Source organism: Mustela erminea, chromosome 13, assembly GCF_009829155.1.
Source record: "Mustela erminea isolate mMusErm1 chromosome 13, mMusErm1.Pri, whole genome shotgun sequence".
Lineage (NCBI taxonomy): Eukaryota > Metazoa > Chordata > Mammalia > Carnivora > Mustelidae > Mustela > Mustela erminea.
The window spans coordinates 35,173,382-36,326,814 of record NC_045626.1 but is presented as its reverse complement, the minus strand read 5'-3'; the positions used below and the strand labels follow the sequence as shown (position 1 = coordinate 36,326,814).

Below are 1,153,433 nucleotides of genomic sequence, written 5' to 3'. Positions count from 1 at the left end.
GGTTAACCACTTCTTTGAGGATGAGCCCTCCAGCTGGTCTCGTTCCCCAGCCCTGATCTGCCCTTCCTTTCTTCTCCTCAGCACCCACTGGCTGTGCTCGCACAGCACGTACGTCTCCACCGCTGGCGCCATTTGGGGGGAGATTCATATTTATTGGCACCGGTGTCTGGCAATGTTTCCCAGAGCAAGACTCAGCCCTGGTTCCCTCGGTTGGCTTATACCATCACCAAAAACACAGTGGATTCAACAACAGCCTTTTTGATGTCTTCATTCCTGCTTTTTTAGGTAGAAGTGAAGACAGGTGAGGAGAGGCGTTAAGCATTTGACAGTAATTACCAAAAAGATGGCAACAACACCTGGAACACACAGACTCTTTCCTGTTATAAAGAGCATCTCAGGCTGCCTTGGCCTGGTTTTCCTCACTGAGGACAAAGCCACAGAGGTTTGTGCTTCACTCCCAGCCCAGGCACCCTGGTCTCACCCAGCAGAGGACAGGCTCTCAGGACATCTGAGTCAAGGGCCAGAAATGGCACAGGTTATCTCCCGGGGCAGGTTCCATCCTCATCCAGCCAATATACCCATTCCTCTGCCCTGGGTCATTTTAATCACAAACCCATTGCTGCCTATGCTGTGGCCCATGGCGAAACCACGGCTCTGCAAAGGAACGTGAAAGCCATGGCGCTTTCAAGGCAACTGACAGTGGCCACTGTGCTACGATTAGTCTAAAAGTGAAAAATATGCCTGAGGAAAAGGACGCAGTCGCTGTACAGCTGGGTGGAAGCATGCATGTGTGTGAGTGTGTGTGTGCGTGCATGTGCAAGCGTGCTCTCTGGGAATCATCTTTTTTTTTTTTTTTTTTAAAGAGATTTTATTTATTTATTTATTTGACAAAGGGATAGAGAGACGCAGAGAGCCCAAGTCTGGGAAATGGCAGAGGAAGAAGGAGGGGCAGCCCCATGTAGGGCTTGATCCCAGGAGCTGGGATCAAGACCTCAGCCATAGGCAGATGCCCAACCAACTGAGCCATCCAAGCACCCCTTCCAGCATCTTCTTTTCCATAAATTCTGAGAACCCTCTACTAAATGCTTCCTGCAGACACAAGTTATAATGAGATATAAGAAAATACAGGAACTGGGAAAGAAAAGGTTATTTTCTTTAAAGAATGGGAATATTCCTTGGTTTAAGTAAGAGAACAAAGAGTCTAGAACGCTTTTTTGAGCACTATTTCCAGAAATGTATTCATTCCTTGACACTCCTGGTGTCAAGCATTTAGTGGATACACTGAGCCAAGCACAAATCTGCTCCCTGAGAGCCAGCCTCTCCTTCTCTGATGCACTAACCTTGGGTCTCAGAGCTGCTGCCCATTGGTTGATGGGCTTCTATAAAACTGCAACTGTCTGGTGGAGAAATGTGATGTATAAGGCATCTAATCCAGGAAACTTCCCACCTGCTCCATTCAAGAGACATCACAAGGCAAATTCTTTCTGCAGGCCAACAAAACAGTGAGTATTCCGATGAACCTACAAGGCATAATCCATCAAGGCATAATCTGGCATCGTCCATGGCAAATAAATGCAAATGTATGGCTTCCTAGCAGCTCTCCTCGTGGTGGGTCAAAGTCCTTTCCATGGTCTCTTTTCATTCACCCTGTTAGATGGAGATGCCAATAAATCTCCCTGTCTTCAACTCACCCCCCCACCCAACCGTGTGGCACCTGGGGACTTGGTGGGGTCAAGTTACAGGCAGCGTCTGATGAGTCTGGCCCAGTCAAAGCATTGCTGTTCCCCAGGCTGTGGTATCTGGTTCAGGGATGAGCCCCCCCACAGTGTGGCCTGAGCAGAGCAAACCAAAGCCCAAGGCCTTCATCAGAGGAAGCTGCCATCCCCAACCCCTACCAAGGGAAGCCAGTCTCAAGAAAGGGCCAATACAGAGGAGAGCCAAGCTAGGAGACACTACAAGAAATAGACCCAGAAACACAACCCTGATCAAACCAGTCCTGGAGCTCACCAAGGACTCGGGTGACAAATCCTAGCGAATCTCCTCTGACGTTCACGCCTTTGCATTAAATGGGATTTTCAGTAATGTAGAACCAAAAACATCCTAACTAAAATACTACATCTTTTGAATCACTGAACAGTTAATAAAATGTAATCTACCAACATCTTGTGTAACAAGCTTTAGAAATCCTGGCTTTGATGGGACACCTGTGTGGCTCAGTCGGGTTAAGTGTCCAACTCTTGATTTCAGCTCAAGTCATGATCTCAAGGTCATGATATCAGGGTTGTGAAATCAAGCCCTGCATCTTGATTCTCTCTCTCCCTCTCCCTCTCCCTCTGCCCCTCCCTGCTCACATGTGCACAAGAGCTCTCTCTCTCTCTCAAAAAAAAAAAAAAAAAAGAAAAAAAAAATCAGTCAATCCTGGCTATACTCAAAAAGACCAAACAACCAACAATAACTGTCTGTATTCATGGGGCAATGGCACATCCAATAATTCATGCACTGTTTTCTATTTATACACCACCCTAAGAGGATTTGAGTGAGCTTACAACTTAAAAAAACCCTATATATTAGAATAATTAAAAGACAAATTAAATATCCAGAGGGAAAAATGAATATATCGGAAAACAGTAACAAAGTACAACCATTATACAGAAACATAAAATTTCGCTCAGAGCATCCTGGCAGTCAAGGTAAAAAAAAAAAAAAAAGAAAAAAAAAGCCTAATTTTTACATAATTCATATCATCTGAAAAAAAATCCCCCTTTCCAGAAGATAATGACATGTTTCCCAGCAGTAAGTAAGTTCTACAGTGGTTACAGTCAATTTGGAAACTTTAGGCCCCTGAACACTGACATTAGCCAAACCACTTCAGCTTATCTGTATTAGAGGGTCAAAGTGTCAACATTAATCTAAGTATTGGAAAAGTTACAATGTTTATATCAGCCCTTATAAGAAAATACAGCGAGCTGCAATTTTTTTTTTAAGAAAACACAATGTGACACATTTTTTTTTTAAGAAAACACAATGTGACACAAGGCCCCGCGCTCCAGCCAGAAATGGGAGGGCACAGTGAGGGCTTGTGCTCTGGGCCCAAGAGGACAGACAGGTCAGGAAGGCGGAGAAGCAGAGTGGTAACAAAGGAAAAGGAAGTCTGTGTGGGAGTCCTCGGAGAGGCAGCTAAGCTTCTCTGGCAAGAAAGAGAAGGTGTGCTTCTCTCTCCTCATTTCCCTGGAGAAATATGGAAGCACAGAGAAATTATGCTTGCTTTAAAAGAGAAAAGGGAGCTTTGGACACAATTTGGACTAGAAGACTATGGTCGGATAACCACAGCTAATTTTTACTGAGCACAATACTCCATGTGGTAAAGTATTATTATCCCATTAGGATGATAATATCTGATGAGGAAAGTGAGGTATGGTTTTCTGACCAAGATTTCATGGCTCATCAGTGAAGAAACTAAGGGTATGATCTGAGGTGGTCACCATGTCCATTCCACCCATCTGCTCTAATGGGAGCCAAGCTGCAGCGGATAGTTCCTTGTGAACTGGGACATTCCCTCCAGCTTGCCCTGCCCTTTTCCACATTCCTTCATTATCCCACTCTCCCCAAGGCAGTGAAGAGCCCTGTGGAGCCTGCAGTCAATGAGCCAAGGGAGCCAAAGGAAAGAATGTTCCAATAGCAACGCAGCAGGGGTCCCAACAATGGCTGCCAGAGGCTTCCGTATGTTTCCTGCAGGTCCTGACCAAGACAGCCTCCACTCATACTTGCCTTTCCTCCTCCCTGCCTTGTGCTCCCCTCCCCTGGAATCACCTCCCAAGAAACTGCCTACAGCACAGTCCTTGACACAGGCTCTGTTCAAACACAAATTTAACCAAGACAAGGCATGGGCGTAGAGGACATCAGAGCTCAGAAGGGACAGCTCATCAAATTCTTAGCCAGTTTGGACTTTCATCGTTAAAGCTGTTGACCGCTGCCTGGCTCTGAAGAAAGAGGTTGCGGAGGAGGAAGAGGTGTTTAGGGAAAGAACAGCTCTGTGGCCAGCCAAAGGCAAGAGCTTTCCATGACCAAATACGTCTGACTGAGTGATACATTTTGTGAATGTCAACTTGCCCATTTCAAAGTGAATCATGACAGGAATGATCAGACCCGAGAGTTGTTGGACAACATGTGGAATTCTCAGATAAATGCACTACAAGGCACTCTTCCTCTTGGGCAGTTATACAAGGCTGAAGAAACAGTTCCTGTAACGGTGCTTGCCAGTTTCCTCGTAAGTGGAGCCCAGGCCCCTGATCTGAAGCATAAAAGAAAGGACATGTTGACTCCTTTTGCATATCCTAATGCTACAGGCATCCATAAAGAGAAAGAAAGAAAGAGGAAAGAAGAAAGAAGAAAGAAGAAATCTAATCTTCAACCTCTTGATTTTTACCAACTGTTTGCAGCGTGAGCCAAGACACTGAGAAAGAGACCTTTCATGATGGCCTTGTATCTTGCATCAGAACCTGGGGTTTGCCTGAGGACAGCCCATGAATCTACTGCTAGACAAGGTGGTAAGCAAGGAAACAGTCCAACGTTAGTTTTTTTCCTACCACCACTCTTACCTCAACAATTCAAGACCTTATTCAGAAAATAAAACTCTATGAAAGAATTTCACTTCATGAGACATTTCATATGAAGTTCTCCAGCCAAGGAAGGCTAGCTAGTTTCTTCAGACACAAGATGGCAAGCTGCTCCCACAGATGCTGGTGTTTCTGGGCTGTTCAGAGAAAGGTGACTTCCAGACCTGGGACCCAGAGCCCTGAGGAGGGGGCCCTGGCTGGTGAGTGCTGAGGTGTCTGAGTTTGGACAGGAGCCTGCTGTGGCGGGAACTCAGATCTCTAGGAGGAGGCCCTGGGTAGCTGGGGCTGCGGTCTCTCAGAAGGGTATGGTGAATCTGGCTTCACAAGCACACCACAGTGGTGAACCATTATTGGAACCATTATTGGAGCGAGAGTCCCAGGAACCTACAAACTGGGAGAAGGGGGCGGGAGAAAATCCCCTCCTCCTGCAGCCTCCATTTCCATCGAGCGCCCCCAAGGGGCAGAGCCTAAATGGTTGTGGGCAGGGGGAAACAGGAGGTTTCCAAAGCCCCAGCCTGGCTCCACAGAGCAGAGAATGGTGGGTTTGCCACCAAGAGACAAGGGCATAGACTGATGCTGCCAGCTCTCCCCAAGACTGTCAGCCTCAGAATACGAAAGCTGTGATTTTCAAATATTTCCTCTGCTTGGAATGCAGTGAAAAGGTAAAATATCAAGGAAGGCAGAGAGGAACTGTAGTCTCCTGTTATGTCGGAAAAAGCGCACTCAGCTCAGAAGGTGGGCTTCCGATCAAACCTGAAGACAGTTGAGGGAGGCCTCTCCTGCATATTTTAGCAACCTCAGCATCAGTGAGGAAGACGGGCTGACTGAAGAACCGTGTTGTGCTAGAGATGCATAAACAGTAGACAACACTTGGGATGCCACTGGAAAATCAAAGGACAAGGATGAAGGCAGAGAAAAAGGGAAAAGGTAGAGTTTTTCTGGCATTTAAGAAAGAGTTGTGCATTGTGGTAAAAGACTGCTTCTCCTTGGAACTCATTAATTTTGAAGAAAGCAGCCTCATTCTTCTGCTTCTGGGTCTGAAGCCCTACATTCTCCTTTGTACTTCTGGAATGTACCTGGAAAGCAGGCAAAAACTGGAACTCGTGTGAGCCCACATGCGATCCCTCCCGGGGCATTAACCGCTGGTGGGCTCTCTCCCCATCCCTCCAAAACAAAATAGACCGTTCAGTGGAGTAAGGTCAAACCATGTGTTGTGTTTTTGGAATGATTTCTGTGGAAGATACAGGACAGGTGGATGTATTAATGTGTATTAACTCAGAATAATGCATGTTCGAAGTCCTGGGATAGTCAGTGGGGTGCAGGCAACTGAGAAAAGGAAATCAGCAAATCCTAAGGAATTGACCTCCGTGACATTTGCGCTCGCAGCCAATGCCTGAGAGGATGAAGACCTTTTGAAGACCTCAGGATGGAAATCTCAGCCCCTCCCTCCACTTCCCGGCCTTCTTTCCAGGCCTCACGGCTACACGGCTCACCCACAGTCACACAAGGGCATCGTGGCCCCTGGACTGGGGTACCCTGCAAGGCCTTTTCCTATTAAATGATGACAGAGACGACACTGAGGTTTAGAACAGGAAAATATGACAAAATTATGCAATAAATGTATAAAAATGCCATGAGGGTAAATGCATGATATACCTTCTAAAAACTCCCCACAGCTCTAAATGCCTATGATGATAGCTCTGAACCCTGTTGTTTGTTTTTGTCACGTTTAACTTCAGCTACTTGCTTTTGTGCAGAGTGGATGTTTTTCAAGTTCAAAGTGAAAACTATGCCTTTTATCTTTCTTATAAGGTTTTTCTAATCTTCACCTGGCATTCATGTGCTTTTGGCAACAGACGTTTCTATCCCGTCTCCTTACTGTTCCACTGTGACTCAATCCAACTAAGAAAATTTTAATGCTTTGTGGGTGCTTTAATTAGCTTTTTTGGGGGGGAAGTAATTATAATGTGGTAATAGTCCTTTAAGAAGTCAGCTACCTCTAGGATATCTGTCTTCCTCTGAGGCTATAGACAAGGAACCAAGGAACTTAGAGGTCTCAGGCGATCAGTGAGTTCCCCCCAAATTGTACACAAGACTTTTGTGCATACAGCCTGTGCTTTTGTGAGAGAAGATGTCAACAGTTTTCTCTAGTTACTCAGAGAATTTGTTGACCTCAAGAAGTTTGTGAATCCTGAACCTGTCTAAAATCTGTGATATGAATGAATGGAAGAAAATTGATAAATAAAATGGCTTTTGTTATCCATTCAATTTCCTTTCCCCACCTCCACACCATTCACCTTGATCTCAACTCTCCCCTCGCCCGGACCCATACACAGTCCTACCCCCTACACTTAGTTCCTTTAATCAGTAATAGTTGATCATGACTTTTCTGAGCTCTGTCTTTGGGGTTCAGCCAATTCCTTCTGAATCACACACAAGGCAATGGTTAGTGTGTAGAATCCACCTTCTCTGGGAGAAATATTCTGGGGAATAAGTGGCTTCATCTAACACAATCTTCTTGCCCTGGTGTGGGAAGGACCCTCAAGCTGTGGGTGGGAGGGAGTTCTCAGGAAAGGACAGTGACCCCTACTTCAAGTTGAAAAGAGAGGGAACAGCAGAGAGAAGCCAAGTGCAGCAGGAAGAGGAAAATAGAGGAAAGTAGAAAGCAAGGGGGTCCCACCTGCCAAGCACCCCTCCTCTATGCCCGGGCTGAGCTTCCTGACAGCAGCCCCTTCCCAAAGGCTGGCCTGAATGCCTGACATTTACACACACACACACACACACACATACACACGCACACACACACACACACCAACACCACCATCACTACCACCACCTGAGGCCTGCTAGCTCTTGCAGACGCTTTTATTCATTCAATCAGCAACACTTTGGAGGCCTAATTATGCAACAAATACGATACTCGACATTGAGGATCAAAGTGCAGTAAGTTTAGAGCCTAAAAAGACAGCAAACAGACCCACGTGGAGGTTACAGCACAACTCCACATGGGGACACACAGACAGGAGGGAAGGGGCATCACCGGTGGGCATCCCCAGCCTGTTGTGAGGACAGTAGCTGCCCGGAAGGTGGAACCCTATGCTCTGCCCACCAGAAATCTGGAGCCCGCACTGGCTGCTCTGTTCCGCTGAGTCCTACTCTATAGCTACTATATAGCTATAGTCCTACTCTATACCACATTTAAACCTAATAGATAACGTGGCCAAAGATATAAACCATCAACACACAAGGCTACAAAAAGATGCGCAGTGCCACTGGCTGTAAAAACAATACAAATTAAAACAATACTAACAGAAGGGGCCTGGGTGGTTCAGTCAGTTAAGTGTTTGCCTTCAGCTCAGGCCATGATCTTGGGGTCCTGGGTTCGAGCCCTGCATCAGGCTCCCTGGGAGGGAGCCTGCTTCTGCCTCTTCTTCTACCCCTCCACCCTGCCCAACCCCCTGCTCGTGCTCTCTCTCTCTCAAATAAATAAATAAAATCTTTAAAATAATACTAATAAATGGATAAACATTTTAAAGACCGCTAACAGCCAGCACTGATGTGAATGCAGGAAAATGCACATGCTGATGGGAGTATGAATTGTCATGATCTTTTGGAAAATAATTTGGCGATAGCCATAAATTAGAAATGCATAACACTGTGGACCCAGAAGTCCCACTTTGGGATTTCTCCTACAGGAATAAAAGCACCATTATTGTTTAAAATAGAAAAGGAAAATAAAGTTGGAAACAAACTAAATGTCCACAATTAAGGAGAGACTGACTAGATTATGATCTCTGTACCAAGAAATATTGCCAACCATGACAAAGAACAAGTTACATTTACGCATATTTGCCTAGGAATATACTAGTGATGTATCGCATAGAGGGAATGTATAAAAGAAAATTATGGGGGCACCTGGATGGCTCTGTCAATAGAACGTGTGAGTCTTGTTCTCAGGGCGTGAGCTTAAGTCCCACGTTGGGTGTAGAGATTACCTAGAAAAAAAGAAAGTTATGGATAAATATATAAAACAGATTATTTTTAGATAAAATATGAAGAAAAAAATGAGCATTTTAGCTGAGAAAGATACAGAAGGTTACAAATCAAACTATTCAGATTAGTACAATCAAAGGGAAAGAGAAGATTATTGCATTTTTCTTAATATAGTTTTGCTTTGTGAGACTTGCCACAATGGGTATGATTTTTTTTCAGTAATTAGAAAAAATCAAGTCAAGAGAATGAGAAGACAAGTCACAAACTGAGAGTAAATATTTGCCAGAGATATATCTGATGCAGGGGGGTTAAAAATAACTCCTAGGGGCACCTGGGTGGCTCAGTTGGTTAAACATCTGCCTTTGGCTCAGGTCATGATCCCAGGGTCCTGGAATTGAGCCCTGAGTTGGGCTCCCTGCTCAGCAATGGGAAGTCTGCTTCTCCCTCTCCTTCTGCCCCCTGCCACCATGCTTTCTCTGTCTGTCAAATAAATAAAGTCTTTAAAAAAAAAAAGAAGAAGAAGAAGAAGAAGAAGAAGCTTTTAAAACTCAACAATAAGAAAATAAAAACCTGTTTTAAAAAAGAGGCAAAAGATCTGAACAGACACCTCACCAAAAAAGATAGAAAAATGGCACATAAGCATAAGAAAAGATACTCAACATCATGTGTCATTAAGGAAATGCAAATTAATGCAAATTAAAACAATAAGGTACTGCTACGTCCTTATTAGAATGACCAAAATCCAAAATACTGACAACACCAAATGTTGGCGAGGATATGGAACAACAGGAACTCTCATTCACTGCTGGTGGGAAGGCAAAATGGTACGGCAACTCTGGAAGACAGTCTGGCAGGTTCTTACAAAACTAAATACACTCTTACCATATGATCTAGCAATCACCCTCCTTGGAATTTTCCCAAATGGGTTGAAAACTTATGCTCACAAAATCTGCACAGGGTGGTTTATAGCAGCTTTATTCAAAATTGCTTAAACAGCATCCAAGCTGTCCTTCCATAGGTGAATGAAGGTATAAACTTCAGTATATCTCTGCAATGGAATATTATTCAGCACAAAAGAGAAATGAGCTATCAAGCCAGGAAGTGGCCTGGAGGAAACTTATATGCACATTACTAAGTGAAAGAAGTCAAACCAAAAAGTCTGTATACTGAATGATTCCAGCTATAGAACATTCCAGAAAAGGCAAAACTATGACTAGAGTAAAATGATCAGAGATGGCCAAGGGTGGGGTGCAGCAGGAATGAACAGGTAGAGCACGGAGGATTTTTAGGGCAGTGAAACTACTCTGATACTACAAAGGTGCATATATATCATTGCATTTGTCAGAACCCACCAAGCATATGACACCAAGGACGAACTCTCAACTCTAAACTAATGATGTGTCCATGTAGCTTCATGGATTTTAACTGAGGTCCCGCTCTCTGATGGGGACGGTGATAGTGGGGAGGCGGGGCATGTGTGGAGGCAAGGGGTGGATGGGACATCTCTGTACTTTCTGCTTGGTTTTGCTATAAATCTAAAACTGCTCTCGAAAATAAAGTCTATTAAAAATTGGTTTAGTAATTTTGAAAAATTCTAGTAAAGTGTTCAGTTTTAGATATAGCCTGTTTGGAAATGATCATCACGTGGGTTTGGTTTGATCATGGTCCTGCCATTTAAGGGGATGCTTTGGAGTGGTTGAAAAGAATAAAATGGAATATGGATGCTGCAATGGAAACATTCCAGCCCTACAGATATGTAAAGAAAAGATGGCTTAGCAACATATACAGTGTGACACCATTTGTGCTGAAATAGAAACAACGCACGTGAGTACATGTTTGTTAATGTACAGAAAATTGCGATCAGGAGGATAAGAGACTCTAAGCAGTGGCTGCCTGCCTACTTCCTGTCCTGTCTGAACTTGATTAGATTAGTTTATACATAAGTAAAAACTCATTGTTTTAGGAAAATCATCCCTTCCCCCCGCCCCGTGCCTCCTATCAACAGATGCACTGAGATGGCAGTGAACACTCTAACCAGTGGTTATAGAGCCCATGTCATGCTCAAGCTCACAGAATCAATCATCATTTTCTACATATGGAACATCCCACCACCACCAGCCCTCCAGGGTCACAAAAAGAAACATCACCACCAAGTTAGGGTGTGTCCAACTTAAAGAATTACAGGGATGTCTACATTTACATAGTGCTTTACAATCTAAGAAAGGCAAAAAGACCCCTTTGAGGGATTTGTCTTTACGAAAGTAATATATGATATGAGCAATAATTTTAAAGGTACATCACAAACAGAATGGCAAACCTGTCCTCACTATCAACACCTACCAAAAAAATATCAAATAAAAGTATCAACAAAGTGTACCATCCCGGGCCCTAGCTATTAAATGAGCAATTATGAGAGAATCCACTTCACACAAAATTTAAAACCCTCCCTGCATGGAAGGTCATGTGTACATTGTGTTAAGGAACAGCCTAGAACGCATCGAAAGTTTGTCTTCAAAAGTACCCGGAAGTGCCTGGTTTTTCTCTTCAATTGCTTCTGTCCCAGGAGAGTAGTGTAAGTCTCGCCCAACAGCTGCAGGGGGGAACTGCGTGACAGGAATGCTGAGGGACATCTCACGCTTTCCCCTCCCCACTCACCCTAGACAGAGCAAAAACAGGCATATTCGATACATATAGACTTCTGGTTATCTTTAAATATATTATCTGATAATGTTCCTCTCAATTTAAGATTTTGAAAAAATTTTTCCAGTAATTTAAGAGAAGCTTTTAAATGTCATAACATGGTTGAAAATAAACTTTTCAGTGGGGAAAAAAAAAAATCTCGTTTTAGGACAGACATCCATGGGGAAGTATCACTTGACTGATAGGTGAATTTTCAAGATCATGGACTCCACAAAGGGAGCACATGGTTGCTGTGTCAGTTACAGTAAAATATGAATAGTCATGGCCACCAGTTACTGACCACACACCATGTGTTTACAGGCACTCTAGCCTTAATCTTCACAATAACCCTATGAAGGGGCTACCCTTAGTCCCACTTCACAGATGAAAAAACTGAGGCAAAAAGCAATCAAGCCTGCTCGAGGTCATATAGCCAGGGAGGCATGTCAGAACTTGATCCAGTGCCTTCAGAGCTCAAGGACCACATCCCTTGAAAGGGATAAGAAGTAAGGGATGGGCAGCAAATCTAGAGCACAGCAATGGCCTGGCCATGAGCCGCATGCTAAGTGATCTGATCCAATCAGGCTTCCACTCTGAGAACAAGAGCTAGGCGACCTGACAGCAGCAGGTATCTGTGAGCTCACCGTATGTCCAGAGAGAGTTTGGGGGCCGCCTGGTGTGGTGCAGCATAGAAGCTTCAGAGCAGAGAAGAAGGGCTGAAGCTGAACCCGGGAACACAGCCTGGGTGGGTGACCCAATCCCATCAACGCCAAGCACGTGGATAACCATCCCAGAGGGCTTGCTAGGATGGTGTACGAACTTCTACCATGTCCCATGCAGCCAAGACGTCACTTCTTGCACATCCTGGCATTTGGAGGCAGGGGGCCAACTGATTGTGTTTCAGCCCAATTCAGCAAAAATGTATATCCTTGACAATTCTATAAGTTGGCAGGGCTTACCTGGGGGGTTCGTGTGTTCCAGCAGTGCTTAATGGTACTCAGCTGGGGCTGGCACATCCAAGATGGCGTCACGCACATGACTGCCCCTCAGGTGGAGAGGACCGGCTAGACCACTCCTGACATGGTTGTTCATTATTCAGTAGTCTTGGGCAAGCCTTTTTACATGTCAGCTTGATCCCAAGAGGGCAATAACAGAATTAGCAAGACCAAGTAAGGCTTTCCAATGCATTCTATCAGTAAAAGCAAGTCACAAGGCCAGACCCAACTCAGGAAGAAATAAATTCCACTCCTTGATGGGAAAAGTGACACAAGCAAGAACTACTGGCAGCCATCTTTGCAGACAATCTACCACAAAACATAAGTGGAAGCTGTTAAATCTTAGCTACCAGGTGCCCTTCTGCCCTTCTCCCTTTCCTTCATGTTCCTGTCTAGAATGTAGGTGTGATGACCAGAACTTCAGCAGTCATCTTGCAACCACGAGGTCACCTGGAAGATGGAAGCTATGCACTGAAGATAGTAGAAAGAAAGAGAGGAGATTAGGTTCTAGGCAAGACAGAGGAGCTACTATACAGGACAAGGACTACCTCTACTTCCAGAGTGTCTACACATTAAAATAAATAAATAAATAAATAAAAACAGATCTTACTTAGACAATAGTTATTTGTTTTTTCCCATAGACACAGGCTCAAATGTGAATAACTAACAGAAGGAATCAAATACCCACACTCACTTCCTATTTCAAAAAAAATAAGTGAGGCACCTGGGTGGCTCAGTGGGTAAAAGCCTCTGCCTTTGGCTCAGGTCATGATCCCAGGGTCCTGGGATCGAGCCCTGAATCAGGCTCTCTGCTCAGCAGGTAGCCTGCTTTCCCCTCTCTCTCTGCCTGCCTCTCTGCCTACTTGTGATCTCTCTCTGTCAAATAAATAAATAAAATCTTAAAAAAATAAAAAATAACTAATAGTACATATTTTGTCAGTTGTTAAGTTGATTGTTAAGTTGCATTACAGCCATATAAGATATACCAAAGTAAGATTGAAAGTAACAATTTAGTGACAAGTACCTTGCCTCTAAGATACTAGAAGGCAGTCCCTGGGAGCTTATAAGAAAGTGCTAAGAAGCCCCTCATATAAACACTGCCTAAGAAAAATATCTTTAATGTCTTTCAGCCAAAACTAAGCCTGAGTGCCTGTTCTGAATTCCTTACCATTTAGGAAGAAATAGTATGCAAATTTCAAATAGTATCACCATATCCTCCCTCCCCTTATTTCTCATTTCCCATTCAATCAACAAACCCTCTCCAATAATTGAGGCTTTGCCTGATTCATAGATATGTAACCTGCCTGTTCTCTCCCCTTTCAAATTTTTTTAAAACATCAAACAAATAGGCAAGTTTTATGACACAAGAATAGGATTAAAAAAAAAAAAAAAAGATGTACCTAGGAAGACTCTATGACTGACAAACTGAAAAGTTGGAAGGCCATTTAGGTATTACAGGCCTGATGGTCACAGAGATGTAAGCTGGCAATGACCAACATACCCTCAGCCGTCAAATACAAGTGCAGAGGAAATGTCAGCCTCCAAACATAATACCTGTCTTGAAAAGTAGCTGAACTTGGCTATGCTATTATTTCACTCATTTTCATGTAGAGTTTGGCAAATGCTTTATCTGACTTTTGTATATATTTCAAAGTATTGGAGTATTTTATTTTCTCATCTATTTTAAAATAGGAGTTAGCTATCTAAAACAAATGGACACGTTCCTGAAATACATATAAATACAGAGTTCTGGGGCGCTTGGGTGGCTCAGTGGGTTAAAGCCTCTGCCTTTGGCTCAGGTCATGATCTCAAGGTCCTGGGATCAAGCCCCGCATCGGGCTCTATGTTCGGCAGGGAGCCTGCTTCCCCCCTCTCTCTGCCTGCCTCTGCCTACTTGTGATCTGTCTCTGTCAAAGAAATAAATAAAATCTTTCTAATACATGAATAAATAAATACAGAGTTCTACTGACATAGGCAATTGAGACCGAGAATAATAATTTGTTGTGCTGTTTTGTAACACTTTGATCCTAAAATCTAACTATTTACACTAAATGTTTTTCTAGAGATTCCTCTTTGAATGTTCATCAAGGTACAGAAAAACACAGCACCTTGCGATTCATCTACGAATCCAGTTATAGGTTTATAACTTATTTGATAATCAGTCAAAGGAAAACCTGTTGCCTTCATGTTGCATCCATTTCTATTAACTATTCTATACATTTCTAGTAACTTTAGAATCCCAGCGATAACCAACGCATTCTTCACCAGAGACCTCCTCTGACTCCAGTGACCTGTTCTGAGTCATGTCCCCCACACGCGGCAACCCACACAGCTCTCCTGCTGCCCACCTGCGCGCCCCACCGAGCTATGGGACCCGCTAGGCTGTTTCCAGTTTGTGTTTGTTTTGCTTTGCTTTTACTTCCCATATCTTTGCTTCTGTTCTTCGCTTTCCTCTTTTCCATCTTCCTCACTGCTTCAGCATCCACTGACTTTCGATCTTAAAACACCCCTAAAGGGTGGCTGTTTCTTTCCATCTGCAGCTCGTGATTTACCCACGCAGATGCTCGAAACTCAGGGGCACAGACCCAGGCTGTACCACCCGGTTACAAAAGAAGCACTTTGGCCAAGGTCCTCGAGGGGATGCGTGCCCAGCACTCATAAAAATACCCACTCGGTCGCCTCTCCCATACACATCACCTCATTTGCATGATTTGTTTTTAAAGCTAAAATACTATGAGCCCACTTAGCGGAAGGTCCTTTCAGATCTCCGGACCGTCAGACCCGGGAGCCGCCACCGTGTCCAGGTGCGGATCCCGAAATCACTAGCCCGCCAACTGCTCGAGTCCGAGCACCAGACGCCAGACTCCGGCGCGAGACGCCGGAGCGGTGGACGCGGGCTCACCTGGATCCGCCGCGCAGACTCACCTGCTCAGTCGCGGACTCACCTGGGTCACTCTCAGACCCGGGAGTGGGCTCACCTGGTCACGGAGGGCTCACCTGGTCCGCGCACCTGGGTTCGCTACCCGCCCGCGCTGCTGCGGCCGTTCGGGAGGCGGCTCCGCGCCGCTGCAGCCCTGCCCGCCGGGTCTGCAGGGAGGTCCAGCCAACTTCTCCGTGTGCCTCGAAAGGGACGGCTGCTTGGAATAAGTACACCCTATTTCGTGGGGTCTTGGCGTTCTCAGGCACCCCGCGAAGCCAGTTCCCTCCCAACACTGAGCGAGACCTCCCCGGCGCTCTTCTGTTTTCCTTTGGTTAGGGAATTAGCGGCGGGGCGCGGGGATCCATCGGAAACAGAAAACTAATTTTTCCCCCTGCTGGTGATTGTGGGGAACTGCACGTGGTGAAACAAACCGGCCCCCGAGCTTCCTGCCCTCCTGGCTGCTACGGCTGGGGGTCCTTCCCACCTCCCACCCCCATCAAAAGTCAGAAAACTTTCCATTTATTCATTTTTTAAAGTGCCATACTAAGACAAGGCAACTCCGTGTTAGAAGCCTTCAGATTAATGAGAATGAGAAAAATTCAGACCTGTCACAAACTAATTTTTAACAACTTATTTCCCAGGAAAATTGCAAAGGTGAAAGAGAATAATGAGGCAGAAGAGTATCATGAGATTCCAGCTTTTGGTAACGGTAGACCAGTCTTCCTGCAGAAGACGATTATAAAAGCTGAGCAAAACATTTAAAAGCAATATCTGGAGGGCTTGGCGAATAACCAAAAGAAGACAGAAACTGCAAAGGAGAGCAACCTTGAAAGATGAACAGAAATTGTTGAGATTTGTGATTTGGTGGCTTTTCTCCCCCGAGGGCAGCCCCCGAAAACCAGGAGCTGCTCCTGCCGCAGAGAGCCACAGCCTGACTGGCTGGGAGAGGACAGAAAACAGTTGGAGGCCAGCAGGAGAATGGGAAAGTTAGAGAGGTAACCCAGGGAGGCATCCGTGCAGAGGATGAGCCCCCCAATATATGCTGTATTGGTTTTCCATTGCTGCCATAACAAACTACTACAAGCTTAGTGGCTTAGAACAGCACAGATCTATTATCTTATTCTGGAGGTCAGAGGTCTTGAACAGGTCTCACCAGGCCGAAGTTGATGTGTTGACAGCTGTGTTCCTTTGCCGAGGCTGGAGGGGAGAATACATTTTCTGCTCACTCGGGTTGTTGACAGACTGTAGTTACTTGAGGTCTGTGACTGAGGGTCCTGCCTTCTTGTTGGCTGTCAGCTGAGCATCATTCCCAGCTTCCCCTGGGCACTGGGGCATTCCATGACCTGAGACTTACCCTCCTCCAACTTGAAAGGCCTTACAACTTTGGGTTGAGTCCTTTTCATGCTTCAAATCTATCCTCTTTTTTCTTCTATCTCTCTGACCCACCTGGGAAGGATTCCCTGCTTTTAAGAATCATGTGATTCGATTGGTGCCACCCAGATTATCCACAATAACCTCCACATTTTAAGGTCAGTAACCTTCATCACATGTGCAAAATCCCACTTGCCATGTACAATAACATATTCACAGGTGATTAGGACATGGACAACTTCAGGGGGCCATCATGCTGCCTACCAGAATCTGACCCCTGCCTCAAAGATGTCACATCCTGATAGTACATTAAATACACTAGGTATGCCAATTCAATGACAGAGATTGTCAGACTGGATTAAAAACAAAATGAAACTTAAAAAAGACCCAACTGCACGCTATATACACCCCCCCCCCAAAAAATGCACTTTGAGTACAAAGACACAAGTAGGGTGAAAGAAAAGGGATAGGGACACCTGGGTGGCCCAGTCAGTTAAGTGTCTGTCTTCAGCTCAGGTCATGATCCTGGGGTCCTGGGATCAAGCCCCATGTGGGGGGGGTGTCCCCTGCTCAGTGGGGAGTCTGCTTCTCCCTCTGCCTCTGCCCCCTACTTGAGCTCTTGCATGCTGTCTCGCTCTCAAATAAATAAATAATTTTTAAAAATAGTAATAATAAATAAAAAGAAGGAAGAAAGTAAAGGATAGAAAGAGTTACACCAGGCGGAGAGGAAGAGTAAGAAACCTGAAGTAAGCAGCAAACATATGAAAAGATGCTCAACGTCACTAATCCTAAGAGAAACACAAAACAAAACCACAGTGAGATATCGTCTCGTATCCAGGAAGACAGTCACTAGGGAAAAAACAAGCAAGCCGGGCAATAACAAGTGTCAGTGAGGGTGGAGAGAGATGGAAATGCTGGTGACTGGGACTATGAAGTGCTACCACAACTATGGAAAACAGTGTGGAGGTGCCTCAAAAATTCAAAAATAGAATTACCATATAATCCAACAATCCCACTCCTGGGTAGCTATCTGAAAGAATTGAAAGCAGGATCTCAAAAAAACAAAAAACAAAAAACAAAAAAAAAACTTTGCATACCCATGTCCATCACAGAAGTATTCAAAGTAGCCAAGAAGTGGAAGCAACCTAAGTGTCTGTTGAAGGGGGAATGGATGAAGAAAAAAATCTGGTAAATACACACAAGGAAATACTATGCTGCCTTGCAAGGAATCTGGGGTGCCCTGGGATCAAACTGTACATGGGGGCTTCCTGTTTGGCGAGGGGAAGACCTCTGCCTCTTCCTCTCCTCTGCTCATGCTCTCTCTCTCTCTCTCTCTCTCAAATAAATAAATAAATAAAATGTTTTTTTTTAAAAAAGGAATCAGAAGTGACTATATTAATATTTGACAAAATAGACTTTCAGGCAGAACATTGAGATAAAGTGGGAAATTTCAAAATGAGAAAGAGGTCAATGCATCAGGAAAACATAACAATGAAAGTATTTATGCACCTAATATCAGAGCTTCAACATGAATTAAGAAAAACTAACAGGACTAAGGGGAGAAATAAGCAAGCACAAAATCATAGTGAAAGATTTTAAGAGCCTGCTCTTGATAATATATAGATTATCAAGACAAGTAACCAGCAAACATATGAAAAGATGCTCAGCATCACTAATTCTAAGAGAAACACAAATCAAAACCACAGTGAGTGAGATACCATCTCATACCCAGGGAGACAGTCACTACGGAACAAACAAGCAAGCCAGGCAACGAATGTCAGTGAGGTCTTGATAATCTAGTAAACATAGAAAAATCAATAAAATATCTAAAAAACACTATAGTTCAGGGATTGGTGAACTATGATCTATGGGCCAAATCCCATGCATAAAGTTTTACTGGGAAATGGCCACACTCGCTTGCTTGCTTACATAGTGTGCATGGCTCTCTCTATGCAGCTGCTTTTACAGAACTGAGTAGATGCAACAGAGACCACATGCCTTGCAAAGCCTCAAATACTTACTACCAAGCCCTTCGTGGGAAAAGTTTGCTAACTATACTCATTTCAAGAGTGTGACTGACTGTTTGGTAGAGCTATTGTATAATAGCTGCTTTGAAGTCTTTGTCAGATAATTCCAACATCTGTGTCAATTTTGCTCTTGGTGTCTTTTGATTGTTTTCTTTTTTTCCCATGTGAGTTGAGATTTTCGTGGTTTTTCATATGCCAAGTAACTTTGGATTGTCTCCTGGAAATTTTGAAATATTATATAATGAGACCCCAAGTCTTTTTTAAATCCTATGGAGAATGTACTTATTTTTGTTGTAGGCAATAGATCTGCTTAGGTTCACAGTATAAGTTCAACCCACCTTCTGAGAGTTGTGGTTAAAATTTAGGTTCAGTTTCTAAAGCCTTTGAAGTATTACTTGGGTAGATCCTACTACTCATTGGTCATCTGGAACCTGATTGATGGTCTGTTAATTCTCTTCTAAAGGTCTCTGTTAAACTGATCAGATCCATATGCGCACAGCTCAGTGAACTTGGAAATTCTCATATAACTTAATGGGATTTTCCCATAGAGCTAAAAAAGAGCTCTTCTTTCTCCATAATCTCACCAGGACTTTTGGTACTTTCCTACAATGCCCCTTTCTGGTTCTGTGGCCAGAAAGCTAGAGCTAGAAAGTTACTCCTTCATTGTGTTCCTCTGTAACTGCTCCCATCTTTGGCCAAGTAGCAGGAGGCAGGAAGAGAAGGGGAGGAAAAGCAAGAGAGATTGGTTGACTGGAGATGAATGTTTCCCTTCCTGAGAGTCTGGCTACTGCTGGCTCCTGTTGTGGCCTCTGCTGCTGCCAACAAAGGATGGCTTGGGGGTTAAGGCTCAAGAAATAGAGAGAAGGAAAAAAAAAGAAAGAAAGAAACATGGAGAATTCCACACCCTCTCCAGCTACTCAGTCATAACTCAAGGGCTTCTCCTGGAGCTCTCCCTACACACATCCCACTTCCCACTTCTGGGCTTCAGGTTAAACTGCATTCAGGCCAGGAGATAGCAAAGGAACAATAGTGGTAAACTCACCTCCAGTTCATTGGCACTTTAAGTCCTCTTTTCATTCAACCTGCTACTATATACTTTTCAGTCTTCCTATGGGTGCTCTATGTAGTCTGCTCAGGTTTTATGATTACAGTCAAGGGGAGAGACAGGATGGAGTGTGCTTACTCCAGAACAAGAATCCCAATAAGAGATTAAAGAGAAGATATCACTACAGATCTTGCAGACATGAGAAAGATAAGAAGACAATATTACAAATAATTTTATGCCAATAAATTTGACAGTTTAGATGACATTAGACAAATTGCTTAAGAATACAGTTTACCAGGGCACCTGGGTGGTTCAGTGGGTTAAGCCTCTGCCTTCTGCTCAGGTCATGATCTCAGGGTTCTGGGATCGAGCCTTGCATCGGGCTCTCTGCTCAGTGGGGAGCCTGCTTCTCCCTCTCTTTCTGCCTGCCTCTCTGCCTACTTGTGATTTCTCTCTCTCTCTCTCTGTCAAATAAAATAAATAAAATTAAAAAAAAATACAGTTTGCCAAAACTAACACACACAAAAATCAAATAGCTTTAGATTTATTAAAGAAATCAAATTAGTTATCAAAAACCTTCCCAGAACACCCCAGCCCAAAAGAGTTTCATTAGTGAATTCTATTGAACATTTAGGGAAGAAAAATAGCCATCTTACAAAAAAACTCTTCAAGGAGGCATTTGGGTGGCTCAATCCGTTAACTGTCTTGATTCTTGATTTTTGGCTCAGGTCACGATCTCAGGGTCGACAGCTCAGTGGGGTGTCTACTTGGATTCTCTCTCTCCATCTCCATCTGCCTCTCCCCTGAGCACACTCTCTCTCTCGAGTAAATAAATAAAACTAAAAAACAAAAACAAAAACAAAACAAAAACAAAAACAAAAAACACCTCTTTTGGAATGTGAAGGAGAAAGGCATCTTTTTCAGCTTATTTTGTGAGACCAGCAGATCTCTGACACTACACATTACATGATACAAATACAGAAAAATTCATAAAATATAAGTGAATTGGGGTGCTTGGCTGACTCAGAGAAGCACAAGACTCTTGATCTTGGGGTTATGGGTTCAGGCCCCACATTGGGTTTGGAGATGACGTAAATAAATAAAACTTAAAAAAAAATAAAATAGAAGTGAATCAAATCCAACAATACACAAATGTATCATGAGAAAATGGGTTTTATCCCAGGAATACAGAGTTGGTATGACAAGGTCAATCAGTGTAATCCACTATATTTAGGTAATAAAGGAAAAAATTGTATCTCAACTGATCCAAAAAAAGGGGAAAAAAGCATTTGGCAAAATTCAAATTCCAAATTCACTGCTAATGATTGTTAACTCATGGCCAATCTAGTTTTATTTTCAACCCCTTCAACTTCCTTTCCTTCCAGTATGATTTTGTCACAAATCCTTATTGAGCCCCTGCTCTGTGCCAGGCTCTGGGCTGGGGGTCCATGTACAGAGCAGCCAACGAGTCCTGCTGCCAGGTGTTCACATTTAGGAGGGGAACAGATAAATGGTGAATTAATAATTTCACATAATGAGGTTACAATGACAGCAATAAAAACCAGTTATGGCAGAGAGTAACTTGATGGGCAAGGGTGTATGTGTTGGGGGGGAGTTCTTCATTCTAGAAGTTAAGAAAGTCCTCTTGAGGGGGTGATATTTGAGCTGATCTTGGAATGATGAGGAAAAGCAGTCATGGGAAGGATCCTCACTCAAAGCAGAGAATAGCAAAGGCCCCGCGGTAGGTCTGAGCAGGACATGTTGAGTGACAGAGAAGGCCAGCGTAGCAGGGCTTGGGGTGAGGGTGGGTGGGGGAGACAAGGTGAGGTCTGAAGTGGGGCAGCGACCAGCCATGCAGGGACCTGCAGAGCACAGCCAGGCGACTGTCCTCCAGGTGCAATGAGGGGCCTGGACACTCTGAGCAAGGATACTCCCTGTCCCCAAAACTAACTTACATTTTAAGAAAGCCACTTAGCCATGTGAAGAATGGACTGGGAGAGAGGAAGCAGGCAAGAAGGGATGCAGGAAAAGAATTTGGGGGGGCTATGGGGGGGTGCAGGCAAAAGGAGAGATTGGCCAGGGTATGCAGAGAATTGACGAGATCTGCTCCTGATGGGGAGCTGGCACCCCAGGCAAGGCTGGGGAGAGGAAGCAGCAATGGCACTTGGTGGGGCTGAGACAGAGGAAGACGGGGTGGCAGGGCAGGTTGAGGGGGGAAATCAAGAGTGCCATCTGGGCCGCACTGCATCTGAGAAGACAAGTTACAATGCAGGCAGAGATGCTGAAGAAGCATCTGGATATAGGAGTGTGGTGCTCAGAGGTGAGAGAAGAACTGGAGGAAAGCTTCCTGGGGGGCAGGGGAAGTGGGCGTGCAGTGCACACAGTGCACCCATCCTTTTTTTTTTTTTTTTTTTTTTTTTGCTGTACTGATTACTGAAGCAGGTAAAGAATCCAGAAACAGATGCAGCAATGTTGAAAGGCTTATATGTGATAAACTGGCATTTCTCCTATGCTGTGTACTCGTGAGGACTGTATGAGTTACAAGTCAGATGCTTAGAAAAGTACCTGCCACACATTCAATGTTCCTTACACTTTTTTAGACTTCAATTCCAACAGCAAAAGAGTAATTTACCTACTAAGAGATATCCACATAACTTGCTAACCATCTAGAAAAATGGGTCAGGTCTCAACCCTATACTTAAATAAAAATATATTTCATATTGCTTAAAGATGTGTATGGAAGAAATTAAACTAGAAAAGTATGAGAAAAACATTTGGTTGGATAGCTAGTTGTCTAGTCTTGGCATGAACGAAGATTTTTATTTTATTGTTTAATTTTTTTCAGGCTTCACAAATTTGCATGCCATTCTGGCACAGGGGCCATGCTAATCTGCTCTGTATCCTTCCAATTTTAGTATATGTGCTGCCGAAGCAAGCGCTACGTGAGGCTTTTTTAATGCTACACAGGAGGGGCCCCTGGGTGGCTCAGTCGGTTAAGTGTCTCCCTCAACTCAAGTCATGATCCCAGGGTCCTGGGATGGAGTCCGACACTGGACTTCCTGCTCAGTGGGGAGTCTGCTTCTCCCTCTCCCTCTGCCCCACTACTGCTTATGCTCTTTTATCTCTCGCTGTCAAATAAATAAATACAATCTTTAAAGCTACACAGGAAACCCAGACCCAGTAATGAAAAACGTTCAACAACGTACAAAATCCTATATGGCAAAAATCCTATAAACCATGCCAAAGATAAGAGGTAAGAAAGTATTGCATTATATATGACAAGCAGAGAATGAATTTCCCCCAAGACACAAAGATCTCCTAGAAACTGATAAACACAACGGAAGATTTCTCTTCACAGGAGAAAATGCAAAGCATCAAAGAACATGTGAAAAGAGACTTTATCTTGCTAGTATTGAGGTTAACCAATAGTCATCACATCTTTTTTTTTTTTTTTTTAAGATTTTACTTATTTATTTGACAGAGATCACAAGTAGGCAGAGAGGGAAGCAGGAGGTGGGGGTAAGCAGGCTCCCCGCTGAGAGGAGAGCCCAATGTGGAGCTTGATCCCAGGACCCTGAGACCATGACCTGAGCCTAAGGCAGAGGCTTTAACCCACTGAGCCACCCATGTGCCCCAGCCATCAGATTTTCTTACCCAACTTCCTCAGATATTAATGCTGGGAGTGCACATTGCTACAACCTATTTTGGATGATCTGGCAAATAAAAATGTGCACATCATTCCAGTCTATAATTTCTCTTTTAGAAATTCAGACAAATGAAATAAAAAGCATCAGTATATACAGATTTTTGCTGTTATAAAAATATATGTACTGATCTGGAAAGATGTGTATGGTCTATGGTTAAGGAAAAAGGCAAGTTATATAGTAAGGGACTAACTTTCTATTTTTGGTTTAGCTTTTTTGTGTACATTTCGGCTTTTGTGTGTGTGTGTGTGTGTGTGTGTGTGTGTGGTGGTGAGAAGGAATTTTTACACATTCAGCCATTTACTTACAGGTGGACATAGGAGAAGATACCCAACTGCTAAATGTCTGTCAGAGGAGGAGGATGGAAAGGTAGGAAGAGTAGATGAAGTAACTTTTCTTTTGAAACATTAAAATATGTCTATACAGATGTAAATATATTTTTCTCTTTATAACCTTCTGTATCATTTTGACATATACAGGCCAGATCTGAGGACCCAGAGGCTGAGGATATCTCTTGGCTAAGATGATCCTTGGCTTTGTACAGAAGAGCCATCAGGAAGTGGGAAGTGAAAGCAGAGTTTATTGAACAGTGTAAGTGAGAGTACAGCGGACAGGGAGTCTGGGACACTCCAAAAGGAAAGGAGAATGACTCTCTTCATCACTTGGCGTTAGTGGTTCAAACTGGAAAGGGTCCAGGCAACATGTTACTTCAGAAATCCAGGGTAGGATTGAATTCAAAGGTGAGTGACAGGTGAATAATAGGTGTTATTTCATAAATCATCGAAGGTGGAGGTACTGATGCCAGACTCTGGGTAAGGTTTATTCAAACCTGATGTCCTGGAACATGTTTGAGATTTTGTTCTTTTTAGATGTTATCAGATATCTGGACACCTAGGACAAAACTCAAAGAATGATTAACTTTCTTGCCTCCCCCTTGGAGTGAGAACATAGCTTCTTTGGTTTGGGGCCTTGCAGAAAAACAGCAGAGATGAGGCCTTTCTAAAAATGGAATCCTTCAGTTTCCCGATCTAGCTTTGAGTCCTTTTGGATATTCAAAATGAAGGATAAATAATGGTCTAGTCTGTAGAATTTATTTATTTATTTAGTTAGTTATTTATTCATTTATTTTAAAGATTTTATTTATTTATTTATTTGACAGACAGAGATCACAAGGAGTCAGAGAGGCAGGCAGAGAGAGAGGAGAGAGCAGGCTCTCTGCTGAGCAGAGAGCCCGATGCGGGGCTCGATCCCAGGACCCTGGGATCATGATCTGAGCTGAAGGCAGAGGCTTTAACCCACTGAGCCACCCAGGCGCCCCTAGAATTTATTTTTTGAAACTCTAACAACAACAAAAGGCAAACAACTTAATTTTAAAATGAGCAAAGGACTTCAGTAGACATTTTTCCAAAGAAAATATACAAGTTGTCAACAAACACATGAAAGAATGCTCAACGTCATTATTCACTAGGAAATGCGAATCAGAACCACAGTGAGAAGCCACTTCACACTCACTAGGATGGCTAGAATAAAACATAAACAAACAAACAAACAAATAAATAAATAAAGGTGGAAAACGAGGGTTGGGAAAGATGCGGAGAAATTGGAATCCTTTTTTTTTTTTTTGTAAGATTTTATTTATTTATTTGACAGACAGAGATCACAAGTAGGCAGAGAGGCAGGCAGAGAGAGAGGAGGAGGCAGGCTCCCCGCTGAGCAGAAAGCCCGACCTAGGGCTAGTTCCCAGGATCCCTGAGATCAGGACCCCAGCCCAAAGGCAGGGGCCCAACCCACTGAACCACCCTGGCGCCCTGGAATCCTTGTTAAACATGGAATTACCATATGACACAGCATTTTCACTCCTAGGTGTTTATTCAAACAAAAAACAAACAAACAAAAAAACAAAACAACAACAAAAAACCACCCCCAAAACAAAAAAAAAAACCATGTTCCTAGCAGCAGCAATATTGACAACAGCCAAAAGGCAGAAAGAACCCAAATGTCCATCACGGATGAATGGATAAACAATACTCGGCATGCATACAATGTAATAATATTCAGTCATGTCACCTACGACGTGGAAGAACCTCAAAAACATTTTACTAAGTGGAGGAGGCCAGACACAACAGATCACACCTATGATTCCATTTACAAGAAATGTCCAGAATGAGCCCGAAGAACCAGAAAGCCGACGAGTGGTCGCCAGCGGCTGGGAGTGGGGAGGGGAGAATGGATAGCAGCTCCTAAGTGGGGATGGGGTTTCCTGCTGGACGACAGAAATGTCTCCAAACTCGGTAACATTGGTGTTCCCGCAATACGGAAAACGTCCCGAACTGTTAACTTTCTGCTGTGCTCCACTGAGAACCCGGGAGAAGGGAAGCTGGCCGGCTCTTCCCTCCCAGGCCCGCGGCCGCGCGGACAACGGTGGCCTCCTTGCGGGCCGCACACCGCCTGCCCGGCCCAAATCGACACCCCGGATGGAGAATCTAGAGGGCGACGTGGGTTGAGGAAATGACAACAAGGGTACCACAGAAGACGCTATCACGAGCGAGAAAGACAGGCGCGCCGAAAGCTCCGCGCAGACGGCCCCAACCCGACAAGGTCACACGGCTCCGCGCAGGCGCACGTTTGCGCCGGATCCGCAGGGGACCACCGGGGCCACACGGAGCCTGGGGCGGAGCCTAGAGGCAGGGCCAAAGGCGGGGTGGAACGCGAGGGAAACGGAACTCCTCAGCAGTGGGCGCGGGTTTCTGGCCGGAGCTTGGATTCCGAGGTCAAAGTCCGGCAGGCTGCGAAGCCGACTTCCGGAGACTGTCCCGCCTGAGCGGCGTGAGGGGAGGCGGTAGCGATGAGGCAGAAGCACTACCTTGAGGCTGCGGCGCGGCAGCTATACGGTAGCTGCCCGGGCCAGGCCCGCTATCTCCTGTAAGAGAAGGGCGGGAAGGGAGGCGGGCGGCGGCGGCGGGGTCCCCCCTCCTCCCTCACGAGTCTCCTTCTCCTTTCCAGCTGGACCTACAGTTCGTCACACGGTAGGGAGAACGTCCGACGCTTGTGGGTCAGGCTCTCGGCGCCTCGCCCCGCTCCGTTCCGCGCCCTGCTCAGGACAACGCAAAACAGCAATCTCCTCGAGCCACTGCCCTCATAAATCCCTCCGGGGGCTGCTGTTCCGCGAAAGCTCCAAATTCCTAGGACGTCTTTTCTAGTTACACTCCTTTCCCTTGGCGACAGCTTTTCATCCAGGCTCATGGCTTCCAGATCTGTACCCCAACCAAGACCTCTCCCCATTCTAGGCTCGTATCCAGATGTCTTCTTGACACCTGCTTCGGAATCTGCGTCAGGGCGAAACTCGAGCTTTACCCCCACAGCACAGTCGTCCTCCAGTTCTTCCCCGTTCAGTAACGCTGATTCCATCCGGGGAGTGAATTCCGCCCCCGAGACCCTGGGGCCGTTCGCGGCTCCCTGAGAGCCTTCCTCCCCAAGCGCGTGTGCCAGCAAATACGCCTCTTGGCTTTGGAGTATATGCAGCACCTCGTCTCTTCTCACCAGGCCATGTCGCCGTCTTGGACCGGGGCAGCGGCTGGGCCGTTGCCAGCCGCGCTCCTGCGTTGCCACATCCATTCTCAACGGAGCGGCCAGAGTGAGCGCAGGAGCAACCTAAGCTTGAGCCTGTTGCTTCTCTGCCACAAACTCTCAGATGTCTTGACATCTCAGAGTAAAAGTGGAAAGAAAGTTTTTTTTTTTTTTTTTTTAAGATTTTATTTATTTGACACAGAGAGAGAGCCCAAGCAGGGGGAGAGGCCGAGGGAGAGGGAGCAGGCTCCCTGCAGAGTAGGGGATGCCCGATATGCGACTCAGTCCCAGGACTCTGGGATCATGACCTGAGCTGAAGGCAGAGGCTTAACCCACTGAGCCACCCAGGCACCCCAAAGTGAAATTTTTTTTAAAAGGACTACAGGGCCCTATATCAGAAGCCCACATTACCTCTCTGGCCTGCTTTCCCTTTTGCTTACTCCACTGTTAGGCCTCCTTGCTCTTTTATAGCCTTCCAAGTTGCCCCCATCCTTGACCTGGAACTCTGACCTCATATATCTGCGTGGTTTGCTTTCTTGTTTACTCGTGCTTTCTACAGGTCACTCCACAAAGCCTACCATGACTACCTTATTAAAGACCAGGGCAACTCCATCGCCACTCCCTGTTCATCTCCTTTTTTTCCCCCAGCACTACATATTTGGTGTTGCTATATTTACTTTCCCCTACATGAATTGTCCTTTATTCACTGTTCTGTCTCTTGTACACAGAACTGTGCATGACACTGGACAGTCACTCAGTAAATGTGAATGAATTTAACATGTGGCAGAACTGAATTACAAGCATGGTCCTTAGTTGTATGCTTAGCAGAGTGCTCACTAACAAATATTTGTTGAATAAATCTTTGATGTACCTACCTTCCTTTCCAGCTGTATCACCCCCACACCCTCATCTTTCCCTAATAGTCATGCTTTCTTTTTCACTGTACTTCCACCTGAAAGCCCTTTTCCCATAATGGATACCATCTCTAAGTACAGATATTTGGAGTATTTGACCTTTGTCAAGCCATTTCTTTGGAGTATTTCTGGCTGGTCCACACAGAGTTTAATAGTTTCCAGGACATTTTAATCATATTTTGTTAACAGTTGTTACCAGTCTTATTCATATTCACATTAGGGCTCCGCCAGAATGTGAGTTATTTAAAGATAGGAGCTCTTTTGCTCTTTATTTATGACTTCCCAGCCTAGCATGGTAAATGGCTTTCTTGATGTGCATAGACAATCTGGAGCAAGTCTGTTCTCCTATTACCTTGTATTGAGAGCTACCTGCAGAAAGCCTGGCCCACAAATCACAAAATTGTGTGCTAATTGTTTAAAAAAGAAAGTGACGGTATAACTTACTGATTTGTGATAAATATGTTTGTAAAATTGGTGAGACAGCCTTTTTTACATAGTAACAACTAATAAGTAAGGTAGTAAAAAATGGGGACCTAACTGGTCTGTTGCTAAAAGGAGTGAATGGGTAGAATTAAAGTGTTTTGCAAAATAAATTATTGCCAGTTTGCCTTTTTTGCAAGTACTCATATTTTGAGTTTGCTTAAAGAGAATATCTGTTCATATTAAATAGTATATTTGATCACAGAGTATTGGCTGTTTGAGGTAACAAAATATTCTAATTTGCTGAATCATGAGTTTCGTTTGTATAATTTCAGATGCTAACATCACTTTTGAAGGAACATGTCCATACTGTTTCCAGTTGCTGGTTTTGGATAACTTTCGGGTGCGCCTCAAACCCAAGTCCAAACTGACTCCCAAAATACAAAAACTTCGTAATCGAGAAGCAAGAAATTATACACTTAGTTTTAAAGAAGCAAAACTTGTGAAAAGATATAAAGACTCCAAAAGTGTATTGGTAAGATTTCAGTCCAGTATGTGTAAATAAACTAGAATTTCCTTTTACTTAAAATGAGGTTGATTAAGGATCAAGCTACATATAACTCAGAGGTTTGTGATAATATACCCAGGATGTCAAAATGTGCACATAACTTTTTTTCTAGTGATTGATCTTTCATCAAGAGTAAAACTTAGTTTTAAAAAAAAATTTTAAGATTCTATTTATTTATTTGACAGAGTGAGATCACAAGTAGGCAGAGGGAGTGGGGGAAGCAGCTCCCCGCTGAGCAGAGAACCTGATGTGGGGCTCGATCCCAGGACCCTGAGATCATGACCGGAGCTGAAGGCAGAGGCTTTAACCCACTGAGCCACCCAGATGCCCCTAAATTTTTTGATTGATGTATAGCTGATACATTATTTTCAAGTTGACACACAGTGATTAGACAATTACATACATTAGGAAATTCCGACCATGAAATTCTGCCTCTGGATTTAATGAAGTAAAGAGGTGTGAGAATTCATTCAATTGGTCTTATGAATTGATTTAGACCTATATTTGAAGAATATAGAATCAGTAAGGGTTTGCAGGGGTCACTTAGATTTTCAGTGATAATTTGCCATGTTTTATTGAAAACAACTTGAAGTTCTGTGGCAAATGTTAAGTGTTAACTGCTGTTATGAAGAACATTGTTCCAGAATTTAACCGGGTATCACAGTCCCTTTATTCCCCCAAACATGGTTTTACATTGAAAAAGTAGAGACTTTGTTATCTTTAAAAAGGTGTTTTAGGGGTACCTGGCTGGCTCAGTAGGTGGAGCATGTGACTCTTGATCTTGGGGTCATGAGTTCAAGTTCCACATTGGGTGTACAGATTACTTAAAATCTTTTAAATAAATAAAAATTAAAATGTTTTTCAAATTTACAAGTGTTTAGCCAATAACTTTTAATTGTAGATGTTCTCATTTGTATCTTGTCTGATTGCTGCTGCTGGATTACAGACTCCCTGAGGGCAGCCTCTCTTACCTGCTTGTACCTGGTGTAGTCCCTTAATTCAAGAATTTAATGAACATGTAATTTATTGGGTTAGATTATAAGAGAAATGAGGCCCAATATTTCTTCTTTTTATGTTAGTTGACTACTTGTAAAACATGCAACAGAACAGTTAAACATCATGGTAAAAGTAGAAGCTTTCTCTCAGCACTGAAGAGCAGTCCTACTACTCCTACGAGTAAGCTCAGCCTGAAGACACCAGAAAGAAAGACTCCCAGTTCTGCAAACCTAAAGCCTACGTGTGGTTCCAAAGGCAAGAGCCCAGCCTTGATATTCAGGTATCTTAATTCATTAAGCTATTTGCATTGCTGGTGTCAGCTCTTACTTCTTCGACTTTCCTCTGTTTAATATATACTCCCTAAATCTGCCATGCACTCCAGGCCTTGGCCCCATTTTTTTCCTCCATACCCTTTTCTTCTTTAATATCCTGTACATACATCTTTCATTCCCATCTCTGCTTATAAATTCCAGCCATATTCTTTTACTTCCAACCTCTCCCTTTACTTATTCCCAGCTGCTACTAAATATATCCACTTTATTCCCCCAGCATGTCCCCACCTGCTCATCCTACTAAGTTACTTCTGTCAGTGAACATACATGCCTTTGTAGACAGTCTAACCTGAAATGGTGAGTAGAGTAGATAACGCCTAGTCCCTTGGTTTTTGTCCAGTTAGTCACCAATTTCTATCTGCCCTTCCTCCGTGGGGTTTGCATCTGTTCTCCTTTTTTCCTCCTACTGTGTTCAGTCTGTGTTCCTCTTTTGCTGGGATTACTACAGTAGTTTCCTACTTCTAGTTTCAAACGCTTGTAGTCTGATAATTTCCCTACAGCACAGCTCTGATGAGAAGCCTTTACCATCTCACGCCGTAGCATCTAGATCAAACGTTCCCGCATGGCTTCCCAGTCCTTCCTACCTGGCACCAGTGCATGTGCCTTCTTATTTTGCCTTAAATCATCCTGTGTGTTAGCAAAACTGAACTGAAGTACTCACAGTTTATGTTCCTGCTCTGAACCTTTGTTCTTGATACTGCCTCTGTCAGAAATTCCTGGGGAAATCTCACTGAATAGCGATTTGTCAGCTGCTACTAAGTTAACTATATGACTGAGCACCAAACTATTTTTGTAGTTCACAGTACTTTATTCACTGTGATAGTAAATTTAGTTCCTTAGAAACTGGGAAAGGAATTTTCTGAACATTTTGTACCAAAAGAGAAACTGAGAAGGTAGTTTCTTGAACATAAACAGCAAAATTCTGTAAAGAGTGAAATTTATCTGTTTACTGCATTGAGTTTTTTATATTGGGTTGACATTTATAAAATTGGATAAGAATTGAAATTTTAAGTCTACTTTTCTCTATATTTTGATTTAATTATTTTGATATTTGGCATGATAAGAATTCATAGAAGTTTCTACCTTATTGGATAATTGTAGATAAAAGTTGGCTTATTTAAAATATATTAAAATGAAATATTTAAAATAATTCACTTGCATATAGAACAGACTGCTTCTTAGTTATATGCACGAATGAGAAAGATACTTCACATTTGTTGTACACATGGGGAGTAGAAGAGGGATCAGACTGATAAACCCCAATAAAGTTTCATGGGTATGGAACACAGTTGGAGGGCATGAAACAGAAGAAAACAGAAATATACGGCAGCTGGGAATCACTTATCCAGGAAATATTTTTAGAAGACCTCTTCTGTGCCTGGCACTATTAAGAAGCAGTGGAATATATAATTAGTAGTGCAAATTCTGCCCTATGGAGTTTATGTTCTAGGTGGGGAGATATAATGCAGTGGTACCTGCATGGGTAGGTTGAAATTCTTCATTTTTGAGAAAGGAAGTGGTCTTGAGCTGTGAAGAAACAGGTTTTTAAAGTCCTTAGAATTGTCATGAATCTTGATATCAAACTTAAAGGGGATTCAGGCCTGATGACACTTTACTTATAGCCTTCTTCAAGTGTGATAGAAACTTCCAGAACCACCAAGTATACCTCCTGAATGTTGCCTAAAGCCTATGTAGTGAGGAGATTTTTAACAAGATGGGAATGAATGCTGGGTTCAGACACTGCTTGTTTACCGCCATAATACACCGGAGTAGAAAAGGATTCTAGTTGCAATTATTCAGGCTAAGCAGGAAAAGCACTTTTAAACTTATGTATCAGTATACCTAAGTGTGGTTTTGTTTGTTTTCAGGACACCTACATCTGGACAGTCAACACCCACTTGCTCCTCAAAGAATGTGAGCAAAACAAAGAAACACTTCTCTCGACTAAAAATGTTGCTTAGTCAGAGTGAATCCCAAAAGAATTCAAAAGTGGACTTCAGAAATTTCTTACTGTCTTTGTAAAGGATGGGCTCTGAAAATAAATGTTTAATGCAATTTCTGAAACTAAGGTTAGCCAGAAAAATATCTTTCTTAAAACTTTTATTTTTTCTGGGTTGCCAGGATGGCCCAGGTTGGTTAAGCATCTGCCTTTGGCTTGAGTCATGATCCCAAAGTCCTGGGATCAAGCCCCACATTGGGCTCCTGGCTCAGCGGGTAGTCTCCTTCTCCCTACCCCGGCTTGTGTGCTCGCTTGCTTTCTCTATCTCTCACGTGCTTACTTTCAAAAAAATAAAATCTTAAAAAAAAAAAAAAAATGAAACCCTTTTATTTATTCTTTAAATACATGGAATCTAGGGTCCAAGAAGAACAAACTTTTCTGGGCATTTTTCAGTGGTAATGAAGAAAATAGCTCATGAAAATGAATAAATGAAACCCGCCTACCTCACAGGTGGTTGTGAGGATCAAAAATATATGAAAACCCTTGTAAGTAGCAAATCTATTATGGACATTGAGTGGTTATTTTATCTTCTCTCTTTTTTTTAAAAGATTTTATTTATTTGACACACAAATAATTTTGCATGCAAAAGTAAATATATGGAGCATTCTTAATTGTAAATCATTCAAATACACCAGATTTCATTTTTTTTTTAAAGATTTTATTTGACACACACAAATAATTTTGCACGCAAAAGTAAATATATAGGGCATTCTTAGTTGTAAATCATTCAAATACACCAGATTTCATTTTTTTTTTTTAAGATTTTATTTATTTGACAGATCACAAGCAGGCAGAGAGAGAGGAAGGGAAGCAGGCTCCCTGCTGAGCAGAGAGCCCCATGTGGGGCTCGATCCCAGGACCCTGGGATCATGACCTGAGTCGAAGGCAGAGGCTTTAACCCACTGAGCCACCCAGGCGCCCCACCAGATTTCATTTTTACAACTTTCTATTGTTCCTAGCAATGTTTTATCACAAGTGGCATTTCATTTGCTCTGGTGAAGACTTAATTTCTGGGTCTAAAATTTAGAGCAGAATACAACATAGTTACAGTTTAGCTATGTTAAATCTTCTCTGAAACATAGATACACTAAAATGTTAGGCTAGGATTGTATTCAACCTGTCTTCTAAAAATTCCTTAAATAAATAATTTAGATACTTTAAATTACTTCCAAGCTCTCTCTGCTGTTTAAAAATTTAAAACTAAACATCTCCCATTAGGGCTTGGCAAACTCAAAGGCCAGGGTTATTACTGAGTTGGTCTTGTAGTTACATGAAGTGAAATTATACTACTAGTGCCCGCATTAGAGAGGGATGGCAAGAGTCATCACTGTGAACTTTAGCCTGTGAGCCACAGGCTGAGAGAGCTGGGCCTTCCCTCTCTATCCAGGGCATCTGGCACAATTCTTTGGTCATGTTACCTTACCTTTCTGGCTAACTTCTCACTGGAGTATCTGTTTTTCTTCTTGCTCTTCTCTCTTCTGCTCTCTCTGATCACCCATAGTGAGCTCTTTATAGTTCTTAGGACATACCATTTTCTTGCCAGTTTGGGCCTTTGCATGGTTTTGCAGAATGCCCTCCACTTCAACCCTACTGTATTATGAGGGGCCACTCTTTTATCAAAGTGCAGGTGACCCTGTAGTTTCCCATTTCTGATTGTGTCCCCATCTGCCTGGTGAGCTCTTTGCAGGCCTGCATGATGTCATTTGCTGTGGCCCAGAGCACAAGGTCTGCAAATATCCCTAAACCACTACATTGACATTTGAATTCTGTAGCCCACTTGTTACATACCAGATTTAGAACCAAGGTCCTTTTAGCCACCTGACTGGGAAATGGATGAGAAGTGGTAAAAGCAGGAACTTGTAGGTGGGAAGTTAGTCACATTACCTCAGGAGCAAATGAAAAAATACCATGGATTCTTGACTTTCTTTTCTGTTTAAGAGAAGGATTTGGGGCATCTTTAAAGAGAATACTAAAATAATACTGTGGACATAACTATACTCAGAAGGAAACCTAGAACTACATCTTCATAACCTCAGATTAAGCAGTGGTTTCTTAGCTATGACACCAAAATCACAAGCAACAAAAGAAAAAATAGATAAACTGGACTTCAAAATTAAAAACTTGTGTGTTTCAAATAAGGACAGCATCAAAAAATGAAGAGATAACCCACTGAATGGGAGAAATGTTTGCAAATCATGTATCTCTTAAGAGGCCTATATCTAGAATTATAAAAAACTTAAAATGTAATAATAAACAGACGAAGATTCTGAGCAGACAATTCTCCAAGGAAACAAATGGCCAACAAGCACACGAAAAGATGTTCAACATCTTCCATCTAACATTAGTCATTAGGGAAATCCAAATCAAAACAAGGAGCTACCACTTCATACCCACTAGAATAGCTAAAATCACGAGGACAGTAATAAATGTTGATGAGAATGTGGTGAAATTAGAACTCTGACACACTGCTGCTGGGACTGTAAAATTTGTGCAGCCGTGTAAGAATTTGTCAGTTCCTCCAGAAGTTAAACATAGTATTTACATATGACCCACAACACCACTCCTAGTTATATACCCAACAGTACTGAAAACAAAAATCTTGTATATGAATATTCATAGCAACATTATTTGTAATAGCCAAGAAGTGGAAACAAGTGAAATGTCAACCTAACTACTGAATAGATACATTAAAAGTGACATATCCATATAGTGGAATATTCAGTCACAATAGTGAGTTCCTGATACATCCTAGAACATGGATAAACCTTGAAAATATGTTAACTGAAAGAAAGTAGACACAAAAGGTCACATAATGTATGGTTCAATTTATAAAGAATGCTCAGAATAGGAAAAATAGGGGCTGCCTGAGGCTGGGGGGTGAACAGGGAATAACTGCTGAAGAGTACGGAGTTTCTTAGGGTGACAAAAATGTTCTGGAATTAGCAATGGCCACACAAGTCTGAATACTAAAACCCACTAAAGTCTACAATTTAAAAGGGTGACTTTTTTGGTATGTGAATTTTATCTCAGTAAAATTCTTTAAAAAAATGAAATGAAACATTTCCTAAACAGATTAGAGTGTAGATACTTGGGATTAAATGAAAATGATAGTCTCATAAGGAGAAGCAGCAGACATGCATTGTACAGCTCAGGCTCTGTACAGCTCCAACTCCTGGATGTCTGTCCCATCGCCATAGGACTTGTTCATACGCTGATGTATCTACTGCAGTGCTTCCTGAATGGCTCTACTTAGCTCTGGGCTGTTTGTCCAGCCATGGGATATGGGGCCTGGAACACGTGACCAGAGCACCAGGGATCCTGGAGGCTACAGCAACCCTATGCTAAAGACAGCCATGATGACAATGAAAAAGAGGCCCTCACCATCCAGAGAGGGATGGGATGGGCAGAACACTGAGGAAGAAAACCTAATCAGGAATGGGTGGGAAAGGGGCAGGAGAGCATAGATCTAATGATTGCCTCATTAGTGTCACAAAGAACTTTGGTGTCACATAGTTGATGAAAATCTGTAGACCACTGTTCTCTCCATTAGCACAGCCCCTTGGACCTCAGCTGCAGAAAGCACAATGGCGACTTAATACGACCACTACTCAGATTTTAGAAATCAAGTAATATTCCGAGGTGGTTCACCCCTGAGAGGGACAGTGCCAGTGAATTAACTGGGCTCAAAATGCAATCGCACATCTGAGACATCACTCTACTTCAAAGCCGAGTTCTCTCACCTTTCTCACTGGTGCCTGTCTTGCTTCTCTCATGAGAAAAGCCAGCCTTCCTCCTACCCAATGGGCCAGTCTGCCCATCTAGCCTGGATGCCATCCCTGTTCTAACTCAGGTCAATCGAACAGTCCTGCCTTTTCCTTCACCTTCTCCTGGATCCTTCCCCTCCCCACTTTTTCTTCTTTCAGTAAACCATTTATTGATGTGTAACACCCACAGAGAAATAAATGCTCAAAGCTCTGACCACAAGCCTGGGGCGGATGCCTCTACTCGACTTGTAAGGAAGGCTCCCTTTCTGCCTGTGCACAGCTCTTCTCACACAGAGGCCTGGTGAGACTTGTGCCTGTCTGAAATCCGGGTGGGGTGGGGGGAGGGAAGGGCTGCAACCCTAGGGTCTAATTCATGTAGAAAGTGTTCAATATGCTTCTATCTCTCCTGGAACTAAACTTACAATTAAATATGAACAGGAATTTTTATGAATAAAAATAAATTTCTGTAATAATACAATTATTTGGAAAGAAAATACCAAAATATTTTTTAAAAGACATTATGGAGACAATTTTTCCAGAGACTACTTGCTTTAATTAAGTACAATTTTTCTTTTCTTCCTTTCTCTTTTTTAAGATTTATTTGAGAGAGAGAGAGAAAATGCAAGCAGAGACACGGGCACAGGCAGAGGGGGAGCAAGAACCATCAAGCAGACTCCCCACTGAGTGTGGAGCCTGGCATGGCACTCAATCCCAGGACCCTGAGGTCATGACCTGAGCTGAAATCAAGAGTTGGCTGCTTAACCAACTAAGCCACCCAGGTGCCCCACATAATTTTTATTTTCTATCTGGATGATTAAATTATTATATCTTGGCCAGTGAGAGGCCCTTTTAAGCTGGCTTTATTCTTACAACCCCGTAAGAACTTTGAAAGCATCCTTCTTGCTTTCTTGCAAAGAAAGTTCCAGGACCGTCTTCATTCTCTCAGGCCTAAGACATGGAAGCATCCGCTCTCCCAGAAACCCTGCTAGTTTCAAACAGAAAGTAGTGATGTCAGAAACAGAATGTTGGGGATACTTTTACTGCAGGATAGTAATGGTGTTGCTACCAGACTCCTCCAGAGTTAAGAGCTGGAAAAGATGAATTCTTAAAAATCCTGAGTTCTCATATTTAAAATTTACCTCTCACATTACCAAATGCCTACTTGAATGTTTTAACCCTTTAGCCAACTGAGAGTATTATTTATAATGTGATAAACCATACAATTATTCCTTTAATTGTAATTCTTTTTTTTTTTTAAGATTTTATTTATTTATTTGACAAACAGAGATCACAAGTAGGCAGAGGCAGGCAGAGGCAGGGGGGTGGGTAGCAGCCTCCCTGCTGAGCAGAGAGCCCGATGTGGGGCTCAATCCCAGGACCCTGAGATCATGACCTGAGCTGAAGGCAGAGGTTTAACCCACTGAGCCATCCAGGCACCCCACTTTACTTGTAATTCTTAATTCTGACCAAAAATGACTTGTTTGGGAGGCAGTACAGGCTACTGGTTAAAAACCATATACTATGGTTAACTTAACTTAAGGTTAAAACTGTAGCCTTTGTGGGAGACTATCACATTTAATTACCTCTGTAATCTTTGGCCTTCTTAATTTCTAAGAGTCTGTTTCTTTCTATGTAAAGTGACAGTAATAATAGTACTTACCTGATAAGGATGCTGTGAGGACTCAGTGAGGTAGTGCATGAAAAACACCCAGAAGAGTAGATCGCATGTTGAAAGTACTCAAGCAGTTGTCCTAATATCATAAATGATCAAAAAAAATCTACATAATATTAATATCAACACTAATAAAAAAAAACTACTAGAAGAATAACATCTGGCATTACCCTAGGGTGGCTGTCTTTTGAATGCATTTGTAAAAAAATTGTTGCAATGATATTGACAAAGACTCTATTCTTGACCAACTTTACAGAGGCTCTTCTGAACCCCATTTTTTTTTTTTACTGGGTATCATCCTTGGGCTCTGCCTTCTACCTGCCTAGCTCAGATTTAGCAAGAATCCTGCCAGGTCAGTTTAGGGAGAATTCCCCCACCCTTGACATCTGATCACTGTGGCCTGCCTTCACCAAGAATCCCCTCGCCTTTGATGTCTCCTCTTAGTAATTTTCCACCCCATTAACCCCAATTCTGTTCCTTGGTTATAAAACCCAAGCTGTCTTTGACATCTTCCAAGTTGAGCCCCATCTCTCTCCCTGTTGGGATAGTCTTGATACATATCACAAAAGTCCTGAATAAAAAAAAAAAAAAAAAAAAAAAAGCCTTTCTTACCCTTTTGACAAGTGTTAGAATAACTTTTTTGTTTGTTTAACATTATCAACACTTGTCTTAATATACCTTCAGTCTAATTATTTAAGTTCATATTCAATTCAAGGCAGTTTGGTGTTCTTTTTTTCTTTTTCTTTTTTAATATTTTATTTATTTATTTGACAGACAGAGATCACAAGTAGGCAGAGAGGCAGGCAAAGAGAGAGGGAGGAAGCAGGCTCCCTGCCGAGCAGAGAGCCCGATGTGGGGCTCGATCCCAGGACCCTGGGATCATGACCCGAGCCAAAGGCAAAGACTTAACCAACTGAGCCACCCAGGCGCCCCCAGTTTGGTGTTCTAACAAGTGACAGACTTTGGCATTGATTCCTTAGGGTGACATGTGAGTACTGGAGATTAAGGGAATCCTGCTGTATGGATTCATTTTGTGAAATGCAGAAAACCCAAATGGTTCAGTCTCCAAAATTATGCACAAGGGGTCCTTCCAGCCTCAGTTGTGTCTTCCTGAAGTGGATTAATCCATAGTGGTAAGTGCAAGATTTTTATACCCAAGTTGCTTTGGAATAATTCCAAACCACATTTTACTTTTCTCAAAGACAGAAACTGTAGCAACACTTTTGGAATTAACATATTCTTTTATAAATTGGGCATCTCAAAATGTTAGTTTTAAATCTTTTTTTTTTTTAAAGATTTTATTTATTTATTTGACAGAGAGAGATCACAAGTAGATGGAGAGAGAGGCAGGCAGAGAGAGAGAGAGGGAAGCAGGCTCCCTGCTGAGCAGAGAGCCCGATATGGGACTTGATCCCAGGACCCTGAGATCGTGACCCGAGCCGAAGGCAGCAGCTTAACCCACTGAGCCACCCAGGCGCCCGTTAGTTTTAAATCTTGGGTACAATTATCAATTGTCCATAAAGTTAATAGACAAAAGAGAATGCAGTGGTACAAGTGTGTAAAGTATATGGTTTTTAATATATTCAATTCAATCTCATTAAGCCCTTTTTTTGCTATGAAATATTTTAAATTTATCTTTTCAGACCAATTAGCTTTTTAGAGAACATTTTCTTACAATCACACACACACACACACACACACACACACACACCCCCAACAAATGTATATTTAATTTACAATATGTAAAGAATGTCTTTAAATCCTTAACTTTTAGATATATATAATCTTTAGACTCATCATTAAATCATACTAGTTTCAGATAAGTTATTTTATTGTTTCATGCTGAACTTAGGAAGAGATCACACAAAACTCATGTAAGGATTAGATAATGGTATTACTTATCTATGTTTGGGTTTTTGTTTCAGTATCTTGGAATTAATATTTACAGGGTATAGAACTAAATTCTCACTGTTAGTATTAGCGAACTAAAATGCAAGCTACTTTTTTCATATACCCTCAGGAAAACACTAACTAGGAAACCTGGTATTTAAATATAATTGTGACTAATAAGAAGAGATAAATAGAAGTTTTTTAGGTTAGATCTAAAACTATCTTTTATTGTGGCCAAAAGCAGACCAATTTTTATTTACCAGTTACAGTTTTTATCTTTTTAAAATCAGTTTTATGTTGCATTTCCAAGTTAGTACAAGCCATGTTTCTGAATTTTAAATATGTCCTCAAACTTCTGCCTTTGGGTTGATCAAATACCTGACTTTTGTACAACTGGAATATAAAGGAGTGGTTGGGTAGCAGTATGGCTACCTTCAATCTTCTGTTTAAAACTCTAACATGGACTTCTGGATTTTGTAGGGAGCATACTCCTCCACTAAGATTCTGGTAAGTACTGTGTTGTTTCCTCATATCACTTCAGTAAAAACTTCGCTATGTCCATGAGCTTCAAGGATACCTCTAAGATGCACCATCTTGTCTAGGATAAAAGTCCTCATTAGAGAAAATAGTTTATCTAAAATATTGCTGGCATACCAATTCTATTCTAAAGAACTTATAAACTTTCTAATCAGTCTTAATATATGTTCACCAAATATGCTAATATTCTAAGCATTTCTCTCAAAACTACAGTACTTAAATATATGAGAGAAAAACACTCAGGCCAGTTTTACCTGGGGGATTTCAATAACCTCAATTAAAATGTGAGCTTTCACATCCATATGATGCACTGACTAACATAACAAAAATAGAAACCAAATTAAAGTTGAAAGTAAACATGAAACAGGAATATTTTAAGCAAATGATGCTTATTACTGGCACTAACTTTTTACAATAAAAGTAACTACTTAGAATTTGTACAATGAGGGGCTCCTGGGTGGCTCAGTGGGTTAAAGCCTCTGCCTTTGGCTTGGGTTGTGATCCCGGGGTCCTGGGATGGAGTCCCGCGTCAGGCTCTCTGCTCAGCGGGGAGCCTGCTTCCTCCTCTCTCCCTGTCTGCCTCTCTCTGTCCACTTGTGATCTCTGTCAAATAAATAAACAAAATCTTTAAAAAAAAAAAAAAAAGAATTTGTACAATGAGAACAAACAAGCACTTAGTACATCTCCTCATTGTATCTGACTTCATTAGTGTACTCAAATATATTAAGCTGTCAAAAATATATCTATTGAGGGGCACCTGGGTGGCTCAGTGGGTTAAAGCCTCTGCCTTCGGCTCAGGTCATGATCCCAGGGTCCTGGGATCGAGCCCCACATCAGGCTCTCTGCTCAGCGGGGAGCCTGCTTCCTCCTCTCTCTCTGCCTGCTTCTCTGTCTACTTGTGATTTCCGTCTGTCAAATAAATAAAATCTTTAAAAAATATATATATCTAGTAAATATTTTTTCATCTATTACTATGATTGAGTAGCATTTGAAAATAAAATTGCGTACTTATTGCCCTGGATTAAATATTTTATTTGAGAGAGAGAGAGAGCATGCATCTGAGCAGGGGAAGGAGCAGAGGAGAGGAAGAGAGAATCTGAGCAGACTCCGTGCTGAAGGTGGAGACTGAAGCAGGGCTCCATCCCACAACCCTGAAACCATGACCTCAGCCGAAATCAAGAGTCAGATACTTAACTGACTGAGCCCTGTCCTGGGTTATTTTGTTTTATATTTTTTAAAGATTTATTTTCTATTTGACAGAGAGCACAAGCAGGGGGAGCAGTAGACAAAGGGAGAGGAAGTAGACAAAGGGAGCTTAAGCAAGATGCTTAACTGACTGGCAACCCAGGCGCCCTACTCTGGGTTATTTAAATTAACAGTTCTTTCACTGTAGAACTATGAGGGGTTTTGGACTCATTTAAATAATAGAGCTTTTGGGATGCCTGGGTGGCTCAGTGGGTTAAAGCCTCCGCCTTTGGCTCAGGTCATGATCCCAGGGTCCTGGGATCGAGCCCCACATTGGGCTCTCTGCTCAGCAGGGAGCCTGCTTCCCTTCCTCTCTCTGCCTGCCTCTCTGCCTACTTGTGATCTCTGTCTGTCAAATAAATAAATAAAATCTTTAAATAATATAGAGCTTTTAAAAAATTCATACAACGCTTTATATTAAGAAAAAAAATAGATTTGGAGCACCTGGGTGGCTCAGTCAGTTGGGTGTCTGCCTTTGGCTCAGGTCATGATCCCAGGGTCTTGAGATCAAGCCCAGAGTCGGGCTCCCTACTCAGTGGGGAGATCGCTTCTCCCTCTCCCTCTGCCTCCTCCCCCTGCTCATGCTGTTTCTCGCTTTCTAATAAATAAATAAAATCTTTTTTAAAAGATAGGTTTTCTGTTTAAATATTTTCAAGTCACATGCTTTGAGATTTTAAGATTAGTATCTTAAAAAAAAATCAAAAAAGTCTATGCCATAAGAAAAAATTATACTTTAATCAGTCAATAAGTTCCATCATTAGCAGTTAGCTTTTTACTGGTTCCTGGTGGGGAAAATTACACCCAACTGGAAAAAAGAAAGGGCTTTATGCTATTGATATAAAATTTCACCACAACTGTAAACGTTCTGTCCATCAGTGGGTACAAAAACAAGAAACCCAGGATAAAGGAACTAGATCTTTCTTCATCATGCTAGCCGAGACATGGAGATTAGCACACTTCAAATGGAGAGAATGTTAAGCCCTAATAATGACATTTGCTCAGGCTGGAGTAATTAGCGCTACCAACTAGATAGGAAAAGGACCTGGGCATGAAGCTCATCGAGATCCTGCATAGCTCAAACACCAGTTCAAGATAAGAACGAAAAGAGTTTAATTTCCCTCCATTAAGCACACTCCAGCTGCAGTATATAACCAAAGCACCACTTCCCACCTTAGGGCAGTTGTAACTGGGTTACACAAAGAGTCCCCCCGCAACCCCCTGCTTTTATTTATTTATTTATTTATTTAAGATTTTATTTATTTGACAGAGAGACACAGTGAGAGAGAGAACACAAGTAGGGGGAGTGAGAGAGGGAGAAGCAGGCTTCCCACCAAAGCAGGGAGCCCAAAGCGGGGCTTGATCTTAGAACCCTGGGATCATGAACCCGAGCCAAAGGCAGATGCTTAACGACTGAGCCACCCAGGTGCCCCACATTTATTTATTTTTATTATTAATACACAAAGAGATTTTAAGAAGTCAAACACCATCAGTAGCACTCTGCTATTAACGTGATCCCACAAAAGTACAAGATTTTGTAATTTAAATATCAAGGGCTGGAAAAAGGAGACAATAAATACTACTGTATTAATGCTTGATTTAAAACCTCTTAAGATCTCTCATTTGACTTGTATTTCCGTAAGTAAAAGGAAACCTTTTCCTGAACAAAGAAGTAGGGTTTTTTGTTTCTTTTTTTAAAAAAGATTTTATTTATTCATTTGACAGAGAGAGACACAGTGAGAGAGGGAACACAAGCAGGGGAAGTGGGAGAGCGAGAAGCAGGCTTCCTGCCAAGCAGGTAGCCTGGTGTGAGGCTTGATCCCAGGACCCTGGAATCATGACCTGAGCCGAAGACAGATGCTTAACGACTGAGTCACCCAGGTGCCCCAGAAATGGGGTTTTTAAAAGATGATAAACTCAGCCAAACAATACCAGCACAACTGAATTTTTCTAGAATATCTGAATTAGCTAATGGCTCTGCATAACAATTTCACTTAAATTCAAAATTTCAGTTTTGTATCACCTTTTCCACGGTGCATGGAATTCAAATGTGAAATGTATTTCTAAAACTCATTTTACATTCCACTTTAAGTCAATTATTAAGATAATAATCATTATCTTTACCACAAAAGTACTAAAAATAGTTTCCATTTTTGATGTCATTGAACAGTTAGAAATAAAATCACAGGGATTTCAGCAACAAAAATAGCTAAACCTGTGGTGGTTTCACAACACCAAGGGCTAGTGAGTCTTTGAGATCCCGTAGTTGATGACCTGACCCCAGACTGCATTCAATTTCTCCGTCACTTTACACACCTCTGACAAACTGCAAGACGTGCGCTAGACCAAGAAAGGAAATAAGGAAGAATTCGCCAGACTGTAGAGTGGGGTTCTTTAAAACTTAAAAGAAGATAGATGAAAAGCATTTCTTGGCTTGTCAAGAAAGCACGCTTTTTTTTTTTTTTTTTTTTTTAATTTAACAGTTGCTTTTGTTGGAGCAAAACACTCCCTCTAATGGTTTCTCATACAGACGAAGAAATCTCTTTGAGGTAAAGTGTTGGATGCCTGAACAGTGATGCACAAAGCAAACCTGGAACCTGATTGTGGGTCGGAATTACCAAGAGGGCTTGTTAAAAAGATATATTGCTGGTCCCTACGTTCTGATTTTTCTGAGTCGGTAAATCTGGAGCCCAAGAATTTGCACTGCTAACAAGTTCTCAGCTAAGGCTAATATTGTTGGCCTATGGAACCACTAATTTAGAAGAAATATGCTAGTTTAAAAATGAAAGTAAGCTTTGGGCAATTCTAAAAGTTGTCATTTTTAAACCTGTCAACTCTGAGAGAAGACATGCAGTTGAATAATCTCTGTATATCTCAAGAGATTTGCTATTAACTATATAGATATTAATAGTTCATTCTAACTCTATTTTGTTGATGTGAATAAGTACTGCTTTGAAAAAAAAAACAAATGGAAATCAAAGCAGAAACTTGCAGAGATATTTGTACTCCCACATTCATAGCAATATTAACAAAATGTAGAAGCAATCCAAGTGTCCATCGACAGACAAATGGATTAACAAAATGTGGCATTATCCATACAATGGAATACTATTCAGTCTTAAAAAGGACACACGCCGGTGCCTGGGTGGCTCAGTGGGTTAAACCTCTGCCTTTGGCTTGGGTCATGATCCCAGGGTCCTGGGATCGAGCCCCACATCGGGCTCTCTGCTCAGCAGGGAGCCTGCTTCCTCTCCTCTCTCTGCCTGCCACTTTGCCTACTTGTGATCTCTGTCAAATAAATAGATAAAATTAAAAAAAAAGAAAAAAAAAGGACACACGTTACAACATGGATGAACCTAGAAGGCGCTATGCTAAGTGAAATAAGCCAGTCACAAAAGGACAAATATTTTCAATCCCACTTTTATGAGGTACCTAGAGACTGAAAGTAGAATGGTAGTTGCAAGGGGCTGGGGAATAGGCAGTTATAGTTTAATGGGTAGAGTCTCCACCGGAGAAGATGAAAAAAAAAAATCTAAAGATTCATGGTGGTGATGCTTGCATAACAATATTAATCATCAGTGTACTTAACACCAGAGTTACACTTAAAAATGGTAAATTTTTTCTTATGTGTTCTTTTTTTTGTTACGTGTATTTTACCTCAATAAAAACAAAAACAAAAACAAACCTGGGTGTAACATCCTTTGACAAGCCCCCTCCAGTAGTGCTGGTTTTTAACTTTCATACTTGCGTAATGTTAAAATTTCACTATTAACTTGACACATGATGAAAAACGTGGATTTGGTAATCATGGAGCTGCTACATAACGTATCCACGTGATACGCATCATCGTGTAGTGGTTAAGAAACACAGGCTCAGGGGTGCCTGGGTGGCTCAGTGGGTTAAGCCTCTGCCTTCAGCTCAGGTCATGGTCTCAGGGTCCTGGGATCAAGGGGAGCCTGCTTCCCCTTCACTCTCTGCCTGCCTCTCTGCCTACTTGTGATCTCTCTCTGTCAAAACAAATAAATAAAATTAAAAAAAAAGAAAAAGAAAAGAAAGAAGCACAGGCTCAGGACCGAACTTGGAGCTGGATCTGAATCCCAGCTTCACCATTTGACCTGTTCAGGGTCACAAAGAATTTACACTGTGTCTTAGTTTCCTCTGTGTGGAAGTGGATCATCAGAGTATCTATTGCAAAGAATATATGAAGTGCTTCGAACAGTTCCTGATGGGCACTTAAGTACCACATATGTGTGAACTACATTATTGTTTAGTATAGACTATAACTGATTTGTAGGGCACTATTTCTCAAAGCACATCAAAATAATTTGGGTACCTTGCTTAAAATGCAGACTTCTAGATCCCAAATCTTTTTTTTTTTTTTTTAAAGATTTTATTTATTCATTTGACAGACAGAGATCACAAGTATGCAGAGAGGCAGGCAGAGAGAGAGGAGGAAGCAGGCTCCCTGCCCAGCAGAGAGCCCGATACAGGGCTCGATCCCAGGACCTTGGGATCATGACCTGAGCCGAAAGCAGAGGCCTTCTGAGCCACCCAGGTGCCCCAGATCCCAAATCTTCTGAAACAGCATCTTTGGATATAGGTTCCACTGTATAAAACCTGCTACTTCAAAGGGGGAAAACTGGAGTGGGAATGGGAAGCACCTGGATTCAGATAAAGTGACCAGAAGACTTATAGGAATAGAGAACCAGGAGCAGTGGTCAGAGGACATTTCCTCAATTTTTAGACAATAAGAATCACAGAAAATTCTGATTCAGTAGTTAAGTGCACTTTCTGAAAATGTCCCAAGTGAGTCTTCTCAAAGAAGTTTGGCAAATAATGCCCTAGAGGCTCCCACAGATTTTAGTATTCCCCAATTGTTTTAAATTCAAGATGCGGTGAAGACCTGTGCTCCTGAAGTGCGAAGTACCAAATGAATCTATTCATGCAAAAGCACTGCGGCATTACTGTGTGGTAGGCCACAAAAGAAGAAGTGATCTCATTTTCTCCCCATAAGGAATTTGTTGAAGAATGAGCTACAAAACCCGTATCTTATTCTCTCCTTACCTGGAATTACACATTGTGAAGTACATCATGGACTTCAAAGGCCGTCTAGAGTCGTGGTTGTCAACAATATGGTCCCTCAACTCAGTGGCATTAGCATCAAACTGTCAAAAATCTAAACTATCAGACCTTACCCCAGAAGCTCTGGGAGCAGGGCCCAGTGATCAGTAGTTTAATCGCCTTCCAAATAATCCTGATGTTCGCTCAAGTTTGGGAACCACTGGCCAAGCCAAAGGAATCTCCTTCAACAGTTTCTCCACCAAAAAGTCACTGAAGACTTCTAGTACTCTGCTTCCTTCCCAGCCCATTGATTTGTCCCCTCCTACCCCACATTCAATTAACCAGATTCAGAGAAATCATCTACACATTTCAAAAACAACATAAAACTTTATTAAGAACATCTTATATTGTCATCAGATACAGGCAAAGAAAAAGGGGTAAATAAACAGGGAAACTTCATCTTCCCATGTGCTATTGCCACCTCAGAACAGACTCGTGTGCAGATGGCTGGAATTACAGATGGCAACAAATGCTCTGTATAAATAAATTCAGTAACACAATGCTCCCTTTCTATACAGAGAAGAACTGGGTTTACACTTTAAAAAGCTTTGATATAGTGCAACAACTATGAAACAAGACTACATCTTTTAGGAGCTATTTCTTAATAGAATACAAAGCAGTTTTGTAGCTTTATTTTATTTCATATAATACAAATTTTTAGAATGGAAAATTCAGAAAGGGCATTCTAACTTTCCAATTAATTTGTACTTTTGAGTTTTTTCTCAGAGCCAGTTCAATAACTCTACTTTAATTGACGATCTGCTCATCTGCAGTGACAACTGACAACCTAGTTTTGTTCTTTTAATTTTGCAAATCAAGATAACCAGGTCATCCCAGCTTTTGCTGATTCTGAAGGAATTCTTATAGAAAAACCCTGATTCAGAGTGCTTGTGAGAAGAGGGACCAAAATAGCTGCATCTGGACTGGTTTTCCTAGAGGGGGAGGCTGGCTACTGAGCACAGCTGATTTTCTCAGACTCCCGGGTTCCCCCAGGTGGTTATTTTACTTACTGTAGTGATGGAAGGAGCAGAGGGAACGCCAGGGAAGCTGTTCAAATTGCCACTCCAGACAGCTCTCTGCACTGTTTGTGGAGAAAAGAGTGATGGTATCCATTCAAACCACAGTACCCCTACTGCAAGTGTGGTGACATGCTTTTCTCTCGAGGGGCCAGGCCAAACTGCACTCAAAGATGCATGATTTGCCTCATGTACATACACAGTGGAGAAAATGCTCATGATTTACAATTTGGTATTACAGTACCCTATCTTACCCCATTTCTTGAGAAAATCTAAGTCTACCTTTTAGAAAGGAAGACGATTTGCTGCTAAGGCTTACCAAGTTAACTATCGTAAGGCTGAAAAGATAACTTCTAAACCAGACCATAGTATTTGTGTTTACAGTTAGTGAATTAACCAACAGCTAAAGGTTTGTGGAGGATTGGTCAAAGGGTGGGACTGGGGGTAGGATTCAGGTTGAGTACTATCACTTATCACAAATCGCATCAAGCTCTTTAAAAAAATAATGCATTTTTATCATAAATATTTAGAACAGATACTGGCATTAAAATCAGTACCTAAGTCAGAAGTCTGTCTTAAATGGTGAAAATATTTCAACAAACTTCTAATAATTCAAATCTTCCCAGGAGTACATAGTTTATAAATTAGTCTTAAATGGAAAAAAATATATTTTGAATGGGTAAGTCACCATTTTAGCAGATCATAAATAAGATCAAGACGTTGAAAATAAATTAATATACAAGTTTTTGCTTTCACTTTAACAAGATAAACTAACTTACATGGTATTCTTTTCTAACAGGTATTAACTAGGTTTTTATAATTGTGCACTGGTTACCCCACTACCCCCATGCTAAATCTTCTTACATATCCTACACCTAGGGACAGAGGTACACAAGACAGACAGACATACACCTCAATGTGTGAGTCTGGCTGCTGCACACCATTTCCTTAGTTAGAGTGATGTTACAAATGCTGGTCAGGATCTATTAGTAATTTGTCAACCACATTACAAGTTAAGTACACTCGTGGTTAAGTGGATTAGGTTCCCAGGTGAGCTTTCTGTGATAGTGTTTACAGGGAACCTAACTACTATTGTTTCTGTGAGAAAATGTGCCCAGAGTCCCAAAAGTTGACTAGAAGACTGGAATATAAGCCATATATGTATGGGGACTACTAATATGTGTCTATGTTTTGAAGAGAGGTCAAACGGTTAAAAGCACTGTTTTCAGAACTACTGGGTACTGAAAATAAATATTTGCCTTCTCCTTCACATATAAATTCATTTTAACTATAATTTCTAATATTGAGAACAAAAGAGTGAAGCCATTCAGACTAGTGAGACATAATTGGCTTGTGGGATTTAACAGATGTTTTATTAACTATCTAGCTTGAATCTGCTTACAAGGAAAAGAAAAATGTCTAATATGTAATGAATGAAAATAATGTTTATCCTAAGTCATTATTGAGTACAAATCCACAGCTTAACAATGTGATTTAAAAAGAAAGCAGGAGAGCATGCAACTGCTCTAACACACAGGGTTAGAAATAAAAGGTAAAAGTACATTTGTTTTGGTAATTCTAAATATACAAATATAGCATTTGCCAGATCTACCCTGTAGTGTAGCACTGCTTAATTTCCAAATATACAGTCATTCAAAAACTTTAAGGAAACATTAAAAATGTTCCAGGTTACTTTACTGAACTTCAAGGAATATTGTGTTGAGAGTTTAGAGCTAAAAATACTATTGTTTTAAAAGTTAAATGGCTAAGCAAATAATAAAAGTATCATTATTTTATTTCTTTTAAACCCCTAGATGGCTTTATGTTAAAGGGATTCATTATGTTAAAAGGAGACTGATTTGAAAATAGCAATCAGTTCCAGAATCAAAGTTGTCCTCTTGGTAGAAGGTCAAATTTTACAACACTTCCAAAGCATTTCCATATTAATCTATTCAAATAATTATAAACAGTTTGATCGAGGGGGTCCCTATTTAACATTCCTTTTATTCTACACTGGCAGCTGGAATGGAACCCCTACAGTGTGGAAAAGTCCTCTAAGCTTTAATCTGACCCTTACTTTAGTGTTAAATTACTGACCTCTAGGGAATAAGGAATCAAAGGCATTAAGAGGCACAGAACTGATATTTTGGTCAGGGAGAAGGGTAAAGATTAAGTTGGAACATTTAGTCACTTCTACAATCAAGTCCTAACTATACCATAATAAAATCTCTACCAACTCTTGATTACTTCTCACCCTTTAGGAATTACATACTTTACAGTGATTACATACTGAAGAAAATAAAGAAAAATATTTGAAAATACACGAAGAAATAGAAACATGGAATTTCTCACAAGGCCCTGGATCAAAAAAATTTACAAAAAGATCTTTTGAAAATAATCACTATTTGTGAGCTTATTAATACACAGAGATCACCACTTTGTTTAAACTAAGTCATATTAACTTACCAATAAAATAGTAAACAAACCAACATTTTAAACAATTTTATAAATTACTTGTCACTTCTCTTGTTAGTCATTCTCTCAACCATATACAAAAATAATGCTACAGGACTGTCCACCTAACCTGTCTCCATTTCTTGCAAAGTCCTGGGCCTTGGAAAGAGACTGGTCATCAATCTTCACTGTAGATATCCCCGGCAAAGGGCAGGTGCATGTGGCTTCCAGTAACATTGGGCAATCGGGATAAGTCTGGCAGGCTCTGGATCCGGGACCTGAGTTCTTTGCGCACCAGGGAAACTCTGGCTAACTTGCGCTTGTATTCCTGTAACATCAAACCACTTTCATTAGCATTCCTGGAGTTGAGAGAAGAACCATCTAGTTAATACTCTGCATAAAATCTGGTATTACACTCAGTTAATGCTGAATAAGAAAGGATGATTACAATGTTAGCATTAGGATCAAAGGAGGGACTTTGGAAATATACTGCTAGGTAAACTATTTTTATGAAAAACCACAATCTTTTTCTTTTCTTTTTTTTGAGAGTATGAGAGCACAAGCAGGAAGGGGAAAGGGCAGAGGGAGAAAGAACCTTAGGTTCTATGCCCAGCATGGAGCCCAACTCGGGGCTTGATCTCACAACCCTGAGATCATTATCTGAGCTGAAATCAAAAGTCAGATGCTAAATTGACTGAGCCACCCACAATCTTAAACAGTTGTCACACATCTGTGAAAAGAAAACTACCATATTAATAAACTTACCCTCAACATATAAGATTTTAGGGCACCTTTGAGCTTGGATAAGAAAAATTACATATCTGTTTTCACAAACCTAAACTGAACATTATTTTCTATTGTGAATGTTGGCAACAAACCACAGGAGTATTATCAGTACCTTTGAGTTTGTCTCCAACAGAAATGAGTGGCTACAATGTTATATTACATGTTCTTAAAGCTATCTTGAATACTGTTTATTTATTTATTTATTTGCCAGACAGCGAGAAAGAGAGAGAGAGAACATGCCGGGGTGGTGGCAGGCAGAGGGAGAAGAAGACTCCTGCTGAGCAAGCAACCCAATGAGGGAATTGATCCCAGGATCCTGGGATCATGACCTGAGCCAAATGCAAACGCCTAACTGAACCACCCAGACGTCCTAATATTTACATTTATCATGACTTTGAAATTATGGTAGTTATTAGACCAACTAAATGTTATTTAATGTCTCAGTAAAGAAGCATATTTTATTATACAAATTTCATTATATCAACAACTGTATTTTATATATAATTGGTTTCCTTTGTAATGCTATGTCTTTTACTTTCCACATTAAAATACTGAACTTGAGGGGCGCCTGGGTGGCTCATTGGTTAAAGCCTCTGCCTTCGGCTCAGGTCATGATCCCAGTCCTGGGATGGAGCGTCACATCGGGCTCTCTGCTCAGCAGGGAGCCTGCCTCCTCCTCCCCTCTCTTTCTGCCTGCCTCTCTGTCTACTTGTGGTCTGTCAAATAAATAAAAATCTTAAAAAAAAAAAAAATAATAAATTAAAAAAAAAACAAATTGAGAAGGGGTCCAAAGCTTCACCAGACCACCAAAGGATTCCAATGGCCCAAAAAAAGGTTAGGAAAGCCTGCCAACAGTGGCCCAAAGACTCAGAGACTGGAAACCAATCAAAATCATATTTGGCTCAGAGGGAAACAGCCCATTCTCTACACTGGGAATCTCCTTTTAACTGCAGTTGCCAGACTTCCACATGGAAAGGGAGAATCCTCCTATGCTTCATCACCTAGTGGAGGTGAGATGTGAAAGAGGGAATCTAGAAAATGGGTATTCTTCCTTCTAGAAAAGATGAGAACTTTCTCCCTCCTTCTAACCAATAACCAAGGCTGACCTCATAAACAAGATAGAAAAACTTACTGATAAGCTTTCATTTTGGGCAGAAGGCTTATCCACAAAAAGCCATTAACTTTAGTGTTTCTCAACTCTGTACATAAGAATCAGCTAAGAGGGGCACCTGGGTGGCTCAGTGAGTTAAAGCCTCTGCCTTCGGCTCAGATCCTGGTCTCAGGGTCCTGGAATCGAGTCCTTCATTGGGCTCTCTACTTGGCAGGGAGCCTGCTTCCCCTACCACCCCACTCTGCCTGTCTCTCTGCCTACTTGTGATCTTTGTCAAATAAATAAATAAAATCTTTAAAAAAAATCAGCTAAGAAATTTTTGAATAAACAGATTTTTCAAGAGTACTTCAGTCAATTAAATGAGAATAATCTATGGAAGTGGGTCCAGAGTTAATGAATTTTGTAGAAGTTCCCAAAAGAACGTTAATACAGAGTTCTGAGCCACTTCTTTAGTTCTACCTACATGAAATCAACTTGTGAGGTTTCTTTGCATGACTGAGCCTCCTCCTTTAAAGAATAACCACATGTGAGGAAAGGGATTTTTAAGAATTACTAAAACTCAGCTGCTCTAAGGGAATGGGGGAGAGGAGAATTCTGAAGCACAGGGAACTGGGCACAGTAGCTGGCAAAGCAGGCAAGGCTGGAAAAGTTCAAGGATAGCTTTGGGTACAGAAGAGAGATTTCAATTCTTGCCATGTCTACATGTCCCTGCATCTCTAATTTATCATGAATATCAAGATGGAGTAAAAGAGAAATCTAGAATCTCAAGGCATGATTTTCCCCTACCCCTATCCCCTTCACCAGTGATACACATTGGAACACCAAGTAAGTTTCAGCATAGTACCTCAGAGTGGCATACAAAAGATTACCACCAGAATATTTCACATTCTAGATGCATACTTCTCAGTAGGATCTCATTACACATGTCCACATTTAGCACATTTCTTTCTCAAAACACACTGGTATGGGGCAAACACTACTCTCCATCTGTCCCACTGTTCTTCGCTGAATCATTCTTTTTTTTTTTAATTTAAAACATTTTTTTTAAAGATTTTATTTATTTATTTGTAAGAGAGAGAGAGAGAGAGCTAGCACAGGCAGACAGAGTGGAAGGCAGAGTCAGAGGGAGAAGCAGGCTCCCTGCGGAGCAAGGAGCCCGATGTGGGACTCGATCCCAGGACGCTGGGATCATGACCTGAGCCGAAGGCAGCTGCTTAACCAACTGAGCCACCCAGGCGTCCCTTCGCTGAATCATTCTTGAATAAATAATACATAAAGCACTCTGGGGTCAGCATGATATATTGAGATGCTGTTCAAACATATTCATAAGCAATTATTCTCTGCTAAAGAATATGTTTTGAGAAATGTCTTATGTACCTTTAGTGGTTATTATTGCTCACCCTAATTTCTAGTTTCTAGCATCTTCATAGGTTGTTCTTCAATAAAAATTTGATTCAAATGATACTGGCAACTAAAAGCCTTCAGCTAATTGGTATCTACTGCAAACAAAAAATTGGCAAATATAAAAGTATAAAAATATATAAAGCTGCCATTTATTGAATGTCCATTACATGCTACGCATTAAAATAGAACTCATTTAATTCTCTCAATAATCTCATGAGAAGAGTTATTATCTTTCATACACATGTGAAGTCACACTTTTCCCAAATAGAAAGAAAAGTATGTAGTAGTCAAAAGCTTTCTCTACTGTCATAGGCAGGATCTCCTACCCAGAAGATTTAACGACCTGTGGCAAGCTGTGTGATGTGAGCCCAAAGAAGAAGGTGGATGAAACCTGGTATCTATCTGATAACATGACCTAGGCCATAGCCCTGAAAGTCTTAAATTACCCAACTAGGTGGTCTAGAAAGAGGCTACAAGATTCCACAGGTTGGTTTCGTACAGCCACAATGCTTACAAGAGGATGTATTACTTTGATTTTGATGTACAATAATAGTACTTCTCTCAGATCAAAATCATCGCAGCACCATGAATGTAATCTCACAGCACTTTTACAGAAATGCTACCACAGCAGTCCCTGATATATGGCAAGTATAAATTTATTAATGGAGATACACCATTTAAAAAATGAACAAAGAAATGAGGTCTCCTGCCTCCACAAAGCTAACATTTCAGGAGGAAGGAGACAAAAAACATATAAATATTATTTCAGATATGAATACAGTAAAGAAAATAAAGTTGAGCCAAAGGAGAGTAAGAAGGATCCATGTAGGGGGAGAGTTAAGAGGGGATTAAAGATTCAAACTGTTGTTTCAGAACCACTGACCTAGAGGAGACTGACTTCCATGACAGCCTGAGGAGTTCAACTGACCCACCTCCTGGTGAAAACAGTTTCTAAAAACCATACTAGCCATTTAAAGCTTCTGGAAATGATCCTAAAGGCAAAGAACCTATGAAGAAATATCTGTTCCAGAAAAATACATTTGGAAAGGCGAGCATCTGTGGTATGTGAACCAAGATGTTCCCTCCCTGCCTACTCCCAGTTAAGCAAGGCAGACTCCCCTCAGACCACTGCAAGAACACAAGAATCACTCCCTGGCAGCTCCCAGAGGGCTTTCTTCCTGAGAGGGGCAAGGCATCAGCATTTGTGATGCTGCCCCCAGTTACCTGTTGCTAAGGCTGCCTCAGGATAGTGTAGTTAAGGGCCCAGGGGCTCTTCACTCTTTGCCTCCGTTGGTGAAACAGAGGCTCTGTTTGGATGTGGCAAGCCAAGAATACTGGGACACTGACAACCCCTGCACCCCATTTGGGAGGTGATGCTCTAATCAGAAAGGGAAAGCTGAGATGAAAACAGGCTGCTACACCCCTCTTCACTCTTACTAAGAGCTGAACGCCTACAGCAGAGGTAACACTCAAACGAAGGTTTACCGTTGTCCCCATCCCTAGGTACAGACCCCTGACACAAAAGATTTTTGCGGGACAGAAGCAGGCAGTAAAACAGATAGAACATAAACTTGTCAATTTTAGTTACAACCACAAGGCAAGGAGAAGTTCAGGCCTAAGGGTACTGTCAAGAACAGTGGAAGCTATGGTGAAAGGCAATTAGGAGATTGTTAATAGGAGCTAAATTGTAGGCCACCTAATTTGCAGGAGAGAAATAGGGAAGAAGACAGCTAGAAGGTGACTTTCTGATGTCAGAACAAATATCTAACACTGACCCCAGAAAGAAAATCAGTATTCTCAAAGAGTGCACTCCATGCTCACTGCAACATTATTCACAGCAGCCAAGATATGGAAACAACTAAGTTTCTGTCAACAGATGAAGGGATAAAGATGATAGGGTGCATACACATATAAAGGAATATTATTTAACCGTAAGAAAAAAGATAATTCTAGCATTTGCAAGTGGATAAACCTAGAGGATATTATGCTAAGTGAAACCAGAGAAAGATGAATACTATATAATCTCATTTACATGTGGAATCTTAAAAAAAAAAAAAAAAAAAAAGGAAAGAAAAGGTGAACTCAATAGAAACAGCAGAATGGTGGTTACCAAAACCTGAGATGTCAGGGGGAGATGGGGAGATGCTGGTCAAAGGGTACCAGCCTTCAGTTTTAAGATGAATAAGCTCTAGAGATCTAAGCTACAGCATTTTGACTATATTTAATACTGTGTTGTGTACTTGATATTTGCTGAAAGGAGACCTAAGTGTTCTCATCACACACACAAAACTATGTGACGTGATGGATGTGTTAATTACACTGAGTGTGGTGAAAACTTCAACAAAGTAGATATATATCAAATCATCACACTGTACAGTTTAAATATATACAATTTTATCTGTCCATTTTACTTCAAAGCTGGTAAAAACAAATCTCTTCTTATTCTATTAGTAAACCAACATTGCCCCTCAAACCCCCCAAAACTCCACGAAAACTCCTAGGCATGAAAGAGAAAACAAAAATTATGGGTCCAGTGGCACACATGTACTATATCAGGGTAAGTAAACCTGAGAAGTCAGTCAATAGGTAAAGCCATGGGCACCTGCGTGGCTCAGTGGGTTAAAGCCTCTGCCTTTGGCTCAGGTCATGATCCCAAGGTCCTGGGATTGAGCCCCGCACATGGGGCTCTCTGCTCAGCAGAGAGCCTGCCCACCCCCACCCCCGCCCCGGCTTCTCTGCCTACTTGTGATATCTGTCTGTCAAATAAATAAATAAAATCTTAAAAAAAAAAATAGGTAAAGCCAATACTTTTTTTTAAAATCCCTTTCATAATCTTCTCATTCTTTTCTAACTAAACCTGCATTTTGCAAAAACAGCTTTCAAAAAATTTATTCTGTGTTTAAATTTTTTTCCTAAATGAATTTCTTAATTCTGTTTCAGCTTCAAAGAAAGGGAAGAACTTGAATTTTAAAATTTAAGATAAAAAATTCCTCCAGAACAAAACCATTAAGAAATCAAGCCCCTTCCCTTAGCAATAAATATGAAGCTGACATATACTGCTTTTACTGCAAACGTATAGTTCTGTTTATCCTGCCAGTATGAAAAACTTTTGATGCAAATCAAAACCACAAAGATCACACTTCACACCTACAATTATGGCTATAATAAAAAAGACAGACAAGGGGCGCCTGGGTGACTCAGCTGGTTAAACATCTGACTTGATTTTGGCTCAGGTCATGATCTCAGGGTCGTGAGATCAAGCCCCCATATCAGGCTCTTTCCCTCTCTCACACCCAACCCCCACTTCCATGTGCACGCTCATTCTTTCTCTCAAATAAGTAAGTGAAAAGAAAAAAAAAAAGACAGACTGAAACAAGTGCTGCAAACATGGAGAAACGGGAACCCTTACACACACTGCTGATGAAAATGTAAAGTGGTCTGTAATTCCTGAAAAGACCATACAGAGTTACCACATAACCCATCCATTCAACTCCTAGGAATATACAAAAGAGAAATGAAAATGTATGGCCACACAAAAATTTTAACATGAATGTTCACAGTAATTCTTATAGCCAAAAAGGAGGAAAAACAAATCCAAATGTCTCTCAACTGATGAACAGAGAAACAAAATATGATATACTTCTACCATGTAATATTACTTGGCCAGAAAAAGAAATAAAGTACTGATATATGCTACAACATGAAAGACCCTTGAAAACATGCTAAGTTAAAGAAGCTAGCTAAATAGACTATATACTGTATGGTTCCATTTATATGAAATCTCCAGAAGAGCCAAATTTATAGAGCAAAGCTTAGGGCTTGGGGTGGGTTGAAGTGGAAATGGTTATGAGGTTTCCTTTAGAGTGGATAAAAATGATCTAAAATTAAAGATCGTAGTGATGGCTGCAAAATCCTGTAAATATATTTAAAAACTGTACACTGTAGGAGTGCCTGGTTGACTCAGCCGGTAGAGCATGTGACTCCTCTGATTTGCAGGTTATAAGTGGGAACTCTCTGTTGGGTGTAGAGATTACTTAAAAATAAATTCTTAAAAAAAAACCAACAAAACCCTGTACATTGTCACATGGTATGTGAATTAAATCTCAATAAAGATATTAAAGGAAAGGGAAAAAAAGGCTTTGTGAGTTAGTCTAAGAATCTTAGTGCCACAAATAATATATATATATATATATATATATATTTTTAAAGATTTTACTTATTTGAAAGAGAAAGAGATCATGCTCAAGAGGAGGAACAGAGGGAGACAGACAAACAGAGTCTGTGCTGAAAGCGGAGCTCAATGTCGGGCTTGCTCTCATGACCAGAGCTGAAATCAAGAGTCAGATGTTTAACCAACTGAGCCACCAAGGCACCCCCAAATAGTATTGTTTTTAATGGGAAATGAATTCCAAGTTCTGCTACTTTACTAAGAAATTCACTTTAAAAAAAAAAAATTTCAAGGATAAGAGTGAACCTGTGTTATTCTAGGTGCAATAAATACCAAGCTCATACAATATAAATACTGTCCACCAAATTCCAACCTGACTTCTTGGAAAGCCTAATCTGTTACTGCAAATATTATATAAAAACCAGTGATGAACATGAGTGATAGTCAAAAGGGTCAAACAAAAGCAATGCCATAGAAAATAAACATTGTTTATAATAACTACTCTCACGAGGCCCTATAGCTCAGGGATTAGAGCATTGGTCTTGTATAATAACTACTCTCTATACATCACCTGTACCTTATAACACCTACTAATTTACATACCAACATTACAGATGACAGTATTCTGACTTGAGATTCTAGCTCACTGCATATTTCATTTTTTCAAAAAATTCATCATTCTGTTATTTGATATTGAATTCAAAGGTCTCAACTGATCTACTCCATACTTCAGTTCAACGTTTCTTGAGTATCTACTATAGAAGGTACCAGTCACTACGTTAGGAACACCAAGATGAATCATAATCCTCACCTAGAAGAATATACAATTTAATGGGCATGCAAAAAATGAATATTACAATAAATTATGATGTATTCCATTAGATGCAAAAACCACTTTCTGTGACACACCAGAAATGGAGGATGGAGCACTCTGCCACACTACATAGATCAGGGAAGGTTTTCAGAATTGAGGAGATGTGAGTAGAACATAATAGGACATGGGAACAGCAAGACAGCAGGGCAGTGAGAATGAAGGGCACGCTATGTGCCAATTCACTACCACCACAGAGCATGGTGCAACATGAAGAAATTAATTTCATTAGCAAATACAGCCACATTTAAGAGGACAAACCTGAGGAAGAATCCTAATTAGGAGTTTACTGCAAATGTCTAGGAAAGACAGACTAGGGCCTGAACCAAGCCAGAAGTAGAAGAGCACATTACAAACTACACTGTACGTCAAGCAGCAATGCACTTTTTTTTTTTTTTTAAGATTTTATTTATTTATTTGTTAGAGTGTGAGAGAGAGCACAGGCAGGCAGAGTGGCAGGCAGAGGCAGAGGCAGAAGCAGGCTCCCCGTGGAGCGAGGAGCCCGACATGAGACTTGATCCCAAGACACTGGGGTCATGACCTGAGCCAAAGGCAGCCGCTTAACTGACTGAGCCACCCAGGCATCCCAGCAATGCACTTTATAAACTACACTGTGTGCATGCAATACCTTAATTCAAAAAACAAAAACAATTTGTAGTAAGAAAAATTAGCAAGACTGGTTATAGTTCTCATGTGAAGAATGATGAGATTTCAAGCTTGATGAGTAGTTGGATGGAGATGCTATGATCTGAGATAGCAAAGACAGGTAGAAACTCCTTTAGAGAAGATAAATAGTTCAATATTCAGTATGTGAAGTGTGTTACCCTTGGGGCTTCTAGTAGAAGGCACTTGGAAATGTGGTTCTAGCATTCTGGAAGTAAGATTTGGGCTTCAGAGGCAGCAAATAAAAACCTATCTATAAACCATGAGATGTGCAGGAGCCCAATAGGCCTTTATGAGTAAATATATAGAAATGTTTCTGAGCCACCTTACACCATTTTGCTTCTCCCTTCCCCCACTCTATCTTCTGTATATCTGTCATCACACAAGATACTGTCAATCTTTGCTTTTTGTGGTTTCAGAAAAAAATTAAATGTATATTGACCTGATTTACTGAATCCACATGATTCTATGATTCTAATATACACCAAAACATGGCATGTCCCCTCCCATTCCTGGTAAGAATCACACAAGAAAGAGAAGTAGGCTAATGACGGAAGGCAGAAATGATCCTAGTATTAAAAAGGACTAAAAAAAAAAAAAAGCAGTGAAAGTTAATCAGGAAGGCCTACATGTGGAAAGGTTTGAACTTTTTTCCTTAGGACATTACTAATTTTCCCAACTATTTTGGGACTATTTTCTAGTACTAATTTTGGTACTATAACTATTCAACCCTCAGAAGAACAATATACCATTCATATCCACTATGTGAAGAACCCAGTAATCATCCTTAACCAATGCAGTAACTGCTCTCCAAGTTCTTATGAGAGAATTCAATATAAAGAGGTATAATTTGAGGTTTCAAAAAGGTCCATTTAAAGCATTTCATAATTGCAAAGTTTAATGGATTCTCACTCTTAAAGTATGGCTGTACCTGGTGACTTATTTCCAAAGAGAAGAGTATGAAATGGGGAATAAATCAACTAACTTTACAGTGGAGAAGCCAGACAAACAATGCCTCAACAAAGTGATCTACGGCACATCAACACTGATAGGTGATTTGATAGTTAAGTACCTTGACAAAATGTGATGAAAATGGCACTTGACCTCTGCGTCTTCCTCCTTCCTTCATTCCAGTCTAATTTTGAGAAAAACATCAGACAAATCCCAACTGAGGGACATGTCATGAAATTCCCGAGCAATATTCCCCAAAACTATCAAGATCATCAAACACAAGGAGAGTCAAAAAAAAGTGTCACAGCCAAGAGTCCAAGGAGACATGACAAATAAATGTAATATAACCCAGATGGGATCCCTGAACAGAAAAAGGGTATTAGGTAAAATTTTTAAAAATCTGAATAAAGTGTGGAATTTAGTTAATAAAAAGTGGTTCACTAATTATGACAAACATACTAACATAACATACTAACATAAAATAACTAACATAAAATATTAACAGGGGAAACTGGATATGAGGAATAACGAGAACTCTCTGTACAGTCTTCATAGCTTTTCTGTGAACTTAAAATCATCTAAGATAAAAAGTTTATTTAAAAAAATCTAATGGACAAAATAAACATTTTCCCAGGTTACTGAAGCCCCTTTGCCTACATTCTTACCTTAATCTTCACAAAAGATTAAGACAGGGATCACTATCCCTGTTTTACAGATGAGAAAACAGATGTAGGAAACTCAGCATAAACTGCTCAAGTCAGAAATGCCTGACACGAGCCACACAACACATTTTATTTAATAACATTCATCAAAATTAATGAATAATAAATAGATCTTCATTATTCTCAACAAATGCTACAACAACCACCACTCAGAAAGATACAATAAAAAACTATTCAAGATCTTTTGTAGAATACCATTTATATTAAATTATCTAAATTCTGATGCAGATTTGTTATGAATATTGCAGGACGATCTGCAACTTCGGCCTCCAAATAACACAGTAAAGCAACACACAACATTTACTAACAAATAACAAGGGATTCTGTAGTATTAAACCTGCTCTGAACACAAAATTTTTGTGTAGCCAAAAATGATACAAATTTCTCTTCAGAAGCTTTTGTCCAAATTATTTTTACCTGCCCCGGATCTGCATCCAATTTCTATCTATCCTATAAGGGCCAGCTTAAATCTCAAGCCCTCCAACCGAACTTTCTCAGATTACTTCCTCCACACTGAACTTTCACTACTACCTGATCACTCAACAACATCCTGCTCTGACATGCTACTGACTATTCACATACTACACATATAGGGTATACTAGAAAGTTGATGAACAGTGAAAACACCAATAATAACAGAAAACAATTCTAGTCATTTGAATAGCTAAAACCCTTACACATAGAGTTACATTTCTTAAGAAATGCAACATTCATAAGAAAATACAGATATTTTCATTAATGGTTCAGCTACAACCTTTTATATTTTTAAGATTTATTTATTTTGGGGGGGAAGGGCAGAGGGAGAGAAAATCCTTAAGCAGATTCCCCACTGAATGGCAGAGCCTGACAAGGGCTGGCCTGATGCAGGCTGATCTCACAACATTGTGATCATGACCGGAGCCAAAATCAACAGTCAGCCACTCAATTAACTGAGCCACCCAGGCACCCCAAAAATTATTTTTGAAAAGAGGATCTAAATCAAGTGAAAAATTTACCTGAGTGCTTTTCTACTAGGAACAAATGATATTTAAATTAACTAGAGAACCAACTTTGCATCTTTTCCTTCTACAAATTCTTTTCTGTCTTAACCACCTATTTAGCCAAAAGCTATTTACAGTATTTTAAATGAGACACATCATAAATCCATAAATGCTTTTTAAAAGTAATCTCTACACTCAATGTGGAGCTCGAATGCACGACCCCAAGATCAGGAGTCACCCACTCCACTGACTGAGCCACCCAGGGGCCCTGTAAGTCTGTAACTATTACGTACACACTACAGTTCCTAGTAATGTGTGTGTTATATATCCAAAACTCTACAAGAGATAGGTTTCCCAGTACCCCAGGCTTCCTCAAACCACCTCTCCCAACTTTTAATCACAATTTTCCAAATTTCAATTAGCTAATTGCCACCTTTTATTTCTTCACAGGTTACCTATTCTGTTTATATAGTATTATTTAAATGAACTCACTTTTTAAGAGCTTCATTCTAAGTAACAACATTCATATAATCACAGCTTTGTTGTGCTACTTGGAATTTCACTCACACTAAAATAACTACTAGAATAAATGTTCTCAGGCAGCACGTGGCAGGAGTAGCACTGAGCCAATTTATATCTCCTTAACTATTTCCCTCTTTTAACAAGGCCTACATTTCTGTCCTTTACTTGCTAAAACCATATGTGTTATTTCACTTACAGATACACACATGTGTCTCCATCCCAAAGGCCAAAAGCTTTTTATTACCATGTACTTCAGCCTTAATGCATTAGGTGTGATGTCATGTGTGGACTGAAAGTGGGTTAGAGCTAGCTTGAATTCTGAACTACCTTTTGAAAACCCTTTCTTTACAACTGAGTATGTACTGTCTAATCTTCTCCATGTTAGAAAACCTACTTTAAGACCAGACACTACCACAGAAACTTTTTCTACTTTAGCCTCACACTAACTTCCTGAGCCACTACTTAGTTACTTCTGAACTTAAATACTATTATACTCTTATCTAGTCTTCACATCCATAATTAGGGTGAAACACATTTTGTTTCAGGTCTTCAGACCTTTGAACAGGTCTCTAGTCAATACTTCTGGGCATGAAGTCAGAAGATTTGGGTGTGAGTACTGCCTCCTCAGTGTAATACCCATGTGACTCTAGGCAATGATTCCATGAGATTATCTAAGCCTCAGGTGTTTTCTTTATAAAACAGGGAGACCTATTTTATAGGGAGGTGGGGATTAAATAAATTAATGTACAAGTTTTCAAATAATTAAGTACTATATAACTTGTGATTACTATTCTGGGATGGTACCAAAACCATCTTGCACTAAGAAGAGCTAAGAAAATCAATGCCCCCAAATTGGAGTTCTTCCTGATTTTAGGGCTGACCCAGATACTGTTTTTCTAAAATTCCAGTTGCTTTAAATGTTTTAATTATTTCTGAATTTAAATATTTATATTTAAATATAAGTAGCATCTGTTTTCCTGCAGATGCTACTAATAATTCGACTCTTAGGCCATACTTGACAGTGACTTCTTAAAAAAGCCTTAAGAGAAGAATTTCAAGTGCATCCACATGTGGTCATTAAAAACTGGGTAACAACTGCAAGCATCAGGCCTGACATGTTACAGCCCCTTTCTCCCTATCCGCTGAGAGCTGCTGTAGCAGGAGGAATGCATCAAGCAGGAAGCCCAATACGGATTCTACTTAGCAAGCTGTGCAGCGTTTGCAGGATGCAAATCTGAGCATAGCCCAGGCTTCAGAATGCTCTGAAAACAAAGCTTTGAGAAGTCACTCTCACTTTTCATTTGTGAAATCAATCCTCATGGTCCTTTCCAAGAACAATGTGATGGGACTGGGTAACACCCAATAAAAATATATATTAGTTTTTTTTTTTCCAGCAAGGGAAAGAGGGAACATCTGAGCATGATGGTTAAAGACTTTACCCAACAGTATTTCTTAACGATAGATGTAGTGGTGTAGTATTTCCATGACACCTTGTTTCCAAAGTATTTCCAAAGGCGCATCTTTGCAAATATCTAAGCAATTTAATTTCTCCCTGTGTATCTTAATATATGCATCCTTAGTCTGAAATCTGCTTGATTAAGTTCTATTTAAAATTCACATTTTATCATTCTCACCAGTCTTTATTGTAACTAAATATTTGGTAATTAAAATAAGTAAATTCTTGGGTCAGAAAAGAACAAATTAGTGTTGAGGGTAGAGTTAGTTATCCTCATGCAAAACAGTACTGAGACATAATTTTTATATTCTAGAACCAATCTTTACAATCTTGGCTCTTTTTATTTGTGCTCTTGCAGATACCTAAATAGTTTTGTTCTTTGACGTGTATTTCACTTGCCTTCCTTAAAATGTTAACATAACACATCTTTCTTAAGCCTCTGCCTTCAATATAACTATAAGCTTTGATTATCTCTCAGGATTCACTATACTTGACTTCATTTTGGTTACCCTGTTGTTGAGGCTCTTTGCTAGGATAGACAGGAAATGTTGATTAAGTATTGATCAAGACTTTAAAAAAAAAAATTGTACAGGGTTTTGTTAGTTTTTACCAAGACTAAAAAATTCCATGTTAGAGACTTTCTGAGACTGGGAGTAGCTAAGTGTATTGCCATCTCCAGGAAAAAGATGGGATGGCAGATAAAGGTATTTAGTGGTTTGCTCTGTCCTCTGTAAGTACCCAAATTTCACTTGGGATCTAATCCTGCTTTTGATAACCTTTAAAAAAATATAAATGCAGTTATCAAATCCTTTATTTCCTTTCAGATCACACTCCTGACAAAGCCATTTTTCCTTGATTATGTACCCAAGTTTTACCATTTAATGGAAAATACTTCAGTGTAAATAATCTCTAACAAACCTCTGAAGGCTTACCCTCATTCTCTACGTAAGTTTTCTAAAAGCAGATTTTATTTTAAAAACATCCCCGAAATAAGTAATTCCTACCTGTTAATAAGTTATAAATCTATACTGCAAAGGTTCATTAGCCTTCTAAATTGTTAACAAGTGAAAAAAAGACGGTTTCCTCAGGGACTATTTTTTTCTGCAAGGAATCCAATCACCTGGTTATAAACTGGGTTTTGGAAAATCAATGCTAACTTGTAATAAGGGTAGATACTGTTTACCAGATACTGTTAAAAATAAGCTTTCTACATTTCTAGATGTAATCCAGCATATTGTGATCTTAACTAAAATTTTGATGTGCTTACTAAATGCCAGCCATTGTTCTAAGTGATCCATTTAATCTTCACAGGTAGAAACTATTATTATCCATGCATTACATATAATGAAACTAAAGCACAATTAACCACTGATTAAGGAACTTCTCCCAAAATCAAGAGATTAAGGAGCAAAAAGGAATTCAAACCTAGACAGTCTGGGTTCAGAGTCCTCACGCTTAATCATTATGCTTTCACATCTTGAAATTATTAATAGGATGGGTATTCTGAAGAAGTACGTTATCCAAATAAAAGTTACTTTACATCAAATACAGGATCACCACAGTGTCAGGACCAAGTGCTGGCTGTAAAACATAATCCTACAAATTGTGACTTTTATTAGGTAGTCTAATTCTGCCATTTAAACATCTCTGGACTTCCCAGTACTGGAGTTTTCCTTTTCTCATGAATAATAGCATATGGGCCTTAACGCTAATTTTTTTTAAACACAAAAAGGACCAATAATAGTAAAAGCAATAACAGAGAAGACATAAGGGAAATGACATAAGGAAGGGAGCTAGTAAACTTAGGAGTGATGACCAATATTCCAGAAAAGCAGAACCTACTAATAATTATCAGTTTTGATTTTGGTGGGGAAGAGGTTGTCCAGGAGCTAAAAGCATGTAAACTAATTCTGTTTATTTAACAACTTAAAAATCAAGTTGGGTGGAGTAATATAAGTCAGTGAGCTCTAACTATCAAGTCAATTTTTCCTTCTATTTCTACAGATATTTAAATGATGAAGTAGACTTAATTACACTATTTCAGCCTCACTCCCCCAGTATGTATTATCTAGTCACTAAAGAATCTCACTATCTCAGGGTCATAAAGGTGAGCTATCTGTTTAACAAACTGGGTGTCTTATGAAACACTGTTACACTCTGACTTTCTAACAGGCAAACTAAAAGTCAGAGATTCTGAGCTGTTTGGGAGCAAAAATAGTTTCTTGGCTACATCCCCCCTCCAACCCTTAATATGTTCATGTTCGGAGCAAAGCTCCAAGAGCAAAATATGATTTATAACGCTCCTCAAAACCACTGAATACATCCTACCCATCTCCCAGGGCTAATAGTTTATAAATAAAATACGAACAGTAGAACCAACAATCCGCTTATCCTGGTCATTCAACCTCTTCTTCATCACTTCAAACAGCAAACTCATTACTTTATCCTTCACTTTTGAAGAACAGTTTCACTGGATATAAAATTCTAGGTTGGTGAAGTTTTTCTTTCAACACTTTTCATCCCTCTTCCCTTCCTGCTCAAGTGATTCTGCTGAGAAACCTGCTGTAATTCTTGTCCTGTAAGAGTTCTTCCTTGCCCCTGCTGTTTCTTCCAAGGTTTTGTCTTTGGCTTTCTGCAGTTTGAAAACGACATGCCTAAGTGTAGACTGTAGGGTTTTTTGGTATCCTGCCTAGTATCTGTCCTTGGAATTTCCTAGATCAGTGGTTTGATGTCAGTCATTAACTTTGAAAATTCTTGGTCATTACTTCAAATATTTCTTCTGCTTAAATTGTTTTCCTTGTGTTCCAAGTACGTGTGAAATCTTTCCAAATTATCCCACAATTTTTCAATGTTCTATGTTGGATTTCTTCCCCCCCCTTTTTTTTTTGGATTTCCGTTTGGAATTTTCTATTGACCTATTATCAAATTCACTGATACTTTCCTCAGCAGTGTCCAGTCTATTGAGATGACCATAAAAGGCACTCATCACTTGTGTTTTATTTCTAGCATGGTATCGACTTTTCCATTAGAATTATTAACACATTAACCAGTCAAATTCTTTGTCTGATAGTTCCAAAAGTTGTGTCCTACATGAATCTGTTTTGTCTCTTCAGGCTGTTTCTTGACTTCTGGCATGCTCTGTAATTTTTTCAAAAGCTGAACATGATTATCATTTAACAGGAACTGAAGTAAACAGGTCTTTATTATGAGGTTTTACCTTCTTTTGACCAGAAGATGGGCTGTGTTTGCTGTAGATACAGATGGCAGAGGCTGAAACTCAGTACTTTATATTAAAGTCCTTTACATTAGTGAATTCTAACTAGCAGAATGGTTTTGTCACCTGTAATATATTCAGTAGTCCTAGCTGTACCCTCTTATCTAAACCCAACTCCCCTTATAGTTTTCTAACTATCTTCTGATAGTTTCATGTGGAGATAGCACATAAATTATGCCTGTCCCCAAGTCTGATCTTCGATATCCCCATTTCCTTCAGATGTCCTTCAAAGTACTGTTTCTAATTCCTATGTCATCTTGGCCCCTGCCTCTGAATACACTGCAGTTAATTCCTTTTGCTAATGTGGAATCCAGAGTTGAGTAAGAAACCCATCAGTGACTGAACAAGCATCCAATGAAACCAAATGTACCTGCCACAATCTGAATGCGTAAGTGTATCTTAACACTGTTTAAGCCAACTATGTCATCACCATGTTAACTGTTCCATGACTGGTGCTTCCTCTCATGAAGTGAGGCCAAGCTGGGTCCTGACCATACTGACACTGTGAGCTCAGGAAGAACTGACTGGAAGTTTTTAAGCAGAGAAAGCAATGCAAGATTTCCAGAGACCCCATTCAATTTGCACTGGTTATGGAACAATGGTCATCAAACTGTGAACTATTATTAGTCTCAGAGGTAACCCTAAACTGCAGTTGTAAGCAAATCTGTGTACATGTTGGATTTTTCAAAGCTTCTGGTAACTCAAAAAAAGGTTAAGAATGTCCATATTCTTCTAGTACTCTATAATCTGATTTTCATGAACACTTTTTTAAAAATTAAAACACTCTAAACACACTTACAGTCCTGCAAGTCAACTGATAACTACCATCTCATTAGGAATTAAAATACAAAACTGTAGCAATATTACTGTATGTTACTGTGTTATTATGTAGCATAATATTAAGTCTAGCATCTAATAGGTCACCAAACTCATCAAGTTGACAGATAATGAACTGCCTCACTATCTGTGCCTTTTGGTATGTAAATTGTTTAAAAAAGTATAGTTAAAAAATAAAACATAATGTTTACTAATGCTAAAAACCTCCCAAGAATATTATTTCATATTGGAATCAGATGACTAGGATCTTAGAAAGATTCCAAGAACAGGCTTTGCTCTGAAGCAATTAACTTTCTCCATAAACTGATCTAAACACGACCAGATTTAAGAGATGCTTTACAAAGAATTCTTGCTTTAGGAAGCTAAGTCTGACAGCATTCTATGAGATGGTTAGTATAAATGATTCACAGTACTCCATATATTTTTAATTGACTTAACTATGTAAGAGGTTTACATTTTACTTAAATCCGATATATGCAATATTAAAATTATCAAGACTTAAGTTCTATTTTTAACACAAATCTTACTTCCAAAGCAAGGAGTGGATAAATTAGATGGCATAGTAACCAGTAATATCGCTCCCCTAATAAATTACAATGGGATACTGAAGGAATTGGACTTAGGCAATAACTTTTTATTAAACCAATAACTTAAATATTCTTGATAGTACTTATCTCTCCACAATTTTGTCAGACACCTAGTTCTTTAAATAAGTCCGAGAAGTATAACTTATTTAACCCAATGTGGATAAATGGTCTTTGTTTTTTCCATTAAATTTCCACTCCTATCTGAAATGAAGGAAACAAACAAATAAATAAATGCTGACCAGCAGCTGTAAGTGTTAAGTTTAGAAAAGAAGTTGCACATACATTTTCTTAAAAAAATCAAAGTGAATATACACAACTATTTAAAAACAAGAGTGGAACAAAATACATCAAAATGTTAATAATTGTTTTCAATGGTTGATGTAAACTTTCTGTATTTCTTTCTCTATATTTTCCAGATTTTTTTTCTTTTAAGTGGGCTCCATACCCAACGTGGGGCTTTAACTCACAACCCTGAATGCTACCAACTGAGCCAGCCAGGTGCCCCTATTTTCCAGATTTTCTATAATAAACGTGTATTGTTTTTATGATGGCAGAGTGTTTTTGGGAAAAAAGGCAAGGGTAAAGTTTTAAATTCTACATATTGCTTTTATAAGTTGAATTAAGCTCAAGTACTTAGAAGTTCCCAAGCATGAGATAAGGAATAGGGGGAAAAGAACACTGAATTTTAGAACTTGAATAGATCTTATTAATCATTCGATTTGACATCTACATTTTAAAGATGAGAAAAGAACAAGCTTGGTATTATACAATTTTAAGTTCAGAGAGTAAGTTCCAGAACCCATAACTCTTAAGTTCTTAGTTCATTATTCTAAGACCATACTCTACACCCACTGAAGACTAAGATATCCTAGTAGAATGTAAATTTGTACATACAGTATGGCTATTAACTATTTTTTAAAAAATTTATAACTCCTTACAATGATGTTTTCAATTTATGATTTTTATAAGATAAAAGGAAATATATCAAAATGTCATCAGGAGCTAAGTGGCTTTAAAGTATTCAGTTTAATGGGTTTTTCAAATTTCTTTGTAATACATTGGGCTTCAGTGTTCCCAGTCATAAAACATGTTTAACAAAAGTTATCTACTTTACAGAATTCCAGATAAAATAGAATCAATACTTACAACAGTACCTTGGCACAGAATAAAAGCTATTAGTTATTTTATGATAAAATTTTCTATTTTAAATCATCTCTCTCCTATAGTGAAGTTTAAGTGCAACCGTAGGGTTTCAGGTTAGATAAAAAGACACTGGTAATTTTTCACTCACAGAATTCATGGAAACATCCTTTATCCACTATTGGCATATTCATTCAAGAGGCTGAATAATTCTGACTAAATAAAATAAGCTAATAGGACATCAAAAGCAGAGCTTTTTGATGAATAAATGTGGGTGGGTTTGTTTGTTTGTTTTTTGCTGTACAAAGTTCAAGTCAAAGGTACTGATGCTCCCTGATTAGTCAGAAAGGGATTGCAGAGTGTAATCTAGCATGCAGAGCCCTAACAAGGTACAACTCAAACTCACTAGCCCCGGTCATCCAGATGGTCCACTCCTCCATGTAGATAACTATATTTTTTTTCTTCCCAAGATTTTGAGAGAGAGAGAAAGAACGAGCACATGCATGCGCACTTGAACAGGGGAGGCAGAGAAAGAGGGGAAAAGGGGCTCTCCACTGAGCAGGGAGTCCTCATCCACCTCAGTACCCTGAGATCATGACCTGAACCGAAGTCAGAGGCTTAAAAGACTGGGCCACCCACGTTCCCCCAGATGATAACTTCTAAGTAGCGAGTTAAAGGAAAAAGGGTCACCTGGTATGCACTGTACAAGGTGTTGGATGGGAACACAACACTAAATTCTGGTAGGCATAAAGCAAGCTGTACTGTTTGTTCCTATCTTACTTCTTCGTCCCAGTTTTCCTTCTGTCCATTTTTTTTCTCTTTTGCTTTTGTTCCCTTGCCTCATCCTGCTAAAGGAAACTCTTTAACAGTGTTATCATTTACAGATGTACTGTGAAATTTTCAGTTCTGCATTACTTACAGGGCATCTCCCAACTTTCACACAAAATACACTTTGCTTGAAATGCACGTATACTAGTATGCCTAATGTACAGTATGTATATATACAATATACAGATAATTCTAAACAGCTTTGACACCAAACTCAAGTTTCACACTATAGTTAGCAAACAAGTCAAAGCTATCCCATAAGGATGCCACAGTCATTTTGTACAGCAGTCTGGAAACTTATGTGGGTACTAAGTGTGCTAAGTCTTCTATTATTTGCCAGGAGAAATTTCATCCCTCTGTGCCTACTGTCTTATGTATTGTTTTTCTGAAAATGCTTGGTGGTTCCAGTGATACTATTATCCTTATGTATACAGACTGTATGTGACCTGCTTCGGTTGTCAGTAAAGTGGACAATATCCAACGTGGACTATAGTAATGATTGGTGTTTTGAATATATATCATCCGCATCACTCCAGGGCCTCACCAGCCAGAAGGGCTCTTCTCCTCTGCTCCAAGTTCCCATACAGACACAGATTCCTCATCGCTGCAATCTGGTCCAAGAAGGGAGATGCATCAGTAAAATTAACCCTCCTGATTGTTTCCACTCTGGAGTACCCTTAGTTCCAACCTCCTGCTTCTAGGTGTTCTATGTGGGGTATAGAGTATTTGTGTAAACACTTCCACTTTTAGTAAATGCCAAGATGCAGTTCCTCTCTTCAATTCAATTCCTGTCAGTATCTATCTTCTAAGAATACTGACCCTAGGAGACACCCATCATTTCCTTTTTATCAGAGCTGATTTATGTCATATATTATATATAGGAAATATAATTTCTTCATTTTCTTTGTATCAATATGTATCTTTTAAGCAACCTTGACCATCCTGACCAATCATTATGAACACAACTCTCTGTGACAATGAAAATTCTGTGTATCTACACCATCCAACAAAGTGGCCAAAAGTCACATGCTGAGGATCTGAAATATGGCTAGTGCTGAGGATTTAAATTTTATGTTTTACTTAATTTTAATTAACTTAAATAACAAAGGTGGCTAAAGGCCACTTATTGGACAACTCATGCAGCTCTGTAGCTCTATACATTTCATCTCAACCCCTCTATTTCATCTGGCTTTCCATCTATTTCTCTCCTCTCACCCTCTTTTCATTTCATCTATCTTTTTATTTTATATTTACATGATATGTAGCAATATGTAAGGTATCTATCTATATATCTTAATTACTTATATGATAAAGACAGACCATACTAAGTTTTACATATTTATTCTAACATCTTAAAATAGAAGTCAAGGGTAGAATGTCTAAGCAACTATTCTTTTGTTTTCTAAGCAACTATTCTTTTGTTTTTTTCCCTAAGAATAGAAAAAAAAAATCTAAATCATCAAGGAAACAATGTAATACTTTATTTGAATCCAAATCTCTCAACATAATCAATTACATTCCAGAACACTGGGGTGAAATGTAGAAAACACTTTAGACCAACTTGATTTCTGAGACAGTTACTTTCAAGAAATCACGAAGAACTAAAAGGGTGAACGTGAGCAAATACTGTACTGAATTTTAAGGAGATAGATTCCGTAACATTAGACAAGTAAGGCTGATACAGGTAAGTCAGAATCTCAAAATGTGACTAAACATATTATTTTAAAAAACACAGGAATGCAGGCACAAACCTTAGGATGCTAAGATTATAATTAGCAATAAAAAAACCTTCCTTTTTTGAGAGGACTATAGATCTAAGACAGACAAGCTAGCTAGAAAACCTCTAAGTTTTCTTGGGTGGGGCTGGAACTTCTTAGGTAGTTACTACATGCTGGGGAGGTAAAATTAATATCCCTATTGTACAGACCAGGAAACTGATGTACCAAAGAGGTCAAATGTATTGCCTAGTTATCACTGAGCTAGTAAGTGGCGAAGCCAGAATTTAAACTCAGATGATCCAGTTCCAGAGTTCCCACTCTTCATCACAAAGCTAAACTGCTTCTCAAAGTTTTATTCACTGATCTAGGACCAAAGTCAACTAAGAAAAATTTCTAACCACAGACCTATGTTTTGGACTTGTCTCTCTAACACATAAAAACATCTTATCTATAACTCAGAATATATCCTTAATAAACCTGCAAAAGCAAGCAAGCCAAGAGAGCCAAACTAAGAAATGACAAAAGTCAAGTTTTCAAGAAAATCTACAGGCTGGAACATTGACTCAGTAAGATAATAAAGATACACATATTTTAGAAATTAAGTATGTAAGAATGATGAGCAACTCCCAGAATGGCTGATGTTAAAAAATTAAAGAGGTATGAAGTAGTCCCAAAATTAACATGATAAAAAAAATGCCAACCCTCCACTGTCAAAAATATGTATGCTCCATTAAAAAAAAATACACATGCACACTTCAGAACCTAGAGGATTATACACAACAGAAATAAATGTCATAAATTACTTATGATATGATAAAAATTTTATTTACTGGACCTTACTTAAATATTCTTTATTAAAAAAATAAAGACACATTACAGATCTTAACTATAGTTACATACTTTGTTTACTGAAATGATACTCAAATCCTTTTCTCAGAGCCCATTACTTTCATCAGACATACACTTTTAAATACTTACTTGCAAAATTCCCAACCCATGGATTAGGAAAAGTTATCTAAAAGCAGGGAGAGTAAATGCTTTAAGCACTCATTGCTGCAATAAATAAAATGATAACCAACAACAAAAATCTCCCCCACATTATTACTACCTAATTAAACAGTATTTTACATTTACATTAAATAGGCACAAACACTCTTGGTATCAAGGTCTTGATATGGCATGACTATTCTAGTACTTATGGACATTTATACTGCTGATTCTCCCATGGGTGACTTTAATAAGGCAACCTGTGCCCATTGGGACTCCCAATAACATGAAGATTCTGGAATCACAATAACCAAACCAGTACTGGATGATGTGTCTGGTGTGCTGGCAAAATAGATGCAAGGTTCTGATCAAGTCTGGCCTGACTTGGGAAACTCACAAAACTCTGGCAGTATCATCTCCTGTGACTCTGATTTCCTTTTGACTTGCCCCAGAATTGTATCATCTGTGAATTGTCCCATAAAAGCTATAATAAATCCCTTTTTTCCAAAAGAAACCCAAAAAAATGTGAGAAAACTATCTCAACTCCCAACATAAGATAAGCACACTATAAGGATGAATACAACAAAAACAATACCAACAACAAAATACTCAAGGAAAATATTAAATGAAAATAACAAAAAAAGAGGAAAAATAATGAGAAATGATAAACACCATGAAGTAAAGACTTGGAAGATTCAACATAACAGGGACTTAAGGAGAAACTGAAACAAAAATAAAAGGCAACTTAGATCTTCACAATAAAAGGAAACATCAAATACCAAGCAAAACTAACAAAAGGCCAATATCCTACATATGTGTTAGGCAAAGTGTTAAATGCGTAAGAGAAAGGAAAAATACAGTAACTAAAACAAAAGAGAGAAAAAAGACATGACCCACGAGCAGAAAGGAAAAACCATTCTCAGTCTTGCCTTACACTATTTTTGTCACTCTTCATGAATGCTATACCTGTACTTTATTTTGACATAGTATACTAAAATACATATTCAGGTAAAAATTTTAATAACAAGTAATATATGAAAAATGGTAATGACACAATAAAAAATAAGAAAAATGATTCTTTCACACCAATAAAGGATCTAAGATCTTATAAACAAAATTGGTCTATAAGGAGCAAAGAGGGGAAAAATAAGGAGCTCTTATTTCAAATTATGCATTTTCAATATCAGTAGCAGATTCTGGTTTTTAGCTTCCATTCTGGATTTTTTATATTTTCCATTTTCTCCAATGTATTAATCTGTATGTGTGGATACACATACAAACACATAAGTATATATATTTGAGCAAATACTTTTGTGAAAAATTTAAAAAAAGAAGTACATGTTTCTAGCAATTTTCCAGAACATGGAAAAAAGACTGCTCTCAGTGTGTTCCCTTTACATCAGAAACATTCAAGTAGAGGCTATCTTTTGGGAAATGTTCTAGAATAACATCTAGCACAATCCAGCACTGGTGGATTACATGATCTCCAAAACTCTTTCTAGTAACAAGTTATCATGAACCTTAGACTATATATATCATCGCTTTGTAACAACAACAAAGAGCCTAATTAAAAAATGGACAAAGGACATGGACAGGCATTTCTTCAAGATGATAAATAAATGGCCAATCAATTAGGCTGGCTACTATCAATAAAAACGGAAATAATATGTGTTTTTGAGGAAGTGAAGACAGAACTCACTGCATTGTTGGTAAGAACATAAAATGGTACAGCTGTTATGGATGATATGCTATGGTACAGCAGTTTCTGAAAACAGTGAAAATAGGATTGCCATATGATCCAGCAATCCAACCCAAAAGACCTGAAACTAAGGACTCAAAAGAGGTATCTGCTAAGCGGACGCTTGTAGCAGCATTATTTACAACAGCAAAAAGTGGAGGCAACCCAAGTATCCATCAACAGATGCACTGGAAAACAATGTGGATACATTCACATCATGGAATATTATTCAGCCTTAAAATGGGAACTCTGGCACATGATACAACACTAATAAAACCAAAGTACATTACACTGAGCTAAGTAAGCCAATAACAAAAGGACAAATAGTGTATGATTCCACTTATACTAGGTACCTAGTCAAATTCAGAGACAGAAAGAATGATGGATGTCAGGGTTGGGAACAGTGGGGAATGAGGAGTTGTTTAATGGGTACAGACTTTCGAATTCAAAAGTGTAATGAGTTCTGGAGATAGGCTGCACAGCAAAAAGAATGTATTTAACACTACTGAAGTGTCCACTTAAAAATGCTTAAGATGGTCAATTTTATGTAATGTATATTTTATAATATTTTAAAATACAAAAGCAAGAGCCATGCCATCACTTTAATGGCTCCCAGAATTTCCCCTACTAACTAGCTACTTTTAGAGCACTATGCAATTTAAATGACCTGGTAAAAGGAAAAAAACAAAACAACCCAGAAAAAATTATGTAAAATAAGGAATTCTAGTATTTATTACCAACTCTCTTCACAGAGATTGCGTCACATGAATTTACATCAATAAAATGCAACTGAGGACATCTCCACTTCCACCACCTCTTGTCACCAGAAGAATATCATTTTGTTTTCTTAAGTAGGAGCAGACTGAGCATGAAAATAATTTCGCTTCACTGTTTTATTTTTACCCCTACCTACATCTAGGAATTCATGAAAAAAATTATCACAGATAAGCAAAGATTCAGCAAAAAGGTGATTCAAAGCAATGTTTTTCAATAGCAAGAAACTGGGAAAAAATAACTACTTCATTTTAGATAATGAGAAAATGTTTATAAATGAGTAAAAAAGACAATATGTAAATAGTACACACTGTATGATTCCATCTTCCAAATCTTATCAGTGGTATTTGAGGGGCAGTGAGACTACAGGTGCTATCTGTGTGTTCTTATGAATGGTTTCTGAACTATGATGATCACTTACTACTTTTACAATCAGAAAAATTTTAGTGTCAACTATTCAATTTTTTAAGAAAGCAAAAACAAAAAGGAATTTTAAAATAGTGTGCTCATTATGTCAGTTATCTCAATAAAGCTGGGAGAAAACAAAAATAATTGAACTTCGCTGCACAAAAAATAAAAACAACAAAGTTTAAATTTGATCTACCTAAAATCAAAATCATCCTCCCCACCAAAACTAGTTCCCTATTTTAATATTCTTTTAGTCAATGTCAAAATCATTTGACTCATGGTTTTCAACATTTCATTTATCACGGATTCCTTCTACCTCTCTATCCTCAAACCTAATTGATATACTTTTACCATTCGTTTCCGGTATCTGCTCATTCCTTTATTTTCTCACTGCTATTATTAACTATATTATCCATAATGTAAAATTTTCTAATTAAATCCTATCTGGTCTCCTTTTTTTTTTTTTTTTAAGATTTTATTTGTTTGACAGAGATCACAAGTAGGCAGAGAAGCAGGCAGAGAGAGAGGAGGAGGAAGCAGGCTCCCTGCTGGGCAGAGAGCCCGATGTGGGGCTCGATCCCAGAACTCTGGGATCATGACCTGATCCGAAGGCAGAGGCTTTAACCCACTGAACCACCCAGGCACCCCATCTGGTTATTGCAAATTCTCCCCATTGTAAACCGTTCAGTAACTTTAACCAGGCTTGCAAACACTGCCAACGTCACCATTCCTTTCCAGCCTTTAGACTGCTACAACCATCAGCTCAACCAGACCTTCAGTGCTCTCCACAATCTGGCTCCAACCTACTTTTCAATATCACTTAATAAGACTTACTTCTAGTAAGTCTCAGCGGCCACAGTAACAACAGTAGAAGTTATCCATTACTGAGCACTTATTTGCTCAGGGAGAGTGCTAATTGCTTTGTAAACATAAATTTTTAATCACAATGTTCCTCTTGAAGGGTATTACTATTATTAGTTTATTCTTTGAATGAGTGAGCAACCAGAAGGCAATTACACTTGTGGCTCCAGTTCTTCTACCAGGTAGCACTGTGACTCATACATTCAGGGCTTCTTCGCGGCTGAGTACTGTTCATTTTGTTACTCATGTTTTCTAACATATTGTTAACATGCTATTTTATTGAAGGAAAAACAGGGCAAACTGGTAAAATAATTTTACAATTTTTAAATGGCCACTTACTCCTTTGTTTCAAATGCTCAACTGCAGTTCTATAAGCTGCATTCCTGAAAACAAGGCCCACCTTTTGAAAGTATTCGGCTAGACTAATATGACTTAAAAACTAGTTCACCTACTGTGCTTGATATAATTTTCCTCAAAAGCCTCAAATCTCTTTAATCATTTTTATTAAAGCAGCATTCTTTTTCTGGTTTAGTTACAAAATAAGTCACCAATTTAAAACAAATACTTACATACTTCTTGCAAATTACATTCGTACTGATATTCACTCATTCATCATTTCAATCATTTACTCATTCAACAAAAACACCAGGAGAAAAGTACTACTCCAACCATTTACAATATGGCAATAAACATGAAAAACAAAGTTTTAAATCTTCCAAGAGTGATATGTACCATAAAGGAAAAACAAATAAAAAGCCAAAAAGAAAATGACACTGTAATATACTGGGTGTGAAGAGGGCAGGAGAAGGGGTAGGTGGAACCAAATGAAAAGGCAGTGAAAGAGGCTGAAGAGGTGACAGGGGCACATACATCTACATGAAAAAAGACATCAGTTAAGTCATGAACTGGTTGAGAGCATTCCACCCATTCTGTTAACGATTAGCAAGGCAGAAACCCTGCGGGGAGAAAATGCTTCACCTGCTTTAAGAGTTAAATGGATGCTGTTGAGATGGTTCAAGATGAGGTTATATGAAGACTCACAACTAGTGATATCATGGAGTTTTAAATAAGATTTAAAAGTGTAATGGGAAGCACTGGAGAGTTTTAAACAGGGGTATGATGAGCCCAGACTTCTTCAAAGATAAACCAGGCTGCAGTTGCGTAGGAAGAACAGGAGTTAGGATAAAGAAAAGGAAGATGAGTTGTTAACAATCTAGGTAATATGACAACCACTTAGACAAGGGTAGCTTGGCAGAAGTTACAAAACACATATACTATAGTTCTATTTTAAAAGACACAATGGTCTTCCATTTTTATAATAAACTGAACTCATATTTATCTCTACTCCCTCCCAAAAAGAAACTAAAACAGTAAAATAATTTTTAAAGGTGGAAACCCAAAGGAATGAAGAAAAGGGAATCACAGCACACAGCTGTCAAGAAACTTTTGGAAGACAGAAAAAACTGGAACAAAGGAATAATGACCAAAAGTGATTTAATTCATTCTGAGGAACTTTGGAGAGGCTCAGGACTTTGAGGTACCAAGCTCCTTGAAACCTAATAGTGAGTCTTAACGCTGACAATAAGGATCAACTGAAAATCTCTATATCAGTCTGTTAAAACTCTTACCCCATAAAGCCAAAAGACAGGAGTGAGAAACCAAGCCAAAGATCTGCATTTGAAGATCCAAATCATGGACAAAAGTGAAAACACATGCCCCATGTTATCTACCCAGCAATACAATGCATTTTTTAAAAGAGAGAAATGAATGGCCCAGAAGACCTATACATAATATTTGGGAATCATCAAAGACGATGTAGTACAATCTTACTGAAAGTTAGATTGATAACATGTATCAAGTCCTTACTATGAATTAGCAATTTCATCTTTAGGAATTTATCACAAAAGAAGACATATTTGAGTCAAGAGTATACTAGAAGAGCTGTTCACTGCAAGTGTTTATAATAATATCAAAGCAACCAAAACACTTAGTCAAAGGACACAGAGCTGTTAAATTATGATATAGCCATTCATTAAAAAGGAAAACAGTAGTTTAAGTTGTACATATATTACATGAAAAGTACACAAGATACATGAAGCCAAAACACAGGGCTAAACCTTTTGCTCAAGGAGCTTCTTTCCTATGATGAAAACAGATTACTGCATAATCAATAAAAAATATTAAGATTATGATCCTTGAAAGGTAAATTAACCACAAAAAATTCACACTTAATATTCAGATCTCAAAAAATAAGAACCATTCAGAAATTAGTAATGTCTACTTTAAAAAAATCCATATAGCTCCATCTTATCAAATTACTTCTAAAGTTCAATCAATGACTTCAGTGAAAAAAAAGTAAAATGTAAGAAATAACTGAACTACAGATGAAAGATTCCATAAGCAGTTCTCCATATCTTTACCACTATACTCTTAATAAAATTTGAAATTTGATAAATAACCATCAAAAAGCTATATGCAGGTGTTGTAACACCTTCAGCAAAATTTTTAAATCTGCACTTTCAGGGCTGTCTATTTAAAACATTCTTATTTCCTATAGTGAGAGAACAGACATTAGGAATCTCTAATCACTAAAAGTCTCAGGCAAAACAAAATTTATCTTAAGCATTTAAAAAATGATAATTGAACTTTCTGGGAAACAAAGCTTTATGAAAGTAAACACTCTTGAAAATCCTGGAAAACACTGTCTAGCAGATAGCGGGGATGGAAACAATGTATTCAGAAACAGGGAGAAGGCCAAGTAAAGTAAGAAATATCTACTTGGGAAAACGCCATTTGAAATTTTTTTTTTAAGATTTTATTTATTTATTTGACAGAGAGAGAGATCACAAGTAGGCCGAGAGGCAGACAGAGAGAGGGGGAAACAGGCTCCCCGCTGAGCAGAGAGCCCGATGTGGGGCTCGATCCCAGGACCATGAGATCATGACCTGAGCTGAAGGCAGAGGCTTTAACCCACTGAGCCACCCAGATGCCCCACGCCATTTGAAATATTAAGTATGAAAGCAAATACATATAAAGTAAGTGGAAAGAAAGTAAAAACTCATATATACAACAATCATTATTAATTAAAATTGTAGACATGAATACCAAAAATAATACAAACAAAAATCTACTGCTTAATTAAAGATGGGTAAGACAAATGGGCCACTAGAATAAAAAAGGGACTACACTGCCACGTATATATATATATAGGAATTAAATATAACAGAAACGGCCTCATTAACCATTAACTAGCACATGACAAGGGGCATTTACTATCACTTCAATTAAAGCTGTATGTCACACCATAAATTAAAAAATCCTAATGGATAAAATTACTAGGGAAAAAATCTAGAAAGATAGCATAGTATTTTTAAAGTTACGAAATGAGAAGACCATCTTAACTATATCCAGAAAGCCCAGAATCTATAAAAGAAAAGACAAACATTAACATGCAAACTTAGAATCAAACAGAAAAACAGTCAAAGGAAATAGGGATAATACAACAAAAATAGCTGGTAAATATTTTAAAAAGATGACCAATCTGGGTGAACAAAAAAATAATTTTTAAACTATCAGATATGCAAAATTTTTTTAAAAATCACTGATATTCAGCATGGGTTAGGTTGTACAGGAAAAGACGCATTCATACTGCATGGAGTTTAAAAAGGCAGAATATTTACACCTGAGACCAATACAACATAGTGTACTATACTCAAATAAATAAACAAATGCAGCAAAATGAATGAATGAATGAATGAATGAATGGGCAGAAACTTTTGGTGGACTTAAGTATCCTGTCGAAACATAAACACACATTCCCTTGGATCCAGATATGCTATTCTGTTTCGGAGAATCAATCTTGCAAATACACTTGGACAACTAAATTAAGCCTGAATCACCAGGATGTTCTCTGCAGCACTACCTATATAACACACAAAACTAATAAAAGCAACTCAATGGCTGCAATCTGACACCACGAGAAGAGGGACAGGCTTAAATAAACTAAACAAGTAACACTCATACAATGAATACTAAACCCTCAATTTTAAAAATGAGCTAAATCTGAATATACTGATGTAAGATAAACAAAAACGATACAGTCCTCTCTGACAGTTTTCCCATCCAGACTTCTAGAACTTGGAACTATAATTTGACTTAAAAGCCATCAAATTATGACTTCCAATATTCCATGGAATTCTAGCAATTTAAAACACACCTGGGTACAATGACATAAACAGGGATTTTATAAAAGCATATTTCCTTACACCACCTATATTGAGCATCAAAGACCTTATCATTTTAAATGTGAAAGAACTGCTGATATCTGTACTTTACCCTCCCCAATAGTATCAAAATCAAAATGTCACTTTAAGTCTTCCCTATCCATGAATATCTTCCAAAATAATAAACGAGGTGAACAAGGGTTTATTCAGTATTTTCTACTTCTGAATGGTAAGATATGATTTCTACAGCCATCTGTGACATGCATTTTGTAAGCATAAATTAGATTAATAGTCTAAACAGTCATCTGCTTAGAAACCAGCTAAAGTTAGTCACAAATTCCAAAAATGATTTGTAATTGCCAAAATTTTAAAGAACACTTCATGTTTCCATTCATTACAAATGCTTTAATACCAACCTCCTTAAAAAATACGAAAGAGACAATTCCTGAATACTTTATGTTCGATGTAAAGAAAAAAACAAAAAACAAAAAACGACTCAATACCTGATCAATGACAGCTGATATTCAAAGATGCAGATAACTCAAAACTATTTGATGATACCACGGCTTATATGTACGGTAAGTATAAATCTTGACCTCTCAGTCTCAACTTCAAAGTGATGCCACCTACTTGATACAAAAAATGTCTAAATATCTCAAATCATTTCTGTAATCTTTGGACAAAGAAATCACTCAGTTAATAAATGGTAACTTACAAAGAGCTCTGTGGAATGACTTCTTAATTTATTGTAAATCTACATTTTTATTACTTCTAAAAACATGCTCAGCATAATTTAGGTGATCTCTTTTTTAATATAATATCCAGTCATGCTGAAAAACAAGTTTAGAACACTTTAACACAGTGATTACCTCTGAGGAGGGAGGAAGCACAAAGAGTTGGAGAGAGAGTTTCTATCTTTTGCTACGAACTTAAATTTCTTTAAAACCTGGAAAAAAATGTGCCCTTTGGAGGCAGAATTCCTGGGTTCTGGACAACTCACTACCTCTTTGTGACCTTGGGCAAGTTATTTAATTTCCCTGTGCCTCCGTTTTCTTTACCTGTAAAATGGGGATCATTCTTCCCGCTATATAGGATTAATGTGAAGTGCTTACAACAGTACCTAACGCATGATAAATGTGATTGCTATTATTATGATCAGCCTCATCACCTATAACCATCAACTATGCAATCTAGCTGAAAGGAACTGGGAAAAGAGGGAACTGGAGGGTGACATCTGATCTATTTCCATACTTCCTTACATTTCAAACAAATTCTATTTTTATAACCAGTGATAACAAAAAAGTGAAAAAGTAGCATACAGTAGAATAACAGTTTCAGTCTTCAATTTTCAAAAACATGAGACAATACAGGCTTTGGAGTTTGATGTTTATTTTTAGCAGGAAGAATATGCTAATGATGATGACATCGTTAGAAGATACGCCCATGTCCAATACCTGCAACAGAAGCTCAATAGAAGTTAAAGAAACCATACCAACAGACGAAGGACAAAAATTGCATAACATTACTTACCCTTAATTCTGCTAACAATAAAACAAGTAACAATGTTTAACACAGAAGTTGCATCACAATATCAAAAACTAGCTAAGTTCAGTATCACCCGTTCCTTCATAAAATTTTTTACCTTTTCCTTTCCATGTACAATTGCAAAACCTTTCTAAAGGTAGAGCATGGTGCCAATAACTATGCCCCAAATTGAAAAGGGTTAATGCTAAATTAAAAGTTGAGAATTTGGGATGGGAGAGCTCGTGATCAAATAGCTGGTCTCACAGGCAGAAATGATGATCCTCTTCGGCAGAGACCACTAAAACAAGAACTAAACACTAATAAAAGCCACTTAGTAGAGGCAGTATCATAACAAACCTACAAATTTACAGAGAACTGTTTAAATAAAGGGATCCAGACAACTCAGAAATTCTCCTACATACATAGATAGAATAAGAAATTGCTAGAGGAATAAACAATTTAAACAAGAACTAGTCAAAAAAGATTCTGGTCCATTCACCCCTGACAACAGCTACTCTGCCCAAATAGGAAAATGTTTCTCTTTTTCAGCTCTGCATCCCCAGACTCATCAACAGTATCAATCACCACTTAACTTAAAGGAGTGATGACTTTCTTTTACCAAAGGTTGTGTATGAGCCAGGAGTGAAGTTGGAATATGTTAAACATCAGAATCAGGGATGCAACAAAAGAGTAACTTGAAGACTAACTTCTTGAACAGAACTGATGAACTTTACAGGGACAGCGAGAGGGGGACTAACATACCCAGAATTAATTCTATGCCAAAAAAACTCTTTATTTTTTTATTGTATACCTAAAAGTACATACATGTACTCAGAACAGGAATTCAATAAATCCAACCATAAATTACTATAGTTCACACCAGACTTTATATTGCTGTTTTCCAATTAGTTCTGTTCTTGAAAATGACAGTTTAAATTCTTTGGATGAATTACTCTTACCGGAATTCCACATGAATAATTTTATAAAGCAACCAATTTTCATAATACCAAATTTCTAAGTTTCCTTAGGCTGCTGACTTGGTTCAAGCAGAAAGAAACCTGTTCCTGCAAGGAATAGCTTACCTGGGCCATTGTCTCAAAAGGTCTATGTCAAAAAAATGCAAAATGTACAGGAACAGAATATTTTGAAATGGCTACCAAGAAATAAATTAAACAAATAAACACTGAAGAAGGAAAAGGTTACGCACTTCCAATTTATGCTCTTTCTCTGCAAGGGCTTCCTTTTGACAACGAAGAAAATCTGCTAACATTCGAGTGAGTTGCTTCCTATCATCTATTTCAGCCGCCAATCTGCCATTGTAATCTGCCAGCAACATACAAGCATCCTCTACCATTTTAGAAAGCCTTTCTCCAGATTCTTTATCTAAGAAAAGCACAGAATAACAACATTATTATACAACAAAAACAACGCCATATGCCATTCCCTCACCCAGACTTCCAAAAAAGTTCCAGATCACATTTTTTTTTCTTACCTGTTATCTTATCTAGTAGGGATACTTCTTGAACTTCAACAGGCAAAGATGCTATCCTCTGATGAACTGCTGCATCACCTGAAGCTGCATTCTCTAGATCTTGCAATGCTCTAACAAGATCTAGAGTCTAAAAAGTTATACAACTTTAGAACCACAATAAATGAAGCTTGAACAAATACGAAAGGCTTAAAATTTATTTCATATTCCCTACTCCTTATGGGCTATAAAGTTTTAAATATAAACTACTTTTGAAGGCAGTCCATTTCTTCTAAGAAATATTAAGAAAAACAAACTACACTATGTCAAATATTAAAAATATATATTGAAAACTAAAATAAGATATGGCCCTCAGCCGTCAGGAAGTCATACTCCAGTGGTAAAGACAGACAGTGTAAAAATAACTGTCAGACTCTGAAAGTAACAGGCTTCATTTATATGCCAAATACATACAGTGGCAAAAGGGAAAGCAGGCTATAACTTCAACCTACACAATACAAATTTTACATACAACATATTCATTATATTATCACTGTACCTGAGCAGAATATTTTAATACTAAATTGGATATTTGGGGTGGGGGATACAAATCATGTTCTACTACAACAAAGAAGAGACCTCAAGTTTCTATTTCTACATGATGTAATTAAAGCAGAAGAGCAATGAAGTTTGGGAATATGTTTAAATATGGTTATCTTCAACTACTCTATAGTTTGTTAACAAGATCATTAAAATATCACAAAATTCCATATATCTGATGATTAATACTTCCATAAACACTTAGCCAATATAAAAATTATTTTATCACTAGAATATTTTACTTGCACTGTTTTCATATCAGATATAATTAGGAGGGAACGGCAAGCCTTTGCTGGTAACTTCAATTCATAATATCTATAAATTTATTCCAGAGAAAAATTAATACATTTTTTTTTTACTGGTCTCCATTTATATCCCACCTGCTTTTTTTCTTTTTTTAATCTCTAAGACTAGTTCCTGAAACAGTAGGAAATTACACACACACTTGAAAAATATAGGATATATACAATTCTGTGCATCATTAAAGATAACACTGACAGATCGTTATTGATTTTTCTTTAAGCTATTCCCTTATAAAAAAGTTGTCACTGGAGTCTAGCAGAAAGTAAATGATCAAATGTGATAAGAATGAATGGAGTCTAGGGGCACCTGGGTGGCTCAGTAGGTTAAAGCCTCTGCCTTTGGCCCAGGTCATGATCCCAGGGTCGTGGGATGGAGACCCACATGGGGCTCCCTGCTCGGCGGGGAGCCTGCTTCCCCTCTCTCTATCTGCCTCTCTGCCTACTTGTGATCTCTGTCTGTCAAATAAATAAATAAAATCTTAAAAAAGAATGGAGTCTAATAAGAAATATACTACCCCACATATGCTTTTAATTCATTACTATGTGTTTAATATTCTAATATTTTACAAAATAATTTTGATTTAAGATATATACCACTACAAATGAAAGTGAGCTTAAGAGCAATGATTATGAGAAAGCTTGTTTCTCAGGGTTCCCCAATTAACTTTTATATTGTCATTTTTTAATCAGTCTTAGAAAGTTCTCAAATTTTCTGAAGCTCTGATAAGTAATCTGGCTTTATGGTCTTGATATGCATGCTTTCACTACAACCTGCTCTCATCTCACCTTCACATTCCCACGTGAGTTAATTCTAAGTTTCCAGTGCTGGGTCAAGGATCAGATAAAAAAAAGCAAAGTTGTCTGAAAACATTAGCCTATAACTTTCTCGTAGAAGAGAAAGAAATGAGCTCAACTGGATCCTACAAAGAGAAATTTTAGCCATTCTTATAAAGAATGACATGAATAAAATGACAGCTACAAAGCTGAACCACTGAGAATTAAGCAGTGTAACTAATCTGAAAGTAGTCATTATAAAATGAAAAACAACAGCATTTTATTTAAGTACTAGATTAGAGTCAGACAGATAATCCTAAGAAGTACAACCGAGGCTACTCTTTTCATCACAGAGAACACAAGAGGATCAGACCCCATCTCCAGAACTTGGGTAAAATACTGTTCATGGAATCATAAGGTGGCTCTCAGCACAAAGTGCTTTGTCTTAATTATTGCCAAATAGGAAGAAATATAAACCTAAGTGTTTGGTTGTTTGAAATGTTGTTGTTATTTTTTCCTCAAGCTTTTCTCCCTGGTCATCATATGGGCTTCAGTACCTCCTGTCAACGAGTGAACAGGTAGCTTGGTTCCAGTCCTAGCTGACCACCTAGCTGAGATTCTTTCTGCCTCCCCAGTATTAACACTGACATAACACACCCACAATTTTATTCCTTTCAAGCTCCTTTCATTGGGGAAAGCGTTTCACCCAGCCTCTGGTTTCGTGCAGTGAATTCAGGTCCAGTCCTCCAACTCCCATGGAGCACTTTGAGTTCTTATTACCCTAGTATTTCTGGAAAGCCATGTTTGCTTCCAGACCAAAGCTTAGCAAAAACCAGGCTCTGGCACACACATGGAGTTGTGCGCTTCTGTACCACTTCTAGCCCACGAAGATATTTACCTTGTTTTATGAGTATGGCTATGTCTTCATTCTCTCCTTTTAAATTTTATCTGTCCCTCCTATATGTTTGAAACATAGAAGGAGGAAGCTTTAACACTCAATGCCCACATAATTGAAAGTTAAAAATGTTTTTCTGGAATCATCTGATGGCTAAAGAATGCTATACTGTACCAACCTGGGAGGACATGGGGTATTAAGATAATGACTCTAATCCATCTTATTTTACCATGAACTATATGGTTCTATAGTTACATAGAACTATATGAATACATGCTTGTTACTATAACACTCATTTTTACATGTTTAAAAGAAAAAATACTCTAAAGGGCAGTGTTGATCTCTAGGAATGGAATTTTCAGTGTACTTAAATCATATAATAATATAGTCTTATCATATAATGTTCTATTTATTTAAAAGGAAACTATTTAAATGGGGATATCTCACCAGACCTAATCATATTTAGCAATCAGATATCCTCTTTCTATGCAAAATATAGTTGCCTAATATACAACATACTACATTAAACAAGCAATCTGTCATCAGAAAATAAGAGATAGTCATATAGCTTCTTTCTTATAATCAGAATTATAATAAAAATCAATTTACAGAAGTAAAACATCAAAATTAATAAAGCTTGGTGGCCACATGAAGTAACAGTAATATAACTTCCTCAACAGAGAAAAACTTCTACCTGTGGTGGTTCACTTGGAGATCCCAAAGAGGAACAGTTTTCATTTTCATCCACCTTTATCTGTTCATAAGTTCGCTTCCTAGGCTTCTTATCACCATCTGAAAAGGGAGAACACTGAAGTTTTAATGAAAGCAAACATTTTAACGAAGAGATCATGATAAAAGATTACACACTTACACAGAGCTTGCTTAAGTTGTTCTAATACATCATTCTCATAAACAGACCTTTCTTCCCAAATAGATAATACCCTTCCAAGGTGCTTCTTACAACTTTCATCAGTTTCACTAAAGAAAAAATACAAATAATAATTAATAGAGCTACTGAAAAGGTAATGGTGATTTTCAATACAATCAGACATTCATTCCCTGAAAAAAGCTGTTCAAATGTTTACTGAGCACCACTATGTGACCAGAAGTCCAGTGGTGAAGTGATCAAGACAGACCCACTCTCTGCTTCCTTTAAAAGCTTTTAGACACATATTTTTTTAAGATTTTATTTTTAAGTAATCTCTACACCCAAAATGGGGTTCAAACTTACAACCCCGAAATCAAGATTCACACACTCTACCCACTGAGCCAGCCAGGTGCCCCCAGACACATTTTAAACAAAAATTTATAAGAAAATGTAAAAGTGCTCACACTGGCTACTAGGGGTTTACAACGAAGATGCCCCAACTAAATGGGGGCTGAATATGAGGCTAAGAAGCTTTCAAATAGGTGACTTTTAAATTTATTTAACAAATACGTATTGATCAAGGCTATCTGTGACACTATCAGAGGCACTATCTTTGAGATACAAATGGAGCTTTATTTATGGCAGATGGGCCACAAAAAAGAACAAGGTATTAAAGATAAGCATAATGCAGAGGCCTAGCCCACTTCAAAACAGATTTAAAAATATATCTGAGGAAGTGATATTTGAGATCTAATGACTGCACAACAGGAAAGTGGCAAACAGACGACTCCCAATCACCTCCTACTGCCTTCATCACTACCACTGTAGACTGAGCTACTATTACTTTTTGCCTGGATTTCTTAAGTCTTCTCATTGGTCTCTTAGGCTCTTACATCTTTACTCTATGCTCTACTAATGTCAGTCAAATCATACAGCTCTTCAATCGCCTAGCAGCTATCAATCATACCAAGCATAAAACCAAAATCCTTATTCTGGACCACAAGGTGGACATGTTCTACTTCCTGGTTACTTCTCAGTCCACATTTTCTAAATACCTTCTCCTGTACAAATCTCCTTGCTGATCCTCAAACATGCCCAGCACACATATGTCTCACTACGTCTGCTAAGTATTTCCTCTACACAGAATCCTCTCCTAGATGCTCAAGTGGCTCATTTCATCTTTTCCTTCAGTCTCTGTTCAAATGCCATCTCCCCAAAATAGTCATTCTTTATTTCATGATATAAAGTCCTCATATCCTCTAGTTCTTTCCTTAATTTCCTTACAATACTTACTACTAGCATAATATATATTCATCTATACATCTAGTTATTACGTTTGTCATCCACTGAAATGCAAGCTCCACTAGGACAGAACTTTATCCTGTTTACTACAGTATCCTTAGGGCCCAGCACATAGTAGGCAGTCAATAAATACTTTATTGAATTTCTCAGGAGAAGCAACATATTTAAAAGCTTAAGGTAGAAAGAACTAAAAGAGTGAGTTCGGTTAGCTTTAACTTGGACTATGAATTGTGTGTGTGGAAGAAATGTGAGACAGGAGTCTGAAAATGTGGATAAGGCCATGAAGCAACACCTTAAATCTTGCTCAGGACTTTAGACTTAATCTCTGAGACAAATGAGACCTCAAAGGCAAGGGAGTGTTATGATCAGCTCTGTAACTGGCTAGTTTCCTAAGTTGGTTAAACAATACTAGAGGCTCCTGCAATTATAAAGAAAATGACAATATGGGGGTTCTTGGGTGGCTCAGTCAGTTGAATGTCTGCCTCAGGTCATGGCCATGATCTTGGGGTCCAGGGATCAAGCTGCATCTTGGGCTCCCTGCTCAGTAGGAAGACTGCTTCTCCCTCTCTTTCTGTCCCCACCCTCCCCAATGTTCTCATGTGCACTCTCTCTCTAAAAAATAAATAAAATCAGGACACCTGGGTGCTCAGTTAAAAAATAAATAAAATCTTAAAAAAAAAAAAAAAAAGAAGACATTATGGAAACTGGAATGGAAAAAAATCTAAATAACTGTGGGAACTATATACACTACATGGGATAAAGGGAGTGAAGGAGAATGGAGAATTTGATATACTATAAATCACATTATCAGAGAAAGCTAAAGATGACGCCTAATTTCTCATATGGCCATCTGGATAGATAGAGTTGGATCCACTTAGAGAGTGAAACATAGAGGAGAAACAAGTCTGACAGGGAGCAAGGACATAATATGAGTTCAATATGAGACACAGTACATTTGAGATGTCTGGAGGCATGCAACCAGAAATTCATCAGGCAACAGGACACACAGGTCTAAAACAAAGAAAACACATCTGGACTGGAGAATAAGACTGTGAGATATTAGGGTGTGGATAATAACTAAATACATGCAATGCATAAAATCACCAGAGGTCAAGTGAAGAGTATGACCACAGAAAGAGGGCCTAGGACTGAACTCTTAAGAAATGCCAATATCTGAAAAGATGACAAAAGACATTATCTAAAAGGAAATATAAATAATACTCATGTAAGAATAACACAGAGCAGCATTTCATACACTGTAATTTTTGAAAAATGCATCCACTATGATTAAATTTGCAAGGCATGCCTGGAGTATATTTTTTATCCTTAAATCATTCAACAGAGATCTTCAGAGATTTACCCCTGGATTCTGTAATTTACACTGATTTAGTAGTTTACCCCCAATAATGCTTACTCGTAAACTACCAAATATTTGCCTATGTTTGGACATAAGCATTAAAAAGGACATTAAGCCAAAGCACTGACTTTTACCTTCAGAATTTTTCTGTAGCAAAATTTTTCAACAGGCTTATTATTCTAAATATTCTATACTTCCACAGCATTTTAAAATGTTATGATATATACCCAAACACTAAAAAAAGCTCAAAATTATAAGCAATATGAAAGGAAAAGGTATGATGTTTATCCAGAAATATTAGTCAGAAAAATGATAGCCTTATAAGCACACAAATTTTTAATTCTTCTTAATGAAGTTCATTCCAAAATGGCAGTTACTTTTGGTCTCTTAAAGGAAAGCTGTTAATTCAAGTACTCCAAATATCCACCACTGCAACAGTTCAAAAATTTCCCTTCATACAAAGTATTTAATATATTTACAAATGCCATTTATAGTTGTCTTTTCAAATGAAAATTTCAAAGAAATTCATTCCATTTTTTGTTGAATGGCTTACAGCAAATTTTAACAAAAGCACATATTATGCAAATTTTAAAACAGATTACCTAGTACCCAAACAATTACCATACCTTGAAACATGTTTAAAAGCCTCCACTATAACTGGTGCAAAATCTTTTGTAAACTCCGGCCCCTTCCTTTTGCTGTTCTGAATAACATCATTGGCTAGGTAGAGAAAAGTAAGCTTCCTGTTTGGTTTGGCTGAAAAATTAAAAAAAAAATTTTTTTTAATTAAAAATCTACTTAAAATATCCTCATTTAACTTGGACAAACTTTCTCAATATCTGAATCAACAAACCTACTAACCTTTATGTATCATGTTCAACTCTAACTTCTCATTCTACCACCAAACTTATCAAGTCACTATTCTTTAACTCACTAGAGGTTTCTATAGTTTCTGGAAATACAACATGAGGGGAGAAAAAAAAAAAAAAAAGACTCAGTAGGAGAAATTAGTCAACAATTAGTTTCATTGACTTACTAAGCTGCCCAAACTACTTACCTTTGATTCCTGTCTTATCACCATTCCCAAATTAGCAGTTTTATACAACAAAATCCTCAAGTCTATAAAAATGCATCTCTGTGAATCAATCTGTACTAAATTTTGTTAAAACTATTTAACACTACGTGAAATACAGATTATTTGAAATAAGATGGTGACTGGTCATGTTAAGATGGAACCCTAAAGACTGAATATATGACTGTTTCAATAACCACACTGATTCTAAAGTTATCATTAAATTACTGTAAAATAAGAGTACAAAATGTAAAATACGTTGAAAGAGACTTCACTTCAATTAATTATGTGTGTTTTGTTTATGAAATAAATATTTCCCAAGCTAATAGAGTAAATCTTAGGGAGACCAAATGGGCAGTTTAGATTTTCAACCACTTTTACACCCCTATTTTTTAAAGATTTTTTTGTTATTTATTTGACACAGACAGAGATCACAAGTAGGCAGAGAGTTAGGCAGAGAAAGAATGGGAAGCAGGCTCCCTGCTGAGCAGAGAGCACAATGGGGCTCCATCCCAGGACACTCCCTGAGATCATGACCCAAGCCAAAGGCAGAGGCTTAACCGTGTCACCCAGGCTCCTCTGGATTACACACCTTATATAACTGAATTCATCTAGACAAAAAGATGTCTCTTCTCACAACATTCCATGGATGTAGTCATCCTTCTAAAAAAATGGAAGAGATTTCTCCAATTGTGGGCCAGAATACATTCTTAGTAGTTACAATGTTAAGTTGTATAGTATTAAGTCCAACCCAAATAAGAGTTATACATATAAGTAAATTTAATTAGTGGAACATATATTTTTTTAAATTTTATTTATTTATTAGACACAGAGAGATCACAAGTAGACAGAGAGGGGGAAGTAGGCCCCCTGCTGAGCAGAGAGCCGGACACGGGACCGATCCCAGGACCCTGAGATCATGACCCAAGCCGAAGGCAGAGGCTTAACCCACTGAGCCACCCAGGAACCCCAGTGGAACATATCTTTTATATTGACTATTTTCATAATGTAATTCTACTAGGATTAAATATGAATTATTCAAAGTAGTACAGTTATATTCAGAAGCACTGTACTCTGCGGCATCCACATTCAATGGTGGAAACTTATGGTCAGGACTGATAATTGAAGGCTCAATTTATGTGGGCCAGCTTAGTGGATTTAAGACAAAATGAGCCCTCTCAATTTGAATATTCAAGTTTAATCATTCAACACATTAAAAGCCACTTCTAGTTCACATCTTTCTTGGGAGGAAACTAGTGACACACACAACCTTCTTATAGGAAACTAAAATACTGAGTCAGAAATGACCAGACTCCCTTTTACGAAGATGGTGCCGAAAGCTAAGAAGGAAGCCACTGCCCCTCCTAAAGCCGAAGCCAAAGCAAAGGCTTTGAAAGCCAAGAAAGCGGTGCTGAAAGGCGTCTACAGTCACAAAAAAAAGAAGATCCGCACATCACCTACGTTCCGACGACCCAAGACTCTGCGTCTCCAAAGGCAATCCAAATACCCTCGCAAGAGCACCCCCAGGAGAAACAAGCTTGACCACGATGCCATCATCAAGTTCCCCCTGACTACTGAGTCAGCCATGAAGAAAATAGAAGACAACAACACACTTGTGTTCATTGTGGACGTCAAGGCCAACAAGCACCAGATCAAACAGGCTGTGAAGAAGCTCTATGACATTGATGTAGCCAAGGTCAACACCTTAATCAGGCCTGATGGAGAGAAGAAAGCATATGTTCGGCTGGCCCCTGACTATGATGCTTTGGATGTTGCCAACATAATTGGGATCATCTAAACTGAGTCCAGCTGGCTATATCTAAATACAGTTTTTTCATGATAAAAAAAAAAAGAAAGAAAGAAATGACCAGACTTTACAAATCTATGCCATCCATTCCATAGTCTCATTTGCCTATCTAAAGATAGGGCCCACTACTCTGCTTTTGAAAGTTCTGGAACAGAATTAAGATATGGAAGAGAGGGCAATAACAAAGACCAAGTTCTGATTCTTTTGGCTCTTGTACAGATAAACCATTCAGTATAACTGATTAAGAGAGCAGGACCCTTTCTCATGAAGATGACCATAATGACAATTTTCCCAATATTCGATCCTGTCTCTTTTTTACCTATCCCTACCCAAAGAAAATCCCACACAAAGAAAAGGTTAATTAATACTACTTTTACTATGGGTTACACACTATTATTCTAAGCACTTTACATGTACTACCTCATTTACTCCAAATTATGTAAGGTACCATCACTACCAGCATTTGACAGTTCAACAAATAGGCATCAAAAGGATTATCTGCCCACAGCGAGATATCCAAGAAGGGATCAGCCAGGATTTGAATCCAAAGTCCAACTCCTAAGCATTCTGTCTTAACTGGACTATGCCTCTTATGACTATGTTATAAATGAAAGGTGGTTATCTTTTGCAAAGATCAAGTAGTGACTCAACCAAAATATTTTAGAATATTAGCAGCACTATTCACAGCAGCAAAAGGTAGAAGCAACGCAAGTATCCATTGACAGATAAGTGAATAAAAAAAAAATGTGGTAGTCCATACAAATGGAATCATGACACATGCTACAACATGAATGAACCTAGAGGATATTACGCTAAGTGAAGCAAGCCAGTAAACAAAACAAAACAAAACTACTATATGGTTCTGTTCCTATGAAGTACCTAGAATAAATTCAGAGAGACAGAAAGCAAAAGGTGACTGCAAAGGGCTGGGGGGAGAAGTCACAGAGAGTTATCGTTTAATGGGTATAAAGTTCCAGTTTTATAAGATGAAAAGAATTCTAGAAATAGATGGTGATGATGGTTGCACAGTAGTATGAATATATCCAATACCAATAAACTGAACACTCAGAAATGGTTAAAATGGTAAATTCTATTATGTATCACTCAAATTTAAAAATGTGTATTTTAAAATACCTTTAAGTCCATGGGCTATCATCTCTTAAAAATAATTTAGAATGGTTTCTACAATGTACATTAAAGCAAAAATTCACAAGATCTCAAAATATATTTCCCAGCATATTCCAAAAAAAACCAAAAACCAAAAAACAAAAGAAAACCCAAAACTACAGCATGGATTTGGTATGAGGTCCAAATTTCAAGACTTTATTTTCCTTTTTTTCCCCTTGTAGAACCCAAGCTAAAATATGAGAAATACCTAGGAACTGCTATAATGAATATTCTTCTCCAAATTTTCAGTAAAAACACTTATTTCCATCTAAAACTATGTATATCTTCATATAGGGTAAAAATAAACTAATGGAACTTATCACAACAAGCAGTTCCCGAAGAAAATCACACACACAAAAAATTTTTTTTAAAAGATTTTATTTATTTGACAGAGAGAGAGAGATCATAAGCAGGCAGAGAAAGAGGGGGAAGCAGGCTCCCCACCAAGCAAAGAGCCCAATGAGGAGCTCAATCCCAGGACCCTGGGATCATGACCTGGGCCGAAGCCAGAGGCTTAACCCACTGAGCCATCCAGGAGCCCCACAAAAATGATTTTCTAGTGAACTTTGATAATAACAGAGCCACAAACTGTTATTAAAGCATACAAAATTAACAGCAAGAGCAAACAAACCATTTCATAATTCCTTAAAGCAAAAACTCTGTTGGCAATAAAATGTAATGCTTAAAGCTGGGTCTGACCTAATCACTTCCTTTATTTTTATTGTCACAGGGTTCCTTATAAAAAGTTATTTTCTAAATTTTCTATTCAATTTAAATAGCATTTATTTAATGTTTGCTATATGCCAAGGACCATGCCAGGCACTGACCTTTCCTGTTCAATCAAGAGTTTTCAAGCTCTATACAGACTGGCACATGACAGGTCACATCATTTAAAACGTGAGTTCTCTTTATTCCTTCTCTCCACTAATGTATCATGCCAACATTGGAAGCAATCATAAATATAATATTATAACCCAGTGTATCTGTATGTGTGTATACAGTTATTTTTGTGCCAATAAAGTATAACCAAATAAGGACCAGGCAATATTTTCATTGGGAGGAACAATTTTCTATCTCACCTCTCTGAACTAAAAGTTCTAAGCTACAGCGGGTATTAAGTATAGCCCCTTTTCCTTGGACCTTGTATGTGAACAGGTAAATCAAAACAAATAAATAATAATAGAATCTGGCTGGCTAATATATGAGGACATAATATTACCTAAAATGTTGAGCATATCCCCTAAAAGAGCAATACAAATTCAGTTCATCACATAAGTCAGAAAGAGCTACATAATAATACACAATTAGACAATATGAAACAAACTTTGCCAGTCAAAGAACTACATAAATGCCACCTAGTTGCAGCAACTCATGATCAGTTCAGAACCTAGTTTTACTTATTCACAATCAGAAGGTGAGAGCTTTGGGGCACCTGGGTAGCTCAGCCGGTTGAGCAACTGACTCCGATTCTGAGTCAGGTCATGATCTCAGGGTCATGGTTCTGAGCCCCATGTTGGGCTCCCACACTCGGCACAGAGTCTGCTTGGGATTCTTTCCCCTTCTCCTACTCTCTCCCCCTCTGCTCCTTCCCTCAATTGCGTATGTTCTTGCTCACTCTCTCCAAAATAAATAAATACATAAATAAATAAAATCTTTCAAAAAGTGAGAGCATCATTACTTATTTTCTTACAACTGTACAAACCATATATGCCTATTCATTTTGATATAAAGCAGAATATCATAATTTAAGGTAATCACTCATGTTTTTGTGGTGACTGAACTTTAAAACCACACTAGATGACAATGCAAATAAATACAACAGCTAAAATTTTACTGTGTTATCTATTAACACAAGAACCTCTTTGTAGAGGAAGCCTACTACATGCGAAAAGCAGCAAAGAAACCTGAATAAACGAATATATACACAAAGACACACACACACACACACACACCAATGAACACTACTATAGCTCTTATAGGAGGAAATAAGAAGAAAAGCCATTATCTTGAAACAAAAATCTACTAAAGACTTACTAACAACTGCGGGACAGCCTCATGTAATTCCCTGGTAAACTGATTATTACTATAAACTACAAGACATGTTCATATAGATGAACAGTTGGTTATATGGCAGAAACTGCTTTAACTCTCTGCCACAGAAAGTGCAAAGTCCACAGGTGATTCATGAATAGATTCTATCTGTCCTAGACAGAAGCAAGAGTTCAGTCAGACACAGCTGGCTGCTTCATAACAGCTGAGGTGGGTGAAAAATGAGGGGATAAAGCCAGTGTATTCCCGTACCACTGAAACAATGCCTCAGACTTTTGGCAGCCCATCTCTTCCTTTAAAACTCTTCAAAGATTATTCTCCAGATAACACTGTAAATCCTTAACAGAAACTAAAGGCCCAAAAATGTCTGTCTCTGCCCTCTATACTATTCTCTCTTCATGCCCTATACAACACTCCTCTAACTTCCCCAACTCCTACCCATCCTTTAGACCTCACTCAGTTCAGCAGGTTCCTCTGGTTCTCCTGCACCACCCAGTCCACAGGTTAGGCAATGCCGATATGCTCTCACAGCACCCCATTCTTTCCTATAGAGCACTTATTCCAACTACAACTACTTCCATTTAATCTACCTAATGCTTCCCAACTAAACTAAGTTTCATCGAAAGCAACAACCGTCACTCTATCTACCCATCTATGGTGGAATTAAGACCAGCAGTTGATTCAAAATTTGTTTATTTACTAAATCAGTAATTTTTGGCCTAAACCTCTTCCTTTAATTATTTGTTCCACTAAGCTGGTTTTTGGTTTTAACCTCACCCAGCATAGCTGAAGGGGGGAAAATGTAAAATTACACTGCTCTCAGAAAACTCAACTTCATATTCAGATTATGAGACAAACTTTCTTTCAGATCAAGCTAATCTTGCTTATTTTCAAAGTACTGAGTTCAATTATTTTTATCTCCTCCTCCATTCTAGAGCTCTTACAAATCAATAATCTACAGAAAAATGGGCTAATGTGAATGGAAGGATGAAATGAACAAAAATACTAAGCTTTTAAAACCAATTATTTTCCACCTATTAGACTGATCAAGGTCAAAATCTGACACTAACTAAAGTTAGCAAAAGTATGACCAAGATTATCACCTTTAGATACCTTCAGACACTGGTGGTTAATATATACTAGTGCAACCTCTTAGAAAATTAATTTAGCAATACCTGTGAAAAGTGTAAATGCACAAATCCCTTGACCCTGCAAATTTCATGTCTAGGAATTTACCCTATGGACATATTATCATAACTGCACAAAGAAATCACTATGGATACACATCACAAGATATAACTAAATAAATCATACTATATCCATACAACCCAATACTCTACAGCTGTTCAAAAATGAGACAGAGGGGGGCGCCTGGGTGGCTCAGTGGATTAAGCCGCTGCCTTCGGCTCAGGTCATATCTCAGGGTCCTGGGATCAAGCCCCACATCAGGCTCTCTGCTCAGCAGGGAGCCTGCTTCCCTCTCTCTCTGCCTACCTGTGATCTCTCTCTGTCAAATAAATAAATAAAATCTTTAAAAAAAAGAGACAGAGGGGCACCTGGGTGGTTCAGTCAGTTAAGTGTCCAACTTAATTTTGGTTCAGGTCATGATCTCAGGGTCATGGGCTCAAGTGCAATGTCTGGCTCTGCCCTCAATGTGGAGTCTGCTTGAGATTCTCTCTCCCTCTGCCGCTCTCACCCCTCCAAAAAGAGAGAGAGAGAGAGAGAAATTTATATACTGATACAGAAAGGTATCTCAGACACAGTGGTAAGTTACACACATTCACACAAATACACAGTAGACAGACTTACTTCGGGGAAGATCAAGAAATAATTTGGGGAGGGGTATATGTCAAGAATAACCAACAAAGATTTAAGTAATAAAGGGAAAACACATGGGGCACCTGGGTAGTTCAGTGGGTTAAGTGATTGACTCTTGATTTTGGTTCGGGTCCCAATCTTGGGGTCATGAGATTGAGCCCCACATTAGGCTCCCTCTCTTTCTCCCCCCGCCATCATGCACTCTCTCTCTAAAATAAGTAATTTAGGGACGCCTGGGTGGCTCAGTTGGTTAAGCGGCTGCCTTCGGCTCAGGTCATGATCCCAGCGTTCTGGGATCGAGTCCCACATCGGGCTCCTTGCTCGGCAGGGAGCCTGCTTCTCCCTCTGCCTCTAGCCTGCCACTCTATCTGCCTGTGCTTGCGCTCTGTATCTCTCTCTCTAACAAATAAATAAAATCTTTTAAAAAAAAAAATAAAATAAAATAAAAAATAAAATAAAATAAGTAATTTAAAAATATATATATAATAAAGGGAAAATACATGGGTTATATATTCAATAATTAACTTGGGCCTAAATGCTGAAAAGGGCTTCTGGGTAGTGCTTACTTGATGCTCCAATCTGACTTTGTCTTATAGGTACATCTCTCTTATTTCAATATTTGGTAGAAAAACAAAATGAAACAAAAAACCCAGACCCAAGCAAATGGACATCTTCCCCAGTCTAACAGGTCGAATTTCCTGAAATAATTTCAAAAATTTTTATTTTAGTATATGCAACAAATGAATTTTTAAAATCTTGAAAAGAACAAACTTCATTCCAGACCATCAGACAACTGTAGAAGACACTGTCAACTGGAAGAGTTCTGGAAGAATACATGTCATACAGTTTATTCACATTACACTTCTACAGTGGGACTGAGACTAAATCTTTTCTGCTCTTCTAAGGATAGTATTTTAAAAATAATACAGTGGAATTTCCACAGTGACTGCGGAAAACAGTATGGAGCTCCCTCAAAAAATAAAATATAGAATTACCATATGATTTAAGAATTCCACTACCAAAGAAAACAAAAGCACTAATTCAAAAAGATAATGTACCCCTATGTTTACTGCAGCATTATTTACAACAGCCAAGATATGGGGGCACCTGGGTTGCTCAGTAGGTTGATCATCCAACTCTTTTTTTTTTTTTTTTAAGATTTTATTTATTTATTTGACAGACAGAGATCACAAGTAGGCAGAGAGGCAGGCAGAGAGAGAGGGGGAAGCAGGCTCCTTGCGGAGCAGAGAGCCCAATGCAGGGCTCGATCCCAGGACCCTGGGAATCATGACCTGAGCCGAAGGCAGAGGCTTTAATCCACTGAGCCCCCCAGGCACCCCGATCATCCAACTCTTGATTTCAGCTCAGATCCTACTCTCAGGATTGTGAAATCAAGCCCCATGTCCAGGCTCAGCGGGAAGTCTGCTTGAGATTTTCTTCCTCTCCTTCCACCCCCGGCCCTAACAAGCTCTCTTTAAATAAATAAATAAATCTTTTTTAAAAAAATTGCCAAGATATGGGAGAAACCCAAGTGTCCACTGATGGATAAAGAAGATGGATATACTGTAGAATATTCATCAGCCATAAAGAAGAATAAAATCTTGCCATTTGCAACAAAACAGATGAACCTAGACAGTATAATCCTAAATTAAATTATGATTTCACTCATACGGAATTTAAGAAACAAAACAAAGGGAAAAAAAGAGAGAAACATAAAATCAGACTTTTAAATACAGAGAACAAACTGGTGATTGCTGGGGAGAGGTGGGTGGTAGGGCAGGTGAAATAAAGGGGTTTAAAAGTAAACTTATCACAATGAGCACTGAGAATTATATAGAATTGCTGAATTACATTCTACACCCGGAACTAATAATACTGTATGTAAATTATACCTGAATTTAAAAAATATATGACTATTTTCTTATAACTAGCACTGCTCTTAAAGTTTATTGTGTATCTAATTTAATCTTCAAAACAACCCTACACGGTAAGTTATTACCTGCATTTATCAATGAAATAATTATTTAAGTAATAAAAGGCATTCAAAGAAATGCACTGAAATCGATTAGCAATCCAGAACTCATACTGTGGTCCCTACACATTTTGGCAATGAAAGTAGGAAATGCATAAGATGAGCCTGGCATGACTTGTCAATGATAAAAAGCAAGAAAGCTATTTAAAAATCACTGGGGTTGTATCCAAAGGATATGGGTGACCCTCAGAGGTTGCCAATGGCAAAAGAGCATCAAAAAGAATGACTTATAGGGGCACCTGGCTGGCTCGGTCGGTTAAGCATCTGCCTTCGGCTCAGGTCATGATCCCCCTGTTATTTCTTTCTTTTTTTTTTTTTTTAAGATTTTTATTTATTTGACAGAGATCACAAGTAAGCAGAGAAGCAGGCAGAGAGGAAGGGAAGCAGGCTCCCCGCTGAGCGGAGAGCCCAACATGGGGCTCGATCCCAGAACCCTGAGACCATGACCAGAGCCGAAGACAGAGGCTTTAACCCACTGAGCCACCTAGGCGCCCCCCCACCTCCGTTATTTCTTATAAGACCCCTGGGCCTTATTTGGAAAGTCTTTTCACTACATAAGACTAGACAGAACTATAAATGCATTTTTTCCTAACATAATTCCATAGCGGATTTTTTTGCAGTGTTGCATCTTTAACCGGATTAACTTTAAATATGGTATTGAGTAGAAATTTAAGAATCATTTTTTAATATTCTAGTTCTTCTCCCATAAATATAAAGTGTCATATTTACCAAATGCCTGCATAAAATGGGTTCCCTCCTAAGTATCTACTCTGTTCCTTTCATACATATTCCTCTTCCTGTACTGACATCATAGTTTTCTAACTTTGATGCCTTTAGAGGTTGTGCAGATACCTAAAAAAGCACAGTATTTCCATTACTGTTTTTCTCTTCAACATTATCAAAATTCATGGGGCACCTGGGTGACTCAGTCAGTGAGGTGTCTGCCTTCAGCTCAGGTCATGATCTCAGGGTCCTGGGATGGAGCCCCACATTGGGCTCCCAAGCAGGGAGCTGGCTTCTCCCTCTCCCTTTGCCTGCCACTCCCTCTGCTTGTTCTCTCTCTCTAATAAATAAATAAAGATCTTAAAAAAAAAAAAAGTCAAAATTCACAAGACAAAAATTAAAAATTGCCTTGGCTCTTCCTCCACATTTACTTTTCCCAATGACCTCTAGAGTTAGTTAAATTTCTTGTAAAAGAACAAATTTCTTATAGACTGCCCTGACTTTACAAATTGATTTGGGAATAACTGGCCTTTTTGCAGTGTATTTTTACTTAGCACTTTAACATACTATTCTGCTGTTTTAAATTTTATAAGTGTGTATTTTAAAGCAATAAAAACTAAACGTGTTTAGCAGAGTTATAATAAAATAAGCTTGTTAAAATACTAATACAACATGCAAACCAGAAAGTATCTTATAATATCTAAGACAAGAAAACATTAGTAAAAATACTAGTCTCAGAGTTTCAAGTGATGTGTCCCAGTTCCAATAAAGACCAGTTGGTAGGGAACTTGTGTTTCCAGGAAGATGGAGCAGATGTAGTTTTCCCTATTTCTCCTGCAAAGTACAACTACCAAACATAAGAAAAGAAACAAAGGCAGACAGGGTAGGAATCTTTGGGTCAGTTCTTGGAGTTTTCTTTTTGCCTTTAAGTCAACAACCCAGAAATCCTAACACGTGCCGACATTAAAAGTTCCAACACAAACTTTTCATTCTAGCCAAATGACCAGGAGAAGAGAAGCCTAGAAAGACATGAAACTTTTGGACAATAACCAATCTACTCTAGCCAAACACCACAGGGAAAAAAAATAAAGCAGTACAAAAAACTGTGCCCCGCCCACATCCACACTAACAAAGGCTAACTGGGAAGCCAGGCTGTGATGTAGAGCCCATCACCTCTCCGGAGTGATGTCAGAGAAGGCAAAGTTAGGGAGGCCTGGACTTCCATTCCCATCCAGCAGTAAGAAGGCACTGCCCCTTGGGATGGAGTCACAGGAAGCCTAGAGGAGAGCCAGGACTTCCACAATGGCCCAGCCGTCCTAAGACCCACATTCCTAACCCCCAGTCTGTAATGTCAGCCACACTCCCATTTGCACACAACAGTAACAAAGAGTAACTCCCTCCCCTGATGGGATAATGTCCTAGAAATTCAGATAAAACGGTATTAAATAAAGTCCAGATTCTCAAACAAAATATCTCTCAAACACAAAATATAGATCAAGCAAATATCATTCATTATACCAAGAACCAAAGGGATCTCAAATTGAATGAAAAAAGACTATCAATGGATGCTAACACTACGGTGATAAAGATACTAGAAGTATCTGACAAAAATTTTAAGCCAGTCATCAGAAGATTGCCTCAACTAGCATACACAAATATCCTGAAAATACAAACTTATCAAAATTTGTAGAATAAAGCTGAAGCAGGGCTGAGAAACTTTTAGCACTAAACGCATATAATGGAAAAGATGAACAAATCCCAAATCAATAATCTAAACTCCCACCTCAAAAACCTCGAATAAGAGCAAAATTAACCCAAGAAAACAGAAAGAGGAAATAATAAAAGCAGAAATTACTCAAACTAAAACAAAAGTAGAAGAAAAAGAATCCATGAAAGATAAGCTGTTTTCTCCCCAAGTTTTACTGAGATTTAACTGACATACATCACTGTACATCAAGTTTAAGGTGTGCAGCATAATGGTCTGACTTACATACACTTTGAAACACTTAATGCGGGCTCCTGGGTGGCTCAGTGGGTTAAAGCCTCTGCCTTCAGCTCAGGTCATGATCCCAGGGTCCTGGGATGGAGCCCCACATCGAGCTCTGTGCTCAGCCGGGAGCCTGCTTCCCCCTCTCCCTTGCTCCTCTGCCTACTTGTGATCTGTGTGTCAAATAAATAAATAAAATCTTAAAAAAAAAAAGAAAGAAACAATGCAATAAGCTTCATATCCGTTATCTCATATAGATCCAAAAAAGGTTTTTTTCCTTATGATGAGAACTCTTAGGATTTACTCTTAAAAACTTTCATTTATATAATACAGCAAGATAAACCAGTCACCATGTTGCACACTACAGCCCTAGCATTTACCTATCTTGTAACTGGAAGTTTGTACCTTTTGACCCTTTCTTCCAATCCCCCTCCCACCTCTGGTAACCACATGTTTCATGTTTCATTGAGTTTCTGTTTCTAGGGTTGGTTAGTTTGTTTGTTTGTTTTAAGATGTGACATATAAATAAGATCATACAGTACTTGTCTTTCTCTGTCTGACTTATTTCACTTAGCATAATGCCCTCCAGGTCCACCCAGGTCACAAATGGCAACAGTCCTCATTTTTATAGCTGAATGATATTCCACTGTGTATATATACAGTAATTTCTTTATCCATTCATCTGAGGATGAACACTTAGGTAGTTTCCATGTCCTAGAAACTGTAAATAATACGGATATTAACATGGGGGTGCAGATACCTTCTCAAGTTAGCATTTTCATTTCCTTTGGATATATCCCAGAAGTGGAACTGCTGCATCATATGGGAGCTCTATTTTTAATTTTTTGAGGATCCTCTATACTGTTTTCCATAGTAATTGTATCAGTTTATAATCCCACCAACAATGCACAAGGGTTCCCTTTCTTCCACATCCTCTCTAGCATTTGTTATCTCTTATCTTTTTGATGATGGCCATTCTAGCAGGTGTAAGGTGATACCTAATTGTGGTTTTTATTTGCATTTTCCTAATGATTAGTAAAGTTGAGCATCAAAGAGCTGTTTCTTTGAAAATATGGATAGAATTGACAAACTTCTACCAAGAATGACAAGGGAAAAAAGGGAAAACACAAATTTTCAGTATCAGAAATATCATTATAGTCAATATGGATACTAATGCCATACAACGAACAACCCCGGACATGTAAGTTTGACAACTTAGGTGAAATGGACTACACTTCCTCAAAAAAAAGTAGGAACTACAGCAACTCACCCAATGTATGATACAGAAAATCTAAATAGTCCTATGACACTTAAGAAAATTGAATGTGTAATTTTTAAGTTCCCAAAAAAGGAAACTCTAGATCCAGATGGTTTCTGCTAAATAATTATACCAAATATTTAAAGAATTTTAAAAATTCTACACAACCTCTTCCAGGAAGTAGGGGAAATTCATCTTATGAAGTCAGTGCTACTCTGATTTTAAAACAAGACACACAAACACACACAAAGTGGACTTAAAGTCCTTATGAATACAGATGTAAATATCCTTAACAAAACTTAGCAAATAGAATTCAGCAATATGTAGGGGCACCTGGGTGGCTCAGCCATTAAGCATGTCTTTGGCTCAGGTCATGATCCCTGCATCGGGCTCCCTGCTCTGTGAAAAGCCTGCTTCTCCCTCTTTCACTCTCCCTGCTTGTGTTCCCTCTTTTGCTGCATCCCTCTCTGTCAAATAAATAAATAAAATCTTAAAAAAAAAAAAAAAAAAGAAGAAGAAGAAGAATTCAGCAATATGTAAAAAGAATTCATAATCACAGACAAGGGGGATTTTTGGTAGGGATGTACACCTGGCTCAAGATTTGAAAACTGATCAATAATATAGCATATTAAGACTGAATTTAGAAAATCACATGATCAATTGATACAAAAAAGGCTTAATTCATCAACATTTAATTTTAAAATCTCTCAAAAACCAGGAATAGAGAGGAACTTCCTCAACTTGATAAAAAATCTAAAAATAAAACTACAGCTAATGTTCTAATGGTGGAAGACTGACTTCTTTCCCAGTAAGGAAAAAGACAAAGATATCCACTCTCCTTCTTACTCAACAGTGCTTAAAATGCCAGCAAGTTCAGTAAGATGAGAAAAAGAAAAACACAGAGGTCAAAGATGAAGAAATAAAAGTGTACCTATTTGCAAATAATGTAACTGTCTTCACAGAAAAATCCCAAGGAAATCTACCAAAAAACTCCCATAACTAAGTAAGTTCAACAAGGTCAGAGAAAACAAGATAAATGCTTAAAAATCACTTGTATTTTAACATATAAGCAATGAGCATGTGGACAATGAAATTAAAAATCCAGTACCATTTTAAACTGCTCAAAATAGCTGAAATACTTAAGTGCGAAAACAATAAAACACATACAGGACTACATAATGTTGATTGTGAACATCAATGAAGATCTAAGGAAATGGAAAGCTGTGCCATATTTATGGGCTGGAAGACTCAAAGTAATAAAGATGTCAACTTTCCCTAAACCAATATACAGCATTAAAGAACCCTTATCAAAATCTCATCAAATAGCTTTTATTAATACAGATGAGATTATTCTAAAGTCTATAGAGAAGAGCAAAGGAAGGAGCACAGCTAAACCAATTTTGAAAAATACAGGAGGAACCAGTTTACTCAATTTCAAGATATAGTTGCAGTAACCAAGACTACATATGTTGGGGTGCCTGGGTGGCTCAGTCAGTTAACTTCGGCTCAGGTCATGAACTCAGGGTCCTGTGATCAAGCCCTGATCAAGCCCTGATTGAGCCCTGATCAAGCCCTGATCAAGCCCCGCATCAGGCTCCCTGCTTAGCAGGGAGGGTGCTTCTCCCTTTCCCTCTGCTGCTCCCCCTGCTTGTGGTCTCAATTCTCTCTCTCTGCCAAATAAATAACCTTTTTAAAAAAAAAAAAAAAAAAAAAAAAGAAGGAAAGAAAGAAAGAAAAACACTATGTATGGTATTCATTGGTGGATCTATTGACTAGAGAACCCAGAAATAGAGTCACACAAGTAAGTCCAAGTTAGTTTAAACAAAGGTGCAAAAGCAATTTAATGAAAGAACGACAGCCTTTGAACAAACTCTTGGAGATTCTAAACATCTACATGCAAAAATCGAAGCTTGACCTAAATTTCACACCTTACACAAAAACTGACTCAAAACAGATCATGGACTTAGGCAAAATTATGTGAATATTTTAGAACAAAACATAGTGGGGGATAAAGAACAAAATCCAGGGCTAAGCAAGGTTCTTAAGTGACATCGAAAGCATAATTCAGGGGCACCTGGGAGTTCAGTCAATTAAGTGCCAGACCCTTGATTTGGGTTCAGGTAGTGATCTGGGGGTGTGGAACAGTGCCTAGCACTGGGCTCCCCACTTATCAGGGAGTCCATTTCTCTCCCTCTTCGTCTGACCTCCCACCCCCTGGCTCACTGGGGACGCACGTGCACACACACCTTCTCTCTCTCTCTCTCTCTCTCTCAAACAATATTTTTTTTTTAAAGCATAATTCAAAATGCAAAAATTGGATAAACTGAGGTTAAGTAGGGGATGTGCTGGGAGTGAAATGAATATAGGGCAACAAAATTCCTTGCAGTGTTGGAAATGTTCTTTATCTTGACTATAATAATGTCAGTATCACAACTCTGCTGTGCTTTTTATTCAAAATCTACTTTTTTGGAAATTACAAAAACGAGTTCTGCATGATGTTACCACTGGGGAAAGCTGGCAAAGGCCAAACAGGAAGTAGTATTTACAACTGAATGTGAATCTACAATTATCTAAAAATATACAGTATTTTTTTTAAAGTTCACCTTAATATCTCTAGTTTCAGGGCTAAAAAAATCACTACACAAGCAATGACCATAAAAGGTAATTGGAAGAAACCTCACATGGTATTTGCATACTATTTACAGACATTAATAGCAATGTCTTTGATTTCACCCCAAGAGGATCTGAAAGCTACAGCTTTAAAAATTAAAACTCCTACTCTATTAAGTTAGGCAAGATTAAGATTAAATAAAACAAAACTAACATAAAATATTCATGTTCTCTATTAATCTGAGAGCAGTTTTCAAACTTTCTGCTCTCAGGACCCCTTTATACTCTTACCAATTATTGAGAACACCAAGAGATTTTACTCACATTGCTCATATTTATCAATGCTTACTTATGTCATTAAAAATTAAAACAGAAGATGGGGCGCCTGGGTGGCTCAGTGGGTTAAAGCCTCTGCCTTCGGCTCAGGTCATGATCCCAGGGTCCTGGGATCGAGCCCCGCATCGGGCTCTCTGCTCAGCGGGGAGCCTGCTTCCTCCTATCTCTCTGCCTGCCTCTCTGCCTACTTGTGATCTCAGTCTGTCAAATAAATAAAATCTTTAAAAACAAAAAAATTAAAACAGAAGAATCTTAAAATATTAGTTCATTTCATAGTAGTAATAAAAAATTAGATGTTAACATAATGTTTAAAAAATGTATTTCCAGGGCGCCTGGGAGGCTCAGTGGGTTAAAGCCTCTGCCTCTGGCTCAGGTCATGATCCCAGGGTCCTGAGACTGAGCCCCACATCGGGCTCTCGGCTCCGCAGGGAGCCAGCTTCCTCCTCTCTCTCTCTCTCTCTCTCTGCCTGCCTCTTTGCCTACTTGTGATCTCTGTCAAATAAATAAATAAAATCTTTTTTTTTTTTAAATGTACTTCCAAAACTTAAAGGGTCCTGTTTTACATTTTTGCAAATCTTGAGCTCAAGAGAATACAGCTGGATTCTCATAACTGCTTTAAATTAAATAAACCATAGTAACATTGTTTCAGTGAAAGTAATGAGAAAAAGGCAGGCTTTACCCAGATACAGTGAGTACAAGTATTTTAATAGCTATTACAGATCATTGTGGGCATCCTTTTTTGAAACTACAACAAATTCTATTTTTTAGATACTAAATTGTAATATGGAATCCTAAAATATATCAATCAATTTTAAAAACTGTTATGTTAAAATCCTTGTCTACCATGCTCTTTGAATGAATCTTTTACTCATGCATTATTTTATAACATCATGTATTAGTCTTCAAAAAAATACTGGTTCACAGTTACATAGACATTCCAACTACTGAAACATTTCATTAGGCAGTATCAAAAGTCCCATGTATAAATATCATTATTGATTTCACTGGAAAAGTGTTTAAAAATATTGGGACGTTGTTAGGCTCAAGATGACACATGAACTTTTCAAAAAATCTATTCACAGATAACATGATTTTATTTATAGAAAACCCTAAAGATTCCACAAAATAGATTCCACAAAAAAGAGTCCACAAATAACAAACCTATTTAGCAAAGTTGCAGCATACAAACTCAGGACTCAAAATTCAGTTTCTATAAATTATAATAAACAACCCAAAAAGGAAACTAAAGAAAATTCCATTTGTAATCAGATAAAAACAATAAAGTAATTAGAAATAAATTTAACAAAGGAGGTGTAAGACTTGTACACAGAAAACTGTAAAACACTGCTGAAGGAAATGAAAGAAGACATAAATAAATTCAAATAGATCCCATATCCACGGGTAGGAAGACTCACTATTGATAAGATAATACCCTTCAAAGTGACCTACAGATTAAATGGAAACCCTATTAAACTCCCCATGGCATTTCTGCAGAAATAAAAAACCCAACCTAAACTCATATAGATTTTCAAGTGATATAAAATGCCCAAAAGAATCTTAGAAAAGAAATTATGTTGGAAGACTTGTACATCCTGACTGCAAAACCTACTAGAAAGCTACACACATTGGAATAGTATTGTACAGGCATAAATACAGGCAAACAGATAAAGGAACAAAATAGCCCAGAAATAAATGCTTACATACAGAATCGTTAGTCATTATGGAAATACTAATTAAAACCCCAAGCAGAAGTGCCTGGGTAGCTCAGTCATTAAGTGTCTGCCTTCAACTCAGGTCATGATCACAGGGTCCTGAAATCAAGCCACACATCAAGAACCCACTCAGCGGGGAGCATGCTTCTCCCTTTTCCTCTGCCTGCTACTTCCCCTACTTGTGTGTGTGCTCATTCTCTCTAACAAATAAATCAAATCTTAAAAAAAAAAAAAAAAATTAAAAACAAAACCCCAAGCAGATACCACTCCACATTCATTAGGATTATTTTCAAAAACAAAACCAAACAAAACAACACACAAAATAATAAACTTTGGCAAGGATGTGCAGAAATTGGAACCATGCAGGACTCCTGGGTGGCTTAGTTGTTAAGCATCTGCCTTCAGCTTAAGTCATGATACAAGGGTCCTGGGATCAAGTCCCGCATCGGGCTTACTCAGCAGAAGTCTGCCTTTCCCCCTGCCTGTGGCTCCTCCTGTTTGTGCTCTCTCTAACAAATAAATAACAAAAAATCTTAAAAAAAAAAAAAAAAAAAAAAAGGAGAGAGAGAGAGAGAGAGAAAGAAATTGGAACCACTGCAAGTGGGAATATAAAATGGTGCAGTTGCTATGGAAAACAGTATAGTGGTTCCTCAAACAATTAAACATAGAATTATTATATGACCCAGCAATTCCACTTCTGGATACATACTAAAAAGAAACAAAAAAGCCATTCCAACATATATTTGCATAACAGCATTATATCGAACAGCCAAAAGGCAAAAGCAACAGATGCGTCATTAACAGATGAATAAATAAAATGTGGTATACACATAAACCGGAATATTATTCAGCCTTAAAAAGATAGAAATTCTGGCATATGCTCCAACATGAATGAACCTTGCAGACATACGAAGTTAAATAAGCCAGTCATACACATAAAATAAATTATATGATTTCACTTATATTAAGTACCTACAGTAATCAAATTCATAGAGTTTAGAAGGGTGGTTGCCAAGGGCTAGGAAAGGAGAGAATGGGGACTTATTTTTTAAAGGGTATGGAGTTTCAAGTTTGGGAAAATGAGAAGAGGTCTGGAGATGGATGGAGATCCCAGTTGCAAAACAATGTGGAAGTATGTAATGCCACTGAACTGCTCATTTTAAAGATGATTAAAATGGTAAATTTGTATTACATATACTTTACCACAATAAAGAAAGGTGCACTGTGTACACAAACACACACAAATATATACTCACGGGTCAAGATATAACGAAATTAGTAATGTGAACGCTTTGATTAGCAGTCAGGAATGTGATATATTTTTAGTTGTGAATGTGGTATGAAACACATACTGAGTTTTAGTACAGAGTGGTCCCTCTGCCTTGATTAATATTTAGGTACTACCAGTTTTCACCCACATCAGCTTTTACAGTATCATAGCATGTTAACCATTAAAAGGGGAAAAATGTCTTACAAGTATTACAAAAATAATTATTACCTGGTAGACTCATACACCCCCTAAAAGAATCTTGGTGATCCACCAGCCAAACTTTAAGAACATTACTCTAAGAACTGATAAACACAGGAAGAACAGAACAATATTACAGACCAAAAAAGCTAGAAATTTTCCAAGTCTTTCTCAATAAAGGAAATGTTCATAACTGAAATTTATTATTTGCCTTAAGATGTCAGAAGTTCCTAAATCAGGCACTGTCTTTAAAGGAAACAACAAATGGTGCCTGAATGGCTCAGTTGTTAAGTGTCTGCTTTCGGCTCAGGTCATGATCCTAAGGTCCTGGGATCAAGTCCCACGCTGGACTCCCTACTCAGTGAGCCTGCGTCTCCCTCTGCCTGCTGCTCCCCTTGCTATGCTCTCTCTCTAAGTCAAATAAATAAATAAAATATTTTTAAATTAATTAATTAATTAAATAAAAGCAAACCATTCTGCAATATTCCTTCCAGCTCTAGAAGTCTCAGATACTACATACTTTCCAGCATTCATTCAATAACTCATTCAACACATATTTACTGAGTATCTACCTTGTGCTAGATTCTGAGGCAACAAAGGAACAGGCTCAGTCCTTCAGTAAAAAGAACCATTAAAATACTTAATGACAGGCACTATAACAATAGCAAAAGAAACTACTTGGGAGGTTATACCACAGACTATGTCAGAGTTGGAAGACTTGGCAAATTTAAAGGTAAGACCACTGAAAGGGAGTCTGGGGAGCAGAAAGATAAAGAATAAAGAAAAGTGAACAGAACCTAAGGGTTCTGTGGCACACCACCAATACAAGAGGAGGGCGCATAAAGAATATCTGAAGAACAATGGCCAAAAAATGCCCCCAAATCTAGGAAAAACATGAATCTACAAATCCAAGCATCTCAATGAACTCTAAGTAGCATAAATTCAAAGAGACCCACGCTGAGACACATTGTGAAAAAACTTTCAGAAGACAAAGAATTTTGAAAACAGCAAATGACTCACTGTCATGTACAAAGAAAGCTCAATAAGACTCACAGCCAACTTCTGAGCAGAAACTACAGAGGCCAAAAGTAAGTGAGATGCCATATTTTTATAAAAAACTGCTGAAAGAAATCTGGCAAAACTATCCTTCAATACTAAAGAAGAAATTAAGACATTTCAAACAAAACCCGAGGGAGTCTGTCACTAGTAGACCTGTCCTACAAGAAATCCTAAGGGACATTAGATAATAACTAAAAGCCATAGAAAGATCACCAATAGAGACAACTACATAAGTAAATATAAAAACCAGTATTAACATATGTCTTGGTCTGTAACTCTTTGTTTCCTATATGATTTAAAAGACAAATGCATAAAACAAGAATTATAAGTCTGTTGATGGGCATACAACTTATAAAGATGTAACCTGCAACAATAATAACATAAAGGGGGAGACAGCTGTATAGGAACAGTTTTTGTATGCTATTGAAGAAAAGCTGGTACCAATCCAAACTACACTGTTACAACTCCAGAATGTTAACTGGAATTTTTCTCCCCCTAAAAAAACCTCATCCCAAAAACTAGGACTAGGGACTATAAATGGACAATTAACTCTTCCTTCCTGGAGACTAAAGGAAGTTGCAGAAAGAAGTCATGAGATTGGGTGTGAAGCCTGCTTAAGATCCTCTCACTCTGGGGCACCTGGATGGCTCAGTGGGTTAAAGCCTCTGCCTTCGGCTCAGGTCATGATCCCAGCGTCCTGGGATCGAACCCCGCATCGGGCTCTCTGCTCCTCGGGGAGCTTGCTTCCTCCTCTCTCTCTGCCTGCCTCTCTGACTACTTGTGATTCTGTCTAATAAATAAATAAAATCTTAAAAAAAAAAAAATTATCTCACTCTCTCTCCCTCTGCCCCTCCCTCATGCTTGCAGTCTCTGTCTCCAAAAAAAAAAGTATATAAAAGCACACAAATGTGCAAGGTGCTTACATCACTTAAAAAAAAAAAAAAAAAAAAACATTTTATTTATTTATTTGAGAGAGAAACAGTGAGAGAGAACATGAACGAGGAGAAGGTCAGAGGGAAAAGCAGACTCCCCGTGGAGCTGGGAGCCCGATGTGGGACTCGATCCCGGCACTCCAGGTCATGACCTGAGCCGAAGGCAGTCGCTTAACCAACTGAGCCACCCAGGTGCCCTTTGCATCACTTTTTCTGAGGAGAAATTCACATAATATAAAATTAACCACATTAAAGTGTATAATTCAGCGGCAGTAAATGCATTCATAAGGCTGCACAACCATGACCTGCATTTAGTCCATTCTCCATTCCTACCCCTCCTCCCAGTTCCTGGCAACCACTTTCCATCTCTGTAGATTTACTTACTCTGGGTATTTCATACAAATGGAATCATAAAGTATGTTACCTTCTGTGTCTGGCTTCTTTCAACTTCACAGGTTTCTGAGGTGCATCCACACTGCAGCAGAATTAGCACTTCATTCCTTCTCATTATATGGCTGAGTAATATTCTGCTGCATGAATTCCACTGCACCACATATATTTATCATCCACTGATGAACATTCAGGATGTTTCCACCTTTTCGGTATTGTGAATAGCACTGCTATAAGCGTTCTTGTAAAGTGTATGTTTGAATGCCTAAATATTTCTATTCTTACGAACATATATCTAAAAGTAGAATTACTCGGTCATACGGTAATTCTATGTTACATTAATAAGTAGGACAACTAGTTGGCTGAAGAGGCTAGATACAAGGAAATTACATGGAGGATACTTAAGGGTGCTAGGAGAAGAGGAGGATGTGGGCAGTAGAGAGATTATTTAATATAGCAACAAAATAGCTGAAAGTGAGGCATGTATGCAGAGGGTCCAGGCCAAACTTAAAGTTCTGAGCTTAGGCAACTGGTGGACAGTAATCTTTAACTAGAATAAGAAAGCTAAGAACAACAGTAGGATAGAAGTGGGGAAAGATGACATAAAGGGTTACTTAGTACAAACTGAGTCTATAAACACTGAGACTGGGACTAAAAAAAGGATCACTGAGTCATCAACATATTGATGGAGAAAATAGATATAGTAACTAAGGCACCAAATTATAAATATATAAAACAAAATTATTTTTAATCATTTAAGAGTTTTTATGTATTAGTTATAGCACATCAACTGCATTTTTAAAATTCTCAAACAATAACTTGGATTAAATCCACAACAAATACAGCTGATTTACTAACTAAATTATAGTAAATCTAAATAAAGTTGCTATATTATCAGCATTCTCCAGGAAAAATAATCAATAAAATGTGTATGTATATACATATAGAGAGATAACATTAAGATAAGTAGCTCATGAGATTATGTAGGCAGACAAATCCCAAGATCTGCAGGCAGCAAGCTGGAGACTCATGAAAGCTGATGGTATAGTTCCAGTCTGAAAACTGGCTCAAGATCGAGAAGAGTCCATGTTTCAGTTTGAGTCCAAAGGCAGGAAAAGAGCCCAGTCAGGCAGGAAGAGTTTCTTCTTACTCACAGGAGGGTCAGCATTTTTGTTCTTTTCAGGCTTTCAGTTGACTGTGGCTGACCCACAATAAAGAAGGGCAATCTGTTTTACTCAGTCTACAGATTTAAATGTTAAATCTCCAAATATCTAGCCGCCTGATGGACCAGTCAGGCTGACATATAAAATTAACCATCACAAGTTTGGTTAAGATAATAATTCATGATACTCTAAGAAAACTTAATTTTTTCATCAGCAAAACATGGTCCCTGACCACCCAAAAAATTTTAATTTGTTTAAAAAAAAATAATCTATAGGGGAGCCTGGGTGGCTCAGTTGTTAAGCATCTGTCTTTGGCTCAGGTTGTGATCCCAGGGTCCCGGGACGGAGCCCTACACTGGGCTCCCTGCTTGGCAGGAGGCCTGCTTCTCCATCTCCCACTTCCCCTGCCTGTGTTCCCTCTCTCACTGTTTTTGTCTCTGTCAAATAAATAAAATCTTTAAAAAAAAATTCTATAAAAGAGAATACAATACACATAATTTGCACAAATACTAAAAACAAAACAAAACAAAAAACAAAAGCAGTTTGTTGACTAGGTAAGGATTTTAAAGCCATGCTCTTGAAGCAGAATGACTTTCCTTGAGATGGACCAAAGTGTGCCATCACAAAGACCAACCACTGCAAGCCATTTTCTCAATTAATAAAAATACGTATTTTTTTCAGTTTTTAAGGTTTTTTGCATAATGCTGCTTAATCCTTTGACACTTACGTCTATTAGCCTATACTAGAATTAATTAAAATACATTTAGTACAGTTGTTTTAAAATTAAGTGTGCATATCACCATGGTCTTTATAAGGTATCAAGAAGTTATAACCTTTATAAAGTATGAAGAAGTGATATCTGAACAAGTTTGAGAAAAGTCTATTTAAAGAATTACAATAAATACATGTAGAGTAAGACTGCACGGTTTGCCATTAAAAACACAATTTGCCATTTAAAAGATGTGAAGTTTGCCTTTAAGCTAATGTATAACCTGACGTGTAACTCCAAAAATACCAAAATGGTTTTTTACCCTATAAATAACAAGCTGACTCTAGACTTTATTTGGAAAAACAAAACAAGAACACACAAGACAACTGGGGGTCGGGGGGAAACCAACTTGCAGGGGGCTGGGCAGAAAGGACTAGGGTGGGGAGATGTCCTACCAGGTATGAAAACATACCAGAGTGTGATAGTGGTACATGAATAGAGACACAAATGAAACAGAAGGACAATAAAATTATACCAAATACAGATAAAAATTTTATAATAAAAGAAACATTTAAAATATGTGGGAATAAAAATGAACTTTAAAAATGGTGTAATAGGGGCGCCTGGGTGGCTCAGTCAGTTATGCGTTTGCCTTCGGCTCAGGTCATGATCCTGGGGTCCCAGGATGGAGCCCCGCATCAGGCTCCCTGCTTGGTGGGAAGCCTGCTTCTCACTCTCCCATTCCCCCTGCTTGTGTTCCCTCTCTTGCTGTGTCTCTCTCTGTCAAATGAATAAATAAAATCTTAAAAAAAAAAAAAAAAAAAGGTGTAATACTCTCTTCTGTGTCAAATAAATAAGTAAAATCTTTAAAAAAAAAAAAAAAAGGATTTTAGGGGCACCTGGGTGGCTCAGTGGGTTAAAGCCTCTGCCTTCGGCTCAGGTCATGATCCCAGGGTGCTGGGATCGAGCCCCGCATTGGGCTCTCTGCTCAATGGAGAGCCTGCTTCCTCCTCTCTCTCTCTGCCTGTTTCTCTGCCTACTTGTGATCTCTGTCAAATAAATGAATAAAGTCTTTAAAAAAAAAATGGTGTAATACACTAATGCCTATTACTTCTATAATGCCTATCACTTCAATCATGGTCTCTTAAGTCAGTGGAAATCACTACAGAAGAAACTAGAATATTCAGTAACATAAATTAATATTTACAAATTTTAATATTAAAAAACAGATCCATCGTAAATGTTCACCAATAAAGTAATGGTTATATAAATTTTGGTGCACCCGTAAAACCGAATACATGCAGTAATCTTTTTAAAAGATTTTATTTATTTATTTGAGAGATTGGGGGGGGGCCCTCAAACAGACCCCTACTGTGTGTGTGGAACTGATGCAGGGTTCAATGCCAGGACCCTGAGATTATGAGCTGAGATGAAACTAAGAGTTGGACACAACCAACAGAGCCACCCAGACAACCCTGTTGCTCTAATTTTTTTAAAGGAGGCAACACCATATACACAAATATGCAACAATCTGAAATATATATTAGAAGAATGCAAAGCAAGAGAAGTCTATATGTTAATCTATATAATACTCTACCATCTGTCCAAGCAAGATAATGAAATTATAACATATAAATTGCTATATATACATAGAAAATTCTGGAAGAATATACAAATTGTTAACAAACTGATTCTAGGTGGGGAAAATGCGTAGGTAAGGAAGGGAAGAATAATGGAAAGGAGTCTTACTCCTCTCTTTATAAACTTTCTTCCCTTTCGAGTTTTATTTTTTTGCGGCATGTTATTAGTAAGATACTGCTATATATTTTTTAATACACCTGGGAAGTCCAGGCAATTAACATAAGCATAGTGAAATTTTTACTTAATTTCTCAGTTATCAGAGTATGGACTATTAGAGAAGGGACTAAGGAAAAGCTATAAAAAGAAGAATAAGACTAATAGGTGCCTGGTAGCAGTCAAGAGTTATGCTACAGAACCAAAAATGTCCAAAAAACCTAGGTCACAGCAAGGTGACCATAATATTAATCATTATAATCCTCTTAATGCATTTTACAAACAAAAAGATTTAAAATATCTTAGGCGCACCTGGGTGGCTCAGTGGGTTAAGTCTCTGCCTTCAGCTCAGGTCATGATCTCAGGGTCCTGGGATCAGGCCCCACATTGTGATCTCTGCTCAGTGGGGAGCCTACGCCCCCTCTGCCTGTCTCTCTGCCTACTTGTGATGTCTCTCTCTCTCCATCAAATAAATAAATAAAATCTTTAAAAAAATAAAGTATCTTAAATCACTTCAAGTTCTTTGTAGACATAGAACATTAAAAATTTATCTAGAGGCGCCTGGGTGGCTCAGTGGGGCCTTCGGCTCAGGTCAAGGTCCCAGGGTCCTGGGATCGAGACGGGCATCGGGCTCTCCACTCAGCAGGGAGCCTGCTTCCTCCTATCTTTCTGCCTGCTTCTCTGCCTACTTGTGAACTCTGTCTGTCAAATAAATAAATAAAATCTTTTAAAAAAATGTTTTTATCTAAAATGTTTACTTCATTATCCTGCCTAGTTCCAAAAAGGAACCATGAACTGTTATATTTACAATGTCAAGTAACATTTGTTCTACATAAAACCACATTTAAACGACTAAAACAACAGTAAAAATTGTCCATATATTTTGTAAACTTCTGGTAAACTCTATTCATATTTTATATCTCAAATCAAAGAAGCTTTCCCCAATTGCCACCAGTCTAGTTTTCCAGTTATATTTCTTCTTTGTATCACTATTCAGGTACAATTAGTAGAGTCCATTTCCCTGACTGGTATGTAAGTTCCATGAAGACAGCTATGTGTGTCTTATCTGCTGAATCATCCTTGGTCTAGCAACAGAGCAGGAGCTCTCTCAATAAATATTTGAGGAATGGGGTGCCTGGGTGGCTCAGTGGGTTAAGCCTCTGCCTTCAGCTCGGGTCATGATCACAGGGTCCTGAGATCCGACTCTGCTCAGCAAGTGGCCTGCTTCCCCTTCTCTCTCTGCCTACTTATGATCTCTCTCTGTCAAATAAATAAAATCTTTTTAAAAAATTTTTATTTTTGGAGAAAGAGAGTAAGAGAGCAGGAATAAGAGGGAGAGAGAAGCTGAAACAGACTCAATGATGAGCACAGCACCTGATATGGGGTTCCCCTCTGTGACCACAAGATCATGACCTCAGCCAAAACCAAGAGTCAAACGCTCAACTGACTGAGGCCAATTCTATTGTGTTTGTGTGTAGAAAAGTGCCCAAATATCAGAGTTGCTTTGTAAACTCTGGTATGTTCATGGTCATTATTTCCATAGCAATGAGTAACATATAACTAGTGATATATGTTAATAGTTTTATAATTCAGCCCCAAACTTGAGTCAGAGATGAAAACAACTGCATTCAAAAGACAGTAAGTAAGAGAGTGAATGAATGAAAGAAAACGTTCACAAGTCTTGTAACTGATAAGGGACTAGTATCCAGAATACATAAAGAACACTTGTTGGGCACCTGGGTGGCTCAATGGGTTAAAGCCTCTGCCTTCAGCTCAGGTCATGATCCCAGGGTCCTGAGATCGAGCCCTACATCGGGCTCTCTGCTCAGCAGGGAGCCTCCTTCCTCTTCCTCTCTCTCTTCCTGCCTCTCTACCTACTTGTAATCTCTCTGTCAAATAAATAAATAAAATCTTAAAAAAAAAAAAAAAGAACACTTGTAACTCAATTAATAAAAAGACAAATAACCCAATTTGAAAATGGGTAAGGATCAGGGCGCTTGGGTGGCTCAGTCGGTTAAGTGCCCAACTCTTGATCTCAGCTCAGGTATTGATCTCAAGATGGTAAGTTCAAGTTCTGCACTAGGCTCCAGCCTGGGTATGGAGCCTACATTAAAAAAAGGGGTGAGGGGAAGAGCTCAACAAACATTTATCCAAAGACAACATACAAATGGCCAATAAGCACATGAAAACGTGCTCAAAATCCTTAGCCAACAGGGAAATGCAAATGAAAATCACAATCATTCACCAATTTACACTGAGCAAGGTGGCTATAATAAAAAAGACAGATAATACAATTGTTGGCAGAGATGTAGAAAAACTAGATGCTCATGCACTGCTGACAGGACTGTATGATAGTCACTGTGGAAAACAGTCTGGCAGTTCTTCAAAAGGTTGAACACAAGGTTCCTATATGACCTAGCAATTCTACCCATAGGTGTATTTCCAAAAAATATGAAAAAACACCCACACAAAAACGTGTATGCAAATGTTCATGGCACTATTATTCATAAGAGCAAAACATGGAAACAACCCAAATGTCTATCAACTGATGAATAAAAAAAATTCATATAATGAATTATTACTTGGCCATAAGAAGGAATGAAGTACTGGGGTGCCACCCAGTCGGTTATTTGTCAGACTCCGGGTCTTGGCTCAGGTTGTGATCTCAAGGTCATAAGATCAAGCCCCATATCAGGCTCCATGCTCAGCTTAGAGTCTGCTTAAGATTGTCTCTATCTCTCCCTCTGCCCCTCCCACCCACACTCTCTCTCTAAAATAAATAAATCTTAAAAAAAAAAAAAAAAATGAATGAAGTACTGATAGATGCTATAATACAACATGGATGAGCCTGGAAAACATGCTAACCAAAAGAAGTCAGTCACAAAAGACGTCATACTGTATGATTCCATTTAATAAAATGCTAAGAATAGGCAAATCTGTAGAGACAAAGTAAATTAATTGTTGCCCAGGGCTGGGGAAGGTGGAAGAGGTTAGGGATGATGCCTAAAAGCCAGTTTCTTTTTGGGTGATGAAAACATTCTAAAATTGTAGTAGAAGACTCATAACTATATGATACACTAAAAGCCACTGAACTGTATACTTTAAATGAATGAATTATGTAATATGTTAATTATATCTCAATAAAGTTATTATATGTCACCTAGTGGCTCAATCAGTTAAGCATCTGCCTCCAGCTAAGGTCACGTTCCCAGGGTCCTGGGATTGAGGCCCACATAGGGCTCCCTGCTAAGCGGGAATCTGCTCCTCCCTCTACCACACCCCCCCAGCTCCTGATCTCTCTCTCTCTCTAAAATAAAATCTCTAAAAAAAAATTTTTTTTTTAAAGCTCTTACAAAACAACAAGATCCTGAGGGAGACAAACCATGAGAGACTATGACTCTGAGAAACAAACAGGGTTTTGGAGGGGAGGAGGGTGGAAGGTTGGGTAAGCCTGGTGGCAGGTATTATGGAGGGTAGTATTGTATGGAGCACTGGGTGTGGTGCATAAACAATGAACTCTGGAACACTGAAAAGAAATTTTAAAAATAAATAAATAAAAATTAAAAAACAAAACAAAAACAACAAAATCCTCATGTTTCTGGTTACATTCTACTGCATTTCTCAGGGAAATTATAGCTATTTTAGTCTTCATAAAGGCCTTCGGGGATATCCCTCTAAAGAGAAATTCTTTTTCTTGTCCCCACTCCAGAAATTCTTTCTTTGAAGGATGAAAAAATAAGGAAGGTACAACAAGAAAGGAAATCTTCCAAACTGAATGATTACCATGTGTGACATTATCGTGTTACCTATTCCTTCTCATCTTTGAAACAGTAATTTTTCCTACTAGTGTCACATTTTTGTCTTCTTTAAACATTTCAAGAAACTAAAGAATGCCACACTTAACATAAAATGTTATTTGTTATTTTATTCATTTGCTTCTTTACTTCAAGTTTGATCAATTTGGTTTTTTAAAAAGATTTTATTTCTTTATTTATTTGTTTGACAGAGAGAGAGAGATCACAAACAGGCAGAGAGAGAGGGGAAGCAGGCTCCCTTGCCGAGGAGAGAGCCCGATGTGGGACTCGATCCCAGGACCCTGAGATCATGACCTGAGCTGAAAGCAGAGGCCCAAGCCACTGACCCTCAATTCATTTTATAAACACTTATTTTGTAGAGATAACATGAGGGTTCACGATATCACTGTAAGATGGCTAAAACAATGCCTGATGTTCAGTAAATTATTCATTCTCATTCTCATTACATTACAGGCAATGCAGGATCCTAAAGCTGAAGAAGAGAACTACAGAGGAGGTGGGGGGACACAAAGACTGCGCCCTACAAAAGTACAGTCATATCAAAGAAAGGAAACTTTTGGCAGATAATCCAAGACCAAACAAAACGGCAGTCAGTAGCAGCAGCAGCATGATCATCGCCACTACTACCACTATCACCGTCATCACCCAGCACCACTCTCCTTCTAATGCATCTTTTTATAGGCCTTAAGTTTTTCCTAACTATGAAGCTTCTATGTATGGAAATATCCCCAAGCCCAGTAAATATCACCTTATCACTCTCCCATATGTATCAAATTTTTGAAAAAATAAATGAAATATACGATAACACAGATCCACTTTCACTTCCTCTCTCCTTTATGGTAACCACTATCTTGCAACATGATGTTAATCACCACTATGCATGTTTTAACTGTAACTACAGGTACAAAACACAGAATTTGTTTTTGCATGTTTTCAAACTTTAGCAAATAGCATACTGGTCTGCACCTTGCCTTCTTAGCTCAACATTTTGCTTGTTTGTTATTTTTTAATTCAATCATATTGTTTCATGACAACTGCTGGTCAGTATTACAGTCTATGAATATTACAATGTATTTGTCCATAGTCCCAACTAATGAGATATTTAAACTGTTTCTAATTTTGCTACTAAGAAGCTGCAATAAATGTAATTTCTTGAGCACAGGTACTAGTTTCCTAGAAGAACTGCTAGGTCAAAGACTATGTACCTTCAACTTCATTAGAGGTCACTAGGTTGATCTTTTTACACTCCAACCAGCGGTGTAAGAGTGTTCCTGTTTCTCCTCATCCTCACTGATTCTTGGTATTGCCATACTTTTACAAACTGAAGATTATAAAGTGGTACCTCATCGGTTTATTTTTTCCTGATTATTAAGTATCATTCTTTGGCCTTTCAGGTTTCCCCTCATGTGAAATGCCTTTAACAGCATTACTATTTTTCTGCTGATTTGTAGTAGTTCTTAAGACAGTTTGGGTACCAATCCTTTATTGATTTTATGTGTTTCCAAAATCTGCAGCAAAGACAATTACTGCCTTTTCAAAGTTCACAGCTATTTTCCAGACGTTTATACCTAGGTTTCTCAAACCTTTCTGACCCCTCACAGATGAAGAACTCCTCCTTGAGTGCCAATACACATGCACTTACATATGAACTGAAAAACAAGGCTCTAAGTCAATTTCTCCTAAGAGATTAACCACAAGTAAATACGCAAGGACAGTTCTTCTCCACTTCCTATAGCCAATGCCACATTTTAGCGCTCATATTAACACATCATAGGGCTTTCATATGGGTCAGTAATCAAGCATCTATTTTGAATAATAAGTTGTTAAAGCCCATAATTAATAACCATCATATCAATACATCGGGGGGTCTGAAACAGTAACAAGGAGTGCCGTTCTCTCTCTCCAATAAATTAAGAATTAAGGTGCAAACCCAGACCCAAACCCAAATAAAAATTTTTAAATTTTTAGTCACACTAACATACATAGTTCTTACAGATACAGTTGCTCTGCAGAAGTGAAATAATTCTGAATATTTTAGTGAGAGCACATACTACTCTTAAAAGTTAACTTCATTTACAGGAGCACTAATGTTTTGCAAAACAAGTACACTGCCCTAGAAGTATATAGTCACAGAGCACGAAAGGACTTTAAATCACTCAATCTAACTCCTTCATTTTGACGTGAAGCAACTGCAATCCAGGCAGTTAATAAATTCGCTGAAACCTAGTCCTCTAAAATCTACCAAAAAATCTACAAAAAAATCCACTGCATCATGCATGGATGCAATTTCAGATTCCCCAATTCCAAAACTCTGATTCCGCTATTAATTTTACAAGACTGAGTTGACGTGTTATAGAAATGATGGAATTAACTCCCAACCCCACACCAATCTTTTTTCCTTTCCACTTCCACTTCCCTTTTTCAGCCCTATCTTCCATTTTATCTACAGAATGAAAGAAAATACCTGACTGCCCGAATTTCTGGCCCTAATCAGGGAAAGAGCCCTGAGCCCCTGACTGTTGCCTCCGTGTTAAATCAGAAGGGCTTTTGGTTCTGTTTTGCATCCTTCGTTCCCTATGCAGTAATACCTACAGTAAGGCGCAGATTCTGCGGGAAGCGCGGCGCACGCCGCTCCTCCCAGCCCGCGGACCACCGACGCCGGGGAGACGGGGGCGCCAAGTAGGGCGGTGCCGGGCAGCAGGGAGCTGGGGTCGCTGGCGGAATGGGGGTGGCAGGGTCAGGGGGCCCGCCGGCACCAGGGAACAGGCCGGCGGCGGGGCGACTCACCTTTACGCAGCTCCCGCTCCCACACGGTGACGATGGGCCGCGAGTGCTTGCGGTGGTGGATGAGCCACAGGGACAAGGTCTGCACGCTCTGCTGCGAGTTGCTCAACTCCGACAGCTTCTTCTCCAGCGCCGCCTCAGAGAAGGCTGACATCCCTCCGACACCGCGTTCACGCCGTCCCACGCGGTGGGGCTGAGGGGAGGAGAGTTTAGCCGCCCGCGCCGCGGCCTCGCCCCCTCACCCCACCCTTCCCCACGCCTTCACCACCGCGGCCGCCACATCCAAGACCGGCCGCAAACCAGCAAGATGGCGTCTGGCCGGCAGTGACGTCAGGGCCCATCCACGCCCCGCCCTCGGAAGAGGCGAGGCCAAGCGGCTGGTCCTCGGAGCGAAGGGGCGGGGCCAAAGCTGGCGCTTGGGTGGCACGTGGGGGCGTGCAGCCTGGGTTATGGCCAGGGAAGGGGTGGAGCTAGCCCAACCAGGACTTCTATGGTAAAATTATCTGCTGAAAACGAATTAAAAATCTCTGCAAAGGCGTGTAAATTGGTACAGCCAATTTGGAAGACTATTTGGCATGATATATTACATTTTCATAATTGAACCTTCCCTGTGACCCTGCAATTTGGCTAACTGCCTTCAGTGATAGGAAAACAGCAGCAGGTTTGCACAATGAGCTGTATGCTAGCTGTTCAGTCTGGCTCACTAACTCGAAAGAGGTGGGACGTTCACAGAAGGTAAATGGCTAGATTAATGGTGAAACTGCATAGTATAGAATACATATAGCAGTTTAAAAGATTAATAAATCCAATGGTGGGTTGGAGGGTTTTTGTTTTGTTTTAGTGTGTAAAATATAGTATAACATTGGTTTTATGAAAGTGTATATTGTGGGGCACCTGGGTGGCTCAATCGGTTGACCCTCAGTCTCTTAATTTCGGCTCAGATCGTGATCTCAGCTTTGTGGGATGGAGTACCCCCGCCTACACTGGGCTCCCTGGTCGCTGCGAGTTGCTCAACTCCGACAGCTTCTCTCTCTCCCTCTTCCTCTGCCTCTCCCCCTCCCCCTGCTCATGCTCTCTCTCTAAATAAATAAAGCTTTAAAAAAAAAAAGCATATATTGTATATGAATTCATAAGTATGTAAATGCATGGCAAAAAGTCTGGAAGAATTCACACTACATTAACAGTGGTGTCAAAGTCAGGATCAGAATTGGAGCCCTTGAGCTGTGGTTATATTGTTTTCATTTTTTACAAGAATGGGTTCATGTATTTCTTACATAATTAAAAATTACTTTCAGAAATCTCATAATTAATCGAGCATTTCGGGGTGCCTGGGTGGCTCATTTGGTTAAGCGTTTGCCTTTGGCTCACGCTTGATCCCAGAATCCTGGGATCAAGCCCTTCCTTGGGCTCCCTACTTGCTGGGGAGGCTACTTCTCCCTCTGCCCCTCCCCCTGCTCGTTCTTTCTTTCTCTCTCTCCCAAATAAATAAATAATATATTTTTTAAACCCAGCATTTTGATATGTGACAAATGGCTTATGATGTATGATAAATCCATACATTTTGACATAGTACTATGAGTTCACAAAGGGAACACAAAGATACTGTCACATTCCAAATATAAATATAAACTTCAAGAAAGATAAATAAAAACCCACAGGAACTTTTTTTTTTTAATATTTTATTTATTTATTGGACAGAGAGAGAGATCACAAGTAGGCAAAGAAACAGACAGAGGGCAGGGCTGGGGAGGGGGGAAGCAGGCTCCCTGCTGAGCAAAGAGACCCATCTGGGGCTCCAGTCCAGTACCTGAGATCATGACCTGAGCTGAAGGCAGAGGCTTAACCCACTGAGCCACCTAGGGCCCCAGGAATTATTATCTCTTGAGAAGGACTGTTTAAGAACTTTGCACCAACTAGGCATCAAATATGTTTTTTTGTTCAATTATAGTTATAGATCATCATTCCCATTTTTAATGTTACTACAAGGTTCAAAAAAAATATCTCACGAGGTGAGATAACTCTCCTCTTTCTTCCTCTTACTCCAGTATCTATTCATGTCTCTTCATGCTTCTTTCCCAGTTGTACAAACTTGGTTTTCCAATCTGTTTAGTCCAGTTTTTGCCTGAACTTAGGCAGAGTTTCACGTACCTGTCTTCTGAGACCTCAGTGTATCTTCAACACTATTCCCTCCCATGAACCCTGCAGCCACCAAAATTGTTACATATCATCTCTCAAATTATGTTTTCACGTAAGATTCTAATTCTTCACACTCCATTCTTTATCTCAATTCTACCTGAAATTTAAAGGCCACCGTAAATTCCACCTTCTTTTCTTTCTCAACGAGTCCAATGTATGTAAAAAGTTCCTTTCTGTATTATTTACTGATTTGAATACCTTATTTAGAACTTACACTACTAATCTGTATTATTTATAATTATATAGTTTATATATTCTCTGCCCCACTAGATTTTTTCTCAGTGACTCAGCCAAAGCACCAGCTCTTCTGTTTGTTTTAGTCCTCAGTCTGATTTGGCCGCCCCTGCTATGGACTTATACAGTATTCTGTATATGTCTGTGTAATACAGCTTTCCATACAGAGCTGTTAGATCTGTATTTATTGGCACTGTTACTTATTGCTGTGTTTTCAAAATATTGGTTGTAACTGCATTTGCCCTTAGATAATTTTTTTTAAGATTTTATTTATTTATTTGAGGGAGAGACAGTGAGAGAGAGCATGAGCGAGGAGAAGGTCAGAGAGAAAAGCAGACTCCCCATGGAGCTGGGACCCCGATGTAGGACTTGATCCCGGGACTCCAGGATCATGACCTGAGCCGAAGGCAGTCGTCCAACCAACTGAGCCACCCAGGCGTCCCCTTAGATAATTTTTTAAAGTATTTTATTTGTTTATTTGAGAGAGAGAGACAGAGCATGAATGGGCGGAGGGGTAGAGGAAGAGGGAGAAGCAGACTCCCTGCTGAGCAGGGAGCCCAACACAGGACTCAATTCTAGGACCCTGAGATCATGTCCTGAGCTGAAGGCAAATGCTTAATCTACTGAGCTACCCTGGCACCCTTGCCCTTAGATAATTATAACTTATTTTCATAATATCCTCTGGCTATACTTCTTGATTTTGTCTTTCCAAATATAGGCCTCAAATTCAGAATAATGTATTTTTTCTGTAAACTATCTTTGGCTTTACTGGAATAGCCACTAAGTAACAAAGAGATGTGCTCCTTCAACTTAAAAAAAGAAGTTTATTGCAAGAAGAGACTATAGGCCAATATTGCTTATGAATATAGATGCAAAAATCCTGAGCAAAATACTAGTAAACTCAATCCAGCATCCTATTAAGAGTACTATTCATCATGACCAAGTGGGATTTATCTTAAGAATGTAAGGGTGGTTCAACTACAAAATTCAATCAACATTATACACCATATTAGTAGAACGAAGGAAAAAACAAGTGATCATTTCAATTGATAAAAAAAATCCAGCATCCTTTCATGAAAAAAACAAACAAAACAATGAAACACCTCATCAAAGTAGGAATAAAAGGAAACTTTCTGAACATAATAAGTGTATGAAGGGGCATGCCTGGGTGGTTCAGTTGGTTGGACAACTGCCTTCAGCTCAGGTCATGATCCTGGAGTCCCGGGATTGAGTCCCGCATCAGGCTCCCAGCTCCACGGGGAGTCTGCTTCTCCCTCTGACCTTCTCCTCGCTTATCCTCTCTCTCACTGTCTCTCTCTCTCAAATAAAGAAATAAAGTCTTTAAAAAAAAAATAAGTGTATGAAGGGTGCCTGGTGGCTCAGTTGGTTAAGAGTCTGCTAAATTGGTTAAGAAAGCCTGCTTCTCCCTCTCTCTCTGCCTGCCACTCCCCCTGCTTGTGCTCTCTCTCTCTCTCTCTCACTGTAAAATAAATAAAATCTTAAAAAAAAAAAGAAAAAGTGTACAGGAAAACCCATAGCTAACATTATATTCAGTGATTTAAGACTGAAAGCTTTCTTCCTAAGATCAGAAACAAGACAAATACATGCATTTTTGTCATTTCTATTCAACATTATACTGGAAGTTCTAGACATAGCAATTAGGTAATGAAAAGAAATAAAAGGTATCCAAATTGGAAAGGAGGGGGTAAAATGATCTCTATTTGCAGGAGACATGATCTTATACATTAAAAAAGCCTAAAAAAAATCCTAAGGAATCCACAAAAGCACTAGAGCTAATAAATTAACTCAGCAAAAAAAGAGGATACCAGATGAATACGCAAAGACCAGTTGTAGTTCTACATACCAGCAATGAACAATTTGAAAATGAAATTAGTAAAATTAGTACAATAACATAAAAAATAATAAAATAATTTGGAATAAATGTAACCAAGGAGATTTTTCAGGTGTACACTGAAAACTACAAAATATTATTGAAAGAAATTGAAGAAGACCTAGATAAGTGAACAGACATAACTTGCTCATGGATTGAAAGACTTGCATTGTTAATATGGCAATTATTACCCAATGCAATCTTCAAATTCAATGCAATCCACTCTATGTGGGACTTGAAGTCATGAACCCCAGATCAAGAGTTGAGTACTCTACCAACTGAGCCAGCCAGGTGGCCCTGTTTTTAATTTTTTTAATTTTTTATTTTTTCTTCAAATATTGTTCTTTTTATCTTTTTTTTTTTTTTTTTTGAGGATGTGTGTGTGCATGTGTGAGTGTGAGAGCACACGCCTGCATGAACATGGGGAGGGTCAGAGGGAGAGAGAGAGAATCTTAAGCAAGCTCCATGGCCAGCACAGAGCCTGGTGTGTGGCTGGATCTCATGACCCTGAGATCATGACCTGAGCCAAAATCAAGAGTTGGACACTTAACTGACTGAGCCACCCAGGCACCCCGGCTCTTTTTAATCTCAGTTAGTCATTCGTATTGAGTCTAATATCTAGTGGGATTTTTTATGATTTAGTTGAAACATATAATAAAACCAGCTACTGTGTTTGTATCCACTTTCCTCTGAGGCCCACCCAGTTCCCACTAGTATCTTTCCTTGTAAAAATACAGTTCATTTCCTGGTTAATTAGCTTCAATTACTAACTTTATTTATTTATTTATTTATTTATTTATTTATTTACGTAATCTCTATTCCCCAGTGTGGGGCTTGAACTCACGACTCCAAGATCACGAAAAACATCCTTTACCAGCTGAGCCAGCCAAGTACCCCACAAAAAATTCTTTATACAGCTTACACCACAACAGGCAAAATATTCAAAAGCCAACGTCCCTATCATGTCATACTTGGAAGGGACAATCCTGTCTCAAAAAGTGTGTGTGTGGGGGGGGCATCTTACATGCTAAGTTCAGGAAATAGCAGCAAAGGTAATGATAAGCCACTCAAGTCTTAGAACCCCTCTCAAAAGTTCATAAACTTTGATCAGCAATGATCAAAATAGAGCAGCTCCAGATGTATGAGACTCTTGCGGTGGAATATGTACTATCTTAGAAAAAAATGTACAGCTGACCCTTTAGCAACATGGGTTTGAACTGCGTGGGTCCACTTATGTTTGGATTTTTTAAAGTACAGGACTGTAAATGTATTTTTTCTTCCTTATGATTTTCTTTTTTTTTAAAGATTTTATTTATTCATTTGACAGAGAGAGAGAAAGAGAGCACAAGCAGGGGGAGCTGTAGGCAGAGAGAGAGGGAGAAGAAAGCTCCCCACTGAACAGAGAGCCCAACATGGGGCATGATCCCAAGACCTTGGGATCACGACCAGAGTCCAAGGCAGATACTTAACCGACTGTGCCACCCAGGTGACCCTTCCTTATGATTATCTTAACAACATTTTCTTTTCCCTAGCTTACTTTGTTGTAAGAATACAGTATATAATACATACAACATATAAAATATGTGTAAATCAATTGTTTATGTTGTTGGTTAAGCTCAGTCAATTGTAAGTTCTCACTAGTTAAGTTTCGGGGGGAGTCAAAAGTTATACGTGGATGTTTGACTCTGCAGGGAGTTTGGTACCCTTAAACCCAGTCTTGTTCAGGCTTCCTTATACTTACATCCCTACAGACTGCTCTGAAATCTTTTTTTTTTTTTCCTTAAAGATTTTATTTATTTATTTGACAGAGAGAGACACAGTGAGAGAGAGGGAACACAAGCAAGGGAAGCAGGAAAGGGAGAAGCAGGCTTCCTGCTGAGCAGGGAGCCCGATATGAGACTCGATCCCAGGACCCTGGAATCATGACCTGAGCCGAAGGCAGACGCCCCACAACTGAGCCACCCAGGCGCCCTTAGTATTACTAAAATATTCCAGGAAACAAATAAATTAGGAGATCAGGTACATGCAATTTTCCCATACGTGTAAATTTTGCCATGCAGCCATTGTCTCATCAGATGATACTACAGCTCTGCTTCCAACAAAAGGAATGTCAAGTACTGACTTGAGTTCAGTAAGAGATGATGTTCTTCAAACAACCTTCCGATCAACGGAATCTTGACATTGGATCTGAACTTCAGAGAGTAATACATCCAGCAGGCTGACTTCATCTGCCCACTGCTAAAATGGGGAAGTGAGAAAGGAAAAAGATAACCCCGCAAGTGGATTGCTAGGCATTGGCGTTCCTAACCGAACATCAACTACCCTCACAGGATATACACAATAATCAGACAAGGCCATTCTGTGACTTTAGTGGAACAAAACAGAGCGGAAGCTACTTTGAAACCACAGAAATTCCTAAAAGCTACCTCTTATAACAAACATAAATGATTACAGATCCTTTATCAATAAAACCCCACCTTAATCCTTTGGCGTTGTAGATAAAATCACAGATCTACCCACTCACCAAATTGCCTCTGTTTCCTGACAGCATCCAACTCACAACAGACCCTTGCTTTCCCTAAAACCTCCGTAATATCAGCCAACACAAGCTCAAACCTTCTAATAAGCCCTTCCCAATTCTTTCCTAAGGGCACGCCCACAGTTTCTCTGATGAAGGTCCCTTCCTGCTGCAGCAAATTAAATAAACCTAACTTTAGGGGTTTCTGGCTGGCTTAGTCTGGATAGCATACCGCTCTTGATCTCGGGGTCATGAGTGTGAGCCCCATGTTGGGTGTAGAGATTACTTAAAAAAAAAGAAAAGAAAAGAAAAAGAAAAAGGAAGAAAGAAAGAAAGAAAAAGAAAAAGAAAAAGTTACCAAAAAATCCCTAACTTTAACTTTAGGTAGTTCTTGTGGTCTTTCAGTTGGTGAGTTTAATATATGATATACATCAAACTGTTAATCAGTCGTTAGCTCTATGGGTAAGAAAACAGTTTCTTCTTTACAATGTATATATTCCAGTATGGGTTGAGTTTTTGACCACAAGCTTGGATTGAGGAAAAGAGTAAATATATTTGAGTGGGGCCAGAGAAAAACTTCCAGTGGCTCTCCTTGCTTATAAGAATAAGATTGTATCCTTAGTATGGTGTACAAGGTTCAGATTAATTGAGTTCCACTATTCTCAGAAGACCCATTGCTCATAGCTTCCGTATGTTCTTGAGCCTCTAGGAGTGCCAAACTTATTTCTCAAATCCTATGCAATTCCATTTTCCACTGTCTTCCATCCATTTAAAATGCAAACAATATCCTTCCTGCAATTGCCTGCCCTTCTCCCCGATAAAGAAGTTCCTTTTAAAAATTAAACCAACAAGGGTGCCTGGGTGACTCAGTGGGTTAAGCCTCTGCCTTCGGCTCAGGTCATGATCTCAGGGTCCTGGGGTAGAGCCCCGCATTGGGCTCTCTGCTCAGCAGGGAGCCTGCCTCCCTCTCTCTCTCTGCCTGCCTCTCTGCCTACTTGTGATCTCTGCTGTCAAATAAATAAATAAAATCTTTTTAAAAAATTAAAAAATAAAATAAAACCATCAGGTGAATGTGCAAACAAAAGGCAGTATATACATACAATGGGATATTTTTCAATAATAAAAAGAAATTAAATCCTGATACATGTTACAACACAGGTGAACTTTGGAAACACCATGCTAAGTGAAATAAGCCAGACACAAAAGGACAAATACTGTTTGATTCCATTTATACTAGGTACCTAGAGTAGGCAAATCCATAGAGACAAAAAGTAGAATTGAAGTTGCCAGCAGCTGGGGTGCCTGGGTGGCTCAGTTGGTTGGGTGCCTGCCTTCCACTCAGGTCATGATCCAGGGTCCTCAGATCAAGCCCCACATCAGCCTTTCTGCTCAACAGGGAGCCTGCTTCTCTCTCTCCCTCTGCCTACCACTCCACCTGCTTGTGCTCGCTCTCTCTCTCTCTCTCTCACACACACACACAAATAAATAAAATCTTTAAAACAAACAAACAAAAAAAGAAGTTACCAAAGGCTGCAGAGGAAAGAATGGGGAGATATTGTCTAGTGTGTACAGAATTTCTGTTTGGGATGGTTAAAAATTCAGGAAACGGTGATAGTTGCATCATATTACACCACTGTAAATGTACATGACACCACTGAATTATACCCTAAAAATGGTTAACGTGATAGTACCTGAGTGGCTCAGTTAGTTAAGCATCCAACTCTTGATTTTAGCTAGGTCATGATCCCAGGGTCATGGGATTGAGCCTCCCTACCCCAGAGCTCTGTGCTCAGTGCAGATCCTGCTTGAGATTCTCTCTCTCCCTCTGCCCCTCCCCCTCCTTTAATGCACTCTCTCTCCAAGTACATAAATAAAATATTTTTAAATGGTATATTTTATATAATGTATATTTTGCCATAAGAAAAGAAAAAAACTTGATTTGAATTTTTATTATACAAAATTTCAGGAATATACAAAAATTAAAAGAAAAGGGGCACCTGGGTGGCTCAGTAGTTAAGCGTTGGCTCAGGTCATGATCCCAGAGTCCTGGGATGAAGCCCCACATCAGGCTCCCTGCTTAGCAGGGAGCCTGCTTCTCCTTCTCCTACTCTCCCTGCTTGTGTTCCCTCTCTCGCTGTCTCTTTCTGTCAAATAAATAAAAATCTTTAAAAAAAAGTTAAGAGAAAAATATAATGAACCTCCATGTACCCATTGAGAGTTTCATCAATTATCAACTCCTGGCCAAACTTCTACCCTTTCTTATACCCTTCCCCTACCACACACACACTGGATTATTTTGCAGCAAATTCCAGGCATTAGATCATTTCATCAACAAATATTTTAGGCTGTTCTTCTAAAATAACTTATTTCTTTACCAAGAAATTCCTAGTCTTTCCTCAAAACCCAGCTCAGATATCATCTCCTCTGTAAAGCCTTTCTCCATGTCTCCTGGAGCTAGCAAGACCCATTCCCCCTCTGTGTATCTATGACTCCCTGCCCCTCCCTCTACAACAGGGTTTCTCAACACTGGCACTATTGGTATTTTGAGACAGATAATCCTTCGATGAGGGGCTGTCTTGTACATTATAGGATGCTTTGCAGTTTCCAAGGCCTCTACTTCTAGATACAAGTAGCACCCCCATCCCCTTTGTGACAACCAAAAATGTTTCCACACTTTGCTGAAAGTCCTGTGGGGGCAACATTGTCCCCAGTGAGAACAACTTCTTCAGAACTGCCCTTAAGAACTATATTGCCTATGTTTGCTATATCTTCACTTCTAGACTGTGAAATCCTAAAGAACATAGAGAGATTCTCCTTCTCTTAGAGTAGCCAGTGTCTGATTCCTTTTTTTTTTTTTTTAAGATTTATTTATTTATTTGAGAGAGAGAGAGAGAGAGAGAGAAAGTGGAGGGGGAGGTATCAGGAGAGGGAGAGAGAGAATCCCAAGCAGACTGTATAATGAGCATGGAGCCCAACATCAGGCCTCGATCTCACCACCCTGAGATCATGACCCAAGACGAAACCAAGAGTCTTATGCTTAACCGACTGTGTCACCCAGGTGCCCTGCCCGTGTCGTATTCTTCCTGGGAACCTCATAGGAAGAAAGCTGAGAGGCCATGTGAGCCTTGACAGATCTTCACAGAACTTCACAAAAATCTGAGGCCATTAGGTCCAGCCTTCCATTCAGTGCTTTAGTTACATCTACAATATCTCAGTCCATTATTCTTCCAGCCTCTGTCAAGAAGTCAGGTTATTGGGATTCATCTTCCGGCCGGGTGCTCATTTTGTTAAAATTCTTATGGTGAGTGGAAGCTTGCTCACTCTGTTTCTTTAGGCATTGTGCTAACTCTGCCCTCTGAAATCATAAAATGAGCCTAATTTCAGTCAGTTTCATATGACAACCCTTCGGGTATGTGAAGACCACCATTATATTCATTTATTAAATCATTCAAAAATACACATACTTGAACAAGAGAAAAGCCTCACTTCCTTGAAATCTCTCCCCAAATCACCTGAATGCTTTAAAGTCCTTCTTAACATTCCCTAACTGAGCCGCTCCATGGCTCCCCCTAGTGTACATCCTCCCTCATTGCAATAGCCAAAAACCTAACTTGCCCAACTAATGGTGTGTTCCTCATGGTCTTTGACTGGAGGACATTGACAGATGGAACACCTAATATGAGCCAGGCACTGGATATACAGCAATGAATGAAAACAGACAAAAAGCCCTCTGCCCCTCACAGAGCTTACATGGAGGTAAAGAATGAGTCATGGATGTAAGTATAAATACATGGTGTGCTGGGGTAAGTGCCATGAGCAAAAGTAATTGGTGGTGGGGGTGGTAGTGTGTGTTAGAATTTTAATTAATTAATTAATCAATTAATTAAATATAAAGATATTACGATAAATAATTTAATAAAATAAATTTATTTAAATTATTTATTATATTTTATTTGTTTGTTTATGTTAGAATTTTTAAGTTGCTTAGCTGGGGACAGCCTTAGTAAGATGATATTTTGAGATCAGAAGGAAAGGAAGCATTTCAGAATGCTATTCTGAAGGCAGCTATTTCAGAATGTTCCCAGCAGGGGGAACAGCAAATGTAGAGGGCCTAGGAAACAGCAAGGAGAAGTCCTGTGGCTGGAGGCAGTGATCAGAGAGCAACAGTAAATAGGAGGCAGAGAGTAAGCCGAGGTTCAAGGAGGGAAGAAGGAGCAAATAGCACCTCGTAGACCACTATAAAGGACTTCTGCTTTCACTCTGAGATGGAAAATTTCTGGGAAATACAGAGTAGAAAAATGACACGATCTTACTTACATTTGAATGAAAAAAAGAAAAAAAAAAACCCACTCTAGCTGCTGTGTTGAGGAGTGACTGGGTGAGGGGTAGGGCAAGCGGAGAGACCAGACACTTGTTATAACCCAGTGAGAGAAGGTCAGGACTGAACTCAGGGCACTCCAGTGTTTAGAAGTTGGGGAATGGAGAAGAAATAAGCTAATCATATCCAGAGGAATCCTAGAAACCCCAAAGAATGCATTTGAAAGAGGGAATGATCAAATGTCAAATGTTCCTAAGAGACAAGATGAGGATGAGAATTGACTATTAGATTTTACAATATCTTCCTGGGACTTTTCTTTTCATGAGAATATCTCATTCCATTATTCCTCCGCTTTTTTTGGGTAAAATATCACTTTTTTTTTTTTTTTTTAAAGTAAGCTCTACACCCAACATGGGGCCTGAACTCATAACGACAAGATCAAGGGTCACATGCTCCACCGACTGAGCCAGCCAGGTGCCCCAAAATGTCACTTTCTAATGCACTATATAAGTTGCCTATTTATCTTATTGTCTGTGTATTCTTACTAGAATAAAAGTTTTATTAGGTGGGGATTTGTATCTTTTTTTTTTTTAACAAAGAGTAATCAAAAGATTTATTATCTGAGTGACTGGAAAACAGTGAATAGACCTATCCAGGGTAGAAAAAAGAAGCTGAGATAGTGTGTTTACAGAACTAGTCAAGAGGAAAAATAAAATTGCCGTTTTATAACTCTATGGGGCTCCTCTCTTTTAACATGTTATACTACATTTTTAGAGATCAAGTAAGTATTTTTTTTTTAAAGATTTTATTTATTTATTTGTCAGCGAGAGTGAGCACAGGCAGACAGAGTGGCAGGCAGAGGCAGAGGGAGAAGCAGGCTCCATGCTGAGCAAGGAGCCCAATGTGGGACTCTATCCCAGGACGCTGGGATCATGACCTGAGCTGAAGGCAGCTGCCTAGCCAATTGAGCCACCCAGGTGTCCCTCAAGTAAGTTTTTAAGTAAAGTAAATCTAAAGATTTTATAATTTCACATTTATACAGCTTGATATCCTTTATTTATCTATCATTCTTAAAGCAAATGACAAATCTAGTTTTCAAAGACGAAAGCTTGCTGTTCTTGAGATCTTCAATGTTTTCTGCAACTCCAAATCCAGGAATGTTTCACACAATTGCAGGACTTTCCTTTTTAAGGTGATTACCTTTTTTTTTTTTAATATATAAAGATTTTATTTATTTATTTGACAGCAGAGATCACAAGTAGGCAGAGAGGCAGGCAGAGACATAGAGAGGCAGAAGCAGGCTCCCCACTGAGCAGAGAGCCTGATGCGGGTCTCAATCCTAGGACCCTGAGATCATGACCTGAGCCGAAGGCAGAGGGTTTGACCCACTGAGCCACCCAGGCCCCCTAAGGTGATTACTCTTAATGTATACATATATACTCATTTGCATATGCTTGCCATACTGTGCACTTACAGTCACTAACCACCCAACTGATGAAGCAGGAGTCAAGCCATTCACATGACTTCTAGTTATATCTCTTCTAAGACGCTCCAAGAGCAAATTAACGAATCTATGACATTTACTGAAAAGAAAAAGAGAAAAGCAAAAAGAAAAAGAAACATCCTTCATGGTCTTTCATTCATTTCATCAATTAGGACACACAGGGCAGCATCTTTCTCTCTAACCTGGTCTCTCCTATGACCTGAATTTTCTCTTTGCTGTTCATTCTGTCCAATACAATTGTTGCTATCATCAGCATCCACTGGTTCAGTCTTTACTCTCATCCCTGCTTCTGAATGAGGCGGATCATCAGGCAAAGCCAGACAATTCTGAATCATCTCAATGACTCGCTCCAGGTGCTTCTGAAATGGCTCAGCTGTTTCAAGATGTTGACCTTTCGGTATCTCCAGCATGACTCTGAATGTCTCTCTTGCTTGGTATTCATTTATGAGATGATGCACATGTACAAAAAGCAGCTTAAGATCTTCTGGTTTCTCTTCTGGTTTTGTACTCCCAGGGCTCCTTATCAAGATATCTAAGAGGTCTAAGGAATTAATAATGCCTCAGTGGATTAAGCCTCTGCCTTCTGTTCTGGTCATGATCTCAGGGTCCTAGGATCCAGCCCCGCATCCGCTCTCTGCTCAGCGGAGAGCCTGCTTCCTCCCCCTCTCTCTCTGCCTGCCTCTCTGCCTACTTGTGATCTCTCTCTGTCAAATAAATAAATAAAATCTTTAAAAAAAATTAATAAGAATAGACATATTGAGTTTTCTCAGTTCCTTCTTGTGATCAAACTGCATAGGATGAAGCCATTCGATACCCTGACTTTCTGAAGGGCAGATGATAGGATCATCACATTGGAATTGATTGCCAAACATCATAGAAGTGTCTTTTATTGGAGGTGGAGGCTTGGGAGCTAGGCCTTCCTGAGTATTTTCATCTGTATATTGCTTGACGTACTGTATTGGGGGTGGTGGAAGAGCACTCACTTGTTGCGTCTCACCCATAGAGGAAGATCAAGAAACTCAGCTCAGGGTTTACACTGGAGCTGCCTTGGCCTGCGCGGAAATCCGACTTCCGGCCGCCTCCTACAGGAAGTGTATCTATTTTTGTAATTAAGAGATACTGCTTCAGGGGCACCTGGGTGGCTCAGTGGGTTAAAGCCTCTGCTTTCCCTCAGGTCATGGTCTCAGGGTCCTGGAATGGAGCCCTGCATCTGGCTCTCCGCTTAGCGGGAAGCCTGCTTACCCCCCAACCCCCCACATTCCTGCCTGCCTCTCTGCCTACTTGTGATCTCTTTCTCTCCGTCAAATAAGTAAGTAAAATCTTTAAGAAAGAAAGAAGTACTGCATCAAACAGCCTCTGGTCATAGCAGGAGCTCAATAAGTATTTGTTGGATGGATGGTCTTCAAATCCATCAACATGTTGGTCTGACATTTACGAACATGCTTGTTTGGCACTGTTCCTCTACAACTATTAGAATATGTTCCAGACAAGTCCTAAAATACTAGGCTGGTTCTCCTTTGTTCAAAGCCTCAAAGCCTGGCATTTTATGGGGCAGCCCAGCAAGTTCGGCCTGTTTGGCAGGCAATTACCTGGCTATTTTGTGCCTCCCTATCCAGCACCGTGTACTTCCCTGGACTGAAGAAAAAAAAAAATAAATCCATAATCAGTCAACTTTATGGAGCTCAGGATATGTGCCTCATCTCTAATAATGGAATCACACATTTCAAAGGAAATGGAGAAAAAAAGACATTGGCTATCAGGTTGGAAAACCTCTTTTAAGACATGGGTGTCCATCCTGAACTCCCAAATTTTCCAGCTTTAGAGACTAATAGGAGTTTAAGCCTCTTCTGTGGCATCAAGTAGCACTGAGACTTTCCTCAAACCAATGAATTTAACCGAACTTACTAAGTTTTAATTTAATTTAATTTAAGAATTGAACTGAACAGGGACCCCTGGGTGGCTCAGTGGGTTAAAGCTTCTTTCTGCCTTTGGCTTAGGTCATGATCCCAGGGTCCTGGGATCAAGATTCAAGCTTCTCATTGGGCTCTCTGCTCAGCAGGGAGCCTGCTTCCTCCTCTCTCTGCCTGCCTCTCTGCCTACTTGTGATCTCTGTCTGTCAAATAAATAAATAAAAATCTTAAAAAAAAAAAAAAGAATTAAACCGGACAATTTAAGAGTTGTCCTAAGAATTGAGAGAATTATGTATAAGCCTATAACAGACCTTAATAAATGCTATCATTTTTATAACTCTTGCCCATTTGCCAAGAGCTTATTTTTTTGTGGTAACACCTTAAACAAAAAGGGGTATCTGTCCTTTTGTGTCTGGCTTATTTCACTTTGATAATATTTTCATTATGGTTGATCATGTTGTAGACAATTGTATTTTTGAGTTGTATTTTTTCTCATGAGCGAGAAATTTTGCAATATATAATTTTTTTATATAATGAGCGATTTGAATCCTTTCCCGTGATCCTACAATTCATGTCATGTGTGCGTGCTTTCCTCCTCTATGTTTATTCACATATTTGTGTACATTAGCAGCATTTTAAGTTATTTTCACATAGATCTTGCTCAGATGTGTTCAATAAAACTGGTTCTTTAAATTGGGTTTGGGGGAAACCCCAACACTTGAACATAGGTAGCGTCATTTCTAAATTAAAGTCGTCCTCTCAATTTGTAAAATGTAAGTTGCATTAAAATTCCACAAGGAGGCAGACTGGTTCCATTAAACTGGGCTTACTGCACTGATATAAATACATTCTAGATATTCCCAGTATTGGCATCCCCAAGTATAAAACAATTTTTTAAGCCAACATAGGGAATCTATGAAGGTATTTTCTCCCAGAGACAACTCTACAAATGATGCTTAATTTTATAAATCAGTTCACAAATCTTCCCATTAAATTAGGTGTAACAGAATCATAGAATTTTACATTTAAACCAGATACAAGAAATAATTTATTTAATTACAGAATTCTGCCCAAGTGCAGCTATCTTTACTCTTGGTTTACAAAAAACCCATGGCAGTGGGAATTTAAAATGATGTAGTTGTTGCAGAAAAAGGTATGACAGCTCTTCAAAATATTGAACATCTAATGATTCAAAAATTCCACTTCTGGGTATATATGAAAAGAAGTGAAGCAGAGACCCAAACAGGTATCTGTACACCAGCGTTCATAGCAGCATTATTCACAGTGTCAAAATGTGGAAGTGACCCTTCTATATCATTGAATGAATGGATCAATAGAATGTGGTAGACACGTGCAAGAGAATATTCAGCCTTAAAAAGGAAGGGAATTCTGACACACTCTGCAACACAGATGAACCTTAAAGATATTATACTAAGCGAAATAAGCCAGACTCAAAGGACACATATTATATGATTTCCTTTTATATGGTATATCTAGAATAGTTAAGCACACAGAGACAGAAAGTAGGACAGTGGTTACCAGTGGTTGGGGAAGGTGGACTAGGGAATTATTGTTTAGTGAGTACAGACATTCAGTATGGGAGGATGAAAAAATTCTGGAGACGGATGGTGGTGAAGACTGCACAACAGAGGGAGCATCCTTAATGCCACTGAACCATCCACATAAAAATGGTTGAAGTGGGGCACCTGGGTGGCTCAGTCATTAAGCATCTGCCTTTGGCTCAGGTTGTGATCCGGGTGCTGGGATTGAGTCCTGCATCAGGCTCTCTGCTCAGTGGGGAGCCTGCTTCTTCCTCTCCCACTCCCCTTGTTTGTGTTCCCTCTCTTGCTGCCTCTCTGTCAAATAAATAAATAAAATCTTAAAGAAAAAGTGGTTGAAGTGGTACCATTTGTTAGGTAATTTTTTTTTAACCACAATTTAAAAAAAGACATGGTAAAGAAAATTAAATTCAAATAGAGAAATTTATAAATACTAAAATTCCCACTTTATTGTATGTACTTCCAAAATCTACAAACATCCATCTGCACCTTTGTGTAAATAAATAACTTGATATTTTAAATTGTATACGAAATCAAGAGAGAAAATCTACCTCCTTCTTGTCCTGGGGGAAAAAAAACTGGGGGGGGGGGGCAATGGCGGTGGGGGGGGCTCAGTCAGGGGAGCGTGCAACTCTTGATCTCAGAGTTGTAGGTTCGAACCCCACGTTGAGTGTAGAAATTACTTAAAAATAAAATCTTTACAAAAAAATGTTTAACATACAGGAAAATTTACTTTTAACATTTTGAGAATTCTATGAATTTTAATACATATATAGGTTTGTGTATCTATCATAAGAATCAGGCTGTAGACCGGTTCTGTCCCTTCAAAAAACTGTGCTAAAACCTCAGAGTCACATCCCCCCCAACACTAACCTGGGGAAACTACTGATCTCTTCTCCTTATATTACTATTTTTTCTAGAATGTCATGTAAATGGTAACATCCAATATGTAGCCTTCTGTATCTTTCTTTTTCTGCTTAGCATAATGCCTTTCAAGGTCATGGAAGCTGCTGCCTGTATCAATTGTCAATTCTTTTTAATACTGAGTAGTATTGCATTGAACAAAGACACCACAGTATTGTTTAGGAATTCAACTCTTGAGGGACATTAAGGTGGTTTTCTGTTTCTTGCAATTATGAATAGAACTGCTATATAGGCTTTTTGTGTAAATACAAGTTTCAGTTACTCTGGGGTAAATACACAGGAGAGGGATTGCTGGGTCATAACATAGGTGCATGTTTACTTTCAAAACCATTGCTAAAGGGGTTTCTATGGTGGCCTTACCATTTTGCATTACCCACCAGCAATGTATGAAAGTTCCAGTTGTTCTATATCTTTGCCAGTAATTGATATTGCTGGCATATATAAAATAAAAATAATTTTATGTACTTGAAAGCCAGCAGTTTTTAAAAATATATTTTTAAAAAATTGTAAGTGAACTCTATGCCACATGTGGGAGTCAAACTCACAGCCCTGTGATCAGGAGTCACATGCTCTACTGACTGAGCCAGCTGGGTGCTCCACTAATATTTTTATGTTGGCCATTCTAGTAGTAGGTGAGTAGTGTTATCTCATCGTGGGTTTTTTAAATTTTATTTTATTTACTTATTTGAGAGAGAGAGAGAGAGATCATGAGCAGGCAGAGGGGGAAGAGAAGGGCCAGAGGGAGAGAAACAGATTCCCCGCTGAGTGCAGAGCACAACTGGGATCATGACCTGAGCTGAAGTTCGATGTGCAACCGACTAAGCCACCCAGGCTCCCCTCTCATCATGGTTTGTTTTTAAATCATTTTAAAAAGTTGTGTGCCAGGGGCGCCTGGGTGGCTCAGTGGGTTAAAGCCTCTGCCTTCGGCTCAGGTCATGATCCCAGGGTCCTGGGATCGAGCCCCGCATCGGGCTCTCTGCTCAGCAGGGAGCCTGCTTCCTCCTCTCTCTCTGCTTGCCTCTCTGCCTACCTGTGATCTCTGTCTGTCAAATAAATAAATAAAATCTTTAAAAAAAAAAAAAAAAGTTGTGTGCCATGGATCTTCAAAAGGAATATTTGATAAGATATATTGCATTTCTGTTTCTTCGTCAATTTTCTTTCTTCAACTTAGTATACAGCATTTATGGTTTTATTTCTAGCTTTTTCTAGATATAAAAACTTCGTGTTTCTTAAGCTTTGCCATTAGAACTGTAACTCCTTTCAAAACTCAGTAAGACCTTCCTCCAAAAAACCAACAACATTTCAAATGTTGGTTCTATCCCTGACATGATTTACTAATTTGTGTATGATACTTCCATAATTGGGAGATATCACCCATGACAAAAGGATGTCCACGTGTGCGACACTCTCCCAAGTAGTACCAGAGAGATGAGTAAGAGAGACTATGGCTTCCCATACTTCCCAGTGCTGTATGTACTAAATTACTAAATGTAATTTCATAATGTAATAGGAGTGACTATGAATCCACCCCAATTTGTAGTTAAAACCTGAAAACAAATTTTTTAGGCTGAGATCATTTCATTGATGAATTCTTCCAACTATTTAAAGAAGAATAATACCAACAGTAAGTGATCTCTCTTAGAAAATAGGGGGGAGCATTTCCCAACTCATTTTATAAGGCCAACAAACTCTATTATCAATACCAGACAAGAATAGTACAAGAAAACTACAAGAAAAAAAATGATCATATCAATTGATGCTGAAGATATTTGACAAAGGTTAACAAAGTTATGATTAAGAAAAAGCAATAAAGCAAATTACAGCCGATATGATACTAATAAAGGAAAAATGTTTTTCCCCTAAAATTGGATATTAGGTAAAGGTATCTATTCTCACCACCCATTTTCAACATCTTACTGGAAATCCTAGTCAGTACAATAAGGGAAGACAAAGGGGCACCTGGGTGGTAAAGCCTCTGCCTTCAGCTCAGGTCATGATCCCAGGGTCCTGGGATCGAGCCCTGCATGGAGCCCCGCATCGGGCTCTCTGCTCAGCAGGGAGCCTGCTTCCTCCTCTCTCCTCTCTCTCTGCCTGTCTCTCTGCCTACTCGTGATCTCTGTCTGTCAAATAAATAAATAAAATCTTTAAAGAAAAATAAGGGAAGACAAAATAATTAAAATGCATATGGATTGGAAAAGAGATAAAATTGTTCCAAATTACAGATTATTCGACACTGACACCAGACAAGGACAGTGTAAGAAGACTACAGACCAATATCTATCATGAACAAACATAGAAACAAAAATACTCACTAAAATATTTGCATACTGAATCTAGCAATACACAAAAAAGATAATATATCATGTACAATGGGATTTATTTTAAAGATGCAAGGCTGGTTCACCATTTAAAATTAATTAATGTACCATTATAAACTACATGATCATAACAACTGATACAAAAAAAATTGACAAAATTCAATATTCATTATAAAAATTCTTAGCAATCTAGAAGTAGAAGGGATTTCCTCAATCTGATAAAGAGCATCTACAAAAATTTACAACTAACACTATATCTAATGGTAAAATCCTGAATGCCTCTCCCACTAAGATCAGAACAAAGCAAAGATGTCCATTTTCACCATTCTTATTCAATACCACACAGGAAGTCCTAGCCAGTGTAACAATAAAAGTAAAAGAAATATAAGGCATACAGATGAGAAAGGAATAAAATGAGCTCTTCTCATAGGTGGTATTATTATACAGAAAATCCCAAACTATCTACAAAGATCTCTTACAATAGGGGTGCCTGCCTGGCTTTGTTGGTAGAGCATACAAATATTGATCTCGGGGTTGTGAGGCTAAGCCCCACTGAAAAACTTAAAAATCATTAAAAAGCTCTTAGAATAAATGAGTTTAGCGAGATTGCAGGATATAAGGTTAACACACAGAAATTATTTTTATTTCTGTATATTGGGAAATAAATTGGAAATTAAAATAAAAAATCAGAATGATTTATAATGGCACCAAAAACGTGACTTAGGTATAAATCTAATAAAATGTGTGGAGGCAATTGCCAAACTATGGAAAGAGCCTAGATGTCCATCAACAGATGAATGGATAAAGAAGATGTGGTATATATATATATATATATATATATATATATATATACATACACACAATGGAATACTATGCGGCCATCAATCCCCCCAGAAATCTTGCCATTTGCAATGACGTGGATGGAACTAGAGGGTATTATGCTAAGCGAGTTAAGTCAATCAGAGAAAGACAATTATCTTATGATCTCTGTGATGTGAGGAATTTGAGAGCATGGAGGGGGATCATGGAGGGATCATTGTACCTTCACCTAATGCCATATGCAAAAATTAACTCCAAGACATAAGAGCTAAAATTATAAAACTCTAAGAAGCAAGCACAGAGGAAAAGCCTTGTGATACTGGATTTGGCAATGATTTCCTAGATATGACACCAAATGTACAGACAACAAAATAAAAAATAGATTGGACTTTATATTGAAAATTTTTGTGCACCATAGGACACTATTAAGATAAAAAATCCATGAATAAATAAAATCTTTAAAAAAAAGATAAAAAATCCATAGAATGGGGGAAAGTATTTGTAAATTACATATCTGATCAGAGGTTAATATCCGTAATATGTGGAAAATTCCTATAACTCAACAAGAACAAAACCCAAACAACCTGATTAAAACAGGGGCAAAGGGGCGCCTGGGTGGCTCAGTGGGTTGGGCCGCTGCCTTCGGCTCGGGTCATGATCTCAGGGTCCTGGGATCGAGGTCCACATCGGGCTCTCTGCTCAGCGGGGAGCCTGCTTCCCTCTCTCTCTCTCTGCCTGCCTCTCCGTCTACTTGTGATTTCTGTCAAATAAATAAATAAAATCTTTAAAAAAAACAAAAACAAAAACAAAACAAAACAAAAAAAACAGGGGCAAAGAACTTGAACAGACAGTTCTCCAAAGATTAACAAAGGCCCCAAAAGCCACAAAAAGATGTTCATGATTAGTCATTAGAGAAATGCAAGTCAAAACCACAATGAGACACCACTTCACACCCATTAGGATGGCTATTAGCACCAACTAACTAACAAAACAGGAGACAAATGTCGGTGAGGATGCGGGGAAGTTGGAACTCTTACACCCTGATGGCTGGAATAGTGAAACTGTGCAGTTGCTGTGGAACGTGGTACGGCAGTTCCTCACAAAATTAAACCTAGAATTCCCACATCATCCAGCAATTCCACTTCTGGGTATATACTCCCAAAGAACTAAAAGTAGGAAAACAAGGTATTTGTACCCCTGTTCCTAGCAACATACTTGCGACAGCCAAAAGGTGGAAACAATTCAAATGTCCGTTGATGGATAAACAGATTAATGAAACATGGTATATACGTGCAATGAAGTAATAGCCTTAAGGAGGAAGGAATTCTGGCACATGCTCCAACATGGATGAAGCCTAAAGACATACTAAGTGAAATAAGCTAGATTCAAAAGGACAAATTGTATGATTTCACCTATATGGTATATCTAGAGTAGTCAGATGAGTAGTGACAAAAAATTGGGACAGTGATTACCAGGGACTGGAGGGAGAATGAATTATTGTTTATAAAAAGTACAGACGTTCAGTATGGGATGATGAAAGAGGTGTGAAGATGGATGGTGGTGATGGCTGTACAACATGTGAAGGTATGTAATGCCACTGAACTGTACCTTTAAAAATGTTTAAAACAGTACTTTTTGTTATGTATATTTTACCACAATTTTTCTTAAAAGGAAAAAAAATGTTTCTAGTCATCAGTAACATAGTGCTTATGATGACGGATGTGAGACTGTAATTTGCTACCTCCTTTAATTTTCATTACACTTTATATGGGAAGTTCAAGATCTACATGGAATTGTGGTTTCTCTTTCTGGACTATTATTAGTTCCTTCCTCTCTACACCTCTCCCCTCACCTCCTCTCCTGCTCTTTCTTGAGCCCTTGACTTCATAGGGTGGGGATATGGCAAAGGAGGTAAGTTTTTAAGAAAAAAATTTCTTGTACTTTTTTCTTTTAAAAAATTTATTAAATTTTAAATTTTTTAAATAAACATATAATGTATTTTTATCCCCAGGGGTACAGGTGTGTGTCTTGTACTTTTAATATGCTGAACTGTTTTCCTTTAATCCCAAATTATACCATTTTTGATTCAGTCGTGGTTTTAAGTTTTTTTCTTGAAAAATTTAATCTAATCTGCTAACATAGTATATTACAGTAATAGGTTTTCAGATGAATCATGCTTGCATTCCTAGGATCGCCTTACCTGTTAATTTTATATACTAAGTTTGATTTGCTATTTAGGATTCTTATATCTGTATTCACTCTTGCTTTTCCTACACCATCCTGCGAGGTTTTGGGAGGGTCTGAAATTGTATCCAATTTAGAAGCTGCAAGTTAGCCTGTTGTGTTTCATGGATAATGGCTGAAGACACGAGACTCCTGGGACACGAAGGACTTGATTGCTCACACCATAGCAAGCAGCATGAGCAGCACTTGCATTAGTACCTCTGGACCCTAATCCCACAGTAGCAAAGTGAAAAGTCTCTGGTGGGTGCTGCATATGCTGTGAATTTTGGGCAGCGACTGAGCTTGGGGAATTTGCCTCTTACACAGCCCTGATCTTTCACAGACTTTACCCTTTAAGGTTGTTTACTGATAAATGGCCTGAGCCAAGAGTGGTTACGGCCCTCCATTGTTGACAAAGCTAGCGAGAATGTAGAGGAAGTCTTAGGGTCTGAGGTAAATGCCTTTCCCAGCATGGTTTTATTTCAAGATTACACTACCTTCAATTACCATGATGAATATTTTTTTTCTAATCCCAGAAACTATTGAAATATGCTAGATATTTATGTGCTGCTTGAAGTTTTGGTAAAACACAGCAAACAATGCCCGGGTTTGGAGGAGAAAGGGAAGAATTTTGATGTGATTATTTTAACAGTAATTGGCCTTTTTTTTTTTTTTTAAGATTCTATTCATTTATTTGACAGAGAAAGAGACAGCAGAGGGAGTGGGAGAGGGAGAAGCAGGCTTCCCACCAAGCAGGGAGCCCCTTGTGGGGCTTGAACCCAGGACCCATGACCTGGGACAAAGGCAGACACTTAATGATTGAGCCACCCAGGTGCCCCCAGCAGTAATTGACTTTCTATTTTTTCTTAGTAAATATCTTTTTCAGAAAATTAATCCATAAAGTTCTCAAGTATACATGATCTACTCTATTTTTAGGTCTTCTAAAGATTTTATTTGAGAGAGAGCACGAGCAAGGGAAGAGGGCAGGGCAGAGGGAGAGGGAGAAGCAGATTCCCCACCAAGCAGGGAGGCTGACCTGGCTCCAGCCCAGGACCCTGGGATCATGACCTGAGCCCAAGGCAGACGCCTAACTAACTGAGCCACCTATACACCTATCTCTGTCTTTTTCATTCAAGTTATCACTTGTGCATTTTTCTGTCAGTCTTTTAAGTTTTCTTTCCCCCTAGAGATCAGGTTTTGGTTCACATTCTACAGCTCCTGCATGTTCTTTTAATCTCTATTCTCCCCCATATGAAGCCATGGAAACTAACTCCTTAAACCTTCCATGTGTTCACTACAGAGTTTGACCTTGAGTGGGAACTATCTTTCCAGTTCACTCTGTTTTGTGGTTAGGCCCAGCACATCTTCCACCTTCAGAATCTGTGAAAAGTCAAGGCTGTGTTCCCCAATCTCAAGGAACATTTCCAGCTCTTCCAGAGCTTCCTCATCTTGCCCTGCTCTAGCAGCAGTAAGGAAGGTCTGTGGGCAGAATTCTGAAGCAGAGTAATCATTTGCTAGAGGAGATGCTTCATGTCATCCTCTGAGGCACCCTCAACCCTAGTCATTCTCTTGTTACCCATATCCATCCCTTTCACTAGGCTTGGGGAATAGAGATGATGGTTCAGTTGACTCTCAATAGGCTTTAAGTGGGGTCTAGGGTCTTGTCTATTTTATTATTATTTTTTAAAAATTCTCTTTAGAATGTAGGGCATCAGTGCTTTTTCTCAAGCTTAAGGCTCTGATTGTTATAAAAGAAAAATTAGGGGCGGCTTGGAACAAACTGTGGGTCAATATTTCTTAAACTATCTTTGTGGAAAAGAATTTAAAACTGAGTAATTGATGTAACTGATCAATAATATAAGTGAATTGATATACTATAGTCTGGATAGTACTTAAGAAAATCAGACATCTCAAATTCAGAGACAGAAAGTAGAATGGTGATTATAGGGGCTGTGGGAGAAAGAAGTGAGTTGTGGTTTAAAGCATATAGAGATCCAGTTCTGCAAGATGAAAAAGCTCTGGAGATCCATTGCATAACAATGTGAATATACTTAAAACTAATGAGCTGTATGCTTAAGTAGTTAGGATGGTGTTAAAAAAAAAAAAAAAAGTCGGATATCTGATATCAAGCTGACATGGGGAATTTATTTTGTAGAAAAGCAACATCTAGAGAATGCCACAGACAGCCCTAGTATGTCTAAAGTACTACATATAAAAATGATAATTGCTCATAATGACAACACTGAAGCACTGAAAGATACCAAAGTACTTTCTGAATTCAAGGAGTCAAATTACACTCAGTGTAGTTTTAATGCCCTTGCCCATCTCAAAGCTCTATTATGCTGTCATTTGGTAAACCAGATAACCAGAACATTCAATACCCAAGTTTTTGGCCATACATAGACTTACTCATATTCATCTGGTATAACTCCACACAAATATTTGAACATTCCAATTTCTTGGGTAAGGTATATATTGCTTGAATTCATTAAATATACTTAGACTTCTCTATTATACAAAGTTAAATGTACAACTAAATTAGTAAAAAGTGCTCACTGTGGTTTATTTTACTGACAAATATGTTATATGGTTTATTTTACTATGACAAATATGTTATGAAGGTACTCTACACTAGTATTGCCATTTTAATTTAAATTTTCTCTTCTATTTTGTAATGAGTTTTGTGACTTTTTTTGGGAAAGAAATCTGTGCCTTCTTAATTCTTACAGATTCTTTTTTTCTCTTTATTTCTTAGCTAAAACTCAGTACAAGCGTTATTGGTATCTCAGGCTTTCTGTGTATCCTTACTCCTAAATGCCAGCAGTTCTTCAGAGGCCTGACATCCAGCATGGGGCTTACTGTGTTAAATTAGGTTCTAGAAAAAGCATTAAAGACAATTTTCCTGAAATATACAGAATATGTCATGCCAAATCTCTTGTTTATACAATAAACTGGTAAAATTGGTAAATTGCACATATAGCTCATATTCCCAAAATAGAATAACTTAAATATTAAAACGTACCTTTGTGTTACCACCATAACTGACCTTATAAGCATAACAAATGGAAATACTCAATAAAAAAAAAATCACAAAATCCACTAACCGCAAAGGCTGCATATCACAGCTTACGAACTCTCATCTCCCTATGACCTATTTAAACTACAGACCGCAATATTTTTTCAAGCTACTCTAGCATTTACACCCTAATTAGAAATTTATACGAAACACAATTTTATGTTCAAATATGGAAATAAGCAACATAATTCCAAAGCCCAAAAGTATCCCAGCATTCTGTAAAAAGAAATATCCCCAGCGGCTACATCCATGGTCACTAGCATCATTGTGCAGCATCTCAGGTACCTTAAAGAAAAAACAAGAGCAACATTTAGGTTTTCAGAACCACGGATTCATTTTTAGAAGAATTTATGGGGCAGTAATACTAGCTTATATGTCGCTGGATATACTGAGCCAACTCCTTATTTTTATTTATTTATTTATTTATTTATTTAAAGATTTTATTTATTTGACAGAGATCACAAGTAGGCAGAGAGATGGGGGGGCGGGAAGCAGGCTCCCCGCTGAGCAGAGAGCCCGATGCGGGGCTCCATCCCAGGACCCTGAGACCATGACCCGAGCCATCGACAGAGGCTTAACCCACTGAGCCACCCAGGCGTCCCAACTGAGCCAACTCCTTAAAATGGGACCATATACATACTGACTCTAGCTAATGTATACAGCATTTCCCAGCAGCTTAATTCATAATGATTATTCACGGTATGCTCAACAAGTCAAAGTTTATATTGGTCCAGTTCACTCTACTATGAAACAAAGAACTATACTGATTATTCTCTTTTCATTACTGCCGGTAGCTGAACCAAACATAACATATGGCTTACCTAAGTTTAGAGATATGGAGACTTTATATAGAAAATAAAATTTTAGCAATCAGACTGGTTGGGATTGTTATGCCGACTTTGCTGACAAAACAAAGTGACTCCTTTGTCCATTAATAAGGAAATTATGAAAAAAAAAATAAGGAAATTATGAGCATTCTGAAGAAATTATGAGCATTCACAACATGTGGCTTGTGCTGGGTTTCTTTTCTGACAAATCTATACAAAGCTGAATGCCTGATTACTGAGATTCTACTCTCAAAAAGACATATCAGAAAGGGGTGGATATTTCTGTGTATCCTGACACACGTTAGGCAGGATAAGGTGTGCTTGCGAGCAGTAATCCAAAAAGATACACCCTAAAGAACCTGTATTTTCTATGCTCTCTTATAAAATACAGACTCACTTATTACTGTATTTATTCTAAAGCCTTTTAAATTAATTAATTAATTGATTAAAAAAGTAAGCTCTATGCCCACAGTGGAGCTAGAACTCACAATCCTGAGATCAAGAGTTGCATGCTCTACTGACTGAGTCAGTCAGGCACCTCCTAAACTAAAGCCTTTTTAAAAATGAGGTTTCATGGGGTGCCTGGTTAAGTTGGTTAAGCATCTGACTCTTGGGTTTGGCTAAGGTTGTGATCTCAGGGTCCTGGGATTGAGCCTGGATTGGCTCAGCACTCAAGTGTGGAGTCTGCTTGAGATTCTCTCTCTTTTTGCTCCTCCCCCCACCCTGGGATTCTTTCTCTCAAATCAATCAATCAATCAGTCAATCAATCTTACTATTTTTTTTAAAGAGGTTTCACTGAACATTCTATTTTGTTAGTCAACACTGTAATTAGACTTCTTAAAAACTTACCATATCAACCAGAGCAACATACATGAATAAGCCAGCAGTAAGTGCAAATATCCACATAGAAACATTTTCAGCATAATGACCAATAAAGATTCCTGTTGCCATTCCAAGATACGCCAGCATGGCTGACAAAGCATTATAAAGAACAGCTTGCTTAACAGTCATGCCAGCCTTTAGTAAAACAGCAAAATCACCTTTAACAGAAAACAAAAAAGGGAACAAAGAAAGGAAAGAAATCACTATTCAGACACATACCCAAGAAACTTTTTAATTTAAGAACTTCTCTAAATTTTTTTGAAGGAAAAAGAAAGCAGCTAAGGATTACCAGGGGTAACAAGTATTAGTGTAAATCACCCTAACACCTCTATAAATTAAGGTATTTTTTAATCCAAAGTTTTTCTTAAGGCTTTCACTCTGTCAATGAATGATAAATACCATGAATTTAAATTTGCGCTCTTGCACGGTCTTCAACAAGCTTATAATCGGGCACAAAGAAGAGGATTTCACTGATCATTTCACAGATGAAATGATCAGCAAATGATAAAGGCAATCTATAATTAAGAGCTTATGAGTCTAACGTTCTAGTTATAAAAGGATAAAAAGAGCAATGAAGATGGGAATAGCTAATAGAGGCTTCAGGGAATATGAAGGACCTAGAATGTGGAACATAAGCCAGATGTGGAGGATTATAAGCATCCGGCAGGCAGATGGGAGGCCTTCTGAATGGCAGAAAACATGCCAAGGAACAAAACTGAAAATGGCAGCACAGGTGTGTGCAAATATGTATCTACAAGAAGAAAAACAAGGGCATGAACTGGGATCCAGAACAACTCTGGAAAGGTTTTAAATCCTGGTGACAGAGGAGAAAAATATTCAAAAGACAATTCATCAACTTCCCTTTTCTTTAGCTCCAGTGAGAATCTCTTTGCCAATTTCTCTCTGTTAATGGAAGCTGACTTCTTTGAATCCTGTGGTCTTACTCATATTGCAGGTATGAAGATAATGATCACTGATGTCACCAGTATGCTGGTCCAGGAAGGCATGTGGTAGGGTAAGAGGATGAGAGAGGAGGCCCACAAATCTCTCTGGCAATGCCACAGAGGCAATTGTGTAATTATACTCATAGGGTCAGAGTACTGGCTGGAAACAAACTTATACTCAGTGAGAAAAGAAACCTAGCTAGGCTAGTAGAAGGCAGAGAAGTTACAAGGAAGCTTGCTGGAACTATCAATAGCAAATGCCAGTGACACTAGGACACTTCATCCCCTTGGAAAATACTGTTTATATGGCTCTCTTACCTAATTCATGAGGCAACTCGTGACAAAACACAGCAACAGAAGTACTCAAACCACTCGACAAACCTTCAGTAAAAGCAGCCCCTGGGTAAAAATCAATCAGAGAAAGTTTGGCTACATTGTTCTATGGGTGTTTTTTGTTTTTTGTTTTTTTTAAATCTTACCAGCATACAGCATGAGTGAAAGAAGTAAATGAGATTCGGGTCATGAAATAACAGAACTTTCCAGCTGCACTCTGCATATTCTCTACAAGTAACGTTAGGTTACATGCAATTAGGTTTAAATTTCCCAGTGGAGCATAAGCAGGTACAATTGAGAAGGGTAAGTTCCACTGTGCTTCAGAGTGATTAGAGGATCTTATCACAGACCTGAGATGTAATCGTTATCACGGAAAACATTTATGTAAAAAGTAAACTGATTTAAAATGTTTGGAAGAAAATGCAGCAGTCAAGAGTACAAACACATTTCACCGGCCTCAGAAAAATCCACTAGGTAATTAGATTTGTTCACATTCATTCTTTCACTGTCTAATGAGAAAAGTCTAAGACAAATAGCTCCCCCCATTTTAAAAACTAGCACTGTATACAACCGATCGCTTATAAAGTGTGACCGAGCATGTGCATCTCCTCCTTTGTTGCTTCTGCTGTGCACAGTACCCAGAGGAGGAAGCACACCAGGCTTCCAGGGAGCCAACTGTGCTCCTCTCTGCCTGGTTACAAAACAGCACTGCCTCCTTGGGCAAGGGGTTCACCCTGCCAGGCCTTAGCTGCCTAACCTGTAATTATTTCCACTGCTCCTTCCAGCACCAGGTCACTATAATTTTTAAGTATTCTATTATCTCTTGGTCATGATAGAACAAACAATTTAATAGCAAAATCTCTCTTAAATTTTTTTTTTAACTCAACTTATCAGATATGCTAGGATTCCTTCCGTATAAAAGATGATGGAAAAAAGTGTCTTGTACCTTAATATTGCTTATACTGCAGATAAGGGGGGGAACTCTAATGTAAAAACAAACAAACAAACAAACAAAACCCAACAAAAACATATACTCCATGCACGTTAAAGCTTGATTTTAAGATTCTACAAATTAAAACAATTTTTGAGAGTTACCACTTAGGTAACGGAGCAGGCAGTTTGCAGCACTTAATCTTATGTAACTTTTATTTAGTACTTCACTGTCAACATAGCTACAGAAGAAATAACATTCTGATGATCTTAGAAGTTATTAGCTTTATCAAAACGGCCCCAGACTTCATTAAAGGGGCCTGGTGGCGTCATGTGACTTTCAGAGTCAGCCAACAAGAAGCAAACATGCAGATGCGTACCAATTGCGAGGCCATCGCTGAAATTGTGCAGGCCGTCGCCCATGATGACCATCCAGGCCAATGTGGCGATGCCGGCGTCCTTGAGCTCCTCCCGAGAGTAGCGCTGACTGTGACTGTGGGGGTGGTGGTTTTGGTGGTGGTGGTGATGCAGAATATGATGGTAATCATGATGGTGGTGAATGAGATCGTCGGACTGGCCAAGCGTATCATGAAAATGTGAATGGCACTTATTCTTGCAGCCTCGGGGGACATATTCATTATAGACTTCCTGCGGATGGGCATGAGCTATCATGACCTCTTCTTCTTCCAGGATTGCTGGCTGTGGAGAATCAAAGTGGGAGGGCTCCTGTGAGTCCCCTCGTAAATAGCCTTCAGGTCCTAGGTGTAAACATAAGGGACATTGGGTCAAAGTCAGAAGGCTTTGTTAATGCGCGTATTCCAAACATTCCCCGACAAAGTCAAAAAAGATCTTAGAGCATGGCAAGCCTCTCACATACAGAATGAAGCAGAATACTGCTGATGCAAAACATCAACAGGTTTTAATGAATTTTAGAAATGAAATGGCCTCACAGATTAAGAACGGACTTTAAACTTCAATCTCCAATAACTAGCCCCAATATTCTCCCTTGATTTCTTATGCCTTACATTTTTTCTTTTTCAAGTTATTAATAAAATTCCATTTAATTAACATACAGTGTAATACCTGCCTCCTTACATTTTAAAAGATGTCTTTTTTCCCTGGTTAAAAAAGCAGCATATACTTACTTTAGAAAAACAGTTAAGAAAAATACTGAAAATTGGAAATAAAAAACATGCATAATCCTCTTGTCTAACTTCTTTTTTTAGGGTGAAGTTCAAGGAAAAACAAGCATTTGAAATACAGTGATCACCAAGGACAATTTATTTATTATCTACTTGTACAAAGAAAAGTAAATTTCAACAGTAAAGTTTTGTTTTTTCCCTTTGTCCTGTGCACGGATCACACTTTTCATGGGCACATTCCCAACACTGTGGTCCAGTTCCAGGGCAACAACTCCTTCTCACTGTTATACACCGCACTGGACTCCATGATGAAGAAGGAATAGACACAAGAAGAGCAAGAACATTTTATTTACTCTTTAGAGAAAAAACGAGGATAAAAAAACCAAGGTTGGGAAGGAAACCGTAGAGGTAGGCAGTAGCAACTAAGCAGATTTCTCCCTGGTTAGCTGGCAGCTATCTAGTGAGCACTTACTCTGGCCAGGTACTCTGCCGGGCACGGGGGACGGATGGGAGTGTGACAAAGTCTCTAACTTCAAGCACGTTCTGTTCTTTTTTTTTTTTTTTTTCTTAGGATTTTATTTATCCATTTGACAGAGAGAGAGAGAGAGATCACAAGCAGGCACACAGGCCCGCAGAGAGAGAGGGGGAAGCAGACTCCCCACCGAGCAGAGAGCCCGATGCGGGGCCCGATCCCAAGACCCTGAGACCATGACCTGAGCCGAAGGCAGAGGCTTTAACCCACTGAGCCACTCTGGCGCCTCTAGCACGTTCTGTTCTTGTGGGGCGACAGACACATTTAATAAGAAAACGTGTAAATAAGGTCCTATGAGGCACTGGGCAGCATGGAGAAAACCAGAAAAGGGTAATGGGAAGGACAGTAACTGGGAGACATTTGTCTTTGCGTGATCAGGTAAGGCCTCTGAGTCTAACTGATGGGGCAGGAATTTGTGTGAAGATCCGACAGGAGGCTTCCGAGCAGGAACAATAGTGAATGCAAGGCTTGGAGATAAACTTGGTGTGCTCATGGAATGAAAAGAAGGGCAGTGAGATTGGACACAACGAACAATGGGACAGACTGGAGAGCAGGGTCAGACCATGAGGGTCATGGCGAGGAGTCTGGTTTAAAATTTTCATCTTATCTCATTTCATCCAATAAGAAATGGCAAGCTAACAGTCCAGTTACAGGAAAAACAGTAACTTCAAAGCGGGGCATCACGGCAGGCAGCACACCGCATTACTGGAGAGGATATAATACCACATTGTGGTACTTCTGCCCCGAGTGATCAATCTAGTCCTAAAAAAGTTTAGAAACAGCCCAAATGAGGGGCAACTAGATGCAGTATTTGATCCTGGGCTATGCTCTGGACCAACGTTTTCTTCTGATGGAGGGAAAATATAAAGGAGTCATTAAGACAACTGGAAAAACATAAGTGAGGTCTAGAGACTAGTAATGACATGGTATCACATTAATTTCCTGATTTCAGTAACTGAACCATGGTTATATAAGACAATGTCCTTTTTCTAAGGAAACATATAGGGAGCATGTGGGGATACAGAGACATCTCGTCTGTAATTTACTTTCAAATGGCTTAGCAAAACAGTGTGTGTATGTGTACTCAGAGAGAAACAGAATGATAAGGGCGGGTAAAATATGGGGGCTGTATGAAAGATACAGAAATTCTCTGTATTACTTTTTTTTTTTTTTTAAAGATTTTATTTATTTACTTGACACAGAGAGAGAGAGAGAGAGAGAACAAGTTGGGGGAGCAGCAGGAGGAGGAAGTGGGAGAAGCAGGCTCCCCACTGAGCAAGGAGCCTGATGCAGGGCTTGATCCTAGGACCCTGGGATCATGACCTGAGCCGAAGGCAGACGCCTAACTGTATGAGCCCCCCAGGCGCCCCTCTTTGCAATACTTTGTATCATCTGTATGTCTGAATTCCTTCAAAATAAAAAATTAGAGGAAGAAATGTAAATATAATATAAACAGCTTACTCACTGGCAATTAAAAAGAAAAGGCATTAAATATTTCAAAAGTAAAAACAAAATAAAATAGACAAAGGGACAAGGTCCCCTCTGTCCCAGAGAGTCCAAGCTGCCTGCAAATCACAGTGCAGTAAACTCCCATCAGACCTCAGATTTGTTAAGACTTACGATCATCTGCGTCTACTTTCTCCTCATTTGTTGAAAGTTGAGATTCATACTTGGACAGCTGCTTCTTAATCTCCACATCATCATCAGTTTCAGGTTTTTTCTGATTCTAAAATGGTAAGAGAAAGCAGCACTTTAAAACCATTGAAGTGCTTCTGTGTACAATTATAAACAAACAGTTAAGCGGATGACCCAGGGAAGACAACAGAGTAAGGGACCTTTATTGGGATTGGGATAAAAGTCCTCCAAGGGCCGGCAGGGCCTATAGTTAATTTACACAGCACCTAGCCGTGTGTTTTAGGCACAACAGCTGCTCAGGATGGTGAAGCATCAAGGCTTCAGTAATAAGAAATGTTGCAAAATCACATATCCATCTTTCTCAATGTCCCCTAGGTCATCTACTTTAAGTGTGCTCTGGGGAGCCTGTTAGAAATGAACAATCTTGGGCCACACCCAGACCTAATGAATCAGCACAGGGATTTTAACTAGAGGCCTGAATGATTCATACATATATTAAACAGAACTATGCCTCAGGTTATCAATTTTAGAACCAACTGGAGACATATTTTCCAGCATTTAGTGATCTGCTAACCAACTGCTTGGTTCTCTCCAACCCTCTTTTGGACACCGAAACCCCATACTTCCCAGACTTTTTATAACCTAAAACTATACTGTGACACTGATTAGGTGTTTGCTATTAAAACTAAAATACTTTTCCTATAATAAAACACCATTACCAAGCTTCCTTTTTTTTTTTTTCTAAAACAAATCTCTTATTAGTTAGCCTCGAATTTATCACTAGGTTTTTTAACCACCTCAATACCATGCTTGACTATTATCCTTATCTTTGAGCCCAAGCAGAAAGGTCACCATTTGAACAATGGCGCAGTGTGTGATTTACTTACGTAAATCATTCATTACTTTACTTTGCTTACTTGCGTAAAAGCAATACTTTACTTATATACGTTTCCTATGTAGAAAAGAATACTCAAAATTACTGAAAATGGTCCCACAAATAATAGATTTCTTATCTGCAGTCCTTTTGAGTATGACTTAAACAATCACCACTGGGCCCGAGATTTCATTCTTGCTCTGATAACATGTAAACCATCCGTACATTCCTAGACTATAGAGTTTTTAAAGGCAAGCACACAAACCCATCTTTATACCGACCCCCAGCTTAGTACCTTTAAAGGAGAAAGTACTTCAATGTTTGTGACAATAAATGAATTCAGGATGTTTTATATCAGTTCAGTTAATGCTTTCTTTCCTGCTGGGCAATGACTCTCCAGAGAATTTACAGATTAACCAGTTCTTTCATTCTGTAAGTATCAGGACCTATAATGTTCCCTATGCTGTATGCTGGCAATACAACATAAAGCAAGATACACATGGTCTCTATTTTCATGGAGCTTATCATCCATAGGGAGGGAGGCTTTACAGATAAAATGATTAAACAATTCTTTGATTGCAATTTTTCATGTTTTACAAAGGGAAAACACATAATGCTATGAGTGTATAATAAGACCTAACTAAGTCCCAGGGCAGGTTTCCTTGAGAAGGTGATCCTTACACCAAGACCTAAGATAAGCAGAGGTTTGTGGGGGAACTGTAGGCTGGGAATAGAGGTGGATTCCACGTAGGGAGAACAGCATGTGGGAGGGTCTTAAAACAGAAAGAGGCCAATCCCATCCCAGAAATGAAAGCAGTGCAAGGTGGTCAGAGATAGGGGGCTAACGGCTGGGTGGCAGAAGGAGACCCAGACAATGCAAACCAAGTTAAAAGTGTGGACTATGTCCTACAAATATAGAGAAGTCACTGAAGGAAGGATTATAAATGGCGGTGTACAGCTTCATCAGATTTCCATTGAAACAAATCACTTTGTTCTGTTCTGGACTGGGAGAAGGAAACAATAAAATACTGTAGACAGGCCAGTTAAGAAGTGGATGCTGTCAGGTGGGAGAAAAGCATGGCTTAGACTAGAATGATAGCAAGGAAGAGGGAGAGAAATGGAAAAGTTCCGGATGTATTCACTAAAACTAGCCTAGATACGAGGATAAGGGAGATGTCATAGATGACCTGCAGGTCCGCAACGTGACCTTCACTGGTAGAAACAGCCTTCACTGGTAGAAAAAAGCTTTTGAGGTTGAACTTATTATAAAGGTCCAACTATATATAATCAAGTATGAGATGTAACCTCTTACATCTGAGGTGTATTTAAATTTGAATATTGATTTCAAATTGACAGATATCATATGATATATGCAATCTCCTAAGGATGCAAAATGGATATCTTCAGGAAAATCCTAGGTCCTGTTATAAGGCTGAAAAAATTCTAAACACTCACTGTATATGGAAGAACTTTTTTTTTTTAAGATTTTATTTATTTATTTGACAGAGAGAGAGATCACAAGTAGGCAGAGCAGCAGGCAGAGAGAGAGGGAAGCAGGCTCCCCGTTGAGCAGAGAGCCCAATGCAAGGCTCAATCCCAGAACCCTGAGATCATGACCTGAGCCGAAGGCAGAGGCTTAATCCACTGAGCCACCCAGGTGCCCCTGTTTTGTTTTGTTTTGAGAGAACAAATGTAATTTAAAACTGTTAAATGAGTAACTCTAAGATCTGGACACCTTTAACAAAAGATAAACTCAATGTATTCTGAAAGGGAAGAGAACAACTAACATTTGCAAAACTCCTGTGGGAAGTCTGTGTAGAAATTATGCTTGCTTGCCATTTAAAGTTTCTTGTACGTTCAACAAATGTTTGTTAACTATCTATCATGCCAGATGCTATTCTAGGCATTGGAGATGTGGCAAAGGTCCTACCTCTTCAGAGCTTTTATTCCAGTAGAAACTATTTTAGAAAAGAGATCATTAAACTTCTTTGACTATAAGCCATAGTAAAACACGTCATACACTGTATATTACCACTGCCTTTAAAAACATTGGTCATGACACAAGATTGATTTCACAACTGAGTTAAAAATTGTTCTGTGTTAAATCACAGGGAGCCTACTTCTTAACAGTCCCATGTTAAAGAGTACCAGATTAAAGAAAAGCTATCTATAGGTAAAATTTAAAAACTAAATTGAAATTAGAATGTTAGAAATGATGGCATGTGAACTAGAGACATAGTAAAACAAACAAACCTCCAAACCTCCCCCTGAAACTAATGTAAGGTCATTTGTTTTTTTAGGGAAAGAATTCCAGGGAATGTCAGCAAGTAGGATATATCCTCCAGTCAGTCCAAGTGAAGCACCTGGGACAATGGGAACATGGAAGAGGACTCCTGGATGAGGAGTGAATAAGCTATTCTCATTCCACTTCTTTCCTCTAGCTTTAGGTCCAGTAAAGAGAAGGTTCACAATTTGTAACTTGAGGTCTTAGTGAAGGACAAATCTCTAAGGGCAAATGTTCACAGAAGGGAGAAGGAGGCAACTTTCCTGTTCACACACGCACTTGCTTCCCACAGTGAGCTCTGCGCTCAGCAAGAAACAACTGCGTTTGTTTTCCAACCTCTTCATGCCAGTTAGGCTTGTTATAGTAATTGCACAATTTAATGACACATAACTCAAACTGTGAAATGATGGTGAGAATAGTTACTTCTATGAAAACTTAAGCTGAATGCTTTTATAAGATTCAAAAGCAAGTTGTTAAAAAAAAAAAAAAAGACTATCAAGTTATGTAAAGCAACCATTGCATAAAATTTACAAAACCTAGATTCTACTCTCGTATAGCTTTCCAAGTGTGTAACCTCTTCTTCACTTGAGAGAAACCAAAATTGGAGACTGTAGGTGAAGGAGCATGGCTACAGAAAAAATTATCAAACTTCTGACTCAAAGAAAACCTTGGTCAACAACAAATGACCAGAATATGAATGTACACGCAGTTTAAGTTAAATTAAAATGTCTAAGATGTGTATATGTCCTTTTTAAGAGTTTCCATCAGGACAGTCCTTTGACTGACTTGCCTGGTCACAACAGTTTAAGAGGTGACAGATAACCATAGTTAATTTTTCTTTTTTTTTTTTTAAACCAGAAATAAAGAGCCTATGGTTTTGCTTCATACTATTTTCTGGTGGCAATTTGTAAAGGACAAGAGTATGAAAGTCACAAACCCTCTGAAACATGGAGAATATTCAGCTACAGGGTGAATAATTAAAGTTAATGAGAACAGTTAATCCTAACTACCAAAAAATACTGACAGTGTGACCATAATGCTTCTTTAAAAAACAAAGCATGTAGGGGTGCCTGGGTGGCTCAGTGGGTTAAAGCCTCTGCCTTTGGCCCAGGTCATGATCCCAGGATTGGGCTCTCTGCTCAGTGCAGAGCCTGCTTCTCTCTCTCTCTCTCTGCCTGCCTCTCTGCCTACTTGTGTTCTCTGTCAAATAAATAAATAAAATCTTTAAAAAAACAAAAAAACCAAAGCATGTAGGGATGTCTAGATGGCTCTGTTGGTTAAATGTCCGACTCTCAATCTCAGCTCAGGTCTTGATCTCAGCATGGAGCCCATTTAAGAAAAAACAAAAAAACCAACAAAAAACCCACACAAACCAACAAACACAACACTTTACTGAGGTATGACTGACAATGAAGAAGGCGTCCATATTTAACAAACACACATCAATGAATTTGGGTGTATATACCCAAGAAACTGTTGCCACCATCAAGGCTGTAATCATGATGCTTCAGATCTTCAAGACTCTGCTTGTGCCTTGTTTGGTTTTACACAAATGTTGAACCTCTGCCATTTTTACCCTCTCAGGAGTCTGAAGGAAATACTGAAAACAGAGAACTCCAGGGTTATGCCTCTGGAAAGAAAAAGTATTTCAGGGTACTGAAACTCTCTTGAATGAAGATCATACCTGCTGGAAAAGCTCAGCTAACAGTCTAGTTAGAATCCTACTCAAAAATGTCTAGTAAGTAAACAGTACTTTTCCTTACCTTTTTCTTCTTATCTTTAAATTGCTTGATCAATGTGAGTACATGTTCAACAAGAAACATGAAATACAAGCCCCCCAGGGCTGTCAGACCCTTCCATGTGGAATCAAAATAGGTACTTTCTTCTATGTTTTGAGAAGACAGATGACTGAAAAGTGGCCCTCTCTTCATTTCCATTGCAGATTCTTCATGGCTGTGACTATGGTGGTGACTTGCATGAGACTACAGGAAAAACAGTATGTATTTTATGAATTCATTAGTTTCATACATGTCAGAAAACTTGGCTAAGACAGTAAGGCCAAATATGGAAACCATTTAGAATTAGGCAATTAAGGGGCTATGTCAGAGCTGAGGGGGAAGTTTAATACATCAAAATGACCCACAGGCTACTAGTGAGCTAGAGCTTAATGTATAATGTGCTAAGGCACTTAAGAGTGTGCATTGGTTTAGCGTGATGACAGATGCATTCCCTGACTCTCATATAGGTAGCAGGTATTTTCAATGTTGAACAAGTTACCATGGCCACAAATGACAGGGAATTCCCAGACTCAAGAGGCATACAGGGTGTTCTATTTGTACTCCACACTGAAAAAGCCCACGCCAGTCCCTTTGCTGTGTTTACAAGAAGCCTAGTGTGTGTCACCGGCCCCGGCAGATATCTGAGATCAGGTGATATGCTCCAGCAGTCTGCAGCAGGCATTGGCCCTCGGGCATGGTAGGGAACCGAGTGTGCAGCTCATCAACAGAGGGGAGTTGGGGGTGGTCACAGGGTACACCCTACACACAGGCTGCGTGGTGAACATCTGCCATCTGGGGACGGGGAGCTCAGCACAGCAAAAACAGTTTTTCACTACAGGATGGAACATGACGGGCTATGTAGAGAGCTCTCATAAGGATTTTTTCCCTACTGACCTGTAAACCTTTAAGGGAAGCTTAAAGGATGAGATCCAAATACTTAACTTTTTAATGGAGCTATTAAGTAAACTCTATTCAACTTACTTAAGAATTTACTTGTGTCAATGAGTGTGAATCTCTAATTATACACATAAATTCAACTCCAAAGGAAAACTTGTTTCTTGAGTACATACAGAATCAGTTTTTATTTCTGTAGCAATTACACTAATGTATCTGTCACAGTAATAATATCTGGGCAGAATCTATCTCCTTTTATTAACTGGGTCCAAAAAGTTAAATTAGTCTGTATTTAGTAAATTTCATTAAAGAGAAAAGCAAAAAACAAACCACGAACATATACTAAGATCTAGTATGTAAATGCAAATTTCAGTCACCTAATATATTTTAGAATCAACTCCTCTAAACCAAATTTCTAACCTCTTAAATATATCAAACAAAGAATTCTAGTACAAACCAAAAATATATTAATCTTTTCACTGTTGAATAATAAAATACACTGATAGGGCAAATGTCTGTACTTACATGTGGAAGGAGGTGTAAGAAAGCATCACCACTTAATGTCCCAACGGCCAGCGCCACAAGGAAACTTAGGAGAAATTTGAAGAACACCCGATTCATGAGAGGCACTAAGATAACGCCGAGCAAAGATAGAAAACTGATGATGGAAATAGCTATAAAGCCACCAACCCAGGCTGTCAAATGAACACAGCAAAGGAAAAATTATACAATTGATGAACTTTAACAGAGTAGCATAAAGCAACTTGCAAAGCAAGTTGCATTTCTTAAGCTAAAGAAATACAAACTTAGTGGAAGAGGGCTGTGGTAACAGAATAATAACTGAGAAATCTGTTTCTGGTGCAAATGAACAATCTGACTGAACCCTCCTGGGAAAGAGCAGAAGCCTGGTGGAAAGTTCTTCAGATGGGGGTCAAAGGGAGAAAATGGTTACCAATGACAAATTCTAGATCACTTGGACCTGAGCTTTTGGACTCCCATACACAGCTAAATTATGAAAGAGAGGAGTTAAAAAAAAAAAAACAAGAGGGGTGCCTGGGTGGCTCAGTGGGTTAAGCCTCTGCCTTCAGCTCAAGTCATGATCCCAGGGTCCTGGAATTGAGCACCACATGGGGCTCTCTCCTCAGCAGGGAGCCTGCTTCCCTCTCTTTCTCTCTGCCTGCCTTTCTGCCTACTTGTGATCTCTGTCTGTCAAATAAATAAAATCTTTTTTTTTTTTTTAAGATTTTATTTATTTATTTGACAGAGAGAGATCACAAGTAGGCAGAGAGAGAGAGAGAGGAGGAAGCAGGCTCCCTGCTGAGCAGAGAGCCTGATGCGGGGCTCGATCCAGGACCCTGAGATCATGACCTGAGCCGAAGGCAGCGGCTTAACCAACTGAGCCACCCAGGCGCCCCAAATAAATAAAATCTTAAAAAAAAGAAGAAGAAAAAAGGGACGCCTGGGTGGCTCAGCTGGTTAAGCGGCTGCCTTCGGCTCAGGTCATGATCCCAGCGTCCTGGGATCGAGTCCCGCATCAGGCTCCTTGCTCAGCCGGGAGCCTGCTTCTCCCTCTGCCTCTGCTTACCACTCTGTCTGCTTGTGCTCATTCTCGCTCCTCTCTCTCTGACAAATAAATAAATAAAATCTTTAAAAAAAAAAAAAAGAAGAAAAAAGAAATACAAAAAGAATCTGGGAATTCAATGATTTCTTCAGTAAACAAGGGAATTATTTATCTACCATAGTTTTGAGCAACGCAGGTTCTACACTACAGCAGAACTGATCCTGGTTTCATTTATTAATAAGAACCAGATTTAGGCTCTTAAACAGCAGATATTAACTGACCTTCTGAAACAGTGTGACAACATAAAAAGCCCAAATTTAAGATGCCCCTAATTTCCTGTAGGATGATCTCAGCTACATAGCTGCTTTATTTTTTTATTATTATTTTTTTTCTTAAGGCAAGGCTAACCAGCTTGCTTTCTTCACTTTCAAGGCAGAGAACAATTAAGATACTTAGGATTATGCTGGAAAATGAATAGGTTGATATAAATGTAAGAAAAAGTGTAACATAAATGTATCTACTTGAAATTATTTTTGCATAAAAAAGATGACTCTACCTATTTGTAAAGAATAGGTCTTTGGAGGGATTTCAGCTTTCTTTTCACTTCTTGTATGAATCAGACATGATCTAGCATCAATTTGATTGATGATGGCTGGGCAGAGATAGTTGAACTCCGTTGCATTCAGCAGAACCTGGATGCCCATGCCGTGAGATGTAAGCAACTTTGACGCATTGAAACACTGCAGGAAACAAAGCAGTGAAAATCACCAAAAAGCCTTCTCATTACACAATCCAAAAAAGTTTTCTGATGATACAACACCCTTTCCATACTGAAGCTACTTCTTTATTTTTTCAAGTTAATGCATTAAAACCAACTTGTGTCTTGAGTACTTTGGAACTTGCCTCAAGCTCCCTGGAGATGCTATGTCACAATGGGGATATCCTACCTCTTTTGCCTATTTTTTTTCTCAGGAGAAGGAGCTCAATCACTAGTAATCCAGAGAAAGCCCTCAGCGGAACAACCTTGAGGATAAATGGACATTCACAAGCCTGTTAACTCATTGTATAAACCTATTAAGGAAATGAGCTTTAATTTTGAGATGGAGTTCATTAGAGATTGAGAAATATGGTGCTTTAGTAGTAATGCTACCCTACGTGGCCTAAACAAGCCCAAGACACGTCACTCTTCCTGCAATGACTGTACTTGCAAAACTTAGCTCAGTTCTGTCTATTCACCTGGCAAAAGCTCTACAACGAGAGAATATTAAATTATGTAAATTACTCTTGCAGAGGGCAAGGCTGGTTAATAAAACAAACTTGTACCAGCAGGCAGCTGTTTCAACAACTTAATTAGATGACAAGCTTAGTTTGAAGAGAATCCCCTCTAGGTAATCTAAGCTCCCCTTCTCTCACAAAAAAATTGGCAGTAGCACCTGTTTCTCATCTTCTGTAAAGTTACTTTAAATTCCCATAGTTCTTGGCCAATACTATTCAGGACAAACTTTAGGACCAGTGTCGCTATGGGAATGAACATTAGGATTATTCTGGAATTGGTACAGTCATAGGATGACTTGAATGAAGTACTCTTTAAGGTTTGCATATTAATGCATACCAACTAATTCCTTGCCTTGGACATTTCTCAGCCAAGGAAAATTGTACAGTCTGGAAGTCAAGTTTAGGAAAAACACATGACTTTAGAACCTCAGTTCCCAGATTTTTCTATTGTCCAGCACATGGTTCTTGGGAGCTGCTCCAGTTTCAGCACTCCACAAGTCACTGAGATCCCTCTTCCAAGAAGGTAACACTATTGTTCTTCTTGCCTTCTATTGTGCCTTCAACCACACCTTTCCCTAAAACATGGATTCTAACGCCTGCTTTTCCCACCTCTCATTCTCTACTTTTCATTAACAATATTCACCTTTTAAAGACTTTATCCAAAAATAACCTTGATTACTGCTTTTCATACTCATTTTAAATTCCATATTAGAAAACAGTTGTAGCTGCCAGCACCATTTTATAAAAAAAATTACCCTCCAAGTTTTCTATCAGTAATGTTTATGACACAGTAGGGACAAAGGCCTTTGGGTTTTGATGGATGCCTGGATGAAAAGGTAGAAATTCGCTCTCCAAAAACCTCATCATTTTATTTTTACTTTATACTCCTTGCAAGTAGAGATAGAATGGCAATGACAGGACAAACAAGCAGGCATAATGAAAAGCATTCATCTTACCTCCTGAGTATGTTCATTTGTGTTTCTGGAATACATAAAGCCTTTTCTGGGCTCGCTCACAGATTCATTTGTTTTCCTACTGGCCAGCCGGCTCACCCGGTTTTTTTCTGTGATACTGGGTGGAGTGGAACTGCTCACATCTTTGGGGAAAGGTCTTCCGGGTTTTGGAGTGTCTATTGTCTCTAGAAAGTGAGTTCCGACTTCAGAGACAGCATTATACATAGTTGAGGTCACTTCACTAGCAGTAACACCATCCTTGATTAAAACAGTCCTTTTACCATTGGTATGTTCAGATCGGTGAGATCCTTTCCCCTGGCTGTTTCTGGGATCCTTACCCGAACTATCAGACTCACGGTCTGGGCAAAGACCTTTCCGATTGTTTTTATTGGAAGCAGCGTGATTACGGTGAGAGTGGTGATCATGGTCAGAGTGATGGTCGTGGTCATGGTGTATATGGATTTTTTTAACCTTATCTATGCCTATATTCTGAAGCAGTTTTCTGAACCCTTCAACTGACAAGGAATTATTTTCTCCATAGCGATGGAAAAGCTGCTGTAGATGATGTCGCCGTGTGGTAACTGCCAAGTCAACGTTAATGCCAGATTCCCAATTTGTAATAATTTTCTCAGTGGTCTGAGGGAAAGCAGTTGCTGGTTCTAGTTCATGAAGGGGATTTGTGACTGACAGGGTGAAGGTCAGAATCAAGATTACAGATAAATTCCTCGCCATTGCACCTTCCTAGAGAAGACAGAAAAAAAAAATTCTTGCCTTCGCTTTTAAAACAATTTGAATTAAGAAATCTCATGCTGAAAATTGGTATCAAGTAATCAAGGTTTATAGAACACCATTTAGTGTGCCTGACTGGTGTACTGCTACCTACTGTGAAAACATAAAAGAACTACATATATGTATATATGTATATATCTATATATACACATATATATGTATATATCTATATCTATATCTATAGATATATATAAAGGAAATAGAAAGAATCCTAGGCTCTACCCCTGAATTGGTAAAACACTTGAAACAACTGGAGAACAACTGAGTGCTGAGACCATAATTAGCACTGCAAAAGCAATAGTAACTCAGAAATTGGAGATTCATGTGGTCACAGCCATAGCTGGCAACTTCTTATTACTGCTTCTGTGGACCCTCAAAAGGGAGGGCCTGGTAAGAACAAATATTCGAAACAATACCCCATTATCCCCACTATCATCATTATTTCACAGAATAATATTTTAACGTTAAAAAAAAAAGTAGAAATGACAATCTCAAAATAATTCACATTTAAAACTTTTTCTTGGGGCGCCTGGGTGGCTCAGTGGTTTGGGCTGCTGCCTTCGGCTCGGGTCATGATCTCAGGGTCCTGGGATCGAGCCCCGCATCGGGCTCTCTGCTCCACAGGAAGCCTGCTTCCCTCTCTCTCTCTCTCTCTCTCTGCCTGCCTCTCTGCCTGCTTGTGATCTCTGTCTGTCAAATAAATAATAAATAAAATCTTTAAAAAAAAAAAAAACACTTTTTCTTAAATACATACAAATCAATTTAAAACTTCTTTCCCCCAATCCCACTCCTCAAAGGTACCTAGTGTTGCCAGTTTCTTGTATTATCCCTTAGGATGGTTTCTATCCATACTCAAATAGATGTGTCTTTTTTCCTTTATACAAACAGGATCTTTTTTCCCCACTCAACAAATGACACCTTTCTGTGTTGGTACATATAGATTGATCTCATTCTCTTGAGTGACTGCAAAATAATACCTCTTCAAATAAACTTCAGAAAAAGGGTATCATTCTTATATGGCTATAAAACAGTGAAAATTTTATCATAGACTATCATCATTCATCCACACAATAGTATTTGGACCCAAAGGCCCACACTCCAAACAGAATAATCATGTTGAGCTTTAGGGCACCTAGCTGGCTTAGTCAGTGGAGCTTATGGCTCTTGAACTTGTAGATTTGAGCCCCATGCTGGCTGTAGAGATTACTGTGAAATAAAATCTGAAAAATGTAAAAAATAAATAAAACAAAGAGCTCATTTTTAATTTATATATAGATATATAGATAAGTATCTAGATATATAGATAAGTATCTAGATATATAGATAAGTATCTAGATATAAATTAAAAATGAGCTCTTTGGGGCGCCTGGGTGGCTCAGTGGGTTAAGCCGCTGCCTTCGGCTCGGGTCATGATCTCGGGGTCCTGGGATCGAGTCCCGCATCGGGCTCTCTGCTCAGCAGGGAGCCTGCTTCCTCCTCTCTCTCTCTCTGCCTCTCTGCCTACTTGTGATCTCTCTCTGTCAAATAAATAAAATAAAATCTTTAAAAAAAAAAAAAATGAGCTCTTTGTTTTATTTATTTATTTTTTACGTTTTTTACATTTTTCAGATAGATATAGATATTTATAGATATCTATATATAAATTAAAAATGAGCTCTTTGTTTTATTTATTTTTTAAATATATAGATATAGGTATCTATATCTATATCTATATATCTATATATCTATCTCAAGTTGCGCCTTGAAAAGAAGAACTCAGCTAAACAAGGGAAGGTATAGTCCGGAGAAGCAGATGGACAGACATCTCAGGACCCAGCAGACGTCCATCATCAGTGATGGATGGTGATTGTTATCTGCCTTCAGCCAAAGCGGCTAGGGCTGGGTTCCGGAGATAAGAGACCGAGGACGGGGCAACCTAGCTCTACCACCTTCAGCTGTTTCCTGCACCAGGAAAAGCTGGTAAGATACATATTTGACGGATGACTGAAGAAACCACATGAACGAATGTCTGCGCGGGTGCCCCATAACTGCCATTTGTTTGTTGCACACTGCCGCTTATTCTACTGGGAGCCGTGGAAAATGGAAGTAACTACCATAGGGCTAGACTCCTAAAAGAAGAATCTTCAGAGCCTGAAGTTTTGGAAATTCAGTTAATATACAAAAGTGAAAGATAAATCATTCGCAGGATGGGGAGCGGGGTGGGTGGGGACACGCACAGACGGATGGCTCAGTGGGCAGCTGCATGCCTTTCTCCAGGGAGGATGCTTAGGGCAGTCGCGGACCGGCCGGCGGATTTTCCCTGCAAATCAACGTGTGTGGAAGAATAAAGAAAGCCGAAGGACAAGGGTCTGGAAAAAGGGGCGAGTGCAGAAAATGGGAAAGAGGACACAAAACTGCTTCTTATTTTTAAACACCACAGTACCTTCTTCGAATACGATATGAACAGGACGAACTGTTTCGTCCTAAAGTCCTTCGCTGCACCCCGAAGCCCAACTATGCACCCGAAACTGGGAAAGTCCGGCCTCCACGGCCCGCGAGGCTCCCCTCTCAGCTGTCCCCTCCCGGACCTGCGGGACTCACCTCTTCGCGGCCTCGCCGTCCCGCTGCCCGGCCCCTCGCGCCGCTTCAGTTCCCGCGGGCGGTCCGGAGGGTTCGGAACCGGTCCGTGCTTCTCTCTGAAAAACCTCTACAGGGCACGGAGAAGGGGCGGTCTCATCTGCCCGGCTGCCCCTCGGGCCGCGGTACAGCCGCCCAGCCACCGGGAAGCCGCGCCCCACGCGCCTCGCCTCCCGGGAGCAGGAGGACAATTACTAATTACCGCCGCGCGCAGCGCGCCGCCGCGAACCACCGCCTCCGCCGGCCATGACTTCAGGGCATGCGCAGTGCGACCCGGAACCCCGTCCCGGTCGGGCGGATCCGCGTGTCCGCCTGTTCGCCGGCGCCACGGGGCTCGCTGGAGCGGGAGGGGCAAAGGCGCGGGCAGAGTGGGCTGTGAGCCCCGACACCGGCAAGCTGGAAGCCCTTTCCTCGAGCCCTTCCGCAGCCCTGCGCCTCTCTGAGGCCCGAGACGCGCTCTCTAGGCCCCGCGGCCAGCCCCATCCGCTAGCTGGGGCCCTGGCCGTGAGGGGCAGCGGGACGTTCCTGACAAGCACACGAGCCTCGGGTCTTTGTGGAAGGTCCTGGGCCACTCCAGTAGGGCCTTCGTTCCTGGGACGGAGGCTGTGCTTCTGCGCTGGGCCACCATCCATAAGAGAGCTGATAGCTGCACTCAAGCACCGAGGGACCACTCGCGCCAGGAGAGGGGGCGGGCCCGGCGGGGCGGGGGCGTAGCCGCCTCCGGCCCGCCCTCGGCCGCCTCAGAAACGCGGTGCGGATAAGGCCAGCTGGAGAGGCGAGCGCGGGAGTAGTTCCGCTCCGAGGGCGGAAGTGCGCGCCCAGGTATCCCCCGTGGCTCAGCCAGCAACATGGTAGCGCCGCTGCTGGAAATAACTCACGTGTTTTGCTGCCCAAACCGGGTGCGGGGAGCCCTGAGCTGGAGCTCCGGGTCCGGAGGACTTTTGGCCTTCGGCACGTCCTGCTCCGTGGTGCTGTATGACCCTCAGGTAAGAGAAGTGGCCGGACGCCCGTTTCCATGTTCTTGGGGGCGGGGGCCGAATCCTCTGCGTGCGCTCGGGGCGGACTGTAGACGGCGCAGCGGCGGGGACGGTGGGTGGGTGAGGAGTCTCCCTTGGGCGCGGGACTCCTCGTCTTCTCGCGCTTCGCCACAGCCCGGGGTCTTCAGTTCCTGCCAGTGGCCTGTTAGTCCCACATAAGCCCACCTGAAAGACCACCTTTTCTGAAGCCTTGCGTGGGAACTGTCATACTGCTAACCAGTTTGGGGTTTAAAGGATTTGCAGTTTAGGTATGGATGAAAGCCATGATCACAGGTGCTCGTTTCTGTATTTTCCTTCAGATTTATTTAATAAGCTTGTATTGAGTTTCAAAGAAATACCACTTTTATTTTGGCTTCGGGAATAGACATTTTCAGGAAGGCGCTGTTGGGGTAAAGGGCAAAGGGGTTAGGGATCCTAAGTAGTAGTTATAAGGCAGGACTTACACATTCCCTGAAGTTCACCCAGTCAGTTGATTATTCGCTTGGTGCGTTACCTCACTTTTCAAGTGCCTAGTTTTTGCATTCTTCCCAGAGTTGTTAGGACTCCATTCTCATTGTCTAGTACAATTAGTGTTGCTTTTCAAAAAGAGTCTCGGAATAAAAAAAATAAAGTGCTAGAAATGAAAGTGCAGTGCAGGGAATAGCTGTCTGTATTTCTTGTACTGCCTTATTAGTTTGAGTAAAAATCCAATTTTCATAATCTTTTCACATTCAAATTTACATATGAAATATATATGAAATAATTGTACTCATTTTTCTTGTCTTGAGCTTGTTTTCCCTCTCTGTTTCTAGTTACTACCAAGCATTCTTAACTGGCAAGAGAAAGCAGGAAAACCATGGTAAACTTTACCAGGTTGGTTAGCCATGGGCTGACTCAACTGTAGAAGCCCATCTTTCTACAGCCATTTAATGTATTTGTGCCTGTGTCTTCCATTACATTTTTACTTTTAATAACTTGGTGGTCATGTGAGGGGATTTTAACTTACCAAGAAAGTATATTGAGCCTAAAAAGTACTTTGCTTTGTTAAATATTTGCTATTTGCGCACTTAATTAAATATAGGAATAAGAGCATGTCAGATGCTAAAATAAAGTTTTGGAGTAATATTCATTCAACAAATATTTGAGGACCCTCTATGGGCTAACCCTGGACTAGGTGGTGATGGTAATGGGTAATAATTCTTGACCATCAAGGAGTTCTTAATGTAGTGAGAGAGGGAAATACTGTAAATTGCGTCACAACTTCAAATAACTTATGTGTCAGATATACTAGTTTTTGCACATCTACTTTGCATACCTTTTTCTTGCCATGAGAATTTCAGTTGGCAGGTAAGTAAATTGGAAGTTAGTGCTATTGGCTGTAGAGAAAGGGGATCTAAAGAGGAAAGCTCTGTAATCACAGAGTAAATATTGTGAGCAGTGTGGGGAGTAAGGAAAGCCTAAGTGTGGAGGGATTTTGCTGAAAGCAGTCAAGAGGCTGCTGGGAACTTGGCTATAGGCCTTGAAGGGGAACTTGGTTATAGGCCTTGAAGGGATCTGCTATCTGAGGAAGTAGTTGTGGCCTGGTAACTTTGTATCACTAATGAAAGACCCAACACCAGATCAGCCATGGTATGCAAAGTTGAGTCATGAATTGGAATCCAGTAATCATGAATTCCTCTATTGAGGGTTTTCTTTTTTTTTCTTTTTTTTTTTTCTTTTTTCTCAGTAAAGCCCTCAGATCAGTTTAAGCATGGTAGAAGTAGGCCTTGAAAACTGTGGGCAGACAGGGAAGAGTTACCTTGTCTAGCCTGGGGATGTCAAGACAAGCTCTCCTGTAGAGAAGGATGGGGGCAGTTAGTAGGAGCTAGCACATGAAGACCAGAGAGCTCAGTGCACTGAGAGCACAGGACATAAGAAACATGGAGTGCTAGAAAAGGCAGGCACACATTAGGGTGAATGGATGGTTGAAGCTATGGTTTAAAGTTTATGAATAAAGAGACGGGACTCAGTTTGAAGTAACCTGAACTTTTTATTAGCCTCAAAACCACTGATATCTCACTTTTATTAATTCTTTTGTCGGATAAATTGGAATTTACTAACTAATGTTTTCTTCCGTAAAGAAAAGAGTTGTTATTACCAACCTGAATGGCCACACTGCCCGAGTCAATTGCGTACAGTGGATTTGTAAACAAGATGGTTGTAAGTATTAATCTGATTGTTAAAGCTGATCTCAATTTTTTTCTTTTTTAAGATTTTATTATTTATTTGACAGACAGAGATCACAAGTAGGCAGAGAGGCAGGCAGAGAGAGAGGGAAGAAGAAGCAGGCGCCCCGCCAAGCAGAGAGCCTGACATGGGGTTTGATCCCAGGACCCTGGGAACATGACCTGAGCAGAGGCTTTAACCCACTGAGCTACCCAGGCACCCCCTCAATTGTTTTCTGATAAAGTAAAAGTAGCCATTTTTCTTTTATCACTTGTCTTAATTTAACATTAGTTTATCTGATACTACGCAGTCGAAAGCAGAACAAAAATGGTATGACCAGTGAAATACCTGACCTTACTTTATAGAACTAAACTGTGGATAACACAGCGGTTCCTAGAATGAGAGTAGAGGCAGCCCCTGACTGTGGCTAGACGCTCTCCATTGCCCACAGTTTTTTTTTTTTTTTTTTTTTTTTAAAGATTTTATTTATTTATCGGGGGGGTGGGGAGAGCGAGCACAGGCAGACAGAGTGGCAGGCAGAGGCAGAGGGAGAAGCAGGCTCCCTGCCGAGCAAGGAGCCGGATGTAGGACTCGATCCCAGGACGCTGGGATCATGACCTGAGCCGAAGGCAGCTGCTTAACCAACTGAGCCACCCAGGCATCCCTGCCCACAGTTTTTGACTGAAAGCCTGTAAGCAGGGCCTGTTCTGGGGTTCAGGCTGGGATTCAGAGGATTTGGCTTGAGATCTATTTCTTCCACAGACAAGCTATGCTTTTTTAGGCAGGACATAGCGTCTCTGTGTTCACCCCAGTTTACACCTTAGTAATATCTGAAAAGTAAATGCTTGAACTTGATCTGGTGACCTTCGAGGTTCACAACACCTGTGAGGTCAAAATTATTTTCAGAATAATACAAGAGGTTATTGACAGTTTTCATTCTCATTCTGTCTTAAGTATATGGTGGCTACCACAGTAGATTCAATACAGAAGCAGATATGAAAATCCAGTTGTATTCTAATAAAGTTAGATGTTAAAGAGGTTGGTGGAAATGTGAAACAGTGCCTCTCTTCTCATTAACTTTTTGTTTTGGAAAATAATAGGGATTCCCTCCTCACCCCCTACAAATGTTATTTATGTTAACATGTGATGGGGTTCGTTATTATTTTTAAGTAAACTAATAAAGTATTTTTCAAATTGCTGATTTAATTTCTAATGTGGTTGATATTGGTACATATAGTTCATATAAACAAAAGCTTTTGGGGTTCTCAAAAAAGAGTGTAAAGGAATCCTGATACTAAAAAAATTACGATTCCTGGACTAGATTATCTCCAGGTCTCTTTTATCTCTAAGATTCTGTGACTCAAGAATTTTTAATTAATATATTGCTTTTAAATGATGCTTCTGATATCCTATAGAATTTCCTCAAATGTCTTACATATACTTACTGTGGTATTCTTATGGACTCTGAATTTTATTTTCATTTTCGTAAACATTTATTGAGAGCATTCTGAGCCATGCACAAATGCAAAATTTCCTGAATGAGTAAAACTTTGCCATGACTTTATCTGTGACATTAAAAAAAAGATTAATAAGCTACTTATTTCATTTGGTAATGCAGGATTAGTCATGTTAGGTCAGTAAAAATCTTTAAATATTAGAAAGAGTGGCTATTGGTATAGATATTAAAGCACAATTGTAATTTTATTAATTGCCATCAGGTAACTTCAAAGACAACTTGAATTTCTGTATAGGGATTTATTATAAAATATTAATTTGGGCTTATATATTTTATCTTCCCTTTGAAAGTGAGGTTCCATAAAATGAATTCCTTGTGTTTCACTGTAATCTATAACGACTATGTTTGCTTTCCTCTAAAATTAGGGCTCTATCACCAGATAATTAAGATGCTTTTCTAATCTAATTATAAAATTTTAATAATACCATTTTGTATTTTCAGGAATGCCTGGTTGGCTCAGTCAGTAGAGCATGTGACTCTTGATCCCAGGGTCATGAGTTCAAGCCCCATGTTGGGTGTGGAACCTACTTAACAAACAAACAACCACTATTTCTTATTTTTAAAATGTTTGAATTTTAACACATTACTTTTATGTACCTTATAGTAATTTCCAAAATCATGTAATTAAATGGCTTAATTTCTGTGATGTATGAAGATGTTAAAGCCCAATATTACAGCTGTCTGGCACTAGGGTTAGGACATGAATCTGGGACTTCTGACTTTAGGTCTAATGTACTTTAAACAATCTCCACCTCCTTCCCCTAAGTATCTAGCACATAGGCCAGAAGAAACAATGTGCGATGTGTGGTCCTTAGATTCAGAATTTTAAAAAGGTATATAAGGCATTACTGGGACAATTTGGGGCAATTTTAATATGGACTGTATTTTACATTAATGATACTGTGTCAACAATTAAAATTGTTGAATACAATAATTGTAACATAGGGGAATGTTCCAATTCTTAGGAGATGTATGATAAAAAGCGTTTAAGAGTGAGAGGTCCTAATGTCTGCAGCTTATTTTTAAATGGTTTGCCATAAACAAAGACGTCTATGCATATACATATATAAAGTGAGATATTAACTAAACATGGCAAAATGTTAACAGTTGGTGAGTCTAGATAAGGGGTATATGAGGTTTTTTAATATCTTTTTGAGTTCTCATATCTTTTCTGTAGCTTTGCAAGTTCTCAAAACCGCTGGGAAAAAAATAAAAATATTCATGGAAATGTAATTTTTTCCAGCTTCTTCTACCGAATTAGTTTCTGGAGGATCTGATAATCAAGTGATTCACTGGGAAATCGAGAATAATCAGGTGGGTAGACATGTTTATAGTTGTAAGAATTAACTTATATCTGCTTTCATTTTCAGCTCTTTTCCTCATATCTGTTATGTTCTTTTATGAAGTTGCTTCATTCTTATCAGTAGTCCAGATCTTACATCTATACTTCACATGCCCTGTACCCTCTCCTCTAACATTTGCTCCCGTATTCATATGCTGTCACTCATTTCTGTGAATTTCCCGTCACTTAGTAGTAGTTTTCAAACTGTACCTAAAGGGGCTGTTTGTTCTGTTCTCAGTGATAGCAAAAGTTAACACTGCCTGTGTTCATAGGACAGTTGTTACCATGTGGGCATAGATGTACATAATTCTAAGTAATGTTATAATATGCACCACTGAGTATGGATGGATCTCTATTGATGGACACTGGGTTGTTTCTAGTTGTAAGCAAAGATTAAAGCATTTTAGGCATTTAAACATCTGTCATGCAGAAGATAAAGAGGAGTCAGAATCCTGTTTATGATTCATGTATGTAGTTTTGATGGCAAAATGTACTTGAATAGCTAAAGTATAAAGGTAGCTCCATAGATATGTGCTCTAACTTGCTCTACCACGACCATGGTGCTGTGAGTTCAGTAGAGTGTAGAGTTTTAAGAGCTGGTTGAGTTGGGTCTTAAAGCGTGGGATGGTTTCCTTAGGAGGAATTTAAGGGGTGCAGATTCCTGGTAGGAAAAATGGCATGCATAAAAAAGCTCAGGTGGTATAGGAGGCCACCTGCTCATCAGTATCCAGTCTTAACCAAAGTCTAAGATGTCTTAAGGGCAGGGTTTTCTAGTTTGCTCAGAAAGTTATTCATCTTTCAAGAAGTCACATGAGAAAAGGAGTCTATGGGCAATCATGGTTGGGAACTAACATAGGTATATATACATAAGGTATATATCCTATACCTTCTTTAGAGAGTCCCAGTGCACCAGAAGTATAGTGAAATCCCTGCAAAGTTGTGACGTGGATGAACATATCTTCATTTAACAGGCATTTCCCAAAATCCTTTCAAGTTTGAAATTTTTTTTTTTTCTTTTTAAATCGCTTAACATTCCTTGTAACTCTGAACAACATAGTTTTAGAAGTGTTCCTAGGCGGTAATACTAAAGTACAGTAGGAGAAGATTGTGTGGCAATGTGAATATCGACTTTAAGAGTTTGTTCTTTATTCGCAGTCATTTGGAAGTCATTGATGATTTCTAAGCAGAGGAAAATGAGCGTCAGAAGATTAATCTGACAGCAGTGTGCCAAATTAGAGTAGGAAAAATTAGGAAGAAAGCAGTGTGGGGTTTGATTTTGAAGGGAAGATGATTTTGACATTGACTTTATCAAAGGAGTGGGAGCTGGTGTTACGGGAGTGAGTAATTAAAAACGGTGGGATTCTGTTTTCAGGCTCTGGGAGAAAGGTGCTTCTACAAAGAAAAATAGGGAAATAGGAAGGAAGATGGGGAATTTACTTCTTGACATGCCATTTGAATTGCTGGCCAGGCATCCAGACTTATCCTCAGAAGGAGAGGGCAGGTGCGGAGGTGGGGATTTTGGAATCACCTAGACTTGAGTAAGAGCAAAGAGGAATGTAGCAAACCTAACTCCTGTTTAGACTGATCTTGGCAGAGGAATCCAGAGAATGATTTGAGCACTTGTTCTTGAGATTTTGAGGTGATACTTGCAAAACTTTCCTCAGTGTTGCCTCCCGCTTCTGTCAATAGAGAGGAGTGTAGGCTGAGCAAGTATCTTAGGGAAGACAGCAAATTTAGAGAGAGGCCTAAAGAGAATGTGAGTCCAGACAGGGAAGAGGACAGCAGGAGACTAAAAGGCATAAAAGGGGGATGAAGGGAATAAGAGAATTTAGGGGAAGGGTCCACACATGGAAACCTTAGAGGCTTACCGTTTTCCTTTCCATATGCATTTCCATGTACACAGGAGTTCAGCACCCCTTGACTTCTGATAAAAAAATAATTCTAAGCTGGTATAATGAGAGGTTTGAGTCTCCGACAGTTGAGCAGTGTTTTTTAACAAGCTGGTGAACTTGAGAGGTTTCTTTTATTTAAGTTTTTTAAATTCTCTGATAATTGATACACAACCTTGCTTAAAAATATAAAGTAAGTACTTTCAATAGATTTGATTTTTTAGGGAGTAATGGTAGAGACTCATGAAAAAAGTTTAAGTACAGAATAGTGTAGAGAAGGAAAACTAAGTACAAAACAGAGTTAACATTCTAGTGAACTAGCTGTAGCTCTCTCTATTTTGTGTGTAATTATACATAAAAGAGATTATACTGTACTTGAGTTTTTAAAAATGATTTCTCGAGCCAAAGGTCAACGATTACAGAAAGTTAGTGTACAGATCCTAATACATAGCTGTTAATCATCTTGAGTGGCAGAGTTTTGCTTAAATTGTGAGAACAGCTGAGCATGCATTTAAGGGACCCCTCTGTTTCTATAGATGGCAAATTATAGAAGACACTTCTCAGAGGACGTGGTGGAATCTCACACATTGCGAACTCTGAAAAGTATATTTAAAATAGCAGAAATGATAGGGAATGATTTTACATGGCAGGCAGGTAGGCTTGATAAACGGGATTTCCTCGTTCTGCTTGCCATTTTTTTTTTTTTTCATTTTCCAGTGATTCTTGATTCAGGCAAGTATCATGAATGTATGCTAGAAGTACTTGGTAAAAGTTTGTTGGAGAATAGAATATTTACCCAGTTCCAAAATAAAATCTTACATAGTATCACAAAAAATTTAACTTCACAGTGAAAAAACCTGGCAGACGCTACTTCTACTAGGGTACCAAGGTTAACAACGCTGAAATTGGGAGAGAGTGATGATCAGGTGCTTCCTGACATGATGCACATGGATAGTAATGAGGTCAAAATGTATATCCAGAATCTAATCTTGAGGAAATATCACATGAATCCAAAAGAAGGAACATTCCATAAAGCTGGCTGTATTCTTCAAGAATGTCAGTGTTGTGGTTGTCTTTCCATGTTGCCTTTTTTATTGTCTACAGTAGGAATTTTTACTTTTAGGAATTTTAGGTTAATTGCAGTTTTTTACTGTTATAAGGAGCATGTGATGAATGCCTTTCTGCATTTGTCTTTTATTAGTTACACTAGTGTGGTTAGCATCTCACAGTAGATTTATTTGTTTATTTATTTGTTTATTTATTTGGCAGAGATCACAAGTAGGCAGAGAGGCAGCAGAGAGAGAGGAGGAAGCAGGATCCCTGCTGAGCAGAGAGCCCGATGTGGGACTAGATCCCAGGGTCCTGGGATCATGACCCGAGCCAAAGGCAGAGTCTTTAACCCACTGAGCCACCCCGGCGCCCCATCTCACAGTAGATTCTCAGATAGGAAATTGCTGTTTCAAAGGCTGTGCACGTTCATCTGTCCATACTGTGTTCAGACTACCTTCTCTGTAGTTTACATTGTCTTCAACTTGAAAGGATGTATTTCTGGGTCAGGCTTTTTAACTGTACCTTTAATTCTGTGATTTTAGTTAAGTAAAGATGGAACTATTAATTCCTTTTTTATCACCCATATTTTTGTTAATTTTTTCTGATGTAGCTTTTAAAAGCAGTCCATCTCCAAGGCCACGAAGGAGCTGTTTATGCAGTGCATGCTCTTCACCAGAGGAGGGCATCAGATGTTGAACTACATACACTGATCGTTTCTGCAGCTTCTGATTCTACTGTTCGAGTCTGGTCTAAAAAGGGTTCAGAGGGTAGGTTGAGAGTTAATATAATCCAGATGAAATAGTAATTGTCGAGTGATGGAAGAACATAAATACCATTTTTTCAGTGTTTTAAGTCATTTTGTTCTTTGTAATGTTGTTAATCATTTACATTCCCATGGTCACTGGGGGCTCATCTTCCTCCACCCAGGGCTGTGATGATGCTACCCAACCTTTCTCGGTGGATAAGCTCACAGTTAATTGTTCATGGTGTTTTTATTATTTCTTAGTAACGTGTGTTCAGACCTTGAACTTTGGAAATGGATTCACTCTGGCTCTCTGCTTATCTTACTTGCCTAATACTGATGGTGAGTATTCTGCTAAGTATACATTAAAACAGCAATAGATTTTTATATCTCCATACAACCAGAACCTGAAAGAAACATTAGGTCTTAATTTCATATCTGAACGTTTTCATGAAACAAGTTGAAATGTGGATAATATACTTTTTTAAAAATTGAAATATAGCTGCATTCCTAAACCCTCTTGGTGGCCTCCCTGCGCACGCTTCCAGCATATGAGCGAATGCTACAGAGACTGCAGGGAGTCCAAAGGGCTGCGCTCCTGCAGTGGCTCAGTCTTATTTCATACCTGCGACATCTTTCTAAGAGCTCTTCCCGCGAGCAAGATCGTGTCCCTCAGACCGTCGTGATTTTTGAGTTTCGGAGGCCGCCCTACTCGCAGCAATGGAAGAGCAAACAACCTGCTGCGATAAGTGTTTTTGTACCCATCTAGGTTGCTCAGTCAAAATGATTCCTAAAATTAAAATGCAGGGGCATCCGGGTGGCTCATTTGGTTGGGCGTCCAACTCTTGGTTTCAGCTCAGGTCATGAGATCAGGGTCGTGAGTTCGAGGCCGCAGGGACTCCCTGTCTGGCGGGAGTCTGCTTCCCTCCCCCCTTTCCCCCATCCCCCACTTGTGCACTTTGTTTAAAATAAATAAATCTTTAAAAAAGTAAAAAAAAAATTGAAATATAGGTGACAGAATGTTAACATTAGTTTTGGGTGTACAGCATAATGATTCTACTACTCTGTATGGTAGGCTGAGGTCACCAGAATTGTACTTCTGTTTTTAGTACTCTGATGATCTTTGTATAGAACATAAAATTAAGGGAAGCTGTGAAGGATTTTGATAGCTGTTGAAAACTTAAGTGATTAATACGGATGTGGGATTGATACTGCTATTTATCAAATATATTTTCAACATCTGTAGATCTGATTTGGGGAAATTAACCCTTTGAAGGTGAAGGTCTAGGATAAGTTGAAAAATACTGAAGATGGACCCTTTGAACATTTCTGTGAATATGAGAGCCTCTTCACATCCTCCATAATGACCATTTGCCCAAAACCACTTAAAATTTCCCAACAGAAAAATATCCCTTTTGTTTTGAAACCCATCTGTCTGTACCTCTGATTATCCTCCACAGAGTTGATGGCCAGTGTGAGTTGGTCCATCTTTGCCACCTCAGTCACCTGGAGGACATATCTGGTGGAGAAGGGCAGGCCTGGAAGCCACCAGCTTCTGATGCCCTCTGCAGCAGTAACTGCCACTCCACTATTTCATGTGATGGTCCTGTTTTGTGGGAGGGCTCCCCAGTAGGAGGACCTCATATATTCTGGCTTTATAACAGAGAATTCAGTTTTTTTCCCATCTACATTGAGGCCATGTGACTGGAGTTTTAATTTTTACTTGATTTAAAATGAGAAAATCTTTAAAAAACACACTTGTAGTTACATTTACTTAGAAAAAGAGTCCTTATTTTATCTGCTGTCCTTTGGTAATGTGAATTTTTTATAGCCTCATCTTTCATAGAATTTTAACTACATATTTACCTGCCTTTTTTTTTTTTGAAATTGAGGTATAAATGACATATTAGTTTTAACTGTATAGCATCATGATTTGATATTTGTATATATTAAGAAGTGATCACCATAGTAAGTCTGGTTAATGTCCAGAGCATACACAATTACAGAATTTTTTTCCTTGTAATGAGAACTTTTAAGATCTACTCTCTTAGGAACTTTCAGGTGTGCAGTACTTGCATGCCCTTTTACTTTGTTTTCTACTTCATGAATTTGGTTTTACTGTTGAATTCTCAAACAAAATGTAAGATACTTGAAGTGACAGACATGGCTTTAAATCGTTGTGCAGTAGCCATGATGCTGGACTCAGCTCCTACATTTTCTTTTTTGGGTTTACAACTTTCTGGATTAGTCTTGGTGAAATGCTTTTTGTGTTTCTCTTTTCACCACTATTTCTATCATAAATGACACAGGATGGAAGAAAGGATTCCCTGTCATTCTTTGCTAAGTAACCATTTAATAGAACATTTTAGAGTGTTCATTTTATTCCTATAGACGTTTATTGAGCACTTTAGTGTATTGTTCAGGGTGTGGAAAATAGAAGCCTGGATTCTTTACCCAGTGCTTATAATCCAGCATTGGTGATAATGGTAACATGTGATGGAATATTTACAGTAATGCCTCTTTTTATCCTTTCAGTACCAATATTAGCATGTGGCGATGATGACTGCAAAATTCACTTATTTGTTCAAAGAGATGACCAGGTAATTTAATGATTTAATTAAAACACTAGAATTATGTTCTACTTAATTACATATCTTAATATAGACTCTTTCCAGATTGTGGAATTTTAAGGAATGTTCTAATCTAAACCAAAGTAATCCAGTAAGAGAATCATTTTTTGACAGTCCTCTCTTAGACAGTTTTTCACTTCGCTTGAACACCAGCTAAGTGCTGTCTTGGCCACCTGGTCCAGAGTTGTTAGGTGGGAAACAGGTCTTCGGGTGGGGGAAAGACAGGAGGAATATATTTAGGTAGTGGATTGTTTTTTGTTTCTTGTTTATTTTTTTATAAATTTTAAATGAAGTGTATCTATGGTGAAATTCCCCTGGTAGTGTTTATTTGTCATTCTGAGCTTTGCCTACATCTTGAGTGATTAAATGACAGGAGGGAAGTTCCAGAAAAGATATAGTTTAACTTTAGGCTTTTTTATTAATAATGGAGATACTTATTTCTTTGCATCCTATAAGAAAGTTTAAAATGGTTGTGAATATCCAACCACCCAACTGTTTCTATAGAACAGCACATGTTATTTTATCCTGTAAACAATTTATTTAAGGTCTGTAGATACTGTATTACCTACTCAGATGAGTTAGATGATTATAAGATTTTTATTTCCAAATGAGAGCTCTGTCTTCTGTCTGATCAGTGTTCCCAATTTAAAGATTTTATTTTTTATTTTTTATTTTTTTTTATTTGACAGAGATCACAAGTAGGCAGAGAGGCAGGCAGAGAGAGAGAGGAGGAGGAAGCAGGCTCCCCGCTGAGCAGAGAGCACGATGCAGGGCTCCATCCCAGGACCCTGGGATCATGACCTGAGCCGAAGGCAGAGGTTTTAACCCACTGAGCCACCCAGGCGCCCCATGAGTGTTCCCAATTTAAAACAAACAGTGCGTTAGGACTGACTGTGACCTAATGAAATCACTGATATACATGAAAATATTAAATTCTTCCATTAAGCCCAGTGATTTTTGTTATCTTACTAGTTTCAGAAAGTGCTTTTTCTCTGTGGACATGAGGATTGGATAAGAGGCGTGGAGTGGGCAACCTTCGGTCAGTATGAAATCTTGCTGAAGTACATAATGGGGCAAGTGTGTGGAACTTCAGGAAGGCACCTTCTTTTGTGTTAACGTTTTCTTTGTCTATAACATTTTTCTGTTGTCCCTATTAGAAAAGAGGATACCTCTTTGTTAACTATTAATTGGGGAGATAGAGGATGAAACTAGTTGATGTTTTGAAGAGGATACTAGCTGACTATTACACATAAAGATGTTCTTGAGTTCTTTGTAGAATTTTGTGGACTGTGTATAAGAATGTTATACATTGTAGCCATTTATTAGCATTATATGTATGTTTGCCAGTGCTAGTAAAAAAGAATGTAGGTCAAATGAATGAAGGGTAGGGAAGCAAAGTCTCATTTATTTTTTTAGGAAATCTAGAAATCAGCATAGTGTAGAGCAGAAAGTCTTATACCTAAGTTTAAGAATATAATGTTCGGAAAATGATAACATTTGTTGTTTTATTAGGTAGAGATCTTTTCCTAGCAAGCTGTTCACAAGATTGCCTGATACGCATATGGAGACTGTATATAAAATCAACATCTTTAGAAATTCAAGATGATGATAATATAAAACTGAAGGAGAATACTTTTACAATAGAAAATGAAAGTGAGTAATAATGAAAATATTTGGTGTAACAGCTTCCTAGATCATTTATTTATCTGTTTTGCTGTATACCTGTGCGGAAGTTAGTTTTTCAGAAATATCCAATCTTGGGGTGTCTGGGTAGCTCAGTAGGTTAAAGCCTCTGCCTTCAGCTCAGGTCATGATCCCAGGGTCCTGGTATCCAGCCCCACATCGGGCTCTCTGCTCAGCGGGGAGCCTGCTTTCCTCCTCTCTCTCTGTCTGCTTCTCTGCCTATTTGTGATCTTTGTCTGTCAAATAAATAAATAAAATCTTAAAAAAAAAAAAAGTATTCGATCCATACCTGAAACTTATACTATGCATTTTTTAAATTTGAGGATAAGTTATTTTTCATCCATGAAACTTACTTTTTCTAACCATATCAGTAAGATTTTTAAAAATTGCTGAAAAATGTTTAATGTTTTCTCAGCAAATTAATTTATACAGTGGTGCCAAATTTGCAGTTTTAGCATAGGAAGAACTAAAGGAATAAAGAGATTTATCCATACCTTTACTGAATGAGACACAAGCCCAAGTACTACATTGGAGTGGTATATGTAATTCTGGTTTTCTTACTGTCTGGAATCAGAGCAGTACCCCTGCGTGGTAGATTCTACTGGAATGTTGTATTTGAAGGAAATACTTTTGAGTGTTCACCTAAATTATAAAGTTAGCCCTCAGTGAGCGGGGCTCGATCCCAGGACCCTGAGACCATGACGTGAGCTGAAGGCAGAGGCTTAACCCACTGAGCGACCCAGGTGCCCCTTGGTTTTGCTTTTTAATTGGACTGTAACAGTAGCTGTTCCATAAAACTTTAAAATTGAACACATTCATTAACATGTATTTATGACTAGAGAAAAATTTATATATCTTTAGAACTTTTTTCTCCGTAATTTTCAACAGTGGATTAAATTAATGGAAGTTGTTTTTTTGTTGAATGCACTCTTTCATAGAATCTAAATCATGTTCTGATTTTTGAAGGGGGATATGTAATTGTACACCTTGGTTATGGAAATTCTTTTTCAAAGGGCTTTGAGAAAAGAATGTGTCATTGTTTTTGTTATAGGCATTAAAATAGCATTTGCAGTTACTCTGGAGACTGTGCTGGCTGGTCATGAAAACTGGGTAAATGCAGTTCATTGGCAGCCTGCCTTCCACAAAGGTATGAAAAAAAGAAACCGTATTCCTCATTTCACCTAAATTTCATGTATAGAATTGTAAGCTGACCAAATGAAGTAGAGGGTTTGTTTCTTTTTTAGTTTGATTAAAAATCTCAAATAGGGGTATCTGGCTGGTTGAGCCAGTAGAGCATGGAACTCTTGATCTCAGGGTTATAAATTTGGGCCGCATGTTGAGTGTAGAGTTTACTTAAAATCTTAAAAAAGAAAAACAGTTAAAAATAAGTAAAAATCTCAAATATAAGACTTTTTAAGTTGGCAGAGTATGATATGCAGCTGCTGGACATGTTCTGCTGGGCACTCAACTCCATTGAAACGTATACTGCTGAGTGGGAAAAGTGTGTTTGATGCTGTGATACTGAAACCACCACAGCCTTTTTAACTCTCTTTAGAATTAGTTTTCATCTAGTTATTATGGGATTTAAGAGAAATTGACTTTTAAGTCAACTTCAACTTCACTGGAACCTTTGCCCCCATGGAAATAGAAGGTGCTGTAATACTGAGATAGAATATTTATGAAAAAAGAAGACTTTCTTCCACTTTCTTTTGCCCTCAAATCTCCGTTTATGGAGTGATGGTTGGATGCTGAAGCTGGTGCTGCAAAATGTGGAGCTGAACAAAGCACAAGCCTCACATTCTTCCCCTAGCCCCTTCCCTAGGGCAAGAATAGAAAATGTCAATAATGAATACTCAGGTAATCACCATCATCTGTTACTGATACGCCATATTTGTTGCAGTTAAAAAAAAAAAAAGATACCATTGGTATTGAGGGACCCCTGTGTATTCTTTCCTGAACCCTTTCCCCTCCATTCTTTCCTTAGGGCAACTGCAGGACTGAATTCACTCCACATCATTCCCATGAGCGTTTTTATACTTCTGCTACACGTTCTATGTAGCCACAAACAGTATTGCTTTACAGCTGTTAAAACTTGATATCAATATGTATTCTCTTATAACTTGCCCTTGTAGCTTAACATGTTTTGGATCTGTATCCGTAATGATTTGTGTAGCTCTAATTTATTTTTATTGAAGTATAATATTCCTTTGTCTAAATATACCACAACTCAGTCATCTGTTCTTCTGATGGTAGACTTCTGTCAGTATCTCTAAAAATTTTGCTAGTGTAATGCTGCACATGAATGTTCTTGTGGTAACCCATGTCGTGTTTTTCTGGTAATCTACAAACAAAATGCTTGTTGGTCATTTTAAAGGCATTAGCTTTTATTCTTCAGATGGTGTTCTTCAGCAGCCAATGAGATTGTTGTCTGCCTCAATGGATAAAACCATGATTCTCTGGGCTCCAGATGAAGAGTCAGGAGTTTGGCTAGAACAGGTAAAAATGTGACTCTTTGGGGTACCTGGGGTCTCAGTGGGTTAAAGCCTCTTCCTTCAGTTTAGGTCATGATCTCAGGGTCCTGGGATCGAGCCCTGAATCAGGCTCCCGAGCCTGCTTCCTCCCTCTCTCTGCCTGCCTCTCTGCCTTCTCTGCCTACTCATGATCTGTCTCTGTCAAATAAATAAATAAAATCTTTAAAAAAAAATGTGGGGCGCCTTGGTGGCTCAGTTGGTTAAGCGGCTGCCTTTGGCTCAGGTCATGATTCCAGGGTCCTAGGATCAAGCCCCGCATCAGGCTCCCTGCTTAGCAGAGAGCCTACTTCTCTTTCCCCTTCTGCCTGCCGCTCTGCTTACTTGTGCTCTCTCTCTGTCAAATAAATAAAATCTTAAAAAAGGTGACCATTTAAGGAACAGGTTGTTGGGTTTGGTAAACAATATTTAACCCCCAAGTCTATGTTCCTGGAGCTGCTGATGTTAACTCTATGCATGCTAACATGCATAGAGAGTTAACATCATTGTTAACATAGATTGTTACATGGAACGTAATAATCTCTGGACTGTGAGAAGTGTGGAATATTGATTACGCATTATTTTCTATTATTGCATAGGTTCGAGTAGGGGAAGTAGGTGGAAATACTCTGGGATTTTATGATTGCCAATTCAATGAAGATGGTTCCATGATCATTGCTCATGCTTTCCATGGAGCATTGCACCTTTGGAAACAGAATGCGGCAAATCCAGTAAGAAAAGCATTTTTAAATAAAGTATTTGTTATCAAATAGAGTGAAATGAAACCTATGTAAACTATGCTATAGACTTAGAATACTCTGCAGAAACATAGTAGAGGTGTTTAAATTCAAATGACATAACTTCTTCTTATAGACATTAAACTGTAGTTATACTAAGTAAGAAACTTAGCTTTTCTCAATTTAAAAGTCGTCATTTGTCCAGCATTGTTGAGGTTTTGAAATTTGCACATAGGTAAACTTCCTAGATAAGTGAACTTTAAACTATGTAAATTTTAAGCTCTGCCTTTAAATTCTATAATTTTTTTGATGGGAGTGTTTCCTAAAATGTTTCTAACTTCCCTGTCTTCTTCAGGGAGATAACATAATTTGGTCTTGACTTGGACAGTTAGTTGGGTAATCCCTAGATAATTACTGATGAATGACTGACAAAAGGGCCATAAAACTACCTGCTACTTTTGAAGGAATGTATTAATGATCTCAGGGCTGTTCATAAGTGTAATTTTAAATGGTCCTCTAAATACTGGGCTCTTCTACAATTTTTTTTATTATTGTTAGTCTCTTCTCAAAAAGAGGTAATCTTCCTCAAGCCATATAACTGCCTCTTAACATTATTTGGTCTCTTACTTTTTAATTTGCTTTTGATCTGCTGCCTAACCTCTGTCTCAGGTTCCTTCTCTGTGAGGTGTGGTTAAAAATAGCATCTACGGAGGAAGGGGGTTTGGGAGAAGGGTGGTGGGGTTATGGACATTGGGTAGGGTATGTGCTATGGTGAGTGCTGTGAAGTGTGTAAACCTGGCGGTTCACAGACCTGTCCCCCGGGGGATAAAAATATATTACATGTTTATAAAAAAAATTAAACATTAAAAAAAAATAGCATCTACTCATAAGGTTTCTCTGATGCTTAAATGAGTTCATATTTGTGCAGTATGAAAAACTGCGCCTGGTACGTATGGGATAGTATATTTTGTGTATTTTAAATTAAGTAAATAAATGAAGGAAATAAGAGCATTGAGTGAAATGTGAGTCCATAGATTTTGAATGTGCATCTCAAGGCTTCCCTTATAAAGTAAAAATTCAAAGATTTGCATAACCTTTAGTTGGTGGGCTTTGTCCTAGTTGTGTCATATGTGAAGATTCAACTTTTCATGCATGAAATGATTTACTTTTTCCCTTGTATTTTCCATTTGGTGTTGACCTTCAAGATCGTTTCTACTTGTATGGAATCAGACCTATATATACAGGGAACAAACTGATGGTTGCCAGAGGGGAAGGAGGGTGTAGGGGTTGGGCCAAGTAGGTAAAGGGGAGTGGGAGGTACAGACTTCCAGTTATGGAGTGAATAAGTCATGGGAATAAAAGATAACAGCATAAGGAACACAGTCCTGTGGTGCTATAATAGCATTGTGTGGTGACAGGTGGGGGCTACACTGTGGTGAGTGAGCTCAGCATTATGCATAGACTTTCCGAATCACTATGTATGTCTAAAACTAATGCGATATTGTGTGTCACCTAAAGAAAATACTCCCTTTCCTGTCCTTACTGTAAATATTTTCTCTCAAATCAGTGTATTTCAAAAGCAGTTCTTTAAAGTATCAAACAGCTAATACGGGAGCTAGTTGGATGTTCCGTGTTTAAATGTTCTAAGATAACAGTGTGCATGATCCATTTTGAAGTTCAGAGCAAGGTCAGTTTAAGAATGATGTGCTTTCAAGCTATTTTTATTTACATCCAAGTTAATTGAATTTTATCTATATGTATTATTCCCATTCACTCAGATTCCAATATACTTTTCTGATGTGAAGAAAAAGAATGAAACTAGTAGCCTTGATGATAACAGAACATAACCTTGACTATTGTCCAAATAAGTGTTGCCTCACTGGAAATATCATCCTTCAGGGGGTTATGGCAGAAAAACAGTTGAGAACTGCTGTTTTAACTAGAACTGGTAGAAAACCTACATGCTACATGGTGAGCCCTTATCATACTTTATGGAAATCCGTTATATAATTGCCTGGCTTCTCTACTAGATTGTAAGCTCTGTGAGAACAGATTTGGCTGTCTTCCTTATCCCTGTGTTCTGGTACATAATGTGGAATGCACGGATGAATGAATAGTAAGAATAAAGCAATCACATGTTATATTCACTATGTGCTGCCTTAACAGTTAAAGTACGAGTAGTAGAAATTCATATTTCTGTTTGCCTGTAAGTGATTTTGGTCATGAAGCTTTACCATGACTGTTTAAATGAATCAAATGGTGGGAGCATAGCATAATACATAGATATGTTGAATCACTATGTTATATACCTGAAACTAGTGTAACATTGTGTAGCAACTGTACGCACACACCAAAAAACAAAGGACTGTTTCTACTGTGGAATGAGCCAGGGGATCATAAGCTAAGGCACTTTTTTTTCTTGAAGATTTTGAAAAAAATTTTTTTTTTTAAGATTTTATTTTTATTTATTTATTTGTCAGAGAGAGAGTTAGAGCGAGCGCGAGCACAAGCAGACAGAGTGGTAGGCAGAGTCAGAGGGAGAAGCAGGCTCCCTGCAGAGCAAGGAGCCCAATGTGGGACTCGATCCCAGGACTCTGGGATCATGACCTGAGCCAAAGACAGCTGCTTAACCAACTGAGCCACCCAGGCGTCCCGAAGATTTTTAAAATTTAATTGAGATAGAGAGTGCTCACATGTGCATGGGTAGGGGAGGGTTAGAGGGAGAGGAAGAAAATCCCAAGCAGACTCCTTGCTGAGTATGAAGCCTGATGTCGGGCTCAGTCCCACAACCCCGAGATCATGACTTGAACCAAACTCAAGAACTGGAGTATGCTTAACTGACTGAGCCACCCAGATGTCCCTAAGGCACTTTTAAATTTGTTCTTAACTTAATAAATTATTAACTTGATAAATTTATCAAGATAAGTCTTGATAAATCTTGTTCTTAACTCAGAGTGCCTCTGAGCCATATTTCAGCTTTAGTTTTTGAGGGCCTTCATAGATAAAAGCATCAGATGAATAAGAAGAAACTCAAACCAGAAGACAGAATTCAAGGAACTTTGCTTGTGCTTATAATTTGACTTCAGATTTATAATACCTGCACCCCATGTATTTAAGGTGACTTTTAAAAAATAGACTTGATTTTTTAAAGAAGTTTTAGGTTTACAAACAATTGAGCAGGAAGTCCAGAGAGTTGCCGTATACCCTCTGCCCCCACACATGCACAGCCTCCCACACCAGAGTGGCACATCTGTTATATTTGGGGCTGATTTTAAAAACAAACACTGTACTTTAGGACTGTTACAGTGCAAAATTGTACTGATAATCCAAAAGTGCTGCGCTTTGTTCAGAACTTTTTGGAAACTCCCATTAGTGCTAACTTTAGAATCACCTTTTATGTCATAGAAGAAGAAATTAATAGCACTTCTTTGTCACAACCTTTTAATTTTTTTGATGAGAAAATAGCTTAGCTTAATCACTGATTGTATTCATCATACTTGACTTTGGGTCACCTTTTAGCTATTTTTACAAGTTTATTTACTCCAAAGATTGTTTACCACTACTTGAGGTTGTTCAAAACATGATTGTAGATGAGACATATGACATTTTCTATATTTCATTGTCTCTCTTTGTTTACATGGTTGCTGGTACAGGCTCCCTCAGGAGGTGGGCTAGCTAGATTTGATTCAGCCTCTCTTCTCTACACCTGCAGCTCCTTTTACTTGATAAAGAAAGCCAGCGGGCTCCTGGGTGGTGCAGTTGGTTAGGCATCCGATTCTTGGTATTGGCCCAGGTCATTATCTCAGGGTGTGAGATCACAGCCCTGGGCCGGGCTTTGTGCTGAGTGGAGTCTGCTTAAGATACTTTCTCCTTCTTCCTTTGCCCCTCCTGCTGGTGTACTCTCTTTTCCTTTCTGTCTCCCTAAAATAAATAAACCCTTAAAAAAAAAAAAAAAGGCACATACTCAGAATCTACTGACTTATTTTATTTAATACTCTTTATTATGTAGTGCTGCTTATTGCATTGTTCTGGGTGCTTTACAGATATAAATTCATCTAATTCGCCTAACAACCATACAAACTTGGTAACTCTTTTACAGAGGAGTTCTTTGAGGCAGAGAAAAGTTAAATAGTGTTTGGCTTCTAGGAGGCATTCAGTATGGGATGAATGGAGGGGCATTTCCCCTGGGTTACTGCTTTAAAGGACGAAACACATTTGAACTTTTAAGTTATAATATGCTTGATTGGAAAACCTGTCCTTTTATTTTAGGATCCTATTATTTTAAGATCCCATCTTATTTTTTTAGCTTTTTCCCTTGCTCAGGGGCTTCAGTCTTTTCCATCATTAGCCTTGAGGGCGGAGGGCATTATCATGATTAGACTTGATTCTGAGTAGTAGTGATCTCTGATTATTTTGATGAGTCATGAATACTTCCATTGCAGAGAGAGTGGACCCCAGAGATTGTTATTTCAGGACACTTTGATGGTGTCCAAGACCTAATGTGGGATCCAGAAGGAGAGTTTATCATCACTGTTGGTACTGACCAGACAACTCGACTTTTTGCTCCGTGGAAGAGAAAAGACGAATCACAGGTAAAATGTCTTCCTACTTGACTGACATTTTTTTTTTTTTTTTTAAAGATTTTATTTATTTATTTGACAGAGAGAGATCACAAGTAGGCAGAGACGCAGGCAGAGAGAGAGAGAGGAGGAAGCAGGCTCCCTGCTGAGCAGAGAGCCCGATGCGGGACTCGATCCCAGGACCCTGAGATCATGACCTGAGCCGAAGGCAGCAGCCTAACCCACTGAGCCACCCAGGCGCCCATTGACTGACATTTTTGTAAATGCATTTTTTATAAAAACATCCCCGGGCACGTGAAAAGTGGGGCAGTATTGTTAGCCACTACAGAAATGCAAGTGAAAACAATGACATGGGACATGGGGCCGCTGTGCACTGTGGGGTGGTCAAAGTGAGAAGCACTGGCAGTGAGGAGCGGATGTAAGGGTGCTGAGCAGCCAGAGTACCCACGTGTTGCCGGTGGGAGTGCAGAATGATACAGCAGGTAGGAAGTGGTATTTTCTTAAAAACTTAGACTTACATATACTCTTGACAGTTCAGACAGTTTAAGTGTTAGAGTTGTTTTTGAAGTGTATTTACTTGCTATCTGCATAAAAATTCACTTATCCCTTGTATTTTATGCTTAATATTAGGAAACAATGTAAAGTCTACAGTAAAAGCTAATTTCTAAAGTCATATATACTATTAGGTAATAGTGATTGAGGGTGACTTTTGTTCAATAGACTTTTTATTCTTTGCCCTGAGCTCAAGAAATTGCAACTACACTTACCAGTGGCAAGCCACTGAACTGTGCAGTATGGTAGAGAAAGCTTGTCTACTCAGCTTCAATCTCTGACAAAAGTTCTTAGAACTGACTGTGAGTCAGTCCTTGAAAACTAGTGAAATCTGTTTATTAATCATCCACTAAAAAGACAGATAAATTGGACTTCACCAAAATATGAAAATTCTACTCCTTGAAAGACACTGTCAGGAAAATGAAAAGTTACAAACTGGGAGAAAGTATTTACCAAGCAAATCTCTAATAAGCGATTGAGATCCAGGGTGTGTAACGAACATCTGAGAACTCAGTAATAGGAAAACGAAGAATTCTGTAAGAAAATGGACAAAAGATGTGAACAGATACTTCTTCACAGAAGGTATAAGGAAATAAGGACAGGAAAAGATTCTGAACCCTAGTCATTAGGGAAATGTAAAGTAAAGCTACAATGGGATACCATTATACACTTAACAAAATGATTTAAAGGCTGTACCAAGTGTTGATGAGGGAGCAGGCAGCTGGCATTCTTGTACACTGCTGGTGGGATTGTGAAATGTATAGCCTGTTTGGGAAACAGTTTGATAGTTTCTTAAAAATTTAAATATGTATCAGTGATAACATCCAGCTAGTTTACTCACAGGTGGCGTTTACCCAAGAAAAATAGAAGTCCATGTTCATACAAAGATTTGTACAGAAATGGTCACAACTTCTTTTTCAGTAAAAGACAAAAAGTGGAAAGAACCTACGTGTCTTATCATATGTGAATGGATCAACAAGATTGTGTGTGTGTGTGTGTTGTGTGTGTGTGTTTCTAACTTTACAAGGGAATACTATTCAGTAACAAAAAGGATTGAATTAGCGTTAAACAACACCGATGAATACGGTCTATGGTCATATTTCCATGGCATAATAAAAAATTGTGCATCTGATATTTTGCTTGTTGAAAAGAATTTGGCTTCTGAAATGTATGATCATTTTTTTTTAATCCTATTTTAATACCCAGGTGACGTGGCATGAAATTGCCAGGCCTCAGATACATGGATATGACCTGAAATGTTTGGCAATGATTAGTCGGTTTCAGTTTGTATCTGGAGCAGATGAAAAAGTTCTTCGAGTATTTTCTGCACCTCGGAATTTTGTGGAAAACTTTTGTGCCATTACGGGCCAGTCACTGAATCTTTTGCTTTGTAATGTGAGTATTTCTCTAATGTTTCAACTAAATCCACGTACTTCATTTAAAATTTTTTTTTCTCAGGTGCCTGGGTGGCTCCGTTGGTTAAGCAACTGCCTTCAGCTCAGGTCATGGTCCCAGAGTCCTGGGATCGAGTCCTACATCGGGCTCCCAGCTCCATGGGGAGTCTGCTTCTCCTTCTGACCGTTCCCCTTCTCAAAGGGTAACAAAAAAGTCAAATCAGCTTGATAAAACTTCTGTGCACACTGTGGCATGCAGTAATTTAAATGTTAAAACCAGAAAATTTTTTTAAAAAGTAGCCTAAAACACTGTAAAGAGTTACAATGTTAAATCAAGGCAGGAATACCCTGTATCATCACTGTGTTAAGTGCCTACAATAAAACAATATAGAATAGGTCATATTTTGTTTTCTTTTTTTTTTTTTTAAAGATTTTATTTATTTGACAGAGCTCACAAGTAGGCAGAGAGGCAGGCAGAGAGAGAGAGGTGGAAGCAGACTCCCTGCTGAGCAGAGAGCCCGATGTGGGGCTCAATCCTAGGACACTGGGATCATAACCTGAATCAAAGGCAGTTGCTTAGCCAACTGAGATACCCAGGTGCCCCGAGATAGGTCATATTTCCAGGGAGATTTCCATGTAGCTGTAGGTTAGAGGTAGGGAACAGTGGAACTGAAGTACTTGGAATTACTAGATGAGACCATTGATTTTTTTGGTGGTAAAAGTAAATTATTCATAGAAGAAAAAGGACTGAAATAAGGTAATGAGAAAATGTTTAATGGCACTTCATTTGGATTTTGAAAAGGTAAGTTTTTTTATGTTTATACTCTTTACAGAAGATTTGAGCTGCTTATAAAAATACATAAGTTATGAAAATTATGAAGTAGTTTTGAAGGGAAATTAGGAAGATAGTTGTGTTATACAGAAGCATGAGCATTACATGGTTCTTTACTGTACTTAGAGATGGGTCACAAATTTGGTCTGAGATTGCAAAGGGTAAGTACACTTGATAGTCAGAAGGAAGGAGAGAGAGTGAGGAAGCAGCAGGGTAGCCCAGGCTATTCAGATGAAGAGTAGTGTATCCAGGGAAATGGAGAGACAGAAAAAGTCAAGCGCTGGAGGACCTGGGGAGGCAGGCACAATTTAGATCAGTGGGTGCTATTGGAGGGTCCCTAAACAAAGTCCTGAAAAATACTTTGGGGTGGAAAATGTTATGGGAAAACAGGATGTCTTTGAGCCTGGAGGCTCTGAAGGCAGGGCAACTAATACAATCTGGGTAAGAAAGTTATTTGAAATAAACTCGCAACTTCGTTTCCCTGAGTGTTTGCTGAGCACCTCATGACACAGGCTTTTTTTTTTTTTTTTTTAAGATTTTATTTATTTGACAGACAGAGATCACAAGTAGGCACAGAGGCAGGCAGATAGAGAGTGAGAGAAGGAAGCAGGCTCCCTGCTGAGCAGAGAGCCCGATGTGGGACTCGATCCCAGGACCCTGAGATCATGACCTGAGCCGAAGGCAGCAGCTTAACCCACTGAGCCACCCAGGCACCCATGACACAGGCTTTTTTTATTGTGTGAAGATCTCAGGTCCTGTTTTGCTTGTTTCTAATCATAAGAGACAGTGGGAATGAGATCAAAAGGGAAGTCTTGATTGGGATTATTATATAGAGCTGCGGGGGTGGAAGGGCAGTTAGTTTCAGGATGTCTCAGTTCTAGGGATCAAAATGTGATTCTAGGATTCCACAAGAGCTTTGCTCCAGGTATACGCTCAATTCCGTGTCCTAAGATACAGAGATTCCTTAGGCTGGAAAGCCTCTTGCTGTATTTTGGAATTTGTTCCCATTGTGAATGTGGGGTTAGGTTTGTAGGAGTGCCTTTTGTGGCTCTTTTTGTTTTTCTTGGTTTCTGAGACAAAGCGTGCAGCCTCTCATGTCCTGGGTAGCTGTTCTTGATGATGGCTTAAATTCCCACTGCACCTGTTTGTGTTGGGTTCCAGCTCCTGTATGAGAGCCTAAATTGTGAGAAATGCTCTTAGCATATGAGCATGTGCCGGTGTTGATGGTTAGCATATAGTTTTTTGTGAGACAATTTGATATAAATTGCAGGGCAGAAGCAGTTTATTGGCATTTCAGTGGCACTCTGTAAAAAAATTTTTTAAATATTGAGTTATTTAAATATGTTTAAGAAAAATACTGTGTGCCTTTTTAGAAAACAGGTTTTTGCATGAGCATCATTAGGGATGTGCTTGGGAGACTTTTGGAAGTAGAGCCTTGGGTATGCCATTTTCAGTCCATTCTTTGCTAGAAACCAGAGTAGTGCACTCTTCATCAGACTCTGAAACTCCCGCAGCTCTTAGGGTTTGGCAAGCTTATGGTTGAGAGGATAAGCTGACTTTGTGGATTGGGTGTGGCGGGTTGGGGGTTAACTGCAGCATGTCTTTGGAGAGTGATTGCTTAGCGTTCCATCTGTTGGTTTCAAGGAAAATGGAAGTATGGGCAGAAAATCCACACAGCTTGGCCTTTAAATTGTTCCTCTGCATTTATGAGCATGACATTTTGTGTGCCCGAGGTCATGGTTACTTTTAGTGTTTAAAATATATCATATCTTTTATTCCAGCAAGACGGTGACCTTCCAGAAGGAGCTACTGTCCCTGCTTTGGGGTTATCAAATAAAGCTGTCTTTCAGGGTAAGGCTTGAAGTGTCCAAACTTTGTGAATCCATAGTGGTATTTAAAAACCTAGTTACACTTGCATAACATGTATCTCATGTTCATTACTGATTTTTTTAATAACTTTTTAAAGATTCATGTATTTATTTTAGAGAAGTGGGGAGGAGCAGAGGGAGAGAGAATCTCAAGCAGACCCCTTGCTGAGTGCAGAGCCTGAAGTGTGCCTCGATACCCACAACCCAAGCTAGTACCAGGAGTCGGCCGCTTGATTGACTGTGCCACCTAAATGTCCCTGATTTTTTTCTTTATTTGAATCACAATACATGCTCTGCTTTTTCCATCAGTCATTCCATGCTGAGTACTCTGCCCATACATAGGCCCTGAAATCGGTGCAGCTTTCACAGGGTGTGTTTCATGGAGCACTCCCACTGCACATGCTGCTGCGGCTAGCCTGAAGAATTTGTCTGATTATCAGTTTGGGAAATGTTAGGTCAAAGAAAAAGGAAGGAATCTTTATGGAATTGACTGGTGCTTCAAGGAGCACATTTGGAAAATACTGGAGTAGCAGAAATACCCTTGGCTTTGGAATCACACTGATGCATCTTTGAAGTACAATCAGTACTTTGAGGTGCCTCTGCTTTCTGATGGTCTTAATATTGGGATGTGCATAGGTCATAGACATATGGGGATTAATTCATGATGTTAATGTGTTTCTTTTAAACTAGGAGATATAGCTTCTCAGCCTTCTGATGAAGAGGAACTGTTAACTAGTACTAGTTTTGAGTATCAACAAATGGCCTCTCACCCCTCCGTACTTACTGGTAAGAAGTGGTAAAAAAGTGATTTAATAGAATAATTAGTACATATAGTGTGGTACCTGTTAACTGTTGACCTAAGTAAAGGCTATAGAATTCACTTATTAACATGAAAATTGAAAAAAATAATTGCAGTGCTTTACATTTATTATAGAACCTCCCACTGAGGATCATCTTCTGCAGAATACTTTATGGCCTGAAGTTCAAAAACTGTAAGTTAAACTGTGCTAAGATCTTTGATCTGATTCTGTCCTAACTTGTGATATTTTTTCTCCTCATAATTTGATTTTCTCCTTTGCTTTCCTTTTACCTACATTCTCCCCCCCATTCCCATCTAAAAATCTTCAGTGGCCTTCCTAAGGGGCAAGAATTGACCTTCACATAGATTTTTATATTACTTATGTATTCTATTTACTGGATTTGTTTATTGGTCTTCATTTTTAAAGTAGAGAAATATAACATTTATTTTCTTTTCTGAAAAGGACTTTTAAGATTTATTATTCTGTTTTTGTTTTTTTCCCTTTTGTGGTTCTCCATCAAAACTTTTCTGGATTTATTGTTTGTTGTACTGGCTGGTTAGGGGTTAAAATTCATATTTTAATCTTATTGTTTGAATAAGTTGTATCACTTTTAGGAAGCTGGCATTTTACTCAGGAAGATCACTTTTAGGAAGCTTGCCAGTCTCTCTGTTTTTTCCCTAAATGTTTGCCTAGACAGAAACATAATGTCCCTAAAAGAATTGTATGTTAGAGAGATTTATGTTCTTTTCACATTTTAAAACTGCAGCCTGAGATTAGGGACATATACTAATATAGGGTTATGCCTTTTTTTTTTCTTTTTAAATTTTAGATATGGACATGGTTATGAAATATTTTGTGTTGCTTGTAGCAATTCAAAGACTCTGCTTGCCTCAGCATGTAAGGTAGGGAATTTTACTTTCTTACTCCATTTGTTCACATGTTACTTGAGTCGTCAGGCTCTTAAAGTTGTGGTGATGGAGGCGGAATGCTCCATGAAAGGCCACTGGAACTTGCTTTTTTCTGAATCTTGCTTTCGCAGACTCATTTTCCTTCTGTCCCTTCAACAGCTTGCAACTGAGGGGCACCTGGCTGGCTTAGTTAGTAGAGCACGTGACTCTTGATCTCCGTATTGTGAGTTCAAGCCCCACAAGGGGTGTAGAGCTTACTTAAAAAATATATAAATTTGAAAAAAAAAAAAATCTGTAGGTTTTTTTTGTCTGTTGGATTTTAAGTCTGTTTCAGCCACATGCATTTGTTCTTAAATACTTGGTTTAAGTTGATTTATTTAATGAGGTATTTTTAAATGACCCCCAAAATGCAATAAATTGAAATAATTGGGAGTCCTGAAGACAGGGGAGAATGAGAAGGTCAAAGCCAGCGTGCTCCGCTCCATCTGACAGTTTGTCCAGAAGCAGACATGGTACTGCCTGGAGGGAGTGGAGTCCCTCAGCCCATGCCAGGGAGGGGATGAGGCAGGGTGAGGCTGGCTTCTTAGCACGTGGCACTGCGGAATAGTGCTTTTCAAGCTTCTGCCTGGGAGAGTGATCTCAAACTCACAGTTCACTGTTTACCCATATTCTGTGGAGTGTCTGAAAGGGCTGAGACCCACATATTTCCCTACATTTTCTAAAATTTACTCGTTTTAAGCTGATGACTTGCGCTGCCTATCTCTTGAGCCCCTCTCTCTGCTTTTATTGTGACTTCTTGCCACCACCTGTATTGAGTCATCATAAGATTGGGGCGCCTAGGGGCACCTGGATGGCTCAGTAGGTTAAAGCCTTTGCCTTCTGCTCAGGTCATGATCCCAGGGTCCTGGGGTCAAGCCCCACATCAGGCTCTCTTCTCTGCGGGAAGCCTGCTTCCTTCTCTCTCTCTCTGCCTGCCTCTGCCTCCTTTTGATCTCTGTCAAATAAATAAACAAACGTTTATTTAAAAAAAAAAAAAAGATTGGGGCACCTGGGTGGCTCATTGGTTGAAGCCTCTGCCTTCAGCTCAGGTCATGATCCCAGGGTCCTGGGATCAAGCTACGCATCAGGCTCTCTGCTCAGCAGGGAGCCTGCTTCCCCCTCTCTCTCTGCCTGCCTCTCTGCCTACTCTCTCCCTGTCAAATAAATAAAATCTTTAAAAAAAAGAAAGAAAGAAAGAAATACTGCTATACCCCTCCTGCCTCATGTTCTTTGCTGGTTGTCCCCTCTGTGAGGATGGTACTGAGACTACTTCCTTTTGTTATGGGGCCTGTGGAAGGAATAGAGCTTAGTAGCAGCAATAGCCATGCTTCTATTGAGCAGCTAATTTATTTTTAGCTTTGGGCACTGTCAGTCATTAATTGGTTATTTTTCATTTTCACATGGGCTTGCTTGTAGCAAATGTGTACCACTTTCTTATTGTTATTTGTATGCTTTTTCTGTGTATTTCATATTTTAGTAAACAGTAGAAAAGAGGTGTGGCTTGGAAAGTTTAAATCTGAAAGTTTACCTGAAGGTAGCTGGGTTTCTTGAATGGAGGATGTTACCCACACATTTGGTTTTTATTGGTGAGGCAAATGATAGGATGTATCTCCCTTTGAAATTAACTTTTTTTTTGTATTTGAGAGAAAGAGGGCAAGAGAGAGAGAACAAGCAAGGGGAGTGGCAGAGGAAGAGGGAGAAGCAGGCTCTTTGCCTAGCAGGAAGCCCTACATGGGGCTGGATCCCAGGACCCTGGGATGATGACCTGAGCTGAAGGTAGACGCTCAACTGACTGAGCCACTCAGGCACCTGAAACTAACATTTTTAACAGCTTCATTTAGTGTTATTTGCATACTATAAATTGCGTGTTGAAAGTGGACAGTTTGAAAAGTTTTGACATATTTGTTTATATTCGTGAAATCATAACCACAATTAAGATAATGAATGTAGCCATCAACCCCAGAAATTTTCCTCTGCCCCTTGGTAAGTCCTCTTTCTTGTCCCTTCTTACCCTTTCCTGCCCTATCCCTAGGAAGCCACTCATCTGCTTTCTGTCATGATAGAGTACTTTGCATCTTCTAAAATTTATATAAATGGCATCCTACTGTATGTTCTCTCCTTTCTTTTCTTTTTTGTGGTCCAGCTGCTTTCATTCTGTATAAGAATTTGGGGTTCATCCGTGTTGTTGCATGTGTGAGCAGTTTATTCTTTTTATTGCTGAGTAGTTTTCCCATGTACAGATACATTACAATTTGTTGATCTATTCACTTTTTTTTTTTAAGATTTTATTTATTTGAGAGAGAGAGCATGCACAAGTTGGGGGAGGGACAGAGGGAGAAGCAAACTTCCCACTGAGCAGGGAGGGACTCCAAAACGGGGCTCTATCCCAGGACCCTGAGATCTTACACCTCACCCTGTGCCCTGGCACTTTTTGTTTTGGTGAGGGAAGCATTCTGAGAATTAGTCAGGAAAATAATGGTAATTGTTCTTTGATATTTTCAAATAACCAGCTTTTTGATTTTCTTTCCTCTGCTTCTGTTTCTTCTGTTTTTGTTTCTATTTCTTTGATTTTTGCTGTTTGTTTTTTTTTTTTAAGATTTTATTTAAGTGAGAGAGCACACGAGTTGGAACAGGGGGAGGGCCAGAGGGAGAGGAAGAAGCAAGCTGTCCGCGGAGCAGGGAGCCCTATGTGGAACTCAATCCAGGGACCCTGGGATCATGACCTGAGCTAAAGGCAGACACTTAACTGACTGAGCCACACCTACGCACCCGTTTATTTTTTTCTTAGATTTCATTTCCTTTTCTGTTTCTAGTTTAATAAGGTTAAAGCTGAGACCACTGATTTCAGATCTTTCTAATATAGGTGTTGAGAGCTGTAAATTGCTAAGTATTATTTTTGGGGCATTCCATAAATTTTGATGCAGTCTATTCATTTTCACCTAACTGAAAATGTTTTTTAATTTACCTTTGATTTTTGTCTTTTACCTATAGGTTTTTTTGAGATTTATTATTTAGTTTCCATATACTGAATGTTTCCCAAGTAGCTCTTGATTTCTAATTTAATTTCATTGTGGTCAGAGAACATAGTATGATTTGAGTCCTGAAATTTAATCTTGGTAAATTTCCATGTTTACTTGAAAAGAATGTGGATTCTGTTTCTGTTGGGTGGAGTGTTCTGAAAATATGAATTACGTCAAATTGGTTGATAGTATTCATGTCGTCTTCATCCTCTCAGTTTTTATTGAGAGTAGCATTTTGAAATCTTTGACTATAATTGCAGGCTTATCTTTTAATCCTTGTATTTCAGTCAGTTTTACTTTATATATTTTAAAGCTCTGTTGTTAAAACATTTATGATTTGTTATGTTCTCTTGATTGACTTGTTTTAGAAATTAGAACAATCCTCTCTATTTTTGGCAGTGTGTTGTGTTCTGATCTCAAGTCTACATTGTCCAATGCTCATAGAGCCACTCCAGCTTTCTTTTGAGAAGTGCTTGAATTATGTATCTTTTTCCGTCCTTGTACTTTAAGCTGTTTTCAAGTGGGTTTCTTAAAGGCAGCGTACAGTTGGATCTTGCTTTTTTTATTCATCTTGATAATCTTCCATTTTAACAGGGGCACATTTAACATAATATGCTTGGATTTAAATCTTTCATCTTGCTATTTGTTTTCTATTTCATCCATCCTTTCTTTGTTTCATTTTACTTATTTTGGATTGATTGATTGCTTTATTGCTTTTTATGAGTCCATTTTATTTCTTTTATTTGGTTAGTAGATACAACCACTGTGTTATTTTATTGGTTGTCTTTCATCTCATACTACACCTCTGTCATTTGCCACAGTCTGCCTCCAAGTAATGTTGCACTATTTCATATAAGATTTAAGAACTTCATAGAAGTGTACTTTTGTTTCCCCCTACTCTTTGGTATTGTTGGACACTTCTTCAAAGAAATCTGACAAGATCTTGTCATTTTTCCTTTGAGCAGTCAGTTACCTTTTGAAGAGATTTAAATAAAAAATTTCCAGCAGATACCATTTTCTTTTGCCTAAAGGCTATTTTTTAACATTCCTAGTAATGCATTTCTGCTGATCATGAATTTTTTGAGCTTCTGCCTGTCTGACAGATGTGTCTCTCCCTAATTTTTGAATGATTTTTATAGTGGGTAAGAAATTGTTGGTTTTACTTTGAGTACATTAAAGATGTAGCCCCATTTTTTTTATTTGCTTTTTTTTTTTTTTTTAAGATTTTATTTATGTGACAGAGATCACAAGTAGGCAGAGGCAAGCAGAGAGAGAGGAGGAAGCAGGCTCCCTGCTGAGCAGAGAGCCCGCTGTGGGGCTTGATCCCAGGACTCTGGGACAATGACCTGAGCCGAAGGCAGAGGCCCTAACACCCTGAGCCACCCAGGTGCCCCTATTTGCATTTTTTCTGATGAGAGTCTGCTATAATTTTTTTGTTTCTTGATGATGGGGTTTTTTTCCTCCTCCCACTGCAATTTTATGTTTATTGCTGGTTTTAAACAATTTGATTATTGTTGATATAATTTCCTTCATGTTGGCTGTGCTTGGGTTTTACTGAACTTCTTGGATCTCTGTATGTTTATTGTTTTTATCAAATTTGGGAATTTTGGGGCCATTATCTTTTTTTTTTTTTTTTAAGATTTTATTTATTTATTTGAAAGAGATCACAAGTAGGCCGAGACACAGGCAGAGAGAGAGGAAGGGAAGCGGGCTCCCTGCTGAGCAGAGAGCCCGATGCAGGGCTTGATCCCAGGACTCTGGGATCATGACCTGAGCCGAAGGCAGAGGCTTTAACCCACTGGGCCACCCAGGCGCCCCAGACTCTTAATTACAAATTAACAGACACACGTATTCTTGCAAAACATTTAAACACTGTGATGATGGTGTCTGTCTCGGATGAGTCACCTAGTCTAATCCCAGTCTTCCTCTTCCTGGAGATTATTCTGCTTGTAGTATGTATTGCCTCAGAATTTTCCCCTATTTATACAGATACATACAATATACCTATAGTAACAGCATGTTATTTTAAAAAATATGAGTTCTTTTTCCAGTCTGTTTCTACTTAAATTGCTTGTTTGATCTCTGTTCTCCAGGCAGCTAAGAAAGAACATGCAGCCATCATTCTTTGGAACACTACATCTTGGAAACAGGTGCAGAATTTAGTTTTTCACAGTTTGACTGTCACGCAGATGGCCTTCTCACCCAACGACAAGTTCTTACTAGCTGTTTCCAGAGATCGAACCTGGTCACTGTGGAAAAGGCAAGACATAATCTCGCCTGACTTAGGTAAACCATCTTCCAGTTGGAAGATTATTAGTGAAACACTTATGTTCATTTTATCTACCTTGTGGAACTACTAGGTAAAGAGGACTAGAAGTAATAACAAGGTGAAGGCCAGAGTCTCACTGTTGTGAGGTCTTTCAGAGTTGTGTTCTGAGGAAGACTTGAACCTTCCTTGTAAGATTTAAATGCAGTGATCTTGTGATTATATAGTCAGGATGGCATGTATTCAGACATCTCCATTAACAGAAACATAAAAATCTAAAAAACATAGATTTTTGTGGATTGATAAAAGAGAATGGCAATGTAAGACTGAATGGGTGCCATATTCTGAGCTAGGATTTTATAGGACAGGAATAATGAAGATACAATTAAATTATGAAAATTATTAGAAGGACCATTATCTTTACCTTTTTCCTTCTTACCCCGTCACTTTGGTAGTTAGGAAGGGCATTTTAGGTATCCATCTGTGAATACCATGACCCCTGGGCAGGATATTAACACCCACCTTGCATTTTCCTCTGAGCCTGGCATAAATTAAAAACAAAAAGGGGATGGAAACTTTTGTGTTGTTGGTGCATGGCCTGTTTTGATTCCCCCGATTTCTTTGGGTAAAATCTATAGAGGGTTTAAAATATCTTTGTGTTGTTTAATTGTGTTTTAGTTTTCCATTGGTATAACTTGCAAGCAGTTTGATCTTGTGATATTCCTAGTCTCTTAGTTTCTTGTATTTTAGAGGTTAGAGTAAACTGATTTCTTTTGCAATGAGTGATTTCCTAACATGCAGCCTTTACTTTTTAAAAAGTTAATGTGACACTAATGATACATCCATTAATCTCTTGTATCTTTATGGATTACAGATTAATAAAGTAAAAATTACTTACAATTTTATTTTTTTATAATTTTATTTTTTTATAATTTTATTTTTTATTTTTAACTTTATTTTTTAGGTGTAGTCCATATGAAGACTAGAAGTTTACCTGACACTTAAATCTTACAAGGGCAAAGGTTTTTTTAAGGTTTTTGTTTATTTGAGGTTTTTTTCCCATTATGTAAGAGTACGGTAATCTTTTTTCCTTATGTGTAAATCTGGCTACTTGCTGAGGAAAGTTAAATTGCTCAGGCTTCTTATACAGTTGAAATTTTAGTTCAGTGCCTGGAAGATGTTTGTCACCAGTCACTGGAGAATGACTAGTAACATAAAAGCATTCCCTCCTGGAAGAGTACATGTATGCCCGGAGCCTTCTGCTGAGGGCCAGCAGCCAGGTCTGTTGTAAATGTCCCTATGTGTAAATTGATTGCTACAGGGGGTGATGTGTATGACACGTAAGCATAGATTTCTACTAGATGAAACCAGCTCTGTCTGCCTTGTGAGCAGTGTGTGTGGTGTTTCTTTCAGACCCAGTTTTCAGCCTCTTCGCCTTCACCAACAAGGTAACTGCTGTGCACAGTAGAATTATTTGGTCTTGTGATTGGAGTCCCGATAGCAAGTATTTCTTCACTGGGAGTCGGGACAAAAAGGTAATTTTTTTTAACTTAGAATTTTTCAAATGTAAAATAATAATACAGGTATATTTGGATAGAAAATACATTATCCTGACTTTCTGATAAAATTAAAAATAATCTATGTATTTCTTCTGTGTTTTTCAATTGCATGCATAAAAAGGCTTTCCTTGTTAAAAGCTATAAATACATTTCTCTGAAATACCACATATGAAAAGAAAACCTTTCAGACACATGGTGTTCATCAAAGGGCCCCAGTGAGGGAGAAGTAGTGAATGAAATGGTTGAAGACTAACAATGTAGAAGAGCAGGAGGGGGTGGAGGGGCATCAGGAGGAAAACAGTTGGCTTTTCTTTTTCATACTTCTATGAATTAAAATTTTCCTCTATAATAGAGGATTATCGCCTTTTCATTCAGTGGAGGAAGCAGTGTATATGGGTGTGTGTGTGTGTGTGTGTGTGTGTGTGTTTGTTTCCTAAGCTTTAAAAAAATCAAAACAATTCAGAGAGGAACGGGTTCTTGACTGCTTCCCTCACCCCGGCCTCTGGTCTCTGCTGTCCTCACACTCCTTAAAATACTCTTCTCCTTTTTCTGCAGACCAGAGGTGGGGAGGCAGTTGAATGTTTCCTTTCCTCTCCCTGCCCTTTCCAGTTGTCATGGTGCAAATTACCAAAGCAGAGGGCTGGTGTGGACATGTCACTCAGTGAAACACTGAAGTGTCAGCCTCTAACCCGTTTCTTTTTTTTTTTTTTTAAAGATTTTATTTATTTATTTGACAGAGAGAGATCACAAGTAGACAGAGAGGCAGGCAGAGAGAGAGAGAGGGAAGCAGGCTCCCTGCCGAGCAGAGAGCCCGATGTGGGGCTCGATCTCAGGACCCTGGGATCATGACCTGAGCCGAAGGCAGCGGCTTAACCCACTGAGCCACCCAGGCGCCCCTCTAACCCGTTTCTTTTAGACTGTCACTTGCGTCCATTTACCGGTCCGCTTCTCCCCGGGTGCCACCTTGCTGTGCTGTGCTGTGCTGACCACCGAGGGAGCAGAACTGCTTCTGCCCTCTACGCAGTCGCACGTGCTGCCACCAGGGCTCCCAGGGATGTGTCAGGCCTGAACCGGACGGAGTGTCACCCAGCACACATTCTCAGAAGTACACTTCTGATTACTTGGTCAGAGCCTCCTACTGGGCATCTTGCTTTGACCTGAATTTTGTAAGTGTTGTCCACTGCACTTCACTCTGTTTCTTTGTGACTAGTCACATCCCTTGGAGACATGAGCTTCTGTTTTAGGATTTTATGTCCCCTTAGTGCCTGCGGTTTTTGGTCAGTTGCTTCGAAGAAGGAAGAGGTAGACCAGACGACAAGTGATGGACCGCGAAGCAAAGTTTATTGAGCAAGAGTACAAAGCTCCCAGAGGGGGAGGGGGACCCTAGTGGGTTGCCCTTGGAGTTTCTAAGTTTAGGGGGTTTTATGAGGTCTTTTGCAGAACTTTTTTTTTTTTAAAGATTTTATTTATTTATTTGACAGAAATCACAAGTAGTCGGAGAGGCAGGCAGAGAGAGAGAGAGGGAAGCAGGCTCCCTGCTGAGCAGAGAGCCCGATGCGGGACTCGATCCCAGGACCCTGAGATCATGACCTGAGCCGAAGGCAGCGGCTTAACCCACTGAGCCACCCAGGCGCCCCATTTTGCAGAACTTTTTTAAACAGGGTGTGCTGAGTCGTGCTGATCAGGGCTTTGGTCATGTATCTGTCTACCTATTACGTTAATGTCCACATGCTGATGGTCCTTATTTTACTGACATCTGGGGGCTTAGGTCTTAACTGCCCCTTCCCCATGACATGGACAGATGCTTTTGTGGTTAATTGTCTTATTTTAGGATGTTTTACAGAAGTCATGTCTGCAAAGACTGCAGAGCAGAATGTCAGTGCTATTTTATCTTAGCTGTCCTGATTCCGTGTTATCAGGGATCCTGGCCCTGGCCGCCTGTCAGTTAACGCCTAAACCTTCTAGGGAAGTGTCATTTCTCACGCAGGGTATCGTCACAATTAGGCCCTCCTGCCTGGTGAGTCGTTTCCCTGAGCAGCTGTGGTATAGAGGAAAAGCCAGGGCTGGACTGGTCCCCATGCATGTGTAGTATTGTCTTGGACATGTGCACGAGCCTCTTAATGAGGATGTGACCGATAGACTCTCCCTAGGTCAGAACTGGTTTCCTGAGTATAAAAGAGTGTCCTGGACAATCCCTGGTCTCTGGGCAGGGGCAGTCCCTGTTTGGACCAGCACATTTAGGTAATTGCGGTCTCACAGACTTGGGTCTGCTACCCCGTGGCTTCTCTGTGATGCTTGCAGTACTCTGAAATCCTGGAACATCAGCTGCAAATGTAAATGAGGCATTCAGTAAATGCTAGAATGAATATTTTGCATTATCTGTACTGTCGATACTCTGATGCATTGCTGTAAACCTTGCAAAGAGAAAGTTTTACAGTTTGATCTGTCTGTTAGGTGGTTGTGTGGGGCGAGTGCGACTCCAGTGATGACTCCGTGGAGCACAGCATCGGTCCCTGCTCCTCTGTCCTGGACGTGGGCGGAGCAGTGACAGCCGTCAGTGTCTGCCCGCTGCTTAACCTTTCCCAACGGTCAGTCTCCGAGTGGGGCTTTGTTTCACAGTTTTGTTCACACTTGATTTCTTCATATGTAGTCCTCTTATATTTTCATAGCTTCTGAATTGCTGTTTTTTTCATAATGCTTACATTTCTTATAGGAATTGTTAAATTGATAGAACACGATGACATTCAGAGTGTGGGAAAATGGGGATTGGGAGTGTGGCTAACAGGTTCTTATTTCAACAAATTTAGAACCGTGGTGCTTTCGCCATAACAACTGTCTGCAGTAGAATGAGGGCCCCTGTAGCCAGCCAGGGAAACACTGGCTTGTGGGTGTGCCAGCAGAGAACAGAGGGAAAACTGTGCACCCCTGATGGAGAGGTGGCTCCCTGAGGGCGCAGTAGGAGCAGTGCACTCTCTCCTGGGCTGGCACTTCTTTTATAAGCTACTATAAGACAGATGGGAAAGAACTCTGGTAAAGAACTCTGATAGAGCAATGACGGAGATAACAGAAATTGATGCTAATTAATCACTGTCTTCCCCTCCGCCCTTAAAAACAGGTATGTTGTTGCAGTAGGATTAGAGTGTGGAAAGGTTTGTCTATACACCTGGAAAAAGACTGATCAAGTTCCAGAAATAAATGACTGGACCCACTGTGTAGAAACAAGTCAAAGGTATTTTCTTATTATTTTTACTTCCATCAGATTAGATTTTGTTAAAATTACACAAATTACAAATGTATTTGTTACAAAACATTGAGTTTTAATTAGTTTTTATAAAATAAGTTGATCTTTTATAAGTCTTTTTTTCAAAAGATTTATTTATTTGAGAAAGAGTGTGTGGGGCGGGGGGGCGGGCGTCGCAGAGGGAGAGGGAGGGGTCTGCCTGCTGAGCAGGGGAGTCAGATGTGGCTGGATTCTAGGACTCTGAGATTTTGACCTGAGCAAAAATCAAGAGTTGGCCACTGAACCAACTGAGCCACCCAGGCACCCAAAGCATCAAGGTTTATAGTGGCAGTTTTTTTCTAATTTTATTGAGAAGTAATCCATACAGGTGACGTGTAAGTTTATGGCAAATAGCAGAATTTACATACATTATGAAACATTACCACATTTAATTTACATCCATTTATTCATATAGATACAATAAAAAGGGAGAGAAAAAACGAATAAAGGAAAGAAATCTCTCCTTGTAATGAGAACTCTTAGGATCTCTTCCCTTAACAAGTCCGTATACATCAAAGCAGGGTCCATGGAGGTCATCATGTTGTACATTACGTGCCTAGTATTACTTGTCTCGTAATTGGGAATTTATACCTTTGACCACCTTCCTGGGATTCCCTCTCCTCTTACCCTCTGCATCTGGTAACCATAAATATGATCTCTTTTCCTATGAGTTTTTGGTTTTATTTTTTGAAGATTCTATATGTAAGATCATACAGTATTTGTCTTTAGTGGCAAATTTATGCCAGATTTACATGGAGAGGGACACAAATCTCTATTCGTGGTGCTTACCACTAAGTAGTACTATGGTAGTCTCTTGAAATTAATGTTTGTTACTATATTGCACTTGGTTATTAAAATTTGCTTGAACAGATTGCTTGTTTGCATAATATCTTTATAGACAACACATTTGAGATGAAAGTGATTTTCATGTCATCTAGAAAGTGACTATTGTAGATTTGTAATAAAATTGGATTAAAAATGTGGGTGTTTTTTTTTTAAACATTATAGATTGTGTTTTGGTAGCCTCATCTTGTGTTTGAACACTTCAGTTCAGATGGTGGAGCAAAATGCCCAGTGCCCCTCAAAGTCACATGCCTGCTTTCATGCATAGGAATTGCTCCCTGAGCCTTATGCCCCGGGCCTGGGCTCTTACTTCCTAAGCTGGCTTAGAACACCTGATGTTTACAAACCACACACCCCCCCCCCCTTAGATTGCAGGATCTTTTTTCAATCTAATTTTTAACCCAAACTATTCTTTAAAAATGGCTAAATTATCAAAAAATCACTAACCTCATTCTATCAGATTTCTTTTTTTTTTTTTTTGGATTCTTCAACCTTCATATATCTGCACTATTCAAAATAGAATGTCAAATATAATTCCAAATGACAGTATCATGATGAAAATGATGGGCTTGGTGGAGAGAGACCTGTGAGCACATGTCTTTTATAAGATACTTCAACCAGGGGAGTCTGTCTCCTTACTGGCAAAGCATGTTTGTGCTCATAATGTATTGGTTAAAACTCAGACTTTTCCTGCTGCCTTTTTGGCTTCTCTCCCACCTCTGATGGTGGGTTTAGCAATTGAAATAGTTCATACTGTTGCTTACTGAAGAGGGAGGTACTCCAATGAAAATTCCATATTCTAGGCATTTGAAATTTTCTCTCTTCCTGAGCTCCCCTCCCTTCATTTCATCTTCCTTTTATCGTGCCCTGCCCCCAGCAACCCTCAGTTTCTTTTGTGAGATTAAGAGTCTCTTATGGTTTGTCAAGTTTTTTTTTCTTTTTCTTCTTTATTTGACAGGGAGAGATCACAAGTATGCAGAGAGGCAGGCAGAAAGAGAAAGGGAAGCAGGGTCCCTATCGAGCAGAGAGCCTGATGTGGGACTCGATCCCAGGACCCTGAGATCATGACCTGAGCTGAAGGCAGAGGCTCAACCCACTGAGCCACCCAGGAGCCCAGAAATGAGAGATCTTTAATATTATCAATAATAAATGAAATTCTGGTCATGTCGGTGTCATTTAAAATATTTTTCAGACTTCTGTTGAGGAATCGTGTTTAGAGCCAGCTTACTGGTGGTGCAAGAAAACCAATTAAATACCTGTTACAATTTTACTCACTTCATTTTTTTAAAAGTTTGGTATTGGTTTCATTTATAAAGCTCCTCTCCTGATGACTCTGGACTGCCTTTAATAATCAGAGCCAGACTCATGAAAGATGCACTGTCATTGAGATAAGTGCTCAAGTCACAGCCAGTAAAGTGTGGGAGCATTGCCTTGGGAAGAATTTCAGGAAACACTGATTACAGTAGCATTGTCGAAGTGTGTGTAACCTCCAGAGGGACCACTCGCAAGGGCTCACAGTCATGTGGTTGCATAGGTTCTGGTATGCTGATTTTTAAAATGTGTTTCATCACCTCAAGGTTTTATTTCTTTCCTCCCTTTCATCCTGAGAGTGCATCTGGTGACATGTAGGCTCTCAGCATCTGGAAGTATAATTTGTGTGCTCTGGTATTGTTTTTAGGGCTTGCTGCCTTCAAACCTACTTAAATTTTTAACTTTATTTGTCTTTAGTTTGGAGGTCTGATTGCAGGTTAAATTTTTAGGTTTTATTATATTTTTTAGGGATTAATAATCTGTGTTTGGTAGCATTCTAGCCCTGTCATGGGGTTGAAGGAGCATTAATAAGAGCATCTTGCCCAAGGTCATGCAGTTAGAGGTCACATTGGAGACCAAGATTGTTTCATTGGGCAATTTATTAAATATTTTTTTATCTTTTCTTACCCAGCAGTAAAAATGTAAGAGTCCATATATGTCACAGGGATGTCAAAAGAATAAAATAATTTTGAATGTGTTGCAAGTCTGAATTCCTTAAAAAGAAACACATTTAGTAATGTTATCTGAAAGACTGGTTTTAATAGCCATTTCATGAATTCCTCTGATCATTAAAAAAATTGACAGGGATTCATTGTTTCTTGCTCTTTTTGGTGGTGTCTTTTGTCAGTAGGTAAGATTTAGTCTGATAGTTTTACTTAAATAGAGTAAGATGTTTTCAACTTTAGAATAAAATTGCTGAAGTATTAGTGATGGTGTTTTAAAAACCTGTACTTTTAAATTTTTACAATTTTTTTTTATTTGAATATGGTTGATATATAGTATTACATTGGTTTTAGGTGTACTTCTTAGTGATTTTACAATTTTACATGTTATGCTATGTTCATCCAGGTGTAGCTGCCATCTGTCCCTGTTAATGTCACTGTTACAGTGTCATTGACGTATTCCTCATGCTGTGCCTTTCATTCCTGTGACTTAATTGTTCCATAACTAGAAGCCTGAATCTCCCTCTCATCCACTCTGCCTAACCCTTCCTCGTGCTCTGCTCTGGCAGCCATAATTTTGTTCGCTGCATTTATAGGACTGCTTCTTTCTGTAAAACCTGAACCTTTTGATTTTCAGGTTTTGACTTCAATTCATATTAAAAACATTAATAGTGCTTTGGTGAGTGCTGTGAAGTGTGTAAACCTGGCGATTCACAGACCTGTACCCCTGGGGATAAAAATATATGTTTATAAAAAATAAAATAAAATAAAATAAAATATAGCTGAGCAAGGAAAAAAACATTAATAGCAAGGGCAAGGTAATTAAATTAATACATTGGTAAAATATTTCATAGTCCTAGCATACGTTCCTTTCATGATTTCTCTATCTTTGTTTTAGCCAAAGTCATACACTTGCTATCAAAAAATTATGCTGGAAGAATTATAATGGAAAAACTGAACAGAATGAAGCAGAAGGCGCCGAATGGTTACACTTCGCAAGTTGTGGTGAAGATCACACTGTGAAGATATACAAAGTTGACAGATGTGCATTGTGATGGGCTTAATAACTACAGGCATGTGGTCATTGGTGTCTGAAGATATTTATCCTGTAAATAGACGACTTTCTTTACCTTATAATTTCATTGAGTTTAATTTTTAAATCCTATAGCAGTAGTGCTTACTGGGTCACAGATCCTTTGAAATCTGACGAAAGCTGCACACTCTTTCCTCACAGACAGACATACGCTCACACCCTCAGAACCTGGCCCACACTTTCAGGGATTCAGACCTGCATCCCTGTGTCCCAGATTAAGAACCACTCTTGTTCTTTTTTTTTTTTTTTTTTTTTAAAGATTTTATTTGTCAGACAGAGCATAAGCAGGGGAGCAGCAGGCAGAGGGAGAGGGAGAAGCAGACTCCTCGCTGAGTAAGGAACCTGATGGGGTGCGCCATCCCAAGGTCATGACCTGAGCTGAAGACAGAGGCTTAAGCAACGGAGCCACCCTGGCTTCCCCAACCTCCGTTCGTTCTTTATGAGTGAATTTGCCTGATTCTGTGTTATTTTGGGCCTTTTCATCTTTTCATATGCCCTTCTTTGGGACATTTCATTATTTATTACCCTCTTCAAAGAGAGGACGCAGAAAATAAAAAGAGATAAAACCCAGAGTACTCAATTTTTATTTTAACAGCTTTTGTAAATAAACAGACTACACTTTGTGTGGTCTTGACCTTTCTTCCCGTGCACACCCACCATTTGCCAGGAATTTGGCAGGCAGTTGTGAATTTGAACTGTAGTCAGTTCTTTCTTGTATTCTTTAAAAGTACACAGATTCTTCTTTTACAGTTGGACTAAAAGCAGACTGTGCTGACATTTACCCTGATAGATGTAGGGGCTGAAAAGGAGAGTTGTGTCTGAATCGTCTTGAGTTGATGTGAGGTCACATACGTGAGTCACGAGAGAAAGGATGCCCCAAGGGTGAGTGTGTAGCGGGAGCAGAAGGAAGAAGAAGATGCCAGAAACAGAATGTTGGGTATGCCAGAAGTTTGGGACATGGGCCACAAGAGTTGGGAGCTTTGGGAGTTGGGTGGAGGGAGGTCAAGCTCAGGGGAAACTGGCATGAGAGTGGAAGCTTTCCCTGACCCAGAGTCATCTGGGAAATTGGCAGTGAAATGAATACTATGCATAATAAATATGCTGGAAGCGGAGAGGTGAGGACTTTCTTGGTTGGAGTTTGCCATGATCTAATGCGACATTTTGCTTCCAAAGGAGATGTGGTATTTTGTCTAAATCGAGATTTCTAGTCCAGCATTATCCAGTATTTCTAGAAATATAGAAATACAATTTGAGCTATATAAGTAATTTTTAAAAATTTCTCATAGCTAAATAATAAAAGTAAAAACAAATAGGTGAAATTTATTTTAGTGACATCTTTTCACCCAGTATATCCAAAATAGTATCATTTCACATATACAACATAAAAGATAGTTGAGGTATTTTATATTTTTTTATATAAAGTCCTTATACAATATGAAGTGTATTTTACACTTAGAGCCTGTCTCAGTTTGGACCAGCCCATTTCAAGTGCTCAGTAGCCACATGTCACTAGTGGCCATCCATATTTGGACTGTGCAGTTCTAGACTCTTGAGTCTGTATAAACTAGTCTAATACCCTCAGGCACATGTGTGTGTGCATACACCAAAGCAGGGAGAATCTGAATTCTCAACCTCAGACCCCAGGATGCCCTGAAGGATGGTTTCCTTGCTTATCAGCTGACGGAGCTGAGTCTTCCCCCACCCCCCTGGCATGCAGGGATCCCATGCATGTGGGATTCCAGAGCACATTCACTGAGCTAACTTGGTGTTTAGAACATTTTTTTTTTTAAATAATTTAATGTACTACAAAATTTAGAGCACAGAGTATATTTTTACTTTTAATCTCAACAAAATCTCAAAATTTAGCAGTATAGTATTCTTTTCCTAAACACCCACGGTAAACTCAAAGTTGGAGAAAAGTTTAGAACATTTTTATGCACAGAACTCAACCCCCTAAGCATCCCTGGAAATAGGCCTAGTCTCAGAGAGTCTGAATTTATGGTTCTTATTTTAATTTGTCAGTTGGGTTTGTATTAGGCAGTTTTCGTAAGTTGTCCTGAAGCGTCTTCCTTGGTAAGCCCCGAGTGTTCAGTTCAGTAAGCGCCGCGAGGACTTGCTGTACAGTGGGGCGCTCTGCACTGTAAGTCATACACATGCGCTGTGGTCTCACACGCCTCTTAATCTTCTAAAGGAGTACCCTTCGGACCATACCGTATTACGAACCACATTGTTCATCATATCTAAAGCAAAAAGGATCTCTTAGAACTTCGCTCCAGAGGAGTGGAGGAGGATTTCAGAGGCCCTGCCCTGCCCTGCCGCTTTCCCCGACCTCTCACTTCTCTGCCTGATTCACTGCATCAGAGCTCAGATTAATGCCCAGCGCCTGCCTAAGCAGTTGCTATCTTCGGACCTGCACAACTTTCCTAGACATGGGGAGAGGTAGTCGGATTGCTCAGAGTACATTTTTACCTTGTAAAGCACAGAGCCGGATCACTTCCCAATAACCACAGGGGAAGCAGAGTTGGTTATGGATTCCAAAGGGGGAATGTGGGAATTGGGGGGAGACTCCAAACTCAGGAATGAAGTGAAAGGAGAGACTCATTCTCTCTCTTAAATTAGCAGTTCTGACCACCACAAAAAATCCTGAGTGGTTTAAGGAAAGCCAGGCCTTCTGTGAACTACTTTTTGTACAAACCCCTGCGTGTTTCTCAAGGCCCTTAGGTGGGGATTGGAACCTGGACCTGAGGCATCAGAAGCATGTTTGATCCTGGCTCATGCTGGCAGTAAGTATGGGTAAGCAGTTCCCCTCATGTCCGCATGGAGGTAAAACTAGTAGATCATCCTGACTTCCATTCAGCTGTGTGTGAGGGAAAACGCCAAATGTTCTTTCTGGCTTGTTCAAGGTGGAAGTTTTCTCTCAAAAGGAATCAAGGTAGGGGTGCCTGGGTGGCCCAGTCAGTTAAGCATCCCAACTCTTGATTTCCACTCAATATCAGGGTCGTGGATTGAGCCCCATGTTGGGCTCCATGCTGGGTGTGGAGCCTGCTTAAGATTCTTTCCCTCCGTCTGCCCCTCCATGCTCTTGGGCGTATGCTCTCGCTCTCTCTGGGGGGGAAAAGAAGGAATCAAGGTGGGCAGATCAGGATGGGCAGCGAGACTTCTCAGCATGATCAGGAACCTAGGCTCTTTTTCTTTGCTGTCTGCAGTCCTCAGTGTGTGGCTTCTTCACCATCCAGGATGGCTGCTTGGCCTCTTGCCACGGTCTTTACATTCCAACCAACGGAAAGGAAAGGCTTGTCCCTAGCTTTAAGGAAACTTCTTGGAAGTCCACATAGTTCTGCTTACTCTCCTTGGCCAGAATTTAGTCTTGCAGTCATACTGCAAGAGAAACTAGGAAATTTTTTTTTGTGGAGAGGGGCATGTGTTCAGCTGGGAATTGAGGTACTTTATTCTGGAAGAAAGAACAAAGAGTCTCCTTTTGTAAAAAAGCAGCCACATTGTAGGGTTGTTTTGAGGACTAAATGAGCTAGCACATGAAGAATGCTAGCTCTGGATAGATATAAGACACCAACCATTAGGGATAAATAAAGCTCAGTTCACATCACCTCCATAGAGCCTTTATTAATCCCTTGTTTCAAGTATTCTTTCCTTTCTCTGAATTCCACAGTATTATTTTTAATGGCATTTCTCATTCCCTATTTCTTATTTATATCAATCTTATGTCAGTTAGATTCTTTCTGTGGTAAGAAAGTTTGCCTCAAAATGGTACAGGGAATTACTAGCTCACATAACTGAAAACAACCCAGTGGTAGGACAAAGTTCAAGTGTGGTTTCATCAGGGCACTGTGACCCTTTACTCTGAGCTGACCTCTCCAGGGTTCAGCTTTCTTCCAAGATTGCCCTCCCCCATGGACGAAAGTAGCTATTGAAGTTATAGATTTCCTTGCTCATATCAAAGGGAATAAATTAAACATTAAGTCTGAGCTTTACTCTGACCCAAACATCCTGAACTAATCACAATGGGCCATGAGTGGGGAGGGAACCACACACTGAGTGGCTTAGGCCTGCCCATTTGATGTGGCAAGAGCCATGGACGACTATGGAGCCGAAGGTCAGCTTGTCCCATTAGGACCACATGGCTGTTGCTGTTGCTGTTGGTTTTCCAAAGCAGTCAGGAGCAGTGGGTGCTGGGTAGGCTCCCGATGAACTCGCACTATAGAAGCCTATTAAAGCCTAAACATGGGGCATCAGATTTGTTTTCTTGCTCTCCACAGCATCTAGCACAGTGTGTCTAGCCGTGTGTTGTCAAATATTTGCTGCATTTAAGGATGAGGATATTTGACAACACAGATGGCTGGCTGGTGGAGGAAGGATTCATTGTAATCCACTAGTCAGTAAATAGGGTAGCTGATTTCAGGTCCTCTCCCTGTCTTGGTGGCGTAAAGGGATAGGGGGCAAAGAGCTGGAGGGAAGGTGTCAACACAGAAGGGACCCAGAAGGGGGGTCGGGCTTGCCCAGCAGACCTACCTCTGAGTGAACACAGGGAGAAGTTGAGACCTCAGGAAAACAGCCTCAGGAATGTCACCCCTCTGGGTCCACCCACCCTGAGCCTTGTGTGTTCTGCCTTGTACTGGCTGGTGGGGTTTTGTTGTTTTGAACATTATGGGTTTAGATATAATGGAGCCTTGTTCATGATTCCGAACTGCCCTTTTAGCTTCTGTTCCCAGAAAAGGTCTTCTGTCCCTATAGGGAAGGGAGCTTCCTGGGGTTTCTGATCTTTCGCTGCTTTCAAGTTGTTTTTCCCCAAACTTCTCCTCTGGCAGGCTCTAGAGAAAAACCTGCTCCATTGCTCACTCTCACTCCTGCTCCGCAGACTCTCTTCTCATTTGTCAGGTGTCAGAGTATCTCGGCTAGCAGGTTCTCATTGTTACAGAAGAATGCATTTCATTCTAGCGGGAAATAATAAATTCACCATCCAAACCAAATTTAGCCTCTGAAACAGCCACCCTTCATCCCAACTACTTGGCAGGAAATTTGATCTATCATAATTTCAGTCCCTAAATACCTCCAGGATCAAGAGGCCTCGGGGGTTAGCCAGTACGAAAACCTCTACCCTTCATCACTGTTGAAGGCGTGGTTTAAGACTTGACCATTATAGGGGCGCTTGGGTGGCTCAGTCATTTAAGGGTCTGCCTTCAGCTCAGGTCATGGTCCCAGGGTCCTGGGGTCTAGTCCCACATTGGGCTTCCTGCTCAGCAGGGAGCCTGCTTCTCCCTCTCCATCTGCCCATCCCCCTGCTCGTTCTCTTTCTGTGTGTCAAATAAATAAAATCTTTAAAAAAAAAAAAAAAAGCTGACCATTATAATGGAGATTCCATCCCCACCAAAATAACAAACTGTCTCACTAAGGTCAGCGCACCATGTAGCAGCACATTCACTAATCTGATTGGCCCTTGTCCTAACCACCTGTCAGCCTTAGTACCCCAAGGTGTTGTCCTCTGGCTGTCCTCCCGCCTTTCTGCCTGTACCTTGTCACCAGTCAATGGCATGGAGGCAGCCACCACTTACATGTTGCTCTCCCCAGGGCTCTGCCTCTCCCTGAACACTTGTAGAGCTTAGGGAGTGACCTTTCCACAGGCTTCTCCCGTGAGTTGTGTCTCCAACCCTGGCCCCGAGCCCCAATCTCCACTTAGGTGTTCTGAACCGTATTTTCTGCCTATGCCTGAGCCCCCTCCTCCCTGCATCCACGAAGGCGCTCACTCCGAATAGTGCCAGGCCACCTGAGCCGGTCCTCTCTCAGTCCCCAGGTGCAGTCATCGCTCTGTACCATGTGGGCCCTCGTTCCTCCTCGCTAGGACTTCTGGCCAGCCTCCCTGCATGCCTCTCAGTGCTGCTGGGGTGTCAGGCATACCCCTGACACAGCCACACTCCTGTAGGGGTTCTCTGGCGTCTTCCTGTCCCTCCTGGCTGCAGAGTTCGGCCCCCTCCCTTCCCTCACTCCCTGTCCCCACTCCTTACCCCTGCACAAGCACAGGCTTTGCTCCTCTAATTTTCTGAGCCTTTTCGTAGCTCCAGCATTTGCACACAGAATGCTGCCCTCCCTCTCCCACCTTCTCTTCAGGACTTCTGGAGTCCCGGGTTGGGGAGGCTTTCTCCCTTACAGCCTCAATCTTTTTGGGAAGCCCTGTTCTCCAGCCCGGCGCAGTGCAGAGGGGGTGATCTAGCTGCGGGCCCATCTCCTTCACTGGGGGCCTCTCAGGCACACAGGCTACCGCCCTGACTGCTGGCTGCCCAGGACTGAGCAGGTTCCTCACAGGGAGCAGCTCCCCAGTGAACACTGGCTGGTGCCCCTGCCAACGCCCCCTTTCCTCTTCAGTGACTCGGGCCTGGAGGTTGCAGGAGGCTATAGCTGGTCTCCCTACTCCCAGTTCTCAGCACCCCTTCCAGCCTGGTCATGGGCATTAGATCTATGTAAGTTGCCTCCTGGGAGCACTTTTGTGCTCAGAAATTTTCAGAATGAAATTCCAGTCCCTTAGCCTGACTTACAGCCTTCCGAAATCTACCCCCAAACCAACCTTGCCTTCTTCAGTCACTACAGACTTTAATTCTGAGAGGTACCCATCGAGCTTCTGCCGAGTGAGGGGATGAAGAATTCGGAGAGTTTTGCAAAGGGAGTCCATTGCCAGAGGAGCCTGGGGCTGGGGCCCTATGGAAGTCTATTAACGTGGGAGCCAGGGGTTTGGGGGCGATCTCATCCAAGCTCCGTGAGCGGGACCAGGGACAGAACCTCACCTGGGCGGGCAGGGGTGGGGGATTTTAAGTACAAAATCAGGGCTGTCTCATGTTTGCTCAATCTGGCCGTAGGCACATATTTTTCTTGGTTTCAGTGTCAGAGGGCTGTAAGTGGGAGCTGAAGAGCTGTTTTCCTCCGCAGCCATAAACACTGGGTGCAGAAGCTAGCTTCTTGGGACCTCAGCATGGACTGGCTCCGGCTCCTCCAAGGCCCCAGGGTCAGCAGCTGAGCCGGGTCAGACAAGGCAGGGGCAGGCCCACAGCACAGGCCCCAGGAGCCCACTGAGGGATGAATGCAAGTAAGACATTTCACCGATGGAGGCAGGAGGTTCCTCTTTAGGCAGGGTAAGAATGTGCCGTCTGATTTCTGACAGTTTTTCTGGCAGGAGAGGCCTGGGGAATCTTGGCGAAATAAACGTGAGGGTACCAATTAGAGGCTGAACCTCCTGGCATCCCCCATTGCTCTCCCTTCTTCACAGGCTCATTGGTATGGTCCAGGTCAAAGGCTTGCTCCTTTAGGGTGCCTTCCCTGAACTCCCTAGTTGGAAGTTAACCCCTTTCCTCTCCCCTGCAATTCTGCACCTGCGTCCTGAAGCAGTGGCAGGGCACTTGGGCTACATGGCATATATATATATATATATATATATATATATATGTATATATATATACATATATATATACACACACACGTGTGTGTGTGTGTGTGTGTCTATTTATAAAGATTTACTTATTTGACAGCACAAGCAAGGGGAGCAGCAGAGGGAGAGAAAGAGAAGCAGGCTCTCCGCTGATCAGGGACCCCAAAGCAGGGCTCGATCCTGGGACCCTGGGATCATGACCTGAATCAAAGGCAGACGCTTAACAGACTGAGCCACTCAGGCACCCTGAAGTTATTTCTTGACTGAATGGTAGGTAATTCAGTGATTTTTAATGATCCTCAAGAGTTCTGCACTGTACATAAAAGAATACAATTAAAGTGTAAAGGCCATATATAGAATGGGAGAAAATATTGCTAATTATTACCCGATAAGGGTTAATATTCAGAATATATGAAGAACTCCTACAACTCAGCAATTAAAAAACAAAAAACCAAAAAGCAACCCAATTGAAAAAACAGGCAAAGGACTTGAATAGACACTTGTCCAAAGAAGACATACAAATGTCCAAAAAGCACAGGAAAGGATGCTCAGTGTCACTAATCATGAGGGAAGTGCACATCAAAACCACCAGGAGATGTCACTTCACACCCAGTGGAATGACCACTATAAAAAAAAACAAGATGAAACACCAAAATTAGTGTTGGTGAGAATGAGGAGAAATTGGAACCCTTTTGTTCTGTTGGAACGTTAAATGGTGCAGCTGCTAATGGGAAGCAGTATGGCAATTCCTCGAAAATTAAAAGTAGAACCACGACATGATCCAGCAATCCCACTCCTGGTTATACATCCAAAAGAACTGAAAGTAGAGTCTCAAAAGAGGTATCTGTTGTGAACACCCATGTTCACAACGACACTAGTCACAATAGCCAAGAGGTGGAAGTAATCCAAGTGTCCATCAGTGGATGAGTTGGATACATATAATGTGTATACACACAATGGAATATTCCATCTTAAAAAGGGAGGAAATCCTGACATATGTACAACATGGAGGAATCTTGAGGACATTATGCTAAGCGAAATAACCCAGTCACAATAAAAACTAATGCTGTATGATTCTGTGAATACAGTCAAATTTATAGAGACAGAAAACAGAGTAGTGGTTGCCAGGTGGGGTGGGGAGTTGTTTTGTGGATAGAAACAGTTTCAGTTTTGCAAGACGGGAAGTTTCAGTTTTGCAAGAGGGGAAGAGTTCTGGAAATTGCACACAATGTGAATATACTTATCACTATTGAACTGTACACTTAAAAATGGCTAAGTCAGGGGCACCTGGGTGTCTCAGATGGTTAAGCCTCTGCCTTCTGTTCAGGTCATGATCTCCAGGTCCTGGAATCAAGCCCCATGTCCAGCTCCCAGCTGGGCAAGGAGTCTGCTTCTCCCTCTCCCTCTGCCTCTCCCCCTGCCTATGCTTTCTCTGTCTCTCTGTCTCTGTCTCTCTCTCAGATGGATAAATAAAATCTTCAAAAGAATGGCTAAGTTAGTAAATTTTATTTAAATTTTACCACAATTAGCAACAACAAAAAAAAGTTCTGCACTGAGTTGGTCCATTCAGATGATTCACTAGGCAAGCTTGTCCGAAAGCAGCACCCTTATGGAGCTGGGATTTGTTACTTGGCCCCAGAACACCTCTACCAGAGGTAGATACTCCTTACATTCCTAAGGAAGTAAGGAAGGCTCTCACTCCTCAGGGTGTAGTTCTTGGACCTGAGTAACACCATCACCCAGACTCATTAGAAACACCGAACCTCATTAGACACACAGGCCCCAACCCAAATGGAAAAGAATTAGAATCTGCATTTTAATAGTCTTCCAGGTGATTTATGCAAATTAATACCTGACAAGCCTGTCCTGGAGGAAATCCTCTCTGGGAAGAAAGACATTAAAGAAGGGGTGAGTGGCACACACACACCAGACAGTCCCTGGGAGGACCAACTCTCAGCACTTTCCCAACTTAGACATGGGGAAACTGAGGCCCTGAGGCTTGTATCAGAGAGGCTGCTGGACACATTTAACTGGCAGGGCCCTGGAAGTGGACTTCGCAGGTGCTGACTTGTCCATCTTTTAGCTGTGTGCTCTTGAGCAAGTTACTCTACCTCTCTGACTTAGCTTCTCCACCTGTAAGAGCCACCCCATAGATCTGCTTATTTAACTGTGGAATAATGAGTACAGGTAACGGTGAACATGTGCCCAGGGCATACCTGCTCTTGTTATTGTTGCCAGAAGTCACATTTCAGGAGAGAGCACAGTGGAGAGGGGTCAAGATGTCACCATTGCTCCGAGTGTAGGCAGAAGGTACGCAGAAGAGGATGGAGGTGGTCAGTGATGTCAGTGAGCAAATTCGGGCATTGATTCATGCATACACTCATTCCTTCCAGAACGAGTATGAATGCTTGTCCAGTAAGGACCCGGAGATCTGGCAGTGAGGAGGATGAGCCTGACCCGGCTGCAGGCAGAGACCACCTAAGCGTGGGGACGCCCCGGGAACTGGCTCTTAGAACTGCAGCCCCAAATGGGGAACCTCCGATCATCTTTCACTCCATCCTCGCAAGCGGGCCCGACCTTAGGATCACACCTAAGTTCTCCCTCCTTGTTCTTGGGCTCCACTCACTCCCGCACACGGTCCGCACTTCCGACCCCCAGGCTTGGTCAGCCGCTCGGTACTGAGGCATTTGTGGCCAGAGTCGCTCTTCCTCCCGCACCCACCTCTCAGGGCCAAGGCGCAGGAGTCGCACGCGAACTACTGTTTCGACGGTCCCCAGCCACGGAGACCCTTAAGCAACCTCAGGGATCCAAGGCCTTTTTCCTCTTCCACGCTTCGCTCAGACTCGCCGAGCACACACCCCAGTGGGGAGCAGCAACAAATCTCCCGGCAAGCGCCACGCCCGCGAGGGTCCTGCCGCCAGAGTGGGGTTCCCGGGTGTCGTGCGGGGCCGGGGACCAGGAGAGTCGGCCCGGGACCGGGAGAGTCGGCCCGGGAGGATCGCCGGGGGTCAGGACGCCTCGCAGGAAAAGGCCGTGCGTTACTTCTGCCACCAGGCTCTTCGTGGGACCCTAGATAAGCGAGAGCTTCGTGCTCCACGGGTCTTCGGCGGCATCTCGGTGGGCTCCGCTGGGAAGCTGGGAAGACCGGGACGTCCTCGCCCCGCCCCCAGGAAAAGGGCCGCAAAGAAGTGAAACTCTGTGAGTCAGCGCGCGGGCAAGCGGGGGGAGGGGGGGCGGGCAGGGCGCCGCCCTGGGCCGCGGACCAGGTGCCCTCGAAGGCCCAGAAGGTGCCAGCGGGGCGCGACTGGGGGCGGAGTCGCCGCGCGCCGGCTTCGGCATTTCCCCCGGCGCGGCGACCTGGACGGCGCGGCGGGCCGCCCTGGGTCATGGCCGGCGGGGCAGCGCCCCGGGGTGCCGAGCTGCTGGCTTTCGCGCGGTTCCGGGAGTCGAGCAAGCGGCCGCTCGCCTACGGTTATGGCCCGCGCGGCCTGCGGGAGCTGCGCGAGCGCGAATTCGGCCGCCTGGCAGGTGAGGCCGGCGGGGCACCTGTGTGGGGGTGGGAGCGCTGGTGTTCTGGGACTGACGGGGAAAGAGCTTTGGCTCTAGGTGGGAGCACCTCGCCTTGTCTGGGATACATTTTGGATCGAAAGACCTGGCGGGACGTGTGCACGCGTCCGCTTCGTGGACCCAGCTCCCTGAGGTCCCACCTGCAGCCCAAGATTTCTTGCCTCTCTAGCTCCTTAGACTTTCCCGTGGTGCAGGACCAGTCTGCGCCTTACTCACCTGCACTCGCCCTCCGCGGGCCAGGCTTAGTGATTCCTTTTCCCCGTGGGTGCCATGAGACCTCCGGCTCTAAAGGTCTGACTGGAGCTGGGCTTGCAAAATGCACGAATGTCCGACGCTCCTGACTGGTGTTCAGGTGTTCGCCTGCGGACAGGTGCAGTGAGTGCGTGGTCGGTGCGCCGCGTTGGGACCGCGACTGTAGGGGCGGCGTGCGGGTTTGGGATGGAGAGGCTACAGCTTCTGGAGACTGAGTTCACAGCATCTTTTATTTTCGAAGTCTCATTTTTCTCACTCGTGCAGTCAGAACAATATCTCTGAACTCTAGCTCGCTGGAGGACTCGCATTAGCAAACCGTGCAGTGTGCGCTTTAAGTAGAGAACAAGCCTGTGAATTGGACACCGGGACCGGGGTCACGTCGTCCCTTTGATTTCCGCAAGGCAGATCAGGCTGGTTAAATTTTAAATGGCGGGGCGCTTGGGTGGCTCAGTCGGCAAGCGTCGACCTTAGTGTCGGTCACGATCTCAGCGTCCTGGGATTGAGCCCCACATCCGGCTCCCTGCAGGGACCCTGCTTCTCCCTCAGTCTGCTGCTCCCCCTCTTGTTCTCTCTCTCTCTGTGTCAAATAAATAAATTTTTTAAAAATAAAGAAATAAATCTGAAACGGAGCTCCATCTGGCCCTGTGGCCTTGCCCAACAGAGCGAGAGGGCTCCCACACTGGTGGGGACTCACTCTGTTGCCAGGGACCTTGTGTGGCGGTCTTCCTGGAGCCTTAGAACCACCAGCCTGGGGGCGCCTGGGTGGCTCAGTGGGTTAAGCCGCTGCCTTCGGCTCAGGTCATGATCTCAGGGTCCTGGGATCGAGCCCTGCATTGGGCTCTCTGCTCAGCAGGGAGCCTGCTTCCTCCTCTCTCTCTCTCTGCCTGCCTCTCTGCCTACTTGTGATCTCTCTCTGTCAAATAAATAAATAAAATCTTAAAAAAAAAAAAAAAAAGAACCACCAGCCTGTTGAACAGGGGTGAATGGAAGTGGCACCAGGCACCGGGATTTGAGGTGTACGTTCTCTGCCCTGATGAACAACCAGTGACTGCTCCCCAGCTTGTGGGAGAAGAGCAACAGTGATGTCACAGTTCTTACAGTTACCTGCAGCTGATGTCCACTCTTATGTTTGGGATAGTGACTGCTTTGTCCCTTTGGGGGCTTTCAGGGCTGTGGCCTCCCCTCTGTGTGTCTCCTCTCTGTATTTCAGTATGGAGAGAGGGAACCTTCTGGCAGCCTCTCAACTACCACCCCATTCTTCCCAGTGCCACATTCACCCAGGGGAGACAGCATCTCACCTCTATGCTTCCGCCTGCTGTCCCTGACTTTTTTTTTTTTTTTTTAAGATTTTATTTATCTACCTGACAGACAGAAATTACAAGTAGGCAGAGAGGCAGAGGGGGAAGCAGGCTTCCTGCCAAGCAGAGAGCCTGATGCAGGGCTCAATCCCAGGACCCTGAGATCATGACTGGAGCAGAAGGCAGAGGCTTAACCCACTGAGCCACCCAGGCACCCCCCTGACAGTTTTTATTATGGAAATTTCCACCCAAGAAATAGACTGGTACAATGAACAGGTGTGGAGGGAGGGAAGGAGGCTCCCCATTCTTTTGAAGGAAATCTCCGAGGCTGTTACCGTGCAGTCCATAATTATTTCTGCACCACACCTGCTTAATCCCCTAATCCAGCTCTGGTCCCTCACACCCATTACTGGCTGACCTCTCTCCTCAACACTATGCTGGGAAAGTAGAGGGATGTTCTGGGCCCCTGCTTGTTTCACTTGTGTCCCTCAGAGAACAGCATCTTTTCCCTTAAATGTAAAATCTAAATGTGATAGCCAGGATCTGAGGCCGGACTTCAGAGTCCCTTTAACATCTACTGTACTGTATGCTGTCTGTCTGTCTATCTAGTGCAAGTTCCCAGCATTTCCTCACATTAATAGTTCAAGTAGATTTTTTTGTGGATTAAATCCATCCCTCCCACAGCTGGGAGTCTTGGAACATATCCACTTTTTTTTTTTTTTTAACTCTCATGGGGCAGGGAAAAACAAACAAAACAAAATAATATAACTTTCACCTCCTCTTCCTTTCCCCCTTTTCCTTCCCCTTATAGTTTTTGTGTAGGTTTGAGCATTTATCTGGTTTAGGAGTAGCTCTAGATTATTACATGCTTAATCTTCAAGTGCTGAAATGTCTTGCCCAACCAGTTGGATGGGAATTCCCTTGTCTTGGTGAAGGGAGACTATTGAATTTTCAGATGTGGTTCAGATGGTTCTTTTTTTTTTTTTTTTAAAGATTTTATTTATTTATTTGACAGATAGTGATCACAAGTAGGCAGAGAGGCAGGCAGAGAGAGAGAGGAGGAAGCAGGCTCCCTGCTGAGCAGAGAGCCTGATGTGGGACTAAATCTCAGGACCCTGAGATCACAGCTGGAGCAGAAGACAGAGGCTTTAATCCACTGAGCCACTCAGTAGCCCCCAGATAGTTCTTGAAGTCGCAGGGTGCTAGTGGATGGCCACTCACCCTGTGTTGGGCTGAGAACTGGAAGAGACCCTGGAATTTCCTTCTTGAAGACTCAATGCCAGTGGGTTTGGGGGTCATTTGCCTGCTTCTTCTGTTAATAGCCAGATCTCATGAAGAGTTACTGTGTGCCAAGCACTAAACTGGGCTCTGTATACCAACTCTTTTAACCCCCATCCCACCTGCAGATAAAGGAACAGGGATCCAGAATGGCTGGTGGTAGAGAAGGATTTAATCAAGTTGGCTGACTTGGATTCCTCCCTGTTAACCACGATGCTAGCTGACTTCTGCCAAGATCAGACCTCTAGCTAATCTAACACAGCTGCCCAGTTTTGCAAAACTACTCACTGGACCAAAGGCCAAAGCAGGCTTCTCCCAAAAGCTTCCTGGTCTTGCAGAAGACCATGGACAAGGCCTGCGGTGCTCCCTCGGGGCCCCTCAGGTTTCACACATGCTGTGTCTTCACATAAACATCTCCCTGATGCCCAGGGGTACAAAAGCCTTTCTTTTGGAGTAGGGCATTTGTATTTCTGAATCTTTAGTTAATGAGAACATTATTCTAAAGCTAACTTTTTGGACTAGGTAGTGCATTTACACAGCACTCAAAAGGTGCCAAGGGAGGGTAAAGAATGGCCAGGGAGGGGTGTCTGGGTGGCTCACTGTGTTGAGCCTCTGCCTTCTGCTCAGGTCATGATCTCAGGGTCCTGGGATCGAGCCCCGCATTGGGCTCTCTGCTCAGCAGGGAGCCTGCTTCCCCTCTCTCTCTGCCTACTTGTGACCTCTCTCTCTCTGTCAAAAAAATAAATAAAGTCTTAAAAAAAAAATGGCCAGGGAACCCCCTCTCTTTTCAGCCACAGCTCTGGTCAGCTCTGAATTAGCTCCTGCCTCTTATGTCTTGTGTGCCTTTTGAGTTGTTGTTTGTATTTATATAAGTGTATACAGTTTTTTTTTTTATTACACAATTGAGCTGTAACATCTGTTATCTGACATAATTTACATTTATTTGTTCATGGTCTTTCTCTGTCACTCTCATACTAGCTTCTCTTTGGTCTACTGTTATGTCTCCACTACTTAGAACAGTGCCAGGCACACCATTAGTACTCAATAAACATTTCTCGAATGTAAAAATACAACAAACTAGAAAATAAAAGGAAACTTAATTGACCTGATAAAGGCTATCTAAAAACAAAATCCACAGCTAACAGCATACTGGTGAAAGACTGATAGCTTTACTGCTACAATCAGGAATAAGACAAGAACATCTGGTCCACCACTTCTACTCAGCATTGTACTAGTGGTTCTAACCAGGCCAATTGAGTAAGAAAATGAAATAAAAGTTGCCCAAATTGGAAAGGAAGAAGTGAACCATCTCTATTGGTGGATAATAACTATCTTGGATATAGAAAATCCTAAAGAATCCACATAAAAAACCGTTAGAACTAGAAAACAAGTTCAGCAAGGTTACAGGATATAAGCGCAATATACAAACAGCAAGCTGATTTCCATACACTAGCAAGAAAATGAAATAAAGGAAAGCATAAGAAAGAATAAAATACATAGGAATAAATTTATCAAAGAAATACAAGACTTAAACACTGAAAACTACAAAATAACATTGAAAGACATAAAGGAAGACCTAAATCATTGGAAAGACACCCTGTATTCATGAATTTGAAGACTAAATATTGCTAAGATGGCAAAAGTCTTAAACTGACCTATAGATTGCATATCATTCCCAGGTACCTTTTTGCAGCAATTGACAAATTGATCCTTTTCATACAGAAATGGAAGGGACCCAGAATAGCCAAAGCAAACTTGGGAAAGAACAAAGTTAAAAGACCCACATTTCCCATAAAAGTAAAATTTATATTAAGTTACAGCAATCGAGACAGCATGGTGTCAGTATGAGCACAGGTGCATAGAACAGTGGAATACAACTGTGAGTCCAGAGATAAGCCCATGCGCCTATGATCAACTGCCTTTTTTTTTTTTTTTAATGTATTTGACAGAGAGAGAGAGATAGATTACAAGTAGGCAGAGAGGCAGGCAGGGCGGGAGGGGGAAGCAGGCTCCCTGCTGAGCAGAGAGCCCGATGCAGGGCTCCATCCCAGGACCCTGGGATCATGGCCTGAGCCAAATGCAGAGGCTTAACCCGCTGACCCACCCAGGTGCCCCTGTCAACTGTTTTTTAACAGAAGGCCAAGACTATTCAATAGAGGAAAGAACAGTCTCTTCAACTAATCGTGTTGGGGCAGCTGGTATCCACATGCAAAAGAATGAAACTGGACCCCTACCTCACACTGTATTCAAAAATTAACTGAAAATGAAAGAAAGTCCTAAATATAAGAGCTAAAAATATAAAACTTCTAGAAGAAACCATACACAAGGGACGCCTGGGTGGCTCAGTTGGTTGGACGACTGCCTTCGGCTCAGGTCATGATCCTGGAGTCCCGGGATCGAGTCCCGCATCGGACTCCCAGCTCCATGGGGAGTCTGCTTCTCTCTCTGACCTTCTCCTCGTTCATGCTCTCTCTCACTGTCTCTCTCTCAAGTAAATAAATAAAATCTTTAAAAAAAAAAAAAAAAAAAAAAAGAAACCATACACAATAATTATCAGGACCTTGGATTAGGCAGTGGTTTCTTATGACACTAAAATTATAAGCAGTAGTAACAACAGGAATAGACAAATTGGACTTCATCAAAATTAATAACTTTTAGGGGCACTTGGCTGGCTCAGTCATTAAGCATCTACCTTCAACTCAAGTCATCATCTCAAGGTCCTGGGATCGAGACCTCCATCAGGCTCCCTGCTCAGTGGGAAGCCTGCTTCTCCTTCTCCCACTCCCCCTACTTGTGTTCTCTCTCTTGCTGCGTTTCTCTCTGTCAAATAAATAAATAAAATCTTTCTTTAAAAACTAAAAACTTTTATGCTTCAATGGACACCACCAAGAAAGATAACTGGCTAAATGGGAGAAGACAGATATCTTCACAAAAACTTGCATGTAAATAGTCATGGCAGCATCACTAAGAATAGACAAAAAATGGGAACAACCCACATGTTTATCATTGGGTGAATGAATAAGTAAAATATGGTGCCTCCCACTATTCAGTCATAAAAAGGAATGACATGAAAATGTCACAGTATTACACTAAGTGAAAGAAGTCAGACACTAAAAGAACTCATAGTATATGATTCCATTTATATGAAATGCCCAGAATCAGCAAATCTGTACAGATAGAAAGTAGATTGATTAGTGATTGCCAAGGGCTGGGGTTGGATGGATTGGGAAGTGACTGGTAATGGGTATGGGTTCTCTTTTTGGGATGAATGGAAACGTTGTAAAATTAGACAGTGGTGATGGTCACACAATTTTGTGAATCTGCTAAAAGTACCACTAAAGGGGTGAATTTTATGATATGGGAATTATATCTCAATAAAGCTATTATAAAGAACCAAAAAAAAAATCCATTCTGCAGGGGCACCTGGGTGGCTCAGTGGGTTGGGCCTTTGCCTTCGGCTCGGGTCATGATCTCGGGGTCCTGGGATTGAGCCCGCATCAGGCTCTCTGCTTGGCGGGGAGCCTGCTTCCCCCCTCTCTCTGTCTGCTTCTCTGCCTGCTTGTGATCCTCTCTCTCTGTCAAATAAATAAATAAAATATTTTATTTATTTATTTTTTTTTTAAAGATTTTATTTATTCATTTGACACGGAGAGATCACCAGTAGGCAGAGAGGCAGGCAGAGAGAGAGAGAGGAGGAAGCAGGCTCCCCGCGGAGCAGAGAACCCGATGCGGGACTCGATCCCAGGACCCTGAGATCATGACCTGAGCCGAAGGCAGCGGCTTAACCCACTGAGCCACCCAGGCGCCCTAAATAAAATATTTTAAAAAATCCATTCTGCAAACAACAATAACGAAAAACATTTAAGTGAATGAAAGAAGGAATGAATCTATTTACATTGTATGTTCTGGAAAGTATATCTCAGAGTTTGCTCTATGTCAGTACTTACAAAGTACTTGATGGAGGTGCAAGAATTCTTTGTTTTAAACACATGTTCAAGGATATTTATGTCATTTCCAATCTCCTGCTATTGCAGACAATGCTGTTGCACTAAATGTCCTCATGTGCAGACCATTTCACAAACCATGGGTATTTATAGATGAATTCCCGGAAGAGGGATGAGGTCAAAGAGGGTTTGCATTTTATTTATTTAATTTATTAAAAAAATTTTTTTTTAAGATTTATTTATTTGACAGAGGGAGAGATCACAAGTAGGCAGAGAGGCAGGCAGAGAGAGAGAGGGAAGCAGGCTCCCTGCTAAGCAGAGAGCCCAATGCTGGGCTCCATCCCAGGACCCTGAGATCATGACCCGAGCTAAAGGCAGGGGCCTAACCCACTGAGCCATCCAGGTGTCCTGTATTTTATTTTATTTTTTAAAGATTTATTTATTTATTTGAGATAGATAGAGCGAGAGAGAACATGGGGAAGGAGCAGTGGGAGAAGGAGAGAGAATCTTAAGCAGACTCCCTGCTGAGTTTGGAGCCCCACATGGGTCTCCATCCCAGGACCCTGAGCTCATGACCTGAGCCGAAACCAAGAGTCAGACGCTTAACCAGCTGTCCCACCCAGTTGCCCCGTGGGTTTTAAACCATGACTGATGTGGCTAGATTGCTGTCCCTGAAGTTGTATCAGTGTAGCCTCCTACTGGCCATGAACCAGAGGGCCTGTTTTCCAGCACCTTGCCCACATGGTGAATTATCCAACTTTCTGGTTTCCACCGTCTGATGGGAGAACCTCGGTGTCTCATGCTCATCTAAATTTGCTTGTCTCTGTTATGAGAGAGGCTAGAAAGATCATTTATGATCCTAGTATTGTCCGAAGCTCTCAGAGCTATTCTAGGGTTGAAGGATGTAGAGTTCACTGTGGGAAAGCAGGATCAAGGCTTGGCTGCCAGGGAAGCGGCAAGGAAATTCCAGGGAGGAAGTGAGTCATAATGTGAAATTGCTTTACCGTCATGAATCACAAATGTCTGTTGGGCTCCTCCTCTGTGTGGGATGTTGTTCCAGGGTCACAAAAGAGCTGGCTAATCAGGAACGCTTGCTCCGGGCTCTAAAGGTCATTCGATAGGGAAAGTGCAACCTTCCATTGCTCATGCCTCCACTCGGATTAAGGAGCTCCTGTCAAGATGCTGGGAGAAGTCAGTAGCCTGGGGGGTCCCTCCTGCTCAAGCTCACATGATCCGGGATCTAGGTGAAATGATTGGAACACGTCTGAAAAATAACCACCGCTTTATTCTGTGTTTTCTTTCAGGAACTGTCTACCTTGACCATGCGGGAGCCACACTGTTCCCTCAGAGTCAGCTCACCAGCTTCACGAATGATCTCATGGAAAATGTTTATGGTAAAGAACAACACACCAAAACTGATTTTCACGCTGAAAGGGAGCCAACTGCATACAGCTGATACATCCCAGCTTACTAAATGTTGGATTAATCCAAAAGAACTGTGCGCAGCACGCAGAGTTGAATGGGTCCCTTGGGAGTCGGGGTCAGCGAGCCCTGGGTCTGTCCCTCTAACACATGCACTGCCAGGATAGGAAGAATTAGCTCAGGGACACACAGTTTACTTCCAGAAGGAGGGGTCAGTGTCAGAAGGGCACAAAGGTACGAAGGTGCTGTGTTTATGGCAGAATGACCCTGTGGGACAGGACAGTACAGAATGTAGAGTGGCGGGAAGGACATGCACTCTTTTTAAAAAAGGTTTATGTATGTATTTGAGAGAGAGAGAGAGCACATAAATAGGGGGGAGGGGCAGAGGGCGAGGGAGAGAGAGAGAGCCTCAAGCACACTGAGTGCAGAGCCCGATGTAGGGCTGGATCTCAGGACCCTGAGAGATAGGACCTAAGCCAAACCAAGAGTCGGGGCTTAACTGACTGCCCCACCCAGGTGCCCCTATTCTTTCACTCCATAAGTGTGTGTTGGGCCACTGTGCTGTGCGGGGCACGGTGCTATCTCAGACACCAAGGAAGCACAGTCCCTGCCTTTGTGGGCTGTGACCTAGTCAATGCAGGATCCTAATCAAGTGAGCTCCCAGTAAATGTGAATGGCCACCTGTGTGAAGGGCTGTGGACCAAGGGCCTGCGATCCCATGGGGGTGTGTGGCTGCAGCGTTGGCAGTGTGAAGGTCAGAAAAAGCTGCCTTCGAAGTCGGGGGAGTCCTGGAGGATGAGCAAGGAGTTACGCGGGAAGGAGGAGCAGCGGGGCGGGTTCCAGGCAGAGGTACTATTCTGCGCGAACCCTAGCGGTTCCAGGTATGAGCCCCGCCCCTGAGCACAGAGGAGGGGCGGGGAGTGGAGGAGGTCTGAGAGGAGAGCTAGGGAAGGGCTTCGAAGGAGCTCCGCGGAGTTTGATGTTCCTTCTAGAAAGTGTGGACAGTGCGGGCGAGGGAGCCTGGCAAGGGAGCCTGAACTAAAGGCCGCAGAAGCAGATGCAGCAGCGGGGAGCGCAGCGAGTGCCCTGGTGTCCCGAACGCGCACTCACTTCAGCCACCGCTACAGACCTTTGAGCTTCACCCTCCCCCTCCATCTCGGCACCTCCCCAATCCCCGCCTCCCCGCAAACGAGGGTACAGGTGCAGCTAGCAAACAAGCTAACCTACAGGTTTTGTCCTCACTCCTGTTTTAGAGGTGAGGAAAGTGGGTCCGGGATAGGGTAGGTGGCTAACCTGCGGCCACGCAGTCAAGACATGCCTGAGGCACGGGGCTCCAGAGCACAGGACCCCCTCATTTCAGGACCGTCCTCTCGTGCCTCACTAAGATCCTGGGCAACCAGCAGATCTTTAAATCTGGGGAATAGTTTCTAGGAGAGGTGCCAGTGAGGGACCCTATCGCAATCTTGATCCATGATTTGCGAAGAGATCCACAAGTCTTGAACCTTTCCAAGAGCCGTAACTGTGGGATTGGTGCGGAGAGGGGACAGCATCTAGACTGTAGGTTGTGCTGATAGTGTGGAGCTAAAAACCAGAGCTCTGAGAAGCAGTGAGGGTAAGTACTAACTCTGGTTACCAGTTACTAGTACACTGGTTACTAGTGCATGTGGAAGAGGATCATTGATAGCTTTGGTGGCCAGAGATCTAGTATACCAGATGGCATGGTATGAGAAAAGAAACAAACCCTAAAACAAAGAAGGTCAAGACTATGATATGGCGTGCCTCTGGTCCTGCTCCCAAGAAAGGCTTGTGCCCAATGCATGCACATCTCACCCCTCTGAGGTCTGTGTCCTTGTCTGGGGGCTGTGTTCTGAGGGAGGTGGTGATACTTCAGGACACACTCATGTGGAATCTGAGGAGAGGAGGAAAACTGGAAATTGATAAGTGAAGTTAGAAGAGGACTTAGCCTTGAGAATGGGCTAAGGGGAGATGTGATGGCCCCCTTCACATACTTGGGGCCACACAAGTAACACAATTAGATGTGTTTCTGCAGAACAGCAGGGGTGTGAACCCAGGACAGCAGATGGGGATTTCAATTAAGTGGATTTCATGGCTCTGTCTCATGCTTGGGGGAGAGGTCAGCCTTCGGAGTTTATTCTCCTTGATTCCTTGGAATGATCAGAACCACCTCTCAAAGAGCCTGTAGAAACGGTTTACATTGGCCTGGTTGCCTGTGAGCTGACTTCCAACTCCAGTGTTCTTCCTGGGTCCCATCTCGATCTCGGGGATTGGTTTATTTATTTAAACAGTTGTTTAGGGCACCTGGGTGGCTTAGTCATTAAGCATCTGCCTTTGGCTCGGGTCATGATCCCATGCTCTTGGGATCAAGCCCTGCATCGGGCTCCCTGCTCTGCGGGAAGCCTGCTTCTCCTTCTCCTAGTCCCCCTGCTCATGTTCCCTCTTTCGCTGTGTCTCTCTCTGTCAAGTAAATAAATAAAATCTTTAAAAAAATTTAAAATTGTTTGAGAATGGAGTTATATTTCATGCATCATAAAATTCATCTATTTCAAATGTACAATTTAATGATTTAGGCAACTTTACCAAAGGTGCCACTATCACAATAAATCATTTAGAACATTTTCATTCTCCCAATAAGATCTCTGATTCCTGTTTATAGTTCAGCCCTGTTGCCCCCTCAGTCTCAGGCAACCACTAATTCACAACTTTCTGAACCTCTTTCTATACCTTTGCTGGACATTGCCTATATAAATGAACTCATACACTATGTGACCCCTCAGGATGTTTTTGTGGCTGACTCACGGCATAGCCCGTAGATTGTGACTTTCTGTTATGAATACTTTCCCATTGTGTGGTTATACCCCATTTTGTCTCTCTGTCCATCAGCTGAAGGGTATTCATGTTGTTCCCAGAATTTGGCTTTACCAATAAGTCTGCCCGTGAACATTTCTGAGCATGAATCTTTGTGTGGACATGTGTTTTCATTTCCCTAAAGTATAGAGATGTGGTATTGCTGGGTCACAGAGTAGTTGTAGGGTCACCTTTTTGAGAAACCGAAGGAGAGGTTTGGGAGGAATAGGAGGGGAGAAACAGAGGTAGTGACTTGATGGCTTTGTCTCTGTAACCTGCCAGGTAATCCTCACAGCCAGAATATCAGCAGCAGGCTCACCCACGACACCGTGGAGCATGTGCGCTACAGGTGAGTGGCCGGCAGTTCCAGGATGGGGAGGACTTCTTTCCTACCCCCCACCACAACCCACAAAGGTTCCGCGTTGGTCTAAGGAAGATCACTTTCAGCTAAATGGTCACGTGCAGAGTGACGACCGTTAGGGGCAGAGGACAGGAAGGTCAGAGTGAGTAGGTAGGGAGCAGGGCAGCCCCGAAGCACAGGCGGGCGGCCTTGAGGTGTTCTCGGGTGTTGTATGTGGCTCCGGGCTGAGGCCAGAGTGCCTGGGGGCCAGAGGGACCACAAGGGATCCAGTTTCCTAAGCCTCATTTTCATTTTCATTTTTATTTTTTTAAAGATTTTTATTTATTTATTTGACAGACAGAGATCACAAGGCAGAGAGGCGGGCAGAGAGAGAGAGAGAGAGAGAGAGAGGAGGAAGCAGGCTCCCTGCTGAGCAGAGAGCCCCATGCAGGGCTCAATCCGGGGACCCTGGGATCATGACCCAAGCCGAAGGCAGAGGCTTTAACCCACTGAGCCACCCAGGCGCCCTCTAAGCCTCATTTTCAGAGAGAGGAAAAAAGGTTTCCTTTGGGCTTTCTTTTCATGTGTCATTAGGCATTATTCATCAACAACCCACCCCCGCAAACTTTTTACTAGTATGTGCAGCTTAAAATAGCTCTTTGTATTTTTCCACATGTAATAGTTTTTAGTAAGTAGTTTCCAAGTGGTGCCTAAAGTTACTTGAATTGCTATAATTTCAAGTGTTTCCAATTGGCAAGGGAGGCTGGGCTGCCAATATTAAAGGCACCGTGAAGCCAGTTGGTGAAAGAGCGGGAGAGTAGACTGAGGAAAGAGTGTTTTCTTTTTCTTTTGTGTTTTAAAGATTTTATTTATTTATTTGAGATCACAAGCAGGCAGAGAGGAAGGCAGAGAAAGAGAGAGAGGAGGAAGCAGGCTCCCTGCTGAGCAGAGAGCCTGATGCAGGACTTGATCCCAGGACCCTGAGACCATGACCTGAGCCAAAGGCAGAGGCTTAACCCACTGAGCCATCCAGGCGCCCTCAAAGAGTGTTTTCTAGGATTAAGTTTTGTGGATTTTTATCTTTTTTTTAAGACTTATTTATTTGAGAAAGAGAGAGCACCGTGGGGAGGGGAAGAGGGAGAGAGAGAATTCCAAGCAGATTCCCTGCTAAGCGCAGAGCCCAGATGCTGGGCCCACTCTGGGCTGGATCTCAGGATCCTGAGATCGTGACCTGAGCTGAAACCAAGAGTGCGATGGAGTGACTGCGCCACCCAGGCACCCTGCGGACTTTTATCTTCTCTGGGAGGGTGGGGACGTGGGAGGTGGAGCTGCTTTTGCCAGTTGGAACCTGTTTGTCATCTCCTCCTGCAGCTGGCTCTGCCCCCGCCCTCACTTTGCCGTCGTCGTGGCAAAGCCGACCTGGGTTTTTCCCTAAAAATGAAGGCAGGTTCTATGTGATAGGGATACAACTGCTCTGACCATGTGACACCGTGAGACCCTGGAGCTGGCATGACACTCTGCTTCTTCCAGGATTCTGGCGCACTTCCACACCTCCCCAGAGGACTACAGCGTCATTTTCACGGCAGGGAGCACAGCTGCTCTTAAACTGGTGGCAGAGGCCTTCCCGTGGGTATCCCCCGGCCCAGAGAGCAGCGGGAGCCGGTTCTGTTACCTCACGGACAGCCACACCTCCGTGGTGGGCATGAGGAAGGTCACCATGGCCATGAACGTCACCTCTGTCCCGGTCAGGCCAGAGGACATGTGGTCGGCAGAGACTCGGGGCATGGATGCCGGTGTCCCCGACAGCCAGCTTCCACATCTCTTTTGTTACCCCGCGCAGAGTAATTTTTCTGGAACCAGATACCCCCTGTCCTGGATAGGAGAGGTCAAGTCTGGGCGGAGGTGCCCAGTGAGCGTGCCCGGAAAGTGGTTCGTGCTGCTCGATGCGGCCTCCTACGTGAGCACCTCCCCTTTGGACCTGTCGGTTCACCAGGCCGACTTTGTCCCCCTCTCCTTCTATAAGATCTTTGGATTCCCCACCGGCCTGGGTGCTCTGCTGGTGAATAATCGTGTGGCTCCTCTGCTGAGGAAAACCTACTTTGGAGGGGGCACAGCCGCTGCATACCTCGCAGGGGAAGACTTCTACATCCCACGGCGCTCAGTGGCTGAAAGGTAACCTCACCTTGGGGGTGGCTGGTAGGAGCTCAGCAAGGCGAGGGGCAGGCCTCTGTCACCTATAGGATTGTTCGAGGGACCAGACTGGGTGACTGGGGTCAGAGATTCGGGTGTGGGGGGGGATTAGAGGGATGGAAGCTGGTGGCAGGGCTCAGATCTGGGGGGCGGAGGTTGGCTGGAGTGTGTCCCAGGCCCCCATTTGTGGGCTTCTCCACAGCTATGAGAGGACAAGGACTGCGAGGGGGGAGGTGATGGGCTCTCGGGAGAGGAAAGGTGGTGTGGGGAGCCATGGTCCGGGTGTTGATGGCTGGGACTCCTCAGGTTGAAGGCGTAAGAGGGTGAAAATGACAGCTGACCCAGGGTTCTACTGGGGCCAACAGTGGAGAATACTATGGGATAGGGACAGGGAGCTAGTCCCCCTGCAGGTGCCTCAGAAGGTGGGGGGCCTGGATGGGAGGGTGTGTCAGATCCCCCACAGACCCAGGGGCAGACTCAGGCCTCTGCAGGTAGGGCCGTGTCCCCTGCAGTAGAGTCACTGGTCAAGTGTGTAGGCCCCAGAACTGGCTTGCTGGCGGGGGAATCCTGGCTTTACCACACGGCAGCTGTGGGGACATGGGCATGTGACTTGATCCCTGCACCTCATGTTTTTCTTTCTTTTCAAGAAACAATCTTTTTTTTTTTTTAATGATTTTATTTATTTATTAGAGAGAGAGTTAGAGAGCACAAGTAGGGGGAATGGCAGAGGGAGAGGGAGAAGCAGACTTCTTGCTGAGCAGGGATCTGCACGTGGGGCTCCATCCCAGGACCCTGAGATCATGACCTGAGCCGAAGGCAGACGCTTAACTGGCTGAGCCACCCAGGTGCCTGTGGTGTCTCTTTTACTTAGGACTCCTCCATAGTTGAGGGATTCTGAAACAGGAACACTAATGTAAAACATTTTGTATCCAAGTGTGAGAATATAACAAGTAATATAACCAAGTGAGAAGAGAATGATAGGCACACATCATATAAATTAAAGGCAGATCACAATGACAACTCAAACTTTATCAAGCCACTAGGAGCATCTGAAGGCCAGGAGAAGTGGGGCAGCTCGGATTGGGCCCTGTGTGGGTGGGCTGGGCAGGATCAGACCTCTTTCCTTCGATTGGGTGGATTGCTTCTCAGCAGGTGCTGCCCCAAGATGCCCACAAAGCTGAAAATATTTACTTACCGCTAGAAGCCTCATTTTTTTCTTGTGAATTTAGGACTAGAACTCAAGAGATTTAATACTCAAAACCCAAATGCTTTTTGAATATGTACCCAGACCATGCTCTGAATCGTTTTATAACCCAAGGAGATACAACCTTTGATGGAAACAGCAAACTTCCTTTCCTCCAAGAGTCTATTAATTATTGATTAATAAATGATTATTTATTAATCAATCAGTAACCTAAGTCATTATAGGATAATAATGTTTAATTTACTGAAGATTATTTAGTGATTAATCAATTAGTAATTGATTCATTATCAATTAATTCATTCTTTTAAAGATTTTATGTATTTATTTGACAGAGAGAGATCACAAATAGAGAGGCAGGCAGAGAGAGAGGAAAGGAAGCAGTATCTGCGTTGAGCAGAGAGCCCGATGCGGGGCTCAATCTCAGGACCCTGGGATCATGACCTGAGCCAAAGGCAGAGGCTTTAACCCACTGAGCCACCCAGGCACCCCCCAACTAATTCATTATTAATTCACAATTGATTCATTATTAATTGTCAGTTCATATACTTGATTCATAATTATTAATTACTAATATATTGGTTTTAAAAAGAAATTAACATTTCAGTTGTGTCAGTAACAATATATTTTTTTAAAGATTTTATTTATTTATTTGACAGAAAGAGATCACAAGTAGGCAGAGGAGGAAGCAGTCTCCCTGCTAAGCAGAGAGCCCAATTCGGGGCTTGATTCCAGGACCCTAGGATCAAGACCTGAGCCAAAGGCAGAGGCTTTAACGCACTGAGCCACCCAGGCACCCCTGGTTACTCAGTAACAATATTTTGAGCAAATCTCATCTCTAGAATATTAAAATACGAAGCACAGTATTTCCACTGAAAACTTTGACTTGCTTTGATAACTCATAGCCAGGCTCATAGAGGCTATGGTTTCCTACCATCTTTATGCCCGTGCTCTCTGAAACCTCCTGTTTCCAAGCTTCCCCCTCTGTGGCAGCCTGAGGACTGACTCTGCTTGTCAGATCCTGGGTCCCATCCTGTCCCTGCTCTCTGCTCAGAGCCGTTCAGACACATGGTATCTCCCCAAGTTAGACATCTTCTGACTTTATCTCTCTCCTACCACTCTCCACCTTGCCAGCCAATTCCCAGCTCCTGCACACCTGCTCCCGACTACTCTGATGTTCTTACCATGCAGGAAGTGTGCCCCCTGCCTCTGCCTGCTTGGCGTCTTTACTGCAACCTCTCCCTGGGACGCCATTTCCCTCTGAAGCTGTGAGCTCAGCTGTTTCAAAAATGATACTTGGGTTCCATAGCATTTTGAATGATACTGTTTCCAGGATGTTATGTGGTTCCATAGAGTTTGGGATCATTGACATGTAGTACTTGGATCACGCTTAACTGATGCCCTGTCAGTGGTGTTCTCCTGGGTCAAGGGCAGCATTTCAAGAGTCCGAAGCACTTGAGGTTTTGTCCAAGTGTTCATGGGGGCAGGATAACATTTCTCAAGGTGGTGACTGTCTTTTTAGCTCCTTTTATTACCAAGGCCATTCTCTCCCAAGAAAGCTGCCAAGAGAGTTGGCCCCATGGGTCTCAGTGTACAAAGCCTTCTGTCCTGACGGGGAGAGTGAGCTGTGGTTTATAAGGCAACAAAGAGAAGGTATTCAGAGATTATGGCTAAGCCTAAAATCAGAACCTTGTTACACACTGCAAAATGCTCATGGAGATGTTGGTCACAGCTTGACCTTGTTTCCCTCAACACCGTTACAGGTTTGAAGATGGCACCATCTCGTTCCTTGACGTGATAGCACTAAAACATGGATTTGATGCCCTCGAGCGCCTCACAGGTCAGTGGAGCCTTTCATTTGTTCCTGAAATGGGAGAGAAAAGAGAGGGTCTGTGCGAGTGGCTGGCCCTTGGCAGCTGAATAGTTGAAGCTCATTCTCAAGAACTTTGGAATGACTTCTGAGGCTAGAGCAAGAGACCGAGCTGCCCCCCCACTTTTTTTTTCCTTTTTGCCAGTTAAAAGAACATTTTAACATATTATAAATCAGGAGACGTGTACTTTCACAGCCGCAGAGAGGCATCCTTGGTCCCTCAGCTGGGAATGGTTACAGGTCCTGAGACCTTAATCAGCTGATCCCTTGCTAGGCCATCCCTCTTGTCCCATGGGGGGAGCTATATAAAGAGCCCACTTTGCCCACGAGGAGCTCATACTCCGAGAGGTTAAATGCCTTCCCCAGGGTCAGGGAACTTGTGATTGAGAGAATAGAAATTTCAACCTAGGCATAACAATGTCTAACCCGGGGCATCTGAATGGCTCAGTTGGTTAAGCATCTGCCATCAGCTCAGGCCATGATCCCAGGGTCCTGGGATCCAGCCCCACACAGGGCTTTCTGCTCAGTGGGGAGCCTATTTCTCCCTTTGCCTGCTGCTCCGCCTGCTTGTGCGTGTGCTCTGTCTCTCTCTCTATCAAATAAATAAATAAATCTTAAAAAAAATTTGCCTAACCCTGAGCCCCAACCACTGTCTCTGCTGTGATGCATGTCTTCTTTCCTGGCAAGTGTTTGGGGAGTGTGGGCAGGTGGGGGACATTCACTGTATGCTGACAAGCACACGGAGACCATGTCCCATCGTGTGGAGCTTGACACAAGGGCATACAGGACTAGGAGAGCCTCTGACTCAAGTGCCAGGCATCCACCATCCTGTTGTGCTCCTGGACACTCCTTCAGAGGCTGAGCTTCTAGAACTGGTGGTACTGCTTGAACCCATCCATATAGAAGTGGAGTTGTGGTGAACCAGGGATGTGGCTCAATGATTAGGTAGTCACAATAATGAGAGCCTTCAGGTTCTCAACCTGAGCCCAATACTGGAGGCAGACGGAATTCACGGGAGGGAGGGGGGTAGCCTTGATGGTAAGGCAGGAAGGTGACTGGACATTATCCAGGACAGAGAGGAGATAATGATGACAAGCTTTGAGCAATGAGCCCTTTTCCAAGGAAAGATATTAACAGAGACCACAGGACCAGCTACAGGTCTGATGGGGGCAGGGGCAATAAAGCAAACTCTAATTATTCCTACTTGTTTGCTCCTTTGGAAAAAAATGTGATGAAATGCCTGTAACATAAAATGCATTGTTTTAGCCAATTTAAGCGTACATTTCAGTGGCATTAAATACATTTACATTGTTAAGCAGCCATCCAGCCCTGACACCGTCTCTAGAACTTCTGCAACATCACAAACTGAACTGTACCATTGGACAGTAACTCCCCTATTCCCCTTCCCCCAGTCCCGGGGAATCTCGATTTTTTTCTCTGTCTCTGAATTTCCTATTCTAGGCACTTATATAAGACGCAGTGTTTGTCCTTTTGTGTCCGGCTTATTTTACATGCTTTCAAGCTTCATCCATGTTGTAACACGTATCCTTAATTGATTTGGATGGTGTTAAAATGATTTAAATATTAAAAGAAACAGCAAAAAGAAACGATCCTTTTAAAGATAAAATTGTGACCTGACTGGCACAGTTGGTGGAGCGTGTGACTCTGGATCTCAAGCCCCACATTGGGTATAGAGATTACTTAAAAATAAAATTAAAAAAATTTAAAAAAATGAATAAAAATAAAATCGTACATTTTTGCCATCTGTAACCCAAGGGTCTAAATTAAAAAAAGAAAAAAGAAGGATGACAAGAATTCTTGTGGAAGTTTCCACAGAACAGCAACAGTCAGGTGTTGGGCAGGCCCCAGATCTACACATTAATCAATATGTCCAGTCCCACACACTGGGACGATTTACAATCGTTAATCTGAGCTCCAGCTTGGTAGTTAGAATGACCTTGTTTTTCTTAAAAATGAGTGAGTGAGGGGCGCCTGGGTGGCTCAGTCAGTTAAGCATCTGTCTTTGGCTCAGGTCATGATCCTGGGGTGACAGGATCGAGTCCTGCATGGGGCTCCACACTCAGCAGGGAGTCTGCTTCTCCCTCTCCCTCTGCTTGTGCACTCTCTCTCTTTCAAATAAAGAATTAATAAAAAAATTAATAAAATGAGTGAATTACACATGAAGTTCATGTTTCTAATGTTTCTCAATCATTTTTAGGTGGGATGGAGAATATAAAGCAGCACACCTTCACCCTGGCTCAGTACACTTACACGGCCCTGTCTGCTCTCCGGTACCCTAGTGGAGCCCCCGTGGTGCGGATTTACAGCGACTCTGAATTCAGCAGCCCGGAGGTGCAGGGTCCAGTCATCAATTTTAATGTGCTCGACCCCAGTGGGAACATCATCGGTTATTCCCAGGTGGGTCTCCTCGTCACCTCCCACCATTGTTCACAGCAGGAGCGCCGTCCTCTGGCGCTTTGCTGCCTTCGGGAGCCCTGCAGGTGCAGTGAGGGTCCCTGGGTGCTTGTGGCAGCTGTGTGAAGGGCAGCCCGGCTGTGGGTGGAGGGGTTACGGCACTTCCTTAGAGGCTTCGTATGCTTGTTTCCACGCCATTCTAACAGGCATGGCTGTTTACTTTACCAACCCTCCTTTTTTAGCCAGAAATTGTCAACTTCAAGTGCGAGGAGAGAGGGGCAGAGTCTTTGATTGCAGTGGAGGGGGACAGCCGACAGCTTGCCAGCGACGGAAGATGCCCTGAAAGAGTGTAGGCAGAAGAGCAGTGTAGACAGAATGGTACTTCTGAGGCCATTTCATGTCCACTCAGCACGGTGGCCCCAGTGACACTTCAGACCGGATCATGGCATCACACAAAACGGGGGCCTGTTTCCATCATGTATTTGCATGTGTCTCGGGATTCAGAAGTCCTTCTTCACAACAAGTAGAAACGACGTCCTCACAAAAGCCCTATTTGTGCCGCAGTTCCTGCATATTATGAGTTCAAAGGATTTAGTAGTTTGGTTATAAAGTAGTTTGTGCAAATGTACTCTCTCTATCTATTTCCCCATGAAAACAGGACAAATAGTGGAGGTTGGGAAGTGCTTGGGTCCTTGCCATAGCTGGGTAGGTTGGTCAGTGCTCAGTCCATTAAATGTCCAGAGTCACATCAAGCACTCACATATGGTGGTAGATGGTCCCCAGGTGGGGTGTCACAGCCTGGCAGGGCTGGGGAGCCTGAGGCCCTTTCCAGAGCAGCTCTGTGAGGAGCAGGTTCAGTGGTCAGCTAAGTTTGGAAGAAGGTGTTCATCTTGGGTAGGTTTACTGCACAGAACCCCACTCAGTAAGACCCCCACTGGCAGCCCCATGTGATTCGTAAATGCTTTTGGAGGATGGTGGGAAATGCATCTGGAGGAAATGTTTTGCTTTCTAAAATACATTATTCTGGGTGACTGGCAACCTAAGTCTCATTCTTGCATCTTGAGGAAGCTTGTGCTTGCTGCACGGTGTGAAGGAGGACAGACAGGTGACCATGAACGACGCCGGGCGGGCAGAGCAGGGAGGGGATGTTGCATTTGGCCAGAGAAGCCTCAAAGAGGAGAAAACCCTGGGTTGGGCGCAGGGGGAGACAGTTGTGTAGGTGTCCCACTGATTTCACCAGGACTCCTATTCCCTGAGGTGGACCCGGGACGAGTTTCTCCCTCTGGGGGTTTGTAGAGGCAGCGTGTCCCACGAGTGACCAGCGGATTCTACGGCGGAGGCTTGGCCAACTGTGCTGCTGGCTCGGGAAGGTCTAGCCTGGTTTCCGCAGGCTCCTTCTCCGTGTGGGAATCCCACAGGGATTTGGTGGCTTTCAGAAAGGTCAGATGGTTTCATGGCTGGGTTGGGCTCTCTTTTCAGGAGATTTCAAAAGAATCTGTGATTCTTTTCAGAGAATTCAGCTTTCCGTAAGAAGCTTTGGGGTTCTTGTTTTTGATACCCAGGCCTCCTAATTCCATTCTCCTTTGTGTGGAAGTCATTCTACTCAGTGGTTAAGAATGTGGGTTCCGATTCTGACTGCCTTTGGTTGGCTCTGTGAGGGTGGGCGAGTTAGTGTCAACTCTCCAGGTGTCCATGAAGCGGGGCTAACAAGGGGCCCTGCGGATAGTGTTGCTCTGAGGACTAAATGAGATCCGCTGTAGAATGCCTGAGCACGTGGCCCAGTAGGAAGCAAGGGCTCAGTAAGCACTGAGTGTGAGGGCACCTGCGGCAGGGCGGGGTGCGGCTCCCATGCTGCACTGTGGTGGGCGGCTCTCTTGCCCTCCCTGGATGCCGTGCTCATCCTGGCGCTGAAACCACACCTTTCACCTGGCCGGGATCCCGCAGGGCTCAAGGTGAGAGGTACCACCTCATGATGGGAGATGAGGAGGAACGGTTAAGTGTGGCCAAAACAGCTTCTTCTAGGTGGGGGGTCTCCTCTCTTCTTGAATCTTGGTGGGTTTGTGACTTGCTCATAACCAGGAGAAGGCCACAGAAAGGGATACTGTGTGGCAGAAAAGGCAGTGCCACATCAGCATTATTCCTTGGGACGTCCACTTTTGGGTCCCAGGTTACCATGCAAGAAGGTCTACCCTGAGGCTGCCATGCTCTGAGGAAGCTGGCCATGTGGAGAGGCCAAGCACAGGCCCTCTGGTGGCAGTCCTGTTGTGAGCCCTCCTGGCTGGGACGCTAGACACACACGCGACGCATTAAGTGAGTCTCCAGATGACTCCAACTCCCAGACAGCACGTCACTCCCAGCCTTGGCATCTTCCCAGCTGAGACTCGGGAAATCATGGAAAAGAGTCAGGCATCTCCTCCGCTCTTTCCAAATTTCCGACCTACTATAGCTGTGAGCACAAAAAAATGGTTCTGATTTTGTTCTACCAAGTTTGGTGGCCTGCTTAGCAGCAGTGGTAACGGAGACTGTAAATGTGGGGTATGGGGGTTGGGGGGTGAGCACAGGAGATTTCCAATTCCAGTTGGCAGGGGTTGGGGTGCAGTGGGGAGGGAGAGTCCCTAGCAGCTGCCCTTTGAATGGAGGCCACCGGACTCTGGAGATGGAGTTGGCCTGACCCCGTGGTGTGGCCTGGTCTCCGCACAGAGAGCCAGGGAACGCCTGAATTTCATTAGCAGGTCCCCACGCCACTCAGCTGTTTGCCCAAGGTAAAGGAGCAGAGTTGTTTTCCTGAGGCCCCTCAGTTCAACCCAGAGAATGGCTTCTTCTCACTCTGACAGTCCAGGGGAGAGGGCTCAGGTGAAGACAGCCATGGTCTCACCAGTGTGGGAGGTCCCATTGCTGTGCACAGTCCGGCAGGAGCGCGAGCCGGCGTGTGGTGAGCTGTGTCTGCAGAGGGGGCCTGTGGCTCCTGGCTGCCTCTAGCCACCCTGCATTGTGGATTCCCAGGGACAGAATCTTCAAAGTTTTGCCCAGCTGGGCAAGCTGTGTTTGTTTTCCTGAATGCAATTAAGCAACTGCTGAGTTTAGCCAGTCATCTGGGCTGAGGACGCTCAAGGGGCTCCCAGACACGTGGGAGAATGGAACCCTTGACCCACAGCCAGGTAAATATCCTCCATGTGAGCCCTCCCTTTGAGCCCGGAGTGAATACAGATCACTTCCCAGAGCCTTCAGGAGACAGGAAAGAGCCTTGAGACTTCTGGATTGAACAGCAGTTCTGTGATTCAACCCAAAGTAAGGGACATTATGGAAAGCAAATGGATAAGACACAGTGTCAACACAGTCACGTTTGTAGCCCAGGCTGTGAACCAGACAGGGCAGCTCTGAGTGGTAGCTCTGTGGGGACTGCTCTGTGATCAGCCTTGGGGCAGAAGATGCCAAGGAGCCGTCCCACAACTGGGCCACTTGGATTTTATTCCTGTGAATCTCCCTTGGAACATGGGGGCTCTTTGAAACAAACAGACTAACAAACAAACCAACTAGTTTATTATTTTTTTTAATTGAGATAATGTTGACATATAATATTGTATTAATTTCAGGTGTACAACATAATTATTTTATATATATATATATACATATATATATATATATAATCTGAAATGATTACTGCTGTTTAAGTCCAGTTAACATCCACCACTACACATGGCTCATTTTTTTCGTGTGATGACAAATTTTAAGACTTACTCTCTTAGCAACTTTCAAGTACATGTAACACAGCATCAGTAACTAGAGTTACCATGCTCTACATTACATCCCTGAGACTTATTTATCTTATAACTAGAAGTTTGTACCTTTTGACCACCTTTACCCATTTTGCCCTCCATCGCTGACAGCCACCAGTCTGTTCTCTGTATCTGGGAGTTTGATTTTTTTTTTTTTTTGGTTCCACATATAAATGATATGATACAGTGTTTATCTTTCTGTGTCTAGCTTACTTCTCTTAAAATCATGTCCTTGAGGTCCATCCATGTTGTCACAAATGAAAGGATTTTATTGTGTTTTTTTATGACTGAAATACACACACACACACACACACACACAGTTTCTTTATCCATTCATCCTTTGATAGATACTTACATTGTTTCCATGTCTTGGCTACTGTAAGTAACGCTGTGGTGAAGTGGGGGGAGCATATCATTTCAAGATAGTATTTTCACTTTCTTCAGATTAATACTCAGAAGTGGGATTGCTGGATCACATGGTAGTTCTATTTTTAATTTTTTGAGGACCCTTCATAATGTTCTCCATAGTGGCTGCAACCATGTACATTCCCACTGAGAGTGCACAAGGGCTCCCTTTCTCTACAGTGTTTGCAATACTTGTTATTTCTTGCTTTCTCAATAATAGCCATTATAATAAGTATAAGGTGATATCTCATTGATTTGATTTGCATTTCCCTGATGAGGAGTGGTGTTGAACATCTTTTCATGTACCTCTTGGCCATTTGTATGTCTGCTTTGGAAAAATGTCTATTCAAATCTTCTGTTGTTGAAATGTGAGCTCCTAACTTGGAATTTGGCCTGAATTTGACATTCTCAGTTTTCTCAGGCATACATTATAATCCATCTGGATAAACTTTATCAGTGACATTTTGTCAAATGTGTTTAGTAAATCCATGATAGATCAGGGCACTTGGGAGCGAAATTCCAAGCTCAGATTTTCACTTTATTGTTGGGAAAGGGAGGTTCACATCTTGATCTGAAACTCTGTCCCAGGCCATCCGAGTAAAACTGGACATCCTTAACACTGGTCTCATGTCGTATTGAACCCACAGGTGGATAAAATGGCCAGTCTTTACAACATCCACCTGCGAACTGGCTGCTTCTGCAACACTGGGGCCTGCCAGAGGCACCTGGGGATAAGCGACGAGATGGTCAAGAAGCATCTTCAGGTTGGTAATGCTGCTCATCTCCAATGGTGGCCTCTCCAACCACCCTGGAGGCTGGTCTCGTGTCTGGGGTCAGAGATCCCAACCAACCATGAACTGGATTTTACTTAAAAAGAGAGAGGAAGACCCAGTGACCCCAACTCTTCGGTGACTGACCTGGGTTCAGCACTGGGGCAGGTGGTTGGCCTGAGAAGCGATGGATCCTGGGCAGCCCCGCTTGGAGAGTTTCGGGGACTTCTTGCCTTCCTTTCCACGCCTCCCAGCAGGAGCACCCAGCCTGCTTTTGGCTTTTGTAGTGGCCTAGGCTGGCCATTTGTATATCTTTTTTTGAAAAATGTCTATTCAAATCGCCTGTCCGTTTTTAATAGTATTCTTTGTTGAAATGTGAGCATCTTCACGTTTCACAAAACAAGAACATCGCTGTCTTGCTTTCTTGTCAAAGAAGGGATGCAGCCCTCCCTTTGGTTCTGAGAGAGGCTCGAGGGAGTGACCAGCAGGTGTTTCTCCTGCGTCAGCTCTGGGGAGACCAAGAAGCTGACCCATCCTGCTTCCTAAACTTTGGTTTGTCTTGCTGGGTCGGTGGGTTGTCATGATGTGTGGCTCTGGGTAAATGCCTTCCATGCAGTATTTCTTTTAAACTTTTTAAACAATCCATTGAGATTGGTATTGACCTCAGTTTGCACCTGAGCAAAGCGAGATTCACAAGGGAGTCCTCGTGCTTAGCGGAGCAGGGCTCAGACACACAGCATGTGTTACTCTTACTGTTTCTTCTCCTGGGTTAAGTTTCTTCTCCAAAATGATTTCAGATTTATCCATGTGGAATGAGTCACCCTAGCTGACTTATTTTCCTTTTATCCTAGGCCGGTCATGTCTGTGGAGACGATGTGGACATCATAGACGGGCAGCCTACAGGGTCAGTGAGGATTTCCTTTGGGTACATGTCTACACTTGAGGATGCCCAGGCCTTTCTCAGGTTCATCATAGCAATGCAACTGCACCAGTCTGATGGCCAGCTTCTCCCTCAGACCACCCCTGGGGAGGCTGGAGCTGCGTCAGAGAGCGAGGCTCTGGATGCCAGGCTGATCCCTGTGGACACATGTAGTCCCTCACCTCAGGAAGATGTCCGCACAGCCTCCGGGGTTGGCGACGACTCACCTAGCACTGTGGATGCAGGGGGTTCGTACCCACATCCGCCAACAACCACCAGAACCCAGGAGACCCCTCCAGAGAAAGCAGCAGGAGCCCTGCATGGGGGCCTTGGGCCACATGTCATCACCAATCTTTACCTCTACCCAATCAAATCCTGTGCTGCATTTGAGGTAAGGGTTTTCATGGCAGCCCAGTGACCACTTTTTGTTGTTATTGTTGTTTACTTTATACCTTTTTTTTTTTTTTTGATTAAGTGAAGAAAAAGGTACAGGAAGTAAAGCAAGTCATGCAGAAATTCAAAATCATATTCAGAGTGCTGTGCCATGGGAGGGGTCATTCTCATTCCACCCTTCTTGGTTGGGGCTGACTTTTGAACTTTTAGAGGTACGCCGGAGACGATCCTGTTTCTGAATGGCGAACACCTGGTTACTCTTAATAATTATGGATATAATTTTCAGTGAATGGGTGTGCTGGTTCCTTGCTGAAGTATTTCACACACTTTGTCTTGTTCTGTCTTTAAAACAAGATGAGGTGCATGGTAATATCATCCCCATTTTATAGATATGGAGTCTGAGAGCTATTGAGGTTAAGCAGTTTGTCCAGTCATCAATGATAGAGGAAAGATTTGAATCCAGGTCTGCTGACTCCTTGGGTCAATGTTTTTATGTGACTTGTTCTGCTGAGCCCTCCCTGTCCGTATGAACTATGTCCATATGAACTATGTCCGTATGAACTATGGTACGGCGTGGTGGTTACATGAGCTGAGCGGTTGGGTTGCCCACCTTGGCTGGCCAGCCAGCCCTGACAGCCCTGTGGTGGCCAAAGTGTGGCTATCTTCCTATGGCCTATGTGTATCCCAAGTCCCAGGTAAAGGTCCCAGACTCCTGAGCCTCTGGAATTACAGGCTCTTTGGTTCCTGATCAGACATACCATGGTCAGGGCTTTTTGTGGCCTGCTTTTCATGGTTGTCCCGTGGGAACCTGTCCTCCAGGCTGAGACCATAAGAAGCAAGTTCTCTTTCACTTCCTAATGGAGGAGGGTGAGGAATCCATATTTCTCGTGTGTGTCAGACTTGTATTTTCACAGACTGCTCATGTTCCATAGGATAGTCACACAGCACAGATACCTGGGTAGGAAGTAGTGTCCCATTTTACAGACAAGGACACTGAGACTCAGTAAGGTTTGCTAAAGCTCTTCTGTCCATCTACTCATGCAAAAACTGCACACTAAGGACCCGCTAGCTGCCAGGCCTGGGGCCAGCACCTGGTATACATTGATGAGCAAAATGGAACAGGTTCCTTCCCTCAGAGAGTGCAGTATCTCAGAAGAGACAGACACAAGACCAAGCACCACCCGAGTGAATAGAATCATACTGGTGATAAGAGACCATGAAGGCATGAAGGGGGTGCACCAGATACAGCTCTGGCGGACAGATGTCTTAGTCCCTTCAGGCTGCTATAGCAAAGTGCTATCAACTGTGTGGCTTATAAACAACAGAAATTTATCTCTCATGGTTCTGGAGGCTGCAAGTCTAACATCAAGGTGCTGGCAGATTTGATGTCCAGCAAGGGCTCACTTCCTGGTTCACAGATGGCGTCTTCTTCTTTTTAAAAAATATTTTATTTATGTATTTGACACAGAGAGAGAGAGAGAGAGAGAGAGAGAGTTCACAAGTAGGCAGAGAGGCAGGCAGAGAGAGGGGGGCAAAGCAGGCTCCCTGCTGAGCAGAAAGCCCAATGTGGGACTCCAACCCAGGACCCCGAGATCATGACCTGAGTCAAAGGCAGAGGCTTAACCCTCTGAGCCACCCAGGTGCCCCCAGACAGCGTTTTCTCACTGTGTCCTCACATGGCAAAGGGCTGAGGGAGCTCTCCAGGGCTGCTTTTATAAGATCTTTCATCACCTTCAAGACAGTTCCACTCTCATGACCTAGTCACCTGCAAACGGACTCCTAACCCCCAATGTGAGGGTATTATCTGAGGTTTCTTTAGGCTTTCTGCCTTTGGGGCAGGAATTCCTTAAGAGTGATACTATGCTTTCTCAGTGCATCTCAGAAGGAGACACACTCTGTTCATTTGTGTCAGTGCTGGTCAAATTAACTTCATCATTTGCTTAAGATGGGGTCTGCCAGGTTTCTCTACTGTAAAATTCATTAATAAGTAATTAATCAGTATTTTGTGGGGAGATACTTGAGGATATGTAAATATCCTCTGATACCCTCTGATCCCTATCAGATTTTATTCACCAGATTTAGCATCTATTGATGACTTTTGCCTAAATCAGTGATTGGTATGATGATTACAAAATGGTAATGTAAGAAATTCTATCATTCTATTTTTATTTATTAGCTGGTATTCTACTGTAGGACAGAAATTTCCTTCTTCCATTTTTATTTACTCATTAATTATTCTTTCTTTTTGTATCTGCATGGACCCATGGATTCTGATTTTCCTCAAAAGGTTACAAACCATCATCATCAGTATTTATTTATTTATTTATTTATTTTTTTGAAGATTTTATTTATTTATCAGAGAGAGAGAGGGGGAGAGAGCGAGCACAGGCAGACAGAATGGCAGGCAGAGGCAGAGGGAGAAGCAGGCTCCCTGCTGAGCAAGGAGCCCGACGCGGGACTCGATCCCAGGACGCTGGGATCATGACCTGAGCCGAAGGCAGCTGCTTAACCAACTGAGCCACCCAGGCGTCCCATCAGTATTTATTTTGATGCCTAAATTGCCACAGACTTGGCCATGGGGAGCTTCGTCAGGTCAGCTCCTGTGTCCTTTCGATATACCCCTATTATTCCTTGAACATTTCCTTATTCTCTGGTGCAATAATGTGTTCTAGGCTCATTCTGTATGTCCCCTGCCTGAGAAATAGAATGGGTCATTTCATCAAAGGCACTTCACATCTTACATCAGAGAATGATATTGAGAAACTAATACTTGGTCGCCACGTCTGATCCTTGTTCTTTCTCCTGTGCCCTCTGTATGTACAGAGCTTAGAAATGTTTGCTGCTGTGACAGATTAGCATAAACTTTTAACAGGACTCATCTGATTAGATTGGGCCCATCTGGGTCATTCAGGAAGCTCTCTCCATTGTAAGGTTCTCAACTTTAATTGCACCTACAAGTCCCTTTGGCCTAATCCCAGAGATTAGGATGTGGACATGTTTAGGATGACCATTATTCTGTCCAACACTATATATGTATGTATTAAGACTTTTGGGATACACAACATACACGTGTGCATACACACATCTGTATTTCTTTCTTTTCTTTTTTTTTTTTTTTAAGAGTTTTATTTATTTAGGGCACTTAAGTGGCTCAGTTGGTTAAACCACTGCCTTTGGCTTGGTCATGATCCCGGACTCCTGGTATCGATTCCCGCATCGGGCTCCCAGCTCCATGAGGAGTCTGCTTCTCTCTCTGACCTTCTCCCTTCTCATGCTCTCTCTCTCTCTCTCTCAAATAAATAAATAAAATCTTTGAAAAAAAAAGATTTTTATTTATTTATTTGACAGAGAGAGAGAGTGAGCACAAGCAGAGGGAGCAGCAGGGAGAGGGAAAGGGAGAAGCAGACTCCCCACTGATCGGGGAGCCCAATGCGGGACTTGATCCCAGGACCCTAGGATCATGACCTGAACTGAAGATAGCCACTTAACTGACTGAGCCACCCAGGCATCTTGTCACACATCTGTCTGTATCTATCAATCAACCAATCTATCTATCATCTATTGATCTATCATCTCTCTCTGTCATGCTCCTGATTTCCCACGAACACCTCCACCTTCAATCCGATACCACATGTGGGGGTTTGGTTACAGAAGGAGGAGTGAGCACATGAGTACCCCCGCTGCCACAGCTGAAGGCTCGGCCCCACACGTCAGTTCCCGCCTCCCTCAGGAAGAAGAAAGGGGGAAAGGGGAAGCCAGCACATTAAATTTTTAGAGGACAAAGTAAAAGATAGAAAATTATAGACCTATTTCAACCAGTAGGTGAAGAACAGTGAAGAGTCTGAGGTTTGCCCTCCTTTTACACTAACCAGCTAGCCTGCCCTAGTGTTCTCGATGCTGACAAAAACCACGAGACTCCTGGGTCGGAGACAAAGGACTTTATTACTCACAGAACAACAGGCAGCATGAGCTTCATGTTTGTGTTACTTCCCTGTGCCCCGCGTGTCCCAAGAGGAGATACAGAGGGGCCCAGGTGGATGGTGTGCCCTTGGCTCAGCAGCCCCTGCCCCAGGGAACCATACTCATCATGGGCTGCGAGCAGACGTGCCTAGCTGTTGCTCGGGAGGAAGACGTCATACTACTGCACTGTGAGCACACCTGCTCTCCTGCCCGAGGCTTGTACTCACTGTATTTACTTGTATTTACACAAACATACTCAGAAAGGGAGTCTGGAACATAGGGCAGTTAGTGCTTCTGCTCCTTACAACAGACATGCAGAAACAAGAGACATGAAGATCGTCTCCCAGTAATACATTGTCTTCTAAAAAGTTACTTGTAGGGGCACAGGGGTGGCTCAGTGGGTTAAGCCGCTGCCTTCGGCTCCAGTCATGATCCCAGGGTCCTAGGATCGAGCCCCACATCGGGCTGTCTGCTCAGCAGGGAGCCTGCTTCCTCCTCTCTCTCTCTGCCTGCCTCTCAGCCTACTTGTGATCTCTATCTGTCAAATAAATAAATAAAATCTTAAAAAAAAAAAGTTACTTGTAATTCAAAACACGTTTTCCTATAGAAAGAAGGATGGTGGTTTTTGGGTTTTCCTATAGAAATAATAATGATTAACAATAAACAAACAAACAAACAAACAAATAAGAAATAATGATGGTGGTTTCCGGGCTTACCCGAAAAGGCTTATATAGACCATTACAGTGCAGAGATTGAGTGTTGGACCAACAGAAGCAGCTATAGTCTGTAGGAGACTATTTGATAACGTGAGAAAAATTAAAGAGAGAGGTAAAAGGATTAACACCTATGGATCATATGATATATTTTAGTTGTTTTACATTTTATATTTCATTTTAGCTTTGAGCCCATACTATGAGAAAATCCTACATGTGACAAAGCCAAGACTCAGGAAGGTTAGGAAGTTGTTCAAAGCTACTAACAGTTGAGGTGGGATTTAACCCAGGTCTGTCAGTCTGCAGAGTACCCCCACCTCTCAACACACATTTCCACTGCCTGAATACAGGGCTCACCCCGCTTAAGGTGAAACTTAGCCTGACATTCGTCCTCCTTGGGTTCTGGGCCCTCCCCCTGCTCCCTGCAGCTCCTCTCCTTCATGTCCCATGGAGCCCCAGTCTTCCTTGAAGTCTCTCACTGCAAGACCCACCCCAAAATGCTCCTTGATTAAAAATTGCATCCCTTTCTTCATTACCTTCTGTTGAAGTTTTCATATTCTTTTGGGTAGCTGAATTGAGTGCTCAGAGGAAAACAGCTGGATGAAATTGATTCGCAGGTCAAGAATGATGGTCTCGTCGTTGGGTGATGGACATTGGGGAGGGTATGTGCTATGGTGAGTGCTGTGAAGCGTGTAAGCCTGATGATTCACAGACCCCTGGGGCAAATAATACACAATAGGCTAATTAAAAAAATAATGATTATCTCTTAACTACTTCAAAAGCATGTTTTTCACCTTTGCCTGTTCTTTTCTTCACTGGAGACCTGGTTCCAGAAGAGCCCTCTCTGATGGGGCTACTGGCCATGCGCTGTGGCATGCAGCGCTGTTAGCAACTAAGCTGTGGACAAAACTCCTGTGAAGACCTGGCCGTACTTCACTGAAATGTCATTAGCTTTTCCCTAATGCCCTTTTTCTGTTGCAGGATCTCATCCCAGATGTCGTATTATATTTAGCGGTCATGTCTCCTTAAGCTTCTGTGGGCTGTACCGGTTTCTCAGACTTTCCTTGTTCTTGATGACCTTGACAGTTTTGAGGAGTACTGGTCAGGTATTTTTTAGCATGTCCCTCAATTTGGGTTTGTCTGATGTCTTTCTCATGATTAGACTGGGCCTACAGGTTTTTCTGGGGAGGAGAACCACAGAGGCAAAGTGCTAATCTCATCGTATCAAATATCACATATCATATCATATCATAGTACATACTATCAACATGACTTATCACTGTTGATGCTAATTAACCCTGATCATCTGGTTGAGAGAGTATTTACCAGGTTTGTTCACTCTAAAGTTTCTGTTCCATCTCCTTTCCATACTGAAGTCTTTGGAAGCAAGTCAGTCAGTGTTGCCTATGTGTAAGGGGTAGGGAGTTACCCTCCTCCTCTTTGAGGAGGGCAGCGTCTATATCAATTATTTGAGGTTCTTCCATATGGGAGATTTAACTTTTCTTACTTATATATTTGGGTATTTATTTATTACTTATTCAATCATGTATTTATTTCAGTATTGACTCCTGAATATGTATTTTGTATGTTGAGCTATAATATAGTACTATATCATTATTCTTGTTTTTACTCAAATTGTTCCAGTTCTGGCCAGCAGGCATGCTTTCAGCTGACTCCTGCATCCCTTTGACATACGCCCATCATTTTGTTTTTTTGAGTATTTCCTTACTTTTCTACCACCACCAGATGCTCCTGACCCAGCCCTAGAATCAAGCATTTCTCCAGTTTTTTTTTTTTTTTAATTGGAGAATGGGATGGAATGCAAGAGCTATCTGGGCAGTGGGTGTAATTTATATTTTAATTTTGTAGAAATATGAAGAGTTCAGGAAAACTTATGCACTTAAAGTGGATCAGCTCAGTGACCATGCCAGTATAGTTGTAGTTTGTGCGAGACATATGTCTATATAGTATGAGGGTACGCCTGTACAGCATTCACCACTGTGGGAGGATAGAAAGTGAGAGTGATGGAAGTCTGTGGGGAAGGGAGATTCGAGATGGGGTGGAGTGAAGACTTACTTTCCATGCACATTCTTGTTTTCTCTGAATGCTGCTCTGTGCATGCACAGTACCCATTTAAAAGACAGGCTGGAGAAGAGAAGGGTAGGAAGTGGATCTGGAGGTTAATGGAAGGTATCCAGCTCTCACAATGTCTCCTTTGCATTGTCTTCTTTGCTTTCCTTTCCTTTCTTCCTTCATTTCCTCCTTCAAGAGTATGAGCTGAATTCCTGAAGTCCATCTGTACTTGCGTAACAACTGTGCAATAATGTGAAGACCGTTTTTGAGGAGCCCTGCCCTAAAATACACTTACTTGTTCCTTTAGGTGACCAAGTGGCCTCTAGGAAATCAAGGGCTGCTGTATGACCGGAGTTGGATGGTTGTGAACCACAACGGTGTGTGCCTGAGTCAGAAGCAGGAGCCCCGGCTCTGCCTGATCCAGCCCTTCATTGACCTGCAGCAAAAGGTCATGGTCATCAAAGCCAAAGGTGTGAAAACTGGGTTCATTTCCCCAAATCAACTCTCAAGAGCTTTTTTACTCCTATGAAAGTAAAATAATAGGTTTTTCTCTATTGGATATTGAAATAATCCTGAAGGGGGTGAAATGTTGTCTAAGAAACAACACAAAGATCTTGGTCTGTGTTTTGAGAAATCTTTGGAGAGAGATAAAGATCTGACAGTTCACTTAGAAAATAAAGGAATATAGAATTTGAAATTATATGTCTTTTCACTCACATTCCCTTTATTTCAGTCAGTTGTCATAATACATACTCAAGCTTTAATTCTTCCTTGTTGAGTTTTTGTTATGAACTAACATATATAAAAGTATAGATCAGCTCTTTCCAATGGAACTTTATGTGATGATGAAATGTTCAGTATCTATATTGTCCCAGTTGGTAGCCACTGATTACATGTGGCTATGGAACACATGAAATGTGGCTGGTGGGACGTGTACAGGTCAATAGTTTTTTGGTATAGTCACAAGATTGTGCAACCATCACCACAGTCAACTTTAGAACAGTTTCATCACCATAAAAGAGAAACTTCATAGCCATTAGTAGTCACTCCCCATTGCCAGCCTCATCCCTGGCCCCTGGCAAACACTGATCGAATCTGTTTCTATGGATTTGCCTATTCTGGATGTTTTGTGTAAATGGAATCACACGGTATATGACTTGACTGGCTTCTTTTGCTTAGCACCATCTTTTCGAGGGTCGTCTATATTTTTGGAATAATATGCCATTGCATGGATATGCCATTTTGAAAAACCCATTTAGTAGTTGTTGGATATTTAGGTTGTTTCCACTTTTTGGCTATTAGAAGTCGTGCTGCTGTGAACATTTGTGTACAAGTTTTCATGTGGCCTTATGTTTTCCAGTCTCTTGGGGATGTACCTAGGAATAGAATTGCTGGCTCATGTAGGAACTGTATGTTTAGCATTTCTGAGGTGGCTGCATCACCATTTTACATTCCTACCAGCAATACATGCTGGGTCTAATCTCCCCATGTCCTCATTTTCAGTTATTTTTTTTTTTGGTTATTTTCTGTTGTTGATTTGCAGTAGTCATTGTAGTGGGTGTGTAGTGGTAACTCTGCTGCTTTGATTCACATTTCCTTAATGACAAATGGTGTTGACTATCTTTTCTTGTGTTTATGACTATCTTTTCTTGTGTTTGCTGGCCATCTGTATATCTTCTTCAGAAAAATATCTATTCACATTCTTTGCTTATTTATTCTTGAATTATTGAGTTGTGAGTGACTTTTCTGTATTCTGTATATAAGTCTCTTTTCAGATCTATGATTTTCAAATATTTTCTCCCATTGTGTAGATTGTCTTTTTATCCTCTTGGTGGCTTGATTTTACTTTTAATCTGTCTGCCTATATCACTATGAGTTTGCTCATGCTTTTTTATCCATTTTGACAATCTCTATATTTTTATTGGTGCGTCCTGTTGGGATTTTGATTGTAAAATCATGTATTTTGTAGTCATATATTTGTAATCATATTTTGATTGTATTACCATATATTAATTTCAAAAGAATTTATATCATATAATATTGAGTCTTTTATTTATAATAGTGTCTTTCTCCACTTAAGACTTCTTTAAGTACTCAAAATTTTAATATTTTCCAGAAACTTTTACACTTGTTTTTGCTATGTAATAATTTTTTTGAAAGAATGCATTAATTTATTTTTAAGTGCGTGAAAGAGAGAGGAGAGAGAAAGAATAGTGAGAGGTAGAGATGGAATGTTAAGGAGGCTGTGCACTGGGTGTTAATGTGGGGCTCAGTTTCACCACTCTGAGACAATGATCTGAGCCTAAATCAAGAGTCAGATACTTAATAGACTGAGCCACCCAATGATCTGAGCCTAAATCAAGAGTCAGATTCTTAATAGACTGAGCCACCCAGACATTCAGCTATGTAATAGTTTATTGGAATATTTTTAGTACTATCTTTTTTTCTTTTAAATATTTTAATTGGTTATTAATGCATATGGAAACACTATTGATTTTTGTATATTAATGTTTTACCTTGTACTTTTTCTGAAATCCTGTTAGTTTTATTAGTTGATCTGAATATTTCCTTACATATTCTGTATAAATAAGCATATTGTCTTCTAATAATGATAGTTTCATATCTTTCTTTCTAATTTTTATTACTCTTCTTTCTTTTTCTTATCTTATTGCATTGGCTTAGGCTGCTTGTATAATGGTAAAGCAGTGTGGGAAAGATATCCTTCTTCATTACTGATCTGAATAGAATACTTTAAAAAGTTTCAAAAATAAGAATGATGCTTATTAAGGTTTTTGATAGATTGGTTTTACCAGGCTGAAATAGTTCTTTTCTTATTTAGCCAAATGATGACTAATAGTCAATTCTTTTTAAATGCTTTTTCTGCATCTCTTAGTTATCCTTTTTTTCCCCTATAGCCTATTAGTGTGATGTCTTACTTTAGTAGATTGTCTAGTACTAAATTATCCTTGGACCCTTGTAGGGGAAACACTACTTGGCAATGACTTTTTGAAACATTGATGGATTTGGTTTATTAATATTTTGTTTAGTATTTTTGTACCTATTTATTGGTGAGATTGATACATCACCTTCTTTTACTGTACTTTTCTTATTTAAGTTCAGGTATCCAGGATATTAACATCCAAAAAGCATTGAGTGGATTGCTTCTCTTTCTTTCTATTGTCTGAAGCATAAAGATATATATAATGATTATATAGGGTTTATTCCAGAATAAAAAGAGTGGGAAAGAGAAAGAAAACAAATACCAATATCTTCCACTTCAGATTAGCAGCACTTTGTGAAGTGTTGTGATGTCCCCTCCCATCAGGGATCAGATATTCTGCTCACTTGCAGGGCATTCCCACACTGTGAGAGGACTAAGGGCATCCTTCGGCAATGCGTGGCAACACAAATTGAGTAACAAACACTAAAACAAGACATTATAATGGTTTCATGCATGTGACCTGTCATTCCCAAAGATTTTAGGCATATTGAGCCCAGAGATCAGGCTCTCCAATTTCTCTGTATCTCTGAGTTGAGCACAGAGCTTAGTATATACGTAATGAACTTATTTCCCATGAACTTTGTTGGGGCCCCTTGAATTCAATTCATGCATGGATCCCAGATTTTGTTGCCTTAACCAGAGGCCTATAATGACCTTTAGAAGGCAACTGAGTGCCAAAGACTCTGAGTGATTTATTTAGAGCCTTGTGTAAGGATAGAAAGAGGCTGAGTACAGGCCCCCCACTGGCTGCCCAGGGAGTATCCTTGTCCACATGCTGTCCTCCCTGCTCTGGTTATTTCCTTATAACCAGTGTTCCAAGCTCCCTTGACTGCTCTCCCCTGTGGTTGCATACCTGGCATTGTGATGTTCTTCCATGCACACACTTTTGACACGGCAGCGTCTGTAATTACTCAGCACAGCTTAGTCCTTCTCCAAACTTCAGGAACATTCTGGATTAGTCCTTCCTCTGGCTTTCCTCACACAGGGACAAGAGTATGTAACTGGCTGTGCAAGTGCAAATTGTGGAGGAGCAGGGGACATAGTTCATGGAATACTTAGTACTCAAATTATTGTGTCTCTGTCTTTGTCATGGTGAAAGCCCTGTTGTGATGGTCAGGGCCTGAGGATCAGACATGATCCAAAGCTCGGGATATGCCCATTTGTTGTGCTCTGTGTGATGGAGAAGGACTGGGATGGGCAGGGATGAAGGCACGCATGACATGCGCTTGCCTGAGGGATAGGTTGGGTCATGCTGGTGAGCAGTATGACTGGCAGTAGTGCGGAGAAGGCGGGAGGGCACAGGTGGGTCACACAGGAGGAGCTTCTGCTTCTAGTGTCCACAAAGTGGGGACCGCCACACATTCTACTCAGGTGTCTTGGCTTCATGCCTTTTCCTGGACTCTAAGGACTCACGGGGGACAAGGACTACAGAGTAACAGAGGACCTCAGCAGCTCCAGCCTTTACCAGAGGTCTTTCCCTCCTTCGTGGCACTGGATCAGTTTCCTCTTGTTTCATCCATGTATTTCAGTGTGATTTTATTTAAAGAATAAATGGCACTTTTGCTGGGTAATGGGTCATGAGTGTTAACTGTTATTATTCCTGAAACTGTTACATACATATGCTTTATACTCCTCCATACTTATGCAAGTAACTATAAAAAAGCTTCCTAACCCCACTGATATGATAACAGTTTTATTCCTCTCTGTCAATCTATCTATCTATCTATCTATCTATCTATCTATTCATCCATCTCTCTTTCCAGATAATGATGACTGATACAGGAGTCCAATTTGAGGCTGTCTCCCAGGGGCTATTGAGAATTAACACTCTATGCTGATATCTTTACAGAATGAGGCTTCATACCTGCCTATTTCTAAAGGACTTAAGGTAGCTTAGAAAACAATGATATTGAGATGTGGAGTCGTCCAGAGGTAGAAAAACCTTCTAAGGGATATATAGTGTTCCAGCTACTGTGGATGTGACTGACCAAGGGCAAAGTCTTTTATGAGAAGGCTATTTGCTGTACATAATGTTGGTGGTCATGATCATGCAAAAGAGAATCTCTGTGTTATAAAGAGATTTCCAAGATCTGGCCAATTATTTGATCCAACCAATTTCCAGAGTCATTACAATTCTTGTATATTTCATGATAATGGCCTTTCACTTATATAGTTGATTCTTTTTGCCTGCTAATAAATCTGTCTCTAACCTCTTTCACTAGGGATGGAGCCTATAGAGGTGCCTCTTGAGGAAAATGAACAGGCTCAGGTTTGCCAAAGCAAGGTCTGTGCGGACAGGTGAGACTCTACAGCAGGTGAAAATCTCAGGTCTGTTTGCAGGTGGCACAGAGGGGGAAAAGAGGAAAGCCCTGTAGATTGGGCTTTCCCAATCTACCCACTGCACCTGCCCATCCAATTGGCTGCCCCTTTCCCCTCATGAACTCCACTCTGACCACACTGCCCCACTCTGTTCTTCAAACCTACCAAACATGCACCTTCCTCAGGATGCCAGCAGAGAGAGGAATGTAGCCATTTAGGGATACCTGCTGTTTTTTATGATGCTCATTCCTGGTTGTACATTTCATTTAGCTGCATTTGAGAGAAATGCTATTTTCTGGATAATAAAGAGGTGGTTAGGCATCTTCTGCTCAGAACCTCTGATTGATGACAATGGACTTTGATGCAGTGTCTCAAAGCATTGGAGGGAAAGTGCAACTAGATGAGGTTTCCTTCTACACTTCCTTTTCCAGACACAGGTTGGCAGCTGTTTGATCCAGTAAAAATGAAGGATATGACAAGTTTTCCCTTCTATCTTGTAATCCCAATGTAGGTTATTAGCAACTTTGCATTATAAATTCTGGTGATGTGTAGATTTTTAGAATAATTTTTTAAATTTTAAATTCTTTAAATTTTATTTTAAAAGTCTCTAAGATTGCAGAGTTAAAAAAAAAAAAAGCTGGATCAATAGATGTACTTCTATTGGTAACTTGAAGGCATAGCATTCTTTCACAAACCAAACCCATTATTCCTTGCCGTTTGGCCACGAGAGAAAATACTAGTCAGACCCATAGTAAAAATCCAGAACTTATGTCTGGGTTCCAGTCCTTCTTAAAGCAAAGCACCACTGTAGAAGCTCTCAAATTCTAAGCTCTGTGGTATTCAGTGGCTATAATCAATATAAACAAGGTCTTTCAAGATGAACTTCTAAAATTTTTATCTGATCTGAAAGCTTTGCCCAAGCCCCAGCCCTCAGGTCTCCCCCGATGTTGGCTGTGTCCCCACAGCTTCTCGGGCACACCGTCACTTTAGGCTTCTCTCTGGGGGGATGCAATATCATATTACATTATATTTATTACACTGTATTATATTTTGCAATCTAATGTTTTTGCTATTTAGAATATTATTTAAAGGAATACTAAGTAATATTCACTCCCCTCCTTTTTCTTCTCCCCCAGGGTAAATACTTACAACTGTGGAGAAAAAGTTTCGAGCTGGTTGTCAAGGTTTTTTGGCCGACCATGTCAATTGATCAAACAAAGTTCAGACTTTCAAAGAAGTGCAAAGAGACGGGGCACAGGTATCACCCTTGGGGTTGGTTCTTAGGGGAGAGGCACTTGGGTTTGCCCTGGCGCACACCCAAATCAGTGCATGGAATGGATTTACATGATGACTCGCTCATGCGCAGAAAGCAGGGTATCTGCAGGTGGTCTTCAGGATGACCCTGAGGAGGGGAGGTGGGCTTCCAGCCCTCTGCCCAACAGGCACTCTGTCTCAGTCCTCCCTGTTTAGAAGCACAGTTTTATTGTGTTAGAGAAAGACATTGGTAACTTGCTATGTCCTCAGATGGTATGCAGGGACAAGAGGACCCGGTTTCTAGTCTCATGGCAGTGAGAGTTGGGCAAGCCTTGAGCCTCATGGTGTCTCAGCTGGTGTAGATCCCAACACCTTCCCCTTGTAAGTGTTGGCAAAAGAGCTGTTGTTAGCTGAAGTGAGGCAGCAGAGAAGAAAGTATCTGAAGGTTTACGTCCAATGTGGAAAGAAGAGATCATTTTTGGGTGTCTGCTCATGTGTCACTCAGGGAAGCCTTGCTTGATGGCTCTCCTTAGAACCAGAGTCCATACCTGAACCTCTTTAGTTCATTCCCTGTTTTATTTTTCTGTGTGGTACTTGTCCCATCCTAGAAGCCATGCCTTTTACTCAGTTGTTCTGTTTATGAGATTGTGCTGGATTGTAAGGTCTGAGACAGGAATTTTGTATGCTTTCCTCAGTCCTGGGGCCCAGAGCAGCATCTGGCACATAGTAGTTGCTCAATAAATACTAGATGCATGGAAGGATAGGTGAGTCATCGCCATACTATCGATCTGTGTAGGGATGACCCAGCTTAGTGATTAGCTCCCAGAGAGACTGGCTTGTAATCCGAGTAGCATTTTGAGAGTATGGGGACTGGGGACTGGATGGAGGACCTGCATAAGTGAAACTGTGGATCTCTGACAACATATGGTGGAGAGAGGATTCAAGGGATGTAATCTACTTGCACTTTTAGAAGTGCTGGCAATTTGTCATGTCAAAAGTTGTTCAAAAATTTGAGTTGCTGTGTGATGGAGAAGGGGAATAAATGTATGCTCCTCTTATTGAGGAAGGGAGCTGGTGGTGTCTGGGCATGGGGGAGCTTAGAGACACGATGAAAGGGGAGAGAGAAATGGGCAGTTCTGTGAGCAGGGACATGCAAGGAGTGGGCCTCAACAGGACCAGGGCCACCATAGAAATGAGCTGATGGAATAAACTCTGATCATTCCTAGTGCCTCCTGTCTACCTGGGGCTCAGCTTGATCCTCAGGAGGATGGCTAGAATCATGAAATGGGTTGTGGTCCTTTGAGATCTAAGTTTACAGGCAATGGCTTACTGGTAGACAGTGACACTAACATAAAGGTCATAATAAAGATCTCTTCCAAGGGCACGGGTGTGGAGGAGGCATCCTCTATACCTGGAGTGAGTTGCGGAGGGCTTCAGGGAGGAGGGAACTTGGGAGCTGCATCTTAACATGAGATAAGAGTTTTCTAGGCAGAGAGAGGCACGAAGGTTAGTCTGGAGCAGAATGGCAGGGCTTGGCATTTCATGGGCCCAGTGAAGGGTTTAGGAGGGTTGAAAGTGGGTAGGGGTACCCTGGGGCAGAGCTGGGGAGAAGAGATGACTGTTTGGCTGAAGAGTCAATGAGAACTATCTTGTGTTGGGGGCACTCAGTGAAGAACTCTGAGCTGAGGAGTTTCGTGATGCCACATGTGTTAGAAAGAGCCTTGGCACCATGTGACGGCTGCATCAGAGGGCGGGGTGAGGGGAGCACAGGGCAAGAGGGGAGGCAGGAGGTGGCAGTGAATGTCCTAGGGGGAGATGGGGACCTGGCTGAGGCGAAGGTAGGTGCAGAGGGAAGTCTGTCCCCTGCATAATACAGTGCCGGGGAGCGTCAGCTGGAGAATGTTAAACTTCACAGATGCCATTATGGTAGAGAAGTCTCTGACAGGCTAGGGCTTTGAACATTTTTAGGTTGGTACACCTGAGACGAACTTTTTTAGAGTTACCCTACCTCCTTGTACATTTTTCAATTGTCATCTAAATTGACCAGTAGAATCTCAATATTTTGTATTTTGATCCTCAAGTATTCATTTAAAAAGATATGTATGAGCATACTTCTTTAAATTGGTCAGAAATTTTATTTCTTTCCTTTTCCTTCTTCAACTTGTATTTCCCTTTGACTTCCTTGACATAATTTTATTTTATTGTTATATATTTCATACCTGAAAATCTTTCCTTGGGGCACCTGGGTGGCTCAGATGGTTAAGCGTCTGCCTTCGGCTCAGGTCATGATCTCAGGGTCTGGGATTGAGCCCTGCATCATCTGGGTCTCTGCTCAGCAGGGAGTTTGTTCCCCCCACTCCCCCACCTACTTGTGATCTCTGTCTGTCAAATAAATAAATAAAATCTTAAAAAAAAAAAAAAAACCAGAGTGTTCTAAGAGCTCATTTTCTTTCTGTTTCTGAGAGATTTGAGTGATGCTTAGAACATTTTTATTATTTCCAGGGCACCATTTTTTCCTTTGTAGAAATAGTGTCTTCTTTTTAAAAATGCAAGCTAACGGAAGCATGATTCATTTGCATTCCAAGAAAACAGGTCTTCTTTTTAAATTTATTTCTACTTTTTATTGAGGTGTAAGTGACATGTAACATTATATTAGTTTCAGATGTACAACATGATGACTTGATATTTGTATATATAGAGAAACGATCACCATGATAAGTCTGGTTAACATCTGTCACCATATTTAGTTACACATTTTTTTCTCGTGATGAGAATTTTTAAGATTTATTCTCTTAGCAACTTTCAAATATGTCGTACAGTGTTATTAACTACAGTCACCATGGCATACATTATATCCCCATGATGTATTTATTTTATAACTAGTAGCTTATATCTTTTGATTCCATTTACCCATCTTGCCCACCCCTATCCCCTGCCGCTGGTAACTACCTGTCTGTTCTCTGTATCTGAGTTTGTTTTCTTTTCTTTTCTGGTTTTTTTTTTTTGTTTGTTTGTTTGTTTCAGATTCCACATACAGTGAGCTCATACAGCATCTCTAACTTATTTCAGTTAGCATAATGCCTTCAAGGTCCATCCCTGTTGTCACAAATGGCAAGACTTCATTTTTTAAAAAAAGATTTTATTTATTTATTCATTTTAGAGAGAGAGAGAGAGCGAGTGAGGGGCGGAGCAGAGGGGGATGGAGAGAATTGCCAGCAGAGAGATGCCGGCCTCCATCGCACGACACTGAGACCATGACCTGAGCCAAAACTAAGAGTCGGGTGCTTAACCAACTGCATCACCCAAGTGCTCCAAGATTTCATTCCTTTTTATAGCTGAGTAATATTGGTGTGTGTGTGTGTGTGTGTGTGTGTGTCTGTGTGTCTGTGTGTGTGTGCATGTGCGGTTATCACATCTTCTTTATCCACTCATCCATCAAAGGATACTTACACTGTTTAAAATACTCCGTCACTTTTAGATCAGTCTGCTGGTGCAACAGCCACCCTTTCTCTGGTGAACGAAGCACAGTATTTGCTGATAAACAGATCTAGTGTGCTGGAGCTCTGGCAGCAGTTAAACGCCAGGTAAGGTCCTTTGCCTGGGGAACAGCAGACAGATGTAACCCCTTGACTCTGGGAGTGAGCCTGGCACCCCGCTGGGGAATCCTGGAGTCCTGCTGAGAGACGGGGTCCCGGGAAATCACAAAGCCCTTTGGTCCAGTTCCCACGTCTCTCCTGATGCCTTCATGGTGCTTAGTCAACCCCAATTCTTATTTTTCAATCATTCTATTTCTTCACATTTGTTGTAATTGAATTGGACTTGACCCAATTTCATTTCAGGCCCACCCTCCCACTACTCCCTGTCCCCTAGGAGCCTTGCCCTACTTCCACAGTCATTTTGAGTGGAAAGAAGGGTGATTATGGGAGCTTTTAGAGTTGTAGCTCTAGAAGCTGTTTGCCTGTGTTGTCAGACAGAACTGGCACCACTGCCTGTCTATACTCACCCAGTGATTTCCAAGGGCCCTGGCGTGTTAGAGGGTCACCTCTAGAAAGGGCTCATTCAACCCTCTTTAATGTTCTTTAAAGGACATTGAAGTCCCAAGGGAATCAGACCATTAGGGCAAAAAAGTCAGCCCATTACTATGTGAGAGCTGGGGCCAGCTGCTTGTCCTTAGTCCATCGGCCAGGAGAGCTGAGCCCACGCCTGTTATCACAAGCTGGGGATCCTGTGACTCACATGCCCTGTGGTCCTGGGCACGTGTGTGCATGCTCATAAGCATGTATTGATACAGCTTAATAAAAATGACACAGATGCACTGTTTTTAGTAATTTCTCTTTATAGCCTTTGGCAAAACCACACAACAGAGTTCCCTGGCCATGGCCCAGCTCGCCTTCCTTGGGTACAGAAGTTTGATGCAGTGGCAGGTCCCTGGCTGTTCACAAAGCTGTTCCGGCACCATGTGACACTCCTCCTCAGGTCCCTAGAGCCCTGGAGAGAGTAGGGCAGTGGTCGTCTGGGATTTGTGGTGTGCAAAACTAGGAGGTAGAGACAGGCTTGCTGCAGTCCTGGTTCCTACCAGGAGGGACCATACTTCCTGGTTGAATGTAGGGCTGGGGAGCAGGAAGTGGGTGGGACGGGGAGGAGAGAGGAGGACCAGCCTGTTTCTAGAACCTGGGAGGGTCGCTTGGGACTCTCTGGTTGGTGTCTCTGTTCTACTTTCAAATTTGATAGACTTTATAATCCATATGCTGACCACGATAGCTTTTGAACATCAAGTTTTTCCTTTCACAAAGCACAGAAGGAGGGTTTGTAACTTGGAAGGTAAATCCAGAATCAAAAGATTTTAGGACTGGACAGTATGAGCCCTTGCATTTCAGATGAGGAAACCATCCTACTTTTTGGTCATGGGAGTCACACGCAGTATCAAAACTAGATGGGGTTCTCCTGGTTCCTGGCTTTTCACACACCATTCCCTGCTCGGGGAGGGGATGGCGATGTAGCCTTATCCTCCACCAGAGCCTTTCAGGTTCTGTTTCCAGGGAAAATGCCACTCCTACTTAAGAATTCTGCCCCACCCCCCAACTTAAAAGATTTTGTTACTGAAGCACAACAAAGCACAAAAATCGTAAGCCCATAGCTCAGTGAATTTTTACAGATGTATATGCCCATTTAACCACCACCCAGATCAAGTAGAGAATATTCCTAGTAAACCACGAACCTTCCTCGTATCCTCTTCTAGTCAGCCCTGCCAAAGGTCACTGGTATTCTGATTTTGTTCACCACAGTTTCACCTGTTCTCGAACCTGATATAACGGGATCGTACAGTGTGTTTTTTTTGTTGAAGTTTTCAGAGGCTTTTTTTTTTTTCCAGTGCTTTTTCCCTTGGGGGAAGGGGTGCTTGGAGGCTCAGAAAGTCATTTCATGGGGCCTCATGGCAGTAAACAAAAATTGTAAACAAGAGTTACAAAAATTTAAATTAAATTTCATTAAAATAGCTAATAAAATTAGTTATTTTAACTAATATACTAGTTAAAACTGCAAACAGGCTGGAAGCTAGGAAGTGAATTTGTTTTCATTGACCTATAATCAACATACACTATTACATTAGCTTCAGATATATGATATAATGATTCAATATTTATATATATTGAGAAACAATCCCCACAATAAGTTTGCTTAACATCTGCCCCCATATGTAGTTGATAATTCTTTTTCTTGTGATGGGAGCTTTTAAGATTTTTCTCTTAGCAACTTCCAAATATGCAGCACAGTGTTAATAACTATAGTCATCATGCTGTAGGTTACATCCCTGTGACGTAGGTATTTTATGACTGGAAGCTTGTATCTTTCGACTCCCTTCACCCATTTTGCCTGCCCCCCCCCCCCCCCCCGCCTCTGGTAACCACCAGTCTGTCCTCTGTGGGGAATGTACTTGCTGTTGCTGTTGCTTTGTGATGTTCTAATATCCAAAAAGAGTATGAGCTCTTGGAACATTATAGGTCCTTGGTAATTAAGCCTATCGATGCTCCCTAAACGCCTCGTCCAGACTCACCCTGTAGAATGGATATTTATATAGAAGTTGGTTTACTTGATCCCCGTTCACTTGGTTTCCAGAGTCGTTCATCTCTTCAGCTAAGATCTACTCACCCTTGCCACCAGCTCTAGGAGGCCTGTCCGTGGAGGTGAGACTATCTCCCAGGGGACACCCTCAAGGTCTGTTTAACAGATGGGTGTTCTGTTGGCCTTCCACTTGTGGTAGAAGCTTGTTCTGATCATCTAGGCTTCAGGCCAGAGGACAGTTGGTGAAGTCAGGCATCGAGTGCTAGAAATGTTGGATAATTACAACAGTGCAATTATCCACTCCTCCCCACCCCCCCCATTTGATATGTCTTAAACAGTGATGAGAATGGAAAGGAGGAATTATTCTCAATGGAAGACCTCATCTCACGGTTCCGTGCCAATATTATTACCAACGGAACAAGGGCTTTTGAAGAAGAGAAGTGGGATGAGATTTCAATTGGTTCCTTGCATTTCCAGGTGAGCTGGGGGAAGTTCGGTTCCTTCCTCAAGGGTTGCGAATGGAAACTGACCTCTATTCGAGGCCAGGAGGGTGGTAGGCGGGAAGCCCTCCCTGGCTTTGACTCTGCCCCGCCAAACTTCAGCAGGTGAGTGTGTGACATTGCATTCTGGGGCTCCCTCTGGAAGGACCCAGGGCTTATTCCCCACGAAGGTGGCAGTGGTACCTTCCATGGGGCAGAGAAAATATGTAGTGTACTGGTGATCGCAGGCTCAGTGCCTCCTCACCATATCACTGTGTTTAGGCTTAAACTCTGTTTTCTTAGAATGCTTGTGTCTGTGAGAACTTTATCCTCTTGGAACCTGTTGGACTTTCCTGCCGTCAGGGGCTTGTGGCGGAAGATCCAGACACCTGATGTTCCCTTAGTGCCCACGGCCACTCCACCTTCTTCCCTCACTCTGCCTTCTGGCCTTGGCAGCCCTTGTGGAGGAGCTCATTGTCAGAGACAAAGCCATGGCCTGCCCTCTCTACCCAGCCTCCGAGCTCCCCAAATCATGTGGGATGGGAGGAAGTCTTAGGCTAAAACCTGCATTCTTCCTTGGAGCCAATGAGGGCCCCTGAAACCTGAGTCCTCTGACTTCTCCGGTGTCTGGGAGTTCACCAGCCCTCCCCCACCTGCCACAGGGCCCTTCTCTCCATTTCCTAAACGTGCCATACTTCCTGTCTCAGTGCCTTTGCTCCTGCTGTTCCTCCTGCCCGGCACGCTCTTCCTGCAGCCACTTAGGGCCTCCACTCAGATGTCCCCTCCTTGGGAAGGTTCAGCTCTGCGTGGCACCTCTGTATGCCTTCAGAGCACACAAGGTGGGGTGGCCCAAGTATGTTTTGTTTCCTGATGTCCCTCTAAAGCCCAGAATAGTCCTGGTCTCAGGACTCAACATGCTCAGGCGCTGTTGAGAGAAGGAGTAGCCAGGAAAGATAAGGAAGAGCTAGGGACGGAAGAATGGGTCATCTGCAGGGAATGTGCTCTGTTCTTAGTGGGGGGGTGAAACTATTGTGATAGGAATGTTGTTATTTGATGTTATAAGTGACTGTCACTTGTGTCCCGGCTCTGCATTTGGAAGGAACAAATTGGAAGGAAGGCTCTGCATTTGGAAGGAACAGCACTGTAATACCCAGAAAAGCAGGAAACAAGCACCAAAATCTTTACTGAAGAATGTCAGAGGTCTGAGGTTTTAGAGGGCAGTTGAATTGCGTGGCACAAAAAAGTCCTAAAGAATTTCTTTTCCCATTTAACTCCCCAAAGTTCCTCTTATCCTGGCAGCCACTCCCCCTTGAAGAAAGCAATCTCTTCTCTGTCTGACATTCACTCCCATAGACCTGTCTCTGGCACCAACCTTCCCCCCCCCCGCCCCCCTCATCCCTGCCTCCCAACCTCCTCTTCTCCTTCTGATTTCCCATTGCTGTGTCCCTGCTGTGTCTTTAAAACACTTGCTCTCGTATCCTGCCTGATACCAGACAGGCATTAATCTATGGTGTTTGAGAAATGGAGAGAAGGAGGGGGAAATAAAGGAAGAAAAGAAGAAAGCGAAAGAACTTGAACTAGCTTCCTTTCACGGTCACAGTGAGTCCTGAAAACAAGAACACCTGTGCCTCTTCAGGTACTGGGGGACAGAAATACAGGAAAGAGTCTTTTTTTTTTTTTTTTTTTTTTGTAGACCTCAAATCTTTATTTCTTCTCTCCCTCCTCCTCTCTCTCCTCACCTCTGTGCGCATGCCCCACATCTGTGAATCTTGTGTGTGAGCACCGTTTCATCGCTTTCCCCCCTGTTTGTTAACTGTGTCCATCATTCCAGAGTGTGCATACCGTTCCTGAATGAAGCAGCAGACTAGAAGGATTACAAAATTTACATAACGAGGACTGACAATTCTGAGCCTTTGATTAGAAAATCTGAGTGTTTCTTGCTTACTCTCTTAGCCAGGGACCAATCTGTTTGCCTTTTGGCATTTTAGTAGTAATTTTAGATATTCACGTCTTTCTCCTTATCCTGGGTGACCTTACAATAAATGGAATGTTAGTAATAAGTATGACAAGACCGTAGGTATGAGTAGGGTGACCCCACATCCCTCCTAATCCCCAAATCTCCCCAATAAAGGAGATAATACTCCAGACTAAGAATTTTATGTTTCTACCTCCTCCATTTCTCTTGGCTATTTGTGTTCTTACATTTTTTTAAAAATTAACATAGAATGTATTATTTGCATCACGGATACAGGTCTGTGAATCATCAGGCTTACACACTTCACAGCGCTCACCATAGCACATACCCTCTCCAAAGTCCGTCACCCAGCCACCCTATTCCCGCCCCCACCCCCCTGCAACCCTCAGTTTGTTTCATGAGGTCAAGAGTCTTTTACGGTTTGTCTCCCTCCCCAGTCCCATCTTGTTTCATTTTTTTCCCTCCCTACCCGCTATGGCCCCCAACCCTGCCTCTCAAGTTTATAGGAAAGAGTCTTTAAGAAACTTTCCTGAGATGCTTTTCTTTTTTTTTAGGTCACTGCTTTTAATAAACATTAATAAAAGTAAAAATATGCCAGCCCTTTGGCCTAATAACTTTCACTGGCAGAAGTCTATTCCATAAAATACTGTCATACAAGCATGCAGAGCAGTATTACAATCTTGCTTATTGTAGTGCTTTTATAAATATGGAAAATTGGAGGACATCCTGTGTATCTACAAAAGGGAGATTGGTTAAATAAGTTGTGCTATATTTATACAATGTAGTTTTGTGTAGGCACCAAAAAGTAGCAACTATAGTTAGTACTGTGTCTTCTAAAAACTAACTGCTTAAAAGACGTTTTTTAACTAACTTAAAAGACATTTGCCGATGCTAGTACTGAAGCGGAGGCTGTTGGCAATGCAAAAGATTTAGCACATCTCCTTTGGAAAGTAATTTTTCCCTGGGGATCATCAAGTCATTAAAACTTTGATACCTGTTGCCTTTATCTTTAGGGTAAATTGAGAATCTCATTTAAAGAGACCGACGCTAAAAAATGTTAAATGGCAAAGAAGTTTGTGTGAATTAAGACCTTTATCACAGTATCAGTGACAAGAGCAAAGAATTAGAAACTGTTTACATGGCTTCATAGCATAATGGGGAACATCAGTCCCCAGGAATGCCAGGCATTATGGCAAAGCCCAAGAATGGGGTCGTCTCTGAGTACAGACATGGGAGGGCGTCTAATACGTATTGTGAAGTCATGCCAACAGGGAGGGCATGGGGTGGCCTCTAAGAGCCCAGAGAGTGTCCTGCTGTAAGCCAGAGTCAAACTTACAGCCTTGCTAGCAGCTGCTTGCCTCTGGGGACAGAGAGGGAGGCCACTGCTGAGTGCTTTCTTTTCTAATTCTTTTTTTAAGATTTAATTTATTTATTTGAAAGAGAGTGAGAAAGCACACGCAGCAGGGAGCAGCAGGCAGAGGGAGAGGAAGAAGCGGGCTCCCCATCAGGCAGGGAGTCCCCTGCTGGGCTCAGTTCTGCTACCCCAGACCCCAGGATCATGACCTGAGCTGAAGGCAGATGTTTCACCAACTGAACCACCCAGGAGCTCCTCTTTTAATTCTTAAAACTTCTGTATCATTTGAGTTATTTTTCAAAGAATATGTATCCTTGTAAACAACTTTTAAAAAAAGATTTTATTTATTTATTTGACAGATAGAGATCACAAGTAGTCAGAGAGGCAGGCACAGAGAGAGGCTCGATCCCAGGACCCTGGGATCATGACCTGAACCGAAGGCAGAGGCTTTAACACACTGAGCCACCCAGGCACTCCATTGTAAACAATTTAAAAAAAAATCCCAATGGATAAAAGAGTACTAGAAAAAAAGCTTAAAAATGACAATGGTTTAAGAAAATTGATTTCTTTGTCTTGGTGTTATAAAGAAGTACCTGGAAAATATCTTTCCTTCTGCCAGTTTGAGAAATTGTTTTAAGAGAGAGTCCTTTTACCAAAGTGACAGGATTTTTACTTGAAGTGTTGTCTGTTGGATGGGGCCCCCAGGTCCAGGGCTGGTGGGACATCCCTTCTGTGGGACATCTCTTCTCCTCCTCCTCCTCCTCCTCCTCCTCCTTTCTTCTTCCTCTTGTTGTTAATGTTCTTCTTCTTCTTCATTATCATATAATGTATTATTAGCCCCAGGAGTACAGGTCTGTGAATCATCAGGCTTACACACTTCATAACACACCATAGCACATACCCTCCCCAGTATCCATACCCAGCCACCCTATCCCCCTACCCCCACCCCCTCACAACCCTCTGTTTTGTGAGATTAAGAGTCTCATGGTTTGTCTCCCTCCTGACCCCATCTTGTTTCATTTTTTTCCTTCCCCACCCCCATAACCCCCCCTTCTGCCTTTCAAATTCCCCATATCAGAAAGCTCATATGATAATTGTCTTTCTCTGAATAACTTATTTCACTCAGTGTAATACCCTCTAGTTCCATCCACGTCTTTGCAAATGGCAAGATTTCGTTTCTTTTGATGCCTGCATACTATTCCATTGTGTGTGTGAGTGTGTGTGTGTGTGTGTGTGTGTACACACATATATGTACACATATACCATATCTTCTTTATCCCTTCATCTGTTGATGAACATCTAGGTTCTTTCCATAGTTGTTTGGCTATCGTGCACATTGCTGCTATAAACATTGGGGTGCATGTGCCCCTTCAGATCACTACATTTGTATCTTTAGGGTAAATACCCAGTAGTGCAATTGCTGGGTTGTAGGGTAGCTCTATTTTCAACTTTTTGAATAACCTCCATGCTGTTTTCCAGAGTGGCTGTACCAGCCTGCATTCCTACCAACAGTGTAGCAGGATTCCTTCCCCCTTTTCCACATCACCAATGACTGTTGTTTCCTGACTGGTTAATTTTAGCCATTCTGACTGGTGTGAGGTGGTATCTCATTGTGGTTTGATTTGTATTTCCCAGATGCCAACTGATATTGAACACCTTTTCATGAGTCTGTTGGCCATCTGGATGTCTTCTTTGCAGAAATGTCTGTTCATGTCTTTTGTCCATTTCTTGATTGGATTCTTTGTTCTTTGGGTGTTGAGTTTGATAAGTTTTTCATATATTTTGGATACTAGCCCTTTATCTGATATGTCATTTGCAAATATCTTCTCCCATTCTGTCAGTTGTCTTTTGGTTTTGTTGACTGTTTCCTTTGCTATGCAAATACCTTTGATCTTGATGAAGTCCCAATAGCTCATTTTTGCCTTTGCTTCCCTTGCCCTTGGCGATGTTTCCAGGAAGAAGTTGCTGTGGCTGAGGTTGAAGAGGTTGCTGCCTGTGTTCTCCTCAAGGGTTTTGATGGATTCCTGTCTCACATTGAGGTCTTTCATCCATTTTGAGTCTATTTTTGTGTGTGGTGTAAGGAAATGGTCCAGTTTCATTTTTTTTGCATGTGGCTGTCCAATTTTCCCAACACCGTTTGTTGAAGAGACTGTCTTTTTTCCATTGGACATTCTTTCCTGCTTTGTCGAAGATTAGTTGGCCATAGAGTTGAGGGTCTATTTCTGGGCTTTCTATTCTGTTCCATTGATCTATGTGTCTGTTTTTGTGCCAGTATCATACTGTCTTGATGATTATAGCTTAGTGATAGAGCTTGAAGTTGAAGTCTGGAATTGTGATGCCACCAACTTTGGCTTTCTTTTTCAATATTCCTCTGGCTATTCAGGGTCTTTTCTGGTTCCATATAAATTTTAGGATTATTTGTTTTATTTCTTTGAAAAAAATGGATGGGATTTTGATAGGGATTGTATTAAATGTGTAGATTGCTTTAGGTAGCGTAGACATTTTCACAATATTTGTTCTTCCAATCCATGAGCGTGGAACATTTTTCCATTTCTTTGTGTCTTCCTCAATTTTTTCCTGAGTCCTTTACACTTTTTTGAGTACAGATTCTTGGCCTCTTTGGTTAGGTTTATTCCTAGGTATCTTATGGTTTTGGGTGCAATTGTAAATAGGATTGACTCCTTAATTTCTCTTTCTTCTGTCTTGTTGTTGGTATATATAAATGCAACTGATTTATGTGCATTGATTTTATATCCTGCCACTTCACTGAATTCCTGTATGAGTTCTAGCAGTTTTGGAATCGAGTCTTTTAGGTTTTTCACGTAAAGTATCGTATCATCTGCAAAGAGTGAGAGTTTGACTTCTTCTTTGCCAATTTGGATGCTTTTAATTTCTTTTTGTTGTCTGATTGTTGAGGCTAGGACTTCTAGTACTATGTTGAATAGCAGTGGTGATAGTGGACATCCCTGCCATATTCCTGATCTTAGTGGAAAAGCTCTCAGTTTTTTCCCATTGAGAATGATACTCACTGTGGGTTTTTCATAGATGGCTTTGATGATATTGAGGTATGTACCCTCTATCCCTACACTTAGTTTTGATCAAGAAAGGATGCTGTACTCTGTCAAATGCTTTTTCAGCATCTTTTGAGGGTATTATATGGTTCTTGTTCTTTCCTTTATTGATGCATTGTATCACATTGATTGACTTGTGGATATTGAACCAGGCTTGCAGCCCAGGAATAAATCCCACTTGGTAGTGATGAATAATCCTTTTAATGTGTGTTGGATCCTATTGGCTAGTATTTTGGTGAGAATTTTTCATCTGTGTTCATCAGGGATATTGATCTGTAATTCTCCTTTTTGATGCGGTCTTTGTCTGGTTTGGGGATCAAGGTAATGCTGGCCTCATAAAATGAGTTTGGCAGTTTTTCTTCCATTTCTATTTTTCGGAACAGTTTCAGATGAATAGCTATTAATCTTTAACTGTCTGGTGGAATTCCCCTAGGAAGCCAATGGCCCTGGACTCTTGTTTGTTGGGAGATTTCTGATGACTGCTTCAATCTCATTACTTACTGGGTCTGTTCAGGTTTTCTGTTTCTTCCTGGTTCAGTTATGGTGGTTTACATGTCTCTAGGAATGCATCTATTTCTTCTAGATTGTCAAATTTGCTGGTGTATAGTTGCTCATAATATGTTCTTATAATTGTTTGTATTTCTTTGGTGTTGGTTGTGATCTCTCCTCATGATTTTATTAATTTGGGTCATTTATCTTTTCTTTTTGATAAGTCTAGCCAGGAGTTTGTCAATCTTATTAATTCTTTCAGAGAACTACCTCCTAGTTTTGTTGATCTGTTATACCATTCTTTTGGTTTCTATTTCACTGATTTCTGCTCTGATCTTTATTATTTCTCTTCTGTTGCTGGTTTAGGCTTTCTTTGCTGTTCTTTCTCCAGCTCCTTTAGGTATAGGGTTAGGTTGTGTACTTGAGACCTTTCTTGTTTCTTGAAAAAGGCTTGTACTGGTATATACTTTCCTCTCAGGACCACATTTGCTGGGGACATCTCTTCTGATGGTCATGGCTCAGCAGCCTCAGAGGGGTCCTGGCCTGGGAATCATAATATCCTAGGCAGAGAAAATAGAATGTTCTGTTCTTGATCCTGGTGGGCTTAGTCTTCTGATCTTATGGAAGTCTTATTCCATCTGAGGGATTCTTATGTATAATCATAAGAGCTTCCACGTTTGAGCATGACTAAGTGCCAGGTCTGGGCTTTGCATCCTAGAATTAGTATCTGGAATTCTCACTGAGTCAAGCTAAGGGGTTGGATGATGAAATGAGGCTTTGAGAGGTGGTATGTCTGCCCGGGATCAGGGCCAGTGCTGGGCAGAGCCCTGTACAACCCCCCCTCGCTGCTTATGGAGGCCTGCACATCCTGAATTTGGTACCACAGTGAGGTTATGTTTCCCCTGGCTTGGTGCCCACCAGCCAGAAGGAAAGCAATCGGAACAGGCCAAGACACATCCACATTTAGTTGTTTCTGATTTCAGTGCATACTTTGTGTTTGCCCATGAGAGAGCAGAGATCTGAAGGAGAAAATCAAGTGCCTTTGCCCTTTTTATATGTGCAAAAAAAGAAGCATTTTGTTACTGCCGAGTGCATACTTTCTTTTTTTGTGTTAACATTTATGGGAGATTTTCTCGTTGTGGAGCAATTTGTGCTCATGACAGACTAATAGACATTCTACCATATGGTATGACCCCTGTTAAGACACATATGTATGCACATATATATGCATATATACATGAATACACTTGTGATTTTGTTTTCTACTTATCTTAGTTATAGACATAAATACTTCCCCTTTTATTTCAAGCCCTTTCTAGATTAATTTTAATACCTGCATGATACATACATGGAGTGTGGCCATTCTTCTCTACTGTTTGATGTTTAAGATACTCCCAGATTTCCCCTACTACACATAATGTGAGAACGATCCTTGTACATGGAGCTTTGTTTGTACTTGTGATTCATTTATTTTCTTTTCTAAAGATTTATTTATTTGAGAGAAAGTGCCTGTACAAGCAGGAGGGGCAGAGGGAGAAGGAGACAGTCTTGAGCAGACTCGGAGCTGAGCATAGAGGCCACAAATGGGGCTCGATCTCATAATCTTGAGATCGTGACCTGAGCCAAAACCAAGAGTCACCCAGGTGCCCCAGCTGTGGTTCTTTTCTTCTGTGAAATTCCTGGTAGTGAAATTTCTGGGTCAGAGGGTCATGGACACGGTAAGATTCTTACTGGTGACTCTGTGCTGGGGCTGTGGATATTTATTTTCTCCTAGTTTACTCTATGATCAGTTAGTTTTTTTCTTCCTGGGAGGATCCAGGAAGAAACCAGAGATAATCATCCAAGATCTGCAACCATTCTTTTCTTTCTCTACAAAGCCCTGAAGCGGCAGGTTTTCAGCTGATGAGCAAACACGGATGATTCCCCAGGACCCTGTGAGGAGGTGCCCTGTTCTGGCTCCTTGCAGTCAGAGTATGATAAGCCCCCTGTGTGAGTGGAGCTGGATTCTGCCTCTTACAACCTGTCCTCTTGCACTCAGCTTCCTCCCTGCCCAGTGGGAATGTCTGGTCACTTTCATGGAAATGTTGTCTTTTCCCTTCTCACCTGCCAGGTTTCAGGGCCTTGTCACAGATGCCAGATGATTTGCATCGACCAGCAAACAGGGCAGCGAAACCAAAATGTTTTCCAAAAACTTTCTGAGAGTCGTGAAAGAAAGGTAAGCATAATTGCAAGCTATGACCTCTGTTTTAAGATCCTGGCTTGTTATCCACACCAGAATTGTAGCTCTGAGTAATAGTGCTGAGTACGTTTTAGAAGTGGGAAGACCTGGGGTGCCTGGGTGGCTCAGTGGGTTAAAGCCTCTGTCTTCGGCTCGGGTCATGATCCCAGAGTCCTGGGATCCAGCCCCGCATCGGGCTCTCGGCTCGGCAGGGAGCATGCTTCCTCCTCCCTCTCTCTCTCTAACTGCCTTTCTACCTACTTGTGATCTCTATCTGTCAAATAAATAAATAAAATCTTAAAAAAAAAAAAAAGAAGTGGGAAGACCTTCTACGGCTGATGGGCTACCATTAAGATTCTGACCTCTTCCATGGCGCCATCTTGTTTTTCCTTTCCCTCCATTTCCTTACCTTTTTGAGTCTTATAATGTGTATTTTTGGTACTCTCAAATTTCAGTGAAGAGATATGGGGTATAAATAAGAAATGAATAAATAAACAAAGTAATTTTATTGTCTTGATCATTATTTTCTTCACCACAGATGTCTCATGAGCTTAGAATGCCCTCTAGTGAGTAGAGTAGCTGCACAGACAAATTCAGTAAATTTCACTCTCAGAAGCCCTGTAAGATGTCTTCTTGAGGTTTCCTATGACCCAATGTTGTTTTCGTGGATGCCAGATGATAGAAACTGAATTACTAATGGACTGATTCTTTAGGAAGAGCTATGTCTAGGCTAGTACTTTCTTTTTGTTGTTGTTGTTGTTGTTTTGCCAAGAATTCTAGGAAGCCAGGTAAGCAGTCAGGCTTCATGGAGCCTTTCTTGAACATGAACTGAAATAATGTAAATATTACTCTCTCTCCAGTAATAAATTAGAAGGTTAACTCACAGTAAAATGTTCTGCCCTGTTTCCTGTGTTTGTTTTATAGAATGTTTGTTTCATAGTATGTAACTTTGTTGGTTTCATAGTATATAACTGCCACAGTCTCCCTATGGATGCAGGATAGATATGGTCTGCACTCGAGTATTTTACCAAGTGTCTGTCTGCTCAGTGGAAGCAGACTATGTCACCTGGAGGCGTGGGGACCTTGAGGCTGCACCATGCAAAGTGCCTGGGGAGGGGGTGGGTGGGCCCAAATACTTTGGGGCATGGAAGGAAATAGTACTTCTTAGAATCACTGTAATTCTCATGTGTACACATTTTTTTTTTTAAGTAATTTTTGGAATAATTTTAGATTTATAGATAAAGTGCAAAGAGATTACAGAGAGTTCATGGGTACCCTTCATCTATCTGAAATGTGCACAAATCTTTAGGAATTAATTTGGCCTCAGCCCCTAGCCTGATGCCTAGAATGCGGGGACATCCAGCTGATGTTATCACAGCAATGGCTGGGTCTGGGAGCACATTGCATGCTCCAAAGGGTTCTTATGGCTCATTTGCATTGGTGGCAAATGTGGAGTAGATTCACACAACTCTGTATTTTGGACCTTTCATCTTTATTCTAGAGAGTTTGGAGAATGTAAACTACACCACATTAAAAAAAAATCACATCAAAGAAAATGCTGGATTTTGCTATTATTTTCATAAAATAGTTTTTACATCAGGGAACAGAGCAGAAATTGGCCTGGTAGAGGTCAGAAGCAGAGAGCGGGTTGCAGGCCCTCCTACTGGAAGCTCTGGGTATATAGGAAGGAGGAAAAAAAGGATGGGTCCAGCCATTAACAGGTGTGGGGTAACAGTCGGGAAAGGATAATATGTATATATGTATGTATTTGTTCAATTTTAAGAAAGAGAGAGCATGTGTACAGATGCATGCAAGCAGGAGTATGTGTGTGGTGAGAGGGGCAGAAGGAGAGGGAGAGAGAGAATCCCAGGCAGAGTCCACACTCACTGTGGAGCCCCACACAGGACTTGATCTCACCATCATGACCTGAGCTGAAATCAAGAGTTGGGCATTTAACTGAGCCACCCACGGACCCTGGGAAAGGAGATTTTATTTTATTATTATTTTTAAAGATTTTATTTATTTATTTGATGCAGGGAAAGAGCACACAAGTAGGGGGAGTGGGAAAGGGAGAAGCATGCTCCCCACTGAGCAGGGAGCCCCATGTGGGGCCTGATCCAAGGACCTGGGGATCATGACCTGAGCCAAAGGCAGACACTTAACTGACTGAGCCACCCAGGAGCCCTGGGAAAGGACATTTTAAATGAGAATCTTTGGTGTTCGAAATTGGGGTTCCTGTTTCTCATTCTATTTTAGGACATGTCTTTAAAGATTTGACTTGATTTTAATTGAGCATTATTAGTTAAAAAAATTTTCAACTGCTAAAATAATCTAGCTTATTGCTGCTGTCTTGTTCACAGGTGAACTTTGGAGTGTACCTGATGCATATGTCTCTAGACTTGTCTTCCCCACGTTTCCTGTCTGTAGGATCTCAGGTGCTCCCTGTGTTGAAAGAAAATGCAAAGCACCATGATTTACCTGCTTCTGACTAACATCAAGATGTTGCCTCCTAAAACGTTTTTTCAGCATAAATTAAAATTTCTCTTTTACAACTCTGACCACTTTTATTCAGATTGGCACATGGCTCAGTAGACCGCTATCTTTTGAACAAGGAGAATTCTCTTGGGGATAGAGGGAGCTCTTGTTGGCTTCCTCTAGCTCCTGCTCTCCCTGTGTGCCCTGCGAGGCTCAGGAGGCCCGTTCTGAGGCCTCTGTGCTCTGTGAAGCGAACACAGCCCCAGAGCTTCCCCTATGTGTTTGAAGTAGGATAAGTCTAATTTGATGAGTTGTTTTTTTTTTTAAGATTTTTATTTATTTCTTTATTTGAGAGAGAAAGAGAGAGAGAGAGAGACACATACACAGAGAGAATGAGCAGGGCAGGGGCAAAGGGAGAAGGAGAAGCAGACTCCCACTGAGTAGGGACCTGGCATAGGGGTCTATCCATGACCCTGGGATCATGACCTGAGTAGCAGACACTTAATTAAGTGAGCTATCCAGGCACCTCCCACCCCAAGTATTTTATTCTTTATGATGCTATTGGAAGTAGAATTGTTTTCCTTACTTCTTTTTCAGATGGTTTATTTTTAGTGTATCCTAATGCAGCTGATTTTTGTATGTTAACTTTGTATTCTGCAACTTTACTAAATGTACTTATTCTAACAGATTTTTAATGGAATCTTTAGGGTTTTCTGTATATAAGATTATGTCCTCTCTAAACAGGGATACTTTTACTTCTGCCTTTCCAATTTATATCTTGCCAGAGCCAATTGCTCTGGCAAGGCCCACTAAGCCTGTTGAATGGACATGGCAAGAGTGAGCGTTCTTTACTTTGTAAGAACTTTTCAGTTTTTCACCTGTGGTTTTAGCTGTGGGCCTTTACCATGTTGAGATATGCTCCTTCTATTCCTAGTTTGTTGAGAGTTTTTATCATGAAAGGGTGTTACATTTTGTTAAATGCTTTTAATGCATCTATTTAGATAATATGATTTTTAGCCTTTATTCTGTTAATATATTGCATTAATAGATTTTTATACATTGAAATAGTGCTTGCACTCAAGGGATAAATCCCACTTGGTCATGGGGCATGATCCTTTTAATGTGCTAATGGATTCATTTTGCCAGTATTTTGTTGAGGTGTTTTGCATCTTTATTCATTAGGGATATTGTCCTGTAGCTTTCTTGTGGTGTCTTTGTCTTGGGTCAAAGTAATGCTGGCATCTATAAGTTTGGAAGTGCCCCCTCTTCTTCATTTTTTGGGTGCAGTTTGCAAAGGATTGGCTTTAATTCTTCTTTGAAATGTTTGGTAGGATTTACCAGTGAAGCTGTCTGGTCCTGGGCTTTTCTCTGTTGCGAGACATGCTGCTTTGATGGTGGCCCAAGCGTTAGGGGCACATCTGGGTGTGTGGGGGCTGGCCTGGGGCAGGGTGGGTTGAGGCAGAAGAGATTGCTCTGCAAAGCTGGTCAGAACGGAGCCATGTCCTCTGTGTGACAGAAAGCGACCATGTCCACTCCCACTCACTTTTCTCTCTGGCGTTTGGGGCCTTTGGCAAGGGAAAGAGATGAAAAGACTATTTTATGACATGCCCCAAACTTCCAGCGGCAGGGAGAGAAGTTAAGCACTGCAAGGCTGGCTCTGGTGAGTGCCTTTTGCTCTCTAGAGTGACCCTGCCCTGACCAGAAGCAGCCATGGGGACCAAGGGTGCTCCATTTTTCTCAGCTTTTGATTATGCAGGAGGGAGGTGGGGAGCAGCCAGGGAGAGCACATGCGGCGGGGATCCAGACACACAGGGACCCACCGCTAGACCTGAATGCTAGTGGGCGCCTGAGTGCTCTGAGCAAGGTGCCTGCTGGGGCCCCTGGGAGGGGATAAAACCTTCACCAGGCAGGTGGAGGTCGGAGCACCCCTGATCCCACAACATCTTTGAGAAAGGCCAAGGATCTTCTAGCTGCAGGGAGAGTTCGAGGCACAAGGGAGGCAGGAAGAAAGCTGGCATACCCTTTCTAACCTGTGTTTTGTGCCAACAGAATTAACTTCTATGTATCTCACCGGGCAAACCCCCGAATTAGTCATAGCAAATCTTATTCTATATGAGCAAGCTATTGAACAGATCTAAGTCTCATCGGAAAAGTGAGGAAACGCACAAAACTTACTTCAGAGATTTAAGAATTAAAGGAAACGTTCATGTTTAGCACAATGCCGCAAAATAATTACGCCAAGTAAGCCACGTCTACCATCTAGTGGCTACATTCAGTAATGGCAGATTTTATTAAAGAAGGATGAAAGCTAGTTCCGGTCGGGTGGGCAAGTCCCAAAGGATGGCAAATGTTAGCGCGTTTTTCTCTGCCCGGCTTCCTTAGGGAAGCTCCAGAAAACTTTTCATTATTGATGTTGGAATCCTTTAAAAGTTAGTTCCTTAATCATTTCTTGGGCAGGTTAATTAAAAAAAAAAGATTTTACTTGGGGCACCTGGGTGACTCAGTTGGTTGTGTCTGCCTTTGGCTCAGGTCATGATCGCAGGGTCCTGGGATCGAGTCCCGCATTGGGCTCTGCGGAAAGTCTGCTTCTCCCTCTCCCTCTGCCTATCACTCCCCTTGCTTCTGCTCTCTCAATCTCTGTCAAATAAATAAATAAATAAAAATCTTTTAAAAAAATATTGTATGTATTACTTATTTATTCATTAGACAGAGATTACAAGTAGGCAAAGAGGCAGGCAGAGCGAGAGGAGGAAGCAGGCTCTCCTCTGAGCAGAGAGCAGGCTCCCCGCTGAGCGGATTGATGCAGGGCTCAATCCCAGGACTCTGGGATCATTACCTGAGCCGAAGGCAGAGGCTTTAACCCACTGAGCCACCCAGGCACCCCAAGATTTTATTTATTTGTATATTTTAGAGAGCACACATGGTGGGGGGTGTAGGGGCACAGAGTAGGAGAGAATCTCAAGCAGACCCTGCACTGAGCATAGAGCCCTATGGGGGTCAAATCCCACGACCCTGAGATCATGGCCTGAGCCAAAACCAAGAGTTGAAGGCTTAACAGCTGAGCCACCCAGGCATCTGGGTCAGGTGCATTTTCTGCTGGCATGGCATCAACCATTCTTTTGGAGTCTCCTATTTTCTTGGGACTTTTTAAAAAACGAAGCTGCTTTGAATTGGCTGTTTTGTCAAGTGGATCTCTTCTGTCTTTTTCTTTGTCTCTGTCTACCTACCTGCCTGTCTGGCTGTCTCCCTCTCTCAAGTTTTAATATATAGAAACTGTACTCAACAGCAGGTCTAGGTTTTGTGTGCGTGAGGCTTGCACACCTTAAAAATCATCCTTAAGAAAAGAATGCCAAATAAACATCAGGTACAAAAAGGGATGTAAACTCGCATGTGATAGGAAAGGGCTTTGAAGGGCGTCTGTGCAAGTGAGAGGCTTCAGCGCTGTGACTTTGCAAGTGATCCTCCTTTGCTCGGTTTGCCTGCTGCTCTCCTTTCCCTGTGCAACCGAGCGCCACTCAGACTCTCAAGGGCTACATTGTTCCTGCTTTTTGCAGTTTACAGAATAAACCACGTTTTATTCACTTTCTAAAATAAACAGCCACGTGAAGACCTGTCCTGGTTTTTTCTCCCCAACCTGTTGCTGGAAACTAATTGTGTCATTATCACTCTGAGACAGTGACTTGCCTGGGACCCTGCCTACTCCGGTTCAGGCCAGGACCTGAGATTTCCTTCCCACATGGGTGTCTGAGCTCACTGTTGCCAGGAGTTTATTGTTAGGGACTGAATGTTTTTGTGTCCCCCAAATACACGTGTTGAAGCTTAACCCCCAATGTGATGGCATTAGGACGGGAGGCCTTTTGGAGGCATGAGAAAAGAGCCCTCACGAATAGGACTAGTGCCCTTATAAAAGAGACCTCAAAGAGCTTCCTCCCCACTGCTGCCATGTGAGGACACAGCGAGAAGATGGCCATCTGTGAACCAGGGAGTGAAATCTCACCAGACACCAAACCTGCCAGCATCTTGATCTTTGACTTCTAGTCTCCACAAGTATAAGAGATAAATTTCTGTTGTTTATTTGTCACCTGGTCTGGGATATTTTGTTATAGCTGCCTGAATGGATTAAGACACATGCATAGTAATCAGGAAGTATTACTGTCATAGGGACAAGGAATATCATATCCTGTTTATCCACAGTCTGGTAAAATACATGTTTTTGTTTTTTTGTCGCTTTTTGAAGCTAAGTAGGTAACTAGTTAAGACATTTTAAGCAGGAAAGATGCAGTCAGCTTATGGAGAAGAATTGGGAATTGGACACTTAGGACTGATCTACCCCTCCATGATTGCTTTCCAGCAGGTGAAGTCAATGCACACCTTTTGTATTCTGTGTTTTAGTCTAAACATTTGGCATACTTCACAATGGACTTCATAATGTTAAGTGGGTGCATAGTTGCATTTATGTATTATAAGTGATTAAAATATACCCCTACTGAAAGATATGTTTCTGGTTTTTAATTTTATAAGTAAGATTGGAATATACTCTGCTTTTAAACATAGCTATTCATGTATTTACTTATTCTCTTATTTTTCCTTCTGCTAGATTATTCTTGAGGAACCTGAGTCGGATTCCAGGACAATAGCTATGAAGATATTGCTGGGTATAGTCATAACCGTTTCCAATAGAAATGTACCAGTTTATAACTGTAGAATTTCAATAACATGCTGGCCCAGCCCTTGCGGGTTCCCTAGTCTTGGGCTCCCAGGTGCATCAGTGAAAAATATACTCTCTTTCCTCCCTGGTGTAGCCCCTTGTGCTTATGACTACTTGTTAGTTCCAAGGAGGAGCAGGCATAATCTGAAGAAAATGAGCCAGAGTGGCTTCAGGATTTAGAGAAAGTAGCAGTGTGTCCAGCATGGGAAGTGGGGAGACTAAGGGAAACTTTGCAGAGTGAACAAGTGACCCCATCCCTTCCCCCACTCACCCCAGAAAGTGAGCTGAGGAGGCAGAAAGATGCAGGTCCAGTGTCAACATACGTAGGGCCTTGGGCAAAGTTCAAATGGGGTCCATATGCCTTGTGCCTACATATTTAAAATTCATAAGTCAATCAAAATGTTAAGTAAGATGTGTTCGGCCAACTTTGACAAATACATCTTTATAACAAGTGAGAAGGACAGATATGAATTTAGTATTCTGACCCCTTGGCACTCTGCACAAGAATAGGATGATGTAAGGAGAGCTGGCCCAGCCCCTGGTTTCGAGCCATGAACCCTTTTTCTTCTCAGCCCTGAGCCATGAACCCCAGAAGTGTGGACACCTGATCCCATAGAGCTAAATTCTGCCTTTGCTCCACTGCAAACAGCCACTCCTTAACCTCATCTCAGGCCTTGGGGTGCCTCTCAGGGAAAAGCACACATAGGCCTTGGAAATATGTTCAGTGTCATTTGGGCAGGGGATTCTGTGATTCCAGGTTCCTGGAGAAGAATCTAGAGAGAGAGGAGCCAGGTGGGCAGGGCTCTTGGTACTATGGGTTCCTTGCCTTTTAGGGAGTGGTGGGTAGAGTGAGGCCTCTTAGCATGGAGGCTAAGGCAGGGGCCCTTCTTGCTCAGGGTTAAGGGAAGTACTGGTAAGAACTTTTCTGGAGAAAGTTAACTACCCCAGAGAAGACCCAAAGGTACTCAAGGAAAAATCCATTTGCCTACCAGCTTGGTCTACAGTGAAGCCCACCAGGCAAGTAGCTCTTCTATACCTAGACAGATTTTAATATGAATGAACAACTGAGGATCACAAGAATTTGAGAATGACTTCTGTATAAAAGAAAAAGACTGAAAGTAAGAGAAAAAAAAAAAAAAACCTCAAAGAAATATGAACAGTGCAATGAAATCAAAACTTTAAAGAAAATGTAATGAATAATATCAGGGAAATCCTGGAGATAAGAATAAGATACGTCTAAAAAAGAAAATTAGAGAACAAGAAAGATTTCCCCAAAATTGAAAACCTGAATGCTGGATTAAAAATTCAGTAAAAGAGAAGGCACATATAGTTGAAGAAATCCTCAAAAATGTGGAACAAAATAGTCAAAGAGATTAACAGATTGGAAGAGTTGAGAAAATTAGAGGATCCATTTGGTGGTCCAACATCCCAACAATAGGAGTTCCAGAAAGAGCAAATGGGAAAAAGCTGTGGAGAGAAAGGGATCAAAAACATGAAACAAGGGGCGCCTGGGTGACTCAGTGGGTTAAGCCGCTGCCTTCGGCTCAGGTCATGATCTCAGGGTCCTGGGATCGAGATTCGAGCTTCTCATTGGGCTCTCTGCTCAGCAGGGAGCCTGCTTCCTCCTCTCTCTGCCTGCCTCTCTGCCTACTTGTGATCTCTGTCTGTCAAATAAATAAATAAAATCTTTAAAAAAAAAAAACATGAAACAAGAACATTACCACAAAACAACAGCATTTCTAGGTGGAAAATACTAAGGGAGTGTCAATATAATGGATGAAAAATAACTCATACTGGGGTGCTTCATTATGAAATTTCAGTATTTTAGGAATAGAGAGAAGGTTCCAAATTTTCCAGAGAGTGGGGAAAGAAAAGGTTACATATACAAAATTGATCATTTTTTTAATGGCAACAATGAAGCAATGCCTCAAAACTCTGAGTGAAAATAATTTTTAACCTGGAATTATATATCACGTGCGTCAGATTGTTGCAAAGTTGTCCACAACACTTACTTATATGTTGGTGTTCATGAGTGACACAGCATAAACTCTGAGTCTAAGGCTCAAGTGACCCTGTGGTTTTTGCTCTTGAACTCTTAGAATGCTTTGCTAACACAGCCTGTGGGAAGAGGCCAGGTCTACCTTACTGGAGGAGAAGCCACATGGAGGAGACATGAACCATTTCACCTGAAGTCCCCTAGACCAACCAGCTGACAGCCAATACATATTACCAGGTTCAGAAAGAGGCTATCTTAGTCCAACCAGCCCCAGTCAAGCTTCCAGATGAGTGTGACTGCATGAGTGACCCAGCTGAACCCAGCCCAAATTGCAATCGAGAACAAATGAAACAGTTATTGTTTTAAGCTACTACTTTTTGGGGTGGTTTGTTATGAAACAAAGACTCAATAAAAGAGAAATCAGTACCAAGGAATGAAGTGCTACCATCATGAAACTCCAAAATGTGTGGTACTGGTTTTGGAACTGGGCTGGGGCAGAGGCTGGAAAGGTGGTGAGGGAATTGCTATTCCAGTAGGCATGCAGATGAGGCAAGGCTAGCTTCTCAGATACCACACCTCTGATCCAGAGACCTGTGACCTAAACATACAAGTTTTCTGTCCCTTAAACACCTAATCTACAATGGTGAGACTGGGACGGAATAGACACTTTCATTCAAAAAGAAAGGGACTGTGAGACACACAGCAGTTACTGACTGATGGCAATTCTGAACTCTGGGCAGGACCATGCTGCCTATTGTTCCTGCTCTGGGGAGTAGGGTCCAGTTCTGTTCCCTGTCATGGTTCCCAAGTTGGCTGTTCTCCAGGATTCTTAGCTCCACCTTCTGATAGATCCTTACTTTCCCAAACAAAATGAAACAAAACAAAACCTCAACAAACAAACAAAAAAGGCTCCATGTTTAAGCTGCACAGCTTTATTAACCTGTTTCTTATCTACTGCAGGTTGGAGTTTCAGATATTTCTTCTTATTTTGAAGAATTTTAGTTCCCTTTTAGTCCAAATTTGCTGTGATTTCATCAACACAACTATCTTAAAAACTTTATGGATTTTCTATGAATCTTATTAGGATTTACTCCATGTTCCAAACACTGTATCCATAATTCTTTCTCATTCGGGTCTGTTAGGCTATGGAGTAACAGCCTTAGGATTCTTAGAAACCCCTTTGCTTAAATGAGAATATCTAATAGGCACTGCCTTAAATCTTCCTGAAATCTTATTAAAGGGTCTTACAGCCACATTTTAAAATTGATCTTTACCAAAGTCAATTGCAAGCTGGACAGGCTGGGGATGAAAGATTATTTTATTTTACAACCCAGCAAGACTTAGGCCTTCTATATTTCTGCTAAATTCTGCTTGCAAACAGAATATTATTATATGCAGTTAGAAGCACCTAACAGACACTCTCGATACTGTCTAGAGCTCCCCCAGCTAAGTGGCTAGTTCATTAGATACATTTTCATTTCCCAAACTACTGTAGGCAGTTGGGTAGTCATTTTGCCAACCGTTTCGCTGCTACCTAACATAGTTAACCATATTCTCAGTCTTCAGTTGTAGTTTTCTTACCACTTTTCTGAGGCTAGACCTGGTTTCTTTACATGGTAGTCTCAGGTCAACATTCTAAGAGGGTGAGAGCAGAAGCGGTAAAACTTCTTGATCTCTCATTTCAGAGGTAACACAAAGCCACTTTCAACATATCCTATGTGTCAGAGAAAGTCACAAAGCCATCTCCATTCAAGCGGTGGGGAAATAGTCCCACCTTTTATGGAAGAAGAAGAAAAGTCAGGTTGCAAAATAGTGGGACTAAAAGGAGTGGGAAGAATTACCGTGGCCATTCTTGCCAACAAAACAACCCCATTGGACAAGTGTGAGGATAGAGAATGCAAATACTTCCAGACATAAAAGTGATCAAAAACTTTTCTTTTCAGGAAGACACTAGGGTATGTATTGACAAAAATGAGAGTATAAGTCAAGAAAGAATAAGACAAGTGATGGAACCAGGGGCTCCCACACAAGAGAGAAGACAAGGAACTCTCCAGGGAGATAGGGTTGAGAGAGCCACATTCCAAATGGGAGCAGGAGCATCAAGGACACCCAGGGGAGTATCTCTGAAAAGGATATCTTTGTGTGAGAAAACACAACACTGAGAAATTATTTGACAGTATTGAAAGAGACATTTTCAGGGCTGTTGCAGGATATGGGAAGACCTAAACAGCTGTTCAGGGGGGAAAAAAAAAAAAGCAAGTAAAAAAATTGAAGCAAATACTAACTTCAGAAAAACAGAAAGTTGTACAAGGAATGTCATGGAAACAAGTGCACTACTTGGCACAAAAGGGAACAATATTGATATAATCATCATTTAAAGAAATCATTGAATAAGAATTTAATGAAAATTGTGAGAAAACTGTTTTGGGAAGATGAGAAAGGAGAATGGTCTGTAATGAAGCAAAAATCTCATTTAGTGTGAAAGAAAACCAATGTATTATCTAAAACTCATAGTTCAAAATGTCTCTGTGTACTTATATGGTTTAGAAATGGGTGCCTCTAAAAAAAAGTTGCCTCTAAGAAGTGGGGTGAAATGGGAATGGTGGGATGAGAATGGGGGGTTGTAAAATAGGGAGTTGATTTTTGTTGTCATAACTTCTTATTACTCTTGACCTTTTAAATGAAAAGAAAGCATTATATTACTATAAAAAATGATATCAAAAAATCAGTTGAGGAAAAAACATTGACTACTAATCAGGAGAAAAAAATCATTGCTAAAAGTAGTCTCAAGGGACTGTTTGGGGCAAAAATCCTTAAAAGAACTAAGGATAACTTACATAATTAAAAATTTTAAAGGTTTCACTTTAGTGCCAGTTGTTGTTGGAAGTTTTGAGACTGAAACTGAGTAAGGCAAATTCCAATCCCGGAAATTTAGAGTTTAGTAGAGCATAGGTAAAATATAGATAAGCATATATGAAAAGGGCTACCATAGGGACGTGTAGAAAGTAGTCTGAGACCACAAAGCAAAGAGAGACAAGCCTCGTTTGGGGTTGAACTGGAGATGGCTTTCTAAAAGAGTTGACCTTAGAAATGAGTGGTGAAGGATAAGTGGGTTTAGGTGGCCAACTAGATAGGGTAGAGCGTTCCAGATTAGAGAAGCTCACCATGAAGAATCCCAGCATGTTTGGGAAAGGGTAATAAATTCATCATGCTTTGAAACAGGGTAGGAAGCAGGGAATGACCAGGATGAGCCTAGCACTGGTAGACTGGGGAAGATCTTAGAGGTTCTTGTGAGTCATGCTAAGGCAGGTGGCATGTAAGAATTTTACCCTAAAGTGTGACGCATTAAATGTGCATCTTAGAATGATCACTGGTTCTGGAGAAGCCAGTAGAAGATCAAATATGGGATTTGCACCTGAGGAAGGGAGACCGACTAGAAGACTAGACAGGAGGAAAGAGGTGAGAAATATTTCAGAGAACGAATCAGTGATACATCCAAGAGAGAGGAGTCAAAGATGACATTCAGGTTCCCTCATCCATTAGACATCTATTGTGTACCTTTTCTGTGGTGGGCTCTCTGCCAGGCCCTGGCAGGGGGCATGGGGAGTCATATGGTTGAATATATTTTGGTCATTGCCTTAGAGGGCTTTTTTATTTAGTGGGAACACAGGAATAAATTAATAGTGACTGTAGCTGTGCTGCCTGTTCTCAAGAGGAGAACAGATTCCAGAGGGACTCAGGAAGACGCTGCCAAGGAGGGAGGAGGAGAGCCTGGAGTTGGTGGAACTGTGGGAGCTGGGAAAGAGAGTTTGGGGAAAGGGTGGTCCGTGGTGACAGATGCAGCCAAGAAAGTGGGCATGGGACCAAGGTGTCCCCTGGATGGGGCAGTTAGGATGGCACTGATGATCTCAGAATGGCAGGGGGGTGCCCATCAAGTGTTGCTGGACGTGGAACGAAATGCTGGTGAAGGTACAGAGAAAGGAATAGTTCTCTCTTTCAGAGGCTAGTCAGGAAGTGAAGGAGAGATGAGCCAGTGAGAGGGAGGCTTTGTAAAGGTGCAGTTTGAAGATGGAAACCACTTGGGTGTTTTTTTTTTTTTTTCTTTTTTTTCTTTTCTTGTTGGGACCAGCTACCTAACGTGTAGTGCCTAGCACATAAAGAAAATTTGGGGCCTCTTGCTAAATTATTAAGACTTGCACCAGCAGGGCACGAAGCCAATGTGGGGCTCTCCTAAGAGCAGGGCTCTGTGACTGCGTTGGTCGGATGCCATGAACCCATCCTTGAATCTCAGGGGAAAGAGCCCAGGGAGGAAGGAAGAGTAGGGCTGCTTCAGTGACAGAGCCTGGTCCCAGGGCAATTGGGAAAGGAGGGACTCAGAGTCCAGATGGAGGTAGAGCCTTGAGCGAGAGAAAAACAGGGCTTTGGTCATCTACTGAGATGTGGGAGACAGAGGCTATGGATGGAAGATGGAGAGGAGGGGGTGCTGGAGACATGAGTTTGCATATGGAATCGTCTACAGGTAGGAGGGCTAAATGGGTCGCCGAGAGTGGCCCTGAGCTCAGCAGGCATTGGCAGTTGGAGCAGGGACAGGAGCCAGCCTGGGACAGGAGAGGCCCAGGGAGTGGTGTGGCAAGAAGGCTCCTAAGAGGGGGGGTGGGGATTCATTTTGGGACAGTGATGAGAAATGGGGTGGCCCGAAAGACTGGTGGGCTCTCTCAGTGAGGAGGGAGTTGGGGATGAAAGTGGGAAGGTAGGAGGCGTCTGGCAAGGGAGTAGAACTTGGGGGTTTAGTATTCTGGCCATAAGCTGATGGAGAAGTTGGTGTAGGGCCTGCCCAGAGGACTCATTCAAAGAGTTAAGGAGCAGAAGTAAGGAGAGCTAGGAGTTCTTCTGGAATGAGCAGAAGTGTCATTGATCATTGTCATTTTAAGACCAGGCATAAGGGTTGCATGTGTGGCAGGGAGAATGCATGGAGGGGGAAAGCTTCAGGTGCTGGTGAAGGGAGCATCTGGCTGGCGAATTCCCCCGAGCCGAGCGCCGAGCGCCCAACGCTTGATCTCAGGTTGTAAATTCCAGCCCCATGTTGGGTATAGAGATTACTTAAAAATAAAATCCTGAAAAAAAAAAAAAGGTGCCAGTGAAGGGGCCAAGTATGGGACAAGGGTTTCTTTCCTCTTGAAACCAGAAGAAAGGGTGAGAGATGACTTAGAGCCACCTTGTAAATAGACGCGGATGTTATGAGCCGTTCGGTACCAGCCCAGGCAAGGTAAGAGGAACCAGCAACGTGGCCACCACCTGGGAAAGGAGAGAACCGTGAAATTCCTACTGGAAACGGAGGGGGTCGCCCGCGAGCAACGACGAGAGCAGGAGGCGGAGAGGTGTCGTCCCGGGGCGCCGGCCTGGCCGCTGCGGGCAGGCTGCAACATTTGCTTCCACGTTCCTCGGTAGCAAGCAGGTCTCTAAGCCTCCGCCGCCCCTCCGCAATTCGGTGACCTCGTCCGCAGCTCCAGTTAGGCTGCAGTGATACAGAGGGTCAACCAGCGCCCACCAGGTGGCCCCGGTGTCATGCACGGCGCTGGGGTCCTGGGGCAGAACCTGCAGTCCCCCAGTCGTCTCTCCTAGCACCCCCTGGAATTGTTTCTTAGGAGCTGCCTGTGTTCCCCGGCTCACCTTTCTTCCTTTAAGCTTCCTTCTCCCAAAGAAACCTCCCGGTCACCCTTGCCTGGGTGACTGCCACCACCCCGCTTGCTGCCGAGGGCCGGCTCCCTCGCCTGCTGGTGCCCAGCTGGGGGTTTTCAAATCTAGGGAGCAGAAACCCAGCGCCGCCTCCTTCATCTGGAAGGCGTTAAGCCCTCTCCCCGATGCGGAAGACAGGATGGCGATTCCCTCCAGTTCCCCGAGCTCGGAGGGGTACAGCTCCGCGGGTGCTCCCTACGCCGAGCGGCGCACGTGCAGCGGGCGGCCCAAGCGGTGCCTGTGCTGCCGGAGTCAGCCCGAGGGGGATCCCCGCCCCGCCGCTGCCCGCAGCGGACTTGGCGCAGGGCTGCGGAAGCCGCGCGAGCCGTTCTCCCTTTCCCTTTCCCGCGGCAGGTCCCACGGGTCGGGGCAGTGCGGCCGGGCGCTGGGGGCCGGAGGAGGGGAGGAGCCGGGGAAGGAGGGGACACAGGGGCCCGTGGGCCCCGCCCCCGCCCCGCCCCCCGCGGCCGGAGCCCGGGCTGCAGCCGGGCGCGCTGGAGCCTGCGAGCCCGCGAGCCAGCGAGCGGCGGCCGCGGCCTCCCCTGCTCGCTGTGTGACCCCGGCTTTCCGGCCCGCGGCCCCGCCGATCTCGGCGCCCGCGCCCCAAGGGGCAGGGATGCATCATGGCCACGCTGGCTTGCCGGGTGCAGTTCTTGGACGACACGGACCCTTTCAACAGCACCAACTTCCCCGAGCCCAGCCGGCCGCCGCTGTTCACGTTTCGCGAGGACCTAGCGCTCGGCACCCAGCTGGCCGGGGTCCACCGGCTGCTGAGGGCGCCGCACAAGGTACGGCCGACCGGTCCAGGCTGGGTTTTCTGGACGCAGCCCCTGCTGCGGAGCGCGCGGGGGTGGGGGCGCAGCGGGCAGGCTGCGGTAGGCGCGGTCCCCCCCCCGCGGGACAGGCGCCCAAAGGCAGACCTCCCCCCTCCCCGTTGGGCAGAGGGGCCCCCGGCATCCGCCGGCTGGCGCGGGATCTCCCGGGCGTGAGAGGAGGACAGCCCCGCGCTCCGGCCCAGAGCGGGCGGGGCCGAGCAGGTGCCGCGCCGGCCCGAGGCTGGATGGAGAAGGTTCCCGGGCTCGGGGCCGTTAGCTCTGCTGGGTGGGCGGGGTGGAGCTGGAAGCCGGAGGTCGGCCCTGCCACCTGGGCCGACGCTGAGCTGCGCGCGGAAAGAACCGGGGCCCCCGGGACTCAGGTCTAAACCTCTCAGGCCTCTGGGGCTGCTGCGGGCGGCCGCGCGACCCTCGCGACAAAGCACGCTTCCCAGGGGACACCTCCTCCTCCTCCTCCCCCCGCGGGGCATCGCCGGGGACGCCCACTGCGCACTGAGATAGCGCTCCGAGTAGTCCCCTTTTCTCCCGAGAAGCAGGTGGCCTTGGGAACCTTAGAGGAGCAGTCGCTGTGGGAGGAGGGGCGGGGGCGCGGAGGGGCGGCGCGCGCACAAAGCCTGAGCCTCGCAGCCCGAAATGAGTGTCCCCTGGGAAGAATGGCTTCTCAGTCCACCCGATAGAGGCTTTTTTCTTCTTTTCTTCTTCTTCTTTTTTAACCCTTTGCAGGAGGACAGGCCTCTTGCAAAGTGTGTGTTGTAAAGAGCCAGGCATTGAAAGCTAGCCATTTGGTTACCCAAGTAAACCCTTCCTCCTACTCAAACAGATTGCACCTTGAGAATTACCTCCCAGCACATTTTTTTTTTTTTTTTTTTTTTTTTTTTTTTGCTTAGGGTTCATATCAAAGCTTGGAGATGATTTATTCTTTGAAGATCAACATTGATAAATATTTGGAAGAGATAACCCTTGATACCAAAAAGAACAAAATTGATTTTTCAAAATTCTTTAGATTTCTGTATGATGTTCACCTGCCTTGGAAGAGAGGGAGATTGTATGTGGAAATGGTGAACTTTGGCAGTGCCTTTTTTCTCCCTCTATTCGTAGTGTTTCAGTGCTTTACTTCCCTACTTAATTAGTTACCTGTTTTCAGGGGTGAGAAATGGGGCAGTTCTATCTCATTCTCTTCATGTTGGTGCAGAATGGACGTCACCGTTTGAAGGAGTCTCTTTGGTCATAAAAGCAGGTTGGATTAGGAAATGGAGGGACAGAATGATGTATTGTGAATTCAGTTTATCAGAACCACTTTTGTGAATTATTTGGGTCTCAATCTAATCAGTAGATTGAGTTAAAAGTTTTCAAAGGGCTTTTTTTGGCATCACGATATTCCATTCATTATGATCTCTGATTACAGTGATCTTTTGTTGAAACCACAGAAGGCTCATAATTGTGGTCCTATGACCTTGAAGTGGTTTTCTTGGATTTCAAACCCTATATACATAGGTTGACCTTTCAAGCTGGAGGCTGAAGTACATTTTTATGTTTCCCTGGAATAGCCCCATAGTCTTGATCCAGTGTCCCTGGTCTGGTCTGGTAGGAGGAAATCCTGATGCTCCAGTGTCAGCTTTCTGCACCACCACCCCTCCCGCCCCCAGGAGCCACAGCACTGAAATTGCACTGGCTCACAGAACTTTCTGAGGTGTCCTCTGCAGAATAAGCAGAGTCAGAAGGTATCCCATAGAACCCCTTGACTCCTTGTCTTGGCAGCCAGCCAGACTTACTCCAGCATCTTTTGCTCAAAGACCCCTACAGTATATTCAGATGTTTGGCATTGTTTTCACATCTAGAGCTGAGTGATTGGCTGGTACTATTAGCCAGGGTTCTGTAAAACGGAACTCAGGGCATTTATGTGCCTAGGTATACATTCATGTTTGAAGATGCGTGTTAGTTTCTAACAGGGAATCTTAAAGTCGGATGATCCCCTGTGAGAGAGAGCTCAAGAATTTTGATCACGGCCGTATCAGTATACATCCTATGTCACATCGCTAGGGATGTGAGCGCACGGTCTCACTGAATGCCACATGCCTCTGTGAAGGGGATGCTTTTACGATTCCTATTTTGCAGATGAGGAAACTGAGGCTGAGAGCAATGAAGTAACCTAGTTTCTCTGCTGGGAGTCGAGAGCTGAGATTCAAGCCAGGCCTGAGTGTCTTGAGGCCCCCTCTTGGGGCTGCTCTGCTCCCTGGACCAGCCGTGTGGCTGTGGATAGAAGCAGCACCTCCTGGGGGCTCATCCCATTAACCTGGGGAGCTTGCCAAATCACTTTTGTGTGCCAGGTACTTTTTGGCCTGGGGCAGGTGAATGTTACAAGCATGAGTAAGAGCCCTGAGGCAGAATTCCTGGGCTGGTAGAGTTCACCTGAGTGGAGGAACAGATAGTTACCAACCCTGCTGTGAATTAGCTCTTGGTAAGGGAGGGGGCAGACTGTCACTCCAGGCCCTGCTGTGAGTAAGGCTGCCCACACCACAGGGAACACTTCTCCCAGGTTGGGCCTGGCCTTGGCAAGATGGGGAGTTCTTGGGTCAGGACCATCTGTGCGATGGACAGGAGGGAGAAGTGTGACCGTGGGACATGCAGACACCCTCGGTGTACCCAGCCGTCCAGCACAAGCAACTCTCCGGGGTTAGTAAACTTTTGTTGCTTGAAGTAGATCACGCAGACAGAAAAGTGTGCAGGGCACAGGTGAGCAGCTGGAGGCATGGTCACTGAGTGAACACACCTGCGTAAGCAGCATCTGGAAGGACCTGTGGCGGGTTCTCATTTTTATAGCCGCCCTCCTAGCATTCTCCTGTGCTGGGAATCTGTGAACTGGATAGATAACCTCATAGGTCTTTCCCAGCCCAAACTGGAGTCTATGCATTTTTTCTTTTCTTTTTAAAGATTTTATTTATTTGAGAGAGTGAATGAGAGAGAGAGAGAGAGAGAGAGAGCGCGCATTCCCGCACCGGTGGTGGGGAAGGGGTATGAGCAGAGGGAGAAGGAGAACAGACTCTCCGCTGAGCAGAGCGCTCTACTCAAGGCTGTATCCCAGGACCTGAGATCATGACCTGAGCCAAAGGTAGATGCTTAACTAACTGGGACCCAGGTGCCCCATGTGCATCTTTTCTCAACTTAATGATATATTAATTTAGATCATGTCTGCTAACTCCTTAAGAAGTTAGTTGTTTATTTAACTAGTATCATCTTGGACAAAATGACATATTATGCTTACTATGCTTTATCTTCATTTTCCCCCCCAAGCTGCTAGTAGTTCCAGGGAAGATAATTAAGTTAATGATGAGTTTGATAACGAAAAGGTCAAAACAGATGCTGTATTTTCACTGGGGAGATGTTTGTTTTGGTGGTTATATGTTCTGTCTGGCCTAGGTAAGGCCTTTTGTTCTCAAAGGTTGCTTAAGTAGGTGTTTATTTCTGGTTTAGTGTTTTAGAGAATTATAATTATAGGACTTCTAATTTAGAAAAATCTATACAGTAGAAATAGTAAGTCATAGGCCTTTCAAAATTTAAATGTGTTTGGATTGATTGATACAAAAGGCTAAGGATTCTTGTTTCCTTTTGATAGCAAAAAGTCGAAATGGAGAATATTTTTACAAAAAAAAGAGACAACTAGTCTACCTGTTAAAATGGCAATTAAGACCATAATTTAGTTCAGGAGATGTTTCGGTGCCTTTTGTGGACTAGACAGAATGGAGTGATAGTAGTGACCATGTTCTAGGGACTTGCCTGAGACAAGGAGCGTCCTAGACTTGCACCATCTCGCCATGTCCAGGGATCACCTAAGTACTGGTACTGTTGCATGTCATAGCAGAAGAAACCCAGAGCAGACGGAATTCCCCTGGTCACATGAATGGGAAGTTTCAGAGGTGGCATCTGACACCAGTCTGAGCTCTTAATGACTCCGTTTTATGTGTTGGATGTCTTCCTTCCAGGCAGCCTGTCCATTTGCCAAAGTTCTTTTCCAACATGCTTTGGTGATTCCTGTGCACACTACACTAGAAGTGGCATGGATTATTTGAGGTCATTTAGGTCAGCCTCTCACTCGGTGGGACTCTGATTTGTCTCCCCTGTTGCAGATAAATTCCTAGAGGGAGAAGACCTGGCTGTTCAGTTCTGCCATGTTTCTCTTGAAGCTAACTAGTGCTAAGATGGCGCGTGCTAAGTTGATTGATTGGTGTTAGTTATAGAACACAAATCCACTGGTATTATTGCTGTAATGAATTTCCACCTTAATCCTCTTAAGGGACATATCTGTTTGCTACATTACATTCAGATTTTTAAAAGATGAGATCACTGGTAAAGTTGGCAAGTGTGTTGTGTCACAGAGCATCTTAGGACAAAACTGTTTGAAGAATGTTGTATGAACTGCTAAGAGCATCTCTGTGCCAGCCGAGTTGAATCTGATTCTACCTTAATTAGCTCAGTTGGTTGGAGCTGGGCTATTGAGATCAGGATCATGGGATTGAACTCTTTACGGGTCAGCTGGCTTTGCTTCATGCATGGCCACAGACGGCATCAGTAACCCAGCCAGACGTCCCGCAGGTGCTGTCAAGACCCCCTGCAAGGATCTGGGTTGGAAGGGACTGGCAGAAATCTTTGGGGGGTAGGGGAAGGAGGCGTGTAATGGGAGTGTGCTGGGCACTACACAGTAGGCCCCCACGCATAACTTCATTCATCCCCATAACAGCTCTAGCAGGTGGACAATAGTATCCCCAGGTAACAGATGGGGAAACTGAGGCACGGGGAGGCTAAGGAGGTTATCTGAGGCCACACTGCTTTTAAGTGAAGGAGCTGAGATTTAAGGTCAAGTCGTCGTCGTCTTCTTCTTCTTTTTTTTTTTTTTTTAACTCCAAAGCCTGTAGCCAACTGTGTCCCATTATTAGAAAGCCAGCAGAGCACATGCTTTCTGTGCTGGGGGAAGCGCAGGTGGGGGAGGGGCCGACTACGTTGCCTTCCCACTCCACCGCTGCCTGTCACCGGGCTGTGACTTAAATGGTTGTGCTCGGGTAAGTTCGTCCAGTGAGGAAGCTTTGTGAGTCTGTGCCTTTTGTCCTCAGTGTCCAACCTGGGTCCCTCTGGAAAACAACAGGACTGCCTGCCTCCACCCTCCCCCTGCGGACTCTGAAATGTTAGTTCTTAATGGTAGCAGATTTAAAACTGATTAACATGCTGAGACTGCCGCTGAGCACCCCTCCCCCAGCCTTCTTTCTCCTCCAGGGTTTATTCCTCTGTGCAGAGGAAACTTTGAACATTCGGCAAACTTCTCTGCCCTCTTCCAGTCGCCGCTCCTGGCACCCTCCTGGTGATGCCCCTGGTGCCTGTGGCCCGCTCTGGAATGTCCCCAGTGTAACCTGGCTTTCGAAGCAGGGACATTTTCAGAGTCTTGGGCTTGTCAGTGTCGTCAGCTCCTTTACAGAGACAAGCAGACTGCTTTTTGTTTTTGTTTTTGCCTTTCTGGCAATTTTATTGGGAAGTGTTTTTGGATCTTGTTCTGAAGTAAGTAAGAAAGAATGGGGAAAATTAAGTTACAATGAATGTTAAACCTTACCACAGGGGTGCAATCAGCAAAATCCAGATTGTGGGCAATTATAGTCTCTCCAAAAATTAAACTGCAAAGAAAAAAAAAAGAAGGGAAACTTAGATTCAAAGAGATTTAAGAGATATATCAACAACCAATTACAATGTATGGCTCTCATTGGATACTAATTCAAACAAACACATGGTTAAATAAATATTTGAAGTCATCGAGAAAACTTGAATAATGACTATTTGATATTAAAGTTTATTAAATTTAAATTAATAAAAATAACAAATTAATTTGATATTAAATATTAAAGCATGATAACAATATTGTGGTTATATTTAAAGGCAAGTTTGTATTTTTCAGAGATACATACTGAAATATTTACAGATGAAATTATAGGATGTCTGGAATTTGCTTCAAAATAATCCTGGATGAGGGGAAAGTAGGTGGATGAGTTTACGGGGGAGTAAGACAGACCGTGAGTCCAAGTTGGATTATCGGTGTATGAGGAGGTCATTATACTGTTTTCTATACTTTTGTATATGTTGAACTTTTTAAATAAAAGAGCTAAAAAATTAGGTTATGAGTTCCAGTGTTCCTTTTGGGATCCGAGTCCTTTCATTAAGTGTCACGGGTATCCTGGGTGTGTTCACTATGGCTGAGGCCAGTCGTCAGCAAATTTGCTGTTGTGCTTCCACTGGTATTTTTCTTCCCATCCTGATGGTTGCATTCTCCTTAGGATCTTTGAAAAACAAGTGTAGGACATCAGTCTTGTTATGTTTAGGATTTCTTTCTAGGCTCTGTCCATTCTTATGATGAAGCCAGCTCAGCAAACATCCATCTCACAGACTCTCGGTTTGGTAAAGGAAGGGTTAAGGTGGAGAATTTATATGAGTAGTTTCAGTAGATGCCCTCCAGTTTTTATCACTAAGCTGAGATGTTGCTCAGGCTATAATTAATGATACTGGTATAACGGCCCTCAGTTTCCCAGTGGCTGGTAGAGCCTGTGACTTGCTCTCTTGACCACACTCGAGGTCTTGATTTCCTCTACCACCACCTTGAGTTTGCCTCAGGAGAATCACCCAGAATGCAGAAGACAGCAGTGATGCTGTCATGTATTTGAAAATGTGAGTTGGTGCATGTTGGCACTCTGACAGGCAGCTTTTGATTTCTATGGGCAGGTTAAACCATTTATGGATGAGTTATTGGTGAGGGGGGGAAGATAGATCATTTAAAAAAAAATAGATTACCATGCATGAGCAAAATTATATACCAGAAGTTGATCTATTTTTAGAGCCACATAGTAACAAATGGTATTACATTGTGTCTTTTTACAACTCAGAGACATGCTTCCTCTTCGCAGCTTAGATTTGTAACCAGAAATCAAAATTTTGAACTCTAAGGGGGAATGTTTAGAACTTAATATCAGGAAAAAAAGTCTCAAAATTGTGAACACATTGGGAAAAAGGGAAAATGTTAAATAGCTTGCCATTCAATATAGCACAACACTCTTAGATTTAGCTAAAGGGACACAGAAAAATGGATTTGTTGATTACCTCATCAAGTATTTTTAACATTCTCAGAAAGAAGAAAACGCAGAAGGAGACTTTCTTGTTATTGATTAGGCTCTTCTGGTTCTTCGGGCACTGGTATCGTGGCGCTGAATGGAATGCTAGGTCCCCACCAGAGTGCACAGGACACACCAAGTATTATTCTGAAGTTCTCAGAATGGAAGATGTAGCAGACGCAACTTCCGACTGTTCTTCTTCTTCTTCTTCTTCTTCTTTTTTTTTAAAGATTTTTATTTATTTATTTGACAGATCACAAGTAGGCAGAGAGGCAGGCAGAGAGAGAGAGGAGGAAGCAGGCTCCCCACTGAGCAGAGAGCCCGATGTGGGGCTCAATCCCAGGACCCTGGGATCATGACCTGAGCTGAAGGCAGAAGCTTTAACCCACTGAGCAACCCAGGTGTCCCCCCACCCCCCCCCCCGCCCGCCGTCTTCTGATTGGGTGCTTGGGGGAGAGAATGAGGAGGAGGGTCCTTCTGGCTAAGTTGGCGTCACACACGGTACTCCAGCCATTCACTTTGCCTGTTCATACTGGCCAGAGTTTTGACTAAAGGAGTTTATAGCACTTACATTTTATACCGCTTTAGTACTTGCTTTGTTTTCCCTATGATTTCACCTTCCCCAGTCCTCCCCGCATGATAATTATCAATCCAGAGTCAAAGGTGAGCCCCTCATGACTCGTGAACACACGCGTGTGATGGTGTTGGCTCTGAGACAGCTGACTGCGACAATGCTTCCTTCCCCTCCCCTACTGTAATTTAATTAAATGAAATTCAATATTGTTAAGTTTGCTGCACCCCACAAACCTAGCTTTCAAGCCTTGTGAACAGTTATGCGGGGACTTCTGTCTGGTTCTCTGATTTCACCAGGGAGGCTGTGGGCAGCCGAGGGGCAGGGGCGCGGGGCTCCCTGGGAGAGCAGCCGACTGAAGACAGAGGTTGATGATACCCCAGTCCCGGGAGAGTTGGGGGGCTTGGAGCCCAGTCTTCAGCAGTGCCATCCTGACCCACAGGCTCAGAGTAGGCGTTGCTGGGCTGTCTGCTCCATTGTCTAGCTGTGTGTTCTCGTGCTAACGCCCCACTGGCTGACTGACTGTGGTTCACAGTACATACATCTTGACATCTGGTGGTATGGATGTTCTCTTCTTGCCTTGCAACATAGACATTAATAGGAAAAAAGGTGAAAGAGGGTCCCTTTAATGGATTTTGAAGGAAACCCTACCAAACAGGCCTGTGTGACTCATTCAAGAGGGAAGAGAGTGGGGCACCCGGGTGGCTCAGTTGGTTAAGTGTCTGTCTTCAGCTCAGGTCATGATCTCAGCACCCTGGGAAGGTGCCCTGCCTTGGGCTCCATGCTCGGCAGGGAGTCTGCTTGTCCCTCCCCCTGCTTACACTCTCTTTCAAGTAAAATAAAACTTAAAAAAAAAAAAGAGGAAAGAGAGAGAGAGAATATTACTCTTCTGCTCCAAACCTCCCTCACCCCCTGTCCTTCAAGGTCAACTCCAAAGCCCTTGAGTAGCTGACCCATTGGTTCATGAAGGTTAGGTTGGTTGGCCGGTTTTATGGTCAGTTTGGTTTACTGATGTAGCCCTAGAGCCTAGAACAGTGCCTGGCACAAAGTACATATCCAGTAAGTGGTTGTTGAATGAGCACATTACCATAACATTCAGAGCTGGAGGGAAGGAAGAGTGGTCTCATTCCAACTCTTTCCATGCAGAAGGTCCTTCTGTAAAACCTCTGGCCTACGTGTTCTAGAATGAGAGGGACTAGTTTCTTCTCCCTTCATGGGCAGCCTTTTCCATTTTTGAGCTCTTTTTGTTAGAATTTATTCTTTATTTGTGCCTGATTTTCACTTTTAGAAGTGGGTTTTCATAGCTTCACAGATGGGGATGGAGATGGGTCTGGATAATTTATTGGCTGACTCTGCCTAAGAGGGTAGAAATAGGATGGATAAGCCCAAAGGGCCGTGACTGCAGGGGTTGGTAAATGGAGTGAGCTGTGACCTGCGGATAGTGCCTAGAAGGGGATGCTGGAAGGATCAAACTTGTCCCTTTCCCCTGTCATGGTGGAAGTAAAAAGCTTCTTTCCTGTCATGTTAATGTGGAGAAATATGGTCTGTGTTCCTTACCTGAGTCAATATTATCTGTATTGGTCTCTGTATGCTTGGTACCCTAAACTGTCTTCAGACTTGTTTCCACCTGGTTGTGAACTTAAACTGCATGTTTGGAATCCAGAGTGATGTTGCTGGGGAGAGGTTACCATTAGCAAAGCTGGATTCAAGGAGAAAAAAGACCAAGAGGCAAGGAGTCTACCCACGTGAAACTAACAGAGCATCTGTTCCCAGCACAGAAGGAGCACATGGGTAAATTTGGAAACTGCAGAAAAGCACAGTGAAAAAAATAAAAACCACTCTTCTCACCACCGGAAGGGACCCAATCACTCTTACCACTTTGTGTCTTATCAGGCTTTTAATAGCTAGGCATTTTAAACTGTAACATTACGAATACGTTCCCAAGCCATTAATCCTCTTTAATGACAGCATAGTGATCCATTCTGTGCCCATGCTGTGGTCCATGGAAGCATTGCTCCCCTGCTCTGTGAGGGAAAGGGCTCAGTCTCTTTTGTTATTTGTTATTTTATTATTTGTCCCGTGCTTGGTGCTTAATAAATACTCATTAAATGAATGCAGGAGTGAACGAGGCATTGGCTGTTTAGTAGTTGCCAATATAAAAACACAGATAAAGCTGTAATATACATGCTTGCAGCAAGAAAATCCTTGTGCTTATGTCTGATTATTTTCTTAAGATGAATTCCTAGGGGTTTAGTCGCTGAGAAGAAAGGGGAAGAATTTATCTTAGATGGCAGCTATTGCCTCCATTTTAAGAAGAAGGTTGGTAGACACGTTGGAGGACTGGGGAAGAGCTAGGCTTCACCAAGTGGTGAAGCCCAGCTCCTGGGTGACCTTGTCTGGATATGGCAGTTCGCATCACGACTGAGAGGAACTACCACCCGGTGGGACTCAGAGAAGACTGTTGAACCCTTTGTAAATTATGTAAATGTATGTATCCCATTGCCTTTCCCTATTTTGAGGGACAAAATCATGACTATACTTTAAAAGTCAAAGCTAAACTTAGAACTGTTACATTGTATGCATACAAGTAACAGTACTGTGTTCCTAAGACAAAGATACATCTCATTAGATGCTAATGCTTCCAGAAAACTGAGGAGCCTGGATGCTGCAGGTGGGGTAGTCAGTGACTCCACCTCTTTCTAGAGACTTGGCAACACATACAAATTATAAAAATAATTGGTTTTGACCCAGGACCCCCCTTACAAGAATTATTTGAAGAGACAGATAAAAATACAGAAATACTATATGTATAAAGATATTCAAGGATTATATTAATAATGAAGAGCTAAACAAAACCTCAATGTTCCATGACAAGGGAGATATTAAATATATTATGTTTTATTATGGACAGATTATCAGGTAGCTATTAAAATAACTCATATTCTCGTGCAGGCGGTTATAACAAAATGCCATATAGATTGGGGGGCTTAAGCAGCAGACATTTATTTTCTCAATAGTTTTGGAGGCTGGAAGTCCAAGATCAAGGTGCCGGCAGATTTGGTTCTTGGTGAGGTCCTCCCTTCTGGCTTGCAGATAGAGAACCACCTTCCTGCTGTGTTCTCACACAGCAGAGACAGAAAGCTCTGGTGTCTCCCCCTCCTCTCTCACTTCCTTTTCCCTCTTCTCCCCCTCCCCTTCCCCCCTTTTCCATTCCTTCCTTCACCCTTTTCCCTTCCTTTTCCCTTTCCTTTCTCCCTCCTTCCCTCCCCTCTCTCCTTCCTTCCTTCCTTCTTTCTTTTGTTTTTGTGGTTTCCTACCTTTAACTTCCTTTTCTTACAAGGGTAATCTTATAATCCCACCATGGGGCCCCACCCTCATCTAAACCTAATTACCTCCCAAAGGCTCTACCTCCTGATACGACACACTGGGAGTTAGGGCTTCAAAATACGCATTTGGGGGAGACATATTCAGTCCATAACAACCCACATGAATCATCAAATTGTACATACGGAAATGTAGCAAAGAAATGTCAAGAATGGAACGAGTAACTTCCTTCTCCCAGACCGGCTCCCATGGCTCTTCTTCATCTTACTCGTTACAAACGCGCCACGAGAACTGAGTCAGACTGGATTCCTCTGCTCGCACCCAGGCCCCTCCTCTCCATTCCTGAGTCTTCTTGGCTCTCCTTTGGACTCCGGCTCTGGAAAACAGCTCTCTGATCCGTCCCCCACCCTGTTCCCTGCCTCCTCCTCCTTTGCTCTGGTGGCTGCCACTATTTACGGGGGGGGGGGGGGAAGTCCCAGCCCTTCACAGGGACACTCAGGGTTCTCTGTGACCTGGCCTCTCGTTCTTGCCTCCACTTGGCCTGCCTTTTCAGTCCTCCAGCTGCCCCCAGACCCAGGCGGACTGTGCTCCATGCGCCCCCTCACCCATGGCACCGTGTGTCCATCTCCCCACCGGGTGTAACCCTTCCGGAGCGTGAAGTGTGTTTAACTTACCTTCCTAGTTCCCTAGTTCAGGGTTCCTAGCACAGTGCCTGACACATAATAAGCCCTAATACATAATTTTTGAATATTTGAATGAATGTTCAGTGGAAAAGTACCGTATGTATTTCCATCATGACGATTACAAGAATTGAGTAGACTTCACTTTTCAAGATCCCTCCTCAGATCCCTGGTCTGAGAACCTGGTTTGCGTGTTACAACGTCCCCACAAATGGCAGGTGAGTGAGGGACAACCAGTTCTTCCATGCATAGAAACCTTGTTTTCTGGCCTTTTCCACACTGGGTCTGTGCTAGGATCTCAGAGAGGAAGCCCGGGATTGGCAAAAGAAGGCCCACCATCCCGTCAGGGGCATCTCCTGTTGGGGCTCAAGGGTGGGGACGAGGCTAGGTCTCCGCTGCATGGGGTGGTGAGGACTCCTCCAAGGGGTCCAGTTTGAGGCCTGTCGTGCGAGATGGAGAAGCAGCACTGCCTCATGGGCCAGATGTCCCTGTTTGCCCGGTTCCTGGCCTTCCTCACGGCCTTGCTTACTGTTCCTGCCCAGGCTGAGCCATGGGGAGGGCGAGGAGAGTTGTGAGCATGTGTGAGGGCCAGGGTCGCTGAAGCTGGGGAGGCCGCTGCTGCTGTGGTTAGCGGGAAGCCCCCGGAAGAAGGTGGGTCTGGGAGATTGGAGTACTGTCGGGAGAGTCCAGCCACCCTTCTTTCCACACAGGAAGCTTCAGCCCTCTGCCAGCCGCGGAGGTTGTGGATAGGTTTTATTTCAGGTGATGACACTCGGCTCACAGGGATATATTACCCGTTGGCCATATCAGATCACCATTTCAGGCTGCAGGAGCGCTCCGGCTGGCTCCTGATCACAGCTTCCAGAAATCACCAACCCCCTGGCTTCTGCAGGACCTGGTGCTACCTGAGGGGCTAGTGTCTGGGTGGCCAGTGCCTGGTTGTGGGAGAGGTTATCCAGCCCTTCTGGGGGTCCTCCATTCAAGGTCCATAGCACCGGGTGTTTGGGCGCAGGAAAGAAGAGCTCTGGCCTTCCTGTCCAGAACAATAGTCAAGGATATGAGTAGTTTTTTGTTCCCAGAACTGGGTGCATTTTTGTGGACAGTGATTCATCGCTGAATTTGCCTGTAATAGAACCGCGGCGTGTCTGTGCAGTTTACAAGGCATGGGGACATAGGTTTGCTGGCTGATCCTCACACAACCCCAGAAGGGGGTGAGATGGGTCATTTAGGCTCCATCTCTGAGTTAAGAGAACTAAAATCAGGTTGGCTTCCTGACTGATGCCCAGGAACAGCCCCTCAGTGGATGGCAGCCCTAGAACTGTGGTCCCACGTCTTCTGTCCTCCAGGTCCCCAACTCTCTGTTCAGTGGGGACTCTCAGCATCATCCTCAGTCTGTCAGAGATAAGCATGGGGAGCATAGGTGGACACCCATGTGTAGAGTGCCTACGAACAGGAGGAGATTCGGCTGAGTTCATAGATGTTCTGTGTAACCGGTTGGTGATTATTTCTCTGAGAGCTGCCGAGCAGAGCTTGGTTAAGTGGGAAGCTTTCTTTCTGTCAAGCCCCTGATCTCAGGCCATGAAAGCCATCTCCTTTATGCTTAAGATTGGTTGGGGAAATCAGTCATAGACACAACAAAGAATGAAGTAACAATGGACAGGCAGCATATGACTCACGTCTACATGTGACGTAGGCGGCCAGGGCTATGGAGATGTCAGAAGTGGGAAAAATCGACGTGGGCTCGCATTCCAGAAAGCCTCCTGGTGAGAGTGGGAAGGCTTGAGTAGATGAACGGAAAGGTGAGACGTGGATGGGACCGGAAGGGGGTGGGGGTCAGGTCTGGATGGCTCTGGGCAAGTGAGAACAGTCCCCGATGTGGAAAGGGAGACCCACGAGGGTGGGCGGAGGGGCCGGGCTGGCACACTGGGCTGTGGTCAGTGAGCACAAAACCGTTTGAGAAGTTACTTCTGTTCCATGTAATGAAAACATAAGGGGAAAGGATGGGAAGAGGAGAGAAAAATGGAAATCTGAGAAGGGGAAATGATTACCAAGAAAAGGGGAGAGCAAGAAACGGGTAAGAGAAGAAAGGAGAGTGATGGACAGGCAGTCCCTGAAAAGCCACTAATAAGACTGTGGGAGGAGGAGGATGGCTGGGGACAAGCCACAGGATGGGCCTGGCCTGGGCCTGGAGGGCGGAGTCTCCCGCTGCCCACGGCCCTGGTCACTGCTATTCCCAGTGAGTGCAAGTGTCAGTCGAGGGCTGAGATGACCCTTTTCAGGGACTTTCCCTCCTTCCCCTCTTTCTCCAACGTTTATGCAGTGTCTTCTCAGCGTCAGACTCTGGGAGGGCCTGCACAGTAAAAAAATAAAAAACAAAGGAAACCAGGGTCAGCAAAATCACAGCGGGTGACCACTCCAGCCCAGTCTGTGCCTTCCATAGTCCCTCTCTGAAAACCTTGGACCAATAGCCTCCTCCCTTACAGGGCTGTGTGGACAAAAACAACAAAGGATCCTACCATTGCATTAGCAGCTCTAGCCCCAGCTGCCCTGGGGTGGGGACCTGTTTCCTGTCCCTCACCCCCCACTAAACCTGTGACCGCAGACCGCCGTGAAGCCGAGGCTTCCCTTGGGGATTGTCGCTTTAGCAAGGGGTGGTCTGAGGCTTTGGTCATCCAGAAAACCCTCCTCCCTGGCCACAGTCAGGCTTCACGGCCATGCATCTTAGACCTCGTGCGGGCTCTGCTGTTTTACCTCGTTCTCCCTCCTGTTCCATTCTTGTTACCCCACCCCCCACCACACCCCCCCCCCCCCCCCCCCCCCGGTGAAACTGCCCTTGCTAAGGTGCTCGTCCTTTAATGCAGGGGATGGTTTTCTGTCTTTATCTCATTTAACCTCTTGGTAGCGCTTGCTGGTTCTGGTCATCCCCTCGGAGGAGTGCGGCTGTTCTGAGTTCGATAGTGACAGTTTCCCCTTCCCCTTTCTTCCTTCTCAGCCCTCAGTGTCCTCCTGCCCTTTGAGTGTTGGCCTTTCTCAGGGCTTTGTCCCAAGACCATGCCTTCTCCTCACAGATGACCGTGTTTCCTGGGTGGCTCCCAGAGCTTGCTGATAACCCCCTCGTTCTTTTTTCTAGCCCAGCATTCTGTCTGGTCCTGAGGGCAACGATCCAATGGCCTGTGGATAGCTCCCGTGGGATGTCCCACGGATGCCGGACGTGCACAGGGTCGAGATCGGATCTTCTTATCTTCCCACAGACCCACAGTGCCTCTGTGAGGAACAGACCCTATGTGGCGAGCTGCCCAAACCAACAGCCTCTCCCTGGCTCTGGCCGCCATCTCTCAGCCCTCCCATGAGGGTGATTCTGTTGGCTCTTGGCACTTCTTGCCCCATTCCGTAGATAGTCCCCTGGCCTATGGAAAGTGCCCAGCAAATGGTGAAATGAAGGAAAAGCAAGCAAGATAATGTGTGAGAAAGTGTCTGTCACGTGGCAGTTGTTCAAAAAGTGTCCTTTATTAGTTACCCACAGCTGCGAACAAATCCCTCTGAAGCATAGTTGCTTCACATGTTTGCGTTCTCGCTCCCAGTTTCCTCGGACCAGGAATTTGGGAGATCGTGCCGGGTGGTTCTGGCTCGGGGTCTGTCATGAGGGTGCAGCCAGACCATGGCTGCTTCGGTTCCTGGGCTGGACAGATGCAGGGAGCTGGGCACTCCTGAGGCGGCTCTTGTTATCTTTCTGGTCTTGTTCTCTCTCTGGTCTCTCCACGGGTCTCTCGTGTCGTGGCTTTCAGGTAGTGGACTTCTTCCATAGCCGCTCAGGGTTCTAGACGGAGCCCAGGGGGGTGCTATCTCCCTTTTTCTGTCCCTCTCATTGGTCCTCTATGGGTCTGAGCAAGTCAGCAAGCCTGGCCAGTGTTCAAGACACCAGTGTCCCATGGTGCGAGGTGTCAAAGATTTATGAACTTCTTAAAAAGACATTTATACACATTTATACATTTATAAATCGCCTTGATTTTTGGTGTGCAATCCTAGGAGTTTGGACATAGGTAGAAGTTCTCATAACTACTAGAGGATACGGGAGCGCTCCAGCAACTTGAAGAATTCCCTAAGGCTGTCCATTCGTCATCAGACTTTCCCCTCAGCCCTGACTCCTGGTAACCACAGGTCTGTTCTCTCTCCCTATAGTTTTATGTTTTCTGGAAGATAATATAAAGAATCATTTAGCATGCAGCCATCAGAGACTGGCTTCTTTCACTCTTCATAATGCCCTTGAGATCCATCTAAGTTGTGTGTTTCGACACTTCATGCCTTGCTAATGCTGAGTGGCATTACATTGTGTGGATGTATCAGTTTGGTCATTCATTCAGTCCTTGAAGGGCATTTGTGTTATTTCCAGTGTTTGATGATTACAAATAAGGCTGCTATAAGCATTTGATTGGGAGGCTCATGGCATAGTCCGTATGTCCTACTGCCTTTTCTGCCGTAAACGTTCGTGTAGAGATATTGTGTGAACATACGTTTTCAGTTTTCTAGGATAAATACCTAGAAGTGGGATTGCTTTTCTGGCAGAGAATGACCTGGCACTCTCCTTGGCAGGCCTGTCAGGGGTTTTGTACTTATTAGGCAAATTACTCTTTGTCGGAAGAATTTGTTATTCGAGTCTTTAAACTTCAGAGTAGAAGAACCTTTCCAAACCCTGCCCAGAGAAAAGACCATTCATGTAAATATCATTGTCAGTAGGTATCTTACAATTCCTTATTCTTCCGTCATCAGAGGCCCTGCTAGGGATGAACGTGAGGCGAAGCCCTGAGGTCCCACTGTAGCCTCCTCACCCTGAGCTGTGACGTCACCCGCCACTCACTCTGTACCCTCCTTTCCACGACTTTACAAGGGGACAGTGCCTGTGACAGAACTGTGTGGGGACCATTTTTTCAAACCCCATGGGGCACAGATCATCAGAAATTCTCTCAGCTGGCAAAATACCATAAATCAGTGAAGCAGCAGGCAGCCTTGGAGGGTCTCAGAGTATGAAAAATGCACTTGGATCATCACAGAGATGAAGTGAGCCATGGTGGGTAGGTGGCCGGACGGCTGTGGCTTTCTTCCTCTAGCGAGTCAGAGAAGAGACCCATCTAAAGTGAAGGGGTGGTGGTGGGATCAGTGGGGAGAGGCTAAACCCTTAAGAAGTCCAGAGGTGAGAGTGTTAACGATTTGTTTGTTTGTTTGTTTTTTAAAGATTTTATTTATTTCTTTGACAGACAGAGATCACAAGTCATCAGAGAGGCAGGCAGAGAGAGAGGACGAAGCAGGCCCTCTGCTGAGCAGAGAGCCCGCCGCAGGGCTTGAACCTAGGACCCTGGGATGATAATCTGAGCCGAAGGCAGAGGCTTTAAACCACTGAGCCACCCAGGCGTCCCCTGTTTTCTTTTTTAAAGATTTATTTATTTGAGAGTGAGAGAATGTGTGTGTAGGCATGAGTGGGGGGAGGCACAGAGGGAGCTAATCCTCAAGCAGACTCTCCACTGAGTATGGAGCCCTATGCCGGACTTGATCTCACAACCCACGAGATCATGACCTGAGCTGAAACCGAGATTTGGATGCTTAGTGGACTGGGCCATCCAGATGCCCAAAGATCTGGTTTTAATGAGTTTCACCTTCTCTTTACTAAGGGAGCTCAGGGTCCGGAAGGTTGCGAAGACCTCAAGGTGGCCCTCAGTGGAGAACCCCCCTTCGTCAGGTTTCTTGAACATTCCATGTGTCCTTGACTAAATGAAGCTCCCAGCCTGGAGACCTGCCTGGAATGCACAAGCAGGGCCCTCCTTTTAGCTCTCTCTCTATTCTGTGGGGTTACTGGGGATACTTAGTTTCCTTAGGATATCTTAGTACATAAATCAGGTAAACGCCTAAATAGGGGGAGTTCAGTGTGATTCTCTAAGGATCTGTAACAACTGAGGACGCCGGTGCTCCTCTAGGAATAAACAAGGGAGTGAAAGGTGAAATCAGGCCTGATGCTCACAGAAGCCTTTCAGTCGCCCTACATCCATTTGAATTTTTGCTCTCTGTCGGGTTCCCTGCATTGCACTTGGAAATTGAAGAAGAAAAAAGCCTGGGCCTTGTTGCCAAGCGTTTATAGGCCGCAACTGTGACAGGCTGGCCTGAGAGCCTCACCATAGGTATCGCTTTATTTCTATGAAAAATGCATTCAGAGTTGCAGACACCAAGTCATGGTGAGCTTTTGAATGTCACCCATGGGTAGACAGGGGGCTGTGCTTACACAGGTAATTGTGATTGGCCTATATTCAGTTTCATCAATCTTTTTGGTTTCTGTCAAAATGTTTAGGACAATGTCCTTTGGTTGCCTCCCCAAGAAGTCAGTCTCGTCCTTTCTCTCTTTCTCTTTCTCTCTCGGTTTCCTGGTCTCTGCCCATGTCCCTGGGCACTCAAGAGCTCTCTTTTCCTGATTCTGCCTCCAATGACTGACGCCTTCTCCCTCTGATACATCCAACTGACACTGAGCCTCTTGGTTCTCTCATTCGTCCAGAATTCAGGCTCCCCTTTTAGAAGAAAGTCGGTGGGGGGGGGGGAGGGTCTTCTGAGGGGATGTGGGGTTAACCTCTTGTGTATCCTGAGATTTTGAGTTTTGTTTCTAACGTTTGTGTTTGGGAACGGCGCTTGGGTTAAGGCCTGGCCTGAGGTCAGCGGGCAGGGAGGATTAAATGAAAGCCCAGAACCTGTCTGTGCTGACATATGTGCCTCATTAGCTCCTGCTCCGTGCCCGGCCTGCCTGGAAGCCCCTCTGATCTGCGATGTCCCAGCGAACACCAGCAGTGCTCGGCCCTCCTCCCTACTCCTACCGTCACCCTGACTTTGGGAAACATGGCTTTGGCTTCCTGATTTGGTGTGTGTTTCCTGTCTTGTCCTTGGTGAGCTGTCCCCCAGTGCTGTGACCTGCCAGGCCCCAAAGTGGCAGCTCTCTCCATGCAGTGTCTGGTCAACCCCCAACCCCACCCCCCGGGCTGCGGGTGAGGCTGCCACAGGAAAGACAAGGGCTAATCCTAGGCTGAGAAGCGGGAAGGGAGAGGAGGGGCCCTCACTGGCCAAGGGTTCTTTGTGTCTCAGGGCTCCGGTGTCTGTAAGCCTCTTTTCTTCCCCCGCACTCTGGGAGAGCCATTGCTTTCATTTCCCAGAAGTTCCCTGGCCTGCCTGGTCCCTGAAACAGAACATACGAGTACCACTAAATCAGTGAATGCAGTTCTGCAAAGTCTAATCAGGTTAAAATTCATTATTCTGGGCTGTGCTTGTCTGGTGACGAGTGCTTGCCGAAGCAGGAGGAATCTATGACGGGGCAAGCACAGGTCTGGCCCGCTGCAGTCCCGGGCCCAGGCTCCGCTTCCCCCTTCTCGTGTGGGAGAGAGCAGGCCCCCTTCGCAAGGGCTCGGCCACACTTCAGCTCTTCACCCCAGCGTGGTGTTGCTCTCCTTCTCCTGCACGGGTCACCGGGGCTGAAAACCCGTCTGACGGGGAGAGGGTCAGCTCTCTCGGATTACAGAGCTGTCTGCATATCCTACAGTGCATTTTGTCCTAATGGTTGGTCATCGTTGATTGAATGGCCTTGGATGTCATTAGTGTTTCCAACTAGTTTATCTAAGGTCCGAGTAATCAATGGATTGGGGACGGACCTGATATGGCCAACCACACTAACCTCCCCTCCCCCACCTTGACACCCTATCATTCTGCAGCACGGCTCCCTGTAGGGAAACTTTAGGGGAGGATCCTGGGAATCCTTCTGGGCCAAGAACTGGCAGTGAGTTGGGAAGTGGTGTGATGTCCTCACGGCATGTCGCTCATGACCGTGGGTTATCCGCTATGGTAGCCCCGCTTTTACTGCATGCTGCTGTGGGCCAGGCTCCATTTCAAGCGCTGCAGAAACAACATCGCGCAGAACAGGCAAACATCCTGACCTTCTTGGAGCGTCTGTTCTAGTGCAGAGATGGCAGAGAGAGAGGTAAGAAAACAAAGTAGCAGGGGCATCCTGTGCTCGGTGATCTGCGCTGGGCTCTCTTGGCCTCCATCTTCATCTGCAGAATGAGAAAGCTGGACTGGACCACTGAGGTCCCTGCCTCCAGCTCCTCTCTAGATCTTCTGATCCGTTTTTTGCACATACAGACAGCCGGTGGTCTTTCTTACCTGCAGAGACGCGTCGGGAGACTTGTTTCCAGCTGTGGGGTTTGGCGTGGCCGCTCCCTTGGGTGCCAGTGGGCAGGTGTCTCCAGGTGTCCAGTGGGAGGTGGTGCGAGTCCACGCTCTACACATAGCATGTGGGAGCCTGTCCCTGCTCCTGGGGGTGTCCCGAAATGTAGTGCTCCCACGTGTGGCCTCTGGGAGGGCAGGCAGGTACCCTTAGCCATGGGGGCTCCCTGCTGTGGGTGTGCACAAGGGGAGAAGAGGGGACCTGGACCTGCTCAGGCCACTGTTTCTGGATAATGGGGCTGTGGGCTACTGTCCCTGTCTTTCCACTCCCGGCTGGGGCTCTCTGAGAATGGGGCTGCCGCTAGCCTTCGTTAATATTATCACACTTCCAGAATCTACAGAGCTGTTGCTTCCCCCGAAGCTTAAGTCAAACAGTGGCCACCAGTCCCTGGACCAAACAGCCCTCCCCTGGCAACGGCCCAGTGCCCGGAGCAGAGCTCGGGCTGTCCACCCGTCCTGCAACCTGCCTGACCATTGAGTGGCACGTGGTGCATGTGCTGGGAGGGCAGCTTGTCACCCAAAGGGCAGGGGAATGGGCTTTCTGTTTCCTGTGTCCGTGAGCCACGAGGAGTGGTGCAGGGCTACGGGTGACACCGTGGGCTCTCAGAGGCTCCCTCGGGTGGGAGAGCCAGAGCAACAGGGAAGCCTTGCCATTCACGTTGCCCACATGCAGCGGCAGAGCCTCCCGCCTCTGGGACTCTGTCTCTTGGCGGTGTTTGAATGTGAGGGGCACCTGGGTGGCTCAGTGGGTTAAGCGTTCAACACCGGATTTCAGCTCAGGTCATGATCTCAGTGCTGTGAGATCAAGCCCCGTGTGGTGCTCTGTGCTGGGCGTGGAGGCCGCTTGGAATTTTCTCCCTCTCCCTCTGCCCGCCACCAAATAACAATAACAAAAAAGCAAAAGAATGTGACTTTGCCAACTTTCTGGATGGGAGTTTTTGGTGGTTGGTAAAAGGGACCCAGCGTAAGCGTGGCTCCTCTCCCCTCTTTCTTGCTGAGGAGGTGCTAGGCCATTGAGGTGGGGGTTCTTCTAAGAGGGTGGCAGACGTGGGGGCGGGGATGGTTGTGAGTGGATGCCAGGGTCCTGAGGACAGGTGAGGGGGGGGGGTTGGTGGGGCTGCACGGCTCCATCCTTGAAGAGGAAAGAGCCGGGTGGCCAGAAGCCGGCCCACCTTCCACCACGGACCTGGGGACACACTGCTTCCTCCTGAGAGGGTGGCAGAGAGAGAGAGAGAAAAAGACATCCTTGGGGGCTCTCGGAGGACAGCAAATCGTGCTTGCTTTCTTCACTGCTGCATCCTGGGTTGGGCCCCGCTTACAGCTGTGTGGGGGGTGGAGGAAGGGGAAGGTGGAGCCGAGGCCCCAGTCGGGAGCTGGGGCTCTCCTGGAGCCTGTGCGCCTGAAAGGAAGAGCAGGTGTCATGGGGGAGTTGGTGGGTTTGGGGTCAGGCACAATGCATTAGAGCTGCAGGGCCCAACCCATCCTTCCCTTCAGTTACTGGTCATCACCATCGCCTGGGGGCCTGTGTACCTCCAGGGGCCTGGCAGGTCGCCTTTGTCCAGACTGCTCCCTCATTCTCTATCTCCCATTTTACGCTTCAGCAACACGGCTGCCCTAGTCCCTCACATTCCTGGCTGCTTCAAGCTTTCCTGCTTTTGCTTCTGCCTTCCCACCACCCTCCCACCCCGCTGTTCCTTTTCCTGGCAGGTCGTCCTCGTCTTCAGTGGTCGGGTCTGGTGTTCACTCACTCATCCATTCCACTGGCTCTTAGCGCTGCCTGGAAAATGCCAGATGCTGCCGCTGGGCGCTGCAACCTGCCCCCTGCCCCCTGCCCCCAGGCGACGTGGTTACCCTTGTGAATGCTCCTTTGGGCCTCCCTGCAGCACCGTGCTTTAAAGCAGGGCTTTGGGGCCCATAGACATGCTTGCAATCTCTCGGAGTTTCAGCTTCTACATATATAATTATAGTGCTCTTTTTTAGAGGGTGGTTCCAAATGAAATGACATTTGGAAAATATTTAGCATGGTGCTAGGCCCACTCAGGGAAAGGGAGGCCTCTGCCGCTGCTTCTCTTTCTTGTGTTATCACTGGCTTAGGATTCCCTGACTGGGACCCATGTGGCCGGGGTGGCCCCAAGACGGTGGAAAGATATAGTCCCGTATGGAAAGGAGATGTGAGTGTAGGTGGGTGGGAAAGCAGAGAGGAGGTTGGAGGCTTGGAGAGGGGCCGGGGATGAGCCAGGCCTGGTGGGGCAGAGCCTGGGATGCCAGGCCTAGGTTCTGGCCTTTGAACCAGGATTTGGTGTATCCGTAATCATGGTCATAATAATACGTCCTGGGGTGCCTGCGTGGCTCAGTGGGTTAAGCCGCTGCCTTCGGCTCAGGTCATGATCTCGGGGTCCTGGGATCGAGTCCCGCATCGGGCTCTCTGCTCAGCAGGGAACCTGCTTCCCTTTCTCTCTCTCTCTGCCTGCCTCTCTGTCTACTGTGATCTCTCTCTGTCAAATAAATAAATAAATAAAATCTTAAAAAAAAAAAAATACTGCCGATCAGCAGAGCTGTGGTCAAGCTGCAAGGCTTTCAAGCAAATCGAGAAATGCAATCAGTCTGTTTCGAGTCTTGGATGGAAACCAGGCACTGAGCCCAATGGCGAAGCTGCGTCCTCCGCTGCTGGTATCAAGAGTTTTGCTTCTCCTGACCACACCTCTGGGGGTGCTAGAAGGCATGGGGAAAGGTGTCGGATATGCCTGAGGCTGGATGCTGTGACCCCCCCCAAACCAGCAAGGGCTGCATTTTGCTCTCTGAAACCTCCTCATTATCTGCAATCTTGCCTTACAGACAATCCCATCCAGTGCAGGCTTTTATTTTATTTTCTTGTCTTTGCCATGGTGCTAAGGGAGGAATTTGACAGTGTGCCCCGTTGCTGGACTTCGTGTTCTAAATTTTGCTTCCCATCTGCTTGGCGTGCTGTTGCTGACATCCCACCTTTTGTGGCCTTGGCCATGGTGCTCGTGAGACAACTGTGCTGAGCGGAGTGGAGAGCAGAAAGTTGGTTTGCTTAGAAGAGCTGTGCTTTGGATCTGGAGGCCAAAGGCCAAAGTAAATATAAAGGCCCAAGTAATATAAAGAAGTATATTCTTTACTTGACAGTCATGGCCCTCCACAACCTGAACTGAGCCTGCCTTCCCTCCCACCGTCCCCGATCCATCGGTCCACCAGCCATTTCTTGTCCCTTCGCAGTATTCCTTCTTTCTAGATCCACATTACTGCGCAGACCCTGGTCCCTGCAGAGAACTAGAGAAGCTGGTGATGGGACACAGCCTCCTCCTGTGGTGCTCAAGCTCTATATCCTTGTGAAGGTAGGTTTGAGATGCAGGAGATAAATGGGTTTCATGCAGCTGCCTCCAACCATGTCTGAGCTCATCTTGGACTGAGCCATGCTCTGCACCCCAACACCGGTGCTCAGCTATTTCCGGTTCCCCAAGTCCTCCCCATTTCCAGGGACTGGCTCAGATAGATGTTGTCCCCTTACATGGAGGCTGCTCTGCCGACGGTGGCCAGAAGTCACCATCCTCCTGCTTGTCTTCCCAGTGATGGGTCTCTACCTGTCTCAGGTTTTCCTTTTTAGATTAGGAGAATGTGTTTGAATTCCTTCTCCCTGAGGGAAGAACACTCATTGGGTTGGATCCTGCTCTCAGTCATCTCTGTATCCCCAGCAGTCATTGCCATTGCCTTTTCTAACACCTGCTCAGACTTTTCTTTTTTACTTTTCTTTGCTTCACATGTATGGTATTATTATTTTATTTATTTATTTTGGATGAGTTCTCCATCCTGGTTCTAGGTTTTTGGTGTGTATGTTATTAGAAAGCAATCTAAAGACTAAATCTGAAAAAGTCAGTACCATCTCAAACTTAATTTTTCATACGTTAATGTCTAATCTCTGAGACCCCTCCCAAATAAAAATGGTTGATTCGTAAGCAGCCCAGCTGAGAGGGTGAATGGCTGAACAGAGCTGTAAACAGTCTAATGATGCTAAGGAGATAAAAATGAGAGTTCAGGGCTCACAAAGGTGGAGAGATCCTGGAAACACCCATGCTTATAAATACCTCCCACTTTAGTCAGCAATCCTGGAGGACTATATCCTAGGAGAAATGGCTTGCCAGAAATAGGCCAACTTTATAAAGACTGAACCCCAACCTCAAACTAGCTGACCAGAAATAGAGAAAATTTACGAAGACTGAAACTAAACCTCAGATCAGCTCAAGTGCTAGTTTGGATTAAAATGGTCTGTTCCTGATCTAGTTGCCTGTCCCAAACTAAGAAAATCAGAAAATCATGTAACACCACTTAGATCCTTTGTAACTTTAGTCTATATCCCCAACAGTCAGTTGAATAAATACCAGGTGTAATAAGAAGTGAGGTCAAGAGAAGAAAAAGATTCAAAACAGACACACAGATGATAAGATATTGCAGTTATCAGACAGAGGCTTTAATATCAGTGATTAACAGGTTCAAGACAGTAAATGACAAGATGGACAATGTGACCAGAGAATTAGAATCTATTTACATAAAAAAGCAAATAGAAAAAAAATCAAATAAAAATTCTAGAACTGAAATAGAATCACTGATATTAAGCATAAGCAGGTGGATTTAGCAGTGGCTCAGATATAGCTGAAGAGAGATTACTGGTCTAGAAGATATCCTCCTAAAACAGGAAGAGAAAAAAAAATGAAAAATAAAGAAAATGTCCATAAAAGAGGTACAATATACAATGAAAAGGTTTAGCACACATGTCATTGGAATCCCAGAAAGATAATGAAAGAAGCCATATTTCAAGAGATACAGAGAATTTTAAAAAATAATGGTATACCAAACCATAGACTAAAGAAGTGTTATCAGCAGGGGAAATGTAAAGAAAGAAACAAACACATGTCTCCATTATCTATAAGACCACGAAATACACCTTTAACCTGCTTAAGGAAAATAAATGCCAAAGTAGAACTTTATACCCAGATTTTCCTTGGAGATAAAGATGAAGTAAAATCATTTTTGGAAACAAAGACTGAATTTATTGCCAGCAGTTATACCTGAAAAGAATACTACAAGGGGTTCCTCAGAAAGAAGCATATCTGATTCCAGTTAAAGGCAGGGAGAAGCAGGAAGGAATGAAGAACAATAGAAAAGGCAAACATGTGAGGAAATCTAAATAAATAAATCTAAATAAATAAATACTGTAAAAAACAATAATAATGTCTCATGGGATTAAAGTGCATTTATAATAAAAATATACATTTTTTCATGTGTCTGATAGCCATTTGTATGTCTTCATTGGAGAAGTGTCTGTTCATGTCTTCTGCCCATTTTTTGACATGATTATCTGTTCTGTGTGTGTTGAGTTTGAGAAGTTCTTTATAGATCCTAGATATCAACCTTTTGTCTAGACTGTCATTTGCAAATATCTTCTCCCATTCCGTGGGTTGCCTCTTTGTTTTGTTGACTATTTCCTTTGCTGTGTAGAATCTTTTGATCTTGATGAAGTCCCAAAAGTTCATTTTCGCTTTTGTTTCCTTTGCCTTTGGAGACATATCTTGAAAGAAGTTGCTGTGGCTCCTATCGGAAAGGTTACTGCTCTGTTCTCCTCTATAATGGAGGGCACTGGGTGTGGTGAATAAACAATGAATTCTGTTACGCTGAAAAGAAATTAATAAAAAAAGTCATTCTAAAAAAAATCAAAATATACAATAAACAGCAATAATAAAAAAAGGAGTGAGGGGATAAAAAGAATTGAAGTGTTTTTTTTTTTATTTTTTTTATTTTATTATTTTTTTTTTAAGATTTTATTTATTTATTTGACAGAGAGAGATCACAAGTAGGCAGAGAGGCAGGCAGAGAGAGAGAGAGGAGGAAGCAGGCTCCCTGCTGAGCAGAGAGCCCGATGCGGGACTCGATCCCAGGACTCTGAGATCATGACCTGAGCCGAAGGCAGCAGCTTAACCCACTGAGCCACCCAGGCGCCCAAGAATTGAAGTGTTTTATTAAAGTCCTTTTATTTTCTGGAGAATGGGAAAAGTACTAACTACTACTACTAATTATTATTATTATAAGAGAAGGATGTTATTTACATGATAATAAAGTAATAATAAAATAATAAATAATTAACAAGGTAATAGAGAAGGGAATATTTAAAAAAAAAAAACTTGATTAACCCAAAAGATGGTCAGAATTGAGAGACCTGAGAGAAAAAGGAACACTGAACAATAAGAAAAATGGAAAATGTTTAGGATGTAGATTTAAATCCAAATATATCAGTAATTGCATTAAGTAAAAATGGGTTAGGGGTGCCTGGGTGACACGGTTGGTTGAGTGACTCTTGGTTTCGGCTCAGGTGGTGATCTCGGGGTTGTGAAATTGAGCCCCGGGCTGGGCTCTGTATTCAGCACAGAGTCTACTTAAGACTCCCTCTCTTCCTCTGCCTCTTCCCACCCCCACTACACCCTCTTGCTCACTAATAAATAAATAAATAAATAAATTAATCTTTTAAAAAATAGGTTAAATATTCCAATTAAAACTCTGAAATTGTGAAATTTGATTTTAAAAAGCCCAAGAAAATCCAACAAATGTTGCTTACAAAAATGCCTTAAATATATGGACACAAGAAGACTGATGATAGTGAATAGAAAAATGATATTCCGGGACGCCTGGGTGGCTCAGTTGGTTGGACGACTGCCTTCGGCTCAGGTCATGATCCCGGAGTCCCGGGATTGAGTCCCGCATCGGGCTCCCAGCTCCATGGGGAGTCTGCTTCGCTCTCTGACCTTCTCCGCTCTCTGGCCTTCTCCTCGCTCATGCTCTCTCTCACTGTCTCTCTCTCAAATAAATAAATAAAATCTTTAAAAATAAAAAAAAATAAAAAAAAAAGAAAAATGATATTCCATGCAAATCAGCTGATACAGCAAATGAGACAAAGTGGAATTTAAGGCAGAAAATGTGACTAGATACAAAGATCAATCAACCAAGGAGACACCAGAAATTCCAGTTAGTTTACGTCTAATTACAGAATGTATGAAATAAATTTTGACAGACAAAATAACATGTTATATCATATAAATAGACAAATTTACAATTAGAGTGGTTTTATAACATTTTTTTAGTAACTGAGAGCAGATGACAAAAAATCTGTTTGACTATAGAGGATTTTATTTGTATAATATCAACTGATATAACCTAACTGACATGTAGAGATTATTATACCCCATAATTATGGAATATACATACTTTATAAGTGCCGATGGAACATTTGTCAAAATTTACCATATTTGGGTTTTAAAGAAATTGAATCTGTAAGTAGGCCTTTTCTATAAAGAAATCCTTAGGCTCAGATATCATTAGTGAACTTTGCCAAATATTTAAAGAATAAGCACTGGGATACCTGGGTGGCTCAGTTGGTTAAGTGTCTGCCTTTGGCTCAAGTCATGATCCTAGGGTCCTGGGATCCAGTCCCATATAGGGCTCCTTGCTCAGCAGGGGGCCTGCCTCTTCCTCTGCCTGTTGTTCCCCCTGCTTGTGTTCTGTCTCTCTCTGTCTCTCTGACAAATAAATAAATAAATCTTAAAAAAAAAAAAAAAAAGAACAACAACTAGCACCCATCTTATACCAGCTCCTCTAGAGAATGGGAAAAGAGGTGAACAATTTCAAACTCATTTTATGGATATAACCTTGATCCCCAAACCCGGCAAGGACGTTAAAAGAGAGAAAAGTGCCTAGGTCAATCTCTTTCATAAGCATAGATACAAACTTAAAGAAAATGTTAGCAAAATAAGTTCAACAATGTAGTCAAAGGATAAAACATGGTAGCACCTAGTTGGATTAATTCTAGATATGAAAATTTGGTTTAATATTTAAAAATCAGTGTTATTCAGTATGCTAACAGGCTGAAGAGAAAAATCATGTTCATAATACAGAAAAAGCATTTGTTAAAGTTTATACTCATTTGTTTAAAAAGAAAACTCTTAGCAAACTCGGATCTCAGCAAACTGCAGATGTTGATGAATGGTATCTCTTTAAAGGTAGAGCAAATATCATATTTAATGGTAAAATACTGAAAACTCTGAAACTAGGACTGAGACAAGGAAGTCAGTTTTAATCACTTCTTCTCAACACGGTGCTGGAAATCTTAGCAGGTCCAACAAGGCCAGGAAAAGAAATAAAAAGTATCAAAATTTGAAAGGAAGAATAAAATTGTCATTTGTAGACATCATGATTATATACAAGATTATTCAAAACAATCTATATAGCTTATAACCTAGAATTAACAAACTTAGCAAAGTCACTGGATATGAGATTAGTATGCAAAAATCAACTCAATTTCTATATTATAGTGACAAAAACTAGAAAATAAAAATGATGAAAAAATATAATCATCAGATATCTAGGTATACATTTGATCAAAGATATTCTAGACCTCTACTCAGGAAATTTAGAGATATATATATTTTAAAGATTTTATTTATTTATTTGAGAGTGAGAGAGAGGAGAACACGAGTTGGCGGGGAGGAGGAGGGGGTTAGGTAGGGAGAAGCAGACTCCCCACCACAGGTAGCCTGGCATGGGGCTCAATCCTGGGGCTCTGGAATCATGCCCCGAGCCAAAGGCAGATACTTAACCAATTGAGCCGCCGAGGTGCTCCTAGAGATACTTTTAAAAACCTGAATTAAGGGGTGCCTGGGTGGCTTAGCGGGTTAAAGCCTCTGCCTTTGGCTCAGGTCATGATCCCAGGGTCCTGGGATCGAATCCTGCATCGGGCTCTCTGCTCAGTGCAGAGCCTGCTTCCTCCTCTCTCTCTGCCTGCTTCTCTACCTACTTATGATCTCTGTCTGTCAAATAAATAAATTAAATATTTTTAAAAAACTGAATTAAATGGACAAATACACAACGTTCATAAGTTGGAAGACTCGGTATTGCAGAGATGTAATTTGTCTTAAATTAGTGCATGTAATCCCAATTAAAATCCAAGTAGGTTTTCTTTTCTTTTTTAAAAAGATTTTATTTATTTATTTGACAGAGAGAGATCACAAGTAGACAGAGAGGCAGGCAGAGAGAGAGAGAGAGGGAGGGAAGCAGGCCCCCTGCCGAGCAGAGAGCCTGATGTGGGACTTGATCCCAGGACCCTGAGATCATGACCTGAGCTAAAGGCAACGGCTTAACCCACTGAGCCACCCAGGCACCCAGATCTTCTTTTTTGTAGAAACTAACAAACTCATTCTAATATTTATATGGAAATGCACAAGGCCAAGAAAGGCCAAGGTGGTCTTGAAAAAGACAAAACTAGAGGACTTACATTGCCAGGACAAAGACTTGTTTCTAAGCTATAGTACCTAAAACATTGTGATATTGGTGCAAGGGCATATCACTAGACCTTGGAACAGCATGGAGTCAGAGACATACCCACACATGTATTGGTGATGACAGAGGTAGTGGGAAAAGGTTTGTTCTTTCAGCAAATGGTCCTGGGTTAATTGGGTATCCACATGGGAATGAAAGCATCTTGCCCCTTATCTTGCACTATATGAAAAACTCAGTTTCAGATGGATTATAAATCAAATGGTGAAACATTACACAATAAAGCCCCTAGATGATAGTAAAGGAAAATATATTCCCAACTTTGGGTAGACAAAGGTTTTCAGGCAAGGCACAAAAAGCACTAGCCATAACGAAATAAATGTGATAATTTGGAGTACATTAAAATGAAAGTTTGTTCATCAGAAGACACCAATACAAGTTGAAAGGCAATGGGAGAAGATATTTTTGGTCTCTTTCTCTATCTGTGTGTATATATTATTCAACAAAGAACTCTTATTCAACATCCATAAAGAGCCCCTCCTCCTACTAAATTAATGAGAAAAGACCATCTCATAGAAGAAGAGGCAAAAGTCTTAATGAGGCACTTCAAGATGATATCCAAAAGGCCAACAGACTTTATTCATCAGGCACATGCAAATAAAAATTGTTTTAAATTGCGCACTCCCCAGAATGGCTAAAATATGAAAGCATGATAAAACCAAAGGTTGACAATGATGTGAAACCAAAGAGATGCTCACATACCCACTTGTAAGTACTCTTTTGCAAGCTACAAAACTGAACATTTGCATGGGCCATGACTCCCTGATTCCATTCCTAAATTGAGACCCAACAGATACATAAACATAGATGCCCCGAAGGACACATATAAAAATGTTCACAGGAGCAATCTGCGTGACACCAAATAACAGAGACCATGTAATGGTTGTCAGCCCTGGGATGGATGGTTGTGTTACAGTCCTACAACAGTGTGTTGTACGGCACTGAAAAGGAATGTGCTGTTGCATCCATGCAGGAACCTGGATGGATCTCACAGACGTTCAGTTGAGTGAAGGAAGCTCGACACTGGACAGCACTTCATATTAAGTTCAAGTACGGGAAAACTAGTTTATGACTTCAAAGGTTAAGGCAGCAGTTACCTTTGGATGAGAAGAGGGATTTAGTGGCTGGGTGGGGCCTCTGGATGCCAGGAATGTTCTGCGTTCTTATCTGAGTGCTGGTTACCTGGATGCATTCACTGTAAAAATTCATTGCTTTGCACCCTTTTCTAAATGTGTTATACTTAGATAATAAAATCAATTACTTAAAAAGACACAGAGGAATGAAGCCATTGGCATAGAATCTCTTGGCTTTTGCCATTTGGGAATTGGTTATGTGGAAAAGAAGGAGGTAACGATGAAGTCTGGGTTATTTTCCAGATACTGTGATTTGGAGACTATTCAGTAGCAGACTTATCTTCATCCCTAAGCACAGTGAGGGCTTCAGCAACATGGTCTCTGGGTGCCTCAGGACCAGCAATCATTGAAATAGCCATTTCTATGGCCGTTCTCTTCCTTGGAGACCCCAGAGCTCCATCGTCCCTGCCTTCCCCTCCATGGACGACGCTGGCGGTGGGCAGGGTGCTGTGGGCGGAAGGAAGGAAAGCAAAGGCTCTTTTTTGTCTCCTCTTGTTCCTCTCCTTCCTCCTCCTCTTTTCTTACTCTGCTGCAAAGAGTGGAATTCTTGATAGGGGAGCCCACACCCACAGATGAAAGAGACAGAAGGGCATTTATTTAACAAAAGGACAGATGTAAATTAGTATTTTATAGACTGAGACGCAAATGCTAAGATTTCATAATGTAGTAGAGCTTAGACCCAGTGGGTGGTAGAGAGGGCTTCTTTGAGAAGGCAAGAATTTCATTTTCAAAACCTGCTTGAAAAATTGTTCTAAAAACTTTATTCAGGGAACATTATGGGCTGAATGTTTGGGTCCCTCCAAAGTGATACGTTAAAGCTTTAGTCTCCAATGTGATCGCATTTGGAGGTGAAGCCTTTAGGTGGTAACTATACTTAAATGATGTCATAAACCATGACTCTGTTGGGAGCAGTGCCCTTGTATCCACCTAATAAGGACTTGGTGTCCTTAGAAGAAAAAGAGGCAGGAGAGATCCCTGTCTTCACATGGAGGTACCAAGGAAAGACCATGGGAGCTCACAGTCACAAGGCGGCCATGTACAAGCCAGGAAGTCCAGGGAGTGAGTCTGCTGGCATGCTGATCTTGGACCTCCTAGCCTCTGTAGGAAATGAAGATCTCTTGTTTAAGCCTCCTAGTCTGTGGTGCTTTGTTAGAGCAGCCCAACGTAAGACAGGGAACTAAAGCTTCACTTGGTCTAATGGAGGTGGTTCCTTGCAAGCGGGAGTACTTGCAGGTTATTACTCTGTGGACTACTGTTAGCTGCGACCCCTCAGCAGCCTAGCCAAGTCCATCTTGTGTGAGCCTGGCGGTCGAGCTGAAATAAAAAATGCCCTGGGTAAGCACTAGGGTTTTCCAGTCCGGCCCCGTCTTGGTAATGGGGAAGTCAAGGAACGAGATGCGAGGCATGAGTTTATGGGAATTGAAAGATTCAGCTCTGTGTGCCAGGGCCGTAATTAAGTTGACTTCCAAGTCAGGCTTTCCCTTTAAATTCTGCTTGTTAGTCTAACCAAATAAGTTAAAAACCTTATTTACTCCTAAAAAACAGCATCATAAAAGAATTTGCTATCAGTTCTTAGTGCTGCTTCTCATGCATCCACTCCAAGTTGAACATTCTTTTCTCTGATTTAACAAACCATGTATCGGGGTGCCTGAGCGGCTCAGTCGGTTAAGTGTCTGCTTTCAGCTCAGGTTATTATTCCAGGATCCTGGGATCGAGCCCCATGTTGGGCTCTCTGCTTGGCGGGGAGCCTGCTTCTCCCTCTCATTCTGCCTACCACACCTCCTGCTTATGCTGTCTGTCAAATAAATAGATAAGCTCTTTGAAAAAAACCAGTATGTTTCAATGGTGCAGAATTTTTCCGAAATATTCTTTCTTTTTGTATATTATATATATAAATTATACATATATATATTTTTAATATTCTTTCTTTCTTAAAAAGATTTTTATTTACCTGTTTGACAGAGAGAGAGAGAGAGAGAGGGAGCACAAGCAGGGGAAGCAGCAGAAGGAGAGGGAGAAGCAGTCTCCTGCTGAACAGGGAGCCCAACATGGGGCTTGATCTCAGGACCCTGGGATCATAACCTGAGCCGAAGGCAGATGCTTAACTGACTGAGCCACCCAAGTGCCCCTGAAATATTTGTTAAATCAGAGAAAAGAATGTTCAAAACCTACTGAGCCACCCAGGTCCCCCCATACCCACATATTTCATATTACTAAAGTAGTTCAAACTTTAGAAAAATACTTGAGAAAATAATACTGGGTATTTGGTTTGTGAAAAAGTCAAAAGAACCTCACTGGCTTAGTAAATGGAGCTCTAGTGGGAGCGGATGCCCAACAGGATTTGCCGTTGCCACACGGCTGTTTCTCTGCTCAGAGCCTGGCATTTTGAAGCCGGTGATTCAAGAGTTTTCCTCAGCAGTGACCAGTTATCTGCTAACCAGCCAAAAATAGCCACCACATCAGTTGCTTTCCATGGTATCTCTGCAAAGTATGTCACGAGGTTTCTTTGAATCTGGAGATTTTCTTGCTAATTTGGGAAGCAGCTGAGGAGACTGAGGTCCTGACTATCCCAGGGACCCCCGGCGGCTCTCTAGGGGCAGCTCAAGGCTTTCCCTGACTCCCCAGAGTCCGTCCATTCCCATCGAGGAAGCCATGGACTTCATATCCTTTATTTAAAAAAACTCAGTTTTTAGCACTGTGTTCATCAGAGATCCGGAAAACCTGCTAGAGTCCTGGCCCAGCCCTGTTAGAGACTCTGTGAGGGTCAGGTGAATCAAAACACATTGTAGCATCACAATTGTGTGGGGTTGAGTAAATTCTCAAACAGTGGTTAGTTGCAGAGATATATGGTGAGCTAGCTGTTGCTAGGGGCTTTACCTACCAAATCTTAACTCCATGCAATAGTTCTGCAAGGTGCTTTGTAGTGTTTCTGATTTTACTGAGAAGGAAGAAGAGCCTCAGAGAAGTTAAGTTACCTATGTAAAGTCACACAGCTGCTGGGGACTGAACCACCACTGCCATATTCTCTCTATGACTGTCTCTCAAACTGGCGTCTGAGCCTCCTGGAAGGTTGGCGGATGTTTTGTGTGGGAGGGTTGTCCGTAAGTTTCCAGCTTGAAAGGTTCTGTTTTTTTTTTTTTTTTTAAAGATTTTATTTATTTATTTGACAGAGAGAGATCACAAGTAGGCAGAGAGGCAGGCAGAGAGAGGAGGAAGCAGGCTCCCCGCTGAGCAGAGAGCCCGATGCGGGACTTGATCCCAGGACCCTGAGATCATGACCTGAGCCGAAGGCAGTGGCCTAACCCACTGAGCCACCCAGGTTCTGTTTTATGGGAGAGGTTGACCAGTGATTTCTGTGAAGGGCCAGGGAGTAAGTATTCATGCTCTCCGGGCCATGAAATCGCTGCTGTAACTGCTCAAATCTTGTGCTGCAGCAGGCCCTATAGGCAAAATGTAAACAAATGCCCATGTGCCAATAAAACTTTATTTGCAGGAACAGGTTGGGGGCTGGTCTGGGCCTGCGGGCCATAGTTTGCCAACCTCTGCTTTATCCCATGTTGCCTTCTTTTCTCTTTAAGCCCCTCCATCCTTGGTGCTCCCATTTCTCTGTTAACAGCATCCCTGTTTTCTTAGAAGCCTTCTATTTGACCTGCTCTGTGTTCAAAGTCCCACATTCTACTAACATTTGACTGGGTGCCATGTGCTGGGCACTGGGGATAGAGCAGTGGCCAGAACAAAATTCCTGACTCATAGAGCAGACCTTTTGCTGGGGAGACAGACAGGTATATGTCAGGTGGTGAAGGATAAGAAGAATAAGGCAAGGGATTAGGGGATGCCAGGGCTGCTATTTTATGTGGGGCAGAAAAGAAAGGGCTCCAGAAAGGTGACATTGTAGCAGAGACCTACAGAAAGGGAGGAGACAAGCTACTTGGCACAGTGGAGGAAGAATATTGCAGATTCCAGGCAGAGAGAAGAGCAAGTGCAAAGGACCTGGGGTAGGAGTGTGCTTGGCATGCTTGAGGAACAACCAAGAATTCAGAGTGGCTAGGGTGCAGCGAGTGAGGGGGGGCATAGTGGGAGAGGCACACAGATAATCGGCAGTTCTTGTGGGGCATGGCAAGTCTCTATAGGTAGAATGTCGCAGTGGGTAGCCGCTGAGGGCTTTGAGCAGCAGTGTCAGGCTCTGATTCACACTAGAGGATCCCTTTAGCTGCTGGGTCCAGAGAGTCTTTAGGGTGAGCAGAGGTGATACCAGGAGGCTCGTTAGGGGGGGAATAGTGACAGAAGTCAGATTTCCTGAATATACGGTGAAGGCAGAACCACAAACCTTCCGAAGAGATTGCATGTAGGAGGAAGAGAGGGTCAAAGCTGACGGGCGGTTTTGGCCAGAGCAGCTGGAAGGTCAGAGGGACCCCTTGCTGAGATGGGAAGACTGTGTGTGGGGGGCAGGTTTGTGGGCAAGGTGAGGGGCTTAATTTGGGTGTATCAAGCTGGGGCACCCGGTTGGATATCTGAGTGCAGATGCCAAGCAGGCAAGGGATTTCAAGTTTGGCTTTTCAGCTGGGGCTGTGTAATAGGGATGGGTGTCTTGGATGCCCTGAGCTGGGTGTGACCGTCCAGGAAGTGAGCTCAGAGGAAGGGCGGGCAAAACTGAGGCCATAGCTCCCTTCTGATTTCACACCTCAAGGGTCTTGTCTAAAACTTCTTTTTCCCCCTTAGATTCTACTTTATTTGGTAAAACTCAGAAACTAGCCACCACCTCACTTTTCCCCACCTCCTCCTCTCCCAAGAAGCCAGTTCCCTAGAGACAGAAGGGCTGTGGCTTGGGGATCATCCACCATCCCCGGGCTTCACACTCAGGCAGCCCATGGCCTGCGGTCGGGCCTCCAGACCCAAAGCTCTTAGCGGCAACAGAAGGGAGCCAACGCCAGCTCCCACTTCCTGCTGTCTGTGATCCACAGAGCTACCAGAGATTCCAGAAACTCGACAGCAGCCCCATCCCTCCCCTCTGAAACCTTTGCTGTGTGCGCAGAAGAGTGTGCAGGTACCTTCGTCCCGTGAGATCAGCCCCGAGCTGCCCTTCCACCCTCTCTCGTGTCCCACCGGCCACCCGCATGCTTCATGTGAGTGAAGCAGAGGGAGGTTCTGTCACTCTCCTTCCCCATCCCGGTCTCCACAGTTCTGCCAACCGGATGAACCACCCCTGTACCCAGTGTCATAGAATACAGGGGAAGCTGTTGTGCTAGAGGCACCAGAAGATTCTGAAGAGACGTAAGTCACTGCATGCACAGACTGCATCTTTGAGAAGTACTCCCTCACGATGGTGAAGGGGCTGGAGGTGGCATCAGAGATGTGCCGTGGCTTTGCAGTCTGGTGGCTTCAGGGATGCGGGGCAGGGTGGTTCAGTAACGCACGACTGTGTTAGGGAGATGCAGAAAGGGGGCGGTGGGTGGGCGAGTCAGGTTTTAGCTTGATGGTGAAACAAGAGAATGGGACAGGAGGAGGGAGGTGGCCAGCTGGTTTGTGGCCCTGCGACGTGAGCACATTCCTGGCGATGCGACAAATGTCTTGGGGTTGTTTACATGGATCCCTGAGCCACCTTGCAACAGGAGAGGGAATGCCAGGGAAGAACTTGAGCAGGGTGCCCAGGGCAGCTGTGGCTTAGGACAGGCAGGGAGCTTTCTGTGGCTTACGCCTAATTAGCCTGCCCGGGTGCAGCTTGGAGGTCGGGTCTCAGGTAGAAGGGCGAGGTGATGGCTTAGTCACGTCTGCTGAGAGTGTGTGCGGCTGGGTTTGCCTGTCTGGTCCTGGAGGCTGTTTCTGCACAGATCGAAGGTGTTTGACTGTCACAATGCCTGGCATTCCCCACATACCTGTGGGAGATCGTGCCGCACAAATCTGATACCCACCGGATTAGATTTTGCTTGAAATCAACTGACCTAAGTGCAAATTAACCAAATCTATTACTTTTTTTTTTCTTTTTACAAGTTGCAGGTTTTCTCCTTGTGCTCTGGAGGTGACCCTTAACATTGTTGTGGTCTGTGTTTTATATCATGGGGTAGATTACACAGAAGCTTCTCAAGAAGTGAAAACAGAGCATCTGAGAGAAAAAAAAAAAAATCCAGAGTAGTGGGAGATTTCCTTTCCCAAAAGGAAATGTTGGTAAAAGTGTTTCGAGTGCAGTAAAGTGCCACATGGATGTAAGGACTTATTAGTACGGATTGCTTGAGGCAAACCAGCTCAGCCATAATGGCAACAATTACAGAATGGACTTCCTTCTTGCTCTTCCGTCTGTGAATCTCTGCCGTTCGGATCCTGAAGGGGACCCCAGAGAATGAGGCTGGCCAGACCTGGGTGAAGGTTTGGCCTGTGAGCGCCGGCTGAAGGCAGGGGCGTGTGGCCTTGCAGGACCTGTTGTCCCTCCTTTGGGTGGCCACGTCACCCACCAGAGATCCAGCCCGGGAAAAGTTGGCTGTTGCCTATGGTGTGAGTTGGCTTCACCTGGGGAGGCCAGCCTAGCCGCTGGAAACGACTGTGACAGCTGGGTACCCTCCTGTGTATGGCCTGGGTCTCCTCCCAGCAGGGAGGCCCCCTTGGGGAATCACATCAAGGTCAGGAGCAGGTTAGTGAATGCGGCATCAGAGTTCATATTTCATTCCATCCCAGTGCCCTAGGTGCTCAGAACCTTCTGGCGAGTGAGCAAGCAGATGAGTGAGCGCACATGTGTTGGAGCCATGATGGTGGCTCACGGACAGTGGCAGGCCCGGGACTGACTGAGCATGCTCTGCGCTCAGTCCACCTGCCCTCAAGAGGAGACATTCCCTGTTCCCTCCCAAGCCCCGCCCCTGACCTCTGGGTAAGGTTCCCTCCAAAGAGGTGTATATCTAATTCTTTCCATTTCTTTTTTTTTAAGAAAGAGAGAGAGAAAGAGTGAGTGTGAGCATGCTTGTGCATGAGGAGGGGGAGGGGAGGGGCAGAGAGGGAGGGAGAGAGAATCTTAAGTAGGCTCCATTCTGAGTTTGAAGCCCCATGTGGGACTTGATCCCACCACCCTGAGATCACAACCTAAGCTTAAAAAAAAAATCGGAGGCTTAACCAATTGAACCACTCAGGCGCCCCTTTCCTATTTTCTTTTGTAGAGGTAAAAAGTCATTGAAAATAAGGTACACATAATTTTGCCTGCGTTTGATAGAAACAGGCTGTGAAATACTCATTGTTAGTAAGCATCCCAAAAACGTTTAGATTGACTGATAATTTAAGAATCTTCCAGAGGAGAGCTTGAGTCACCGTTCCTGGCTTCTGTGCATGCTCATCTGACAGAACAATAAGATTGATCATCACACACTACACTGCAAGCTAGTGTCCCTACTTTGTAGGGGCCCCCTTGTTCCTGTGAGGCCATCGGTGTCAGCAGATGAGCGACACAGGGTCTGCTGGCTTGTCTGTACCCTGCTAACTGTAGGGCTTCTCTAGGGTGCACCTTCGGGACAGTTCTTCTGGCATCAGGGTCTGGGTCCAGTTGGGAGTAGAAACCACACCGTGATTTAAACAGGAGAAGCTTATTATCAAGAATTATTAAACTATGATGAAGGACTATAGGATATACGAAAACTCTCCATGGTACCCCAGGGCTGAGGGAGAGTCCAGGAAAGGACAGACTCAGAAGGGGTGTGGACCTTGCTGGAGAAGGGGTAGTTGATTGCACCAGAATGCAGAGAAGTTTGCTGGTTTGGCTGGTCCTCGGTCACTGGGCAAACAGGAAGCAAGCTCCTGGAGTTGAGGTGGGCTGGGGAGCCGTGGTGGTGTGGGTGTCCAGTGGGAGGGGACTCCAGTGTGGGCAGGAGGCCAGGAGCCTAGGTGTCTCTGTCCAGGAGGCTGTACCATCAGGAGGACCAAAGGAGAGAGACCTGAGGAGGCAGTGAGTGAGCAGAAGGAACCGGGGTGCTGGTGGGAGCAGGAGGGCGGAGGCCAGAAGGACCTGATATCTGTCGTGAGAGGGGCTGCAGAAAGGCGATGGCCAGGCTGGCTATGCAGCGGCTGCAAGACTGCTGGGAGCTGGAACATTCAGGGTGTGGAGCTGGGGCCGAGCCCCTTTGGATGTCCTCAGCCCATATCCTCTCCCTGCGGTGCCTTCTTCCTGCAGTATCCCTCCAGGCCCTCTGCTGAGAAAGCTTAACTCTATGCTTCTGTGAAGGAGACGAGCAGGGAGGAATTCCTTCCACTAACGCAGAGCACGGAGGGAGGTGTGAGTCTGGAATGAGGGAGAAATCCACAGATGACTGGCTTCCTTGGGTCCCCCTTCCTGCTGCTCCTGAGGCTGCAGCATGGCTGTAAGGAGGGACGGTGCCCCCTTCCTCTGGGCTGCCCTGTTTGCTTTTCTAGTTTGGCTCTCAAAGGGACTGGCTCTCCTTAGAAGGCGGCAGCTGGGGTGGAAAGGACAGTCGTGGAGGATGACGGTGACCCCTGTCACAGGCCTGCGGCCCTGGGATTGTGCGTGTGTCAGGAAACGAGCTCCCTTGGGAGAGGCATGCTTTATGACTTTGACCTGATGTCCTGGGCTTGGGCCAGTGGCCTCTCTGATGGCTCACAGAGGATGCCCCAGTCCCTCTCTCTCTTAGGCCAACCGCAGGCGCAAAATGCTTGCCGGACTTGTGTCTCTGCAGGCCCAAACTACTCTCCAGGGACAGCTCAGCCAGCTCCTGGAAAGAATCTCTCATTATTGGTGCACTTTGGGCACAAGGGCAGGTTCAGCCCGATGCTGTGAGGGCTGGACCCGACTCTTGGCCTCAGCTGAGGTGGGTGGCCGTGTCTTTAAGGGTGAGGCGCCAGGTGCAGTTTTGGAAGGACCGAGGCCTTAGGCCCCTGTCTGCCTGGGCCGGAGCGCCTGGACAGCCTGACTTCCCTGATCCTAGGTGGGCTCTGGCCTCTACAGGCTTTACTGGCCCCTCAGACTCTGCCGTGTGGTTGGAAAGCACAGCCCAGGACGGAGCCAGTCTGTTCCCTGGGGTGATGCCTCTTGGCTCATGTGGGTGTTTTGAAGGCAGAGGTTTCTTAACCTCTTTGTGTCTCTGTTGCCCACGCTGTCCTTAGCCAAGGGCAACCTTTCTGGAACTTAGGCTCACCCACCAGGCCTCGGTGAGTTGCTGGTGCCCCAGGCCTACCTCATGGTCGGCCCCAGAAGATCTCGGACTCTGTCTGTGAGACCTGACTTTCTAGACTTTCTCAGGGCCCAATTATTACTTGCCAGAGGAGGGAAGGAGGAAGATTCGTCTTGGAGAGGATGGCTGTGGGGCAAAGATAACTTAGTCTCAGAACACTTGACCGGCTGGCGTGGAGGGGTGGCTGTTTGCCAACTCAGCTCTTCCCTGGGAGCTCATTTACAGACCGAAAGGCTTCCATGTGGTCCTCACTTAACTTGGTGGGATGGATTCAAACCCACTGGAAAGCCTGTCCCGAGGGATGGATGATTGTACCCTTTTGTGCCCATCTTTGCCTTGGCAGACTCTAACATGAGTGGTCATTGCCACTTCCGGATGGGAACTGTCCACTCTTTGAGACAATTCAATTTTCCTCCTTGGAATGTAGTGTGGGTGGGAGTGGGGCAGAATCCTTTGTCTTTGACAAACCCTATCCTAGCGGTTCTCAAAGCCTGGTCCCTGGAGCAGCAGCTTCAGCAACACCTGGGGAGTGGTTAGATGTGCAAATTGCCCCTCTGTCAGTGATCGGGAGATCCTTGGGGGTGGCTCCTGGCCTTCTGTATTGTGAGAAGCCCCCAGATGACTCTACATGCTCCTGTACTGGGATGCCTATACTGGGTACTGGGTACTGCCCTACCCAGTAGACAGACCAGATGGACAGTTGCCTTAGTGCAGCACGAGTGCAGTTTGTGGTTTCTTCTCTGTCTCTTTCTTTAACTTCCAATACTTCATCCCTACCCACCCCTCCATTCTTCCTATGTGCCTTTTGAAATCACATCCATATTCATGGCCATAGTCATATATTCCTTCCTTCATGATGCCTTGCCTGACCCCTCCCCTCCCCCCAACTCTGGACAGGTGCACTTTCTCTCTCCTGATGAAGCTTGCTCTATCTCTTCCCTCTCCGTCCCTCCTCCTCCTCCTTTCCCACCCTGCCTCCCCTCTCCCCTTTATCTCTCTGTCTCTTTCCATCTCTCCCTCTCAGACCTTCACTGTATATGGTCTTCCCATAGAAACACCAGCATCCACAGGCTCCTGTTAGAAATGCAGAATCCTGGCCATGCCCCCACCTAGTGAATTCCACTCTGCGTGTACTAAAAAAATAGTGTTTTTTTTACTGATTACATTTTAATAATACATTCATTAGGAAAAAAAAATCAAAAAATATACAGAAGCCCAAAAGATTGACACTGACATGAGCACATTCTCTGGGGGTCATTCAGCTTTGTTCTAGAAGTAGCGATACTCAGATGACCTGTTTTTGAGAAGGCAGTCATGCTTTAAACAATAGCAAACACCAGGTCTTGCATAAAGCAGGGGTTCAGGAAGGATTTCAGGACACAAAAGAAGGAATTAAGAATTCTCTATTACTGTAAGATATTGTCTCCTTTCTAGAAGTGGGAGTCCCCGTGTATTACAGAGGTAGATCAAGGCTGTTTTGGGTTGAGCTCTTTGTGGCTACTAAGTCTTGGTGTGTTGGCCATAATGTCTATCTGAAACCAGCACAGCCTGGCCTTCCCAAGGGCTGGGAAACTGGGGGAAACTGCCGCACGCAGCGCCCAGGCCTGGTTGAGATCCTCCGTACCAGGAAACCCACTTTCTGACCTATTCTGAGAACTGTAATCAATGACACGATTGTAGCTTTTTTTGTTTTTTTTTGTTTTTTTTTTTTTTAAAGATTTTACTTATTTGACAAAGAGAGAGAAATCATGAGTAGGCAGAGAGGCAGGCAGAGAGAGGGGAGGAATAGGCTCCCTGCGGAGCAGGCCTGATGTGGGGCTCGATCCCAGAACCCTGGGATCATGACCTGAGCTGAAGGCAGAGGCTTTAACCCACTGAGCCACCTAGGCGCCCCATGATTGTAGCTTTTACTAGAATTCACCAGTAGGAATGAGAGGGGGCTGGTGAGGGGGAGAGAGAGGGAACCTTCCTGCTTGCCACTCTGGCTCAGAGCCTAGCGACTAATTGAATTAATCCTATACGGAGCTCCAGCAGCTGGTGAGAGGCCGTCCGAAGCATTCCAGAATCCACCTTTAGCCCATTCGGCCTAGCACCCCTGGCTGGGTGCCCTGTTGTTCTGTAGCTGTGTCTGAGGCACGTTGCCACCCTGCTTGGCCTCAGGAGCAGCTGGACCTGCTGTGGGCTCAGGGATGCCCATGGGCATCGCCTAGTAGAAATAGTTGTGACCTTGGACTTACAGTCTCAAGGTTCTAGTGCCGTCCAGCATTTCATTTTAGTACACTCTGCCCTGTTTGTCCGGCTTTGCTAGCGCTGGCTCAGGGAGACGGCTGCCTTGCACACATCACCATTCCTGTCCTCCAGCCAGGTGGGAACTTGGACGCTTCTGTGCTCCGCTGTAGCTACGGAGCGCTGTAGCTACGGAGCCATGGCTCTGAAGGGGTCAGCACATGGGACCTAAGGCATGAATGGTTCCTGCCTGTCCAGCTATCACTCTTCATGAGGGTGCATGAAGGTGTGTGTGACCCCCTGGCATGTCTGTTCACATGTCGATCTGGGCATCTCACTGCAAGAGTTGCCTAAGGGTTAGAGGCAGCCTTATAGGACACGGGACATGTTCCTACACCAGACACATCTGGTGCTATAGTGTCTGCTTGGCCAGAGCTTTTCTCTTGAGCATCTGGGAATGATTACTGTCTGCCTGACAGCCAGACTGTGAGGTGGCCCTAAGACATTCTCGTTTAGGTGGATTAAAAAAATAAGCAGGCAAATGCACTCACATGTGCTCCTCCATGAAAACAGTAGTTACGAGGTTTTTCTCCCACAAACACCAGAGTCCCTTTACCTGAGTGTTCAATCAGAAAGGGACCCGAGTGGAGTCCTGTTGTAGACAAGCTTCTTCTATCTGAAGCTACTGCAGCTGTTTCTGGGACCTGAAGAAAATTTTGATTTTGATTTTTTTTTAAAGATTTTATTTATTTATTTGAGAGAGAGAATGAAAGATAGTGAGAGAGAGCATGAGAGAGGAGAGGCCAGATGAAGCAGCAAACTCCCCCTGAGCAGGGAACCCGATGTGGGACTCGATCCTGGGACTCCCAGATCATGACCTGAGCTGAAGGCAGTTGCTCAACCAACTGAGCCACTCAGGCACCCCTTGATTTTGATTTTTTTTTAAGCCAACACTGTCATATACTTTTCAGTGGCAGAGTATCTCCAGATCCCAAAGGATGATGACCTATGACTCCTCTGAATCTACAAATTCAAAAGCTCAAAGTGGATTTTTACTCACCGGAAAATATATGCTATGTTAAAAAATATTCATGGGTTCTAAAAGCTTGATCTTGAACAATCATAGATTGAAAATTATTTGTGTATGAATAGTCGGATTCTCCAGACCCTCCAGTGAGCTAACCTGGAACGAACACGACTGGAATCGTGTCCTGATGGTTTTTATTTTCGGTTCCAGAAGTGCACAGTCTCCATCAAGAGTGCAGTCCCCGAATGCTCTGGACCTGGTTACCGGTGCTGGTCCTGCCCAGGCTGCTGTATAATGTGAATAATCCCAGAAGAGGAGGTGACTTTCCTCTCTACGGCCATTTACCAAATACTCGTTAAAGATGACATGTTTGGGGTTTTTCAGGGAAACGTTACTTGAAGCAAGCAGCATCCTGCATGGAAGTACTTCCATATTTTGGGCTTTCCCTGCACATGGCTGTTGGGACGGTGGTCTTACAGAGGCCGGAAGCTCCAGGAGAGATCTGTCCGAGAGTCCCGTGTCTTCTGCTCAGAGTCAGGGTCTGGTTTTGTTTTGTTTTTGTTTTTTAAATTAACTATGGTAGCGATTTAGACATTCATAGATGCCTGTGGATTTTGAAATTGGATTTAAAAAGTTGTGGCCAGGAGTACAGGGCCCAGGCTTTAACCACAGCTCTCCCCAGCCCTATACTTTGTCATGTGAAGTGGCGGCAGTCGTCGTCACCAGGCAGGGCCCTCAGAAGTGGGGCATCAGGCAGCTCAGGAGAACAACTCGTGTTTGCTACGGTAGCAGGAAGGAAGAAACAGGGGAGCAGTGGATGCTGACTTGGGAACCTGGGACGCTGAGTATGCTAAAGGTGGCCCAAACCCCAGTGAGTTGCTAAGGAATAGAGTGTTTTGTTGAGGGGTTCCGGCCGCTCACTAACCGAGGGCTGTCTGGTCACATAGTTAATGAGTTACTAAGGGAACAGAGTAGAGTCAAATAGTCTGCTGATTTCACACTACTGATTTTGAAACCCTCTGGTTCTTGAGAATGTGTCAGGCAGAGAACGTTAGTGTTCTGCATGGTTGAAACTCAATGAAGAAACTGCACATTTCATCAGAGAGCATTTGAGGAAAAAGGACCTTGGCATCCCGTGAGCCAGGGTTCAGACGGAGGATGGAAAGAGAGAGTCAGGTGGGCAGGTAGCCCAGGGGACCAGAAGAGCCTGTACCCCAAATAAGGGATGGGTGCTGCTCAGCTCAGCCTCCCTGGGCCTGGAAGGGATGGTCCAGGGCATCTGGACTTTCGCATTCTGCAGGAGAAGCTGGAAACTTGGAAGGATATGTACAACCTCTTTGAACTATTTGGCAATTAACCAGAAATACTTTAAAATGCCATGCAGGCCAAGCTGGGTGTACGCCGCCGTCCGCCAGGCTCCCTCGTTTTACAGGAAGCGCTAACTGGCCGGCTCCAGGTTTTGCTGCTGGCTTGGCAGCAGCTGTAGATCTAGAGACCCGGTCTCTTGACTCTGTGGCTGATTTTCTTTTCCCCTCACAGGCTGCCTTTGGGGGTGCTGTGGAGTGACTGGGGTATTTAGGGTTTCCTGGCTGGCAGGCTGCTCCCCCTCTAGTATTCTTGAAAGCTCTTCCTAGAAGTCGCAGTCATGGCCAGCAGGACTTCCCCTGAGGTGTGGCTTCTGCTCCTGGGTGTTTATGGCACACACACCAGGAGGAGCTGGATCCTTGGCCCATGTGCCTGCTTTCCTAGGATAAGAGGATAGCTTCTCTGGGGCATGGGGTTAATACCCCCCCCCCACTTGGACCCCAAGACCCCCTGGCTCCACCTGAGCACCACACACACTGATGGGGTGGAGTAGGAAGGAGCTGCTGGGGACAGGTGAAGAGGGCAAGTTTCCAAAAAATGCAGAGGGCTTGGGGCCCCCTCCCTCCCCGCTGAGTCTCTGCTCTCGGCCCTCAGCCTATCCTGAAACTCCACCAGCCCAACCCGGGAGTTAGCATGGTGTCTTTGGGCCCTGTTCTAAGGCATGTTCTAGGCCCCTGCATCAGATCACCTGGGGCTGGTGGGAAGTGAGCAGTGTCAGCCCCGCCTGCCCAGACCCGCAGCGTTAGAATAATGGGGTATGACCCCGAGCTTCCTCTCAGACACATGTTCCTGGAGGTTATTATGCACCCAGAAGTTTAAGAAGGACTGTTCTAGGGTTAGCAGAGACCCTGGGCATAGAGTCTGTGCACCCAAACCATGTTCTGTAGGCTGTGCCGCTGGAGAATACGAGCAGATCAGTGGAGTTGGCGGGTCAACCAGACTGTTCTGGCTCATAGCCCACAGCCCATGAGGCAGAGTTAAGGGGTGGTCCCAGGAAGGCTTTCACTGGTGTGCCACCAGTGTTGTCATACAGGGCCCCGTACTTGGGCGTTAAGGCTCTGCTTTTAAAAAAGCACCTTTTAGAGGTGTCTGGGTGGCTCAGTGGGTTAAAGCCTCTGCTTTCGGCTCAGGTCATGATCTCAGGGTCCTGGGATTGAGCCCTGCGTCGGGCTCTCTGCTCAGCGGGGACCCTGCTTCCCTTCCTCTCTCTCTCTCTCTGCCTGCCTCTCTGCCTACTTGTGATCTCTGTCAAATAAATAAAATCTTAAAAAAAAAAAAAGCACCTTTTAATTCTAGGAAACACTGAGGGTTTTAGAAGGAAGGGGGTGGGGGGATGGTGAACCTGGTGGTGGATATTAAGGAGGGTACGGACTGCATGGAATCGTTGGGTATTATAGGCAAACGATGAATTATGGAACGCTGCATCAACAACGAATGATGTACTACTATATGGTGGCTATCATAACATAATAAAAAAAAATTGAGAAAAGCACCTTTAAAAACACTTTTTAGGGGCGCCTGGGTGGCTCAGTGGGTTAAGCCGCTGCCTCCGGCTCAGGTCATGATCTCAGGGTCCTGGGATCGAGTCCCGCATCAGGCTCTCTGCTCAGCAGGGAGCCTGCTTCCTCCTCTCTCTCTCTGACTGCCTCTCTGCTTACTTGTGATCTCTGTCAAATAAATAAATAAAATCTTAAAAAAAAACCACTTTTTAAAAAAATGGTGGGGGGGTCACTTGGGTGGCTCAGTGGGTTAAAGCCTCTGCCTTCGGCTCAGGTCTTGATCCTAGGGTCCTGGGATCGAGCCCTGCATCAGGATCTCTGCTCAGCAGGGAGCCTGCTTCCTCCTCTCTTTCTCTGTGCCTGCCTCCCTGCCTACTTGTGATCTCTGTTTGTCAAATAAATAAATAAAATCTTAAAAAATTTTTTAAAAAGATTTTAGGGAGAGAGAGAGAGAGAATGTGTATACATGCTTGTGCACATGGGGATAGGAACAGAGGGAGGGAGTCTTTTTTTTTTTTTTTTAAGATTTTATTTATTTATTTGACAGAGTGAGACACAGTGAGAGAGGAAACATAAGCTGGGAGAGTGGGAGAGGGAGAAGCAGCCTTCCTACCAAGCAGGGAGCCTGATGCGGGGCTCCATCCCAGGACCCAGGGATCCTGACCTGAGCTGAAGGCAGACGCTTAATGACCAGCCACCCAGGTGCCCCGAGAGAGTCTTAAGCAGACTCCATGCTGAGTGTGGAGCCCGATCTGGGGCTCTATCTCATGACCCTGAGATCAAAACCTGAACTGAAACCAAGAGGTAGACACTTAGCTGACTGTACCACCCAGATGCCCCTTAAAACACTTTTGAGATTCTTAATAATTTTATGTTTGCTTTTGTCTTTTAAATGAAGACTATTGAGACAATAGAGCCTGCTATGGGGGCTTAGAGCCCCTGCTTATATGTGGTTTTGCCTGCTTCAGTCTCCCAACCTCCCCAGGACTGGTTCTCTGCTGTGGGCTCCCCACACTCCTACCACCCTGCCTGCCCAGTGACTTCCACTGCCCACCATCCCAGCAGGTAACATAGACAGAGTCCTAAAAATATCTTCTTGAAGGCATCAGAGAAGCTCCCAAGGCAGGCAGAACTTGGGAAGCCAAGATCACAGAGAGAAGGGAGAGTCATTGAGGTCAAAGTCAATTATCCTGACATTCAAGTTGTTTTTCACCTTGATGCACTCATCAGTTCATCAGTGGCAGGTCCAGAGACTATGAAGGCAAGCAGAAAGTGACCGTGAGGAGGCTGAGAAGTCAGGGAAAGCTGTTAGCACTTTCATAGTGCTGGGAAGAAGAAAACAGAGCTCGGAGCTCACCAAGGTAGATAAATCTTAATAAATACTCCATCCATTCAGTTGAGACCCCTAAAAATTACACCTAGAAGTAAGGGTTAGCTGAAAACAAATTAGGTCTGCAAAGAGGGAAACCCAGTTCTAAGAGCCCAATCCTTGATTGGATGATGGTGATGTACTCCTACAGCTTGCCAGAAGCCAGGGAAAATCCTCTCTGGAGAAAGAAATTGTCCAGAGCTTTGAAGTTTCTTCATAAACCATTATTGTAATCAATAAATATACATGGTATATCCAGAGACTTGGATCAGAGAACTATCTTAGGTGGGGTAGATGCTAGACATGATCATTAAATCAATTATGATAAATACTTTAAAAAAATAGAAAAGGTGGAGAATTTTAACAAGACAAATCAGGGGTATACAATATAAAGAAGTAAATAGAAACTGTAAAAACCAAAAATACAAAAATGAAGAATGGAATAGATAGGTTCAACTGAAAATTAGACACATATGAAGAAAAATTAAATGATCTGGAATATAAGTCAGTAGACGATGTGAAAACCAATTTGTGGAGAGCCAAAATGGAAAATGAAGAAAAGAGCATAATAGACATAGGGTACATGTGTCTAAAATACAGGCATCAGAGCCCTAGAATGGGAGAAGGAAAATGGGGTGGAAGCAATATTGGATGAGATATGGTGAAGATTTTCCATGACCAAAAAAAAAAAAAAAAAAAAAAAAAAGATGGTAAGCCACAAGTTCAAGAAGTGCTATAAACCTCAGGCAAGATAAATTCTAGGTAAACCAAACATAAGCACTTCATAGGAAAACCAATGGAAATTATGGCAAAGACAACATTAAGAGAAATTAGATTCTCTTTAAAAGAACAACAGTAAGATTGACAGCTGATGTTTCACCTGAGCTGATGTGGGCCGGAGCACACAATTTGTGAGTACTCCAAGAAGATAATTGCCATTGTAGAATTCTGTATCCTCCCAAAAAATCTTTCAGAGAGAAGGTGATATGGCACCAAAAGTACAACAAAAGAAAAGTAAATTGTGTTTTATCAAAATTAAAAGCATTTGTGCTTCAAAGGACAACCTGGAGAAAGTGAAAAGACAGCCCACAGGGTGGGAGAATATTTTGCAAATCACATATCCAAAAAGGGACTTGTATATAGAATATATAACTCAACAACAAAAAGGGAAATAATCCAATAAGAATGGGTAAAGGATTCGAATAGCCATTTCTCCATAGAAGATCCCCAAATGACCAATAATAAATATGTGAAAAGATACAATCATTAGCCATCAGGGAAATGCAAATCAAAACCACGAGATACCACTTCACATTCATGATGATGGCTATAATCTAGAAGCAAACAAGTGTTTGGTGGAATTATGGGCCATTTGGAACCTTCATGCATCACTGGTGGGAATGTAAAATGGTGTAGCCTGTATGGAAAACAGTCTGGCAATTTCTTAAAAAGTGTACCCAAGTGAAAATATATGTCTATATAAAAAGTTATACAGAAATGTTCATGGTAGTTCATATTAGCCAAGAAGTGGAAACAATTCCAACGTCTATCAACTGAACAATGAGTAAATCAAGTTTGCTATATCCATGCAGTGGAATATTATTTAGCAATAAAGGGAATGAAATATTATAATATGGATGAACCTTGAAAACTTTACACTAAGTGAAAAAAGCCAGCCACAAATCACTACATTTGTGTGATTCTATTTATGTGAAATGTCTAGAATGGGCAAATCTTTTAAGACAAAGTAGATTAGTGGTTTCTGGGGGCTAGATGGGGGTGTGATTGTGGGAATGAGGAGTTACAGCTAATGGATATGTGGTTTCTTTTTTGGGTGATGGGAATATTTTAAAATTGATTGTTGTGATGGAGGCACAATTCTGTGGATATACTACAAGCTGGGGAAGGGTACACTCTAAATGAGTTAGAGGATATATGAATTGTATCTCAGTAAAGAAGTTACCGAAAGAATGGAGGTAAAGTAAGGATGTTTCCAGAAAATAGGAGCTGAAGAAATTTTTTGCCAGCATACGCTCCCTAAAGAAATAATAGAGAGAGCTCCTCAGGCAGAAGGACATTATCACAGATAGTGGCACAGAAATGCAGGAAGGAATGAAGATCAAGAGAAAAGGTAAATGTGTGGATAAATTTAAATGAATACTGACTGCTCAAAATAATACCATGTCACAGGGCTCGAAATACGTTTCCTAATATCTCAAAATGTATAGACCATATTAAAATGGTCTAGTGCCCTTAAATTGTCTGGGAAGTGATAATGTTCATTTTTAGTAGGTACTTCTGACTCAGGAAGCCATGTGATTATCTGTAGGGTAAATTACTGAAAGAATTAACACAGGTGGGTACCTAAGAGTAAATACAATAATAGAAAAATAAAAAGGATATATGGAGTAATAAAGAATAGGAGATTGATCCAAAAGTCGGCAAAAAAGGAGGAAAAGGGAAACTAGAATGTGTAGATTTGAACCTAAATAGCAACAATCACTTTAGGTTAACAGACTTTGATTAAATACTTGTATTAAAAAACTTAGATTGACAAAGTGGATTAAAAAAAACCCAAACTATGTTCTCCTTAAAAGAGACACTTCATATATATATATATATATATATATATATATATATATATATATGTCCCAAATGTTGTAAGTGAAAGATGGGAAGACGGTAAACCATGTGGTGCTAACCTAATGAAAGTGGTCTGGTTGTCCTAGCAACAGATGATGTCATGTTTAAGGTCAGTAACATTCCTGGAGATAAGGAGGGAATCTCATACTCCTAAGAGAGTCAGGCTACTAGGAAATAGCAATCAATCAGTTAGATATTGACCAAATTAAAAGGAAAAAGGAAGTTCACAGCTGTAGTGGGTGATTAATACGCCTCTCTATAGAACGGGCACGTTATTAAAAGCAGTGAGGATAGAAAGCTGAGAATCCCACTTAACACACTGTGGCTATTGAGGACATATCCATTCCATTTACTGGGCCATAGGTGAGTTTTGAGAAATTTCAAAGAATTAAAGTCATACAGAATATATTTTCTGACTACAGAAAAATTAAACTAGAAATCAACAATAGAAAAGATACTTAAAGATCTGTTTAGAAAGATTTTATTCATTTATTTGAGAGAGAGAACAAGAGAGCACAAGCAGTGGGAGAGGGAGAAGCAGGCTCCACACTGAGCAGGAAGTCCCATGCTGGGCTCCATCCCAGGACCCTGAGATCATGACCTGAGCTGTGGGCAGATACTTAACCGACTGAGCCATCCAGGCGCCCCTACTTGAAGATCTTCAGATATTTGGGAAGTATGGAATACATTTATGAATAACCCATGGATCAAAGAAGAAATCCCAGTGGAATTTAGGAAATTTTGTGGACTGAAGATAATAAAAATATGAAATATGGCATATCAGATATTGTGGGCTGTAGCTAAACCTGACGAAGAGAATTTTAGTCTAAAATGCACATAATTGAAAAGAGAAAAGACTGACCATCATAAGATCTTGGATGCTAGAAAAAAAGCAGCATATCAAACACAAAGAATGTAGAAGGAAGGAAATTAATGAGATTAAAAAAACTTAAAATGGTGTAAAAGCAATATAACGAAAAGATTTTTCCTTTGGAAAGAATAATAAATGAATGAGGGGCCTTCCCTAAACCGTGAGAAAAAGAGAAAGCACAAATTAGCAATATCAGGAATGAAAAGGAGATACAATTCTAGATCTTCAAGATACAAAAAGTTAGCTGTTATCCTTAGATATACCAGTACGGTTGTGAGACTTCAACTGCCATGTTTGCATTTACACCTGAACCCCCAAACTGGTAGTTTTCTAGATTTAGTAGATTTCTCTTAGTGTCTCCTCTTGTTTTAGGTGTAACGTGTTAACAACAAAACCCCCAATTCTATCCTGTCTTGCTGCCCACAAGAGCTTTCCTTCTTATGTTTCTCATGTTTGTAAAAGGTATCACCAATAGATATTAATTTGCTCAAAGAAGAAACTCAAGATTTTGCTTCTCTCTCTTGGGTACCCCTGCATCTGATCAATCCCCATGTCCCTCTTGCTTTGCCTTCTCCCTTCTCCTTTCTGTCCATGAATCAGCCCTCTCTCTCCTTTCTCTCCATTCCCACAGCTTTCACCATTGTCCAACCCCCCTTCAAATCCTTCCCTGGCCTCTTCATTTGTCTTCTCCCTTCCATCCCCACATTGCAAAGCTGGTCCTTCATGCGTCCCTTTACAACCATTGCATGGCTTCCCATTGCCCTAGAATCAAGCCTAAACTCTCCTGCGGCCAGGATATCTTTTTTTCCAGAGCCCTTGGCTTCCTTTTTTCAGAGTCTTTACTCCTCACACTCCTTCTCTGGAAGGGGTTTTGCATCCTTTAGCTCCCTGCTCCCCAAACCTGTCCTACAATGAAAACCGCAACAGACACAACAAAGGTCACAAACTCACTGTCCTTCTCATTTCCCTGAACTACGACCAGCTGTTTGGGGATCAGCCCCATGTACAGGCGTGAGTGCTGCCAGGGCTGTCCTGATCGTGGTCGGGTCCCTAGGACATGGCATGGTGTCTGTCACAGAGAATGAGCACAGGAAAGGATTATTAACCGGCATGAAGGAATGGATTATTGTAATGGATCATATATAATCCTGAAATTTAGTACTGATACTGTTTTTCAAATTGACTGAAGTGAAACAGAAAATGGAAAAAGGTAACTGTAAACACGAGCAGATATTCCAACCTCTTTCAGAGAGGTTAATGCGTTCTTGGTTATTTATTTAATGATAAAAAAGTCTTTTAAAATAATTCAAATATTTACCAGATTATCACATCCCCTCGGCTTGAGCTCTTAATGGGAAAAATCTTGCCGTTGTCTTTCGTGTAGACTTTGGCAGAAGCCCTGGCCTTTGGTTGGTGAGCTGTACGGTTTTGTTGACTTAAATAGAAACCTGGAAACTGCCTAAATCAATTTCAGGGCATTGCTTCTCTCACTGAATTTGGTGGCCACAAATAACATAACTTACTAAAGCTTTCCAAGGAAGTAAAATCTAGCCTCTTTCAAAGTAAATGCATTCATATTATTTCATAACTTATATATGCTGGATCTTCAAAAATATCCTTGTACTTTACCCTAAAACATTTATTAAAGTACCTGTGATGTATTCGTTGTTCCAAAGAAGTTAAATGGGCACCTAGGGATTTAAAAGTTTGAGTAACGTTTGTTGGGGCTAGCCAGTAGGATCCGTTTTCTTCTGATATTATGTAAATCCGTTTCATTTGTTTTTTCTCTAAGGAAATGGACTGGTAGATGAAACAAATCATTTTTCATTATGAAATGTATTACATATACCAAGGAATAAATGTGAAAGGTTTGTATGGTTTGAAGGACAGTGAAACACATGCCACGTCTTCACTACCCATCTTAGGAAATGGCAGAGGGCAGCCAAGATGTGCATGCCCTCCTCTGTCTCGTCCCAATGCAGTGGTCTGTGTGGGTTGTGGGAGAACCAGAGCCCATAGATGCTGGAATGGCTGAGCCTGGGTTTTGTCAGATTTTATTAAGAAATTGTGGATGGACCTTATGGCACTGCTTACTGGAAAGCTCTCTTTCCTACTTTATTTATTTATTTTTTTTTGCTTGTCACCTATGTCTAGTTCCTTGTCTCTGCTGCTTTTAGAAGGAACCACAAAGTTTAAAGAAGCCATAAGCTTCGTGGCTGCCAAAGAAGAGAAACACCATTTGAGGGGGAAACAGGCGTAGTGTTTAGACCTAATGAATGCAAATGTGCTGTCCACTTTTCACTGCTCTTTGAGCTGGGATGAGCCTAAAAGGGGGCCACCCAGGGAGCTCCCTGTCAGCCTACCCTGGAGAGAGATGGGACCCAGAGTCATGCTTTGTTTCTGAGCCCATAGTGGGGCTGGCTTTGTGTGTGGTCAGTGCAGTCAGAAGAGCCCTGTGCTTGAAGGTGCTATCTTGCGAATTTTCATGCTTTCATCTTTTAATGTGCATTTTGTACAGTGGGACGATGGAACGTGCTCTAAGGGCTCAGATCCACAACCCATGTGCTGTTTTACCTTCTGCTGCCTCCTTATCTCCCTGGGAGGGATTCTCAGCTGACTACTCTCCCACTCCTTGATGCTCCCAGCCTTTCCGCCCAGCATCTGCTGTTGTCCTCTGTCCCAGGTAGGGACTCGGGGAAGGACATGCCTGCTCTGTGGCCTCGGAGGACTGGGCGTTGTGGTGGCATTCATGTACTGAGCTGACAATGTCATGTGTGTTCGGCGGCACCTTGGGGATGAGAGCCTGTCACCCATGACCGATCCAGGCGCTGAGCACTCTTAAGTGTGAACTTGAATTCCCTGGGGGCTGCATGTCTGCGGTGGTGTGAGGTGGTTGACCCTGGGAAGGGGAAATGGACCTAAAGCAACAATCATATGACGTTGGTCCCAGGTCTGTGGGTCTACTGGGTGGTTCTTCTGGTTTGGGCCAGTTTGGCTGACATCTGCCGGGCTCTCTTGTGTCTGTCATCAGCTGGTGGATCATCTGGAGGCTGATGACCCATGTTGGCCTCCCTTAGTGTGCAGCAGTTGGCAGGGTGTCACAGGGGCAGTAATAGACCGACAGACGTCATGAAGGCTGGCTATCCCCAGCTACTTCCGGTGCTGGCAGAGTTCCAGGAGCATTAAGAGCGGACAGCCCTAGGGGAACAAGTACCTTTCAGGTCTCTGCGATGTCACATGTGTTGCTCAATTAGCCAAAGCAAGACACTGGCCAACCCGGATTCTAGGCGTAGAGAAAAAAATCCAGCTGTTGATGGAAGGAACCACAAAATCATACTATAGGCTGTGCAGATACAAGGATGGGAAGAACCAATCAAACGACGTGAGCAAATGATATTTTAGCTTTCATTTTTCTTCTCTTGAAAATCATCCTATGTGTTCCCACTTCTGAACTATTACCAAAATTAGCTTAAAGGATAGCCCTTGTGTATATTTATAGAACGGTTCCGTGCAAATTTATTTTATTGCCTAGCCTAAGGATCACTGTGGACCCACTGGCCAAACCAAGGTAATCATTAAACCACCCCAGGAACATGCATGCTACTTCACTGGATTAAGGAAAGAAAAGAACATAGAAATCAAGACGTGACATCAGCCTTGTTTTAGTTTTTTTTTTTTTTTAACCCTCCTAGGATGGTGAGTCTGCCTTTTCTTTTTGAATGCCCTGTCTTTGTGGGAATAGTCAAGAGAACCTGAGAGTGGCCTTGTGGAGCCCACCTGTGAGGGGTGGATGGCCTGCTTTAATGGTATGCAGAGGTGGGGTGACACAAAGTCCTGGAGCCCTCCTGTGGCTCCGTGGCCGACCCCCTCCTGAGCACCCTGCCCCCTCACCAGAATCCTGGCCACATGTTCACAGCCGGATCTGAAGTCTCCCTGCCACACCAGTGTCACCGCCGCTGGCCTTCCCTGTCCGCCGCACTCTGCAACAGCCCTGTAACGGTATCTTCCCATGGGGCTCCCCGCTTTGTCTCATGTCCTGCGGTGCCCGGCAGGGTCCTGGCCACCGCACGGAAAGCCAAGAAAAGAGTGCGGGGAGCATGCTGCCAGGGGATCAGGGCCGACGTGAAAATTGTCGGAGTCAGGAAATTCCAGGGCCCTCACGTCACTCAGGAAGACGGTTGACTTGAGCGGCCAAGGGAGGGGATCGGGTTGCCTCAGTGGAAGTAGGAACGGAGGTTCCCTGTCGGGCGCTGATCGGGCAGGGAGGTAGGTGTCTGCGTCCTCTGTGGAGGTGAAGCTGGGAGACTTCTGTGTGACCGTTTAGAACAGCCCGGGCGGCATGAACGTTGACTCACTGCCTGTTCGCATGGTGCGTTCTCTTGGAACAGGTATCCCCACAGGACTGGAGAACGCATCGAGGGGACTCACCAATTTGCTTTTAAAGTGATCCCTAAAGCTGACCCTCCTTTAGGGGCTTTCATGGTTTCCATGCATCCCTCCAGCAAAGAAGCCCTTTCTTCCGACTCCTTGGCCCATGGGATGGTTTAAATATTAACCTCCCATGTACTGATGGGAGCCTGGGTGGTGGCATAGAGCAGGTGTGTGCGCTGCCTCGTGAGGTGTCTTCACAGGCTGCGCGTGTGGTTGGGACCCCTGTGGTGCTTGCGCGTCTCGGCTCACTAAACGCTGCGACGTCTGACCTTGACCCCCTTCCCATAGCTCTCCTGTGAGGACGCCACACATTCTTCCTGACAGATTAAAAGGCACGTAGTCATCTCCCCTGGTTTAGTTAACTAACACGAGCACAGATTGCCCATCTGTTAATTAGGGAAGCAGGGTTGTGACGCTGGGTTTGGAAGAAATGGCGGCCTTTCTTCTGGAAGGAGGACTGGGGCATTTTTATGGAGGATGCTTGGGTCGCGGGAGCCTGTGGCTGCTAATTATAGGGAAGGAATATGACTGAGGAGGAACTTCCACACATGATAACAGTTGGTTTAAATGGCTTTTAATTCTCTTCTGTGTTCTATTTGTGTGTTATATTTACTCAATAAAATGATCTTTGAGGGGAGGAAGCGTTTATGTGTTCCTTGGTGCCCAGCCCGTGTCTGATATATAATTTTGTTAAAATTGAACTAGGGAAAGGGTAGTAATGATGCCCTGAATGTGAGGAGAGGAATGATGAGAACAGGCAGTTCTGCTAAGCTTTTGGGATTCTGTTGCTAGAAGCCAGGGAGACTGTGGGGTGTTCTGTTGTGGTTCCGGGCTGGCCGAGAGCGTGCTGAGGCTGATACTTGGTGAATGTTGAGGAAAACCGGATATTTGTACTCGTCTCAGGCTCCTGAGAATAAAGCAGAAGGTATGGGCTGCGCATGGTGGGTAAACTGGCCACAGTTGCTGGTAAGAACAGGGCTCAATCTCCTGGTGGCCAGGGAGCCCCACCTCTGCCCCAGCTAAGGCGACCACCAAAGGCTTAGGTGGGGTGGTGAGGACGGAAAGCCCATACAGGGTCCTCTGCCTCTTATGCAGGTCCTGCTGTTTCCATGTTGGGTGCCTCCAATGAATGACATGACAGGACCAGAGGGGTGTGTGCCAGAGTTGGCCTGGGTGGCTGGAGGTGCTGACATGTCCATTCTTGGGAAATTTTATGAGCTACTTGTTGAATGTAGCCATTATTAAAAAGTAAAGGATATAAACATACAATTAAATAAGTTATATTTAAAACAAAGCTAATAAATCCTCAAAACATGTCACTTCCTAACTGTTGTACTGCTACTCATGAGTCTGAAATCTCTTGTATCTGGTGAAAATACTATACACCGGTGGGCTTCTGTGTCTCTTTTTCCAACTCTATGCTCTGTGACTTTGGTGCTTGAAATAGGCCTTCGCGGCAGTATTTATACCACACGTACGTGCCCATTCTGCCTCTCTCCATGCCCACAGCAGCACTTCCTCTCTGTCTGGCACGAGTGTGGACCCCAGCCTCGGAATGACTCAGGCCCCCTGGAGGAGAAGCAGAAACTCTTTATCCAAAAGCCTCTTTCTCTGGCCTCATGCGATTCCAGGGGCTGAGGCCAAAGGAACTGTTACAGCCTGAAGGGCTTTCACTATCCCCATCTTCTGGTCTGTTGATTATCGGTGGCATGCAAAATAAGCAACAGTGTTAGTCCTATCAACAGGACAGATCGAGTCAGTTTTCTTAGTTACTCACCTCAGCGGGGGGTCGGAGCAAGCCTGAGCTGCAGTCATTTCAGCACGAGTCATGGTTTGGTGTACTTGTTAACTGGTTCGGTTTCTCATGGAATTTTCCATCTAGGAACAATCAAGCCTGATTTCAGTCCGCAGGAGACCCTTGGCCCAGGAGATGCCTTCTGCAGGAAATCCTTCCTGTCGGCTGCTTCCGCAGGCTGGGGGAGGCAGCTCCCCTGCGTGTTCCCCCCAAACTCGGGGTGCACCTTTTACACCGCAGGACAGTGAGTTTGGCCAATGGGACCATTGGGTTTAAATGCTTTCTCAGATGAGATGATCCATCTGCAAAGCGCCAGGCAAGAATGCTGAAACGTTCACCAGCGTGCCTTTCGTAGCTAAGCGGAGCGGTTTGTTATTAGAGAAATAAAACAAGTGAATCAAATGGGATTAACCCCTTCAAATGATTTAGCTAGGTATTTCTTACAAATAATTAGAAAAAAAACCCCCACAAATTCCTTTCATTCTGTTGAGGATAACTAGAAACAGGAACTGCGGGGTCTCTACAAGAATTAGCCCCCTGTTACAGATGCCAATTCTAACCAGTCAGCGATCTATGTTTCTCTTGTTGAGGATAATAAGCAAAACCTTTCCATCTAAAGAGACCAATTCCTTGTTTGAAATCCCACTTACAGTGGGAGGATTTTCAGGCACTTATCCAGATGTTTTAAGGGAGCTAAATATTTGCCTTTGTTTTCCCCCAATCTCCTGCCATTTTGGAGTAAGAGCCATCACTCATCGGGTAGGTGAACACTAAGCACCACACTTATGGCCCAAGAAATGAAGCATGAAGTTGGATTTCCTCATCATGTTAATCTTCAGTAAAATTATTTTCTTGTGTGTGTGGGTTTTTTTTTTTAATTTCCTGTATTTTCAAGTGTATCGATCATTCTAAATGTCATACAGTGCTGACGGCCGTAACAACCTCACAGTCTTAACAATTTGCCACAGCAAAGGCTCACGTCTTGTACTCTTGTAACTAGCCAAGGTGTGTAGTAGACTCTGGCAACAGGATACTCTCTTCCATGCAGGGATTCAGGAACCAGAGTTCCTCCTAGCCGGGACTCTGCTGGTTTCCAGACTCTGGAGTCCTCCTCCGGCTTCTCTGCCTCTAGGTGTGTGGGGATGTTAAGGCCAGGCCTGTTGGTGGCCTTTTTTTTTTTTTTTTAACTTTCTCTCATATTCCATTGGTCAGGCCTCAGTTACGTGGCCATTAGCCCTGCTGTAAGGCTGGGATGTGTGATCTCAGGGCCCTAAAGGAAAGGGAACGGGGTTGGCAAACTTGTGGCATGGTCTTGGCTATACTGGAACACTACACATGACACATACTACATTTTGCAAGCATGGTATTTTCAAGTCCTTCGTAGGTTTGTGGCCATGTAGAGGATACAGAGCAGCATAGGGATCAAGAGTTAGGGATCAACACAAACTACCAGCATCCAGATCCCAGCTCCACTATTCCCCAGGTGTGACACTGGGCAAGTAACTTAGTCTTTCTCTGTGTCTTAGCTTCGTTTTCGTAACATGGGGAGGACAATAGAAGTTAATAGGGATTGTGTGAGAATCAAATGGTGTAATCTATGTAAAATGCTTAGAATTAAGCATGGGACATAATTAAGAGCATGTCAGTGTTAAATAATTTTTAAAAAAGTTAGACTAGTAACAAAAAGACCTAATGTCTTCTTTGGTATGTTGTAATTTGAATATGGTGTCATTCAGATAGAGAACATTTCAGTTCAACTGTAAAAAGTGTTTATTGAGCCACTACTAATTGTCACGTACCAGGTAGGACCATAGAATCTGAAGGAGTAGGCTTTTCACTAAATCAAAGGAAATGGCACGTTCTGCCCACCAGGTTTGCCTTTTAGACTCTGTGACTCTTAATCTATGGTCACATCAGCATTGTGATTTTGGTTTCCACTCCCTAAATCCTCCATGGCTTATTTCTGGAGTCCTCAGAGTGGAAAGTGACACCGGTGTCAAAGGGCTCTTTCTCCTCCCCCGTCCCCCGGACCCTGTCAGTGCCAGTCCCTTCAGAGGCGTCATTGCTGTCTGATCACTGTGTTGTGTGCTCCCAGTGGATTTGGACGAACCTGCTACCTCTTCCAATTATGATCTGAATTTCAGAATCATGCTTGATTTTCAAAAACACCTGAGGGCCCCATGAAGTGATTTCTCTATCCAAAGTGCACATCCCAGGAGCAGGCTGGGCTTAAAGGCTCTTTCTCTTGCAGCTGGATGACTGTACACTGCAGCTTTCCCACAATGGCGCCTACCTGGACTTGGAGGCCACCCTGGCAGAGCAGCGGGACGAGTTGGAAGGCTTCCAGGATGATGCCGGGTAAGAGCGACAGTTGTCCCTGCTGACTAGTCCAAACTGTCCAAGATACAGAGATATGGGGGTACATGAAGACCTTAAAATACTTGGAAGAAACCACGGTAGCTTTGACCTTCTCTGCACTCACAGTCACACAAGAGAAGGGAGACGCAGGCGACTGACCGGCAGTCATTGCAATCCCTTTTGCATTTTGAGTCATTCTTCTTGACAAGACCACTCAGGGGCAGAAAGATTTCTGGTATAGTTTAATCAATCACATTCTATTGACCTTCTAAGTTTTTTTTTTTAAACCAAATATAATTAAATTAATGTTTTATAGATTTAGTAGTTTTGACTATTTTAAGCATTGTTTTTAAGGATAACTTCCTGGATATTTCATTTCCTTGGCAGATGTCCTAGCATATTTTTTTTATACTGTGTCACCTTTTGAACTCACAGTAGTGGAGAGAATGATTTGTGATGGTGTTAATTAACATCCAGTTACTTTTAGCCTACATTTAGAACTGCTTAATACTTCTGATTGCTGTGAATCTGAATAAAGTGATATACATAAAAAAAAATCAGGTGGTCAGAAAGTCAAATCACATATAAATCACATATAAACATACAGTCAGCTCTTCCTGCGTTTATTTGGTTGTTGAAATAGCCTTTTGATTGGGGGCCCCCTGCCTTTCTGTCCTCATCCATTCAAAACCAGGTGTATCTCTGATTTCATCACGTTCCTCCTTAGAAACCTTCAGAGATTCCCTGTTGCTTTCCAAATAAAGCTTAGCTGTCTTAATCTGGTGTTCGAGGACCTCCCCAAAGGTTGCTTTAAAACTATCTTGCCTGAATTGAAAATAGATTGCACCCAGGTGAATCTTATCTGGGAGTGCTGATTTTTCATGAGAGGCTCAAAACTGAGGGAAAATGGAAACCTCCTTAGTGTTAGTTTCCTACCTGATTCTAGTATTTACGATAGTTTGCTGGGTTTTCCCTACACCTGCCACCGTTCATGGTGCTTTCTCTCTTAATTGTCCTCTCCCTTAGTTATCTGCTGCTAAAGCTCTAGTAGGTCAGTACTGGGCTTGTCTGAGTATCTGTCATCTAGCATTTTCTCAACACATTAAATGTGCTTACTGAACATTGGTAGTCAAGTAAATGGCAGGATCTCAGAATGGATTCCTGAATAACAGGACCATGAGCACTAAGGCCAAGTTCCTTGGTAGGAACCAACAAAGTTTTCTGAGGACCCAATGGGAACAGATCCTGGAAACTACCATACGCTATGCACACACTCATTATTATGTCACACCAGATTCTACTCATCATTATTAAAAACAAAAACATTAGATTGATAGACTTGGGACAATTCCATTGCTAGTTTTTACTGACAATGATAATCCTTTATATAAGATGTCAGAATTCAGGCTGGATGACAGTCTAAGTGGATGATTTCATGGCTCATTGATTAAGCGTGCACCAGTTGTGTTATGAGTAGATTATTATCAACCTGAAAAATATCTCTACTGGTGTTACAGTTGGAGACCATGCCCTGTTCGATTTTTTTCTTTCTTATCAGAATTCCAATGATTTGGAGATGGGAGCTTAGTGGAGGAAAAAAAGCATCACTACATTAGATAGCAGTAGTAAGAGTTGAGGGTGAGGAAGAAAGGGGCACCTGCGTGGCTCAGTCGGTTAAGCATCTGGATCTTGATTTCTGCTCAAGTCATGATTTCAGGGTCCTGGGATTGAGCCCTGCTCTGTGCCGGGCTCTGTGCCGGGCATGGAGTCTGTTTGAGATTCTCTCTCTCCCTCAGCCTCCCCCCTGCCCCGCCCCTAGCACGTGCACACTCTCTCTCTAAAAGAGAAAATTCAAGCGTGGAAGAAAATAACCTTTCTGGAGCGCCTGTTGTGCCACTCACAATACCAGGCACCTTATTCACGGTCTGTTTATTTAATAGTTCACTCTCTTAACAGTCACGTGAGTGGATTTCATTGTTTCTTCTTCATCTGAAACAACTGAGGGTCAGGAGGTAAATTCCACGTCGAGGGAGAGAGAGCCAGGAGCTGGGAGAGCCAAGTATGAACACAGATGGACCCGATTCCAAGTCTGTACTCCCCTGACCCTCCCAGAGGTCCTGGGCAAAGGCGTTTTGGGTTTATTCAGGAAGTATGTTGGCGCCTTTGGTGATGTAAGTTTGGTTCATGCAAGGACACCATCGGTCCCAGGCTAAAATGCCGGATTTGGTTCAAAGAGCACTCAAGCATGCTGCACGGTGGCTCCGGAGAGGATGCATTTGCGGCCATCACCTGGCACTGTCGGCATCGGCATCCTGGTGCTCATAGTCCCTCCAGCCATTCCTCAAGGGCGAGGTACCCGGTGGCGAGCTCCTTAGAGGAGACCCTGGGGCTTGCTTCCTCACTCTGTTCCTTTGCGAATCATGACCTGGCCGTGGGTCCATCTGATAGGTGCAACCTTGACCCATTTCTGCACCTGCACCTAAGATGGATTACAGCAAGAGGAGAAGGCAGGACTCATTGTGGGCAAGTGTCCACCAGAGAAGGTAGCCAGACCCTGCTGGGTAGCCCTGGTTTTGACAAGTGGGCCCCAAACTCACCCCAGAGGGGGCTTTATGTCTTTGCCAGAGTCCTGGTTTGTGGTGACCTTCCCACCTTGTCCTTTGGAGTGTACTCAGGATGACACTCCTTTTTGTACGGAAGAGTATTAAGATGCTAGCTTCACTGACCACTGGTGGGGTGGCCCCTCTGTCCCTGGCCTGGGTTGCAGAAGACAGATCGGGATGATGCTGTCCTGACCTTGCTGGGTCCTCTGTTCCCCCCGGGCCACTTACTGCCATTGAGCCCCAGCAGCGTATGACAGCTTGCTGGGAGCTGGTTGGAAGTGGCCAGCAGGCTGAGCCTTCCTGCACAAGTGGGTGGCGTCTGGCCACATCTGCCATGTCATTTGCATCGAGTGTCCCTCCCAAGTCCTCCCCTAGCACGGTGGCATTTGGCAAAGTCGTATGCCTGAGAACTCTGGTCTCCCACGAATGGGAGTTAAAATATAATTTCTTTCCAGTTAAGAAATGCCCTTTTGAGGCATGAAAAGGACACATAAAACCATTCTTTCCTCTTGATTTATTTGTGTGAGCTAAAGCAACAATCTGCTAATGTCGTGACCAGAGAATGACAACGTGTGGCAGGCCGTGTGCAAATGGTGGTGTTTTTTTGCACAGGGTGTTCTGAGAGAATTTTCCTTGCTGGAGGAGTTCCTTTGTTCTTGTCCATTACCCGGCTCTCTTATGCCAAGACTAAAAATTAACTCACTCCTTGTTTAGAGTTATCACTTAAGCTATAGCTAACTGAGAAGAGGAGAAAGACCTTGAAAAGTAGAAGGACAAAGCAATTATTATGCTACCAAAATGGAGCCAGGTCTATTTACTGCCTTCCAAGGCCAGGGAAATTAGCCACCATACCATGGGGCACAGAACCAGAAGCTTCCAGCCCTCTGGGCGATTATTCCTGCCCCTTCCTTGTGTGTCCTTGTACAAGCCACTTTATCTCTGATAGGAGTTTATGAAATTTATTTGTAAAATAAGGACAAGTCTACCCAATTCCATTTACATCCCCGTGTCAGCAGGGATCCCAGCAAGGTCTCTGCAATGGAGGGGAGCACGGCGGGGGGCAGCATGGCGTAATGGTTAGGGACATGGGCTTTGCAATTAGCCTCATGGCTGTGTGACCGTGGGGATGCTACTTCCCCTCTCTGAACCTCAGTCTCCTAGTAACTGAGGATAATCCTAATACATCCTTGTTGGGCAGTTGTGAGGAAAAACATGCAATGATGTATAGTATATAAATCAGTAAGCCGGTTCCCAGCATATAATACAAACTCGAAAGTAGTAGCCCTTACTATAACTCAAGAAGCATTTGAGAAGTAGATACTCTGGAATGGGAATCACTGGATTCTAGACCTGGAGGGGTCCATACAGGCCAAGCGCTCTGAAAGCTCATTTTAGTTAAGGAAACCAAGGCTGCATCCTTGCCCAAAGGGCAGAGCTGGGCCAGAGAGCCCAGGCCCCTTTTTTGCTTATTTCTACCTCTTCTGCCTCCGAAAGAAAACCAGGGGCAGCTGAGGGGGACGGGGTCCTGCCACTGAGGAGGTGGGTCTTGAAGTTAGCCCTGGGGACAGTGGCCTTGCAAGATCGAGGGGGAGGGGGCTGTCTGAAGGAGCATGGTAGAGCTCCCAGGGGCTCTACCCTGGGACCAGTGTGGTTGTTGTATGTGGGGTGAGCGTCCCTTAGGCCTCCTGCCTTGGTCTTGGTCATTTAGGGTGTTCATCTTCCCCTGCACCCCAGGGGCAGCTCTGAAGAGAGCTGCTGCTTCTCCCCATCCTGCATCGCCTGGGGTGCAGCTTACTCCTCCTCACCCCCTGTCTGCTGGCCTTCACAGGGCTATGTGTGGTGGGGAACCGGTGCAACCCTGTGGGGTGGGGAGAGCTTGGCAGTGTGTGGCTTGAGGCTTGGGCCAGGCAGGGCTGGAAAGGGCCAAACATTGGAAGGTACTTAGAGCCAAATAGCCCAGACAAAGCTGCCTCGAAGTGCTGGCTTCTAGGTGCCTGCTTCAGGAGGCCTGGTGTGGGGCCTGGGATCCTGGCCTCTTCAAAAGCTCCTCAGGTGGTCTCCTATTGGGTCAGAAACCTACAGCCTAGGTTCTCAGTGTTGGAGTGGGGATCTGCCCACCTGGGGAACTTTAACAACTTCCCTTCCTGCTCAGCTTCAGACCAATGAAGTCAGAACTTGGGGGTGGGCCCAGACGGTGCTGTTTTTTAAAGCCCTCCAGGGCTGCCTGGGAAGGCCATTCCTGAAAATGCTCCTGGAAGTTGAGCAAGGGAGCGTGAACTCCTGCGCCAAGTGGATGGTGCGGTGGGACGGCCCTGAGTCCCCCCCAGTGCAGGTGAGGAAGTCAGTCTTCACGTGCTGAGGGGCAGGGAGGGGTTGGGGAGAGCTCTGGTTGGGCTCGAATGTGCCTAGCTTCTTGGCCTGCAGCTTGTGAACCCCAAGGAACCGTGTGGGGGGTCCATGGATCCCTGAGGTTTCTGCCTGGTTTGTGGGCACGCAGGGTTTTAGGTGGGAGAGCTCGGCAGGGAGGAGTGGAGCCCTGAAGTTGCCACGACGGCCCCTTCTGTTTGAAAAGGGCTGGTTTTCTCCCGCACCCGGACCAACGGCCACTCTTGGTGGCTGCAGTTTGAGCCTGGCACCCCCTAAGACCGCAGACTCTTCGTCTCCTTTGCCGGTTTGTCCCAAGAGCCCCAGCAACACGCTTGCGCTCTCAGCTGAAGGTCGTCACCTGGGAGAAGAATAAGGAAAAGCTGCTCGTTGCTCCCCGTCCACACCTGAACCAGAGTCTTTCAACTCATGCAGGGTTTTTGTTTGTGTATGGCTTGGATTTTCAGGTTCAGTAAGTTTTTAGATTTGGGTTCAAAATGTAGGTGATTTTTCAATGCTGCTAAGTCTAGAAGCAGAGGAAACACGGACCAAGAGGTGACTGGATGAGGTTTCCTATCAGACAGTAGGAAGGCAAAACTACTTTCCTTCAAACTTGACCTATTGGGATGCAAAGAAATCTTTGAGAATCTGATGGAAGGCTGTGGAACTCTGCCCCACCTAAAACTTTGCACACCAGCCTCAGGCCAGTGCTGGGTTGCCTCTGAAATACCTGGAGGAAAGCTGCCTTGAAATGCTGGCTTCTAGGAGCCTGCTTCAGGAGGTTGGTCTGGGACCTGGATTCTCACCACTTTAAAAGCTCCTCAGGTGGTCTGCTGTTTTGGTTGGGAACCTATAGCCTAGGTTCTTGGTGCTGGAACAGGCACCTGCACCCACCTGGGGAACTTTAACAACTTCTCTTCCTGCTCTGCTTCAGATCAATGAAATCAGAACTTGGGGTGAGCCTAGGCAAGGAGATGTAGCAAATCAGGAGATAGAGCATCCACTCCCATGCTGAGGGGACAGTAGGAGTGGAAAGGCTCTAAGTACTTTCAAATGTTAGTTGTATCACTGGACAAAGATGGCATCCCGAAGGAGTAGGTGAGCTCGGGTGGGCACTGGGCTTTAAGATGGGGGTAGGGAGTCAGAGAGACCTGTCCTACAAAGGAGGAGTCTACCTGGAAGCCCAGTAATGGGAAGGGTGGCGTGAGTGGACAGAAATTTGAGCTGGGAGGCAGCTGTCTGATGTGGCCCACTGTGATCTCAAGTACCTGAGCCTGGTGGCCCACTGTGATCTCAAGTACCTGCGCAGAAACAAGCACCATCCCGGAGGGGGCGTCTTCTCTGCACTAGTGCACTGAGAAAGCAGGCAGTGGCTTGGTCATGCTAAACCCCGAGGGAATTTACAAGACCACAGAATCCATTGTAGGATTTCATGTTAAGGGGCAGATGGGGAAGGAGGTCGAATGTTGAAGCAGAGGAATCGTAATCAAGTAAGCCTAACTTGATTAGCCAATATTGTCTTAATTTGTATCTTAATTTTCTAATGTCCTTTTTGTTAGGTTTTGGTATTGGTTACACCAGTTCCCTAAAAATGCCAGAGGAAGGCGGCGGTGGTGGTGGAGGTTGTGGTGGTGGGGGTGGTGGTGGTGGGGGTGGTGGTGGTGGGGGTGGTGGTGGTGGGGGTGGTGGTGGTGGGGGTGGTGGTGGTGGGGGTGGTGGTGGTGGGGGTGGTGGTGGTGGGGGTGGTGGTGGTGGGGGTGGTGGTGGTGGGGGGGGTGGTGGTGGGGGGGGTGGTGGTGGTGGGGGTGGTGGTGGTGGTTTGGGGCATGTGGTAGAAGGGGAGGGTGCTGTGGCACTAGCTGACAATGGCAAGACAAGAGTAACATGGGCACATGACCTCAGTTGGCTCATGTACAGACAGCAACTTTAGAAAAGCAGTGAGGTTCTGGAGGGGGAGCCATTAGGGGAGGGAGCGAGCGTTTATACAAATCAGGTTACCTTGAACCATACTCGAGGCATGAGGTGGCCAGGTGAGGAATGTTGGTCTGGGACCCAGGTGAAGAGTATCAAAGGCCAGAGAGGCTGCGGTGATTCCTGGAGAAAGGGAGCTGTAAACCTAAAACCTCTATTTAGAAAGATTTTGAGACAGAGAGTGGGCACGTCAGCACACCAGTTGCAGGAGAGGTAGAGGAATAGAATCTTCAAGTAGATTCCCCTGCTGAGTGCGGAGCCTGAGATCAGGGCTCAAACCCATGATCCTGAGATCATGACCAGAGCTGAAACCAAGGGATGCTCAACCCACTGAGCCACCCAGCCACCCCTAAAAGGGGTCCACCTCTGCATCCAGAGGAGTTGTTTTATTTGTTAAAGTTTTCAGAAATATTTTATTTTTTTAAAGACTTCATTTAGGGGTTCCTGGGTGGCTCAGTCATGAAGCATCTGCCTTCAGCTCAGGTCAGGATCCCAGGGTCCTGGGCTCGGGCCCCGCATCGGGCTCCCTGCTCAGCAGGAAGCTTGCTTCTTCCTCTCCCACTCCCCCTGCTTATGTTTGTTCCCTCTCTTGCTGTGTTTCTCTCTGTCAAATAGGTAAAATCTTAAAAAAAAAAAAAAAGCCTTCATTTATTTGAGAGTATGAGCAGGGGAGAGGGTTGGGGGGCTAGGGAGAAGCAGACTCCCTGCTGAGTGCAGAGTCCTCTATGGGCTTTGATCTCATGACCCTGAGATCATGACCTGAGCTGAAATCAAGTCAGACACTTAGCCAACTGAGCTATCCGGGTGCCCCTTGACGTATACTTAAATAAAACCTTGAACTCCTTGTAATTCTTTTTGAATTTTTAGAGTAAGCCTAACTTGATTAGCCAATATTGTCTTAATTTGTATCTTAATTTTCTAATGTCCTTTTTGTTAGGTTTTGGTATTGGTTACACCAGTTCCCTAAAAATGCCTAGACTCTTTATCCTGGGTAAGCCCTGGAGGAGGTTAGGCAGTCCTCCAGCAATGGGCAGGGGGTGCAGGTGACCATGGAGTCTGTCTTCTTTCAGCCTGGGTCTGTTTCTACCAGCTCTGTGACTTGAGGCAGTTTATGTCCTTTCTACTAGTGTTGTGTTCCTCATCTGCAAAATGGGCACAGCAGTGGTACCCATGTTGATGGTGGGAGGAAGCAGGGATGGGAGATGGAGGAAGCTTCTGTGGACATAGCTGTCACTTACCACCACCCCCTTCAGCTGAGGCCAGTCCTCTCCTCTTCTAGGAATGACTGGGATCTGGGGCCACCTTTCTCTCAGGTGGTTTCCACAGCCTGTGGCCCCCAATTCCACACAGGCTTTCTTCCATTGTAGGATTTCATGTTAAGGGGCAGATGGGGAAGGAGGTCGAATGTTGAAGCAGAGGAATCGTAAATGATGAAACTATTTCAAAACAGGCCTTTATTCTGTGGTCTTGTAAATTCCCTCGGGGTTTAGCATGACCAAGCCACTGCCTGCTTTCTCAGTGCACTAGTGCAGAGAAGACGCCCCCTCCGGGATGGTGCTTGTTTCTGCGCAGGTGCCTGCAATCCCAAACCACATCAAACCACGCTCCCCTGCTGTGGGATGAGAGAATTCCGCTGTGGGATGAGAGAATTCTGTGGGAAAACAGGCACGTCCTCAAAATTGGGTTTTGTAGTTGCTTGAAGCTAAAAGCTGGGCTATCAACTGGCACTCTTGAACTTTTCCAGAACTTGAGCTCTTCTGAAATTATCTCCTTGGTCATTCCATGCATTTCCCCCCGTACCTGGGCATCTAAAGCATGTACTTTTGTCTACATGCTTTATGTAGTGACTCCTAATTGCTGAAAATACGAGGTACAGAAAATCTTGAGGTCTGTGGACTCAGGGTTCACTGTTACTGGTCATTAGGTTCTTGGTTCTCTGGTTCCTGCTGGTCATTCTCTTTGGTTCTCTGGTTCCTGCTCCAGGCCAGACCCCTGCCCCGCACTGAGTGAAGAAGCACCCCAGCTGGTGGTTACTGGCCCCATCCCAGAACACCCCAGAGTCTGTTCAGTCATTCAGGTCCATGCACTTAGAGCTTTCTAGCATGATCACAAGAATTAAAGGAAGGTCAGCATCTGGATTGTCCATAGAAAGACTTGTGTGTGTGTGAAGAAAGTTTCATAGTCTGTGTTGATAGGAATCCCAGACTTGGGAAGATGGGTCAAGTGCTGTGTACTTGGGAAAAGCTCCTTGAGACTGGGGCTTACACGCAGCAATTGTAGAACAATCAGATGAACAAAAACATCATAAAGGAGAGGCTCGTGGGCATCTGAAGGGATTGTGAATGCAGATTTCCTGCTCCTAAGCAGCTGCGGGGCTGACGGCCACTGCATGCTTTTGTAGGCAATGCAAGTGGTTTTCCTTTCTCCATTTATTTTATTTTATTTTTTAAGAGGCTTTATTTATTTATTTATTTGACAGACAGAGATCACAAGTAGGCAGAGAGGCAGGCAGAGAGGAGAGAGGAGGAAACAGGTTCCCTACTGAGCAGAGAGCCCGATGTGGGGCTCCATCCCAGGACCCTGGGATCATGACCTCAACCGAAGGCAGAGGCTCAACCCACTGAGCAACCCAGGTGCCCCTGGAAGAGACCATTTAAAAAGCCATACTTAACCCTCTTACCGGGTCTCAAGAATAAACGTGCAGTGATTACGATGAATTCATAATCACGGTATTAGCTGTGTGCCCTGGTGAGATTTTGTTCCTTTCCCTCCAACATAACCCCAAAACCTGGAAGCAGAAGAGCACTGCCAGACTGTTCTGGAGTGGGGGCGGGGAGCCCTGACGGGGCGAGAGGAATGGCCAGAAAAGTGATGGGAGGGAACTCAGCCACCGACAGACCCCATGGGTTATCTGCTGCGGTGCTGCTGAGCTGGCTCCGTCTCCCCTTCATTCACAGGCTCTTCCCTTTATCCAACTCCCAAAGCCTTTGTTACCTTGAGGTCTCCAGGACTCCTGTTTTCTCCCAGTTATCCTCCCAACTGCTGTGTGCCTTAGTCCTTCTCTGCCCAGGGTGGGGTGAGCCATACGAGGAGCAGAATGGGGGAGAAAGGTCCATCTCCTTTTCTTTTAAAGGGTTTAAGAGTGTGTGAGCACCCGTGGGGGGGGGAGGGGCAGAGGAAGAAGGAGAAGCAGAGTGGGGAGCCCGATGTGGGGCTTGATCCTGAGACCCTGAAATCATGACCTGAGCTGAAGGCAGACACTTAACCGACTTGAGCCACCCAGGCACCCTCCCCCATCCTGTTTTCTTAAATAAGCGAGGAGCATACAAAGGTGTGTATACATTGGCGTGGTTGAGACTAAATAGCCTGTAAGCTCTTTGGTGAACCCCTACCCAGGGGTCAATGCTGTAATTGTCTTGACTTACCATGCAGCAAACCAGCCTTGTGTGATGACCCCGCTGTGTGCCTTCCTTCTATATTCAAAAAGCGTAAAAGTGGTCGAGCAGATGTGTGTTGTTACATTCCAGGGATCCCACTGGATGGGCACGGATTTTAAGGTTTTCCCAACATGGTCAAGCATGAGCGCATGCTAACTGTGCGGATGGAAGGAGTTGACCAGACTGCACTCACAAGAAAATGTGTGTGCGGTCTCCCAGCGTCCAACCTCCTCGTTTAGTTTTCTGTGACCTCACACTCTTTCAGGGTAGATTCTCGTTCTGTTTAGGTCCCTGCTTACCTTATGTCTCTTGGACGTGGGTGTGCCAGAGCCTTCAAGCTGACTGACAGCATGTGGGTGTCTTTGTGGCGACCGCTCTGATACCCGTGTCTGTTTTGTCTTCCATCTCCATTAGGCGGGGCAAGAAGCACAGCATCATCCTGAGGACGCAGCTGTCCGTGAGGGTCCATGCCTGCATCGGTGAGTGACATGTGCGGAAGCGGGTACTACCATACGCCCCCCAGTGATCAGATGTGTGCTGGGAAGTGTCCTTGAAACAATAAAATACTTAGGGTACTTAGGGTTCTGCTCTCTACTTGGATGAGCCCCCGTCCCAGATTGTTAGTTTAGTGAAGCCATTTCCGGCAATGGTTTCCGAAGCTGTGTTTCACGCTGACTTCCTTTGCTGTTCGGTGAGTGAATGGAGCTGGAGGCAAGACAGACTGATGATGAGGTTCTTTGTGGGGCAGTGTCTGTGGGACCCTCCAGCCAGCTGAAGTGATCTTCATGTGCCATCTGGTGGCTCTCCGCAGCTCCCTGTGGGGCCTTGGGGGGGGGTTGAGGCTCCAGGCCACGGTCAGGTGACAGGAGGGGATCTCAGGTTTGCGTAGGATGGGGCATACGTAGATACAAAGCAATATGGTGTCGAGGGGATGTATTTGTGGTTCAGAACGGTTTGCGAGCAGTCACATAGGAACCCCACTGGGGCCTTTCCTACAGCCTTTTCCTGTACCTGTTGGTTTCCCCACCTACACGTGTGGGGTTGAATGGCAATGAAAGCAGTTACTGATGTGAAGTAGACCAATTTGCGTGAGGCCTATCTAAAACCATGGCCTGGTTTCCTCCTGGCATTGGGCTATGTTGAGGCAAGTATCTAGTTCCATAAACAGAAGAAAATTAAAATTCACTTTATACATAGGAGTTTTTCAGATCCAAATCATTTTGCTTTTATACTAGCTTGTGGTCTTAATTCAGAACTCTCATGAAGAGAGCACAAATCATTGTGTTGAGGCCTAGTCTACACCTGGAGTGTGGGGACTGAGTGGAGTGGGAAGCACAGTTTCTGGTCATTTCCCTTCCTCCCTGCGTCCCTGTTGGAGACCCAGGCATGGGGTGAGGAGGTGGCTGAACGTGGAGGGGAATCCATGTAATTTTAGGTCCCCTGGTGTTATGTGTGTGAGGCCGTAAGTGTCTCCAGTGACAGTCTGACCATGTGGCTGGCGAGGAACCAGAGAGCAGGTTCTTCAGCCTCCGGGGAGGAGGGTTCCTAATCTTGACGGAAACCCAGTGAGATCTGTAGAAGTTCCGCAGTTGACTGTTCACTTCTCAACTACTGGTGGCACCGAGTGACCATGAGCCATGTACTCTAAAAATATACACTAGATATTTAATCCTTCACTTAAAAAAAAAAAAAAACCTGCTTTACCCTGTTTCCTGTTATTTCATATGTATATGAATCATGTCTACCTGAAGAAAAGGCCTGTGACCTAGGACTTCTGATAACCTCACCTTCCCCCACAACAAGATCTATAGCAAATTCCAGTATGTGCTGAATCCTGTTGGAGTTTATTGGCTGAAGTATAGTTGATAACCTGTAGAGATTTGGGACATGAGGATGAAGTGGTATTTCCCAAGATAGTAAGGTGGTGGAAAGCAAAGTAACACTAAAAATGGGTAGATCGGAATCCTAATGAACTAATTCCTTCTATGTAATTCACTTTTTGTACTTAAATATTTCAATTGCAGGAGTTTTTAAAACCAGCCTCTAGGTTACTGACTCGCTGCACTAACTTAGCTATCCTATAGTCTCATATAATCTCTGTACCATGTAAAACACACAACGTCTCCCCATAGCACGCTGAGCACCAGGAGCCCATCCCATGCTCTCCCAGGACACGCATGCCTTCCTGCTGGAGGGATTGACGTGAGTGCTGACAGGATCAGGGGCTTTGTTCCCAAACCTCCTTAAAGCCAACTGCCCTTGCTTTTGGATTGAAGTAATTGAATGAAGTCATAGGCACATATCCTATAAACTAATTCAATAGGAGTCTTAAAAAGTCACTGCTTTGAAAATTCATTGTTTTGGACAAGATTCAGAATTGGTGACTACTAAAGCATTTGTTGACATAGGTGGGTGACAACAACTACAGAAGTTGGAGGAGTGCAAAACTGGAAGGGCTGGGGCACCTGGGTGGCTCAGTGGGTTAAAGCCTCTGCCTTCGGCTCAGGTCACGATCCCAGGGTCCTGGGATCGAGCCCTGCATTGGGCTCTCTGCTCAGCGGGGAGCCTGCTTCCTCCTCTCTCTGCCTGCTTCTCTGCCTACTTGTGATCTCTGTCTGTCAGATAAATAAATAAAATCTTTAAAAAAAAAATCTGGAAGGGTTGTAGTCTTCACAAATGTCTGTTCTTGCTTGACTTCACAGAAAGTGAGATGGGAAATCCCGGACCTCCTTGGTGGAGGAGTTCATGAAAGAAGGTCCACAGAGAATTCTAGTTGGTAGACCCTTATCCAAGAAAGCTCATGGCTTGAAAGTAGGTGTGAATGTGTGTCTCTACTGTGCTCTGTGCCCAGTGTCTCAGCATAAGCAAAACCAGGATGATCATGTCCTATAGCTGCACATTAAAATAAAGTCTTAAGGTGTTTAATTCTTTAAAAGGATTTTGCGCTTTGATTCTCATCATTCGTTACCTCAGCCCTACTTATGTTGAATGGAAGGGTTTGACTGTATAAAATTATCATCAGTACCTAAGAAGGCAAAGTTTTTCCTATGTAATAAAAACCCTCTTTCTCATACCATTGCCTGTTATTGGCAAGATCTGGAATAGATTTATTATAATAGTGCTAAATATTATCCTTTGGTTATGTATAGAAAATGGAATGTATGCATCGTGTGTATGAAGTACCAACCCCCATTGTGACATATTCTTTCCCTTTCCAAGTGGCAATATTAGATGAGATTTCTTTGGGATGAAAAACCCAAACCTGGAACAATCTTCAGTTGAAATGACAAAAGAAAACATGACAAGAGGGGAGGGAACCTTTTTCACATCAGTTGGTTGAGTTCTTGTTTCTTTTCCCGATGACTTCTCCTCCTTGCCATTCAAGCAATGGTTGAACTATCACAGACATCGGACAATCCGTGTTCCCTTATCCCTGGCACCCATATACCATCTCCCCAGAGACCCCCTTCCTACCATGAGATTGGACTGAAAGGATCCAGGGGTTTAAAATGCTATCAACTAAATGTCTCCAAAATGGTTCTTTCACCCTACAACATTTTCTCATTCACTCCTGCTTTTATTAAGTTTTTTAAATTAATGTTTAGAATCCTGCATCTACCTTTGTAGCAGGAGACTTTAAGTATTTAACTACATGTGTGTTGATGAATTGGGAGTGACATGCTGTTGGAATTCTCCAGTGTTAACTTTGGAACTCTGAACCCAATGGGAACAAGAGTGGAGTGGAGCCTTTATGGTCCGCAGCTGAACAGACCTCACAAAATGTGAAGGCCGTCAGGCACTGCTTTGAAGGTCATGGCTGGCAGCCCACACAGGCCTTTTCTGATAATGCAGCAGGGCTGAAGCAGAAAGTTAGAATGAGGTCTCGGTATGGAGAGATGCTCTTCTCCACTGTGATTTTTATTTCTTTGCACAGTTTTGAGTATGACCACTTAATGTAACTTGTAGTAAACAGTGCATGACTTGCCTTCCAAATCTAGCTTCACTCCTCAGAAAAACCCGTGGTCCCATTGTAGGCATGAACTTCGATATGGACGGAAAAAAAAAAAAATCTATGACGGGCATGTAAAGTCTGCATTTTTATGAGGTTAGCTAGAGAAAATAAATTTTTGGTCTCTGCAAGTGATCCTATTTCCAGACACCAGGAAAATGTTCAGAGGGCCAACTGGCTCTGATGACTCAATCTCCTCTTGAAGAGAAAAGGAGTGGAAGAATTGGAGGGTGAGGGATGGAATTGAGGATTTAAAAACAAAGACTTGAAGTTATTAGGATCCTAAAGGTAGTATCCGAGTGTTTGCTACTGGCGTGCTTTGGAGACATTTTTTGGACTTAATAACCTCTGTGCTTCAGTTTTCTGGACCAGATCCTGTCTTCTCATGAAGAGAACAAAGTGTCTATTGATTGCAACCCATAAGGTAGACACTTCCAAGTATCCAGCATTGAGTTAAACAGAAGGGACAATGGGCTGAAGGTTGCAGAGTGTCATTTTTATGACAGTTGTGAAGGACAACCTGGGACAAAGGGTTTTTAGTCTTTAGAGGCCTCTCCTACAAACTTAGGAGATGATGAGATCACCCATGAGGATAGAGATGAGGTAGGGAGAAACTGGCAAGGTAGCTGAGCTGGCTAATCTCTCCATTAGGTTAGTCTCCTTGCTTGGTAAAGGTCAAATCACAGAGGACCCTTGTCGAGGTAAGAAAATCTCTTTGCGGCGGCCCCGGGGCTCGCCCGAGCCAGGGTGCTCCCAAGCCTTCCTGAGCCGACCCCTCAGATTGGACTGAACCCCAGATAGAAGCCAGAGACATTTCTGACCATCGGGAGTATTACAATCTCCCCTAGAAGCATTTGACTGCGAATCTTCTGGGCAAGAAAGGAGCTTGCTTCCTGAGGCAGAGCCTATTTTTCCACAGGGAAAGAGGAATGGCCTGCCCCTCAGTGGCAAGGACAGGTGGGGACCCTAACTCTGCATTTCTCTGGGGAGATAAGACATTGCAATCATGAAACAGATGAAAAAGAAACATTATTAAAATGAAACATTCACAGAGGAAAAAAAAGGAGCTCTTAAAAATTATGAGAGCAGAAATGAAAAACTCAGCAAAGGTCTTAAAAGAAAAAGTTGAAGGACCTCACACCAAATAGAGCAAAAAGAAATAATAGAGAAGATTTTTTAAAAAAAAGATTTTATTTATTTGACACAGAGAGATCACAAGTGGGCAGAGAGGCAGGCAGAGAGAGAGGGGGAAGCAGGCTCTCTGCTGAGCAGAGAGCCCAGGGGCTCGATCCCAGGACCCTAAGACCATGACCTGAGCCGAAAGCAGAGGCTTAACCCACTGAGCCACCCAGTTGCCCCAAGAAGATTTAAGAAAAGAAGAAAATGACTCAAAGATGTCCAATATGCAAACTCTAAGAGTCCTGGAAAAAGAGAATAGACAAAATGAGGAGACGAAATCAAGAAAAAAAAAAATCTTTTTCCAGAATTGAAAGACGGACAAATATGTATACACACATATACAAATTTTCCAGAACTGAAAGATATGAGTGTCCGTATTGAAAGGACGCAAGTGCCCAGCCCAATGAATAAAAATAGACCCATAACAATGCAAATCATTGTGAAATTTCAGAGCACATGGGACAAAGTTAAAATCCTACAGGCTTTCAGGGAGAAAACACACTTAAAAAGAAATAGTTATCAGAATGACATCATCTTTTCCAGAAGCCATGTTGGAAGTTAGAACTGTGAAGCCATGCCTTCATATTTCTGAAAGCAGAGGATTTGCAACCAAAAATTCTACAGGCAGACAAATCATCAATAAAGGTGAGGCTAGAAGGGGGACATTTTCAAACATCCAGGATTTTAAAAAATTAATTTCCTCCTCATACTCTCTCAGGGAGTTTTTGTAGAATATATTCTACCCCAATGGAGGACAGCCAAAGAAGAGGAAGGCATGGGGTACAGGAAAAAGGAGATCCAACTCAAGAAAAGAGTCATGATACTCCTGGGATGATGTGGAAGCATGACATAGGACAACTGCTTTGATTCAGCTTTGAAGGGTAGCCAGACCCCATAAACGGGTTAGAGGGCTCCAGGATATTTCTCCAAGCTAATACTGACCATGTGATGTGTTAGAACAGACTGGCAGGAGATTTGGACAACTGGTAGAGAGTTCAAGGTTGCATTAGCATATGTGCATAGAAAACCAAGGAAACAAAAGACAAAAAAAATATGTATATATATAATATATATATTTAATATTTATAAATATATATATTTATATATCTATCTACAAATACACACATATGATGATTATTAGCTCCATGGAAAATAAAAAGTTGTTCATGAAAGGAAACTAAAAATTTTATCAAATAGCTCAGCTGTGAATATTATTTACACAGTCATAAAAATGTAAACACTGAATATTGATCTCACCAAAACTATAGTAGAACTGCAGTGGGCGAATGCAGGAACTGGAAGGGTATGTGTTAGCGGGGAAGGGGATGAAAGAGAACTAAATTCTCCATCTTCTATGGCAGGAAGTCAACTAGTAAGCCTTAAAAAATGAAAAACCAAGAAGTAGCAATACAAGTGTGCTATTCAGAGTTGTATGGAGAGTCAGTCATTGCCTCCAGGGAAGGGAAAGTGAAGGTGGGGTACTGATAATTTTTGTGACCAATCTTGTAGAAAAGTTTGATTCAATAAAATACTTGATAAAAATACAAATTAAAAATGATGACATAGTTTAGATGATTCTCCCTGCCATTCCATTTGTAAGGTTGTTTGTGCCTTGGGATAAGAGTGAGATCAGAGACAGGGTTCTACCTATTGCCCTACTTCCCAAATGCCTGTCATATTACAATTTTCAAAGGTGGTGTTAACAGTACTTCATTTCACCCTCCATGCTGACTTTGGAACCTTATGCCTGCTTAGGATACATCTACTCTTTATGAGAAGAGTCTACTCTTAGGATACGTCTACTCTTTATGAGAAGGGCTTCCTGGCTTCAGTTAGAGGTTGATCTATATGACTTCTCCAGTTCTTTTCACTCCCAAACAGGGCATAAAATTATATAAAGCCATCTAAAGTTACACAGGGCCTAACAGTGGGTGAACAACTGAAGTGGCTGAAGAAGGCAAGGAGAGATAAGGAAAGGCTCTCTGGAGGAGGCATTCTGCTCCTTGAAGCGGTACACCAGCCCACCTTATTGGTGCATTAAATTAAAGCATGTCTGAATGGGAAAAAAAAAAAAAAATCTCTTTGCATCACCCACTAATGCAAAGTGTAGTCCATTTCCAGCAACACAACAGAACAAGGCATCAGCTATAATTTGCCAGGGCTTCTCTCCTGAGCTAAGTCATGGAACTCTGCTTCTTGCTCTACTGTTTCAGTGAGGAGGTGAATGACGAATGGGGGCGGGGAGGGGACCTCATCTCAAGAAGAACCTTCTAGTGCAGGAGTGACTGAGGAGATTCATCTCACATGCTAGCCGTTTTAGAGGTGGTGGCTCCCTGGGGCATGGTGTTGAGAAGGATTCTGAGGCTGTGTGATTCTTGATGGGGAAGGGTCTTGGATCCATGCCAGCTCTTGGTGGTGGTGATGGAGGTGGTGTGAGTCTGTGGGGTAGGACTGACAGCTGAGGGGCCCCCAGTGAGATAAGTGTTCTGTCTGTGTTTGAATCTTCTCTAGCTACAGTGTAGAGGGCCCTGGCTTCTGTATTCAGAAGGCAGGGAGTGGACCTGTAATCATGACCCCTGACTGTACCCTACCCCTTACCTCCTGCATGTGTTTTTGTTCTTCAATCCTTTCCTCAGGCTCTGCCTTCTTAGGCCTGTGCCTCAGCCTGGCTTGTACCCTCTTCCATCTTGCCAAGCTTTCTGACTAGGCCCAGTACCACTTCCTCTGCTTCTGAGCTTCTTTCTCCCTCAGTGTTACGTTTGAGCTGGGATTTTGTGTGGCTGAGTCCTTCTGGCCCTGCAGGGAGGCCTCCCTCCAACTTTTTTTGATGTTGCACTTGCCCCCTGGGTGGGCTGTTAATTGGATTTCAATGTGGGCCTCCCTGCCTCTTGACTCTGGAATTCCCATGAAAACTAGAGGTTTCCTTCTCCAAACTGCAAAATGGCTTTTTGACCCTCTTGGGCTTCATAGCAGCTGGGTGGTATTTCTAAATTAGCTAATCAAGAGGAGGAGCCCCTTTGTGGGGGGAGGGGTGTGCGAAGACCCTGGAAGCCTGTGTGGTAACTTAGGTGTCCTGCCCCTCTGGGTGCTGGGAAGGGGAGAGGGCCCACACAGGTGCTGCTGGCCCTTTGTTATCTGAGGGGCCAGTCCCCATGCATCCCTGGGGTGACCATGGAAACCGTAATTGCAGCTGTTGTGATCAGAACACCCCCACAATCCCTCTTTCCCCTCCTGGACCCCCCTGCCCTGCTGTGTCTGACTCCAAGTCTTGGGCCTGAGCTTCTCGCTGATTCTGTTCTGCATTCCCCCAACTGCTGCTCTTAGCCTGCTTCCGCAGACTTGAGACAGGGGCAGGGCTTCCCTCCTGCCCTGTTTGTGGATGTCATGATGGCTGAGCTCACAGTGTCCTGGCTATGTCCTTCCTTAGTGGGGTTAAGCACCGTGGGTCACATTTCCTGTTTTCTCCTTCGATGTAGGGATCCATGGATTCTCCAGAAACCCTGGAGCCCATCTCCTGTCCTGGCCTTTCTGTAGAGTGGCTGGCTGTGGCCTTGGCAGAAACTTGGCTCAGGTTTGAATTCCTGCATCGAGCTTTGTAGCAGGAGACTTTTAGTATTTAAGTACATCAGACCTCTCTTTTATACCCCACCCAGTCTGTGACCTGTTTTTTTTTTTTTTGCTTAAATTTTATTTAATTATTTGACAGAGGGAGAGAGAGAGATCACAACTAGGCAGAGAGGCAGACGGGTGGGGGTGGGGGGGTGGGAAGCAGGCTCCCTGCTGAGCAGAAAGCCCGATGCAGGGCTCGATCCCAGGACCCTGGGATCATGACCTGAGCTGAAAGCAGAGGCTTAACCCATTGAGCCATCCAGGTGCCCCCCTGTAATCCATTTTTACCCACAGTTCTATTCTCTAGGTAAGAACAGGCTCTCTGGGCTAATCAGATAAATAGCTCCCATCATCTGCTTCCTATTAATCTACCTCAGCTCCCAGGTGCGGACCCCACAGAATGTCTAAATGTCTAAAAGGCCACTGGGTCCGGGCTGGAAGAGGCTGGCCTGTCAACCTTTCCACTCTGTGTGGGTGGCGACCTCTAAGGTAACATATGGCCAAACAGTAATTGACAGATGGGGTCTCTCCAGCGCCCCCCAAGGGAGAAAGCATATCGGGAACATGCCTCTAGGTGATTCAACTGCCCAGAGTCTAGTGTTTAAATGCTGATGGCTATTGAGTTCTGTCACACCTGCCCACACATGCTGTAATCTTAGAGGACAGTATATAAATAAGTCAGGAATGATTTGTTGCCAGGAATTAGAAGAACAGTTACAGAATGAGTTTAAAAATGACTCTGGTGCCTACAGACATGCAGGTAAACACAAACACAGGGAGAGAAAAGGAGACACACCTATGCGATACTCAGCATGAGAACCTTCCAGATACAGCTGGAATCTCGGGTCCACTATGGGAATTAGGAAGGAAGGAAAAATGAGCAAATGTGGATTGACCCACAGGAAAGAGAAACAGTTATATGAGGTCTTATAAGGCAGTTTGACGTCCCGTTTGTGTGCTTACCTTCCCCCTTGACTGTATTTAGACTGTTCATTCGTTGCCTCTTTAGGCCTTTGTTACCTTTTTACCTCTGAAGATCTTCGATTGTTGGATGATACTAGAGCATTGCCTGAGAACCATTACTGATGTTTACTTTGCCCTGTCCTAGAAACTGCCTCTATCCTTAACAGGAACATGACATCTGGCAGAAATGGACTCCGGGGAATGTAGTCCTGGTTGGGGGGGGGCACCTGTAGCAGATGTTACGACTTTAAACCATGTGCTGGTGGCTAGACTCCAAAGTTGCTGTCCAGAAGGACCTTCAGTGTTATCCAGAAAACAAGCCCTGGCAGGGAAACCACCATGCTTTTGAATGAGTTCTAGACTGCTGCTATACGCTTTTTACTTACAGGTCTGAGCTGCAGGGAGATGTCATTAATGTAGGCTCTCGTGATGAGCTCTCTGCATTTGAACTTCCCCCTCCCCCCAGCGCCCTACACGAAGAGACGGCTTCATTTTTTGTCATGGAACAATAAGAGTATGTTAGGAAACACAGCGAGTTGCTTGGTAATTACAAATTTTGCTATCCAGAAGGCATGGGAGCTGAAAAGTAGGCTGGATGGCTTGCACATACCTTGCTACAGGGAGATTGTTCAAGGAGTAGATGGGCACCCCTGTTTCTCAGGTCTTGTTGAGGGATCTAGAAAAAAAAATGGATTCTTGGGTGGGGATTCTTGGTGCATTTTAGCGATTCCTGTTGGGTTAGAAATACCAAATGGGAAATATTTTAATTTGGGAATCAAAACACATGGAAAGCATTAGAGCAACACGTGCAGCCAGTTCAAAATTTGATAAAAAGGAAGTAAAAAAAGGTGTTTGGGCATTGGTTATAAGTGCTGTAGTCTCCAGCTGATATGCCGGAGTAGTAGCGACAGACTAGCGAGAAGAGAAAATGAAACAGGTTAGCATAATTGGAATCTTGTCAGTATAATTAGTAAGAAGAAAACAGGGACACCTGGATGGCTTAGTTAACTGGCTACCTTCAGCTCAGGTCATGATGTCGGGGTCCCAGGATCAAGCCCCACATCGGGCTCCCTGTCAGGGTCCCTGCTCAGCAGGGAGCCTGCTTCTCTCTCTTCCTCTGCCCCTCCCCTCTCACCCTCTCCCCCACCACCATGCTCATGTGCTCTTGCTCTCACAATCTTAAAAAAAAAAAAATAAAAAGAAGAAAACATTCTGTTAATTGTACTGAGAGGTGATGTGATTTCTTTCTATCCTAGGAACTGGGCTGTGTAGGGGTGCGCAGGAGGGGATCCATTTTCAGGGATTTAGGGAAATCTTTGTGGGACAAGGTACAGCATTTGGCCTGCAGTCGGTACTTCAATCCTTTCTTAGCCTTCCCACAAGATCACCCTTGAGATTCGATGGCCGGTTTACTACCACTCTGAGAATTAGATAATGCATCGGCAAGTATTTCAAGTGGAAAAGTGCCATGAAGATAGAGAATTCTACTAAATCAGACTGTTTACTTTGGCCATTTTATTTATTTTTTTTTTAAAAAGATTTTAGTTTTTAGAAAGCATGCAAGTGTGCAAATAGCTGAAGCAGACGCCGTGCTGGGTGCAGAGCCCAATGCGGGGCTCGGTCCCATCACGGAGGTCATGACGTGAGCCAAAACCAAGAGTCAGATGCTCAACTGCTGAGCCACCATGGTGCCCCCTACCTTTGGCATTAAAAAAAAAAAAAAAAGAAAGAAAGTGATGTGAGCCACGTTCAGGGAGTAGCACCCTGGCAGCTGGGTCCTTTCCCACCCTCGGTTTCAGGGATCGTCATGAGCCACGGGTGGCGCTGAGAGAGTGAAACTTGAATTTCTCCATTCTCCAACTCGTGCCCATAAGTGCTGGTTGTCCCTTTGCTCTTTAGGCTACTTGTATGGTCTTCAGCCCTTTTCTAGATATGTGATTGCAGAGCCCAGTGCAACCCTTCAAACCCAAAAAGTTCGAAGGCCTGCCCAAACCTCTAAACAGGTCTTTCAAAACATTTTCCCTAAGTGAAGTTTCAGTAGACTTCCAAGGACAGTTTGCAGAGTTCTGGTGTGGTTCATGGATGGTCTTAGGGGAAAGTTAATCACCTGAGACAAATGGGTTTCACCCTTCAAGAGCTGACTATGTTGAATTTTAGGCAGTTGAAATCCTTTCTTTCTGAGCTGGGGTCCTGACTGCTCTAGAAGGAGCTGGAGCGTTCACGTCCCTTCCAGGCGTCCATCCTGCCTGGCTGGAATGGCTTCTCTTTTGGGCTTCAAGCGGGGAAGACCTGATCAGAACTACCTGCTGTAACCTCTGGTTTTAGGAGCTGTCCGAAAGGAACACAAGGGCTCTGGGCTGGAGGCTGTGAGTCCTCTTGCTCTTGGTTTGGAGGTCTGGTCCTTACTGGGAAGATATAGGAGGTAGGGTTTTTGTTCCAGGTAGCATTTAGCTCTTGAACACTTGAAGGTGGACTGTTTTGTGTCTGGCTCACAGAAGCAGACCCCAAAGTGTTTGTTGATTAAGGAAAGCCGCTGTACTAGTTATTTATGATAAACACCTGACCTTCATCCTGTTTTTGGCACAGAGCTCCTAAAACACTTGAAATTCCTTACATGATAGGAGCAACAAAGGTGCCTTTTATTATGTTAATGAGGTGACTTGGTCCCCACCTTAAGAATGGGGGGGGGGCGTTATGAGAAGAACCACCCAAGTGATAGAGAGCTGGAACTTTCAGTCCTATCCCTGACCTCTTAGCCATTGGTTTGGCTAAGGGATTCAGTCAATTGTGCCTATAATGAAGCCTCATAAAATCCCAAGAGGTAGGGTTCAGAGAACTTTCTGGCTGGTGAACACAGGGAGATTCAGGGAAAGAACATGGAAGGGCCATGCCCCTTTCTCATACCTTGCCCTATGCATCATTTCCATGCAAGTTACATCCTTTTATAAGAAACTGGTGATCAAGTGAAATGGTTGAGTTCGGGACGCCTGGGTGGCTCAGTTGGTTAAGCAGCTGCCTTCGGCTCAGGTCATGATCCCAGCATCCTGGGATCGAGTCCCACATCAGGCTCCTTGCTCCGCAGGGAGCCTGCTTCTCCCTCTGACTCTGCCTTCCACTCTGTCTGCCTGTGCTCGCTCTCGCTCTCTCTCTGACAAACAAATAAATAAAATCTTTAAAAAAAAAAAGAAATGGTTGAGTTCTGCGGGCTTCTCTATCAAATTAATAAAACACAAGGAGGGATTCATTGGAACCTCTGATCAAAAGCTGGTAGATGAGAGGCACAGGTGACAACCTGGGTTTGTGATTGGCATCTGAAGGTGGTGGGCAGTCTTGGAAGACAGCCCTCAATCTGTGGCCTGTGATGTAATCTACCATTAGCATCAGAATTGAGTTGAATTATGGGGCGCCTGGTTGGTGTCTAATGCTTGATGGTGTGGGAAAAGCCTACACACACTGATGTCGAAATTTAGTCCAGGAACCCAGAAGAGCTGCTAAAAGCGTCATGGTACTGATGCGTGTTGAATTCATTTACTTGAGCAATGAAATTGTTTGGTATTTTCTTAGGAAAAGGAATAAAAAGCAGTAAGTAGAATGTGAAAGTAAATAGTAACAAATCTGGGGATGTGGGTGGAATGTCATTTTAAAGCATTTCCAGGAGCACACTGGGTTCTGTGGGGGTGCTGTGCGGATCCAGAAGGCAGGGCCTGACCAGGCTCCTGGCCTGGGTGGCCCACATGTGTGCCAGGCAGAGCCATGTGACTGGGGCCTGAGGACTCCCTCGCTACCTACCCTTTTTCCTCCTTTTCTTTTTTTTTTTCTTTCTTTCCTTATTTATTTATTTATTTGTTTGATGGGAGATAGATTCTAGAAGTGAGGCTTGTCTGTTGGGATGGACTCACAGAAAGTCTGGAACAGCTCAGGTCAGGCTTCTCCAGGGCGGAACTGGTGGCCCGTGTGTTCACGGCAGGTATCGGGATGTGATCCTCAGAGCAGCTCGGTCTTGGGGTTCTAGTTGTGGCCCTGCCCTTCCTTGGCTGTCCTCTGAGGTTTGGGGTTGAGTCCTTTCTGGGATCTGACTCCAGGCCTGGCCTCCCTCAGGACTTTGAGGGAGCACCAGGCCATGGCAGCTGGCTCGGGGGCTTAGGGACTAAAGAGTGCCGAGTCCACTGCTGAGTCCACCGTGGACTTGGGCCTCGGGGAGCACTTGGGAGACTCCAAGTGTGGAAGGACTCCAAATAAAGTTGTTCCTAGGATCCAAGATCAAATAGTGAAAACATAGTAGTGTAGATACATCTATTTTATAGAACACTTCTTTGGTGTGTTTTCATTTTACTTATGTCTGAGGAGGGCAAAGAAATAAAACTAGATAAATAAAAAGCAGGTGTTCAGCCTGCAGTGGAGGGTGCTGCTTCCTCTTCAGGGGTGTCATCGTTGGGGGGGGTGCAGGTGGGTGGGGGGGAGGAAGAGCGGCAGGTGGGATTTGAATTCTGGAATTGACACAGTTGGGCAGCTAGACCTGGGACATGGCGGGTCTCCCTGAGAATGGAGACCCTCCCTCTTCCCTCACGAACTGCTGATGGCAAGGATGGGTCACGTGGCTGTCTTAGGTCAAGCGCCTGCTTTCTGGCTGCCCGGTATGATCCTTGCGAGCATGAGCTTTGCTGCTGTTGTGGAGAATCAACAGTGTCGTGGGTGGGTTTGAAAGCGTCACCATCCTTTATGTGACTGTAATGTCGGCCATGGTCCGCTTCCCCCAGGACTTGGAAAACAACTCTTCCACACTTAGTAATGCCTACTGGGTGCCACCACTGTGTTCATTGCCAGAAAGGAAATAGGCCTGAGGCTTTTTCATCTGTGTTCATGATTCTAAGGAGAGGCGGTAGGCTTGCAATTTCCAGCTCTCTCAGAGATCAGGATCTGCCATGGAGATCTGTGCCGTGTCCACTGGATACCTGAACTTCGTCCCACATCCGTCTCCTAGGCCTCAGCCCCCTCGGAAGGACTCTGTGTCACCCCACCCCTTGTGTCCCCAGCACTGGGATGCTGACCATTCACCTCTTGCTTCTCCAGTTGGGTGACCTGTGTCCTGTTTCCCGGGGATGCTGTGTGATCTTAGGGGTGGGGATGGAGGACCTTCCTCTCCCTCAGTATGGAAGGGTAAAGAGGCCTTGAAGGAAGGAGTTGGTTTCTAGGAGCCAATCCTAGAACTGCCCTAGCCTCCATCTCCTCACTTGAACTTGGGGATGGAATTCATTTCAAAGTAGAGTTTTCCATACACCTTGGAAATACGTTTTTTTGTCTCTTTGACAGTATGGTTACATTGAGCTTTCTCCTGAGTCTTGCCTTCGTTGTTCTCCAAGGAAGTTTGTTCATAAAATTCTAATTATGTTCCTCATTTCTACCAATCCTGTGTGCAGAATCTGATTAAGTGTCAAGCAAACTAAGCAGAGAGGAAACAAGCCCCCACGTGGGGGCAAGCACCTCCCAGGTCCATTGTTTCTTAGATAGGAACAGAATGTGGATAAAATGTGTTTTGGGGACCAGAGCTCAGTTCCCCGAAAAGGCCCAGGATGTTGGAATAGGCAGCTCTTCATTCCTTGCATTGCTTTTTTTCTCTCTTTATGCCTTGAGGAGGTCAGCAGTCCCAGACCCAAGAATTGAAGAATTAATCTTGTTTCCTAATGAACTTACATAGTTACTGATTATTGTCCCTTCCTGGAGCAGTGATTTTTTTTTTTTAAAATACTAGTTCCATGTACACAATGGACCTAGGATGATATGCCATGGATTTTTATTTTACTCTAATATGGGTACATCCTAGCAGAATCTTTGAATCCTTTTTTCCCCATCTGCAGTGGGAGCAGGGAATGCTCCTTGGGTCCTCAGGAGGACACTGTGGCTGCCCTTGCTCCAGCCAGGGAAGGATGGGTAGACATGGGGGAAGGCAGTGGGCCAGTGAGGCTCAGCCTCTCCCTTTTTTCAGAGTTTCCTATTGTGAGGATCTCTAAGATCTCTGTTTGGCCATGGGCGAGCAGCCTGTCCCCACAGCGGGCCAGGGGTCATTCCCTGAACTACTAGGAGTCTGTCTGGCCATGGGTCAGAGGTCCGTTCTCTCCTGGGTGGCATCAAGAGTAAGGCATCAGGGTAGCTGGAGCTCAGGAGGGAAAGAGCACAGTGTGGTTTGGACCCCAGAGCTGACAGAGCCGATAGGAGGCTCAGGAGCTGGGATTGTGAGTATTTTAGCTGGACCCCTTCCCCCGGAGGCATGGAGGGTCATTGCCAAGCAGCTCAGAGATGAGCTGTGTGCTCAGCACAAAGGGGCGGTGTGTCCGGAGTGGACAGACAGCTGCTTCTGCCTTTCTTGCCTCTGCAGCATTTTCAGCTTGGAGCGGTGCGGCTGTGCCAGGCTAAACTAAATCGGGAGGTGCCCCGAGCTGGCTTCTTTTTAAGACTAGAGTATTTGAGGTTGAAGAGAGGGAGTGAGTCGAAAATAAAATGTGACTCTGTTGGCGGTGTGCAGCCAGAGGCTCTCTTGGTGCCTGCCGGTCGGGAAGAGACGGAGCCTGTTCTATGCTGGGGTCTTGTTCTGACCTGTGTCATGGTCCTTGTTCTGAGTTCGGCCGTTTTGATTTTTCTGGGAGCACGTTTTCTACTTAGAAATTTGTGGTCAACAGTTCCTTAAGTCACAAAAATGATTTAGGGCATCATGCTCTGACTTCTGGCTTGACACATCAGGGTGTGAACTAGACATGGTTTTGAGAGGAGTGTGTTTGTGGCACACTTGCCTTAGAAAGTCCCTTTGTGAATGACTGACGTAACAGGTCTCCTTCGCTGGCGGTGGTGGTTCTGTTACGCCTGGTGTGGTTCTCCACTCAACATTCTGAGGGGGAAGCGGGAAGCTAAACTATCAAATTCTGGGACCTGGAGAACTCATGGAACAGGTTTTATGGAAGCACTGATTGCAAAATTTGTGCGGCGGGAACGACAGGACCACGTAGATCAATACCCTGTCAGTCACACATGATACCGTCCCGTAAAGGTCGGGAGATCACCTCTGTGGATGGGCAATGATACTGCTTTAGCTCTCTTTCCTCCTACCTGTGAAAGGGGCCCCTGAGTACTGCCCAAGGAGTGACAATTGCCTGGCACTGGGGTATTAGGAACTGGAGGGTAGGGAGCCCAAGAATTGAGCTGTAGTCATTAGGGTTCTGTTTCTGATTCTAGAGCATCTTCCCATGAGCGAAAGGCCTGGTTTCATGTGCTGAGGCCAGTGCTCCTGAGAGGGATGCTTCAGGTGGAGACCCTCGAGGCTTAGAGCCTCTCCATGGCCTGGGTTTAGAAGATCTTAGAGACCCTTGGCACATGAGCACCTGCTTTTGAGGGAGAGGGCTCATGGAGCAGGTGGCAGGGTCATTTTACCTGGGGTTGGCCTTCTGCCCACACAAGTACCAGGGCCCCTGCATCTGAAGGGGTGCTTCTTGGGTGCTTGCGAGACCACATGGGGATCCCTCAGCTGAGCTGGTTTTAGAGCCTTGGTTGGACCACCGAGCAGCTTGTGACTTGAGTAGGTGACTTCATCTCCTAGTGTGACTTTCTTGTAATGCTGTGGTCATCATTTCATGCATCTCATGGGAGTGGTGGGGGTTCTGGATAAGAGGTCATATGTCCTGCCCCTCCAGCTTCAGCTCTGCGGGGCTGCTGGGGACCCGTCAGGCCGTGGAGCCCCATGACTTGGTGCCCTCCAATTGTTGACTCCTACTAAGATTTCTGGGCTTGGCTCCCCTACCCTGCCACACCACAGGGACAATGATGGATGGCCTTCCCTGTCCCCCACAGAGGAGACGGGGCACACGGAGTGCTTGTCACAGCCCCTGGCACATGGGGAGTGCTGGCTATTGTGTGGCCGGTCCCACCCCAGGAGGGTTGGATGTTGGAGCTGGTCCGCCTGGTTCAGTTTCTCTTGCCTGCCTTTTCTTACCTGTAAAATGACACAATCATAAGGTTGGTTGTGGTTAAAGGAGTTAAGTCAGGTGGTGAGAACCCCTCCCTCCCCCTCCTCAGGGCACACAGCCCACTGAGAGCTCTGTGGAGCTGCTGCGATGGGCTTCCCCAGCACAACGCACGGTGGGCCTTAAGATACCCAGAGAATTAAGAATGGCAGAAGAGTTTGGGATTATGGTTAAGCTGAAATACCAGGCCAGAGAGTTGTCTCCCTCACCCTTTTTTTTTTCTTTTTTTCCTGAAAACCTCAAGATTCTCTGTAGTGCTAATATAATAGAGAGGCCAAGGCTGAAGTTAGGTTGACGTGAGCCAGGCAGGATGTAGCTCTTACTTCCCCCTCTGGCCTTGTCTGCACAGCATGCTCGGGCAGCTAACCGGTACCCCACCGTGGAGCCCATTCCTTCACTTTTGGCTACCGTGATGGCACATGGGAAGGGCGGTTTTAAGGAATTACTGTTTTCTTTTGGAGATTAAGCTTTCATTATGAATGTAATTGTGGACACTTTGCCTTCTGGTACTTCCATATCATTTGCCAATTAGGATAATAGACTAGAGAGTCCCTTGGAAAGTGACAGCGACAAAGTTAAGCCTGTAACTGGGCTTGGGGTGTTGGCACATGGAACGTTCTGCCAACTGGAAGCAACATATATCAAGTCTGTCCGCAATGTGCATGTGTTAAGAGGTCTGAAAATATTCCTGACCTTTGAGAAAGAGAGATTAAAATTAGTAGGCAGCCATGCGCCAGCCAGCCCCAGTAGTTTGTGATGTGGTCATGCTGGAGTGTCTGCCATGCCCGCCACATGCTTCTGGGACGGCTGCAGGGCAGGAGGCTGCGCTGCTTAATTTTAGAATTCGGTAATGAGATGTAATGTTGAAAGCATTTATGGTGGGTCTGGATCTAATGTCATGATGTTGCCTTCCCTTTTCAGGGGCCTGGGTTTCCAGGGCTCTTTCTCTTATTCGCTCTAGAGCCAGATTTTTTCCCCTTGACAGTGTTGATGTTTCAGGAGGATACTTCACTGTGGGGGGCCCTGTGCAGTGTGCAACGTTGACCACCATCCCTGGCTTCTGCCTGCTGGATGCCAGTAGCAACGCCCCTACCTATGATAGCAAAAAGTGTCTCTAGACCTTGTCGACTAACCCCTGGAGGGGAGAACTGGCTGGAGGGGAGAACTGGCTGCTTCTCCTCAAATTGTGCTAACTGGATCTGTTCCTAACTCCTAACTGCATTGATGGTATGGCCTCAACCTTCAGAAAACTCGGAGTCCTGTGGATACCCTATGTGAGGGCAGAGAGTTAATCTCCCCGGATTCGGGGGCGTGGGGTCTACAGTGGAACTGGTCTTAGGGGAAGTCTTGGGAGGTGGTGAGTGGTTTGATGAAAGCCTGGAAGGATTTACACAGGTAACATGGAAGGGGACTGAGGAGGTACTTGGAGGAGAGACACCAGAGTGAATGTGGGCGGGAGGAGAGTGAACGTGGCAGCAGAGTGAATCCATCTGACTTGGCCAGAAGATGGAAGCAGGGAACAATGGCGGAGGGTGGTGTAGACTGTGGGGGAGGGGGCAGGGAGGTGAGAAATGCCTTGGCTTTCCGTCCTATCTACTAGGGGAGAATGCTGTCTGCTTTCTAGCTTCATTAGCAGGTTCTAACTGATAAGACCAATTTAAATATTGGGTTGCCCAAATAAAGATGGTTATCTGTGTATAATGTCTTTGTGTAGGCAGTCTTCAAATACAAGATGTGATTTTTATTTTCTTTGCTAAATAGAAAATCAGGGAATCATGGAAGTAAGATTTGGGGCAGGGGAGTAAGATGGAACGGGCTATAAGGAAGACGATTCTAAAAATGGTAGATGGGATGAGTTGGAATGGGTGAGGCCAAAAGGTCAGGGCAGAGGAGAGGAGGCTGGTGTTGCTGCTCACTACCAGAGTATTTCAGGGCGTCTTGGTGGTAAGGAGGGACTCCAGGGTTATAACTGAAGCGTGGTTGTGGGATGAGGCTATGGGATGAGGCTGTAGCCTGATCCCGTGATCAACCAAGGATGGTTGTATTTTTCCTTTTCCCCAAAATGATTAGAAGTGACGTATAGTCTGAAAACAACACAAAATAGTGTAGGTGGCTCAGTCAGTTAGGTGTCTGCCTCTGGCTCATGTTATGATCCCAGAGTCCTGGGATTGAGTCCCGCATCGTGCCCCGTGTTCAGCAGGGAATCCATTTCTCCCTCTCCCTCTGCCCTTCCCCCTGCTTGGACTTGTGCCCTCTTGATCTCTGTCAAATAAAAGCTTTTTTAGAAAACCAAAACAACACAAAATGGCATATTAAATATGGATCGTAACAAATCAGAAAGAACAAAGAAATAGGTGGTTCCAGGCATCAGGGTGAACTGGCTTCTGCAACTAGTCATTCACCATTCACACTAAATTTGCTGGTGGTTCAGTTGCCAATGGCGACCACTGCCTTAGAACCTAGATGGGGTTCTTTGTGTGGGGTATCCCTTTGTGATGTTCTAGAAGAAGAAACCAGCACCTTGGCTTTGATTTAGATTGTTATACAAAGGCACAGAATGTTTTTAACTACAAGTTAAACAAAAACAAAACCCACCCAAACCATGTTAACATGGACATTTCTTTCTTTGAGTCTTTCTGAAAAAATGGAGGAACACTTAAAAATCTTGCCTCATTGGTCTTAAGAGTATCTTTTGCCAAAAGGCTGTTTTAGCCAAACCCCTTTCTGAAGCTCAGCTGGTGCCCCATGGAGTCTGGCGGACCTGGGGGGGCCTGGGGGTAGACGGCAGCTGACTTGGGAATATGGTCATGCATTCAGTTTAGGGCAGGCTGAACTGAGAATAAGGACGAGATACCTTGCTGAAAAAGATGGTTCTGGAGGCATGTGGAAGGGGAGAGGTGGGCTACAAGTTTAGGGTTGCTTGTGAGGCTGCACACAGACACAGGGGTGGATAGAATTAGGATAGCATAGGGTTACCTATTCACAGAGGTCCCAGAATAGCAACACTATTACCACTGGCAATATAATTACCTCCATGAGTTAAATTTCTTTCCTTTTTTTTTTTTTTTTTCCTGCTTTTCCCTTGCTCACTTGTATAGTTCCAAATCTACACTATCAAAATGTAGAGCCAGTCCTGTTCATTTGAGTCCTAGTTTCCTCCTTGGTGCACAAGCACCTTCTTGTTTAATGTTCACCGCCAACACTTATGTGGACACCTTTCTAGTCCTTTTGTGTGTCCAAAGCTCACTCTCTAGTTAGGGAGTCCTTGAGGTCCAAACTGTTTTCAGGGATGCCTGGGTGGCTCAGTTAGTTAAGCGTCTTCCTTCGGCTCAGGCCATGATCCCAGGGTCCTGGGATTGAGCGTCACTTGGGACTCCCTGCTCAGTGGGGAGTCTGTTTCTCCCTCTTCCTCTGCCCCTCTCCCTGCTCATACTCGCTCGCTCTCTCAAACAAAATCTTAAAAAAAAAAAAAATTGTCTTTCTAATAATTCTAAAATGTTGTTTTCCTCCCCCCCACCTCATTCTGTCATGAATGTACAGTGGAGCTTTCCAGAAGCTTCTATGTGACTTATGATCTCACAACAAATAGATAGTTGAGTCAGGCTGTCATGTATTAGGAGAGAAAGAGATTTACAAAAATAACAGTAATACTACTTTTTTCACAAATTATTCTTGCTTGGGAAAACAGTTGTTTTTCCTAAAATGTTACTTATGATAGCATAAAACATGTCTGTTATTTTTTTGACTGGTAAACCATTTAAAAACTTGTTTTAATTTCTAACAGGTAACTTATGTGGTTATCATTCACATACACAAAGCTCTTTGGGCTCCTCAATAATTTGAAGAGTGTAAAGAGTCAGAGATGACTAAAATATTGCTAAAGCAAGTCTGGTGGGGGCACGTGATGGCTCAGTCGGTTAAGTGTCTCACTTAGACTCAGGTCATGATCTTGGGGTCCTGGGATGGAGTCTCACACTGGACTCCTTGCTCAGTGGGGAGCCAGATTGTCCCTCTCCCCCTGCTCATGCTCAATCTTTCTCTTTCTCTCTCAAGTGAAAAAGTAATTTAAAAATGGTCTGGTGATAATCTACTCTTCTTTCTTCATAAGTCACCTGTTTTTGCTTAGATACCCTCTTGACCCTTCCCCTTACCTCCAATTCTTTAGTAACATTCAGTAATCAGATGGTGTCTTGGTGTAGGGTCTCCCAGGCCAATATTCTCAGATGCAGAGTGTGCTCTTTCAATATGTATTTTCAGATACACGTGTTTTTTAACTTTAGGAAAGCCTTGTATTCTCGTTTTTTGTAGTGGTTCTCTTGTTTGGCTTTTTGGCTTCAGGGACTCCAGTTTTCTGTATGTTAGATCTTCTTTGTCAACCTGTGGTGATTCACTTTGTTTTGAATCCTGTTCTTTTGAACTAACAAAGTCCTCATTTAAATTTACACATGTTTTAAAGCATTATCTGTTCATTTACTCAGATGTTTCTTCTAGTTTTATATGTCTGAACTGATTTTTTAATTTCAAATACCTGAGTTCTGTCATTTCATGTCTAAGTTTTCCTAATTCTGATTTATGTTGTTTTGGTTTTCTCTGTATCTCTTATCTCACTTTTTAACAAGTAACTTATGGCTTTATTCTTTAGGTGTGCCTTTCTGGCATGCTTTCATCATCTGTAAGGTGGTCATTTGGCTCCGTAATTGTTTTTGCCCTCTAGTAACTCTGTACGTGATTTAGTGTTTATACTTTATGTTGCTCATTTTTATGTGAAATTAGTTTTCCTAAACTTTGAGAAGGTGGCTTGGTTCAGTGTTGTTTTCCTAACATCAGAGAGCTCCCATATCGATTTCAGTACAGAGTTCAGGGACTTGGCTGGTGGCACTCTTAGACTTCTGGGCTCCGTTCCTGTCTATTTTTAACTGGATCATCTCTTTCCTCCAAATTGTTCCTATCTTGCTCAGTTTTGATGCCACTCCCAGCAATTTCTCCTATCCTGGAAGGGTGCCCTGGCAGCCAGTTTTAAAGAGTTCACAGGGGCTAGGACTTCTCCAGATCATTCAGTCCCAGCCATGGGCCGATGGATTTGCCTGGTAGAGGATTGGTCAGTACCCATCTCAGTTTCCGTTGCTGATCTCAAGTTGGCCTACCATACTGTCCAGTGAATACCTGTTAGCTATTTTGGGTTCTGTTTTCATGTCTGTCAGATGTCTCATTGTTTCCTCTGTTTTCTGCTAAGCGGATGACAGTACCATGCATGTCTTAAGGCTACTGGTGGTTGTCCTCACCAGCTTAAATTTTAGTGTTTTGGGGTTTTTCCCTTACTCTCTTGTATTCGACATGTGCCATTTTATTAGAAAAGATGTTATTGGGGTTTTTGTTTCATCTGGTTGCTTTTTAAATGGCAGAATATTCTTAACGTTGCTACTTAAAATTGTTTACCTTTGTGTAACAAAGTAAAAACGACAGTGAATGGTTTGAAGATAGAAGGTTCCTTCTCTATTGTGTAAAAGAATTCAAGGCAGATGCACTCCAGGGCTGGTGTGGTGGTCCCAAGGTCATTAGAGACATAGTTTGCTCTTTCCTGTTGGCTCTGTCATTCCTGGCATAACCCCTCAATGACTTCTGTATTTTAGGCAGCAGAGAGGAGGGAGGGCTGAGGAAGGGCCTTTCTGGAAGTTTCTGCGTACATCAGATTAGCCAGAATTGAGTTCTGTAGCTGCAGAGAGCTGCTAAGGTGTCCTGGAAATGAATTCTTTTAGTAGGCTTCAGGGACGCTCTCAGAAAAACCAGATTCTTCTCATGAGAGAGAAAGGGAGAGTAAATACTGGGGTAGGCAACTCAGGCAAATGAACTTTTCCTGCCATGTGCGTGAACAAACATAACAAAGGTGAATAAATATATAGGAAGTTAGAAGGACATTTTGAGTATGATTCTGATCTCTAACATTTTTCTTATTAAATTTATGCTATTCTGCAAATGAAAACAATTCAGTGCTATGCGTTGACCTTGTACAGCTCTTGGGCTGCTGATGGCATCTCCATGCAGATCTTGAATCTCTTGGTAGGAGGGACAGGTGACTCTGCTATCTGCCTTTCTAGCATAATTTCTAAATCACTGTCCTACCAGTGTGGTGTTATGCCAACTCCTGAGTACATCCATGCTGCGATGACTGGATTTAAAGGATTCTGTGGCTTCTTGGTTTATTTAGATAGGTAAGTGTCCATATAAGCCATTAAAATCTATGTATCGTGACAAAAGTGCTGGGTGAATTTTCCACGTTCTTCCTGAGGCTGGAATGACCTTGTGGGAGTTTCTGCAATCCCCTGAATGACTAGAGTCAAAGATCTTGGCAGAATCTGGGTCTGATGTTAGGTTGGAAAATTTGTTTTGGGCTCATGTTTGGGTAAAGTGTGTGGAGTCACAGATGGTCTTTGGTGCTTGGGTGTTGAGAAAACACATTCCCTTTGCCGTTCTGTGTGTGTCGGCCATTGCGAATAATGTACTTGTGAATATTGGTGTATAAATCTCTCTTTGAGACCTTGCTTTCAGTTATTTTTGTGGACATAGACACAGAAGTGTTGTTGTTGGATGCTTGAGTCATTCTGTTTCTCATTCCTTGAGGAGCAGCTGTCTTGTCCATTGTGATGGCACCATTGGACATTCCCGCCAAGAGTACACGAGTTTCCAGCTTCTCCACACCTCCATCAAATTTTTAATTTTATTTTTCTTGGATTGCAGCAATTCTAAGGAGTAGGAGCCAATAGCTCACTGAAATTTTAATTTGAATATCTGCCATTCTATTTTTGAGCCCTTTCTTCCACTCTCTAGGTGGAGAAATTATAGGGTATTGTGTTAAAAGGATATTTGTTTTGAAATATTACAGGTTTTCAGGTGGTGCTAGGGCTGTCAGCTGGGCTGGAAGAAGCCTCCTGGGTGCTTCAGAGTCATTTGTTCAACTTGTGCCCTGAGACCGTTACCTCATTGTACTTGCGCGGTGGGGCCATGTGTCTTTTGCAAAAATAAAATACAGTGGAAGCACACAGGCTACAGTAAATTGCCTTTTTAGAAAATCTTCAGAAACATGAGGGAAATATTTTGGCTTTTTTAAAATGGAAAGGTGTTGTCGTGGCGTGCTTGCTTAAAAATTATTTGCTGTTTATCGAAAATTTAAATATAAAAATCCTGCTTAAAGTAGGTGAGATACTGAGCTCTGAATTCTGTAACATCCCATGCCGATTTTTCTCCCAGCTGAAGTTGTGATGTGTAACTAATATCTTGATACCGTTTTCATTGGGGGTGGGGAAGTTGGGAGGGGGGGGGGTCAGGTCCCTCAGTGAGCATACAAATTAAGTGTTTTGGGTCAGAAACATCCAGTATCCTCGGTAGAAAAATGGGCATGTTTTTTCTTAAATAGATGACTGATCTTTAGTAAAACAGTATGCCTTGGCTCAGTTTCTTCATAAGTTCTCTTTTGTTGTCCTTTGTGCCCTGTCTTTCCTGTTCATTCCTTTTGCTTGGTCAGAATCTCCATATTTGGAAATGTGTCCCCCCCACTTACTGAACCCAAGCCATGCTTGTTTGCAAGCCCATTTTAAAGCACACACACTTGCAAGCAAGTTATGGACCATTTATCCCTTTAACCACTTTTTTAAAAAAATGGAAAAGACACACAGATGACCATCTTCACCGTTGTGGACTGTGTGGTTCGGTGGTGTTAAGTAGATTCATGTTGTTGCATAACTATTACCACTGTCTGTGTCCAGACCTATTCTCCTCTTGCTAACGGAAACTCCATACCCGTTCGACAAGGAATCCCCATTTCTCCCTCCCCCCAGTCCCTGGCAATCACCATTTTACTTTCTCTTTTCATGACTTTGACCACTCTGGGTTGCTTAGAAAAGTGGAATCTTAGAAAAAGATGGAAACAGCATTCCTGCCCACTTCCCATGGATGGGCAGCACATTAAAAAGAAAAAATCAGGTTGGCTGCCGGCTGCCCCCTACTGCCTAAGTCTTGAGTGGAGACCCCAGGGTCTGCTACTCAAGGTGCAATCTCAAGACCAGGTTAGAATGTGCTCTTCCGGTCCCACCAGAGTCTGCTTTTTCTCCCAGGTCCTGGGTGAGTGGTGGTGGGCACCTTCAAGCATGAGAAGTGTCTCACAGCCTGATGAGGGAGGGAGGCTCTGGGAGGCTGGGCAGGACACCTGTAGCAGGGGCAAGGGAATGGCGTGAGGGAGGTGCTTTTCTTAGTACATCTGCAGAGATGAGAGCAGGCGTGGTCCTTGGACAGTGAAGTCATCAGGGGGTGGAGTCTAATCCTACGTGACGGGAGAGTGGCTATCTTTGGCCATCTCTTCTGGAGCAGAATCCTTCTGTTTGTCTGCAGAGGATGGAGGAGAAGCTGTAGCCCTGAAGGAGAGTAAATGGTCAGAGGAGAAAAGGTTGCAAAGGCATTGGATGTTGAGGAAGGAATTTTAAGGAGAGAGAGAAACAGAGGGCCACCGACTTCCATCTCTGTGTCTCAGATGTGAATTCAGGAGCTTGGCGAGTCTCTTGCTCTTGGGTGGGGGGGCAGTGGGAGGAGTCTTCATTCCAAGTGTGAGCCACTGAATTTCAGTTATGGCAAAGGAATGTTTTGGAGGATGTGATGCTTTATCCTTCTTTCTCATCTGCCCAGAATGTGGGAGGGAGAGGCAGGCAAGTGTCTTCTAGAGAGGCTGGACTAGGAGGCTGGATCCCCAGGTTCACGCTGTGCACCATTTCCTACTGGAGTGTGACGTTCTTTGATCCCCAGTCTGTGAAATGGGCACAATGACACCCTGCGCTCTCTGGGCTTCTGTGATGAGTCAATGTGGTGAAGGAACTCCACGTGCTGGAAGCCAGTGAAGCACTTCAGCTGGTGCTCAGCTTTAATCCGTGCGGCATCTCACCGGGGAGAACTCTCACACGGATGGCACCGCGGGAGGGCCGTAATTGGCTCCACCAAGCTGAATGCCCCTTTTGCCAACTTAGTGATGTGTAGAAACAAGTTAGTCGCAAAAGAGAGGACAGTCCCGTAGACGTGGCTGGCTCACCTCTCCTCCTAGGTCTGCTTGTTGGGAGCTGCCTGCAGGCGGCTCTGAGGGTGGGGGAGCTTCCTTAGTTGTGTGACTCAGGGATATGATGGTATCAGGTGGAGGTAGCCTCGGTGACCAGCCCGTCTCCCGGGGACTGAAGGCTGGGGGCAATTTTCTGTTAGTATCTCACACATCCAGGTGCATAGACTCAATATTTTAGGTTTTGAGATAACATTTACGTACCCTAAAACTTCCTCCCTACTTTTGAAAAAGAATTAATCTAATCTCCCTTGTTTTTCAGTATATCCAGAGTTGTATAACCATCACCACTAGCTAATTCCAGAATGTTTTTACTGCCCACCTTGTGCCCGTTAGAGCTCGTCCCCATTCTTCTCCCCAGGTCCTTGGCAACCACGGATCTCCTGTCTGTGTGGATTTGCCTCGACTGGAAATCTCATATAAATAGAATCCTAGGACATGTGGCCTTTTGTGTCTGGTTTCAATTTTGCATATTTTCAAGCTTCGTGTTGTAGCTTGGATCAGTCAGTACTTGATTCCTTTTTACAGTTGAATAATGTTCTCCTGGATGGATATACCACACTCTGCTTATCCGTCCCCCCAGCTGGTGGACGTTGGGGTGTTTGCACTGTTTTGGTTGTTAGGAATAATGTTGCTATGAACCCTGATGTCGAAGTGTTTATATGGACCTGTTTCCAGTTCTCTTGCATATGTTTTTAAAATTCATTAAAAAAAATCCACTGGTTTTTTAAAGGCAGAAGTCTTTTAAACGTGCTTTTGAAGTCATGATGATGCATGGGTAGCCCTGAGCACAGGAGATGACAGGGAGCCATGGCCTTTGGGGGAGGCGGGAAAGAATTGCTGAGCCAGCAGGGCTTTGCCTCTTGGTTTTTAAAGGCAGAAAACCTGGTAAAGCTGCACGGTTGAAGAAAGCCAGCTTCTATCCATTTATCTATGTATCTTCCTTTTTCTTTTCTTTTCTTTTCTTTTCTTTCTTTTCTTCCCCCCGCTTTTTCTTTCTTTGTTTCTTCCTCTCTCTCTCCTTCCTTCCTTCCTTCCTTCCTTCCTTCCTTTCTTTCTTTCTTTCTTTCTTTCTTTCTTTCTTTCTTTCTTTCTTTCTTTCTTTCTTTCTTTCTATAGCCAGGAGTCCTGAGAAAAGATTCCTAAGCTTGGAAGACTGAGAAGAACCAAGTGACCCCTTTGGGTTAATGTCTAGCTACATATTTACACATGTCCCCAGAGAGGTGACCTGTCTAAGGCCACACAGCTAGCAACTGCCAAGGCTGGGACTGGTGTCCACTTTGCCGTGATATTAGATGAGTCCTCTTTCCCTGACCATCACTGCTTCTCCTTTGATATGACACTGTGGGACCTCTTTGAGCAGTGCCAGTCCTCTGTGTCTGAAAGGGAAAGGGCTGTGTGCTGAGTGGGATGTCATCCTTCTGAATTTTTCAGGCCTCAACAAATAGGTTCCAGTTTGCAGAGTATCTGAGCTAGAACCACAGTGAGTTTCCATCAGCTGCAGAAAACCCAACATTTACTCAGATCATCTTTTGTTTCACATATGCCGAGAGGCGTGTCTGGTCGGCCGAAGCTGTGGCCAACAGTGACGCAAGTTAGAAACTCAAGCTGGCTCGGTGGTAGGAAAGCTCTCCTTGGTTAGACAGAGCTAAGTCATGACCATGAAGAGGAAATCTGCGAGAATGGGTTTGTTGGGGAGGGGCTGGGGTGGTGTAGGGGTCAGGAACCTTGGCTCTGCATGGACAGCTCCGTGAAAGCCTGGAGCTGGAGGAGGGTCTGGGCTAGCGGAGGATGCTGGAGCAGGTCTGTGGGTCTCATCCTCTTGTTTATGCGGGGGTGGGGGAGGGTTGGGTTGGTGGCTGGGGCTGTCTTCTGTCCTTTGCAGGCTTCCCGCAGCCTGCCCTGGGGAATGAGGCTGGCAGAATTGAGTAGGACATCGCTTAAGGTGACATGTACCCATGGGTGTCAGTGTAGAAAGAAGAATCCAGATTAGTTCACGAAAAGCCCATAATTGACATTGTACTTCTTTTTTTTTATTTTATTTTATTTTATTTATTTATTTGACAGAGAGAAATCACAAGTAGATGGAGAGGCAGGCAGAGAGAGAGAGAGAGAGGGAAGCAGGCTCCCTGCCGAGCAGAGAGCCCGATGTGGGACTCGATCCCAGGACCCCGAGATCATGACCCGAGCCGAACTTCTAATAAAAGACGTCCGTGAGGCTCCCTGCAGGGTGCGCGACCAGTCTTCCTTCCGTGTCACCAACCAAGATGGAGACGTGAGAAACCCTCTTGTGTGTCCGATTCTGGGTACCAATCCTGCATACTCCTCAGTTTTAGGGACTGCACTGTTCATCTTTACAGCAAAAGATAGGCCCCAATAAAGACTCTTCACACTTAGTCATAGCAAAAACTGGAGATCTTATTTAAAAATACAAAACATGGGGCACCTGGGAAGCTCAGTTGGTTAAGCATCTGACTCTTGATTTTGACTCCGGTCATGATCTTGGGATCTTGAGATGGGGCCCTGCGTGGGGGGTCTGCGTTCAGCAGGACTCCGCTTCTCTCCCTCTGCTCCCCCACTCCTCACACTCTGTCTCTGTCTCTCTCTCTCAAATCTTCAAGAATGGAACAATAAAAAGTTCTAACAAGATGTTAGTACAATACTTACGGATTTCATTAGAATAACTCATGTAAGTTATTCCAGAGTTTTCCCAGCACCTGACAAAGACACTTCAATTTAAGGCAGGAATGTTAGTGACTGTATTAGGATTATGAGCAATTTCTACAAAGAGCTGCTGCCTGGACCCTGCTGCAGGCCAGTGTGGGGTCCCACACTCCAGGGTGGGGCCTGGGCATTGGTGTCCTTGAAATGCTTCCCCAGGGGATCTCAAGGGTGCTAACTCCTGTTCCAGTGCCCTGAGGGTAACTAGAAGCCACGCTTGCTCTGTGCCCCACCTGTGCTAAGCACTCTACTGATGGGATCACATTTCTGCCTCATTAGGAGAGAGGTTTCATTATTCCTTTTATACAGAGGCAGAAACTGAGCTTAGCCGTGTTAAGTAACTTCAGGCCCCCCTTCCAGTCCCCAGCTGCCCCCTGAAAGACTGGGCAATGCTGGCTCCCTGCCCCAGCCTCCCTCACCTCCAGGGCCGCACTGCCCCCTGTGGGGCCAACCAGACAGGGCCTCTGGAGAGCCAGCCCCAGGTCCGGCAGATGCCAGGTGTGGTCTGCTCCTGGGAAGGAAGCAGCAGGTCCTGGGGACTGGTTGGGTGTATGGACCCAGCCTCTAGCCTCTCTGTGACCTCCCCTCCTCTCTCCAGGTCTCCGCTCCCTCACGTGTAAATCAGGGATTGCAGTGTCCGCCTTGTAGGGTTGATAGGATTACGTGAGCTAGCAGTGTGAAGGACCAGGCACAGTGGCCAGTACGCCAACAAGGTGAGAGCTGTATATAACATGGCCTGACCTCCCATCAGGCTGCAGATGCGTGAAGGGTAGTGTTTCCAACTTCAGTCTCTGTGTGTCCCCTGGAGACGCGGATTTGGTGGGTCTGGGTGGGACCAGAGATCCTGGGTTTCTGACAAGTTCCTGGATGATACTAAGGCCCGAGTATGCTCCTGGGATTCTCCTCCTTGACCCGGTGGCTAGCAGGGCACTGGGGGCACGACCACGGGGTGAGTCAAGGTGCCCTGTGGTCACGGTACTGTTCTTCCTGTTCCCAGATCCAAGGGTGGCTGAGCTGTCAGCTTTGGTCTAGAATGGTGTTGAGTCCTTTGAGATACCAATCACTAGATGGGATTATGAAGTCAAAGACGTGGTGACACTTTGATGGGAAACCAATGGACAACTAAATGATGTGTCTAATGCTCTTTAATTTTCAGGCTTTTGTAAGGTCATTACTATTCATTTCTGTCTTATAAAAAACATCAGCCCCATCAAGCAGAATGAGAAATGGATAGGGGGTTGGAGTTCTGGGTGTAATTCTTGGCACTGCCACTTAGTAGCTGTTTCCTCGGACTTCTCCAGTCTCCATCTGTGCATCTGGGAAATGGGCCCGGCAGCACCCATAGAACCGGGTGGTTCAACGGAAACCATCTCGAGGCACAGAGGCTGCGATTTTGTCTAATTATACTTTAAGGGAAAATTTTAATTTGCGGAAGGATTTAGTACAAAGATCAAAATATATTTTTAAAACTCTGGAGATGTTCCTCTTGCTTGCCCCTTCTGCCTTCTTAGATGGTGGTGGCCGTGAGGGGTGCAGTCACACCAGGAGCCAAACTGATGGCCATGGAATGCTTGCAGGATCCAATTTACATTTTAAAAGTTCTAATTTCTGTGGCTCCATTATTCGGTGGATGTGTGACATCTTAAAGAAGGGTTTCTTGGGGCACCAGGGTTGCTCAGTGGGTTAAGCCTCTACCTTTGGCTCAGGTCATGATCCCAGGGTCCTACGATTGAGCCCTGCATCAGGCTCCCTGCTCAGCGGGGAGCCTCCTTTCCCCTCTCTCTCTGCCTGTCTCTCTGCCTACCTGTGATCTCTGTCTGTCACATAAATAAATAAAAATCTTAAAAAAAAGAAGTGTTTCTTGAACATGTAAAATGCAGGTGAAAAATAAGATGATAAAAAACCAGAGGAATAAAGCTCAGGACCTATATTTGTAGAACTTGGGACGAACGAATGACACATCTTCATACACTTCCCAAGGACCCTGCTTTGAGGGCCTTTCTATGACGATGAACGTGTCAAAATACAGAACAGATGTGCTGCTTGTCCTCAGGGAGGAATAACTCTTATTTGTGGCTCTAAGGTTCATGGGTACTGGGCATTGCGTAATACATATTTTCCCTTTTCTCTCTTGGTTGGTTAAAGTAAGCAAGGCTGTTTCTATTTAAAACATGGTATATCAAGTTTGCCTGTGGGTTCCAGGAGTTGAACCAGCTGTGCAGGGATCTGCCCAGCATTACCAAGCATGTAGTAGGTTCTTGATGATGGCCTGGTGGGAAATTATATCAGGAGTGTGTACTTTGATGGACGTTGATCTGCCCTAAGCTCATACTGGGGCTTTGTCTTTTTTTTTTTTTTTTTTAAAGCAATATGGCACCTGCAGATGCATTTAGAGGCAGAGGGAAGTGAGCACTGGCTGTCACAGGATCCTGCCAGCTGCTGCTGGGTCACATGTTGGCTGCAAACAGCAATTAACAGGCATTGCCACTCCAAATGGATTTGTGGAAATATGGCCCAACACAGAGATCGGGATTTGGGCTGTCTGAGCTGGGCAGCTCACCAACCCACCCATCTTCCTATCTTCCTTGGTATTCTCATGTTTTTAAAAGCTAAATATTCTACTTTCGTAATAGTTTTCCTTTCCAAGAGAGGGATACAGAGAGCTCTGACATGTGACATTCAGAGGAGGTGCACTTAGACTAGCAAACTCTTCAGAAAATCTGCCCTCTCTCGTCTCAGTCATTCTCACCTGGAATGAAAGAATATGATCTGATTGTCTTTTACCTGAGATCTGCTGCCCCCTGTCATTAGGGAGTGTTATTAGGGAAGTTAATGATGCTGCATGTTGTGGCTGGCAGCTTGAGAGTCAGAACAGTGTATAAACCACCTTCATGGGGGTGATGAAGAAGAAGGGCTATTGGCAGAAGGTCGTGTATTAATGGTGGGCCACACTGGGACTCATCAGTGAGTGTAATCAGATTACGCATGAGTTTTCGTTTGGGTTCGTCGCACCATCCCTCCATCCACTTGGCCCCCACCCACCTGAAAACATGTACTAAGCATACATGCTTCTGTGTCTGTTGAGGGACGAGGTCATATATGAGTCCAGTGTTTTGCACATAGCAGGCCCCCAGTGTCCATCGATGGGCAGTGGCAGTGTGTGGTCTGCCTGGATCACGCAGTGATAAGGCTATGGCTGCCATCCTCTGGCTGCCCTCTTCCTCCCCACTTGCCTCTCCTTGTCTTCTCCTCATGTGCATGGAGGTTTGTTTGTTTCTTCTTGTTGTTGTTGTTTTGAAAAAGCAGTTGTAGGGTAGGCCCAAGGGGCTTTGGTAAGGCCACAGAGCTTCCTGCCAGTGTGCAGTTAAATGAAGAATTACTACTTCTCAAATTCTTTAGCTCTAGTCTCCAGGAATTCCTTAGGCCTCCCTAACTCGCATTTCTCTGCAGATGCTGTTGGTGTTGCCTGTGCTCATAAACAGCCGCCATGGGAGTAACAGCCCTGGTGCTGGAGAAGCACATCTGTCATGGGCTCCCAGCACGGCTTTAGGAGGCTCACACTCATTACTCCAGTCAGGTTCAAGTCTACCAGCCTTGCAAAATGGGTAGCCACATCCTCATCTTACAGATAAGAACGGAGACTCAAAAAGATTCAGAGACCAACAAAGACACAGGTGTAAGTGGCCAAGCAAGAATTTGTAGGGAGGTCTGCCTGACTCCAAAGCCACGTTCTTGCTGCATGTTACGCTGCTTTACTAAACTCTGCTTTGAGATCTATAGACACCCTGTGTTAAATCACATTCAGTGTAGACTCAGTTTCAGAGGGTGGATTTGAATCCTGGCGCTGCCACTCCTTGGCTGGGGTCTTGAAAATCCTTTTTAACTTGTGCCCCTCAGTGTCCTCATCTGTAAAAGGGTAATGATAACACTTGTAGGGTGACATTGTCAGTGGTTGTCAACTATTTAAGTAGCACAGTCCTTTCTAGGAGGAAACAAAGGCAAATGCTGTAGGGAGTGTTTGAAGCCAAGGAGTGTGAGGCCTTGGCTGCTCAACTTTCTGCAGGGAGACCCCCTACAGTCCTGAGACCACCTTGCAGAACTCTTGGGCTATACTTGATGACTACTTCTCCAGGGTAAAAGCAAAATTTAAAGTATATTACTTTATCAAAAATGGATGAGGATAGTTTTTTCAACAAATGGTGTTAGAACTGGATATTAACATACAGAAGCATAGGTTGGGCCCTTACCTCTCACCATATACAAACTCAATGGATAAGACCTAAATGTTGGAGTTAAAATGGTAAAAGTCTTAGAGAAAAACATGAGTAAACCTTTATGATATTTATGATTATGATATTTTATTAGCCAATGATTTCTTACAGGACACAAAACCAGAAACAAGAAACTGATTGTAGGCTTTGTAACCTTCTGTCTTGTCCCTTTACCAACCTTTAAAATCAGTAGTAGGAAATTCAGTGGGCAGTGTTTATGGTCGGTTGTAAAGGAAGAAAAGAGCTGAATGGTGTGCAAAATTGGGGGATATAAATGTGGAATCTTGAAGATGGCCTTTGTCACTAAGAGGAAATGCACATATCAGCCTGGCAAAACTCAGTCCCCCTTGGCAGGATTTTACAAGGCAGGGCCTGCATCAGTGGATGGTAATGCCAGGAGAGGCGTGTTTGAAAGGGTTAACCCTCTAGGTGGGGATGCTGTGGGCAGGGCTAATAAGTGTTACAGGGCAGCTGAGAGGGAGGTGTGAAAGGTATAGAGAGCATGGGGTGGGTGGGAGCACTGATGGCACCAAGTGGGAAAGGTGGTAGCCTCACCAGAGGATGAAGCTGAAGACCATGCACTGAATTGGCTCACATCCAGGAAGCTGTGCCAGTGGCCACTGGAGTGAGGGCTGGAGAGCTGGGGACTTGTCAGGGAGCAGCCAAGAGCACAGGGACTAGAATCTGGCCAGAGCTGGAGAATGTCCATCATGAGGAAGACCAAGGATACCTCCAGCCCAGGAGTCAAGCCCAGAGTGTGTGGTGATTTACCTCCTTAGAAGGGGCAGGCCTCTTGACTCCACAGTGAAGGGATCACATTACTGGGCTGGGTAAGTAAAAAGTGTATGAGCGATGACTGGGGAAGTGGTCTGTGGTAGATGAGTTGAACAGGTCCTACAATCCTTGTTGTTGTTGGGAGGGGCTCCTGAAATGCTTTGCTTACTTCCCTGCTGGAGAGCTAGGCCTGAGAGCTTTGATGACTGGTTGAGGTGAGAGAACCAGTTAAAATCAGGGCAAAGGCTTGAGTTGAGGCCTTGCTAGTGCTTCTTAGGGAGCTGAGCTTGACAGCCTGCCAAATTCCTTGTCTTCCAGGAGGAGACCATCTGAACCACCATCCTCCATTGACAGTGGGTCACTCTTCCTTCACTAGTGAGGAGGAGCCACACTCAGGAGGAGTGTGCTCCTCCTGAGTGTGGCTGAGGCCTATGCTCATTTCCTTTAGCTCCTGCTTTTTATGGCCTGGAAAAAATCAGGCTTCTGATCTGAACATGTAGGCATGATATCAATAAATAGACAAGAATGGTTGTTTTAACGATTAATAACACATGGTTGGCAGTTCCAAGAGTCAGTAAAAACTCCTCATCCTTGCTGCGGTTTGTCATGTCTGTTCCATGCTGATGACCCTTCTCTGCTTTTCCTCACCTGGTTAGCACCTTTTTGTCTTTCACTGTTCAGCTCTGTGCTTGCTCCTTCAGTGAACCTCCTTCGCTTGATCTGCCTGGTCTGGATGCCCACATACGGGTTATGGTTGACTTGTTGACTCCTTTACTAGTCTGAGTTCCTTGACTTTGCCTTTCATCTTGGTGTTCTCAGCACCAAGTACTATGTATATTTTAGGGCCTGGTAATAAATAGATGCTCAATAAATGTTTATTGTTTCAATGAGTGAATGAAGGAAGAGGTCATGGTTTGCTGTCAGTCTTCAGAAGTGAAGATCAAATGCCGAGTTCTGGCCACTGGAAGAAGCCATAGCTTTGATATCTGTCCCATAGCCTGGCTCGTATGGTGTGGTGGGGCTGCTTTGGTAGCTGGGGCAGCAGCTTTAGGGAGAAATAGTGCTCACTGCTTGAAATGTGGTTTCATAGTGGCTTGTCCAACTCTTACTAGGACTTGGAAATCAAATATCCTTTCTTCCCTGAAGGCCCTTATCAGTTCTATCATGGGAGTTGGAGAGAGAGCAGTTAGAGAAACAATAAGCATGAGAAAAATGATCAGAAGAAAAGAACATTGACCAGGAGCGCCATCACCTACAATCAATTTCTTCTGATTTTGGTGCCCTGTAAGAAATTGTTGGCTAATCAAATATCAATGATATCAAACATCATAATCATAAATATTATAAAGGTTTACTCCAATGTATTTTTCTAAGAGTTTTATTATTTTAACCTTGACATCTATGTCTTTGATCTATTGAGTTTGTATATGGTGTGAGGTAGGGGTCCAGCCTATTCTTTTGCATGTTAATACCCAGTTCTAACACCATTTGTTGAAAAGACTATCCTCATACATTTTTGATAAATTAATGCATTTTAAATTTCACCTTTATAACTTAAGGGTTTTTGTTAATTTCTTTGTGATCTGCTGTAAAGAAAGTTACTAAAAATAATGTAATTCCTCTAAGGGCAATTATGTGATCCTTAAGGAGGAAGCAATTGATTTCATAGCTCTGTTTATATTTTAACATTTATAAAAGGATATTTAATCATTGAATTTTAGTTCTTAGAGTACGCAGAGATCTGACCACTAGAACGCTTGTTCCTATTTTTCAGTGGTTGTTTTTATCTTATTCACTGTGCCTGATGTTTTCTTTATTATTGCTTTTTGTTGGTATAATAGAATGCCCACATTGAAAATGTTTGGAGCCCAACATAGAGTAGGTGCTCACATGGGTGCGTCTCCAAAACCTGGCCTTACTGGCACAGGACAGTGCAAGTGCAACAGTTAATTTCCAAAAAGAGAGCAGAACCAAGATTCTGGTTCCTCCTCCCCAAATGAGAGAGTACTTAACTTATTCCAGAATTATCTGACACTCTTCTGCTTTAGAACCTAAATGAAGGCTACTGTGCCACCATTGGCAGATTGACCTGCCTGCTGCCTTGCTCCCTTTGAGTAGGGGCTGCTCCCAGCAATGGCTGCTCCCTTGACCTCCCTCTCCCTCCCACTGAGACGCTCCCAAAATAGATATGGCCCTGATGGGCCATCTGTGGGGTGACAAATGGATCACTGGAGTTGTAGAGTAGGAATTGAGCTCGTTGTATAAAGTGTGCTCTGTACTTGCCTAATTATAACCAGGACTGTCCCTCCCCCTACCCCACAGAGTCAGCAAGGTGGGGGATATTAACAGTGCTGGGGCTATGGCCTTAGGGGGAGGGTGGCGGGGGACAGAAGAGCTTCTCAAACAGTGCCCTTTCTTTAGCACTTTTAAACAACTATAATAAGGGTATCTGTACAAATGCAAGGGCCTTCCATTACGTTCATCCACGCATTTAGAGAACAATGTAAGATAAAGCTACTTACCGAGAAAATAAAAATGACGTTAGTTCTATTTAAAATTAAACTAAAACTTATAGAAATGGGGCAAACTCTAAAGGGAAAAGCTGCTGCCATTCTTAAAACAAAAAACAACTAAACGCTGTTTAAATGCACACGATTTAAGATCAGGGTGATTGACAAGCGTTGAGGAAACAGTTGTATTTATTCTTGAACATCTGGGAAAGCTATCTAAAGGTCTTGGAAGGTTCTTGTGACATTTTCCTCATGAGGAGGTAGATGGGGGTCTGGGGGAGAGTTGCCCAGGTGGATTGCTTCCCCCCTAAAGCAAGACTGAAGGTAGAAGCGTTGGCTCTTAAAGCAATTTTATAATAGTCACAATAGCTTTTGCCACAGTCATTTCAGATTTTTTGCTTTAATTAGTAAGAATTTACTATTGAGTAATATTAAGGACAAAAAATATTGATTAGGTGTGGAAATCTAATAGTGAAAAGAACATAAAATCCAATATGTGAAAAAGAGTGAATGATAGAATTTGCTCACTGCCTGGCGGCACATGGCTTTGGCACATGTATCCCAGAGAGCTCACCAGTGAAGTTGTCCCCAGAGGCTGGCCAGGGCTTCTGCCCACCAAGGCCGTGTGGAGAACCTTGTTTCCAAGAAGGACTCAGTGGAACAGCCATCAATGGGCAGGGCCAGAACCAGGACTAGAGGAGTGCCCGCCTTGCAGAAACTCGGTTGTATAATTGAAATGCTCTAGTTTTTAGTAATAGTGATCAGAAACCTGTCAAAAAGATGGGCTCTTCATGTTTTCCATCATAAGCCCAAAGTTAGTGTCTGGTGGTGTTTGCAAAAAGTGGCCTTAAGTTGGGTGGCCAACGCTGTCCCCTTGGCCCAGAGGTGAAGATACGTGTTTCCCAGGTGACTGGCCCAGTACCACCTGTGTTCTGATTCACCTGCAGGGGGACATGCGGAGAGACCCCGATGAGCCTGTGGCTCCCTCCCAGAGGTTTCTATAATGATTTCCCTGATGAAGAAAGCCTTAATGTGAGCCTGGAACATGGCACCAGGTTGTTGTGTGGGCTGTGCTCTGAGGCCCCAGCTGCTGATGGGACCAGGGAGCCCATACTCCTTCGCAGTCTGGGGAGACGGGGGGCTGCTCTCCCTGTGGATGGTGAATTGATTTTGGAGTCGAGATGGACCCTCCCGGGGTCACATCTCCATTTATCAATCCTAGCCACACCCATAATGCCAGGCAGCCCGGGCTTATAGACGTCCTTCATGGCCAGTTCTAAGGTTTATAGACGTCCTTCATGGCCAGTTCTAAGGCACACTTAAACTGATTGAAATGCTTGAGTTCTCCTTATTCTCTAGTACTTGCCATATTCTGTATATAATTCAATTAAATGTCACTGTGGTAAGATACATATAACAGACTTGGTTATTTTAGCCGTTTTAAGCATACAATTCTGTAATACTAGTTACATTCAGTGTTGGACCAGTGTCGTCACCATTTCCAGAACTTTGATCTTCCCCAATGAATTCTGTACCCAAAAGCAGTAACTCCCCATTCTCCCCTCTCTCAGCCCTGTAACCATGAATCTACTTTCTGTCACTGTGAATTTGCCTATGTAATTTTAAAACCCAATTTAAAATGCTATTTTAAATTGGCCTTTGAAGCAAAGTTGAGCTTAGAGTTGAAACCTTGGACAGCTTGCTTCTGGTCGTACAGTCTTTCAGGGATGCATGCTGACATCAGCAGGCCTACCTCCTTTCCCACCCTCGGAGCGCTACTAGGAGAGACTGACAGAACACGGTCTGAAGGCGACCGATCTTGGGGGGGTACCATGGAATGAGCCCAGGAGGAGCCACATGGAGGTTTCTGTGAACAGCTCCTTGTGCAGCCTCAGGGAGGGAGTCCTTCCTGCTTTAAGATGATGAAATGGATTTTCATTGTAAAGTACATGGACCTAAAAGTCCTACTAATAGAGGAGTTGGAAAACCAAATCCTTCTGACCTCCACATATCCATCTCTAGGACTCTGTCTTCCAGAGTGCAGAAAGGACATTTTCGGGGGGGGGGGGGGGCTACCCTACATTTCTCTCTGTAACTAAATTTGGCAGAGTGTTCCAGAGCACAAGGTATCAAGAAGGACCAGAGCGACACCAGGACAATGCAGGAGGAGCTCCTCCCTTACCCAGGGCCACTGGGTCACTTGTCTACTCAGGTTAGCTCATCCCCAGACCCTGGGGGGCAGGCCAGTGGCCCCAGCTGACTGCCAGTGGTGACGACAACTGCGAGGATAGTAGCAGCCCCCCTGCCATGTTTATCTAGCACATTCTATGGGCTGGGCCTGGGTAGGGGATTTCATTGTCTATGGCTCTCATGCTCCCTAAGAAAGATGGCAGTGGATGGGGTTTGGGGAAATGGAAGCTCCCAGAGGTCAGTTGGGGCTGTCAGGAGAGCACTCGGCTGATAGTATACCATGGAGCTTGGGAGGGCCTCACAGTGTCGGGGGAGTGCTGCTGCTGCTGACCTTGTAGCCCCTGCTGTACCTCCCCTGTGCTCTGCAGTGGTTAGGGGAAGGCTCCTTCTCCCAGGCCACTCCTCTGTGCAAAACAGACATGGAACCTGGAGGGGGAACCTAGGAGGGGGGTATCAGGGGCCTGGGGAGCAGAGACTGCAGGACAGGAGTTGGACATCTCCATTTCTTTTGGAAGGTCCTCAGTGTTTCAGGGGAATGCTGGGCCTCTGCGGAGTGTCCCTTTCTCTGTGTGAACAGCGCAGGCTGTGGTGGGGGCAGTCTTCGAGCCCAAAGCAGAGAAAGTCATCTGTCAGAATCCTAGGTGTTTGTGCTAATTTGCTCATTGGGAAGGTTCTCACACAACCCCTGTATATTCTTACCTTGCATATATTTCTGTCAGTTTTGATTTTATTTCTTAGTCACCAAATAGTGACAGAATTAAATTACCAATGAGTCTTCTCTGATAGGTAATTACAAAAACAAGAGGTAGGGGTGTAGGATGAGAGTTGATTGGGCTGTCAGTGAGAGAATGGGGAAGAAAAGAGAAAGAGAATTGGACTTTGTAAAAATGACTTAGTATGCAAGGATCTATTCATACATCATTAAAATTTAAATTGTATGCTTCGGTTTGTTGCTGAGGACAAACTGTATCTTTTCAGCTTCATTTCATTTGAACTGTTTTATTAAGGCAATAAATATTTAATTGGTTGAGGTCTTAAAGTTTGCCAGGCTGCAGTAAATCTATATTTAGCATAAACCCCAGTAACATTGTTAGTCATTTCCAATAGGATTAAAATTATCAGCGTGTTTCTCAAATCCTAAAAGAAATACCAAACCCTGAGGTATCTACAGTTGTTGATTCTCATTTGCAGACCTTTTTGTTCCACCAGCCAGTGATTCTTTCTCCAAGACCACAAAGGGTGGTGCTGCTCCTTCCCTTGCCATGGCATCCCGGGAAGTGAAAGGAATCCAGTCTCCTTGATGAAGGTTGATGATCTAACTGAACGGTCATCAGATGATCTCCTGGCCTTCTGTATTGCTTAACTTGTGAATCAGCTGGAAATAAATTTTTCAAACAAGACTCAAATGCTCTAAGTGTCTGAGTAGCTTGGACATGGGTGTCCTTTTTAGCCATGAAATTTAGAAAGGAAATTTAGCCATGAAATTTAGAAATGAAGATCTGCCCAGGACATTCTGCTGCCTTCAAGGCCCACCCCCTCTCTTGCCGTCCAGCCACATCGGTGCCCTTAGACTAGAGCTCATGCCCTTCCTCCTGCTGGCCAGCGCCCTCCCGTGCCCTTCTCTCTGCCTGCAGTGGCCTCCCCACCTCTTACCCCCTTCACTTGTCCAGTGTTCTGTGGTCTGTTCAAAAGAACAGACAGGTTTTGGTTGTCAAAACCAAGGAGACCAGCTTCCTTAATTCAATTTAAATTTCTTCCCCCTTGGTGAGAGATACCGGAGGACCCAGAATATATGCCCGTATGCAAATGTTTTTATTTCATGAGATTCTATCTTTTGGAAATTTCTTTAACCACGTGCCTTGTCTCTTATTGCTGCCATAGAGATGTAAGAACTGGCAGAGGATTAAGAGAGGAAGAAGACAAATGGGGAACTTTCAGTGACATTCCCTCCCCAGATACTGGGAAAACAAGCCAGTCAGCAAACGAACTGCCTTAGAGAAGATTATAATGTTGGCCTTAATTTCTTTTACCAACTTTTATTTTCTTGAAGTGCATCTAATCAAGTACTATTTACTGGCCTGGAGATTTTTTTGGTGTCGAGGTTTTATTTATTTTAAGGTTACTATGCATTCAAGAAATTGGGGCTGAAAAGTGTTACTTTTAACAAACAGGAAAAGCATTAGGCCTATTAATGCATATTATTAAGCATAATGTAAGAAACCATATTCAGTTTTCCCACCAAAAGTCATCATTTTTGGTCTCCACGATGCACTGCCTTTTGCTCCTGTAGGTAGGTGGCAGAAATTGGCGGCCGGGCATCTCCTTGCATTTAAACGTACGTCCCCATTTCGGATTAGGTTCAGAGTGGTGGGGTCAGCCCTGAGGATAGATGCTTCCCCACAGCTTCGTGTTCTAATGTATTCTGAAAAGGAATTTCACAGAGCTTAGCGTCTAGAATGTGTCTCATTCCAAGTAAAGACTTTAGGGGTAGAAAGATAGAACAAAATGCTTTATTCTCTGTTGCTCTTCATTTTAATTTTTTTTTTTTCTAAAGAAAGCACACATGTTGCTTTTGTGAACGCAGTCTGAAGATTCTCCACGTGGGTTCAAGTGCTTTGTACTCCAGACCTTGGCTGAGATTTGGGGGTAGCCCAGTGAAACCGAGGTAACGGGAGTTGAGGCTTACGATGAAAACGTGTGCATGAGAGGCATGCAGAAGTCAGACCCTTCGGTCAGAGCCTACATTCTCTTGCCAGATGGGAATTTCACTCTTCTAAGTAGGAGGATGAAAACAGCGGGCTGGAGGGGAAGGCTCCATGTTAGTGGGAGAGGAAAAGGAAGAGAAAATAGAGGGCTCTCAGAAGAACTTTGAATAAAATTAAGGCTTATTCGTTTTACAGTTGGTCTGGCCATAAACATATTAAATTCTTACCCGTATCAAATTCAAGGAAAATGTTGTGAAATAACACTGGATGCAGTAAAAGGGATTTTAAGATAATTACAATGTGCCGTTCCTCTCTTCAGTCGAGAGTACTCTGGAATCCGACGCCCCGGCAGCGAAGTCAGAAGGAACCGTTACTCTTTTGCTAAGCCTTTGGCCTTGCTCCGGTGTTGACTGTCTCCCCTTCGGTTCACGGGGAGGCCTCCTGGGCAGCTGGTGGCCGGGGCAGCTGCGGTGACCTAACTCCAGGGTGCCCCTCCCATCGACGGAGCTCCTGATTTAGCTGTGGGGTTAACCAGCGCAGCAATCTGAGCCCTTGCTTTCTGTTTAAATAAAAAGGCAGATGCTTCACACATGTTTTCATGAATTGACATAAACCATGGAAGGAAAGAATGCTGGTACTCAGGAGTTGCCCTGCAGCAGCTTGTTGCTTGTAATTTTTAGGTTTTCTGTGCGAGCAAATGCCGATAGTCACCACGCATCTGTGCTGCCCCTGGATTAGGAGGAACCCAGGCTCTTTTAAGTGCCTGAGGGGTGGGCGGATGGGGCATCTATAAATAGGGGGCTCGTGTGTCTGACGGAGCTCCGAGAGATGGCAGGGCTTCCTTGGGCCAGCGTCGGCCCACGTGGCCGAGGAGGAAGAGGCGGCTCTCTGATTTGGCCCTACTTTCCATATCAAGAAGAGCAGATGCTTAAGTCACGGAATGAGCCCGCTGAAGAGCCTCAGCTCTGGAACCCAGGCTCCTGGGAAGCCGTAAAAATAAGCTGGAGAAAGGGTTTGCCTTTTCTTGAAAGTACTGGCCTCTATGACTTTGGAGGCATCAGGGGGCTCCCAGTGGACTGTGTTGTTAAATGACCCTTGATGAACGCTCGTGTTTCTTCCTGGGCTCCCCTCTTTATGAAGGTGATCTTCTCCTTGAAGGCAGGGGCTAGCAAGGAAGGAGGTGGGCCCTGGAAATTCCCGACAGTTGTGGTGGGTTTATGCTGATCGATCGGTGAGCACGCCAGGCTCACTTCTGTGTTGGATGAAGTGATGGTGAGCACGCTTGGAAGCTGAGCAGTAGCCTGTGACCGGCTCATGGTGTCAGGCCTCGCATGGACTGAGCTGTCCAGCCTGCAAGTCATGAACCTACTGGGGACACTTAGGGAATGGACACCCGTCTAGAGTGGTGGGTCCAGCTTGTCACCTGGTATGGTGCTGTCCCCTCCAGGCTGGCTGAACGTCACACACGTCAGTCTGCTCACACACGTTGGAGCCCGCGTGCCTTGCGTGCTGCCTCGGCGGGACAGGGGTTGGCCCCATGGGATCCGAGGGTGGGGCTGGGGGCAGGTCTATTAAGTGAGCTCAGCTTTACCTGGGGCTGGTCTTCGTGAGGGCAGGACAGCTGGCTTCAGAACAAGCCCTCAGATAATGACAGTTAGAAATTCAGCATTAAATTGTTCTCATCCTCACACTTCAGGGTTTGTCTAAAAAGTAGTGTTTGCCTGAAGGCAGAATCGGCTTCTGGAAACAGGTCAGGCAGGAGCCCTTGTATTTGGCTAGTGTCCTTTAGCTTATCTGTGATTAGCTTAGATGCTTAATAAATTCTTCTCCCGTTCCAGCAGCTTTATGACCATTGGGGTCTGGCTGTCTGGTAGCAGTTGAGGATAACAAGTAGGAAGTCACACAGTCTGGGCGGTGTGAATAGTAAGCCCAGACGTGTCTTGCTTGTCTTTCATTTCAGCTGATGACTCCGCAGTAGTGCTGGGGTTCTGTTGTTTACCATGATTTCTTTCGCTCCTGCCCATTCTTTACCCCAAAGACAAATGGTGAGGTTAAATATGGCTGTGACTCAGCCAACACTTGGCGGAAGCCCAGTCGTGACCATGGGGGAAAGCTGGTGCCACAGTCACAAGTCTTGTTAGAATTAGCATTCCCCTGTTCTTCGTTTTCACTGAGGTTTTCGTAGCTCATATTAGAACTTATTCTGACCACTAGTTAATGAAGTATTCCCAGGCATGTTTCAAAAACTAAAGCATTTTTTAAAACAAAAATAGAGATGAGATTGATTTGCCATGGGACATTCATGTGAGAGAAAAGACACACAAAGTCCAATGCTTATGCTTGAATAAAAAATTGTTTTTCAGGGGCACCTGACTGGCTCAGTCATTAAGCATCAGCCTTTGGCTCAGGTCATGATCCCAGGGTCCTGGGATTGAGCCTGTGTCAGACTCCCTGCTTGGCAGGAAGCCTGCTTCTCCCTCTCCCACTCCCACTCCCCTTACTTCTCCCGCTCCCACTCCCCCTACTTCTCCCGCTCCCACTCCTCCTACTTATCTCTCTGTGTCAAATAAATAAAATCTTTAAAAAAGTTTTGAATTTTCAAATACTGATTGAAGTAGAAACCAATGAGGAGGTTGAATAACCTCTTTTGTAAGACTTCTCATTCTTCTAAAGTTAGTTGACAGTAACCTCTTCGACCTCAGCCACAGCAACTTCTTTCAAGACACTTCTCCAAAAGCAAGGGAAACAAAAGGGAAAATGAACTTTTGGGACTTCATCAAGATGAAAAAGCTTCTGCACAGCAGAGGAAACAGTCAACAAAACAAAGAGGTGACCTAGGGAATGGCTGAAGATATTTGCAAATGACACTACAGACAAAGGGCTGATAACCAAGATCTCTAAAAGGACTCCTCAAACTCAACACCCAAAAAACAAATAATCCAGTCAAAAAATGGGCAGAAGACATGAGCAGACACTTCTCCAAAGAAGACATACAAATGGCTAACAGACACATGAAAAAGTGTTCATCATCATTAGCCATCAGGGAGATTCAGATCAAAACTACATTGAGATATCACCTTACACCAGTAGGAATGGCCAAAATCAACAAGGCAAAAAAAAAAAAAAAAAAAAGTATTGGAGAGGATGTGGAGAAAGGGGAACCCTCTTACACTATTGGTGGGAATACAGCCACTTTGGAAAACAGTGTGGAAGTTCCTCAAAAAATTAAAAATAGAGCTACCTTATGACCCAGTGGTTGTACTACTGGGTATTTACCCCAAAGATACAGATGTAGTGAAAAGAAGGGCCATATGTACCCCAATGTTCCTAGCAACAACATCCACAATACCCAAACTGTGGAAAGAGCTAAGATGCTTTTCCATGGATGAATGGATAAAGAAGATGTGGTCCACATATACAGTAGAATATTACTCAGCCATCAGAAGGAATGAATACCCAACTTCTGCATCAACATGGATGGGACTGGAGGAGATTACTCTGAGTGAAATAAGTCAAGCAGAGAGAGTCAATTATCATATTGTTTTCACTTATTTGTGGAACATAAGGAATAGGGTAGAAGACATTAGGAGAAGGAAAGGGAAAATGAAGGGGGGGGGAATCAGATGGGGAGATGAAGCATGAGAGACTATGGACTCTGGGAAATAAACCAAGTGTTCTGTTTGGGGGTTGGGTGAGTCTGGTGGTGAGTATTAAGGAGGACATGGATTGCATGGAGCACTGGGTGTTATAAGTAAACAACGAATCATGGAACACTATATCAACAACTAATGATGTACTGTATGATGACTAACATAACACAATAAAAAAAAAAAGTTAGTTGGCTCTCAAAACTTGAGTCCAACCTAGCATTTGTGGAGCTGAGTTTTCCAAGACTGTAAGCACTGCAACCTAATGCAAGACCCGAGGTTGTATATAGTTAGTTTTTTGTATGGGTTAAATTCTAGAAGGAAGAATACAGTAAGTAAAGTGGTGACTGGCTTAATTTTTTTCTTGAGAAAATATTTCTGAGGAATAAATGCAGTATGTACTGTTGAAAAACTATAAATGGGGCTCTGGGTCCAGGGGAGGTGGCTGGTGGAGCTTCTGAAAGAATTCTCCGGATTTAGTAGTTGACAAAAACACAATAGGGACATGTAGCCTCGTCATCCAGCCAGGGCTGCCGTAGATGCTGGTTGTGGTTTTCGGTCACATGCCAGTTCTAGGGGACAGCAGGGCTGTGCTGGTTCCTGGGTGGCAGCACCTGTGTGAGTTGACAGTTTATAATGGGGAGACAGGAGAGGCTACCTGAAGAATTACAAAGGGGTCAACATTGGAGTGGGTGGAGCTTGAATAGAGACAGGAAGAGGGGAGCAGGGGTCCACTGGACCCAGTGTGCCCCAAGTCTCCCTCCTAGATGGGCATACAACCATTGCTTTCAGGGTGGGGATGGTATTCCAAAAGGTATACAACTTTTGTTCCAAATTTTCAAAGTAGTTTAATTAAACTGGTGGTTTTTTTGTTTTTGTTTTTGTTTTCTTGGAAGAGTGGCACATTCACCAGGCTCTAACCTTGAACAGTGTAGTGAAATATCCTACCTTCTTCTCTCTGGCGATCTTTTCTACTCCCATTCTGCAAACTCACCAGTTTGCCGTTACACGTAATCAGTGTTACTAATTCCCTCTGTTTTTATGAATAGAGAAAAAGTATAATTTACCTTCTTAGAATAAAAAAAATATAATCTATTATATGCACTACTTCTCACTTAATATTTTTCTTTCTTTCTTTTTTTTTTTTTTTATTGGAAAGAGTGAGCCAGTGGGAGCTGGATGGATGTGAGGCTCCCAGAAACCTGGGATCTTGACCTGAATTGACGGTAGCCACTTAACCGACTCAGCCACCCAGACGCCCTCACTTAATATTTCTTGAGGCTCTTTCCATTTTAGTAAATAAAGTGCTTCCTATTTTAACAGCTGCATAGTACGGCATTGCATGTATGTAGAAACTTCTATTCAGTCCTCTGCTCTGTAGAAGAATAGTTGGTTTCTTCTTGGCTGTAATAAACAGCGCTACAATGAATAACTTTGTATGTGTGCCATTTTGCACATGTGCAAGTGTATCGGCAGGATAAATTCCAGAGTCAGATGGTCTGTGCACTTAGAACTTGGGTAGATATTGCCAAATTGCTTTTCAGAGGACTTGTTCTAATTTCCCCTCCCACGAGCAATTTGAGATTGATTTGAATGGGTTGGAATACTTCTTAGTGTGTCAAATAGTAATGGAAAAACCTTATTCTATGTGTAGGTGTGAGAATATCATCAGAAATGGGATTGTAGCACATCCCAACAGCACAGGAGATCCCCAGAGCCCCGATGTCCCGTCAGAGAAGCCCGCCCCTGGACAGTAGTGCTTGTTGGCCCCTGACCAAGGACATTCACCCCTGGAAAGCTTGAATGGGCCTGTGATCCAGCTCAACCTCCTGGCTGCCCGGAGGGGCATCGTTCCCTAATTACCCCGGCAGCAGCTGTGGCTGAAAAAGCCTTTTGAGAAACAAAAAAGATCCAGTTCAGATTAGGAAACACAAAGTAGGGTCCCCGAGTAAGGCCTTAATCAAATCTGATTTAATTAAGCACTGACAGAAGCTATCTTCATCAGATGTGTAAGAAGGGTGTAACAGGGAGATGAGCAATCAGCTTAAAATTTCCATATTTTGACAGCACCAAAGATTTAATGTTTGCATCATTGCAACATGAAGACAGGAAACCACCAAGCAGGGGTTGGTAGGATGGGAGGCCCGGCTCAGGAGCCTTCCTGGGTGTCCCACTGCCCCGGCTTCCCCACCGTCCCTGCCATTGCTTGCTCAGGGCCTGCCTCCTGGGGTTTACCGTGCACATGCCCCCTAGTCCCTCTGCCTGCTTCCCCATTCCCCAAGCTTCATATCCAAATCCTTGTTTGGCTATGAACTTTGATATGTAAGAACTGAAAGCTTTCTGGTTCTTAGAGCAGCACACATTTATGGTAGACAATTGGCGGGGTTTGATGGAAAGCTGTGATTACAATTTTGGAGTCTTGTTAGGGGTTAGTTTGGGTTAGAATAAGGAATGAGCAGATGTGGAAAAGGAAGATGGGAATGGGCTGTACTGAGTTGGAGTGAAGTTCTCAAAGTATGTGAAACAGCTGAAAGTTCTCAACAGCGTCTTGACCACAGGGAATGTGTGAAGAGAAGATAATCAACCCCCCCCCTTTTTTTTTTTTTGCCAGGGTGAATCTGTGGATTCCTGAACACAAACCAACCTGATGGGGGACATTCAGATGTGTTTGGGCTCGTTCATCACATGCGGGGCTGACTTGGAAATACTAGACTGTCATTTTAATGCATCGAATCATATTGGATGGAATAGGGAAGTCTCTGAGGCCCCGTGGAAGGGCTGTGAGCAGTGGGCACAGTGTGGGAGGCCCTGGGACCACAGCATACAATGGGGAAGGCTGGAAGAAGCGCCAGAAGGATGGCAGGCTTCTGCATACATGTCGTGCACTCAGGGGTTTTTATTAGCAGTAGGTATAGAATGAAAACAGTAGTAGAGAAGAATACATTAAAAAATTCAACAATACCCTAATTCTTAGCTGTCCTTATTATCCTGCTGTAGTTTCTCACAGCAATTACCACCTTATACTTCCAATTCTGTATGCCACTTGGTTTTAAAGCACATGTTTGTTTCAACGTGCTTGATATAGTACGGAACCATTTGAGCATAACACGGACTTCCGATTTGCTTATGTGTAATTGCCTTTGCAAAAGCGCTACATGGATGCAGAAAACTTTACCCAGCTGAGCTGAGCCACGGAGGAATATACGGCGCACACATGCACACCCCTGAAACGTCTCCCGGCTGCCTCCGTTCCCGTCTTGTTTCACGAGGCACATTCTGTCCCCATGTGTTCCAACTTTGATCTCAGATAATCCTACCACTCCACAGTTGCTCACAAGCTGCCGTCCCTGTGTCCGCTTCCTCAAGCAACCTTCAGGTTCTATTTTTTTTGCAGTAAAGTGTTACGCTTATTGTAGTATTTGTGTATTTCTTAATCACTCAGTGTCTTTAAGATTGTGGTCATTTTTACTAGGTTCCTGCCTTTGCCCCCTCATATGGCTTTTGGTGTTTATTGTGTGATTTTTGCATAACACAGTGACTTTTTAGGGAAAGGTGTAGTGGCTAACAGGAGGGGAGTGTGATTGCGTTAGGTTTATTGCCCATTGTCTTGTCTCTGCCTCCCTCTGCCAACAATGTCATTTCAAGGGGACGGGGTCGTTTGATCATTGTCTCACAGTTGCCTTCCCAGACCCTGTGAACAGTGTCTGGCCCAGAGCGGGGGCTCACCAAATACTTGTTGAATGAATGAGTTATCAGATCTTTTACTGGAAATAGCATCTAGCCACATTGTTACAAATTAATGGTCCTATTAAAATTATTACAGTGAAGGGATATAACACAGTGGTTGAGTTTGGCAGATAGGTCTGGCTCTTTGGCTGACATAGCTCACTAATGGAGGGCAAAAATGGAAGTGTAGAACATAGGTCAGACAACTTCTTAGAATTTGAATTGGAGAAGAAATGTCCTAACATATCAAAAGTCAATTAAAGTAAGAACAATCAGAATAATAATAAAAGTGCCAGCCCCGTGAAAGAGGTTATGTTCACATAATAAAAAGAGTGAAGAAAAGAAGGGATTTTAATGGTGGTGTTTGAGCCCAAAAGAATTCAGTAAACAAAAGAGGAATTTTAAGATGCTTTGGAAGGAGCCAACTTTGTTTTTTTAAACTAGTTTTTAAGTTAATGAATCATGGCCTCAGCACCTAGGCATGTGTACTGAAAATAGGTCTGTAGTTTTCAATAAAAGACTAACTGTGTGTGTGTGTGTGTGTGTGTGTGTGTGTGTGTGTGTAAAACTGTTGGCTGGAATTATTGACACACATGTGCAAGTGTATAACACACGTACACATGTGTGACTTTGCTGCAACTCTGGGAAGTGCTCCATGTGCTGACTGTAGTTTATGCTCACAACAACCCGACACGGCAGCTGCTGTTACTTTGTCCTCTTTCGGATGAGGACACCAAGGCCCAGAGAAGCCAAGCAAGTTAGTGAGGATGGTGTAGCTGGTGAGTGTTAGAGATGGGATTTGGGGATTTTGCATTCAGAGCCCATGTCTCCATGCATTGAGGGGATCCCATAGGTTCTGGTGATTCCAGTTAAGAAGATGTGTCTCCTGCCCTCCCTCAGAGGACATGGAGATGTAAATAAGAAATAGCAGTGGGCTTGGTACCCTTGTGAGCAGAGTATGAGGATGGTGGGGTTGGGGAGCAGAGCAGAGGCTTACCCTCTATCCAATGACTAGGTGCTTTGGAAAGTGGCCTACATCAAAAGGAGCCAAAAACTCCCCCCAAAGAAGAAAACACAGGCATGTACGTACAGGAAGGAAATAACATTTATTCGATTTCTACTTCATTCTAAGACTGGTCACTTTTTATACCTTAGTAATTGATAATTGGGGATCCTGATTTTGGGATCAGTTGTTCCGTTTCGTTTACTCTTGGCAATATATCTGAGGTTGGTTCTGTTACCTTCACCTTCCGTAAAGGAAGGTGAAAAGTGTCCAAAGTCACTTTGGCTTTGTTCAGTTCTTAATCACCAGCCAGTGAGGAATTATCTGAGAAATGATGAAGATACACAGAGTATAGCGCAGTTAGGATTTAAACTCAGGTCTGTCTTGATAACTTGTCTTTTTCTATTGTAAATAAGCCATGTGTTGAGTTGAGGTGTATTTCTAGAAAAAATATAGGAGGAGATTTGAACAGAAGTGATGACATTTTGACAAAGCTTAATGCAAATGTGTACTTAGAATAATGGAGATCTCCTTACTGAAGTGCACCAAGCTTCTCTCCTGAAACTTGCCTGATAGTCACTGGCCCTTGGATTCAGTGCTCAGGGTCACTGTGCAAGAGGTTTGAGACAAACTAGATTATTTGCTCACTTCTGGTGTATATGTTGTCTGTTCCCTGCTAGAATGTAAGCTTCAGAAGGACAGGCACGTTTGTTGTGTTACAGTGAGGAGGATTGTGGGTGAGGATTAAAGAATACGGTTCTTCCAGTTGAACATGGCCATCCTTTAACTAAATTTAAGGCAGAGGTCACTTTAGCCAATCTAAAGATCTCTAGTAGATTGGACCTTTGGCATTGACCATTGTCAGGTGTAAATTCTGGAAAAATTTTAATACAGTTGATAAGATTCTGGAAAAATTTTAGCAGGAATCAGTCGAGAGGAGAATGTTAAATTAAGGGGCTCAGGTTGCTCAGACTTCAGGTGGGGGTATATCATGCTGGGATGTGAAGCTCTGGCCTAGAAAGTGGCATCTCGTGAGGAATTCTGAGGTCTAATGAGGAATAGAAGATGGCCAGGCTTCCTTATAGCAGAGGCATCTGGGAAAAACAAAGCAGCATGGCAGGTAGTAACTGGAGTGTCATTTAGGTGCTTATTGCACTAGGAATGGCGATGCTGGGAGGCACAGGGCTTCTTTGGGCTGCTGTATCTGCTATGTCTGTGCAGGGGGATGGGGGTGGTACTTAGCATAGTATTAATTGCTACCAGTCTTAAAGGATGAGCACACCTCAGTGGGAAAGGGAGCTGAAGAACTAAGTAGACTTATAACTAATGATCTTCAGAACCCCAGCCAAACAGGTGTAGAGAACATCCAGTTTTCTGGCTGGCCCCAGTGGTAGCCACACAGGCTTCCATTCTCATAGATGACCAGTCTGCTGCACAGGGGCCTCCCTATTGCCTTTGTACTTGGGAGAAATTTTCAGATCTGTTAAGGATGAAGTTCATTTCTTTGCCATGGGGAAAAATGAGGGCTTTAAAAAATGTCTAAGTGTGCCTGAGTGGCTCAGTTGGTTAAGTGTCTGCCTTTAGCTCAGGTTATGATCTCAGGGTTCTGGGACCGAGCCCTGTGTTGGGCTCTGTGCTCAGCAGAGAGAGAGTCTGTTTCTCCTGTGTGCTTCCATGTTCTCTCTCTCTAAAATAAAGAAATAAATCTTCTTAAAATGTCTATTTTTATAATAAAGAGTAGGACAGAAAACAATGATATGGAAATCAAAAACAGTACAGATCAATAAAACTAGGAGATGGTTCTTTGAAAGAGTGTGTGATGCGCATTAAATAGAACAAGTGATGTGATGAACCCTGGGAGTTACATGCAGCTGATAAATTACTGGACTCCATGTCTGAAATGTTGACTAATTGAATTTAAATTAAAAAAAAAACAAAACTAGACTGATAATCTCCTAGCCAGACTTAAGAAAGGAGCCAAATAAAATCATGAAAGAGTAGAGATCACAACCAACACCAAAGAAATACCATTATAAGAGAATATTATGAACTCTCTCATATGCAAACAAATTAGGCAATCTGGAAGAAATGGATAAATTCCTAGAAATCTAAAACTACCAAAACTGGAACATGAAGATATAGAAAATCTGAACAGACTCATAACCAGCAAAGAAATTGAGTCAATCATCAAATATCTCTCAACAAATATGAGTCCAGGGCCAGTTGGCTTCCCAAGGTTTTCTACCAAACATTTAAAGAAGACTTACTACCGACTCTTCTGAAACTGGTCCAAAAAATGGAAGTAGAAGAAAAACTTCCAGACTCATTCTATGAGGCTAGCATTATCTTGATCCTCAAATCAGAGAAGATCCCACTAAAAAGAATTATATCCCAATATCCTTGATGAACATGGATATAAAGATCTTCACTGAGATGCTAGCTAATATGATCCAACAGTATATTAAAGGATTATTCATCATAGCTAAGTGGGATTTATTCCTGGACTGCAGGTGTGGTTCAACATCAGCAAACCAATGTGATATACCACATGAATAAAAGAAAGTACCAGAACCATATCCTTCTCTCAGTAGATGCAGAAAGAGCATTTGACAAAATACAGCATCCTTTCTTGATAAAAACCCTCCATCATGTAGGGACAGAGGGAACATACCTTAATATCGTAAGAGCCATATATGAAAGACTCACAGTGAATATCATCCCCTGTGGGGAAAAACAGACAGTTTTTCCTCGAAAGTCAGGAACACAGCAGGGATGTCCACTCTCATCACTGTTGTTCAATTTAGTTCTGGAAGTTCTAGACTGAGTAATCAGACAACAAAAGAATAAAAGTCATCCACATCTGCAAAGAAGTCAAACTCTCACCCCTTGTAGACAACATAAATGACTCCACCAAAAAATTGCTAGAACTGATAGAGGAATTCAACAAAGTCACAGGAATTAGTGTCAATGCACAGAAGTCAGTTGCATTTCTATATACTAACAATGAAGCAGAAGAAGGAGAAATCAAGGAATCGAACCCATCTACAATTGGACCAAAACCTGTAAGATACCTAGAAATAAACCTAACCAAAGAAGTAAAGAATCTGTAGTCAAAACTATAGAATGGTTATGAAATTGAGGAAGACAGAAAAATTGGGAAATTGAGGATTGGAACAACAAATGCTGTTAAAATGTCTATACTACCTAAAGCAATCTATACATTAAATGCAATCCCTACCAAAATACCATCAGCATTTTTCATAGAACAGGAATGAGCAATCCTAAAATTTGTATGGAACTGAGAAGACCCCAAATAACCAAAGTCATGTTGAAAAAGAAAACCAAAGCTGGAGGCATCACAATTCCAGGCTTCAACCTCTATTAAAAAGCTGTAATCATCCAGACAGTATGGTACTGGTGCAAAAACAGATGCATAGATCAATGGAATATAACAGAGAGCCCAGAAATGGACCCTCAACTCAATGGTCAACTAATCTTCGACAAAGCAGGAAAGAATGTCCAATGGGAAAAAGACAGTCTCTTCAACAAATGGTGTTGGGAAAATTAGACAGCCACTTGCAAAAAAATTGAAACTGGACCATTTCCTTACACCACACACAAAAATAGACTCAAAATGGATGAAAGACCTCAATGTGAGAAAGGAATCTATCAAAACCCTTGAGGAGAACACAGGCAGCAACCTCTTTGACCTCAGCTGCAGAAAATTCTTCCTAGAAACATTGACAAAGGCAAGGGAAGCAAGGGAAAAAATGAACTATTGGGACTTCATCAAGATCAAAAGATTTTGCACAGCATAGGAAACAGTCAACAAAACCAAAAGACAACTGACAGAATGGGAGAAGATATTTGCAAATGACATATCAGATAAAGGGCTAGTATCCAAAATCTATGAGGAATTTATCAAACTCAGCACCCACAGAACAAATAGTCCAATCAAGAAATGGGCAGAGGACATGAACAGACATTTCTGCAAAGAAGACATCCAGATGGTCAACAGACACATGAAAAAGTGCTCCACATCTCTCAGCATCAGGGAAATGCAAATCAAAACCACAATGAGATATCACCTCACACCAGTCAGAATGGCTAAAATTAACAAGTCAGGAAATGACAGATGCTGGTGAGGATGCAGAGAAAGGGGAACCCTCCTACGCTGTTGGTGGGAATGCAAGTGGTGCAGCCACTCTGGAAGACAATATGGAGGTTTCTCTAGAAGTTAAAAATAGAGCTACCCTATAACCCATCAGTTGCACTTGTATTTATCCAAAGAATACAAGTATAGTGATTCAAAGGGACACGTGCACCCCAATGTTTATAGCAGCAATGTCCACAATGGCCAAACTACGAAAACATCCCAGATATCCATCAACAGATGAATGGATAAAGAAAATGTGGTATAGATATACAGTGGAATATTACTCAGCCATCAAAGGAAAGACTTGCCATTTGCAACCACATGGATGGAACTAGAGGTTACTATGGTAAGCGAAATTAGTCAGAAAGACAAATACAATATGATTCCACTCATGCGGAATTTAAGAAACAAAAAAGATGAACATAGGGAAGGGAAGGAGAAATGAAGATGAAAACAGAGAAGGAGGAAACTTTAAGAGACTATTAACTCTAGAGAACAACCTGAGGGTTGCTGGAGGGAAGGGGTAACTGGTTGTTGGGCATTAAGGAGGGCACTTGATGTAATGGGCATTGGGTGTTATATGCAACTGATAAATCCTCAAAATTCTACCCCTGAAACTAATAACAAAAAATCTTAAAAATGTCTATTTTTAGTTAAGGAATTCTTAGAATTAGAAAAATAAATGAGGTCAAGGTGAAAGGGAGTTCAAGCTTGATAGAGGAACACGACATATGGGGCAAGAAGGAGCAGAGGGCAGAATTGAGGGAGGGAAGGAGCAGCTCAGCATCAGTGGAGGGGCCAGAAGAAGGACGTTTCTTGGGCAAGCAGCCTTTCCTGTTCCCTGGAGCATCCCGAAGGCAGCACAGCACTGTTGGCACTGGCAAGGAATCTTGTTGCTTTGCAACAAGAAAAGGTGCGAAGTAGCTGCCTAGAGAGCTGACCTACTAGCAGACCAGTGTGTCATGTTTGCACAGTGGGGCAAAGAGCCCGACCAGATTCTGTGAACTCGCTGGTGGACGTGGACAGTTGCCTTTTGCCGACTCTAGACCTGTGTCCATCTCTGGAGACCTCGAGGTTCAGGCTGTGAAGCAGAGAGATCTCAGAATACAGGAGATCGTTCCCTCTCTTCTTACAGTTGAAGGATCCTCATTTGAGAGAAAACAGATAAGGGACTCTGACAGCTCATTGGTGTTGATAGATATTACTGGTTATTTCGTTGTGAGGGCTCTCCATTTACCAGAGGACTAGGTAGGGCGAGTAGCCAGTTTTTAAAACCAGAAAAGAAACAAGGTCAAAATGTTGGGCTCCTGGAAGTCTGGCAGCAGGCTTGAGTGAAATCCATACCACTCAGCACATAGGAGATAAAAATTTATTGAATAAAAAGTGAAATTGGGGGGCAAACTGATAAGCATATTGTGAGCATTTCTGAGTGATGTGGAATTAGGAGGAACCACTGTGGGTAGCAAAGAGTGAATGATGCTGAGCCTGTCTCAGATGGGAGATAACAGTGGGCTGGTAGGTCTTAATTTGGGGATAGATTTGATAGGGATTCTTGTAATATTCTTGTGGACTAGATTTTAGTATTGAAACAAATCACCATTTCTTCAAAAACAGTCTTACTTTAAGTCATCAGAATGGACCCCAAGAATGCCACAAGGCTTTCATGTCTTCATTTAATAAATAAATTTTTAAAACAGTGTCTGGTATTCAGGAGACATACTCCAAGAAATTTCAAATGTTAAGAAGTTGACAAGAATACCTAAACGATGTGGGACCAGTTAAGATCTCTGTTGAAGTTAACCAAAAATATGGAACAGAATGGAACTAAATGTCTTGCCTCTTGGGTTAAACATTTTGACAGGAATATGGGCTTGAAAAAATAGCAATCCTATAAAAGACCTGTATATTTTGCAGAATATAAAGCTTTATAGGATAAGACGGCCTATAAACATTAACTTTCTGTTAAAGGCATATAAAGTGCCTCCAGCTTCAGTGCCCTGTGAGCCCTGTCTTGCGGGGACCCTGACCCTTTGGAGGGTATACTGAAGAGCATTTAGGACAACACCAGACAGCCAGAGGGCTGGGGGAGGCCTGGCTGAAGAACCTGGCCAGGTTGTACAAGGCCTCTTCCTGATGGTCATGTCTGTCCTGGGAAAGCAGCAAGCCTGTTCTGGGTGGCCCCCGAGGGCAGCCCTACCTCTGCGGATCAAGGTTCCTGGTGACAAGATTGAACTCCATTCTGAGCAAGCCTGATGACTGGGTTAGGGTGTGTCCTTAGTGGGTGGAGAGCAGAATCTGGTAGCCTCTCTAAATCGGAGATTTTGCTCTACTGGACAATCTACATTTTAATTTTGGAGTCACTACCATATGGTTTAGAGATGGGTTGATCATTGTAATTTGGGTTGTGTAATACTATAAAAGGAAACCGTGCTAGGGTTGTCCTTTAAGTGGAAAGGCTCAAGGAAATTTCCAGAGAAGCGAGAGAAACCATGACTGTTTTTGCAGAGAGCGAGTCCTGTGCGACGTACTTTTGGGGACACAGTGAGCATGTTACTCGAGCAGGGGGGCGAGGGGATAGAGGGCAGGGGACACAGGCAGCAGGCTGCATGTGGAATGTGTCCCCAAGAAGGCATTTGCATTGAGCCTGTAAAGGTTGACTCCATTCAATAAATCTTGAAGATGAAACAAAAAGCTCTTTCTCCCTTTGGTCCTTCTTTTTGAGCATTTCCGCTTTCCAGTAATCACAGCTTTGATTTCCCAAGAATGCTCTGCCTCTCCGGGAGTTGAGTATTTCAGAGCGGTTATTAGTGCTGGCATGGCTGGCCGAAGCCCGTCAGGCCCATGGCTGGCCTGGAGACTTTCTTCAGAAAGACACCCTGATTACTCCTTATTTTTGCTCATGTTGTTTTACTCTAATCTGTAATTTAAAATCCACTATACAAAGAGTCTACAGGGCGCCAGCTGGATGCTGGTTTAAAGACTTTCTTTTCTTTCTCTCTCTCTCTCTCTTTTTTTAAAAATTTTAAATAGGACTGTCAATTTTGGTGTTTGCTGTTTAGAAATTGGTGAGCTGCGCCTTTGGGTCTCCTTACCTTCTGTGCATGGGGAGGTTGAAAACAAAAGCACCAGTTTGAGATTTAAGCTGAAGCTCCCAGCCCCCACCCCCACAACAGAAAAGAGGGTAGGGAAGTCCCGCAGTGCCTTCATGGTACATCCAGGAGGGAAGGACAAGCAGGTTTCTGGAATTAGTCCTCTGATTACAGCCTGGGCAGTTGTGAGCTCAGGAGTGTGTGCTAGATGCCTGGCCTTGCCATTCTCTGGGTGTGTTGGGGTCACACGTGGAAGGGAGGAAGGTGGGCGGGGCCAAGGCAGTGCTGGCACTCATGGGTCACGGTCAACCACAGAGGGCCGTAAATGGCACCTTCTTGCTGTTTTTGTAAAGAAAATACTTCACTCACATATAATAATGTTTCTGTCTTGACTTTTGTTTAGTGCTCTTGTGTTGGGACTGCGGTTTTGTTTTTGCAGGGGGGGTGGCTTTTCTTGATTTTATGAATCTCTGCCTTTTCAGCTTAGATGAAAACCTTATCTTTTCCATTCCCTCTAACTGTTCAAATATCTTAGGCCCACACGTGGCCTTTTGAACAAAATCATTTCTACATCCAAGCTCAGTAGGACAAGGTCTAAAGGACATCTCCAAACTCGGCTCTTGCTCTGGAAGGACACTTCTTTCAGAAAAGCAATGAGGCAGTGTGTGTTTAGATATTTTTACTATTTAGAAAAAGCCTTTACAAATTTATTCTTTGTCCCAGTCATTTAACTTCCAGGAGTCAATCCTAGGGAAATCTTATGAAATACAAGACCTCAACATGTCCATTTTATTTTTTATTTTCTTTAAAAAATTTTTTTAAGATTTTATTTATTTATTTGACAGAAAGAGATCACAAGCAGGCAGAGAGAGAGAGGAGGAAGCAGGTTCTCCCTGAGCAGAGAGCCTGACGTGGGTCTCCATCCCAGGACCCCGGGATCATGACCTGAGCTGAAGGCAGAAGCTTTAACCCACTGAGCAACCCAGGCGCCCCAACATGTCCATTTTGAAGCATTATTTAAAACAATAAACTCTAACAATAGTGTAAACAAACTTTGTCTAATGGTAAGGGGATCCATGTTATTTCTACTTGTCTGGTTTTTGTTGTTTTTTTTTTAGTATCTTGTTTGATGTGTTCATTTGACTTGTTCCAGAAAGTCATGGGACCAGATTTCTTATGGATGAGAAGCTAGACTAGATAAGGTTTAAATCACTTTGCATGAACAGCTCGTGTAAGAAAAAAAAGATGTTTGATTTAGAATATCTTCTACTTGTTGAATGTATACCCTGGGTCTTCTGTTCCTGGCAGTATGGGAGATTTTAAAAGCCCTCCTTTTAGAGAATGCCAGTTCGGCTGACGGTAAACCATTGAGCATCCTTTAAATATGTGCAGAGAGGAAGCACTCACCGGAAATACCCTCGTGTCCAAAAAGCTTTTCATGAGGACTGAGCTGATGCTAGAGCAGCTTCAGGAAACCTGGCCAGCCTTGGTAACCTTGGGTCGTTTCAGGGGTGTGGGCAGAACAGATGAGTCCTTAAGCACAACAAAGGTGGGGACTTCTGTTTAAAGCCAGGTCTACACAGATATTGGTGAGGATGTGGAGACAAGGGAACCCTCTTACACTGTTGGCGGGAAAGCAAGCTGGTGCAGCGACTCTGGAAAACAGCATGGAGGGTTCTCAAGATGTTAAGAATAGATCTACCCAATGACCCAGCAATTGTGCTACTGGGTACTTAGCCCAAAGATACAGATGCATTGAAAAGAAGGGGAACACACACCCCAATGTTCATAGCAGCAATGTCCACAATAGCCAAACTGTGGAAGGAGCCGAGATGCCCCTCAACAGATGAGTGGATAAAGAAGATGTGGTTCATATATACAATGAAATATTATTCAGCCATCAGAAAGGATGAATACCCACCATTTGCATTGACATAGAGGGGATTGTGCTAAGTGAAGTAAGTCAAGCCGAGAAAGACAATTCTATGGTTTCACTTCTACGTGGAACATAAGCAATAGCATGGAGGACTATAGAGGAGGGAAACCGGAAGGGGGAGAAATCGGAGAGGGAGATGAACCATGAGAGACTGTGGACCCTGGGAAATGAACTTAGGGTCTTAGAAGGGGGGTGGGGGGAGCGGGTGACAGGGTGACGGGTATTGAGGACGACGGCACGTGTCGTGATGAGCACTGGGTGTTATATGTAACTGATGAATCATTGAATGCTGCATCTGAAACTAATGATGTATTATAGAGTGGCTAACTGAACGTAAAAAAAAAAAAAAAACACCTTAAAAATAAAGCCAGGTCTCTCAGGACTATGTACTTGGTGAAAGAATGGACCCCAGAGTACATGCCCATCAGACTGGGGAGATCACCAGGAAGCTGTTGTGCCCTGGCTTGGGGCTGGGTGTGGTAGGGTTGGTATCCTCAGGCCGGCTGTCCCTTGGGTTTGGGAATTGTTGAATCACATTAACTTGCGTAAGAATCCCCAAGCTGTTAAATTAACACGAGGGGGGTCCTAAGCTGGCGATGCCCTTCTAGAAGGATACGCTATGCTCAGGCTGCCTGGGATTCTCACGAAATGAATGTTCCTGACGATGGGCTCACGATGCAAAATTATCCCCTGAGAAACCCATTCACCTCACTGGAAACTCCATACACACGGTCAGCCGTGGGGTTAGAATGCCATAAACTTGAATAACATTGGTGGATAGAGCATATTAAATACGTTTAAAATAACGGGAGACCTACAAGGAGGAATTTAAAACAAAAGAATAAAAACATGGTATGAAAAAAGATTTGAAGAAATTGAAGTAGAGTAATTTACATACTCAATAGACAGGTTAAGCATCAGGTTAATGACATTGAAGACAGAATTCTGAACTGCATGGTGGATGCAAGTTGGGGAAGTTGCTCAGAGTGATGTGCCTCCTGTGGGATAGATCCTGGGAGTTGTGGAAAAACACGCAAACCAGGGCCAAAACAAGCTGCGACATAGAAAAGCCAGCCAGTATTATCGAGCAGTGTATAACTTTAATGTGTAGTGGGATTGTTTCCAAATCATTTTGTTTTATGATAACTAGGGTGTCAAGTCGATGATAAAGAGACTAGTAATTGCTGCCATTTTGAGCACTTGCCCAGTTTTAAAGCCTTGTTTTCATACTTTCTATTCTGTGAGGAGGTGGTGGTGTCAGGGGGGTGGGGGGGCGTCTGTGATGTTTCCACCTGCCTGACTCTCCTCCTTCCCTTGCTTCCCCACTGAGGGACCGGACCGCCCTTCAGCGGGGCCTGATGTTTGGAGAGGTCTGGGGGAGGCCTATGTGTGAATCAACTTAAACCAGAGCTCCCTGACTCGGGTCCCCTTGCGACATCTGTCTTGTTGGAATCCTGGTCTTGTGGGGGCAGGGAGGGGAGCAGGATCAGTCCCACAGCAGAGGCTTCTGAAGAGACGCTGGTGGTCAGTTACCGGCATCCCCAGGGCTCTTGTGTTTCCCGCACTCCCCGGGGCCCAGCCATTAGCCTTTCTTTAGATTCTGAAGACTGTGCTTCCATTGTTAAAGCATTTCTCTGTTGTTTATTTTAGCCAGTAACTTTCTTGGTTGTGGCTGTGGAGACTTAAACTGATTGAGTAGGTGTTTAGCCTTCTGTCTCTCTGATAAGCAAGATGAGGTGTGGTGAAGTGATTCTCAGCTCTCAGGGTCAGAAAGGTGGAGCTGAATTGGAAACCGGATCTGGCCTGTGCCGGAGCCTGCTCTCACGAGTATGACATGTGGCCTCCCTCCATGGGGTCTTCTGTGAATTGAGATAGCTTGTTTCCTTGTGACAACCTGGTCACATCTGTTTTCTTTTCATGATGCTGTCTCTGTATACTCCCACATCCTTGAGGCGGAAGCTTGCCAAAACTTGTGTGTAAATGTAAATTATATTGGAGTCTTCTCTTATTGGTTTCTTTCTTTCTTTTCTTTTCTTTTTTTTTTTTTTAAGATTTTATTTATTTGAAAGAAAGAGCACAAGCAGGGCGGAGGGGTGGAGAGAGAAGCAGACTCCTCCCTAAGCAGGGAACCTGATGTGGGACCCCAGGATCCCAACATCCCGGGATCATGACCTGAGCTAAAGGCAGATGCTTGACTGACTACACCACCCAGGCACCCTCTTACTGGTTTCCTATTGTTGCGTAGTAAGCTAGCACATATGTAGTGGCTTAAAAATACACATTTATTTTCCCACAGTTTCCATAGGGCAGGAGTCCCGGCATCACTTACTTGGGTCCTCTGCTAGGGATCTCACTAAGCTGAAATAAAGGTGTCGGCTAGGCCCTGTTCTCATCTGAAGCTGAAATGCCTCTTCTAAGCTCACTGGTTGGTTGTTGGCAGGGTTCCTTTCCTTGAGGTTGTAGGACTGAGGCCCGCAGCTTCTACAGGCTACCTGTTCTTGCTATCATGTGGGCTCTTGTCAACATGGCCATCCATATTTCAAAGTTAATAGGAGAGTTTCTCTGCTTGTTACTTGTCTCTTACCTTCTGCTATTAAAGGGATCACCTGATTAGGGCAGGCCCACCTAGGGTAATCCCCCCTTGAGGAACTCAGATTGATTTTCGACTTCAATTACACGTGCAAAAATCTCTTCTTTGCCTTATAGTGTAACCTAATTGTGAGAGTGATAGCCTGTCCTATTCATTAGTCTCATTCACTATTCAAGGGGAGGGGGCTATAGAGTTTGTATGGCAGGGAAGGGAATCTTGAGGGCCATCCTAAAATTCTCTCTCTCACACTCCTCTAAACATCTGCTCATTTAAGCCTCGAAGAATTACACAGGATAGTAACCATTTTCTGTATGGGGCATGCAGTCCTTGCCTTCTCAAGCTCACTCATTAGCACTTTATTAGGAATGTCACCGAAACCCCTATAAGGGAATGAACTTCACTACTAATTTTAGCGTAAGTGAAGAGGTTAACAATTTTGTTCAGTCTTAAAGCACGTTGGGGTTTTATTGAATCTAAATTATTCTGGGTGTGCAACTGAGACACAGCTACTCGAAGTGCCTATAGATTGCTGCTGACCAGCAAGCTGTTGGCTGTCACTTCACAGTGAGCTAAGTACAGAAGCTGAGAGGAAGCATTTAGAAGCAATCACAGGCATATCTTTTTGCCACACTTTGCTTAATTGTGCCTCCTGTGATAATGCATTTTTTTAAGTACATTGAAGGTTTGTGGGCAACCCAGCATTGATTGAGTCTTGTTGGCACCATTTTCCCAACATGTGTTGGATCACTTCATGTTTCTGGGTCACATTTCAGAAATTCTCGCAGTATTTCAGGCTGCCTCATTATTAGTTACAGCGGTCTGTAATTGGCAGTTACAACTTGCTGAGAGCTCAGATGATGCTTAGCAAAATTCTTAAGCAATAAAGTGCCTTTTAATTTGTATCTATTTTTTTTAGACGTAGTGGTATTGCACACCTAATAGATGATGGTATAACATAAGCATAACTTTTATATGCACTAGGAAACCAACGAATTCATGTGTTTCCCTTTGTGATACTGACTTAACGTGTTGGTTTAGAATCGAATCTGCAGTATTTTCAAGGTATGCCTGGAGCATAATCTAATATCGACACAAGGGGTCAGGACACCAATCCTGTTGGCTGGAGTGTAGAACAGAATGGGGTGTTGTGGGATGGATGTGTGGAGTGACAAATGGTACAGGCCGTGTGTGTCACTCATGTGTTTTACAACCATGTTTCACAGTGTTGTTTTATTCTTACTCAGCTTTACTGAGGCAGACCTTACATTCAGAAACATGCACCCATTTCAGTGACAGTTGGATAAGCTTTGACCATTGGATACATCCACGGAACAACCATGACCTCAGTCTATGTGCCTCAAGTTTTCCTGGGCCTCTGCTCAGTTTATAGCTTGTCCACTTCCCACCCTTCACCCTTGAGCCACCAGTCACCACCAACATGCTTTCTGTCGCTGTGGGTTAGATTTATCTTTTCTAGAGTGTCACAAAAATGGACTTAGTCACTACATTTTTTTTTTGGTCTGGCTTTTAATCAGCATAATGATTTGGAGACCCATTGATGCGTGTCTTATTAGTAGTTTATTATTCTTCATGGCCGATGAGTGATCCATGGTATGGAATGACCACAATTTATATCAAATGTCAAGTATTGTTCCCATTTTTTGCCAGCATGAGTAAAGCTGTTGTGAAAAAAAAAATATATATATATGATACAAATATTAAATATTTCTTTACCTTTCTTGTGTAAATAGCTGGAAGTGGAATTGTTGGTCCTTATGGTCGGTGTGTGTTACTTTGTAAGAAACTGAGAGTTTTGTTCCAAAATGATTATACCATTTACATTAATAATGGCAGTGGATGAAGGTTCCAGTTCCTCCACGTCCTTGACAACACTGGATATTCCAGTCTTACTAGTGTTAGTCATTTTGGATGTTTTTTTCTCTAGTGCTGTTGAGCATCATTTTATGTGCCTTTTGTCTGTTCAGGTATCTCCTTTGTGAAATATCTATCCAAAAATCTTTTCCATCCACCTTTTTTTTTGTTTTCCTTAAATTTCTGGGTTGTCTTTATCAGATTATGAGTTCTTCCTGTATCCTGGTAACTTGTCTTTTGTCAAACGTACATTTTGGATATTTCTGTAGCTCATTTTCTTAAGGTATCCCTCCAAGGGCAGAGGCTTTAAATTTTGATGGGTATATTAGTGTATTAGTTTTTTCTTTTAGGCTTAAATTTCTTTGTATCCTACTTAAGACATTTTTGCATATCCCACTAATATGAAGATTCTTTCCCTCTATTTTTCTGGTGGAAGCTTTATAGTTTTAGGTATGTGTTTTGGTCTGTGATCCAGTTGTGAGTTAATTTTTTACGGATAATGGAAGGTATGGACATCTAGTGGTTGAAAAGACTTTTTCTTTTGAATTACACTGGCACTTTTGCTGAAAATCAGTCGAAAACATATGTGTAGTTCTAGGTATTGAGTCTGTATTCTGTTCCACTACTTTCCGTGTCTCTGCTCAGGACAATACCATATCTTCCTTGTTATTTGATAGTCCATGTGGAAGTTAAGTAGTGTAACTCTTCAAAATTACTTTGGTAATTTGGTAATTTCTGTGCCCTTTGCATTTCTGTATACATTTTAGAAAGGAGCTTGTTGATTCCTCTTAAAACATGGGATTTTGATTGACATTGCAGTGAATCTGTAGATCAATATGAGGAAAATTGAGAAATTAATCTTGAGTCTTACAATGCTTTTAGTTAAATATGGATCTCCATTTAGTTAGGCCAGCTCAGTTTCTCTTTGCAGTGTGTTATAGTTTTCTGGGTGCAGACTTAAACACATACTTGAAACTTATCCCTAAGTATGTCATTTTTGGATGCTATTATAAATTTAAATTTCCAATTCTTACTACTCATTTATAGAAATAAAATTGATATTTGTATATTGGTCTTACTTCCTGCAGTTTTGCTATCCTCCTTCCTAGCAGCTTTTTAAAATTCCATTGAATATCCTAAATACATAATTATTTCCTATGTGAATAAAGGTAGTTCTTTAAAGTTCAATGTTTGCTAAACATTTTTCAGTAAATGGTATATTAATTCTAACTTTAGTGATGGGAAAGCACATACCACTAGACTTTTTTTTTTTTTTGCAAAGAAAAACACACAGTAGTAGTAAATGCACAGTAGTAGTAAACAAAGTGGTGATGGTGGGAGCCATTTTGACAGCAAAGGTTTTCTGTTATTTTTCATTGGCAGTATAGACCATTGTACATTTAGTTTTATAGCCATAATTAGCCAAACAAACTGCTTAAGAATAATGTGTTATTTTGTGAGAATGAACTGGCCAAGGAAGAGGTAAGAGCATTGGTACTTAGAGCATTAACAGATTAAAAATATATTAAAAAGCAAAATGCTTTGCTAGTATCCCGTTAAGAGTTGACAGATGTTGGTGTTCACTATTGCTATGTCAACATGAGTGCTTTGTGGGTTTCTTATTAAATAGCACTCTGATTTGCCAAGAATAAAAAGACAGTAGGAACATCTGGATGGCTCAGTTGGTTAAGTGTCTGACTCCTGACTTCGGATCAGGTCATGATCTCAGGGTTGTGAAAATGGGCTCTGTGCTGGGCATGGAGCCTGCTTAAGATTCTCTCTCCTCCCTCTCCCTCCTCCTCCCAAGACCATTGTTGAGACTGGCATCAAAAATGCTTGTGTGGAAATGTTGGGTGAATCTGGGGCAAAGAAGGTGGCTCAAATATCACTTTCCAATGATGTATTCTGAAAATGAGCTAGTGTTAACAGAAAGCCAACCCGTAGAATGCAGAGTAGAGAATTTTTCAATATAGCTTGAAGAACATGCAGATTTGCTGATGTGGCAATTCTAGTAAATGTGTAAGATGAGCATGAGGTTGAGATGGGAAGGATTCTCAGATTTATTGCTGTTTAACACAACTAACTCTGAACCATATAAAACTGAAGAAGTACATGGTCAACAAGTGTAGTTTGGGATTTCTTTTGCCTAAGAGACTGTTCTGACAGAATAAGAATATTCTAGAGCAGGTGCATAGATTAGGGAGCTTGGAACACAATGTAAATCATGCACTCCTTCCTCCACTGAGAAAGCTGTAATAGGAAAAATGTTTGAAGTATACAGTGTGCTTAGTGATGATGTAAGAATTGTAAATTAGATAAAGGCAAAGGTGTTAAAGTTTATCCTCCCTTTTGTGTGATAATAGGGATGCTAATCATTAAAAACTATGACTTTATGCTGAGGTATGTTGTTTATCTATGGAAAATGAACTGTGAAATAAGCTGTTAGTGGTTCTTGAAAACCAGGAACCAGCTTGCTCTCAGTTCTTTAAAGATATCAGTTAGTCAGACTTCCTTAGTTGTTTGATATCCTGGGTGTTAAAAGCAGCATGCGTTGGACAGCTAAACACAGAAGAATGAAATCGGACCATTCTCTTACACCACACACAAAGATAAACTCTAAATGGATGAAAGACCTCAGTGTGAGACAGGAATCCATCAGAATCCTAGAGGAGAACATAGGCAGTAACCTCTTCGACCCCCGCCACAGCAACTTCTTTCAAGACACCTCGCCAAAGGCAAGGGAAACAAAAGCAAAAATGAACTTTGGGGATTTCATAAAGATCAAAAGTTTCTGCACAGCAAAGGAAACAGTCAACAAAACAAAGAGGTGACCCACGGAATGGGAGAAGATATTCACAAATGACACTACAAAGAGCTGATATCCAAGATCTCTAAAGGACTCCTCAAACTTAACACCCAAAAAACAAATAATCCAGTCAAAAAATGGGCAGAAGACACGAGCAGACATTTCTCCAAAGAAGATATACAAATGGCTAACAGACACATGAAACAATGTTCATCATCATTAGCCATCAGGGAGACTCAGATCAAAACCACATTGAGATACCACCTTACACCAGTTAGAATGGCCAAAATCAACAAGACAGGAAACAACAAGTGTTGGAGAGGATGTGGAGAAAGGGGAGCCCTCTTACACTGTTGGTGGGAATGCAAGCTGGTGCAACTACTCTGGAAAACAGCATGGAAGTTCCTCAAAAAATTAAAAATAGAGCTATCCTATGACCCTGCAATTGCGCTCCTGGGTATTTACCCCAAAGATACAGATGTAGTGAAAAGAAGGGTCATATGCACCCCAGTGTTCCTAGCAACAATGTCCACAATAGCCAAACTATGGAAAGAATTAAGATGCCCTTCAATAGACAAATGGATAAAGAAGATGTGGTCCATATATACGATGGAATATTACTCAGTCATCAGTCGTGAATACCCAACTTTTGCATCAACATGGATGGGACTAGAGGAGATTATGCTGAGTGAAATAAGTCCAGCAGAGAAAGTCAATTGTTTTCACTTATTTGTGGAACATAAGGAATAGGATGGAGGACATTAGGAGAAGGAAAGGGAAAAATGAAGGGGGTGGAATCAGATGGGGGGGATGAACCATGAAAGACTATGGACTCCAGAAAACAAACTGAAGGTTTTAGAAGGGAGGGGTATGGAGGGATGGGTGAACCTGGTGGTGTTTTTTTTTTAATTTTTTTATAAACCTATAATATATTTTTATCCCCAGGGGTACATGTCTGTGAATCGCCAGGTTTACACACTTCACAGCATTCACCATAGCACATACCCTCCCCAATGTCCATAACCCCACCCCCTTCTCCCAACCCCCACTCCCCGCAGCAACCCTCAGTTTGTTTTGTGAGATTAAGAGTCACTTATGGTTTGTCTCCCTCCCAATCCCATCTTGTTTCATTTATTCTTCTCCTACCCCCTTAACCCCCCATGGTGCATCTCCACTTCTTCTTATCAGGGAGATCATATGATAGTTGTCTTTCTCTGCTTGACTTACTTTGCTAAGCATGATACCCTCTAGTTCCATCCACGTCATCGCAAATGCCAAGATTTCATTTCTTTTGATGGCTGCATAGTATTCCATTGTGTATATATACCATATCTTCTTTATCCATTCATCTCTGGTGGTGGGTATTAAGGAGGGCCCAGACTGCATGGGGTGTTGAGTGTTATGCAAACAGTGAATCATGGAACACAACATCAAAAATGAATGATGTGGGCGCCTGGGTGGCTCAGTGGGTTAAGCCGCTGCCTTCGGCTCAGGTCATGATCTCAGGGTCCTGGGATCGAGTCCCGCATCGGGCTCTCTGCTCGGCAGGGGGCCTGCTTCCTCCTCTCTCTCTCTGCCTGCCTCTCTGCCTACTTGTAATCTCTCTGTGTCAAATAAATAAATAAAATCTTTAAAAAAAAAAAAAAAAAAAAAAAAAAAAAAAAAAAAAATGAATGATGTACTGTATGGTGACTAACATAACACAATTAAAAAAACACACTGCATGCAACAAAGGAATGCATCATATTTTTAAATGGCAGATAAGATCAAAGGGCAAAAACAAGTTTATAGGAATAGAGCCCACAATTTGCTGTGTTAGGTTCCATGATTCAGCTATAGTTGTCCGTGAAGCAGGTAATGATCTTGTCATTGGACATCTAGGAAATACTATCACTGAATAGATTATGAATTCTAACACTTTGATTTCCTATCAAGAGAATCCATGTTTGGGAAATTTATGGATCTGATACTTAGTTATTTCATCAAAAAATAATTTAAATTTAATTGTCACTGCACAGGATAGATGGGGGAATTGGCCAGTACTAAAGGATTGAAGTTACATTTTGGAAATACAGCATCATTTGCTTTTGTTTGAGTAAAAGCTAAAAACAAATTTTCTGCATTTGTCAAAGTTGTGCTTAATTCTCTTTCCCTCCCATTTCCATCAACATACCTCTCCCTGAGACTGGTTGCTAAGATGAGTGTTACTAAACAAAATACAGAAACAATTGAGATATATATTATCCCTTGAGAGTAATTTGGCTGATACCAAGCTAACAAGAAAAAACTAAGCTAGGTTTTCTCATGAAAGACTTTGAACGCTGATATATGTAGCTTTTCTTCATTCTATGTGTATTAGGTTCTAATGTGGGAATCTATTTCACTTGTGACTTTTTGTTTGCACGACAACAAAGTTGTGGGAGTCCTTGTGACTTTCTACATTAATTGCCCATGTGCTTTCTTTTAGATGCTTATATGTGTAATTCTTTTTGGGTTATGTCTTTTAGATTCTATTAACACAAAATTTTGTGGATTAAGTCTAATGATAAAGGATCTGGTATTTATGTGTATGTCTTGTTTCATTTCCTTTGCCAGGACTTTATTTTTATTTTTTAAAGATTTTATTTATTTATTTAACAGAGAAAGAGATCACAAGCAGGCAGAGAGGCAGGCAGAGAGAGGGGGTGAAGCAGAATCCCTGCTGAGCAGAGAGCCCAATGCGGGGCTTGATCCCAGGACCCTGAGATCATGACCTGAGCTGAAGGCAGAGGCTTAACCCACTGAGCCACCCAGGTGCCCCTGCCAGGACTTTATTTTGATTGTAATTGACAAAAGCGTTGGTTAACATTGTATTGGAAATTATAACCTAAAAAACAGTTCCTCCAACAAGGATAGTTGGAGAAGCACCTAAGTGATCACTTCGGTTTTTCCTTGATGACATTTATTTTAGGTGGCCCATCCCCTGCGTTGCCCACCATGTCCCACCTCTAGAGGTAGCTCCCAGGGGCACCTGGGACCTGTTACTGCCAGGTTCCATGATGGGGCTGGGGGGAGCCTCACTGATGACTGGACAGTAGAAGGCGTTATGCAGAAATACGGTTGACCTTGGGCATGCCAGGCAGACCAGCATGGCAGGTGCTGTCAGCAACTACTTTTGCCTCAGTTCTCAGGACAGGCCAGCACCCCAGTCCCGAGTCCACGTGTTGTCCCTGACACCATCAGCAGGGACGTGCTTATAGGTCACTAGCTACTTAGCAAAGGCAGGTGCCTTTTTTCTGGTGTCCTCACCTCCAGTGCTTCAGGGGCAGATTGTGTGGGTCCTCTTTTGGCTCCTGGGGTAACGGTCCCCCTTGGCCCTTTGCTCAGGTCTTACTGTGTCCATTCTCCTCCAGCTGTGGCTTCAGTAGCCTTTCTAATCAGACCTAAGGGCCTCCCCTCTGGCCCGCACCTTGGTCAGTCCACAGATGTCTTGGCTCGTAGCCCCCCAGACTCAGCCTATCCACAGTTTAGTATCTCTCTTGTCAGCAAAAGCTGCCGGTAGTCCCCCACCCGGCCAGCTTCCTTCCCTACCCACTGAATCAGTCTTGGAGACCCGTGCCTAGCATCACTGCCTGGAAGCCCTCCAGCCTTGCTCTCTGCTCTAATTCACAGCCTGACTTGGCTCTGGCTTTCATGCTTTGACAGACGCTGCTCCCCGTTCCTGTCCGCAGTTCCCTCCTCTAGCCCACCCTTCACTCAGACACTTGAGCTTTCACTTAAAAAAGCAGTTCTAATCCTGAACTGACTTCTCTGTGGCCTTGGGGTGAGGCCCTGACCCAAGCATTTCTGGGCGTCACCTCGGGTGACTCTGTGTCCACCTTGATCTCCAAGTCCTGCCGAATGCAGTCAGATGCTGACACGGGCCTTTGCAGGTTCATGTTTTCTGTAACAAAACAACAGAATCTAGCATCTCCTGGAAATGTTGGGTGAGAGAATAGGCGGGTTTCTAGTCAGCAGAGGAGGCTAGACAGAAGGAGCAGTACAGCACCTCATTGATGAACGGAAGTTGTAAGGGGCCTTTTATGGTTTTTTAAGAGTGCTTTCACGGCAGCTAACATATCATTTTCCTGAAGACTTCCATCCAGATCGATCCCTAGCTTTGGACCCTCTGGCATCTTTCTGAAAAGTTCTTTTTGAAAAGCTCTAAAGTTTGTCAGCCGTGGATTTCTTCCCTGGGGTTGCCTGAGGGCAGCGGCATCCCTCCCTCACTTGGCTCTCTTTTCCCGAGGTCCTAAATCCCATGGATTTAGCAGAGAAGTCAGTGAATGCTTGAGGAATGAATAAATCCATCTTCCTGCCCTCCAGGACTGAACCACTGCTTTTCAGATCTTAATGAATATGTGATTCTCCCAGGGACCTTGGCAAAAGTAGATGGTGCTTCAGTAGGTCAGGTCAGACCAAAGTTCTGTGCTTTCACAGTGCTTCTCACAAGCTCCCAGGTGATGCTGATGGGGCTGGCCCAGGCTCCACAATTTGAATAGCTCTAGATTAAACCAGTAGCCTTTAAAAAAAAATAGTGGGTACACTGGGGTTTGGCCACCCACCTGCTGCGAGGACTGGCCCAGCTGTACCCTTCTGTACTAGGAGCAGACCCCAGGACATGTCGGGAAGCCATTCTGCCCCCACCCCAGTGGGGGAGCCTTTTCTTCCTGATGGAGGATAGGGTTACCCACCTGATCTCCAACCCCCTTTCCTTTTTTGAGGAGCCTCTGCTCATGGGACAGAAAGGACACTAGGTATTGTCGCGGTTGGATGCTGGACCAGCTGACTGAGTCTGCTTCTGGAACATGACCGGACAACCTTCAAAGCCCTCTGGGTGCTCCTCTTCGGCCACCAAGACCCTGACTAGTCCCCAGGGGTGTCGATTGTCTTGAGGCAGCAGTGGTTGAGGCCGAGTTCTGAAATTTTTGTTAATGGACATAAGCACCTTCATGGTAGGAAAAAAAAAAAATCCATTCTGTAGTAAACTCTATGAATATCTTTCCACATATCAGCATAGTTCACATACTTATCATTTTTAAATGGCTCAGTAGTTCTGTTCCCTCAGGTTGCCTGGGTGAGGCCATGTGTGGTCATTCCTGCGAGGCTGACACTTGGCTCACCTCCAGGTTGTTTTCCTTGTATTTCCAGTGATGGGTTGTGTCTGCCGAGATTCTCCTCAACCCCCATTCTGCCTTGGACAACCTTTAAAAATTGGGACCTTATGGGCACAGGTCATCTACTTATATGATCTTTTTTTTTTAAAGATTTGACTGGGGGAGGGGGAGGCATGGGTAGAGGGAGGGGCAGAAGGAGAAGGAGGGAACCCTCAAGCGGACTCCTTCCTAAGCACGGAGTCCAACGTGGGGATCTATCTCAGGACACTGAGATCATGACCTGAGCAGAAATCAAGATCCGGTCGCTCAACCAGGCACTTCTAGTTACATGATCTATATTTTTGTGTTTTTTGACAATATATATTTATATTTTTGTTTTATTTGACAATATTTTTTGCAATCATACTTACATAATTCATGTGGTTATGTGTTTAAAGTCCATCCCTCCTGTGTCCCCTACCCCCACTAAATTCTTAGGTCCACAGGTTGGGCTCTCTCTCTCTCCGCCATTGTAACGTGCTCAGCATCTAGAACACTGCCTGCTTCTAGCCATGTAGGAGCTCAGTGGCGTGGGTCACGTGGACAAGCATGTGCTGCGTAGCTGGACCGCAGGCATGGTCAGGTGCATCTCCTGCCTGCTGTACTTGGCCGCCAGTAGGCATTCGGTGCCTGCATGGGCCGGCATCGTGTCAGACGCTGGTGCAGAATGCTGTGCCTGGACCCCACCTTGGGGTAGCTCAAGACCAGCTGGGAGACTTGACTGTTGGAAGTGCTAGCAAATGTGAAAATACAGGGATCTTTGGGAATATAGAGGAGGGGGACAAGACTCTGGGACCAGGGGTCTAAATGAAGTCTACTTGGAGGCAGGGAGGCCTCTGGTTAGGAGAGGATGTCCAGGAGAGTTCAGCACATGTCCTGATAGCTCTGTTGCAGGCTGGGTGTATGATAGCTGCTGTTGTAGGCAGAGCCCTCACTGGCAGGATTTTTCCTGGTTTTTGTGTTGCCTGGTGGGCTCCTTAATTTTGTTTTTTAAGGTCATTATAGAGATGGTACATTGGGGAAACACATGTCATGGTGACCTGGTCTGTGCAACTGCCTTTAGGGGCCTTCATTATGGATAGTAGGGTCAAGCTCCAGCTCTCAGTCCCATTTTAGATGAAGTGCCTGCCCTGAGGAACAAAATGTAACTTCTCAGAGTGAGGGACTCGCTGAATTTGTTCGGGAGAGCTAGAAGAGAACTTAGTGACACCTTGCTTGATAGAAAAAAGTCTTCCACCCCCTGCCACAAGGAGAAAGGCCAAGCCAAGCTATGCTACGTTAGAATTTTTCACTTTAGTTCACGAAAGTCTGTGAAAACTGAGGAACAGAATAAAAAAATGACTGATTAAAGAGTGTTTCCTTTATAAGTCACGGTGTGAGAGAGCATCATTATTTTTCACAATTTAGGAAGGACATTGCCAGCGACTGAACTTCTCAGCAACTTCCAGACACTGGACATTCCACGTGTTCTTGGGTTGCCCCTCGTGGCTCCCATCCCCCATCTCTCTGTTTCATGTAGTGTGTTTGCAAGATAGTGGTTCAAACATTCTTCCAAGTGTGGCATTCGCTGAGCTGAAAAGAGTCTGTGGAGGCTAATTTTTCTTTTTTTCTTACAAAGTATATCCATGATCATGTTTATCAGATACAGAAATGTTTCCATATTTAGCTTGAAAACAGTGGATTTTATTCCTTATTTCTTGATAAATGGATTTTCCCTCTTAGATTTTTTTTTTAAAAACTGGATGATTTTCTTACCTTGGTATTTAGACTTCCTACATTGATAGACTTATTTTTCATTCAGCCTGTTTCTCTGTCTTAGCTTAAGTGGTTGTATAGAAAAACACAGGCAAATTACCAAGAAATGAGGATGGGGGGGGAATTTTGCTTCAATAAAATTCTGTATTTTGAAATAATTGGGAGACCTTCCCCCTCACATTACAAGATCAGTACATAGACTTTTTGTGTGTCCTTCACCTAGCTTCCCCAAAAGTTAACAACTTAAAAACCATAGTACCAGCCTCCAAACTAGGAAATTCATATTGCTATAATACCACTAACTATTCTGTACACTTTATTCAAATTTTGTCAACTGTCCCACCATCTTTTTTTTTCCCGCCCCCAGTTCCAGGGTCTAATTCAGTCTTCAGTCCAGGATCCCGTATCTCATGTTAGGTGGCACATCTCGGGAGTCTCTTCTGCTTTGTGACCATTTCTTAGTCCTTTTCTTTCATGACCTTGACATATTTCAAGGGTACAGGCTAATTATTTTGTAGAGTGAGATTTAGAATGGATTTGTTGGATGTTTTCTCATGACTGAATTCAAGTTACATGGTTTTGACAAAAATATTGCAGAAATGTTTTGTTCTTCTCAGTTCATCCTTGAAGGTGACATGTTAGAGCCATTTATTGTTGCAGTTGGTAACTTTGTTCGTTGGGTAAGGTGTTATCTGCAAGCTTTTGCCCCTTTGTAATTAATAAATACCTTGTCAGGAGGTGTTTTGAGATGATGTCAATATTCTGCTTTTCATCGACTTTCAAATCTCTTTGTAATTCTTCCCTGTGACAATCATTGCTGTGATGTTTGCCTGTTGGTATTTTCCTCTCTTTTTTACGCATTTATGAATTGAAATTGTGTAAGGATTATCTTCCCTTCTCTATTTGTTTACTCATCAGTATCAGTATGAACTTAGGGATATCTGTTTTATTCTATGGTTTCTAACCCATTACTGTCATTTATTCTGCTCCAGTTTTTTTCAGACTTGACCTTTGGGAGATCATTCAAGTTAACTCCAGTGTCCTTTAGATATTCTACCATCATATTTTTTTGGACTAAAAATATCTTTCCCATCTCAAGGTGTTTTATGCTCATCTTGTGCTTACCCCGTTCAGTCTTGGAAGCTGTGGTTTCTCCAAGGAGCTCTGTTTCCTTTAATGGAGAATGGTGTCTAGAGAACCGGATCACAAAATCTAGGTGTGCTCCTTGATACTGGAGTGTCATTGGTTTTTATACCTTCTCAGAGCACAGAGTTAGAAAACATTTTTATGTACATATATCTATGAATTTGCACACTTGCCTGTCTCTATCTATCTATCAAAATACTTGAGTTTGTAAAGAAAGGACCTATTCTAATCTACCCACACAGGACTTATTCTGGTCTTCTGCCTTTTTCTTATTTCTGACTCCTTTCTCCACCAAAAAGAAACCTGGTTCCTGTTAGCAACAATGTGCTTACTTATTTACTCAGTCTTAGAAAACAGAATAAAGTGCAATAGTTTCTGAATCATTAACCCATGCACTTAAGGGGGGGGGGAACTAAGTAGAGTATAATAATTACTCTGCAGTTCTTTTACCTTCAGCTTTACAGTACCCAGTCAAGATATGCTCTTTGGAGAACTTATTAATAACCTACTTATTTCTTTACCTATTCTTTTAGTGTGGTTAAATTATTCATTTGTAGATTATTATTGTAATTATTCATTATTTAGACTTGTTTCTTTTTGCACTTCATTTTGGGTTCCTCCTGCATCTTGGTTGATTTTAATTGTTTTCTTGAATGTGAGAAACTAAGCATAATTAAAAAAATGGAAATAATTCAAGAAGGGGGTACTTGGAAGCATTAATTTACCCTTCACCCATCATGTTGCCATCCCCCCTTCCTTCCATATTGTTGCCAGCCACACCCTGTAGGTAACCAATTGCCTTAGTTTTTCATCAGTCCTTCTGTATTTCTCATCGCCCAAATGAACAGAGACCTGAATATTATCTCCTCTTTCTAACACAAAGGGTAACAACACTGTAGATACTCTTGCATTTTGCTTTTTAACTTAAGAGAATGCCAGGGACATCCCTTCTTACTATTTCGCTGGGATTCTCCCTACTTTGTACAGCCGCCTCGTATTGCATCATGCGGATGTACCACAGTTTATTCAGCTTTCTTACGGAAGACCTTCAGGTTGTTCTCAATAGATTGCCATTATTGCCCTGAATAAGCCTCTTGCATGTATTTTCATGTTGGGGGAGGCATATGGTCAGGGTAAATTCCTAGGAGTAAAAGGAAAAGGGCATTTATAGTTTAGATGTGGTAGGATAATTTAAATAGGACAGGTGGAGCAGACTGACTCAGGTATCCCAGAGGTGGTGGGACGTGATGACATTCAGTGCTTGTGAAGAGGTCATGGAGGGCATGACCCATTGTCCCTTCTCTCTTCCTGTCTTCTAGAGCAACCGTACAGTATAGCAGACAGAGAATGGAGGCCAGCTTGGGATTTAGATAACCCTGCTTTTCAGGCTGTATCAGGAGCATACGGGCTGTTCTTCACGGTGGTGTGTGAAATGATCTCTTTTAGGGAACTAGAATGGACTACTTGGGGGGGGGGGTTAAAAAACTTCTGGGTTTGAGTCCTGCCTTGAGTTTTCGTGGCATGACTCGTAAGCAGGCTTTTTATTTAACCAACTTGAAAAATGGTGGAAATAAATACTAGTGTCTGGAAAGTACATTTCAGGGTGTCTCGCAAGGTTGATAGGGTTGGTCTGAGGCGTAAACAAATTGTAAATGGAGTGGTAAACACTGGAACGTATTTCCCTTCTCTGCTCTCAGATCCCGTTCACTTTATGGGAAGTGAGAAGAGGGATTCTAAATCATTCCAGTGACCAAGAGTGTGTGTTTAAAATGCCTACAAAAATGAGCTTTATTTCACTTCAGTACCTGACAGCCTGGCTGCAGGTGTGGTTACAAAGGTTGGGGCCTCCGCCTCCTCTCGGATTTCCTCTTTCCCACCTAGGAAGCCTTGTTTGGTGAGTTCAAGGAATTGGGGCATTTCCAGGTAGTTACCACTGAGGCCTTTTACCTGGTTACCGCCACCACAACTGTGATTATAGTCTCCTGGATCTTAATACAAGTCAGGTTGAAGTGGAAGTTGCAGATATCTTCTAAATTAATTAATGAAGTCTTCTTGACCCTCTTGCAGGGTTTTCCAGTGTTTTCGCCACATCCAACACCCTGAAGCCTTCCTTGAGGCTTGTGCTCGTGAAGGGATGCCCTGGCTCCTATGCTGGGTCAGGCTTTGAGGGCAGGAGCGGGTTGCTAGGACATGAAAGGGTTTAGAATTGCCGAAGAAGTAGCCGTGGTTCCTCCTGCTGCAGGCACAGGTCTGATCCATGCGGGGTGAGCAAATTGCATGAAAGCCAGACCTCAAAATACGATGTCACCTCGGGCCACCACTTGAGGGTCCAGAACGCTAGGGACCTGGTCTCCCTGCAGTCTAGAAGGGCCCTGGGAGTTATAGGAATGGCATATTGTCGGTAGTGACAGTCTGACCTCACCAGCAACATGAGAAGCCAGCAACAGAATCAGGCTGTCTTTTAACAGCTTTAAACCTACGTATTGATTTCTCCTACTCAGTAGCAGGAGCCTCTGTGGGCATTTTCCTTTTCCAACACGCTGTCTCATCAGCCCTGGGGACTGCTCCCCGGGGAGGTCATGGGATAATATCTCATTGGCAAGTCTTGCCTCACTTTAATCCACATGTCCCAAATTGAACCCTTTTTTGAATGGAAAGGATCCCCGGGGTCGGAGCACGTGTTGGAGGGGCCCACACCGGAGCAGCTCTCAGGATGCAGTCATCCACATACCTTTGTGCTTGGTCTGGAATATGGTGTTCGGTTTGGCCTTGGCACGTGACAAGTGTCCAGGCATCGTCAACTTGACCAGGCTCAATTTGACAGGTTTGTTTTTCCCACGTGGGCTGGTCTTTACCAGTAGGGTAGCAAGGCTGGTGTGGACCTCTGCTTCTCTTCACCTTCAGTATGGTTATCAAAAGAGTTCTTGGGGTTAGGGAGGATAGATACTTCCAGCCTTAGGAAATTCTGCAGTGTGTCAGAAGTTGACCAATGTTCCCAGATGGCTTTTGCAGCATTTTTTTTTTTATCATGAAAATCTGAAAGCAACCTTAATGCCTAATTGCAACAGGGTAAGTTCAAGCTAATGATCGGTATAAGGGAATATCATGTAGTCACTAACATCATTTTTAGGGTAGCCACCTGAAAAAGGATTAAGGTATATAAAAGCAGATTTTGTACTTCAAAATTTTATTTAAATTCAATTAAGTAATATATAGTGTATTATACTATATATATATAATGTGTAGTGTATCATAGTGTAATATAGTATATAGTGTATTATTTCAGAGATAGAGTTCAGTGATTCATCAGTCTTCTGTAACCCCCAGGGCTCATTCTGTCACATGCCCTCCTTCATGCCCACCACCCCGTTACCGCATCTCCCCACCCCTCCCCTTCAGCAATCCTGGATTTGTTTCCTATGGTTTAGAGTCTCTCACAGTTTATCTCCCTCTCTGATTTTTGTCTTCATTTTCCTCCCTTTCCCTATCATCCTCTGTCCTCTTTTTTAAATTCCACATATGAATGAGATCATATGATGATTGTCTTTCTCTGACTTATTTTGCTTAGCATAATGCCCTCTTGTTCCATCCATGTCATTGCAAATGGCAAGATTTCATTTTTTTGATGGCTGCATAACATTCCATTTTTTATATATGTATGTGTGTATATGTATATACACACATATAAAATATATATTATATATTTTATATACATAAAATATATAATATATAATATATATTTATATATAATATAAAATATAATATAAATATAAAATGTATTATTTATACATTTTATATTTATATAATATAATATAAATATTTATATTATTAATATAATATATTTATATAATATAATATAATATAAAATGTATATACATATACACACATACATATATATACATATATACATACATATATATCACATCTTCTTTATCCATTCATCTACAGATTTTGTACTTAATTTAGAAACACATTAAATGCATATCTGAACAAGAAACTGGTTTCTTTGGCTGCCTCTAAGAAGGGGAATCAAATAGCTGGGGGGACAGATGCGGGCTGAGAGGTTTTTGTATCTTTTGACTTTCATAGCATGTAAATGTATGTCCTTTTCAAAAATAAAAGAGAAATATGTAAAAAAAAAAAAATGTAGCAGAAGAAGGTTAGTAGCTGTATTCAATGAAGCCGTGAAGCAGGTTTTCATTGCACTCCAGCCTTCTTAAGACAATAAAGAATTATAATTACTATTTTGAAATAAAAGAGCAAGTGTGAGTATATACACGGTGGGAAGAATTTCCCAAATGTTGCTCACATGTTCCAAGTAGAGAGAGTTCACTGTCTGTTTTCTGTGCTGGTACATGAGGAATGGGGGAGGAGCCAGCTCACAGATACTCCAAAACAATGGGTATGTGACAACAATTTGGAAGTTTGGATTGGATTTTGTTTCCGAGCCATACATTTATTATCACATTGAAGCCGTATTCCCCAGATCCCTGCCAGTGGCCCTTATCAGCGTGCCTCTGCCAGGGCTGTTGAGGCCCAGAGGGGCGTGGTGGTGGACGGTACCTTTCCAGGTGGCTCACTGGGAACAGGCTGATCTGGCTTCCCAAATGTCTGATGCACAAGGTTACCTGCTTCCCTTATATAAGAGAGTGCTTTCTTCAGACAGCTTGACTGGGCCTGGGCCCGGGCCCAGGGATAGGATCTCAAAGCACTGTTCTTCTTCTGCATTTTGCCGGGTTCTGTTCTTCTTCTGCTTCTTGCAGGGCTCAGTCAAGCTCCAGCCAGAGTGTGTGGGATGAGTCAGGATGGGGTGTCTGTCAAGGTACAGAAGGAGGCTTGGGAGCTATCTGTGGCTGTCCCCGGGGCTACCCATAACGGTTTTGTCCTTGGTGCCTTTCCTTGCTGTGCTTCTTGATTCCCGAGGACTTAACTCCTTGCACTCTCTGTGATCAAACATGCAGCCTCTGTCCTCCTCTACTCAGCCCTGGGCTCCCCATTCTCCCCTGTTCGACCTCCCCAGCCCCCCAACTCTCCTTCAGGACAGCCATTTGTCAGTGCTCCTTTTTTTTTTTTTTCCCTAGGAATAACTGGAAATACTCCTTTCCTCGGAGGCCTCATGAGGTGATTTGTGTTTAAAATCTGCTTGGGGAGTACGGTGTTTTAACCAAAGCAGTTAATCCCTAATGGTAAAATTTGGCGCTGCATAGTTAGCAAGGACATACTGAAGATGTGGCTCAGTGGTGATCAAATCACTCTGCCTTAGAAGCGACCTACATTTCCTATTGTAAAGGCAGTTCTATCCCTGGGTTTAACTGCTAGAGAACTGGGAGGAAAGGTACATATGTAGTTTAAGTTTTTATTATGTGGAGATCAAACACGTAGGGAAGGCACATAATTTTGAGTATACAGCCTGAAACGGTTTTGGTACTATTCTTTATTCTCTTTACACATCCATATCCCCTCCATGCTGTGAATGGCCTTGTTATCCTGATGTTCTGGGTAGAGGGGAGAGATTGTGAGTGCTTCAGGCACCTGCCCACTACTGTAGAACCAGAAAGCAGGACTGGGGCCCAAGTCTATCTGACTGCAGAACTTGAATCACTGCATTAGCTGTTTCCCTCGCTTTACTTCCTTTCTTCCCCAGCTTGTTCCCCAGACTTTCACTGCAGAAGATAATGACATGCATTCTAAAATAGCAGCAAAATGTAAAGCCTAAAAAACTTCCAGTATTTTATGCTTGGCTAGAATTCTTGGAATTTTAAAAATGACACTTCTTTCCTCCTGTTCTGATATGCATAATAATTAGTCCAGTAAGCTTTTCTTGAGACATGTATTTTAAAATAAGAAATATTTAGGGAAAAATGTTTTTCAAGTCCAATTTCATTACCGGTTCCTTACTGAATGGGGGTCCATGGTGGGTAGAATAACGCTAAAGATTTTTTTATATGATAATCATGAAAACAAATATACGATATTTGGGGGGACTTTTAGAGTCATGGTTTTATTAAGTTTGTTAAAGGGAAGAAACTTCCACTCTTAATAAGCAGCAAATGAGGAATCTAGAAGCAGAGCTAATGAAAGAAGTGGGGTTCCCTTGTGGGATGGGGGAGGCAGGGCTGACTCAGGGGTCTGAGGTGAGATCATCTGTGGTGTTTTGAAGTTAAAATAAGGGTGGTTAAAATAAGGGGAGCCTTTGGACAAACAGCATTCATTAGTGTTTTTCTAAAAAGAAAATTCAGGGGCACCTGGGTGGCTAAGTGGGTTAAAGCCTCTGCCTTCGGCTTGAGTCAAGATCCCAGGGTCCTAGGATCGAGCCCCGCTGGGCAGGGAGCCTGCTTTCCACCTCTCTCTCTCTCTGTCTGCCTCTCTGCCTCTCAAATAAAAAAATAAAATCTTAAAAAAAAAAAAAAGAAAGAAAATTCATTGTATTAAAGAATAGTTGAAATAATTTTGTTTCAAAAATCTTTAAATTTAGGCATCTGAAATAACTGTTGAATGAGCAGTAAACCCAGAGGGGTTGAACCTGGCTCCCCCTTCCCTGGGGTCTTAAAGAAGAGTTGATAATGTGTTTGGTCCATTTACTTGCTCTGACTGCAACTGTCCTTCAATTTGGGTTCTTTGTATAAGCTAAATGGACCCACATTTGCCTGATGAATTTACTTACCAAACTACTTTCACGTCTTGATCCCAGGAAAGAAGAAAAATCCTAAAGCAATTTAAAAACAAAAGACCACCCTGTCCTGATGTCCCAAATTAACCTACTGCGTGGCCCTGTCCTTATGGGGGCGTCACCAGTTGAAACGTGATGGGTGCAGGAAGGAAAACTAGTTGATACAGGACAGTAAAGCCCACGCAGCCAAGGCCCAGTTGAATAAGGTGCTGCGTCCCGCCTTAGGAAGCCAGCACTTAGCCCGTCCTGTCTTGGAGCGGTACTACGGTAAAGAAAGGAACCCTCTGCCAAAAGTCACTTTGGAAGAGTCATGGATCTTTGCTTTCTTCAAAGTGGTGACAAATCCCCCTTTCTCTCCTCTCCCTGCCTGTCAGAACTCAAAGCTGCCTATGATGGAAAAGCCAAAAAAACTAGCCCCTTCCCGACCTGGGAACTGCAGATTTGGGCGTCTGCCCCTCCCCGTCCGGTCCCCGCCCCCCACCTCCCAGCCCCCGGTGCAGTAGGAAGTAGATCCGACTAGCCAACCTGGTACTTCCTCAGACTTGTGCCTTCCCCCTTTCGGTCTCCTCCTCCCAGAGGACATAAAGACCTTTATGTTGTCTTTTCAGAGCTGTAGGGTCTAACCCAGAGTCCTGGGTTCTGCGCACCAGTATGCAGGAAAGCTTCCTGATGGGAGTCAGGCCTTGCGCAGGGCACGGTGCAGATTCCCTGTGCTAGCGGGAGGGGAGGAAGGAAAGGCACCTTGCTTCCAGTTATCCAGGCTGACTGTGCTGTGCCATCGGCATGTCTTACCTGCTTGTCAGATGTCCTGTGTACAGAATGAACTTGACTGGGTGCCCCTGCAGTTGCTCAGCCCAGCTGGGGTCTTGTGTCCGCTCCTTTTCTGCCTCACACTGCTTTGCTCTCCCTCCTCCTCTCTCCTGCCTGTGGTTCCTTCTCCCAGATGTGCCCCTGGAAGCATCTGTTTTGCCAGAATCCGCCTTCTCATTTGCTTGCAAGTTCTTTTGAGGCAGGCCTGGAGGTGGGGGTTGGTGGTGGGGGACTCCAGTCCCAGTCACCCTCTGGAGTGACTGGCCACCATCACAAACTGGTTGCAGCTCACTGTCCTCAGGAGTTAGGATCCTGAGGGTGTCTCTTGGCATTTTTTTGTGCTGCAGTTGCGGGGAAGTCTGAGACTTGAACCATGGAGGCTCCGGAGGAGGCTTCTTGGTGCTTGTGTTGTCTTTTCAGAGCTGTAGGGTCTAACAGTATTTTTTCTCAGAACTAATGAAGTTTGCCTGCAAAACAGACCTGTCTGGCTTGGAATTAGTCACCATTTATTGTCCATGGGAGTCGAGAAAAGAAGCCCAGAGAATCTGAGAAGTCATGAAGAGAGCCAGAGGTCGCTATCTATGAATCTTGAGGTTTTAGAGATTAATTTTTTTTTTTTATGGCAGTAAGAGCATTTTAATGAGATCAAGCCTGGTAATTTTTTTTTTTTTAAGATTTATTTATTTATTTATTTATTTGACAGACAAAGATCACAATTAGGCAGAGAGGCAGGCAGAGAGAGAGGAGGAAGCAGGCTCCCTGCTTAGCAGAGAGCCCGATGCAGGGCTTTGAAGGCAGAGGCTTTGACCCACTGAGTCACCCAGGTGCCCCAAGCCTGGTAATTTTTAAGAGTATATATTTTTAAGAGAATAATGCAGTATTAACTATAAGCACCACAATGTACAGCAGATCTCTAGAATGAACACATCTTGTGTAACTGAAACTTCATGCCCCTCGATTAGCAGCTCCCCGTGGCCCCCACCACCAAGCCTCTGGGAGCTGCTATTCTGTTCTTTGCTTCTATGAGTTTGACTATATTAGATACTTCATACATGTGGAATTGTGCAGTATTTGTTCTTCAGGGACTGGCTTATTTCACTGGGCATAATATTTTCCATGCTCATCCTTGTTGTTACATATTGAAGGATTTCTTGTCTTTTTTTTTTTTTTTTTAAAGACTGAATGTCACTGGATGTCTATATCACGTTTTTCTTGACCCATTCATTGGTTATAGACACTTTGGTTTCCACATCTTGGCTCTTGTGAATCATGCTGCAATGAACATGGGAGTGCAGATATCTCTTTTGAGATTCTGATTTTAATTCTTTTAGGTACATACTCAGAAGTAGGATTGCTGGATAAAACAGTATTCACTGCTAAAGGAAAAGCGCATGGAGGCCCCTTAAAAAATGAGAAATACAGACTAAATACTTTCGCCAGAGGTCTTCGTGGTCAGGTTTAATTCTAGCCTGGTGTTGGCCTGACCACACACTCATTTTCTGTTAGCTTTTTGTCTTAGGTCAGATGCTGTGGAGACATCAGAATCCAGGGATCAGCTTAGTGCAGTTTTGGGTCTAAAAACACCTTTGGTTAGGGAGAGGTTTTAATTTACATGGTGATTTGATCTCCTGCCAATGTAAGGTGGTCAGGTAAGAACTGGAAGAGGGGCTCTGAGGAGAGTCAGCCTGGAGGACACGCAACCAGTGGGAAAGGAGAAGCTGAATCTTCTAGAGAGTCTGGTACCGCCCCCCCCCCCCCCATCAAATCCTGTGGCTCGTTGTGCCCCACTGTGGTTGGGAGAGCATGTGCGCTCCCCCTGTCTTCCCCATGAGAGGCCTCTTAAAGAGGTTTCATACCTGGTTTTTTGTTTCATGGAACCTGTATTTCAGAGGGGACATGGGTGTCAATACCGATGCTAACTGCCCACAAGCTTGACGTGGATTGTTTATGGGGCCCGGAAAGTGCTGAAGCAGGGGCCCAGGAGATGTCATGACATTGGACATCCTACTTGCTTCTCTGTGTGTCTGTTGTGAATTTATCCCTGAATTCTGACAGAACTTTAAAAACAAAACAAAACAAAACAAACCACACACCTCCTCAATCTGTATAAACACATCAGAAGTTCTACCTATTCAGTTTTTTTCTTGACTTTTTTCCTGGTGCCCATCCCTCTAATCTCTCTGTAGTGTCTCCACAGGCCGCCATTGTCTTTTCGGTCTTACAATGGGGCACGGTTGGCTTCCTGGCCCTTTGGTACAGGAAAGCATATCTTAGTATCTGACTCTTCCTTTAAGACTTGCAACCTCCTTTAAAACTTTCAGCTCTGTCCTGCGTTCCCGCTTTCTGCATCATGAACTGACTCGCTCCTTCATGCTCCCACTTAGGGGGCTTCCCCTGGCCTGTAAAGTCTGAACACATGCCCGTTTAGGCTTTATCCTTCAGACCCACCAAACGGAGTTTTTTGCTCTTGATGGAACAAAGGCATAAAGCCACCAGAACAAAGGAGACTGGAGAGGAAATGCCAGAAGAGCCAGTGTGTTAGGAATATTTAAAAAACCAGACTGCCTGTGTTCAAGCTGCCATGTGTAGCTGGAAGGCACTTCCGTTCCCTATCAGTTTTCTAGTTGAGGCCTTGCAGAGACGATTCCAGAACCTTCCAGTCTGCAGGGTCCCTGCAATCCCGTCTCCCCCCCACTTCAGGCATGGAGCCCACCCAGTGTGCTAGTTTATCAGCACAGACACTAGGAATAGCCCTTTGGGGCAAAAACCTTTTAATACAATTTTATTAAGAGCAACTTGTTTTCCATTTAGATGTGTCCTGTCAACATTTTTTTAAATGTCCATTTCTAAAAAGCTGTCTAAGCATCACAGGTAAATGTATTTGATACGGGAAAGAGCCAACTAATTTATTAAAATATATAAAGTGTGCTATGGGGCCTACCTTGCTCAAGCTCTGAGATGAGTCAGCAGGTGTTGGAGCAATCGCCATGCATGCTTTGATTCCGGCTGTAGCTACTGTTTGGGGGCAAATGTAGACCCTGGTTGGGCTGCAGCCTTCAGAAGAGTGGCACATTCCTTTCTTGGCATCTGTGGTTTGGTTCTGTGTTCTGCCCCCTGCCCCGGCTGGAGACACCTGCCAGACCTGAGTGTCTCCTGGGTCCTGACCCCAGTGCAGAAACTCTGCATGTAAATACTGCCAAGTCCATGTGCACTGGCATTTGGACCCCCATCCCTGAGGGCCTGTACTTTTCCGATGTTTTTTAGGCCTCCCCCATGGAGTTAATGGGGCTTCTGTTCCTGTTGAACTCCTTTTGTCCGGAGCAGTGAACAGTGACAGGTGAGTCCAATGCCTGGGCGCCTGCTACAATTATAATTAACTGTGGGTCTCAAAGCCTTCCGCCATGCGGGATTTTCCGTCTTTGTACAACCTTTGATGGTCTGTGATGAATTCACTTCTGACAGTGATCAGAAAGAGGAATTCTCTGACAAAGGCAAGAGGTTGCACAGAGAGCTGGGCTGTAAGCTAGAGAATGCATAGCTCCACCAGCTCTGGGTTCATAGGTTGGAGATGCTTCTTGAGGCAGAGAAGGCAGTTGATAGTAAGGCATTAGAAAGTATTTTGAAAAGACAGTCATTTCTCGTAAAGACAAAGGTGTGCTCTTTGATCCTAGGGAAGGATGGAGTAGGAGGATAGGGCTGTCAAAATCATCTAGCCTACAGTTTTCAAAGTGCTCACTGAGGTCCTCAGTGTTCCTTGGGGGCCACTGTGAGGTATAGAGAAGGGTTTCCAGCCTGTGGGCCCCTCTCAAGGGTGACCATTTCAGTGATAGGGTCAGAGAAGGGACCCCACTTCTGCTGCCTTCCTGCATTGAGCTCTCTGAGCTGTATCAAGCTTCCCAAGAGAGCCCTGCTTGGAGCCTAGGACTTTGTCTAGCTGCCACCTCTTGCCTGTGCCTCTGAAGCAGGACCCCAGAGCTGCGACCACCATCCTCCCTCTGTCATGGGGGGGACTTGTCACAGTGCCATTTAGTGCCGATAAATGAGTCTGGGAAGGAAAACACTTGTATATGGCTATTCTCTTTGAAAGGGATCTCCTTTTAAAGAAGGACTGTGTATTTCCCTATTTAGGACTTGTATGTTTGCTTTTGTGGAACAGTGAAGAGAACTATCAGGAAGATAGGGGTGAGGCTGCTCGGAGCTCGGCCTTGGACCTGGTGTGTGGGAAATGGGAAAGTGGGAAATGGGAAGTGAGCCTGAAGGACAAGATTGTTTTGACAAGAGAGACATTTTAAGGGAAGAACTGCCAGGATGCACGTGATTGGATAAGGAGACGGGGAAGAAAAGCTTGAGAGTGTTTTGTTGTGTTTTGATACCTGTTCAAGAGATTTCAGTATGGATTTAATTTGATGTTAATTTGATGCCAATTTGATGTTAATTTTGGGTTTTTGTTTTTGTTATTTGTTATTGTTTTTGTTTTTTTATAACGAATGCCGTGTCCTGAGCTACGTGCAAGTCACTTAGCTGGGCTAGGGTCCTCCTGTGATGGGTCCTCATACAGACCTCTTGGTGAAACTTACGGCCACCAGTCTTGGATAACACTGGGCCAAGCATCTTCAGATGTGGTAGGAAGCTCCATGGTAAGCACGAGCTTCTCTACAGAACATCTGGTTTTTGCAAGCATTTTGGCTTACCTTCAAATTCTGAATCCAGGTCATCTGAATCCAGCAGACTATTCAGAGGCAGAGTGTTCAAAAGGAAAAAAGAACAGCTTTTGTAATTTGCCTCGGTCGGTAGAATTGGTAGAGCTGAAACTGACTGCATAGAGTTTGACAGCCTTGCCTGATAGGATGAGAACGAGGAAAACCACAGGTCTTGTTGCTGCAGGTGGAGAGCAAGCCAGGTGTCTGCTCTGAGTGTTTGTTCTCTGACTCAGTTCCTGCTCTTTCTTGATTTCTCTGACGCATCTTCAGGGCTTAGTACAGTTAACTTAGCTCAAGACATCACAACTTGGCGATCGTAAAGAATTTTGTTTCTGCTTAATCCTATGCCATGTAATAAGCAAAGATCTAAGACAAATTATAGCCTCATGGTCTATGTGCTACTTATTCTTAATATTTGGGGAACATAGAAAGTCCTGGTCTTACTGAGGGAGGCGTCAATCTTGGAGTCCACAAGGAGGAGGAGAACAGTTGAGAACCCGTAAACAATTAGAGGAAGGAGGGAGAAATAAGAGCAGTACACACTCCCTTTACCTCCTTGGATCCATCCCTTCTCAGGCATCTAGAGCAGGGAGAGCCTACTGGGAGATACAAACAAGTCATTTGCAGGTGTGAATGATTAACTGATAAAATTCTCCCTGGGGGTATTTAGAGGTTCCCAGAAAACTCATGGGAATGACCCTGGTGAAATAAGGAAGGACAGAGAGAAAGACTTACTAGTTAGGTTGGGCAGTGGTTGGGGAGGAGGTTTGTCTGGGGGGTCCCTTCTGGTTGTCTTTTCAGGTGGCTGTCTCACTCTTTTGCCCCTTGATAATTCTACAAGAAGTGACATAAAAGAGAATAAACAGTTTTCAAGAAATATTTTTGGGTAGCAGGTGGCTTACAACGGCTCACTTTCTCTTGTCCCCTGTATGATGCTATGTCTGCACATCAGGGGTCGCTGCAGAAAAGACCGAAAATAAGAATCTGTTCATTGTGCTCCCCTCTGCTGAAGCGCTTTGCCCTGCCTCCGTGGGCTCATTGACCTTGTGCTGCTGTAAGGGGAAATGGGACAGTCTCAGCCTCTTAATGAACACGCTCATTTGTTGCTTGGTGGAAAATCATCCCCCCAGCCCCCTCATCATGAAAACTAAAAATGGCTCAGTTGCACCATCTGGATGACTTGGCCAAACTAAATTTCATGGATCGTTCTCGTTTTTTAAAATCTTAATATTCAGGGGCACCTGGATGGCTCAGTGGGTTAGAGCCTCTGCCTTCGGCTCAGGTCATGATCCCATGGTCCTGGGATTGAGCCCCGCATCAGGCTCTCTGCTCAGCAGGAAGTCTGCTTCCCCCCTCTCTCTGCCTGCCTTTCTGCCTACTTGTGATCTCTGTCTGTCAAATAAGTAAATGAAATCTTAAAAAAAAATTTTTTTTTTTAAATCTTAATATTCAAATAAATTTGTTATTTCCAGCCTAAAAAAAAAAAAAAAAATCAGTCTCTGTTGAACTTGACCTGTTTCTGAACTGCATTATTGTATCTGCATGTGCCCTCGATCGCTTGGCTGAGGTGGTGTGTGTCCAGTTTCTCCACTATAACATTCTTCTTTGTCTCCCCTTTCCGTATTGGGCCCTTCGGAAGAAAGTTACTCACCAGATACAGCCCAGCTCAAGGGGGTGGGGGAGTTCTCTTCTTACTTGTCTGATCGTCCCCTTTATGTGGTCTTCCATTTGTGTCAGCACAGACTTGTGGATATTGGACTATCACCCAGTGCTACTTTTGAGCAGGGGTGTTGGAAGCAAGAATGACAGTGCAGATGTGAGACACTAATCACTGTGCTAGATGCCATCCTGGAGCTCATTTTCCCCATGAACCACCGCTGCAAGTTATTTCCCGAGTGGTCCCAGAGACCTGTGCGGCACATGGACAGTGGACTTCAGTAGCTCCTAGCTTTTGTGTGCAGTGGTTTATGGGAATGGGTGTCGAGAGTGCCAGCTGATGGTTGGCTTTGCCATGTGGCCACACAGTTGTGGATTTGAGTCCCCCTTCCCCTCTTGCTCCTGGAACCTTCAGCAAGTCATTAAATCTCTGTGGGCCTTAGCATCTTAGGGATCCCATAAGGACATTAAGACCTGTGTCGGAGGGTGGTCGTGGGAGGGGAAATGCATGTTCAGTTCCCCACTTGCCTCTGTTGCACCCCTGCGCCTGCTGATCAGGGAAAGGGAAGCTCCCCACCCCCCGGGATCTGGGTGTTGGTGGTGACCCCTCCCATGATAGCAGATGAGAGTTGTTAGAAGGGGGAGGAGCACAGGATGGGGGTGGGGGAGCCATGGACTAGCCAGTGGCTAGAGTGTCCCTGTGGAGTGATGGAGAGCAGGGCTTACATGGTCTCTTTTTGGAAGTCCTCCTGCGGCCCTCTGCTGCTGTCCCGGACACTGAGGCTGGCTGCCCATGTCCTTTTCCATTGCCACCATCCATTGTTCTGGAGCAAGGCTTCCCTCTTTCCCCTGTGGGATAGCATCTTTCCCCCATTCTCTCTACCCCCTTGTTCCTGAAGGGAGAAGGGCTGTTTGGACTTTGAACCCACTGATACGATGGGTACGTGCAGGAATGGGGAAAGGATTTCTTCATCCCACCCTCCTCTTTTTCCATGAGATTTCCTACGGACAGAACAAGGTCTCTCACTATCGGCTAAGGTTGAGTGAACCTGATTTTGAATCTAGGCTGGTCTCATTCCAAAGCCTTTGTATTGACCCACTTAGCCCTCCTGGGTTGACAGTGAGTTGGTTCATGGGTCTGTGCTTGCCCAGCGCTGGTACCTGGATTAGAGGTTTCGGAGGACGTCAGGAATCTCAGAGGGCTTGAGGATTACCCACGTCTGCTTCGCAGTTCACTTTCATGGGCTGGCCTGGCAATGTTGCTTTCATAGGGAAATCTCTTTTAAATTTGGTGGAGCTGACTTACCAGTAAGTTCTTGGAATGTAGGTAGTTTGCCTTACAGACTTGGGGTTCTGCCTGTCTGTTGTGTAGGAAAAAGCAGGGTTCCAGCAGGAAAAGGGTCATGTGGTGGAAAGAGTTGCCCTAGGAGTTGGAAGCCCTCTGCCTTAGTCATGGATCGGTCACAAATTACGGGGAGCCTGAGCCAATCCCTTCTAAGCTTGAACTTTACTTTTTTAATAAAATCAGTTGGACTCAAAGATCTTGAAGGTCTCTTTCAGATCTAAGAACATAGGCTTCACTGTAGAAGGATACGCAAAAGTAAAATTGGTTGTGGTGAAGTTTAGATGATTTTATACAAACCTGTTTTCACTGAAGTACCCCAGTAGAAAGTGCTGGGCTGCCCCAACTGTTCTTTTGTCCGAGTCCTTGTCCTTGGTAGGATTGCTCAGTGGCCAGATATGGTAGGAAAAGGAGATAGACCTCCCAGGGGCTTTGATGGAGCTCTCTGGTACAAGCAAGTAGGTTTTTCCCTCCAGCTACTTTCTTTCAGTTCTCGGATCTTTGTATTAAATGTCCCAGATAATTTTTTATTTGATTCCTTCCGATTATTTTTTACTGATCCTGGAAGATTCCCAGTAGTGTAAATACGGATAGCAACCCACAGTGATCTGTCCTTCCGTGTGTACTAATCCACTACAACTCTGATGGGCATGATTTCTGGATATTTAAGATGGGCACTTTTGTTAGTGGGGATTCTTATTGCCAGAGATGAACTAGTTTTTATCTCCAGAGTTCAACATTCTCAGGAAAATCCAAATTAGTTAGGGTGGTGGTTTTGGGTTTCCACGATCTCGGCACGGTGAGAGGTGAATAGCTCGGAAGGCCGTGACGGGCATTTAGCCCAAGTGCTGGTTCATCTGCGGAAAATGTGAAAGTTCTTAGTACTTTCTTGTGGTTTTAGGCCAAGGAGATGTTAGAAGTTGGGGAAATTAAAATCCAGTAATTTCTTTCAAATGTTTCATAGATGAAGATTAATAATGTAACCATTGTCTTGAAAAGAGTAATTATTTTTTTCTTATATGGGTCCCTGTTTACTGAAGAGATACTCAAGACCTGAAATTCAGAAAAGAGGTTAAGCTAAAAAGAAGGCCGCATATGGATGGAAATGTTCTCACTTAATGACATGGCCAGTGGTTTTTGCAATGAGATTAAATAGGAGAAAGCAACCGGCTTTCATCTGTAGTTAGTCAGAAAAGCCTTCTGTTTTCCATAGCTGGCCTTCAACTTGGACCATATCTGTGGCCAGGTTGATAATTCTCTTGGGAAACATGCCACTCTACTTGAGTTTTCAGATGATTGTGTCCATATTGACGTGTCGAAGAAATGAACTGCGTGCCTCTCTGATAAAAGGTATCTGGGGAAAGGATTTAGAAACGGACAAGTCTGTTACAGAACAATGCACATTCCTTTCATTAATAACGTTCGAAAGGTTCCTGAGGACATCTTGCTGCTCTTAAAATTCTTCCAGGAAAGGCTCTGAATGGTAGCAACATGCTTCCTTCCCCTGGAGGCATGCAGCGAGGCCGACCTGTGGACACCCCCCCCCCCCGCCCCCGCCCCGGGAGCCCAGCCTGCCCTGTGCTGTGTGACGAAGCAGCTTGGGCCCCAGCACCTAGCAGCCCGAGGCCAGGGACAGATTGGCTCCTGCGGAGTGAGTCAGGCCCAGTCGGGGAAACTTGGGTCAAGAAGATAAAAATTCCATCCACTCACAGCTAAGAGACATTGCATTTCTTTTCCTTTGCAGACTGCCAGTGTGATAACTTGCAGAAGTAGGAAGGATCTCAGTGCAAGTGGAGAAAGCATGCGTGTGCCAGAGACTCAGGGAGCGAGATGCGGCTGGGTCCCCTGGGTTGGGGTGGGCAGGCCCTCAGGATGAGAGGGAGAGGGAGGCCCCATGGATTAGGTGCTGGTGGCTTGGCTTAAGTGGAAGCAGGAACAAAGACCCATCTCTTGGCTCCTCTGTTTATCCGTCCCCATTTTCTCGTTCTCTCCTCCATTCTGTGGGAGAGAGCCATGGGCCCTGAACATCCACGCAGACCTGCCCTTCAGCGTCTGTCTGTCTGTAAGTGTCTCTTTCGTATCCGAGTGCATGTACCTGTGTACATGTTTAAAGCTACCCTGTTTAAAACTTCTAAAAATAAAACAAATTTGAAAAGGGGACATGACAATTTCAGACACAAAATATATAGGGCCATCAGAAGGCAGTGAGCTTTGTGGACAGGCACATCTGTAACTGGGGGTCCTGAAGGGAGCTGGAGTGACTAGTAGCTTCTGCAAAGCCCTGGGGTGAGAGGCAGGCCATGCAGCACCTGCCCTCCAGCCCTGGTGGAGGTTTTGGGTTTGTTGCTCTGCCTGTGATGCTGTCGTCCAGGGATGTAATGGGAGAAGGCTTGGCTGCTATGCTCCTAATGCTTCTAGGCTCAGACCTCTCTTAGGGATTGATGATCCACACATTGATTTGAATCAAGGATCCCAAATAAGTTTTTATTTCAGGGGTAGCACATATTTATTGATACTAGATTGCCGGAATGCTGGGTTAAGAGTGATGTGGGGGTTGTGCCTAGCCTGGTGGGTTCAATTACACAGTACCTGCCACGAGCATAGTAGGAAAGAGCTGTGTTTTTTTTTTTTTTTTTTTCCCTTCTATAATCTAAATCCTCCAGAATCACATTAAACTTAGGTTTTTCTCCCTCTTCTCCACGCATAGGTATCTTTGGCCTGCTCAGACTGAGATTGGTTTTGACCTCAATTCTAGACCATAAAATGAGAGCAAGTCCTTGAAGTAGATAATACTTGTCAGTTTCTTACAGACACTCTGGGTCTTTCACCCTCTCGTATGCCTGTTGCCCTGCCTCCTCCCCATCTCCCCATCCCCACAAAGCTCACGTAATGCCGACATGGTGAAGGAATAAAGATTTGCCAGCTCTGCTGCGGAGAGCTGCTGTCCCTCTGGGTCGGGTCCTCTAGTCCATGTTTTCTTAGGGAGAAGGAGCCTCTTGGACTGTCTGCAAGGACAGAGGTTACTGTACATGGGGGAATTTGCTGTCCAGCTTGAAGGAGAGCCTGTCTCTGGGTATGGCTTCCTGGCCGGGTCTTCCCAGACCCCATCCTCTCCTGCTGAGCAGCAATTCCAGCTCTTTAAATAAAGTGGAGACCATGCCTTCTGGGAAGACAGGAGCTGTGTGTCCCAGCCTCCCCCATGTGCTTCCCACTGTCACCTTTGTCTTGGGAGACTGAACATCCTCCTTGTTTTTGTTTGGTCCCTCTGCTGACTCTGTAGTAATGTTGACAGGCTTCCAGCCTACCACAGAAAATTCTCCTGGGGTGGTGAGAAAGTCCTGGTGTGCGGGAAACTTCCTTTCTCTCTCTCTCTCTTTTTTAAAAGATTTTATTTATTTATTTGACAGAGATCACAAGTAGGCAGAGAGGCAGGCAGAGAGAGAGGGGGAGGCAGGCTCTGATGAGCAGAGAGCCCGATGTGGGGCTCGATCCCAGGACCCTGGGATCATGATCTGAGCCAAAGGCAGAGAGCCCAATGTGGGGCTCGATCCCGGGACCCTGGGATCATGATCTGAGCCAAAGGCAGAGAGCCCAATGTGGGGCTCGATCCCGGGACCCTGAGATCATGACCTGAGCTGAAGGCAGAGGCTTAACCCACTGAGCCACCCAGGTGCCCCGTGCAGGATACTTTCAACATGTAAAGTGGAAATGCCCTTTCCTGTACCATGTGTTTCTGAGAGAAGGAAGAGAGAGGGAGGCATCTTGCAGGCAAAGAGGTAATACGATCCCCGTGTGGCTGCCCCACGAAGCTCTCCACCTGCGGCCACTTGCAGCCAGGACAGAAGCAGGAGGTGGCCCAGGCTGACCCCCACAAAGAGGCCAGGAAGGAGTGAGGGAGAGCAAAGGCGCTGGGCTCCCCTGCTTGAATTCAAATCCCAGCTCCTCAGCTCATAGCTGGGGAATGGCCATGGGACCTTACTATTCTCAGTTTGTTATTTTATCAAAATCAGGAACACACCATTCCCTACTCATGGGGCTACGGGGGGATCAGTTAAGATTACATGTAAAGTGCTTGTCATACCATCCAGTGTTCTAGAAGCACTCAGTGCTGGCCTTTGTATTGTCTCTGCCCTCCAAGACCTGCTTTACCCTATATAATGTTTAACCTGCTAAGACTTGGGTCTGCTCATGCTCGTGCAGGTGGGGAGATAAGCTCAGGGGTCATCTGTGGCACGGGGCCCCGTACTACAGACCCGGCAGAAATGCAGACAGTTGCTCAAATAAATTCCATTGCCCAGAAACCTGCAAAGATGTGCATGTCTGCAGGCGGACGGTGGGTTTGTCCTGAGTTGGATGGTTACTGTGGCCCCCAGGGCCTCTCGCGGTCCCCACCCCCCCCCTACACTGTCATGGAGACAGGCGCTCCTGTGTGAGCTGCTGGGTGTGGGGGGAACAACAAAGTGAGAGCCAGCCAACACTGGCTTTCTAGCACTGACCCCATAGCAGCCATATTTGTCCTCTGCGGGTCCCTGTCTGACTGGGTGGCCTCTGATGTCCCTTCCACCTTAAAGACTTTGCAGTGCTGAAGCCATATGCCTGGTGCTGCCTCTGCCTTTGTCTGTCTGGGTAATGGAGCAGGGTGGGAGCCAGGAGGACAGGGCCACTAGGGAAAGTGGGGTACTAAGAATAGCCAGCCAGACACAGCGATAAGGGCCCAGATGGTCAGGGATGTCACTTGGGGACAGGGAAGGCGGAGGTGGTGGGGAAAGAACAGGGTGATAAGATAAGGATTGCACATAGAGCTGGGACTTGGAGATGGTTCTGTGAGCGTGGGTCCAACAAGCCCCCTCCCCCGTCCCTTTTACTGTTGTCAAAGGACCTGCCCAAGAGCCCTTCCTGGGTGTGCCCTACAGGTGCAAGCTAGTGCAAAGGAAGGGCGAGACCACAAACGAGCAGTCCCTGAATGTCGGAACCAGGAGGATTTTAGTGATCTTCTAGCTTTACCCTACTTGCCCACCCAGTAACTGATGGGGCATAATCTGTGGCTCAGATGTGGGTTCCCTCCAAGGTAGGGGGCAGAGCTTAGCCCAGCCCTGCCTCTTCCAGGTCATCCTGCAGGGCTCCTCCCCACCTCCCCTACCCCAGCCAGACTCGGCCGTGGGGAGCTCCTCTAGGAGCAGGGCACCTCCAGGTGGGAGCCAGCAAGGGTATAGCCATTCGTAACCCTGCAGATAAACCTGCATGACGTCTGTGCAGCAGCTGCAAGCCTTCTCTCTGGGGATTCAGTGGGAAATACGAGAGATGAGGTCCGTGCCTTCCTGGAGTTTGGGGAGGGACAGTAGCTAGCTAACAACACGTGGCGACGCTGGCTCAGACTGTGGCGAGCCTTGGGAGGGACACGGTAACTTGGGGCTTCAGGCTGCCCTGGGTGGGGAGTTTGGCCTTGTGCCTCCTAGCGTGGCGGTGGGAAGAGTGTCTATCCTTGTAGAATGGTGACCGAACACTGGGACCCTTCCTGAGAACTGGGCTGTATTTCCTGTTTTGCACATGCCCATGTCCCCCAGCCTAGCCTCAGGGGTGGAGCCAGCTCCCCACCGTTCCTGAGTGCTGAGTCTCAGGGGGCTGGGTGGTTATTGCTGACTTCCTCCTCTGGAAGCTTAAGGAGCTGTTTCTTCTGTGCTTGGCTTCTGTGCATTTGGGTGTAGAGGACGGGCTCGTGCAAGCCACACTCTAGTCCCTGGGCCTCATGTCTGTCTCTCCTTCGAGGCCACAGGCTGCAAGATGGCCGAGCTCCCCTCAGCTAGCCGCCACCTTGTCCTTCAGGAGCGGGGCTGCAAAGTGCTGCTGAAGATCCCGGAAATCAAAGCTTCCTGCTCAGCTGTCGCATGACCAAAAAGCGGCTGATGGCACATGAAAATACCTGGGCAGGATGGCAGGCTTCGCAAGGGGCTGTAAGGCTTCGTTGTCACCCTCGCTGGGATCCTACTGGGAAACTGGCTGGTGCTCTGAGCAGGTTTGAAGGGCGTTGGTGAGTTCAGGAGCTGCAGGCTTCAGGCCCCACGGGAACGTGTTGGGACGTTAGGGGGTGGCAGTGGGTCTGTGGGGGAAGCTCCAGGGCTCTGTGGCTCAGCCACAAAAAGCAGTATTGTTTCCATAAATCAAGCCATGTTCATGCCTGCTTCCCCCTGCATCCTGATCTGTGTGATTGTGGAATGCGTATGTGTGGGAAGGAGGCTTTGGAAGACGAGCTCCTGTTTTTTGTCAGGAGGCTGACCTTAAAGTTGAGGAAATGGGTTATGAGGAAATTCTGTAGTGGAGAGCTGGCGGGAGTTCCAGATGGTGGGAGAGGGCTTTGTCTGTGTCGCTTTGTCCCTGGGGACCCTGATGATGGTCACAGGCAGAGCACCCAAAGAATGTATGAACTTGGGCAGCAGTTAGCATCCTCTTTTAAAGACTGGAGCCTCCCGTATGGATGGAGGGAATGTCTCTTCTTTTCTGGCCCACCCTTGTCTCCTTCTTGCTTAGCAGGTGCCTGGCACATAGTAAATGCTCAGTGAATAGTAGTGATAGGAACACGTGTCACATGATCTCTTTGGTGTCCGTTTTCTCAGGCATAATGGGAAGGAGCTCCATGAGCTCAGAAATGGCAAAAGGTTTGATCATTCATGTCTGTGACACCTGTCTGGAGGATGGGGGAGCTTTGTGGAGAGGGCAGGAGACTGGGATTTGGGATGGAAATTGGGGAGGGGGAGGGGGAGTATGCACTTTCTACGGGGACTTTCTCATGTCCGTGTCCTGCGCTCTCTAAAACCTGTACAGTTCTGTAATGATGTATCATTAATATATTTCAAGTTTATATGAGATTTTTAACTGGGATAGTGCTCGGTGAACTTCACAGGCACTGGATCCATTCAGTGACATTGTACAGTCCTTGGGGACAAAATGAGGTAAGTGACCTGCTTCGAGACCTGCTTCTAGAGTTTAGCCAGGTTCCTGTTTAGCTATGGTACAGGGAGCAGAGTGTTGAAATCTCTTGGTCATTGACATTCTCACCAGCAATAAGGGATAAAAAGGCCAAGGTCACAGGGTTGGAGAGGGAGAAACAGGTAAAGATCTGTCAGATGGTAGACACTTAGTTAATGGTAACTAGCAGCTTCACCCCTTGACGGATCACCCCTTCCTAGGGAGAAGCCATGGCACCTGGTGTGGGAGGCCCACCTTACCTCTCTGATCAGAGACCTGAGGGCTTTCCATCCTGGCTTTCAACACTCATGTGTATTTCTTGCGACTCAGCTATTACAGTGCCCCAGAGTTCATTGTGTTCACGCTTTTCTGCTATATATAAGGGTAGAGGGCGTGCACGTTTTGGAGGGGGTGGCTTTGAGCAGGTGCAGATGCCTCCTGTGGTCCTCTGCCTGGTCCCATGAGGTGAGGAACACAAGCGTGTGGTGTGTGGAAGCCACCGCAGGTGTCAGGAACAGGTGCAATCCTCCTGGCCTCCTGGTGAGCTCCGTCCCCTACCAGGGCCCTGCTCCCTGGTGCTCGTTCCCTGAGCCCCGCTGCCTGGCTTCCTGCTGCACCGTCTACTTTCCCAGGGTGCCCCGTGGTAGCATCTTCTTCCCAAGGGTTGCAAGGTTGTTACAGCTGGAAACCACTCCTTCCACCTCACTGGGTCCCACATTGTGTCTATGGCAAGTGGTTGTCACCAGCTGCCCTGCACGAGTGGCCCCTGGGCTTCTCCTGATCCACTGGTCTTATTCAGAACAAAGAGTAGTCCTTGTGGTTAGGAGCCAAACAATGGCATATTGAGCACTTCTCCAAGTAAAGATTCTTTTGGTCCAGATTGCTGACTTTGAAAGTTCTTCTTGAGGTTTTGCTGTAGGAAATTAGAATCGCCAGGGCAAAGACAGTAGAAGAGAACCTCCCCATGGGAAAATGACTCTGCTGAAAGGTAGTTGGTTTTTTGCTGCTCCCATAGCTGCTGGTCCATCTGTCCACAGCAGAGGGGACATTTTCTCTGCAGCACATGGAAAGGTTCTTTGTTTTAGGGACAGAGCCTTCAGAGTGCAATTCTGCTTCTACGCCAGCAAGTTGGATCTGAACTAAATGATAGGAATAATGACTAGCATAGGTTCTAGCACCCAGGGTTTCCAGTGTCCCAGTGAATACTGGCTAAGAGGATAAAAATCGTCAAGCTAAGGGGACGCCTTGGGGCACAGTCCGTTAGGCATTTGACTCTTCTGGGCTCAGTCATTGAGATGGAGCCTTAGGTCCGTCTCTGCACTCAGTGCGGGGTCTGCTTTGAGGTTCTCTCTCTGCCCCTCCCTCTGCCTACCCCCCTTTCCTGCCTGCTTGCAGGCAAGCTCTCTTTATCTCTAAGATAAATAAATAAATCTTTTTAAAAAATTGTCAATTCAGGTAATGATGTGCTTGAAAAAAGACATTTCAAGTCTCTAACCAGATAAAAGAATGATTAATGCAAATCCCGTTTCTCTATCGTCCCATCTTGCCATAATCTCTAATATATAAATTATTTGCCCTACATGATCTGCACCTGAGATGCAACTTCTATGCACTTTGAAGCATGAATTAATATCAGGTAGTATTTTTGGCTCATGCTGTTGAAGGCATTGTGAGGGCAAGTTCAGGTCACCAGTGTTAATAGAATGGCCGCTAGCTTCACAGCAATTCCTTGTAAGTTACCCTTACATCATTCCTGTTTTATGGATGAGAAAAAAAACCCATCTAACTTGTCTAAGGTCACATATTTAGCAAGTGAAGGGGATAGAACTTTTAAAAACAGCTTTACAGAAGGTACATACCATAAAATTTATCCTTTTAAAAGTGAATAGCAGGTTGTGGTTTACCCAGAATTGTGCAATAATCACCAGTGCCTGATCCCAGAGCATTTCCATCACCCCGAAAGGAAACCCCATATCCATTAGCAATCACTCCTCCTATGCGTTTTCCCCTCCACAGCCAGGTAACCACTAAACTCCTTCCTGTCTTTACGCATTTGCCTATTTCTGGGCAATTCATAAAATAGAATAATAGAACATTTGGTCTTTTGTGACTGGCTTCTTTCACTGAGGATAATGTTTTTGAACTTCATGTTGTGACATGTATCGTTACCTCCCTTTTATTGTTGAGACTATTCTATTGGATGTATATGCCACGTTTCATTTACCCATGTATCACGCGATGAACACTTGGGTTGTGTCTACTTTTTAGCCGCTGTGCAGAAAGAATACTGCTATGAACATGGTGTGGGCAGAAGGAGCTAGAATTTGAACCAGGCTCTTCACTCTGCTATCCGCATGTGGTTGTCGTAAATGCTTTGCGTCTGCTTGGATTTGCATCTACTAGGATTTTACAACAGGAGAGTCCTTGGTGGTGAACAAAGCCAATTTTGAGCTTCCTGTGTTTGAAGGTAGGACACAAGGCCAGTGGAATGAAACGATCCTCGGATCCTGGCTACTCAAAATTACGGTCTTTGGACTAGCAGCAGCGCCGGCTTCTTTGGGGAGCTTGTGGGAAATGCAGAATCTCAGATCCCACCTGCTGAATCAGAAATCTCGCTTTCACATGTTCCCTGGGTCATCTGTCAATTCGTGGAAGCTGGAGACTTAAATCGGGGCTGGGGTTATGATTGTCTAAACTTCCAGTCTAGGGGATTTCCCCGCCATATCGTGTCCGGACATTTTCAGAGTGCATTATTATTCTATACGAGATGAAGAACTTCCTAAAATGAGATAAGCCTTGACTCAGTGAAAGAGTGAAACCCACCGGGAGATGCTTGGCCCTTCATCGTTGTTAGGGAGTGCTGCTAACCCCTCAAGTCCCCTGGGCCAGCGGTGTCTAACCACCCTGTGCTGAATTTCCATTCCACAGGAATGTATCTGTGGCTCTGAGAATAGCTTGGTAAAGAAAGCTCTTGACTCCACATTTTTTGAGAAGCATCATTAGGAATCAGTAATACTTATGTGCAGACTACCTCTGAGAGATGGCGGGTTCATTTCCAGACTACCGCACTAAAGGGAATATCGCAATAAAGTGAGTCGAATGAATTTTTTGGTTTCCCAGTGCACATGAAAGCTGTGCTGTATCTATTAAATGTTCAGTAAAAAAGTACATACTTTAATTAAAAATATTTGTTGCTGAGAAATGCTAACCATCATCTGAACTTTCAGTGAATTGGGATTTTCCACTATGGAGGGTCTTGAGTCCATGTTGATGGCTGCCTAGGGATGGGGGTGGTGGTTGCTGAAGGCTGGGGTGGCTTGGCAATTTCAGAAAAATAAGGCAACAGTGATGTTCAAAGCATTGAATGAATCTTCCTTTCATGAATGATTTCTCTGTAGAATGTTTTACCTATAGTAGAACTTCTTTCAAAATTGGAGTCATTCTCGAACCCTGCCACTGCTTTGCCGACTGGCTTTGTGTAATATTTAGACCCATTTGTTGTCCTTTCAATAATCTTCATGGCATCTTCACCAGGAGCAGAAGCCATCCCAAGAAACCACTTTCTTTGCTCATCCATAAGGAGCAACTCCTCATCCATTCAACTTTTATCAGGAGATGGTGCCAGTTCAGTCCCATCCACAGGCTCCACTTGTCATTCTAGTTCTTTCGCTCATTCCACCACATCTGCAGTGAATGCCTCCACTGAAGTCTTGAAAACCTCAAAGTCCTCCGTGAGGACTGGAATTAGCTTTTTCCAAACTCATGGTGATGGTGATATTTGGACCTCTTCCCATCATAAATATTCTTAATGGGATCTAGAATGGTGAATCCTTTCCTGATGGTTTTCATTTCCTTTGCCCAGATCCATCAGGAGGACCATTATCCATGACAGCTATAAGCCTTACAAAATGTATTTTTAAATTTTTTTCAAGGATTTATTTATTTATGTATTTAAGAGAGTGAGTGTGTGTGAGCTGGTTGGAGGGCAGGGCAGATGGAGAGAATCCCAAGCAGACTCCTTGCTGAGCATAGAGCCCAACATGGGGTTGATCCCATGATCCCACGATCATCCCAAATTGAAACCAAGAGTCAGACGCTCTACTGACTGTGCCACCCATGGCCCCCCAAAATGTATTTTTAAAATAAGACTTTAAAGTTGAAATGATTCTTTGGTCCATGAATTGAAGAATGGGTGCTGTTAGGAGAGATGAAAATGTTAATCTCATTGAATACCTTCATCAGAACTCTTGCATGGTGAGGTCAATTGTCAATGACAATATTATTTTAGAGGACTATTTTTTTTTTTCACCTAAGCAGTAGGTCTCAACAATGGGATTAAAATATTCAGTCAACCATGTTGCAAACACATGTACTGTCATCTAGGCTTTGTTTTTCCATTCAACAGCACAGGCAGAGTAGTGTAGCATAATCTGTCAGGGTCCTGGGATATTCAGGATGGTCAGTGAACACTGGCTTCAACTTAAAGCCACCTACTGCATTAGCTCCTAGTAAGAGCTGGCCTGACTTTTGAAGCTTTGGAACCACGCACTGACTTCTGTCTGGCTGTGGAAGTCCTAGATGGCATTTTCATCCAATAGGAGGCTACTTTGTCTATACTGAAAATCTGTTGTTCAGTATGGTCGGCATCATGAATGTTGGTAGCTAGATCTTCCAGATAGTTTGCCGTCGCTTTGACATCACCTGCTGCTTCACCTTGCATGGTCATGTTAGGGAGAAGGCTGCCTTCCTTAAACCTTACGAACCACCCTCTATGGGCTTCAGACTTTTCCCCTGCACCTTCCTCACCCATCTCAGTCTTCGTGGAATTGGAGAGTGTTAGGGACTTGCTCTGGATTAGGTTTTGGCTTAAGGAATGTTGGGGCTGGTTCAATCCAGACCACTAAAACTTCATATCAACAAGAAGGCTGTTTTGCTTTCTTATCATATGTGTGTTCACTGGAGTGGCACTTTTATTTTCCCCCAAGAACTTTTCTCTTGCATTCACAACTTGGCTAACGGTTTGGCACAAGAGGCCTAGCTTTCAGCTGATCTTGGCTTTTGACAAGTCTTCTTGCTAAGCTAAATCATTACTAGCTTTTGATTTAAAGGGAGAGATATGAGACTCTTCCTTTTACTTGAATACATAAAGGCCATTGCAGGGTTAACTGTTCTAATTTCAATACTGAGTCTTGGGGAATAGGAAGACCCAGGGGGTGGGAGGGAGGGGAGAGCAAACAGGAAACTGCTGGTTGGTGGAGACGTCGGAACACACACAGCATTCATTGATTAAGTTTGCCATTTTATATGGGTGTGGTTTATAGCACCCCAAAACAAAAAATGACTGATTGCCATAGCAAACATAATAATAATGAAAAAGTTCAGAATATTGCAAGAATTACCAAAACATGACCCAGAGACACAAAGTGAGCCTATGCCATTGGAAAAATGACTCAGATAGGTATGTTCAATGAGGGGTGGCCACAAACCATCAGTTTGTAAAAATGCAGTATCTGGGGTGCCTGGGTGGCTCAGTTGGTTAAGCGACTGCCTTCGGCTCAGGTCATGATCCCGGAGTCCCGGGATCGAGTCCCACATCGAGCTCCCAGCTCCACGGGGAGTCTGCTTCTCCCTCTGACCTTCTCCCCTCTCATGCTCTCTCTCACTCTCTCTCTCAAATAAATAAATCTTTTTTAAAAATGCAGTATCTGTGAAGCTCAACATGAAATACAATAAAATGAGATATGCCTGTATTAGGGTTTTCCCATGAAGTGGAATCGGTGAGATTTGCAGTTGACTCTTGAACGACACAGGTTAGGGGCACTGATGTCCCTGCACAGTTGAAAGTCCACTGTGATTCCTCCAAAACTTTAATAGCCTGCTGCTGACAGAAGCCTTCGAGATAACAAAGCGTTGATTCACACAAATTTTGTGTATGCATCATGTATAATATTTTTACAATGAAGTAGGATAAAGAAACTGTTAAAATCCTAAGGAAAAGAAAATGCAGTTACTGTGCTGTACTGTACTGTGCAGTTACTGTAAAAAATGTACATATAAGTGGACCGGCGCAGTTCAAACTTGTTTTGTTCAAGAGTCAACTGTGTATATTGAAGATTTGTTATAGGAATTGCCTCATGCAGTTTTTGGAGGCTCAGAAGTCCCAACATAGATGGTCAGCAAGCTGGAGAACCAGGAAAACTGGTGGTATCATTCAGCTTGAGTCCAAAGGGCAGGGAACCAGGGGAGCTGATGGTGTAAATCATGGTCTAAGGAAGGCCTAGGTACCAGGAGCATGAATATCCAAGGGGAGGAGAACTTGGATGTCCCAGCTCAAGCAGAAAGATAGCACATTTATCCTTCTTCCACCTTTTGTTGTATTTAGGCTCTCTGAAGACTGGGTCCTGTCTATCAGCATTGCTGGGGTGATCTTCTTTACTCCTCTACCAATTCAAATGCTAATCTCTTTGAGAACCGCCTCCTGGCACAGTTAAAAGCAGTGTTTTACCAGCTGTCTGGGCATCCCTTACCCTCGTCAAGTCGACACAGAAAATTGACCAACACAACTTGGAACCCATTTGGGGAAATAAATCTGAGTCCAATATTGCTGATCCCACATGCCACCCTTCCCCTTTGTTACTGTCCTACAGCACGGATGTCCAAGTTCTCTATTTAAGTCATTCGTTTCCTTCCAACTTTCTTCTTCCGTTGGCCACAAACAGTGAAAGATGGAGTTTAGGAAACCATGTTTCTTTTGATACCTATGCAACATAGAAAATTACAAAGAGCTTGGAAGGGACTTAGAGATCCCAAAGGGGCTGTCATGATTGTTGGTTAACCTTATAAATTATATTCCAGAATATTTACCGGCTGGTTTTATTGACTCCTCTACTGTGTTCAAGGGAACATGGATCCCTATGTTTTGTCCCATAAGTTCAGTCCCTACGGAAGAGATGCACTAATGATAATGGGAATGTCAAATAGGGGGTAAATTAGGATCGAGACATTGATGTTACTTACATGGGTTTTGACAAATGCCTTAAAGACCATTCTCATCCAATCCTGGCCACCATTTGGGCCATGTCTTATAATTGGGAAGCTGGATTTTTAGAGTAGGAGGCAAACTGCCAACTGAGGGCTGGAGCTCTTTACCTATAGTTGGTGGACTTAGAGCCCGACTGTCCTTGGAAGATGAGGAGGAAGGCTGATGTCTGAAGAGATGCAGGTCAGAGAATAGGGTAGTATGGGGCAACTACCACAGGAAAGTGGAAACCTCAGGGAAGAACTTTGAGGTAGCTGAGTTCTGGCACTCAGTTTCCCTGTGCAACCCCTGGCCTGCAACCCTTCAGACCACCTCTGCCTTGGACCTGGCCTGAGATGCTGGGATGGGAAAGGTTCACAGAACCAAGAAGCCTGGATGCTCCTTTCCTGGCCCAGAGTGGATTCCCAAGGCCTGTGGTCTCCTGGCAGGTTGTTCCCTCTGGCCTTTGGAAGGTGTGGCCATTTAATCCTTTAAGCTAAAGCTGAAGCTGCCTGGAGTTGTAGGTCATTCTTGGCTAGTTTTGGGCCAGCTCAGTGTTCAGGGTGTTTTGAGGGGGTCAAATAACCTAAGGCTCAAAGGAGGGTAGGATAGTACCAGAATGTTCCAGAGGTTGAGGCTGTCTGGGTATTTCATGTTGCCTTCATTTTGTGAACCATTAGGGGTTTATGTGCTCCCGTCACTGATAATGAAAAATGTGTGTCCCCACTAGCTGCCACAGAGGATGTTTCAAGTCAGTCAAATAGTTCAAATCTTGGAGAGGAGTGAAGAAACACAAAGGGATTGAGGCTTCTGACTGGAAAGACCTGCTCTGAAGTCAAGCAATTTGTGAGAACGTTTCTCTAATGTAATGAGGTGCAGAAACTGTCATTCACACTACTTAGTTTAATTGTATATATGAAGTTAATCTATTCCTTTAATGAATCTGGAGGCATTGTATCCCAAAATATTCAGGGGTAGGATTATAGGAGACTTTCACTTCATATATAAAAACATATAATTTATAATGTTTTATTCTCTTTTCTGTATAATTATAGCCCTTTTCAAATAGTGGGAATGCATTTTTATAATCAGAGAAAATATACACAATTAAAAAGGTAATAATGGCCTAGCCAAGGCTATTTAAATGCCATGAATTGAGAAAAATGTGACAGACAGAATTTATAATTCACTAGATATGTTAGCAAACATGACCCAGTGATTGGTCAAAAGAAACTTATTTTAAGATCATTTAACTAACATAGTGACTTGACGTTTGAGTTCATCCTTCACTCATTTGGCTTTTGAGTCCTTTCCTGAGCCCTGTTGTTTGTCACAGTGTGGAGCATGTCCCAAGGATGCTGAGGTGCCCTGCCCATGGTTCCTGCCCCCTAAAGTGCTGTTTTGCTGAGGGTGACAGCCCCGTTTCCTCCAGATGCTGCTGGTAAAGGATGTTAGCACGTGCTGCCAAGGGCCCTCAAGAGGCATGCTTGCGTCTCTGCAGAGTGGAAAAGGTGATGCCATTAGGTGGGCAGGAAGGGATCTTTGTGTGCAGTGCATAGACGCTCCCCTTGGCCAGGGGTTTGGGACCATGAGCTGGAGCCCATTATGCCCCATTGGGTAAGCTACTTGTGGCACTGTGCCCCAGGGCAGACAGGGCACTGGGTCAGAGAGTGAAATTGCCCAGCACTGGGAATGCCATGGTGCTTGGTGCTCTGGCTTCCCTTGCCAGGCAACGCGTCCTGGCTCTTAGGAGAACCCACCAAGCTGTCATCCAGGAAGGACTTCTAGGAAGGGTCTGCCTTTGCAAGGCTGGACCCCATGGGAGGTCTGGAAACGGTGAGGTGGGGGAGGGGCATTTAGCTTCCTCTCCTGTTCCTCTCACTTTGTTCCATCCTGATTCTCTTTGTTTGCCCTGAGTTGTCAGAATATTTAGATAAGTTGTGTGTACTTGCCATATTTATTGAACCACTGGAAGGTTCTTATTAAAGATATAGATGTCCCGCAGTCTCTTTCCTTCCCCACTCTGAAATGGTCCTCATTACAGGAAAGAAATGCAATTTTTCTTTACCATTGTGTTTGCTTTTAGGGGTTCATGATTTTTAGGTGAAAAAGGACTCAGAAGGACTTTGGGGCCGGAGACAGTGATCTAATTAGAACACAGTTATAACCGAACCCCCTGGTTGTCCAGATCTGGGATTCTGTGGCTCCTCTCCTAACTAGGAACCTGCAGGAACAAGTCCGATGAAGCAGTAAAGCTTTACCATTTTATGAATCACTAATGCCCAGACAGGCCACGGTGGAGGCTAAGCCATTCATAGCATGTGGAGGAGAGAGCTGGGAGGTCGGGGTGCGCTGTCCCAGAGCAGAGTCCCTTGCCCGCAGCCCTGAGATGTGGGTGTGTGGGAACGGGATGTGGACTGGGGTTCTGGGCCCCTGCCTAGAGATGCCGCAGAGACAGCAGTTTCTTTAAGGTGACACAATAGGGTTTTGTTCCTCGAGTGCCCTTTTCTCGAAGCCCCCTGAGACTGAAGAGGAAAAGATCCATGTTTCTCCCTCTCCAAGATGTTGCTTAAGGCAACTTCTCTGACTTTTGGTTCCCTGTAGCTGGGAAAGGTCTGTAGAATACTTGACACTTTTATGTGTAAGTCCATTTTTAAGCCAGTTGAGTCACTGAATCCCTGCAATCAAAGGCAATCATATCACCTCTTTTAGCCACTTCAAAGCAAGTCATGGAAAAAATTAGGCATCTGAAAGTAAATTGAATTATACATCAAAGAAAAACTCTCTTGACCTTTCTTCCTTCCATAATCAATTGTTACTAAGTGTGAAGATCCAAACTGGATAGCCAATACAGTGTGGGGAGGTGGGGATGGAGAAGTCAGGTATACCACAGGACTCAGGGAACACTTTCCTGACCAAGGAATGTTCCTGGAGCTGCCAGAACCTGGAAAACACACAGGCTGAAGCATTTGTCTGAGAAGTACTTATTAGCATTAGTGGGGGAAGCAAGGACCACACATAACCCCGCAGAGTCCGGTTAAATTGCGGGGGGTGGGGGTGCTGGGCGCTACCGTGGAATGTGCTGTGAGACTCCATGGTAGAAAGAGCCAGTGTTGGCAGCAGTTGTCTGGCAAGGAGGGATTTCCTAGCAGGTCTCTGGAGGTCTGTAGAGCCTGGTGAGAGGGGAATGGGGCACCCCAGAAGGAGAAGAGGCAGGAGGGGGACACGGGCTGTGCACGAGGGTAGTCGGATCCCACTTCTTGGGTGGGAGGAGGATGAAGAAGCTGGGTGGGGGGAGTGGCCGCCATTAAGGATAGGTCCCTGTGGCTGGATGGAATGCTCCAGATAAACGAAGCTGGGTACTAGGTAAGGTAGTAAGGTAGTAAGTAAAGTAGTAGTAAAGTAGTAAGGGCAGATTTTAATCAGTAATCTACTGCAGAAGGGAAAAGGGTCTAGCATGAACTGGACTCAGCTTTGATTTGTGCCGAGGTGGCTGGGCAGTTGGAAGAGAGAGGGAGTGAACGGGGAGGGGCAAGGGGAGGCTCAGAGTCAGGGAAGTGGAACATTATAAAAAGTGGACAGGAGACGTTGGTCCGTGTGAAACCCATGTGAACTGGCACTTAGCAAAGTTAGGCTCCTACCTACCTGCAGAGGCTGGGAGACAGTGGATGTGTCTTCAGGTGTTGTCTGTGACAAACTGAATTCTTTTGGCAGTCATAAGATTTTGCCCTTTGTTGGCGGGGGGGGGGCTCGAGTCATCCTAGGAATGTGACCTTGAAATGTTAGGAACTGTTCGTGTTTGTTCAAGTCTTTTTTTTTTTTTTTTAAATTAGGCTCCAAGCCCAATGTGGGGCTTGAACTCATGACTCCGTGATTAAGGTTCACATGCTTTACACATTGAACCAGCCAGGTGTCCCTGTTCAAGTCTTTACAGGCCAAGGTGGAGGTGGAGTCTGGTGGAAAAGAGGGCTCAGAGGGACTTGGCTAGAGTCTGGTCAAGCAGAGACCCTTCCTCAGGAGGCCAGAAAATGGAGTTGATAAAGTGGGGATAATCTGATGAAACAGACATAAAAGAGATTAGATAGTGAATATTAATCCGTTTCCATTGAATCTTAGGGCAGCAAATGATCAAAGAGACTATTAAAGTCCTCCCTTTACAGAAGAGATAACTTAAATCTAAGGGGTCAAATGACGTGAAAATGGTCAGAATATATGTAGACTACCACTGTGTGTGTGTGTGTGTGTACATGAACATACCAGGAATGCGCTAGGCAGTATGGGAGCAAAAACATTTGTCCTACAAAAGGACTTCAATATTAGTGAATAATTTGCGTTTCTTATCCATAAGCAGATTTTGGTAATGATCTCAATTCATGATGCCATGAATTGCCTCCATGTACCTCCCCCCACCCCAACCTTCTTCCTTTGACCTATCTTTCCAGTAGATTGCCCAGTGAGATTGTGCTGATGTCCCCCCTTCCCCATGACTCTTCCCAGCCGCAGCTGCAGGGAGCTGGCTCAGAAACAAATGAGCCTTTCCTAAGAACCGATCACCAGATCTAGGCAGAAGCAGCTATTACAACCATCGCGCTGACCAGTTAGCTAAAACTTCCTAAATGATGCGGAGAAACAAGTAAGTTGTGTGGCTCGGGTTTGGACAAATGGACATTTTTCAAACTGGCCTGCTTCCATGCAGGGCACTTTGATGTCCCAGTGGGAGATGGCTTTTCTGAGTCTCAGACACCATGGGTCCATTGGCCGGGGCCTTCTGTTCCTTGTGGCTGCTCTAGACATTCTGAGCCTTCCTAACCTGTGCAGTGCTTTGTGTACTGCCTTCGATTTGCTGTGCGTGTTCTAACACCACATCACCAGGCCATTAAAAACGTGGACAAAATTTGATTTAAATCTGTAGAGAAATATTAGCACACATGCATGGAGATGTCCAGTGTCCATCAAAGGTTTCTATGGTGGAAACCAGGGTAGCTGAAATGTCCACCCAGAGAGGAAATGCAACTTAATTTTGGTTCTTTTGTCCTAGGAACATGAAGCATGAGGCTCTTGCCTGTGGCTCCAAGGACGTTATTACTATTGACAACCATTTAAGTTTTTCAAAGGCTTTTTTCTGCTTGAATGGTTTTTAAACTTTATTCTGGAAGTTAGAAGTTTCTGCTAGACTCTAGAAAAGTGGAGAGTGGCTTGAATTCTATTGCTCACTGTTGTGATGAGATGTTATATATAAACTGTAGCTGTCAAATGCATTTGGTTCTTGATTTATATCTTTGTAGCAACCTTGTTCCACAGAACAGGCCAACTTCAATATTAGTGAATAATTTGCCTATCTTAAGTATAAGCAGATATTAGTGATCTCAATTAAGGATCATCGTGATGTCATGAATTACCTCCATTACCTGCTTTGCTTTGGGATTCCAAAGTTTTCCCAAAATCCAAAGCTGGGATTCCAATAGTTTTCCTCTCCTGTCCTGACTCCTTCCTTCTTGCGGCACTGAAAGAACATTCAAGACTTCTGTGGAATCTCAAGTCATTTCCAAGCCTAGTTTTCTTGTGTTGTGTTGGGCTGGAAGCATGGGGAGTATTTTTTGCTTTTGAAGAGTGTAACTCTTTTTGGTAAGGCTTTTAAAGCATTGTGTAGCTGGTGTTGGAAATAAACCTGAATTTCCCTTAGCTTTCTTTCCCCCCTCCCCCGAAGGAGAAAAGCAACAGGCCGGAAGGAAGGAGTGGTGGAAAATCATTACTGCATTCTGTGTTTGCTGTCCACTTCTCTTTTCTTAGTAAATTGCTTCAGGAATTTCTGCAGTCAGCTATAATCTACCCTTGAAAGGCCGCCTTTTGGACCCAGCTCTTCAAGCGAGCCAAAACTCTCTAGGACCACAGAATTTCAGAGAAGACAATGAAAAGAAAGGGAGTATTAACATGTGGTCCTTCTATTGAGATTGTGAAATTTCCTTATGTTGTTGTAAAGGCGGCTGGGAAAAAGGTAGGAAGCTCTGTTTTGGGGGAGGCAGTGTTCACCACTCTCCCTTTCTCCCCCACTTCTTTTATCCTCCTTTCTTGCAAGTTGGTTGCCACAGAGAGCTTTTTGTATGTGGTTCTGAAAATGGGGAGCACCTGTGTCCTACGGGTACCATGGACAGATACCAAACAAATCTCTTTGTCTTGGTATTTTGAATTAGTGCCTCACCTCAAAATAAACCTAAAATGAAATTATGAAGATGGGGCTTTTATTCTTCCTGAGTTAATTAACTATGGAAAGTAATGTTGGGCATAGGTTAAATGCAGTTGAGACCACCAAAGACAAAAGAATTTTTATCTGACAGCCGGCATCTTAAAATTCTTTCCCTTCCTCACCGGGAAAGGAGAATTCTCTACGCTACCAAACCAGAGGCAGGCTTTCTGTACACGCACCTCCTGCCATTGATCTCGGTGAGAGTGAGAACAAATTAATTCATGTTTCCTGAATTCCAAACAATGATGTGAAAGCAGCATGCCACTATTTTGCATCAGGATCTGGGTCGGAGTTTTAAGGAATTAGGCAGCAGGTGGGTGTGTCTCACACTTAAAGATCCTGAAAGCTATTCCTAGCTCTCAGAGATTGTAAAAAAGAAGGGGGTGGTAACAGACTTCAAATACCCTATTCATAAGATCAGAGGAAGAGGGAGGGGAGGGAAGGTACTGATTCTTTCATTTACTCCACAAAAATGTATTCTGTACCTATTATGTGTCAGTCACTGTTTACGGTCCGGGAGCTCTAGCAATGCATAAAGCAGGCAGAAATCTCTGGTCCAGCAGAGCTTGCATTGCAATAGGGGAGACAGTAAGTGAGGCAAGTAAGTAAAATATTAGAGGGCGGCATGTGTTGAGAAGAACAATAGGGGAGTGGTTCTGAATTGTGTGTATGTGGGTGCATGTTGGCAATTTAAAATAAGGTAGCCGGGGAAGATCTCACCCAGAAGGGGATGTTTTCTCAAAGGTCTGAAGATGTGAGGCCATGAATCAAATGTGGACGAGGAGGAAAGCAGGACGACCAGATAGGATGCTACTACATGACCCAGGTGAGGGAAGATTGCTTCTTTGGCCAGGGGTGTGGAAAGGCAGTCATAAGAAAGGGCTGGAGGGAGGCCCTTGTCAGATGAGACTGAGGGCGAAGGAGGGAGAAGCAGGAAGGCTGGCCACAGGGCTCTAGGCTAGTGCAGAACAGCCTCCTGTTCCCTCTGTTATGGTCTCTGAAGCAGTCACCTAAAGACTTTCAGTTTATCCTGTTCAGTGCTTGGTGGAATTGCTTTTACACTAGTTTATAAGCAAATTGGAAGCAAACCTTTTTAATCTTTCCTTCCTACCTCACGAGATCTAGTAAATGTTGATTTGAACACAACTGAATATTCCACGATCGGAGACAGATTAAGAGACAACATTGTAGAATACCTCCAGGTTCAAAATGCATGACTCATCTACAGTAAGAATGATAGCCGAGGGCCAAGATGGCCTGTTCCCTGAGCCAGCCAGATGCACTCATGCCCCAGGAACAGAGGCATGAACTCAGAACGCTGGGAAGAGAGGCAGAGCCTCTCTGCTAATGCATCCCCCAGACTCCCCTGACTGTGCTTTGGGAGAGAAGGATTAGAAGAATTTGAGGGTTTTGCCAGGTAGTGAATTCCATTTGGAAGGCTGGGTCCCTGCAGGTGACCCACAGTTGTTAGCATGTCCCAAGCCCAGGACCAGGCAGCTGGGTGGCGTGGCTCACGGGGAGCCAGGAGCCATCTGGGTCAGCGCCGCCAGATGTGAACAGAGCTCCCAGTGGAATCGGGCTCAGCTCGGGGATCCTCTCAGCAAGCTGGTCAGGGTCTCTGAGCTGAAAAAGCGAAGGACAAGTGGTGCCAGTTCATTCAGACATGCTCTTTACCCTTTTTAGCTTGTCAGTTTCTGGTGTTCTGCTGCAGATGAGTTCATCTATTTCTTGCATGTCAAAATCATATATGTATCAGAGGCCTCTACCCCCCCCCCCCGGCTCCTGCTCTGTTCCCAGGTAGAAAGGTCATAATGCTAGTAAAGTACATTACCAAGTATTTTCACAGGTGCTGGGTGGGTTTTTATATTATTCTCATTTTTCTGGTGAAGGACTGGGTCAGGGATAGAGGTGCCAGCCTGGTCTGTCTAGCCAGTGGCCTGTCTTGACGACCACACGCTGCGTGGTGGGTGAAGTATTTTATCCTCTCCCAAGCTGCTTAATGAGCTCCGAGGCTCAGGTTTAAATATCAGGATTAGAAGCACCTGTAGTCGTTACGCTTTCCGTGGACTCCTTCAAATTCTAAGTAGTCTCCCTTGGTGGGTGGCCTCTCCTTCTGGGTCCTCGGGTGGTAACTCAAAGCCACAAGATCAGTGGTTCTCCCAGTGTGATTCTGGGATCTGGGAGTGGGTACATGTGCAGAAAGTTGGGCCGACCTCCGATCTGCAGAACCCTGACCGTTGACCACCTCCCTTGGAGGTTTCTGCGTGCATTCCAGCAAGAGTTGATGGAAGCTAACGTGCTTCTACTTCCGGCCTGTTGTAAAGGAGACCCTGTCCCATGACCGTCTCCACCGGGGTGTCTCCTCTAATCTGGGCCGCCCTGCCTCTCGTGGCTGCTGATTCCTCAAGACCTTTTTGTTGCTGATTCCTCAAGACCTTTTTCTGTTCAGTTGTCCAGTTCTTTCAATCTACGTCCCAGAAAACGTGTAGTGTGAAATTCGGATGATCTGCTTTGCCACCAAAGGTGGGATGTGACTGTAAAGGTTCTCTGTCCCTCCTGTGCCATATGCCACCTATGCCACTGGATGGGGCCTCCGGGGGGCTCTTTAAATTCTTAATTCATGGAGATGCTAAAAATGTTTCCCCGACTTCAGGCTGACTTTGCTTAAATTTAGATGTGCTGTATCTACAGGCATTAACCGATGAAATATGGCTAAGATCTCGCAGTCTTAGACCTCAAAGAGAATATATGAAACAGGCTACCTCACAATTTCCAGGCTAGGAGAAAACGAAACAAGTCTCTGCTTCTTTGCAAGGCAAAGCAACAGTTTGGGTGCCTGGTTTTGTTCTAATGGCACCTTTATCTGCAGTCAGTGTTTGAGGGAGCCTCTAAGTGTGGTGTAATGACGGGTATTCATGTCTCTTTCCTGAGGAAAGAGTTCCAGCTCCTCAGGGGGTGTGGTGACGGCTGGGGCCCTGCTGTCCGACCACAAAGATTACTGAGGACATTTTCCATGCCTGTGGCTCTGCTCTGTGTGGAGTTAGGGCTGAGCCCAAGGGAGAACCCACTGGGGGCCCCCATAACGAGCCACCCTTGCCAGCTTCCCATTCTCGATCCTGTCACTCAAAGTGCCCCCCGCCCTTGGCGGTTGCCACCAAGATAATGGTTCACGCAGAAGGTGCGGCTGAGCCAGCCCTATGCTCTGGTATCACTCGAGTTCCTACTCCCAGAAATTGGTCTGCCCTTGGGAGGGCACGCAGGCTGCCCTCTGTGCCTGAGGGGAGTATGTGTGGCACTTGGGCATTAGGGGGTGGGAGGGTGGTAGATGACCTTGAGTCAAAGAGAACTTCATCTCTTGTGAAGGCCCTCTGGGGTCCCCTTCACCACCAGCATGCCCCACCTTTTGTCCTGTACCATTCAGAAGTCTGCTTACTTTCCCTGTCTGAGGTAACCCAACCAGGGGTAGGTCTGCCCACTTCACGGTGATGTGAGGACCGCTCCATGGGGTGAGAAGAACGTGTGCTTTTGCTTGGCCTCCTTTGTCAGTGGCCTGTGGTTCTGACTCTTTCTTTTCTTTCTTTCTTTCTTATTTTTTTTTAAGATTTTATTTGTTTATTCAACAAACAGTGATCACAAGTAGACAGAGAGGCAGGCAGAGAGAGAGGAGGAAGCAGGCTCCCCACGGAGCAGAGAGCCTGATGTGGGGCTCGATCCCAGAACCCCGGGATCATGACCTGAGCTGAAGGCAGAGGCTTTAACCTCCTGAGCCACCCAGGCACCCCCTGACTCTTTCTTTTAAAGGCTCCTTTGGCTCAGCCTCCAGTGTGGCACGATGGTGAGGGTACCAGGGCAGTGAGAGGCCGACCTCGGGAGCCAATCATGGTTCGATCACGACCTGATCACAGCCCATGGGTGGTCTACTCTAGCTGCACCCAGCCCCCGCTCCCCACCAGTCCTGGCCAATCCCCGGGCTGCCCTGATACTTGTTCTCTTTGCACTGACTCAGGTGGAGCAGGTGGAACCCAGGGTGGATCCGCTGGAGGCAGAGACCCTAGAGGGAAAGGAAGGCAGAGTCAGCCAGATGTGAGAAGTGGGGCTCAGTGGACTGGAGGGGAAAGCACTGCTGGAGTGCTTTCGTTTTCCCACAGATGGCACCACTGTGGTAAGACCCCATGCACATCCACTGAATGTAAAACTTAGCGCAAAGCCTGATGCATAATGGGTGACGTGGTGTTGGTTGGGAGAATATCATAAAAAGCCACTCCATTAACCTTCCGTGTGACTGAGGACTCTTCCAGGAGTCCGCCTGTGTCTGATCCAGAGAAATGATCCTGCCCATCCCTGGGTCCTGTCTGTGGTGTCATAAGACTCCAAAAGTTACCTAGAGACCCAGGTCTCTCACTTCTTGGGGTTTGTCACATCAGTGCTCTCATTGTAGAAGCCTATGCCTGCCTTTATTCACCTGGATAACTCTGACCCCAGAATTTGCCTAACATCTTAGGCTTCTGGCCTGAACCCCCAAGTTTACTGGACCCCCCGCACCCCCAGCAAGCCCTCCTGTGTTTCATCACTTTCCACATTAGACTGAACCTGTCTGTCGATAGATCCATCCTATTAAACTCTCAGTTCCTCCTTGGAGCACCATCTTTTGTACATCTTTGAGGCTGAGAGCAGCTCAGAGGCCACAGCCATTGTTTCCTGGGTGATGTCCCTCTGGAGCTCCGTGTTCCCAAGGGGAAGTTATGGCTAGGCAAATAGTCAATTTCTTTAGGAACCACTGATGAAATATTAGGGTTAGAAAGACGGAATCCCCTGAGGCTTCAGTCACTAGGTTTTTCTGGTCCTCTGCAATGGAAGTCTGCCCAAAACTTGAAGCTGTAGGCACGACGCTTCCTGATTATGTTCTCCGCTCTATCTCACTCTCCCGCAGAGGGGAGGAGATGGGACACTTGGGTCATTTATGGACCCTTGGCTTAGCCCTCCGTGGCACAGCCTGGAAATAAGCACAGAGGGAAAGTGTTAGGAGGTTAGGAAGGATTGGGATGTGGTTTGTCCTTTTGATGTGTAGAGACCTTCAGTTCAGATGTGAGTTTGTTATAGGACAAAACCGATATTAAAGGTTTGAGGCACTTAACGGTGAAAACGCTATGGTCCTCCCAGTCCTCACTCCTTGGTTAGAGAATAAACTCTTAACAGAAGGGTTGTTGTAAAAAAATAAATAAATAAATAAAAATAAAAACCAAAAACAACCCAAACATTGTTGCAGTTTTGTTTGTATTAGCACGCTTGCCATAGATTAATGGCTGCTTCCATCTTGAAGAAGGCTTAAGGGAAGAGCCCGGCCCCAGGGGGTGGGTCAGGTGAACTGTGGGGTTTTGCCACTCTGCTCTGTGACATGATTGATGCCAGATTGTTCCCTTTTGACCCCAGCTAATGATCCTTATCTTTTCTCTGGGGATTAGACATTCACTTCTTTTCCTCAGAATTTTTAGGGCAGGGATGGTGAGTGTTTTCCCTGTCAAGAGCCATTGACCCCAGGAAGGAAGAGGCTGTTTCTTTGGGGCAGTGGTCATGGTTCGAGGGGCATCCCCAGGGCCCAGCCAGGGCTGTCTGAGCTCAGGCAACCTTCTCAGCACACAGAAGGACCTGACGGATGACAGGAGGGGCCTGGCCAGCCCCGTGAAAGCCTTGCCTATTCACTACAGGGAGTCTTGGGTATTTTTTTAGAAACGCCGTTGAAGCCTTTCGGGTTGGAGAGAGAAGGAAAAGTGGTTTTTACTGAGCACTAAAAGGTGTCTGATGCTTTACCAACGTTATTGTGTTCTTCAAAATGTGGGGGATGTGTACCTCTCAAAGTGTGCTGCTCATAAGAGAACCAAAGCACCGAGTAAAATCTTCTGAAATGCAAACATCAGTTTAGGAGTCTAGATGGTGGTGTTACCCAAGGTTACGGCGAAACAGCACAGAAGGCTAAGGGCAAACCACAGCAGGGCGCAGTGCAGGGTCGGGACCCTGCCAACTGGGAGGGCAGGAGATGGCAGGTGATGTGGACACTGTGCCCCATGGGTGGGCAGGACAGGAGGTCAGGGGCCAAGCGTGGCGGGTTTGGTGAGTAGAGGATGGCCTTGTAGCCAAGGCCAGGACTAGTCTTGGCTACAGTCAGGCCTGGGTAAGGTGGCTGAGTATTTTCACATGTGCACTCAGGGCCTTGTAGGGTGCATACATGGTTTCTGGCCCTTGGATCAGGATGGTTCTTTGCTAAGTTTTCTCCCTGGAGGGGAAAGTAGAGTTGGGCTTGATCCCGGATGGAGAGAGACGGTTTCTCCACCTGGGACTCTGGATCCTTCCAGAAGAGCAGAGCTGGGTTTCTTTGTTGAGGCAAACTGCCTTCCCCTTCTGCCTCCCACCCCAGGAGGGGGCGAGCAGGGTTCGCTGCAGGCCAGTGAGGCCGTGATGCTGCAGCCGGCTCTGGGGAGAAGCCCCCTCAGCTCAAGCAAAACCAACTTAGTGCTGTGGATTCCGGGTTGTTATTAGAAGAGAAGTAGAAAGAGAAAAAGAGGTGATTTTGAAAAAACATACATCTAAATGTTTTAGCTGAATTCTAAAAGAAAGGGAATGATAAAAGCCTATAAATAAAATATCTGGAAGTTCTCCAGTTTCCTAAGGAGGGGAGACGAGAGCAAAAGAGAAGGAACTGGAGCAAGAGAGGGCAGGAGAGCAGGGAGCCAAGCCATTTACAGGACACCGAGAGGCAGAGGTGTAGACAGACCCAGGAGTTCTGAAGTAACAGGTCCCCATTCCATGTTTTTCACACCACTGCCTGGCTCACGGTGTTTTTGCTGCTTTCCCAATGCTCATCTGGTCACCCCAGGTCAACAGCCTTTTTAGAGGGACACTGTCAAAATGCCACTGGCCCTGGGCACAGGAGCAGGGGTTCTGTGGTTTGGACGAGGGCCCCAGCTTCTCCAAGGTGAACTGTGGGGGGTTGGATGTCTCTGTGGACCCGTCTGTCTCTAGTCTTTGATCCTGAGGAGAAATTCTCCCCAGAGTTCCTGTCCATGACATGGCCTGCCGTACCGTATCTGGCCTGTCTGTCTCTGACAGGGGACGCTTCTGTGAAAGCGAAGATGGGAATAGACAGAAGTGTGCTTCCCTGGGCCCCAAAGCTGCCCAGCTGCCTGAAACTCAGAGGGAGAAACAGTTGCCTCCAAGTGAAGTCAGAGATGCCGGCTCTGCCTGGGCTGCCTGCCTCAGTGCCCATGAGGAGGTGGCGCCACGACTCCCAAGGTGACAAGCCGGGAAGCGTGTGGACCTGGGTGGGGCACGGGTGGACCGCCATGGCCAACAAGCCACCAAGCACGTGGTTGCCTGATTTGAAGTCTGGTGCTGCCTCCTTAGCCAACAGCAGCCAGGAGGCCCTTTGTCACTTGAAGGGGGCCCTGTGTGACAGGTGTTAGAATAGAGGTGAATGCTAGGAGTTCACAGAGGGTTTGGGAGGAGAAGGACACTGTCTTCAGGAGGGGACGGTGGGCACACAGGCAGGGGCGAGGTGGATGAAGCAGGAAAACTGTGTTCCAGGCTGGAGCGTGTGGCTTCTTCTGACCAGAGATCTGAGGACAGTCTTCAGCTGTCTTGGGGGTCCACGCCAGGGCAGAGGCACTGCTCGCTGGCGGTGATTGCCCATTGTGTCCCATGTCCCAGGGAGTGGTTTCCCCACAAACCCAGAAAGCTGGAGCTCTGCGGGTCCTTCACCCGTTTCACCCCACATTCAGCTCTTTCTCTCAGTCACTCCCCAGTCCACCCCTCGTCACCATCCCCACTGTTCCTGTCGCGAACTTACTTGGTTTTCTGCTTCTACCCAGTCCCATTCCAGTTCCTCTGCCCTGGCTGGCCGTGCTGGCCGGGTCTCCTGGAGTCCTGTGTCATTAGAGTCCTTCCTGCTTGAAATCCCTCCCACACCCTCTGTCACTGCCCGAGAGAGACACGGAGTTGAAACTTCACTCTGTTGCCTTGTGAGACCGTGAAGGCGAGGACTCCGTGGTGCCCCCAGGCTCATGCTGTCACCGCCACAACCTTCTTGCCCAAGTGCCAGCCACACCGAAGTGAACCTGCTGCTTCCCGGGGCAGCACCCAGGCGGCACCCCTGCTCTTCTGTCGTCCTCGGGTTCCCCTCTGCACCGCACTGCTCTCTGTGGCTGATTTTTACTTACCCTCGAAGTTTGTTCCGTGTTAACCTCTTCTGGATCTCTGCTCCCCAGCCCCAAGTGCCCAGGTGTCACCTGCCCTTCCTTGGCATTTCCTCTGTGTTTCCATCCCCTTCTCACGTAGCTTGGGCATGACTTGGGGGCATGTCTGTCCCCCTCCCTCAACTCCAGATGTCTGAGCGGGTCTTCCTCCACATCTGCTTTGGAGAGAATCAGGGATTTGTATAAGGATTATGTGACATAAATATTTAAACCGATTGTACTCCAAGGGACTTTGGGTTTAAATAAGGTGATCTCACAGGACTCCTGGCCTTTCCATCATTTGCATGTAGTCTCTTCATCCTCAGGCTGAATGGACCGCCTCCTGATGAATGGGGGGCAGGGGGAGCCCTCATGAATCCCTGCTCCCCACCATCCCACAGGTACTTCTCTGAGCCGACCTCCAGAACATGAGCCTTTGCTTTTGTACGTGTGTGATTTGTCTCTGAATTAACATGGTGACGTGGACGTCGTGCTTAAGATGTGGGTGAGTTTCTGTGGCCCATTTTCTTTGTATTGTATGAACAGAACATAATAGCCAGTTTCCATTTCTGCGAGCCGATTTTGGTCCCTCTCCCCCACTTCTTTAGACCCACAATTCCAGAGCTGGGGCCACGAACTCAGTAACACTCTGGTTTTAGTTGCTTTACCTGCAAGCTGAAGAGGCGGGGTTAGATCAGGCTTTTCCCCCGTGGTCCATGGAATGTTCCTGGGGGAGCACACTTAGTCCCTGTACCCTCTGATGTTAACATTTGTGATGGCCTGTATATAACTTCGAAATTGTGACTCCAAAGCACTTAAACACTGCCTGGGAAGGCAGGATTTCTAAAATTGGACCAAGCTATGCTTTCACTGAAAAATTTTCTCCAGTGCCACTTCGGTGGTTTTCTTTAAAATATCAACACATCATAATGAGACAGCAGTTGCAGGTTGAAGTGGGGTGTACTTTCGGGTCATCAGTGTGTCGGCGGCTTACTCGAATTCATGGGAAGAATGGCCAGAGTGGAATTCCTTTGACTCGGTGCTGACAGGAACTGGGGGCCGCCGCCTTCCTGGCTGGGGAGTGGAGCGTAACCTAAGCCTGGCCAGCGATTTCTGTCCCACTGCAGAATTGTTCTTCACCAGCTCTCTCTGACGAGTGAGTCTGAGGAGGAAACATCTCGAAGCTAATGCCTGGCAGAGGAGAGCACCTGTCCCTCTGCTCTATCCGAAAAATCATGGTGGTCACATTCTCTGTAGCTGGTGCCAAATGAGTTTTAGATGCAGGTGCACACATTTTGTCTGTGACTAAATCTCCTCAGTGTGGTGTCTTTTGTGGCAACTCGAGGAAAGTTCTTGCTGCATCTGCACAGAGAGGGGTCTCCCGGGTCCTGGTCCGAGTGTTTGCACAGAGAGCTTGGCTAATGGGTTTGGCCCTGGGTGAAAGAAGGGTGTGCTGAAATTATGAGCATTAAAGTCGGTGAATTTTATGGGTCTGAAGCACGATGTTCTCGATGTATCTTTCACTCCCCCACTTCCTTGGCACACTCACAGATGCCCTGTGTTCCTCCCCACCACGCTCTTTCACTAAATGTAAATTGGTTCTCATGTTCTCACTGATTCCTTCTGATGTTCAGGTCTGCTTTCCCCATGCTAGGTTTTCTTCCCTGCGTCCTTAGCAGGAAACACAGGACCTCTGTGGCTTCCTTTTAGTGTTCATGTGGGCGGGCCATGTGAGTTTCCTTTCCAATGAAGGAACAGGAATGGTCCCTAATGGCCTTAAATTAATTTGCCCCCTGTTCATCATTTTAAACTGGTTTAAAGTGTAATACCTTAATCGTATCTCTTAAAAGAACGTGTTTCATTTTAAAAGGCAAGAACCATGGAGAGAAAAGACGGGGGCAGTTATAAAGACTTTAACAAATGATGTTCTGGTCCTTCCTTCTTTCCCCACCAAATGTAGGCTCCTGATGGCCTTTTCCTCAAAGACTAGTGCTATACATCTGACTGTTCCCTGGGTAGATTCAGTTTGGAAGGAGGTGGGAAAACCTATAAATACTTTCATTTATTGGCCAATCACAGGCTGTGCTTGACCTCAGTAGGAATCAATTGGCCCCATAGCTCCCCCAGCGGCTGGAACTGGCACTGCATCTTCCCTGGGACTCTCTGCTCTCTGAGCTCTCAACAGCTACTGTCCCACCCTTGGGGCGGTGCTGGAGGGAGGCGCGTTTCTCTTTGCACACCTCCCACCTGGCCATCTCCAGGCTTGGGGAGAATGGCAAATCTCCTGGATCCCAGCCGGAGCCCAGCCCAGCCCTTTACATATAGGATTTAGCTTTGAGTTGAGATGCTGTGTTTTTTTTTGTTTTTGTTTTTTTATTTTGTTTTTGTTTTTTTTTTTTTTGTTTTGCCAGGAAGGGACACACATTTCCCTGCTTAGTCACGTTGCCACCTTACTCCAAGGTGCTGACTCAGGATTCTTATACAGAGTCTGGCACAGCGAGAGCCATCATCTTCTGTACCGTCTCTCCAGTAGAAGCTGTGTGTTCCTTGGCACGTGTTTACAGTGTAGGTGGGCAAAGAGGAAAAGGGAGAGTCCCTCTGAATTCGTTTGCATATAGGAGAAGACTCTGGAGCTGCCCTCCTGCTAGCATAGGGTGGGCTCTGGACCTCTCTCCCTGCTCTGCATTTGATGCCTTTTTTCTTCTGCATTGCCTGATTTTCAGGCAATAGGGCATATGGAATTCCCTCTCTTGGGACTCAGGACCCATGAGAAGAGACTGCACAATGTATTTGATGTATTTGGAGAATCAGAGGACCCCACGCTCTGTCGCATCACCCATAGGCTAAAGCCCAGTGTGCACCTGGATCTGCACATGTGTAGACCCACACAGAAAGCAGAGGCTGCAGATACTGCAGCAGAACATGGGAGCCCTGTGGGGCTCAGTCATCCTTCCCTGAGGAAGCCTTCCATGTACTGTAACCCGGGGCTGAGAATCACACCTGAGCTCTGCATAGATGGGCTGCTTCTAAAGGAGAAGTGATTAATGTTTAACAGGGAATGCATCCAAGAGCCATGTCCAGCATCCCCTCAGGAAGCTGCCAAGCTAGCCCTGTTCTAGGGGAAGCCCTTGATAGTCTCGTCTTCACTGAAGGGGAGGCCTGCACAGCCATAGTGAGTCTGACTTTCTGTATGGTGAGGCCTGGATGTGCTACAGATAGAACACTCCATTTCTTGAGTCCTAGTGTCCCCAGCAGTGAAAGCTCGAGACCACACCTCCCAAGACATGGTTAGCTCTGTATCAAGGAAACCGGGGCTTGGGCTGTGGGAAGCAGTGCTTCTCCTTTGGCCTGTGGAGGCTGCTCATGAAGGACACCAAAGGCTATCAGTAGTCACTGGTGTGGGCATGACAGCTGATGTGATGAAATGTCCACTCTTCTCTTCTGCCAGCGGGAACCATGCCTCCCACAACGACAGATTATACCAGCTGAGCTCATGTTACTGCACTTGATTGTACTTCCAGATATTACATTTTTTACAAAGTGAAGTTTTATGGCAAAGTGAAGTTTTACCTGCATCAAGCAAGTGTGTTGGTGCCATTTTTCCCAACAGCATCTGCTTACTTGGTGTCCCTGTCATATTCTGGTAATTCTCACAATATTTCAAACTTCATTATTTGTTATGGTGATTTGCAATCAGAGATTACTACTTGTTGAAAGCTCGGGTGGTTGGCATTTTTTTTTCAATAAAGAATTTTTAAATTAAGATACGTGCACTTTTTTAAAGACTTAATGTTGTGCATGTACTAGATTACAGTAGCATCAACAGAACTTTCATATGCACTGGGAAACCAAAAAGTGCATTTGACTTGCATTATTGTGATATTTACTTTATTCTATAGGTCTGGAACCAAACTTGGAATATCTCCAACGTATGCCTCTATGTCATTTACAAACGTGCTTGGTTCCTAATCCTTTTTGTCCTCTAGGTGAACAGTGGTGTCTCCTAAAATGTATGTGAAGAACCAACAGAACACGTCAGGTTGGGTCTAGAGACTATTGGTACCATTATGTTTTAAAAATGGCAATTTTGAGTTTTAGTTAAGCACTGTGGTTTCATTGCATACCATGATTTTGGTTAAAAAAGATAATATCAGTGATCTTATAAAAAAGTCAATTCTGTAGGGGCGTCCGTGTGGCTCAGTTTGCTGCGCATCTGACTCTTGCTTTCAGCTCAGGTCATGATCTCAGTGTCCTGGGATTATGCTCCTGGGATTGTTTCCTTGGGCTCTGTGCTCATCGAAGAGTGTGTTTGAGTTTCTCTCTCTCCTTGCTCTGTCCTGTCTCCTGCCCCTGACTGCTACTTTCTCAAAAATAAATCAAACCTTAAAAAAAAAAAAAAAAAAAAAGACAGTACTTTAGAGTAATAGGTCTTTGAATAAAAACGTGGTCATTTTTATTTCAACCACAATGGTGATGATTTCAATGTTGCTTTCATATGTTACAGAGACCAATGCATGACATTCTTAAAAACCTTGATTGTGTAGGGGAAAAAATGGTTTCTAGTACTGTGGGAGAGGATATCTTGGTCCATAAAAGTGAAGCTTCACTGCTAACTGCTTTTACAAAGGGTTTAAATTAAGCAAACTACAACTTAACAGGTGCCATATTGGAAAGATTTTTGATCTAGCCCTCACCTAGTTCTTTTAACATACAGAATTAAAACACTTTGCCTTTTAAAGGACGTTTAAGCCAAAATATGTAATATCCTTAAATAGGACAGCTGATCTTCTGCGTTTGATAATAAAAAGCCACAGTGACAGATGTAAATCTGTCTCTGAAGTTTGTAGTGACAATTGTTTTGCATAAAAGAATTATTTGGGAACATTACTATTTTGTTATTCAGATTTGTTGGAATAATTATTTAAATGAATGACTATAAACAGTTTTTTAAATTAAGAGTGATTGAAACAGTGCTTTTCAAATAGAAATTATAGGGGTGCCTGGGTGGCTCAGTCAGTTAAGCATCTGGCTCCTGGTTTTGGTTCAGATCATGATCTCAGGGATGTGAGATGGAGCCCCAAACTGGTCTCCGTCCTGGTCATGGAGTCTGCTTAGTATACTCTCTCCCCCTCTCCCTCCCCCTCATTCCCCACCACTTTCTCCAAAAAAAAAAAACCCACAGCAAAATTAAAAAAAAAAATCTTTTTGTTCTAATTAAAAGAGACTTGGCAAAAAAAAAAAAAAAGGAGGGGTAGAGTGTTTTGGCACCAATCAAAGATATTTTTGGCATTTGTACAAGGATGTTTCTCATCAAAGGTGATGTCGTAGAGGTTAAAAATATGGTGAATGCATATCAATTAAAAGATAGAGATTGTGAGACTGGATAAAAACAAGTTGCAACTCTTAACTATCAGAAACTATGTAAATACTAACCAAAAGTGATCATATTAGTATTAAAAATATAGACTTTAAACAGGAAATATTGCCAGAGATGAAGAAAGACATTATATAATGATAAAAGGTTAATTCACTTAGAAGCTGTAGCAATCCTAAATGTGAGTGCCCATAACAAGAGAGAGGCAAAGTGTTCCTAAAGCAAATACTCATACAGATGCAAGAAAAAATGGAAAAATCCACTGTCATGGTTGGTAATCTCAACACTCCTTTCTCAGTGATGTACAGAAGCTCATGAAAATATAGAACACCTGAACAACACTACCACTCAGTTTGGCCTAGTGGATATTTCTAGAATAGTCTGTTCTTTTCAAGTGTATGCGAGATGTTCACCATGATAAACCATATTCTGGGCCATAAAATAAACATTAATAAATTTAAAATAATTGATATCCTATAAGATTATGTTCTCATCATAAAGAAATGAAACTAGAAATTGGTAACAGATATGTGAAAAATTCCCAAATAATTGGAAGTTAAACAGTATACTTCTAAATAAACCATAGGTCCAAAACAAACAAACAAACAAAAACCCCACCACAGGACTTATTCCCTTTTGACTGGAAAGAAATGTTCAGCATTCACTTCATTTCCAATTGAATGAAAATGAAAACACAAAATAGCAAACTGTGCAGAATGCAGCCAAAGCAGCAGTTAGGGAGATACTTATAACCTTACCTACTTAGAAAAGAAGAAAGGTTTCAGATCAATTGCTATTGAATTTCCACCTTAAGAAAGTAGGGAAAAAGAGCAAAATAGGCCAAAAGCAAGCAGAAAGAAGAAAATGATTAAGCCAGAAAAGAAAGAGGAAGAACAATGAAATCAAAAGTGGCTTCTTTGAAAAGGTCGATAAAATGGATATACCTCTAGCCAGACTAAGTGGAGAAAAGAGACAGAGAGATTACCAATAATAAGGGTAGGAGAGGAGACTGCCGTAGTCAATAAAAGGGTAATAGGGAATATGATGACAACTTTATGCCCATGCACTGAACAAATTAAATGTATAATTTGGAAACATTCCTTAGAAGATGCAAACTATCAAAGCTCATTCAAGAAGAAATAATCAGAATAGCTCTATAGTAATTGAAGAAACTGAATCCATAGTTTAAAACCTCCCAATACAGAGAACTCCTCCCTGCCTCCCTCTGCCCCAGGTGGCTTCACTGTAGAATTCTGCGACACACTTAAGGAATGTGTAATATCAAGTCTACATAGACTTGTTCTGAAAGTGGAAGAGGAGGGAATACTCCCAACTCATGAGAGTCAATATTGCTTCAACATTAAAGCCTTTAGAAGGAAACAAAACTACAGATCATGAATATTCCTCATGAATATACATGTAAAAAATCCTCAACAAAATATTGTCATTCTCAACTAAACTTTTTAAAAAACCTGATTTTGAATATAATACCAAGTACAGAAACCTTAACCATCTGAACACAATTAACCATAATTTTCATTCACATGAATTGGAAGCCAGGACACATCATCAGTAACTAACTCTGTGATGTTGTAAATTCACTTAAGACCTATTTCTGCTTGTCATCTAGTGGGGCATGCACAAGAGAAGTCTACTGCAAGTCTTATTACCTTATAAAGAGGTACTTGGAATTGACACTCTCTTCAGATGTTCTTATTGGATAGGATAAACCTGCTCCTCTTTTGGGGAGCTTATTCCCATGCTTGCATCTATTTATTCTTATTTATTAGAAATGGTTCTGGCAACAATCAAAATGTCTGTCCTCAGAATTTGAGAAGTCAGAGAGGTTTAGTTGCCAAAACTGTGGAGTGATCACCCTCGGGACCAGACACAGGGGTAATGCCGTCCACTCCACTTATTTATTACTTGTGTATGCTGAGGCTGTGCACTCACTTTAGAGGTCAGCTTGAAAGTTATCTGGGCCTCATGTCTTAGGGTCTGTGATAAACAAGATGTTTATTTTAGGGATGGCTGATTTCTCTGGAGTTTTCTCGGGTCTTGTTTTTAGGAAGGTGATGCATTCTGTCTTAATCAAAACTCTTCATAGTCAGTAAGTGATCATGGACTGCATATTATTTAGAAGCTCTTGGGATCAGACACCACCCACCCCCTAGACCCCCAAACTGACACAATCTAGCCTCTATCCCTTACTGGGTGTTTTCATAGGTTTTGCATCTGGAGGAACCTGACCTGCCCAGTGCCTGGATGAGACCAGAGAGTCTGCAACATAGTGATGAGGGAGCTGGGGCTGCATAACCAAGGGCTTGACAGGTCCTGCAGAGGATTTTGGATTTCATTCTCAGTGCAGGGGCAGCCATTGAAGGGTTTAAATGGGACCAGTGATGTCATCAGGTGGTCATTTTCTCCCAACCCTTTTGGCCTTTGGGTGGAGAGTGGATGAGAAGAGTGAAGATGTCTGTAGGGAGGCTTTTGGGGGCAGCTACGGCCGTGCAGATCTGAGCCCCACCTACCCTACAGCCTTTTACATCAAAGGTGGGAGCCTGTTCCCTTCCAAAGTTACTGTGCAAGCGGGCATATTCTTCTCATGGCCAGACTCCTGTCAGCTCTTATAGACCTATGTGTTCTGTGTCCTTCCACTCAAGTCTGTGACATAAGCAGGCAGTGTGGTTCTGCGCATTGCCCACCATATGCTGAAACTGAAGCTCAGAGAGGTTGGCCTCTGGCATGATACTGCTTTTGACTGTTTTATTCTTTAACATTTTAAATAATTTGGCATCACCCTGTACTGTATCAGTGTTTGATTTAACACAAAAACTGTCTTCCTTTAAATCTGCTGTTGCATGTTCTTATTTTATAAACAGGGGATCTGAGTCTTAGAAAAATAAACTACTTTGTTCAAGGTTATGTAGCAAGTAGGGAGTGACACCAGCTTTGAGATCTAGGTTTTCTGACTGCTTAGTCCTTGCGTTTATTAAGTCTACTCTTCACTACTGGCTGCCTAGAACAGTTCCTGGCAGATGCTCAGGAAATACATGTTGGATGATTTTTTTTATTGGGTCAGTCTGGTACCTGCTGTTGGGAACCTAACCTGACCCCTGAGTCACCTAGATCAGGGCCAAGTTTGAGTCGTGTGAAGCTGAGCAGAGTCCATGCTCCCAGGCATTCTACATACACTGGAATAACTGGTTTCTCACTTCCTCCTGACCTCAGCACTTTGGAGCTCTACTCCATTGGCTAACTAGTAATTTTAGCAAGTTCATTTGTCTCCATCCCACGTTGTGACCTCTGGAGGATAGGTCCTAGGTCAAGGTCACCTCCTTATTCCTTAGGTCTGGCCTAACTGGTACATGTTAAATGTGACTAACAGAACACTGGGGGTTGTAGGAGTTGGCCTGGATCTTGAGCCAGAGAAGACCAATACGGGATTCCTCCATCTGCCTTGCTCAGGGCCAGACCCATCTTGAAACATGAGTGAAAGCCCAGGTAGACCCAGAGCTAAAGCTATTTACAGAGCCATCGCCAAGGAATCCAGTCCTGAAAACCACTACACTGTCCTTAGATCTTTTAAGGTGACGGTTAGATCCTGGGGAAAAGGAGGTGCCTCAAAGCTGAGCCCAGCTGTAGAAAGCACGGTGGGGCAGGGGCTGTGAGGCAAGGAAGGAGGGAGGTGGAGGGGTGCATTCCATCTTGGCTGGGTTAATTTTCTGGATATAGTTGGCCATTAAGTGCAATGGTCGACAAGCATCTGGAAATGGAAGTCTGGAGAGAGGGAGGGTGGGGCTGAGGGTGCACGTGGGGCCTTGTCCTCCACAACTCTCTCGCCCCCTCTTCCGGCCACCTGCAGCAGCCCAGGCTGTTCTCTGCACTGGTGGACGTGAGGGCTCTATCTTCCATGGCTTCTGTCTACTCACCTCCCCAGTGGAAAGCCTGTTCATTGTTCACATCCTGTGTTTTTACCGTTCATTGAGTCAGTTTAATTAATTCTATATGTTATGTTTTTTATTCCAGAGAAACTGTACAACTCCAGTGGGCGAGATTTAAGAAGGGCCCTTTTCTCCCTGAAGCAGATATTTCAGGTAAAAAAGAAGAAAAGCATGCTCTTAGGTCCTGTTTGTGCATTGCTTATGGAATTGGATACAGACATGTTTCTACCTCTTACTGATTACAGAAAGAAACGTTTCCTTGGATTAAAATGTCAGTGAGGTCAAAATATCACAGTGAGAGTATCTTTACCATATCAAATATTTCAAACATTAGGAAGTAATGACAACTTGATCAAATCATGTTTTTCCATATTGACCTCTGACTTCTACAAAGAAAAACCTACTACGGATATAATTGAGGTCTTGTTTTCTCCCTCATTCCAAGCATCGTTTTCCTGCCCCAGGTCCCCCCTCTCTGCTGATGGTCACATGCATGCGTGTTTCTGTGCTGCTGGTGAAGATTCTCCAACAGTGTCCGTGTTCTTTTCTGCTAACTTCACATATGACATGCTGCATGTGTCGTACTCCAGCTTGTTTAATAACGTGGGCCAGGCGTAGGCATGATGGGCTGGTGTGGCTCTGGGTGTTCTTGGGTATGAATACAGCGCAAGTAGCCCCGTGCGTTCTTCTGTTGGCAGGCAGTTTGCTTTATCCGCAGTGTTGGCTGTGTTGCAAACCATGCTGCTCAGGACATGTCCCTTGTGCACATGTGTATGTCCCACTTTCAGGGTTTGTTTTTTCCTTTGCTCCTAAGCCTCTCCTCTTTCCCTGCCCTGAGGAAGTCAGGAGCCTGGGACGGGAGTACAGACAAGCTCCAAGCTGCTCACTTATGAGAGACTGCAGAGGAGAGAGAGCGCGAGTGAGCCAGGGGAGGAGAAAGAGGCTGCTGCCCTGGCAGAGTCAGGATGGCACTCGCAAGAGCTGGTGTCTCTATGGGCTCATTGCTCCTTCTGTGATGGTTTTGGATCCTCGGGAATATAGGGTCCGCTTCCCTTCAGCTCCTGTCTTAGCCACATTCTTAAAAAATTTTCATCATCAGTAATAGTTGTGTCAGAGAAGCAGTGCTCCTTGTGGATGTCTTCCTGAGAAGGGATTGGCAAAAAGACAGGTCAACCATCCATTCCATCTGCACATTTTCATGCCGCTGGTCCTTAAACTTGTTCAACCATGCCCACACCTTCTCCCTGAGCAGAGTCCCTTTTCAGGGTCGGCATTTCTGGACATGATTCCTCTCAGCTCTCCTGACGGTTACGGTTGGGAACCTACCGTGTCATCGCCCCCTCATGCTGCACATCTCTGAGATACTTGGGGTTGGGGTCTGCCTTCAGGCTGTTAGTTCTGGAAAAATTGCAAACAGCTGTCCTGGGGCACTGCCAGCTTTTGGTTCTCTATCTCAGTCTGTTCTTTAATTTCCTACCAGAGACGTTGGAGGAAATTATTCTCCTGATGGTTCCATGCAGCATTCTGGATTACATCTGGAATTCTCAGTATAACCTGGAAGCCCTGTGGATGTGGCCTTTGCTGCCCACTTCTTTGACCTTGGCTGCATCCTAAATTCTACTCACGGTTGCCTTCTAGGGGCAAGCCATACTCTTCTGCACCTTTGCCCTTGGACCCATTGATTCTATGCCAGAATATGTTGCCACCCCACGTCCATTCTCTTTGTCTCTCAGGTTATCTCCTGCTGTCCCGTCCTGCTAGGGTACCTCTCCTCTCGGTCCCTTCAAATACCTCTGATGTTCCCTATATCTGGTATAGAACTTAAGATACTACAGGGCATCCATCTGAGTCTAGCTATATATAAGCTCCCTGGATTTCATCGCCAGGTCTTTGGGGTGAATGGACTAGGTGAATTGGATAGTCCTCTAGAAGATGCCTATGTCTTCAGTCTTTAGCAATTTCCATCTGTATATCTCTCTGTTCCTTAGCTGAACAAAATAAAACTTGTTTACCCTCGATTACACCCTTCTTTTTAACTCAGATCCCCAGCTACACTTGGGCTGGACTTATTGTGCCATCAGAGGGCCATGCTCCTGCCACTCCTCACCCTGACCCAGAGTTCCTCAACCTGCCTGCTGTTGCTGTTGAGCTTTGACTTCTTTCATACCTGTGCTCACCTCATTGAGTGTCCTGCTGGTGGCTGAACTGAACAGAGAAGAGTTTGTTATTCCCAGTGGCTTTAAAACACTGTGATCTGTGTATGTTGAGTAAATCTGCTCTAAGAACAAAAAGAAACCACACACACAATCAGCTGTTCATAATTATCTTGTTGCTGCTGATGTTGTATTGCTATTCTGAGACTGGTGTGTGTGTTCTAGCTTTGTCATTCTTAGAGGTCTTCAGGGTTAGGATTCTTGGTGTGTGGGAGAAAGAAGATAGAATGGTAGAAGAAGGGTACCTGGTGGCTCAGTAGGTTAAGCATCTGCCTTCAGCTCAGATCATGATCCCAGGGTCCTGGGATCAAGCCCTACATCCGGGATCCTTGCTTAGTGGGGAGCCTGCTTCTCCCTCTCCCTCTGCTGCTGCTCCCCCGGCTTCTGCTCCCTCTGTGTCTCTTATTAACAAATAAGTAAATAAAAATCTTTAAAAAAAGGGCTCCTGGGTGGCTCAGTGGGTTAAGCCGCTGCCTTCGGCTCAGGTCATGATCTCAGGGTCCTGGGATCGAGTCCCGCATCGGGCTCTCTGCTCGGCGGGGAGCCTGCTTCCTCCTCTCTCTCTCTGCCTGCCTCTCTGCCTACATGTAATCTCTCTCTGTCAAATAAATAAATAAAATCTTTAAAAAAAAATAAAAATAAAAAATAAAAAAAAGAAAGGTAGAAGTGGCTAAGTTAAAAACTCTATATTCCTGAATTTATTTATTTACTTTTTAAAAGATTTTATTTGAAACAGAATGAGTGAAACCATATGGTATAAGTCTTTCCCTGATTGACCTTATTTCACTTAGAACTGTATCCTCTAGGTTCATCCATGTTGCCACAAATGGCAAGATCTCATTCTTTCTTATGACTAATATTCCACTGTGTGTGTGTGTGTACACACAGTGCATCTTTTTTACTCATTCATCAGTGGAAGGACAATGGGTTGCTTCCATATCTTGGCTATTATAAATAATGCTTCAGTAAACATAGGAGTGTATATATCTTTTTGAATTAGTGTTTTCATTTTCTTTTAGTACATACCCCATAATGGAATTACTGGATCATATGGTAAATCTATTTTTAATTTTTTTGAGGAAACTTCATTTTCTCCACATCCTCACCAGCCCTTGTTATTTTTTTTGAGTTGTACATTTTTGAGTTTAGCAAGTCGGACATGCAAGGTGTTAACTCATTATAATTTTAATTTGCATTTCCCTGATGATGAGTGATGTTGAGCATCTTTTCATGTGGCTGTTGGTCTCTTGGCCATCTGGATGTCTCCTTTGGAAAAATGTCTTTTTAGGTCCTCTGCTCTGAATTGGATTATTTGTTTTTTGTGTGTGTTGAGTTGTATAAGTTCTTTATATATTTTGGATGTTAACCCCTCATCGGATATGTCATTTGCAAATATCTCCTCCAGTTAGTAGGTTGCCTTTTTGCTTTGTTGATGGTTTCCTTCACCGTGAAAAACTTTTATGTTGATGTAGCTGCAGTAGTTTAATTTTGCTTCTGTTTCCCTTGCCTTAGGAGATGTCTAGAGAAATGTTCCTAGGGCTGGTGTCAAAAAAAATTATTGCCTATGTTTTCTTCTAGGAGTTTTATAATTGCACCAAAAACAATAAATTCTCTATGTGAACTTTAGGATAATCAAACAGTAATTGAGGGAGGAAGTACTGTTTGTAATAATCTTCTAGCTTATAAGTAAGGGAGAATAACAGAATTAAAGTATCACAATTTCGCAACCCTCAGTGAACGGATCAAGACATTGAGCATAAGGCCTACTTACATGGTGGAAATGAGATACAATCGTCTGTGGCTCCTCATGGGAATTTACATTATCACTGACGATGTGGTTGAGCCAACAAAATCAACTCTAGATCTCATCATGTCTCCATATGCAGCACACCGATTTATAGATGATCTAAGAAGCGCATGTTAATCTACACCACATTGGTGCAGTCAACAAAATCCAGACTGTAGGCTACAGAGGACAAATAACCTAGTTTCTTTAACATATAAATTTCAAGGGGAAAAAAGGGTGAATTAAAAGACCTTTTAATCCACATGTGTGTCTTATTTGGATCATGGTACAAAATGTAAAAAAACAAAACAAAGACACAAACACATAAAAACACAAAATGGTATTTATGAAACAGAATTTGGGTCACTGATTAGACATTTAATAATAAAGTATTAGTCTTTTTTATTGTGAGTACATAATTTTAAAATGAGTTTCTGCATCTTGGGGATGCATATTGGAGTATTTATGGATTAAATGATGTGATGTCTGGGATCCACTTCAAATTAACATGGCAGCAGACAGACAAATTGGTATGGGGTGATAGAAGAAGCAGGATTGGTATGAATTGATTGATTGGCACCTGGGGTTCACTAAATTGTTCTGTCTTCTTTTGTATATGGTTAAAGTGTTCCATGGTGAGAAAACTTAAAAATAAAACAAAATAAACATGTTCGGGGTCTTTGTTGCATTTTCCTTCACCAAGTTTGTTCTGTAGTGTTAACTCTGAATTCTCAGGGATGTTGTTTCTACCATTGATTCATCAAACAGATATTTCTGAGCAGCCAGCATTATGTAGGCAAGAAAGAAGATGCTTGCTACCCACGGTGTATAATCTGTTTGGAAGACCACACACGTGGGCACAGAACAGCTCAAACCATCATTGGATATTGAATAGATTATGCAGACTTCAAGCTCTCTGGGGCTTGGATCGCCTTCTCCCACGCCCACAGTCTGCATTTCCATCATCTCCTGTTTTCTACATGCAGGGGTTCTTTCTGGACCTTAGAGTATAAGCGTGTAAAATACAAAGTCCCTGGTCTTTTGCATTGAGTTGAATGTTCCTTGACTAACAGACATTTAAAAATATATATATATATATATAACAGTTTAAAGTATGGCTAGTGTAGAAAATTCTGAAATGCAGGGATCATCTCTTATCAGTGGTGTTAACCTTTTGACTTCATGCTAATTGGAAACCAATGTTTTAAAAATAATTTATTAATGCCTAAGTATTTCAGAATACATGTTCAAAATCTCAGGCATTGACAATTTGGAGGGCATTCTCCACAATTTATTATCCATGAATGTCTATTACTTATTGCCTTATCTCCATATGTACATAAATTGTAGTTAAGGTTCTGAATTTTTATAAACACTGTCTCCCCTGTTCGTGTTTGTTCCAAGGACCTTTGCCAGGCAGCCAACTCTGCTGTATTAATATTAGTGATTAGCTTGAGCGATTTCTTGAGAGCTTGTTCTCACTTTTTCACCATGAAGTCATGTGTGAATCTAGTTTTAGTTAAAGTAATAAACATTTGTTACATGCTTGGAAAAACTTTCTGACTAGACATGAGCTCATCTAAATGTTCACTTTTCACATATGCTGGTGGAAAAGGATATGGAGGGAGGGAGAATTATTTTTATTTCCTTTATACATACGAGTGTAAAGTAATTTTCCAAAAACTCATGATATTGTCCCATTTTCCTTGCTTCCAAAACCATGATTATCTTGAAGTCTGAGTTAACACAGCTGCCTTTCATTACCTTCAGGGCACAGGCTTTGCTCCCCACCTCCCCCCAGTGCCCTCTGAACGTTGAGAGTGTTTTCTGGGTTCAAAGTGGGCCTTTGCCTGGCCTGCCCACATTTAGGTCAAGTCCTCCATCCATATAATTGGAAAATGCCATAAAATCAGAATGAGGGGCTGATTTCACAGAGGGAAAGGAGAATTAATGCCCTTTTCTCTAAATTATCTTTTTCTTTTTTGGAGATAAACCATGGTTGCTGGCCATTCCTATAATAAAAACCATTCATTATTCCATTAAGCTTTCTACTATTTACATCACTGAGGTTTTTTTAAAAAATTAATTTTTGCTCTGTTGTTATGATTGAAGATGAATGTTCCAGTCTTAGGCTAGCTGCATTTGAGACCAGGCAGAGTGCAACTGAGGAAATCTCCTGAAGTAGTAGTGGAAAAATCCCTCTCCGAGAGCTCTCTAGGACTTGGTACTATAGAAAATGATGGGGCTGGCTGGACATAGGTGATCTCGGCCAATGTTTTGAGTCTTTATCTATAAAGAGAAGGTAGGCTTATGTCAGTGGTCCTTAAACTGACTGCCCTAATTTCCTGGGGAATTTAGTAACAGAGCTGGGGCCCCAACTCTAAAAACTCTGATGAAATCCATCTGCGCAGGGTCCTGCTTTCTCCTCCTTTTTAAAGTTCCCCAGGTAATCCTAGTGTGAAGGAGTCAGGGGTGAGGACCATCTGAGCACCCCCGAGTCACTGGGAGGATGCAGTAAGCATACATTGCTGAGCCTCACTGTAGAGATTTCTAGATAGGCAGTAGGGGTATTTGCATTTCTAACAAGTGCCCAGGTGATGCTCATGCCGCCTGTGGGTCTGGGCACTGCTCTTTGAGAACCACCAACTTAGATGGTCCCTGAGTTTCCTTCCATGCCTCGCCTTCTGGGAACTGAGTCTGCTGGCCTGTCAGAATGGCCCCTTTGTGGGGACACATGGCTGCCCCCAACGCACGACTGGTCATGCACTCTGCTTCCCAGCTTGTCCTGCGAGCATTCTTGGAGGTTGAGGTGTCCGCTTCCTCCCTTAGATACCATTTTCAAGACCCTTGTATCCGCTGACCTTAAGGACTGCCTTTTGGAACACGCGAGTGGCTTTGAATCCTCCCCTTGATGGTCTGTGCTGCGATCGGGCATTTCCTGTTGCTGGAACCTAGTGAGCTTCATGTGGCCCGTCCCTGGGGACCTGTCGGGCAGCAGAGCCTGGTGATTGTTGAAGAATGAAAAACAGAGCGCTATAAATATTCCTGACAGGGGATTCATTTGCTGGACCTTTATTAGATCGTCCAGAAGGCAATCATTGGTCTTTGGCAACCAACAATGTGGAGACTGGTTGTAAAATTCCTCTGGCAATAGCTCTAGATGCCTCATTTGAATAGAGCAGAACAATCTTCAGAGGTCAGTCCGGCTTCAAAGGCCTGTCCGTAGTTTTAACAACCTGGACGGAGGAGGGATGAGGACAGTATTTGAAGTTTGTTTTTTTATTTTTCCTCCCTCCTTTCCTGCTAGGATGACAAGGATTTGGTGCATGAATTTGTGGTGGCTGAAGGTCTGACGTGTTTGATCAAGGTGGGAGCTGAGGCGGACCAGAACTATCAGAACTACATCCTGAGGGGTAAGTTACGACATCCCTGTGGCAAGGGAGGCCTGGCAGTGCCTCCGGGAACTTGGATACCGAGAGCTTTTATTTCGTTTTTCTCTTAACTTAACTTTTCTTTTTTTTATTATTATGTTCAGTTAGCCAACATAGAGTACACCTCTAGTTTTTGATGTAGTGTTCAACAATTCATTAGTTGCGTATAACACCCAGTGCACATCACAGCATGTGTGATAAAGACTTTCTGTAGCAAAAAATAGCGCTCACATCAGGTTTTATCACTTCCTAAGAACTCATTAGTGACTGAGCTAACTTGACTGGTTTTTACGTTACATCTCTTCCTAGTTACTAGGAAAAGGAAAAAAAAAAGCTACTTCACATTAAGTTCTTGACAGTCTCTTTCATTTGGTAAGGAAAAGACCACACTAAGTGGGCCTGCATTTTAGCAGGAAGTCACCCAAAACCAAAGAGGCCAATTTAGTTCCTGGGAAAAAATTTTTTTTTCCAACTTGGATTGTTAACTGGGAGCGTTTGTCAGAAGCTCACATTCCTCACTGGGTCCTCATGTTTCTGACTTGGTAGGTTTGGGGTGGGTCCAGGACCTGCACTTTAAAGAATGATTCTGAAAGCTATTGGTATAACTTTGCTTGCTTGCTTCCTTCCTTCCTTCCTCTGTATAAAGTGAGGCACGTGTCGAGTCTGAAGCACTGAGCATTGTTCCAGTTCATAAAATTAATGCTCTCTGGTTACAGTATTTTTGTCAACCTTCATATAAATAATTTTATTTGATCCCATAAAAATGTGGTAAGGGAGAGCAGGAATTATTAGTGCTAGCTAAGAAATCAGTGATATCAAGGTTTGAGCTGCAAAAAGACATGTAATATCCTTCAGTCTTATCTCCATTTTGCAACAGAAGGATTTGAGACTCAAAGCCGTGGAGCCGTTGTCAAATAATGTCCGTTTCTCTGGGACATGGTCAAGCAGGGGCAGTGCCCAGGCCTGTCCCACACGTCTCATCTCGGTTTTGTTCCCTCATCTCCGTGTATACCTGCAACCCCTCAGCTCCCATCTTCCACGTTCACAGGAGGGGGGGAAAGAGTGCTTTTCCTTTTCCCTTGGGTGAAGGACAAGTATGTTGATTATGATTTACTTTCAAACGTCCATAGTTGGACTTGAATGAGACAGGCAGAGTGAAAACGTCTCGAGCTCCTGGTCTCTGGCTACCCAGCACAGCCAACCGAGGCCTCCCCTCAGGGACCCTGGCCCTGGGGAGCCACAGCAGCAGAGGGCAAGACAGAAAATGCAGGGTTCATGAAGAAAAAAAAAAAAATAGGACATATTTTTCAGTCAGTGCTGTTTCTGTTCTTGATAAATGCCAAGTGTGTGCATGAGAGTTCCTCAGCTTCCCGGTTCTGCTCCACAGCGTTCGAGAAGCTAGGGCGTGGCCTCCTTTTGCCCCCCCCCCCCCCCATCTTTTCCTGGGCATGTGGTAGATGCTCATTATGAGTTGTCAGCATAAGGATGGATTTGATGGGTTCTATCCGTACTGTAGTTAAAACACGGAAGCTTCTATGGGGTGTGTAGACAGATGAACCCTACACTTGGTCCCGATGTTGCCTCCTTTTGCGGCTGTCTTTGTGTCTGAAGAGATTCTCATCTTTGGCTTTCCTTTCACAAAGGTCCAACTCCTAGAACAGGGAAAGGCACAGGGATAAGGATGAGGGATACTCCTCCAGTTTACTGTCCACCTGGCTTATGAATGTTTATAAGTCGAACCACCTGGAAGGGAAGAAACCGAAAATTACCTGATTTTGAATAGTGGGTTCACATGGTATGGATTTGTTGTTGTTGTTCTGTTTAAAGCAAATACACACACCTCTCTATCGAATTAATATTATAACCATCTACATGTTTATCTTTCTTCTTCTGACCCTTATCTAGGAGCATGTATAGGTATGTCATTACACTGTAACACCAGGGTAAACCTCAACGTTGGTCTGCAGCCAAGCCTCGGTTGAGGGGAATGGCTCTGCTGGTTGACATCAGCCCTTATGACGATGGTCCCTTTTTTTTTTTTAAAGATTTATTTATGAAAGGGGGTGGGCACAGAGGAAGGGCAGAGGGAAAGGGGGAGAGAGAATCTCAAGAGTATCCCCCACGGAGTGTGGACCCCAATGCCGGGCTCAATCCCAGGACCCCAAGATCGTGACCTCAACTGAAATCAAGAGCCAGCTGCTCAACAACTGAGCCACCCAGGCACCCCAGGAAGGCCACATTTTTGTCAGAAGCCCCTTGTCCACAAGGAACTCTCTAAAAAGGGCTCTCTCTGCTAAGTGGAGGCAGCAGAAGGGAAAGGTGTGACTCTAGGCCTGACGAATCCGGTTACCAGCACCTGCCACATAGCTGGAGTTAGGAGGAAAGAACTCAACCCCGCCAAGAAAGCTGTTTCTAGTGAGCAGCCCTGTGGTGGCCCAGTAGGAGAGAGGGAGGGCCTCCCTGCCACCGAGGGGATTGTGCCGGGGCAGAGGAGCTCAGTGGCTGTACAGGGCCCCAAATGGTGAACTGTGCGAACTGTGCTTCCTGGTCAGGAAAGATGGAAAGATGCAGAATCCTTCAGCGAGGATCTCTACCTCAGTGCTTCTCATTAAAGTGGCAATGGTTTGTCTCCTTATTTTATTTTATGTTTTGTTTTATTTTATTTTTAAGTTTTTGGCAGTGGTTCATTAATTGGCAGTTAGCAGTATCAGGAAGGTGCCCACATCTGCTACCGAACTTTTGAGACTCCGAACACTCAAGCCCAACCAGGGGAGAGTCCTGTCGACCATGTGCTGTTTCTCTGTGTAGAAAACACCATTGATGGAAGACCCTCGCTGCAGGCACCCCTTCCTTACGCAGGAGAGGGCTCTGCGTTTTCACTGCCGCCGCCAGGGCCTTGCCTTCTGAGCTGTCTTTTCCAGTCGTGTTTGTTGACTGAAGGCTGGAGGCTTCCCGGGCATTCCCTGGAGAATGAGCAAGGGCTCGCTCCCATTCAGGTGACTCCAGGATGTTCGGTTTCCCACAGAGTGGAGGTGCCTTTGCGTGCCTTTCCCATGTCCACTAAATCTCAGAAGCCTCCCGGTGAGCAGGGCCCCGTGCGCAAACCTCAGCCCACTGTGACATATCTGACTAGAGCCCATGCCAGGAAGGTACCTTCTGAGGAATGCAAATGACAGATTTCTCAGTGTGCCTTTTGTGTTTTTATATAAGGAAACTATCATTTTTCCAAGCCCACATGTTGAGTCACCCCTTTCTGACTTTGAAGAACTTCCCCTGTAGGCTTTTTAAGGTTGTGATCAGCCGTCAGTAGCCACCAGACATTTGACATCAAGGACAACCTTTGAATTGCCTCCTTGTCCAACAGCACTTCAACAGTATTACCTTGGGTGAGGTATGGTGAGGCCAGCTGTGGATCTGGAGAGAAACTGCAGAGTTTGATAGTTTTGTAACTCACATTTCCTGGGGAGAACACAGTGTGCCCCACAGAGGCCACTCAGGAGAAGCGTGGGGGTCAGTCCCAAGGCAGAGGGAGAGGGCAGGCATCTTTGTTTTGGTTTCCATGGGGGGAGCAGGTGAGATGGGGTAAGACTCAGGACGAGCTGGTGTGAATAATTGCTGTGGGCCCTGGGGCAGTTAGGTTGGAAATACCATGGCATAGTGTGTGAGAGCCCGCCAAGGCAGGTGGCTGGGGGTGTGCACTTGACCTGCTGGAGAAGAGCAGGCCGACCTCTGCCCCTTGCCTCAGAACTGCATCAACAGGTGGGCGTTTGGAAAACAGTATTGCAACCCGTAAAGTGGGCTGTTTGGTAACTGCTATGGAGGATAGTGTGCCCTTCGTGAAATTACCTTAGGAGCTCTGCTCCATGAGACCACATGTGAGTCCCCCAGATCCAAAGGAAACAAGAGCACTTGGAGAACCCAGGGCTTTCCACATCTGCTTTTAGAACTCGATTAATTTATCTTTCTTTTTGTGCTCAGCCGTCTGTCAGCCTTTTTTTTTTTTTAAAGGCCCAGGAATTTGTTGCTTTTAGTAGAGGATGTATCTGCTAAGAGGTAAAGATAGGTTTTGAGTTATGGTGTTAGTCAAGAGCTCTCCAAAAATGTGAGCCGGCTGCTGGGAAGAGGTCTAAATGCACAACATGCAGAAATAATATTTATCTGACTTATTATTCTTGGATGGTTCTAGCGAGTGATCTAAAGTTTTTCGTGATAGCCCGTATTTAATAGAAGTCTCCTTTGGAATTTTGTACCTCCCAATTATTCTTATTAAAGTAGGACCTAGAATGGTATATTCCTGGGAACTTTGTGCACCCATGCTGGGCCTTCACTGTGGGCCCCATCGGGCCCTGGGGATGGGACAGTGAAACCAGTGGGCCCTGGTGAGGCTCCCTGGGGGGTGCTGCACATGGGCCACTTCTCCTGTTTTGTTTCCTACAACTTACATATTTAGAGAGCGTATATAGGTGATCTGCTTCGGGGAGGAGAAAGAGAGGAGTAGACTCTGTGAGACCAGCTGCCTTTTCTGGCTGTACTTCAAGGAAACCTGCTTCTTAAGGGCTAGTTTTACACGGAGAAATTTGATTTGATCATTTCATGTAAAGCAAAGTCCCTGTTAATCATAAAACACCTCCATCACTATTACCGGCTTGTTAAGGTCTGAAACTACTGTAGCTCAGCCTTTTCATTTTATTTGTCCCTATAATGCATCTTAAAAAACGGTTTAATGCCTGTCAACATTTAAAAATTGGAACATTTGACCTAAAAAAATAAAAAGTCCAGATTTCAGATTTCTTTGGGAAAAACCGGAACCAGAGAATTTTAGTGCTTTGCCAAATATCACTTAACTGTATTCCACTCTGGGGAAAGAAAAATGCCTTCCATGTTAGGGGATCTCTTAATGAGGTTCAAGACTCCCGGCCAGGAGGTTTTTGTCGGTTTCGGCAGCACCAGGAATAGACATGTTATAGACGGCGCGGAAGGAGATTCGTGATCTTAGGAGGTGGTTGTACAAAATGATCAAATGGTGTTTGAACCCAAATCCTTCATCCTGGAAAAACTTAGAAGTTTGTGTTTTGGCATTTCAAAACAAGGGAGGAGGGTAGAGGTTTTGGCTCAGACTGCAGACAGGGAGTGTAGGGAGGGGCCCAAACTGGTCCCAGGGTGGTGGGGTTGGGAGCAGGAGTGGGGAGCTGCTCACTTCCTGAACTAAGCTCAGGTCCTGGGCCAATGTGTTTTCTACTGAACAGCCTGGCTTGACTCTCTATCCCCATACACACTGGTCCTGCGGTGCCCCTGACCTGTCCTGGCAGCACCTTCCTCTCCTGAGATGAGCGCATAAGAGTGCTCAGTCAGGACTTAAGGCAGCCATGTGGCTGGGCTTTGATGGGGATGGCACAGGGGCACAAGTGTCTGGGTGGGGATCTGTCACCAGTGCCTGGGGGTTGAAGCCAGTGTCCGTGATAGAGCTTTTCCTCACTTGATGTCCCTCCTCGTGCTAAGTCCGTGTGACAGGGACTGTTCTAGCAGGGAATCATGTTGGCTGGCATGCACTGGCAGCCCACGAGGCCAAACTGAACTGGCAGGTTTTTGGTTTTTTTTTTCCCAGTAGAGTATGTCAAAAATTTTTTAAATAGAAGGGACATTAAAAATTGGGGGATTTGGACATAAAATTATGGATTTCTGGCTTCTTTTTGAAAAATCGTATGCTCAAGCCCACACAGGGTCCTCATTGCCGTGTGACCATCCTTAGCTAGAGTTAGAAGCAGCTGTTGCCTTGACATGGGGCCCACGGGCTCTGTATACCTCTGTCTCCACCTCCTCATTTTGTGTTGCTCCTGGGTTATTTCACCTATGTCATTGCCTCTGTGCCCTGTAGGCGTGGAAGTTTGAAATATCTGACAGATGACATCACAGTTGGTGAAACTAGGAGTCCGGTGAGGGAAATTGGAAGAGTCTAATTCTTTCACAGCTGGGCATAAGTTGTGATGTTGTCATTACTTTGTGAACTTGGCTCTCAAGACTGACATGAGTAAGTGTTTTCATTCTACCCCACCCCAGCATTTCTCACTAGGTGCAGAGCTCAGAAGTGGCCTCTGCCTTCTCCCCCACCAAAGGCTTTACACGAGTATTATCTAGGGAGAGAGAAAGTGTCACCACACAGATAGTGGCATCCTCCAGTCTGAATGGCCAAGCTGGATAAATGGAGTCTGAGGGTAGGTAGAGTTGCTTACTGAGGCCAATAGATGATGACCCTGTTGGACACTCGCTGCCTTGGTTGCTCTAGTAATGTGACAGAAGCAAGACTTGATCTCCCTCCCAAATCATGTGCCCTGGGATCCACTGCTGAAAGTCCTTATTGCCCACTAATCAAAGGAGGGGTCCAGGTGTGTGCCAGAGATGAGAATGTCAGTGTCAAGGCTAACAGATTGGAGGCGATCTCAGATGGACGTGTCTGAAAAGAAAATGGAGTAAAACCAAATGATGTACATATTTTTCTTAAAAAAAAATGGCCTTTTATAATTTTTTATTGTGCAGTTTGCGAACACACCTTTGTATAGAAAGCAAACAGCATATAAAGGAGAAAAAAGATAAAAATCACCCATAGTCCTATTAAAGATAAAAGCCATTTTCTACGTACACGTGTTCATGCCTACTTCACACATGCCTTTTATAAAAATGAATTGTCCTTTGAGTGTGCTGTCCAGCTGTGTCAAGCCTGGGAGTGGCTTGAAAATGACCTTGGAAGCTGGGTTTGTGGCATCTCACAGACCTTGGTACAATTACTTAACTGCTTTCTACGGCTGCTTCCAAGGAGCTAATATCTACTTTATTTGGAGTGTTGTGAAGGTTCAAGGGCTCATAGAAAGGCCTGGATTGTAGCTATGACCGTTATTATCAATAATAATCAGTGATATCAGTGCAGTAACAACCTGTTGTGGGCTAAATTGTATACTTCCCCCAAATTCCTATGCTGAAGTCCTAATCCCCAGGATCTCAGAATATGGCTGTGTCTGAAGATGGGGCCTTTATTTTTTTTTTTAAGATTTTATTTATTTATTCCTGAGAGATGGAGAGAGAGAGACAGACAAAGGCAGAGGCAGAGGGAAAACCAGTCTCCCCAAGGAGCAGGGAGCCCGATGTGGAACTTGATCCCAAGACCCTGGGATCATGACCTGAGCAGAAGGCAAATGCTTAGCCATCTGAGCCATCCAGGTGCCCAAAGATGGGGCTTTAAAGAGGTCCATTTCTCAAGATGGGATTGGGAGGGAGACAAACCATAAGTGACTCTTAATCTCACAAAACAAACTGAGGGTTGCTGGGGGGAGGGGGTTGGGAGAAGGGGGTGGGATTATGGACATTGGGGAGGGTATGTGCTTTGGTGAGTGCTGTGAAGTGTGTAAACCTGGTGATTCACAGACTTGTACCCCTGGGGATAAAAATATATGTTTATAAAAAATAAAAAATTATTAAAAAAAAAAAAAAGAGGTCCGTTTCTGTGCTTACACCCCTAGCCTGTGGTATTTGTTGCAGCAGCCTGAGAAGACTTATACGCATCCTAGAACACAACCCTCTGGGGGTTCCTTGTCTATTACGTAGGGTGAAAGTTCGGAGGATAGGGTTGTTTTGTTAGATGGTATGTACATTTGTATCTTGTCTGGGATTGAATCATTGTCCTGAGAAGGGATAAGGGAATTGATGCTCCCACCTGTGTTCCTTTCTGTTCATTTGCTCCAGGCCTCAGGTGATCCTTTTCTCTAAACTTTGACACTCTTGGTGGTTAGGGCACCCTTATTACTACCAATGAATTATAACACTCCTTAAAAAAAAAAAAGTGGTTTGTAATTCTGGTTGTCACTATGTTAAATCCATCAATTAATTTGGGAAGAATTAACATGTTTATTGGAAACTTCAAAACTGGGGCACCTGGGTGGCTCAGTCATTAAGCATCTGCCTTCAGCTCAGTTCATGATCTGGGGTCCTAGGATCGAGCCCCGCATTAGGTTCCCTGCTCAGCGGGAAGCCTGCTTCTCCCTCTCCCACTCCCCCTGCTTGTGTTCCCTCTCTCACTGTGTGTCCCTCTGTCACATGAATAAATTAAATCTTTTTAAAAAATGAAAATTCAAAATTATTGCTCACATGCACTTCTGTGTCCCAGGACAAATCCTTTTCAAGAATCTAACTTCTGTATGTCTTCGTCTGACTCTTGTGTGAGATGTGTAGTTCCTTTGCCTTGGCTACAGAATTTTCGGTATATTTGTCCTTGGTGTTTCTGTATTTATTCTTGTTGGTTTCCTTTTTTAAGTTGGGCCTGACATTTACCACATGACGGAGTGAGAGGATTCTCTCCATGCCTTTCCTTATTTGCTTGTTCTGTAAATTGGGTTTTGGAAAATTAAAAAAAAAAAAAAAATTGGGTTTTGGAGTGTCATCTCCCGAGAAGGGGCTTTCGCACTCCACCCCTGCCCTTGGTGTGTTTTGTTTGAAACAGGGAACATTCTGGGGCCCTTGGTTCCTCGTTTGAAGCAACTTCTTGGTGAAGACAGTGAGGGAAACTCCACTCCAGTCCCACCATGTTTCCGTGTGTGAATCTCTTCTTAGATGGGTAGACGGCCTGGTGGAGACTCGGTCTGTAGGTTGTGGCCCCCACCAGCCAACTGGGGTAGCTGGGCCACTTGTAGCTGGAGGACATGGTCTTATGTTTCATTTGTTTCATTTTTTTCCCCATGTTGAAATCTTTGCTTTGGTGTCTAATGATCTCTGGGCCCTGGCTGTATCTGACCTCAGCCTGACCTTTCTGCTCACCGGCCTGGCCTGCTGCTGGTGGTGTGGCCTCCAGGTGGGACCAGCCACATTGCTGAGGAATTCAGTCAGGGGCAAGAAGACCGTAGCCCATCCTGCTTGGGGAGGAAGGCTGAGTTCCTCTTGTGGTCACTGTGTATGGGGACAGACATGCCACCCCAGAGGGCTTTGAGTGTCCCAGCTGTGGCCCCTCTTGTCGCCCTGCACCCCTTTCTAAAAAACCAAGAGAATAGCTAAGAGCTGCACTTTGGTCCTTCCTCTTCTGGCCATTTTGGGCAATGGGGCCAAAAATAGGCTCATGGTGGGGCAGCTCACATCTCTCTCTTGTCCTGCCCAGATCATGGGGTACCGTGGGTTTGCTCAGCTTTTGTCCATCACCTTCTACACCATGGCATTTCCCAAAAGAGGGCATTGAATGCCAGGTCCAGCCTTCCCCTGGAACCTGTGGCAGCCTCTGGTGTATGTGGCTGGACCCCCGAGTCAGCGGCCTGTGGCTGGCTCTGCCTCCTCTCAGGGCTTGTGGGAACTCTTCTCCACTAACGCTTCTCACTGGTTCTCTGCATAGATTGGTAGGAGGGTGGTTTGGAGGCTGCTTGCTGTGGTGTCATTTTTTCTGGAAGTGCTGCTATTGTATCCTGCTTGCTTGTGGCCTGTGCTCTGGCGTGGCCACAGTCTCTCGGTGCTATGGACAGGAACACAGAGGGTCAGGAGGAGGAGCTCTTGCCCAAGGAAGCAAGGAAAGGCCAGAGCTGGGTCCTGAACTTTTTTGGGACAAAGTGCTCTTTGTTTTCCCTCTGAGTGCTCAGGTGAGAGAGGAAGGGACTGGGAGAGATCCCCATTGAGGCAGGTGACAGGCGGGACCCCGAGCCCCTCACCACATCTGGCAGCCAGTAGCATATCTGCCTTTAGTTTCTAACTCTACGTGGACACTTGGGCTTTAACAGGATTTAGATTTTTCCCTCTAACCCCTCTTCCAAGCTGCTTTCTCCCCCTGTTCTTAGAGAATGTTTGTTTCCTGGTCATTTTGCTTTTTGGGGTTTAGGATTAATAAGGCTTTTCTTCAAAGCTTTAATTTTCCTAAAGTAAAAGTCAGTTATTAATACTGTTGAGTGTAGCAAGCATTAAGTAGTAATAGAAACACTGTGTAGAGTGGTCTTTATAAAGCAGTAGACAGCCAGGTCTGCCTGGGAAACATTGTTTCCAACCCGGAGCATCATGAGGCCAAATCAGGTGAAATTGCTGATACTTGACCATTTTTTGCTTATAGAAATGGTAGACTTGAATAGTTTTCCATAATATTTGTATCATCATTTAATCTTGACTACTTCCCAGACGGATTAGATGCTTTGTTAAAACATGCCTTGTACTCTAGATAGAATTACAGCCCTCCAGAAATTCAGGCCAGTTTGCAGACCAAATAAAACACAACCCAAAAAAACCCCTTGAAATGTTGTGTTGTCATGTCTCTGAGAAACTTCAATCTAAACCCTATCAGTCAGAGTCTCAGCCAAAGAGATCGTTCCAGAATGTCCCTCTCCTCCAGAAACCTTCATCTTCTCCAGTTTATCCGAGATGAGATAGAAGAAGAAAAAGCAGAGTTAATCAGCCATTCCCATGTGTGGAGTTTTCCATGACCAAATCTCTCTGCTGTGTGTTTCTGAGGAATTTTTCTGCTCTATTCTTATGGAAGATGGGCCTTCTCACCCCGCCCTTCTCTCCTTGCTCGGAAGACTTCCCGAGGGACTGCGGGCTAGGGCTACCTTCAGTCATAATGGTTATTTCCTTGGCTGTAAATTTATCTTACATGTGATCTTCTTTTTTTAGGACTTCTTACAAATGCAGGCTTTTAATAGTACAGAATGTCTTCAGCAAATTTTAAACCTAGCCCCAAACATGGATTAAAATTATCTTCTTGCCTGGAGTTTACTGAGGAAACGTCACTCACTGTGTTCATCGACTGTTGCATTTTGGAGTTTGGGGAGCTCTTGGGAGACTGGCCAGCCTCCCAACAGGATGCGCTCTTCTTCCTGGCACTGTGGCTTCCCCGGCCATCCTTACACACAAGGTCCCCAGCCCAGATCACTCTGCAGGGCCTCAGACCTGCAGAGCCAGCCATGTCCTGGGTGTCCCAAGTGCATCTGGTCCAAACCCAGCCCATCTTTGGTCTGCATCCCCATGGTCCATTCATTGTGTGGTGAAGAGCAGTCAGTCCTCCATAACATTCAGGACCCTTGTCCCCCAAAGCCCTGGTCTCTTCCTCACTCTCTGTAATCCTCTGTCCCCTAATCTGGACTTCTCTGCCTCTTACTCCCTTTCACGAGCCTTCCTTTTTTTTCATTCCCAGTTCAGACCTTCATTTTTCTCCTTCCTGATCTGCTCTGCCAGCCTACTGACTAGTCTCTCTGCTTTCCCTCCTGCCTCTCTTTGGTCCTTCTGGAACATTCTTTTGTTACCTGGGGTGACCTTTTGCAGTGCTGGCCTGGGCTCCTCAGTCCTTGGTGTAGATCCTTCAAGGGCTCCTCTCATCCTCAGGATGAAGCCCTCGCTCTTCCATGTGGGTGGCCCCCACCTTGGGCCTGCTGAGTCTGTCTGTCCAGTCCATAGCAGTGCTCTCTCCTGAAATTCTGCCTGGGAGGCCCTTTCACACCTGCTTCCCACTTTATCCCTTGCTTCCTGCTCCTACTCAGGATGGGGCTTACATACAATATTCTGCAGGCCACCTTCCCTTGCCCCTGAGATTTTGGTCCTGACACTTACCTCACTGATAATATTTGTTGAGCATGTGCAATGGGCCAGAGACCGTAGGCTAAGTCTGTGCATGATACTTGGCTGCCTATGTGTCCATTTCCATTCTTGATGCCAGGCATATTTTAGGAATTTAGCAAAAATTGGCTGAAGGAGAGGATTCATGAATGATAGAATGTCTGCGGGGAAAAGAACTCATGCTTCCAAGGAAGCTGCTGGTTTGTGCTAAAGGTTTGAGAGAGCTCTGTTCTGCTAATCTTGAAGCTTTAGCCCAACAGATCTCCTGTTTGTGAAGCACAATGGTTTGTTTTATGGTAATTAAAAAGAATGGGCAGGTTACTGAATTTTCCTTCTGATAATTTTGTTGGTTCAGGAGGTCAGGGTGGTATATATTTTGATTTTAAAGATGCCAGGATTTCTGCAGACAAAATACATACAAAGTGGATTATATTGTATAACCTGCTTTGTATCTCAAGGAATTATTTACCTGTTTCTGAACCAGATATGCTATGAGTTCCTTGGTGGCAAAAATAGTGTCATCATAGTGTTTGTGACCCCTGGTCTAGCCTGCTTCTTGATGCCTTGTTAGATAATCAACAGATACTTGATGGGAAAAAAATGAACCAATGGAAGGGGAGCTCTGTCTTGGTCTTAGTGTTTTATGAGTGATTATAGGTAGCATATGCTTTCTATCGAGAACCATGCATACAGGATCTGAAGATGTGAAGCAGTGAGACAGTAGTATTATGGTAAATGATGAAGTGTGATTTGGAGGGCTTTCATTTGCTTTGGTTTTTGATATTCTCAAGATCTCAACCACATTATCTCCTGTTTCTTGTGCCTTGCCTTTCCTTTCCCCATCTCCTTAAAATCAGATTCCCCTAAAACCATTCCTGGTCTAGTCTGGCCTGACTCATTTCTGGAGCCACTTCCCGCAGCCACACCGTCATCTCTGCCCCCAGTGCCTTTTTGGCTCCTGGGTTGCCTGAAATACCACTGAGGCACCCTGATTGCCCCACAATTAGAGCGCCCTCCCTTTTCCTTCCAGGTAACCCTTGCTTGGAGCTGGGCTTGAGCCTGCAGGGGCTTAAGCAGGGGATAAGTTTTAGATGTAGTAGGATAAGTAAGGGGTTGTTTTTGGAGGAAGGGACAGAACTGTTGCTTTTGAAGGCAGATTAGGAGCAATGAGTAGGAGTTATAGGAAAGTGGTTTTTGACTGAAGACAAACTCCAAGAACAGAGTTGGAAAATTAGTTTATTTTCCTTGCCAACATAAACTGATTGGTGGTGACTTTCTGGAGCATTCTTTTGAGGATTCTGAAGCCACATCCAGCATCAGCAGAAAAGAGTGCCACAACTGATTAGTGATGTCTGTCAACAGCCTGAGAGGTGGAGAACAAATAAAAATCCTATATATGGTATTTGTTTATTCTGGCGGATCCTGGGGATTTCCAGAATGTTTGTTGATTTCAGACAGGTGGGTGGCAATTAATTTTCCAACCACAGAACACACTACTCTGCATTGGGAATGCTCCAATAGAGAGCAGATGACCTGTTAGGGTTATAAGGCTTGGGGCAGGTTGAGCTAGATGACCTCTTCAAGATTCTATGATTCTCAGTAAAATATAAAAAGCCGGTGAGGGATGAAAGCAGAGCTTCTTGGCTCTTCTTCTGCATGCTCTGTGTCAGTTGCTTTAAGATCTCCAGCTTATCACCGAGCTTATGTTGTCCTGGTTCAGCTTCAAGAAGGCCATCTGCTTGCATGACACAGAGCCCAGCCAAATCATTGAAAGGGAAGTTGAACTGCCCGTAGTCATTAAGGGGCTGATGTTCATGTTGATCTACAGAATTTCCAAGGACTAGCACATCTGAGTAGTGGTTCATAGCCAGGATTTCATATGTACATGGTGAGGTCAGGAGCACAGGAGACAATGGTGGGCTTGCTGCTCCTACAGAGCTTGAGGACCAGGAGCCAGGAAGGCTTACAGAAGCGCTATGAGGTTGGGCTCAAGGGTCAAAGCAAGGTAGGGCTGGAGAAGCAGGTTGGTAGCCATGAGGAGAGTGCCTACAGGGCAGGCAACCTGTTGCTGGCTTCCCGACTTTCCTTGGAATCTACTTACACTACCAACATGGCCTAAATAGATTCTCTTCCCATGTGCATTTTCCTGCCTTACACCTTTTTCCATATTTTCTTCCTATCTTTTCCAGCTCCACAGTTCTTAACTGGAGGGTGGCGCAAAGATTAACCTCTCCCAAGTTTTAGATTTCATTGCTTTTTTTCAGTTGATGGTCCCAATTTTTCTATGGTCAGAGGCCTCAGTAAATAAAGTTGGGCCAACTAGTTCATTCATTCATTCGTGTGACTTGATTACCTTATGAAACATTTACTTTGGGGTAAGGCATAAGGAGAGAAAGCTGAGAATTTAGTAGGGGAAGGGACATGCACACTATGACAGGCAGAATTCTAAGACGGCCTCTGTGATTATGATGCATGTGTGAATATCACGGAACTGCGATTAGGTTACATTACATGGCAAAGGTGAAAGGATTTTGCAGATGTAATTAAAGTCCCAAAGGAGTTGAGTTTGAGTCCATTTAAAGGGAGATTATCCTGGGTGGGATGAGCCTAAACAGGCGAACCCCTAAAACAGAGTCTAGAAGTCGGAGAACTCTCCCTTCTGCTGATCTTGAAGAAGCGAGCTGCCATGAGTTCTCCAGCTGCAAGGAAGTGAGCACTGCCAACAACCACATAAGCTTGGAAGGGGACCCCAAGCCTCAGATGGGACCACAGTCCCGGCTGACACCTTGATTGCAGCCTTGTGAGACCCTGAGCAGAGGACCCAGCTAAGCTGGGCTTGGATTCCTGCCGCATGGAAATTATGAGATAATACGTGTTGTTTTAAGCTGCTAAGTTTGTGGTGGTTTGTTCTACAGCAGCAGAAAACAAATTTGATCACATATAAAGAAACACAATGCAAACCCATCTGGACATGCTAAAATTGGGACAAAATACCGTATCAACACACAAGAGGCGGAGGTCTCTGGTGGGAAGTTAGGGGAAGGTTTCATGAGGTCACCAACTTCTTATTTTCTATGTTGGCTTTTTAGGCAAACATGTTATCTATTCAAGCTGCATTACCCTCTGTGCCCCTGTTGCTGCTTGTTATCCTCTCCTGTGGTCTGCTCCAACCCCTCGCTTGGTCACGGTCATTCCTGTGGGGCTCTCAATTTTGGTGATGTCCATACCCATTCAAGTAAAGAGCTCTCTGCTGCACACAAGTGAGTTACCAAAGAAGGTGATGCAGAAAAAAAAATCCGTATTTGCAGTATGCCAGTGTCATGAGAAAACATGGTGGTCTTATTAAAATTGGGCTGACTTTCAGGAGAAAAAAAAGAAAATCCCTAAACAGTCACTTGGGTCATGTGAGAGTGATCCTGCTGATGATGTCTGACATGGGTAACTGGGGCACAAGGGCTCTGGGGCAAGCTTTGCTCCTCTCCAAAGATGGTTTTGGCCCCTCTTTCCCTGTATCCACACCATTTGCTCCTTCACGTGTTCACACATCTGGCACGTGTCTTGTGCAGAGAACTGCAGTGGGGATGGGGGTGGGGGAGGGCTCCAGCTGAGGCCCCTCACCACAAGGAACTTGGCAGTGGCCTTAGGATAAGAGCCATCGAGTAAGGATGGATATACAAAAAAACACTATATTAAGTTAGGTTTTGGATGAAAATCCTGAAATCATCATGTTTTCTTTCCTCAACTTCGCTTGCATCAGCATTATGTTTCCAAAGGTGGTTGATAAATTGTCAGTAGTTCTGTCCTATATGATCCATTTCAGAGACATAGGAAACTGTTTTTCCTACCATTTTTCCTTCTTCTTGCTCAGTTGTTCAAGATGTTTGCTTTTCATAATTCAGCTTTTCATTTTTTCACAGAATCAGCTTAATGTATCAAGTTTCATGAGAATTTCATAAGACATGAAATGTCCTTGAATCAACTATTTTCATGTACACCAAACATAGCACAAAGGTTTTTAGGCATTATTGGGCCTGAAAATAAATACGTAAGTGAATGGTTTTGTTTCTGAATTCCATGTGGATTAACGAATCCCTTTTGTATCAGTTTTATTCCCAGTGGGAAAGGTGTTTGCAACCAAAAATGGCTAACAGTTTTGTAAATTATAGTTGAGACAATAGTAACCTTCCAGGCATGTTGTGTGGCACAGTCACTTCCCCATCTGCTTGGACAAGCAGGTATTTGTGGAGGCCGCATCTGGATTCTGTGGCTCTGGGGAAGGGAACAGTGGCTGACCGGCTGGGGGCATTTTCCAGCTGAAGGCCCTTCCATCTCTTCCCATGGGGAGCTGGGCCTGGTCAACATGTGAGCAGTGGTTGCTGTTACACTCCTTCAGTTGAAGGAGAGAGGTGTATCATCATCTGAGTCATCTGGTCTAAATTAGGTTTTCTGACTAGCACTAAGAAATAAATATAATCACTCATAAAAAGGGATTTATTTAAAAGGTACTGAACGTACACTGAGTGTTCTCGAATCTGCCAACTCTTGAGAGAGGGTAACAGTGCAACCTGTCTTGTAACCTAATGGACTGCTTGAGTAGATGGACTCGTGCTCCCCTCTTCGTTCTTCAGGTTGGCAGGGTACGACTGGGGGAAAGGGTTTGGACCTATTTTTCCCCATGCAGCTGGTACTGAGTGCTGGTCAAGCCCACGGTCCCCATCAGCATTTGGGTTTTCTGGCATGTGAGTGCAGTGGGGTCTCCTGAAAGTTGCCCCATGAGCCCCTTGAGGCCATGTTCCCTTTCCTGGCACATGGCCATGGAAGGGAGAGCATATTCCTATCACCAAGTGGGGAAGATAGACCCCGCTCCGGCTCTGTGATGGGGTGTACATACACGGGACTCCGGAAGTGTCTGCATTTACTGGGCTCTTGACTCTTTGCTTTGCGCATGCTGACCCTTCTTTCTGCCTCCCCATCCTCCTTGGCTTACTGCAGGCTTCCTCTTTACCCACTGACACCTGTTCCGTGACCAACCCCCCCACCTTCTGTGATGCCTTCTGGGGAGCTCTTCCTAAATCTGTCCGCGGGTGTGGCCTTCTTACCTCATAGAATACTTATAACCATTTGTCCCCTTGTCCTTCTCCACCACGGGCAGGGTCCTCCTTAAGAAGCAGACACTCTTTCCTGCTTGTACCCCTGTCCCACTCGGAGCAGACTCCTTATACAGTGCCTGGTATCTGTGAGGCCCTTCATCAAAGAAAGGCTGGTGATCAGATGATGTTGGGGGAGAGCAAATCTGTATCAAGGGTAAGGCAGAGAGTCCTAGAATCAAAAGTTAGGAAAATAGACCCACAAAAGATGAATGTGGAGGGGCACCTGTGTGGCTCAGTGGATTAAGGCCTCTGCCTTCAGCTCTGGTCATGGTCTTAGGGTCCTGGGATTGAGCCCCATTTTGGGCTCTCTGCTCAGCGGGGTGCCTGCTTTCCCCTCTCTCTCTGCCTGCCTCTCTGCCTGCTTGTGATCTCTCTCTCTCTGTCAGATAAATAAATAAAATCTTTCAAAAAAAAAAAAAGATGAATATGGCTGGGGCACCGAGGGGGGCTCATTTGGTTGACAATCTGGCTCTTGATTTTGGCTCAGGTTGTGATCTTGGCAATGTGGGATCAGGCTCCAGGCTCAGCGCCAGTCTGCTTGTCCCTCTCCCTCTGCCCCTCCCCCAGCAACCACGCGTGCTTGCTCCCTCTCTCCCCCAAATAAATAAATGAATAAATAAAATCTTAAAAAAAAAAAGATGAATGTGGTTCTAGCCAAAACCCTCTATGCACATGTGGACAGTTGGATGGCACTTTGGCATTCTTGGCTTGGCCCATTTAGGCTGTGGTATTGGGTACCAATGGCCATCTGGAATGATGAGAACTGCTCTGGGTATTTGGGATGGTGTGCTGGGAACAGAGCACTCTGCATTCCTGACTGGAGCCTTGTGCTTCTCAGGAGTAAAGTCTTCCTTTTGGATCTCACTGTGTTCTTCCTCTACAGAGGGCACAGGGCTTAGAGAGGCAGAGGGTAGTTGCAGAACGTCCTGGCCTCTTCTCCTCAAGGTGACCAGCTTTCTAGCCTGGGTGTCTAAGCTGGCATCCCCGGTCTCTCTGGGGAAGCTCACCCTGGTGGTCCTCGCGGTGCTGGGGGAGCTCATTTGCTGCGTGTTGGCACGAAGCCAGTACCACACGCGCCGCTGCATGCTGTTAGTTACTACTAGACTCTGTACAGTATTAGCAAAGGAGCAGGGCTGTTCTGCTCTACAAAAGCTGACTTTGTTGCCCAGCTTCTGCCCTCGTGGAAGGCTGGACGTGCACACATTCCCACGTGTTTTTGTGCACCAGTGTGTGGTGCTACATCCCCGTTTGCCTTGCTTCCCTCATGCTCTGAACCCTGCTCGTGGCTCAGCGTCAGATGGACAGAATGCTACACATCGAGTCCGCAGTGGGGTGAGGTGTGGAGCTGGGGTGACCCCAAGCCTATGGCATTGTCATTCGCGGTAAAGAGGGGCTCTGGAGGCAGACTTCTCACTTGCACTTTTAGAAGTCGGTGTGGCTGTTGGCTATGCAAGCTGTCTTTCGATGTTGCTTCCCCAGCAAGAGCCAAACACTCTGGTGTTAGCTCTGAATATGCTTTTGAAGGACATTCCTATGGCAGTTCTGGAAACGTGGCAGCATTCACAGACAGGGGGGTTTAAGTTTCAATTGCTTTATCAGAGTGTTAGACGTGGATGTGTGATTTTGTCTGCTGAGTGCTAGCATTATACAGGGAGGCAGCAGCCGTGTCTTTTCCTGATAGACTGATGATTAAGATTTGGAAGTGGTCTACTTTGGCCCCTGTATGTTTCCCAGGGTGAGAGAGCCTTCACTGAAGAAGGGTATCTTGCTTTCTGATTTTTCCTTTCACTGAGACACCAAAGAGACACTGGGGGGACTATTTTCATATCACTTGTATCTTAAAGACGTAAAAAGGCTGAGGCATCCTAAAGACTGAAAAGCCCGGGTAGTTCGGAGCGGGAGCCTGTCACCCCACACTCGAAGTTGTATCTCTGACAAGGTTCCACGGAAGGCTCTATAGCAGAAGGTGCTAACAGGGGCGCCTGGGTGGCTCAGTGGGTTAAGCCGCTGCCTTCGGCTCAGGTCATGATCTCCAGGTCCTGGGATCGAGTCCCACCTCGGGCTCTCTGCTCAGCAGGCAGCCTGCTTCCCTCTCTCTCTCTCTGCCTGCCTCTCTGCCTACTTGTGATCTCTGTCTGTCAAATACATAAATAAAATCTTTAAAAAAAAAAAAAAAAAAGAAGGTGCTACAAGGATTGGCTGGGCTCCAGGGGCATCGCTCTTGACCTTGAGGGCCTCTGCTTCTTGAGAGACACCAGCCTCCCTGTGTGGGAGTTTTGGCGACGTGGGGGTCGGAGAGACAGGACCTGGGCCTTGCAGTGTCTTTTCCTGTATCCACCAAAAGTGCAGAGGTGCCTCTGCTGGGGCCTGGCTCCCCCCACCCCAGGGGAGCACTAGGCTATCTGTGCAGGGAGGAGGGGGCGTGTGGGCAGGACGGGAGACTTGGTATCATGAGGATGGGTATATTTAAGGTAGAAGACTACCTATATTCTCCTCTGTTCATTGCTTCCCTTCTCAGTCATAGTTGTAACTGAAATTATTTTGAAATATATCAGACTTAGGAAAAGGCATAAAGAATAATACAGGGGCGCCTGGGTGGCTCAGTGGGTTAAAGCATCTGCCTTCGGCTCAGGTCATGATCCCGGGGTCCTGGGATCGAGCCCCACACTGGGCTCTCTGCTCCATGGAAAGCCTGCTTCCTCCTCTCTCTGCCTGCCTCCCTGCCTACTTGTGATCTCTCTCTCTCTCTGTCAAGTAAATAAATAAAATCTTTAAAAAAAAAAAAAAAAGAATACAGATGGATGCAGGGGTGCCCCCCTGCTCAGCCAGAAACATTAACAATGCACAGTTTAGCAGCTCCTGGCCACGGTGTAAGCTAGTAACTCCTCTCAAACTTGCTCACTCTTGCTTCTTGCTTCTCTGTAGGACACAGCGCAGTGTGTCCTCCTACACGTGTTACTTGGTGGGGGTTTCTTTTCTCGGGCCCCACAGTGGGGCAGGGGATTCACCCATTTTTCTCAATCACATGTCCCCACGGCCTCGAACGGCCCCCAGCACAGAGTCTCGTGCTTGTGGGTGCTTGTTGGAAGGAGGGACTAGAGTGATAAGAGATTTATGCAACTGCCAACACAGCCTGCGTCTCTCCCTTCGCACTACTTGAAAATACTCCAACGCATCATCGGTAATTCTGGTTCTCGAGTGTTCCATGCCTAGGTTGTGTCCAGTGTTTTTGGAATTGTAGACAATGGAACATGCACATTCTTGCAGCTCCGTGTGAATTTCTTTGGGGTGCATGGAGAAGAGTGGACTCACTGGCTCTTTTGCAGCCGGGGCCCGAAGCGCGACGATGGCACACAGCCACCTTCCATCCTCAACGGGCTGCTTCTCAGTTGGTGAGGCTTTGGTTCTGAGTCTCCTTCCCCCTCGGGCCCCTGGGGTGGGGGACCGTGTGATCTAGAGGGCTGGAGACCCCGCTACCAGCGTCTTTGGGCTGGGAAGAGACTTTTCCTTGGTCCATTTCCAGCGGCCACCTGGGCTTTGTCTCTGTGACGGTGCCTGTCCTAGTTGAGCGTCCCGTCCAGAGCTGGCCTGCCTGGACAGAGGATACGAGAGCCAGAAGATGCCTTAGAAGCCTCCTGGTCAGGCCTCACCATTGCACCCAGAGAGAAACTGAGTTTGGAGGGCTGACGTGACTTGCCCACGGCCTCCCAGCTGCACAGTGTCTGAGCTGGGGGAGTCAGACAGCAGGGTGCTTTCCACAGTGTTGACAACAGGCCGGACACAGTGTGTGCAAATGGTTGCCTCCTTGGTGCTTCCATGTGTCCGTGCCCCGCCCCCCTTGCCCCATGCACGCCAGCACTCCTCCCTCCTACCTTCCCTCCCCTTGCTGACCCTTCACCTGCTTTCTCTTCGGAGACCCTGCTTCCACAGCTTGTCCTCTTGCCTTTTCTTTGCGCCTGGACTCTTTGAGCACTCCTGCTCACTCCTCTCCCATGACACTCGGGCTGTGGGGACACTTCCCCCTCCCGTGTGGGCACCAGTTCCCCGCCCCCACCTCTGGGAAACATACCTTGCATCCTCATTAAGAGGGACAGAGTAACCCCAGGACTCATCTGCAGCCCCTCAGATGACATGAACTCCTTGGCCAAAAAGGAGCCTATTTGATATAAAAAAACTGTACCTCGAAAGCCTTTGTCTTGCCATCAAACTTAGAGGAACAGGTTAAAACCAACTGAAGTCAGGACAAATGTCTCCAAAATGCAAGTCTCTGGGTTGCCTCCTCATGCAGCTGCTGCCCCACGTCTTTGGCTGTCCACAGCCTGCCATCCCCTTGGTGCCAGAGTTCCCAGACCAGAGATGTGTGCCCGCAGGCCAGCCCCTCCCTGGGTCTCCATGCATGGGGGGTGCGGGTCCCATGCTGCCCTGCCCAGAACTCTGGGCTCCCTGGGGACGTCTCACCAGGCTGTGCACTTTCTTGAGGTAGGCCTTTTCACCCTCGTCCTCTGCCCTCACCCCCAGCCTCAGTCGTGCTGTTTGCCTTTGGCCTCTGGAAAAATCTCCCTACCATGCAGCTTTTATGTCATCATTGGAGGAAAACCCAGAGTTCCTCCCATGCCCTAAATCATGCCCCTGAATGTGTGTTCTCCATCACTGTAACTGGGGACACAGCGAGGCTGTGTCATTTTAAGGCCTGAAGTCAGCTTCAGTATGGAGTGTCTCATTTTTCAACGGGTCTGCAGTGTGCGCACAGTAGCGAGCGCCGCGGTCCAGAAAGTCTTCAGTCTTGGTCTGTGCATTTGACACCCTCCAGGTTATTCCCTCTCCTTTTCCTCCAGCCCCATCCCTGCAGTCCCACACTCTGCAGAAGAGAGAAGGCAGGATGGCCCCAGGCTGTGGTGGCTTCTGCAGAGGCTCCTCCTGTGAGGCTGGCCGAAGCGTCTTTGGGGTGACATGGCTGGTGGAAGGGGCTCCATAACTTGTTCTCAGCCTGACCAGGGGTGGATTTCCTTCACTGCCAGAAGCATTTCTAGGACTCCCACCTGCAATGCTCTTGGTGTGAAACTGGAAACTCACAGGTCCCGAGAACCTCTGTATGTCGTCTTCAGATCCTCTCTGACTCCTGTTTGGATAAGGATATATGGTTTTCCACGTGTTACTCCACAGAGCTTGTGGTCCCTCTGAGAGCCCCATCTCCTCTTTAACCACAGAGTCTTCAGTTTGGTCTGTTTTATATTCCAGGCTTGTGTGTAAGCATTCTTTTGAAAAAGGTTCTGTTAGAACAATTAAAGGTCAGAGACTATTGTTGAGAGGAGAAGAATGGAGTGTTTCATCCTGTCATTCAAGGCTTTCTGTAATGCGTCTCCAACCGGATGGTCATCTCACCACCCCCAGCATGGTGCCTGCTTGGTGGTCCTCCCAGCTGGGCTCCCTGTGCTGGTGGTAGGGGGACCTTTGTAAGGGCACCCCCTGTGTGATGCTGACCCATGTGTCCTCTGCAGGGTTGTCCCTCCTGCCCAAGTGCTGTCTTTTTGGATCTAGGTCCATGCCTGTGGGTCAGAACTGGGCTCTGGAGCATTCAGAGTCCTTGCGCATGTCGGGGACCTCCCTGCCCATTTCTCCATTCCCGGAGACTGGACCCCAGCTCCAGGGAGGAGAGGCTGTGCACATTCCCAGAAACAGCCATCCTGCGGTGACCTCTCTGCCACCGCCTCACTGTTACTGTCTGGAGCTTCTCAGGAGTCCTGCGTGTTTATCATCATGCCCACAGGCTCACAATGCCAGAGGAAGAGGGAAGGACTGGGAGAAAGATGAGAGAGAGAGGGAGAGCAGAAAGCTACATTTGAGGTCCAGGCCTGGGAATCCATTGTTTCACTCATTGTAGAGAAAGAATTAAACGCGTTCTTCTGTTCTCATTCAGTCTGCCATTGGTTCAAGGAGGCTGCGTCTTCATCAGCCAGCTGGGTGTTAAGTAGCGAGGAGGCAGTTCTTTCTGTGGTGCTGACATTCATTCAGAGACCTTCACTGACCGCCCTCTGAGGGCTGGGCCTGGAGATAAGGAAGTGAGATAGAGCCCCCACCTTGCTGTCTGGCTGGGAAAACAGATACAAGCTGGCCATCTCCTTCCCAGGGTGTCGGCGCTGACACAGCAGAATCCCCGGGGCTGTGGTGGGGGCTGTGGTGGGGGAACTCCCCACGGTTCCCTGGGTGGCAACCGTCCCAGCCAAGAGGCGGTCACTGAGCTAGTATAGAGAATGGTGGACTGGGGAGGGAGGCATTTATGATTGTGACTGGCAAAGGAACAGGATAATAAAAACACGAGGGCAACGGACAGCGTAACGCCTGCCAAAAGCTTACAGCTGCTGGGTGCGTTGTGAGGGCAGGTGCGACGCAGGAGTGAGTAGCGTGGAGGCGGGAGGTGCGGCGGAGCCCGCTGGTGCTGCGTGTCTGCGCGTGCGCACAGGAGCAGTACTCAGACATCCAGCAGTGGGCGGGGCATTCAAGGTGTCTGGGTGGGAGGGGTTTCCGACTCCGACTGGGGACATCTCTTTGGGACCGGGTAGTAGAATGGTGGTGGTGGGGGGGGGGGGCAGCACCAGTGTGGAGAGAAGTGAGAGAGGAGAAGATCCTGACCCCAGCAGAGGGGTGAGGGGAGTAGCTCCTTCCCAAACAAGATGTAGAAGCATCCGTGTCTGCTGCTGGATGACTTGAGGGTGCCAGAAGCATCAGGGAGCTAATGGGCGCCCAACCAGAGTAATAAGGCACGTGATGACATTAGGAAATGAGTCAGGGCAGTCGGAAGAGCAGTTTGAGGCCCATGTTTGGGTTGGAGCACCTGGTGTGGAACTGCCAGCAATCAGGTGGGTACCTGAGTCTAAAACTGAAGGGAGAGGTGGGACAGGCCATACAGGCCTGGTGGCATCAAGGTTACCTAGGTGATAGAGAGGCAGGGTATGTCCCCTGAGGGCAGCTACCAGCCCTCCCAGCTGGTTCTCTAGAACCACAGTGGGCTGCCACTGCCTCCATCCTGAGGACTGATGGGGACAGGCATGTGACTGATGTAGCACAGGGCCTGCCGAAATCATCCTCGGGCCCAAGTGTGAACAGGAAGTGCGTGTGCAGTGCTCTACAGTGAGAGCTGGGGCCGAGGGCACAGCTTGGCAACTCCAGCCCTCAGGGGCACAAGGAGAAAGCAGATGCTGTGAGGGAGCAGGAAGGAAATGGTGAGAGAGGCAGGAGGAGACTCAGGATGGGGCTGTCCTGGCTGCCTGTGGGCAGATGCCTGGGGTCACTGGGTTGCGGAGGAGAATGGGTCTCTACTCTGGGTACTTGTGGTCACAGAGGAGATGGGAATGCTGGTGTTTCATCAAAGGAAACTGAAACACTCATGAGACCTGAGGGCTTGAGTTGGGCAACTTGCAGAATGTAGACAGCCAGATTTGACTACCAGGAAATTCTCAAAGGGCTAGTTTCTTCCTCTCTAAATGGGATAGCACATGTATTTCCTTTATAGCTTGCTATCCGGTTGAGTGAAGGCGGGCGTGTGATGCACTGAATTCATCCCAGCACCTAATGAGGGCTATAGAGAAGCTCACCCTACTCCTGGCACATCTGGCAGAAGGGACAGGCCAGGGATGGAAGAGGGAGCTCTGGTCACGTCTCAGAGGCTGGCCTGCCTTTTTTCAGATGTTTACAAAGTGCCTGTTCTTCCGGGGGCAGGCTGTGGGAACAGCCCCTGTCCAGAAGTGTTCGCCTTCAGGTAGACCATTAGCGGTGGCTCCATGGGGTCGCAGGGATGGAGCTCAGGACTGTGAGCTGTTGTTACACACTCAGGGGCTCCTGCAAAGTTCTGAGGGTCTTGCTGTTGGTCTTTAGATGATGTCACAAGGAACGAAACTGATAATGATATAGGTGAGTGGGACTGAGCATTTGGTGGCCAGCCCCCTCCAAGAGGTCTACTAGGAAGACCACCTGCTGTTGTAGTTACTGAGAGAACCGAGGCTGCAGGCTGCGTCTGGACTACCCTCTGGAGACAGGACAGGAGTGGGGGAGGGGAAACCTGAACAGTGTGATCTCTAAAATGTGTTTATGTCATTGAGAAATAGGTTCCTCATTAGTGTGAAGAACACCAAGATTATACAGTCCTCGGAATTAATTTCCCTCCATGACTGGTGGGACTCCTACCTCCAGTGAAGAAACTTAACACCCTGGAGTCGGCGACAACCCAGTTTTGGACATTTTTGAGGACTGAAGTCCCTCCTTCCTGGAGTCTGTGCCTTCACGGTGTCCTCCTCTTGGCCCTGGTTGTGACACAGACAGCCACTTGAATCCCCTGTCCGGTGGCAGCCCTTCGGGTGTCCAGAGACAGCGGCCACAGTGCTGCCGTCTGCACTCCTCAGGGCCGCAGGAGCAGACGGAGCCGCAGCTAGATCAGGGCGTGCATGGGCTGTCCACCTGGGCTCGCCACTGAGCTGCCGCTTCCACAGGGCGAAAGGCAGGCAGCCTTTCGTGGCCAACGGTTGGAGATAGGGCAGGCCCCAGCCCCAGCGTGATGGGAGGAAGGGACATTCCTGCAGCTGACCCTGAGAGGGATTGGTGTCCACCCAGGATGACCATAAAGGTGGAAGTTTAGGGGCGCCTGGATGGCTCAGTCAGTTAAACGTCTGCCGTTGGCTCAGGTCAAGATCTGAGGGTCCTGGGATCGAGCCCTGCATAGGATTCCCTGCTTAGCAGGGAGTCAGGGTCTCCCTCTCCCTCAGCCCCTCCCCCCACTTGTGCTTTCTCTCTTGCTCGCTCACTCTCTCTCAAATAAAACCTTCAAAAAATAAAAAAAAAAGGGGGGGGGGAATACGAGAGTGGTGGCATTTTGTTAGTGTGTTTTAGAAATGAAGCATCTGCCTATCTAGTTGCCTTGGGTTTTTCTTGTTGACTAGTACCTTTGAAGTTACCCCAAGTACCTTCACCGTTACCCTGTTTTTCAAAGCTCCACTAGGCCAGGTGGTTCCTAAGACACCTCCCAGGATGAGAGAGGGGCTTGTTTCCCTGGTGCTAATTTGCAAACTCCAAGGTCTAGCTTTTACTTGACTGTGAAATTTGCTGTCCTTAGAAGGCCCTTCAAAACACCCGGGACCATCTGTTCAAGTTTACCCGCCATAGGGGCGGGGAGGCCTGGAGACCCTACTGGGCCACTGGGCCGCTTTGATGTCTTTATCATGTTTTTCTTCTTGGGTTTTTGTTTTACAAACTTGCCCCATTTGCTCCTTCCAAATGTACTTCACTGCTCCCCTAGGAAGCCCATGTTTTCAGATTGAAAACTATCAGTGTTACAAACAAAACTTAGCTATTACCAAAGCAGACTGGCCCGGGGTACTGGGCTGTGAGCTAATAGGCAAGGCTCAGTAAATTGGTGAAGTAAGTTACACGTGCAGTTTTCAATCTCCGGGAGTGAAAACTGTGTGCTGTCGGCTGGAGACCTTATGCCAGATGAGAAGAGCCAGAATGGGTCCCTGGACCAGGGGTTCTCAGCCTGCCTCCGCCAGAGCCTGCGGAGGGCCAGGCTGATGTCTGGCCGGCAGAAGCCACTCTCTAGCTCGCTGCTTCCTCTCCCTCCCCATGCTTTGTCTTCTCCCTACCGCAACCACTTTTTTGGGTTAATCTGATGCCTTTCCCCCTACCGCAACCACTTTTTTGGGTTAATCTGATGCCTTTCCCCCTACCACAACCACTTTTGGGGGTTAATCTGAGGGCTGAATACTTGAAGGTCATCAGAAATAAAAAATGTGGGTCAGTGAGGCATGCATGCATTTTGCTGGAATCAGTTTAATCAGCTTTGTCTGAAAACAGAAGGGCCCTTAGAAAAAGTCTGGGTTAGAGATGGTTCAACATATTGTACTTCGGGGTCGCCTGGGTGGCTTAGCCGATTAAGCCTCTCACTCTTGATTTTGGCTCAGGTAATAATCTCAGGGTTATGAGATCAAGCCCTGCATAGGGCTCTGTGCTGGGTTTGGAGCCTGCTGAAGATTCTCTCTAAAAATGTATGCAGGAATAAATATACTTGTTACTTTTTAAGTTAGAGTCCCTTAGGCACATTGAGTGCTGCTTAATTGTGCTATAGGGAATAGGTAATGACTTAAAATTCATACATTTTGTTCTTAGGATAACCTTAACAGTACTTCTGACTTCTTTTTTGCTATTTATTTATATTATTAATTTGTGCCAGAGATAGCCAGCTGTTTCTGTTTGGGGAAGAAGACATTTTAGGCACTGCAGACCAAGAGACAAAATATTGTCTCTTGGATACTGATACTGAAAACATTGAATAGGCACTTCTGTGATGATGGAGAAAGCAAATATTTACAGACTTTTTACTGACTAAGTTCAAATATAATCAATGACTACAGTGTTCTTATCACTCAGGTCTGCTAATGATACAAATAGAATTTTGGTGGGGGAGATAGCATTTCCGTTAACTGAGGTTAAAAATTAGTGTTTTCTATCATCAGATTGGCCATGTTTCTCTGCACAAAACTGTTCTTAGCTTACAAGCAATTCAAAAGCAGGTGGTGTCCTGGATTTGGCCCATGGGCTGTCATTGGCCGACTTTGATTTATACAGATGATTTGCTTTGAAAGTTCATCCCTCTTCCTCGTGAATGGGGTCACAGTAACTAACTGTCTGGCCTTACGCACAAATACAATTTTGTCAAAACTGAATGGACTTTTACTTTGATTGTAAACCATTGCTCTGTGTGTTTGTTTAACTTTACAAATAAGTCCTGGTGACTTCGCATCGTTAAGAAAAACAGATTGCAGGGAGTCAGTGCCCCGCTGGGCCCCCTTAGACATTTTGGAATGGGCTTGGACAGGGGTCCCTCCCGGAGCTCTTTCTCCTGTATGCACAGTCGGCTCCCCGCAGGATTGCTCTATCTAGGCCTGGTGCTGGCCCTGCATGCGCCTCTGTGACTTCAGCCACTGGGCTGAGAAGCTGTCCAGAGCACAGACTCCCTGCTGGAGGCAGAGAGAGTCTGCGTAGCATACTGGTGGGGATCAAAGCAGCAGAAGGAGGGAAGGCCTTGTTCCCACACTCCTATCTGCTTTTTGCTGCGTAGAAACAGTATCACACCAGGCTAGACAGGACACATGAATTCTGCTAGCGATCCTGGCCCCAACACAAATGACCAGAAATAGTCCCCCTTTTCCCCTTAGTTCAGCTAAAATAGTGTAATTTTTCGTATGGAATCTTTTCTAGAAATAACAATAAAAAAGAAAAGAAAAGCAAAAGTAGAGAAAGGGAAACTTACAGAATCCGAGAGGGGCTTGATTAAAATGTTTACCCATGACTAAAATCTGACATGGCCTTGGTTTCCCCGAAGGACAGGCCCCTCACCCTCCTCCCCCTGCCTTGTTTTAAAGCCAAGGCTTCTGTTCACCCTGCCTGCTTGCGATGTTGGGGTTAGCCTCTGGGTTGCCTTGGGTTTGTTGGGTCCTTTGGGTGGTCAGGCTGGCTTATCTTCACTGTAGGTACAAGATCAACTCCCCTTCCCCACCCCCATTATGCTTTCGCTTCAGGGAGGGGGCTCTGGCATTTGAGGTCTTTGGAAACTCCTCATCATTCACACTTGCTGTGGGCCAAGGACTCCCAAGGGCTCCAGCTTTCTTGGCATCCCCATTTTCATCATGTCAAACTGTTGCTCTAAGTTTCTTTCTTCGCTGTCACATCTCGTCTCCTCCTTATGGTCACCACGCTATTCTCAGATGGGGAGCTGAGACATGTATCTCCTTCTGGCAGTGGGAGTGTCCCTCCCCCAGGAGTTCGTGGAGACCACACAGGGAATCCAGACATTTACGCCTATCGGGTAGAAGTGAAGGGCTTGGCCTTCTCCTTGTTGGGGTTGAAGACCAAGTGGATAGTTAGGACTTTTACTGTTATTCCATTGAAACAAGGCAAAGAAAATGACCAGAGACAGAGAAGGATATTATATAAGGATGAGAAGCTTGGTATACCCGGAAGGCACAGCAGTCCTAAATGTCCATGCAAGAAACAACAGAGCTATGGAAGAAGTGAAGCAAAAACTGATAAAATTGAAGGGAAAATAGACAATCTGTGGTTAGCATGAGACCTGATTACCCTTTCCTCAACAATCAATTGAACAAATAGAAATCAGCAAGAATACAGAAGAATGCAATAATATCCTCAAACATTTACAGTGCACTTCAACCAGGAAGAACAGAATATACAAGCTTTTCCACGGCCTGTGAAACGTATAGCAGAACAGACCATGGACAGAGTCATAAATTAAACTCAACAAACTTACAGGAAGTGAAGCCAGACCTGCGGTGTTCTCCCAACTGGAATGGAATCAGACTAGAATTCAGTGACCAAGGGATAGCAGGAGAATCTCCAAAGCCTTGAAAACTGAACAACACCCTTCTACGAGGGCTTCGGATCACAGGCAAGTCTGGAGGGGAATAAAAAAAATACGTACCGAATTGAGTTAAAATGAAAATGCAGCTCTCAAAACTTGTGGGATGTAAGAAACACAGGGTGAAAGGGAAAGTTGTAGAACTACATGTTGGTGTTAGAAAGGAAGAAGAGTCTCAGATGAATATCCTATGTTCCCACCTCCAGAAACTTGAGCAAAATGAACATAAAACAAGCAAAAGGAAGAAATTATTAATAAGAAGAGTGAGTAGACCAGTTGTCCTTCAGTAGGTGAGTAGTTACACCGTCTGTGGTGCGTCCCTACCATGGCATACAGCTCAGCACTTAAAAAAAAAAAAAAGAATGAACCATGGGCACATACCATTGGGATGGATCTCAAGGGCATTATGCTGATTATAGAAAGCCAATTCTTGGGGCATCTGGGGGGCTCAGTCCGTTAAGTGTCTACCTTCAGCTCAGGTCATGATCCCAAGGTCCTGGGATGGAGCCCCACATCTGGATCCCTGCTTAGCAGGGAGCCTGCTGCTTCCCCTATTTGTGCTTTCTCTCTGTCAAATAAATAAATAAAATCTTAAAAAAAAAAATCCAATCCTTAAAGTTAACACACTGTATGTAATATTCTTAAAACAATACTATTACCAAGATGAAAGATGGGGTTGGAGATGCTGGTATTGGGGTAAGGGTGTGAAAGCGTCCATGTAGGGGGGTTGCCCACGGGGATCTTTGCAACAATGGAGTAGTTCTTTATCCCAACCCTGGTGGCAGTACACACACCTGCACATTTGATAAATGATACGGGACTCCACACACATCATACTCATGGGACACCCGTGGCTTTGATGTTGCGCTGTAGTTACAGAGGACATAACCATTGGGGGAAGCTGGTGAAAAGTATCTGTACTACCTTTGTAATTTTCTGGGTATTTCTATTTCAGAATAAAAAATTAAGAACAAGAAAGAGCAGTGGGCATGATCTGTGACTTAGCTGTTCTAATAGGCCCCTCCTTGCCCCCCACCCGGTGCCGAGATCACCCACAAGCTGCGTGGGCTGCTGCGTTAATGAATTTGTCGTGTCCGATAAAGAGACACCACCCTCTTCAGGCTGTCATACTGATAAGGCCTGGCTGGAATCCAGGACCTGAGGAGCAGTTGAGGGAACCCAGACAAGGCTTGCCAGGGGAGAGCCTGCTGGGACTTGATTTGAATGGGTCACAGATATAAAAGACACAGAGTTGTGCTGTGGGTAGGCCCTGAGGCCAGATCCCTTGCCAGGGTCTGGGTGGTGTGTATCTGGAGTGGGATTGGGGTCAGTGTAAGGAAACCTGGTCACCGGCCAGAGAGGTAGACAGGCTCAAGCCCTCCCACTACTCAAACACCAATGCTGGTGAGCAGAGGCTCAGGGAACATCCGCCGGCAATGCTGTCCAGGTGGTGATGGTGGTGGCAAAAGTGAGGACTCCATGGCGTCTTTCCATGGCACACCAAGGCTGTGGGCCAAGTTGTGAATAATGAAATCCATCACTGGTGGGCGGAATCAGGGGTGACCAAATGTTCAAAGGGGTCACGGATCTATCTCCACTAGGCTGAGAAAATCAAAACATAATTTTCTGGGATTATTTTTGGTCCCGTTGAGATACTGGCTCCAGAGTAGGAACGTCTGGATTCACTGAGGGTGATGTGCTTGTTAATGGACCCCAAGAACAGAGAGCAATAGCGAATCAAAACAGGCTGATCTTGGGCAGAGGCCTAGTTCTGATGGGTGGTGATGGAGGTACAGCTGTATACATCCCTGTGAAGTTTGGACCTCAACAAAGAGAAGCCCTGCAGAATGTTCTCTGCTGCCTCTGGCTTCATGTAGCCTACATTTAAATAATAAGCCCTTTCATTATGTTGCTCCAACAAGCACGCTTTCCACAGATCAAAGCAGATTCCTCGATGACACACACAGGACTTCAGGCATGGGGTGGAGTTGGCCCCGAAATGTTAGGCAGGTTTGTAGGGCCCCTGAGAAAGGAAGAATATTCTGCATCTCCAATACGTCCAGTCTGGCCAGGTTCCAGGGATAGTGGTGAAGATGTGAGTCTGAGGCAACCATATCCAATGCTATTTGCAGTTGTCAGTGCACAGAGCAGCCGAGTATAATCTCCATCAACATTTCTTCTTTTCAGAATAACTCCCAGAACTGCAAAGGCCCCAAGTGTAGGTAGTTGCTAGAACAAAGATCATCTGTGGTTCGAGCAGGCACCCTCATAGCAGAATTTGGGGTTACTGGAGGTAGGGCTTTCATAGACTGGTGCGCTTGGGCAGAAGGATGTTCATGGTGCCAGTTTGACCTGGAGACTTGGTGGGTCTTGCTGATTAAATCAAGTGAATGTGTCTGAGGTAATATATTTGACGTTGCTCTGTCCAGGCCTGCTCTCCCCTGAGTTCTGTTTACTGAGTTGTGCGCAAGGATTTAAGCAGGCCTAAGGGAGGGGAGCTGCAGGGAGTGCAGGAGGAAGGGGAATTGTACGAAGGAAAGACAGGAAGGGCTGGCTGGCTGGAGAGCACCTTTCAGGGAAAGTGTCCTCATCTCAAATCCTGCCCCCTGGTCACTCCATCTGGCATTTCTGTCACCAGGCCTCACATCAGTGCACAGCACACTTAATTCTGTGCCCCTTCCCTTGGCCTCTCCGTTCCCCCACCCTCTTCAAGGCTGGCTTGTCCTTACCAAAAGGAAGTGTGTTTAGTTCTGTTTGGTTTCTTTTCCTCTTACTGCTGCTCTTCCGAAGGAGATTATTGTAGGAAATGTTGCTGTGAGTTGATTGTTTTGCTTTCCATTTTAGCAGTCAGAAATCTGAAACAAGATAGAGATGTATGTGTGTTTATTCATTCCAAGTAACACGGGAAGTTAATCGGATAGTCAGTAAAATATGGAACTAGCCCCAGGACATTAGGCTAGTAGGAAACTTGTTACATGGTTGAGGTTCTGGGTCCAAAGTTTCCTAAAACCTTTTTAAAGTTTAACCTTTTTAAAGCTGGCATTTGCTCTCCTGTGCCTCTTTTCAGAGCACAGTTGAAACTGGACCTCCGAACTGAACTGAGCTAAGTCTTCAGGTTATCCCCCTTGAGTATCCTGAGAAATTAATGCCCTTTCTTTTAAGTACTTAGAGATCTTCAGATAACCAAAGTCTATGCTTATAAAGGATCTTTTACTGGCGCACTAGCCGGAGGGAGAGGTACGAGATCTGTGCTAGCATCTGAAGGCTCCCAGGAAATATCCACGCTGGCTGGTCCAGTTTTCCTCAGCCCCACATCAAAGAGGTTTCACAAATGGGAACTTGGATTCCAGTTTATAATGCTGGAGTTAAGAGGCTGATGTACCGTGGATAGAAGAGCTATTTATAATGAGGCTGATTTAATGGGTTACCCCACAGTCTTTTGTAAAGTTAGTACCATCCTTGCCTTTTTATGAAGACAGATGTCCTGTGAAAATTAGAAGCATCAGAGCTCAAGCCAAAACAGGAAGTACAACCTGTCATGACTTCCATGGTTAACGTGCTTTCAACCCACAGATGCCAGGGTGGGTAGGCAGGTAGGGGTGGAGGTGCCTTGATCTCTTTTCTAGACTCCCATCTCTTCAGTTTTTTTCATTTTTAAGCATTTAAAAAATTAGCCTTAGTTTTTTGGTAAATTCTAAGAAAAATCATAGACAGCTGTTTCACACTAATAGTTCCTGAAAATAACAAGAAGTTAAAGGAAAGGCTACACAGTTTCATTGAGTATTCTGTATCAGGTTTCTTGGCTTTGACATTTACCCTTTTATCTGCTATAAATACATGTGGTGCTTCCTGAATGGCCATCTTTGTCCCAGAATAAATTGGCTGAAAAAGAATTATGCCGGGAAAATATACATTCTGCCTTAAATCACTTTTTTTTGGTTTGTTTTCAAAAGTTTGATTTTTTTTTTTTCTCAAAGAAAAAAATGGTATGTTTGGAAGAGAAAATTCTTGACCTTGAGATTTGCGTTAGTTCCTTTGTAAAGGGAGAAATGTTGAAGTTGTCAAAGATAGTGTATAAAGCCTCACAGTTACTAGGGGCATCTATATTACAGGAGACATAGTCCTGTATTTAAAAAACAAAACAAAACAAAAAACACTGTGTAACTGGAAGAACAAACAAAGTGAGGAGGAGGGAGAGGGGAGTACATTAGCCCCCTGGGCTGGTTAATTTTATATGTCAACTTGGCAAGCCACCGTGCCCAGATAAGTGGTCAGACATCACTCTGGATGTTTCTGTGAGGGTGTTTGTGAATGAGATTAATATTTAAGTCAGTGGACTTTAAGAAAGCAGGTTGCCCTTCTTAATATGGGTGGGCCCCATCCTATTAGTTGAAGGCCTGGAAAGAACAAAAGACTGATCTCCTTTAAGCAAGAGGAAATTTGCAGCAGGTGGCCTTCAGATTTGAACTGTAGCATTGATTCTTCTTAGGTCTTCAGACTGCCAGGTCACCCTGCAGATTTTGAATTTGCTGGCTTCTACAGTTGCATGAGCCAATTCCTTAAAATAACTCTGTGTGTGTGTGTGTGTGTGTGTGTGTGTGTGTGTGTGTGTGTGTATCCATGTATCCATCCATCCTTTTGGTTCTGTTTCTCAGGAGAACTGTGACTAGTACATTTCCTTTAGAGAAATCCACCAGCAGAGAAATCTGTGATCAAGTAATTAATTGCATGTTGTTTTCCTTCACACCCTGGTTGGGCCATATGCCATCACATGTGTACGTTTCCTGCTTATGTCCAGGGAGGAAAGTTCAGAGCACTCAGGGTAACAGCCTGTGGAGCCAAGAAGAATCTCTAATTGGTTCGTCTACCCAGGGTGAGCAAAAGAAAACATTCTTGAAGTTTCTAAATGCTCAAAAGATTTTTTTGAGCCACGCTGGGCTAACTTTCAGAAGACATAGGAGTCCAGCCACTCATTAGGGACTTGAGTGGAGGTTAAGAAACGGGAATGGTGTGTCAGCACTAAGGTGAGGTCCTGCTGAGTGCCATGGAGGAAGGCATTGAACGGAACAATGTGCTTGTTCTCCAAGCTTGCTCTCTCTACCCTTTAAATAATATTTCGTGATATTGCCAGTGCTGGTGTTTCAAAACCAGTTCTACTTCTTAAAACGAGAATGTTTATGGAAAAAGATCGTGCTTCTGATCTCTTCCAGTTATCTCCGTGATGAAAACTGGGCACTCCATGGCTCAAACCCAAGTTTCACTCTCCAGGGCAAGAGGAGGGGTTCCAGTATAGCTGTAGTGAATTAAATCTTCATGCTAAACATAAAATTATTTTAAAGTCTTTTCATGGGTTTCAGGCACATAATAGGTGTTCATTAAATACACCGTGTAAATGAGAAATTCTCTGGCTATTCTCTGGAGAGATATATCTGTGTATTTATTTATGCAGTATTATTGTATTGAATTGTATTGAATATTAGAGCATTGTATTGAGTATTGTATTGAATATTAGAGCAGGTGGGGTGTCAGCCTGGAAGAAAGGCTCCTCCTGACCATATTCTTCTCTAAGGAGAGATGTAGGTTTATAGAATCACTACCAGATGCTAGCACAGACTCCCTGCCCTGTGTCCCCACACGCATTCCTCGTTGCAATGCTGCCCCCAGCTCGCTCGTGGGATGTGATTGGTGAGGAGCCTCCCTTGCTTGCTTATCACGGGTTGACTTTCCTTTTTACTTTTCCTTGTTTGCTTCTCATCTAATTGCATCTGGTCCATGGGTAAGTGCTTTATTAGTTGGGGCCAAAGCCCAGGCATCTCCCGGCCCCATGAATCAGGTCACGTCTCAAGTCAGCTCTTGCCGTGAGGTGCCTGGGCAACTGAGTCACTCGGAGGTTGGGGTGGCTGCAGATGCCGCAGTGACCAGTCACAGTTACTGGCTACCCTAGTGCCTCTGGACGTGAAAAAGTTTTGGCAAGCTGAAAAGTTGGCCCCAGACCGAAAAAACCAAGGAGAACCAACCAGGGCTCTGGAGCAGTAAATGTGTTTTGGAGGAAACCTAAAAACCAGGTGAGTGTGGGTAGACAAGTTGGGGCTTGGGAGCCAAGCGAGCTTGCCCCTTTCCTGCTGAACCTCTCAGACATGTCTCCTCCTACCTTAGCATCTTCCCCAGGCGGTTCTTTGAACAGAGTGGTGGGCACTTTTCCAGCTCTGTATAAATCTCTGAAAGGAAGTTTTACAGATAATTTCAACTTAAAAATTAGACGAAAGTCTCTTCAGAAGTTGGCATTTCCTCGATTTAAGTCTTGGACAAAATAACTTTCTAGTTTTCTCCTCTCTAAAACCAGGCTAATAATCCTGTCAACCAAGGGTCCCCATGAGGATGCAATGAAGCGTGGTTGCAGATTACCTCAGTGTTGTCTATCTCAGAACGACATTAGAGTTACTAAGGCAGACGTTTACTTGACACTTGAGAACTTAGAATTTTCCCCTGCCCAGCCTGTTTTCCCACCCTTCTCTTCTCACTTGGGTCAACAAACGTTCGTTTTGTCCCCATGGAGCCAGGACCAGGGTACACAATGGTGAGCTGTACGTGGCCCTGCCTCATGGGACTTCCCACTCTGGCCAAGGAGATGGACAAGAACATATGAATGTCATGATGACAGGTGGTTACAATCGTTGTGAAGAAAGATAAAGTGGAGCGCTGGGTTGGAAGGTAGCAGAGAGGTGAGGTGGGCAGGCTTTATATTACATATTGTGGGCAAGCAAAGCCTCTCTGTAGAGGTGGCATGTCACCAGAAGAATGGAGCAAGCTGGAGGTTCATTGGCACCCAGTATTTAAAAAAAAAAAAAAAAAAAAAAAGGTGGCTTAAGGCATTTGAAATAAATTCCTGAATCCTTTGCAACCAGTGATGCTACCAATAACATATTAGCTCAGGGATGTTTATCATGAAATGTTTTTAGGTCCTGGAAACAATTTCTGTGTTTCTCTGTGTGTATGTATGTTATCTGTGTTTTTGATGAGTGGGGGGAAATGCCTTTCCCTCGGCATGGCTTATGCTTTATATTAGGAAGACACCATTGTAGGAAGAGCTTCTCAGCGGCGTGAGAGGGCCAAGCTGACGTAGTAAGCAGAGGATTTGGGAGATGTTAGTGTTTGGTTCTCTCTCAAGTCAAGGTTGAAATGAACTGTTGCTTCTTTGACATGCAGAAATGGGTAAAAACTTGATGCAGCTCTCTTTAAAAAAAAAAAAAAAACTGCTACTTTGACTTTAAAAAAAAAAAAAAAAGCTGTTTTAAAGGAATTTCACACCCGTGCAACTATCAGAGTACCGAGCTGCTTGCTTGGAAGGAACTGCTGAGAGCCAGCTCCTGGGAGAGGCCCTCCACGTGCAATACAGGCTTGCTCTCCGGAGCGCAACCAGCGTGAAATCTGTCTGGAATCTGAGTGTCATGGCAGGCTGTTCCTCCCGGAGAAATCAGGGCTGGCGCTAAATTTTGTAGGTGTGCGGGCAGAAGAAATCCCTTTCAGGGTGCATTTCCCTAGGCTGTCATTCCACCTCATTTCACCTTCAAACGTTTCTGCTAATCCTCTGTGTTCGGTGTTACTACAAATGAGCATTGCTTACTTACTAACCTAGGCTCTACTTAGTGGTGCAGGCTCCTGGTGGCTTTGGGGGTGCTTTTATTTCACATCTGTGTATTTATTACAGTTTTCTGTTTCTTTGCACCAGCTCCTGTCATTTGCACTGCAGAGGTGTGATATTTTATTTAAAAAAAAAAAAAAAAAAGCTGACCCCGGCAGCCCCCAAAGCAACTTTCACCACGTGTGTGCTGGTGGGTGTGAGTTTCAGCGTTGGTGCCCTTCACAGAGAATGACTGTCTGAGGAGCAAAGCGTTTTTTCAGATGTCCGTCTGTTGTTTGCTTTAGAGTCAGATTCATGAGCAACTCAAGGACGTCCCCCGTGTTCCCAATCCGGCAGCGGGAAGGGAGAGGAGCAGGTGGGCTGGAATGTTCATTAAGGAGAGTTCAGGTTTTTCTCTTTCAGGATGAAGTGGGCTGTTTTTAACTTGGACTTGAGGCTCTCTCTGCAAGATGATTGTTTCACAACATGATAGGCAAGGTTTACAGCAGAACAACCCAAGGAAGATGAGAATATGGTTTTGTTTTGCTTTGCTAACCGTGGGGTCGATTCCTAACCATGGAACATGGATGTATTTGCTTACACACTGATGTCTCCACTACGCCCAGTGCATTTGGTGTCATATTTATTGGGTGTTGCAGGAGACATCCAATAAAGGGCACGAAGAGGTAAGCCACGCCACTGCATACCTGCTTCATGCTTCTTTCTGGGTCTCAAATGCTGACTCACTTAGGGCTTCTGTTCTTTCTGTTGTTGTTGTTTATGGGGAAATCGGTGTAGAAACTCAAAGCAAGTACCACCTCACAGAGCTGACCCCTGCCTGCCCCAAACTGTCTCCTGGGGACAGCCTTCACCCTGGCCTCCTTGCCCCCACCCCTGCCTATAGACACAGAGTGACACTGGAGGGGAGTGGTATCCTCGTGGGGACAGAGGGCACAGGAGAATATGGACAAGGAAAGGGCAAGCCCCTGGCTGTCCAGGAGCTGGCCCATTGCACAGGTGAAATCCAAGGTCTGATGCACTGACTGTGGTGGGAGAGAGCCTCTCCCTTCCCTTCACTCTCTTTAGGATTATTGTTTCAAAACACAACAGCCAAAGGCTTAGAGGAGAACAATCAAAGGTCGAAGAGAATATCACTGTGTTTTGTTTTTCTCTCTGTGAGGTAGATTCCTAACAGTTTAAATGGTTTAATTTTAAAACCAGGGGGAAGACCTTGGACATTTATCCCCCGTAAACATACAGGACAGAAAAGGAGAGAGTGAGAAAAAGGTTCAGCAAGGGAAGTAACACTTGTGGGAGCTGGCCCTCTGCTGGTGGGTTTACACAGCGTGCGTTCTTTCCTCTCTGTGGGGACTTGGCAGCCCCCGCAGAAGCCCAGTGTGGGGGGCACCCAGGGAGACCGTTCCATTCACCAAGTGGGTGTTCCTGAGCTCGGCTTGGAGTAAAAAAAAGAATGTGGAGGAGTGATATTTGAGTTTGATGAGTGTTTAAGGTTTGTTCATTTACTGAGCCAACCATCCATAGAAAATTGACAATTCTCCAGGCACCTTGTTTAGCTCTGCGAGGGCAAAGATTTCTGAGACTGCAAGAAGCTTCTGGCTGACTCCCTGAGGAGACTGCACTTGTTATGCCATTGTTTCCTTTTCGTTTTGTAGAATATTTCATTTTCTCTTTTGTTAGGTGCAACCATAGATATTTCAAAACCACTTGGGGTTGAGTTGACCTACGATAAACTGTGCACATTTAAAACGTGCAATTTAAAACATTTTGACATATGTATACACTCGTGAAACCACCACCACAGTCAAAATAGTGAGCTATGTCCTGCACCCCCACAAACTTTCCTTGTGTTAATTCCTTTTATCCCCAACTCCCCATCCCTTCCCTAGGCAACCATTGAGCTTTTTCTGTCACTGTAGATTAGTTTGTATTCTAAGTGTATATCAATCGGATCATGTAGTACGTCTTCTTTTATTACCTGTCTTTCACTCAGCGTAATTGTTTTGAAATTCATGCAGGTCACGTGTTATTAATAGTTCAGTTCCCCTTGTGCTGAGGAGCACGCTGATGTATGGATATACCACAATTTGGCGGACATTTGGATGGTTCCAGTTCTAGACTTTCCAAAGTAAAGCTGTTGTGAACATTTGTGTCCAAGTGTTTTCGTGGTGAACTTTGTGTCCAAGTACTTTCATTTCTGAATGGTAAATCCTTAAGAGGGAAGTACTGAATCATAAAATAGGTGTATATTTGACACTACTAAGTCTTCCAAAGGGGTTTACAATTTTCCATCCCCACCACTATTGTGTGAATATGAGTCTAGTTCATCCACATCCTTTGTAATTCTCGATACAGTTAGTCTGTTCAGTTCTTGCTATCCTGATAGGTGGGTAGTGCTATTCCTTTGGGGTTTAATTTGCATTTACTGAATGACTAATGATGTTGAATATCTTTTTATGTGCTTATTTTCCATCTGCCTCTCTCCTTTGGGTGACATGGCTGTTAACATCTTTTGCCAATTTTAAATGGGATTGCCTGTTTTCTATTACTTTATATTTTGTTAGTTATAATTATTTCCTATTTCTGTTTTTTCTTTTGAGTTTTGAGAGTTCTTCATGTGTTGCAGATACAAGTCTTTTATCCAATATGTTACTTGCAGATATTTTCCCCAGTCTGTGGCCCATCTTTTCATTTTCTTACTGGAAATATTTTTCAAAGACGATATTTTTAATTTTGAAGACATCTGATTTGTGAGTTTTTTTCTTTAATCAACTGTACATTTAGTGTCATATCTAAGAAATCTTTACCTAACTCAAGGTCCCAGAGATTTACTGTGATATTTTCTTCTAGGTTTATAGCTTTAGGCTTTAATTTTATGATCTATTTTGAGTTAGTCTTTCCATATCATATGGATCAAAGTTCTTTTCTTTCTTATGTATAAACAATCGTTCCAGCACCATTTGTTGGGGGGGAAAGCAGCTACTATATTTTTCTCTAATTATCTCTGAAACTTTATTAAAAATTAGTTGTCCATATACATGTAAGTTTATTTCTGGACATTCTATTCTGTCCCATTGATTATTTGTCTATCTTAATGCCAATACCACACTGTCTTGATTACTGTAGTTTACAGTAAGTGTTGAAGTAAGGGAGTGTCAACGTATCAATTTTGTGTTTCTCTTTCAAAGGACCTATAGTAGATTCTTGGCATTTCCATATGATTTGACCTGTCCCTTTCTAGCGGGGGAAAAAAAGATCTTGCTGAGATTTAATTGGGAATACATGGAATCTTTAGATCAACTTGGAGAGAATTGACATCTTCAAAATATTGATTCTTTTAATCCATGAACATGGTTTATTTCTTCATTTATTTTGTTCATTTCTATCTCAGCAATATATTATAGTTTATCCCTAGGTATTTCATATTTTTGATGTACTTTAAACTTTATTTTCAAATTGCTCATTGATATTACATAGACCTAAAACTGAGTTTTGATATTGGTCTAGTATTCTGTAACCTTGTTAAAGTCACTTATTAATTTTACTAGCCTGTTGCAGATCCCATAGAATTTTCCTCCCTAGATGATCATGTTGTCTGTAAATAAAGACAGTTTAGGTTTTCCCTTTTCAATGTTGATACTTTTTAATCTTTTTCTTTCCTTATTGCACTGTCTGTAGGGTTGGACAGCGTAGAACAGAAGCGGTAAGAGTAGATCTTCTCGTCTTCTCGTTTTCTGCCTTACGAGGAGAGCATTCAGTCTTTAACCATAACCATGGTGTTACCTGTAGATTTTTTGTAGAAATCCTTTACCAGGTTGAGGAAGTTCACTTTTATTCCATGTTGGCTGAGAGCTTATTTATTTATTTTTAAAAGATTTTTATTTATTTGACAGAGAGAGATCACAGTAGGCAGAGAGGCAGAGAGAGAGAGAGGAAGGGAAGCAGGCTCCCTGCTGAGCAGAGAGCCTGACATGGGGCTCGATCCCAGGACCCTGGGATCATAACCTGAGCCAAAGGCAGAGGCTTTAACCCACTGAGCTACCCAGGTGCCCTATGGCTGAGAGTTTATATCAGGCATACATATCAATAATTTTCCTCCATATATCGAGATCTTTTTGAAAATTTTGTTAATATGGTAAGTTACATTGATTCATTTTTAAATTATTAAACTGGGATAAACCATACTTGGCCATGATGTATTATCCTTTCTTTTTTTGTAAAGTCTTATTTTTAGGTAATCTCTACACCCAATGAAGGGCTTGAACTCATGACCCTGAGATCAAGAGTAGCATGCTTCAGGAACTGAGCCAGCCAGCCGGCCCTGTAATTTTCTTTTAATATTGAATTTAATTTGCTGAAAATTCTTCTGTTGTTGTAGCTATGTTTATGAGAGCTATCAGTCTATAGTTTTCTTCTAATATGTTTGTCTTTGTTTTCATTTTCATGGTGATACTTATTCTTTGTTTTGTTTTTAGAAGTTTGTTTACTTTCTAAGTAATCTCTACACCCAATGTGGGGCTTGAACACGACTCTGAGATGAACATTTGTACGGTCCTCCAACAGAGCCAGCCAGGCGCTCCAGTAATGCTCATTCTTTTATCATTGGATAAGTTGGGAAAATTTTCTCCTCTTCAGTTCTCTGGAAGAGTTTGTATAGAATCGGCATTATTTCATCTTAAAATGTTTACTAGAATTTGCCAGTACAGCCACCCAAGCCTAGAGATCCCTCCCTAGAAAAACTTAACTACAAGTTTTATTTCTTTAATAGATGTTGGGCCATTCAGGGTGTCTATTTATTCTTGAGTAAGGGTTTGTTTGTGTTTTTCATGGAATTTGTCCATTCATTTTAGTTGTCAAAATGTTTCAGCATAAAGTTCGTAATATTTTCTCCTTATTTTAATATCAGCAGAGTGTATAGTGTTGTCCTCTATCTCATTTCTGATATGGTCATTTGTGTCCTCTCTCAGCAGCCTGGCTAGAGATGTATAGTTTTATTTACTTTTGCAAAGCACCAGATTGGTTTTCTTTAGTGTTTTCCTTTTTTTTTTTTTTTTAAAGATTTTATTTATTTATTTGACAGAGAGACATCACAAGTAGGCAGAGAGGCAGGCAGAGAGAGAGAGAGGAGGAAGCAGGCTCCCTGCTGAGCAAAGAGCCTGATGTGGGACTCGATCCCAGGACCCTGAGATCATGACCTGAGCCGAAGGCAGCGGCTTAACCCACTGAGCCACCCAGGCGCCCCTAGTGTTTTCCTTTTTAACAAAAATTTCATTGACTACTTGTCTGATAGGTATTGTTACTTTTATTCTCCTAACTTTGGGTTTAACTTGCTGTTCTTTTTCTGGTTTCTTAAGGTGGAAACTAATGTAGTTGACTTGAGAACTTTCTTTGTCACATAGACTGGGTATTGTAAATTTCCCTCTAACTACTGCTTTTTAGCAGCATCTCATAAATTTTGATATATTTTATTTTTATTAATTTTAAAACACTTTGAATCACTTCTCAGCCTTTTGGCTAATATCAAGTATAATTTTAAAACACTTTGTGATTTCCCTTTTGATTTCTTTAACCCATGGTTATTTAGAAGTTTTATTTGTGACATAAATATTTAAGAATTTTCAGAGATCTTACTATTATTTGTTAATAAGTTAATTTTATTGTGGTCAGAGAATCCCTGTCTTGTGTGACTCAAATTGTTTAAATTTATTGAGACTATTTTTATGGGTCAGATCTGGTCTGTCCTTGGGCATTTGAGTAGAATGTACATTCTGCTGTTGTTGGGTATAATATATTCTATAAATGTCTATTAGGTCAAGTTGATGGACAGCTGTGTTACAGTCTTTTACATTCTTACTGATTTTCTGTCTACTGTTCTGGAGATGACTGTGAGAGTAGGTTGAAGTTTTCCACTATAATTGTGTTGTTTCTGCTTCTCTTTTTGGCTCTGTCAGTTTTTACAGCAGGTACTTTGAAGCTCTGTTATTATATGCATATATATTTAGGATTGTTATTTCCACCAGATAAATTGACCTCTTTATTGTTCTGAAATGACATCTCTCATCCCTGGCAATACTCTTTTATCTTAAATTTATCTCATCTGTTGTTGGTACAGTCATTCCAGTGTTCTTTGGATTAGGATTATCATGGTTTTTCTTTCATCCTTTTACTTTTAGCTAATTTTTGTCTTTATAGGAAAAAAATATTTTCTGTAGGAAACACTTGGGTCTTTTTTAAAAAAAATATAATCTGATAAGAAATTATTGAATGTTTATCACCTTTATATTTGATGTGATTAATGTTATTTTGCTTTAAGCCTATCATTTTGTTTTCTATCTGTACTTTGTTACGTTTTCCTTTTTTTTTTTTTTGCTTGTTTTATATTATTTTTTTTAGAATTTCTTTTTGTTACTATAATTCTTTGGTAGGATTTGTGGGTGCTTTAGATTTATAGCATACATCTTTAGTCCATTATGACATTTTTCAAGGGCTATTACACCACTTCATGTACCGTATAAGAAACTCACAATGTAGTGTCATTTCTCACCTATTAGTCTTTGTGCCTATTGTCATTCTTTTACTTTTACATATATTATAAACCTCATACTACATTGTTATTTTTCTGTTTATGCAGCCAGTTATCTTTTAAAGAGATTTAAATATATTTTTTTAATTACATATTCACCCACATTGTTACATTTTCCAGTGCCCCTTATTCCTTTTTGTAGAGTCATATTCCCATCTGGCATCATCTTCCTTCTGCCTTTCTTCCTTCTTCCTTATAGTGAAGTCTGCTATTGATGAATTATTTTGCCTTCACATGTCCAGACAACTCTTTATTTCACTTTTGTGTTTAAAATATGTTTTCACTGGATGTAAAAATTAGGCTGACAGTTTTTTGTTTTTTTCTTTCAATGTTTTAAATATGTTATTCCACTGTCTTCTCACTTGCATTGTCTCCAGCAAGAAATCTGCTGTCATACTTATCCTTGGTCCTCTTGTCATTTTTCTGCCTCTTTTTATCACTGATTTTTATCAATTTGTTTATCAATTTATTTCTTTTTATCACTGATTTTGATCAATTTGATTATGATGTGAATTGGTGTAGTTTTCTTCATGTCTCTTCTGCTTGTGGTTTATTGAACTTCATAGATCTGTAGGTTTACAATTTTCATTAGATGTGGAAAAGATTTGGCCATTGTTTGCTTAAGTATTTTTTGACACCTTTTCCATATTTTCTCCACAGGACCTTCAATCACACATGTTAGAATGCTTGAAGATATCCCACAGCTCACTGATGTTTTCCTTATTTTTAAATTACTTTTTTTCTCTGTGGTTCATTTTGGGCAGTTTCTTTTGTATTTAATTTGCCATTAATTCCATTTAGTCTAATGTTCATCTTAAGTCTACTTATGATTTCACCTAGAGGTTTACTTGGGTCTCTTTTTAATATTTTTCATGTATCTACTTTTAGCTTTTGAATATAAGGAATACTTTTCTAATACCTGTTTAATGCCCTTGCCTGATATTTCCAATATCTGTGTCAGTTTTGGTTAATTTTTATCCAGACTAGGGTTTTTTTTTTCTTGCTTCTTTGTATGCCTGGGAATTTTTTATTAAATTCTAAAATGAATTTTCCTTTATTGGCATGCTGATTTTTAAGTTTTTAAAATTTACTTAATTTATTTTTAAAAGATTTTATTTATTTGACAGAGAGAGACACAGTGAGAGAGGAAACACAAGCAGTGGGAGTAGGAGAGGGAGAAGCAAGCTGAGCAGCAAGCCTGATGTGGGGCTTGATCCCATGACCCTAGGATCATGACCTGAGTGGAAGGCAGATACTTAATGAGTGAACCACCCAGGCACCCCTGGTTTTTTTTTTTTTTTTTTTTTTTTTTTTTTAATGTTTGTAAAGTTTGTTCTGGAACACAGTTACTTGGAAGCAGTTTGATCCTTTGAATTTTGCTTTTAGGATTAATTAGGTGGTATCAGAGAAGCTTGTAGTGTAGGGCTTAATTTTTATCCGTGACTAAGACAAGCTACTTCTGAGTACTATATGTACCCAATGTCCCATGAATTATGAGGTTTTTTTAGTCTGGTTGGTGGAAATAGCCCTGTATGAGTACTGGGTACTTGTCTTTCTAATCCTTTTGGGTGGTTCTTTTCCTGACCTCATGTACTTACATGCATTGATTAATACTCTGCTGACTACTCAAAGGGAATCCTTTGTAGATTTCCAAGTTCTTTTTATACAGCTCTCTTTTGTATTCTGTCCTATGAACTCAGTCTTGCTCTCTCAGATCTCCCAACTCAGGAAGGCTGATGACTCCCCATTTCTGCTATGGGTCCTCTTCCCTGTGTCATGGCTGGAAATTTTCTCAAGGCAGCAAGCTGGGATTTTTTATGTTTTAAGCAGCAGGGGAAATTTGATGCCTTTTCTCAATCTTGGCCAGAACCAGAAGCCTTGCAACAATTTATATTTAAAAAGTATTGACAATGTATAATGATTCACAAAAAATGCTCAAAATTTTTGACCTTAATCCTACTTCTGGGAACATATCTTAAATCTAAAAAGGAAAAAGCTGTGCACACAAGAATACTCTGTACAGTGTGATTTATAATGGAAAATTAGGAGAATTCTATGTGTAAGAAAAGGAGAATGGTTAAAATTAAGGCATATGTATGCAGTAAAATGGTGGATTACTTTAAATGACAATTTCAAAGATTTCCAACATTAAATATGTTTAATGTTAAGCTCACTAATGATGTACAAAAATATTACATAGTATGCCATCATTACAACCTCATGAGACATTCATATGTATAAACACTCAAAGAGAATACACTAAATGACACAGCATTTTGAGAAGATGGAATTGACCATTGTTTTCTACTTTAAGAATGTATTCATCATTGTGTTAGAATCTGTCAATTTGCAGTTAATTTGATGATTCTTTTTCATTTATTACAAAATATCAAAACATACAGAGATAGAAAAATAAGATAAATCCCCATGGGCATATTTTATGCATGTGTGTATTAATGCGTGTGTGTGTGTATATTTATTTTCATTATAGCATAGTGTATGTGTGTGTGGATATAGTTTCATGAGTCACCTCCTGATGCTGATAGACATTTAAGTTGCCTCAGTTTTGCAGTTTTAAACCTCGATGCTGCAAAGAGTCTTGCGTATGTCTCCTTAAGCATATGTGTGAGTTTCTCTAGACAAAACCATATTGGTATGAGAAAACTTGTAGGCTTCTAAGGTTAATAATTATGTTTTATGGAGCTAAGTTTCATAACCTCTCTTGTTTTACCTGTTCTCTGGGAGAAGGGGTGCCTTGTATCTTTAGGTGCATATGAAGAACATTTTTATGTGATTCTTTTTTTTTTTTTTAATTTATTTGACACACAGAGAGAGATCACAAGTAGGCAGAGAGGCAGGCAGAGGGAGAGGGGGAAGCAGGCTTCTTCTCCGCCGAGGAGAGAGCCTGATGTGGGGCTCATTCCCAGGACCCCGAGATCACCACCCAAGGCGAAGGCAGAGGCCCAACCCACTGAGCCACCCAGGCGTCCCTTTTATGTGATTCTTAATCAAAGCCACCATAATTTACATTACTAATCAGATTAACTAGAATTGAAAGGAGAGTCTGGAACCTTTGTGGTTAATGCATAGAGCTATGCCTTAGTTATCTAGAATTAGGGGAGTCTCCTAGAATTTCCGTATCGATTTCGGTGCCATTCTTGTGTGATTCCTTCTGCATTGAGCCTCTGTATAATGAGATTCCTGGGGTTTTCCTTCTGGACCCACCCCAGGCTAAATTCACCGCAGCTGCATCCCTGCTGAGCTGCAGTGTGTCCAGGCTCTGCTCTCGTTCAGGCCTGCCTGTACTTCCTCAGCTTTCCGTCCCACTGCCTCTATCCTGTTGCCACCACTGTTCTCACCAAATGGGAAGAATCACCTGGGCTCAGCAGCCTCGCTCCTCTTGACTCATTAGTATAAAGCACTGTATTCTCTCTAGATCTTCTGCTAAAATCCCAGTTATCACTTCCTACTGTTCCTTAATGGTTTCTGGGAGGTGGATTTTTCTGAGCATGCTCAGTGTTTCAGAGCAGGATGATGCAGAAAATCCAGGAGGTTTCAAAACTCTCTGCCTTTGATTCCCCCTGCGATCTCAAGACCACCTACCCACTGCCCACCCAATGGCACTGTCTGTCCTCCAGGATCCCCCCTCTGCTGCTGCTGCTTCTGGCAGAAAAAGCAGAGAAAGAAGAGCAGCCTGCCCCTGCTCCCACACAAATCCCTCCTCAGCTCAGAAGGAAGCTTTAAAAATAGGACCAGCTGGTTTACCTTTTCCTCCTCATAGGTGGCAATTTATATGTGATTTTTGCACGTTGATTGAAAGCCATTGGGCTACCATTTGCTTCTGCTCCTCTGAACCTGACTGCATTTCATTGTAGCACCTTGCTTGGACACAACACACATTTTCAAGTGAACTGCACATTTCCTCATTGTGTGAGACTGGTGTTCCTGGAGAACGCGTCTATTTTGGCTATAATCACTGTCTTACTCTGAGCTCTCTTGTCTTCAACTATTTGCTTGTTCAGTCCAATCAGAGTTTATTTTCCCCCCTTAGAAATCCAGGAAAGTTCTGTCTGGGGGTGACTAGGGTCCACAGAAATGGCCGGGTATCACCTCTTCATACATTAGTAGTTATACAATATCCAGATCTGTGTGGCCTAAAGCTAATATGACTTGGGCGTCCAAAAGAGAATATATTTTTTTAAGACTTTATTTTATTTATTTATTTGTCAGAGAGAGAGAGAGAAAGAAAGCAAGCGTACAAGCAGGCAGAGTGGCAGGCAGAGGCAGAGAGAGAAGCAGGCTCCCTGTTGAGCAAGGAGGCAATGTGGGACTCGATCCCAGAACTCTGGGATCATGACCTGAGCCAAAGACAACGGCTTAACTGACTGAGACACCCAGGTATCCCCAAAAGAGAATATTTTAAAATGAGAAAATGAAGCACAACAAATTACAGATTACAGGAGGCTGACAGATACCATAAACATTTCAAAACCCAGAAAAAAAATCTTAACATGAAAAAAATCTTAATATTTTTATTAGCCGACATACTAACATGTATCTGTAATAGTTTTCCCTGAATTTTTCTGGCTGTAGCTTTCTATGTTCTTACTATTACAATGACTTTGTAGTGTTTCCTATAGAGAAAGTGGAAGGTAATCCAGTCTTTGTTCTGGTATAACTGATCGAAATTTGTTTTGTATTGATATTTAAGAGAAGTACTCACCAGAAATTTTCTGTAGAAGATCAGATAATAAATATTTTAGGCCTTGGGAGCTTCTGTGTCAACTAGTCAAGTCTGCCTTTATAGACAAAAGTGCCCCAGGCGTTATGCAAATAGCTGGGTGTGGCTGTGTCCCAATAAAACTTTATGTATAAAAACAAGCAGAAGACCAGCCACCATTTGGTGAGTGGGCTGTAATTTGTGGGACCATAATTTGCCAACCCTTGTTTTGGACAGTTCTTTGTATCTTCATAGCTCATTCTTGGTGATTCCTTGGAAAGGTCTAGGATTTTTTTTCAAATGTGCATAAACCTCTATTAGTTTCATATGGGAGCTATAAGAATTGGAAGAATATACCACAAACTTCTAGCTCTTTCCATCTGAAGCACTGGTTCTTCCATTCACATACTCGTGTTGCCTCACACTTAGGTCATGTTCATATTATAGCGGGACCTTAGGGTCTGCCCTTAGATCACAGAGTTGGGTGAGTTACCCCACTGGGCAGCAGGAACATTCTGGGGAATCATTCTTTCATCAGAATGACAAGCAAAAACCTCTGTATGCCAAAGAGATTGTAAACTATGTAAATACATCCCACCAGACCCCCACTTCACCTCCTTTACCTCGATTCTCCAAATGCTCCTGATCATTCTTCTACCTGCCATTTGAGAAAAGATGATGGGGGGAACCAGTGTGGGAAGCAACCATGGTCTTGAGTGATTGCTGTTAAAGTACTGTCCTCTTACAAATTATGTGCAGGACTCTGAGAATGCATTGCTAGGACCCCTCAAGGTCTGGGAAGGGGCCTGCGGGAGTGAGGGGCTCTGGAACAGAAGCTTTCTAGCATGTTTTATCAGCCCCACAAGAGGATGCATGCTCGGACCTAACCTCACCTTTGTGGAATGGAAGCGTGTATCCACTGATAAAGTTTTAGCAAGAGGCCTATTCCTTCTAGGGCCCATGAAATCATGCAGAAAACTTTTTTTTTTTTTAAACTGCTTATTAGTTTAGTTTGTGGAATGTGAACTTGATGTGTCCTTTCCATGTGTCCTTGGGCAACCAGAGTGTGTTTCACCTTGACTAGAAGAATTAGCCTCAAAAGAGGGGTACATGTTGCTGAAACTCTTCACTGACCTGGAAACCCTGCCTGCTGCTATTCCTATTAGCCATTGGGTCCTTCAGGTTGGGCTTTGCCTATAAGCTGCTGGAGCCCGTTCTCCTATACGTGGACCTCGAAGCCAGAGCTTGTCCCAACAGATGGTGGCAGGGCCCTAGCAGGAGTACAGAATGATGTCGCTGCCCCAGATCTACCGGTGGAGATTGTGACAGCAGGCTGTGTCCTTTCGAGTTACCCTGTTTCACCTGGTGTAGCATGACCAGTCGTTACTTAAGCTGGCAAGAGACCAGTGTGTTTTGTCCTCTCTCACTGGATTCCCAAGGCAGCGCCCTATGACACATCGTCATCTCTTGTGTTCAGAGGAGGGATTGGAAGCATCACAGGTCAGATCATTGGCCCAAAGCTGCTAGTTTGGTATGAGGCCAGGTCACATGGCCTGAAGTCTGGGTTTCTTGGCTTCCGAGCCCGTGCTGGCGACCCCTTCCCTGGTCTGCCCCACTGCTGCTTTTCTTCCAGACTGCTGTTGGGCCAGAGGTCCGGTCACCTCCAGTGCTCATGGCCGCGGGGCTCTGTCCATTCCGGTGTGGAGGGTCCTGCCCACATGGGCCCAGCAGAGTGCCTGGCACTTAATACTTGCGCACCACTGCTTGGTGAATGGTACGTGTGTCAGTCCTTAGGGAAAGCTGAGGGAGGTTGAGCCGCATGATGAGGAAGGCCTCTTGCCACGAGTGGAAAAGACCAGAGGGAGATTTGCAGCAAAGCTGTCCCCTGGTCTTCGCTGCAGACTTCTCATAGCTTTCCTTTTCTTCCCCCTTCCCTTTCTTTCTATTCTTTTGTTGTGAAGAGCAGCTGGTTTTTGTTTATTTTTGGTTTAAGGAAAAATCTTTAATTATAGGATACAACGCAGTGTTTATCAACCCTTGCTTCATTTTCAAACCCCCTAGGGACATTTTTTTCTTAATCACCCCTGTTTCTTCCCCCCCCCCCCGCCCCCTACCCCCCCCCGCCATGAAATGTTAATGCTGCAGACATACTGTGTATCTCTTACACACTGTGTCCCTGCAGAAGACCATAAACCATCCTAATATTTACAGTATTTTTGCAACCAAGAACTTGTTGTTGTTCTTGCCCTTGTTTGAGAATGCATGGCCTAAAGTCTTTGTTTAGCTTCACTAGCTGATGACATGTGAAATGCTCATAGATTTATAGGAATGAAAATAAAGTACTCATTGTTGACAGCCCATAATGACTATTAGCATAGCAAAACAATCCAATTGTAATGAACATGTGATCACAGCTGCCAAGGAAGAGCTATTAATTAAATGGGAGTCTAATGCAGTGGCTAAGGAGACAGGATGGGTGGTAGTGGTGTCCACAGGTGCCCAGCTGTGGAGCGATCCAGCAGCTCTGCAAGGGCATAGTTGTGCCCAGGGAAGGACTTCTGGAACTGGTAGAGCACATGCCCAGGCCACCTGATTCCTAAGACATTCAAATTGCTTTTAGGATTTTCTGCTATGGGTGTGAGGCCATTGTTTGTTTGTTTTTTTAAAGATATATCTCATAGAACATATATGTAAATAACATAACATGTACATATAACAAAGTTTGCCATTTTAACCAAGTTCAGTTGTACAATTCAGTGGCATTAATTCTCTTTACAACATTAGACCACCATCACCCCTATTTCCACAACTTTTTCATCACCCCAACAGACACTGTATCCACCAAGCCATACCTTCCCATTTTCCCCTTTCTCAACCCCTTTTTTTTGTCTCTGAATTTGCCTTTTCTAGGTATTTCATGTAAGTGAAATCACAGAATATTTGCCCTTTTGCCTCTGGCTTAGTTGTTCTTAGTGGGGTATTTTTTTCAGGGTTCATCCATGTTGTATGTAGCATGCATCTGATAGGATTTTTGGACTATATCCTTACCTATTTCCGCTTTATGACAGTAGATATAGAAAATGGAGTGGACATATACACTCAAAAGAGGGATCTGATTATTTTTCTCTTTAGAGGAGGTTCATTATTTCTCTTCCTTTGTTGAACACCAATTTAGGGGCAACAGGTAGAAGTATGAATGAGTCTCATGAAGAACGCTTTCAGTTCTTTGACTATTTTGCCTATTTTAGTTTTGTTCTAGGTCCTAAAATAAGTATAAAATATCATAAAAAATACATTTGGCAAACTTGTAATCTAATAAAGAGCTTAAGCTTAAGTCCTAGGCAATAACTCCTACAGTGGACCCACATTTTGAAAAAATCCTTGAAAATCCCATTGTGGAGGTCTGTCATAAAGTCCTCTGAGAAGAAACTAAGGGATTGTCTTATTTACAAACATTATTGACTGCATTACATGATGTTATGACTTTTAAAATAATGTTTAAAAACTGAAATTTTGAAACTGTCCTCCCAACAAGATGAGGCCCAGAAACCATTTCCAGCAATTTAGAGTTTTGGGAGAGGAGGAGGCTGGGCTGGTAGAAGCCAGTGTCACCCGCTTGTCCCTACCCACAGTGCTCTGCCCCATTGGGGGGCATGGAAAATGATTGTTGGACACGGGAATTTGGGTTTTCCTGTGTTTGCCTTTGAGTTTGGTTTTGGTTAAAGACAAGTTTGTGAGCTCGGACAGAGCCTAACCCAAGCACGTCTTCTTCAATAATGGTCAGTTTCATATCCACCAGTGGTTCACACCCCTGGCTGCTCAGGAGAGAAACACCTGCGGGACTTTGACAACTTGGATGCCAGATCCACACCCAGGACCAATTATGGGCTGGAGGTGGGGCGCTGGGAGGGGAGCTGTGGTTAAGGCTTCCCAGGCAAGGAGTTTTCCCTGCAGCCCTGTGTGAGAGCCCTGAGGAGGGTCAGTGCCTGGGATACTGGCAGCCAAGGTAATTACAGGGCACAGGTTCTTTATAGATGCTGCAGAGGCAACACCCTGAAGAGGGCCAGCACCATGCAGGGAGCCCTTGGCAAGTCCCCTCTCGACGCAGATTCGCTAGTAGTTGGTAGAATCTTAGTAAGTTTGAAAGTTTAGTAAGTCAGGAATTTTTTAGGGAGTTCTAATAAATTCTAAGTTCTAAGAAATTAGGAAGAAAATTCTAAAGAGGTTGAAATTCTAAATAGGAGTACAGAATTATTATACTGGAATATACTCTGATTGCTTTAATGCTCAGAAATCTATTTCTCAGTTTACTGGAGTCCCATCTTGGAGGCCTGGGTCTGCAGACCATTAGAAGTGCTCCCCCTGGTGCCAGACGCTTCATATTACATCCCCACAATGGACTTTGGAGTAATGTTAGGAGAAAGGAGACATTGGGAGCTGGAGAGCCTAGGAGGTCTTCGGTTAAACCCTTATATCGCCCAGATGACAAAGCTGAAGTCCAGAGATGTAGTTCAGCAACACATTGGCAAGGACTGCTGGACCATGAGCCTTGTGCTGGGCTAATACAGAACCTCATCTCATCTTTACAACTGGGGATCAAGGTAGGACTTGTGCAAATGTGTGAGCTGGGTACCTTGCACTCGTTTAGAACTAGGAATTGGTGGAGGCAACATGGAAAAACAGCTTCTCCCTGGGTCCCAGTTCTATGAATTTTCATTGATGCTACACTGTCCTTAAAGCAGAAATCGGGGGGAGCATCAATGTACTTTTTCTCTTCTCATGCCCTGCAATCTCTGTTTTCTTGCAGGGAAGTGTTCCCCAGCCTTTAAGGTATGTCTCTGTTGCCCTCTTCCACGAAGCCTTCTCTAATTAAGCTCCTACGGCCCCACCCTTTTCTAAATTGGGGTGTTTATAAACCCCATCCTACTTCATCCCACCCCGCTTGGGTCTGAGTGCTCTCTCCAAGCCCCGTGCCAATGACCTCTGTCATCCCAGGGTAGAAGTAGGCCACTCAGAGGGTGGTACCCCTTGAGTTCTGCCTCCTGTGTGTTGCCTCCATAGGTCAGGGAAGAAGATGCTTCTCCAGAGGCACTCTCCAGCAAGCCCTTGTCATGGACTCATGGTGCCACCCTGGGTCCCTGCACGGAGGAGCAGGGTTTGGATGGAGCCCAGGAGAGGGGCAGGGTGGGCAGGTCACTGCTGGGCCTGTGGAGTCTCTGATTTAGTGCTTCTCTGACTCCGAGATGCCTTGGGAACAGGGTGCACATCTGCTGTGAAGTCACTGGCTGGAAGTTCTGGAAGGTCATCATAGAGCACGTCATTAGAGCGACTGTTCATTTCGTAGAGAAATTAGGGGTCTGCCAGAACTTTTTAGAAGCTCAAAAGCTGCTAAAGGGTGAAGCCTATCTTTCTTCCTTTGGTTTCTCCTTATCTAAAAAGTGGAGGAATGTGGAAAGGCAGGGCCTGAGAGAGGCTGGGGAGCCTAGGTGTGACTGAGGCCAGAGCAGCTGTGGCAGTGATGAGGCTGTTGGATGGCTGGTGAAGCCTGTTGAAACTTTGAGCCTGACACACTGGGGTTTGAACTTTGCTGCTGGTTGGAAGGTGAAGGAATAGGCCAGCAAGAGATCGGCCTGTGTGAGTGGTATTGGGTGCAGATGGGGCTTGGCTCCATAATGACCTGGTGTGAAGGTCCATCAGGACAAACGATGCCAATGATCCTGTTCTAGGGAGTCTGGGTGGGAGGACCCTCCTCCCTTCTCTGGATCTTACTGGTGAAGCTTGCAAGTGACAAATGAGGCTCTTAGGCCTCATTTATTTTAAAACTTATCTTGGGGACCTTTTGGGCATTCAGGGATGAGGGGAGGTTCATCATTTCTCTAAGAGTGCTTTGGAAAATTTGCATTGCAAATTCTGCTGAATGTCAGCTGCGGACTCAAAACTTTGACACCTTGTTGGAGCTCTTTGTGCTGATTACATTCTTGTCTCTAGTCTAGAATTGGCAGCTTCTTCTTAATTTTCATACGGTAATCAGTGTTGAAAGAGTATTTCTTTGACAGTTGCCCTTAGGGATAACTGGGCCCAGGCTTGTTATTTAGGGCTGACAGTTAAGTGCAAGAGCATAATAATAACTCAGACTCCAAGGTCTCCACTTAGTTCCAAGAATGTCAACATTATCAACCTCTTTTCACTATTTCCTGCGGGGGAATAATGGAAATTGGGGATTGGCAGATCCATTCCAGAATTAAGGAAGAGTTTATTTTCATGGTCTGATTCAGAGAACTTGAAATCTAGTGTCGGAGATGAATTAGCCCTTCTCAGAAGATAAGGTTTTAACGGTAGTCGTGATTTTCCCCTCTCAGGAGGTAACTTTGACTTGAGCAGTCTCACCGCAAATTGTCGGAGCGCCTGCTGGGTTCTGGTTGAAGAAAGCCGTGTCAGTCTAGTGCTTCCATCTGATTTTACCCGACGCCTTGAGAACACCCATCTTGATGGGCCCAACTTGATGGGCAAGTTACATGTCACCCTCCCCTACCTCCAGAAAATACCGTCATGACCAGTAGTAGCAGACAACTGCCCTTGTGGTGGGCAGTTTTTAAATTTTTTACAGCTTATTTTTCTCCACTTTGGGTTAAATAAACAGTGATTTGTGGTCACATTTTCAAACAGTGAAATACCTAAGGAAATGGTTGTAGACCAGGCTTACCTTCCTCCTGCTCTTGTGAAGAGAAAACCTGGAATGGTTAAGTGCAGTAAATAAGTCTGGAGGTGTAAGGGACAAGCCTGACTCCAGTTAGTCCTGTGTTAATTTCCTGAAATCAACTAAGAGAGCAGGTTTCAAGTGCTCTCCCCACACACACATGTTAACCATGTGAAGAGACAGGTTAATTAGCTTGACTGTAGTAATCATTTCAGCGTATGTCTATCCCATCATCATGTACACTTAAATATACCCATTTCTTTATTTAAAAATTTTAAGTCTCAGGAAAAGAGAATGATAAAGTACACAGTATACAATGTAAATGTTTAATTTGGGTAAAATGTATACAACTAAAGAAAGGTTCCTTATGCTATTTCTATAACTTTTTTTTTGTAATTTTGAGATTATATCAAAATGAAAAGTTATCTAAACATGCCAAAAAAAAAATAGTAGGAAGGGGATGTAGAAAAGTAAATTGAAATACTCTGACTTCAGTGGGCAGAGTCTTTTGTTTCATGATGGAACTGTAGGGTCAGCATGTAACTGGATACTTAGTTTACAAACCAAGCCTTCTCTAGCACATAAAAGAGCAGTTTTAGAGTAAAGCGTGTGCTATATCCCTACTTACAATGGCATTTTAAACAAAAGCAACAACACTGCATTTAAGATACATGGGCCTAATCGTATGAACTCCCTAAGAAGGTCATGTAGCTCCTGAAGCTCTGTGAACACCTGTGTTTGCTGAACACCTGTGACCTATAATGTCACTGTAATATCGAATAAGAGGGAAGAATGGGTGAAGGGTTTATTAAAAGACTACATGGGGCAACAATGTTTGCGCTCTTTGTTTAAAAATTTGGAGTGATTCTGCCAGGAAGGAATTACCTTCCAGCTTCTTCAATGGCATTTTTGGCATCTTTGGCCAAAGAAAGGACATGAACAAGCAGGCAAATAACTGATTTGGAACTGTTTTCTTGCATGTCTCTGGGGTGTAAGTTTTTTTTGTTTTGTTTTGTTTTGTTTTGTTTTGTTTTGTTTTGTTTTTTAAAGATTTTATTTATTTATTTGACAGAGAGAAATCACAAGTAGGCAGAGAGGCAGGCAGAGAGAGAGAGAGAGGAGGAAGCAGGCTCCCTGCTGAGCAGAGAGCCCGATGCGGGACTCGATCCCAGGACCCTGAGATCATGACCTGAGTGGAAGGCAGCGGCTTAACCACTGAGCCACCCAGGCGCCCTGTTTTGTTTTTTTAAAGAAAAATTACATCTAGCTCTGGTTTGTAGAATGTATGTGTATTTTATATATTCTCTTAAATGCAAGGCATGGGTAATGAATTCAGAGTTGATGGGCTTAGTGTTGAAGTCCTTTGATGGTGGCAGAATGTTCAGAGGCACAGGAGCCCAAGGGATCTGGGCCAGAAGCGAAAGGCAAGCAGGTGAGCTGGGAGGTGAGGGGCCCCAGGCTCATCCTGAGGTAAGAGGGAGCCGGAAGGTTTTCCAGCTTCAGCTGATGTGTTTGATGTTTTGGGAAATTGGGTGGTAACAACATCTACCTTGGATAAGCTAAAGAGTGGGAGTTGAGGTAGGGACACCAGCTGGGATCCGCAGTGGCTGTAATTCGAGAAATACAATGAAAGCTGGACCCGAGGCAGTGATGGAAGACAAGATGAATTTGCAGCCTGTTTCAGAAGACAAATTGAGGGAATTAGGTGACTCATTGGATGGAGGTGGAAGATAAGGGAAGGAGTCTGGAAGAGTAGATTCTAAACTTTTGTGGCTAGACTCCTACAGGTAAACAAATTCCTATTTATTTATAATGGAATGAAAACAGTCCTTATCTGAATAAATGAAATGTACTCTATTTTCTCTTGTGTTTCCTGAAAAAAATATATATATATAGATATATATTTTTTTGCTGGTCTGGAATCACTAGGTTGATTTCACAACTCCCTAGGGGTGTTCGAAAATGCAGGTTTGCACCTGAGCTCCAGTATCCAGCCTGGGTGACCCGGTGCTGTGTGCAGGAGGCAGAGTGGGATAGGGGATCCAGTGTTAAGGTTGGGGAAGCAGTCAAAATCTAGCGAAGCATTCTGGGGATTATCTGTTGATCATGTTAGGATTCCTTTTAAGAGTTCCTGGAATAAAAGACCTCTAGCTTTAAAAAAAAAAAAAAATGGATGGAAAATAAAAGAGGAAGGAAAGAAAGTAAAAATGAGGGAGGAGAGAAGGAGGAGGCAGGTTGGAGAGGGAAAGGATTGAAAACTATGGGGTTTAACTATGGGCAGAGGTCAAGTTCTGGTGGACATGACTCCCCCAGGCCCTCCACCTCCTAGGATGTCCTCTCTCCAGGCCACTTTCCGTGTGGTGTCACTGCTGCAGTTCTTACTCTAAAAGCAGAGGAGGGAGGGGAGATGTGGGTCTGGGTGAGATGAAATGAGAAGTAGTGACCCTGTCTCTCCCATCAAATGCAACCGTAAACCTGGGGTAAACACGTAGGGCTAGTCAACACTAGTCAAGAACTCTGAAGAGTAAGTGGCAGATGCGGGGGAAGAGTCTAGATTTTGAAATAGCATTGAACTTCTGGTACTTTTAACATTTTTCTTGTAGTCTCTGGTCTGGACTCCAATCAGCCTGAAACCCAGAAGTGGGCATTTCTGTGGATGGAGAGCATTCCAGAAGAAGCCTTCTGCTTTTGGCTTAAGTAGGAGGAAAAAAATGTCTCCAAACATTCAGGGTACAAAAGCGGCCCATGTTTCTAATTTCTTTCTGTGTTACGTGCACCCCAGCCCCTAGGGAATGGCAGCCTGAGAACAGCCAGAGCAATGTGTGACCCATGGGGGCCTCTGCAGCACCTAAAGCTTGGAGGGAGGCATAGCCTTTCTCACCGAGAGAACTGTGGTCATGGGAGGGTTCAGGTGAACACCTGTTGTTTTCTTCCCTTGGCTCCCCACAGCATGGCTCCAAATGAGGGCATAGTCACAGAAACTAAGAGGCAGAATAGGGTATATATGATGGCCCAGTGTTGTGGCCAAAGGACTAGGATGAGGAGTCCCGGGGAACCTGGAAGTATCAGGGAGATGATGAAGGTGAGGCTCAGGAAAGTTACCTGGAGACTTTTTCTTAGGAGCCCTGGGTTCCCACAAACTGTACGTGCATGAATCTGACCCTACACCGTATACTGGAGAACGTGAAAATGCAGCAACAAGGTAGGTCATGTCCAAGTTTCAAACTGGATGGGGCCCATGCAGGATCAATCCAAAAAGCACAGTAAGAACTTTGAAAACAGAACTGGCATTAGAATCAGAGCCCATGAAAGGCAGGTCAAAACTTGTGGCTTGAGTTGAACCAGGCTAATTGCCGGCTTAGACAAAAATGTCAACATTTTCTGTAAAATTTAAACAAAACCCAGAGCCTTAGAATTTTCAGAGTGTCCAGGAAACAGTCCAGAATTACTTGGCATACAGTAAACTAGAAAATCTCAACCTGCATGGGAAAAGATAAATCAACAGAACCCAGTGCCAAGGCAACATAGAGATTAGATTTTTCAACTACTTTAAAGCAGCCATTCTAAAAATGCGTCAGGAAGAAAGGGTGACACTTAGATAGAACATCTAAGCAAAGGAAGACACAGAAGATCTGAAGAAGAACCAAATCGAAAATATAGGAATGAAAACTATAATAACCAAAATAAAAAGCTCACTAGATGGGCTCAGTAAACGATTTGGAAATGATAAACCTGACCTTAGATGCACCAATAATTAAACATAACTGGCTTAATCATGGCAATTAAAAGGCAGCCATAATCAAAATGAAAACATAGGACCCAACTAAATGCTAAATGCCTATAAGAAAGCCACTTTAATTATAACACTATAGGTAGTTTTAAAGCAATGTGATACAGAAATAATACCATGCAAACATTAATTAAAAGAAGGCCATGTTAATATCCGATAAAGTAGACTTTAAAGTAAAAAAGATGGGGCGCCTGGGTGGCTCAGTGGGTTAAAGCCTCTGCCTTCGGCTCAGATCGTGATCCCAGGGTCCTGGGATGGAGTCCTGCATCAGCCTCTCTGCTCTGCAGGGAGCCTGCTTCCTCCTCTCTCTCTGTCTGCCTCTCTGCCTGCCTGTGATCTCTGTCTGTCAAATAAATAAGTAAAATCTTTAAAAAAAATAATAAAGTAAAAAAGAAAAAAAGAGAGAGAGAAAGGACAAACAAGGGATATTATAATGATGAAAGGGGTCAGTTCACCCAGAAAAGAAAAACCTGTAGACCTTCAAAATACATAAAGCAAAAACTTAACTGAAATAATAAGTAAAAAATGGTCAGTTATAGCTGGAGACTTGAACATTCCTCTCTTTGGTAATCCACAGAACTGGTAGCCTGAAAATCAGCAAAGCTATGGAGGAACTAAACAGCGCCCCCCAACCCCACCCCCTCACCCTAGCCAACCAGCTCTGAGTGTCTTAGCGACTCCGCCCAGCTATGGTAGGGTACACATGCTCTTCCAGTGCACATAAGACATTTACCAAGATGGACTGCCTCCTGGGCTGTAAGACAGACTATGGCAAACTTTTTTTTTTTTTTTTTTTAAAGATTTATTTATTTATTTGACAGACAGAGGTCACAAGTAGGCAGAGAGGCAGGCAGAGAGAGAGGAGGAAGCAGGCTGTCTGCTGAGCAGAGAGCCCGATGCGGGGCTCGATCCCAGGACCCCGGGATCATGACCTGAGCCGAAGGCAGAGGCTTTAACCCACTGAGCCACCCAGGCGCCCCCAGACTATGGCAAACTTAAAGAAAACTATATGATAGGTTTTCTGACCATAATGGAATTAAACTACAAAAAACAAAGAAAATAGGAATATTTCATTCTGCTTAGTAATTGAGCAGCATACTTCTAAATCACCCCTGTGTCGAAGAGAACTTCCCAATGGAAATTAAAAAGCATTTTGAACAAATTAGAAATAAAAAGATCAGAAACCATGAGATGCAGTTGAACTAATGCATTCAGGGAAATTTTTAGCATTATGTGCTTATTCTAGAAAAAAATAATACTAACATTCACCTTAAAAAACCAGGATTAAAAAAAAAGAGCAAAACCAGAGCAAGTAGAAGGAAAGAAATAATAGGTAGAAATTAGTGAAATTGAAAACAGAAAAACAATAAGAAATCAGTGAAACAGAAAGATAAATTTTTTGAAATGAAAAATGACCAGGAATGATGATGATGGGAAAAAAAAGTCACTATTTGCCAACATCTGGAATGAAGAGAGGATATCATGACAGACCTCACAGACATTAACTGAGTAATAGAATACTATAAACTATTCTAAGCACATAAAATTGATACCTTAGATGAAATGGACCGACTCCTTGAAAACCACACACTGCCAATGCTCCCACAACATGAAATGGATAACCTGATTAGCCCTATTTTAACTATTATTAACAGTGTCTACTAAAGAAATTGAATTTGCAGTTACCAGTGTTCTTAAAAAGGAATCTACAGACCCAAGTAGTTTCCCGGTGAATCTAAATATTTAAAGACAAAATAAAACCCATTTTATATGATCTCTCCCAGCAAACAGAAGCAGAGGGAATGCTTCCCCAAATGCTTCATTTTATGAGGCCAGAATTACCATGATAGGAGATGAGACAAAGAAAGGGCACTACAGGCCAATATATCTCATGAATCAAAACGCAAAAATAAAAGCAAAAATCCTCAACAAATATTAGTAAATGCAGTAGCATGTAATCAGAATAATGCAAGAGGGCCAAGAGGGAATGCAAGGTTGGTTCAAATATCTGAAGTTCACTCTGTGTAACCTACCACATTCACACTGTGAAGAAAAAAACCACATGATCATGTTAGTTGAAATAGAAAAAACATTTGACAAAATTCAGTATCCACTTATTTAAAAAAATTTATCAAACTAGAAATTGGGGGAAACTTCTTCACCTTGATGAAGGGTGATGTTAAAAAAATCCTATAGCTAATATTGTAATTGTGGAAGACAAAATGCCTTCCCCCAATTATTGAGAAAAAGCAAGGATGTCCACTTTTACTACATCTGTTGAACTTTGTGTTAAAAATCTTAACTATTGCAGTCAGGCAAGGAGGACAAAGGAGGTTATAACTTGAGAAAGAAAAAATGAAATGGTTCTTGGTCACAGACAGCATTACTATCTATGTAGAAAGTTCTCAAAAATCTACAAAAATGAAACCTAAAAAGCCCTAGAATACATTTTAAAAAGTTACAGGATACAAGGTCTACACACAAAAATCAATTTTATTTCTATATGTTAGTAATAAGCAGTTGAGAATGGAAAAGTTTTCAAAATATAATTCCTCATCACTCCAAAAAGTGTGAAAGACTTAAAATTTAGCAAAAAGTCACATACAGAATCTGTAAACTACAAAGCACTGATCAAAACAATCAGAGGATTCAAATTAACAGACACGGGTGCCTGGATGGCTCAGTGGGTTAAAGCCTCTGCCTTCGGCTCAGGTCATGATCCCAGGGTCCTGAGATGGAGCCCTGTATCACATTGAGCTCTCTGCTCAGCAGGGAGCCTGCTTCCTCCCCTCTCTCTGCCTGCCTCTCTGCCTATTTGTGATCTCTGTCTGTCAAATAATAAATAAAATCTTTTTAAAAAAATAAATTAACAGGGGCACCTGGGTGGCTCAGTGGGTTAAGCCTCTGCCTTCAGCTCAGGTCATGATTCCAGGGTCCTGGGATCGAGCCCCGTATTGGGCTTTCTGCTAAGGAGGGAGCCTGCTTCCCCCTCTCTTTCTGTCTGCCTCTCTGCCTACTTGTGATCTCTGTCAAATAAGTAAAATCTTTACAATAAATAAATAAATAAAAATAAATTAACAGACACGATGGTTCATGGAGTAGAAGAATCAACCTAGCAAACACGTCAGTTCCCAAAGTTTATCTATAGACTTCATGTATTTCTCATACTTTCAGAAAGATTTTTAGTAGATTTAGATAAGCTATTTCTAAAATTTATATAAAAAGGCCAAAGGACAGGAACAGCCAAAACAACTTTGAAAAGGAATGAAATTGTCGGAATCATACTACCTGATTATAAGACTTACTCTAAAGTGTGGTATTGGCAAAGGGATATACAGATGAATGGAACAGAGAGTCCAGAAGGAGATCCCCGCTCCCCACAAAATAACCTGTTGATTTTTTTTTTTTTTTTTTGCCAATTGGCAAAAGCAATGAAATAAAAACAGAATAGGCTCTTCAGAAGGTATTCGATCAACTGGACATCTGTATGGGGAAAAAAAAAATGAATCTCCATCCACACCTGACAATTGACACAATTTACCCCAAAGGGATCCTATATCTAAAGAAGTAAAATTACAAAATGTTCAGAGAAAAACACAGAACATTTTGATGACTTGGCCTGAGGCAGAGGGTCTGCTCCCCCGCTCAGGGTCTTTGAAATTCTTCCAGTGTGTGCTTCTGTTCTGTAGACAAGGATCTGCGGCCTTGAGGTGGACGATAGGACTACCATTCTTGAGCATGTACTCTGAGCCAGTCCTTGTTCTAACTCAATCCCTACAGCACCCCTGTGAAGTAGATACTGCAGTATTACTGTCTTACTTTCCAGATGAGGAAGCAGAGGCACAGGTATTCGCCTATACCTAGAGCAAAGTCTCCCTGGGGCCAGAAGAACAGATGCTCTGGGCAGTCTGTTCTCAGACCCAGCCTGTTACCCACCACTCTGTTCCGACAGCCTCCTCTTTCTCCTCCTTTTGATCACTGCTTTTCATGGCTCCTGTGACCCAGGCCCTCTCCTTTTTCTTTCCGTTTGACTTTTATTCACGGGCCCACATTTAGGTTGGCGGGTTTCAGGGATTAAACCGGCGCGATATTAACCCACTTAAATCTATTTAGCGCCCTCTTGTGTCTGCAGAGGATTTGACAGGAAGCCACGCTTCCGCCTTAGGGCTAGGGGACAAAAGATGTAGAGGGAAAGCTTTGGATGATCAAAATAGGACAAATTGGTGCGATCAGAATCTTGAATTCCATTAGACATGAACTTTCTGGCGAGTTACCTCCAGTGTGATTTGTTGATAAGAATAGAATCTTGGAAGGAAGCTGGTCACAGAAAACGTACAGAAATTCCAGTTGGCTTTAAATCTCAGTTGGCAGCCTTTTGTAGCAAGTCCTTGGCCTTCTGGACATTCCAGTCCTCCCAAAGGATGCACCGCTCCAAAGGCAGAAGAGTGGATGGCCTCCCCCATGCCTTAAGGCTAATTTAGAGGCAGGGGTTAAAATCTGTCTCTGGATTTGCTTCTTCAGCGGCAGAACTAGAATGTGAAAAGGACAGAGTTGCACACTCCCCTTCCCTAGAGATTTGCCAGTTTGTTTTGAGTGGGAGAGGAGGAAAGAGAGGGAGAAAGGGAAAAATGGGGTAGAAAGTACTGAATTCTTGGTGCTATTCCCCTAAGTGGGGGCTGTAACTTCCTCAGGGAAGGGGGGAGCACATTGAGAGTGATAGGCTAGGAAAAAATTCTGAAAACTGAGAACTCCTAACACTTTGTATTACACAGTCTAATTTTGTTCCTTTTGTGTATTTATTTACTTTTCTATTATAGACATAATTGATGCCTATGATGGAAAAAAAAAATTCAAAGAATAGGTACCCAATCGCTTACTATTTCATGTGTTTTCCTTCCTTTCGATTCATGAAGATTTGCGTGTTTCATCGCAGAATGTCATGTTTATAATTCTCTACTTTTTAATTATCAGAAACATTTTATGGGTTAGGACATAATATGTAGTCATTTACCAAAGCTGAGTTCTAGAACTTTGATAGGTATTTAGGTCCTAGTTAATCTTAATATTACAGGTGACACTTTAGTGACTATCTTTGCTGCTGCTTCATTACCCCCCCCCCTTAGGGTTATTTCCTTAGGATGGATTCCCGAAATTATCATGACAGGGAAGAGCTTGGAGAAGACTTTCAGGCTCCCAGCACTAACATAAAGGAGCCTGCCCACCCTGGTCGCAGGTGGGCTCCCCCTTGGTATCACTGGCGTTTTTAGAGTACATTCCTGTACTATTCAGAGCCTTGTTACTGTTTTTGTTTTTTTCTGTCAAGTGGGGGTAAAAATACCCATTGCAGAGGGCTATTGTATTAATAATGCATATAAAATACCCCCCCGAATGTGGCACACAGTGGGCATTAAATAAATGGAAAAAAAATTTAAAACAATTACAGCACTAAGTAGCCTTGTTATAGGATTTGTATCAGTTTCTTTCCACCCATAATGTGTGAAGTTACTTGTTTAACTCCCTAGCATTTGATACCTAATTATTTCTTAAAAAAATACTTTTGCTGAGGGGCGCTTGGGTGGCTCAGTTGTTAAGCGTCTGCCTTCAGCTCAGGTCATGATCCCAGAACCCTGGGATCGAGCCCCCACATCGGGCTCCCTGCTCAGTGGGAAACCTGCTTCTCTCTCTCCCCCTCCCCCAACTTGTGTTCCCTCTCTTGCTGTCTCTCTCTCTGTCAAATAAATAAATAAAATCTTTAAGAAAAAATACTTCTGGTGATTTAACTGAAAATGCTATCTCATTGTTTTAATTTTTTTATTACAGTGATGATGGACAAATTTGTGTATTATTGTAAACTAGCTTGTCATCTCTTATGAAATGCTTTTGACTTTTTCTCTTGGCATTTAGTATTTTCTTATCAATGTATAAATTATTTATAATAAATTATTTAAACCTTTATCATATTTGCTCTCCTATGTCCGTTTATCTATAATAGCTTTACATTAAACTTGGTTTTCATTATACATTCCATCTTTCTTATGAAGATGGGAAAGTGATTATGATTGTGATCTCTTCCTTGTAAATTCTGTAGATGAGTTTTTAACCGAGTCTACATTTCTTGCAAGTGATGACAATAATATGTATTCATTTCCAACCATCCTACCTTCCTTTAATTTTTATGTCTTTTAAATTTGCTTGAAATGCTGTAACAAATAATCATGGGAATTAATGGGCATCATTCTTTTACTTTTCCTGATCTTAATAGGACTATCTCCAGTGTTTCACCATGAAATAGAATATGAATCTGCTATTTTCAAAAATGCAGTTTTTTGTGTCAGGAAAATGCTCGATATTTTAAAATTTTGAGTTTTTCATATTTAAGGGCATCATTTTTCTCAATGATTATGTGGTTTTGTTTGATCTTTTGTTGGCTAGGATAACAAGTATTTTTTAACATCACATATTTCTATGCTTGGAGTTAGTGTCTACCACTATTTTGTGTTTTACTATTTTCATTCGGCCCCATTTTCCAATGTCCTACGTATAAATGTGTATGTGCATGAGTGTATATAATAAAAGAATGGAAGAGAGATCCATATATTAAGAATGATTATCCTTAAATTATGGGATTATGAGTTATTTTCACTCCTCTGTGTTTACCAGTTTTCTGCAATGAGATGTCCTATGTGAACAGGAACCAAAGTGTTGCTTAAAAATGTCAGTCCTGTGCTAATTAATTATGGTGAAAGAAGATTTGGGAGGTCACACATGATTTAAGGACCTATTCAGCATATGTAACTTCTGTTTATTCATTATCTAGTATCCAAATGTTTTTTTTTAAATTAAGGGAACTAAAAAATTAGAATTAATAATCTTTTTTAAAAAGGTAGTAACATGACCTGAATTTTCTTTCTGGTGAATAAAGATAATACATAATGACTATCGTTTGCTTAAGTAGGAATCTGGGACTTGGTGTCTGACAAATGATTTTTCTCGTGCTTTCTGACATTTCTTTTTTTTAATCTGAAAAGTCTTTTAAAGGAATTGCAAATAATAAAACACATATTTATCTCTTCCCTGAAGGATTAAAATTGTATGAGCTCGGGATGGTCCTATAGCATCTGAGGCCTTCCAGGTTGCTTTTTAAAAACTTGATTTTTCCTCTTGGTCCCAGTGGGAGGCCACAACCCAGACACCATCCGAGGGATAGGGTTGCCCTGTCTGGGACTGCACACAGATATAGAAACATACAAACATGCATTTATACATCAAGATACACAGAGACAACAATCACTAGATTTCGTACCTTAATTGCATCTTCCAGACACCAGGAATAGCCCTTGCTTCCACTGCTATGGTCAACACTTTCTCTCTGAGATGAGATTTAGCTAATCTTGGAGCTCAGGAAATCTATCAGGTTTGGTTTGTGCCACACTGTGTGCTTACCATATGAAGATCTCAGCTGACATTATTATGTTCCCTGAAGATTACACGTACATGTAAAACTATAATGTCTCCTCCTTTTTTCTCTTCTCTTCTGTAGCTTTGGGCCAGATTATGTTGTATGTGGATGGGATGAATGGAGTAATAAACCACAATGAAACCATTCAGTGGCTGTACACTCTCATTGGGTCAAAGGTAAGAGAAGGTTATAGTTGAACATTTTATTCAGTTTGCATGTCATACACCTTTCTTTCTATTCTCCTCTCTGAGAAGGTTTTGCGAAAGAAATCCTGTTCCACTTGGTTCCAAGCCCTGTACCAGTACAACTGAGGACTACTATTTTATATGTATAAAAACACACTCAAGTTGCAAAAACCTTTTGAAATTTTTAACTCATTTTATGTTTTTTTTTTTCTTTTAAGCTTTAATCGGGTGCTTCTGGCACCTCTGTTTCTTAATGCTTAATTAAAAGACTGTATCATAGATACAGTATCAATCTTAGCTGCTCTGTTTCATCTTCATGTATGTTCAGTGACTTAAGGACATATTTTTGTGTGTATGTACGTATATGCTTGTTCCTGTATGTAGTTAAAGGTGAGGCCGCCTTTCAACTCTACGATAGTTAGAAAAGTAATTGACATTGAGTGAAGGTTGACCAGGCGCCATGGAAGGGGCTTTATGAGCATTATCTCCTTTAACCCACCTAGGACGGTGATAAGATAAATAACATTACCCCATCCATAGCTGAGAAAGTAGCAGGGACAACCCTCTCATTTCCCCCATGGATCTCGGCATGTGCGGACTTTATCCAGGCATGATGTGGCCTGAGGCCCACATGCTCTGGAACTGTGCCACTAAGGAAGGTTACCCTTCGCTTGGGGCATACCAGAGGTGGGGCAAGGCTCCGGTGTGGTCGTCCCTGGGTCTGCCTGTGGGGCCGCAGGAGACCCCTCCCATTGAGGAGGAGTGAGAAGGGATCCTGTTCGGAGCAGGTGCAAGTGAAGCCAGGCTGGAGTGTGGTCAGATCTGGGGTGAGGGTGGGTGGGGGCATCACGGAGGAGATTCACGTGAGTGTGGTGGGTGACATGGTCAGGCAGAGCATGGGTGGAGGCTTGAACCTGACTTACACACATCACAGAATCGACATAACGTTCTGGGGGTCCCTGGAGAGCACGGGGGCAGCCCAGACTGTTCCCCATCCCCATACTTGCTCCCACACCCACTTTGGCAAACCTGTCAGGGCTGGTGTGCACTAGCCTCTAGCTCCTGGTGACGAGTCCCATTCCTTAGCCCGACCTCTCCCATTACCTGCTTCCCAAAGACTCTGCTGTACCTCAGGAGTGCGTGCTCAGCCCAGATTTGACTCTGAGAACGGATCCTGTTTGAGGTTTATGTTCCCTACAGACTTCCAGAATCCTGGTGATGGTGCCCTTGTAGAGTGGGGAGGGCCTTTTCTCTGTTTGTGGCTCTGATATGTGGGACTGCTTGGATCCCAGATCCATGGTTGACACTTCACATCTCCCTCTCAGTGTTCCTTTTCCTCATATTACTGTTGATAGATCTCCCCATCCCATTTCATAATAGAAATAACATAGTTTCTCTCAGAAGACTGATGAACTTTTCTCTCTCTCTCTCTCTCTCTCTCTGGCTTTGTTTTCTATGGAAAATAGAAATGACTCTATTTACACCCTGCTGTGGGAGACCTTAGATGCTGAATGAAATGCCGGCTTTGCCTGGTTGATTTAGCGAGGCTGAGGGAAGATTTATATCTTTTCTCTTATTTCAGTGTTTTCTGTTCTTTCCTCATGCTGGGAGCCTTCCCCAACCTTCATATTCTATTGGAAGCTGCTCCCTTCCCAAGGCTCTCTGGTTGGTTTTGAAGACCCCACAGTCTAGGGAGATAGAAGGAGATTCTGCAGTAGAAATGGACTTTTGGTATATGTGGTAGACAAAGAAATCGTTGGGGGCGCCTGGGTGGCCCAGTCGGTTGAACGTCTGACTCTAGATCTCGGCTCCAGTCCTCATCTTGCGGTAGTGAGATCAAAGCCCGAGTTCGGCTCTGCGCCGGGTATGGAGCCTGCTTAGGATTCTCTCTCCCATTCCTGTTGCCCCTCCCCTCCTTCCAGAAAAAGAAATCTTTGTAGCTTTATTACAACTGTGATAAAACACCAATAGCCAGCCCTATTTCTAAAGGGAAACAAAACCCTAACATACTTAAAGTAGGAAACGTGAGAGCCTTTTAGCTCATCAGCAGGAAGGGGCCTGGAGTGAAAGCAAAGTCTAGGTGATGGGACGGGAGGAAGAAAGGGAGCACGCAGAGAGAAAGGCACCGAGATAAAGGGGGAGATGGAGAAAAGTGAGAGGAGAGATCCCAGGGCAGGACAAGAAAAAGAGAAGAGAAAAAGGAAACGGGCCGAACAGAAATCATTTCTCTGCTCAGTAGATGAGAGGAGGGCTCCGAGTGTACTGTGTTTCAACACCATCATGTCGATGTTTCTTGGGAATCGAAAGGACACCTCCTAGGGTGCCTGGGTGGCTCAGGCAATTAAGCCTCTGCCTTCAGCTCAGGTCATGATCCCAGGGTCCTGGGATCGAGCCCCGCATGGGGCTCTCTGTTTAGTGGGGAGTCTGCCTCTCCCTCTCCCTCTGCCCCTCACCCTTGTTCATGTGTGCACACTCTCTCTCTCTTTCTCTCTCTCTCTCTCTCTCTCTCTGTCAAATCAATAATAAAATCTTTAAAAAAAGTACTTCTTTATTGCCTTTCTAAATAACATGGAGAAATCATAAAATTCAAAGTCTTCAAGAATGAGTGTGTAGGAATTAGCCTCCCCAGCCTCCTTTTCCTGTTCAGGACACGTATATTTGTGACCTTGGGCATCTCTCCCCAGGCTCTGTGTCTAGGGTGGAGTGATCTCTTCCTTCCCAGCTGTGGATTCAGTGCTGGTTTGTTCTCCATCTTTCATTTCCCAAAGGAGGGTCCCTAATAGTCTCTGGCTTCTGAGCTCAACCCTGATCCGGTCACTGTGAAGGTGAGAAAATAGAGCCAATGATCAGCCTGAGCCTCGGAGCTTACCGTGTTGTGAGAGAGGGAACTGTGGGGACACCTGCTGCCCGTGTCCACTTACTGTGATGTCAGATGAAAGTATCGCTCTGTTCCCCATGGTGTGCTCGGTTCTGGGCCAGTGGTTGAAAGTCAACAGTGGCAGCAGTCATGAAACTGACGTTTGCTGTAATTCTCATGATATCACCTCTTATTTGCAAAACAGTGGTGGTGTCCCCTGACATTCCCCCCAACCCCCATGCCTGGGTAGCGAGGAGTCTTCAAGAAGCATGGCTGTACCAACCTGAAACCCTTAGGTCTTGAGAAGGAAGCCTCTATCCCCTTCTTACACATAGGCTTTCCCCCATTCACATTAAGAAATCAGGCCCTAGGGATTTCTTTTGACTAAATCTGATTTCTCAGAACCCAGAAGGTTTGCCTTAAGATCCTGTTCTTTTGCCTTAAACAGGGACAGAGCTGATGCATGAACTCTTGGGTTAGAGAAACTTTGTCATTCTGTTTTCATAATTCTTCATTTTCCTTCCATGAAAGGCAACAAGATGTGATTTTGCAGCCTGCCAGGGGCTCATTGTGCAATGCATATTTGCAGATATTTGAGACTCCTAGCCAGAGGAGAAAATGAGGCAATTGCAGCCAAATAATCACTTTTTTAAAAGAAAGGGGGAAAAAAAGGGTTTTCAATAAAGTGTTTCATTATATTTACACAGGCCCATCTTTAAGCTCCCCAGTCAGAGGTAAGAAGCCCATGTCCGTCCCATGACTACTCACCCAGCATGGGTTTTTTTCTTCTTCATACATCTGGAAGTCTAATTAATTGAGGTGAAATGATTTAGCTTGTACAGCCTGGCCTTGTGTCACTCCAACACGGAAAGTCTGTCTCTCTCTGTGGATCCCCTTCTGGCCCATCGGGGAGGCCCCAGGGCCCCCCACCTCCCGTGGGTTCTCCAGGGATGCCTCCAGATGCCGTCATGGAATCTGCACTCTCTGGACGACTGTCCACTTTGGCTCACCCCGCTGTCTCCATTTTTCTGTCCGTGCTGTGGAATCTAATTTTTCTCAGCTGTGCCCCAGGGGGCCGATCACCGATCTCTGGGCCTCTTTCGTCATGGGTGGGGACAGGCATGCTTGCACACTGTCAGAATTGTGAGATGGTGACACCTGGTCACAAGTTGCTGTGGAAACAGAATAATGGAAATATGGGGACATTTTTTGGAAAAGCCTCCTAGGTTTGGGTTTCTCTTTATGGATGCGTGAAAGGGTCACAGTTTTGAGTGTGGGCAGCCAGGAGTCTGGTATGGCCTCTGACGAGAAGAGAGAAGTTGGATATTGGGATTCTTTGGCAGGAAGGCTTTGACACACTGGTTTTGAGGTGAGGGTCATGTCCACAAGGAGGGCTGAGACAGTGCCTCCATGGTATCCGTTGCTCCAAGAAGAGGAGAGGAGATGCAGAGAGCCCTGTGGTCTCAGGTCATTGGCATGCCATTGCTGTATGATTCGTGCAGATGCCCCCCAGGGGAGTGAGACTGGAAGCTCTCTCTGAGTTATAGAGCATCAGACAGAACCCTGGCCTTGGAGAGATGGCAAAGTCCAGTTAAAGACTTGATATTCACCAGCCGCCTTCCTGATCCTTTTAGAGGCAGAGGGGGCGCCATTGCTGGGCCCTGGAATGGGTGGGAAGCCTTCCTTCCTGGGACCTGCGTCCACCTTTCTGATATTAATCAAACACTGTGCACTACTGTTGGGAGCAACACACCCTCATTTCCCCCCTAGAAGCTCTTTGAGCATTGAAAGGCCATTATCATGTCATCCTGTCCAAGCTAAGCTTGATGGCTTCCGCAGATAGTCCTTGACAACATAATTTGCAATTCCTCAGAACACTGGATACAGCATCCTTCCACAGATCTCACTTTTGATTCTTGAGGCTTTTCCGCAACAGCCCTGGGTGCTGGCTCACATTAGACTGATAATGCCCTAAACCTCCCAGGAGTTTTGTTTTTGTTTTTCTTATACATCCTTATTTGCTAGTTTCTTTCATTCTGCATCTCTGTGATTTCCACCTAAATGCAGCCCTTTGTGTTTGTTCCTGTTGATATCAGGTCAGAGTTCCGGCCTCAAGATTATTTTGCATTTTCCTTTGACCATTTTTATTACGTAAGTTGTTAATTCTAGTTTTATTTAACATACATTTAATAAGCAGAGCTTATTTGTCATTCACCAAAATTTCGATATAGGCAAGGAATGCATAAGCTTGCAGGATGACACTTTTCAGTCATTTTAGGGCCATTTTGGTGCAGTTAGTGGAAGGCACCAGACTCTGATCATCCAACCTCATTTCTTCATGGAGTTCTAAGGGCAAAGTCTAGTTGCGCTACATCTGCAGGTAAGCGCAGTTCTCTGAGACCAGATACACCTGTGTGATCCTTTGGGTGGATTGTTTTTTCATCTATAGAATGAGGATAATAATCTGTAAAATGGGGAAGGAAATAATAGTGAAGAATATATAAACCACTGATTACTGTGTCTGCACACAAGCGCCCTGTGTTGTGAGCTAACCTCTCTTTCCCCACAACTCCTACCAACTTCCTGTTTCAAAAAGGGAGGTAGGCTCTGCTTGCCAGAACCTGCTCACCTGGAAACTGCTGGTCCCAGGGATTTCCTTCTTTTTTCTAAGTGCTTATAAGACATTCATCCAGAAAGCCTTCGGAGCACATTGCCAGGGATCAATACAGGGTTTAATAAAGTGGGGGATATTAATTTTCTACTTCATTGGTAATCCATTTTCTGAAAATTGGGACTTTGCCTTGTTTGAGGTGTCTACCTTGTAAAATCTCAGAACGGCAAATATTCTGCTCACTTCTTAGCATCATGAGGGATCATGTTCATTAACAGGTTCAAAAGTAAAAACTGAAATAGAGTTGCCATGTTGAGAAGTCATTATCTGAATTCCTGTTCTCACTCTAGGGGAACATCTGACATACCATTGTTTGAGGTGCAGAATTTTCCAAGGTTTTTAATCTCTGCATCTTTGGATCCGCACATGAGGAAATGAGGATTGTGCACCTTCGTTAGAATCATTTTACCTTCAGAAGGACGCTAGTTAAGATGTCCTTGCATCTGGCTTCTGTCCAGGAAGAGGAAGTTTTAGGCTCTTAAAATGTTGCCTGTGATTGACATAAAAATATGCTTTGCATGGCTAAAACTGATTCACTCTCTTTTCCTCTGTTGTATTTTGGGCCATTTCTGTTGACTTGTCAAGTTAACCTATTCTTTGCTCAGCTGTGTGAGTCTTCCAGATGAACTTGGGAAATACGTTCTTCATCTCTTACAGTGCTTTTTGTTTCTAACATACATTTGTTTCTAACATCTGACCCTTTCTAGTTTCCCTCCCCTGAAATTTCTCATCTGTTCATGCACCTTGTCCCCCTTTTCCATGGGAGTTTTAACATATTGATTGGTGTGATTTATAGAATTGCAACACTGAGTTAAATCTGGTTCTGTTGCTTGCTTAGTTTCTTGATAGCAGGGGTGGGGACTTAGGGTTTTTAGAACTTTCAATGATTTTTGTCATGATCAAACAAGTAATAGTCGCGGGGCGCCTGGGTGGCTCAGATGATTGGGCATCTGCTTTCGGCTCAGGTCATGGTCCTGAGGTCTGGGGATCAAGCCCCGCATTGGTCTCTCTGCTTGGTGGGGGGTCTGCTTCTCCCTCTCTCTCTCTCTCTCCACTGTCTGCCCTGCTTGTGCTCTCTCACTCTCTCTGTCAAATAAATAAATAAAGTCCTTTTTTAAAAAAAAATTTATTTATTGGACAGAGATCACAAGTATGCAGAGAGGCAGGCAGAGAGAGAGGAGGAAGCAGGCTCCCCGCTGAGCAGAAAGCCTGATGCGGGGCTCGATCCCAGGACCCTGAGATCGTGACCTGAGCCGAAGACAGAGGCTTTAACCCACTGCGCCACCCAGGCGCCCCAATAAATAGTCTTAAAAAAATTTTTCCCTCTTAAAAAAAAAACAGTAATATTCTCTTCGTATATAACTTTAGAAATACAAAAAATGTCAAAATCGCCTGAAATACTTCTATATAGATTGAAGATACTTAGGATACTTAAGATAAATACTTCTACATAGATTTATGTGATCCCTTGGATGCCTCATCTGAGGATAATCTCAGTGGAAGAAAAAGAAAAAAAAAGAAGAGAAGAAATAATTTCACTCGATATTATTTTAGGAAGATGTCGGAGGGAGAGACCAGAGATTCGAACCAGACCTTATCGGAGCCAGGATGCTGAGGGGACCCTATGGTCCAGGATGGGTCTCCAGACACAGGGCTGGACAGGAGCTCATTCAGTCTCCTCTGAGATGATCCACTGCAGGGAGCTGATTTGTGGTAGGAACCATAACTCTCAAGAGGCTTGTTGATAAACGAGGATAGTACCTTACTAGTTGACCTAGGCAAGATCCCCATGAAACCAGAGCAGGGGGTGGGACTGTGACCCTTTTGACCTGGTAGGACCTTGGGTTGAGGACTAGCTGCTGTGTTTGGGCAACTGAAGAGGCTAGAAACGGGTGGTTCTAATAAGAATATTTGGGAGGATTCAGAAACCCTAGGGGAGCCTGTGCACGGTTCCTCAGCACAGAGTGCTCTAGGGGAGCTGGATGGGCAGGGGAACCCAACGAAGCGTAGGCTTCGTGGGAGCCGGTCTGGGAGTGGCCCTGCAGGCTCAGGGATGCCTTCATGGCACTGCTCAGCGGCTCCCACCTGCCAGGGCTCACCTGCCAGCCCTCCTCCACCCACCCTAAGCTGTCAAACTCTCATGAATTCACATGTGCCATCCCTTAGGCTTAGTTGTCCTCTGTCAGGTTTCCAGGGCTGATGATTCCTTTAGGAAAGCTCTTTAGCCTGGAATCTAGCTCACAAGAACATATTTGTCTCATTTCCCCAAGGCTTAAGTTTTTACACCATAGGGAAAGATGGGGTTCCTTCTAGTACAGTGGAAAGAATTCAATTGGCCTTTGTGTTTTCCTTTTGAGTTTCTTCAGAAATGAGTCGTGGGACACGTTGGGTAGCCTTCTAGAACACGGGACTTTGCATCTGAGAATGGGGATGTCACTAACCAGACAAGGACCCAACCTTGCTGATTTCTCACCTTCATGTTGTAAATATTACCAGCATGGTCTCCAAGGTAGTGGCTAAGTGCAGAGGTGTTTCGTATTCCTTAGTTCACAATAACAGATTGGATCTGTCTTACCTGTTACCAACAAACTCCTCATAATTACATGAAGGGTCCTAAAGGAAAGTTAGCAAAGTGGGTATTTTCTGGCCTGACCCACTTTTATCCACATCTCCTGCTAAACCCCAGAATTTTATCTCAATAGAAAATATTCATTTGTAACATTTTATATTATGATGATATTTAAGCATTACCAAAAACTCTGCCGTATGTTCTGTCCTGCAAGGTGTCCTCTCCACTAACTAGTAAATGCTTAAGGGCTTCCCAGACTCATACTTGGCTACTACCTAAATCAGAAATGTAGTTTGGTTCCCTTTCTGCAAATTCTGTCAGGTCATAAGCAGGTCGGCCATCAGGCCCTGAGGCCACAGCACATGGCTTTGGGGCAGGTGACTTCCAGTCCTGGCAGATGTGCCACACCTGGTCTCTGTGCTCCTCCCCTCACCCCCACACCAGGTACCTGCAAAGCCACAGCCCAGAGTTCTGTATTCATGTCATCTGTTGGGCCCACACTTGAATTCTGACCAAACCTATCTCATTTTGCAGACAGTGTCTTCAAAGGGGATAGACTCAGGGTCTGAGGCATCTGTTAGACTGTTGGATAAGCAGTTACAAATGCTTCAGGGCCTGTTCTGAGCTCAGGAATTCTGAGCTTAAGGATATGTCATTGGAATAAAGAATTTAAACAAGAAGGTCTTAAAAGTAAGTGTCTTTAGTCACTTGGCTCTTTGCTGTTATTAAAATACTCAGTATATTCTTAGTTCTGGTAAGCTGGTGAACAGTGTGGCAAAGCCTTATGTCAGCTACCTTACCAATTTCTAATTCAGCTTTAATAACCAGCATCCACTTCTAGAACATATATTTATACATTTTAGTGGAAAATGAAACAAATAGAATGAAGCATGTTTTTCTAACTTCCTTTGTAATTTAAATCCTGAGGTTTGGAAATTGTTTTCTTTTTATGCTTGTTGAATTTTTAGAAGAAGAGTAGGAATTCGGAGATTTTTTTTGGAATACTTTTATTTCTTCTTAATAAGCAGCATATTTGACCTTCTAAGTATAGTTCCTGTGTTTCTCTAAGTACAATAAAACATGAAGGGAGTTCCAGTTTGCTCTAATGTGCAAGATTATTCAGAAACTGGCTTTTATTCCTTTTCCATACATCTGGTAGTTACATTTTATTTAAAACCCAGATACCCGGTTCTGTACCAGCCAAGGCCATACTCTTACTGTGGGTTGGACCAGAAAATTGAAGAAGAAAAGAAAAAAAAAAAGGCAGAGTGCTATGTTGTCGGTATCTTGCCTCCCCTCCCTCGGGCTCAGCCTCCCTGGCACGGAGGTGACATCAGATCCCTACGCTGTTTATGGAATCTGGAGGCTCAGTCCCCAGACAGAGGCTTGACCCAACAAATATTACATCCTTTGTTCAAAAGCATCTCTGTTCCTCTGAAGACTCATGGCCTCTCTGAGTAAGATCGGAGTGCAAAATGATAGCTGCAACAGAAAGGAAAACCCAGCCCAGTGGCCCCCCGAAGTGTGCTAAACACTTAAGAGAAACACAATTCGCAGCTGGCTGCACATTCTTGCCCTGCCCTCATAACAAAGGGGTTGTCTCGGAGTCCCGTTAAATACTGTGATTTAGCTACATGTTTTAGGGCAATATAAAGCATAATTTATTATAATGGACTAGTGTTAAAATAGAATACTAGTATTCCCTAGAATGTAATTACATGTAAGGCAGGGAACGTGTAGCTCCAAGGCTGAATCTGGACCCCACGTGTTTCCTCTAGCCCACAGGAAGTGGCATTATCTGTGGGAGCGCAGACCCGAGGGCTGTCACTCGGGCTTTTCTCTTCCATGGGAGCCAGCAGCTGGATCAGCTCCACCTCTGTTCTACTGAAGCTTCCTGCCTACTGGCAAGTGCTCTCTGTCCTCAGCAGCCTGGTTTGGAGGGCTTCTCGTACAGAGAACGCTAGTTGTGGTGTGTGGAGGTACACTCAGCGCTGTCTCAGCAGCGAGATGACCATCTCCGTGAAGCCAGCACCATGGGTTTGTTAGCCCCTCATAGAATCCTGATGGATGCTGGCTGTCTGGAAAGCACTTGAAGTTGTTGAAAGCAGTAGCACAGCCTCTTGGGATGGGAGGGACCTTAAAAGGGGTCAGCCATCTACCACCATCCAGGTTCTGAATTTCTTCTGCAGTGTCTTTAGCAGGTGGCCACTCAGAACCCTCCAGACGGGAGGGATTTGCCTACTTGGCCTTGTACCACTGCTTCTGAGACCGATTCCTTTTTGCCCTGTACTCCCTGAACTGTTTTATGACTGGTCGCTCTCTGTTCTCATGTGATCCATGTACCTTCAGAATGAGAATTGATTCCTATGGACTTTCCTTCGGTGCAGACAGATGGGCCTGTGTTGGAGCCTGTAAGTCATGGCAGTGAAACCTGTCATTAGAACATGAGGGAGCCCCGGGCAGAGCTGAAAATCTAACAGTTCACCTTGGAGGGACAGTGCCTTGTCCCTTGGAGGAGCCTTTAGTGGCAGAGCCGGGCCGTGGGGTGTGTGCTGTCCCCTGTGCAGCTTGCCCCCACCTTCCTCATTTGTGGTCCTTCCTCTTGCTGCCATGCGGGCCCTGCCTCTCCAGTCTGTCACTGTCCTGTGGTTTGTCCCTTCCCAGTGGACACGGGCTGGCAACCTCCTTTGCCATTCCTATTAGAATGGGTCTCAGATCAGCACGATGGCTCCAAATGTGGATTTTTAAGAGCTTTGCGATGAGCAGCGTGTTTGGACTTGGAGGAATGGGTGTGTGGCCTCCGCTGTGGCTGTTCCAAGGCTCTGGAGGGTTTTGACTGCATTCCAGATACTTGTGGGCATCAAATTAAATGATTTCTGTATAAATAAGGGTTGATGTAGAAACCTTTTTAAAGTAATGTGCTTTTATTACTTTCAAGTCTCTACAGTAATGCTAATAAGGTATTTCTGGGGAGGAGTCCTGCTGGACATATTTGATGATTAGTTAGGACATGCTTGCAATTAGTACCATGCATTTTCATAAATTCACGTTCTGCTCTTTTTTCTAAAGTAGTTTAACTATCCAACATGTTTGTTAATTTCAGATAGTAAGGCTTCCAAACACACATAAATGTAAACTTAGACTCGATAGAAGCCTAAAATCGTGAAGCAGAAGAGTTTGGGATTTTTTTTTTTTTTATAAAAATACAATGCCAAAAGTGCTCCAAACAGAACCTCTACAGCAAAGGAGAAGCAGACATGAATAGACATGTTGAGACCAATAAAAAAAGACTTTGCTGGAAAACAGCAAATCCCTGGGACTGTGTTGCCCAAGATCTTGTGACCACAGAGATGCTCAGAAAGAACCTTGAGGAGAGGGGCACTAGGGGGGCCCCCGGCTGAGACCAGCTCATGGGAGGAGTGGGGTGGGCACCAGCCAGGATCTTGCCCAGGAAGGCATTGAGAAGGCTTAACGTACTTCGTAATAGTCCGCCCACGGAGGAAGTTGCCCAGGCTTGCTGGTTGTTTTATTTACTTGAAGAACTGTCTACGGCTCTAAACATACAAAGATAGAACAGTTCATTATGGCTTGCCTTCCCCCTCTACCCCCAACCTTGTGGGTGAAAAAAATATTCTGGAATTCAGTCTTTTCCTAGTTTGGGAGCAGAGGACTGAATGCGGGGCTCAAGTTATGCAGGTAAAAACCCTCTAAAGAGCTTAGAGCCCTCTAAAGAATTCCGTTTTCGGGGTGGTAAGCATGGAAGCCCAAGGTGCTCCTTGTCCTCATTATGATTGTGGAGGGGCCCCGGTGAGAGAAGTGCAGGGTTACCCGCCATGGCCGCTCAGTGTGTGGCGGGACCTGGCGCTGACACGGGGAGTGGAGGGAACGGGCTGGGATGGCAGGGGGTACGGAATGAGCACCTGGGGATCAAGGGTTCTCTTCTGGCCGCCTGAATTCGAGGTGCTTGTTAGCGTATGAGTAGTGATGTCAGGGGTCATGTGGGAGTCAGAGCCCAGGAGCTTGGTCAGGCCTTTGAGCCATAGATAGAATTTAAACCCAAGAGACTGGTTGGACACACCTAGAGAGAGGATATGGAAAGAGAAGGAAAAAATGCAGGAGTGAACGCTAAGGCCTTCCCCCACGTAAAGGTCGAGCATCCTGGAAGGAGCCAGCAAAGAAGTGGCCCCTCGGGTCGGAGACTGGGTTCAGCCACGGTGACAGGAAACTGTTCTTGGAGGGAGCGATTGTGTCCTGTGCTGCTGCGGCCTGCCGTGAGCAGAGAAGCAGCCATTGGATTTGACAACATGGAGGCCATTGGCAACGCTACGAGGAGAAATTTAATTTGCTCCATGGTGATGTAAGCTCTGTCAGGTGAGGTCGAGGAGTCTGTGGGAAGTGAGGAAGAGGAGCCAGGGAGTGGGGCAATCCTTTGGAGGAGTTTTTCTGTAAAAGGGAGCTGAGAGCCAAGGCAGTGGCTGGAGAGGGATGTGGAGTCAAGGAGAAGAGAGATGAGGAGGGAAGGATGCCAGAGGAGCAAGGGCAAGGGGGTCAAGTCGACGTGTTTGCATGACGTTGGGGAGATGACCTCATAGGGGGGATGTTTTGATACTGTTCACTGTGGGGTGTGCTCCAAGGTCTTTGTGAAATCTGCATGTGTCCTTAGTGTTTTGCTGTGAGTTGTCACCTCCGGGAGGCCCTGGTCTTCCATGGGTTGCAGATGGAGAACCTGGAGCTGATTCCGCACGACCAAGGAGATGGAGATGAGGGGTCGTGCACTGACTGGTCACTAACTCACTCATTCATTCAGGGAGCAAAGCTCACAGAGCCCACTCCACGCCAAACGAGGTTCTGGGTCCTGCCATGATTCAGAATAGCAACCCCCCTTCCCGAAGGTGTTACTTTATGCGGGGTGGGACATTGCCAAGCAAATGACTAGGGCGGGATGGTAGCCCAGAGTAAGCTCCTCCTTGCTCAGATGCATAACTCGAACCCATTTCCAGGAGACAGTTGGTGGGTGAGTTCCTTTGGGAGGAGGTTCTTGGCAGGTGGGGGTCTGGGAAGGGAGACTATAGATAACGAATTGAATTGTGGCAGCATCACCTGGGGGAATGGGGGAGTGACCTAGAAAACCCCCTCCCCCAAGGCTGCCACAGGTACCCACCAGGGCTGGCGAAGCTTCAGCTGAGAGACTCAGGGATTTCTCTGGGTGTGTAACCTGCAGCCTGTGTGACAGGAGGTCCCTGGGCTGTGGGTGGCTCCTCAAGAATGCTGTGCCCTGGGCCCAGCAGGATGGGACTTGGTTCAGATTCCTGCTTCCCTCAGCTCCGTGGTGTGGCTTTGGGCAAGTCCTTTACCTTGCTGCGCCTGCTTCCTTACCGGAAAAATAAGAGTTGTGATGGTTCCTACCTCACAGCTTTCTACTCTGGATAAAACGAAGCCCCTGCCATAGGAAGGGCTACCTTGTCTGTCAAGAGACCCCAGGGTATGAGCTCGGGAGCCAGAGGCCCTGGGTTCGAATTCTGATTCTGTTTCCGGCCGTGGGCAGGATAGTCTGTGCCTCAGTTTCCTGATCTGTGCAATGGAGCTAATATTAATTCTTGCTCCTGACGCATCTGGCAAAGGAATCTGTGTGCCCGCAGAGAAGAGTTCCCCAGGCCAAAGCAAGCGCGGGGGGCCAGCCTGCCTTCGGGTGCCCACAGGCGTCCACAGCTGCGTGATGCTCTTCTGTTCTCTGGGCAGTTCCGGCTGGTGGTGAAGACAGCCCTGAAGCTGCTGCTCGTGTTTGTGGAGTACTCCGAGTCGAATGCGCCTCTTCTGATCCAGGCTGTCTCTGCTGTGGACACCAAACGGGGTAAGTAGTCACACCCACTCTTCCATCAAGGTGGGCATGTCCGCTGGAGGCAGACTCCCATTTTTAACATGTTCGAAACAGGATGGAGAATGAACAGAATTCCCTTTGTGCTGACTCCCTGCTATTAGAAACGTATTTTTTTAGATTGTAAGCACACGGCGATCAGAGATGGAACATGGTTCAACAGTGCAAAAAAAAGCATTCGTGGGCTTACCCAGGTCAGGTCAGACCCAAGCTTATATTTATGCCCTGTCCCTAGCCCCTCCACTGAACCCAGAGAACCAGCTCCTTCTCCCCTTTCCCATTTTGTCCCGGTCGCTGTGTCTCCTTTCTCCACTCCTCTCACACAAGCTTTATCAGCTCTGGCCCTTAGAAGTTCCGTCTCATACCCCCTACTGGGGGCCCTCTCCGCAGTCACCTGGCATCTCTCACTTCCGCGATCAGCAGATTCTTCTACAACACAAATTTGGTTATATTGTTTCCCTGCCAGTGGCTTCCCAATGCCTGCAGCATTAGGTCCCCACCCTGCAACTGATCCTTAAGCATCCAGCCCCTGTCCACCTGCCACCCCCATGTCTCACCTGGCCTGAATGACCCCTACCCTAGCATGGGTCAGTCACTCAGACCCCCCTATGACCCCTTCTTTGCTCTGTTGTTGTCACTGATGCTTCCCATGAGTGTGTGCCCTGCTGGAGGGAGGTTAGATCTTCGGTTCTCCTCTTGGGGTCCCAGCACTTAGCTGGCCCACGGCAGGCAGGCCTTCCATGCAGGCCTTTGGATTTGGCTTAGTGTGTGACCTGCTGTGGGCCCTAGAAATTGTGAAGCCTGAAGCTAAAATGTTAGGAGGTTTTGGTTTTGTCCTTTTAAAAAAAATTGGGGGTTTGTTATTGCTACTGTCCTCCCCTCAAAGATGCAAGAAGAACAAAAACTTGGTAACTTTTTTTTTTTTTATAACGATAATACTCTCTGTAGAATAATTGGGGAAAAAGTATAAAAGAGACCATAACAAATCACCTCTAGTCTCACCAGACAGAAATAATTGTTAACACATTGATATATTTCCTTACAGTTTCGTGTATGTGTCTCTGGGCACACACTTATGCACAAATCAGCCTATGTACAACTGTCAAAAACAAGGGGCCTAGATAGCACTCTTTGATTCAAACCATTTGTATCTCTGACTCAGCATTGCTGAGACCCACCTTCCAGGGCTGAATCCAAAGGTGAAAGAAAGTAGCTCACTAGTTACTTCAACAGTTTGCAAATAAGCTAATGAAAGCCATCCAGGGCCATAAATTGAGCCCCCATACGTTTCCCACGAATGCACCAGCAGATGTCAGCCCGAGGCATGGCGGATGGCAGGTTAGAGGTAACTCCAGGCTTGTGCATGGGGAGAGGGGTTTGAGAGAGACACCCCCTCATGTGTGGACGGGGGCCGTGAATCTGGAAGATGGATCGCAGACTGGGGCGGGCCTGTGTGTTTCTGCCACAGTGTGTTTCCATCTGGTGCCGCAGTTTAAATCTCTCATGGCCAAGAGCAGATTATGGGGCCAGCTGAGAATCCTTAGTGAAGTCCGTCAGTTCCTCAGACACCAGGGTTTGTGTTTCCGGGGTCAGTTAATGAGGTTTAGGGCCAAAGTGGGGTATATGGGAAGACAGTGAGGCAGACCCTTTTATTGGTCCTGGGGAGGATCATACTCCATCCCCCAGCTCTGGGGGTTACATTGGACAGTTAATGGACTTCTTGTTCTCCTGTCCTAAATTTCACACAACTCATGAACCCTTTTCATGGGGGCTGAATTTAAGGGATAAGCCTTCTCATGACCTTGGGGTCCTCCTTCAACTTCATTGAGCTGGGAGTTTAGAATTTCCTCTAGACTTCACATTCTATGAAAGTGTGTGTGTGTGTGTGTGTGTGTGTGTGTGTGTGTTTAAAGGGGTGGAGGTTGGGGAGAAGAGTGATAATCCTGGGCTTGATACCCACATCTAAGACCCCATCAATCAGCCCAGCCAGAGGCTCTCCCTTCTTCAGTGTCTCTCTCACGACAAAGCGATGGCCATCTTTTCTCGACTTGTTTAGGGAGGGTAAAAAAAAGAAGCAGCAGCAGCAGCAGCTAATGGATTGTTTTCTCAACTTGATGGTTTGCCTCTCCAATTTCTTAATTTCTTGGCGGCTGCTGCCATCTGTCTGGTACTGAGCGCCTGCAGCTGAATAAAAATGGAAAAACTCAGACATGGCCCATCACGTGGTTCAATAGCATGTTTCTCTGCGGACATGTGTGGTCTTGGCCATGATTTTGTAATGCATACATATAACATCATCCTATTTTACTGCAAGGAAAATTGTTCCTGAGCCCCGTGATGGAATTAAGCATGTCACTACGTCATGGTGCTCTGCATGGGACGGAGCGCCGTGCCCTCCAGCTGAGTTTCCACCTGGCTGGTTTAGAAGCCGCTCTCTGTCTCCCTCTCAGCTGAGTGAAGGGCTAGACGGAGGTGCCGGGTGACTAAGGGCCAACAGAGCACGTCTGTCCGTGTACAAGTTTAAATAAGCCATACTGCTTTACTCCTCCAAGTGGCCTCAGACCCATTCTTCTGTGGGCTGGGGTGGGGATGGGGCATGCTGAAGTGTAGACAGGGTTGGTTGGTTTGTTTTATTAGAAAGGGCTCTTTTGGATGATGAAAACTGTCAGATTTAAATAACCAGCAAAGAAAACCAATGAGCTGGGAGTCCTCCAAAATTAGCTCCGCCTCCAGTGAATGAAGTCCAGAACAGATTCATCTGGTTGCTTTGTAAAGACGACACACACTGCACGGGGGTTACCCAGAAGGGTGTGTCCTGTGTGTGTACATGGTTCGCCCTTGGCCAGGAGTGGGCCAGCTGCGGAGCAGGGAGAGAAGCTGAGGCGTCTAAGACCGTCATAGGGACTAATAACTGTCTACAAATTAAGGAAAATGAAATATGTCCCCTTTGAGCCAGGCAGTCGGCCTGTCTGCTCAGGGGCAGGAATGGAGAGGTGGGCCAGCGCTCGTGTCCAGGGAATGGCACAGTCCCCAAGTCCATAGTCAAACTTCTCGGTCACCTCTCCTGGCACCTTCTGGTCTCTTTCCCATCCTAGTGGACAGGGTGTGGCAGGAGGAGACAAAAGCCGTGGAGTGTGGACAGGTGCCTGTGAGAGGGCCTTGCTCTGTCCTTTTGCCACCATCAGAGACTCCCTTTCGCTGAGACTGTCCCTGTGGGGGTTGGCAGGAAACTGGTTGAGAACCTGCTCCCCTGGGAAGGTGCCTTTCCCACTGACGCTCTGGATTTGGTGCTCAGATAGAGAGTGGACCAAGTGACCAGCCTGGGGAACTGACTTTGACATTTCAGTCCTAAATCTCGAGTCAGCACTTGGGTCAGCAAGTGTTTTGAGGGTCAGCACAGCTTTTGAAGAAGTTCTATTTTCACTGGGCTGTGAAGTAATGAGATACGACATCATTCCTAAACGTGCTGATCACACATGAGTAACAGCGGAGGTGAATCCAGCCATCCTTGGAGCCATCCCGTCTCTGACTTCTGCTCGAGGATCTGTTGATCTGTGAAGCACTCCCAGGGCAAGGTGGGAGTTAGGTGACAAAACCCAAGCTCTGCTTCCCTGGTTTTCTGTGGCAGAACCATACGTGTTATGTGTGTTTGTCAGTTCTGTAGAAAGACACAAAACATGGTGCCCTTCTGACAGAGTGTGAGACCCCCTTGAATACGAGGCATTGGGCTAAATGTCTTTCTTTGGAGGGGAACCGTCACCACAGAGACTGGGAGGAAAGTCAGAGGGAGAACGCATTGCACCCTCTGCCCTGTGCTTGCTTCTGGGCTGAGAGAGGGGCCCTGCCTGAGAGCGTGGAGAAGCCAGCTGGGTAAGCGTGGGTGTCACCACAGCCACCCGCCACTGTGACAATAACTACTTGATATTCAAGTGCCTGTTACGTAACAGACACTGCGCCAAATATTTTTCATATAAAACTCATTTATTCAATAAACATTTAAGTGCCAACCGTGTGCTTGAAACACCAGAGGGAAAAACGGGCTCTCGTGGAGCCTCTCCTCCAAGAGCTGGTGGCTGGGGAGGAGCTTGAGACTGACAGAGGTTACGGTTAAGGAAATCATCGTCTCCTAATGTACTTCATGAGCGCTGAGGCGAAAAGACAAAGTGCTTTGTCTCCCTGACAGCTCCTGAGATTCTCCAAGGTTGACACAATCACTCCTGTCCAGATGCGTTCCCTGAGCCTCTGTTCATTCCAGTTCTCTGGGGCTCAGTTTCTTTCTCTGTTATGTGGAGGGGTCAGATCATACGGTTTATAGTTCTAACACAGGACCACCCCCTGTGCGCGCGTGCGTGCACACACACACACACAGATATACACACACTCTGTGTAGAGCAAGCAGAGGTGGGGAGGGGTCATTGACCTGGACCATTCGATTCCAGCAGGTGCAGCTCCTGGAAGTTGAACCCCCGCTGCTTCCCATGGGCCAGCTTGAACCCTGTCAAGGCTGTTGTGTTGCCCCAAAATGATGCCTCCTCTTCATCTTCTTTCTTTTAAATGTTTCCCATTTTCTGGCCCCAAGATAATCAAAGGAGAGTAAACATTCATCTCGACATTGTAGGAATAGATGCAAGTTTCCAGGCTTTGAAGTCCCTAAAAGGTAATCAGATACCACAGCTGAAGAACACATGTTTCGATTAATTTTTTGACTAAATCAAGCCAGTGTTTGAGTGTGTTCATTATAAAGGATTAAATGGCGTGCACATGAGTACGTCTGTAGGTGAGAGAGAGGAGATGGTCTGGCTGCATTTCCCTCTCTTTGGGACCTGCCTTTGCTTGTTGGCTTTTCCTTCCCTATGACCTCTTTGGCATCTTTGGCTCCAGAGCATGCAACCGGAAAGCCATTCTGGGTCCACTAGGACCATCGGAAATGCTTAGCTTCAACGCTATCTCCCGCAGTCTCCCTTGTAACTGTATGTGGGTAACCCTCTAGAACCCATGTTTTATGCTGAGGTTGGGAGCAGAGTGTGAGTTGTGCCAGTTGTGCTGGTCCTAAACACAGGAGAAATGGTTGGAGTGCTCGAACGGCACCTGGACGGCTGGGGCCCAAGACCTCCTTACCATAAAGATTGCCTGTCATGAGGGCAGAAACAGTTACTTTGCTGGGACTTGAAGAACAGGTGTGGACTTCGGAATACTTTGATGGTAAATATCAGCCAGGAGATATGTCAGCAGTTAGCAGGCAAGGGGTCACACGTTTGTGTTTGGAGTTAGAAAGGGTTAGAGAAGCTTGCCTAGTTCTGACCAACAGGGCAGTTTTGCCCCAGGAAAGGCTTTCTGTTTGTTGCCTAGGAGAGCCAGCAGACCTCATATAGTAGGTGCCTCTTCCTTTTTAAAATTCTCCTGACCTCCTTTCGACTCTTACTGTGTGCATTTGCCCTCTGGCTCTTTTAAAGGTGCTCCAGCCTGGGCACCTGGGTGGCTCAGATGGTTGGGCGTCTGCCTTTGACTCTGATCATGATCTCCAGGTCCTGGGATGGAACCCCACATTGGGTTCCTGGTTCAGTAGGGAGTCTGCATCTCATTCTGCCTCTCCCTCTCCCCTTGCTTGTACTCTTTCTCTCTCTCAAATGAATGAATTAAATCTTTAAAAAAAAAAAAAAAAACCTCCAGCTTAACCCGCCTCATACCCTCTCAAAGATCCCCGCTTACTCTTCAGACCTATTATGTGCCAGACACTGTGCGAAGAGATAAGACGGAGGTCCCTGCTGCCCCTGGGGAGCTTTGTTCTCAAGACCAGCAGATCTGCTCTGGTAACCCATCCAAGAACCTGCATGTGGAAGCCACAGATTTTACAATATTTCGGGGTTTACTTTTACCACCAAAAATAAGCAATACCCCTTTGAGATCTTTATAGAGAGAGCAAGCATGCCAAGGGCAAGGCAATACTTCACTTCAAATGTTTATCTCAAACATAGGAAATCGCGTCCAGATTTTATATCCCCTTTGTGACCTTGGCCTTGACTTGGCAGTCCTGAATGTGATGGGTTTTTCTGCTGCTGTCTCTGGGAGCCAGGGAATAACCACCCCTGAGTCTTCACTTGCAGAGCCCCATTTAAGAGCCACTTCTTGAGCCGGGCCCTCGGCGACCATCAGCACAAATACTCTTTGAGCACCGACAAGGTATTAAGGACAGGTTCTTGGTGAGGTGGGTTCTTTGTAGCTTGTTAAGGCTGAAAGAGTATTTGTACCTGGTTTGAATAGAGATAATATACTTCTGTTCTTGAAATGCTTGCTAGACAGATTTCACTGGTATTTCTTTTTCAAATTGAATATTTAATATAAAGGGAATTTTCAGGCAAATCGAAAGCCATGTGGACAATAGAGAGTAACATTTTCAAATGGATGAGAATGATGTGGTATATTATTGACAAATTATTGACGTTCACTCTACGGATAGTGTCACACTTTGAAATTTGGCGACTGAAAGACACTGCCATCATTGGGTGATACATCTTTGGATAAACTGCAATATGAGTTGGGTGAGAAGCATTGACTTGCCATTTTTAATGATTTTTCCTTTATTCCTAGGAGTCAAACCCTGGTCAAATATTATGGAAATCCTGGAGGAAAAAGATGGGGTCGACACAGAGCTGCTGGTTTATGCGATGACTTTAGTGAACAAGGTTTGTTGATGATTGCTAAGGGTTGTATTATGTCCCCTTTGAAGGGATACAGTTATGTTGACGTCTTAACCCCTAAGAATATCTGCAAATGTGACCTTATTTGAAAATAGGGTCTTTGCAGATACAGTCATGGTATGATGAGGTCCTTCAGGTGGGCCATAATCCCACATGACCAGTGTCCTTAGAAGAGGAAAAAAGACACACCAAGAGGGAAGACGATGTCTGCACATGCATGTGAGGAAGATGGCTGTGTGAAGACAGAGGCAGAGTGTAGAGATACATCTCTTAGCCAAGGAATGCCCAGAATTGCCAGCAGCCAATGTACGAGGACACGTGGAAGGGCCTTCCTCTGGAGCCTTCAGATAGTACGCCCCCCCGCCCGACACTTTGATATCAAACTTCTCATTTCTCACACTGGAGAAAATACATTTTTGCTCTTTAAGCCACACAGTTTGTGTTACATTGTTACGAGAGCCCCCCAGGAAACTAACACAATGTGAAAATCTACAATGTACCCTCTGAGGAAGAGCCACATCACATAGGCCCCCGTGTTGGTGGCTGGATCCATGGCTAGAGTGTTACTGTTTGCCAGAGGAAACCCTTTCCAGCTGCATGTGGTGTGTGTGTCTGCCTGTGTGCTGGTGCACATGTGTGTGCAGGCCTGGGACTGTCTGTGGGCTTTCTCTGCTTTGGTTTTTTCTAACGAAACCAGAAGGACAGTGAGAACTTCATGATTACTTTTCCTGCCAAGATGTCCCCCTTAAAAACATAATTCCTTAGGAATATAAATTAGGAAGATGGGGGGTACTCCTGGGGCGCTCTGTCTGTTAAGCATCTGACTCTTGGTTTCGACTCAGGTCATCGTTGTGGGATTGAGCCCCACTCTGGCTCCATGCTCAACACAGAGTCTAATTAAGATTCTCTCTCTCTCTCTCTCTCTCTCTCTCTCTCCCCCTCTGCCCTTTCCCTTGTTCATATGCACATGCTCTCTCCCTCTCTTGTTCTCTCTCAAATAATTTTTTTTAAAAAGTATATAAATCCACAAGTTTTACCCTAAGAAAATAGCTTACAGCTCAGGAGAAATGAGGGCACCCTTGTTCCACTGCTTATCGAATTCTGCCTGCTGGGGGTGGGTCCTGTCCTCCTCTAATGAAGGCGGTATCACCCTTGTGCTCTTCTCCCTCCCAGCACATCCCTCCTGGTCACTGGCTGGGAGGACAGTAGCTGTCTTAAGGATCCCTCCCTGGAGAGGGGGCTGGCATCATGCTGCCTTGGGACAGCCCTCTCTCGGGACCAGAGTCCCTTTTCTCCTTGAAAATGTCCTGCACATGGCTCTGCCCTACACCCCAGGAATCACACCAACCACCCCATGGGCCTGCCTTTCCTCCCCGAGCTGCTGGATGTAGGCCTACAGTACGAACTGCAGTGATGCAGAGAAAATTTAGAACCTCTCCATGAAGTACAACTAGAGAAACATTTCCTCTGATGAACTGGGGACACAGTAGTAGAAAGCATCATGAGAAGTAATTTCCACTAGATACTTAACTGTTGTGCAGGCTCTCAGGATTAAAACAATGTGGTCCTGGCTCTTTCTTCGGCAGACAGATGATGGGCGCAGAGGAGCTCTGAAAGAGATCTCATCGCACAGAACAACTCCCTCTAGGACTGCAGTCGTGGCTTAACGTCATTCATGATTGGGGGCGGGGCTGTGCCAAATGGAAATAACCAAATACGTCCTTTGACCAATACTGAAATGAATTCCAGACAAAGTAAAGTGTTCAATGTAACACGACAACCAGTGGAAAATTAAGAAGTAAAGGTGAAGATTAGTTTGTCTCTGGTAGGAGAAGATTATGTTAATCATCAAACCTGTCAAAAAGAATCCAAAGGGAAGGACTTTTAAAATATTTTATTGCGTAAAATTATAAACAGATCTTATTTGTAAAATAAAAACCGCAAACAAAATCTAAGGGCAAGTGGCAAATTAGGTAATTGTTTGCAAAGAATGGAGCAGAAAATTATACAACCCTCAATATATTAAGAACCCAGTGGAAAAATGAAGGACATTAACTCTATTAAGATGAAAAGAAATATACAGTAAAAACAACAAACGTTTTCCCCCAGGGCTCATTGGCAGGGATTGCTTTTTAATGAAATGCCATCTGTTGATGAGGACACCCAAAATTCTTCTACAGTCCTGGTGAGGAATGGGCAGTACTTTTCTGTAGGATAATCCTAAGAATTCCATTTATGCTTTCAAATGTCTTCGTGAGTTGATTTTACCTTGCAATTTTAAAGCAATTGTCTGTTGTTGTTGTTTTTTAAGATTAAGGTCATCTATTTCCTGTCTTTTTCAGTCACTGACATTGTTTTGGAAACCATGGACTTCAGCAAAAATGGAATTTTCCCTCTTGTCTGGTGTTTTCCATTGCAATGCTACCCATACTATTGGTGGAGAGTGCGCTGGGCGGTTCTGATGGTCCCAGCAGCATTGCGGGGGGTGGGGTGGGGTGTGGGCATTCTGCTGCCTGTGGCTGGCAAGGATCCAGCACGTGTCACATTCTTCTTGGCATCAGATGGCGCTTAATGTCCAGGAATTCCTCGCTTACTTTTTCTCTCTGGCGGTTCTGTCTCATCTTTCATTAGCTCTGGCTCAGGGGAAAGTCCTATGGACATTACTCCAAATGTCATCCTTTCCCCCCAAAAGGTCAAATAAACCACTGGCACCCACGCTGGGTTTGTTTTCCTTTGTTGAGTTTTAGTCCTGTTTAGTGCCCCAGTGAGTAAAATCTTCTGAGATTCCAAACAAAGAAAAAATACATCAAAATGTTAATACAGGTCTGGAAAAAATTCAGAATCTGAAATCTGGGAAATTGCTTTTCTAAGTTTTCTTTCAACAAAATAGAAGATGGACTAATAACATGGAATTCAAAACAGGAACATTTTATGACAAAACAAGGGTGCTACATTTTAGCCTGCTTAGGGTTCTGAGGCTGGTGTCTGCTCTTTTTGCTGAACAGGGACATTAATGGGGGGTTTCCAAGAGCCATACTAATCCCCCCCATTCCTGCTCCTACCCCTTGACCCCATTTTATCAGATCTTAAGGAACATCAGAAACTAACCATTTCTCTGGTGCACGTTAACGTTCTACAATGCCGTCTTGATCCAGCTGAAACCCCCTCAGTGGGAACCCCCAACTTTGAGGCGCTCAGGTACTGACCGCCGTATAGGATAGGAAGAGGCTGATGAGGGGGCCTGAGTCACAAGAGGTATTACTGTTCAGGCTGGCCTGGAGCTTTCAGGGAAGGAGGTTGGGGAGAGGTAACCTGAATGGGATTCATGCTGAGTACTCACCTTTGTTTTTACATTTCATTTATTGCTAATTACCATACCAGAAACTTGTAAAAAAAAAAAAAATTCAGCTGTGTCAGCTGTAAAACTTGTTTAGCTATGCATACCCTTCACAGTTAGAATATAGAACATTCCCATCTCCCTCCAGATCTCCCTCATGTTAGCCTTTGATCATGATCTCCTGATGGCCTCTTCCTACCCTGACAACTGTTCTCTAGCACTGTAGTTTGTCATTTCATCCCCGTCGAATAGGACCATACAGGATAGATGTAACCCTTTGAGGCTAGCTGCTGTCACTCATCATCACGCCTTTGAGGCCGATCTGCTCCAGAGGGTGTTAACAGATGCTCCTTTCTGCTGCCACAGATACCCCACAGTGGGTTCTCCCACTGAAGGAGACTTGGGTTTTTACAGCTTTTGGAGTTCACAAATAATGTTGCTCTGAAAATTTGTGTGCAGGCATTTGGATGCCATCCTGTAACAAAGATTTGATGCAATCAGGGAGAACCCAGGAGAGGCAAAGAACATGTCCTTTAGGACAGAAATTTCTCCCTTGGAGAGATGCCTTTGAAGGTTTACCTGTCACCAGCCCGGGAAGGATGAGGTTTGAGAGAAAGCAGGAAAGGGGGTCATGGACGTCATCTGAAAGTGAAGGCATCAAGAGACGTCTGCCTCACAGACCCCTGGGGGTAACCTCCACCTTTGCCGGAAGGAGGCAGTTTAGCCATGAGCTATCAGGGTAGAAATAAGAGGACAGGACCCAGGGAGCAGTGGGGGCGTGGCACAGTTTGCTGGGCATGTTAGACCATCAGCTGAAGACAGGTGAATGTGTTTCTAGGATGGTTGGTCCTCTTCCCCTGCAACTGGAGAAAAGCCCCTGTGTTTGTTGGTGGCAAAAGGCCATCTCCCCTGCAGCCACATGTCAAAGGGGTTGGTATGTGGACTTGGCTCCAGCCCAAATTTTCATGGTGGAAATGACAAATGACCTCTTCATACCCTCACTTCTGGACCTATTATTGAGTAAGTCTCCTCGAGTGTGTTTGGTTCTTTGGACCTAATTGTTTGACTAATAGTAACCACAGTGCCCCACCCCCACCCCGCCTCACCAGCCATCATGGTTGGGCTCCCTAAGGCGATGGGAATTAGATTGAGGAGTTTAACCCTTTGGAGACTTTTATAAGCAGGGAAAAGAGGAAAGAAGAAGGGAAAGGAACTGAGAGAAGAGGAGAGACCCCGTGCGTCCTTGTGGCCCTCCACAGTTGAGTAGGAACTTTTAAATCCAACACTAAATGTCAACTCACCTAGGTTCCTCAAGTGGGGGATTTGGCAGGGCCTGCCATCATGGCATCTCCATGCACCAGCCCAGCCCTGGCTTGGGGTCCTGTTTTCTTTTCCTCATCTTTTAACAGGCTCAAGGGCTTTCACTAAAACCAGAAGTTGGGTCGTTCTGATGACAGGATTCTTTGAATGGCTGCATACTTTCTCATACTTTCTCATTTAGTATCAGGAGCCAGGGACCCCTCCGGGGACTGTGGTCAGCTAATGCGGAGGTGCCACCTTGCCTGGCACTGGCAGGTGCTGGCCTGTGCTTTCCCGCTTGGCCCCGTAGGTGTGAGCACCTGTTTATTACAGAGTCTGACTGGTTTACAGCCTCCTGCTCTGGGTCCTTGCTGAGGCCCCTGATGGACTAAGTTATCCTGTCCCAGTTATTTTTCACTCATTTCTGATCTCAACAGCAATAAGTTGTATCCTCTTCACTCAGCATTGAAAGGAAAAAGCCATTATTTGGGCCATGAATAGAGACGTTCTTTCTAATTATTAATAGCCCCCAAATAGAGGCATTAGAAAAGTTGGTGCTGTGAACTGTTCTTAGGACAGTGTTGGTCTTTTCTGAGTTTAGAATAATTTTGAAATCTACATGGAGGGTTCTTGAAAGTGCAAAGACAATGAAATAGGGAGTAAAGACCCGTGTTTGGAATTCCAGGCCAGAATAATTTGTACAGAAGCATGGGTATGTGAGTAGAGGAGAGGTTGTCCCAGGTCTGCAGGAACTGCTTGTTCCCTCAGGCAAACCCCTTTCCTCCCTAGCCATCCTCTCATGAGATAAGGGCTTGCAGTAAATCACCTTGAGGGTCCTCTAGTTCTGAGCAGAAGGTCCATCTGAGAGAGATCATCCTTCTTTTAAGAGACACAGAATTCAAAGAGAAGTCAGCTCCTCGCCCCACCCCCGTCCTGTACTTGGGTTATCCTTTCGTCTTGTGGTTGCTGCTTTGAAATTTCTCATGTTTTCCTAAATTTCTTAGACCAAGGGGAAGGCCTACCCAGTTGAAAGAAAAAGGAATCATTACATTGTTATAACGCCAGCTGTCGGGAGATTGGTCCTAACAGGAGTTTCTCATCACGGAGCGTGTTAGTTTTCTATTGCCGTATAACAAATTACCACAAATTTAGCAGCTTAAAACAACACAGACTTATCATCTCACAGTTTCCATGGGACAGGCTCCAGGCACCGCCTAATCGGGTCCTCTGCTCAGAGCCTCACAAAGCTGTAGTCAAGGTATCGACCAGGACTGGAGTCTGGTCTGAGGCTTGGGATCCTCTTCCAAGCTTTTGTGGTTGTTGGCAGAGCTCATTTCCTTGCAGCTGGAGAACTCGTGGTGGCTTGCTGCTGCTTCGGGGCCAGCAGGGTCATCTCTCTCCTAGTCTCTGAGCTCCGGAAATGCCTAAACCTGCTTTAAAACGGCCCACCTGATTAGGTCAGACCCACCCAGAATAATCTTCCCTGTGATTAACTCAGAATCAGCTGCTTTGGGTGGTGAATATCCATAAAATCCCTTCCCTGTGGTCATGTAATGTACTTCAGTGATGGGAGTGTCCTGCTTAGACTCAAGGAAGGGGATAATACAGAACCTATATACCAGGGTGGGTTTTGGGGGGTGCGTTCTGCTTACCACACTAAAGGAGTTTTTTCTCAAATGATCTGATCATCTGTCTTGGTTTGTCCCATATAGTTATAATGCTGGCTGCTGCCTAGCCTTGAGACAGTCCCCTAAAACATGTTCGTGTCCCATTCTTTCTTCAGACACTGTCGGGGTTGCCAGACCAGGACAGCTTCTATGATGTGGTAGACTGCCTGGAAGAGCTGGGCATTGCGGCCGTGTCCCAGCGGCACTTGAACAAGAAAGGGACGGACCTGGACTTGGTGGAGCAACTGAACATTTACGAGGTAACAGCAGGAACCTTCTGGATGGTGTCGTACAGCTTGTCAGAGGCCGAGGTGGACACATTCTAGTCGCGTAGTTCTGAGGGAGGGGCAGCAGCATCCACAGCACACAGCAGCTTTACAGAAGGTAGGTTCTGGGGCTCCCCTGCCCCCAGACCTCCTGGATCGCAAGCTCAGAGAGCACGCACAGCTGTCTGTGCGGTGTAAGCCTCCAGGCACTGCCGGTGCTCCCTCAAAGGCGAAATCCCCCGAAGGAGGAGGCACTCTGTCACTCGCTTACTGTTCAAGATACTACACAGCTTTTCCCTTTCCTCTCTGCTCTCTCTTGCCTCGTTATGGTGTTTTATTTGCTATTTAAGGCCCTTGTAAGGAAATAAAAATTTAAAATATTAGCATAGATTTTACCATCCATTTTTGTATTACACAATGCCAGTTCAAAATGCAACAGTAAGAGTATTTACCTTCCATGCAGAATCCTCTGCAATTTCCAGTTCCGAGCTCCTACAGGCCTGTGTATCTTGTACCCATCAGAATGGTGGAAACACCATCGGGGACGAAGTCTGTTGTTATTTCACTTCTTGTCACGTGTTCCTTCGGTTAACCCTCTCCCTTCAGCTGGTGAGTAAGGAAGGGCTGAAAGAGAGAGTAACTGTGGGCTGCCTTATCTTTCCAGTTTTTCTACGTCATTTCAGCGTAAGTGTTTGGCCAGTATAGCAGAGTAGCCCAGGTAAGAAAGGATGTGGTAGGACCCGTGGTTTGCCATCTCTGTGCATTCAAAGCCCCTTCTGTTTGCATGGAAGGTCTCTGGGGCTCCAGGGCTTAGTTACAAGGGAACACACTTAACCTTGTACTCATTTTGGTTCTCCCTGAGCTCCCACGGACCGTGCAGCATTCAGCGCTCTGTGCTAACGCGTGCAAGGATTGGCACACGTGCCTGGTGCAACTTCTTCTCCTCCCATGCACATGTTCCCTTGTTCCATTGGACTTCACCTGTAAAACACAAATTAAGGGAGGCCTGGGTGGCTCAGTCGGTTAGGCCTCTGACTCTCGATTTCAGCTCAAGTTGTGATAGCCGTGGGATCGAACCCATGTCGGGCTCTGACCTCAGCATGGAGTCTTCTTGTCCCTCTCCCTCTTCTCCTCCCCACCCCGCTGTGCTGCTCACACTCTCTCTCAAAAAATAAATTAGAAAAAACACCCAGAAATGTAAAGATAAAATTAATAAGAATTTCAAGCTAGCAAAAGAGTATTAAACCAAGCACAGAGCCCTGCAGAGTGTGAGCATGGAGCCCTGCACAGTTGTACCTGTGACCCATCCAGAAAGGTGGCCTTGATTTGGGTGACACCTCATGACTTTGTGGCCTTGTTGACTTGAGTTAAAACCATTCCCTGTGGGTTAGTTTTAAGCCAAATGCCCCCTTATTAAAGTTACTTATCTGATGTGACTCTTGTCTGGACTCTGAGGGCTAGAGCACATCTTATGAGCTGTAACATTCCTTATTGCTGATCCTCACTGCCCCCATTTCCTTTCTTGGCCTGAAGGGGGCAGAATCTGGAGATCTGATTCCCCTTGGGTGTGTGACTAAACGGGAAAGCTAACTACTTTAGACATCTGCTTACCCATAAGAATGGGGTGAACTAGGCTATCCTTGAGGACTTTGTCCAGAATGTACTCATCATCCCCAAAAGAAATCCCATACCTATTAGCAGACACTCTCCACTTCTCCCTGCCCCCACACTGGATACTCCCAAACCACTAATTTACTCTCTTTCGGATTTGTCTTTTCTAGACATTTCCTATAAATGGGACCATACAACATGTGACTTTGGGGACTAGCTTTCACTTAACATGTTTTCAGGGTTCAGCCATATTTTAAGCATGTATCTGTCCTTCCTTTTTGTGTTAACGTTCCATTGTTGGATAGCACCACATTTTGATGATCTGTTCATCACTGGATGGACGTTTGGTTTATTTCCATTTGGGGGGGTAGCTATGAATAATGTTGCTATGAACATCTGTGTACAGGCTTCTGTGTGGACATCTACTTTCAGTTCTCTTGGCTATATATCTAAAGAGTAAAACTGGTGGTCATAATGGTAACTGGACGCATAGCTCTTTCAGAGACCCCCAGACTGTTTTCCACAGAGGTTGCCCCAAGGGTTCCAACTTGTTTTCATCTTCCTCGATGTTTATTACTGTCCTTGTTTAAAAATCACAGCCATCCCAGTGGGTGTGAAGTGGTACACATTTTGGCTGTGATTTGCATTTCCCCGGTGACCAATGATGTTGAGCCTCTTTCCTTGTGCCTGTTGGCCATTTTTCTATTCTTTTTGTGGAGATGTGTCTGTTCAGATCCTTTGCCTATTTTTAAATTGGGTTGTTTTGTTACTCCTGAACTGTAAGGATTCTTAATGTATTCTGGATACTAGATCCTTATCAAATATAAATTTTCATGTATATTTCTCAGTATAAGGGTTGTATTGTTCTACTTCTGACCTAACTGATCAGTTTTATTCATAGTGATATATAGTTTTTATCTTTCCTTTTTCCACTTGTAAAAATGATGTACTTGTTGAGGAATATGTAAGTGTAAGAGGAAAAACAAATCACCCATGATTTTATTACTAACCGTGGTTAACATTTTGATCCATTTTTCTAGCCTTTTTTGTATAGCTAGGTGTACATTCTTAACTATGGAGATAATTGTCTTTATACGGTGTTGTGTACTCAATCTTTACTGGTAAATATGTTGGAGCCGGGTGTTTTTGGTCATTAAATCTTCAAGTCCGTACACATGTACCATAATATAGCCAATCTCTGTTTTTTCAGATTTGGATTATTTCCAAACTCTTTGCGATTGGAAATGCTGTTATGACGGACAGCTTTATTCATAAACTTGTGTTCATGGGTAGAGTTTTTGGAGGGATATCTCCCAGTTAAGACCCTCCATTGGGATTTTACTGGGTAGAAGTGGAGAGACTGACATGTAATTCACTATCTGCTGTAAGTCATTGTCATAAAAAGTGACCAATGAGGGACAGAACAGAATTATCTTTATGTGATCTTAGGAGAGATCAGAAGAAGCTGAACCAGAGATACTTGTTTTCAGAGCTTAAAGCTTCCCATAACTACCCAGCAGGCCTACTCCTTGTGTCCCCGCTCTGGGCATCTTCTCCAGCTGAAACTCTTCCCCCTGGGTATCTGTTCTGACTTATGTGTGTTGTTATCACTGGCACGTGGCATTGGAAAGCCAGTGGATGGTGGAGGGCCATATTCTTATGGCTCGTAAATGAGAGGTTCACGTAAGAATACCAGAGATGGAGAAGGAAGAAACTAAACACAGTCGGCTTACAGGAAAGTGAAAGGTGGATTTTTCCCAGTACAGATACTTTCTTACCTTAGCTCCTTTCCACCTGATCGGAACTCCCATCTCTGAGACTGCTCAACCCGAGGCTTACAGGAATACAGCTTTGGATTCTTTGTAATCAATATATATTGGAAGATGGCATAATGCAGGTAAATTTCCCATTAGTGAACCAACTAGGAGAGAATTATGAAAAGTGGCCTGGATACCTACTCCACGAATTTGTGTTTGTTTCAGGCTGCACCTGAGCCTACCCGACTCTCAAGCTACCTACCTCCTCATCCCCTTCACACCAACTTTTTCTAAGGTGTTCTCCACTCATTACCTTCTTTTATCAAATTGCATTTGCTTCATACATTTAGCACCAAGGTCATGTCGTTCACAAATAAAGCATCTATGTGTTATTTAAAGAACAATAAAACAAATGCCTGTTGTGATGGTTAATTTTATGTGTCAACTTGACTAGGCCACAAGGTGCTCAGATAATTGGTCAGAATGATTCTAGGTGTGTCTGTGAGGGGGTTTCTGGATGAGGTGAAGACCTGAGTTGACTGAGTCCAGAAGTTTGCCTTGCCAGTGTGGACAGGTCTCATCCAGTCTGTTGAGTGGAACAAATTCTCTCTGCCTGATGGTAACGAGCTGGGACATGGGTTGCCTACTACCTTTGATCTCCCTCTGAGCCTAACCCTGTTGGTTCTCAGGCCTTTGGACAGCCGATCGTGGGTCTTGTTAGCCTCCACAATCACGAGAGCCAATTCTTTATAATAAATCTCCACATATATCCTATTTATTGAGTTTCTCTGGAGAATCCTGACTGGATTCTCCTGTATTTAAGAATCAGGACATTACCAGGAACTCAGAAGTGTCTTTTGTAGCCCTCCCTGGTGTTATCCACTAGCCTCAGCACTATTCTTTTATTTATACTTTTACCCAAAAATCACTTATTCTGTGAGCACGCAAAGGCTCAGATTCTCAAATCTGTTGACAGATCAGAGATCTTGTTACCTAGCTGTGCTAATCTAGTTATGCTAATAATTTCAAGAATACAGACTTAAGAGATGCAGAGGGACAAAGGAGGGGTCTGTCTTAGCTCTTTTGGTCATGGCTCAGATGTGTGCTCTTAGACCCAGAATAGGAGAGGTCTCCAAGTGTGGGGTCACAGGTCCCCCCTGCCCGGTGAGTAACATTCTCTTACAAGACATCTCTACTTCATAGCTCAGAGAGTCGTGGCTGATGAGGCCATCGATCTATACTTACTTACCACAGGTAACCCGTAACCAGGTGACCCTTAGCCAGTCCTGTCCTGGTAAGGGCTTTCCAGAAACAAGAGCTCTCATTTTAACAAGTATCACTAGGCTGTTTATTAAGTAGGCTGGTTATCAGCATACTTAACAAAAGACTAGAAGTGGTCACTTGCCTTTTTTCTTTCTCCAGAGGCATTGGTCTGTAAAAGGAGTAAAGAGGTCACAGGCCAGCTGTTTTAACTCCTTCCTCCCAGATCTGGATCCCTAAACAACATATGTTTAATTATGTCTGTTCTCAAACTTTTTATAAAGGGAAATATATCATTTGTACCCTTTTATAGTTTTCTCATTTGATTGTTGTTTTTAAACCTACCCATGTTGCGGCACTTGAGTGGCTCAGTCATCTAAGTGTCTACAGACTCTTAATTCAGCTCAGGTTGGGGATCTCAGGGTCGTGAGCCCAAGCACTGCGCTGGAGTCGCCTTAAAAAAAAAAAACACACACACACACAAAAACCAAAAATCTACCCATGTTATTGTGTGGTGTACTCACTTACTCATTTTACTGCTGGTGAATGTATGACAGTTTATTTACGCACTGTTCTTATAATGGATGTCGGTTGGTTCATGGTGTTGTTGCCCTGACAGTGTTGCTGTTGAGTCTTCTTGGACTTTCCTCTTTGTGTGTATATGCAATACTTTTTTGTGTAAGTATCAGTTTTATTCTTGCTTTATAAAAAATATTTATTTTTTTCCGATGTTCTGTTTCTTCCTTTTTTTGTTATGTTAGTCACCATACAGTACTTCATTAGTTTTTGATGTAGTGTTCCATGATTCGTTGTTTGCATATAACACCCAGTGCTCCATGCAATACATGTCCTCCTTAATACCCACCATCGGGCTCACCGATCTCCCCACCCGCTTCCCCTCTAAAACTCTCAGTTTGTTTCTCAGAGTCCACACTCTCTCATGGTTGCTCTCCCCCTCGGATTTCCCCTCCTTCATTTTTCCCTTCCTTCCCCTCATGGCCTCCATGCTATTCCTTATGCTCCACAAGTAAATGAAACCATATGATCAGTGACTTTCTCTGCTTGACTTACTTCACTCAGCATAATCTCTTCTAGTCCCATCCATGTTGATGCAAAAGTTGGTTATTCATCCTTTCTGATGGCTGAGTAATATTCAGCTGTGTATATGGACCACATCTCCTTTATCCATTCGTCCGTTGAAGGGCATCTTGGCTCTTTCCCCGGTTTGGCTACTGTGGACATTGCTGCTATGAACACTGGGGTGCACATAGTCTTTCTTTTTGCTACATCTGTATCTTTGGGGTAAATACCCAAGTACTGCAATTGCCGGGTCATAGGGTAGCTCTATTTTCAACTTTTTGAGGATTATCTGTAGTAAATAAATGTTCAACATTTGCAAACAAAAATCAGTGTGGTAGAACAAATTAATAAGAGAAGAGAGAAGAATCACATGGTCCTCTCAATTAATACAGAAAAAGCATTTGATAAAATACAGCATCCTTTCCTGATTAAAACTCTTCAGGGTATAGGGGTAGAGGGAACATTCCTCAATTTGATAAAATCCATCTATGAAAAACCCATAGCAAATACCATTCTCAATGGGGAAAAACTGAGAGCCTTTCCCTTAAGATCAGGAACACGACAAGGATGCCCACTCTCACTTTATAAAAATACTTAGAAATGTTTGTCCTCTCTGATGATTTGCTAGAATTCCCTTAGGGAACTGTGTGGGCCTGTGAAGAGGAGTGCGTCTGTATGTGCGTGTGTGTGTCTGCATGCATGGACTGGTGGGGGCAGGAGAAAATCTTTGGCAACTCCGTATCTTTACTGGGATCAATTTTGCTAAATTATATTTTACTAGGAAATCATTCATTTCTTTTGGATTTTAAGTGGATAAACAATGAGACATATAATCTCCTATGAATGTTTTAAACTTTCTCTATGTCAGTGGATATTTTCCCTTTGCTATTTTGTACTTTTTGTTTGTAATTCTAGATAAAGTAGTAGTTTTGTCTATTTTGTTGTTTTTTAAATAATAATTTTGACATATATGATTTGCACTGCTTTTCTGTTTGCAACTCAATATTTTTTATTTCTTTTTAAAGATTTATTTATTTGTTTTGAGAGAGAGCAAGAATGCAGGGAGGAGAGGCAGAGAGAAAGCAAGAATCTCAAGCAGACTCCCCACTGAATGTGGCCCAGAGCCCAGCATGGGGCTCTATCTCACCACCCTGAGATAATGACCTGAGCCAAAGTCAAGAGTCAAACTCTCAACCTACTGAGCTTCCCAGAGGCCCTCAATGCTTGTTTTTAAAATTGAGGTACAGTTGACATACAGTATCCTATTAGGTATACATCATAATGATTCAGTCATTTTGTACATTATGAAATGGTCCCAGGATAAGCCTACTTATCTTCCACTGTACAAATTTATTACAATATTATTGACCATATTCCCTATGCTGTACATTACATCTCCATGACTTATTTATTTTATAACTGGAAGTTTATACCCCTTAATCCCCTTCATATATTTCCCCCACCCTCTGAGCCCATCCTTACTCTGGTAACAGCTTGTTCCTTGTATCTATGAGCCTGTTTTGTTGTTTTGTTTTTTCACATTCCACATATAAGTGAAATAATATGGTATCTGTCTTTCTCTGTTGGACTTATTTCACTTAGCATTATACCTTCTCGGTCCACCCATGTTGTTGCAAATAGCAAGATTTCATTCTGTTTTATAGCTAAGTAATAGTCCATTGTGTGTATATACCACATCTTCTTTATCCATTCATCTGTCAGTGGACACTCAGGTTGCTTCCATATCTTGGCTATTATAAATAAAACTGCAATAAACATAGGAGTGCCTATATCTCTTTTGAATTGGTATTTTCATTTTCTTTGGAGAAATACCCAGAAGTGGGATTGTTGGGTCAAGTGGTAGTTCTATTTGTAAATTTTTGAGGAATCTCTGTACTGTTTTCCAGAGTACACCAACTTACATTCCCACCAACAGTGCACACGGCCTCCCATTTCCCCACATCTTCACCAACACATGTTATTTCTTGTCTTTTTGATAACAGCTGATTCCGACCAGTGTAAGGTGATATCTCACTGTGGTTTTGATATGTTTCCCTGATGACTCATGATGCCGAGCATTTTTCATGTCTGCTGGCCATCTGTATGTTTTCTTTGGAAAAATGTTTAAGTCCTCTGCTGATTTTTTAATTGGGTTGTTTGGGAAGTTTTGGAGTGTCTTGGTATATTTTGGATATTAACCCCTTACTGGATGTATAATTTGCAAACATCTTCTCCCATTCAGTAGGCTGCCTTTTTTGTTTTGTTGGTGGTTTCCTTCGCTGTACAAAGAGCTTTTTAGTTTGATGTAATCCCATTTGTTTATGTTTGCTTTTGTTCACCTTGCCTGAAGAGACTGGTCCGAAAAGATACTGTTGAGGATGATGTCCAAGAGCTGTTGATGTCCAAGAGATGTTCTTCTAGAAGTTTGTGGTTTGGGGTTTTATATTCAAGTCTTTTCTCCATTTTGAATTTATTTTTGTGCGTGATACAAGGAACTGGTCCAGTTTCATTTTTTTTGCTTGTAGTCGTCCAGTTTCCCATCATAATTTATTGAAGAACCTGTCTTTTCCCCCATTGTATATTGCTGCCTCCTTTGTCAGAGGTTTGTCGATGGCTTTATTTCTCTTCTATTGATCTATGTATCTGTGTTTGTGCCAGTATCATACTGTTTTGATTACTATAGCCTTGTAGTAGAGTTTGAAATCAGGGAGTATGATAACTCCAGCTTTGTTTTTTCTTTCTCCAGATTGCTTTGACTATTTGGGGTCTTCGCGGTTCCATACAAATTTTAGGATTATTTGTTCAACTTTGGTGAAAATGCCATTGGTATTTTGATGGAGACTGCATTGAATCTTTAGATGACTTTGGGTAGAAGGGACATTTTAACAGTATTCTTCCAATCCAGCAGCATGGTATATCTTTCCGTTTATTTGTGTTGTCTTTAATTCCTTTCATCGGTGTTTTATAGTTTTTAGAACATAGGTTTTTCACTGCGTTGGTTAAATTGAATTCTAGGTATTTTTTTGGATGTAATCATAAATGGGATTGTTATCTAATTTTTCTTTCTGATACCTCATTATTAGTATATAGAAACATAACCCATTTTGTGTATTAATTTTGTATGCTGTAACTTTACTGAATTCACTTATTCTAATTTTTTTTTTCCTTTTTGGTGGAGTCTTGAGGTCTTTATATAGTATCATGTCATCTATAAATAGTAACACTTTTATTACTTCTCCCTTTCCAGTTTAGAAGCCTTTTATTTCTTTTACTTGCCTAACTGCTGTGGCTGGGACTCCAAATACTATATTGATTAAAAGTGATGAGATCTCACATCCTTGTCTATTCCTGATCTTAGAGGAAAAGCTGTCAGCTTTTCACCTTTGAGTGTGATGTTAGCTCTGCCTTTTTTCTCTATGGCCTTTGTTATATTGAGGTATTTCCTTCTATACCTACCTTTTTAAGAATTTTCACCATAAATGGATATTGAATTTTTGTCAGATGCTTCTTCTGTACCAGCTGAGATGATCATATGATTTTTATCCTTTGTTAAGATGATGTATGCTGTTGATTGATATGTGGATGTTAAACCATCTTTGCATCCCTGGCATAAATCCCCCTTGAGGATGGTGTATGATCCTCTTAATGTATTGTTGAATTTGGTTTGTTAATATTTCGTTGAGGATTTTTGCAGTGATGTTCACTGGGGATATTACCCTATAATGTGTGTGTGTGTGTGTGTGTGTGTGTGTGTGTGTGTGTTCTTTATCTGGTTTTGGTATCAAGGTAATGCTGGCCTCAGAAAATGAGTTTGGAGGTGTTCCTTCCTCTTCAATTTTTGCCTTTTAATTTTCTTCTTCTCTTTCAGTTTGCTTTGTTGTTATTTTTCTAGTTTTTTGGATTGATTATTTATTTCATTTCCTTACTTTTTGTTAACCATCCTCATGTTCCTAGACTGTAACGCACTTGGCGATGATGTGTTCTTTTTTTAAAATATGGTGCTGGAATTCTGTTTGTTACTACCTTATTTAGGAGTTGTACACGAGTACTCTTAAGTGTAAGACTGGCTTCCCCTCATCCTCCCCCCGCCTCTTCTCTTCCTCTCCATCTCTTTCTATGCCCTTTTTATCAGGCGGGACATCACTGTTTCGCTAGCCTTTTGAAAGAATGATGCTAGTGTTTCTTAGATGACTCTTGTGTGTTGCGTCTTGTGTATTTCTGGTGACTAAGCATACAAATGGCTCCAGGATAGCTCTCTGATCTTTCCTCCTCAGTGTCCTCCCTTGGGACCTTCTCTGACCTCCCTTGCAGCGTTGGGGTTTCCTTATCAGACCTCCTCTCTCAGTCTGTGTGGCCTGTTTAGGTTCACTGAGTGAGCTCAGCAGCTTTTGAGGCTGGCGGCTGATATTTGACCTTGAGCTTTTGCCAAGGCACGCCTGCTTCTTTGCCTGCTTCTCTTTGTGTTACATTCATTCATGGGGGCCTAGTATATATCATATACTGTGCTGGGGCTAAAAATACAGAGAAGTTCTGTCTCTTTCCAAGGAACTTTAAACTTGTAGTCTAAGACAAGCAAGTAGCAGATTCCTCCAGCAGCTAAATGTAACAGTGTGGAGGGACACAGACGGGGCCTGAGGTGCTCTGTGCTGGACACGGCTGCTTAGAACCTGTGCACGACATGGGATCAGCCTTAACTGAATTTCATTCTTCTCCCACGAAGAAGAGAAAAATCCTGTATCATCTGTTCATTTCTCCACTTCTATAAGCAATAGAGTCTCCCATGTTACATACCTAAAAGTATCTTAGACTCCTTTTTTCTCTCCTCTGCACCCTCCCCTCCTATTTAGAAATCTGATCGCTGACAACCTCACTTTCTTCTCCATTCCCCTAGCTCTGATCCTGTTGTTTCGTACCTGGATTACTATGATATCTTCTTCTCATTCATTTGTTCCTCAGCACCACTTCACTGAGCACCTACTATGTTCCAGGCCCTATTCCAGACCCCAGGACATAGCAGTGAGCTAGATGGATATGCTCATTGCCTTCAGGGAGTGCATCCTCTCACGGGGTGTGGACAGTGGCCAAGTGCATGAATATACTGAGAATTGGAAGCTCCAAACATGTTGATGGAGAGAGGCAGGATGAAGTAGGGGTGAGAAAGTGAGGCAGGGGCAGGGAAGACGGCTTCTGAGAAGAGGGCCTGAAGAAGGATAGTGATGGAGGGCAAAGCAGGGGAGGAGCTCTGGCTTGGCAGGTACGAAGGGTAAAAAAGAGGTTGGTGTGACCAGAGGGGTCAGGGGCTGGGAAAGCAGCATGACCTGAGCCTGCGAGGCTGGCGTCCTGCAGGGGCTGCATCCCAGGGAGGCCTCTCTCTTTTCTCCACTGGCCCAATTCCCAGCAACTGAAGAAAGGATCCTCCTGACAGTCAGATCTGACTATGCCATTCCTCTGTTTAAGAGAACAAACTCTCAAGTAAGCAGATGAGTGAATGAATACATGAGAAGACTTTTCTGTGGCCAGCAGGATGGAGCCCAGATACCTTGAGTTGTTATAGGGACCTACATTATCCGTAGCCTTTATAATCCTGTGGCCTTGTCTCTGGCCACTCCTACGATGTCTCTGAACTCCCCTCCTGTCTCTGGAACACAGAAGGCAGGTCTTTGCTGGGGAGAGCAGGGGGCTTTCCTTCATTCTCTCTTCTTTGCCTTGAGTTCTTCCTTCCTGTTCTCACAGTTGGCAAATTCCTACTCCTGTAGGGGTCACCATAGCTGTCTGCTTATCCACAAGACCTTCATGGCAAGATAAAAAAAGTTCGGCTGCCTGTCCCCTCCTCTTTGCTCACAACTTAAGAGAACTCACTATGACCCTACCTCAGACTGAGCAGTCCTCAGGACAGACTTGTCTGTCAGTCTTCCTTTGAGCTGCTACTCTGAGGCATGTCCCATTTCTCTCGTTGGCCCCAGGACCCAGCAGTGTGCCTATCAATAGTAGACATTCAGTAAGTACTCAAATGAAGGTCCCTTTTAAATATCACTTGTTTTATGGACTGTATTTGCCAGATGCCCAGTTGAAGAATGGCATGATTTAATCAGAATGCAGCTATCTTAAAGGAAAGATGCCTTGAGTGATAGATACCTCAAGGGGACAGCTCGATGCTTGAGATACTGGGCAGAGTCAGGGTTTTTATTCCTTTCTGAAAGTGAATGTTTTGAAAAATATTTACTGCCACAGGACAACTAAGTTCAGTATCTGCAGGGACAGCAAGGAGATCTATATGTAGAGCCAGCCTTTTCCTCACAAAAAACTATGAATGTTTTCATGTAATTGTAGAGAACGTGGTTGGGCTTCTAGAATTCTTCCTAATAGTGAAGAATGTCTGGTGACCACATGTCCTGGACTTTCTGGGGACAGGCCCAATTCCATGTAATTTAAATCCATTTCAGAGAGGCGTTTAATTCCTGTTTAATTAAATTCATTTTAATTGTTACAGCTCTATGTAAGTTTTCAAATACAGAAATTCAGGATTCAAAATACAAAATCTTTTGTCAGATTCTATGTTCTAAGTTTTGATTCTAAAAATGTGGTCCTGGTAATGGAAAAGCATATTAAGGCTGGAGACTTTGGGGGTGGGAGTGTGATAATGTGATTTATTTTAAGAAATATGTATTTGGTCATTATCCTCATTTCTGGCTCACAGCTCCCCAAACCCTTGTAATTTCCCAAGTGTAAAGAGTGATAAAGGCATACTTTGTTATGTTAGTGAGGTGGCTTTTGGAAAGCACTTAACAGTGGGGACTGGTTGCCAAAGGAGGACCAGCGATGTGATGAAGTGGTTGGAATTTTCAGTCCCAAACCTTGACCCCCTGGGGCTGGAGGGGTGGAGGTTGGATCAGCCAATGGCCCATGACTTGTCAATCATGGCTACATCATGAAGCCTCCATAAAAACCCAAGAGGACAGCTCTTGGGTCTACTATGGAGAACTTTCAATCTTGGGGAAGCAGAATGCTCCCACATTCCACCAAGTTCCATGAGGACAGAAGCTCCTTTGTTTGGGAACTTGCCCTATGTATCTCTGAATCTGGCTGTTGATTCATATTTTTTATCCTACCATTTAATAACCTGGTCAATGTAAGTATTTCCCTGAGTTCTGTGAGCCACGCCAGCAAATTCATTGAACCTAAGGAGGAGGTTGTTGGACCCTCCAATGTGGTTGGTCAGAAGCGTAGGTAAGAGCCTGGAGCTTGCAACTGGCTTCTGACTTGGGGTGGGAGGCAGTGGGGCAGTCCTGTAGAACTGAACTCTTAACCTAGAATATTTGATGCTGGCTCTGGGGAGATAGTGTCAGAACTGAGTTGAATTGAGTTTAACTCTTAGACACTCTGCAGATGTCCAAGAATTGCTTGACCCCCTGTGTTGGAATTGGATCCAGAGACCCTGAAAGAGAGGCGTTGCTATGAATGTTAGGGATCATTAACTAATAAGTCCAATCTCTTAAAGTCCTCTCATATCATAGGTGATTTTTAAAATGTATGTCCATTCCCATTGCCGCATAGCCAGCAAGCCAAAAACAGTGACCTAATACAGCAATTTTGCTCATGATTCTGTGATTCAGACATTTGGGCCTGGTTCAGCCTAGAGTCTCATGCTGCTGCAGTTATCTGGTGGCTTGACTGGGGCTGCGTGTTCTAAGATGGCCTCATTCACTTGGTTTGGCTTTGGGTGCTGACTCTTGGCTGGGCTATGTATCTTTAGTGGGCTAGCCCACACCTCTTCACATGGTAGCAGCATTTTAGAAGGGCCAGTCCCAATGTGCAAACACCTTTCAAGCCTTGTTTGCCTCATGTTTGCTGATGTCCCATTGGCCAAAGCAAGTCCCATGGAAAATGGCCTCAGTGTAGAGGGGTGGGTGCACAAGAACGAGGAAACAGAGGCATGGCTCTCTGGGAACCCAGTGCTGTGACCATCTCCTACAAGCTGCCATTGGCATAGTTGCTTCTTAATCAAGAAGCAACTATGATTGATTGATTATCTTGATTAAGAAGCAACTTCTTGATTAAGAAGCAATCCTCTTAAGGATTAAGAGGAAGGTGTGAGATAGCAGTACCGAGAAAGTGTATCTCTTATGCAATGGTGGCTGCCTGTCCCAATGGTAGTAGTAATATAATGATATAAACTCAAAGAAATGTGGTAGCTTTTGACTTCCATCAAAAAGGTTCGCATTGGGGGCACCTGGGTGGCTCAGTGGGTTAAGCGTCTGCCTTCGACTCAGGTCATGATCTCAGGGTCCTGGGATCAAGCCTCGCATGGGGCTCTCTGCTCAGCAGGGAGCCTGCTCCCCCCGCCCCCGCCTGCCTTTCTGTCTACTTGTGATCTCTCTCTCTCTCTGTCAAATAAATAATTAAAAATATTTTTTTAAAAAAGGTTCACATTGTTGGATAGTTGATGGTATTAAAAAATTAGTTTAAGTGGAACAGTGTTATAATGGTTATGGTTTTTAAAAATCCTTATCTTTTAGGGATATATACTAAAATAGTTACAGATGAAATGCTATGATCCGGGATTTACTTTGAAGTAAAGTCTGGGCTTGGGGGCAGGGAGTGACGTATGAAATAACACAAACCTGGATGGGGTTGGTACTTGTTGGACTCTCAGGGGTGATGAACCCATCGCAGTCTTCACAGGCTCTCTCATACTTTGCGTATGTTTGAAAATTTCCATAATAAAAACTTGAAAAGAGCATCTCGATCATTCTCCGGCCTCAGCGGTGGATGGAAGCTGTCACAGCGGCCTACACTGCTTCTAATCGCTTTCCTAGTAAGGTGGGGGTAGAGTATGCGAGCACTCAGTGCCGGATTGAGAAACCGTTTGCTCTGGGTGTTAGCGTATAGACAGTGTTCTACATTTAATTAAAAGAATTAGAAGGTGTTTGCTGAGGGGCCGGGGAAGTGAAATGCTTCCTCATTAGGGAGAGACGAGAGAGTCCCTGGGACATGGTTGAGCTCATCTTGGGTTTGGTGGAGGACGCTTGTTGCACATGTAGTTAATTAGATCTGACACCAGAGATTTGGAGGAAGAGGCGTGGTAAGCACTGTTCTCTCCAGGTCTTGGCCAGCTCTGCACGTTCTTGACTAATTTGTCGTGCTCCCTAGAATCTAAATAAATGGGCACTCCCACCGTATCCTTGCATGGGAAACGAAAGCCTCTCTTCCTGTCTCTGGTGGATATTGGTGACTCTACGTTTCTTCTTGTAAAAACAAAATCATGAGTGAACACCAGGCCTGAATTTTATGTCATACAGTTACTCGCAGTGAGGCCTAAAGAGGACATTGAACTGACTGGGATTCTGAGCTCCATGTCTACCCTTCTGTGTGCCCCTTTCTTTCTTTTTAAGAGATAGATGTTTTGCTGAGGTTCTGAACTTTAGAAGCCCCCATTAAAATTTGTTTTATGGGGTTTCTTTGATAATTTTTCCAGATTTTTCTTTTCATTTAAACTTCTTGATTGTCTCCATCTTCTCTGACAAAAGGCAGTTAAAGTGGGTTTTGGTCTGTGCTGTGTGCACAAAGCTTCTCTCTGAAAGGAGCTGTGAGAGGCATGCTATTTGATCCTTGGATCTCTGAGGTTAGACAAGGAATTAGAAATATCTGAACTCTACTTTATCTCCTAATCTTATCATTCCAAATGTGTGCTTAATAAGAAGCAGAATCAATACTTTGGGTCAGAATAAGTTCAAATGGTCTAGAATTTTATATCTAAAAAATGAGGAAAAACAATTGGTTAGAAATACTTTAAAATGCCATCCTTCGTTAGATATACAATCATTCTCCAACTTCTTCAGAGAATGCCATTTAAAGTGCTAATGCGGAGATGATAAACGTGATTAACCAAATGCACCATTCCTTTCTTAGTTCCTGCAGTGATGTTGGAGGGGCGACCCCTAGGAAACGGACTTTCCAATGATCTTTTGCTTTAGTTTTTTCCGATGACATTTTATAACCATATCTTTTCTGAACTGTTATCAATTGTTACCTCAGACCTCCCCAAATTATGTCTGACTAGTAAATTCTGGGAGAATAAATAGTCAAAATATTATTAAATTGTCCTCCTATACCTGAAAGTGTGTTATAAAATGTATCCAGAACAAAGATGGTGTTTTCACTCAATAGATCTTACCCAAAAGCTAGAGCCGGAGGAAACTGGAGATGGGAGAAAGAAAGGGGGTGGTGTCTCCTGTGAAACAGGCCACCTGTCCCAGATGTTCATCCTTGGGAACCGGGATGAGGGTGGTCAACCTGGCCTTGACACAGTCAAGCTCACTTTGCTAGATGAGTAGGGGGGCCCAAACCTGGGACATGGGGAACCACTGATTTTGCACTAACTGTGGTTTTCTACAGACAGGTGATATGAAAACCATATTGCATGGTCAGCCAGTCTGGGTCTCTGTTCTCTCCCCTGTCAGGACTGAGCTGTGAAATGTGACCAACAGCTCCTGCAGGGCCGGAGAACCGGCCTCTCTGGGGGTGCAGGACCATGGTACTCGTCGGTTGTGGAGTCAGAGACACTGCACTGCTGGACTTGGCTGGGACAGGTTCAGCCATGCCGCTTCTGTGCGGTGGGGGGGATTTGTGTCCATCCTGGGCCCCTGCATCTGACGGCCTTGCTTGGTTAAGGATGGACCTATTTATTGAGTACCAGCCACGTAACTCATCTCTATAGAAGCTGTTCTTAAGGCAGTCCCACAAATGCAACACTGATATCTTCCCAGGGCGGGCTGGAGAAAAGGCAGCTAACTAGCTGCGGGTCTCAGCTGGCTGGAGAGCGGCACTCCAGCATGCAGGCAAGGTCTAGGCAGCCACAGCTTGTGCCCTGCCGGCTCTCCAGTTTTAGTGAGGGCGGGCACAGAGCCCACTTACGGGAGCTGGCGATGCAGGCGAGCATCGCCCCTGGCTGGGAAGAGTGGCCACGGGTAAGGAGGGAGCCACGGCAGAGCCCAGGCCGACGGCGGCAGCCCCCAAACCGAGGCTGCTGTAGAGCAGGACCCAGGACGGAGCGAGATTAAGAGATGGACGAGCTGCGCCTCCGCAGAGGGCGCCAACTAGGAGCAGGACTAAAATACCCTTCGGGGGAGGGCAGAGGTCCAGGGTTGTGGTGTCAGCTGGCTCGGGTTCCCGCGGGAAGTTCAAAGTGGCCAAGTGTAAGGCAGTTATTCTCCTGGCCAAGTATGCGTTACTTTTAAGAGGAGATTTAAAACAAAACAACGGCTTGAGAGGTGAGGTCTATCTCTGGTACATATTTTTGTGACGAGCATATGTTGGCTCTCTTGTGTCACTTCAGGCTCCAACCGCACTCTGGGGACCAGGCCGGGGGGAGGGTAGCCCCCTCGCTGCAGTGCTGGGGCAGGCGCTGACCTCAGGCAGTCCGTGCTGCTGCAGGGCCCTCTGCAACAGATCCCCGGCTGAGGCCAGCTCCGCTCACCTGCCTCGGGTGGCTTTTGCCTCCAGCCAGAATCCTGGCTGTGCTGGGTCGGGAAGCGAGCTCAGGAATGATCAGGCACTGGAGGGCCCCCTGCAGCTGGGCTTCAGGACCCTTCCTTCTGGACCAGAGCAGAGCAAAAGGGGAGCCCGGAGAGCTGCAGCCTGGGAGAGGACAGTGCTGGGCTCCAGGGTAAAGAGCCTGTCTACTTACAAAGTCCTTTTCAGACCTATGTAGGATAGCTGTGGGCCTTTCCCTCTGCATTTGACTGGGAAAGTAGACAGCGGCAAGCCTCTTTCAGTTTGCAGACTGCACTCGGGCTCGCCTGTATTTGTGAAGATCTTCTAGAGAAGCGGAGTTAGCAGGATGGAAAGAATGGAAAGTCTCCTTAGAGGGAGCCTGAAATGCAGACCACACCTAAGGTCTCGGAGAGATTGTCACGTCTGACCTTGCTCTCTGCTTTTTCAGGTGGCACTGCGGCTGGAGGATGGTGATGAGAGCGCAGAGCCGCCCCCCAGCGGGCGCCGGGACCGCAGGAGGGCCAGCGTGTGCTCCGGTGGCGGCAGCGGCGGCGCGGGCGAGCAGCGAGGCCTGGACCGCAGGCGCAGCCGCAGGCACTCCTTGCAGAGCACCCAGAGTCCCCTGTCGGCCCCCACCAGTCCCTGTTCCCAGTCGGCTCCTGGCTTCAAGCACAGTCAAGTACGAGAGCACTGTGAAAAGTAAGCATCACCCCAGCCCTTGTGAGGGGTGTGAGGACCCCGGAGAGGTGGGAGGGGTCACAACCCCGCAAGGACCCACCACCCTGCCCTCCCTGCCGGCCACACAGCCTCTCCGGACTTGCTCCCCGCCTCTTCTCTTTCCTTAAAACGTCACCCCCAGCGGCCCTTGGAACGTCCCCCTGGCAAGTTGGTCCTGGGGATAGGCATAGATTTGATCTTACCAACCCCACGAGCTCTTCTTCACACATTTGTGCTTTGATAGTCCTATCTCTTTTAATATCTGTTCAGAAAATCTGTGCTTTATCAAATGGAAAAGAATCCAAAACACAAAACAACGTAGAAACAAACTGTGTGCCATCCTGAGAATGTAAGATCCTAAGTCTTGAAATACCTGTAGCAATGCATAGTTGAGGGTGATTTTAGTTAAATAGAATAACCTGTTCGAATTAAATCGATAAAATATAGAAACATATATGTACATATACATTGCTTTATATTCATAGGAGTAGATAATACATATATATATGTAAATTTCAGGAAATGCTATTGCTGTTGGTTTTTTTTTTAATCATTTAGCAAACACTTTTATTGCATATCTGTTATAAGCCAGGGCTTTCTGATACAGTGGAGACATAAGGTATGCTCTCTGCCCTTCTCAGGCTCACATCTGGGCTGGGAGAAAGTAAGAATGAGGAAGGTAGATAGGAAGGAATAGAAAGGTTGATGATCTCATGAGAAATTTTATATATATATATATATATATATATGTATAGAAAGGTTGATGATCTCATGAGAAATTATATATATATACGTATATATATACATATGTATATGTATATATATATATATACATACACACACACACACACACACACACAAAGTAATAAATTTTGACAAAATCTATAGGAACTTAGAAATGGTTCTATAAAGCAGAGGGGCAGCCAAGTGGATGGACATGCTTTTCTGGGGTCTGATCCACTGCTGTCTTCCCGAGTGAATGCTGTCCGTTCACGAGGATGATAGAGCTCTTTGGACCGGTCCATGCCAGCCAGGTCCACCTGGACGGCCTGCTACACTGGTTTGCCAGTGCGTCCCCTCCTGCTGCTGGCACATGCGAGCTCCGCTTACATCATTTAGCTGCAGCATTTTCTGTCATCATGGAAATCCACGTGGGAGCCACATGTAGGTCATGAGGCTGCCTGAAGTAGAAAATAACTCAGAATAAGTTAGGTGCTCTTAAGAGAGTGATCAAGTTATGTCCCTTCCTAAGGGAACACCCACCCTCGTCTTGAGAGATGCCCCAAGCAGTCTGGTACTCATAGGATCCCTGGAGGATGAGCTGACCATGCCTTGGGGTACCTCCTGTTACAGAAGGGGAGGAGGGCCTGAGTCCGAGAGTGATGTGCAAGCCCATCCGTATGGACACTCTTCTCTAGCACATAACTATTCATCTACAGATTGTTCTAAGGGTTTGTGTAGAACAAGCTCTATTATAATGGAAGGAAGATGAAAACTTCTAAAGAGACTGAGGAATGAGAAGGTCGGCCACGAACGTTGTTGCCCCTTGTCGTCTATGATCTTCAAGAAACTTAGTGCTCAAAGACCATGTAATGTTCTCTTCAGCACTGCTGCTAGCTCGTGGCTTCGGAAATTAACATGGAGAGAAGTGTGTACAGTGGGCTGAAAATCTATATGTAAACCCAGCCCAGATGCTGAGCACAGTCCTCTGGAGCCCTTATCCACAGCACTTGGTGTTCTCTTGTTCTGTCCGACTTGTATCGTGTAGATTCCTGGTCTGTTTCTTGCTGTTATGCCTGTCAAAGGTGCCCATGTTGTAAGCTCAGGCAGCCATGCCTTGTGACAAGTTGGCAAGGACGGCAGCAGCGGAGTGGACCATCTTGGGCATAGCTGACAGTTTCAAGGTGCGGGGCTTGGCGGGATCTGGCACGGGAAGTTACTCATGACAGTTTGCACTCTTCTTGTCTCATTCTTTTCAAGTAGGACTGCATTTTCGTTTTACTGAAATGAGTACATTGACGTAAATTTATAGCATTTATTTGAGAAGAACACACTTTCCCGTTTGTAAAGACAGATAACATTGTACAGATTGATTATGAGGTGGCTTTATCCATGAAGCCTGTTGGAGGGATTTTGCCCTCTGGCCCCAAAACAACAGTACAGTTTTGGCAGCGGTGGGAGTGGGATGGAAAGAAAGGGTGACGAGAAGCCGAATGGGAAATGATCCCAGCGTGCATAGCTTAGTCACCTGCTCCACATCTGTGCCTCCAAATGGTACGTTAGAATCAAGTAGTTCATTGTGTCAGACAACCCACAGACCTTGAAAGACACAGAAGCGTGCCTGACCTAGACCGCTCTTCATCTATGGGAGCATTCTGGCCCTGCTCCCTGCTGACTTGTAGCAACATGCCTTGCATATGGCACATAGGAATTTTAGACTGGATTTTATAATTCTGACCCAACTAGTGCCAGCAGCTCTGAAAGGAAGATGATAGGAACATGTCAGAGGTTAGAGATTCATGTTCTCCCTAAAATGCGTATGGTATTCTCCACTAAAGTGGTCCTTTAATGTCATACAAAATTCTCACGGTGGTCCTCTGTAAGGTCTAGCAGGACAAGCATTTTCATCCTCATTTTACAAGTGAGAAGACAGAGGCTTCGTGCCTTGTGATGAGCCCAGAACTAAGGCGCTGAGTTGTGGGTTAAACCCAAGTCTTTGGCCCTTGCCTTTCAGTGTCCAAAATCACGCAGAATCACTTCCCAACCCACCATCTCTAACCCTAGTCACTGAATGAGAAGAAATTTTATTTACATACTATGTAGATATATTTTTTTGACGTAAATATAAAAATTCTTAGAGATGAAAAGGAGAAAATTTCAAAGTCTCCTTATGAGGTAAGCCTGCTGGGCTCTGTGCTTTATTCCAGTAAGGACTAAGACTCAAAGCACAGATTGGTTTGCTTTGGTTTCTTAAGAAATAGAACTCTACACTCAGCCTTTATCAAATAAGGGATAAGTTTATGGTTATGGGTCATCTGTCACCTAAAAGCATCTTTTTTTTTTCTTTGAAAGAGAGCACATTAGTGCGAGGGGTAGTGGGGGGTGGGGGAAGGGACAGAGGAAGAAGGAGAGAGAGAATCTTAAGCAGGCTCCATGCCCAATGTGGAGTCCACGGGCTCTAACTCACAACCCTGAGATCATGACCTGAGCCGAAATCAAGAGTCACATGCTTAACCCACTGAGCCACCCAGGTGCTCCAAAAATGAAATCCAAAATGTAAGTGTAAAGATAAAGTTCATCATGGCATATGTAGTCACAAAAGATACTTTAAGGGGCACCTGAGTAACTCAGTCAGTTAAGCACCTGACTCTTAATTTTCATCTCAGGTCATGATCTCAGGGTTGCGAGATTGAGCCCTTGCATTGGGCTCTGTGCTGGGCATGGAGCCTGCTTCAGATTCTCTCTCTCCCTCTGCCCCTTGCTTCGTACCTCCTGTGCTTGTGTGTGCTCTCTCATTCTTTCTAAAAACAAAACAAAACAAACAAAACTTCATCTTTGTACTTCTGTCTTTGCCCTGGAAGGAAGAAAAATGTTGGTGCTTTCATTTTTTACCCAAAAAAAAATTATTTTTAGCCTCAAATCAGCAAAAGAACCAGTATTTCTGGTTTAAATTACAAGTATATAATCTTAGGAGAAAAAAGTCTTACAGCCTAGAGCAGGAGACCTTCCTATGAACTTCTAGGGCTCAGACCATCTCCTCTCTAGGGCACCCCATTCTATCCCTGAACTTTCTGTTTGTAAGGAGGGTCTTCTGATCTAAATGCACTCCACAATATTCTAGGTCTATTATTGCTTGATACTCTGTTACATGGATGAAATTTCCCCATAGTGTTTCCCTGTTCATCCTGGTTCTTCCCTCTGTCAGCACACACCAGGGCTTCTTCCTGCTCTGTATGTCAGTCTGATAATGAACATTGCATGTGACTTAATAATATAAAATCTTTCATCCTGCTGATTTCCACACAACCTTCCAACTCACGGAGGTAATTTTGACCTTGATTCAGTCACTAACGTTAACAGTTGTGTCATCCAGCCTTCAGCCCTGTGTATATTTTAATACACATGGAAGAGTGACCTGGCAGGTAGTTGATGATGACAACCAGCTGGAAGCTGATGGCACAGAAGGCTGCCATGTGCCCCAAAGGCAGGGGCTGGAAGCTTTCTCTGTCAGGGGCCAGGTAGTACATAGGTTAAGCTTTTCAGGTCAGACCTTCTGTGTTGCAACATTCAGTGGCATTCTGCCTTTCTAAAAGCAGCCAGAGACAGGTGAACAGATGAGCTTACTTGTATAAGGACACCGAGACTGGAATTTTCCACGTCATGAAATATTCTTCTGGTTTGGGTTTCAACCATTTAAAAATCTGAAAACTATCCTTAGCAGAAAGACTCTATAAAAATAGGCAGTAAGCCCGATGTGGCCGCCACGCTATCCTTTGGCTAGCCTCTGTTTTGAGGCGCTGGGTTTCTAGAGGGAGATTGGGAGGGAAATATCTGGAATAGGCAAAGAGGGGTCTGTGGGGTGTGAGGGAAGAGCCCATCATGCCGTAGGAGAGGACTGTAGGGAACAACGTGCTAAGTTCAGGTTGGGAGCAAGGAATAGTCCATGAAGACATTGAGACTATCGGGGATTTTGCTGAGTGCTGCTCCTAAGTTCTCAAGGCACCGTGGATGGCTGAGGGGATTGGAAAAGGCAGGAGATGAGTTAGATGAGGGGCCAAGCAGAGCCAGCGAGGAGAAGGGGATCTGGCTCTAAGTCCAGGAAAGGTGGGGCTGCTCCAGGACGTGGAAACAGCCTAGAATCAGTCCCCGTGTTCCATTATGGTTGTGGTTTCGTCCCTCAGGACATCTGGCTGTGTCTAGACCCATGTTTGGTTTCCATATTTGGCACACGGAGTGCTATCGGCACCTGGTGGGTAGAGTCCAGGGGTGTTACCAAACATTCTGCAAGGCACAGGACAGCCCTCTGCAGCCAAGAATTATCTGTCCAAAATATCAGTAGCGCTGAATCTGAGAAACCCCACCTTAAAAGATAGCAAGTCATTTGTTGTAATTTTCCATTCCTCCTTGGGATGATGCCAAGGTAGGGTACCTGTTGACCATTGGAAGGAGGGGGTGTCTTCCTTAGAAGCACATGGAGCTCGGTGGATTTTCCTTCAAACATTTATGTGCATGGGTCAGAGTTGACTTTATTCAGGGAATAGAATTCTCAGATTTCTTGGCTACCGTACGGAAAGTAGAGCCCCTTTTTTGCTCATTTTTGTTTTAACTCATTTAGCAAAGTTTTACACTTCAAACTCTTAGGGAGTATGCTGAACCCTCTGGGGCAACCAAAGGTTTGACTCGACCTCATGATTTTCTCAGTCATCCAGATGCCCAGTAAACCTGGTTTCGATCAGCTTCATATCTGTCACATTCCCCCAAATTGATAAAATGGCATGTGATGCAAGCTGTATTACAAAGCGGCAAGATCGAGCCATGATTCTACATGATTCTATCATGGAAGCCGTGCTGTTCTGCAGCCAGGCTCAGGAATCTGTTTGGGGGAATAGAAACACAGGACAAGCTCCCTGGGGTCGCTGTGACTACCCAGTGCTCCCAGAGGTTCGAATGGGGCTGAGGACTCAGTACGGGGAAGGTGGTTGGCACACACCTCTTGGCTGGTGGTATTATCGACTAGTGGTCAAGAAAGGAAAAAAATTAATTCAAGAATTGCTCCTTTGTTAGGTAAGTTAGATGAGAGGTAAAAATAAGGGGAAAAAACCCCCCAAGTCTTAATATATGTTGCACCAGAGTACCCATTCTAATAGATTGGAAGTGATAAGAAAGTCAGCAGGCCCACGGGGGAGATTAGGGTTGGGGTCAAGGCCTTGAGCTCACTGCTGGAGGGACCAGACATGGTAGTTTGACTGAATATATACCTGATCCGCAAGCTGCAGGGACATGATGTGGCCTGGCTCTGGCAGGTTCCAGAACATGCGAAACGGAGGGGGACCGTGCCCACATGGGCTACAGGCCACCTGCACTTCAGGGAGGAGGAGTCAGGCTGGTACAGTGTGGAGATGGAGTGTGGACCCTTGCATCGGGAGCTCAGTCTGAACCTGCTGGCAGGGAACAGACTGCGGCTCCTGAAGGGCAGAGAAGCACTCAGTCCGCTCAAGTCACCCCCATCCCCACCTAGGATGGGAGTACCGACCCTCAGGAGCAGGTGCTTGGCTCCACCACTAACAGCCATGTGTCAACTTAGATATGGCCCCTGGCACCTAGGGGGCACTGACTACATAGCCACTCTGATTTCCAGTAAAAATGATGTAGCATGTAAAGATGCAGTATCGGCTATGCAGTGTAAAACAGACCTAGTTGGACCATAGGTACAAAGGGGGACTGTAATGGCAATTAACAGATGTGACAGTAGCTCACCTTCCCTGGGCACCTGCTTATCTGCCAGGCTGTATGCTGGGAGCTTTAGGGTACTAAGCGCATTTTCACCGTTACTCCACGAGCTAGGTGCTGTTAGGATCTCCACATGGCAGGAGGAGAAACTGAGACAGAGAGTTAAAGGAACTGTCCAGAGTCTCACAGCCAGTGGCACTGATTTTAGAGTTCATGGTGGAACTGGTTTTAGAGTTCAAGGGGTCTGTCTCTAGAGTCCCTGTCCTTCACCATTTTATTCAACTACTTTTTTTTATTTCCTGTGATTCCATAGAAATAAAACAAATATCCTTGGTACTTGGCAGTTAATAAGCAACTATCAAATATACATTGCCATCTTTTTATATTACCACTTCCAGATTTTTATGTCAGCACATTTAGAAAAGTTATTGCTTTAGTGTTCCGTTATATGGGTATACTATAAAAACAGGATGCCTTCACTCAGTTTGCTATGTCTTGATACCAATTTTTTTCCTAGTACTAAACTTTTGGGAATAAGCACACACACATGTGTTTATACACATACGTTGGCTTTCTTTTAGGACTGATTCTTTTTTTTTTTTTTAAGATTTTATTTATTTATTTGACAGGCAGAGATTACAAGTAGGCAGAGAGGCAGGCAGAGAGGAGGAAGCAGACTCCCTGCTGAGCAGAGAGCCCGATGCGGGACTCGATCCCAGGACACTGGGATCATGACCTGAGCCGAAGGCAGAGGCTTTAACCCACTGAGCCACCCAGGCGCCCCAGGACTGATTCTTAAGGGTGAGATTCTAGATCAAAGGACCTGACATTTTTACTATTGATGTCATACCGCTGGCCTTCAAAAAGGTGACACCACTTTGCTGTCCCACCCTCTGCACGTGACTGAACATTTTCTCACACCATCATCAGCACTGGATGTTTGAGGAGTTGTTCAGAAGTTCAACGTTTCTGGAAAGTAAATTGCCTCAGCAATTCACTGTGCACTTTTTTTTAAAAAAGATTTTATTTATTTATTTGACAGAGAGTTAGATCACAATTAGGCAGAGAGGCAGGCAGAGAGAGAGGGGGAAGCAGGCTCCCTGCTGAGGAGAGAGCCTGATGTGGGACTCGATCCCAGGACCCTGAGACCATGACCTGAGCCAAAGGCAGAGGCTTAACCCACTGAATCACCCTGGCGCCCCTCACTGTGCACTTTTTGACTACTATTGAGGTGGTTCATCTTTAATTGCTTCAACTGGCTGTTGAAATTACCTGAGTGTTGCCTGTTTGTATCCTTGGCTCATTTGTCTCCTAAATTGTTTATTCGTTTTAATGAGCAGCTACTCTATTTTAATATGGAAATATTCAAATAAAAAGCAGATAGAAGGTAAGCATCCTTGACACATTATAGACAATAATTTCTGACCACTATGTCACAAATATTTTTACCTTTTCTATTAATATATTTTCACTTCTGATGTCTCTTGGTGCCTACATAAAACATATTGTTAGGGGGTCCAGTTCGTTAGTTTCTTCCTATGCAGCTTTAAGGCGGCATGCTTATTCAGGAGAGTGGATCCTCCTCCTAACCAGCCTCCACTTTGTCTGGGAAGGATGCTTGGCTCTTTTCTCCTTCACCATCTAGATGCGTCGTGACCCCAGGAACAGCACGTGAGGAGCATTGACTTTGTGCTCGCTCTCGTGCTGAGCAGTTTGCACATATTATAAATTATATGAAGAGAGTGGTAGACCCTTCCCCTCTTTACAGGTGAGGAAACTGAGGCACAGAGGTTGAAGAGTGGGCAGATCTCACAGGTGTTGGGTGACACGACTGAGTTGGAATCCATTCATTACGAGCCCAGAGCGTGTGCTCAGAACCAGAGTGCCCTGGGACCATGCTCTGAACCTATAGAACGTGTTCAACAGTAACAACTGTTTTGAGGATGAATCAGATTTGCTGAACAAGCAAAAATTCAGAGCAAATATTTACTGTGACTTGGGAATCTTAATGAGCTGTATTGTTTATCGTCACTGTTAGATTTTGATCTTGAGATAATCACACTGATTTGCTTGTTCTTTTGAAACACTGGCACTGAAGACGATTCCTAAGGAGTTCTGAAAATGTTCAGAGCAAGAGTTTCAACACTGGAACGAGGCTTCCTTGAGTTTCATAACTAAGCATAACAACTATCTTAAATAGAGGAAGGAGGGAAGGAAGGTATAGGAACAGAAATTTATCTGGTTGAGAGGAAGCCACAGTTAACAATGATCAGAGGCTGGGCTGTCCTCACCTTTTCGGGGCTCATGCCTGGTATGTATCAGTTAGTGGCCTGGTAGGTGGTAGGAGCCAAACCTTGAGCCTGAGCCTTGGAGAGGGAGCAGGAGGGAGGCAATTGGAGAGGGAGTTGTTTTCCATTTTCCTGCAGAAGTAGGAAGGTGTGTTGGCTCCTTTCCACCAGCCACAGGAACCAGTGGGCAAAGGGGAGCCTAATTATGGAAACATTAGCAGGGCGGGTGAGCTCATCTTCCCATATTTTGATGGGAAGAGGCGTGTTTGGATGCCCAGTTCTAGGGCAGTGCCTCACTCTCTGGTCTGTCTCACACCTTGTCTACAGGACTCTATGGCCAGAGGTCACAGAATTCTCGGCCGATTAGTTGCAGGGTCTGTGACAGAAACTGCAGACTAGTCCTAGCTCTCTCTTGCTCAGAAACAGTTAGCAGTGAGCAGTGGATTGACAGACAAAGAGCGTAAGACGAGTAGGTGTTGGGTCATTGGTGCTGAGCCATGAGATCTGCAACTCAGTGACTTGCTCGGTCCTGGTTCCGGGAGGAGGGTTTGACCAAGGGCAGTGAGGGAGCAGCAGCTGAGGTGACTCAGAGCACAGGGTCGGTCTTCCCAGCGGTGAACTGTGCCTCCTTGCCAGGCTTGGCCTCCATCTTCTCCCCTGTAAACTCAGGATGATGCTGCTGCTTTAATAGGGTGGTGGGTGATTTAAGAGAGGCAGCACCGACGTGTGCTTAGCTCACTGTTGTTCCTACCGTCACTCCATGCCCTGGAGCTTTCCTGGGTTTTGTTCTATTAAAGAAGGTAATTGTTAAATAAATACGGATGCGAGCTGGAGACAAGATTTTGTGCCCTGGCATAAACATGCTAGAGGATTACACAACAGCCAGGTTAACAACCCAGCTGGTGCCGTGTGCGGCAAGTGGCTACCTGGGAAGATGCGTCTCACGGCAAATGATTTGTTCTAAATGGGATTTGCCGACAAGGGATGTGACCTTGTGAGGTAAGTGTGACTGAAAGCCAGCCAGGGATTCAGAGTTACCGTCTGGTGCCTAAGAGGCTCTTTCTGGTTTCCTGAGTATTGCCGGTAAGGGGCTGACAAGAGGGGAGAGTGCTGGGGGCGGGGGGCAAGGGGGAGTGAGCTTGATACCGGTAGAGCCTAGAAAAGGCAGAGACACCGAGGCCTGAGGAAGAGGAGGTTTTGTAAAACTCCTTCTGATTTCTGGGGCAGGATCCCTGTTTTCTCAAAATGTGGCTGTGACTAGATTGCAGATTTCTTGGGGGTTTGAACTTTGTTGCTTTTTTTAAAGTGAAGAATCACTGAGCTACTGTGTTATATTCCTGCGCACAATGTACTGATTCAACTGACGTTTGTATACATTTGGAGCTTTGCCGGATTGGATTTGGGAATCTTTCTGGGTTCTGAAGAAATTGGCAAAATTTTCTCCTTTAAACTGAGCAAAGCTACCGGTGAATTTTTTTTTTTTTTTAAAGATTTTATTTATTTATTTGACAGGCAGAGATTACAAGTAGACCGAGAGGCAGGCAGAGAGAGAGAAGGAGGAAGCAGGCTCCCCGCTGAGCAGAGAGCCCGATGCGGGGCTTGATCCCAGGACCCTGGGATCATGACCTGAGCTGAAGGCAGAGGCTTTAACCCACTGAGCCACCCAGGCGCCCCTACCGGTGAATTTTTAAGTGAGGTGTGAGCAGGGGTGTGTTTGGAAGAGCGGAGAGCAGGTGGCAACAGTCCGGGAAAGAGCCTGACTCAGGCCGTGGCCGTGGTGAGTACGAGCCACTAAGGAGACAGGGAGGGCATTATCTGGAGGATGGTGACTGGATTTTATGGTGAGAAAAAGGAGTCTGGGTGATGCCCAGGCAGCCATTAGCCCAGCAGCATGGGATGGCTCTCAGGCCACTTTGCGGGCTTTGGGCATTAATTGTGAGTGTTAGTGGATCACAAGTACAACTTCCCCTAGCCAGCTATATAGATGTTTCTGGAACTCAGGTACATGTAGGTGATGGTTGAAGTCTAGGCTTAAATGCCATAACCTGGGGAGAAAGCAAGTGAGAGGAGCAGCAACTGGATAAAGCTGTGGAAACCAACGTGTGGTCTTGTCATCTTGTGAAGTGCTGGAACCGAGAAGCTCACTTTCTTGCCAACTCAATGAACCTTGAAATCGATTGTCTTCAAGTGTGAATATTTTTCAAGCCAGAGTGGCCCGCCTTGGTGTGATGTTTCAGGAAGAGACAGCCTTTACTGGGAGAGCCATAGTGAGCACATTTTAAAGAGAAGGAAAGGTTCTTATTTCCCATTAAATCTTTGACCTGCTCTGGGAATTTTCTTGCAGCATCCAACCTGCTCTCCCTTGTGCTGTGCAAACCCCACATTTCCTATAAGGTGCACCTTCCCCTCCATGTTGTGAATGTTCAAAACCCTTCCTGAGAAGTTTGATTTTCCTTGGTAGTCTGTGCGGGTGAGGGCGTGGGTGGTCCTTCAGGACGTGAGCCTCTCTCTCTCTCTGTCTCATGCGATTCCCAGGATGCCTTTGGAAGTGGAGCAGAGGCTTTCTGATGATTACTGAGTGAGCTGTTTGGATCCAGTCATGCAAGGAGGAATGTGATTACCTTTGCTTGACAAGGGTCTGCAGAGGAAGCTTGGTGGTAACTCTTCACTCATAAAGGTTGAATGAACAGGGAACTAAAACCCCAAAAATGTAGGTTGAAGAGGCTGACTCTGACCTGGTGAAAAAAGAAAGAGTGGCCAGAGGTGCAGCTGCTGAAGCATTTTGCAAAGGAGCCTTTTGGAAATTGGAGGGGACAGGCCCAAAGAGAGGGAGGAGAGACGGGGCTGATGGCATTGGTATCTCACAGCATGTGCTTACCACACTGACCATGGTCACAGAAGCTCAGATTCACATTGAAAAAAATCTTTATTTCTGAGTGAGGTTATGTGTTTGGTTCAGAAACTGACTAGAATTAACATGGACTACAGCAGTGCTTCAAATACGTCTCATGGTGCCCTGCACTGTGTCTCCTCCTGGTGGGATGGGGCCTTGATGGGATGAGCGAAAGGAGACTCCCTGTGCACGTGAATGCAGTGAGAAGAGACATTGATGTTCAGGAAAGAATCTGGAAGAAGGAAGGATTAATGGCTTCTTCCAGTCCTTCCGTAGAAAAGTCTTACCCTCCCACCAACCCCGCAGAGAAATGATCACAGAAGAGGTAGCATAGCACAGTGGTGAGGAGCTTGGGTGCTAGAGCTGGACTACTTGGATTCAGATCCCGGCTTGAGTTTTAGCTGTGTGACTCCAGGGAAAATCCTTAACCACTCTGTGCCTCAGCTCCTCATCAGTGAGTGGAGTAATACTAGTACTAACCTCCGCAGCTCGTGGGAGAATTCAAGGAGTAAACCAAGTAAAGCGCTTAGCGTGAGAATGCCCCACAGAGATTATATTAAGTAAGCAGAATTAATGAGTGAGCGCGGGCACCCACCTCCACCCCAGTGGATCCCGCTTTCCTCGGAGCAGAGGCAGAGCCCAGCCAAGAAGGAAGCCAGCCTTGCCCTTGGAGAGTGCTCTGGAGAATTCAAGGACACCGGGCACATCCGAGACAAGTATCTGCAGCCTACATCCCGTTTGATGACTGTGATAGAGCGTACTTCTAGGAGAGCTCAGGAATCCAGAGGTACTTACGCCACACTTTAGGAATACTCAACTTTGATAGTCACATCGCCCCAGAGAAATAATGTCATTCCTGAGAGGTTTGGTGCCCCCACAAATATGTGGTTCTGGTTTTATAAACATGAGATTAGAAATGGCTAGAGATGCGTCCCCATAAGGAGGTGGGCAGGTCAGAGCCTGCCATGTGCAGGCATCCGTCCGGTCAAGGTGTTGGACGGGACAGGTTATGAGGGGAACAGAGGGTGTGGTGACCCGTGTCAGCAGCAGGCTTCCAGGCGGAAACCAATACTGACTTACTGGCCTTGGGAAGGTACTGGAAAACAGTACCTTCTTGGGAAGATACTGGAAAACATATTTTTTTTCTTTTTTTTTAACCAGTGTCAAGCTTTGTAAAGTTGCCTTTGAAATAGAAAGGTAAATAATTTTGATCGTAGAATGGGAGGAGGGAAGCAAAGATGAGGTACCTTGTATTTGTAAAAAACATGGCTGGGGCTTGGGTTCACATGGATAGGTCGTGTCTGTCAGTCAGTGAGCAAACCCCTGGAAGAGGGTTTGTCCCCAGGGAAGCAAACCCCTGGGGAGCCCCAGGCCTGAGCATCTCATTTCAGAGGGACTTCACCTGGATGGACTTATCAATGTCAACATTTTATGAGCCTTGGTATTAGGCTGACTGCTTTGAGGTAGTGGCAGAAGGAAAGCAAAATCCTATTAATGCCTTCGTTATTTTTCCAGCTCCTATATTCCTGTATTTGCCACATTGTTGCTTCTGAGGTACAACGGGGAACATGAGCTGTACGAAGCCTCAAACACTGAGCATACAAACAGCGCAGCAATGAATGTGTGTAGTGGGAAGAGGGCTTTTGAGGGAAGGAAACAGGGCTGTGTGGTGGAGGGTAATAGGGATAGAAGGATACACCCTTGAGGAGAACTTGCAGAAGGGCACAAAGCTATGGGCAGGGATTTCATTACACTATTATTTAAAAGAGCGGAGAGCTGGGGAGTGGCTATCGAAGGAAAACACGGAATAGGCGTCTTATGGAATGCAACTGGCAGTTATAAGAAATGTAGCCTACCAGAAGCACTGACATTCTTGCTGTGTCAGTTGCTGTATAAAAAGATTATAGGATAACACAGGCTTCAATTTTCTTTTAATCTGGAAATTTACCCACCTGATGTGTTGTAGCAGTGGTAATCTCTGATCAAAGGGAACTTAACTTTTATCGGTAGTCTTAAACTTTTTTGAAGGAAGGATGTATTCCTGTAATTACATATTCATTTTTAAAAGGTTCTTTAGAAAAAAGGATAGTGGGATGGCAGTGGTCCAAGATGACTCCTCAAGCAGTTGGCCTGAATTTTGAAAGACGAGACGAACTCCCTGGGCTGAGGGAATGCCACGTTCCGTGGCAAAGGGGGGGAAGGGCTTGATGCCCCCAGGTAACAAAGAGGGGTCTCAAGAGATAGGGTTGTAAATCGTAGACTGGGGACACAGGTGCCACGGAGACAAGATGAGGTTGCACAGCAAACAGGTTATGTCCTGCAGGACCTTGAAAACCAGAGCATGGAGTCCAGTGGTTATTTGCTGTGTAAGATTAGCCATGCACCTCTGAGGAGATGCCTGTCTTCCTGGTGGGGATCAGATTGGAGGTGAGGAGAAGTGGACACTGGGATGCTGGGGGTGTAGCTTTTGATGTAGAACTACCTATAAACATTGGTACCTTGGACTTGGGCATTGGTTCTCAACCCTGTGGAGCACTGAAAATAACCTGAGATCAGTCTACACCTCAAAATGATGGAATACAGTTTCTAAAGGTAGGACCTGAGCATTAACATTATAAAATCCCGTATCTCAAGGGTGAGGATCACTAAGCGGGAGGTTGCTCTAGGCCATGGAGAACTTGAGGCCCACACTGGAGAAATAATCAGTAGTCCTCACTGCTAGATATCCCAGGCCCACCCTCTTGGACCAGGCTGAGTCCCACACCGGGACACAGTGGGGACTGTGTGACTTTGTAGGGCAGCACGTGGACTGGAGGCCTGTGTGCAGTTCCTTTGGTGATAGACCTTGTAGGCAATTCTGGCCCCTTGCTGCTTTTTTTTCTCTTCCTATTATCTCCTTTTAAAACAATTCATTCTTCTTCGGCATTTTCACCAGCAGATGGCCAACGAAGTAGAAAGCAAATGCCTCCCACACAAGTCCGTGTGGTTACTATTGGTAATTTGGAGGCGTGACTTGAGGGGGTAGAAAATAGAAAATGAGGTTGTGGAGAAAAACCCTGGATGAAATATAAGATTTGAGGTTTATCTCCAGCTGTTAATTTTCTGTACTTTATTACCATATTAAAAGTTGACTCTGGTGGGTTCACGTCTAAAGCATGTGCAAGGACAATTAGAATTCTAGAAGCAAACTGAGTCATGAGGTAGAAAGGTATTACTACACACAGACTCTGAAACACGCCGGGTTCCTCATGGTGGTTACATTCGATATCTGGCTCTTAAAGACACACATAGCCTGTTTCTCTGCTGTATAACTAAAGTTTTTCACTCTCTAGTATACTTCTCTTCCCATCAGTGAAAAACAGATGTGTATAGGAGGGGCTGTTAAATGAAACATTTAAAATTAAGCTTGACCAGTAAACATGGATTAGACTAGTAGTTGCAAATTCTGGAAGTGGGAGAACTTGTCTAATGCCCACACAATTTTGTGTCTTAAGCTGTCACAGAACACCAGAGCTGGAAGCCCCCATCCTCCTGTTGCACTTTATTATATGAGTAGGTAAGGAGGAAGCCAAGCCAGACCCAAGGCAGGGCTGTTTTCACCTCTGGAGGCCACTATCTTGAAACCTCAGCCTGAGGCTTGGCATCCCTTCCATTTCTACAAGTTCATAGAGAACTCCAGTCTCTCTTTATCCTAGTTTCACTACTCACCTAGATCTCTAAGGGACCCTTAACACAATTTACTAGAAGCTGTGGCTTAGAATAAAGTTTTTTTTAAACGCAAAATCAAAGTACACACAAAGTAGTGAGATACCTCACTACTGTCTGTAGTTAATATTAGACTGATTTGCTTGCCACCTGAATTACCTTTACACCTGAATTAGCTACAACCTAGCTAATGTATCTTTTCCTATTGCTGTTTATACTGTGTAGATTCAAATTCTGTTTGAATTTGAATTCAACTACTCCATGTTTTCAGCAGAAAGAGTGTGTTGGACCCATTAGTATTTTCTTCTAAAACAGAGTAACAAAATAATGGCTTATGCATTAAGATTCCGGCCAGTAGTTCAGCTCTTAAATATATTCGGTATCCATGACCCATGCTTTATATTCCTTCTAAACTTTGCATGCTACAGGGACAATAAATACTTTCCTGTCTAACTTTGGGTTCTCACCATGGAAACATCAGAGCAACAGCTGGGCTCAGTTAAATGTCTTTTCATTCTCTTGGCTGGCAAAAAATCTTTTAAGGGAAATTAAAAAAAAAATTTGGTGGACAATAAAACTGTTTTTGAATGAAATCACTGCTTCATTTGTCAGATATATGTCTTAACTGATTAAGATCACTAATTAGAAGTTTTCACATCTCATCTTGGCCCTTGGCAACCTAGAAACAGTCTTGAAGTTAACAGAAAGTGTGAGTCACTGCGAAGCCAAATCCGAAGGGGTTTAAGTATTCGTTAACACTGATGCAAACGGAGCCAAGGGGATGCTTTCTCTGTCATAAATTTAACAAAACATTTCCATGAAATATTTTTTCATCTAATTTTGATGTCATGCACATTTTACAGAACTCAATGGAGCATGTAAAAATGTATGCATTTTATCTAAACCTTAAGACAAAGCTTTCCTATTAATTGCCACAAATGTCATACCAATGTCAAGTGTCATACTTAGGTCAAGACGTTGAGCTCCTCAAGGTACTCCAGCAGGTCTGGGATAACTGGGACCGTGAGCAGCTTCATCCATTCTTCCAGTGTGTTGTGTATCATACTGTCTGTGCTGCGCGGGGGGAGGATTGAGAGGCACAGTGCAGGAGATCATTGCATAGAAGGACGGTGCAGTGATGACAGAGCGATAAAACCAGTTTAGATTTTGGTCTCCTGGGGTAGGCTGGTGGTAAAAAGGACACTAGCCTGGCTATCAGGAGAGCAGGGTTCTGTCTGGCAGGTTGTGTGATCTTGCCTTCTCTGGACCTCATCTTTCTTATCTCAGCATGGGGAGGTCTCTAAGGCCCTGTCTCAGTTCTTGCCAGGCTTCTTCTTTGACCACCCTTAGAAGGTGCTTCTGCGCTGAGTATCACACTAGGTCCACAGTGCCAAAGGACTTCAATGGTCAGCAGCTATTTACTGGGTGTCCCTGGGCACTGGGTCTGCTGGAGAGACAGCTGGAGGAGTCACTCCAGGCAGGGAAATGTCTTTTGCGGAGAGACCTGCAGAATAAGCCAGGCTTTGGGCGGATAGATCGATAGACCGATTAAGACCAGGAGAGGGAGATTACGAAGGGATAATGAAAGGTGAAGTCAGAGAGATGGTAGAGGGCCTTAAAGCATTAGCTGGGCAAATTGGATTGAATCCTAAGGTTTGAATAGGGCAATGTCATGTGCAAACGCTCATCTTCTCCTCTGGGCAGTTCCTCCTCAGCCTTCTGAGTTCTGCTCCATTAGCACAACTGTGTGGAAGTCTTGCTTTCCAGACCAGTCAGTCCTCCACTCCCCAGCTGAATACTTCCTGACACAATTAGTCATACAATGACCTGCCCCCCCACAGGCCTATAAACTCCAAGGGCAGGAACCAGAGTCTTGCATAAAATAAAAGCTCAGTAAGTAATTGTTGGCTAAAGGGAGAGAGCACTCTTATCCCATAGTTAGACCTTTTTGCTTTTGAAAATAATAGTCGTTGCTTATGGGAAATCTCTGTATCATCTGCTGTGACCCTAAAACTACTCTGAGAGAAACCTGTTTTAAAAATCCCAGGGGAACAGTGTTGGATCAATCATAATCCTTGGTTTATGGGTATCATCATTGTGGGTCCATGTGTGGCCCCCCTCATTTGTTTTTATATAAAATTTACCTATTGGTATAAAAAAAACCAATGAGAATATGGTATTGCTAAAAAACAAAAAACAGAGAATTTCCCCTTACACTTAGCCATGTGCTTCCATGTTTCTCATCTCTGTGCCTGGATAACCAACATTCTCAAATATGTTTTATCGTTATCCTTACGGGTTTGTTGTTTTATGATGTCATCAAACACATTTGTTTAACTAAACCCATTATGCAGTTTTGTGGTTTTGAGCTTTTAGAAAGTGTATCCTATGGTATGGTCCTTCTTACACATCCTTCCTCCACATTAGATGTATCTAACGTTCATCCGTATCATCACGTGAAGCTGACCGCCATCTATTTTTCACCGCTTGGACTCTACCTTGATCTGTTTATCATTTTTCTTGTTGGTGAGCGTTTGCTGAGTGTTTGGGTTGTTTCCATTCCTTGGCAATAACCAGCAGTGCTGCTGAGAATATTTTTAGACTCCTATCTTGGTGCATGAGTGTTTTGGTATCTCTAGGGAGGGTTTCTCAATCTTGGCACCGCTGACATTTTGGATCGAATTCTTTGTTGTCCTGCACGTTGCAGGATGTTTAGCGGCATCCTTGACCTCTACCTGCTAGGTGACGACAGCACCCCTTCCACAGCTGTGACAACTCAAAGTATCTCCATTCACAAATGTCTCTTGGGGGGACTGAATCACCCCAGTTCAGAACCACTGCTCTGGGGTATAGAGATGCCATCTAGCAATGGCATTGCTGGATTACGATACGGGTGTTTGACTTCCCACGATAGCCTCAGTTACTTTGCCCACGTGATCATAGCGGTTCACACTCCTGTCAGCAATACGTGGGTCAGCTGACCTACATTCCCTTCCGCTCTTGCTGTCACCAGACTTCTTAATCTTTCCAAGCAGAGATAAGATGGTATCTCATTGTGGTCTTGATTTATATTTCCTGATCGATATCTCTTCCTAGATATTTATTGGCCACGATCATGTATTTTTCCCAATTTTATTGTTGTGTTTTTATTTTTAAAATATGTCTTTGTAGATTTTGATATGAGTATGTCTATTAGATGTACTGAAATGCCTTCTTTGAATTCATTGCTTGACTTTTCCTCATCCGTAGTATTTTGGTCTTAGAATATATTTAAAATTTTTTTTGTACTTTTCAAATGTTCAGAAATATTCATTTTCCTTTTTGTCTTGAGAAGCCTAAGAAATGTGACATCAGGCTGAGATCCAAATTGGGAAAGTAAAGTTGGCTTTGAAGGAAGCTACGCCCTGCTGACTTGGTCAGACTGTGGGCCTCTGGGTCTCTTTTCTAATGTGGAGAGGGTGGCCTCCAGTCTGAGATCGCCTGTGGTATAAAAAGGAAAATGCCTGTTGGGCTCAGAGTAGACCTCTGCAGTGGAGTAACTCTTTTATCATTATAAATAAATAAATAAATAAATAACCTTCTTGATATTTGAAAGACAAAGATCAGAGACCCAGAATTCTTTCTGCATGAATGTAGACAAAAACAAGTTCTACTTGTTTTTAAGAGAAAATTCAGCTAGGGGAAAATCAAAATTGTCTGAACTAATTCTTCATCCTAAATCTTATCAACGTCAAAGATTCTGGTTGACTAATTCATCATGGGCTGAAACTAACATCAAGCATCAAAAGAGTACTTCTTTCTCCATCTATTTGGATTATAGGGCAAGGCCAGTACCTTGACTATAGAGTGCCCTGGAAGTGGGCCCTCCAAGTAGGTCATTGTGCTGCCTGCCATCGGTCCTGCCCCACCTCTCATGAGAGTAAAGCTATGGGACACACAAGTCATGTGACAGTTTGGTGCAGGATCTGTAGATGTTGAGCCCAAAGAGGATAGAATTTGGGATGTAGGTCAGGATAGTGATCTCCAGACATCTGTGGGGCAACTACGCAGAAGAGAGAGGGATCAGAAAGAGTGTGCAAAGCAGAAGTTAGAGGTGGAAGCGTGTTGCTGTCTGTCAATGGTGTAGAATGCTATACAGACTACTGTGTTCTCTTTCTGGGGGCTTCAAGCAGAGTTCTGAGAGCCCCTCGGTGCAAAATGTTAGAGATTTCCTGATAGGGCCCAAAAGGCAGTGGTGATGTTGTCGATGATGCTGAGAGCTAAAACAAACTGATTTGTCTGCCCTATGCCAAGCCTTTCCCAATGCTTTTACATAGGAATGCAACCCTCCCACAAGGTGTAGCTTGTTGCTACCCCATGCAGGGCGAGGACCACAGGACCCAAAGGCACACTAAGTGGCGGAACTGCGGTACAACCCAGGCAGCCTGGCTCTGAGCGTCTCCAACTCTAGCAGACTTCGCTTCTGGTGCATTTACCTCCTGGGGGAGCAAGTAAAATCAAGGCACTTTGGAGGGAGGGATTCAGTGTTTTAAAGAAGAGACACCCATTTGTTGTCAGGGTAGAGGGCGTTCTCGGTAGACTAGAAGTAATGGCATCCGTAAATTCCAACTGCAGCCGAGTGAAGGTGGTGGCATCAGGCTGCAGGCCGAGGGAACAGTTTTTATCCGGGCTGCTGCTGGAGCAGGCGGGAGAAAAAAAGAGTAAGGCTGATAAGGGGTGATGTGTGAGTGAAAGCTGTCCTGGGCCCAGAAGGACAGACGAGGTGTGTGGGTTTACGTCTGGTGGCGTTACAGGAGGAACGTGGCCCTCAGCGATCCACTGGCCTCCTTGTTTGTGACACAGGCACCTTCCCTCCAGGTCTGGGGCGTGGAATCATTGGGTTTTGCCAATGCTTTTCTCTTTCAACTTTTTCAGATTCCATCCGTTCTTCCTTAGTTCTACAGTTGTAACCCTCACTCTCCTAAGTAATTCTTTATGAGGCTTGCATGACTCTGACTCCAAAACCTGACACATACATTATAAGAAAGAGAATTTACAGATCAATATTTGCAGATGTAGGTGAAAATTTCATGAAAAAATATTAACAAATAGAACCCAGCTGTATATAAAAGGAATAATATGACCAAGTAGGGTTTTTATTTTTCCTGGCATACAAGTTTGGTTTAATATTTTTAAAAAGTAGTCTCTGTAATTCACTGTTAATGGGAAAAAGGGGAAATCATTGGATTATCTTTTTAAATGGAAAAAACACATTTGACAGAATTTAATATTCATTTATGATAAAAATTCTTGGAAAATAAGGAAACTTTAATCTTATAAAAAATGTCTACACAAAACTATGGCAAACCTCATACATTCCTCTGATAGTTGGAAAAATAAAGGAATACTTAAATTCATCACTTCAATTTAATCTCATTGGAGTTCATAGCCAGGGTAATAAGGCAAGAAAGATATGAGAATTTGAAAGCAATAACCACAACTGTCATTACTTACAGATGATATGATTGTCTACATAGGAAGTCTAAAAGAATCTACATAAGATATATTACAGTCAATAAATATGGAAAAGTTGCTAGATACAAGGTAAATTGTTTTTAAAAAGTCATATCAACAAATAGAAAAATGAAGTTTAGAAATTGATAAATGATATCGCTTCTTGGCCTTTTGGCTAAGATCAAGTGTAGAAATTGATAAATGATAAAAATTTATACCTAGAAATACATTTAACAAAAGGCATGTAAGATTTCTACTGAAAAAATTACCACACCATTAAGAGAGAGTAAAGATGGTTGCAATAAAATTAGATCTAAATAAAGACTATACCAGGCCATGGTTTGAAAGACTCAATATATAGATGTCAGTTCTGCAAATTTGTACATAAATTTAATATAATCCCAAGCAGTAGCCCAGCAGGGTTTTATGGAAACTGACAGCCTGATTCAAAATTCTAGTAGAAATGAGAAGAACCTTCATTTATTAGAAAAACCATGAAATGAATCCAAAGGCAACCCAGAGAGGGAAAAGATTCTTGCAACACATTAAGTTCTTAATCTCTCTTTTTTTAAAAAGATTTTATTTATTTGACAGGGAGAGACACAGCAAGAGAGGGAGCACAAGCAGTAGGAGAGAGGGAGAAGCAGGTTTCCCCATGAGCAGGGAACCCGATGTGGGGCTCGATCCCAGGACCCTGGGATCATGACCTGAGCCCAAGGCAGATGCTTAACTGAATGAACCACCCAGGGGACCCCCAAGTTCTTAATCTTAAAGAAGTCCTATTTCTTTCTCTCTTGGTTTTTGTTTTTGTTTTTTGTTTTTTTTTTTGATAGTCAGTGCCCTTTGTGTCCTGTTTCAAATTTTTTTTGCCTACACCAAGGTCTTAATGGTATCCTCTTATATATCCCTCTAAAAGCTACACACAGATTAGATGACTAAAATGAAATAGACAAAACCTGCCAAATTTTGGCCAGGATGTGAGACAGCCAGGATGCATATATACTACTAATGGGGATATGCATTTTAAAAAACTGTTTAACATGCTCTAACAAAGATGAACCCAAGCATAAATGATGCAGAAATGCCATTCCTGTATACATACTGCCTAGTAATATAAACATACAGTCAATGAAAGACATATACTGCTATGCTCGTAATAGCCCTATTCAAAATAACCTCAAACTGAAAAGTGCCCAGTTATCAACAGTGGAATGGGTGATAACTAAATTGTGGTCTAGTCATACAAGGGAGTATTATATAACAACGAGCAAGAATGATCTTCAGTGTCACATAACGACATAGATGAATCCCACAAATGTTATGTTGAACAAAAGAAGCTGGACATGAGTCCTTCTAGCCAGAAGGAAAACCCGCCAGGCTAATCTCTGCTGTTTGAAGTGAGGTAGGGAAGGGAAGCAATTGGAAGGGAGCATTGAGGGAGTCCTGGTTATGGGGGTGTGTTTCTTTTGTGAAACGTCAGTGATTTGTTTACTATACTGAATGTACTTGATACTTCAGTAAGAAGAGAAAGCACAGGGGAAGGACAGCGGGGGCAGAAGAGTTAAAGATCTTGGCAAAATGTTGCCTGGGGAAGGGGGGGTAGGGTGGCTTCGTGAGGACCGAAGGCATGAAAGCACTAGCCACGTTGAGAAGGTAGAGGAGGGACACAAGGAGATGGCAGTGGAGCCCTGGAGGGGGCAGGGGAATGAGAGATGGAGGTGAGTGAGAGTTTGGGGTCAGGGTGCGGTAGGAAGTTGAGATGTACGTTTTCCAAGGTGGACTGGTTCTGTATGATGGTGAGGTCCAGAGCATGAGGGCCGATGTGAGAAAAGGTGAGCATCACTGAAGTTAAGAACGCAAGGGACGGAGAAATCCGCAGGGCCTGGGGTAGAGGTTCCGTGTGGAGAATGACGTGAGTCAGTGTGGACCAGGCTCAGAGCCCAGAGGAGGTTGTAATGATTCGGTTATCAAAGTCTGTACTCCTGTAGCTTCAAGGACAAAACCCTAATTAAACTGTCTTAAGCGCAAGTTTGAATTTATTATCTTCCGTTAGTGAACAGCGAGGGTAGAGCTTCAAAAGTACTGGGTCCGAGTGTTAAAACTGTCACGGGGTGGCTACCTGCAACCCCCGACCCCCCACCTCTGCTGTCCTTGGGTCGGCTTTGGTGACAGGCAGCCGTCCATCACTCGCAGCTACACACTTTGGGGGCCCGTATGGTTATTTGTCCCGGGAGGCACCAGGAGAAATCTCAGGGGTGACATCACTGACCCCATCAGGACCCTGTGCCCACCCTTGAGGTGGCAGCGGATCAACCCCTGCACCACGTGTCCTGGGGGCCAGGGAGTAGAAGGTAAAAACCATGTCCCCTGTGGAGGTAAGTGCCAGATCGGCCTGACCCTCCGTGGTTTCTAGCCCAGAGGGGTGCGGTGAAGTGAGGACTCTGGCTTTCTGCAGGAGCTGGGACAAGGCCAAGAACACTCACCACTTGATTCTGTGCGGAGGAGGGGCCTGCCCGAGGCCGTGTGGTGGGGGAGGGCTGCAGGGGTGGGGGAGGCGGGGGGGTGGGGGGGGTGCTTCCAGCCAACCGGACAGAGTAGCTTGGCCTGTGCTGGCTTATTGGATCTCTACCCACACTCAGATTTCCTCATCTCTGAACTGTCTCCTCTCTCCGGACAGACTGAGTGCGTTCTTTTCATTTCGGCCAGCTGCAGTGTTTTGTTTACGGTTTTGCTCTGTCTTCTGTTTGTAACGCTTATCTCGCTTTTCCATCTTGTGTGTCTGCGTTTCTCCGTTCCTGCCCTTGTCTCAGGGAAGAGGAGGAGGAAGAGGAGCCAGTCACGGAGCCCAATTCAGAGGAGGAGAGAGAGGATGACGCCCCCTGTCAGGGCAAGGACAGGTACCGAGCCTGGACCCTCCCAGGCTCCCACTAACAGCCTGAGGGCCCTTCCTGGTAGAGAGTTTGCAGCCACCTTTCAGAAGTCTCCCTTCCTCACTGGCTCCCACTGCCAATCCTCACCCTGAACGCAGAGCCACAGAGTGCCTAGGTGTGTAGAAATAACTGAGCACGTGTTCGTTAGAGGGCTGCACTTTCCCATCTTGACCTTGCTTTGCGGGAAAAATCACAAATCACGTAGCTGGTTTTCTCCCTGCTGTTCCCTCCCTCGTTAGTGTTTGCTTAGATGGACACCAACCGGAAGGAGGTTCACGTCTGCTCGGAGAACGTTACTAACCCTTTCAGCAGTGTAGGAAGGATAATTCCATGTGTCCCCTTCCTCCTGTAGATTCTACCAATATCATAGTGGCTAAAGAGTGTGGGCAACTACTGTGTTATTGATGCGGGTTTGTTTTTGATCCAAGTGGACAGGACTGCTTTTCACCCCATGCAGCCCAGAAGAATTTCCCATGATCTGTTTTCACTCTGAGAATAAGTACTCTCATTCTACAGGCTTTCGAGGGAGTTTACTGTCCTCTGCTCATACCTTCCAAGGATGCCTTCTTTCTTTGTTTTTCTTTTTCTTTTTTTTTTTTTTTTTAAGATTTTATTTATTTGACAGACAGAGATCACAAGTAGGCAGAGGGGTAGGCAGAGAGAGAGAGGAGGAAGCAGGTTCCCTGCCGAGCAGAGAGCCTGATGTGGGGCTTTATCCCAGGACCTGGAGATTATGACCTGAGCTGAAGGCAGAGGCTTAACCCACTGAACCACCCAGGCGCCCCGAGGATGCCTTCTTTCTGCCTTCAGGCAATGTTAATAGATACAGGCATCCTGCAGATATTTTTAATTTTATAGGTATTTTTGCAGATTGATGTGTTTATAAAAAAGAAAAAGTAATCACCAGTAATTTCATTTTCTAAAATTCAAAAATAATTCTAAAGTTGATCTTTTTTTTTGTTTAACTGATTACCACTGCAAATTGACAATTTTACTGTTTTTTCCATAAATGAGCAAGATCAAAGAAATTTTGGATAAATTAGGGTGAAACCTCTTTCTTGCAAACTTCAAAATCAATGGAATTTTTTGCTGCTCAGCCTCTTTCTCCAAGCCGCCAGTGCACAAAACAGGGGTCCGTTTGATACGCTGAGATGCCCGCCATTCCCAAGAGCCGTGGGATCCTCTCTGATCAGACAAACTAGTGATTTGTTTCCTTGCTTTGGAAATGGCTGGGGAGAAGCCAGCAGGGCGCCGGTGTGGAGAGAGAAAAAGAATGACCTGGTCACAAAGAGTGAGCCACCCTTGTCCAAACGCCGGGGGAGAAGGGTGATCATTAGCCAGAGCCCCTCACCAATGGGGAGCTGCCATGCCTGGGGGTAATGATACCCAAGGGTGCTCTAGGGAGGAAGGAAGCTTGGTTGATAGTCCCACCGTAGGTTGAAAACCAGCCACAGGAGATCCTGTAGACCCTCAGTGAATCCACTGGTCTGGCTCTCTAAGAGCTTACATGTGCGTGGTCTGTCCCGCCCACACAAACCCATCTGCCCTCAGCTACTCTCGTGGTACAGCCCCTCCGACCAGATGGAAGAGTCTGGCCAGAGAGAGCAACCTTCAAAGCATCCCTCTTGACCTTGTGCTCTCTTTACATGGGGCTGGAACTTCCACAGGTAAAGGGTGGTTTATTGCTCTAAGGTCTTTTTTCTATAAGACCTGATCCTGGAGGCATCCTTGATCAAACTAGAGTTAGGCTTTCCAGCTTTAGGAAATAAAGTGGAAATGGTAAACACTGGGCCTGGATCTCCACAGTGGCTAAGGTACTCATTAACCTTGACCTGGATGTATTTATTTCTTGGCATAATCCAATCAGACCTCCAAGTGGCGAGAAAGATGCCGCTTACTTCTGTTGGGTTAGTGTCTCACCCTGCGTGTTCTGCCTGCTGGCTGCTGTTTTGTGTGTGCATGCTGTGTGTCCTGGGCCTTCGCTGAGCACTGCGGCGAGGTCTCCTGCCATCCCCCGGCCCCCTCATCCAGCCAGGGGAATGGCTGTGTCCCTGCCCTTCTACACACAGGGACCTCTGAATTTGAGGTAGAAAAGAAAATGGGTCTCGTCCCATTCCCGAATAAGCATGGCTGGGAGTCAGGTTCTCTGGGAGAATGACCATGGTCTTGAAAAATGCAGAGTTTAACAGATTCTCTGTGTACCTCCAAAGATCTCAGTGGTCCAAATGCAGTTCTGTGAAGATGGAAAAGTTTTACAATTGTGGCAGAACCGGGCGCCCTCCAGGAGTCCAGATGTCTAGGGCTTAGTCATAGAGGTGGGCTGTGGGGAAAGTGTGAGGTGGGTAAAACTTGACTTGAGTGCACCAGTCCCTCTTTTCTGGCTGTTGGCATTCCTTGCTGGCATCTCTTCTCCTTTGTCCTTTTCTGTGCATGCTTTTGAGGAAGCACCTGAAAGCAGGAGCCTAAAGGACGAGGCTTGGCAGATACTTCTTCCTCCAGGCTGGGCTTTTTAGGAGGAGGACCGAACTTCAGTTGGACCAAGAGAAAGAAATGAAGTTCAAATCGTGGAGATTCACATGCCAGTACAGTCAGTGGGGAGAGCCTGGGGAGACTGGGGAGATACTGAAGAGGAGCCTTAGGGGCTCCATGAAATCCCCACACACAAGCCTGCGAAGGCCTGGAGGCCAGACTGGTTTGCAGGGGTGGGTCCTTGCGTTCGTCCACTTCTGGGAAGTCTTGCTTCCCAGATTGACAGGCCCAGGGTGCCGGGATTGTGGGGCAAACTGAAGCTTCTGGTGGTGGGCTTCCATGCTGCAGCTCAAGACACAGCTGGATTCTGGAGTGAAGCGCCCGTAATGGTAGTGGGGTTCCTGTGTCTTATTCACTTTCCTAACCTTTGCTTCCCTTTCCTTCCCCCGCTTCCTTCCTCCCTGCTGGGGCAGCAGAGAGGCCAGACCTGCCTCGGAGCAGACCCCCGCCGGCGAGGATGCTGCACCCGAGAGCTCAGCCCTCTCCAGGGCCACCTCGCAGGGAAAGCGGCTTCCGGCCAGCCCCGCGGTGGGGAGTCCCTCGTGCAGCGGGTCCTCCGGGCCTGCCCTCCTGTCACCGCCCCTGACCCCTGCCTCCGCCTCCCGGCCCTCGTCTACGGTACCTGGTCCCCTGAAGGCATCACCGACCATAGAAAAGCTGCCCTATGTGCCCCACAGCCCTTTCCACCTCTTCTCCTATGACTTTGAGGATTCACCCTTGTCCGCCAAGGAGAAGGAGGCCGAGGCGCAGAAGGAAAGCAGGTAGATCCCGCCTCCTGGAGGCCTGTGTGAGCTTCACCCTGGGAGGGCCGCAGAGCACGTTGCCTGAACCTTCCCGCTTGCCTTCAGCTGTGTTTGTGTGGCTTCCAGTCCAACCAGAGGGCAGCTGTGGCGTCAACTAACTCCCTAACCACTAACTAACTACCAGGGTTCAGGCAAGAGCAGAAAATTGTCATTCGTTTGAATCAAAGAGCTCTTCTATTACACAATTACTAAAAATGGATTTTTAAGCATCAGGTTTTTAAAAATATGCATGGTCTGACAAAATTGATACATTTTGCCCCTACCTGTGTGGGCCTTGTTTGACCTGCGGAGCGTAGCACGAAGGGTTCCGCCCTCTTTTCATGCCGTGTTTTGAGTGGGATTTTCCTTCCTTTAATAGTCCCTCTGATTCCCCCCATTTGAGCACGTATTCCGCGTCTGAACCCTACAACTTCCGGTCTTTCTCTTCTAATAGGTGGGTGTCTTTATTTTCTCTCCCTTTTCTAGAGCTTTCTGGTTTGATTCTAATGTATGTGGGTTTCTTTCAAGGATCTCCCCGTGAGATGGCAAGGAATTGCGGTTTGAATCCCTTCACAGGCATTGATGCAATTACATTATTAAGTATGAGCGCTCTGATGATTCTTGTAAAAATTGGAGAGAGGAGCAGAGGGAGGGAGGTGTGTAAGTCAGAACTGCACGAGAGCATTTTGGCAGATGCTCGTCACGTGCCTGTGTGCCTGCCCTTCACAGTTGCCTGGCTTAGGAGTTCTCTGCAGGGTGGGGAAAGGGGGGCAGAGGGTTTGAATATTTTGAACCATCAATTGTCTAAAATCGATGATTGATGATACTGATGGCTTCTCTCTTAGAATGATAATCATTGGTAATACTGACCTATTTATTATGAGCCAGGCCTATACTTTCCATGAAATTAGCATCTTAAAGAGTTAATGCTGAGAGGTAGTTTCTGTTACCAGTCCTTATTTACAATGAGGAAACTAAGGCAGGGACAGCCAGGGAAGTGGGGAGTGGTTTCTACCCCAAGCGCTGTACTCCAGGTTTTGGTCCTAACTTGTACATTGCACAGTTCTCTTTTAGAGAGTCTCTCTCTCTCCTTCTTGGGCTCATCTGTGCAGCAGCTCCAAATACCAGGCCTGAACCTTGATCCCTCCCCACCAGGGGTTCTCAAGGAAAGTCCTTGTCAACAAAGTGCTTTTGCCCGAGCCTGCATTTGGGGGACCCTCGATCTGGGGGCTGAGCAAGAAGTTATGCCTTGTTTTGAATGAAGGCTTGTGGGACCCAGACCTGAAGAACAGCTCCTTCACACCACAAATAGGACCAGTTGCAACAGGTGTTGGATACTCTATCTAATAAATATAATTAATTTAGAAGTGTGACCATCAACCCTTCTGCTTACATACAAACTAAGAATATTTTGAAACTTCACTCAAGGTTTCTTGTTTTGGTTTATTTAATTAAAGATTTATTTATTTAGAGACAGAGAGCATGCACACACGGTGGGGGAGGGGCAGAGGGCAAGAATCCCAAGCAGACTCCTCTCTGAGTGCGGGCCCTACACGGGGCTTGATCCTATGATCCATGAGATCATGATCTGAGCCAAAACCAAGAGTCAGAGATTCACCAACTGAGCCATCCAGGCGCCACATACTTCTCTCAAAGTTTTAAATAGCCTGCCTGTAGTTTTTTGTTAGGAGTTTAAACTGTTGTGAAAGATACAATTTGTCTATTGTCTATGTGCTTTAAATTCTTTTTTGTCAAAACCTTGGGGTTTCCGATTTAAATGATTAAATTCTGGGAAACACCTGCATATGCCTCATTGGCAAAGCCTGTCCTCAGATGAATGAGGCCGAGTTTCTGTCAGAAAAAGTATGACTTCACATTTCAATTCCGATACATGCATGTCCCTGTGACGACCATCTCACTTCTAGAATTGAGAAACAAAAATGGACAGACTGTGAGTTATTTGGATAATTGTTCAGGTATTTTGAAAAAAAAAAAAAAAAAAAGCACTATGCTTGTTTTATTACCTTCATGTCATTTCAGCACAATTCCCAGGTAGGTGGGCAGGTAGATAGAGGTGGTGTGTGAGGCCTGGCTCTGAGGTTGCTCCTGAATAAACTAGGGCCTTCTCCTTTCTCAGTATATCTTAAGGGTTTCCCTCAAGAGGGAGACTTTCCCACACTGTGCCTTCGCCTGGTATCCTGGAGGTTTTGCTGCTCAAAACACTGCCCCATGCTGGTTGTCCTGGGTAAGGGTGTTGCTTTTTCCCCTAAAAGCAGAAGGCAGTTGTGAAGGGGAGGCAGGAGAGGAGAACTTGGAGACCCTAGGAGTGGCCACAAGTGGACCCATTTTAGGAAAAGAGCAGATACAAAACTCGTGGCACTGAGCTCCCCTCCTCTTGTTTGCAGGGTGGCATGGTATGCCTGCTGGAGTGTGTGAGCTCCACTTTGAGCACCTTACACTACAGCTTCTCTAGCAGTCTCTTCTAGGTCTCAAACTGTGGGCTTGCTGGATCTCTCACTTGATTTTTCTGGAACATCTCCAACACAGCTCTTAGGTCCTCCAAGAACAGTATTTCTGTGCAAGTTAAGAAATGTACCTTTGACTGGAATAAAAATAACTTGGCAATCTTGTGTTCCCCAGTAGGGTGCTGTTAGCCTGTGAGGGTGACTCTGGGCTTCCTGGTGATGGTCTCACAGGCTCTGATGGAGCTTTCCTGGGTCCAGGTCCCTCCCATTTGGTCGTTGCCTCTGCTTCTAGTCCTGGGGGATGGGAGTATGAGAAATACGTATGTTGCTGGAATGAACGTACACATAAATTAAGAAAAACAGCTTCTTGTTTGTGCATAAGGATTGCCTTATATTTAACCGATAAATTTTTATATTTTTTAATCTTTTGTCTGACAGGAATCTGAATGCTGTGTAAATATTGTTTGTACCTATTAATTTTCTGACGTTCACTCACTGTGGTTTTCATGGAGTCTGTACGGCCCAGTGGTGGACTGCCACTGAACCGGTTCTAGTAGATACCAACCAGGTAGTCCTCGTAAAGGGCCAGAGGAGAAAAGTACAGTGAATTGAGTGAGTTGTATGATCCAGTTTGTTGGGCTGAAAATGAGAAGCAAAACTGAACAGACTGGGAGGTATTCCAATTTTAATTGCTCAGCCATTAAAAAAACCAAAGCAGGGGGAATATGCATTATGCTTGTTTTTATTTCCATCAGGTCATTTAAACTCCATTTTAGGAAAGTAATCCTGTTAAAACAATCTCCAAGATGTCCCCTTTTGGTGGGAAGGGGATGGTTTTAGATGCTTGTGTAGAGTAACAGGCTGAGTGCCCAGGCGGCTGGGGGATGCCGGGCCGCAGCCTGAGGTCTCAGAGCTTCTGACCGCGGCCACCTTCCTTGCCCACGTCACAGTGCTCTCTGCCCCTGTCTCTGCCTCTTCTTCGCTCCTGAGCTTTTTTCTCCTTTCTCTGCTGCCTCCTTTCTTTGTATGTTCTTCTCATCCTTTGCCTTTTGCCTTCTCCGTGCCCTGTGGTTTGGGAGCACTCTCGAAAAGTCAAACCAACCCTCACGTGGAGAAGCAGTTAACCTATTAGACACATAGAGGGTTGGGTTTTTCAAGAGAAAAGAAAAGGAATGCCCAGAAGCCACGTCCTATGAAGGTGATGTGTTCATTGAGGAGGACAGTGTGGGGTAAGATTGTGTGAGCTGAGCCTTCTTCTGCCTTGTGGCGAGTCTCAGTCCTAAGCACGGCCTGACACATGATCCCAAATATACATGAAGAGCGGTAGCTAAGCACACCAGACTTAGCAGCACAGGATAGATGTGGGGTAATATAAATATTTTGCTTCCCATTAAAGCAATGTAATTTCTGAAGGCAAATGGAAAATATATGTCTATATTCCACTTTTTAAAATAGATGGCCTATTTTTAATTTTTTTCTATACATAGCTTTTGATTTGGAGAATATTTTTATACAGTTGTAATCTAACTTGGTATAAATAATATATTCTGATGTTTTACTTGAGCATGCATATAAACATTTCTCGTCCTATCACATACAGAATTGGCAGTCATTTTAATGGTTGCATAATATTCCATCGATAAATAACAGATCACCCTTTTCCACCATTCTTGCGTTGTTTTGGGTAATTTCTACCTTTTCTACCATGATCTTAATAATTTTCCAGTGACTATCATCATGCATGACATTTTCCGTATGCAATTAACCATAATTATGTTGGCTTCCCAAAAGTAGGCTTAATTCTGTGAAAAGATATCCACATTTGAAGTTAAGTTGCTTCCTAGAATGATTTGTGCTAATTTCTGTTGATGGAAGCTTGAACTGGTTTCACTCGGTGTAGGAAGCTCTTTGTATTTTTGTACACTTATAGTGACCCATGGGGTCCCATATACCCAAATACAGTGTCCCCAACCAGTTTAGGTAAAGGAGTCAGCCCTGACTTGTGGCTGAGCAGATTGAGAGGAAGAGCTCATTGAATCTCATTATTTGTAACTAATCATGAGTGTCTGCTCCCCAACCCCTTATTCCCCACCACAAGGGCTTCAGGTTATGATATGTTTTCTGGGAACACACTGAGGGATAATAGCTAAACACAAACTGCTAAAAAGGACAGCTATTCTAAAAAAGAGAAGGAAAATTCTAGAATTTTACAAATCCCGAAACTTGTCAGAGATGACTGGGAAATGATAAAGGCTCATTTAAACCCGATGGCTGTACTCTTGGTTCAAAAACAACAACAACAACAACAACATATATATATATATATATATATATATATATATATATGCTGAAAATATGAATATATGTACCTCTGGTCAGCAGGCCAGTCCTGAAGGTCTGAGAACATTTTCTCCTTGGTCATCGAGCATGTGACAAGATGACATTTAATGAAGGGCATTGACTGGGAAATACCCAAGGCAGAATATTTACTATGATGTTTGTTTAGCTCATCATGTGGTATTTTCTATAGATCTTTAATGGATTTAACACTAGTTATACCACCATGGGAAGCATGAAGAATCTTCATATTTTCAAATGGATTCTTTGTTAGCAAAAAATATTAACATACATTTAAGAAGGAAATATGAAGGTTTTATTTAAACCTTTTGTCATATATCCTGCTGCCTCAATGTTGGCCTTTGGGAAACCTCTCTAAATGAGAAGTAATCAAAACAAAGCAGTTAGTAAGTCAGTCAAAGCAGTTAGTAAGTTAGAATAATCACTAACAGGATTAGCATTTCTAAGCCTGATTTTCTTGCAAAAATTAAGATAGTTTGCTAAATGTTATTCATTTACTGACTTGTACTCATTTCTCTGTCCTTCCACACTCCTCCCCACCTTAAACTTCTGCACTGTTTAGATACAACAGCCTTGGCAACACCTCTTATCACTCAAGACCTTCTGGATCTGCTGTGCCTGCCACTCCCACATCATCTCTCTCAAACCCACCAGAGGCCAGGCCAGAAAGGTAGGTTTTGTAAGAAGCATGCAGATCACGTCACTGTCCTCCAGTGAAGGAAATCAGTTTAAGAGTAACTAAAGGAAAAGTATAAATAAAAAGCATAATCTGAGAAGTTTTCCTTTACATAATGTAGTCCAGAGGCAAGAATATCTTCTCTTTCCACTATCTACAAAGTAAATATTTTATTAGAGGTGATATTTGTTACTGTTGTCTCATCTCCCTACAAACTTCCCATAGAAAGTATAAAAATTTGTTTCCCAAGTACGTAAATGTGAATGCTTTGATTGACCTGTGAAAAACCATTCTAGGTTTTGTGTAAGGTCTGCATTTTGTCCTATCAACATCAGTTTTTACCTTGCAATGATTAACTCCATATAAATCAGGAGGTAGTAGGCCCATTAAGGTCAATGCCTTAATGTAATTAGTCCAGGACCTACCAGAAGAGAAAAGAATTGCACGGGTCCATGGAAGGAATGTAACTTGGCAAGAGTATTAGACCACTAGAAATTAACTAATTATTACTTCTGGAAGCGAGTGATTGCATAAGGATGTGTTTACAAGGAAAAGGTAAGACCTGTAATTTTAGAACAATTAAAAACAGTTACCCTTATATGGTAAGAGTGCTGAGTTAGAGAAGACTGGCTAGGGTTACAACATACTCACTGGGAAGTTATTTAATACCTGAGGGTGAAATGCCACTTATGCCAACTCTTACCTTAGAGGGTGGTTTTGATGAGCCAATGAAAAGGTACCCATGAAAGCACTGTATGAACCCCACTATGTGGGTCAGTGGGAAGTGACAATATGTTTTAAGATAGAACATCCGTGTCTCATGATCAGAAATCTAGACAGGAGCGATTCAGAGTTTGCCTCAAATCATGAATTAAAACAAACTCGACCTGTATTCCGTACTCTGATTGTCTTCTGTGTATTCTGAAGTACGTTTTGTTGAGTGTGGCTGGTGGTTAGAGGTTTGGTTGGGATGGATAGCAGACAAGACCTTACAGTCCCAGGGAGAGGGGGCTGTCCAGTAGGCTTTATCTCACCACCCATCACATTATTTTCCAAGGTGGCACCTAAGCACCTTGTTGTCAAAATCTCAGGTTCCACAGCCCAGCATGGCCCTGGGCTGGGCATATTTGGGCTTAGTTAGGTCTTGACAATAAGATAACAAGTTGGTTACGTTGAAGACCCTGTCCTACACCCTAGGGTACCTCTTCTCAGGATCAGCTGAGATAACTTCTGGTCCCAGAGAGGTCACCAATGAAGAGGATCCTTATCTTAATAGATGTGAGATTGAAGGCCAAAGTCAGGAATATTAGAATCTTACTGATATTACATCTCAAATCTTACACGTGCTAGGTGGACAGCAACTTGGGAAGAAGAACCAGGTCCCATTCATTGCTGTGTCCCCCATAGTACCTGGGGCCTGGCTATGGCAGAGATGGCAGGAAACACTAGTTGAAGGATCAGGTGAATTATCCCCTTATTGGTTGGGGGAACAGTGTGGAGGTCCCTGAAGTTGACAAGTTATAAGGATGGGAAGTTTGCAGGTTTCCAAAGCCCTGGGCTTTGTGGGAAACTTCCCTCGAGTCCTAAAGAAGAAGCTCCAGTCTCTGCCTCTTTCCCATCCCCTGGAAGCCCAGTTCCAGGTTAGAGATGGGGAGTCCTCTGGAAAGACCCTGCCCCGGACTCCTCCTCTGTCTGGCTGAGAGTCTCCTGGAGCCCAGGTGGGGTGGGATGAGGATTAAAAGAGGAATGTGGGGCTGGACCCCAGAGTGTCTGGGGAGGAGCCTAGTCTTCCTCCTTAGACCTCCGGAGCTGTTAGGAATTTGGAAGCGTTGGTGAGGTGCTCTAACACATCCATAAATGGACCCAGTGGGTTGAGGCCACAGGGACAGAGGCTACGAGAAGCTGTGTCTGAGTCCGAGAGAGTTGACCATGCCCAGGAAGGGCAGTGGCCATGGGGCTTGAGAGGAGCTATGGGTTTGGGCAGACTTGGAGCAGGGTGAGAGCAGGGCTAGTAGAATGAGTGAGGGGTCAGGTTTGCTCGAACATGAGAGTGTTAGAAACTAGCAACTGAGACAGAAGGTACTGGAAGAAAAGCAAATCGAAGGTGGAGATGTTTAACCTGGGGCATGCAAGGCATGAGGAGTCTGTATGACACCCAGGGAAATGTTGGTGGGCCCCAGGGAGGTGGACCCAGTGGTCCTTGGCTTGAAGAAGGTAGTGGCATGAAATCCACCAGAGAAACCAGTAACGGGGCCTTTCCTTTCCTAAGTGGTCTGTTCTCTCTTACAACCATCTCTGCCATAGAGAGTTCTTTACTGCACCTTCTGCCACATCCACTAGCAAGTAAAGATGCAAAGCATTTATTACTTCCTTTACATTTGCATGATTTTTCCCAACTATCACTGTCTATGGCTTTGAAAAACCATGTGATGAATCATTTGAAACATCAGATGTGCTGTTCTGTTATTAAGACCAGCAGGTCCCCAGGCCTGACTGTGCCGCCACGTTTCCTCTTGCCTTGCTGGCTTATATTGGTGACTGTAAAAATAAGGAGGACCCCAACTCCAACTTACACTTGTATACCATCACCCAAATACATGATGTCAGTTGTACATATCATAATATATAATTTAATACAGCTTAATTTTTTTCTTTTTCATTTTTGACTACTGGATTCTTTGGATGTCACTCATAATTTGTTTTCATGTTTATGACTATTTCTTGCCCTATTAAGGTATATGATTGTTTTTACTGAGGTATATGCTTCAGTAGAATTCGTAATGCTATTAAGATGTTTTATATACACATAATTATTGAAACCAAGATGAAAAACTCAGGAAAGACATTAAAGCATTACGAACAAGAGTTGCATTTTTGCAGGGAGAAACCACGTCTTCTGTTAACACACTCCTGACAAATAAACAGCTTGTCAGGGTGATGTGCAGTACTGGAAAGAGCTAGAATTCTACTTCCTTGATTTGGAAATAAGTCTCCTTTCCCTGAAGTCCTAGGAGAATCAAGCCAACTAAAATACCTCTTCAGGCAGGTCGGGCCACTTACAACAGGCCTAGATACCACCAGGCATCATTGTGAGCTTAGAGTTTTCCATATTTTTCCCAAGCATACTAGTATATTGGACACTAATCAAATTTGGAATGATAAGTTGACCTAGAAAGGAAGAACTGAAGAAACAATATACAGAATTAAGTCAAGGCAAGGGTATTAAAAGGAAGCCATCTCCAGATCTCCTCATTATGTCATTACAGCCTCATTTATAGGGCTCTTTTTCAGAAACAGCGTAACTTTAATTTTCATGAAATCGGAAGTTGAGTTGTGCCAAAACAAGAGAAAATAAGAAAACCAGAACTACTTACAAAGGCCCTCGAAGATATAAGAAGCAACTGTTTACCAAAAGCAGACTTTCTAAATGCTTCAATTTTGAAAATGTGCTTTCTGAATGGAAATGTTCTAAATATTTTTATAAGAAAAAATTAGAAGACTATTTGAACCATTCATGTTGAGTATTCAAATGAGACAAACAAGCAAACAATAATTACACCACAGCAAATGTGTCTGGGAAGTTGGGAAGAGCAGACGGCACTCTCTTTCCATCCCTGCAGTGACATCTCCATCTTGTGGGCCTTTTCAGAAATGGCGGTCAGGTGCTCATTTCGTGTGGTGACCTCAGTTACTGGGTGACTGAGCGGGGGTCAGAAGTCCAGTGCCTGGGGTTGAAAGTACTTTGAGTTCGTCAGTCTCGGTGCTGGGCCTGGGGAATACGCTGATAACAAGGCCTGGCTTATACCATGAAAGGGGGCGTTAGGGCCACACACTGAGTGCTCCATGGGAGCACACTGGGAGAACCCCAGGCCCAGATTTCAGGCGGTCAGGGGGGAACTTTGTACACTTATTGAGCTGAAACCTGGAGGGTCAGTATGTGCCTTAAGCAATGATTGTGTTCTCTCTTTCACTCACAGCAGTACCATTGGTTACTGGAAAGGACAGTCACCTGCCTGTTCTATGGATTCCTATCAAGAGCCTTTAGAAAAATTCAGGAAATGTCTGCCCCATATAGTTGTCCCAGCAGAGTTTTTCCTACTTCCTGGATGACAGTAAACCCACGTATAAGTAATGGCAGCTCCATTGGGAGTAATAATGCATAAAAGGGACGAGTAAAGGATGCAACTTTAAATTTTATTTTTATGTGGGCTTTGCATGTACAACACACAGCATTTAAAAGGTTATATAATAGTAATACACTGTATAAACTGTTCTGCATTCTGCTTCTTCACTTAAAAAATATATCTTGGTCTCCCCCGCCTCCCCTGCCCCACCACAGTACTTAAAATTGCTGCATTCTCTTTAACGGCTGCATCCTGCTTTTTTCTCTTCATGTACCCAATTCCATACTGATGGGCCTGTGTCTTGCTGTGACCAGTGACAGTGCAGTGTAATTCGTGCCTCTGTGTCATGTGGTATATATGTGGTTATCCATAGGATAAGGTCCTAGAAACAGATTTACTAAGTCAGTTGTTGATGCCTTTTAAATTTTGCCGAATTTCTCTTTGTGAAGACTGTACCCATTTTGATCGAAACAAGAGAGCTTGTTTGCCGATTCCCCTAAAAGGATCTTTCAGCTTCTCAACCATTGCTCACCTGGCAGTGAAGAGTTATATGTCAGCAAAATTTAAATTTGCCCTTGTCTAACCATGAACATGATTGAGCATGTTTTCATATATCCATAAGTCCTTAATACTTCCTTTTCTGGGAACGTTTGGTTCATGGTCATTGAGCTCTTACCCAAGGGTGGAGGTTATTTATAGACTCTGATAAGAGCAGCCATTATTTTCCTCAGTCACTGGTCTTTTACTTCATTTCTGGTGGTTTTACCATACAGAAAAATTTAAATGTTATGAATTAAATATGTTAATCTTTTTTTGTCTTCTGGTTTTGTGTTCCTCATGGAGCAAGCCTTTTCTCCCGTGCTTGCTTCCAGAATTTCAAGCTACAACTTTCACATTGAAATATTTTATCTATCTGGAAGTTATTTTGGCATATAGCATGAGGCGGAGACCCACCTTAAATGTTTTTGCTTGTTTGCATACTATTTATTGAATAATCCATCATTTCCCTACCAATTCATCACACACTGATGGGAGCACAGATTCACGCCTGGGTCTGTGTTCAGATTGTTCCGTTAGGTGCATCTCCCATCTCCTGTCTTCTCTGAGGCGGTCAGGTGCTCTCCCTCTTCCCAGTTCTTGTCTTTACCAGTCAGTCAGTCATCTTTGGAGGGGACTGCATCATGGGCTACTTTGAAACAGTCCTGTCATTTTTGTCATCTGCTATTATGCGGTGTTTTATGGTGATTAATATATGGAACAGAGAATGAGGGGTAACTGGGGAGCCTGAGACTGAGCAGTAAGGACTAGGAGAATGGGATCCTGCTGTGTTGAACAGTGACTTCTCCCAAGTCAAGCTCCCCCTTGTGTGATCTCATTTCCTGTGACCCCCTTCAACACCTGTCTCCACCACTGGTGTGGTAACTTCTTCACCAGAGTGAGGGAAAATAGGCATTTTCTGCCTATTTTCAGGCTCTTCTATTTATTTATACCTGCCTGTATAAATAACTTGTATTTATAACTGTAACTTGCTATTACCTCTGTCTTCTCCACGTGGGCTCTCTGCTCTGCATGGATCTGTGTGTTTGTGTCCTCTTGTTCTGGTCAACTTTGGCTTTTATAATCTCTTGCCTTCACTTCCATGTGCTTGAGGTTTTATTTGTTTGGTCTTCAAACCACCACTTTCTTCAAATATATGATCCGTGTGGTTTTCTTGATCTCTGATACTTGCTGGTTATGTACCATCACATGATGTATACAGTATTTTGTTAAAAATTGTGTTAGTGGAGTCAAGACCCCCACTGTCTAGTGGAGATTTAAAGGTTTTTTTAATTTAAATTGGTCAACGTAGACTTTTTTTAAATATTTTATTTATTTATTTGAGAGAGAGAGAGCACAAGCAGGGGGAACAGCGGAGGCAGATGGAGAAGGAGGCTCTCCACTAAGCAGGGAGTCCGATGCAGGGCTCAATCCCAGGACCCTGGGATCATGACCTGAGCCTAGGGCAGATATGTAAGGTACTGAGCCACCCAGGTGGCTCCCCCATAAAAGTAGATTAAAAAAAAATACATAAACCTCGAAAGTCACTGAGAAAATCCTGAATAGCATGTAAAATAGGATAATAGGAAATAAAAGGCACCAATGTGGATTGAGTCCCTACCATTTGGAGCAGTCGTGTTCTCCTTTTCCATATAGACTTCCTTCTTGCCTGCCGCTAATCCCCGATCCCAGTCTTGTCACGCTGGGTTCCCGTAAGGCTCAGTGGGGTGCTCTTTAATCGCCTGTGTTACAGCCAAAGTGCAGGAGGGAGAAGCACGGGTGCGTTGGCCATGGGAGCAGGTGGTGGGTCTGGCTCCCTGATGGCAGCTTCATGCGGTGATGCCAGATGCTGGGGGACCATCAGCCCCTTGTACTGCAGGAGGACTCTGAATCCTCAACAGACTCCAGGGACTCTTCTCCCACATGTGTTTTAGAGCTGACTCCTCACCATTCCTCCTATGAGAGATTTAGTTCCAGATCTCTGTCATGCCTGGACTAGCTATTGAGAAGTAAATATCCTTCCGAAATATAGATCTCAGTAGGTGACTTTTCCTACTTAGAAACCTTGAATGACCCCCACTGCCTATCAGTGAAGCCCAGCCCGATTACCATCACCGACAGGATCGCTCCCGTTTGGGTCCCACATGCACCTTCCAGCTTCCTCCGCCATCATGTCCCCCACCCTCACTGTACTTGAACCCCATGGAGATGGAGAGCCACCATGAGCATACCAGACTCTCCTGAGGCCTCTTCCTTCAAATATGCTCTGTTCTTTGACTCACCTCTCCTTTATTCACTCACTGGATTCCTCCTCAACCTCCAAAAGCCATGGAGATGACATCTGTCTTATAAAAGTCCTCTGACTTCCTCAGACAGAATGAATTGTAACGTCTCTATGGGTTCACATACCTGTATTTCAGCTCTTGGTCCTTTGACTCATCATGGGTTTATCCCTTTGTTTTTAAAATGGGGTTCACAAATCTATAGTGATCTGTGGTAGTGGACATGGGTCCTACAAACCCAAGGGATCAAGATGGGTAACTTCACTAGACTGGCCATGTTATTATAAGATTTGGGGAAAATCATGAAGACAGGACTATGCTCTACAGGATCCATGTTTACATGACTTATAAAGAGATGGTTTTTAGGCGCCCGGCTAGCTCAGTCGGTAGAGCATGAGACTCTTAAAGAGATGGTTTTTCTTTGCGCAAGGCTAAAAGCACTCTTGGCTGATCTCACGCGCCTTGCCTTTTCCCGTAGGATGACTGCTGCTCCTTCACTGTTGGGCAGCCGCCATTTTTCTGTCTCCCACATGAGATTCCCCAGACCCCTGTTCGCTGCCCTGTCCCATACCTCTTTGTCAAATCAACAGGCGAACAGGTGCCTGACCAGGTTTAACCTCACAGAATCCTCTTTTCTTCCTTTGGAAAGTGGGATTAGAATAGATTTTTTTTAACTACATAATTCTCTCATCCTTATTTATATACAAGGTAAGCATAGCAACTTTAAAGGATACGTATTGTAATTCTGTTGTAAGTGAAAACAGTGTGCGTAACACTTTCGAGTTAGGTGAGATCTCTCACTAGGAAATGCAAATATCACTCCTCAGAGAATGCAGATGGAAGAGCTACACCCACAGAGCTGGGAAAAGCAAAAAGAAGCCTTAAACCCGTCTCCCTGTCTTTGATGGCTAAGGTCTCCGGTATCGTAGCAGTGATGATGGAGAAAAGTTGCCTGTTTCTTGGGGCTGCCTCTGGAGCTTGCTCCTTTCGAGAGCTGAGTTGTAGCCTGGAAGTGTGAAAGAAGATTAACATTTCCTCATTTCAGGGCAAGCAGATGCTTTCTAGAGCTAGGCAGGACCGAGAATTACCTCTTCTCCTGTGATCCTTAGATCGGGTGACCCCCAATTTCATAGCCAGGCTGTGAGGACAACCTCACTGTTATGCATTGTCAAATTGCCATTTTATTACTATTATTTGATCTCTATATCTTCATATTAAATCATCTATTTGTGAATTAAGTGATCATGTCAAATATCAGATAATTTGTGAGCTTAGTTGAATTTCTGTTACCATATCACCAGGGATAATTTTTTAATAAAAAATGTTGAGATCTGTTTCTCTTGCAAATAAGACTTAACTCCAACTTACCAAAAGGAGTGTGTGTGGTTAAAGAGCTTGTACAGTAATAATTGACCTAAAAAAGCTGAGCAGAAGTTTTGATGTATGTATATGCAGGTGAAACAATTATCACAATTGGGATAATGCAAATATCTGTCAGCCCAGACCTGTTCTCATACCCTTCTGTGATTATGGCTGCCGCCCCCCATCTCAAGCAACAATGGGTCTGCTTTCTATCATTATAGATTAGTTTACATTTTTTAGACATTTATATAAATGTAATCACATTGTCTGGACTCTTAGGGAGGGGTTGACTTCTTTCAATTAGCATAACCATTTTGTAAATCCATTCATTGTATTTTACGTTTAAATACTTCTTCAGTCCTTTTTATTGCTGACTAGTACTCCATTGTATAAATATACCGCAGTTTATCTGTTTACCTGTTGATGGACATTTGAGTTGTTTCCAAATTTTGGCTATGAGCATTTGTTTGCAAGTCTTGGAATGGAAATGTGCTTTCATTTCTCTTGGTTAAATGCCTAGAAATGAAATGGCCGAGTCCTATGGTAGGAGCTTGTTTAGTTTCTTAAGAAATTGCTGAGCTGTCTTCCAAAATGGTTGTACACCAGAGTACCTGTGGCCTCATAAAATGAGATGAAACGTCTTCCTTGCTCTTGAATTTTCTCTAAGACATCAGTCAACACTCGGGGTCTGGGGTAACAGGCTTGTTTAAATGCCCAGCTCTGCTATATCCAAAATGGGATGACTCTGGCCCCTGTTTCCTCAACTATAAAGGGGAGAATAAGGGAACTTTGTGCAAGAGGTCATCGGGTTAAAAGAACCATTTCACATAAAAGCATTGCCACACAGTATTGTCTCCATAAATGGTAACTCTTATTACCAGCCCCATTTCAGTGAAATGGAATTCCTGTTTCAGACATACTGGCGGGGGAGGCTTTAACCAGATGGGTTTCTGGGGCAGCCCCCGGGGCCTGGTATGGCCAAGATTAAATATTGCAATTCCTCTCCCTCAGAGTCTATCATCCGCTCGGTTGCAAAACCCCTTTCTGGCTCCTCTCCACCTGCATTCTTAGGTGGCTTCACTCAGTTGCAGTTGCCTCGGGTGTAACTAACATGACTTCAGCTTTCCAGCTGCGTTCCGGGGTGGCGCGCCATCCCGGTGACTCAGTTGGCTGGAAACCACTGCGGGAAGGTTCAAATCAAACCCCCAGCCCGCTCTTGCCTCTCAGCCTGGAATTGCCAGGGTCCTATTCCAGATCTAGCCTTGGCAATGGCAGCTTGACTTCTCCCCTGCGTTCAGAGATTTTAGGCTCTCCACATAAAATGAGATGTGGCATGTATCTGTTGTGTCCCAGATGCAGTTCTGAGCAAATCCATACCTACACTCGTGTTAACCTGACAGTGCTTCATGAGTGGCAAGTAGTATTACCACCATTTTACAAACAAGTGAACTGGGCTCACAGGTGCTCAATGATTGGCCGTGCTCAGGTTTTCTGTAAGCCTTGCACTCATTCCTTTCCGCCATAGCTGGCCCTCACACCAGCCAAGGTTAAACATCACAGCAACTTCCAATCACTGTAGGTCTTTTTCCTGGAAAACTTAATATGAAAGATAAAAATCTGTTAAAGATGCCTTTATAAGGAGAAGAACTTACCATACTAGCTTGAATTCTGGTATTTGGGTGTTAGGGGGCTTTTTGTTTGTTTTTTGTTTTTTAAGGAATGAGTTGGGATAGTCCTCCTTGTATGGTCTGGATGCAGTCCAACATTGATATTATAGGTTAAGCCCATTTCCAGAAACAGGATTTATAAGACCAAGTGTATGTTCTTACATGTTGGCTTATCCAGACCTACAGAAATTTAATTTATTAATTTTATGTTTCTAGACTTTTGTTTCCAGTATGACCAAAGTGGTTTATATGCATCTAGGACAGAAGAGCTCATGGTGGGGGCATCTGGGTGGCTCAGTGGGTTAAAGACTCTGCCTTCGGCTTAGGTCATGATGCCAGGGTCCTGGGATCGAGCCCCGCATTGGGAATCTCTGCTCAGCAGGGAACCTGCTTCCTCCCTCTCTCTCTGCCTGCTTCTCTGCTTACTTGTGATCTCTGTCTGTCAAATTAAAAAAAAAAAAAAAAAGGAAAGAAAAGAAAAGAAAAAGAAAAGCTCATGGTGAGGGCAGGGGTGTGTGTGTGTCTTTTTATTCTCCCTTCCTGCTACAGGGATCAGTATTAGGGTGCTCAAGAAAATGGATCTTGAGTTGTTCAAGGCATTTTGTTTCATTTCCAGAAAAGAGGAACCATTCTGCATTGCTTTGAGTTAACAGCTCACGTTTCAATTCTTTCCAAATGGAAATTATTAAGGAAGGAGACATCACGTATCATTAATGCTGCCTGACAGTGCTATTGCTGTGTGCCGACCAGAGAGTCACTATGAGAAGGCTCCTTACAAGGTCCAAGTGGGCACGAGTACAGTCTGCAAAAAGGAATGGCCTCTCCATTTGACTAAACTGGACCGTCCTTAACTTTCTCAAGTTCTGATGCTACTTTAATTTTATATAGGCTCTAATACAGCTGACATAAAGAAATTATGTTACGGTAGGCTACAGAGAAGCTTCACTGGACTTCATTAGCAGTCACTAATGGTCCACTAGTAACTTATGTATTAAGTTTTCCCCGAAATAAGCGGAAACACTTAGAAGAACAAACTAAAGTCAGAAGTATAAGGGGGGACTGGCAGGGTCCTTATCTCGCACTTCATCCAAGAACCCAGACCACCTAGTTCGCTCCTATGTCTTGCCTCTGAAAAGAGAACTCAGAAGGTAAAGCTGCTGGGGTTTAACAAACAACCACACAGAGCAGGCTGTGAAGCTGGGCTGGATTCAAATTCCCCATGTAGGGGAAAAATAGTCCCTAAAATAATTCTCTGTAGAGTACCTTACTTTTTGTTTTAAAATTCTGGAACTAGGGGCATCTGGGTGGCTCAGGTGGTTAAGCATCTGCCTTTGGCTCAGGTTATGATCCCAGGGTCCTGGGACCATGTCCCACATCGGAGTCTCTGCTTGGCAGGGAGCCTGCTTCTCCCTCTCCCTCACTTGTGTTCTCTCTCTTGGCTTCTCTCAAGTAAATAAATAAAATCTTAAAAATAAATAAATAAAATTCTGGAACTAGACTTAACTTTTTGTTGGACAGACCCTTTAAGTATGATATAGTGTCCTTCCTCATCTCTTATTATAGTCTTTGGCTTAAAATCTAATTGATCTGATATAAGGATTGCCACTCCTGCTTTCTTCTGAAGTCCATTAGCATGGTAAATTCTTTTCCACCCCCTCACTTTAAATCTGGAGGTGTCTTCGGGCTTAAAATGAGTTTCTTGGAGGCAACATATAGATGGGTTTTGTTTTTTTTTATCCATTCTGATACCCTGTGTCTTTTGACAGGGGCATTTAGCCCATTAACATTCAGGGTAACTATTGAGAGATATGAATTTAGTGCCATTGTATTGCCTGTAAGGTGACTGTTACTGTATATGGTCTCTGTTCCTTTCTGATCTACCACTTGTAGGCTCTCTTTGCTTAGAGGACCCCTTTCAAGATTTCCTGTAGAGCTGGTTTGGTGTTTGCAAATTCTTTCAGTTTTTGTTTGTCCTGGAAGCTTTTAATCTCTCCTTCTATTTTCAATGATAGCCTAGCTGGATATAGTATTCTTGGCTGCATGTTTTTCTCGTTTAGTGCTCTGAAAATATCATGCCAGCTCTTTCTGGCCTGCCAGGTCTCTGTGGATAAGTCAGCTGCCAATCTAGTATTTTTACCATTGTATGTTACAGACTTCTTTTCCCGGGCTGCTTTCAGGATTTTCTCTTTGTCACTAAGACTTGTGAATTTTACAATTCACAAGTGACGTCACTTTAGTTTGTTCTTCTTGTGACGGGGTGTGGGCCTATTCTTATTGATTTTGAGGGGCGTTCTCTGAACCTCCTGAATTTTGATGCTCGTTCCCTTTGCCATATTGGGGAAATTCTCCCCAATAATTCTCTCCAGTATACCTTCTGCTCCCCTCTCTCTTTCTTCTTCTTCTGGAATCCCAATTATTCTAATGTTGTTTCGTCTTACGGTGTCACTTATCTCTCGAATTCTCCCCTCGTGGTCCAGTAGCTGTTTGTCCCTCTTTTGCTCAGCTTCTTTATTCTCTGTCATTTGGTCTTCTATATCACTAATTCTTTCTTCTGCCTCATTTATCCTAGCAGTGAGAGCCTCCATTTTTGATTGCACCTCATTAATAGCTTTTTTTATTTCAACTTGGTTAGATTTTAGTTCTTTTATTTCTCCAGAAAGGGCTTTTATATCTCCCGAGAGGGTTTCTCTAATATCTTCCATGCCTTTTTCAAGCCCGGCTAGAACCTTGAGAATTGTCATTCTGAACTCTAGATCTGACATATTACCAATGTCTGTATTGATTAGGTCCCTAGCCTTCGGTACTGCCTCTTGTTCTTTTTTTTGTGGTGAATTTTTCCGTCTTGTCATTTTGCCCAGATAAGGGTATATGAAGGAGCAAGTAAAATACTAAAAGGGTGGCAACAACCCCAGGAAAATATGCTTTAACCAAATCAGAAGAGATCCCAAATCGTGAGGGGGGAGAAAGGGGATAAAAAGAGGTTCAAAAAGGAAGAAAGAAAAAAAAAGAGAAAAAAAAAAAAAAGAAAAGAAAAGAATTAAAAAAAAAAGAAAACAAATAAAGAAAAATATAAAAAAGAAAAAATACATATATTAGATAAACTAGTTAAAAAATGTTAAAAAAGAAAAGGGTAAAAATTAAAAAAAACAATTTTACCCAAAGGCGAGAAAAAAGAAAAAAAAATTAAATTAACTGCAAGACTAAAAAAAAAAATCACAGGGAGAAAGCCATGAGTTCCATGCTTTGCTTTCTCCTCCTCTGGAATTCTGCTGCTCTCCTTGGTATTGAAACCGTACTCCTTGGTAGGTGAACTTGGTCTTGGCTGGATTTCTTGTTGATCTTCTGGGGGAGGGGCCTGGTGTAGTGATTCTCAAGTGTCTTTGCCCCAGGCGGAATTGCACTGCCCTTATCAGGGGCCGGGGTGAGTAATCCGCTCAGGTTTGCTTTTTGAGCTTTTGTTCCCTGAGCGCTTTCCGTAGAGTTCTGGAGGACGGGAATACAAATGGCGGCCTCCTGGTCTCCGGCCCGGAGGAGCCGAGAGCCCAGGGCCCCACTCCTCAGTGCGCCCTCAGAGAACAGCGCCCAGTTACTCCCGTCTGCCTGACCTCCGGCCGCGCTCCGAGCTCACCGAGCCTGTGGCTGGTTCAAGGTAACCCCGAGCTGCGAGCTTACTGTCGGCTCTGTCTCTGTAGCCGGCTTTCCCGTTCCAATACCCGCAAGCTCTGTGACACTCAGACACCCCGGATCCTTCTGTGACCCTGCGGGACCTGAGGCCACGCTGACCCCGCATGGGCTTCACCCCAGTTTAGCCTCTGGAGTGATGTCCCTCAGTGGAACAGACTTTTAAAAGTCCCGATTTTGTGCTCCGTTGCTCCGCCGCTTGCCAGGAGCCGGCCCCTCCCCCCAGGGTCTATCTTCCCGTCACTTTGGATTCACGTCTCCGCCAGTCCTACCTTTCAGAAAGTGGTTGTTTTTCTGTTTCCAGAATTGCTGTTCTTCTTCTCTTCGATCTGCCGATGGATTTGTAGGTGTTTGCAATCTTTAGATAAGCTATCTAGCTGATCTCCGGCTAGCTGATGTAGTCTCAGCCTGCTACTTCTCCGCCATCTTGACTCCTCCCCACCTAAACTTAACTTTTAATGTTCAGCTAACTTAGGGCTTCAAAGATATTTGATATTAAAAGAAGAACTTTTATTTTTAAAGACCAAAAGAATGATTTCAAAAAATATATTCCAGGTTTACAGAAGATTTTCAATAATGACAAAGTTCTAGGACTATAAAGAATATTATATATAAAATTGAAGCCCCTGTCCCTTTGATTTTTTTTTTCTTCTGCTGGTGATGACCACCTGAAATTGGTTTTATTGTTTCTGTATATATATATATATATTCTGTACATGTATGATTTTGCTTTGCATGTCTTTAAATTTCACAGAAATATAGCTTGCTATTCATATTCTTCCAACTACTTTCTTATTTTTTGTCCACCTGCAATCTGAGACATCTGAAACAATATATATCACTATGGTTTTAACTTGCATTCTTTTCCCCTCATTTCTAGTAAAGATGAGATGAGCATCATTTGTATATTTATTGGCCATTAATTTTCTTACTCAGCAAAATGTCCATTATTTTTTGGAAGGCAGCTATGCTAACCACTATACCACCAACACTCTGGCACAAAATGTCCATTATTTTTGGTTCATTTTTTTCCACAGAGTAGTTTCTTTTTTTCTGATGTGGAGTGGTTCTTTTTGTTGTATGTATACTAATCCTTTGTGGTTTATATGTGTTACAAGTAGCTCCTCCTAGGTGGTGGCTTTTCTTTATTCTTAAATACTCTTTAAATGAGTACAAATTTCAAATGTTAATATATATAAATGTATCAAGTTTTTCCTGCTTGATTGCCCTTTTTGGTTTCTAGTATTAAAGTTCCCTCTTGAGATCAAACATTGCAAAGTTTTGCTTTTTACATTTTCCACATAAACTCCTAGAAATTATTTTGTGTTTGGTATGTGGAAGGTCTAATGATGTTTTGTTTTATGTGGCTGATAGTCCAATTGTTATATAGCCCATCACTTCACCACTGATTGAACAATTCGAACATTAAGAGGCTCTTAATGTTCCAAGGTTGAGGAATGTTTACCATAGTTTTAAAAAAATTTTTGTTAAATACCCGTTGTCAGGTTAAGACAGTGCTCTCCAATCCTAAGCTTTCTGAAGTTGTTGTTGGTTTTCTAATAACAAGTGAGTGTTGCATTTAAAGCTTTTTCTGCATCTATAGAGATAGTCATGGTTTTTCTCCTATATCTATTAATTTGGTAAATTACAGTCGTTGATATTTACATCTTAAACATCCTTGCATTCATTGGACAAACAAAATGTGATTTTATTTCAGACTTTGCAGCAGTGTTTATATTTGCAGTCTGTATATAAGTTTCTATCTTCATACTGTTCTTGTTTGGGTTTTGTGTCAGAGTACTACTAATCACATAATATGAGCTGGGAGCTTGTTCTTTATATTCTCTGAAACTGTGTACGAGTAAAAAGAGCTCTTCTCTGATTATCTTATAGAAAATACTTTAAAAAGTCTGAGACTTGTGGGGATTTTTTTGTTTGTTTCACTTTGGTGTGTATGGAGATATCTGTAACTAATTGGTTCAATTTGTTAAGGTTAACAAAGCTTTCTTAAATATTCCTTCCTCAGTCAGACTTAGTAAGTTATTTTTAGAAAATCGTCTAATTCGTCAAAGTTTCCAAACATACTGTCATAAAAATTTCTCATTTTCTCATAATTATTTTTGTCTCCTCTAATATCCATAGTTGTATCTAGGTGCCATTCTTGAATATTGTTTATTTGTAGCTTTTTTCTTGAACAATTTTGACAGAATGTACTTATTATTATGTAAAAAATTATAAATAAGCTTTGATTTTTTTTACAAGATTTTTTTAAAAGATTTTCTTTATTTTTTTGACAGAGAGATTACAAGTAGGCAGAGAAGCAGGCAGAGAGAGAGGAGGAATCAGGCCCCACACTGAGCAGAGAACCTGACGTGGGGTTCGATCCCGGGACCTTGGGATCATGACCTTAGCTGGAGGCAGAGGCTTAACCCCCTGAGCCACCAAGGCACCCCTGATTTTGTTGATTTCCTCTGTATCTTGATTTCTCTCTTTCATTCATCTTTGTTCATACCTTTATTTCCTTTCTTTTGTCTTCTTTGAATTTATTCTACTGTTGCTTTTCAGATTATTGAGTTAACTTCTTTTCTAATATAAACACTGCAGGCAATAAATCTCCTTCTAAGTACTACTATAGAAGCATCCTATAAATCTTGATATATAGCTTTTTCATTATAGTAGCCTTTGAATATTTTCTGTGTGTTTCTTCTTTGGCCCAAGTTACTTAGAAGTGTTTACATTTTAAATTGTTACAAATTTAAAATTTTTAAATTTTACCTTCTTCTGTTCAATTCAGTTGCATTGTGGTTAAGAAGGTAGCCCATATGAAACCAGTTTTTGTTATTTCTTTATGAGCTTTGTGGCAGGATCGGTGGTCAGTGAGTGGACAGTGTCTGTGTATTTGAGACGAATGTGTCTTCTTTAACTTGGGGCATTGGGTGTATATGTTCCTTTGTTATGTTAAACTTATTAATTCAAGTCCAAAAATCCATCATGTCCATAACAAATTTCTGTCAATCCCTGTATGAGAGGTATGGTAAACCTGGTCACCCTTGGCTTAGATTTAGTGGCGTGTAACAGAAAAATAAATAATAGCAACTTAAGCAAGATAGTCTGGACTTCATTTATGTGAAGGAGAAATCCAATTCTATACATGCCTGAATGTCCAGGGCTGATGTCTAGCTCCCTAGTGGGCCTGGAGTATAGGGTGTAGTGGCTCCCTTCCTGGAGCTATCAGGAATGGCCGTTTCTTCCCTCTACATCTGCCACCTCTGAAAGAGAGCCAGAGGCCCCTCCCCTCCTCTGGGGAGAATGGCTGTGGGACTTATGGCAGAATATGAGTAATATCAGAGTCGTATCTTTCTCCCGTGCTAAGGACCCTTGTGTTCTCCACCAGGCAGCATGTTTTCACTGAATTGAAGTAGGATTTCACTCAATCAATATTTCAGAAATAGTTGTATCTTACTTTTGGAATTTTTTTCAATAGATTAAGGCCTCATTGTTTATGCAGATTTGTTTTTCCATTATCCAGAGGTCCAACAGACTCCTCTTCCCGACAGTCTCCCTTCCTTATTTTTCATGTACTTACATAATTTTCCCTTTTCCCACCCATTCTCCTGACTTAACATTTGCTGGGATCCCCAATCCTGTGATCCCTCACTGAAGCCTCCCACTGCTCCCCCAGAAGGCCATCTTCGGTGGACTGTCCAGATTGTGTGGTATCACCAAGAGTCAAGTCCTTTGAACATGCTGTCTGTTCTTGGATGCTTCTTGACGTAAAATGAAATTTCCTTAATTCCAATCAGATTTCAGACCATTGGACCATTGCTGGGTCTTTTTTTCTTCATCTGTAATCCCAACACCTGTTTTAAGATGACACAGTTATTTATTTTGAGGGCGTATATTGAGAATCTGGTGTACACTAAAATATATTTTTAGTATATGTAAAATAGAAAACAGTTTTTTTCCTAAAGATAGATAGATACATTTTTATTTTATTTCAATTCAATGAACATATACTGTATTATTGGTTTCAGAGGTAGAAGTCAGTGATTGATCAGTTGTATATAACACCTAGTATACTTATTACATCATGTAATTAATGTCCTTCACCCAGTTACCCCATTCCCCCACGCCCTCCCCTTTAGCAACCCTCAGTTTGCTTCCTATAGTCAAGAGTCTCTTATGGTTTATCTCCCTCTCTGATTTTGTCTTATTTTATTTTTCCCTCCCTTCCCCTATAATCCTCCATTTTATTTTTTAAATTCCACATATGATTAAAAGCATATGATAGTTGTCTTTCTCTGACTGATGTATTTTGCTTAGCATAATACCCTCTAGTTCCATCCATGTCTTTGCAAGTGTCAAGATTTCATTTTTTTAAATTGATGGCTGAGTAAGAAAACGGCTTTACATTGAATGTCGGTTCCATAAAGTCTTTCCATAGACAGGTTTAAAATGTGTGTGTATCTCTCTGTAAAGAGAGAGAGGATGGAGGGGAGGATGGAGAGAGGATGAACCTGTATTTATATGTTATGCGTATTACTGGAATTGTTTTGGGGAATAACAACACTCACCATTGATGACTGCTTCTATGCCAAGCATGGTGCCTAGTGATTTATATACATTACCATCTTCTTGTCCTTCCAGCACATGAAATGGGTTAATTTCCTCCATTTACAGATGAAGATCCTGAAATACTCAGTAGTTTCCCCCCAGCAATACCTAGGTACCAGTGGGCCAGACCCTCAATTCTAACTGAAGTCTGGCTGGTTCCTACTTGGGTGCTTTTAATCACGGGTCAAGCCACTAAAACATTAACTCTGTATCTTTAGGTCATCACTGAGTGGTCTTCTCACATCATCCTTTAGGCAGCACCAAGAGTCACTGGCAGCAGAGAGAGAGCGGCGGCGGCAGGAGAGAGAAGAAAGGTTGCAGAGGATAGAACGGGAAGAAAGGAACAAATTCAAGTAAGAGGAATCTCAAGATTTTCTAACTAACAAACTGAAAATTAAAGCACATACCTTCATGTTCTCTATGATTAATACCGGTCTGAAGGGTTAGGTAGTAATATGTTTGCTTTAGATTGGGTCTCTTGTTTTTAAGAAACAGCAAGACATTTCTGAAATGGGCTAGCTCTGGCTTGTTATAGCCTTTTCCCTCTAACCAAATGGCAGGAAGCACAGAAAACCAGCCAAATACAATTAGGAACTTGTGTATTTTGGGGGCCTCCATTATCTAAAATGGTCTTATCCAGACCTTCCTGAAGACGGAGAGCCTAATTGCCTTAACTTAATTTGTCATTTCCCCCTAAAGCTACTCATGTTTTATTCATATTCTATTGGATGCCAAAAGAAATTGCTTTTTCCACTTCCTGGTTTGCTTCTTTGCCCTGTGTAACAATCTTCAGTATATTTTTTTGAACAATAATTTCTCCTCCTGTGGAGGAGAAAGCCATTCTGCCGGTTACTCCCAGTCCATTATCCCACTGATTTCTCTGGTCTCCATCCAGCTCTAAGGCTGTGTTCCTGTCACAGCCTGTCTGCCCCCACTGAATCCAGGGTCACCCCATTTCTCCTCCAGCTCCAGCCTGTGCACCTGTTCTCCCAAGCCTCCTGGTCGACCTCTTTCCGCTTCTCTTCCCTGAGCTTCATGCTGTGTGGTGCTTTATGGACACTTGCTTACACATTTCATTCCTTCTTCCTTCCTTCCTCTCCCTTCCTTCCCCTGCTTCCTCTCCTCCTCCTAATCTCGCCCTTTGTCATCTTCCCAGTCATCTCTCCTAGACCTTCTATGTTCTTTCTTGTTTTCATGTCTCACCCCATCTTCACTTCCTGTTTCTTCAGTTTAATTTCTTTGGCAAACAGTATTCCCTTCAGTTACTCCCATTTAAAGCCACAAAAAGTATAAAACATTGTCAGTGAAGATTTACAGGTTCAATAATGTTTTTTCGGGGGTGCCTGGGTGGCTCAGTTGGTTAAGCAGTTGCCTTTGGCTCAGGTCATGATCCCAGAATCCTGGAATCAAGCCCCGCATCGGGCTCTCTGCTTGGCGGGGAATCTGCTTCTCCGTCTCCCTCTGACCGCAGCTCCCCTTGCTTGTGTTCTCTCTCTTTCTCTCAATCTCTATCAAATAAATAAATAAATAAAAATCTTGGGGAAAAAAATGTTTTTTCAGAACCCAGGATCATATGTGTAATTGTAGAAATGGTCAAAATATAAGGGGAATTATGAAGTTGCCTTAACCGTAACTCTGTTACATGGAAACAAATCTCCCAAGTCTTGGGTGAGATGCTAATCCTGGCTTTTGTAAGGCTGGGCTAACAGCCTGCATGAAGTAAACCGACATCATCCCTCCACTGTGATTGCATGGCGTATCCTGGGCTGTGAGATTTTTCCCAAATTATACACGGAAATGCCACACCTGTATGCACCATTTCTCATGAAATAACTGTGGAAGTTGTCACATCTGGAAAGACCAATTTGTAAAACCACTGGAGCAGATGAAATCCTTCCTGGCCAGGACTTTCTGAAAGATTTCCATATTTTGCCACCAAGTAGTAGCCGAGAATCTGGCTGAAACATGTGGAAGATTCAGAGATTTGTTTACATATATACAGATTTTGTTGGAAAAACCAGGGTGCCAGTTCGGGCGAAGATGGAACATGTATCATCCCCATTTCTTCTGCTACATCACTGAATGCAACCAGAAACCCTGAACAGAACCTGAAAATTCTGAACTGTGAAAGGGAGCACGTGAACTGGGCACAGAGGCTAGTCTGCAAAGTTCCAAGCCAGTGAGAGTGTAGCCTTGTTTTCCTCCACTGTCACCTGGTGTGTCCTCAGAGGTATCCTAAAACCCAGAAACACATATTAAGTGTGAACTGAGAAACTCGAAGAGAAGGCCTCTCTTTCTGGACCAAGGAGCAGGAAATAGAGGTCCTAAGAGAAACAGGAGTAATGTCCTGGGTTGTTGTTGTTGTTGTTGTTGTTGTTTTTCATAATTTTGCCCTTCTTTCCTACCCCAGCCTCGAAGCTATATTGTTACAGAGCACAATGCTGGGGAGAAATTACCTCCCCCGCCCCCCCCACACACACTGCAGATGAGTGCAGATGAAGTTACTGCAGAGCATAGAAAATAAAGCCCAAGCTTTTTGGCTAGAGGAGCAGGAAGGGGGAACCAGGGAAGCCAGAAAATTACAGGAAAGTCACAAAGAGCAGAGAAATCAAGAGAGCACTCCTAGCTTGTCTCCAGTTGTGCACATGTGGCTTAAAACCTAAACAGCATGCCACAGACTTGGAGAGCAAAATACAGGGTGGAGTACCGCTCAGGTCCCAGACTGGCCACTAGGTGGGTACACACTGGGGCTTGATTTGGAGAAAATTAAAAATATTTGAAAACTAAGCCAATATTGGAACCATTGTCAGAAGGCAGTCGGAATTTGAAGACTGAGCCTAACCTAGTTGATTGTCTGCTAAAGGAAAACAAGGTTCTTCATAGAATTCAAGTAAGACCCAGAGTCTCCTTTCAAAATATCTAAAATGTTCTCAATGCAGTCCAAAGTAACTTGTCACACAAAGAAACCAGGAGAATCTTGAAGGAAAAGAGAATCAAAATAGGCTAACTACAAAAGGACATAGATGTCATTTTCACACAAAGAAATTATCAGTTTCAGCTACTAGAAACATGTTCTAAGATGTAAAGGCAAATACTTTTGAAACTATGAGACGATAAGTCTCTGTAAAGAAAATAGAAGTTATAAAGAAGAACCAAATGGAAATACCTAGAGAACTGAAAAATACAGTAATCAAAATGAAAAATTCTTTGGATGGGTTCAATAGCAGAATGGAGATGAGAGAATTTGGAAGGGTCAATAAACTGGAAAATAGAACAATAGAAATATTATCCAATCCAAAAAATGAAACAAAACATTGGAAAAAATATACAGTCTCTCAGGGACCTATAGAGCAATAAGAGAATGGCTCACAGTCATATAGTTAGAGCCCTAGAAGAACAGGACAGGAGTGCATTATACTATATATTAAGCTGTATGTATGTATGTATATAGGCAGACGCTATACTTGTAACTATCCACTATTTGCTTTTGGTCCCAAGTGGGTCTCACTTTTCATTTAAGACACAGATCCTGGCACAACAACCCTGTCCAAGAAGGAATCCTGATCATCAGGACAGACCACATACAGCTTTAATTATGACTGTAGTTCCATCCTGAAAATTTTGGGATATGAATGAAAAGAAATTGAAAAAAAGAAATAGGAAAAGCTTTATCTAGTTCTCCCTGGGATTACCCAAATGGCTGACATTTCTTCAGCCATTTTATTAATTTAAGTTACTCAGTCTTCTTGTACTTTTTCCCTTAAGCATCCTTATCTGTTGTTATTATTACTAAATTGTTATTAAAGACAAGCCTCCTTATAATATGTTATTATTAAATTATTACTAAAGATAAGCATCCTTATCTGTTGAATATGATCTTTAGCTTCCTGTGTTATGGGATGTATTATTTCTAATATGGAAAGTGATGAGGACAGGTGCTTACAAATGATAACAAATCTGGGTCTTTGCTGCATTTTCTCCTTCTCCTAATCTGCTTTAATTGCTCTTACTGTCCCCTTCATATCCTGTCATCAGTGCATGAAGGGGGATAATATTTAACCACACTGTGAGGTCCAGTTTAGAAAACCATGAATTCATAATTTTTCAGGAGAATAAGTGTTCTACTGAGAAGCGGCTGATCTTAAGTCTTAAACTTAGATTCAAGCTGGCATCTCAGCAGCAGGAACAGAACAACACACATTAAAATTGGATGAAGTTTGGCCTCTTGTGAGTGCAAACAAGAAAATGTAGAAAGTAAGAGCCTCCCATGATCCCTGCATAGAAACTGGGAATGTGAAGGATGCAGAGAAAGAAGCCTGCATTGTGGAATGATGTCCAAACTGCAGAGTACAACACAAAATGGCCAAGATGCCTGGACCCACCCAGATTTAGTTCTTTGAGACGGGAGTTGTGGAGCCTACCAGACCTTGACTGGATGTTAATCGTCTCTGAAAACTTTTTGCTTGCTTGTAATTGTCATATGTTACTTGTCTGTTGTTTGACATTTTTAAAAGTATTTTCTTCTCCTTTCTCCCCCATATACATCTAAATTCTCCTTTCTTCAATTGTAGAGTCTCCCCATTCTCATCCCTGTGCTTTTATAGGAAATCCATTATATTTAGTACTTTTAAAGTACTAAATATATATAAAGTACTAAATATATAAATATATATAAAGTATGTGTGTGTATATATATATGTATATATGTATGTGTATGTATACATATATACGTATATATATACATATGTATATATATGTCCAACACAACCACTTTCCATTTATGAGGCACTGGAGTCCTTCATGATATACTGTCAATAATTTCTTGGCAATGTCATGAGCATCTAATTCTTTTCTTTTCCTTTCTTATTTTGTTTCTCCTGCATATTTCCTTCAGCCGAGAGTATTTAGACAAAAGAGAGGAGCAAAGACAAGCAAGAGAAGAAAGGTTTGTATATTTCTTCTTTCCCATTATAACCAAATGGCACCTGATTGTGCATTCTTAAGCAAGCATGCCAAGGAGACTGTGTTAATTAAAGTAAATAACTTCACTTCAGATGCCTAAGACTTTGGGTAACTGGTATTTTGTGGAATAGAGTGTCCTAGCTATGTAAATTTTCCAAGAAAGTACAGATTTATTGTTTAGTGCCATCATGGTGTGAAATACACGTCTGTTCCTCCAGACTCCTCTCCACATGAGCACGATAGTTTGGCATATTGATACATGGTATGTATTTTAAATACCCTGCACTTACCGCCACTGAGCCTGGGGTAGGAGTCCCTACTGTGTGCTTCCACGTCATTCATTCAGCATTCCTTCTACAAATATTTGAATGCATACACTATGCCAGACGCTGGCCGAGGTGCCAAACATTCTTAAGACTCTTGCAGGATATTCCTGATCCCTTACCTGTCTCCCTACTGAACTCTTCTCAGTTCCTAGACAGCGGGAACCATGTCTCATTTTCCTCGTCGTCCCAATGCCCTCCATAGGGTTTGACACATAGTAGACACTTACGAAGGATATATGGAATAAATGAGCAAATAAACCCACAGATTTATTTAAAATACTGAGATGTAAACTATATTTTTTCAATGGCAGCATGCTATGAATCCTACTAAAATATCCAAAGTGAATGTATTCAATGTCTGATAAACTAGGATAAGCAAAAGAAACTTTCTGGAAGTAAACCTGCGAGACGAGTTTTGACCCTGTAGTAATTCCCTCTACCAGTAGATGGAGATATTACACGGAGCAATGGAAAGGACGATTTCTTAGTAGAGCCTGTGGGGAAACTCACCATCTGTGAACTATGCCAATAAGTGGAATTTTGCTGAATTTCCTTAGACACCTTCAGCTAAATAGTTCAAGACAGTCTGAGAGCAGGAAGAGTAGAGTCTGCCTGTGTCCAATTAAAAAAATTAGATGCTTAGGTCAGACTTATAAACAAAACTATGGCATTGTTTTAATTCCAGTGTTTTATTAGATTATTGCCATCATAATAACCAGTTGCGGCCAGCAAATTTAGAGCAAAAGAAACAAGAAACTCCTGTTTTTCTAATTCATACCCTTTTTGACACTGGGGTATGTAGACTTCTACTGAAAATGCTGTCAACTTCATGCCTAGGCTTAAGAAACCAAATTTCATTTTATTTTTTAGCTTACCTCCAGAAACTTCTTTTTTTTTTTTTAAGCTTTTTTTTTTTTTTTTTTTTTTTTTTTTTTTAGCTTTTGACAACTTGACTGTCAGGTTATGTCTGCACAAGCAAAATTTGAAAGCTTCTGGGGAGATATCAAGGCCTGTACTGGCTCAGACTGATCTCAGAATTTTCCCAAACCATTGAAGGCTCCCTCTCTAGATATCAAATCACAGCATCACTCATGCCTGCAAAACCTACACAGAGGGGTGTTTGCCACTCGTTTCCTGGTTCCTCTTGTTCTGACATCAGTCTTTGCCCCATGCAGCCATCTGCCTGGGCCTTCTTCACCAGTGCAGGAGCAAGCTTTCTATGGCCTCATGTGGGCCCCATCTCTGCTTACATGGAGGGTTGTGGAAGCAGCCAAGAATTTCCCTTTGGTTTGGACTAGCCACTTTTTTTGGTTAGTTTGCTTCTTGAGTTACCTGGTGAAGAAGGGAGAGAAGGATATAAACTTTTGTCCTTGTTTGGAAAGCTTTGGGGGCTTTCTGGTAGACCAAGAAAAGATAAGATTTCCAAGTGCAATGGAATTCAGAAATGAATGGGTAAACTATAAGTCAGAGGTGGAAAGAGTTTAAAAAATAAGAGGACTCCATCTAGAAAGTTTTTTTTTTTTTTAACATCTTTTATTTTAGAGAGCAGGGAGAAGGGCAGAGAGAGAGAGGGAAAGAAACTTAAGCAGACTCCCCACTGAGCACAGAGCCGGACAGAGGGCTCGATCTCATGACCCTGAGGTCATTATTGAAACCAAGAGTCAGATAACTTAACCAACTGTGCAACCCAGGCGTCCCTAGCAACTCTTGGTAGAGCCAGGTGTGTTTGTTGGGTCCCATGTCGCTTATTCTAAATACAATGACTCAGAGAAAAATGGCCAGAGTCACAGCAGAGGGTTTTTTGAGGTTTGTAGTATAACAAGATGAATGTGGCTTTGCTATTTTGAGATGTAATGGCCATCCAGGCACATTTGATTTTATTTTTATTGATTTCCCATTATCTCATTTCATAATCTCAGGCAAAACTATTTTATTGACAATGGTGCTGACCCAGAATAAGTTTCCGTTGAGGTGCTACTTCCGATTTTATCTGCTATTTCCGCTTTATCTGATCATGATTAAGTGACATTCACAAGTAATCTTTCTAAGGGAATAAGAAGGAATGAGATCAAGGCTGAATGTATGTTGGGGTAGGGTTGGGGCAGGGATTGGTCTGAGGGGGGTGGCATTGGAATGCCTGTGACAAGTGGGGGTTAGAGGAACAGAGTGCAAGGGGAAGGTCAGACTGGGCTAGGACTAGAGATGTGACCCATGTAAGTGATGAGTGAAGCAGTAAGAGAGAATTCTGAGCATTGCTTAGCAGGTCTGAGGATCTGTCCTCAGACAGATAGAACTTAGAAGGAGCCAGATTTTGGTTTAACGTAAGGGAGAGCTCACAAGTAGAAGAGTGGCAGGAAAAGTCATCAGTGAGTAGGTTTGGGTTAATCTCAAGTCAAGCAATTTCTGTAAGTATGTTCCCTCGAGCATCCTACCAGCCCCTGCAGCCCATGACCTTGGCGGATGTGTGAATTCATTCCTAAGGTTTGTTTGTCTATCTCTCCCACTGAACTGTGAGATCCACGAGGCGGGGGGGTTCCTTGTTTATTATGAAATCTCTAGTACCTACGGCAGCTCTTAGCACATGACAGGCACTCAACAAATGTTCAATAAATAATGAAAAGAGGAATGAATAAACAAAAGATATGGACAGAGGTAGGATAAATGGGAATGTTTAGCTGAAAGTGGGAAAGGTGAAAAGTCTTTCTTTGAGGCTGTGGTCTGTGGATGGAAAGCCCAATGCTTTGCACACAGGAAACTTCAGGAGGGTCTGTCGGGTGGGGGTTTTGTTGCAAAGCCACAGGGACCTATGACCATCCTCTCATGGACTGCTGGGCTCCTGTGATCAGGTACTGTTGGGCCTCTCAGGACACTCAGAGTCTGTCTGTAAGGGAATGTGGTGACATAGGGCGAGCTTCCTCCCTATGCCCATAAATGCCAGGTGGCTTAGCCCTTCCCAGGCCCGCCAGGTCCCCTCACCTCTCTGGCCCATTGCAGGTAGACACGGGCACTGATCTCTCACAAAGATTTAGTCACTCTCGACTTCGGTGTCCCCTGTCCCTGCCCTTTCTTACAGGTCTTTAATTGTGGGCCCCCTGGGTGCCTCAGTCACTTAAGCATCCGACTCGGTTTCAGCTCCAGTCTTGATCTCAGGGTCGTGAGGGTCCCTGCTGGGCATGGAGACTGCTTGAGATTCTCACTCTCTCTCCTCCCTCTGTCCCCCCTGCCGCCTCCCACAGCATGCACATGTGCACATAGTCTCTCTCTCTCAAAAATAAAGAAATCAATAAATAAAAAGATAAGTCTTTAACTGTCACAAAATACCCATAATATCAAATTAACCATTTTAACCATTTTACACATACAATTAATAGTGTTAGATGGTCACATTGTTGTCTGAGCCATCTCCAGAACTCATTTCATCTTGTAAAACTGAAACTTGAGACCCGTCAAACAAGTCCCCAGGCCCTGTCCCCCACCATTTTTGTCTACCAGATAAGCCTCCTCAGAAGAATTCATATGAAATCCTCGACTCTCCCCATGTCCCCTGGATCCTCTCTGGATGACATCTGTGATCTGGTAGGAAACCTTGAGTCCTATTTATCCAGACCCGGTATGAACAACCCCTGGCATCCCCTAGAAAGTGGGGTGAACCCTCACATCCCTGCTAGTCTGGCTTCCCGCAGGTAAGGCTTTGGAGAGGCCAGGTCCAGGGCTGTGACCCCTGAAATGAATTTCATCATTGGCTTGGCCTCCTGGCTTGGAGCCTTGGATCTCCTTGTCCGAGCTCCATTTGAGAAATGGAGCTGCCCCTTTCTCCTGTGGCAGAAGGCTTGGACTCAGAGAGGGGCCATACCTCCCACACACCTCCCGGGCCTGCTGCATTCCTGGCCTGAGGGGGACACCACCTCATTTAGAATATGCTCCCCGTTGGGGCTCTGACTCTTGCCCTCAAGGTCACCTTCTTCCAAGATTGCACAGCTAGGTGGTTTTCCTTGCTGGTCCAATTAAGCTCAGAAATAGCTTCCTTTTGTTACCTCTCCTGCCTTTTGAGATGGGACATCATTGGCAAGGGAAGTCCGGAGTTTCTGAAGCTTTCTGTCTGGGCAGAGTTCCCCTGCCCTGTCACCATGAGGCAGCTGTCCTTCAAATCATGCCCCAGACGTTCTTGTATGCAGACCCATCACACATCTTTTATCAGACATTCACCGCGAGAAGAGGCTCCCTCCCCCAACAAGTGAAATGGGTACATTTGCCACCCTGGGCCTCTGGGGCTGCAGAGAGACCTCAGTAGGCAGGGTGCCGCACGCCTTGCCTGCTTCTCCTTGGCTGGGCTAATGCAAGGCGCTGAGGGAAAGAACAAAGGATGGTGATCTTCTGTTCTCAGAAATCCTATTATCTGCTTGTTGAGAACAGACACACACATGTGAAAAGATGACTAAATATGCCAGGCAGTAAATGTAAAATGCCATCTGAGTTGAATGGACTACATATCCGACATGAGTTCAGAGGCAAGGCCAAGATCACTTCCAGCTGTGGTGGTCAAGGCAGGCCTCGCTGAGGGATACACGCATGCGAGCCTGGCCCGCAGGGCAGATTGCCTCTGGACTGGCAGGGAGCAGGGGTGACGACCGTGGACAGAAAGACCGACAGACCTGGGAGAGCCCCACCCACCTTCCGGATGCATGAAAAACTGCATGCTTTATCAGTGCATTCTTTTGAAAGGTTTCATGTATACACTCTGCCTTTCTGATGCGGGTGAATTCGGAACGCCGTGTGCAGTGTCTGGTGGGGGCTTCAGTGGGCTGGAGTCTCGGGGGGCTTGCCTGTTGGGAGGAACCACAGCAGTGAATCTGGCTGGATGGGAGTGAGGGTCTTGAATAACCTGTCTCAGAGTCCAGCGGATGGTGCGATAGAAACCTGCTACAGCTGAGTTCAGAAACTTATTTCTGAACAAATAATGGTGGGTAAAATTAGCAGACATCTGGAAGAGGCACATATTTCAAAGTTATTTTGGTCTGATCTATAAAGCACACTATGAGGAATATGATTGGTAGCTGGTCTTAATAAACAGTTAGTGGGTTCTGCCTGCCTGAAATGCAAAACAGATGTATCTTTGTTCTTTTAAACTGACTTTGATGAAAAAACTATATGTGACGTCAGGTCCAAGCTATTGGATGTCTGAGTCCTACTCAGAAATATTTTAGAATATAAAAAAGTTTCCATGGTCGACACGGAGAGAACAAAGTGAATTCCAGTCGTATTGCTGTTAACATTGAAGCAGGTTCAGAAATTCAGGGAGGGGTTCGTCCAACAAGCCCTTTTGGTATTTGGGGGGCATTGTTTCTCCCCGCCTCACCAAGGCACCCTCCCATCTCACAGCTGCAAGCCCGGAGTGCGTGTGGTTTTCAGCTGTCACTGCTGGGGCTCTGTAATGGGCATTATTGCTGTTTGGCTTATTTGTACAAATGTTTCCTAAAAGAGCAAAATCGGATTCTGCAGCAGTGATCCAGGATCTGGAGACTGTGTGATGTTGCCATTTCTCCCAATTTGTTTGGTTACGAATGATGCGGGGCTTTTAATCATTAGCATCTTGGCTCTGCTGGCTGCTGTTGGCAGACCGGCCCTCCAGCCGGCCCCGCGCTGTGCTCTGTGCATCAGGAAACCAGCTCACTCTGCAGGTGTCTCAGGCATAAACAAGCATCGGCCACAGGCTCCTCTTTCTTTTTACGGAAACCCTTTGGAATTTAACTTTCAGATACAAATACTTGGAGCAGTTGGCAGCCGAGGCACACGAGAAGGAACTGAGAAGCCGGAGTGCGAGCCGGGGCAGAGGTGACCTCTCCTTGGACCTGACCTCCCGGGCAGCCCCTTCCTCCCCCACCCCTCGCTGTAGCCCTCCGTCTGTAGACTCAGAAGAGGCTCTCCCGGGATCCTCCTCCTCTCTGGGAACAGCTCAGCATCCCCAAGGTGAGTGCCAGGAGAGTGGAGGGAACTCTGATGGGGTAATTCGTGTTAAGCTTCTGGGCAGTAGGGACCATTACTCCATGCAGAGTGGTACCGAGTATTCACCGAGGGTAAACTCAGGACAACTGCACCGTGCGAATAAACCAGCTGCCTTCAGAGTCACTTCTGTGAAAGCAGAATTATGTGTGAAGATTGTCAGTGCATGGTCACTGAGAAGGGAGAATATTGAAAATAAGGCTTCCTTGGCCATTTTCTTCCTTAATCACAGGGTATTAACTTAGAACCCTATAATTTGGATATTATTTATTTATTGGCTCTGCCCAATAAAGCGGCCACTTTAAAATGTTCTGACCTTGGGAATTATGAGTCTGTTTCCAATTAAACTGATGGAGAATAAAATTAATCAAAGCAAGCAAAGAAAAAATGCAGACCCAGTGGAAATAGGAGTTAAACATTGAATCAGAAGAAAGGGAAGATAGTAGCGATTACTGGCGCGTGTGGTGTGGGTGTAGACGCTTGTGTGGAGACAGACGGGCTCTCTCTGGAGAGATTGTCTGTCATGTTAGCTTTATTTGGAGAAAAGCAATGTTGTATGCTGCAGCCTGAAGCATCAGATGTTTTCCTGATGGCTCTGAGGATGGTGGGTCCGTTCTCTCTCACATTAACAGAGAGGATGGGTCTTGGGCACTGGCGTCTATGCTGTGTGTTGATGAGCCTGCAGCTAGCACTTTTCAGTGTGACCGGGTGTTATGGCTTGCAGCCTGGCCAACTGAAGACAACAGACAAGCTCAACTTTTAACTCTCAGAGGTACTGACTAAATATGGCGTCAAGTTGAATTTCAGCGAGGCAGCACTGCATGACCTCAGCAGAACTGGATGTAACGGAACAGTGTTGTCCGTCCAAGTCCTCGCAGGCTCTCCAAGCCTCTGGGCTCATTCTGCAGGAGCAGGCTGGCTTTCCTGCAGCTTTCTATCATGTCCAGTTCCTGCTGGTCCCCGAGCTGGGGAAGATTGTCCCAGGCAGATGGGTCAGTCATAGATGAGTAATGTTGGTTTGAAAATCCTGAGACTCGAAGACTCAGAAAAACAGACTGTTCTGTGACAGCTCTGTGCTTTCCAGCCCCTGCCTGGTATCCCTGCTCGATCTAAATTGTGGTATTGCCAGAAGCAAGATGAAAACCATTCCCCTGCGAAGCTGCGGTTCACCACTTAATCTGGGGACTTTTAACTCTAAGAGTTGTACCCTCTCCAGTTTGCGGAATGGTTGTCTAAACTGGGAAATACAGAGCGGCCCCAAGCTGAGAGAGAATTGTCAGTATCTATAAATATTGTTTGTCCTCAAAACTTTTCGTCTTCTTGATGCTTGTGATGAAAAGACATTTCCTCAAGAATTTTGCCTGGGGATGGTCAAACTCGAGATTGTTCTGTCCAATTGTAAAGGCAGAATATATTTTTTTTAAGATTTTATTTATTTATTTATTTATTTACTTATTTATTTATTTATTTATTTATTTTGGGGAGAGAGAGAGACAGTATGAGTGGGGGGAGGGGCAGAGAGAGAGAGAGAAAGAAGCAGAGTTCCCACTGAGGAGGGAGCCCAATACCAAGCGGGGAGCCCTATGTAGGACTCAATCCCAGGGCCCTAGGATCTTGACCTGAGCTGAAGGCACATGCTTAACCGACCGAGCCACCCAGGCACCCAAAAAGGTAGAATATGTTAAACTGCAGTAAGAAGACAGAAGATACTTATTTGGGGTACATGCAATATGCATTGGGGAAAATAAAGTTATTTCAGTATGCTTTTAGAGAGATTAATAGTAGGTGTACTTTTCCTCTTCAGAGAACTGACTCAGACTGAGAGAACGTTTGACAGAATTCACACCACATGCATCTGAAGTAGGGATGCTGGGCTTAAAATGAGACATTATTACAAATTAATGCAATAGCATCGTATCATGTTTGCTTTGTCTAAAAAACCAAAGTAGTGGTTCCTGTGAAATCCGGAAAGCTGTCCGTCATACGTTAATTATCCACATCAGTTGGAACCAGCCAAGCAATCTGATAGCTGTGTCCTAATACATCGGTGAAAGACGTAATTGGCGATTGGAAGTGTATAAGAGGAAATGCTGTAAGAGGGTGGTCTCAGAAAGGGGCTGAGACTACCTTCCCATTTGGAGACCTTAGCCCTAAAGGCAGAAACACAAAGCTGGGCTGGCGGCAAGCCTTCTGTCAGCCTAGCTGGCTGTGGTTCTCTGAAACCTACTAGTCTCCAGTTCTTAGTCTGTTCTTCTTACCAGCTTCCATTATTAAAGGCTCACAGTAGTTTTTTGCTTATCCCTCACATTTGCAATATCCCAACATCTGGGGGAAGAATAAAAAGAAAATCTGATGACACATCCAGATGTTTGTCCCGCTCCAAACACCTGGCACTCTGTGGTCCAAACGGGCCCGGGGCTGACTCGCTTTTTCACTCTCTCTCCTTGTGGAATCCTAGGGTGATCATCTTCACGCTTCTGTAGTTCTCTGTCCCTCCTCACAAATGCTACTACTCAACCCCTCCTCAAGCATCCGGGGAGGTGGGAGAGATGCTGCTACCCATATTTTACTGAGATTCAGATAGATGGGAAGGAACACCATTTGCAGAACAAGGGGACATCATCCTGTGGGTAGAAGCCATCTTTTTCCACTCGACCCAGCCATTTATGAGGGCATCACAGCACCCCGGTATTTGTGGTAGTGATCACGTCCACACTGTACCATCCCTTTGCTTTGACCCCCTACATATGTTGCAGCCTACATTTCAGAGTTATGTTTGCAAAAGAGAGGAAAAACTGATATTTGCGACTGAATTATATATATCTCGGGATGAAAGGTCACTTTATGGTTTTTTGGTTTATTAAAGATTCTACAGAATTTTTATTAGCAGAAGATAGGAAAGCATTAAACTCTCCTTTACCTTTGCTCTTACAAAATATATTTAGAAAGAAGGAAGGGTAAATGTTAAAATGCCAATAGCATTATGGGCCATCTAGTGAGGTCCCTCAGCCAGAAGCCTTTCCCAGCTAAATCTGCTCTGACTTTTGTATAACTTTAAGCCACTGCCCCCACCATCGAGTCAGTGTGTGCTTGAATTATTTTTCCATCTGGCCCTCTTGTGGCTCACAGCAGATGTGTGTCCCAGGACTGCCTAGACTTCATGGTGATGGTCTGAATATTTTTCCTCTGTGTGAAACTACCAGGCCCAAGTGAGGAACAAACACATACATGTGTTCTCATTTGCACTGTGCTGCAATTCATGGAGACAATCAGCCCCCAATTTAGGAAAACATAAAGGACCTCTCTCTTCATTGCCTTAATTAGCCTTGCCTTATTTTCACTGAGCCCTAGTAGTACAGATCAGAATATCTAGTAAGTTTACTTCCGGTTATTTTCAGAAACTTGCAGATGTCTCTGGAAATAAGTTATTCTCACTAATTAGAGAAAAAGATTCAGTATTCTTATTGGGAGCGGATTCTTTGCTATGACTCTTGAGAAAGTTGCTGAGGAACAGAAGTAATCTGCGTACCCACGAATGAAATCATTTAAGCCCAGTAACCTGTTACCCCAGTGGGTACCCCAGATCCACATAACTTATTTCGTGGAAACAAAATGGAGACATCATCCATCTCAAAACTGGGCATTGATGTTGGTCCCTGTCAGGTGGCCCTGTGGGGAACTACCTTTCCTGGAAGCTAGTTCTGGGTGGCTTTCTTGCTCCTTGACTGATACCGCAGAGTCCACCCCGAGGCTAAGTGGAGAGAAATTACCTTTCCCGTTCGAAAGCAGCTGCTGTCATGAGACCACAAGTGGCTTTTGCCCTCAATTCAGCCATGAAAGCATACATTATGGCTAGATTATTTTTATTTTTAGCTCAGTGCTCTTTACAATGCACACAGAAATCATACTTTAGAGATGCATTTGAAAATTTTCCCACACTGTATTATGTCAGGGAAGAATATTTTCAGTGGTGTTTTTTTTTTCCTTCTCATACCTGGATTCCTAGATATTTCCAAATGTCTTCTTGTTGGGCCTTGGAGATCTAGACTATAACCTGTATGGCCATGGCCTACTCACCAGCATTCACCTGGAGGCATTTACAGAAATTACTGACATGCTGTACAATATTTTCTGTCATAGATCCAAGCTTTTAAAGTGCTGGTAAATAGCACTCTTCCTCTAGCTACCTTATCCTCTCACCTGGAAATAAAATATAGACCTATAGTTATATCCTGAAATGTTCCATTGGCTTATGTGAGTAATCATTTTTCACGTGGGCATCATTCATCATCACAGCTTTTGTCATTGTTACCAGTCATTGACTGAGCACCTTTGTCGCCTTGTGTGACATATTTTGAGTCTCCTTCAGGTGTAGACACTCTCCTGAGTTACCCAATCCACATGGCAGAAATCAGAAACATCTGGTATCCTGTTTCCAGTTGGCACAGTAGCGATGGAATATCATCGGTCATCAGCGTAATGCATGCTGGTTCCCTTGCACAGAGATTTTGGACGCCTCCAGTCCAGTATTTCATGCACTGGCAAGAAACTAGATTCCTTGTGGTTAATGTGACTCAGGGCAGCCCCACCTCCCCACACTCCACCTGACGGCTGCGACTTGATGCCATTTGGTCAGTTAAAACCTCTCAGAAACTCTCCCCAAGCCCAAGGCACTGCCGGCTACACCTGCTGTGGAACTGCTTTATCAGCCCTTGCAAATCATTCTGTTTTCCTGCCTCACTTTTTCTCTGTCTCTAAAAATGGAGAAGGGCAAAACTCTCTCTTTTTTTCTCCTATAGAAAATTATAGTGGCCTGCAGCGTGATTTCATGCGCCATATTTTCAGACATAGTCTTGAATCCTTTTGAAGTAGAGCATGTATGAGTCTTAAGTATGCTTAAGTGAAGACAAGGCAGGGAATGGACTGGAAACATAAGGAATGGTATTGTGTGATCAACATGATCATTTCACAGGCAGTAATTAGGTATCAAAAACTCTGAAGTACGCTTGTAAGTTAATAAGTTAGTCTGCCACAGCGTTGTGGATGGGGGCACAAGTCATGAAACTGCAGGGTCGGAGACAATGGACTTGATTACACATAGCAACAGTAGTAGCCAGAGTATCAGCATCTGTGCCATTTCTCCAAGCCCCAGTTCCTTCAAGTTGATGCAAATAGGTCCAAGTGATGGCTGCATACACAGAGAGGAACCTTGAGCCTAGGGACCCTTCATCTTTTATAGTGGGAAGTAAACACATCTTCCCTTTCTCCCAGAGGGAGACCTTATCTTCATCACAGCAAGCGCTAAATCAGCCAGTCCTTTGCTCCATGGGGAGGCACCATCTCTGTCTTCCAAGGCCATACACTATGCACACATCTTCAGAAAAATATCCCAGAGCAAAGACTGTCCATGCCTCTGCTTGTAAGACTGCAGAAACAGGAGAGGCCCATGGAGAATTGTTTCCAAGATTGGATTATAATAGTTTTAAACCAACATTTACAAATTTGCATCTTAAAATCTGTTTAATGGAAACAAAATATTCAGTTTTAGAATAGGAATTAGCTTGTTTGTTCTTATTTGACAAAAAGAAAGTGCATCAGAAGTTACAGGACCCAGTCTGGAGCAGGCCCTGGGGGTGAATGAGCTTGTCTGCATCTGGAGGCACTAACAGGGAATCTGGAAAGAGGTCAGTGCCTTTCATCCCAGGTGAGAGCTCCCGGGGACATTCAGGAGGCCTCTATAGGTAGGAACATTGAGCATTCTTCAGTCAGTGTGGTACTTTGAATTTCCAGAGTTGTTGACTAAGAACTGAGAAATAACAAAGGTGAATAATTACCCAGTTCCTTGTAGCAGTCCTAGCTGTGGTCAGGACCTTGATCAAGCCTCTGCCATTCCACTTTTCCCTCCAGCACCCCTGCCCCCACTCTACCACCCTGCCCCCACTCTACCACCCCTGATTTTCCCCCACCCACCCTGATAAGACATTTGTGCCAAATGATACACTATTTGCAATGTGGCAGGACAATCACACATTGATCTTCCAGTCCCTAAAGTATGCTTTTGCAGGAGAATTCCAGGGGTCGGTGACCCTGCAGTGCATCTTATCTGCCTCTGAGCATGGCACGAATCTTTAGAGCCTTCTGAAGCTGGAACATCCTCTGAGAAAGCTGCCTCTGCCAGATCCATTTGGAAGTTCCAGTAGATTCTCGTTGACTCTCTAGACTGGGCAGCTTTTGGTCCCTATGTAGTCTCTAGATAATCTCCAGATTCAGCATGTTACTTGGCTGTCATATCTTCTGCATTTCTCATCACTGTTTTCTCATCATTTATCTCAGTCTTTCTCGTCTTTCTGTTTCAGTCTTCCTACTGACTGTTCTGCCTGCCTGCCTCCTAAGCATTGGGATTTTCCAAGGGACCTTTCTCTGAAACCCTCTGTTTTTATGCCTAACTTCTGGCTGTTTTCTCACATCCCCACATGTGATTTTGATCTCCCTACCATTGATGAAAACCACCAGGTCTGCATCTCCAGCCTTGGCCTTCTGGAGTTCAGGACACATGGATCCAACCTCCTTAGACATCAGCATCCGAATGTTCTGCAGACATGCCACACTCAACAGGTGCCCATCAGGGACATTCAGATGGGAGCTGTGCACATCTCTCACCCATAAACTCCCTACCCCCTCAAACCTGTTCATACCTTCCAGTCTTCATCTGGTTTAGACCATCTCTTTTGGCCTAGTCATTTAAGCTGGAAGCATGCATATAATTTTTGACAACTCCCTCAATGCTCACACCTCTGTGCAGTTACCAAGTGTTCATGTGCTCCTTTCTCTCAACTCAGCCCTCTTTCCTGTCTCCCCATTGCCTCTGTCTTAACCCTGCTCTTAACCATCTCTCATCTGGACCATTTCAATAGCTTCTAATAGATCTCATAACTTCCAGGCTCTTATTAGCATTCTAACCAAAAAAAAAAAAAAAAAAATATATATATATATATATATATATATATATATATATATATATATATATATATATATATATCTGTCTTTAAATAGCTCTAGTGGCTCTCCATTATCTATAACAAGTTCTTATGGGCACTCAAGATTTTGGTTATCTGATCTCTATTACCAGTCTTTTGCCTCCACAACATGTTCTACATGTTACATTTCATCAGTGTCAAACACTGTTGCTATCTGAAAGGTGCTGGGTTTTCTCACATTTCCTCTGTGCTTAAAAGACCTCTTCCACTGGGTGCCCTCTGGGCTCTGAGCCATCTAGTTGAAGGATGTTCTCTAAAGCCTCCTTTGATTCCTCTTTTGTGTTTCCCTTACATCTTGTGCATACCAGGGATACAGGGCTTAGCTCACTGTATATGTAGTAAATTGTCCCCCGTCCCCCACATCTCTGTGTTAAAATTTACCCCCTCTCCCGCGTCATCTTCCCAGAGGAGAGTCCATGCCCACAGTCACCTTTGTTATCTCCTAATGCTTGGAGCAGAATAGATATTAGGTAAATGTTTTATGAGCTAGTGAATGAACAAATAGCATGAAAAAATAAAACACTAATCTTTTTTTTTTTTAAGATTTTATTTATTTATCTGACAGAGACACAGTGAGAGAAGAACACAAGCAGGGTGAGTGGGAGAGGGAGAAGCAGGCTTCCCACTGAGTGGAGAGCCCCATGCAGGGCTTGATCCCAGGACCTTGATCATGACCTGAGCCAAAGGCAGACACTTAACAAATGAGCCACCCAGGCACCCCACAGACACACTTATCTATAGAGACAGCTTTTTACCCTATGTGCAGAAATTTACTACATGGGTCATGATGTATTGGACATGTATTTGCCAATATAGACCACTCTCTAAAGACTGAAGGAAGGACAGTGGGTTTAGTGCAGAAAGGGAACTTTTGCAGAGAATTGACATATGTGGGCTATTTCCTTCTGAGGATCTAACCCTAATGGAGGAAGAAAACTCAGAGGATGATTCTTGATAAATTGATAGTTGAGATTATATTAAACCACCTATTAAGGGCGCCTGGGTGGCTCAGTGGGTTAAGCCGCTGCCTTCGGCTCAGGTCATGATCTCAGAGTCCTGGGATCGAGTCCCGCATCGGGCTCTCTGCTCAGCAGAGAGCCTGCTTCCCTCTCTCTCTCTCTCTGGCTGCCTCTCCGTCTACTTGTGATTTCTCTCTGTCAAATTAATAAATTAAAAAAAAAAAAAATAAAATAAACCACCTATTAAAATACCCCTTGTTTTAAGTGGATCTTTCTCCATTTGTTTATGAATGAATTTGCTAACAAGTTCAGATAAACTAAGTTATTGACTAAGTGGATTAGTGACTAGATATAAGTGAAGAAGGGTCAACTGCTTGGGGTGAGAGTTTAAGAGTGAGATTTTTAGTTGTACTCCCGTTCTAGACCAGCTGGTTCTGCCTAGATGGGGTCAGACTCTGCTGGCAAGAAGAGCTAATATTTTCTTTAGATAATAGTTGTTTTGATCCCATAATATCTCTTGGCTAGACCACTTTATCCTGAAAAATATTTTGGGGAAGATGTTTTTCATATCTGACTTCCTTATGCCTAACACAGTGCGTGGCACATCAGAGATACCAGTAAATACTGAGTGAGTGTTGCTGCTAATTACATTAGAACATCTACTTAAAAGTAACTATCTCCTGCTGAGCTGGAAAAAGTAAATTAACAAGAAACCTCAAGTTTAGTCAATTTATTTGCTAGCTGCTATTACTCAGAACTATCCATTTTAATGCTTGTGTAGACTTTCGAAAATAGGGTTTTTTTTATGTCATTGGTATTCTGTCTGGGTCCATGACAAGGGCCAGAGGTGCTCTTGAGATGCATTGGCAATTTAGAATTAGACAATGTCTTCAACCTTGAGGAAAGGCTTGTCTTCTTCTTTGCCCTTGTAAGAAAATGAGCATGCATTTTATCTAGGAACTCCACCAGCCGTACTGGGCATGGAAAGACAAATAAATATTGGAGTTGATCCTGTTCTGATCCTGAAGCAATCCTGAGCCAAGACAATGTCTCTCTATCTGATTTTAGGAGAATTTAATCAAGCTCAAAGGAAGTCTTCATACGCAGGGGGTGAGGTTTGGGGTCATAAGGTTTGAGTTCGAGATAATGATAAAGCACTGATAGAGTACAGATAGAGTAATGAGACATGAAAAAATAATCTTAAATTGCTTTTTCTTTTTTTTTTTTGTCATTTTCTGTTTATAGGTGAAATCAGATCTGTCCATTAACCAATATTGCAATAATTGGACCTGAAACTAGAAACTTCTTTTTTTGTCCTAGATGATAATACAGTGGAATTATATTCTGTACATCTTTAATGAGGTGAACTCCATCAGAAGCATTATCTGGGGGTCATGGGTCAGGGGAGTGAAGATTACAATCTGAAAAGGGCTTCTGATACTGTACAATATCCAGCTCAAGTGTTGGTTTCCATGTGAGCCCTAACATGGAGGTCGCAGATCTGTTTTTTCTTAAGTCATTCCTAGCTTTCGTGTGCCTTTGGATAGTATGAACAGCGTGCCGTACCAAATGTGATTTTAGAGTGTAAGGTTTTGTGTGTCATGGTCACATGGCCCCCCACTACAAGCCCAGTACTTCTTATGACATCCCACTGAAGAGAAGCAAACACCTTGTTGGAACCCTGAGGGTTGGTATGGTTTCTACAAAATGGTGTCTTCTAAACGATGCCTACCTTCCTACCTACCTACCACCTTCCAAAGGTAATTTTGGCCCCGTCCAAAGGTAACTTTGGCCACATATGGTTTTCATCTTAAGAGGTGGCTTAGGCTGAACCTGTTTAGAAAATTTAGCTCTCAATTTTGATAATCATAATAAAACTGGGATAAATTTAGAAGACACATGAACACTAGATGGATGGATCAGTATTTTGCACATAATAAAGTGGGTTGTTTGTATAAAGCTTGAGAGGCTGAGTTTGAGTCCATCCTAATGAAACTGTTCCTTTAGGGTCGAGATTCTCAACATAGGGTACTCTCTGCCACCCCACTCCCCCACTCCCTCCAAGAGATATTTGACAGTGTCTGGAGGTATTTTTAGTTGTCACAACTGAGGAGGTGGTGGTGTTGGCCTCTAGTGGGTAGAGGCTAGGAATGCTGCTAAGCACCCTGCAGAACACAGAACAGCCCTCCCACAACCAAGAATTCTCCAACCCCAAATATCCATGGTATTAAGGCCAAGAAATCCTGCTCTAGAGTGAATCTGAGTGAACAGCTTAGCATGAACTGGCCCAGCACCAAAGGCGAAGTCTAAAGAATTTTCAAAGTTGTGGGCTTTTTCTCTTGGGACCTTTTTCACATTTATGTGATTAAACCACAAGTTTAAAGTTGATGGTGTTAGTTATTAGCTCTGAACTGGGGAGGTCCCTGGAATGTACATGATCTGGAGCAACTGTTATAGAATTGGCTGGCCCAGCCCTTGGTTTCGTAAGACCTGCCAGAAAGCCAAGTCCTGGCAGAGTCTTCGAGACACCATCACAGACAGAAATCAATTGAAGCCACCCAAAGACTTATTAAGTTCAGATCCTTCTACCAGCAGTTTATCTCTTCAAAGGAAAGTTGCATGATTGGAGATTCCAACTGGACACTCTGGACTCGGCTGTCAGGGACATGGATGAAAGCGGACCTGGAACGGTTGAGTTATATTTGTGTTTTTGTCTCTTCAGGAGTGATTCTGTGCTTCTCCTTTACAGCGTAAGTCACCCATCTCAGAGTAGACCATCGTAATTAATAGCCTAGGCTTTTCAGTCAGTTCTGGTGGGGTTCAAATCCCAGCTCTGCTTGTCGGTGAGGCTGGGAGGAGATGAACACTCAGAGGGTGCCTGAAGGCCACCCGTAAAGGGACAGTTCCCGGAGGTGTGGGGAATGTCCCAGGACCATCAAGAAGCCCCCAGAGATGAACAGCACTGCTCCCACCTCCAGGCCTGGAGGAACTTGGTCATGCCTGGGACTCAGCAAGAGCCATAGCCTTGGGGAGGAGAGTACAAGGCAGAAATGGTGACCTGACCACTTCTGTCAGACTGAGGCCCCACGTAAAGAGAGTGAAGGCATAAACACACCAGCCTCTCCTTCCTCCCTCCCGTGCTGCTACTTCTCTGTGAAAGTGAGGGGATCCAGCCTCCCCAGGGCACAGAGCAGAGCAGAGAGTGGGTCTGGAGAAGCAGCTGTGAACAACCAGCCCGTAGTGTAGCCTGGACATGTTGCTTAACCTCTCTGGACAGGTGTCCTCCCTTCTCATATGGGGACAATAATCTTCGTACTCCTGGTGTGAGGACTCCATGGAGTGGTGTGTATGCAGTTCCTGGGACGCACCAGTTTGTAGAAGGTTCTTGGTACCCAGTACGCAGGGCTTGATGTCCAGCGAGATTTTCCAGACCAGATGAGGAGTTGGTAATGGGCTTTTGGAGGGACAAAGAGAACTAGCTATTAGAAGTCGTCCTCTGCCTTGGCTGAATTCCTCAGGGCCTGCTCTCTCTCCTTTCCCTCGCAGTTCTGTGATCTGCATGAGGGAAGCCCCAGCGTCTGACCGGGCCCTCTTTTATATTCTCTCAACAAAAGCAGTGAAGTTTTCCCTCTTTCCCTGTGGTTCTCATGTTGATGGGTTCCCATCCTGATCCCACGCCTAGTCTCTCTGTCCTGAAAAGTCTGTTTTCTTTGGATAAAGCATTCCCCTCTGTGGCCATGTCTGGGTTACAGGCCCATCCCCAATATGGCGACAACCAGTCTCCTTGTTACTTCTTTCTGAATAGACTGTGGATCTCTTCCTTTCAGTGATATCTTCCACATTACCTAGATTATCCATTTCTACATCCCTTTATGCAGTTTAATTTTGATTTCTTTCTCCTTTTTCTCCTCTCTGCACTCCAACCTTAAAATTTAGTTTAAAGCCCCTTGAATCAGGTCAGTGCAGGTTCTGGCCAAATACATTTTTCTGGCCTTTGCTAAGTGCATTCTGGCAATGCCGGGATCCCATCAGTCTGCTCTCTTAGGATGTGGTCCAGGAAGACAGGTTCCGTTTTTGGATGCCTTTTATGCCGCCAGGCATTTCTTGCCATGTCCTCCTTTCTGTACTCATGCCTCCTGCGGGAAGAGGGACTACCTGGCCCCTGGCCCCTGGCCCAGGAACTTCTCGCAACTCCTCTTCCCTTAAGCGCAGGCCCAGAGATCAGGCAGGCCCTTATGTCCTTCCTCTGTCCAAGGTGATGGGCGGGCATGGCTGGTGATGGAAAAGCTGGGTTTGGGGGGTGGCTGGCAGCTCCTGACTTGCAGGTTTGGTTAATTGTGGTCACTTCTGAACCTGTGCCAAAGGCAGGGCTTCAAGGTCCTTAGAGGCGTGCACGTGGGTGTGGGTGCCCTGCCCGGCACCGTGGCCTGCACTCTTCCCTCCCCAGCCTTGCTCTCTGACGGCAGCATGAGGGGCCTCCCTACAGAGGGGTTGTTGTGCTCATTTAGGAGACATGAAGTGAGGGGTGCTCAGTTGCAGTCCTCAGAGGGAGACAACACCCCATGCTCTCCTCAGATGCTGACAGGCTACCTCCACCAGGGACTCCCTGGATTGGAACAGCTTCCCGTTGGCGCCATGTTTTTAATCATCATTGTGCGTTGAGCCCCAGTGTCTGGCATTCACCTCTCCTGGCTCAGTCTCTGTCTGCAGGGCTTGCTTCCTGGGCTGTGCACTCCACACAAGTGAGGCGCTTCTCCCATAGCCCCAGCCTGTGCCAGCCATTTCAGTAGCAAGAGTTGCTTGGCCTGTCCCTACCTATAGCAGCCATCACTGCCCTCAGGGTGACATCCTGGGTCCTCACCCCGCCCTGCAAGGCCCACAGCCAGAGCTCTGGTGCGCGCAGCTTGCGTTCCTCCGGCATGCCCTGTCTCTTCGCCTCTGCACATGTTCCTCCCTCTGCCCAGAACGTTCTCACATCCACTCTTCCCCCCTCAACTCATTTTCCTCCTTGGAAACCCTGCTTAAATGTCACTTTGGCACAGTAACTTACCTTCCTTCTCAGGCCTTGCTAAAGTCCCTTGTCATACCCTCCCCCTGCAACCCCCACCACTGGTCATGATGCTTTTGCTTTTAGAGCATTGTCACATGGATAGACACGTTTAACTGTGTCAGGGTGAGCCAAGGGGCTGAGGTTCCCATGTTCATTGGCGATAGGGCTCCCCCACCTTTGCCATGCAAAGGCCATGGCTAGGCACGTATGGGCTCTTTGCTCCTCTATAATCCCTATGATGACAAGCACTGGGTCTGTCGCTTGTGTCACTCATGTATCCCTGTGTCTTTCACCACCAACACTGTTGTTGGGCCACAGAAAGTTTCATTAAATATGAGGGCTGGCAGTTGGGGGAAGTTGTGAGCAGTTTCCACCCCTAGGTGTTGACAAGTGTCTTAGCTATCTTAGGGCTGTTCCTGAAGACTCATAAGATACGGTCGTCCTGCTTCCTGGGCACTCTGTGAAGGGAGATGATACTTTTTCCCCTGTCTGCTCAGAGCAGGGCAACCTGGCAGAGGATAGTGACTCAAGGAATGGAGGGGTGTGTGTGGAGGGGCCATGAGAGAGGACCTGTTGAGGGAGAATGGGAGAGGGGAACAGAAATGTTCTGGAACTTGGGGTGCAGTCCCAGCTTCCTGGACATCAGCGAAGACTTTCTGAGTAGATGTTGCCCTGATACCACGCTGGGGGCTCGCGGACACTGGAGGAAGGTCAGGTCTCAGCCCTCAGGGACTTTTTGCCTTGTCATTTCTGTGTTCGGCTAATGCAGCTACAGAAGGGCTGTGCCGTGGTCCTGGCTGCTCCTTCCAGGGACCTCCTGTCACTTGTTATCCAGTGCCCTCTCTTGTGTGACCAGCGACATAGGACTGTGATCCCCATGGATGGGTTTTTATGTCCCTTTTCCCTAGCCGAGGAGCGAGCCCTCAAAAAGCCGGGATGTGTGTTCTGTCAATGACAGGGGTACTGCCTGGCGTGTGTGGGACAGGTGTCGTCAGGAAGGAGCCACATGTGTTTGCTCTTGCACCGCCTCCCTCTAGCTATGCTGGTTTTGCTTGACTCACATGTATGTGACTATTATTTGTCCATCGCTAAGACAACCTCAGTGCCACAGATTTGCAGTCGGGCCTGGTGGTGCTGAGTCTGCATTCTGGTCGGGGCGGTTTAGGAGACAGCCACCTCCCCAGCAGCAGGGCATGGAGAAACCAGACGGTGCAGCTCACACACAGAAATGACTCCACGAAGTGAGGTCCTTGCATGGGGGCCTGAGGTTTCTGATTGTTTTAGTCACAAGACTGGGTGGCTTTCTGGCACATGCGTGACTGTTACTGGTAGCACCTGTGCTCCTCAGGGGCCAGAGTCGCTGCTTTGGTGGAAGGAAACAGGATGGCGGTATGCACGTGGGCTGAAGTCAAAGCGCCACCACAAGTGGGTCTTTCCTACTTCGTGGGCCCATTCTCCTGGGGATGGAGAGTAGACACAGGCTTCTGGCAACCCACCACACCCGTCTCTCCATCACTGACAAAGCCACATGGAGGCACCCTAGCCGGTGTTCACCATATGCTGACCAGTTAAAACTCAAATGCCTGCCACATGCTAGGCGGTTGGAAACACATTTGGGTTTTGATGTGGCTATTCTGATGTGAGTGTGTGTGAGGACATGTGCCTTCTGTCAACCCAAGGATGACAGTGGTATTGGTAACATGACGCTTCTGCCGTACTTGTAAAGGAAGGGGTGTTTGTAGCTCCTCAATAAATACTTCATTATCAGAGGAAGAAGAAATCACCAGAAAATTTCCTTTAATACCAAAGGGCATTTTTCCCGAGGTTGTATTCATACTTCCCCTGTACTCAGTTCGGTCTTTGTTTTTGAGGAAGAGGGTTCGCCGGTACCATGCTTTGGTAGGTGGGCTCAAGGTGTATGCTCTTTGGCTTCCTCCTGCTGCTACCAGGGAGCGCATTTTGGCCTGGAAACCCTGTCCTCATATCACCAGTTCTTGGGGACAGCCAGCAGGGACAGCCAGTAGACAGCGGAGGGCCTTTGCTGCCCCGGCCTGCTTCCTCCAGTCTCCCTAGGAAGCAGGTTCCCATACTAGACTAGAAAATATACAACCTGTCATGAAGCCTTGAGCAGGCAGGAGGGAGAGGCTTTCTGACCTCTACACTCAGTTCCTACCTGAAGGACACTGGAGAGACTCTCCTGGAGGAGTCATTCTTCCTTTGGTGGCTGGAAGTTGCCCAAGGACATAAGGAGAAGCTGACGTTGCACTTTCCCCAATTCCCTCTTTCTCAGAGGAAGGCAGCCTGAGGGCAGATAAGGGGTGGGGGAAAGGACCCAGGGAGTCCTGGCAGAATGACTTCTGGCTGGGAAGCAGAGGGCAGCTGGGCTCCCTGCCCAGTGAGGCCTGAGCAGTCCTCTCCCAGAGGAATGGCACCGCCTGGCCTGCTGGGGGCTCTGTTCTGCAAATTCCACTGCCAGTTGCCCCCACTCACCTGAGCCAGCAGGTCGCCTCCACGGAGGGAATGCCCTGATCTGCTTGTTCTCCTGGGGTCTTCTGAGGTCTGGGCAGGTTCCTTACAGTTCCTGTTCTGTGCAGATCCCGCTGAATTTCTATATTTGTGTAGCATATGCTTGGGGCTTGAGCACATACTCTTGGGATACACTGTCCCGATTCCAGCAATGTAGTTTTGCCCATCCCTGAGGGTCACACTCTCAAGAATGACCTGTCTCCCTCTGGACTTCACATGTGGCAGCTGGCTCAGAACTTCTTGTGTTCTCTGTCATTTAGCTACTCCTATACAGTGCATAGCTGAGAAGTTTGCTCAGGAAAACCATGCAAAGCCATACTATGCCACTTTCCTATTCCCTAGAGGATGTCCCACACGGGAACGGGAACATCATACCTTGCTACAAGCATCAAATCTCCAGTCCTGATAGGTTCATAAATAGTTCTGTGCCCATGAGAGATTCTCCCGAACAACTTTCCAAATCATGGGCTAATCAAATTACGAGTAAACCTAATTCAAGCGAAGGGCGTCAGTCCTCATTGGTTTGGCCACCAATAAAACACAGGGCTGCTCCTGGTGCATAACAAATTACCGCAAACAGCAACTGAAATTAAACCCATTCATTATCTCACAGTTTCCGTAGGTCAGAAGTCCAGCAGAGTTCAACTTGTTCTCAGTGCTGGGGCTCATGAGGCCCCACTCAAGCTGTAGCTGGCCTGTCCCTTACTGGGAGGCCCTGGGAAAAATCCACCTCCGGTTCATTTAGGTTGTTGGCAGAATTTGGTTTCTTGTGCTCTCAGGCCCAAAGTACCTGTTCTTTATTTTATGTTGGCCAGGAATTGCTCTCTACTGCTAGTGGCCACTCATGTTTCTTGTCTGTCACATCACACCCCCACCCCCATCTTTAAAGCCACATGCTTCTTACCTCTCTGACTTTTGTTTTTTGTTGTTTTGTTTGGTTTTTTAAGATTTTATTTATTTATTTATTTATTTGACAGACAGAGATCACAAGTAGGCAGAGAGGCAGGCAGAGAGAGAAGGGGAAACAGGCTCCCCACTGAGCAGAGAGCCCGATGTGGGGCTAGATCCCAGGACCCTGAGATCATGACCTGAGCTGAAGGCAGAGGCTTTAATCTACTGAGCCACCCAGATACCCCTTTGACTTTGTTTTTTATGGCCCATCAGAAAACACTGTGCTTTTCGAAGTGTCACCAGATTGTCTCAGGCCACCTGGATAATCGCCACATCTTAGAGTCAAATGACTCGAGACTCCACCGTCAGCTGCATGTCCCCTCCCAGCAGTGCCTAGAAGAGGGTTTGACTGAATGACCAGGAGACGGGAATCCTGGGGGTCACCTTTAGACATCTGCCCACCATTAACAATATTCTAGAAAAATCTAGAAAAAGAAATCAACCTCCTGTCTCCTTTCACACCTCCCTTGACATTCCCAAGAAATTCCTGTTGTGATTATAATCTCCATTGTTGTTGTCTCCACCAGCGAGTGTTGGGGATCCTGAGCCTGGACCGGAGGCAGAAGTGGGGCAGGGTACCGATGAGGCCAGCCCAGAAGTAGCCCGAGCCTGCGTGGGAGCAGAGAGCGAAGTGGAGCGAGCCCTGGAGCAAGAGCCAGAAGAGCGAGCCTCCCTCAGTGAGAAAGAGAGGCAGAGTGAGGAGGTGAACGAGAAGGACAACTGCTCAGCCTCCAGCATCTCGTCCTCCAGCAGCACGTTAGAGAGGGAGGAGAAGGAGGACAAGCTCTCCAGGCACCAGGGAACTGGTAATACAGCCCCAGTGAATACATTCCAGGGAACCCTGGGTGGGGGACTTGGTTTGTTGGCCACTGAGGTGACCCTGCTGGCTCAGCTCGCTCAATGGGCTATGTCACCTGGTGTCTGGAGGTGAGGGGTGTGGCCAGCCCTCAGCTTCCTGCCCCATGGGGAGGTGGCCCTATGCCCTATGCCATGCTCACTTTGACAGGTGGGAAAAGGGTCCAATAATGAGGATAGCCAAGGGCTTTTCCTGAGAAATAAGCCCCAAAAGAGACCTTCCTCATTTCCTTCTAATTGTTTCTTCATAGTAAATGTAGCTTTTGTTCTAAGTTAAATTGAGACATATGTCCTGGTGCTGTCTGCTCCCTTGAAAGTTTCTGCAGTGACGTGTGCTAAGCCATCATGATGGACATTTCAGACCAGAGCAGATTGGTTAAAATGAATTGAATGAGTACCTCTAAAAAGTGGCAGTTCAAAGTGTGCTGAAGTCAGTTTGATGTTCTGTAGTGGAATATACATAATTTAAAGATTGCTCAGAGCCAATCTTTTGTTAGAAGTCTTTGCTTTTCTTTATGAAATTAGATCTTTTGGGCATTACAGCTGATATTCAATCAGTTCATCTGTGTAGTGATAATTTTATGCTGAGACACCAAATGGACCGTTAATCCTCACTGGGAACTCGGGGAGGGTGCCAAAGAGGATTATAGGAATTCTAAAGGATTCATGTAATTGTTTGAATTATGGTTCACATGCAACCCCATAAGGTTGGTTTTCCTACCCATGACTTGTGTGCTATTGAGATGGCAGCCACCTCTCTCAGCTAAAACCCTTCACCAGGGGAGGCATGTCTTACTAGCCAGCCTTCATTAACCTACAGACTGATACACACTCAAGGAGCCTATACCTTGGGCCCAAAGTACATCTTGAAGGTTCCGCAAGGGCCTGCCTTCTGGTGACATGACCCATGCCTGGCTCATCAGCTCACAGATTAAGAGTACATGATCACTGAAGCATGGATGTGTGAATGAAAATTAAATGAATGAATGGAGCAATAATGCCTGCCATGAGACCTATCAATCAATGGCTTAGTTCTAGTTGATACCTGAGTTTTCACCAGCTATATTAATAGGTTTTATTCTTTAAATTTCTGGTCATTATGATGCATTGAAGAAGAACTGAAAGACTTTATTAGTTTATATTTTAGTAATAATTGCATTGAAAATCTCGTGTCTGTTTGGTTGAATATGTATGTGTTAGAAGGTATTACATATATGGATATTTATTTAATTTTCTTTCAAAGTCAGATGGCAATTAGTCTCCCAAATCCTGCTTGTTAGTATTCACATTTAATGTGATTAGGGTCACAGTACAGGGGGTCGGGTCGGGGAAGTCTTCTTGATCAGTTTCATCTTAAATCATGTTTTATTATAAATAGCTGTAGAAATTATTCATCATCACTGGGTTTAGCAAAGCCTAAGACATATCAACAAGTTGGGTTAGTGAAAAGAAGCCAAGGAACAGAACTTTCTTGGATCAGCTTGTCCAATATTTTTCCAAATAAGGGCAACTTTCCAAAAATGGAGACTCTATTCCCAGTGAAGAACCATTGATTTTCTACCAAAAGCTGGTGGTGTCCAAGACTATTGACTCAGGAATTAAGGCTTTGCAGTAATTTTTTTCTGCTTCAGTCTGGTGCTATTAAGAGATGTGATCATGTCTATTTGTTGTAGCTTCTTAGTTCCTAGAAAATCCCACTGTTCCCAAGCACCAGGAGCAGCGGTGAAGTCGGGCAGTTCTGTCATCATATCTCTTGCCTTTGAAAGTGTTCTCAAATCACAGAAGCAATCACAACAATCCTAATGATTGTATCCATTACTCAGAAATTATTCTGTAGGGCTTGAAAGAGTCTCAACTTTTTCTGCTTGGGTGGCTTTCTTTTTGTTTCATGTGTTCCTCTCCATGACATTAGTGTGAGAGGAGTTATTGTAGCATTTGTTACACTTTGCTGTCATGCCTTGTATAAGTGTCCTTTACCGCCACTTGAATGTGAGCTTTGTGAGGATGGGGATGTCTGTCTTGTTCATTATGAGTCCTCACTTCCTAGCTTTAGGACTAGTACATAGTAGAGGCTCAAAAAAACCACTGATGATTAATTGAATGAAGAGACATCTGCCTAAGATGGAGGAGCTCTATTGTTCCCAGTTCCTTCCTCTCACAAGCAAAATGGGAACACCCTGTGCATAGCAGAACAATCAGTTGTAGGAAGACTCTGAAAAGCAGAAAGAAGGCAGACTGTCTAGGGACCTTTGGACATTAATGACATGGCAGTGAAGCTCTAAGTAAATCCTATTCTCATAGCCAAAGAATTGGGAAAAGGATTGCCTAACAGAGCAGAACATCATTTTGGCTGTTAATAAATGCCCTACCCTAGACAAGCACTAATGGGAAATCTGCTATTGTCCTACTCCTCCACTACTTAGTAGTTTCAGTGGGACCAAACAGGAAGTAATCTTCTACATCCTGCCCTCCATGGAAACAAGAGTTATATGGTTCCCATTCTCCCCTCCCTCCAACTGTCTAGTGCCAGTGAGACTCAGGATGGAGCTAGTTCTCTGTCCCCTGCCCAACAGAAGCCAGTAGTGCTATCTCATTTCCTTGCTGGCATAGTTCTGGCCTAATGGGGAACTGATATTCTATCACCTACAGTGGCATCCCAGTTCCCCATTAAGATAGTGTCAGTGGGATCTTCTAGAGATCTGAGTTTACACCTTCACCCAGAAGAAGAGAGACTTAAGGAGGCAGTAGAAGAGGACTAACTGGCATTCTCTTGCCCCGGCCCTCCTTTTCTGACACTGGTTTGGCCCAGCAGGGAGCTCAGTCTTTATCCCCACCCTGCATAAAAAAACATAGAATGATGTGGCTGGAGGTGGAACTAGTCTGCAAACAATTCTCCCCACCCAGAATCAGCAGAGACCAATGGAAAGCTGAGCCTTCACCTACACTTGGAGGCAATGTGAGTTAAGTGTTCCACTTCCACTGGGAAGATGCCAGTGGGGTCAAGGGGCTGCTGCACCCCCAACCTGGCCATCTTTAGTGAGGGCAAGTCAGCCCTCTTGCTGCGGTGGTGACAGTAAGATGCGGTAAGGAGCTGAACATCTACCCCCACTAAGACCTGTCCACCACATCTAAACACAGCGAGTGCCTGCTGAAAGAGAAGAGTAAGTATGATCCAAAGTCTAGCAAATAATCCCCAAAATATTCAGGATACACTCTAAAATCTCTCATCATATCAAGAACTAGGGCACTCACAACTTGAATGGGAAAGACAAGAAGCCAATGCCAACACCAGAATGAGCCAGATGTTGGAATTATCTGACAAGGCTTTGAAGGCAGCCATCATAATAATGCTTTCGTGAACAGTTCCAAACATTCAGCAAACACATGAAAGAAATGAAATATCTTAGCAAAAAAAAAAAAAAAAAAAGATATAAAAAAGAACCAAAGAGAAATTACAGAACTGAAAAATAAAATGACCAAAATAAAATATTTGTTAGGCTCTGTAGTAGATTGGAGACAGTAAAGGAAATAACCTGTGCAGTTGAAAACTGATCAGTAGAAATGACCAAATCTGAATAACAAAGGGCAAAAACAGACTAGAGAATGAACAGAGCTTCAGGGACCTGTGAGACTATATCAACAGAACTAACATTCATTTCATAGGAGTCTGAGCGGGAGAGGAGAAAGCCTGCAGGGCTGGAAAAACATCTAAGAAATAAAGACTGAAATTTTCCCAAATTTGACAAAAGGTGTAAACCTCCAGATTTAAGAGGCTAAGCAAATCCTAATGGGGATAAAGCCAAAGAAATTCACACCAGTTCTAAAAATTAAAGACCAAAAATAAAAAATCTTGAAAGGGAGTAGGAAGAAACGGTGCATTATCTATAGAAGACCACCAATTTAAATGTTTCATCTGAAACATGGGGGCGAGCAGAAAGGGCCACAGCATTTGTCAAGTGATGAAAGACTAGAATTGTCAACCTGAATTCTAGATCCAGCAAAATTAGCCTTTAAGAATGGAGAGAAAATGAGGACATTCTCAGTTAAAGAAAAACTAAGAGAATTTGCCGCTAGCTGGCCACTCTAAGAATGGCCAAAGGATGTTCTCTGAACAGAAAGTGAATGATGACAGCAGGCAGCTAGGAATTTCGGAAAAAACTGAACAATGGAATAGGTAAAAATAGTAAATAAAAAAGACTGTCTTTTGCCTCAACAATTTTCTTAAATCCTATGTGATGGTAGAAACAAAAATTACAATGTGATGTCTTGTGCTCAAGTATGTAGAGGAAATACTTAGGACAATTCTGTTTTTAAAGTAGGAAGAGTCAAAGGATCTAATGGAAGTAAGGGTTCTATGCTTCAGAGTAGTAGAGTTTCAGTACCAGCCCATGGAGAAGTTAGTGTTCATATTGTAATTCCTAGAGCAACTTCTAAGAAGATTATATGAAACAGTGGACTCAAAAACAGTAAAAATCGAATTGAAATTTTAAAGAATATTCAGGTAACCCACTTGAGACCAAAAAAGAAGAAACAGGCACCAAAACAAAGAGAACAAACAAAAAATAAAGAGGCCGACTGAAGCCCTAACGTAATAACTACCTCATTTTTTTTTAAGTAGTCTCTACGCCTAATGCAGGGCTCAGACCCACAACCTCAAGATTGAGAGTCACATGTTCTACCAACTGAGCCAGCCAGGTACCCCAATAATTACTTTAAATTAAAAGATGGAGATTTGCAGATAAAAATATAACCAAACTCTATGCCATGTATACAAAACTTCTTTTAAACATAAGGCCACAGGCAGATGGAAAGTTAAAAGTTGGGAAAAGATATACCATGCTACCATTAATCAAAGAAAGCAGGAAAGACTGTATTAATATCAGATAAAGTAGACTTCAAAGCAAAGGAAATTACTAGAGACAAAGAAGCCTACGTAGTGTAGCATACACTACATAATGATGCAAGAAGACCTAAGTGAGTAAAGAGAGTAAGGGAGAAACCCAGCATTTAAAATATTCCGATTGTGTCCTTTTCCTTGTTGACAAAATAAGAAATTGCAACATTTCCCAGTACATGGAGAAGGAGAGAGACTCAGCCACTTTATGTGCTGCAGCTTGCTGACCTCAAAGCAGTCTTCCCATTTACAGGACTGTCTGGCCAGTTGTGGGGACTCTAGATACCCAGATTTTCCCATCATATCCTCAAATGCCATCTTCTCCCTCTTTGATGGGGGTTGTCTCCTAGGTGTGTGCTTTGAAACACTTGTGAGAGGTTTCAAGAGCTCCTTGTTCTGGTTATGGGTCCTTTGGTGAGGTTAGGTCACTGCTGAGCAGAAGACAAAGCTACAGAGGAAGGAGAACACCAGGGGACCTTTGTGCCTCCCCAGTAATGCCTCCTGTAAGCTCAAGGCAGGGCCCTGTGGGAGACAACAGTGTCCCTCCCAGCATGTTTGATCGGGCCATTCTCCTTTGGTGGAACAAAAGCTCCTGATGTGCATGTCGGTGGCCTAGGCCCTTGCCATTCCCCAACACGAATAAAGGCCTTGGGTATACCATAGAACTCACATTCTGAATGCCTGCCAGACAGCCCTGCTGGCCCTTAGGAAGCAAACTCAGAAGAGTAACTTTCCTGACCATTCATTGATTCATCCTCGAGGCTGGGAGTACCACAATGAGCAAGAGCAACCACAAAACCCAATCCCGCTCCTGTAGAGTTTACATGCCAACGAAGAGGACAGTTTAACAAGTACTTATAATCATTCCAGTGGTAGGATAAAGGCAGCAATAAAATAAATAAGGGAAATGCGTGGAAGATGAGGCAGTAAAGTACTCTTTTTTTTTTTTTTTTTTTTTTAGTTTATTTGACAGAGAGATCACAAGTAGGCAGAGAGGCAGGTAGAGAGAGTGGGGGAAGCAGGCTCCCCACTGAGCAGAGAGCCCAATGTGGGGCTTGATCCCAGGACCCTGAGATCATGACCTGAGCCAAAGGCAGAGGTTTAACCCACTGAGCCACTCAGGCACCCCTAAAGTACTCTTGTGATGAATGCTCGAAAGAGTGAAAAATGGCATTGGGGAGAGGGAGGGAGTGTTGCACAATTTTAAATAAGGTGGTTGGGGAAGACTTCATTGAGAAGGTGCTATTTGAGCAAAGTCCTAAAAGGAGATTGAGAAACAAATTGTGTGGTTATGTGGGTGCAGTTTGTGCTGGGATGGGCAAAGGCCCTGAGGCCAGATCATGCCCGGTGAGGTCTAAGAATGTCAAGCAGCTACTATAACTAAAGAGGTCTGGGTATGTTTGTCAAGAAAATTAAGGTGGGTTCACACAGGGTTTGGGAATATTGAAAGGTCACTGGTTTTTTTCTTGGTGGAATGTAGCAGTTTTAGAAGTCTTTGAGCAGAAAGATCTGATCGGACGTTTTAACACATGGCATTGTTGTCAAGAACTGACTCTAGAGGGACATGTGTGGAAGCTGGGACCAGCGAGGGGACATCTCTGCAGTGTTGTAAGCAAGGAACTATGCTGGCTCAGACCAGGGCCACGGCAGTGCACGTGATGAAAGTGGGCAGATTCTGGATGTGACATGAAGCTTTAGCTAATAGGACACCCTGCTGTGTTAGATGGTATGCATAAAAGAACAGGAGGAGTCCAAGGACTGAGATTTTTGGAATCAGTCTCAAGATGAATGATGAAAGTTGCCCTGTCTGAAACAGGAAAGGACTGCAGGAGAAGCAGGTTAAGGGGGGCTGGCATGGATGAGGGCAGACATGGCACCTAAAGCCCGAAGACTGGATGGGATGGTAACTAAGTGTATCAGGATATAAGAGGGCCAAGGACATTTAAAGGGTAAAGATAAGGAGGAACTGGCATAGGAGACGGAGAAAGAGCAGTCAGAGGAAAGGCAGTAGAGCAGGTGAGTACAATGTTCTAGAAGCCAAGTGAAGGCATAAGGAGGGGGAGTGAGCTGCTGGGTCTAGTGTAGCATCAAAGTCTTCAACCACCTGGGAAGGAGCAACTTTGACAGGTGCTGAGAGCAAAAACTTCATTAGACAGGGTTCAAGAGAGAGAATAAGGAGAAAAATTGGAGCAGTGAGTGAAATATCTCTGATAAGCAGCTTTACTTGAAAGGAAAGGAGAAAAGTTGGATTATAGCTGGAGGGCTAAGTAGAGTTGCCTTTTGTTTGCTTTTTTAAGATGGGTGAAATTACACCATGTTACCAGGCCAGCAGGAAGTTCTAGTGGGCGGAGCATGGGAAATGTAGGACAGAGAACTGCTAGAACGGCTTCCAGAGGCGCACGTGGAGTGGTTGCCCCTGCTAAGGGGGATGGTTTGTCGGTAGTCACAGGAGGGAGGCTGTGGTTGGGGTTCAGGTGCAGGGGCAGGGGAGGCGGGGTGAGACCCTGCAAGATCTCCGCTGACTTCTTCTGTTGAGCTGCTGAACTAGAAGCAAGGCTATGTGCAGATGAGATGGTGGGAAGGTTAGCGGAGGGAGGGCTGGTGGGAAGAGTCCCCCAGAAGAGGTCGTGGATGAGGCTTCCAGGCAGGCTTAAGGGTTTCCTGAACACCGGTGACCACGGACTTATGGTCGGACTGGTGACATGTTTGGTGAGCTTCCCCAGGCACATGAGCTGAACTGACACAGATGTGGAAACAGACCTCACTCTCCAGCCTTCCCAACACCTGTCCTATGGTGGGAGAGGGAGCATCTTCCTTGCCTCCCTGCATCTAGTTAGGACAGAAGCCCCCTAGTTACCCATGGCTGGGTGGGTCCGGACCCACTGTCCTGGGTAGGCAGGAAAATACTCCCCTGAGCCACGGTGGTTGCTGAGAACAGTGTCCTGCCTACAAGGGTCTTGAGTCCTGGGGCAGGTCATTGAAACTCTGATGCAGCCTCTCTTGCTGGTCAGGAGCATCCTGTGAGCTGGACCACCTTCCCCTTCAGTCGCTTTATTTCAGTGTCTTGTCTGAAGTCACTCTGTGTGTAAGGCTTCCCCGTTCCCTAACTGGTTTCTCATGAGACTGAGACACCTGCCGCTTGCTCACTTTCTCTCCCTCCTCCTGTACGCTTTCAGGTTTGTGGTCCGCGGGTGTTCAGGATGCCGGTGTAAATGAACAGTGCGGCGACATCCTCACCAACAAACGCTTCATGCTGGACATGCTGTATGCCCATAACAGAAAGCCCACGGATGACGAGGAGAAGCGGGAGGGCGAGAGCGGGAGGACTGAGCCGGGCGCCGAGGCGGTGGCCAGCCTGGCCAGCAGGATATCCACCCTGCAGGCCAACTCTCTGGCCCCGGATGACAGCCTCAGGAGGGTGGACGTTGGCTGTCTGGACAATCGGGGCAGCGTGAAAGCCTTCGCTGAGAAGTTCAATAGCGGGGACCTAGGGAGGGGCTCCGTCTCCCCTGACGCCGAGCCGAATGACAAGGTCCCCGAGAAAGCCTCCGCGCAGCCGAAGACGGAATCTGACTACATCTGGGACCAGCTCATGGCCAACCCGAGGGAGCTCCGAATCCAAGACATGGATTTCACCGACCTGGGGGAGGAGGACGACGTGGACGTCCTGGACGTGGACCTGGGTCCCAGGGAGGCCCCGGGGCCGCCGCCCCCACCCCCGCCCACCTTTCTGGGTTTGCCGCCCCCGCCCCCGCCGCCCCTGCTGGACAGCGTGCCTCCCCCTCCAGTCCCCGGTAATTTATTGGCTCCTCCTCCAGTATTCAACGCTCCTCAGGGCTTAGGGTGGCCCCAGGTCCCCCGGGGTCAGCCAGCATTCACCAAGAAAAAGAAGACCATCCGTCTCTTCTGGAACGAAGTGCGGCCCTTCGAGTGGCCGTGTAAGAACAACCGACGTTGCCGAGAATTCCTGTGGTCGAAACTGGAACCCATCAAGGTGGATACGTCCAGGCTGGAGCACCTGTTTGAGTCTAAGTCAAAGGAACTGGCCGTCTCCAAGGTACCGCTGGCATCCCAAAGGCTTCTTGATTTGCAGAGCTCCGCTGTTGGGTAGGAGTGAGAGGTCTGTGGTGTGTAAAAATTGCTTCGTGCTGCTTTGGCTCTGTGGTAAAAGAGGCGGTTCGTGTAACAGTCTGACCTTTCAGAGACTAGTCTGTGCCCTGTGCTAGACACAAGCTACTGCGTGCAGGACCTTAACTGGCTAAGGCGGAGGGCAGCCTCCTAACACCCTTAGGCAAAGTAGCTTTCAAAGAACCAAATCACCCAGGGGAAAAGGCAGAAAGTATCGCCAGGGAGTATTGGCATAGCCCAACCATAGATGCTGATGTCAACAAGAGGAAAGCAGTCTTGCACATTTATCAAACGCACGAACTTTATCCCTGGGTCTGCTTACTTTTCCGTTGATTATAGTGGGTGCTGGTGATGGTTGGAACCTCCTCTGGAACCACACAGTAATTTAGAGTCTGCAGATTTATCTGCGAGAATTTACCGCGGGTTAGTTTTAGCTGTGTGTGTTGTTGCATTTATCAGCGTTTGGGGTGAGTGTAAAGCTACCTGAGCCGGGCTCCCCCATCTGCCAGTTGAGTACCAATTCTGAATCAAAAAGAGCAAATCAACTTCAGGATAAGAGTGCCCTTTAGACAGGGAGCCAGGGGGCAGTGTCAGTGCTGGGGGTGGCAGGGGCGGTGCGGGGTTGCTGGGGGGGGGGGTGTGTGGAGCAGGTAGGGCTGCTTTTCCCGAGTTGGCCTTTACCCTGGTATCGATTTCTGCCCAGTCTCAGCAAGGATGTGAATCTAAACTATTCCAGCCTCAGGAATCCCGCCCCCCCACTCTGACCCCCGGCCCTGAGTCAGAATGAAAGCTTCCTCCTGCTTATAAAGCCAAACAGCTAGGATCCAGCACAGCGAAGCTTGTCCCGTCAGTGCTCTCCTTTAGCAGAAAGTAGACCCCCTTTTGTCCTCTCTCAGAAATGACATCGGGGAACGTGAGGTTGGGCACCTGCTCTGTGTGTCTGTGTCCTGACTTTGCCGGGACTGGGGACATGTGGTGCTGAGCCTGCCACCACGCCCCCTTGAGTTCTTCCAGTGCAGTCTGGCATTTGGGACAAGACAGGCCTGGCTGGTTCCAATAGCAGTCTTTGGTGGCCCAGAGTTCCCCAGGGCCTGCTCTCACTACCCTCCAAGCCACTGATCTAGTTGGCTGGTCTCCCTCGGCCGCCACCTCCCACGTGGGCTCCTCTGGCTGGTGTCCCCTCTGGGCTTCCCCTGGGTGCTCAGCCCCTGTAGGTGGCTGGCCCTTGACACGGGTGGGAGGAACACAAGGGAGTAGCAGTTTGGCAGTGAAGTTACTTCTGACTTCATTTTCACAAAGGAAATAGCAAGATTAAAAGCTTCACTGAGAAAACCCCAAATGGGCAGTCCACTTGCCTCCCTCCTTCTCTTGGCTCTACTCTGGTTGGTGACAAGAGTCTGGTCAGTGCCCGCTCAGTAGCCCAAAGTTCCATTCTGGCTTGAAGCAGGTGGTGACCTCATAAAATACTTTATTGCCTGGAGGAAGGACAAATGTTTGCCTGGTTTTTATAAGGTGAGAGCATAAGAGAAACGTAATAGTATATTGAAAAGTTTACCAAATGGATTCAACTATGTTCTTCCATGGGACCTAGAAAACTATACCTTTGCTCTCTGGGTGGGGCCAGGGGTGTGGGCACAGATAAGAAATGTGAGCAGGAACTAATTCACAAATGTCACAGAAGGTGAAAATGCACATTAGGAATAAGATACATCACAGTGGAGAGTTGAATCCCTTAAGTGTAGGTTAGTAAAGCAAATATAACCAATTTTATTTCTGTTTCTAATTCTCTACTGTGATTTTCATAAAACACAGCTGTAAACAGCCACTTCCGAATTCTGGCTCATGAGAAGTTCTTCATTAAACACAATAGCAAGCAACACAAATAAAACGGAATAGACTTCACAAGCCAACACAGAGCAAAGGGAATCGGTTTTGGGTTTTGTCAGAAAACTTACACCAGACCAGAGTTCTGGAACATGCTCGTGACATCCGGGTCGCCTCCAAAATAAAGACTCCTGTTCCAGATCCAAGGCTGGATGACCACTTAGTGGAAATAAGAACAGAAAACTATGCTTTTGTGTTTCCTTTCCAAATAGTTTTTGGAACTGGAGCCATTTTTCTCTCTCAGCACAAAATATATATAGCTTTTTAGTAAGATGACTTTAATTATTTTCTGTGGAGAAAGGCAGAATTTTTGTGCTACATTTCATCATGTTGTGCTTCTATTGCTGGGCTAAGGTGTGGCAAATCACAGAGGAGATCATAGGATGACCTCAGAGAAGGATGTCAGGGCAGAAAGCCCTGGAGGTAAGGGGAGATACCTCTGTGGATCTGCTGTCATCCTGAGGAAGCCCCAGGAAGTGGTCTTCAACCCGTGTGCCCAATCAAGAGTAGCAAAGCCCCTCCTGCTCCCAAAAGGCAGTTTTTAGATCCTAAGTTACAGACAGACCCAGACATGTGTGGAGTGGGATAGGAAACAGAAGGAAGAGACTTGGTCTCCTTTTCTGGGGACTCCCTCCTGTCTTACTCCCTTGGGCTCATTAGGTTTATCATGGGGAGGGAGCTCCAAAATGGGTTTGAAGAAATTTTTTCAACTTTATTTACCCTGGCATTTTAAAGTAGATCAGAAACGATTAGCATGGACTTGTTAAGAAAATTCAGAGAATGATGGTTTATTTGGTCTGGGGTGAGCCCTAGCTTGGGTTATTTTTAAAAGCTCCCTAGGGACTCAACCAAAGCTGCACCCCACTGATTTAAAGCAAAAAATCAGACACCAACGAGGAGGTCATTGATCCCACCCCCCCCAACACGCACACACCACCATTCTCCATGTTGACTCCCCCATCCCCTACCCCACTCAGTTTTATTCTCCTGGGAAGAGAGTCAAGTTTTCCTACCCTGTATTCTAGTTCAGGACATACGGAAAAGCTATTTTATTTAACGTCATGCACAGAGAAAACCCGACATTGGGACTTCAGTGGGCTGACCATACATCCTGTGTGTCAAGGTTGGCCCAGGTGTGTCCCTGTTGTGCTGGTGTGAGTATTAAGAGCTCTTCCTAGCTCTCCAGGGGTGTCCTGGTTTGGGTAATACACATACTCCCTTCCCATGGGAAATGCAGCTGTTTTGCAGCTGGTCTCAGCTTCAGATGACTGCTGCAGAAGAACTGGGAAACTAATACTTTTTTTCCCAAAACTTTATGATAAGGCAAGCCTATTCGGGCAAGTTCCTCGGAAACTCCATTCCGAACTATGGGATTTTCAGCCTTTATTTAGACATGGTTGGGTGATGTTGTTGCCTTAATGCTCATCCATGTGTATCAGTCTCCCTTGTTAGAGGACTTAGGAAAATTCCACAGTTGTCCCATCTTTATGACATCTGTATCGTGGCCTCGTTGTCATTGTCACTTTCTCAACAGACAGTTTTGAAAATATCCTCTGGCGTCACTCTTTTGGCAGTTAGTGGGGAGTGAGGAGGAATGATTTATCATTGTGGAGCCCATGCTTTGCTGAGCCAGACCAGGGTTTGTGACAGCGAAGCCGAGAAGCATTTTGAAAGGCTGTGCATTTCTTGGGAGTGTTCTCCAGCTTAGGGCTATTCATCTAATAAATCACATCCTGAGTGCAGTTCCTATGTTCAGTCACAGCACCATTGGGTGACAGGTTCTATACACCGAAGATCCACTCTTTAAAGGTTTCGTCCTTTATTTCTAGTGAAATCAGTCTTTAAAAACTCAAAGGAGTGACTCTTCATGGTAGCATTAGGCAACTGGAAACCACGCCGTTTACCTGCCCAGATTACATGCCTCCACACCTGTCCCCTTCCCCCCCCCCCATGCTTTTCATTTCATATTTGCCCCTCATGAGGAATTTTCTGCCTTCACTGGAGCCCTACTCTGGACCCATGATGTAGTTGTGTGATGTTAGCTGTGGCAGAATGTGTCAGCTGCACCCAACCCCAGAGCCTCCCATGCTGCCTTACCCATGAGTGTGGTAAGACTGTTTTTTCTCTATAGCTGTCCACTTAGTTCCCTGTCCTGGGATGTGAACTTGGCATTTGTTGGGTATGTCAGTCTCACTGTAACGTTGATAAAAACTTCCTGCATTGTCTGTAGCTGTCAGGACTTTATCCTGCATCATTCATAAAAATGGCAGGACCAGTCTTTGTTACATTTTTAGAACGGACAGGAGGACCCTGTTACTGTTGTTCTATTTTAAGAAATGTCCTCTTATCTCTTGCCTTTTGGTTCCTATTTTTAAATTGCATTCCTCTTGAAAGAATACCTTTCTACTCAACATTGCTGTCTCAAAAGTCGAAATCAATAACTCTGATTGTATGAGAGATCATTTAACGTTTATGACCCGTTATGCCCTGCTCCAGACCAAGGAGATCAAACTCTCAGAGGATAGAACCCAAGCATCACTGATGTTTAGAAGTACCACTGAAGATTCTTTGTGTACCCACAGTTGGTAAAGCATTGGTCTAAAAAAACCCTACATTTTCTGGTTTTCCTTCAGAAAGTGTCTGTAGATCTATCAGGCCTCTTTCCTCCTCAGATACATGATGTTGAATTTCTCCCAGCTAGTGATAGTGACTAAATGTTTACCCATTCTGCCATCAGTCATGGAGGCAGCCATGTCTGCTGGAAAAGGAGACTCTCCTGTACTTCCTCTAGAACATCCCTTTGGGTTAGTCCTGGAGACTAGTCTGTTAGCTTCAGAAGGGAATTTGGCATGTGGAAATCACTATGATAATCCTTGCTAAAAACAGAATCCGTGATGTTCTCTACATTCTTTTTTGCAAAATCTTTAGTACCCCTGAAGGTGCACTCATTTTCTCGGATTCAGTGTGCCTAGAGGTCTGCACAGATCCTGATGAACTCACATGAGCTATTTTCACTCATTCACAAAGCCCCATGCAAGTTGATCATGTCCGCAGCAAGCAGCTCCGTGGGCTACATTGACTATGGAGTCTCTACCCTTTCCTCTGGAATTGTCACTCTTCAGAGTGGGGACACTGATCTGATCTGACAGTCCTATTTATGTAGGTGCCTTTGATCAATAAACGTGGTAGATGCATTAGGCATGAAAAATATACATTGGTAGACCACATGTTTTTAAGATGTCAATAGAGTAAAAACAATAAAAAGAACCACTATTGGTGAAACAGCTAAGAGATCATTTTAAAAAGCACTATGTTCTGGGATGCCTAGGTGGCTCAGTCAGTTAAGCATCTGCCTTCGGCTGGGGTCATGATCCCAGGGTCCTGAGATCAAGTCCCGAGTCAGGCTCCTCGCTCAATGGGGAGCCTGCTTCAGCCTTTGCCCACTGCTTCCTCAGCTTGTGCTTTCTCTCTCTGACAAAGAAATAAATAAAACCTTAAAAAAAAAAAAAAAAGGGAAGCACTGTGCTCAAGGCATTGTCATAAGGACTTTATATGTATTAATACCAGTAATACTATTCTGATAGTTCTGGCAAATGCTTCTGTAGTGCCCACCATAAGGTAGGCATTATTCTTGCTGCTCTACATCCTTTGTCTCATTTATTCTCATAGCAAACCTTGTGAGATATATGCCAGAGAGGAAACTGAAGGTCAGAGAGGTCCAGTGACTTTCCAAAGTCACACAGTCACAAGTGGTCAGATCCCAGATGAAGCTACTTTTAGGGCTCCCAAGTCTGTCCATGTGATGTTTGGATTCCATTTTATTTCTACTATTTCTTGATAAAAGGTCATCATCTTAGGAGAGTTCTGTCTTCCACCTCCCAAATCTCAAGAACTCTCAGGGAGGAAAGGATTGCTGGAAGGAGGCTCCTGGGGGTCCAGGCTCTGGGGCAGTGTGCTAGACTAGGACTTGGTGGAAAGTGAAAACAGGAACAGCAGACTCTGGGATGAGTGGTAGCGAGGCAGGGTGGGGGAAACCACTGTGGAGCTGTCTCCAAACGTGCCACTTCTCCAAATATGTCCTGAAGGGTTCAGGGGGAAATAGGAACTTCTTTAAGGGGTATGGAGTACCCCAGGAAGAAGCTAGGCTCTGCTTTGCTTCCAGAAAGCCTGGTTTACCTGAACTCTTGAGCAGAACCAGGCAGCAATGCTTAGCATCTAAGAGAGCACCACCTTTGGAACCCCAACTATCAGGCATCCTCTAGCATGCCAACAGTTGCCTTTCCAGAAATACCATCTCTGGGGAAATGCTTCAGCCTTGGATGCCATGTAGGGCTTGTGTTTGTTTTTGTTACTGCTTCAGCCAAGAAGATTGTGGGGGCGGGTGGAAGGAGCGCAGTATAGATGGCCAAACTGGTAAGAGAAGAGGTTACTCTCCTTGAAAGAGGTGCTGTCAAGGCAAGGAGAGACCTTTTGGAAGGGGTAGGAAGGAGGTCTCTAAAGCAATTCAACTCCCTTTTTCCAAGCTGTGCAAGACGACTAAAGTTCTGGCTTCCAGGAAGGCAGAAGTGAGCCCTTCCAGAAAAAGGTTTCATATGGGCAGCCCCCAAGGCCATAAGGGTTTCTGAGAAGCATAAAGAAGGTTCAATTTAAGTGGTTGTTGCTAGCTGCTAAGACATGGGGGAGGGCTCTGACCATTCCCGGCAGTTCCCAATTTACCTAGTTGTCAGCTTTCTGGGTTGAGGTCTACTCTCTGGAACCAATCTGTTCTAAGACACAGAGCCCTGCAAACAGGTACTCTGTCACAGGACCATGTGCAGGACATCGTGAAGGTCACTCTTGCTGTTCTGGAGCTTTGACCACAGACAATTAAGATGGCTCAGACTCGATGACTACTGATCCTGAGATACGGACATGTGCTCCCGGGCACAGAGAACTTTGGTTCACCCTTGAAGTTGCTGCTCTAGGTTATTGTAGGAGGGAAGGAGAGAGTCGGAGGTCCCCACATGACCCCTCCTTTGTCTTGGGCAGAATGGACCCCGGGGCTCTTGCATGCTCAGCAGCGCCCAGTGAAGTCTGTTTTAATTTTGAAGAAGAGCATTTAAAACACCTCTTGGATAAAACTCAGAGATTGAAAAATTCAGTTTCAGATATTCTTATTCTTTCCTTCACCAAGTGGGTTGAAGGGCTCTGAAAACACGTGGGGTGATCTTTGGGGCCAGTTCTCCCTGTCATTTCAGGATCCTCGGCAGCTCTGCTGCTCCCTGGCTCTTAGGGGAGTGTGTGGGCATGTCCACGGGTGTAAACTGAGTTCTGTTAGGAAGGGGAACCAGGACGTGTCCGGCTCAGAACCATCGCATAGGTGTCTGTCGGTGGTTTGCCATATGTGAATGCTGACTGATGGGGAGAAACTGAAATCTGAGTGGTGCTTCTCTCTCAAGCTGTTTGCCACGGGACTGTGTCTCCTCCGAGGGGGCATCTTTTTCTCATTTGCACATAGGCTGGGTTGGGCTGAGTCTGCTCATGCATCTTTCCAGGCTCTTGGAGTGAGAGGGGCTATATAGATGAGGAGCTAAGGGCTAATGATTCCCAGGGAATCCCTGCCTTCCAGGAATGCCTCCTGTCCTGGAGCCTGGCTGTAGGTACTTGTTTCTCCTGCCATGCCTGCTGCCCTCCTCATGTGGCACCAATTCCTCCTGCTCACAGGATGTCTACCATGGGTCTCCAGGCCTCTTGTCCTGGCATCCCTCTTTGTTGCCTCTATCCAGCATTTTGCCAAACCTTTTCTCCTTCCTTCTTTGCTTTCCACACACAAAATAATATCTTAAGTTCAAAACTGAATTTCAGGGGCTCCTGATAAGCTTCCTTGATTAAATACATAGAAGATCAGTTTGTCCTGTGGAGTGGGAATGCTTCTGCACCACATGTCCCTGGGCCTTCAAAACTGATCACACCCTCAAGAATTGTTCCTCCTGGCCACCAGGCCCCAGAACAGCTGGGATGCTTTCAGTTCTTTTCTTCGTGAGGAAATTTTAATTTATCCCCAAATGCATATTTAGGGATTTAAAATAGAATTTTAGCAATTGAGTTGGGAAGGGCTCAGGAGGACGTAAGGAACCACAGCCCATTTCTCCTTGCCAGGTTCCAGCCTCCAGTGTTAGAGCAAGCCAGCTTCTCCAGAGAGCTCAGCCGCTCACAGGCCCGGCCAGTCGGAAGGGCCTCGGCACAGCCGACCGACCGTCAGCAGCATCAGCTGTGCCGCTGTGGCCTGCGTGCCACAGACTAGAGCAGCTGGCTCCTGAGGTCCCCGGCCTGTGGCCCTCGAGCCTCCAGCTTCATCCCTGGCAGTTCCCAACAAGCTAGACAAAGCCTCTTCTTCGCTCCTGATCTCCACTCCCCGGTTCCCAGCTCCGTCCTATACATTGTTTAGGGCCCAGCTCAAGTGTCAGCCCCTCCAGACCCTGACCCCCTCCTCCCCCAGGTGAGGTAGTTACCCTGCTGCTGAGCGTTTTCCCATTGGGGGGACACTGGCCATCGTGCTGAACAGGTCTTGGCCTTCAGGAGACGCACTGTGCCTTATTCATCATTGTCGTCCTGGGCGTGTTACATACCTCCCGGCTCTGTTTTGTCTCAAGGGAAATCTGAGCATGAATAGGTACCTGCTGAGCCGGATCCCCTTCCTTTGCCCCCATTGCCACCCACCCCTAACTTCTGGAGAGCTGAGGGGGGAGACCGTGGAGGGCCTAGTCATCTCGGCCCCGGCACTTGTTGCTTTACCACCTCACAGACTCGTTAGACTCTGGTCATGTGCTAGCCCAGGGCCAAACCTCCCCCGCCCAGGGAGCACCCAGGTCAGCAGGGAAGCCATACACATGAGGGCTTCATGAGGACACCTGACCCCTCTTTGGCCTCTGTGCCCGTTCACCCCTCATTCTTCATGAGCAGCTTCCCTTTGGTTTCCCTTCCTTGGAAGGCTCTTCTTCACCTACCCAGTGGGCAGCCACCTGGTGTCTAAGTTCGGCAGGTGCTCTGTAGGTGGAGGCACAGGAGGTTGAAATGGGAAGACCCTTGAGACAATGCATCTAGGATGCAGAGGGGCTGACTGGCCAACGACGCTGGATTCTCCTCATCACTCTTCTCTGCATGTATACTGATGGTCTCCACCTCTGGGCTCATACCATGTGCGCTAGGGCCAACCAAGGCACATTCCGACACCTTGCAGCCTGCAGGAAAGGAGCACTGAGAGGTTTTCAGTTTTGTTTCCACTGTTTCTGTGGAAAAAAAACAGGTTTTTTTTCTTGCCAAATATCACATTTTTCCCAATTGAAGGAAAATCAATTTTATTTTGTAATGTGTCTGACTCGCGAAGTTCCATTGCTGACCCATGCTTGGCGGCTTCTCAGAGCTAATCCTTGATCTCTTTCTTCTGTGCTGAGCAGTAGCCAGTCCTTTCCTGAGCTGAATCGAGGCCATTTGTTTTCATCTCTAAATAAGTAGTGAGTTTGCTTTTAATAATGAAACACAGAAAAGACTGAAGATGACGCATTAATCTTGGATTCTCCTTATTTTATTACCAAGAAAACTGCTGCAGATGGAAAAAGGCAGGAGGTCATCGTCTTGGACCCCAAGAGGAGCAATGCCATTAATATTGGTCTGACAGTGCTGCCCCCTCCAAGAACGATTAAGATAGCCATTTTGAATTTTGATGAATATGCCTTAAACAAAGAAGGAATTGAGGTAAGAGAAGTTTTATGAAGCATTATTCGTGTTCTGTTAACGTGTCCCATATGTAAAGCATTACTGTGTCCAATATGACTTTCTCCACAGGGTGGCTTGCCATTTTTCTATTTCAGCCAGACTCTGAATAATGTTAAAAATTCTCACTTTTTTGTTGTTGTTTTTTTAAAGTTCTGGGTCATGGGGGAAGCCCCACTTGGCCTGTGAAGTTCAGTGAGCCTCACTCTCTGGTTCGTTTACTGCCTGCCTTCTGACCATGCTTCCACCTCAGCGTGGAAGAAGAGAGGACAACTTTCTGTGGGGCTGGTGGGGGCTTCTTCCACGTCATTTCCAACCAAATGGGCTGAACGAACAGTTTCACGAGTAAGGCTTTCGACGTGTGCTCACCTCCTGGTGAATGACTTTGGTTCTCTCTTAGTGCCATGCCACCTGCGCCATTAGCTGTTGCTGGAGAGAGAGGGTCACTGGCTGAGACCACATGGCCTGCCGGGCTCGGTGTTCTTCTGCCACGCCCCATTCTGTGTCCACCGTGGGCTGCGTGTGGCAAGTTAAATCTCCTCGTCTAATAACGAAGAGTGAGTGGTGCAAGTGACCCATCACATAGGCTCCTCCGGATAGGCAGTATAGCCTGGGGCTCACTGGGTTGTCGTGGGGTTGTGAGGACACTGCTTTGTGGTGTTGGGTGACACCCACTCAGTCCTTCCTGTTGGCAAGGAGGCTGGGGTCCCTTTAAAGCATTCCCATAGTTGGGGTTCATTCATGTGCAGGGTTCTCTGTGGGACTGGAGAATGGGTGGGAGCAGTGAAGACTGGCTGCAGAGGGAGAGCAAGCCCCTCAGAGAGGAAGGGTCCAGGACCATGGCACAAGGCTCGTCCATGGTCCCAAGTGTGGGAAGGAGCAGTGGAGCCCATGGGACCAAGTGGGTCTGAACCCAGCAGGTCAGGCATCCCTCTGTACTTTGGAAAGAAGAGGCCCCCGGAGGAAAAACTGTGCTCCTAGAGGCTTATCCTGGGTTAGTAGTTTCCCTTCAAAATCCATGTCCTCCCACAAGCTCAAAATGTGACCTTATTTGGAAATAGGGTCTTGGCAGAGGCAATCAAGATAATGTCATGTTCAATTAGGGTTGGCCCTACTGCAGGGATTAATGTCCATATAAGAAGAGGGAAGTTTGGGCAGAGAAACACAGAGGGGAATGCCATCCTGTGAAGACCAGAACACAGGGACACACATAGAACAGACTGCCATGTGATGACCGAGGTAGAGATGGGAGTTGATACATTTAGAAGCCAAGGGACCCCAAGGATTGCCTGCAACTTCAGAAGCTAGGAAAAGGTGAGGGGAGCCTTTGGAGAGAACGTCACCCTGCGGACACCATGATGTTGGATTTGTAGTCTCTCAAACTGAGAGGATTCTGTTGTTTTAACCACCCGGCTTTGTAGTCCTCTGGCAACACTAGAAAACCACTGTGAGGTCTGAACTGCTCAACTCTGAGAAACACACACACACACACACACACACACACTCACCCTGTTTCAGGAGCCAGGCACAGGGAGGAACATGCATCTGCTTTCTGCTTGGAAAGGAAATTGAGCCCCGAGCCCTGGAGTTCAGCCAGGTAGCCGAGCAGGGGAATCTGCCTAGGTGGGCAGCCGAGGAGTGCGAGCACGCGGCCGATTGAGGCAGGAGAGAGCCGGTGACAGCAGGCAGGTACAGAGAGGAACACTGAGGCAGCTGCTAGACAGTGAGAAGGCGGCAGGCCAGGCCTCAGTGTGAGGCAGTCCCTCTCTGGGGCCCCCACAGAAGTGAGGAAGGAGAAGAGCTTTGGCTGGTCCCCAGGCAGGTGGGAGCTGCCAGCCGGAAGAACCCAGTGCAACATGTCTTTCATCAGGACGAGCTACGTGGTAAGGCCTAGCACACGTGCCAACCGTCCTGTTGACTTAGCAGTGTCCTTTGGAGACTGCAAAAGCTTCAGATTCATACAAAGAGAGGCTTCAAATACAGCCAGAGCCAGCCTGATGGAAAGGGAAAATGACCTCTTCCCCTGTTACAAATATTTCCCCTTCTTGTCATGAGAACTTGAAAGTCTGTCAGGAAAGACTGATTCCTTTGGATTTTGCCTTTGTTCTTTCCTGAAATGTAGCTCTGTGGGTAGGGAAAGTTTCAGATACAATAAGTTACTTTGATTTTAGAAGAACGCAGATTACTTTTTTTTCCTGACTGGTTTCCAGTGAGGACCTTTTCGATCCAGGAAGGAGCAATGATAACAATAGTAGTGCCACTGAGGGCTATGGGAACAACAACGTGGCACTAAACGTGACTTCCGTGGCTTTCTTCCTGTGGGCCAGGCGCAGGCCAGGTGCTCTACACAGATGCTCGTGAGGTACAACTATTAGGTTCCCCATCTTGAAGATGAGGAGAGAGAGTCCCAGTTTCAGTCAGGGCCCAGGCTCATGTGACAAAAAGAACAAGAGGGAATCTGAAAGGTTAGGGAGAAGACTCCCGAGGCCAGCCGTTGGCCTCACAGCGCCACCTATAGGGCACCAGCCCCCCCCCCCCCCCCCCCCCGAGGTAGACGATGTGTGTAATGGTTACAGTGGAAGGACACAGCCGTAGAACCACTGCTGAACCCTTCCTGGGCATTCGTTGTGTCCTGAGTGCTTAGTCAGTGCACCCTGCGCACAACACCAGAGCAGGGGTGGCACTTTTTTTTTTTTTTAAATCACAGTGTATATCTAAACAGGGTTTCTCAACTGTGTCACTACTGATATTCTGGATTAGATGGTTGTTGTCCCCTATGTCGTAGGATGGTTAGCAGCATCCCTGGCCTCCACCCAAGGAGGTCAGTGGTACCTCCCCAGTGGTGACAACCAAATACATTTCCAGCTTTGTCAGAAGTGCCCTGGAAACAAAAATCCCTGTAAGAATACCCAATCTGAAGGCTGCCCATGCGAATCCAGGGACCGTGTCTATTTTTCTTTCTTTCGTTCGTTCTTTCTTTCTTTCTTTCTTTTAGATTTTATGTATTTATTTGAAAGAGAGCAAGAACACAAGCAGGGAGGAGAGGGGGAGGGGTAGAGGGAGAAGCAGACTCCCTGTTGAGTAGGGAGTCTGGCCAATCAGGGCTCAATCCTAGGACGCTGAGACCATGACCTGAGCCAAAGGCAGTTGCTTAACCGACTGAGCCACCCAGGCACCCCCAGCAACCATGTATATTTTTCAGTTCTGGTCTGTCATGCTGAAGAGTCCAGTGGAAACTGGACACACTCATTTGGTCACCTGCCACCTCTGGTCATTGAGCTCCCAGACCTGAGGGGGCATAACTGGTCTAGATCCATGTCCTGAGCCACTACCCAGAACTTACTCTCTAGGCTTGTTGTTCAAGAGCTAAGTCAGGACTGAGAAGAGACGGAAGTCGTGTACTTACAGATCTTTGCTAATAAGATTTCCAGCTAATGCCCGAAGGGCCTTTTGCCAAACAAGCTGTCTGCTTCTTGGACGCAGGCACTGTAGCATGGTACCATGGCTTAAAGGGGCCATTTGAAACCTCTGTGTACCAAATGTGATTACGATGGATTAAATTACATGCTGTGGCTTTGCTTAGCAACCCAGTGATATGTATCTGGCTTCGTCACGAAAACCTGAGAGAGTGCTTAACTAACTTCATTAAGGAAATAATCTTTTGTAAGAGCATTAAACTTTAGAGCACATTTCGGGTCCATCTCTAAGTAGTATTCATGGTATTTTTCCAAATAAAGCATGCCGTCAGCTTATCATAAATGAAGTATGAAGGGTTTTCCTCTTTTTCTCTTGCTTTTCTAACTTCTGTTGTAGGTATCTACAGAGGGTAGTACAATTGGTTGGCCCCAAATGACACTCACCTCGACTCACTTTGGTTGCCAGGGCTGCCAGCTTCCTAGGAACCGAAAGTCCCTTCAAGCACATACACAAAACCAGAGCACATTTTCAGGCCGTGTGTGCCGTGTCGCCCCTGTTCGAGTGGGCGCTGGACACACGGATGAGCCCAGGCCTAGGAGCCGTGGTCACTCAGCCAGGCCAGGGAACTAGAATGTCCCTGCAGTTGGGTGCCTTAGCCATGCCGGTGGTTCTGCCTTTCTGGCTGAATAGCCACAGGTCATGGAAATGGTGCTGGGAAAGTAGGAGCAGCCCCCTTGGTGGCTCTCCAGCTCAGCCTCAGCTGTTCGAGCTGACCTACAGGCAAAGCACTTGACCTGCAAATTTGATGCGACCACTTCTGCCCCACGTGCCTCACTGAGGAGTCACAAAAATGAAGGAAAAGATAATCAAGATACCTTGAGAAGAAAGGGAAGAAATCCCTGCAGGAGAGTAAGTGCATGAACAGAGAACCATTGACTCATGAGGTTATGTGGGTTGTACACAGACCAACCCCAGCCCTAAGGGCCCCAGCTTTCTGCTGTTGTCCCCAAAATCCCTAGGCTAGATTCTCATCCAGAGCTCTAGCCAGGTTCTTCTTGAAACTCATGGGGCAGAACAGTTCCTCATGTTAGTTTTATCTGCAGGTGAGTGACATTGACATGGCAAGCCCAAAAACCTTTGGGTTCATAAAAAATGAGACCGCTCTATTTTTCCCTGGACTCCAGTTTCAAGATAACCAAGTAAGATAGACTTAGAGTGATGCTGGCGGGACTCCGTCTGGGAGAAAGCAAAAAAAGAAAACAGACACGGAGATTATTACGTAGTGGTTTTGTTTGATATCTTTTTCCCTGTGAAACCAAATGGTGACCATAAAATCATCAGTAAATTCACAGACATGGTAGAAGAACGAATTAAAGGTACCTCTTCCCACTCAGCCCTTGTCAACTGCTCCTTGAAAGGGCTACCGTCTCACCAAAGGTGGCTTCAACCCACCGTTTCCCCATCTTACGGCTATTTTTATTGCCAGGGATGTGTAAAAAAAAAATAAAGTGAAATAAACTGACAGATGGCAACCTCATAAATCTTCAGTGGTGAACAAATGGTTTAAATTAGTCAGAGAAGTAAAAAACAAAAGTAAGAGTGTGTGATTACTTTCCCAAAGGAAAGAAACAGCTAAAGTCATTGCAGGAAAATGCCTTCTGAGGAAGGGGGAAAGGTGTTGACAATTTTTTGTTTTGGAATTCTCATACATGCTTCAAGCAATTTAAGCGGTAAGAAAATAAAAATACAGATTCAGCTCTTGCTTTGAAGGCTGGTTCAGTTCAGATCCTGGATGTTTTTAAAGGGGTGACATCTGCTCGGATTGTTTTGGTTATTTTTTAACACCATCTGTGTGGACAGGTGGGAGCGAGAGCATTGTTGCCGACTGTGTACCCGGATGCTCAGATTCCGCCCACACCGTCTCAGTGTTAAGGCCACGGTGAAGGGAATGGTGGCTCCCTTCTGCAGGGTCACCATGACCAAAGCATGGAACATGTGTCTTCAGTGCAGTCTGGCACCACTGGCTTCTAAGAAACTATAGAGATGACCAGCCCTGGGAACTCTCAACAGACCCAGGATGCCAGACACCCCATCCAGACAGATCCCAAATCAGTCATATGCACGTTTGCATGGATTAGGCTGTCTTGTTCAGTTTTTTAATTTTATTTTTAATTTTTTTGCATCAACACAAAGGCAGATTGACTTGTTTTGGTTCTAGGACTTTTAAAGTCTATAAAATCATGGAGTGACCCCTGTAGTCAGGATTCAGATCCATCCTGTGTCCCAGAACAGGTCTTACACTAGCTCTTTCTAGTCATACCCATTCACCCACCTGTAGCCTCTGGTGACCACTGATCTCTTCCATGACTATGGTTTTGTCTTTTCAAGAATGTCACGTAAATGGAACTATGCAGTGTAATCTTTTGAGAGTGGTTGCTTTCACTCAGCATAATGGATGATTTGAGATTCATCCAAATTGTTCTGTGTAGCTAGAGTTGGTCCCTTTTCTATCGCTGAGCACCGCTGCATTACAAGGATGTACCATGGTTGGTCTGTTCATCTGTCCAAGGATCATGTAGCTTAGCCTGGTTTTTGGCACTTGTGAATAAAGCTGCTACAGACACATACAGGTTTTTATGTGAACATTAGTTTTCATTGTTGTGGGGTCAACATCTACAAATGGAATCGCTGAGTCATGTGGTAAATCTGTGTTTAATGGGTTTGAGGAACTATAGTTTAGTCTTTGTTCTCTTTACAGTGTCTTTTACAGAGGAAAAGGTTTTTAACTTGGATGAAGTTCAGTTTCTTAACCTATTCATTTTTGCCATCGTGTCTAAGAGTTCATTGCCCTAACATGGGTCACAAAAATTTCCTTCAGTATTTCCTTTTAAAAGTTTTGTAGTGTTACCTGTATGACTTTGAGATCTGTGATCCCTTTTGAGTTAATTTAATTTAATTTAATTTTTCTTTAGGTGTAACGTTTAAGGTTTAAGAATTTTTTTTTTTTTTTTTTTTTTTTTTTTTTGCATATGGATTCCAGTTCCAACACCACTTGTTGAAAATACTATCCTTTCTTTAGTGAACTGTCTTTGCACCTTGGTCAAACTCACTGGGCTGTATTTGTGTCTTCTGTTTCCTCCTTGTATTGTCCCACTGATCCGTGTATGTTTCCCATGCCTGTGTCACACTGTCTTGTTCCTGTAGCTGTTTAGTAGACCTTACCCATTTCCAAATGTTTTTGGTTCATTCGTTTTGCCGGATGAACCAAAACTTTTTATTTTAATAAGAAATGTGAATGCTTTTTTTAATTTAAAGACTTTATTTCTTTGACAGATAGAGATCATAAGTAGGCAGAGAGCCAGGCAGAGAGGGGGGGGGGGGAAGCAGGCTCCCCGCTGAGCGGAGAGGCTGACGCGGGGCTCCATCCCAGGATCCTGAAATCATGACCTGAGCCGAAGGCAGAGGTTTTAACCCACGGAGCCACCCAGACGCCCTGCCATATAACTTTTTAGAACCAGCTTGTCTATATCCATGAAAAATCCATGATGGTGTTTCTATTGGAATTTAGTTAGATTTATAGATCAGTTTAGGGAAAATTAATCTTGAATATATTGAACCTTTCAATCTGGGAGCATGGTATATATCCCATTTATTTAGGTTGTCTCTGATTGCTTTCACGAGCATTTTTACCTTCCAGCATATAGATCCTGCATATGGTTGGTTAGATTTATTCTTAAATATTTCATTATAAGTAGTACTTTTTTTAAAAAAAAATTTCAGTTTGTAACTGTTTACTATCAATATAAAAATAAAATGGTTTTAATGTATTAACGTTAAATCATATGATTTTTAAACTCAGTTTTTAAATTTTTTGTAGATTCCTCAAAATTTTTTACATAGACAATTATGCTGTCTATAATAGACATAGTTTTGCTTTTTCCTTTCTGATTTGTAAGTCTTTTTTAAGTTTTATAAACCCTGTCCTGTTCCCAATCTTAAAAGGGAAAGTATTCAGTCTGTCACCATTAAGCATGATATGAGCTGTTGGTTTTTCATAAAGGTCATTTATCAGGTGGAGGAGATTTCTTCTACTGGTGGGTTGCTGAGAGTTTTTTATTATGGATTGATGTTGAATTTTATCAAAAATATTTCTTCATCAATTGACATTTTTAAAAAGATTATATATTTGAGAGGAGGATGGTGAGAGAGACAGAGAGAGAATCTCAAGGAGACTCCCCACTGAGCACAGAGCCTGATGCAGGGCTCAGTCCCACAACCCTGAGATCATGACCTGAGCCAAAATCAAGAGTCAGATGCTTAACCAACTGAGCCATCCAGGTGCCCCATCAATTGACATCATTATGTGAATGTTCTTATTCAGATCATTAATATGGTAGACTAATGGCAGTAATTGTTTTTTTGTGCTGAACCAACCTTGTGGTTGTTATTTTTAATGTTACTTTATAAAGTATAGCAATGTTTATATAACTTAATATATTGACATTTACATATTTAAAATAGTTTGGTTCAGGATTTTACATCTAGGTTCATCAGGGGTGTTGTTCTATAGTCTATAGTTTTCTTGTAATATCTTTATCTAGAGATTCTGGTCTTGTAAAATGAAGGAAGGAAGGGGGAGAGAGAGAAATAAATAAATAAATAAATAAATAAGAAAATTCTTCCCCCACTTGCTTGGATTCAGGCCACACGTTCTGAGCTGCTGTTTTGGGGCCGTGGCTCCAATGTCAGCTCAGTTTTCAATGTCTTTGATATGACCTTTAAGGTCAGATTCACACCGAAACAGCTCAGGGAGGATTCCAGAACTTCTTAAACAACATATTGCACTTGCTTTGTCAGGCTCTTCATTTTCCCTGACCTCCCTAGTATTTTCTAGCTCCCTGGAGCTTTCTTTTTTGGTCATCCAGCTAAAAGCTGGTGCTTGGTCACCTCACCTTGCCATGTATTTCCTGTGACTGTGCCCATGTCTGGGGCCAAGTGAAGGGGTGACAACATATGCCTAGGTAACATGTGCCCACCACATGGGATTGCCTTCTACCGAGGAGAACTCCACCTGTTAGTACCTTGTACAAAAATGAAAAAGAACAAAGTAAAGCAAACACGTACATTCTTTATTGTCTTTTTTCAATTTTTTTAATTGAAAGGAAGTGACAGAACCAATTTGGGACCCAAAAGGAAGGAGTAGACCAACTGGAGAACAATAAAACCTTGAGCTTTATCCTGACTACTTCCTTAGTCTGGCCCTAGTGGGGCCATAGCCTCACTGATTGGAGAGGAAGGGTCCCTCCCACGGAGTTGTAGGGGACTGCCAGCCCCTGCTGTCACTGTTGTCACTACTAGGAGACCCTTTTCCCATTTTTCAAGTCAGCACTAGAGGATTCCACTGGAGCTCTCTGTCTGCACCTGCTACCCAGTCGAGGTTTGGGGTTACCTGAGCTCAGAACAAGTGGGCAACTCATTACCAGTTGAGTGAATTTCTGATTGTGATCTTCTTCCCCAATACATCTGCCACTGTGTACTTTTTAGAATCTTCAGGTAGTTGCTCCATTCGTGCTGTCAAGGGTGTGGAGCTGCATTCAGTGAGACAGGGTGGAGGATGTCTACCCCCACCTTACCCAGAACCAGAGTTCCTTCCACTTCTGCCCAGATGCTTGCTATTGGAAAGCAGTGACCAAAGCTACTTAGAATTAATGAATTAACATAAGTGACCACAAAGTGGGGCACAATGCTAAAGAAGGAGAAATGAGAGAAAAATAATGACCCCTTACCTTTAATAATGTTGTTGGTGAAATGTTATATAATGGAAACTTTTACTTTCTTTTATACTACTTATAGTTACTAATGAATTTGGATCTGTAAGAATCATAAGAATCATAACCCTTATTGTGACTTTTGCCTCCTCTGCCTTCCATCATTAATTTTAACCAGAAACAAATGGAAGCAAAAGATACTTTTTAATTAGTAGGTAAGTATTTCTCTTTATAAATACTGTCATCATTTTTCCTCAACCAGACTTGAGTCTGATATTATTTAAAGTGTTTTCATTTGGGGGCTCAGTCGGTTAAGTGTCTGATTCTTGGTTTCAGCTCAGGTCATGATCTCAGGGTTGTGAAACTGAGCCCCACATGGGGCTCCGTGCTGGATGTGGAGTCTGCTTGGGATTCTCCACCCCTCCCTGGCTCTCTCTCCCTCCATAAAAAGATAAGAATGAAAAAAGTTTTTTCATTTCCACATAAAATGTAAAATATGATGTAAATACTTGAAACAATTTAAATTATGTGATGCCCCATCTGCAAAAGCCAGTCTGAGTTCTCACGTAGTCGAGACAAATTTTCTCTATTTCCTGGGAACAGGGAGCTGCTTTCTAACCTTCTATATTATGCCTTTTCCCTTTCTTTCACCTCCCATCTCCCTTTCTTACCTAGAATGTGCTTCATGTTTGAGACCCAGAAAATTTAGGGCAAATTCTTTAAATTCCTCTTGAAACAGGAGATCAAAGGAAAGAGATAAAGAGAGCATTTTAAAATAAATGAACGTGAATTTAGAGTCTACCTGATACCTTTTTTCTCTACAGTATTTGGTTTATACTGATGATAGAATCTCTTTACTACCTGTTTGGAAAATCACAGCATGATTTTGGCAACATCAGAGGGGCTGGGACAGGGGCCATCACTAAGAATATACTACATTGTCCCATCTTTCCAGAAAATTCTAACCATGATTCCCACTGAGGAAGAGAAGCAGAAGATCCAGGAGGCACAGCTGGCCAACCCTGACGTGCCACTGGGCAGTGCAGAGCAGTTCCTCCTCACACTCTCCTCCATCAGTGAGCTCTCGGCTCGGCTCCACCTCTGGGCGTTCAAAATGGATTACGAAACAACAGAGAAGGTACACCCTTAAGAAGGGAGTTAGCCAACCCTCCCCTGCCCTGTTGAGAAAGTCAGTTTTTTATTGGTGACGGTAGTGAAGTATCATTCTTGAGTGAGGGTTTGAAGGGCAAGTTGAAGATAATGAGGTTGTAGCTACACTAAGAGGTTGGTCATGGCAGTGAGGCATTTTTCTTCAGGGGCTGCCTGGCCCCATCTGGCACCCTTGCTTGAGGGTCCCAGATGACTGGTTTAAAAAAAAAATTAAATTTTCTGACTGTGTAACTCATGGTAGTAATTCAGAAAATGTAGAAATGCACTAAATAGAAAGTGACTTCTAATCTTTCCACCTGATGACAGTCACCTACAGTGCTGCTGACTGTGGCCGTTGGCCTGGCAGAGTCACTTTGAGAGAGTATCTCCGCAGGAAGATGAGGGCAAACCACTCTAAGAGGTTGAGAGGGAACTAGAAGGAAAGGGACCGTAATAGTGACAGCACGGGAAGACTCATCTGAGTGAGTAGTGTGGAAGATGCTGTGCCTTCTGGACTGGGGAAATGGGAATATTTTTATAGGCTGAGCAGAAGGAAGCAGCAGAGAGGAAGGAGATGGAAGGTGAGCTGGAATGAGCTTAACTGAGAGGAAGTTCCCAAAGGGGACAGATCCGAAGCATGAGAGAGCCTGTGGGGTCTCCAGCCTCTGGCAAAGGGGGCGGCAAGGTTTATCCTAAGACCCAGATTGGTGGCAGTGGGTGTAGGGGCATCAGGAGGGAACCATGGTGTTTGAATTCATTCAGAAATCAAGTGAGGAAGAAGAGATATAGGACTGCTGAGGTGACTTGGTGTGATGTAGTCTCAAAACCATTGTGGAAGTCTGAGAGAGTGGGAGTTATGAAGGCAGTAGCAGAAATGAGGAAGGCAGTCTTCTAGAAAGTAACCAGGGCTAAGAGGTGGCCAGCCACAGAATGCCCAGAGGGGAGGTTGGGAAACCTGAGGAGTCCAGGGACAGTGAGGGACGGTTCCTGGTGACATCTGCCTAGAAGAGGAAAGTGAAGAGGAAGATCATGGTCCAAATGCTGAAGGTACATGTGAAGGAAGTAGAGAAGAGGGGAGGGTGGTCTAAGGGTCCTGCCTGAGCTTGGTGGATGGGCAGGAACAGGGGCAGACTTGTCACCCCAGCACCGGTGGCCGTATGTTCCCATTTGGTCTCCACTGAGGAGACTTTGAGGCCTAGACTGCCCTGCTGCCTCTTGGCACTTTTCCATACCTAGGAGAATGGGCCCGCCACATGGGACTGCCTTACACCAAGGAGAACTCCACTGTGGTTACCCTGTACAAAAGTTAAAAAGAACAAAGTAAAGACAAAATGTGCATTCTTTATCATCACCTTGCAACTTTTTGTAATTGAAAGGAAGTGGCAGAACCACTTTTGGATCTGAAGGAAGGAATAGACCAACTGGAGAACAATAAAACCTTGGGCTTTATCCTGTCTACTCTCTTAGCCATTGGGAACTTTCTAAATGGAACTAATGTAAGTGTCTTATATCCCTTATTATCCTACCTCCCTTGTCACAAAATCCCTGCCCTTCATTTGCTGAGGGAGGTTGTACCTCTGGTCCCCCAAAGCACAGATGAAGCAACCTTTGTATTTTCTTTCTGGAAAATCTAGAAGGAATTTTGTCCTTAACTTATCATGGCCTATTTATTTAAGTCTGTGTCCTGCTATTAAATAAGAAAATTTAGAAAAGTAAGCACCCTGTTCCTTCCGAAGCTTGGCTACTCTCAAAACTGACATTGGAAAGAATTTCTTCCACCTCCCTCCCCCATTTTTTCCTAAACTTATCACTCAAGTATTTGTACTTAGGCACATTATAAACCAACTTTAAAAAAAAAAAAAAATTGGCCTGTCTTTGGTCAAGAAGTAGAAAAGTAGAGGACAAAGAGAGAAAGAAGTCGTAGATACCCAGATGGGGAGACCCAGCCCCACAGCTCCCTGATTCAGGGGTAGAGGCCTGGGACAGCTCGTGGCTGATGGCTGTGGTGGGAAAGGGCTGGAGGCTTATTTCACACTCAGTTGTGGCTTGTCCATACGTGATCTGAGCATGTGGCCTGAGAAGTTCCGGTCGCAGAGGAACTAAATATTAGGACACCCCCAACAGGGCATTGATTCTAGCCATTTGTGCCTTTCTGTATAAAACTTATTCTTGTCCTTTATCTAATGTTTACCACACAGGCCAAAGCGTTTGAGTTAAGCTACCTCGAGAAGGTTCCAGAAGTCAAAGACACAGTGCACAAGCAGTCGCTTCTCCACCACGTGTGCACCATGGTGGTGGAAAACTTCCCAGACAGCTCTGATCTGTACTCCGAGATCGGGGCCGTCACCAGGTCAGCCAAGGTAGGTCCGTGGGCAGAGAGGAGTGGGCCGTGCCTTTTCCTCAGCTGTTGGATCTTTGTCAGTCATCTCTGAGGAGCACAGACTCTATTAAGTAAAAACGTCCAAGGGCAGCCCCTGCTCTAGGGTTTGTGGATATGACTTGTCTGACGCTGTTCCCAATGGGCTTTTAAGAACCTTTTGCCATTGCTGGGTCTCCGTCAGATTCTTTCCTGCTGAGGTATGCAAGGCGGGTCTGCTGTCCAGGTCCTAAGCCCCGCACCTGCTGTGGAGCAGTGTTCCTCTCCAGGCCTGGATTCTCCCGAGCATGGAAACTTCTCCACTGGCTTTTGGTGGGCACAAAGGTCATAACGATGCAGTTTGGCTCCTCCTCAGAATTCTATAGGACCCTGTGGTGAGGCGTGGAGTCAGGAAACAGAGGGCTCCTGGCCTTCTGTGCACTCATAGATTGGCTGGCTCTCTCTACGATCTTACACAGAGGGAACAGTTGACAGGGCTTTAAACTGTATGCAGTTCTGGCCCCTCGGCTGCAGACTCTTACACTGCATGCACAGTTAGAATCTTCATGAACTTGTGGTTTATTAGAAAAGAGACAGTGGCACTAGCTGGACACCCAGCTGCCCCACTTGCAGGAGCATCACTGAGGCTGAACCACCCCCAGGGAGTCCCCAGCACAGCACAGCTGAACGATGAGAGGGTCTCAGGAGCAGCAGGAGACGCCGGGGGAAGGGCTGAATAGGGCAGCAGAGGTCAAGCCAGTGTGAGGGGAACTCCTGGAAACCCAACCTGGGCAAGTTGAGGAGATGAAAACAAATGACTATTAGCTCTGGGACACTCTGGACCCTAGTATAAGAAGAGGAGATAGAGTGGTGGGCAGTGGGGAAGGGGCCTTGCCAGAGTCTCCTTCACGGAATTCAATCTTGCCACCTTCTCCCACAGAACTGGCTTGTGGGGCCACAGGGGCTGGGACCCTCCTTTACCCGTCTCGGGAGCAACAGGCAGGCAGTTGCCAGTTACAGCAAGCAGGAGGCCCTGGGCCGGCCTGACTGTGGGCCTGCCTTGTGGCAGAAGGAGGCATGGCCGGCGATCCCCCAGCTGTAAGAGCTGACCTTTATCTGAGAACATGGACTCCTTTACTTCCCAGGCACCCTTCCTGCGTTTACTGTGTGCCAGACACTGTTCTGAAGTCTTTTCAAACAGCACGTCAGGATCCTAACCAAGATCAGAAACCTCTCTGCCTGTGGCAGCTCAGGGACCTCCAGTGGCTGCTCCGACACCCGCCTCGAGCACCTTCCCAGAAGGCAGTTTGTTAGGAATACCTCCCTCTGAGACAGGGCCTGCTGCGAGGCTCGAGTCATCTTTGTCCTGTTTCCTGACCCACACAGAACAAGTCCGTCCCTTAGTTATCCGTGGTCCTTTGTTCTTTCCCAGGGCCGCCTTCTAGGTGGAGGCCACCTAGGACCAAAGTAGCTTGGTGGAGGAGTCTGGACCCCAGGCTGGGCCCCAGTGACTGCCCCCTCCCCCACCCAACCCCCAGGATCAGGCCTTTCCAAAGGGTGTTCAGTTTTTAGTTAAGTAATAACAAAATAACGTAGCCTTATGCCAAGTTTGGCTACACAAGCCACAATTGCGGGTCGATTTTCTCAACTAACTGTGGCAGTTGCTAAAGACGACTGTTGACTCAGCTCCTTGTGACTTGCAAGAGGCCATCTACTGCTTCTCAACCTTTACTCCCAAAGCTTTTTGGGGTATGGAGGGGTCCTTCTGTGTAGACGGGCACCAGATAAGTCTCAGGAAACCCCAACCTGCTGTGCCTTCACTCCATCCCCTGGTATGTCACTTGTAGGACTTGGCACTGCCGTCACCAAGAGCGAGGTTGCTCTGGCATCGGTGGAATAACCATGTCCCTGAGCTGTCCCTCAGCATCCCAGTCTGACTTGATAAGGTTGGACCTTGCTTCAGAGCACAACTCATGGGGCTTCCCACACACAAAAGTGGCCCCTGTGGATCTGTTCTCAGGCAAGAACTTCCTTCTCTAAAACGGCAGCCAGACCAGCTCTGTCTCTGGGGTGGAATTTTTTAGGGGCCAATCAAGGCTCACGGCCTGCTGGTTGAGAGCTTGGACTCAAGCCAGAAAGATTGGGGTTCAGATCCCAGTTCTACTGCTTAGAGCTGTGTGGTCTCTCACTAGCAACTTCACCTCTCTGTGCATCTGTTGGACCTAGGAAGAGAACCCGAGGTCAGGGGATAATTGTGAAGACTCAGGTCGCCTGTGCTCGTGGCCTCCCACCAGGCAGCAGCTGGGGGAGACTGCCTTCCAAACCCCGTCCGGAGAAGCTACTTGAAGCTCAGCCCTCAAACTTCTCTTCACCAGAAGCCTCCCCACCTGGCTTCTGCTGGCAGTGGGTCACTTTCTTCTGCCCCCACCTTAAGGGCTCACGGTGGAATCTCCTCCCCAGAAAACCATCTCTTACTGGGCGTCTGAGGCTGCTCTATGCCCGTTGCCTCGCTGGGTGAATGTCACCTGGTTAGATGGTGCAGTGCTGCTCGGTGCCTGTCTGAGTGGAACTGAGCTTATTTTACGGTGTCTCAGGGAGCTGCCAGGTGCAAATGAGGAAAGAGCCAGAGAGTTAGGATTAGACGTCTTGCAATTGGCTTAAAATGTCCTAGACGTTACTTGTCAGTCTCAGGTCATCTGGTCTTTTCTAGACTGAACTATTGAGTTCTTTTCTGAATCTGCATTTTTTTTTTTCCCCTTCTTGGCTGAACACCTGATTTTTTTTTTTTTTTCTCCTCAGCTCCACTATATCCATTATAAGAAAGTGAAGCTTTTTCTACTCTGGACCCAGAATTCCTTTGGTCTCAGGCAAATCATTTTTCTCAGAGTCACATGAACCCCCCTGCTTACCTGAATCCTGGGGCTCTGCCTAAACTTGCCTTCTGTTTCTGGCTCTTCAGCACCCTAGAAACCCAGGACTTGCAATGTCTTGCCTTGCCCTCAAGGCATCCCTTATGCTCAGCTTGGCTTCATTGCCTCTGGTGATAGATCCCTTCTTTGACTTGATCCCCTGCATTGTCTTGTGGAGGGCGGGACCACTCACATCCAGGCTCACTCATTTTTTTTTAGTTTTTTTTTAAATTTATTTTCAGTGTACCAGAATTCATTGTTTATGCACCACACCCAGTGCTCCATGCAATCCGTGCCCTCCATAATACCCACCACCAGGCTCACCCAACTTCCCATCCCCTGCCCCTTCAAAACCCTCATATTGTTTTTCAGAGTCCACAGTTTCATGGTTCATCTCCCCCTCCAATTTCCCTCAACTCCCTTCTCCTCTCCATCTCCTCATGTCCTCTGTGTTATTTCTTATGCTCCACAAATAAGTGAAACCATATGATAATTGACTCTCTGCTTGACTTATTTCATTCAGCCTAATCTCTTTCAGTCCTGTCCATGTTGATACAAAAGTTGGGAATTCATCCTTTCTGATGGAGGCATAATACTCCATAGTGTATATGGATCACATCTTATCCGTTCATCGGTTGAAGGGCATCTTGGTTCTTTCCACAGTTTGGCAACTGTGGCCATTGCTGGTAGGAACACTGGGGTGCATATGACCCTTCTTTTCAATACATCTGTATCTTTGGGGTAAATACCCAGTAGTGCAATTGCAGGGTCATAAGGAAGCTCTATTTTTAATTTCTTAAGGAATCTCCACACTGTTCTCCAAATTGGCTGTACCAACTTAACATTCCCACCAACAGTGTAAGAAGGTTCCCCTTTCTCCACATCCTCTCCAACACACATTATCTCCTGTCTTGTTAATCTTGGTCATTCTAACTGGTGTAAGGTGGTATCTCAGTGTGGTTTTGATTTGAATCTCCTTGATAGCTAGTGATGAAAGGTAAAGGAAACAAAAGCGAAAATGAATTTTTGGGATGTCATCAAGATCAAAAGCTTCTGCACAGCAAAGGAAACAGTCAACAAAACAAAAAGGCAACCCACGAAATGGGAGAAGATATTTACAAATGACAGTACAGACAAAAGGCTGATACCCAGGATCTATAAAGAACTTCTTGGGGCGCCTAGGTGGCTCAGTGGGTTAAAGCCTCTGCCTTCAGCTTAGGTCATGATCCCAGGGTCCTGGGATCGAGCCTCACATCGGGCTCTCTGCTCAGTGGGGAGCCTGCTTCCTACTCTCTCTCTGCCTGCCTCTCTGCCTACTTGTGATCTCTGTCTGTCAAATAAATAAAATCTTAAAAAAAAAAAAGAAATTTCTAAAAAAAAAAAAAAGAACTTCTCAAACTCAACACACACAAAACAGATAATCATGTCAAAAAATGGGCAGAAGACATGAACAGACACTTCTCCAAAGAAGACATACAAGTGGCTATCCAGGCTCACTCTTAACCTCTGTCATCTAATCAATGGCAGCTCATCTCTATGCATCCGCTTTCTCCTTCTGACCTTGATTTGCCCAGCACTCCCCTTCTCCCACCCTCTCTCACTGCGCTTCTCCTTCTCTGCCCTCAGTCTTCTCCCTAAAGCTCACCAATTTATGTGTTTCTGCCTCCCCTCCTTGCCTTCTCAGTTTCTTTCCCCAGTCCCACAGCTGTCGGTATGAAATGCTCTCAAGTGCATTTTTTTCCATGACTAACTCTTTGATTCACATAATTTCTAGTCTAGAAATTCAGTAAAAGCCTTACTTTAGAAACCCTCAGCTCAGGCTACTTCAGTTAATCCGGACGTCCCCACTTCCCTGAAGAGCACAGCGGGGGCTGCGTCACATCTGTTCTTTGCACACACGGCTTGCATCTGCCAGCAAGACTTCTCTCTCTCTCTTTCTCACACACACGCACATGCATGCACGCATGCCCAGTGGGTTCTGTACCTCCTCAGTGTTTGGTCTGTACACCTGTCTGTACAGCGAGTCTCCTTGAATGAGATGAGCAGCTTAGTCTCATTCAACATCCATCTCTGCGTTCTCAGCTCCTGGCATAGGAACTGACACGCACCAGTTTCTTCATGGACATGGGTCGAATAAATGAAGGGGGGAGAAATAAATTTTGTCATACAGTGTAAAAGAGATCACTGTGAAGAGACGCTGTCTGCCCCTGAACAGACCGTCTCCCCATATCAGAATTGCCCAGTATGACTGGTATATTCCTGTAACCCTAAGTGAAAAAAATCATCTCTCAAGAACAAGAGTACTCTGAGAAATTTTATGAGACATCTGCTCAGTTCATCTTGTACTGGAGTTCCTTGATATGTTTTAATTTACAGTTCCCAAAGACTTTCCTAAGATTTCTTTCCAAATATGGGGCGGGGGGGAGATGGAGAAAAGAGTGATATTTGCACTGGGTTCATTTGGAGAACAGTTTTATCACTAGATAATTTGATGTCAAGATAATGACAGATACACATGTGGGTAATTTTTAGGCCCTCAATATGTTTGTATTGCAAGATGTAAATTTGGTTTTGATGTTTAGTTCTCCCCGGAGGCAGTTGAGTTTCCTGGTTCAGGTTGGTGTCCGGCGGTTTGAGCCCTTTGGCCATTGTTCTCCCTCTGATTTTCAGGTTGACTTTGATCAACTTCAGGATAATTTGTGTCAGATGGAGAGAAGATGCAAAGCTTCATGGGATCACCTCAAGGCAATTGCAAAACATGAAATGAAACCAGTTTTAAAACAGCGAATGTCAGAGTTCCTAAAAGACTGTGCAGAGCGGATTATAATTTTAAAGATTGTCCACCGAAGAATAATTAACAGGTGAGTGGATGAAGGAACCAGTGTTAACACCTGTATACAGTGGCATGTTAAAAATGGTCTACAAACCACGATCTGAAGGTTACATTTACAGAAGTTGTACTGTAAATTCATAGAAAATACACCTTCACACGGGTTTGTTTCAGGGGCATTTTTCTTACACACACCCCTCAATAATAGAATGTCATTGGATTTTGAGGTTGTAAGCAATCTCAGAGATAGTGTGATCCAAAAATCCTGCTTAATCTGGAATCGCCTCTCTCAGATCTTTTTTTTTTTTTTTTTTTTAAAGATTTTATTTATTTATTTGACAAAGACACAGCGAGAGAGGGAACACAAGCAGGGGGAGTGGGAGAGGAAGTTGGCCTCCCATAGAGCAGGAAGCCCGATTCGGGGCTCGATCCCAGGACCCGGGGATCATGACCTGAGTGGAAGGCTTGAGCCACCCAGGCGCCCCGCCTCTCTGAGATCTGACCAGTAGAGCCTGTATGTCTACATCTGTTTGAACAGGTCTGGGTGCACACAGCCCGTGTCCTTGCACAGCCGTTTGACTTGTTGTCAGTAAAACTCCTTTATATGATCTGCAATGTTTCCTCCAAGACCTCCCACCTGCTGTGGCCTGCCTGCGTGAGGCCTGGGCCCACCACCAGTGTCACCCTCTGGGCAGCCGCCCTTAGAGTCACGGGACCCAAGAGGCCCCTGAGAGATGCACAGGGCTGTAGGGGGCCTTGTCTGCCTGCACGGAGACTGGCTGGGGTCCAGGCCTTCTCCACTGCTGTCCAAGGCTGGCTCACCTGTAAGCAGGAGCAGCACACAGACCCAAACGTGGGTCTTCTGACTTCCTGGGCCAGGCTGGTTCTGACCACGCACCACCACTCTCTTCTGGGTGATATCAGAGGATGGTTGTAGGCAACTTGGCCTGGCCTTCGGGGTCCAGCTGCTCTGTCCTGGGCCTTGTGAAGTAGATGGGCCTGACCCCAGACCTGCAGGCTGGGGTCCACCCAGAGCAGGTGCTCTGGTGGCAGGCCTTTGGAGACAGGCCTCATCATGATTCTGTGAAGGGAGCCCACCCCTTGGGGCCTTTCCAGGAGACCTGTTGCCCCTCAAGTGCATTCCCAGGCTGGGGTCCAAGCACTTGATATTTTTTTAAACAGGTGGGCAGTATTTTCTTTTATCCTTATCAGTGTTGTATTTTTTAAAATTAACTTTTTATCTCTTCCCTTCTCTCCCATCCTCCTTTAACCTTCTTTTTTCTTTCCTTCCTTCACCCTCTTTGCACCCACCAGCACTTTAACAACGTAATTGTCTTGTCTGCCTGAGAGCTCTTACCCACCTTTGTTGCTTCCGTAACTGTACACCTCCTGGGTTTTGATCCAGACTGTTGCAGGGCAGAGAAGGTAGTGGCAGTCTTTAGCTGTTCGCCAGGGCAAGAGTAGGGGAGAGAATCTTCCCTCCAGGTCGACCACAGTCAGGAATTCAGTTGTAAACCCCTCTCACTGCACTCCACCTTGACCTTACAGGGACCTCTGGGGTAGAGGAACTGATCAGAGACTTCCCAATGAAATCAAAATACACTGTGCTTTTCACTAGTTTAAAAAGCGGAGTCCGGGAATGTGAGCAGCTCTGACCCTCCATGCTTAGTAGGACACGAGCAATTTCCAACTCAAAACTGCTTGAATAAACAAATAGTTTCCACTTGGAATGTTATGAATCTGGAGCAATTTTCTGAAGGCCTTGTAAAGCTATTAGGCCTGATCACATTAGCCATTTTATCCCCAACAGGTAAAAACTTATCTTGGTGATGCAGCTGTTCCTTAAGCTATAGGCATCTGTGTGTGTTTTCATGTATGTGTGTGTGTGTGTGTGTGTGTGTGTGTGTGTGTATTTGTGTAAAATGCACATAATGATTGCTCTGATTGTTCCATTCTCCCTGGTAAGCTGGTTACCCAAATAAGCTGGTTAGCCTGTGACTGCTGTGGTCTAACATGTTCCCTTTACACGCTGGACAACTGAGACCCAGAGAGGAGTAAAACCCTAGTCAAGGTGGGTGCAGGTAGAATCCTTTGCGGTACGCAGATCCGCCTAAACAGAGGACTTTGGAGCAGAAAGTTGGAAGCCGCTAGGCCTTCATCTTTTTTCCTCATCTGCACGTGTGAGAGTTATTTTGTTGTCTGTGTAATTAGGAATTCATGCAACAGGGCACTTTTTGAAAGATGCCGATGTCCCACAGGCACGGCTCAGAGGTTCTCAGGATGTGAAGGTTATCTGGTTCCTGGGGGCGAGCTCAGACCCTCACAGGCAACAGAACTGTTCTCGTGGCACTCAGATATGCAGAGAAAATAACTTCGGCTTCCCTCACCGTCCAGTAAAGCTCCTTAATGACCCCCTGCCTGACAGGTCTGCTGACCCGGCCAGTAATGTAAACAGCTGAACTTTTTATCTCCTGAATTTTTGGTCTTCAAGAGTTCAGCTCATCCCTGCTACCCCTCTCAAAGTTGTCCTTGGGGAAGAACAGTGATTTCTAGTGCTCAGTGGGGAGGAAGGGGAGATAGGTTTCCAGATGGAGCCATCTGGAACCTCACGGGCCTTATGTGAGCACAGGATAGGCCCACGTCTGCTGGCACCCCCTGCTGTGATTGGCAGCCGAAGGGACAAGTCGTCGGGTCTCCCCTCTCTCTGCTCCACTCATCCCCTCACACCCTTTAGGCTCTCTGCTCACGCCCTCTGGGTTCCCTAGGCTCTGCTGTATACCACACAGGATCCCATGAAGGCTGAGGAGTCTGGCCAGACCCTCCTGCTTCCTCACCTTACCATGCTGCTGTTTGTATTCTGCCAGGCGTGTTCTGTTTGCGTCTGGAACCCTCTGTCTTGCACAGGGACCTCCTGGAGGGACAGAAATCCCTCTTGGCCTCAGCGCACCGTAGCCTCTCAACAGACCTCTCTCTGCTCCAGGTTCTCCTTGGAGAGAGATGAGAACCCATATCTAGGCACCCACCTTCCCTGCTCACCTTGGTTTTGGAGTGAAAGCAGCTGGTGCTCCCACCTCCCCTTCCTTAGTTACTGCACTGGGTGTCCTCTTGGTAAAGTGGCAGATAAAAGAACTTCGACAATCAGCTTTCAAAAACCATTGCATGGCTGAGAAGATCTCATTCTGCAAGCCTGAATGTGCATATTCCCCTTTCTTTTCACACTGCCCCCTCTACAGCAGCCTCGCCTGCCTGTAGACTCACTCGTTGGGCCAAGTTATGCACACGATGATGGGCCCTGGAGCCCGGCAGCCAGTGGAGGACGGCCTCAGAGAACTCAGTAAGGGGCTTGCACTCCAGGGGGAGAGATGGGGAGACAAGCAACACTCACACTGGCTTCCTGGTACCCCCCAATCCACCCCTCCCCTTCTTGGGCCAGACCCCATAATCTTTGGCACACTTGAGGGAAAGAGTGGATGGCGGAACAGAGCAAAGAGACTGAGGGATCATCCCCCCGATTTTTTCTTGTGTGCGCTATCCTATGCTACCGCATCATAGATCCTATCTGCCCTCTCTGGTGTCAGGTAGGAGTAAGAGATAGGAAGAAGGAGTAAGAGCCAGGAAGAAGGAGTAAGAGTGTAATCAACACAGGGAATGACAAAGTGCTGTTTTATAAAACTGATCAAGCTTCTCTGCGGAGGTGATGGTTGGGCAGAATCTTGTAGGATGAGAGACAGGAAACAGCTGGGACTAGACACCTTTCAGAGCCTGAGGTCCTGCCAATGGAATGGCCTCCCTGCCCCTCCTCCTGCAGGCTTTCAGCCATCTCAGTGTCGCTGTAGGATCCCCGCACACCAGCCCTGGGGCCTGAGGCTTCTTAAGGAATCTTGAGTCCATTGCGGCTGGGTTCAGTCGAGATGAGAGAGGAAGTGGGGCTGCTTGTGCGGTACCTCGTACGGATGGACCACGTCTTGTTAACCTGTTCATTTGTTGGACATTTGGCTCATCTTTACTTTTTGGCTGTTATGATTATTGCTGCTAGGAACATTTCTGTAGAGGTTTTGTGTAGTCATGCATCTTCTTTTCTTCCGGGTATATACGTAGGAGCAAAATTGCTAGGTTATAGGGTAACCCTGTGTTTAACTTTTTAAGAACTGCCAGACTTTTCCATAGCGGCTGAACCATTTTATGTCTCTGCCTGCTGCATTATGGGGGCTCTAGTTTCTCTGAGTCCTCACCCACTCTTGTTTCTGTCTGTAGTTTTGATTTTCATTCTCCTAGTGATATGAAACAACTTTTCATGCACTTATTAGCTATTTGTGTATCTTTTTTGGAGAAATGTCTGTTCACATCCTTTTTCCATATTCTCTTTGTCTTTTCAGTATTGGGTTGTAATATTTCTATATATTTTCTGGATACAAATTGCTTATCAGACACATGATTTGCAAATTCTCTCCCATTCTGTGGGTTGTTTTTTCACTCATGATGGTGGTCTTTTGAGACACCAAAGTGTTTAATTTTGATGAAGTCGAGTTTATCTATTTTTCTTTGGTTGTTGATAGTTTTGGTGGCCATATAAGAACAAAATCATTGGGTAATCCAAAGTCATGAAAACTTACAGTCTGTGTTCCTCTAAGAGCTTTATAGTTCTAGCTAAATTTTATGACCTTAAACAGCATTTTTTCAACCCTTTTAATTACAAGTTGTCTGTTTTACTGTATTATTCTTCACATGAAGAATAGGCCCATTTCCTTCACTTCAAAACAAAACGAAACCCCTATTGTACAAATTAGAATGATCAAAAACAAAAGTAGTTGTCCACAAATAGTGGTATCATTTATATAAGACTGTTTGGTCTACATTCTAATGTCCCTCTGTCTCCTAGTATCTTCTTTCTCATTTCTTGATAACTAAAGATGGTGTACATGTTTGCTTATTTAATTTCTTTTACAAAGTGTTGGTCAATGAAATCCAATAGTTTTTAATTTATAAAGTTAAATAGCTGAAATTTATTTGGGCCTGTTTATGTGTTTTTGAATGAAATTAAGATTGTATGTGGGGCACCTGAGTGGCTTAGTCAGTTGAGATTCAGACTCCTGATTTCAGCTCAGGTCATATGCCAGGGTCATGAGACCCAGCCCTATGTTGAGCTCCACAGCCGGCATGGAGCCTGCTTAGCATTCTCTCTCTCTCTCTCTCTCTCTCTCTCCCTCCCTTTCTCTCTGCCCCTGTGCCCTCCCCCACTCATTTGTGCACACCTTCAAAAAAAAAGGGGGGATTGTATGTAATATCATGAGAAAATATTTCAGAGTATTTACTCACAGAAAACTTAATCAGCATTTTTACAAACCATCCATTAATAGCTCATATGATTGGGTTTATTCCAATAATCATTACAGTAGGTTCTCAAGGAATCGCTAAGCTGTATTTCCTTATTCCGTATTCAGCTCTTACATAATCTAGAAACTTGTGCAGTGTTTTCTTTAAAATATTACAAGAGTGTTGCACATACATTTTAGAAAACAGTAAACCACCGAGAAGCAAACAAAACAGTAACTAAATCCTGAAGTCCCACCACCTAGACATCCTCCATCAGTGAGTTGAACTTGACTTCCGGTTGAACTGGTGGCTCCAGAAGACTCAGCCCCAGAGCCCCAGGAATGAAGAGCACTGCCTGCCTGACCGGTTTTTCTTCTGGGAGTTTTTAGACCATTGGTTTTTTGTTCCTTAGAACTGGCGTCATCACCGCTATTGGCATTTCCATTGCAGGTTCCATTCCTTTTTGCTGTTCATGGGACACCCACCTTACGCGATTCGGGAAGTCAACATAAACAAGTTCTGCAGGATCCTCAGTGAATTCGCGCTGGAGTATCGCACCACCAGGGAAAGGGTTTTGCAGCAGAAACAGAAACGGGCCAACCACAGAGAGAGAAATAAGACCAGAGGGAAGATGATCACTGACGTAAGTTCCGTGAAACCCGTTGCTTTGTGTCATTTGTTGCGAAAGTAGATGAACCCCACGCAGTGTGGGGCTGATCTTTTTTTTTTTTTTTTGGTGGAAAAAAATTCCATTTTTTAAAAAGTGCTCTTAAACCCTTCCTCTCCTATTACTGTGAAAATCTGCTATTATGACAGACATGGGATAAGTCCATGTGAATTAAGCCTATGTGGCTAGAGGAGGAACTTTAACCCATGTCGGGGTGTTGTAGGCTGTGGTGTCGTGAAGAGCTTGATGCCGTTTTCAACCTCTGGAATGTGGGTAAAAGTGGAAGAAAAGAAAAAATATAAAAGACGGTGCCGCGTGTCCTAGGAAGACAGATATACTGATTTGGGAATTGAGTCAGGATTTTAATCGTTCTAACAGTGCTATACAACAAGTTGACACATGGACCACCCTTTCAAGGCACTGAATTGAGAAAAAATGGATGTGATTGCTTAAAGACACAATCTGAGGGCCCCTTGGGTCAGAGAACCTTAGATGGGAAGAGATCCACAGAACAGTGAATCCAACAGGAGTTCCCCACAGCCCCTTGGGGGTGGAAGTGGGCACCTGCACACTTGTGTGCTTCCCTTGTTCCTGGGCTCCCCTCTCCCACCTCAGCCTGGAACCCTGCAGGCCACAGGTGCTGTGGGCATTCAGATGCAAGATGCTGTCTAAGTGGATGGGAAAGGGATGTGTGAAGATGCCAGAGATGAAGACCCACCATGCAGGTGCCTCTTTCTGGTGGGTCTTTAGGAAACCTAACTCATCTGTTTCTGGATCTGCGAAGCACATTGGCACTCAGTGATACAAAGAATGGGATGGGTAAATGTCTAAGCGGTAGAGTGCCATCATTCTAAGGGTTGCAAGCCTCCACTGAGCTCAAATTAGGCAGATTTCTTTGGGGAGGAATCAAATCAGTTCTGCCCACTGTCTCCAGGTAGGTGTGCATGTTGTAGGAGAAACAGAAGGCACGTGATTACTGGCCACATTCTTGAGGGATGTGGAGACAGGATCTATCAGCTCAGAAATTTTGTTGTAATTTTAAGACATTTCTAAGAACAACCAGAGACTCATCCCCTCACCCAGACTCCTTGTTCACCTGGAATTTTCTCAACCCTTACATCACTTCTCTGCAGAGGAGCCCTTTGCATAGCCTGCTGCTGTTCCGAATGCCCATGCCACCAGCTGAAATCTGGGTTTGGTAGGACATGAAGCCTCCCATAGGACAGCAACGGGAAGCAAACAATCCATCTGGGCAAACTGTGCCCACTTCTCATTCCACGGTGTTATTTTAAAAAGTTTTAAAAGGGGCTTCCTTGTTTCTGAAGAAGAGAGACACATTGGCGGGTGAAAACTATACAAGCCCAATAGGCTTAATAGTTATGAAAACACAAAAATTTCTTGCCAAATTCTTGAGATTTTTTTTTTACAGATCCCACTAATTTTCAAATTTTGCCCTTCCCTGAAACATTCAGCTTGCCTATTTATAAACAAGGGTAAATGTTTCTAGAGTTTGACTCAAAAATATTTAAATTGCCATTCAGATGTGGACAGAGCTGGCTTCAGGATTCATCCTCCATGGGGTCCAATTTTCGGTGGTCAAAGTGGCATCATTCACGTAGAGACACTGCCATCTGCTGGAAGATTAGGATATTGTCGCTCAAGACGAAGTGTAGAGCTGCTTTTTCGGACTCTGAATTAGGTTCCCCTGGTGTGCCCACATGTGCAACTGCAGTAGAAGACAAGGATGCTCCAAGGATGTCCTCATGATTAGAAAGCCACACATACACAACTTAAACCACTAAAAACAAAACCTGGCAATGGATGGAGTCCCTGAACGTTAGAGCTGGAAATGATTTTTAGAGAAAATAATTTTTAATATAGATGCTGGGTAAAATGAATGCAGAAGTGGTAGCAATTAGAGATGAGTTTAGGAAAACAATTATTGTTTAAGACACAGTGAAATCTGGGTAAAATCCAAAGACCCTACATTTGGAGTCTACCCTATATCTGCCCTTGTGTGCCTGGCACTCCTCTTCTTTCTCTGCTTCTGAAGTGCAGGCTGCTTTTCTCAAAATCCGGGAGCCCTCCCAGGTAGAAGTCAGTGAGAAACTAAGGGATTCCTCATCCTTGTGCCCTGAGCTAGTTCTAGACAAAATAGTGACATAGACAAGGCAAGCAGCATAAGACGCCGTAGCCCTGTCTGCTGTCATCATATTCAAGATGGGATGCAAGACCTCAGGCCATCAGTCCAAGGATCTCCCTATCAGGGCACAGGGGGGAGCACTGTTGACCTTGAAAATGAACCAGCTATTATTTTAGCAGCAAAATGAGTTTATTCAGGAATGGCAGAGGAACTGCAATTTGGGACATGCAGGCTATGACCAAAGCATAGGCAGGTCCAGAGAACAAAGGAGAGGAACGTTAATTTATTGAGCAAAGAGGGCATTGGGAAGGCTGTTTCCAGTGAAAGTCCCTTGGAAGAAAGTAAGCATTCAGGGTGGCAGTGGTTTCTCATGGGCGGAATTGTGGCAGTTTCTCATTGGCTGGGCTGTTGCCAGGTCAGGAAAGAATCTTCATCCTTCTTGGGTTGTAAGTTAGGCTGCTTCTTTTTGGTGGCTGCAACTGAGGAGGGCACCCCCTCTGCTGTCCTGACTATTTTAAATATTTCCTTCAGTTTTGCAGGCATGTCAGCTTTGTCTTCTAGAAAAAGGGAATGCTAGTTCCTTTGGGGGACAGTGAGAAGGCTAGAGATTTTGTATATGTAGTGCCTTGCACTTGGGCTGATGGCTGAGAAAATACCAACAATCCCGTTTAAATAAATAAGCTCCAAGATAGACATAGAAATAGAGAGGACAGTCGTCTCTGGGTGTAGTGCCACTTGCCTGAGGGTGGTGGGGAACATGGCGAACCAGAAGCATTTTGTCATTTCAGCTCCTGAAAGTTGAGTTGGTTCTTAAAAAACCTTGTGTCCAGTCTGCAGGCCTGGCTGTATAACCTCAGTGGAAACACAGGTTACGTTGAGGGTATTTTTCATCTAAAACCAAGAGATGGACATGACGTTCACCCTCAGTTTATTTTTAGGAGAGGGATATTTATTTAAAAGATGCTTCAAGAAGTTTATCTGGTGATAATTAAAAGTTGGGCATGTTCTCTCAGAAAGCCTCCATGAGAGGCGGGTAAGATTTTTAAAAGGACTGAATTTCATGTTTCTGAGGAGAGAGTAATGGGACCTATTCTGCTTGGGCAACTGTTGTGCCTATTCTGTCTGGGGTGTGTGTGGCAGGATTCATGGAGGCCCAGACCTGGCAGCCTGGACAGGGAGGCTCAAGCACTCCGGGTGAGAGGGGATAGCAGCTGACAGGGAGCACCAGGCACGTGGACGTTGGCTCACCCGTAGAGGCCCTGATGACTAGCAGGTTGTGGTGGGTTTCACAGGATGTGGCCAGCTGAGGAGCAGGGCACAGAGCTGGGAGTGAGGTCTCCGGTAGTCAGGATACCAGGTACGCTGGCTATGCACCCTTGGACGGCCTCAGGAGGTTGGTCTGGAGCCCCTCAAATGCCTCCTGACATTACTCAGAACTGGCCTTGGGGCTCAGAGAGGCAGTACTTGGCCACAAGCAGGAGGGCTGTGCAGTCGGGGTCTGGCAGTTCCTGCATCAGAAGGGCGGACCCTGGTTGTGGCGGCCAGTTATTTTATTTGGAATATGGTGTGACATTGAGATGATCTCATCTTTGCTAACCTCTGTACCTTCTAAGAATCCCTTCTGTCTTTTCCATCCTGTCCTGTCCACTCGGGTAGACTGATGAAGAGGATGACATGGAGGTAGGACTGTTTCTGAACACGAAGAAGGCCACCGTTGACCTTCCCAAGCGTGCTGTAGAGTCTAACCTAAACTAAGCGGCATGAGGCATCAGCACCACCCAGTGCTCTAAACCATGCATGATTGTTTTCTGGTTGCTTTCCGTGTGATCACTAACCTCCTTACACGGATTCTCATCATGATGGGGATGCCAGGAATCAAAAGGCTAACTGCATTTGCCAAGTCTCCCTCAGTCCCAGGCCCTGTCAAGAATGACAAGTTTGGCTGGTCTAATATTGGAGATATTTTCCCAATATTGGAGGAGTAGACAGGGAATTCTCCCTCCAGCCCCTTGCCTGAGACTTTGGGCAACCCCAGTATGAAAACTGGATTCTAGAATAACCATGAAAAGAGCCCTAAAACCAAAGAGAAAGTGGGACAGCAGCCCCAGATGTGGTCATTTCTCAGGGGCAGCCATTGACTTGTGCCCCTTTTCTCAGCCGGCATCCATCGGACTCACTGGAAGTCATGCTTGCAGGGGTGGGATGTCAAGGGCTCCTCCTCCTGGCCCTGGTGCAGGTGGGAAAACCAGAGACGAGGTCAGGGCTGATTGACCCCAGAAGATGAGGGAGCAAGCAGATAGTACAAGCAGATGTGTCCTGGGCCCTGTTGCCATGGCTGAGACACTTGACGAAAAGAAGCCAGGAATCTGTGGGACTGCTCTTTGCAAACATTCATCTGACTTTCTCCTTCTCATCGGCTGTTTGGCCTTGTGTACATACGGCCCAGTGTTCTAGTGTACCTCTTGTAAAACATATATGCCCTGATTCTTTGCTGAGCTACAGTTAGAGGATATGATCATGTATATTTGATGCGTTTTCAAGCCACCCCATGTCTGACACAGCCAGAAGGAATGAGTGCGGCCAAACTCCATTTCAGCATGAGTGTCTGTGTCACATGCTGGCCGGGGGCCTGAAATTGATTCCCTTGGGGCTTTTGGCAGGTCACTGAATCTTGGAGGGCTTCAGTTTCCTTCTCTGTCAAGTGGGATGGGGAGTAGCTCTGGAAAGATTCTTCCCCGTGCTTTTACCATAGTAGGATTCTGTGACTGAATCCCACTTTTTAAATGCTAACATCCTAAGTGATCTACCAGAAAATTTTAACTGATTTCTGGTGCTAAATTAAAAAAAAAAAAAAAAAAAAACTCAATACATTTGATTGACTGGGCATATTTAAATTCTCATATCAGGGCTTTGGTGTTAGAAACAGGTGGGGTTTCTGAGTTCTTCCCAGGGTTGACCAGAGCTCTTCTTTCTGATAAGAGAACTTCCCGTCTGTCTGGATGTTTGTCATTGGCACAAGGAAGATGTTAGGGACAGCGGTGGAGAATGTCTCTGTGGAATGCACACAGACAAGGTTTTTTCCTCAATGGAAGTTGGTGTTCTGGTGAGTCACCTCACGCCCTTTCCCCTACTTTGGTCTTGCAGTCGGGCAAGTTCTCCAGCAGCTCTCCGGCACCCCTGAGCCCACCGCAGGGCCTGAGCTATGCTGAGGATGCCACAGAGCATGAGAACATGAAGGCCGTGTTGAAGACTTCGTCGCCGGCGCTGGAAGATGCCACCCCGGTGCTGGGCGTCCGCACCCGCAGCCGAGCAAGCCGAGGTGACTCCTGGCAGGGGGGTGATTGGGGGGGTCCCCGTCACGGCGGTGCAGTTGACAATGCCCAGGAAGTATCAGCTGAGGCCCACCCATGCTGACCTAGACCCTTGTCTTCACTCACATCTCTGGGACTCACTGTAGTACTTCATCTCCAAACCACAGGGGCCTCCAGCAAGTGTAACTTCATTCACATGGGAGGAGTCTTGGTTATGAATGGACCCTTGTGGGTTAAAGCAGGGGACAGCCAGCCATGGCCTCAGGCCCAATTCAGCCAGCCACCTGTTTTACTTGAGGTTTTCCCTGGAATGCATGCAGCCCGTCGGAGGGGTGTGGGTGCTGTCCGTGGTGCGTAAACGCGGCGGTGGCAGAGTTGGCTGGTTGTGGCAGAGACAAGTGGGGCCCGTAGAGCCCCAGGTTTTCACTGGCTGGCCCTGTGTAGGAAAGTTTGCTGGATTCAAGCACAGCCCCTTTTGCCTTTTTAAATCGTTACAGGCACGAAGAAATGAAAACGAAAGATTGTAAAGACAGATAAGAGTTTTTAGGTTTGTTTCATAACTTAGTGGGGGGCTATTTTATCCCACCAATAAATTATTTAGTAATTGAGAATGAGGTGCCTTTCTCACTTGAGAATGTGGGCGGTGGTCCTCCACTTTGACCTGAGAATGTTCGGTGGTGGTCCTCGATCCAGCCTGACAGCACAGGAACCCTCCTTAGTCTCCGTACTGCCTACAACTCACGGCCCACGCTGTTGGTGCTGTCGCTTGGCGCCCCTGCGGTCGGGTCCCAGCCTGTCTCCCCACTCGGCACTCACTCTCCCCAACATGTGGGCACCACCCTTCTCACCCTGTTGTTCTGAGCGCCCCCTGCTGGTGGTGCTGTCTCCTTTCCTCTGCCAGTCCAGGCCCCATTCACCCAGAATCCACCTCCGCCTCCATACTCCTCAACTCAGAGGGCTGCTCCTTCCTTCCACGGATTCCCGAGCCCCCAGTTTAGGCTGCCTCAAGATTACAGACTTTATCACTAAAGAGAACAAACTCCTGGAGGATAGGCTTTCTCCTCTCGGTGTTTGCTTGGCACATGCTAGGTGCACCTCTGGAGGAAGGCATTATTACTTACTGTCTAAGCTGTCGTGCTCCGGCGTGTGGCAGTGGTTCTGGTAGTCAGGTTGTGGGTTAGCTTACCTATCACAAAAACTCGGTAAAGCAGTGAGTACATGCAGTGCCCATCAGGCATTGTCCCAGGCTTAGGAGAACATTGGGAGTCACGAGATGGCAGCTGGAATGTCGAGCTGCGACCTGGAGAAGGCCCGTCAGTGACTCCTAACTGCTTTTGAAGATCAACCGGTACTTTGGGAATTTTGCTGTTGTCAACTCTCTTCCATATAACAAGGATAATAATAATAGTAGTAGTAATACAGTAATAATAACTTCAACATAAAAAATAATTGTAGTTTCCAGTTTTATTTAGAAGAGAGTGAGTTACCTGACACATACAGTTCCTTGGAGCTTCAAGGACCACCAGCTGCCACCGACGGAGGAGTTTTGAAAGGGCTTCCAGGCAGTGTGCCAGATCCCTCAGGTTTATGTGGAATTCCCTAGTGGAAATGCACTTCGGGCTTTTTTATGAAATTACCAGATTTTTTTTTTTCTTCATGTGAGTTCAATATATCACTCTAGTTCCTTTCTTTGCTTCTTAATGTTGGACTTCAGTCTTTACCTTTTAGCAGGGTTTTTACTTTGATAGGCAGTTAAGACGACAGGAGAAGGGCTGCCTTCAGCCACCTTTGCCCCAGTGTTATCCTGAGACACAGATGGCAAAGTAGGAAAGTCCTGTCTTCTACTACAGCCTTGATGCCCAAAATATACCCCAAATACTTGCAAATGTTATTATTATGTCAAAGAACCAAAGATTGGGTTCTCTGAGGTTTGGTTTTTCCAAACTCCCTGACTTCTAGGTAGTCTTGGTTGTGGAGTTAGGAGAAGAAAATACAGAAATATTATGGTTTATCAATGAAAGAGCAGGCTTTTGGTGACCAACAGTAGACAGATAAAGCTGTGAAGAACCACAGTTCTGAACACTCTACGTGGTACATTCCGATTGTCCCATTTTCTTTTTCTTTTCATGTTATTTATTTGAGAGAGAGTGCGTGCACATGGAAGTTGGGGGGTGATAGAGGGAGAGGAAGAGAGAATCTCAAGCAGACTCCCTGCTAAGCTAGGAGCCCAACACGTGGCCTGACCTCACAACCCTGAGATCATGACTTGAGCTGAAATCAAGAGTCGGATGCTTAACTGACCGAGCTACCCAGGCACCCCTGGTTATCTGATTTTCTACAAGGAAGGAGAGGTGTCCTCTTCTTGGCCAGTGCTATCTAGAAAAGGCCTCCATTTCTCAGAAAAGCCAAGTAGTGATAAGTAGAGAAAGGATGTGTGAGCAAGAAAGATATAAAAGGAGAGGAAAAGGTGGGAAAGGTCAGATGGTAAAGAAAATAGTACCATTAAATGCTTAGCAGTAAAGATTATCATTCTACATGAAGCATAAAACAGGGATAAGAATAAAAGAAAAAAACACAGCTTGGCTGTGTTTTGGAGTGTGTGGATGGGAATCACTTGTAACTCGGCACTCAAAAAGACCCAAGACATTCCATAGGTGAGTCTAGACTCTCTGAGCTCCAGCAGCTCTTGCAGGCTTTCTGTCCTGGCCACCTGAGCCTTCAGCTCAGGTCATGATCCCATGACCCTAGGATAGAGCCCTGCATCGGGCTCTCTGCTCAGCAGGGAGCCTGCTTCCTTCCTCTCTCTGCCTCTCTGCCTACTTGTGATCTCTGTCAAATAAATAAATGAAATCTTTTTAAAAAAAGAAGAAGAAGAAGATGATGATGATGATGATGAAGGGGAGCATTAATGTCTGCACTGAGTTGACCACAACCATCAGGAGCCTTGAGGTCCTATACCTGGGTGTATTCAAAGGTAGCTCCATGGAAGCCATCTGGGGAGATGGAATCTAGTTTGCCTAATGGAACATACAGAATATATTAATTTTAAAAGAGAGAGAATACATTAATTTTAGAAAGGAAGATTGTTCAGTTTCTCTGTATTTTCAGGGACTTCTGCTTCTAGATGGAACATAGCAGGGCAGGCAGGCCACCACTCCTTCTAAAACAACTAGATTTTTTTTTTTTTTTAAATAATGGCAGGAGCTTTCTTTTTAAGGGTATCAGCAACCTGTGAAGGGAAAGATAACTAGACAAACTAGAATTGTAGATGAGCTGAGCATGCCACTCCAGGGCCATTTGCCAAGCCTGGCCATAGGCTGAGAATTGGACCTGCTCTGGGCAGAAAGACTCGACTAGGAGAGAGAAGCCAGCAGAATGTCTAATAGCCACATAATGTGGCTCAAGGGATTAGAAGTAGAGGATCTGCAGACTCCTAGAATGTTTTCTCCATGAGACCTTGGCAAGTGCCAGGACAGCATGGAGAAGGGGAGGGAGTGGAACCAGAAAGGCTGGAAGAAATCTGTAGCCTTGAAGGTCTGAGAAAACAAAGCTAGAGTAAGCACTTTTAACAAATACAGATATTTAGAAAGAGATGGGGACAGATGCTTCACTAGTACTTCACCGTGTCTGGTCCCAACCCCACTCAGTACTTCACCATGTCTGCTTCACAGAAAAGAGGGAAGGCTGGGGGAAATGACTCTGATCCCAGTCTCTGCATCTTTCTGTACACAAAATGCAGTGCATGGTCCAAATCTGAGCCAAGAGGAGAAAGGAATATTTGGCCAACAAGGAAAAGGAGGCAGTAGCAGCAGATCCACAGGTTGTCCAGATGTTGAAAATTGCAACCAAGTTTTAACCATTGCAAATGTTAGAGAATGTTAAGGAGAGTATAGGCAAATTTATTAAAAAGTGGATCATTTCAACCGCAGATTGGAACTTATTCTTAAAAATAATCAAATGGACGTTTGAGAACTACGAAAGAAGTATCTGCATTAAGGAACTCATTGGATGGGTTTAAGAGCAGACACTCCCCAGCAAAGGAAAGGGTTAGTGCATTCAAAGACAAGTTATTAGAAAATGTGCAAAGTGAAGCATAGTGAGGAAAAAGTGGATGGAACAGAATAAAATGTAATCAAATGGTCTCACCTGTGTGTAACTAGAGAAGCGACAGAAGGACAAGAAGCATTAACGCAAGAGCTAATGTCTACGAATCTCCCAATGCTGATGATAGGTATCAACCCACATATTTAAGAAACAACAAATCCAAGGAGAATAAATGAAAAGAAAACTGTGCCTAGGTGTAATGTAGGCAGACTGCTAAAACCCAATGATGAAGATAACATCTTTTAAAAAGTCAGATGGAAAAGATAAATTACCTTCTAAGTTACAGCCATCATAATGAGGACTCCGTGTTATCAGAAGCTGTGGAAGTCAGAAGAAAGTGAAATGACATCTTCAAACTGCCAAGAGGAAAAGCTCTAAACCTAGAAGTCTGTATCCAGGGAAGTTCTTTCAGAAACACAGGAAAAATTTTATTACATTAAAATATAATCTTTTTGATATAATTATTTCTAATTTAAACTGTTACTTTAGGTTATATTTTTAAGGGGAAAATTAAAATTACAGTGTTTTCTTTCCAACTGCAATTTACATTTTTTTTAATTGAAGTATATTTGGCACACAATGTTCTATTAGTTGCAGGTGTGTAACATTGTGATTCAATGAGTGTATATGTTATCAGTTTATATATTTTTAAAAATGAAGTAAAAAGTAAAGTGATATGGTGCTATCATAATCTATAATGCCTCATTCCTTCTACCATATCCCAGTGTATATAAATGTCTTGCGGACTGCCTGGGTGGCTCAGTTGGTTAGACATCTGACTCTTGATTTTGACTCAGGTCATGATCTCTGGGTCATGAGATGGAGCCACATGTCAGGCTCCACACTCAGCAGGGGAGCTACTTGAGATTCTGTCCCTCTGCACTGCCCCCCCCCCACACACACATGTGCCCACATGTGCGCTCTCTCTTTCTCTAAAATAAATAAAGTTCAAAAAAATCTTGCTAACATTTGAGAGACTGTGGTGAGCCAGTGGCCTCTTGGGGTCTGTAAAAAGTGTGGGTAGTGTTTCCCTGATGCTCTGTGTGGGTGCAGGCTTCCAGGGCAAAAAGCTTATACATGGCCAGAAAGAAAGCATACAAACAGTTACCAGGCAGGAAAGTAACCAAAGAGAGGGGGGGATAAAAAAGCAGAATCAGGACTGAGGTCACAAAAGGATGACATCATCACAAAACCAAGTCTGGCAATCCTGCACATATGGCAACACATCCCTTTGAAGCATCTCCTGACATATTACAGTAAACGCAGATCCCTAGGGACATCTGAGATGGGAAGAATTGGGAATTCTTAGTAGGAAGATTAGAGGATGCCTTCATTTTTGGCCCAGTGCTCTGAAAATGTATTATGAGCAAATACAGATGATTGAAAATTGTGTGTTTTTGGAAGGATAGCTTGGCATTTTGAAATGAGACACAGAATTATAAATCAGTGTGTAAAAGGGAAAACTCGAAATTGCTGGTCCAAATACAATTGCACTATTGATTGCTCTATCTGCTCTGAGAAAGATCATTGTTCAGAAGCGCTGAAGGGTCCCAGTGTCAGAGCTGTGCCAGTGTGTGAGGACTCTTGCCTCCAATTAGACCACCTGAACCATCCTGAGAAGGCAGAAAAATTGAGCCATTTCAAAAATTCTTTTCTGAGAAGAGCCTATTCTTAAAGGGTTTTATGTTGCTGGAAAATCTAATCTGATGGAAGCAAGTAGATCAAGTGAACTTGGGCATAAGCAGAAAAGATACAGTTACTGGTTTTATATATACCAGTGCTGTGGCTGTGCTCCCATTCATACGACAAATGTTTAAAATAACAACAACAATAACAACAAAACTTTGTTGTTGGAATACAGGTTGACCTATAGCCATAGGTCTCAGACACATGCATGTGGTGGAACCCCAGGAATCCTGCTACTCCTTTTGCAAAATGTGAACTACTTATATATGCAATTCAGCAATGTGCATTTTACTGGCAGAAATTAGGAGTGAATCATAACATATTGAGTATTTACTGGAAAATTTCAACCACAAACACGTGTCCATAAAAATTACAATCTACTGAACAGTGATCAGCTATTCTTAACTATTGCCGTCAATATCCAAATGCCAAAAGCTTTTAAAAAATTAGTATGAGAGAAGTGCCTTGGTGGCTCATTCGGTTAAGCATCTGCCTTCAGCTCAGGTCATGATCCCAGGGTCCTGGGATCAAGCCCTGCCACAGGCTTCCTGCTCAGCAGGAAGGAATGAGCCCTGCTTCCTCTCTCAGTCAAATAAATAAGTAAAATCTTTTTAAAAAATTAGCATGCTGATTTTTTTTAAAGATTTTATTTATTTATTTGACTGAGAGAGACAGCGAGAGAAAGAACACAAGCAGGGGGAGTGGCAGAGGGAGAAGCAGAGCTGAAGGCAGACGCTTAACCAACTGAGCCACCCAGGTGCCTCTCTTAACCAACTGAGCCACCCAGGTGCCTCTCCTGCTACAATTTTTTAAAGGTTAGGTAATCCAGGGTGCCTCAGTCAGTTAAGCAGTTGACTCTTGATTTTGGCTCGGATCATGATCTCAGGATCATTAGATCAAGCCCTGTGTTGGACTCTGTACTCAGCTGGCAGTCTGCTTGAGATTCATTCTCTCTCTCTCTCTCTCTCTCTCTCTGCCCCCCTACACTGTGCACTCACTTGTGCTAGCTCTCTTTCTCTAAAAATAAATAAACCTTAAAGTAAAATGAAGTTCCTTGCAAAAAAAAAAAAAAAAAAAAGATTAAGCAGTCCAAAGGTAAACCATTATAAAATCATGGTATCTTTTTAACTAGAAGAAAGTTAGGGTTAGTTGACATTCACTAGGCATAGAGAGCCGTGGATAGAGAGCTGAATGAACCCATTTCTCCGGACATTACTGGGTGGACATCGCCGAGTGTCTGTGCTGTGCTCTGTGCGCTCCCAGGATCATGGGGCTGGCTGGGTGGAGACCTTCCGCAGCCATGTTCAGGGGAGCAGGTAAGTGCTCCAAGTGCGCATGCGTGAGGGTGAGTCCTCGCGGTTCCCGCAGGCTCACGCTGCCGCCCCGGCCGCGGCTGTGGCCGGTCACTTACAGCGCTCTGTGCCTGGAAGAACGTGTTGGCATTTTCTCTAGTGTGTTCCTTCTCTCTGGTTCAGGATCCGCCAGTTCCTGGACTGTGGGAACCGATGATTCCCCTAACGTCACGGACGACGCAGCCGATGAGATCATGGATCGCATCGTCAAGTCGGCCACCCAGGTGCCCAGTCAGCGGGTGGTGCCTCGGGAGAGGAAGCGCTCCCGGGCCAACCGGAAGTCTCGTAAGTGCCTTGGGGTGGGCGTGAGGGACTTGCCCTAGGGGGACCTGCCCTCCTGACCAATACACCTGGGGAGGAGCAGTCACTGAGGGGCCGGCTCCAGTCCTCAGTGACACGTGGAGGGTCCACCCAAACTCACCCACGAAAGGTCTCCTTGCCAGTGTGGAGGAGGGGGCTGCAGCCACATGCCGTCCAGTACATTTGCCACTTCTGGTCAGGCCTCCCTCAGTTCTTGCCTGTTCCCAAGAGCGTCTGAAAGACCCTTGAATATATCTGGCGTGTAGGGGTAGGTGCAGGGGGGCCATTTGGCAAGCACTGCCCCCAGATTCTTTGCCAAATCTGTATTTTTGCATCGGGCCACTTTGTAGCTGAAGATGGTTCTCCTAGGGATTCACTGCTGCTCACAAACATGTCAGAGGTCAAAACCAATGGTTTTTATGGTCATTGGGGTGCTTAGAATACTTAATGTTAATCTAGATTGACCAGTTTGATTTGTTTCTTTTGCCACTCAATGGAGAAGTCCACTAAATCAAAGGGATCGATTTTTCCCCTTTGAACCCTCTGCCTGTTCCCGCTCACAGGATGGTGGGTGTGGGGCTGCCCCTGTAGGCACCATGCTAGCTCTCCGAGGGGCTGCTCTCCGGGTTCCTCTGTATCCTTTGGCATATGTCTGCATTAGCCATGACCTTCGCATGTTTTAGGAAAGAGCTCAGCCCCCAGCCTCTGGTCCCGATGGTGTGCCACTTGGCTCAGGAGACCATCTTGGGTCTCTATGGGCTCTGCCTCCAGGAATCAGGGATGGTGAGAGGCACAGGGATTTTGACTGTCACAGGAAGGAAGCCTGTTTACCTCTGCCTGTAATGGCTTCAAAAAGTGAAAGGAGATTGACTCCAGGTAGGCGGGAGTTCAGTAAGAACTCAGACTCAGTTTGATGCCACCTTTGAGATTATGCACGAGGCGGGGGGCGGGGGAGGGGGGATCAAAGTTTGAGCCGCAGAGCCCAAGGGAGAGGGCTGAGAAAGGATGCCATGCAGGGGGGGGTGCCCTCATGGAAGGTGGGCATTGTGGGGCCAGAGCTCTCAGAGAAGGAGACTGCAGGAGGCAGTGACCTGGCCAGTCCCTGGAGGCCTAGGCTATGTGCTCCTCCTCCAGGTTAGATGCCTGTGTTGGCGAAGAGTGTAGACCCTGCCCTCTGGTCTAGTCTAGAGGGAACCAGATTCTTAGAGAGATACATAATGTCACTGGGAACAATAACACAGTCATAATTAATTTTCCTCTTCAATCTGGCCAGGGAGATATTTTGCCTGTTTTTGTGGCTGACATAAACTAATTTCCTGTGGTATCATTTCCATTCCAATCTTATGCAAAACAGCCGTATATTCTTTTTGTTTAGCCAAACACATTTTATTCTGCGATGCAGTTACTACAACAAATACAGCCCTGCATGTGTGTAAGTGTTTATCTGTAACAGGCTTAATTTATTAGTAATGGCACCATCAATAGAAATTTAAGATGGGGGAAAGTTACTTTGATTTCTTTTTAAGGGGGATGATAAACTCCAGCTTTCTCGCAAGAGGTTAAATGAATAAGAAAAAAACCAATTTGCAAAATCGATGTGAAGTTCCATGGTATGGGTCTCCATCTCAAACAATGGTGTATTTGATTTGATTGTTTAATGGCCGTGATGAGGCAAGGGGGTGATGAATAACCAATGTATTGGGGCAATCACTCATTTGGCTGAAGACAGTAATAGTACGACTATTGCAGGAAACCAAACAGAATCCATCCCATAATCTAGAAATTTACGACCTCCAAGCCACTTGAGAATCTTCCAAGATAATTAAATGTCTGCGTTCGTGTTTGATGCTGGTGACTAGGACCGCACATGCCAAATGTCCTCCTAAATCTTGAAATATGCAGCTGGTGGGGACACAGGGAAGGCGTCTTAATCAATTCGCAGGTTCCCATGGCTCAGCTCCGCTTTTCCAGCTGGTGACAACCCGGTCTCATTAAGTGAAGTGTTTTGACTTGTCCAGTTGATTTTTAGCCTGTGAAATGGTCTATCCAATGTTCTTTCATGTCCCTGTCCCTGATTCGAGCAAAGGTTCTACAGTTGGCCGGTGGATCGGACCGAGGGAGAACATTCTGGGAGGTTTTGGTTTTTTTCTTATATAGGTTTTTCTCTTCATCACATTGGGGCAACTATTTTGTCCCAGGGTGGTTTGTTCTCTTAGGCATCCTGGATGTTGGCCTTCTCTAGAAAATCCTAAAGCTGAATGGCATTTGAAGTATCCTTACCACTGTGATTCTGCAGAATGGGCCGTGGTAGCTGGTAAGGAGGGGGAGCTGCTTCCCCATGTTCTTTTCTCTTGGACCTATCTTTGGAGGAATGTCTCTGCCCAGCTGGCTGGCTACATATGGCCAATAGCCCAGACTATCGAAGAACAGAACAGGGTTTAGGGACTCATAATCTCTCTGTTCTCTTTTCCTGGGGAGCCAGATCTTGTCACAGTAGAGAGGCTAGGTACCATTTTCATATTTGAGTTTTCTTCTAAGGTGGGGGCCTGGGCCCCACCTGTGACATGACTATGAAGTTTGGGCACAGAGCTATATTTCTGTAAAGATGTGATTACTTTGATGTGACTTACAAATAAACTGGCCAATTTCTTAGCTAATTAAGATCTTAAGGCTGATCACCCTTAGAAGAACAGTTTCTCAGTGGAAAGAGCCAGAAGTCTAATTCCAGGGACTGCTGGGAAAGGAGCACAGAAACTTGATTTGATCTGATGCTCTGACCCCCAACAGCCCACCCCCCCCAACCATGACTGTCTCCTCGTCATGTCCTGAAGCTTCAGCATCCCTCTCAAAGGGCATGTGACATAGCTCACATTGATTTGATGTAACTAAAATTTATTTCTTCTACAGAATTTTGAGGGGTAGAGCCATGCTGTCTGTTAAGTAGAATTTGATGGAGAAGGAAAACCATCGAATCTGAAAAATTATTGAATTTGTTTTAGGGAAAGCAGGAGCTATGCCTCGCAAAATATTAGATCTGGCTCTGGATCTAATCAGTACACAGCTTTGTTTACTTGTCCCTATGTTTCCAAGGTGGTTAATTAATTTTCCCATTATTCTCATTAAGGAAGACTTCCCTGTGTTTTGTTTAAATAGTTTTTGCTTACTGATTATGAATCATTTTTATATTCTTTTATAGGGCAAGCTAACAATGGCAATAAAACAGAGGTTTTAAAACTCATGCTCTTGCAATAGAGTAAAATAAGATGTTAGTGGAAAGGATAAAAAAGGCTCAAACTTTTGTCTTCTCCCCAACAACTTCATTCCTATTTACTCAGCCCCTGAGTTCATTACAGAAGGACTGACCTTCCTCTGAAGATAGCTAGCTGAGGTGCTCATGGGACAGGAGGACAGAAAGAAGTCCAAGTGAGGACTGACCATCTGTTCCCTGAACCATGTGGGGAGTTGCTGCCTTGTGCAGGACCAGCTGGAGGGTGTGTGCCTCATGGGAGGAGGGGTGCCACCCATGTTTTCTCCAGGCTACAGAAGAGGGTGACCAGAACAAGCTGGAGCTGACCGTGGCTTTCTGATTTCTTGTGGCCTCCTTTAAGCCTCTGATGATTTTAAGATTTTTCTCTCTAGAAAAGTGAGAGCAGGAAGTGAGGAAGGCATTTGCAGCCTTTGCTCTGCATTGGGAGGGTCTTGGAGGTAGGGATAGATAGTCCCCACCTGTCCTGCAGGAAAGAGACTTGAAGGGCTATGGGGGGTGGGGGTGATGGAGGACGTCATCAGAGTCTGGGAGCTTGGAAGAGCAGTCAGGCCCAAACAAGAGGAGGTGCTGTCCGAATGCCCAACAGACCCCATGTCACCCAGACCCTGAAGGCGGGCCCAGCAGTGGGGTGTATAGGCCTCACACCCAAGCCTGGAGGCCCAGCCAGAGGTCAGGACTCTGATGCAGCAAGAAGCTCGGCTAGAAGCTTCGGGTCAAAGAGGCAGATGCAGGAAGAGTTTGGAAATATTTTACTGTGTTGGGTGGCCCTCTTGTTTCAAGTTCAGACAGCTCATCCTCCCAAACTGGGAACTACCACTCTCCTGAAAAAGAAGAGGCTGGCTTCTCTGTCTTCCCCCATATCTGGGTGCGAGGTGCCCATTGGACTCAGAGTTGGAGATTCGGGAGGAGGGAGGATCAGTGAAAGGAGGAACCTGGAGTCAGTTTGTCCTGCCTGTGAGAGCTGCTCTGAAAGCAAAGCAAAGAGGGTTCCTGTAAGGGGCTTTGGAAAGTGCCAGGCTCCTTCCTGACATGAAAATAGTGTATTTCATTGACTTTGCTGCTTTGCGGTTCCCGTGGAATCTGTTTCCCTGTGTGGAACGTACCCATTCATACAAAACAGCTGGAGACGGGGTCCCTCCTCACTCACTCAGCCCCACTGAGCCTCAGTCTGCTGTCCAGTGAGGCCAGCAGGGCCCCCTCCCAGGTGGTTGTGAGCACTGAGTGAGGTGCTCTGCATCTGACAGGTTCCCACCGTCCTCCCTCCCCAGCTCTGTCACGCTGCTGCCCAAGGGACCCCAGCCAGGGGGGAATATGAGGCTGAAGTCACATGAGAACCCAGGCACAGGAAGCACACCTACCTAGCTGTCACTCTGCTACAGCACCCACCTGACTTGGCCTGCGGGGATTAGACCAGACCCATCTTCACCTCTCCTGTCCCCCAGGGTGCAGTTTGAGTGGGCTTGTCACTGTGCACCCAAGGCTGGGTTGTCACCAGCATTTCCATGAATGTCTTCTTTCTGTCCCACTACCCTACCCACGCTGTCGTATTGCATTGAGACAGCATGCCTCCTCCCAGGTGTGGAGGACATTTTAAGAGCTTGACACTTTTGAAAAGTATTGATCAGTTCCCTTGTAAATTGCCTGTCCATTTAGGAAATCTCTGCTTCTAATAGACAGATTGCTGAGAAAAAATAAGATGGAGGATAGACACAAGAAAAGGGGCTCATATGATTAGATAATCAACGTTAACAGAACAAAATGAGCCAACACACAGAAAGTCTAATATAGAATCAATAAGCACGATAGAGCTTTAAACATTTCTCTGTATTTAAGTCCAAAGAGGCATGAGTGAAGCCACCATTTCGGCTCCACTTAAGGGACAGTTTCCTCAAGGAACAAGGCGTGAATAAATAGCATCAGGCTTGTCACTTCCCAGCAACCAGGCACATAATTTAAGACCTCTTGACGTTCTGATATTAGTCCCCGTAGTCCTAGACATGGTACTCTCTGTATACATGGTAGAAAATTTTTAGTAGTATCTTAGGGATTACAAAAAAGCTAACTTATTTCCAAATTGTTTGGCATTCTGTGCAAAAGAGAAAAAGAACTATCAGTGATCTAAAGGTGAAAGGGTGCTAATAGATTTCTGTCATATGGAAGTAAAACTCGGTGGATGTCCCATGGGTATGAAAGGTGGTCCCAGGGACCCACCCTTTTCCAGGGTGGGCTGGGTCTCACATGTCCTGCCTTAAATCCGTCTGTGGACCACTTACTGTGTGCCCTTGGGCCAGGGACTTGATCTCTCTGTGCTGTCCGCTCACTCGCTGGAGAAATAATAACGGGACTCTTCTCACAGGGTTTCCATAGAATTAGATTCCACGGATTCCACGTGGAATCATCCGGGTTAACCCTCAGTAAGTGGAGGCCACCCTCACTGTTATTCTCAGATTCAGCTCATTCTTAGCGAAGAGCTGCCTGAGAGCACTTTGTGGGATCAAACTATTTTTCAATTCTGGGGGCAGTGAGAGAAAAAGAACTTTCGGTTTTTCCCTGAGTCCCCAGACACCCCGTGGGGCACGTTGACAGCAGAGGCTCTCATGTGTCTGATGCCGCTGCTGTCACCGCGGCCTTGTGAGAGTGTCACAAGAGCCAGGGGCAGCGAGTGGCTGCTGGGGCCAGCAAAGTGACCCATGCCGTCTGTGGAAGAGCTGCAGGGCACGCAGGGATCAACATTTGCAGGGTCTGGTCTCTGTTAGGTGGCTGCAGGCAGGGGAAGCAGGCGCGTGTGACAGGCCGGGGAGCAGCCACGCTGCAGGCAGAGTGTTGGCGCGGGAAGCGGGAGTTGGGAGCGGAGAGGGGCCCAGACGTTATCATGTAAGACGTGTGCCAGTGCCCGCCCCCTGGGACTGGAGAAATTCCCTCTCTGATGACTTATTTTTTTCTTCCTTTCTTTCTTTTTTTAAAATTTTATTATGTTAGTCAGCACCCAGTACATCATTAGTTTTTGGTGTCATGTTCCATGTGATGACTCACTTCTATTGTACAGGGTCCATATCCTGCCTGCCCACTTGCTGGTCCCCTCTTTTTCTTATGTCCCAGTCCTTTTTGACTTTCCAGAAACTGAGTGAGAGCCAACACCCTCTCCAGCCAGGGTCTGCTACCCTGCGTGTTTCTCCTCATACTGCATCCCCGTCAGTCCCCTGCCTCCCTGACTGCCCCATTTGGCTCAGGGTAGGGGCACAGGTAACATTTGCTGAGTGAATGAATGAATGAACAAGTGAATGAACGAATGAAGAGCAGGCAGATGGAGGAATGGACACCCAAAGAGACCCTTGCTATGCGTAATTGGAACCGGAGCACAAAGATGAATTTTAACTGATCATCTTCATTTCACATGTCTTTTCAAGTGATAATGTGACTTTTTAACAAAAGAAGAGCTCAGATTCTTAAGGTCTTTGGGGGCTACTATATAGGGTAGTTGTATTTAATATGAGAGAATTTATCGCAGTTGTCACGAAGACCCGCAGTAAGTTGGATTCCATTAATGGGGTGGGTTTTTCTGTGGATTCCTTTCTCGGGACACATCTGGGGAGCAAAGAGACGTGGCCCATGCTGGCTTTTTCCTCTGCAGCAGAGAACACCTTGGCCCAGGCAGAAGGGGCCAGGGAGGACCCCCCCAGGGTGGCCCCTCAAAACTAAGAAGAGGCTACAAAGCTGAGGACGCAGGCTCTGTGTGGCCGGGCAGTGGGGGCAAAGCAGCGCCATTACACTTGGTTCTAGTCTCTGCACCTGTCCCAGAGAGGCTGGCGCAGTGCCCTTGTCAGTGAGATTCTTGCACATCCTACAAGGTGCCAGGGTCCCCACTCAAGTATTCCCGTGAGCTGAGCTGAACTCCACAGTTAGGGGATTAAAGCAAGTGTGTGAACAGGTGTTAAAGAAGCATCTCTAAATGCCCTCCTGTGAGATGCCTATCAGCTCGGGGAGTCTCCTGTAGTCATCTGGCCTCCACGTATCCCCGGAGGCTCAGCAATTACACTTCGTAGACTCCTGGCCAGGCCACCCCCGGGCCTAGCAAAATTCAGGATGCCCTTTGTGTGCAGCATGGTCCTCAACCCGAATTTTGTGTCTTGGAAGAGAGGTCTTGGCAGTCTTTGTCAAGAATGAGAAACATTTTATCTTATTTTCTGCCATTAAAATTATCTTTAACAAACACTTGAAGGAGTGTTTAAAAAACATAAAAGGTTATTACAAACTAGTATTTTTATTGCTGCCCCATAGAACAAATTCCATTACTCAGTTAAATGCAATCTGCCTCCAGCCGAGGCTCTGGAGCCAAACATTTTGTCTGGATGACTTAGACAGTCTGGAGCCCAAGGGCTTCGGGTAGGGGGAGGGCGAGCCAGGGCAAGAACGGCTGCAGACGGATGGTCGGGGAGCCCAGAGCTTGTGTGCGGGGACATGATTGGAGGGTAACCCTCAGCACAGATCTTTGCGTCTCTGTCTGTGTCAGCTCCATGCTTGGTGTCTGTGAGTCTCCCAGCAGTGCTTCAATTCTTTACGTCCTGAGCACACAATAGATCCTGCATAAAGTACTTGTTGATTGACCGACTGATGGGTTAGGTGTTGGCCCCTGTTCAAAGTGCTGATTCCCAGGAGAAAAGAAACCATTTATTCATAGATATTTAGACCCTGTACATTCTACCAGATCTCTTCAGATCTTTTATCCACAGGCTGAGTGGGCTTTTGCTTAGGGGAGGACAGGAAAGCATGGAATATGGGGTGTTGCTTGCAGGCATAGGAGCTGGGATCCTGGTGCACGTATCGTCTGGGGCCCTCCCCTGAGGAGGAGGACACAGGCCCCATGGTCACAGGGGTTGCAGGGAGCTGGGTCTGGCATGGGAAGGTTGAGCTTTACTTTCTCCACATTCTGATCAAGGGCCTGCCCACTCATCTCAGTTACTTTCGCTGATTTAGGATTTAGGGTGGAAGGTATATCCATAACACATCTCTTCTGAAAATGAAGAAAATACCCCAAACTCCCTATGACCTTATATAGAAAGGAGGCCAAATACAACTTATAAATTAAGGGAAATGTAATTAAGCAACCTTTCAAATGCAAGGACTTACCTTGGAAGGGACAGCTGCCTCCTCATTCACCTTTATCCGGCCTTTATTTTGATGTCAGAATTGGTCAGCACTAAACAGTGGGGATACCCACAATGCCGAACTAAACACAAGCCAGTTCTTTGTCACATGTGAGCGTGCCTCCACCTGCCCACTGTAAGCCCCAGAGGAGAGCATGTGTTTCACAGAAAACATCTACCGAGTCTAGTCGGAAGTTTGGCAGTTTGCTCCTTGGCCTCCTGTCCATAAGGACTCACTGGTTGTTGCCTCCAGAGGCCCTTGGATGAGTTGAAACTAAAACCCATCATGCTCGTAGAGATTCCTCCTGCCACCACTTGTCGAGTTCTGTCCCCAGCATCGTCATCCCTCCTGCAGATTTGTGGGGTGATCTTACCTAGATTCAGGAAACCTGTATTTCCCTATGTTCTGTAAGGACTGTTCCAGCTCTGATCCTCTCCTTAGGCTGGCCAGAGGCTGAGCTCTCCACATGCCGTCTGTCCTTTACTCTCACACCCATTTCTCAGAAATCTTATAAGGGTGGGGCTTCCTTTGTCCCCTCTTACAAGGTCAGTCCCTCCACTTGGCTCTTCAGGTCAGCCTCTTACAGCCCCGGAATTTGTCCTGCCCTGGCAGATGGCCAGGAATTTTGGCAGGAGCGATGGGGCGGAGCATCTCTGAGCCCTGTGACTACCCTGGGGGGTCTTTGGGGGGCAGGGGGCAGGGGTGATGGGTAATCATGTGTCAGCTGCTAACCCCTCCCTGTCTTCTCACCCCGTTGTGATCTGCGGGCGCTGTTGCAGTGCGAAGGACCCTCAAGAACGGCCTGACTGCAGAAGAAGCCCGAGCCCTGGGCCTGGTTGGCACCCCGGAGTTGCAGCTGTGACATCTGTGGGTGCCCTAAGAGGTGCGCCCGAGAGTGCAAACTCCTGCTGGATGGAATCCCCGCAGCTGGGGGTGAAGAGCCTGGACACTAAGCACCGAATGTTCCGAAGGAGAGCGTCCATCTCTAGGTGTCTGCGTGCGGCGTGCTGGGCGTTGACGGGGCTCTCGCAGAGTCTCCCTCACACACTTCCTTCCTGTGTCAGCTGTGTTTCTCTTGTTTCCTTGACACCTGGCTTAGTAGTTCCCAAGTGTGACACTTTTTCTGTGCGAGGAGCAGCCCTTAAAAGGAGCAGATGACTCGGTCACAGTTACCGCGGTCGTATGAGGCAGTTTGAGTAGGTCTGCAGACTGGGTCTCTCCACAACACCAACATACCCAGATGGAAACTCCAAAATTGTACACAAAAAGAAAGCACAGATTGTTTACCAGTTGTGGATTTTAGCTGTACTAAATGTTTATACAAATTCATAAATGTACACCATGTTTCAAATACTAAATAAATAGAGTTTAATGCCAGATCTGGACACTTCTTTTCTCTCTGGTGGAAGGCCTTAAACAGCTCCAAAGTCTCACCTCCTTCTGTATCAGGAAAACCTTTCCTCAGGTTCATCCGAAGGCCTCTGGCTTGGAGTGGCCTCCAGGCCCTTTGGCTTTCTTGTTGGTGTTTGCTTTGTGTTAATAGTGTGGGAAGTGCCTGCCTGCCAATGTGCTCTTTGTAACTACTTATTAATTAGGCATCAGTGTTTGTTGCAAGACTTGCTAGCAGTGACCTTCCATAGATCACCTGACCCGTGGGCTTTGTTTTGCTCCATTGTAATGTTGACACAAACATTAGAGTAGCATTTAAAATCTGAAGTATTCTGCAACTCTCTCACTTGCTTCTTACGTAAAAATTCATTTTCTCAAAAAATTTTCTGAGTCCCCAGAACAAAACAGAAATTTAAAATTTTGTCTTCAAAGAACCTCCGAGTGACAAACATAGTCCTTGGCACTTGAGTACTGGTCAGCAGAAGGTAAGGTGTCTGGTGGGGAAGGTGCTGCCAGGGGCCACAGGGGGTGGCTGGTGCCCAGGTGGTGGTTGAGCCTCCATGGAAAGCCCTCTGCCCGGGGTTTCACGGTTCCTGGTGTAGAACCTCTGTCTCTGGGGAGAAGGAGAGGTGAACCACTGCATGGGTAGATCCTCAAGCCATTAATTCCGTGTTTGCGTCCCTTTTAAAAACTCTGTGACTCTGTGTTCCTGAACTTGGTGTCTGTGATCTAGAGACAAGACGTAGTCGTGTTGTCTGAAGAGCCAAAGATCGGATGTTCACCCCACAGGCCTCCGTGACTGTGTCCCCCTGCGTCTGCATCCCCACTCTACTGAGAGCCGGAAGCTCTTTCCAGCAGGTTATTGGTCAAATAGTATGTAATGAATGTGAGCAGCCCAGGAAAGCCTGGAATCTGCCAGGAGTAGGTCTGTATATTACAGACAATGGAGTTTAATCGCTTTATTGAAAAAGATACATGAGTTATTAATGCTTATTTTATTATGGTTCTAAATAACATGTAATATTGTGTTATGATTTAGCCGTTAAGAGCATTTGCCTGTTCCCTCGGCACCGAACCCAGACATAGCATATCTGTGTCGCTGGGGATCGGGATGTGCAAACAAAAGGAAGATGCATTATTGTTGCCCTGTTTAGCGAACAGATACTTTGATGACCTTCTAGAGGCCCTTGGCATTCTGCTGAGAGACACTGCTTTGGAATAAAAGGTCACGTTCAGAAGGAAGTGCCAGATTAAATCTGAAGTTTATTTTAGGGATTAAAAAATTCTCAGAGGAAGCAAGCAAGGTCAACTAATTTCTTGGTTACAGCTAGGTACAGTCTTTTTATAGAGAACTCTGTTTAGTAGTTTTTGGTGAAATGGAAGGATTATTGCTCTTGCTCATTTCTTCCTTGTTGCCACTTCCTCTGGCTCCTTCCAGCAGTGGTTTTTGTTCTGTTTTGTTTTGTTTTTGAATTCAGTGACCTTACCCTTGGGAGATGCTTCGCTACTCTTGCTGGTCATCACCATGGATGTTCTCATGCCTGTTTCTAAATCTAGCTGGAAATTATAGAACTGCCAGTGAAGAAGGCAAACTCTTCTGTTAAAGATGCCTGGGTTTTGGTGTCTTTGGAATCTTAAAGTTTTTTTTGTTGTTGTTGTTCTATTTAAAAAATAACTTACTGAGGGATTTGAGGATGGAAAGATGGAAGGGAGGATGCACAGGCCCCACGAGTGTTGAAGACCCTGTTTTGTCTTCTCCCAAGCTCGTCACTGAACACAGTGCTGGAAGCAAGAGCAGGATCAGAGTCAGGAGACCTGGTTTCTGAGCTCCTAACCTGTGGGTGGCTGCCTCATTCTCCACTGCTCCTAAATCCACCATTTCTTTGCTCATGGCCCTGAACAGTGTATCACTAAATACCACCTGTGGAGGCTGAAGCGCCCCTACCCAAAGAGAGCAGGCCCTAATCACAGGAACCTGTAAATATTATAACAAAGAAGGATCTTTGCAAGGGGCACCTGGGTGGCTCAGTCGGTTAAGCTTCTGCCTTTGGCTCAGGTCATGATCCCCGGGGTCCTGGGGCTCAGTCACATATTGGGCTCCTTGCTTTGGGGGGAGCCTGCATCTTCCTCTCCCCCTACCAACCACTCCCCCTGCTTGTGCCCTCTGACAAAATCTTTAAAAAGAAAAAAGGGGGAGTGTCTTCAGTTTTGAATAAGGATCCAGACATGGAACGATAATCCTGGATTATCTAGGTGTGCCCTAAACCTAATCATAAATGTCCTTTTAAGACAGAGGTAGAGAGAGGTTTTATATGCACAAAAGTGGAGACGGTCTTATGAAGACAGAGAGGCAGAGATTGGAGCAATGCGGCCACACACTAAGGAACGCCAGCAGCCACCAGAAACTGAAAGAGGCCAGGAACAAATTTTCCCCCTGAGCCTCTGGAGAGAGAGCATGTCCCTGTTGGCACCTTGATTTTGGCTCAGTAAAACTAATGTTGAACTTCTGGACTTTAGAACTGTAAGAGAATACATTCCTATTGTTTTAAGCCACCAAGTGTGTGGTAATTTGTTATGGCAGCTCTAGAAAATTAATAACAACCATTAGCCACAAATATGCAGCGAGGACCTAATTTATAGAGGTGACCCTGTGCCAGGAGCTGCGGATTCAGCTGGGAAAAGGAGAGTCATGCATGATCCCTCCCCTTAGGGCCATTTGAGGTGGTCATCAACTAAAATTAAATTTTAGTTTAATCTGCAGCTATTTATACATTTCGCGAGAGAAGTGAGTAAAAATAAAAATACCCGATTGTTGGAGAAGAGATAAAATGTCTTCGCAAATGCAGTTGAGGTACAGCATATTAAAATGCCCCATCAATGTTTGTCACAAAAGGCAGTTTCTCTGGTAGAAAAATCATGTTGCTAGGCAATTCTGGGGGATGAACTCTCTGAACGATTTTTAAAAGAGCTCAAGTATTGACGGCATCTCTGTGTGGTCACTTGTGGATGACTTTATATAAGCCATATGGCCATTCTGCCTTTTCATTTTACCTTGGAAGTAAGGAAGAGAGGGACTGAATGACTTGGCCCAGGGGCAAAAGATAGGAAGTGCGATGTGCCGGCTTGTCATATTGGTCCTGGTTTTGTTCTTTTAGAACCCTTAAGAAGGCCTGTTAATCAGCAGTACCCTTGCTTCCACGTGTTCTCTTCTCAGCATCTGGCCCAGACTGACCCAGGGCTGGGCCTGGTGGCTGGAAAGCCAGTCAGCCCCTCACTAACCAAGCCCAAACCCTGGAAGCCTGGTGACAGGCCATGCAGCAGCACCGTCTAAACTGTTGATGAGGGCTCCTAACCATGCAGTTTTACATTAATGATTAACTGGCAGTGATCTGTGTACATCAGTCACCCAGCCATCCGTGTACACCTAAGTAGGGAAGGTTCAGAAGTATCTTTCACCCAGCCATCCGTGTACACCTAAGTAGGGAAGGTTCAGAAGTATCTTTTGTGACTTTGTGATGATTCCTACTCTGACTGGTGAGAGGATATGGCAAGAGTTTAGTCAGATTGCTGGTACTCAACTAAGAGAGGGCCAAGCCATTTATATTCTCTTAATGAGTCCTATTTAATTACTGCGTTTAAAAAGTGTATTTGTTTAAGATGATCCACCTGAGGAAGTACAAATTTATGATTTTGTAGTTCAAACACCATTTCAATTGTTGATTTAGTGGAAATTGTTCCTAACTCCTGGATTAGCAACAATGATTTGCTTCCAGAATGCTTTGTAATTTAGAAGTAGAGCATTACATGTACAGGAAAATTAAATCAGCTGGATAATTAGAACAACTGAGAATGAAAAACAGTACATCCAAGTGTGTGCTTCCAAGTCACCCAAGTGGCCATCACTGGGGATTGATGGACACTCAGCTCCTCAGATGCTGTAGGGTCAGCATGTGCTGGGCTGTTGCACGTCTGGGACCGGATGCAGCAGGTTCCTTGCTTGTGGCTGGTGGAGCCGGAAGAGGTTTGCATGGACCAGTCGCTGTGTCTGTGGAGACTCAGGCGTGCTTACCTCCTCATCTCATCCCCTCTTAGAGGGGCTAGACAGCTGGAGTCTATTTAACACATTTTCGTCTGTTCATTTTGATATAATCTAGATGTTAACGGACTTAGATGGAAACAGGAAGAGATGGATTTTGGTCAAATGGAAAAGATACTCCGTAGAGGCCCTGCACCATGTGTTACAAATACACAGCATGAAATCAACCTCATGGTAAGTAGGTTGCTTTCTGTGACTGTGTCAGCAGCTGGTTTTCCTGTACTGGTAGGAGGGGTTACTGCAGTACTGGGGACTATTCCCTGGACCCAGTTAAGAGGGGGTCTTGTCTCTTACACTTTCAGAAAATAAACTAGAAAGCTCAATGTCCTTCTGAACTACTGCCCCTTAATAGCCTCTGCCTAGAAATGCTTTTAAACCTGCACTGCTGTCTCGAAGGTCGTTCCAGGGGTGGACAGCAACATACTTCTGCGCAGGGAAGTGGGCTAGGAAATGGAGACAGTTGCCCCTAAAAACACTTGAATTGTGTACCCAATGGAATATTTATACTTTTGCAAACTTCAACCTTCAAATAATAAAAAATGTGGTAGCTGTGCAGGAAGAGCTGGGTGCTAGGGAAAGCTTTTACAACTGCTTTATTTGGTCTCTGAAAAAAATTTCCTAGATACACTGATTTGAACAAGGTCATCTTTACCAGAACTCAGTACACAGCAGCTGGCGGTAGAACTGGACACAGGATTAGTGTAATTCATCAACATCAGAGACCTTCTTGACTCAGAAGATTAAGGCATAAGATTGGAAATGAAAAGGGAAAAGAGTTGATTCCTGCCTTAACCCAACCTTAGAAATGCAGTCTCAATGAAAAAAAAAAAGAGTTCTAATCCAGCATCCCTTCTCAGAAGGTGGTATGAAAAAAATAATTTGAATCTCATTGGAGGAAAAACTGTCCTGAAATTGTAAAGGTTGTGGAACTTGACAACTTCTTCAATCAACATATGTATATAGAAGTTCACCCTTGGGTTAAATTTTTAAGGGTGTATTTATGGAAAAATGATATAAGATGAATTTTTGAATTGGCTTGTGCTTGACTGAATTCTTCCTGTTTTTAATGGATAATATTGAAGGTGATTTCCCATTTTTAAAAAAATGGTCTAAAACATGATTTGTAGAGTTACTAGTAATTAAGGCCACAGCAGTCCATTTTAGAATCACATTTTTAAAGGAAAAAAGTTTTTTTTTTTCTTCTTAATTTAAGTTGCTTAATAAGCCTATGTTCTGGAATCCTGCTCAATAAGCCTATGTTCTGGAATCCTAATACTGTTTCAGAACCTATGTCTGGCCATAGTCTAGAGCCACCCGTGGGAGATGAGCCTTAGGAGCCTCCACACATGTAAATGCACCCTCAAGAGAAATCTGCCTGCACCTGTCCCCCAAGGGATGAACTTATTTACAAATAAAGTTTAAAAGCAGACAATTGGGAACTGGAGCTGTGGTAAAGGTAAGCGGTTTTTCCAGAGGTTTAATCTTGCCCTTAATAGTTGGTCTTTATTTGCATCTTTTGCTTGAAGGACAAGGTCTTTCCCTTAGTTGGACTTGAACCATTCTGAGGACTGTGTCCCTGCTCTGGTTGGTCTCCAAGGTATTCTTTGTCAGTCTTGATGCTGTGGTTAAAGGTAGCCTATCTCCAGAGGAATGGTAGGTACTTTGAGAAATGTTCTTATTTCTGAGCTCAGGAGGGTGTTCTCAAAGCCAGGTTTGCCTGTTCCTTTAAGGGCAGAGGAGAGAAGGTGCTCAAAGAGGCAGAAAATTGTTTTCTTTCTGTCCGCTTTCCACGCTGGACACAGCAGAGGCCAAGAGGCTGAGCTGCCTCCTAGCCTTTGACTGCCACACGGGGCAAAGCCCAGAACCTGCACAGCCTGCTGGGCCTTTCCACAGTGAAGGGACATGCTGCCTCATCCCTGACTTTCCCTGTGAGCCAAGAGGTATAAAAAGAATATATAAAGTAGGAAAGGATGCAGTGTTGTTGTTGTTGTTGTTGTTTTAAGGCATTATTTATTTATTTGACAAGTAGGCAGAGCGGCAGGGAGAGAGAGAGAGGAGAAAGCAGGCTCCCTGCTGAGCAGAGAGCCAGATGCGGGGCTCGATCCCAGGACCCTGAGATCATGACCTGAGCCGACCTTAACCCACTGAACCACCCCCGGGCCCTAGGATGCAGTGTCTTACTTAGAAAAAGAAATCAGGTGATTTCTTGCGTATAGTAGAAGTATAAAAGGGCTTCGCAGCAGAATTACTCTGAGCATTGTTAGGTGAAGACAAGTCCCATGCGGTCTGGGTCAGGGCTGCCCTGTAGAACTTGCCTTGGTGACAGAAATGTTCTATATATGCACCATTCTGTAGAGTAGCCCCTAAACTTACGTGGTCACCAAACACTTGACATGCTGCCAGAGAGACTGAGGAATAGAGTTTTAGATTTTAAGTTCAGATGGCTACAGTGGTCAGTCGCTGGAGTACTGGATAGCACAGGTATGAGAGAATACACCTTTGTATCTCCTCTGTTACTGTTTTATTCATTTTACACACTTTTTTGGGGGAGGGAGTGAAATTTGTATATAAACTGCTTTGGCCTATGTTTACTCCAAGAAATGAACCCCTTGTCTACAAAACTATGTCCAACAAAGGTTGGAGTCACATTATAAAGGAGGAAGGGAAAAAGAAGGGACTATTCTGATCGCTCACCTATGAGCTGATTTAATCCTCACAACAGCTCCATAATGGAGGCTGTGTACTAACCACGGCATATTCAGCTAGAAAAACAATCCAGTCTGGGTTAGCTTAAACCAAACAAGAAAATTCATCGCAAGACCCCCAGGACTAAAGTGTAGTCAGTATAAACAGGTACCACCTACTGCCGGTGACCTGCAGTCAGGGAGCCAGAGTTCTACTACACAAGCATGGCTACTTAGAGATGCTATGTCTGAGTGGGTACTGCATTGAATAGAAAACAGAATATATATTATATATATTGCAATCCTTAGAGCAACAGTTAAAAATGTAATGCAAAGAACTGTAACTTAAAAACCAACAGGTGAATTAAAATGGAATTATTTAAAAATTAAAATTGGAAGGAAGGGCAAAGACCAGATACATAGAAATGCGTGGTCACAAGAATTGCTGAAACTGGGTGATGCATACATGGGTTTGTTATTCCATCTTTGTTAATATTTAAAATTCTCCATAATAAAAGGTTTAAAAAATACACGTGTTCACACAGGGCCCCTTGGTCCTTCTGATCCAATCATTGTCCGTGCTTTTCTAGATGAAAAACAGCTTTTGAGCTCATGTCCATGTAGTGCAAGCACAACCCCTCAGACCCATTAGGTGGAAAGCTTCGGGCTCGGTCAGCATTCTTGTCACAAGTGCAGTTGATGAAGAGTCCTGGTATTTCCTTGCAGTTTTGATTGAGTGGGTCTGGAGTGGGACAGGAGTATCTGATTTTCTACACACAAGTCCAGTGACAGGGATGCATGTTCAGGTTTGGGAAGGCACAGCGTCAAGGGAGAGATTCTATCGATTATTATGCGCAGGTAGCCCCCCTGTCAGTCCCGTCCTTGGCTGGGGCACTTCCCAGCTGTAGGACCCATGCAGCACAAGGATGTGGCACTTCGCGCACAATCTTAACTACGCCAGTGCATCGTGAGGCATCCCGCCATTGATTCTCATTTTGTGATTCCAGTAGAGTATCTCTTTCTGGGCAGCTGATTTATGGTAGAGCCTCCTGCCATGTCAGTTGCTTTGGTTTGGCGACACGACTCTCATGGGTGAGTTTTCTCCCCAGATAGCACACCGAGCTTACGGGCTGTCCGCACCTTTCCCCAGGAGAGCTCCCTTCTTCCTTCACGGGGGCGGCTTCACAGGCATGTGATGGGCATCATCACAGAGTGCCCCACACATGGTTGAATGCTCTCCTGTCACTGTCTGGCGTTCTTAATCTTGTCTTTGAACTTGTGTTTTATAAGTGAAGTCTGATGAGACAAAACCACATACACAGGAGCAGAGGCGATCCCTGCAGGGTGTCCACTGCTCCCCACCACCACATTCACTTGGAGCCTTTGTGATGCCGGTGTGCGCAGAATTCCAGCAGACCCACCATGTGTAGGTTGAGAAGAGATCCAATATAAGCAAGTTATTCCTACAACTGAGTAAGTGGGGGCACTTAAAGCCCCAAGAGGCCATGCTTTCCATTGCATCCGGACTTGACTTGAATGCAAAAGAAAGGTAATAGCATTCTAAGAAGTGTGAATGACCCTGGAACCCCGCCATATCCTTTTTCTACTCTTGTTACTTTTCTTATTTTATTCCTGTCATTTTCCTTCGTTAGTCATCCACGTCTGCTGAAAATGACGGCTTAGGAGAAAAAGAAAACATAGGGCAGCTCCTAGTTTTTCTTTTAGTCCTTCGTTACTCATCAGTAAGGTGAAAGAGTGTTGACAGAATGTGTACATAGCAAGGAGGGAAATGATAGTTGAGCAAGGCTTTTCTGCAGTGTTTCCAGTGTTCTAGTGAGGACAAAATATGTATATCATACAACATGTACACATAAGCTATGAAATACAAATTTTCTAATTTTGGTGATTCTGCATGAGTTCACTGCTCTTCCAGTTGCACTGAAAACAGGAATTGTGTACTATAAAGATGAATAAATTAATGCTAATAATTTAGAATTTAAATTTTTTCATTACTTAGGACAGCATTAAGTAGCAAGTAAAAACCCCGCATAACAAGATGTGAGAGAGAACAGATGAGAACAAGATGGAAGGAAGAACATTTCAGTACTTTTAATGGTACTATTTTCCTAATTTTTGGACATGAGGCCCCACATCTTTGTTTCGCTCTGGGTCCTGCACCTCAGGTGGCCAGCCTGGCTCTTCATTGCTCTCCTTTCCTTCACGGAGCCCCCTTCCTTCTCTCTTCTATAGCCTCCTGAGGACTCCCACTGATGTGAAGGGCACCACTGCTCTCCTAGTTCCTCTGCTGCTGCACCTGTGAGAACTAGAAAAGGGCCAGGGCTGAGTTCAAAGTAACTAAGGGACGCACCAGTACTAGAGGCTGGCTGGCTGTAGGACAGGAGGACAAGCCTGCTCTATGTTCTTCTAACTCTGACTTGTCTTGGAGCAGATGCCACATGCTAGAATCACTGATCTTGTGCGGTTGGTTCTCCCTTTGATTCGATCGGTTCTGGCAAAACAATTCTTCTAATAGACTAAACTTCAGCTATTATTCTTGACAGCTTGGTCCTTCTTTTTCCCTTTCTGCCACTCCTTGAATTGATGAAAGCTGGGAGTAGTAGGCAGGGCAGGTGGACAACTCTTGTCAACAGTGATTTCATAAAAATTCTTTATGAGGAGTCATGGAAAACAATGTTTGGGAATTTGTTTTTATATTAAGGTTAAGCAGAGAATTAACTCCTCTTAAAAAAAATTTTTTTGGGGGGCAATGTATAAACACACTGCAAAACTGGAAACAACAAACTTTTATAGGAAGCTGAAAAAGGACCAGAGAGAATTAGGAAAAATAAAGAATATATACAACTGTATCTTTAAGAATTTTCATGGAACATGATGACCCATCAAATCAAGATATCCACATTTTCTAACAAAAATGAACTGATCTGAGTAAGGCAGCATGAAAATATTCTAATATAGTGCTGCTCAACAGAACTTTCTGTGATGATGGAAATGTTCCATTATCTCTGTTGACTACAGAAGCTACTGGCCACATGGCTGCGCACAATGTGGCTAATGCAACTGAGGAACTGAATTTTTAATATAGTTTAAACAGCCACTGTGACTAGTGAACTAGTGAACTGAACAGCACAGTTCTAATGCCTCATGGGTCAAAATCAGCGGTTTCTTCACGGGATTTCTCTCATCACCACTGACAGGTGTAGAGGGTTGGGGGTGGGAAGAGAGGGAAGCTCTTAACAGCTCTATTTAACACTTACGTTCTGAAACTCTCTCTCAGAGGCAAGAGATGAGGCAAGGACTCTGGGGGAGACCTGAGAATGCCCTTGAACTCCTGGCTAATGCCAATGGAAGCAGAAGGCCTAGGATTTGGCTCACTGTGATGGGAATATGGCTATGGTACAACTCATAGGATCTGAGGCTTGGGCCATCTGTGCATGGAAATCATATCGAGGGGCTCACGGGGAGGTGGGGTGCTCATTTCCGGACAGGGTTTCCAGGGCTAGAAGAGGATTTAGAGGTGGAGGGAGGACCTGGGGGCCCTTTCTGGCCACCTGCAGGCTGGACTGGCCCTTTCTTTTTGGGGATTAAGGTCTTGTTCTTGCTCTTGAACACTTTGCTGGGATCCAGCTTGTTTACGAAGGAGTTGGTCTCTTCTGCAAGTAGGTCTGTGTTGTAGGTGATGGGTTTATACATGTTGAACCACTGCTGTAAGGGAGAATTGGGAGAGGTCAAAATTCAAAGGAGAAAGGTGACTTTATGTTCTTTAGTGGGGACCCAGAGGTAGAGAGGTGGGGAGATAAGGCAAAGAGAACAAACATTTTTATGAAAAAAGCCTTGAAAATCTGTTAGGACTTACTTTAGGTAAAAGTGATGGCACACAACATTGCTTTATTAAGTCTCATAACCTTTAAAATAAATCCAGCTCAAGGATTGAGAATGTAAGTAAACTTCCTTCCTTCTGATCTAGTGAGCCCTGAGCATGGGGATGTGGGTCGCAGAGCATCAGTGTCCTTCTAATTGTTCTGTCCTCACACCAGATACTGCCTGTCAGGTGGGTATGGCAGCACCTCCCCCCAGGGAAGGTGTGTGACAGAGGCCAGTGGCAGGCCCTGGCTGCGGGAAGCTGCGTGTGCTGGTGCTCTCCTTCCCTTCTGGGCAAACAGCATTACATTTATTGACCTCACAATGTTGACTGGATGGACGTTAGGTGACATTTGGGCAAAGCAAGGCCCAGCAGATGAATACATGCCTGGTGCTGAGCCCCTGAGTCACTGCCACCCAGCCAAAGTTCTTCAGGGCACACCTGGTCTCAAACTAGGCGGTATAAGAGCATTACCAGGCAACTGTGTTTGAAATGTCACCTGGATCTATTACACAAACAAGGCACAGCCATACAACGCATATTCTGTATCACTAAAAAGGACGGTTCTGCAGGTACTGGTAGGGAATGAACCCCAAGATGGGCTGTTAAGTGAAAAGAAGGTGCACAATGACGTGAGAAGTATAGTGCACTTGTGATTTAGAAAAAAGTAACCGAAAAACCATATGCCTGTATGCTTTCTAGGCAAAAGTACTGTGTGAAAAACTCAAGAAAAACAGAAACAACAGCTGCCTCTAGGGGAGGCTGGGAGGCTGGAGAGCCTGGGAATAAGACTGACTTTGCACCCTTCCTGTGTGCATGTCCTGCTTATCTAAAACCAACACTCAGACCTAAGCCCCCACTAAAATTTAATTAGAAAAAAAACTCCCAGGTGATTATGAAGATCAGCCAAGTTTGGGAACCACTTAGTTCAGTACTAAGTCAGGCCATTCACCTTCACTGGCACCATCAGCCTTGCTTAATGAAAATGCAGGTTCCCGGGCTCCATCCCAGTTCTTCTGAATCAGATCAGCCACAGATAGGAGATGGCTCGTGTCTCTCCCTTACCTTAGCCTGCGGGCTAATGCCATAGCTGGTGAAGGCGTACTGCCACTGCGGCAGGCCCAGGTGCGTGATGAGCAGGCGATAATAAGCGGTGAAGGTGTCTGTGAGAAAATGCCAGTATAATGCTCTGTCCAGGAACCAGATCTCAGTGTCTTGTGCTAACGCTGAAATAGCAAACAAAAGAAAGAAATGAATGGATGGCATAAGACTTTTCTACTTTTATCTGTAAAGTCAATATACTTTCATGGTTTAAAAAAAAAATTCGGACCTGAGAGGGTGGTGGGGATATGGACATTGGGGAGGGTATGCGCTATGGTGAGTTCTGTGAAGTGTGTAAACCTGGTGATTCACAGACCTGTACCCCTGGGGATAAAAATACATTTTATGTTTATTAAAAACAAAAATAAAATAAATAAAAAAAATTCCAGTAGTGGAAGGATGAAAAATACAAGTGAAGAGTTCCTCAGGCCCATTCTCCCATGGCCACGGTTAGGGGTTTTATTGGTCTTCTTGTACAAATACCTGATCAGTCAGCTGACTGACTTATGTTCTGGGCATTGGCCATCGTGCATTCAGGCTGACCATTCAGCAGCCCCGCGCCCCACTAGGCACAGACTGGGGGGTCTCAGTTTTCCTGATGGGACAGACTCAGAAAGGCTGATTTTTCTTCCTTTTTTTTTTTTTTTTTTTTTTAAGATTTTATTCATTTATTTGAGAGACAGAGAGACCATGAGCTAGAGAGCACAAGCAGGGGGAGTGGGAGAAGCAGACTCCCCAGTGAGCAGGAAGCACAATGTAGGGCTCCATCCCAGGACAACAGGCACGGTCCCAGCAGCGCCAGCCTCGCACTCACTTCTGACCTTCCATTCTTCCTCTTGCAGGCCTCTAGTTCGTCTCTTGTCTAATGGCTACCAAGGCTTCCTCGGTGGCCTCCACCCTCCAGTCTCTTCTTCTAAGACTGCCTGTGCAAATGTACATTTCCATCTTAATTTGGCTGTTCCTTTACTGGACTTCTCAGTGCCATGTCCGAACTCCTTCCAAGCTGTGCATGAAGGGGAACAACTGGACTTCTAGCCCCATCTCCTTATCCACAAGATGAACCAGGCAAGCCCTATGATTTGAAATTATCATTCCTTCCAAATCAACTGCACGTTCCCATGGCAGAGCTTTACCTAGTATTTCTGCCTACATGCTTCCCTCACCCCACAATCCCTCCTGCCCCACCCTTCTCCATAACCCAAGAGGTGGATGAAAGGTTACTTTGCAAAGCTGGTCCCTCCTTTCTCTATCGTCTATATCTCCTCACCCGTATAGGCTGAGAGCTACCTGGAGAGGGCTGGGCCTTGTCCACAGTCCTAGGGCAGGGCCTGAACTATTGCTGGGGGGCCAGTTCATAGCTGTTGCTCTAAGGCCAGAGCCTTTTCCTCTTGAGTTCTCATCTGAGGTCTTAAGACTGATGTCTACTCATTCAGGTTTTTAGTGTTGTTAACTTGCCTACGTAGAGAAGTGTGTAAGAAAGATAATGTTTTTCTGGGATGCTTTTCTGATGTGTGAACCCATTGGAGGAATGTTTATAGAGGAATGATACATAGAGCCTGTTAATAGAAACAGAATGACTATTTCTTTTAGTTTTTACTCACTTATCTTCCTTTTCCCGTTTTTTTCTGCAATAACTGACAAATGATGACAGCTTAAAAAAAGACTCTAGTGATTGGCCAGGAAGGGAATGCTCAGGGAGGACCAAAGGGGCTTACTGGGTCTTTACATCTCCAAGAGACCTGGCCGCCTCTCATGGGTCCAGACAGGAGTGTGCCTTTCGTGTCATGACTGGAGAGCATGATCATCCTGCCACACCCAGCTGCAGGGCCATGCCTGTCAATGATTCTTACCTGGTTTCCCTTTTTTGTAGACAAGGCAAACCTTCCCATTCCCATTGCAAGGATCCAGCTCAAATATCACGCTGCGAGAATCAAAATGAGGCTTCTCTGGCTGGTTCTCACTGGCTGCAAACCCAGAAGGTAACAGTTACGCTCAAACATACTCAACTCAAACACATACTTATTCAGCACTGCTAGGGTTGGGGGGTGGGGGAGAAAAATAGAAAAAAGCCTTATCTCAGACGTATTCTTAACTACTATCTCCAGTGCGGGCCAAATGAAATTTTTTTAAAGATTTATTTCAGGGGCACCTGGGTGGCTCAGTTGTTAAGTGTTTGCCTTTGGCTCAGGTCATGATCCCAGGGTCCTGAGATTGAACCCTGCATTGGACTCTCTCCTCAGTAAGAAGCCTGCTTTTCCCTCTCTCACTTGCCCTGCTTGTGTTCCCTTTCTCGCTATGTCTCTCTTGTCAAATAAAAAAAAATCTAAAAAAAATTAAAGATTTCAGGAGCAAGTGGGGGGAGAAGGGGAGGAAGAGAATCCTCAGGTAGACTCTCCACTGAGCGTGGGACCCCGAGATCATGACATAACCTGAGCTGAAGCCAAGAGTCAGACACTTAACTGAATGAGCCACCAAGGCACTTCTCAATGAATTCTATACTCTGTATGCCCAGGATCTTACCCATGTCTAAGCCTTTTGTCTGGGCTTCTCTATCACAGCCAGACAGTGTCACAGAATCTAGGGGACGGTGGCACAGAAAAACAAACTGAACTTGGGAGAGTGGGAATATATAAAGGCAAAATTATCTAGTCTGATGTTGCCATCTCTTTTTCCCAGATAACTGCTTTCTCCTTATTTATAGCACTTTATGATCTTTTGATTAGAATCTCTTTTCCTTGGCCTAAAATGTATTTATAATATTTAATATTAATTACATTATAATTAATGATAAACCTTGTTCAATCAGAAATACATACCTAGTAATCACATATAATGGCGTACCAGAAAAGAGAGCCATTTTTAGAAATGCAAGCATCAGAAACCTTTCCTGCTTCTTTTGTTACAGCCATTATGTAATAAAGATTAATATTTGTGAGTGAAGGTGAGAGTTTACAAACCTAGGAGAGACTGGATAAAACAACGCCTATAAGAAGGCTATTTTTTACTTGTACATATAGTCATACATATAATTTTATGCAAATGCAGAAATAATTACATTTCTAACTAAAAAATGCTTTAAACATGGCTTTTCCTTTTCCTGGAGGTTACACTTTAATACTCTTCTTCTTTTTTTTTTTTTAAGATTTTATTTATTTTTTTGACAGATGGAGATCACAAGTAGGCAGACAAGCAGGCAGAGAGAGACAAGCTGAGCAGAGAGCCTGATGTAGGGCTTGATCCCAGGACCCTGAGATCATGATCTGAGCCGAAGGCAGAGGCCCCAACCCACTGAGCCACCCAGGCGCCCTTAATACTCTTCTTGATTTCACGTGGTCTTCAACTCATGGAGTGCGGCAAGTTCCCGCCTGGCTTCCCGGCTCTAGGCTGTGGACTGGAAAACTCTCTCAAGTCATAAGCTGAGGTTTCCCTTCTTTATTTACATCTCTCAGGCTCGTGGTCCTTCACTGCCCGATGGTCAGTGTCTTGAAATCCATTTTTATGTATCTTCTCTGTTGTTGTTGTTCCAAGAGGGCAGATAAATCAGGTCTGTGACTCCCATCTTGGGTGAAATCCGAAGTCCAGACTGTAGGGTTCCACCAAGCTTCAGATGCCCTGCCCTGACTGATGCTGACGGGGCCTGCCCGCAGGGGAAGATTATAAAATAGGACACTCACTCAGTGTGGCTCCCTTCTTCCCTTCTCCCATTTGTAGATGCCACTCCAGTTTCTGCTCATTTTTCGCTATTCTCTAATCTTTTTAGGTCATTTGTTTTTAAAGTTTCTCCAGAGTTTATAGTAGTCTTTGACTTGGCAAAAAGTACTCTGCCATTTGCAGGAAGAGGAAGTCAGTATTTGAATCTTTTTTTTTTTTTTTTAAACCAAATATGCAATGTCTTAGTTTCTACTGAAATTTTAGTTTGGGTTTATCCCCATGTGTGCATTAGCATTACTGTGCCTAATAATTCACTCTCAGGAGTACCCATGAATCTCTTTCTGGTTAACTGTTATTTGTGCTGGTTCTTGTTCATGGTGGTGTGTTTTTCATGTGCCTAGTTACTTTTTAAAAGAAAGTATTTTTTTGAAAAATTATTTATAAAAACAATTTGAGGTCTAAGATACTATTATCATCCTCCAGGGTGGAATTTTCTTTTCATATAAGAGCTTTACTGAGATGTAATTCACCTACCATACCATTTACTCATTTGAAGAATACAATTTAATGGTTTTTGTAATATTTACAGTTATATAACCATTAAGACAATCAATTTTAGACCATTTCTCTAGAGTGAATTTGTTTCTGCTAGGCCCCTGAGGAGATCAGTAACCACATATCATTTTAGTCCAATTTCCAGATTTAACATTTTCTGGGCCACACAGAGGACTTACACTTGAGCCTCAGTCCAGGAGAAAAATGGTTACTTTTGGCTTATTCTGTCTTCTGGGTACTGCTCTTGATGGTGCCAACCCAAAAAGTAGCAAGTTTTTATGGGTGTCATCTTTTGTAAGGCCTGGGCTCTGTTTTATTCCCCTGGTCTCAAAATGGGGCAAATCTGCAGCGTTCCAGCATCCTCATAGCCTGTTGTGAAGAGGGCAGTGAATATACTACATGTGCTTAAATCTCTTCCCCCCTGGATTTCTGTCTTCTGGGTGTTAATCTGACATTACCTCATCATCTTGTTAGCTTTCTAAGATGTTTTTAGGGAGGTGGCTTTTATATTTTGCTCTGACTTCTCAGTTGTCTTCAGGAGGAAGGCTTCTCTGAGTTACCTGTCTGCCATTTCCAGAAGAGGAAATTTCTCATCAGTTTAAGTGTGCTCCTAAAAATAACACATAGATGAACTTTGCTTTTTGTATCAATCTAACAGTCTTTATTTTTCAAAAGGGAAATTCAATCCCAGCACATTTAATATCAGGATTGATCGATCTTGTTTTATTTCTCCTAATGTTTTGTTTCCTAATTTATTTTTCCTCCTGTGATTTAATATTCCCTTATTAAGTTAAAAATTTAATGTAGATTTTTATTCATTTAGTGGTTATCTTCCTCCTCCCTACACCCCCCCTTTGCATGATTAGATTAATAGGACTTTACCCTTATTTGAAAACAATAGACCATTATTTCTCCTCAACAGTGTGCCATGCAGAATTCTCAGGCCCTCAAGATTTCTGCTCCTTGATATCTGTACCTTGCCGGACCTCCCGCCCTTGAGTACAGTCAGGACCTGAGAATACGATGTAGCAGCCACTCCCTTGATTAGCTTACATGATAGGAAACTGTAAGAGCAGACTGCAGAGGCATTTCCCGCTGGCTGAGAAGTAAACTGCCCTGTTGTGAGAGGGTCACGTGGCTAGAATCTAAGGGTAGTCTAAAGATGCTGTGAGCGAGCCCTGGCTAATGGCCAGCAAGAAAATAGGTACTTAAGTCCCAGAACAGCAAGAAACTGAGTAAGGCCAACCACTAGTGAGCTTGGAAGAGGCCTCCGGGCCTTGGATAAGATTGCAGTATCAGGGGATACCTTCATTTTAGCCTCAAGACCCAAAGTGGAAGACCTTACTTATTTGTGGCTGAATTCTTGACTCATGAAACTGTTAGATAATAAATTTGTGGAATTTTAAAACATTAAATTTGTGGTAATCTATTACACAAAAATAGAAAGCTCAAACACCAAGGTAATCTTGTTTCCCCCAACAAGGTGTTCTATTTCTTCCCTATAGTAGGAGGAGACCTTCCACTTTCTGCTGCTTTTCCTCCTTTGTCCTACATTTTCTACTATTAAGGACCTCAGGAACACTCTATATATTACTTGCTAGGGCTGCTGTAACCAACTACCAAACCTGAGCAGCTTGAACAACAGAAATTTGTAGTCTCACAATTCTGGAGGCTACAAAGCCATGATCGAAGTGTTGGCTGAGTTGGTTCCTTTGAGGGCTGTGGGGAAACAAATCTGTTCAATGCTTCTCCCCTGGCTTCTGGAATTTCCTAGCAAATTATGGCTATCCTTAATGTGTAGAAGTCCCACGCATCTCTGCCTTCATCTTCAAATGGCATTCTTCCTGTGTCTCCAAATGTCTTCAAGGATGTCAGTCATATTGGATTGGGATCCACCCTACTCCAGTATGACCTCATCTTAACCACTGACATCTGCAATAACCCAATTTCCAAATAAGGTCACATGTATTCTGAACTGGGGGTTAGGACTTCATTATGTGAACTGGGAGAGGGTGGACATTAATTTAACCCATAATACTTTCATATCTTCCCTTTTTCCTTTCTTCTAGGTTTAGCTGAGACAGTATACAGTTGACCCTTGAACAACACACAGACTGAACTGCATGGGCTCACGTATGGATTTTTTTTACAGTGCTGTCAATATATTTTCTTTTCTTTACGATTTCTGTAACATTTACTTTTCTCTTAATTTATTGTAGGAATACAGTGTATATTACACATAACAAATAGTCAATTAACACGTATTTTGTATGTTACTGTAAGACTTCCAGTCAACAGTAGGTTATTAGTAATTAAGTTTTGGGGGAGTTAAAAGTTCTACTGGGATTTTTGACTTCATGGAGGATCAGTGTCTTTAACCTCTGCATTGCTCAAATATCAACTATAGTAGGTTTTACAATATTCCTTGCACTGTGTCCCCCTTTCCAAGAATTTTTTTTTTCTTTTTTCAAAGATTTTAGAGAGAGACAGAGCACAGGCATGCGGGGGAAGAGGTAAGGAGGTGGGGGCAAAAGGTGAGGGAGGGAAGCAGATGCCTGCTGGGCAAAAAGCCCAATGTGGGGCTCAATCTCATGACCTGAGCCACCCAGGTGCCCCTGTGTTGTATAACTATTACTTAAGAATTCTTAGGGGGCACCTGGGTGCTCAGTCAATGGAACATCTAATGCTTGATTTCAGCTCAGGTCATGATCTCAGGGTCCTGGGATTGAGCCCCACATCTGGCTCTGCACTCATCAGGGAATCTACTTCCTCTTCCTGTGTCTGCACCCCCACCCAGCTGTGCTCTCTCTCAAATAAATAAAAGCTTAAAAAAAAAAGTTATACAACACATTCCTATCTAGAAAGACTCCTATCTATTAAGATTAAATGCACCCTAACTCTTTCATGGAGGGTTAACTGATCCCTTCCTTTCCTCCCATATCTTGGGACCTCCATTCAGTCGCATCTGTCTTCTGCTTAGAGTATTAATATTCTTGAAGTTTTACATATCCTTCCATATTTTTTAAAATAAACTGAGAGGTATATGTGGTCTGTATACATAGGATTCTATTTTTACTCCTTGTTGCTCAGTAATGTGTACATGCTTTTTATCTCTAGTTTCCACTGCCATAAGAGAGAAGTCTGGTATTAGTCTGATTATTTCAGCACAAGTAATTTATTTCTGCCTAGAAACCTACAATTCTTTACCACATTATACAATAGCTAGGTGTCTCTTTTCTCACCAGTTTAACCTGGGTCTGAGAGAGCCCTTTCAATTTGCAGAGAAATTTTATTTTATTAGTGTTTCTTTCTATCTAGTCTTTTTCTTATGAGCACCTGTAATGACAATGAAAGGACTTCTGGATCTATTTTCCATTTTTCTTTTATTTTTTTACAATTTTATTTATTTATTTGACAGAGACAGAGAGACAGTGAGAGAGGGAACACAAGCAGGAGGAGTGGGAGAAGGAGAAGCGGGCTTTTCACTGAGCAGGGAGCCTGATGCAGGGCTCGATCCCAGCACCCTGGGATCATGACCTGAGCTTAAGGCAGACACTTAACAACTGAGCCACCCAGGTACCCTATTTTCTATTTTTCTTACCCTTCTACCTTTCCCCTCATAATTTCCCCCTTTTAATTTATCTGTGCTTTTAAATATGTTTTGCACTTGGTTTATCAGGCTACTAACTTAAATCTTATTTATATTCTTCAATTTATCAACTGTTTGAGAAATTTTACTTTTCTTCTATAGGAAGCCTTTATGCTGTCTTAAATGTCTCTAACAGATCTGATTCTTGTTTTTACTTGGGTTTTCATGTGTTTCTTTAGCAGTTTTATTTGCCTGGTTGTATATCCTAGTATTTTTTCCTGATATCCACTTTTTGACTATTGAGTACCCTGAGAAAAGTATTTTTCCAATTAGGTTTAATAAGACTTAGGGTCTAACTACTGGACTATTCTAAAAAGTGTGAATTCAGCAGGTGCCAAAAGGCCAAGTGGTTTCTATCTCTATGGGTATGTAGGACAATGTCGTCTCTACCCCTAGCTATGTTGTCCTTAGCTGAGGGCCCTTGAAATCCTATCTAGTATCCAGTCCACCTCTATCTTCCAACTTTGTCAAAGGGAGGGAAGCCTCGGCCTACTTACTTAACAACTTGTTTGCCTTTGGGTATTCAAAAGCTCCAACACACACACGAAGCAGATGTGACCTTTTCCCTTCTTGAGGACTCCACACATCTCTGAGTGGTGGGTTCTTCCCAAGGCCTGTCTCTTTCCAGGCACAGCTTGTTTTATTGTGTTTCACAGATAGTGGGGTTGCCCCCCCCTTTTTTTTTTTTAACACATTGAAGGTTTGTGCCAACCTTATGTTGGTGTTTCGGCACCATTTTTCCAACAGCATTTGCTTACTTTGTGTCTGTGTTACATTTTGGTAATTCTTGGAATATATCAACCTTTTGCATTGTTTGTTATGATGATCTTTGATCAGTGACCTTTTAAAGTTTGAATACATTCTTTACTCCCTTTCCCCCCATATTTTAGGTACATAGTGTCATACTTCACATAATTTTATTTTGCGAATCCCTTGACTGATTTTTACAGATATTTTTCTTGCTTTTATTTTTTATGTTCTTAATTACTGTCTTTCCTTTCCACTCACAGAATCCCCTTTAATATTTCTTGCAGGCTGGTTTAGTGGTCATGGACTCCTTTAGTTTTTGTTTATCTGAGGAACTCTTTATCCTTTCAGTACTTTGACTATACCATGCTACTCTCTTCTGGCCTGCAAAGTTTCTGTTGAAAAATCTGCTGATAACTTTATGGAGTTTCCCTTGTATGTGATGGTCTTCTTTTGTCTTGCTGCTTTAAAAATTTTTCTTTATCACTACTTTTTGCCAATTTAATTACTATGTGTCTTGGTGTGGACCTCCTTATGTTGATTTTCGGGGTGGGGGGATCTCTGTGCTTCCTAGATCTGGATATCTGTTTTCTTCCCCAGATAAGGGAAGTTTTCAGATATTATTTCTTCAAATAAATTTTCTGCTCTCACCTTCTCTCTTCTGGGATCGCTATAATGTTGATGGAGTCCCTGAGTTCCCTAAGTCTATTCTCACTTTGCATAATTCTTTTTTCCCTCACTTGTTCAGTCTGATTACTTTCCATTACTCTGTCTTCCAGGTCATTAATTCATTCCTCTGCTTCCTCTAGCCTGCTATTTATTCCACCATGTGCATTTAAAAATTTCATTTATTGTGTTTTTCGTCTCCGTTTTAAGGGTCTCACTGATGTTCTGCACTCTTTTCTCAAACCCAGTGACTCTTTATGACCATTACTTAAATTCTCCATCAGGCATATTTTATGTTTCACTCAGGTCTCCTGCTGTGGTTTTGTCCTGTTTTCTCATTTGGGACATATTCTTCTGTCTCATTTTGTCTAAACTCTGCATCTGTTTCTGTGTGTTAGGAAAGTCGGCCATATCTCTTGCTCTTAAAAGTAACGGCCTTATGAAGAAGCAGTTCTGTAGTTGCCTACAGCACAGTGTCTCCTGTCACTGGGACCTGGAGCTTCAGAGGTGTCTCCTATATGTGTTGTATGTGCCCTCCTCTGTCCTGGCCTCTTTTTCCGTCAGTGCAGTCATTTGCAGAGGCTCTCTTTGCCTATTGTGGGCAGTGTTTGGTCCCCAGCCAGGGTAGGGGTATGTTTTAGCAAGGTATGCACCAGTATGCTCGAGAAATGAGATGTACTACCACTGCTGTGAGGAGAGGTCAGCCCCAACGGATCTGTGAAGTATGCATGGTTGGGCACTCAACCTTAACAAGGCACAATTCAGGCTTCCACAGGGCCGTGGAGCTGTTATCATAGTCACTGTTGCAGAGACAAGGGCCTGCAAAATGTGGGGATTGGGAGATGTGGTAGTGGTGAGGTTTGTGCCTGTCTTCTTGACCAAAGTCCTTTGATACTACTATAACCATTCTGAGGTGCCATAAAACCCACCTGCAGAAGGCAGCAAACCTGATAAATCTATGTGTTCTGAATGCATCACTGACTGGCCATTCCATCTCTCTTCCTCCCCTCAGGCTTCTCTATTCCCTGTGATACAAGAATGAAATTAGGCCAATCAATAACCCTACAAAGGCCTTAGAAGGTTCAAGTGAAAAGAAGAATTGCATGTCTCTCACAAATCAAAAGCTTTGTGAGGAAGGCATGTTGAAAGCTGAGAGAGGCTGAATGCTAGGTTTCTTGTTCCAAACAGCCAACTTGCAAATGCAAAGGAAATGTTCTTGAAGAAAATTAAAAGTGCTACTACACTGAACACATGAATGGTAAGGCAGTAAAATAGCCTTATAGTTGATACGGAGAAAGTTTTAATGATCTGGGTAGAAGATCAAACCAGCCACAACATTCCTTTAAGCCAAAGCCTATTCCAGAGCATGGCTAGCTTCAATTCTAAGGCTGACAGAGAGGAGGAAGCTGTAGAAGAAAAGTCTGAAGCTAGCAGAGATTGGTTAATGAGGTTTGAGGAAAAGCTGTCTCTATAACATAAAAGTCCAAGGCAAACCAGGAAGTTATCTGGAATATCTAGCTAAGATAATTAATGAAGGTGGCTACACTAAGTAGCAGATTCTCAGTGTAGACAAAACATCTTTCTGTTAGAAGATGCCACTTAGGATTCTGAAAGCTAAAGAAGTCAATGCCTGGCCTCAAAAGCCTCAAAGGACGGGCTGACTCTTTGTAGGGACTGTTGCAGCTAGTGACTTTGTTGAAGCCAATGCTCATGGACTGTTCTGAAAAATCCTAGGGCCTTGAAGAATTATACTAAATCAATTCTGCCTGTGCTCTATAAATGAAACAAGAAAGCCCCAATGATAGCACATCTGCTATCAACATGGTTTACTCAATATTTTAAGCCAATTGTTGAGACCAACTGAAGTTGTTCAAACCAAAGTTGTTCAACCAAAGAAGTTCAAAATATTACAGCTTATTGACAATGCACCTGGGTCACCCAAGAACTCTGACAGAGATGTACAAAGAGATGAATGTTGTTCTTATGCCTGATAACACAACGCCCATACTGCAACCCACGGATCAAGAAGTCATTTGAACTTACATGTCTGAATATTCAAGAAATATGTTTCATAAGGCTATAGGAGCTATAACCAGTGATTCCTCTGATAGATCCAGGGAAAGTAAACTGAAAATCTCCTGGGAAGGATTCGCCATTCTAGGTGCCATTAAGAACATTCATGGTTCATAGGTAGATGTCAAACTATCAACATTAACAGGACTCTAGAAGTTGATTCCAACCCTCAGGGATGACTTTGAGGATTCAAAACTTCAGTGGAGGAAGTAACTGGATGTGGTAGAAACAGCAAGAGAACTAGAATTAGAAGGAGAGCCTGAAGATGTGACTGAATTGTTGGCAATCCCCTGATAAAACTTGACTGGATGAGGACTTGCTTCTTATGGATGAGCAAAGAAGTTCCTTGAGATGGCTTCTACTCCTGGTGAAGAGGCTATGAAGACTACTGAAATCAGCACAAAGGATTTAGACTATCACATAAACTTAGATGATGAAACAGGGGCAGGGTTTGAGAAGAAAAAGATACCAATTTTGAAAAAAGTTTTACTGTGGGTAAAATGCTATCAAACAGCATGGCACAGTATAAAGAAATCATTCATGGAAGGAAGTATCAATCAATGCAGGAAACTTCATTGTTTTAAGAAATTGCCAAGCCACCCCAGCCTTGTGCAACCTACCTCCCCGATCATTAAGCAGCCATCAACATGGAGGCAAGACCCTCCATCAGCAAAAAGATTACAACTTGCTGAGAGCTGATGATGGTTGACATGTCAGCAATGAGTACTTTTTTGATTAAGGTTGTACATTGTTTTTTAGAAATCACACTTTAAAGGCCATAACATAGTATAAGCCTAATTTGTATATGCACTGGGAAACCAATACATTCATTTGCACTTGCTTTATTCGTGTGGTCTGCAACTGAAGGGATGCCTTGCCTGAACTAGTGTATACCTGCTTGTGCAGTTGATGGAGAAGCCTTGCATCGGTTCTCTCTGCCAGACCTTCAGTGCAGCCAAGGCCTTAGTATTGGAGACACTAGTTGTTTAGTCAATATTCATTCTCCCTTTCTTTCTTAAACCCCAATTCTGTTTGAGGGGAAAACACTGGCACAGCTAACCATACTTCCTCAGATTCCCTGCAGCTATGGGTAAACTTTTGACTCTGTTCTGGCCAATGGCTTTTGGGAGGAGCTTCTGAGAAAACTATTGTTTTCCTGATAAAAAAGAAGAGATTCTGCCAAAAGACAGTTTTTGTTGTTGTTTTGCCTTTCACTCTTCTTTTTCCTCCCTGGTACATAGATGGGAAGCTTGGAGGGGAGGTACAGCCCACATTCTTCAGTGATGAGGATGAAGGCCATATCCAAAGGCTGGTGCAGAAGAAAGCCAGAGGGAGACTTTATTATTGATGTTCTCAAACAGCTGCATCAGCCTAGTTCCAGATTTCTGGTTATGAGAAAAATAAACTCCTATTTAGTTTAGATGTTGTAACTGGGTCTCTGACATAAGCACCCAAACACAATTCTAATCGACAAAGTCCTCACTTATGGGCAGTTGCTCATAGCTTTTTGCAGCCACTTGAATCAGAGATGGCAAAGAGCCTGAAGGGAGGAGGGGAGCTGCCTTTAGAGTCCGTGCTCCCTGAAAGCTCTTGATGCTGAAATGCTGAGTCAAGTGATCTGTAACAGTCATTCATTTACTAAGCATTCATTCAGTACCAACTATGTGCCAGCCCTGAAGTGGGTACTGGAAACAAAACAAAAATCTCAACCTTGGCATTTCTTCATGACAATTTCCTTTATGGATACAGGCTGTTTTTGTTTGTTATTCCCATGGTCCTAAGAAGCCACAGGGGGAAGGTTTTGGCTTGGGGAAAGGTACTACAATGCCACAGCATCTTCTTATGGCTTTCAGCATTATAAAAGGGAAACAAACAGGCTAATTTCTAACTCAGAGCACAAGTTCCTTCAGGTTACCTTCAAGTGCATCATCTTCCAGGTCTGCCAGAGTTGGTGCATTTGGGAGTGAATACACGGAAGACTGGTTGAGTTGAGTCAGTTTTGAGATGCTGTTAATTGCCATGCTGCCCAATGGAATGGTGTGCTCTATGGAAACAGGAGCAAAGAGAAACAGCCTTATTACCATGATCATCATAAGAACTTCTGCCGGAATAACTTAAGCCTGGCTATTGTTTGATCCCAGGGCTAAGGAATCTAATGGAAAGTAGAAGGAAGAGGACCAATGCACCATATGCCCCAGAACACCAACCTTTTTTAGCAAGAGTCATGGGTGAAGAGACTCCACTGCATGCATTAGGATAGAGTACTGAAGAAAATTAAAAAGGGGGATGCTCAAAAAGAACCCAAGGAAATCAAGGCTGGGGACCCTGTCTGAAGAGCAAAGGACCAAAAAATGTTTTTGCTCCCCCCTACCCTTGCATGAAGGGTTATAATTCCCATAGAAGTAACAGCTTTGGTTATATAACTGACTCATTCTTCTCTTGTAAGCTTTCCATGATGGAAGATTGCACCCCTTCTATTTGTCATTTCTTCATAATCATTGCAGAGAACTTGACAGAAGACTAGGAATCAGTCTTGCCTGATTCCTAGTCTTCTGTGATTAGGGTGTAAATAAGGAACATGTAACTGTATATCTTCCTTATTATATAGAATCCTTGTCATATAGAATGATGGCCACCGGATGGCATACAAAGACTTAGAAATCCAACTGCTGAAAAAAACCCAAAGGCAGTGAAACAGCTGGTATACAGACTACATGAAGTCCAAGCAGAACAGACCATTATGGAGGGAAATACCAGAAGCTGCCTCTGCATTGACTTTAGCTATCCAGGAAATGACAGAAAGGAGGATGGAAATGGGGACAGCATAAGAAGGCTAGGATTGGGAGGATTAAATGAGAGAAGGTACTAGAATAATGAGCAAGGACTCATTCATGAAAACTTTGTGACTCGTTTCTTCTCTGTGGGCCACTTGTGAAGGGGCTTGCCTATCTTCATGATGTAGGTAAGGGAAAACCTGACCATCGGTCTGGTCTCTGTCCATTCTCTCTCTCACTCTAAACTCCAAAGGCCATAGTCATGCTTCAAAGAAGGACTCTTGTGACAGAAGGATCGTGGTAAGAATGGTTTCTAGGCCAATGGAGGAAATAATTCCAATCTAAAAGTTCATGGTAAATGTTCAGTAATAAGCTATAAAATGTGCCTCTAGCCAGCTGCGAGAGACACAGAAAGGCTTTGGGAATCATCAAAAAAAGGAAACCAGCTAGACTCTAGCATAGTGGATGGTGGGTGAAGCAATGATAGTATTTATTGGCTTTGAGGGGAAAATCATAGCTTTTGGATGCTGCACTTTAGGAGAACTCATGACAACCATCCAGATACCCAAATTCTCAGCCAGAGAAATGTTCCCCTACAGCAAGAAGGTTGACTCACCATCCAGCTTCACACTCCATGTCATGTGGAAGCCATTGGTCATCAGGTAAAAATTCTTCACATCCTCAGGCAGCACACAGTTATTTTTCTAGAAATCACAAAGCAGCTGAGTTTTAGGTCAGGACTGAGAAAGGGCACAGGGCTATGCCCCAAAGCAAATGGGGATAATATTTGTTTTAGATCCCCCAAATGGGAAGATTCTGGTAATCACCTACAAACTCCATTACAGAGTTCTAGTTCAAGATGGCAATACAGAAAGTTCCTGAACTCACCTCCTACCAAACACACACCAAATCCACAGTTACATATGGAATAATTCCCTCTGAAAGAAATTCAGATGCTGGCTTACCAACCCCTACACACTGGGTGAATGAGAAAAAAAATGCACATTGAAGTGGGTTCGAGAGGCTGAGACACAACTCGCCATAAACCCCACCACTGTCACAGCAATACACAACCAGAAGAGAATTCACAAACCTGATCTCTCTAAGGAGTAAAGGGTGTGAACCCTATATCAGGGCACACCACCTTTTAAGATCTGCATCTGAGAGATGAGCTCCCCAGACACCTAGCTTTGAAAGCCAAAGCAGCTGGCTCCACAAGATCCACAAGGCTATAAAGTAAATTGGGAAACAGTTCTCAAAGGGCTTGTGCATGCAGATTTCCCATTCCAGGGCCTTTTGTAGAGGCAGCCAACTGAAAGTGCCCAGACTTTCTGTGAAAGCATATTATTTGTTTATCTCACAGCATCCGCCTGCGTGACAATTACCTAATTTCACACACATTTAGGGGCCGACAGAAATACTGCCCAGGGAACAGGGAGGCTGGAGGGCATCATCTCCACCCTCTCTGCCTTGCTCCAGGCCAGGAGTATCTCCCAGAGAAGAGCCTATGCACCTACCTGATACACTGGCCTTTGTATCTACTGACTAAGGGACACCTCTTGATTACTTGGTTCTGGTGGCCAGGGGCCTTCCATTTCTAGGTCCCACAGGACTATAACAAAGAAATAATTCCAAATCTGCTATCCCACTGATAAGTTAGAAGAGAGGTAGGCAGGGACAAGCCCCCTCCACCCCCCTAAAAGGAAACTATACTTTAAAGGATTTTACACCACCCTGGAAGGAGCCCTTCACCCTTTCCCCTGTGACAGAAAGAGGACAAAAACCTGATTGCAAGACAGGTGCATGGAAGGTTCATCAGATTCAAATAGCCCATCACAAAGCCCATAAAACCCCCTAGACTTAGAAACTCCAGTGGCAACCCTCTCAACTCCACTCCCTCTTTAGGAGCTTTGTACTATCACTCAATAAACCTTGCTTTGCTGCCTAACCACTTCGTCTGGTCTATCTCTTCATTTTTCAAAGCAGTGTGACCACAGACTGCAGGAAGAAAAGAAATCCTGAACCACACCATGGCGTAGTACAGAGGCAGCGGACAGGAAGGCTAGTCTTTCCATAAAAAAGGCCTATTAGTAGATCTTTAAAAGCTGTGGCCCAAGGGTCTGTCCTCTGCCCAGAACCGGGAGGCCCGTGGGCATCACGTTCGCACTATCCCTCTGCCGGGCATCATGTTCGCACTATCCCTCTGCCATGCTCTGGGTCACCAGCATCTCTGTGAAAGGACCTATGTAAATGTATGGCACTCTGTCTTTTTTTTGGCTGCTACCTAGAGGACACAACTCTCAATAGCCCGGCTCTGGTGGCCAGCAGGGCTTGTGTTTATCAGTTCAATGGGACAGTAAGCAAAGAGATAGCTCATGACGGGCTATCTACTAGTGTAGAAAGACCAGAGAAAAACATTCATTTACTAGTCTCCCCTGAAAGGTGTATAAAATTGACCCTTAAACAGCATAGGTTTGAAATGTGCAGGTCCTCTATGGATTTTTTTTTTTTTCCAATAAATACAGTAAAGTATTGTACATGTATTTTCTCTTACAATTTCTTAACTAACATTCTCTTTACTCTAGCTTTATTGTAAGAATCCAGTGTATGATACATAAAACATACAAAGTACATGTTCACTGTTTATGTTATCAGTAAGGCTTCCAGTCAACAAGTTTTGGGGAGTCAGCTTATAGGTAGATTTTCCACTATGCAGAGGGCTGTTGTTCTTAACCCCCTCATTGTTCAAGGGCCAACTATATTTACATACTTAAAAAGCTGCTGCCTGAGGGCCCAGCTTCCAATCAGCCTTATCTAAGTGCTGAAAGAGATCCTCCCCTTTGGAACAGGACAGGTCTCAGCAAGGCTTCTACCACCGGGAGTCATTAAGGACAAAGAAGGTTGCCTGGACAATCACAAAGGTTTGAGAGACAACAAAGAGTAAGGGCAAGGTTGAACAAGGTTCACCTCCAGCATGAGACCATGCCTTCCAGACTGGAAGAAGTGGCTATTCTACCTAATGCACAGAAACCAAGGTAGAGAGAAAAAAAAAAGAAAGAAAGAAAGAAAGAAAACAAAAGAAACAGAGTAATACATCCCAAACAAAAGAACATGATAAAACTTCAGAAAGATCTTAATGAAATGGAGATCAGTGGTTTACCTAAGAGTTCAAAATAGCAATCACAAATATGCTCATGTTAGCTCAAGAGAAATGAATGAACAAAGTGAGAATTTCAACAAAGAGATACACAATATAAAAAAGTAACACAGAGACATCCCAGAGCTGAGGGATACAATGACTGAACTGAAAAATACAATGGTGGGGTTCCTGGGGTTCCAAAGCCGACTAGATGCAGTGGTAGAGGGGTCAGTGAACTCAAAGACAGGGTAGTGGAACTCATTTAATCAGAGCAGCAAAAAGAAAAAATTTAAAAGAGTAACGATACCTTAAAGGATTTATGAAAGAACAGAGAGCAGATGAATATTAGCATAAAGGGGTCCTGGGAGGAGAGAAAGGGGGAATGGGACACAAAACTTATTTGAAGAAATAATGGCTGAAAACTTCCCGAACCTGGAGAAGGAAAGAGACATCCCACATCTGGGAAGTGCAGAGTTCTGAATAAGTAGAACCCAGAGCCCCACACCAGGACACAGAATTGTCTAAGGAAAAGGAGACTCTTAAAAGCAGCAAGAAAAATAAACCAACTTAACTTACAAGGGAAATCCATAAAAGACTAGGAGAATATTTTTTCAGCAAAAACTTTGCAAGCCAGAACGGAATGGCGCAATATATTCAAAGTATGGAAAGAAAGGAACTGCCAACCAAGAATACTCTATCCAGCAAAATTATCCTTCAGCATTTAAGTAGAGATAAAGTTTTCCAGACAAGCAAAAACTAAAGGAGTTCATAACCACTACACTGGCCTTACAAGAAATGTTAAAGGGACTTCTTTAAATAGAAAAGAGAAGCCACAGCGTGTGAAAATTAAGGAAAAAATTTCACTGGTATAAGCAATGATATCCTGATGGTAGTACATCAACTACTTATAAAGCTAATATAAAGGTTAAAAGGCAATGGTAGTAAAATCAGTTATATCTACAATAATCAGTTAAGGGATAAACAAAATAATACAAATTGTGAAATAAATACAAAAAATGGGGAGGGGCATAAAAATGCAGTGCTTGTAAAATGTGTTTGAACCTAAGCAACCCTCTACTTAAAATAGATCGCTACATACAGCGGGTGTTATACGCGAACCTCAGGATAATCACAAACTAAAAATGTTTAATACATAAAAAACAAAGAGAAGTAAATAAAGTCACCAAATCATAAGACAGCAAAAGAAGAAAGGAACAAGAAAGAATTACAGGACAACCAGAAAACAATTGTGGCAGTAAGTAAATATCAATAACTACTTTAAAGGAGCTTGGGAAGAGGGTGTAGGAGGAGGACCCTGAGTTCATCCCTCTCATGTTTACAACTAGGTATCATCCACATCCAAGTCAATAAACAAGAGAGTGGTCAAAGGCTGGCAGAACAAACTCCACAGCAAAATATAGAGAAGAAGCTGCATCTGAAAGGTTAGGAATGTGAGAAAGGTGGAAGGAGGCTTAACCCCCTTAGGAGGTAGGTAGCTCCATGCAGGGAGACGGCAGAGAAATGGACCCTCATACCAGAGAGCTCACTCGGGGAGGCCTAATCCCCATAAAGTTTGGCTCTGAAAATCAGAGTTGCTTAACTGTGTAAGTTTGTATAACCAGTGGGACTTAGAGCTGGGAGCTTTAAAAATCAGCTGACTCAGCACTGGGAGAAGAGGGACAAGCCAAGTAGAGCCAGTCCAGCCAGGAGGGCAAGGGACAGCAGCCTGCATGGAAAGACAATATAAAGATAGCAGTTTATACAATACCAGGAGCAAATGGGAGACAGATCTCTTTATACAGATTTCAGAGCATGTTGGGGGACATCTCCGAAAATGAGGGAGACGGTAGGTGGCATTTTCCTCCCCCTGCTCCCCAGCATAAACACAGGACCATCTGTGGGAGGCAGAGCTGCACAGACACTTGGTACCTAACCTGCTAGCAGTGTGCCATGCTCACGAGTTCTCCTGAGGACTTGCCCACTCCAAGCCTGGTAGGTTTGGCCCTGGGCTCAGGACAAAGTTTGTAAAACTTGTACATTCCCACCCAGCAGCCAGTGGGTCCACAGCTGCCATCAGGCATCCCACCTAGTTGCCACATGCCCCCAGCTACTGTCACTTGCCAGCCTCTGGTGCACCCAGCCATCCCTGGCATTGTAGCTGAGCTTTCATGCAGCCCTCAGGTGCTATAGTGCTTCTACAAATCTGGCATAGAACTAGTGGCCCAGTGCAAATTTTGCTAATGCCACTGCCCTGACACCAAGTTCCCTTGCAGGCATATACCTCAGAGCTGGACTGCCCGAGTCCCACTAATAGCACAGTGAGCAAGGAGAGCCCAGAGCAGGCAGAGTCAGTGCATATAACTACACTGAAAATAAAAGTGACTCAGACACAACAGCAGGATATAAGCAACACACAAAGGATATCCTCCTGAACTACCAAGTTCAGATGAACAGGAGAGACTGCACTGCAACACACACCAGGACCTCTTCTTCATGAAGTCACTACTTTTTTCTTTAAGATTTTATTTATTTGAGAGAGCACATGCATAAGGGGCAGAGATAGAGGGTGAAGCAGGTTTCCCACTGAGCAGGGAACCCAATGTGGGACTTGATCCTGGACCTTGGAATCATGACCTGAGCTGAAGGCAATGCTTAACTGACTGAGCCACCCAGGCACGCATAAAGTCACTACTTTCAAGAACAAAAGACATAGGTGACCTTCCTAACACAGAAATAGATACAGAGAGGCAGAAAAAATGAGAAGAAAGAAAAATTTAACCCAAATGAAAGAACAAAACAAGGCCATGGCCAGCAATCTAAGTGGAACCAATATAAGTAGCATGTCTAATAGAGAATTTAAAGCAATGACCATAAGGTTACTCACTGGACTTAAGAAAAGAGTGCAGAACATCAGTGAGACCCTTAACACAGATATAAGGAAAACAGCAGAGATCAAGGGCTCAATAAATCAAATGAGAAATATACTTGATGGTGAGGAGCAGGTTGGAAAAGGCAGAGGAGCAAATTAATGACCTAGAAAAGAGAGAAATGGAAAATAATCAAACTGGAAAAAAAATCATGCAAAACGAGAATAGACTTAGGAAACTCAGTGACTACATCAAGTTATAGTATGAATATTTTAGGGGTCCTTAAAGAAGACAGAGAAAAGGGGGAAGAGAATTGGTTTGACAAACCAATTGCTAAAAACTTCCCTAATCTGGGAAAGGAAACACATATCCAGATCCAGGAGGCAGAGAAAACTCCCATCAAAATCAACAAAAGCAAAAAAAAAAAAAAAAAAAAATAAACAAAAGCAGTTCCCCACCAAAACATATTATTAATAAATTAGCAAACTGGGGTGATTTTAAAAAAAGCAGGAATGGGCGCCTGGGTGGCTCAGTGGGTTAAGCCGCTGCCTTCGGCTCAGGTCATGATCTCAGGGTCCTGGGATCGAGTCCCGTATCGGGCTCTCTGCTCAGCGGGGAGCCTGCTTCCTCCTCTCTCTCTCTGCCTGCCTCTCTGCCTACTTGTGATCTCTCTCTGTCAAATAAATAAATAAAATCTTAAAAAAAAAAAAAATAAAAAAAAATAAAAAAAGCAGGAAGACAAAAGAAGACAATCACATACAAGGGAAAACATAGAAGGCTAGGAGGGAATTTTCCAGCAGAAACTTTCCAAGAAAAAAGGATGTGGCATTCAACATGCTGAATGGGAAAAATCTGCAGCCAAGAATAGACTATCCAGTGAGACTATCATGTAGAATAGAAGCAGAGAGAGTTGCCCAAACAGAAAACTAATGGAGTTCATAATCACTAAACTAGCCCTGCAAGAAATATCAAAGGGGACTCTCTCAAAGGAGAGACCAGTGACAGTATAGAGGCAAAAAGCGCAAAAGCAGTGAAAATGAATATTGCTGTAAAAGAAATGAGTCAAGGAATTTACAAGATAGAAGGATGTAAAATAGGACAACATATACCCAATATATGGAGAGGAAGAGAGTAAAGAATGAGTTCAAATGTAAACAACAATCAACTTAATATACACTGCTATATGCAAAAGAGATTATATATAAACCTAATGGTAACCATATATACCAAAAGCCATCGGTAAATATGCAAAGTAAAAAGAGAAATTAATCCAAATTATCACTAAAGAAAATGAGCAAAACATGAAAAGCAAGGATCAGAGAAAATCTTCAGAAATAACCACAAAACAAATACTAAAATGACAATAAACACATATTTATCAATAATTACTCTGAATATAAATGGACTAAATGCTACAATCAAAAGGCACAGTGGGGGGGGGGGGGCGTGCCTGGGTAGCTCAGTGGTTTAAGCCTCTGCCTTCAGCTCAGTTCATGATCCCAGGGTCTTGGAATTAAGCCGCGCATCGGGCTCTCTGCTTGGTGGAGAGCCTGCTTCCCCCTCTCTCTCTGTCTGCTGCTCTGCCTACTTGTGGTCTCTCTCTCTGTCAAATAAATAAATAAAATATTAAAAAAAGACACAGGGGGGCAAAGTGGTAGAAAACCAAGACCCATCAATATGCTCTCTATAAGAAACTCATTTTAGCCCTAAAAACACTGCCAGATTGAAAATGAGGGGATGGAGAAACATCTATCATGCAAATGGATATCAAAAGAAAGCTGGAGTAGAAACACTTACATCAGACAAAATTAATTTTAAAATAAAGACTAACAAGAGGGGGAGGAGCAAGATGGTGGAGAAAAGTAGGATACCTAAATTTCATCTGGCCCCAGGAATTCACCTAGATAGTTATCAAACCGTTCTGAACACCTACAAACTCAACAGGAGATCTAAGAAAAGAATAGCAATCCTATGAACAGAAAAGCGACTACATTCTGGAAGGTAGGACATGTGGAGAAGTGAATCTAAGACAATATTTACGAAGACAGACCATGGAGGGAGGGAGCCTCTGTCAGCCAGCTACTGGCAAGTGATAGAGCAGTGAAGCACAAAATGAGAACTTTTAGAAGTCTGCTCTGCTGAGGGACATCACTCCAGTGGCTAAGGGTGGAACCCTTACTGGGACAGTGTGGTCTCAGGACCTTCAGGATCCGGAGGTACCTGATTGTGGCAGAGCTCCCGAGTATCAGAATGGGGAGCCTGGATGCAAAGACGGAGCAGAGGAGTGGACTCTCAGTTTGGGGTTCCATAAACCATGATCCATGGCACAGCTGGGCCACTATTCTTTGTGCAGGGATCCAACAAGTGGCAGATCTGGGGAGACACCCCTTCCCTCCCTGGGGAGGAGCGGCATGGGTGTGTACTGCAGGAATCTGCTGAGTTTGAAAACTCCAAATGGGGTCATGTGCCAGACAGAAATGCTCAGTCACAGGCTGGGTGAACACGGAGTGCAGCCGGAAACCAGGGAGACAGAACTGACCGACCACTAGTGGGCCCCGAGTTCTCTGCTCTTCAGAGGCTAGAGATTGGGAGGCCACTGTTTTCATTCTTGTCCTCCAAAGCTATATGGAAAGCTTTCAGGGAACAAAAGCTACAGAGAAAAGCTGAACAGATTACTTAACCCAGCCCCTGGCAAGGGCGGTACAATTCTGCCTCCAGCAAAGACATTTGAGAATCACTGCAAGAGGCCCCTCCCACAGAAGATCAGCAAGAACATCCAGCCAAGACCAAGTTTACCAATCAATAAGAACTGCAAAACTCCAGCACTTGGGGAGTACAGTGCATAGAATTCATGGCTTTTCCCTCATGATTCTTTAATCTTTCAAAGTTAATTTTTAAAATTTTCTTTACTTTTTTCTTTTTTTTTAAATTTTTCATCTTTCCTTTTTCAACCAACATCTTATCAATTTGTTTTTTAAAATCTTTTTAAATTTTCACTTTTACCTCAAATTCTACCCTTTCATTGTATTTAATTTTATTTTTGTGTATATATATATATATATATATATATATATATATATATATGATTTCTTTTTTAAAAATTTTGGATACAGTTTCTTCCAGCAGACCAAAATATACCCTAACTATAGTGTATGGCTTTGTTCTAGTCTACTGCCTGTCCACATTCTCTTTTTTGTTTTGTTTTGTTTTTTTCTTTCTTTTTTCAACCAACTTCTTATCAATTCCTTTTTAAAAATCTTTTTAAATTTTCATCTTTACAGTCATATTCCTTCATCTTATTTGCCCTTATTTTTGTATATATTTACATGTTTTTCTTTAAAAATTTGGGGGACAGTTTCTTCTAGCAGACCAAAATACACCCCAAATTTAATATGTGGTTCTGTTCTATTCACCAGCCTGATCATACTCTTTTTTTTTTCTTTTTCTTTTCCCTCTGGTTTTGGGTCTCCTCTGATTTATTTACTGTGTATTTTTCTGGGAGCGTTTTAGCATTTTTTTTCTCTCATTCATCTATTCTTCTCTGAACAAAATGATAAAAAGGAAAAAAACCACCTCAAAAATAAAAAAGAACAAGAGGCAGTACCAATTGCCAGGGACCTAATCAATACGGATTTTAGTAAGATGTCAGAACTAGAGTTCAGAATGATGATTAGAAGATAGCTGGGCTTGAAAAAAAAAACATAGAGAATACTAGAGAATCCCTTTCTGGAGAAATAAAAGAATCAAAATCTAACCAAGTTGAAATAAAAAAGGTTATTAATGAGGTACAATAAAAAAATGGCAGCTCTAACTGCTAGGATAAATGAGGCAGAAGAGATAATTAGTGATAAAAATGGTGGAAAATAAGGATGCTGAGAACAAGAAAGATAAATACTGGACCATGAGGGGAGAACTGGGATCCCGGAAGAAGAGAAAGAGGGGCAGAAGGTATATTGGAGCAAATTATAGCAGAGAATTTTCCTTAATTTGGGGAAGGGAGCAGGCATCAAAATCCAGGGGGCACAGAGAACCCCTCTCAAAATCAATAAAAAATAGGTCAACACCCCTAGAGCTAATAGTAAAACTTACAGGTCTCATAGTAAAACTTACAGGTCTCAGAGACAAAGATAAAATCCTGCAAGCAGCAAGAGGTCTGTAACATACAACAGTAGAAATATTAGATTGAGAGCAGACTTATCCCAGAGACCTGGCAGGCCAGAAAGAACTGGCATAATATATTCAAAGCACTAAGTGAGGAAAATATGCAGCCAAGAATACTATATCCCGCTAGGCTGTAATTGAAAATAGAATGAGAGATAGAAAGCTTCCAGGATGAACAAAACCTAAAAGAATTTGTGAAAATCAAACCAGTCCTACAGGACATATTGAAAGGGGACCTCTAAGCAGAGAGGGAGCCTAAAAGTAAGATAGACCAGAAAGGAACAGAGACAATATACAGTAACAGTCACCTTACAGGCAATACAATGGAACTAAATTCTTATCTTTCAATAGTTACCCTGAATGTAAATGAGCCAAATGCCCCCTCAAAAGACACAGGGTATCAGATTGGATTAAAAAAAACAAAAACAAAAACAAAGCTCATCAATATGCTGTCTGCTAGAGACTCATTTTAGACTCAAAGACACCTCCAGATTGAAAGTGAGGGGGTGGAAAACAATTTACCATGGTAATGGACATCAAAAGAAAGCTTGGGTGGCAATCCTTATATCAGACAAATTAGATTTTAAACCAAAGACTATAAGAGAGAGGAAAGACAGTATATCATAATTAAAGGCTCTATCCAGCAAGATGACCTAACAATTTTAAATATCTATGCCCCTAACATGGGAGCCGCCAATTATATGAACCAATTAATAACAAAATCAAAGAAACACATCGACAACAATTCAATAATCATACGGGACTTTAACATCCCCCTTACTGAAATGAACAGATCATATAAGCAGAAGATCAACAAGGAAATAAAAGTCTTTAAATGACACACTGGACCAGATGAATTTCACAGATATATTCAGAACATTCCACCCCAAAGCAAGAGAATATACATTCTTCTCTAATGCATGTGGAACATTCTCCAGAATAGATCACATCCTGGGTCACAAATCAGGTCTCAACCGGTAAGAAAAATTGGGATTATTCCCTGCATATTTTTGGACCACAGTGCTTTGAAACTAGAACACAATCACAAGAGGGAAGTTGGAAAGAACTCAAATACATGGAGGCTAAAGAGCATCCTACTAAAGAATGAATGGGTCAACCAGGAAATAAAAGACAAATTAAAAAAATGCAGGGAAACAAATGAAAATGGTATCACAGCTGTTCAAAATCTTTGGGATGTAGCAAAAGCAGTCCTAAGAGGAAAGTATATAGCAATACAAGCCTTCCTCAAGAAACAGGAAAAGTCTCAAATACACAACCTAACCCTACACGTAAAGGAGCTGGAGAAAGTACAGCCAAAAAACCCTAAACCCAGCAACAGAAGAGAAACAGTAAAGATCAGAGCAGAAATCAATGAAATAGAAACCAAAAGAACAGTAGAGCAGATCAGTGAAACTTGGAACTGGTTCTCTGAAATAATTAATAAGACTGATAAACCCCTGGCCAGACTTATCAAAAAGAAGAGAGAAAGGACCCAAATTAATAAAATCCTGAATGAAAGAGGAAAGATCATAACCAACACTGAAGAAATACAAACAATTATAATAAAATATGATGAGCAACTACTTGCCAGCAAATCAGACAATCTAGAAGTGGATGCAATGCTGGAGACATATAAACTACCAAAACTAAGCCAGGAAGAAACAGAAAATCTGAACAGACCCATAACCAGTAAGGAGGTTGAAGCAGTCATCAAAAATCTCCCAAAAAACAAGAGCCCAGGGCCAGATGGCTTTCTAGGGGAATTCTACCAAACATTTAAAGAAGAATTAATACCTATTCTCCTGAAACTGTTCCAAAAAAATAGAAATGGAAGGAGAACTTCCAAACTCATTTTATGAGGCCAATATTACCTTGATCCCCAAACCAGACAAAGACCCCATCAAAAAGGAAAATTACAGACCAATATCCCCGATGAACACGAATGCAAAAATTCTCACCAAAACACTAGCCAATAGGATCCAACAATACATTAAAAGGATTATTCACTATGAGCAAGTGGGATTTATTCCTGGGCTGTAAGGTTGGTTCAATACCTATAAATCAATCAATGTGATACAATACATTAATAGAAGAAAGAATAAGAACCATAAGATATCTCAATAGATACAGTAAAAGCATTTGACAAAGTACAGCATCTTTTTTTTACTAAAACTCTTCACAGTGTAGGGATAGAGGGTATATACCTCAATATCATAAAAGCCATTAATGAAAAACCCACAGTGAACATCAGTTCTCAATGGAGAAAAACAGACTTTTCCCCCTAAGGTCAGGAACATGGCAGGAATGTCAACAATCACCACTGCTATTCAACATAGTACTAGAAGTCCTAGCCTCAGCAATCAGACAACAAAAAGCAATAAAAGGCATCCAAATCAGCAAAGAAGTAGTCAAATTCTCAGTTTTTGTAGATAATATGATACTTTATGTGGAAAACCTAAAGCACTCCACCCCAAAACTGCTAGAAATCATATAGGAATTCAGTAAAGTGGCAGAAAAATCAATGCACATAAATAGTTCCATGTCTACACACCAAAACAAGACAGAAGAAAGTGATATTAAGGGGCGCCTGGGTGGCTCAGAGGGTTAAGCCTCTGCTTTCAGCTCAGGTCATGGTCTCAGGGTCCTGGAATCGAGTCCTATATCGGGCTCTCTGCTCAACGGGATCCTGCTTCCCTCTCTCTCTCTGCTGTCATTTCCTCTGTTTGTGCTCTCGCTTTCTGGCAAATAAATAAATAAATAAAATCTTTATTAAAAAAAAAAAGAAAGTGATATTAAGGAGTCAATCCCATTTACAATTGCACCCACAACCATGAGATACCTAGGAATAAATCTAATCAAAGGGGTAAAGAATCTGTACTCAGAGGACTACAGAATACTCATGAAAGAAATTGAGGAAGACATAAAGAAATGGAAAAACGTTCCAAGCTCATGGGTTGGAAAGAACAAATATTGTGAAAATGTCTACGCTACCTAGCACAATCTACATATTTAATGAAATCCTATCAAAATACCATCAACTTTTTCAAAGAAATAGAACAATCCTAAAATTTGTATGGAATCAGAAAAGAACACCAACAGCCAGAGGAGTGTTGAAAAAGAAAATCCGTCAAAGCTAGTAGAATCACAATTCTGGACTTCAAACTATATTACAAAGCTGTAATCATCAAGACAGTATGGTACTGGAACAAAAAAAGACACAGAGATCAATGGAACAGAATAGAGACCCAGGAAATGGACCCTCAACTCTATCTTCAACAAAGCAGGAAAGAATGTCCAACAGAAAAAAGACAGTCTCTTCAACAAATGGTTTTGGGAAAATTGGACAGCCACAAGCAAAGAATGAAACTGGACCATTTCTTTACACCACACACAAAAATAGACTCAAAATGGATGAAGGACCTAAATTTGAGACAGAAATCCATCAAAATTCTTGAGAAGAACACAGGCAGCAAACTCTTCAACCTCCGCCACAGTAACTTTTTCCTAGACACATTGCCAAAGGCAGGGGAAGCAAGGGCAAAAATGAACTATTGGGACTTCTCAAGATCAAAGCTTTTGCACAGCAAAGGAAACAGTAAACAAAACCAAAAGACAAACAGCAGAATGGGAGAAGATATCCGCAAATAACATATCAGATAAAGGGCTGGTATCCAAAATCTATAAAGAACTCAACACCCAAAGAAGAAATAATCCAATCAAGAAATGGGCGGAAGACATGAACAGACATTTCTGCAAAGAAGATATACAAATGGCCAAAATACCCATGAAAAATTGCTCAGTATCACTCAACATCAGGGAAATACAAATCAAATCCTCAATGAGATACCACCTCACACCAGTCAGATGGATAAAATCAACAAGTCAGGAAATGACAGATGCTGGAGAGGATGTAGAGAATGGTGAACCCTCCTACACTACTGGTGGGAATGCAAGCTGGTGCAGCCACTCTGGAAAACAGTATGGAGGTTCCTCAAAAAGCTGAAAACAGGGGTGCCTGGATGGTTCAGTGGGTTAAAGCCCCTGCCTTTGGCTCAGGTCATGGTCCCAGGGTCCTGGGATCGAGCCCTGCATCAGGCTCTCTGCTCAGCAGGAAGCCTGCTTCCTCCACTCTGACAAATAAATAAAATCTTTAAATTAAAAAAAAAAAAAATATATATATATATATATAAAATTAATACCACAAGAAACAAGAGGTGTTGGTGAGAATGTGGAATACTGGTAGTGGGAATCCAAACTGGTATAGCCACTGTGGAAAACAGTATGGAGTTTCCCTGAAAAGTTAAAAATGGAACTAGCCTACAATCCAGCAATCACACTATTAAGTATTTACCCAAATAATTTAAAAAAACAAAAAAAACCAAATAATTAAAAAAAACAAAAAAACAAAAAACACTAATTCAAAGGGATACATAAACCCCCACATTTATATAGCAGTATTATTTACAACAGTCATGATATGACAGCAGCCCAAGTGTCCATCGATTGATGAATGGATAAAGATGCAGGATGTGTGTGTGTGTGTATATATGAATATATATGTGTATATATATATATATATATATGAATATAGGTAGACACTATTAAGTCATAAAAAAGAATGAAATCTTTCTATTTGCAATGACATGGATGGAGCTAGAACATATCATAATATAATAAAATAAGTGAGTCAGAGAAAGACAAATACCATATGATTTCACTCATATGTGGAATTTAAAAAACAAAACAGATGATCCAAGGAGGAAAAAAAAGAGAAAGACAAATCAAGAAAAAGATTCTTAATTATAAAAAACCAGAGGGGAGGGGGATGGGGGAATGAGTGAAATAGATGATGATTAAGAAGTGCACTTGTGATAAGCATTGAGTGATGTATACAAGTGCTGAATCACTATATTGTACACCTGAAACTAATAAAACTGTTCACTAAATGGAATTAAAATAAAAACTTAAAAAATTACTTTAAATGTAAATAAACTAAACGTTCCAATCAAAAGACATACAGCAGCTGGATAGATTCAAAAACAACAACAACAAGACTCCTGTATATGCTGCCTATAGGAGTCTCATTTCAGACCTAAGGACACACACGGACTGAAAATGAAGGGATGGTAAAAGATATTCCATATAAATGGAAATGAAAATAAAAGCTGGGGTAGCAATACTTGAATCAAAGAAAATAGACTTTAAAACAGAGATTGTAAAAAGAGAAAAAGAAGATTACATAATGATAAAGATCCAACAAGATACAACTGCAAATATCTATGTGCCCAACATGGGAGAACCTAATCATGTAAAGGAAATATTAACAGACCTAAAGGGAAAAATGGACAGTAATACAATAATATTAGGGGATTTTAACACCCTCACATGCATCAGTGGATATATCAGCCAGAAAGAAAATCAATAGAACAGTGGCCTTAAATGACACATTAGACCAGATGGACTTAATAGATACATACAGAACATTCCATCTAAAAACAGAGGATACACATGCTTTTTAAGTGCACATGAAACATTCTTCAGGACAAATCACATGTTAGGCCACAAAAACCAATCTCAAAAATTTGGGAAGACTAAAATCATATCAAGCATCCTTTAAAACAACTATGGTATAAAACTAGAAATCAATTATAAGGAAAACACAAACACATGGAAGGCCAAACACCCCTATAGTACACAACCAACAAAGAACTCAAAGAGGAAATCAAAAAATACTTTGTAACTAATAAAAATGAAAACACAACATTCCAAAATACATAAGATGTAGCAAAAACTGATGTAAGAAGGAAGCTTATGATGATGGAGACCTAACTCAAGAAACAAGAAAAAATCTCAAATAAACAGTCTAACTTTATACCTAAAGGAAGTGGAAAAAGAACAAATGAAGGTCAAATATAGTAGAAGGAAGAAAGTAATAAAGACTGGATCTAAAATTAATGAAATAGTCTAAAAAAGAAAAAAATTATAAAGATAACTGAAACCTATACCTCAGTTGTTGGAAGGATAAATTGATATACCTTTAGTGAGAATCATCAAAGGAAAATAGAGGGACCAAATTAAAAAAAATGAGAGAAATTATAGCTGAAACCACAGAAATACAAAGGATTACAAAATACTACCATAAACAATTACATGCCAGCAAATTGGACAATCTAGAAGAAATGGATATATTCCTAGAAACATAAAATCTGCCAAGAGTGAATCCGGAAGATAGAGAAAAACTCAGCAATAATCAGTAATAAAATTGAATCAGTAATAAAAAGCCTCACTGCAAACAAAACTCCAGAACCAGATGGCAGGTGAATGCTACCAAACAGTTAAAGGAGAGTTAATACCCAATACCTACACTTCTCAAACTATTTCAAAAAAGTTGGAAGAGCCAAGAACAGTTCCTAATTCATTGTACAAGACCCTGACACCCAAACCAGATAAATTTCCTAATGAACACAGACACAAAAATCTTTGACAAAAGATGGCAAACTGAATTCAATGATACATTTAAAGGATCATATGCCATGATCATGTGGGATTTATTCCAGGAATGAAAGGGTAGTTTGATATCCATAAATCAACCAATGTGTTATACCATGTTAACAAAATGAAGGATAAAACTCATATGATCATCTCAGAAGATGCAAAAGAAGAGCCTGACAAAATTCAACATTCATTTATGATAAAAACTCTCAAGAAAGCGGGTATAGAGGAAACACACCTCAACATAATTAGGCTCATGTATAACCCAGAGCAAGCATCACACTAATAGTAAAATGCTGAAATCTTTTCCTCTAAACTCAGGAATGAGTCAAGAATCCCTGCTCTTACCACTTTTGTTCAACATAGTACTTGAAATCCAACAACAAAAGAAATAAAAAGCATCTAAAGTTGATAAGAAATATGTAAAACTGAACTATTTGCAGATGACATGATACTGTCTACAACAAACTTTAAAGACTGCCCCCCAAAACCATTAGACATGATAAATAAATTCAGTGAAGTTGCAAGATACAAAATTAACATAAAGAAATTTCAATACACTACTACCAATCAGGAAGAGAAATTTAAAAAACAATCCCATATGCAATTTCATCAAAAAGAATACCTAAAAATAAACAAAGGAGGTGAATGACCTATACTCTGAAAACTATCTAACACTGATTAAAATAACTGAAGATCACAGAAGTAAATGGAAAGATACCATGCTAATGGATCAGAAAATTAGTATTGCTAAAATGTCCAAATGATGCAAAGAAATCTACAGATTTGATACAATTCCTATAAAAATACCAATGGGATTTTTCACAGAAATAAAACAAACAATCCTAAAATCTGTATGGAACCACAAAAGACCCCAAATAACCAAAGCAATCTTGAGAAATAACAAAGTGGGAGGTATCACACTCCCGGAGTGCAAACTATACAAAAAGCTATAGTAATCCAAACCATAGGATACTGGCACAAAAGCAGACACATAGACCAATAGAACGAGAATAGAGAGCCCAGAAACAGACCCATACCTGTATGTGTCTACAACAAAGGTGGAAAGAATACACAATGGGGAGAAGAGTCTCTTCAACAAATGCTGCTGGGAAAACTGGACAGCCACATGCAAAACAATGGAACTGAACCACTTTCTCATACCATCCACAGAATTTACCTCAAAATGGATTAAAGACTTAAATGTAAGACCCGAAACTGTAAGAGTCTTAAAAGAAAACACATGGAAACTCTTGGACATTGGTCTCAGTCACAATTTTTTGGATCTATTTCCTCAGACAAGAGCAATAAAACAAAAATAAACAAAATAGGACTACATTAAACTAAAAAAATGAACAGCAAAGGAAAACATCAACAAAAAGAAAAGGGAGATAATATTTGCAAATGATATATCCAGTAAGGGGTTAATATCCAAAATCCATAAATTTTGGATATTACATACATACAACTGAACCCCAAAAAGCCCCAAATAATTCAATTAAAAGTAAATACAGTGGAGTATTATTCAGCCATAGGAAAGAATGAAATCTTACCATTTGCAATAAAATAGATAGACCTAAAGGGAAATTATACTAAGTGAAATAAATCAGAGAAAAACAAATACCGTATGATTTCATTTATATATGGAATCTAAAAAATAAAAGAAAATGAACAAAACAAAATAGAAACAGACTCATAAATGCAGAGAACAAATTGGTAATTGCCAGAGAGGAGGGGAGTAAGGAATGGAAAAAATAGGTAAAAGGGATAGAGGTGCAACTTACAGGTATAACAAATAAATCATAAGGATGTACAGTACATTAGGGAATACAGTCAATAATACTGTAGCAACTTTGTATAACGACAGATGGTAAAGAGAACTTATCGTGGTGATCATCTCATAATATATATAAATTTCAAATCATTACATTATACACCTAAAACTAATACAATACTGTATGTCAACTATTAAAGAAAAAAAGACATAGTGGTTAACTGGATTTAAAAACAAGCCCAACTGTATGGTACCTACATGAGTCTAAATTCAGCTTTAAGGACACACAAAGATTCCAAGTGAAGGGATGGAAACAAACATTTCATGCAAACAGAAATAATAAAAACAGAGGTAGCTTTACCTGTTATCAGCAAGATAAATATACTTTCAGACAAAGACTGTACTAGGAAACAAAGTCTTAAGACAAAGACTGTGCTAAGAAACAAAGTTTTAAGACAAAGACTGTACTAGGAAACAAACAACATGAGGATATTTATGCACCAAATATAGGAGCACTTAAATATATAAATCAAATTATTAGTAAGTCTAAAGGGAGAAATAGACACCAATACAATAATAATAGGAGTCTTCAATACCCACTTTCATCAATGAATAGATTATCCAGACAGCAAATCAATAGACACTGGACTTAAATGAACATTAGACCAGATGAACTTAATCCACAAGCAGAATACACATTTTTCTCAAGCGCACATGGAACATTCTTCAGGACAGATCATATGTTAGGCCCCAAAACAAGTCTTAATAAATTTAAAAAGACAGAAATCCTATCAAATATCTTTCTAATCACAATGGTATGAAGCTAAAAATCAATTAGATAAAAACTGGAAAGTTCACAAATATGCAGAAATTAAACAACTTGCTCAGAACAACCAATGGCTCAAAAAAGAAATAAAAAGAGAAATAATAAATATCTTGTGACAAATGAAAATGGAAACACAACATGCCCAAACGTAGGAATTTAGCAAAAGTAGGTCTATGAGGGAAGTTATAATGAGAAAAGCCTATATAAGAAATAAAAAAGATCTATAATAAGCAATCTAAATTTACATCTCAAGAACTAGAAAAAGATGAACTAAGCCAAAATTAAGAAAAGGAAGGAAATAGCAGATTAGAGCAAAAATAAATGAAATAAAGAATAAGAGGATGACAGAAAATATCAGTGAAACTAAGAGCTTCTTAAAAAAAAAAAAAAAAAAAGATAAACCTTTAGCTAGAATTCCCAAGACAAAAAGAGGACTCAAATCAGAAATGAAAAAGGAGACATTATAAGAGATACCACAGAAATACAAAGGATGAAAAAAACTAATGCAAGTAATTATATACCAACAAACTGGAAAACCTAGAATGGACAAATTCCTAGAGACATTCAACCTACTAAGACTGAATCATGAAGAAACAGAAAATCTAAACTGGCAAATTACTATTAAGGAGATTGAATCTGTAACCAAAACCTCCAAACAAAAGTCTGGGACTAGATGGCTTCATAACTGAATTCTACCAAACATTTAAACAATTATTAATACAACTCCTTCTCAAACAATTCCAAACTCATTTTATGAGGCTGGCATTACTTTACAACCAAAACTAGACACAGGCACTATAAGAAAAGAAAATCACAGGCCAATAATCCTGCTGAACATAGATGCAAAAATTCTCAACCAAGTATTAGCAAACCAAAACCAACAATACATAAAAGGATCACACACTATGATCAAGCAGGATTATTCCAGACATGAAAGGATCGTTCAACGTTGAAAAATTAATGTGATATATCACATTAACAAAATTAAGTATAAAAATCATATGATCATCTCAGTAGTTTCAGAAAAAGCATTTGACAAAATTCAATATATATTTATAATAAAAACTTTCAACAAAGTGAGTAGGGAGAGAACATACCTCAACATAATGAAGGCCATATATATATATATAGAGAGAGAGAGAGAGGCATATAGGCTGTATATGACAAACCACATCAAGCATCATACTCAATAAGAAGCTGAAAGCTTTTCTTTTAAGGTCAGGAACACCACAATGATGCCCGCTCTAGATATAGTACTAGAAGCCAGAGCCAGAAAAATCAGGCAAGACAAAGCAATAAAAGGCATAAAAATCAGAAAGGAAGAAAGAAAACAATCTTTATCTACAAATGACCTATTATTTAGAGAAAACTCTAAAGACCCCATCAAAAAGAAACTATTAGAATAACTAAATTCAGTAAAATTGCAGGATACAAAAGCAATATACAAAAATCAACTGCATTTCTATACACTAGTTACAAACTATCAGAAAGAGAAATTAAGAAAACAACCTCATTTACAACTTTTAAAACTTTTTTACGACTTTTAAACTTATTAAAAAGAATAATATACCTAGGAATAAATTTAATGAAGGAAGTGAAAGACCTATACACTGCAATTCCTATGACACTAATAAAAGAAACAGAAGAAAATTCAAAAAAAATGAAAAGATAACGTGTTCATGGACTGGAAGAATAGGGATACAATCCCTATTCAAATTCCAATGATATTTTTCACAGAAACAGAAAAAAAACAGTCCTAAATTCTGTGTGGAATCACAGAAGACCCAAAGAGCCAAAGCAATCTTGAGAAAAAAGAACAAAGCTAAAGGCATTACAGTTTTTATTTCAAACTATGTTACAAAGCTATTATATTTAAAATTGAGTGGTACTGGCATAAAAACAAACACACAGATCAAGAGAGCCCAGAAATAAACCCACCTATACATGGTCAGTTAATTTCGGATAAAGGAACCAAGAAAATACAATGCAGAAAGGATAGCATCTTCAAAAAATAGTGTTGGGAAAACTGGAGAGACACATGCAAAAGAACTAATTCAACCACTAACTCAACATACACCATATACAATAATCAACTCAAAATGGATTCAAGAGTTGAATATAAGACCTAAAACCATAAAACTCCTAGAACAAAGCACACAGAGTAAACTCCTTGACACTGGTGTTGGCAATGTTTTTTTCTATCTGGCACCAGAAGCAAAAACAACAAAAGCTAAAATAAGCAAGTGGGATATTTCACTTGTTAGGTATAGCATAGGAAACCAACAACATAATAAAAAGGTAACTTAGTGGGCGCCTGGGTGGCTCAGTGGGTTAAGCCGCTGCCTTTGGCTCAGGTCATGATCTCAGGGTCCTGGGATCGAGCCCCGCATCGGGCTCTCTGCTCAGCAGGGAGCCTGCTTCCCTCTCTCTCTCTCTCTCTGCCTGCCTCTCCATCTACTTGCGATTTCTCTCTGTCAAATAAATAAATAAAATCTTTAAAAAAAAAAAAAAAAAAGGTAACTTAGTGAATGGGAGAAAATATTTGCAACTCATTTACCTGATAAGGGGTTATATCTAAAATATATAAAGAACTCCTACAACTCAGTAGAAAAAAAATACAATTTACAAATGGATTGAGGAAATAAATAGACATCCAAATAAGACATACAGATGGACAGTAAGTGTATGAAAAGGTGCTCAACATCACTAATCATCAGGAAAATGCAAACTGAAATCACAGCAAGGTGTCATCTCACACCTGTTAGAATGGCTATTATCAAAAACACAAACAAGTGTTTGCGAGGATGTGGAGAAAAGGGGATGCCTGTGCACTGCGGGTGGGAATATAAACTGGTGCGGTCACTATGGACAACAGTATGGAGTTTCTTCAAAAAATTAGTAATAGGAACCACCATATGAAGCAGCAATTCCACTTCTGGGTATTTATGTAAAGAAAACAAAAACGCGAATTCAAAAAGATCTATGTATCCCTGTTTCTGTGTAGCACTATATTTAACAGCCAAGATATGGGAAAAAAAACAAGTGTCCACCAATGGCTGAATAAAGAAAGTATACGGTATACACACAGAGAGAGACATACACACACAATGGAATATAATTCAGCCATAAAAAGAATGAAATCTTGCCATTTGTGACAACGTGGCTGCATTTCAATGGCATTATGCTATGTGAAAAAATCAGACAAATACTGCATGACTTCACTCACATGTGGAATCTAAACAAACAAGCAAACTCCTAGCTTGGTGAGGCGTGGGCAAAAATGAGTCAAAAAGGGCAAATTTCCTGTTATAAATAAGTCGGGGGATATAAAATACAGCAAGGGGACTGCAGTTGATAATATTGTACTGTGTATTTGAGAAGTTGCTAGGAGTGTTAATCTTAAGAATTCTCATTATAAGAAAAGTAAAACAGAAGTATATGTGGTGATGCAAGTTATGGTATGATTATGATAATCATTATGTGTGTGGATATAGATATCAATTATTACATATATATCTCTCTCAAACTATTATGTTCTAAAACTAACACAATAATGTATGTCAATTATATCTCACTAACATTTAAAACAAAAACAACTCTGTTAGAGAGGGAGAGTCTACAGGACAGTCACCAGTTGGATCTCTGTTTTGCCTCATCAGATAAGACAGTGTAGGTATCTGCTCGGTTTGGACAATGCCTCCAGGCAGAGAGGTTAGCTGGAGAAAAGCCTAAAGGAGCAGCTGAGGAGGAAGATCAGAAGGAACAACGTTTGAGAGGAAAATCTGGGCAAAGTTCTGATGATATTGAAGGAAAACGATCACTGCCATAAATTCCAGACCCATGCTCCTAAATTACTTTCCGAAACAAATTATTGGATAAATGAGAATATCTTCAAAGAGTATAGACTTCTAGAACATTTAATGAAATAAACCTAAGAGTTCTGAAAGTTCTTAGAAAGTAAAAATGTACAACAGGACATGAACAACTGTCTCATATGGATAGCAAATCATCCAATCTGGTAACGGAAAAGAATAAAGAAATAGCTTAGTATCCTTTCAAGAGGTCCCAGGAGCACACCCTTAAGTTCCAAGTAACTCACATCTGTGCACATGCCTGACTGTCTTCTCTAGCCAATGAAGCCCCTGGAGCAGACAGAAGAACAGGTTCTTCACTTCCTTTCCTGAACCCTTCAGGCTGCCTTTTTATCAAGGTTATATAGACAGAAGGGGAACGTATCAGTAACTTCACCCAAAACTTTTGGCTTATTGGACCCGTGAGATGAGATACTGAACACTGCTCTAGATCGAATTGCTGGTCAGTTCTAGGCAGGCAATGCACGCAAGTTAGAACCTAGCAGGACAATCTGAGTTTACTTTCCAATTCTGCCACTAGCTCAGTGACTATGAGGCCACCTCATAGTCTGAATCCAGGCTCAAGAATAATCTCTAACACAGTCTAAAAAACCACCGGAGGCAGGAGAGGGTGTGAGTTTGGCAGGTAATTAAGATTTTAGAACAGCATCTTCAAGAAACATAGGTGAGAAGAAAACTTCAAACTTGCACGTGATTTTAAGCAGTGATTTAAAATTACTATATTCCCAATAGCTGTCATTTTAATAAAATGGGTTATTCATTTTCCTGATCTATGAATGAAAATACACATTGTGATCAATTTTGTTTGATCTTTTGCCATCTAGTTCCCAATTTCACAGATGTGCAACCTAAAGCCGTCTTAGACTTCTCAGCTTATTTATTTTCCTACCTAGTAAGTTGCCTGGATTTGCTCCTAGTGCCTCCTGAATGGCACATCCTATGTGCTCTCAGAGAGAAAAAGTGTGTATACAGAGTGACTTTCTCCCATCCCCAGAACCCTAGCACAGGAAGCCTACAACTTTCAGTGTTCTGACAAAATCCTTGTTCCTTCTGTCACCAGCTAAGTCCAGCATCTACTCTGAGATTTTTGGTCCCTAGTGCCACCTAGTGGTGGAGATGTGAAAACAATGGTCTATCCTTTCTAACCTGGATTCCATGAAGTCCTAGTTGAGAAGAACTAAGGTGGCATTGGTCATCTTTTAAGTTAAGCTGCAGAATTTCAGTAGCAATGATTGTAACATTTATTATGGTATTTATTTTACTCAAAGAAGAAATTCTGATATTATTTTATGACATCACAGAAAAAATTATTCAGGATTCATAAACACAGAACAAAAATCAGTGAAATAAAATTTTCATACATTGAAATATTAATATAAACATACAAAATATCACAGAGAACAAGTTCATGAAAATCTTAAGCCTGCATTGTCATTCTTATAAAAATTACTGTGGGCCCTGGTTCTGCTGTTTCCTGGCTGCAGACCTCACCACAGGGCACCCCAGACTGTGGCTGGTCCTCCAGGGTTTCAGTCCCTTCCTTCAGAGTGGGGCGCTCAGAGTACACTTTAAGGTGGCTCCTCTACCCTGGCAAGTGACTTGGAGCTACTGACAATTTAATTTCTCTCTTGTCCAATCGGAAAGAGAGTGCTCTTCTGTAGGTAAGAATCTGCCAATTTCAGAGGGCTTCTCCCTACCAGGTTCACGCTGTCTTTATTTTGTGGGGCATGGGGAAGATAAGCAGAAAGTGAATGAAAGAGGGAGTATCAGGCTTGGAAGGAGGATTTGGGGAGAAAGTCAAGAAGGGAGAATCTCACTGCTGACGAGTTTCTGAAATAATAAGGTGGCATCAACATGATACAGCAATCTCTGTAGCCCAATGCTGATTCTGTCACAGAGATCCCAATTTTTGTTTTTCTTTTCTTCTAAAGCAGCTAACTACAATAGCTTCCTTAAGCTATGCTAGACAGAGGCCAGCACAAACTGTGTGACTGCTGCATACACTCTGGTATTTTGGGAGCTATCAGCTTCATTTCCAGAAAACCTTCCTGAGCACTGCCTGAGCCTGGAGGCAATGGCTAAGAGCTGTCCACTTTCCCCTGCTTCCCCCACCACTGCCTCCTTTTCAGAGGGCACTGGACTGGGGAAGCGGGCTGGGCAGAAGATGTAGGATCAGGTAGGCAAAGGGGCTACGGCACAGAAATTCACGTTTCTGAAAGTGCTTGTCCATGCTGGGCAGGCTCTCCACCTGCCGCATTTGCAACCACAGCAGAGGAGGAACTTCCCAGGATGCCCACTGCACTAAAATCAAACTGGAAATTGAAGCGGTGAGGACAACTCCCTCTACCAAAACTCTTCTCAGGGAGGATGTCCCATGTAGTAAAAGGAAAACATGGATGGGCTGTGAAGGCGTAGTGAGAGACCTCCACGAGAATTCTCAAACACATCCTCAAACACCCACCTAAAAAGTGGGGGGGCTAGTTAACTGGAACCTCTGTCTTGGTGGTGGCCTTCCAACAGCAATGCCCCTGGCTTAACTAGTCAAAAGGTTTCTACACCTGGGGGAATTTGTGGGAGAAGCCCCAGCCGCTGCAGCCTCCTTGATTCTGAGACATTGGCTGTGCAGCCTGATTCTTGGGGACAAAATTAAAGAATGCTTATGGAAATGAAGGTGGGTCACCTCAGGAAAGTTCTATATTCTTTCTGACCTTTGTATTTTATCTATTTCACTCATTTAGTAAAGATTAAAAAATTTTTTTTAAGTGTTATGGAATAAATATCATACTGGGCCCTAAGAACCAAAAGGAATGGAGCTAGGTTCAGAGAAGGCTGTGGCATGAATTACTTACTTAAATCCATCTTCCTCCTTGACAGAACCCTAATTTTGTCTGAGATGGCAATGTGCCCAGTTCATTACTTGTTTTTAGGCCCTCCTCTACAATAAGTGCAGGACATTCAAATGTAAATCCAAGTCCAATGAGTGGGGGTGGCTTTAGAAAAACTTCTGTTCTCCTGTTAAAAGGTGACAGATACAGCTGGCAACTTCCCTTACTTCTTCCTGCCCTGAGCTTGCAGGTGACAGGTGGGGCTGTAGCAGTCATTTGGCCCCTTAAAAGACAAGGCTGAGGGGCACGTGGGTGGCTCAGTCATTAAGCGTCACCTTTGGCTCAGGTCAAGATCCCAGGGTCCTGGAATTGAGCCCCGCATCAGGCTCCCTGCTTTGAAGGAAGCCTGCTTCTCCCTCTCCCACTCCCCCTGCTTGTGTTCCCTCTCTTGCTGCCCCTCTCTCTGTCAAATAAACAAATAAAATAAAATTTAAAATTAAAAAAAAAAAAAGACAAGGCTGAGAGAATTAGTGATAATGGCTTAACAGGTTAGGGCTGATGAAACTACTGCAACTGTCCACCTCAGGTCTTATTATGCAAGAAATATTCATTCCTATTCGTTTAAGCTATTCTTAGTTTAATATTATATTTCCTTGAGCCAAACACATTTCTAATTTCTACAGAGACAAATATGTATCTTGTAAGTGTGGAGATAACGGGGTAGAGGGTGGTGCCACAGACTCCAAGGAGAGAGCAGGGCAGAGAAGGGAGTGGTGGACAGAAATGCAGGAGATGCCACGTGAGACAAAGATGGATTCAGCAGTGACGTGGTCCCCGGTGATTTGTGGCAGCGGTGTCCACGGAATGGTAGTAGAGAAAGAGAGGCTGTAGAAGGATGAAGACTAACTGGGAGGTGAAGGAAGAGGCTGATAACTTCGACCAGGGGTTAGCAAACCATGGCCCCCTGAATATCTCCACCCTGCCACTGTTTTTGGAAATGTTTTCTGGGGACCCTGTCATGCCCATACATTTCAGCACTTCCTGTGCCTGCTTTCAGTGCTACCATGGCAGAGATGGCTGGCTAAGGGAGAATACAGCCCCCGAACCCAAAACATTACTCTCTGATCTTTAAAAAAAAAAAAAAAAAAAAGTGCACTGACGCTTGATTTAGACCATTTTTCCACATGCTTGGCTGTGCAAACAAAGGCACAAATGGCCAAGTAGCTAGAGGAAAACTCAAGGTTACAGGTTTTGTTTTTAATTTTAAAGAGATAAGGAGACCTTCTAGAATGGATGCCAGTGGAGCAGCAAGAAGCGAAGCCCTGGAGAGGGAGGGACTGAGCTGTGGAGAACACAGAAGGGCTCCCAGAGCAGAGCAGGAGCACGAGGTGAAAGGCTCCCTGGTGACAAAGTGTCCCGGGCTGCTCCCTCCCACCGGGAAGGCTTATAGTAGATTCAGAGCAGGGCATGTGAAGGACAGATCTGCAAGAAGGTTCACAACCCACTCTCTGTAGACTGTAGGAAAAGTGAGCCTACAAAGAGAGGAGATATTCTGCCAAATCATTTGGTCTCTGTAGGCCATAGTTTCACCATCAGTAAATTGAATTTTTATCTGGGGATTCGAAAGTCTAACCAATCAAGAATTGTGAAGCTCTCTGCAACTATGAAATGCCACTGAAATACTTAATAATAGGACTCTCCTGACACCAGGATGCTGTGAGTGTGAGGAGGCAGATGCTGTCATCGTGCCTGAAAGATGAAAAGCTCCGTACAGATGTTGGGTTTTATGAACTACCATCATCACAAGAGGCAGGCAGCAGGCACGCTGTACATGACTCAGACAACTACAACAACCAGGCAGACTGGAAGTGCCTTATAGGGAATAGAAACGGGGGAAACCATGAACATGGAAAGAAGTGGTTCTCTTATTCCTCCAACCTGAGACGACTGCAGCAGGTATATGGTCATTTAAGTTTTAGTTTTTAGCCTTTTCTTCCCATGTTTTCCCCAAAGAATCACAAAATATTAGAACTGGATGAGTCCCTTCAGTAATACTGATTTCAAACTACTTCTTTCATGGACGAAGAACAGGAGACCCAAAGAAGGTGTATCATCTAGCGATGGGCCTAGAGCTGCTGGAAGATTCCTTCCTACTCCATCCAGACTGTTCTCCTCGCATTGGTGTGGCCCCAGCCTTACTCCCCTATCTTATCTCAGTGAGCCTCCCCAGGGGCCGCATCTGTCCCGAGGGGCAGGGCAGCAGTAGCGGCCTCTTCTGGGAGGACCTCTATCACCCTGGTGTACTGAGTAGCTGCGAACAGCAGGTGTCCCACACGGCAACCGGGCCCTGGCTGGGGTGTCTCCAAGCAGAAAAGTCTTTAAGGCCAGTTTTCTAGAGAAGTAGGAATCATCAGCCCCTGGAGACCTTCCTGCTCCTCTGGGATAGGCACTTCCTGGGGCAGGCACAAGTCAGGGAGCCCTACCAAGCCTGCTCCTGTGCAATCACACTCTTCAGGAACCACCTGGGTAAGTAACTGGGGTAAGGGAGTTTCAGATGGGCTCAAAGCTTCTGCCCTCCACTGCTTAAGTGACAAAAGTAGGTACCAACAAATAACACATAAAATTCTACCTCTATTTTGAATGAAAACCTTACTCTATTTCTAGATATGTCTCCTCAGGCAAGGGAAACAAAAGCAAAAGTAAAGTGTTGAGACTATGCCAACACAAAAAGTTTTTGCACAGCAAAGGAAACCATCAATAAGATGAAAGGCAGCCTACTGAATGGGAGAACATAGTCACAAATGGTGTATGAAATAAGGGGTTAATATCTGAAATGTATATAATACTTTTTTTTAAAGATTTTATTTATTTATTTAACAGAGAGAGAGAAATCACAAATAGGCAGAGAGGAGGAAGCAGGCTCCCTGCTGAGCAGAGAGCCCGATGCAGGGCTCGATCCCAGGACCCTGGGATCATGACCTGAGCCGAAGGCAGAGGCTTTAACCTGCTGAGCCACCCAGGCACCCAGTGAAATTTATATAATACTTCTACAATTTAACACCAAAAACTCTCAAATAATCCAAATTAAAAATGAGCAAAGAACCCGAATTTTTCCAAAGAAGACACACAGATGGCCAGGAGACACATGAAAAGATGTTCAATATCACTTATCATCAGAGGAATGCAAATCAAACCGTGATGATAGATATCCACTGTCCAGCCATCAAAATGGCTCAAATCAAAAAGATAAGAAACAAGTATTGGTGAGGATGTGGAGGAAAAAAAAAAAGCCTCTGTGCACTATTGGTAGGAATGTAAATTGGTGAAGCCATTGAGAGAAACAGTATGGAGACTTCTCAACAAATTAAAAATAGAACTACCTTATGATCTAGTAATTCCAGAACTGGGTAATTCCAGAACCCCACCCCCCACCAAAATGAAAACACTATTTCAAAACACACAGGTATCTCTACATTTCTTGCAACATTATTTGCAATAGCCAAGATATGGAAACCAAGATGAATAAAGAAAATGTACTATATATGTACAATGGAATACTATTCAGCCATACAAAAGAATGAAAAAAAATACAATCTTGCCATTTGCAACAACATGCACAGACCTACAGGATATTATACCAAATGAAATGAGCCAGAAAGATGAAGATAAATACCACATCATTACACTTAAATGGGGAATCTAAAAAAACAAGCAAAGAAAAAGTAGAAACAGACCCAAAAGTGCAAAGAACTGATGGTTGCTGGAGGCAGAGGATGTGCAAAAGTGGTTAAGGGGAAGGGGAAAGTACAGGCTGAAATGAAATGAATAAGTCATGGGGATAAAAGGCACAGCTTAAGAAATACTGTCAATGGTACTGTTATAGCCCTGTATGGTGATGGATGGTAGCTACATGTGTGGTGAGCAAAGCATACTGTGTAAACTTGTCAAATCACTACGTTGAATACCTGAAACTAATGTACATCGAAAGTCAACTATGCTTCAGTTAAAAAAAAAAAGAAAAGAAAAAAAAAGAAAAAATTATTACAAAAACCTGTTCTTAAAGGTTATAAGTCCCTTTCAAAATTGGAAAAAATAGCTCTGCAGAAAAAGGTACGTATTAGTAAATTTGACATACATTTCAGGAAGTCCGTGAACCACTTCCCATTATGGACTCTTCCGGGGTCCCAATAGCACACTACTCATTGGTCACCCTCCATCTACCCACACAACTAAAAGTGGACTAACAGTGATTGTCTCTAAGTGGTGAGGTCCTATAGGACTTTTCATTTTTTAATTTTTTTGTGTGTTTTCCACATTTTCTGTAGTAACCAGGTTTTATCTAGCATAATCAGAAAAAAAGTGTGAAAAACTGAGTCTTAAAACAAAAGTACACAGTCCAATCTCCTTCTATTGTCTTCGTCCACACATTAGCTTTTTTGTATCCCACAAGCCTCCAAAAAGCTCAACCAAGGAACCACTCAAGTGAATTTCTGTTACTGATCTTAATACTATCTGTGCTTTAATTAAGTGTGGGATATCGCCAGTAAAGGACTCAATGGGAAATTCCAAATCAATGTATCTTATTATTCTGGGTGCTTTCACAGAAATTTCTGCAACTGAGTATGCCTAAAGAAAATGTTGCATTGATGGTTTCAGTAAGCTAAAAATCTCTTTCTCTCACACTTACCTTTTACTTCTTTCAGATCTTCAATGGCGATTAAACAAGTGCTATAACCACCTTCCCCTAAACGTCAGTCTCAGCTGAAGAGAGCCTGATAAAGATGCATCTCAAGAAGGCAGATTAGATCTGTATGAGATCAGAGGCACATTCCAGCCCTAAAAACCAGGCATGGAAGGGAGGCTCCAAATGAATAAACTACAAGTTCAATGAGGACAAATGAATAAAGTCATCTTAGAGAGTTCTGGGGGAATATCTAGTGTAAGACACAAGGAAGACTATGCCTCAGAAGTTACTTCATTAAATAAGATACATGATATGATACACCCTTAATGGTGTTCCACCCAGGATAAGGCATTCCTACCCTCTCATCCTCCCACCCAGGTCTATGAACTCGGCTTTCCAAGCCAGGAATCTCCCCCTCTTAGGCAGATAGGAAAATACTACGATCTCGCTCTCACAAAAGCAGCTCTCCCTAAAGGATCAGAGGACCGTAACAATGCCAGCAAAGCCAGGCTGGCATAGCTGCACCAGAAGCAGGCTCTGTCCAATCAGCGAGTAAGAAGTCAAGAGATATACACTGTTCTAGAATCCTCTTTTCTATTATGAACTGTGAATGGAAATGAGGGTGTGAGCTAAGACAGCCCATGAGGAGCTGGAGTGGTGGCTGAGCTGAGGTCCAGGAGATAAACCTGAACTACCAATTACCGAGCTGCCCGAGAAAGTGCTGCTGGTTCCACCCAGGGAGGGTGAGCCCTGTTGGCAGGCCCTGAACCTGCACACATACTGTGCTGTGACCAGGAGGAGGCTGCCACAGTGCTGGCCTCTATTACGGGGACAGCCTGGCAGAGCGGACATGGCATGTGCTTAGAGGCAGGTAACTCTGCGTTTGAATTCAGGCTCCACCACTTGGTAGCTATGTGAACCAGGACAAATTCTTTCACCTTCCTGAGCCTCAGTTTCTTCATCTATAACATGAAGGTATCAATACCTATCTTGCAGGGTTACTATATGGATTAACTAAAATAAATTAAATGACACATGTTAACAGGTACTCATTAAACGGCAGGGTAATTTTTTGCCCTGTTGTCAAATCCATTTGCTACTCCTCAGACAAAGTGATTTTTCCAAAGCAGAAATCTGACCTTCCTAGTTCCCTACTTAAAACATTTCAATGGTTCTCCTTTGCTCTCATAATAAAGAGCAAACACCTCCTCTGAGTGCAAAGGGGAGACCAAAGTGGCAGTACGAAGGTAGGAAACACAAAAGGAATAAAAATGGATTTTGCTATAAAAAAATCAAAGAACTCACAAAAGGGATATAAAATAACATATATCAAAAATGTGGGGAAGAGAGGAGAAAAGAATGGGTTTGAACTGAAACGATCAACTTCAAACATAATGCTATATGCAGGAGAGGTTATATGCAAACCTAATGGCAATCACATATAAAAAAACCACTGATAAATATGCAAAATATAAAGACAAAGAAATCCAAATATACCATTAAAGAAAATCAGCAAAATATCAAAGACAAGAAAGGATCTGAGAAAATCTTCAGAAACAAACACAAGTAATAAAGTAGCAATAAATATGTATCTATCAATAATTACTTTGAATGTAAATAGACTAAATGCTCCCATCAAAAGATAAAGGGTGACAGAGTGGATAAAAACACAAGACCCATCTATATGCTACCCACAAGAGACTCATTTTATTTTTTTAAAGATTTTATTTATTCTTGCGAGAGAGAGAGAGAGAGAGAGAGAGAGAATTTGCAGTGGGAAGGGGCAGAGTGAGAAGCAGACTCCCCACCGAGCAGGGAGTTCAATGCAGGACTCAGTTCCAGGACCCTGGGATCATGACCTGATCCCAAGGCAAGCACTAAACCTACTGAGCCATCCAGGCGCTCCATATAAGAAACTCATTTTAGACACCTGCAGATTGAGAACGAGGGGATGGAGAAACATCTATCACAGAAGCGCATGTCAAAAAAAAAAAAAAAAAAAAGCAGGAGTAGTAATACTTATATTGGACAAAATTTACTTTAAAACAAAGACTGTAACAAAAGATAAAAAAAGACACTATACCATAATAAAGGTAACATTCCAACAAGATATAACAATTATAAATATTTAGGCACCCAACATAGAACACCCAAATACATAAAACAGTTAATAACAAACATATAATAATGCTATTAGGGGACTTTAACACATCACTTACATCAATGGATAGATCATGTAAACAGAAATCAACAAGAAAACAGTGGGTTTGAATGACACTCCAACAGATAGATTTAACAAATATATTCAGAACATTCCATTCTAAAACACCAAAATACACATCCTTCTCAAGTGCACACAGAACATTCTCCAGAACAGGTCACCTATTAGCCCACAAACCTCAATGAATTCAAGAAGATGGAAATCAGGGGCACCTGCGTGGCTCAGTCTGTTAAGCATCTGCCTTTAGCTTGGGTCATGATCTCGTGTCCTGGTATTAAGCCCTGTGTGGTGGGCTCCCTGCTCAGCAGAGAGTCTGCTTCTCCCTCTCCTCTGCCCCTCCACACCCCTGCTTGTGCTCACTTTCTCTCTCTCGTCTCTCAAATACATAAAATCTTAAAAACAGAAATCGAAATCATACCATGCATATCTTCTAACCACAATGCTATGAAATGAGAAGTCAACCACAAGAAAAAATCTGGAAGGACCACACACACACACGGAAGTTAAATAATATGCTATTAAACAATGAATAGGTCAACCAGGAAATCAAACAAGAAATCAAACAAGAAATCAAAAAAGTAAGCGGAAACAAATGAAAATGAAAATACAATGGTCCGGGGCGCCTGGGTGGCTCAGTGGGTTAAGCCGCTGCCTTCGGCTCAGGTCATGATCTCAGGGTCCTGGGATCGAGTCCCGCATCGGGCTCTCTGCTTAGCAGGGAGCCTGCTTCCTCCTCTCTCTCTCTGCCTGCCTCTCTGCCTACTTGTAATCTCTCTCTGTCAAATAAATAAATAAAATCTTTAAAAAAAAAAAAAAGAAAATACAATGGTCCGAAACCTCTGGGATACAGCAAAAGTGGTTCTAAGAAGTTTATATATAGCAAAACAGGCCTACCTCAAGAAGAAAAATCTCAAACAACCTAACCTGACACCTAAATGAGACTGGAAAAGAATAAAAAACAAAGCCTAAGAGGAGCAGAAGGAAGAAAATAATAAACCCTAGGGCAGAAATAAGTGATATAGACACCAAGATAACAACAACAACAACAACAACAACAACAACAAACAATAAAGCAGATCAATAAAACCAGGAGCTGCTTCTTTGGGAAAAAAAAAAAAAATCAATAAAATTGACAAGCCTCTGGCCAGACTTATCAGGAAAAAAAAGAAAAAGAATTCAAATAAATCAAAAATGAGAGAGAAGAAATAACACCACAGAAATACAAACAACCATAAGAGAATATTATGAAAAACTATATGCCAACAAATTGGATAACCTAGAAGAAAATGGATAAATTCCTAGAACATATAAACTCCTAAAACGGAAACAGGAAGAAATAGAAAATCTGAACAGACCAATAACAAGCGAAGAAATTGAATGCTAAAAACACTCCCCAGAAGTCCAGGGCCAGAGGGTTTCATAGGTGAATTCTACCAAACATTTAAAGAGTTAATACTCTTCTCAAACAACAGAAAGAGAAGGAAAATTTCCAAATTCATTCCTTAAGGCCAGCAGTACCCTGCTATCAAAACAAGATAAAGACATAACTAAAAAAGCGACATACAGGCCAATCTCCTGGATGAACATAGATGCAAAAATCCTCAAGAAAATACTAGCAAACCAAATCCAACAATACATTAAAAAAAACCACAAAAAACAAAACCCAAAACAATCCTGTTTCCAATTGCACTAAAAATAATAAGATACCTAGAAATAAATCTAGCCAACAAGGTGAAAAACTAGTGCTCAGAAAACTATAAAACACTGATGAAAGAGGGGTGCCTGGGTGGCTCAGTTGGTTCAGTGTGTGACTCCTGATTTCAGCCCCAGTCATGATTTCGGAGTCCTGGGATTAAGCACCGGGTAGGACTCTGTGCCCAGCAGGGACTTGGCTTGAGGATTCTCCCTCTCCCTCTGCCCCTGCCCCAGCTTGCAGGCTCTCTCTCTCTTTAAAAACAAAAACAAAAACACTGATGAAAGAAGTTGAAGACAATGCATATGGGAAAACATTCCATTCTCATGGACTGGAGAAACAAATATTGTTAAAAATATCTATGCTAGAAGAAGGGGCCGGCCTTCGAGCAACAGCGATGCAAGATGGCAGCCACCACGGGCTCGGGAGTAAAAGTCCCTCGCAATTTTCGACTGTTGGAAGAACTGGAAGAAGGCCAGAAAGGAGTAGGAGATGGCACAGTTAGCTAGCGTCTAGAAGATGACGAAGACATGACACTTACAAGATGGACAGGGATGATAATTGGGCCTCCAAGAACAATTTATGAAAACCGAATATACAGCCTTGAAATAGAATGTGGACCTAAATACCCAGAAGCACCCCCCTTTGTAAGATTTGTAACAAAAATTAATATGGGGCGCCTGGGTGGCTCAGTGGGTTAAGCCGCTGCCTTCGGCTCAGGTCATGATCTCAGGGTCCTGGGATCGAGTCCCGCATCGGGCTCTCTGCTCAGCAGGGAGCCTGCTTCCTCCTCTCTCTCTCTCTGCCTGCCTCTCTGCCTACTTGTGATGTCTCTCTGTCAAATAAATAAAAAAATCTTTAAAAAAAAATTAATATGAATGGAGTTAATAGTTCTAATGGAATGGTGGACCCAAGAGCCATATCAGTGCTAGTAAAATGGCAGAATTCATATAGCATCAAAGTTGTCCTGCAAGAGCTCCGGCGCCTAATGATGTCTAAAGAAAACATAAAACTCCCTCAGCTGCCTGAAGGACAGTGTTATAGCAATTAATCAAAAAGAGAATCCACAGGCCCTCCCCTTTCCCCCATTCGATTTAAGCAATCATTTTCCACAGTAGTACATTTTCTAGATATGTCTTGTAGACCTCAATGTACTGGAAAGGAAGCTCCCATTCAAAGGCAATTTATCTTAAGATACTGTAAACGTTACTAATTTTTTGTCCATTTGAAATATATAAGTTGTGCTATAAAAAAAAAATCTATGCTACCCAAAGCAATCTACACATTTAATATAATCCTGATCAAAATATGAACAGCATTTTTCACAGAACTGTGAACAAACAATTTGTGCCATGCCACAAAGACCCCAAATAGCCAAAGCAGGTTTGAAAAAGCAAAGCAAAGCTGGAGGCATCATAATCCTGGACTTCAAGTTATATTATCAAGTTGCAGTAATCAAAACAGTATGATGCTGGCATGAAAAAAGACAAAGAGATCAATACAAATGGAATAGGAAACCCAAAAATAAACCCACAATTATATGGTCCCTCTTTGACAAAGCAGGAAATATTACATCCAATGTGAAAAAGACAGTCTCTTCAACAAATGATGTTGGGAAAACTGGACAGTGACGTGCAAAAGAAAAAAAACAGAACCACTTTCTTATACTGTACACAAAAATAAATTCAAAATGGACTAAGGACCTAAATGTGAGACCTGAAGCTATAAAAATCCTAGAAAAGAACACAGGCAGTAACTTCTTTGACATCAGCCAAAGCAACTTTTTCTAGATATGTCTCCTAAAGGGAAATAAAAGCAAAAATAAACTTTTGTGTTGGGACTATATAAAAATAAAAAACTTCTGCACAGCAAAGAAAACAACAAAAGACAAGCTACAGAATGGGAGAAAGTATTTGCAAATAACATATCTGATAAAGGGTTAGTATCCCAAATATAGAAAGCATTTATCAAACTCAACATCCAAAAATCAAATAATACAATTATAAAATGAGTAAAAGATGTTTTTCCAAAGAAAACATACAGGTGGCCAACAGACACATGAAAAGATCCTCATCAACACTTGCCATCAGGGAAATGCAAATCAAAACTACAATGAGATACCATCTCACACCTGTAAGAATGGCTAAAATCAACAACACAGAAACAACAGGTGGTGGTGGCTGGCAAGGATATGGAGAAAAAGAAACCCCTTTGCACTTTGGTCGGAATGCAAAACAGTGCAGCCACTGTAGAAGACAGTTCGGAGGTTCCTCAAAAAGATAAAAATAGAACTAGCCTATAAACCAGCAATCACACTATTGGGTATTTACCCAAAGAAGACAAAATCAGTAATTCAAAGGGATACATACACCCCCACATTTATATAATAGCATTATTTACAATAGGAAGCAGCCCAAGTTTCCATCTATAGATAAAAGGATAAACAAGATGTGGCATATACATACAATGGAATATTAGCCATAAAAAAGAATGATATCTTCCCATTTGCAAGGACATGGATGGAGTTAGAGTGTATTATGCTTAAGTGAAATAAGTCAGAGAAAGACAAATATCGAACAATTTCATTCATATGTGGAATTTAAGAAACAAAACAAATGATCAAAGGAAGAAAAGAGAGAGACAAATCAAGAAACAGATTCTTAATTATAGAGAAAAAACTGATGATTACCAGAGGGGAAGGGGTGGGTTAAATAGGTGATGGGGATTAAGGAGTGCACTTGTGATGAGCACAGGGTAATGTATGAAAGTGTTAAACTACTATATTGTACACCTGAAACTGATATAGCACTGTACGTTAACTAAAAGCTTAGGGACACCTGGGTGGCTCAGTTGATTAAGTGTCCAACTCTTGATCTCAGCTCAAGTCATGAACTCAGGGTTGTTAGATCGAGCGCCATGTACTTAAGATTCTCTCTTCCTCTGCTCCTCCTCTACCCCACCTCTCCAAACCCCCACAAAAGAACAGTGCTGGTCCTTGCCAACCGCTCTCCCTTGCTCTCCTGTGCACCAGCCACAGGGACCTGCTTTATGCTCTTGGAAAATTTAATCCTTATCATTTCAAAGCCTTTACACAGGTTGAAAGCCCACTTCCCAGATACCATCTACCTGGTTAACAGCTTCTCCTAATCTCTTTGGGAAAAACCTTTAACCTCCAGAGTAGGTCAAGCTTCCTGACAATGCTATTTGCCTGCCTCTCTCAAAGAGCTAAATCTGCTTGTTAATTATACTCATAACGATCTATGCTATGTCTTAGACAGTAACATTAAGAGATAAGGAACTGGTTTTTGATTATCACTGAATCCCCAGGAATCAACACCAATCATAATGCCTGGTTCCATTTTAGAAACTTAAAACTTGTACTGAATAAATAGATACAAATTCAGAGGAGGCGTTGGGGAAGCAGTAGCTATTAATCTGCTTAGTACTTCTCAGTAACACTTACCCACATTCTGCCCAGCATGCTTATTAATACTAAATTTTTCCTTCCTTGCTGGATTTTTAGCTCTGTTGCATCAAACTCTGAAGTTCCACTGCCTCCAAATGACAGTGGGGCTCAGAGGAGATGCTCCAGGCTGGGGAAATGGTATGGAATTGAAGGGAATGCCCAAATAGAGAGAGAGAGAAGGGTGAACTCTACCCTAAAGGCAGCTGTGGCCTGAGGTAAGAACAAGCTTCCTGCCCTAATTTTTCCTTCTTAGGAAGGATGGGAGTTGAGCTCTCTTTGTAGGGATGTGAGGATTCAAAAGGGCAACACTCACTTGTTCCCATGAAGAAATCATATGACGTTCAGCAGGTGGTTTCTCTATGATAGTCACCTCTGTCACACCTGGGGAAGATTCTGGAAGAGGAAAAGAAAGTCTGTAAAGTTTCAGTGGAAGTGCTCTCACATATTTCAATACTAGAGGCTGACTGTTGAGGAGTACCTAGGAGTATCAGATTCCTTTGAGTAGCCTTTATTACCCCTGTGATAAGAAACAGGAAGAACTGTCAGTCCTTCAAAGGCGCTCAGTCCCACAACCTAGGACCAGCGATCAACGTGGTAGAAAGAACATCAGAACACCTACTGTACTCAGTCACTGTTCTCGGTACTTCAGCTGTTTTTGAACAAAAATCAGAGATTCTACATTCCTAGTGATTTTGTACCTCAGCTTCTCACTTACGATATGGTCAGAAGAAATAAAGAATAGCACCTTAATAAACTTTTACAAGATACAAAACTTGTTTGCTAGTTTTTCTTCTAAACAAAACCCATCTGTACTCTATGGGATCCCAGATGTATAGTATAGGCTAACACTATGAAAACTGGATTCCATCCAGAAATATAGTGAAAACAAAATAAATCATTTCTCTCAAGTCTTGAAAGCAGAAAAAGGTCTCCTAATAACCTCTTTGTGGAGCTATGCTCTAGCATTCATTCTGAGGTAAAAAAGAAGCCACATGACTTGGAACAGACTTTAATACCTCCTCCTACATTCTCTAGTTGTCTGTTTACCCACACTCAGGATTTTAGAATCCTTAATCTAAGACATAAACTCTGCTATGGGTTGAACTGTGTCCCTCACAAAAAATATACGTTGACGTCCTAACTGCCGTTCCTCAGAACAGGACTTGATTTGGAAAGGTCATTGAACATAGAATTCACTAAGATGAGGTCACAGTGGAGTAGGGTGGTCCCAAATCCGATAAAACTGGTGTCCTTATGAAAAGAATGCTTTGTGGAGAGACAGAGGGAAGAGGGCCACATGAAGATGGAGAAGTGGAGTAACAGATCTGTGATACAAGGAATGTTAAAGACTGCTGGCAAACCACTAGAAGTTAGACAAGAGGCAAGGCAGGTTCACTTAATATAAGTACCTGACATGAAGCTTTTGATTGCCAACCCTTCCATTTCAAATACATCCATCTTAAATAAATTGCCAGCTGTATGACACAACTACTAGCTAAACAACTAGGAACCAGGACACCCCACCCGGTGAAGTTTCTTCCTCTTTTCTTCCTTCCTTCCTTCCTTTCATTCATCTGACACAGAGAGACAGCGAGAGAGGGAACACAAGCAGGGGAAGAGGGAGAGGGAGAAGCAGGCTTTCCACAGAGCAGGGAGCCTGACTCGGGGCTTGATCCCAGGGTCCTGGATCATGACCTGAGCTGAAGATAGATGGGTAACAACTAAGCCACCCAGGCACCCCATGAAGTTCCCACTTTTAAAAGCCCTTGGTAACCCAGGGAACTGATGGCTTGACTCACCGTGCTTTTCCTTCCCACATCTAAGTTTTAGAGATTTTATTTATTTATTTGTCAGAGAGAGAGAGTGTGTGCACACAAGCAAGAGGAGTGGCAGGCAGAGGGAAAACCAGGCTCCCTGCTGAGCAAGGAGCCCAGTGTAGTAGGACTGGATCCCAGGACTCTAGGATCATGACCTGAGTAAAAGGCAGATGCCTTATAAAACTTTATACTCCAAAACCCAAATAATCCAATTATAAAATGGGCAGAAGACACGAAGAGACATTTCTCCAAAGAAGATCTCCAAAGAAGACATACAGATAGCTAACAGACACATGAAAAGATGCTCATCATCACTTATCATCAGGGAAATGCAAATCAAAATTACAATGAGATATCAATTCAGTCCTGTCACAATGGCTAAAGTAAAAAACACAAGAAAAAACTAGTGTTGGTGAAGACGTGAAGAAAAGGGAACCCTCTTGCTCTGCTGGTAGGAATGCAAACCAGTGCGGACACCATGGAAAACATTACAGAGGTTCCTCAAAAAATTAAAAATAGAACTACCCCACAACCCAGTAATCACACTACTGGGTATTTACCCAAAGAATTAAAAAACACTAATTCAAATGGATACATGCACTCCTATGGCTACTGCGGCATTATTTACAAAAGTCAAACTATGGAAGCAGCCCAAGCATCCACTGACTGATGAATGGATAAAGTTGTGGTATACAAATACAATGGAATATTATTCAACCCTTAAAAATGAAATGTGGCCATTTTCAACAACATGGACAGGGCTAGAGAGTATCATGATAAGTGAAATCAGTCAAAGAAAGACAAATACCATATGATCTCACTCATATATGGAATTTAAGAACAAAAGAGTGAAGGAAAGAAAAAAAGACAAACCTAGAAACAGACTCTTAACTACAGAGAACTGATGGTTACCAGAGGGGAGGTGGGTGGGGGAATGGGGGAAATAGAGGATAAGGATCGAAGAATACACTTACCATGATGAAAAAATTGACTTAAAAAGAATTACATTTTTTAAAAAAGGAGAGAAGTCTAAGATGGAGAGAGATATTATACAGTTGAACCTTAATTAATGCAGGGGTTGAAAATGAAGTTGAAAATCCATGTATAACTTTTGACTCTCCAAAAACCTACTGGGAAGCCTTACTGAGAACATAAATAGTTGATTAACACATATTTTGTATGCTGTATGTATTATATACTGTGTTCTTACAATAAATTAGAAAAAAGAAAACGTTAAGAAAATCATAAGAAAAAATACATTTATACCGCTGTGCTGTAAAAAAATCCATGTCTAAATGAACCCACACAGTTCAAACCCATGTTGTTCAAAGGTTAACTGAAATTGATCTTGTTGCATCTCAGGTAGATCTTACACCCTCTATTTAATCATCTGTTACCAAAATGTAACATTTCCTTACTCCTTGTTCCACTGAGAAGGAAACACTTCATTATCATAAAAAATTTTTTCCTCAGTTGATTGTTCAGCATTTCATTTTCTGATTTTACCATGAGTTCTCTATAGGTTCTACTTTGCTCTTGTTCGTCTTGTGAAATCGTGGTGTTTAATAAGATCTCTACTTTAATGATACCCTTTCTAGTCAGTTGAGGCAAAGTCCAGATATTTTAGCAGGTTTTTTTGTGTAGGGGAGAGAGATGTGAGCTTTCCTTTTTCTTTGCCCTTTTATCATCAATGTCAAAGGACTCTTCCTTCTTTTCTGCACATTTTCTCCTCTTGAATGTATGTCCCTTTAAATTGCATGGCCAACCCTTTAAACAGTACCTACTTTGAAGTCACTTTCCTGCAGCCCTGCTCTGATCTACCCAGTGTTCAGTACTGTTATACTTTCAGACTGGAGTGGTTTTAAACTTTCTGTTGCTTCAACTAGCCTCTTTGCTTGCATCATTTCTGGCTCTGCCTTTGCTTGCCACAGAGCCTTCTAGCAGTGAAGGCGTGGAACACGCACAGTGCTGGGATTTGTAGTTTTTTCTCTTTTTACTCATAGTTATTTTGCACTTCTGGCATTCTCTGTATTTTAAGTAGTGTTGGGCTTGGTTTTCGATAGAATTGTCATAGTTATGGAGTTATTTCACGCATCATTTAGAGAGGAAATTTTGGTGTAGTAGTTTGCTTACAACACACCCACCACTGACCCTGTTTTTAAAAATCCTCTATGTCAATTTTCAAAACAAAAATCAAATGTGAAAAAATAAAAATATAATGATTTTTGACTTATGATTGTTACCTTGAAATTATGAGGTTTCGATTAAATTTATAAATAGTATTAGAATGTTTGCAGGAGGCCAGCTTCACTATAAATTTAATTACCAGAGTTGTTTAATTTCCCAGGTAGATTTTGCCTTCTGTTACCTGTTTGCCAGACATCTGAAATGCTTAATATTAGAATATATTAAATATTTAAAGGAAATTTAAAATGTTTACAGTTATTTATTTAGGTTTTTAAATTGATTTGACAACTTAAGAGAAACTTGGCTGGCCAGTCTTAAGTAGATTACACATTAATCAAAAGAAATATATTTTTTAATGAGGAGATAGGATATGGTTGATCTGGATGATTAGCCATCTCCTTGCCCAACTCTGTAACTTCATTTCTAAAGCTCATCATTTCTCCCAAACATATAATGGCGTTTCGTCCTCATTTACAGCAGAATTTACTATAGACACTGGGGAATTCCAAGGGAGAACAAGACAAAGTTCCTAAACTCATGGACTTCTAGTACAGAAGAGATGGGTAAATTTAAAAGAGCAATCAAGTAAGTAATTCCAAGGAGTGATAAAGCCATAAGGTTTGAAAAAAATATAAAGACTAGGGAAGATAATAATAGAGAAAGGTGTTATTAGAAGTATAGTCTAAGGCTTCTCTGAAGTAATGATATTTAATCAGAGATTTGAAGAAAGTGAGGGAAAGAGAATTCCAGATTTTTTTCCCCTGGCCTAGTAAAGGCCTTGAAGCAGGCACAAGCTTTTTGAGTTTATGGTACAAGGAGGCCACTGTGGACAAGAAAAAAAAAAAAAAAGGTAAAAATAGGTCAGAAAGATAGATGAGGGCAGATCATAACGAACTTAAGGATCGCAGTACAGAATTTGGTTTTTATTATAAATGTGACAGGAAGGCATCAAAGCATGCCACCCAGCCTACTTAGGCTACTTTTTTCTCCCTGGTTATCTGGTTAACTTCAATTTGTCTTTCGCAAAATCTAGCATCCTCTGCTGTAGGACCTATAGGGTAACTCCCTGACTCCCAAAGAAGGTCAATCACTTCCTCCTGTGTGCTATTTCAGAGCCATAATAGAGGATTACTGGTCGCCTTTCACACCTCTGAGAGGACCTGGGCTGTGGAATTTTTCACAGAACTGTGTTTTGGTTCCCCACCCCATCTCTGTAGCCCCCGAGTGTGACAGAGCAGTGGGTGCTAACTAATGGTTCGGTAAAGGAAAAACTAACCCACTCAGTGGCTCAAGCCTCAACTCCTTCCAGCCACTTGGGGTGCGGTACCCCGGAGGCGCGTGGGAATTGTTGCCCCGGGAGGCTGCGTGCAGCGTTCCCTCGCTCTCTGCTACCTGCGTTTCAAGGATACTCCACGGGCCAAGAATGCCTCTCGGGAAACCTAATGTCCCCACTGTCAGGTGCCTGCTTTCTCCCCTTTGCGCACCTTTGCCCGTCCTTTCTTGGACCTGGGGTGGGACTGGGTTGGTAGGGGGCGGCGGGGACTTCTGGGCTTCCCAGCTCCGCGCCCGAGCACTCCCCGCAAACGCTCCTATGGCCTAGTCACGCACCCCGCTGCCCTCTCCTTAACATCGGAAGTCACCGCAGCAAAGCCCACTGGCACACAGCGACCGCGTCGCCCCTCCGAGCGTCTCTGTTCATCCCCTCATTCCGCCGTCTCTTTCCACGGCTCCCCGCCCCGCTCACCTAAGATGCGGGTGATCCCCAGGGTCAGCTTCTCCAGGTGCGGCTTGCTGCAGCCCGGGGGCGGTGTCTCCTCCATGGCTCGCGTCCCCGCTCCGCGCGCGGCGGGCGCAGCGACGGGGACCGGGCGGGAGAGCGGGGCGGGCGGGAGGGCTGGACGCCGCCCCAGAGGCTCGTCCATCGAGTTCACGGCATGCCGGGAATTGTAGTGCTTGGTGCCTGAGAGCGAAGCGGGGCGGAGATGGGAGGCCCGGGCTGCTCTGGGAGTAGTAGTTCCGCGGCACACTTGTTCCCTCTCCCCGGGCGGTCGCTCCACACCGCGCCACCGAGACACAGCGACTCGTCTGCTGGGACCCTACCGCCCCGCCGGGGCCGACCGCGCAAGCGGGGGCGGGCCTCTACGCGGTGCGGCCAATGGGGACTGGGCCTGAAGACCGGGGCGGGGCGGCCCCGGCGCGACGCCCGGAGTGGCGGTTGTTTCAAGATGGCGGACGTGGCGGGCCCCTCCCGCCGGGGCGCGACGGCGTTCTGGAGTCGGGACTGTATCCTTTGCCCGCCTGGCAGGGGGCGCCGGCGCCCTCCCGGGTGCGGCGAGCGGCGGGCGGTCGCGTGAGACTCTGGGGGGGGGGGGGGGAGCTCGATGCTGTCCCCGGGGGCGGGGCCGTCCTTTCCGGCCGCCGTGTAGGTGCCGGGCTTTTCCCCGGCAGGGGTGTTAGGTAGCAGAGAGCCTGATTCTGTCTCCAGGCTCGAGCACTAGGTTTGGGGACTCAGCACTGATGTTTCCCGGCCCTCCTAGGCGGTGAGCTTTGGAAAGATGGCCTAGAATCGTGGCCCTGCGGGAGCGCTGGGAGGGTCCCTCTGACCGTGGTGACCTCAGGCCGGCCGAGTCTCTGCGGAGGGAAGGGTGTTGACTGGACAGGGAACCTTTTTGTCTCGGTTTAGGACTGTCCTTGGTCTGCGTTGTTAGGAGCGAGTCAGGACCTTTTCGGACTTCGAAGGCCAGTCTGTGATGATTTACTTTCATGCTGGGATTTTCGGAGGGGTGTGGGGCTGACCGTGGTCCGGTGATGCTGGTTACGGAATAAAAAGCGTTGCACATCCTTGCTGCTGGAAGTAGTGTTGGGTCACCACTGGCAGGACTGAAGTTCTGGGATTGTTTTGGTGGGATGGAGAAACTGTGGAGCTTTTTATCGTTGTGGTGGTGTTCCCAGTTCAGTAACTGTGCTGAGATGTGTGACAGGACTGGTTCGTTCTCCGGTTCAGGTTGACTGTCCCAGCCTGCTCTTTTCCTGGTAAGTTCCATCCCTTTCGTTAGAGGAGTGTTACGTGAAGGAGGGCAATCCGTGTACTGCGTGCGTGCAGAGCAAGTCTTGTCTGTTTGCTAGGATCGATGATAGCATTATTTGAGGCATTGCTGTTAACTTTGGCAGAATCATTCTCTGCACACGCTACTTAGCTCCCAGTGAAACTTACAAAATTGTATTCTCAGTTTTCCTTTTTGAGTTACAGTACTAGGATTACAGGGTCATGTGGAGGGAGGGATATTTTTGCATTCCTTGCTGCTCAATGTTTAGTATTAGGCACTTTCTAAACATAATTACCATTTGTCTCTGATAGGTGGGTGATGGTCAAGTCAAAATCATGCACGTAGACTGTGGATGAAAACACTAATGCACTGTGCACATTAAATATCTTTTACCTTATAGATCAGGAAAGACGCAAAGGGAGTATATGCTTTGGGAATTGGGCTGAATTAGGAAGTTAGGAAATTGGGATGAGTCTTCTCATGAAATCCTGTGCTTGCAATGATAGAATTTTGTGATAGAGGAAATATTTGAAGGTTATCAGCTTATAAAGTGCTTTTGTAGTGTATTGGTTATTATTCCTTAACTTTTTCTGTGACCAGTGGAATTGTTCTGATAGGTATAAATGGGGAGGGGGGCAGTGTATTACTGTGGCATGGATTAAGTTAATAGGTAAATAAACTGAACCTGTGCACTTGGTGGAAGCAGCCCTATATGCTCACTTATTCATATGGTCATGTTATTTCTCATTTCGCATAGAAGTCCTACATCCTCCCTTTTCTCTTACATTCTCCCTTACTTTGAAAATTAATGTGAAATACCCATCTTCCCATTGAAAGTGAGGAGTTGAAATTATATGGGGGAAATGGTGGTGATTACATTGATAGAAATTCCGATTTGAAATAAATTGCAAGGTTACTAGTATTACCTATTTCCCCACACCTATTCCACATAATGACCAATTATCATCCAGCCTCAGGTATTTTCATTTGAAATGTCCGTAGGACACAAAAGCAAGGTCAAATGTAGATTTGCTATTGGATCTTTTCTAAAAAAGCATACGAATAGTTATGAATCATTGGGTTTAATCATGTGTCTCTGGATCTGGATCTCTTTTTCTGTTACATGGATGACTTCCTAGACCACCCTGTAGCCTTTATACAGAACTTGCAATAGTAAAAGACCAGAAAGTATGTGTGTAGAATCAGGTATTGCTTTCACACTATTGAAAGACAGATTTTCAGTGCTTTGCCTAAGCAATTAGAGAAATGTGATTGAGTTATTTCCCAGTCCTAGATGTTTCTGTCATGTGAGGACAGATCATCTGTGACTAAACATCATCTTTTTTTACTGTTGTCTTAATGAGTTATGCATTGCCTGCACAGTATGATTCAGCAGTGCTTTTTTGCACAAGGTGTATTTTTATACCTGATATGTAAACAAATGAATATGCCATGTTGTCATTTTATGGTTAAATCTTCAAGTAAAATATGCCCCTTCAGCCATAAACTGCTTTCTTACTTCATTGTAGCTCCTGGTAATATGAAAAGAAATTAGTGTTTCTGCAGTATCTGTATTTGATTGGGTAAATACACCCCAACTTATTAACATTAACAGTATTTTTAAATTGATATTAACAAATATGAATTAAAGGGATTTGGTCAAAACATCATAGTAGCTATAATCCATGCCATTGAATATTCAATTAAAAATAGAATCTTTATGTTGATGTTAAAATAGTATACTAGCCAGGAAGGTTACTCAGGTCAGTAATGATTACATATACATGTGTTGCTGGTAAGTGATTGAAACTCAGAAGGTTAGAGTGTGCAGTTCTAAGTTTTTTATTTTCTTCAGCTCTTCAGGATCTGGAGTAGATATGATTCTTCCTCTCTATTGCTTCTACGTTGGGTTTCTAATTACTGCTTTAATTCTGGGGATTTGGAGATTGGTATTATAAATCGATATATAAATATATAGATTAATAATTAAATAATAATTTAAAATATTTTAAAAAATATTTAATAAATAAAATAATTTTTAAAATTAAATAAATATGTATTTTATATATAGATAGATAGATAGATTTATATAAATCTATAAAGCATCAAGTATGCTTTATAATTGGCTTGTACTTATCTTAGTAAAGAACTTCCAAAAATACCAAAGTAGAACTGAGGGGGCATCAAGAACCCAATGAGAGGTCCAATATACATTTGGTATATATTAGGTCTCTGACTTTCCCATAAAATATGTTTTTATATTTTTTAAACTTTGTATTTGAAGAAAGTAAATATTTGGGTTTTTCAGATAGTGAGATGAAGATAGATTACAAATGATTAGAAAGGATGGGTTGGATGGAGGCAATTTCAATATTTTTAGGCTTATTTTTTAAAACTCTTGTTAAGGTCATTTATTTAGCATTTTAATATTTGAAAAGATTCTTAGCATGAATGTAGCTCACGAGTTTTGCCCTCGTATTTTGAAATGTTCCTCTACCCTTTAAGGAACTTCTGACTGCTCTAAGAATTAAAATGACATGGGACAGATTAAGAGGAGAAAAATCAAACTTAATTTGGTACATATGGCAAATCCACATGTATGTGAGCGATTCCAAAGAGAAGCAAAATGAGTTATGCTTGTCATTCCGAACTAAGGAGACAGGAGTAGGGGTCTGGAACTTTTAAGGAAAGGAAAGCCAATTCATAGGAAGATGAAAAGGAATAAATGTTTGGTAAACAAATGTTTTCTGGGCCATATGGAAACAATGGGACATAGAGACAAATTTTAACAAATATACTTTGCTAAATTCCTCCCTACCACCTCTTGTTTCTATTATACTCTAGTTAGTTATGATGATATCTCCCTTTTTGGGAGCAGGCCCTCTATCCAAATTCTTGTAGGCAATTCTTGGGGAGGTCAGAGTTACTTCATGAGTCTTTTGGGCCTTGATTGCTCAAAACAATCCACATTCCAAAGTGGCACATCTTGGGGTGATAGGTTGTGAACCCCAGCAAGATAAAGAGAGACAACACCAAAGAGTTGCTGGACAGTACCTCATAAAATTAAATATCACTTTCATTCTTTCCCCAAAGATGGTCGACAATGAGCCTGTCATTTTTTGACGTTAGTCGATAACAAACATTGAACAAAACCGGTAGAAAATCCTCACCTACATGGTGCTTACATTTTAGTGAGATGAGATGAGGCTGTGAATAAGTAAAATGTGTTGTGCGTCCAGTGATTATTGGTGATATGAAGAAAAAGCAGGAAAAGGGTAGCTATCATGGGGATCTTTGTGTCTTCTTTTATGCCAGTACCATATGGTTAGAAATTAAGAAGTGTGGTTCTTTACCTTATTCTTAAGATTGCCTTGGCTATTTGGGTTCTTTTGTGGTTCCGTACAAATTTTAGCACTGTTCTATTTCTGTGAAAAAATGCATTGGAATTTTGATAGAGGTTGCACTGAATCTGTAGATTGCTTTGGGCAGTATAGACATTTTAACAGTATTAATTATTCCAGTTTATAAGCACAGAATATCTTTCAATTTGTGTCTTCAGTTCTTTCATCAGTGTCTTAAAGTTTTCAATGTATAGGTCTTTCACCTTCTTGGTTAAATTTATTTCTAGGTATTCTTTTTTGATGCAATTGTAAATGGAATTGTTCTCTTAATTTCTCTTTCTGTTATTCATATGTAGAAACACAACAGATTTTTGTATATTGATTTTGTTTCTTGCAGCTTGGCTGAATTCATTTATTCTGAAGGTTTTTTGTTAAAGTCTTTAGCATTTTCTATATGTGATATTATGTCATCTGCAAATAAAGCTTATGAAAGATCTCTACAGTTTGTTTCTCTTAGATAAGCGGCAAAGTAGTATCAGGTTTGAGAGCAGAAAGTATAAAATACTTGATGAGTTTCTTGGGGCACCTGGGTGGTGCAGTCGGTTAAGCATCTGACTCTTGATTTCAGCTCAGGTTGTTTTTCTCAGGGTCTTAAGATGGAGTCCCATATAGGGCTCTGTACTCAATGCGGAGTCAGCTTGGACTGTCTCTCCCTTTACCCCTGTGCCTCATCCTTGTTCCCCCCTCTCCCTCTCTCTCTCAGATAAAAAATAAATCTTTTAAAAAATAAAATACTTGATGAGCTTCCAAATCTAGGTGCAGCTGAGCTGGGTTCTCAGTGGCTGGTCTGTTCCAGTTGTGAGCAGTCTTCTTTTTGACTCTTCTAGGCAAGTGTACTATATTTCCCAGGATTCAGTTAGTCTTTCCATAAGTCAGCTTGGGAGAATATTCTGCAAATTCATCACTGCTGTATCCTCTAATTGAGGATGCTGCCAAATGGAGATTGTCCTGAATCATCTTGAATTTTTTTCCCTTGGGTAACTTTTCCCATGTCTATATCTCCAACAGTAAATATTTAAATATTTATTGAGCACCTACTATGTTTGCTAGTCCCAAGGGATATAAAAAATGGCTTGATGTTTGCTGTTAAAGAGCCTGCACAATTTCATTTTGTATGTTTTTTTTTAGACTGCTTGCCTGTGAATTTATAAATTCTCTCTGCTCCAGTGTAACCCACTATCAGTGTCCTTGGACTAGTGGGGTCTAATTTTTGTTTGTTTGTTTACTTGTCTTATGTGCCCTTTAAAACTTTCTAAACTCCATGCCTGATGTCTGAGGGTATTTAAAGTTTAGGAGTACTACTTAACAGCCAAAATCCTGAATCTGTGATAGTATGTGTGCTGTTGCAGAGGCTATTAGAAATCTCCTGGTGACTCAGACAGTAGCACCATTTTTGTATTCCTAAAGTCTTAGGTGGATTCCAGGTGTTTATAATCAGCACTCTTTGTAAAGAGTCCATAGCTACGGTTGGTCCTGAACTGAAATATATTGACTTTTGGAACATGTTATTAAATCTGTTTTACTCTAGCCTTTACCTGGAAGGGAATTTTTAATAAACTTGTCTAGAAATTTTGGAAAAGAAAGCATTTTATAAAAGAACAGAAAATTGGAATTTTCTAAGTTATTTGGAAAAATTTGTTTAGACACTTACTTCCTTGAAATGTAATAGAATGTTATCAAATTGTGGATGTATCTGGATTTAAATAGAGTTCTGAATAAAATTTTTTTTTCTAAAAGGAAAACTTTCTTATGTTGGTTCTTCTATAACAGTGGTATGATCTTAGTGTTTCTAAATTTCTCCTATTGAAATTCAAAATACCTCTTTTTGTCTTATATTTTTTCTACTTGTTGGGGGTCTTGAGTGGATCCACCCATTAAGCATCCTACTCTTGATTTCATCTCAGATCATAACCTCAGGGTTGTGAGATCAAGCCACGCTTTGGGCTCCACGATGGGCAGGGAGCTTGCTTAAGATTCTCTCTCTCCCTCTTCTTTCTTCCACTTGTTAAATAGTAGGACTTCTTGGGATATTTCATGAATGCACTGCAGAAGAATAAAATCTTTGTGTTTGCATGATTGACTTGCCCTCAAAGAGGGTTTGTTCTTCAAAGCTAAAGCTCATTTTGAAATTTTTATTCATGCCCAAAATAACTCACCAGTTTTCCAATAATAAACAAACTGGAACATTTAACTCCCTGTTTACAAAAGGAGAGGAAATGAAAGGAACCTAACAGAATTTATAGGGTAGGGTATCTAATTTGGGAACAGGCATGGATGAAAGTTTTATGGAACAAGGACTTTTAAAAATTTTGTAAAACATAGTTATGATTATGTAAAGATGAATTTTAAAAGATTACTAATTTTGTTTCATTTATTTCACTTGCATTCCTTTCTAGTTTTGTTTTTAAAGTTTGTTATAAATTCCCAGGTCAAAAGAAATTAGGAAAGTACAGAATAGAGGCAGCATTTGGATGATCTTTTCTAGTATTTTCCTTCATGTCCTTCTTCATAGTTTCTGATGAAGAACAATCAGTAGTATATGTTCCAGGTATGATTTTCTGTATTAATTTGGTAAGCTTCCTTTGCTTCTTAAGTGTTACAAGAAAATAAAACAGTAGGACCACTTCGTAGTATAACTGTATGCAGAACAATCCATTGGAAACTAATTTTTTTTTTTTTAATATGTGGTTAGACGTTACTAAGGTTTGAAATACTGCCTTATTTTAGGATTTTAGGGGCTGGTTGGGCAAGTCAGCTTTTGATTAATTTGTAGAACATTTTATTGATCTATTAAAGAGCAAGAGATCCTATTTTTTATATTACAAATAATATCCTAAATTCAGAGAAAAATGTGAGAACTTCTTGATATAAGGTTTATGTGATAGACTCTTTTAAACCTTTCTGATTGTTACTAAACAAATAGTAAAAGTGAGCCATTGAAGGTACCCTAATTATGTGAGAAATCAGATTTTTAATCTCCCCTATATTAAGGTATATATTATATGTTGTAATTTATCAGTTTTAATGTAACTTATGAATTTTCGTTATCATTTTTAAAAAATATTTCAATTGAATCTTAAATGTATTCAGAACATAATCTTTTCATGATTCATTATTTACTAGGAGTTTTAAAGTGAGTTTTATAAAGTGAAAGTTTTCCCCGTCAGGTCCTATAAAGAGGTATATCAGAGAAGAGCTTCATGGGGGATAAGTTTAAGAGAATAAAGTATAATTTTGATATTTTGTTTGATGGAAATCCTTAGGAATTTCTGCAGAAGGAAATACCAGATCAAGACACAAGTTAAGTCCAAAAGCTGATGTTAAACTTACGACTTCCAGGGTTACTGCTGCTTCAATCTCCATGGAGTCTTTAAAAGGTGCAGGAGATTCAGTAGACGAACAGGTCAGTAATTTCCCTTTTTTCCTCTGATCTCCAGTCTTTATAAATGCGGACCAATAAGTGATTTTTCTATGCTGACCAGTTACCGGTAGAAAAGGGTAGAAGAGTCTTTGAAAGAACTTTAGATAATCTACAAGCGATCTTAAAAGTTACAGAGGATTCTAGGATACTTTACATGGTATGAATATAAAGTAGGTAGATTACTCAAAGGTTTTGCTCTAAAATGTCTAGGCTTGCCTTAAGCCTTAGTTAAGAAAAATGTATTACCTTAGTATGTCCCAAAAGACCCACATTGTGATCTCTGTCAAGTTAGTAAATCAAATTGACCACCGTTTCTTCTTTTATTAAGTGAGCTTTGTAATTTTTGTTCTTGTGGATTTGTTAGATGATGATGGATAAACCTCTCTATATAAGAAAGAAACTTTGTTACAATTCCCCTGCATTATTATTATTTCCTTCACTTCAAAAATATTATCAAGACTCTTTATAACCCAGTCATTGATTTCTCCTTCATCTTTGCCTTTGTATTAGTACCTATACATTCCTTTGCTACATGTCCTTAGATAGGTTGATTTTACTTTACTTTTTGTTAAGGTTAAGTTAGGGTTTGACAATCTATGATCTATAGGCCCAGTTTCTTTGCTGCCTATTTTGTAAATAAAGTGTTATTGCAACATAGTCTTGCTTATTCTTTTAATATTATTGGTGCTTTTCTGTTCTAATGGTAGAGTTGCTACCATAGTGCTGTTAGTCCACAAAGCCAAAGTATTTACTATTTAACACTATAGAGAATGTTTTTCCTTGTGCTGGTTTATGTTCTTGAGGACATTTCCAATATCTAGTTTGTTACTGATTGTTATGTTTAGTAGTCTATGGGATTTAACTGACTTACCCAAAAGGCTTACTTTGTTACTTAGATTTCCATTGTACCCACTTATGTCCCCCTGGGATGTAAATAGTAGTTGAATTTGCAAGATCTTATCAAAATTGCAAGTGTTTTATCATAAAATAGTTTGTGCATCTTATATTGAACAATATAATATATATGGCCTTCTTTTGGGTTAAGTCCATATTTTTTTATGATTCTATTGGGTCATTAACTATAATTCTTTGTTGGGCTATTTTCACTGGCTTTGAGAATTATAGTATACATCTTTAACTTATCACAGCCTATTTTAACTTATATTTTCCACTTTAACTGTGATTTTGAAGACCTTACAACAGTTTGTGTCTTGACTTTTGTGATATTGTCATACATTTTACTTCTATAAGTAAATTCCCAATACATTATTACTTTTGCTTCAACACTCTTTTTTCAGATTTACCTATAATTCGCATATCAAAAAACTTACCCTTTAAAAATGTATAACTCATTTTTTTTGTATATTCACAGTTGTGGATCCATCACCACACTCTAATTCCAGAACATTTTCATGACTCTAGAAAGAAACTCCATATGCATTAGCAGTCACTTGACATTTTCTATTCATCTCAGCCCCTAGCAACCACTAATCTACTTTTTAGTCTCTATAGGTTGGTCTATTCTGGGCATTTCGTGAAAATCGAATCCTGTAATATGTGGCCTTCTTTCATTTAACATAATGATTTTAAGGTTTATGTGATATCATGTATTATTATTTCATTACTTTTTATGGCTGAGTATATATTTATCCATTCACCAATTGAACGACTTTGGGTTGTTAGGCTTTTTGGCTACATGAATAATGTTGCTATGAACTTTGACATACAAGTTTTTGTGTGGATATATGTTTTCAGTTCTGTTGGGTATTTGCCTAGAAGTAGAATTGCTGGGTCATGTAATAATTCTGTTTAACCTTTTGATGAACTGCCAAAATGACTATACCAGTTTACATATTACCAGCAGTATTATGAATGAGGATTCCAGTTTCTCCACATTCTCGCCAACACTTTATAGCTACCCTTTTCATTATAACCATCCTAGTCAGTATAAAATGATATCTCACTGTGGTTTTGATTTATATTTCCCTAATGACTAATAATAATCATTTCTTTATGTGCTTCTTGGCCAATTATATTTGTTCTTTAGAGAAACGTCAATTCAGATGCTTTTCAGTTGAGTGATTTGTTTTCTTACTAATAAAGTTAAAAGTTCTTTATACATTGCATCTTCAGGTCCCTTATATATGATCTGCAGAGTTTCTCTCATTCAGTGCACTGTCTTTCACTTTCTTATTGGTGTCCTTAGAATCATGAGAGTTTTAATTTCGAAGTCCAGTTTATCAATTTTTTTCAGTTGTTACTGGTGCTGTGCTGTCATATTTAAAAAATCATGGCCTAATTCAAGTTCTTAAAGATTTACACTAATATTTTCTTCTAAGAGTTTTATAGTTTTAGGTATTACATTTAGTCTTTGCTCCATTTTGATTTAATTTTTGTTATGTTGTGGCTCATATTCATTCTGTCGCCTGTGGATATCCACTTGTCCCACCATTATTTGTTAAGATTATTCTGTTCCCTTTGATTGTTCTTCCCTTGTTAAAAATCCCATAACCATGTACATGTAAATGTTTATCTGTGGACTCTCAATTCTGTTCCATTGATTAACATTTCTATTTTTATGCCAATACCAAGCTCATTACCATTTGGAATTATTTTTTGGAATCAAGAAATGTAAGTCCTCCAAGTTTGATTTTCTTTTTTAAGATTTTGGCTATTCTGCATCCCTTGAGTTTCCATAGAGAATCACCTTGGCAATTTCTGCACATGGGTCAACCTGAATTTTGATAGCAATTGTAGTAAATCTTCAGATAAATTTGGAGAGTACTTTAATAGTATCAATTCTTCCAGTCCTTGAATATGGTATATGAGATAGCTTTTCATTTACATAGACCTTCTTTAATTTCTTTGAGCAATGTTTTGTAGTTTGAGGTGTTTGTATCTTATACTTGTTTTGTTAAGTTTATTTCTATTTTTGTGTTATTTATTGCTAGTGTATGGAAATACAGTTGATTTTGTCTGTTGGTTTTGTATCCTGGAACCTTTCTAAATTCACTTATTAATTTGAATCTAATCGTTTTTGGTGATTTTCTTTCTTTTTAAAAATATTTTATCTATTTATTTGAGAGAGAGTGAGAGGGAGCATGAACAGGAATGAGGAGAAGCAGACTCCCCACTGAGCAGGGAGCTCAGTGCAGGGCTTGATCCCAGAACCCTGGGATCATCAACTGAGCCACCCAGGTGCCTCAGGGAATTTCTTTTCTTTTCTTTTTTTTTAAATTTTATTTTTGGATGCAATCTTTGGCACATTTTATTTTTTTAAAGATTTCATTTATTTGACAGAGAGAAAGTAAGCAGAGAGGCAGGCAGAGAGAGAGGAGGAAGTAGGCTCCCTGCTGAGCGGAGATCCCAGTGTGGGGCTTGATCACCAGGACTCTGAGATCATGACCTGAGCCAAAGGCAGAGGCTTAACACCACTGAGCCACCCAGGTGCCCCGCCCTGGTGAATTTCTTATAATTTTTTATACATATATGATTATGCCATCTGTGAATATAGTTTTACATCTTCCTTTTTAATTTGGATTCCATTTATTTCAATTGTGTTTTAAAGAGGTTCAAATAATTAAAATGCTTTTTTTTTTTTTTTAAGATTTATTTATTTTAGAGAGAGAGAGCATGAGTGGGAGAAGGAGAAAGAATCTCAAGCAGTCTCTGTGCTGAGCGCAGAGCCTGATGTGGGATGTGATACCATGACCCTTGAGATCACGAGCTGAGCTGACACCAGGAGTCAGAGCATAGGTGCTCCTCAACAAAAGGCTTTTAAATTTACCCATGTGATTACCATTTTTGTTGTTTTCCATTTGATATCATTGGTATGCTCCATCTGCTTAAAGTACTTCCTTTAACATTATTATGATAATTCAGGTACACTAGGAATGGATATTTTGACTTTTGTATGCCTGAAAAAGTCTTTGTTTCACTTTGTTTTTACTGGTTATAGAATTTTGAGTTGATAGGTTTTTTTTTTGCCTTTAGTGCTTTAATGATGTCGTTGCGCTGTTGCCTGGTTTCACTGTTTTTGAGAAATCTGCTGTCATTCTTACTTTTATTCTTTTATATTTACTATGTGAGTTTAAATTGCTTTTAGGATTTTCCTTTCATTCCTAGTTTTAAGCAATTTGATTATAGTATGCCTTGAACTAATTCTAAGTGTGTCTTTTTATTGGGGTTTGTTGAGTCTTTTAGATTTGAGAGTTTATAGTTTTCATAAAATTGGGAAACTTTTTGGCCATTATATATTGAGATATTATTATTTTTTGAGGACTCTGGTTATGCAAATACTAGGCCACTTGAGGTTACTCTGCACTTTTTTGCTCATTTTTTTTCAATTTTTTGTTGTTGTTTCTGTGTTTATGTATAGATGGTTTATATTGCTTTGTTTCAAATTCATTAGGCATCTTCTGCCACTAATCTCATCCAGTGTATTTTTTATATAAGACAGTGTTTTTATCTCTACCAGTTCAATTTGGGTCTTTTGTTTTATTTATATGTTTCATGTCTCTACTTAACATGCTGGGTCTTCTACTTTCTTGAACATATGGAATGTAAATGACTATTTTTAATGCTCTTGTTTATAATCCCATCATCTGAGTTATTTATGGAGAGATTTCAATTGAGTAATTTTTCTATTTATGTATTGTATTTATCTGCTTCTTTACCTGCCTGGTTGTTTTTTATTGGATGTCCCCAGACAGTATGAATCATACTTTTTTTTTTTTTTTTTTGAGTTCTGGATATATTGTGTTTTTTATAGTTGATCTTGAGGTCTTTTTTTCTGGGACTAAGACAAGTTATTAGAGAGTAGTTTGATCTTTTTGAAGTTTGGGTTTAAGCTTTTTTTTTTTTTTTTAAAGGATTTTTATTTATTTATTTGAGAGAGAGAGAGAGAGAGAGAGAGCATGAGACGGGAGAGGGTCAGAGGGAGAAGCACACTCCGTACTGATCAGGGAGCCCCATGAGAGACTCAATCCTGGGACTCCAGAATCATGACTTGAGCGAAAGGCAGTCTCTTTGAGACTGAGACCAACTGAGCCACTCAGACACCGGGTTTAAGCTTTTAAAGGTGATACTAGAACAGCTTTTAATATAGGGCTAATTTTGCCCACTATAGGCAGTGACCTGCGGAGTACTCTTCCTGATGCCCCTTGAATTATGAGATTTTCCTCTCCGGCTGGTGGGAACATGGACTATTGCTGGCATTGTATTAGAGACCGAGATTATTCTCACATTCTCATTTCCTTGGATTTTGGTGGGCTTTCTCATAGACAAATGCTAATCAGTACTCAACGGCTGATGTGCAGGGAACCCTCTGCAGATCCCTGGAGCTCTCTTTTTTGCAATTCTATCCTCTCCATGACTCTGCCCTGCAAATTCTAGACACTTTGCTCTCCTGGACTCCCAGCTTTATCTTCTCAACTTGGCGAGATTGCTGGGCTCCATCTGGGTTTCCCCACATTATACCCTGAAAACTCCAGAGGCAGTTTAGCTGGGATAATTGCATGGCTCACCTTATTTGGTTCCCCTCTTTCAGGGATCACTCTCCATGCTGCCTGTTGTCCGGTGTTCAAGAACTGCTTTTTCATATACTTTGTTAGGTTTTTGGTTGTTGTAGGCATCAGGGTAAGCCTGGTTCCTATTTGCCCAGAAGTGGAATGTAGGGACTATGTATGTGTCTATTTATTTTGTTGCAAAACTAGAAATGGTGTGTGGGGTGTGTGTGCGTGTGTGTGTGTATATGCATTTTTTTCTCAAAACTAGACAGATGTGTGTGTTTTTCTTCAGAGAAATAAGTCTTGTAGTTTTTCTGTATGTGATTTTTATTTATAGCTATTGATGTTCAATAGCTAGGTTCTTGATTCATTAAGGTTTTCAAAGTGGTAATTTTGCCAGCTCAAGTCTTCTGTGAAGAAGGCTAAGATGAAAGTAAATATGGAAGAGATTTAGTGGAGGAAGAGCTGACGTGGGATAGAGAATAAAGTGAACAGGGAGAGACAAGGAGAGCCTTAGATTTTATTGCAAGTCTGGCATCTCTGAGAGAACAAAGAAAGAAGAAAAATTCACTAGGAAAAACCTCATACTTCATACTGCCTTGCAATCAGGGCTAGTGTCTGTCAGCCTACTGAGGAACCCCAGAGAGAGAGAGAGGATGCCCTGTCAAACAGAAATGGCTCAGGTCCAGTACTTCTGCTGTTTCCAGTCCCTGGCGCTGTTGTGAACACCGCAGTGGATCTGAAGGTATGGCAGTAGTTAGTTGAGACTGTTAGCCAACTATGCTCTTTGCAACAGGTTCTCTCTCTTGTAGAAGCCACATTGTTTTATTTCTCACAGTGAAAGCCATTATTCATCAGGAATTAGTATGGGTATGGTGTTAAGTTAGTTCAGTTCATTTTTCCATATGGACAGTCTATTGGTCTGCACTCTTCATTGAGAAGACCATTCTTCTCCCCACTGAATTGCAATGATGCCATTGTAAGCCAAGTAAAGGAAGGGTATAACCTTCCTTTATTCTGTCATCTGCTTTCGTAATACCTATCCTCAATTTTGTGTTTATCATTCTTTTGTGTGTGTGTTTTTTTTTAATGTCAACGTAGGCAAACTTTTTCTGTAAAGGGCCAGGTAATAAATATTTAAACTTTGTGAGCCATGTGGCCTCTGTCTCAGATACTCAACTCTGACACTGTAGTATGAAGAACTATATATATATACATACATACATATATATATGTATATATATGTCAGTGTGTACATGAATGTACATGGCTGTGTTTTAATAAACCCTTATTTACAAAAATAGCCTGTGAGCAGATTTGGCTTGCAGCTACAGTTTACCAACCCTTGCCCTATATAGTCTAAATACATAATTGTTTTTTAAACAATGTTCAGTGTTCAGTGTTATGTATATTTGGAACTTTACATAAATAAGCTCATACTATGTGTATTGCATCGCTTGCTTTTTTTGCTCAATGTTATGTTCATGAGATTTACTTACGTTGTATATAGCTATATATCATTCCTTTTTTTTAAAAGATGTATTTATTTATTTGAAAGAGAGAGAGTTGGGGGAGGAACAAAGGGAGAGAATCTTCAAGCAGACTCCCTGCTGAGCATGGAGCCTAACAGGGAGCCATCTTATGACCCATGAGATCATGACCTGAGCCCAAACCAAGAGTCAGGCACTTAACAGACTGAGCTACTAGATACCCCACTGTACGTTATTTCTTTTCACTTATATTTTAGCCAGAGTCTAGTCACTTTTTTTTCACTGAGAGTATTTCATATAAAGACGTGCTAAGATGGTGCTGGAGAACTGAGAAGGTAAACAGAACACCAACATATCATGTAGGTAGTAACTGCAAAAAATAATTCCCATCTCTAGGGCTTGGAAAACAGCCAGAGCAAGTTGGATTTATTAAAACTTAGAAGCTTGGGGAAGGGCCCCTTTAGAGCTGGAACATGAACTTCTGATGATAGGGACCCAGCCTAACTGATATTGCTATCTATAAGGAGACATGCTAAAGGCTGGTTCTGCCAGGACTGGGAAGATTGCAAACTGGAATCTGGTGTCCTTGCCAGGACACACTCCGGCAGGGGTGACACTAGTGGGAATGAGATGTAAATAGGAAGGACTGTGTCTTTTCTTCTTTTTCCAGCAACCTGTGGTCTCCCTCTAGTTCTTCCTATTGATGGGTTTTAACTGAGAGCCATCTGGCAAAGGGGATATGGGGTTTCTAGAGTCTGAGGCCCAGCACCACAAAGAAGGTCTCAGAAGGGTGGGTTTGAAGATGAAAGTCAATAATTAGCTTATCAACCAGTACCTACAGAATTCCATTGTCTAACTATGCTACAGTTTATTCTCTAAGTGACAAACATTTGTATTTTCAATACAAATTGTATTGAAAATTGGCTTTTCTGTTAAATACAATGCTGCTGGTATCCTTGCCCATGTGTAAGGGTTTCTCTTTTTTGTTCCTTTACTTGCTGCATCACTAAGATGCCTTCTCATGTGTTTTTAGCAACTTTTTCCATTGCCAGATAGAGTGGCTTCTTTCCACATTCTGTGTAACTTTTTTGATCATTAGCATCATTAACCCCATACTCTTCTCAAAACATATTTTCTCCTACCATATTATATTCTTCTGATTCTCTTTAATTCTTTAATTTATTATCTTGGATTCATAGATGATTTTTTAAAACTGATATTTTTTAATGTTAAGGAAAAATCTAAAATGTAGAGAAGTATAAAGAAAATAATAAAAATCTAAATATCGTCCATAATACCATAAGCCCTACGGTATTATGGATTACAACTTTATGTTTTTCTCTGACTTAGGAGCCAGACCCACATTTCCAACTTCCTGCCTAACATTTCCATATGACTTTCATCCTAGCATCTTAAGTTGACCATATCCAAAGCCAAACTCCTTTTCTTATCCTCTCTTTTTTCCTATTGCCTTTATCTCCCCATCTTCCCCATCTATGGCTATCAGTATTTCCAGGACTCATTTTAGAAGTCTTGGATTGTTCTTGGCAATCTGAAGAAATTGGACTAACCTACTCGTACAAATGCCTAGGGTTCCTTTTGTTTACATGTTTCCTCTAGTTTCCCTGTGACTCCCTTAGTTTCAGTGCTTTAAAGATCCTCTTAATGAAGTTCAAGTACTGGGAGAACTTTTTAGAGCACAAGAAATAGTTCAGTGGTTGAGAGCATATACTCTGGATGTGTGCTAAGGTGTTGGTTCTGCTGCTTTAAATGTTATCCAAGGCAAGATGTCCCCTCACCATAAATAGAAATAATACCTAATCCATACCACTGTTGTGCAAATGAGCTGGATTAGTAAATGTAAAGTACTTATAATGTTCCTCACATGCAGTAAATATGAGATATGTGTTAGCTATTACTATTACTCTTTGGTCTAGTACCCGTTGGAATGAACTTTAGGATATATTGAGAACTTAGAAACTGGTGCCTTTGCTGTTAACTTTAGTGTACTTTTAAGCAGCTTGTGGGCTGTAGTGTAGGAAGAGTTCTCAGTATCTTCCATTAGGTGTTTGTTTTGTGACATTCACCAAGGGAAAGTTGTTTCCTTAATAATCCCTAATATTTAAGCCTTTTGTGATCTTCTCTACGTAAATTTTATAATATCCCCTTCTGGACAAGACAGTTCCTTAGCCTGTTTTGAATTCATAATAGGTTTAAATGAAACGTAAAGCATGTACCAGGGCGTCTGGGTTGTTCAGTCAGTTAAGCATCTACTTTTGGCTCAGGTCATGATCCTAGGGTCCTGCAGTGGAGCCCTGCATCAGGCTCCCTGCTCAACGGGAGTCTGCTTTTCCTGTCCTCCCCACTCGTGCTCTATCTCGCTATCATTGTCTCTCATTCTCAAATAAATAAATAAAATCTTAAAAAAAAAATACCACCAGAGAAAAGATACTTGAGAAATTTTACCTCCTGTGCTAATTTTAAGAGATTTCTCAAAAAGTCTTAAAAATTGCTTTTATCAAAAATTAACCAAAATTTTTTTTTGTTTTGTATTAGAATATCTGCAGGGGAGGACTAAAGAGTGCGTCGTTGAAGGATTTGTGTCTTGAAGACAAAAGACGCATTGCAAATTTAATTAAAGAATTGGCCAGGTAAGATAAAATCTTATATGAAATGTATTATTGTATAAAAGAGACAACTCTTTTTGAAAATAGAAATTACTGTGTTTTGATATCATGTATCATTCATCTTATGGAAGCAGAGATATTTAGAAAAAAATTTTTGTGTGTGACCTATTTGTGGCCCCAAAAAAAGAAAGTAGAAGAAAAGTAAGAAAGAAAGACCAGAACAGACCACTTTCCAATTTACATTTTCTTGTTTATTTAATTTCCCAAATTATTAGGTGCATGTATTTGCAGCCGTCCTCTATCAAAAGGGAAAATACAGAAGCTTAACTCTGCTGTTGATGGAGGTTGATATGTTATAATGAGCGTCACAGCAATTACCTTTGGTTTTGTTGTAGATCCGAAGAGAAGTGAGCATTCATTTTACTGTAGTCCGTCACAAAGAATAGTTATTGTCGTTTTGCTTGCTACCGATGCTTTCAGGATTCAAAATAAGGGATTTGGAATTTTGAGAATAATAGTTCATAGCTCTTTGGTTGTACTATTCCAGTTTATTAATGATGGGTATGAAGCATATCTCTTGGAGTAATGTTTTTTTTTGTAATATACACATCCAGTTTGGTGGTCTTAAATTACTTAAGAAATGAAGATGTCCACAGTAGAATATATTAATATAAATTGTAAAACTCAAATTTAAGGAAAAGTCATACCTAAAAGTTGTTTAAAATGGTGCTGGTTTTTGTCATTAAATTCCATGTTTGGAAATAGTAGGTATTTTCCTTCTTTCTTTATTTTTAATTAAAAATAGCTATGTGAAGTGTTTCAAAATGTATTTCATATCCAGGCCTTAAAATAATGTTTGTAGAGGCTTTTATAAAAAGACTGAGGTTAAAAAATTGCCTTACTAAATCACAGAATTACAGTTATAGAAATGACAACAATGATGTTTTGGGGGCTAGGATACAGGGTATGATTATTTCCAAGTACATGCCTTAGTCTGAATTTGATATGCCACCTGAGAGAAGCAGTAATTTCAGTTTCACTAGAATTCTTTGGCTGTTCTAGTCTCTGAAATAAAGTTTTCATTCCCTTCAAATACTGTTTTTTGTACTGGGAAAACATTTGTTACTCCCCATACTTGCAGATGATCTTCTCACAAGGCTTTTTACCACATAGATGGTATGGATATCCTTACGTATGCTTGATGGCTTTGAAAAGCTATTACCATTAGTTTGAATTCATCTGTTAATGGTCCTGAATTGCCATTATTGTCCTAAGTGATCCGTTTTATTTCAATTGCAAGGCTTGGAGAACACCTGAAATATTAGTGCATGTTGTTTTGCTTTCAGCAGCCTTCTGCTTTCTAGCAAGAGATTCAGGGTGTTACTACAAGGTTAGGATTAATATAGATTTGCTAATATTGCTAAAAACTCCATTATTGTATTGCTATTAATATACAGATATGTGGGAATAATGTGCTCTTCTTTCCTTGAGTTTGCTGGGTTTCTTCTGTTGGATATTTCATCTACTTTTTTCTGCTGGTACTTGCCAAAGCATTTTCTTCACTTTTTTTTTTTCTTTACAGAACTCATTTTTATTGAAGTGGGGAAATGTAGAACAAAATTCCATGTGCTTCAAACACTGGCAACTAAGCACATGTAGCCTTTATGTTCTTTTACCTCTGGATTTTCACCCTGTTTTCAAATAACTGGTTTCCTGTTGGCATTAAATATAGTCATTTCTCTTTCATCTTGAGAAATACTCCTCAGACCACATAGTTCCTTCCAGCTACTACCTTTTCTGTACACCACAACATAACCTCATTCCTAGAAAGAGTCTATAGTTTTATTTTCTACTCTGCTGCGTTTCATTCCCTCCTCAAGCTTATTTGTTTATTTGAAAATACATGGATGTGCAATTTGCATACAATAGCATGTATGCATTTTTAAAAATATATATGTAGTTTAAATGTATATTTTAGTGAGTTTTGGCAAATGTAAGGTCACTTTAAAAAGTTCTTTTGAGATCTTTTACAGTCAGTTCCTTCTTCTCTTCTCCACCCCGGATAGCCATTCATGTGATTTCTGTCATTATTGCTTAGTTTTACATGTTCTGACATACCATGTAAATGGCCATATAGTATATATCCCCTTCTATCTGACTTTTTTCCCTCAGCAAAATGATTTTGTGTGTGTGGTAAAATATACATAACATAAAACTTATCTTAACCATTTTTAAGTGTACAGTTCAGTGGTATTAAGTACATTTATACTATTGTGCAATCATCTCCACAGTCCATTTCCAGAACTTCTTCATCATTGAAACTCTGTGTCCATTAAAAATATACTCCTTACTTTGGTGAGTGCTGTGAAGTGTGTAAACCTGGTGATTCACAGACCTGTACCCCTGGGGATAAAAATATATGTTAATAAAAAATAAAAAATTTTAAAAAAAAGCATTCATTAAAGAAAGTCTACAAACTTTTCATTAAAAAAAAAAAAAAAATATATATATATATATATATATATATATATACTCCTTACTCTTCCCTCCCTCAGAGTCTTTGGTAACCGCTATTCTCTGAGTCTTTGTGAATTTGACTGTTCTATATCCTTCACGTAAGTGGAATCATAGTATATGATTTCGTATCTGGCTTATTTCAGGGAGTAATGTTTTTGAGAAGTTTTTTTTCAATTTGTTGCATGTAGGTGTAGTTCATTGTTTATTGTTGATTAGTATTCTGTTGTTTGCATGTACTTTAGTTTGTTTATTCATCTGTAAATTGGACCTTTGGGTTGTTCGAGTTTTTGCCTTTTATGAATAAAGCTTCTATGATATTCATGTGCAAGTGTTTGTGTGGATTTGATGTCTTAATTTTTTTTAAAGATTTTATTTATTTAAAAAAATATTTTATTTATTTGACAGACAGAGATCACAAGTAGGCAGAGAGGCAGGGGGGCAGGGGGGCGGGGGCGTGGGGAGCGCGGAGCAGGCTCCCCGCTGAGCAGAAAGCTGGATGCAGGACTCAATCCCAGGACCCTGAGATCACGACCCAAGCCAAAGGCAGAGGCTTAACCCACTGAGCCACCCAGGCGCCCCTTAATTTTTCTTCTGCTAATACTTTAGGTATAGAATTACTCTTTTCTGTGATAAATGTATATTTAACTTTATAAGAAACTGCCAAACTGTCTCCTAATGTGGTTGTGTTATTTCCCACTTCCCCTAGCCATCATTCAGCATAGACACTAACTCTTGGGATTGTCATTTCTTTAAATTTTAGCCATTCTAATGAGTATAGTGATGTCTCCTTATGGAATGAATTTGTGTTTTCCTAAGATTAGTGGGATGATTGGTCATTCTTCTTTTAAGTATCTGTTAAAAATTTTTGCCTGTTTTTCTTGTTGTAGTTGTTGTTTTTGACCCATCCCTTGCTCTTCTTGATACTGAGGTTTTCTTTATATACTTCGGATGCAAGTTGTCATATATATGGTTTTCCCCTAAAACCTTACTTTCTAATTATCTTAATATTTTCTTTTTCTTTTTCAAATATTTTTATTTTTAAGTGATTTCTACACCCAACGAAGGGCTCTGAATTCACAGCCCACCCCCCCGAAAATATGGAACACTTCACAACTTTGCTTGTCATCCTTGTACAGGGGCCATACTAATCTTCTCTGTATTGTTCCAATTTTAGTATATGGTGCAGCCAAAGGGAGCACTGTCTTAATGTTTTATTTTGTAAAGCAAAATTCGTTATTTTGATGAACTTCAGTTCATCAGTTTTTTCTTTTGTGGTTCATGTCCTTAGTGTTCTATCCAAAAAATATTGCCTATCCCACGCTAACAAAGATTTTTTCCTCTTATGGAAAAGACTATCCTTTCTGCAGAATTACCACCACCTCCTTGTCAAAAGCATGCATGGTCTTTCCCTCGGCTTTTCATTCCATTGCATTGATCTTTGTGTTGCCCTTAGGCCAATACCAAACTGACTTGATTACTGTAATTTTACAGTAACTCTTGAAATCAGATAAATCTTACAGCTTTGCTCTTTCTGAAAACTGTTTTGGCTTTTTGAGGTCCTTTGCATTTCCCCATAAATTTTAGAATTAGCTTGTTAATTTTTAAAGGATAGTTGCCTCTGAGAATTTTGTTTGGGATGTATTGAATTTGTAGATCATCTTGAGGAAAATTGACATCTTCACAATATTGAGTCTTTCAGTTGGTGATATGTCATATTTCTCCATTTATTTAGATTATCTTAAATTTTTTTTCTGTAGTGACTTGTAGTTTTCATAGTACAGGTTATAGAATATGCACGTATGTTATCCTCAAGTATTTTATGTTTTTGATACTATTGTAAATGTCATGATTTAAAATTTTTATTATACATTTATAAATTTTATTTCATTTCTCATATGATATAATGGATTTTTTTAATATTGGCTTGATCTCAAACTTTCTAAATTTACTTGTTATAATAGTTTTTTTGGCAGAACACTATGAATTTTCAATATACAGTAATGATCATATTATCTACAAATAAAAACAATTTTATTTTCCTTTCCAATTTTTGCCTTATGTATTTGATGCTGTGGTTACTAGTTGTGCTCAATGTACTCATCTCCATGTTTGTTTGTTTTTTAATTTTTTTTTAAATGTTTTATTTCTTCTAGAAAAAGAGTGAGCGAGCTTGGGGGGGATGGCCAGACTCCCCACTGAGAGGGGAGCCCACAGGGCTCAATCCCAGAACCCTGAGGTCATGACCTAAGCCGAAGGCAGATGCTCATCTAACTGAGTCACCCAGACACCCCTCATTTTCTTGTTTAAATCAACCTGTGGTCACCCTGGGGATTTGTAATATGCATTCTTGACTAATCACAGTCTAATATTAATTGATACCTTTAGCTCTATTCTAAACATTTCAAGAACTTTAGAACTCAGTAACTTTAACTTCATTTTCCTCTCTTGATTATGTGCCACAGTGTGTCATAATTTGTATATATTTATATGTATGTTTTTATATGTTTAATTTATTTAAATTTTAATTCAGTGTAATATGATCACTTTTTTTGTATTATTTTGAAATAATTTTAGGCTTACAGAAAAGTTGCTGAAATAGTACAGTATTGGAGGAATGAGAAATGGACAGTGACTGCTAGTGAATACAAGGTTTCTTTTGGAAAGGATGAAAGTTCTAATTTTAGATTTTAGTGATAGTTGCAGAACTCTGAAAATATATGAAAAGTCATGGAATTGTACACTGTAAGTGAGTTAATCTCGTTATATGATGATTTATATTCAAGAAAGTTCTTTATCAGAATTCATCATAGCTTTTTTTAACTTTCATCCAGCTTGCTATAGTTAACATCTTGAATAATACATTGTAATAGTCAAAAATTAATATTGGTACAATAGTATTAATTAGCTACTGTTTATTTAGATATCCTCAGCTTTCCTACTAATTTTTTTTCTGTTCCAATATCACATTTTATATTCAGTTTTATGTTTACTTAGTCTCCTCCCATTTGTGGCAGTATGTTAGTTTTTCTTTACTTTCCATGACCTGTCACTTTTGAAGAATACCGGTCAGATATTTTGTAGTATTTCTTTCAGATTTTTTTTTCATGTTTTCTCATGATTATATTGCATTATGATATTAAATCAGGGAAAGTATAAGGTTGATGTTTTGTTACTGGTGGTTTTAACTATGATAACATAGTTGACGTAGAGTGTACTAGTTTCTTTCCTGAAAAGTTGCATTGTTCTCTATATTTAATAAATTGGTAGAGATCCATATGAGGATTATTGAAATCCACTGTTTTTTTCTGAAACTTTTACCCACTGTTATAAGCACTTATCAAAGAGACTTCACCACAACAACTATTACTGTGATGTTCTAATAGTTACTTTATGTTTCCCCAATTTGTTTGCATTTATTAATCAGAATTCTTATTTAAGGATGAGCTATCCCTCCTGCTGTATGTATGTATGTATTTATTTATTTCAGTATTCATTTTCTTATTTATTTTTATCAATAATAGTAATAATAATAACAATAATATACTCATGGACATTTATTTTATTCTAGTTCAGGACTCACCAAAACAAAAATAGAATAGGAAGGTGATTCTTTTTTTTTTTTTTTAAAGATTTTATTTATTTGAGAGAGAGCATGAGACAGAGTATGAACAAGGGGGAAGAGGCAGAGGGAGAGGGAGAAGCAGACTCCCCACTGAGCAAGGAGCTCGATATGGGTCCCAGGATCCTGTGATCATGACCTAAGCCAAAGGCAGACACTTAACCAACTGAGCCACCCAGGTACCCAAGATGATGCTTTTTCTTTTCCTTTTTTTTTTTTTTTTTTTAAGTTTTATCATTTTAGAGAGTGAGAGAGAGAGCATGTGTGCATGAGAGCAGGGAGGGAAGAGCAAAGGAGAGGGAAAGAGAGAGAGAAATCCTTAGGCAGTCTCCTCACTGAGCATGATGCCTGACTTGGGCTCGATCCTGGGACTCTAAAATCATGATCTGAGCCAAAATCAAGAGGTGCCTGCTCAACCGACTGAGCCATCCAGATGCCCCAAGGTGATACTTTTTTTTCTGAATCTTTCATTTTGAGGTAATTCTGGATTTACCTAAGAAATAATAACAGAGAGAGCTCAAGTCCCCTTTCCCCAGTTTTCACCAATGGTAATATTTTGATTAACTATAATACAATATTTCATCTCGGAAATTGACATTGATAGGACCCATCAACCTTGTATAGATTTTACATGTACTCACGTGTGCGTGTGTGTGTATGTGTATATAGTTCTATGAAATTTTATCACATGTAGATTTGTGTACCATCACCAGAGTAAAGATACAAAACGGTTTTGTTAAAAAAATTACTCATGTTGTCTCTTTATAGACATAGCTAACTTTCCTTCCTACCCCCTTTCCTAATCCTTATCAACCATTAACCCACCTTCCATCTCTATAATTTTGTCATTTTAAGAATGCTTTGTAAATGGAATCTTACAGAATGCCATCTTTTGAGGTTGGCTTTTTTCCTCACTCAGCATAATTCCTTTTAGATCCATTCAGATGTTGCATGAATCAAAGTCTGTTCCTTTTATTACTAAGTAATATTCCATGGGTAGATGTACGATAGTTTAACCATTCACCTATTGAAGGATATGTGGCTTCTTTCTGTTATTTATTTTTTAAGATTTTTATTCTTTTAAGTAATCTCTACACCAATGTGAGGCTTGAATATTAATCCCAAGATCAGGAGTCTCATGTTCTATCCACAGAGCCAGCCAGGTGCCCCTTCTTTCTAGTTTTTGATTGCTACAAATGAAGTTATGAACATTCATATATAGGCTTTAGTGTGAGCATAACATTTCATTTCTTTGGGGTATTGTGTCATAAATGCATATTTAGTTTTGTAAGAAGCTGCTGAACTGTTTTCAAAATGTTTACCATCTTACATTCCTGCCAGCAATGCAGAAGAGACCTAGATCCCTTGCATTCTTGCCAACATTTGTTATAATTATTTTTTATTTTAGCCATTCTTAGAGGTACTTAGTGTTATCTCATTTTGGTTTTAATTTGTATTACTCTGATGACCATTTATGACCTGTTGTTTTGGACATAGTTTCCTATGCTTATTTGTCATTTATACCTTCTTCAGTGATATGTCTGTTCGTCCTTTTTGTTCATTTTTTTGTTGGAATTTTTTTGTTGTTCTTGTTGAGTTTTAACAGTTCTTTATATGTTCTATAGACAAGTCCTTTGTTGCATATGTAATTTGCAGATACTTCCCTGATCTGTAGCTTGCCTTCTCTCAAGGTCTTTCATAGAGCAAAAATTTTTAATTTTAACTAGGTCCAGTGAATCAGTTTTTTCTTTTATGGATGATGCTTTTATTGTCAAGTCTAGGAACTCTAACTTAGGTGATCTCCTATTTTTTTTAAGTTTTTTATTTTTATATACTGTATTAATCCCATAATGCATTTTGAGTTAATTTGCATAACGTATGAAGTTTGGGTTGAGCTGCTGCTGCTGTTTTTTGTTTTTGTTTTTTGCCTAATCATGTTCAAGTGCTCCAGCACCATTTGTTGAAATTTTTACACCTTTGGGAGAAAATCGGTTGGACATATTTACATGTGTCTCTTTTGGAGTTCTCTTTTCTAATCCATCCATGTGTTTTTTCTTCTGCCAGCTGTCTTGATATATTACAGCTATGTTGTAAGCCTTAATATTGGGTAGAGTGACTTCTCACGCATTATTCTTTTAATTATTTTAACACTTTAGTGTTAAAAATGTTTAAAGTGTTTAAAGAGTTAAAAACACTTTAATTATTTTAACACTTCTAGTCCTGTGCCTTTCCATAATAATTTTAGAAGATTGTCAATGTCTATAAAAAAATAAACAAACAAACTAGTTGCTGGTATTACATTAAAACTATAGATCAGTTTGGAGAAGAACTGATATTCTTACTTTGTTGTATCTTCCAGTCCATGAATATGGTATGTCTCTTCATCTATTTAGGTCTTTGATTTCTATCATCAGAATTTTGTAATTTTCAGGATACAGATCTTATATGTATTTTCTTGTACTTATACCTAAGTATTTAATTTTCTTTGGAGCAATTGTAAATGGTACTGTGTTTTTAATTTTGCTTTTCACGTTTGTTGTTTTACGTTTGTTTGTGGTTGAAATGTGATTGAAGTTTGTGTGTTTGTCTGAATTCCTGTAATCTTGCTGAACTTGCTTATTAGTTCTCAGAGTTTTCCTGTTGATTCCTTGGGACAATTATAGTCATATAATTTGCAAGTAGTTACAGTTTTTTTACTTTCTTTCCAATATGTATGTTTTTTATATTCTTTTTCTGTGTCATGGTGCTGGCTAGGGCTTGCAGTGCTATGTAAATAAAAGTGGTGAGAGAGGACATCCTTATTGTGTTCCTAATTTTTTGTGGAAAGCATTCAGTCTATCATTAAGTATAACATTAGGTGTAGAATTTTTGTAGATGCTCTTTATAAAGTTGACGAAGTTCCCCTCTATTCCTCACTTTATAAAAGGGTTTTTGTTATGATTGCATGCTAAATTTTTGTCTAACATTTTTTCTGCTTCAACTGGTATGATCATATGAGTTTTCCTGAAGTTTTAGCTGTTGAGATGGTGGATCTTATTAATTGATATTTAAATATAAACCTGCTTTGCATACTTGTAATAAATCTTACTTATTATGTTTGAGTTTCTGTTATTTTGTTTGGAATTTTCATATCAAAGTTCATGAAGGGCATTGGGCTGTAGTTATCTTTCCTTTTTATTTTTTTAAACTGGCTTAGTCTTGTGCTACTAGCCTTATAAAACGAGTTAAGAGGTATTCTCTCCAGGCGCCTGGATGGCTCAGTTGGTTAGCATCTGCCTTTGGCTCAGGTCGTGATTCCTAGGGTCCTGGGATTGAGTCCTGCCTCGGACTCCCTGCTCAGTGGGGAGTCTGCTTCTCCCTCTGCTTCTCTCTGGTCCCCTCCCTCCCTACTGCTTGTGCTCTATCATGGGCATACACACATGCATGCTTTCTCTCTCAAATAAATAAAATCTTAAAAAAAAAGTATTCTCTCTTTTTCTGTTTTCCAGAAAAAAACTATAAAATTGGTGTTAATTCTTCTTTAAACATTCAATAGAATGCTCCACTGAAACCCTCTGGGCCTGGAGGTATAGTTTAAAAGAACTTTTCAGTTATAGGTTTAATGTCTTCAGTAGTTATAAGATTATTCAGGTTGTCTATTTTGTCTTGGTTGAGTTTTAGGAGTTGTGGTTTTTGAGAATTGTTTCATTTCTTCTGAGTTGCCAAATTTATGAATATAAAGCTGTTCATAGTGTTCTCTTATTATCCCTTTAATTACTGCAGGATCTATAGTGCTTTACTTGTGATATTGCTGATTTGTGCCTTCTCGTTTAGTCCGTCTTTCCTGGTTTATCAATTTTTTTTTATTTTTGTTCAGAAACCAGCTTTTTGTTTCATTGATTTTATCTGTTTTTCCTATTTTCAATTTATTGACTTTTGCTCTTATTTCCTTCCTTCATGTTGCTTTGGGTTTATTTTGTTCTTTTTCTAGTTTCTTAAAATAGGAGGAACTTAAAGACCATTCCTTTTACTGTCAGCATGTAGTGCTATAATCTTCCTTCTCGTTACTGCTTTCAGTGCATTGTATGCATTTTAATTTGTTTTATTTTCATTTGCATTCAATATGTATATATATTTAAAATTTCCTTTAAATTTCCTTTTTGACTCGTGCTTATTTAGAACTATATTTTATAATTTTTAAGTGTTTGGGGATTTTTCTCTTGTCTTTGTAATATTGATTTCTAGTGTGTTTTATTCTGGCCAGAAAAAATTAAAATTTTTTTTTCAAACTGTTTTATTTTTTTAAGAAATAAAATTTCTTAAATTTTATTTACAAAAAAATTACAAAAAATTAATTTTTTTGTAATATTGTATTTATCTATTTGACAGAGAGAGATCACAAATAGGCAGAGACAGAGAGGGAAGCAGGCTCCCTGCCGAGCAGAGAGCCTGATTTGGGGTTCGATCGCAGTACCCACCTCAAATGCTTAGGCTCTTATACCCATGCTAGGCAATTCTTCCACATGAATGCTCATTCATTTCACTGAGGCTGTGACACCCATGCTGGACTACCTGCCACATGTCGATGTCCTTCTCAACCTGCTTAGCCATTGACATCCTACTGGAAGACCTTGTACATTTACCCTCCTGATCTCAGTTTGATTCTGATTCTGCCCCACATTCAAGGTTTTAAGACTTAATTGTTCAGGAAGAAGAAGGAAAGTGGAAAATGAAGAAAAGGAGAAGATGAAAGCTCAACTTTCGTATCAGAAGAGAAAAAAGTTTTCTCTTTGAATAAAAGATAGTTAGATATATTTGCTTGTTCGTAAGTAAATACACTGTTTTAAATTTATATACTTTGCTTTTCAAATCATGTCTATAAAACAGGAGAGATACTGTTTGCTTTGTGTTCTGCCTACCTTGCCTGATACATGGCTTTTTTAACTAATAGACTTGAATAAATAGAGAATAAGTTTAAAAGTATAATTTTAAAAGTAGAGAGGAAAAGGTAGTAAGAGGGGATTATTAGGAAGCTATTTTTAGGAAGGATTATTATTAGGAAGTTGTTTTCATTTAAGGCTCTCCAGTAAAAATAAGGTATAAAGATTGAAAATTGTTTCAGTTGTGATAAAGGTCAAGTCAAATGCAGAAGGTGTTAGAAGATTTGGAAAACCTTATGCAGTCCTATGACCTATTTAAATATAGTATACTTAAAAAATTTCAGATATTATGCAGATCTATTAACATTATATTAGGGGAGAAGTCACTGAGAGTGCTTAGCACCTCATACTGATCATTAGCAAGCATATTTCAAAATCATGGTGGTCGCTCAGCAGAATATACAAAATAAATAACGTGTTTTTCAGATACAAGGTGACAAGCAATATAAAGGTAAAGTGGTAACTAGCTTCTTTTAAATGGTGCCTTTGAGGTGAAAAGCACCTTTAAAAAAGCATAGGCTTTTTTTTTTTTTTTAAATTTTTGGTAAAAGCATGACCTTCACTTTCCAAATGTTAGTGGGAAAATCCTATGTATCTAAATTCCAAGACTGGTGTTTCTGTACCTTGGAGGGGCCCATTAAGAATCTGGTTGTGAAGTCCTTTGTAGTCAATATCTTTTTTGGTGTTATGATGGAAAGATCTATTTATCCAAAAGATGCCTATACGATTTATTGGTATTTGTAAACAAGAATAAATGTTAATGAAAGATACAAATAAAATTCAGGGTTGGCATAATAGTTTGGAAAATGGATTCATTCAAACAGGACAAAAGACAGTAGTTACAAGTACAGGCTATTATATGCCTGAGGATAAAAATAGATTAGAAATTCATTTTGGAGAAAGACTTACCAGTTAGGCCCAATTACATAGAGAATGTATGGTTCATACTTAAATTTAACCTGAACATGCACAAGCAATATTGTGCTATGTGGCAAGAGAACAAATAGAGTTAAACAAAAACAAACCTGGTGTGAGTTTTTAATAAACTTTAGATGCCTCCTTAATAATCTGTATATGCCCAGGAAAACTTTTTCACTTGTGTTATGTACATTGACAATAGAATACAAATACAAATCAAAATTTACAAGCTAATGGAGAATAGATACCACAAAGATAAATTAGGAGTATTATGAATTATTTAGCCTGTGGAAGAGAATGTAAGACATGACTTGATATATGTGTTTCAAGTAAATGAAGGGGTTTCCCTGAGGTGTCCAGCATTGATTTACATTTGCAGAAGGATAAGTGGGATATTGATTGATCTTTCTAGAAGGTCTTAGGATAGAGAGAATTTTTTTGGTTCAAGATTGCTGAATTAAGTGACCTCAAAAAGTCTTTTACAGTAAAATTAATGAATTGTTTGCATAGATGGGAAAAGGAGTGTCATTTATGGGGACTTGAAAAATGAATGGCTTTGCAAAATATTGTAGTTTGTGCTGAAAGATGGTGACAGTTCTTATATATGGATTTGCATTTTTTTACTGAGACTTTTTAAGATGGGGAGGGGTACCATAAACTAATGTACAAACTGTACTGTAGCTTAGTCTTTAAAGGAAAAAAAAGTTTAAAAATAATCTTGGCCACAGTTGCAGTTTTTGATGTATATGAGCCATGTTCCAAGAAGCCTAAAAAAACCCCACTATTTCATGTCCTATGCCTACAGTGTCAAATAATGCATGGTTCCCCAGTGAATACTTGTGCACTAACTCATTTGAGGACAGGGTTCTTTTTTAGGCTCAGATACTTTGATTTTTCCCAGAGGACAGTTTGCTATTTCTACTTGCCATTTCTTAGAAGAAAAATAGAAAGTGTAACACCATTAGTTTCCCATTGTAAAATGAGTAGATCATTATTATTTTATATTTATTCTGGTCTTTTATTTTTTAAACTAATCATAACTTTTTTGTTATAATTAAATGTGCATTGCAGTACAATAAGGAAGTTAGACTTTAATTTTTCAGTGACTTACTTTTTGCCTTCCTATTTGAAGCCTTAGTGGATTTTTTTGCATAAATAATATTTATGATGGATTATATAATAAATTTCAAGAAAACATAAGGAATTTTCAACTTGACTTAGGTAGAAAGGCATTCTTTGAACTTTAGTATATCTTGAAACTGTAGAACACTTAGTATGCCAAAATTCATTTTCAGATTGTCTATTCTGAGCTTGTACAATTCAAAGAATATTTTTTAATTGATTAGCATGTACTTGACAGTCTTTTTTTTTTTTTTGGTTCTGGCCAGATACTACTTCCTGTAAGCAGTTAATTTTCCTATAGCATATTTTTCCTCTTATGGATGGCATAATGTTATATGCCTCAGTTTATCTTTTCACATTAGTAAATATTATGGTTCTGTGGATTATAACCTAATACTATTGTCATTTATTTTGTTGTTAAAATTGTTCCAGCTTTGAAAATTGGGAGGGCATATTAGGAAAATAAGAGTGTTAAAAAATAAACTGAGACATACTACATTTTTAAGACTCAATTTGAGCAAAAAAAATCCATTCAAATCAGGCAGCTCAGCACTGGAAGTGTTTAGGAGCCCTCCACCAACAGGAACTAGGGGAGAGACTTTTATGGGAGAAAAGATAGAAGAAAAACAATGAAGGTATTTGCCTGGGTTGTAGCAAAGGCCATTGCCTTATTTGGGAATGGCTAGGTGGCTGTTGATGATGGATTGTTTTGGGGTTTTAATTTCTTAACCTTAAGGCATTATGGGTATAAGATGTGGTTTGCTACCTTAGGCTGTTAAGGCAGTAAAACCACCTCCATCTAATTGCCTCCTTGTGGAGTTAATTAATTAATTAATTAATATTTTTTTTATTTATTTGAGAGAGAGGCTGCGCTCCAGAGGAGGGGCAGAGGCGGAGGGAGAGGGACAGACTCTGGGCTGAGCACAAAGCCTGGTGCTGGCTCTATCCAATGATTGCTCAGACCATGACCCCTGCTGAAATCAAGAGTCAGTCATTTAACTGACTGAACCACTCAGGCACCCCTGAATTATTTTAATAAGAGCATAAACAACTAAATATGTAAGTATGTTTAAATAATTATAGGTAAGTCTAAGTGACTGCTGAGGATGTTGCTCCCAACCTTATAATTAAAAAGAAAAAAGGGAAAGAAAGAAAGAAGGAAGGAAGGGAAGGAGGGGAGGAGGGAGGCGGGAAGGGAGGGGGGAGGGCGGGAGGTGAAACAAACTGCAAGCTCAGGACATTTCTTGAAACAATCAGAGAGCTCACTTCACAAAGCAACCATAACCTGAAATGTCAGGAGAGACATGTGCCTGCAGGGAAAGATGAAGCGTGAGCACTAGCTTGCTTGGGGTAGACACAACTGGCAGTAGGTAGGGACATTTCAGCTGCAGTAGATAACAAATTGGTGGAGGCCAACTGTGGGCAAGAGAGAATGGGGAACCCTCTGGAGCTTGATCTGTCTTGCTGGGTAGATCTTGAACTGTCTTGCAAGCTTTTTCTCCATAAGCTCCACTTGATGAGAGCCCCGATAAAGCATTTTTTCTTGCTGTAAGCCTGGGGAAGGGAACAATGGTTGCAATGGAAAGGACACAAATATGTCCTGGAGACCTCTTCTGTATCTCTCCTATGTAACAAAAATCATAAGTTCAGGAACGAGGGGCCCTTAAGGCACTGGTGAAAACATTGAAGCTGGGAGTGGAGGGGGCAGAAAATAACCTCAGAGGAATGCAGGATTACATCCCAGAAACTGCAGTTCCAGAACTGCAGTAAGAGAGAGAGGGGCACTTTGAAACCCAGGCATGGGGATTCTGATTAGCATAGGTCTACTTAGAATAGTGGTGAACAGCACCCTAACCCAGACTCCCCACCACCAAACTAACCAGTGTCTAATAGAATTAACAGCTGAATACTGGTGAGAAACTCACAAGAGACAAACCCTCTAGGTTGGGAGACAGAGAGCTGAGGGTACAGCAGGCTTTGAAGAAAGTATATGGTCCCACATGAAGAGAAGTTATGCTTTAGAGGAATTTGAAGCCTTTGGTGCACTAAGGATAACCATAGCAACAGCAAACACCAAACCTGCCTAACTTCTGATTAGATAAATACAATTCCTGCACTAAAAACCTAACCAAAGGAAGGGTCTGCCCATTACCAGGCATAGAAATTATTTGTCTCAGATTCTAATATCTTACTCAGGATATCCTGATATCACTAAAATTATGAGCATTTGAAAAGACGGGAAAATGTGCAAAAGAGACAAAGCAACAGAAGCACATACAGTTGAAATTGTCTGATGAGGAATTTAGAATAACTAATATGTTAAATATGTATTATCTATGGCTATCTAACATCACAGAATTATAGCCATTTAAAATACTAGAGGCCCCTCTTTTTTTTTTTTTTTTTTTTTAAACCGGAGGCCTTACTGTTTAACTGAGAGGATTGGTGAGGCCCACCATTCAACTCTTCACAGTGCCTTTTGTATGACTATACTGTGGCATCAACTTTGATCTTTCTAAGGTCTTAAGAAGTTAAGTCTTGGCTTTATCTCTAGAGCTTGTTTTTCCTCGTAGTGTCCTGGATTTGAAATTTATTCTGAAGACTTTTCTTACTTTTAGCATGTTTGCTATGTGGAGAGGCTGAGAATCTTTGGAAGTATGAAAGTCTGACTCATTTTGGTTTAATAGTCTTGCCTTGAATTTATCTTTTCTTCCAATTCACAGTAAGCCCCTGGAAGAAACCAGGCAGCACCTTCAACACTTTACTTGAAAATCTCCATAGATTCATTGGTTATCCACCTCATTAGGCACATTTCTTACTTCCCACATTACTAAAGATGGTACAATATGGGTAAACTTTCTGCTACCACATACAGTGCTTCCGCTTTCTTCAATTTCCAGTGATGACTTTCTAAGACTGTTTTTTTCAGTTCTTTGCTGGCTGTTGGCTGCCTCCCTCCATTCCTTGTTTCAAGTGCCTCCATATGGCAGCTTATAACTTGGCAACTGGCTCCCATCAGAGTGAGCAAGAATAATCCAGACAGAAGTCACTACCATTTGTAACCTAGTCACTTAGAAGTGACATCCAGTCAATTTTGAGAGTCACTAGGTCCATTCAAGGGGAAGGGATTAAACAAGGACAGGAATATGAGGAGACGGATCACTGGGACCCATTTTATAGAGGCTGGGTACCACAATAACACTGTGATATTCTTAAATTTACCTTATTTAATATATTTTCTGTAGTTTCCTTCTGTTTTCTACATTCACGATCATATCTGCATGTAAAATTCTACTTCTTTCTTTCTAATCTGTATGCATTTTACTTTGATTTCTTATATTATTGGACTGACTAGGAACTCCAATCCGTATTGAATGGGAGTAGTAATAGCTGACATTCTTGTTTCATGTTTTAAATACAAGGTTAAGGAGAAAGAGTTTTTTTCCCATCCTTGTAATAACTCTAGGTTTTTATAGATAAAGTGCTCCTTATTAGTTTGGGGAAGTTCCTTCAGTCCCTAGATTGTAGAGGTTTTATTATGAACCAGTTGAATTTTGACAAATGCCTTTTCTGTATTTATAGATGATCATAGAACATTTCTCCTTTATTCTATTAATATGGTAAATTACATCATGTTTCAACTCTTACATAAGTCTTGCTTTCCTGGGATAAACTCATCTTGGATGTATTATCTTTTCATATCTTTGGATTTGGCTTTGCCTTGGCTATATTGTTTTTGTTTTTTGTTTTCTTTTTGGATTTTTTCAGCTATATGTATTAGATAGATTAGATCATAATTTTTGTTTTCTATAATGTCCTTATCAGATTTTAGTAGTTAGATTATGAAATGAAATGAGGATGTTCTTGAACTAAAAGAAGTAATCAGTAAGTATGAGAAAGCGAGCTTTTTTGGGGTGCGCATATAACCATGAATGTAATTGATCAAATAACTCACCTCTAAAAGCATTATATGTCATACTATCTCTTATGCTTTGTTCCTTGGAAAATATGTTTTATTCTTAGTTTTAAAAACAATATACACTTTTGTCATTTGATTCATTCATCAGTTGATAGACATTTGCATTGGTTCCAGTTTTTGGCTATTATGAATAATATAGCTGTAAACATTTGTCCACAAGTTTTTCATTTTCATTTATATTTTCATTTCTCTTGGGTGTATTAGGAGCAGAATTGCTGGGTTGTATGTCAACTCTATGTTTAACTTTTTGAAGAACTGCCAGACTGTTTTCCAAAGTAGCTGCACCATTTTGCATTCTTACCTGCAATCTGTGAGGGTTCCCATTGCTCCATACCTTTGCCAATATTTTCTTTTATCTGTCTTTTTTATTATACCTTCCTAGTGGTTTTGAAATGGTATCTAATCGTTTGAATTTGCATTTGCTTAGTGGCTAATGATATTGAACAACTTTTCATGTGCTTCTTGGTTATTTGTGTATCTTCTTTGAAGAAGTATCTATTTTGATGCTTTAATTTAGTGTTGAGTTTTTAGAGTCCTTATATATTCCATGCAAGTCCCTTATGAAATACATTATTTGCAAAACTTTTATGCATTCTGTGCATTGTTTTTGCTTTTTTGGTGGGGTCATTTGAAACACAAAAGTTTTGGGGATGCCTAGATGGTTCAGTGGATTAAGTGTCTACCTTTGACTCAGGTCACGATCCCAGGGTCCTGGGATTGAGTCCTGCATCTTGCTCAATGGTGAGCCTATTTCTGCCTCTCCCTGCCACTCTCCCTGCTTGTGTGCCTGCACACTCTCTCTCTCTCTCTGACAAATAAATAAATAAAATCTTTAAAATAAACACACAAAAGTTTTTCATTTTGATGAAGACTAATTTATCTATTTTTCTTTTATAGATTGTTTTTTCATGTTATACATACCTAAGAAACCATTGCCTAATCCAAGAAAACAAAGATCTATGCTTCTGTTTTCTTCCAGGAGTTTATAGTTTAGCCCTTACATTTTGGTCTTTGATTCAATTAATGTCAATTTTTTTTATGTGTTGTGAGGTAGGGATCCAACTTTAATCTTTTGTATGTGGATAGCAAGTTGTTCCAGCACTATTTGTTGAAAAGACTATTCTTTCTCTTTGATTTTCTTGATACCCTGGTTGAAAAATCAGTGTACCATAAATGTGAATATTTATTTATGTTCCATTGTTTGCTGTGTCTGTCTTCCTGCACGTACAACATTGTCATGATTACTATAGTTTTGTACTAAGTTTTAAAATTGGAAAGTGTGAGTCCTCCATCTTCTTCTCCTTTTTCAAGAATATTTTAGATATTTTGGGTCCCTGTCATTTTTGTATTACTTTTAGAGTTGGGTCAACTTGTCAGTTTCTGCAAATAAACCAGCTGAGATTTTGATAGAGATTGAGTTAAATCTGAAGGTTAGTCCTAACAATGTTAAGTCTTCCAATCATGAACACGGAATGCCTTCCGTTTATTTGGGTTGTTAATTTCTCTTGACAGTATTTTTTAAGCTCTCAGTGTACAAGTCTCGCTTCTCCTGTTGAATTTACTCCTTTGTAATTTATTTTTCTTGATGCAAATATAAATAGAATTGTTTCCTTGATTTCCTCTTGGGGTTACTTAGTGCTAGCATATAAATACACAATTGACTTTTATACACTGATCTTGTATCCCATAACCCCACTGAACTCCTTCATTAGTTTTCATAGTTTTTAGTGGATTTCTTAGATTTTCTGTATACAGAAGTATGTCATGTGCAGTAGAGATGGTTTAACTTCTTTTAGAATCCAGGTGTTTTTATTTCTTTTCTCCTGCTTGATTGCCCTGGTTGTAGTCTCCAGTACAATATGAACTGAAATGGCAAGAGCAGGCATTCTTATCTTATTAGTGATCAAAGGGGAAAACCATTAGATATGCTATATTAGATGTGGGTATTTCCTAAATAGCCTATTTTTAGATTGAGGAAGTTCCCTTGTCTTTCTATGTTTTTGAGGTTTTTTCCTTTTTTTAATCATTAGTCATTGTTGGATTTTTTTCACTTTTCCAAATCTACTTATATGATCATGTGGTTTTGTTCTTTGTTTTTTTGATATGGTGTATTACATTAATTGATTTTTGAATGTTAAACCGACTTTTCATTCCTGGGATAAATCCTAATTGGTCATGATTTAGAATCCTTTTGTTATGTTTCTGGATAACAGAACATGGTTTTTTTGAGGTTTTTTGGATCTATGTTCAGTTGATACTACTCTGTAGTTCTTAGAGCCCTTTTGACGTAGATTGTTATGTCTCTGATTTCTTAAAGCACCTGCAATCCTTTAGATGATGTTTTTAAAGTAATAGCCAAATGTTACAATTTGTAAAGAGGGCATTAAGGTGATTGCACCAAAATATTTTTTAATGATAATAGCTCTTTTATTTTTCACCATTTATGTACTATTGCTTGAAAACAGTATGTTTCTATCTTTTTGCCAAACTCCTATGAAATGTTTCCTTCTCTAAATCTTACCTACTACTAAATTGATGTTCAGAATTTATAAAATGGAACCAGCATATCCAGCTTCCAAACACAAGACATTAAATAGGGCAAGAACTTTGTCTGGTTGACCATAGAGTGAGGTGCAGTTCTCTTTAGAATAGAGGCTTGCTGCCTTGACCTTGTCTTTCACATTACTGTAAAAGTACCCATTCCTGGAGTATCTGGAAGAACATCAGGGTTATGCAAAGCCATAAAATAAATATTTTTCTAGAATGCTAGTTTTACTAGAAAATTAAGAGTAGGTGAGTGTGGGAAAATGTTTTATATTAAAACAGGAAAGATTGTTTTATGTAGAAAAATGCAAAATGTGCAGAGATGTTTAAGCAAAAAAATAAGACTTCAAAGAAATTCAGTACTTTTGGCACAATATTCAGCCTGACCATCCAACTCTAAGGATATAAATTCTCTCTTGATTGATAAGAGTACATTTTGTAGAAATTTTTGAAGGAAACTGTTTTAATAGTCCAGATTTTTTTTAAGGTTTTATTCATTTATTTGACAGATCACAAGTAAGCAGGCAGAGAGAAAAGGGGAAGCAGGCTCCCTGCTGAGCAGGGAGTCTGATGTGGGGCTCAATCCCAGGACTCTGAGATTGTGACCTGAGCCAAAGGCAGAAGCTTAACCCACTGAACCATCCAGGTGCGCCAACAGACCAGTTTTAAGTAGATGCATTTTTTTCAAGCTTTTATTTAGATTCTAGTTAGTTAACATGTAGTGTAATATTGGTTTTAGGAGTAGAATTCAGTGATTCATCACTTACATATAACACCCAGTGCTCCTCACAAGTGCCCTTCTTAATACCTATTGCCCATTTAGCCCATCTCCCACCCATTTCCCCTCCATCAACCATCAGTTTGTTCTCTAGTTGAGTATCTTATGGTTTGCTTCCCTCTCTCCTTTATTCCCCCTCCCATATGTTCATCTGTTTTGTTTCTTAAATTCCACATATGAGTGAAATCATATGGTATTGTTTTTCTCCGACTGACTTATTTTGCTTAGCATAATACACTCTAACAAATGGCAAGATTTACTCCTTTTGATGGCTGGGTAATATTCCATTGTATATATACACCACATCTTTTTTTTTTTTTTTTTAAGATTTTATTTAATTATTTGAGAGAGAGAGAATGAGAGAAAGAGAGAGCATAGGAAGGGGGAGGGTCAGAGGGAGAAGCAGACTCCCTGCCAAGCAGGGAGCCCGATGCAGGACTCAATCCTGGGACTCCAGGATCACGACCTGAGTCTAAGTCAGTTGGTTAGCCAACTGAGCTACTCAGGAGCCCCATACCACATCTTCTTTATCCATTCATCAGTCCATGAACATTTTGGGCTCTTTCCGTAGTTTGGCTATTGTTGATAATGCTGTTATAAACATCGGGATGCGTGTGCCCCTTTAAATCAGTATTTTTGTATCCTTTGGGTAAATACCTAGTAGTACAATTGCTGGGTTGTAGTTGTAGTTCTATTTTTCACTTTCTGAGGAACCTCCATACTATTTTCCAGAATCACCACACCAGTTTGCATTCTGACCAATAGTGTAAGAGGGTTACCCATTCTCTGCATCCTCGCCAACATCTTTGTTAATTTTAGCCATTCTAACAGGTACAAGGTGGTATCTTGTCGTGGTGTTGACTTATTTACCTGATGATGAGTGATTTTGAGCATCTTTTTATGTGTCTGTTGGCCATCTGGATGTCTTCTTTGGAAAAATGTCTATTCATGTCTTTTGTCCATTTGTTAACCAGATTATTTGTTTTGGGATGTTGAATTTGGTAAGTTCTTTATAGATTTTGAATACTAACCCTTTATCAGATATGTCATTTGCAAATATCTTCTCCCATTCCATGGACTGCCTTTTAAGTTTTTTTTTTATTTTTTCCTTTGCTGTGGAGAAACCTTTTGTCTTGATGAAGTCCCAGTAGTTCATTTTTGCTTTTGTTTCCTTTGCCTCTGGGGATGCGTCTAGTAAGAACCTGGTGTGGCCAAGATCAGAGAGGTTGCTGCCTGTATTCTCCTCTAGGATTTTGTTGGTTTCCTATCTTACATTTAGGTCTTGCAACCTTTTTTTTTTTAGATTTCATTTATTTATTTGTCAGAGAGAGAGAGAGCGAGAGAGCAAGCACAGGCAGACAAAGTGGCAGGCAGAGGCAGAGGGAGAAGCAGGCTTCCTGCTGAGCAAGGAGCCTGATAGGGGACTCGATCCCAGGACGCTGGGATCATGACCTGAGCCGAAGGCAGCTGCTTAACCAGCTGAGTGAGCCACCCAGGTGTCCCGCTTTCAACCATTTTAATTTATTTTTGTGTATGGTGTTAGAAAGTGGTCCAGTTTCATTCTTCTGAATGTTGCTGTCCAGTTTTTCCAACACCATTTGTTGAAGAGACTGTCTTTTTTCCATTAGATATTCTTTCCTGCTTTGTTGAAGATTAGTTAACCATATAATTGTGGGTCCATTTCTGGGTTCTATTCTGTTCCATTGATCTATTTATCTGTTTTTGTGCCAGTACCATACTGTCTTGATGACTATAGCTTCAGCAATCAGACAACAAAAAGAAATGAAAGGCATCCAAATTGGCAAGAAAGAAGTAAAATTGTCACTATTTGCAGATGACATGATACTCTATGTAGAAAACCCAAAACACTCCACCAAAAATTTGCTAGAACTGATACACAAATTCAGCGAAGTTGCAGGATACCAAATCAATGTACAGAAATTGGTTGCATTTCTGTACACTAAAAATGAAGAAGCAGAAAGAAAAACCAAGGAATCAGTATCATTTACAATTGCACCAAAAACCAAAGATACCTAGGAATAAACCTAACCAAAGAGGTAAAAGATCTACAATCTGAAAACCATAGAACACTAGGAAGGAAATTGAGGATGACACAAAGAAATGGAAAAATGTTCCATACTCATAGACTAGAAGAGCAAATATTGTTAAAATGTCTATACTACCCAAAGCAATCTACATTTAATTCAACCCCTATCAAAATACCACCAGCATTTTTCACAGAGCTAGAACAAACAATCCTAAAATTTGTATGGAACCACAAAAGACCTTGAATAGCCAAAGCACTCTTGAAAAACAAAGTGGGAGCATCACAATTCTGAACTTCAAGTTATATTACAAAGTGTGTCCTTTTTAACTTTTTAATCCTATTGGTCAAATATTTCCCTTCCCTGTATTTAGATTCTCATTTTCTTAATTAACTAATTTCTGTTCTCCACATGAGATAGAAGATTAAGTCTTCTTATATTACTTTGTGGTCTGAGAATGCTTTGATGAAAAATGTAGATCATGATACCAGATATTTTCTTGTACATATACCTCCAGGGAAATATTATTGAACATAAATTTTAAAAGACAGATTTCAGAGTAGTTATCAAATCTGGAGGCTATTTTATTGGCAAGTCCTCTGCGTTTAAAGGTTGTATTAATATATGTGCTTGTATTAAGTAGGCTAATAGGCCGCAAAGAAGCCGTACATATCTTTAGATAGGCCTGCAGAAGAAGTGTTACCCTTTGTGCTTAAGTTTATAGCCTTCCAGAGTATAATAATTGCTAAAGAGTAGTCTAATCATAGCAGCATAACAGAAGAGATTAAAACAAAGGAGCCCTGTATAAACAGTGCAGCAACAAATTTTTCAAACATACTCCAGAAATTAAATTTAGAAGAGTGATTTTTCTAGATAGAGTAGCTTAAGTTTGGGGACAAGCTCATTGTAGACTCTGGCATTGTGAGATTATATCTATAAGCATTTCTGCCCTCAGTGATCTTTAGAGTTTTTGGGAATTTCCTTAGGCCCAAAAAAGGGAGTAAGTGAATATTGATGAATACCTACGTGTTTTGACCTGGCAGGCTCTAGAGATAATCTCTGTGTTTAGTTTAATGTTAAGGTAAACTTGGCATTCTACTTTTTTCTTTTCTTTTCTTTTCTTTTTTTTTTTTTTACTGTTTTTCTGACCCTGGAGCAATGCTTGTTGACAAAACAGATCTTTGGTCTATTCCTTATATTTATAGGGGCCTTTATGAATAGTCTTGAAATGATGGGGAGCCATTTTTATGTTCCTTTTGGATACCCTGTAACTGACTAAAGTTACTTTGTTATTTTTTTTATAGTAGTCATTCAGTAAATATTTTTTTAACAGATTTCATTTATTTGAGGGAGTGTGTATGCGGATACCAGCTAACACCAGCAGGGTTAGGGGCAGAGGCAGAGGGAAAAGGAGACGCAGACTCCCCACTGAGCAGAGCCTGACAGGGCCTAGATCCCAGGACTCTGGGATCATGACCTGAGCTGAAGGCAGATGCTTAACTAACTGAGCCACCCAGGCACCCCTTCAGTAAATATTTTTTAATAATTAAATAAAAATAAATCTTTTCTTGTCTACTTAGGAATTTTACTCTCTAGTCATATCTTGAAGATTTTATCAGTCTAAACAGAGAGAGGTTTTGCTACATATTTTCTCACCCTGACATGCTTTTTTTCTCCTTACAATATATAGCATCACTGGGGCACCTGGGTGGCTCAGTCGCTAAGCGTCTGCCTTTGGCTCAGGTCATGATGCCAGGGTCTTGGGATTGAGCCCCGCATCAGGCTTCATGCTTAGCAGGAGGCCTGCTTCTCTTTCTCCCACTCCCCCTGCTTGTGTTCCCTCTTCTCTATCTCTCTGGGTCAAATAAATAAAATCTTTAATCTTATCTATCTTCTATCTCTATATTTTATATAGATATATTAGATATATATAATAGACATATCTATTATATGTAATAGATACATTATCACTTATTATTTTTTTATTTATTCATTGTTTTTAGTAACTTCTTCTTGGGTTACTTTCATAACCCAAGTTCAAACTCTAGTCCTGAGATCAAGAATTGCTTGGTCTTCTGACTTAGCCAGTCAGGTGCCCCTCATCTTTATTTTGTGCCTATTCCTACATATTTGTCACTTTTTATGTTATGCCAAATTTTACATCTTTAGGCTTTTTAGTATTTCTCTTAACTACTTTTTCTCTCATTCTATGGCTATAGGTTTTGCCTATATTATAGTATTGTATGCCTTGCGTCTTGACCAAATGTTTGAGAACTTCTTTCTTATTCCTTTATGAATGCTCTCCATATTTATAAAGGATGTATGTACAGTATTAGGATATTTATAGCAGTGAATTTAGCTAGAGAGAATTTTAAAAATTGTCTAGTCTAGCTTTATTCTTCATGAGTGAGAGTAATGATGCTTAGAGAAGTAAGCACAGTTTTTCTCATGTCCCCATGTGTACATCGTTTTCCACTTTGCACTTTGGGGGTTTACTTGATTTGGACAGTATCTTGGCAAAGATGTTTCAGAAGTGTTTCAGAAGGCTGACAGATTATTGGTAGAAAATAATTCACGGTTCCAGTGTTTGACAATTCTAGAAAGACTGAGAGGCAGCAGGAATTATTTCGAAAGGTAAGGCAAGTGTGCTTGAGAGTAATAGCAGTAAAGGGGAAGACCTTGGAAAGGGATGGCAACAATGGAGGCAGGAGAACCTGAGACCAGGGGATAAATGTCCTCATGTGTCTATTTGTTTAACTGTCTGGATTCCTTGTATTTGTTTTCTGTTTCAGGTTACCCTCTTAGAAGGAAGGGCCTGAGTCCCATTCATGGGCCTAATAATATGATAGACATAAATAATAGGGGTTGAGGGAAATTATTTTCATGTGATGATGAGCAAGAAAACATAAACCTCCTTTCTGAACACTATTGTGTGCCATGCTCTTCCATGTAAATTATTTCAAAGACAAGATGTAATCAACTCAAACATTCAAAAATCCAATTTTCATTCTGTTACCTCATTGATTTCAAGTATCTCCACCAGAAGGCTAGCAACAAAGGAAAGGCTGCGGAGTTCGTGTTATTCAGAAATTGCTGTAGTAGGGGTGCCTGGGTGGCTCAGTGAGTTGGGCCGCTGCCTTCAGCTCGGGTTGTGATCTCAGGGTCCAGGGATCAAGCCCTGCATCGGGCTCTCTGCTCGGCGGGGTGCCTGCTTCCCTCTCTCTCTCTCTGCCTGCCTCTCCATCTACTTGTGATTTCTCTGTGTCAGATGGATAGATAAAATCTTTAAAAAAAAAAAAAAGAAAAGAAAGAAATTGCTGTAGTAGAGCAGTGGTCTGGAAGGAAGTAAATTCTGGAGCTCAAAGGAGTCCCTGTGGATTTCCTTTACACATATTGCTGTGTGATCTTGTAAGATAAATGTACTCTCTTTGGAGGCATAAGCAGGAGTCACGGAAAAATTCAGGGCAAACATCTCTATGCACAGAGTAACATGAGAAATAGAGTTGCCATTTTAAGATAAGTTTTAATGTTGTTCTTGTTTAATTTGGGTTTTTAAATTTTCCCCCTGTGCTCTTGTCAGAAGTCACCTCTTTTTGATAATATTGAGTTGGACTACTTCTCAGAGTTAAACATTAAAGATACAGATTTTTTTGGCCAGGGTTTTTTAACACTTGTAATTCTTTTTGGACTAAGAATAGTTGTAGTTTCTTTTATGTTAATGCCATCTTTTTATTCTAGTCTGGTTACTTATATGCTACTGAGGAATGCAGGATATCAGTACCAAGGAAAAGAATAAAATTAATTACCTATGTATATATAATGAAATATTTAAGAGATATATAGATTGTTTATTTCATTGACAGGATTTAAATAAAAATATTAAAAAGATTCAAATCAAAATAAATTAATTGTGCCTGTTTTGAAGAGAAATAAAACTGAGTTTTAAAAGAGATATTTTTCTGTCCTGGATTACAATTGGAAACTTATATTCTGTGTTGGACTTTCCATATTTAAGATACATCTGATGATTTGGGAACATTTTTGATATAAAAATCCTGTTCATATTTTATCACAAAGGTATGCAAGATTGCCTTATGAGAGGTTAATTTTTTTAAAAAAGCCAAATATAGATTATCCCTGAAGAAAACAGCACACCTCTGGAAGAAATCTGGTTTTGGTAGACGACAGCTGTAGGCACATATTTTCTTATTCTTATAGGCATTTTCTTTTCATTTTTGTATTTCAGAGTAAGTGAGGAAAAGGAAGTGACAGAAGAACGATTCCGAGCCGAGCAGGAATCATTTGAGAAGAAGATCAGGCAGTTGGAAGAACAGAATGATCTGATCATCAAAGAAAGGGAAGATATCCTTTTTGAAAGTCCTCTTTTTTAATGTGCAGGAAGTTTGACTCTTTCATGAAGAAAATGTAAGCTCCAGAGAAATAATTGTTCTAATTTATAACAGGGAATAAATCTGCATGGGCTGCCATTTTTAGGCAATCAAAACGACACTTAACAGCATGTGTTGTTGCTTCCTTTGTGCTTGATAGGGCCACCCAGCTGTTCTGCCGCTGCTGTTATGCTGCAGAGCACATATTTGTCAACTAAAAAAGACAATAAGAAATTTGGGCATTAAAATGTAGTGTTGGAACTTTACTGAATTCTGTTCCACTACTCTAACTGAGCCTGAAACCTCTTTGTATTTGGCATTCTTTCTAGCTAAAGCTTTGACAGCCCTAAGGAATTCTACTCTAAAATCATAAAAATTAAAAAAAAAAATGCATTGTAATTTGTAGATGTCATAATTGGTAAGTGTTTACATTGCAGCATAATACACGAAAATTTTCATGGAGGAGGAGATTACTGGGTTTAGAACTAGAGAGAGAGATATATGTGTGAGTGTGTGTGTGTATGTAATATATATTGCACTTTTTGTAAGAAAGTAAAATAAAAACTGGTATTTTAACTTAAGAATTATATTTTAAGGTATATGCAAGTTAAAATAAGCATATTTCTGAAGTTTCTTTTGGCTGGGCTACTTATCTTTGGATGTTTTTGCAGTGGTATTGATATAAAAGAGAAGTGGCTATCCTTAAAGTTAGGGTCATAGATTGGCCAGCGAAACTAGTATATGAATACTTGAAGGAACCAGTGCCCATATTGGCAATATCATTATTAACTTCATCCCTAATAATTATTTCAAAAGCTCTTCAAGTGTTAAAATTACCGTACATCAACAATAACTCTACCTTTTTGAACACCAGGGAAATAGAAACATAAAGGTATAAATAATTCACTTGGGAAGAAACATTTAAAAAATGTAAATGTAAGGGCATTGGGTGGCTCAGTGGGTTAAGGCCTCTGCCTTTGGCTCAGGTCAAGATCCCAGTGTCCTGGGATCAAGCCCCACATGGGGCTCTCTGCTCCTCAAGGAGCCTGCTTCTTCCTCTCTCTCTACCAGCCTCTCCACCTACTTGTAATCTCTGTCTGTCAAATAAATAAATAAAATCTTAAAAAAAAAATGTAAATGTAAAAAATGAGTTCTGAATTTCTTTGTTTTATCAAAAAGTGGGAATACACAATTGGAAATTAATATAATCAAAATTTTCAGATTCAATTCGCTGAGCAGGACATTTATAAAGCTTCTTTGCCTACAATTCTAAAGGTGTACTTTCTCAATTATTTCTTTTCTATAACTTTTAGCATTTGAATAATTATCTTGTTTCTTCTCTTTTCTTTGCCTTCATTGACTTTATTGTACTAGGCTGGCAGCTTTCAGGTTAGACCTGCTTTTGTGGTTTTCTTCCTGCTACTTTTCTCTCTCTGGGTTAAAGTAGTGCTGTTTAGTCAGAACTCACAACAAACTGCTCGGCCACCTTGGTCCTTCACTTGTCACAAGGAATAGTGACTTGGACTTCCAAGAAAAGGTAGACTAGGAATATTTTTATTTGTAACAAAAATTCTCATTTTATAGCATCTTTTTAAAAAGATTTTGTTTATTTATTTGACAGAGAGCATGCAAGAACACAAGCAGGAGAAGCAATACAGGGAGAGGGAGAAGCAGGCTCCCCGTCAATGCGGGGCTGGATCCCAGGACGCTGGGATCATGACCTGAGCCGAAGGCAGACACAACCATCTGAGCCACCCAGGTGCCCCCTACGTAACAACTCTGGAGATAAGTGGCCTCTGGTATTGCTTCAGTGGCTTTAAGTTTTCAGCACTGGATCTCCACAGTTCTCTTAGCTTGTTCTAATGGTTGCAGAATGGTTGCTGTAATTCCAGATATCATCTTGGCCCTAGGGCAGGGAGAAGGCGGAGGAAGGAGTTCTGGCAGTTGTGACTCAGTTTCCTTTTTTAAAAAAAAAAAAAAGTGAAATTTTTCCTCAGGGCAGTCCCCACCCTGCTCCCCCCAACCCCGCCCTCAAACTCCAGCAGTCTTTCATGAGATATTTATTATCCAGAACTTTATTACATGGCCATGCTAAGCTGCAAGAAGGGCTGATAAAGTGGGCATTTTCCTTTACAGTCTGGTAACAGAAGTAGGGGAAATAGAAGCCTCTTTCTATAAAAGGGAGAGGAGGTGATGATGCCTTGGCCTTCCTGAGACCAAGAAAAGAATTAGTATTATGTCCACTGGAATTGGTGTAAAGTGGGGAAATAAGGTGAGAAACGGAGATAGTAGACAAGTTTGAAAGCCTGGCCAAAATTAAGGCCCTATTTATTTGGTAGTGTGCTTAACCAAGATGTGTAGCTGTTTTAGCACTCTGGTTAAGAGTCATGGATTTAGTGCTGAAGTGTTAATTCAGCATGGCTATGAATGGTTTCCTCTAAGTAGTAAGATACCCCAGGTGATTGTAGTAGCCCAATTATTCATTTCTACAATCACTTAGCTCAGGGATCAGCAAGCTACTGCCAGGGGCCAAATCCAGTAGGGTACCTGCTAAATCTAGCCACGCCCATTCGTTCCTGTGTTACCTGCTGCTGCTTTTGCATTGTGGCTGCTGGCTGAGTAGTTGTAACAAAGACCCCTTGGCCTGCCCCGCCTAAAGTACTTACTTCTGGCTCTACAGAAGTTTACTGACCCCTGATCTGTCTTATATGCTAAAAATGAAAGGAAAAGGCATGTCAGTGTAGTCAAAGACTTAGACATATGTCACAGTTGGAAGTATATTACATATGATATGAAAGGATTTGACTTGAGCATTTATTATCATCGTGAATGAAGATTGGTGTGAGACCATTATCAAAAATTGAAATTGAAAAATTGAAGGTTTTTTGGAATCACCAAATGATAGGTGGTATTTGTGGAACTGTGGAAGGAGGGAGAGAGGAAGATATGATTTAAAAACAGTGATACCCATGGTTTTTATTCCAAGTAGATTGCTCAGGTACAAATCTCCTTTACTAGCATAAACCTGTCAAAGGTTAATATAGACGATTTTACAGTACATAAAACCCTATAAAACTTAGAAACATAAAACAAGGTTATAATTTAAAACAATATAATTTTAACTACAGATACATTTACCTATCATACATGAATGATTCAGACTCTTTCATATATATGAAATCAGATAATATTAGGTCATTTTACAATCTGTTTCTGTGTGAGGAACTGTATGAATTCAGATTTTTGGAATTTTAAAGACGTGTTATACTAAATTTAAGGTTTTGTGTTTTAAAAGTTCTAATAACTTGGCTTATGGCACTATAGGAACACAGACCAGTCCCTTGGTGAAAAAGAGAAAAGATATTTTATGTGTTTGCATTTGGACCAGGCTTTTGAAGATTTGTTCTTAACAATGAATAGAGAATTTATTACTAAAACATAAAAATTCTTGTAATTTTCAGTCTTTGAACAAAGCTTATTTCTTGAGAACTTAACTCTGTGAATAAATATGCCATTCACCAAGTCAAGCAGTTTGATGAACCTAGTAGATTTTTGCCTACCTAAATGAGTATGAAAGAAGAGATAAATCTGAAACTTAGAAATATGTCCAATTGGAATAGTTCTGAAGCATATTACCAGGTAATAGTTTAAGACACAGAAAATGTAGTCATTAGAAAAGTTGATTAATATTTGAGCTAATTGTATTTTCAGAGCATATGTCTCAGGTCAGGATGATACCAAAGCTTACAGAAGGAAAGTAAAGTCTGATGTTTGCTATTTTAACTGGCAGAACAAGGGAAGTGATAGAGAAGTACAGTGGCTTTAGAGACAAAATCCTGTTTTAGTGCTGCTAAGCTATCTAACCTTGAAAAGCTAGTGTCTAACCTTGAAAAATTAATGAACTTAGTTCTGAGTCTCTGTTTTCTTTTATGATATGTGGATAACTAATAATGCCTTCTCATTTCTTTGTCTTTCTTCACTGGGGCTCTGATGGCTTTCATCGGATTATACAAGACCTAGGCAGTTTTGAGACCTACTGGGAGAGTGAAAGTGATCTGCTCTATGCTTTATCTTCTAATTTCTGTGCGAGACATAAGTTCTCTTTACTGCTTACGCCTGTTGGGTCCTCACTTAGAGGAAACCAGGTCTGACTTTCCTCTCCCAGAAACTGGACTGACAGAGATTTTAAGCTGACAGGGGACTTCTTAGGAAAACTGTTAAAAACCACAAAAGAACTGAAAAGGCAAGCAGTCTAGAACTCTGCCCACCTAGATATATCTCAAGGCCTTCATATGAAGATATATCACTAAGTGTAGTGCAGTAGCTAACATTCATAGTGATAATTCTGAGGCTTTGAAATAACATTAAATTTTTATCCCCTGTTACTTCTTAGTACTTCTAGTACTTGTTTTATTTTCGTAAGACATCTTATATTTGTATATTAGTTTTCTATTTACAGAGCACTTTCACATGTACTTTTTATTTTTATTTTACTACTTTCTTTAAAGATTTTATTTGTTTGAGGCGGGGAAAGGGGAGGGAGAGGGACAAGGAGACTCTGTGTTCCATGTAGAGTCCAAGGCAGGGCTCAAGATCACCACTCTGAGATCATGACCTGAGCGAAATCAAGAGTTAGATGCTCAACCCACTGAGCTATCCAGACACCCCAATAACACACTTAAGTGAGGCAGATACTCTTATTCTCATTTTACAGGTAAAGATGCAGGTCTGGAGAGGTGACTGAAACAACCCATTGTATTTCAGAATGAAAGCTTTTGACACCAAGTGGCTTTCCATTATACTGAATTATCTCTGCAGCAGTGAATGTTACAGATATCGAGAAGCCTTACTTTTGCAACTTGCTTTATAGTTAAAGCACAATCTAATGAAAATTGCTTATATTAATATAGTGCTTCTTAAAAAATTTTTTTGGTACTTAACCCAAGTTATCCAGAAAGCTACACATGTAGAATGTTCCTTAGATTTTCTTTTTGGCTTTTTCATTTGGCCACCGAGCCTTTAGCATTTCCCTCTGAAATCCTTAGTCCATTGTATTTTGCTGTTTCCTTGGGTATGTCCATGCATTCTGCCATAACACTTGTATCCTTTTGTCACTGTCTCATTCTCCGCTGTCCTTAACCCACTCCTTTCCATCACTGCTGTCAGGTTAATTTTTCTTAAGGACTATTTTTGTTACATCACTTGGCTTTTTAATCCCTTTCTGTGGCTTCTTATGGCCCAAAGTATCAAGTGGATATTCTTGATTTTGATGTTTAAACACTCAGTTACTGATATCACATAATATATGTGACCTTAATTTTTATGCCTCCCTGGTGTGGTCCCTACATATAAGGTACAAAAGATTCATTTGTTTTTCCTGCTTATTACAGTTTATTTCTATTTCTTTGTCATTGCTCCTTTTATTAATTTTCTAATTTTCTTCTTTAGTACCTCTTTAAGACATGTTCTCTGATAATTTTTTTTTATAGTACTTGGCTTTTAGAATTCTTCAAGAATTTATACCTATATTAACTTCCCTAACTTGTGTTTCTAATGGTTCTTTAAGCAACTGTGGTGTTTTTGCAACAGTATTGGATTTTTAATAAGTAAGCTTATATCAGAGTTTTGGATCAGCTACTCTATACCATTGTGGCTTTATACAAGTCATTGAATGTAGGAGCATTTCACTGGTATTTTAGGGGAATAAACCAGTTTGCAATGGCTTTGAGTCTAAGACTCAAGTCTGAATATGAGTGAGAAAGTAAAAGCTGTGAAGAAAAGGAGATGCTGTCTAGCCAAAGAGGTATCAATATTTGAAGGAATGTTTTTTAGTTTGTTTTAAGGCTGGAAGAGAGTTTTGAACATATTTATATGTCCAAACAAATGTGCCAGCCAATGATTAAAATTTGCTTTCTCTCTTACAGTAACTTTTCTGATTTTCATTTCTTCTGTGAAAATCAAACAAATCTTAAATACTGATAAACTTACCCAACTGCTAAATTTACATGCTTTGGAGTATTGGGATATGTAGTTGTGCTTTTCAGTCTCTTTGCCCTCTGCTCTGGGTTTAGCAAGATTCATTCATTTGTTTATGTATGCATTTGTTATTTTAGTATTTGCGGTGGACTGAATTGGGTCCCTCCAACATTCCTATGTTTAAAGTCCCCTCAATGTGACTGTGTCTGGAGAGAGTTTTTTAGGAGGTACTTAAGGTTAAATGAGGCCATAAGGGTCAGGCCCTAATCCAGTAGGACTGTGGCCTTGTAAGAAGAGGAGGTGAGATCTCTCTCTCTCCATCCTTCTTTGCCTCCCCGCTCCCAGCCTTGCACCTTAGGAGGACACATCGACGTAGCCAGGAAGAGAGCTCTCACTGGAAACCAAACCCTGCAGGACCTTGTTGTTGGACTTGCCAGGCTCTAGAACTGTGAGAAAATGAAGTTCTGTTGTTTAAACCCCTTAGTCTGTGGTATTTTGTCATGGCAGCCCGAGCAGAATTAGACAGTATTTATTTATTTATTTTTTTTTTAAAAAAGATTTTATTTATTTATCAGAGAGAGAGAAGGGGAGAGAGCAAGCACAGGCAGACAGAATGGCAGGCAGAGGCAGAGGGAGAAGCAGGCTCCCCGCTGAGCAAGGAGCCCCATGTGGGACTCGATCCCAGGACGCTGGGATCATGACCTGAGCCGAAGGCAGCTGCTTAACCAACTGAGCCACCCAGGCGTCCCTAGACAGTATTTAACATGTACTTATTTCTTTGGTATTTTTATTCTTTATTCTAAGTGTAAGGTGAAAAGGCATTGCAGTATACCTATACAAGGATAGTGTTTCTAAACATTATTGTTTTTTCAGATATCAATTCTAATCATTTTCCTTTATTTTTAATTCTCCTGTTTGGGCATTAATGCACATTGAATAATTATTTTTAAAATATGATTTTGTATTATTTTATGAGATTTGCTTTTAGGGATTTCTCCACCTTCTTAATGTCTGAGATCCTTTTAATATCTGTGGTTTGTACCCATTTTATATTAAAACAAACAGCTTTACTTCCCCAGTTTGATCTTGATAGTGTTTTTATTTCTTTGGCTTGTTGAAGGCTCCAGATGTGGAGGCTTAGCTTAGCACCCCCAGAGTGTTGCTTTATAGTGAGTAACACTGGGATTTAAAAATTTTTTTTTTTATTTTGTACAACTTTTTAATTAAAAAAGTTTTTTTCAGTGATAGTTCTACACTGACCAAACAGTACTAAATCTGCTTAACATCCATGTAAAACATCATTTTAACGTTTTAAAATTACTTTGGAAAGTTTCAGTAGTTCTTGCATGAAGAACTAGACCTTTAGTAAGTCAGTCTCATAATAATTATCGTTCAGGAGAGTTCATTATTTTGTTTAGTCTTTTACATGACTGATCTTTAAAGGGCTATTGTGACATAATCTCTTCAGCTAAATCCATACCACAGCTTGTAATTGCCTTAGATTTGAAGAATGTTGTTGATGACTTTATTTTTAAGCAGTAGCAAATTTGTCTTAGTGTTCTTAACTTTAGTATGGCCTAGTCATTTAAACATTTGTGAATGTCTAAATGGTTCAGGTGGTAATATCCTCACTTCAGTTAGAAACTTATACAATAACATTTCCTTTTTTATTTTCATAGTTATACCCAAGATTCTGCATCTCCAAGCTCTACATTTTCAGAAATAGTAATTATTGTATACTTATATAATGATCAGAAGTTAACTGAATATCTGAAATAGTTTCCCCTATTGATAGATGGTAAGGATTGATGCCTTTTATTAATACAGAAATCCCAATCTATTGAGCTGCTTTCTTAAATCCTGGAGAAAGACCTTTGTGTCAAAACCATCTTAAGCAGTCCTTGAATTTCTAAATAAACATAGCCTAGAAAATCCAAATATCTAAAGATAATATTTGTTGTGTTCTTGTTGGTCAGTTTTCAACTAGTTATTAGGATGTGTGTGTTTTTATTTTGGGGCCATACTTAGGAGGCCTTTTTCCGCACAAAAACTGATAAACACAGGAGAAACGGCAAGATACAAAAAGAGTAAATACGAGACGAAACCAACAGAAAAGAAGGTTAGGAATACTAATTGCCCTAGTGAGAAATTTGCACTAGACAGTTTGACAATAGAGAAGAGAGGCTATATGCTATGGTGACAAAATAGTTGCTAGTCTAATGCAGGAAAAAGTTGCCAGATGCCCTCTGTCTCAAGAGGTATCAAGATGATACCCCCAAGGCATCAGTGTTAAAAGCACAAGAATGAGTTAAGCAGTCTAGAGGCTAAGGAAATGAGAGGAAGTTTTAGTTTGAAGGTAAGTGTAATCATTGAGCAGTGTCATAGCATTTATATCTTCTTACAGTATTATGTAGTTATTTGAAACAGCAGAGAAGTGCTTTATGCTGCTAAGGCAGCTTTTTGATCCTTAAAAATTATATGAAAAGTCCTTTTTGTAAACTTTCAGTTAATCAGAGACCAGAAGTCTCAAATATGGACTTATCTCAGTGTGTATATCAAGAACACTCTAGCACCGGAATCATAAAACTTGAAATCTTGACTTAATTTTGCATTAAACTAGGTGTCTCACCTTGGATAAACCTCGGCGAGTCTTAATTTCAACATGTTAATAATATCACCACATAAGGTAATCAAATGAGCTAAAATACGCAGATTTTTCAAAACTGTAAATGTTCTATAAAAATTTAAGATTTACAAAAATATTTCCTTGCCCTGAAAAAGTTTACAACATACAAAATAGACATAAAGCCATAGTTGATAAATCTTGCAAATATTTTATTTCAGATGCTATATTTGAAGATTTTTTTTCCTTTTACAGTCCACATGTAGAGTTCTGTTGCCCAGAGAATAACTAGATTTCTACTTTTAAAAGAGACTATATATATTTTTTGAGGCAAAGTGTTTTTGTGTAGATGAGGGAACATTCTTTAAAAATTTTAAAGCATTTTTAAGAAAGCTAATTGCCAAGAGAGATCAGTCAGGAATTGCTAAGGAATCTCCACGGCAGAGAAGAGATCTCAAGGAAAATAACGCAGAAACAAAAGCTGAAAAGGCTGAGAGTGGTTGGAGCATACTTAAAGTTATTTTATGAATCTGTGTTAGGATTAAACTTTTTTTGTGTATAACAAGAAATGCCAAAGTAACAGTAATCAAAACAAGATATATACTTACTTTCCATGTAAAAGAACATCTGAGTTTTGGCAGTTTCAGGCAGGTACACTGACTCCATAGGTTTTAGGGAGCCACACTTTTTTAACTTGGCATTCCAAGCGTCAGCACTGGTGCTCATTTTAGTCAGCAGAAGGGAGTCTGCTAATTTTGAAAAGTTGGTTCAATTTAGTTTTAATTTCAGTTTGTAATTGTTGAATTTAGAAATATAATTGATTTTTGTGTATTGGTTCTATCTTTTGACCTTGCTAAATTGTCAGTTGTTAATTTTAACAGTTTTACAGGTTCCTTAGGATTTTATAATCAATTATGGCATCTGTAAATAAAAACATTTTTAGTTCTTTCTCATCTTTATGCCTTTTATTTCTTTTTCTTGCTTTATTGCGGTACCTCCAGTTATGTATTGAGTAGAAGCGATGACTGAGAACATCCTTGCCTTGTTTTATATCTTAGGGGGAACTATGTATTTCATCGTTAAGATTAATATTAGCTATAGGTTTTTAATAGGTGCCTTTTATCACACTGAGGAATTTTTGTTTTCTTTCTAGTTTGCTAAGAGGTTCGTTTTTTTTTTTTTTTCTTTTTTAAGTTGTAAATGGGTGTTGATTATTCATAGCACTTGGCAGTCTATTATCTACTTATTTATTGTCTGTTTCCCTCCTGGGACATCTTTTCTGTCTTGTGCACTGTTATACACAGAGGATCTAGTGTAGTGCCTAGTACTCAGTATGTACTCAAAAAATAATGGTTACACGAATGAATTGTAATGCCCAAGTCATTCTGCCAGACTCCTGGGGGGAAAACCTGCACTTCATTGCTGGGGTTGCAAAATCATAGCAGTCTACCACCACCTGGTGATACTATATCTAAATTGTAGTAAAAGCTTCTTGGGAGATGAATAAACATATGAGAGCTAAAACTGCAAATGTTTGGACTGCTATGACTGTTAGACTTTTGAAATAAACATGTAGTCTTGAAATATAACAAGTCTGCGTCTGAGATTCAGCAAATGTTTTCACATTTAGTAGGTACGGAGGTGTTTTGTGTTTTTCTGAATGCTAGAAAACAGTGAAGGATCGCTTTAATTACATATGTTAAACAGAATAAATTGTGAAAGTTGACACAAGTAGAGTGGGAGCAAAGGCATTTCTATGTTTGCATTCCTGCCCTGTCAGCATTTCCTTACTCCTAGGTGTTAGCTAAACTAAGCTTTTCTAGCTTCCTAATTTCTTGTACTAAATATTTAATGTATCACAGGAAAGTCCATCTTGTGGCCAAAAAGGAAATTTTAGGTTTGTTCTTAAAAGTCCAATACCTTATTTCCACAGAATTCACTGAGACGTAAATATAGAACTAAATGTAGACCTCATTTATCTGTTAAATCAGGGAACATCTTTGAATGAAACCATTTATCTTCTGTACTGGTATAACTGCCTCTGTGTATTTTCATTTCTTCGTCTCCCTTTAAGAAAAGGGACCAGGTGCCAAAATTCAAATATTAAACATCTCTTATTGATGTTAAATGGTCAATCTTGTAAAATATTGATATTTTAACATAAAGGTTAGCCCTTTTTATGATCAAAATACCCTGGGGTAATGATATTGGGAATACTGTTTCAGTAATAAAGATTATAGTGTGGATAAGTTCCCTACAAGGCCCCATGATGGTAATACCCCTAGATTTTGTCTTTAAAGAAAACTGCTGAGAGGCAATAATTTTTTTTGTATGTGTCCCATTTTCATTAATGCATGGTAATTGATGGAGTTGCAGTGACTTGTAGCAGTAATGAGTTCTAAACATAATAATGCACTCTTTTCTAATAAGTGAGCACTGCTGGGGTTTAAAAGCATACTAAATCAGTTGCTTTAGTATGAATTTATTAGTTTTTTTCAGCATTAGCTTTAATAGTAGTTATTTACATAAGCGTACATCCCATTAACCGCCATCAGGGCTGGAAAACATGCTGAACTGTTCATATTTTCATATAATTATTGAACATAATGGTTTCATTTGCATTTCTAAACAGTGATGTTTCTGTCAGCCTTGGAAATAGTGTCTTTACGCAGTCCCTATTTCACATCCACTTATTTGACATCGTTAAATTTTATGCTAATGTGCTTCCCTAGAATATCATCAGTAGGACAGATGCTTGTGCTTTAATATACAAATCAGGGATGCTTTTCCATCTCCCAAATGGCGAAGGAAATTTAAAAAAAAAAAAATCTGCTCTTTTAGATAAAGAGTCTGTCTCCATTTAAATAGGTTTATGAAATAAAACTTTCAGGATTAAATGTTATAATCTGGTTTTCTCTTCAAAATGCTTCGTTCATTACAAATAGCTGTCTACCTGACTAGGGTTAGTTTTGTTGTCTTGACTGAGGAGGTGAGTCTTAGTAAAGATCTTGTTCGTTATGAATATTTAGAATTCTGCTTCTGCAGGGTTGATCTTGAGATGCACATTTTTCAAAAAGTGCCTTTGAATATATCAGACCACAGTGTTAGTTCTGAAAGTATTCTCTATAATTTTGTTCCTTTTGTTTCTTACGCTGAATTGTAATACCTCATGGTGGAAACTTATGTTAATGCTCTCGGACATCTAAGCTCTTTGTATGCATTTAGGAGATGTTCAATGTGAAAAAAAAATGAGTCACTTGGTAGGGGAAGGGTGCAGGATGGGAGGCCAAGAGCATGTCAGTAAGATAACAGAACTAATATGGCAGGACAGGTTTTATGAAAAAACTCCTTGCCTTTTGGACTATGTGTACGATCAGCTTTTGTTTTTGCGCCGTTTGTGGATGCTTTTGTGAATGTTGGCAATTGGATGGCTGGAAAATTTTAAATCAGAGCAATACACTAAAGGATTGTCTTGAGAGTAGATTCAGGTCTTTTTGGTTCCCATTCTGAAGGTATTGCCACTTCTTGGTCTTTTGAAGCCCCTTCTCTTCTTATGTTCTGACAGCTCATGGCAGCATTTCACTGTTGACTCTTAGTGGACCTGCTATACCAGAGCTGACTTTGCAAAGTTCAAAACGCAAGGTTGGCAATCTGGCAAGATAGGGTAAACAAGCAGCTCTAAGAGGATTCTTGCCCCAGATTACTTGCTAAAAATATATTAGAACTGATACAGCATAAAACCGATATAGCATAAAAAGATTATTTGCATAGAAATGTTGTTTGGCCTAACAGGTCAAGAGGCAAGTGAAATTTTTGCAAGGACTTCTGTTCTTTAGGGAAATGTCAGTGAAGAAATGTGGTAAGGATTGTGAAGAAACTACAATAGAGGTGGAGTTTCATAACTATTGGTTTTACCCCAACTTTTCATGAATTTTTCATATTATCTCTTACATAGTCTGCAATTAGGACTTCTCACAGTGATAGAATCTTCAGCTATCATATTGAAAACATTAGTCATGGGACCCGTGGATGGCGCAGTTGGTTAAGTGTTCAATGTGACTTCATCTGACTCTTGATTTCAGCTGAGATCATGATCTTGGGGTGGTGAGATCAAGCCTCACATTGGGCTCTGAGCTCAGCACACAGTCTGTGCTAAAATTTCTCTCTTCCCCTTGCTCTGCTCCTCCTCCTTTTCTCTCTCTCAAATAAATAAATAAATCTTTGAAAAGGAAACATAGGCCATACCCTTCTGTCAAGGGCATATATAGCCTACATGGTTGATAGACAGACATAGGTGCTTTTTTTTTTTTTTATTCTGAAAATCTAGCCTCACTTTTCAGCAAGGCAATATTTTCAGCCATTTATAAAACTATTTATGATTACATTCTTCAGCGACAAAGTTTTTTGGTTGGGTTCAGTTTGTCACAAAACTAGAAATACACTCCCTGTTGCTAAAACATACCATTTTGCTTTTCTTCCTCATCCACATTTGTACCTTTTCTGGGAAGAGGCTTAATGTTGAAATGAAAGTTTCATCTGCCTGTGCCATGATACTTAATTTGACAAGTAGTAGAACTTTTACTACCCTTGAGACAGGAAAAGAAGTGTATGTTAAGTGCCATGTGACTGGTTTCCAAGCCCTGACTTAGGATAAAATAATTCTAAATTTTGTTTTGGGGCAGTTTCTTTGTAGATTTCTTGTAAAGTTAAAAATTAAAAAAAAAAAAAAAATCAGATATTTCCCATAAAGTGCCAAGTGGATGGGAGGACATTACATGTTTGTTTATACTTATTTTCTTTTTTAAAGCTGGGACAACACAACTACCACTTCCCTTTTAGAGATGATGAAGATACTTAGAAATAAACTTCAAGCACTGTGAGTTGCCTGAGCACCACTGTTCTGCTAAGCTGCAGGGACTCTTTGGTATTCACTGTGTTACCCCTGTTCAAGGAGACTTTAATTTAGGGGATTTGATTTTTCACTGCATAGATTTTCTTTATTTTTTCATCATTTACTAGAACAGTACTTACTCTTAGAATTTTCTGGCCTCTGGAGATACTACAAATACGTATCTGTTAATCTTTCCTCAGCTCTATGACTAGTGCTAGTATTTGAGGAAATAGAGTCAAGAGAATACTTGATAATTAATGCTTATTCAATTACAAATTTTTAACCAACTTTTTACGGTTTTAAAGACAATACATGTACATTATAGAATATTTTGGGGGTACCTGGGTGGCTCAGTGGGTTAAAGCCTCTGCCTTCAGCTCAAGTCATGATCCCAGGGTCCTGGGATCGAGCCCTGCATCCGGCTCTCTGCTTGGCGGGGAGCCTGCCTCCTCCTCTCTCTCTCTCTCTGCCTGCCTCTCTGCCTATTTGTGATTTCTGTCTGTCAAATAAATAAAATCTTTTTTTTTTTTTTAAAGAATATTTTGGAATATTACAGAATATTGCTTCCTTTTTGAGATTGTCAGTTTATGTCCCATTCCTCTTTCCCCGGCTCATCATTTATCATCAAGGAGCTACCTGAATACAAGTAGGTCTAATTTGACATTTGACGTCACTATGGATGTTATAGTTTTTCAGCTCTCTCGCCTTTAATTTTGTATCAGTTAATTATGCTTTATTCAGTTAAAATATTAAACATCTTTTTTAAACACAACAGAATAGTCAGCCAAAAGATGGTTAATGGTATCTATTTACAGTAATAATTGGAAGTTGTCTAGTGGTATTTGCGACAGTTCTCTCCCTCAGTTTTGTGGTTATGCTTAGGTCTTTCCATTGAGGAAGGGGAGGGAGGACTCAAATAAATAGACATCTGAAATTGATGTGATTTTAGGGGAAATGTTAGGAAAAGAAAATTTCCATGGAGTCCAGTTAGAGTTTTGAACACCTACATATGCTTTACTAAGCCTGGTATTTTGATAGCTCTGGGATGTGTGTGTATAACTATACCTTTGAATCTTTTTCAGAGTTCCATCTCTGAAAAATGAAAATAATTATAGTATTATTTATATAATATATATTATATCATATTATATAATATACAGTATAACATAAACAATATATTTTATATATAGATATGTAATATATAAAATATTTATATAGAATTATAAGTAAAATATATAAAGTATATATACATATGTAATTCAAAACAAGAGTTGTTTTGAAGATTAAATGAAATAATGCATATTGTATGCTTTGTACCATGACTAACCACATTAGAATCACTAAAAAATATGTTACGTTTTTATCTGTCACTGATTTTCTTCAAGTGGGCAAAACTAATGTGACCCTAGCTTCCTTTATTCACTTTCCCTCCCATCTTCTAGTCCCTTGCTACTTCAAAGGCATCACCCAGGGACTTGTTAGAAATGCAGAGTCTTCGGCCTCATGCCAGACTTTATTTTTTCAGAATCTGCACTTTAACATTATAGCACTGTTTTTACTCATTCCTTGCAGCAAGGAGTGTTCTGTGTAAGAGAGATGGGCAGTGGAGCTTTTACTTTCTTGTCTAAGTTCTCACTTCCCAGTACATAACTTCGGATAGGATGGAATCACTGTGTGTAGGAGTGTATTCTGTAAATATGTATTTACTGCTGTAAGGTGGATTTTACTACACATGTCAAATGTGTGATGCAAAGCTTCTATATGCATATTGGTTTTTCATCTGCTTGTTCAATCAGTTATTGAAAAAAGGAAATTGAAATCCCTGAGTATAATAGTGGATCTATCTCTCCTTGCCATTCTATTCATTTTGTTTCCTATATTTGGAAGATCTGTTTTTAAGTGCATAGAAGTTTGAGATTCTTATCTCTTTCTGATGAATTGACCCCTTTATCATTATGAAATGATTTTTTTTATCCTCATTAGTTTGTTCCAAACTCTACTTTGCCTAATATTTATTGAGCAACTCCAGTTTCTTTTGATTAGTGTTAGCATGGTATATGTTTCTGTCTTTTAACTTTTTTTTTTTTTTTAAGATTTTATTTATTTACTTGTCAGAGAGAGAAAGAAAGAGAGAGACCGCACGAGCGAGCACAGGCAGACAGAGCAGCAGGCAGAGGCAGAGGGAGAAGCAGGCTTCCTGCCAAGCTAGGAGCCCCGATGTGGGACTCCATCCCAGAACACTGGGATCATGACCTGAGCCGAAGGCAGCTGCTTAACCAACTGAGCCACCCAGGCATCCCTGTCTTTTAACTTTTAACCTATTTGTTTCTTTATATTCAAAGCACATTTCTTGTAGCCAGAAAGTAGGTTAAGTCCTGCTTTTTTATCCAATTTAATATCCATATCTTTTCCATGGGCAATTTTTTTTTTTAAGATTTTATTTATTTATTTGAGAGAGAGAGAGAGAGCATGAGCAAGGTGGAGCAGTGGAGGGAGATGGAGAAGCAGACTTCCTGCTGAGCAGGGAGCGTGACATGGGGCTCGATAAGCTGAAGGCAAATTCTTAACTGACTGAGCCACCAGGCGCCCCTTGTTGGGGTTTTTAGACAGTTTACATTTTGTGTGATTCTTGATACAGTTAAGTGTGAGTTTGTCATTTTGCAGTTTGTCCCATTTGCTCCTCTTTTCCTTTTTTCTGTCTTCTTTTGGATTACTTGAATCTTTAAAAAAATTTTTTTTATCTCTTTTGTTGGCTTATTAGGTTATCACTCCATTCTTTTTGGTATTTGATGGTTGCTACAAAGTGCATAGATTCATCTTTAATAACAGTCACCTTCCAGTGATGGTTTTACCACTTCAGCTACCTTACCATAATATAGTATCATTTCTTTCTGACATTTGTGCTGTTGTCAAGATACAGCTTAATTTTTTCCCCCACACCTTACTATTTTTGTTAAGTAATCAATTATCTTTAAGGATATTTAAATAACAAGAAAAATATCTTATATATTCACCAGGTAGTTATGACTTTCAGTGCTCTCCATGAAGTCTATATTTCTGTTACCACTTCCTTCTGCCTGACAGACTTCCATTAACAGGTGTTGTTATGAATTCTTTGTTTTTGCATTTAGGAAAAAGTCTGTATTTTGCCTTCATTTTTTCATATTTATTCTGCTCAGTAATTTACAAATGTTGCTCTACTGTTGTCACACTGTCATTTCTACCAGTGAGCATTGGTTGCTGTTTGTCTTACTACCTTACTTTTCACCTCTAGGCACAGCTCATTCACTGTATCTCATATGTGCAACATCTCATTATTGCTAATAAGTACTCATCTGTGTTTTTGCAGGGCTCGATACACTCCATTACTTTTTATCGGTTAATAGTACTCTGTTATATAGATATACCACAGTTTGTTCATCTCGTTTATTAAAGGATATCTTGGTTGCAATTATGTAAAAAGCTACTATAGATATTCACATGAAAGTGTTTGTATGGACATAAGTTTCAAATCAGTTTGGTAAATACCCAGGAGAATGTTTGCAGGGTTGTATGGTAAAACTGTCTGGATTTGTAAGGAACTGCCAAATGCTTTCCCAGAGTGGCTGCGTGATTCTACATTCCCGCCAGCAGTGAACGAGAGTCCCTCTTGCTCTGCATTCTCACTCACAGTAACCACTGTGAGTGGTTTCAATTTTTTGGATTTTAGCCATTCTAATAGGTGTGCGGTGATAGCTTTTATGGTTTTTAATTTGCCTTTCCCTAATGACATTTGATTTTGGTCATGTTTTCATATGCTAATTGGCCACCTGTCTTATGTTCTTTGATGAAATAATTGTTCATATCTTTTGCCTGTTTTTTAAATTGGATTGTTTGTTTTCTTATTGTTGAGTTTTAAAAATTTTATATCAATTCTGGATACCAGTCCTTTATCAGATACATGATTTGCAAATATTTTCTCCCAGTCCAGTCTGTGGCTATCTTTTCATTCCCTTAATAATGTCTTTTTAATTATGGAAAAATTGTGTCTTTTTTATTATGGAAAAATCCATTGTTAAGAATTTTTTTTCTTTCATGGTTCATGCTGTTGATGCATCTAGAAATTTATCATCAAATTCATGGTTATGCATATTTTATCCTATGTTTTGTTTGAAAAGTTTTGTCACTGTGCTTTACAGGTAGGTTTGTAATCCCTTTTGAATTAACTTTTAAGGCTTAAAGTCTATCTTGGTTCAGTTTTGGATTTTGTCTTTTTTTTTTTTTTTTGGCATATGGATGTTCACTTGTTTCGGTACCATTTTTTGAGAAAGCTGTCTTTTTACTACTGAGTTGTCCTTGCCCCTTTGTTAAAAATGTATTGACTCTGTATCAGTCTGTTTTTAGGCTCTCTTTCTGTCCTTTCGATTTATGGGTCTGTTCTTTCCCAATTCACACTGTTTTGATTACTCTAGCTTTACAATAAGCATTAAAATCCTATAACATGAGTCCTTCAACTTTGTTCTTTTTCAGAATTATTTTGGTGATTCTAGTTCCCTTTTTTCCTTATCAGTTTAGGATCACCTTGTTGATACCTACCAAAAAGCTTACTGGGATTTTGATGGGATTGTGTTGAATGTATATATCAGACTGGAAAGAATATGCACCTTAACAATATCGTATCTTCCCACTTATGAACATGGTACATCTCTCAATTCATTTAGATCTTTTTTTAATGACTACTTTGTAGTTTTCACCTATAGATCTTGTACATGTTTTGTTAGATTTTACCTAAGTAATGTTTTTGGTACTAATGCATATTAACTTTTTTAAAAAATAGATTTTATTTATTTATTTGACAGAGAGAGCACAAGTAGGGGGAGCAGCAGAGGGAGAGGGAGAAACAGGCTCTCTGCTGAGCAGGGAGTCTGATGTGGGGCTCAATCCCAGGACCCTGGGATCATGACCCAAGCCAAAGGCAGATGCTAAACTGACTAAGCCACCTAGTGTCCCGACTGAGCCACCCAGCTGCCTCTAATTTGTATTAACTTTTAAAATATTTTCAGATTTTAATTTTTCATTGCTAGTGTAAAGGAATGCATTTAACTTCAGAATGTTGCTCTTATGTCCTGTGACTACTAAACTTACTAGTTTTATGAGGGTTTTTTTGTAGATTCTTTGGAATTTTTTTTAAAAGATTGTATTTATTTACTTGAGAAAGAGAGAGAAAGGGAGAGAGCATGAGCAAGGGGTGGGCAGGCAGGGGGAGAGGGAGAAGCAGACTCCCCGCTGAGCAGGGAGCCTGATGCGGAACTGGATCCTTAGGATCCTGGAATCATGACCTGAGCCAAAGGCCAGTACTTAAACCAACTGAGCCACCCAGGTGCCCCGAATTAGTTTTCTGAATTATGTTCATTTTAACTAATTTGAAATAAAATCAGCAAACTTCTTTCCTCCTCTTTGGAATATACTTAAAAAGGAATGTGTAAAACATGGTTCTTCCCTCCTTATGGAGAAATTGCTGTTTGTCATTTTTGAGCTTGATAGCTTGATAGCTCACTTAAGAAAGACAGTTGTTCTTAAGACAGCAAAGTAATTTATTTTCATTTGTTTTATCAATTTGCAGACAATTTGTCTGGAATCCATAAAGTTGCTTTTTGTATAGCTAATTCTGACTATATGTTTGCAGACTTAGGAGACTGTGTTAAGTGTTAATATATTTACATGGGATCACAAGACGGAATTTTCAGTTATATGAATCCACAATGTGCGTTAATTATTTATGTATTTTAAAAATTGCCAATTATTTATAATAATTTACCACATGTAAATGGAGCAGCTTTTTCCTTTTTCATTTTTTTTCTTTCTCTTTCCTTTTTTTTTTTTTTCTTTTTTTCAAGTAGGATCCATGCCTAGGGTGGAGCCCAACATAGGGTTTGAATGCATGACCTTGAGATGAAGATCTGAGCTGAAATTAAGAGTGAGACGCTTAACTGACTGAGCCACCCAGGCACCCCCCCCTTTTTATAATACACAATACTACCAAATGAACTTTATTGCCAGGGCGAGTTCAAGAAAGTATCCCTATTTCTAAGACCAAATTGAAGTATGCTTATTATCTACCTAGGCTTACTTAGTAGAATTGATCCAGAGTTTGTTTGTGTGGTAGATTTGGCCCCAGTTCTATACCCATTCCTAAATTCACTTTCCATGTGACTTTATAGTTACATATATTTCCTTTCCTATTCACTTGGGCTATAATCATATTATTTTGATCAAACAGAATGAGGCAGAAGTTGAAGGAAGATACATGCCATTTCAAACCCAGTCATTGAAGAAAAAGGCCTTGAGTGTTTCCTCTTGTCTTACTCAATGCGGTTATTATTGTGAGAAACATGCTCAGGAGGATGAAAAGTCTTTGGAACCAGTCCATGCTTTATTGCCCAGAGTGAATATGTCACATCATCAGCACTCCAGAACCTTCCCCTTCTGGCTCCTTCCAGTCACTACCACCCCCCCAACAAGTGGTGGCTTTTATGAACCGTGGATTACTTTTTACCCTCTTGCCTTGCACATCCCCAGTTGTTTGGCAGAAATCCTGAGGGAAAATCAGCAATGTGTTTGAAGTTCCCCAAATCTATCAAAAGCTCTTTTGGTTTTGTACTCTTATATTCAAAAAACACTTCATGTAACAGTTTAGTTTTTTAAAAAATTTTCTAGAATCAATTTATAGGGTAATTCCTAAGATCTTGGCATTTTTAGCCTGTTATTTTACCTCCTTCATGACCATTTATAATTAGGAATTAGAATTGTGGCTGTGAATCCTTGTTAGCCATTAAGTAGTTACGACATTCTTCTTTCAGAATGCTTAGCTTACCAAGGCAGGAGAGAATACTTGGACTTTCTATTAAAAGTGGTAATGTGTGTTTAAACCAAAAATGACTTTGGTCATTTATCAATTGGAATTCCCATTTTCTCTTTAACTCTCTATTACTTTGTTGTGACCTTGTACAAAGGCATTACATGTATTTTATCTACTTTTAAAAATTGCTTTATTTTCTTGGAAAGCAAGCCATCTGCACTTAAAGCATCTCAGCAAGAAACACAGACCCATAGAAAGAAATTCCACACAGCTGTATAATATAGTGGTTGAAAAAAATATAAGACCTATTTGGATTCAGTACAAGGATAAGTTCCATTTAAGTTGCATGAATTTGGTCAAATTATTTTTTAAGCCTCGTACTCCCTCTATGTAATATGTGTGTATATATGTATAACAGATTCTATCTCATGATTATTGAGAAGGTGGTATATGATGAAAAGACATACATAACCTTAACATAGTGCTTGGTGCATAGTAAACACAAAGAGCTCCTCGATGGTGTTATTGTTATTGGCAATTACTACTACTGTTGCTCGATATTTCACTGGAAATAGGAAGATCTAAGTAATTTTTCAAGGCCTTATTAAAAACATTCTTCTTCCTATGCTTTAGGCATTGTAGGCTTTAATATCCTATAGATTACTATTAAGACCTTGAGACACTTTTTCCCTCCAAATCTTTTAATCTTTTAGTTAAATGTATCTGTTTATATGAATTTTTCAAAATAGTCATATTCATTTTCTATAGCTGCTATAACTGATTATCATGGATTTAGTGATATAACACAACACAGATTTATTATCTTATAGTTCTGGAGGTCAGTTCAAAAATCAGTCTCAGTGCTGATTACAGTGTCAACAGTGCTGCAATTCTTCCAGAGGCTCTAGGAGAGAATCTTTTTTCTCTCTTCCTATCTCAGCCTTTAGAGTTTGCCAGTATTCCTTAGCTTCTGGACCTGTGATAATCCAACCTTTTTTCTGTCATCCTAGCTCATTATCTGACTCTGACTCCTTTTCCTCCTTAAGAGGACCCCTGTGATTATATTGGGCATTCCCATATAATCTAGGATAATCTTCCTATCTCAAGATCCTTAATTTAATCATATATGTAAAGTTACTTTTTCTAGGTAATGTGACATATATTTACAGGAATTTGGGATGAGGACATGGAACTCTTTGGGTGTGTCAGTATTTTGCCTGCCACAGTCCATCCTCTGGCCCCCAGAGATTACTGTCTGTCCCACATGTAAAATACATTCACCTCATCCCAACATTCCTAAACTCTCAGCCCATTACAGTTTCAACTGAAAGTTTTAAAATCTCTTCAAAATCCTATCAGCTCAGAAGTTCAAATCTCATTATCTAAATCATCTAAATTAGGCATAGGTGAGGTTCTGGGTACAATTTATCTTAAAAACACAGATCCTATCCATCTGCGAAGTTGTGAAGTTGAATAAACAAGTTATCTGCTCCCAAAAGACAGTGGTGAGACAGGCATAAGATAGAAGTTGTAAATATTCTCATCAGAAAGGCAGTAAGTGAAAGGAAAATCGAGTTATTGGTTCCTGGCAATTTTGAAATTCAGACTTGGAAAATCCATTAGGTTTGAATACCTGGGAAAAATCCTCTTTGATTTGAGGTTCTACTCTTGTGGACTCATGGCTCTGTCCTTTGGATCATCTTTCCTTTTTCATGAAGGGTAGCACTTGTTTGCAGCTGAGTAGTTTCATCAGCCTGATTCCAGCTTATGGTATTTGGGGAGTCCAAGAGCCTTCTTTTATTTTGTCCTTTCTCTGCTCGTAGGTAAGACAGAGCTAACAGGGCTTTTAGTTTTTTAACATTCTCGAGAACCTTGTGGATTGGGGATTCCTTTTATTATCAATGAGCTTCTCTGTATGTATTTCCTGAATGATCCCATCTCTATATCTGGATTCTGCCTAAATGGCTGAAGGTATCTGTGAGTCACATGCCTAATCTGTTCTAATATCCCTCTGTGTGTTTGAGTAATAAGACTTTTTGATCATCCCAAGGCAATATCCAGAGGTTGCGTAGCATATTTTTGGGCAAAGTCCCCTTTGCTATTTAATGTAACTTAGTCACAGGAGAGGGCAGGGGAAGGGGTAGAAGGAGAGGTAGAGAGACTCTTAAGCAGGCTTCATGTTCTGTACAGAGGCACAGGCGGGGCTGGATCTCACAACCTTGAGATCATGACCCGAGCTGAAATCAAGAGTTGGATGCTTAACTGACAGAGCCACCCAGGGACCTCAAGAGTTTATTTTTTTAATTCCAGGTACATCTTTAGTAATACACTCCTCCCACGCACACATATTATGTATATATGCATTTGTAACCAAATAGTGTTACAGTAACTGTTATTCATTAGGGCAATACATGTATTTTGGTTATATTATCTTGGACCTCTGATCCATTATAATTTGCTTTTGACACAGCAGAAATGACTTCCTGTCTAGCCATTTGTACTTCTAATCTAACTGAAATGGTATATATCTCATTTCCTCTGGCGTTTGTGTGTGGATTTGCATTATCTGATTTTAAAATATTTTTATAAATTTCATAAGGTACCTGTGATTTATTTAAGTACATTTTAGGCTTTTCAGTTTAAAATGACATTTTAACATGGCTCAATTTAACTTTCTTTTTGTTTTATCTGGTACTGTGCTCTGTAGAATAAATTCTCATTGATAAACTCACACTTCTATATTTTGTTTCATATCTGTTTTGATTTATCTAATCTTCATCTAATGTTACTTTCCAAAAGTCTTATTAGATAACACAAAAATATTGTCAAATGTTCTGAAGCTTCCCATTGGTCTCTTCAAATCAGTCTTATTTTGTATATATCTGACAGGATTTTTTTTTCTTTTGTATTTTTGTGCTTAAGCATTGGCTGTTCTAGGAACTTTGTAAATATTTCTTGAAGTTGTGTTCATTGTTGATGAAATACATTTTTAACACTCAATTACCTTTCCAGCATCTAATACATTTTCAATCTTTAATGTTATTTTGCAGTTGTAAGTTGTTGTTTAGTAGTGGATATTCACTGCAGTGCTTTAGGGAGAGTTGTGGCAATTTTTAAGGAGCACAATAAAGTTGTATATCATCGATTTTTTTAAAATTGTATTTTAGAAACATATGTTAATGCTACAAATTTTAAGAACAGCTTCTTAGTTTCTTATGCACTGAGTTGAGAAACTATTTGTCATTTTTACCATTGTAAACACTTTTACATCTTTTATATCAAATATATCAAGAATGATATATTTTTTAAGATTTTATTTATTTATTTGTCAGAGAGAGAGAGAGAGTCTGCACACACAAGCAGAGGGAGCAATAGGGAGCAGACAGAGGGAGAAGCAGGCCCACTGAGCAAGGAACCAGATATGGGGCTCAATCCCAGGTCTCTGGGATCATGACTTGAGCCAAAGGCAGACAGCCAACTGACGGAACCACCCAGATGTCCCATCCCAAGAGTGATAATATCTGATATATTTCATTATCTCTATGATGTGATTTTGAGGAAAAAAGAAAGTATAATAAGGCTCTGAATAGGCAGGTATTAAGGTAACCTGTAGTGATAAGAATAAATAATGGCAATGTAGAAAATAATAGTGATTTTTATTCATGTTTACAGCTCAGAAAACTGAAATTCACAGAGGTTGTATAACTTGGGCAATCAATTATTAAGTAGTCTAGCAATTTGGATACAGCTCTTTCTATACTTGAAGTTCTAACTCTTTAATTACCAGTGATACTTTTATGCTAGACTAGCGGTTGGTTTTGAGGTGAAAACTGAAATAGCTTACATATTTTATGTATTGCATTGAGATAGGATGTCCTAATTGATTATAAATACATACAGTTTGGGCATCTGGGTGGCTCAGTTGGTTGGGCGGCTGCCGTGAAAACTGAAATAGCTTACATATTTTATGTATTGCATTGAGATAGGATGTCCTAATTGATTATAAATACATACAGTTTGGGCACCTGGGTGGCTCAGTTGGTTGGGCGGCTGGCTGCCTTCAGCTCAGGTCATGATCCTGGAGTCCTGGGATCCAGTCCCGCATCAGGCTCCCTGCTCAGCATGGGGTCTGCTTCTCCCTCTGACCCCTTCCCCTCTCATGCTCTCTCCCTTTCTCACTCTCTCTCTCAAGTAAGTAAATAAAATCTTAAAAAATAAAAATAAAAATACATACAGTTTTCCACACCTCAAATAATTTTCATATATACTCAAGTTTCCTCTAATTTCCAGTATTATAACAGAGATTAATGTTTAAGTGTCAGTCTTTGCCATATTGACAGCAACATATATAATCTTACCATTTTATACAAATAGTCACTTCATATAATTAAGCGTGTAAAAGTCAGTTGACACCATTTCAAATATTTTATTGGCTTATTTTATTTATGCTCAGCCTGGCCATTTGTGTTTACATTAGTCAACTCCATGTTATATAGCTGTCTTGTCCTAAAACAAGTCTTCTCTTTAGTTCAATCATTTCCCTTCCTTTTGTTTATTTATGTAGTTGTCTATTTTCCGTGCTACAACAGTGTCCGTTCTCTATCAAGCTAAGTCTCTCCCTTGCTAGCTAAGGAAATTAATCTTTTGTAACTCACCCTATTGGGAGATGTTCTGCCCTTATTTTAAAATTTGTTATTAATTACTTATAAATATTTATACTACATAGTGTGTACTTTTAAATAGTTTTCCCTGAGAAAAGTTTTCTACTTTGTTTTTAATGTGTGTGTATATACATATTTTTTACTTGTTACTCAGTAAATTTTCATATATAGAATTAACTTACCAAAAGTCTAGGTTAATATTTTTATTCTTCACTCATTGGACACATTAATTCTATTAACTGTACTCCAGTTTGTATGTTGTCATTGTTACATATTTGAGTTAAAGGGTTTTTTAAAAAAGCTTGGAGTTACAGCTTAAAAAAAGAAAACACCACAAATTATTTCTTGCATCTCAGACCTACCTGGCATCAGATACCTTCTGTTTCAAGTATACTCTTTAGCGCTTTTCTTGTGTGTGTGAGGATTTCTTGGTGTTGATCTAAACTTTTGTTTGCCTAAAAGTGTTATTTCAACTTCATTCTTAAAATTCTAAGTTGATGGTTACATTTTGCCAGCTCATTGAAGATCTCATTCTCCTATCTTCTGGCTTCCATTTTTGTTCCCTCTAGCCATCTGTTTGCATAATTCTCCGTCTCTTCTCTGTATGTGCTTTGTTCTATGGTTTCATTGTGACGAATCTAGGTACGAATTTCTTTCTATTTTCCCTGCTTAGGGGTCATCTGTTATCTTGAATCTGTCAATTTGTATTTCATTTCTAGCAAAACATTTTTAGTTGTTATTCCTTATATATTGCTGTTGCCCCTTTCATTCTTTGCCTTCAGGCAACTTTAGGTAGATACATTTTTGATCACTTTGTTTTATCCTTTATATCTTGTATCTCCATATTATCTTTGTTTCTCTAAGCAATTTTCTGGCTAACTTTTTCAAATCTCTTTTAAAACCTGTTTCTCTTCTCTTTTCTGTCTAAGCTACTGTGCTAAGTCCTTCCATTGAAATTTTAAATGTCAGCCATGTTTTTATTTAGCCAGAAAGTTATAGTTGGGTCTCCAGGTCGGTTTGGTCATTCTTTATTGTTTTCTGTCCTCTGTTTGTGTTTTCATCTTTCTGTTTTCTTTAATTAGGCATATTAAATATAATTATATGAGGCCTTTTAAGTCTGTTCCTGCTGTCGTTTTGCTGATTCTCACTTTTGGTGTTTTTTTTTTTTTTTTTTAGAAAGAATCTTTTTTTTTTTTTTTAAAGATTTTATTTATTTATTTGACAGAGAGAGATTACAAGTAGGCAGAGAGGCAGGCAGAGAGAGAGAGGAGGAAGCAGACTCCCTGCTGAGCAGAGAGCCCGATGCGGAACTCGATCCCAGGACCCTGAGATCATGACCTGAGCCGAAGGCAGCGGCTTAACCCACTGAGCCACCCAGGCGCCCTCACTTTTAGTGTTTTATTGCTGTGTAGTTACTGATTTTTTTTTTTTTCTGTGAATTGCGTGTTTGCAGTTTTATCTTTGGGAATTCTTTGAGGTTTGTGATAAAAGTAGGTTTTTCCGACGTAGATTCAGGTTTTTTCCCAAAGTGCTGTCATATAGTGCTCTCTGTATTCTAGATTATCATTTTGCACCACCTGGGTAGTATAAATTTTAACTGAAAATATACATGAAGGGAGATTCATGGTAGCAAATTCTTAGGATGATTTGTATAGTCACGTAAGTTTTTCATTTTCCTACCATAGCATCTTTATAATACAAATGTAGGAAAGGGATTTAAGAAACAAAGGTTGCTCAGTTGACTCTATTTCATATGTGTGTGTGTGTGTGTGTGTGTGTGTGTGTGTGTGTGCACATGCACCAAAGCACATAAACACGTGCTCTACAAGGGAATACCCTTTGATGAGACAGCAAAAATACTGGAGATGGTAGTGGAAGAGAAGATTAGACATTAGCTTTAAGCTCTCATACTTTGATTATCTTCATAAAAATCCAAAGGAGTCTTAAAAAAAAAAAAACTCCTAGAACTAGTAAATGAGTTTAAAGTATTATGGGATAAAAGATCGGCATACCAAAAAAAAAAAAAAATCAATGTACAAATATCTATCACAAACTGGAAACTGAAATTTTAAAAACTGCCATTTACAACATATTCCCCACAAATGAAACAATTTGATATTAAACACATACAAAACTGAAGGCTAAAAGCTACAAAGTATTGACAAAAGAAATTAGAGAAAACCAAAGTACATGGACAGACCAGCTGTGTTCAGGGAGTGGAAGCTTCAGCAAAGTGAAGATATTAATTATCCTAGAATTGAAGATCCCTATCAAAGTCCCAGCAAGGGGCTCAGTGGGTTAAAGCCTCTGCCTTCAGCTCGGGTCATGATCCCAGGGTCCTGGGATCGAGCCCCACATCGGGCTCTCTGCACAGCAGGGAGCCTGCTTCCCCTCCTCTCTCTCTGCCTGTCTCTCTGCCTGCTTGTGATCTCTGTCTGTCAAATAAATAAATAAAATCTAAACATTAAAAAGAAAAAAAGCCCCAGCAAGATTCTTTGAAGATATAATCAAAGCAGTTCAATTCTAAAATTTATATGGAAAGTTAAGGAAGTTGGAATATTTAAAATCGTTTTTTAAAAGAAATAAAAAGTTGAAAGACTCCCACTATGCAGTTTAGCTGGAGTAATCCAATGTAGTACTGGCAAAAGAATAAACCTTTTGATTCATGGAATAGAATATAGACTCCAGAACTGGAGCAACACAAGTTTGGCTACTGATTTTTGACAAAGGTGTAATAGTGACCTTGGTTAGGGAAAAAGTTCTTTGATAGGACACTAAAATCATGATCCATAAAAGAAAAATAATGATTAATTAGGCTTTATCAGCATAAAAGTTATGTTCATGCAAGACACTGTAAAAGAGAATGAAAAAAAAAAAGACTGGGAATAAACATTTGCAAATCATATATCTAACAAAGGAGGTAAACTCAGAGCATATAAAGAAGCTTCAAAATAAGAAAACACCCTCATTTTAAAAAGGAAAAATATTAGAACTATCTTGTAAGAGAGGAAAAATTTCTTCTTCTATCCTTTTGAATTCTCAGCTGGGACCCCTGTAGCAAAGGCTAGATTTATAGCAGAGAAGCATATAAATTTGTTTAATATAAGTTTTAAGTAATGCAGGAAGCTTTATTAAAAATGAAGACTTGGGATGCCTGCGTGGCTCAGTGAGTTAAGCATCTGCTTTCAGCCCAGAGTCCTGGCATGAAACCCGCATCAGGCTCCCTGTGCAGTAGGGAGCCTGCTTCTCCTTCTCCTGCTCCCCCTGCTTGTGCTCTTTCTGTTAAATAAATAAATAAAATCTTAAAGAAAGAAAGAAAGGCAGACCTGAAGAAATGGTTAAGCCTGAGCATTTATGCTATGTTTGATGAAGAGTGGAAGTCATGGAACACTGTGGTAGGACAAACGTGAACAAAGTATAGTAAAATGTAGGAAATTTATAGCAAAGCTTGTTTTTTCAAATTCTACTGTCCCTTCATCTTTGGAGGTAAAGATGTTCTTTTCCTCTGGGTATAGGTAAGGCACCTCTCATATTAGAATGTTACAGTCTGCTTCAAGGAAAGGTTCAGAAAGTCCTTTCTGCACATTCCGTATTTCAGATTCCTTCAGCTTGAAATACACAGTATGTCAAGGTGCCATCCAGCCATATTTGGGAGTTAGTGTGTCCTGAACCCTAACACACAAATGGCAAATGTCGTCGAAGATAGGATACAAATGGCAAGTAAACACATGAAAAGATGCTCAACAGTTTTACTCATTAGGAAATGCAAATTAAAGCCACAATGAAATACCATTTCATATGTATGATGGGTAGAATCTTTAAAAATACAATAGTGTTACTCTGGTTTCTCTTCAGATCGTATAAATCTTTCGCCTTTTACTAAAAATACAATAGTGTTGTCAGTGATACAGAAGAACTGGAATTCTCTTATTTCTGGTGCTATGCAAATGGCATAGCCACGTTAGAAAAAATTTGACAGTTTCTTATAAACGTAAATTTATTGTGTGACTCACTAGACCCAGCTCTAGGCATTTATGAGAAGTGAAATGAGAGACATGAAAACTTATCACAGAAAATCCTGAATGTAAATGAATTTTAGGTGCCTTGCACATGGCCAAAAAATCAGAAACAACCCAAATATCTCAGTGAGTGCATGAACATTCAAACTGGTAAATCCATTTGATATAATACTACTCTGCAGCAAAAAGGATCAAACCATTGTTATACACAACAACATGGGTAAGTCTCAAATGCAGAATTAATCATATTTTCATGTTCCAAAGTTCAAGGACCTGGAGTTTTGCATAACAAATAACATTAATGTACTGAATGAAGTTTTTCCCTGTCCTAGGTAAGTTGTTAGTTTAGATAAATCTTCAGATAAGTATGGAATTAATCCTTTCACTGTAGCAAAGGCCAAAAAAAGCAAATGACTCTAATTAGGGATATCTGGACTTTATATATGAAATGCTTGAATATATAAATATATATACTCTATGGATATAGTTTATAATAATTATATTAGGCAACTTAAGGCATCACATTACTATTACTAGTTCTTAATTTTCATGGACCATATTGAAAATTTATATTTTTAGTAATATCTTGAATATAGGGTTCAAATTAATCTTTAAACATTTTTATGAATTAGGCAACCATATGTGAACAAGGAATTATGGATTTTAAATTTTATTTAGTCGTCTTATGTAGTCAGGTTGCATCCTTTGGTTTGTTTCAATTGGGAGTCTTAATGTATCCTCCTTTTATTTTGTGGACCCTGTGAGATAAGGATCAGGCATAGTTTCTACTGATAAAGGACCTAGGATCTGTGTAAAGAAATGTTTACTCACCTTTGGTCACAGAAATATTCTCCGATGTTTTCCCCTAAAAGTTTTAAAACTTTGTCTTTTTTGTTTAGAGTTTCTTGTTTTTTAACTTGAGTTAAAATTATATATGCTGTGAGGTAGGGGTTGAACTAGTTTTTTCCACATAGCTAGCTATTCATTTGTTTCAACACCATTTGTTGACAGGCTTTCCTTTACCCATTGTTGCTCTGTCATCTTTGTTAATAATAAATATCTATTCCTAGACTCTCTGTGACTTCTCACTTTTTATGCCAATACAATCTTGATTACTGTGGCTTTATTGTAAATGTCTAATTGTTCATAATTTGTGCAGATTGTTTTGGCTATTCTAGTTCTTGGTATTTTTATACAAATTTCAGAAATAGGATGTCAGTTTCTATTAAAAAAAAAAACTTTCTGAGATTATCATTAGGAGGCTGTTGAACCCATAAATTAATCAGCAAAAAATGGACATCTTAATAATAATGTATCTTTCAGTCTTTGAAAATGTTATATCTTTCCATTTAGTTACTTGTTAAATTTTTCTCTCCAGTGTTTTAAAGTTTTCAATGTAGAAGTTTTGTGTACTTTTTGTTAAATACATTCCTAAGTACTTTGTTCTTTGACATTATTTTACATGGAGGTTGTTTAAAATTTCATTTTCTAATTTGCTGCTAGCATTTACCAACATAATTAATATTTGTCCACTGATCTTGTACACTGAGACATTCCTCAGCTCATTTATCAGTTCACACAGATTTATTGTTGTTCTTGTTGATTCCTTGGTGTTTTCTACTTAAATAATCATGTAATTTGCGAATAGAAACAATTCTTCCTTACCCATCTGTATACTTTTCATTTTTCTCTAATTTATTTTCCTGGAAAGACCTTTAGTACAGTGTTGAGCATAACAGACATCCTTGCCTTTTTTTGATCTTGAGGAAAACATTGAGTCTATCATTTTGTATATATTAGCTTTAAGCTTTTCATAGATTTACTTATCAAGTTAAGTTTCCATCTAGTTTAGTTTTCTGAAATTTTTATTGGGAATGGCTGTTGAATCATTTCCAATGCTTCTTTTGCATTTATTTGAAAGTATCAGATAGTTTTTCTTATTTAGTTAAAATGGTAGGTTTCATTGACTTCATACTAACCTCTTATTCCTGGGAAATAATTCCTTACAAGATTGTGATGTATTATCTTTTTATATATTGCTGGATTCAATTTACCTAGGCTTTTTATTGCTATTTATAAGATACATTGTTCTGCAATTTTCGTTTCTTGTAGTATCCTTTTCAAGTCTTGATATTAGGGTTATGGAGGTCCAATAAAGTGGGGAGGGAAAGTTACTTCATCCTACTTCCCCAACAAGTTTGTGTAAGATTATTCCATTTATTCCATCACTGATAGAATTCACCAGCGAAGTCTAGCCTGAAGTTGCCTTTATTAAACTTAATAGTAAATTTGTATTTTCTAATTCATCATTTCAGTTTTTGTCCATTGTGTTTTTCAAGGCATTTCCTTTTTGTCTGTGTTGAATTTTTTGGCATCATTAGTTCATAGTAGTCCATTATTCTTTTGTTTCAGTACTTTGAGGATGTTATTCTACTTTTTCCTGACCTATATTGTTTCTGGTAAGTAAATTATGATTAGTATAATTTTTTACATGCATGTAGTAAGTTGTTTTTCTTTACCTTTTCCCTTTTATTACAGTGTATCTAGGTGTGATTTTCTTTCCAGGATAGGGTTCACTAAGGTTTTTGAATATTTACATTTATATTTTTTAGCTATATGGGAAAATTTCAGCCATCATTTTTTTCAAATATGTTTCCTGAATTTTTATTTTACTTTCCTAACCTGGGACTTCATGTATGTTATACCTCGTAATATTGTCCCAAAGTTCATTCAATCTGTTTGATTTTAAAATCATTTTTTTCTTTCGGTTTCTTAGATTAGATGGCATATACTCAGCCATCTTGAAACTCACCGACTCATCTTTCTGATACTTCCAATTTGCTTTTCAAAGCTCACTTAGTGAAACTTTCATTTCACACTCTGAATTTTTTAATTCTAAAATATACATTTTTTAATTCTTATAGTTACTCTTTCTCTATGTAGGTTTTCTTAATCTGTTTCTCTATTATAAGCATAATCACAATAGATATTTTATTATTTTTTTTAAAGATTTTTTATTTATTTATTTGACAGAGAGAAATCACAAGTAGGCAGAGAGGCAGGCAGAGAGAGAGAGAGGAGGAAGCAGGCTCCCTGCTGAGCAGAGAGCCCGATGCGGGACTCGATCCCAGGACCCTGAGATCATGACCTGAGCCGAAGGCAGCGGCTTAACCACTGAGCCACCCAGGCGCCCCACAATAGATATTTCAAATCTGTGTTGGATAACTCCAGCATCTGAGTCATTTTAGGGTCAGTCTTCATGGCTTGGCTTTATGGGTCATTGATTGACTTTTGGGGTTACCTTCTTCATATCATGAATGACACATTATAGATAATTTGTATTTTTTTTTCTCCCTTTTTAGGAGTTTTGAATTTTGTTTTGGTTTGTTTTCCCTGGATTCAGATACCAAACTGTCTTTTCCAAGACGGGGCAGTAGCTAAAGTCTTTGCTCAGTTCATTTAGTCCTAGCTGGAGGCTATGTATGTGTAATTCAAGTGTCAACCCAGAGATTTAAACACAGTTTAATACATAGAATTTGTGTACTTCATTTAGTCTTGCTGGAATATTTCTCTTCAGTTTCCCCCAGCCATTATCATCCTTTATTCCCTTTTCTGATGTAACAATAGATAAGACTTTCTCCAAAATATTTATTGTATTTATGGAAAGCTGCACTTTGGTAAAAAGCCATTAAGAACAAGAAGCTCACACAGTGACAGTGTTCCCTTTTTCCAGTTGGCAACTCCCTTCCTAGTCTTCCCGTTCCTGGTTAACCTCTGGTACTTTGAGTTAGGTTTTTTGTTTGTTTGTTTTTTTGTTTTTATCTGGAGTTTTTGTGCTAGAGCTTTATACTGTTATCTGTGAGAGATTTGGTTCAAAATAATTTACAAGAAGTGGGATTCCCTTTATTCTCCTTTTGATTTGTGGAACACGTGTATGATATTTTCTCTTATTTTTATATTGGCAATTAGTGTTTTTCCCCTTTTCTATTAGTTTTGAAAAAGGTCCTGTCAATTTTATTAATCCTCAAAAAGTCAGCTTTGGGAATTCCAGATTATTTTTCATGTCTGTTTTATATTTTCTTCGTTTCTGCTTTTATAATGTATTCTTTCCTTCCACTTACTTTGGGCTTAATTTGCTAATCATTATCTGTCATCTTAAGAAGAAAACTGAGATCATTGTTTTAAGCCTGTCTTCATTTTTTTTTTTTTAATTTATTTTTTAATTTATTTGTTATAGAGAGAGAGATACAGAGCGCAAGTACAGGCAGACAGAGTGGCAGGCTAGAGGCAGAGGGAGAAGCAGGCTCCCTGCCGAGCAAGGAGCCCGATGTGGGACTCGATCCCAGGACGCTGGGATCATGACCTGAGCCAAAGGCAGCCGCTTAACCAACTGAGCCACCCAGGCGTCCCAAGCCTGTCTTCATTTTTAACATAAGCATTTAAAGATGTAAATATCCATTTAAGCTCTGATTCAGATTCATTCCACAAATTGTGAAATACTATATTTGCATTGTCATTCAGTTTAAAATATTTTTGAATTTTTTAATATTTCTTTTTTGATACATGAGCTATTTAAAAGTATATAGCTATTGATTTCTAATTTAATTCCTTTATGCTGAAAGAACATACTCTGTATAATTTTACCCTTTGAAATTTAATAATAGTTGTATTACAGCCCAGTATGTGGTATATCTTGTTGAACATTTTGTGTACACTTGAAAAATATTTTACAATTTTGGGAGTAATATTTTCTAAATTTAAATATTAATTGGATCAAGGTGCTTGATGCTATCATTTGAAATAGTGTTCCTAAGTATATATGCCTTTGTTGTTTTATATATATATATATAATGTGTTTACCCTTTTATCGTTATGAAGTTTTCCTCTATATCTGTGATAATACTTCTCTCAAAGTCTATTTTATTTTATATTAATATGGTCACAACAACTCTCCTATGTTTACTGTTTCTGTGATATGTCTCATTCTATTCTTTATACTTACAATCTGTTACTTTTATTTCCAGTGCATCTCTTATATATAGCATATAGTTGGGTATTTTTTTTTTAATTCAATCTGACACTATCTGTGTTTTAATCATGAGTGCTTTAGTCTTTTCTATTTATTTAATTATTGATATGGTTTAATTTAGGTCTTCCATTGTGCTCTTTGTTTAATGTTTGTCATATTTGTCTTTTATCTCTGAGACTCCTTTCCTGCCTTATTTTGTGTTAGTTGAATATTCAGCATATTATATTGATTCCTCTACTGGAATTTTAGCTCTACCACTTTACTGTTTGGTGTTGCTGTAAGAATTACCATATGCACTTTAAATTACCAAAGTCTACTTAGAGTTAATATTGTATTCCTTCTTGTTAAAAGAACCTTGTAGAAGTGGAATGGCATTCACCCAGTACTCTGAACCTTAATTTGTTTACCTTTTGTAGATTATAAGAAGTTTTGGTCTTTGTTCAGACATGATGAGTTATTTGGAACCAATTTGCATCTTTTTTTTTTTAAAGATTTTATTTATTTACTTGACAGAGAGAGATCACAAGCAGGCAGAGAGGCAGGCAGACAGAGAAAGGAAGGGAAGCAGGCTCCCTGCTGAGCAGAGAGCCCAACGCGGGACTCGATCCCAGGATCCTGAGATCATGACCTGAGCCGAAGGCAGCGGCTTAACCCACTGAGCCACGCAGGCACCCCAATTTGCATCTTTTGAATCTTGCTTTTAAATTTAGTAGAATGTGTCCATATCAACTTTTATTCTAGTAAGTTAGCCCCATTTTTAAGATGTGGCCTCTCTGAGGACCCTATCAAATACCTCGTGTATTATATAGTGTCTCTACTCTGATAGGAATGCTATTTTCATCCATGTGCAAGCTCTGCCTTCTATTGGCCAGTGGTTCTTTCACTGTCTTCATGGTGTTTTACTCTGTGAGTATGCAGATTGGTACTCAAAGACTGCATCCCTCAGTAGATGTCCAGAACATTCACTCTTTGCAGCACTTTCCCGTGTGGTACTGGCTTTGAAAAGACTGGCATCTGTGGCATATATATGTGTGTGTGTGTGTATATATATATATATATCTCGTCTATATCTGCGTAACTCAACAAGCCTACCAGGTTCCGCTTGGATTGCTTCTCACTGTGCTATAGCCTAGCAACTTCTTGAGCAGTAAGCTGCGTTGATAATATGGGTTACCTAACTTTTTCTTATCTTTTCTCTGGTAGCATAATGTGTTGTCCTTATCCTACATCTGAACACAGTTGTTTCATATGTTTTGTCCATTTTTCTAATGATGAATGATAGGAGGGCAATTTTTGTCCTAATTCATCCCTTATGGTGGAAGCAGAAGCTTTTGAAAAGACAAGTTTTTATGATCAAGATTAAAAGAGGGTTTTTTGGTGGTTCCAGGTAACTAAAATTCTAGGCATAGTTTTATGTTAGGTCATCTGTGTTCTTAAGTTTAACAGATACCCAACTTACAAGTTTAGTATGACTTAACCTGGTCCATTCTTTTGTTGTTGTTGTTGTTGTTTAAGATTTTATTTATTTATTTATTTATTTGACAGATCACAAGTAGGCAGAAAGGCAGGCAGTGGGCGCAGTGGGGGGGGGGGGTTGAAACAGGCTCCCTGCTGAGCAGAGAGCCCGAAGCGGGGCTCGATCCCTGGACCCTGGGATCATGACCTGAGCTGAAGGCAGAGTCTTTGACCCACTGAGCCACCCAGGCACCCCAACCTGGTCCATTCTTATCAGTATCAGAATCTTCTAAGATTCGTATAAATTACTGGATTTTAAGCACCTACTTAATGGCTGCATTATTATTCTAGGAACCCACTCCTCATACTCATTTTTCCTTATTCACATTTTTGTCAAAGTACTTGTTACTTCACAAGTGGTTTGGACATTTTGAAAATTTTTTTTACAATGACAACTTATATCATTTAGGCGTAGCATTTTTTTAAGATTACATAGATATCAGCAAAATAGGGATAGCATTTAACACCATTATGAGGTTTTTCTGAGTATTAACACCATTGTCTTTGTTTGCTATGTCTTGAATATTTTAAGAAATAGAATAGTACTGCCTAAGGGCAGTACTTAGAAGTTTTTTTTTTTTTTTTTTAAAGATTTTACTTATTAATTTGACAGAGAAATCACAGGTAGACGGAGAGGCAGCCAGAGAGAGAGAGAGGGAAGCAGGCTCCCTGATGAGCAGAGAGCCCGATGCGGGACTCGATCCCAGGACTCTGAGATCATGACCTGAGCCGAAGGCAGTGGCTCAACCCACTGAGCCACCCAGGCGCCCAAGATTGAATATCACATACAAAAGAAGAAAAGTTTCAAGTTGATAACCTCAGCTTTCACCTTGAGAAAGTAGAAAAAGAAAAAAACAATGAAACTTGATGTTAAGGACAAAGAATATAGTAAAGATCAGGGAGGAAATCAGTGAAACAGAAAACAGAAAAACAATAGGGAGAAATTCCAAAGCCAATATGGTTCTTTGGAAAAGATAATAAAATTGATAAAACTCTAGTCACACTGATGATCAGGTGAAAAAAAGAGAAGACAAATTACCAAGTCAGGAATGAGGTCTTATTTCTACAGATTCTACAGATGTTAGAAGAAAAATTAACAACTTTATGCATTATAAATGTGACAACTTAAATGAAAGAGATAGATCTCTCGAAAGACAGACCACCAAAGCTCACTCTGGAAGAAATAGATACTTGAATAGCCCTATATGTATTTTTAAAATTGAATTGGTAGTTAAAAGCTGTTATACAACATCCTACTAAAAGTCCTATTAATGCAGTAAGATGAAAAAAAAAAAAAGGAAATTGAAGGTATGTATCAGGAGAGAAGAAATTAAGCTCTCTTTGTTCACCACTGACATGACTGTCTCTGTAGAAAAGCCTAAAGAATAACCAAAAAAACTCCTGGAACCTAGTAAGTCGTTCTGTCAAGGTTGCAGAATACCAGGTTAATATACAAAAGTCAGTTGCTTTCCTATATACTAGCAATGAGTAATTGATTTGAAATTAAAGACAGTATCATCTCCATTCATAGCAGGAGAGGGAGAGAAAAGGTGGGAGAGAAGAGGGGGAAATACAGACCTATGTATAAGTCTAACAAAATATGTACAAGATCTATATGAGGAAAACTACAAAACTCTGATGAGTGAAATCAAAGAAGACCTAAATAAAAGGAGAAAGAGTCTGTGTTTATGGATATGAAGACTTAATATTTTGAATTTCTCAATTCTCAATTTGACCTATCGATTCAATGCAGTCCAGTCAGAACCCCAGCAAGTTACTTTGTGATTATTGGTAAACTGATTCCAAACTAAGGCAAAAGAACCAGAATAGCCAACACAATATTAAAGAAGAAGAACAAAGTAGGAGGAATGATGCTGCTCAACTTCAAGACTTACTTTAAAGTTACTGTAATGAAGACAGTGTGGTATTGGCAAAAAGACAAATAGATCAATAAAACTTAATTAGAAAGCCCAGAAACAGGCCCACACAATTATAGTGAACTGACCTTTGAGAAATATAATTTAATGGAGAAAGGATAGTCTTTTCAACAAATGGTGCTGGAATAACTGGACATCCACATGCAAAGAAATGAATCTAGACACAGACCTTACATCTTTCATAAAAATTAATTGCAGATGGATCATAGGCCTAAATATAAGAGGCAAGACTATAAAACTTTTGCAAGATAGGAGGAATTCTGGGTAACCTTTTGTTTGGTAGTAAGTTTTGAGATAGAACACCAAAAGCAATTCAATCCATGAAAGAAAAACTAAGTAGGATTTTATTAAAATTGAAAACTTCTTTATGAAAAACACTGTTAAGAGAGTGAAGAGAGAGCCATAGACTGGTAGCAAATCTTTGCAAAATACATTCTCTGGTAAGGGACTTACATCCAGAATATACAAAGAACTCTTAAAACTCAAGAAAAGTAACAACCCAGTTTTTTTTTTTTTTTTTAATAACAAAAGATGTGACAGTCACCTCACCAAAGAAGAAAATACTGATGACAAATAAGCATATGAAAAGGCACTCAGTATAAAATGTCACTAGGGAATTGCAGGTTGAAACAACAATGAGATACTACTATATACCTAATAGAATGACTAAAATCAAAACACTGCTAAACCCCCTGTGCGGATGGAGATGCAGACAGAGCAGCAAGAACTCTCATTTTGCTAGTAGGAATGCAAAATGGCACGACCACTTCGGAAGACGGTCTAGCAGTTTCTTACAAAGCTACACCATCCTAAAATATGATTCAACAGTCCTACCCCTTGCTGTTTATCCAAATCAATTGAAAACATATCTACACAAAAGCCTGCACACAACACAAATGTTTATGACATCTTTATTCGTCATTGCCACGACTTGAGAGCAATGAAGATTCCTTCAATAGGTGTGTGGATGAACAAATTGTCATGCATCCGGACTATGGAGTATTATTCAGCAATAAAAGAAATGAGCTATCAGGCCTCAGGAAGACATTGAGAAACTGTAAATAAATATTTCTAAGTGAGAAAGCCACTCTGAAAAAGCTGTATGCTGTATGATTCCAAGTACATGAGTTTTGGAACAGATAAAACAATAGAGACAGCAAAAAGATGAGTGGTTGCCAGAGACTTGGAGTGAGGGAAGGAGTAGAGGGTAAATAGGGCAGCACAGGAGATCTTAGGGCAGGGCAGCAGTTCTGTATGATACTGTAGTGGTGGTACAGTACGCATTTGTCAAATTCCATGGAACTGAACAATGCACAGAATGAACCCTAATGTAAACCATCAGCCTTAATAATAATGTATCAAGATTCATTCATTAGTTGTAAAAAATGTACCACACTAATCCATGCTATTAATAATAGGGGAAAATGTTGGGGGGCAGTGCTATATATACAGGAGCTCTCTGTGCTTTGTGCTCAAATTTTCCATAAACCTAAAATTGCTCTCAAAAATACAGTCTGTCAATTAAGGGACAAACAAAAAACTTACCACAGAAAATGTCAAGCCCAGATGGCTCTACTGGTGAATGATGCCAAGCATTTAAGTAAAAAATACTACTAGTCTCCATTGATGGTCCCCAGTGTCACACTGAGTGGGGGCTCCCCAGAACCACCTCCAGGGATAGTGACTTGCTAGGAGGATCCACAGGACCCTGAAATCATTTTACCGATAGCTACATTTTGAAACCGCAAAAAGATACACAGCAAAATCAACAAAGGAAAAGGTTCATTAGGCAAAGTATGGAAAAAACAGGTACAAACTTCCAAGAGTTGTCACCCAGTGGTATCCCACAGGGTATACTTAATTATGCCAACAGTGAATTACACCGTATATATAAGTATTGTTTAACAGGGAAACTTTCTTGAGCCTAATAATCTAGTGTTTTTCACTGGGGATCAGTCACAATGCCTGCATGACCAACTATAGTTACCAAAAGCAGGTATTCACAATAAATCACCTTGTTTGCACAAACTATCTGGACACATAGACAAATTGGTAAGTGTGGTTCAAATGAGCAAAACAGTTTTTATCAGAACATTCTAATTCAGTTCTCAAGAACCAGCCAAGGGCCAGTTACAAAAGCAGGCCCTTCTAGAAATTTAGGAGATTTAAGTCAATTAACTTAACTCTTGGGAGATTAAGTCGATTAGGTCTCTTTTGCACACAGTCCTACACAAACTGTTTCCAAAAACTGAAAAAGAGCAGATAACTCATTACCTGCATTATCCTGATAGGAAAACCTGACAAAGATTATACAAGAAAAATAAATTACAATTCAATATCCCTTGTTAAACATAGATGCAGTAATTCTCAACATAATATTTGCAAAGCAAGTCCAACAATATAAAAATCATCATATAATCGGGCGCCTGGGTGGCCCAGTGGGTTAAGCCGCGGCCTTCGGCTCAGGTCATGATCTCAGGGTCCTGGGATCGAGTCCCGTGTCGGGCTCTCTGCTCAGCAGGGAGCCTGCTTCCTCCTCTCTCTCTCTGCCTGCCTCTCTGCCTACTTGTAATCTCTCTCTGTCAAATAAATAAATAAAATCTTTAAAAAAAAATTCATCATATAATCATGACCAAAATTTTTCTAAAATGCAAGATTTGTTTAACGTTTCAAAAAATCAGTGTAATTTCACCATATTAACTAAAACTAAAAAACCATATGATTTTCTCAACAGATAGAGGGAAAAAAATAAGAAAGTCTAGTATCTCTTTTATAATTTTCTCTGCCAACTAGAAATAGAATAGAATTTAATCAACCTGTCTTAGGGCATTTACAAAAAATTTATCCTCGTGCTTAACTGGGAAGATTATACTTTTCCACTTAAGATTTGTGGCAAGACTGGAAGTTGGAAGTAGAAGTCCAAATTATTTTAAGCTGATTTATGATTCTTTCCTTTCACACATGTATAGAACTTTAGTAATGGTTCAGTGCAACAAATAATTTTTTGTGTGTGTGGGGGAGCCTCTTATTACCGGTATGTTTTTTTTTTCTTTTGTCATTTATCTTATTTAATTTCAAAACTATAAAATGGCCATTGCAAAAATTCTTAGGTTGTTTAGTTTAAGAGGAAAGGTAGTACGTGATTAAAATAGTGATAGGTGATTTTAGTGTTTTGAGTAAAAGTGAACCCTATATAACATCTATTGTATTCAGTTTCAAAATGCTTAAAACCTTTTTTTTCCTTGTAGGTGTTGGTCCCCTGAAGAGGCAGGGACTCAGGACAAAGCTCAGGTAGTTTCTTGGATAAGTTAAATAAGCTTTTTCATTTTGACTTGTATATAGGTCTTTCAGAATATGAAAAGTGAAAAGTCACAGTTGTATGAATGTTATGGGCAGAAGTTGAAGAATAATATTAATTGATGATATCTCTCTTGTTTATTTTATAGACACATATTTTCAAACATTTTTGGGTTCCAGTTATAGACCAGGCATTGTCTTTCACACTGTATAGGGGAAACAAACCAGATATTTGTAATGAAGAATGCTAAGTCTATGATAGAGATAGTTTCAGGGTAAGATTTCAGAGCACAGAGGAGAGGCTAACTGGCGATCAAGGACAAGTCCCCAGAGGGAGTTTCTTTAGCTCTGAATCTTAAACCACAAAAGAATTAATCAAGTAGAGAAGGCAAATGAGGGAATGCCAGACAGAAGGAAAAGCATTTGAAAAAACATGAAGATATACATAAATATGGCATTGTTCAGAGAACCATTTAGATAGATACTTCCAGGGTAGTACCTCTCACAGAGTTTTATGGTTGTCTGTTCTAATAAGTAATAAATTCCTTATAACAAAATTGTGACTTACTCTCTGTGAATCATTGGCTTGCACAACATTTAATATACGAGAGGTACTCAGTAAATATTTCTTGAAAGCATGACCACAGGATGATAAAAGATACCGTGTATGTGTGTGCGTGTGTGTGTGTGTATGTGTAAGCTCTTGTGGGAGTTGATGGGGGCAAAGACTTTAAACAGTGATTAAGTTGAGACTTAAAAGATGAACAGAAAATTACCATGCCAGTGAGTAAGGGGTAAAAAAAAAAAAAAAAGAAACAAACCATTCTGGGGAGGGGGACATATCCCAAGATCTAGAGAGCATAGAGCTACACTGTTTAATATGGTAACAACTAGCTACACCTGACAATTTAAATCTAAATTAACTAGAATTGAATTAAAAAAAAAAATTTAGTACCCTAGTCACACTGCCATATATTAAGTTCCCAATTACCCACCTATGACTGGTACTATATAGAATGGACATAGAACATTTACATCATCACAAAAGGTTCTGTTGGACAACACTGTCATAATGTGGTGAGGAAATTTCAGGAATTCGATTTACTGGATGTGTAGGTTGCAATGGCGTGATGGAAGTTACAAAGGCAAGGTGGAAGGAAATGAGGCAACAAGAGTAAGCTTAATCCAAATCACAAAGTGTTTTGAATGGCAAAATGGGTTGGACTCACCCTGTGAGGTATTAGCTGGGTGGGGGTGAGGAGCATTTGGTTTTAATTAGTGAAGATAGGGGCTGGTGAATTGATCTAAATGGTGTTTTTGAAGATCAGTATTCCAGATGAGAAAGATGCTGAAGACTGAACTAAATCAGAGGTAGTCAGGATAGAAAGGAGGCCAACTTGATAGCTATTCAACGATAAACTAGGTCTGAGGATTTGTTGTGGGAGCTAAAAGCATCTGGATGATTCTCATTTCGGGATTGGTCATATAAATAGATGGTATAGGACATAAATGGGGGAAAGCAGGTTTTAAGAAGAGAAAAAGGTTATGACTGATTTTGGCCACATTATCTTTAAAGATAAGTTCAACTTAAGAATCCAGAGTTGAGAATAAAATTCAGGACCAGGTATGTGCTTCTGGAAATCACCAGGGTGTAATTGGCTTGTGAAGCTTGGGAGCATGTGAAACAGGGAGCATGAAGAAAGACCAACCACAGACAGACCCTAGCTCTTATTAAATGTGGAAAAATAGGGCCTTAGCAGGAAGAGGAGAAGGACTAGCTAGATGAAAAGGAATAGTATTCATAAAGAGTTGTGCCAAAAAAACTGAAGGGAGATAGTACTTCAAGAGTTACTGATCCTGAGAAGTAATGTAAGAAAACCAAAGAGTATATATTGGATTTGTTGAACAGGAAGTCATTGGGAACATTTAGGAACTGCGGTTTGCTGAACTACCAAGTGAATTCAACCTTCATTTGTGGTGAATTTGTAAAGGGTCCTTGGGCGTCCCAGAAGTGATATGGCCTTCAGCCATGTAAGTTACCTTGCTCTGTTTGTAAGGTGATAGCACACATTGTGTTTCTTACTATAAAGATCAAGTGAGAGAATAAGAGAAAAATATTTTTTTAATTTTAAAATTTTTCTTCAAATTTACAGAATTATGATTACTTTTAGGTGAAATCTAAATTTTAAGTTAAGTAAATCGGAGGGAGTATTTTAGGTAAAGACAGAAGACACAAAGCTGTGCCTTGGTGTAGCATATTGGGATTCTAGAGGACATATTGGAATTGTATGAGTAGTGGAGGTATGAGCCAAGAAAGGGAGGGTGGGGCTGGCTGAGTGAGGAAAAGATACAGCAATACCATGTTTTACAGAGCACTGGTTGAATACCTTCTTCCTGGGCAGATCTGGAATATATTAAATAAGTTTGGAGCCTTTTGTGTACTGCACAAATAGATCACTATTCCTTAGATGTGTTCAAACTAATGAGGTGAGCTGCTCACTCAAGGGGTTCAATTTCATGGGAGCTGATTGGATGAGGAACAGGTTATCTGGGAAAAGAGAACTTTTTTAAAGCCTAACCCAGAATTATTGGAAAGTTTTTTAACCTATCTGGTTATCATGCCTTCCGTGGCCTTTAGAGATGTAATTTCTAATGGCGGATGGCAGCACCAGACATCTTTGTGTTACTAATAGGGAGAAAGGACATTAATTTCATCCATTTTGTTTTCTTCCTTCCATCCTACTCACTCTCCACCTCAGAGAGAAGAGAGGGAAGAAGGAAAGGAGGTAGGGAGAGCAAGAGAAAGAGACACTTCCGTTGCACATGTGAGGGCCAGTTCCTATCCCACATTCCTCCATTCACAGCATACCTTGCGTGAACTTTTCCTCTTTCCGAAGCTTAATTTTACACAGATCCATTGGAAACAATTGTTTACCCAAGTTACATGATTTAAATTTCTTTCTTTTCAGTAGAGGCTAGCTTTGTTTGTCAGTAGAGTCTTGTTGATTTTGTGATGGTGAAATCTCATCAAAAAAACATTTACTTGGGCGCCTGGGTGGCTCAGTGGGTTAAGCCGCTGCCTTCGGCTCAGGTCATGATCTCAGGGTCCTGGGATCGAGTCCCGCATCGGGTTCTCTGCTCCGCGGGGAGCCTGCTTCCTCCTCTCTCTCTCTCTGCCTGCCTCTCTGCCTACTGGTGATCTCTCTGTGTCAAATGAATAAATAAAATCTTTAAAAAAAAAAAAAACATTTACTTTACATGACCTTTTTATGCCCACCTCATATGAAACAATAGCTTCAACATAAAGTAGTCAAATTAGGGAAGAGAGACAACTCTTTCTCATAGAAGAATTTCAAATAATAAACATAGTCATCCTTTCAGAAGATGGAGTCTAACTCTCAACCTGCTCCTGAGAGGGGGCTAATGTAGTGACTTAGAGTCACTAAAGCGGAGAGTCTGGAAAGGCGAAAAATAATAACTTCACAGTGGAGAAAGCTGGCAAACACCACCTTCACCCAAGGGATCAGGGTTCACATCACCAGGGTCTCGTGGCTATCACGTGCCCCTGCTATGATGAGATGACAGTGGCACCTCTATGGTATTCTCTTCAAAAACCCGTAACCCCATTCCAGCCCTGAGGAAGGCACCAGGCAAGCTTAAATGCAGAAACATTCTACAAAAATACCAGACAGTATTCCTCAAAGACTAGTCATGAAAAACAAGGAAATACCGAGAAACTGTCACAGGCCAAAGGAGACTGGCATGTCAGCTTAATGTGCTGCCAACTGGATTGTGGAAGAGAAAAAGGACAGTAAAGGAAAATTGGTGAAATCTGAACCAGGTCTGGAGTTTAGTTAGTAGCAGTACAACAATGTTGGCTTCTTGGGTGTGACAAACGGAAGGCGGTGATATAAAGTATTAACAGTAGGGACAGCCGGGTGAGAGGGATATGGGAACTCTTTGCTGTAACTTTGCAACTTTTCTGTAAATCTAAAGTTATTCTAAAGTAAAAACTTATTAGGAATAAATTAATTAATCATAACACTGACAAAACTGTTGCCTAGAGACTGCCTGCTGTGAGCAGAGACCATTTAGAAATAGTAATAGCTTTTTCTGTGATGTGATTATGTTCACTGTGCTTTAAAGGAAAGAAGGGAGAGAGGTGGTTCTCAATGGGCGTGCCCTTGTAAGAACAAGGAAGTGTAATTCAACACAAAATATATTCACATAATACAGTTAAAGTCTAGATTTTTTGATGCTTTGATGTGTTTATCTAATTTAGAAAAAAGTGTAAAAACTATGCTAACATTGAGGGCACGTATTGCATGGAGCACTGGATGTGGTGCAAAAAACAATGAATTCTGTTACGCTGAAAAGAAATAAAAACAAAACAAAACAAAAGCTATGCTAACATTCACTGTCAACCCCAGTAGTCATCAAGGAAGTTTCTGTCCCTCCTTAAATCAGTGTTACTTTCTCTTTTAGGAGCACAGACGGGGTTAGGGTATGTATGGTGGTGGTGGCGGCGTGTTATTTATTATTGTTTGTGGTACCCTAATAGGGTGGAAATGAAGGTCTTGACCAAAAGGTGGGGTATAGTGATTAAGAATATGGATGCTGGGGCGCCTGGGTGGCTCAGTGGATTAAGCCGCTGCCTTCGGCTCAGGTCATGATCTCAGTGTCCTGGGATCGAGCCCCGCATCGGGCTCTTTGCTCAGCGGGAGCCTGCTTCTCTCTCTCTCTCTGCCTGACTCTCCGCCTACTTGTGATTTCTCTCTCTGTCAAATAAATAAATAAAATCTTTAAAAAAAAAAAAAAAAAAAAAAAGAATATGGATGCTGGTGCCGCACTACTGGGATTTGAACCGTCGCTCCACAGATTCTGTGTGACTCTAAGCAATACACTTAACTTCTTTGTATCTCAGCTTCTTCATCCATAAAATAAAATGTTAATTGTACTTCCTAGGGTTTTTGTGACACTTAGAACAGTGACTGACATGGAACAAAGTGCTCAGTATATGTTAGTTATACGTGTTTTATTATTTGTAATTATCCAGTGACAAATGTGGAATGGTGACTATTGTGATATGCTAATGTTTCAGTACTGTGAGCAGTGTTTTTATTTTTTTTCTTCTATCTTTAAGATTTTCTCTTTGGCTTTGGTTTTCAGCAGTTTATATGTCTTGGGTGTGTGTGTGTGTGTGTGTGTGTGTGTGTGTGTGTGTCCTGCTTGGAGTTCTTTGAACCTCTTTGGCCTGTGGTTTGTGTGTTTCATTAATTTTGCAAAGTTCTCGACCATCCATTTTCTCTCCAAATATTCCTTCTTCCTCCCTTCTCTCCTCTCTGTCTAGGATTCTGATTATACATGCTTGATATGATACCACAGATCTGGGATGCTCTGTTCTTTCTATCTTCTTTGTGTTTCATTTTGGATCATTTCTGCTCCCTTATTTTCAAAATGATTGCTTCCTGAGCTGTATCCAGTCTGCTGATAAGGCCATCAAAAGGAATTCTTTATTTTACTTACTTCCTATTTAATAGCTGACATTTTGTGTTGAAGAACAGTAGAGACAGAGGCAAATAGTATTTATACTCTGAAATGGGCATCTGCGTGTCAGGCAGTCGGTTAGTGTGTACTTTGAGTCATTCTAGCCAGTAGTTGAATTGGATGTGGATTTTATTGTTACTGTAGTTATCTTCACTGTACCAGACTCTAATAGTCTCTAGTGGTGGGCTTCTGCTACCTTCTACTTAGTGGGGGTTCTGGAGTACTGGCAGGTTTTTCTCAGTGTCCCTACTCCAGGAATGTTTTCTGATCTTCTTTCTCATAGAAGCTTCTAGCTTTTACTTTTCATGACAGAAAGTTCCAAGAAGTGAGCAGCTTTTACCACTTAAGCCCCTGTGAAAGCTCTAGTGAGTGAGTGCGTACCGTTCTTACGTCTGGTGCTCCCAAGAATGTGTAAACGGTCACACTAGCCCACACACAGCCTTTGATAATTTGTTAACGTTTTCAGGTGTTTTCTTCTTCTCTGACTTTTATGATGACCATTGCTTGCTTTGGGTTATGTGTCCTTTGTCTCCTTACAGAGGCTTGTCACCTTTTGGAATTCAGTTCACCTGATTGTCTTGTGACCTGCACTTTGATGGGCCCCGAACAGTTACATCCTACAGATTGTCTGGCTCTTTTGTTAGTATGGAACATTCTGTAGAGACTTTCTACAGTCTAAGCTGGGTGGACCTCCCTTCTAATAATGATATATCTTTTACACATAAGCTAAATAGTTCTAAGACAAAAATAATTCACCTATAGAGCTGCCTTTTTAATTTTTGCATCTAACAGTATTAGTTTAAAAATAACTTAGGGCGCTTGGGTGGGTCAGTTGGTTAAGTGTCTGCCTTAGGTCATGATCCCGGGTCCTGGGACTGAGTCCCTCATCAGGCTCCCGGCTCAGGGGAGTCTGCTTCTCCCTCTACCCCACCCCCCGCCTATGCTCGCTCTTTCTCTCTCTCTCTCCCAAAAATAAATAACTAAAAAATAATTTAAAGTAGTAGTAGTTTTAAAAATAATGTAAACTAGTAGTTTTAAAAATAATTTGAAAAATAATAGTAGCAGTGCTGAAATGAGTGGGTAAGAGTACATTCTTTAATAAGCATTTGCATACCACAGAGATATGGTATGAAGTGTGCTGTGTAACAGAGTTAGTTGTGCATCAAGATGCTTTGATTCTGTAGTGTTAGAAAAATGGGCCTCCTGCTGTGCTCTGCACTTAGTTATAGACTCTACTTTATAATTAGTGTTCTACTTTTGGATTAAATCAGATCAAAGCAATGGCGACTCATTTTTGCCTCAATTCTTTTTCTATTTTAAATACAGGATGATAACATGCTACTCAAAATGAATCTGAATATTATGGTATAGCTATAACAGTTGCACATAATTCCATAACAACTCACAATAATTATGTTAAAGTAGAAAAAACAATGTCCAGGCATAGGGCCCAACACTTTGCCACAGTTACCAATTTTTGTGACATAATAATGTCTTTATCTTTATGCCATTTAGTATATTTCTCCACTGGTTGCCTATATCCCCAAATTAGGGCAATCACTGAGACTGGTGCCATGGACTTCTCTTCCAACATAATTGGAATCAATTTCTTGGTTTAACAAACCCAACATGAATCCAGTGAAAAAGAAAAAGAAGAAAAAGCAAATGGGCAAAATCTCTGAACAGTATAGAAGTCTTTGGGTAGGACTTGGATTTACAAAGACAGTTCAAGGCATACTGACCTTTTTCTTTCCAAGTAGTGAGAGGATTTCTGGTTCTAGTGGCCTCACTCTTGAGATCACTTTGGCCTATCACATATTTGAAGATTTGTTTTTCTCTTTTAGAATTGTGAAATATATTAATTTATTTTCCAGATTTTATTTTAAACCAGAAACAGAGTGAAACAGAGTCAGTAATTTGCTATTTTGTGATATTTTTGCTGTTCTTTGCTATAGGGAATATGTGCTGCAATGTAAATTTTTAAAAATTACCAAGATAGCTTAGCTATTTTATTTTCTTAGATGTTACTTTTGTTTTAACATCTAACATTTTATTTATGCTTTCATATATTCTCCATAAGAATGTTTTTTGCCCCGTAGAATTCCACCTTGCATATTACATTACACAGAAAGTATGATGTATAATTTAACAAAATCAGTTATAAAAGATTTAAACCATATGCACTTAAATATAATGGCCTTTTTCTTACTTTCCATTTGTGATCCAGCCTCCTCTTATCAGTTTATTTTACATCTTCAAGGGAGCATAAAGGAAAAAATATATAATATGAACAAAGGAAGTAAGTTTTTATTGAAAGTAAGCTTGTGATGATGCTCTTATTTTTATGACACAGACTACCTCAGTGACCATGAACATTTGCAATGATCAATCCTTTGATTTGCATTAGAAGTTTGATATTTTGTTTAAGTTTTTCTATAACTGACATTTACTATAATTACCTAAAGCCCTAAAAGAGAGACGAAATTCAGCAGTAGATGGGGGCAAGTCGCTCCATAGCACATTCTAAGAAACAGACATAACTGAGGTTCTCCAAATTATGTGCTTTTTGCTTGCATAATCAGAAGATGAAACCTTGCTATGAGATTGGAACTGGTTTCAAATTCCACTTTTTAATCAGTGTATAAAAATGATGAATGTGGGGCACCTGTGGTGGCTCAGTCAGTTAAGCGTTTGACTCTTGATTTCTGCTCAGGTCATGATCTCAGTCGTGAGATTGAGCCCCACATTGGGCTCAGTGATGGGCATGGAGCCTCTTAGAGATTCTTCCTCCCTCTACCTCTGTCCCTCCCTACTCTTCCTCTCTTAAAAAAAAAAAAAAAAGATGAATGTATATTCACACTTAAATTCTCAGCACCTGGTATATATATTTATGTCTGCACTAGGTGTTTTTAATGCTTTTTTTAATAGATCTTTTTACCTGCAGGACAGCCTTCTAAACTTCAATAGTAGAGCATCTGGAACTCAAGTCAACAACTGAGGGTACAAGAATAAGAGAGAAAAAGTGGGATGTCTTTAGTTTGGCCTATTTTGTTTATTTTCTGGAGTGGAGATGAGGTGTAAGGATAAATTCCATCTTTTTTCCTTTTTTCCAACTTCTGCAAGATTTTTAAATTTCTGTTTCAGTCATATTGGTTTGCTATAGCTTTTGATTAGAGTCCTATCATTACCACTCTCTGCCACTGATAGTCCTGTTTCTGCTCACAAATAAGGGATCACTTTATTGCCATGATGATTAATGATATTGAACACCTTTTTATATATCTGTTGGCCATTAGTATGTCTTTTTTGGAAAAAGATAGTCCTTTGCACATTTTTTAAAAATTGGGTTGTTTGTGTTTTTGTTGTTGTTGTTGTTTGTTTGTTTTTTGCTATTGAGTTGTGTGAGTTTCTTGTATATTTTGGATACTGAGCCTTTATGGGACATGTAGTTTGCAAATATTTTTATTTTTTTATTTCTCTCTTTTTTTAATTATTTTTTTAAAAGATTATTTATTTATTTATTTATTTGTCAGAGAGAGATGACAAGCAGGCAGAGAGGCAGGCAGAGAGAGGAGGAAGCAGGCTCCCTGCTGAGCAGAGAGCCCGATGATCCCAGAACCCTGAGATCATGACCTGAGCCGAAGGCAGCAGCTTAACCCACTGAGCCACCCAGGCGCCCCTTTTTTATTTCTCTTAATGATAATTTAGTGTTGGTGTTTAGAAACATGACTGATTTTAATATATTTCCATTTTTATTCTTTAAACTTCACTAAGTTTATTCTAATAGCATTTCAGTGGAATCTTTAGGCCTTTTTATATGTATAATATCATGTCATCTGTAAATAGAGATAGTTTTACTTCTTCCTTTCTTATTTGGATGCCTTTTATTTCTTTTTCTTGCCTAAATGTCCTGGGTAGCACTTCCAGTGGAGAATTGTTTCTTTATAAGAATTACTGAAAGTAATAAAGATGCAGCTTGGGAAAAAGAAAATTATATGTCACTACAATATAACGAAATAAGTCTGTAATAAATATGAGCTTTTATTTAAAAATTAGCCCAACTTAGTTTTCAATGAGCTAATCAGTCTTACCACCAGTCACAGTGATTTTAGAGACCACTTCTTGCTGAAGGTCAAGTGATTCTCACTCATAGTTCTTCAAATCTGTTTTTCAGAAACTTCAGGGAAGGTACAGCCATAGTGTTTCTAGTTCTCAGCTAGATGATAGCAGAGGTTGCAGACTACAGCCTACTAATCCAGTATACTGCCCATTTTTGTAAATAAAGTTTTATTGAAACATAGTCATGCTTATTTGGTTATGTATTATCTATGGCTCTTTTGTACAGAGTTTAGTTGCAGGAGACCATATGAGCCACAAAACCTAAAAACTATCTGGCGAACAGGAAAAGTTTCCAAAATTTGGGTGGAGATCATCCTCTCAAAATGAGATCTCTATCAAACAGGTCTCCCTTCTCTATCTTCATCTCTAATTTTGTGCTTTTATTACCCAACACAGTTGTTTGATTTCCTATTCTGATCTTTAATACTTGTGTTCAGAATTCCAACATTTCACTTCAAGATTTTGTGTTTTTCTCTCTCTCAGTAAAGCAAAAACAGGGAAGTAAGAAGAAATTTATTTTTGCATTTTTGTTTCTAACTTTTTTAGTGAATCTGTTTATCTGAGCATACATATTTTCTTTCTTACTGTATTTTCCTTTACTCTCCTGTTTTCTTTTTCCCTTTCCCCATTTACCCACACGTGAAGTCATTTAATAAAACAACAAATTTGAAGCTCTTTTGATAAGACTTTTCAGTTTATATCTTAAGGAAAAGGGCTTGTTCCCCTGTCATGAAAAGCTGCCCAGATAATGCTACCTTTGCCATCTCAGATAGCAGATGGCCCTCTAACACCTGATGGTATCTGGAACCATGTAGTTGGTTAGTTGGGATTTGAGGTTTGGTTTAGTTTGGGTGAGATTGATGTTAGCCTTTATTTCATTGCTTTGGTTGTTATTGTTGTATATGGGGGCTCTTTGTGGGGGGGCTGGTGATCCTTTCTAAAGATTCTATAGCATGCACAGGATGGACTTGTAAGAAACAGACTAAGGAGATAGGAAAACTTACAACTCATAGATAAGTGAATCCTGGAAATCTCATACACAGTGAGTATAGACAACAGTATGGTATTATAATCTCCAGCCTTGTTAGGAGACTAGATCTTAATTATTCCCACCACAAAATAGAAATAATAGTTATGTGGTGTGATAGAGGTGCTATGGCCAGAATGGTGATCATGTTACAGTATATAAATGTATCAAGTTAACATGTTGTATACCTTAAATTGACACAGCATAAGATGTCAAATATACTTCAGTAAAAAAATTTACAAAGTGTTATATGTCAAAAATATTTTAATTCTAAAAAGCACACCCACAAAAAAGAGAGTGGAGGGTGTATCCTTCAGTCCTCTGCAGCTCCTTGTCCTAATAAAGCAGCCAGGCTAGTCTATTAAGTATATACTCTGCATGTGCATGGTAAGAGGTCAGGGAAGATAGCCCCTGAGAATATAGGGATCATTTTACTAGAGAATTCCTGGGTACGTGGCATTTAAAATTTTATGACAATATGCATGTTCTAATGAGATGTGTAATGGTTTTCAGTAAAACTCTGTGATAGTCCTGTCATACCAAATCTTATAAAGCTATCATTATTAAGCCTTTTCTTCTGTAGTTTTTAATTCATTATAATCAGGATACTCAGGTGTTTCTATATCCAAGTGAAGAAGAAAACATTAACTCTCTCCAATTTTTTAAAATGTTTAATTAATGAAATATGTCCTGGACATGTCACATAAGCATGAATTGCTAAGCATTCTATTGCACAAATGTTGGCTGTTTTGCATGTATATGTAAAATAATATATTTTATATTTTATACATACTTATGTATGAAACTCTGCCTTTTTAGGAATCAGTATTTAGTCATACTTAATCAGTTTTATCCCAGATATCTTTTGCAACCCATTTTATCTGTCCTTATTTATTGTGATCCAAACAGATTGTGTTCTAACAAGGTTAAAGGACTAACAAAATAGTTGCAAATTAAAAAAACAAAACAGAAAACAAATTTAAAAAACCCTCTAGTTAATTCCCTGTAAAAAAGCTATGACAGGGGAAAGCTGCTTTTCTTAACTCTGTAGAAGTGCAAAATGAGCAGATATGGAGCCAGGAACTTCATCATAGTACTTTTTTTTTTTTTTAAGATTTTATTTATTTATTTGACAGACAGAGATGACAAGTAGGCAGAGAGGCAGTCAGAGAGAGAGGAGGAAGCAGGCTCCCTGCTGAGCAGAGAGCCTGATGCAGGGCTCCATCCCAGAACCCTGGGATCATGACCTGAGCCAAAGGCAGAGGCTTTAACCCACTGAGCCACCCAGGCGCCCCCATCATAGTACTTTAGATCAGTGGTCCTCAGATTTTAATATGTATACTCATCACCTGGGCAGCTTAATAAAATGTAGACTCTGATCCCTATCTGGAAAGGGACCCAGGATTTTGCATTTATTGCATGGTCCCAGGTGATACTGATGCTACTGTCTATGAACAACACAATTTGACTTTCTGCCTAATGGCAAGTTTTTCTCTATCTACAACAGAGGGATACGTTAAACCCAGTGTAGACGAACTGCTAACGTTGAGGTATACCTCTAATAAGGCTGGTATGCACTTGCTTAAGCTTGTTGTGATTGTGAAATATCCGTTGTAAACAAGAGTGATAACTAAATGAAGGATTAAGAATTCCTAAATGTTTTATCCTGGCTTCCCTTTTATCTAAATGTAGTACTGGTATTTTTCAGAAAAATGGAAAGCCTATAAGAAAACTACATTTATCTCTTGGGCTGTTTGGGTTCCCTTGAACCCTGGTCTCCTTAACAGAGTGCTTATTTTCTTATACAACTTTTTGGCTGATTCAAGTTTTGACTGACATCTAAATACAAAACAAGGTGTTTTTTTGAGTCAGTTGGACTTTTTCTCACCTCAGACTTCTGGAAAGCATTTGGTTATCAAATTAGAGCAAGGGCACAAGTTATTTGGTATGATTCATAGCTTGAATAGGGTAAGTGGCAATGTGTGTGTGTATAAATTTTCTTCCCTCCTGAATTTTTATAAAGGTCTATAACTGAGGATGAACCCTTTCTAAAAAGAGATTCAGTAATATTTCCATGGAAACAGACACCAAAAAAACACACTTTTTTAACTTACAAAATTTAAATAATTATTTATAATTACTCTTGCCCTATACACAAATGTAGTAGAGAATTTAAATTTTACTATTTATAATACAGTTATTTTTGCTATAAGGAGCCATAAGGCATTTTTAAAAGTTATCAAACTATGCCCCCAAAGCCCCACAGGATTTACAGGAAAAATTAGTTTAAGGGCACAACAACACTTAAAAACATCATCAGTGAAACATTTTTTATAAAAGGGAACCTAATAAAAATGATAGCATTAAGTTTTATATATATTAAGAAATGAAAATATGAATAAATACTACAATGAATACAGACAGTACTTTACCTTGAAAACACATTCAGAATGCTTCTGGAAGTACACAGAAAGGGTTGCACCTTGTGGGTTACTGTAAAATGTGGAAGGGTTGAGGAGATTGCATGGGAAGTTTTAACAGTAGCTGTGGGTGTGGCTCCTAACACAGGAGGTGGTATCCTCCCTGATAGATGTCTGAGAGGTGAGGCTTACAGACCTCTCTTTGTGTTCGCTGGGGATTGGGTCAGCTGGGTGCTGTTTTCTGCTGTGTCTAGTATTTCTCCTGGGTGATATTTGCATTTTCTCATATTATTTACAAATACATCAAAAACACTTAAAGTTTTTTATGTTTTCAGAGCAAGTGTTAGAGCAGAACTGACAGTTTGTGAAATTTCCCACTTGGAGAAATGAAACTTTTTATTTTATTGCAATTCAGTTGCACAGGCACCAGGGGGAGTAGTAGGTTCACATTTCGCAAGAGCACTGACCAGTGCTTTTCTTCGTTTTGTAGCTGCACATATGGTAGATTATTATCATTTTATGGTTACAGTTATAAGCAATTTGGTAGAAAACGACAGCTAAATTATGCAGTGTTACTTTTATTTGTTTTAATTTTGTAATCTAAATATATTTTTTAAATGGGAAAACAAAAGGCAAAATAATTTTTAGTAGTAAGTAACTCTTCCTGTGGCTTAGTCTTGTGCCACCCAGTGGAGCTTGCATTTCATTTTTAATCGATCTCTTGTGTATGATAGAAACTGGAGCATATAGCTGGGAGTTTATGTCTGTATTCTGGGGAGTGAATGTTTTCAGCCACATTATCATGACTCCCGAGTACTTATTAAAAGGGAGATTTCGCTGGCATTTGAATTGACAAATGCATAAATTTAAAAATCCTCCGCCATTCCATAGAGACAGAACATTCCCAAATTTTATTCCAGGAAGCATCCCTAGAAATGCTGCCAAAACAAATTTACTTCCTTAAGCCCTATCAGGATTTGGTACAGTGCTATACAGACTGCTGACTGGGTGTAGGCATCATGGCCCACTGGCATCTTTACATAAAACCCTTTTTTGAGTTGAAGGAGCTAATAATGTGCCAGGGGGAAAATGTGCAGAATGCCTACCTTGTTTGTTTGGGACTGGTATATTGAAAGAGTGTGTCAGATAATTGGTACCTAACACATGTGTGAAGGTAACCATAATTCAACTTGGAATACATATCTATTATAAGAGAATATATTTGCCTTGAGTAAAGGGACTAATTTTTTTTGCAGTATTTATTAATTATATTACTACTTGCATTATTAAACCTTTCTTAGATATTTTTCTTGACTTGTTCAGCATTAATACCTGTTAATGCCTGGATGGTGATCTGCATGTCTTCAAACACAGTCTATCTTTTATATATGGTCTATATATTTTACAGCCATTACCTGAACTAGGGAAAGATATATCTATATATAGATATTGCTTGATTATCGATAATACTAAATCTAGTAAAGTAATGTAGTGCTTATCATCTTTATTCTATTAATATGAGCATGTCATGTCAGTGATTTTACTAGTATGGGAGGTTATTTAGCATTTTTCATTGCTTTTAAGTTTTTAAATTTTTTTAAAGATTTTATTTATTTACCTGAGAGAGAGAGTGTACAAGTGGAGAGAGGGACAAAGGCAGAGAATCTCAAGCAGACCCCTCTCTGAGCACAGAGCCTAATGTGGACCTCCATCTCACAACTCTGCAATCACAACAGTGAGATCACAACCTGAGTCGAAACTAAGAGTCAGATGCTTAACCAACTGTGCCACCCAGACACCCTGCTTTTAATTTTTTTTTAAACAGTTAGTGATACAGATGGAACTAGGAAACAATGTATTTGTTTGTTAGAAAATTAAATGTTACTGTAATCTTTTTGATCCCAGTTGGAAAAAAAGAAGAACTTTTATTTTGATGAATAATATAGTTCCTAATTTATTCAGTATGATTTCTTTTTTATTGTATATGGGTAACCGTAACTTAATTCATTTGTATTATGTCATATGTGATTCTGGATTCACTTCCAAGGGTAATCAAGTCAGGAACTAATTGTCAAATGTTATTCTGTGGTAAAGTAAATTTTACATTTCCTTCAAATGAAAGTGTTACGTATTAGCACTCTCTTTATATTAAAGTGACATTATTCAACAATATTTGACTATGCTCTAAAAAGTAGTAGGTTGTTAAAATTTTTGAGCTGTAAACTTTTGTTACTTAAATATAAAAATCCAACAATATAATTTGAAGATACTAAGAACAATTTGAGAATTTGGAGCTTTAACAATTATCTTACTTAACATTTTATGAATCATATAAGTGATGAATACATGCATATACTCTTCTGGGTAATAATCATATTTGTAACATGGGACTGCTATAGAAACTCACATTACACTGCTTTTCTTGAATATAAGGTCATGGGAAGAGATAGCGAAAACAGTAAGTTTTAGGACATTATCTTAGGAAATATCTGTATGTAATGGTGGGTAGAAGAATGGGAAAGTCAGTGAAAGAGAGTTATAAAGGAGCAGTCAGTAAGGGGAAAGCAAATTGGGTCAGTAACTCAAAAACTGGGGGAGGAGATCCTTTGAAGAGGGAGAAAGTGCCCAGCAAAGAGGATAAACCCCTAAATCAAGTGGTTATATTTAGCAGTTCATAGAAGATATTTGTCATGAATAATGTAAAAATGTCACAGGACAGGGGAGCCTGGGTGGCTTTGTTGGTTAAGTGTCTGCCTTCAGCTCAGGTTGTGATCCTGGAGTCCTGGGATGGAGCCCCAAATTGGGGTCACCCTGACTGAGAAGGGCGGGAGCTTCCCAAGTGGTCTGCTTTCTCCCTCTGCTCCTTACCACATTTGTATGATCTCTCTCTTTCGCTTGCTCGCTCTCTCTCTCTCTCAAATAAATAAATAAATAAAATCTTTAAAATTAAAGATTAAATTGGAATTTAAATTAAATTGGAAGGAGGAAGTTGAGTCAGTAAGTACAGATTAATCTTTTAGAGTTTTAGTAATAATGGGAATGAGAGAGAGACTATTGGCAGCTTAAGAATAAAGTATTATTTGAGGAGAGCTTTTCTTAGGATGCACTTAGTTGAAAACTTAGGGGAAGGAACCAAAAGCTGTTGAGATCATGAGAAAGATAAAAATAATTTATAGAACAGTATCCATGTGACATGGAAGAGAGTGAGGTCAGAAACACAGATGGAAAAGTTTGTCTTAGAGAAAAGTTTGTCTTAGAAAGCATCCATTAGGGGCACCTGTGTGGCGCAGTGGGTTAAAGCCTCAACTCAGGTCATGATCCCAGGGTCCTGGGATGGAGCCCCGCATCAGGCTCTTTGCTCAGCGGGGAGCCTGTTTCCCTTCCTCTCTCTCTGCCTGCCTCTCTGCCTACTTGTGATCTCTGTCAAATAAATAAATAAAATTTAAAAAAAAATCCATTCATTCACTTGTTCCCTCATTCATTCAACATTTATCAAATGCTGAGACCTGAGGGAATGATATATTGAGATGGGAGTTGTTTAGAAATTGGGGACATTCAAAAAGATCCTGTTGGCTATCTGCCTTTTCAGTGAAATATTTATGAAATACTTGTTTTAGAGAAATACTTTCAGGTTGTACTTAAAAATGAGTAAAAATTTTGCTTCCAAATGCAGTTGCTTAGTTTTTCCACTTAAGTTTCTTCATTATCCGCATCAGACAATATTATAATTTATGTTTCAACTGCCAAACATAATTTAGTAAATTTAAGAGGGGAAGGAAAGCCTATTTGGCCATAGTTGTACTCTTTCTGTTCTTCCTTCCTGATGTTCCAAAATTCTATTCTTTGTAGAGAACATTTTGTCATTCTTTTATAATAGATCTAAATTCTATTAGATGTCCTTCCTTTGAGAATTTCTTGATTTCTTCTGCACTTTTGAAGGATATTTTTGCTGGACATAGAATTCTGGGTTGACTGTTCTTTTTAGCACTTGAGAAATGGGCCATTTCCTTTTGGCCTCCATGTTTTGTGATGAAAATACACCATCATTTGATTCCCCCCCCCCCTTTAAATAAATGCTTCTCTCTTGCTTTCAAGATTTTTCATCTTTGGTCTCCAGAAGTTTGGTTATGATTGTCTTGAAATGGGTTTCTTTGTGTTTATCCTGTTTGGGGCTTACTCAACTTCTTTACTCTTGCCAAATTTGGAAGTTTTTCAGACATTAGTTCTGAATATATTTTTCCAGCCCTACTCTCTTTCTGCTCTCCTTCTAGAACTCCAGTAACACGAATGTTCTATCTTTTATTATAGTCCCACACATCCCTGAGGCTCTGTTCATTTTCTTTTTCAGCCTGTTTTTTCTCTTTTGCTCTGATTGGATAATGAGTATTGTTCTTTCTTCAACTTCACCAGTTCTTCGCTATGTCCTCTCCATTCTGTTGTTGAGTTCATCCAATAAGTTTTTATCTTGGTTATTGTGTTTTTCAGCTCTAAAATTCCCATTTGATCATTCTTTATATTTTCTGTTTCTTTGCTAAGGTTGCTTTCATTTGATTCAAGCATGTCTGTAATTGTTTATTGAAGCATTTCATGATGGCTGCTTTAAAATCCTTGTCAGATAATTCCAACATCTGTGTCATTTCAGTATTGGCATCTGTTGATTGCCTTTTTTATTCAAGTTGAGATTATCCTGGCTCTTGGTATAGCAAGTGATTTTTAATTGCATTCTAGACATTTGGGGTGTTATGATATAGTCTTATTTAATTCATCCCTTTTAGCACATCTTTTCTGACATCACACCAAAGGGGAAAGAATAGGCTTCTCTTCTTTCATTTTAGGTGGGGATAAAAGCTCAGCTCTTCCCTAGACCGCCACTGATTACTACCTTGGACCTCCACTGGCTGAGAAGGGTGGGAGCTTCCCAAATGGCCTCCACTGTTACTGCTAGTAATGTCGTGAAAGTCTTGGTTTTCCACTCAGCTTCCTCTCACAACACCCCAACAGGGAGGGGCACCTCATTAAAGCTAGATGGAATTTGAAATCCAGGCTCTCTATGAGGCCATTACTAATAATCATGAGGCTGAATAAGGTGGAGGAAGGAGGCATTACTGTCAGATAGGGATTCAAATCCTGGCTCCTCAGTCTTCTCAGTAACACCCCAGGAGAGAAGGGGGTATAGGATAGAGGAAAACCTAGAAGTCCAGGCTTCTCGCTTAGTCTGGACTTAGGGGTAAGCTTGCAGTGTTTTGTGTACAACTTTGCTAGAGTAAGGCAGTTCTTGTCTAAAAGTTTTCCACTTTGCTAAACATCCCCCCCCCCTTTTTTTGGCTAGTGGAACAGGCTTTTCATAGATATTTTGAGTGCATCTGTATCTGTTGTCATTTCTGGGTTGTTGACTTCTTCAACACCCAGTCTAAGATATTTGAAGCAAAAACAAAAGTAATCAACACACCACAGTATTATTCTCCAGATTCTGAGGCTCCTAGCCTCTCCCATCTTCTCTCCATCTTTCAGTACTCTTATGTTTATTTTATATATAATGTCCAGGGCTTTAACTGTACTCAGTGAGAGGAATAGCAGAAATTATGTTTATTGTATCTTACATGGAACCAGGGATCCCACTGTACTAATCTTACTTTTTTCTTTAATCCCCCCCAGGGGACCTGGATGACTTAATCTGCTAAGCATCCATCTGACTCTTGATTTCAGCTCAAGTCTTGATCTCAGGGTCATGAATTTGAGTCTTGAATTGGGCTCCATGCTGAGCATGGAGCCTACTTAAAAATACACACACACACACACACACACACACACACACACACACACACACACAGATTTTTTTAAATATATTTGCTACTGACATTGACTCATTTTCTAAACACATCCTATTATAGTTAGATGTCTTAATTTAGTCCAAAAGAGGATATTTTCCCTCCTCCCAGAGCAGACATGGGTGAATTGTTTTAGTAGGCAGGGACTAACTATAGGAAGTTAATGCTTCCTTGTGGAACTGCTTAAAATAGTAAAAAAATATAGTAGAATTCATTGGCTTTAGCTATTCTGTTCATTATTTTTTTAATTTTGTGATCTGTTTTGAATTTTGTGATCTATTGTTAAACATACATAGATTAAAAAAAAAACTTAGGTCTCAGGGATTGTTCTTTTACATGTGGCCTCTGTATTAATTTATTTAATAGTCAGGTGTTAAAATAGTTAAGCCAAAACCTAACTCGTGATTTTAATGACATGGAGGAAAGTAAAACTTTTCTCCATGGATGTTTTGAGCTATTTTTCTGTAGTATTTCTTGAGTGGAGGGTCAAGCAAATAATCTGATTCTTTACCAGTTTTTAAAATATCATTCTGCTAAACAGTCCACATAAGCTCAATTATATTAGGAACCAGTGAAGTGAAGTTGTTCATAAAATGCTTTATTACCTTCAGTCTTTGCAGCATTTGCTGAGTTTAGATAATAAACCTGCACATAGAAGTTACTTAATTTTTCTCTGAGCAATAATTTACATTCGTGAGCAGTAGACTCTGTCATTTTCAAAGAGGTAAGAAATGAGATATTCCTACTCTTTTTCTAGTTTAACCTTAAAATGTTAGGTGTGGTTCCATTCTATAAGAAATCTCCTTTTTCACTCTAGTTATAAATACTGTTTTATGGATATCATTTGATTTTTACTTAGAATTATTATACTGGGTCATATTTTCGTACTTCATGAAAAAGTGCATGCAACTCTGGCAAGAGTGCTGTCCCTCAAGGCCACAGCTAATGGTCTGGCAATGTTAGACTGAACTCAGAAATCGTACTGCAACCATAGGCTTAACAGTGTGCTTGGACAAAGTGGAGGCTGGATATTTGAAAGTAGAAGAGAAAACTCTCCGCTTACATTTCCTATGGACTTTTCCCCCAGTATAAATTCTCAAACCCTACAGGTAATGTTTGCTAATTGTTATTACTTCAGCAGCCAGCCAGTCACAATAGAAATGTTATAGTGTTCCGAAAATTCAGAATATCGCTTCCTTCTAAAGAAGAAAATAGGTTATTTCATATATTCTATTTCTTATATGCTTCTTTCCAAAACAAAAGCAATTGATGAAAAGAGAGAAAAAGGCCCATCATACTCTAAAGATGGGTTAAAAGGGAAGAAGGAGTTGGATAGTGTGTTATCTACTTCGGTATAAAGTAGGAGAACTGGAGGAAGAGGGAGGGTACTGCGAAAGACATGCGCGCTCAGAGTGTGGTCCCCAGAACACCCATTAGGATCACACAGAAGGAAGCTTGTTAAAAATGTGAATCTTGGGGGTGCCTGGGTGGCTCAGTGGGTTAAGCCTCTGCCTTCGGCTCAGGTCATGATCTCAGGGTCCTAGGATCAAGCCCCGTATCAGGGTCTCTGCTCAGCAGGGAGCCTGCTTCCCCCTCCCCCACCCCGCCTGCCTCTCTGCCTACTTGTGATCTCTCTCTCTCTCTCTGTCAAATAAATAAATAAAATCTTTTAAAAAAAAATATGAATCTTGGACCCTACCTCAGATCTACTGAATCAGTATCTGCTTTCTAACAAGATTCACAGGTGATTCCTATGTACATTACCATCTAGGAAACACTGAACTAGTGGTTCTAGAACTTTACTCCAAGTCTTAGCTCCCTGACAGAGTAACGTCAGGTAAATTGTTAACCATTCTGTGTAGCAAATTTATTTGTAAAATGAGCCTAATAATAGTACTTAATTGTTTTTTTTCCTTTTGATGAGAATTAAGTACAATAGCTTTAAAACACTTAGTAAAGCCATCCACAGATACCTATTCCTGGTAATAGCATTTAATTTTGTATCTCTTTTTTAAATTTAATTTTATTTTTTCAGTGTTCCAAGATTCATTGTTAATGCATCATACCCAGTGCTCCATGCAATACGTGCCTCCTTAATACCCACCACCAGGTTCACCCATCCCCCCACCCTCCCCCAAAACCCTCAGTTTGTTTCTCAGAGTCCACAGTCTTTCATGGTTCATCTCCTCCTCCAGTTTATCCCAATTCACTTTTCCTTTCCTTCTCCTAAAAATCCATGCTATTCCTTATGCTCCACAAGTAAGTGAAACCATATGATAATTGACTTTCTCTGCTTGACTTATTTCACTCAGCATAATCTCCTTTGGTCCCATCCATGTTGATATAAAAGTTGGGTATTCATCCTTTCTGATGGCTGTGTAATATTTCATTCTATCTATGGACCATATCTCTTATAAGATAACTCTACTGAGGAGTCTGAAGAAGCTAGAGATGACAAATACAAAAATTATAAGAGCTGGAAGATGAATTATATGAGGAAAATATAATACCACTGGATTATTTAGTTTGAAAAAGAAGAACAAGGGGTCTCTTAAACTCAGTTTGCATTTCCACTTGGAAATGAATGGTTTTACATAGTAGCATAAATAGTTGAGGTAGGCAAATAAAGTCATGTGAGAAAGGGAAATATTATGTATATTGATATTGGTAGTTCATGGAGGTTTAAAATTTAATGACAAGAATGAAACTCTCCTGCTTAAAGATAGGACACAGACTGAGATGAGTCCTTCATAAGGAGCTTTTATCCTGTCCTTCATGGCTACTAGGAGGCCCTACCAGCTTGATGTTTAGATCTGCTTCACAAAGCATTATACACACGACTTCACTTATTGGCCTTTCAGAGTCTAGAAAACTTGATGTGTAGACAGTTTTCCATGATCTATATTGTCTGAAATATGCCCTGTCTGAAACTGGGAATTTTTTTATTTAATATTTTGTTTATTTGAGAGAGCAAGCAAGAAAGAGCACAAGCCAGGGAGAGAGGCAGAGGGAGAAGCAGACTCCCCACTGAGCAGGGAGCCCAGTGCGGGACTCCATCCCAGGGTCCGGGGATCATAACCTGAGCCCAAGACTGACAGTTAACTGACTGAGCCACCCAGGTGCCCCAAAACTGGAAATATTCAAGTGTTAATCATTGTTACCACAGTTTACCTTAATAATGATTGGGAGGGGGTGAGATAACAGCCTTCTTTTTCTACAATTCTAGACTAGTTCCTGTAACTCAAGAAAGTCTGAATGATTTAAAGCAGCCTTCCAAATGGAGAAAATACTTCTCCTTTGGGTCTAGCTGAAACATGGAACCTTTAAACAAAAGATAAATTTTTAAGCAAGTTAGAAGCAAGAGAAACACATGATTTTCAATAGAACTGCTTTTGTAGCCCCGTCTTTAATGTCTACCATGAGGCTTGTGTATGTGTGTTTAATATTAGAGTGTGATGTGAAAAGGAAACTTGAAAGAAATAAAAATTCTGGTCACTCTGGCACATTAATTGCCTGCTTTTTAGGATATCACCATATGAACTTTTAATTGTAAGTAAGTGTCCTTCTCTTTAAACCTCCAGTCTCACTGTTTGGTTGGTTTCCTGAAACCTCATGGTCTGCTGATCTGAGCAAAGACAAACTGTCAAGTATCACGGTCCTAAGTCTGTTGCAGACTCATCCTGTGTTGCAAATCTGCAGAAAGTAAGGTAGAAACTATGATGCTTAGACAACTAAAAAAGCTAGTTAATTACTCTAGTTAAATATCTTTCTGTGGCTCCTGTTTTTGTTGCTGTTTCCAGAAGAAACTGGGTGAGGCATTTGTCTTTTTTTGTAAATGTCCGGAATACTGAGTTTTCCCCTGTTCGTTTCAGAGGTTTGTTCCCCTCCCAAACTGATTACTATCATCAGGAAATTGAAAAACACTGTGGCCTTGCACTGAATTTGCTATAAATTTAATTAAAGGGAAAACTTCAGACTTGTATCAGTAGATTGTACTGTCGCACAGAACACAACTTAATAAAAGGGTATAAACATTGATGTGATGCTCTTGTCTAGCTCTGCTAATCAATTCATCTTGGTATCACTTTTTCTTTTACCAATAATCCATTTATAATTGCATATATCGTCATTGAGTACCAAACTAGTTATATAATGAGCATCTCTGTTTATCTCAGACAACGTATACTTTTTTTGTGGAAGGGGGTAAAGGAAATGATTGTGAGGTGAGAAATACGACATGGTCAGAAACCATATTTGCTTTAAGATGGGAAAATCTTTTTTTTTTTTTTTTAAGATTTTATTTATTTGACAGAGCAAGAGAGAGAGATCACAAGTAGGCAGAGAGGCAGGCAGAGAGAAAGAGGGAAAAGCCGGCTCCCCGCCGAGCAGAGACCCTGATGCAGGGCTCAATCCCAGGACCCTGAGATCATGACCTGAGCCAAAGGCAGAGGCTTAACCCACTGAGCCACTCAGGTGCCCAAGATGGGGAAATCTTATGGGATTAAGACAACTTAAAATTTTTAATGAATCTGTATTTTTTTTAGCCATCCTCTTGTCTAGTTTAAAGAATATATGGCCTATGGTTTGTTTCAATTCCCAGCCCAAAATGAGCATGAAATTCAGTAGATACCCCTTTACTTTGTTCATTTTTTTGAAGTGCCTGCTGTATACTAGAGAGATACCAAACTTACTATACTATGAATCCCAGGAGCACACAGGCCACTTTAGGTGATAGAAATACCAAATAATTTTAGCTGTATGCTATTTACCATACTAAAAGTGTTTGACTTTGCCTGGGGGTTCAGAGATGGAGGGAGAGATGGTGTAAGGGTAAATTTGAAAGGATAATCGGGAATTTTACATGTAGAAGGATCAGCAAAACATTCTAAGTAGAATACAGAGAACGTTCTATCTTTGAGTGTTAGGTCGTGTGTAGGTGTTCAGAGTGAAGGGAGTACCCACCGTAGTGAAAATCTTCATATTCCCTGGGAGTCTTGTGTCTAATGGATTGCATTAGAATTGGAGCCTCATGGTCCCCTGTTTTTGTCTCAAGGTGACCCTAAGTAAAACATCTCTTTTTTGTCCAGAAGCTTCTCTCTTTGATGTGAAAAATAGCATAACTGCGGTCTACCAAAACAGTGGGGGAGATGGTGAATAACTAAGTAATGTCAGACTTGTGTCCTGGGAAGGGTCACCAGTAGACTCCTCAGCTCTGTGTCTTTAACAGGCATGGCCTCTGCTGCTCTGGACACAGTTGACAACATCTTTTTTATTGATTCCTTTTCCTTGGCCTGCCCTTTCTATGTTATTGTTATATTGGCCTTCCTCTCTTCTCACACTGAGAAGACTTCTTTCTCCAGGTGGCTTTCCCTGGTTCCTCAGTCACTTGTTTCCTTGGGGAGTGCTAGCATAATAGTACGACATAACGTTCTTACCATTATTTCCATCATTTGTTATTTTAAATACGTGTTTGATTACCTGCCTTTCTCCTGGAGGATAAGCTCCCTGCAGGAGACAGTGTTGCTGGTGTTTATCACTATATATCTAGCATCTGGCACAGTCTCAAATGTTAATGTACTTAGTAAATGTGTTTGTTCTGTAAATATTTATTGAGTACGTATTATGTAGGCTAAGGAATTTGGCAATAAACAAAACATGAATATTCCTGCTCTGTGGAGCTTACTCGTTGAATGAAGAAATGAATGATCGGATGAATGAATGAAACCACCCATTCCCTGAACAATGTTACACACTCTTGTGTTCAGCCACCATATAAAAAGTGATTGACTCTCAAATTCTCTATTTCTACTGATATCTATTCTTTGAATTCCAGACTCAGGATTCCAAGGGTCCTTCATTAGCCATCTCGAGTAAATGTGCCCCAAGCCTCTCCAACTCAGTGTGTCTAAAGCTTGCTCCCCCATCACTGAAACCTTTTCTTTATTGTGCATTCTCTGACTTGTAAAGGGAACTGTACATCTAATCATACGTCTTGTCAGACAGTTTGTAGCTGACAGTGTCTTAAATTTCCCTTTGAAACTCCAGCCCCCCCTAATTTCTGTCACTGTTCAATTCAGGTCCCTTGCATCTCTTGCTTAGACTGTTGTAGCAAGTTTTTAACTGGTTGCTTTAATTCTGGCCTTAGGTTTTCCAGTCCACCCTTCATATGCCTACCAAAGATATCTTTATAAAAAGCAAATTGGTTGTAAGACATCACTGAGTTATATAGAAATAAAATTTGATAACTTAATATAACATTCCAGATCGGCCCCTATTTGCCTCTGCAGCCTCTTCACACATTCTGCTTCCTTGTGACCAGTTGACCCTCCCTGCCCTGCTATTTGCAATTCCTTCGTGTGCATGTCAGTTTCATCTCTCCGGGCCTTGGCTCCTGATCTTTCAGCTGAGGGTCCGCCCCTATCCTGCCTATTCAGTGCACCAGTATACTCCTTTTCCAAAATTCATTTTTGGGCTCATGTCTGCTCAGCTCTGGATTCTTTTCTTACTGCCCCCCTGCAATATTGTCAAAGTAACAACATACCCCCACTAAAAAAAGTAAAAATAAATCTCTATTGTATCCTGTGGTTAAATGCCTCTCCTAGAACTTTATCCTTATTTGTTTAAATCTCTTTCTCTCAGCCTCTTGATATAATTTTTTCACCTTTATTGAGACATATTTGACATACAACATTGTGTAAGTTTAAAGTGTACAGCGTGATGATTTTGTATATGTATATATTACAGAATGATAACCATAATAAGGATAGTTTGCACATCTGTTACCTCCCTTATTTGTGTGTGTGTGTGTGTGTGTGTGTGTGTGTGTGCTGAGAGCACTTAAGATCTCTTCTTTTACCAGCTTTCAAGGATACCGTACAGTACCTCTTGTTAACTATAGTTTCTATACTGTACATTAGATTCCTTAGAACTTACTCATACTGTAAGTTTGTATCCTTTGACCACTGTCACTCATTTCCCCAACTCCCAGCCATTAGCAGCCCCCAATCTACTTCTGTTTTTATGAGTTCAGCTTTTTAGATTCCACACTATAAATTACTTCACTTCGCATAATGTCCTCAAGTTTCATCTATATTATTACAAATAGGAAGACTTCTTTCTTTTTTAAAGCTGAATAATATTCCTTTGTGTGTTTGTGTGTTTCACATTTTTTTAATTATTAATTTTTTATTTTTTATAAACATATAATATATTTTTATCCCCAGGGGTACAGGTCTGTGAATCGCCAGGGTGTTTCACATTTTTAACTCCATCTTTTTTTTTTTTTTTTTTTAAGATTTTATTTATTTATCTGTCAGAGAGAGAGCGAACGAGAGCGAGCACAGGCAGACAGAGTGGCAGGCAGAGTCAGAGGGAGAAGCAGGCTCCCTGCGGAGCAAGGAGCCTGATGTGGGACTCGATCCCAGGACGCTGGGATCATGACCTGAGCCGAAGGCAGCTGCTTAACCAACTGAGCCACCCAGGCGTCCCTAACTCCATCTTTTGACGGACATTTAGGTTGCTTCCATGTCTTGGCTATTGTCAAGTAATACTGTAATATAGTAATTACTGTAATGCAGTAATACTGCAGTGACCATAAGGATGTAGATATCTCTTTTAAGATCATAACTTCATTTCCTTCAAATACATACCCAGAAATAAGATTGCTTAATCATATATAGTACTTCTTTTTTTAATTTTGATGGGAAGTTCCATACTGTTTTTCATAGTGGCTATACCAGTTTACATTCCCACCAACAGTGCACCAGGATTCCCTTTTCTCTTTACCTTTGCCAACACTTTTAATCTCTTGTGCCCTTGATCTCTTTTCAGAAAATCTCTTGAACGTATGCTCTGTGCTTTGCACTATGCCAAGTGCTTTTCATTTATTAGCTTATTTATATTCATAGTTGCCCTGTGAGGTGAGGTAGGTATTATCATCTCCAGATGAGGATGTCATAGAAGTGACTTATCCAAAGTTACATTATTATTGAACGCCAAAAAGTAAGATTTGAGCCAAGAATGTTAGGTGACACCAAAGCCTGTGCTCTCGTCACTCTACATTACTGCCTTTCTTAAGTGACTGGAAGAAAACTTGACAAGCTTTTTTACTCTTTTGCTCCCCTGGATATGCCTATCTTTGGCTTAAAGGATAGGTTTCTGTTGGTATATAGTCAGAGCATACTAACGGCTTGTCACCTGATTTAATGACCATGGATCCAAGGAGTTGTAGAGAGCTCTCAGCAGTCTGACCTGATGCTTCTGATTTTGCTTATCCCCACAGAACTTGTGGTGGAAGTAAAAAGACAAGAAGAGACTGAACAATAGTAGAATGAAGAAAACAAAACAAAACAAAAATACAACTAAAACAAAGTTTTTCTTCAACTAGTTATTATTATATATTCAAATATGTAGAAAAGTTGACAGAATAGTACAGTGAACCACCATATGTATGCTATCTCGATTTCACAGTTGTTGACATTTTGCTCTATTTGCTTCATGTCCTCTTATATATTTGCTTTTATTTTTATTACAAATTTACATAAATATATATCTGTATAAACATATAGATATGACTTAAATAAACTTAAATATATAAAAATTTATTTGCTAATTTTCTTCTGAGCCAAGTGTCATATGTCACCCTAAATACTTCACATTCATCTCCTAACAATAAGAATATTTCTCTTCATGAACCACATTATGATACTTAACAAAATTAGCAGTAATTCCGTTACATCAACTGTTGAGTCAATATTCCATTTTCCCTCATTGTCCCAAGAATATCTTTTATAGCTGTTTTCCTCTGAGTTATAGTCTAGTCATGGTCCATGGGTTGCATTTGGTTGTGTCTTCAATCTCTAACCTCCAACCCCCATGACGTCGACTCATGTAGAGCTCAAAGAGCTTGAAGAGTACTTTGTGAAATCTCCCAAATTCTGGATTTGTCTGATTGGTTCTTTGTACTATAATTTGTTTCTTTGTCCTCATTTCTTTGAAGTGGGAGTTAGGTTTACAGATTTGATTAAATTCAAATAAAACATTTAGCAAGAATATTTCATAGGCAATATTGCCTACTTTATATATTAGGAGGTATGTGATTTTTTTTGTTTCACTATTAGTGATCTTAAATTAATTCACTTTGGGTAATGACTACCACATTTCACTCTGGTAGTCATATGAGTCAGTGCTCATATTGTCCCAGATTTGACTAATGAGAGTCTCTTCAGGGTTGCTTCTATTCCATTTTACAAGGCTCCATCTATTTCTCTTCACATACTTTTTTTTTTTTGCAATATAGCATAGGAACATGTTTCAAGCTTGCTTTGTATTCTCCACACCCCAGGATGGAAATTAGCCATTTTTCCAAGGAGTTGTGGTTCCAGAAAAGGAGAATTGTTGTGCTTTTTATTTGTTTTGTTTTTGTTTTTTAGTTTAATGATTCTCCCTTTTTTCCCTGCCATACAGACCTTCCTTCATTGAGTTCTATATTAAATCAGGATTACTAACAGATTCCAGTATCCAAGGCAAGAGTGGAATGGGGTAAAGGAGTGGTCTTTGGTATGCCAGAGGAACTCTTCTAGCTTAAAGCAATCACTTCCTACTTTGGCTGCCTACTAGTAAAATATCCTGTCTCTGGTCCTTCTCCCTCTACCTATGATTTTTCTTTTTCTTTCTCCCTATCTCCCTATTTATTCTACATTGACCTTTACTTGTATTTACCTGTGTAAAGGATTTTGGAGTTAAGGGTTTAAGCTTTGCAAAATGACCATTTCCGGCAGCTGTTTCAGCTAATTAATTTGATGTTTAGGTTTTGATATGATCTTGCTTAATATTAATTTATACTTACTTATCTTAAGAAGGTTTCTTTCGCTGATGAGGCTGTGACGACTGCTGTTTCTTTCAGTTCTTGAATGGTGGTTGGCCAGATTACCTGTATGTTACATGTATTTTTTAAGATTTTATTTATTTGTCAGAGAGAGCACACAAGCTGTGAGAGCGGCAGGCAGAGGGCAAGGCAGAGGGAGAAATAGTCTCCCCACTGAGTAAGGAGGCCAAGGCAGGACTCAATACCAGGAACCTGGGATCATGACCTGAGCCGAAGGCAGACCCCTAACTGACTGAGACACCCAGGTGTCCCTGTATGTTAGATTCTTGTCAGTCATGGTTTGGGTGCACACCTTCCCTTAGATTGGATTTTCTACACCTGTTGCATTCTTTTCTGTCATTTGGCCAGGATTGAGTTAAATAGGTATTTTTTTCCTCACCTTACCCCCGCCCCCAAATCAGTGAAGACAGTATTTTACCCACATTTTACTTACATAAATCTCTCTCTCCAGATTGGGGTGGGCAGTGAAGTCTCATTATGTTAAGGGATGAAGGAAAATTACTGGATTGTTTGGATTTTCCAGGAAAGGGGGAGCATTTCAAAAATCTGGTGCCTGGGTGGCTCGGTGGGTTGAGCCGCTGCCTTCGGCTCAGGTCATGATCTCGGGGTCCTGGGATCGAGTCCCGCATCGGGCTCTCTGCTCAGCGGGGAGCTTGCTTCCCCCTCTCTCTCTCTGCCTACTTGTGATCTCTGTCAAATAAATAAATAAAATCTTTAAAAAAAAAAATCTGGTGAATCAAGACAGATATAAAAAACTGATTAAGGATAGGACTGCCTGTTTTTATACTTTGCCACATAGCATGTGTTTAAGTGAATTTGCCTATAATTTGTCTTCAAATGCTGACATTTAATTCTTAGGCTGTACAATTGTGCTGGCTTTTTCCAGAGTAAAATTCTTATTCTGTATCCAAGCTAATATGTTCATCTACTATAAACATTACTGCCTATGGTAACAGCCAGGCTAAAAAATTCTTTTTATATATATCATAGCTGGCAGGAACTCTTGGGACCATCACACATCATTCTTGTCTTTTGAAGCTTACTGACAAAAAGCATGGTGATGTAAAACCAGCCTGATCTGAAATAGATTGACTTTGAAATCATATTGGCTTATACAGAACACTGTTCATTCTATTGTTATTGTTTATAAGATACTGAGTATTCAACAAGCTTTTCTAATTAATGTATTCTTTAAACTTAGTAACCTACCCTTTTATTAGAACTGCTCCTCTTCTATTAGCTGTCTCTGGCTCCTTTTTTTGTTAAAGGTTAATAATGAGAATAATGAAGCAATTGGTTATTTATGCAGTCATGATTGGCAAAAGTTATTAGAACAGGAACCTGCCCAGAGGCGATGATTAGGTTATGAAAATGTTAAGGAATACTGAAACCAGTCACCATTTTTGACATTTATGAAATACTGTTCCCACCCTTAATCATGATGACCTGTTATAAAAGAATTTATACAGAATAATCTCATTGGACAGTAATTTCTATACCAACAGCATACATTATTTAGTGCAAAGGGGGAGATTTGGAAATGATCTGAGAGAAAATTGGGCCTGGGGAGGAAAGTACCACAATGAGAAGAAACAGAACTCTCTCTTGGGTGGAACTGTCTCCCACACACCTAATCTACAAAGTTAGGTGACCTTTCCAATTAGCATCTTCATCTTGAGCACTTTGCAAGTTTGAGGAGCTGTAGAGGAGGATATCCCTAGTTAGGCTACTGTGTTCTTCATATTAGACTATGAAAAATGTAGAGAGATATATGGGCAGAAAATTTCCTGATGATGGTTTTATTAATGAAACACTGACTTAATTGACATTATAGAAAAACAAAATAAGACAAAAACCTAATCGTAATTCCTTTATGTTTAGTATGGTTAGAACTTTCTTTGTAGATTAGGCACTAATTTTTACCACAGCACTATTATCACTTCTACTCTGCAATTTTTGTAGCAGTTTCATTAAGATAGAGTACATACAATAAGATTTGCCCTTTTGAGGTGTGCAATTCAATCTATGACCATACCACCCTGAACACACCCAGTCTGGTCTGAAGTGTGTAATTCATTATTTTGAGAATATTCCCAAAGCTGTGTGAACGCAACCGTCTAATTCCAAAACATATTCATTACCTACCCCACAGAACCAGTACCCGTCAGCAGTTGCTCCCTATTCTCCCTCGCCCGCCCCAGCTGCTAGCAAACCCTAATGTACCCTCTGTTTATATGGATTTGCCTATTCTGGACAGTTTTTCCCTTCAGCTTTTCTCATGTAATCTGTACTTCAGAAAATTGGAGGAGAGGACAGAAAGTGAACATGGATGAATTAAAAAAATAAAATGTGATCTTGTATACTTAAAACCAAGTATTCTTTTCCCTAGTTCATTAGAATAAGTATTTAAAACAATGACAAATCCCCCACATCTTTATATACATAAAATCATATAATATGTGGCCTTTCATGTCTGTCTTCATTAGCATAATGTACTCAAAGCTCATCCATTTTGTAGCATGTAGCAATACTTTGTTTCCTTTTATTTTCCTTTTATGGCTGAAGAGTATTCTATTGTATAGATATACCACATTTAGTTTATCTATTAACACTTGATGACACTTGAGTCGTTTTCACTTCTTCACTATTATGAAGAATGCTGCCCTGAATATTCACGTACAGGTTTTTGTATGGACCTCTGTCTTTTATTCTCTTGTGTTTATACCTAAATGTGCAATTGCTGAGTCATATGTAATTCAATATCTAACTTTTGAGGGTGCTGCTAAATTATTTTCCGAAACAGCAGTGCCATGTTACATTCCCATTAGCAATACAAGAGGGTTGTAATTTTTCTACATCCTTGTCAAAGCTTTTTATTGTCAGTCTTTTTTGATGACAACCATCCTAGTAGATTCAAAGTGATATCTCATATGGTGGTCTTGATTTGCATTTTCCTAATGTTTAATGATATTGGGCATATTTTCTTGTGCTGCTTGGACATTTGTATATCTTGGGAAATGTCTATTCAAGTTCATTGCCCATTTTTAATTACGTTAAGTAGTTCCTTACTGTTGAACCGTACAAGGTCCTTATATATTCTGAATACCAGTCTCTTATCATCTCTATGATTGGCAAATATTTTCTCTCATTCTGGAGGTTGGTTTTTCAATTTCTTAATAGTGTCCTTTGAACCAGAAGTAGGTTTTTTGTTTTATTTTTAAAATTTTGAAGTCCAATTTCTATATTTATTCTTTGGTTTCTGTGTCTTCAGGTGACCATTACCTAATCCAAGGTTACAAAGATTTACTTTTTATGAGTTTTACAGTTTTAGCTCTTATGTTTAGGTCACTGATCCATTTTCAGTTAGTTTTAGTGTATGGTGTGAGATAGGAATCTAAATTCATTCTTTTGCATGTTTGTTTTTATTCGTTTACATGTAAAGATTTCAGAGAGAAATTTCTGTTCAAATGAGATGGCCGTTGCTACTCTCTTTGTGAGTTATTGTTTTCATGATTTTTTTTGGTAGATATATGTACTGTGTTCATCTACTTGTGCTCTCATCAAATACGGTTGCATTTTTGTCTCTCCTTTGTTTACTGGAATCTGAAAAGCAGTACTGATAGATACAGTTTGAATCAGCTTATTCGTTTTTTCCCTTAATTTGCAATCTCACCTCTTCAGCTACAGTATAGAGAATGCCAAGAACTTCTAAGTCTCTATCAGAAATATCTATCAGAACAGCAAGAGAAGCTCACCATGTCTCTCTCAGAACTTGGTGCTGCTAGAATGCAGGAACAACAGGTAAGCATCTTTATTCTTAACCTTTTCTTGACTTTAATGGATTAGCAAGATGTCAGAAGGAGCATTTGCCTTTACTTTGAGTCACAGAATATAACATTGTCTTAAAGCATATAAGTATATCATGTGATTGAATTGTGTCATTTACTTCTTTTTTTTTTTTTTTTCATCTCCTGTTCCTGGGGCCCAAAGGTCAGGAATGATTACTTAAAGCAGGCTGTGGGTCAGTGAGAAAGCTCCTACTTGTCTGAAACCACAGCAGAAATGGTAAAGAAAACTCACTACTCTGTTGCTTAATGAAGAAGATCACGGGGCTATTTGCTACCCATTGTCCTTATGGAAAACACTAATGAGCCTTTCCTAACTCACGTTTTACATTTTTGGAATAATAAAGTGACTGGTGCCTTATAAAATCTTTAATTGGAGAAAACTGAAATATTTTGCATGATTTTATATTTGTATGTATATATTAATCACATAAGTATGTATGAGAGTCTTCATATATAAATCTACATATATATCATTAAATGGTATATATTGTATAATTAAATGTTCAGAACCCTGCCAGTCGTAATATGAAACAAGCTCTAAAAACTTATTTCTTGCCCTCTAGCAAGTGATACTTTGTATCTGTTTCATATCCAAATGAGTTTAAATCTTCAAATGAATGAGAATAGTAAATGTTATATACTAAAACATTGTAGAAGAAACTGTGCAGTAGGGCGTAAGCCATTCATATTAAAGCCTGGCGAATGTGCTAACATGCTATCTCCCCCTTGTGAATAATATCACAAACCTGTGAATGGTTTTTTGCAGTGCTTCTAAAGAACATCATTGCTGTTTAGCCTAGAGACCACTACCTCAGATAAGTTAAGAGTTTGGGCCAAGAAAACTTCAGTTTTGAACTTGAAGTTTAGACTCATAGAAAGGTTAAGATAATAAATAATAATTTTGTTGGAATGTTATGTAGCTCAGACCTATAACATATCCTTGTTTTGAAGTCACAACATTGATAAGAAACGGCCTCACCTGGCTGGCTTGGTCAGTAGAGCATGCAGCTCTTGATTTCAGGGTGGTAATTTCAAGCAGAAAATGGCCAAAGTATGAATGGCTTATTTGAGAGCTTGTTTGGAGGTTCTAGCAGGGGAGCGCAGCTACTCGTATACCCTTGACCGAAGAACGGTCCTCTCCTCTATCGGGGAAGGTCGTCCTCTTCGACCGAGCACGCAGCTTCGGGAGGGACGCACATGGAGCGGTGAGGGAGGAAGGGGACACCCGCCTAGGCAGCCAGATCAGCCGAATCAACCCTGGCGATCAATGGGGTGACAGATGTCGCAGCCAGATCGCCCTCACATCCTGAATGGCTTATTTGTATCCTAACTTGAAATCATTTCTTTTGTTCTGTTTTCTGAAAAACCTAGATGAGGCAGAGGATGGTGGCAGCTAATCTTGATGGTTTGGCTGGATTTTTCCCTGCCTCTTTGAAAGCAGGGCAGGCAGTTTTTAAGGTGGTCCTTCTGTGTTGTTCTCGGGTAGGTTGGAGAAAATTGTACCACAAAGATCAGATTTCTGACCTTTACTCTTGTATTGCCACTCCTTCCCTCTGTGTGACAAAGGTGTGTTGGGGGCACAAAAATGAAGGGCAGCCCATTTTTCAAGAATATTGGAGAGGAGGAAGAGGGTTTTTCGGTTGCCAGTGTAGAGCCTTAGGACCTTAAAGATAGAGACTGAGAGTCAAGGAATAATCATAAGATGGCTCTGAAGACATCCAGGGGCCTCGAAAGACTTCTAGATAAGTAAGCCTCACTCTTTTTTTTTTTTTTTTTTTTAATCTACTTTTGCAATTGGGGGGAATCAGAGTTTCTCAGTATTAATGTTTTTATGTTTAAGTTAGTGATTTTTAAAGGTTTCACTGAGACCCATCATAATTAACACTGACTAACCTTAACTTTGAAGAACAAAACTAAAAAAAAAAATCACTAATGATAGAATGAAAATGTTGGCCAAATATATGGAGAGAGCACTCTCAAAAACAAAAACAAAAAAGATACTTTTGAATTTTCATTTTGACTTAGTCATGAGAAAATTTTAAAGCCATGTTTTCAGGAAGTGCCTGATAGTCAAGTCATTATGTCTCATGTGCAATGAAAATGAAATTCAAGTCACTTATGGGCTCTGCCACTTGAATTTAGGGAATATAAGTTTCTTTTTGAATGCCAATTGGAGATTGTCATCTTGCCTCCTATGTATCTGTTTTGTTGTAACAGACTTCTTTTACCTGAACAAAGGTAAACACCTTCTCATTTCCTTTCATGGGAATTGGGTAAGTTTGGTCAACAAGTTTGTTTTATGTCAGGAAGGGCATCACTGTAATAACTCTGCTTCTGAATGAGGATGTCAGGTAAATATTAAATTTGATTTGTTCTCAAAATAAGGTATTTTTTTAATTTAACTGATGTTCAGATTTTGTGATGGAGATGGCAGCAGTTCATTTTTCATGAGGCATTTATTTGATTTTAAGCGAGTTTATGTTTCTTCTTTGCATTGTTGGCATCTGGCTCAAATTGCATGTAAATTTTGCTTATAGTTTAATTAAATCCACAGTGCTCCAGAAGAATGCCCTACTGTATGATTTTCTTCTTTGACTTCTGCCATTTCCTTGAAACTACTCCATTTACAAGGTGAATGCTTTCCTGTTTCTCCCTCATCCTCTTTCTTGCTATGCCTCAAAGGTGAATTTTCTCATTTATTTAGCCTGGATTCATTGTGGATTCTAGAAATATTTTTCACTTGTTCTATATAGATGAAAGTATTTCATTGATGTGTTTCTTTTCTTCATTTCCCTATCTTAAAAAGTAATTCTTACCCATAGTATAACCATGGTCTTGGATGTGGGAGGATCTACTAACTATAGTTTTGTCCTACGTACATTTTAGAGTATAGCTTTTCTTTTCTTTTTTTTTCAAAGATCTTATTTGCCATAGATAGAGAGAGAGAGTACACACAAGCAGATAGAAAGGCAGACAGAGGCAGCGAGAGAAGCAGGCTCCCTGCCGAGCAAGGAGCCCGATGCAGTCAGTCCCGGGACCCCGGAGTCATGACCCGAGCCAAAGGCAGCGGCTTAACCAACTGAGCCAACCAGGCGTCCCTAGAGTATAGCTTTTCTTATCACAGTTGAGTGTTATTTCTCTTTTGTGGATCTGAACTTAATGTTACCTCAAACTATGATGCTTATAACTTCTACTTTAGTCTTAATAGGCTCTACCACTTTAGAAATGTTACAGTATTTCTGAAGTATTCTTTATATGAAGAGAAAGCCTAGGTAGCATTTTGAGTAGCTTCTCCCACTGTCACTCAAAAATGTTGGTATGTAAGCCTACCTAATTGTTTTTCTTACCTCTTCATTTTTTTTTTGTCAAGAAGATATAAAAAGGAACATTTGGAATCTTCTTGAGATTTCCCCTTTTCTTTAAATTGGACAAAATCATTATTACTTTTCAGCCATGGGCAGTAGATATTAATGAATCTCTACTGTTCTGATCTGGTAAAAGGCCTTTTATAGGAACTTTTCCATCTTGTTCATAATTACTTGTTCCATGTTTCTTAATTTGGGTCTGGGCCATGGATTGAACAGAATTTGAAAAATACTAAAGATAAATCATTGCTGAGTATATGTTTAATGTTTCTCAGTGGTTTCTACTACCATTGTCTGCATAGTTTTGTAAAAAGAGTTTTTGTTGTGCTTAGGGCCACAGTACCTTAGGACTACTTCCTATTCCGTGATTACTTTCATCTATTTTTTTTGGCTAAATTTTTCTTGTTGTTGTTTAACTACCATACGTAGTCATGTGGCAGTTGAGTTCCTTACCATTTTAATTCTAATTTTATTCATTTTAATGAGTATTTAATGTGTAATATTTATTTTATTTCCATCTAGTACTAAGCTACCTTTAAATTTGTTATAAGAAGCCCAAACTTTATTGGCGGTCCAGAAGTTTCACCGTACTTCTGACAAACCAAATCAAAGAAAAAGTCATGCTTTTTGGGTATCTATAACAGAATGTCTGGCTCAATGTACTAAGCTCACAGAATAAAAGATCTATAGCGATAACAAGAATATGATTAACAGCTGACTTCTCATCAGAAACAATAAAGGACGGGGTGCCTGGGTGGTTCAGTGGGTTGGGCTGCTGCCTTCGGCTCGGGTCATGATCTCAGGGTCCTGGGATCGAGTCCCGCATCGGGCTCTCTGATCAGTGGGGAGCCTGCTTCCTCCTCTCTCCGTCTGCCTCTCTGCCTACTTGCGATCTCTCTCTGTCAAATAAATAAATAAAATCTTAAAAAAAAAAAAAAGAAACAATAAAGGAAAGAGGCAGTAGGTTTGCATAGGCAGACAAAGAGCTAACGAGGGCGGGGCGAGGGGTGCTGGGGAACAACCTAGCAGTCAAGGAAAGCTATCCTTCAGAAGTGAAGTTGAGATAAAGACAATCCTAAATTAAAAAAGACTGAGAGAGCTGGTTGCTAGCGTACCTGCCTTACAATATATACTAATAGAAGTTTGTTTGTATGAAAAGAAATGACGTAAAATGGTGATTCAAATTCACTGAGAAATAGAGCACTGGTGAAAGTAATTATGTATCCTTCTTTTCTCAAATACCTTAAAAGATACCTGAATAAAACAATAATTATAAAACTGTATCATTGAGTTTATAAGATGTAAAGATGGTATGTGTGTGTATTTGCACAAGGGGAAGAGAGTAGAAGAGAGCTATATTGGAGAAAGTTTTCTGTTACTGGGATAAAACTCTTTATTCATAAATAATATGATCTTGTATGTAGAAAATCTTACAGAATCAGAAAAAAACCTGATAGAGCTAATGAATGAGTTCAGTAAGGTTGCAGGATACAAGCAAGATCAATAGGCAAAAATAAATTTTATTTCTCTTTACTACCAATGAACAACTTAAAAAATGGATATATATTTAATGAAAGCAGTATAAGACTTATACACTGAAAACAACAAAACATTGCTGAGAGAAATTAAAGATCTAAAGAAATGGTATTCCATGTTTATGGATTGCAAGACTCAAGACTGTTAAAGTGTCAGTACTTTCCAAGTTAATCTGTAGATTCATTGCAGTTTCTATCAGCTTTCCAGCAGATTTTGATAATTTTTTTTTGCAGAAATTGATAAGGTGATAAAATTTATATGGAATTACAAAGGAATGAGAATAGCAGAAAACAATTTTGAGAAAGAAGAGCAAATTTGAAGATTATTCTTTACAATTTCAAAATTTACTCTAAAGCTACAGTATAATAAAAATTTAACCAAACTCACATGACTTTTCCCCCTTGCCAAAACCACACAACCACAAGGAATGTATTCTGTCAACAACCTGAAATTGGAAGCAGGTTGTTCTCAGATATTCCAGATTAGAGCCGAGTCCAGCTGACATCTTCCAGTCTTAGGAGAAACCAAGCAGAGAACCTAACCAAGCCTGCCTGGACTTCTGACTTACAGAACTATCAACTAATGAATTTGTGGTTTATTTTAAACCACTGCATTTGTGGCAATTAGTTATGCAGAAATAGAAAACAAGACATACAGTATTCACGATAGTATGGTTCACACCATCTATATGATGGGCATATAGATCAATGCAACAGAACTATGAATTCAGAAATAAACTCTAGCAATTATGGTAAATGATTTTCAACAAAGATGCTCATGCAGTTCATTGGGGAAAAAATAACGTTTTCAGCAGGTAAATTGATAGGACAATTGGACACTTACAGAAAAGATAAATTTAGACCCTTCATACCATCCACAAAATTTTCTTTAGCCATCCACAAAGATTAACTTCAACATTATTCCAAGATTAAGGACACCTTTTTTTGAAACCTAAGTTCAGATAGTAATTTTTTTCAGTACCAGTTTTGTTTTCTTTAAGTGCAGTGCTCTTTTATGTATATTGCAGTAACCATCTGAACTTAAACACTGATCACAATATATCATTGAGTCTTATATAATTAATAGTAACCACAAGTAATGCCTTTAAATAAGGATAAAAGTATTATTCTATGGTACATAAAATTCTTAATAAGAAAGAAAAAATCTAGTGGATGTTCTGAGATTCCAGTAACTGCAAAAATCAAGAGATTCCAGAACAGTGCCTGGAGCTTTGCTCTTCAGAACCATATTAAGACCATTTCAAAATGCCTGGGTGACTTGCTGGTAAATTCAGTGTGCTTATAGGTTTGTTTCCCAAATCCACTCTAAAAGCTGAACTTTGGGGCACCTGGGTGGCTCAGTGGGTTAAAGCCTCTGCCTTTGGCTCAGGTCATGATCCCAGGGTTCTGGGATCGAGCCAGGCATCAGGCTCTCTACTCAGCAGGGAGCCTGCTCTCCCCCCATCCCCTACCTGCCTCTCTGCCTACTTGTGATCTCTATCTGTCAAATAAATAAATTAAATCTTTAAAAAAAAATAAAAATAAAAGCTGTAACCTTAAGTCAAGAAATAATGCTAATCAATAAAATATATACTTTTAATAGCCAAGGAAAAAGAGTAAGAAATGCTTGACAGGTCAGTGCACTTAATAAATCTGTTACTGTATCAGGCATGTTGCAAAGATTTTCTCTTCAGGGGGAATTAATATTAAAGTGTGCTCCATTTGTATGAATCATAATGATAATGAAGGTCCTCAAGTCCCAGCAAACTTTGTTGACCTTGGCATACTGTGCATGAATTTTGAAACGTAAGATGACTGTGCCTATTAAATTTCTCTGCCACCATGAATCGTGAGGATTGGGCTAAGGCAAACAATTAGAAGGGTCATTATTTATCTCCCACCACCACCACCTAATCAAATACATTCTTAAGCTCAGTCCATGGGATTTTGGCTTGTCTACTCTTCTGATGTCCTTTACCCAAAAAGTAAAGTTAAAATGTGGCAGAATTTAAAATATTATTGTAAAAAAAAACAGGTAATATAAAGAATATGCCTGAGAGAGAGTAGAGAGAGACAGAGACCAGAGAATACAATGCTTTATCAAAATGCAGAAAAATTTGCTGAAATGTAAGTTAGGAGAACTCCAATAAAGAACATGAGAAGTCTGAATACTTGGTCACATTTACTAACTCTGACTCACTGCATGTTACTGGTCTTTTAAAGTGTAAGTTATATTACTTTAGGAAATTATAACTCAAAGCATAGACTACAGAAAACCTATAGACAGTAAAAAGATCAATGATTGCCTGGGGTCAGTGGGAGGGGAGAAATAAATAGGTAGAGCATTTCTTAAAGCCCATGGAACTCTATAACACAGAGACACAAAGAGTAAAGCCTAATGAAAATAATGGATTTTGTGAACTTCAGGTAATAATGCGTCAGTATTGATTAATCAGTTGTGACAAATAAACTACACTTACAGATGATGTTAAAAATCAGGGAAACATGAGGTAAAGAAAGGCTGTATATCTTGTCTGTCTAAAAATTTTTAAATCTACTTTTCAATTTAAATGCTTTAAAATGTCTATTATTGTAAAAAAAATACAATGAAAATAAAATGCAGGGTATTATACACTCTAAAGTTGTTACCAAAATTTGTTTTATATTCTTAATGAACTATGTTCTCCTGGCCATTGGCTGGACTGTCACAAGTTACTTAACTGGAGAGCAAGCATAGCCATCTAGTATCTGTATTTTTAAGCTTAATTTTATTTTTTTTTCATATTTAATACATGTCATTTAATCCATGCAACAAGACTGTGAGATAATCCTTTTTTTGAAAGTAGTGTATTATCTCTTCTTTCTAACAAATATCCACAAAATTTAATGGCTTAAAATACACATTTATTTTCTCACAGTTTCTGTGGGTCAGAAATTCAGTCAAGTCTTAGGTGGTTCCTGTGCTTCAGGGTCTCTTGCAGGCTGCAATGAAGGTGTTGACAGAGGCTGTGTTCTTATGTGAAGGCTTGACCAGGGAGGGGTAGAATCTGCTTCCATGCGCATCACATAGTGGTTGGCAGAAATCAGTTTCTTATAGGTTTTTGGACTGTAGGCCTCCGAGCTGGCTAACGGCTGGAGGCCACCCTCAGTTCCTTGCTATGTATGCCTCTCCAGGGTGGCTCCTTGTTTCATCAAAATGTACAAGCCAAGAAGGTGAGAGAGACTACTTACTAACAAGACAGAAGTTGCCGTTTTATATAACGTAATAGAAGGAGTGATCTTTCATCACTTTTGCTATATTAGAGGCAAGTCCTAGGTCCTGGTACACACAAAAGGAGATGATCACACACAAGAGCAAGATCCCAGGAAATAGGGATCCTTGGGTTCATCTGAGAAGCTGCTTGCCATAGTCAAGAAATTAAGCAGGTTGTATACCACAGCGGTATTTGAGTATCTGTCTGGAAATATATTAAACTCTTGGGGCATATTTCTCTAGGTAGGATTCTAGGTTGTTTTGTGAAAGTTTTTATCTTTATTTTCAGTTGTCTATAGTCTTGATTTTTCTCGTACTTTATATGAATTTTGTGCTAGAGAAGTCATGGTGGCTGTCCAATCTGCAGAATGGATTATTTTTACTAGTTCTTAAATATTCTACTTTTCAGTATATTTTCCCCATTATCTCATTTATTATGGCCTTTTTGTCATTTATTGGACATTTATACTAATTACCATAGACCATTTCCTACGAATTTGAGAGAAAAGATCAGTTTCTATACACTCCATTGAAAGTCGTGCATACCTAACTCAGATCTTTAAATAAGGCTAATTGAATAAAAATAAATAAATATTTGAGGAAATACTGTATGTCTCATAATCACTGAAAACCAAATCAACATGAAAGACATATATTTACTATTGTCTTAATGTTAATTTTTTCAAATTTGGACTGTAGGCCTCCGAGCTGGCTAAAGTCTTTCACATACTTGGATATTCCACAAGTATTTTTCAAACCAGAAAGTCTATTTTTCAGTGCAACCTAGACACCAGTACTTGACTATTGACTTTAAGAAATAGGTTTTTTAGGGGCGCCTGGGTGTCTCAGTGGGTTAAGCCACTGCCTTCAGCTCAGTTCATGATCCCAGGGTCCTGGGATCAAGCCCCACATCGGGCTCTCTGCTCAGCAGGGAGCTTGTTTCCCTTCCTCTCTCTCTGCCTGCCTCTCTGCCTACTTGTGATCTGTCTGTCAAATAAATAAATAAAATCTTTTTAAAAATTTTAAAAAAAAGAAATGGGTTTCTACTAGTTGGTTGCAAATTCAAAATTAAATAAAAAATATTTAAACTGATAATACAGTATCAACAACATTGAACTTTATATGTTCTCTACATTAGATATGATTGGTATACATGGACAAAATATGTTGAACAACTTAGGTTATGGTCACTTTTTGTGGAGTCAATGTTTTTTGCCCTTGTATCTGAGTATTTTGATATTTTTTTCTCAGCCCTACATCTCAGAATGCTATTTTGTTTATTTCAAGTGGCTCTAAGAGTGTGCTAGCTGTCATAGGTCATCATGTAATAGGAAAAGGAATCTAATACTAAACAGATTGTCTATTACATGATTCCATGTAATAGGAATGAGGTATCTAAAATAGTGAAATTCTTGTAAACAAAGTAGAATGGTAGATGTGCTGGGGGAGAGGAGGAAAAGGTAGTTTTCAATGGATATAGAGTTTTACTTTTGCAAGATGAAAAAGTTTTAGAGTTCTGTTATACAATAATGTATATGACTAAAACTAGTTTATTTTATCTTTAGAAGTGGTTAAGATGGTTTGATTTTGTCTGTGATTTTGACCACAATTAAAAATAAATAGATTGTGCCAGCCCAGGAATGAATGAATTTTTACTCATGAAACATAAAGTCTTGATCTGGAACCAGGTCTATTGACTGCAGTATATAAGCAGTCACAATAGTCATACTTGATTTTATAGAGGTAGCAACAACCTGCTCATATAAGAAGTCTAAGTGCAGAAGAGAGAATTGGCCCACTTTTTATTATTACATTGATATCAGACTACCATCCATCTGCGCTCTTTCTAAGCTGGGCTTTTAATCAAAGGACCAAGGTACCAGCTGGAAGAATTCCTAGACAACTTTTTCCCCCATTTTGGATGGGATTACTGACATTCATATATCAAGGATCACTGACAAAGGTATATCACAGCACCCTCCAAGTAAACATAGTATCTCAGAAAATATAATATCTCTCTTATTTACGGAGTCAGACTTTCTCATAACTTCTCTTCCTTCAGGTGCCTGCTAACTAAGGTAAACTTCAAACACTCTTGTTACCCGATTTTTAGTCTTTTTTTACTCAATGAACATTAAATTATTTCTTTCCTTGTTAACTTTTTATTTGAACCCTTGCTAGCCTGTTTGCTGCTGCTTTCAAATTAATATGGTTTTGAGCCTTAGCATATTATTTGATTGGTTAATCCTGTCATTATAATAATAACACTCATTATCTGATTGAAATTTTAAAGTTCATGTCAATGTGTAAAGATTAATATTCTCATATGGGAGAAAGAAAAGTGGAATACATAGGTTAAGATGGAATTGTTTATTTGGTAAATGTCTACTGAGCACCTACTATGTGCTCACTGTTTTGAGTGTTCTGGATACAGATCTTGCCTTCATGGGCCATATAATCTCAAAAGACAATTTAACAAGGAAAAAAGAAATTTCAGATAATAACAAGGCTATGTGATAGAGAGTGACTGGGTAGGGCATACATGGATGAGCTCCTTGAGAATACTGCAATATAAAAAGAAAAATAGAGGTACAAGATAGCCGTTAAAGGAAGAAGAAAGCTCAGTAAGAGGAAAGGCATATAAGTAGGTCATGAGACCAGTTTATGAGACCAATTTGATGTCACCAAATACATAACTGCAGGAGATTAGAAAATGTGTCAGTTGCCCATCACAAAAGCTGGAGGAATAGAGAAGGGCTTGTGCAGAAGTCAGAGGTGACTGAAAAGAGCTGCTAAGATTTGCCCAGTTCATTAGCCTCTTTTATGAAGCCATACCTATGTGGCTTTCAGCTCATTTTGATAATTGCTGTGGCTATTACCTTCCTTTTTATTAGTATCATTTTTCTCTGGTCCATTGCTAAACCTTTTCTGTCACTGCTCATTATTTACCCTTGTTTCTTTCTTTTTTCCCTTTGTTCTTTGGCTTTTCCTTATTTCCCTCCAAGTCTCTAGATGTTTTTCAAGTTCCGATCAGTCTCTCTCTGGCTTTTCTTTCCTCCCTACTATCAGTCGTCCTACTCATTCAGAGAAGCTTATGTTGTGCACGATCACTTGCAGATGGGAGACTTATTAAAATTAAATAAAGGTCATCACCTGTGACTATATGCCAAAATTACTTCATTATCTGTCTCATTACTTCCACTGCCAGTACTCAATGCCACACAATCTTGTGGCTACTGTCCCTGCCATTTTTTTATTTTCTTGATTTTTCTTTGGTTAAGAGTCATTTGCCACATTCACTTTTGTAATCATGGAATTTAAGGATTACTTAGGTGCAATTCAGAGATGTAAGTAAACAGCCAGCTGTACATGCGGCTATTACCTGCTACACAGAGGTGACCTCATTATCTTTATCATAGTCTTAATGGCCCTCGTTAGTCAGTCTGGGTAAGCACAAAACCTGTTTTGTTACAGAAGGGTTAGGGGTAAGAGGATGGAGTAACCGGGTGGTCGGTATTAAGGAGGGCAGGGCATGTGTTGTGATGAGCACTGGGTGTTACATGCAACTAATGAATTGTTGAGCACCACATCAGAAACCAATGATATACTATATGTTGGCTAACTGAACATAATCAAAACAAAACAAAACAAAATTCACAAGAAAAAAATAAAGATTTTCCAGTACTTCCACTTCCTGACAGGATAGAATAACTGCAACTAAATATAGGCACTAAAACAAATGGAAAACTGGAAAGAATATATTATACAATGATTTTCAAAATATTGGACATTAGACACTGAACAATATGATCCCTGAAAGAGGAGAAATAATCTAGATGAGCCATACAATTGCTGAAGAATGCTACCCAGAGGGAGATTCCAACTAGCAAGGCAGAGAGGGGAAACCCAAGCAGGGACTGGTGGTTTCCAGACTATGAGAAAATGGAGCTGGGAGCTTGAGGAGGCCAAAATAGTGTGAAATTGCAAGGCAGAACACCAGTAAAGGGAAAGCTGTAATGAGAAATTTCTCCAGAGATTGGCAGAGGGCCTCTCTCAAGTTTTAAATTAAGCAAAGATGAATGCATAAGTATGGAAAAAAACCTAATGAGTCTGGAGAAAGAACCACCAAAAGAGGAAAAAAGCCTTGGAACTTAAAGCAGGCTGAGTATAGATACTGCTCCTACCAGCCAGACTGGGATCAGCTATAGTACGCAGGAAGGTATTTGTTCAGTAGAGGGGTAGAAGCAACCCTAGACTAAAGGATGCTGTGGCTCTCCCTAAAAATGCTGAAAAGCAGTACTTGGTAGGATATATTTCCAAGTAAGTTAACTGCACCCAAGATAAAGCACAGGCATACTTTTAGCCAAAAATAAATATGAAAATATCCAGCAACCAAAAAGGTAAAATTCACAGTGCTTGACACCCACTCAAAAATTACTAGCCCTGAAAAAAAAATTACTAGCCCCATAAAGGAGGAAAAATATGACCCCAAATGAGACCAAATCCAAAACCAACCCCAAAATGACATAGATTATAGAATAGACAAAGACACTGAAGTTATTTTAACTATATTGCATTACATATTTTCAAGCAGTTAGAGGAAAGATGATCCTGTTAACTAGAAACATATATTTTTTAAGTCTCAAATTAGACTTCTAAGGACTAACTGCAATGAAAAATAAACTGGAAGGAATTAATACCGATTTTAACATTGCAGAGGAAAAGATTAGTAAAATGAAGACATAGCAATGGGAACTGCTAAAAATTAAACAGAGACAAAAAGGACTGAAAGAAAAGGAATAAAGCCTAACAGCTGTAGAACAGAGCTACAACAACTTCAGGTAGCCTAATATATGTGTAATTGGAGTTCTGTGACGGGCTTTGGGGAGGGAGTTTGGGGAAGAAGAGTAGAAAAGAAATATTTGAAGAAATAATGGCCTCCAATTTTTCTGGTAAGAAAACTATATGTCCATGGATCTAAGGATCAGTAAATTAAAAGCACAAAAAAATGGCAAAAACTCTATGAAGTGGGCACCTGGGTGGCTCAGTGGATTAAAGCCTCTGCCTTCAGCACAGGTCATGATCTCAGGGTCCTGGGATTGAGCCCCGCATCAGGCTCTCTGCTCAGTGGAGAGCCTGCTTCCCCCACTCTCTCTCTGCTTGCCTCTCTGCCTTCTTGTGATCTCTATCTATCAAATAAATAAATAATCTTAAAAAAACCCTCTATGAAGTCACATCATAATCCAATTACTTAAAACCAAACCAGTGATAAAGAAAAATTCTTAAAAGCAGCCAGAATAAAAACCATGGCCCATAAAGAGAAATAAAGATGAAGATGCAAGCAAAAAAAAAATTTTTTTTCTGGTCAAATAATGCAAGTGAGAAGACAGTGGAATGATATCTTTAAATTACTGAAAGAAAAAAAATTCCAAGTTAGAATTCTATACTTAAACAAAAAATACCTTACAAAAGTAAAGGTGAACTAAAGACTTTTTTGGACTATAAAAGCTCAAAAAAAATCTTCACCTACAAACCTGCATTTCAAGAAATATTAAAGGATGTCTTTCAAACCAAAAGAAATGATAGATAGAAATATGGATTTACACAAAATAATGACTACTAGAAATTTTAATTATGTGAGTAAATATAAAATATGCTTTATATTATTAAAGTCTGTTTAAGAGTAAAAGATAATTTTTAAGAAAGGTAATATAATGTGGGGTTTATAATATGTAGAAGCAAAATGTGTAATAATAGTACAAAGACTAGGTGAGGATAATTAACATACTGTGTTGTAAGGTTTCTTATATATCTGTATTGGCATTATATCTCCTGAAAATACATAATAATAAGTCAATATATAGTCTATCAACTCTACATCAGTCCCAAAAGTAATATGACAAGAGTAATAGCTATTAAGTTAACCATGTAGACTGACTGTAGTTATAAAAGAAATAATCCAAAAGAAGAAAGAAGAAGAGAAAAAAGAGAACAAAAACCAGAAGGGGCAACTTAAAAATAAGTTGCAAGATTAAAAGTAAAAGGTTGGAGGGGGAAGGTGTACATATTAACATTAATAAAAGGAAAGTTGGGCTAGCTAAGTTAATATCAGATGATGTATATTTCAGAGCAAAGAATATTTCAGAAAAAGGTCATTTCATAATGATAAAGCATTCAATTCATCAAGACAATATAATAATACTAAATGTTCATGCACTTAATAACAGTTTCAAAATATGTGATGCAAAAAATGATAAAACTACGAATGGATATATTGATAATTTTAGTCATATATTGTAATATCCTTTCAATAATTGGTAGAACAGTTAAGCAGAAAACTATTAAAGGATGGAAAAATGAATTACATTAGCCAATTTGATGTGACTTCTAAGGAAAATACTGGGTTTTTTTTAGTGTAATTTTTTGCAGTGAACAAGAATATTTGATAAGACAGTTTATATTCTGCACCTTAAAACAAGTCATAATAAGTTTAAAATAATCCAACTTATTCAGAGTACTTCTTTCACTGCAGTGGGATTAAATTAGAAATCCGAAACAGAAAGTTGTCTCTGAAATCACCCAGTTATTTGTAAATTAAATGATAAATGCCTAAACAATCCATGTGTCATAGGAGAAATAAAAGGGGAATTATAGTGTAAACTGAATCAAATGAAGATGAAAACACAAATATCAAAATTTGTGATGCAGATTAAGCAGAACTTCGAAGCATATAAGACTGTCTATATCAGAAAAGAAAGGTTTCAAATAAATGACTTCAGCTTTTGCTTTAAAAAAGTACAAATAGAGAAATTTAAGTCCAAAGTAAGCAAAAAATAAGAAAAAATGGAGCAGAAACTAATGAAATAGAAAACTAAGAGATAGAGAAATCGTTAACCAAAACATGGTTCTTTGAGAAGATTCATAAAGCTGATAAACCTCTAGGCAGACTGATCACGAAAAAAAGAAACAAGTCACCAATTATCAATACCATGAATGGGATATATAACATTATTACAGTTTCTACAGGTTTTAAAAAGGAAACAAGGATTTTAATGAACCTATTTATGTTGATAACTTTGACAACGTACATAAAGACCGATTCCTTGAAAAATACAAACTACCAAAGCTTACTTTAGAAGAAATAGATACCCTGAATAGCCCCATAATAGTAACTGATTTTGTAGCTAAAAGTCTAACCACACATAAATAGGCTCAGATGGCTTCACTTGTAAATGCTTCCAAATGTTATTTAAGAAATAAATAGTACTAAAAAGAAAACCAAAGACCAATCAATATCCATGATGAACATAGATGCAAAAATCCTCAACAACTTATTAGCAAACAATTAAAAAATATGTTAAAATGATCATTCATTATGATAAGTAGGATTTATTCCAGGGATGCAAGGGTAGTTCAGATTTGCAAATCAATTGATGTGATACATCACATTAACAAGATGACAGGGAAAAAACCACATAATCATCTCAGCAGATTCAGTGAAAGCATTTGACACAATATAATATCCATTCATGTTAAAAATCAACAAAGTGGGTTTAGAGGGAGCATACCTCAAAATGATAAAGGCCATATCTTTTAAAAACCCATAGCTAAAATCATAGTCAATGGCAAAAAAATTGAAAGCTTTTCCTCTAAGATAGGAACAATACAAGGATGTCTACTCTCACCACTTTAATTGAACATAGTACTGGAAGTCCTCTCTGTAGCAGTCAGATAAGAAAAAAAAACAGCATCCAAATTGGTAAGGAAGAAGCAAAACTGTCACTATTTCCAGATGACATGATAATGTATATAGAAAACCCTGAAGACTCCAAGAAAAACCTGTTAGAACTGATAAATGATTTCAGTAAAGTTGCAGGATACAAAGTTAACATACCATATTCTGTTGTGTTTCTATATTTTATTAACAAAGTATAAGAAAGAAAAATTAACAAAACAATCTCATTTACAGTTGCACCAAAAAGATAAATTACCTAGGGATACATTTAAACCAGGATATTAAACACCCATACCCTGGAAAGTGTAAGACTGATGAAAGAAATTGAAGATGGCACAAACAAAAAGAAAGATAGACCATGCTCATGGATTGGAAGAATTAATATTGTTAAAATGTCTATACTACCAAAAGCAACCTACAGATTCAATGTAGTTCCTATGAAAATTTCAACAGCATTTTTCACACTACTAAAATTTGCATGAAATGAAAACACTAATTCAAAAAGGTATATGCACCCCTGTGTTTATTGCAGCATCATTTACAATAGTCAAGATATGGAAGCAACCCAAATGTCCTTAGGTAGACAAATGAGCAAAGAAGATGTGGTACGCATACGTGCACATGCGTATACACACACACAGAGAGAGGAATATTACTCAGCCATAAAAAAGAATGAGATCTTGCCATTTGCACCAACATGGATGGACTTATAGGCTATTATGCTAAGTGAAATAAGTCAGAGAAAGACAAATACCATATGATTTCTCTAAATGGAGAATCTAAACAATAAAAATAACCAATAACAACAAAAGTATACACTTTTTGGGAAAGATTTTATTTTAAGAAAGAGAGCAAGTGATCAAGAGAGAGCAGAAGGAGGGTTAGAGAGAGAGGGAGAAGCAGACTCCCTGCTAAGCAGGGAGCCCAATAGTGGCCTCAATCCCAGGACCCTGGGATCGTGACCTGAGCTGAAAGCAGATACTTAACTGACTGAGCCTACACAGATGCCCCCGCTAAAAAGACTCCTAAATACAAAGAATAAACTTGTGGTTGCCAGAGAAGAGGAGGGTGCAAGGAATAAGCTTATAGGTAATAAGGGATTAAGATTTTAAGCTTCTAATTTTAAGTCATGGAAATAAAAAATACAGCATACAAAATATAGTTAATATTGTAATAATGTTGTATGTTGACAGATGGTGCCTACATTTATTATGGTGACCACTGAATAATGTAAAGAATTGTAAAATCACTGTTGTTTAACTGAAACTAACATAACATTGTATGTCAGCTATCCTTCAATAATAAATAAAAAGACAGAAATAGTACTAATTCTACACACATTTCCCAGAAAATTTGAGAACTAATACTTCTAAACTCATTATATGGAGCCAGTATTACTCTGATACAAAACCAAAGACATTACCGGAAAAGAACACTGCAGACAAATATTTCTCATAAATTAATGCAAAAATTAACACAATTTTAATAACTTCAATCCCACAATATAAAAATAAAACATAACTAAGTTTTTCTCAAGAATGTGATGTTGGTTTATATTTGAAAATCAATTAGTGTGACTCCCATATTAGCAATCAAAATATGAAAAGTACATTCATCTCCATAGATGTAAAAAATAAAAAATTTGAGAAAACTCACTTCCATTCATGATATAACTCCAAAAACTAAGAATAGAAGAGAATTTCTTTAACCCAATAAGAGCATCTCCTAGAAACTTACAGATAGCTTTGTACTTTTAATAGTGAAAGATCAAGAAAAGGAAAGTAATTTTCTCCCACTTCTGCTTAATATTGTATGGGAAGTTCTGGCCAATGCAAAAAGAAATAAAAGACATACAGATTGGAAAAGCACTAAAACTGCCTTTATGTGAAGATAACATGATCAAAATGCAAGTCTACATAAATAAGTGCACACATGGACTTTTTACTAATTATCAAAAAAGCAACTAGAAGTTATACAAGTTTAGGACAATTGCAAGGTACAAGATCAATTTACAAAAATTAGTTGTGTAACACTTGCATGAGGTACTTAGAGTAGTCAGAGTCGTAGAGACAGAAAATAAAATTGTTGTCAGTAGCTGCAGGGTGGAGAATGTGGCTATTGTTAAATGGGTATAGAGTTTCAGTTTTACAAAGTGAAAAGTTACAAAGTTGGGTGGTGGTGATGGTTGCACAACATTACTATTTATTTGATACCACTGAATTGCATACTTAAAAATGGTTAAAATGGTAAATTTTATGTATTTTACCACACCAAAAATGTTTATGTTCCAATGTGTACCTGTATATTAGCAACAAAGTGGCACATTGAAACTTTAAAACATTTTAAATTGCTAATTTTTTTAAAATGCCGTTTTGTAAGAGCATCAAAATATATGAAGTACTCAGAGATAAAATGTGACCTACACTCTACAACTACTCTGCAAAAGAATTTAAGGAATACCTAAATACATGGAAAGACATACCATGTTTATAGATGAGAAAAATAATATTGTTAATATGTTAGTTCTCCACCAATCTATATTCAACAAAATACCAGCTGAAATTCCAGCAGGCTTCTTTTGTAGAAATTGATTCTTAAATTTATGTTGAAATGTGAAGGATCTTATTTTTAAAGTATAGTAATGAAGACTTTGTAGTAATTAAAGATAAACAGATAGATCAGTGGAACAGATCACAGCATCTAGGATTGATATATAATCAGTTGTACCTAAACTTAAATATAAAACATAAAGCTATAAAACTGCTAGAAGAACACCTTTAAAAAACAAAACAAAACAAAACAAAACAAAACAAAACTTTTCACCTTGAGTTAAGGAAAAATTTCTTAGAATCAATACCACAAGCATGATTCATAAAAGGAAATTTGGTAAATTGTACTTCAAGGTTTTTAAAGACACTGATATGAGAATGAAAATTCAAATCATAAACTCTGAGAAAATCTTCATAAATTGCATATCTGATAAAATTGTATATAAAGTATATGAAGGACTTTCAAAACTCCATATTAAGTAGAGAAACAGTATAGTGCCTTACTTCTAGACTTTTGTTGTTGATTTCAAAGACTGGGGTAGAGAGAACTGGGAAGACAATGCAAGCGTATTTTTCCCATATTTACTCTGTTTATGCACTCAGTATTATTTGAAATTTTATCCCTTATGTACAGTGAGGCAATAAGTTCTCTCTGGTTTCTATGGGTCTCACAACATTTCAGAGTCTGTTTTAGGGACCTCTTAACATTAACGTAAAGCTTTTAATGCTAATCTAGACTCTACTCACAGAAATCTGTTAACTCACTTTACTTTTAAAGTGTTCATAAGGTGCCCTGACTTGCCCAGGCCCATTGAATAAGCCACTTGTGAAAATTCAAACCCAGACTTTGTGATCTCAGGGTCAGTGCTCTTGCTATTATACCTCAGCTACTTGGTTGAAAATGAGTTCAGGGTTCTAATTTTTGCTCTTTCTGTAATTGAGTTGTGTGTGCTTGGATAAATCATTTAACTACTTTAATCTTTCCTTTTCTTTGATAGAAGATGAGAAAGTAGAGGGAAAATGGAAAACCTCTAAAGTCCTCTCCATTCTAGCTTCAATATATTATTTTTTTTAGTCCTCATTTCTCCTTCACTTTTTCTGCCCCCTGTGTAACCTTCCCCTCCACTTTTTTTTCTTTTTACACCAAATATGTCAGGGTCTGCTGTGTGGAAGGTGTCTCTACTGAATGACATATGCACCTCACAAACTCTCAGAAGACCAGGGAGCCTTCCTTGCTGACTGCAGCTGTTTTCCTGTCTTCCAACCAGTGGGATGGTCACTCTGGTTCTACTTTTTCTGTCTTTAAAGCGCAGCATACTCTGAAACTGAAATTAATTTTTATGAATGTCATCTCAAATATACCCGGCTGGATATTTTACTTCTAAACTTTCACAAGCAGAAACAAGTCTTTTACTTCATGAGATTTCTCCTTTTCAAGGGTAGTTATTTAATGACAAGTCTGCCCTTTCCTGCAGCTCTGAATTAACTGTTGGGAAAAAAAAAAAAAATCACATTTCTTTAGAACCTTTGAGCAATTGATGGTATTGGAAAGGAAGATATAAGACAATACTCCATAGTTCTTAGTTTTGTTGAGGGAAAAAATTTACTGTGGAGTTGCTGCACTACTATGACACATATTTACATTGAACTATAGTCCTGATTTTATTCATACTCAATTAATGCTGCCACTTCTGCCATTCTTTTACATGTATTTTAGCCCCATCGTAATTTCTCAGGAATTTTCTTGCACAGAAGCTTACTTCATTAACCATATGTGGTCCCTTAAAGAGAAGCCAGTTTTCAAAACATAAAATAGGACATTTCCATTTGTGGCTAACAGCTCTAGCTGGAAAGCCTGTGGTTGCTCTCATTCCTTTCTTTTCACGAGTCTGATGTTCATGTGAGAGCACTTCCATCCAGGCTTCTTCATTCCCCCACCACTCCTCTACCTGTCCCTACTCTCTGGTCATCACGGACCAGGACTTACATTTCCAGCCAGTTTGGTATTGTGTTAATAACCCCTCATCACTTCATTTTTAAATAGTATCACCTAATATAGGAACTATATTATGTAGGAAGAGCTTAAATAAATAACTTAGAATAGAAATGAATTGTACACTATTGGAGAAAATAAACATTCATAAGTCTGTACCAGTAATACATACATACATGGACGGAGGAGGAAGGAGGGGGTTTCGTTTATAGTATAGTGCTGAAGGCTGACTGGCAAATGTGGAAGAAGTGCTAAAGTTGAGCATTTATTATTTTGAAACCATCATGAAAAAAATTGAATCAACCAATAGTCATCAATGGCTGCACAGTTAAGGGGAAAATGGAAGGAAGATGAGGATATTTGCATGGTCTTTAAGTATCTCCCCTTACACTGCTTATTAATTGTAAGAAAGAAAAAAGCAGTATTGTACAGTATGGAAAAATTGTTCAGGTAATCAAAATTAACATCCCCAAGAAAGACTGGTGATGTTACAAGTCTCCAGATATTAAGCCATGAGAACACATCATCTATTCAGTATTCCCATTGAGCCTCAATCTAAATTTCAAGGAAACATCAAACACAAAATTATGAACCTTCTACTAAATGAGGGAGGAGGCTATACACTTCAAAAATGGAAATATCATAAAAGACAAAAAAAAGTGGAAATATTCTAGATTTAAAAAGGATTAAGAGATACAACAATTAAATACAGTATCTGACTCTAAGCTGTATCATGGAATGCTGGCAGGAATATACTGTAGAGGACATTACTAGGTCAGCTGATAAAATCAAAATTTTGGTGGTAGATTGCATAAAATTTATTGGATTTATAACTGTAATGTGGTTATATAAGAGAATATTCCTGTTCGTAAGAAATGGTCACTGAAGTATTTGGGGATAAAGGGTCATGATGTATGTAAGTTACTCTCAGGCATCTCAAAAATATTACATATATGTGTGCACAAGTGTCTATGCAAATGGTGAAGAAAATGGGGTATCATGTAAAAATATATAAGTCTTCATAAAGCGTGTATGCATTTCGATGTACTTTGTTTTTACAAATTTTTTATTGTTTGATATTCTTTTTTTCTTCTCATTTTTTTACTTACTTATATTCCTCTTTTTCTAGCATTATTGAGATATAATTGACATATAACATTATTTAAGTTTAAAATGTACAACATAATGATTTGATCTATGTATGTATTACAAAATGATTACCACATTAAGTTATTGTGCATCATCTCACATAGTTACAAATTTTTTTTCTTTGGGATGAAAACTTTTAGGATCTACTCTCTTAGCAACTTTTAAACATATAATATAGTATTAATAACTATAGTCATCATGTTGTACATTTTTTCTTCAGAACTTAATTTTCTTATAACTGAAAGTTGTACCTTTTGACCATCTTTACCTAGTTGGTATTGTTCCTAAATAGCTCTTCAAATAAAAAAATAATTTAAATTATTAAATTAACTTTTAAAAGAAAAGTTAAATCTTTTATTCCCCTTCAATTAGAATTAATGGCCAAACCTGTATCTTTTAGAGAAATAATAATTTTAAAGTCCTACCACATGGTTGCTTTAAAAACTCTATTGTTTGTTTTTTTACACCTATGATTTTATATGTGTCTTAGATATATGCTTACTGATTGTCATGATAGCCTCTGGATGAGGTACACTGGAAATACAAGCAAAACAAAGAAAAACAGAGAAATCAGTTGTGAATCTAAGTACGCTGTTAGCAGAACATCTCCTAGAGCAGTGCTATCCGGTAGAACTATCTGTGATTATCTGAAACGTTCTGTGCATGCATTGTCCAATATGGTAACATTTGAGCACTTGAAGTGTGGCTAATGAGACAATTTTTAATTTAATTTTAATTAATTTTAAGGTTAATAGCCTCACATGCCTACTGACTATCTGCAGTGGTGACTAATGCCTAGATATGCGAGGTTTGTAAGTTCCCATAATCAGTAAGTTTGTTACATAAAGATATGAACTAGTCACAGCTGGGCTTGTTAGCTTGAGTGAGACCTGTCCTTTTTAGAAAGAATGTGTGGTATATTTCCTATGTTTTTACCTGTTTACTGGTAGCAGATTTTATTGTTGAATAATAGTGAGTCAAACTCCATGCAAATTCGAATGTCACAAAATTAATCATGGCTAGACTGATTTTTACAGGTTACAACATCAGTTACCAAAAACCTATGAATTTGAATTAGAATATTAGAAAACCTATGAACCTGAATTAGATGCAGGACTTCCCTTTTAATGATTTATTCTGATTAAAGAGACAGAATGGATATAAAGACAGGATGAAGGGAGAAGTAGGAAAGAAGGGAAGGAAGGGTAAATAGTTGGATAGATGAATAGAAAGAAAACAGTACAAGATACTCTATTTTTTTTTTTAAGATTTTATTTCTTTTATTTGACAGAGAGAGCACAAGCAGGGGAAGAGGCAGGGAGAGGGAAAAGCCGGCTCCCTGCGGAGCAAGGAGCCTGATGTGGGACTCGATCCCATGGGATTATGACCTGAGCCAAAGGCAGGTGCTTAACTGACTGAGCCACCCAGGCATCCCAAGATATTCTATTTTAAATGCCATAGGAGGAGAACATTTAGGCTCTTTTGTCAAACATTGGAATAGACTGATGTTACCTAAGACTCCTCCCAGCTGTAAATCTTGTGATGCTGAATCTTAAGAATACTGAACTATACTGAACTAGAGGAAATCTGCAAGAGTGAAGCAGTCAGGGAAATTTGGGAATTGGAGTTCAATGTTTGACTTGTGTTGCTACATGATCTTAATCTCCTAGGCCACAGGAGTGATTTCTGCCTTGCTATGTCCATTTATTTAATTTCAAATAGAATATTGATTAAAAGAAAGCCCTGATAAACAGTCCCTAGAGTGTTGTATCTTCCTGCTTGCTTACTAGTATTTTTAAGAGTAAGAATCAGCTTTGTAATCAGTCAGATATATAGTACTTATGAAGGCAACAGGTCAAGAGAATAGGCTAGAAGGAAGAATAAACATGTGTGTCTCCCCATATACAGCACCAGTTAGCACTGAGGTCTCAGTCCAGTGTTCCTCCAGCTTCATTGTGTATTAGTAAAGCCTTTCATTGGCATTAGGAGGTTAAGACTATTCTTGTTGGTTAGCAACCCATGTTGGTAACTTCAGTTCTTCTTCCAGATTGAGTCAAGGCACTAACTTTTTCAGTTTAATGCTCCATTAATTCATAAATCTATGGCTTTGTTTGGCTTATAACTTTGTGCCATGTTCAGAGTTCTCAAAAAGACGTTTAGGCTTAAGCATTTTGCTCTGCTTTGGACATGAAATAAGTGCTTGATAAAAGTCTGCATGCTTGACAGGTTGAGTACCTGCTGTTTTTTTCTACTACCCTCACTCTGATACTTAAATGAACCTTGTTTGCTTGGTGCTCTTCTCGCAGAGTATTTGCCTGAGTACTGAGAGCACAGTCTCATAAAGGAGAACACTCAGCTGGAACCTAGTGCCTTGTGCACTTTCTTTTTAAGCAAGGGGCCATATTAATTTGTTAAACCCAGAAACTGGGGGTATCAGGGTTTCCATGACCACCCCACTAGGGAATGGCTTGGCGATTTACTGGGAGGACCCATGAGACTTAAGTCATATTCATAGCTGATTTTTACAGTAAAAGGATATAAAGCAAAATCAACAAAGAGAAAAGGTATATGGGATGAAGTGTGGAGGAAATCAAGTACAATCTTGTAAGAATATTGTCGAAGTGGAGTCACACAACATGCACTTAACTTCTCCAGCATCTAACTATATGAGATGCTGTCTACAAGGGAAGCTCATTAGAGGCTCATTGGTGAGGTTTTTATTGAGGGCTGTTCATGTAGATACCTTTTGCCTAACATCTACTAATTTCCAGACTTGTAGAAGGAAAGTAGATGTTCAGCCTAAACTGTATTGTTTCTACAAACCATTTGGGCCTGGTAAAATACCACTATCCATTAGGGAATGGCGAGAATGCACCCAAAATTCAGTTCCCAAACTGGCAACCAAGGGCCAGCCTTGCAAACAGGGTTATCTAAGGATAGCAGTCTCAGGCCTGCTATGTTAACTCTTTTCTTCATCTGTATATACCTCAATCAACATTCAGACTTGGAACTTTTAACTATTTTTATTTTTCCTTTTGTCTAGTCTCTTTACTAGCTTTTTGTTGAACATTAGTGCTTCTTAGCAATTAATAGAAACATAGTGTGCTACACACCTACTCTTTTGCCTAACAGGGCTATTTCAACCTCTTTTTTAAAAGATTTTATGTATTTATTTGAGAGAGCATGAGAGAAAGAGCACAAGGGTGGGGGAGAGGAGCAGAAGAAGAGGGAGAAGCAGACTCCCCACTGAGCAGAGAACCTGATGTAGGGCTCCATCCCAGGACCCTGGGGATCATGACCTGAGCTGAAAGCAGACGTTTAAGTGACTGAGCCACCCAGGTATGCCTATTTCAACTTCTTATAGACTACAGCAACAAATCTTTCCTTTTTATCCTTGCCACTGCTGTTTTGTTTCTTTTATCAAGTGACCAGCAACAAGTATTCTCTTCATTACATGTCAGTCTTGAACCCTTCCTCTGTTTTTTATTTTGGGATTTACTTTCCTCAGTTCTCCAAGAGTATGGTATCATAACTGCATCTGACCCTTTAACCGTAGATTTCTCTCTCCCTCAGCCAGAGTAGTATTACCTTGAAAGAAGATAGCATGAATGCTTATCACTATGCTTCCGAAGACTCAGAAACCTTAGGGGTGAAATATAGCACCTTAGAGAACTCTTCTGTCTATCACAACTATAAAGTGTAGGCATGTAGAAGCAGATTGAGAAATAAATTAGGCCTTTAAATCAATTCTAAATCAGTGTCAACTCGCATTTACAACTGATTTAAGAATTTAAGAATATAGAAACTAGAATCACAGTTAAAAGCATTTGGGTAAAGGGACACCTGGGTGGTTCAGTTGGTTGAGCATCTGCCTCCAACTCAGGTCATGATCCGAGGTACCTGGGATCAAGTCCCACGTCAGGCTTCTTGCTCAGGAGGAACCTGCTTCTCCTACTGTGTACCACTCCCCCTGCTTGTGTTCTCTCTCACACTCTCTCTGACAAATAAATAAAATCTTTAAAAAAAAAAGCATTTGGGCAAAGATAATAGGAAAGAAATATGGAAGTAATGTAATTGTGGGAGTCTATAGAACAGGAATAGATGATGCTACCCTAAAAACCAAATAAAGATGCCATGGAAATAAGATAGTAATAGGGACTCCTGAATATATAATATTGGGTATATGCTTGAAGAATTCTTGTTGTAAATTTGGAATATGTAATAATGTGTGGCCTAAATGATGATAAAAACGTAGTAAGAAGTACTATTATTTTGGAGTTAATTCTGACTAATGAGAAAAACCTAATTGGTAAGGAACAATGATGGAAACTTTTCAAAGAAATTGGTTGTTTCATGTCTGAATTAATACAAATAAAATAGTAACTGGGAATAGTGCCTGCTTGTTTCAACCCAAGAGATAAAATTAATAATTTTATTTATTTTAATGGGGCATTAGGTAGAGTATTCCAGTTAGATCTTCACTTTTGGATCATAGATATAAATGTAAAACCGAAAACTATAACACTTCCAAGGGAAAATCTTTGCAACCTTGGGTTAGTCATAGGCTCATTACCTACAATAGCAGAAGCACAATCCACAAAAGAATCAATTGAGAAATTGGGTTTCATCAAAATTAAAAACTTCTGTTTTTCAAAAAACTCTGTTAAAAGATTGAAGAGACAAGCCACGGATTGAGAGAAAACAGTTGGAATACAAATATCTGATAAAGGATTCCTCCAGAATATAAAAAGAAATTTAAAAACTCAGGAACAAGGAAACAAACCAGTGAATTAAAACAATAGGCAAAAGATTAAGACAGACGCTTCACAAGAGAAGATGTATAGATGGCAAATAAGCACATGAAAAGATGCTCAGTATCATTAACAATGAGAGAAATGAACATAAAAATCACAGTAATGTACCACTATACAGTTATAAGTAATTTGGCTATTGACCAAAAGTTTAAAAACTTACCCTGTCAAAGATGTGGAGGAAGTGGAACTCTCATGCACTGCTGATAAGAATGTAAAATTGTACAACAACTTTGCAAAAGTCTGTTTAAGTGCAAAACATATGTCTACCATATGACCCATCCATTTTACTAGGCATTTACCCAAGAGAAATAAAAGCATATATCCACTGCTGTTGTTCATAGCAGCTCTATTTTTTATAGCCCCAAACTTGAAACAACCCACATGTTATTAGCAGGTGTACTGATAAACAAATTGTGGTATATCCATATAATGGAATACTACTCAGCAATAAAAAGGAACTGCTAATACATGCAAAAACATGGATAAAGGTCAAAATAATTAAGCTGAGTTAAAGAATCCAGACTTAAAAGATTACAAACTGTATAATTCTGTCAATATAAAACTCTAGAAAAACCCAAATAATCCCTAATGACAGTAGATTAGTGATGGCCTAGTTCTTCAGGAGCAGGAATGAGTGAGTGAGTACAAGAGGTTACCAGGGGACACAAAGAGACTCTTGAAGATGATGGAGTTTGTGTTCTCTTTCATGGTGATGGTTCCTCGGTATATACATATGTCAACACTGATCAACTTTAACAATTTAAATATGTTTTGTTTGTTGCATGTCACTTATACCTCAGTAAAACTATTTTAAAAAAAAAAAAAAAAAGCATGATTTTCCTTTGAAGTTTTAGTTGACTGGCCTTATTGTGACCCAAGTAAGTTCTCCAGCCCTGGTTCAGCTTTATCTTTTCCTCTGTAATATATTTGACAGTATATGATATATTTAATACTCATAAAAGAAACTTGTAAACAGTTAACTACAGTCATTACCCTCACAAACTATATTCCTGACAAGTAGAAATGTTCCCATTTTAATTTCTTTTTTTTTAATGTCAATCTTTGTATTTTCAAACCTGCAGAAACTTGAAGTTTACATATAAGAGCAATCCACTCTGAGGGCAATAGGCTGAATATCAGTTTCTGAAAATAAATTTTATATGAACCTTTTCTCCAGATAACTTGACTTTAAATGCTTTTAGCTATGACATCTTTATGTAAGTGGATATATTTTGAAGAAGTAAGTGTAAGGCCTGAAATTTCCATTTTTTAATTTTATTGCCATGGCTGTTAACAGGATATAGCTAGATATTAACAGGATATAGCTAGATGCTGTGCACACTTCATCCGTTTACTCTGCAACACATTGCTACTCTTCTGACCAGGAAATAGACAGCCATCACTGTGAGCTAGAAGTGTTAGGCATTGGGCTATCTCCTAGATTACCATTCATGGTTTGTAAATATTGTGTGTGCGAAATGTAAGTGACCATTTGTCAAGCTACAGCATTCTACTTTCTCAAAGCTATATTTGGGGGTACTGATTTATATTTATAGTCTTGCTCTAGGTCCTGCTGTTTGGTAAACAAAATGTGCTCATTCCTCAAGGATTCCTTCTGGAAGCCAGCTAAGAGCATGAACTTCGGAATCAGAGTGTTTAGGCTTTTATACAGTAAGCTCTAGCATTTACTGTGACATTGGGGAAGTTACTTAACATCAGCAAGCTTCAATTTTTTCATCTGCAAAATGCAGAAAATGTAGAGAATAGAACTTACAGGATTTCTGCTAGGATCGAATGAATTAATAAATGTAAAACAAATACATTTTTACCTTGTATGCAGTACATTCTATACAGTCCCTTCCCAGTTGTTATTGTTGTTATTATTAGAATAGATATTTTGTTTGTTTGAGATTGTGAAGTAGATTCTGGTGAAAACCAAAAATATCATTTGTTTGGGAATGTCCCTATGTTTAGTTATTCATCTTTTGTGCTTATAACATTCAGCCTGAATTATTATGTCAGTTTAGGGACTGATTATCACCCCTGATTTTCGTTTCTCTCAGTCCTGAGGTTCACCAGCACTGAATACTCCGAGAATGAAATTGAGACTGGTCAATAAAGGTTTTTTTCATCTTCTAAGAATAAAATTCTTGTAACCCCCAGTGTTCATTTGGTTTAAAGCACAGGAAAAGGGACCCTTGGTAAAATGGATTGCTATGTCCACCTATTATTTAGGTTTGTCAGAATTGCTACCTAAGCACTGATCTGTGCTCCATCCAGAATAGCATTTGCCTTTGGATAGGGCACCAAGGAGAGAACGTGGGTAAATCTAGAGGGACTGACAGAAGCCCCCACTCAGTTTTTTCCCCCAGTTTTTTCCTGCTTTTATTCGCATCTAAACATGGCTCTTTGATTTTTTTTTTTTAAGATTTTATTTATTTATTTGACAGACAAAGATCACAAGTGGGCAGAGAGGCAGAGGAGGAAGCAGGCTCCCCGCTGAGCAGAGAGCCTGACGACGTTGGGCTTTAACCCACTGAGCCACCCAGGCGCCCCGACTCTTAGCTTTCTTTAAATTATTGAGAGTTTCATCTCCAGGAACTCCAGAAAAAGCTAAGAAATAGAAAGTGAACACAAACCAGGAAAGACAGTCTCTTTTAAGATAGTTTATTGTTTGTTGTTGTTGTTGTTATGCTAACACATTTTGGTCTTAGAATATTCAGGCAATTCAAAAATACATGGTATGTTAATTCCAAGTCCTCTGCATTCTTCTTCTCAGAAATAACTACTGTTAACTTTAAATTATACAACTCCGTTTTTTTCCTCTGCAGATCTAATAATGTAATTTTAGAAAAGTAGGTTAATTCTATATATGTAATTCTTTTAATTTTATTTTCTTAATAATGTGTTGTATATATTTTCCAGCAGAGTACATACATGTATTCATGGCATCCTTTTTAAAGTCCATTCTATATTTTGGTGTATAGATGTATCATAGTTTATTTACTCAATCTTATTGATATATGATTCTTTCTAATTTGATCCTATTACAAAGAATACCACAGTGAACATTCTTGTACATACAGTTTTAAATACGTTTGCAAGTGTTTCTATTGGGTAAATTCCCTGAAGTGGAAATATGTGTTCGTAGAATATAAAAATGTTTTGAAATGGTAGATACTGACAAATTATAGGTGCTTATTGGGGAAAAAAAAGTAACATATTAATATTAGATACTGCTGATGCGAATGGCAGCCTTTGCTTTGCCCTCAATTGAGATAGCTCTTTGTGTTAACAGTTAATAGTGATTTCTGGATTTCAAAAAAATTAATAACTCCCCGGGGCACCTAGGTGGCTGCCTTCGGCTTAGGTCATGATCCCAGGGTCCTAAGATTGAGCCTCACCTTGGGCTCCCTGCTCAGTGGGAAGCCTGCTTCTCCCCTTCCCACTCCCCCTGCTTGTGTTCCCTTTCTCGGTGTCTCGCTCTGTCAAATAAATAAATAAAATCTTTTTTTTTTTTTAATTCTTTAACAAAAATTAGTAGCTTCCCTTACTCCTCATTCTTATCTGTTCTAGCCATTCATTCACTGGTCCTTAATTTATTTAAAAAAATATGTATTTTAAATTGTAAAAGTAATTTAACTATATTATATAATAAAATTGGAAAACAAGAAAAAATTCATAATCCTTGTGATTTTTGTCTGTGTATTTGAAAAGTATTACTCTAATCATTATGTACTAACAATTTTGAATTCTGCATTTGTCACTTAACATTATATTTTGGTGTTTTCCCTAATGACTTCAGAGTGTTCTGTTTTGTGTAACATGGCTTAATCATTCCATTTTAATAGGCAGTTAAGATTTAGAATCTTGTATTATTTGAATTTTGACAATTTTTCTTCCATATTAATTCCTCTCTATGCCAAAAGGCATCTAATAAATATCTGGAAATTTAGTTAACTAACCACAAATGCTTAGTAGTATATGTGGCTAAAGAAAAAGTCGTTAAGATTTTACTGAATGGGTGGCTCAGTTGGTGACACATCTACCTTCTACCTTCAGCTCAGGTCTTGATCCTGGGGTCCTGGGATCGAGCCCATGTCCAGCTTCCTGTGCAATGGGGAATCTGCTTCTCCCTCTGCCTTCTGCTCCCCCTACTTGTGCTCTCTCTCTCTCTCTCAAGTAAATGAATAAAATCTTTTAAAAAATTACTGCATGGATTTATTTTCCCTCAGTATATTAGATAGCCTTTTTTACCTTCCAGGTTTTTGGAAGACAAAAAGAGTAAAATAACTTTTAGTTTCAGTTATCTATTACTGCCTAACAAACTACCCCAAACTTAGACAACTAACATTCTTTACTTGGCTGGGTTCTGCTTCATGCTTGTTCTGCTGATCTTGCCTGTGGTCACCCATGAGGCTCATGCAACAGGCTGTTAGCTATGACACTGACATGGCTGGGCCTTTCTTTCCCTCTCCAGGTAGCCTCTCCCTGTAGTTCATCTAGCAAAGTAGCTAGACTTCTTACCTGTGGGTTCAGGGCCTGCTGCAAGATTGGAAGCTGTCAAATCTTTCTCCAGGTTTGGTCCACAACCAGCCAAGTGTCTCTTGGTTAAAGTGAGTAACTGTGCCAGACTAGAGTCAGCAGGAAGGGACTACTTGGAGGTAGTCTGCAGTTTTCCTGGGGCCACTGGTTTAACAGGCTACCACAAAGGGCATCTCACAGTCATTTTCATTTGTATTTCTCAGACTTCTAGGGGATTTGAGCACCTTTCCATATGTATATTGTCCTTTTCCTTTTCCGTGAAATGCCTTGTCAGGTTTTGTCCACTTTTCTTTTGGATAGTTTGTCTTTTCATATTGATTTGTAAAAATTCTTCACAGCATCTGGATGTTTTCCTTTGTTGCTTGTAACATATGTGTTACAAACATCTTTGGCCAGTTTATGGCTTATCTTTCACTGTCTTTATGGTGTTTTTGATAAATAGAAGCTCTTAATTTTAAAATAGTTGGATTTATCATCTTTTATGATTTTTTGCTCTTGGCATCCTTCTCTCCTCCAAGGTGCAAAATACTCTTGTTCATCATCTTCTGAATGTTTTGTAGTTCTGTCTTTGATGTGCAGATTTATAATTGACCTGGAATTGATTTGGGAGATGGATGTGAGGCAAGGGTCCAGTTGCATTTTTTTTTCCACATGTGGCCTTTCCTTGCGCTTTACTTTTGGGTTAGTTTCAGTGTTTCTTAAATGCTGTATGTTCATCTTTTCTGGATCCCTTTTTTATTGCACTGGAGCACAGCCATGCAATATGAGCAAATCAGTATTTAGTCGAACATTTCTACAAATAATGATGAAACAGCTGCAGTCCTTTGGTGAGGAGTATCACTTGAGCTGAGCCCTCAGATATTAAAAGCCAGCATATGAAGAGCCTAGGAAGACTTTTCTGAGCTGAGGGAACAGCAAGTATTCTTACCAACTGGGGGAAAGATGTACTTAGAAATGTAGTAAAAGTGAAAAGCTGTACAAGAAAGTCATGGTTCAAAATATCGTAAACCAAAATGAGATGTAATTCTGAGGAGTTAAATGTTAGAAAGCGATGCCATTTACCTCTACATTTTGAATACTCCCATTCAAGTATCTGGTTTAGTGACCATATGCAGATAATCTTACTTTTTATTAATCTGATCACATGTCCTGTTTCTGCTGTAAGGAGTATTTACCTATTTTATGTGTTTGTAAACTTCCTGTTTTCATAATAAGTCTGTACACAAAGCATGGAAGAGCCAATCATTATTTCTGAAAAGAATGCAGATCTTAAAGCCTTTATGATATAAAAGACATGGCATAGTATTAAAAGTTAGAATATGATGGGGAAGCATTGAGGTGGAAGAAAGTGTAGATACTGACTTTCTCATTTTACAGAACAGGGAGTCGGGAAATGCAGTCTAAAGTAATGGATCAAGTAGAGCTCATAATTATTATTCCAACTTAGAAAGGTAATGTAGAAAACTGAAGATAAGAAACATAGCTAAGAAAAATTTTAAAGGATATAGTGGTATAAGTGAGCTAAATCCTACATCTTTCATAATGAGGAAAATGCTGGATCTCCTTAATAAATATATAACTATAATTGAAGAAATAGAAGTCTACACATAGTAAAGTTGTGGAGGTAACCCAGGAATAACTCACGTCAGAAATGGAGGAGAGGGTCTACCTCTGTCAGTAGGATTGGGAGTAGGGGACAGAGATGCTTTTGCTTTTCATTTATTTTCCTCCAGATACCTGTATTTTTACTTCTGTGTTCATTTATTACTTCTCAAATAATACAAAAAGGAGAAGAAAAAAGCTAAGGCTGTGGCGAAAAAAAACAATTGTGGAAAGCAACAGCATCAAAATAAAATCAGTTAGCTAGACATCTAGGATAGACTTACGAATATTAGTTATATAATTTATAAATCCATTTATAAATTCTCCATATAAGGAAACTGTGAATCCTATCATAGTTTATTGGAAATGAACATATTTAATTGGAGTTATAAAATTAACCTCATGATAGCACTACCATGGATACATTCATTGATTTGACAAACACGTTCATTAGTGGAATAAATTCAAATTGTTACTCTTCTATGCCTATCCCCGGTGTGCTTCAGGATGGTTTAAAGGAAAGCTCACAATGGGTTTCTGTTGAGTGAACTTAATTATATTTATGTTTCTTCATTATTTGAAGTACAAAGCGTGTTGAAATTAGAAATGGGTTTTTGAGATCACTTTCTTCAGTGATGGGGAGCTTTTTCTATAAGACACATAACCAGGAATCATAATTTCAGTCGATGGGACTCCAGACATGAATTTTGAGAAGCTATTCTGTCCTCAGGTGATACTCTTGTGAACCCTGATTGAGAACCACTCATCTCATCCACTCCTTCATTTACAGAAGTGGAAACTTGGGCACTGTAGTTCACGTAGCTAATTAGTGGCACAGAATAGATTGACTCCTAGTATCACATGATTTTTAATACTCTACTTTTATAAATTTTTCATCTCTTTTTACTTCTGCTGCTGCATGTGGTTGCCATAGTCTAGAGTGCTTTCTTGACTTCTCACTGCTTATTTTAGTTTATATACCTTTTTTCTTTTAAAAACTAATCTCCTTCTAAAACCTGTTGTCTTTTTAAAGAGACTTCCAGGGCGCCTGGGTGGCTCAGTGTGTTGGGCTTCTGCCTTCAGCTGGGATCATGATCCCAGGGTCCTGGGATGGAACCCCACATGGGGCTCTCTGCTTAGCAGGGGACTTGCCTCCCCCTCTCTCTTTGCCTACTTGTGATCTCTTTCTGTCAAGTAAATAAATAAAATCTTTAAAAAAATAAAAATAAAAACCAATCTCCTTCTAAAACCTTTTGTCTTCTTAAAGAGACTTCCAGGGGCACCTGGATGGCTCAGTGGGTTAAGCCTCTGCCTCTGGCTTAGGTCATGATCTCAGGGTCCTGGGGTTGAGCCCTACATCAGCCCTGCTTCAGGTCTATGCTCAGCAGGGGGTGTGCTTCCCCCCCACACACCACTCTCTCTGCCTGCCTCTCTGCCTACTTGTGATTTCTCTCTCTCTGACAAATAAATAAATAAATAAAATCTTGAAAAAAGAGAGAGAGAGACTTCCAATCAACACTATTTTCGGCCTCACTTCTACCCCCACTTTTAGTAATCCTTAGTGCTTCCCATTCCTTAGCTTATACCAATCAGGCTACTTCTGAATTAGGATTCATTCAGTTACCGATTTTTCCATCTACTTTCCACATCCAAAGTTTTGTTGGTTTATTTTCTAATTTTTTTTTTTTTACCCCTGTGTCTGTATCTCTTTATATTCTTTTCCTGTCATTCCTTTTCTGTTAAATCCACCAACTTTAATCAGAGCTCTGATTTTATATTTACAGGTCTCAAATCAAAAACCATTTTAGCACAGAAAAATCACTAACGTGTTAGTAAAACAACAAGGTGAAATGATTGCTTTTAAAATGAACAGTACATACATGATGAAACTGCCTTGTTAATGTGTTCTTACTTAGACCTCTAACAGGACAACCACTCCATGTACTTTTGTCAGAGGATTGGATTTGGCAAACTGTTAGATAAATGCACCTTTCACCTATTTCTTCTTTCCTGGAATATAGGAAAGTTCTCCTTTGGCTGTTGGTTTATAGTGAAATTAAATTTGTATTTTTCTAGTTCCCCTCAAGGAACTTGAAGTAAAAAAGCACACTCCAGAGGGCAGAATTCCTTATTGTTTGGAAAGAAGCTGGGTGATAGTGATGATAATAATCACCGTTATTTATTATTTATTGATCTCTTCTCTGTGTGTAATTTGTTTTATAGACACTATCTTTTATTAATCCTAAGAATGCCATAAGGAGGTATTGTTGTCTCCTTTTCACAAATGATGAAATAGCTTTTCTAAGGCTAAGGAACTTGTCCAGGGTTATATGGTTAGTGTCAGGCATGCCACCGGACCTTCTGTCTGGCTCTAAAACCTATTCTTTTCCTACTTTTCTACCTTGTTAGACTCTTACCTATTTAAATAGTAACAACAGCAACAATGATAGATGATATTTACATGGCACTTACTCTGTACCAGATACTAGTTTAAACTCTTCATATATATTGACATATTTAAGTTCTACCCCTTAACCTTCTGAGGCACCAACGTTACCCTCTTTTATGGAGGTCAAGGAGATTAGGTAAGTTCCTTAAAATCAATTATTTATGGCCAGAATGAGAAGAGCCAGGATCCTAACACAGTTGTTTGGTGGTTATTGGAGTAGATGAGAATGTTTCTGTGTTCTCATTGATTACTGAGTCTATTAAAAGGGTTCTAAACTTTACAAACAGAAAGCAAATACATACTTGGGAAGCTATCAGTAGGTAATATGAGGGGTGCCTGGGTGACTCAGTTGGTTAAGTGGCTGCCTTTGGCTCAGGTCATGATCTCAGGGTCCTGGAATGGAGCCCCACATCAGGTTCCCTGTTCAGCAGGGAGCCTGCTTCTCCCTCTGCTTGCTGCTCCCCCTGCTTGTGCTTTCTCTTGCTCTCTGTCAAATAAATAAAATCTTAAGTGAGTACATGCGAGGAAGGGGACAGGCAGAAGGAGAAGGGCTCTGCATTTTTGTATTGGAGTTCTGATGTTAGCATTCACATATTGAGAAAAGCTAAAGAATTTTCTCTTTATTTTGCTGTACTATTTAATGTTTCTAATTCCAAGAGAGATCGTAATATGTATTTCTTCTAGCCTTCACTGTATCAGGAGGTTGAGGATCAGATGCACTATCTTGGCAAGGCTTTAGGAGAAAATTTGTTATATGTAGAGCTAGACATTTGGATCTGTCAGAACACTGCCTGTGTCTCACTTGGACATACGCATTGGCTTTGCTTTCCTGTCTGTGTCTGTGACACTGCAAGATGTTCAAATGGAAGGAAATCACCCTGAGGCGCCTGGTTGTTGCTTTGACTTTCCAATATTAAACTCCTGGCTTCTTATCTTTATCCCCTTCTCCCTTCACTCCTCACCCAAAATGTTACTTTTTAAAAAGAACAATAGAAAATTCTTCAGGAATTATTTTGGTCTTTTCTCTATAACCAGCATGACCAATTGGCAGTCTGACTTCATTAGTTCAAACACTTGGCTATGAAAAATCCCTTTTTCATTTTGATGATTGTTTTATATTAAAATGTATGATTTAGGAAGAAATATATTTTCTTCTTTATTTTTTTGTTTTTTGCTTATTAAGATTTTGTGGTTCGGTTTGCGCAGCTAGTTTCTATGATTTCCATTGAAGTTTATTGTTCCATGACTTTCATAAAAGATATTTTAGTTTATACTCCTGCTATCATGGGGTAAACCCTTACAGTTTACCTTTTCTGCTGATTAGAGCTAACAACTCTGGATAAAATGCAAAAGCAAGCTATGTAAGTAAACAAAAGCAGACAGATAGTGGTAAGAAGTCAAAATTTGGAGAGCCAGTTTTGGGGTAAGTTTCCTACTCTTTGGTTTTTGGTTTGTTTCCTTTCTCTCAAGGCTTGGTACTGGCAACTAAAACTCTGACAGGAACTTCATTTTTTTGGCCAGAGGAATCAAGGAGATGGGCCCAGGAGTCTAAGGAAATGCCTTGTTTTTTCTGCCTGTCTCCCTTTTCTCCCAGCCTTGCCCCAAACACAGACCAGTTGCCCAGCTGTAGCTGCCCTGCCTTTGTCGCCAGAGGAACTAGGAAAAGAGGTCCCTCTGAGCCAAAGAGCATGAGGGGCACCTCAGAAAAGAGAGATCAGGGCAAGAGTATCCCTTCATTTTGTATATGACCAGCATAAGAACTATGCTTGTGCAGTGTAAGACAGACCCTCAGCAGCATCTTAAAGGCTCCGAGAACTGAACTTAAATTAGAACCGCTGCTTAGAGAAAGTCTGAGAGAACTTGCCATCTGAGCCTCACTGATTTGCCTACTTGATTGCCTACTAAAACAAATTCTCCAGTAGATTATATTAGGCCACAGGATTCAGAGTCAACACAATATAACATTTAAAATTCACATGATTTAACTCAAAATAATACTACCTACAAATAAAAGAAGAAAATTATAACCATTTCTCAAGGGAGAAGACAGTCAACAGATGTCAACCCCAAGGTTACCCAGACACTGGAATTACCAGGTGAAGACTTTAATGCAGCTATTATACCAATTCTCCGTAACATAAAGGTAAACATGATTGAAATGAATGGATAGGAGGTCTCAGTGGAGAAGTAGAAACTATTAAAGAGAAACAAATAGGAAATTTAGATCCTAAAAGTTTAATATCTAAAAAAATTTGCTGGGTGGGCACATCAGCATAATGGAATAACAGAAGTCAGTAAACTTGAAGATAGATCAATAGAAATTATTCAGTCTTGAGAAAGAGAAAATAGATTGGGGAAAAAAATGAACAGAGACTTAACGACCTAACTTACATGATTAGAGTACCAGAAGGAAGAAAAAGAAATTACATACAAAGAACCAGGAAAGAATAACCAATTCATAAGAGAAAAAACAGCCTCTACCAAAAAGAGGCTTTCATAAGACACAAATCAGGGTAACATTTCTTTTTAAAACCTTGAGAGCCTTTGCAAGGATACTCAAGAATATTAGCTTAAAGAGCAAGTCTTGGGATGCCTGAGAGGCTCAGTCAGTTAAGCGTTTCCCTTCAGCTTAGGGTCATGAACCCAGAGTCCTAGGATTGAACCCCACATCAGGCTCCCTACTCAGTGGGGAGCATGATTCTTCCTCTCCCTCTCTCTGTGTATGCTTGCTGTCTCTCTCTCTCAAATAAATAAATAAATCTTAAAAAAAAAATAAATAAATAAAGAGCACGTCTTAAAAGACCCCTGTTTGGCTCAGGCTGTAGAGCATGGGACTCTTGATCTTGGGCTTGTGAGTGCGAGCCCCACATTGGGTGTAGAGATTACTTAAAAATAAATTTTTTTTAAAAAAGCAGGTTTAAGTCATTGAAAAGAATTAGGGAAATCTTATCATGTTATATCTGGGCAAAGAGGCATTTAAAGAAAATATAGTTGGTGTGTAGAGGAGTATAAAATCTGGCAAACAGCAGAATTGCTGGGCTACTCTCATACATTGGCTTATTGTTGAAAGACTAAAGATATCTTAAAGTTGAAAACATTTTGTGGGCTTCCTTAATGAGGCACTTTTCAGACACTTCTATAATGTATTTCATTCTGGCACCAGAATTTGGTCGCATTAATTTCTGCTAGCTCTGCATTTACCTTGGGTCACATAGGGATTTAACTGCTTTCGTCTCCATTGCCTGGGGTTGCACATCCACTAAAGAGAAAGTGATGGAGGTAAGCAGTGTATAGACTGCGGAGGAATAAGAGGTGAGGCTGGCTGAGCTCTTTGGGATTCTTTTCATATGATTATGGGGCAATACCAAAGCTAATGCACTATGTCCAGCCTTAGAACTCATTTAAAATGATGCTGTTGTTAGAGATTATGCCACACAAAGAGCTCAGAATCTAAAACTGTTTGTTCTGACCTAAAAGGGTAGAGGCATAGCAGTAATTGACAGAAACAAAAAATGGAAAATTCAACATAAAAAATTTCCTGACCATGAAATTGCCTCATGTTCTCACAGAAGTAGTATTTCTTTACTATAAACATGCTGATTCTAGCTGTCACAGAGCAATGCTGTATTCATCTAAATTATGGAAGCCCTGCAAGTAGCCTTTTGTGGAATATAAGAGGCTTAGTGCACCTGTACATTTGCACCTGTGACATCCTGATTCTCATCCCAGCGTTTTGGGGGTGAAAAACACCTCTCAAACTTCTAATCCATTCCCTTAAGACTATAGGAAATCATATATTAGTAAGAGATACAAATTCTGCCTTAAAGGTTTTCAGTCTAATGAAGCTAACAGTAAACATATACTTGATATGTCCTCTAATATCTCAAATTTAGCATGACTAAAATTGTACTCTTGATTTCTAAATTATAACTTCTTCATCCATCCAGCTCTGTAAATGGCACTCCCATTCTTTCTGTTTCTCTGGAATACATCTTTGGAGTCATAATTGACATCTTTCTCTCTCTTCCACTCATCCCCAGATCCAATGCATCACCAAATCCAGCTCGTTCTTATTTCTCAATATATCCCAACTCTCACCATTTCTTACTACCTTCACTGCTTTCACCTTGGGCCAAATCCATATATCACCTGGATTGCCTTCTAGATTTTTACCCAAGGAAAATATAAGTCTGTGTTCACATGGAAGCCTGTATGGGAATGCTGGCAATGGCTTTATTCATGTTCACTAAAAATCAGAAACAATCCAAATAAGCTTACTTGGCAAAAAAAAAAAAAAAAGGAATCGACTATTGATGTACACAGTACCTACATGAATCGCAAGTGCAAGAAAAGCCAGACTCAAAAGACTGCATACTATATGAGTCCATTTCTATGACATTCTAGGAAAGGAAAGCTAGAGATAGAAATAAATCAGCGTCTGAGGTAGGAGGGAGAGTTTGACCACAAATCATGGGGAATTTTGTGGTATGATAGAACTGTCTTAATTATTATGATGATTACCCAGCTGCATTCGTTTCTCAAAACTTGAAGAGCTGTATACTTAAGAAGGGTGATTCTTATGGTGTATAAACTATAATAATTTTTTAAAAAAAGAAAAGTGAAATTGACTCTTGAACAATGTGGGGGTTAGAGGTGCCAGCACCCTGCACAGTTGGAAATCTGCATATAACTTTTGACTCCCCAAAAACAACTGCTTAATAGCCTACTGTTGACCAGAAGCCTTACGGATAACATAAACAATTAACACATACTTTGTAGATGTATTACATATTGTATTCTTATAGTAAAGGAAACTAGACAAAAGAAATTGTTACTAAAAAAATCATAAAGAAGAGAAAATATATTTACAATACTGTACTGTATTTATTGAAAAAAATCCATCTGTAACTGGACCCATACAGTTCAAACCCATGTTGTTCCAGGATCAGCTGTAATAGCAAAAAACTGTCCGTCAGGGTTGGGAACAGAAACCACTCTGGGTATTTTAAGCATGAAGAAATGTAATACTAGGAATAAAAGCTTCGAAAGGGCTGAAGAGGCAGGTTTTATGTTGGACAGTGTCTTCAAAACAGTATAGAATTAATATACTTGGGGAGTAATGTTCTGAGACCATTGCTGGAGCTATGCTTTAGAGGTTTGTGGACACCAAGGAAACTATAGAATAGACCCCCATCAGTGAGATCTAGGGGTTAGGAAGCCAATCACCAAGTCGTTGGTGCTTTTACTCCTGTCACAACTGCTGCTTCCTACCCAGAAAACCAAAAATTATTCCCTGAGATACTGTTGCTGGAGGAATTCTCATGTTCTCACCATTGTCCTTGGCAGCAAAGACAAACAAAAGAAGATCTCCAAAATCATGTGAAGTAGGCTGAACCTAACAGACACCCAGAGCCCTGGCTGTGAGGGAGTCTGGAATGTGATTTGTAGCTTCCCAAATATTACACTTAAATACAGGGTGGAATGAGCCATGTCTCATTAATCAACTCAGTATCCAAATTTCCATCAATAAGAGACTGCTGAATAAACTGGGGTTCATTAGGGAGTAGTAGGTGAAGGGTTTAACCAGGTAGTGGTTATTTGGTAAACTGGGATATAATTGTACTCCTGAGTGTTGGTTAATAAATTCAGCTTATTTAAATGTTGAACTCATAAATCTAGCTTATACCAAAGCTAATATCTATATCATGGTTTCCATAATACTGCTTTTAAACTTATGCTACAAACATAACTATTTTTTGAAAATAGTTACATGTTTTGTTTTGTTTTTTTTTGCAAAATTAGCCTGAAAGATTATAGCACTACACTTCCCCATATCCAGAATGGTATACATAAATTTAGAAAAGAATTTTTCTAAATGGTGAATAATATAAAAGATACCTTTGACAGCTTTCTGTGTCAGGGAAACCAGCTACAGATAAACAAGCAAGTTTATATAGAACCCATGGCAAATATATAGTGGAACATAACCTTACCTCTTGGCTATGAAGTCAAAACATTGTCTTCCAAATGGTATTTGGATCACCTTTCTAAAAGGGATGACCTTATGGCATCCTTTCACATATCATCTGCTGGAAATAGTTCCTTTATTTCCAGCTCCTGTGTATATATACTCACATAGGAATGGCTTTGAGTAAAACTGAAGCTACCAGAAGTAGGGTAGTTTGTGAACACAAGTCTTGTGTTAAGTTCTCTCTTCTCTCACCCCCACCAAATAAAGTTCAACTTTAAAGTATTTTTAAATAAAAACTAAACTATTTTAAAGTGTACAAACAATGAGATTAGAGCATATTGCCTGAGCAGCTAAATGGCCAGACTTCCTCGACCAGATTTTAATTATTTTTATAGTTTTTCCCAAATGAAGACTCAAAATAGCCATTTTAAGTAACTACAGCAGCTCTTCCATCTTCATTTCAAGCTTCAGACCCTAAACAAAGCATGAAGCTGAGCAGTGCACTGTTTAATTTTCAAATTGGATTTTTCATTATGTTTTATGATAACTTTTTATTCTTATCAAGTTGCATCTCAGCCTTCTGTTTAGAATCAAGAAGATTTATGGCAAATGATCTGGGTGCTTATTTGGACAAACAAATGCAATAAATCAGTTTACTGTTTCAATAAAATGTTATTAATAGAACACATTATTCTGTTCAATATTATGTTATCTTTAAAATTAAGCAGAACATTAGTGGCAATGAAACTAGTTTCAATCAATACATTCCTGTAATGAAACCTATTGTATAAAAACTTTTCTTTTTAAGGAAGGAAAAATGTCTTTAGCACAACTACCAACTTGTGACTCTTGAGATGGCATTTCACAGCCTCTAAAAATTTATTGATAGGATAGCTTTGTGTTTGTTTGGGTGTTAAGAAGATAGTTTTTTGAAAGTTACCTTGTGGCAGTTAGAGCATGAATGTTCCTTAAATGATTTTTTTTTAAATGAAGAATTTAGTTGGCACTTGACCTGGCAGAGACCCAAGCATGTGCCCCAATGTAATTGAGGTCAGAGAGGATTTTAAGAAAGGCAGAGCTGCTGGTGACACCCACCAGTATTACAATTGCCAATTTCTCTTCTGATGGTATAGAATTCCTATTCCTATAGAATGAAAAATGTGTAATGCATGAAAAAATGAGTAATATTCAGATAAGAAGGATGTAGGATTTAATGTTTCAAAACTCGTGTAATAATGAGAATTTTCTGGGATTAGAATCCTGATGTAGATCCTCAGTTACCCACTATACATCCAAATGATATTTTAGGATGGTGGTTTTAAAATTAAAGGTGGCTGAAGTCCCAGGATGATAATTGGAGTTTGAGAGACCTACACTGAACAGGCAGGAAGGTTGTTTGAGTTGCTGTTTTAGATAGTGGTGTGCCTTTAGAGAAGGCTGCTATTTAATAATACAATGTGGAAAAGAAAGACTTTAGGATGTTAAATTGCATATACGCTGTGGTGGAAAAACTCTTTAAAATACTTTATGGATACTTTTGCTTGGTATGCTGTATTGTCACATGGCAGTTTAAGGAATCTGGAGACTTGTCAGAGTCCCAAATTTACTCCTTTATTTCTGCCATTTCTTGTTTTTAATCAGAATGTAATAAATAGAGATGTTATCTTATTGTGGTTTTGTTCTCATTAAATTGTTAAGAAATCATTGCTTTAGGGGCACCTGGGTGGCTCAGTGGGTTGGATCCTCTGCCTTCGGCTCAGGTCATGATCCCGGGGTCCTGGGATCAATCTATGCGTTGGGCTCTCTGCTCAGCAGGGAGCCTGATCCCCTTCCTCGCTCTCTCTGCCTGCCTCTCTGCCTACTTGTAATCGCTGTCTGTCAAATAAATAAATAAAATCTTTAAAAAAAAAAAAAAGAAACCATTGCTTTGGCAGAGAGGGTCAATTATTATATGGTTTCACTTACTTCTGGAGCATTAGAAGTAACACAGAGGACATTGGGAGTTGGAGAGAAGTGAGTTGAGGGAAATCGGAGGGGAAGAGGAACCATGAGAGACTGTGGACTCGAGAAATAAACTGAGGGTTTTGGAGGGGAGGGCGGTGAGGGGTTGGGTGAGCCTGGTGGGTATTAAGGAGGGCACATATTGCATGGAGCACTGGGTGTGGTGCATAAACAATGAATCTTGGAACACTGAAAAAAAATTAAATTAAAAAAAAAAGAAATCATTGATTTGGGAGATGAGAGTTACATTAAGATTAACATATATTTATGAAAAGCTAAGCCATCATATATATTCTATTGACTTAGGATAAAGTTTCCATAGCCCATCAGGCAAATAATTTGAATATATTGTTGTGCAACTCTAATAGGAAGTAAGTAAGCTTTGCATCCATTGACTGCTACAGCTAAACTTTATAGTCACACTCTTCTCTTTGATATTTTTTTCATACCAATAGGAAACTGCTTAAAATCTGCTTTGCAGTGAAGCATAAGAGAGCAGAAGACTAGATTCGAGTTTTTATTTCTCTCTTTTTTCAAATGTTACATTTCTGAAGAAAGATTCATTTTTGTGTTATGTCTATGAACACCTATGAAGCATTGTGTGTAATTGGTCTACAATTGACCACTGCCATTGCTACTTTGGCAGCGGGTAGCAAGGAGCAACTGACCATTTTTTTATCACTGCAATGTTTTTTTCTTCTTTTTCATTTTCCCCCAATATCTTAACACTATCCATGTTTATAAAGAATTTATATGTAGTTTTCTTTTCTAGTAATAGTCTTGTCTGGTCTTGGTGTTAGAGTAATTCTGACTTCATTAAATGAATTGGAAGTTGTTTCTTTTCTTTTTTCTATCCTTACATTATGGTTATTGCTTAATGACTCAAAGAATTCACCACTGATGTCATCAAGGATGGAGTTTTCTTTGTGGTGATGTTTTTAATTTTCTTCAGTTTCTTTCATTGACATGGAGGTATTAAGATTTTCTCTTTTGCCTTTAGTGTGTTTTGGTAATTTCTGTATTATGAGAACTGTGTCCATTTCATTTAAGTTGTCATACATATATAGTGTAAGGTTGGTCATAATATGGCTTGATTAACTGCTAATGTCTGTGGCCTCTGGATCTCTGTGCTCCTATTTCATTTTATATTTTGATGATTGTATCTTAATTATCAATCTTACTGATTTCTGTAACAAAGCAACTTTTACCAGGTTTTCTTTATTTTTTGTTTTCTGTATTTTTTTTTCTGGCCTTATGTTTAGTTTTCCTTCCTTCTATTTCAGTTTTAAGTTGCATTTTTTTCTAACTTTCTAAGATAGGTATTTATCTCATTGGTTTGGAATTTTATTCTTTTCTAATATAACCATTTAAAGTTATAAATTTCCCTCTGAGAACCCATTTATCTGCATCCCATACATGTTTATGTTGGTTTTGCTTTCATTCATTTCAAAATATCTTCTAATTTGTGATTTCCTCTATGAACAGTTTACAAACATTTATTAGATTCTTTCTTAATTTCAAACGTTTATATACTTCTCACGTGGCTTTGTGTCTCTTATTTCTAATTTAATTCCCTATACTAGAAGATGAACTCTCAGGTAGCCTGGGTGACTCAGTCAGTTAAGCATCAGACTCTTCATTTTGGCTCAGATCATGAACTCGGGGTCCTGAGATTGAGCCCAGCTTTAGACTGCACTGAGCATGGAGCCTGCTAAAGATTCTTTCTACACCCCCCCACTCACTCTCTCCCTTTCTCTCTCCCCCTCAAAATGAAAAAAAGAAGAAAAAGAAAATGTACTCTCCACAATTTTAAAACCTTGCAATTATTGAGACTTGTTTTATATCCTATGATATAGTCTGTGTTGGTAAATACTTCATCTACCTCTAATAATAACGTAATCTGCAGTTATTGAACAAGTTTTCCACATATATCAATAAGGTCAGTTTGTTTATAGCTTTGTCTTCTACATATCTGTTGATTTTTTTGGTCTACCTTTTCCATCAGTTACTAAGAGAGGACTTTAAAAGCTCCCGATATGGGGGCACCTGGATGGCTCAGTCAGTTGGGTGTGGGACTCTTGGTTTCCACTCAGGTCGTGATCTCATGTGTAGTAGTATCAAGACTTTTGTTGAGGTCCATACTTGGGGGAGTCTCTTTGGGGATTCTCTCCCTCTACCCCATCCGTCCTATTCTCTCTCTCTCTCTCTTTCTCTCTCTCTCTCAAATAAATGGGTTAAAAAAAAAAAGTTTAAAAAAGCTCCAAATACATTTGTGGGTTTGTTTTTCCCTTCATTTCTGTCCATTTTTCCTTCATGTATTTTGAATTTCAGTTATTAGATGTCTTACTTTGAGATTGTTCTTGGTGTATTAACTTCTTTCATTTTGAAGTGCCTCTTTATCCCTGCTATTATTACTTGTTCTGAAGTATACATCATATGATACAATATGGCTACTCCAGCTTTCTTGTAATTTGTATTTTTAAAGTATATTCTATTTTCATCCTTCTACTTTTACCCTATCTTTGTCTTTATAATTTAAGTATCGTTCTCAAAACTAGCATATATTTGGGGTTTTGTTTATAATCCTGACAATCTCTGACTTTTCATTGGCCTGTTTGGATCCTTTATACTTGGTGCGGTTATCAACATAGTTGGGTTTAACCTGCCATCTTATCATTTTTTTCTACTTTTCAACCAGTTTTTCAGTTTTTCCTGACTTTTGATTAAATGGTTTCAGTGTTTATTCTCTTTTTTGGACTCTTTATCTTTGTTTTATTTTTTATTAGTTTCTCTAGGGTTTGTAGTATGCATCTTTACAAGTGTGTTTTCAAATTATAATTTACCATGCATAATATACAGTATATAACCTTAAACAGAATGCTTCATTTACCCCGTTCCTTCCTCTCTGCTACTGCTGTCATACATTTACATATGTTAGAAACTCCTTTTTAATTTTTGCACTAAACAGTTTGCTATCTTTTAAGTAAATTTTAAATATGAAAGAAATATTACTTATATTTCTGTTTCTAGAAGTGTACATTTGTATAAATCCAGGTTTCCATCTAGTATCATTTTATTTGTCACCCAAAATTGTTTGTTTATTGTCATGCGGGTTTTCTGGCAATAAATTATTTTTTGTTTGCCTGAAAATACCTACCACATATTCAATTTTTAAATTGAAAATTTTGTTTTGGTTGTTTTATTTAAAAATTCCATTGGTTTTCTGCATAGCTCTTTCTTCTCTGAAACTCTCTCCTACAACTTCTGGCTATGTCAGTCTCCCTGAAGTCTGATTTCTGTCTCTCTAAATCACCAAGACCTTTGTGTTCTGTGTAGAATGACTTTTTCTGCACCATAGCCTGGGACATTTCTCCAGAGGGGATCTAGGGACAGTGTAGGCTCATTTGTTTGCCTTTTTCATGTACCTGTTACCACCTGTTGTCCAGTCTCTGAAAATGGTGGTTTATTATATTTGTCCAGTTTTTGAGTCTACTATAGGCAGGTAAATGTATTCTCTGTTACTTCAGAATACCCCCAAATGGAAATTCTTATTGAAACTATATTTTAAATACAGTTGTTAGGTTTTAGCATACAAATTTAGTGATATTCTTAGGAAAACAAAGAGGCTTTATGGAGGGATAAAATGTATTATGAACTTAATAAATGCACAGTAACAAAAACTTGTGGGAGATACAGTATTGAATGTTCTTCTGCTCTTCTAAAGAAGGCAAAATATAACCTCATGGGCTGAAAAAATACTTAAATGAGAACATTTAAGGGAAGAGAAGCTGCATTTTTGTCAGATTTATTGTAAATTGTAATTAAAGAAAGCCCAAATTGATGATAAAAAGCACTTATTTTGAAGGCCCAATGTAATAAAAGTGAAATAAAGATTTAAATAAGAACTGCAGAAATAGAGATATTTCCTTTAGTCTTGGCTTGTTTGTTGAAGCAAACTCCATGGTTTTGTTGGTTGAGCGTCTGCCCTCTGCTCAGGTCCTGGTCTCACAGCCCGGGGTCAGGGTCTCTACTCAGCTGGGGTGGGGGGGTTCTGCTTCCTCCTCTCCTTCTTCCACTTCCTCTCCCTCTCCCTCTTCTCCCCTCGTCGTTCTCTCGCTCTTTCTCTCTCAAATAAAATCCTTGGCGGGGGGGGGCAAGTCTTTGACCAAATCTCTTAGGTTCATTCACATTTCCTTATATGAATTAGATTTAACTCATAGCAAAAATAAACCTTTACTTCATCCAATAAAAAAGATGCTCTCCTCAGGTATATCTTGTGTTCCTTCTTTATGATGCAGTGCTTTGTGAAAATCTGTTAGTACCCTGAAAAGAGAAATGAAAAGTAGTTACTCATAGGTTAATAATCCTCAACATCCCAAAGGTTTGCATGTGCTGTTGTCAAAAATACATTTGGTTTTAAAATAAAAGCAAATTCACGTGAACTAGGAAGCAGAAAATTTAATTAACATTGTTGAACAAAATTGCTGAATGAGGTACATCTGGTATTGTGCAGGACTAAAAGATCCTTTGAAAAGTAATAGATATAAAATGTGAATAGAGGAGAAAGCAAAAACGTAATAAGGACTCCACGTGCAGCCTTCTTTTATTACTTACATATAGACCCACCGTCAGAGAACTTAAAGGAGATGATAACTGATGGACAAGATGAACACTGCCCAAAGCCAGATGGAATCCATCTGTGAAGTCAAGAGGCATTTGCTGATGTACTGGTTCGAAAAATGTGTTTCCCAGATCAGCAGCAGCAGCATCACCTGGGCACTTTCTAAAAAATACACATCCTCTGGCCCGACCCACACCTACGGGATTAGAACCTCCAGCATCAGGGCCCCAAAATCAGTATTTTAACAAGTCCAGGTGATTTCTATGAACGCTAAAGTTAGAGAACCTTTGTGCTTGAGTCATGGAAATAAATGTCATCTGTTAAACTGCTATGGTAAGCCCTATCACATGCAGAGTTTTACGAATACATTTCCCCCAATTATCTTCTTGGTAAAAATAGGTTAGATATATTTACTATATGAAGAAATGATAGTGTGCTCAGTCACACAAGTGCTAGAAAACAAGTCTCTGAGATTAAAAAAAAAAAATGAACAAAATCCATCCTCAGGTTTACCAGTCTCTTTCTTTGTCATCAGTTTCACCCATTATTATGTGATACGCTTTTCTGCAATTTTCCTGTGTTGATAAAGGGATTTAAATTAATTTTGGCTCGGAGATAAATACGCTATTTTTAGCACAAAGAATGAGTCCTTTAAGCTTAAACTAGTTTTTAAAAACCAATTTGAAATGTATGAAGCGATTTTTTTGCAGTGTAGCGTTTCCTGGTTGAAGCGCTGCTCTTCCTTTCGTCCTTCCCCTGCTCCTCCCGCTCCCCTATGTTCCTCCCTGCTTCTCCAGGACCTCAACTCTCTCCCCATGCCCTTTCTCAGAGTGTGCCTTCAGAGAAGGCAGATTCTGTGTTTAGGGTCAGATTTGGGCTTATGAATGTTAGGAAGGTCTTATGTTAATGGCTGCTTCTGTTTTCCCAATAATGCTAACAAATCTTGTGACCCTGCCTTGTAAGCGTCTGATGGCACCATGTGCTTGGTGCTGCCTATTTACTTTCCTCTGAAAGCTGCTCTGTGAAGGAAAGCACACTTGGTCAGAGGGACTTCTGGAGAGCTCTAAAAGATAACGTTGTTTGTGACCATTAGGTAAAATGCCTTTCTTGTGCACTGAAGTAAGCTGATGTAGCAGACTTTCATAGCCAAGCCAGTAAGCATATATAATTATATTTCCAAGAAATGTAGTAAATCTCTGATGAATTTGCAACCATAGTGTACACTGGACACTTTGCCAACCTGAAAAAGTATTAACTGGGAGAGAAATTCTACACTGATTATAGGACTACTACTGTCTCAGTGAGGCAAGTTTTCTAGCACTTCTTGGGAAGAAGCATATTGCCCTGTCCTCCCTGTAAGAAAAAGTTTTTGTTCACAGATTAATCAAAAGCATGCTGACTGTGGTGTCATTTAAATCACTAGATGATTAGGATTTAGCTAATAAGCCTGACAGACTCTGGATGCTATCTATGGCTATTGAAGTTGTGCCCATCTTTCTAGGTGAGACTTGATTGGTGAAAATCTTTCACATACAATTCATTTGGACACATCGACCGTGTTGAACAGATGCTGACATCTTGGCATGCACAGATATTCCATACAATTTGAGTTGATTAGTTCTTGTTGAAACATGCAGAAACATGACGACTGTTGCCAACATGCCAGTCCATGCTCACAGGCACCTGCTCTTTCTGTTTGGAATCATTGCCTGGGCTGGTCTCCAGTTTCAGTGCCTGAGTCCACCCTCCTTCCCACATGAAAAATGCCATCACAGTTCAGGTTTATGTTGTTGTTTCCACACATACTTCTTCGAAGAGCCTTTTTCCCACTGTAGCATTTAGGGTAGTCTTCTGTGAGCAGGTCTTCTCCTAGTTTCTAGATTTAGCCTGGATTAAAGAGTTAATTTATTTTTGTGAGCTCTTTAGGCCATTTCAAGTAATAAAAAGCTTAAATAATCTTACTCATGACCTCAGCTAAAACTTGTCCAAAAATTATACAGTATACAATACCTCATAATGATTTTCAGACCCTAGTGAAACCATATAGTATAAATATTGTTGCAATAATTTTTCATTTCAGTTTTCATAATGACTCCCTCTTAGTGAAGAAAGCAACAACTTACGGGCCACTATTTGAAATGCTGGTATTTTCTGTTGTTGTAGTTACCTTTACCCCTTTCCACCTGTTTCCTACCAACTGTATTATTCACTCTTTGTATATTGTCAGAAGTATATAGGTTTTGTGCAGTAAATCTCTCCCCAAATCAAATTACTTTTCAGCCAATAGGCTCTAAAGGCCCATCTGAAACAAGATAAAATTGAAGTGTTAAAAACAAATAGCCTACATAGCAGAAATCTTGAGGCAAATAAGAGAATAGAAGGAATTCCTTTAGTGTCTATCGATTCATCCCAATTATTCTCAACAAATAACCCTATTTTTGTTGTCTTTATTTTGCTTTTACAAATAACCTTATAATTTATTTGCTTACTTGTTTGCTTCTTTCTATTAGAATATGGGTTTTCATTAGAGCAGACATTTTAAAATTTTTATTTTTTATTTTTTAAATTTCAGTGCTATTAGTCATATTAGTTTCAGTTGTACTACATAGTTATTCAATAATTATGTGCATTACTCAGTGCTCATCTTGATCAACATACAAATCCCTTTCACCTATTTCATCGCTGGTAACCACCAGTTTGTTCTCTATATCTGAGTCTGATTTTTCATTTGTCTTGTTTTTCCTTGTCCATTTGTTTTGTTTCTTAAGTTCCATATATGAGTGAAATCATATGGTATTTCTCTTTCCCTGACTGACTTCTTTCGCTTTTCATCATTCCTTTCAGTTCCATCCACGTTGTTGCAATGGTAAGATTTCATTCCTTTTTGTGGCTAAATAATATTCCAATGTGTGTGCCTGTGTGTGTGTGTGTGTGTATACACATACCATTTCTTCTTTATGCATTCATCTATTATTGATGGATACTTGAGTTCTTTCCATAATTTGGCTATTGTACATAATGCTGCAATTAGCATAGGGGTGCATATATCTTTTCAAATTAGTGTTTTTGTGTTCTTTGGAATAAATACCCAGTAGTGGAATTACTGGATCATAGGGTAATTCTATTTTTAATAATTTGAGGAATCTCCATACTGTTTTCCACAGTGGCTGCTCCAGTTTGCATTCCCATCAACAGTGAATGAAGGTTCCTTTACTCCTAATCCTCGCCATTCAGTATGTCATCTTTTTGTTTTGTTGATTGTTTCCTTTGCTGTGCAGAAGCTTCTTATTTTGATACAGTCTGAAGAGTTTGTTTTTGCTTTTGTTTCCCTTGCTTCAGAAGACTAGAAAAATGTTGCTATCACCAATGTCAGACAAATTCCTGCCTATGCTGTCTTCTGGGATTATTATGGTTTCAGGTCTCACATTTAGGTCTTTAATCCATTTTGAGTTTATTTTTGTGTAAAATATGTGGTAATATATGGTGTAAAAGAGTGGTCCAATTTTATGCTTTTGTATGTTGTTTTTCGGTTTTCCCAACATCATGTGTTGAAGAGACTATTTTTTTCCTATTGGAGATTGTTTCCTACTTTGTCAAAGACTAGCTGACCATATGGTTATGGGTTCATTTCTGGGTTTTGTCCTCGGTTCTTTTTATCTGTGTGTCTATTTTTGTGCCAGTATCGTACTGTCTTGATCGTTACAGCTTTGTAATAGAAGTTAAAGTCCAGAATTGCAGGGCCTCCAGCTTTGCTTTGCTTTGCTTTTTCAAGGTTGCTTTGGCTATTCTGGGTCTTTTTTTTTTTCCATAAAAATTTTAGGATTGTTTTTCTAGCTTTGTGAAAAATGCTGTTGATATTTTGATAGGGATTGTATTAAATTTGTAGATTGCTGTGGGTAGTATGGACTTTAATAATACTTGTTCTCCTGATCCATGAGCATGGAATATATTTCCATTTGATTGTATCATCTTTAGTTTCTTTCATCAGTGTCTTATGGTTTTTAGAGTACATGTATTTCACCTCTGTGGTTAAGTTTATTCCTAGATATTTTATTATTTTTGGTGCAATTATATATGGAATTGTTTTCGACAAGAGAAGGGATAAGAATGATCATATGGTTGTTATCCTTTCTCTTGTTTATGTTGATATGTGAATATTGAACCACACTTGCATCCCAGAAATGTATCTCACTTGATCGTGGTGAATGATTTTTTAATGTATTCTTGGATTCAGTTTGCTAGTATTTTGTTGAGGATTTTTGCATCATGTTCATCAGAGATAGCCTGTAGTTCTCGTTCTTCCTCTCTCTATTTATTTATTTATTGTGTGTCGGTGTGGTGTGTTTATCTAGTTTTGGTATCAGGGTAATGCTGGCCTCACAGAGTGAATTTGGAAGCTTTCCTTCCTCTTCTATTTTTTGTATTACTTTGAGAAGAATAGTATTAATTCCTCTTTAAATGTTTAGTAGAATTCAGCTGTGACACCTTCTAGTCCTGGATTTTTGTTCATTGGGCTGTTTTTTAATTTCTGATTCAACTTCATTACTGGTAATCAGTCTATAAAAATTTTCTATTTCTTCCTGGTTCTGTTTTGAGAGACTATATGTTCTTAGGAATTTATGCATTTCTTCTAGGTTGTCTAATTTATTGGCATGTAATTTTTATAATGTTCTCTTAGAGTCCTTTGTATTTCTGGGATGTTGCTTGTTATTTTTCCACTTTGATTTCTGGTTTTGTTTATTTGAGTCTGTACTTTTTTTTTCCCCCTTTATCAATTTTGTTGATCTTTTCAAAGATCCAGGTCCTGGTTTCATTGATCTGTTCTTTTTTTTTTTTTTTTTTAAGTTTCTATTTCATTTATTTCTACTCTGATCTTTATTATTTCCTCCTTCTACTGGTTTTGGATTTCATATGCTCTTCTAGCTCCTTTAGGTGTAAGGTTAGTGTGCTCATTTGAGATTTTTCTTGCTTTTTGAGATAGACCTCTATTGCTGTAAACCTCCCTCTCAGAATAGCTCTTGCTACATCCCAAAGATTTTGGACCACTGTGTTTTCATTTGTCTCCATGTATTTTTTGATTTCTTGTTTGATTTGTTGGTTGGCCCGTTAATTGTTTAATATGATTTAGCCTCTATGTGTTTGTGTTCTTTCCAGATTTTTTCTTACAGTTGATTTCTAGTCTCATAGTCTTGTGGCCAGAAAAGATGCATAATATATCTTCTATCTTTTTCCATTTGTTGAGGCTTGTTTTGTGGCCTAGTGTGTAATTTATTCTGGAGAATGTTCTATGTGCACTTGAAAAGAATGTGTATTCCACTGTTTGGGGATGGAATGTTCTAATATATCTGTTATGTCTAGCAGGTCCAATATGTCTTTCTTTTTTTTTTTTAATTTATTTATTTGACAGAGAGAGATTACAAGTAGGCAGAGAGGCAGGCAGAGAGAGAGAGAGGAGGAAGCAGGCTCCCTGCCGAGCAGAGAGCCCGATGCGGGACTCGATCCCAGGACCCTGAAATCATGACCTGAGCCGAAGGCAGCGGCTTAACCCACTGAGCCACCCAGGCGCCCCCAATATGTCTTTCAAAGCCACTGTTTCCATGTTAATTTTCTGTATGGATGATGTATCCATTGATACAAGTGGGATGTTAAAGTACCCTACCCTTATTGTATTACTGTCTGTTACTTTATGTTTCTTAATTGCTCCTTTATGTATTTGGGTGCTCCCATGTTGGGTGCATAAATATTTATAATTGTTGTGTCTCATTGGATTGTTCCCTTTATGGTTAGGTAGTGTTTTTCTCTTGTTATAATCCTTGTTTTAAAATTATTTTGTCCCATATAGGTATTGCTACCCTGGCTTTCTTTAACTGTCATTTGCATGATAGATGCTTTTCCATCCCTTCACTTTCAGTCTGCATATGTCTTTGGGTCTGAAATGAGGCTTTTACAGGAAGGATATAGTTAGGTCGTCCATTTTGTTACCTGTGTCTTTTGATTGAAGCATTTTTTCCACTTAGACTCAAAGTAATTATTAATAGATATGTACATATTACCATTTTGTTACTTGTTTTATAGTTCTCTGTTCCTTTCTTATCTTGCTTCTCTAACGGTTTGCTGGCTTTCTTTAGTAATGTGCTTGGATTCCTTTCTCTCTATTTTTTGCCTATTACTGGTTTTTTGTTTTTTGGTTTTTTTTCTCTTTCAAGCTTTAAAGAATATTTTGGGAGGTTTTTTCCTTCAAATTTTATTTTATTGATTTTCAGTGTTCCAAAATTCATTGTTTATGAACCACACCCAGTGCTCCATGCAATATGTGCCCTCCACAATACCCACCACTAGGCTTACCCTACACCCCACCTGTTACCCCCCCAAAACCCTCAATTTGTCTCTCAGAGTCCACAGTCTCTCATGGTTTGTCTCCCCCTCTGATTTCCCCCATCTCACTTCTCTCCATCTCCCAATGTCCTCTGTGTGGATTGTATTACTTGTTTTTGATCTGTTATTACCATTAGTTTATATATAATATCTTAGGTATATAGCAGTCTGTATTAAGTTGGTTGCTTAAGTTTGAACCCATTGTAGAAGCACAAAATTTTTACTACTCTCCTCCCCCCATTTTAGGTAAATGGTGTCATACTTTACATCCTTTTGCTTTGTGAATCCCTTGACCAGTTCTTGTAAACATACTTGATTTTACTGCTTTTGTGTTTCTTACCTTTCTTATTCTTGCTTATGGTCTTTCCACACGAAGAATCCCCTTTAACATTTCATGTAGGGCTGTCTCAATGGTAATGAATTCCTTTAACTTTTGTTTCTGTGGGGAACTGTTTATCTCTCCTATTCTGAATGATAGCCAGAATTAAGTATTTTCGATTAGAGTATTATCGGTTGCAGGTGTTTGTTTTTTTCAGGTTTCTGTTTTGTTTTGTTTTGCTTTCTTCAGTACTTTGAATATATTATGCCACTCACTCTTGGCTTGCAAAGTTTCTGTTGAAAAATCAGCTGAAAGCCTTGTACATAAATCTTTTCTTTTCTCTTTTAAAATTCTCTCTTCATCACTACTTTTGCCATTTTAATTAGTATGTGCCTTTGTGTAGACCTCTTGGATTTATTTTCATGGGGGCTCTCTGTGCCTCTTTGATCTGGATTTCTGCTTCCTTCGCCAGATTCAGGAAGTTTTCAACTATACTTTCTTCAAATATATTTTCTACCCCTTTTCTCTCTGTTTTTAGAATTTTTAGGATCCTTATAATGTGAATGTTCCTATAGTGCCCTGCAGTGCAATATCCCTTGTTCACCAGAACCTGGTACTTTAGGAGCATCTCCTATGTGTGTTATGTGCACCATGTTGTTGTGGCTGAGTACATTTGCCTTCAGTCTGCTCATCTGCAGTGGCTTTCTTTGTCTGTTGTGGACAGGGATTGGTTGCTGTGTTGTTAAGGGGCCAGGCTTGGGCTGCTTTGGGCATGGGTTGGTTCAGACCAGGAGTTTGCCAGAGCTGTGCTCACACCAAACTTCAGGATGCAGGTGGGCCTGCAGTCAGACCAGTTGTCTCCTCCCAGCCCTCTGTTAGGGCTCAGTTAAACTGGTATGTATATTTATCTTTACTCTCCCTGGGGTTGAAGTCACATCGGGGTGGTGGGTGGTTCTGGTTCCTGGGTGGTTCTGGTTCCTGTTGGGTCTGCTTTAACACTGCCATGCTTCTGGTACTGCCTGGCTAGACTACTGCTAAGGTTGTGTTGGATGAAGTGGATATGCAGGTGTGGGGTGCCCCGGATTAGCAGGGAGAGCATACTCTATATTCACTGACAATTCCATAGTAACTAGAATGGTACTTTATACAATACTTTATAATCTGCTTACTGCCTCTATGGATTTGCCTGTTGTAGACACTTTGTATAAATGGGATCACATAATAAATAGTCATTTGTATTTGTGTTTTTGTTTTTGTTTTTTTCTTTAGCATCATGTTGTTTTGAGGTCTTTATTTTGTTTTGTTTTGTTTTGTTTTGTTTTATAGATAGAGAGAAAGCACGTGAGCAGGGAGGAAAGGGGCAGAGAGAGAATCTTAAGCAGTCTCCACACGTGGTACACAGCCCCAAATGGGGCTTGATCTCACAACTCTGAGATCATGATCTGAGCCAAAGTCAAGAGTCAAAAGTTTAACCAACTTAGCTATCTAAGTGTCCCTTAGTGTCATTATTTTGAGGTCCATCCATATTGTAGCATGATCAATCGTTTGTTCCTTTTGCTGGCTGAATACTATTCCATTTTATAGATATGCCACTTTTTATTTCACAGTTCACCAGTTAATAGATACTTAGATGGTTTCTAGTTTGGGGTTTTAGGAATAATGATGCTGTAAACATTTGCATATAATTGTTTGTGTGGAGATATATTTTCATTTCTCTTGGATGCATACCTAGGAAAGAAATTGCTGGGTATTATGGTAATTTTATGTTTAATTTTTGAAGAAGTTGCTGAACATTTTCCAAAATGACCGAATCATTTTACATTTTCAACAGTAGTACATGGGAATTCTAGTTTCTCCAAATTATCGTTGTCTCTGTTTTTTATTATTGCCTTTTTAACAGGTGTGAAGTGCTTTCTCCTTTTAATTTTAAATGCTAATCACTTTAAGTTCCCTAATGATTAATGATGCTGAGCAGCTTTTCATGTGGTTATCATCAATTTATATTCTTCATTCATTAAATGTCTGTATCTTTTGCCCAGTTATTGACCCATTTTTAAATTGGGTTCTTTTTCTTCTTATTATTGAATTATAAGAGTTCTTTGTATACTCGGAATACAGGTTCCTGAATCAGAAGAATGATTTGCATATATTTTCTGCCAGTCTGTAGCTTATTTTTTATTTTTTAATGGTATCTTTTGAAGTGTAGAAGATACTAATTTAGATGAACTAAAATTCATCAGTATTTTTTATCAATTGTACTTTTCATACTATATCTGAAAAATCTTTATGTAACCCAAAAATCACAAAAACTTTCTTCTTGTTTTCCTCTAGGTGTTTTATAGAATTTTAGTAATTTTAGTTTTTACATTTAGTCTTTGATTTATCTTTTGTGTGATATAAATAAGGGTCTTAATTCCTTTTTTTCCCCCTTTGGCATGTGGATATCTAAGAATCCTAGCACCTTTTTTTGCTGCAAGAACTATCGTTACCCCCATTGAACAGTCCTGGCACTTAGTCAAATACCAGATGATCATGAATGTCTGGCTATATCTTTTTAAGTTTCTAAATCAAAAACTGTAAGTTCTCCAACTTTGTAGTTGTTTCTCGGAATTGTTTTGGTTATTGTGGGTCCCTTGAACTTTTATATAAATTTTAGGTTTGTCTTGTCACTTTCTCCAAAAAAGCCTGCTCAGATTTTGAGAGGGATTGCATTGAATCTTAGTCTAATGGGGGAGAATTGCCATTAATGAAACTGAATTCTTCAAATCGTTATCATGAAATGACCCTCTTCATTTCTAGTAATATATTTGGCTCAAAGTATCATATTAGTATAACTACTTCAGTTCTCTTATGTTTATTATTTGCATGGTGATTCTTTTTCCTTCTTTTTACTTTCAAGCTATTTAAGTATGAATCTAAAGTATGGCTGTATGGGACAGCATTGCTATTTTATCTAGTTTGACAATCTTTGCCTTTTAGTTGGAAAGGTTAATCCAGGGATGCCTTGGGTGGCTCAGTCGGTTAAATGTGTGCCTACAGCTCAAGTCGTGATCCCAGGGTCCTGGGATTAAGTTCCACATTGGGCTCCTTGCTCAGCAGGGAGCCTTCTTTTTCCTCTGCCTGCTGCTTCACCTGCTTTTGCTTTCTCTTTCTCAACAAATAAATAAAATCTTTTTTTTAAAAAAGGGATTAATCCATTTGCATTAAATGTAATTGTGATATTGGATTTTTGTTCCATTTTGCCCTTTAATTTTCTATATGTCTCTTATTGGACTTACAATAAGTGAGGAAAGTGAATTCTGCCAACTATGTAAGAGAGGACCCCTAGCCTCATTTCATGTTGGCCAACACTTTGATTTCAGCCTTGTAAGATCCTGAGCAATGGACCCAGTTACTGAAACCTGAGATAGTAAATTCATGTTGTTTTAAGTTTCTAAGTTTGTGATACATTGTTGCATAGCATTAGAAAACTAATATGTTACTTTTGTCAAGAGACTATTGATCACTTAAGTATGTGAGTCCATTTCTGGACTCTATCCTTTTCCATTTATCTCTTCCTCTAACTCTAATGCAGGGAAATAATGTCTTCATTATACAGCTTTATAATATTCTGAAATTAGACAATGTTAAGTCCTTTAACTGTACTTTGTCTTCAAAATTATTTTTGCTATTCTAGTCCATTGAATTTTCATATAGATTTCAGATTAAGCTTGTCAACTTCTACTGAAGAATATAATGGGATTTCATTGAAACTATAAATCAATTTGGTGGAAAATGACATCTTAGCCATATTGAGTCCTTTGATCCATGGTCACAGTATCTCTCCATATATTCAGGTCTTTTTCAATTTCTCTCAGTAGTACTTTTTAATTTTCATTGTACAGTTATGCACATATTTTGCTAAATTTATCTCATATTTCATGTTTGGGGATTCTATTGTAAATAGTATTTTTATTTCAATTTCTAATTTTTCTTTACTGATATAAAAAATACAAATCTTCTGGAACTTGTGATGGGATTTTGTCTCAATAAACCCATCATAAATTGAGAATATTTTAAGTCAAAAATGCATTTGATACACCTAACCTATCAAACATCATATCTTAGCCAAGCCAATGTGCTCAGAACACTTATATTAGCCTACAAGTAGGCAAATTTATCTAACACAAAACCTATTTTATAATCAAATGTTGACTATCTCATGTAGTTGATTGAATACTGTACTGAAAGTGACAAACACTATTGCTGTATGGGTACAGAATGATTGTAGGTATATCGGTTGTTTTCCCTCATTGTCATGTGGTTGGCTAAGAGTTGTGGCTTGCTGCCACTGCCCAGCATTATAAGAAAATATTTTACTGCATATCCCTAGCCCAGAAAAGCATTGAAATTCAAAATTTGAAGTACACTTTCTACTGAATGTATATCACTTTTCCACCATCCTGAGTCAAAAGAATCATGGATTGAATTATCATAAATTAGGAGCTGTCTGTATTGTCTTTATATCCTGTGACATTGCTAAACTTAATAAGTAGTTTTGATATTCCGAGTTCCTTATTTCTTTATTCCTATATATATGATCATGTTGTCATGTATAGAATGGCAGTTTTATAGCTCAGTTTCCAAATTTTGTGCCATTTATTTATTTATTTTCCTTATTGTACTGGCTAGGACCTCCAATATAATGCTGAAGAGATTTGCTGAGAGTGGACATCATTGTCTTTTTCCCAATTTCATATAGGATGCATTGAACCTTTCACCATTAAATCTGATGTTCAGGGGCGCCTAAGTGGTTCAGTCGGTTAAGCCGGCTGCCTTCAGCTCAGGTCATAATCCCAGGGTCCTGGGATTGAATTCTGCATCCCGGCTCCTTGCTCAGCAGGGAGCCTGCTTCTCCCTCTGCCTCTGTCTGCCTGTGCTCACTCGCTCTCTGACAAATAAGTAAATAAAGTCTTTATAAATCAATCAATCAATCAATCAGTCTGATGTTCATTACAGGTTTTGCATAAACACCCTAAATCCACTTGAGAAATCTTCCAATTTGTAATTTGCTGACTGGTTGTTGAGTTTTTGCCAAATGCTTATTTTGCTTCTATCAATGTGACCATATAATTATATTTTATTCTGGTAAGACAGTGCATTACACACATTGACATTCAATTGTTAGACAAACTTACTTTTCTGGGATAAACCCCATTTGGTCATTTTATATTTTTATAAATTTTTAGTAAAATTGTTACTTATTGCTGTGTTTAACTTGCTATACTATTTTATTAAGAATTTTTGCCCCCATGTTTATGAAGGTTATTGGTTTGTAGTTTTCTTAGAATATCTTCGGTTTTTATATCAGGGTAATGTTAGCATTTTATTACACATAAAATAAGTTGTAAGTACTCCTCTTTCATGAAAATATCTCTGTAGTTGGTACTATTTTTACTTAAGTGTTTTAGAGAATTCATCAGTGAAGCCATCTGAGCCTTAAGTTATCTTCATGGGAAATTTTTAATTAAAAATTCAATTTGTTTAATTGATATGAAGCTATTAATGTGTTCTCTTTTGTCTTGATCCATTTTGATAATTTGCATTTTTCAAGTAATTTGTTTATCTAGATTATTAAATTTATTAACATAAAGTATTTATAATATTTTTTATTGTCTTTCTAGTGACTAGGATATGTAATGGAGTCTCTTTTATTCTTGATGTTGACATTTTTTCTCCCTCAATTGAGCTAAAGTTTAATCTTTTCTAAGAATGTTTTTGTTTTCATTATTTCTCTATTTGTCTATGTTATACTTTATTCATTTCTGCCTTAATCTTTTTTATTTCTGTTATTATTTCTTTGGGTTTGGTATGCTTTCTTTTCTTATTTTTTTTTTAAGATTATTTATTTATTTATTTATTTGACAGACAGTGATCACAAGTAGGCAGAGAGGCAGGCAGAGAGAGAGGGAGAAGCAGGCTCACTGCTGAGCAGAGAGCCTGATATGGGGCTCGATCCCAGAACCCTGCGATCATGACCTGAGCCAAAGGCAGAGGTTAACCCACTGAGTCATCAAGCGCCCCTGGACCACATCTTCTTTATCCATTTGTCTGTTGGAGGGCATCTTGGTTCTTTCCACAGTTTGGCAACTGTGGCCATTGCTGTTATGAACATTGGGATAAAGGTAGCCCTTCATTTCACTACATCTGTATCTTGGGGTAAATACCCAGTAGTACAGTTGCAGGGTCATAGGGCAGCCCAGCAGGGAGTCTGCTTCTCCCTGCTCCTCTGCTCCTCCACCCCCACTTGTGCTCTCTCTCATGCTTTTAAATAAATAAATAAAATCTTTTTTTTTTTTTAAGATTTTATTTGTTTATTTGAGAGAGAGTGAGTCCATGCACACGAGCAGGGGGAGGAACAGAGAGGGAGAGAAGTGAAGGGGGAAAGAATCTCAAGCAGACTCCCCACAGAGTGGGGAGCTCGATCTCACAACCCTGAGATTATGACCTCAGTTGAAACCAAGAATAGGCACTTAACTGACTAAGCCACCCAGACACCCCTCAAGGTCTATTTCTAAACTGTTTTAGAGTGATTCTAGTTTAGCCTTTACTCTAGGGGTAATTTCTCCACGTGCCTAAGATGTGACCCTTTTGTAATCTATCTTGAATGTTCATCGTATTCAATGAAACCTCTCTTCTGTGGCTTGTATGACCTCCCTGTCTTAAACTTTCTGAGTTGTTCTTTTTGGAGCTTTCCTGTAATTCTTCCTACCCTGGAGTTCCTCATAAGCTTTCATCCTTATATGTATTCATCCTTATGTCCGTATATGTACAGCCAAAGAACCAAGGAGACCCTTTTGGTGTCATCCCTTGGATACTTAGTCCTTCAGATTCTACCTATTTCAGCCTCCTTCAACTCCAGTCTCTGACTTCTTGACTCAGTTGAGAATGTTGGACTCTATTTGTGTTCTTCCTCCTGTCTGCTACCATTCAGACGTTACCTTCACACAGAAAGTTTATGTTATTGTAAGATTTACTGTATTTTCTTCTTTGCTTTCAGATGTCACAATCTCTGCTACCGCTTTTCCTACATTTTGTCAGTTTTTCTTTAAGATTGGGACTTAATTTTTGATACTCTTACTCCCTCAGGACTAAAAGCAAAATCTGTCAGACTCATTTTTTTGGTCACATTCATTTTTAATAAATGTTTTCAGAAGGCAACTGAATTACTTTTAATTGAAAGTCTTATTATTCTCTCTTTGAAAGTAAGATGCTTGTTTTGTCTGTTGAGCATGTTGGATTTTGGCTTTTGGCTGTTGAGCATGTTTTGTCCTGTTTTCAGCAGTCATACCATTATGTGCTCTAGGTGTGGTTTTCTTTATATTTAATCTCCTTTGGATTCATACTACTTCTTAAATTTGTGCCTTCATAACAGTTTTGAAAAATTTTTTATCTCTTCAGATATTACTTCTTTCTTATTCCCTCTTTTCCCTTCTTCTAGTATTGTATTTATTTTAGGCTTTTTTCTCATGTTGCACACATTCTTTTATACATTTCCATCCTTTTGTATCCATGTCTTCAAATTGGTCTAGATATTTTCTTCTGGCTTTTATTCCAATTCACTAATTGTCCCCTCAGATATATCTAACCTGCTATTAAGTTTTTAACTCTATGTATTATATTTTCAGTCCTAAAATTTCCGTTTCATTTTTCTTCTAGTTTATAGTTCTCTGCAGTATTCTCCATGATATTTAATTTCTTAGTTGTAAATAATAGTTACTTTGAAGTCCATATTTGATAATGCCAACATAAATCTCTTGTGGTTCTATTTCTTTTGTCTTTTTTTCTCTTGTAAATTTGTTATTTTTATCTTTTTGTATCCTTCGTTATTTTTTATTGAATGTCAGACAGCATCTCTGAAAATATTATTTATAATATATGTCTCTAGTGTTATCCTTCTCCAGTGAGAATTTGCTTTTTCTTCTTGTAGGCAGTTAGCCTTGATTCAAATTACCTTAACCCAGTCTGGGACTGAGTAGATTTTGAAGTTCAACTTCAGTATGTGCATGGGCTTTTCTATTTCTATTTTATTTTTACTACTAGCTTTTCAGGGTCTCAATGGAAAGCCTGGGTTTTTTGACAGGACCTCTTTCTTGGCAGGTTCTGAAATCCAAATTTTGTTTCCAGTCCTGTGAGACTGCTTACAGCTCTTCTCAGCTTCTCAGCTAGCATCCTAATTTAGAATGTCTTGAACCGAAAAGTGACAACTAATGTCAAACTATCTTTTCTTGTTTACCTTCAATCTGGGATCCTGGCCTCTTCATGTCCTCACTACCTTGGTAACACATCAGTGCTTTCAAACAGATTTTTTAAAACAGTCTGTCCTCATAGTTATTCATGAAAGGATGTTGACTGAAATAAACTAATCCACAATGGATTTTGCTCAACCTTTTTGAGAATTTGAAGGTATTAGACCCTGAAGAAATTCTATAGAGTATTTAGTCGACAAATTGTAGAAAGTTTGTTGGTGCCTTCCTTCTACTGTAGTTCCTTTTTATGCCTTGGCTAGGCATCCATCCTCTACCTAGTCCCCATACTTTCCAAAGATCATTCAATATAATTTATAGATCTGAACACTTTCTAGTTTTAATTATATTATTTCAATTAATTTTTTAGGTGTTTTCATCTGTGACAGGACTTCCTTCTTCCTTTGTCTTTTTCTGTCTCCCCATATAAACTTCATGTCTTGATTCCTTCTGGTACTGAGTAGATTATCTTGCATTTTATTATTTTATTTCCTTCCAACTACCCACCATTTGGCTCATTGATCATCTCCTGTATTAGGTGGGTATAGAAAACTTAAAGTGAAACTTCTTTAACGTGACATTTACACCATTTATACTCTTGTCATCTACTGATATTTTGGCTTCATCCACTCCCCATACCCCTGTCCACCATGCTCTGGACTACTTAGACTTTACCATACATACTCATCTTCATAATCCTTGTTTTTCTACTCATATCTTCCCCTCTGCCTGAAATGTGTTATCCTACCACACTGCACACCCTCACACATACCTTTAACATTAATAAACTCCATTCTGTCCTCCAAAATGTAGTTGAAATACCTTCTCTACTATGAAAACTTCCCAATTTCCCTTTCCCCCACTAGAGGCAAATCTAATATCACTAATACTCTGCTCCTCAACTCTTTGCATATGAGACCCATTTTTTTTAAATATTTTATTTATTTATTTGACAGAGAGAGATCACAAGTAGCTGGAGAGGCAGGCAGAGAGAGAGAGAGAGAGGGAAGCAGGCTCCCTGCCGAGCAGAGAGCCCGACGCGGGACTTGATCCCAGGACCCTGAGATCATGACCTGAGCCGAAGGCAGTGGCTTAACCCACTGAGCCACCCAGGCGCCCCTGAGACCCATTTTTTTAAGAAATTTTTTTTAAAGAGAGAGAGCACAAGTTTGAAGAGGGTGGGGGCAGAGGGAGATAAAGACTCTTAAGCAGGCTTCACATCCAGCATGGAGCCTGATGCCATGCTCGATCTCATGACTCTGAGATCATGACCTAAGCCAAAATCAAGAGTCAGACACTCAACCAACTGAGCTACCCAGGCGCCCCTGCACATCACTCTTTTATAGATCTTATCAAATAAAATGTTTTCTCCCTTAGCCAAAATTTGAGGGTCATGAAGGTTTTCATTTTCTTTATTGAGCTTTGTATTTCTGTCACCTAGCATAATAACTGCCAGATTCCTATACTACTTGCTCACCCCATGGTGGGACCTGTACTTTGGGTAAATTGCAGAACAAGAGGAGGATAATAATACTGAATCTGTTTATCCATGGTATTTTATTTATATTTATGCTTCCGTTACATGGCTAGACAGTTACCCAAGACTTGACTTTTAGCTGCACAAGTTTTACCCGTTCCTATGTATCTTACATTTCATGACTTTATTTAAAAATTAATAATTCCTCCCCCAAACACCTAGCATCCTAACCCTTTCTTTGTACATTTAGCACCTGAGTGGCACCCAAAAGCAGGGAACAGAAGAGAAGCTTATTTTAAATATTTTTAAAAATAGTTTTAGGATTGCATTTGGGAGTATCTTTTACACATTGGATGACACCATTAACTGAAAAAGGATTTGGGGGGAAACACAATTAACTTTACATTTTGAAAACCCTGTTTATCCAAAATTTCTATAATTTCTTTATTCTGAACTTAATGTTGTCTGTCATAAAATATGCCTGCCTTGTTTATGATATGAAAGTCAATTATGTTAACACTGATTTTTTAAAAATTAACTCAAAGTAGGAATCCTGACACTGTTGCCTTTTATTTCAGGTATTACATCTCATAACCAATTTGCCTATTCCTAATCTAGGTCGATATAGTACACAAGTTTTTTAGTCCCTCAGTGTAGTTTCTTATTTTAAAACCTTTATATGGAGCATTCTAGAAAATAATATAATGATCTGCTTTAAGTTTAAATTCTCATCTCAGAAGCATACAGTGCCCTTCTCATTTACTGTTTCACAGATTCAAACTAAATAGGCATTGAGACCCCTGAAAGATGTAAGTTGGAATTTTCCCTGAATTTGTGGAATTTTATATTAAGCTTTAAACACTCTGAGAAAAGGTACTTGTAAAAAAAAAAGTAAGTGGCTCCTGAAAAAAAACAAAACACATTTTGCCATAAATTACCATCAAGTTCCTTAGTATACATGTTAAGCCGTTTAGCTTAACTTGATACTCTTGCTTCCTGTTTATTGGTTCTTTCAACAAATGTTCATTACTTTAAGTATCTTTTATTTATAAAGACCAGTGTCATTGAAATATGAAATTGAAAGTAACATTGCCCCTCTTCTGAAGTTCTGCACAGTATACACTGGAGTAGGGCCAAACTATATGCAAAAAAAAAACATTATTTATTAAGCACCTACTATCTCTTACAGGGGTACAACAATAAACAAAAGTAATGGTATCTTTTGAGATCTCCACCCTGAAAGAGTTTGTAGTTTTCATAGGAAAACAGGGAAACTTAGAGATGTGAAAACCTAACAGTTAACTAGTATGGAGCAGGATGAAATAAATACAACAATAAGGGAATGAGCAGAATACTGTGGTGCCTCCTAGGGAAGGCACAACCAAGCTGAGCTGGGAGATGGGGAAACCACAGTGGAAGGAGGTGATGCTAAACCAGCCTTGAAGCAAGAGTAGCATTTTAAAGGCTAGCAAACAAAGCAGGGCATTTGAGTACAGGGAAATTGTATAAAATTTATTAATTTCTAAATGAACTTTCTTCTCTTAATTTTTTACAGTACACTAAACTAGCTAATAAACAATGTCCTGAATTTTTTTTAAGACTTTATTTATTAGAAAGAGAGAGCTTGAGTGGGAGGGACACAGGGAGAGGGAGAGAGAATCTCCAACAGACAAACACACTCAGTGTGGAGCCCAGCTCAGGGCTCAATCTCACGATCCTGACATCATGACCTGAGCCGAAACCAAGTCTAAGGCTTAACTGACTGCAGGCACCCTGCAATGCCCTAAATTTTGAAAACTCAGGACTTGGCTCTATATATGTAAAGGACTAAGATTTCTAAAAGCTCTTGGAGTTCTCAAGAAAGGGCTAACCCTTAAGGGTGACCATCTTAAATCTCTTTGGTTTGATAGTTCTTTGTGCTTTCAGAAATGCTTCTCATTAGTTCTTTTCTTTATCTCTGTTCAGCAACCTCCTATATGGGGGCAGGGGGAGGGCATAGAAGACTCTAATCTTTAGTAAAAGGACTGTGATTCATTTCAGGAAATCTTGATATAATAAACAGCAGCCTGGTTTTCACTCCCTCCTGTTTAAGTGCTCTTTTTCGGGAGAGGTTTTTTTTGTTTTTTTGTTTTATTTTGTTTTGTTTTGTTTTTTTACTATCTAGTTTTAAAAATACAATACAGATACTTTTTCCACCTCAGCCAACAACATGAATGCATTCCATGACCTCCCCTTCAGGGACAGTTGGTTATGTTCAAATGGTGTTAACTTTATGTTTTCTAGAAAACATACTAAGAATTCTTTGTTAAGATTTTTCATTCAACACAAATTAATCTTGTTTGCTTCCTTTAGAAAGAACTACATTGAAACATCTGCCAGTGCTCACTTCTTGTTTCTGTTTTTTAGTCTGAAGGTCACTGGAGTTAGGAGAGGGCAGTGAACAGATCAGGGGGAGCTCTGTTCAAGGCCCTGGGATATACTCATAAGCACAGGATACACTCTACAAATGTAAAGCCAAGGAGGGTGTGTGGGCATATTGGTGTAAACTCTTAAGAATCATTTTCTGCCTCTCTAACTGATTCTAAGTACAGTTGACTTTATTATCCAATGTTTTATTTTCATTTTTATGCCTATGAAGCTTATCCTCACCACTTCTAATTTATCTTTGTTTCATTTTCTCTATAAGATTATTTCACCTTCTTTCTGATCTTCATTAAATTAAAACTAGCCCTGTACATCTGTTCCTTTTGGTAGCTGTAGAAAACTTTTGTATAAAGCTGCTTTTTTTTTTCTTTTAGCAATGACAATCATATATGTAAAAGCAATTTGAATCAGTACCACTGTTGTATATTTCTGTGATGTATGCTTGTGCCATCCTATCAAAATATTTAAATCCCATCAAAGTATTGGGATTATCCTCACCACTATACATTTGCCTTATTCAATCTTCATTTGTATCTCTTTCAGATTTAATGATCAGATTAGATTAGTTAAGATACCGATTTAAGTTTTTTAGTGTGAATCACATAAGAAAGTTATGTTAAAAAAACAGAATTTGCTAGGGGAAATAGAACCAAAGAACATTCAGTAATTTTGCAGTAACTCTCTTCATTGATAGCTTAACATTTATTGATTTGTGTGATTTTTCATCTAACCCTTTTTTTTTTTTCATTCATCTCCTTGGGGGTATAACAAGCCAATCACTGAATTTTTTTAGCTCTTAAAGATAGCCTAAGCTATAGAGATCACCAAACCCAACCCCCTATTTTACAAATGTCTAAACTGCCTAAGAGATGTAAAGTAACTTGCCAAGGGCGGTGGGGGGAGGGGCGGGGAATGGACACACTCTTAAGTGGCAGAACTAGAATTCTAATCAAGGTCTTTTGACCTCAACTCAAGTATACTGTCAATTATTCCACACACAGTATACTGTCAATTATTCATTCTTACAGCAAATTAACACATTCCAACTTTCAAGAAATATAGTAATGATTAAAGATTATGAGGTTTAGCGTTTTCTGAGTCTGATAGTTACTATTAGAAACGTTGGCGCATTTATGGAGTACATATCCTAAAAGTTGGTATGGCATTTGGTATCCGTTACCGTGTTCTGTCATCTGTACATTACCATGTGTCTGTATTCTCTTAAATCTCATAATTATTGACTTTAATGTCTTTTTAGATTCAATAATCCTAGGTTGTACCACAATCCCTATGGGAACTAGAATAAGTTATTAGAGCCTTGCAAATGCATTTGACTGCCGCATTCTGTTATTTTTCTCTTCCATTGATAGCCTACAGCTTCAGCTGTTGAGCAGCAGAGAGGCTTAAACCTCTAGGGCCCATTAGATTTAACTTGTTTACTGCATTGATATCTATATGTTAAATGACAAGAGAGTTCAGGTTATTGAATAATTTAAAATTCAGCTCTAATTGGTGTCATATGACCTGGAAAAGGCCATGGATGATGCCAAGAGCATGCTGTGAATTTCTTATAAATAATTCATAAATTAGATGATTCATTTGCCTGGATGTCTTCCTAAATGCAAAAGTTTGTAAGTTATAACTGATGATATAACACCTGTAAGTATTTAGTTCATAACGCTGGAAGGTAATCTACCTTGATGATCTTCTTGCAAAATCTGCCAGTATAGGAGAGTTAATTGCACTGGGGAGAATGAACATTTATTTGGGATGAGATTTTGGCAAACCATACAGTGCAGCTGTTGCATTACATAGCTTCTGTCAGCTTGACAACTGGTCCATGTAAGTCTAACTTTAAAATGCAGCATGTCATTCTATGCCTTATTTCACATTAATTCCAAATGTTCTGGGAAATGCAATGACCTGTCCCACACACAGTAATTTAGGTTTAGAAATATTTAATATAGGTTTTGAATTTCTGACTTCTCAATGAAGGGCACGGGGGAAATTTTGAAGTTATAAAATTGAGATTTCATTCTTAAGGGCTATCTGTGGGAATGTGAGGATTGTTAATAGGGTGCTTTTCAAGATAGTACATTAGTGAAAAAAGAGATAGTACATTGGTGTTTGCCATCAGAGACATGAATATCATCAATAGATCAATAGTATTTATTAGTATTGTTAAGCACTAATTCTGTGGCTAACAATTCATAAATGCATTATAAATAATCACTTCCTATTGTGAAGAGTAAATAACTACCTGTTGCAAGAAAGAATTACCAGTTTAATTCAACTCTTTTCTTATGGATTTAGAGCAGAGACATTGGCTAGGCCTGTAAAAATGATTTGCAAAAACTTAAAAAAAATCACTATTTACTTGTTGATTGTACTTCACAAAGCAATACTGCAGGTGTTATTGTGTTTTTTAACATGTGAGAACACAGGAAAGCTTTGTATCACCTTAAGAATAGTATGTGACTGTGCGTGTTCATGTATATGCTTGCACACACATGTGTGCATGTGTACATATATACAAGAGCATATCATACTGTGTTTTGAGATATCTGCATTTCCTATGAAGTCTTTTCTAAAATGTCACATAAAAAATAAAACAAAATTTCAAATTTTAAGAAGGTATCTTAAAGATTCAGAAAATCCTCTTCCAACTCAGAAATTTACTAATTTCCACTCAGAAAATTCTTCATTGTGTCCAAGCTAAGTCTCTCACATTTTTTAAAACCTATACTTTTCTCACATTTTGTTTGTCTCGTGTTCCATATATTATTTTTATGTTGTCATTAGCATGTATCTACCCAAGTTAGACAACACTGTACTCCAAATATGTCATAAGCCAAAAATGCCTCAGTTTCTCTTCATCTTTCTTTTGTGCTGTGGATCCCATAGGTATCCCATCAAAGACTTTACCGGCTTTTCTGGTGACACTTCTAGAATCTCAACATGTAGTCACAGTTTGTGGTACCTTTTATATAATACAAACCCTAACATGCTACCATTTGAACTCAGCTTTTTTATTTGTTGTGATCTACAGATCATTTTCCTGTCTAAACTTATTTTTTCCATTTTTTTTCCTGCCTCGGTATATTCTTCTGTATACTTTTCTGCTGAAACATTCTTTTCATCTCTGATTAAGCACTCCATTCAACTCATTTCCATCACAGAGTGATAGCCCACACTTTTGTAGGGGTTGGGTTGGGTTTGGTGATCTCTATAGCTTAGGCTATCTTTTTTTTTTTTTTAATAATTTTTTTATTTTTTATAGACATATATTTTTATCCCCAGGGGTTCAGGTCTGTGAATCGCCAGATTTACACACTTCACAGCACTCACCAAAGCACATACCCTCCCCAATGTCCATAACCCCACCCCCTTCTCCCAACCCCCCTCCCCCCAGCAACCCTCAGTTTGTTTTGTGAGATTAAGAGTCACTTATGGTTTGTCTCCCTCCCAATCCCATCTTGTTTCATTGATTCTTCTCCTATCCACTTAAGCCCCCATGTTGCATCACCACTTCCTCATATCAGGGAGATCATATGATAGTTGTCTTTCTCCGCTTGACTTATTTCGCTAAGCATGATACCCTCTAGTTCCATCCATGTTGTCGCAAATGGCAAGATTTCATTTCTTTTGATGGCTGCATAGTATTCCATTGTGTATATATACCACATCTTCTTGATCCATTCATCTGTTGATGGACATCTAGGTTCTTTCCATAGTTTGGCTATTGTGGACATTGCTGCTATAAACATTCGGGTGCACGTGCCCCTTTGGATCACTACGTTTGTATCTTTAGGGCAAATACCCAGTAGTGCAATTGCTGGGCTATCTTTAAGAGCTAAAAAAATTCAGTGATTGGCTTGTTATACCCCCAAGGAGATGAATGAAAAAAAAAAAAAAGGGGTTAGATGAAAAATCACACAAATCAATAAATGTTAAGCTATCAATGAAGAGAGTTACTGCAAAATTACTGAATGTTCTTTGGTTCTATTTCCCCTAGCAAATTCTGTTTTTTTAACATAACTTTCTTATGTGATTCACACTAAAAAACTTAAATCGGTATCTTAACTAATCTAATCTGATCATTAAATCTGAAAGAGATACAAATGAAGATTGAATAAGGCAAATGTATAGTGGTGAGGATAATCCCAATACTTTGATGGGATTTAAATATTTTGATAGGATGGCACAAGCATACATCACAGAAATATACAACAGTGGTACTGATTCAAATTGCTTTTACATATATGATTGTCATTGCTAAAAGAAAAAAAAGCAGCTTTATACAAAAGTTTGTGATAGTGCATCACAAATCATATTGTTCAGTGTGCTTAATGGGTTTTAAGCATATCTAAGCATATTCATAGAGTCCTTTATTTGGAGGAGCACTCAGTGTAATCATCAGGTTTAATTGGCAAACTAGAGCAGGCCAAATCCAGTCTCATGAGTTAAGAATAGTTTTTAACTTTTTTAATGGTTGGGGAGAAAAGAATATTTTATGAAACGAGAAAATTACCTTGAAATTCAAATATCAATGTCCATAAATAAGGTTATACTGAACCAGTCATTCATTTATGTATTATCTCTTGCTTTTACACCACAAAAGTGGAACTGAGTAGTTATGACAAAAACCATACAGCCTGCAAAGTCTAAAATGTTTGTCATCTATCCCTTCACAGAAGAAGTTGGCTAACGTTTGCTGTAGAGCTCTGAAAATGAACAAGTTACAGCCACATGCCATATTGTGTATAAAGAAGTCAGACACAGAATAATATTTTTCATATTATTCCATTTAGATTTTAAAAATAAACAGGTATGGACTTTCAAGCAGGGAAGTATTCAGCAGAGAATTTATTCCCATAAAAGTCATAAGACAGTCATTCCCTTGGACAGGAGAGATAGAGAGCAGTGATTGTGCTGTGCCATCAGGGGTCTTCTGCATATAGACAACATTCTGTATCTCAGTTGTTGGTTACATGGACAGACATTGTCTTGTGATTATTCACTGAGATGGTTATATTGGTTTAGTGCACTTTTCTGTGTTTATTGTATTTCATATTAAAGAAGTTTTTTAAAAAGCTACATCATGGAGGGGTGCCTGGATGGCTCAGTTGGTTGGGCGGCTGACTTTTGGTTTCCACTCCAGTCATGATCTTGGGGTCATGGGATCAAGCCCCTAGGTGTGGCTCCATGCTAAGCAGGGAGTCTGTCCCTCTCCCTCCTCCTCTGTGCCTTACACTCTGACACTCCCCTGCATGCTCTAGCTCTCTCTCTCATATAAATAAATAAAATCATGTTAAGAAAAAAAAGAAAAGCTACATCATGGAGTAATGGAAGACTAAAGATCTGGAGCTAGATGTATTCCCACTTATCACATATAGTGTTGATGTGATCTTGGGAAAGTTGTGTCAGTTCATTGAATTTCATCTTTTCATCTGCAAATTGGCCACTATAATAACTATCTTACAGAGTTGTTAAGAATTACAGGTTGGGGGCACCTGGGTGAGTTAAAGCCTCTGCCTTCGGCTCAGGTCATGATCTCAGGGTCCTGGGATCGAGCCCCACATCGGGCTCTCTGCTCAGCTGGGAGCCTGCTTCCCCCTCTCTCTTTGCCTGCCTCTCTGTCTACTTGTGATCTCTCTCTGTCAAATAAATAAATAAAACCTTTAAAAAAAATTACAGGTTGAATATGTAAAATGTTTAGCATAGTACACAGTAAACTCTGAGTTAAGAATGGCCAAAGTGACAGGGTTTTCTGGGAGCATGTTATGCATTCAGTGGCCAGTGGAGGTAAACATTTTGAGCCAAGTTTTCTCATGAGAAAGAATTTGCAGAAAGTTGTCTTCCCTAACCTTCGTTTTTCATTTTGCATCTCAGTTCTTTAAAGATTATTTTGAATTATAGGGGCACCTGTGTGGCTCAGTCGGCTAAGCTTCTGCCTTTGGCTCAGGTCATGATCTCAGGGTTGTAAGATCATGTCCCACATCAGGCTCCCTGCTCAGTTGGGAGTCTGCTTCTCCGTCTTCCTCTGCCTCCTACCCCTGTTCATGCTCTGCTCTCACTCTCTCTTGCTCACTGAAATGAATAAAATCTTTTTAAAAATTTAAAAAGTAAAAAGTAAAAACTGTTTTGAATAATTTAAAGGTATTGGTTTCACCAAGCATTTAATAAAAAAGATATCTTAATGGGTAATAAGCATATGTTAAATACTATCATTACATATCAGGAAAATGCAAAATAAAATCATAGTGAGATTTCACTACACACCAGATTGGCTTAAAGTAAAAACATACTATCAATGTGGGCAGCTCTTTCTGCCCACAGGCCTATCCCTGTGCTTTAATAAAACCACTTTTTTTGGACCTAAAAAAAAAAGTGTTAGTGTGAATGTGAAAAAACTGGGATTCTTTAGTGTGCTGATGCAGATAGATGTAAAATAGAATGACCTCTCTGGAAGACTTATTGGCTATTTCTAATAAAGTCAACCACATGTCCTACCCTATGCCCAAGAGAAATAAATACATGTTTCTAGAAAAAAGACTTGTATAAAGGGGCATCTGGGTGGCTCAGCTTGTTAAGCATATGACTCCTGATTTCTGCTCAGATCATGATCTCACAGTCATGAGATCAAGCACCGCATTGGGCTCCGTGCTGGGCATGCAGCCTGCTTAGGGTTCTCTCTCTTCCTCTGCCTCTGCCCCTCTCCCCTTAAAAAAAAAAAAAGACTTGTATAAGAGATTGCTAGCAACTTTATTCATAGTAGCCCTAAACTAGGAGCAACCTAATCCAATAAGAGAATGAATAAACGAATTTTGCTATATTCATACAATGAAATACTATGTAGCAATAGAAAAGAATTATATATTAATACAGGTAACAACATGAAGGAAGTTCAACATTATGTTGAGCTTAAGAAGCAAGCCACAGGGGTGCCTGGGGGGCTCAGTCAGTTGAGTGTCTGACTCTTGATTTCAGCTTGGATCATGATCTCATGGTTGGTGAGACCGAGTCCCTCGTTGAGCTCTGTACTCAGCTCAGAGTCTGCTTAGGATTCTCTCTCTCCTCTTCCTCTGCCCTCCCCATGCTCTGCCACTCACTCATGCTCACTCTCATAAATGAATAAATAAAGTCTTAAAAAAAAAAGTCAGTCACAAAAGAGTAGCATACATTATAATTCCATATATGAGGCTAAAATAGGCAAAACTGATCTGTGGTCATAGAACTGAGAATAATGGTTACCTCTGGAAATGTAAAGATGTTGGTTTGAAGGAAAGGAAAAGTGAATTGGAGGAAATTGGAGGGGAAGACAAACCATGAGAGACTGTGGACTTTGAGAAACAAACTGAATGTTTTGCGGGGGGGATAAGTGAGTCTAGTGGTGGGTATTAAGGAGGGCATGTATTGCATGGAGCACTGGGTGTGGTACATAAACAATGAATTTTGGAACACTGAAAAAAAAGATGTTGGATTGACTAGAAAGGGCAGAAGGAACTTTTTGGGGTAATGATTACATGGATATATGCAAATGTAAAAATTTATCAAGCTGTACACATAATATGTGCATTTTAGTATATGTAAATTATGCCTCCATTAAAAAAAAATCTATTGGTTCCTAAATTAGTGTTATATATCTGAAAAATTCATATCAAACCCATATGCCAGAGACAGCAGTTTGGGATTTGTTAGTTTAAGCCTTCTTTACAAGAAGTTACATTTGTAAACATCTCATAGAAAGCATAGAGCAGCAAACTCCAGAAAGAAAAACACATCTGTTTCATTCTGGCCCATTGTGACTTCCATGTGTCCCAGAGGCAATATTTGTCTCTAATAAAATAACTTAATTTCTTATATTCAAATTCTAACAGGCAGTTTTCTCTTTCTTCTCTCTTCCTCTTCCTTAGTAGCACATAATACAGCCTAATCATGGATTCTGGTTTTCATTTCTAATTTTCTGTGACCCATAACCCAACTTGACTTTATCTACTTGATCTGATACAGTTAGCCCCTAGTCACTATGTGTACGCCCAGTGCTATACGTCCCGAGGTGTAAATATAGCCCCTGACCTCAAGAATCACTGAGGCAGAGAAGTCCATGATAACAACAGTAGTAATAATTATAATAGGAAACATGGTTTGAATACTGACTTTAGGTTAGGCAGTATCCAAAGCGCTTTACATGAATTACCTCATCTAGTATCACAACAACCCTAAGAGGCAGTGCAAGATGTCAGGGTAAGACTGACATCTTTTGTATGAGGACAGAGATGAAGAACCTCTCTGTTATCTCAAGCATTTCAACTCCGGCCCAACCTGCGATCCTCACTGCAGCAAAATAAAGCTGGATAACAGAACTCATTCTTCCCCCCCCCCCAACTCATTCTTTTTAGAGGTAATCTGCTGTACCTGCACCTGTCTCTTGGAGATCTTACCTGACCCCCCCAACCACCACACACACACCCCATAATGTTCTCCTTGAAAAAAGTTAGGGTAAATGTAAGAGGTTTTTTTTTTTCCTTTTTGTAAAATAGTACCCTTATAAATTGGCACCTTTACTCACTGCCTGTCTGACCACCATGTTCAGTTTTGAGGTAGAAGCTGTCTTTAATCCCTGTTTTACTGGTGAGAAAACTGAGGGTCAGGCAAGTTGAATAATGTGCTTTGTTTGTTTTGAATTGCTGTGTAACAAATTACTACAAATTTACTGGTTTACTACACACACACATTTATTATCTCACAGTTTCTGTGGGTCATGAGTCAGGCACAGGTTAGTTGGGGCCTCTGCTCAGGGTCATAGAAAACTGCAGTCAAGGTGACAGTTGGGCTGTGTTCTAATCTGGAGCTCTAGGTCCCCCCAACTAACGTGGCTGCTGGCAGAATTTAGTTCTTGCATCTGCATGAGAGATGCACCATTTTTGCATCTTTTTACTGGCTGTTAGGTGGAAACTGCCTTCTGCTCCAGAAGTCATTGCCACATGACCCCCTTCATTGGTCCTCCCACATCATGTTAGCTTATTTCTTCAAACCCACTCTCTGACATTAGGGTGGGCACCAGACCCTTTTTTAAAGGACTCCTTAATTAGGTCTGGCCCATATAAGGTAATCTCCTTTTTGTTAATTCAAAATCAGCTGAAGGGGAGAAGCCCTAGTTAAATCTGTAACATCCCTTTGGCCATTTACTGTAGCATAATAATGGGATTCATATCTCATCATGTTCACAAAGTCTACCCACACTCAAGGGGAGGAGATAATACAAGGTGGGTAAATCACGAGGTCAGGAATTTTGGGGACCGTCTTAGAATCCTGCCTACCAACATGCACAGTCACCTATCAGCTAATTGGCAAAGCAGTATTCTCTTTAAGCGGAGTATTTATCAAAATCATTATGTTGAACTGCCTCAAAAACAAAAAAAAGTTAACTACCAAAAAAATTTTAATATTCCAAATACCTGACATTTATGAATAATTTAATAATTAGTACCATTAACAGAAGTATCAGCTATGTCAATACCTAAAAATGCACATATGTAAGGAACAAAAATAAGACGATAAAATAATGCATATGTGCCATTGTTATGTTGCTACTACATGAATTAGGAAATATATGATAATGTTAAATAGCTGATTTAAGTTTCCGGGCCTTTAAAATATTTACCTGTCATTTTAAAAATATAATGATTCTCTAAAAAGATAGCTTACCAAACAAAATAGCAGATGATAAATGTTAAATATTGTTTTGACAGTAAGTGCTACAGAAGTTCAGAGTAGGGGAGATTAATGTGGACTAGAATTTCCCTTTAGTTGTAAAATAAGGTTAATTTTTTTATGAGGTAGTTTATCATAAATTTTGCCCTAGGACTAGTTTCTTTTCTGGAGCTTGCAACCTATTCAGTGTCATCTGCTCAGTGTAAAGGATTACGTGGCCCAGAAATGGTGGCTCATTCTCAGTTGAATAGAACTCCTTTAGTATTGCTGTAGAAACTCAAAATTTTCCAAGTCATTGTAATATCAGAAGATAGGAAACATGGTGTTCCTGTGTATCTGTTGACGCTTTTTTTTTTTAAGATTTTATTTATTTATTTGACAGAGATCACAACTAGGCAGAGAGGCAGCCAGAGAGAGAAAGGGGGAAGCAGGCTCCACACTGAGCAGAGAGCCCGATGTGGGGCTCAATCCCAGGACCCTGGGACCATGACCTGAGCCGAAGGCAGAGGCTTTAACCCACTGAGCCACCCAGATACCCCTGTTGATGCTTTTTACCAGTCAGTTCATCATTTTCAACTATTGCAAAGTTAATTGGCAGGATTTTTTTTCTACTTTCTGCTAGGGATCGCAATTATTCATTTATTCCATGTCTCCAGAATAAGATAAGCATCTCAACTATTTATGAGTTCTAATTTTAAAAAGAGGTTGTGGTAGACTGAATAATGCCCCCCCCAATATACCCATGTCCTAATTCCTGGAACCCATGAATGTCTCTTTATATGACACAAGGGATTTTATATGACAAGAGACTTTATAGATTTGATTAAGTTAATGATCTTGAGATTAGGAAAGTATCCAGGATTATCTGGGTGAGCCCCATGTTATCAACAATCCTATAAGAGAGACAAAGGAGGAATCAGATGCCCCCACGATACAGATCAGTGGTTCTCAAAGTGTGATCCCAGGCGAACAGCATCAGTATCATCTGGCAACTGGCTAAACATGCAGCTTCTCCAGCTCTGCTCCAGACTTCCTGAATGCGAAACTCTGGGGATGAAGCCCAGCAGTTCACATTTAACAGTTCCTCCAGGTGATTCTGATACATGCTAATGTTTGAGAATCACTGGTATAAACTAAGTTTTGCTCTCCCTGATAGAACAGGCCTGAGGCTAAAATACTGGGAAAGCTCACTCTATTGGCCTGCCAAAGGTAATTTGCAACTACTTCCTTCCTGCATGAGTTGTATCAGGCTATAATCACTTGGACAGCTTAATTGAAAAATCACTTATGTTTATAGCTGAAATTAAATATGTTTTGTATTTAAATAACTGCTTTTGATTAGAATCATATTTTGGGGGAAGTGCTTCATTTTATTTGTGTGCTGTAAATATATTCATAAAAACTCGTCAAATTTCTAGCAGTAACTAACATCCTATTCAGTATAAGATGAACTGTTTTTTATCAAATTTCACTGTGTGTAATGGACAGAGTGTATTAGAAGGGGTATTTAAGGTGGCTGAGTAGATTTCTTCGCTTAGTATTTGAAAGTAAACATTGTAAGACATTAACATTTAATGTTTTTGCCTCTTCTCAAAGTTGATTTTATGTAACCCCCATCATTTGCAACTCCTGTTGTCTTGCTTAAGCAGCAAATAGCAACACTTTCTTTTGCTCATCCTTATGGATTTACTGAAATATAGATTGTTTGAAAATGGTTTTAGCTTTGTGGCGCATGTCTGTTCAGCTGTGTGAATATGATCGTTTTCTATTTAAGAAGACAAAACAACAACTCTGTTTTGTTAAACATATATCATTGATTTCTGAAAAGCCAAAAGAACCCATTTCACTGTGCTCTTATCTGACAAATGATCTTTCGGTTCCTTTTAGGCATCCAGTAGGAAAAGCACTCTTCAGTCTTCAGCTATGGAACTAGATGGTTCCTACTTGAGTGTAGCCAAATCACAAACCTGCTATCAAACCAAGCAGAGGCCTAAGTCTACAAACCAGGACTCCGCTTCAGAAGCCCTTCTGGATTTTAGGAATAATTCTTTGAAACCAGCAGACTTTCATTATCCCGAAACAGACCTAGACAGGGTGCCGTCAGAGACCAGAACATGTGATTATGGATCCCCAGGGAGAAAACTAGCAGATGCAGTCCCTACAGAGAAGGTTCCACCAGCGGAATTGAAGATGAAAGAATGCCAAACCCTGAAGCCTATTCCATCCAGTCAGTGTTGTGGTCATAGACTTTCTGAAAACGCAGATCCTATTCCTGAAAGCCATCCTACACACATAGCCCCTCAATATTCCAGAACACATCTGGAATCATGCAGTTATTGTGGGCTTTCCTGGACATCCCGGATGCATGGTCAAGGGACACAGCAGTCTAGTGAAACTGATGTCAAAAAGCAACTCTCAGAAAATAGAAGGCACCAACTTATGCTTCAGAAAATGGAGCTGGAAATTGAAAAAGAGCGCCTTCAGCATCTGCTGACCCAGCAGGAGACAAAGCTTCTCCTAAAACAGCAGCAGCTTCATCAGTCTCGACTGGATTATAATTGGTAAGTCTTGCTTATTCTTTGAGCAATGTCTATAGCTTGGAAAACATGGTATAAAGTTACTATTGTGCTACTGTAACACTTGCGAAAGAACAGAGGTTCCTCGGGGGCTTGGCTTGCTCAAGATGCATACTTACTAGGACAACTAAATAAATTCCACTACCTGCTTTGGAAGACTTGGAAGATTACCTTGTCTTCCAGAATTGTTAGCTTAGAATATCTACTTCTTAGTGGTCCATTGTCATTTTTACTGGATGCCAAAGAGAATATATTTTTTTAAAGGATATGATTGTATAAAAACCCTTTGTTGTTTGTGGTCATTATAGAGAATATTGGGCATTAAGTAAAAAATTGAGACTTCAGGATATGGAATCAAATTGTGAAGCAGAGTGATTGACTATTACCATTCCATATTTATGTCTATCCACCATAATATAAAATATAACAAATGATAGGAACCTTTTCATTTCAGCCTTTTCTCATCATGAAGCATAACCTATTTGATAACCAATTCTTCTAACTTTACCCACATTTAAACTCTTCCTCCCTTAAGGATTCTTCCCTAAGAATAATGTTTCAAAAACTAAATTGGTATTTTGAGATTATATAGCTCAGCATAGTTTTCCATGCAGCATCATAAAGTTGGCCATCTTAATTTATTCAAGCAAAATTATTAATAAACAGACATAGTTATATTTTAAACACAATGCTTTATTATGTTATTTAACATATTTGACATATTCCACCAGTGGAGTTAAAGATGAAAGAATGTTAAAATAACATACTTTAAACATGATATGTCATTTATGTCTTTAAAAAATAAATTACAAGTTGTCATAGGGAAGGGCTTGTATAAGTATAGATAGATAGATATAGATATATAGGTATGGAGATATATATATCCCTGTCATTTCCTTCTTGATCAAGCTATTTCCCCATTTGTACACACTCATACATGCTATATAGACACACTTAGTATGAATGTCATTTTCTTTTACTTCTTAATTTTCTCTCACTTAAAAATTCTGCCTAATATTTTTTAGATTCTAATTTCTTTGAGAGCTCATCTTGACATTTTTCCGTTGGTGTAATACTTTCTTGGAACCAGAAATGCTCTTCCTTTTTCTCTTTATTCGTGGTCAGACAGTTCTACTCTTCATTGTCAAAAGCTGGGGGCTTTTAATGTAACTGAAAATGCAGGCTCTTATAACAAGATTGTCACCAAACGCCCAAGGTTGCTTCAGTTTTATGATCCCAGTCTCTAATCCTCCAGTTAATGTGTAGTCTCTCCTAAGAATGTTATTTAGCAAACATTTTGGAATGCCTGTGATATGTGAGAAATGGTTCTAGGCACTTAGGATAGAAAAATGAATCAAATGTGGTCTTTAAAGAGGGCACAGACCAGCAGGGGAGAATGGATAATTTTAGAATAGGTTTCATGTTCATTTGAACAGCACTATTTATTGAAATAATGCTACATGATGATGGTAAATAAACATTGTGTTCATTTAAAAGCACTATTTATTAAAATAATGCTGCATAACGACAATAAAGTGTTTATTGTTCTCTTGATCATCCTAGCTTAGATGAGAGAGCTGTGAAACAATTTTTGAGCATGTTTTATTTATGTATAAATTGCAAAAGTTTATACATATTTATAGAGCTCTTACAAACTTTTTATTTTGAAATAATTAGGGATTGACAAGAAGTTGTGAAAATAGTAGAGGTTCCCCTCCAGTTTCTCCCAATGGCTATGTCTTACATAATTATAATGCAATGTCAAAATGAGTAAATTAACATTGGTACAATGTGTGTGTCTAGATCTGTGCCATTTTAATCACATGTGTAGACTTGCATAACCACCACAGCAGTCAAAATATAGAATTATTTCATCGTTATCAAGATTTCCTTTTTACTACCCTATTTGAGCTGCCCACCCTTATCTACCCCCACTAAACATTGGAACCCACTAATCTATTGTTTATATCTGTAATTTAGGCATTTCGAGAATGTTATATAAATCGTACAGTGTGTGTACTTTTGATATTGGCCTTTTTCACTCAGTATGATGTTCTTAAGATCCTTCTAGGCTGTTACATATACTGTACCTTTTGATTGCAGAGTCATAGTCCATGGTATGGTTATACCATGATCTGTTTAACCATTTATCTATTGAAGGACAACTTGGTTTTTTGGCCTGTTACAAATAAAGCAGCTATGTACATTTTTATACAAGTTTCCATGTGGACTAAGATTCTCACTTTTACAAATTAAAGCTAGCACTGTGATTGCTAGATCATATGATAAGTGTGTATTTGGTTTAAAAAAGACTAAATCTGCATTTAGCTTATATATTTATTATATCATACTTCTTCACCAGCAATGTATCAGGGACTTTTTCCCTACATCCTTACCAGCATTTGGAATGGTCACAAATTTTTTATTTTGCCTGTTGTAATCTGTATATAATGATATTTCGTTGTGGTCTTAATTTGAATTTCTCAAATGATAATGATACTGAAAATCTCTTCATTTGCTTGTTTGCCCTTCTTCCATCTTTTTGGGTAAATTGTCTCTTTTGTCTTCATTCTTATTGGATTGCTTAAGGTTTGTTTGTTTTTTTACTGTTGAATTTTGAGAGCTTTTTATATATTCTAGATATGTCCTTTTTCAGATATGTGGATTGCAAATATTTCCTCCTATTCTGTAGCTTATTCTTTTAATCTATTAACAAGATCTTTCACATAACAAAAGGTATTAATTTTGATGAAGTTTAACTTATCAGTTTTTCTTGTAGATTATATAAAGTTTTTATCATGAATGTTTGTTGAATTTTCTCAAATCTTGTTTATGCATCAATTGATGTGATCATGTGATTTTTTTTTTTAATTTAGCCTGATAATATGACAGATTACATTTACTGATTTTTAAATATTGCCCTAGTGTTGTATCTCTGGAAAATAAGCCCCATTTGATTATAGTATAAAATACTTTTATATATTATCAAATTCCATTTACTAGTATTTTGTTAAGGGCATTTGCATCAATATTGGTCAGAGATTTTGGTCTGTTTTTTTGGTACTATCTGTGTCTAATTTTGTTATCAAGGTAATACTGGTCTCGTTTATTTCATTCATTTCTCTTATCATTTTCCTCCTTGTGCTTGCTTTGGATTTATCTTGCTCTCCTATTTTTAAATTTCTTAAGGTGGGAGCTTAGATTACTGATTAGAGACTTCTTTTCTGGTGGAAGAATTTACTGCCATACATTTCTGTCTCAGCAGTTAAGTAGCTCTCACAAGTTTTGGTATGTTCATGTGTTCACTTAGTATAATGTTCTTCTAGGTTCATCCATTGTGTTGCAACTATCTAGATATTCTTCTTTCTCATGACTGAATTTTACATATGTGTATATATGTTATGTTATATTATATTATATTAATATTTGTTTATTACATATATAAGATATTATAGATATATCTTTTTAAATCCATTTGTTGACAGGCACTTAGGTTGTTTTCATTACAAGTAACAGTGCAATGAACATGGGAGTAAAGCTATCTCTTCAAGATACTAACTTCATTTCCTTTAAATAGTTACCCAAAAGTAGGATTGCAGGATCTTACAGTTGTTCTATTTCTAGTTTTCTTGAGAAATCTTCACACTGCTTTTTAATAGTGGCTGTACTAACTTAGATTCCCACTAACAGTGTATAGGGATTCCTTTTCTCCATATCCCGCCCAACGTTTATGTTTTTTTCCTTTTGATCAAAGCCAGCCTAACAGGTGTGAAGCAATAACTCATTGTAGTTTTGATTTGTATTTCCCTAACAGTTAGTGATGTTGAGCATCTTTTCATGTACCTGTTAGTCACTTGTTTGTCTTCTTTGGAAAAATGTCTTTTCAGTGCCTCTTCCCATTTTTCAATTGGGTTGTTTGGTTTTTTGCTAGTGAGTTGTGTAAGTTCCTTGTATATTTTGAGTATTAACTTCTAATCACCCTTATCATATATATAATTAACCCCATATCATATATATAATTTCCAAATATTTTCTCTCATTCCATAGGTTGCCTTTTCACTTTTATTATTTATTTTGCTGTGCAGAAGCCTTTTATCTTGATGTGGTCCCACTTATTTTTGCTATTGTTGCCTGAGCTTTTGGTGTCAAATCCAAAAAATCATTGCCAAGACCAATGTCAAGGAACTTATTCCCTGTTTTCTTCCAGTAGTTTTACAATTTCAGGTCTTAGATTTAAGTCTTTAATCCAGTTAAGATTAATTTCTTATTCTAAGTGTTTTGTTGTTTTTGATTCATTTGTAAGTGTATAGAAATGCAACTGATATTTGTATGTTGATTTTGTATCCTGCAAATTTAGTGAATTCATTCATTAGTTCTAACAGTTCTTTGGTGGCATCTTCATTGTTTTTTCTAGATAAGATTGTGTCACCTGCAAACAGATGATTTTACTTTTCTTTCTTATTGGGATATCTTTTATTTCTTTTTCTTGCCTAATTACTCTCGTTGGTACTTCCAATATTATGTTGAATAAAAATGGGAAGAATAGATATCCTTGTCTTGTTCCTCATCTTACAGAAAAGTTTTCAACCTTTCACCATTAAATATGATATTAGTAGTGAGCTTGTGATATATGGCCCTTGATTATATTGAGGTATGTTCTTCCTAAGTTCTTGAGACCTTTATCATGAAAGGATGTTAAATTGTGCTAAATGCTTTTCCTGCATTTATTGAGATGATCCAAGATTTTTAATCCTTTATTCCATTAATGTGATAAAATCCATTTGATAGTATTTTGTTGAAAATTTATTTCATTTCTATTCATTAGAGATATTGACTATTTTTTTTTTCTTTGTAGTGTCCTTAACTAGCTTTGGTATTAGGCTAATGCTGCCTTATAGAATGAGTTTGGGAGTGTTCCTTCCTATTGGATTTTTTGGAAGAATTTTATTTTATTTTATTTTTAAAGATTTATTTTACTTTAGAGAGAGATAAAATGGGTGTAGAGGACTGAGGGAGAGAGGGAGGGAAAGAGAATCCTTAAGCAGACTCTGTTGTATTCAGAGCCCCACGTAGGACTCTGTCTCACAACCCTGAGATCATGACCTGAGCCGAAACCAAGAGTCAGACACTTAACTGACTGCACAAACCAGATGCCCTGGAAGAATTTTAGAAGGATTTGCATTAATTCTTCTTAAAATGCTTAGCATAATTCACCAATTAAACTCTTCAGCCCTGGATTTTTCTTTGTTGGAAGGTATTTGGTCACTTATTTAATCTCCTTAGTCATTTTTGATCTGTTAAGATTTTCTGTTTCATTATTTAGTCTTGGTAGGTAGTATATGCCTAGGAATTTATCATTTCTTCTAGGCTATCTGATATTTTGGCATGCAACTGTTATAGTAGACTCTTATGATCCTTTGTAATTCTGTGCTGTCAGTTATAATTTCTTCTTTTTCATTTCTGATTTAAATATTTGAGTCTTCTCTCTAGTTCTTCTTAGTTTATCTAAAAGTTTGTTAATTTGCTATTCTCTCAGAAAACCAGCTTTTAGTTTCAGTAACCCTTTCTGTTATTTTTCTGGTCTCTATTTCTGCTCTGGTCATTATTATTATCTTCCTTCAACTAACTTTGGCCTTAGTTTGTTTTTCTTCTTATGGTTCCGTGAGGTGTAAATGTAGGTTATTTATTGGAGATCTTTCTTTTTTCTTAATGTAGACATTAACACTATAAATTAACACTATAAACTTCCTTCTTAGAACTGTTTTTGCTGTATTCCATAAGTTTTAGTACATTGTGTTTCTATTTCCATTTGTTTCAAGATGTTTTTTGGTTTCCCTACTGATTTCTTCTTTCACTCATCAATTGTTCAGGAGTGTATTGTTTAATTTCCACTTATGTGTGAATTTTCCAACTTTCTTCCTGTTTCTTACTGACTTCTAGTTTTATTCCATCATGTTTGGAAAAGGTATTATTTCAGTCTTTTTAAATTTGTTAAGAGTTGTTTTGTGACCTAGCATGATCTATCCTGGAAAATGTTGTATTTATACCTGAAAAGAATACATATTCTGCCGCTGTTGGATGGAATGTTCTGTATCTGTCTAGTAGGTCTTTTTCATATAAAGTATATTCAAGTGTAGGGTTTCTTTGATGTTTGGATAATCTATCCATTGTTAAAAGTGTGGTTTTGAAGTCATCTATTATTGTATTGTTGTTTATTTCTCCCTTCAGATGTGTTAGTATTTGCTTAATAAATTTAGGTGCCACAGTGTGAAGTACATATATATTTATAATTGCTAATATACTCTTGATTACTCAACCTTTTATTATTATATAGTGATTTTGTCTCTTTTTACAATTTTTGATTTGTCAATTTTGTCTGGTATAAGTAGAGCTACCCCTCCTCTCTGAATTTACCTACTGCCTAACTATATGTCACTACCAAATATTATTATTAAATTTTAAGTTCCCAGAGGGTAGTTAATCTGCACATTTTTCTTTGTATATTACTGTGCATAGTTAGTTGTAGTTATAAGAGTGTCTTTGACAATGGAAATGATACTGTTTTAATAATAGTTTTCCCTCTTTGTGGTTTTATTTCATGGTTAAAGAATATACTTTACAGATTTCATTTCTAAAACTGAACCAGCAAATATTTCTAAAAAATTTAGAAAGATGGGTAGAAAAGGTCACATATTATGTGCCAGTAATTAATTGCCACTCAGACTTCTGGTAGAATATGCTAATTTCTTTATTTGCCTTCCCTCCTCAGTACATCAAAGATTGGGCTAAGTTAGCATTGTTGGATAGAATTTCTCCCAGTTTTGGCAGGGCAAGGGACATTTTTCTGTGATCCTGAGAAAACACATTGGTCAGTGAGAGGTAGGCCCAGCTTTTTGAACTGTCAATATGGGAAGTAGTTGCCTCCTATGAATATATTGGGCAGGGTCAGTGATATTTGATGTTACCAGAACTCCCATGAAGACTCTTGTGATCAAAATGCACTTGCTTGGGAATGAATAGAGAGAAACTTAAAATTTCTAGAGAGGAAACTTAAAGTATTCCTAAAGCATTTATAATGTTGACATTCTGAATGTTATTCTGACCAACTCAGTCTTCCCTAGCTCCTCTATAAATAAAGAAAATTTAAGTTCCTGTAAAATGAATTTGTGTTTATTTTATTTTATTTATATCATGTGTGTATTTAGGAAGTACCCATTTACTTTGACAGATTGAGTTTTAATTTGAAAATAATCTCTGGAGGTCTAGCTGAAAGGTTACCATTCAGTTTCTTAGGTTCCACGGGATTAGAAATTCTCTAAATTTACTTTTTCAGGTTAAGAACTCAAGCTGCATTTAAGTCAAGAGAACTCCTTGCTGCTAAAGAGTTTACCAAAGCCCGAGAGTTCAATCTGGATATGAATGGGGATGACTCTGGACCAAGGTAAACCTGACTGACGGGTGAAAGCAAGAACATGTAGGACACAGATATTAAGGATATGCTTGGTATCTATTTATAGCTTTCTACAGGTCCAGGTTTCTGATAATAAGAATAAATACATTCTCACTATAAAATTTTTAAAAATATAGGGGAGTGTAAAGAAGAAAATAAAAATCATTCATGATCCTACCATTCAGAGATAATCCTTTGAACCTTCTCCCCCTTTCTTTCTTTCTTTTATAATATAGCCTATATTGAGTAATGGGAGCTATGCTTATGAAGAATTTTAATTATGCTTTTTTTCACTGAATCAGTATTTTCTGATACCGTAATTTATTTTATGAAAAGTTGATACTAATTTATTCAACAAATATTTATTATCTGACATATTTTTCTATGTTGCCCTAGTATTGTATAATCCAGGCTTATACTATTATAAATGTGCCTTGAAGAATATTTCTATGAATAAATTTTTTACTTTATCTCTATCTTTGTCTTTGATATAGATTCTATAACTGAAACTACTGACTCAAAGTATATGAATCCTTTTAAAATCCTTGATTCACATTATCCAGTTGCTTTCCATAAAAGTTAAATCAGTTTTTACCACCAGAGCTGTGTTTGAGAATTCTCTTTTCATGAAATTTGAAGAATTTGTGGCCATTATTTTTTCAAAAACTTTTTTTGCCTATTCTCTTTCTTCTTTTCTTTTTGTATTTCATTTACAGGTATATTAGGCCTTTAAGGAAGTCCTTGACTCTTCTAATTTTTTTTCTTTATTCTTCATAGCGGATAATTTTTTATTGATCTGTCTCAAATTCATCAACTCTTCTGTTATTTCCAGACTACTTTTAAGCCTGTAGAATGATTTATTTTTATTTACATAATGGATTTTTTAGTTTTAGGCTTTCCATTTGGATCTTTGTTTAAATTTTCTATTTCTCTGATGAACTTTCCTTTTTTATTCATTACAAGTATATTTTTCCTTTAAAATGCTTTTCTCCAATTCTAACACCTGAATCATCTTGGGGTTTGTCTCATTGGTCAACTTTTCTCTTGAGTATTGGTCATTTGTACATTTGTACATTCCTTTGTACATTTAGCAAATTTTTTTTATTGTTTCCTAGTATTGTGAATGACTCTGGAATTCAATTATAAACCCTCTAAACAATGTTAATTTTTATATGGTAGCAAGCAGTTTACTTAACTGAATTCAAATTGCAAGCTCTGTTTCCCTTGAGCAACAGTGAAAATCACTGCTGAGCTCTTTTAATTGGGGCAGATGTTTGAGTCTGCCCTATTTTCAGGTAGTTCAGGGGTCGGTCAGCCACAACTGGCAGGGTTGTTACACAGAATTTGAGGCTTTCGGTCTTTCTCTCTTACCTCTCCAGGATTTTTCTCTTTTCATGTGCTTTGGTCAGCTCAGACTCTGTCCTCTGGTTCTTTAAGACTGACCTTCAGCTGAAAGCCATTTAAAAAAAAGAAAAAAAAAATGAAGAACTCTCCCAGTGCCAGTCTTTTTTCAAGTGCTGATCCTCTTCCAGTTTCTGCTTGTTTTCAATGACTCTTCAGTGCTTCAGGTTTGGTTTTTGTTTTGTTTTGTTCTGTTTTGTTTTTGTTTTTTCTTCCCAGTGTTTTAATTGTTAACTATGGGAGTTTGGTCCTATAGAAACTACTCATCCAGTGTAAAAAAAACCTAAGAATTCTCATTTCAGACAATTCTGCCATCTTTTAATTTTGGTAAAATACACAGAATATAAAATGTACCATATCAGCCATTTTTTAGTGTACAGTTCAGTAGTACTAAGTATATTCACATTTTTATGTAACCAATCTCCAGAACTTTTTTATCTTGCAAAATTGAATCACCATACCCATCAAACTGCTCTACATTTCCTCTCCCGGTAGGGAGCACCTGACAACCACCTTTCTACTGTCCATTTCTATAAGTTTGACTACTCCATTACCTCATATAAGTGAAATCATACAGTATTTGTCTTCTTATGACTTGCTGTAATTTATTTTTTATTTAATTTTTACTGTTGATATCAAGCATACGGATAGTTTAAAAACTCCACTAGTTCAACAAGGCTTATGCAAAATAGCAGCCTCCTCTGCAGTGGAGAAGCAGTACTCCCAGTTTTCACTCTTCAGAGAGAAGAAGTTTTGACTGTTTTAGATGTTTCTTCTTTTATCTGTTTCTTCTAGCATTATATCCACATTTCTGAAAAACAGACTTCTGTAGGCATTGAATACTAGCTTTCTTCTATGAAAGATGGTGACTTAGCTCTCACAGATAACCATCTGTTGGCTTTCTCCCTCTCTCCTCGCATGTCCTCACATTTCTTCCTTCTCCCCTCCTTTCCTTTTCCACTTCCCCCCTAATATACATACCCACACACATGGGTGTAAAAATAATATTTCCCTTTTCCCTTCATTCTGTCCTTGCAATATAGCTATATCATAAGATGGTTACAATAAGATTGTATCTATTTTATACACAGCAGGTCCATGTACTATATGATTATTAAATTTAATTTCCATATAATTGTTTTCTTTAGAGCTTAGAAATACCTTATTTAATTTTCTGTGTACTCGTTGATTTGTTCATTCATTCAAATATTTATAAAGTTTCCCGCCAGGTATTAGACACATTCTAAACTTTGGGGGATGTAGCAATGCACAAAAGAAAAATTTCTGACCTTGCACAATTTACATTCTCACATCTTAGAATTCCCAAACTCACCCAGAAAGTTTAATTCTCTGAATATATTTAAACACATTAGTTATTCTATCATGTCTTCATTACATTCTTTTGCTGCTTTATTCCCTTCTTTCTTCTTTATTTTTTGGTTTTTTAAGATATCCCTCCTGGAGCCCTCTGTAATCCTGCTTATATATTTACTTGCTTCCTTATGGTACAAAAAATATATATATAAAATGCTGATAAGCCAGAATAAGAAATTAACTCATACCTATAATCTCATCATCTAAAAAAAATACATAACTTCTAGATCTTATTTCTTTATGGTATATGATATGTATTATATTACATATTTTGTTTCATATCCCACTTTTTAAAATTCAAGTGTAGTTAGCATACAGTGTCATATTTGTTTCAGGTATACAAATAATGATTCAACAATTTTGTACATCACTCAGTGCTCATCAGCGTAAGCATACCCTTGATCACTTCGATCTACTCACCCATCCCCCTACCCACCTCCTCTCCGGTAACCATCAGTTTGTTCTGTATATTTAAGAGTCTGATTTTTGTTTGTCTCTTTTTTCTTTGTTTGGTTGGTTTACTCCTTAAATTTCACATGTGAGTGAAATCATATGGTATTTGTCTTTCTCTGTCTGACTTATTTCACTTAGCATTATAGAATACCCTCTAGTTCATCTGTGTTGTCATGAATGGCAAGATATCATTCTGACTGGGGCGAGTGGGTGGCTCAGTGGGTTAAAGCTTCTGCCTTCAGCTCTGGTGGTGATGTCAGGGTTCTGGGATGGATCCCAACATCGGCCTGTCTACTGAGCAGAGAGTCCGCTTCCCTTTCTCTCTCTGCCTGCCTCTCTGCCTACTTGTGATCTCTGTCAAATAAATTAAAAAAAAAAAAAAAAGATATCATTCTGACTAACTGATATTCCGGGGGGGTGGGTGCGTGTGGGTGTGTGTGCACGCACCCACACGCATCACATCTTTTTTTTTTTTTTAATTCCAATATAGTTAACATAGAGTGTTAGTTTCAGGTGTACGTTATAATGATTCAACAATTCTATACATTACTCAGTGCTTGTCAAGATAACTGTACTCTTAGTTCCCTTTACCTATTTTTACCCATTCCCCCACCCTTCTGTTCTATAGTTAAGAGTCTGGTTTGGGGTTTTTCTCTTTATTTTTCCTTTTCATTTGTTTTGTTTCTTAAATTCCACATGTGAGTGAAATCGTGTGGTATTTCTCTTCTCTGATGGACTTAGTTCACTTGTCATAATACTTTCTAGATCCATCCATGTTGTTGTAAATGGCAAGTTTTAATTATTTTTTATGGCTAAGAAATACTGCATTGTACATATATACCACATCCTTTTCCATTCATTTATAGATGGACACTTGGGTTGCTTCCATATCTTGGCTATTGTAAATAATGCTGCAATAAACACAGGAGTGTATGTGTCTTTTTGAAGAGATGGTTTTGTTTTCTTGAGGTAGATGCTCAATACTGAAATTACTGGATCATATGGGAATTCTATTTTTAATATTTTGAAGAAATTCCAGGGGCACCTGGGTGGCTCAGTGGGTTAAGCCTCTGCCTTCAGCTCAGGTCATGATCTCAGGGTCCTGGGATCGAGCCCCACATTGGGATCTCTGCTCAGCAGGGAGTCTGCTTCTCTCTCTCTCTCTCTCTCTCTGCCTGCCTCTCTGCCTACTTGTGATCTCGGTCTATCAAATAAATAAATAAAATCTTTAAAAAAAAAGAAAAGAAAAAGAAAGCAAGAAATTCCAGACTGTTTTCTACAGTGGCTGTACCAATTTGCATTCCCACCAATGGTGGATGAGGGCCTTATTCTCTACTTCTTAGCCTATACGTGTTATTTCTTGTATTTTTTTTTTTTTTAATTTTAGCCGTTCTGACAGATGTATGGTGATATCTCATTGTAATTTTGATTTCCATTTCCCTGATGATTAGTGTTGAGGATCTTTTCAGGTGTCTGTTGGCCATGTATGTCTTCTTTGGAAAAATGTCTATTCAGGTTCTCTACCCAGTTTTTAATTGGATTATTCAGTTTTGGGGGTATCAAATTCCATAAGTTCTTTATATATTTTGAATAGTAACCCCTTTAATAAGATGATTATATGATCTTTATTCTTTCTCTTATTAATGTGATGTATCACACTGATTAATTTGTGAATATTGAATCACTCTTGCATCCCTAGAATAAACCTTACTTTATAGAGGTAGATGATTTTTTAATGTAATGTTGGATTGGTTTGCTAATATTTTGTTGAGGATTTTTGCATCTATGTTTATCAGAGATATTGATCTATAGTTTTTTTGGCTTTGGATCTTTTTTTGGTTTTGGTGTTTGTTTTTGGGAGGGGTGGGTTGTTTTGGTCTTTTTGGTTTCTTATAGTATCTTTACCTAGTTTTGGTATCTGGTAATCGTGGCCTCATAGAATGAATTTGGAAGCTCTCCTTCTTCTATTTTTTGGAATAGTTTGAGAAGAATAGGTATTAACTCTTCTTTAAGTGTTTGGTAGAATTAATCTGTGAAGCCATCTGTCCTGAACTTCGGTTTCTTTTTTTTCTTTAATTTTCTTTTTAAATTTCTTTTCAGTATTGCAGAATTCACTGTTTATGCACCACATCCAGTGCTCCATGCAATACGTGCCCTCCATAATACCCACCACCAGGCTCACCCAACCCCCCACCCCCCTCCCCTCCAAAACCCTCAGTTTGTTTCTCAAAGTCCATAGTCTTTCATGGTTCATCTCTCCCTCCAATTCTCCCAACTCACTTTTCCTCTCCATCTCTCTTGGGAGTTTTTTTTTATTACTGATTGAATTTCATTGGCTAGTAATGGGTCTGCTCAACTTTTCTATTTCTGATTCAGTTTTGGATGTTTACATGTTTCTAGGAATTTATCTATTTCTTCTAGATTGTCCAGTTTGTTGGCCTATAACTTTTATAATTCTTTGTATTTCTGTAGTGCTGGTTGTTCTATGTCCTTCATTTCTGACTTTACTTATGTGAGTCTTTTTTTTTTTTTTCTTAGTGAATCTGGCTAAAGGTTTATCAATTTTGTTTAACTGTTCAAAGAACCATCTCCTGGTTTCATTCATCTGTTCTATTGTTTCTTTAATCTCTGTTGCATTTATTTCTATTCTAATCTTTACCATTTCCTTCCTTCTGCTGGCTTTGGGTTTTGTTTGGTCATATTTTTCTAGCTCCTCTAGGTGTAAAGTTAGGTTGTTTATGTGAGATTTTTCTTGTTTCTTGAGATTGGCCAGTATTATAATCTTCCCTCTTAGAACAACTTTAGCTGTATCCCGAAGATTTTGGACTGCTGTGTTTTCATTTTCATTTGTCTCTCTATATATTTTTATTTCCTCTTTGATTTACTGGTTGACCCATTCATTGTTTAGGAGCATGTTATTTTTCCTCCATATATTTGTGTTCTTTACTGATTTTTTCTTATGACTGGTTTCTGGTTTCATATTGTTGTGTTCAGAAAAGATGCATAATGTGATTTCAGGGTTTGGGTGTTTTTTTTTTTTTTTAAGATTTTACTTATTTATTTATTTGCCAGAGAGAGAGAGAGAGAGAGAGAACACAAGTAGAGCAGCAGGCAGAGGTAAAGGCAGAAGCAGGCACCCCACTGAGCAGAGAGCCCTAGGTGTGGGACTCGATCCCAGAACCTTGGGATCATGACCCAAGCCGAAGGCAGACGTTTAAGTGACTGAGCCACCCAGGTTCCCCGATTTCAGTATTTTTTTGGTGTAATGCGATCTATTCTGGGGAATGTTCCATGTATACTTGAAAAGAATGTATATTCTACTGTTTGGGGATAGAATGTACTTTTTTTTTTTTAAGATTTTATTTATTTATTTGAGAAAGACAAGGAACACAAGCAGGGGAGGTGGTAGAGGAAGAGGAAGAAGCATGCTCCCCACAGAACAGGGAGCCAAATGCTGGGCTTAAACCTAGGACACTGAGATCATGATCTGAGCCAAAGGCAGACACATAACCGACTGAGCCACTCAGGCACCTCAGGATAGAATATTCTGAATATATATGTTACGTTCATGTGGTCCAGTGTGTAATATTCCAATTTACTTTTAGTTATACTTCGATAACTGTAGATATACTATGATATATTTTGGATGTTTGGATTATCCTGGATTATCTGGGTGGGCCCAGTCTAATTACAAGCCCCCAAAAGTGGGTCTGTGCTGGGTCCAAGAGATGAAAGGAAAGGAGAAGGAGAGATTCCAAGCACAAGAGTGACTTAACCTGTCATTGCTGGCTTTGAAAATGGAGGGAGGAGGTCACAAGCCAAGGAATGCAAGTAGCTTCTAGAAGCTTGGGACAGTCCTCAGCTGACAGCCATGAAGGAAATGGGGACCTCAATCTTCTAACTGCCAGGATCTGAATTCTGCCAACAACCCAGATGAGCAAGGAAACATCCTCTCTTAGACCTCCAGAAAGGAACATAGCCTACACCTCACAGTGAGACCTGTGTCAGACTTCTGACCTACAGAACTGTAGAACAATACATTTGTGTTGTCGAAGCCACTAAATTTGTGATAATTCATTTTAGCAGCAATAGAAAATTAATAAAAATACTAACTTGTTTTTTTATAAAAGCATATTAGTCTGTGGTTTCTTTATATACTGTAACTTATCCAGCACTTCTATTTTTGGGCATTCAGGTTGTTTTAAGTTCTTTACCACTATGCGTAAGACTAAAACAAGCATGACTGTACTTATAGCCTTATGTTCAGGTACTTATATTTTTTTTTAGAATAAATTCCCCAACATGAATAAGTCAGAGGCTATTTTTACATAAAGATATTTTGATATAAGTTAGAGTTATAAATTGTAATAGTTCATGCCAATTTTCTTTTCCTAAAGATTGTAGCAATGCATACTCCTGCTTGCAACTCATGAAAGTTTTCATCACTGCTGTTTGGGTAAGTGGAGTGAGTGCTTTACAAACTAGCACTCCAGTGTAAGAGATGGACATGTTTTAAAAGTTTAAGTGCACCTGGGCATGCATGTCCTACATTCCAATTATGATAAAAACGAGGTAAGACTATACACTGCTTCCAAAAAAATATTTCCTAATATGCCTTTTATCACATCATAGACCTTTTAAAATATTAATCTACATTGTAAGAGTTTGAATAAACTCTGGCAACTGCTTCCAAAGTCTGACAGTCTTTGGAAATCCAAGAATTCTTACTCAACAGCACTTAAATTATTTAATCTAATGTGAGATTCAAAGAAGTAAAGGCAATGAATTCATCTGTCTCCTTGATTCATTTGGCTGTGAAAATGATAGTCTTCACTAACCCAGAAAGAGGTAGAGATGGGTCAAGGGAGAATACATACAGCTTGAGAAGCCTTTGCAGAATGATTTAAATAAAAAATGTCTGTTGATTTTAGAAAATATAATATAAAATTGTTGTGGGAGATGACCTCCTTTCTACCTTGCAAGCTTTTTGATTTTGGAAGTGGAATTCCCTAGATAAAATTTAATTTTAAGTTAAATTTTGTTTATTTGGAAATTTAAATTACCTTAGTATTAAAAATGTGTATTTAAAATATTAAACTTACTCAAGTGAGGCATTAAGAATTTGGAACTAAAATAAATGAGATAATGAGGAAGTGAAAAACATATTTTTTATAATTAACAGCTCATTTTGAGTTAATTATATACAATTACCAAAATCTAATTGCAATTTATTTTCTATTATCTGTGGGAAGAATCACAGGCAAGGGAGCTTACATTGCTGCCTTCCTGCATAAATGCTATAGAATGAAAATAAATAATATGTGAGGCCTTAATGACAAATAAGAGCAAATAGTAGGGCACAGCTGAGCCAAACCACTGGAAGATAATTACCACATGAAAGATGATAATGACCTAAAGAGTCACAAGAACTCTGATTGCTTATAGGTTTTTTGGTTTGTTTTTTAGTTACTTTGGTGTCTTTTTGTTGGCTATGCAAAGATGACCCTTACAGATTAACATTAATTCTGTAATTCTGCAGATTTCTAAAAATCTGACCATTTTGTATTTTTGTATAATACTGAGCAACAAAATTTTTATTAGACATCTATTAATATTAATTTTAAAACTGGCTTGCTAAGTACTACAGGAAATATACAGAATCTCCTACCATCAAGAAAAACTGGCTTGCTAAGTACTACAGGAAACATATAGAATCCCCTACCATCAAGTACTCTAATAGGAGAGTAAGGCAAATATCCCAATATTTATCACCTATTAGATAGTATAAGTGCTACAAAGGAAACACAAATTAAGAAAAGGTTTTTGAAGATGTACTATTTGAAACAAGCCCTAAAAGATAGGATAAAATTTCGATGGGTTAGGGGCATCTTTGGATGTGTCTGTGTGTTTCATGTGGGTGAAGACATGCAGAGAGTCTGAGTGAAGGAAGATAATCACACGGTATGTGAAGGGCATAGCAGGAAGTATACTTTAGTTTTACAGGAAGTGCAAGGGAAAATGAAATTACGATTAAAATCATAACTTGGGTTACATTATGAATGGGTTTAAATACCAGAACAAAGGTTTTGGATCCATGTGACTGGAAGAATAAAAACGTCAGGAAAAGGAATTGATTTTGTGATAGCGATGCTTAATTTTATTTTAAAGACCATTGGAATGAGGGTCAAGAATACCAGGTTTTAGTCCTTCCAGAAATTAGCCAGTGACTTTAAAGATAATGCTATGCTCTTCAGTCCCCTTGCCTATAAACAGAAACTTCAACTAGATTTTCAGTTTCTTCCATCTCTAACCTGATTATCTAGTTATTAAACAGATTGGATTTCCAACCCAAGGTACCTAGTATATAAGTAGAAATTTGAATTTAAATCTCCTAAGAGAAATTTAAGTTAGAGGTTTAGATTTGGGAGTCATCTAGATTGGTGTTGCCCCTGTAGGAATGAGTATTAGTTTCTGAGAAAAAGTTCAGAGAAATGTAAACAGAACCTTTGAAAATGCCTAGATGTAAGAGTCTGAAAAAACAGGAGTGACAATCTGAAAAGCTGTCAAAGAAACGGGCTAGGGCCGTGTCATAGAAGCAAAAGAGGAAAAGCAGAAATTTGGTTGAAAGAGTATGATTTTGGAGTGAGGAATGATTTGAAATATTGATAATCCTGAGAAGTAACTGGTGAAAGAAAAGATTGCAAGATGAGTAATTGATGGAGCCCAGTCCTCAAAAGGGTAGGATGATTAATTTCTATCACTGGTCAACCTTTCACTTATTTGTTATAGGCTTCTCTTTCTCCACTTGTACTTACACCTACCCCTTCTTCCCTTTTTTCTACACATTTTACCAGTGTGACTTTATCTAGGCCCTTGGCTTCAAATATTATCTATATGTTAGTGGCTCCCAAATTTGTTTCTACAGGACTGACCTTTCCCCCTAATCATTAAACCCATGGATCTTGTCTGTACAAGACTTCTACTAAACTGTCTGGTAGGTATCTTACAGATAACAAAGCTAAATTTCCCTTTTCTACCCCCCACTCCATATTCACCCCATCCAAAACTTCATTTCAATAAATACTAGCCACTCAAGTCAAAAAATGTCCTTCACTTCTCTCCTTTCTTCTCTCTCCCCTCACAAGCAATCCATAAGATATTGTTTTATTTCTTTTTTTAAAAAAGATTTTATTTATTTATTCGGCAGAGAGAGATCACAAGTAGGCAGAGAGGTAGACAGAGAGAGGGGAAGGGAAGTAGGCTCCCCGCTGAGCAGAGAGCCCAATGCAGGGCTCCATCCCAGGACGCTGGGATCATGACCTGAGCTGAAGACAGAGGCTTTAGCCCACTGAGCCACCCAGGCGCCCCAAGATATTGTTTTATTTCTATTCTACCTCCAAAATGTATGTATTCCTCCCAACAATAGTTCAAACCTGAGCTTCTATGTTCTCCCATCCAAGTACTAACCAGGCCCGACCCTGCTTAGCTTCCAAGATCAGACGAGATCGGGCGCGTTCAGGGTGGTATGGCCGTAGACTGAGCTTCGATATTCTATAAAGAGTTCTGTTCTTACCCCCACACAATTCATTTTCCACAGCAGATGGAAAGATTATTTAAAAATAACAGTCTACCCCAGCCTAAAATTTTCAGATTCCTCAATCATGTAGAATGAAATCTAAAATCTTTTGCCTGTCTTAGGATATTCTACACGATCACCTTCTGCTTACCTCATTTTATACAACTCTCCTTCTTAAATGTTTACTGACCCTTACTTAAAATTTGAACTTCTTACCATGGCCTTTAGGGTCCTTTATGTTTTTTCTTCCTTGAATCCTATGTTCCAATTTCATTAGCCTTGGTCTTCTTTCAGTTTCTAGTATATGCTACAGCATACCTATAGCTGTCTTTGGCACTCTTAACCCTGTTCTTCCTTGTGTTAACTTTTTTTAGATGAGAGCTTAAATATGATCTTCTAAGAGGGTACTTTCCTGATCACCTATGTATAGCATGTGTCTCTCATTGTTCCCTGTTTCAGTATTCTGAATTCTCATACCACCACCCAACTTTAAGATTCATGAGGGCAAGGATCACAAGTGTCTTGTTATATATGATACATTATAACATATCTTCTATAGGTTATGAAGATTAAATATTCATCATATAGTATGTGTTCATAAAATATTGGTGCAATGGATTTTTTAAAATCTCAGTCTTCTCAGTAGAGAATGAAGTGAAATCATCTACTAAGAAAGGTGGCTGTTAAGGACAGTATCTGGGAGGAGGAAAGAGATACCTGGAATAATCTCAGGGGAAGGTATAATAAGAAGTCATTAAAGGGATGATTAAGAAGTGTTATATCTGTATTATAAAAATTATTAAAATTCCCTTAAGTTAATAAGGCAAACTACCCCAAGAGGCAACTCTCAGAAGAATAAACCCAAAGAGCCAACACATATATAAAGTCTTCTGACAACTAATCATGGGAAAATAAAAATTAAAAACAATGGAAACAGCTGAAAAACCTAAATGTGAGACAGGAATCCATCAAAATCCTGGAAGAGAACACGGGCAGCTACCTCTTTGACCTCAGACACAGCAAGTTCCAACTAGACACATCTCAGAAGACAAGGGAAACAAAGGCAAAAATGAGCTATTAGGACTTTATCAAAATAAAAAGCTTTTGCACAGCAAAAGAAACAGTTGACAAAACCAAAAGATGACCTACAGAATGGGAGAAGATATTTGCAAATAACCTTTCAGATAAAGGGCTAGTATCCAAAATCTGTAAGAACTTAACAAACTCCACACCAAAACAACAAATAATCCAATCAAGGAATGGGCAGAAGATACAGACATTTCTCCAAGGAAGACATACAAATGGCCAATGGACACATGAAGAAATACTCAACATCACTTGGCATTAGGGAAATACAAATCAAAACCACAATGAGATGTCAGCTCACACCAGTCAGAATGGCTAAAATTAACATGTCAGGAAACAACAGATGTTGGTGAGGATGTGGAGAAAGTGGTGGTGGAAATGGAAGCTGAAACAGCCACTCTGGAAAATAGTGTGGAGGTTCCTCAAGAAGTTAAAAATAGAGCTACCCTAGAACCCAGCAATTGCACTAGTAGGTATTTACCCCAAAGATAAAAATGTAGTGATCTGAAGGGGCATCTTCACCCCAATGTTTATAGCAGTGTCTACCTTCAGCTCAGGTCATGATCCTAGGGTCCTGGGATAGAGCCTCACATTTGGCTCCTTGCTCAGTGGGGAGTCTGTTTCTCCCTCTTCCTCTGCTGTGCTCTCTCTCTCTCTGGAAAATAAAGTCTTTTAAAAAAGAATTCTTCATGTAAAAAGATTACATTTCTCCAGTATTTCAGAGTTCTTTAACAACCTGACTGATTAACATGGGTGGGATGTCATTGGTAAAATTGAACTCAAAGATATCCCACTATAAAGCATAACTAAAATGAGAAAAAAATGTTTGCTATTAATTGAATGTCATATAGCTTCAATAATAGAGAAATTTTCAGGGATTGTATAGTGATCTTCCTATCATCTCTCAAATCTCTCAAGTAATTTTGAGCCATAATAAAAAGAAAACAACTAGTATTTTCTTTAGACCCATATTCCACTCTTTAAATCACTTGCCTTTCTGATAAATATAAAAATCATCACTTAAACATAGAATTACCACAGGATCCAGCAATTCCACTCCTAGATAACATTCATCTACACAAAGACTTCTCTATGAATTCTCATGGTAGTATTATCCATAACAGCCAAAAAGTGGATATAACCCAAATGTCTAGCAACTGATGAATTGATATATGAAATGTTGTGTATCTATACAGGGGAATATTGGACAATAAAAATGAACAAAGTACTAATACATGCTACAATGTGGATAACGTTGAAAACAAGTTAACTGAAAAAAGGTCTCAAAAAAGATTGTGAATTGTGTCTTCTGTCTATATGAAATGTCCAGAAATGGTAAATCTGTAGATAAAGGATGTCAGTTAGTGATCACCTAGTACAAGGAGTGGAAAATAGGAGCAACTGCAAATGAGTATGAGGTTTCTTTTGGGGGTGTTAGAATTACTCTAAAATTATATTTTGGTGATGGTTGCACAACTCTAAACTTACTAAGAATTACTGTAAATTGGTATAAAGTATATATGGTATTTAATGGTATGGTTATGGTATATAAATGTATCTCATTGGTATATAAATGGTATATAAAATTATCTCATTATAACTTAAAATTTATGGGATATGGTATATATGGCATATAAATTTATCTCATTATAACTTAAAATTTTTTTCCACTATTTTTAATATTATTCAGTATTCAAAATAGATAAGAACAAAAGAAATGTTACAAAGTTTTGCATACTCTTAGACCATATCAGCCTTCTTTCTCAAGATTTTTCTGCCCACATACCCCTTCCTCTAGTTGGTAATTGCTTTTTAAAACTTAATTCTTTAAGATGACCACCTACTCTGTATTCAAAAATAGATACAATGCTAAGACAAGAGGTAGCAAATACTCAAATTCTATTTATGAGACTTATGTCCTGGTGAATGATAACTTGATAAGTCAAGAATTGGACACTCAACTGAGCCACCTAGGTGCCCCACAAGCACAGTTTCTAAGTGATGACTAATAGACTAAAACATAAGGCTACTCGAGGTTCTTCCCAGCTATTGTCTACACATGCTTTGTTACTTTGGATATTCTTGGCACTCAAATAGGAAAGGACAAACCCACTATCCCCTTGTACATCGTATAGCATATCCTTAGAATTACCTTCATGTGTAAAATCTACATGTTCTTGACACTGGATAATTTTTTAATTATATCTGTCCTCTTAGTATACAGTGGGTTTGTGAGATAAATATTTTCTAAGATGGCAATTCATAGATTTGCAGGATATTAGATTATTTGGCTGCATATCATTTTCCTAGGGTCTGATTTATATGTATATGGGGCAGGGGGTAGAGAGCATCATCTATAGAAATTAGAGTAATTTCCTGAAGAATATTGCTGCTACCACTGGTTAAATACAAGGAGCTGGATAATAAATTGTGTAATCAATTACATTTAATATGCTGCACACAAATGAATAGAGCCGTGGTGGTTTTTATCCTTCACTTTAACAAACATATACAAATCTTCGTAGAAGTAATTTTCTTCCCAGACAACATTAGTGGGATTGGGGAATTGGAAGTTTCATTACCACTTGAGTCGGCTTTACTTTGATAACCTCATTCCCAGTTTTATTTGGAATAAGAGCAGTTTGATTTCTGTTTAGATAGTAACTGCCTATCCTGTTTCCAATCTGAAACATATGGATTCTTGTCCTGATTTGGAGCAAGGGTGGCATCTTGCATAGTGAACATTGTTTCCCAGGAGATACAGAAAAACAATAGTCTCGGAGGTTCAGCTGGTTAAAAAAGTGTGATTTCTTTGTTACCATCTTTTTTGCAAGCCCCAATTAATAGAGATTAGGCTAAAGCCTACAGCTGCAGATTTCGGTATCAAATGGTGGGTAGTACCCGAAGGACTGTTTCTGGATCTAGTTGATATGTCCAAGTCTTGATTCCTTTTTTCTTCCTACAGGTATGTAAGATTTTTATTTGAAAGGGATCAGTAAACATTGCTGTGTTTCATTTATACAACTGAAGTATTTGCACATAAGGTATTTTGCAGTGGCAAGAAGGAATCAGGCAGAATGGATGGAAGGCAAAGACATTTTACCAAAACGTTACACTGGCATATAAGATATTTATATGCCTTTAAAAGGATGGAGGCAACAAGGTAAAGATTATTAAGTCAGTTTTTTAATTCTTGTTTTCAGAAGTCCCAAGAGCTCTCTCTGAGAGGATATACAATTTTTCGTTGCCATAAACAATTTTTAATTAGCAGTAGCTTCAAATGGCTTTTCTAAATGCCTGGATATAGTTAAAAAATTGGTTTTTGAATTCAAGACAATGGAATACACAAAGGATAATCACATACAAACACAAAGGTTAAAAAACAAGTGCATTCTTTTATTTGTAGAAGTATGTATGTAGAGACATCCTGGGTAGGTAGAGTAACTGGAGTTTTCTTTGAAGATAAGATGAAAAGAAACAATGACTGTGTTTCTGAGCATACATTTTGATCATAAAGTGTCTAAGGATATGGTTGTGATCTTGATTAGCCCATGATTTGTTGTAGGTAGATGCCTGTCTCTGAAGGACTAGCTATTACATATGAAGCAGTGCTAATTTTTTATAATCCTACAGAGAAAATTTCATATTGAACTCAACTCATTTGTTTTTCACATTGCTCCTGTGGTGAAGAGGATTGATTTCTGTGTTGCTTTTGCTATTTGGCATTTTCTCCTTTGGTAAACAGTGTCTGCAAGCTTTAATCCTTTAACCTTGAATCTGAGCCCTGGGCTATTTGTTGGAAAGAGAATCTTTCTTTGTTCTATCATGTGACATGGTGAAGGACTGCATTAGTCAGGGTCAACCAGAGAATAGAAGCAGTAGGAGACGTGTATTATGAGATGTATTGCAAGAAATAGGCTTATGCTAAGCAAGTCTGAAGTCATAAGGCAGGCAGGCTGTCAGGAAGATCAGGCTGGAACTCTTAGGTACAAGCTGAAACTGCCATCCACAGGAGGGGTTTCTTCTTTTTCAGGGTAGCCTCAGCTCTACATTTAAGACTTTTCCAGAAATTTAATCAGGCCCTTGAAAATTCCCTAAGATATTACGGATTTTTTTTACATATAATGTATTATTTGTTTCAGGGCTATAGGTCTGTGATTCATCAGTCTTAGACAATTCACAGCACTCACCATAGCACATACCCTCCCCAGTGTCCATCCCCCAGCCACCTTATCCCTATCACCCTGCTCCATTCCAGCAACACTCAGTTTGTTTCTTAAGACTGAGAGTCTCTTACGGTTTGTCTCCCTCTCTGGTTTCATCTTGTTTCATTTGTCCCTCCCTTCCCTATATCCTCCATCTTGTTTCTCAAATTCCTCGTATCAGTGAGAAATTATAAATGAAATAATAAGTTATTTTTTGATAATTGCCTTTCTCTTATTGACTTATTTTGCTTAGCATAATACCTTCTAGTTCCATCCACATCATCGCACATGGCAAGATTTCATTTTTTGATGGCTGTATAATAGTCCATTATATATATACACCACATCTTCTTTATCCATTCATCTATTTACAGACATCTGGATTCTTTCCATAGTTTGGCTGTTGTGAACATTGCTGCTATAAACACTGGTGTGTATGTACCCCTTTGGATCACTACATTTGTATCTTTGGGTAAATACCCAGTAGGGCAATTGCTGGGTTGTAGGGTAGCTCTATTTTTAACTATTTGAGGAAACTCCATAGTGTTTTCCAGAGTGGATGCACCAGCTTGCATTCCCACCAACAGTGTAGGAGGGTTCTGCTTTCTCCGCATCCTCACCAACATCCGTCATTTCCTGATTTGTTACTTTAGTCATTCTGACTGCTGTGATGTGGTATCTCACTGTGGTTTAGATTTGTATTTCCCTGATCCTGAGTGATGTTGAGCACTTTTTCATGTGTCTGTTGGCCATTTGGATATCTTCTTGGCAGAAACGTCTTCTGCATATTTCTTGATTGGAATATTTGTTATTTGGGTGTTGAGTTTAGTAAGTTCTTTATAGATTTGGGGTATTAGCCCTTTATCTAATAGGTCATGTGCAAATATCTTCTCCCATTCTGTTGGTTGTCTTTTGGTTTTGTTGACTGTTTCCTTTGATGTGCAAAAGATTTTGATGTCGATGAAGTCCCAATAGTTCATTTTGGCCCTTGCTTCCCTTGCCCTTGGCAAGGGAAATAAGTTGCTGCGGCTGAGGTTGAAAAAGTTGCTGCCTGTGTTCTCAAGATTTTGATGGATTCTTACATTGAAGTCTTTCATTCATTTTGATTCTATTTGTGTGTGTGATGTAAGGAAATGGTTCAGTTTCATTGTTATGCATGTGGCTGTCCAATTTTCCCAACACAGACTCTTTTGTTGAAGAGTCTATCTTTTTTTCCATTGAGCATTCTTTCCTGCTTTGTTGAAGATTAGTTGACCATAGAGTTGAGGGTCTATTTCTTGGGCTCTCTGTTCTGTTCCATTGATCTATGTGTCTGTTTTTGTGCCATTACCATATTGTATTGATGATTATAGCTTTGTAATAGAGCTTAAAGTCTGGAATTGCAATGTCACCAGCTTTGGCTTTCTTTTTCAACATTCCTTTGGCTATTCAGGGTCTTTTCTGGTTCCGTACAAATTTTAGGATTATTTGTTCCATTTCTTTGAAAAAAGTTGGTGATATTTTGATAAGGATTGCATTAAATGTGTAGATTGCTCTAGGTAGCATTGACATTTTTTTTTAAGATTTTATTTATTTATTTGACAGAGAGAGATCACAAGTAGGCAGAGAGGCAGGCAGAGAGAGAGGAAGGGAAGCAGGCTCCCCGCTGAGCAGAGAGCCCGATGTGGGACTCGATCCCAGGACCCCGAGATCATGACCTGAGCCGAAGGCAGCGGCCCAACCCACTGAGCCACCCAGGCGCCCAGCATTGACATTCTCACAATATTTGTTCTTCCAATCCATGAGCATGGAGTGTGTTTCCATTTCTTTGTGTCTTCCTCAATTTCTTTCATGAGTACTTTATAGTTTTCTGAGTGCACATTTCTTTGCCTCTTTGGTTAGATTTATTCCTAGGTATCTTATGGTTTTGGATTCATTTGTAAATGGAATCAACTCCTTAATTTCTCTTTCTTCTGTCTTGTTGTTTGTGTGTAGAAATGCAACTGATTTCTGTGCATTGATTTTATATCCCAACACTTTACTGAATTCCTGTATGAGTTCTTGCAGTTTTGAGGTGGAGTCTTTTGGGTTTTCCACATAAAGTATCAGATCATCTGCAAAGGATGAGAGTTTGACTTCTTCTTTGCTGATTCGGATGCCTTTTATTTCTTTTTGTTGTCTGATTGCTGAGCTAGGACTTCTAGTACTATGTAGAATAGTAGTGGTGACAGTGGAAAGCCCTGCTGTGTTCCTGACTGCAGAAGAAAAACTCTCCGTTTTTCCCCACTGAGAATGATATTCACTCTGGGTTTTTCATAGATGGCTTTGATGATATTGAGGTATTGATACCTTCTATCCCTACATTTTGACGAGTTTTGATCAAGAAAGGATGCTGTACTTTGTCGAATGCTTTTTCAGCATCTATTGAGAGTATCATATGGTTCTTGTTCTTTCTTTTATTAATGTGTTTTATCACATTGATTAATGTGGCTATTGAACCATCCTTGCAGCTCAGGAGTAAATCCCACTTGATCCTGGTGAAAATCCTTTTAATGTACTATTGGATCTTAATGGCTAGTATTTTGGTGAGAATTTTTGCATCCATGTTCATCAAGGATATTTGTCTGTAATTCTTTTTGATGGGGTCTTTGTCTGGTTTTGGAATCAAGGTAATATTGGCTTCATAAAATGAGTTTGGAAGTTTTCCTTCCATTTCTATTTTGTGGAACAGTTTCAGGTGAATTAGTGTTTGGTAGAATTCCCCTGGGAAGCCATTTGGCCCTGGGCTTTTGCTTATTGGGAGATTTTTGATGACCACTTCAATCTCCTTACTGGTTATGGGTGTGATCAGATTTTCTATTTCTTCCTGATTCCGTTTTGGTAGTTTATATGTCTCTAGGAATGCATCCATTTCTTCCAGATTGTCAAATTTGCTAGCGTATAGTTTCTCATAATATATTCTTATAATTGTTTGTATTTCTTTGGTGTTGGTTGTGATCTCTCCTCTTGCATTCATGATTTTATTTATTTGGGTCCTTTCTATTTTCTTTTTGATAAGTCTGGCCAGGGCGTTATCAATATTATTAATTCTTTCAAAGAACCAGCTCCTAGTTTCGTCGATCTGTTCTGCTGTTCTTTTGGTTTCTATTTCATTGATTTCTACTATGATCTTTATTATTTCTCTTCTCCTGCTGGGTTTAGGCTTTCTTTGCTGTTCTTTATCCAGCTGCTTTAGGTGTAGCATGAGGTTGTGTATTTGAGGTCTTTTTTGTTTCTTGAGAAAGGCTTGTATTCCTATATACTTTCCTCTCAGGACCACCTTTGTTGTGTCCCACAGATTTTAAACAGCTGTGTTTTCATTTTCATGTGTTTCCATGAATTTTTTCAATTTTTCTTTAATTTCCTGGTTGACCCATTCATTCTTTAGTAGGATGCTCTTAGGCTCCATGTATTTGAGTCCTTTCCAACTTTCCTCTTGTGATTGAGTTCTAGCTTCAGAGCATTGTGGTCCAAAAATATGCAGGGAATGATCCCAATCTTCTGGTACCAGTTGAGACCTGATTTGTGACCCCGGATGTGATCTATTCTGGAGAATGTTCCATGTGCACTAGAGAAGAATGTGTATTCTGTTGCTTTGGGATGGAATATTCTGAATATATCTGTGATGTCCACCTGGCCCAGTGTGTCATTTAAAGCCTTTATTGCCTTATTAATCTTTTGCCTAGATGACCTGTCCACTTCAGTGCAGGGGCTGTTAAAGTCCCCTACTATTATTGTATTATTGTCAACGTGTTCCTTTGATTTTGTTATTAATTGGTTCTCATAATTGGCGGCTTCCATGTTAGGGGCATAGATATTTTAAATTGTTAGATCTTCTTGTTGGACAGACCCTTTAAGTATGATATAGTGTCCTTCCTCATCTCTTATTATAGTCTTTGGCTTAAAATCTAATTTATCTCATATAAGGATTGCCACCCCAGCTTTCTTGTGATGTCCATTAGCATGGTAATTTGTTTCCCACCCCTCTCACTTTAAATCTGGAGGTGTCTTTGGGTCTAAGATGAGTTTCTTATAGACAACATATCGAAGGGTCTTGTTTTTTTATTCATTCTGATACCCTGTGTCTTTTGATTGGGGCATTTAGCCTATTTACATTCAGCATAACTATTAAAAGATATGAATTTAGTGCCATTGTATTGCATGTAAGGTGACTGTTACTGCATATTGTCTCTGTTCCTTTCCTATGTGCTACTTTTAGGCTCTCTGTCTGCTTAGAGGACCAATTTCAATGTTTCCTATAGGACTGGTTTAATGTTCACAAATTCTTTTAGTTTTTATTTGTCCTGGAAGCTTTTTATTTCTCATCCTCCTTTCAATGAGAGCCTAGCTGGATATAGTATCTTGGCTGCATATTTTTCTCATATAGTGCTCTGAAGTCAGTCCTTTCTGGCCTGCTATATCTCTGTGTATAGGTGTGCTGCCAGTCTAGCCTTTCTGCTGTTGTAGGTTGTCTAAGGCTGCTTGAAGGATTTTGTCTTTGTCTCTGAGACTTTTAAGTTTTACTACTAGATGTTGGGATGTTGACCTATTTTTATTGATTTCAAGGGGGATTCTCTGTGCCTCCTGGATTTTGATGCCTGTTTCCTTCCCTAATTTGGGAAGTTCTCCACTGTAATTTGCTCCAATGTACCTTCTGTCCCTCTCTCTCTTTCTTCTTCTTCTAGGATCCCAATTATTCTAATATTGTTTTGTCTTATGATATCACTTAGCTCTTAAATTCTCCCCTCATAATCCAGTAGTTATCTCTCTTGATCTCAGCTTCTTTATCCTCCATCATCAGGTCTTCTAAGATCACTAATTCTCTTCTGCCTCATTTATCCTGCAGTTAGAGCCTCCATTTTTTTATTGCACCTCAATAGCCTTTTTGATATCAACTTGGTTAAATTTTAGTTCTTTTATTTCTCCAGGAAGGGATTCTCTAGCATCTCCTGTGCTTTTTTCAAGCCCAGCTAGCATCTTTATAATTGTTATTCTGAACTCTAGTTCCATCATCTTACTGATGTCTATATTGATTAGGTCCCTGGCAGTCAGTACTACTTCTTGTTGTTTTTTTTGAGGTGAGTTTTTCCATTTTGTCATTTTGTCCAGAGAAGAATAGATGAATGAGAGATCAAAATGCTTAAAGGGGAAACAACGACCCCCAGAAAAATATACACTAAACAAATCCGAAGAAACCCAAAACCAGGGAAAAAAGAAAGAAGGGGAAAAAAAAAAAAGAGAGAGAGAGAATACAATCAGGCTGGTGAATAGAACAGAGTCACACATTAGATTTTGGGTGTATTTTGATCTGTTAGAAGAAACTGCCTCCCAAACTTTTAAAGAAAGAAAAGCATATAGATAGATAGATAGATAGATAAGTATGATGAAGGGATAGAATATGACTGTAAAGATGAAAATTTTTAAAAAGATTTTAGAAAAGGAATTGATAAGATAAGAAGTTGGTTGAAAAAAAAAAGAAAAAGAAAGGAGAGAATGTGATAAGGCAGGAGACTAGAACAAAGCCATACACTAGATTTAGGGTATATTTTGTTCTGTTAGAAGAAACTGTATCCCAGAATTTTAAAGAAAGAAAGACATATATATATACAAAAAATAAGCTTAAATACAATGAAGTGATAGAATATGGCTTCCAGAAAGTGGTCACCTTTCTATTCATAGAATTTTCTTCTTTTCTTTTCTTCTGTTGAGTTCATAGGTGTTCAGGATGGTTTGATAACTATCTAGCTGAATTCCTGGGACCAGATGAAATTTAAGTCTCCTACTCCTCTGCCATCTTGCTACCAATCCAATATTATGGATTTTAATCATATCTGTGAAATATCTTCACAGCAATCCCTAGATTAGTGTTTGACTAATTAACTGAGTAATATAGCCTAGCAAAGTTGACACATAAAGACCATCATAGCACACCTGGTGTCAGCTCGACACCCGTGCACATCTCCTTAAACCATACTTAATCTCCAATAAAGATACTAAGAAAGGCATACTTCCACCTAATGTGATACAGATATCCCACATACAGCTGAAAAACCCAGTCCCCAGAAGAGGATGTGAAGTCTTAGTTTGATGGTCATTGTCTTGCTAGCCTGTAATTTTAATGCTGTGATGTGATGTAAATTATGATTAATGCATCTTATGTTTGATAATGAAGGGATGAGAGGAAAGAAATAAAAAATTTAGTTAATATGCATATACCGACATACTCAAAGTAAGGAAGAAATATTAGTCTTTATCTCTGCAACTGTCCACATGGCTGTAGTTTATATTTATAACTACTTTTTTTCAGTTATCCATTCCATATTCCCTTTGCCATCAGCAAATGCTTTGGCTAGTTATGGATCTTTGTCCAGTAAGGTGCCCCAAGCCTTTATTCCTGAGGGCGTGGGCCATTAGCATCATATCTGAATTGGATTTTTTTGTAGCTTCCCATTGACGTTAATCAGAGGACTTAGTACTAAGAGACACCCCAAGGGATTTCTTGTATTCCTGACATCCATTTCCCTCTTAGCTCAATCATCCCAGCCAAATAGTAACCATCTTCTTAGGCTATTAAGTTAGAACCATGAAGAGCCAAAGTGGAAACATGCCATGTCTACTTCAGTTCAGTGGAATCAGTGTTACATCTCCTGGTGGGGATATTCCTCCTTTGGAACTAAGACCTCTAGACCAACAGATCCCAAGGTCATAAAGAACCGAAGCAAAAATTTTGCTAATAGATCACTTAGGGAAATAGTGAGTAGAACCACTCCCATTTCCAACCTTTCTTTTTTGGACTTATGAGTCGTAACTATGCTATGGCAGGAATAGTACCATATATTGGCACTGACTTAGAAGATATTTAGAATATCCTAAAGGACCTTTCCCAAGCCATGCAAGGTATTCCTTCCTAGCTGGCACTGTTGCTAAGCCTTTAGATGCCATTTCACTCTACTATCATGATAGCTGCTTTAGGATAATTGGGGATATGGTGAGACCAATGAATTCCACTAGTATGGTCCCATTGTAGTACTTCATAGCAAATGTAAGTTCCTTGATCAGAGACAATGCTGGGTAAAATACCATGATGGTGGGTAGGACATTCTGTAGGTCCATGGGTAGAAGCATTGTATACACAAAAGGAAAATCCATATCCAGAGTAAATTTCTATGCCAGTAAGATATATGACAGCTACTAATACCATGACAGCTACTAATACTGGACACCTACAGTCTATCAATTGAAAAAATAATATATGGATAGAATGAATGCTGTGGTACTGGATTAGAGTTGGAGACATTAGTATATTTTCACATTTTTGTGTTGTCTTAATCTTCTCTGGCTGTCATAACCATATACCAAAAACTAAGTGGCTTAAGCAACAAATTTATTTCTCACAGTTCTGAAGCCTGGAAGTATGAAATCAGGATGCCAGCATGTTCAGGTTATGTTGAGGGCTCTCTTGGCTTGTAGATGGCCACCTTCTAACTGTGCCCTTACATGGTAGAAACAGAGAACCAGTGAGCTTTCTGGTGTCTCTTCTTCTAAGTATACTGTTCCCATCATCAGGGCCTCACTCTCATGACTCATGAAAACCTCATTACCTCCCAAAGGCTCCATCTACAAATAAAAAAACCATCACATTGGAAGTTAGGGCTTTAACATATGATTGGGGGGCATAATTCAGTCCATGGTGTGCTTGCATATGTGTATACACTAATGAATATATACAAAAATAAAATTATATAAGGTTAGTATACATAATATATATTCTGTAGCTATGTCTGCTGAGAGGGCCTAGGAACAGTGATTCCCCAGTGACAATAAGCATCCAGCATCCAGATCTTGGTTTCTAAATCCCATTCTCCAATAAAAGAAACCAGGACTCTTGAGAGAAATGGCTAATTTTATGGGTGGTGCAAAGAAAAAGAGAGGTGAGCCTGATCCAGAAAGCAAGGAAGTGCTCAAAAGTCAAAAGAATGAGAGCATGTCAGAGAGACAGAGAAGTCAACCTAAAAGCTACCAATGGCCAAAACCACAACAATTTGAGCAACAAAACAAACAGTGTACTGTATTATAACCCAATGTATAAAATAAGTACAAATGATCATACATATATAAATAAATTATTGAATGAATAAACAAATAGAAGAAAAGAGAAAAATCTTCCTTCAGAAGAATTCCAAGTAAATATTTCTCCCTCCAGGAGGTAGAACTTAGTACTAACTCTGCTTGAGCGTGAGCTTAGGCTTAATGAGTCACACCCAAGAAATAGGATGTGGAAAGGGAAAAGCATAATTTATGGTGGAGAAATATGGTGAGCGCTACCTTAATCAAATGGCTAGTGATTAGTCATGTTGATATCCTGTAATCCTTGGTATGATGTGGTAAGGAGGGAACTTCACTGCCACAGTGTTCTTCCCAAATATTTATAATCTTGGGGAAAACAACAGACAAATCCAAACTGAGGAACATTGTACAAAATACCCAACCAGTCCTCAGATATAGTCATTAAAGACAAAGACTGAGCAATGTCACAGACATTAGGAAACTAAGAAGACACAATGACTAAATACAGTGTGATACCCTGGAACAGATCCTGGGACAACAACAACAAAGGCTTTTAAGTGTAAAAACAGATGAAATCCTAATAGTCTAGAGTTTAATTAATAGTAATGTACCAATGTTGTTTTCTTAGTTTTGGCAAATAAATCATGCCATTGTAAAATGTTAACTTTAGGGGAAGCTTGGTGAAAGGTATGGGGAAGGTCTCTGTAATATCTTTGCAACTTTCCTGGAAATCTAAAATTATCCCAAAATAAAAATTTTAATTTCAAAAACAGGAAAGCATAAAGATAGGATATTATGCAAATGAATCAGAGAAAGGATAGGTTATTTTTAAATAACACTACAATTTTACAATGTACTAATTATTCAATATCTACTTAGTGTGATCTAATGGTAGCTACACTACTTTAGCAATAAGATGGGACTATAAACAGACTTTAGTTACAGCAAATCCCAGTGACACTTACTAAGATGTCCTCCACAAGAATAGTAATGTCAGATGTTTTGGCTTTTATTTGCTTATTTATTTCCTTATAAAATAATTCACAGGTTTGTTAGCAGGTTGTTGAAGGCGTTCCCACACAGAACTCTCAGTTCTCCCTGTGAAGCAAGAGGTTAGATGTTCTTCTTGTGGTAGAAGTGGTGAGGAATGTACAGGGCTGAATGAGGGTGGAATTGAAGGTTTGAAGAGTTTAAGAGCTTGAAATTACTGCTATGAAGAGCTTCACAGAAGGAAAAAGACAGCTGACCAGGAAAACATGAAAGAGATCTGGTGGCACTGCATGTTCAACTGACTTTAGAAATACAGAATTCAACATAGGATTTTTTTTTTTTTTTACTTTACTACGGTATGAAAGCCATGTGAATTAAGTAGAAAATTTACTTTGAATTTTGAATTTGGATCTTTTTCCAGACTAGTGATATACCTACAATCTTCCCTTATGATGCTGGACAAGTGAGCAAGTCACAGCTCCCAGTCTGCCTTGCAATCATGAGGTTAAATAACTGATACACTTAACAACCATTCTGGGCCCAGACAACTATTCTATTTTTCACTTTTGGTACAGTAATCAATACATTTATGAGAGATTCAATACTTTACTATAAAAGAGGATTTGTGGGGGCACCTGGGTGGCTCAGTGGGTTAAAGCCTCTGCCTTCAACTCGGGTCATGATCTCAGGGTCTTGGGATCGAGCCCCACATCGGGCTCTCTGCTCAGCAGGGAGCCTGCTTCCTCCTCTCTCTCTGCCTGCCTCTCTGCCTACTTGTCATCTCTGTCTGTCAAATAAATAAATAAAATCTTAAAAAAAAATAGGATTTGTGTTAGATAATTTGGCCCTACTATAGGCTAACGTAAGCATTCTGAGTATGTTAAGATAGGCTAGGCTAGGGGCACCTGGGTGGCTCAGTGGGTTAAGCCTCTGCCTTCAGCTCAGGTCTTGATCTCAGGGTCCTGGGATCGAGCCCCACATCGGGCTCTCTGCTCAGCAGGGAGCCTGTTTCTCCCTCTCTCTGCCTGCCTCTCTGCCTACTTGTGATCTCTCTCTCTGTGAAATAAATAAATAAAATCTTTAAAAAAAAAAAAAAAAAGATAGGCTAGGCTAAACTGTGATGTTCTGTAGGTAAAGTGTAAAATGTATTTTTGACTTATCATATTTTCAACTCATGATAGGTTTATCAAGATATAACCCCATCATAAGTTGAGGAAGATCTGTATTGAATTTATACTGCCTTTTTGAAAAGTGAGTCTCTTAGGACATTGAAGTGGTGATAGAGGTAAAGAAAATATGCGCAGGTATGGAATTTCATAATCCGGAATCATTATAAGGCAGTGTAGTACAATGATTTAATATCTCCAGCTCTACCACTTACTAGTTATATGTACTTGAGCAAATTATTTAACCTTGCAAAGCTTTGGTTTCCTCAGCCTTTCTTAAGAAAACATGGGATAGTTGTCAGATTTAAGAGAGAAAGCATTCTCACATGTTTTTACTATACTATAGAGCATTTGGATAAAATCAGAGAGAGAGGAAAACTGGAAGTCTTATTCCACTCTCAAGAATTCTTGACTGCCTGTTGTTAGCACTTCATATCCTAAAAGGAGGCGAAGGCAATCAGTAGAGTTGTCATGTTCAGCGCAGTTCATGACAAATGAAAAATCTGTCGTAATTAAATGCATAACCAAAACTTAAGAACGTGAGAGAAGAAATGTGATTTTCTTATCTGAGACCCAAAAGGGTAGGAGTCCAAAGAGCTAGGAAACTATCAAAAGTATAATTCTGACCATGCGAACATAAATTAATTGAGGAATTAAAAAAAGATTTTTTTAAACTATGGCTACAAAAATAGGAAGATTCATCTCAGGGTAAATATAAGAGAACTTCAGTGAGCAGTCTATCAAATACACTAAGTTCCAAATAAGTTTAGAATTTTATTTTTTTTAAGATTTTTGTTTATTTATTTGACAGAGAGAGATCACAAGTAGGCAAGAGAGGCAGGCAGAGAGAGAAGGGGAAGCAGGCTCCCTGCTAAGCAGAGAGCCCGATGCGGGACTCGATCCCAGGACCCTGCGATCACGACCTGAGCTGAAGGCAGAGGCTTAACCCACTGAGCCAACCAGGTGCCCAAGTTTAGAATTTTAAAACATGCCATGCATAACTAAAATATGTTGTTTGATTTTGCTTAAAGGATTAAGGGCAACCATTTTGGGTTTATTGTTTAGAACCTGTGATGTTTTAAACATGGCAAAGATAATAAAACACTACCCAATTATTTTTCCTCTCAAAGATGAATGATCTTTGTCTAGAAAGAGTGGAACAACCATTGGTACAAGAAAGCTGAAGTAAAAAATAGGTGGGAGTTTATTTAAAATATACATATATATGCATGTATGGACATGTATACATAGATAGAAATAAATAAATTTAGTTCTTCCAGTTTAGTTTATTTATATCTCAGGGCAGTAAAAGTTCATATAGATAATCCTGCTAAACATTTATTGATCAGATTGAAGTTTTGTGGAAAACTGTGGAAGTCCGAGGAAGCTAACGATGGATAAATTGCATTTAAAATTTAAATTAAAAAAAAAAAAAAAGAATTTGTGGTGCCTGGGTGGTGCAGTCACATTAGCATCTGACTCCTGGTTTCAGTTTGGGCCATGATCTCGGGGTCATGAGATCAAACCCTCGACCAGCTCCACGCTCAGGGTGGACAAAGTCCGCGTAAGAGTCTCTCTTCCTCTGCCCCCCTACTCCCTGTGCATGTGTTCTGTCTGTCTCAAATAAATAAATCTTTTTAAAAAATCATCATATTATATGCCAGTGAACTAGACATTAATTCTGGAAATGATTTTTTTTCTTAAGATTTTATTTATTTATTTGACAGGCAGGGAAGGAGAGAGAGAGAGAGCAAGAGAGAGTACAAGCAGGGGGAGCAGCAGGCAGAGGGAAAAGGAAAAGCAAGCTCCCTGCTGAGCAAAGAGCCCAATGCAGGGCTCGATCTCAGGACTCTGGGATGGATCATGACCTGAGCCCAAGGCAGATGCTTAACCAACTGAGCCATTCAGGTGCCCTCCTAGAAATGATTCTTAAGTATAAGATGATTTACAATCTAGGAAAGCAGAACGAATGTGTGATTACCATTGTTCCTATGGAATACCACTAACCTGTCACAAGATGTTTGGAAACCACAATCTCGTTCCTTTCCTTTTTACCCATTTCAAATATATGTGTGCCTTGTGACTCAAGTAAAAAACTATATAAACCACCTTGACTTATTTCCTTCCTTCCCTCTCCCCGCATATCCAGTTCATTATTAACTCCTATTGATCCTATTTATAAAAGCATGCACTTTCTGTCATCTTCCCTCCGTGTCTGTTGCTTCCATCTAATCAAACCATCACCATCCACCTAGATTATTGCAGATGCCTATTTCTACTTCTAACTCCTGCAGCCTATCCTTGACCCAGTTGTCAGAGTAGTCATTTTAAATCATGTGTCTGAATCATGTTTGTCCTCTGCTTAAAATCCTCTGATGGGTTTAAATCCTACCTGAAACACAAATCTCCACTCTACCTCAGTTTACTAGACCCTATGAACTGTAGGAGAAATCATGGAAGAAACCCAGAACATATCACTTCCACCTATTGAATCCCCATTTCTGTGGATGAGACCCAGAAATCTGTATTTTCAGAAAGCTCCCGGGTAATTCTGATAATGTTAGTTTGGGGACCAAATAGACAAGATCCCTTCTATGCTCAGGTTGTGTATGTTGTCAATTAATTTACAATTCTTACATGTTCTACTATAATGTAACTGATGTTTGGTAAATATTTTATTATAATGCCATTGTCATTATCTTTAGCAAGTAGTTTTTGCCTATTTTTATGGTCACTAGAGATTCATAGTGCCAAAATTGACATTACTTTCTAGAGCAGGTATGTACCAAAGATATCTGAGGAGTGCTATCCAAAGTCAATCTTCTGAGCCATGGTTTCTGACCCCTTGCTTCTATGTTTGCAGAACCTTTGAGCAATATAAAAGGAGCTTGCCTGTCTAGATGAATAAACTAATAGCCATAATGTGCTGTCATGATCTGTTTTTCATGGCCAAGTGGTTATTATGTTCTTGGTAACTCTCTGCTCCTACCTCTCACTTTTCTCCAAGAAGCAATCCAGCATGACACCTAATAGTGAGGTTTTTGATGAAACACACATACTGCACAGAAGCCTTTTTACAAAACAGCACAACTCAACAGAGACCAATTTTAAATTGCAGAATTTTAAAACTATGGTTCATTTGGTAGCTATACAGTAATGTCAATAGCAACAAATGTTATGTGAGAAAAACATGCAAAAGACTGTCTTTGTGTAAATTATATAGAACTATCAACATTAAGGTAGCATGATTGATTTCCTCTAAATTACTCACACTGGGGTAATTAAAGGCTTTCATTTTATCCTTATACTCTGGGGCTTTTCATACTGTTGAAGGGTTCTGGGTCAAATGGGTGCCAGGGCAAGGCCCTTACAAACTGTAAGAAATCCACAGTTTTATAGCTCAAAGCTGGCTGCTTTAATTATGGGTCCTTTTAAGTGTTTTTCTTTGAATCCCTCTAAAATGTTGCATTTTCTTTTGCCCAGCTTTCTGTTACATTCTCATTTACTTCAGCAGATGATGGTTTTATGAATAGGACCTATTGGAAGAAAAAAAAAAGGATTTCAAAATTGCTCTTCATTTCCCCAAAGCTGCCTGCTCTCAATGGGTCTGAGCCAGTTCTAAGGCCCCTGTGGTGGAGAATGGTGTATATATTCTTATGGTCATATTGAGTATTTGAAAACATGAAAGATCTTACAGCATGCGGGTGTGCTCAGGATTTTTATAGAAGGTTCATTGATTCTAAGTCTCATGTTACCAGCTTGGTTGTCCCCTATATAATAATCAAAGCCCTAAAGGGAGATTCTTTATTCTGTTTGGCTCAAGAACACAAGAAAGTTTCTTGATGGCCTCTTTTAATTATTTTTAAGTTTTTATTTAAATTCCAATTAGTTAATATACAGTGTAATTGTAGTTTCAGGTGTACAATATAGTGATTCAAGACTTCCATTCAACATGCAGCGCTCATCATAGCAAGTGCACTCCTTAATCCCCATCACCCGTCTTCCTACCCACCTCCCATCAGTTTGTCCTCCATAATTAAGAGTCTGTTTCCTGGTTTGCCTCTCTCTGTTTTTTTCCCCTTTGCTCATTTGTTTTATTTCTTAAATTCCACATATGAATGAAATTTTACGGTATCTTTCTTTGACTGACTTATTTCACTTAGCATAATACTCTCTAGCTCCATCCATATCGTTGCAAATGGCAAGATTTCATTCTTTTTGATGACTTAGTGATATTCAGTTGTGTATATAGACCATGTCTTCTTTATCCATTCATCTATAGATAGACATGGGCTGTTTCCATAATTTGGCTATTGTAGATAATCCTGCTATAATTTTTTTTTCCTCTTCAGAGAGAGCGAGCTAGCAAGCAGCATGAGTAGGGTGGAGGGGAGGGGTAGAGCAAGAGAATCTTAGGCACACTCCATGCTGAGTGTGGAGTCTGACATGGGGCTCAACCTCACAACCCCAAGATCATGGACTGAGCCAAAATTGAGAGTCAGATGCCTAACTGAGCCATCCAGGTATTCTGATAATGCTGCTATAAATGTAAGTATCAGGGTGCATGTATCACTTTGAATTAGCATTTTCATATTCTTAGGGTAGACACCTAGTAGGGTAATTGCTAGGTCACAGGACATAGGGTAGTTCTGTTTTTAACTTTTTGAGGAGCCTTTACACTGTTTTCCAGGTTGGCTGTACCAGTTTGCTTTCCCACCCAGCAGTGCACAAAGGTTCCCCTGTTCCACATCCATACTAACATCTGTGTTTCTTGTGTTATTGTTTTTACTCATTGTAGTTTTGATTGCATTTTCCTGATGATTAGTGATGTTGAACATCTCTGCATGTGTCTGTTGGTCACTTATATGTCTTCTTTGGGGAAATGTCTATTCATGTTTTCTGCCCATTCTTTAATTAGATTATTTGGTTGAGTTTTATAAGTACTTTATATATTTTGGATACTAAACCTGTATCAGCTTTGACATTTACAAATATCTTCTCCTATTCTTTAGGTTGCTTTTTTAGTTCTGTTGTTTTCTTTGCTATGCAGAAGCTTTTTATTTTGATGTAGCCCCAATAATTTATTTGTGCTTTTATTTCCCTTGCCTCCAGAGACATGTGTAGAAAGTAGTTGCTATGGCCTATGTCAGAGAGGTTACTGTCTGTGTTCTCCTCTAGGATTTTTACAGTTTCAGTTCTAAAATTTAGGTCTTTAATCCATTTTGAATTTATTTTTGTGTTTGGCGTAAGAAAATGGTCCAGTTTCATTGTTTTGCATGTTGCTGTCCAGTTTTCCCAACACCATTTGTTGAAGAGACTGCATTTTTTCCATTGGATATTCTTTCCTGCTTAACCATATAGTTCTGCGTTCATTTTTTGGTTTTCTATTCTGTCCTCTTGATCTATGTGTCTGTTTTTGTGCCAGTACCATACTGTTTTGATTACTACAGTTTTATAATATAACTTGAAGTCCAGAATTGTGATGCCTCCAGCTCTGCTTTTCTTTTTCAAGATTGCTTTGGCTATTTGAGGTCTTTTGTGTTTCTTACAAATTTTAGGGTTGTTTGTTCTAGCTCTGTGAAAAACGTTGCTATTGGTGTTGAGAAAATTGGACAGCCACATGCAGAAGAATGAAACTGGACTATTGCCTTACACCATACATATAAATAGACTCAAAATGGATGAAAGACCTTAATATGAGACAGAAATCCATCAGAATCATAAAAGAGAACACATAAAAGCAACCTCTTCAGCCTCAGCCACAGCAACTTCTTGTTAGACATGTCTCCAAAGACAAGGGAAACAAAGGCAAAAATGAGCTATTAGGACTTCATACAAGATAAAAAGCTTTTGCACAGCAAAGGAAACAGTTGACAAAACCAAACAAGGACCTATAGAATAGGAGAAGATACTTGCAAGTGACATATCAGATAAAGGGCTAATATCCAAAATCTATAAAGAACTTATGAAACTCCACACCCAAACAACAAATAATCCAATCAAGAAATAATCAGAAGACATGAACAGACATTTCTGCAAAGAAGACATCCAAATGGCCAACAGACACAAGAAAAAATAGTCAACATCACTTGGCATCCAGGAAATAAAAATCAAAACCACAGTGAGATACCACCTTCTCCCATTCTGTAGGTCCTTGTTTGGTTTTGTCAACTGTTTCCTTTATTAAGATGTCCATTCTACCCAATAGAATGGATTGTTTTCTTAATTTCTCTGTCTGATGCTTTATTATCAGTATATAGAAAAGCAACAGATTTCTGTACATTGATTTTATATCTTACAACTTTACTGAATTCATTTATCAGTTTTAGCTATTTGTGTGTGTGTGTGTGTGTGTGTGTGTGTGTGTGTGTGTGTGTGTGTAGTGTTTAGGGTTTTCCATATTAGAGTATCATGTCATCTGCAAAAGTGAAAGTTTCACTTCTTCCTTGCCAATTTGGGTACATTTTATTTCTTTTTGTTATCTGATTGCTGTGGCTGGGACTTCCAGTACTATATTAAATAATAGTGGTGGGAGTGGACAGCCCTGTCTTGTTCCTGGCAGTAGAGGAAAACCTCTCAGTTCTTCACCATTGATTGTGTGTTTTTCATGTATGGCCTTTATTATGTTGAGGTATGTTCCCTCTAACCTACTTTGTTGAGAGCTTTTATCATGGATGGATGTTCTACTTCATCAAATGCTTTTTTACTTCTACTGAAATGATCATAGGGCTCTTATCCTTTCTTTTATTACTGCGGTATCACATTGATTGGTTCGTGAATATTGAACCACCCTTGCAATTGATTGCCTCTTGCTAGTTGTTTTCCTCAGCAATCAGATCCTAAAACAATCTGTGAATGCCAGAAAATAGATTATTTCTTTGATACTTGTTGATCACATGAGGTTATTGTGAGTCTTAGATGGACATGAGGAGAAAGGTGAATTAGAATTGTAACTCCTTAAAAATTCTCAAGAGTTTATTTAAAGGTTAGTTGACTTTTCTTCAATAAGTAGGAAAATTCCCTCAATGTATATGATGTAGTCTGATTTGAGGATCTTTGGATGACATTTTTAAAGATTGTCATGAAACTTTTGTTGAGAACAGACCAACAAGACTCCTTTTGATACTTGCTATTATCAGTGCTAAGAGTCAGAAGACTTCCAACTTTATGCTCTTACTGAAATTTAGGAGTCTCCTTTGTTTACATGAAGGTTCACAGTAACTTCATTTGCAATAGCCAAAACCTGGAAACCACACAAATGTCCTTCAGTGAGTGAATGGATAAATAAACTGTGATAAGTCCGTACAAAGAATACTATTCAGTAATTAAAAGGAATGAAGTATTGATACATGCTACAACTTCCATTACTCTCAAAGACATTGTGCTAAAAGAAGCCAATCTCAAGGAAAGAGAGAAAAGGAAGGAAGGAAGGAAGGAAGGAAGGAAGGAAGGAAGGAAGGAAGGAAGAGGGAGAATCCTGTTTGATTCCATTTACACAGCATTCTGAAAAAGAACTGTAGTGGTGGAGAACATCAGTGGTTGCCACAGGTTAGGTATGGGAAGAGGGTATGACTACACAAGAAGAGTAGAGTAGAGGGAGTTTTTGGGTGATGGAACTATTTTGTGTCTTGATTGTGGTATGGTTAAAATAATCTATAGATATATTAAAATTCATAAAACTATACACCATCCCCCCCAAAGTTAAATTTTACTATAATCTGTTTTTAATTAAAATCTTTTCATGGGAGCACCTGGGTGGCTCAGTCTGTTAAGTGTCCAACTTTTGATTTTGGCTCCGGTCATGCTCTCAGGGTCCTGGGGTCCAGCCCACTGTGGAGCTCCATGATAAGTGGGGAGTCTTCTTGAGGATTTTTCTCTCCCCCTTTCCTCCTCCCATTCGTGTACTATTTTTCTTTCTCTCTCTCTCTCTCTCTCTCTCTCTCTCTCTCAAATAAATAAATCCTTTAAAAAAATTAAGTATTTAAATGAAAGTTTTCTCCTACCATTGATTCTCTTGGGATCTTCCATTTTGATGCCACATTAAATTTCCCAAAGAACATGTTGGTAGTTATTTTCATAGACTCCTCATTTATCATGCTATATAAAACAGCAGTTCTCAAGCATTCTTATGGAATGCTTAAGGACCCCTTTACACTCTTAAATTATATTGAGGACCCCAAAGAACTTCAATATACATTATATCTTTTTAATGTAGGTTATATCTATTACGTATATTAGGAATTAAAACAAATACTCATTCATTTAAAAATAATACTAAACCCATTACATATTAAAACAAATAATGTATCTTTATGAAAACTGTGTTTTCCAAAACAACAACAACAAAAAAAAAATTAGTGAGAAGAACATCATTGCTTTAAGTTTTTGCAAATCTCTTTTGTGTCTGGCTCAATAGAAGACAGCTATTTTCTCACATCTGCTCTGCATTCAAACTGTTGTGATGTCACATGTCATATACCTCCTGGAAAATTTCACTGTACACTTATGAGAGAATGAAAGTGAAAAAGACAAGTAACATCTTAGTGTTATGAATTTTTTTTTTTTTTACCATCCTTAGACTATTACACTTGAGGACCACTGCTATTGAGATAGCAGCAACATGGGCAGTCCTCACTTTATATATTCAGTGACGACTGTGTGTTAATTTACCATCAGACCCTGATTTTCTTTATGAAGATTTTCAACCATAGTCCTTAACTGACTACTATGTGGGTTTGTTTTTTTTTAATTTCCAGTGAATTTATAGGTCTTTGGTACCTTGTATTGGATTAGCCTTAGTTCTTAAATTTTGTTTTGTATTCACAGTTCAGTTGCAAGGTGTTTTTTGGCATATAAACATAACCTCATAATGTCTTTCTCATCTTAATGCCAGATTTTTGAAGCTTCAGAAATACATGCTTCAATGAAATTAAAATATGGATTATAGATCTAGGAATGGCTCTAAATGGTACCACTATGTAAGGAAGAGGTAACAGTTAACTAACTCAGATTTCTGTGTTTTAATTCCACAAATGCCTCCTGAATTTTCATGATTTCTTCAGTAGATGAATTTCGGGCCTCTTCTCTGTGTACATCCCCATGGAAGGCAATTTTGGGGATTCAGAAAGGAACAGCGAAAAAAACCAACAACAAAACAAAAAGGCAACCTGAATGGGAGGTGTTTGCAAATGATATGTCTAATAAGAGGATAACATCCAAAATACAAGAACTTTATAACCCAGCAACAAGAAAACACAAATAATCTGATTAAAAATGAGCAGAGAACCTGAATAGACGTTATCCAAAGAAGATGTCCCAATGGCCAGTAGACATATGAAAAGATGCCTGATATTACAAGTATCAAGAAATGCAAAACAAAGCCATGGGAGATAGCACCTCACACCTGTCAGGATGGCTAAAATCAAAGACAAGAAATAACAAGCGTTAGCAAGGATGTGGAGAAAAGGGAATCCTCATGCACTATTGGTGGTAACGTAAACTAGTACAGCCACTATGGAAAACAGTAGGAAGGTTTCTCAAAAAATTAAAAATAGAACTCCCACATAATCCAGTAATTCCATTACTAGGTCTTACCTGTCAAGGAAGAATTTTCTCTGCCTTTCAGTGTCCTCCCAGTTGGACTAAGAATCAAATTGACATGAAACAGATTAACAGGAGAAAATAAAATGTAATACTATACATAACAGGGATTCTACCCATACATGGACATTCCAAAGACGGGCAGCATGGTATTTATAGGAGCTAAAGAGAGGGTAGAGTCTGAGGAAACAAAGGGGAGAAAGACCATTAACAAGAAGGTGAAAGGAGATGTTTAAAAAGAAAAGTTGCCTTATTCTGCAAATATGTTTCTTAGAGAAAGAGGAATCTATGTTAATAGCTTTCTTCCTGGTACAGGCCTGCTTTTGAGGGGAAGGTAAAGAGATTTAACTGAATATTCTGAGTTTTTATCAGGGTTTTTTGGGTTTTTTTTTAATTTTTTTTTTAAGATTTTACTTATTTATTTGACAGACAGATTGCAAGTAGGCAAAGAGGCAGGCAAAGAGAGAGGAGGAAGCAGGCTCCCTGTTGAGTAGAGAGCCCGATGCAGGGCTCCATCCCAAGACCCTGGGATCATGACCTGAGCCAAAGGCAGAGACTTTAGCCCACTGAGCCACCCAGGCGCCCCGGTTTTTATCGTTTTTAACTGAAAACTGTCTTCATGCCATAGTGGCCCATCTTGGGGCAGTCTGCCCTTGGCCCCTACATTATCCATAGAAAGCCAAAACATGAATTCAAAAAGATACATGCACTCCTATATTTATTGCAGTGTTATTTACAATAGCCAAGATACAGAAGCCAAGATGAATTAATAAAGACATGAGATAGATAGATTTAGATATATCTAGATATATAGCTTGTTGAAGAAATCACATCTATGGGTGCCTGGGTGGCTCAGTGGGTTATAGCCTCTGGCTTCAGCTCAGGTCATGATCGCAGGGTCCGGGGATGAAGCCCCGCATCCGGCTCTCTGCTCAGAGGGGAGCCTGCTTCCTCCTCTCTCTCTCCTGCCTCTCTGCCTACTTGTGATCTCTGTCTGTCAAATAAATAAATAAAATCTTTTAAAAAAAAAGAAAGAAAGAAATCACATCTATGAGAATTTACAGACTATACGGAGCCCAGTTCTACCTGACACTAAAGCTAATATTCTAAACTACTAGGCTGCCCCAGCTACCTACCCCTCAGGGTTGGACTCCTCTCTTTCTTATGCTATGCACATCTAGCTTATGTATTTTCTGCTTCTGAAGTACCTATTGTCTTCCAGAGACCATTGTTCTACCTAGCACACTTGAGGGGTTTGGCACACTCCCATAAGTAAATTCTTAACTAGGATGGCCACATCTTTTGGAGCCAGGGTCCTTTGCATACTATATGCTAGTAAATTACCATTCCTTTTTACTGACCTTTCTTACCTCATCCCCTTCATGATCCTCCATTCCCTTCTTATAAACTTCCTGTTACATTTATCGCGCTCTACAGCACTTTGCATATACTATCATCATAACACCAGCCATATTATGTATTCATTATTGGGCTGGCTATTTCCTCTGGTTTACCTGTAAATTATTCAAAGATAGTCACTTACTCTTCTGTATACTCTTATTACCAAACACAGAACTGACACATAGTAGGTTCTCAGATCATCTTTAATGGGATATATGGAAATAAAATTTGTGTTGATGATTTTGGAGTGGGAAAATAGAGATCTAATGGCATATGGAATATTATCATTTTTGAAATTTTACTCTTTAAACTTTTTCTTAGAATATTTTGTTTATTAACAGGTCCATCTCAGGGGAATATAAAGATCTAGTTGGGACATTTAGGAAAATTATTTTTAAGAGTTCTAAGCAGAAGGGTTGTGTGCCATCTGGCTTTACATTTATTGGTAGCCAACTCTCACAAGAAACCATGAATCCTTTCTTTACAAATACCAGGTGGAAAATAAATACTAGCTCAGTGGACCTCCTTTTGCTACTTGAATTCCTTAGCAGCACATGAGTGGATCCATAATATTCCATTTTAGACCAAGCAGACCATTTTTGCTAGATTGATTCATTGAGATGAACAGCTAAAACTAGTTAAAATCCATCATCATATCCCTGCATTAATTTCAAAATGAATTTATTTGGTGTTAAATGGACATTTGTTTTTATTATCTCAAAGATTGAGCTTTTCCTCCAGTAAAACAGAATAATGTATCTATATGGTGTTCTAACTTGAACAGTACATAAAGATTAGTAAATAAGGCCCCATTAAAAATACTTATAATGTAAGTAACATGAGTCCCAGTAGCATTTCTAATGTCCATTAATGCTTATTCTGAGGATCAGAGCTCATTTTACTGAGCCATTTAGTCAAACCGTGTGATTATTTAGAAAGTTAATTCATGCATACTAAAATCTAGCTTAAGTAATGCAGAGGGTAGGAGGTAAAACTCTATGGAGACGGTAGTCCTTTTTGTTATTTAATGATCAGCCATAATTAACTTGCAAATTTGAAATAATTAGAACAAATTAAAGGTATTTAACTTTGCCTCCCTAAAGAAAAATTCAAATTGCACCAAATGCAGCTTTAAATTATTCAAATCTCAGAGGTCTGGGCTAGATTTTTTTTTTTTATAATGCCTTTTCTATGATGAGAATACCAATCTGCTTTTTGTCAGAAGGCATCCTATCAAGTAATTGTTCTTTGTGTTTAATAAATGACAGCTATTCTTCTTTGTAAAAGTATTCCAGTCTCCCAAGACTACATCAGCATTTCCGTGGCATTTTAATTCAATAAAACAAAAGGTTAATGTTTTTCTACTTTTTAAGGAATGCAAATACAAGTGGTATTCAGTTGGTCCTGAGTGACATTTAATATTTGCCATTCAAGCTCAGACAGACTATCGCGATACGAGATTTGGGCAAAATAGTGAGGGAGCTTTGGATTATTAGAATTTTATTGAACTTGAAGAACTGAAAATGTTTTTCATTTCCCTATCCTAAGTCAGGACTACTCAGTTTCCCATTTACTATGTTATAATATTAGAATATGGATAAAATGTTAGTGACTTTAGAGTGACTAATATAGTGCAAGCAGTCCTAAACACCATGAGTTTAACCTCTTTTCTGCTACTGTCTTAATTTGATCATTTTGCCATCACTTTAACAGCTCCAAGTGACTTTAGTGACTTTAGAGTGACTAACACAATGCAAGCAGTCCTAAACACCATGAGTTTAACCTCTTTTCTGCTACTGTCTTGAATTTGATCATTTTGCCATCACTTTAACAGCTCCAACACGATGCTAAACACGAATACCAGACAACTACTGGTAATAATTTCATCATATCAATGAATGAAGTTGTCCTATATTAGTCAGAGCCCCTCAGTGAATTTTGTACACATTTCATCTGATCTGTATGAAGTGATAAACACTGATCATCTGACAATTAGGTTTTGACTTTATGATGCCTCACACAGTTAATAAGATAGAAAATACATGGTCGGTGAATCTTTTCTTTTAGTAGTCAGGTTTCTATAGTTTTGAAAATAAGATATAGTGATTTTAAAGATAGAGTTATTTTTATATATTGCAGTGTATCTTTAAGTTTATTTGGTAAAGTTTTCCCTGCTGTTTCTTTTAACTTTATTTTTAAATCAACTTTATTGAATATAATTTACTCTTAGTAAATTGCGCACATCAAGTTTAGAGTGTTTTAACAAATAGATACACTTGTGTAACTAACATTCGAATTAATATAGGAAGTATCCATCATCCAGAAAGTACTTTGTGCCACTTTGCAGTCCCCAGACAAACCCCTGGCTCAGGCAACCGGTGATCTGATTTCTGTCACTCAGGATAGTTTTGCATGTTTTAAATCTTCATATAAAAAAATAAATAAATAAATAAATAAATCTTCATATAAATGAAATCATACTGTATGCATATATCTGGCATTTTTGCTTACCGTATTTTTTAGATATATTTGTATGTTGCTGCATATTACATTAGTCCATTATTTTTTAATTCCTGAGTAATAGTTCATTGTATAACTATACCACAACTTGTTTATCAATTCATTTATTGATGGACATTTAGATTGTTTCCAGATTTAACAGGGAGGGAGGAAAAAACTGAGCTGTTATAAGCATTTGTGTAGAAGTCTCTTAACAGGCATGTTTCTTTCTCTTAAGTAAATATCTTGGAATTGAATTGTTATATCATATTGAGCACATGCAAGTGATGGGGAAGGGGCAGAGGGAGAGGGAGTAAGAGAATCTCAAGCAGGTTCCATGTCCAGCAGGACAACACAGGGCTTGATATCACAACCCTGAAATCATGATCTGAGCCAGAATCAGAATCTGCTTAACTGACTGAGCCATCCAAGCACTCTATGTTTATTTTTTTTTAAAAGATTTTATTTATTTATTTATTTGACAGACAGAAATCACAAGTAGGCAGAGAGGCAGGCAGAGAAAGAGGGGAAAGCAGACTCCCCGCTGAGCAGAGAGCCTGATGCGGGGCTCGATCCCAGAACCCTGAGATCAGGACCCAAGCAGAAAGGCAGAGGCTTTAACCCACTAAGCCACCCAGGTGCCCCTCTGTTTATTTTTAACTATATGTGAAACTACTAAATTATTTTCCAAAATGATAGAACTTCACAGTCCTACCAGAAAAATACCTGAGTTCTGTTTGCTCCTCATCATTGCCAAGGCTTAGTATAATCAGACTTATTCATTTTAACCATTTTAGTGGATGTGAAATGGTAGCTCATTGTGATTTTTGTATACTGATGACTCTAATGACAATGTGTGTCTCTTAATGTTGTTTATTGGCCATTCATTCAAAAATATCTGTTCAAATCTTTTGACCATTTTTAATTGGGTAAACAACTCAAGTATTGAACATATAATTGTTTGTATATTTGTATATATATCCTTTGTCAACATATATTGTGATTATTTCTCCCTGTGTATGACTTGCCTTTTTATTTCCTTAATGGTGTTTTTGAAGAATAAGACTTTTTACTGATGAAGGTTTCCTTATGTTTCCTTATGAGAGTTGTACAGTTTTAACTTTTACATTTAAGTCTGATTTATTTCAGATATACTCTCACGTGTAGTGTGATGTAGGGCTCAGCGTTCATTTTTTTCTATACAGATACTCAGTTTTTCTAGCACTATTTGTTTAAAAAAAAGCTATTTTTTCTTCACTGAATTGTCTGATGCCTTTTCAAAAGTCAATTAGATATGTATATACACACACACACGCACACACACACACCCATTCATGGGTTTCTATTCCATTGATCTATCATTGATAAGAATGTCCATTCTTATGTCAGTGTCATACAGTCTGTACTACTTTAGCTTTATAGTAAATTAATGAATCTTGAAGTCAGATAGTTTATGTCTTCAGCTTCACATTTCTTGTTAAAAATCCTTTTGGTTATTCTAGGTTCTTTTGTTTACATTTTAGATTGCGTTTACCAGTTTCTATTAAGGAGCTAGAAATATGATTAGATCGTTTTGGAGTAGAATTGACATCCTAAAAACATTGAATTTTCTAATCCGTGAACATGGTGTATCTCTTCATTTATTAGGGTCTTTTAAAATTTAACTCAGTAATACTATGTAGTTTTCAGTGTAACAGTCCTGCACACTTTTCACTGAACTTATTGGTGGTATGTAAAAAGAATATTGATTTTTTTTAAATATTTACCTTTATACTATAGTCTTGATAAATGCATATATTCCAGCAGGGTTTTTGTTTTGGTTTGGTTTGGTGGCTTTTTGTTTTGTTTTGTTTTAGGGATTTGGGGGTTTTTTTGGTACATTACTTGGGACTTTCAAGTTCACAGTCACATTGTCTGAATAATAGCAGCCTTTCCAAGCTTTATGCCTTTTGTTTCTTATTCTTGCCTTATTGTATTGGCTAGAACTTCTAATAAAATATTGAATAGAAGTGAATAGAAGTGGTTAAAGAAGACATCCTTGCTTTGTTCTCAAGGACAGGAAATTCTGTAATTCACCAATAAATATTGTGTTAAATATCGGTTTTTGACAGACGCTCTTTATCAGATTGAAGTAAGTTCCCTTTGCTTCCTAGTTTGCTAAACATGTTTATCCGGATTTTACCAAATGCTTTTTCTGCATTTATTGATATAACTTTATGCTTTTACTGCTTTATTCTTCTAATGTGATGATTTACATGGATTTATTTTTGAATGTTAAGCCATCATTGCATTTTGGAAAAATACTCATTTGGCCATGATGTAGTACCTTTTTATATATTGTTGGATTTGATTTGCTAATATTTAGTTGAATATTCTTATGTCTATGTTCATGAGGGAATCTATAGTTTGTAATATTCCTTTATTTTAATTACTTAATCAGTTTTTGGTATCACACGGTAACATAATAATGAGCCGAAAAGTGTTCCTTCCTGTTTACTGAAAGCTTGTGTAAGACTTTTAATATTTCCATTAAATATGTTAAAATTTATAAGTGAAGCTATCTGGTCAGTTTTCTTTGTGGGAATGTTTGGTTATGAATTTCATTCCTCTAATAAATATAATGCTATTCATATTTTTTATTTCTTCTTGAGTCAGTTTTAATAAATTATATTTTTCAAGAAATGTCTGCATTTGGGGCAGAGGACTTGAATGGACATTTTCCCAAAGAAGATATCCATATGGCTGACAGACACATGAAAAGATATTCAACATTGGGGTGCCTGGGTGGCTCAGTGGGTTAAAGCCTTTGCCTTCAGCTCAGGTTGTGATCCCAGGGTCGTGGGATTGAGCCCTGCATCAGGCTCTCTGCTAAGCGGGGGGCCTGCTTCCTCCTCTCTCTCTCTGCCTGCCTCTCTACCTACTTGTGATCTCTGTCAAATAAATAAATAAAATCTTAAAAAAAAAAAAAAGATACTCAACATCACTCATCTTTAGGGAAATACAAATCACACCTGTCAGAATGGCTAAAATTAATAGTGTGGAGGCTCCTCAAAAAGTTAAAAATAAAACTATCTTACAACGGAGAAATCACACTACTAGGTATTTACCCAAAGGGTACAAAGGGATACGTGCACCCTGATGTTTATAGCAGCATTATCAACAATAGCCAAACTATAGAAAGAGCCCAAGTGTCCATCGACTGATAAATGGATAAAAATGTAGTAGATATACATGTACACACACACGCACGCACACACACAATGGAATATTACTCAGCCATCAAGAAGAATGAAAGCTTGCCATTTGCAACAACTTGGAGCTAGACTGTATTATGCTAAGAGAAATAAGTCAGTCTGTCAGAGAAAGACCAATACCATATGATTTCACTCACATGTGGATTTTAGAAAACAAAACAGATGAACATATGAGAAGGGGAAAAATGAGAGGGGGGGGAAGCAAGCCACAAGAGACTCCTGGGATCAAGTCCCGCATCGGGCTCTCTGCTCAGCGGGGAGCCTGCTTCCTCCTCTCTCTCTCTTTGCCTGCCTCTCTGCCTACTTGTGATCTCTCTCTGTCAAATAAATAAATAAAATCTTTTAAAAAAAAATTAGCGAACAGACTGAGGGTTGATGGAGGGAGGTGGGTGGGGATGGGCTAAATGGGTGATGTGCATTAAGGAGGGCACTTGTGGTAAACACTGGATGTTGTATGTAAATGATGAATCTCTAAATTCTACTCCTGAAACCACTATTAGATTAGATTGTTACACTCCTGTAAACATTACACTATATACACTATATCTATATCTATATATATAGTATTAATATAATATTATATATATTATCTATTACACTGTGTATTAACTAACTAGAATTTAAATAAAAATTTGGAGGGAAAATATGCATTTTATCACATTTCAATTATTGAAGATAATGGCATTGTTACTCATGATTATCCTTAATATTTTCCTACTATCATTAGAATCTATAGTGATATCTCCTTTCTGATTTTTAACATTCATAAATTGAGTTTTTTTCTTTTTTATACTTTGTCTTGGTAGAGAGTTATCAGTTTTATTAATATTTACAAAGGGCCCACCTTTGTGTTACTTCTATTTGTCTATTTCATGATCTTCTACTCTTGTTTCCTTTCTCCTACTTACTTTATATTTAGTTTGCTCTTCTTTTTCTAGCTTTGTAAAATGTCTTATTATATCAGTGATCTTAAACTTTTCATATTTAATATAGGCATTTAAGTTATTTTCCCTCTAGTATCTTCTGTATCCCTCAAGTCTTGATAAGTTATATTTTCATTACCATTCATTTCAAAATATTTACTAATTTCACTTGTAATTTTCTTAACCTATGGATTGTTTAGAAGCATGTTACATAACTTTCAGATTCTTGAGATTTTTCTAGATGTCTCGGCTTTTATTTTTAACTCCATTGTAGTCAGATTATATACTCTGTAAGCTTTCATTGTTTTGTAATATATTGAAATTTATTTTACTGTTCAACATACTTAGCTTGGTCAGTAGTCCATGTGTATTTTCTTAAAATGTATGTTCTGTGGGTGCCTGGGTGGCTTAGTCAGTTAAGCATCCAATTCTTGATATCAGCTCAGTTCTTGATCTTGGGGTCATGACTTCAAGCCCTGTGTTGGGCATGGAGCCTACTTAAAAAAATAAAATGTATAATCTGCTGTGGAGTATAATATTCTGTACATGTCAGTTAAGTCACATTGGTTCATAATGTTCAATTCTTCTTTAGCCTACTGAATTTTTATCTTTTTTCCATCAATTGATAATAAAAGGACATTAAAATCTCCCAATGTGATTGTGATTTTCTCTTCTTTTTCCCTTGTCTTACCAAATTTACTATATGTATTTTGAAATTCTATTTTAGATGCATATATAGTTAGGATTGTTTTGTGTGTCTGATGATTTTCCACTTTAATCACAATGGCATATTTCTCTTTATCTCTTACTGACTATTCTATTTGATATTATATAACTATTCCAATTTTCCACGTGTGCTATTTACATAGCACATCTCTTTCCATTCATCCTTTTATGTCAGTTTAATTTATTCTTTCATATTTAAATTGTGACTCTTGTAAAGTACATATGGTTTAGGTTCTCCATTTTTCTCTAGTCTAATAATCTCTTCTATTTACTTGAGTGTTTAATTCATTTGAATTTAATTTAATACCACTGTCATATTTAGATCTAGCATTTTGCTTTTTATTCTTCCTTTCTATTCATTCCATCTGTTCTTTGTTCCTCTATTTCTCCTTTTCTGTTTGTTTGTTTGTTTGTTTGTGGGTTTTTTGAGGTGATTAGGGGGAAAAATGAATTTTTTCCATTTTCTTTTTTTAATTCCTCTATTATTTCTTTGTTATATCTTTTTTAATTTTCTTTAGTGAATTCTATAGGGACTGTAGTATGTTTCCTTAATTTACTGAAGTCTACGTGGCACTAATATTGTGCCATTTTATGTGGAATGTGAGAACTTTTCTATTGCATAGCTTATTTACTTTCTTATTCTTTGCAATATTATTGTCATAAACATTACAGCTTAGTGCACTATAAATCCCATAATACAGAGTTATCTTTTTGCTTTAAACATTTATATATCTTTTAATGACATTGAGAGAAACATAAGAATATATAGACTTTTAGGGCCGCCTGGGTGGCTGAGTGGGTTAAGCATCTGACTCTTGGTTTCAGCTCAAGTCACGATCTTGTGGTTGTGAGATGGAGCCCCACATAAGGCTCTGCACTCAGTGTGGAGTCTCCTCCAAATTCTCTTTCCCTCTCCCCCTCCATCATGCTGTCTCTCTAAATAAAAATAAAATCTTTTTAGAAAAAGGATCCTTTTATATTTATTCACTTATATACTATTTCCAATGCTTGCATTGCTTTCTATAGATCCAGGTTTCCATCTTGGTCATTTTTCTCCAGCTTGAAAAGCATTTTAATATTTCTTGTACTGCCAGTCTACTGACAACAGATTTTCTCTTTTTTGTTTATCTGAAAATGTTATTTCTCCTTCATTTTGCTTTTTTTTTTTTTTTTAGTTTGTTTATTTTTGAGAGAAGGAGTGTGTGAGAAGTGGGGGAGGGACAGAGGGAGAGGAGAGAGAGAATCCCAAGCAGGCTTCATGCTCAGTTCAGGGCAGAGCCCAATGCGGGCAGGGCAGGGCAGAGCTCAGTCTCATGACAGTGAGATCATGATCTGAGCCAAAACCAAGAGTCCGAGGCAAAACCAACTGAGCCACCCAGGCACCCCTATTTCTCCTTCATTTTTGAAGGATATTTTCATGAGATGCAGAATTATGGGATGACAGGGTTTGTTTGTTTGTTTGTTTTCCAGTACTTCAAAGATACTGTTCTACTTCCTCTTACCTGCCTTGTTCTGATAATAAGTTACTGTCAATATCACTATTCTTCTTTATGTAATAGGCATGTTTATCTAGTTGCTTTAAAGATTTTCTTTATCTTTGGTTTTCAACAGTTTGACTGTAATCTGTAGGTCAACATTTGTCATCAAATTTGGGAAATATTCTGTCCATTATTTCTTTATAATATATTTTTTCAAAATTTTCTTTATTTCATTCTCAGTCTCTTTTTCTGCCACCTTACTTATGTTTGTTAGACAGCCTAATACCGTCTATAAGATCCTTGAGACTCTGATCATCTTTCTTCAACCATTTTTTTTTCTCTGTGTTCTTCAAAGTGGGTCATTTCTATTGATTCTTGGATCTTTCATCTCCTTTTTTCTAGTTTTTATTATAATTTATATAATAAATTATAATTTATTATAATTATAATTTTTAGCTCTATATTTTTCATCTGGTTCTTTTCTAGACTCTCTCTCTCTCTCTCTCTCTGCTATTACTGCCTGTCTCTTCACTCATTAAGACCATGTTTTCCTTTATATCCATCAACATTTATTTTATTTTATGTTTCAGTGTTCCAAGATTCATTGTTTATACACCACACCCAGTGCTCCATGCAATATGTGCCCTCCTTAATACCCACCACCAGACTCACCCAACTCCTAACCCCCTTCCCTTCCAAAACCCTCAGTTTGTTTCTCAGAGTCCCCAGTCTCTCATCGTTCATCTCCCCGTCCAATTTCCCCCAATTCACTTTTCCTTTCCTTCTCCTAATGTCCTCCACGTTATTCCTTATGCTCCACAAGTAAGTTAAACCATATGATAATTGACTTTCTCTGCTTGACTTATTTCACTCAGTATAATCTCCTCCAGTCCTGTCCATGTTGATACAAAGATGGGTATTCATCCTTTCTGATGGAGGTGTAATATTCCATTTTATATATGGACCATATCTTCTGTATCTGTATGTCTGTTGAAGCGCATCTTGGCTCCTTCCCTAGTTTGGTGATTGTGGCCATTGCTGCTATGAACATTGGGGTAATTATGGCCACATCAAAAAAGGGGCAGAAGACATCAACATATTTATAATAGCTGATTTAATTGAAGTTTTTGTCTGCCCAAATCCAACATCTGGGCCATATTTTGGTGAATTTTAAGTGATTGATTTTTTTTCCCCTTAAGTGTGGGTCACACTCTCTATCTTTCTTGTGTTTGGCAGTTTGAATTATATCCTATATATTATGGATGATGCATTTAGAGAAGTGGATTTTATTATCATTCTCTGAAGGTTGTTGATTTTTGTTCTTCTCAGCAACATAATTACTTGCTAGTCACCTTGAACTGGGATAGGTTTGGATATATGCTTTGTGAGGGCAGATCTCTGGAAAGTCCCATGTGTTTTCCAAGCCCCTCTAAATTGGTAAGACTCAGTGTCTTTCCTCCCTATGTATTTTGTCGTAGCTTGGTTTTAAGCTTTGTTAGAGGTTCATAATAAACATTTGTCTAGGTTGTAAACCTTTTGGTGTCTCAGCTAAAGTCCAGGATAGTAACATACCTCTTCATTCTTTGCCAGAACTCCTAATTTCTCCCAGCATTGTCCAATTTGCAGTACTTCCATATTTCTATTCTGCTTTCAATTTTCTAGCGTCCACTCTTCAGTAAGTCTTGCAGTGGAAAAGAAAACAAGCAATAGAGAAAATCTACAAGCTAAAAGTTGATGCTTTGAAAATATATGTAAAATTTGTAAGCCTTTTCAAGATGATCAACCTATATAGAAAGAGAAAAAAATTACAGTATCAGGAATGAAAAAGAATCTATGTCACCAGAGAGTCTAACAATATTTTTTTAAAGTAATTAAGGGATATTATGAACAATCTCTCAGAGGTACATTTGACAACCTAAATGATATGAAGTCCTTGGAATTGACAATATGCCAAAATTGTTACCCAAAAAATTAGGAAGTCTGAATAGCCTTATACCTGTTGAGGGAATTTAATTTTTAATTAAGAAATTTCCTACAGGAAATAAAGAAAAAAAAAATAAAAATTAAAAAAAAAAAAAAACAGAAAAGGATGTTACAAGAAAAAAAAAAAAAAAAAAAGAAATTTCCTACAAATAAAACTAGACTTGTAAATTTTACCCAACATCTAAAGAAGAAATAATATCAATCTTACACAGATTCTGTCAGAGGCTAGTGTAGGGTTTCTCAGCCTTGACACTATTGACATTTCAAATCACACAATAATATTTTGTTGGGGAGTTCTGTGTATTGCAGGTTGTTTAATAGCATCCCTGTCTTCACCCATTAGATGTCAGTAGCATCCCACCCCCACTTTGTGACAATCAAAAACCTCTGCAGACATTGCTAAATATCCTCTAGGTAACAAAATGTCCTCTAGAGAACTATTGGACTAGAGGAACAAAGAACTTACCCAACTCCTTTTGTGAGACCTAAACCAGGTAAAAGCATTAGAAGAAAATAAAATGGCAAAGTGATCTTCCTTGTGAACATAAATGCAAAACAAAAAAGTTTCTTAACAAAATATTAGCAAATTAAGTCCAGGAATATATGAAAAGGATAATCCAGTTTAATCAAGTACAATTTATAACAGGAAAGCAAAATTGTTTTAACATTTGAAAATCAATGTGATCTGCCATATTGACATAATAAAAAAAAAATCCAGTGTCTCAATTAGATGCAGAAAAAGCATTTAAGATACCTCTTCCATTGCTCATACATTATAAGGAGGAAAAAAATGGCCTGTCATTAAACTAGAAAGCTGATAGAGGATAGGGACAAAGATCACCTCTTTAGTGATGCACACTTTTAGGAATAAGGACAGAATGTCCATACTTAGTACTTATATTTACATTGCACTGGAGGCCCTAGCTAGTGTAATCAGGCATAAAAAAATATTAGAAAGAAAAACGTAAAACTGTCTTTATTCTCAAATAGCATGACTGTACACGTGGAAATATCCTAAAGAACCTACAGAAACAAGTACTAGAATTATTAAGTGGATTTAACATACTCACAGGATTCGAGTTAAAGATCAACATACAAAAATCAATTTTATTTCTATATAATGCAATTAGCTGTCATATAGCAATAGAAAACAACAATTAGAATAGAGTATTTGCAGCAACATAAAAAGTCATCAAATACCTGGGAATAACTTAACAAGAAATGTACAAAATCTCTACATTGATCACTATAAAATACTGCTGAGATAAATTCAAGAAAACTTAATAAATGGGCAGAAAGATATACCATGTTCTTAAATTGGAAAACTCAATATTGTGAAGATACAAATTTTTTCTGAATTGAAGATTAGATTCAATGCAATTTGAGTCAAAATACCAGCTACTATTATAGAAATTGGCAAACATTCTAAAGTTTATATGGAAATATGAAGGGCCTAGAATAGCAAAAACAGTCTTTGCTATTTTAGAAGAGTGAATTGAAAAACTTGTGAACCTAAGTTTTGGTATATTAACTAAAGTTATACAATCAAGACAGGTTGTTATTCACATTAACATAGATAAATAGGTCAGTGGAACAGAATAGAGTCTAGAAATAGACCCAAACAGTCATATGTTCAATTGCTTTTTGACAAAGGTATCAAGCAAGTCTATGGAAAAAGTATCAAGCAAGTCTTCCAAAAAAATAATACTATATATACTAGATATAGATATGGGGAAAAAATAAACCTTGAATCTTACTTCGAATCATACCCCAAAACTCATGGAGCTTGATCCGTAGAAGAGGGCAGCTTGGCACAAAATATCGGAGCTTGTGTGGGGTGGGGAGTACTTTCCTCCTGGGGACCTTATTGGTGTTGGAGCTTGAACGTTGACCAGTATATTTCACCCTCCCAATGAAATCCTAACCCAGCATCAAGCTCTCAGGCTGCTTTCTCTAGTTTTACATCTCTAACACCTGAGTCTTGACACAAATTTATGATTTCTAATCATTAGACCTTAAACTTTGCAGGATAGTTTTTTCCTTGTTCTTGGTCATTTTTATCTTGAATTCCCTCAATACAAATTCCAGATCTTCACTTCTCTCCTCAATACCCACTTCTTTTCACTCACAAGAATGAATTTACCTCCTGCTTCACTGAGAACACTAGAAGTGAAGTATGTACTTCCTCAACTCTGTCTCAACCCCACCACCGTTAAGTCAGCCAGCCAAGTACCAAAACACTATAGAATTATTGATCCAAATGCTTTCTTGAAATATCTTCTCAAATGTTTTATAAGTAACTCAGCCTACATTTAATTTCTTCCACATCCCCAATCTTTCCTCTCTGTATTGCTTATTCCCCCATAATTCTGCCAGTCCTTCTCACTACCTTTTCCCTTCATTTTTCACAAATACTCATCAACTACTCCTGCTTTTAAATCCTGAATATGGTTTTTAAACCATCTCTCTTCATTTCACATGACTGCTTCTCCATCCCAACCCTCTATCATAGTGTTTTTTTATTGATTCTTCTATTGAATATTTGCCTTCAGTTTTCCCGTTACAAATAATCCTTCAATGACTGTCCTTGAACAAATATCCTCATGTTGTTGTTAATGTAATTCCATATGATAACTTCTTAAAAGCAGAATTATTAAGAGGTAAGTGCATAAAATGCTCTACCAATTTGCAGTTCCTCCTGTAATGTATTACAGTGCTCTTGTCCCTGCACCCTCACTGACCCTGAGTATTACACTCCCCCCTTAAGGGAGGAGTTTCTGATTTAGGTTTAGGTCTTGATTTTTAATGGAAAGTCTGATCGTGTTTGTAACCCTAGGAAAGAATCCAATTGAGAGGAGGAGTTTGTAAATTATAAGAAAAGGAGATGACTGACAGGCTCTAGTCACAGAGGGTATAGGTCAGTGATATCAAGAATATGAATAAAAGGTGTGATTTTCTTCTGAGACACTAACAGAGGGATAGTAGATAGGTAAAGATGGAAATAAATGCAAAGGATATAAGAAAATTTTTGTAGTCATCTTTATTTTAAAGAAATTAGAAGCCAAGTCCCCTGTTGAGATAGAGGATCTGGTTTATTGAGAGAGAGTGCAGGAGCACAAGCACTCTCTCTTTCAAATACATAAAATCTTTAAAAAAAGAAAAAGAACAAGCAGAGATGGGGGCACCTGGGTAGCTCAGTCAATTAAGTGTCTGACTCTTGATTTGTACTCAGGCTGTGATCTCAGGGTTGTGGGATCAATGGAGCCCTGCTGCAGGATCCACGCTTGGTGGGGAGTCTGCTTGGGATTCTTTCTTTCCCTAACCGTTTCTCCTTCCTCTGCCCCTCCTCAGCACCCCCCTAACTCATGCATACTGTCTCAAAAGAAAGAGAGAAAGAAGGAAAGAAAGAGAGAGAGAGAGGAAGGAAGAAAAGAAAAGAGAAAAGAAAAAAAAAGAAAAGGCAGAGATGTAGTCCTTGGATTTGCCTACATCTGGAGCTTCTAGTTTAAAGTAAAATTATCTTACATTCACAGTGAGGTAGTTTTATTCTCTTCCTTTTCCTTTCCCATGAATAGAAGTTTTATGAGCTAAGATATACATCCACTGGTTAGTCCACATGGGAAAGTGATCCCTAACTTCTGGTATTAAAAAAAAATTTTTTTAAGAGTATAAATTTAATATACTGCATTATGCCCATATAAAGCTCTACCACTAGTAGTTATTGTATCTTTACATAACACTCCAAACATAAAGCCATTTAATGTCTTGATTTTTATTAGTAAATTATGATATGAGCAAACTTTATTAAAAATTCTGATCAACATAAACTAGAAGCCCAATGACTTGGATGGATTTACATGATTTGAATCCTGGTCAAGAGCCCTGAGATTAGCAATGGATCCAGTAATACTCTGTCAACTTATTCAACTTATATACCTACATTCTTATATTCAGCTTCTGGAGTTCAAATACCTTAATATTTAGACTCTACTTTTTTTTTTTTTTAAGATTTTATTTATTTATTTGACAGAGAGAGAGGCAGGCAGAGAGAGAGAGAGAGAGAGGGAAGCAGGCTCCCTGCTGAGCAGAGAGCCCGATATGGGACTCGATCCCAGGACCCTGAGATCATGACCTGAGCTAAAGGCAGCGGCTTAACCCGCTGAGCCACCCAGGCGCCCCTAGACTCTACTTTTTGATTAAATGTCTTCTTCCCCCCCCCCACTAACTCTTAAATAGTTTTTGGGCATGGGGAAGACAAAAACAAATTTTCATGAGTCTGTGGTGAATTTAAGTGTAAAGGAAGAGGCTGGTAGAATAGTAAGGAATATACATCATTGGGACACTTCTCCCTAAAAAATAAAATGTTACAAGAGGAAATGTGTTAATGGTGGGAACACAGTTTATTAGAGAGAAAAACATATGCACATGTGTTTATTTTCATTAAAATTCCTTTTACTCCATACTTGCCTTGTTGACTTTGTAACGAACTTATGTGAGGACAGAGACCAGCTATTCCACATGCACCATTGTACTGCTCTGCACATACTCTGGGCACATAATAAATACTGTAACAATTGAAAATGAGAAACATAAATGCATTTTGAAGCAAATTGGTGATATTTTAATCCCTACTGTTCAATTTTAGTACTTGGAAACATTTTAGTTATGCAAGTCTTGTTTTAGCGTACTTTTTATTTCTACAGATATTCTGGTTCTTAGTCATACTCTGTGGCTTTATTAGCAGTTTCATGGGTCTGAGTCTCATTTCCCCAACTCCAAATATAAGCTTTTGAGGATAAAGACCATTACTTCTCTAAAATTATTGTGGCAAGATACAAAATAGACCTTCAGTAAATTATTCAAATTATACTTCAATAAAAAATAAGAAAAAGAAGTTCTTGCTGCCGTGAATTGCATTTCAACTCATGCTGAATTTATATGCCTTTATATGATCATGTACCCCCCCGTCTATGCTCTCTACAGCTCATTCATGTTTATTCTTTTCAGTTTATTGAAGTCAAAATGTGATGGCTGGCTGCTGGGAGCATCATCGTCCATCAAAAAACACCAAGAGTCCACTAACAGTGGTGAGAATAGAAGAGAGAAGAAGACAGTTGGGTTTCAATCACATACAGAAGATGATACCCTATGGACATGTCAAAAGAAAGATACATATCGACCCCAAAGAGGTAAGTTTAGCATTTATATGTAGCAAAAGGAGAAGCTGTTCTGGGGCCAGTTCTTGCTGGTGGGTGCTAGCCATGAACTCCAGATGATTTTCATCACCCTGAACAAGAGGTAAGTCTATTACCAATTGACCTGTGTTTGCAAAGCCACAGGTGGCACATCTGCTACATCACTGAATCACATCAGCCTTTCTCTTAGAATACTCTTATAAGCAACTGTCCAATTTGTCCCTCTTTGCAAACTGTAAGGCTGATTTAACAGTAAGTATGGTATAGGCATAAAATAATGTTCAAAGTGAGTAAAGAGGACCGGAAATTAAATGTAAATTTCTGCTGGGAGTGTAAATTCTAACAACTATAGTTAATCCTCGATTAACTAGAAATATGGAAAGGGTGAAGGAGAGGTCATAGACAATTCTACATTGTAGCTGAAACGAAACTTCATAAGTCTGAAACATGTATTGCCTAGCAGTCTTATAAATGCCAGTAATTCTTCCTACTTTAGAAGTCACAGATTTTTTTTTAAAGATTTTATTTTTAAGTAAACTCTATACCCAACATGGGGCTTGAACTCACCACCTCAAGATCGAGTCACACACTCTACCAGCTGAGCCAGCTAGGCACCCAAATGTCACAGATATTTTAAAAGAAATCAATAATAAAATAACAAATGTTGAGCGAAGTGGTCAAAATTTAATTGTGTTTCCTCATTGTTTCTGGAATGGCTTATGGCTTCACCTCTCCTGAATTATCAAGAGAAGGACTTCCCAGCAGAAGCAGCCAGTCCAAGCTTCCTTGTGCAGAGATGTGCAGGCAAGAGAGGGCCACAACAAGTCTGGGAGCCCCCTCTGCTCATACCTTTTCCCCAAATATCTCTCCTACCTGCTCACAACCATTAACCCTGGCTTCCTTCTTTTTTGTTTTTTAATTTATATTTTAGGTAATTAATGCGCAGTGCAGTACGATTCATCAGTTCCATACAACATCTGGCGCTCATCACAAGTGCCCTCCTTTCATGCCCATCAACCATCCAGCCCATCCCTCTGCCTATCTCCCTCCATCAACCCCACTTGTTCTCCTCCTTAGGGGTCACTTATAGCTTGTTTACTCTCTTCTTTACCCCCCATGTGTTTGTCTGTTTTCTTTCTTAAACTCCACACATGAGTGAGATCCTGTGGTATTTGTCTTACTCTGACTGACTTACTTCACTTTGCATAACATCCTCTAGTTCCTTCCACATAGCTATCTCTTTTTTTTTACTGGACTGGCACCTGCCCCACTCTGGTACTAAGCAACCAACTTTCCATAATCTCCCTGGCCACTCATATTCATTTGTTTGAAAAATGGGCAGCAGTTTAATAGAAGACCTTGTATACCACACTATCATCATCTGCCACCTTTGTCATGATTTTTAGTTTTAACTATGATTAATCTAGAAGTTGTTTAATCTTTTTCCAAATAACTGAGAGATGATAATTAGTCCAAGATTCAGAAAAGGAACTATCCACATCTTGGAAAGCAAGTACTTTTTTTTGACATAAGGCAGAAGTTCTGCAGACCTCCATTGCATTAGAACGACTTAGAACAACTTTTGTCTTTGCAGACTCTGCTTCCAGAAACAAAAATGAGATTGAGGGGACTTCATCTCTGAGATTGGATCTTCTTTATTTTCTCTGAGTCCTTGAGAGATGGGAAACTTGTATTCTCTTCTTAGTCACTGCACTTTGGAGAATAGAGAACCAGTCAAAACTGGTGTGTGTGGTGGTTACCCTGCAAGTCTTAACATAGTTTTCTGTTAACTTGTCAACAAATTTGTGTTGTGTGCCAGCACGAAAATAAAATGGCAAAATGAGAAAAATGGAGTGTAATAGCAAAGGGACAAATGACTTGTGTTATTGGTTAAGACCACAGCCGCATTAGAAGGCTGCAGTTGAAAAGGCACTTTGAGAAAGGTACCATCAGGCCAGCCCTTACAGTGGTGGAGGTTAATCTCTCCCGGGCCCAGCTACGGAAGCTATAAGCCTGGAAAGGGCTTGTGTCCAAAAAAAATCAATTTCTAATTTGAAACAAAATCATTTTTGACTAACAGGGGTTCAGAACCCATTACTTTTTGCTGTATAGTCTGCTGACATTTCAGCACTTTCTGTTGTGCACAATGAATCCTAATAGTCATTTTATAATGTTGCTATACCAATCAATTTAACCAAGACAAAGCTGTTACAATTCTGCAAAGTTTTCAGGAACAGTTTTCACTCACGGTTTTATTTTTTTTGTTAGCTTTTTTCCTTTGTGTGTGTGGGGAGGTGGGGGGGAGGTTGTTTTGTTGCAGTGGAAAAAAAATAAACTTTCTCATTTTTTTAAGAGAGTTATGTTTTAAGGTGTTCACAGGAATTAACTTTTTTTTTTTTCTACTTATAAGATTATCATGTAAGGAGTGTCTGGGTGGTTCAGTCAGTTAAGTGTCCAACTCTCCAAGTCAGCTTGGGTCATGATCTCAGAGTCATGAGATCAAGCCCCCAGTCAAGCCCTGCACTGAGCATGGAGCCTGCTTAAGATTTTCTCTCTCTTCTCCCTCTCTCCTGTGACCCTCCCTGTCCCATTCATGCACATGCACTCTCTCTCTCTCTCTCTTTTTTTTTTTTTTAATATTTTATTTATTTATTTGACAGAGAGAGATCGCAAGTAGGCAGAGAGGCAGGCAGAGAGAGAGAGGAGGAAGCAAGCTCCCCGGTGAGCAGAGAGCCCGATGCGGGACTCGATCCCAGGACCCTGAGATCATGACCTGAGCTGAAGGCAGCGGCTTAACGCACTGAGCCACCCAGGTGCCCTCTCTATCTCTTTTTTTTTTTTTTTTTTTAAAAAAAAAAAAAAAGAGGAGGATCGTCATGTATTTTTCTCTTTTTTTCTGATATTTCTCTTTTATTCTGATATGGAGCCATTGCCAAATTACAGTATAGCTGATCATTGAGGAGCTGCAGCTGCCCGTCTGAGTCCTTCTGCTCATGGCAGTGCCAGTATGCGCAGATCACACAACAGAGCAGTTACAACAGCGGCCTTTCCAGTGGCGCACAGCCAGATGGGAGACCGCCTTTACAAGTGTGCTACAAGGGGTTTGGACACCCTGTCTAATGGAAGACCGGTAACCTAGCACTAGCCTCAGTCACACTGCTTGGTTTAGTGGCTCCTTAATTGCTTTGCCTTCTTTAGTGTGTCTAAATTTTTTAACCTACTTTTCTTCTTTGTTTCTTTTGTTGTCTTTAATCATTAAGTACCACGTAGGATGTTTACTGCAGGACCATTAATCTTTATTATCCATCCCTTATTCCTCTACCTTTTCTGTCCTCCTCACCATTCTGTCAACTTTATTGATACTAAATATATAAAGAAAGACCTGACTCTTAAGAAAAGACCTTTGCGGTGGCGGGGGCAAGGCGGGGGAGTGGAAGGGAGGAATAGTGTGGCTGGGGGATGGACATTGGGGAGGGTATGTGCTATGGTGGGTGCTGTGAATTGTGTGAGACTGATGACTCACAGACCCATACCCCTGAAGCAGATAATACATTATGTGTTAATTTAAAAAAGAAAGAAAGAAAGAGAGAGAGAAAGAAAGAGAGAAAGAAACAACCTTGAGATCACAACGATGTGTACAGTTTTGTCAGAATCATACTTAAAATATAATTTGTTTTTCAATCATCAGTGCTTGGTATATTCTATTTTAGTTGCCTTTATTGAGCTATGTGGAACCAGGAGACATTACTTAGGAAAATCTAAACTTGAGTCAAGAACTTTTAAGCCAAAGGCACAAATCTGGAAACACAACACTGTTCATTCCTTTTTTCCTCCCTACTCAGCGGTGGTTTTTTTTTTTTTGTTTTTATTTCCCTCTCCTAGCTTGCCTCCAACCACCCTTTTCTTATCAATCACCAATTCCCTTTCATAAGAGCCCTCCAAGCTAAGGGCATTTTTTTTTCTCTGTGATGCTGACAGGCTAGCAGAGGCCGTGAGGCCACTGAGCAGACATGTTCCAGAATCGAAATGTTAGACCTCAGGACTTGGCATTGTCCATTTCTAAGCGAGGTTGCAAAGCCATCCCAAAGCTCCCTGCTACAGTTAGAGCTATGCCTGTTTGTTCCTTTTCCATGGATCTCTGAGTCTTCTTAAAACTTCAAGAGAGGCTAAACCTAAAGTAATTTGGATTTAACTGATGGCATTGACCATGCCCCCCATTTTGTCTTTGGGCTTTTTTCGGCTATATAATATACAGCAGCTATCACTGGTTGACGGCCCCTGAGGAGCTCTGAAACACATTTTTCTTTTACTAGAAGAGGATTATTATAGACTCATCTGAAATGAGAAATAATCTTGAAACTCCTAGTTGTTCCTCTAAATAAGCCTGTGCTTGCAATGTTACGAATGTTCTTTGTAGTCCATGATGGATTAATATAGGTGATGATGTTCAAGAAATAAACAAGTTGGAGTATCCAAAGTTTAGAAGGCAGTTCCACTTTGCCTCTAAAGAACACTTATTTGTTTCTTTTATTATTAATATAATCATTGTTGTATGTTTAATCATTAGAAAAGGTATCGCAAGATATTACTTCTGATTCTGAGAACTCTGAGCTAAAAGATTTATTAAAAGTTGATGCCTTTATCAACAGAACACAGAAGAAAGGAATAGTATAGTGCTATGCATAAAACCAGATATATAGATTAAATTGTCCTGCTCAGTCCCCCTCCCTTTTTTTAAAGATTTTATTTATTTATTTATTTGACAGAGAGAAATCACAAGTAGGCAGAGAGGCAGGCAGAGAGAGAGGGGGAAGCAAGCTCCCCACCAAGCAGAGAGTCTGATGCGGGGCTCAATCCCAGGACCTTGGGACCATGACCTGAGCTGAAGGCAGAGGATCAACCCATTGAGCCACCCAGACGCCCCTGCTCAGTCCCTTTTAAAAAGGAATTCAAGGGATGCCTGTGTGGCTCAGCCAGTTAAGCCACTGCCTTCAGCTCAGGTCATGAGCCCAGGGTGCTGGGATTGAGTCCCACATTGGGCTCCTTGTTCAGCAGGGGGCCTGCTTCTCTCTTTGCCTCTGCCTGCAGCTCTGCCTGCTTGTGCGTGCACATGCTCTCTCTCCCTCGCGCTCTCTCTCTCTGACAAATAAATAAATAAATAAAATCTTTAAAAAAAAAAAGGAATTCAGATGCAAGAGACCAGCATTAAAAGTTGAAGTTGCTGTATATGAAATATTTTCCCTTAAACCAGAACCTCTACATTTCCCATTCTCTATAATAGAAGTATCTCAAAATACTTTATAATTTACTAATTTTTTATATTTTGTATCTTCTCCCACTAGAATATGAACACTCTGTGGCTTACTGTTGCATCCCATAACAACATTGCTTAACATGTAGTAGGTACTTAATATATATTTCTTGAACGAATTGATATAACATGATAGATAGACAGATAGATTTCTCTTTTTGTGACTTTGCCCATTTCCCAGCCATAAAGATCTGATCAGTTAGACCTTTGGATCTCAGTACCTACAGTAATTAAGAAGTGTACGTGCTTGTCCCTTCAGAGTCTTTATGCTGACTGATTACAGTGGCAAAAACCTCGGTAGAGTGCAGTCTTGAAAACAGCACAGCCTTGAGAATCAAGAAAACTGGACGGTTTTTAAATTTTTATTTTATTCTGATTGAGATTTAATTTACATACAGTAAAACTGCATAGGTCTCAAATGTACAGTTTGATAAACTTTGACAGTTCTATACACCCATACAATTAGGATCCAGTACTTTTCTGTTGTTCCTGTTGTTGTTCACTCAGGTTCCTTTCTAGTCATTCCCTCCCAAGGCCTCTCTCCTGTGTTTGCACATGGCTGCCTTCTGTATCCTCACATGGCCTTTTCTCTATGAGAATACATCCCAAGTGTGTCTCTCCCCCGGCCCTTTTTTTTTTTTTTTTAAGATTTTATTTATTTATTTGAGAGAAAGAGCATGAGCTGGAGGAAGGAGGGAGAGAGAATCTAAAGCAGATTCTGCACTGAGTTCCAAGCCCAATGCGGGACTTGATCCCACAACCCAGAGATCCTGACCAAAGCCGAAACCAAGAGTCCACTGCGTAAGGGACTGAGCCACCTAGGCACCCCCTGTCTCTCTCTTCTTTAGAGACAAAGGATCATATTGGATGAAAAGCCATCTATATGACCTCATTTAGCCTTAATTACATCTTTAAATGTCCTGTCTCCAAATACAGTCACATTATGAGGTACAGTGAAAGTAAGGACTTCAACACATGAATTTGGGCAGGGTCAGGGAGCACAATTCAGTCCATAACAACTATTCTTTTCCCCGCCTTTTTGCTTTTTATATCTTTTTCTTATCTCATTATACTGCCTAGAACTTCTGTTACAATGTAGAATAAAATGGTAAAAGTGAACTTCCGTAAGGAAACCCTGATCTCATAGGGAAAGCAGTTCCCACCATTTAGTATGATTTTAGTTGTGAGTTTTTTGTAAATGCTCTTTATCAGGTTAAGAAAGTTCCCTCCTCGTTTGCTGAGCATCTTTATCATAATGAGTGTTGAATTTCATCAGGTCTTTTTTGTGTACCTATTGAAATGACCATGCATTTTCTTTTTTTTTATTCTGTTAATTTGATGAATTACACTGATTGGGAGATATTGGTGTGTCATATCTCTTTGGTAATGACCTTGTCAGGGTTTGGTAACAGAGTTATGCTGTGTCATAAATAAGTCAGGATGTCAGCAAAAATGGCAGAGTAGGGACTTCCAGAAGCGCTCCCCCCACCACCTTCAACTCCCAGAAATACTGAAAGTACTGGCAAAACTGCCAGAATCAGCCTTATCAGAACTCTGAAAGATAGTGAAAGATTAATAAAAATCAAGCAAGTGCTTAGCCAGCAAAAAGGCCACTGAAACATAGAAGGAGAACTTTGTGGAATTTTAAGTTAGCCTTGTCCCATCCCCAAAGCCTGCATGGCAGCATTCTTGAAGATGGCATCCTGACTTCCAGTATGAGCATCTGGTCCCAGAGAGAGCAGAATCGATCTTGTTCTCAAGGAATTGTGTTTGTCTCTTTTCACCTGTCTATTCCCTAAATGATTCACACAGGGTTTTTCCTAAGCCTGACCTCTCTCAGGACAGAGAAGCAACTACACGTAGGACATTGCTTGTAAACATTAAAAACCAAATGAACACACCACTGATGCCTGACGTAAAAAAGTAATAGTTGAGCCAAACAATAGACACATCAAAAGCCAACAAATTAGACAACCATCGATGAAATGGATGAATTCCTAAAAAACACACAAACTACCAAAACTGACTCAAGAAAGATAGGAAATCTGAATAGACCCAAACAAGTGAAGTAATTAAGTCATCAATCAAAAACCCCCCAAAAAAGACAAACCCAGGACTTGAAGCAGATGGCTTCACTGGTGAATTCTACCAAATATTTAAAGAATTAACCTGAATCCTTCTGGAACTCTTCCCCAAAAACACTTCTTCACTTATTCCAGGCCTCACTCTGATGCCAAAGCCAGACAAAGACATTATAAGAAAAGAAAACTGCACATCAATATCACGTGAATATAGATGAAAATCTCCTCAATAAAATACTAATAAAACTGGATGCAGCAGCATATTAGAAGAATTACATACCAAGTGGGTTTTAGCTCAAGAATGCAAAGGTAGTTCAACACACAAAAACCAGCTGGTGCAAAAATCACATTATCAGGAGAATAAAGGGGAAGCACGTCTGGCTGGCAGTCCACAGAGCGTGCAACTCTTGATCTCAGGGTCATGAGTTCAAGCCCTGCATTAGACTCCATTGCTGGGCATGGAGCCTACTTAAAATTGAAAAAGAAAAGAAGAAATTATGCTAATTGAGAGAAGCAAGACACAAAAGGCCATATGTTGCATGATTTTACTGATACGAAATATCCAAAACAGGCAAAGCAGATTTATGGTCCCCAGGGACCTAGGAGAAGAAAATGGAGAATGGCTGCTTCATTGTTACAGGGTTTTTGTCTGAAGTGATAAAAAACATCTGGAATTAGGTCATATGATGGTTGCACAACATTGTGAATGGACCTAATACCAACAAACTGTACACATTAAAATGGCTAAAATGGCAAATGTGTATTTTACCACAATTTTAAAAAAAATAAATGAGGTAGTCTTTTCCCTCTCCTCTGTATTCTGAAAGAGGTTGTGTAAGATTGGTATTGTTTCTTCCTTACATGTTTTATGGAATCCACCACTGAAACATCTGGCTTGGAGTTGTTGCTTTTGTTGTTAGCATTGATGGTGATGGGGTGTGTGTGTGTGTGTATGGGTTTTCTTACTTTGGATTTTTTATTTCTTTAACAGATATTGGACTACTCAGATTTGTCATTTCTTTTTGTGTTCAACTTTGCTAAATTTTGCTTTCCATAGGATTTGCTCATTTCATCTAAGTTGTTGATTTTATTGGCTTAAAATTGTTTACAACATGCCTTTTCTTTAATGCACTTAACATCTGGAGTGATATACCTCTTTCATTCCTGATATTGATAATTTTTAATTTTCTCTCTTGATCAGCTTTGCTAGGGGGTAATCAATTTTACTGGCTTTTTAAAGAAAAAAAACAACCTTTGCTTTTTGTTGATTTTTGTCTATTATGTGCTTGTTTTCTATTCCATTGATTCTTGTTCGTATTTTTATTATTTACTTTATACTAATTTGGGTTTAATTAGCTCTTTCTTCCCTAGCTTCTTAAATTGAAAACTGAGATCAATGACTTTAAATCTTTCTTCTTTTCTAATATAAGTATATAAAACTATAAATTTCTCTCTAAGCATTGTTTTAAGCTGCCTCCCACAAATTATGATAAGTTGTATTTTCATTATCATTCTTGTGTTAGCAAGACTAAAGCACCAGGAATGCTTGTCTGCTGATCAGAGTGTAAATTTATACAACCACTTTGGAAAACAGTTTTGCATTATTTATTGAAGATAAAGAACAAATACCCCATATCCAAGAGATTCCATTTCTAAATATATATACTAGAGAGAATCTCATACACACAGTAATTAACTTACAAATATGTTCATAGCAGCTATATTTAGTTGGCTAGGCTAAAATACAGTAACAAATAGAAAAAATATCAACGGCTTAAGAAACGAGAAGTTTCTTCCAAGATCACCTTGAGTATAGAGGTTAGCAAACTGTTCATGGCCAAATCTCGTCCAATGCTTTTTTTTGTAAATAAAGCTTTATTAGAATACAGCGATTTCCCTTTTTTATGTATTGTCTGTGGATGCTTTCATACTTCAATAACAGAGTTGAATAGTTACAACAGAAGCGCAATGGCCCACAAAGCTAATATATTTACTAAGTGGCCCTGCCACAACAGGTCAGCAAGAAGTAGGAAGGTACAGAGTACACATGGAAGGTTTTATAGAATAGGCCTGAAATGGCACATAAAACATCTACTAGTTTTCCAGCCTCTGAGCATATAATATCTACTAGTTTTCCAGCGGCTGACATGGGGCTTGATCCCACAACCCTGAGATCATTAGCTGAGCTGAAACCAAGAGTCAGACACTAAACCAACTGAGCCACCCAGGTGCCATGTGCACTTTTATTTTTAAAATGCGTATGTTGTCTTTGTGTGTGTGTGTGTGTATAAACAGGTATGTAGTTTTATGAATATGCATAACTGTATGTAATTGTTGGTATACTTAATATGAAATCAAATTTTGTAGAAGAAATGAGTATAATTAAAAGCTGATATGTAACTTCCCAGAAACTTAATAAGGAATAGCACTTAAAGAATTAAGAAAAAGGAATAAGCTTGTCCTATGTCTTAGACCAATCATTCTCAACTTTTGGGGGGTCTCATGCCTTTTTAGAATTTGATGAAAGCTATGGCCCCTTTCCTTAAAGAGTAATGGGCACACGTACACACATCATTGTGCCTGCAGTTTTGAGGGAGTCACACATTCATGAAGTATATCCATGGATTCCGTAGGAGTCCCTGGGCCCTCTGTTATAATTCCTTCTTTAAGTTGTCCTCATCAAATGTCAGTTATCCCAACTAAACTTTTGATAGAAGGATCAAAACCATAAATAAGACTAATGTTCAAGTCTTCTGTAATAGTGATTGCAGAGATAATTATATTCTTTCACCAGGCATATCTTCTTCCCTCACCTTACCCACAAGTCCCTCTCAGTTGTTTCTACTCCTGTTTACACATTTTAATTTCCCCTCACACCAACCAGGACGCTACCTAGACAGTTGTAGTAGTAATGAGCTGCTTCACCTGCCTCCGGTCTCTCTGTCCCGCTCTATTCCAAGGTCTGCCACAGAAGTAATCTCTCCAAAGACCAGCTGGGTTTTTTTATTTGTGTTTGTTGCTGCTATGTTTTATTTTTGAGGCCAACTAGCACAATGTTTAAGATTAGTTTGCAATACAAAGTCAAAACCCAGCCTCATTCTTACTAGCTGTGTGATACTGGACATTCTACTTGACCTTTCAGTTTCTACTTCTTTATCTATAAAATGAGGGCAATAATATAATTTAAGGACTGTTGGAAGGAATAATGAGATAATGCATATAAAGTGATTTAAAGTGATTAGCAAGGTACAAGGGCATAATGATGCTCAATAAATATTTCCTGAATATATTAAATATTTAGCCTCAGGGTTTTTAATTGAATACTTTTGCTAATCCCATGCTCCTTATTCCTTCCTATCAAAATACCCCCTCCTGCATCAAATCTTCTTTAATCCTACAGCCATACATGATCTCTCCCACTTCTTAATTTCTCAGACTTGTCGTACTGTTTATTATGGGGGAATAGCCTAAAAGTAGAACTCTGGGATCAGATTATCTGGACATGAATATTGTCTCCATCACTTAACTAGCTTTGTGACCTTGGGCAGGTCCTGTAAGTCCCCTATGGCTTATTTTACCTATCTGTAAATGAGATGTTAAAATAGTATCTATTGCAAAGGGGTTTTATGAGAATAAATATAACTAACTTCTAGAAATAGCAAAACTAGAGAGAGAGAGAACTAGAGGAGGGATAGGAACAAAACAGGAACTTTGGGGAGTGAGGAAATATTCTGAAATCAGGTTGTAAAAAGAAATAAGTCAATTCCATGAAAATTTTTTAAAATTATTTATTTGCGAGGGAGAGCGTGCACATGGAGGAGGAGCAGAGGGAGAGGTGAGGGAAAGCATCTCAAGCAGACTGGGTTGTGGTCATGCTTTCATAAGCTATTTAAGTTTACTACTGTTTATCAAGCTGGTAAGTTTAAGATGGTTAAATTTTATGGTATTCAAATTATAATGAAGCTTTTTTTAAAAAAAGATAAATGGTATATGGCAGAGGCTTAGAGCAGTACCAGGCACATACTAAGCATACCATATCTATTAGCTCTTGTCACCTTATACTGCCTTGGGTTGTTTGTGATTCTTTATCAGGTTGTTCAGAGTATCTCATGTTCTTACTCTCGCCCGTCTTCTTTACCGTCCCCTAAACTAACTCTGAGCTTAATCCTGATACCAGCCCTCGCTGATCATTAGGTACTTGGTAAATATTTACTGATTGGTGCACTGCATGTACTGAGGGAGTTTGTGTCTAGTATGAAAATATATTGGTTTGGGTTCAGGGTCCCACGGGTTTGTGTATACAAAGAAGACTGAATTGTGGATTTAGGTAGCTGGTCTTTTACATCTATACATAATAGAGAACAGCCAGTATTGAGTATAGCTTTTGAATACCAAGGATCATGGTGACTGTTTTGATGCTAATCTCTGCACATAGAAGACTCTTGCTTTCTGTGGGTCTGATTTTTCTCTGATAACACTGAGAAAGGGTACCATTCCCAGATTATAGACTACTATATTCTTGGCATTTGAGGGTCTGGTATTTGCAACACACCAAAGCTGTCTTCATGTTATTTGAATAGTTACACTTTCCTCGAAGAAAGAATAAATCTTCCCAAATAATTTCTTTAAGCAGCTTGGGCTGTAGTTTTCCAGGAACCAGAAGAAAATCGTGAGTGAGATTCTTACAGTCTTGCAAGAAAAAGACAGGGATGTTTTGTGTTGTTTGGGAAATAATATTAGGAAGGAAGAGGAGAAGGAGAAAATTATTGTTATTAGAAATAATAATTAGAAAACAAACAAAAACTAAAAAATCTTTCTTCCCATGCCATCTTATTTAGCACTCCAGAGGAGAAAAATAATTATTAACTGAACATTGCTTGTTAGAAAAGAACAGAGACCAAATCAGCCCTGGAATGGATAGGTGAACATCTTTTCCAGTCAGACACTTGTTTTAGCCCAGTGTACAGGTCTTTGAAAGAAGCATTCAAGATTTATGTCTGCCTTGAAAGTTTTAGGGATAAGAGCAGTTTAACTTGGGGGATTTGGAGGTACAAAGTGCTGGACTCAGAGAGACGAAAGATGTTTTCTTAGAATGGTTAAAGGGAACAAAATAAAGCAATTACCTTCTTGGTCATTTTCACAGTAAACTCAAACCAGCAGGAAGATGACAGGCCATCAGGTTTAAAAGCAAAATCAGTAGCCAGTCTGTTATTGCACAGAGGTACTTTTTTTAAACAAGATACTGTGGATTCTGATTTTACAAAATCAAAACAACCCACTGAGTTTCCCATCTGCCATTGTTTCATTTCAGAGGGAAAAAAATAGCTTACTTTTAAAGCTTAGGCATTTTGGAATGTCTAATATATTGCTCAGAATGGACTTTTCCATTTCCTTTTATTGAATGCCCAAATTAATTCTTTTTATTGTTCATACAGGAACAGTGGCAGGAGTTAGAAAAGATGCATCCACATCTCCTATAACAATAGGAAGCCAAAAGGAGCTTGGAATCACAAGCTCATCAGCGCTGCAGCACGACTCTTCTCGGTAAGCCTCAGGGACTCTTTGGTTTAACATTCTCTAGGTAAGAGCCTTTTGGGAGGCAGGGAGTCATTTAATAAAGGAGTGGAAAAGTCTTGACAATTCTTAAGAGCTGTTACTCGAGAGAGGCCTTCTTTGGAAGCATCTAGATTTGGCCAGGTTGATCGCATGGAGCTCTTTACCCATGCCTCACCTTAATTGAAACCGGTAATTGGCAAGGATTTCCAGAAAAACACAAAGCTAATCCTATCTTTCATCAGAAAATGTGCTTCACAGCAGGTCTTTCCCAGTTTGTCGCAGAATTGTTATACACTTGGACTTTAAGTTTAACTAATTGAATTCATTGATTCTGAAAATTATGGTGGGTTTTGTATTACAGGTTTTTTTTTTTTTTAAAGATTTTATTTATTTATTTGACAGACAGAGATCACAAGTAGGCAGAGAGGCAGGCAGACAGAGAAAGGAAGGGAAGCAGGCTCCCCACTGAGCAGAGAGCCCGATGCGGGGCTCGATCCCAGGACCTTGAGATCATGACCTGAGCCAAAGGCAGAGGCTTAAACCACTGAGCCACCCAGGCGCCCCTGTATTACAGTTTTAAGGGACTGTCAACGTTTACGGATACCAGAGACATTTGAAGAGTTAAGAATTTGCTCAGACTTTTCTGGAGTCAGGAAAAGAAACACATTATTAAAATTTTTTCACATCCAATAAGCCACCCACCTATTACGCATTTAAGGCTTATTATATAAACAGCAACACCGAATGGGCTTAGTTTCAGCTTTCTTGGGAATGTGCTTGTTTGAGCATTTAAATTCCCAGCATCTTATCAGAAGAATGTAGATTTCAAGACTTAATTTTAATTATAAAGAACTTTTGGGAAATAACCCTAACACAGAGGACAGTAAGGACTGCCATCTATTAGGCACCTACTGTGTGTCCACCCTTGTATGGACTGTCTGATTTAATCTTCATCAGAGCCTTAGGAAGTGGTACTCCTATCATTCTCATTGCCGGAATTAGGAAACTAAGAGATTGAGTGACTGGCCTAAGGTCACATAGCTAATAAGACGTAGAACTAGCTTTTCAGACTCCAAAGCCCATTATCTTAAATACTGTAATAGTTGACAATGACAACCTCCGTATTTTGAAGGTGACCCACAAGCAAAAAAAAAAAAAAAAAATTATCTAGTTTACCACATTCTTTGTCCATTGCCCCTTTCTTTTATTTTTAATGCTGCCCTTATTAGCATTTTCCAAGTACCCACATTGAGCTGTCAGTCCTGAAATGTTGAGGGTCAGGGGTCCCTCCTTGAACCACTCGGCATTGTGGCTGAATGCTTGTGCTCAAAGAGGATCCATCCCAATCACCTTGAGGGCTTCCTCTGGAGAAGTTATGGGTAAAGAGGAGAAATGATCTGGATTTTTACTCTTAGTGAATTTTCCTATTGAAGATTAAAGCAAGCTCTTTAACGCTACTTTAATGTGGTTTTGATTATTGCATTTCAGTTTAGAGAGAAGCATGAAAAAGAATAAAATGTTTCCCCAGTAAGAGTTTTGTAGAACATTCTCAGCACACATTTTCTGAATGGACCATATCAACTTCGTACAGTTTTACAAGCCCACGTTAGAATTTCTGTGAAGACTCATATTTATGGACCTTAAAAAAGAGATTCTGTATCAGTTAGTTCTTAATACTGCAAATCAGCTAAATACAGACTTGCAGAGGTTTCATAAATAATGAGTACTTGGCTAAATAAAACAATGTGTAACACACTGGATTTCATCCTTAGAAGTGCATGATGGCATATTATAGGTTTATTATACAAAGTGCAGAGTTGAAAAAAAGATTCAGTGCTATGAAAATCAGTTACCAGGAGGGCACAGTGGTTTCTTTCCAAATTTCAGAATCAGGATTATTTGAATTATTCTTATTTCAAAGTGTAGAAAAGGCATTTTTTATAGACTACTTTTCAGTTACATGCAAACTCTTAATGCAAGACAAAACTCTGTTTATTCTTCATCCCAACAAACCTTTGAACTTACTGAGAAGAGTAAAAGCCTATCCACCTTATATTCCCAGAATTTCCCAAACTTGGAAAACAGGATGGGGGTGGGACAGATGGTGGTGGGAAATAGGTTTTCCTTTGTTCTCTGAAAAGCGTTAACACCTCGGAAGAGTCCTATATTGTCCCACATGCGGTGATAAAACCAGGCGTGGCAAAGTCATCTTTCTCATTCACAATGTGGGCTGTTAATTGTTCTCTCTGCTGCCTGTCAATATAATGTGAAATTTTCATTCCCCATTCAAGATGGGAGAAGTTGTGGCTGAAAATGTTAACATTTGCATTTTTATTTGTTGATTTATTTAAAGGACAGCCTCTCCCGCAGCAATCCATCACTCGGTGACACCCCAAATATGAATAATGTATTGTAGACTTGCGGTTACAATGTGTAATAAGTGCTAGAGACAGTAAAGGAATGTTAACTATGTTGCAAATGTAATATTTATTGACTCATAAAGTTTATTGCTTTGGAGGTTCAATAATACTGACCATAGGCCATTAATATCACTTATCCTGATTTTAGCTGGGCACCTTTATATGTAGAAATATTCATCTATCTCATGCTAACAAAATAAATAGGTAATTTACAGCACAAGCAAAGAGGGCTTTATAGTTTTCTGTGCTGAGAGCTGCATCGCTTCTTTCTCTTCATTCACTTCTGGCCTCCAGCATTGATCACACACCCCTGAGCTGTCCAAGAGAGAAACCACAATAGGCACATTGGCACAAGAGGATGGAGCTGCTGAACCAAAGGGGGCCATGCATTTCTGCTTGCCTGAAACAGGCAACGCCTCCCAAACCCCCATCATCTGGGCTTTTCTCCCTGTCATTCTGAACACCTGGTGAGGAAGTGCACCTTTGAGCGGAAAGTTCAACAAATACTTCTCCTGCCAGGACGCTGGGTCAGAGTTTATAGATTCTACTGGATCCTCTGGTCTCCAAGGTGAAACCAGAACTGGCCAGTTAATTTGTTATGAGCACAGCTGTTACTGATAATTAACCCTTTTATACCTTCCAGAATTAGGTATGTCCATTGCCAGCAATAAAGATCATACAGGAAATACCTGACACCCAAAGCAAAAGAAGTAATGTTAATTAGCAACCATCAGCTGTAATTGTCATTCCCATTAAGATGCAGAATTAAGTATTTCTTCGTTATAAATAACCTTTCTAATTGTACTTGATGTATGCCAATTTAATCAAAAAGTATACTTGCAACAGACCGATATTTGCATTAATGTAGCTTTGGATCTTCAAATCTTTTATTTCAAATTTGGGGAGAAAAAGCATAGTACAGCTGTATATCCTTTATATGTGGGGATCTTTTGCTATCCAGGTTTGGAGCTCTAGAACATTTTATATTAAAATGAAGACAGTGTCTTCTGGGATTGTTCACTGAAACAGAAATCTTGTCACTTTTTAAAATACCAGTAAAGTTTCTATGTTCCAGTCATATGACAGCTCAGTGGTAATTGTTCCAAACTGATAAACAGAGGCAAATAGCAGGCCTGCGGCACCAGGATTACATTCTGAGGCCCCGAAGTAAATGTTACTAAGGCTTCTTCTCTGTGTTGTCCCCTGATATATGAGAGTTATTGCTGGTACTCTTGCCCTCGTGTGTGTGTGTGTGTGTATGATGTGAAGAAAGAAAAGCAGATCTCACCGAAGCATACCAAATTACTGAATTTGGGGGAACTGGAGATATAGATGGCCTATTTCTGGGTAGTACTGCTCACCTCTCTACTTTAGCTTTTTTCAAAAAGGTTTTTCACCACAATGCAGAGTTGGAAATTTTGCTTTTTTTAGAGAGGGCATGTGCTCACCTGCATGTGGGGAGAGGCAGAGGGAGAGAATCCCAAGCAGAATCCTCCCACCCCTGCCCCAAGCGCAGAGCCTGACACAGGACTCGATCGCATGACCCATGAGATCAAGATGCAACCAGAAGCCAAGAGTCAGACACTTAACCGCCTGAGCCACCCAAGCACCCCCAGAGTTGAAAATTCTTATTTTCTTTCATTTTGTTGGTTTTTTAGACATGTTGGAGAGGGGTGATTTTGTGGAGCTTGCTTTTTATTGAGGGAGGTAAGAAAATATTTAAGTATGTATTTCCAAAGATCTAATAGCTTATTTGGGGGCTTTTTAAAAAATAGCCTAAAAAATAACTTAATTTGATCTTTTGTTAAAGACTGTGGTCCTTTGCTTTCAAACTATATGCTTAATTGTCCTGAAAACTTTGCTGTAAGTTTATAACTTGATGAGCTCTCCGTTGTGCACATGCTTGTGCCATCATGCTCACAGACCACTGTTTGTGCACAGCGGATCTGAAGCTTGTAGAGACTTGCTGTCCGTTGAGGTGGAGACTGAGGGACCACGCTCAGAATATTGGAAAACTGGGACCGCATTACACTAATCCAGGCTGGAGGAATCCAAGTACCCTGCAGTCTAGAACTTAAACTTCTGTCTTGAAAACTGTATTTTTCTGTGTCTTTGGAAGAATGTCTGTCTTTTTAGATCCTCTGCCTATTTTTTATTCAGACTGGTTTTTTTGGTTTTGACTTGCTATTGAGTTGTAAGAGTTTCTTATATATTTTGAATATTAACCTCTTACTAAATAGTTTATAAATATTTTTTTCAGTTTGTGATCATTTCCTTTACAGTTTGATCCAGTCCCATTTGTTTTTACTTTTGCTTTTGTTCCTTGAGCTTTCAGTATCTTATCCAAAAAATCATTTCAAAGACTGGTGTCAAGGAGCTTTTTTTTTTGTTTTCTTCTAGGAATTTTACAATTCCAGATTTTATAATTAAGTATTTAATCCATTCTTAGGGTTTTTTTTAAATATCATGAAAGATGAGAGTCCAGTCTCCTTCTTTTCGGTCTGAATATCCAGTTTTCCCAGAACCATTTATTGATGAGACTGTCCTTTCCCAATTGTATATTCGTGGTGCCCTTGTTGAAAATTCATTGATCATTTATGCTTTGTTGTTGGTTTTTTTTCTGGGTTCTTGATTATGTTCCATTGGTTTGTGTCTGTTTTTATGGCCAGTACCATACTGCTTGGATTACTATAGCTTTGTAATATAATTTGAAGTCCAGAAGTGTGATGCCTCCAACCTTGTTCTTTTTCCTCAAGGTTTTAGCTATTTAGAGTCTCTTGTGGTTCCTTATGAATTTTGCAATTGTTTTTTCCATTTCGGTGGAAAATGCCAGTGGAATTTTGGTAAGGCTTGCATTGAATCCATACATCACTTTGGGTAGTATGGTTATTTTAACAATATTAATTCTTTCAATCCATGGAGATGGGATATCTTTCTATTTATTTGTGTCTTCTTCAATTATTTTCATCCATGTTTTATAGTTTTCAGTGTACAAATCTTTCACTGCCTTGATTAAATTTATTCCCAAGTATTTTATTCTTTTTGATGCTATTATAAATGGAATTTTTTCTTGATTTCCTTTTTGGTTAGATCATTATTGGTATAAATAGATTCAACTGATTTTTGTATATTGATTTTATATCCTGGAACTTTACAGAATTTGTTTGTTCTAACCGGGTTATTGTTGGTGTTGGTGTTGCTTTGTGTTTGGAGTGTGTAGGGTTGTCTACATATAGAATCATATCATTTGCAGAGGTAATTTTACTTCTTCCTTAACTACTTGGATGGCTTTTATTTCTTTTTCTTTACTTATTGCTGTTGCTTGCACTTCTAGTACTTTGTGTAATAGAAGTGACAGGAGCAAGCCCTGTACGAGACCACAGAGGACAAGCCTTCAATTTTTCCCTATTATGATGTTAGCTGGGGCTTTTTATAAATGGCTTTTATTGTGCTGAAGAGATTTTCTTCTATATTCAAGGGTTTTTGTCATGAGTGGATATTGAACTTTTCAAGGAAGACATATAAATTGCCAACAGGTATATGAAAAGATGCTCAACATCAGTAAATCATTGGGAAAAATGCACATGAAAACTACAATGAGATAGTCCCTCACACCGCTGGGATGGCTATTTTCAAAACGATGGAGGATAACAAGTACATAATGGTGAGGATTTGGAGAAAAGGGACCCTCGTGCATTGTTGGTAGGAATGTAAATTGATACAATTATTGTGGAAAACAGTATGGAGGTTCCTCAAAAAATTAAAAATTGAACTACTGTATGATCCAACAATCTTCTTCTGGGTATATACTCAAAGGAAATACAGTACCACAAAGAGGTATCTGTCCTCTTATGTTCACTGCAACATTATTCACAGTAGCCAAGATATGGAAACAACCTAAATGTCCTATCAGTGGATGAATGGACTTTGGAATAATATTCAGCCTTTTAAAAGGAGATCTGCCATTTGTGGCAGATGGCATGGATTAAGCTGGACGACATTATGCTAAATGAAATAAGCCAGACATAGAAATACTTCATGATCTCACTTACTTGTGGAACATAAAAAGTTCAAAGCATAGAAGCAGAAAGAAGAATGGTGGTGACCAGGAGTAGGACGGTAGAGGAAATGAGGAGATAGTGGTCAAAGGGAACAAAGTTGCCATACTGTAGGATGAATACATCTAGAAATCTAATGTACAACATGATGGCTATAGTTAATAATACTGTATTAAATATTGGAAATTTGCCAAAAGAATAGATTGCTAGTGTTCTCACCACCCTTTTAACTATATAATTGAAACTATATGAAGAGATGATATATTAGTTTGATTGTAGTAATCATTTTACTTTATATGTATATCATTAATAATTTCCTAATATTGAACAACTCTTCCAAAAAATCATTGTATATTTTAAATATGTATTTGTATATTTTAAATATATTTAATTTTAATTTTTAAGTGGAGTTTTTTTTCATCTCTATTTTCATCTTAAGTAACTTGACATAGAAATTCAGTTGCTTCTAGCACCAGATATGATGATATAACCCTTAAAGACCTTGAACAACGGTCATGTTGGTCATTTGCTGTGCTGTGAAGAGGGACAAACATTTCTTCATTTGTCCCTCTTCGTTCTTTGTGGATCATCAACCAAGGCCTTAGCGTCTGGGCAGTTCAAGCATTGTTTAGTTTCTAATCTCAATTTCCCAGTAACCATTTAGATTATGTAGAAGGAAAAATCATGTAAATATGCTGTTCCTGATTGTAAAAAATTATCTCTTTTATCCCTGACAAAAAAGTTCTGGATTGGCAACATAAGTATGTTAAGCAACATATATCTATCATACTATTAACAAAAATATAATGCTGAAAATAATAATTACCAGTTCACAATCCTTAGCATAGTACCTCAGTGTTGACAGAATGCTTCTAACCTGCATTTTCTTATTTAAATTGCACCCAAACCCTGAAATAAGTAGTAGTAGTACCTCATTTTACAGCGAGGAAATGGCAACTGGAACTGTCCATAGTCACACAGTAATGAAGCAGAAAAGAGACCCTGAACATAGTTCTTCTGATCCCAGATTTTAGTGTTTTTTCATTCTTTACCATTGCCTAAAACTTGAATTTCAGGTCAAGGTGTTGGCATTAAGCTGATAAAATTCTGGTATAGAGTAGGAATGAGACAAACTTGCCTTAAGAGTTACAGTTTATTTTTATAACTTGACAGGAAGAAGCGGGTCATTCAAGAAAAAGAGAAATGCTGTGTTTCCATTACGCACAACAACCAGATTGCAGCATTTTCTTGCACTTGTGCCTAGAATCCTCACTGCAACAATATTTTTTTTCTCATCTGTAGGTTCACACAAATGGTTTATGTACTCAACTAGATTCCCTTCTGTGCCTAGCACACAACAATGTGTCATTCTCCCAGGGTAGAGAGAGGGGAGCTACACTAAAATTCCAAACCCCAAATTAGAGCCCACAGGCACTACCTGAGTTTATGTGGTAGTTGGAATAGCGGACCTCACTGCCTCTATATACTTGAGTATGTGACTGACGGCCATAAGTGACAGTACTGCCCACTCTTCATTGAATGTCTGCTGTATATCAGGTAATGTGTTGGGCATCTACAGATATGTCCATTTAGAATTATATGTTCATATAAATTACATGGCACTGTAAAGCTCTTTAATGGCTACTAAAACTCAATTGCAAAATATTAGATAAAATTTCTTTTTAGGTTTTTCAAAATGACTTCCTAAAATGTGGGCTGCAAGGCTAAGGGCTGTCATTTTAGCTTTATGTGCCCTCAGAGTAAGTTTGCCCACCACACACAATCAGAGTAGCATTTACTGTAACTTTTCCATTTTGAGTCTTTTGTAAATAAAATAAAAACAAAGCCTAATGAAATGACACACACACAAAATGATGACAGTAAAAAGGAATAGGCTGAAAACTTAGAAAAGAATGTGTTGAATATGTAAAAGAAAACATAAAGTATAATGTGCCTCTCTGTCTTCCATCTTTAATCAGAAGAATGAAAAGCCCAGCCATTCAAAAGGGGTTTTACTTAAGTTGAGTTGATACTTTGAAATTCCCTGCCAGCAGTGGCATTACTCCCAAGAACAGTTGAACACATGGAAATTCTTATGTGTTTGATGAAAAGATGTAGCTTTTAATTAAGCCAGGATATTGTGTTGTTACTGTAATTCCCACTGTTAAAAGCCATTAATGTAATCATCCATTCCTCTGACACACACTGTTATACTGTGTATAAGTTTAAAAAACAGAAACAAACAGGCTCCGTAGAAATTTAGAGATAACATAATTCCAAGAAATGAATTCAGCTTGAGGAAGCTTGTCAAGACATTCTTACCATAGAAAAAAAAGTACTGCACAGAAAAAATATACATTCAAACAGCTGATATTTACTAGTCACTTAGATTCGGGTCCCCTGGCTTCAGGAATTCTAAGTTCTGGATGAAGGAGTTGTAAAAGCTCCTTCAGTATTCACAGTTTCCTATATTTTCCAGATATCCTACAGTGATGTATTACTTACATAATTTTTAAAACAATATTTAAAAAGAAAGCAAAGGGCACATATTAATAGGAGGTAAATCCATTTCAAAATTTTTTACTCTACAGTTTCAAGTATTTCCAAATACCCTAAGGTTCACCTTGGAACGTATGACATAAATATGTTATTTCTTTGTCGAGCCAGCAATAGGTGAGGATTATGCTTCCTTGGTGTGTCTTCTCCAGGGTACTGAACGCTGAAAAATGGTATGATTAGTGACATCTGTTCAGTATTGCCAGTTCCCGTTATCATTTCACAGTGTTTATCCTCATGAACTGCTGTTTTAGAGTCATTCGTTTGCTCCAAGGTCACCAAATTCCCTGCACTTCAATGTTAAGGAACATTTGTTGAGTGTCACTTAGTGTTCTAGGCAGTTCAGTGCTTTTCTAAAATTCTTTCATATATGTCACCTGACCTAATCCTCAGAATCATGAGAAAATAAAGCTCAACGAGGCAATTATAGGACAGTCTAGAGCTCAGGTGTAATAATTATTAACACCTGGGTTTATAGATCTAGGTTTGAATGGCTTTGAACAAATCATTTAATTTAATCTATAAGATGGGGATAATACTGTCTCCTCATAGGCCTGTCGTGATGATTAAGCAAAACAGTTTACATAGAGTACTTAGCACACTCCCTGTATATCACTAAATAATAGTTGTCATTGTAGAACTTCCCAAGATCACACAAGCAATAAGGAGCTAGGATTTGACCTTGCTATTGTAATTCCAAACTCTATGTGTGTTCCCTGACAAAAGGTTGGGAATAGGATTAAGAAGTTGGCAACTGGGTTGTATTTTTTCATTTTCACTATGCAGACATGTTTGCAAACATGCCTTTTATTTTACCTCTCTAAGCATGACTTCTCGGATGAAAAGAAGAATTTTAATAATTACCTTGAAAATGTGCTCAGAGTATTAACTTTAGGTAAGCAAAGTTAATTTGGTTAGATAAGCACCCTAATTTGGTGCTGGGCCATAATGTGCACTCAGTCAGTGTTCACTCCTTTCTCTGTGGGAGAAGGAGAGATGCCAACTCCCCGCTGAGTAGGGAGCCATAGGAGGGGCTCGAACTCACAACCCTGAAACTACGACCTAAGCCAGAATCAAGAATCAAACGCTCAGTGGACCAAGCCACCCAGACACTCCAGTGCAAGGATTTCATTTATTATATTCATTGCTCTACCCTTGTCCTAGGAGAAGGCCTGGCACATAACAGACATTCATTCAATAAGAATGAATGAATGATCACAAAGTAATCATTTCCTTTTCAGTTTTCCAGTTCATGGCATTCTTGTAGACAATGATTTTCCATTAGGTCTCCTTCACATCTGCAAAAGAACCGTGGGTTGGTGCCCTGCTCAAACATTTAATCGTGCTTCTTTTACTTCCCAGAACTTCTTGCATTTTCATTGACTTTAAGGTATTCCTGTTTTGTAAGGATTGAAAGATGTCTAGTTTTTTAGGAGATTTTCAAGGAGCAGATTCTCCATTGTGAGTGGTTTCAACATGTTCTTTATATTGGGATTTGATTGCTTGGACAGTATCCCATGGGTCTCTTCACTTAGCTATTTCTTTGCTTGTGTTCAGCCATAGCATACAACTTCTAAGCCTCTGCTTTGAACTGTGGCTACTTTGTTGTTCTGGTTTCATCAAGTTAAAATCCTTTCATGCAGACAGGCATCATGGCTTAGAGGAAGGGGCATAAATACTGAAGGCCAAAGATCTGGATTCATCCAGCCTCCACAACTAACTAGTAGCAAAACCTTGACAGAGTCCCTTGACCTTCCATCTCAGGCTGAGCCTTACCCTTTGTTTAGACACAAAATCAAAATGAAATAATATGCATCTTCCTCTTGATTTCAGAGTAGTTAATACATTTTGAGAATAAAATGAGAAGTAAACATTTTCAAAAACAAATAAGTGATTTCAGAATAACATGTTTTAAATATCCCTTCAAAACCTTTGGGTTTTGTGCTAGCCAGTAGTTTGGAAACATTAAGTAGATAAACGTGGTACCCATCATTCACAGCATGGTGCAAAGCAATTATATGGGTATCTCTGACCTTCCTAGTTGAAGGGGACTGGATGCAATTTACATTTCTAGAGATTATGCTATGTGAACATGTGTTTACTGAGGGTTTTTCCTTTTTAATGTTTAAATGAAACCACGTCTGGAAAACATCAGATCTTACTTTCAGGAGGATGCCCAGAGAAAAACAAGAAAAAAGTTAACAACCTCAAAGTCCAAATTGAGGTCATTAGCCACCTGGAAAGAGGTGACCATATCTTAGTGTAAGCTACCTGCTCTGCCTTAGGGAAAGAATGGTCAGGATTGTGCGGGAGAGTTCCAAAATCGCCACTGAGTAAATCAAAGACCTTATACTTATAACGGAGAAGACAGACAATAATGTAGTTAATCGTCACTGACCAATGCATCATAGCTCAGCTGGATCTCTTTATATACTGTTTATATATTTAAATATATTATATATATACACACACCACTTTAAATATGTTTAACATTTTTTTATTTGAGTATAGTTGATACACAGTGTTTCAGGTGTACAACATAATCAACTTCTCTGTATATTATGCTATCCTCATCATAAGTGTAGCTACCATCTGTCACTACAGATCACTATCACTTTACCATGTATGTTTCTTATAGTAAACCTTTTATTCCTGTGACTTACTCAATTCATACCCGGAAAAACCTGTATTTCCTCTCTTTCACCCATTTTGTCCATCCTTCCACCACCGCTCCCCCTCCCCTGACAACCATCAGTGTGTTCTCTGTATTTATAGGTCGGATTCTGCTTTTTGTTTGTTTATTCATTTGTTTTTTAGATTGCACATATGAGTCATATGGTATTTAATTTAGTCTGACTTATATCACTTAGAATTATACCCAGTAGGTCTTATATTGTTGCAAGTGGCAAGATCTCATCCCTTTTGTGGCTGCAGAATATGCCTCTGTGTGTGTGTGTGTGTGTGTGTGTACCCACCACATCTTTTATATTCATTCCCCTAGCAGTAGATAGCTGCTTCCTTATCTTGGCTATTGTAAATAATGCTGTAATAAACAAAGGGGTGCATGTATCTTTTCAAATTGGTGTTTTCATTTTCTTTGAGTAAATAGCCAGTAGTGAAATTATTGAATCATATGGTATTTATATTTGTAATTTTTTTGAGGACCCTCCATGCTATTTTCCACATTGGCTGCATGAATTTGCATTCCCACCAACAGTACACAAGCTTTCCTTTTCTCCACATCCTTCCAGTACTTGTTATTTCTTATCTTTTGTATTTTAGCCATTCTAACCGGTATAAAGTGATCCTTCATTGTGGTTTTGATATTTAACAGCTTTCATATTTTCTCCATAAACTATTTGCTTCTCATATTAATGGAATATGATCCCCCCAGCCTACTTTTCTTTATTTATTTTTTTTATAATTTCTTTAAAGATTTTACTTATTTATTTGATGGGCAGAGATCACAAGTAGTCAGAGAGGCAGGCAAAAAGAGGAGGAAGCAGGCTCCCCACTGAGCAGAGAGTCCAATGCAGGACTCAATCCAAGGACCCTGAGATCATGACCTGAGCCGAAGACAAAGGCTTATTAACCCACTGAGCCACCCAGGAGTCCCATACTTTTCTTTACTTCTTATGGAGAAATTTATTTTAACATTTTGTATTTTCTGTAATTTTTTATGAGTTTAACCACAAAAATTAAGAGATGGATATACATGAAAATTCTTTGGAAAGAGTAAAGGGAAGCACATGAATATTGTTATTTTCATTAGTCTTAAGAGTTCTGGATACATCATCACACCAACCATCCTTCCTAATTTACCTTTTAGAGAATTTCAGTAAGCCATTTGGTGTGTAAATCCTAATATTATCCAAAGAAGGAAGATTCCACGTTGATCTTGAAGCTCTAGCATAATTGCCCAGTGCATTACGTATTTACTTATCAAGACTTCATTGATTTTTTTTTTCTTTCATGGGTGCATACTAAAGTAAGACTCTTACTGAGAGTGAGAATCCATCTTGGTTGGAATGTAAGTCTCTTGGCAGGCAAGGGCACAGTGATTATTGTTTTACATATGAGAAGCTGTTTCTTTCTTTGGGAGAGCTGGGGTATTCTGAGATGGGTTGTAGTTTCTGTTAGAACAGGGACCCTGCTTAACAACCTGTCACAGGACATGGGCCATGGAAAACCAGAGCCCATTGTTAGAGCCTAGAAGAAAGGCCCCAACCTAATAAGAGGACAGCAAGCTGGAAAGCTAACAAGCCTTATATACAATTGCACATCTCATAAAAGTCTTATATCCACTCGTGTTTCTTAACATACATGAAGAATTTGTCCTTTCTAAATTTCGACAGTTTTAGAATATTCTGGATAAATGCTTATGTTTAATAATAGTAATGTATAAGGAAAGTACAATAAAATGATGCCTAGCCAGTGGGATTATTTTATAAATGTTATGCATTAGATAAACGATGCAAACAAGTTGTCCCTTAGGGATTTTTCTTTTTTCTAGGGCATTGAATAACCCTGAGCAGGCACTTTGAAGAGTCAGGTTGAAAGCTAGAGCTGAAACACCATGCTAGCCCATGCTGAGGGGAAGGATATTCAACTTATTTCTTGTTGAAGGCAGTCTCTTCCCTACTCCCTGGAAGAACTCTCCCATCAGAAGTCCCCACGATCATATACTTAGCTCTTGGTGTGACCTGATGAAACCTAGAAGTAACTTGCCTTGGGACACCTACCCTACCAGATGCAGATTGGACTATTTACCACAAATGGCATACTGTGTGGACTTCCATTAGAATGCTTCTGAATGTTCTCCAGGAATGAAGTAATTCCCTCCTGCTCGGGTAGCTGGAAGTACTGTGCAAACTAGCTCAGAGGAGAATCCTCAGTTAGTGACTTCTCAGCGCCATGTCTGCTGCCTTCACAGTCTCAGCTCAGGACTGAGAAACCTTCTGCTCCTAAAATAAAGCTTGTCTGTAGACCAGTTGATACAGCTCACTGCCTGTAGATCCTGTCTTCTAGGTTTGGGGAAGAAGTGGACTTGTAGTAGAAGAACCAGATTCTGGTAAAAGCTGAGGTGTGGCATCATCTCAGGGGTGGATCCTAACTGTAACATAAACCACTGATTTACACAGGAACAAGCTTAAGTAGTGGCAGAATTAAGACTGGCCCGGGCCCTGAAACTCCCGGAATCCCAGCCACTCTGGACCACAGGAGTTAGAAGCCTGCAAGATTGCTGTGCCGATCGCCATGAGCCACCCTCTGCCAGGACTGCATGTTCCCTCCGCTCTCCTTCAGGTGCTGCTGGAGCTGAGCATGTTTTCCAGAACTGTCCCCTTCCAGAAGTTTATGCTTCATCACAGCTTGCCCCAGTTCTTTTGTCTTCTCCCTTTGGACATACATATTTTTGTGAGCAGCAAAATGTTTCTACTGAGGTGCACATGTAGGTCACATGGCAAAAGACCAGAAGGTCTTATGCTAAGATTGTAGCATTGTATCATTAGTTCAGTGGAGGTTATTGTATCAGTGGGAAAATTTTAATTTCATGCCCTGCAGACTTCATAGTCTTGTGTGCTCTCTCTGGTCCTGTTGTTGCACAAAGGGCAAATCCCTGTGTCACGTTCGTTTCACATTGAAAAAAAAGTGAAGTTGATCCATCTGAGATCTTCACACAAAGACAGATAAAAAATCTGTTGTCAGAAAGCTATTACATGAGGAGGGAGCTGGAGGGAAGAAAAATTCTTTACAGCTAATATGGCTTTCCATATGAGTGAGTATGGCCTCAAGGCACAAAAAGGGGGGGGGGACCTCTGTTAACACTGGCTACTGATACAAGATATCCTCAAATGTTTGGGTATAAAAACCAATCAGACTGGGCCCAAATCTTTTTTAATCAGTTATCACTGGCATAAAAAAATAAAATAAAATAAAAATTTCTCCTTCACAAAAGTGTTTTTTAAGAAGAGAGAAGGAAACATCGTAGTAGAGAAAACGGTCAGTGTAAAATCTGGAATAAGTTAAAGTAAACATGGTGGAAACAAATCAGAGCTTAATATTTAAATTGGATATTTGACTAAAATTATTTTTTAACTAAGTAAAAGGGTTATATGGAGAGGTTGTCATATCAGAGGTTTAAGATTAAAAATACCACAGATTAGAATTATAACTTTTTTTTTTTTTTTTTTAAAGATTTTATTTATTTATTTGACAGAGAGAGATCACAGGTAGGAAGAGAGGCAGGCAGAGAGAGAGAGGAGGAAGCAGGCTCCCTGCTGAGCAGAGAGCCCGATGCGGGACTCGATCCCAGGACCCTGAGATCATGACCCGAGCCGAAGGCAGCGGCTTAACCCACTGAGCCACCCAGGCGCCCCTAGAATTATAACTTAATATCATAACCTGTTTAACATTAACCTCTAAGAAATCTATCCATTTAGCCTTTACAAAAGTTATGAAATACTGTGGGGCCTATAATGAACTATTCAAATTTCCTTTCTTGCCACCACCTTCAGCCTTTGATCCTAAAGTCAGGTTTAGACTGCTGAATAAGATGATTTGGCTACCACATAGGCAACCACCTTTTTTTCTTTTTTAATATTTTATTTATTTATTTGACAGAGATCACAAGTAGGCAGAGAGGCAGGCAGAGAGGGGGGGTGGAAGCAGGCTCCCTGCTGAGCAGAGAGGATGTGGAGCTCCATCCCGAGACCCAGGGATCATGACCCCAGCCCAAGACAATGGCTTTAACCCACTGAGCCACCAAGGCGTCCCCAGCTTTTGCTCCTTGATAATATCAACTGTAATCCTTCTTAGAGGGCTGTGTGTAGGACTCAGCAGAGTTAGCAAGGATCCATTCAAGAATCTGTTTGCTGATAAGTTTTTAAAGAAACTGACACCAGTGATTTGACAGCGATCACGTTAGCACTTATGCTTATTCGGGTCAATTGCAGTTGTGATGTAGATTTTTTAAAGTACCATTTATATCACCTGCAATCCTACCATCCACTGTAGGTACTGTAAACACTGTGTATAACACTGTTAATATTTTAGTAGTTAGTGTATTTCCTTCCAACCTTTTCTTTTTGTTTTATTTATACTCTTCTCTTTCTTTAGACTGAGTTTTTTTAATGTGAAATACCTGAAAGTTAAAAAAGCAAGACATTACGTGTGTGTGTGTGTTAATCATTCCGTGCATAAATAAGAAAGATATAGGTAGGAATTAGCAATGCTAAATAAAACTGCCTAGATTGGCCTATAAGCAAGGTTGATTTTTGGAGTGAGGATGTACATGTTTCTCTTCTAAGTTACCTTAGGGATGCTACAATGTGATTGTGTTTCCAATAAAACTTCTCGCCTTTTCTCTTCTTTATTGGATCTATACACAGATTTAATCTGTAGTATAAATCACTCCTATAAAATGTATGCTTTATTTTTAATGTGACTCATACAACTGTCTTCGAGGTGAGAAAAATATGTATTAAAGTTAAGTCACGCAATTAGAATGTATTTCTTTGTAGAGGGAAAAAAATGAGAGGAAAAATTCCATTAAATGGAATCTTCCTGGTTAGGAATAATGCAAGACAAAGGCGTTTATAGGACAATGCCACTCAAATTTGCTGGTTGCCCTTCTACTTTGTCAATTTCCAGAAACAGAGGTGACTTTAATGAGCCATATTACTTCATCTTTTAGGCAGTTGCAATCTGTGCTAAGAAATAATATTATTCTCTTGCTCTGAGCCTCTCATAAGACAGCAAAAAAATGTTGCGTTTTCACTTTAGCATACCCCATTTATTTGTCTTACCTCCTTCCTCCCACTTACCATTGATCTTGACCCAAACAAGGGACATCAGATTTAATTATTATGCTGGCCCAGTGCCAACAGCAGTGAGCCAGAAGAAGATCCTGGCCTTCCTGTCAATTTTCATCAGATTCAGTCTTATTGACACCTCTTGTATCCAGTATCAAATTCACTGGGCTTTTCCTTGTCATCCAATTTTATAAATTCTTCCAAACTGGGATAGATAGTTGATCTGGAGGGTCTTTTTACTGCCAGCACACTAGGAGAAACCTCCATGGGTTCCCCAGTCTTGGTAATGCTCTGTTAAAAGTCTGGTTTCTTTCCCATCAATTTCTGCTTTTTCCATTCCGTTTATTTATGGTTGAACTATTTCCACTCTATTTGGCTACCCTTTTTTCTCTATTGACTCTCCTTCCTGTCCTACCTTTCTACCAAATTGTTCTAATTTTCCAAGCATCAGTAAAGACTATTAAAGGAAGTTGGAACAGTAAGTCAGATACAGTTTCTTGGGCTATTTCTTACTCTCCTACCCCAACCCCGGAACAAAGTAACATGAGAGGAATGTTAGGTGCACTCTGATCACATCTTTTAATGTGGTCTAGGTCAGAGTTGTATTCGTTGGGAGAACGTCCTGGTTACCATAATGGCCACCAAACATGACTTGCATTGACAGCTCATCAGTTGCTTCACCCGTGGTGTTCCATTTTGTATTTAATAGGGGAGTTCGGCGATTGCCTTTTCGAGGTACTGTGTATGGTTTATGGTTGTGCTTATCTATCCCAAAAGGTTGGATATTCCCCCATCTCTAATTTTCATCCACAGCGTCATAGATAATGGCCAGTTGGGGGGGGGGGCGTATATTAACCCAAACATGCCTCCCCATGCAGCCGTATCCAGAACTAGGGAAATAGTCCTTCAGTTTCCAATCCCAACAAACCGGATAAAGTAATGACTCTTCTGGAGCTGTCTACACCTGTCAGCGAAGTGGGTGACCTCTTTAACCAAATATTCACTGGTTTCTGTTTTTTCATAATTTCACCCCCAACTAACTGTAGCATCTTCGTGGCCAGAGGGTGGAGGAGTATAATCTGCTATCTGAACCTGGAAGAATCTCAGGTCTCCTCCATACAACAAATTCCTGTCTCAGATTGCTCACGGTTCTAGTCTCCCAGCTTCAGCTGTGGCCCTGAAAGCAAACCGAACACCTTCCTCCCCAGTTCATTCCATCCCTGCTAGAGCAGCCCTGAACACACGTTTGTTCTTAAGCTAAAGAGAACAGCCTGTGGCACGCACACAGAGAAATTGTGTGTGTGTGTGTGTGTGTGTGTGTGTGTGTGTGTGTGTGGAGGAGGAGGAGGGAGTTACTTCTTTTCTGCTGGGTTGTTGTCCCCAATAGGTTTATATAAAGGTTATAAAGTCCATCAATTGATATTGTCTTTCTCTTTGAAAGTACACATGGTCATAGAACACTATCATTCAGTTCTGTAATCTTAAACTTCAAACAATGCACTGATGAATTATTTATGTTACAGAATGTGCTTTCAATAATGTGTAGCAGGAAATGGAATGAATGCATATCCATATGTGCCCTGAACTTTCTAAAGTGCATGCTAATAAACAAGGTAACCTAGCATCACTTTGGTCTGGTAGAATTTATAAGGCAAACACTTCTCTTGCTTTGGGTTTCTACATTATGTTCTCTGACAATCAGCTTACAGTTTTTCCTCCTGGAGCCTAGGAGGTAACATTTTTCGATTGTAAGCTAACAATGCCTTTGTCTCAAGATAATGAAGGTTGAGGTCTATAAATTTCACTTGTCATTTTAGCTTCCAGCTATACTAAATTAGGCTTTAATTCATAATTAGTAGGAAGTTACAAATCCATAGAAAAGAGAATATTTTATGTTAAGTGGACATTATCTAATCTCATGATTTCATAAAATAATTAAGATACTAGAAATAATCAAGATTTTTTTAAGTTTGGGCGCCTGGGTGGCTCAGTGGGTTAAGCCGCTGCCTTCGGCTCAGGTCATGATCTCAGGGTCCTGGGATCGAGTCCCGCATCGGGCTCTCTGCTCAGCGGGGAGCCTGTTTCCTCCTCCCTCTCTCTCTGCCTGCCTCTCTGCCTACTTGTGATCTTTCTCTGTCAAATAAATAAATAAAATCTTTAAAAAAAAGAAAAAAAAAAGATTTTTTTAAGTTTTTCATTACTATTTATTTATTTGAGAGATAGAGAGCAAGAAAGCACAAGCCAAAGGAGGGAGGACCAGAGGGAGAGGGAGAATCGAGAAGCAGACTCCCCACTGAACAGGGAGCCCAATGCAGAACTAGATCCCAGGACCCTAGGATCATGACCTGAACTGAAGGCAGACGCTTAACCAACCGAGCCACCCAGGTGCCCCAAGTTTTTTCATTACTTAAAAGTATAGGTATGGATATCAGGGTTGACAGGTTTTTTTAATCTGTATATAGTTCCTTCAACAATTGACAGAAAGAAAAGAAATTCTGCTTAAATTATTTTTATAGTTGCACAAATTGTCAGATTTTCCCAAATAGTCTTTCCATATCAAAATCTGAGATCAACTGCATCGCTTGCATAGTGATAGTCTTTTACCAAAACTCCCAGTGTGGGGGAGAACAAAACTCCCAGAGAACAAAAACAAAAAGCTAGCAGTAGACATCTTGAGAACCTTGAATGGTAGGCATTGTTGAGAAGAATGAGAAACTTTCAGGAGGCTGTTGCTGTTCATGATAATATTTTTGTGTGAAGACGTAACTCAGGATTGCCAGACAGGAGAGAAATGAGCCAGGTCCCCAGTCCCTCATATGCAACTGTTGGAGGCAAATGTATTTTGGAATTCACAGTTGTTTAAGGCAACATAGTGTACATACCCTGTAAGGTGCAGCAAAATGTTGGATTATTCACATTAAATGGGATAAATGACAAGTATAAATAGCTTCATATTAGCTCAAGTCAGATTTTGCAACCAAGTAAGTTTGGTGTAGGTCAGATGTTGCTACCAAAAAGTTATGAAACAAGTGCAGTTTTTAGTACTCTTAAGATTTCAAAATTGTGAGCCACCACTCTTGGACATCTTATTTATTCCCAATCCAGGAATCTCCATAAAAGGCAATGTCTCTGCCTTCCTCTAAATCATTTCTTTATTCTGTTCTCCATAAAATGCGAGGCTACACAGATTACAGGAGGAACCCATTAAGGTATCTCAGATCCAGATGGGTCAAATAGTCACTTGTCAGAGACAGAGAACTGAACTAAATTGTTTTTATAATTATTGTCTTATTCAAGAAGTACAAATTCATAGGGATATTGTTTGAATAAGGCTTTCTCACACCCAGGGTCCCAGCCAGCCAACTGCCGTCCTGTGTTTGATGTAACCACTACCAGTTTCCTGTGTGTCCTTTTAGGGATAATTATACATGTGCAGTTTTGACTGTATACAAGTGTGTGTACTGTAGAACCACCTTCTTCTTTTAAATCTGTACAGTGTCTCATTATATGGATGTACCATAATGCATTTAACCAGCCCGCTGGTGAATGGATATCTGGGTTATTTGCAGTCTTTTGTGATTGCAAACAAGGCTTCTGTGAATATTCTAATACATGTCATTTATACATGTGGAAGGCTATCTATAGGATAAATCCCTAGAAATGTAATTATTGATCTCCCATAAGTTCATGATGAATTTTGAAAGATACCACTAAATTGCTTCGATAGAGATTATACAACTTGTGTTCCTACTGACAGTATTTCAAAGTGCCTATTTTATTACATCTTCAAGAGCATAAAAAAGGTTTAGTTCTTTGCCAGACTGAAACATGAACATGGTCACTAGTATTATAACTAGCATTTTAGTTGTTTTGAGTGAAGCTTTATATTTGAAAAATAGGTAGATGGTTGATATTCAAGTATTTAATTGTTATTCTTAACTATACATAAATACTACATACTCTCTTCTGTTTTAAAAAGTAAAAAGGGAAGATAGGAAGGTCTTGATGCAGGAAAAACTTGTCCATTCCATAAATAGAAAGAAGCCCACTGTACACTGGAACATAATGAATGAAACAGTCATGTAAAATGAGAAAGGAGAAGAAGGCGGGGACATAACATTGGGCCCTGTTGCCTACATTAGTCAGGGTTCTCTACAGAAACAGAACCAATGGGAGATACGTAGATGGGAGGGCCGAGGAGGGGAAGAGAGGGTGGGAGAGATGGTATTTTAAGCAGTTGGCTCCTAAGTTGTGGGGCCCGGCAAGAATTCATAGGGCAAGCCAGCAAGCTGGGAATTTGGGGTAAACTGATGTTTACAGTCCATAGAGCAGGCCAGCAGTCTAGAAACTCAGGCAGAATATCTGTTGCAGTCTTAGGGCAGAATTCCTTCTCCTTTAGGAAACCGTAGTCCTTGTTTCTAAGGCCATCGACTAATGGGATGAGGCCCACCTACATTCTGGAGGGTAATCTACCTTACCTAAAGTCAATTGATTGTAAATGTTAATCGTATCTAAAAATGTTTTCACAGCAACATTTCACAGACTAGTAGTTGATCAAACAACTGGGCACCATATCCTAGCCAAGTTGATACATAAAATTAACTGTCACACTGCCCATGTGAGCTGTTTTGTACTTTAAGTGCAAGGGGATGACCCTGAGGGGGATTGACAGGATATGTTTCAAATTTGTAAAAACATTCCCTGCTTACTATATGGAGGGGAACAGGAATAAAATGGGAAACCATTGAGTCTGCTGCAGTAGTACAGATGAGAGATGATAATAACTAGGACCCGGGGGTTAAAATGGAATAGAAATAATCAAAACCATAATATATTTAGGAACTAGCACCAACAGGATTTTATAGGGAAGAGGGCAGTAAGGTGTCAAGGATGACTCAAGATTTTTGGTTTTGGGAATAGAAAGGATGAAAGAGCTTTTACTGAAATGAGAAAACTGGGAGAGGAGGGAGCAGATTTAACATGGGAGAAAGGATAGATACAGAACAAAGATGAAGACTTCAGTTTTGAGTTTGAGATGCTTCAAAATACCCAAGTGAGGAAATCCAAGTAGATGATTATATTCTGGAGCTTGGACTAAAGATAATAAATTTGAGAACTGACACAGAGAGGTCACAAAATACTGAGATCACCTAAAGAGAAAGAGAAAAGTACAAGGAAAAAAGCTGAAAAGAGAAAAGAATACTGACCTAAGCACTGAGGAGTGCCAGTGTTTTGAAGTTGGATAGAAAAAATTTTTAGGGCGCCTGGGTGGCTCAGTGGGTTAAGCCGCTGCCTTCGGCTCAGGTCGTGATCTCAGGGTCCTGGGATCGAGTCCCGCATCGGGCTCTCTGCTCAGCAGGGAGCCTGCTTCCTCCTCTCTCTCTCTCTGCCTGCCTCTATGCCTACTTGTGATCTCTCTCTGTCAAATAAATAAATAAAATCTTTAAAAAAAAAAAAAAGAAAAAATTTTTTAAAAACTAGAAATGATATTGAGAAGTGAACCAAAAAGCCAGAAGAAATTGAGATTATAATGTCTTCCATGAAACCAGGAGAACCAGAGGAAGAAGTGTTGACAGACAAGGTTAGTTCTGTAGAATAAGTCTGAGAAGTCAAAATAATTGAAATATCTACCGAATTTAACAAAATAGAAGGGGTTTGATAACCTTAAGAATAGTTTCAGAGAGGGGTGCCTGGGTGGCTCAGTGGGTTAAAGCCTCTCTGCCTTCGGCTCAGGTCATGATCCCAGGGTCCTGGGATCGAGCAGGGAGCCTGCTTCCCTTCCTCTCTCTCTGCCTGCCTCTCTGCCTACTTGTGATCTCTTGTCTGTCAAATAAATAAAATCTTAAAAAAAAAAAAGAATAGTTTCAGAGATTATGCTGAGTGAAATAAGACAAGCAGAGAGAATCAATTATCATATGGTTTCGCTTAATTGTGGAGCATAAGGAATAACACGGAGGACATGGGGAGATGGAGAGGAGAAGGGAGTTGGGGGAAATTGGAGGGGGAGATAAAACATGAGAGACTGTGGACTCTGAAAAACAATCTGAGGGTTTTGGAGGGGTGGGGGGTGGGAGGTTGGGTGAGCCTGGTGGTGGGTATTATGGAGGGCACGTATTGCATGGAGCACTGGGTGTGGTGCATAAACAATGAATTCTGGAACACTGAAAAGAAATTTTAAAAATAAATAAAAATTTTAAAAAGAAAAAGAATTGTTTCAGGAAAGTGGTCAGGTGAGTTGAAGTTATTGCAGACCAAATAAGAGAAGAGGAAGTAGAGACAGAAAACAAGCTACTGCTTCAAAAAGCTTGTTATAAAGATGAGCAAAAGGGGATGCAGGCTAAGGGAGGATTTCTGTTTAATTTTATACTATGGGAGTTCTTAAATACACACAAAAGTAGAGAGAAGGTAATGGACTGATGTGGTTTACTGAGTTTCAGAAACCCTTCAAGGTTCTCTGTTCTTTCTGAATCCAGACATCATGTCATTTTACCAATAAATACTTTAGTATGTATTTCTAAAGATAGTAATTTTTAAAAACATAACCACAATACCATTAGACACATTATACACAAAATAACGAATTTTTAATATCATCTGAAGCTCTTTCCATGCTCAATTTTCCTGGTTTGTTTCAAACGTATATATTTATCATTGATTTTTTTAATCACTATATAATTGAAGTCTGCATACTCCATTTGGTTGATTGATCTCTTAAATCTTTTATCCATAACAGGTTTCCATTCTTTCGTTATGTCATTTATTTGTTGAAGTAACTAAGTCATTTGTCTTATAGAATTTCATACATTCCGAGACACGGATGGTTATATCCTGATGATGTCATTTACTATTCTTCCATATTTTGCATTTCATGTGAATTGGCAATTAGATCTAGAGGTCTGATTAGGCTAAAATTTAATTGTTCTGTAGTAAGAATACTTCACAGGTGATGCAGTGTACTTTCTACTGTAATAGATAAGGTAGAAAATAATTACTGGCTGTCCTACTTTCATGAATATAAAATGGATAAGTGGGCTTAAATTTCATCCTGATCCATCTATTAGAAAGGTCCCTATCAACCTTTCTTCACTTAAGTTTTTTTTTTTTAACATTTTATTTATTTATTTGACAGACTGAGATCACAAGTAGGCAGAGAGGCAGGCAGAGAGGAAGGGAAGCAGGCTCCCCGCTGAGCTGAGAGCCCAATGTGGGGCTCAATCCCAGGACCCTGGGATCATGACCCGAGTGGAAGGCAGAGGCTTTAACCCACTGAGCCACCCAGGCGCCCCATTCACTTAAGGTTTTAACAGCCATTGATGATTGCTGTCTAGACATTGCAAAATAGTTAATTTTCTTTTTCTTTTTTTTTTTTAATTTCTTTTCAGCTGAACAGTATTCATTGTTTTCGCACCACACCCAATGCTCCATGCAATACATGCCCTCCCTATTACCCACCACCTTGTTCCCCCAACCTCCCACCCCCCGCCCCTCAGGTTGTTTTTCAGAGTCCACAGTCTCTCATGGTTCACCTCCCCTTCCAATGTCCCTCAACTCCCTTCTCCTCTCCATCTCCCCATGTCCTCCATGTTATTTGTTATGCTCCACAAATAAGTGAAACCATATGATAATTGACTCTCTCTGCTTGACTTATTTCACTCAGCATAATCTCTTCGTTGGGTGTTCATCCTTTCTGATAGAGGCATAAAACTCCATAATGTATATGGACCACATCTTCCTTATCCATTCGTCCATTGAAGGGCATCTTGGTTCTTTCCACAGTTTGAATAGTTAATTTTCTATTGTTACTTCTTCATTTATTGGTTGTGATTTTTCTGAAAAAAAGAACTTTCAGGATTTTTTTAAAATATTGGAAGATGCTAGAACCTGTTTGAATGCTGATGATAGTGATTTGGTTAAGAGAGAGGAGATGATCAAAACGATGAAGGTCCCCAAGAAGGTGACAGGGCTTGGAATTCAGAGCAGATAAGGAACAGTCACTTTTGTTAGGAGACATCCACTCCTTTTTTGTAACAGAGGGAAGAAAGAAGTTGAATGCAGATGCAGGGAGGTTGGTAATTTGGCACTTGGAAGAGTAAAACAGTTCCCTATGGCTTACATTTTTTAATGAACCATACAGGAAGGTCACTGGCAAGGAGGCTGGGGAAATTGGGGGAAGAAGGAAGAGGAGCATAGGTTTTAATTCTGCTCTTATGTTTAATGAGAGCTTTAAAAAAATAACTCTACAGAAATTCCTGCAATACCAATGGCTTTGTTAGAGCCTCTAAAACTAAATTTTTTTTCTTAGAAATCTTATCTTTTCAAAGAGATTCCTCAGAGCTGTCTAATCCCTTTGATGGAAAGATAAATCAATAATTTGTTCCACTTTATTTTACTGTGTTTCTCTCTTTCTTCCTGAGATCTAAATTTGGTTCTCAACAAAGAAGGATTCTCTTTCCAACTTGGCATGTTAGATAACCATGCCCTTTTTGCTCTGCTCTTCCTCTTTGTGGGTGGGAGGGGCAGAGGGGGAGAGAGAGAATCTTAAGCAGGCATTCCATGCCCAGTGCAGAGGCAATGTGGGGCTTAGTCTCACAACCCTGAGACCATGACCTAAGTCAAAAATCAAGAGTCCAATGCTTAACTGACTGAGCCACCCAGACGCCCTGCTCTGTTCTTCTTAAAGATTTTATTTACTTCTTTGTTTTAAAGATTTTATGTATGTATTTGACAGAGAAAGTGAGAGCATAAGCAGGGGGAGAAGCAGGCTTCCTGAGCAGGGAGCCCGACACAGGGCTCTGTCCCAGAGGCTGGGATCATGACCTGAGCCCAAGACAGATGCTTAACTGAGCCACCCAGGCACCCCCTCTTCTTACCTTTCATTTGCATGCCTACTATGGAGAGCTCTCTTAAGGAGACAATATAAATCAAACATGAAGGTGGAATTTGGTCTGGAATTTGTATTTATTTCTCTGACATGTAAGGACACAATAGGATTATTGGTACTTCAAATCTTAGGACTGTGTCTTCTGCAGTTGATATCTCTGTTACCCTTCTTGTTAGTTAATCCTTGATGTAGATTTGAATCACATTGATATACATTTTTTTTAATTTTATCATTTTCTCTAAAAGAAAAGCTAAACTACATCAGATATAGGATTGGAAAATGCTAAATAAAACTGTCCCTATTCACAGGTGTGATGGTGTCTACATAAAAGATCGCATGGACTCTGTAGAAAGTTCCAAAAACTAAATGAGTTTATAAGGGCTGCAGGATAAAAGGCAACGCACAAAATTCAATACTACTTCTGAACACAAGGAACAATTAGAGACTGCAATTAATAAAAGTGCCATTTACAGTAGTTCCAAATAACTGGAACAGTCTACCTTTAAGTAATATTAATGCACTTCCTGCATGGTGTAAGACCCGTACAACAGTATACTTCCACTTCCCCTGGGTGCTGTTGTTAGTATACATTTAACTCATATGTATGTTCTCCACTTTGTATCTATCCAGATTTCCATCTGGTGTCATTTTGAGACTTCTTTATATATTCTGGGTAGAAGTCCTTTGTTGGACATGTGATTTTTGAAAATATTTTCTCCTAGTATAGAACTTGCTCTTTCATTCTCTTAAAGTGTCTTCTACAGATAAATGTTTTAAATTTTGAAGAAGTCTAATTTGTAAGTTTTCTCTTGTATTCATTGTGCTCTTCATGGCATATCTAAAAATTCTTTGCCTAAAACTCCAGGGCACAGATGTTTTTTCCTATATTTTCTTCTAAAATTTTTCTAATTTATGTTTCATACTTAGTCTGTGATCCATTTAATCCATTCTTTTAAATACTTAATTTTTTAAAGCAGTTTTAGGTTCACAGCAAAATTAAGAGGAAGATACAGAAATTTCTCATATGCCCACTACCCTCACACCTGTACAGTCTTTCTCATTATGAACACACCTGCCAGAGAGGTACATTTTATTACAGTTAATGAACATACACTGACACATCGTAATCAGCTAAAATCCATAGTTTACATGGTACACTTATGGTGTACATTCTGTGAGTTTTGACAAATTTATAATGACATGTATCTACCATTCATAGAATCATGCAGTATCATACAGTGTTTGTACTGCCCACCCCCCATCCCCACCTTCCCGGCCTCTGGCAACCAAAGATCTTTTTTTGTCTCCATAGTTTTGCCTTTTCCAGGATGTCGTATAGTTGGAATCATATAGTATGAAATCTTTCCAAATTGGCCTTTTTGTCTTAGATACATGTAATAATATACATGTAAGGTTCTTACATGTATATTATAATATACATATAAGGTTCTTCTGTATCTTTTTATGGTTTGGTAGTTGTTGTTGGTTTTAGTGCTGAATCATATTCCATTGTCTTTATGTACCACACACAATTCATTTATCCATTCACCTACTGAAAGACACCGTGGTTGTTTTCAAGTCTTGGCTATTATGAATAAAGCAGCTATAAGCATCCATGTGAAGGCTTGCGTATAGAATGTTTTTAACTCTTTTGGGTAAATACCAAGGAGCATAATTACTGGATCATGTAGTAAGAATATGCTTAGTCTTTTAAGAAACTGCCAAACTGTTTTCCAAAGTGTCTGTACTGTTTTGTATTCCTACCAGCAATAAAGGAGAGTTCTTATGCTCCATATCTCACCAACATTTAGTGTTATCAGTGTTCCAGATTTTGGCCATTCTAATAAGTGTGTTGTAGTATCTAGTTTTAATTTGCATTTTTGTGATGACACAGATGTAGAGCATCTTTTCATCTGCTTATTTGCTGTCTATATTTCTTTACTGGTAGGGTATATGTTAAGGTCTCTGGTCCATTTTTTTAATTGGGTTGTTTGCTTTCTTATTGCTGGGTTTTAACTGTTCTTTATATATTTTGGATAGTAGTCCTTTATCAGATGTGTCCATTGCAAATATTTTCTCCTAGTCTGTGGGTTGCCTTCTCATTCTCTTGACATTTTCTTTTGTAAAGTTGAAGTTTTAAATTTTTTTTTAATTTTTGATGTGAATTCAGTTTAGTTCACATATAGTATATTATTCATTTCATGGGTAGAATGTGTGCTTCGTCAGTTGCATATAACACCTAGTGCTCATGACATCAAGTGCCCTCCTTAATGCCCATCACTGATAATGCCTTATCCCATCCCCCACCCACCACCCCTCCAGCAACCCTCAGTTTGTTTCCTAGAGTTCAGTGTCTCTTATGGTTTGCCTCCCTCTCTGTTTTTATCTTATTTTTTTTTCTTCCCTTTTCCTGTGTTTATCTGTTTTGTTTCTTACATTCCCCATATGAATGAAGTCATGGTATTTGTCTTTCTCTGACTGACTTACTCATTTAGCATAATACCCTCTAGTTCCACCACATCATTACAAATGGCAAGATTTCATTCTTTTGATGGCTGAGTAATATTCCATTGTGTGTGTGGTATTAGTAAAATGAGTAAAATTATATTTAAAAATTAGTAAAATTTATAGTAGTAAAATTAGTAAAATTTTATACACACACACACACACATACACACACACCACTTCTTCTTTATCCATTTGTCTATTGATGGAAATCTGGGCATTTTCCATATTTTGGCCATTGTGGACATTGTTGCTATAAACATTGGGGTGCATGTGCCCCCTTGATTCACTGTGTTTGTAGCCTTTGGATAAATACCTAGTAATATAATTGCTAGGTCATTGGGTAGTTCTGTTTTTAACTTTCTGAGTAATCTCATGCTCTCTTCCAGCGTGGCTGTACCAGTTTGCATTCCCACCAATAGTGTAAAAGGGTTCCCATTTCTTTGCATCCTCACCAACATCTGTTGTTTCCTGACTTGTTAATTTTAGCCATTCTGACAGGTGTGAGGCAGGAGCTCATGTGGTTTTGATTTGTATTTCCCAGATGCTGAGTGATTTTGAACATTTTTTCATGTATCTGTTGGCCATCTGTAACTCTTCCTGGGAGAACTGTGTGTTCAAGTCTTCTGCCCATTTCTTGAATGGATTTTTTTGTTTTTAGAGTGTTGTTTGATTAAGTTCTTTATAGATTTTTAGATAGTAGTCCTTTATCTGATAAGACATTTACTACTATCTTCTCCCTTTCTGTAAGTTGCCTTTTAGTTTTGTTGACTATTTCCTTTGCTGTGCACAAACTTTTTATCTCGATGAAGTCCCAATAGTTCATTTTTGCTTTTGTTTTCCTTGCCTTTGGAGATGTGTCAAGCAAGAAATTGCTGCAAAGTTTTTAATTTTAATGAAGTCCCATCATATCTATTATTCCCTTTATGGCTACTGCCTTTGGTGTTGTATAGAGTAATCACCATACCCAAGGTCATCTAGCTTTTCTTCTATCTTCTGGGATTTTCTAGTTTTGCATCTTACATTTAGGTCTATGGCCCATTTTTAGTTAATTTGTGTGAAAGGTGAAATGTCTGTGTTCAGATTTATTATCTTACATATGGATGTCCATTTGTCCCAGCCTATCTTTGAATATTTGTTGAAAAGGCTGTCTTTGCTCCAGTGTATTATCTTTGTTCTTTTGTCAAAATGTCAGTTGATTAAACTTAAGTGAGTCTATTTCTAGGCTCTCTGTTGTATTGCATTGATCTATTTGGCTGTTATTTTTATCAATACCACACTGTCTTGATTACTGTAGCTTTATTAGTAAGTCTGGAAGTTAGATAGTGTCAGTTCTCCAACTTCGTTCTTCAGTATTATGTTGGTTATTCTTCATCTTTTTTCTCCCCATAAAAACTTTAGTATCAGTCTGTTAATATCCACGAAACAGCATGCTGGGATTTTCATTGGGACTAATTACATTGAATCTATAGATCAAGCTGCAAAGAACTGACATCTTGACAATATTGAGTCTTCCTGTTTGTGAATCTCAAATATTTCTTCATTTATTTAGTTCTTTGATTTTGTTCATCAGAGTTTTCTAGGTTTCCTCATGTGGATCTTGTACATATTTAGTCAGATTTCTAAGTATTTGATTTTGGAGGATGCTATTGTAAATAGTATTGTATTTTTTCATTTCAAATTGTACTTGTTCATTGCTGGTATATAGTGATTGACTTTTATATATGAACCTTGTATCCTATAACCTTGACTATAATCACTTACTAGTTGCAGGAGTTTTTGTTTATTCTTTTGTATTCTCTACATAGACAGTCATGTCATCTGTGAACAAAAACAGTTTTATTTCCTTCTTCTCAGCTTTTATTTCCTCTTTTTGTCTTATTACAGCAGCTAGTTTTTCCAGTATGATGTTGAAAAGAAGTGGCAAAATATATCCATGTCTCATTGCTGAACTTAGTGGGAAAGCTGCAATTTTCTCAACTTGTTAAGTATAATGTTAGCTTTGGGATTTTTGTTTTTTTTGGTTTTGGGGTTTTTTTTGTAGATATTCTTTATCAAGTTGAAGAAGTTCCCTTTATTTACTAAGCATTTTCATCATTAATGGGTTTTGGATATGTCAGCTACTTTTTCTACAACTATTGGTGTGATCATGTGTTTTTCTTTTTCAGTCTGTGGATGTGATGGATTACATTAATTGATTTTTCAAATGTTGAATTAACCTTGCCTATCTGGGATAAATCCCACTTGGTTGAGAATTTTTGCATCCATGTTTATGAAAGATAGTGATATATAGTTGTTTGGTAGTGTCTTTGTCTAGTTTTGGTGTTAGGGTAATGCTGGGCTCATAGCATGTGTTAGGAAGAATTCTCTGAAAGAAAATTGGTATTAATTTCTTCATTAAATGTTTGGTGGAATTTACCAGTGAACCTGTCTGGGTCTGGAGCTTTTTGTTTTAGAAGGTTATTAATTAGCATTTCAATGTCTTTAATAGATACAGGCCCAGTCAGATTATCTATTTTTTCTTGAGCAATTTTTGGCACATTGTGCCTTTCAGAGAATTCGTTCATTTCATCTGTGTCATCACATTTGTAGGCATAGAGTTGTTCATAGTATTCTTTGGTTACCCTTTTAATGTTCATGGGCTCTATAGCAATATCTCCTCTTGTATTTCTAGTATTAGTAGTATCTGTCATCCCTTTTTTTTCTTAGTTAGCCTGGCTAAAGACTGATCAATTTTATCAATCTTTTTAAAGAACTAGCTTTTGATTTCCTTGATTTTCTGTTGATTTCTTGTTTTCAATTGCATTGATTTCTGCTCTCCTTGTTGTTTATTTTCTTCTGCTTCCTTCAGATGTAGTTCGCTTTTCTTCTTCTAGTTTCATAAGGTAGACAGTCAGGTGATTGATTTTAGATTTCTTTTCTTTTTTTCCTAATATATACACTTACTGCTATAAATTTCCCTTTAAGCACTGTTTTTGCTGTATCTCACAAACTTTGTTAAGTTGTGTTTTCATTTTTATTCAGTTAAAAATATTTTTTGGTTTATTTTGAGATTTATTCTTTGATTTACATTTTATTTAGAAGTATATTATTTAATCTCTATGTTCTTTGGGATTTTTCAATTATCTTTCCATTTTTAATTTCTACTTTAACTCCACTGTAATCTGAGAATAGACATTTTATGATTTTTATTCTTTTCAATTTTTTAAGGTGTGTGTTCTAGCCCGGAATGTGGTCTGTCTTGGTGAATGTAAAGTTAATTTTTGTATAACGTGGGAGGTTTATACTGAAATGATTCTTCTTCCTCCTCCTCTTTTTCTTCTCCTCCTCCTCCTCCTCCTCCCTCCTTCCTCCTCGTCCTTCATCTTCTGCTTTGCGTATATGCATGTCCAATTGTCGCAACACTATTTGTTGAAAAGTTTATCTTTCTCCACTATATTAACTTCTCATCTGTAAAAACTTCAGTTGATCATATTTGTGTTGGTGTATTTCTGGACTCTTATTTTTTCTATTGATCTTATTTTTTCTATTGATCTACCCTTTACTATTTACTATTTCTATTGGTCTACCCTTTACTAGTACCACATTGTCTTGATTAATGTAGCTTTACAGTAAGTCTTAAAACCATGTTATATAAGCCTTCCAACTTTGTTTTCTTCTTCATAATTGTAGCTCCTCTAGTTCTGTATAAGAAACTAAGTCTTAGATGAAAAGGTAAAGATTACAGAAAAATATAAATTATAATAACATAAGTAAGAGATTTTACTCTGTTAGCTGCGCCTTTTAATATGTTATATTAAAATTGTTCTTGAGGGGTACATGGGTAGTTCAGTCAGTTCATCTGACTTAGTCTCTGGTCATGATCTCAGGGTCCTGGGATTGGAGCCCCGAACTGGGCTCCCCACTCAGTGGGGAGTCTGCTTGTCCCTCTCTCTTTGCCCCTCCCTCTGCTTGTATGGTCCTGTACAGTCTCACTTTGTTTCTCTCTCTCTCTCAAATAAATAAAATATTTTTAAAAATTGTTCTTGATTGGGGAATCTTGCATATACTCATTGACTTTCTGGTAAATTCTTTAGCCTCCTTTCAAGGTGAACTGACTTTACATAGTATTCTTTCTGTGGCTTATAATCACTTCAGGAAGAAATATGTTAAATTAGAGTTAGCGAAGTCCTGTTGTAATAGCACCTGTGTTGAATGGAAAACAAGAGAGAGAAAGGTAAGGTTCTGAGTAGTACCCTAAATCCTATGTTTGCACATACTTGATTTTCTCTTGATCTATATGAGTAGTTCTCCTATGGGGTCTGCTGTTTCATAGGCAGGTTCAAGACCACCCCCTTATTCTTACTAGCCTTTTTATTGATGCTTGACAAGTGATTGTGAAGCACTTATAAAATATGCTTTATCTTCTGTAAATGCTTCAGAAACCTGAATAGCAGCCTAGGTTTGCTTTAGCAATTAGAGAACTTTTGAGAAGAACTATTTTAGGATTCCTGAGAAGACCTATGTGAGGACTCCTGGCCCAGTATGGTCATTGGTGATCCTTCTACTTTCTTTATAAAGCCATTCTTTCTTGAATTGATACCATTCCTTTTTCCCACCCAGGTAAGGATAATATATAGGGAAAAAAGAACCATAAAGAAGACTATAAACAAATATTCCCTATAAATACAGCATTTTTAAACCCCTAAATAATTGTAAGGAATCTAATTTAATAGTATGTGTAAAGAATAATACTACATAACCGGGGCGCCTGGGTGGCTCAGTGGGTTAAGCCTCTGCCTTCGGCTCAGGTCATAATCTCAGGGTCCTGGAATCGAGCCCCGCATCAGTCTCTCTGTTCAGCAGGGAGCCTGCTTCCCTCTCTCTCTCTCTGTCTGCCTCTGCCTACTTGTGATCTCTGTCTGTCAAATAAATAAATAAATAAATATCTTTAAAAAAAAAAAAAGAATAATACTACATAACCAAGGAGAATATATTCTAGGGTCTTGAATGTGGTTCCTATTTCAGAAGCCAAAACCAGAATATTCCTTAGCAATATATCAAAGAAGTAAAAGCATATTATCATCTCCATATATACTGAAAAGTTACTTGTTAACATTAATTTTTCATTCTTAATTTTTTTAAGCCAAAAGAGGAAATACTTAACATAATAAAGAAAATCTGGATGGCAAATACTTAAGTTAAACAATAGATAATTCCTTTTAAATCTGCTTCAGTGGCTCCGTTGGTTAAGGGTCTGCCTTTGGCTCAGGTCATGATCCCGGGGTCCTGGAATTGAGCTCCATATTGCCATATCCCTGCTCAGCAGGGAAGTCTGCTGCTTCTTCTTCCTCTGCCCTTATTCATGTGCTTGCTGTCTCTCTCTCTGTCTCACTCACTCTCTCTCTCAAATAAATAAAACCTTTAAAAAAAAACTATAGTTTTAGCATTTCCCTGGAATTGTTAGCCAATACAATAATATAAGAACAAATAATGCAAATAATAGAAAACACATAAACCCTATCATTATTTATATTCAGTGTAATTGCTCACCCATAAAACCCATAAGAATCAATTGAAAAAATCATCTAAAGAAATTAAGATTTCAATATTGTATAAAACTTAATTACTCTAAATCTCTGTACCAGCATTAGCTATTTGAAAGATACAGTGGGGAAGGAGGATTTATTCATATGAGCAATGAAAAAATTAGGGGATCCCTCCTAATAACAAACCTAAAAGAGAATTTTTTAAGAAGTAAATTTTTGAATAAGTTAATAAACAAGCAAACCTAAAAGCAATTTATGTAACCTCTCTGAAAATACATTCCCTAGCTAAGATAATTTGAGAACTTATATTTATCTATTTCCTAAAACACCAATACGATGACAATAAGTGAGTGCTTAAAAGGAGGGAGTTCACAAGAATAAGTATATCAGAAGATTCATCAGTATACCAGAGATTTATATACATTTGTGGAAAATGGAAAATGAATGGAAGATTAGTAACTTACTAAATAGAACAGAGGAAGCTACCACATAGAAAGCACTGAGAAAGGTATTCACACAAAAAAAGATGGATGTCACAGAACTTTCGGAAGTTTTGGGAATTAGAAGCAACATGAACAATGGAAAGTAGTGATGTGAAGTAGAACTAAAAATATTATGGAATGCACATGTGAAGTGAGAATTGAGAAAACACAGTGCCACTGCCACAGTGCCATATATGGAGTCTTAGTCCCAAGCAGAAGACTGGAGACTAACTCTATCTAGAAAATTCAACAGAGAAGAGACATTGCGGAATGTTATACTTTTTAAGGTGAGGTTAATCAGATTGGGCTGAAAATAGGATAAATTCAAAGTCTACAAATGGAAGGCTTGGCTTCTTTCCCTGGCCCAGAAGTAGACCACATCTCATTACCATGTAGAATATTGAAAGATTCTTCTCTGAAGAAGCTTAACAGTCTCAGAAAAAAGACCTCCACATACTGGTATGGAGTGGTGCATCCAGCTTGGGAAACAGTCTGACAATTCCTTAAAAGGTTAAACATAGAGTTTGTAACCCCACTCCTATTTATCTACCCAAGAGAAATGAAAACATATGTCCATGCCAAAATTTGTACATAACTGTTTATTGAGGCACTGTTCACACTAACCAAGGGTGGAAACAGCCCAGTGTCTGTCATGTGATGCATGGATAAACAAAATGTGGTCTATCCAAACTGGAATATTATTTGGCAACAAAGAGGAGTGAAGTAATGATATATGGTATAACATGGTCGAACCTTGAAAACATTTGCTAAATGAAAAAGCCAGTCACAAAAAGCTATATATTGTATGGTTTTATTTATATGAAATATCCAGGCAAATTTATGGAGATAGATAGTGGTTGTTTAGGTCTGGGAGAGGGGGTAGGAATAGAGAGTGACTGCTAATAGGTAACAAGGTTTCTTTAGGGGCCAGGGGGAGATGAAAATGTTCTCAAATTAAATTGTGAGATAGTTGCCTAATTTTTTTTTTAAGATTTTATTTGACAGAGATCACAAGTAGGCAGAGAGGCAGGCAGAGAGAGAGAGGGGGAAGCAGGTTCCCTGCTAAGCATAGAGCCTGATGCAGGGCTCAATCCCAGGACCCTGAGATCATGACCTAAGCCAAAGGCAGAGGCTCTAACTCACTGAGCCACCCAAGTGCCCCTAGTTGCCTAATTCTTAATAAACTAGAAACCACTGAACTACATACTTTAAATAGGTGCATTTCTGTGTGTATTTTTATTTCAATAAAAGAGTTTGAAGTTTATAAAGAAGCAGTCAGCCACACTGGATGGTGCAGAGACATTATGTAAAATAAGTGCTACAAAAAATCTATTTGATTTAACAATATGGAGGTCATTGGTGAATTTGGTGATTTCAATTTTAGTGGTGTGGTAGAAGATGAAAGTCAGATTGTAATAAATTGAGAAATGGTTTGGTTATGAAAGGGGAGGTCTTCTTAAGTGCCCTTGATTAACCAGTGAGCAGGTGAAGATTAAAGATTCTAGAGTGGAGGGGCGCCTGGGTGGCTCAGTGGGTTGGGCCACTGCTTTCGGCTCGGGTCATGATCTCAGGGTCCTGGGATCGAGCCCCGCATCGGGCTCTCTGCTCTGCAGGGAGCCTGCTTCTCTCTCTCTCTCTCTCTCTCTCTCTCTCTCTGCCTGCCTCTCTGCCTACTTGTGATCTCTGTCTGTCAAATAAATAAATAAAATCTTTAAAAAAAAAAGATTCTAGAGTGGATAATCAATACAAAAATGCCCCTAAGAAACATAAATGGAGTGGTTAGTCTTGTCTGAAAGAAGGATCACTTCCTTCAGTGTGAAAGGAGGAAATGATGAGTGCTGAAAGAGTTGTAAACTTGATAGAGTAAAGACAATTTCTCTTTAATGACCTCTGTTTTTCTCTGAAGTGGGAAGCAAGGCCATCTGTTTAAGAAAGTAGTGAGAAGGGGAAATGAGGAGAACAAAACAGCTGATTAGAGAAATACAGTAGCTTTGTCAGAACATATGTAGCACCCATTTAAGGTTAATGGCAATGAATTTATATTGGATCTGCTCTTTGTTTGCTTGTTTCTTTGAACATTGTTTTATTTACACTAAGTTGCCCAACTATAACTCACAGAAAAGACAGACGTTTAGGTTCATGCAGTATTATGTTTTTGCCAGATTTAAGGGCGAGGACAGAAAGACTGTGGACACATTATTAAGAGCATTGTTAAATGAGTGATTGGAATGCCAGACCATCAAATTCAAGATGAGTAAGGGAGGGATAAAGGGAAGAAAGTATGATATTAATGATATTAATGGTCCCACCAGGACAGAGATTTTAGCAGATTTGTTCACCACTTTATTCTTAGTCCTTAGAACAATGATTTTTTGAATTAATGGTCTGATGAGACCAATAGAGATAGTGGAAATAGTTAAAAAAGCAAGTTTGAAGGTAGCATGTGGGCATCAGAAAGTAGTAGATCATTTGAATTACTGAATTCAAAAAAGATGCCATTTTAATTGATGACACCTTCCAGGATATGACGAGAAAGTCTTTGACCTGAGATGTCAAGGAACTAAGAAGTCAGGGTGTTGGTCCAGTGTCATTCACGTGATGTTAACATTAGCAAGGATGACGGCAAAAGTTAAATTGAAGGGGAAGACTGAATCAAGTGTTAACATCTTCAGTGATTGAAAGCGAGTGGGTAAATAGATGATACAGATGAAGAGAGGTTGAGAGTGGTAGAGCAGATGACAGGATACTCAGACTGATAAAAGTTGAATGTGGTAATGGGGGAATAGTTAGCAACAAGTTAGCAACAAGCAATAACAGAAGCAGTGACGATTCCAATACTACCTTTGGCCATGACACACATAGGGTATGTTGAGTATAAACAATGCCTTCTGAGAATAATGTAGGGAAAGCACTGACCTCAGCAAAGAGCCAGGTTTCAGGAAAAAGAGGAGATTAAGGAAGAACTCTAAGAGGGGTACAAAATATAGCCAAGTCTGACATGAAGCAAATTTCCAGAAGTGTTGGAAGGTATGGGAAGGGATGGGAATAAAGAAGGAGAAAGTACAGAATATAACAGAGATAGCAGTGTTTTGCTAATCTGTGATGGATTGTAGTGGGGAATTCCTTCAGGCATTGACCTGTTGAGAGAAGGAATAAGAGACATAGTTGATTTCATCTCAAAGGACCTTGGACCTAACCTAAGTGCTCTTCATTAAAAATGGTGTTGTAAAAAATTGGTAAGGAAAAAATAGTCCCAGTATATAAAATGAAGTTAGTTTATACAAACCATATGTGTAGTATCCTTTTTTGTAAAATAAGAACAAGAATATGTGGATGGGTAGTACTTTTCAGAATGTGTGAAATATATTGTGATTTTTTTTTTTTGGTAGAGGCATCATTTGAAGATTTATTTACTTATTTTAGAAAAAGAGTGGGGAGAGGGGCAGAGGGAGAGAGAGAATCTCAGGCAGACTCCCCACCAAGTACAGACCCTGACATGGGGCTGTATCCCAGGACCCTGAGATCACGACCTGAGCCGAAACCAAGAGCTGGCCACTTAGCCAACTGAGCAACCCAGATACCCCGTATTGTGATTTTTTAAAAGACTAGCTGTCCAAAAATTTTAAAAAGCTGCTTACGAAGGAAGGTACTAAAATCTAAGCCATTGGACCATTCATTTTTTTCAACAAATATTTAACACCTGCCTTGTATCAGATACCATTCTTGGCACTGGAGATAGTATCAATTAACACAATAAGAACCCCATCCTCATGGAGTCTATTACTATTGAAAGAGATAGGCAATAAATCATGTATTTTAGGTAGTATTGAGTGATATAAAGAAAATAAAACACCATAATAAGATAAAGCGGCTATGGCATGATGGCTGTTTCAGACAGAGCGTTTAGGGAAGGCCTTTTTAAGGAGGTGGCATTAACGAACAGAGGGAGCAAGCAAGGTCTGACAGCAGAGCACCCTAAAAGATCATGTGTTCAGGCCCAGAGATAGCTGGATTGATGGAGACGAGCAGGATTTCAAGGGGGTGGGGGGGAATGACTTCTGTTTAGGATCATTAGAAATGCCTATTACACATCCAAGTTTAGAGATCAGGCAGCAGGTTGGGGATGAGTCTGGAACTTGGAAACAAGCTTCACATTGGAGCTATATGTTTAGGACATACTGATATTCTTAAAAATCATGTGAATGAATGGAATTGCCTAAGATATGAGAGCTGAGGATTGAGCCCTGGGACATGCCATCATTTAAAAGGCAAGAGAAGAGAAGGGTATTCAGGAGAGATCTGAAATCCCAAAAGATATAAAAGGGAATGTGAGGGGAAAGCTCCAGAGACCGCATCCTCCCCTGGGTTTTGTCTCAGTGTCATGCTAGGTCAGAGGCAACCAAAACTGGAGCAAGAGCTCTAGGAGAACAGAGTTAATGCCAGTACAGCCTACTCCAAATTGCTTCCTGGATGGGACTGGCAAAATAAAGCAAATAAGCCCTCTGCTTATCGCCTCTCCATAAAGAAGCTTGTAAGTCAGCCTGTGTGCCCAGGTAACTCGGGAGTACTGGCTCTGTGAGGTACAGATGCAAGATAAGCCAATGCCTATGGCTCAAGTAGAGTACATACCATAGGGATGGTATTTGATAGATTGTGAATAAGTTACCTATCCCTTTAAATTGTTTAAATGCCAAACTCCCATCTGTCAGGCCAAGTTAATCAACTTTATAACTAACCTCCTGACACATACCACCTCAGCAAACTAAGACACACTGCTCACAGAAAACAATTTGATAAACACTGCTCTTTGCTGGTATTTAGTATAAAATGCCATAGGAATTCATTTTTTATTTTGCTTTATTGCATATATAATTCTAGTGTAAAATTGGGTGATTTCTCAGGCTCTGGTTTTTAAAGCAATCTTGGCTATTTTCTTGCTTTTTAATCTGCTAAATTATTTGGTCTTTCCTGATAGCAAAAGTACTGTTAAAATACTTGTTGAATGAAATTAGCCATAAGGGAGACATGAAATCTGAGATCCTTGTCTACCACAGACTTTCTGGTTCTTCTGCCACAATGTAGTCCATGATAGAAGATGGCTTCTAGAGAAAGAGAGTTTTTGTGATAACAGCAGAACCATGCAGATAAGCATTTGTACTTTAGGGTAAATGAAATCATTGGCAAAAAGATAGCCCAGTTGATTAAGAATGTGGATATATTCATGCTGAGTTACAGTTGGTCACACTATATACTTTTAAAATAAAATGTAGGGGCACCTGGATAGCTCAGGGGGTTAAGTGTCCGACTTTTGATTTTGGTCAGATCATGATCTCAGGGTCGAGGGATCCAGCCCCAAGTCAGGCTCTGGACCTGCTTAAGATTCTTTCTCTCCCTCTCCTTCCATCCCTCCCCCTACCCACTTGTGCATGCACACACTCTCTCTTTAAAAAAAATAAAATAAAATGCAATTGGAAACAGCAGCCATTTTCTTCTTTTACTTTTCCTTTAGTTACACATCTAATTTATCTTGGTGGAAAGACTGAAGATACCCAAGTCCAGGAAGTCACAGTGCCTAGAATAAAACCACTTGGCTCTGCCCCCTGACTTGCTGTTTGACATTAATCAGTTCACTTATAGCTCTCTGGACCTCAGGTTCCTCATCAGTAAAATAAGAGAATTATTTCAAATTCTGTCCAAGACCCGGTCCTCCATGACTAAGCATTACTGAGTGTTTGCCGATACCCAGTTCTCCTCTCCTTCTGGAGCTACATGACTGGTTCTGGCCGCTCCGATAGAAGGAGTAGTAGTGTGTCACTTCCAGGCTGGAAACCTATGCACAATTCTTAGGTTTCCCTGCCCTGCCAAAACAATAGAGAAGCTTACGTGTTCCACATGATGTAGCCATAAGAGAGTGGAGCCACTCTGCCTGGAACTATTTTGAGCCTATAAAATAAACATGACATATATTTGAGTTCCATGAAGCCATTGGAGTTTGACGTTAATTTGTTCTGCCACATAAACTAACTTATCCTAATACGTCAGGTCTAACTCTCTGTGGTTTAGTGGGTCACTCCTTCCATATTGTAAAGATCTTTTCTACTATATTGTATGTAAGAGTACTGTGAAAGAATTTGAACCCCACAACTTATTTTTCAAATGATCAAATAAGTTGGTACCTACTAAATCAGTCTTTAAACACAAATCCCTCTCATTACTCTCTATTTTTTTAGCTTTTAGCTTATACCTCTGAAAGATTGATTTCTGGCATACTTTCTGATCCCCATTATTTGGGCTCTATTTTTTTTTAACAGAGAGAACAGCTCATTTATTTCCTCAGAGTATCTCTCCCTAGCTGTTTTAAGCACGAAATTGTAATAGAAAAATATACCTCTCCATTGTTTCTAACTTTTAAAAAAAGTTTTGACAGTCTGTATAAAGAGATGAATATTACCACAAGATTGCCACATGTTTCCAACGAAGACTCAAAAAAAGCCTATTCCTTGAGCATGAAGAAGGTCTGTCTCTGATAAAGAAACTTCCTTGGAAACAGTACCCAACTCTTGGTTTACACCTTAAATGAAGATGTTTTGGTTGAACATAGAAACCATTGTTTTGAATAGCAGAGATAATTACATTGAAATAGTGCCTTAATGCTGTGAGAATAAAATCTGCCCCAAAAAATTCTGCTCAAAAGAATTTCAATTTACAGTTTTCGTACCACAGAAAATTTGACATTTCCGTGCCTGAGATGTTAGTCTGATCTTGCCTGGGACTTGACGGCAGGCTAGCTATATAACTTAAGAGACCAGTGTAAAATGAAAATGTGGAACCCCTTGTTCAAAAAGGATGAAAAAAAAAGTAGGAAGAGGGGCACCTGGGTGGCTCAGAGAGTTAAGCCTCTGCCTTCTGCTCAGGTCATGATCTCAGGGTCTTGGGATCGAGCCCCGCATCGGGCTCTCTGCTCAGCAGGGAGCCTGTTTCCCCCTCTCTCTCTGTCTGCCTCTCTGCCTACTTGTGATCTCTGTCTGTCAAACAAATAAATAAAATCTTAAAAAAAAAAAAGTAGGAAGAAAATGTGCTGTTAAAGGTAACAAAATACAAAACTTTATCCTCTATAAATTTATATAGCCGTGACCAATAATGGTGATACATGAGTAATAGCATAAACCTACAGATAGATAAAAATTTCTATTTTTGAGGTCATAGCTTTATATAATAAATAATACCGTATTAATATGATAATGACTGATCATAAGATTTTTCTGGCTCACTTTTCTTTAAATTCATTTATTAGATCATCAAAATTGATACATTTAGCAACTTTATTTTAAACGATACAATTAAAAGCAAATCAGTCACTCTTGGCAAATGAAAGATTACACATAATATTTGGTAATTTTTAATTTTGAAAAGAATCTTTCTGCTGATACAACTGATACTGGAGCTGTTGGGAATATTTGATAGGCTTGGCAACACTAGGATAGATTTCTGATAAATGATTTCAAAATATAAATTCTAGTATCTCTTGAGCTGATGACACAGAACAATTTTTCTAAAAAGGTACAACTCTTTATGCACATTAGTTTTATGTATGTCAGAAAATCTAATTTTGAATATAAGTTCAGTGTTGTTTTTCTCTGGTATGTCCCATAACTTGTAGAGGTTCTATAAGAAACCAAAAGTTACTTAATGATTTGTATATAATTCAGAACACCTACCTACGCTTTCTATAACCGTATCTTCCATGACAAAGAAAAACTAATTTTAAAATTGTCATCCTCATTAATTGGTTCATTTGAAGCTACATGTGAAAATAAGATTTTTATCCATCAGATGCAACAATTTTTACATTTAATTTCTAAACCCTTGGGTATTTACTTAGCAATGGTGCAGCTGGTTTTTGAGCGGGGAAGGGTTCTGGGTTTGTTTTGTTTTGTTTTGTTTTGTTTTGTTTTAGAGCAAGAGCACATATGTAAGTGGGGTGAAGGGGCAGGGCGCAATGGGCAGAGGGAGAGAGAGAATCCTAAGCAAGCTCCATGCCCAGCCCAGAGCCTAACTCAGGGGCTCCATCGCAGGACCCTGAGATCATAACCCAAGCTGAAATCAAGAGTATGACACTGAACCAAGTGAGCCCTGGGCACCCCAATGCAGCAGGTTTTAAAACCTGATTCTAAACTCTTTGAAGAATTCTTATATCTCTTCAGTATGCTTTATTGCAACATCCATGTGTATGCTTTTATTTTATAATATTTTACTGATGTATATTGCCTAAACGCTACCATTCTCCTCCCTGTGTTCAGGCCGGAGAGCTAATATCTTGCCTTGGGGATGGGTTCCAGGAAAAGACAGGCAAGCCAGCAAGTGCTACCACAACTGCTGCTTCTCCTGCTGCCACCATTGCCATCGCCATCACCAGAATGCTCAGGTCCCAACCCCAGCCACTCTCTCAGAGCCCTGCAGCACCCCAGGCTGCTTTGGGCAGGAATGTGCACACCAGGCAGGCAAGCAGGCAAACACACTGCCTATTGCCCACTGTGCCTGTAGGCCTGAACCTGCATGTGCGTACCTCGCTTATCTCCTCCGTTCACATACCTGCTCTCGTGTCCCATCAGACTTCATTTGTAAAACACAAGGTCAAAGATAAAATCAAGAGTTTCAAGACCACAACAGATCATTAAGCCAAGTCCAGGGTCGTGTGCGACTGCTCAAGGCTTCATGATCTATCTGTAGAAATTACCTGGCCCTGTATATGAATGAGTATGGAGGCAGATACATTTATGCCTTTGGCTTTCTCTAGTGGGAATACATGGAAATGGGCTATGGATGAGGGTGTTATTGACCGCTAGTAGTATCAATGTCTCTGCTTCTCTAAGCCTACCCCCTTTTTTTTTTTTAACTTTTATAACAATTTTTTATTAATATACAATGTATTATTTGTTTGTAACATATAATTATTATTATACATTAATATAATATATATAGTACACATTACATTTGTATAATATAATGTATTATAATCAGTCTTACACAATTCTTAGCATTCACCATAGCACATACCCTCCCCAGTGTCCATAACCCAGCCACCCTATTCCTACCCCATCCAGTAACCTTCAGTTAGTTTCCTGAGATTAAGAGTCTCTTATGGTTTGTCTCCCTCCCCAGTCCCATCTTGTTTCATTTTTCCCTCCCTTCCCACCATAACCCCACTCCCTGACTCTCAAATTCCTCATATCAGAGAAATCATATGGTAATTGTCTTTCTCTGATTGACTTATTTCGCTTTGCATAATACCCTCTAGTTCATCCACATACTTGCAAATGACAGGATTGGGGGGGGGGGGGTTGATGGCAGCATAGTATTCCACTGTGTATATACACCACACCTTTTTTATCCATTCATCTGTTGATGGACATTTGGCTCTTTCCATAGTTTGGCTATTGTGGACATTGCTGCTTTAAACATTTGGGTGCACGTGCCCCTTGGGATCACTACATTTGTATCTTTAGGGTAAATACCCAGTAGTGTGATTGCTGGGTCATAGGATAGCTCTATTTTCCACTTTTTGAGGAACCTCCATAGTGTTTTCCAGAGTGGCTACACCAACTTGCATTCCCATCAACAGTATAGGAGGGTTCCGCTTTCTCCACATCCTCACCAACACCTGTTGTTTCCTGACTGGTTAATTTTAGCCATTCTCACTGGTGTGAGGTGGTATCTCCCTGTGGTTTATATTTGTATTTCCCTGATCCTGACTGATGTTGAGTACTTTTTCATGTGTCTGTTGGCCATTTGGGTATCTTCTTTGCAGAAATGTCTGTTCATATCTTTTCCTCATTTCTTGATTGGATTATTTGTTCTTTGGGTTTGATAAGTTCTTTATAGATTTTGGATACTAACCCTTTATCTGATAGGTCATTTACAAATATCTTCTCCCATTCTGTCAGTTGTCTTTTGATTTTGCTGACTTTTTCCTTTGCTGTGCAAAAGCTTTTGATCTTGATGACGTCCCAATAGTTCATTTTTACCCTTGTTTCCCATGTCTTTGATGATGTTTGTAGGAAGAACTTGCTGAGTTGAAGTTGAAGATGTTGCTGCCTGTGTTCTCTTCAAGGATTTTGATGGATCCCTGTCTCACTTTTAGGTCTTTCATCCATTTTGAGTCTATTTGTATCTGTGATAATAGGAAATGGCCCACTTTCGTTCTTCTACATGTGGCTGTCCAATTTTCCCAACACCATTTGTTGAAGAGTCTATCGTTTTTCCACTGGACATTCTTTCCTGCTTTGTTGAAGATTAGTTGACCATAGAGTTGAGGGTCCATTTCTGGGGTCTCTATTCTATTCCATTGATCTATGTGTCTGTTTTGGTGCCAGTACCATACTATCTTGATGATTTTAGCTTTGAAATAGAGCTTCTGGTATTGTGATGATGCCAACTTTGGTTTTCTTTTTCAACATTCCTCTGACTATTCAGGGTCTTTTCTGGTTGCGTATAAATTTTAGGATTATTTGTTCCACTTCTTTGAAAAAAGTTGATGGTATTTTGATAGGAATTGCATTAAATGTGTAGATTGCTCTAGGTAGCATAGACATTTTCACAATATTTGTTCTTCCAACCCATGAGCATGGAACGTTTTTCCATTTCTTTGTGTCTTCCTCAATTTCTTTCATGAGTACTTTTTAGTTTTCTGAATGCAGATTCTTTGCCTCTTTGGTTAGGTTTATTCCTAGGTATCTTATGATTTTGGGTGCGGTTGTAAATGGGATCAACTCCTTAATTTCTCTTTCTTTCTCTTGTTGTTGGTAGCCTACCCTTTTTTTTTTTTAAAGATTTTATTTATTTATTTATTTATTTATTTATTTATTTGACAGAGAGAGCACAAGCAGGCAGAGAGGCAGGCAGAGGCAGAGAGAGAAGCAGGCTCCCCACTGAGCAAGGGGCCCAATGCGGGGCTCGATCTCAGGATCCTGAGATCATGACCCAAGCCGAAGTCAGTGGCTTAACCCACTGAAACACCCAGGTGCCCCTAGCCTACCCTTTTTGATGAAAATGCTGGACACCAAGGCAGTCTTTTCTTTGGAGGGAGCTCTTCATAGATTCAGATAAGAGTTTCTTTTCCCAAGATTCTAGAGAGAATGGGAGTAAGACAGCAGGATGGAACTAACATTTATTGAGTATTTAATGTGTTAATATATACCAACCTATTCATTTAATCCTAACAGGAGTTCTCTTAGCCCCTTATGAATGAGAATCTGAACTGAGAGGTTGAAGAACTTTCCCAGGATTACACAGCGGGCAAATGGTAGAGCAGAGATTTGAACCAGGAAGCTTTAATGTCCTGAATGAGAGCACTGGAAACAAACTACCTGGGTCCAAATCCTGGATGTGCCATATAATGGCTTCATATTGGATGAATTCCTTCCCTGAGCCTTGGTTTCCTCGTGTACATACTAGAGATCAGACTTAGTAAAGTATCTGCTTCATAGGGTTGTTCAGAGGGAAGGTTGAATACATGTCAAGCATTAAGAATCGTGCCTGACACTTAATAAGCCTACAGTAAATGCTACTCCTGCCGTCGTTACTGTTATCACCATTCCTTTGCCTACTCCACAGTCTCTCTTCATAGCTGAGAAAAGAATGTTGGTGATCAGCAGAAGAGAACAGCTTACAGGCAGGCTGTGGGGGCCATCTGCTGTTTACTCTCCCTGAAGTTCCTCCTGTAGACCCTCTCACATGTGATGTGATCAGTGATTGGATTCTTGCTCCCGGCAGCGCATCTCTGTAGGCTTCTTGGATTCTAATGTTCCACTGGTCTGATCATTTTCTGTGTGGGTTGTGTGTGTTGCAGGTATGAGACCTCTCTGCTGGATTTGGTTCAATCTCTGAGTCCAAAATCTGCTCCCAAACCTCAACCCCATTCCTCCAGAGAAGCTGGGGCCTGGATTCACAGTAATCGCCGACTCAGTCCTCGAAAATCAACCTGGAACAAGATGGGGACAGGCAGGACCCCCGAAGACCTGGAGGAGAATCAAATTCTGGAAGATATCTTTTTCATTTGACGTTGAAACACACGCTACAAAATTTCCATCTGAAATGTGTGGGCTTCTTTATATCCTGATCTAGGATTTTAAATTATTTGATCGCAAACTAACCGCGTCTCTCCTCTCACAGGGGCCTCTCTCACTAACATCCTGTTATGTGTTGAACATAGAAATCATGTTACAAACCCAGAGTGGTTTTGATCAGACCCCTCAGTAGGTGACACATTAAGGGCAGAGTGGGGGAGGGCAGTATCTTTTCTGTGCCAAACAGAGATTTGAAAATTAACATAGGACCCTTTCTACATGCAAAGGACTTAACATATTCAGCCTCATTTCCAGAGTGTTTCCTTCTCAATACTTAGTGGGAAAAGGTTGGTTCTCTTTCGTGCACAAGGAAGACCTTTTCACAGAAAAATCCCTCTGATTTAAAAGTAGCCCCTTTGCAACATAAGCAGTTTCAGAAAGACACTCCCTTTACTTCTCCACCTCACCTTTACCTCTGTTCCCTCATTGCCTACCTCTGTATATGTGTAGTCATTTAATTCCGAAGTTGGAGTTGGTGTCCCTACCATCGCAAGCAACACCAACAACCAATTGCGAGTCAGTTCCAGTAATCATCAGCCGTAACCAAAGGGTACAGTGGGCTAGAGGGAGGGCCCCAACCAATCCTTGGAAACCAGCATTAAGTCACAACATAGAGTGACTGCCCTCAGGAAGTAAAATGGAGACACAGGCCTGACATGCTTTTCCTGCCATCCACCCATTTCCCAGGATAAATAAAAGCAATAGCCCAGTACTTTTTACTGACCTAAATGTCTGTATTTGTGAGCTGCCCATGGCTGTCTCCGGGGAAGATGCCACTGGAGAGAGGAGCATCAGCTGCCACAGGCTGAGAGGCCTTCCCTGGTCCTCCCTCTTACCTCATGAGGATCAAAGGCCCTAGCTTGATCGCGCCTTTGATGTGCTCTGCTCAGGCTATTGTCCCGTGACTCCAAAGAAACATCTCTACTTGCCACATTCTTCTCCTCCACTCCCAAGCAGAATCTCCCTATCTTTTCCACTCCTCTCTTTGACCCAGAGAAGACCTGTCGAAAAAGTACACTTGCAACCTCATTCTTTCTCTTCTTCTATTTGGCAGAGCTCTTAAGATGGGTCCTTCAGCTTACAGTGGGCTCCAGTGGGTTCTCATGCCCCTAGGCAGCATGATGAACCTGGTAGAGCCCATGAGTTGATGACTTCCAGTCACTGGAAGCAAGGAAGGTGTGTCCCCAGATGTGTCTACTTGGTGACCTTATTTGATCTGTTCTGTTTCTCTCTCCATTTCACCCAACCCCAGGCTTGAAGTGGAACCAAGAGTCTGTCAGTTAGCATTGGTAGCCAAGGTCAGACCACCCAGGGTAAACTGCATTTAGTGAGCCTACAGGGCTTCCCTAAAGTCTTTATCAAAACTAGATTATCTCAGCCTACAAAAACCTTGTTAAACAGATTCTTTATGTGGATGGATTGAAATCTCATGTCTCTTCTGCCTGAGGTGTTACCCCCTCTACTTCGCCTTCCTCCACTTGGGTCTTTTTGCTCTTTGAAGAGAAGAATGGGATCTACCAACACCAGTCCTTCATCTGAGGTCAGGATTGACTAGTTTTAGGCATCCAGTTGAAAAGTTGAAAAAACACTGCAGATTAAAGTATCCTTTTAAAGTTCACCCCTTGACAGGAACTGAGTCAATTTCATCCCATCCAGAAAGCATTTGAAAAATTGTGTTTACTTTGGTGTGGAGAAAAAACTGAGAGCCCTCAGCCATTTTCTCAAATTTGGGTTTCTAGAACTATCTTTTACTTGCCCCATATGTCAAGAGCACCTTAAGTACATCCAGTTCCCTTGGATCAGCCATAAGCACACACTGCATTTGTTGCCAGTGTCTTTACAGATCTCTAGAATAAGAGGGTGCCAGAAGGACTAAGGAAAGGATTATGCTTTCTTTAAGAAGCTTGTTTGCCTTTAGAAGAATGCTAAATGAGACATAAACTAAGGGAATTTGGCAGGGGGCGGTGGTGGTCACATGCCACAGATTGGAGTTTAATTGCTTCTCCCCCTGCATGAGCAGTTTGGAAGAGCAAAGATGGATTTTCAGCAGAGTGTCAAACATATTTTTCATATGCTCCGTCCCCACACCAGTTGCCTTTCTCTATCCTATAGGCATTTCTTGTGTGTCAGGGCAATAGGATGTGAATTTGTGTCTAATCCAATGTCTTCCTTATGAACTGAATGGCGTATGTTAACATCTTCATTTGTCTGACTTTGAGATACCTATATATATGAAAAGGTGGTTGTAGAGCCTTGAGGCTGTTGTGGAGCCCAGAAGCTTGACCTAATTGCAGATATCCTACAGAGAGAGGGTATGACACAGAGTAGTCAGCCTTTCTTCCTGGTAAAGTGCTCGCAACAATGACTGGTTGCTTCTGCTGCTTCCTCAGAGCAAGACTAGACACATATTAGGGGTGCTGCAGATAATGCCGCCACACTGCCCACCCTGCTGCCCACCACTCTGTGAGAGAAAAACCTGTCAATATTTGCAAAATGGGACAGGCCAAAGTAGGTCCGTTGAAGCTCCTACAGGGGCCCAAAGTGCTTGATTTAGGAAACTAAGGTCAATCAAGGAAAAGCTTTGCTGACAGTCATCCTTCCCATAGGTACACTTGTGTCATCCAGACTGGACCTGCATGGTGAGGACTTAACTAGAAAACCCCAAATGTCTTGGGGAAAGGAGGTAGTCTCTCCTCCCTCAGGGCCACTGTTTTCACTTGGCCCTGCTCCCAGCACCATGGCCAGAGACTCTGAGAAGGGACCGGTGGAAAGGAGAGAAGCTGGAGGAAGTCCATGGTCATTAGTGAGGTGGATGGAGGCTATGGTAGACCCCTCTCAGTGCATGCCTTATCCTCACCTTGGAGAGTATCATTTTTAATGTGGGTAACTGTTTATATACATATGAGATTTTAAGTTAATAAATTATCTCCATGGATATTTTCCCCACCTGGTTTTGATATCAAATTGTCCAACACCCTTCATCAGATCCATGGGGCAGAGCCTGAAAGCAAGAGCAGAGCCCCAGGTTATCAACATGTTATTCTCTTCAGTATGTGTTAAAACAGCAGGAGCTTGGGTTAACAGAAAGAAAACGATCTGCCTGGTTTGCCAACCAGGTTTTCCTAGCTGACTCTACCTCGCTCGCATGACATGGACACCAAGCCTCCTCTAGTTCTGTGGTTGCTGGAATGAAGTTTCGATCTGTGTGCACCTGTGAGACAGGAAAAATGGTCCCTTCAGTGGGCTTTAGGTGCTAAGAGATATTAGGCAAGGGCTTGTGTGCCTGAAATGCCCAGTTTCGAAATCATACTGGTAAATTCAGTCAACAGCCCGAGATCTTCTGTCCTTGTTTCCCCGGTCAACCTGGGGAACAGAGGTGGTGAGAACACAGTCATCACTTAAGCAGCTCCAAGCCCTGTGCGCCATCTTATTCAATGCTAAGGAGAGCCATACTTTTAAAAATAATAAGAAGAAGAAGAACTTAATCCATTTACATGGAAGAGAGAGAGTATGAAGGGGGAGGCAGAGGGAGAGGCAGGAGCAGACTCCCTGCTAAGCAGGGAGCCCCACACGGGGCTTGATCCCAGGATGCTGGGAACATGACCTGAGCCAAAGGCAGACCCTAACCAACCAAGCCACCCAGGCACCCCAAGAATCATACTTTAAAGAGATTATTTGGATATGTGTTTCTTATCAGCATCAGCCACCTCAAGTCCTTTATGGAATGAAGACAGGGATACATCTATGGACACCTAAGTTTTCAAGGTTATCTTATGCACCAGTAATGAAAATGAGGCATAACAAAACCGAACTAAGGTCATCAGCTGGTAAAGAATAGAATTCCAACTCGGAATCTGGGGGGAGAGGATCATTATTCCCTCCCCCCCCTCCTCCTAGTCAAACTCCCAAGTAGTATCAAGTCCACCTCCCGTTTCTCAACCCACCCCTTCGCTCTATTTCTGCTGGTGCTTCTCTAGCACAACAGTCTCTGCATTGGTCTTCCTGCTGGATGGCCAGATTCATCCTTGAACAAGTTTGACTTTACCCTTTGCCTCACTCTTATCTTTTAATGGGGATCATAGCAGAACCTTCCTCCAGGGGTGGTTGTGGAATGCAGTGAACTGATGTCTGTCAAGTGCTCAGCACAGATAAATAAGCATTTATAAGGATACTTGTTACAAATCTCCAGGAAGCTACCAGGGTCATCTTGCCAGGTCGTACCCTGGCTTAAAAGTGTTGGATAGTACTTAGTTTCTTATTGTGCTTAAGAAGGAGCTTGGCGTTACGAGCGTAATGCATGAGGATCTTCATGGTTTGGCCCACTGTAGACCTCCAGCCCCTTCATTTCCCCACTGTTTCTGTTGACTTCTGTGCTCAACCACTGTGAACTGCCATAGTTCCTGAAGGCACTGTGATATCCTCCTGACCTTGTGACCTCCTTCATCACCACACTTACTGAGCTAGAAACGCCTGTTTATCCTTAGACGGCAGGCCCCATGGTGGCCAGAATAAGATGTTGGTCTTAGCCGTCACTCAACTCCCAAGAACTTAGCACGGTTCCTGACACACTGTAGGCTCTCATCGTTATCAGTTAGATGGACAGGTAAGTGCATCGGTGAAAAAGAAGGAGAGCAGGAAGGAAGGAAGCCATTAAACAGATCTGTGCTGCCAAAGTCCACTACTCTGGACTATGCCAGGCTGCTTGCCCCTCTCTCACGGAGAAAGTAAAGACTGTACTAAGGGGCTTGGGAACACCTCCATTGTTCCCTCCTCATTCCCACACTGATTCGCATTTTCTTTCCAGAACCCTAAGATTTGTAACTTTCTTGCTTAAAAATCCAAAGGGCTCCACAGGGCAAGGAGCATGCCCTTTAGAGTGACATAGCAGGACTCAGCATCTGACCCCGTGTCCCTTTTCCCACCTCATCGCCCTCCTTTCTCTGCTCTGTTCACCTGTGCAACTTACAGCTGTTGGCCACTTCCCAAAGACGTACTGCTCTTTCCTATCTGTGTGACTTGTCCGCATCTCTCTATCATGGATGAATCTTTCCAGACCTAGCTCAGATGTCACTACTTCCACATTTTCCTGATTCCCCCCAGGCACCCTTACAGATTCTTTTCTCCTGACTCCAATTATGCTCCAAAAGCCTTCTGTCCTATCCCACCTCAAACTGGGCTGTATTGTTTGTCCCCCTGTTAGAATGGGAAGTGTCCAAAGGTGACAAATACTGACCTTAGAAACAACTCGGCCTTACCACTGTGAGTTGCACACATTTAGACAGGTTATACTTTATAAATTCAAACTGTATTATAAAGCTAAGCTTTACAAATTATACTCTCTAAGCCTCACATAGAATAATTTATAAAATTATTTGTGTAAAGGGGGTGGTCATTCCTACCTTACAAGTTGGCTCCTGGGATGCTGATCTAGCCCAGAGGAAAGACAGAATGGTAAGACAAAACTGTCCATGCAAGGACGCCTAGGTCCGGGAGAGCCAGAGAGGGGTCCATGGGATGTGGAGGGACCAGACGACCCAGGAGTAAAGAGCATCATTGGGGTTTGTGAGAGAAGAGGTGCTTGGCCGGAAGGCCAGGGCCCAGACGGGGTGGGCACTGGCAGCTGGGCTGGTCCCTTCCTCGCACCACCGCACAGACCATGCCCTGACCCCCTGCCCAGGATGTCCAAGGTCCGGGGTCCCTCACCTGTGCTGCAGTTACACCCCGTGCTGTTCCCTGCTCTTGGTCCTTCTGTTCCCCACTGCTGAGATGAGGAGCCGGAGGAAGGGAAGCCCAGCTGTCCTGCTTCTTGCCACTGCCACCGGAGACCCTATGAACTCCACAGCTCTGGTTTTCAGCCTTCTCCCAGCTGGAGGTGATTTAAGCTTGTTGGATTTATATAACATTGGGAAACGGTAAACTGTGTAAATTTGCTATGTTTTCTAGGGACAGTTATTTATGGAGAGGCATTTTTAACTCAAGTGCAGAAGTGTTAAATCATTATAATAAATTCATGCTATTCAGACTTTCTTACATTGTAATAAATTTTTTCTAAGCATGAATGAGGAGATCCATGATTCCTCTAATATACCATTATGTATTTCTTCTCAAAATGACACAACTTACTATATCAACTTGGAGAGTGATAGAAGGAGATTTACTGTGTTGGGGAAAATGTCAAGTAGCAAGGAGGGGTCAGAAGGGTCTCGGGAGCAGTTACCCAACGCAGAGGGGGGCCTGGCGAAGGGGGCAACCCCCACATCTCCCAGCTGAGCTTCGGAAAAGAGCAGGGAAATGGGGGAGGGGCCCAGGTCCTTCTGTCCCCCACGGTGGGAGGGGGAGTGTTGGAGTGGACTGTCGCAAAAAGGAAAAGTCCCCTGGTCTTCCAAAACCATCAGTCTGGGTAGAGAGCCGCCCTCTCATCATCCGTCTCCCTCCTCACTCCTCACCTGGACACTCACCAGACAGAGGATTCCTAGATTTCATCAGATTCTAAAAGTTCAGGACACACAGTCTTCAGTAAACGCGGACGCACTTTTTGATCACCCACTCTGCCCTAGGGAAAGTCCAGTGACTTCGTTCCTGACCCCCAGCAGCTCCCAGGAGCTATGTCGAGCTGCACCTACAGCTCCTACCGGCCAGTAGTCACAGAATCTTCCCCGAAGATGGGACATTTTGGCTGGGCAAAGGCAGGTAGGACCTTGAACCTTGAACCAAGAGAATGTGAGTGGTCGAAATCTGGAATGACAGGAGAATCTGTGTCCTTAAGCTATCTTTGAGGGCCCCCAGTGAGACGTTTTCCCAAAAGCTTAGTATGCCACCAGCTCCCCAGGTAATGAGGAGACCGGGACCACCAGGCTTTCTTCTACTCCTCATGGAGACCTGGGGCAAGAGGTGGCCGAGGGGCCTTGCTGAGAGTGTGCTGGGTAGGGGGCCCATGGGAGGCATGCCCGTGCCACCCCTCTTCTCATTCACTCAGCAAACATTGTGGAGGCCCTACCTTGTACCAGCACAAAATACACTCAAGTAATTCTTGATTCAGGGGGATCCCTTGAAGCCAGAGTTCTCCTAAGTTTGCCCAGCACTCAGGCAAGACAGCAAGTGTCAAGATTCGCTTCAACTTCCACCCAGACTTGAGAGCAGAATCAAGTGGTGGGAACACAAGGCTGCATCTCTCACTCAGGTGGCTCTTGTCTCAAGAGCTAGCCTGAGGGCATTCGTGGTCTCCCTCCTCTGCCCTCTCTCTTCTCCGTGGCCCTTCCCAGCACTTAGCAGAGCGCTGGGCCAAATCCTTGAGAGCCAGGCACCTGCTCTCTTTGCAAAGGAGAAAACTGGCAGGGGCAGGGGTCTAAGCCTTTCCAGGACGATCTTCCGTCCTGCGGTTCGGTTGTGTGGTCTTAGTGTGAGGCTTGGGAGTACAGTCAGTGAAGAGTGGTCGTGCCAGGGCCTTGATGAGGTGATCTCTTCCAAAGTAACAGAGTGATGACAAGCACAGGCTCTGCCAGCAGGGGACCTGGGCTCACACCCCAGCTCTGCCCTACCGTGTGACTTTGAGCACCCCGCTCAGAACCACGGGGCCCAGCGTTGTTGGGAAGATGACTGGGGTGGGGTCGGTGAAGTAGGCAGGACAGCATGTGGGTCAGCAGTAAGTGGGCTGTTCTGAAACAAGGCCCAGTGTTTCCCAGCATATTCCCCACCTACCTAGACACCTTGGCCGTTCTTCCGAAGGCTGGGGTCCTTTCCCCCTCCACGGCCCCCACCCTTGGGGTCTATGGAACCCTTGCTCACCTTCTAACAGTCAGCCCCAGCCTCTCCCTCTAGGCTGGGCCACCAGTCTCCCCTCCTCGGGGCTCCCCGGGCCCCTGGACCACGCTGTCCCGCAGCTGTATCGGCTCGTCAAGGAGCCTCCTAGGGCGGAAGGAGAGCCGCTGATTTGGAATCTGGGCTCCATTGCTACGTTGCAGTGTGACTTGGGGCAAGGTACTTACCTTTCCCAAGCCTCTGATTGTTGGTCGCTAAAGGAAGGTGAAGGCATTCTGCAGATAACTTCCAGGGTTAGAGAATACCCGTAACACACTTGGCATTGTCCTAGAATGCGCCTGTGACCATTATGTCTCCCTGAATCCTTAGCACAGTGCTGGGACTTGGGGAAAAGACGCACTCCCCATTCCAAGATGACTTTCTTTAAAGAGTAGGATGAATGGAGACCCAAGTCTCACCCAAGGAGAAGGCCCAGCAGCGGGACCTGAGACCCTCAGCGGCACTGGCAAGTAGCACAGAAGGTAGAATGCATCCACCTGGTGGCCCTCGTGTTGGTTCCTGTGGCGTCCCTGCCCCACCCGTGCAGAGTGAATACGAAACACAACTGCCTGGCCTCTGAAGGCCTTCTTTGGACCCCAGAAGGAAGAGGAAATGGAAGGGTCACAAAGTTGGCAGCACCTGCGTCCATGGATTCCCTGCCACCCTGGTGCCCACAGTCCTGGTGTTGGGCCCCAGGAAGAGGTAAGGAGGGAGGGCAAATGGCAAAGAGGATCCACGTGGAGACTCTGGAGACAAGAGGAATCCTCCTACCTCAATTAGTGGAGTATGGTGCTCTCAGAAATGGTTAAATTTTCCCCTTGATTTTTGAGTGATGGAGAACCAGTTTGCATTGATCCTAAGAATTTGCTTCTAGTTTTCTCAGAGTTCAGTGTACTGGGGAAAACAGAGCTGACACAAGCTCAAAAGGTTTTAAACCCCAGGTGGCTGCATAAACTGTTAATAAATATTCCATTTATTTCCACTGAACTTCATCTCCTTGCGAAGAATAAAAGCCAACTGGGTCTTCGGGCTTTTCTGTTTCCCTCCATGCTCCCCTTCGGTCCCCACGGCCAGCAAGGGCGACTAGGCAGGGAGAATTCTGGACTCCTTAGCAGCACGCTTAGTACGTGTCACTCACTCACGTCTAAGAACCCCAGCCCCAGCCCAGCTGACGGAGAGGAGGAAAGGACCTTTCCTGGCACCAGAGTCCACATAGATATTTCCCAAACGTGGAACTGGATCGTTGAGAAACCCACGAGAAGAAGTGGGGAGCAAGGAGGCAGGACACCACATCGGAGGAAGCTGCTGTGTGGGGGTTCACAGTCCCGGGGGGTGGGATGGGAGAAAAAGAGCCCCCACCACTCTGCAGACACCGTGGGCCCTGACCCTGCATCGTCTGGGCAAGAGACTGCACCTTTCAGAGCCTATTTCCTCATTCGTAAGACAGGGACGAAAACACCCACCTCAGACAATTAGGTGAGACTATAATTAAGCGCTCCACATGGGATCTGGCTCAGACCAAGCACCCCTAATGGTAGCTACACCCATGGTTCCAAGAGAATGATAGAGCGTGAGCAGAAGGTCCCCGAGTCCTCTACCCAAATGGCGGGGACCTGAGCTCCCGCAGGCCTGGCCTGGGACTCCCACAGGCCAGCTCCCATCACCGCCAGGCTCTGGGTCTCCCCACTGAGTTCTTTATGCCAAGGCACCCCACATACACATTTAAATGGGGTAATAGAAAAAACTGATAACACTGGCCAGAAAGGGTGGAAAGACTTTTCACTGGAGACTTCTTGATACTTTGGTGAATTTTGAAATATGTGAATATGTTACCTTTAAAAAAAAAAAGTAACATTTTTAAAATGCAAAGACCAAATTAATATGCAGCCTGAGGCTACATGACCCCAGAGGAGAATTGGCTGTAGACAGTAACAGCCACCGTGGCGCCGGGAACGCTCTCAGGGGAAAGGGCAGAGAGAGGAAGGGGCACGGGAGCAGCAGCTAATTGGGGTCCCTGGGAAAAAGCGTGAGCACCCAGAGAAAGAGGTGTGTGCACCTCCGCATGACAGGAATTCTCCGGGAGTGTCGCGGGGCTGACTGGACTGTGAGAAGGTGGCTTGCAGTGGTCCGACGTCAAGTTCAAGCTTGCTTCATTTGGGATGTGAATTGTCAATGGGATGGAACTAAGGAAAGGGAAGAAGGGGACTGAAGCTTGAAGTGTTCGCTGTACCTGTACTATACCGTCAGAGAATTCCTAGCTCAGAATCTTTGGGGTGGGATGAAGCTGGGCTTGGCGGCGTCTCATGGACTCCTGACAACTCTTGGGTGGTGGTATTATTATCCCCCTTTGAGAGAGGAGACTGGGGCTCAGAGAGGTTAGGTGACTTTTCCAAAGTGACACGGAAGATATTTGAAAGAACTGGAGTTTGCATCCAGTCAGAAGTCAAAGCCAAAGCTTTCTTCACTCTGATACACTAGTCTCGGAGCCCCCTTCTGGTCTGGGCAAATCCTGGTGAGAACCCCACAAAGGGTGCAAGCCCAGAGGGGGATATTTGGAGTTCCCTAAGGGATGAGGAGTTAGGATCGCATAAGGGAAGAGAAGTTGGGGTGATAGGAGGGGCCTGGGGTGCTGGGGCAGACCCGAAGACCAGACACACTGAGCAGGCGGGGGAGAGGGCTGGAAAGTAAAGGGAGGACTCACCAAGGGAAGGGAGGGCAACTTAGAAAAGCCAACGGAGGGCAGAGGAGGGAACTCTCAAGCAAAAATCCTATACTTGCAAATACTCATCTGAGGGGAAAGGAGTGTCAGCTACATACTTGTTCCAAATGTGCTATTATTACTTAAAGAGCATTTTCAGAATCCTCCACTTTGGAACGTGTCCTCAGCTGTCTGCAGTTTGTGCTGTCCTTCCTTCGAGGGAAGGACATTCGTTCTTGCTGGCAGTGAAGCCACAGTGGTTGAAAGGCCAAGTGCCAGGGATGAAGAGTCTACCAAAGTTGGTGGGGGGGTATCAGCTGTAGCCAAGGCTTTTCATTTGAGGGTGGATTCCATCTTCAAGACAGACAAATGGTCTTCCCAGCCAAGGCTGATATGTCACCTTGGGCAGGGCTGGGTCCCAGAGCTCACCACCCAGCTCGGGGGTGGAGTGGGGTCGGGGGGGGGATGCTCGCTTGGGTTCAACCTGGTGTAATTGCAACGCTGGCCCAGCAGACCCCATGCCAGAGGGAGCTGTCATTGTGCCCAGCCCACTAGCAGCAGAGCCTGGGAGGCAGGCGGCCACGGGGCCTGGAAGCACCCACATGTGCACGGAGGCTCTGGGGCGTCTGCGTCTCTCTGTACCCTGTGCGTGGGTACATGGGATCCAGCTCAGAACAGGACAAATGTCAGATCTTTATAAAAACCTAGAAGCAGAAGGGAGCTATTCACTCAACGTTCTCACTAAACATCTTCTTTTCATATTAGCATCACACAGTAAGAAAGGGAGATGGGAGAGAAAAGTGAGTACGAAGAGTGGATGGAGAGCTGGAGGCCTTTGAAAGTCACTGGGAGCAGGGGCTGGAAGGAGCCCTGGGGTCTAACCAGGCACCAGCACCGGCACCGGCACGTGTGTATGGCTGAGGGAGACCACCAGTTCCCCCCACCAGCAGCATGGGTGCAGCTAGCTGCCCCCTCCCCCCAGGCCACAGCCAGCCTCTAGACTAGAACGTTGCATCAAAAATGTTGAGGGCAAACTGAGATACCTATCAGTAAAATGACTTGATATCGAGGATTTGCTTCAAAATAATTCATGAGTTGAAGCTAGGTGGGGGGGGGGGTTCTTGGGGGGCTCCATTGGTGAAGTGCCTGACTCTGGGTTTAGGCTCATGTCATGATCTCAGGGTCCTGAGATTGAGCCTGTGGCTGGCTTGGCCGAGCTCAGTAGCAAGTCTGCACAAAGACCTCTCCCACTGCCCCTCCCCACTTCAGGCTCGTGCACGCGCGTGTGCTCTCTCTAAAATAAATAAATCTTCAAAGAAAAAAAGAAAAGCTAGGTGGTACATGGAGGTTCGTCATGCAAGTATCTCTACTTTTCATCATGCTTGAAATTTAAAAAATGTATGATAAAAAGGAAAAAGTCTTTTAAATGGAGGAGCTAGGCAGAAATCAAAAACTGTAGGTAGAATGCTAGCAGAGTAATCTAAGCCATAAAACATCGACAGAAATTAATGAGAAGTGTGTCTTGGGTTTTCTTAAATAACACTGCAAATCAGGAGTTCCGAGCCCTGGGGATGATGGAGGAGCTGCGGTCTCTGAGCCCCCTGTGCAAAGTGACCTCATAGTTGTCAAAGAATCTGTGACTTTGCCCCAGAGGTTAATAATTGTATTCTCTCTTAAATATGCGATGCATTCATTAGTCACTGGGTGTGTGGTTTTTAAGGAAAGGGTTTATTTTCTAGAACTGGCACATTCACATCTGGACCCCATCAGCCATACCTGGAACAGGACGTGGGTCAACCCGCTTCATAGCCCAGTTCCCTGGGGGGCAGCTCCCAGGGCCGCAGGACCCTGAGCTTCAGCAGTAGAGGTCTGGGAGAGCCGTGGCAGAGGAGGATACCCAGTGGGGAGGGGAGGCCAGTGAGGCCCCTGGGATCTGAGAATGGAAGGGGTGTGGAGGCTGCCATCCTCTGGCTTTCGGCTGTGAATGTCCAACAGAGCCATGGTTTTGAATAGTCTGAGCTACAAAGTCCAGGGTATTCCTTAGAAATCACCTACCCGTTCCTCACAGGGGAGCAAAACACCCGATGTGATGTCATGCCCCTTGCAGTGACTTCTGTTAAGAAGACCAGTGCCCCACAGGCTCCCCAGAACAGGCAGAGAGCTCTCTCACCTGGGCTTACAACCTGGTGGGCAGGAGAAGTGGGGTTCACTTAGGGGACCGTGAGGGTCTCATCGTGGAATTATCTCCACAGTTAAGGCTTCAAGTTCTGCCCCATTTCCTAAAGCATTAGGGCTAACATTTCACAGGCTAGTGCGAGAAACAAGAACTTGGCCCTTGGACTTGGGAACAGAGCGGGGAAGAGAGCATGGAATCTGGGGTCCAGGTATACTACCCAGGAGCTGGGGCTCTGACTTCAGCTTTCTATGACCTTGCTTCAGGGGACACATCTGAGGGCAGAAGTCACTCCCACTCTCCCACAGGAGGGCACAGACAGGCTAGAGAAGGTCTGTCCCAGGGCAGGGGCTGATGAAGGCTTGAGGCTGAGTTGCCTCTGTTTGGGCTCTCAAAAGGACCTGCAGCCTCCCTGCCGCTTCACCTCCAAGCCCGTTCCATCCTTCCTCCTCTGGAACCCCCTCAACACCCAACACACTTTCCTTCTCAACCCCTCCCCCTGGCTTTCAGGCTTTGGAAGTCTGTGTCCTGACCAAGAGGTGGGAACACTCCAGGAAGCTCCTCCCTCTGCGCCCCTCCCCCTCCCCAATCCCGGAGCCTGAGGGCACCCTCCAGAAACCAATTTCTCCAGCCATGTCAATGGCCAATACAGTGCAAGGTTCAGGACCAAGAGAAAATACTTGGTGGCAAGTTTGGAGTTGTGCCCTTGTCCTTCCTTGATTGTGGTCCCTGCCTCCTCTGCCTCCTTCTGTAATGCCTCACAGTGGTTCACGCCCCTACCCCAACTCAGGACAAGTGGCCTCAGTCCCCTCCTGTCAGGGAGGAAAGGGGGAATTTCTGTTGCATCTGGAGACTAGGGCCAATCCCGCCCAGAAACCAAAAGAATGGGTTTG

General features: G+C 41.6%; 10 protein-coding genes, 5 long non-coding RNA genes, 3 other non-coding genes and 1 pseudogene across 43 annotated transcripts; 11 read left to right on the top strand and 8 right to left on the bottom strand.

The window, feature by feature from the left end:
* Positions 1-22,478: 22,478 nt before the first annotated feature.
* On the bottom strand, positions 22,479-22,585 carry LOC116572522. The gene has a single exon (XR_004278382.1). It is a non-coding gene; the product is annotated as a U6 spliceosomal RNA (small nuclear RNA).
* Positions 22,586-25,874: 3,289 nt separating this feature from the next.
* C13H18orf21 (chromosome 13 C18orf21 homolog) lies at positions 25,875-32,215 on the top strand. The gene is made up of 5 exons (XM_032310713.1): positions 25,875-26,272; positions 26,354-26,376; positions 28,587-28,786; positions 29,899-30,095; positions 32,016-32,215. Exons 1-5 carry the CDS (start codon positions 26,196-26,198, stop codon positions 32,167-32,169), a joined length of 651 nt encoding a protein of 216 aa, XP_032166604.1. The 5' UTR covers positions 25,875-26,195; the 3' UTR covers positions 32,170-32,215.
* A 14,460-nt stretch (positions 32,216-46,675) lies between these two features.
* On the bottom strand, positions 46,676-122,961 carry RPRD1A (regulation of nuclear pre-mRNA domain containing 1A). 3 transcript variants are annotated; one of them, XM_032310702.1, is made up of 8 exons: positions 122,630-122,961; positions 90,568-90,697; positions 87,286-87,392; positions 87,109-87,206; positions 83,868-83,994; positions 83,583-83,758; positions 49,973-50,170; positions 46,676-47,453 (listed from the first exon to the last, which is right to left on the bottom strand). In XM_032310702.1, the coding sequence occupies exons 1-7, from the start codon at positions 122,778-122,780 to the stop codon at positions 50,021-50,023; spliced, it is 939 nt and encodes a 312-aa protein (XP_032166593.1). In that variant the 5' UTR covers positions 122,781-122,961; the 3' UTR covers positions 46,676-47,453; positions 49,973-50,020. The 3 variants fall into 3 exon arrangements, 2 of the variants coding, with proteins under 2 accessions (XP_032166593.1, XP_032166592.1); XR_004278093.1 differs by lacking the exon at positions 46,676-47,453 and adding an exon at positions 81,355-82,305 and having other exon boundaries at positions 50,087-50,170; XM_032310701.1 differs by having other exon boundaries at positions 46,676-50,170.
* LOC116572031 (60S ribosomal protein L23a-like) lies at positions 92,341-92,811 on the top strand. The gene has a single exon (XM_032310706.1). It carries the CDS (start codon positions 92,341-92,343, stop codon positions 92,809-92,811), a length of 471 nt encoding a protein of 156 aa, XP_032166597.1.
* Positions 122,962-135,228: 12,267 nt separating the features above from the next.
* On the bottom strand, positions 135,229-136,407 carry LOC116572030 (mediator of RNA polymerase II transcription subunit 7-like). The gene is made up of 2 exons (XM_032310705.1): positions 136,023-136,407; positions 135,229-135,833 (listed from the first exon to the last, which is right to left on the bottom strand). The coding sequence occupies exons 1-2, from the start codon at positions 136,286-136,288 to the stop codon at positions 135,410-135,412; spliced, it is 690 nt and encodes a 229-aa protein (XP_032166596.1). The 5' UTR covers positions 136,289-136,407; the 3' UTR covers positions 135,229-135,409.
* Positions 136,408-147,158: 10,751 nt separating this feature from the next.
* SLC39A6 (solute carrier family 39 member 6) lies at positions 147,159-168,442 on the bottom strand. Of its 2 annotated transcripts, none has more exons than XM_032310699.1 (10): positions 168,330-168,442; positions 164,964-165,701; positions 163,289-163,472; positions 161,697-161,866; positions 160,263-160,481; positions 155,327-155,432; positions 152,413-152,790; positions 151,088-151,168; positions 149,793-149,983; positions 147,159-148,401 (listed from the first exon to the last, which is right to left on the bottom strand). In XM_032310699.1, exons 2-10 carry the CDS (start codon positions 165,690-165,692, stop codon positions 148,249-148,251), a joined length of 2,211 nt encoding a protein of 736 aa, XP_032166590.1. In that variant the 5' UTR covers positions 165,693-165,701; positions 168,330-168,442; the 3' UTR covers positions 147,159-148,248. The 2 variants fall into 2 exon arrangements, with proteins under 2 accessions (XP_032166590.1, XP_032166591.1); XM_032310700.1 differs by having other exon boundaries at positions 148,249-148,401; positions 164,964-165,145; positions 168,330-168,423.
* Positions 168,443-169,190: 748 nt separating this feature from the next.
* On the top strand, positions 169,191-211,311 carry ELP2 (elongator acetyltransferase complex subunit 2). Of its 4 annotated transcripts, none has more exons than XM_032310697.1 (22): positions 169,191-169,351; positions 171,502-171,580; positions 174,346-174,416; positions 177,994-178,150; positions 178,390-178,467; positions 180,661-180,725; positions 181,728-181,794; positions 182,268-182,408; positions 183,490-183,585; positions 184,834-184,934; positions 185,545-185,676; positions 190,125-190,274; positions 192,021-192,209; positions 194,822-194,891; positions 195,599-195,694; positions 195,843-195,900; positions 196,538-196,610; positions 201,769-201,961; positions 203,355-203,476; positions 205,955-206,088; positions 206,616-206,729; positions 210,495-211,311. In XM_032310697.1, the coding sequence occupies exons 1-22, from the start codon at positions 169,214-169,216 to the stop codon at positions 210,649-210,651; spliced, it is 2,481 nt and encodes an 826-aa protein (XP_032166588.1). In that variant the 5' UTR covers positions 169,191-169,213; the 3' UTR covers positions 210,652-211,311. The 4 variants fall into 4 exon arrangements, 3 of the variants coding, with proteins under 3 accessions (XP_032166588.1, XP_032166587.1, XP_032166589.1); XM_032310696.1 differs by having other exon boundaries at positions 184,813-184,934; XR_004278092.1 differs by lacking the exons at positions 206,616-206,729; positions 210,495-211,311 and adding an exon at positions 205,420-205,517 and having other exon boundaries at positions 184,813-184,934; positions 205,955-206,043.
* Positions 178,628-178,761, top strand: LOC116572564. The gene has a single exon (XR_004278413.1). It is a non-coding gene; the product is annotated as a small nucleolar RNA SNORA14 (small nucleolar RNA).
* Positions 211,256-213,686, bottom strand: LOC116572032. The gene is made up of 2 exons (XR_004278094.1): positions 213,159-213,686; positions 211,256-211,917 (listed from the first exon to the last, which is right to left on the bottom strand). It is a non-coding gene; the product is annotated as an uncharacterized LOC116572032 (long non-coding RNA).
* A 7,540-nt stretch (positions 213,687-221,226) lies between these two features.
* Positions 221,227-282,956, top strand: MOCOS (molybdenum cofactor sulfurase). 4 transcript variants are annotated; one of them, XM_032310694.1, is made up of 15 exons: positions 221,227-221,316; positions 229,762-229,851; positions 233,027-233,093; positions 234,615-235,256; positions 238,239-238,315; positions 240,564-240,763; positions 245,589-245,705; positions 246,563-247,021; positions 254,077-254,239; positions 258,993-259,068; positions 260,226-260,347; positions 263,822-263,927; positions 266,742-266,880; positions 275,882-275,986; positions 278,350-278,541. In XM_032310694.1, exons 2-15 carry the CDS (start codon positions 229,836-229,838, stop codon positions 278,479-278,481), a joined length of 2,421 nt encoding a protein of 806 aa, XP_032166585.1. In that variant the 5' UTR covers positions 221,227-221,316; positions 229,762-229,835; the 3' UTR covers positions 278,482-278,541. The 4 variants fall into 4 exon arrangements, 3 of the variants coding, with proteins under 3 accessions (XP_032166585.1, XP_032166584.1, XP_032166583.1); XM_032310693.1 differs by lacking the exons at positions 221,227-221,316; positions 278,350-278,541 and adding exons at positions 221,323-221,646; positions 282,314-282,956; XM_032310692.1 differs by lacking the exon at positions 221,227-221,316 and adding an exon at positions 221,323-221,646.
* Positions 282,957-291,527: 8,571 nt separating this feature from the next.
* Positions 291,528-753,263, top strand: FHOD3 (formin homology 2 domain containing 3). Of its 10 annotated transcripts, none has more exons than XM_032310975.1 (29): positions 291,528-291,692; positions 350,860-350,966; positions 361,756-361,820; positions 489,304-489,371; positions 496,525-496,630; positions 562,748-562,842; positions 576,688-576,799; positions 583,412-583,506; positions 589,941-590,084; positions 607,740-607,990; positions 631,648-631,734; positions 634,713-635,057; positions 635,458-635,532; positions 640,464-640,571; positions 659,063-659,197; positions 663,739-663,789; positions 669,888-670,099; positions 687,183-687,461; positions 695,581-696,461; positions 705,992-706,150; positions 716,309-716,491; positions 717,879-717,998; positions 718,701-718,862; positions 724,438-724,628; positions 730,361-730,553; positions 734,377-734,400; positions 735,865-736,039; positions 743,297-743,458; positions 752,666-753,263. In XM_032310975.1, exons 1-29 carry the CDS (start codon positions 291,528-291,530, stop codon positions 752,746-752,748), a joined length of 4,833 nt encoding a protein of 1,610 aa, XP_032166866.1. In that variant the 3' UTR covers positions 752,749-753,263. The 10 variants fall into 10 exon arrangements, with proteins under 10 accessions (XP_032166866.1, XP_032166868.1, XP_032166865.1 ...); XM_032310977.1 differs by having other exon boundaries at positions 634,710-635,057; positions 659,099-659,197; XM_032310974.1 differs by having other exon boundaries at positions 634,710-635,057.
* LOC116572585 lies at positions 628,993-629,070 on the top strand (annotated as a pseudogene).
* A 3,372-nt stretch (positions 753,264-756,635) lies between the features above and the next one.
* LOC116572185 lies at positions 756,636-766,965 on the top strand. The gene is made up of 5 exons (XR_004278153.1): positions 756,636-756,712; positions 756,763-757,545; positions 758,656-758,827; positions 765,879-765,969; positions 766,907-766,965. It is a non-coding gene; the product is annotated as an uncharacterized LOC116572185 (long non-coding RNA).
* On the bottom strand, positions 761,057-823,124 carry TPGS2 (tubulin polyglutamylase complex subunit 2). Of its 4 annotated transcripts, XM_032310992.1 has the most exons (9): positions 817,791-818,302; positions 817,650-817,688; positions 817,485-817,564; positions 779,768-779,855; positions 778,293-778,421; positions 766,887-767,000; positions 765,001-765,161; positions 763,625-763,778; positions 761,057-762,378 (listed from the first exon to the last, which is right to left on the bottom strand). In XM_032310992.1, the coding sequence occupies exons 3-9, from the start codon at positions 817,503-817,505 to the stop codon at positions 762,182-762,184; spliced, it is 864 nt and encodes a 287-aa protein (XP_032166883.1). In that variant the 5' UTR covers positions 817,506-817,564; positions 817,650-817,688; positions 817,791-818,302; the 3' UTR covers positions 761,057-762,181. The 4 variants fall into 4 exon arrangements, with proteins under 4 accessions (XP_032166883.1, XP_032166881.1, XP_032166882.1 ...); XM_032310990.1 differs by lacking the exons at positions 817,650-817,688; positions 817,791-818,302 and adding an exon at positions 822,920-823,124 and having other exon boundaries at positions 761,121-762,378; XM_032310991.1 differs by lacking the exons at positions 817,650-817,688; positions 817,791-818,302 and adding an exon at positions 822,920-823,124 and having other exon boundaries at positions 761,121-762,378; positions 763,625-763,775.
* Positions 808,564-811,012, bottom strand: LOC116572183. The gene is made up of 3 exons (XR_004278151.1): positions 810,233-811,012; positions 809,791-809,943; positions 808,564-808,574 (listed from the first exon to the last, which is right to left on the bottom strand). It is a non-coding gene; the product is annotated as an uncharacterized LOC116572183 (long non-coding RNA).
* Positions 823,125-823,132: 8 nt separating the features above from the next.
* Positions 823,133-1,143,331, top strand: KIAA1328 (KIAA1328 ortholog). Of its 5 annotated transcripts, XM_032310985.1 has the most exons (11): positions 823,133-823,458; positions 830,136-830,171; positions 830,887-831,026; positions 840,598-840,692; positions 867,356-867,471; positions 940,784-940,911; positions 1,019,025-1,019,698; positions 1,027,047-1,027,154; positions 1,080,371-1,080,552; positions 1,093,386-1,093,494; positions 1,139,596-1,143,331. In XM_032310985.1, exons 1-11 carry the CDS (start codon positions 823,158-823,160, stop codon positions 1,139,804-1,139,806), a joined length of 2,100 nt encoding a protein of 699 aa, XP_032166876.1. In that variant the 5' UTR covers positions 823,133-823,157; the 3' UTR covers positions 1,139,807-1,143,331. The 5 variants fall into 5 exon arrangements, with proteins under 5 accessions (XP_032166876.1, XP_032166877.1, XP_032166880.1 ...); XM_032310986.1 differs by lacking the exon at positions 1,027,047-1,027,154; XM_032310989.1 differs by lacking the exon at positions 830,136-830,171 and having other exon boundaries at positions 823,439-823,458.
* Positions 844,277-844,384, bottom strand: LOC116572518. The gene has a single exon (XR_004278378.1). It is a non-coding gene; the product is annotated as a U6 spliceosomal RNA (small nuclear RNA).
* Positions 915,388-940,776, top strand: LOC116572186. The gene is made up of 3 exons (XR_004278154.1): positions 915,388-915,399; positions 930,451-930,454; positions 940,412-940,776. It is a non-coding gene; the product is annotated as an uncharacterized LOC116572186 (long non-coding RNA).
* Positions 1,027,674-1,039,073, top strand: LOC116572184. Its single transcript, XR_004278152.1, has 3 exons — positions 1,027,674-1,027,685; positions 1,035,246-1,035,249; positions 1,038,905-1,039,073. It is a non-coding gene; the product is annotated as an uncharacterized LOC116572184 (long non-coding RNA).
* Positions 1,143,332-1,153,433: the final 10,102 nt, after the last annotated feature.

Bases quoted from the DNA above. Each gene is read 5' to 3' on its own strand.
- LOC116572031 (XM_032310706.1), top strand. From the start codon at position 92,341: ATGGTGCCGAAAGCTAAGAAGGAAGCCACTGCCCCTCCTAAAGCCGAA.
- ELP2 (XM_032310696.1), top strand. From the start codon at position 169,214: ATGGTAGCGCCGCTGCTGGAAATAACTCACGTGTTTTGCTGCCCAAAC. The intron at 181,795-182,267 runs GTCAGTATGAAA...TTGTTTTATTAG, and splicing joins CGTGGAGTGGGCAACCTTCG to GTAGAGATCTTTTCCTAGCA. The intron at 203,477-205,954 runs GTAATTTTTTTT...TCTGTCTGTTAG, and splicing joins CTGGGAGTCGGGACAAAAAG to GTGGTTGTGTGGGGCGAGTG.
- C13H18orf21 (XM_032310713.1), top strand. From the start codon at position 26,196: ATGAGGCAGAAGCACTACCTTGAGGCTGCGGCGCGGCAGCTATACGGT. The intron at 26,377-28,586 runs GTAGGGAGAACG...GTATAATTTCAG, and splicing joins GACCTACAGTTCGTCACACG to ATGCTAACATCACTTTTGAA. The intron at 28,787-29,898 runs GTAAGATTTCAG...TTTTTATGTTAG, and splicing joins AAGACTCCAAAAGTGTATTG to TTGACTACTTGTAAAACATG.
- TPGS2 (XM_032310990.1), bottom strand. From the start codon at position 823,097: ATGGACGAGCCTCTGGGGCGGCGTCCAGCCCTCCCGCCCGCCCCGCTC. The intron at 778,422-779,767 runs GTGAGTCAACCT...CTGTTTCCATAG, and splicing joins ATGGAGTGTGAAGCTGGATG to AGCACACCATTCCATTGGGC. The intron at 765,162-766,886 runs GTAAGAATCATT...TTGCTATTTCAG, and splicing joins CTACAAAAAAGGGAAACCAG to CGTTAGCACAAGACACTGAG.
- LOC116572030 (XM_032310705.1), bottom strand. From the start codon at position 136,288: ATGGGTGAGACGCAACAAGTGAGTGCTCTTCCACCACCCCCAATACAG. The intron at 135,834-136,022 runs TTTTTAAAGATT...CATTATTAATTC, and splicing joins ATGTCTATTCTTATTAATTT to CTTAGACCTCTTAGATATCT.
- KIAA1328 (XM_032310985.1), top strand. From the start codon at position 823,158: ATGGGAGGCCCGGGCTGCTCTGGGAGTAGTAGTTCCGCGGCACACTTG. The intron at 867,472-940,783 runs ATATCCTTTTTG...TTGCAATCTCAC, and splicing joins GATCATCAAAGAAAGGGAAG to CTCTTCAGCTACAGTATAGA. The intron at 1,027,155-1,080,370 runs GTAAACCTGACT...TATTCTTTTCAG, and splicing joins GGGGATGACTCTGGACCAAG to TTTATTGAAGTCAAAATGTG.
- FHOD3 (XM_032310974.1), top strand. From the start codon at position 291,528: ATGGCCACGCTGGCTTGCCGGGTGCAGTTCTTGGACGACACGGACCCT. The intron at 576,800-583,411 runs GTAAGTAGTCAC...CTTTATTCCTAG, and splicing joins TGCTGTGGACACCAAACGGG to GAGTCAAACCCTGGTCAAAT. The intron at 607,991-631,647 runs GTAAGCATCACC...CCCTTGTCTCAG, and splicing joins GTACGAGAGCACTGTGAAAA to GGAAGAGGAGGAGGAAGAGG.
- MOCOS (XM_032310692.1), top strand. From the start codon at position 221,505: ATGGCCGGCGGGGCAGCGCCCCGGGGTGCCGAGCTGCTGGCTTTCGCG. The intron at 245,706-246,562 runs GTTGGTAATGCT...CTTTTATCCTAG, and splicing joins TGGTCAAGAAGCATCTTCAG to GCCGGTCATGTCTGTGGAGA. The intron at 247,022-254,076 runs GTAAGGGTTTTC...TTGTTCCTTTAG, and splicing joins AATCCTGTGCTGCATTTGAG to GTGACCAAGTGGCCTCTAGG.
- SLC39A6 (XM_032310699.1), bottom strand. From the start codon at position 165,692: ATGGCGAGGAATTTATCTGTAATCTTGATTCTGACCTTCACCCTGTCA. The intron at 161,867-163,288 runs GTAGAGTCATCT...TTCATTTGACAG, and splicing joins GACCTATTCTTTACAAATAG to CCTGGGTTGGTGGCTTTATA. The intron at 148,402-149,792 runs GTAAGTTTTTAA...TTTTTCTTTAAG, and splicing joins ATGTTGCTCTGGTTGATATG to GTACCTGAGATGCTGCACAA.
- RPRD1A (XM_032310701.1), bottom strand. From the start codon at position 122,780: ATGTCAGCCTTCTCTGAGGCGGCGCTGGAGAAGAAGCTGTCGGAGTTG. The intron at 83,995-87,108 runs GTAGAAGTTTTT...ATAACTTTTTAG, and splicing joins CTCCAAGTGAACCACCACAG to ACTCTAGATCTTGTTAGAGC. The intron at 50,171-83,582 runs GTGCGTAACCTT...TTGATGTTACAG, and splicing joins AGAAAGAGCATAAATTGGAA to GAATACAAGCGCAAGTTAGC.